Raw genomic sequence first — 1,143,374 nt, 5'->3', positions numbered from 1 at the left:
ATAAAACTGTTGGACTATAACCTGGTGTTGTAGGATTCCTTACGTTTGACCACCCCAGTCCATCACCGGCATCTCCACATCATGAAGAAAGGCAACATGGGTGAGGTGCCAGCACCTGTGCAACCATACTGCAGCAGGAATCAGTCCCTTCAGGAGAGGAGGAACAAAAACTGAGTGGTGGGTTGGGGAGGAAAAAAATGAAAAAAATCTTTGACCAGCATAATTCTTCTTCTACCATGCCCCACCCCCTAACTATCATGCTGGCAGCATAGCACTTGACTCAAAATCCCAACTCAGTTTCTCCACCTATTCCTCTGGCTCCTTTTCCAATTTCGAACACCTCCTCCTCCCCCTCTTTTTTCCCCCCCACCCCCCCCCCCCCCCCAACTCCATAGGATTCTCCTCACCTACCACTGCCCAGAGCCCCAGGTTGATTTCTTCCTAAATACTCTTCCCTCCTGTCGACTCTCAATATCTGTGCAAGAAACTCCTTGTCCGCAGTAATTTCAATCTCCACCTTAACTCCTCCAACCCCACCACAGCTGGTTTACTTGCCCACCTCACTTTCTTGCCTTCACTCTCCAAATTAATTATCCCACCCACATGTGGCCATGCCTTGACCTTATAATCAAATGTGGCCTTGACACCTCTGATATCTGTATTACCAATGGGGCTCTCTGATTATTCCTCATCTGCTCTCCCCTGCATATACGCCTGCCTGTCTGAGACCCATCCGCTATCATATTCCATTCCTGTAAAAGGCTACCACCTCACAAGGGTTCTCATGCTCCAACCTCTTCCAACTCTGACTCTCCACTTCAGATAACATAGACGCCCCTGTTTATCTCAACATCTCAACCAGATCCTAGACAGTTTCCCATCACCACTCCTCCCACTGGTACAACTCCTATCTCTATGGCCCAGTATCTGCTGGTCGTAAGCTGGAGCAACCAGCCTGGCTATCCATCCAAATTTGTCTCTATCACTTCAAGGTCTATAGTTAGCAAAATTGAAGCCCATTGGATTAAAGAGGCAGTGGCAGCATGGATACGAAATTGGCTAAGAGACAGAAAACAGAGTGTAGTGGTCAAGTCTCTTTGCCCCTTGTTTTTCAGATTGTAGTATACAGTGGTGTTCCTCCAGGGGTTGGTATTAAGACCATTGCTCGTTGATGAATATTAATGACCTGGATTTGGGTATGGGGGCATAATTTCAAATTTTGCAGATAATACAAAACTTAGAACTGTAGTAAACTGTGAGGAGGATAGTAGCAAACTTCAGAAAGACATAGACTGGTAAAATGGGCAGATACCTGGCAGACAAGATTTAATGCAGAGAACTATGAAGTGATGCATTTTGGGAGGAAGAATGGGAGGGACATTTGGATATATACTTGAAGAGGAAAAATTTGCAAGGCTATGGGGAAAAAGCGGGGGAGTGGGACTAATTGGATAGCTCTTTCAAAGAGCCAACACAAGCACAATTAGCTGAATGACACCTCCTGCGCTGTATGATTCTATAATTGAATTGTGACCTGGACCACTGACCTTTTTTAAAGTGGTCCTCTCTGTCTTTGCAAGGTGGCCTCTGCCACCAATTTACAGCCCAGGTACTTATGCCAGACTTTCTGGCCTTGGTTATATGACAGGTATCCCAGATGCACCGCTAGTGGCATTGGTGCACACCAATGACACTGTAATTAGGGAACCTCCCCCTTGCCTAGAAAGTCCAGTGGGGTCAGTCATGGAGGTTCCCAGTGAATGTGATCCCAGTGTAAATGCCAGGACCACTGATGCACAGCTTTTCAGAGCCTAATTACATCAGTATACTCTCAATTCAGGGTACTTAATCCCCCATCCTGTAGCCTACAATGAGGCCCAGGACAGAAACACTGAATGCATTGTATACAGCCAGGTTTGTTTCTGTTGTCAACTTTTTTGGTCATGCTTTTCTGTCAAGATTTATCATTGAACCTGATATACCAACATTTCCCATTCAATTTTCCTATATCAACCGTCATGATGTACCTGTATGGAATGAGTTTCTGACGTCTCTCCCACCTTTGGTGCTATCTTGTGTATATATGTGAAAGAAAGAACTTGCATTTATATAGCGCCTTTCATGATCTTGGGACGTCCCAAAGCGCCTTACAACCAATGAAGTAATTTTTGAAGTGTAGTTACTGTTGTAATGTAGGAAACATGGCAACCAATTTGTGCACAACAAGGTCCAGTAGAACGCAATTAGATAATGAACAGATAATTTGTTTTAGTGATACTGGTTGAGGAATAAATATTGGCCCAGAGAGAACTCCCCTGCTGTTCTTCGAATAAAGCCTTGGGATCTTTTATGTCCACTTGAGAGGGGAGATGGGGCCTTGGTTTCACATCTCATCTGAAAGATGACACCTCTGACAGTGCAGTACTCTGCAGCATTGGAGTGTCAGTCTAGTGTATATGTGGGCATTGCTGGCAAGGCTGGCAGTAAATGCTCATCCCTAGTTTCCCCAAGAAGGTGGTGGTGGTGTGCCTTCTTAAACCATTGCAGTCTGTATTTGAAGATACTCCCACAATGCTATGGTATGATACATTTGAGTGGCTTGCTACGCCACTTCAGAGGGCAATTAAGAGTCAACCACATTGGTGTGGGACTGGAGTCATATATAAGGATGGTAGCTTTCCTAAAGGACACTAGTGAACCAGTTAGGTTTTTACAACAATCTGACAGTTTCATGGTCACTTTTACTGGTACCAGCTTTTTATTTCCAGATTCCTTTAACTGAATTCAAATTCTGAAACTGCTATGGTGGCAGTCTCAGTACATTCCCATCGAGAGAAAGGTAGGGCCAGAGCTCCCTGGATGACAAAAGAGATAGAGAGTAAGATGAAGCAGGAAAAGGAGTGCAAGGATAAACCCAGCAACTACAGGCCAGTCAGTTTAACCACGGTGGTGGGGAAACTTTTAGAAACGATAATCTGGGACAGAATTAGCAGTCACTTGGACTAATGTGGCTCGATTAGGGAAAGGCAAATCGTGTTTAACAAATTTGATAGAGTTTTTTGATGAAGTAACAAAGAGGGTAGATAGGGCAATGTGGTTGATGTGGTGTACATGGTCTTTCAAAAGGCGTTTGATAAAGTGCCGCATAATAGGCTTGTCATCAAGATTGAAGGCCATGGAATAAAGGGGGCAGTAGCAGCATGGATACAAAATTGGCTAAGTAACAGGAAGCATAGAGTAGTGGTGAACGGTTATTTTTCGGACTGGAGGGAGGTGTACAGTGGTGTTCCCCAGGGGTTGGTACTAGGACCGCTGCTTTTCTTTATATATATATTAATGACTTGGACTTGAGTGTATGGGACACAATTTCCAAATTTGCAGATGACACAAAACTTGGCAGTGTAGTGAACAGTGAGGAGGATAGTGATAGACTTCAAGAGGATATAGACAGGCTGGTGGCATGGGCGGACACGTGGCAGATGAAATTTAACGCAGAAAAATGCGAAGTGATACACTTCAGTAGGAAGAACGAGGTGAGGCAATATGAACTATAGGGCACAACTCTAAAAGGGGTATAGGAACAGAGAGATCTGGGGGTATATGTGCACAAATTGTTGAAAGTAGCAGGGCAGGTTGAGAAAGTGGCTAAGAAAGCATATGGGATCCTGGGCTTTATAAATAGAGGCATAGGGCCCGATTTTACCAGGGGTGCGGGTTGTCGGCGGGTAGGCCAGCGGGCGCGTTGAAAACACGCCCAGTGAAATTAGTGGGTTGCCCGCGCGATCGTAGCAGGCAACACACTAATTGGATCCACTTACCTGCTCCTCCGGGTTCCCCGATGCTGATCTGCGCGTCGGGCGGGCTGCGCATGCGCAGTAAGATCTGTCAGCTGGAGGTGCTCTATTTAAAGGGGCAGTCCTCCACTGACAGATGCTGCCACAAACAGTAAAAATTACAGCATGGAGCAGCCCAGGGGGAAGGCTGCTCCCAGTTTAATGATGCCTCACCCCAGGTATCATTAGATGGGGTGAGGAGGAGGGGGAGGACAGAGATCTTTCCCGCCCCCCCCCCGGCGGGCGGGAGGAAGCGGCCTGCCTCTGCCACCAAGAAGGCCTGGCTCGAGGTGGCAGAGGGGGTCACCTGCGCCACCAACATATCGCTCACCTGCATACAGTGCAGGAGGCGCTCCAATGACCTCAGTAGGTCAGCCACAGTGAGAACACGTAGTCTTTCCCCTACACTCCGTCTGCCACAACACTGCCCCCACCCCACATCTCCTTCGGCACTGCCAACACTACTCTGTCACATCACCCCTCATACCCACTCAAACCTCATCCTCATCTTACCTGCACCTACTCACCTCGCCAGTACTCACCCCGCCACTACCACGCAACCCAATCCTCATACAATCTCATGGTTCTATCCCAAACTCACCCTCTCGTGCATCTCTCTCACGGCCAGCCTCACTCAACCTGCCACCACCTGTGCTGCAGCCACAGGGCATGCATCACATATGTGCAGTAGGAAGCGTAAGGCAAACGTGTCGTGAGCATGAAGGGGATGCACAAGGGTGTTTGAGGGTTTGTCATGGTCCTTACTTCTATTGAATTAAAGAACAACTCACATCACACATTATATTGGCACCACTACTGCCATGTCTTCGCGAATCCTGTCCGGTTTGTGCAATAATGCCCGCTCCTGGGTATCCCTATGAGGACCCACCACTGATGCCACCCAGTGTGTCACTGCAGAGTGGGTGTAGGTGTATTTGCAGGGCTCTTCTGCGCAGACGACTGAGCGACATCGGGGATGTCCCCGGTTGCAGCTTGGAAGGCTGTGGAGCAGAAGTTCGGGAGGGCAGTGGTGACTTTGACAGCGACAGGTAGGAAGATGGTGCACGGGCCAGCCAGGAGCAGCTCGGCACGAGAGAGGCTGCAGATGTCCACGGCTAAATGTCGACTGACTCTGAGCCTCCGTGTGCACTGCTGCTCAGAGAGGTCCAGGAGGCTGAGCCTCGGTCTGTGGAACGTGTGGCGAGGGTAGTGCCCTCTGCGACGCATCTCTCTCTGCGGTAGCCCTCCCTCCTGCTGTACAGGTGGATGTGTCACAGCACTCTGTTGTGGAGCTCCACGTGTCAGAGGTGGACGGTGAGGCTGGTGATGCTGTTCGCCCTCCGAGGAGGTCATGACTGCAGTTACGGCGGCCCCCATCCGCAAGATGTACATCTGAGGGGGTCCGCAAGGTATGTACATGTCTCCGGACCCCGGGGTAAGTGTGCAGGTTGGTGACTTCGACCGTCAGGAGGAGGGTGTTGGAGGCCAAACTTTGTCCCAAGTGACAGAGCGGCCTCCTGCAATGGCTGAGGGTCTCCCCCCCCCCCCCCCCCCCACCCCCACCTGTTAAATGGACCTTTGCAGCTGCCACAGGCTGACGGCTGCAACACGTCCGTTTCAACTGGGACTGTTTTCCCCCAGTGTGTGAAACAGTCCCATGTTGATCCAAAATCACACACAGTCCCTTAATCAGGTCAGTTAATGACCTGAACAAGCAAAGTAAATACACTCAAGTGGCATCCCGCTGGCTTTAATTGCCTGCGGGATTCCCACCAGCGGGGGCTGCGCACGCACGTCAGCGCGGAACCCGGAAGTGGGCGGGATCGAGGCCCGATCCGGTCCCGCACCTGGATTTCGGGATTTTCGGGGTCCCCTGCCGAGAACGCACCTGGTAGCGGGTGCTAAAATCGGGCCCATAGAGTACAAAAGCAAGGAAGTCATGACGAACCAGCGTGGGCTCGATGGGCCGAATGGCCTCCTTCCATACTGTAACCTTTCTATGATTCAACCACAACTGGAGTATTGTGTCCAGCTCTGGGTACCGCACTTTAGGAAAGATGTGAAGGCCTTAGAGAGGATGCAGAAAAGATTTACTAGAATTATTCCAGGGATGAGGGACTTTAGTTACGTGGATAGACTAGAGAAGCTGGGGTTGTTCTTCTTGGAACAGAGAAGATTGAGAGGAGATTTGATAGAGGTATTTAAAATCATGAAGGATCTGGACAGAAAAGATAGGGAGAAACTGTTCCCATTGGCGGCAGGGTCAAGAACCAGAGGACATGGATTTAAGGTGATTGGCAAAAGAACCAAAGGTGATATGAGGAAAAACCTTTTTACACAGCAATTGGTTTATTTCTGGAATGCACTGCCAGAGTGGGTGGTTGAGGCAGATTCAATCGTGGCTTTCAAAAGGAAACTGGATAAGTACTTGAAAGGAAAAAATTTTGCAGGGCTACAGGGATAGGGCAGGGGAGTGGGACTAGCTGGATTGCTCTTGCTCAGAGCTGGCACGGACTCAATGGGTTGAATGGCCTCCTTCCATGCTGTAACTTTTCTATGATTCTATGAATTTGAATTCATATTCTCTGGATTATTAGAGCAGGCCTTTTGGATTACTAATCCAGTAACATAACCACTACACTACCATACCCTGTAATTTTCACTTCCATTATTTCCTCCAATGCAAAATTTATTTTTGTGTCTCTAAATGCAATATTCCTTTGTTTAAAGAGGGAAACAGGTTGCTCACTGGAACATTTATTTAATAATAAATTTGCCTACAATTTGTTTGCTTTGGCCAAAGCTATCCTAGGATCACAGTTCCTTTATTCTGGGGATGGAGGGTAGTAGATGGGGATCTAATTTGGATAAATCCATCCTATGTCGGTCACAACAATTCCGTCAATTGGTCAGAATTGACCCTACGGTCCCGATGATTGGACGAACGGGCAGGCTTATGTTGCATATGATTGGCAAACTGCCTGTTAAGACAGTAATGATTGGCTAGTTGACGAGTAGGAAGTCTATGCCTATTGGTTGGAGATCTCGCAGTATCTCTTCACTGATTGGCTGTGAACGGGCACGGAGCAGGGCGTTGGTTGGCCGCCTGTGGCGGAGCCGCTGATTGGGTGAATCTGAGTGGGCCAGCGGAAGGGTGAGAGCAGAATCAGAGGAGCAGGAAGATGGCGGGGATTAAAGGTAGGAGACGGCCTCGCAGTTTGACTGCGACTAACAGGGCGGTTCTCCCGGGGCCAGGATCAGGCTTATTGCGGTATCAAGTACTGTATGGCGAGGCCTGGGCCTAGGAGAGGCGCTGCGACCCACATATGAGACTGTAGGGTTGGGGCCGGGGCTCGATAGGATCCCTCGGGAATCGCCTCAAATATCATCAGATTCACAGTGCGAATCCCCATGTTTCCTCCCCGCTTCACCTCAGGCTCCGGATCTTGTTGGGCTGCAGCCCCTCGGGAGCACCTTCCCAGTGCCCAATCTTCACTCGGGAGCATTCACAACGAGTGTCGTCCCTGAGGGGCATCACAGACAAACAGGGATGGATCCTGCCCTTGCCTGATATTTACACGCCCAGTCCAGCAAGTGAGTACTCGGGCGGATTCCCCCTCCCCCTCTCTAGTCCAGGGGCATTAATGCCAAATGTTTTTACCCCGACTGATCCAGTTATGAGTGCAGATTTGGGATTGACTATGGGGCCCTACTGGTCTGTATGGCCCAGTATCAAACTAGTAACAGAAAATGTTTGAAATAAACAACAAGTTGGTCAGCATCTGAAAAAAAGATTGATTAAGTTTTGGGTCAGATACTTTTCTCAACTTTTCAGATGCTACTAGACCGTAGAATCTTACAGCAGTACAGAAGGAGGCCATTTGGCCTATCGTGCTGGCTCCTTGAAAGAATCATCCAATTAGTCCCACTCCCCTGCTCTTTGCCCATAGCCTTGCAAACTTTTCCCTTTCAAGTATTTATCCAATTCCCTTTTGAAAGTTACTATTGAACCTGCTTCCACCACCCTTTCAGGCAGTGCATTCCAGATCATCATAACTTGCTGCATTAAAAAAATTCTCCTCATCTCCCCTCTGGTTCTTTTGCCAGTTATCTTAAATGTCTGTCCTCTGGAAACAGTTGCCAATGGAAACAGTTTCTCCTTATTTACTCTATCAAAACTCCTCATAATTTTGAACACCTCTATCAAATTTTCACTTAACCTTCTCTGTTTTAAGGAGAACAATCCCAGCCTCCATCTATGTATTTCCACCATTTTTTGTTCTTATTTCAGATTTTTCAGCATTTGCAGATTTTCCTTTTGAGTTTACATTTTTGCAGTTTTAATATGAACTGTTGAAATCGGCATCTGCCTTTTAGTAAAAGAAAAACCTGATTGCTTTTGCAGCAGATTCAAAAGCCCTGAGCTCATTTTATCTTTAGACTGGTACATTGATCAACTGTTCTATTTATTTGAGTTAATGCCATAATAAAAGCTATGAATGTAACAAATATCTAACTTAAAATTAAAAACTGTTGTACCAACAAGATGTTTATGTGAAGGGAACAGTTAACATTCAAAATATTTATTCTGGAGATTCATAGTATTTCAATTTATAATGCCTTTCTAATATTTTTGCAAGATGCAGAAAATTGATACTGACTTGTATCTTTTGTTGATATTAGAACTTCTCTTTCTAATGGAAAGATGTGCAATGCAGCAACAGTACTTTGCCATCTCCTGTGGTCATGATCACTGACAAGACTATCTCCAACCACTTCCTAGATTCCTCACCACCCATATCCCCCATTGCACTTTCAACCCCACATCACACTGCGTCCAACCCCTGGAAGAAATCCCTTCATTGGTCACTCATAACATCCCAATGACCTAACTCTTGGCCTTCCATTCTCCATGATACCCCTGCAGCTTCTGATTTGCTCAATGATTCCCTGACCTCCACCCTTGACGCTGTTATCCTCAATGAAACCTTCACTGTCTCCTGTCTCAGGCATTCCCTCTGGTATGGCCCCTGTCTTGCTCCCTCAAGTTTAAGGGGCACAGACTTGAGCATATCTAAAGTCCACTGACTTGGCCATCATCACCAGATCTGGCTGGACCATGCCAAGCTCTACTGGGCCTTACTCTTCTTTCCCAAAGCACTCACTGCTCTTGGATCATCCTGGGGAGCAAAGATAACTCCCAACTTCTTTTCTCTACTGCTAATTGCTGCCTTCAACTACTGTTTCCTACCACTCCATCCTCCAGCAAGTGGGAGGGAGTGCATGGATTACTCTGTTACCAAGATAGAGTCCATCCATTGAGCTACATCTTCTGCTTCCATCCACCCCATCCTTTTCCAGCAAGCCAAATCTCCCCCGAACATACCACTATTGTTCTGAATCCCTTTCTGTCTCTAATTTCTATCCCATCCCCCCATACTGTCTCTGAACTCATCCATGAGACCCACCTCCTGCACATTCGACTGCTGAACAATTCAACTTCCCTTCCTAACCCCTATGCTAGCTGACATTCTCGTGACAGTTACCGTGGCGCATTATCCCCCTCGTCCTCTCTGCAGACTTTAACGTGGTTGGCTGCACCATCCTCCTTAAACGCCTCTCCTCCATTGTACAGCTCAATGGTTCCACTCTTACCTGTCCAATTGTAGACAGAGCATCTCTTCCCACCTTGCACTTGTCACCTCGGAAATCCCCTAAGAATCCATCCTAGCTCCCCTCGTCTTTCTCAGATTCGTGCTACCTGTTGTCGACATCATCCGTTGACGATAATGAGCTCTACCTCTCCACCACCTCGCTTGATCATTCCACTGCCTCAATGTTGTCAAGCTCTTCTGACCTCTAGTCTTGGATAAGCCACAGTTTCCTCCAGCTAAACATTGAGAAGTCCAAAGCCAATGTCTTCGCTGCTCCCACCACAAATTCGGTACACTCACCATCAACTCCACCCCCTCCTTGGCCACTGTCTCAGGTTGAACAGAATGTTCATAACCGTGGCATCCTATTTGACCCCAAGCTAAGTTTCTGACCCCATATCTTCTCCATCATAAAGACCGCCTACGTCCACCTCTGTAACATCACCCGCCTCTGCCCCAACTTCAGCCCAACTGCTGCTGAAACCTCCTTCTGTGTTTTTGTCACCTCCAGAATTAACTATCCCAGTACTCTCCTAGCTAGTCTCCCATCAAGTCTCTCTTAAATTTCGGCTTATCTAAAACTCTCCTGCCTATCCTATCCTGCACTAAATCTTGTTTGCCCATCATCCCTGTCTTGGTTGATCTAAGTTGGCTCCCAGTTCCTAATGCTTGAAATTTAAAATTCCCATCCTTGTGTTTAAATCCCTACCTGGCCTCGCTCCCTTCCCTGTCTCTGTAACCTTATCCAGTGTTACGATCCCTTTCTCTCCCAACTCTCAATTCCTCTGATTCTAGTCTCTTGTGCTTTGCCCCACCATCCTGCCTTCACTGGTGGCAACTGTGCCTTCGTCTGCCATGGTCCCATGCTCTGGAATTCCCTCCCTAGCCCTCTCCTCCTTTAAGACCCTCCTTAAAACCCACCTCTTTCAAAGGTCTCATATTTCCTCCTTAGGCTCAGGTCTGTTTATTTTCCTTGTGCTTCTGTGAAGTGCTTCTACATTAAAGGTGCTATTATAAATGCAAGATGTTGTTGTCCCTTAAGCCTCCTGGTAAGCTGTTCCAAAAACTGATTACCCTCTCTGTAAAGTAACAGTTCTTTACACTCTCCCTGTTCTCAGTTTGTACTCTGGTCCCATTGTTCAACTGTGTCATGCTAATTGAAATAGTCCTGACTGATCCTCTACATCCTGGAGCCTTATTAATTTGAAAACCTCACTCATATCCCCCCTCAGTCTTTTCTCCAGTTCTTTGATCCTAACCTCATGTTTTATTTCCTAATTCTCTTATTTTTATTAGTTCTTCCCTCAACCTTTTCCAGCTGAGAATGCATCCTTTCAATGCTCTCCTGGTCGGCCTCCCATCTTGCACCCTCCTTAAACAAATTCATCCATAATTTTGCTGCCCGTACCCTAACTCACACCAAGCCCCGTTCACCCGTCACCTGTGCTTGCTGACCAACATTGGGAACACCTCAATTTTAAAATTCTCATCCTTGTCTTCAAATCCCTCCATGACTTCAACGCTCCCTTATCTCTGTAACCTCCTCCAGCACTACAATTCTCCGAGATCTCTGCACTATAATTCTGGCCTCTTGCACATCCCGATTTTCTTCATTCTACCATTGGTGGCCGTGCCTTCAGCTGCCTAGGCCCTAAGCTCTTGAATTCCCTCCCTAAACCTCTCTACCTCCCTCCCCTTCTTTAGGATGCTCCTTAAAACCTACCTCTTTGACCAAGCTTTTGGTCACCTGTCCTAACATCGCCTTATGTGGCTTAGTGTCAAATTTTGTTTGATCACACTCCTATTAAGCGCCTTGGGACGTTTCAGTACGTTAAAGGCGCTATATAAATGCAAGTTGCCTGTCATGTGAATTTCAGAACTGAACACAATACTCTAGCTAGTCTGACCAGTGCTCCAAAATGGCAAGATTACTACTTTTGATCTAAACTCCATTCATCTTTATGCAACCTAACATCCTATTAGCTTTTTTGACAACTGTGCGACATTGTCTTGAGATCTCAATACCATGACTCCCGAGACCCTTGATCTATCTTGGTCAGTTTTTTTCCTCTTGGACCTGTAATCCCTGTGCCTATTCCATATCCCTAAATGCATGCTTTTACACTTATGTTTACATTAAGTTGCATCTGCCAATTGTCCACCCACTTCCCCATTCAAGTCCTCTTGTAGCTTGGTGCCGTTCTTCACTATTTTAACCACTTGTATTGTGATGTCATCTGCAAACTGTAAAATGAGGCTACAGGTACCCTTTTCCAGGTCATTAATGAAAATGTTAGAGTGCTGGTCTCAACACCAAGATCTGCATGACTTCACTCGCCACACCCACCATTCAGAACACTTCAAATTCACACAAATCCTCTGTCTCCTATCGCCCAGTCACAATTCAGTCCATCTCAAATCCAAGTATGAGAATTGTATTATTTGCATCTTTTGTTACCGTACTAAAAAATTCTATTAAATTGTTCTGACATGATTTCCCTTCTGTACATCCATGCTGACTCTTACCATTGCTTTACATCTCTTTAAGTGCTTCACTGCTTATCCTTGATAATTGATTCTAGAGTTCTCTGTGGTCCTGATGAGAGATTAACTGGCTTATATTTAGCTAAGTTTCCACCCCCCACATCCCTCCCCGATCATTTTTTAAATAAAGGCACTACATTTGCTGTTCTCCAGAACCTCCGCCTCTTCTAATCAGCCCTTAATTCTGTATTTACACATCTAACTCCAGTTCAGAGCTAGCACTGACATAGACAAGATGGGCCCAATTGTTTCCTTTGCTTTAATTTCTCTGATTTTCTGTGTTTTGACCTACATTTTGGTAAGTGATGGTTGCAAACAACCCGAGTACATTCACAGCCATATCGCCTACCAACGTTGCCACCAAGTAATTTAATGTTGTCACTGTGATTTCAGCTAAATGTAATGGTAGGCCTGTAAAATTTTCATACTATACATATTTATTTGAACTGCAAAAAACACAGAGGTACAATTGCAGATTTTATCCTTCCAAACTTTGTTTGCATCATATGCTCTTATACTTTAATGTTTATGAGGCTCAATTCAGCAACCCAGATTGTTTCCACAACAGACCTGTAAAGATTAGGATTTTACCATATTGTTATACATGTTAAAGTTTGGAAGAATGAAATTTACAATTGTAGTTTAGGGTTGTCTTACAGTTCAAGTTGAGATATGTCTGTGTGTACTTCCTTTCTACAAAATTTTCCTTCCTGTTATCACTTTTTTATGTCATACATTTGTCAACTTTTTCCATTATAAATTTCTATGTCTGCACATATCCCTCAAACAATGCCTAAAAACAGTTGATCTGGTTATTTATTTCATTGCTGTTTGTGGGACGTTGTGCATAAATTGGCTGCCACGTTGCCTACATTACAACAGTGACTACATTTCAAAAAGTATTTAATTGGCTGTAAGCACTTTGGGATGCCCTGGGGTTGTGAAAGGAGCTATATAAATGCAAGTTCTTTTCTTTTTTCTCTATCTGAATTTCTAATGTTCAAAATAAGTGTTTAAACAAAAATTACATTTTACAAAGTTTGTATGTCTAAATTCATGCATTAGATTGTCTTTTTTGTCTTTTAATATATTCCTTTTATGAGTCTGAGATAAAAAGACACTACTGTTTACAAGCTGTTGTAGGTTTTGTTCTATGTTCTAAAAATTTCAGAAAACACATTAAGCTAAGAAAGAGTGTGCCTTTACTCCAGAAAAAAACAAATTAGTTGAATTTTGAAAGCAGAGAGAGAGCCTCCATTACCTGCGTTTTGTTGACTGAAAATGTTAACTATCTAGTTAACAGCTGTCAGATACAGAGTGTGGAAAGCTGCAATCTGAGTTTAAAAACAAACTAAAAGTACCAAGAATATTAAATAAGAAATGTGTGGAAGCATTAGGTTGGTTGTTCCAGTGGTACTGTTCATTGCTGCCAGACCGACTATAAAAATGTGTTCGGCAGTTAATTTGGTGCCGCCGTCTCTTCAGTGGTTCTGAGGCTTGGGCACAAACACGACGTTCCATTGCCAGGTCTTGGCTCATCCCTTTTCCTTGCCCCAATATTTATTTTATTAAAATAAATTACTAGAGGTGTATTTTTCAACCAGTTCAAGGAATCTTTCCCCAGTATTCCATTAAACTTTATTTTAAAAAATGGCTTGCAAATTAAAATGGGATTAGTAAAATAATATAAAATACTTAAGCACCAGAGAAGTTTGGAAAGACTTGGGTCTTTCATTGCGAATGCTTGTACTCCGCTGCCCATATTGGGAGTAATGCTTGGCAGAATCTTGATTATGTCATTTGGGCACCAGATGGTACTGCAGTACAGATTTTTTTGACACTTTCTCTCTTGAACAAACAGTTCTTCAAAAGCCAGAATTCTTCCTGGTTGTTTCCGTGGATGTTCATTCTATTAAAGAAACACTCCAAGGAAGGCTGAGACAAGTTCTGTTTGTGGGGCTAAGCTCAAATGCTATCAGTTTCTTGTGCAGTTTTGAATTTTGCATTTAACTCTTAAGTCCTGTTTTTTTTTCCAGTGGCTATTCCATGTATTTGTGAGCTGCCGGTATGGTAATTTCTGTATGTGTATTTTTTTTGAGCACTTCAGTTCTTGAAGGGAAAAGTATAAATGGTGCAAGCTGGGAGAGTGGCATTTTTTTTTGACTTCTCTCTCTTTCTCACCCCCCCCTCCCCCCCCCAAACCTCACTTTTTTCCCTCGTCTACTGAAGGTGATGACTCATACCGAGGTATGGTTTCACTATCATCAGCTACCCTCCAGCACTTTACCCAAGTGACCATGCTTTATCTGTAAGCCTTGAGAGTGAATGTCAGCAATCTATTCACTTGTGATGGGGCAATACAGTTGTCCCTGCCAGATCCTATCCTCACTTAATGTCCACACTTGCACTTTTTAACAGAGACCCCTGGACAGCAATATAATGTTTGCGATATGCTTTCCTGAGTTCTATCAATGGTTCAGTTGGAAAGTGCACAGCCCAAAAAGAACAAAGCCTTGTGGATTAAGGAGTTCCCACATACTGATATCTAAGCTTTTTTTAAAAAAACTTGCATTTAGATAGTTCCTGTCATGTCTTCAGCCTGTCCCAAAGTGCTTGACAGCAATGAATTACTTTTGAAGCGTAGTCGCTGTTGTTTTATAACAAGCATGGCAGCCAATTTGTGCACAAATTAGATAAATGAGCATTGAATCTGTTTTGGTGGTGTTAGTTGAGGGAAGAATATTGGTTAGGATACTGGGAGAACTCCCTGCTCTTCGAATAATGTCATGGGATCCTTTACGTCCACCTGAACATGCAGATAGAGCCTCAGTTTAATGTCTTAGAATCATAGAATCTTACAGCACAGAAGAAGGCCATTCAGCCCATTGTACCTGTGCGGGCTCTTTGAAAGAGCTGTCCAATTTAGCCCCACACCCCAGCTTTTTCCCCATAACCCTGCAAATGAATCCCCTTCAAGTACATGTCCAATTGCCTTTTGAAACTTCCCATGGAATCTGCTTCCACCATCCTTTCAGGTAGTGCATTACAGACTTTATCAACCCTCTGTGTGGAAAAAATTTCTCCTCATTTCCCCTATAGTTCTTTTGCCAATTATTTTAATTCTAAGACCTCTGGTTACTGACCCACTTGCCAGAAGAAACAGTTTCTCCCATTTGCTCCATCAGAACCCCTCATTATTTTGAATATCTCTATCAGGTATTCCCTTAACCTCTGCTCTAAGGAGAAAAATCCCAGCTTCTCCAATCTTTCCACATAGCTGAAGTTTTTTTTATTCGTTCATGGGATGTGGGCGTCGCTGGCAAGGCCAGCATTTATTGCCCATCCTTAATCGCCCTTGAGAAGGTGGTGGTGAGCCTCCTTCTTGAACTGCTGCAGACCATGTGGTGAAGGTTCTCCCACAGTGCTGTTAGGTAGGGAGTTCCAGGAATTTGATCCAGCGACGATGAAGGAACGGCGATATATTTCTAAGTCAGGATGATGTTTGACTTGGAGGGGAATGTGCAGGTGGTGTTGTTCCCATGCGCCTGCTGCCCTTGTCCTTCTAGGTGGTGGAGGTGCTCGCGAAGAAGCCTTGGCGAGTTGCTGTAGTGCATCCTGTGGATGGTACACACTCCAGCCACTGTGCGCCGGTGGTGAAGGGAGTGAATGTTTAGGGTGGTGGATGGGGTGCCAATCAAGCGGACTGCTTTGTCCTGGATGGTGTCGAGCTTCTTGAGTGTTGTTGGAGCTGTACTCATCCAGGCAAGTGGAGAGTATTCCTGACTTGTGTCTTGTAGATGGTGGAAAGGCTTTGGGGAGTCAGGAGGTGAGTCACTTGCCGCAGAATACCCAGCCTCTGACCTGGTATCATCCTGGTAAACCACCTCGGTACCGTCTCCACGGCCTTGACATTCTTCCTAAAGTGTGGTGCCCAGAATTGTATACAATACTCCAGTTGAGACCTAAACAGTGGTCTGTAAAGGTTTAGCGTGACTTTCTTGTTTTTGTGTTCAATGCCCCTATATACAAAGCCATGTATCGCATAGGCTTTCTTAACCGTCTTATTAACTTGTTATGCCATCTTCAAAGATTTGTGAATATGCACCCCCAGGTCCCTCTGCTCTTGCATCCCCCTTAAAATAGTATGATTTAGATTATACTGCCTCTCCATGTTGTTCCTCCCAAAGTGCATCACTTCACTCTTAGCCACATTAAATTGCATCTGCCATGTGTCTGCCCATTTCACCAGTCTGTCTATGTCCTCCTGAAGTCTGCTACTATCCTCCTCACTATTTACTGCGTTGCCTAGTTTTGTATCATTCTGTAAACTTTGAAATTCTACTCCCTATACCTAAGTCCAGGTCATTTATATATAACAAAAAAAGCAATGGTCCCAATGCTGATCTCTGGGAGACCCCACTGCATAGTTCTTTCCAGTCAGAAAAACATCCATTCATCACTACTGTCTGCCTCCTATCCCATAGCCAATTACCTACCCAAGTTACCACCGTCCCTTTAATCCCATGTGCTTATATTTTCCGAATAAGTCTCTTTTCTGGTATGGGCAAAACTGTGGCAGATGGCGAAGTGTGAGGTAATCCACTTTGGATCCAAAAAAGAAAATCAGAATATTTTCTTAATGGTGGAGGCTAGAAACTGGAGGAGCAAAGGGATTTGGATGTCCAGGAACACAAATCACTAAAAGCTAATGCACAGGTGCAAATAATAACCAAAAAGGCGAATGAAATGTTGGTCTTTATTGCAAGGGCTAGCATACAAAAGTGCAGAAGTTATGCTTTAGTTGCACAGAGTCATGGTCAGATCCCATCTGAAGTATTACGTTCAGTTCTGAGCACCACACCTCAGAAAGGATTTGTTGGCCTTGGAGGGGGTACAGTATCGATCTACCAAAATGATACCGGGGCTTAAAGAGTTTAATCATCAGGACAGGTTGCATAAACTTGCATTCTGTTGAGTGAGAAGGTTGAGGGGTGATCCAGTTGAGGTGTTTAAAATGATAAAAAGATTCAAAAGAGTAGATACAGAGAAGCTATTTCCTATGGTGGCACAATCTTAAAATTAGAGCTGGGCCATTCAGGAGTGAAATTAATAAGCACGTTTTTGCAAAAAGGGGAGTGGAAATGTGGAATTCTCTCTCACAAAAGGCTGACTATGCTGGGTCAATTGAAATTTTTAAAACTCAGGTCAACAGAATTTTATTAGGAAAGGGTACCAAGGGATATGGATCAAGGGCAGGTAAATGGAGTTGAGGGACAGATCAGTCATGATCTAGTTGATCTAATTACCCTTTGTGCAAAAGAGTGCTTCCTGATTTCACTCCTAAATGGCCTAGCGCTAATTGAACGGCAGAACAGGCTCGAGGTGCAGAACGCTTTGATGGGGGGAGGGGAACAGCAATAAGTTATGGTCCACGTGGGAAGCAGTGACACGGGAAGGAAAAGTGTCGAGGTCCTGCAGTTAGAGTTTCAGGAGCTAGGGAGGAAGTTAAAAAGCAGGACCTTAAAGGTAATAATCTCTGGGTTACTCCCAATGCCACGTGTTAATGAATATAGGAATAGTAGGATAAGACAGGTTAATGCATGGCTGGAGCAATGGTGCAGGAGGGAGGGCTTCAGATTCCTGGGGCAGGAGGGACCTGTACAAGCCGGATGGGTTGCACATAAACAGAACTGGGACCGATGTCCTCACGGGGAGGTTAACTCGTGCTGTGGGGGAAGGGTTTAAACTTATTTGACTGGGGGTTGGGCACCAGAATGAAACATTAGAAAGGAGAAACAAGGTGCTCAAAGGACTGGGAGAGACAAATAGCACTAGAGTAAAGAATAGTTCAGAAATAGAAGGGATCAAACAAGGAGCAAATGCAAGGCAGTCTAAGATGAGTTTGTAGTGCATGTGTGTAAATGCACGTAGCATGGTAAATAAGGTTGGTGAGTTGCAGGCACAAGTCGCCATATGGGACTATGATATAGTGGCAATAACAGAGACCTGGCTCAAAGAAGGAATGAATTAGGTACTTAATATTCCTGGCTACAAGATATTCAGGAAAGTTATGGAAGGAAAGAAAGGAGGGGGCGGGGCTGATGGCAGTATTGATCAAAGAAACTATTGTAGCACTGGAAAGGGATGATGCAGCTGAGAGGTCATAGACAAAATCTATTTGGTTAGAATTAAGGAACAGTAGAGGAGCTATTACACTACTGGATGTATACTAGAGGCCACCAACTAGAGAAGAAGATGTTGCCAATGTAGATGAAGAGGGAGGTACTTAAAAGATTGGCAGTACTCAAATTGGAAAAATCACCCGGTCCAGATGGGATACATCCTAAGTTACTGAGGGAAGTAAGGGTAGAAATTGCAGAGTCTCCGGCCACAATCTTCCAATCCTCCTTAGATATGGGGATGGTGTCGGAGGACTGGAGGATTGCAAATGTTACACCCCTGTTCAAAAACCTGGCAATAACAGGCCAGTCAGCCTAACGTCGGTGGTGGGGAACTTTTACAGACAATAATCTGGGACAAAATTAATTGGTACTTGGAAAAATATGGGCCAATAAATGAAAGTCAGCACAGATTTGTTAAAGGGAAAATGTGTTTGACTAACTTAATTGAGTTCTTTGATGAAGTAACGGAGAGGGTTGATGAGGGTAGTGCGGTTGCTGTTGTGCATATGGACTTTCAAAAGGCATTTGATAAAGTACCAAATAATAGATTTGTAAGCAGAATTAAAGCCCATGGGATTAAAGGGACAGTGGCAGTGTGGATACAAAATTGGCTAAAGGACAGAAATCAGAGAGTAGTGGTGAATGGTTGTTTTTCAGACTGGAAGGAAGTATATAGTGGTGTTCCCCAGGGGTCGGTATTATGGCCATTGCCCCTCTTGATATATATTAACGACATGGACTTGGGTATACAGGGAATAATTTCAAAGTTTGCAGATAACACAAACTTCGGAAATGTAGTAAACAATGTGGAGGATAATAACTGACTTCAAGAGGACATAGACAGACTGGTGAAATGGGCAGACATGTGGCAGATGAAATTTAACATAGAGAAGTGTGAAGTGATATATTTTGGTGGGAAGAATGAGGAGAGGCAATATAAATTAAATGGTACAATTTTAAAGTGTGTGCAGGAACAAATCTTTGAAGATGGCAAGACAAGTTGAGAAGACTGTTAAAATACATATGGGATTCGGGGCTTCATCAATAGAGGCATAGAGTACAAAAGCCAGGAGATTATTGCTAATCCTTCATAAAACACTGGTTAGGTCTCAGCTAGAATATTGTGTTCATTTCTGGGCACCACACTTTAGGAAGGATGTCAAGTCTTAGAGAGGGTGCAGAAGAGATTTACTAGGATGGTACTAGGGCTGAGGGACTTCAGTGATGTGCAGAAGCTGGGATTGTTCTCCTTAGAGCAGGGATGGTTAAGAAGAGATTTGATAGAGGTGTTCAAAATCATGAACGGCTTTGATAGAGTAAATAAGGAGAAACTGTTTCCAGTGGTAGAAGGATCGGTAACCAGAGGGCACAGATTTAAGGTGATCGGCAAAAGAGCCAGAGGTGACACTGAGAATCCCTACGTGGTCAGTTTTTGGTAAAATATTAAAATGTCTACGTGGCAAAGAAGCAGAATGCAAAATGGTTAGAAAGGGTTAATTAGTTAGTAACTGAGATTGATACAAGTGGCCTGGCCCTCCTGCTGGGCCATATGTTTGCTTAGTCAGCAGGCCTGCATTGTCTTATCAATGATAGGTCTTTGATGTGAGTCAAGGACTGGTCTGAATGTCTCCATGTTTATGGCAGATCAATATAGGGAACGAGCTTAGCCAAAGTTGAAAGACATTCCAGGTTGGGAGATAAGGAACAGAAGGAACAGGGAAGAACATTCCAAGTTGGAAAGTGAGGAAGTTATCCCCTTTGATGTCTAACAGCAGCATGATCAGCACATGATTATTTATGATTGGCCGGAAATAATGTAACCTCGCATGGCAACCTATGCCCGGCTTATGATTGGTGTTGACCCTCGTTAAGTATGTTCCAACCCCTATTCATCTGTATAAAAACGTGTGGATTTCTGTATGTTGTTGTTCTTGCTCTGCCAGCATAGAGGGACTCTATCAGGAGTCCAAATCAATGTTGCAGACTAAGAACCCTGCTATTAAAGATGTGTTGAACTTTAAAATGTATTCGACTTCAGTTATTACTGAACCAGACTGAGGGGAAAGAATCCGGATCGTCAACACGAGGAAACATTTTATTAGGCGGAGAGTTATGATGATCTGGAATACACTGCCTGAAAGGATGGTGGAAGCAGGTTCAACAATAACTTTCAAACGGAAATTGGATAAGTACTTGAAGGGAAACAATATACAGGGCTATGGGGAACGAGCAATGGAGTGGGACTAATTGGATAGCTCTTTCAAAGAGCCGGCACAGGCATGATGGGCCAAATGGCCACTTTCTGTGCTGTAACATACTATAATACAATGACCTCTTCCAATGTTCCTACCTCCAGCAATGCCGCACTCCTTCAGTACTGTACAGAAGTATCCACTTAGATTATATGCCCATATTCTGGAATGGGCACAACCACAACCCACAACTTTCTGAATCAAGCATGAGTGCTACCACTGAACCAAACTTGGACTTCAGTGCTGAGTTAGCTGATGTGAGTGAGGTGCTACAGTTGATCTTGATGTCATTGGCATAGGGAGGGGAGAGCACAGATTGATTGAATTCCGGTCCCTTTGCAACTTGCAGAAGATGGCTGGAGATGAGCATTGTATTGAGGAGGCACTGAGTCGAAAAGAGACCCTGAGTGAAGGGCAAGATGTCAGGGAGAGTGAGGCCAGTGGGATGTAGAGGAGACCTGTTTGCTTCAGGCCAGTGAGATTGAGGTGCAGAAGAGCAGCTGTCACTAAAATAAGTAAGCTGAGTCCCACACTGAGGGCTCACTTGGAACAGTCAGATTGGTGGAAGAGTTATGGATGTATCGGCATGTGATTTCCATGCATCAGTCAGTTGAAGGATGGGTTAACGTGTTTCCTGTGGACAAACCAGAAGGTGGCAGTGCTTCAAAACTCAGCATTTTTAATAGAATCATAGAAAGGTTAAAGCACAGAAGGAGGCCATTTGGCCCATCGAGTCCACGCAAGAGCAATCCAGCTAGTCCCACTCCCCTGCCCTATCCCCGTAGCCCTGCAAATTTTTTCGTTTCAAGTACTTATCCAGTTCCCTTTTGAATCTGCTTCCGCCACTCCCTCGGGCAGTGCATTCCAGACCCTAACCAATCGCTGTGTAAAAAAGTTTTTCCTCATGTCACCTTTAGTTCTTTTGTCAATCACCTTAAATCTATGTCCTCTGGTTCTTGACCCTTCCGCCAATGGGAACAGTTTCTCTCTATCTATTCTGTCTAGACCCTTCGTGATTTTGAATACCTCGATCAAATCTCCTCGCAACCTTCTCTGTTCCAAGGAGAACAACCCCAGCTTCTCCAGTCTATTCATGTAACTAAAGCCCCTCATCCCTGGAATCATTCTAGTAAATCTCTTCTGCATCCTCTCTAAGGCTTTCATATCTTTCCTGAAGTGCGGTGCCCAGAACTGGACACACTACTCCAGTTGTGGCTGAACCAGTGTTTTATAAAGGTTCATCATGACATCCATACTTTTGTACTCTATGCCTCTATTTATAAAGCCCAGGATCCCGTATGCTTTTTTAACTGCTTTCGCAACCTGCCCTGCCACCGTCAACGATTTGTGCACATATACCCCCCGGATCTCTCCCCTTTTAGAGTTGTGCCCTCTAGTTTATATTGTCTCTCCTCGTTCTTCCTACCGAAATGTATCACTTCGCATTTTTCTGCGTTAAATTTCATCAGCCTATCTATATCCTCTTGAAGTCTATCACTATCCTCTTCACTGTTTACTACTCTTCTAAGTTTTGTGTCATCTCCAAATTTTGAAATTGTGCTGTGAACACCCAAGTCCAAGTCATTAATATATATCAAGAAATGCAGTGGTTCCAGCACCGACCCCTGGGGAACACCACTGAACACCTCCATCCAGTCTGAAAAACAACCGTTCACCACTACTCTCTGTTTCCTGTCACTTAGCCAATTCTGTATCCATGTTGCTGCTGTCCCCTTTATTCCATGGGCCGCAATCTTGATGATAAGCCTACCGTGCGGCACTTTTGAAAGTCCATATACACCCCATCAGCTGCATTGCCCTCATCTACCTTCTCTTACCTCATCAAAAAACTCAATCAAGTTAGTTAAACACGATTTGCCTTTAACAAATCCATGCTGGCTTTCCCATATCAATCCACCCTCGTCCAAGTGACTGTTGATTCTGTCCCAGATTATCGTTTCTAAAAGTTTCCCCACCACTGAGGTTAAACTGATTGGCCTATAGTTGCTGGGTTTATCCTTACACCCATTTTTGAACAAGGGTATAATATTTGCAATTCTCTAGTCCTCTGGCACCACCCGCGTATCTACGGATGTCTGGAAGATTATGGCCAGTACGTCCGCAAATTCTGCCCTTACCTCCCTCAGCAACCTAGGATGCATCCCATCCGGACTGGGTGACTTATCTACTTTAAGTACAGCTAACCTTTCCAGTACCTCTTCGTCAATTTTTAGCCCATCCAGTATCTCAACTATATCTTCCTTTACTGAGACTGGCAGCGTCTTCTTCCTTGGTAAAGACAGTTGCAAAGTACTCATTTAGTACCTCGGCCATCCCCTCTGCCTCCATGAGTAAATCTCCTTTATGGTCCCTAATCGGCCTCAACCCTCCTCTTACTAACCATTTACTATTTACATGCCTGTATAAAACTTTTGGATTATGTTGGCCGCCAGTCTATTCTCATACTCTCTCTTTGCCCCTCTTATTTCTTTTTTCACTTCCCCTGTGAACTTTCTATATTCTGCCTGGTTCTCACTTGTGTTATCAACCTGACATCTGTCATACACCCCATTTTTCCATGTCATCTTACTCAGTATCTCTTTTGTCATCCAGGGTGCTCTGGCTTTAGTTGCCCTACCTTTCCGCCTCATGGGAACGTGCCTGGACTGTACCTGAACCATCTCCACTTTAAAGGCCGCCCACTGTTCAATTACAGTTTTGCCTGCTAATCTTTGATTCTAATTTACCCAGGCCAGATCTGTTCTCATCCCATTGAAATTGACCCTCCTCCAATTGAGTGTTTTTACTTTAGAGTGGTCCGTGTCCTTTTCCATAGCGAATGTAAACCTTATGATACTATGATCGCTGCTCCCTAAATGCTCCTCCACTGACACTTGCTCCACTTGGCCTATCTCTTTCCCTAGAACCAAGTCCAGCAATGCCTCCTTCCTCGTTGGGCCGGAAACGTACTGGTTAAGAAAGTTATCCTGAACACATTTCAAAAATTCCTCTCCCTCTTTGCCCCTTATATTAATACTGTTATCCCAGTCTATATTAGGATAGTTGAAGTCCGCAGTTATCACTACTCTATTGCTTTTGCACCTCTCTGTAATTTCCCTGCAAATTTGCTCCTCTATATCCTTCCCACTAGTTGATAGCTTATAGAGTACACTCAGTAGTGTAATGGCACCTCTTTTATTTCTTAACTCTAACCAAATAGATTCTGTCCTTGACACCTCCAGGGCATCCTCTCTCTCCAGTACTGCAATATTCTCCTTAATCAACACTGCCACTCCACCCACCTTTCTTTCCTTCTTTATCTTTCCTGAACACCTGTTCACTCTGGAATATCGCTAATACATTTAACATAGGAGCTGATTGTTTCATGAAGTAAAACCAAAATATTCTGGAAAAATTTAAAGCGGTATAGCAGTATACACTGTGAACCTCGGAGAGAGGCCAAGGCTCATAGTGTAAACCACTAGCAAAGTTGAAACGGATAGAAAAGAGAGAAATCAAAAAAGTTAGATGATGCAAGCTTAGGTTCATAAGCCTGTAGATTGTAGCATGAAGGAAACACTTTGAGAGGTAAAGAATTCCATTGTTTTAAGATGCTGAGAAATAATGAGTTAGAATAAGTGAGTTAGAATAGGAGACCATGAATTAGTCTCAATTTTAATGCAGGGAGGTGGAAGTGTATGCAATAGGAACAAGAAAAGAAAGGAAAGTTGAGAGCAATGTGAACCATTGTGCTATTAATAAAGTATGAGATGAGAAAAGTTGTGAGAGAGAGCAGTTAAAGTTGAAAAGAATCAGCTATTTTTTGTATCCTGTCAAGCGCAAGGGACATGCTAGCAGAGCATCCCCATTATTTGAATAATTTCTCATGTAAATACTATACTGGGTGCATCACTATATAATTTGCTCTTTCCTCATTTTTGTTGCAGCTCTGGTTGGTTTATCTTTCAGTGGTGCCATAGGCCTGACCTTCCTCATGTTAGGATGTGCCCTCGAACAATATGGGTAAGATTATGACTTTCACATTTTCATTGATAAAAACCACAGTTTGTACAAGAAAATATATATTTTTTAATACATTGAATGGGTGCGTCTTTGAGAATAGATCATTGCTCCTTTTACAGGACTATTTTTAACCAGTCATAAAGTATACTGCATGATCCGGTGTCACGCTGCTGATGTTGCTCTTCTGCCTTCAAATTTGCAGGGGAAAACAGGCTTAAAAAAAGCCCTTACCCTGATGATGAAATCCTCATAAGCTTAACTTTTATCATCAAAACATAAAAGAAAAACTCAATTAACAATGGATCAGTGCGATGCTGAGCCACAAGGTCCAAGGTTCATTTACCTGAGTATCCTCGGTTAGTTATCCTCAGCTTTAGCACCCAGAGGTTAGGGAAGAGAAAAATCAGCCAGGGGTCCTGATCACTATTCATTGATTCTTCTTGCAAAAGTGCACTTGTGTGGTAGTCAGATTTGGCTGCAATGGTTGGATAACCTGATGACACTTGCTGTCCAGGTCCACGCATGAAGAATTGCTGCTTGGGAAGTACTGTAGGGCAGCCCTTATCAGAGCCACAAATGACATTCTGTGCAACTGTCACCATGGTAAACTCTCTCCTCATCCTTTTCTACTTGTCAGCTGCCTTTGACACTGTTGACCACACCTTCCTCCTCCAACGCTTCTCCTGCCCTTGCCTGGTTTCATTCTTATCTATCCAGTCGTAGCCAGAAAATCGCCTGCAATGGCTTCTCTTCCTGCTCCAGTACCGTTACCTCTGGAGCCTCCCAAGGATCTATCCTTGGCCTCCTCCTCTTTCTCAGCTACGTGCTGCCCCTCGGTGACATCATCCAATGACAACATCAGGTTCCACATGTACACTTATGACACCCAACTCTATCTCACTACCACCTCTCTCGACCCCTCCACAGTCTCTGATTTGTCACACTGCTTGTCCGACATTCAGGACTGGATGAGCAATTATTTCCTCCAACTAAATATCGGGAAGACCGAAGCCATTGTCTTAGGTGCTCGCCACAAACTCCGTTCCCTAGCCATCGACTTCATCCCTCTCCCTGACCACTGTCTGAGGCTGAATCAAACCATTCGCAACCTTGGTGTCCTATTTGACCCCGAGATGAGCTTCCGACCACATATCCGCTCCATCACCAAGACTGCCTTCTTCCACCTCTATAACATTGCACATCTCTGCCCCTGCATCAGCTCATCTGCTGCTGAAACCCTCATTCATGCTTTTGTTTCAAAACCCTTCTGCCCGTATCCTAACTTGCACCAAGTCCCGTTCACCCATCACCCCTGTACTCACTGACCTACATTGGTTCACGGTCCAGGAACACCTCGATTTTAAAATTCTCATCCTTGTTTTCAAATCCCTCCATGGCCTCGCCCCTCCCTATCTCTGTAACCTTCTCCAGCCCTACAACCCTCTGAGATCTCTGCACTCCTCCAATTCTTGCCTCTTGCGCATCCCCGATTTTAATCACTCCAATGTTGGCCCTAAGCTTTGGAGTTCCCTCCCTGAACCTCTCTGCCTCTCCTCCTTTAACACACTCCTTAAATCTGTCTGTTTGACCCAGCTTTTGACCATCTGTCCTAATATCTCCTTATGTGGCACGGTGTCAAATTTTGTTGGGATGTTTTACTACGCTAAAGGCGCTATATAAATGCAAGTTGTTGTACTAGTGGAATTGTACCCCATCATGAGTTGATGCTTTCTGGAGAGGAAGTGACAGAATTGGAGGTAGAAAAGAAGTCCACAATTGAAGAATATTTTCAATTGCTAGTGGATTTCCTATGGCTTTGCTCAAGGTTGGGTGATGTGCTTGTGCTTTATAACCACAGTAGCCCAGTGTATTGTTTTACTGACATGATGTGGGTATCTTTAATTTGGCTTCTCTATTTTAAGTTTCAAATTCTAATTGCTGTAAATGGGGATATTTTGAGGTAAATTAGAAGTTAATTGGAATTGGTGAGTGATGTTTGCAGATTGGCAAATGCTAGTAATTCCTGGCTCCCAATCAGAAGAAACCACCATGAAGTGACAAATTCATCTTTCTCTTATTTAAAAAAAATGCTTCTGATATTTTGAAGTGTAACATCTGAAATATGACAGACTCCCAACTTTTTTATATTCTAGCAGATCTCCTGTGTCATTGCTTGCGATTAGTTGAAGGTTTTATATAATGGGTGGCTTGCTAAGAAGTAGTATTAGAGTCACTGATTGTGGGCGAACCTGGGTTGTGGAGGCACTGGATTCTGGTAGTAGTGAGATGGCGTCTTAGGATCTAGCAATACTTCGAGGGGAGGTGCAAGGTCTGAGAGCCTAGAAGGGGGAATTCTGGGAACCGGGCAGTTACTGGGATAATGCAAGAGGGGTCTTAGAACTTGTGGGCGTTGGGAATGGAGATCCCAGGGTCTGGGAGCGTTGGGGGCAGACCTGACCTTGGATTGGAAAACACTGGGAATGTTCTGAGGACCCTGGCATCTGGGAGTTCTGGGGAAATAATTCCAGGGGTCCAACCAAACTGGGGAGAGGGATTGGGAGCATTGGAGGGGATGGAGTCTGGCAGTATTAACGAGTCACTGGGATTTGGCAGTATGTTGGGGGGTTGGGGTCAAGGTTTAGCAGTCTTGTGGAGGGGGTGGTCCCGGCGATTGGAACCCAAACTGCCATTCCCTCAGCACCTTCCTGTCTTTCAAACTCTTTCATGACCTGTCCACTGATCCTATGACACCCCTCACTGCTTTCCACATTGGTAATCAGTTCCTGTTGTGTTCTTTTGCTCCCCCGTTGGCCGCGCGACCCCCCCCCCCCCCCCAATCATATTTCTGAGAGTTTATAATTTCTGTCCCTTTTGAGTGTAAACAAAAAACAATTCAGAGGTCGTCTGTGCATTAGAAGCTACATTACACAGGACACCGCTGGTGATAAAAGAATCGGCAATCTAATGGGATGGAGAGGATATGATGCTTAAACAGATGTTAGGAAATCACCAATTAGAAAGTGGAACATTATCATTCCTAGAATTTCTTGTTAACACATTTTTGTACCTTCACAAAATGAAAATTTATTTTCAGTATTCCAGCTTCCTCACTATTGCCCTTTTCCTACAGTCTACAGGGTTTAAATCTTAAGCTTGTTGCCTAAATTTTTGGTACTTTTCGCCTTTAACCTTTACCATTTTAATTATTTTTCTCTTTCATTTTTAATCTCACCACAGTGTTTATTGGCCATTGTTTGTGCTGATATTTTACTTCCTGTCACCAATCCCGAACTTTATTGCACGAAGATTGGGGGACGACACTGATGCAGCGAGCAGCGCCTGTCGTGAACTTGCATATTTCTTCACCACAGGGATTGTTGTTTCTGCTTTTGGGCTCCCGATAATTCTTGCTCGAGTTTCAGTGGTAAGTTTTACTCCAAGCACATACAAATGCCCTGTTTTTCAGTTTCTTCACTTGCTAGTGATTTTCTGTAGGTCAAAAGTAGGGTACTTGGGGTGTTAAAATAATTTTTCAAATTTCTTCAGAACCAGAAAAGAGACTGAGAATGTCTTTCAGCAACACCGGAGAAAAGTTTAAAGAATAATTGATGTAAAATGAGGCTATTTGGATGATACTCCTCCAATAACTAGTTGTCCAAAATCCTACCTATTTCATCGTCTTATCCCAAGTGATGAACCATTTCCCCAGCTGAGAAAGGGCAAAAGGGCAGACAGATTAGTTGTTTACAAGCCATTGCTAATTCATGAGCACCCTGGTTTAACTTGCCTGTCCTCTGGGGGTTACAGTGGTTTTGGTTTTTGTTTTACTTCCCTTTGGGATAGATTCTGATTTTCATTTGAGACTGGCAAATTGACACGTGAGCTGATATGGTAACAAAGCTACACTTATTGTAATCTTACGCTTGAAGAATGGCCACATGGTCAAGATATTGGAGGGTGGCCAGTGTTTGTGGAGTTGTACACCAGGGGCTATTTGGCCAGCTATTTTTTCTTGGTTTTTATTCATTTATGTAAAGATTTATTGCTTTTAATTTCAGATTTTGACTAATTCCATTGCATCATTCATTTCCTTGTCTATACCTTTACAGAACGTGATCCTTAGAGTTTGGCGTATTACAGAATTTTTAATTTGCCCAGTATAAATCTGTAAAGTATCTGAACACAAACCTAAAGAACAATCAGAAAATGCTGGAAATGCACGGCATATCAGCGTTTTCCTACATTACAACAGTGACACCACTTCAAAAGTACTTCATTGGCTGCAGTGTACTTTGGGTCATCCCGAGATCTTGAAAAGCGCAATATAGATGAAAGTTCATTTGCTCTTTAGCAATTGAGAGAGAAAGATGGATTAACCGTTGGGGTGGGATGCTTCATCAGAACTCAAGTAAAACGTTAAACTGTCTTTTTCTTTAAGATTCTCACGAAACTGTTGTGCATTTTCAGAATTTTCTATTGATTTTATTGATTTTATTTCATAAGAAATAGAAGCAAGAGCAGGCCAAACGGCCCCTCAAGCCTGCTCCGCCATTCACTAAGATCATGGCTGATCTTCCACCTCAACTCCACGTTCCTGCCCTCTCCCCATATTCCTTGATTTCTTCATGTCCAAATATCCATCGATCTCAGTCTTGAATATAGAATCATAGAAGTTTACAACATGGAAACAGGACCTTCGGCCCAACATGTCCATGTCGCCCAGTTTATACCACTAAGCTAGTCCCAATTGCCTGCACTTGGCCCATATCCCTCTATACCCATCTTACCCATGTAACTGTCCAAATGCTTTTTAAAAGACAAAATTGTACCCGCCTCTACTACTGCCTCTGGCAGCTCGTTCCAGACACTCGCCACCCTTTGAGTGAAAAAATTGCCCCTCTGGACCCTTTTGTATCTCTCCCCTCTCACCTTAAATCTATGTCCCCTCGTTATAGACTCCCCTACCTTTGGGAAGAGATTTTGACTATCTACCTTATCTATGCCCCTCATTATTTTATAGACTTCTATAAGATCACCCCTTAACCTCCTACTCTCCAGGGAAAAAAGTCCCAGTCTATCTAACCTCTCCCTATAAGTCAAACCATCAAGTCCCGGTAGCATCCCAGTAAATCTTTTCTGCACTCTTTCTAGTTTAATAATATCCTTTCGATAATGGGGTGACCAGAACTGTACACAGTATTCCAAGTGTGGCCTAACTAATGTCTTGTACAACTTCAACAAGACATCCCAACTCCTGTATTCAATGTTCTGACCAATGAAACCAAGCATGCTGAATGCCTTCTTCACCACCCTATCCACCTGTGACTCCACTTTCAAGGAGCTATGAACCTGTACTCCTAGATCTCTTTGCTCTATAACTCTCCCCAATGCCCTACCATTAACGGACTAGGTCCTGGCCCGATTTGATCTACCAAAATGAATCACCTCACATTTATCTAAATTAAACTCCATCTGCCATTCATCGGCCCACTGGCCCAATTTATCAAGATCCCATTGCAATCCTAGATAACCACCTTCACTGTCCACAATGCCACCAATCTTGGTGTCATCTGCAAACTTACTAACCATGCCTCCTAAATTCTCATCCAAATCATTAATATAAATAACAAATAACAGCGGACCCAGCACCGATCCCTGAGGCACACCGCTGGTCACAGGCCTCCAGTTTGAAAAACAACCCTCTACAACCACCCTTTGTCTTCTGTCGTCAATCCAATTTTGTATCCAATTGGCGAACTCACCTTGGATCCCGTGAGATTTAACCTTATGTAACAACCTACCATGCGGTACCTTGTCAAAGGCTTTGCTGAAGTCCATGTAGACCACGTCTACTGCACAGCCCTCATCTATCTTCTTGGTTACCCCTTCAAAAAACTCAAATCAAATTTGTGAGACATGATTTTCCTCGCACAAAACCATGCTGACTGTTCCTAATCAGTCCCTGCCTCTCCAAATGCCTGTAGATCCTGTCTCTCAGAATACCCTCCAACAACTTACCCACTACAGATGTCAGGCTCACCGGTCTGTAGTTCCCAGGCTTTTCCCTGCCGCCCTTCTTAAACAAAGGCACAACATTTGCTACCCTCCAATCTTCAGGCACCTCACCTGTAGCTGTCGATGATTCAAATATCTCTGCTAGGGGACCCGCAATTTCCTCCCTAACCTCCCATAACGTCCTGGGATACATTTCATCAGGTCCCGGAGATTTATCTACCTTGATGCGCGTTAAGACTTCCAGCACCTCCCTCTCTGTAATATGTACACTCCTCAAGACATCACTATTTATTTCCCCAAGTTCCCTAACATCCATGCCTTTCTCAACTGTAAATACCGATGCGAAATAGTCATTTAGGATCTCACCCATCTCTTGTGGTTCCGCACATAGATGACCTTGTTGATCCTTAAGAGGCCCTACTCTCTCCCTAGTTACTCTTTTGCCCTTTATGTATTTGTAGAAGCTCTTTGGATTCACCTTTGCCTTATCTGCCAAAGCAATCTCATATCCCCTTTTTGCCCTCCTGATTTCTCTCTTAACTACTCCGGCAATCTCTATACTCTTCAAGGGATCCACTTGATCCCAGCTGTCTATGCATGTCATATGCCTCCTTCTTCTTTCTGTCCAGGGCTTCAATCTCCCGAGTCATCCAAGGTTCCCTACTTCTACCAGCCTTGCCCTTCACTTTATAAGGAATGTGCTTACCCTGAACCCTGGTTAACACACTTTTGAAGGCCTCCCACTTACCAGACGTCCCTTTGCCTGCCAACAGACTCTTCCAATCAACTTCTGAAAGTTCCTGTCTAATACCATCAAAATTGGCCTTTCCCCAATTTAGAATTTTAACTTCTGGGCCAGACCTATCATTCTCCATAGCTATCCTAAAACTAATGGAATTATGATCACTGGTCCCAAAGTGATCCCTCACTAACACTTCTGTCACCTGCCCTTCCTTATTTCCCAAGAGGAGGTCAAGTTTTGCCCCCTCTCTAGTCGGGCCATCCACATACTGAATGAGAAATTCCTCCTGAATACACTCAACAAATTTCTCTCCATCCAAGCCCCGAATGCTATGGCTGTCCCAGTCAATGTTGGGAAAGTTAAAGTCCCCTACTATTACCACCCTATTTTTCTTGCAGCTGTCTGTAATCTCCTTACATATTTGCTCCTCAATTTGCCGTTGACTATTTGGGGGTCTGTAGTACAATCCTATCAACGTGATCTCTCCCTTCTTATTTTTCAGTTCTACCCATGTAGACTCAGTGGGCGAACCCTCGGATATATCCTCTCTCACTACTGCCGTGATGTTCTGCCTAATCAAGAACACAACTCCTCCTCCTCTCTTACCTCCTGCTCTATCTTTCCTATAGCATCTGTACCCTGGAACATTGAGCTGCCAGTCCTGCCCCTCCCTTAGCCATGTTTCAGTAATAGCTATAACATCCCAGTCCCATGTGCCCATCCATGCCCTGAGTTCATCTGCCTTGCCCATCAAACTTCTTGCATTGAAATAAATGCAGTTTAATCTAGACTTCCCTTGGTCTTTGCCCTGCTTTCTCAGACCATCTGTCCGGTCATGTTTTGTACACTCTCCCTTACTGCCTTTTGTTTCTGTCACCACTTTACTTCCCACTGACTTCCTGCATTGTTTCCCATCCCCCTGCCACTTTAGTTTAAACCCTCCCCAACAGCACTAGCAAACACTCCCCCAAGGACATTGGTTCCAGTCCTGCCCAGATGCAGACCGTCCAATTTGTACTGGTCCCACCTCCCCCAGAACCGGTTCCAATGTCCCAGGAATTTGAATCCCTCCCTCTTGCACCATCTCTCAAGCCACGTATTCATCCTAGCTATCCTGTCATTCCTACTCTGACTAGCCCGTGGCACTGGTAGCAATCCTGAGATTACTACCTTTGAGGTCCTACTTTTTAGTTTAACTCCTAACTCCCTAAATTCAGCTTGTCGGACCTCATCCTGTTTTATACCTATATCGTTGGTACCTATATGCACCACGACAACTGGCTGTTCACCCTCCCCCTCCAGGATGTTCTGCAGCCGCTCCGAGACATCCCTGACCCTTGCACCAGGGAGGCAACATACCATCCTGGAGTCTCGGTTGCTTCCGCAGAAACGCCTGTCTATTCCCCTTACAATCGAGTCCCCTATCACTATAGCTCTGCCACTCTTTTTCCTGCCCTCCTGTGCAGCAGAGCCAGCCACGGTGCCATGAACCTGGCCACTGCCACCTTCCCCTGGTGAGCCATCACCCCCAACAGTATCCAAAACGGTATACCTGTTTGAGAGGGGGATGGCCACAGGGGACCCCCGCACTACCTTCCTGCACCTCTTACTCTGCCTGGTGGTCACCCATTCACTTCCTGCCTGTACTCCCTTTACCTGCGGTGTGACCAACTCGCTAAACGTGCTATCCACGAGTTTCTCTGCATCGCTGATGCTCCACAGTGAGTCCACCCGCAGCTCCAGCTCCGCGATACGATCGGTCAGTAGCTGCAGGTGGACACACTTCCTGCACACATGGTCGGCAGGGACACTGGTAGTGTCCGTGACTTCCCACATCTTGCAGGAGGGGCATATCATGGGTGCGAGGTCTGCTGCCATGACTTGCCTTAGCTTAGTTACCCCTTTTAAATTACGTTGAAATTAGAAAATGTTAGCTATACTAGGGACCTAGGTTCATTAAAAAACAAAACACTACCTGCTATAAAACCTGCAGACCTTCCTTTTCTTATTACTTTACTTACAGTAAAATGGTAGAAATACTCACCTGAACCTACTCACCAATCAGCTGCCTCCCCTGGGCCGCGTCACTTTCTGACTGGTGACGTCACCCCGAACTCTGCCGCTGGTCTCAGAGCAAGCCTCGGGTCGCTGCTCTTTATATTCCCGCTCTCCGCTCTCTCGCCTCTGGTTCCGCCCAGGTCCGCCGCCGCTCAGGTCTCGGGCCTCGGGTCGCTGCTCTTTATATTCCCGGTCTCTCGCCTCTGGTTCCGCCCAGGTCCGCCGCCACTCAGGTCTCGGGCCTCGGGTCGCTGCTCTTTTTTCCCCGCTCTCCGGTCTCTTGCCTCTGGTTCCGCCCAGGTCCGCCGCCGCTCAGGTCTCGGGCCTCGGGTTGCTGCTCTTTTTTCCCCGCTCTCCGGTTTCTCGCCTCTGGTTCCGCCCAGGTCCACCGCCGCTCAGGTCTCGGGCCTCGGGTCGCTGCTCTTTTTCCCCCGCTCTCCGGTCTCTCGCCTCTGGTTCCACCCAGGTCTGCCGCTGGTGGAGAGTGAGGAGTTGTTGAAGTTCAACAACTGAACTTCAACAGTCCTCTGGGGTAGAGAATTCCAAAGATTCACAACCCTCTGAGTGAAGAAATTTTTCCTCATCTCAGTCCCAAATGGCTGACCCCTTATCTTGAGACTATGCCCCCTTGTTCTAGACACTCCAGCCAGGGGAAAGACCCTCTCAGCCTCTATCCTGTCAAGCCCTCTAAGAATTTTATACGTTTCAATGAGATCACCTTTCATTCTTCTAAACTCCAGAGAATATAGGCCCATTCTACTCACAGGACAGCCCTCTCATCCCAGGAATCAATCTAGTGAACCTTTGTTGCACCACCTCTAAGGCAAGTATATCCTTCCTTAGGTAAGGAGACCAAAACTGTACATAGTACTCCAGGTGTGGTCTCACCAGATATAATTGCAGCAAGACCTCCTTACTGTTGTACCCCAACCCCTTGCAATAAAGGCCAACATACTATTTGCCTTTCTAATTGCTTGCTGTACCTGCAAGTTAACTTTCTGTGATTTGTGTATAAGGACACCCAAATCCCTCTGAATACCAACATTTCTTAGTGTCTCACCTTTTAAAAAATATTCTGCTTTTCTATTCTTCCTACCAAAGTGGATAATTTCACATTTCCCCAAATTATACTCCATTTGCCACCTTTTCGCCCACTCACTTAACCTGTTTATATCCCTTTGCAATCTCTTTGCGTCCTCTTCACAGCTTACTTTACTACCTAGCTTTGTGTTGTAGGCAAACTTGGATACATTTCACTTGGTCCCTTCATCTAAGCCATTGATATATATTGTAAATAGCTGAGGCCCAAGCACTGATCCTTGCGACACCCCTCTAGTTACGACCTGTTTATCCCTACTCTCTTTTCTGTCCGTTAACCAATCCTCAGTCCATGCTAATATATTACCCGCAATCCCATGTGCCCTAATCTTATGTAACAATTTCCTGTGTGGCACCTTGTCGAATGCCTTTTGAAAATCCAAATATACTACATCCACTGGTTTCCCCCTTATCTGCCCTGGTAGTTACATCCTCAAAAAAAAACCTCTTTTCTGTCCGTTAACCAATCCTCAGTCCATGCTAATATATTACCCGCAATCCCATTATCTTTCACTGAATATTTTAAAGAAACAGTTTCTAATATAGGGACAGATAAACTAATTAATATCTATACAAAATTACTTTTGTGTGGACAAAATAAATATATGTGCCTCTTGGCTGGACCACTGGAGAAACATGATAGAAGCCTGATAAAGGATTCTATTTGTTTTATTCTTCCAACATGCTCTCCAGTTTTATCATCCCTATGGCAGCATGGCTGAGGATTAGGAACTCCGAAGAGTGGGTGATTAAGTACACAACCCTATATTTCTCACATCGTGAAGCCCCAACATTAGGTCTGTTTCCCTTTGCACATGTCTTACCATCTTGCAACGAGAAAAGTTGGCTAAAGTCTCATGAACATCACTTGCAAAAGACAAAAGAATGAAAAATGAAGGATTGAAACCCCCACATCCTGGATTAGGGTGAAAAAATTAATATACATAACCAGTTGTTTGGACTGCTGTGTACTATAATTCATATGTTGATGCAAATTGTAACTATCCAACAATGGTCTTCCTTTCTCTGGATCCATGTGTTATGATCCAAGCAGCATGTTCCATCTGGGCAGCCCTTTCTGATTGCCTTAAAAATTACAGTTTATATAATCCATTAGTAGTTTCAAAGATAATGCTTCATTGGAATTGTTTTCTTCATTATGGAGAGCCATACAGTGAGTTTAAGAGGATCAGACAACAGCCAGCATATAACGACAGCCTTGTGGGCAGAAAATAAAACTAGTTACTTTGTGCTAAAATATTTAATTGAGTGTGCACATTGTACATGGGAACAAGCAATTTAAAAAAAAATACTATGTTGAGATTTCTGTTCTGTGTTTCATGTTTCAGATCCAGTGGGGAGCCTGTGGACTCGTGCTGGCAGGCAATGCAGTAATTTTTCTCACCATTTTGGGCTTTTTCCTGGTATTTGGTAGAGGTGATGACTTTAGCTGGGAGCAGTGGTAGTGTTGTGATGGAACATGGATATGACGACCCTTTGATTGGTATTGAGACTGAATTGTATTACTAAAACTCCAACCTTAAAATACAGTACACAACACTACTTTTCAATGTTGCATTTTCAGTTAACGATAAGCATTAAGACTACAGCCCAAGGTTCATAACTGTATTTTAGTGATTTCATTATCTGGGTCTTTACTAAGCTGTCACATCTCCAAAATGACAATTTTACTTGAACTAAAAATGGGAATATGTAGAATAGTTGCTTGTAGAGACCAGTGAACAAAATTACTTATACCGTGCATGTGCCATCAACTCCATGAAATTTATCTTTTGTATTTTGATGACATAATGTCATAATTGAGAGGAGACAGTATTGTGAGGGAGAAAATGGTCCCTCGAGCCACTTCTAAATCTTTGCATCCTTTCAATTCCCATTTTAAAATTAAAATTTACATCAAACTTTTAATTACTTAATGCATTGTGTAAATAAAAAAATTGATGATGAGGAGTCGTGATGTGTGATCTGTATCATACTCATGCTAATTGTAACTGACTTGTGATTTATCAGACTGGCCCACTCTGGAGGTATAAATCCTATCAGACAGATATTTGTGCTGGGTCTATTTAGGAAAAGAAACATACATTGAATAGTGTTGACCTGGCAACGCACTTTGCACAGACACACCTTTCGCACATCCTGGTGTCAAAACCTTTTCAATGCATTTTGTGCGACCATATGCATCCTTTCCAATGAATAGAATGCTAGCTTTCACTCCTTTAGAAGCTTCAGTCTCTGCTATTTTGAGATGCTCTTGTAAAGGTTCATAATGCTTTAAGAACCAGATTGTATTACTAATTGAAACGCAGTGCATCTAAGATCCCCAGGATCTTTTTCTTTAGAGGTTGTATGCTAGTCAAAGGGTTTGAAATGTTAAGCAATGGAAACACTACTCAGAAAAAATTCTGGACACTTTTGGTATTGTATTCACAGAATGTTCTACCCTTTCTGATACTGGCTGTCTCATATTTTGAAGAGAGGATTACTGGACTAAGTACAGACACATATCCCTTTTATCCGTGTGTTGACATTACATTTTATGTGAGGGGAGTCTCTCCACTAGGAACGTGCTATGTCCAGCTCATACATGTGTACATAATTAGAGCACCTGAAATGTATGTGAAGGGATTATGGAAAATGGACACAGATTGCATTGTGTACTTCTTGCAAACAGTGATAATTTGGAATGGAATTGTGGGTAGCAGTTTCCTTGGTTCCTGTGTACCCTTCACTGAAAGGTTTAATTTCAGTATTAAGCCAAGCCCAAAGAGCTACGTATAGATGCGACTTTGAATGCAGTACTTGTAGTATAATATGCTTGCTGCTAGCATTGCTACCATGCTTGACCAATTGGTGTAAATGGAACATTTGCTGTATTTTTTTTAATTTGCTGTTTAAAATGGAGCAAGACTTTATATTTAAAAAAAATTGATGCAATTTAAATCATGTCGGCACCATGACAATTTCTGCATTTGCTTTCCCAACTTGTGGAGTGACCTGGCAACTTGCAACCTAGGTCATGTGTGTGTTTTTTTTAAAAGGAATCTTTGACTACACAGTTGCAGTACAGTATAACATACATCTAATGAAATTATTGAAGGCTAGAGCTTGGTAATATTAGTAGATGAATGCCAAATATGTTTGCAAAATATTTCTCTGCTATTTTAATGCAGGCAGTACCCCTTTAAAAATTAATTAATGTTAAAATAACAGAGGATTGTGATCAAAATACACACATTGTGTTCATATGTTAATATTGCCAACAGTAATTTCTGGCCTCGTGTCTTTTGAAATGCAGCCAAAAACTAATTGGGGTAAAACATTCTGAAGTGAGTTATCTTTTCTGTTATGTTATTACTTTGTCAATTTAATGTCTTAAATCATAGTCCTTCTTTCTGGGATAGTTGAATTATAAGCCAAACTTTTATCAAATAGTAATGTTAATTGTACAGTTCATTTGGAAATAAAGATTATGCATATCCTAAATAATGGCCTTTAGTCATTGATGTATAAAAACTAAACCCAAAATATAGTGTGCAAAATAATAGGCACTATTAATTTGTATGCTGACAGAGCACAGATCTCTAATCTGTTCCTTGCCTTCAGATTGTTTTAACTAAATATTGCACCAAGTTTGAAACAACCTGTTTGTTAACTTTCTCCATTGAGCAGTTGATATAAATAAAGCATTCAAGAATGACTTATTGATTATTGATCATTTCAAACTTACGGCTTATTTGACAAATGAAAAGGATTTTTTTGAAAAATTGAAAACTTTTTTGGGGAGGGTTTTTTTTTGTTAAATAGGGTTTCTTTGGTTGAAGTTTATTATGACTATGTAGGAACATTGTAAGCTTCAAACATCACAAACTAGTTTTAAACTTTTGTATGTGAACTGTTTACTGAATGTTATTGTCAATAAATTTTCAATACTTTTTCACTGTATACGGATGTATATTAACAAACTAATTGTAAAACTATGAACTAAGTTGATGTTTCTAGTTGATTCCTATATAGTTTTGTGTTCGAATTTAAATGTATGTGAATAAAATGCAAACATAGTTTTTTTTTGTTATTTGGTGAATTGTTTCTATATCTAATTAGGAACATAGGAACAGGAGTAGGCCATTCAGCCCCTCGTGCCTGCTCCGCCATTTGATAAGATCATGGCTGATCTGTGATCTAACTCCATATACCTGCCTTTGGCCCATATCCCTTAATACCTTTGGTTGCCAAAAAGCTATCTATCTCAGATTTAAATTTAGCAATTGAGCTAGTATCAATTGCCGTTTGCGGAAGAGAGTTCCAAACTTCTACCACCCTTTGTGTGTAGAAATGTTTTCTAATCTCACTCCTGAAAGGTCTGGCTCTAATTTTTAGACTGTGCCCCCTACTCCTAGAATCCCCAACCAGTGGAAATAGTTTCTCTCTATCCACCCTATCTGTTCCCCTTAATATCTTATAAACTTCGATCAGATCACCCCTTAACCTTCGAAACTCTAGAGAATACAACCCCAATTTGTGTAATCTCTCCTCGTAACTTAATCCTTGAAGTCCGGGTATCATTCTAGTAAACCTAGGCTGCACTCCCTCCAAGGCCAGTATGTCCTTCTGAAGGTGCGGTGCCCAGAACTGCTCACAGTACTCCAGGTGCGGTCTAACCAGGGTTTTGTATAGCTGCAGCATAACTTCTGCCCCCTTGTACTCTAGTCCTCTAGATATAAAGGCCAGCATTCCATTAGCCTTATTGATTATTTTCTGCACCTGTTCATCACACTTCAATGATCTATGTACCTGAACCCCAAAGTCCTTTTGGACATCCACTGTTTTTAACTTTTTACCATTTAGAAAGTACCCTGTTCTATCCTTTTTTGATCCAAAGTGGATGACCTCACATTTGTCTACATTGAATTCCATCTGCCACAGTTTTGCCCATTCGCCTAATCTATCAATATCCCTTTGTAATTTTATGTTTTCATCTACACTGCTTACAATGCCACCAATCTTTGTAAACAATTTTACAACACCAAGTTATAGTCCAGCAATTTTATTTTAAATTCACAAGCTTTCGGAGATTCTCTCCTTCCTCAGGTAAATGTTCAGGATCTCCTTGAAGCCTACGCATTTATACATATTGAATAATACATGGTGTTTACAGACTGCCCCTGCAACTGCCCGTTGCCAAGGCAATCACCGTGTTCAGACAGAGAGGAGTCATCTGCAGAACCCCCGAATACACATTCAACAAAAAAACAAACAGGGAAAAAAAACAGAGAAAAAAAAACACAGAGAGAGGCAGAAACATCCGGAAGGCAGAGAGAGCCAGCAAATGACCCATTATATTAAAAACAGATAACATTTGTTCGCTGGTGGGATAACGTGTAGCGTGACATGAACCCAAGATCCCGGTTGAGGCCGTCCTCATGGGTGCGGAACTTGGCTATCAATTTCTGCTCGACGATTTTGCGTTGTCGTGTGTCTCGAAGGCCGCCTTGGAGTACGCTTACCCGAAGGTCGGTGGATGAATGTCCATGACTGCTGAAGTGTTCCCCGACTGGGAGGGAACCCTCCTGTTTGGCGATTGTTGCGCGGTGTCCGTTCATCCGTTGTCGCAGCGTCTGCATGGTCTCGCCAATGTACCATGCTCTGGGGCATCCTTTCCTGCAACGTATGAGGTAGACAACGTTGGCCGAGTCACAGGAGTATGAACCATGCACCTGGTGGGTGGTGTCATCTCGTGTGATGGTGGTATCTGTGTCGATGATCTGGCATGTCTTGCAGAGGTTACCGTGGCAGGGTTGTGTGGCGTCGTGGACGCTGTTCTCTTGAAAGCTGGGTAGTTTGCTGCGAACGATGGTCTGTTTGAGGTTGGGTGGCTGTTTAAAGGCGAGTAGTGGAGGTGTGGGGATGGCCATAGCGAGGTGTTTGTCCTCATTGATGACATGTTGAAGGCTGCGGAGAACATGGCGTAGTTTCTCCGCTCCGGGGAAGTACTGGACGACAAAGGGTACTCTGTTGGTTGCGTCCCGTGTTAGTCTCCTGAGGAGGTCTATGCGATTTTTTGCTGTGGCCCGTCGGAACTGTCGATCGATGAGTCGAGCGTCATATCCCGTTCTTACTAGGGCGTCTTTCAGCGTCTGTAGGTGTCCATCGCGTTCCTCCTCGTCTGAGCAGACCCTGTGTATTCGCAGGGCCTGTCCATAGGGGATGGCCTCTTTGACGTGGTTAGGGTGGAAGCTGGAAAAGTGGAGCATCGTGAGGTTGTCCGTGGGCTTGCGGTAGAGTGAGGTGCTGAGGTGCCCGTCTTTGATGGAGATTCGTGTGTCCAAGAAAGAAACTGATTCTGAGGAGTAGTCCATGGTGAGCTTGATGGTGGGATGGAACTTGTTGATGTTATCGTGTAGTCTCTTTAGTGATTCCTTGCCGTGGGTCCATAGAAAGAAAATGTCGTCGATGTATCTGGTGTATAGTGTTGGTTGGAGGTCTTGTGCAGTGAAGAAGTCCTGCTCGAACTTGTGCATGAAAATGTTGGCGTATTGGGGTGCGAATTTGGTCCCCATGGCTGTTCCGTGTGTTTGGGTAAAGAACTGGTTATCGAAGGTGAAGACATTGTGATCCAGGATGAAGCGGATGAGTTGTAGGATGGCTTCCGGAGATTGGCTGTTGTTGGTGTTGAGTATTGATGCTGTCGCAGCGATGCCGTCATCGTGGGGGATACTGGTGTATAGTGCCGAGACGTCCATCGTGGTGAGAAGTGTTCCTGGTTCAACTGGTCCGTGGGTACTGAGTTTTTGTAGGAAGTCTGTAGTGTCGCGACAGAAGCTGGGGGTTCCCTGTACGATGGGTTTCAGGATGCCCTCGATGTATCCAGAGAGGTTCTCACACAGGGTTCCGTTGCCTGATACGATGGGACGTCCGGGTGTGTTGGCTTTGTGTATCTTTGGGAGGCAGTAGAAGTCTCCCACGCGGGGATTACGTGGGATGAGAATGCGTAGGATGCTTTGAAGGTCTGGATCGAAGGTCTTGATCAGTTTGTTGAGCTGGTGGGTGTGTTCTTTGGTCGGATCTGCGGGTAACCGTCTGTAGTGTTCCTGGTTGTCCAGTTGTCGGTATGCTTCTTTGCAATAGTCTGTTCTGTTCTGTATGACTATGGCTCCTCCTTTGTCCGCTGGTTTGATGACGATGTTGCGGTTGGTCTTGAGAGCGTTGATGGCGTTGCGTTGTGCTCGGGTGACATTCTGGACTGTCTTCTGAGTGCGGCTGATGAATCTGGCATTGACGCATTTCCTGACAGCTTGAGCATACATGTCCAGCTGAGGGCAGCGACCCTCCGGAGGAGTCCAGTTTGACTCTTTCCTCTTCGGTTGCTGTACCGCGGATCCCTCTGTCTGCTGTTCCGGATCGTCGATTGTCTCATTGGGTTCGCTGCTGAAATCTTGGGGTTTGTGGTAGAATTCCCGGAGCCTCATTCTCCTGATGAATTCCTCTGTGGACAAACACCTCGCTATGGCCATCCCCACACCTCCACTACTCGCCTTTAAACAGCCACCCAACCTCAAACAGACCATCGTTCGCAGCAAACTACCCAGCTTTCAAGAGAACAGCGTCCACTACGCCACACAACCCTGCCACGGTAACCTCTGCAAGACATGCCAGATCATCGACACAGATACCACCATCACACGAGATGACACCACCCACCAGGTGCATGGTTCATACTCCTGTGACTCGGCCAACGTTGTCTACCTCATACGTTGCAGGAAAGGATGCCCCAGAGCATGGTACATTGGCGAGACCATGCAGACGCTGCGACAACGGATGAACGGACACCGCGCAACAATCGCCAAACAGGAGGGTTCCCTCCCAGTCGGGGAACACTTCAGCAGTCATGGACATTCATCCACCGACCTTCGGGTAAGCGTACTCCAAGGCGGCCTTCGAGACACACGACAACGCAAAATCGTCGAGCAGAAATTGATAGCCAAGTTCCGCACCCATGAGGACGGCCTCAACCGGGATCTTGGGTTCATGTCACGCTACACGTTACCCCACCAGCGAACAAATGTTATCTGTTTTTAATATAATGGGTCATTTGCTGGCTCTCTCTGCCTTCCGGATGTTTCTGCCTCTCTCTGTGTTTTTTTTTCTCTGTTTTTTTTCCCTGTTTGTTTTTTTGTTGAATGTGTATTCGGGGGTTCTGCAGATGACTCCTCTCTGTCTGAACACGGTGATTGCCTTGGCAACGGGCAGTTGCAGGGGCAGTCTGTAAACACCATGTATTATTCAATATGTATAAATGCGTAGGCTTCAAGGAGATCCTGAACATTTACCTGAGGAAGGAGAGAATCTCCGAAAGCTTGTGAATTTAAAATAAAATTGCTGGACTATAACTTGGTGTTGTAAAATTGTTTACAATTGTCAACCCCAGTCCATCACCGGCATCTCCACATCATGACCAATCTTTGTGTCATCGACAGACTTAGATATGAGACTTTCTATGCCTTCATTTAAGTCATTAATAAATATTGTGAATAATTGAGGCCCCAAGACAGATCTCTGCGGGACTTCACTGGTCACATCCTGCCAATGTGAATACTTACTCATTATCCCTACACTCTGTCGCCTTTCGCTCAGCCAATTTCCTAACCAAGTCCGTACTTTTCCCTCGATTCCGTGGGCTTCTATCTTAGCTAACAGTCTCTTATGTGGGACCTTATCAAATGCCTTCTGGAAGTCCATATAAATAACATCCATTGACATTCCCCTGTCCACTACTTTAGTCACCTCTTCAAAAAATTCAATCAGGTTTGTCGGGCACGACCTACCTTTCACAAATCCATGCTGGCTCTCTCTGATTAACTGAAAATTCTCGAGGTGTTCAGTCACCCTATCCTTAATTATAGACTCCAGCAATTTCCCCACATCAGATGTTAGGCTAACTGGTCTATAATTCCCCAGTTTCCCTCTCCTTTCTTAAAAAGCAGAGTGACGTGCAATTTTCCAATCTCGAGTGACAGTTCCTGAATCAAGAGAACTTTGAAAGATTAAAGGATGTTAATGCTGGGAAATGGAAAATCTTCCCATTTCAGTACTCAGTGTCCATATCAAGCACTCAAGTCAGGTATGTGATTGGATGTAGATTAAATCTCCAGTTATTCTGTTCATACAATGTGCCTTAACCCCAATCACCCCATTGCACCAGTGTAGCATTTCTACTACCCACATCATTTACTAGGAGCTGGATTGACACTGACCCAAACTCATTTTACTTAGGCCCATTAGAACCAACACAAGATTTTCATCTCATCAGCCGGATAATATTTAAATCCAGATCCTCGACGTATGCTAGCCCACTCTAAAAATCCACGATCCATCAGGCAAAAGGAACAGTGGGTAGGACTGTATATTTGAGCTAAGGAGAAACAAGAGGGTAAAGTTCAGAGGAGTAATGACAATAGTATCAATAGAGAAAGACAAGAAAAATTGCAATGCCGAGTGTTTTGAGGGCAAAAAAGGTCACTTGTATAGCAAACTTTTACTTGGATCAGATTGAGCCTTCTATTCCTGACTATCTTTAGCAACATAAAATAGTTTCACTGTTCTGACAGTTCACTGCTTGATTGTCAAATGATTCATGACAAAAGATGCATGAGAAAAGGCCTTTCCAACCATCCATTTTCCACGTTCCTTTTCAGCATTTGGCGTGATATCCCAATTCTTAACCTGTATTCCTTTACTCCCTACCACAACGGGAGTCTGCCCAGTTCTTCTAACAGCAATAATTTACGTTTATATAGTGCCTTAATGTAGAAAAGCTTCCCATGACACTTTCAAATACCTCAGTTGAGCCAGCATCCACAGCACTATGAGACAGTTGATTCCACATGTTAACAGCTCTACAGATGAAGAAGTTAACCCATGGTAACTGCCTGTTGCAGGTAGTAACTGCTTAGGCCCTTACACTTGTATCTAAGACACCCAATTGATTATGAATTAACTAATTCTCTCATACTGTCATCTTGCTCTGCTAAAATGTAAAGGGCAGAAGGATATACGGAAATGTATTGGAGAAGAAAATTGTGAGGCCACATACTTGGGTGGCAGAAGATTCCAGAGCTGTATGCTAAATCCATCATTATTGGTTGGTATGAAAAGAGGAGAAAGATGTAAGAATCTGAAATAAAAAAACAAGGCCTGTGAGTACTCCTCCATGTTGAGCACCACTTGGAGGAAGCACTGAGGGTAGCAAGTGCACAGAATGTACTCTGGGTGGGGGACTTCAACGTCCATCACCAAGATTGGCTCAGCACCACCACTGACTGAGCTGGCCAAGTCCTGAAGGACATAGCTGCCAGATTGGGCCTGCGACAGGTGTGAGGGAAAAAGCTACTTGACTTCGAACTCTCCAATCTATCTGTCGCAGATGCATCCATCCATGACAGTATTGGTAGGAGTGACCACTGTGCAGTTCTTGTGGAGATGAAGTCCCGCCTTCATACTGAGGACACCGTCCAACGTGTTGTGTGGCACTACCACTGTGCTAAATGGGATAGATTCAGAACAAATCTAGAAGCTCAAAACTGGGCATCCATGAGGTGCTGTGGGCCATCAGCAACAGCAGAGTTGTATTCCAGCACAATCTGTAACCTCATGGCCCGGCATATTCCTCACTCTACCATTACCATCAAGCCAGGAGATCAACTCTGGTTCAATGAGGAATGTAGAAGAGCATGCCAGGAGCAGCACCAGGCGTACCTAAAAATGAGATGCCAACCTGGTGAAGCTACAACACAGGACTACATGCATGCTAGACAGCAGAAGCAGCATGCTATAGACAGATTTAAGTGATCCCACAGCCAACGGATCAGATCAAAGCCCTGCAGTCTTGCCACATCCAGTTGTGAATGATGGTGGACAATTAAACAACAAATGGGAGGGGGAGGCTCTGTGAACACTCCATCCTCGATGGTGAGTGCAAAAGACAAGGCTGAAGCATTTGCAACCATCTTCAGCCAGAAGTGCCGAGTGGATGATCCATCTCGGTCTCCTCCCGAGATCCCCACCATCACCGAAGCCAGTCTTCAGCCAATTCGAATCACTCCACGTAATATTAAGAAATGGCTTAGTGCACTGAATACAGCAAAAGCTATGTGCCCCGACAACATCCCGCAGGTAGTGCTGAAGACTTGTGCTCCAGAACTAGCTGCGTCTCTAGCCAAGCTGCTCCAGTATAGCTACAATACTGGCATCTACCCGACAAAATGGAAAATTGCCCAGGTATGTCCTGTCCACAAAAAACAGGACAAATCGAATCTGGCCAGTTACCGCCCCATCAGTCTACTCTCAATCATCAGCAAAGTGATGGAAGGTGTCATCGACAGTGCTATCAAGTGGCACTTACTCACCAATAACCTGCTCACTGATGCTCAGTTTGGGTTCCTCCAAGACCACTCAGCTCCAGACCTCATTACAGCCTTGGTCCAAACCGGACAAAAGAGCTGAATTCCAGAGGTGAGGTGAGAATGACTGCCCTTCACATCAAGGCAGCATTTGATCAAGTGTGGCATCAAGGAGCCCGAGTAAAATTGAAGTCAATGGGAATCAGAGCATTCAATGACATTTAACAACATTACCATCACCGAATCCCCCACCATCAACATCCTGGGGGTCAACATTGACCGGAAACTTAACTGGACCAGCCACATAAATACTGTGGCTACAAGAGCAGGTCAGAGGCTGGGTATTCTGCAGCGAGTGACTCACCTCCTGACTCCCCAAGCCTTTTCACCATCTACAAGGTGCAAGTCACGAGTGTGATGGAATACTCTCCACTTGCCTGGATGAGTGCAGCTCCAACAACACTCAAGAGGCTCCACACCATCCAGGACAAAGCAGTCCGCTTGATTGGCACTCCATCCACCACCTTAAACATTCACTCCCTTCACCACCGGCGCACCGTGGCTACAGTGTGTACCATCTACAGGATGCACTGCAGCAACTCGCCAAAGCTCCTTTGACAGCATCTTCCAAACCCATGACCTCTACCACCTAGAAAGACAAGGGCAGCAGGCGCACAGGAACATCACCACCTGCACATTCTCCTCCAAGTCACACACATCCTGATTTGGAAATATATCACCGTTCTTTCATCATCGCTGGGTCAAAATCCTGGAACTCCCTACCTAACAGCACTTGTGGGAGTACCTTCACCACACGGACTGCAGCTGCTTAAGGCAGCGGCTCACCACCACATTCTCAAGAGCAATTAGGGATGGGCAATAAATATGGGCTTTGCCATCAAGCCCACATCCCATGAATGAATAAAAAAAATGTAAGGCTTGTAAACATCTCTGGTGAGTTTCATGGTTCGTTCCAAAATTCCCATTTTTTCATAATTTCCTTGGAATGTTAGGCTGAGGTGATAGAATGTCTGAATAGGGAAGAAACTAAAACTTTTGAGCTGTCCTGTTGGCTCATTTGTTCAGTACACCACCCAATAGGCAGCTGAGCCACACAGACGAGGAAGATCCCAGGTTTAATGCCTAGTCTCTGCTGAGGTAGCTGCTCTCAACTGGGATGATGGTAAAAGTGCTGCATCTGGTTTCAATATCTCTGAACTATGAAAAAGGAAAGTCAGCCAAAATTTCTGTTCAGTGAATTCTACTGGAAAGTTGCATATGTGTGATTAGTTGAGTACTGAATTGAAGTCAGTTGTGATGCCTCCAGACAACACCTAAGAGGAATAGTCACTTGGATGCAGTACTGGAGGACTGCCTGAATCTGTGAAACTTTACCTCAGCATGAGTCAGTGGTTTCAAGAGAAAGGGGGAATAACTCTGGAAGAACAAAGTTCAGTGTGTCACTTTGCCTGTGCCATGGATGATGTTTCCTTACATGATGTGTTCTTGATTAGGCTTTAACTCAGCAGGGAGATCAGGTGTTATCTTTTTATAGAGGGCGAGACTCACTATTTTGTTGCATAGAGATTGGCATCTCAGCCTGTAAGAGATTCTGGGTACCATTCTGCCCTCAAACTATGGCTTTTTTAAAAAGCTAAAAGTTTTATTGTCCCAAGGTTGTTAATAAGCTCAATGCATTCTCCATTGTTATCACATCTCAGGAAGAAACTTGTGGGTTGTATGAAAGTCATTCTATGCCTGTTATGTGAGCATCCCTGCAATGTCTTGACTTAAGCAAAGGTATTCATCAAACAATACTGTTTAGCATTGATGACTATTTGGCAGACCTGTGCAGGCAGCTGAAGCCTCAATTCCATCCATAAGTATCTCCGTTCTCTTCAACCTACAGCATTATTTGGTCAGTCTCCAGTGATGGGTGGAGAATGCTGATTGAAGAAGAAAGGTTACATAACTTGTAGGGTCATCTTCATTCTTCAAAGAACACAACTCCACACACCATGTTCCACTGAATGTCTGCTCAAACCACTGTTACATGGTTTCCTCATCTCTTACGATTTTTAATTTTTTTTTCAAATTTTCTTTTTCTATTCAAGATATGAGGCTTATTTTTGTGCTTAGCAAGATAAGGGGTGTTAGTGGTGATGAAAGGACCACTTTCCATTTCAGAGGCCTAGTGACAGCATTAAGCATTCCCAGGTCAGGTATAGCACAGCCACGTGCAAAGTAAAGCTCCCTCTACTCTGTCCAACAATTTGCCTCAACCGCAACCCCAGAAGAGCACCCCCTACTACACCAGTGTCGTATTTTTTTCATTTTTCATTCAAGATATCCTGTGGCCTCTGAGTAAGATTGCAAATTAGTGGTGAATTAGGACCCATTTTGTGCTGTAAGCCTATACCCACTAGCTTGCCAAACTCTTTCCAGCCAACAGATAGAAGAAACTTTCATCTGATCAGTCTAGACTGGACTTGAACCAAGATCTCAGAGGTGAAAGTGTCTAACCCACTGCACCACATAGTTTCCCCTCCCCCATGTGATTTTAATCCCAGGTTAATGTTGCCTGGTGCCAGTGACATCAGTGATGTGTGGAGGATGCCTTCTTCAAAGAATGAAGATGATTCTGCATGGTGAGCAATATTTATCTGGACATACATGTGCCTGGAATTTCTGCAGGGGTTCTCCTAATTGCCATAACTTTGACAGAAGATCGGTGGGAACCCTGGTAAATTGGTGTAAATTGCCATTCCACTGATCTTTCACCAAAGTTGCAGTAAGAGATCGGGAGAAATCCCATGATGTTTTCCAAACAATTCTGTTAAATAATGTCTGTATTTATAGGGATATTTTGGGCCAAAAATCACACTGTGGTTGGATGTGACTCACTAAATCTTGTAACTAACTTTTGTGCACTGAACCCTTGTATTTTACATAACTACACAATCCCTGTCCCTTGAAATTTTACAATTAATAAAATACAGAAGCTTTCAGGCCTGCTTATCACTTTAAGGAAAGTCCTACAAAGGTTGTGTGAGCTAGGTAGCAAGTGTCAGTGGACTATTCAACTATGGAGGGCATGACAGCAAAGTCCAAAGTGGTCATTCCCTGATGTACATGGATACTTTCCGGTAAGAGGCACTAGATGGTGATTAGGTGCAGGAACTCAGGCTGACTCATCTATCCTCTGCTGTAGTCCATGGGTGCTTTGGCCAATTGTAGCACCCTCACTGCTGAGATAAACTAACTCAGCACAGACTGGGTTGGAATCCAGGACCCTTACTGATCTACTGGCTCAGTTTCACCCTAGGCAGTGCACTTTCCAAATGAGCCATTAACGAGCTGATTTTTCTTGTGCTATACCCAAACATCAGATAAAGGTCCGTTGAAATAATAAGTACAACTATAGGCTTGAGGCCTATAAAAGACCATAATATTAATCATGGGGAATTACTCAAATACTGACTAGAGAAACATTGGACGAGACCGTAAAAAGCACTGTAGGTTTTTGCAAGTGGTGCAGATTGCTTTCTCACTCAACTTGTTGAGCAACCAATATGACCAGAGGCTATTCTGGATCTAAACTTTAGTAATGATCATACTTTTGTATGACACCTAGAGGTATAAGAGTGTTTAGGATGCAGTAATCTTAACACCTTTAATGCTCATGAGGGAATGTGAAAAGGACGGTCACACAAAAATATTGGAATTCAAATGGCAAACTTGAAGGGATTGTAATATAAGTTTTAAAAAAAAAATTAATTGGAATATGAACAGATCTTATTAGAAAAGTATTTAAGAAATTGTTGAAGCTGCAATTGAAACTTGTACTGGCCAAATCAAAACAGATTGAAGAGAAACAGAGGCCACTGTGGTTAAGTAGGTATGTAAAGAGTAGTCCCAGGATAAGCAACATGCTTTCAGAATGCACAAGGACTGTAGATAGGAATATTGGGTAAATAATGAAGACAAGCAAAAGCAAGTGGGAAACAAACAAGAGGAATATTAAAGTCAAGATTGCTGAGAATATTCCAAGTGCTAATAAAAGGGTTTCAAATACACATGCAATAGGTAAACGCTGAAAGTGCTAGTCCACTTAAAAATTATGGAGGGTACTAGAATCCAGAGGCACAGAAATAATGAAATAGTTAATTCATATCTAGCCTTAATGAGGAGAAGGAAAAGTCACTCAAGTCAGATGTAAGATTCCAGGAATGATACTGGAGGAACTTGATAACGTGCAAATAATGATGGATATATATGGTTATAAAAAAGGTTAGATGTTAAAATAGACGAAATACTTGGTTCAGACAACTTAAACCCAAGAATATTAAAGGAGATGGACACTGAAATCAATAAAGCTTTAACTAACATTTTTGTAAATTTACAAAATTCGGGAGAGGTTCCTGAGATTGGAAATTGGCAAAAAAAAATCCTTTATTTAAAAAGGATCAAAATACATACTTGGAAATCATTGAGCAATAATTCTAAGATAGAATCATAGAATCATAGAATCATAGAAGTTACAACATGGAAACAGGCCCTTCGGCCCAACATGTCCATGTCGCCCAGTTTATACCACTAAGCTAGTCCCAATTGCCTGCACTTGGCCCATATCCCTCGATACCCATCTTCCCCATGTAACTGTCCAAATGCTTTTTAAAAGACAAAATTGTACCCGCCTCTACTACTGCCTCTGGCAGTAAAAAAACCCATAAATCTGAAATAAAAATAAATGTGGTCCAACAGTATCTGAAAAATGAAAAGAAAAGTTCATGTTTCGAATAAAGACTTTTTTGTCAGTTTTGAGAAGAGACCTTTATGTACCTGAGACATTAACCCATTTTTTCTGTAGTCAGATACTGTGAACCTGGTGTTGATTTCCACAATTTTCTGACCAGTAAATTTAACATCTGTTGTATGGAAACTCTTTGAAATTTTGAAAGATCTAGTGGGTGAATGTTAAGACAATAATAAATTATTAAGGAACAATCAGCACGGAATATAGGAAAGGGAAATAATGTTTAACTAAACTGCTGGTTTTCAAAGATAATACTGCGGTAGTGGATGTTGAAATACAGTTGATGTACTTTGGCTTTCTGAAAGTTTTTGAAATGGTTCCATATTGGTGATTAATGGCTAAGGAATCATGAAATAGGAGGTAAGGTATGAAACAGGATTGAAGTTGGCTTAGAAACAGGAAACAGGGTAGCTGTGAATAGAAAATTCAGAGAGAAGTTCCAAGCTATTTTTAATGTGTATTAACCATTTGGACAGGGTGTCATAAGTAAAATAACCAGGTTTGCAGATGATGCAAAATTGGTGGCTGGGCAAATGATGAATAAACATGCAACCAGATCCAGAAGGATTTAGAACTTTTAAATATAACTGAGATGAGAGATTCAGTTCAATGTGAATAAATGTATAATAATTATTATAGGAGCAAAGAACCAAAGGAGGGAATATGTGTTAAATGGAACATTGGAAACACATCTAGGGACTATAGCAAATAAAACTGTCAACTCAGTGTTCTGAATGAATGGGGTTAAAAAGTGCAAATAAAGTATTTTATTGGACAGCATCAGAGAAGTACAAATCAAGGTGTTGTAATTTTATAGAATAAGGTGATGGTTAGACCCCATCTGGAGTGCTGTGTGCAGTTCTCGCCATCTAATTCCAGAACAGATATTACTGCCCTTGAAAGGATAAAGAGGCAAGCAACAAAGATAATTTTGGGTATTTGTAATTATCAGGATGCCTAAGAAAATTTGTCTTGTTTTTTTTCTGAAAAAGAGAGCACAAAGGGTGCTTTTACACTGCAACTTTAGTATCTACTTTGCAGCGACACTAAAATTACAGTGTAACTCTGGCCTGCTCAGAATCCAGAGCCCAGCATTGTGAGACCTCCTGTAGGAGACAGATTGACACTGCATGGAGTGCAGTATAACTCCAATGCAGTGTTAAGCCTGCTTTAAAACGCACTCAAGGAATTCTTTGAACCTCTTGAGCACATTTTACACCTTCAGGGAATTCATTTAAGTGTTCAGAGAGTGCAGAAGTTCCTACCCACAGCCTAAATATTCATTTTAAATACAAGGAGGGAAGCTCTGTGCATGCACGTAAGCACACACGTGCAGAGCTCTGTCTTGGGCAGATGAATTTCAGTTGCAGCCCCAAACTCAGAAAAGCATTCCCTACCGTGCTAATGTGACACTTCAGTTTCCCACACTGGCCATTCTGTGGTTTTGCAGATTTAAATTGCCAGTTTAGGGTCATTTTTTTTTATTGAGGGCCCAGTGAGATGTGTCAACCAACAGGAGACTTTGATACCATCAGTCTGAGCTATAATCAAATCCTAATGCAATGCCTAAAAAACAGTGTACTTATTCGACCATGCCTTCTAATCTCCCAAGCAGTGTACATGTATGCTTAAACTTGAATTTTTGATTGATACTTACTGATGACAAAATGTCAGCTGAAGATAGTATAGTAACAAAGTTGCTTCAGTGCTCTTTAATCTTGTTGCACACTGCTACACTTATTCATCAGTGTGGCTGTCTCCTGGTTGTTGTCCAGCGCCAAAGATGGAGACTAAAAACGGGAAATTACACATCAGTGGGTTGATAACAAGATCTCTCGGATGAAATGATCTTGTACTGGTAAAGATGCTCATTGACTGCAATATACAAACAAAGCTCTTCCAAAAAAGGTGAATTTCTGATGTCGAAAAGAAACTTGTGCAGGTTGATATAACTCCACTCACATTTTAAGGTCGGAAAAGAGCACTGTTCAATCCTTAAAAATGCACCATCAGTCATGTTGGTGAGCAGCACCCCTTTGTATGCTTTTGAATATGAATGTACAGAGTTCTGACCTCTCGAAGTTCATGATGTGGACAGGCAGTGAACACACAGTGAAAATTGAGAGGCAATGACACCCTATTAAAGTGGTGTAATTGGCATAATTAGTGCCAAGTAAATTGAACATTTCTGTCCTTTCAGAACAATTGCTGCATTAATGGGTGAAGACACCCAACCTATTGTCTTTAATACCTGGGGATGTTAAAATGAATGTGATTAATGATTTTGTGCTTTTTTTGACAATTATATTCCGTTTCAATAAGCTGGATACCATAATTACTGTTCAGGATAATGACTGGTAAGTACAGCTTTTAGTTGCCTCACTCCATGTGGATTAATACAACCCTTCCTCAACCATTACTTGTAGAGCACAGGGAAACTGCTGTGCTGATTATAGACACAATATAACTTCAGAGTGTTGTCTGGAGACAGAATGTTCTCACTGAAGAGAAGAAAATACAAAAAGTAAAAACCATCAAGTAATCTGGAGCTTGTTCTTAGAAATTTCAGTTAATACTTGGAGTGTACAATGTTATCTTCAGGACTAGTCTAGGATTGTCTTCATTTTTTTCATATTGAATTTTCAATAGTTTATATTCTGATTTATATTTTATGAAGCCACTGTATGTTTGTTTGTATTGTATTTGCAGAAGTATTATACATTCTACATTGTTTCTTTGGTATAGCTATGCATTCATTGGGTTGAATGTGGGCTTGGGCTGAAGACATTTTTTTTGGTCTTGGTCCCTGTCACAATTTTGGGGTTTTTATGCTAGTTATTCTCTCAAGTTCAGTGTCAATGGTCACCCCTATTAGGAGACTTCATGAACCCTATGAATTGGAGTGCATCTTTTACTGATCAATATCTAATTAAATGGTAGCGTAGCCTACGGATTGTAGGAAAGAAGCCTTGCTCTGTATACTGCCTACTGAAATATTGCACGTACTGCAGAAAGTGGACTGAAAGCATTATCGAGCCTGGACCCTCAAAGCCTCTCTATCATCTACAAGGCTCAAGTCAGTTGTATGATGGAATACTCCCCATTTGCCTAGGTAGGTGCAGCTGCAACAGCAATAACTTACATTTATATAATGTCTTTAACAGGGCAAAACATCCCAAGATGTTTCACAGAGGTACAAGGGAAGGATGCCAAGCCAAAGAAAGAGGGGGTAATGATGGTGGTTTTGAAAGGGAGGAAGACAGTACCTGAGAAGAACAAGCTGTTTACAATATCAGCTAACATGGGAGCCAGGCAGGGAAGTTGGGTGGTCAGCAGTTTAAGAATTGTAAACAATTTTACAACACCAAGTTATAGTCCAACAAATTTATTTTAAATTCCACAAGCTTTCGGAGGCTTCCTCCTTCGTCAGGTGAACGGTATGGAAATGACATTTTCGAATCCTTCGCATTTTAAAATCACAGAACAATGCCTGGTGATTACTGCCCATTGCCAAGGCAATCACAGTGAGCAGACAGAAAGGTGTCACCTAAAAAGGCCACCGAATATACAAACCCCCCCAAAAAAAAGAGAGAGAGAGAGAAGGAAGACAGTCAATGACCCGTTATATTAAAAACAGATAACATTTGTTCGCTGGTGTGGTTACGTGTAGTGTGACATGAACCCAAGATCCCGGTTGAGGCCGTCCTCATGGGTGCGGAACTTGGCTATCAAGAGGAATGGGGTCAGCAGTTTAAGAGGAATGGGGTCAAAGGAGCAGGAAATGTCTCTCATAGATGAGATAAAATTGGAGAGGGCATGAGGAGAGATGGGAGAGAAATTAAAGAGAGATACCTGTTCAGAACTAGGGCAAGAGGGAACCTGGGATGAGGTTTGGCTTAGTGGACAAGGAAAAGGGAGGAAAGCAGCAGAGGCTGGTCTCAGTCTTAGAGACAAAGAAGTCCATCCACTTTTTGTCAGAGGTAAGGGTGGAGGGAGCGGGAGAGAGGGGTTTAAGGAGACAATTGGTAGTGGAGAAAAGAAACTGAGGGTGAATGACTTGACAGTTTTCCCTTTTCCCTGCAGGGAAGTTCCTGTACTCCTTATCCACTTAGTACTTGACAGATTGACTGGGAGCTTGAAAATCAGGGAATCAAATGGTGCTGCAGTACGTGCAAAGGGAAAGAATAATTTGAAACATCTGTTGCTGGAAGATTTTGAAAAGGTAGAGAATCACACTCTGTTTCCAAGCTGGGTGTAGGCTTAACTTTAATAGGAATTTGCACTATTTAAACAGGAAACAGTGCGATGGTATGCTTTCTCTAACTCCATACTTTTGAAGTGTAATTTATACTTTACTCAGCTATCAAACAATGTGCCTCTAAATAAATGCAATAAAAAAAGAGAGGAAGTTTCTCAAGCATGTTACGTTATGTGCTTCAGGATTTTTTTTAACTCTGAAAATTACATAAAATGAAGTTTTGAGATGTTTCATATAATTGGAGGAGGAGAAGAGAGCAGGAGCAATAGTCTGTGGATGGCTTCAGCGTTCCAGGATAGGAACAACTAGTGCTTAGTTGATTCTTAACTGTCTGAAAAAGAACTTGACCAGCACCAAAATCTGAACCATAAACAGTTTCAACATGTTTTATGCATGCAGTAGCCTTAAGCAGTGTTTCTGAACTGCAGCATAGAGGCATTTTTGCTACTGCCCAATGTAACAGAACCCCTGTTGTGGCCAAAATATTACTGCTGGTAAAACGGCCAAATTGTTTTGATTGGTATATATCCCTGGCTCCATCATACTATAGCACTAGATTTATTGAGTACTGCCGACTGAATTTGTTCAGTCTCTTAAAGGTGGAAGTTGGAATAAAAAGGAAAGATACAACTTAAGCTAGTTTGCTTAAAAGGGAATTTTATAAAGTCATACTGAGAAAGCATAGAGTAAGCATTGGCTTATGTTTACCATTTGGTATCTGCAAGTTTTATAGAGCATGACAGAGCGTAACTGCTTTCTCAAACTAAAGGGAACAATATCTCATTACTAAGGAATTTGGTTAAAATTAAATTTACTGTATCAGTTTACTTTAGACTGTTTCAGTCTAAAAATTACCTTATACATTGCTGTAGGGAATAAAGTCTCAGAACTCAGGAAACCTTTGTTACAGTCTTTAGTACAAACAGGTTTTAGAATTTGGCTGCTCTTATGCAGTTTGCAATGGCTACACACACCCTGATAGATGTAATTATAATTGTGTTTTAAATATTTAGAATCATAGGATCTTATGGCATAGAAAGAGGCCATCAGGAATATTGACAGCTCAGAGTATTAGACATGCAGACACAAGGGGCTCGAATTTAGCAGGCCTGCGGGTTCCCAGCGGGTGGTCCTCCGGGAGCGTGGAAAACGCGGACGGCTAATCGCGTGCGTCCCCCACGCGATCGCGGGATAATTGGACCGATTAAGCCCTGCTTCCGGGTTCTCCGCTCCCCAGCTGCGTGCCGGCCGGCTGCGCATGCGCAGTACCGTCGACGCGATGTAGGAGCTCCACTTAAAGGGGCAGTCTCCCAAAGCCCCTCCTGCTGCAATCATTAGGTTTCTGACGATGGCTCAGCCAAGGGGAAAGGCTGCGCCCCGTTTTTCCGACCTAGCTCTGCAGCTGATGCTGGAGGGCGTGAGGAGGAGGAGGGACACGCTCTTCCCGGAGGATGGACGCAAGTTCCCTGCCGCCGCCACCAGGAAGGCATGGGCAGAGGTGGCGGCAGAGGTGAGCAGCAGGGGCAACACTCCAAGGACCTGGGAGCAGTGCCACAAGCGCTTCAATGACCTGACTAGGTCTGGCAAGGTGAGTACACCAACGCACCCTCCCACAGCCCGTCCCCACCATCACGCCAAACAGATCACAACCCCTTCTGCACAGCCACCACTGCGCTCCATCAGCAATCCTCACAGCCACTCATTCACCATCCTCGCCGTGCACGCAAGTACCCACCGTCCCTGACCCCACCCGAACACTACCACACACCCCAATCCCCATGCAATGGGATGGGCACGTGGCACACGCATCCTCCCATCCATCTGCGCCACGCTCAACCCAACCACACCGATGCTCGATGCGTCTCACGATGCAATACGCACCCACTCACACATCTGTGTTTTGCCTTCACAGGAGAAGAGGAGCAAGAACAATCGCGAAAGGGCACGCACCGGAGGTGGCCCGCCGCAAGTGGTGGAGCTCACCGACGCCGAGGTGGAGGCGCTCGACCTCGCCCGCACGCGACATTGCCTGTCGGTGGCTGATGGCGAGTGTGTCGCTGCCGAAACGGCCGGTAAGGGAAAGCTGACACTCAACACCCATGATCGCGAGTGACCGTATCATCACCTGCCATCAGGCGCACTGTCAAGTTGGTCCACATGCCTCATAGTGCCCTCTGTTCTCTTGCAGGTCCGTCTGTGTGTGAAGCGATCGAGGAGGGCGATTCCTCAGAGGACATGGCGGTCTCTGAGGGTGCATCGTCACATCAGAGCCAACCATCCACCAGCGCAGAGACACGCACCTCGGTGGGTCCCCCTCGCCAACTAGTTGGGGTAGCACTTGGTGAGTCACCGCGCACGAGTGAGCATGAGCAGACCCTGGTGGCAGGGGCAGCCGCGGAGGGTCCGCGACGGAGGGAGCACTCATCTCCAGGCTCTGCTCAGCCGGACCCAGATGCTGAACCCAGGGGGCCACCAATGAAAAGGAGAGTCGTCGAGGGGCACCAGCTAATTGCTGAGGTACTGGGAGAGGTGCCGCGCGCATTGTCCACAATAGCGCAGGCGATGGAGGAGTCCAACTCCTGCATGCGGGCATTGGTGGCGCAGGCACAGGAGGGTACCGGCGACACAGTGTCGCGGGTAGGTGCGGGACTGTCTGCGGTGGAGGACAGGCTGGCCTCCCTCGAGCGTCACGCACAGCTCCACTTCGAGTCCTTGCAGGCCCTCACAACGTCTGTACGGATTCAGGGTGAGCAACATTCCGCCGCCATCAACAGGCTGACGGATACACTAGGGGTGGCCTTGCAAGGCCTCACACATGCCATCCAATCTGCCGTCCAGCAGGGTGGAAGGGGTGATGTGGGCCGAGGCCACGAGAGGAATGATGGTGACCGGGGACATGGAAGCGGGGACGCTTCTCAAGGCGCCCCCACGTCCCACCCGTCGCCCACCTCTCAACCAGTACCCGCAATGGTGCCTCCTCTCCAGGTGGCCGAGTCTGCCCCTGCCCCGGTGCAGGAGGAGCAGTCTGTGGAGGTGCCGTCACGGGCACCGAAACCCAGGGGCCGTCCGCCAAAAGCATCTACCTGGTCAAGGCGAGAACACGAGCAACCTGCCACCACCTCTGCTGGAGCCACAGGGGTAGCACCACGTAGGGGTACCCGGAAAAGAAATGCAAAGGCGTTATAATCACAAAGGGAATACACCAGGGTGTCTATTAATTTGTACATTTTTTTTTAATATCATGTCACATTGGAGATATTAAATACTCTATTCTCACCACGCCTGCCACCTCTCGTCCATTCTTCCGCGGCCTGTGCAATAGGTGCGTTCCGTGGAGGCCATCATGACGGCGAACACCTGCTGCCGCCCATTGGGCACACCGCTGTGGGTGCAGGAGTACTGGCAACAGTCTTCAGTGGAGGGGGCTGGTATGGCCGCTCGCATGTGCAGGTGAGGAGATGCGAGTGCCTCGCAGTGTCTGACTCTAGGAGAACCGTTGACGTATGAGTGCCTCCCTGGCCCGGCGACCATCCCGGTGAGTCGTGCTTCGGCGCATGGGTCGTCCACTATCCTCTGGCGCGTCCTCCTCCTCCGCCTCCTCCTCGCCCTCGCCGTCCTCAATGTGGGTGGCGGGTGTGGATGGGGCCTCCTCCAGCGGCACCCCTCTCTGTTGGGCCATGTTGTGCAGGGCACAGCAGACAACTATGATTCGTCCCACTCTGAATGGTGTGTATTGCAGCGCTCCCCCAGAACGATCAAGGCACCTGAAGCGCTTCTTGAGAAGCCCTATGGTCTGCTCAATTGTAGACCTGGTAGCAGTGTGGCTGTCATTGTACCGACGCTCCGGCTCAGTGATGGGGTTCCTCAGAGGTGTCATGAGCCACGTGTGTAGGGGATACCCCTTGTCGCCGAGGAGCCAGCCGTTACCGGCGTTGGGTGCCTGCAGGATGGGCGGGACGGCGGACTCCCTGAGGACGAAGGCATCGTGGCAGCTGCCGGGGTATCTGGCGCACACGTGTAGGAATCTCTGGCGGTGGTCACAGATGAGCTGGGCGTTCATGGAGTGATACCCCTTCCTGTTGATGAACAGCCCTGGCTCATGCGGAGGTGCCCGTATTGCGATGTGGGTGCAGTCGATTACACCCTGCACCCGTGGGAAGCCGGCCATGGCATGGAATCCAACCGCCCTCTCCATCTGGCTGCGCTCGTCCATGGCGAAGTTGATGTAGTGCGAGGCCCTGCGGAACAACCCATCGGTGACCTGCCTTATGCACTTGTGTGCAGAGGACTGACAGACCCCGGTGATGTCCCCGGTGGCACCCTGGAAGGAACCGGATGCGAAGAAGTTGAGGGCAGTGGTGACTTTGACGGCGACAGGTAAGAAGATGCTGCTTGGTCCATCAGGGAGCAGCTCGTCGTTAAGGAGGCTGCAGATGTCGGCGACTACCTGGCGATTGACTCTGAGCCGACGTATGCACTGCTCCTCGGAGAGGTCCATGAAGCTGAGCCTCGCTCTGTACACCCTGTGCGGAGGGTAGTGCCTCCTGCGACGCATCTCTCTCTGCGGTTGTCCTCCCTCCTGCTGTGCAGGTGGGTGTGCCACCGCACCGTGTTGGGGGGCCCCACGTCTCCGAGGCGGACGGCGTGGACTGCGAGGCTGCTGGGGCTGGACATGCTGTTCGTCCTCCGACGATGTCAACGCACCACCCATCTGGCAGGTGTTGGTCTGAGGGGTTGTGCAGGGTAGGTGGGTGGTTCCTCGGACTGGGGCTGCGGTTTCGTGTCGGTCTGTCCTCTGGCTTGGCGGGGGGTGGTGGAGGGCAGGGGTTGCCCTATGTGACGCGGTGGCCTCCTGCGTGGGTGAGGGCTCTCCCCCGTGGAGTGCACCTTGGCACCTGCCACAGGCTGCTGGCTGCAACACGCCTGGTTGAGGAGGGACTGTTTCCCCCAGTGTGTGAAACTCACTGCCTTGAACCTAAAATCCCACACTTCCTCTTTTGACAGCTGCTTCAGCTCATTAAATGACCACAACAAGCAAGGTAAGTACACTCAAGTGGAACCCCGCTGGCTTTAATTGCCTGCGGGATTCCCACCAGCGGGGCTTGCGCGCGCAGCCCCGCACGTCAGCGCGGTACCCGGAAGTGGCCGGGATTTCGTCGCGATCCGGTCACGTGACCGGATATCGGGATTTTCGGGGCCACCCCGCTGGGAACCTGCCGGAAACACGACGCCAAAATCGAGCCCAAGATCTTTAATAATACACTAGTTGATCTCTCATGGCATTGCACATAGGGAGTCAAGACCAAGTGTAGTGTTCAGGGTGAAGTAGGGTTAGAAGGTGGTTAATAGTTGGATGACGGCACACAGGTGCAGTTCAGCCTGCACTTTAAAATCATATATTTTGTCCTTATTTTTCTATTAACATTATAAATTCCTATATCCATATTTTTAATGGAAACTGCCTATGATGTGGACGTAGAAATTTAGAATAGAAAAAGTTGACAGGAGATGTGCAGATATAAGATTTTTCGCATATTACTAGTAGATCGCCTGTATCATTGCTCATACATAACAATGGCGGTATTTATGCCATGTGGGGAACAATAACAGGGTCACTGATTTACAGTGACTGAATAAGTTAAATTCTATTTTTAATAAAATCTGGGGATTTTCCAACGTCATTTGGAGAATTGAAAATGACAACTCTGTCCATTACTGTGTGAAAATGGTAAATGAGTGGCCTTTATATTTTATATATATTCCTTTACCTATATACTTTATAAGCCTTTACAATTTTTAAAACTGAGGCTGTAGGCAAGATGCCCCAATTGGAGATATTTAGCAGCACTGGGGAGGGAGAATCAGGTTTAACTACACTTAGGGGCAGTCCTGCACTTTAGTAACACTGGGGGATAGTCCTGTGTTTTGGCAGAATTGGGGTAGGGGTCCTGGAGTTTAGCAGTATTGGAGTGAGGCTGCTGGGGTTTGTAGCTTTGGAGGAGGGGTGGGGGTCCTTTGATCTTGCATCACTATGGAGAGGGAACCTGAAGTTTGGTAGAACTGTGGAAGGTAAACCTGAGGTTTGGCACAACGGGGGGCTGAATGTGAGGTTTGGCTCACTGGTGGATTCCTGTCTGTCAGCAGTGTTGGTGGAGGGGCGAATCTCATGTTCGCAGCACTGATTTGTGACTTTTGAAGGGATCTGTGTAAACATTGAATTTAATGCCTTTTGATTGGTGCCTGGATGTATCTCTTTCTCTCTCTCTGTCTTAGTTTCTCTCAGCTATAAGAAAATGTAAACATTCAAATTGCTAACAACAAACCTGTAGGTGGTAATTAGAGCTCTCCATATTCAACTTATTAGTTCTTTATTATTTGAAAAGGCATGTCGTGTGTCTCTTTGACTGTCTCTGTGTCTGACAGCTGTTAGTAATTAGAATGTTCTATACCTGTTAAAATAACAGGTGAGATCAGTAAAGGTCGTTCGCTTCAAAATGCGACTCTTTTTGAAAAATTTAACTCAAATTCAATGAGGACAACACTGCATGTGTGCCTGATCTTAATACATTTAAGATCTGTGATCCCCTCCAAGGTTTGAATGTCTCTCTTATACTTTGATGACTAGAACTGGACACAGCACTACTCAAAGTGTGGTCTGAACAGAACATTATACAGTTTGAGTATAAGCAAGGAAGTTATGCCAAACCTTTATCAAACACTGGTTAGGCCTCAGCTGGAGTATTGTGTTCAATTTTGGGCACCACACTTTAGGAAGGATATCAAGGCCTTAGAGAGAGTGCAGAAGAGATTTACTAGAATGGTACCAGGGATGAGGAACTTCAGTTATGTGGGAGACTGGAAAATCTGGGGTTGTTCTCCCTAGAACAGAGAAGGTTAAGGGGAGATTTGATAGAGGTGTTCAAGATCAAGAATGGTTTTGATAGAGTAAATAGGGAGAAACTGTTTCTAGTGGCAGAAGAGTTGGTAACCAGAGGGGACAGATATAAGGTGATAGGCAAAAGAATCAGAGGCGACATGAGGAAACATTTTTTTAGCAGTAAGTTGTAATGATCTAGCCTGAAAGGGGGTGGAAGCAGATTCAATAGTAACTTTCAAAAGGAAATTGGATAAATGCTTGTAGGGAAAACATTTACAGGGCTATGAGGGAAGAGCAGGGGAATGGGACTAATTGGACAGCTCTTTCAAAGAGCTAGCACAGGCATAATGGGCAGAATGGCTTCCTCCTGTGCTGTATCTACTATGATACTATGATTGAACTTCCTCTGACTTGTATTCTAATGTTTTGGCTACATCTTTCAACATTATATTTACTTGTTGATTGGACATCTTAAGCATCAAATCTATTAAGATGCCCAGATCTCTTTCAACTTCATCTTTAGCTATTTCAACACCATTTATGGAGTTATGTTGTAGTTATGTTGTCCATTTTTTCTTCCTATGTGTAATACTTTACGCTTGTCTTTATTAAAATTAGAAGGGGAAGATCCTGTCTTTTGAGGAAGTGATATTGGAGGCTAATTGTGAAAAGCCCTACAGTGTAGCGCAACTAGAAAATGTCATCAGCTGTTCATCTGCTCACTTACATAATCATTTTAGGTATTTTCTGCAATTTGATCAGTTTACATTAAATTTCTGAATCCTAGTCGTTAACTTAAATTAGAGACAACAGAAGTGCCAACGCTGATAGCTGGAACACTCCACTCAGCACTTGCCTTAATTCCAGACATAAATCCTCTAACTAAATTTCAACCAACTTATTATCCAATCCCAATTTTTACCCTGACTCCCCACTGCTTGTGACTTAACTAGCAGCCTTTTGTGCAGGACTTTGTCAGATACTTTTCGGAAATCTACTTAGATAAATTGTAGGGCTCTACACAGGTCATTTGGGTGTCACTTTCCCAAAAAAATGAAAGAGTTTGTGTTTTTGTTTACTAAATTATTACTGTACAGATAATCCTCAAGTTTACCCCTAATTGATTCCAGTAACATTATTTACTTTTAATAAATGGGACGTTAATTGCCAAGGTTTGTTTTGTCACCCTTTTTTGAAAATGGGCACCATTGTTAACTTTCAGATCCAGCAGGGCTAATCCAGTGTTCGCTGATTGCCTCATAATCGTCAATGTCACACAAATCTCATCACTTGGTACTTGGGATTAGTACCATCCATTCCTCTTTTTGCCTGTTTAGGACTTCCACCTTATTTATTTTGAAGTTGTTAATTCTACTTTGGTAATTCCTGATTAGGTTTAAGATGTTGCTCATTTTTCCGTAGTCAATACTTAGAGGAAGTAATAATTTAATTTATTAGGTTTATTGTGCACATCCTCCGTTTCAGTCCATTAACATCTTTTAAGGTTTTCACCCTTTCTCTGACATTCCTCTTACTGTTATAGTACTGAAAAAAATCTAACTGCTGTGTTTTGCACCTCTGACCACCATTTTAACATGTTTCAGCATGGTTTGTATACTCATCCCAGTCTTCACCTTTGCACCCAGATTTCTATAGGTTATTTTTCCTGCTTATTTTGTTTACAATTAATATGTTAATCGATCTGAGTTCACATTTGTTTAATCTGTGCTTGCCAGTCCTTTCAAAAGGGAATTGGATATTTACTTGAAAAGGAAACATTTGCAGGGCTACGGAGGAAGAGCCGGGGAGTGGGACTAATTGAATAGCTCTTTCAAATAGCTAACACAGGCACGATGGGCCGAATGCCCTCCTTCTGTGCTGTAAGATTCTATGATTTCACATTCCTGGTCTCCTGACAGTACAGGTAGATGATCTGCTCCAAGGCCTCTGTCCTTGTCACTTTGTAACCAGTGCACAAAGATGCCTGAGAATGATGTAGGTGGCAGTATCATCATCCAATGTATTCCCCGTCACTTGCGCCCTAGCAACACTAGGCACTAGGAATGCCGATGTGTTCCTGGCATCTAGTGTTGCTATGGCATGCAGAAAGGAGATAGGAGATTCCAATTTTAAATGCCCCACAGGAAATTAAATCTCAGGGCAACTGATTCGACTCCCCAGCACTATCAACTTTTGCAGTCCTTTTCAACTGCTCTGGAGCCCTGTTATGTTGCAGCAGGTGCCTGAGGCCTGCTGCAGCGATTCCACGCCCCCCCCCCCCCCCGTTATGTAAATTAACATGACCCCAGAAAATCGGCCTGGGTCAGGGAGAGACCATTGGGCCGGGTGGAACTCCAGACCCGCTGAAGATGCCTTGGCATTCCACCAAAACAGAAAAGCCTAGGCACCATGCCTAAATTGGATAATTCAGCAGTATGAGGAGTTATGGCCATAAATATATAAATGCAAGTTTTTGTTGTTGGCGTAAGTAGCAACTTGGAACTCAAAAGCACTTTGCCACCCCAAGTGGATCAAATATCAACATTTACCGTCCATATGAATGTTAGAAGAATGATTCTATAGATGGTCTTCTCAATTTTAGTGCTATAATGAGACTTTAGAAAGCATGGAATAATAAAGAGCATTTAGTTCTGTAATATTTTTATATCTTTACCTATTAGCCCTAGAAGGCATTCTGGTTTAATTTATATTATGATAATACTATGAAGTTAGATTCAGTTTACAAAGGGTTAACTCCTAGAGAGACACAATCTAACTGGAATGTTAATTCATAGAATGATTACAGCACAGAAGGAGGCTACTCGGCCCATCAAGCCCAAGCTGGCCCTTTGTAAGAGCAATCTAGTTAGTCCCATTCCCCTGCTCTTTCCCCATAGCCCTGCAAATTTTTTCCCTTCAAGTATTTATCCAATTCCTTTTTGAAAGCCATGAATGAATCTGCTTCCACCACCCTTTCATGATGTGGAGATGCCGGTGATGGACTGGGGTTGACAATTGTAAACAATTTTACAACACCAAGTTATAGTCCAACGATTTTATTTGAAATCTACAAGCTTTCGGAGGCTTCCTCCTTCCTCAGGTAAATGTCTTGATATTGCGTAGGCTTCGAGGAGTTCCTGACATTTACCTGAGGAAGGAGGAAGCCTCCGAAAGCTTGTAGATTTCAAATAAAATCGTTGGACTATAACTTGGTGTTGTAAAATTGTTTACAACCACCCTTTCAGACAGCGCATTCCAGATCATAACTACTCACTGCGTAAAAAATTTTTTCCTCATGTCGCCTTTGGTTCTTTTGCCAATCACCTTATATCTGTGTCCTCTGGTTCTCAACCCTTCCGCCAATGGGAACAGCTTCTCTTTATTTACTTTATCTAAACCCTTCATGATTTTGAACACTTCTATCAAATCTCCTCTCAACCTTCTCTGCTCTAAGGACCATTAGTTGGAGTAACAAATGAATCAGTTCTCTTGAAGGTATGTATTCTCACCAAACCACATGAGTTTTGAGACAATGAAGGCCATTGAGCACATTTCAGAGCTGTTCGCACCTTTAATGTTAGAATTGTCTTCATTCAAATATGCCCAATGGGGGAGGAGGGCTTAGCTAAATAGACAATGTAGTCACCATAACTTCCACACAAAGAGTGAGGTATCTCATTTAAGGTGGTAAAGTTGATTAGCAGCTCAGTAAGCCATTTCTTTACACAGAGAGCTGAGAGAGGGGCCAGTGGTCAGCCTTTATCTGTTCACCTCTCTCCGGACAAATCAGAAGGCAGTTTGAGTCTGGAACAGTGAGGGAGACCATGGTTTGTTATTTTATTGTTATGAGGAGCAGTAGGAAATAAATGTATTTCACTAAAGGATTATATTTGTATATTTCATGTAAAATAAACCCGTTTGTTGGTTCACAATTGGCCTCATCTCACTAGACTGCTTTTCAGTCCACCTCCTGAGAAGATAGGAAAAGCATATGGTGGCATATGCAAGGTCATAGACTCCAGTATCCACAATGAAGGAATTTTATTGTTATGGCCCCCAGGTTGTTTAATTAAATAGTGGGGAGTAAATGTACTCTCCAGTTTATAGGGGTTGCGAGGTCTACTTATGGGAGTGACTGGTGACATTGAAGCTGAGAGGTTATCTAGTGCAGAACCTGAAATTTGTAATAAAGCTCATCCATTCACAGACTATGTTTGACCTACTCAGCCATAGACTGTACTCAACCAATTGATCTCCTGAGGAAAGATATTGTAAAGTTTCACTTCAAAAGTAAATCAAACAAAACTCCAGAGTATCTATCTGACATTACATTATTCATCTTTTGCTGGCTGCTTTCTATGGTATGACATTTCCATGGTTCCATAAAATATTTTTCATCTCATCCTCTTTACTCACCCTTATAATCTTCACTCCTGTTCCTTAATAAATATTCACCCAGTTCTTTTTGAAGGAGTAAATTGACACCATCATCCACAGCTTTTATTGGGATTTTACTCCAATATAGCAATGTCTATTTAATCACAATATTCTTCTCAATAACAACAGATAATTAAGATATTGAATTTTGAGAATAAAATGTGCACAGTTTTCAACAAATTGCTTTTTGAGCTACTGAGTGTAACTGTGGCCTTTATTATGACGGTAATGTAGCGTACTTTGATTGATGACTTGGAAAAATGAACAAACCATTTACTGTTCTATAAAGCCAAAGAAAATATCATACTAGACTATAGTCACTAAGCTATTCAGGTAGTTCAACAGCAATGTTTGTGGCAAATTGGATTTTACTGTACAAGGATTCTCAGCTAAGGGCAAATGTTTAATTAGTGTAATCTTATAACACAATTAAAATACAACCTATTATAAACTAGAACCAAGGCGTACAGTCTTTTAGAGCAGTGGGCAGATCAATGTGTCAGAACTAGTGAGTAGGTAGCATATGATTCAATCACTTCTGAGTTGGGCAATCATGATTAAACCTGCATTTCCTGGAGTCCTTGAACCATGCTATTTCCATCTCCTTTTCTTCTGTTTCTCTCCTTCAATTTTCTCTCTCTCTCCCCCTCTCCTCTTCACTTTTTTCTCTCTCTTTCCTCCCTTTATCCTTTTTCACTTCTCACTCTCAGTTCTTGTTCATTTATATTCCTCCCTTACTTTCACATTTGCCTGACTCTCTCCCTCCACTTTTCTCTCTCTTTCATATTTCTCTATCTTTGAGCAACTACTTGAGCAAGATACTAGAAGGTGAATGGTGCCTACGGAATTGTACCCCACCACGAATCAATGCCTTCAGAAGAGAAGTGCACAGAATTTTTTTTTAAATAGGGGTTTTTTTGTTTTTAGGCATTGCTTTAAAAGGACGTATATAAAAATGCAACAAAAATGTTGACAATGCAATCCCAACCTTCTATTGTGTCCCTTGCACGTGATGTCAAGTTGGTGCGCAATGATGGGAATGACCCTTGACTCTCCAGAACTGAGTGACTTAATTTTGCTTTAAGATCATTAATCCCTCTTTAGGTTCCAGTTTGCAGCTAATATTTGAGGACAAATTTTGCAAGGCCCAAGCCGCCAATGCATATCAAAGTTGTCTGTGAAGAGAAAATTTAGAAACTTTAGAGTAAGATTTAAATCAAAGTTGAAACCTCAAGAAACTTGTGTTGGGTAATTGTGTGTTTTGGATTCCTCATTTTGCCATATCAATTGGAGCTTGGAACCCTCTGACCACCATATTTTACACTTGACTAATCAGTGACATTACGAAGTTCCAACCCAGTTAAATCATGAATGGGGAACAGTTATCGTTCATGGCAGCACTTATCATTCATGTGACTGGAGGGAGAACTCTACATAATATGACTGTTGCTCGGGTGACACAGTGCAGCAATTCTAAAGCATAAGATACTGCAACAAGGGACTACTGAGAAACACCAACAACTGCACAAATATCTCCCTTTATAACATTTATGATTGTGATAATTAAGATGATTACACATCTCCTTTGGACCAATAATATTAGCATAAGATGAGTAGACACTCATGTTCCTCCTGTAGAATTATATATTGCAATCTGTTGTAGAAACATTAATATATAATGGCTGGATAATTTCTTAAGACACAATACACTTTACGCTACAATATAAAGAAGATGGTAGTTCTACGAGCCATAAGCATGAAGTACATTCCTCTTGATGGGGTTTGTGGTGCTTTTTTTTATTGCAGTCTTTATTTTCTATAAAATTGGCACTTACATCTGCAGAGCTCAGAAGATATCAATTTAATGGATTAGAAAGTGAAGCAGATCTGCCTTGGTAATGCCAGTCAAAGGAAACCATGAAGAGAAGTTTGTCAGGAGCTTAGTGTAAAGGAAAAAGAAACCGCTCATGACCAGCCTGGAAATAAGATTGATAACACTGGCATCAATGCAAGTGCCACAGGGGATTAGGCACTTTCACCCCGAAATTCACCTAGTTTTAGCTCCTAAAACAACAATAGTTATATAGTATTTTGATATACAATACCATTCACCTGTTCATCAGCCCTCTCCACACATTGAGCCTTTTCCCCTTTTCCCCTCTGAGCACACTGTCCCGCCCAAAATTCTGCAACATGGTCTGCCCCTCACTGAGCGGCATTTTGGGCACTTCCACCCTCCAGCTGAAAAGTATTTTAGTTCCTCCCAGATGTAATAGCATCCCTGTCGTTGCAACTCCCCCACCACTAACCAGCATTTGACCAATCGTCCTCCTCCCAATTGAACAGCCCGTATTCGGCCCGTATTCCCTCCTCCACCCCCCCATCATTAAGCAGTTCTCCATCCCCCAACTATTTGTAATGTCTCTTCTCACTCCCCCCACTGAGAATCATTACAGGCCCCCCGCTCCTCCTACGGAGCAACATTTTGTTTCTTGAAACTGCACCCCCTCCACCCCCGCCAACCATGAGCAGAACTTCAGCCCTACCTCCCTCCACACTAATCACCCAAATATCCTCCACTCCTCATCCTCCCCTTGTCCAGCTGTACAATTCCCCATCTTCCTCATCCCCATCTCCCTCACCCTCCCCTCTCACCCATTCTTCTTCCTCCATCTTGTTCACTCATTCTCCTCCTCTCCTCCTGTTGATCCCCCTGCCCCATCCTATCTCTTCCCTTTTCCCCTTCCCATCCATCTCCCCGGTTCTCCTACATCCATCCACCTCCCTGCATCCTCTTCCTCTCCCCATCCCACTCACCTCTTCTCTTCCCATTCCTCCTCTCTCCATCTATCCCCTGACTTTCCCCCATATCTTCCCCCTCAGATTTGCCTCCTCCCTCTTTCCAGTTATCCCCCATCCTCTAAAGCTGTTTGACCTGAATACTACACTTGGTCTTGACTCGCCATGTGCAATATAACAGGAGATCGACTGGTGCCTTAAACTTATTCCTATGATTCCTGCATGTTTAGAGGAATAAAATATAATGTTCTGAACAAAATTAATACAAATTATAATACATTCTAAATAAACTGGGTCTTACTTATGAAAATGGAACAACAATTGCAACTTATGAGGGACTTCAGTTATGTGGAGAGACTAAAGAAGCTGGGATTGTTCTCCTTACAGCAGATAAGGTTAAGGGCAGATTTAATAGAGGTGCTCAAAATTATGAGGGGTTTTCGTAGAGTAAATAAGGAGAAACTGTTTCCAGTGGCAGGAGGGTCGGTAACCAAAGGACACAGATTTAAGATAATTGACAAAAGAACCAGAGGAGAGATGAGTTTTTTTTAACACAGCGAGTTATGATGATCTGGAATGCACTGTCTGAAAGGTGGTGGAAACAGATTCAATAGTAACTTTCAAAAGGGAATTGGATAAATACTTGAAAAAGAAAAAATTGCAGGGCTATGGGGAAAGAGCAGGGGAGTGGGACTAATTGGATAGCTCTTTCAAAAGCCAGAACCAGTACGATGGGCTGAATAGTCTCCTCTGTGCTGTATGATTCTATGTTTCTATTCTATGATTCTATCCCACACACTCATTTAAACTCCATCAATATTCCATGGTGCCCAAATGTTATCAAGTAACACTTCAGATAATATTCCCCCCCACCCCACCAATGTTCTAGCACCAGTGAAGGGTGGCATTAGAGCGAGTCTTAGCCCCAAATGCTGCAGTAAAAATATCAGAAACTGCACTGTTGTGTTGATCTGTAATACAATCTGCTACTTGTTTGGTATAAATAAATGCCTTGGCTGAGAAATGTACTTGATAATAGCCTCAACTACGCATTAGCTATGAGGTTTGGAACAAGGCACGCTATCTGAGTTATACCAAGTGTAGAAAAAACAGCACATAATTGACGCACATTCCTGCAGATGTTTGCTAAATTCTGCATGTCTTGTTTTAATTTATAAAAACATCAGATTAGAATGTTGATTTATGAAAATCCTATATGTTGTTGCTGCTCATTGACAAATGCATAGAAAGAATATTATTATGGTATTTCAAAATCAAATAAATCAGACAAAGGTGGCATTTTCTGAATTGATACAATGTGATATATTTATCAGTGACGAATGACCTCGACATTTTTGTAGAAAATATTGTGTGTTTGATTTCAAACAGTGATTATTTCGTTGTGCACAGGGGGTCTGTGATACACATGTGCGTAAGAATTCTCTTAGGAGAAGGAAAGGAAATTTGACCCAACAAGCCGATCTTTTTTATCCAATTTTCATCTTACGCCTCATTCACTTCTCTCTTCAGAAATACATCCAGCTGCATCTTGTACCCATTCATATTGCTGCTTCAATGACTGTCCCTGAGAAGTTATCGCACATCTTATCATGCCATATTACCATTTTAGTTCTGCCTTCTTACTCCTAATTTGTGAACAAATTACTTGAATCTGCTAGGTTAATCCCCTTCATAATCTTGAAAATTTCAATTAGGTCACTTTGAAGTCTCTTTTCTAAGGAAAACAAGCCCGGTTTCTGTAATCTTACCAGATAACATACCATCTCATCATAATACCACAAAGATTTGTGTCAGGACCCTTGAGAAGAAAAATGATTACAATCTGATCTAGATGCAATGGGGGAATGTCCCTGCATCTGGTAGATGACATTTAGTCCAGATAAATGCAGTGTTATGTGCGTGGGTAGGGCTAATGCCAAGCATGTGCATACCATGCTGGGTTCTAAATTAAAGTCTGTTGAGCAGGAAAGAGACTTTGGTGTTATCATGCGTGAGTCTCTAAATGTTCATGACAGTGCCAAGAGGCTATAGCAAAAGCAAATAGAGTATTAGGGTGTATAGCTAGCACAATCCAATATAAAACAAAAAGTACTATAGTCTCCATATACAAAAACTAGGATAGGCCTCAACTGGAATACTGTGAACAGTTCTGGTCCCCTCACATGGTGGGTGATATAGAGGCCCTGGAAAAGGTTCGAAGGAGGACCATTATATTAATACCTAGTTTAAAAACCTTTAGTTATTACGATATGGTCGGGGAGCTGGGTCATTTTACTTTAGACTTCAGGGTGACTTTTTTTCATTTGTTCATGGGATGTAGGCGTCGCTGGCGAGGCCAGCATTTATTGCCCATCCCTAATTGCCCTTGAGAAGGTGGTGGTGAGCCGCCTTCTTGAACCGCTGCAGTCCATGTGGTGAAGGTTCTCCCACAGTGCTGTTAGGAAGGGAGTTCCAGGATTTTGACCCAGCGACAATGAAGGAACGGCGATATATTTCCAAGTCGGGATGAGGTGTGACTTGGAGGGGAATGTTCAGGTGGTGTTGTTCCCATGTGCCTGCTGCTCTTGTCCTTCTAGGTGGTAGAGGTCGTAGGTTTGGGAGATGCTGTTGAAGAAACCTCGGCGAGTTGCTGCCTTGCATCCTGTGGATGGTACACACTGCAGCCACAGTGCGCCGGTGGTGAAGGGAGTGAATGTTTAGGGTGGTGGATGGGGTGCCAATCAAGCGGGCTGCTTTGTCCTGGATGGTGTCGAGCTTCTTGAGTATTGGAGCTGCACTCATCCAGGCAAGTGGAGAGTATTCCATCACACTCCTGACTTGTGCCTTGTAAATGGTGGAAAGGCTTTGGGGAGTCAGGAGGTGAGTCACTCGCCGCAGAATACCCAGCCTCTGATCTGCTCTTGTAGCCACAGTATTTATATGGCTGGTCCAGTTAAGTTTCGGTCAATAGTGACCCCCAGGATGTTGATGGTGGGGAATTGACAATGGGAATGCCATTGAATGTCAAGGGGAGGTGGTTAGACTCTCCCTTGTTGGAGATGGTCATTGCCTGGCACTTGTCTGGCGCAAATGCTATTTGCCACTTATCAGCCCAAACCTGGATGTTGTCCAGGTGTTGCTGCATGCGGGCTCGGACTGCTTCATTATCTGAGGGGTTGCGAATGGAACTGAACACTGTGCAATCATTAGCGAACATCCCCATTTCTGACCTTATGATGGAGGGAAGGTCATTGATGAAGCAGCTGAAGATGGTTGGGCCTAGGACACTGTCGTCGACTGTGCTATCAAGCAGCACTTACTCACCAAACTGAGCATCGGTGAGCAGGTAATTGGTGAGTAAGTGCCGCTTGATAGCACTGTCGATGACACCTTCCATCACTTTGCTGATGATTGAGAGTAGACTGATGGGGCGGTAATTGGCCGGATTGGATTTGTCCTGCTTTTTGTGGACAGGACATACCTGGGCAATTTTCCACATTGTCGGGTGGATGCCAGTGTTGTAGCTGTACTGGAACAGTTTGGCTAGAGGCGCAGCTAGTTCTGGAGCACAAGTCTTCAGCACTACAGCCGGGGTGTTGTCGGAACCCATGGCCTTTGCTGTATCCAGTGCACTCAGCCGTTTCTTGATATCACGTGGAGCGAATCGAATTGGCTGAAGACTGGCATGAAGCATTTATAATGATGAGTTACCAGACTGTGTCCATGTGAACAGATTATTTGAATTAGATAAGTTAGGGGGAACGAGTAGACATGCACATAAGTTGCGTAAGCATAGAACTAGATTAGATGTCAGGGGGTTTTTCTTTTCACAGAGGGTCACTGACCTTTGGAACAAGTTGATGGCTTGTGCAGATTTGCTGCAAACATTCAAAAGGGAGCTGGAGAAGGCTGATATCGCTCTGCACAAGAGTAGGTGGGATGTTGGGTGATGTACCATGTGGTCACTGTTATCTCCTGGAACTCGTTTTTGATCACTATTGGAGGTCGGAGAAGAATTTCCCAGAATAGTTTTTTCCTTGAATTGGCCTAGGTCTTTTTATCCATTTTTTTTTTGCCACTGCCTTGGCTATTGGTGGATGGGGAGTATTGGTGGATGGGGAGTATTGGTGGATGGGGAGTATTGGTGGATGGGGAGTATTGAGTGTCACGTTTCCTGGTTGAAACACGACTGAATGGAATAGACTCGATGGACCAGCTTTTTCTCTCCATCTTTTTCGTACGTTCATATGTTAGTGCAAAATAGTAATACAAAGGCAACAGGTAGACTGTATGATTGCACAGCACCTAAAGCATCAGAGACTGAGCTGTGCTGAGGAGTGTTTGGGGTGGATTTGCATCCATGGTATCTCCAACCTGCTGAGCTGTACGTCTCAACCACATTGCTGTGGGTAAACTGCCAGCCAAAGATAAGTCACTTCCCCAAATGAGATGGAACAACAAGAGAGTTACCCCCAGACCCTTCTCCTTCATCTCTCTGTAGCAAGTGCCTAAGTGACATCACGGGAGAGATTCACTCTTAAAGCCAGAATCTCTGCCAGAGTTTCTACCTTAATTTAAACTCTTGATGGGAAGAACTTCATCAATATCTTCAATCCCAAAGATTAGCAAGAAAAAGACCAGAAAATTCAACCATGCTCACATCCACATCGTTCCTCCGCACAACATGCTGCCCCTTCCCTGAACCAGTAGAAACTAGGAAAAGGAAGAAAATAGAGAAAGCCTTAACACCACCCCTCCCCCATATATCGTAACAAAAATAACGGAAACTGCACCATTTTGTTGATATGTAATATATTCTGCAATTTGTTTGGTATACATAAACACGTTGGCTTAAAAATGTATTTACTAATGACTAATGGGTATCCATCAGCTAAGGGGTTTGGGATGAGGCATATTTGTCCAGATTTCATTTCGAGGCAGGAATCAGGCGGGTAGGGTGCCAATCTCTCCTGACCTCGGCAGCGTGAGACCCGGGGGTTTTTAACAGCTAGGGCTCATTTGCATGCCCCTGGCAAGTTTCCCGCCCAAAATTGGTGGGAAGCAGCAACTGGCCAGAGGGCGGGAGTGCAATGTCAGATGGCAGGAGACCGCCGCCAGGGACCAAACAGTCCTCAGCACTCAGGTAAGTTGATCAGAGTGTGGAGAGCCTAGGACAAGGTTGGTCTAAACTTTCCTCGTGGGGCCCGGAGAAGCACTCCTGCTCTTCCTGGCCTCTCAAGGAAAGTAAAAGGAAGTAAAAAGAGTTACCTTTTTTGGCCTCTTCCCGCTAGATGGACCTGGCAGGAAAGCCGCAGTCGCTGCCTCGCTCAGGCCTATAATTAAAATAGCAGTCAGGCCCCAATGATGTCATCAGATCCTGATCTGCATATTTAAAGAAGAACCCTGCCGGTTGCCGGTGGGTGTCCCTCTTGTTTGCTCAGAAGAACAGGTTAAGATTGTAGCCTGCGGGATCAGGGTAGGATGTTGACGGGTGAGTCCCACAGGTGATTTTAACTGGCCCACTCGGTTTCCACTAAGCAGGCAGGGTTAAAATCACCCCCATTATCCTGCTTATATCAAATGTAGAAAACAAAGTGTACATTTGGCACACATTTCTTGCAGATGTTTTCCAGATGTGCTGTGCCTTTTTTAAATTCGAAAGTGAGTGAGAGAAAGAGGAAACACAAGGTTTGATATTGCAAGGCTTTGCAGGCGGTGGGTATAGATTAGAAAATCGGGTGCCTGTCTTCACATGACCTATTACGCATCCAATTTTCTGCTAAACCATTTGTCCGCCATAAACATTCAAATCTATGTCCCTTCCTTGGACTTAATGGGTGATTTAGGGGGAAAGAATGAGGGGACTCTTCCAGAATTCATGGCCTCATTTTAATATGTTTTTCTTACAGACAGGGTCCCATGTTGAATTTCACATCATCAGCTGATGCTCCGCCCACATTGTGAGCCTCATCCATAAACAACAACAGGCATGATTGTGGGGCCTGACCTGCTCAAATAAGCCTCTTAAAGGCAGATAGACTTTTTAGTTCCATTTATTATGTTTTTTTGCATTTTCATTTACCTCTTTCTGCATTTTGTTCAAGGATTTTAGGGAGGAGAGGGAGGTTGGAGATGGGATGGTAATTTGCAAGGATAGAAGGGTCAAGGGTGTTTTTTTTTGCGGCGGGGGTGATGGTGGCAGATTTGAAGGGGAGGGGGACAGTACGTGAGGAGAGGGACTGTTAACAATATCAGCTAACATGGGGGCCAGGAAGGGAAATTGGGTAGTCAGCAGTTTGGTGGGAATAGGGTTGAGGGAGCAGAAGGTGGGTCTTATGGACAAGATGAGCTCGGAGAGAGCATGAGGGGAGATAAGAGAGAAACTAGGGAAAGGTGCAAATTTAGGGCTAGGGCAGGGGGAACCTTAGGGGAAGTTTGCCTTGGTGGACTAAGGGAAGGGAGGGAAGCGACAGAGGCAGCTGAACTGATGGTCTCAATCTTAGTGACAAAGTAGTCCATCAGCTCCTCGCACTTGTTGTTAGAGGTGAGGGTGGAGGAGGAAGGAGAGAGGAGTTTAAGAAGGCGGTTTGTAGTGAAGAGAAGCTGGGGGTTATCTTTGCATTCCAGGATGATCCTGGAATAGTGAGCAATTTTGGCAGAGGAAAGCAGGACCCGATAGTGCTTTATGTGGTCCAGCCAGATCTGGCGACAAATGGCTAAACCAGTTGTCCGCCATAAACATTTAAATCTATGTCACTTGGACTTAAGGGAGTGGAGATGAGGCCATACATGATCAGGGTGAGAGAGAGTAATGGTTTTAATTGGAGCATGGGCATCAAAGGTGGCGGTGAGAGTGTGATTGAACAGATCGGTAGCTGCAGAAATGTCGTGGTGAATGAAGGGCCAAAGGCTAGACAGTTGGGAATTTGAAAGTGCAGTTGTAAGTGACTTGGGGGAGAGTTTTTTCCATGGGCGGACACAGAAGGAAGTGGGATTGGGAGGGGAAAGGGGGATGTGGGTGGAGAGGGATATAAGGAAGTGATCAGAGATGGCCTTATCTGTGATTGACACGATGGGAGTAGAGAGGCCACAAGAGATGGCAAGGTTGAGGGGGTGGCCATGAATATGGGTTGGGGAGTTTATACGGAGGGAGAGACTAAGGGAGGATAGGAGGGCAGTGAATTCAGAGGAGAGAGAGCATGATGAGTTGAGATGGATGTTGAGATCACCGAGGATGAAAAGTCACTCGGTGCAGAGGCTGAGGGAGGAAAACAGTGAAGATATCTTGGTGGAAAACTCGGCGTGGTACTTGGGTGGGCGACAGAAAACAAGGATTTTAAAGGAGAGGCGAGAGGGATGCAACAAGGTGAGATGCAGATACAGATAGTAAGAGTTTCTACAAGTATTTAAAAAGGAAAAGAGTAAGTAAAGTGAGCGTTGGTCCTCTAGAAAGTGAGCCTGGGGAATTAATAATAGAGAATAAGGAAATGGCGGAAGAATTGAACAGATATTTTGCGTCCATCTTCGCTGTAGAGGATACAAATAACATGCCAGAAATAAATGTGAATCAAGAGGTGAAAGGGAAGGAGGAACTTAAAACATTTACAAGGGAAAGGGTTCTGAAATATTATTAGAACTAAAAGCTGACAAGTCCCCAGGTCCTGATGGACTTCATCCGAGGGTCTTAAAAGAAGTGGCCCCAGAGATAGTAGATGCATTGGTATTAATTTTCCAAAATTCCTCAGATTCTGGAAGGGTCCCATCAGATTGGAAAATAGGGAATGTAACTCCTCTATTCAAGAAAGGAGGGAGACAGAAAGCAGGAAACTACAGGCCAGTTAGCTTAATATCTATCATAGGGAAAATGCTAGAATCTATTATTAAGGAGGTTATAGCAGGGCATTTAGAAAATCTCAATGCAATAAGGCAGAGTCAACACGGCTTTGTGAAAGGGAAATTGTGTATGACCACTTTATTAGAGTTCTTTGAGGAAGTAACAAGCAACGTGGATAAAGGGGATCCTGTGGATGTGGTGTACTTGGATTTCCAGAAGGCTTTTGACAAGATGCCACATCAAAGGCTACTACACAAAATAAGAGCTCATGGTGTAGGGGGTAACATATTAGCATGGATAAAGGATTGGTTAGCTAACAGGAAACAGAGAGTAGGCATAAATGGGTCATTTTCAGGTTGGCAAGATATAATGAGTGGAGTGCCACAGGAATCAGTGCTGGGGCCTCAGCTATTTACAATCTATATAAATGACTTGGATGAAGGGATCGAATGTATGGTTGCTAAATTCACTGATGACACAAGGTAAGTAGGAAAGTAAATTGTGAAGAGGACATAAGGAGTCTGCAAAGGGATAGAGATAGGTTAAGTGAGTGGGCAAAAATTTGGCAGATGGAGTATAATGTGGGAAAATGTGAACTTGTCCACTTTGGCAGGAGGAATAGAAAAGTAGTATATTATTTAATTGGAGGGAGATTGCAGAACTCTGAGGTATAGAGGGATCTGGGTGTCCTAGTAATATCAAGAAACGGCTGAGTGCACTGGATACAGCAAAGGCTACGGGCCCCGACAACATCCCGGCTGTAGTGCTGAAGACTTGTGCTCCAGAACTAGTCGCGCCTCTAGCCAAACTGTTCCAGTACAGCTACAACATTGGCATCTACCTGACAATGTGGAAAATTGCCGAGGTATGTCCTGTTCACAAAAAGCAGGACAAATCCAATCCGGCCAATTAGCACCCCATCAGTCTACTCTCAATCATCAGCAAAGTGATGGAAGGTGTCATCGACAGTGCTATCAATGATCTTCCCTCCATCATAAGGTCAGAAATGGGGATGTTCGCTAATGATTGCACAGTGTTCACTTCCATTCGCAACCCCTCAGATAATGAAGCAGTCGCTGCCCGCATGCAGCAAGACCCGGACAACATCCAGGCTTGGGCTGATAAGTGGCAAGTAACATTCGCGCCAGACAAGTGTCAGGCAATGACCATCTCCAACAAGAGTGAGTCTAACCACCTCCCCTTGATACTCAACAGCATTACCATCGCCGAATCCCCCACCTAGGCACTTACTCACCAATAACCTGCTCACCAATGCTCAGTTTGAGTTCCACCAGGACCACTCGGCTCCAGACCTCATTACTGCCTTGGTCCAAACATGGACAAAAGAGCTGAATTCCAGAGGTGAGGTGAGAGTGACTGCCCTTGACATCAAGGCAGCATTTGACCGAGTGTGGCACCAAGGAGCCCTAGTAAAATTGAAGTCAATGGGAATCAGGGGGAAAATTCTCCAATGGCTGGAGTCATACCTAGCACAAAGGAAGATGGTAGTGGTTGTTGGAGGCCAATCATCTCAGCCCCAGGACATTGTTGCAGGAGTTCCTCAGCGCAGTGTCCTAGGCCCAACCATCTTCAGCTGCTTCATCAATGAACTTTCCTCCATCATAAGGTCAGAAATGGGGATGTTCGCTGATGATTGCACAGTGTTCAGTTCCATTCGCAACCCCTCAGATAATGAAGCAGTCCGAGCCCGCATGCAGCAAGACCTGGACAACATCCAGGCTTGGGCTGATAAGTGGCAAGTCACATTCACGCCAGACAAGTGACAGGCAATGACCATCTCCAACAAGGGAGAGTCTAACCACCTCCCCTTGACATTCAACAGCATTACCATTACCGAATCCCCCACCATCAACATCCTGGGGGTCACCATTGACCAGAAACTTAACTGGACCAGCCACATAAATACTGTGGCTACAAGAGCAGGACAGAGGCTGGGTATTCTGCGGCGAGTGTCCACCTCCTGACTCCCCAAAGTCTTTCCACCATTTACAAGGCACAAGTCAGGAGTGTGATGGAATACTCTCCACTTGCCTGGATGAGTGCAGCTACAACAACACTCAAGAAGCTTGACACCATCCAGGACAAAGCAGCCCGCTTGATTGGCACCCCATTCACCACCCTAAACATTCACTCCCTTCACCACTGGTGCACCATGGCTGCAGTGTGTACCATCCACAGGATGCACTGCAGCAACTCGCCAAGGCTTCTTCAACAGCACCTCCCAAACCCGTGACCTCTACCACCTAGAAGGACAAGAGCAGCAGGCACATGGGAACAACACCACCTGCACATTCCCCTTCAAGTCACACACCATCCTGACTTGGAAATATATCGCCGTTCCTTCATCGTCACTGGGTCAAAATCCTGGAACTCCCTACCTAACTGTGGGTGAACCTTCACCAGAAGGACTGCAGCGGTTCAAGATGGTGACTCACCACCACCTTCTCAAGGGCAATTAGGGATGGGCAATAAATGCTGGCCTTGCAAGTGACGCCCACATCCCATGAATGAATTAAAAAAAGTACATGAATCACAAAAAGTTAGTATGCAGATACAGCAAGTGATTAGGAAGGCAAATGGAATGTTGACATTTATTGCAAGGGGAATGGAATATAAAAGTAGAGATGTTTTGCTACAGTTGTACAGGGCATTGGTGAGACCTCATCTAGAATACTGTGTGCAGTTTTGATCTCCTTATTTAAGAAAGGACATAATTGCTTCAGAGGCGGTTCAGAGAAGCTTCATTCGACGGATTCCTGGGATGAGGGGGTTATCTTATGAGGAAAGGTTGGACAAGTTAGGCCTGTATACATTAGAGTTTAGAAGAATGAGAGGTGATCTTATTGAAACATATAAGATCCTGAGGGGACTAGAAGGAGTAGATGCTGAGAGGATGTTTCCCCTTGTGGAGAGACTGGAACTAGGGGCCAGAGTTTAAAAATAAGGGGTCTCCCATTTAAGATAGAGATGAGGAGAAATTTTTTCTCTCAGTGGGTCATGAGTCTGTGGAACTCCCTTCCCCAGAGAGCGGTGGAGGCAGGGTCATTGAATGCTGAGTTAGATAGATTCCTGATTAACAAGGGAGTCAAAGTTTATAATAGGTAGACAGGAAAGTAGGGTTGAGGTAGCAATCAGATCAGCCATGATCTTATCAAATGGCAGAGCAGGTTCAAGGGGCCGAATGGCGTACTTCTGCTCTTAATTCGTATATTTGTTCATATGCTGAAAGGAGGAGACAGTGCCAGAGGAATAGGGGACAGGCCAAAGTGTGATTTTTTGATAAGGGCCACACCGCCACCGTGGCGGTCTGGGAGGGGCAAGTGGTGGAAGGTATAGCCAGACAGGGAGGCTTCATTAAGGGGGGTGTCATCATCCATCAGCCAGGTTTCCATCAAGGCCATGGTGTAATGCAATCATCCACAAAAAACTCATCAATGACAAGGGCCTTGTTCACAAGTGAACGGATATTCTGGAGGGAGATGCGGAGAGGGGCGGTCATAGCTGATCCACAGGGTTAGTGCTAGGAGATTGACCAGATTAACCCACAGTGGGTATACTGGGTGAGAAGGTCAGAGAGAAAGTAGGATGGGGCAGTTGGTTTTGCTGCTCGTAAAGAGGCAGCGACGAGTGCCTCAATGGGCCCTTTGGAGGATGCCAAGAGAGGCACAGAGGAAAGCTGCAGGTTTATCCAAGAGGGAGTCAAGCCTGGAAGGGGTAAAGATGGAAGAAGAAAAAAAAGAAGATAAAAAAGGGAAATAGAAACGATGGACTCAGGTCCGGAGCGGCAGCCAAAACGTGCATGCGAATGGACACAGAAACTCAAGTTACATAGGCGTGGTTACATAGCAAGATTGGGATAGATGTGTTCTGGTAATAAACAGGGAATAGAGAGGTGACTATAGGAGGGAGTCCAAAGTTAAAGTCAGAGGTACTGTGGTGGGATAAAGTTGACCTGGATAGGATGGAGTCAGCTTGGAACATGGACGAACTGATGTCCAAGTTCGGAGCAGGTGTGAAGGGCGAGTGAGTCCAGAAGCTATTTGAAGGGTAGAGTATTGGAGGTTGCACTGCTGGAGGGAGTTCTGTGGGAATGAAGAGCCAGGAAGTGTGCAGAGTCGATCATGGGGCAGAAAAACGGTGGAGGAGTTGGAGGTCACTATAAGATCCAGAAGCAGTGGAGAAATGGACTACGGGCCCAGGAGAAGTGAATTTCTAGCCAGGAACCACACTCTAGCAAAATAAAGCTGAAAGTATGATAGTCATAAGCTCAGCAGATAAGAGCAGTGATGGGGATGAGCTGTAGGCCAGACAAAGTTACCTTAAAACTTAAGCAATTGAATAGCAAATCAGAGTCACAGCAACTGAGTCTTGCAGTGTAGTCCAGTGGAGTAGCGTAGTCTTGACAGCAGAGAAGTCCAGAGATTTGAAAGCCAAACCTGAGCAAAGATCCAGTGCTCACTGATGAAAACAAAGAGCAGGCATGGTCGGGGGGTGGGCAGTGGGCTCAGGTAACTTTAAATTTGCAGCTTGAACTTGTAGTTAGGACTAAAATGCACCCACTATTAGAGCCAGGGGAACTTAAACAGTAGAACAGAGAAGATTGGGGGAGAAAGGGCCAAGGATGGCAACGGATGGCCAAAGATCGAGTTGTACATCAAAGGAGCTCCCAAGGAAACTGCCAACCCAGGAGCCATCTTGAATGAGCCAAGGGGTTCCCTTGAGTGCAAAGTGTCACATGTCGTTCATGTGGGTATTCAGATCCACCGCATAGCCTTCATGAACAGAAAGGGTTTGCAATCAATTACTCTTTAGGTCTAATCTGACCACAGAAACATCAGTTGCTACTATCAAAGAAACCACAATTATGTCTTCATTGTGTGGCATTCTCCAGTTTCCGCATTACTCGAAGGAGAGGAAACACTGGTTAGATGGCTCTTGGGAGAGCAAGGCTATCCTTTGAATCTATGGCTACTGATCCCATTGAGAAACCTCCCAACAGCCTCAGCATCTACTCGATATTCCTGACTGCCATCTCCACCTTAAAGAAAAGAGTGCCATACAGCATGGGCATGATGAAAGAGGATGTCAAATGGGCAACGGTTGTGCACAATTATTCAAATGGTACTTCCCAGATGGTGCGACAGTTCCCAACTTCGGATTCTCCAGAGTTGGCAGGCCTCACAAGAAATGTGTGCAAATGTAGGAGCACAGTTATCTTCACCTGGTAACTAACTGTACAGCTGGTGCAGAAAAATTAGCAGACTTAATAAAGAGACAGAGTAATGCTTTTACACTGGAGGGTGAATGCCAGTGGCAAAGATTCACACATACTCCACAGATGCTGCCTGGCCTGCTGAATAATTCCAGCTTTTCTTCTTTTTGTTTTCAAATTTCTCTTAGTCTTGTTATCTTTCATTAGAAGAGATTAACATGTTAATGCCAGTTGTACTACATATTTTCCAACAATATGAAGTGGTTTTGGTTTCACATTGACAGGTTCTTAGTATTGAAAGGAAATTAATGAGAGGAAATCTTACAGAGATAAGATACTAAATGGGTAAGAAAAAGTTAATCCCATTTCAAGTTAGATTCCCACAGCAGGATAAGAGAATATAAATACAAACTGGTGAAAGGCAAATTCAGGATTATGTCAGAAAGCACTTCACAGAAGGAGAAAATTAATATCTGGAATGGTGTTCCAGGTAAGGTAGTTGAAACAAAAGCTCTTGAAGGGCAGTTAGATGCTGCAATGGGGAGATCATGGGTTTCTACAGAAGGATGAAGGATGGGCTGAATAGCTTTCTTCATCTGTGCTTTTCTTTGATTCACAAACTGGGTAGTGGAATTCAAGTGTGAAGTTGTTTCAATCAAGTGTATGTAATGGGTGCGAGACCACCATGAGGATATGTGCAAAACAAAGTTTATTTATTTTAACTTTAGAGCAGGGCTAACTCTTCTGGTTCTCTCTGTTTGCCTTAAGTACACATATGTAGAGTTCAATTTTCTTTGGCCAGAGTGTCTCAAACCAGTATTTCTGGTATAACAATACTCTTAGAGACATCAAGGCCAAACATAATTGAGTAAAAAGTAAAATATTATTTGTACTCGGGTAGCTTAATACATATTTCAAAGATGCCAATTATCCGTAGTTAATGTCTTCAGCAATCAAATTCAAATAAAAGTTTAATGAAAAGCTGTTCATTATCTAACATGTTTAGGAGGATTTGTTATAATTAAATATTTATAAAATGTTGTTTCTTCTCACTGCTTGGTTTTCTGATTTTCCATGTTAATTGGTGCCAAAAGGCTAAAGATGGATGATTCAATTGTAATGTTTGCATTTTATTGATGATTTGTTCCAGTTTATGACTTTATTTATGGCAGGTAGCTCTGTAATTATTGGGGAGAAGAAGGTAGCCCAACTCACAGCGGCATCCATTAGTAAAATAATGCTGTGTGATCAGCTGACAGAAGGGTCCCTGTGTCTTCCCAATTTTCTCTCCTTTCAAGAAGATGTTGAAGTTTGTAAGCAGAAAAGTTTCATGGGTGCAACAGCCATCTGATCTCTCGTCCAAGTGGCCACTCGTGAAAGCTTAGAAGCGAGTGTTATGGTCATCACAGCTAACTCTGATTCTGTTCTTACCTGATGTCCAGCAGTAATCTCTGGATAAGTAATCAGGAGTGTAAACCTTGGCTGATGTTTGTCCTTTAAAAAAAGAGCTGGATGAGTTCCTGACAGTCAAGCAGACCTCAAGTCAGAGACGGTTAAGGGAAGATTGTGTCTGACTAACTTGATTGAATTTTTTGAGGAGGTAAGAAGGAGGGTCGATGAGGGTAATGCATTTGATGTAGTCTACATGGATTTTAGCAAGGCTTGTGACAAGGTCCCACATGGCAGACTGGTCAAAAAAGTACAAGTCCATGGGATCCAAAGGAGTGTGGCAAGTTGGATCCAAAATTGGCTCAGTGGCAGGAAGCAAAGGGTAATGGTCGACGGGTGTTTTTGTGACTGGAAGGCTGTTTCCAGAAGAGTTCTGCAAGGCTCAGTACTAGGTCCCTTGCTTTTTGTGATATATATTAATGATTTGGACTTAAATGTAAGGGGCATGATTAAGATGTTTGCAGATGATACAAAAATTGGCCGTGTGGTAAGTGAGGAGGAAAGCAGTAGACTGCAGGAAGATATCAATGGACTGGTCAGGTGGGCAGGAAAGTGGCAAATGGAATTCAATCTGAAGAAGTGTGAGGTAATGCGTTTGGGGAGGGCAAACAAGGCAAGGGAGTAGACAATAAATGGGAGGATACTGAAAGGTGTAGAGGAAGTGAGAGACTTGAGTGTATGTCCACAGATCCCTGAAGGTGGCAGGGCAGGTAGATAAGATGGTTAAGAAGGCATATGGAACACTTTCCTTTATTAACTGAAGCATAGAATATAAAGAGCAGAGAGGTCATGCTGGAACTGTATAAAACATTGTATAAAACACAGCTTGAGTACTGTGTACAGTTCTGATCACCACATTACAGGAAGAATGTAATTACACTAGAGAGGGTACAGAGGAGATTCATGAGGGTGTTACCAGGACTGGAGAATTTTAGCTATGAGGAAAGATTGGATAGGCTGGGATTGTTCCCTTTGGAACAGAGGAGGCTGAGGGGAGATTTAACTGAGGTGTATAAAATTATGAGGGGCCCAGATAGAGTGGATAGGACGGACCTATATTTCTCAGCAGAGAGGTCAATAACCAGGGGGCATAGATTTAAAGTGATTGGTAGAAGGATTAGAGGGGAGCTGAGGAAAATCTTTTTCACCCAGAGGGTGGCAGGGGTCTGGAACTCACTGCCTGAAAGGGTGGTAAAGGCAGAAACCCTCATCACATTTAAAAAGTACCTGGATGTGCACCTGAAGTGCCGTGACCTACAAGGCTGTGGACTAAGTGCTGGAAAGTGGGATTAGGCTGGCTGGCTCATTTTCGGCCAGCGTGGACACAATGGGCTGAATGGCCTCCTTCTGTGCCGTAAATTTTCTATGATTCTATGAAGGTAAGTGAGAGGTAGCTGTAATTACTGATATAAGTTGCAGAGCTTGCTTGGTTGCCTTTGGAGTTTGGAGAAGAATTTCCTGAGTTTTTTCCTGAATTGGCTTAAGTTTTTCTTTGTCTTCCATAGAGGGCTGCTTGGCCAGAAGGTGGGGGGTTGATAGTGCATGTAGGCTTCACCATGTCTGGATCAGATGGGCTTAATGGACCAGATAGCCTTTTCCTGACTTTTATGTTTGTATGTTTTTTTAGCTCTCACTAACTGAGAGGAGTTGAGGTCAATTTTACTGATTCTCCTGCTGACCAGTTGAGATTAGGAAACTCAACATAAACCACAGATCAAAATTTTGACCTTCTGATCTGTATGGCTTAATATCACAGCAGTGCCTTTACTCATAAGTGGAGCTGAAGAGGGTCCTTGTTGTAGGCAAGGTCTGTTTATCTCCTTCCAGCTGTTGCTTGGTGCTCCAAATAGCAATGAAACCACAAATTCTTTGAGACAAAATGGACATTTGTTTGTACTCAAAGTTTGGAATCTCAGCACAGAGTAATTCCACTTAACCGATGACCTGAAAGTGTTTATGCGGATACTGGGTGCTGAAAATGAGTACAGGAAACACATAAATTTAAAAAGGGCCATAAAAAAGGCAGAAGGAAATAACTAAATCGGGGATCAGGCAGGAAAGTGGAGTTGAGGTCCAAGATCAGCCATGATTTGATTGAATGGCAGTGCAGGCTCGAGAGGCCATATGGGCTACGCCTGCTTCTATTTCTTATGTTCTAAATAGTATCTCATTGCTGTTTGTGGGACCTTGCTGTTTGCAAATTAGCTGCCACATTTCCTATATGATAACAGTGACTATACTTTAAAAGTACTTCATTGGCTGTAAAGTGCTTTATGACGTCCTAAGGTCGTGAAAGGCACTATATAAATACAAGTCTTTCTTTTTAAAATAATGAGTGAAAGGAGAATTAAGTGGATCATCTTTGGTTGACCGGAAAATGTCAATAATGCTGTAGGTACACTGTAAGTACTAGTTTGATATTGGGACCTGCTTTGGTGTGATTTGAGCTGGCAGTTGGCAGAGTGACGCTGCTGGACTCCACAGCAATTTGTGCTTGGGTAAAGCAAAGGTTTTTGCACATGTACTTAAATATGTAGATAGAGCTCAACCCACTAGCATCAGAACACTAGCGAAAATTTTAATGTTATAATATTAGTGCTACTGGCTCTTTAGTAACATTAAAAATATAAAGGCATCAAACTAGAGTTATACTTTCTTTCCTTTTGCTGACTTAATTTGAAAAATTCTGTTACGTTGCCACAGAAACTGCAGTATAACTCACCTAATAGTCATTATAATATTTCCATCATTTTTTTCCCACTCCAGTTTTCTCCCCTCTACTCCTTAGGACACCAACTTATGTTGGGATATGGATCCAAGGACATCATCTGCCCTCTGGTACTTTGTCGAAGTAGCCATTCTTCATGTGTGAGTTTAGACAGTGAGTGTAGACAGGCTATTCCATCAGAGGAAGAGAGGGCATCCCAGCTGAACCCAATCCTGTCCTCATTTGATGTTCTACGAATACATTGTTGCAGGGGGTCACTTGATTGCAATCAGAGTCATTTTTTTCCACCTCTCTGAGCCAAGGGCACTAAAGCCAATTGTAGCACTCCTACTGCTAGCTCAGGGCTTCTTTGGGATTGAATTGGTTCTAACATTGAAGACTGGAAGTAATTCAACCCTCCATGGTTATTTTTACCTGAACCAGGCAGATCTGCAGTGCTCCAGGACAGTGTTAGCCAACTAGCCTGACTCACTAATGTAACCTAGACAGGTAGACCAGTCTCTGGCAATTGATATTCTTCTCATTTAGCTCCAGCTCAACATGCTGCAATGGGTAGGCAAGTGATAGCAGGTTTACCAGTGTTCTGTGCTGGTAAGCTGGATGGTTTCAGCTGATTAAACTCCAGCAGTGCCCCTGTGTGCACTTGGTTACTGACAACCCGTGCCTAAGCTCACTGCCCCTAGGTAAGTGGGGTGTCACCTTATGAGTAGAGAATATGTACACCACATTGGACAAATGGAAATTCGACCTGTATGGATTTTTCAATAAGTCGGTTTGGAGACTCTTAATCATGGGTTGATGGATTTTCTTACATGTCAGACATCCTGCTAATCAAAAAAATAAAAGACAGTAGAGAATTATGGAAGGGGAAATGTGTTTGACATGCAAGAGGAAACTAAGCATCTTAAAAGCAACTTTAGCAGTGGAAGAAATATGGGTTAATTTAAGATCACGAGATATTGAGGCTATGAATGTCAGTAGATGATGATAGAATAGCGGTGGATCCATCAATGTTAAACGATGTTAGTTGTGAGAAACATGAACTAACATTCTTTGATGAATTGCATATTGTATAATTATAACTTCCAAAGATTATCTTGTTGAATTAGGTTGTGTCTGAATTGCATAGGTTTAAAACTGAGGTCTCCAGATCATAAGAGGTCTGTGAGGGAATCTCAGGGGTTGGCAAGATCATCATATTTCTGTCCATCTGTCATCAGTGCTCTGACTTTTTCTTTAATTGTTGTCCTGGAGGCTGTAATCTCTGAAACTCCCCCCCCCCCCCTACCTCCAACCAACCTCTTCACCTTGTTACTTCTCTCCCCACATTTACAAACTTCACAAAACTTGTCTTTTCAACCATGCCTTCAGATTGTTTCTCCCCAAGTTCCTAGATTATGCTTGGTGCCTGCACCCTCCTATGTGAAGTGCCTTGTAATGCTTAAAGCTGCAATAAATTTGCACTGTTGTTGACTTACCACCACATTATTTCTGTTGCCATGTTTTCCGCAAAGATATTTCAGAAGTTGGAACAGGGGTCTCCTGGAGTGTGTCAATATTTGCAGTGGTGGGGGGGGGGTGTGGAGGAGGGAGGAGTTATGCAAGGTTTCAAAACCACTGCTACATAGCAGTGTATAGAAGACAAAACTTCTAATATATTCATTACTTTGTAAGTAGCAGTACCATGAACAGAAAGACACACAGAGATGAAACTGGATTTTTATGGATGACAGCAGATTACAGTCTTTAGCAAAGATTTGGCTTGAGGTAAGGTTTAAGCAGTTGTTGTAATTTAGATGACACATTCTTCTGCAGAATACAGAGGTTCAAAGCATGATCCCTTTTTAATGATTTTGCCGCTTTCAGAGGTATCTTGAATTGCTGTCCCAAAATGAGATAACTCAGTCTGTGTTGGAAAATTATAATGAATAAACAATTGCTGTTAAACATGTACAACATATGAATTACATTGGCCTTTTGGCATGGGTCTATTCACAAGTTTGTATTATAATCTAGTTCTTATGCAGTTTGGAAACTGCTCCACGACTTGGATTAATTTATTTCCTCTTTCAATTTGTATCAAACATGTTTCTACAAATCATTATCATTAGGATTATACTACAGTTGAAATTTCTGTTCACTTCCACTATTAAGTTAAAGCTGTAGTTAAAATAAGTAACTCTATGTATTCTGGTTGGGTGACCAATGGCTATTTTATCAGTAAATTTACTGATAAAATAGATTTGGTGCTTATCTATACTGCAAGAACTCATCAGGATTACAAGCCTTCAGCAACCAATGTAAAGAGCTCCAATTTGACCTTTAACACTAATGCTTAACCTTTACTTATCAAGGTCACTCTAGGTCTTCAGAGTATTGATGGGAAATATTTCCTCCGAACTATATGTAACAAAATTGCAAAACTCATTCTTGTGTAAAAGGATTTATGGTTTTGTTCTACATAACACACAGACGACATCGGCCTCCGCTAACACTAAAGAGTTACATATTGGCTGAGTGGAAGGAACCAGTTACAATGTATGTGTTTTCTGGTCTGGATATTTCTTGGCACCAGTTGCACAACAATAATTCTGCACAATCCTGGAAAACTAAAAAAAATCAGTTTAATTTTGTTATGTGGAATTAATTTAATCTTTCTAGCACATTGGCCGCGTTAATTCGTCCAAGTGTTGTCAGGCTCTGCCAAGTTTAAAGCTATTTTTTAACTAATTAAAAGCCTTTTAAAAAAAAACTTGCTCGCAATTCCAAATAGATGATGGGAACTAGGGGGAAGAAGAAATAAAGTAACTAAACAATTTTAAAGTCATATTTTAGGGATTAGGAGATAGGATAGGTTAGGTTTGATTGGCTACAAGAAATGAAAAATGGACAAGAGAAGAGAAAATGGGAGAAATTTGGACAACCTGGCAAGCGGAATTAAAGTATTTTAAAAATTTTAATTAAATTAGTCCCTTAAGAGTACGAAGGAGGTGGCTGAAACACAATATGGTTCAGAGTCTATTTGAAGAGCAGAAATCAAATATTAGCATGAATGAACTTAATTGAAAAGTATTCTTCTGTCTTTCTTTAATTGGCCACACATACTGCTACAACATCACCTTTCTCCACTCCATATACATGAAAAATTCAATTGGTCTTGTTCCCATTCTCTTTTGCATTCCATTCCATTCTCAAGTATTTCAAGTCCTTTGCAGTCTCTGTGTGCTGTAACCTCTCTTTCTTCCCTCTGCCTCTATATTGCTGTCATTTGTACTAACCTTTTCCAGGTTTCCATGTTATCAAGTTCCCCTTGTTCTGTTTCAGAATTGCAGTTTCAGGTTCCAACAAAACAATACTAGTTTAATTCTGATGCCCCTGATGCCAATTTTAGTTGCAACTGGTACATGTGTAAAACGAAACAATTGTCATAGTAATAGAATGTTCTGACATAATCTGCTTCAATTTTATTTCTAAAACACTTTGAAAGAAGTGTTGGAGTACAAATTTATCAAGCTACAGTGTGGCTGGTCTATCAGCTCTTCAAATTGATAGACTCTAGTTTATCCACACTGTTTAAATGTTTTAAAGGCATGAACAAGGGTTTGGCAAGCCTTTTTTTTATGCTGGAAGAAGGAGCCAGAAGACCCATGCGTCATTTTTGGTAAGATATCATATGCAAGTGAGCCAATTGTGCATTTTGAAATGATTTACTTCAGACTGTCACAAGTATGTAAATTAAAAAGAAAACTTCGAACTGTTCATGAAAACAAGGCGTCAATAATGATTTATAATATTTTGCCTACATAACACCAGTCATTGCACTCCAAAAGTAATTCATTGTGAAAAGTGCTTTCAGCCACTTTGATGTGATAATGTACTATATAAAAGCAGGTATTTATTAACAATCCCCATTATAAAAGCTTTAAATATTTGGGGAATATTGTGCAACAGAATGTGCAACTCCATTAGTACAGATATTCTGTACTACATTTCATGTCATCAATTAGAACCCTTTCTACTGGATAATTAGTTACAGCAGGCAGTGACGCAGAGCCATATTGGGTCAGATCTTGCTGGAAAAATAATGGTGTGTTAATGACGCATGCCGTTATTAATGTGCAAATCAGCCAGCAAGATCAGGGGATTAAGAGATACACCGTGAGTTGCGAACCTCTAGAAATTGCTGGTTGATTTATGCCACTCCGCCTTTTGCTTCGCACTTTGCATCTCGCCCTTAACCTACCTGTTATTTTTAAGAACTTGCTGGATTTGTACATTTATTGCCCATTAAACCTCGTCACAGAAAGTTAAGTCTGGTTATTCACAGCATAAGTACCTTTCTAACAATGTGATAATTGTTAATGCAATGCCAATCAACCTCTCTGGCCCAGAAATTGAATAATTTAAACTGTGGAGTCTCATTCCTTCAGGTTGTAAATTGTTCTTAGAGATTTTAAAAATGTTAACTTTTAAATTTTTTAATGTTTTTCTTACTTTACCTTTCTGTCTCTTTTTTCTCTCTCACTCAACCCAATCTTTCTTTCCCTCTCTTTATTTCTCTTTCTGTACCTGATTTGACTCTAATTCACTCTCCTTCTCAGTCATTTCTCTGTTTATTTCTCAATCCTTAAGTCTCGTGGTTAAGGAGATACACTCTTGGTTCCGCCATTCACTGAGATCCCAGATGCCCTGTTGCCCTCGCCATGCCGTTAATAGCTTAGGCACAAAAAGTTTTTGAGCTGAAGGGTGCAGAAAAATGTCTAACGGGGCATGCCACGAGATGCCCCGCTCCAGCAAAATCTGGCCTATTGTGTTGATGTGTTGTACCTAGTGTTGACATAAGAAAAAGGTTCAAGGTCTTCCTATCAGTGGATATCACAGAAAGTCATAGAATAATTCATCAAAGATATTTAAAGCCATCTCCATAATGTTCAACAACTGTTAATAATGTACTTGCATTTCTATTTACAAACACTGTTGTGATGTTGGTAATAGTTAAAGAAAATTTTAACTACAGTTCTAACATAACATTAAAAAAGTCAAAGCATACAGTGATGCATGAAAACTAATCCCATGATTTGATCCCTCTGTAGTAAGAACAGCTCTTTGTAGATTGTCAAACTTGTCAGATTTACTAGGCTTGACCACAGGGAAGACATGGTTAAAAAAAACAGGTCTTTCTCCCTTAATGAATCAGCAACTTTACTTTGGGGTTGATGGCAGTTGCTGCAGACCCACAAGTCAGAAGTTGACTACCCTAGCAGCTTAACTAATTTCGTAATTCCCGAACAGACTCCACAACTGTGCTTCCTAGTTTTTGAATTTGAGCAGTTTTATTGAGCTTCTAAATCCAAGTTGCTGATGTAAATTAGCAGCAGTAGGGGTTCCAAATGCCAATACCTAGTACATGATGTGGAGACGCCGGTGATGGACTGGGGTGGACAAATGTAAGGAATCTTACAACACCACGTTATAGTCCAACAGTTTTATTTGAAAATCACAAGCTTTCAGAGCTTACCTCCTTCGTCAGGTGAGTGAGTGAGTGAGTGACTGACGAAGGAGGAAAGCTCCGAAAGCTTGTGATTTTCAAATAAAACTGTTGGACTATAACCTGGTGTTGTAAGATTCCTTACATTAATACCTAGCACACTCCACTCAACACTTCCCCAACATAACTTCTCCAACAAGTACCCACTCTTTCCTCCCTTTCAACCAATTCTATATCGATTCTCAAATTTCTAGCTGAATGCCCACCACTTTAAACTTAACTGACGACCTTTCATGCAGAACTTTGTCAAATGCTTTTTGGTAGTCAAGGTACACCTTGCAGTTGGGCTTTTCAAGCCCACTTAGAATGTCAGCTTTGCTAAAATGACTTGGAAGACTTGATTTTTATTGGGCCTTTTCAACTACCTTTGGACAAACATACAAAAATTCAAAATCCCCTGCACAAATTGGCTGCCTGTACCTTTTTGCTTTTTCATTCCCAGGTCCTTTTCTCAAAGTTTCAATACTTGGAAACTTCAGCCTCAGCTCTTTAAAATTCCTGGGTCTGGAGAGCTCAAAAAGGCTCTTCTCTCATTTGTCTAATTCCACAAATCAAGAAATCCCTTAGACCCAGGAGGTTTCAAGAGCTGAGGCTAAGTAAAAGTTGGCATTGTGCACAAGCATGCAAAGAAGGAAGAAACCAGAGCTTTGCACGTTGGCTAAATGGAGCTTGTGGGTGTGTCTTGGGTAACTCCATGTTAAATCAATCAATAGAATGCATGACCACAAATATCCTCTAGTCTCAAGTGAAACTTTATATACAATTATCTCACTTACGAAATTAGTTTAGCTCTGTAAAGGATGTTCAATATTAACTTAAGTATGTGTAATATACAGTCCCTATAAAAGTGGTAAACCCATAATCCTTTAAATGGGGAAGGGCAGAAGAAGGGCAAACTGGTGAACAAAATGTATTTTTCTGCTGCACTCCTTGTGCAGGGGGGTGCTGTTCTGATTTAAAACTATGTCACATTATTCGGGCGGATAGAAGAGAACTTATTCTCCATCCACTTACGCTGTGCCAGACTTTGATGCTCATTTCAGGGTGCCTAAAATGAAAAGGTGTTCCATTTACTAGAACAAATATCCCTCTGTGAGCAAAAATTCAATGCAAAAGTAAAATAAATGGTAGATCGTTGGTGGAACTCAAATGTTAACAATGTTACTGAATCCACCCGAATAATGTGACATAGTTTCAAATCAGAACTGCACCCCCCTGCACAAGGAGTGCAGCAGAAAAATACATTTTGTACACCAATTTGCCCATTTGGTACAGCAGAAGTGGGAAATAAGAGAGGTTTCTTCAGCATTTGTTTTTATTTTGAATTCCTACATTTACTTGCTTTCCCCCATTCCTTCATATACTTTTCATTGCCTTACTTAACTATTTTCACATTTAAAAAATTTTAATAACCTCACTGAGATAATCCCCACACATCATCCACTAGCTTTCTCCCCAATTGCGTTTTGCTGGGTTCCATTCAGGACTCACTTGTTTTCCAGTTTCTAGTTCTGATGAAGAGTCTAGATCCCAAACCTTAACCTGCCTTTTTACAAATACTGCGTCAGCTGCTGTGTATTCCCAGCGCTTTGTTTTTGTTTCAGATTTCCAGCATTTGTAGTTTATTTTTTACCAGAATTTTATTTGAAATAAGGTTAGGAAAGCTATCAACTCATTGAGCAAACCTGCCCTTTCGCATGTTTGATCTCAGACAGAAAGGGTTGTCGCAGGGTCATATGGACACACTTCAATATCGTGGATACTTGGGTGTATGTTCACGCGTAACTCACTAACGCCCATGTAAGTCGCATAACTTGTTTGCACCCAGACTGTCCGTCTCTTTGGGCGCAAATGCCGAGGAAACTCCGGGCCAAAAAAAAAAACTGGGCTTAGTGCAGGGCTGGGACTGGCTTTTCAAATAGTGAAGACCCAAGGTTATTGTGTTTTCTCCCCCTAACCTTGAAACAACATTGTAGTTTCTGCCATTTCCTGTAACACCAATGGGTTCTACTTCTACTATAAAATGAAAACATTTGTACACAGCATATGTGGCGAGAGATTACAGTGGTCAACATAAATATTACCTCGAAGCATGACATTACTCTTTTAAGTAATGACTCGGTAAAACAGCAGTGTAATCGGTTGCTATTTGATCTTCAAAATGCATTAAAGTTATATTTAATATGTTACAAACTTGTATTAATAGATCTGTAAAGCGGCTATGAATGTGTAAAATTTTAGAGGCATTATATAAAATCAAGTGTATATTATAAATTGTATTTAGAACACACTATAAATCATTTAGTTTAGAATGTGGTTTGCTGTTGATGTCCTGCACAGCGCGTCTTTGTCTACGCTTTCACGAAATAATGTCGTCTTGGGGGTTTCCATTTACACGTTTGATTTGCTGTGTTAGTTGCCCTCAGCCTCTGAGGTAAGCATCCGTGTCTTAATATTAAAAAATCGATTGTTGTGTGACAGGTGAGGTGTGTAAGTGGGCGGTATGGTTAATTGGAAGGATGATGCACAATGTAATGACGATGTGCTCGCTAGAAGAGGCGATTAATTTCAGACCAGATTGAATTTCATTTCAGAACCTGGTTTGCCAGTTTCTAATCCTTGTTAGGTCAATACTTTCTTTACAGACCACTTCTCTGTATCCAAGTAATTCCGCGTGTCGGTGAATTGAGGGTGTTTAAGGAATGCATTTTTATCTTATTTGATATTAGATTTGCTCAATTAAACGAGTAAATGTGACTTCACGGATGTATTTGATTGACATTAATTAAATGGCTACCTGTATATTTGGCCACTTAACCTTGTGACGTTGTTGTGATGCATATTTATTCTCCTACATGTTTTTAGAAGGCTGTTCTAGATTTTAATAACTTCACATATTTATTTCATTAACTTTAGATTTTATCGGGTTAGCCAAATGGCTAATATTTATCAGAGGGGCTTTTGCCCAGAAGGAGATCAGGTAGAGACAGAATCTGTGGATAGATCAATGACTTTAATCAAATGTGAGTCACGCCTAGCTGCCCTTGTCTGAAGCACCCAGCCACAAATCCTCAAATAAATACAACCAACACTTGTTGCCATTTACAGCTTTTATTTTGATCAGCTGTTACTTCTTAAAAGATCGTTTTTTTGTGGTCATGCTGGAGATCATGTTTGTTAATAAATATATTGCACTGGGAAAGGGGACAAATATTATTATTAATGAAGCTAAGACCCCAGGGCCAGATTTAAATATGTATGCTAATTTTGATGGGACACAGTGTACGTTAACAGCCGTGGAAGTCTGGTGGCACTATTTGTCCCACTATTCTAAGGTCTACTTCCATTCTAAGTTGTGTTCACAGAAATTAGGAACATACAGTCTTTTTGCTTGTTGAAGGACAATCAAATACAATGTTGTACTAGACCAGTAACGTGAAGAACTCGAATAGTGGGCACTTCTTTTGTTGCAATGGATCGCTAGTGAAGTCTAAAACATCTGCATCATTGTCCCATGTGTTCACAGAGATACTGCCACAGAGCCTACTTGATGTTGGACACAAGTTGCATCATATCTGCCATTTTGTGCCCTTAGGCAAAGATGATTCCCCTTGCGGATGCCAATAGCTCTCACATGGTTCGGCCCACCAACTGACAGGGTATGGCCACTGGTCTGCACTTGTAGACACAAATGAAAGCTGGGAGCTCAAGCAAAGGTCAGTGCAATCCGGAGAATGCAGCTGTCCATGGAGATATTAGCCTAGATTTGCTATGACCCTATGCCTGATTTTTTGAGCAGAACTATAACAGGTATACATTATGGCAGAACCTCACCCAATTTTGGCAGTAGTGATGTGGTGACATGATCCTCATTCTCTACCGCCCACCCAAGTACCACACCAAGTTTCTCACCGAGATATCTTCACTGTTTTCCTCCCTCAGCCTCTGCACCGAGCAACTTCTCACCCTCGGTGACTTCAACCTCCATCTCAATTCATCATGCTCTCTCTCCTCTGAGTTCACTGCCCTTCCATCCTCCCTTAATATCTCCCTCCATATAAACTCCCCTACCCATATTCACGGCCACCCTCTCGACCTTGCCATCTCTGCTCCCATCGTGTTAATCACGGATAAAGCCATGTCTGATCACTTCCTGTATCCCTCTCCACCCACATCGCCCTTCCCCCTCCCAATCCCACTTTCTTCTGTGTTCGCCCCTGGAAAAAACTCTCCCCAAGTTGCTTACTACGGCACTTTCAAATTTCCAACTGTCTAGCCTTTGGTCCTCCAATCACCACAGCATTTCTGCAGCTACCGATGTGTTCAATCACACCCTCACCTCCACATCTGATGCCCTTGTCCCCATTAAAACCATTACTCTCTCTCACACTGGTACGGCCATCATCTCCGCTCCCTTAAGTCCAAGGGACGCAGACTTGAATGTTTATGCAGGACAATTGGTTTAGCCATTCATCGTCAAATCTGGCTGGACCACATTAAGCACTATTAGGTCCTGCTCTCCTCTGCCAAAATCGCTCACTATTCCAGGATCATCCCGGAATGCAAAGATAATCCCCAGTTTCTCTTCACTACAAACTGCCTTCTTAAACCCCTCTCCCCTGCCTCCTCCACCCTCATCTCCAACAACAAGTGCAAGGAGCTGATGGACTACTTTGTCAATAAGATTGAGACCATCCATTCGGCTGTCTCCGCCACTTCCCTCCCTTCCCCTAGCCCACCAAGCTAAATGTCCCCTACAGTTCCCCCCGCCCCAGCCCTGAACTCACATCTTTTTCTAGTTTCTCTCCTGTCTTCCATCATGCCCTCTCAGAGCTCATCTTGACCATGGGAACCACCTCCTGCTCCCTCGACCCTATTCCCACCAAACTTCCCTTCCTGGCCCCCATGTTAGTTGATAATGTTAATGGTTCCCTCTCCTCAGGTACTGTCCCCCTCCCCTTCAAATCTGCCATCATCACTCGCCTCCTCAAAAAATCCACCCTTGACCCCTCTGTCCTTGCAAACTACCACCCCATCTCCAACCTCCCTTTCCTCTCCAAGGTCCTTGAACGTGTTGTTGCCTCCCAAATCCATTCCCATCTTTCCCGCAACTCCATGTTTGAATCCCTCCAATTAGGTTTCCGCCCCTGCTACTGTACTGAAACGACCCATATCAAAGTAACAAATGACATCCAATGCGATTGTGACTGAGGTAAACTATCCTTCCTCATCCTTCTCAACCTGTTTTCAGCCTTTGACATGGTTGACTACACCATCCTCCTCCAACGGCTCTCCTCTGTCGTCCAGCTGGGTGGGACTGTGCTCGCCTGGTTCTATTCTTATCTATCCAGTCATAGCCAGAGAATCACCTGCAATGGCTTCTCTTCCCGCTTCCGCACCGTTACCTCTGGAGTCCCCCAAGAATCTATTCTTGGCCCCCTCTTATTTCTCATCTACATGCTGCCCCTCGGCGACATTATTCAAAAACACGATGTCAGATTCCACATGTACGCTCTACCTCACCACCACCTCCTTCGACCCCTCCACGGTTTCTCATTTGCCACACTGCTTGTCCGACATCCAGTATTGGATGAGCAAAAATTTCCTCCAACTAAATATTGGGAAGATCAAAGCCATTGTCTTTGGTCCTCGCCACAAACTCCACTCCCGAGCCATTGACTCCATCCCTCTCCCTGGCCACTGACTGAGGCTGAACCAGATTGTTTGCAACCTTGGCGTCCTATTTGACCCTGAGATCAGTTTCCGACCATATTTTCGCTCCATCACCAAGACCGCCTACTTCCACCTCCATAACATCGCGCGTCTCCGTCCTGCCGCAGCTCAGCTGCTGCTGAAAACCTCATCCATGCCTTTGTTACCTCTAGAGTTGATTATTCCAATACTCTCCTGGCCGGCCTCCCATCTTCTACCCTCCATAAAATTGAGCTCATCCAAAACTCTGCTTACTGTATCCTAACTTGCACCAAGTCCCGTTCACCCATCACTTTTGTGCTCACCGACCTACATTGGCTCCCGGTCTGGGAACACCTTGATTTTAAAATTCTCATCCATGTTATGAAATCTCTCCATGGCCTCGCACCTCCCTATCTCTGTATCCTCCTCCAGCCCTACAACCCTCTGAGATCTCTACGCTCCTCCAATTCTTGCCTCTTGTGCATCCCTGATTTTACTCACTCCACCATTGGCGGCTGTACCTTCAGCTGCCTAGGCCTTAAGCTCTGGAATTCCCTCCCTAACCCTCTCCTCCTCTCGACCTCTCTCTTCCACTTTAAGATGCTCCTTAAAACCTACCTCTTTGACCATGTCCTAATATCTCTTTATGTGGCTCAGTGTCAAATTTTATTTGATAATCGCTCCTGTGAAGTGCCTTGGGACATTTTACTATGTTAAAGGCGCTATATAAATACAAGTTGTTGTTCAGTGAGATAGGCTGTGGGTGTAAAGGGCATTGCATGGCTATGATTCATCAATGAATTGATGGTAAGCAATTCGAGCACTTCATAATGTGAGGGGAAGGTCATTGTAAATGGCAGATATGCTTAATAAGGTGCATTCTTGGAAGGCGTTTGTTCGAAGTTTCAGTTCTGCCTTAGATTTGCTCTCTGGTACAGTGCTGCTGGACACTCTTGTAAAAGGTCTGGGCCGTCTATATTTAGGAGTGTGTTGGTACTGCCCAATATCTAACTATGTGATTGCATAACCCAGGGGGTAACAATAAAACTCCCTTGTGATCTAAACTGGATATCAATCTTTTCAAAGACAGACTGAAACACTTGGTAAAACAAGCACAGATACAAATCATTAAGCTGTTCTATTTCACAGGCAGCACATGAATGTTCAGTGCAACAGTAGTAAACAAATCTCTCCTTGATTCTATTAAGTTTCCCCTTACTTGGCTAGATACCTCTCTAAACCTAGCTGGCTCACTCCTCAATTGTCCCATTCCAGCCAGGAGGAAAATACTGACTTCCTCCAAATCGTGATTCGCCAGTAAGTCTGTCAGTAAAATGTGCTACAGCTCCTCCCACTTGAGGTTGAAGTTTAAAGAAGACACCTTTTTCTAATCTCAAGATGAATGATCAAAAATATGACGGTAGATAAGCAATGGCGAACATTTAAAGAAATAATTCATAATTCTCAATGAGTATATACGTTCGCTTGAGGAATAAAAACTCCATGGGAAAAGTGATCCAACCGTGGCTAACTAGAGAAGTTAAGTATAATAATAGATTAAAAGAAGAGGCTTACAATGTTGCCAAAAAAGAGTAGTAAGCCTAAGGATTGGGAGGGTTTTAGAAATCAGCAAAGGATGACCAAGAAATTGATAAAGAGGGAGAAAATTGAATATGAAAGTAAACTAGCAAGAAATATAAAAACAGATTGTAAGAGCTTCTACAAGTGTGTAAAAAGGAGATTAGCGAAAGTAAACATGGGTCCCTTAGAAGCAGAAACAGGAGAAATTATAATGGGAAATAAGGAAATGGCAGTGACATTAAACAAATATTTTGTATCTGTCTTCACACTGGAAGACACAAAAAGCATACCAGAAATAGTGGGGAACCAAGGGTCTAATGAGAGTGAGGAACTTGAAGGAATTAGAATTAGTAAAGAAAAAGTACTGGAGAAATTAATGGGACTAAAAGCTGACAAATCCCCTGGACCTAGGGTTTTAAAAGAGGTGGCTGAAGATAGTGGATGCATTGGTTTTGTTCTTCCAGAATTCCCTAGATTCTAGAATGGTCCCCATGGATTGGAAGGTAGCAAATGTAACCCTGCTATTCAAGAAAGGAATGAGAGAGAAAACAGGGAACAATAGGCCAGTTAGCCTGACATCAATAGTAGGAAAAATGCTAGAATCTATTATTAAGGACTTAGTAACAGAGCACTTAGAAAATCATAACATGATTAGGCAGAGTCAGCATGTTTTATGAAAGGGAAATCATGTTTGACAAATCTATTAGAGTTTTTTGAGGGTGTAACTAGCAGGATAGGTAAGGGGGAACCAGTGGATGTTGTATATTTGGATTTTCAAAAGCCATTCGATAAGGTGCCACACAAGAGGTTGTTGCACAAGATAAGGGTTCATGGGATTGGGGGTAATATATTAACTTGGATTGGGGATTGGTTAATGGACAGAAAACAGAGAGTAGGAATAAACGGGTCATTGTTGGGTTGGCAGGTTGTAACTAGTGGGGTGCCGCAAGGATCAGTGCTTGGGCCTCAGCTATTTACAATATATATCAATGACTTAGATGAGGGGAACGAGTGTAATGTATCCAAGTTTGCTGGTGACACAAAGCTAGGTGGGAAAGTAAGCTGTGACGAGGATGCAAAGAGGCTGCAATGGGATATAGACGGGTTATGTGAGTGGGCAAGAAGGCGGCAAATGGAGTATAATGTGGGGAAATGTGAAATTATCCACTTTGGTAGGAAGAATAGAAAAGCAGAATATTTTTTAAAAGGCGAGAGACTAAGAAATGCTGGTGTTCAGAGAGATTTGGATGTCCTTGTACATGAATCACAAACAGTTAACATGCAGGTACAGCAAGCAATTAGGAAGGCAAATGCTATGTTAGCCTTTATTGCAAGGGGATTGGAGTATAAGAGTAAGGAGGTCTTGCTGCAGTTATATAGGGCTCTGCTGAGGCCACACCTGGAGTACTGTGTACAGTTTTGGTCTCCTTACCTAAGGAAAGATATACTTGCCTTAGAGGGGATGCAACGAAGGTTCACTAGATGAGAGGGATGTGAGGGATGAGAGGATTGTCCTTTGAGGTGAGATTGAGTAGAATGGGCCTATATTCTCTGGAGTTTAGAAGAATCAGGGGTGATCTCATTGAAACATATAAAATTCTTGGAGGGCTTGACAGGATAGATGTTGAGAGGCTCTATACCCTGGCTGGAGAGTCTATGACTAGGGGTCATATTCTCAAGGTAAGCGGTCGGCCATTTAGGACTGAGATGAGAAAAGATTTCTTCACTCAGAGGGTTGTGAACCTTTGGAATTCTCTACCTCAGAGGGCTGTGGATGCTCAGTCATTGAGTATATTCAAGACTGAGATCGATAGATTTTTGGACACTGAGGGAATTGAGGGATACAGGGATAGGTGGGAAAATTTAGTTGAGGTAGAAGATCAGCTATGAACTTGTTGAATGGTGAAGCAGGCACGAGGGGCCATATAGCCTACTCCTGCTCCTATTTCTTATGTGTTCTAACTCCAGAACATGACATTGTGGTTGGCCCCTATTACCTTGTTTGCCTGATAAGGCCATTTAAATATTTTCAGCACGGAGTTGCTAAGGAGGGGATGGTTGAGTCGGGCAATGACTGGCCATTACCTGAGAGTGCTGCTCTCCTTATGGGTCTACACCCTTCCTCTGCATAACTTTATGGAGAAGGATTTCTACATCTACAGTGAAGCTGACCTTCTGCAGCCTTTGCAGATGTGACATTTTGCTTTGGTTTTACTTTTCCTGGCATAGCGCCTTTAAGCTGCTGCAGGCCTTAAAATACAACAGCAGAGCACTGCTCCCAATGTCTGGCATCCATAACTCTGAAGGCCACCATCATATTTAAATTAGGCTGATTGCAAAAGCTGCAGTGGGGTCAGCCCATCTCTGGTTGGGATTTTGTCTGAATGGAAAATTTAGGCTGCAATCTCTGGTTCTTACATTACAATATTGACTACACTTCAAAGGTACTTCATTGGCTGTTAAGCACTTTGGGTTGTCTCGAAGTCGTGAATGGTGCTATATAAATGCAAGTTCTTTTTCTTTCTTTCTAGATTAGACTATGGTAACTTTGCCTTTGATACTTTTTATGTTCCTTTCCCTATGGGAGTCTGGCATCTGGTTGATATCTCTCTGTGACAACACAACTGAAATTGTGAACCTGGCATGTTAAGAGTCACAGATACAAAACCATGTCCCTCCACACAGTGTATCTCCACCCTCCCCCCAACACACACACACACACACACACACACACAATTTGTCAGGCATTGTTTTCCAATTAAAGTACATCTGTTGTACATTTATGATTTCTTCATTATATCATTGGTTCTTGGAGTTTCTTATTTTTTCTTACTCCCCAAAAATTCTTTTTGTCTGATGTTATTCTAAAAGCATACTTAATTCAAAGCATTCGACCTAAGTTAGTATTAATGCCTGCCCCGTGAAAAATAGCGTCAGTCAGTCCATAGCATCAATTGCATAAGTGTTTGGGGAGGAATGAGCATTCTCATGAATTACATTTCTGTCGGCTATATCTGGCAAAACAAAAGCTAAGCTGCATTATGACTTACAATATTTAAAGCTCCCACAGCAAGCTTTAAAATAACATCATTACCCCTGTAATGGATGTAAGATGATGGGACAACAGCAGAGTGAAACCCTCAAATGGCAAAGAATGACTCAAATTTGTTTTCCCATGTATAAATAATACCAACTAAATTGGCTTTTTGTTAGGCAGAGATTGTTCCATTTAATTGAGACTGAAGTTATAAAGAGATATCTGGAGATACAAGAAAGGAAAATATATTTTCTATATCTTAATGGGTAGTCAAGTCACTGAACTAAGGCATTATACGTGTTGCTTCTAGAAACTCAAAAGCAACTTGCATTACGTGATGCAGTGGTTTAGACACTGGCCTTTCACTTTTGAGACTCACTTTTCAACCTACTCCAAACTGATGGGATAAAAGACTCCCCTGTTTGTAATGCTTATTTTGGACAGTCCAATTCAGTCCCCAGTGGGCATGGGCCCAGAGTACAAAACTGACACTGAATTGGTATTTTAATTAGAGGATGGCCATAGATGGCTGATGTCAAAAATAAAAAGAATTGCAGCAGAGAATGTTAGTTCTGGAGTTGGAGCTGAGTTCTATTGTTGGGGTAGAAATATTCCAAAAGTGAATTTAATACCTGAAATTTATGTGAGATTTGTCATTTTTTCTATCTAAAGTTACAAATTGATGCATTATAGTTGTTGGAGGAAGGCAGCTCAATCTGTGATGATTAACTGGGAGAAAGTATTTAATGTTTAAAAAACCTTCTAACCATATCGGGGCAGAAATTGGTCCCGAAATAACGGAGAACTCAATACTGCTCTCCGCTGTTAGTGGCGAAATGGAGGAGCAAGTTCCGGCATTTGCACATGTGCAGTGAAACGTGAAAATCTGGAACTTGCTCCTACTGGTTCGCTGGCGATATGACAGCTTCGAATTAAAGGCATATCGCATGCTGCAATCAGAGAAATCATTGAAAAAGTGCAGATTTGCTTATCTGTGCAGCTGGAAAGTAACTAATTATGCCACAAAACAGATACGCTTAAAAATACAGGTCTAAACGAAGTTTTAACAGCACAGTAAGTCTTAATGATTGCCAAACAACTAAAAATTAACTTAAAAATGTGAAGTCTCATTACTGCTTATTTTAATAGTTTTTGGTCATTACATTTTTTTTTAATTGGTTGTTGCTGAGCTGGTTGCTCTTAGCTGAGGTGCTAGTGGGATGCTACAAATTGACCTCAATATCTCTAGGCCACGAAGGGGGAAAATTTCATCTCCTGATCACTATCCAGTGACTCTTACTGGAAGATGCATACGTATAAATATCAGATGAGGACAGGATAGCCCGTGACTGAATAACCTACCAACACTCGTCATCTAGGTCATACATAAAAAATAACAACTTGGGCAATCTGCCCTTAGAATAATGCCCTCAGTCAATGCCTTCAAGAGAGGGAGAAAAATTAAAAATAAACATAAACCTTGTATAAAGAAAAAGAACTTGCATTTATATAGCATCTTTCACGACCTCAATCCATTGCTGTGCTGAAGTTTATTTGATTTGTTTTCACATTTTCAGTACTTGAGATCCATAAGTTACTATTGCATTTAGTTTACATTAGAATGTAAGAAAACATGGAAGCACAAAAGGCCATTTGGCCAATGAAGCCATTTTGGTGTCCTGGCCAAAATTTATCCCTCAATCAACATTACTAAAACAGATTATCTGGTCATTTATGTCATTGCTGTCTATGGGATCTTGCTGTGCATAAATTGGCTGTTGTATTTTCCTACTTTACAACAGTAACTACATTTCAAAAATATTTCGTTGGTATGAAGTCTTTGGGACGTCCTGAAGTTGTAAATGATGAAATAATAAATGCAAGTTCTTTTCTTCTACAGGTTTGTACTATTTACCCTATCATCCACTTATTTAATTTCCTAGAGGAAAGCTCTGAATAAATGCTTCCTATAAATGGGTTACTTAACTTTTCAATTTTAAATTCCTTTATTTCTTCCCATTTTCTTCCCATTTTCACTACTGCCACCCCACCCAACATCAGCTAAATCAGCACAGATCAGTAATTGAATCTCAGATCTTCCTGGTATTGTCCATATGGTTCAATTTCATATTGGTGGTGACTTTACCAACTGAGGGAGGCATTTTTTTCCTTTTTATAATTACTAAAATTCCCTTCAAATCCATTCCCTTTTAAAGGCACATTGAAAATTTGTATTTGTTTACATTTCTGAAGCACATCTGTGCTACTATCCTTGCCATGTGCTGTGTACAACAGAATCACATAGATTCAACATTGTGGCAATGAAGAGTGGCTTTATCAGTACAGTATTACTGACTGCTATCTACAAAAACTCCCTGTTCTTACTTCTTGGGAAAGCTCGTCAGTATAAAAAAAGAGAAAAGTTACGAAATAAATTGGAAGAAGGTTGATTGGAATTGAAATCAAATCTGCCTCTCTATAACATGGATTGTCTCAAATCTACTTCCTTTTGTACCTTATGAATTACATTTATCAAACTCCAATCTATGTTGCAATAAATATGGTAGAGTGCATGATAAGGTAAATGGTACAAAAGAATTGTTTTTAGTTTAATGCACATGGAATGCCCTATCAGAAACAGTGGTAGAATCAGAATCCATAATAGCTTTTAAAAGGGAAATGGATAAATATTTGAAAGTTTTAGGGAAAGAGCAGGAGAATCAAACTAAGTGGATAGCTCTTTCAGAGAGCTAGCACCTGCATGTTGGGCCAAAGGGCCTACTTCTTGCTGTAAAATTCAATGGTTCAAAATCTGTACAAAAGTTAAACATTATTATCAAAGTTTCTACATCAGATTTTTGTGATAATCTTATGAGCAGATATTTAATTAAGGAAAATTATTTCCAATTTACACTCTAAATGTTTTCATATTTGGCTTTTGTACTCCTTACCAATTGAATTGCCTCCATTAGCTTATTAATAAATTAATTCACTGGCAGTTACCATTTTTGGTTCTAAACCTGTGTTTGTTTTACATTTCTTCCTTTTTTATACTTCCTTTTCTTGCATAATTTCAGACTTACATAAAAGCTTGTTGATAATTGTAAGCCCAATAAACTACTGTGTAGAATTCCTACTCATATAATTTTGGTCCTAGTGCCCAGCTGCTGGCCTGTGGTATCCATCACTTGCCTCTGTTATGGTACAACTCCTAGCCATGACAATGCCAACCCTCAGATGTCCATCTCCTGTTCACTTCTTCTCATCTCTTTCCTGTCCCTGCGAGTGTCTAACTGCCCCATACCACCTTCTTGATCCTTTCGATGTCCATCTTTCCTCTATTGCTCACTTATCCCTCCTTTTGTTTCTGCCTGTTGGTGACTCAGCCCCGATTCATGCCCTGTCAATGTCCGTGTCCATGTCCATGTCCCAAGCCCCTTCCTACCGACATGCCTGCTCCAGTTAAAGCCTATCTTCCTTCCCGGAGGTGTTCGACTCATGCAATTGCCCACCACTTACCCCCTCAGACCTTTAGTCTATTGCTGTCAGTGCCCACCTCCTTCCTCTATTACTCAACACACATCTTCCTCGCCTCATCAATGCGGAACTGCTATCACCTACTCTCCTGTCCCTGGAATAAGATTCTCAGAGAGGAGCAGCAGCAGCCACGTGTGAACAAACGTCAGTGAATAAGCAGCCGGGCTCCGGGGAGCTTCTCACGGGCTCTGCGTGGCCGATCTGCTGCGGTGAGGTAAGAGAGCAAAAGCTCGGTCTGTCAGCCAGCTCACTGCTGTCTCAATCCGTCTATGGCCAGAATAACTTGTTTGTTACCGAGCCCGACAGACACTTGTGGAGCAGTGGATATTTCCCAATGACAGTGCAGTCATGGGCTTAGTTTACTGCGCTGGAGGTCGAGGGATCCCAGACATCATGATGTTTATAAAGTGATTTTGCAGAGAAACAGCTTTTTAATCTTTGACAGAAGTTGGGGTTTGGGCTTCGACAGTAAATGTGAGTTTCAGTGACTGCTTCCGACTTTGCTGCGTTTAGTTTTGGAGAGTAAGTTATTCGGAGGGAGTGGGGGAATCTGTGCTTAAAATGTGTCAAATACAATTTAAGGAACACCCAGCGTTTTAAGGAAAGGTGGGGTTTGAAAGTTTATTTGTTCTAAAACTTGCGGTAACTTAGTTTGGTGAAGAATGTATGGTGTGTTCCAAAAATCTGTTCCACTTTCTGTCCAATTACTGCATTACCCAGTAAAGAATGATAAATATTGACAAAGATTACTGCTGCATAAAGTATAGTGTTTGGTGGAGAATTTTACATTTCTAGGAACGCTGTTTTCATGAAAATGGATGTGGCAAATATTTTTAAATTAAAAAAAGTTTTTAGCTATGGAAAAGATCCAAACGAGCTGCGCATCACATTTGGCCCGATGTGCCAATTAAATGTTTCCACACCATTTACGCCATTGTATAAATCGGGGAGAAAAAAGTGTTGCCGAATACTTTTTGATAAAGACCGCGCCCCTTTAAAATGGAACATCTTAATTGAACTAACTTGTGAATCAACACAAAATGTAGGGAAATCTGGCATGTGGTTTTAATTTATTTACAGTAGTTGAAACTTTACTTTTGGTGCATTGTTTTACGGATCAGATTCTCATCAGTAGCAATAGATCACTGAATGCAAATCAGTTCCCCAAAGGGAGCAAAAAGGCTTGATTGGGAATGTTCATAAAGATGGAACGAGATAACTAGTAAAAGCTGTCCAACTGCTTCCAAAAAGCTGACAACTCAAACATCTCTGAATATAAACAAGTAATCACACTGAAATTGTAATGGGATGGGGGGGTTTGTAACATAAGCTTTAGGTATATCCAATGGGGAGAACTTGGGTCTTTTGGGAGAAAGATTAGCATTAGGATTGGCAAAATCAGCTGTCAAATGTCCAGGATGCCCACCTGAAATAGGTGTTAGGCTCCTTGAATATGAAAATCATGATCCTAACACTTGTTTTACGACCCTGCTTGAAAATCGGCTTCAACTGGGTGGATCATGCGCCACAGTCCTCTCTCTGTTTCTCCAGGTCTATAGGGGCCTAACCAATGGTCCTTAAAGGGACTGCTGCAGGCTGCCCACAAAAAGGTAAGTAGCTTTTTATACTTTTGTTTCTGTGTTCCTCCCGGCTCCACAAAAATACTATGGGGTCGCTGCTGGCCCTTTTCATAGAAAGATTAAAAAAGCTAAATGAGATTTGGGTTTTCAAAAGACCAACCAGACCATTGCTCCCCCAAAAGCTATCTGACCAGCCACTCTCCCGCCTCCAACCTTTTCTCCTTCCGAGGAACACTCTACCTCCTCCAGCCCCTGTTCACAAAGACATTGGCCTCCTCCAATTCTCCACCCAATGATGGGCACACTTTCCTTTTCCAACCCTCTCAGTTGATGCTGCTACTTTTCATCCCCTACCACACCGTTCAAGCTAGCATTTTTCCCCTTGCAACCCAGTTCATGCTGGCACTCCTCTCCCTCATTCCCACTCCCTCCCTGAATTCAACCATACATTCTTCTTCCACTCTAGGTATTCAAGTAGACGTGTTTCTCACCCCTCCAGATCAAGTTGGGACGCTTCTCCCCCTCCACCCTCCTCAGTTTAAGCTGGCATTCTTCTTCCCAATCTCCTCTGTTAATGCTAGCATTCTCCATTTTCTCCCCCTCCTCTCAGTTAATTCTAGTGCTCTTTATCCCCCCTCCCTCACCCCAAATGCTGCTCCCAGCTTGTCTTCTCTCTTTTTACCTCCTCCTCACCCAAGTGCAACTCCAGTTTTCTGCCCTCTGCCCTCCTCCCCCGTGCCAGTCCTACACAAGTCCTGCTCCTATTGTAAACGATTGTTACTGTAGGAACATAGGAACAGGAGTGGGCCATTCAGCCCCTCGTGCCTGCTCCGCCATTTGATAAGATCATGGCTGATCTGTGATCTAACTCCATATACCTGCCTTTGGCCCATATCCCTAAATAACTTTGGTTGCCAAAAAGCTATCTATCTCAGATTTAAATTTAGCAATTGAGCTAGTATCAGTTGCCTTATGCGGAAGAGAGTTCCAAACTTCTACCACCCTTTGTGTGTAGAAATGTTTTCTAATCTCACTCCTGAAAGGTCTGGCTCTAATTTTTAGACTGTGCCCCCTACTCCTAAAATCCCCAACCAGCGGAAATAGTTTCTCTCTATCCACCCTATCTGTTCCCCTTAATATCTTATAAACTTCGATCAGATCACCCCTTAACCTTCGAAACTCTAGAGAATACAACCCCAATTTGTGTAATCTCTCCTCGTAACTTAACCCTTGAAGCCTGGGTATCATTCTAGTAAACCTAGGCTGCACTCCCTCCAAGGCCAATATGTCCTTCCGAAGGTGCGGTGCCCAGAACTGCTCACAGTACTCCAGGTGCGGTCTAACCAGGGTTTTGTATAGCTGCAGCATAACTTCTGCCCCCTTGTACTCTAGTCCTTTAGATATAAAGGCCAGCATTCCATTAGCCTTATTGATTATTTTCTGCACCTGTTCATCACACTTCAATGATCTATGTACCTGAACCCCAAAGTCCCTTTGGACATCCACTGTTTTTAACTTTTTACCATTTAGAAAGTACCCTGTTCTATCCTTTTTTGATCCAAAGTGGATGACCTTGAGAATTTCTACGAGGTGCCCCTCTAATGAAATGCATATGTAGTAAGCTTCAGTAGCTCAATAAGATGCCTCCATAACAAAATGGCAGTATGGTAAACCAGGGGTTAATATAAGTGGCCCATTTTGCTAGCTAGAATTAGAACAATGAGCTTTTCTTTGATCATTCGTTTATGTTATTAATTTCCTGTATGAAAATGTATGCTTTATGATGAATCAAGCAAAGCGATATGATAAGCTGAATTCTGGGGTAAGCAGGTGTAGGGAGTGTTGTTTTGCAGCTACCTAATGAATGGATCCTTATTTCGGACAAGGTCGAAAAACATCCCAGGCCTGAGATAAGCGAGACTCCCTTTCCTGTGACCTACACATAAACAGGTATCACCTGTGAGTGGTCGGTCATTATGTCAGTTAGTATGGCTTGCCCAGACTCAGCTTATGATTGGTTTTAACCCCTTGCTACTCATGTCCCTCCCCACTCTGAAAATGTATAATTGTGTGAACTTTGACTGTGTAATTTGCCTGTTCTATGAGATTGACCAGACTCTGTCAAGAGTTGAAATCAATTCTATAGATAGGGTCAGCTGCAGCTAATAAATTGTGTTAAAACTTTCAAGTGTATTCGCTTTCAGTTTTTGCTGAACCAGACTAAGAGTAAAGAATCCGGTATCGTCAACCTCACATTTGTCTACATTGAATTCCATTTGCCACAGTTTTGCCCATTCACCTAATCTATCAACATCGCTTTGTAATTTTATGTTTTCATCTACACTGCTTACAATGCCACCAATCTTTGTGTCATCGGCAAACTTAGATATGAGACTTTCTATGCCTTTATCTAAGTCGTTAATAAATATTGTGAACAATTGAGGTCCCAAGACAGATCCCTGCGGGACTCCACTAGTCACATCCTGCCAATGTGAGTACTTACCCATTATCCCTACTCTCTGTCGCCTTTCGCTCAGCCAACTTCCTAACCAAGCCCTCGATTCCAAGGCCTTTTTCCTTCTCACAGTCTTTCCTTCCTCCTTCAATCTGCAGGCTTTTAAAACCTGAGTTTGGCAACACCTAACTGTTAATTCTTGATTTGCCTCATTTTCTATCCCGTTTTCAACCTTGGTGATTGTCTGCATTATGGGCCTTATATTTCCAATTTTCTTAAAAAAAAGGTCTGCATACTTTTTCTAACTGAAGCTTTACATAGTCACTCTTGTTGTGTGCCCTCATTAGTATGCCTAACTGTTTTGAAACCAATTGGGCCGCTGCTGCCAGGTTACCCTATAGGTATGGAGATGAATGAGATGTAGTGAGTGGAACTTTGGCTATTTCATGAATGGATTTCTTTTGTTTATGAATGGATTGGAAACCACTATTTAAAAAGCCTGAAAAATAATAAGGTAGTATCAGTCATTGCTAAATGTTTAGTGACCAAGGTTCAAGACCCTGATAACAGTACTGTTTAGGAAGTGTGTAGGGACATGCATTTCATATGCTACAAAATCCAAATAATTGTAAAATGAAAGCAAATAATTAAGTTCCAATGATTTCAGCATTAGCAATAATGAACAGTAAACTACTGCTTAATGCCAAACTTTGAATGAATACTTCCCATTGACTTAGTAGTTAAATCACTACCCAATGTAGCAATACACTATATAGATCTGGAAAGCTTCAGGTTTGCTACCTTTTTTTGAGTCAACTGATCTCAGATGAGGTGATAGGATCCTTACAATTGGGCCTCAGTATTCATGGGGTAGGGAGGGGGGGGGGGGAAAGCTAGCCAGGGCTCCCACTTCTGATTGGTGTCCAGTGATCCTTGCTGGAAAGTGCACATGATGTTGGGTGAGAACACGATTGGACTTGGCTATGATACTGCTTATGATCGCACCTTTATATTGCAGGAGGAAAAATGCTTGTTGGTCTTAACCTTGATCACCTTAAACATAAATTAAGAAATAGTATTTAGTGAAGGTTTATAGCTTTAAGAAGATAAAAATGAATCGTAGCAGAATGTCCATGAGTCATGCTGATTGCACCGAAGACTATGGATTCTATCTGGTCTTTTGATATGACAAGGTGCTGATTGTTTTACAGTTCCACCCACCTACTGCTTCTCCAAACTGTTAGCTATAGGGCGATCTATGTTTGTATTTCTCTGCAGGAAGGCAGTAAAAGGGAGACTAGGATCAGTCACTGACCCACCAGAGGTTAAACAAACAGATACCACAGATTCTTCAGTGATATATTGCAGCACTCTCAAATGAAACTACTTCACCTTGGAGCTTCTTTTAGATATCTTTTCTGAGAAATGAAATCTAAGAGCAGGAGCTCTTTTTTGCCCATGAATGCCTGCTGGTTGGGCACTTGGAGATCGCAGAATTTAGAATGCATCTGGCAAGGGACTACCTTAAAGCAACCACTTTGATTAATGGATAATTTAAGATTGATTTAACAGCCAGATAATGTGTGATTCAAATAATGTGTTTGCAGCATTAAATATTGTATGTTGAGTCACTTCACCAGGAACTCAAATGGAGCAACTGTGTAGTTTATTTTAGGTGATCATTCTGAGCAGTGTAATATAAGACCAGAATGTCTGCCTCAGAATTGTCAGGCCAAAGCTAGTTTGACAGGCTGACACACAGGACTGTTTATTTTGAATGTGTTGGATAGGGGACATTCTTTTTTTAGAGTTGGATGTCTGCATATTTAGAGATAATTAGCACTTTCTAATCATACTTTAAACTGATGGGGCATGTAGTATAATACAGAAAACAAGAAATGGGTTACTAAACCAAGCAAATGACATTTTGAGCTGTTGTTCAAGCATTACCAATTGCAAATGTCCCTATGATAAACAAATGTTATAGAGTGCATCTATCTGTAATACTAACTTCAATGCATTTTAAAGGTCTTCATGGAAAACCATTTGTCAGCCCTTCCTTTGCTTATGAACATGGGCCAAACTATTCCCAAGTGTGCAATGTAACAGAGATGGTAATGGCACATAAGAACATAAGAAATAGGAGCAGGAGAAGGCCATACGGCCCCTCGAGCCTGCTCCGCCATTCAATAAGATCATGGCTGATCTTCTACCTCAATATCACTTTCAGGCTCTATCCCCATATCCTGTGATTCGCTTAGTGTCCAAAAATCTATTGATCTCAGTCTTGAATATACTCAATGACTGAGCATCCACAGCCCTCTGGGGTAGAGAATTCCAAAGATTCACAACCCTCTGAGTGAAAAAATTTCATAGAATCACAGAATGATTACAGCACGTAAGGAGGCCATTTGGCCTGCCAAGTCCGTACTGGCTCTCTGTAAGAGCAATCCAGCTAGACCCACTCCCCCGCCCTTTCCCTGTAGCCCTGCAAATTTTTTCCCTCCAAGTATAAGGGTAGTAGGCAGAAGGCTGGAAATTATAGGCCAGTTAGCCTAACATCTGTGGTGGGTAAAATTTTGGAGTCTATTATTAAGGAGACAGTAACGGAACATTTAGATAATTTAATAGGACAAAGTCAGCATGGCTTTATGAAGGGGAAGTCATGTCTGACAAATTTGCTTGAGTTCTTTGAGGACATAACGTACAGGGCGGATAAAGGGGAACCAGTGGACGTAGTGTATTTAGACTTCCAGAAGGCATTCGACAAGGTGCCACATAAAAGATTATTGCTCAAGATAAAAAATCACGGGATTGGGGGTAATATTCTGGCATGGGTGGAGGATTGGTTATCTAACAGGAAGCAGAGAGTTGGGATAAGTGGTTCATTCTCGGACTGGCAACCAGTAACCTGTGGTGTTCCACAGGGGTCGGTGCTGGGTCCCCAACTCTTTACAATCTATATTAACGATTTGGAGGAGGGGACCGAGTGCAACATATCAAAATTTGCAGATGATACAAAGATGGGAGGGAAAGTAGAGAGTGAGGAGGATATAAAAAACCTACAAGGGGATATAGACAGGCTGGGTGAGTGGGCGGAGATTTGGCAGATGCAATATAATATTAGAAAATGTGAGGTTATGCACTTTGGCAGGAAAAATCAGAGAGCAAGTTATTATCTTAATGGCGAGAAACTGGAAAGTACTGCAGTACAAAGGGATCTGGGGGTCCTAGTGCAAGAAAATCAAAAAGTTAGTATGCAGGTGCAGCAGGCGATCAAGAAGGCCAACGGAATGTTGGCTTTTATTGCTAGGGGGATAGAATATAAAAACAGGGAGGTATTGCTGCAGTTATATAAGGTATTGGTGAGACCGCACCTGGAATACCGCATACAGTTTTGGTGTCCATACTTAAGAAAAGACATACTTGCTCTCGAGGCAGTACAAAGAAGGTTCACTTGGTTAATCCCGGGGATGAGGGGGTGGACATATGAGGAGAGGTTGAGTAGATTGGGACTCTACTCATTGGAGTTCAGAAGAATGAGAGGCGATCTTATTGAAACATATAAGATTGTGAAGGGGCTTGATCGGGTTGATGCAATAAGGATGTTCCCAAAGATGGGTGAAACTAGAACTAGGGGGCATAATCTTAGAATAAGGGGCTGCTCTTTCAAAACTGAGATGAGGAGAAACTTCTTCACTCAGAGGGTGGTAGGTCTGTGGAATTTGCTGCCCCGGGAAGCTGTGGAAGCTACATCATTAGATAAATTTAAAACAGAAATAGACAGTTTCCTAGAAGTAAAGGGAATTAGGGGTTATGGGGAGTGGGCAGGAAATTGGACATGAAGCTGAGTTCGGATCGGTCAAGGCCCTGTGGGTGGCGGAGAGGGCCCAGGGGCTGAGTGGCCAGGTCCTGCTCCTACTTCTTGTGTTCTTTAGATTTGTGGTTGGGATCAGATCAGCCATGATCTTATTGAATGGTGGAGCAGGCTCGAGGGGCCGATTGGCCTACTCCTGTTCCTATTTCTTATGTTCTTATGTTCTTATTTATCCAATTCCCTTTTGAATGCCATGCAGGCAGTGCACTCCAGATCTTAACCATTCGCTGTGTAAAAAAGTTTTTCCTCATGTTACCTTTGGTTCTTTTGCCAATCATCCTAAATCTATGTCCTCTGGTTCTTGAACCTTCCGCCAATGGGAACAGTTTCTCTCTATCTACTCTGTCTACCCTTCATGATTTTGAATACCTCTATCAAATCTCCTCTCAACCTTCTCTGCTCTAAGGAGAACAACCCAAGCTTCTCCAGTCTATCCACGTAATTGAAGTCCTTCATCCCTGGAATCATTCTAGTAAATGTCTTCTGCACCCTCTCTAAGGTCTCATCTTGGTCCTAAATGACTGACCCGTTATCTTGAGACTGTGACCTCTAGTTCTAGGCTCTCTAGTCAGGGGAAACAGCCTCTCAGCATCTATCTTGTCAAGCCCTCTAAGAATTTTATATGTTTCAATGAGATCACCCCTCATTCTTCTAAACTCTGGAGAATACAGACCCATTCTACTCAATCTCTCCTCATAGGACAACCCTCTCATCCGAGGATTCAATGTAGTGAATCTTCGTTGCACCCCTCTAAGGCAAATATATCCTTCCTTCGGTAAGGAGACCAAAACTGTACACGTTACTCCAGGTGTGGTCTCACCAAAGCCCTATATAATTGCAGCAAGACCTCCTTACTCTTATAGTCCAACTCCTTGCAGTAAAGGCTAACATACCATTTGCCTTCCTAATTGCTTGCTGTACCTGCATTTTAATTTTCTGTGACTTGTGTACAAGGATACCCAAATCCCTCTGACTACCAACATTTCTTAGTCTCTCACCTTTTAAAAAATATTCTGCTTTTCTATTCTTCCTACTAACGTGGATAATTTCATATTTCCCCACGTTATACTCCATCTGCCACCTTCTCGCCCACTCACTTAACCTGTCTATATCGCTTTGCAGCCCCTTTGCGTGCTCCTCACAGCTTACTTTATCGCTTAGCTTTGTATCATCCGCAAACTTGGATACATTACACTCCATCCCCTCATCTAAGTCACTGTTATATACTGTAAACAGCTGAGGCCCAAGCACTGATCCTTGTGACACCCCACTAGTTACAGCCTGCCAACCCGAAAATGACCCGTTTATTCCTACTCTCTGTTTTCTGTCCGTTAACCAATCCTCAATCCATGCTAATATATTACCCCCAATCACATGAGCCCTAATCTTGTGTAACAACCTCTTGTGTGGCATCTTATCGAATGGCTTTTGAAAATCCAAATATACAACATCTGCTGGTTCCCTCTTATCTACCTTGCTAGTTCACACCCTCAAAAATTCTAATAAATTTGTGAAACACGATTTCCCTTTCATAAAACCGTGTTGACTCTTCATGATCATATTATGATTTTCTAAGTGCCCTGCTACTAGGTCCTTAGTAATAGATTCTAGTATTTTCCCTACTACTGATGTCAGGCTAACTGGCCTATAGTTCCCTGTTTTCTCTCTCCCTCCTTGAATAGCGGGGTTACATTTGCTACCTTCCAATTCACTCGGACCATTCTAGAATATAAGGAATTCTGGAAGATCAAAACCAATGTATCCACTATCACTGCAGCCACCTCTTTTAAAACCCTGGGATGTCAGTCATCAGGTGCAGGGGATTTGTTGGCTTTTAACTTCTCCAGTACTTTTTTTTTACTAATCTTAATTACTTTAAGTTCCTCACTCTCATTAGACCCTTGGTTCCCCACTATTTCTGGTATTTTTTTTGTGTCTTCTACTGTGAAGGCAGATACAAAATATTTGTTTAATGTCACTGCCATTTCCTTATTCCCCATTATAATTTCCCCTGTCTCTGCCTCTAAGGGACCCATTTTACTTTCACTAATCTCTACCTTTTTACATACTTTAGAAGCTCTTACAATCTGTTGTTATATTTTTTGCTAGTTTACTTTCATATTCAATTTTCTCCCTCTATCAATTTCGTGGTCATCCTTTGCTGATTTCTAAAACCTTCCCAATCCTCAAGCTTACTATTCTTTTTGCAACATTGTAAGCCTCTCCTTTTAATCTAATACTTAACGTCTCTAGTTAGCCACGGTTGGATCACATTTCCCGTGGGGATTTTAGTCCTCAAGGAAATGTATATTCGTTGAGAATTATTAATTATTTCTTTAATTATTCGCCTTTGCTTATCTACCGTCATATTTTTAAAACTAATTTCCCAATCTACCTTAGCCAACTCGCCCCTCATACCTACGTAATTGGCTGCGTTTAAATTTAAGACCCAAGTTTCGGACTTAACTATATCACTCTCAAACGCAATATGAAATTCTATCATATTATGATCACTCTTCCCCAGAGGATCCTTAATTATAAGATTACTAATTAACCCTGCCTCATTACACAATACTAGATCTAAAATAGCCTGTTCCCTAGTTGGTTCCTCGATAATTTGTAAACAGTGTAAAAATTCAGAAAAGCACTCCTGTTTGAAGAATTTTTCTTCTGCCTGGATGGTCCATTAGTTGAAACTCAGCCTATTGAATTTGTCTGGGGTCCAATCCAGCAATGCAGCAACTGGGCTGGTGTAGGCAGGCAGCCCCAACTTATGATTTCCTGATAACAGCTAACAGATCTCTTTCTTAATTAGTTCGTGTTTCATTCTGCACTTGCAAAACCCTCATGACCATGTTAACTATGATTGATTTATGTCAATCTCTCATAGAATTGCACACGGTTAATCAGAGGAACTAATATGTTGCAGCAACACCTCTGGAGCAAACAGGAATAACAGGTGTTCTTGTAATATTAGGGCAGATTTTCCTGTTGTTGCACCTGGGTGCAACACTTAGATGAAAATAGGGCAGGAAGTATTGTACGCTGATACTGGATCTCCTACAAATTTCCATCTATTTAAATCAATGGACAGAAAATGTCTGGGCAGTCCTCCCCGCCTAATTTTCCTTTCTACTTTTTGCCCAGGCAATATAATTTGCCCAGGGTAATAACAGGAAAAATGCCCCATTGTTGTTTATTTTAGAGGTAACAGTGCTTTCTCTGGAGCAAGTAAGAATAGCAGGTTTTACTATTACCATTGGAGTTATATGGATTGATTTCAATGGGCTGGGAGTGTTACAACATTGCCCATTGATTTCAATCTACCATATGTCACTATCATAACAAACTCAACAAAAGCCTTGTGGATTTTAATATTGTATAGATTTATATTTTATATAAGCTCAAACTGAAAATGCACAGCAGGTTAGTTGGTGACTGAAAGAGAAAGCTAGATTAGTGTTTTGAATGATTCAGTTCATCCAAAACAACATATTTTTCTGTTTCAGATGCTGTGATTTCCAGTGTTATACATTTTTTTAATTGTCAGATTTCCAACATTTTTCTTTCTATTTGTAGGTATTGTTTATTACTCTGTTAGATTATTACGTTCTTTACTTTTGCAGAATGTTATATTTTTAAATTCAATTTTATATTAATAGAGATAAGCACATTCAAATACATTTTTTTCCTTTTCAGGTTCCCTCCATCCAAGAAATGATGTTACTGGGGCTAATGACTGCAACCTTGTGTCTGGGTATGTCAAAGGTTAAGCTTCTTACACTAGCACTTTGAACATATGGGAGATCATATATTCACATTCTCCAAATATTTCTATTCTTGGCTCCTACTAAAACAAAATAAAGAGTGATGGCACTGTGGGATTACAGTTTTGCTTGTGTTGGTATCCACGTCAGTTTGTTGTTTAAATGATATGCTGCTACATTTAGAATTGCATCTATTTCTTGGTGATCTTTCATAAGCAACTTGTTAAAACTGTTCAGATGCTCCTTCATTCAAAGAAGAAGGTTTTCTTTAATTTATTTCTTCCATTCACTTTTGAGGATTCCTGAGCCAATGGATAGTTTCCCAGCTGACCTGCCCCATAGCCTCTGCTAATAACATTCTTGATCCAGCTGCCACGAGGTGTGTGAGTGTGGCCCAAGATGACTCACTTTTTTTCTCTCTCCCACCCTGCAGGAAAACATCTCTATAGTGCCTCCCTCTGATTGCACGGTTGAATTTAGGAACTTTCCTGTATGGAAGATATAGTCATCATCCTGTTCATCCTGGCATTGCAAATATATTGACTAAATATTAATAAAATTCTAGAAGCCATGATCATTTTTCTTCAAAGTATAAACTATATTTTAATACAAAATTTGTAGTTTAATGATTGGCAGTTTTAATCCCTTGGGAGGAGTCACATCCAATAATCACAAGCTTGAGGTGAATTCCACTGGAAATAACCATTTATGCTCCTCCAATAGCACATGATTTGGCACTGAGCCATATTAGGATGCTTGCAAATTTGATGTCCAGCCTTTGTTCAGTTGGCTGAACTCAGCTTCACGTGGGCTATAGGAGCACTACAATTGCCCTTGGGGTAGAGAGGGAAAAATCAGCCAGGTTTCTTGTTTCTGATTGCTATTCAATGACCCTTGCTTGTGTGTTTATGTGTGTGGGGACTAGATTATGGTCAGTTATGAAGTCCTCATGGTCAAATAATTTGGCAACTAGACTCACAAATGAAGAATGGCCATTGTGCTGCCAAATTATGTAGAACTGGAACCCAGCATGAGTTACAAGATAGACGTGGATCAGGGAGTCTTTTCAGCCTATCTCAGCTCATCCATCCTGATAAAAGATTTGCATTCCCCATCTGGTCATTTAACTGACTCTTGAATGAGGCTAAGGTTTTTGCCTCCAGTACCTTACCTGGAAGACCATTCCAAGAGTAATCAAGTTCTTTTGACATCTGTCCAAAGCATTTGCGGCAATTGTATCTTGGTACACCTTGAAGTCATACGAACATACAAAATTGACGGGCAGGAAAAGAGCAGCTGGTTCATCAAGCCTGCCCCACACCTCATGGTGGCAGTAGCATCATGAGTAAACACTTCCCACCTCCCCCGTAGCCATGGTAATCTTTTCGAAGAAGCAATCGTGTCTGGATTAACCTTATCAATGCAATTTAACATCTTGTATAACTCTATAATGTTCCCTCAGTCACCCCCTTTCAAGGTTAAAAAGCCCCAGTTTCTCCTGTTTTTCCTCATAATTCTATTTCTTGATACTAATCAATGTACCTTAATAAGATTAGTGAGCAAACCAGAAGGAAAGATTTACTAGGCTTGGGTGTAGGTATATATATAGAAATTGAATTCTTGAAGTATTTTTCTTTTGGAGAGAAGTAGATTGTGAATTTTAATGTACAAGAAAGAAGACACGTATTTTAGAAAAAAAATGTTATAAAATGTTTGCTTAATATTGCTATTGTCATAAATATACCCTCTCGATGTCATTATGTGAAACAAACTTAATTAAAGTGTAGGTTTAAAAAATATATTGTGTATGTTGTTGTGTAGAAGGCACTAATCAGATGAATGTGCTTTAATAAGATAATGGCAAGAAAGTGCTAGCTTCTGTAGCTTACTGTAATCTCTATTCTCACACGTCTCTTTCTGTGAGGCTGTTGACATGTGGTTTGTCACTTTTGACTTAACAATTGGCACATTTAGACTTCTGTGTCAGAGCAGACCACAAACTTTCAATCTGTCCAAGCAGGACAAGAAATAATTGGTGATTTTAAAACACTGTCCAGTTACAAAGCCTGCCATGAAAGAAGACCTTGTCTTGTAATTTTAATATACTGAATATCATTGATGCAGTTGGAAATTTGACTTCTGTAGCTCTCTTTTTTTCTCTTTCTCTTTTTCTTTTTCCCTTTCTCTCTTTCTGTCTCTCTCAACTTAAGAAACTTGATTGCATTTATGAGCCTTGCCCTGGGATTCTGGCCATTCTTAAGTTTAAAAAAAAATTAACCTGTGATCCATATTTTATCTTTTAGTCGACGAACAGTTCTCCCATGTGTTGGAATGACATGCCTATTAAATTATTAGGGGTTTTGAAGGAGGGTGTACACCCTAAATGTCACCTGGTCTGTTCTCTCCACAGATGCTGCAAGGCTGCTGAGTGTTTCCAGCATTTTCTGGTTTTGCTAGCACTCTGTTTTGTCTAGGCACTCTGTTTTGGAAAGCTTCAATTATTGCAACCCTGTTGAGAGAAAAATAACACTGTGCTGGGGTCTCTTAAAGAACAATTAATTGCTGAAATCTAAAACACAATTCCTGCTGTACTTTAGCTGTAAGGGACAGGAAGTTTTCAGTCATCTTTATTTTTATATATATAGATATAAATATCTAAATATATGTATAAATGCTGGAGAGAAGAACTGATTAGAAAAGTTCGTTAGAGAGAAGTTACAGCGATGAGTCAAACAGCGCCTCGAGAATGTGACAGACTCTGATCAGACTGTTTTTCTCTTTCATTTTATGTAAAGTTATCTAAATGGAAATTTGACCATTCATCAATACAGGAAATGTTACATAGGAACCAAGACAGGGAGATCTTGTACACTACCTCCCCCATGGCTCAGTTAATAATTGGACTTTCACATGCGGAACTGAGCCATGGAGACCAGGAGAGTCCCACATTCTTTAAAAAAAACGGTATAGTCATTCCAGCCAGAATTACTGATTTCATCTCATCGTAAATTCGCAGGAAACCCTGGAGAAACAGCATAAATTGCCGTTTATGCCATTCTTCCGGGGTTTCTGCCAGTCTCCCGCTGAAGTTATGGCAGGAGATTGGGAGAAACCCCATGGAAATTCTACTCTAGAATTGTGTGAACTACTGTATAGAAGTGTTTGCACTACTTTTTCTGTAGTCTATTCTGCTGGAACACTCTCAATACCTGTATTCAATTAACCAAAATAAAGAATGTCACAAATAAATGATTGCTATCTGGGGACTATTGTGGGAAATGTAAAGTGTATGTTGTCGAACATACAAGTCATCTTATTGGAACAAGTCGGTTCTTTCAGACAAATGGAACAGTGTTGCTATTTAAATCAAGGAAACAAACTGTTTTAATTTGTGACCTAATCTGATCTTTATGTAAAAGAAACCAGTAATTCAAACTTCACTGCAAAAATCTTGAAAGCTTCAATTGAATTGGCTCAGTTTCATTTTCCAAAGAAACTAAATTTAATTCCCTTAAAACTGATCCAGATTTTCAGAAATTTAAATTATCAGGAAGTTTCCTTAACTTTTCCTCATAACTTAAAATTCCTGATACCCAGAATCGTCTTTATTGTTTGTCTCTGAACCTTTTCAAGGGTAATAATAACATTCCTATTTTTGTAAAGAACAGAAATAGATGCTCCATTTATTTATAACAGTTTTTGGAATTGGTTCTATATTTGAACTAGTTCTAAATATTTTTCTCTGTTGTTTCCCATTTTTTGTTTTCCAGATCACAATGTCCATTTATTTCAGTGGGCTGGTGGGGAGGGGGGAAAGAGAAATCTTGTACCTGATTACACACTTAAACTTGCTAAATTTGTTGTATGGCCTGTAATGATTGGCCACAAGTGTTGAGCTTTGTTTCCTCCAGAAGCTGATGTAGCAATAGTTATATAGTGAAGAGTTATACAAAAAAGCAGTTAAAACATACTGTGTAAATTACTTCAGAAGTCCTGAAGTTCAGCAAAGGCTAGGCCTTTGAATAATTCATGGTTTTAGAAATATTGTCTGCAAATGTGTCAATTAAGCAGATAAAATGCATATACACTTGGATTAATTTGATGGTGTCTTAGTCTCTGTGACGAAAGGTAGTGCTTGTTGTACTAGACTCGGTAACATGCGGCACTGCTGTGTGTCAGACTTGGTGACGCATGGCAGTGCTGTATTTATTAATATTGTTGACATGAGACAGTGCTGTAAATGAGCATAATGTTCCTTTCATCTAACTGTGCTTGCCATCAGAAGCAATCTTGTAAAAAGGCAACTCTGTAGCATAAATGACCCGATACTGAAACTCTGCTTGGAAGATTCTTTGAACACACACTGTACTCTCCCTGTCAAACAAAAATCTTTTAGACCTCATAAGTAGCATTACAGTACATGATGCATAGATTAGATAATTGGAAAAGTAAGTACAGATGAGGGAGACCATTCAATCTTCCAGCTCATCCCCCCTATGCCCCCCCCCCAATCCCCCAATTCAACATCTAACTACCTCTTGAGTGATTCCGCAGCGTTCGCCTCCACGACCATTCCAGGTATTAATCACTCTTTGCAGGAATTGCTTCCTGTCAACAGTCCTGCACTTGAACTTTACCAGCTTAAACCAAATCCCCTTTTCCTGCAGTTGTGGTTTAACTTGAAATAGTGCTCTGCACTAACATGAGTATTTCATTTAGTATCTTTTAATTCGCGATAAGATTTCCTCTCAATTGTTTCCTCTTTAGGGCTGAAGAACCTGAGTTTTGTTTCTAACTTTTCCTTACAATTCAGGCTGCTGACATGAAGGTTCAGCCATGTGTCCCTTCTCTGCACCACTTCCAGGGATTGGATTTTCCTTTCTGCTTTGGTGACCAGATCTGAATGTGGTGCTTAAGTGTAGGATGACCAGAGCACCAAATATAGCTACACTGTGATGGCCTCAGGCTTGTAGTCACTGACAATCCCAGAGGTTCTGTAGAAAATATCTGTCAACATTTAGGACAACTAACCCACTGCTCAACCTCCATGAAACCAGCTACAGAAATGACACTTGGTCAGATAGGAATAATATTTTAGAATTGGAGATTAAATCATATTAAGTGAATCAAGCAATATAATTAAAACCTAAGATGAAGAGGACTTGAGGCAATGAGTCAGAACATCCTGGAGGAATTTCACATAGGACTGACAACAGGAGTTAGGTAGCAATGAAACTTATCATCACCACTCTATCAAGAATCTGTCTCTCTTTATTTCTCTATTTCGCCTTAAATGTAAACACATTCCCATTGCTCAGTAATTTGTAATTGCTGCAAATTTCTCCCACATTATTTGCCCCCTTTTTCCTTTCCCATTGTAATTGTATTGGACTGATTACATGGTATACCTGTATCTGATGTTGTGAGTCAGAATTTTTTTTTATTAGTTCATGGGATGTGGGCGTCGCTGGCAAGGCCAAAATTTATTGCCCATCCCTAATTGCCCTTGAGAAGGTGGTGGCGAGCCGCCTTCTTGAACCGCTGCAGTCCGTGTGGTGAAGGTTCTCCCACAGTGCTGTTAGGTAGGGAGTTCCAGGATTTTGACCCAGCGACGATGAAGGAACGGCGATATATTTCCAAGTCGGGATGGTATGTGACTTGGAGGGGAACGTGCAGGTGGTGTTGTTCCCATGTGCCTGCTGCCCTTGTCCTTCTAGGTGGTAGAGGTCGTGGGTTTGGGAGGTGCTGTCGAAGAAGCCTTGGTGAGTTGCTGCAGTGCATCCTGTGGATGGTACACACTGCAGCCACAGTGTGCCGGTGGTGAAGGGAGTGAATGTTTAGGGTGGTGGATGGGGTGCCAATCAAGTAGGCTGCTTTGTCCTGGATGGTGTCGAGCTTCTTGAGTGTTGTTGTAGCTGCACTCATCCAGGCAAGTGGAGAGTATTCCATCACACTCCTGACTTGTGCCTTGTAGATGGTGGAAAGGCTTTGGGGATTCAGGAGGTGAGTCACTCGCCACAGAATACCCAGCCTCTGACCTGCTCTTGTAGCCCCAGTATTTATGTGGCTGGTCCAGTTAAGTTTCTGGTCAATGGTGACCCCCAGGATGTTGATGGTGGGGGATTCGGCGATGGTAATGCCATTGAATGTCAAGGGGAGGTGGTTAGACTCTCTCTTGTTGAAGATGGTCATTGCCTGGCACTTGTCAACTTGTGTTAGTTGACACCAATCATTTAATTCTCATTGATTTGTAGTTTATTAATCTCCATTCAAACCACAGAGTGATGGAACCCATGATTCCTTATCCAGTGAGCTTCTGGTTGACTCATGCTGTTGTGGGGGAAATATTGGTTACTTTCTTTGTACAGTGAATGCTGGGATAGCTCTACCTCTGAATGGCATTTGATTGCTGGAAAGCAGGAAGAGTGAAAAAAGCATTAGAATCCCAACAACACTCCACATTCAAGTTGGTTCTGAGTTGAAGCATGAAGACAGAATGAAGAATGTCTTTTCAATGGCATTGATAATGGAGAGATGACCTGCAAGTGCATCCTGGGCCTTACTATGAATACCACTAAATTATAGGAAGTAAAACTGTTTGTAAAAAAGTTGGCATGAGAATGAAATGGGTTTCCCACTTTATACTTGTGTGACTTTTGCTAACACTAGTGAATGGAGGAAACTTTATCTGAAGATATTTAAATGAAGTCTATTTGTTAATCTTACTTGAGGAATAATTATATTATAAAGATCATTTGATCTTAAGCATCTGTAAATTCAATTTAATTCACTTTGTACAAATAGAAGTGCTTTGGAAAAATTCAGAAGATAATATTTGTTTGACCCAGTAAAGATTAATGAATTTACTGGAACCTTCTGCTGTATTTCTTAAACAGTTGATGATGTTTTTTGGACCCATGTATTTATTGACAGTTACAACTCTAGTTTGCAACAGTGCCTTAGCAAAGTCATTTCATTGTTCATAAGCTGTTTATGAATATCTACCACCAAGTTGCAATTGACAGGCCAAACTCCTGTTATAATTTTTTTATGCCTCTATAATTCTAACCCACTTTTGTCTCTCCTTTCCTGAAAGCAATGACCTCATGCTGAGCTATGTGTCCACACTGGCAACCTTCAGGTAGCTCACCCAAGTGGCATTCTGCATGTGTAAGTTGACAGGTTGTTTATCAATGAAGGACATCAGAGCTGAGCCTGATACTGCCTTCACCTACACATGCACACTTTTAATCAGGAGTCAATGGACAGTGATCAGGCTTAGGAACTCTGGCTGATTTTTCCCCTTTCTAACCTGGTTTGATGTGCTCAACTGTAACTCCCATATTGTTGTCTTGCTTGGGATCAGCTAACTCAGCATAGACCAGGAATCTTGATCCAGGGATCAGGCAAGGTGGCAGGAGGGGGCCTCCAATGCCATCTGAAAGTCCATATACACAACATCGGCTGCACTACCATTATTAATCCTCTCCGTTATTTCATTGAAGAACTTAGCAGGAATAAGAGAGGAAAGTTCAGAGCAGCAATGACCGTAATAGTATCAATAAAATAGAAAGAAGTGAGAAAGGTTGTAATGGGTGGGGTGGGGTTGGGGGAAGAGAGGTTGGAGGCTTGAGGTGAAGGAATGATCATCGATCAGACTTTTAAAAAAATTGAATTCTTTGTTTTTATGTTTTTAAATTGACCATATGTGATGCACAATTAATAATTAAAACTTAAGTCCTCCACTCTGACTTTCCTTTTTCTTTACTTGCAGTTTCAGTTTTTGCATATGATCCAGTAACAACCTTTGAGATTCCTCCATGGAATTTTACGATGCTGTGCACACTGCACAAGCAGGCAGCTGCCGAAAAGGACAGAAGCTGGCAGCCCCAGCCACATAGGAATTCAGGCAGTCGCCACTCTTCGCTTAATGAGTATGTGAGAAATGCAAACACATCGCGTTCAAATAGCACCAGCCCCAAAGGAATGCATGGCCAAGATGACTTCAGTTGTTGCCTCTGGAAAGGAGCTGATGTGCATTGCCCTGCACAGTTCATCAGTAAAGAAGAAAGTAAGAATTCAGCATTCTTGGCATGCATTGGATCACTTTTTAAAAATCGTTTTTTAAAGTCAATTTGCTATTGAAACAACATTGAAAAACTACAGCTTGCATAAATGAATATTAAAGGAAATCAATGTACAAAGGTCGATGAGGATTCAATCCAACTATAGTAAAACTAAACGACAACAGATGTGTGTTGACCATCGATTTTAATTATAATTTCCTTGATGGAATCATTATTAACTGGTAGATTTTATAAAAGAACTAGCAAGTTTTACTGCAAACCTATCGAAATAGAGATGTGGATCTATTTATACAGTGTGATACAAAAAAAAGCTTTTTTAAAAATCACATCATAATGGGGAATTGGATGGCATAGTAAGTTAACACACTGTTCTTTCACCTCTTGGGTTTGACTCCAGGCCACAGTGATTAAGATGAAAGTTTCTGATCTCTGCTGGCTGTAAAGGTCCTGTATAAATTAATGCTCTCAGGCTAAATCCTGTTGGCTATAAGTCTAAAGCATAAAACTCCCACAAGTAAGCACAGATTGACATCAAACTGTAAATTCCACTTAGACAGCCCAGCTCTTGGAGACACCACAGGAACTTAGGAAAAGGAAATAATCACACAAAATCAGTGGGTAGTATTCTTCTGAAGCTGAGGTTAAAACACATTGCTGGGGCAAAGTAGAGGAGCGTTACAATTTATTTAGCTTGTGCTGTATCTGATTTGGGAGTTCTTGAGACCAGTACTGGGTGTCCACAGTGGAAATGTGTTCTCTTCCCAACACTAATATCCCTCACCTTGATGAAGATAAAATTCAAAAACATAATCACAAAATTCATTGATCTATTTAAAAATTAGTGACTTAAGAGGTTTGATTTTAAAATCAGAGTCTGTCAAAATGCTCATCATTGGGCTGTTGCAATTTCTGTTAGTATCAAATTAAAGAAGTTCTGTTTTGTTTTAATAATATTATTGAAAGCAGTCGTATAGACCTTGTGGCCTAGAAATTAGGTGCAGGGAACAACCTCTATGCCTGAAAGGTGATGGCCTGAGGTACCCCCGATATTGGGCCTCGGGCCTCATTTCCAGAAAGCCGGAGAGCAACAGGCAGCTCACTGGTGAAGTGCATTGGAAGATCGGGCCACTGCTGGTGTCACAGTGGGCTTCAGGTATGTGAGGAAGGGGGGTGAGGGAGAAGGGGGGACTTTGGGTCAGGAAGTAGTGATGGCCACGGGGGAGGTAGCTGTGGCGGCAATCAGTGGTGGGATGATCAGTGTCCATCAGGGGCTAGGTGGGGAAGTGACGGCGATCAGGGGGGAATCTATGCCCCAAGCCGGGGGTGGGGGGGATATTGGAGTCCGGCAGCGGCCCACCTTCTTTGAATGTGGGGTCGGGAGGAGCGCTCCTGCTCCTCTTGGCTCCATATTCAGGTAAGTACATTTTAAAAATTTACCTTATTGGTTGTAGCCTGCAGCGCTCCCTTTAAGGACCGTCTGTTAGGCTGCATGTATGCCTGATTTTCCTGAGTTAAGCCTGAGCCTCATGGCAAACCAATCTTGCATTGGAGGCTCAAAACAGGCCATCAGCCCCCTATTTGCAAATGCAAAGAAACCAATATCTGTTGCAGGCATGGGCACTGCACGCTGATTTTTCAGCCTTTAACAACATGGCGGATAGCGCGCTACTGGCTCGTAATAAGTGTGCGTTTCCTGCCCGCCATATTGGAGATTTAGGAGGCCATTGTGTGCCCGAGAAAAGAGGCCATTGCGTGCCTACGAGTTCCCAAGAATTTTAGGGAGTCTCCTATTTTGGAGCTGAACTTCCTTCACATACCCACAAAGTCCTCAAATCTCCCTAAACACAAGAGGAAATCTGATAACACTGCACAAAATCTACCCACAGGAATACCATAGGACCTGACCAAAATCATCCATACACCAGTGCCCAAAGAAAATCGACCTTGATAGAGTTAGCTCCCAGGAATTAATTTTGAAAATGTGAACAATCCAACAAATGGTTTGAACTGCTGAGGACCAACTTCCCTTCCTGCTATATTCTGCAAACTTAGTGTCACTTGATCATCATTTCTTTATTTACCTTACCTTCTAGTGTCATCGTAGGTACAGCACAGGAGGAGACCATTTGGCCCATCGTGCCTGTGCCGGCTCTTTGGATGAGCTATCCATTTAGTCCCATTCTCCTGCTCTTTCCCCATAGTCCCATAAATTTTTTCCCTTCAAGTATTTATCTAATTTCCTTTTGAAAGTTACTATTGAATCTGTTGCCACCACCCTTTCAGGCAGTGCATTCCAGATCATAATAACTGCGTAAAAAAATGTTTCCTCATGTTGACTCTGGCTCTTTTGCCGATCACCTTAAAATCTGTGTCCTCTGGTTACCGACCCTTCTGTCACTGGAAATAGTTTCTCCTTATTTACTCTATCAAAACCGTTCATGATTTTGAACACCTCTATCAAATCTCCCCTTAACCTTCTCTGTTCTAAGGAGAACAATCCCAGCTTCTCCAGTCTCTCCACATAACTGAAGTCCCTCATCCCTGGCAACATTCTAGTAAATCTCTTCAGCACTCTCTGTAAGGCCTTGACATCCTTCCTAAAGTGTGGTGCCCAAAATTGAACACAATACTCCAGCTGAGGCCTAACCAGTGTTTTATAAAGGTTAAGCATAACTTTCTTGCTTTTGTACTATGTGCCTCTATTAATAAAGCCCAGGATCCCATATGCTTTTTTAACAGCCTTCTCAACTCATCCTGCCACCTTCAAAGATTTGTGTATGTGCACCCTTAGGTTTCCCTGTTCCTGCACCCCCTTTAATATTGTACTATTTAGTTAATATTGCCTCACCTCATTCTTTCTACCAAAATGCATCACTTCATACTTCTCTGCATTAAATTTCATCTGCCACGTGTCTGCCCATTTCACCAGTCTGTCGATGTCCTCCTGAGGTAAGTTACTATCCTCCACATTGTTTACTACATTTCCGAATTGGAGTTCTCTCCAACTCATTTCAGCTTTCATGTCCTGCATTGTGGCCAACGGTCCTTCACCTAGATTTCTAAATTTAAAAAAAAATTATAACATTCTCCTTTTGGCATTAGACTTGGTACAGATCTGGTTTAAGGGAGCTGCTTGGAAACTTCTAAAATGTAAAACTGTCACCAAAGTGGTATGTTTGATTGCTCATTGGGTGCCTTGTGTGGAGACTGGTGTGTATCTTGTGCAATGAACATTTTTAGTCAACAAGCATGCAGTGAGGCTTGTATGCACACTGAGGTGGAGGTTTGAACACTTGTAATCGTGGGGTGTAAATTAAAGTCTGTGCATGCTAATTTCCTAATCATTTGGTTGTGGAGAAAATCAAAGATAAAGAAATTCTGATTTGCAAGTTTTATTGTGTGATTATCCAGTTTGGCAGCAGGCTGAATTTACAATCACTTAGCTGCAGAGACTTCACCACGAAAGGAAATATTTCCCAAAATTAATGCTGTTGTACCGAGTTAATTGTCTCTTTCCAGAATGATCAGTCATTTTAAAAGGAAGAAAGAAACAGAAATTAATGTTGCACATCAATTCACTTGAACTATGATGCAATTTGGTATTAGTCTGAATCAAACTGATGGCCCAAAAGGTAAGCTTTTTCTGAGAAGGACCTTGGCTGCGAGATCTGTACCCGTTTACTTAGGTGTATGAACATTTCCTCAAGTTCTTAAAAAGAAACAGTTTTGCACACATTTAAGATTGAATGAAAGCAATGGACATCTTATAGATGATTGCAGAAACTTCAGAAATGCATGATAACTCAGATGTTGCCATCTCGTTTACATTTTGTGAATTAAATGAAGGTGGCCAATGCAAAATAATGATGGAACTAGAAATGAAAGAACCATGCTTTACTGTCTGAGAACACTTGAAGGTACGAGACGGATCTGCATGCTTTGTGGAAAAAGGCCTTGATCACTTGAAAACAGCTGGGCATGATTTTTACTGCATATCTGGTCCAAGATATGTTCCATTTGCTTAATAGTGTTACTATTACTAAGTGCATTCATAGATTTGTAATGTTTAAAATCTTCAAAGGCAAGAAACACCCCATCTGGCTAGATGGGTTTTGAAGTAGAGGAAACATTCTCATCCAAATAATCTTCATTCATCTTCATTTTCCATTTTTTCATTATGATATAATCATGATGGGTGAACTGTTTTCTGTCTATTGAGCCCAGCCAGTTTCTGAAAACAAGGATCTTGGAATTCACTGACGTCAATCAGTAGCATCATTACTTACAGTACTATTATATGTTCTTGTGTTACAGAAACTGCTTTGCATTACAAAAACTGTGTGTATTTTTTCATCAAAGGTATTGAGTTTGTTTCTCCAGTGAATTAAGTGAAATGAGTTCTAGAATGTAAAAATTCTGGTTCAATATAGTTGCAAAACATGAGACAAAACAACTACAAAGATTGCAACTCCATACAAATTCAACCCTTGTTATTAATAACCAGTTTTTTAAAAAAGAGCCACACTTTTTAAACTAATAAAAATAATATTGCTTATTTAAAAAGGCCCTATATTGGCCAAAATTAAATACCAAAAGTAGGGGCCAGTGTGTGTGTGTATGTGTGTGTGCGGCGGTGGGGGGGGGTTGGTGGGAGTGGAAGACAAATAACAAAAAAAGAAAATGTAACCAGAAAGAATTATTTTTACTTCTGCAGCTTGTATTGTTGAGGCATCAATTCACGCTACTATAATTTTCCATTAGAAAAAAATAACATGCATTTATACAGCACCTTTCATGACCTCAGGACATCCCACACCCCTTAATAGCCAGTGAAATACTTTTGAATTGTAGTCACTGTTGTAATGTAGGGAAACACGGCAGCCAATTTGTGCACAGCTAGGTCCCACCAATAGTAGAGATGAATGACCAGATAATCTGTTTCAGTGATGTTGGTTGAGGGATAAATATTGGCCAGGACATTGGAAGAACTCCCCTGCCCTTCTTCGAATGGTTCCATGGGATCTTTTACATCCACCTGGATTGGCAAATGAAACATCAGTTTAACGTTACATCCAAAATGGCACCCTAAATTATGTGTCCAAGTCTCCAAGTAGTCGACTTGAACCCACAACCTTCTCACTCTGAGGCGAGAGAGCAACCACTGAGCCAAGGCTGATACATTAATTAATTAATTTTCATCAGCAGAGGAAACTCCTAAACCTGGGACTCCAGCCTTGATCCCTTTCCATTGCTCCTGTCCCACCCTTTTTCAGTTTTGAACATGGCCAAAGGGGGTAAATACATTTGGTACCAAAAATTGAAAGTTTATTAATTTCCTTGTGTTGTCACTGTGTTAATATTGTTGTAATCATATGAATATTAACAGAAATTTGCTTAAATTTGCATTGTAACCAGGAATACTTGATTAGTCTAGAACCATAGATGGCACTGTTGCAACATGATGGTGATTGTTTTTTTGCTGCTAAACTCAGCTTAAAGTAGCACTGCTGACAAATTTTAATCTCCACCTCTAGCACCATCCACAGCAGGAAGACAAGAATTATCCATTTTTAAATTTGGGCTGTTTACTTCTATTTGCTTAACTCCTCTGTTGTTAATTGAAACAAGTATAAGAAACTGCAGAATCTGTGTCAAATAAAATTAATTGTAAAATCCTTCCCTCAGCGGAGTTCAGATCAGTTGAGTCATTTGGAGAGCTGCTAAATTGGGGAAATGTTAGGAGATTTATGATCAAAAGGATCCATTTAAACAGTTGGAACTGTATTATTTTAAGTATGGAATATGCCAACAGAGGTGGCATTTTAAACCACCTATTCTAAGGCAAAGAGAAATTTGATGGCTTTCCAAATCTGTGTTCAAATCTTCATTTTAAGAAAAGGCCTGGCTGTTTGTGCTTGCTGTTGTAATATAATATTTCCCATGTGACTCTGGCACTCTAATAATATAACAGCACTGATATGCAACTCTGCAGGAATCCAGAAACAAAATGAGATTCAATACTTCCAGGCCTATAATATCAGTAGCTATTGATTCATAACATCTATTGCTACAGATAGCAAGGCAGTAATAAATCATGTCCAGTAACTAAAGAGGTCTCACAATTGGGAATTTTTTTTTAGTTGAAAAAAAAACAAGTTTCAAAGAATTACTTTTTTTTGCTCTGTAAATTTCCATTGATTTTAGGTGTTTTATGTCAACTAAATGCAGCAATGACACCAGCTTTTTTTTAAATTGAGAAACTTCATAAAGATAAGGAACAGATGAAAGAGGCAATTGGGACCATCTAGAATCATAGAATCATAGAAGTTTACAACATGGAAACAGGCCCTTCGGCCCAACATGTCCATGTCGCCCAGTTTATACCACTAAGCTAGTCCCAATTGCCTGCACTTGGCCCATATCCCTCTATACCCATCTTACCCATGGACAGTTACATGGGTAAGATGGGTATAGAGGGATATGGGCCAAGTGCAGGCAATTGGGACTAGCTTAGTGGCATAAACTGGGCGACATGGACATGTTGGGCCGAAGGGCCTGTTTCCATGTTGTAAACTTCTATGATTCTATGATTCTAACTGTCCAAATGCTTTTTAAAAGACAAAATTGTACCCGCCTCTACTATTGCCTCTGGCAGCTCGTTCCAGACACTCACCACCCTTTGAGTGAAAAAATTGCCCCTCTGGACCCTTTTATATCTCTCCCCTCTCACCTTAAATCTATGCCCCCTCGTTATAGACTCCCCTACCTTTGGGAAAAGATTTTGACTATCTACCTTATCTATGCCCCTTATTATTTTATAGACTTCTATAAGATCACCCCTAAACCTCCTACTCTCCAGGGAAAAAAGTCTCAGTCTATCCAACCTCTCCCTATAAGTCAAACCATCAAGTCCCAGTAGCATCCTAGTAAATCTTTTCTGCACTCTTTCTAGTTTAATAATATCCTTTCTATAATAGGGTGACCAGAACTGTACACAGTATTCCAAGTGTGGCCTTACTAATGTCTTGTACAACTTCAACAAGACATCCCAACTCCTGTATTCAGTGTTCTGACCAATGAAACCAAGCATGCTGAATGCCTTCTTCACCACCCTATCCACCTGTGACTCCACTTTCAAGGAGCTATGAACCTGTACTCCTAGATCTCTTTGTTCTATAACTCTCCCCAACGCCCTACCATTAACGGAGTAGGTCCTGGCCCGACTCGATCTACCAAAATGCATCACCTCACATTTATCTAAATTAAACTCCATCTGCCATTCATCGGCCCACTGGCCCAATTTATCAAGATCCCGTTGCAATCCTAGATAACCTTCTTCACTGTCCACAATGCCACCAATCTTGGTGTCATCTGCAAACTTACTAACCATGCCTCCTAAATTCTCATCCAAATCATTAATATAAATAACAAATAACAGCGGACCCAGCACCGATCCCTGAGGCACACTGCTAGTCACAGGCCTCCAGTTTGAAAAACAACCCTCTACAACCACCCTCTGTCTTCTGTCGTCAAGCCAATTTTGTATCCAATTGGCTACCGCACCTTGGATCCCGTGAGATTTAACCTTATGTAACAACCTACCATGCGGTACCTTGTCAAAGGCTTTGCTAAAGTCCATGTAGACCACGTCTACTGCACAGCCTTCATCTATCTTCTTGGTTACCCCTTCAAAAAACTCAATCAAATTCGTGAGACATGATTTTCCTCTCACAAAACCATGCTGACTGTTCCTAATCAGTCCCTGCCTCTCCAAATGCCTGTAGATCCTGTCTCTCAGAATACCCTCCAACAACTTACCCACTACAGATGTCAGGCTCACCGGTCTCTACTTCCCAGGCTTTTCCCTGCCGCCCTTCTTAAACAAAGGCACAACATTTGCTACCCTCCAATCTTCAGGCACCTCACCTGTAGCTGTCGATGATTCAAATATCTCTGCTAGGGGACCCGCAATTTCCTCCCTAACCTCCCATAACGTCCTGGGATACATTTCATCAGGTCCCGGAGATTTATCTACCTTGATGCGCGTTAAGACTTCCAGCACTTCCCTCTCTGTAATATGTACACTCCTCAAGACATCACTATTTATTTCCCCAAGTTCCCTAACATCCATGCCTTTCTCAACCGTAAATACCAATGTGAAATATTCATTTAGGATCTCACCCATCTTTTGTGGTTCCGCACATAGATGACCTTGTTGATCCTTAAGAGGCCCTACTCTCTCCCTAGTTACTCTTTTGCCCTTTATGTATTTGTAGAAGCTCTTTGGATTCTCCTTTGCCTTATCTGCCAAAGCAATCTCATATCCCCTTTTTGCCCTCCTGATTTCTCTCTTAACTCTACTCCGGCAATCTCTATACTCTTCAAGGGATCCACTTGATCCCAGCTGCCTATGCATGTCATATGCCTCCTTCTTCTTTTTGACTAGGGCCTCAATCTCCCGAGTCATCCAAGGTTCCCTACTTCTACCAGCCTTGCCCTTCACTTTATAAGGAATGTGCTTACCCTGAACCCTGGTTAACACACTTTTGAAAGCCTCCCACTTACCAGACGTCCCTTTGCCTGCCAACAGACTCTCCCAATCAACTTCTGAAAGTTCGTGTCTAATACCATCAAAATTGGCCTTTCCCCAATTTAGAATTTTAACTTTTGGGCCAGACCTATCATTCTCCATAGCTATCTTAAAACTAATGGAATTATGATCACTGGTCCCAAAGTGATCCCTCACTAACACTTCTGTCACCTGCCCTTCCTTATTTCCCAAGAGGAGGTCAAGTTTTGCCCCCTCTCTAGTCGGGCCATCCACATACTGAATGAGAAATTCCTCCTGAATACACTCAACAAATTTCTCTCCATCCAAGCCCCTAATGCTATGGCTGTCCCAGTCAATGTTGGGAAAGTTAAAGTCCCCTACTATTACCACCCTATTTTTCTTGCAGCTGTCTGTAATCTCCTTACATATTTGCTCCTCAATTTCCCAATTGACTATTTGGGGGTCTGTAGTACAATCCTATCAAAGTGATCTCTCCCTTCTTATTTTTCAGTTCTACCCATATAGACTCAGTGGGCGAACCCTCGGATATATCCCCTCTCACTACTGCCGTGATGTTCTCCCTAATCAAGAACGCAACTCCCCCTCCTCTCTTACCTCCTGCTCTATCTTTCCTATAGCATCTGTACCCTGGAACATTGAGCTGCCAGTCCTGCCCCTCCCTAGTTCTTTCTTCTATAGAAACCTATGGTTGCATCATCATCAGCACCCAACAACCACTTGATTGAGTCTTGTCTCCACTACCCTACTCATAGGACCATTCCAGGCATTAATCACTCTTTGTTTGAAGAAATGCTTTCTGACATCAGTCATAAGCTTAAATTTTACTAGTTTGTACCTATGTGCCATTGTTCTATAGTTACAGATTAATTTAAAATAATGTTCTGTATTAAACTTTTCTATTTGACTTAATATCTTGTAAGGTCCATTTTTATTTGCCTCCTTTTAAGGTGAAAAGCTGAATTTTTCTTGATTTGGTAACACTATCACATGCTCCAATACATTGAAATCAATGGATAATGCTGTATTGATAATGGTGGTTACCATAGAACAAAAATTGTACAATTTAAATATGTTGGCATCTTGTCTTCTTTACCAAATACCTCCCTCCAGATTTGAGTAACAGTAAATTCCTTCTAGAGCATGCCATTGTTTATGTAAATCCTGGTTGTCTGAGTTCTGACATAAATAAACAGAAGAAATACAACTTGTGTATAATGCATTACAAAAAAGAATTGTTACCGAATTGTCCCTACCTCGGTCTTTCCTCCCTGTATCTCTGTTCAGTTGTTTTACTGTTCTTGATAACTGTAGTTATTTTTAATTCATTCTCAGGCTGTGGCTTTCCATGGCAAGGTTGGCATTTACTACTAATCCCTAGTTGCCCTGAGAAGGCGATGGTGGGTCACCTTCTTGAACTGCTGCAGTCCCTGTGGAATTCTTTGTCGTGGTTTGATGTAACTGAATGGCTTGTTAGGCCATTTCAGTAGGCAGTTAAGAGTCAACCATGTTGGTGTGGGACTGGAGTCACATATAGGCAAGACCGGGTAAGGATGGCAGGTTTCCTTCCCTGAAGGACATTAGTGAACTAGTTGGGTTTTTAATGACAATCCAATAGCTCCAGGTATGCCATCCACTTTACGCTGGTTTCCGGTGCAAAACCAGTTTCTGGGCCTGGAAGTGCTATAGTTTAGGTAAGTTTAATGATTTTCTTGTAAATGTTGTAATTTATTGTAGGGGAATTTTAACTCCCCACCAGAAAGCCGGTGAGATGAGCAGGGCTCCTGCATGGGTGGTGCAGTGGATGGCCCAGTCAATTTTAACAGCCGGGCCTCATTAACCTTCTGCCAGCCTGTTACCCACCTGAAACGGGCGTCCAGTGGTAGCTCACTGGCTTGTAGCTGAGAAGATCAGGTGACCTGGGCTAGCAATCAGGCAGTTTGCTGCGGGGGTAGGTTTGGGAAGGTTTCATGGGATGGAAAATGGGGGCGGGGGGGATGGCGCTTGGTGAGGCAGCAGCTCAAACCTTCCTTGTGGGGTTTGGTGGAACGTTCCTGCTCCTCCTGGCCCTACAAAAATACGTTTTACACTTACCTGACTGGGTCTCTGCTGGGTATCTGGCAGGTTACAGAGCATCCCCTCTCAGTTGGCAGTTAAAATTGCTTTAGAGTCCTAATGACATCATAGGACCCCAGTTTTACTTTATCCGTGAGGTTCCTGCTTGAGTCAGGCAGGTGCCTCAACTACCCAAGAAAATAGTGGTGTTACAAAGGATGGGGGTGGGATATGAGCGGTAAATGGATTTTGACTCCTGCTCTGCCCAATTTCCATTGGGTGGAGGGAGTTAAAATCGGCCCTTATGTCTTTATATTGTTACAAACCTTATTTCCAGCACTAGGTGCTCAGCTTAGTGGAGAACCCAAGATGGTGACTGAGCAGATTTTCAAAAAAATATTTTGAGCGATTTGGTTGGTTGTCCTTCTTTCTTTTATTGATAGCTGTTGCTGAATGTCCATTTTTGATTAATCTTTTTTGAGCATTAGGTTTGCTACTTGATGATTGATATGCCCGTTATAGAAATGACACAATTTGAATTTCCATTGATTTCAATGCCTTTGGTACCTCCAGTGTGACGATGAGAGAATCTTTGCACATTGGGGGTGTGGCATGCTCTGCTTTCTTGGTTGCCTAATCTACCACATCTATCAAAGCGTTGTTGCTTTTTGGCCATTGTTGCGGCATATCTCTTATTTTCAGCAGATTAATGCAACACTGTGATCTAATGCTGATATTTAACTGTTCAGATGGTTTGTAATGTTCTAGATTTGATCTGTTTGATCTGAGCCCAGATGAAGTCTGAATTGGTAGATTGGCAGACAGGATGCTAGCGTCACGTAGCAACTCCTTAAAACTATTCTAATTGTCTTTGTCATACAGCCAAACCTTGAGCTTTACTATATTTTTGGGTTCTCAAGCACCATTTTCATGTTCAGTGGTCTGACTGTAAGTGGATAACGCCCCTTGTGATCTGAACTCTGTATCTTTTCACAGTGTATCCCCGAGAGTAACTGGACTAAGGGATTAACAATATTGCACATATTCAATAGGAATAACAGAAATAATTAAATATATTTATGAAATCGGTTATAGAGTTATAAAAGGCAGAGGATTAGACTAAACCATAGTACAAGACAATTAAGATTTTTTCACTAGCCCTTTTCCAGTAGAATAAAATCTTTAGTGCTGCCATCGCGAACGATAAGGGTCCATGCAACCTGTGCCCCTTGATAATAGAATGTTGCCTTGAGCGCTATTCATCAGGTGTGGATTTCACACAAGATACATTGGCCAAATATTTACAGGGCTCTCACGCCTGAATAGCTTTTGGAATCCAGCAAGAACGAAAGGATCACATCCAGGGGTTAGATTTATACCCAATCTCCTTTATATAGAATTCCAAATTCTTAATAAGGATGTCTGTAAACACAAGTATATAATTCAAGATGCAGTGTTCTGATTGTTTCATGTGAACTTCACCTAGTTAGTCAATGATTTACTTCAAAATATTACTTGGTTGCTTTCAATCATTATTGACATGAAACCATGACAAAAACAAATACACAATGACCATGTTCATATGAGGAATTCCTGATATTGAATGGCAGTTGCACCCCACTAATTTGTATATCCCGTTAACACCAGAAAATCTAACACCTGCCATTTACATTTAGCACATTAACCAATTTACTAAGGTAATTTCCCTGAGAACAAAAGCAATTAAACTTCCTTTAAAGGGATGGCCAAGCCAGTAAATAAAACCCTTTTAAAGACTGTTTGGCAGAATACTGCGAGTACTTTAATAAATGAGTGTTAGGAATCTTCCAACACCAGGTTATAGTCCAACTGTTTTATTACAAAATCACAAGCTTTCGGAGGCTTTCTCCTTCGTCAGATGAGCGAGTATGGATTCCATGGAAGGTTACCGCATTTATATTCAGAGGGTATTGTTCTCTGAATATAAATGCGGTAACCTTCCATGGAATCCACACTCGCTCACCTGACGAAGGAGAAAGCCTCCGAAAGCTTGTGATTTTCAAATAAAACAGTTGGACTATAACTTGGTGTTGTAAGATTCCTTACATTTGTTAACCCCAGTCCATCACCGGCATCTCCACATCATTAATAAATGAGCACAGATTTCAAGATTTGTTACAAGTTTTTACCTTTCAAAATGCCAATGAAAGACCACTTGGATGCTAAATGGTGGTCATTTCTGCCAATTGGTGCTTTGTTAAGTGTGTTTCATTGATCAAGAATCTGTCAGTGGTTGATCTAAGCAGCTATTAGTTGAAGTGCAAACCAACTCAGTGAGACCATCAGTGACTGTGAAGGAGTGCTGAATGGCCATGATGGTTTATTTTATTTGCTGCCTTGATCATCCACATGATGGTCATTGAGATTGCTGACAAGCATTAGGGGTAAATCAAATTCAGATGGTGATGTCCAACAGGTAGAAAAAAAATAGAATCATTTGTAGTTTGGGGATGGTTATTGTTGCTGAAAAGATCTTTTTGAGGAATATATCTATACAAAGATCATTGAAAGTACTGGATTCCATGTTTCCCAGTGTGAGATTACAGCCCATGTTTGAAGACTAAGGAAACTTCTTCATTTTCACTGCTGCCTTCCTGAAGAGATTATAATCAGGGATAGTTACACATTTTAGGATAGAAACAAGAGACAAGGTAATGTTACTGTCACATTTTTGAATTTTACACTAAGTACTTTTCTTGGCTTCAATATCACCAACCACTTTCACTTTGCATTGAGTTTCTGAATCCAGGTCATTCATGCAAATTAGAAACAGTAGTGGCTATTGGCCTGAGGTAACTCACTCAGTCAGTACTCTTCCCCCTCCCCCAATATAACTCTTCTAATGTGTACTTATTGTTTCCCACCCTTCAGCCAGTTTTATACCCATTCCTGGGGTTTACTCTGAATTCCCACGATTTTGAGTTTACTTATTAGCCTTCTGTGTGGAACTTGATCAAAAGCCTTGTGGAAGTTGATGTACATCATACCATAGGGATTCCCACAATGCATTTGGGATGTCACCTTCTGAAAGAAGTGGAGGAGATTGGTCAGGCAGGATTATCCCCTTCTGAATCCACGCTGTCTGCTGTTAATTAGGTTATTGTTGTACAGATGATCCTCAAGTTTATTCCTGATAATTGATTCTATTATTTTACATGGAATGGAAGTAAGACTAATGGGTTTGTGGTTGCCTGTGTCTGTTTTGTCCTCCTTTTGAATATGGACATGATGTTAACCTGTTTCCAATCCTACATTACAACGGTGACTACACTTCAAAAGTACTTCATTGGCTGTAAAACGCTTTGGGACAACCTGAGGTCATGAAAGCTGCTATATAAATGCAACTGTTTCTTTCTTTTTACCCCACACTGATTGTCAGTGCCTCGCAAGTCTCTTCCTTAGACACTCTCAGCACTCTGGGATAAATACCATGGGGGTTATATTGAATAAGGCCTGAAATCGGGGCATTCGTCCTGCCTGAACACTTACCTAAACGCAGTGTTCCACATCAGCATTGCCATGAGGATTCAGTGACATTCACACGTTCCACCAGCAGGGGGAGTCCAAATCTCTTAACGGCAGGCTGTTACTTAAAATCTCTTAAAGGTAGCCGATACCTGTTATTTGCTAAAAATAACAGTCTGCTGTCTGAACGGAGGTCAGACATCGCACATGTAAAACACAGATGCAGGTCCCATCCCTATGTTTACAAACTGTTGAGTTATTTTAAATCATTGAATAAAGGTTGCGCACCACTAAATCCCACATTCTCCAATCTGCGTGCCACACCTCACCAATCTGCCGGTCCGAGTTGGTACCAGGCCAAGGCATGAGAGTGCGTGCACCAAGGTTCTCTGCTGATGCACTAGAGGCCTTGGTGCAAGAAGTGGACAGAAGGAGGGCCAACCTACATCCCTGGGGAAGAGGGGGGGTGTGTGCAAAAAGCCCTCCAGACATATGCTGAAAAGGCAGTGGGCAGCAGTAGGGGACACAGTCAATGCCAGCTGCATAGCATCACGAACATGGATGCAGTGCAGGAAGAAGTTCAATGCTTTGACGTGAGTGGTCAAGGTGAGTGTGGTCAACTGTCAAGTGGCATCTCCTACAAACTGCACCACTAGCCGCATCCACTGCTCCACACACTACACCCCCCATCACCCACATACCAACAAACTCTATCCATCAGTACACAACTCTTTCAATCAGATGCTTCCTCTCACCCTTACACATTACCACTGCTGCAAATGGCCCACCCACAACTCACGGGTCATACACACTGGCAGCTATTCAATCATGACAGGCACATCATCCAGATACATGTAGAAGCATTTCCAAACTTCACTCCTGTTCGTCCTGGTTCTAAATGTTAGGCTATGTCCCCTTGTCCTCGTATTCAAGCATAGGAGACCTCCAAAAACAGTTACAAATGTATCAGCAGCCAGAAGCAATAATCCATTAACTAACCTGTAAATCCTGCATGGTCCCTTTAATTAGTGCTGGTGGCGGGTCCTCCAGGCACTCTAAGACATGTTTAGATGGTCGCGGTTAAGACGGTGAGTCGAGTGGAGCTTTAAGTGCCAAAATGGTGTTTATCACTTTAAATCAACATTGCACACTGATCAAAAGCATATTCTCCCCACTTTACATGATGCCGGCATTTGTTATTTGTGCACGTGCTAAACCCTTTACCAAGATGGCACTCGACGCACGTTGCGACGTAGATAGATGCAAGGCGCTATCTTGGATCTCCGGGAGGCCGCATAGTGCTGAAACAACGGGCGCTACACGGCCCAATTTAGCACCCCATCTATCCCTGGAGATTTATTTGTTTTGAACCCATTTTGCCTGTCTAGGACTTCCAACTCATTTAAAATGAAGAGTTGTAGCCTGAAACATGAACTTGTCTGTTCTCCCCACAGATGCTAACTGATTTGCTGCGTGATTTCAGTATTTTCTGTTTTTGTTTAAGATTTCCAGCTTTTGCGGTTTTTCCTTTTTTATTTGCTTGGTAACCATTGACTCTGTATTGCTCTCTGGTTTGAGAAAGCAGACCTCTGTGCATGTGTTCGTTAAATTTTATTGTTAATGGGGCCAATTAAATTGTCTGCTGTTTGCAAACATTTGAAAAATCTCTCCAGTTACATCTACATCGAGCAGAAAGCTAAATCAGCATTACTGTGCTCCTCAAGATGATTTCACACCCTTGGCTATGATGACTTCCCACATAAGTAATACTACAGATTTTGCCTCAATGCAAAGCCAAAACTGTTTTATAAATGTGTAGTGTAACTGGTCTATATCATAAACTGAAGATAATGCTTGAATCAGTTGGAGCTGGGAGAGTTTTAAAGGCCAGCCTTACAGGCTTAAAAATACTTAGGCTATTTATTTGCTCATAAGGAGTGAGGTTAATGGATACCTCTAAATGAATTGTAAGGCTGCAATCCAATAGAGAAACTCAGATGATATCATAAACCACAAGAGAGATGAGATTACTGCCTCTAAACTCACTTACTGTCTTATGATTTATGATGTGTACTGAACAAGAAATTGTCTTTTTAAAATAAATTGTTTTTACTATTCTGGCTTGGTTTGGAAGGTTTTCTCAGTTTTGTTTTGAAATCAATGTCAAGTAATGCAGCACTCGGTTATTTAGCAGCTTTTTAATGCAGGATCTGATCACGATAGGATGATAGGATCACATAACTGGACCTGCAGTTATTCTCCGTGATTTATTTTCTCCTAATATGGGACTTGTAGTGACAGAAAGTGTTTAAAAATAGATTCTAGTTGTCTATAGCTCATTGTCGGAATATTTAAATGATGTCCATTTTGAAACATGGTATTTCTCTTTTGTGGAGACTTGAATTGAAACTGGAATTAAAAGACTGAGATTAATCAGTTTACCTAATGCTGAAAAAAACATCAATTTGAATTTTCTGCACTAGTGAGTGCATTATAAATTCTAACACAGAGGTGCAAGTGATTCTACCTTTTTGGGCTTTTTTGTTGAATCAATATTATAAATGAACTGTGTGCTAATCTCTAAATGTTCTGCTTGAGTAGAATAGGGGTTTGAATAAGCCATGAAAATGGAGTTTATCAAAATAGTTTCCATTCCAAAGCGTTGGAATGTTTGAAGTTAATTGAAATATATCATTCCTACATTTCATACATCATTCAGGTTTTAGGCAACAGCATAAAACATCAGTGGGTAGAGTGGTGCTGTTAATCTTTCTTTCAATTTTCTCCCCTCCTGAAGGTAGTGACTCATGCTGGCGCACAGTTCAATGTGCACCTAGAGACCTATGGTAACTTATTCAACTAGCCATTCTTCATGTGTGAATTTATACACTGGACGCTGGCATGATCGTGGGCAATAGAAGTGGCATGAGAGTCCAACTTGATCCTGTCTTCATCCAACATCCATATATACATGCTTTTCAGCAGGAGTTCGTACTGGAGCAATGAGGAGCAGGAACCCTGGCTGTTTTTTTTACCTTCGCCCGTCCATTTAGTTTAGGGGCACCAATGCCAATTGTAACACCCCACTGCCATCCAAGCTGAGATCAGTTAACTCAGCACACCAATGATGAAACATAGGACTTTCCTGCCCTATATGGTGCAGTTTTACATCACTGGGCATTTATCCCAATGGGCAACTGTTAAATCATCTTACAAAGTCTACAAAATTACTTTTTCTTCACGCTGGTTGGTTCTCAGGTCTCATGGGATTTTGTTTTTAATCACTTTATCCTTTCCAGGTGTAAGAATGAACATTAAGTGTTGGACAGCTGGAGATCTGACGCTGCTTGTCTGCAACTTGAAGCCAAGTCACTGGAAGATCAGCAAGTTTGTAAAGTACAGAATGAAACATCTGGATGTGCTGTAAGTAAATAGAAACTTGGTAAGCTGATTTTGATTGGGTAACCTAGTCTAGCCGATCAAGATTCTCTCAAGACCAGAAAGAAGCCGAAGGTTGCATTTGTTTACAGCAGTGTTACCCACTAAAGTTTTGTTGTGGGATTGCCTGAGGGCTATTCTCAAGACTGTTTCAACATAATATAAAATGTCCATCTTTGTCTCTTAAACATCCTTTTAACTAAAAGTCCTCACATAGCATATTTTAAAATCCCTGAGTGCCTTTTTCTATGAAGAATTTCTTCTAACAGGAAATGCTCTGGCACTTTTATAAGGTGTTACATTAACGTCATTCTGTCAACCCCACAAATGGGGCCAGGATTCCCATCGCACAGTGAGACCTGTTTAATTTAGAATCACACAAGCTACTTCTTGTGCTCATGACTCTGGAGTGGGACTTAAACCCACAACATTCTGACTCAGAGATGAGAGTGCCACCCACTGAGCCAAGGCTGACAACGTAAATATAAGAATCATCCGAAAAAAAACCTTGTAGTTTGACAAAGAGCCCATACCTGAAATGTTAACTCCTCTCTTCTCTCCACGGATGCTACCTCACCTGCTGAGTGTTTCCAACAATTTCTGTTTTTGTTTAAGACCTTGTGGTTGTTGTTCTTGAAAATTAAAGGCCATCTTTGATTTCCCCATACCATGAAGGATTAGTACCTGAGCTGTCCTTTGTTTCTGTTGTTTGCAGGTCATTTGACCAGAAGAAAGGCAACTTGTCAATATATGTTAGTAACTGCGTGCAGCATGACATAATTGAGTGCATTGTATCTTCCATTGACCTGAATCGCAGGTATTTCATATGGATTGAGCTGATTACCAATTCAGGAACCTTCCAGTTACCTTTGACGTCTGTCACACCTATCAATGTAGGTAAGTCTGGAGAGACCTCAAAAAGTGTTCTTGCAAAGCCACGCACTATAAAACCTTTTTTTGAGAAACAAGACCCATAGTGCATGATGTCACCAAGGTTGAAATGCATAGAAGACAAAAAGAGGTAAATCAAGAAACAGTGATTAAATGAGCCCGAGCTTGGGCTTCTAAAAGCCTGTAGATTGTAGGAAGAAGGGAATAGTAAATGATTTAAAGGGAGATATCTAGATGCTTGATTCTGGCTGTTCCTCATCTCTTGTTGCTCAGTTTTAACTTTATAACTTCTTGTCAGGCAGGGTGGGAGCAAGCATTGAGTGAAAAGTAGTGTATGGGTCTCTCCTTGTGGAACATTTAGGACAATCCAGTAGAACATCTTTTCCCTTTAAATCTGTCATTTAAAATCAATAGAGTAGCATCACCCCCTCCCCATCAGGTTCTATAAACCTATGCTGTCTTTGAAAAATATTTAAAGCCAAACAGCCTATACTTCAGCACATGTATGTGGCACTTCTGGTTAACCAATATAGTATATGTTACAAATTAGTAGGATACAGGTAGATCTCCTGTGGGTTAGAGGGCAGGGAATAATTGGATCAGGTAAGATTTTTAATAAGGTAAGTATATATAAAATCAGTGCCTATTTTTTAAAGACATAAAATCTGTCCATATTTTTATGTAATACTTTTAGAATATTATTTACCATTAAATAGCAAAAGTTATTGCAATTTGCAAAGCAGAGAAGTTGAATTGGCTGGAGCCTATGAATTTCTCTGCAGTATAGGCTGAGGAGCTGGGAGAATCAATACTGAACTGCAGCAGCACTACCGTTACCATTAGGGTCCAACGACAGTGTGATCAGTTTACATTATAAATGGGGACAAACGGATTTATGATGGAAGAAATTAACATTAAAGTGTGACAAAAAGGTCACAACAGGAAGTAAGGTTTTGTTGACAGGAAGTGTGTGCAAAATTAATATTTTCAATATACTTTCAATGGATTTCCCATGACATTGCTCATGGTGAGTCAGAGGATACACTGTATTTATTTTTAAAAATACACATTTTCCACTGTTGGGGAAAGCCTTTCAACAAATTCATTGCAGCCACATTGCCATAAAGCTTTTGAAATTTGTCCTCTGAATTTTCTTCAAATAATTTTGAAAAACAACTGAGCAAAAACTGCTAGAAACTAAAGAAAAATATTCTCTCAGTACAGCTGACTCGTACTGATGCTTCCTGGAAAATTCGGGACATATGTTAAGGGGAAGCTAGGTAAATACATGAGGGAGAAAGGAATAGAAGGATATGTTGATAGGTTGAGATGAAGTAGGGAGGGAGGAGGCTCGGGTGGAGAATAAACACTGGCACAGACCAGTTGGGTGGAATGGCCTGTTTCTGTGCTTTGTTTTGGCCATTTAGAAATTTTCAGTTAATGAGGACAAAAGTAGAGGATGAAAAAAGTTTTCATATGAAAAATTTTCAGACAGCATTTTGAGCAATTTGTTGGGAATATCCAAATTGTTCAATTGTGGGTTGATGAATTTACGGAGGTGATTTCCATTATAAATGTGGACGTAGGAATTGGTAATGGAAATAAGTTGACACAAAAGTGTGACTAAAAATGTGGCCCCTACCTCAGCACATCTGCCACTGAAATCCTTGTCTATGCTTTTGTCATCTCCAGATTCGACTGTTCCAATACCAATGCTCTCCTGGCTGGCCTCCAATTGTCCCTCCTCTGTAAACTTAAGTTCATCTGAAACTTTGCTGACTATTTCCTTTCCTGCACTACGTCCCACTCACCCACCACCCCTGTCCTCACTGATCTACATTGGTTCCGGTCCCCTATTGCCTAAAATTTAAAAACTCATTCTCATATTTAAATCCCTTCATGGCCTTGCCCCTCCCTATCCCTGTAGCCTTCTTTCTCTGTACAACCCCTCCCCTCAAACTCTACAAATCCAATCCGGCCAATTACTGCCCCATCAGTCTACTCTCAATCATCAGCAAAGTGATGGAAGGTGTCGTCAACAGTGCTATCAAGCGGCACTTACTCACCAATAACCTGCTCACCGATGCTCAGTTTGGGTTCTGCCAGGAGCACTCGGCTCCAGACCTCATTACAGCCTTGGTCCAAACATGGACAAAAGAGCTGAATTCCAGAGGTGAGGTGAGAGTGACTGCCCTTGACAGTAAGGCAGCATTTGACCGAGTGTGGCACCAAGGAGCCCTAGTAAAATTGAAGTCAATGGGAATCAGGGGGAAAACTTTCCAGTGGCTGGAGTCGTACCTAGCACAAAGGAAGATAGTAGTGGTTGATGGAGGCCAATCATTTCAGCCCCAGGACTTTACTGAGTGTCCTTGGCCCAACCATCTTCAGCTGCTTCATCAATGACCTTCCCTCCTTCATAAGGTCAGAAATGGGGATGTTCGCTGACGATTGCACAGTGTTCAGTTCCATTCGCAACCCTTCAGATAATGAAGCAATCCATGCCCGCATGCAGCAAGACCTGGACAACATCCAGGCTTGGGCTGATGAGTGGCAAGTAATGTTTGTGCAAGACAAGTGCCAGGCAATGACCATCTCCAACAAGAGAGAGTCTAACCACCTCCCCTTGACATTCAATGGCATTAACATCACCGAATCGCCCACCATCAACATCCTGGGGTCACCATTGACCAGAAACTTAACTGGACCAGCCACATAAAAACTGTGGCTACAAGAGCAGGTCAGAGGCTGGGTATTCTGTGGCGAGTGACTCACCTCCTGACTCCCCAAAGCCTTTCCACCATTTACAAGGCACAAGTCAGGAGTGTGATGGGATACTCTCCACTTGCCTGGATGAGCGCAGCTCCAACAACACTCAAGATGCTCGACATCGTCCAGGACAAAGCAGCCCACTTGATTGGCACCCCATCTACCACCCTAAACATTCACTCCCTTTACCACCGGTGCACAGTGGCTGCAGTGTGTACCATCTACAGGATGCACTGCAGCAACTTGCCAAGGCTTCTTCGACAGCACCTCCCAAACCCGTGACCTCTACCACCTAGAAGGACAAGAGCAGCAGGAACATGCACCTGCACATTCCCCTCCAAGTCACACACCATCCCGACTTGGAAATATATCGCTGTTCCTTCATCATCGCTGGGTCAAAATCCTGGCACTCCCTACCTAACAGCTCTGTGGGAGAACCTTCACCACACGGACTCCAGCGGTTCAAGGCGGCGGCTCACCACCACCTTGGGCAATAAATGCCGGCCTCACCAGCGACGCCCACATCCCATGAACAAATAAAAAATATTAAGAACTGGGCCAAAACTCCCATGTCAAATTGAGAACAGTATGCACATAAAAATGGAATCAGCTGGTTTCAGTCTTAAGGGAGACCCTAAGCTTAAAATAACAGTGACTACTTGGAACTTTACTTAAAATCAAAGTAGTTTATGCTGCTCGTATTATGCTGTGTGAGTCATGACTTTATATTAAATGAAAAACCAGTCAATGAATTGCAAATGTTCTGCAGTTATGGTAGGGTTGCCAACTCTGGTTGGAGGCATTCCTGGAGGTTTGATCATGTGACATTCTGACCATATGACATCTGACCATGTGATGCCAGGTCACATGACATCTGATCACATGACTTCTACAAATGTTGTTGCATTAACTTTATAAAGGTTGGGTCCCCTGTAGTTGAATATTTTTGCTTGTGGTTTTGTGCCAGCAGCTGTTGTGTGACAAGTTTCAAGAACCAGGAGGCCACCTGTGAGCAGCAGATGAGGGGCAACCGAGGGTGGTGGAGAGGGGCAACCGAGGGTGGTGGAGAGGGGCAACCGAGGGTGGGGGAGCAATTCACGGAAGGGAAACTAGAAGTGGGAGGAACTTTGATTCCACCAATAACTAATGGTAACTCACTGCAATTGCACTGATAACTAATGGTAAAGTGGTAACACTCAGATTTACCTCATAGCCAACAGTAATACAATAACTCACTAGTCGATATGTAACTGATAGTTATAGGTGTAATGCCCCGATATCCTACCTGTAACTAGTAGCAATTCCATAACCCGCTGATATTCACCCTGAAACCATAGCCAGAATCCCCCTGCACTTCACAAGGTGCAGTCAGGCTACCCAGTAAATAGCACTTTTAACTGGTCCGATCTCCCTTTCTATCTCCTTGAACTCTGGTTGGGACTCAGGTTCTGTTTGAAGGTGACAACTCTGAACTCAGAACCTCAGACAGAGCTGAACTGTACTTGGACTTCACACATCAAAACCGGGCAGCATAGATCGGCCTGAACCAAACCAACAAATTGCACAAAGGGCAGTGGGATGTGTTTGGGGCACTTCTCACAGGACACATAGTCCTAAACTCAGCTCAACACAGACATTTCTAGCCACTCCCTGAGCTTGGACTTAATAAAGGAACGTTTTCGTAGAATTATAGAAATTACAGCAGAGGAGAAGGCCATTCAGCCCTCAGTGCTGGTGTTCACTCCTGTAACCCCATTCCCACCTCCAAAGATCTTTTTATATTCCTCCTTTTCAAATTTCATTCCCTTTGAAATAAAGTTTTAGTCTCTACCTCAATAGACACGTGATGAAGTATCCCACAGTCTAATAGCCCTCAATTCAAGAATTTTCCTCCTCCCTTCCCCCTTATTTCTTCCAGTGAGAATCCTTGGTCTCCGTCCCCTAGTTACCCATTCGCCCATCAGTGGAAATAATATTTCACTGTTTATCCACAGTAAGGTCCCCAGGTTTCACTTACCCCTTACTGCTCCTCTCTCAGTGCCGCTCCCACTAACCACCTTGCTGCTGCTGCTCCTGACTCTGCTGGAAATGTTGGTCCCCACGCCCACCACAACTTTTTTCCTGCCCCCCCCCCTCGCCACTTGAGTCCCAATCTCCCGACCCTAGTCCTCTTTTCTTCCCTGACCACCAATCCCTTAATCCCCCATCCTCCGAGACCCCCCCTCCGATTTCAGAGACCTCTCCCCCCTCGATTTCAGAGATCCCCCCCCCCACCCCGATTTCGGAGACCTCCACCTGATTTCACCTGCGATTCCCGAGCCCACCAGCCCCCTCTGGATTGTGCTTTTCACGATCGTGGTTCTCTGTGGGTGACATCACTAAACCGGAGGCTTCTCCAACAGCGCTGGTGATGTCACAGAGGGGGGAAATTTAAATCGTGGCTCTCCTGGACTGGTGGAGGGAGCACTCGGGGGAGATATCCCCAATTCCGGGAAACTCCTGGTCATTCCAGGAGGGTTGGGATCCCTATATTATGGCCAAGAGTAACAATGATATACACGTGCGCTAGAAAACTGGGCAGTGCAGTACATATTATTTATGTATTTATTTCTTGAGGGTAAACTTTCTTTTCCATGTGACAAATGTCAAGTGCAACCAAGACACTTGGGTAACTTTTTCTGAGCACTCTGCCAATTGCACTCTGGATCATGCTGCTAGGAAGTTCAACGACTAGATTTAAAGCTCGACTTCCTCTCTGATTTTCCTTCTCTCCCTAGCTTCTGCTGGCAGCTCCTTATGGTGGCATAGTTGATATGGGAACTCAGTGAGGAATTGAATCTGCATCCCATAGATTAATAGGTACCCTGTTATGAATAAAAAGTGGTGCCCTATTATTCCTTTGGTCCAATAGATTTTTAAATAACTTAATTTTGTCCATTTAGTGCAAATGTTTCCTGTTAAGGATTCAATGGCCAATTATGTAACCTATATCAAATTAAAAAATGGACCTTGAGTAAAGAGGCATTAAGCAGAATTCTTTAACTACAAAAGATGATAATGCTATGTTATAAATAAGTTACAGTGTGGCATCACCTACAATAATTTATGCAAAGCATTCCCTGTGCTGCTTGATGCAGTGCTGGGCATTTCTCTGACACAGGTCTTGTCCTTTCTTTGCTTATCTACTGGCTTGTCAGTCCACAATTTGCTTGGATTTAGTTTACAAATGTATTTTTAGTTAAAAAAATAGAAAACACTGCATCAGCACTTCTTAGTCTCTTCATTTACTCAAAGAATTCTCATGGTTAAAAAAAATGTGAGAGTCTTGGGTTTGAACAGAAAATCATAGCGATAGAATACCCTGTTACAGAAACTATAGGACACTAAAGAGTGAGAGGGAGAGACATTTAGCAAATCTTGTACGGCATTTTACTCATTCTCTGGTCAGTTTTGCCTCAGATCTAAACATTTCCGAGTAATTTCTTTCAAGAGGTTCATTTTTCCTTACTATAATGAGATGAATCTACGTTGAAGGGCTTGACATATTATGTTATGTCAAGTAGGAGAAGACCTGCATGTCAATTCAGCGTTTTATGTGACATCTATTAGCATGTTGTACCACCACAAATTGACAATTCTCAGCCATGTTCTCCAAAACAAGCATAACGTTCTCTACTTGTATCTGCCAAAAAATTAAGAGTAACTGCAGGAAAGGAGACCGATTTGACAGAAAACTGAAGTAAATGAGAGAAAGACAAAGAGATCAAAAGAAACAACTGGGAAGAGACAAAGTAAAGTTAAAATATTGAAAAATACAGCAGTTATTTTAAAATTATAGAGGAGTGATCATCTATTCTTCTTTGCAAAGAACTTCTTCAAGTATTTAAGAGGGGAAATTCTTAAATATTTTTTCTGCTTGTTGGGAAAATTCGTTAGTTTTTATTCACTTGTCCAGCATCTCCTGGAGACCTGGCAAAATAGTTGTGAAAGCCAGAAGGGTGACACTCAACTGAGATTAGTGGTGGACTCGGCAGTGGGTAGCTCCAATGTGATAGCACAGATCTGCATTCCATCTTGGTCCTGAAAGCTAATCCAGATGTGTCAGCAATTTGAAAAGACATTGATGTGAGAGCTTTCCTGCTGGGCCAGTTAATAAATGCACCGGTCAGTGTTGAACTGAGTCTTACAGATGGAAAGTTCCAAGAGCAACCTCCAGTCTCTATGGAGTTAACTATCTTAGCTGAGTGGCAGTAGGATCTACAATTGCCCTGGGCTAGGGATGGGAGGTCCATTAGAGGCTTACTGGGAAGAGAAACAGCAGCATTTCCAATAGAGATAAAAAGAAAGCCAGGGATGCTTGAAATCTGAGATAACAGCAGAAAGTGCTGTAAATGTAGAGCAAACTGAACAGCACCTGAAAGAATGTGTTAGCTGGGGCCCTTTATTGAAAATAAAATTATGGTTTTGAGGTTTGCTCCATGCATTGACTGTCATAGTAAGGTCAATTTCATTGTAAAATGCTTTGTTTGTGTGTTGCAGTTAAGACAAATCCCCCACTAAATCTTCAAACTGAAATGACAGCCGAAGGATTTCTCAAAATAAGTTGGTCAAGTCCAAATCCTGAACCGTATCTACTCCAGTTTGAAGTAAAATACTCTACAGGCATCCCAGAAAGAGTCCAGAAGGTACTTCTGTTTTTTATTAAATGATATTTGTTCCCTGTTTTAAATTATTCCTTTATCATCTTTTCCCCACCCCACCACCCAATGCTACACACCATTCTTGACTAAATGGACTGGTAAGCAACCTACTCTTAAGCCCCTATGTACCCAGCCCTCTTTACACCTCTGTGAAATGCTGTAGGACATTTTTACCATTAATAACGCTGTATAAATGCAAATTGTTGTTCGTTACTACAAAGTGCACAAGTGTGCATCAGGTTGGCTTGCCTTCTGTTTTTCCCTTACTTGCTACAGGAAATATGCTTAACAACCTGCTTTACATGAATGAAACCATGCATTCAATTATTCTGTAGCATGGCAAACTCATACACTAACACATTCAAATACGTAAGAAATCATAGAAGAAGAGAAGGTCATTCAGCTCATCAAACTCATTCCTTCTGTAGATCATATAGAATCATAGACTTCCCATACCATTTCACCCTCTGAGGAAAGGTTTTCCCCTGATCTCCAAAGGTGAATCGATCAAAGCTCCATTATACTTAACAACAACAACAACTTGCATTTATATAGCGCCTTTAATATAGTAAAGCGTTCCAAGGCACCTCACAGGAGCATTATCAAACAAAATTTGACAATGAGCCACATAAGGAGATATTAGGACTGGTTGATCAAAGGGGTAGGTTTTAAGGAGCTTCTTAAAGGAGGAGAGAGAGATAGAGAGGTGGTGAGGTTAAGGGAGGGAATTCCAGAGCTTAGGGCCTAGGCAGCTGAAGGTACGGCCGCCAATGGTGGAGTGATTAAAATCGGGGATGCACAAGAGGCAAGAATTGGAGGAGTGCAGAGATCTCGGAGGGTTGTAGGACTGGAGGAGGTTACAGAGATAGGGAGGGGCGAGGCCATGGAGGGATTTGACAACAAGGATGAGAATTTTAAAATCGAGGCGTTCCCGGACCGGGAGCCAATGAAGGTCAGTGTGCACAATGGTAATGGGAGAACTGGAGTTGGTGCGAGTTAGGATATGGGCAGCAGAGTTCTGGATGAGCTCAAGTTTATGGAGGGTGGAAGATGGGAGGCCAGCCAGAAGAGCATTGGAATAGTCAAGTCTAAAGGTAACAAAGATATGGATGAGGGTTTCAGCAGCAGATGAGCTGAGGCAGGGGCGGAGATGGATGATGTTCCGGAGGTGGAAGTAGGCGGTCTTGGTGATGGAGCGGATATGTGGTCGGAAGCTCATCTGAGGATCAAATAGGACGCCAAGGTTGCGAACGGTCTGGTTCAGCCTCAGACAGTGGCCAGGGAGAGGGATTAGCTAATTTTACAACTTATGTTATTCTGCCAGGACCAGTTGCATTCTTTGTAATGACAGTCAAATCCCAATAGCTCAAAAACCTTCATGTACCACACAGCATTTGACCCATCTGTATTTGTACTTATTCTTGTAGCCCTCAATCATATTTCTAATAAGATATGCATTCAATTTTATTTTAAAGGTGTTAATTGAGACAGGGTTAACTGCTTTATCTGCAGGCTGTTCCACATATCAATGACTCCATGGCAAAAAAAATCTTCTAATTATGAATTATTTCATTAGCCTCCTCTCTCACATGTACATCTCATGCTGTCTACTATGAACATTAATAAAAATCATAATATCGCACCGCGTGGGTGGAATGTTTAACCATCACAAGGCTGAATTCAGTATTAAATTCAAAGCCACTCCAAGAAGAGGAACTTACATTTATATTTCACAACCTCAAAAAGTCCCAAAGCTCTTCATAGCTAATGAAATACTTTTGAAGTGTAGTCACTGCTGTAATGTAGGGAAACATATCAGAAGTTTAAAAAAAGTAATGATTGAAAACCATTAAGCATATGGAGTGAGCTGAGCTAAAGCACAAGCTGTACATGTAGACAGGTAAATCCATGCAGTGCACTGATCTCTGCCCACACGCAAGGGGCTACAGAAGAGTGTTGCAGGCTTCAGTATGGTTTGTCAATGATTCATCTTTTTATTTGCTACATGTAGGCTTTTGGACTTGGAAGGATTTTTAATTGCTTTATAGAGAAACCTAGGTGAGACACCACAATGAATTAAAAGAGTAGAAGAAAAGACAAGATTAATTAAGAACCTTGAGCTTGAAATGCCTTTAGATGACAGGAGAAAGTCTACTGAAGGAGGCAGGTAGTTCGACAGTTTTGCAATCCTGGGAAATAATGAATTAAAGCAGGAGATGGTCCAATGTGATCAACTCTGTGATGAAATTGTAAACATGTCCTTTATAAATAGCTTTACGATTTTATTACACAATGCAGAAACCATCTTCTCTCATAGGGAGGGTCAGAGAAGAGGAAGAGTATGCAGGATGGTGCTTTTGGAGCTTAGGAGGAGAAAAAAGACAAAAGTTCAAAGAATCAAGCCAAGGACTATTCAGTTCTCAGAATGCCACACAACACCAATATCAAACGAAGTACTTGCAGTAGGTCTATCTTTCCTACAGGGAACACATTGCGGGTAATTTTCAACTTACCACTGGAACGTAAAACTGGTGTTGCTGGTCAGGTACCTGTTATAGAAACTGCTCAAAATTACCTTTCCGTTGAAATCCCTTCAGTGGTGAAAATAACCTCCACCATCACCATCAAGGCAATCCCCCAGTGGCCCAACTGCAGTTATCACAGAAATGCAAGGATCAGGCAGCTTTTAGATTAAAACTGGGATCTATTCCTTTGTAAAGCTAGCTCTGCTGTTAAGGGATTACCCACTGACCAATAATAGCATTGCACTTACTGTGAGTCACATTTGTTTGTCATTTTTCTCCCTCAACCCTCAATTTTCTCCCCTTCTCCTCTGGCATGCAGATCCATTGGTGCTGTCAGCCCTCCCGTACCTCACCCAAGTGACCATTCTTTAAGTGTAATCCTCAACAGTGACTATTGGTAGCAATTTGATTATGGAGTTGAGCTCGGGCCTGTCCTCACCCACCATCCACACATGCACTTTCCAGCACAGGTCACTGGATATTGATCCGGATCAGGAACTCTGAGTGATGTTTTTCCCCATCCATAAACCAGAGGTGCTGAATCCAATTAAAGCATACCCTACCACAGGCCCAGTTGGGATCAGTTAACTTTGCACAAACTGGCGATTAAACCTGGTATCTTCCTGATCTATATAGCTGAGTACCACACTGGACGATGTAATTACCCACTAGGAGACGGGGGAAGCAGTTTTCAATTTTTAAATGTATTTTAAAATTTTGTTTCTAATCAATGTGATTTCAATAGTGACTACATTTTTAAAAATTCTAGGCCTGCAATTAAATTTGGATCTTAAGAGGCTTGTTTTAGCTTTATCATTGAGTTTACTGCAATGAATGGTTAGAGATAGGAAATCTAAGTCTACAGCATGGTTTGGACACTCTGCCAAAAACTTTAGATAGTCTTTTTTCTGCCCAATGCTTTGGCAAAATGTTGGTTCATCTTAGGAACTTGTTTGCTGTTTTCTCCCGCATTTGTATTAAGCCCCAGATCCTGTAAGTAGGTTGTAGATCTTGGGTTTACACAAGATGCTTACCAAGAAGCGCTAGAGAACTTACTGGAACAAGAATTTTTCTGGAGGGGAGTGAAAAGGGATAAGATTATAATGAACACATTTTAGAGCACATCACACATCCTATTACAATTTATTTTTCAATGGCTTCATAATGGCTTTGGTAAATGGACGTTGTCCCCTATGATGTGGAGATGCCGGTGATGGACTGGGGTTGACAATTGTAAACAATTTTACAACACCAAGTTATAGTCCAACAATTTTATTTGAAATTCACAAGCTTTCGGAGGCTTCCTCCTTCCTCAGGTGAACATTCACCTGAGGAAGGAGGAAGCCTCCGAAAGCTTGTGAATTTCAAATAAAATTGTTGGACTATAACGTGGTGTTGTAAAATTGTTTACAGTTGTCCCCTATGATCAGGAAGCTGTAACCTTTCAGTATCAGCCTTTAGCAGAAGTACCCACTTAGTTTTGGCCTACTTTCTGTAATCTTTTTACTGGATTAAATGTAGTCTCACGCTACACTACCAATTTGCTTTAAGGGCGACGTGCATCTGGTTGAGGAATCCTTTTGTATCACAATGTTTTTGCTAGTGACGTGCACACTAATTTTATCATTTTGTATTATATTGCCTAAATGTGGGTTGGATACATGGTAAAATGCTCAATGACAGCATTGTGTTGACAAACACATATATACAAATAATCATGGTTTCTAAAATACTTTTTATTCAAATAAAATGTAATTTAATAGCATTTATGATTTTAAACCATTGTTTATCCCATGTGATAGATTAAGGATATCTGGGGAAACTCTTTGACCCTTCGTGATTTGCAGAGTGACCTTATTTACCTAGTTGTCGTTCGCTGCAAACGTCGCAATGGACCAGGGTTTTGGAGTGATTGGAGCAATTCTATTCATGTGGATATACAGGGTAAGTAATGAACAGCTGCAGCAAATAAGCAGTAGGCACCACAATCTTAGCAGCACATAGAATTTATTTCTTTTTAATTTTTAATTTCTTATGAAACTGTAGAAAGGCCAGACAGGGTTTAAAGAAGACTTTGGTGTTTAGATTTTCTTTTATAGTAGAAATTCATTAATACCTCACTTGCCTGACATCTTGTATTTTTCTAAAGATGAATCTCCATCTTTTTGAGGGAGTTCCTAAGATTCATTCCTAGTTTGTACTGTGATAGTAACATTATAAACAAATATGGGAAGAAGATTTATGATTTCACTAGAAATACTGACCAGAAGGAAATCTGCCTGGATGTCTACAATCACATTGCACATAAGGGACCAGAAGAAATTATCCCCACTGATCACGAAGTAGTGATCTTTGCCTCACATTGCAAGTGTGCAACTATCAGATGAGGGCAGAAACAGATTTGAATGTGATTCCCCCATTGTTGAATAGCCATCTAACACCCATTGCTAAGTTCCACATAAAGAATGGCCATTGGTTTAAGGTACTGGAGGGTTGTTGCTGCCCATGGGACTGGACTTCAACATGAGTAAGCACTTTCAGAACACTTTCATCAATGACCTTCCCTCCATCATAAGGTCAGAAATGGGGATGTTCGCTGATGATTGCACGGTGTTCAGTTCCATTCGCAACCCCTCAAATAATGAAGCAGTCCGAGCCCGCATGCAGCAAGACCTGGACAACATCCAGGCTTGGGCTTATAAGTGGCAAGTAACATTCGCGCCAGACAAGTGCCAGGCAATGACCATCTCCAACAAGAGAGAGTCTAACCACCTCCCCTTGACATTCAACGGCATTACCATCACCAAATCCCCCACAATCAACATCCTGGGGGTCACCATTGACCAGATACTTAACTGGACCAGCCATATAAGTACTGTGGCTACAAGAGCAGGTCAGAGGCTGGGTATTCTGTGGCAAGTGACTCACCTCCTGACTCCCCAAAGCCTTTCCACCATCTACAAGGCACAAGTCAGGAGTGTGATGGAATACTCCCCACTTGCCTAGATGAGTGCAGCTCCAACAACACTCAAGAAGCTCAACACCATCTAGGACAAAGCAGTCCGCTTGATTGGCACCCCATCCACCACCCTAAACACTCACTCCCTTCACCACTGTCGCACAGTGGCTGCAGCGTGTACCATCCATAGGATGCACTGCAGCAACTCACCAAGGCTTCTTCGACAGCACCTCCCAAACCCATGACCTCTACCATCTAGAAGGACAAGAGCAGCAGGCACATGGGAACAACACCACCTGCAGGTTCCCCTCCAAATCACACACCATCCCGACTTGGAAATATATCGCCGTTCCTTCATCGTCGCTGGGTCAAAATCCTGGAACTCCCTTCCTAACAGCACTGTGGGAGAACCGTCACCACACGGACTGCAGCGGTTCAAGAAGGTGACTCACCACCACCTTCTCAAGGGCAATTAGGGATGGGCAATAAATGCTGGCCTCGCCAGCGACGCCCACATCGCATGAACGAATAAAAAAAAACATGAAAGGGAAAAGACTACAGAAGGATCTAAAGATTTTTTTCCCTTTTCCCTTTTTTGGGGACTCCCTATGGCACACATCAACCTTGACTGACAGGATATGGAGGTAATTAGCTTTCAAGCCTCTTTTGCTGCTTTGAACCAGACACCAGGGACTGAGATAGCAGCCATTGGAATGACTCAACTTTTCACTTTCCTCTCTCAAGAGAGAAGCTTAACTTCTGCTTTATGTCTCCCCACAGTGGCAGTACTGAGAACTGAAATTTAGTATGTAGAGGATCACACGATCAAATCTATGTCCTCCCCTTTCATGATATAATGGGCGTCATTTTAGCACCCGCTATCGGGTGCGTTCCTGGCGGGGGGGGCTCCGAAAATCGGAGAATCCCAGCGCGGTACCGGAGCCCGCCCCGAACCCGCGTGCTTCCGGGTTCCCCACTGACGCGCCGGCGTGCGCGCGCAGCCCCCGCTGGTGGGAATCCCGCAGGCAATTAAAGCCAGCGGGGTTCCACTTGAAGGTATTTATTTAGGTATTTCAGGTCATTAACTGACCTGATTAAAGGATTATGTGGGATTTTAGAGCAAACTGGGACTGTTTCCCACACTGGGGGAAACACTCCCAGGTCAAATGTACGTGTTGCAGCTTTCAGCCTGTGGCAGCTGCAAAGGTCCATTTGACAGGTGGGGTGGGGGGGAGACCCTCACCCATTGCAGGAGGCCACTCTGTCACTTGGGACAAAGTTTGGCCTCCACCACCCTCCTCCTGACAGTCAAAGTCACCAACCTACACACTTACCCCGGGGTCCAGAGACATGTACCTACCTTGTGGACCCCCTCAGATGTACATCTTGTGGATGGGGGCCGCCGTAGCTGCAGTCATGACCTCCTCGGAGGGCGAACAGCATCACCAGCCTCGCCGTCCACCTCTGACACGTGGAGCTCCACAACAGACTGCTGTGACACATCCACCTGTACAGCAGGAGGGAGGGCTACCGCAGAGAGAGATGCGTCGCAGAAGGCACTACCCTCGCCACAGGGTCTACAGACCGAGGCTCAGCTTCCTGGACCTCTCTGAGCAGCAGTGCACACAGAGACTCAGAGTCACTCGACATGTAGTCGTGGACATCTGCAGCCTCTTTCATGCCGAGCTGCTCCCGGCTGGCCCGAGCACCATCTTCTTACCTGTCGCTGTCAAAGTCACCACTGCCCTCAACAACTACTCCTCCGCGTCCTTCCAGGGTGCAACCGGGGACATCGCCGACGTCTCTCAGTCGTCTGCGCAGAAGAGCCCTGCGAATATACCTACACCCACTCTGCAGTGACACAGTGGGTGGCATCAGTTGTGGGTCTTCATAATGATCCTCAGGAGAGGGCATTATTGCACAAACCAGACAGGATTGGCGAAGACATGGCAGTAGTGGTGCCAATATAATATGTAATGTGAGTTGGTCAGAAATTCAATATAATTAACACCCCTGACAAACCCTCAGACACCCTTGTGCATCCCCTTCATGCTCACGACACGTTTGCCTTACGCTGCCTACTGCACATATGTGATGCATGCCCTGTGGCTGCAGCACAGGTAGTGGCAGGTTGAGTGAGGCTGACCGTGAAAGAGATGCACGAGAGGGTGAGTATGAGATGGAGCCATGAGATTGTATGAGGATTGGGTTGAGTGGTAGTGGCGGGATGAGTACTGGCGAGTTGAGTAGGTGCAGGTAAGATGAGGATGAGGTTTGAGTGGGTATGAGGGGTGATGTGACAGAGTTGTGTTGGCAGTGCTGAAGGAGATGTGGGGTGGGGGCAGTGATGTGGCAGACGGAGTGTAGGGGAAAGACTACGTGTACTCACTTTGGCTGACCTACTGAGGTCATTGGAGCACCTCCTGCACTGTATGCAGGTGGGCGATATGTTGGTTGCGCTGGTGACCTCCTCTGCCACCTCGAGCCAAGCCTTCCTGGTGGCAGAGGCAGGCCGCTTCCTCCCGCACGCCGGGAGGAAGATCTCTGTCCTCCCCCCTCCTCCTCACCCCATGTATTGATACCTGGAGTGAGGCATCATTAAACTGGGAGCAGCCTTCCCCCTGGGCTGCTCCATGCTGTAATTTTTGCTATTTGTTGCAGTATCTGTCAGTGGAGGACTGCCCCTTTAAATAGAGCGCCTCCAGCTGACAGATCGTACTGCGCATGCGCAGCCCGCCCGACGCGCAGATCAGCATCGGGGAACCCGGAAGACCAGGTAAGTGGATCCAATTAGTGGATTGGATCCTACAATCGCGCGGAAAACTGACTAATTTCACCGGGCGTGTTACCCACGCGCCCGATAGCCCCCCCGCCGAGAACCCGCAGCCCTGCTAACATCGGGCCCAATATGTTGGGGCTACAGCACAAACCATCTTAAAGACATAGTTGTGCCAGGATTAGCTGTGATGCCCTCTACAATTAAATAGTTTGCTGACACTCTACATCAGGCCTCACATGTGAACGGCGATTGGTTAAGTAAAGTGCTGGATGGTTGTTGGCACTCGTTGAACTGTACAGCAACATGATTAAGCATCTTCAATAGAAGAGGGAAAAAAACTGGGGGCAGGAGAAATTGGTAGGCAGTAGGAACTGGTGTTAATGGTTGCAATTGTTCTTAATATTTTTTTCTATATTTGTGTATTCAAATATTTTTGTTTAAACATGATTTGCTAAAAACATCATTAGTGGAGGTGATTCAGAGGAGTTGCTGAGCCTGACAGTGAGAGGAGTTGAATTATCAGTAGATATGGTCATGAACCCAGGGTACATCATATGAGCTGCTTAAGGTAATTCAACTCTCTTGCACTGTCTGGTTCAGTAACTACTCCCACCTGATGAAGTCATCAAAAGATGCTGTTTAAGCTAAAATGTTAAAGAAATGTCAACGTTTCAGAAATCTCTTTTTAGGCATCCAGAAGAGCCATGTAATTTTTGTCACATGCAAGCACAGTGATATGTTTTGATTTGATTTGTGTCATTCTGTCTCATGCTTGTGAACAAATGAAAAAAGAGGCTTGTCAAATACTTCTTTTTCATGAAGGTGTTGGCCCTTGAAAAATAATCACAATTTCTTGTCACTATTTTAAATGGGCTATTGATTGTGAGAGTCTCTTTAAGAATCATGGACTACAGCGCATTATGTTAGATGGGCCAAATGCCTTATTATCACCACTTATCTTCTTTCTATTTAAAGAGACATGATGGAATATGGAAGTGTTTCTTACTTTGAGAAATGTCATGCGTGACTCTTCGGCTTCCACTAGCAGAGATGTTCGATACTTCTTTAAGCTGTTGCATCCAAATGTTCTTGATGGTTTGCAGCTATTGCTTTTTCTGTTGAGAAGAAGCTTTTCTTTTCAATATTTTCTCTCCTCCTCTCCTTTCTTAAAGGTGCTCATTCATGTCGAACTACGTCGCCCAAATAGTGCTCCATTCATGTGTGAGCCTTTACAGACACTGTCAGCAGAGCTGAGCCTGATCTTGCATGTGTGTGTATACTAGTTGATCTTCCAATGGCGTTGCACATGAGGAGTGAAGACCAACTGCAGTCTTCATGTGAAAGGAGGTTAGAGGGTGAGGGATAATTGGACCAGGCTATGCAGATATAATTCAGTCTCCGTTTTAAATCTCTACATTCTGTTTTTTTTATATAATAATTTCACAAAACTTTTATGTAGTACAGACTGAGTTGCTGAGAGATGGAGAACTGTGGCTCTACATTACCACCAATAGCGGGAAGGTGTAATCATACGGTGGCAAGTTTACGTGGTTATTTTCATTATACACAGGAATTTATAAAGGAAAAGGTTGAAGCACAAATTGTGCACAGAAATGAGATTTGTAATATATTATTGGTCAATCTCCTATGGTGTACATGGAGGGGAGAAATTCAACTTCAGCTGGGGTGCAAAATGGGCAGCAACAGATCAGCTGCCCGTTATACACCCTGCCCGTTATACACCCTGCCCGTTATACACCCTGCCAGTTATACACCCTGCCCGTTATACACCCTGCCCGTTATACACCCTGCCCGTTATACACCCTGCCCGTTATACACCCTGCCCAATTTTCCTCACCATAGAAAGGAAAATGAAGCGGGGAGTATAATGGGCCTCTGATCCGTTACTGCCTATTTTCTGTCCCCAAAAGTTGAATTTTACTCCCAGGGAGTCGAGTCCAAATGTAATGTGGTTATCTGTGGTGGGTGGTGGCATTACAGGGGTTCAGGGTGATAGCAAAAAGTCACATGAAGGGGCTGACATTTGACTCCTATTATGCGACTTGTAATGCCATAGATTCTCATTCTTTCTCCTTTCCTCACTCCCTCCTTACAGTGCCCCAAACTCCCCTGGCACTCACTGTTTTGCCCTTCGCTGTCTGTCTTTCTTCTAATGAACCCAGTTTCTGTTTCCACAACTCCTGTATTCCCAACATCTCTCCTACCTTAAAATGGGTGAAGATAAAGATGTACAGAAAATAGTATTAGCAGGGCAGATGGGCAAGTGAGAGTATCTGATGTGGAAGGGGCATAGGACAGACCCCAGTGGATAAATATATTATAAATAAAAAAAAGTTTGCCAGTTTCCTGGCAAAGATATGGGCACAAGAGACAGCCGCATCTGCAGTTGGTGGGAAGCAGAGCAGGACCCTGAAAGAGAGCCTCACTATAAACAACACTGGAAAGGCCAGAGTAGGAGTCATGACACTGGGTTAAAATTAGTGTTCAGCCAGTGATCATCCCTACCTTCAGAATAAAACCACCACCCCCATCAAACCAATTGACTTCAGTGGGGTGAGGAAGTCTCAATTATATTGTTGTAGACTGTTACCTGTGGGGCTGTGAACTCGAGGACTGACAGTTGAGATACTGGAAGAGGCAACAGCATTTTTATTCAGTAAAAAGTTGCAATAAAACTTCCATTCAACAAACAACATGAATGTAATGTTTATTCAACAAACAATAGCGTAATACTAACAAGCTTCAGCACAAGAACAGTGAACTGTAAAATATAAAATGCAAATAGTGAGGGCCACATCCCTCTACATAAGGCAGCAATGTAACACAACAGAGGTGCACAGAACATTGACTTGGCGGGAGGGGGGTTGGTTGGGGGGTGGGTGGGAGGGCAGATGTCAGGGTTCTAGCTTGCGTTGTGATTCTGCTACTTAGTTGCTGCTTTCTGAGGGAGCTTTGAAGGCAATAAAATGTGTCTTTGAACCAGGATTTCCTCTTGCAGCCGGCTGCTGCCTGACTGACTTTATGGCTTCCCACTGTTAAAATCCTGTCTCCCTGACCAACAGAGATTGAAGGGGTTTGTCAACACATTTGCTGCTGGGTGTCTTCCTGTGTAAACAGACACATGTGTGGCCTTTATAGTCTCTAATCTGCTGAAAGCAGCTGACCACCCCTCATTTAAAATTCCTGCCACCTGCCTCTGCAGGTTTAGCCTGGCAGGAGGCTGCCCTGAGTGCTTAACACTTCTTAACCAGCTGTTGCTGAGAGATCATTTTAACATTGAGGATAAACACGTCTGTCCTTTTAAAAACCATGAAACGACAACAGAAAATGCTGGAAACGCTCAACAAGTCAAGTAGCATCTGTAAAGAAAGGAAAATCTGCAGTGTTTTATTTTTTGTATTTTTTTCTCTTAAAGAGCTTGCTGTGTTTGTTACCTTGCTTGCCCTGGTCAGGTCACTGATTTTTTTCCAGCACTAGTTCCCGATTCTGGGGGAGTCACCAAGGTGGTGCTCAGGGCTTCTGGCATCTCCCTCCAGGACCTCTGACTTATTTTTTGGGGGGCCTTCCCCTTGCACGTCCCCAGTAGTCTCACTGTATGCATCTCGTTTTCATCGAGAAGGGCCCGCAGGTCCTTCTTCGCAAAGTTGGTGGCTGTCCCCTTTGAGCCCTCCTGCAACGTGTCTGTGAAAATGGGGATGTTGAGACACTGGAAACTACTTTTTAAAGTGATTTAAAGCAATTTTGAACAAAAATGGAGATACTGAGACACTTGGAACAACTGTTTGAAGTAATTTTGAAGAGATTTCAGACAAAACAGATTGCAGACAGGCTGGCATGCTGCCACTTACCTACCACGCCCAAGCCTCACTCTGAGGAATGATGTCTGTTCTGAGCTTTTATAGTCCTCTATCCATGGATCCCAGGGCTCACCACTTCTGAGGTCCCCGCTATGCCGCTGTGCTCGCTGCATCATATACAAATTAGTTTAGTTGGAAATCATGGTGTAAGTTTGCATCAGGAAGATCGGTGCGTGATCTGGTATATGTTCTGGTATAACTTGCTGTTTACGCCATTCTAGGAAGTTCCCGGCCTACGTATATATTACATATAAATTGAATGGTCTGATCTTCCAAGCTTATGCACATCATAATGAATAATACTTTCAGCATACAGGAAAATTTAAGTGACTCTGTATAAAAATCATCTGCACAAATTTCCAATCTCAACTGAATAATATTCTAACTGGTGTCCACCTTGGCTCAGTGGTAGCTCTCTTCCCCCTGAGTCAGAAGGTCATGGGTTCAAGCCCGATTACAGAAACTTGAGCACATAACATAGGCTGGCACCTCAATGCAGTACTGAGTGAGTGCTGCACTGTTGGAGGTAACATTTTTCAGATGAGAAGTTAAACTGAGGCCTTGTCTGCCCTCTCAGGTGGACATAAAAGATCCCATTGCACTATTCGAAGAAGAGTGGGAGAGTTCTCCCAGTGTCTTGGCCCTCAATCAACATCTAAAACAGATGATCTGGTCATTTATTTCATTGCTGTTTGTAGGACCTTGCTGTGCACAAGTTGGCTGCTGCGTTTCCTACATTACAATAGTGACTACACTTCAAAAGTATTTAATTGGCTGCAAAGCACTTTGGAATGATGTCATGAGGCCGTGAAAGGTGCTCTATAAGTTATATAAGTGCAAGTCTTTTTTCTTTCTGTTGATGTTTGCAGTATGATTTCCTATTTTTGCTAAGATTCATGAAAACTGGAATTCCCCCTCCCCCCCCATCCCCTGCTTTATGTCTGCATCAAGCACCATCTGGTTAGGTGCAGAGTAAAGCTCCCACTCCGCTCCAAAATGTTTTAGTTCCAAGCTCCGTGAGCACTCCTGGCTGTACCTTCTGTCTCCACGTCAGCCAGCCTTCTAGATTTCTGAGTGAGACTGCTAATGGAGGGAGGGAGGGGAGAGATTTCCTGTGGTCCGTGTCTGTTGGCAACATCATAAAAAAAAAAGCCTTTTCAAAAAGAAAGCTGGTCATCAAAACTTTACAGATGTTAAATTATTGGAGGAATAGAACAGAGAGAGGAAGGAAACCAGGCTCAGGTGGGTTAATCCTGCATCCACTTTAATGGCATAATGAATGATATGTTGTCTTTTATTCCTGCTTTTAACTAAAGTGAATGATTTGCTTCAGGAAGTGCTGGGACATTGTTATGTAATCAGTATTTAAAGGCACTTTCCCTCACCTGAGCAACTTATTCCAGTCTGCTGCATAATACTCAATTCATGAATTAATGATTTATCTTGTCAGAGTCGCCACATGTGCTTATATTAGTGCCATCTAAATGAAGAAAGAACTATATGGGACTTGCTGTGTTGATATAATTGTAATCGGTAAGATTGTTTTGTGCTTTTATTGAAATACATTAGGCTCATATGGTGCTGTTGCTACTCTTGGCAAGGTTCAATCATAGTTATTTTGAACATTTTTATAAAGTTCAATTTTTACACAGATTACGTTAGCTTTTTACTCCCCTTAACTCCACCATGTCTTTTCCCCCACCTGTGAGGAGAAAGTTGAATAGGGTTAGGGTTAGGGTTAGCTGAACAACACGAGCAGTTTCTGAACAGCATGGATGGAAATCTGAGAATCAGCCACCCAGTCTCTCAGTTGAAGAAGATGTGTGGCAAAACCCTGGCAGGGGAGGGAGAGGATATACTTTCTTAAAAGAAATAGCAATCAAACGCTGTATAATTAATGTGTTAACATGCAAATATTAAAAAAATATATTTCTTTGACATGCGAATATTCTTTTTTGACAGAAATTACTTATTACCCTTCTCAAGTGCTGACCACTGTTGGCTCGGATGTTACAGTGCGGTGTGTTTTTTATAATCAGACCCTGACCACAAATAATGTTGCTTGGTGGCTAAACATGAATGAAAAAATTCCAGAATATCAGTATGCTTTAATCAGTGATCGTGAAACCAGTGTTACTCTCTTCAACGTAACATCAAATGGACAGTCCCAATGCAACATATTGCTGTGTTGCCTTCAAAATGAAGAAAGAACTATATGTAACTTTCGCTATGCTGAAATAATCGTAATCGGTAAGATTCTTTTGGAAAATAAGAAGCATGGGGCCTGATTTTAGCAGGCCTGCAGGTTTCCGGCGGGTTGGGTTTCGGGAGTGTGGTCAACACGCTCGGAGAAATTAGTGGGTTGCCCGCGCGATCGTAGCAGGCAACACACTAATAGGAATCAATTACCTGATCCTCCAGGGTCCGCGGCGCTGGCCTGCGCGTCGGTCGGGCTGCGCATGCGCAGTACGATCTGTCAGCTGGAGGCTCTCTAGTTAAAGGGGCAGTCCTCCACTGACAGATGCTGCAACCAATGGAACCAATTGCAGCATGGAGCAGCCCAGGGGGAAGGCTGCTCCCAGTTTAATGATGCCTCACCCCAGGTATCATCAGATGGGGTGAGGAGGAGGGGGAGGACACAGATCTTCCACCTGGCGGTCGGGAGAAAGCGGCCTGCCTCTGCCACCAAGAAGGCCTGGCTCGAGGTGGCAGAGGGGGTCACCTGCGCCACCAACATATGGCCCACCTGCATACAGTGCAGGAGGCGCTGCAATGACCGCAGTAGGTCAGCCACAGTGAGAACACGAAGTCTTTCCCCTACACTCCGTCTGCCACAACACTGCCCCCACCCCACATCTCCTTCGGCACTGCCAACACTACTCTGTCACATCACCCTTCATACCCACTCAAACCCCATCCTCATCTTACCTCCACCTACTCACCTCGCCAGTACTCATCCTGCCACTAACACGCAACCCAATCCTCATACAATCTCATTGCTCCATCCCATACTCACCCTCTCGTGCATCTCCCTCACGGCCAGCCTCACTCAACCTGCCACCACCTGTGCTGCAGCCACAGGGCATGCATCACATATGTGCAGTAGGCAGCGTAAGGCAAACGTGTCGTGAGCATGAAGGGGGTGCACAAGGGTGTCTGAGGGTTTGTCATGGGTGTTACCTATATTGAATTTCAGAGCAACAAACAGCACACATTATATTGACACCACCACTGCCACGTCTCCGCGAATCCTGTCCACTGTGTCCAATAATGCCCGCTCCTGGGTATCACTATGAGGACCCACCACTGATGCCACCCATCGTGTTACTGCAGAGTAAGTGCAGGTGTATTTGCAGGGCTCGTCCGCGCAGACGACTGAGAGACATCGGCGGTGTAGCCGGCTGCACCCTGGAAGGATGCGGAGGAGAAGGTGTGGAGGGCAGTGGTGACTTTGACAGCGACAGGTAAGCAGTTGGTGCTGGGGCCAGCCAGGAGCAGCTTGGCATGAAAGAGGCTGCAGATCTCCACGACTACATGTCGAGCGAATCTGCGCCTCCCTGTGCACTGCTGCTCGGAGAGGTCCGGGGAGCTGCGCCTCGGTCTGTGGACCCTGTGGCGAGGGTAGTGCCCTCTGCGATGCGTCTCTCTCTGCGGTAGCCCTCCCTCCTGCTGTGCAGGTGGGCGTGCAACAACACCATGTTGGGGGGCTCCACGTCTCTGCGGCGGACGGCGTGGACTGCGAGGCTGCTGGGGCTGGTCATGCTGTTCGTCCTCCGAGGGTGTCCACACACCACCCATTTGGCAGGTGTTGGTCTGAGGGGTTGTGCAGGGTAGGTGGGTGGTTCCTCGGACTGGGGCTGCGGTTTCGTGTCGGTCTGTCCTCTGGCTTGGCGGGGGGTGGTGGGGGGCAGGGGTTGCCCTATGTGACGCGGTGGCCTCCTGCGTGGGTGAGGGCTCTCCCCCGTGGAGTGCACCTTGGCACCTGCCACAGGCTGCTGGCTGCAACACGCCTGGTTGGAGAGAGACTGTTTCCCCCAGTGTGTGAAACTCACTGCCTTGAACCTAAAATCCCACACTTCCTCTTTTGACAGCTAATTCAGCTCATTAACTGACCTCAACAAGCAAGGTAAGTAACTCAAGTGGAACCCCGCTGGCTTTAATTGCCTGCGGGATTCCCACCAGCGGGGCTTGCGCGTGCAGCCCCGCACGTCAGCGCGGTACCCGGAAGTGGCCGGGATTTCGTCGCGATCCGGTCACGTGACCGGATATCGGGATTTTCGGGGCCCCCCCGCTGGAAACCCGCCGGAAACCCGACGCCAAAATCGAGCCCATGTTTTCTGACAGTTTAAAAAGAAATTCAATTTGTCACAGATTGTTTTTAAGCAATTTTATCTATATTGTATACTTTCTTTTGCAATTTTACCTGCCTTTTCTCGCCTCCTCCCCTGAAGGTGCTCGGTTACAGTTACACAAACAATCAAATAGCCTGACATTCATTGTCTAGGAAGAATGGTCACTTGGATAAGGTGAATGGCTGTGGAATTGTATCCCAGAATAGTATGCTCTTTCACGAGAGCAGGGAAGTGTTTTTGTTTAGGTTAGAAGACTCCTGTAGAAAAGTCTGGCATAACTATTTGAGTAAGATGGCCATGTCAGCTTCTCGCCCTCTCAAAAAACATTATATTCGGCAACTCTACAGATTACTGTGTAATTGCAAGTAATGACAGAGTCATCATTGGTAACGGGTATGTGCTCACCACAGATCACTGCTGGGGTGTACTTAATCTGAAAATAATAACTTTTATTATACCTGTAATACTTGCAGGAATTTACAGGATACTCTTTACATATGGTGGAATTATATATTAAGTATTATTAAAATATTTAAAATAGTTAAGTGTATTAAAGAGCCTTATTTTCTGAACAGATTTAAACATTGGGCCGGATTTTGCTGTGAGACTTGCACTTGCCCGTAGACTTTCTTTGAGCTTTTGCACGGCAACTTCCTGTAAATTATGGAGCTAAAAAGTGCGACGCCCTCTACAGGGCATCTGGGCCCTGTGTGAACAGGGCAAGCAGCTTTTTTGTGTCTCCTTAACTAATCAGATTTAAGCCACGCAGAGACTGAATCAGGAAGTGTAAGTTAGAATAGTGAATTCAATGTCAAATCAGGTACAGAAAGCAAAATAAAGAAAGATTGAATTAAGAGATAGAAAGAAAAAGTAAAAAAATAAAAATTTATTGAAAAATGTTTTTTTTTAAATGTCAACAACAATTAAAATCTGAAGGAATGAGACTCCACATTTGTTAAAGTTAATTTTCAGTACCACAGAGGTTGTTTGGCAGTCATTAAGACTTAACACGCCATTAAAAGGGTACTTATATCAGAATGGATAAGCCCTAGCTTTATCTGGCAAGATTAGTCCAGGAACTTCACGCTGTTCCATTCATTTGAATGGGGAGCCAGCCGGCGAGGAGCCGTTTTCGCAGAGCTTACGGAGGAGGCTCGAATCTAGTACAGCAACTTCCGGATTTCCGCTTTTAACTAAGCATGTGCAGTCTCCGGAAGCTACTGTCTGATTTGAACATGAATAACGGTGAGCGCTGTTAGCCTCACCATTATTGTACAGCAAAATCCAGTGCAATTAATAAATACAGTACTTAACATATTGGAAATCTATATTTTTAAGTAATTATTGAATATATTTATGTTACATCTTCTGGTCTATATTCTCTCTATATTTAAGAATTAAAATATTTTTGCAGATATTTAGAGATACATATTTAAGTGATTAATTAATAATGTTTGTCCAGACAAGTATTTCAGATATATATTCTCTTTATATATATATAAGTATTGTATTTTAACAGACTATTATTTTTGAGAAAGCAAACATAATCTCTCCACATCATGATTATAAAGATGCTTTTACTACATTTCTCATTTTTTATATTTTTAATTAGATATGAAAATTAATATTTCATGTGAGACTGATGGTGCAATGGAAACAATGATCTGCAGATGGCACCCAAGTGCATGGAAACCAGAAACAGACAGCAATTATAAGTTCAAGTATTACATGTAAGTATAATGCGCCTTTATCATTTTGGGGGAGGGGTAGGAATAACTCCTGATTACTCATTTAGTAAAGGTACTGCACAGTGTAGAACTGAGTCAAGCAGACCTGGAAGGTCAGCGTGTTTCTTTCCTTAAAACTTGTTCAACATCTTTCTATCTACGTCTGTTATAGTAGCCATGGCTAGTCCTCCTAGATAGTTATCTGTTTTTAACTCCCTTCATGATGAAAGTTTGTATTGTGCAAGCTTCACAAAGGTGCAGAGTAAAGCTCTCACTATTGTACCCCAACAATGTGATTTAGCCTCCAAAGTAAGAGGCTAATTCCCCATTACATTGGCAAGAATTTTTTTCCATTTCCCACATTAGCCATCCTTGTGGTCGCTTGAGCATGATTGTCAATTTGTGCTGAAATCTGGGCTATGGGACTCCACAAACCAGGAATTTGGTTGAAATTGTCCCAGACTCATTTTGTATACAACCCCAGCAATCAGTTTGGGTTCGATTTGAACCCAGGTCTCAGAAATGAAAGGACAAAGTACTAATCCCCTGTACCATCTAGTTCCCCTAAAATTTAATATTTTATTCAATTTGATTAAGCCAATGTACACATTCTCTTTGATATTTTTTCTTGACAAGGAAAGGGTCATGGTGTGATAACCTGAAAGGTGAGGACCATAGCTCTGATATTGAAGAATGCCAGGTGCAGATGAATGAGTTTGATGAGTGTCATATCAAGCCAATCAACCTCACTTTTGGCCACGTGATGTGGTTGGAATTCCACCATCAAGAGGCAATGTTCAAATCTCCACCGATCTGTGTAATTCCCATGGATGTAGGTGAGTTAAGCTTTATTGACCAGTAGCAATGGCTTTCGGTCCAGGTTATTGTTTTTTAATTCTGCTCTCCAGTTTAACAAAAAGAGACCAAAATTCAATTTCCACTCATAAAAAAAGCAAGCTTTAACTTATATTGTTTAACATCCTACTGGGTATCATATCTATGTGGTGTAGTATTACAAGAGGTTTAATAAGGAAGTGTATTCTGCTGAATTGACCCATTAATTCCTATAAGTTATAGTGAGCAATACTTATGCATTTACTGGTGCCTTTCATTTAAACTTTGTTGCTTTATTTTATACAGGTTTGTGGTAGCATGTAAGCAGTCATTTTTTTGTGTAGAACTCTTTCAACCCCATCCCCCCCACCACATTTCACACATTCCAATCCAGTGACATCATGAATCTGGAGAACTGCACACAACTCACCAAGACCATTCATGATGTGACTGGAGTGGAACCCCAGGCTAGTTCTTGCAGTCCTGAACAGTATGCAAGCAAATGTTTGTTGTAATTGCCTCTCCTCTAGCCTCCAAACTTTCTTACCTCTTTATCAATACGACTCTGGCATGTTCCTCTGAATTTTCCACTCTCGTTCCTCCCAAACTTTAAATATGTCATCCTATATGCTTTCCTCCTCCTTCAAGCTTAAATCAAGACTCCGACTCTAGCTTATTCTTTAATAGTATCTCGAAACTGTGGAGCTCCTCACCTCTCAGTCTTCCCTTCCTCTACAATCTACAGTCTTTTCAAATCCAGACTTGGCATCACATAATCACTACTTTTTGATTTACTACATCACCTGATCACTACTACTTCAATATCTCATCTTCTCTTAACCTGGGCCATGTCCTGCACAATCGACCTTGGCTCTTCACTCAGGTTTCTCAATAATAAGAAAAACAGTAATTCTGAAGCATGAAGTGGTAATGGGTTATCTGAAAAGCACAAGTAAATTTCCATGTTTCCCCATTTATAAAATGTTAGGCTTATAGGTAATTCGGTGAAATATCCTTTCCCTTTAAAGTGGGCGTGTGGGCTTATTAATAATTTATCTAATGTAAACTCCAGATTTTGTAAGTGCTGCATTGCCCATTAATATTACTTTTTCCTTTTCATATTGATAGTGAAACCTTGGGCACCCTCCAAAGTTGATGCAGAAATCACCTTAAATGAAGGTTGCCTAAATATTAGCTGGGACAAGCCGTACCTGCCACCATACAAACTTCAGTTTGAAATTCAGTACTCTGAGGATGGAATGGAAAGTAACTGGAAGGTAGGGTGATCTGCTAAAACTTTGTAAAGGTTGTACTGAACTGCACAGCATGTTGGAGTATCAGTGCCAACATCAGGGAGTGCTGAGTTGAAAGTTCATGTCTAAAATCTCATTTTCACCCCCCCCATATCTATTTCTCTCTCTCTCTCACACTCACACACACACTCACACACACACACACACACACTTCACAATCCCAGTCACATTGCCAGTGGGAAGTGCCAAGTGCCAAGTGAGGGAGGGATAATTGGAGGGACAGTCACTCTTACTTGCCTTCTAACAGCCAGTTTCAGAATGCATTAGCAAGAGAGCTGAGGATATGGTGCTTGTCATGGATAGTGACCGCTGACAGATGATCTGATCCCAACCGACTTTCAGTGCACCTTTGTAACTGGTCACTAGGAAGCATGGAAGAGTGCTTTAGGGATACTCTCCCTTTGAACATTTCATCTCTCCCTATGGAAAAATTTGACTAGATCCGACGCAATGCTGAGAAATAAATTAGGAACCCAACTGTGGGTGGACCTTGTGTACGTTTCTTCACTCTGGCATGTCACATTGAGATACGAACACTGCACTACAGGGTTGCTTTGATCTCTTTATTTTTCAAGTATGAATAAATTGAGGATACTGCAGAGGTAGGTCAGCTGTTTTTTTTACACAACTGGGAAAAGAAGATTGCAGAAACAAATATATTTATTCCATGAGCACAAAGCTCTAGCTAGAGATGTGAAAGCTACTTTTCAATTGACTCAGTGACACAGTTAATGCTGTTGGTGGTACAGTAGTTTAAACATTGGGCTTTCACCTCTTGGATCTTGGTCCAATTACAGCCCAAATTAATAGTTTGAAAATCTGCGTGCTTACAGTAAGCATCCTGCATGAATAGAATTTGGCTAGTCTCAACCCAGTTACTAATGGGGATGGGCCCACACCACTGCCCTTAGTTTGGCACTAATAGTCAATCTCAGTCAGAGAGGCTGCAGGACATGTGGAAAATGTTACACCAGCCTAATAAGGAGGTATTTAAGCTGATGCACATTATAGAGTATAGTAGAGCGTCTAACCGTGTTATCTAACCTGAGGGTACTTGATGACGACACTGAGTACTTGAATTGGAAATGGTTCCAATCCCGAGCATTACCACTCTTCAAATAATTTTTTTTAAAAACTGCAATTTCTGGAACTTAGAAATAAAAACATAAAATGCTGGAAATAAACAGCAGGCCTGTCAGCACCTTAATTTGGCCTCCTACAATTTTCCAACTGTGTTCAGTGCAAGCTTCAAAAACATTATCTTATCCTATTCTCGATACTTTGCAGTCTTCAGATTTGAACATTGATGATAGTAATGTCAGACTCTAGATATATACTCTATTTCCTTTACATCAGGAGGTACTATTGATACAGGTTCTGCCAGTGTCTGGGGGATAGGGAAGGTGGGTTGGTATTTGGTGGAGAGACCTCAAATCAGAAAAATTTTCTGGTGGGAGAGATATAGAATCATAGAATCATAGAAGTTTACAACATGGAAACAGGCCCTTCGGCCCAACATGTCCATGTCGCCCAGTTTATACCACTAAGCGAGTCCCAATTGCCTGCACTTGGTCCGTATCCCTCTATACCCATCTTACCCATGTAACTGTCCAAATGCTTTTTAAAAGACAAAATTGTACCCGCCTCTACTACTGCCTCTGGCAGCTCGTTCCAGACACTTACCACCCTTTGAGTGAAAAAATTGCCCCTCTGGACCCTTTTGTATCTCTCCCCTCTCACCTTAAATCTATGCCCCCTCGTTATAGACTCCCCTACCTTTGGGAAAAGATTTTGACTATCTACCTTATCTATGCCCCTCATTATTTTATAGACTTCTATAAGATCACCCCTCAACCTCCTACTCTCCAGGGAAAAAATTCTCAGTCTATCCAACCTCTCCCTATAAGTCAAACCATCAAGTCCCAGTAGCATCCTAGTAAATCTTTTCTGCACTCTTTCTAGTTTAATAATATCCTTTCTATAATAGGGTGACCAGAACTGTACACAGTATTCCAAGTGTGGCCTTACTAATGTCTTGTACAACTTCAACAAGACATCCCAACTCCTGTATTCAATGTTCTGACCAATGAAACCAAGCATGCTGAATGCCTTCTTCACCACCCTATCCACCTGTGACTCCACTTTCAAGGAGCTATGAGCCTGTACTCCTAGATCTCTTTGTTCTATAACTCTCCCCAACGCCCTACCATTAACGGAGTAGGTCCTGGCCCGACTCGATCTACCAAAATGCATCACCTCACATTTATCTAAATTAAACTCCATCTGCCATTCATCGGCCCACTGGCCCAATTTATCAAGATCCCGTTGCAATCCTAGATAACCTTCTTCACTGTCCACAATGCCACCAATCTTGGTGTCATCTGCAAACTTACTAACCATGCCTCCTAAATTCTCATCCAAATCATTAATATAAATAACAAATAACAGCGGACCCAGCACCGATCCCTGAGGCACACCGCTGGTCACAGGCCTCCAGTTTGAAAAACAACCCTCTACAACCACCCTCTGTCTTCTGTCGTCAATCCAATTTTGTATCCAATTGGCTACCTCACCTTGGATCCCATGAGATTTAACCTTATGTAACAACCTACCATGCGGTACCTTGTCAAAGGCTTTGCTAAAGTCCATGTAGACCACGTCTACTGCACAGCCCTCATCTATCTTCTTGGTTACCCCTTCAAAAAAACTCAATCAAATTCGTGAGACATGATTTTCCTCTCACAAAACCATGCTGACTGTTCCTAATCAGTCCCTGCCTCTCCAAATGCCTGTAGATCCTGTCTCTCAGAATACCCTCTAACAACTTACCCACTACAGATGTCAGGCTCACCGGTCTGTAGTTCCCAGGCTTTTCCCTGCCGCCCTTCTTAAACAAAGGCACAACATTTGCTACCCTCCAATCTTCAGGCACCTCACCTGTAGCTGTCGATGATTCAAATATCTCTGCTAGGGGACCCGCAATTTCCTCCCTAACCTCCCATAACGTCCTGGGATACATTTCATCAGGTCCCGGAGATTTATCTACCTTGATGCGTGTTAAGACTTCCAGCACCTCCCTCTCTGTAATATGTACACTCCTCAAGACATCACTATTTATTTCCCCAAGTTCCCTAACATCCATGCCTTTCTCAACCGTAAATACCGATGTGAAATATTCATTTAGGATCTCACCCATCTCTTGTGGTTCCGCACATAGATGACCTTGTTGATCCTTAAGAGGCCCTACTCTCTCCCTAGTTACTCTTTTGCCCTTTATGTATTTGTAGAAGCTCTTTGGATTCTCCTTTGCCTTATCTGCCAAAGCAATCTCATGTCCCCTTTTTGCCCTCCTGATTTCTCTCTTAACTCTACTCCGGCAATCTCTATACTCTTCAAGGGATCCACTTGATCCCAGCTGCCTATGCATGTCATATGCCTCCTTCTTCTTTTTGACTAGGGCCACAATCTCCCGAGTCATCCAAGGTTCCCTACTTCTACCAGCCTTGCCCTTCACTTTATAAGGAATGTGCTTACCCTGAAACCTGGTTAACACACTTTTGAAAGCCTCCCACTTACCAGACGTCCCTTTGCCTGCCAACAGACTCTCCCATTCAACTTCTGAAAGTTCCTGTCTATTACCATCAAAATTGGCCTTTCCCCAATTTAGAATTTTAACTTTTGGTCCATGATGTTGACCATTTTTTCCGCTCTTCTTGGGACTGGTCGCTGGCACTCAGTGTTTCAATTGATGAACATACGAAAACGAAGGAAACAAAAAGACCAACTGGTCCATCGAGCCTTTCCTTTTTTTCCTCTTTCTCCATTTTGTCAGCTTTTTGTTTGTGCAGGCCTCTCACTTGTCTTTTCACCCTCCTAACTGCATTTTCTTTTACCATTTTTATGCCTCTCTATCATGTCGCTGATGAACTATTGTATCATCTAATAGTTTTCCATTAAGCAATTTTCAGGTCATTCAACCCATTGACTTCCTCCCTGTTATTCAAGGTATCTGTTGATTCTATTCCCTCTCTCCCCTCCATGCTTTCTCTTTTTTCAAACTTACTGAAATGCTTGCTTATCTTTTAGTCTTCAGTTCTGATGAAGAGTGCATACAGATGATGACTGAAATGTGTATTTCCGGCATTTTCTGTTTTTATTGACATTGCTCATTTTAATAAGAACAAAATTCACAGGTTAACAAGAGTATGCAAAGAAAGATGTGTGATATTATTTATTGCCACGGGTATATAGGCCTTAACTCTCGTTATTTCATATTTGTGAAATTGAACCTGTTGGTATTGGAATTGCCAGTCCTGCCCACAGAAGTAATATCATTTTTAATATCATCATTGAATTGCAACATCCTGTACACCTTAGTTACCAGTGCAAATATTCATTTTCTGCTTTGTCGCACAAAGACTAATGTGTTGCAGGAAGTGGTTTCAAAGTTTATAATCTAATCAAAATTCCATTCACCATGAGAAAAAAATTGATATCCCCCTAATCCTCCTGTCCTGACTCATCCTGGAGTTTCAGATTTGTACATATCAACAGCAGTCTGGTACCTCCTTTATAGTCCTTGAGAAGACAAAGGGGGTAGTTTTATCCTAATCCGCCCAGCAGAAAAGTGACCAGATCGAGCGCCTGTTTTACACCCTGTCCGATATCACTTTCCATTGAAGTCAATACAAAGTAAAATCAGGCAGCCTGTAAAACAGGCATCTGATAAGATCGTGTCTGTTACCTGCTGGGTGGGGTAGGTTAAAATTACCCCCTAAAACCTTGTCTTCACAGTGAGGACACCCCCCATAGTGTATTGTGGCACAACTGCCATGCTAAGTGGGATAGACTAAGGACAAGTCTGACAGCCTAATACCGGGTATCCATGAGACGGTGTGGGCTATTAGCAACAACAGAATTGTATACCATCACAGTCAGTAATGTCATGGCCTGTCACATCCCTCACCCCTCCATCACCATAAAGCTAGGAGACAAATCCTGGATCAATGCGGAGTGTAGAAGAGTGCGCTGCGAACATCACCAGGCATACCTTAGAATGAAGTACCAACCTAGGAAAGCTGCAGCACTGGGCTATCTGAAAGCAGTGGTGCTATTGACTAAGTGGTCCCATAACTATCTGATCAAAGCAAAGCTCTGTAACCCAACCACATTGAGTCGAGAATGGTGTTGTACAATCAGGCAACTAACAGAAGGGAGAGGACACCATGGACATCCCCCTCCTCAAATATAGAAAAGGCTCAAGTATTTGCCAGAGTTTGCAGCCCAAAGTGCTAAGTGGATGATCCTATTCAGCCTCCTCCTGAGGTTCCTGCTATCAAAGATGCCAGTATCAGTCAACTCAGTTCACTCCACTTGACATTAAGAAGTGCTTCAGTGCATTGGACACAGCACGGGCTATACATAGAATGTACAGTACAGAAATAGGCCATTTGGCCCAACTGGTCTATGTCGGTGTTTATGCTCCACTCGGGCCTCCTCCTTCCCTACTTCATCTAACCCTATTGGCATACCCTTCTATTCCTTTTTCCCTCATGTGATAATCTAGCTTCCCCTTAAATGCATCTATGCTAGTCGCCTCAACTACGCCTTGTGGTAGCGAGTTCTACATTCTAACCACTCTCTGGGTAAAGAAATTTCTCCTGAATTCCCTATTGGATTCATTAGTGACTCTTATATTAATGGCCCCTAGTTCTGGTCTCCCCCGCAAGTAGAAACATCTTCTCTATGTCTAATCTATCAAACCTTTTCATAATCTTAAAGATCTCTATCAGGTCGCCCCTCAGTCTTTTCTTTTCTATACGTCCTGATAACATCCTGGTTGTAGTGATGAAGACATGTACAACCTGCCTAGACAAGCTATTGTAATGCAGCTATGACACTGGCATCTATCTGACAATTGCAAGATTGCCCAGGTAGGTGCTATCCACAAAAAGCAAGACAAATCTAACCTGGCCAATTACTGCCCAATTAGCTTCCTCCAAATTATCAGTAAAGAGATAGAAGGAGCCTTCATTCACACCATCTACTCAATAATAACCTGTTTGCTGATACTTATTTTGGGTTCCACCAGAGCCACTTGATTCCAGATCTCTTCACAGCTTTGATCAAGGTGCAGACACAATGGTTGAATACCAGAGGAGAGGTGAGAGTAGCTGCTTTTGACATCAAGGAAGCATTCAACCGAGCATGGCACTAAGCAGCCCTAGCAAAACTGAGGTCAGTTGGGATCAAGAAGAAAACCCTCCAGTAGCTGGAGTCATACATGACACAAAGGAAGATGGTCATGATTGTTGGAGGCCAATCATTGCAGCCCCAGGACATTGCTGCAGGTGTTTCTCAGGGCGGTCTCCTTGGCCCAAACATCTCCTGCTCCTTCACCAATCACCATCCCTCCATCATAAAGTCAGGACTGAAGCTGTTGCTGACAATTTAACAGTATCCGCTCCATTCACAACTCCTCTGATAATGAAGCAGTCCATGTTAGTCAACAGCAGGAACTAGATAACATCCAGGCATGGGCTGACAAGGGGCAGGTGACATTCACGCAATGTAAGTTTCGGGCAGTGACCATCTCAAACGAGAAGAGAGTCAACCTCCTCCCCTTGACCTTAAGTGATAACACCAACATAGAGTCCCCATATCAACAACCTGTGGGTTATTACTGACCAAAAGGGGCTGGACTAGCCATTTCAAGAGCAGAGCAGAGGTTGTGTAATCTTCTACATGTAGCTTACCTCCTGTCCCCTCAAAGCTTCTTCTCCATCTACAAGGTTCAAATCAAGAATGCAATGGAATACTCATCACTCACCTGAATGAGTGCAGCTGCAGCAAGACCCAAACAGCTCAACATCATCTAGGACGGAACATTCCTACCACTGGACTCTATATCTACACCATCCATTACTGGCGCAGTGTAGCTGCAATATGTACTGTCTACAGGATGCTCTGCAGCAACTCAGCAAGATTACTTTAACCTCACCTCCCTTTTCTACCTAATTCCATCATAGAAGCACCATCAGCACAAGATTGTAGTGGTTCAAGGAGAAGGCCCAACACAATCTACTCAGGGCAACTAGGAATGGGCAATAAATATGTTTTTACCAGCACCATTCCCATCGCAATAACAAATAAAAATAAAGTGAGGAAGACTTTGCAGGGTTGACTGGGCTGAGATTGCCTAAGTCTTCTCATAGCTATTGGGGATAGGTACATCCAATTTTTTCTCCCTTATTGTTGAATTTTGTAATGATCGTTTACAGATGAGTGGCTTGCTAGGCCACTTCAGAGAGCACCCATAAAGTGTGGGACTGTGCTCATTTGTAAGGGTGGAAGGCTCCCTTCCCTGAAGGACATTAGTGAACTAGCTTAGTTTTTATGACAGTCTGGCAGCGTTCATGGTAATTACAAAATTTGTTGAATTCAATGTCACAACTTGCTATGGCTGAATTTGATCTTGTGACCTTGAGATTGCTCATACAGTATCATAACCATTACCTTCTTGTGCCCTTCCTGATCTGTTTGGCTCAATATCATAAGATATGGTGCATTTACTCACCAATCCAGTGAGACCCAGCATTTACAATATTTACCAAGCATTTTGTTTGTTCCGTTAGGCTTGTATATCTTTGGAATTTTTGGCTACAATCTATATCTAGAATCACCGTGAAGTGAGGAAGTTACAGATAACTTTTATGTTGACAACTTTTTCTTTTTTTTAAATGTTGCTGTAATTTTCTTGCTGGGTGATATAGAGAGGGCACTGGATAGCTTTCCATCAGTCACATAAAGGAAAGTGGGTGAGTGGGAGTGATTACAACAAAATAATCTCATTGAAGGGCTCAGATAATGTTACAAACTCCAATAGCAAAGCTTGAGTGGTTTATTTTCATTTGAAATTTTGAGGTAAGACTACCTTCATTGCAATTATTCCTACCCACACATTATGTTTAGTAATATACAGTATTGTCATGTCTAACCTTAAATATTTAACCTAACCTATTACTGGAGTGCAGAAGATATTGGCCTACAAATCTGGGTGTGCCCATTTTTGGGCACGCAGGGATCGATCCCTGTGCCTGAATGGTGAGGCCCAAAGCACACCTGATATTGGGCCTTGGACCATCGAGCTGGCGAGCTGCGGACTGTAACAGACAGCTCACCAGCAGAGCAGGATTGAAAACTTGGCCGCTACAACGCCTGGGGGGGGGGTGCAATCTAGTCAGGAAAGAAGCAATGGCAGGGGGCAAGGTAGTGGCAATGATTTGGGGGGTGGGGGGAGCGGAGATAGCAGCAGCGATCAGGGACGGAGGTAATGGTGGCAATTGGGGAGGGGGTCGGAGGTAGCGACAGCGATCGGTGGGGAGGTGGCGGTGGCAATCGGGGAGGGGGGAGGCGATCGGGGTGGGAGGTGGCGTGACGATTGGGGGTGGTGGTGGAGATTGTCAGGGGAGGTGGTGATTGGTGGGGGGGAGGTGACGATCGGGGTGGGTGGGGGGAGGTGTGATTTTCTATTCCAGTTGAAGGAGTAAGTTTGAATTCACATTTTTTGCGGGTTGGGGAAGATTTCACAGACCTTAATCTCCTCGAGTTTTACCTATTGTTACCTCCCCTTCTTTATCTGTGGTGCCTCACTTGGGAAATTAAATGAAGGAGTTGGATAGAGTGCATTCAAACTATATATAGATAGATAGTCCTGTGGAGAGGACAGGCTTGATGGGCTAATGGATATTTCATATTCCATATATTGTTACAATTACATTTGAAAAAATGTCATATTTCCAAGTCTGAGTCATCTTTGATTTTGCATTGATAGAATGTGAAGATGCCTGTATTCTGGGTAAGATAAAACAAAGAGTAAATGACTAACTTACTTTCAGAACATTTAGTATTGTAAGAACATTAAATGAATTCTTACTTGTTGCCTTTATGCCTTCACCATTGGATGATTTTGAACGATATGCCAGAGGTACCAACAGCACTTTTGGTACTAAGTGACCATTTATCATCTGTAAGCCTGAATAGTGTAGCCAGAGCTATTTTATAATAGGGGCAATCACAATCAAGCCTGATGCTTTCCTCTCCTAATGTTAAACTCAAACACACACACCCTTCATTGGGGATCACTTGAAAGCGATTAGGAGCAGGAATCCTATCTGATTTTCCTCTCCCTTGCCCCCCCCCCCCCCATATGTAGCTCAGGAGTACAGAGATCACTTACAGTGCCTCCACATAACCTCCAGCTGAGGTCAGATAACTCAGCATAGACCTGAGACCAAACATCAATCGCTCCTGGCCTGCAGAACTCAGCAGCATGTACTTAAGGCAGAGCACTTACTCACTGAGCTATCCTATAGGGGAACTGATGAGACCATGTTTTATATATGAAAAAAATCTATCTTGGATGTGGAGAGCATATGTTTATTTCTGTTGTTGCAAAATTTACAAACAATTTTATGCACCTCTCCTATTCATTCGTCGCATATTAGAACCAAAAGATGAAATATATTTCCTTTCTGATTGTTCATACATAGTTCAGCATTACTGTTTTACTTTGCAGACTTTATTCGCTGTCAATAATACATCAGTCATCACTGAAGTAGCCGATCCTTGTGTTACGTACGTAGTTCGGGTGCGCTGTAGGAGGTTTGAAGGACCTGGATACCAGAGTGAATGGAGCAGCTCAGTGAACACAAATCTTGCAGACATCCAGGGTAATCTCTTAGTCTAATCATCACGACTTCAGCTACTTAAGATTCTTCATTTAATTCTGTGAAATGTTGAAGAACAACTTCAGGTTGTATTTAGTGCATCAAAACCATTAAACTTTAAAAAATATATGTTTTTCAACTTTTGTTTTTATTAACAACCATGTAAAAGAAGAAACATTCTGTGTTACTGCACATTTCCTTAACTCCATTTTCATTTTCCCCTTCCTCCATGCTCTCCCCTTCTCTGCTTAAGGTAGCGGTTCATCATCAGGTACAATTCCACAGGTTCTGCCTGCCCTGGAATGACTCACCCAGTGGCCATCCTTCATGTTTGCGTTCAAACAATTGAGTGTTCACAGAATGTGCAACCAAGACAGATATCTTGGCCTCGCTCAATATTCACACACAATTTCCAATAGGGGTCATTGGAGAGTGAACATTAGTAGGAATCCTGGCTAATTTTCTCCTCCCTAGCTCAGGCTAATTGCTTCACCCCCACTGCTAACTTGGCTGAGATCAGCTAACAGTATAGACGAACGATAGAGCCTGGGGCTTTGCTCATTTGTATTGCTGACCACAACACCCTTTGGTACATTACCCACTGAGTCATGAGGAGCAGCCTATCCCAAATTCTGTTCTATAATTAACATTACAAATTCAAAGCACACAATTACTGCAAATGTTCTATAATTCTTAACGTGCATCCAGGAGAGCTTTTTGAGCCAGCATGTAGAAAGTCCTACAAGAGAGGGGGCGGTACTGGACCTAATTCTAGGGAATGTGGCCGGCCAAGTGGAAGAAGTGCTAGTAGGTGAGCACTTTGGTGACAGTGACCATAATTCAGTGAGATTTAAGGTGGTCATGGAAAAGGACAGGGAGGGGCCGGAAATAAAGGTTCTAAATTGGGGGAAGGCCGATTTTAATAGGATAAGGCAGGATCTGGCCAAAATGGACTGGGATCAGCTGCTTGTAGGAAAATCCGCATCGGAGCAATGGGAGTCTTTCAGAAGGGAGATTGAGACCATACAATGGCAACATGTTCCCGTAAAGGTCAAGGGTGGTTCCAAGAACTCCAGGGAACCTTGGATGTCAGGGGATATACGAGAATGGATTAGGAAAAAAAGGAGGGCTTTTGGCAGATACAAAAGGCTAAAGACGGAGGAAGCCCTAGAGGAGTACAAAAAGTGCAGGGGGATACTTAAAAAGGAAATTAGGAGATCAAGGAGGGGCCATGAAATAACACTGGCGAGCAAAATAAAGGAAAATCCTAAGATGTTTTATAAGTATATTAAGGGTAAGAGGATGACTAGGGAAAAAATAGGGCCCATTAGGGACAAAAATGGCAATCTGTGTGTGGAGCCGGCAGATGTAGGAGGGGTTCTAAATGAATTTTTTGCATCTGTTTTCACTATGGAGAAGGACGATGTAGATATAGAAATACGGCAGGGGGACTGTGATATACTCGAACATATTAACATCGAGCGGGAGGAGGTATTGGCGGTTTTAGCAGGCCTAAAAATGGATAAATCCCCAGGCCCGGACGAAATGTATCCCAGGCTACTGTGTGAGGCAAAGGAGGAGATTGTGGGGGCTCTGACACATATATTCAGAACCTCTCTGGCCACAGGGGATGTGCCAGAGGACTGGAGAACCGCTAATGTAATACCATTATTCAAGAAGGGGAGTAGGGAAAAACCGGGGAACTACAGGCCAGTGAGCCTAACATCAGTGGTAGGAAAATTATTGGAAAAAATTCTGAAGGACAAAATTAGTCTTCACTTGGAGAAGCAAGGATTAATCAGGGATAGTCAACATGGCTTTGTCAAGGGAAGATCATGTCTGACTAATTTGATTGAATTTTTTGAGGGGGTGACTAGGCGTGTGGATGAGGGTAACGCAGTGGATGTGGTATACATGGATTTCAGTAAGGCCTTCGATAAAGTCCCCCACAGGAGACTGGTCAAGAAGGTACGAGCCCATGGAGTCCAGGGTGCCTTGGCACTTTGGATACAAAACTGGCTTAGTGGCAGAAGGCAGAGGGTGATGGTCGAAGGTTGTTTTTGTGACTGGAAGCCTGTGGCCAGTGGGGTACCACAGGGATCGGTGCTGGGTCCCTTGCTGTTTGTGGTCTACATTAATGACTTGGATATGAATGTTAAAGGTAGGATCAGTAAGTTCGCTGATGATACAAAAATTGGTAGGGTGGTAAATAGCGAGGAGGATAGCCTCAGTCTGCAGGACGATATAGATGGGTTGGTCAGATGGGCGGAACAGTGGCAAATGGAATTTAACCCAGAAAAGTGCGAGGTGATGCACTTTGGAGGGACTAACAAGGCAAGGGAATACACAATGAATGGGAGGACCCTAGACAAGACAGAGAGTCAGAGGGATCTTGGTGTGCAAGTTCACAGATCCCTGAAGGCGGCGGAACAGGTAGATAAGGTGGTAAAGAAGGCATATGGGATACTTGCCTTTATTAGCCGAGGCATAGAATATAAGAGCAAGGAGGTTATGATGGAGCTGTATAAAACACTGGTTAGGCCACAGCTGGAGTACTGTGTGCAGTTCTAGTCGCCACACTACAGGAAGGATGTGATCGCTTTGGAGAGGGTGCAGAGGAGATTCACCAGGATGTTACCAGGGCTGGAGCGCTTCAGCTATGAAGAGAGACTGGGAAGATTGGGTTTGTTTTCCTTGGAGCAGAGGAGGCTAAGGGGGGACATGATTGAGGTGTACAAAATTATGAGGGGCACAGATAGGATGGATACTAAGGAGCTTTTTCCCTTCGTTGAGGGTTCTATAACAAGGGGACATAGATTCAAGGTAAAAGGCGGGAGGTTTAGAGGGGATTTGAGAAAGAACTTTTTCACCCAGAGGGTGGTTGGAGTCTGGAACTCACTGCCTGAAAGGGTTGTGGAGGCAGGAACCCTCACAACATTCAAGAAGCATTTGGATGAGCACTTGAAATGCCATAGCATACAAGGCTACGGACCAAATGCTGGAATATGGGATTAGAGTAGACAGGGCTGATGGCCGGCGCGGACACGATGGGCCGAAGGGCCTCTATCCGTGCTGTATGACTCTATGACTCGATGACTCTATAATGGGAAATGTGCTGATTTTCCTGTTCTTGAGGGGCCAGTTCAAGTTTGCAACATGAGAACTAAAATATGCACATTTTCAGTATAAATTTACAACATGAGTACTGTTATTTTTGGGAGAAAAAAGACAGCTGCAAACCTATCATCCTATTCAGCTAGAAATGATTGAGTGCGCAGAGCCAAAGTAGCAATTAATGACGTCAGTATTTTTTTCAAATAGTTTATCAAAGTAAGTCATTTCACAAGTTAGCAAATGTTCCAGCAGCCTATAACTAGACCGATGTCTAGCTATTAAGTAATTTCAAACTTTAATGGTCATTTTTTGGTTATTAAGGTGGGGGGGGGGATTCAGTCCCCATTTTGTGCACCCAATATCAACATCAAGCACTCCTCAAATTTGAACAGAGCTTGGGCACAGGCTAAAACTCTTGCTATTTTCCATGTCAGTGTGTCTCAGTCCTAACTTCAGAAAACCACCAAAAAAATGTACTGTGATGACATTTTTTCTGAACTTCATCCTACATATTCTATGGCTTCTTTAAATGTGATTGTGAGTTACTGCTAAAATAGGGAACAGTTTTGTGCTGTGGCCCATCCTGCGGGCAGGAACCTTTACTCTGCGCCTAACATATGATGTACCTCACTTGGGAGTACACGATGTACGTACTGAGTGCCCTAGAATGGAAGGCCTGTGGAATGGGTGGTGAAAATCCCCTAGTGTCTGGTGATTTATGCTGTTAATATACTGGAGAAATACAGATCTACTGAGAATTCTGCTTTGTGGTCATAAGGTCTGTAGGACTGAACTACTTTCTGAGAATGCAGCACTGCAACAATAATGTACCTGAAATGTTAATCAATCTTTCTCTTTCAGATGACCAATCAGCATTTTCTGTGTTTATTTTATTTTCTACATTCATTCCTTTTTATTTCTACAATAATATATCTCCAGATTAGACATCACCATATTTTGAGAATTATTTGTCACGTTATTTGTTCATGTTAAAATCAAAATGCTATTTTAATATTTTCTCCTTTAGCTCCGACAACAGGACCTGATTTTTGGAGATTTATTGACACTAATCCCTTGACCAAGCAGACAAACGTCACTCTGATATGGAAGGTAAGGAAGTTTTCTTTTGAAAAATGTCAGTGATCAACGAAGTATATGGTGCAGGGCATGATGGTGCAGTGAGGTGGAACATCAACAAGCAGTGCCATGGTCAGATAGTGTGCCAATTCAATTCATCCCATCTCATGAAGTTCCTTATCTCAGTCACACTGTTCTGGGGAGTTACCAAGTGAACCTCAAGAGTTTCAGAAATTGGAGGGGAAAGGAGGAATAAATGGGCAAGTGTTATCACTGGGCTCCACCTAGTTCTTGGCTTAGATTGGTCTTGGAGGAAGCCTGGGAACAGAACCTAACTTACCTGCCCTCTTGGCTCAGAAAGACTGGGAGGAACAGGCGAGAAAGTGGAAAAAACCACAATGGATTCCATACATTAAAATAGATCTTAAGCTCACCTGTAAGTTGTGTTTACTGCTCAGTTTTATTTTGAGTAAACTTTCTGCACTGAAATCTACTTATGTAAGTTTTTTTTCCCAGTGTACTTAATATTATTATTCGCCTATAACTCACTCAGAGAAACTATTAGTATGGCTATACATCTTCGTTCGGAATTTCCTTGGGGATTCTCCCAATCAGCCGCCGTAACTTCGGAAGATCATTGGAAACCTCATTTAAAAGTCTATCCAGTGTTTCCAACGATCCTCCGCCGAAGTTATGGCAGCCAATAATGAGAACCCCCAAGGAAATTCCCGGAGCCTATCTTTGTGAAATCTAGAGACTGCATTTGTCATGTTGAGGGAAGGAAAATATAAAAGGGGCACAGTCTATGTTCAGCTCACGGGTCTTTAACCGAATTGGGCAATTAGACTGAATTAATACTTATAGTGGGTTGATTACAAAATAGACTTCACTCTATAGAGCTGATTCAGTGATCTTGTCAAAAATGGAGCTAGGATAGATGAACTCCCATGATCCTTTGTGCAACTAGGCAGCTGACTTTGTCAGATTCAGTGAGGTCAGCTCATTATAATGTTTTCAATTTGTTCCAAACATATTTTCCACAAGCAAACAAATCATAATGAATGGAAGAATCATGGGTAATTTTAAGATCAGCAGCTCTTAAAGGGCTGCTGCTTTATTAGAACTAGCTGATTTCTCTGGCTGCATTGAAGAGTGGCTATAGACAGTCATCAGGAAACATGCGTAGCACTTCCCTCTTCAGTTATAGCAGTTTAGATGTACTGTTTGAAATGATGCAGCAGAGAAGGGTAGGCATATTTGGGCTGAGGGGAACCCTCTTCTTGCCTCAATGTATAATATTAATATATAATAATAGATGGACTTTGTTCAGTTGAGTGCAACAACAATATTGTTGAACGTGTGGCTAAAACAATGTGGAGAAGGTGCAGGCAGATGGAATGACATGTTGGCAAGTGGGACACTGGGAAGTGATATTGTTTTAAAAAAAACAGCCTGACTAAATGTTTTAATGAGTTTTCAAGGCTGCTGTTGCAAAATGTACCTTTCTGATTCGATATGTTCTGGCTTTGAGGAAAGGATTGTGATAATCTGCCATCCAATGGCTTTCTGGTAGTATTCTGCACTGCTTCAAGAAGCAAAATTTACAGTTCAAGCTCTTTTACTGCAAATTAACATTACGTGACAAAATACAATTGATGAGGCCTGGCTTAGCACAATCCACAGATGTAATTGGTACTACCTCTAATTGTTGACACTTTTAAAATGGATTTTGCCATAGACATAGCCTGACATAGGAGTTTCAATGCATTTTGGAATGAAATGCTGCAACAAACATTGTTTTTAATGTACACACACAAAAAAGCAACAGATATAAATTTGTAAATTGATGCATGAGAGAGCAATACAAGTAAGAAATAAAAGCAAGAAACATAAATAATAAGCAAAAAGGGAAAGAGACAAGAAAAACATAACAACATAAGAAAAATACAGCATTTTTTTGAAAACATACACAGTTTGTCCCAGCTGAGTAAATAGTCATGCATTGTGAAATGAACTTTTGATGGCCTCGTCTTTAATTTCCATGAATGAACAACCATGGTAGTTTTATAAGTAGTGTACTAGCCAATTAAGTGTGCAATTTAAAATCAGTACTGTTATTGTAATTACAAATGGTATGAATAGAAAATTAATTTAGAAACATAGAAACAGAGAAAATTTATGGCATAGAAGGAGGCCATTCGGCCCATTGTGTCTGTGCCAGTCGAAATAGAGCTACTTAGCCTAATCCCACTTTCCAGCACTTGGTCCATAGCCTCGTAGGTTATGGCACTTCAAGTGCATATCCAAGTACCTTTTGAATGTGATGAGGGTTTCTGCCTCTACCATCCTTTCGGGTAGTGAGTTCCAGACCCCCAACACCCTCTGGGTGAAAAATGTTTTCCCCAGCTCCCCTCTAATCCTTCTACCAATTACTTTAAATCTATGGCGCCTGGTTATTGACCTCTCTGCTAAAGGAAATAGGACCTTCCTGTCCACTCTATCTAGGCCCCTCATAATTTTATACACCTCAATTAAATCTCCTCTCAGTCTCCTCTGTTCCAAAGAAAACAGCCTATCCACCCTTTCCTCATAGCTAAAAATTCTCCAGACCTGGCAACATTCTTGTAAATCTGCTCTGTACCCTCTCTAGTGCAATCGCATCTTTCCTGTAATTTGAAGTCTTTTTTTCAACAAAATGATAATCTTTTTTGTTTGCAATGCAGCATCTGACAAAAGGTGAAGCCTTGTGCAGCGTGAAGGGTTTTAAATTGAAATTCCAATCAACAGAAAACATTACCTGGCTGGAACACGTTGGAGACGTTACAAGTTACATCTTTCCCCTGACTAATGAAATTAAAAGTGTCTCGGTGATTGCTTTCAATTCTATTGGTTCTTCTAGAAGGAATTTTAAACTAATATTGTCAAAGGACAGCAGCAAAGGTTGGTTCAATACGCTTGTCTACTCTGTGACTATAAGTGTTCCTTTTAAAATAGCTGTCCCTATAGATCAATGGGTGATTACACTGCATGTCATAAACCCAGACCACAGAGAACAGGAATGTCCATGTGTAAACAGAACTATGCAGAGATGGTAAATCACACCCAGGAGAGCAGTGGGGGTATTATAATTGGCTTTAGTGCCCCCAGGCTAGGGAAGGAACAGATCAGGTAGGGGTCCTGTTCCTTTTCCAATGACCCCTGTTAGAAAGTGCAGATGCAAAGATGTGGTTGAGGGCAGGTTTTGACCTGGCTGTGATTCCTGCTTATGGTTGATTAGCTTGCTGGCATTCACTATTTAGGTTAAAACATGAAAAATACCAATTGTAATACTGTGGAACTGTGCTTGTGTTGAAGGAAACAACATTGTGGAACTATACCTCTGCATGAGTCACTACTTTAAGTGAGGGGGTGGGAGAAAATTGGAAATAAGAGGAAAGGATAGGAAAAATAAGTAGCTGATACGTAACACAATAAGAATTCTGTGTAAAATGAGAATACAGTAAATTAATGAATCAATTTTATTATCTGTATAATTAATAATTTCAACTATTGAGGAATGAGAGCTTTGAATTTACTGTCATCATCTTATGTAATTTTTAAAAAAATGTTTGATCACAGCAGTGCAAGCTCTTCGATCGCTTTATGCCTCCATGATGAACAGGAGTTGTGTAATTGTTTCTTGGAGTCTGTTTCCTCTGAATTACCAACCAACGTCTTTTGTGATAGAATGGAAAAGCCTGCCAAATAATGACGAGGACAGGTTGAAGTGGATGAGGGTTTCTGCAAACCTCACGAGCGTGTACATTTACGGTAAGTTTAGTTTTATAATTTAAAAAATCATGGGAATTATTCTGTTTCAAGGCTTCTTTCAAGGGTTCCAAAAATGCAGTTTGTGTCAGGGGTGGGTTCTTCCCCTAGCAGTATTGAAAAGTGGATAATTTCCAGTGTCAAATTTTGCTCCTGTGAAGCGCCTTGGGACGTTTTATTATGTTAAAGGCATTATATAAATGCAATTTGTTGTTGTTGATACAGAATCATGGCTTTTTTTGTATTGTTAGCATTAATAGAAAGGTCCCAAATGTAACTTACCATTTTACTCTGCTTGAAAGACTGTTGGGCCTAACATTGGGTACCATTTATCTGAATCTGTGCCGCATTGCCTCATGGTGTTGTGGCCTGGGGGGACTCTTGCAGTTATAGGGCTACTTAATAACAATGTCTGACTTTTTAAAAAGAATCTAGAAAACGAAAAAGTTTATTGGAAGAAGTTTGTGCGGATTTTCTGGAACGTAAGTCATTTCTTTCTTAAAGCAAAAATCTTGCTGTCGGGATCTATTTAAGAGGAAATCAAACAAACTGGGCACCATTTATTAAATTAACCATTAGGAACCCTGATAAGTGTGAATTTTTTGTTGTTATGTTTCTTTTCAGAGGGGTATCACCACCAAATCTAGTTAAATGTAATTTTATCAAGTAAAGAGGACTTTTTATAAAATGCACCCCTCTATCCTGGAAGGCGGAGCGGGGTGGAAGCAATAACTTGTATTTGTGTAATGTAAATAACATTAGGGGTTGGAAGAAGCAGTGGAAGCAGCTGCATGGATGGTCTTGGTTTAGGAGACAGAAATATCTGTGAGCTCCTTGCATTTGGTTCCTGAGGAAGCTGGGAGAGGGAAAAAAGGAAGCCATCATGGAAAAAAGGATCCTTGGGTTGTCTTTATCCTCCTGGATAACTATGAAGTAATAGGTGTTTTTTGATGAATAAAATAATGTTAATACTTGATGTTGTCAAACTGTATCCGTTGATTGATGACCAGATCTGTTGTGTGTCATGTACACTCAAATTTGAGCCCATTCTTACTTGAAGGAGTAAAGATGGGGGCTATAGCGGAAGGAATGACAAGGGTGGGAGATAGTTTGCCTGGAACAAGGCTGTTGAAAGCAGAGGTGAGGGAGTGGTTAAGCAGGTTGACATTAACAGAGGTGTGATGACAGGTGGCGGACCAAAAGCGAGGGAGTTAGGAATTTTTGAGCTGGGACAAAGTTTTTTCCATGGAAGAATGGTGAGAACAGTGGGTTTGAAGGAGGGTAATGGATGTGAGTAGTAAGGGAGATGAGGAAGTAATCAGAGATTGCCTAGTAAGTGAATGAGAACTTGGGTGAAGAGAGGTAAAGGGTTGCGCAAGGATATGGGTGGTGGAGTTTATATGAAGAGAGAGATTAAGGGAAGGCAGGAGGGCAGTAAAGTCAGAGAGGGGGGTCTAGGATAGTTGAAATGTTGGTTCAAATCATTGATGATGAGGAGTCACTTTGCAGCGACTGAAAGAACAGGGAACAGAGACCAGAAGACGACTTGGTAAGAAAGTTGACTCTGCGCTTGGAGGGGCAGAAAATGACAAGTATTTAAAGGAAAGATGGGATGGAAGAGAATGAGATGCTCAAAGGAGAAGAAGGTGCCAAAGTAATAGGGAGACAGGCCAAGATAAGATTTGGTGATGAAGACCACTCCACTGCCATGGTGGTCTGGGCGAGGTTGGTAGAAAGCCCAGCCAGGCGGAAGGCTTCTTTAAGTGGAAGGGATTGGCACCTATAAGCTAGCATGGCAAAATAAACATCCACATTGAGGCCATGAATGGCAAGCATCTTGTTTGTGAATGAGCAAACATACTAGAGGGATATATGAAAGAGGAAATGATTGTTGATCTGCTGGCATTTTATTTGTTTTTTCTTCCTTATATTCATGTGCTATTAAGAGACTTAGGCTTGGATGCGACAGGAGAAATCAAAGAGCATTGTTTTATAGTACCGTTAGATGGATGAATGGGCTTTTTGTATTCATTTTACCCAGGCCCCAGACCACCCAATCCCCAGCTAAAAGCACACTAAAATCCTGTGACAAAAACAGGAAATGCTGGAATCGCACAGCAGATCAGTCAGCATCTGTGGAGAGAATGGTGCAGACCCTTCCTCAAGACTTAAAAATAAGAGGCAGACAGGCATATTAATACAGAGAGATGGGGGGGGGGGAGGAATATACATATAAATATAGAACATAGACAAATTCAGAGAGGAATCATAGTGGATCTTTTTCAGTCTTGAAGAAAGGTCTGGACCTGAAGCATTTATTTGTCTGTTCTCTCCACAAATACTGCGGGGGTGATTTTAGGAGGCAGTTTCGGGTGCGTTGGGGACGGGGGAGCTCTGAAAATCGTGGAAATCCCGTTCGGGTTCAGAAGTCGGTTCCAACCCGCCGACAATTAAAGCTGGCAGGATGACAGTTAAAGAGCCAAATGTACCACTTAAGGCACTTTACCTGTCATAGATTAAGTACTCAGAACGATTTTTAATGTACCTGGGCGGCTTGCCCACTGCTTCTGATTCACGCCTGGCAAAATCAGGCCTGAAGGGCCGGATCAGGGAACAAGAAACTAAATAAATTAAATAAAAAACCATAGACGGAAGTGAAAACACTAAATGAACCGACCTTTGCACCCTGTTCCGATGTCCGATGTCTCCCGTTCCGATGTCCCCCTCTTCACTCCCCCCGATCTTCCCCCGATGTCCCCCCCGATCTTCCCCCGATCGTCCCCCCGATCGTCCCCCCGATCTTCCCCGATCTTCCCCGATCTTCCCCCGATGTCCCCCTGATCATCCCCCTGATCGTCCCCCCGATCGTCCCCCCGATCGTCCCCCCGATCGTCCCCCCGATCTTTCCCCGATCTTTCCCTGATGTCCCCCTGATTTCCCCCCTGGTTTCCCCCCTGATTTCCCCCCGATGTCCCCCCGATCTTCCCCTCACCCCCCGATCATACCCTCCCCCCCCCCCCCCCCCCCGTGATTTTCCCCTCTCCCCGGACCCCCCCCCCAGTCTTCCAGTCCAGTGCCGGATGATGTCTCGCTCTCTCTCTTTCTAGCCCCTCCTCCTCCTCCCCCCCCCCCCCCCCCCCGCTGCGTTGCAGCTCCTGACAGCAGCCAGTCTGTCAATCAGGCTGGCTGCCAGGCACGAAACCCGAAGAGGACGTCAATCATCAGCAATCAACATGCGCTCGAGTCGGAAATGGTAAGTTTTGTTCATGTGGGTTTGCCACGCACACCTTCACCCCCCACCCCCCCCCGCTGCCAACCCACCACCATTGTAGAAGCGAGCCCAGTGTGTTTCCAGTATTTTCTGTTTTTCTTTAATATTTCCGATACCTGCAGTATTTTTTGCATTAAAATCCTGGGCTGTCAATAGTGATGAGGAGGTTGAATAGAACTTTTATTCTTGGCTCCATCTGGTTGTGTTGTGCTTGACTTGCGAGTGCATAGCGATGTCCCCTAGTGCTAGAAATGGAAACATATTATTATCTAGCAGTGACAGACCTCATATTGATCAGTACAAAAATTTAGCCTAAAATTCTGTATGCAAGAAAGCATCAAGATGATAATGAGCTGAATTCAAGATATCACTTTAAGTAGGAATAAACTAGAAGTCCAGAGCAGCATATAGTAAGATTATGAAGGAGTAAAGCCGGAGTAGGGATAATGTATACTAAGAATGTACATTTTCACATAAAAATTCCTAGAGGGATAATTTACCTAATGATTTTGTTCACTGCAAACAACAGTAAGGTGGGTGACAGGTAATTATTTTTTTCTTATTTGGCACGAGTGATTAGAAGTGATCTGAAAATGCTAATGTAAGTGTATGAATCTTCCCAGTGAGCGTGTACATTACCTTGCTGACATTGAACCTTTACAAATTAGGCAGCTAAAGAGCAACCATTTGTGGGCGAGAGGAAGAAGATAATAATCATGTGCTCAGGGAGATTTTATATTACATAATGCAGGGATCCAACTTGTTCACAAAATAACAGTACAAACCGATTTAGAGCTGTCATACACGAGATATCTTCCATGCTGCAGGATACAGATTGATGTTTGGAAATGGCTGAGGCTCCTAGGCTGTGATAACAGGGGGTTTTGTCTTTCTAGACAGACTTATATTACATGCTTCACTTTCATTCCTATCATGAGTCAGGCGCATTTGTCATAGGAACCAAAACAGCTCAAGACCAACGCAGTTCCACAGTTAAGCTTCTTTGTTATAAATGCTATGCATTACTTGGTAATACACCTCGAACCTGAACGCAAAGCCTCATCTTGGCACTATTATTTTGTTTATAAGTAAAGCAACAAACAGAGAGAAAAGAGGAAGAGACAGGGGAGATCAGAATGACAGATGAAAGAAAAGGGGCCAGAGAGTTGAAAAGAAAAGGTGATATTAGAACCAGTTCAAAAAGCTATCTGTTCATTAACTCACTGTCACACTTGGCATTTTCCTATTCTATGTTTTCTTATGTTCTAAACCCACTAAAATTGAGACCATCTGTTCAGCTGCCTCTGCTGCTCTCCTCACTTCCCCTTGACAACCAAGCCAAATTTACCCCAAGGTTCCCTCCGACCCTGAACCCACTAGTTTCTCTCCCATCACCCCTAATGCCTTCTCCAAGGTCATTTTATCCATGAGACCTACCTGCTGCTCTCTTGATCCCATTCCCACTACCTTGCCGACCACCCAACTTCCCCTCCTGGCCCCCATGCTAGCTGACATTATAAATGGCTATCAATCCTCAGGTACTGTCCCTCTCCCTTTCAAAACCACCATCATCACATCCCTCCTCAAAAAACCCACTGTTGTCCTTGCAAATTATTGCCCCATCTCCAACCTTCCTTTCCTGTAATGAGCTGCATTTCGTCCAGTTAAACAAGACCAAAGCCACCATCTTCAGCCTTCACCACAAACTCCGTACCCTTGCCACCGATTCCATCCCCCTCCCTGGCCAGGATGAAACTGGCTGGTTGCAACCTCAGCGTCCCATTTGACTCCAAGCTGAGCTTCTGAGTCCATATCCTCTCCATCACAAAGACTGCCTATTTCCCTCTCCGTAACATTGCCCATCTCTGCCCTGCCTCAGCCCATCAGCTGCTGAAACTCTCATCTGTCACCTCCAGACTCGACTATTCTAATGCTCTCCTGGCGGCCAATTCTCCACTCTCCATAAACTTTCCCACTCCCTTTGCCCCAGCATTAGTGGTTCTGCTTTCACTTGCCCAGGCCCCACACTGGAATTTTCTCCCAGAACGCCTCCACCTCTCCACCTCTCTCTCCTCCTTTAAGACCTTCCTTAAAACTTACCTGTGTCCAAGTTTTTAGTAACCCCTCCTAATATCGTCTTCTTTTGCTCGGTTAAGTTTTGTCTGATTATGCTTCTGTGAAGCACCTTCACCACACGGACTGCAGCGGTTCAAGAAGGCGGCTCACCACCACCTTCTCAAGGGCAATTAGGGATGGGCAGTAAATGCCGGCCTCGCCAGCGACGCCCACATCCCATGAATGAATAAAAAAAAAAGCACCATGGGACATTTTTCTATGTTAAAGGCGCTATTTAAATGCAAATTGTTGTTGGTGTTGTTGATTTGTCCTCTTTCTTCCATTTACCATGTACAATTTACGTTATCATGGACCCCAGTCATTTGAAGTTTATGAAGAAAATTCACAAGATTTCTCCCTGGCCCCTCCAAAGCTAAATTCTGCAACACTCTAGCATAAACTATCTAGCTTTGTTAGTTTGGTTCAGTTGGTAAAACCTGTCTCTGAGTCAGAAGGTTGTGAGATTAAGCCCCATTCCAGGACCTGAGTACATAATCTAGGATGATACTTCAGTGCAGTGTTGAAGAGGTGCTTCATTACCGGAGGTGCCATCTTTCAGCGAAAATGTTAGAGCGAGGTCCTGTTCAGGTGGACATAAAGGGGGTGAAACTGATCTTTGGCGCTGGTACAAAATGAAGTCAATGGCAAAGAAAATTGGACGGAGTGTATTACGAGTTGCCGATTTGTTATCACCCATTTTAAACTACCACCGAAGACCAATTTCACCTCCCAAAATATCTCATGGCACTATTTGAAGAAGAGCAGGGAGATCTCCTGGTTTCTAACCCATAACCAACACAGCAGAAACAAATTAACTAGTTATTTATTCTGTTTGCTGTTTGTGGGAGTTTGCTGTATGGAGTTTGGCTGCCATATTTGCCATTGTTATTACACTTCAAAGAAAAGTAATTAATTGGCTGTGAAGAGCTTTAGGACATTCTGAGGATGTGAAAGGTGCTATATGAATACAAGTCTGTCTTTCTTATATTATATTCTTGACTGGTTGTGCTCCCTGGGATGACAGTCTATTGTCCCAGCATATTCGACACAGCATCCTATCATCTGCATCTGTAACTTTCTGTATAACCCTCAATCCTATTCCCAACCCAACACTGATTCAGCTCTTTTTTCCTAACTACTTTAGCTGGGTGTCTATTTGACATGTCCATGACTCTAAGGGAAGAAAATTCTTCTAATTTTAATTTGCGCTTGAGGCTTGTTAATTATACGTTTGCATCCTTTAGTTCTGTGATTTTAGTTTAGGTTACATAAGACATAAGAAATAGGAGCAGGACTAGGCCGTACAGCCCCTCAGGCCTGCTCCGCCATTCAATAAGATCATGGCTGATCTTCGACCTCAACTCCACTTTCCCGCTTGATTCCCATATCCTTTAAATATCTTTGTTGTCAGCATTTTACAATCTGGTCACAATGGAAAGGTTTCATTCTGTGATTATCTTTTAATAATGTAGAGACCTTTGTTTCACAGAATCAACGTTGTCACTCCTTACTGAACTCTCCAATGCATCAATGTGTTTTTAGTGGTAGAGTGTGTGATTACATAATTGCAGGAGGATAGTTTCAGGGAAACACTTCTTTTTTTCCCCATGATGCATTGGTGCCAGTCACAATTAGGACCTTTTGATTGTCCCTATCCCGATTGTTGGCTGGGAAACTTCTCCCTCTTATTACTATTTTTCATAGATGGTATTGAACAAGATGAAGGTCTCCATGACCAGAGCACAGAGGATAGTTATGTTTAACTTCTCAGAGGTTACCTTAAAACACTTAAACATTTTGTAATTTTTGCAACAGTAAAATTTGTAGCTTTTAAATCAAATGTATCACATTAGGAAGAAATATTTAATTGTATATATGTCATAAAAATTAAGTGTTGTGATACCTATATGTCACTGAAACTATACTGCTTCAAGTTTAACATTGCTCTCTTGTTTTTACAGACCACTTTTCTCCATCTATTCAGTATCAACTGACAGTATATCCAATTTTCACTGATGGGGAAGGACAGCCAAGCAGTTTTTATATGAAGAGTAACAATAGAGGTATTATTTAAAAAGACTCCTGCTTTCTAATGCAGAATGGAAAATCGATAACAATGTTTAATTGGTAACAGATACTCACAGGGGAGGGGAAGATGATAGTGTAAGACATGAGTACTCAAATACTCAAGTACTCAAATACATTGTGCTACAGAAAGATTGGATAGGAATTTACACTTGTGATTTCTTTGATGTTTGCCATGTGTCAAACAGAAGTCAATAGGGCAGATGAGGGACATATCCTCAAGTTTTAGCTAATGCTGTTGTTGAGCTATTTGATAGGACAAGCACAATATAGACACAAGAGGGCCTGGCTTTCAATTCCCCTCCCACTCCCCATCATTCTCTTCTGTCCTTTTCACTCTCGCAATCTCCATTCAGTCTGTGCCGCCATAGAAACATAACTGTTAAACCATATAACCTAATCTTCATTTCTATTACAACACTTGGTACATATCCCGTATCACAAATTATATCCTGAGGAAGATATGCTTTCTTTTGGATGCTCTCATTCCAGATACATTCTCTGTTAACGTGATACTTTGGCCTTTCAGCCGCTCACCTGCTTCTTTTGTTACCTCATTCACTTAAGGTCTCCTGTCCTTATTGAATCCTGGCAATTTTAGCTACAGGTTGCAATTACCTGTATAAGACCTCCACTGCAAGCACTGTTCTCACATTGTGTTAAAGTAACTTAAGTACACTCAGAAGTTGTGTGTTTAACATAAGAAATATGAACAGGGGTAGGCCGTATGGCCCCTCGATCCTGCTCCGCCATTCAATAAGATCATGGCTGACTTTCGACCTCCACTCCACTTTCCCGCCCGATCCCCATATCCCTTGATTCCCTTAGAATCCAAAAATCTATCGATCTCAGCCCTGAATATACTCAACGACTGAGCATCCACAGCCCTCTGGGGTAGAGAATTCCAAAGATTCACAACGCTCTGAGTAAAGAAATTTCTCCTCATCTCATGAATGGCCAACCCCTTATCCTGAGACTATGCCCCTTAGTTCCAGACTCTACAGCTAGGGGAAACAGTCTCTCCGCATCAACCCTGTCAAGCCTTCTCAGAATCATATGTTTCAATGAGATCACCTCTCATTCTTCTAAACTCCAAAGAGCATAGGCCTATTTTGCTCAATCTCTCCTCGTAGGACAACCTTCTCATCCCAGGAATCAATCAAGTGAACCACCGTTGCTCCCCCTTTAAGGCAAGTATATCCTTCCCTAGGTAAGGAAACCGAAACTGTACACTACTCCAGGTGTGTTCTCACTAAAGCCACGTACAATTGCAGCAAGACTTCCTTACTCTTGTACTCCAATCCTCTTGCAATAAAGGCCAACATACCATTTTCCTTCCTTATTGCTTGCTGTACTTGCATGTTAACTTCCTGTGTTTGGTGTACATGGACACCCAAATCCCTCTGAACACCAACATTTAGTAGTTTCTCACCATGTAAAAAAATTCTGTTTTTTTATTCTTCATACCAAAGTGAATAACCTCACATTTCCCCACATTATACTCCATCTGCCACCTTCTTGCCCAATCACTTAACCTGTCTATATCCCTTTGCAGACTCTTTGTGTCCTCCTCACAGCTTACTTTCCCACCTAGCTTTGTACTGTCAGCAAACCTGGATACATTACACTTGGTCTCTTCATCTATGTCATTAACATAGATTGTAAATAGCTGAGGCCCAAGCACTGATCCTTGCAGCACCCCACACTAGTAACAGCCTGCTAACCGGAAAATGACCCGTTTATTCCTACTCTCTGATTTCTGTCCGTTAACCAATCCTCTATCCATGCTAATATATTACCCCCAACCCCATGAGCCCTTAACTTGTGTAACAACCTTTCGTGTGGCACCTTATCGAGTGCCTTTTGAAAATCCAAATGTACTACAGCCACTGGTACCCCATTATCTACCCTGCTAGTTACATCCTCAGAAAACTCTAATAGATTTGTCAAACATGATTTGCCTTTCACCATGTTGACTCTGCCTGATTTTCTAAGTGCCCTGTTACCACATCCTTATTAAGTGTTCTTAATAATGGATTCCAGCATTTTCCCGACGACTGATGTCAGGCTAACTGGCCTGTAGTTCCCTATTTTCTCTCTCCCTACTTTCTTGAAGAGCAGGGTTACATTTGCTACCTTCCAATCCACTGGGACCGTTCATGAATCTAGGGAATTTTGGAAGATCACAACCAATGCACCCACTATCTCTGCAGCTGCCTCATTTAGAACCCTAGGATGTAGGCCATCAGGTCCAGGGGATTTGTCGGCTTTTAGACCATTAATTTTTCCAGTACTTTTTCTTTACTCATATTAATTACTTTAAGTTCCTCACTCTCATTAGACCCTTGGTTCTCCACTATTTCTGGTATGATTTTTGTGTCTTCTACTGTGAAGACAGATGCAAAATATTTGTTTAATGTCTCTGCCATTTCCTTATTTCCCATTATAATTTCTCCTGTCTCAGCCTCCAAGGGACCCACGTTTACTTTCGCTAATCTCTTCCTTTTTACATACTTGTAGAAGCTCTTACAATCTGTTTTTATATTTCTTGCTAGTTTACTCATATTCTGTTTTCTCCCTCTTTATCAAATTTTTGGTCACCCTTTGCTGGTTTTTAAAACTCTCCCAATCCTTAGGCTTACTACTCTTCTTGGCAACCTTATGAGCCTCTTCTTTTAATCTTATACTATCCTTAAATTCATTAGTTAGCCATGGATAGATCACTTTTCTCGTGGAGTTTTTATTTCTCAATGGAATATATATTCGTTGAGAATTATGAATTATTTCTTTAAATGTTCGCCATTGCATATTTACCGTCATATCTTTTAATCTAATTTCCCAATCAACCGTAGCCAACATGCCCCTCATACCAATGTAATTGGCTTTGTTTAAGTTTAAGACTCTAGTTTTGGACTTAAGTTCATCACTCTTGAATTCAATGTGAAATTCTATCATATGATCACTTTTCCCCAGAGGTTCCCTTACTATGAGATTACTAATTAACCTTGTCTCATCACACAAGACAAGATCTAAAATAGCCTGTTCCCTGGTTGGTTCCATGATGTATTTTTCTGTGTCTCGAATGCATTCCATGAGCTCGTCCTCCAAACTAAATGAGGTATTAGTCATATCCTGGCTTCAGGCACTCATGATTGCTTTAATGTTAGCAGAACTCAATTATTGCACAAATATACTGGAAACAGGGCAGAGGTTTAAATGCTTGTGCTGAGGAATCTGATAAGGCAACATCATCTTTAACAATTGAAAATTAAGATAATGCATAAAAGAACAGGTGCTGGAATATTCCAGTAATCAGATGCCTGTCAATATTGTGATTTAGTACAAGAAACCTGGCTTATTCAGAATCATCTAACAAAATATCATTCATTAGCAATCCACAAGTAGGAAACAACATAAATTTTTAATTTGAGGCTGCTGCAGTGTTGCTGAGGGATAGCTTCTTAACTTCCAAAGCCATAGGGTGGGAACGGACACAAGCAGAATTCTGTTCCTCATTCAGCTGACCATCTGATTGTTTCAATTACATATTTTCACTTGAATTGTTGAACTGTCATTTCAGACTCAACCGGAGACAGCTAGAGAAAAATAGTTGGGGGTTTCCATTGCTGGGAGATAAATCAGGGGGAAAAGTCATGTCTGCACATTCTCTGGCACCACCTGGCAGCTGGCTACAGGGGCATTGGGAATTTATTGTCTTCATCCAGGGATTATCAGACACCTGGCTTGCTTGAACCGTCCCCCAATAACCGGGCCAAATTTGAGCTTAATAACAGGTTGGAGAGGGATCAAAATTGCAAGTGGAATGGAATAGCTGACTTGTCTACCCGTTCCAATTTTCAGACAGACCTTTACTTAGAGGGCCATTGCTCGCAGCAGAAACAGGCGGGGGCCTGGATAATTTACACGGTCTCCGACGCTCATTTTCTCACCTACCCATCATGAGGCGGTTCAAATAGCTACAGCTCTGACTTTTTGCTATCTGCCTCTTATCTCTTTTGGGTGTTAAAAAAAAATCTTTTATTGATTTAATTCTCAAATCTCCTTTTCCCAATAGTTGGTTGACCTAGATGATACACATAACTGCAAAGGGTTCATCTTTTAGATGTCAATCACCTTAAATGGACACCTGTCAAGGACCTATAATGAACTAATTTTAGTTGTGAAACAAAAATCAGACATGATAGCCGGCTGGAGACCTGATACGCTCAAGTCCGCGTCACTTGGATTAGAGAGAGCGAAGGTTGGAAGGGGCGGAGTGCTGAGAGATACAAGGAAATGGTAGTAGATGGCCACGTCTGTGATCTAGACCATGGACGTAGAGAGGCCAGTGAGATGGCAAGATTGAAGGGGTGGCCGTGAATTTAGGTAGGACAGGGAGAGGTTTAGGCTGGACAGGAGGGGAGTGTAATCAAAGGAGAGTGGGCAAGCTGGGTTGAAATGGAGCACACTGACGCAGTAGGAAGTCACATTTTTCCATTTCCCACCTCAGATGTCCTGATTGCCAATTTAGGAAAGAACATCCATTTATATAGTGCCTTTCATGTCCTCAGAATGTTCCAAAATGCTCCACAGCCATTAAATTACTTCTGAAGCATCATCAACAATGCCTGGCCTTGGAATTGCTTATTGCTGACACAGGATGCCTGTGTTAACACCAATATCCTTCATCTTAATGAATACAAAAATTCACCAAAAATGTATCCCGGTTTCACTATGCTTTGCATTTATAGAATACAATAAATGTTTAGCAGTGAGCTGGGGGGATTTAAAGGTTTCCTTATATTAAGCCAAAGAAGAAAAAGTAAAGCTTGAGTACTTTACGCTGTTCATCTAAACCTTTTAATTTACAGCATTGAAATGTGCTAGTGTGTACTTTTATATAATATGTAAAAGTGTCAATGCACCCTGGGGCATATTTCTTGATGCTGTTTAGTAATATGCTTAAAGAAGTGATCAGGACGTAGAAGTATGCAATAGAGGAAGTGAGAGAAGGCAGAAGCCTGAAGATAATAGAATGAGACTAGATTGCCCATCACTGCATTATAACATTGTAACTATGGTGATATGACTCATCCTACGATATTCTATTCCTCCATGTGACAAATCCTATAATATTATACACCCTCATTACTCATAGAGTGGTATTGTACACTTTTTTACTGCGTGCTGCTGATTTTTAAAAATGTCTTATGCATACTGAAGTATATGTCTCCACAAGGTGTACTGCATTCAAATGACAATATGGATCCTTTCTAAAAAAAATTATCCTTCAGTTTTTCTCCTTTTCTCCTGAAGTCACTGACTTATGCTGGGACATGGTTCCACAGATCCCAGGAACCTTCTGGTACCTTGCCCAAGTAACCATTCTTCATTTGTGAGACCTACAGTAAGCGTGATCAGGCTTTTTGACTGTGAGAGACACCACAGCACAGCTTGATCCTGTCTTCATCCGAAATCCGTACACATGTTCAGCAAACAGGAGCAGGGACACCAGCTGATTTCCTCACCCCTCCTTAAATTATAGGTGTTAATGTCAATTGGAGCAGTCCCACTGCCATCTCAGCTGATCAGCTACCTCAGCATAGGCCAGAGATTGAAGCAGGGACCATTCTGGTCTGTAGAGGTCAACACTGCAGTTACCCACTAAACCATCAGAGGAAAATTCATGTTGATTTTATTTAGTAATCATCACCTGCCTTACTAATAACTCTGAGACACTAGTGGACTCTCATGTACTTTTCTGTACTACATTAAAGAATGACATCCCAAATTCTATTTCTCTTTTAGGAGAGGTGACGAGGGCTAACAAAGATGGAATGCAGAAAATTATTCTACCACTTGTATTTTTATCATCGGTTTTATTGATTGGAACCTTTTTAATATCTAAGCAAAGGTATGTTATAAAACTCTTAAAGATGGAAATGTTAAAAAAATCTTCAAATTCACTTAAAATAAACAGTCCTGTCAGGCTGAAATTGTTGCTTTTCTGATATTGATTTTAAAAATGATTCAAAGACTATCTGAGCCAACAAACTGCCACATTCCTTGATTCTTCAGATTGTAATCCTGAAATGGAATGCAGATATCACAAAGGAAAAATAGATTGAGATTGTTTAATGGTTTGCAGCAGCTGACATGGATTTTTTTTATAACTAACTCAAGAATAAATGAGATTTTATACAGAGATTGGGAGGTTTGTGATAGGAATCACTGCTCTGCCTTGATTTAGGATTTACATAAGAAGGATCGCAGTGGTTCAATGAGAAGGTCTACTCCCACCTTCTCAGGGCAACCAAGGACAGGCAATAAATGCGGGATCTTCCCAGTGTTGCCCACATCCCGAGAACAGATAATAAACATAACTGTTCTGGGCAAATAGTAGAAGATTACCATTCAAATATTTATTAACAGTTTGTAATTTCACTATAGCAGGAGTGTCACCGATTCAAATATACAGTAAGTGAATTAGGACAGTTTTTTCATTGTAAAGTGAATTTTACTTTATTTGGGTTCACTATATCCATTGCTTCATCTTTGGAACTAAACCATGATAATTATGGTAAAGAAAAAAAACCTACATTTCAGCAGATGGCATTGTATAGTAGATGCAATAGTTTTTACAAATCATTACAGAAAGCAAGATAATTTATTACCAGCCTTGTACAGAACATATAACAAGAACAAAATTGAAACATTGAAAACTGATATTGCAAAAACAGTTGTCACTTAGTTACACGCTGTGCTTCCTGTTCTAAAGGTCAATATTTTGGTTTTAATTTAATAATAACTGAGAAAAAAACAAAATAATCTTATTTGCAGAATTAGGAGGACTAGTATGTAATGACATATCATACAGTTTACTTACCCAGAGTACAACAATCAATAGCATCAATGAAACTTGTAATTCAAATAATTGTTCTACTTACTTATGATATTTGTAGTGAATGCAATAAAATCAGAGCAAAATAATAAATATACAGCCATAACACATTGTGTATGTCCTTCAGAATCCCATTGAATGCATTTAAACAGGTGAACAGTTTACTTTCTGTTGAAATGAAAGTTGTAATTAAAATAATTTGGCATTCCCTTAATAGAGGTCAGATTACATTTTATTCTCTTCATGTCATTCTCATCATTCCAGCTGTTTGTTTTCTGCTTACACTAATAACATTATTTAGCATTTATGACAGAGTGTCTGCTCTGATAGATTGTTATGTTCAGAAGTTTGATTTAAACAAGGTGATATCACATATATGGTAGTTCCGGCAGTGGATCATTTCCATTGAATCCTTTCCAGCAGAGTGGAGTTTTTCCAGAGGCCCATTTCTACAAGATCATTTCTTGTATTTACAATCTCCATGCGTCATCACTTACGGGTGTCAGATCCGTGTCTTCGTCCTAATTGTTGAAAGTTCTCATTTACAACATGGAGGCAGAGCACAATATGTTTGTCACCCAGTAATTTCGCTCTATTCTTTAAACGATCTCTATTATCATTACAGTGTTTTGTGCAGTAACACAAAGGTATTTCAGCTACCAAAGTAGTGGATCATGAGCTATCCAGTTTTCTGTCTCTTTTCTCAGTTTTTCTCTCTCTAGTTGTGGCTAACTACCAGGCCCTCTTTGTCCTTTGCATTTTCTGTTCCTTTGCTCTTGCTGCTGCATTTGTTCTTTGTATGGTCTCCAACTCTCATTTTCTCACCTACCAATCATGAGGTGGTTCAAAAACCTACAGCTTGGGCTTTTGCTAGATTTTATAAAGTACGCTTCTACAACTGTGAGGAGCAGCAATGTTAGTTATCTATACATTGCTGAAACATCTTGCTTTCATCATAATAGTTGAGGTGAATAACACATATGAAAGTGTCCAGTATTTTTTCAAAAGATTAACTAACAATTAGTATAGCACACATCACTGAAGGTCCATTGACTTGTACTACCCAACAAGAACATAAAATTACAGGTGTGCTTGCTCATTTATTGGACAAATCCAATCAGTTTTGGTTGTCATATTAAGTCAGACTCCAGTTCATTACTTCTGCTTAGGCTATTACATTAAAAGTTTTAAGGACTTATATCTGAGGTGTGATAAATTAATAGTTAACATTCTTTGCAATTAGAATAAGAAATCTTGTCTGGAAAGAGGTCCCTAATCCTAATAAGTGCACTTGGGCTCAAGGAATTGACTTCAAAAAGGTGGGTTTTTATTTTTTTATTTTATATTCCTTCAGTTTTTATGTAAACATAATAAATAATGAACACATGAGACTGATTAGAGATTAATGGTTACCTGAGAGTGATTAAATTGAGATTAATGGATTGAGAGTGATTATGTAGATATTAATAAGCATCTATTACACTGAGAATAATGGCTAACAGGGAATGATTATATAGAGAATAATGGGTTCCTGGGAGTGATTGTGCAGAGTTTAATGTGTTCCTGGGGTTGATTGCTATGCAGCAATTTAATTGATGACCTAAGACAGTTTAGATGTAGAATAACCAATACCTGGAATTGATTAAAAGACAGCATGCTAATCAAGGGAATTGGATTAAATAAACAGTGTAAACATTTTTTATTGTTGAATATAACCTCTTCTGTCATTAAAAATCTCTTAGTTTGAGACAACATTCTTGCAATCTTAAACAATTACATTCACAGTTTGTAATTTTCTTTTCAAATGATAAAGATCAATTGAAAACACAAATATTGTCCATCATTGGATGAGTGTTGGGTATTTGTCTTTGAAGATGGTCGCTAAGTGAATTGTAATTAAGTGTCAAATGATTCCTTTTGAATCACTTTATCAAAGTGAAAGAGGGAGTTGTTGGAGAAAGGAATATGCTTCCATATTGGACTGAGTGCTTAGCATATCCCTAGGTCAGCATTTCCCCCACATTGTCTCAACGGTTGATCTCAGAATACCACATAGTGGTTCCACTCCTTAATCTCTGGATCTTGAGCCTGTTAATGCTGGCAGGTTTTCAGTGCTCCAATCCAGTAGACTCTAACCACAGATCATTTACTTGAAACTCAAAAGGTTCACCAGAAAGAGGTAACTGCTCTGTCTCTTTTTCTTTAAGATTAGTTATACAGATTGAAAACTGTTGACCCATAAACTATATTAGTCTAAAGATTACTCTGTAGCATGCTGTTGATATAACAGCAACAAAGTTGCTTTTATGTTGATGGTATGGCACTGAGAGAGGGGCATTCAAGTGGAGATTCAAAACTACTCCCCCTTATGAGTGGTACCGTTTCTGGTTGTTTGTCAGCTTTTGGGTACACTGGGGAGCTAGTAGGAAGGAAGCCTGTGTTTTGCTTCCTCTGATGGCAGCTGCAAGGAGCTGCATAAAGTTAGACACCATCAGAGCATGCAGTTCGCCTCTTTTACAATGACAATGTGCTGTGAGAAGGAATTCTGCTCACTTTCCACCATGGTACATTATCAATGTAAAATCGTCAGTAAAAGTAATTTCTTAATGAGATATTCTTCCTTGCTGTACTAGAACCATATATTTTAGCTGCACTGTTCCGTTACAGAATAGCTTTGAAATTTATTTTGGTCTTTTTATCATTCTGATACAAATCAATGTATGAACAGTCATTGATGGTGGAAGATTAATAAAACATGGCACAATATCAGATATACTATCCCAACGGAACATAATTTATAAAAAATACCATTAATGGCTATTTGCCTCCTTCTTGTAGAACTGGAAATATTTACTGTGGACATTAACAACTACAATTGATGTATCGCTAGCTTTAATTTTTAAAGGATCCTAAAGCTATTACAAATTTTGTCTTATTGCAGTCTGGCACTATTGCGAACCTGTTTGGCAAACACCACCAAGGGGTGATGCCTGTTGGCCCACTCCTTGTGGAACCAGAAATATTTGCTGTGGCCATCATAGAAGAGATCACACAATTTAAAGAAGGCAAAGATGTAATTGCTATGGATTCAAAGTTACATCCAGACTCACCTAATGTTCACACTCTTTATGAAGGTGATGATTCACATGATAAAATGGAAGGTGACATGGAAACCACATATGCACAGAACACAAGGCAGTTAAACAATGAATATTCCAAGATTGTGATGGGTGTAGAAGTAGATCCCCTCTGCAAAAAGCAAAAGCGCATGAGCAGCTATTCAGATGAAGGCATGTATTCAAGCAATGAGACTGATACTTCAGGTAATGAGGCTAACAATCAATGGGAATTTGAAAACCAGACTCTCATGCAACTAACGCAAACTGATGAAACCAAGTCGCATTCTGTTAATTCTTCAGAGGGCTTCTCTGAACTTCAGGATCAAGAAGGCAAAGTCCTTTTTAATGGAAACGACCAAGAACTGGATTTTTGCTACTTAGGACAGACTTTCTTTGAGAACAACACAAACATTGACCCAACAGGACACAATGCCCAAGAGCTGCCATTTCTGGAAAATTATTTGTCTGTGGAGTTTCAGGATCCATCTGAAATTTATTCAATATCTTACCTGGATTCATTGCAGAAATTCAGCCTTAGTGGAAGTCATTCACCTCAAATGGCTGTCAGGTCATATATGCCTCAGTTTCATACAAAAAGTTATACATGCTCAAAAACAATCAATACAGAAGACCAAATATCATCCAACCATCTTAAAGATTTGCCTGCAATTGACTAAAATTTTTGCCTTTGTCTGCATTATGTTGTATGCTTTGTTTTGTATTCTCTCTTTAAATGCATTCCAAACCCAGAAGGTGTGTGTACCTGAAATACTGACCGTCCCATGTGTACTGAACACTTTATACTTGCATTCTTTTTTAAATTCAGAAACCTAGAAAGAGTGGTAAGACACAGTTCAGAAAACTCATTAAAAGTCAAAGGGAATTTGAAATAAATTGGAAAGTACTGGTGAGGTGGAGCCAAACTTCAATGTTTGTGGGGGGGAAGGGAAAACTACAGGAGTTTTGAAAGAATTAATGAAAATACAAGGTGTTGAAATTAGTCTTGATTTAAACATAGTGAGGATGCAGGAAGGAGAAAGAGCATTTTAGGATGACATATTTGAACTTGAGAGGAAAGTTCAGAAGAGGAATGGCAATAGTAGGATCAATAAAATAGAGACAAGTAAGACTGTGGGCTGAGAGAGATTGTAGTTTAGAGGTTACCATAGTAGGACTTCTCTAAGTCACCTTAATGGTTTGAACAGTGTTGAGTATGACCAAAATGAATGCAATAATACATTTGCCATTATTCCTTAAGTACATTACAACATATAGAAGTGTGTGTTTACATTATCAGACAGTAAAATAAATCCTGATATCACTTCTGCCTTAATCATGTGGTACACAAATGGAGGCTCACTGTCCATAGACAAGTACATTTTCATTTACAGAATAAATATTAAAAAATCAGTTCATGCTGTTTACATATGTTGAGTACTCTTCAATCTGTTTTCTTTTTACATACAGCAATTAATATTAAATTCACAGTACTTGCTACAATCACCTTAACACATTTGTTTCTTTTAACCTTTTTGTATAAGACTATGTAGCAGTAATTTATTTTTCTGTGTCTTGTTTCAAACTTGAATGTGATGCCCTAAGGGATTTTCCCAGTGTTAGGTACCAGTTTGTGTAGTGCTCAACCGTACAAATCAGAAGATACCAAATTTGGTACATGAACCATACTGAGTTAGCTGATCTCCATCAGGCCAGCAGTTGGGGCACTACAGTTAGCCTTGGTGTCTCTTGGCTAGAGAGGGAAAAATCAGCTCGGGTTCCTGCCCCGATTGCTATTCAGTAACTCCTGTTAGAAAGTGCATGTGCATAAATACCAGGGAGGACAGAATCAGACTTGGCTGTGATCCCTTCTTGAATTAAATCGCCTGTCCATACTTACAGTCTGGGCATACATGAAAATAGCTTTTAAATCAAGCTGCCAGCGGTCTGCTAGCAGCTGTGGAATTGAACCCCAACAATAGTTGTCGTCCTCAGGAGAGGAGAGAATTGGGGAAATGCATTCTTAGTAAAAAAAAAGTGTCAATTTTGGTAAACTGTAATTGGAGAACAGAAGGAAAGGAGAAAGGTTCTAGTCCTGTTGGTCCATGAATGCCTCATTTCTTATGCCTCATTTATACTGCTACAGGATGATTCTTCTGTCCATATTCACCCAGAGCAGTACACGCAGTTCTTGTTGGTGATTCTTCACATGAACGATGAGCTCATTTAAATGGTTTGCATGGTAAAATTACACAGCACTGGTGCAAGTCACCACCGTGACGCCTGACATAATGGTCGTGAATTTCTGTAGAGCTGCTCCCGCTCCACCAATATAACTTTGGAAGTGCGGCCGAAACTCCTTTTATGTAAATGGGGTTTCCTCCACACTTCTGGTGAAGTTACAGTGGCGGAGCGGGAGCAGTCGGAGGAAATTCCTGCCAATGACATCACATACCATGGGATTTTTATAACTTTTAAAATTTCCTTCAATTATTTTTCTTCCTTATTCATTGCATCAGTAAAACACTGTTGCAGGAGCTGGTGTTCTTGCTTAAAGTTACAAGCGCAATATGTTGAGATCAGTCCAGCATTTTTGCTGCAGTTGGTTTATCAGGAACTGTCAACAGACTACTGACCAAGAGTGTGGTCTGCTAGAGATCGGTAACACATTGGAAGGAGTCAACATTTATTAAATTGTCCTTTTTTGGAATTAGAATAAGCAACAATCTAAGTTCCTCATGAATAGGAAAGTACTGTTGCTGGGTTTGTGATTGTTAAAGTGATATCTGTTCTTTTCCTCTCCCCTCACTCAATTCAAACCACACCAGCATTATGTGGACAAAAAGACTAAAGTGATACAGAAAATATAGGAAATGAGCACTTTCCCATTTAAATATCCCTCGATTTTATAGTTTTAATTATGTGCCTTTTTGTAAAACAAAATGCATATTTACCATATAAAACAAATGTTTACGTAATAGCTATATATGTTTTTAGAAGCAGTAAGACTATAAATGAGGGAAAATTTATGTGGGAAAGTGTTATTTCCCGTTTTCTTTTCCCTTTAAGTGAGACAATTGCAGCAATGGTATAGCTCCACTGAAATAAAATGCTTTCAGGTACATTCTTTAGTAATGTAAAAGTGTCCCTTATATCATGGGCTGGAATGTATAACGTATTGCACATTTTTTTTAAACTTACAGTGTATAACAGGTTTGCTTTGTGCATGAAGTGCTATTTGTAATTTTTAACATTATTGTGTATATTTGTGTTTTATAACCTGTTTGATCTGTAAAAGCACATAGAGCAGAATTCCATTATCAATGTTAGCATTTTATTCATCCATATGATATTATGTGTCACTGGATGAATATTACAGGTGAGCTGTTTTCATCAAAAATGTTAATTTTTGTTTGGGGGAGGGAGATCAGTGCATTATTTTTTATCTTGCAGATGCCAGAATGAGTGACATTATGATCCATTGTAACATAATTCATGTGATAGTGTGTATTTGTGAACAAACCAAAAAAAAATTACCGTAGTCTGTTTTAATGAAGACCATTCCCTTTTAATCTCCACTTGGCTATGCTTCAGAACCCCTACTGATAGTTCAGAGTCAAAGTTTCATGAAGGAATGGTCATATACCCTGTGAATAGTTTAAAGAGTCAATAGTCCTTTTCCCTTCCATACTAATGAATTTTAATTTTCAATACAAAATTATATAAGATGGCAAGAATGCCATTGCGACCTCTGCTTGATTGTAAATGGGAAACATAGAATCAAAAATTGTGAAATAGTATCGTAGTGCTCCTGCTATGCCACCACCAGGATATTCTTTGTAACACCATTGGCCTGAGGCATGTGTCATACCAAAAAATAAATGGCACACTTTTTTGTCAGTTTTTTTTGATCATCTGGGTGTCTGACACACAGGGAAACCCATCACTGTATTTAGGAATCTCCATGTCAAGCAACTTTAAAAAAAAATCTATACCCACCTCTCGGGTGTCTGTTCTCTAAGTATAGAGTGCACACTCCATTCCCATTGGGACATATGCACTTTCCGAATCGAGAGTTTAGGTGCAGGTTGGCAGAACCAAAGAATAGGGATGCCCCAAGTGTGCAACAGGTATCAGGAGCTCCTCATAAATGGCATGGTGAGCAGCACAATTCACCATAACATGTGAGTACCTTGTCACTATTGTCCTAATCACAACATGGTACGCACCATCACCCTTTGAATGGTGGTGCAACCAGTTGGAGATACAGAGCTTTAGCAGCAGCTACATGACTCTCTGCAACCCAGTCACCTTGGCATTGAGCCCTGGATATATGAATACGTATTCTTCCACCCAGCCTCCAGGTAACCCCTAGCTGTTGTCCCTAGTCTCCGATTTTTCTCACGGCACCTGTTTTCATTGTAAGGGAAGAACCAACACAGAGCAGCTTTTGTTGTGCCACCAAATGCCTCTTACCAGACTAATCCATCACTAACTGCTTACTCTGGGTCCATGTGAAGGGATTTACCGAAGACACGTGTAGTGCTGTGAGGCTGACTCACCTTCCAAGGTAATCAGTGACAGGCTTTTATAGGCAGGAGCCTTCTCTTCAGGCAGCCACTTCCCTTTTTGGGCACAAGTTTACATAACAGCTTGGCCCTGGAGCTCAGGTAGGCTAGAGGAGACACTTATGTTGCAGGCCCAGGAGTCCTGAACCATAAAGGAGAACTGTTTCGGGCACATATCATGTAAGCTATCGTTGAAGAAAGGCAAAAAAGACCAAACTGCGCTTCACCCCATCCCAGCATGATCCCAGCGGATTGTGTCTAGGTGGAAGGTGGCATCCACCATGATCCCCAGGCACTGATTTGCATTAACAATTGAAACAGATGTCCTTGTATCTTCCAATCAAAACCTTGAAGATCCCCTCTTGGGCTGTGCAGAGACATAATACCTTACTTAGAGCACAACCTGAAAAATCACCTCATCACACAGTTACTATACTTCAGTAGTTTTTGTGTTTATAGGATCGCCCCATGTGTTTGGAGACCACAACTATGCTCTAACACTGAGAGTAAGCATGCCTCAAACAATTCTACTCAGCAGCCTCAGAAGGCCAGCTACACATAAGTTGGCGGTTCCTGTCACTATTCCTCTCTCCCCTTCCCCTTTTGCATAGAGTAGATTTTATAATTACACGTGAATGCAGTCTGCTGCAGTCATCCTGTGCAATGCAGAGTCCAATTCCTCCCATTGAACTGGTTCACCCAAACTCCATGCAGATAGGTCTTTATCACAGCCTGTTATCTCCAGACCTTGAGGATCTCTCATGGGAAAGACAATAAAAAGAGAAAACAAACCAGGCCAATTTAGGAAAAACTCTGGGCAATCCTCTACTGTCTACATCAATCAAGCATAAATCCAGGAGGCTGCAATAATCCATAAATTCTTCAAATCCCAGCTAGTCTGCAATTTACTCTCTGGACCTGGAAATTACCTCCTCCCTCAGGAATTTGTTAAACATAGAAACATAGAAAATAGGTGCAAGTGTAGGCCATTTGGCCCTTTGGGCCTGCTCCGCCATTCAAAATGACCTTGGCTGATCGTCTAACTCAGTTCCCTGTTCCCGCTTTTCCCCCATATCCCTTGATCCCTTTAGCATTAAGAAATATATCTATCTCCTTCTTGAATACATCTGATGACTTGGCCTCCACTGTCTTCTGTGGTAGAGAATTCCACAGGTTCACCACCCTCTGAGTGAAGAAATTTCTCCTCATCTCGGTTCTAAATGGCACACCCTGTATCCTGAGACTGTGATCCCTGATTCTGGACTCCCCAGCTATCGGCAACATCCTCCCTGCATTTAGTCTTTCTACTCCTGTTAGAATTTTATATGTTTCGATGAGATCGCCTCTCATTCTTCGAAACTCTAGTGAATATAGGCCTAGTCGACCCAATCTCTCCTCATACGTCAGTTCAGCCATCCCAGGAATCAGTCTGGTAAACCTTCATTGCACTCCCTCCATGACAAGGACATCCTTCCTCAGATAAGGAGACCAAAACTGCACCAAAAATGCACTGTCAGGAATCAATACTCACCCCATGTTATGGTTATCTCTACAAGAGGCCACTGGAACATAGGAACAGGAGTAGGCCATTCAGCCCCTCGTGCCTGCTCCACCATTTAAGATCATGGCTGATCTGTGATCTAACTCCATATACCTGCCTTTGGCCCATATCCCTTAATACCTTTGGTTGCCAAAAAGCTATCTATCTCAGATTTAAATTTAGCAATTGAGCTCGTATCAATTGCCGTTCTGACTCTCTGAAAACACATATTTCCTAACATCCAACCAATCTCTTTGCCTAAGGAATTTATATGCATGTCCCCTAGTCCTACCACCCCTATCTCAAATAACATCTAACTTGACAGGATCTCAATTTTCAAAACCTTAATCATATACTTTCTAAGGCTGCATTTCTATAGTAAAAATATCTCTAATTCTGGAGCCTAGCCTAACAACTATGAGCTCCAAGATAGGATATCATTTTGGTTTCCCTCCTCTGTACCTTCTCCAGGGTCTTAATTATCCTCTACTATGTGTGGGGACCAAAACTGGATACACGCATGGTTATAGAAAGGCCTTGTAGATCCTAAGCATAGTGTTATATTGCATTGTCCTAGAATTACAACCGAAAACCCCATTTGCTTTCCCAATGGCTTCATCACTCTGCTTGTTGACAGTTTTAATGATTTATCAACTGACCCCCATGTCCCTCTCTTGATCCATTAGTGGATAGGAATCCCTTAAAGAGCATCTTTGCACAACGACATTACAGCTTGCATTGCAAGTAGATGGTTGGCCAGCAATCAAAACCACGCCCCAGACCCATCTGTATCTGGGTCCATAGGCCCTTCAACTATGCGTTAACCATGCAAGCTTAGATGATAGACCGTTTCACTTGTTTCCTGCTCTTGGGAAAGGAAAAGTCTATTCTCTGGCTTCTTGCCAACCAAGGAGCTGGTATTCCAGGTGGCAAAAGAGAGGCCCGGTCTTTGAGGAGAATCTTTGTTTCCATAATAGGGCGACCACTGAGGGAAGTCGAGGACGACAGCCAAACTCCATCAGATGAATCCACGTACCACTCTTACTGATGGTCAATGATGTTCAGTGCATTAAGCACACGTTTACATCACCTTTCCAACCCAAATCTCAAACCGAACTTTTTGAGGTCCTGCTGCTAGAGAATCACAGTGAATGATGGGAGTTTGCACTGAGGTACTCATCAGGGTGCCTGTCCAGCACATCCAGTCAGGTCCCTCACCTTTGATCTGGTTGTATCCATGTGCCTACTCAGCAGAAGCCTAGCACTACTATCCGCACCAACCTACCACCAAGAGCTTGTCCCACCATAAAAAAAATTGAAGTCCAGCCCAGCTGCTCCACAGAAGTAGGGATTCCAAGGCCATACTTTTCTGAAAATGTTCTATTGTTTACAAGCGGGTGTCTTCACTGACGGACTGACCTTGTCTTTGTCAGCTAATCCATTTTCTCTAGGAATGTGATGTACTGTGGTTGGGAAGAAGTGCATCTGACCAGTGTACTCCGCAAAGTGGGGCTGGTCGCTAGAGTGTAGAACATTTTAGTGAGCGGCAGCATTACCTGCCTTGCCATAACTCCCAATACCAACTCAGATTAATAGCACTGTTTTACGTATCTTGGTTTAGCCTGGGATTTCAGTTAAGAAACCAAGGATTTAAGAGATTTATTTGGGAATTTCCTCAGGGATTCTTCCGATTTGCCACCATAACTTGAATGGGAACTTCGGGTTTCCGCAGAGTTTCTGCCAATGTTCCTCCGAAGTTACGGTGGCTAATCGGGAGAAGCTCCAAGGAAATTCCCAACTTTATAGAGTCATAGAGTCATAGAGTTATACAGCACGGATAGAGGCCCTTCGGCCTATTGTGTCCACGCCGGCCATCAAGCCCAGTCTAATCTAATCCCATATTCCAGCATTTGGTCCGTAGCCTTGTATGCTATGGCATTTCAAGTGCTCATCCAAATGCTTCTTGAATGTTGTGAGGGTTCCTGCCTCCACAACCCTCTCAGGCAGTGAGTTCCAGACTACAACCACCCTCTGGGTGAAAAAGTTCTTTCTCAAATCCACTCTAAACCTCCCGCCTTTTACCTTGAATCTATGCCCCCTTGTTATAGAACCCTCAACGAAGGGAAAAAGCTCCTTAGTATCCATCCTATCTATGCCCCTCATAATTTTGTACACCTCAATCATGTCCCCCCTCAGCCTCCTCTGCTCCAAGGAAAACAAACCCAATCTTCCCAGTCTCTCTTCATAGCTGAAGCGCTCCAGCCCTGGTAACATCCTGGTGAATCTCCTCTGCACCCTCTCCAAAGCGATCACATCCTTCCTGTAGTGTGGCGACCAGAACTGCACACAGTACTCCAGCTGTGGCCTAACCAGTGTTTTATACAGCTCCATCATAACCTCCTTGCTCTTATATTCTATGCCTCGGCTAATAAAGGCAAGTATCCCATATGCCTTCTTTACCACCTTAACTACCTGTTCCGCCGCCTTCAGGGATCTGTGAACTTGCACACCAAGATCCCTCTGACCCTCTGTCTTGCCTAGGGTCCTCCCATTCATTGTGTATTCCCTTGCCTTGTTAGTCCCTCCAAAGTGCATCACCTCGCACTTTTCCGGGTTAAATTCCATTTGCCACTGTTCCGCCCATCTGACCAACCCATCTATATCGTCCTGCAGACTGAGGCTATCCTCCTCGCTATTTACCATCCTACCAATTTTTGTATCATCAGCGAACTTACTGATCATACCTTTTACATTCATATCCAAGTCGTTAATGTAGACCACAAACAGCAAGGGACCCAGCACCGATCCCTGTGGTACCCCACTGGCCACAGGCTTCCAGTCACAAAAGCAACCTTCGACCATCACCCTCTGCCTTCTGCCACTAAGCCAGTTTTGTATCCAAAGTGCCAAGGCACCCTGGACTCCATGGGCTCGTACCTTCTTGACCAGTCTCCTGTGCGGGACTTTATCGAAGGCCTTACTGAAATCCATGTATACCACATCCACTGCGTTACCCTCATCCACACGCCTAGTTACCCCCTCAAAAAATTCAATCAAATTAGTCAGACATGATCTTCCCTTGACAAAGCCATGTTGACTATCCCTGATTAATCCTTGCTTCTCCAAGTGGAGACTAATTTTGTCCTTCAGAATTTTTTCCAATAATTTTCCTACCACTGATGTTAGGCTCACTGGCCTGTTGTTCCCCGGTTTTTCCCTACTCCCCTTCTTGAATAATGGTACTACATTAGCGGTTCTCCAGTCCTCTGGCACATCCCCTGTGACCAGAGAGGTTCTGAATATATGTGTTAGAGCCCCCGCAATCTCCTCCTTTGCCTCACACAGTAGCCTGGGATACATTTCGTCCGGGCCTGGGGATTTATCCATTTTTAGGCCTGCTAAAACCGCCAATACCTCCTCCCGCTCGATGTTAATATGTTCGAGTATATCACAGTCCCCCTGTCGTATTTCTCTGTCTACGTCGTCCTTCTCCATAGTGAAAACAGATGCAAAAAATTCATTTAGAACCCCTCCTACATCTTCCGGCTCCACACACAGATTGCCATTTTTGTCCCTAATGGGCCCTATTTTTTCCCTAGTCATCCTCTTACCCTTAATATACTTATAAAACATCTTAGGATTTTCCTTTATTTTGCTCGCCAGTGTTTTTTCATGGCCCCTCCTTGATCTCCTAATTTCCTTTTTAAGTATCCCCCTGCACTTTTTGTACTCCTCTAGGGCTTCCTCCGTCTTTAGCCTTTTGTATCTGCCAAAAGCCCTCCTTTTTTTCCGAATCCATTCTCGTATATCCCCTGACATCCAAGGTTCCCTGGAGTTCTTGGAACCACCCTTGACCTTTACGGGAACATGTTGCCATTGTATGGTCTCAATCTCCCTTCTGAAAGACTCCCATTGCTCCGATGTGGATTTTCCTACAAGCAGCTGATCCCAGTCCATTTTGGCCAGATCCTGCCTTATCCTATTAAAATCGGCCTTCCCCCAATTTAGAACCTTTATTTCCGGCCCCTCCCTGTCCTTTTCCATGACCACCTTAAATCTCACTGAATTATGGTCACTGTCACCAAAGTGCTCACCTACTAGCACTTCTTCCACTTGGCCGGCCACATTCCCTAGAATTAGGTCCAGTACCGCCCCCTCTCTTGTAGGACTTTCTACATGCTGGCTCAAAAAGCTCTCCTGGATGCACGTTAAGAATTTTGTACCCTCTAAGCCTTTTAGTGTCACTGTTTCACAATTAGTACAAATTACCTAATTAAATGAATTTTTAAAAATCTTCCCTTTTCTCTCATGGAAGGGGTCACTGGAAAGTGATCAAGTATGGCTCATTTATTTTTTTCCCTCCCCTCAGAGTTGTGGTAGCCAACTAACACCCTTATCACAAAGATTAACTAACTCAGTGCAGATAAGGCATCGAACCAGAATCGTTCCTGGCCTGTATGGCTTAGCTCCCCATTAGGTGGACATTAACTCTCAAAGCCATTGGGGGGAAACTATTTTCTAAAAATAAATTAATACAATACCAATGTCATTGCTTTAAATTTTTTCTACAACAGACTTTGGCTTCACAATTTTCTTGTATTATTGCATGTTTACAAAAAATTGGCATCTGTTTTTTTCCCAAATGTTTCTGTGGCCTTTACAATGCTTGTAGCCAACTTGTACAAACATGTCTGAAATTTGCAAAGAGTGAATATAACATTGTCAGCAGATTATCCACCAAACAGCTCCAATTTGTTGCATCATGTGAAAAGAACCAAATCACCACTAAAATGAATGCATATTTTAAATGTGTAATTTTTCTTTGCTAAATGTTTGGAAAACTGACATAAATGACTTATAACGATTATAGGTTCAGCATGCTGCTGTTCAGGTGTGGTGATTGTAGTGTGCAGTACAAGAAATCAAGCAAAAAAAAAGGTTTGAATTAATAAACATTACATCTGAGTGTGTTCCAAAAATCTATTGTTTATCTTGTAGCGCAAGTAAAGTCTACTGGGCTGAAAGAGTTTCAAAGATGTGGGGCTGGATTTTCCTCTGCGATCACGCCTGAAATTAGGAAAGATTGCGGTGGAAAATGGGGCAAAATCAGACAGCCAGGCCTACTGCCTCCTCCCCAACCCCAGCTCCATTTCCCTACCCCTGATTTCACCAGGGCCACCGCTGCATGTAAATGGTGGGGGGAGGTATGGGGCCCGGCTTCCCAACTGATTTTGTTCCCGGACTTTGCCACTCCCTGGGACTACAAGGTAGGGTTGGGCTAGTGGTGGTAATACCCCGAATTTCCTAAATAGAGCGAGAGGGCCTAGGAGAGTTCCTCTCGCTCCTCAACCCCCAGTACTTACCTTTGTAGGCATTGGTCTCTGCTAGATGTCTTCTCAATCTTTCAGGCTCTTCTGCCCCTTTAACGTCTTTCACCATCTCTTTTGGTGCTGCAGCACAACTGGGATTATACTGCCTCGCAGTGCTGGGCTCCCTCTTAGTGACAGAAATCCAACTGGGAGCTTGCCTTGCATCTGTAATAGATGGAAGGCAAATAGGAAAATAGATCGGTGTTGTGGCAGTCTTAGCTGTAAGTGGCAGTGCATCTGGCTGGGATACTGTCACAAAGAGTACAATCCACTACATGAAGTCTTATGAGCTCCAAAATGATTTTGCATTAGAACAAAGTTGCAACATATCTAATTTTTTTGTTTTTGTTTGAGTTTTTGTCGTCATTATGGCGAGGATGTTAGCAGTAAGAATTGGAACCGTTTCCCATTTGGGCACCCAATATCTACACCAAGCACTTCCAGGTCAGGTAGAGCACAGTTAAATGCGGATAGTCTGCCTCACCAACGAGATTCGGCTCTAACTCGAGAAAAACACCCATAATATACCATTATGATACTTTCATTACGCACTCAATTGTCCTTCTGGCCTTTGAGTGAGATTGCAAGTTTGTGCCAAATTATGGGCTGTTTTTGTATTGAGTTTTTTTTTTATTCGTTCATGGGATGTGGGCGTCGCTGGCGAGGCCAGCATTTATTGCCCATCCCTAATTGCCCTCGAGAAGGTGGTGGTGAGCCACCATCTTGAACCGCTGCAGTCCGTGTGGTGACGGTTCTCCCACAGTGCTGTTAGGAAGGGAGTTCCAGGATTTTGACCCAGCGACAATGAAGGAATGGCGATATATTTCCAAGTCGGGATGGTGTGTGACTTGGAGGGGAACGTGCAGGTGGTGTTGTTCCCATGTGCCTGCTGCTCGTGTCCTTCTAGGTGGTAGAGGTCGCGGGTTTGGGAGGTGCTGTCGAAGAAGCCTTGGCGAGTTGCTGCAGTGCATCCTGTGGATGGTACACACTGCAGCCACAGTGCACCGGTGGTGAAGGGAGTGAATGTTTAGGGTGGTGGATGGGGTGCCAATCAAGCGGGCTGCTTTATCTTGGATGGTGTCGAGCTTCTTGAGTGTTGTTCGAGCTGCACTCATCCAAGCAAGTGGAGAGTATTCCATCACACTCCTGACTTGTGCCTTGTAGATGGTAGAAAGGCTTTGGGGAGTGAGGAGGTGAGTCACTCGCCGCAGAATACCCAGCCTCTGACCTGCTCTCATAGCCACAGTATTTAGATGGCTGGTCCAGTTAAGTTTCTGGTCAATGGTGACCCCCAGGATGTTGATGGTGGGGGATTCGGCGATGGTAATGCCGTTGAATGTCAAGGGGAGGTGGTTAGACTCTCTCTTGTTGGTGATGGTCATTGCCTGGCACTTATCTGGCGCGAATGTTACTTGCCACTTATGAGCCCAAGCCTGGATGTTGTCCAGGTCTTGCTGCATGCGGGCTCGGACTGCTTCATTATTTGAGGGGTTGCGAATGGAACTGAACACTGTGCAGTCATCAGCGAACATCCCCATTTCTGACCTTATGATGGAGGGAAGGTCATTGATGAAGCAGCTGAAGATGGTTGGGCCTAGGACACTGCCCTGAGGAACTCCTGCAGCAATGTCCTGGTGCTGAGATGATTGGCCTCCAACAACCACTACCATCTTCCTTTGTGTTAGGTATGACTCCAGCCACTGGAGAGTTTTCCCCCTGATTCCCATTGACTTCAATTTTACTAGGGCTCCTTGGTGCCACACTCGGTCAAATGCTGCCTTGATGTCAAGGGCAGTCACTCTCACCTCACCTCTGGAATTCAGCTCTTTTGTCCATGTTTGGACCAAGGCTGTAATGAGGTCTGGAGCCGAGTGGTCCTGGCGGAACTCAAACTGAGCATCGGTGAGTAGGTTATTGGTGAGTAAGTGCCGCTTGATAGCACTGTCGACGACACCTTCCATCACTTTGCTGATGATTGAGAGTAGACTGATGGGGCGGTAATTGGCCAGATTGGATTTGTCCTGCTTTTTGTGGACAGGACATACCTGGGCAATTTTCCACATTGTCGGGTAGATGCCAGTGTTGTAGCTGTACTGGAACAGCTTGGCTAGAGGCGCAGCTAGTTCTGGAGCACAAGTCTTCAGCACTACGTCTGATGGGAACTAGTTCTTCAGAGTGATGTCTGATGGGAACTTGTTTGTGATTGCTCAAGCTTATTTCACATAAAACCCTTCCAGCTAGCAGAGGGAAGTGGTTTTAATACCATAGTCTTGGCTAATTCAAATATAGGATCCAATGGTGAGGAGACACTGGTCTGACCAACTGCACCATCTAGTCCTCAACGACATCAATGATGAATGTTCTTAGACACAATGGGGTAAATTTTCGTCTTCACCACTATAGGAGTGGTAATCTGGTAGAGCCGACCGCCTGCCCATTATAGCATCTACCCTAGATTACCGTCCACGAGGTGAGGATGAAAATTTGTCCCAGAATAGTCCACCAACCAAAGAAGAAATGTGTGTAAGGTAAGGATATGAGTATCAGACTACACGATTACATGCTAAAGATCATCAACTTAAATGTTAGCGCACCTTTTACATAACAAAATATCTCATATTTGTCAAGGAACTTGAGCAGGAAGATAAGAGAATTGGGTGGCCAAGCACACAAGCAATGGGATAGGTTGTGAGAAGGCTTTTGAAGATTGGAAGAGAGGTAATGAAGCTGATGGGTTAAGCATTCTAGAGTTTGGGGCCATAATGGCTGAAGGCTCTGCCACTGATGGAGGAGCAGAAGGAAGGGGAAGACACAGGATTGCACCAGAGTCATAAAAGCAGAGGATCCATGCTGGGGTGTAGGATTTTTGAAAATGACATACAGGTACAGAAGTAGGGTTGTAGAAGGTAGGGAGGACTGAGTCTGTGGAATGATTTGAAAATGAGGATGAGGATTTTAAAGCCAATGTACTGGAGGATGGGAGTCAATGAAAGTCAGTGGGTTTTAGGGCAGGATAACACATGAGTGGCAGAGTTGGAGTTAGCGTTTGCGAGTGCTTTGCAGGCTAGTGAGGAGAGTGAAACTTAATCTTTCAATACTTTGATTTTTTTTGTAGACTAGTGGAGTAAATATTGTCTCAGTGGAAAAATTCAAAAGAGAATTGGATTGATTTCCGATTCAGCAGGAAGTTCAAGAATATGGGTTTCTAGGGGAAAAAGATTTAAACTGGTCAGATCAGGTTCTAAAGCAGGAGCTGGATGATGGAGTGAGCTTAATGGGATAAATAGATTTTGTCCTGCATTCTTAGGTTCTTGCATTTCTATCATTTAAGCCTCTGAAGTAAAAGAAACCTGAACATAAAAGGAAAGTTTGAAATTAAGCCAATTCAAGGCTTGTATATATCAAACTTCACCGAAACCTTTAAAAGGCTTAAAAAAAAATAGTTCCGGAGGCATCTGGATCCGAGCTGCGATTCATTATTAATGCATCATCGTGTAGAGGATTTATAACCTATTTATAAGACTTGCACGGAACATACTAAACTCACCTCTTAAAAATATAAAGTATGCGCAGTAAATTTGTGCAATATGCAAACAATGGAAAAACTGATACTGTAAAGCTTGATAAACGTTATTGTTACATGTCTCTGAGCATCTGAACTTCATCCGCTAATTAAAAGACTGGAATTGAGGTGGTGAAATGATTTTACTGCGGTATCGAAACCGCCTCAAGAATGGAAAGAAGTAGAGAAAGTACCTAAGATTTGAAAACTGCCAATGATCCTGTTGCTCAAAAAAGGGGAACAAGAAGAAGTACAAAAATTGAAGAGGAATTGGGCTGAATCGGGAAGGTGTTTGCTAAAGGCCTTTTCAACAGTTGCAGGGATACCTGGATGGAAGCTGCAAGGTAGTAAGAGTGACTTCAGAAGAAGACATGGATGTGTTAACGGCAGCTGCTTGCTAAGTTCTGGGAATATGGACAAAAATCTGTGGGTTGATTTTGTAGACTTTAAGCGGGCATAAGACTCAGAGATGGTGGGGTAGATTTTCAACTTCCGGGAACAAAACTAGCATTGCGGATTGGCTGCCCATTATAGAAACCATTTTGAAAATTGGGTAGCCAATCTGCACTGCCAGTTTTACTCCTGCACGGCCAGTTGAGAATCTATTCCAGCATCTGAATTTCTGAAACTTTTCTCAAAGCCACTGCTATTTGTGATTACTGTAACTTTTTGTTACCAGACAGCATTTTTTTTTATTCGTTCTCGGGATGTGGGCGTCACTGGCAAGGCCAGCATTTATTGCCCATCCCTAATTGTCCTTAAGAAGGTGGTGGTGAGCCGCCTTCTTGAACCGCTGCAGTCCTTGTGGTGAAGGTTCTCCCACAGTGCTGTTCGGAAAGGAGTTCCAGAATTTTGACCCAGCGACGATGAAGGAACGGCGATATATTTCCAAGTCGGGATGGTGTGTGACATATAACCCATACTAGCAAATATCTTGCATTTTCCCCTTTCACAAATTATCACTTACAGCCATATATTACAGATGATTATATATGGAAAATGATAGTTCCAGAACTATCATGCCAAATAAAGCAAATGGAATGTCGAAGTAAGATTGAGGAGGGGGCAGGGAGAAACTTTGTAAAATCTTTCCTTAGGAAATAGAATCAATGGATGCTGTGATAGGAATGAACTTGGTGAGTTGAATTGAATTTACTTGTTTGGTGTTTTTTTGATCCATTTGGTGAGAAAATCATGTGCCGCACACTCAAATTTCAAATATGCGGTCTTGGCTAGAGAGACCCACTGCCAGAAATGTGAAATCAGAAAATTATTCCTTTAATGCAGAATTTCATAAAATACACATTTGTGTTTCCCAATGCAAAATTATATCCATTCTATGTGAAAATTGACAGCATCCTGCTAAATGAGTATCAAAAAGTAGCAGCAGCTCCTGCAGAGATACTGCTATTTTGAGACATGACATTTTCCAATTCTTATCCAAACATTTTTAGCATGAAAAACTTGTCACCGAAAAATTAGTATCCTGTCCAAACTCTTATCTTTCTCATTTACGTCCACATTGGATGGTGCTATGATGTGCTTCAGGAGATAAAACATTATTATAGTTGCGGTAAAAATAAGTCTACAGTATTTTTATTGTTCATTTCCCTCTTCTTTTTTTTAGTTCTTTTAATCTTGATTTGAGCCCTATCCATTCTGTTACCACAAAACTCAAGTTGAATGTGAAGTGATGCATTTTGGAAGGAAAATGAAGCGAGGCAATATAAATTAAATGGTACAATTTTAAAGAGGGTGCAGGAGTAGACAGACCTGGGAGTTCACATACACAAATCTTTGAAGGTGGCAGGACAAGTTGAGAAGGCTGTTTTTAAAAAAAAGCATATGGGTTTCTTGGCCTTAGAAACATAGGCATAGAGTACAAAAGCAAGGAAGTTATGTTTGACCTTTATAAATCACTGGTTAGGCCTCGACTAGAGTATTGTGTCCAATTCTGGGCACCACACTTTAGGAAGGATGTCAAGGCTTTAGAGAGGGTACAGATGAGATTTACCAGAATGGTACCAGGTATTAGGGACTTCAGTTATGTGGAGAGACTAGAGAAGCTGCAATTGTTCTCCTTAGACCTGAGAAGGTTTAGGAGAGAATTAATAGAGGTGTTCAAAATTATGAGGGGTTTTTATAGAGTAGATAGGGAGAAACTGTTTACATTCGCAGGAGGGTCAGTAACCAGAGGACACAGATTTAAGATAATTGGCAAGAAAGCCAGAGAGGAGATGAGGAGAATTTTTTTAACGCAGCGAGTTGTTATGATCTGGAATGCACTACCTGAAAGGGAGGTGGAAGCAGATTCAATCATAACTTTCAAAAGGGAATTGGATATATACTTGAAAAGGAGAAATTTGCAAGACTATGGGGAAAGAGCAGGGGAGTGGGACTAATTGATAGCTCTTCAAAGAGCCAATACAGACACAATGGGCTGAATGGAAATGTAGCCATCTTCATGTGTCAACACTATGGAATGGAACATTATTTTGCTTTTCTTTGTCCAAATAGTGTCGTATTCATCACTCCTAACATCAGGCCATAGTTCCTTGAATCAGTTGAGAATAAAAATATATCTCCCTCACCTCACTAAATTAATCTTCTGCCCCTATCCCACTCCAAATCATAATTTTATATTCCCCATATACTGAAGGGAGTGAAGTACACACTATACATTGTCCTTTGCAATGCTATCCATGGCCATCCATTGCCATCCTTCACCCTTCTCCTCCCCCAGTCTCCTCTCCTCTACTGCTTTAGATCTCTGTCCCCTAATAGTGGATACACTTTAGCTCAATCTACAAATTCAAACTACAAGTTAAAGCTACCAGTACAGAATTTATTGCCCATCTCTTGAACCTGCATTTTCTGTTTTTTATCTATGCTCTTTTCAACTGGTGGGTCTCTGCTCACATTTGGACTCCTCTGCCATCAGGATTGCACTGCACTGCTGAACTACACTGTATGCCTTGGTTGCTGTGACTCTGCTCTGCCACTCAATCTTTTCAGGTTTATGGGAACCTGTTCCAGCCTATTGTGCTGAATCCCCACCTGCTGAGCTTCAGGAATTGCATTGCTGGCTTCTCAACTTTACTCTGCTGCTGTGTTGGGTCCTGGACAGAGATCCGCTTTCTCCTGGGCTGAATTCAATTTCCCCATATCGTCTTCAGCCCCCGTGAGAAACTCTACTCCCTTGCAGCAATTCCATCCCCAACACTACCCCCACCCCCACCCACCCTGGCCATTGTCTCAGACTGAATTAGACTGTTTGCAATCTCAGTGTCCTATTTGTCTCCAAGCTGATTTTTCGACACCATATGCTTTCCATCACAATAACTGCTTACTTCCACCTCTGTAACATTACCGCTTCCACCCCCTACCTCAGCCCACTTGCTACTGAAACCCTCATCCATGCCTTTGACTCCTCCAGACTTGACCATTCGAATGCTCTCATCCTCCACAAATCTCAGCTCATCTAAAACTCTGTTGCTATATCCTATCCCACACCAAGTCTCACTCACCTATCATCACTGCCTGCCCTGGTTGACCTACATTGGCTCCTGGTTCCCAACACCTCAAATTTAAAATTCTCATCTTCGTGTTTCAAACCCTTCATGGCTTCGCAATTCCCTATCCTTCATAACCTCCTCCAACCCCACAGTCTCCAAATCTCCATTCCTCTGACTCTGGCCCTTTGTGTATCTCCCTCTCCCTTTGCCCCCAGCACTGGCAGCCATGCCTTCAGCATCCTGTGCCCCACATTCTGGAATTCCCTCCCTGAACCCCTGTGCCTCGCCTCCTCTCTCTCCTCCTTTGACCCTTTTTAAAATCCATTCCTTTGACTAAACTATTGCTCGTCCCTCCTAATATTACCTCCTTTGACCTGGTATCCTTTTTTGATTACGCCTCTGTGAAGTGCCATGGGATGTTTTTCTACATTAAAGGCACAACTGAAATGAATGTTATAACTGTCAGAACTTTTAAACTTTTTATCAAGTAAAATTGAATATATGAACTCTAACTACTCCTCTGCTACTATCACCAACCTTGAATTTCTTCTCAAAGCAACTCATTGGTTTCAGTTGGAAATGTCTTTGATAGAACTCTAAAGAAATCTTTGAACAGACCAAAAAAAATGATTATCCACTAAACTGCCAGTTGAAACATGGAATCTGTGATTGTATCAAAGGAAGGAAATAAGACCAGAATGCTGAAATAAAAATGGACATTAAATCATTTGTCATGTTGGAAATGCTAACAATTTATTTGTGCTATTTGTTAGAATGAAAGTGGGTTAAGTTACATTTACTAGAAATTGCATTGACTGTTTTTATTTGTGACCCTTTTAGAAGGATTATATTAAGGAAAGGTGCATTCTATAGAATTGTTACCATTGTTATAAAGGGAACTAGCTGTACTCTTACCGACATCTCTCGGTTCATCCCTTGTTTCAGGACATTATGGTTTAACTCTTTTAATGCCAGTGTCTCCAGAAAATTTTGCACAACTGCCTTTTTTAACACTTCATCTCAGCAGAATACATCTGCAGAAATCTAATGGGAGAACAGTTGTAAAAGGATAACTGTTGAAGGAAGTCAGCATGGTTTAAAAAAAGGAAGACAGTATTTCATTAACATGGTGGAGTTTTTGAATGTAATTTCTGATACAGTCAGGAAAATGCAATTGATATTAATTAAAGTTGTATCAGTGGTTATGGTAAGAGTCAGAAAATAGGATGTAAAGCATTGCGCTGAATAAATAATTGGCCTAAAAGCAAGAAGAACAGAGAATAGCTGTAAATGGTTTCTGGGGGCACATTTGCAACAAGAGATGGGCAATTTTATGATTGTGTATGAAGATTGTTTTATGAATTATTTCAGTTCTTATAGATCTCTTAAGTTAGAAATGTTATTTTTAGATGTACATAGCAGGCTGGCTCAGGGAACAAATTGAGGCTGAAAATTCTCAGACCTTCCAGCACATTCCCATTGGAGCTCTAGTGGTATTGTGGTGGAAGGGCTGTAAAATAGGCCAGGACCCAGATACACTAGATCCTGTCCAGCGCTGGAAGTTCCCTCAGGACCTTTGAAGGGGTGAATCCTCTGCCTGCTCCTTACCAGGTCAGCAAAGTGGAGGGGGTTGAGCCAGAGGTAGGCCTCCCTATGTTGGGAGTGCCCATGATGGTGGCATCTCAGAAGATTGGCACATTTTTGGAGGTTAATTTGCCCAGCCAGAAGACGAATACTGGCCTCTTCAATGGTAGTTGTGGGGTGCACCGTGGATTATGCTGGACCCTGAAGATTTAAGGATAGTTTTTTTTACATGGCCCCCTAACAAAGGGCACTGCAGGTAGCCAAACCTGTTACAGTGGAGGGAAGGGGGGTGGCTGGGGGGCAAAGGTTGGGCATCAAGGCCACATTTGGCAGCATCTTAGAGCACACGACCTCCCACAAGCTTCAGTTCGGCCAGCAGTGGAGGTCACCAGTGGCCAAAATCCTAACATAATTGGATTGGTTGCTGCCCCAAAGAATTTCTGGGCCAATTTGTCAGTATGTGGCAGTTGCTGGTTTTTGAATGGTAGCTTTGGAAAAAAGATTGAGACATTTGATTCCTTGTTTTTATAGTAGCTAATAGTTCCTCATTGTACCTACCGAAAGAAAGAAACTGCTTTTGACTTGGTGACATTTAATCAGTCATTTACTTGATTGATTGACTCAAATATCCAATCTTGTCACAAATCACAACCTTCGCCATACAAAAGTATGATGGTTTGAGATGCAATGTCTGAGATGTGGTGCAATGGGGATGCACTCAGATGCAAGACTTTTAATTATATAAATAGAATAATGACTGAAGATATTACCACTAAAATTTCCAAGTTTGCAGATGATACCAAAATAGAAGGTAGAGAAATAATAAACAGCAGTACAAGCAGTTTCTGAAAGGTTTGGATCTTGTACACAATTGCACCAGTAGATAGGTGCATTTCAACGTGAAGCAGTATAAAACTATCAATATGGAAACAAAGCACTGAAAGAGGGAACATTTGTTAAATGGTACAGGGTGAGTTCAGGAAAAAGACTGTGTGTTCTAATGGGTAAATCTATGAAGCCATCAGGACAGTGCTTCATTGCAGCAAAGAAAGCAACAAGGTTCTGGGTTGCACATGCAGCTATGTCAATACTTCAATTGAATACACAATTGCTTGCAAGTTGTGTTGTAAGCAACATCAGAGAGACATAACCATGCAGTAATCTTCCTTTATGCCATTTGTAATGATCTGCCAGTTCAATAGAACAAACTTCCCTTTTAACAAAAAATCTGGAATAATGATTTTAAAATATAATAATTTGTTGTTTTGAGGCTTATTAATGTTTCTCTGTTCATCTGCACCCATAGAACGTAATTTATGTTTGTCAAGCAAACTTCAGGCCATTTAGTAATCAGTCAAAAAGTCCATCATCAGAAGTGCTTAAAAATTTTATTCATCTTCTTCCCCAATCCTGCTCTATGTAAACAATCTTACAACACCAAGTTATAGTCCAACAATTTTATTTGAAAATCACAAGCTTTCGGAGGCTTCCTCCTTCGTCAGGTGAATGTGGGAATCCTTGAACGTTTCGCATTTATATTCAGAGAACAATACCTGGTGATTACAGATAATCATTCCAACTGCCCGTTGTCAAGGCAATCAAAGTGTTCAGACAGAGAGGTGTTACCTACAGGACCACCGAATATACAAACGGCCAGAACACAAAACAGAGAGAGAGAGGGAGAAACATCCGAAAGGAAGAGAAAGACAGAAAATGACCCGTTGAATTAAAAACAGATAACTTTTATTCGCTGGTGGGGTTACGTGTAGCGCGACATGAACCCAAGATCCCGGTTGAGGCTGTCCTCATGGGTGCGGAACTTGGCTATCAATTTCTGCTCGACGATTTTGCATTGTTGTGTGTCTCGAAGGCCGCCTTGGAGTACGCTTACCCGAAGATCAGTGGCTGAATGTCCTTGACTGCTGAAGTGTTCCCCGACTGGGAGGGAACCCTCCTGTCTGGCGATTGTTGCGCGGTGTCCGTTCATCCATTGTCGCAGTTGTCTGCATGGTCTCGCCAATGTACCATGCTCCGGGGCATCCTTTTCTGCAACGTATGAGGTAGACAACGTTGGCCGAGTCACAGGAGTATGAACCATGTACCTGGTGGGTGGTGTCCTCTCGTGTGATGGTGGTATCTGTGTCGATGATTTGGCATGTCTTGCAGAGGTTGCCGTGGCAGGGTTGTGCGGTGTCGTGGACGCTGTTCTCCTGAAAATCCTGCTCTAGTTCTTGGAATAGAGCAGTCCAGGTGTGATGACTGTCCTACCTATTGCTCTCTGATCAGTTGATACAAAGGTGAAAGTAATGAGGCTAAAATACTCTTCCAAACACCAGAAATGTTTTTCCTATGGACCTTGGAGAGAGCTGACAAAACACATTAGGACTGTATTCAAGTAACAAGGAACACCAAGAATATTTAGTTGTGGAATCAGCACAATAAGTATTAAGCTACTCGGTCTCATTACAGGGATATTGTCTTCAAGAAAAAATATTTGGCAAATCTTTATTCTATTTACAAACATGAAATGTCATGATGTAAATCGCATTAGAACATATCCTACTATAACACAGCATAATGAATAAAAATCAGATATGGCTATTCTGGCTTTTTGTGTCCCCAAGAAAAAAAGTTTGCTAAATCAGTTTTACATTGTAGGTACTGATTCATCTATGGAATTTTAAAAATACATAGTTCTTTTTTCAGACCAGGCAAGTATCCTGCTCCCAGGCTTCCACTACTGCCCCTTTGAGCTGATCAACTAGGAGGCATGCAAGATTGTCCTGCTGCATGATTTTTCACCCCTTCCCATGAGGGGTTATTCAGCCTCCACACAGCTTTAGATTTAGCATAATAAAAACAGAAAACGCTGGAAAAGCTCAGCAAGTGAGGCAGCATCCGTGGAGAAAGAAACAGAGTTAACGTTTCAGGTCGAAGATCTTTCGTCAGGCACCATCCTGACTTGGAAATATATCGCCATTCCTTCATCGTTGCTGTGTCAAAATTCTGGAACTCCCTACCTAACAGCACTGTGGGAGAACCTTCACCACACGGACTGCAGCGGTTCAAGAAGGCGGCTCACCACCACCTTCTCAAGGGCAATTAGGGATGGGCAATAAATGCCGGCCTCGCCAGCGATGCCCACATCCCATGAACGAATTAAAAAAAAACAATTAGGACATCAGATTAAAAATTACAGAGGATAATTTAATTAATTGTATAATTTTTTGAATAAAGTCTGTACATTATGAGAAAAGTTATTGAATGGCAACATTTAATCTATGAAAGATCTATGGCCCTATTAGGTCCTCCATATAAATATCTGAAAAACTTTGAAACAAATGTCAGGAAAGGAACATGCAAACAGGAGTAGGCCATTCAGCCTTTCGAGCCTGCTCTGTCATTCAATTAGATCATGGCTGATGTGTACCTCAACTCCATTTACCCGCCTTAGCCCCATATCCCTTGATACCCTTATTTACCAAAAATCTGTCGGTCTCAGTCTAGCTGGAAGAGTGCACTTAAAAGAGGGTGTGGAATCTCAGAAGGACTGGCAGCGGACCAGAAGATTTTTATGGGGTCAGGTGGGATATTCATGTTCCTCCAAGGCCCACAAAAATAATTTAGAAAACTTATCTATGCTGTTTCCAGAGTTTCCTTTAAGGACCACTCGTTAGACCACTCCATGTTCAGTATCAGGTGACAGAGTGTGCACCCATTGGTAACTGAAAATTACATCGGGAACCTACTACAATAGGTATTGGACCCCAAATAGCTATCCACAAAAAAAAATGACATTTATGTTATAGTGTCGTGGATGACTGACCACTCTAAACGCAACAAACTTTTTTGTTTTTTTCTATTGCCATACTCCTATTGTTAAAGAGAATTGGAGGCTGCTTTTAAAGGTTATTCTGGAGAACATTTCAGAAGTATTTTTTTAATGTACTTTTGAGTAAAGGTTGCTGTAGCCTATTAATGCAGATGTACCATTTTTCAATCTTTATGCTTGTCTTGCACTTCATATGCAGCTAGCTCCTGATATGGGGCAATCTGTTGCAATAAATTAGATTTCTTTGTAAATATTTCTGCTAAGATACATTGGGAACTTTTAATGTGATCGTATTACCACCTTTAATTGTGTTATCTGAAACAGTGAGACATACATTTGACCTTTTACAGTGACATGTAGTTAGGAACAATTATCCACTATTAACTCTTTCTGACATTGTTAATTCATGTTACTTAAGGTCCTATATTAAAAGTAAAAGAAAACCGACAGAAGTTCACAAATATGTTGCATTCTAAATGCACACAAATGATCTTTGAATAACTGAATCATACTTTGTATAATACTGTGTTTAACTTAATACGGGTTGGTTGCCCGTGGTATTGCTCACAGGTATTGGGACCTGGAGACGGTTTCTGGGTCTTATCTTAATCCTGCAGCAACTTAAATATGACAGTGGCTTCCCATAGCTGAGATGAAGCAAAATTAATGAAGCAATATATCACTTATTTGACATAAGTTAAATATATAACACATGAGGTTAATGCAGTAAAGACACAGTGCTCATAAATGTAATACTTGTAATACTATTTACCTACCATTTTACAAAAATTAAGGTGCAAATAACTGTTTTTCCCTTCAAACCTTTTATTGTTAGTAATCTGCATTATAAAATATATAACTTTTTTTTAATCCCATCTCCCATGGTGGATTTGCACTGTTTGCTTAAGATGTAAATACTTTTATCCATTTGTTCAATCTTGCCTAGTCCATCCCAAAACATTAGTTATTTACATGATTTTAAAAGATAATTTTCCCCATTATTTCCCTTGGTGGCTTTATACATCTTGCTGAAGCTGTTATTAGTGTAATGCTGCATGAGGGAAATTTTAGCCATCATTGAATCTCCAATGACCAGTATCTTAAATGTGTGGTCATTCAGCAGGGTGACTGTGGCCACAGGTGTCTGAACTTGGCATCAGAGTGCAAACATTCGTCCTCCTTACGGTTGCCAACGCTAGTTGGACCAAATTCCGGGAGATTTCATCATATGACTTCCTGCCTCCAACTGCCCTGCCACCAAGATCCTGCCATTGGTCACCCGAACCGTCAATGCTCATGGTTATTGGTCAGTAATGGCAGCTACAATACCCACAACCCTCTGCGCTCCAGAAATCGCTCTGTCCATCGAATGGTTTTACTGGTTAGTGTGTGCATGCACCAGGGCTGCATTGCATCATGGCTGCATTATGGCCCTGTTATTTGTTGTGACTCTGGCCAGAGCAAAACATGAGAAGAAAATGCCTGTACGACTTTTCTCCCACATTGTTTGCAGGAGCGTCCGGGTGATTAAACTTTATTTCCAGGAAATTCCTCGTCCGCCTCAGTAACTTGAAAAATACCCTTATCCCTGACAACTTTAACTCATTTATTTCATTTAACAGCTTAAACTGAAATGACTGCTGTAAAATATGAAATCTTTATTTTTATGTTTTTTCTGCCATGTAAGCGTTAGGATTGTTATTTGTAAATTTTTTGCCTTGTTGCCAGGTGACGTGGAGAGAGGGTGAGAATTACAACGACAACTCAATCTCTTTCTTTCTCTCTCTTGCATAGACAAGAGAGAGAAAGAAAGATCTTGAAACATTTGAGATCTTGAAACATTTGCCTGAGGAAGGAGAAAATCTCCGAAAGCTTGTGAATTTAAAATAAAATTGCTGGACTATAACTTGGTGTTGTAAAATTGTTTACAATTGTCAACCCCAGTCCATCACCGGCATCTCCACATCTTGCATAGACAGACACACATACTGTGGCTTCCTTCCCTCTGAGGATGCCACTCACCTCCAGATGCCCATTTATCTCACTCTCCATGCCAATTATTCCTTTGTGGCCCTTTAAATTGTTCAACATGTGTAACGGGCAAATCACATTAGCACCAAGGCGCCCACTATGAGCGGTGGGGACTGTATTTCCTTGCAATCATAGAGACTGCTTAAGTGGTAAGGTTTTGTTATGGAATCAACCATTGTGTCTCTCAAAACAAGAACGTAACAAAATGTAGAATACAAGTGGGCGTTGATGAAGTCTTTTATAGCCCGACCCATCATCTTTAAAATTTTACTTCTGAATGTGAGAGGTGTGCTATGCATAAAAATGACTGCCTTGTGATAGTGTAAGATAGGCCAAAGGGTTCTTGTGAAGGTGCAACTCGTGGACCTAAAGGGTAGGTTTGCTGCCATGTCACACCATAGCACTGGAAAGAGGTAAATTTAGCATACACTAACTAGAGCAAACTTCTTCAAGGCATTAAACTTATTGCACAAATATGACAACGTCCTGATTGCAGACATGATATTGTCCTGCTCTGCTACCTCTTCCCTTCACCCCAGACAGCTGCCTTCTGAGGAGGCTGCCCTTCCAACCCAAAGATTGTAACTCTCCTTTGCTTCCCTGAGCATAATCTCCAGTGTTCTGTTTGAAAAAGAGGCACTTCTCCCTCCTCCCTATGCCCTTGCAGTTTCCTGGGACAACCTCAAAAATTCAGCAAATCAAAATTGGCAAATGCTGAACTTTGCCACCATAGAAGTACAGGTGCACCTTTAAGGTGCTGCAGCTGCCCTGAATATCACCCAATTTCCCTCCTGCCCCACTCCATTCTATATGCTCCCAGTGCATGGCCTAATCAGCATTCATAATTAATCAAATGAGGGGATCTTGGAAAATACCAGGATTTTCCAATCCCTTGCTCAGATACAAGATATGCCAATGCAATTCCGGGTGTATCACCACTGCCCTCCCAGCAGAAAATCTGCTCTTTACTGCCATGTTAAGCCTACATGTTTATTTATAAGTGGCATTAGTACTGCTCACTCCAAGTACCAGTGACTCACAAGATGAGAATTTTTAGGAGCAGGAAAAGGCCATTTGACCAACAAATCTATCCTTTATGGATTAATCTCAACCCTGTCTCACTTCTCACTATATCCCTCAATCTCTTCTCTTCCCAGGCACAAATGAAAGCCTTTTCTGTTTATATATGCCACAGAGTTGTTGTTAGGGACTTGTTATCTATGTGTGTGCCACCATTGAGGCCCTGCACTTTGGGGAAGCCAGCCAGCTGATAAAAAGACTGTGCCCTCATGCTGTCGCTTTCTTTCCATGGGAAAAGTGAGAAACTGTTGCCTTTAAATTACCTGGCCTACTGAATGCATAGTGCATTGCCTCAATGCTCAGGCCCATCTGCCTCATTATGCATTGTGCAAACACCATCTGTAGGGAACTGCTGTCCCAGCACAACATCAGGGAATTAGCCCTTAAGTGTGCTGTGCACCTGTGACCCAGAGGGAAAGCTCGTGCTGTTGTTTTTCTTCTTCCCATTTTAAGAGATTGATAAAATGCAGAAAATTCAGAATCAAAAATGATATTGATTTTAAAATTATGGTACAAGTTCTAGAAACTTGAATGCCAAGAAAGTGATTTCACTTTGGCTATCTTCTGTGCTATGGTTATTTGCTCTAAAGTAACTCTTGGCCTCCAATAAGAAGTTATAATTTATGAATGCATAAATTGATTTTTCCACTGTCTGCACTTGAGTAAGAAAATTTAAGTAGGTGCATTAAACATGATGGCAGGAATATGTAAGTGTGGGAGACATCCTTGTTACTGTATATGGCAACTTGGTACTTCTGATTTTATAGAAGATCTGAGTCTAAGTTCAGGTCTATCCACATGAACACTTCTGCCTAATGATAAACCAGGAACATTGAGTGACAATGCACAGTCACCACAGTTTGGTCTAAAGTCTGTTGATTGGTTTTAAAATAGGATGGAACCATAAAAAGTAAGGACTATGAGGATTGATGATGCAATGGGTTAGTGCACTGTCCTTCCATCTCAAGATTTGATGGTGAAAGTCTACATTTTCCACTGACTATAAGGATCAAATGTGACATAAGTTTGGATAGTGTCTGAATGAAATTGCCATTTTAGTACATCATTAGTCCCGGTGGTTGGTGTGGGATATGTATTGGTGGTGCAGTAGAGGTGTTAATCTGAGGTTCAGCTAATGCAACGATTAGAAGAAACTTTGTTCTGTAGCTTGCTATGCTGTACCTGCCTTAGAAATACTTGATGCTGAAACTGAGTGCTTTCCTATTTCAGCCAATCTATTTGCCAGTATTAACATCTTTTGTCTAGATCAGCACACAAATACACCATTTTTAAAAAAATTGTCAAAGTTAAAGAAGTTCACAAAGTTCATATATGGGAAGCTATTCAGCCCATCTAGGTCATCCTTCTGTAGAATTCCACAATATCCCCTCCACATTACAGCATCCAATTAATTTCTGTTTGACTCCAGAATTTTTGCCTCCACTACATTATGTGGAAGACCATTCCAGGTATTTACTCTTTCTACAAAGAAGTATTTCTTGACATCAATCCTGAACTTGCCGTTAACTTTTTTGCATCTATGTCCTCCAGTTGTAGTTTAACTTGAAATCGTGCTCAGAACTAAACTTTTCTATTCCACTTAGTATATTAAATACTCCAAAAAATCCCCTCTCATACGCCTCCTTTCAAGACCAAAGAGTCCAAGTTTTTCTAACCTTTCCTCATAATTCAGTTCTTTAACTCCAAGGACTAGCCTTGTTGCCTTCTCTGCATGACTTCCACTTAATATTTACCTTGTGTCTTGTTGGCCAGAACTGAATGCAGTATTGAAGGTGCAGCTTGACCATAGCATTATACAGCTTCCGTATGATGGCCTCAGACTTAAACATTATTAATTTGGCAATGAAGCTCAGCATTCTATTGGCTTTATTAATTGTTGCTCTGCAGTGACTGGACATGGCTGCTGTAGAGTCTATTATCAAGACTTCTTACAACCTTTTCTTTAGCTAGTTCTTCCATTGTTTAAGATTTAGCGTTTAACTGTATCAAATTTCATCTGACATAGTTCTGCCCACTTGCAAATATTGCCTAAGTCCTTCTGTAATTCCTCAGCTGCTTCATCAGGTTTGCTGGTCAAGTCTGTGGTGGATGTTCAAATTTCCTGTCTGAAACAAGCAGAAGCTTCATTACTGTACTCAGATGGAGACGGGGACGTCTTGTATGCAATTTCCTGGTGTGTGGGTATGTAGGGCACCAAGTGACTAGGAGATAGTGCATTGAGTGTTGATTTCAGCAAGAAGAAATAGCATGTAGGATGATAAATTTGGAGCCAAGAAGAGAGCTGATGAGATAATTAAGAAATCTTTTTTCATCTTTAACTTTTAATTGTGTTGCAGAGCCATAAGAGTAGTTATATCTGTTGAATTTTAAAACTCATCTGGTGGGCTAGTTTTAGAAGCATTAAAACAATGCCCTCCAATTTAAATATATGAAGTTTGCCTTTTTAAAGATGTATACCTGAGTTAAGCATTTTCAATGACAGAGATTGTTTTCTTATTAAGGTTGGAGGTAAGTCACTGAAACAAAGAACTTGGGTCAGTCACTGAAATAAAGAACTCAGGTCTTCATGTGTGTTTATGACAATCTCTTAATTAACAAAATAGAAAAAAATGATATACCCAGAATATCATTAACAAAGAAAGGAACTGTATATAATGATTACTATAGGCCAATATTAAATGACTGGTCAGGATTCTTCACACGATACTTGGATATAATCTCAAATGATCAAATGGTAATTTGAGATTATTGTAACAAAACCATTTTAGGTGTATAGTTGAACAGAGGTTTGACAACACTGATCTCCCATAGATCTCGTACTGTTTCTGTGCCTGTATCCTAGCAACACTCTAATTTGCTTGCGCTTCTTTATGATTACGCAAACATGACCGATCTGAAATTGATAGAAATGATCTTTTCATTATATTTATTTTTCCAGCCGTCCTTGGTTTTTCAGCAGGAGTCTCTCTGCAATAAATCAGGGCCAAGAGCTGGCAAAAAAGATACTCTTATCATTATTGATGATCTTCCAAGAATGACAGAACTGCCGGTCAAACCAATTCAGTCACTTAGTGCAATGTTAAAATTGAAGCAGCCTTTCCTTGCCTTATTATCATTGCTAATGGGTTTTATGAAGATATGATACCAATTCTAGGCTGACAAATGTATTATTTATGAATAGTAAAATTATTAATGAAAACTGAGTGCCGCTAATAGATTTTTTAGGTTGTTCTAACAGAATACCTGGTCCAGCAGTTTCAATGACAGAGACTCTGTTTTCTTTCATTGCATCAGATTGTATTAATGGTAATAATGGTAAACCAATAGCTTTAAACTAATTATTGCTATGTTTGCTTATATTTACTATATTTCTTCGAATAAACAATATTCCATAAATGACCAGCCTGCTTCTGGGCATCCTAAAAATTGCTCTTCAGTCTGCCTGTAAAAGATGTTCCAAAGGTATTGTGATCACCACTCTCCATTGTTTTGTTAATCACTTTATTTCCTTCCTCAGATTTGAGGCAAGCCTGCTCCCCACAACAATGCATTGTTAATAACAGTGCAGAATCAGAACCGGGAAGTGTAAGTTAGAATAGTGAATTCAATGTCAAATCAGGTACAGAAAGCAAAATAAAGAAAGGGTAAGAAAGATGGGATTAAGGACAGAGATAAAAGAGAAAGAAAGAAAAATAATATTTATTTACATTATTTTTTAATGTCCAACAATAAATAACAAATCCGTGCTGACTTTCATTTATTAGCCCATGCTTTTCCTAAGTGCCAATTAATTTTGTCCCGGATCATTGTCTCTAAAATGTTTCCCCACTGCTGACATTAGGTTGACCAGCCTATAATTGCCGGGTTTATCCCTCTCCCCTTTTTTGAACAGGGGTGTAACATTTGCAATCCTCCAGTCCTCCGGCACCGTGCCTATATCTAAGGAGGATTGGAGGATAGTTACAGACTGCAGACAGCCTAGAGGAGTATAGAAAGTACAGGGATGATGTAAAAATGGAAATAAGGAAAGCAAAGAGAAGACATGAAAAAATATTAGCTAGTAAGATTAAAGAAAACCCAAAGATGTTTTATCAGTACATTAAGAACAAGAGGATAGCTAAGGAAAAGGTGGGACCTATCAGGGATGATAAGGGTAACTTGTGTGTAGAAGCAGAGGATGTGGGTAGGGTTTTAAATGAATATTTTGTCTCTGTATTCACAAAGGAAAGGGATGATCCGGACATAATAGTTAAAGAGGAGAGTAGTGAAATATTGGATGAGGTAAACATAATGAGAGAGGAAGTACGAGAGGGACTGGAATCCTTGAAAGTTGATAAGTCACCAGTGTCGGATGGATTGTTTCCTAGGCTATTGAAGGAAGTTAGGGAGGAAATAGCAGATGCTCTGAGGATCATTTTCCAATCCTCACGAGATACAGGGGAGGTACCAGAGGACTGGAAGACTGCAAACGTAGTACCATTGTTTAAAAAGGGTACGAGGGAAAGGCCGAACAATTATAGGCCGGTCAGTCTTACCTCGGTCGTGGGCAAACTATTAGAATCAATACTGAGAGATAGGATAAACTGTCACTTGGAAAGGCATGGTTTAATCAGGGATAGTCATCATGGATTTGTTCAGGTAAGGTCATGCTTTATAAATCTGATTGAATTTTTTGAGGAAGTGACAAGGAGGATTGATGAGGGTAGTGCAGTGGATGTTGTCTACATGGATTTTAGTAAGGCATATGACAAGGTCCCACATGGCAGACTGGTCAGAAAGGTAACAGCCTATGGGATACAGGGAAATGTGGCAAATTGGATCCAAAATTGGCTCAGTAATGGGAAACAAAGGGTAAAAGTCGATGGATGTCTTTGTGAATGGAAATCTGTTTCCAGTGGTGTGCCACAGGGCTCAGTGTTGGGTCCCTCGCTGTTTGTGGTATATATTAATGAATTGGACTTGAATGTAGGGGGCATGATTAGCAAATTTGCAGGCGACACAAAAATTGTCCGTATAGTTGATAGTGAAGAGGATGGCTGTAGACTCCAAGAAGATATCAATGGGTTGGTGGAGTGGGCGGAAAAGTGGCAAATGGAGTTCAACCCGGAGAAGTGTGAGGTAATGCACTTAGGAAGGGCAAACAGTAAAAGGGAATACGCAGTAAACGGGAATATATTGATGGGGTAGAGGAAGTGAGAGACCTTGGAGTGCATGTGCACAGGTCCCTGAAACTGGCAGTACAGGTAGATAAGGTTGTGAAGAAGGCATACAGATTGCTCTCCGTTATTAGTCGAGGTATAGAATACAAAAGCAGGGATGTAATGATGGAACAGTATAAAACGCTGGTAAGGCCACAGCTGGAGTATTGTGCGCAGTTCTGGTCACCACATTACAGGAAGGACGTAATTGCTCTGGAGAGAGTGCAGAGAAGATTTACAAGAATGTTGCCAGGGCTTGAAAATTGCAGCTATGAGGAGAGATTGGATAGGCTGGGGTTGTTTTCCTTGGAGCAGAGGAGGCTGAGGGGAGACCTGATTGAGGTGTACAAAATTATGAGGGGCCCAGATAGAGTAGACAGGAAGTACCTGTTTCCCCTAGTGGAGAGTTCAAGAACTAGAGGACATAGATTTAAGCTGATTGGCGGAAGGATTAGAGGGGACATGTGGAAAAACTTTTTTACCCAGAGGGTGGTGGGTGTATGGAATTCACTGCCCGAATTGGTGGTAGAGGCAAGGACCCTCAACTCTTTTAAAAAGTACCTGCACCTGCACCTGCACCTAAAGTGCTGTAAGCTGCAGGGCTATGGACCGGTTACTGGAAGATGGGATCAGAATGGGCGCCTGGTTGTTCTTCGAGCCGCCGCGGACACAATGGGCCGAATGGTCCCCTTCTGTGCTGTATCTTTTCTATGGTTCTATGGTTCTATGGAGGATTGGTAGATTGTGGCCAGATCCTCTGCAATTTCCACCTTTACTTCCTTCAGTAACCTAGCATGCATCCCATCTGGACCAGGTGACTTTTCTACTTTGAGTACAGCCAATCTTTTTAGTACCTCCTTTATTTTTATCCTATCCAATATTGCTGCTCCCTCCTCCTTTACTGCTACAATGGGAGCATCCTCTTCTCAACTGAAGACGGATGCAAAGTATTCATTTAGTGCCTCTTCCATGCCCTCTGCCTCCACAAGAAAATCTCCTTTTTTGTCCTTAATCAGTCCCACCCATCCTTTGACATTTACAATTTATACGTTTATAAGACTTTTGGGTTTCCTTTAATGTTAGCAGCTAATCTATTCTCATACTTTCTCTTTGCCCATCTTTTTCCCTTTTTTAGATCTGCTTTGTACTTTCTGTATTCAGCCTGGTTCTCTACTATATTATGAACCTTACATTCATCATAAGCCTCCTTTTTCTGTTTCATTTTAATCTCTATATCTTTAGTCATCCAGGGAGCTGTAGCTTTGGATATCTTTCCTTTCCCCTTCATAGGGATGTGTCCACTCTGTACCCGAACCAACTCCTCCTTGAAGGCCTCCCATTGTTCAATTACTGTTTTGCCTACCCATTTTTGATTCCAATCCACCTGGGCAAGATCCCTTTTTATCTCACTGAAATTAGTCCTCCTCCAGTTAAGCATTTTCACATTTGATTGTTCCTTGTCCTTTTCCATAACTATTCTAATTACTGTTCCCCAAATGCTGCCCCACTTCATTCCCCAGAACTAGATCCAGCACTGTTTCCTTCCTGGTTGGGCTGGAAACACACTGTTCCGGAAACACACTGTTCTCTTGTACACATTTCAGGAATCCCTCCCCATCTTTGCCCTTTACACTCTTACTGTCCCAGTCTATATTGGGATAGTTGAAGTCCCTCATCATCACTACTCTATAGTTCTTGCATCTTTCTGTAATTTGCCTGCACATGTTCTCCTCTATCTCCTTCCCACTATTTGGTGGCCTATTGTATACACCCATAGCATAATAGCCCCTCTATTGTTCTTCAATTCTAACCAAATAGATTCTATCTTTGACCCCTCAACTACATCATCCTTTTCCAGTGCTTTAATAATTTATTTGATCAATACTGCCACCCCCTCCTTTCTTTCCTGAATATCTTGTAACCAGGAATATTAAGTACCCAATCCTCCCCTTCCTCAATCCAGGTCTCTGTTATTGCCACAATATCATAGTCCCATCTGGCGACTTGAGCCTGCAGCTCACCAACTTTATTTACCACGCCACGTACGTCTATGCACATGCACTTCAAACCCATCTTAGACTGCCTCGCATTTGCCCCGCCGTCTCATCCCTCCTATTTCCAAACTATTCTTTAATCTAGTGCTACTTGTTCCTCTTAGCCCTCTGTGCACCTTGTTTCTCTTCTCTAATGTTTCATCTTAGTGCCCACCCCCCTGCCAAATTAGTTTAATTCCTCCCCCACAGCACTAGTCAACTTTCCCGCAAGGACATTGGTCCCAACTCCGTTGTGGTGCAACCCGTCCATCTTGAACAGATCCCTCCTGCCCCAGAACTGGTCCCAATAGCTCAGGAATCTTTAGTCCTCCCTCCTGCATCATTGCTCCAGCCATGCATTAATCTGTCTTAGCCTACTGTTCCTATAATCACTAGCACGTGGCACAGGAGTAATCCAGAGATTACTACCTTTAAGGTAGGAACATAGGAACATAGGAACAGGAGTAGGCCGTTCAGCCCCTCGTGCCTGCTCCGCCATTTGATAAGATCATGGCTGATCTGTGATCTAACTCCATATACCTGCCTTTGGCCCATATCCCTTAATAACTTTGGATGCCAAAAAGCTACCTATCTCAGATTTAAATTTAGCAATTGAGCTAGTATCAATTGCCGTTTGCGGACAAGAGTTCCAAACTTCTACCACCCTTTGTGTGTAGAAATGTTTTCTAATCTCGCTCCTGAAAGGTCTGGCTCTAATTTTTAGACTGTGCCCCCAACTCCTAGAATCCCCAACCAGCAGAAATAGGTCCTGCTTTTCAACTTCCTCCTTTGCTCCTGAAACTCTGACTGCAGGACATCAACTCTTTTCCTTCCAATGTCATTGGTTCTCATATGGACCACGACTTCTGGCTTTTACCCTTCCCCCCCTCAAAATGTTCTGCACCTTCTCAGTAATGTCCTTTACCCTGGGACCAAGGTGGCAACACCCCATGTGGGACTCACTACAGCGGTTGCAGAAATGCCTGTCTATCCCCGACTATCGAATCCCCTATAACTTCTGCATTTCTTTTGCCCCCCTCTGTTCAGCCATATGTCATGTTGGCACAAATTCATGATGTGGATCAATGAGCATAAATTTTTCCTTGGTTAGGTTCATTTACTAGTGCAAGTCCAACTTTTCAATTTCATTTTGATTTGTGTATTTATCCAGTGTGATGGGGTGATGCTAGACACATTAAATGGATGTACTGGCTCCCCCTGAAACTAACTGTACTGTGAATGTACTTACATGGAGAATGTGTATGATATCAGTGTTGTGCATTAATCTGTGCATGCCCAGTCCAATTGGCACTTTGGAGCCAGCCAGAACATCCAAAGTTTTCAATCAATATAACTAAATTATGTCAAGTTATGGCATGTTAGCAGAGTTAACTTGAAGAGTCAAATTTGGAAAGTGGACACATCAGGAGCATTAAAGGTGCAGTATTTCCATTATTTAACAATGCAGCACCACCATCTGTTTAAACCCTGAGACTTGAGGGAATTTCCTGATTCCCTGAGCTGGATAGTTTTGTAAGTTTTCAGCTCACATACTGAAACTGAAGGAAAACCTAATAATTTTATATAGCTATTCTTGAATCAATATTGTTGCAACTTTGTATCCATAGTCCAGTACAGGAAATTCCCTGACTGTTCCCTCAGATCTGGGGGTGTTTGAATGTACTTGATTCAAAAGGGCTGAGCAATAAAGAGCGTGGGACAGATTTTCCTGTTCGTCTTTGCAGATGTGCAACGTTGGCATGGTGAGACATTTGCCCATCCCATGGCTATGCGCTGACCCAAGCCCAATTTCTGGGGCCAGAGTCATTAATATAATTTTGATGGGCTCTTGGTGGCTATAGCATCTGCCGCAGCATAGGGTGATTGGCAGTCCTAACAGAAGACAGAAATTTAAGCCTATAAATTCGCGCAGCGCTATTATGGCAGGGTGGAACATTCACCTTCCTATCTGTCCTTCCTGCGAGCCTGTCTAAAAACCTGGGAACTTGATCATTTTATTGTTGACCGGGGGGTTACGGTTATTGGCTTAGTACAAAGAGGAGAAGAGTCAATTCTCTCTTCACTCTCAATTCGCTTTATTCACGTCATTAGATCATATACATATAGCTTATACGTCTGGTTAGATATAGACATGCAGTTTGCACCAGGTTATACAGTTTTATACCCAAACTAGGATCTAAACGCACACCCACTAGGTTTCTCTGACACTCCCTGAGTGGTCACAGAATATGAAGGATAATACCCGAAAAGGAGAGCGGACGCTCTCCAGACGTTCCATTCTCTCTCTCTCTCGACGTTGTCTCTACGTTCCTGACGTAGGTTCTTCATCTTCCACGATGGTTGGTCTCCGGAGTCTTTGCTCTGGCTCCACGCCCCAGATTCTTCATTCTTATTCCGAATTTTATCTCTTCAAGCTGTGCTGTCTCTCCCTTTGGTTTAGGCTTGCTCGGCTAGTCTGTGTCTTCTCTTCATTGGCTCTGTCCCAAGGACTTAGGTAGCATTACCTCATTACTCCTTTTTTAAATAAGGACTTGTGTCTTATCACATCTCCTTTGTCTTTCACAAAACTTAGCTAATTCAAACCGGTTCCAGCCAGCTTAGGCCAGCGACTGAACTCAGGTTACTTCAGTTCAAAAGTTGCTTTTGCCTGTGTGTCAGCAGCTCGGAATCTCAGGTTACTTCTGCAGCTCCTAGCCAACATTATGTATTAGAGGTTGGTGCCTATGCCAGTATCGGTGTTACTGAGGTGCTCATCTCACCTGGTGGGATTTTGGAGCTGCACCTTGCCACTCCATTGGGGGGGGGGGGCCTGGGGAGGTCCATGGGTAGGTTTGGTCGATGCTTTGAAGGCCTCCAAAATTATGTCCCAATGCTACCTCACTGAGATTGCCATTTGAATCTGACAGTGTGAAGCCCATATATAGCCTGTTTTCTGGTATATTTAAATGAGAGAACAACCTTATTACTGGCACCTCTGCTCAGTTGAGGATAATTAAAATTAGCATTAGGAGAAATAGTACAGCACATTGTAGATAGCAACAAGAGAGGTTCATCTATTTTAAATGACTGTGCATGAAATGTTGAAGTATTAAAGATCAGATGGGTCCTTTTTGGGTGTAATTTAGACATCAAAAATAACAAACTTGTGAAAATAGTTTTTTTACCTGAGTCTTTCGGTGTAAAGATTGAAAGAATTTCAGACCCAGACAAATTGATTTATAAATCAGAACAAATGTAAAGACCATTAAGACACAAGGGGGGCAGTTTTTGAGTTGCTGTCGCCTTATTTGCACTGAAAATTGGGGGAGTAGCGGGACGAAAATCATACATGGAATTGAAGTGTTGACTTACTGCTGATTGTCTGTTCCGATCTTTGAGAAGACCTCAATCTAGGTGGCCAGAGCTCCTGCCGGAAATAGGCTGAGGCCTCAGTAAATTATTGAAAATTGGACTCAGATGAAGTATTTACAACCCCTGATGCTATTTTAGATTCTCCATTGCTATCATTAGCTTCAACCGCAAATCATGGGCGGTACAAGTTAGGAGGCGGCCATTTCGAGCGATATTTAAAGGGATCTGCAGTTGTTCTTAGATAAAAGGCTAGAACGTTTTGGGAGGCATTTTTTTTGTATCATATTGTGGATTTTTGCTAGCAGAAAATTTCAAAGTGCTTGTATTTTCCGTAGATTGTTCTGAATTCTTCTAGTGGTGCATTTATTTTTTCATGGGGGGACCTTCTGGCAATTAGACTCTGGCAAGAGGAGGAAAAGGAGAAGCAGCCGGAGAATCACCAGCCACTACAGGAATACTCTCTGCACACAAATATTTCAAAAAGGATTGTAATTTTGCTGGCTTACACAAATACCTACACATCAATTATCATCCTGGTGTGAGCCCCTTGTGCTTGTCTTAAGTGCTTCCTTGAGATGCTTCCCCAGTGGCTGCAGCACGCGAGGTGGAAGATTGCTGTGGTTTAGGCAAAGGCTCTTGAGGTGCTCCTGATCAGTGACCTCGGAAGCACAGGCCTGAGGACCCGAGTGCAGAGTGTAACAACATGCTACTTGTTGAATCCTTTTAGAGGCTTGGTTAAGTACCTTTTCATCCTTATCCCATCCAATTGAATCTATTTTGCTCAACAGACCATTGTCATTAGGGACCTCCTATTTAGGTAAGATTTCTTCTTCAGTTCTAATAGACTATTTTTTTCCGAGCTTAATCTGGTTCATTGACATTGGTGTTTATTTTGATATGTTATCAGAAATCCATCATTAATTATACTTTCTTGTGTGGGCCCTTATTGCAATATTATCTGTTTAATGTTGTTCTTCTAAAGACATGAAAATATGGCTGAGTCCTGCTGCGACCATTGGAATTCATTTGTACTTTTTTTTTATTCGTTCACGGGATGTGGGCGTCGCTGGCAAGGCTGGGATTTATTGCCCATCCCTAATTGCCCTCGAGAAGGTGGTGGTGAGCCGCTTTCTTGAACTGCTGCAGTCCGTGTGGTGAAGGTTCTCCCACAGTGCTGTTAGGAAGGGAGTTCCAGGATTTTGACCCAGCGACGATGAAGGAACGGCGATATATTTCCAAGTCGGGATGGTGTGTGACTTGGAGGGGAACGTGCAGGTGGTGTTGTTCCCATGTACCTGCTGCTCTTGTCCTTCTAGGTGGTAGAGGTCGCAGGTTTGGAAGGTGCTGTCGAAGAAGCCTTGGGGAGTTGCTGCAGTGCATCCTGTGGATGGTACACACTGCAGCCACAGTGCGCCGGTGGTGAAGGGATTGAATGTTTAGGGTGGTAGATGGGGTGCCAATCAAGCGGGCTGCTTTGTCCTGGATGGTGTCGAGCTTCTTGAGTGTTGTTGGAGCTGCACTCATCCAAGCAAGTGGAGAGTATTCCATCACACTCCTGACTTGGGCCTTGTAGATGGTGGAAAGGCTTTGGGGAGTCAGGAGGTGAGTCACTCGCCGCAAAATACCCAGCCTTTGACCTGCTCTTGTAGCCACAGTATTTATATGGCTGGTCCAGTTAAGTTTCTGGTCAATGGTGACCCCCAGGATGTTGATGGTGGGGGATTTGGCATGGTAATGCCATTGAATGTCAAGGAGAGGTGGTTAGACTCTCTCTTTTTGGAGATGGTCATTGCTTGGCACTTGTCTGGCACGAATGTTACTTGCCACTTATATGCCCAAGCCTGGATGTTGTCCAGGTCTTGCTGCATGCGGGCTCGGACTGCTTCATTATTTGAGGGGTTGTGAATGGAACTGAACACTGTGCAATCATCAGCGAACATCCCCATTTCTGACCTTATGATGGAGGGAAGGTCATTGATGAAGCAGCTGAAGATGGTTGGGCCTAGGACACTGCCCTGAGGAACTCCTGCAGCAATGCCTTGGGGCTGAGATGGCCTCCAACAACCACTACCACCTTCCTTTGTGCTAGGTATGACTCCAGCCACTGGAGAGTTTTCCCCCTGATTCCCATTGACTTCAATTTTACTAGGGCTCCTTGGTGCCACACTTGATCAAATGCTGCTTGATGTCAAGGGCAGTCACTCACACCTCACCTCTGGGATTCAGCTCTTTTGTCCATGTTTGGACCAAGGCTGTAATGAGGTCTGGAGCCAATTGGTCCTGGCGGAACCCAAACTGAGCATTAGTGAGCAGGTTATTGGTGAGTAAAAGCCGCTTGATAGCACTGTCGACGACATCTTCCATCACTTTGCTGATGATTGAGAGTAGACTGATGGGACGGTAATTGGCCGGATTGGGTTTGTCCTGCTTTTTGTGGACAGGACATACCTGGGCAATTTTCCACATTGTCGGGTAGATGCCAGTGTTGTAGCTGTACTGGAACAGCTTGGCTAGAGGCGCGGCTAATTGTGGAGCACAAGTCTTCAGCACTACAGCTGGGATGTTGTCGGGGCCCATAGCCTTTGCTGTATCCAGTGCACTCAGCCGTTTCTTGATATCACGTGGAGTGAATCGTATTGGCTGAAGACTGGCTTATGTGATGGTGGAGATATCAGGAGGAGGCTGAGATAGATCATCCACTCAGCACTTCTGGCTGAAGATGGTTGCAAACGCTTCAGACTTGTCTTTTGCACTTACGTGCTGAACTCTGCCATCATTGAGGATGGGGATGTTCACGGAGCCTCCTCCTCCTGTTAGTTGTTTAATTATCCACCACCATTCATGACTGGATGTGGCAGGACTTCAGAGCTTTGATCTGATCCATTGGTTGTGGAAATGCTTAGCTCTGTCTATAGCATGTTGCTTCTGCTGTTTAGCATGCATGTAGTCCTGAGTTGTAGCTTCACCAGGTTGGCACCTCATTTTTCGGTCTGCCTGGTACTGCTCCTGGCATGCTCTTCTACGCTCCTCATTGAACCAGGGTTGATCCCCTGGCTTGTTGGTAATGGTAGAGTGAGGAACATGCCGGGCCATGAGGTTACAGATTGTGGTGGAATACAATTCTACTGCTGCTGGCCCACAGTGCCTCATGGATGCCCAGTTTTGAGCTGCTAGATCTGTTCTGAATCTATCGCATTTAGCATGGTGGTAGTGCCACACAACACATTGGATGGTGTCCTCAGTGTGAAGACGGGACTTCGTCTCCACAAGGACTGTGTGGTGGTCACTCCTACCAATACTGTCATGGACAGATGCATCTGCAACAGGTAGATTGGTGAGGACTAGGTCAAGTCGGTTTTTCCCTTGTGTTGGTTCGCTCACCACCTGCGCAGGCCCAGTCTGGCCGCTATGTCCTTCTGGACTTGGTCAGCTTGTTCAGTAGTGGTGCTACTGAGCCATTCTTGTTGATGGACATTGAAGTCTCCCACCCAGAGTACACTCCCCTCAGTGCTCCCTGCAAGTGGTGCTCAACGTGGAGGAGGACTGATTCATCAGCTGACTGAGGGTGGTAGGTGGTAATCAGCAGGAGGTTTCCTTGCCCATGTTTGACCTGATGCCATGAGATTTCATGGGGTGCGGAGTCAATGTTCAGGACACCCAGGGCCACTCCCTCCTGACTGTATACCACTGTACCGCTTCCTCTGGTGGGTCTGTCCTGCCAGTGGGACAGGACATACCCAGGGATGGTGATGGAAGAGTCTGGGACATTGGCTGAAAGTTATGATTTTGTGAGTATGGCTATGTCAGGCTGTTGCTTGACGAGTCTGTGGGACTCTCCCAATTTTGGCACAAGTCCCCAGATGTTCATGAGGAGGACTTTGCAGGGTTGACTGGGCTTGGTTTGCCTTTGTTGTGTCCGGTGCCTAGTGGTCCGATGCCGGGTGGTCCGTCCGGTTTTATTCTTATTATGACTTTTTGTAGCGAGATTGTACAACTGAGTGGCAATTAAGAATTAACCGGGTGAGGACGGCAGGTTTCCTTCCCTAAATGGCATTAGTAAACCAGATGGAGTTTTACAACAATCCGGTAGTTTCATGGCCACCATTACTGATACTAGTGTTTTTTTATTTAATCAATTGAATTTAAATTCCCCAGCTGCCGTGGCGGGATTTGATTTCATGATTCCGGATTACTAGTCCAGTAACATAACCGCTATGCTACCGTACCCAATGTACTGCATACCAATGTAGCTAGACAGAGTTAAATAATGTATAATGGTTGATTAATATTGTTTGACTTGCATTTGGAAGTAGGGAGGAATTTAATTTTCTTTCTGTGCTTTCCTTGGTGGTAAAAATAGCATGTGGTTCTTTGGAAGGAATGGGCCAAACAATCTTTTCTTATCCTACTTTTGATTTTAAGAATTTCTGGCAGTGAAAATGTACCTCTCAGAAAATGATAATCTTCTGAAATACTTTATTCATTTATATACCCATAAACCACTTCTTATTGCTAATCAACATCTGTTTAGAAATGCCCCTTAACTGTAGCCACTGAAAATATTTTAACCAATTAATTTCACACCTCACATACCCAAATCTGGGTGGCAACTACCAACGTTTCATCAGTTTTCTTATGATTTTTTATGTAAAACTTTCATGTTTCTATTTCATCATATTTTGGGAACAATCTGCGGTTTTTAAACTTCTTAATTCCCCAACACCAATTCTAATATTATTATGATTAGAAAGACTTGCATTTCACCAAGATACCAGATGGAATGTGTTGCAATTGTTTTGAGGTCTTATCCTTGGGCTACCTTAGCCACGGATAGGATAGCACTCAGTCGATGATTTTTGTGGTGGAGGGGGGAGGGGGAGGGGGGGGGGTTCTCCCGATTTGTCTTCCATAACTTAGGTGGAAACCCCCAAAGTGGCGCAAATGCACCGTTCACACAGTTTACCAGGGTTTCTGCAGATCTTCAACTGAAATTATGGCAGAAAGGCAGGAGAATTCCTTTGGAAATTCATCCCATGATGCTCTGTGGTTGAATTGTTCAGTTAGAACTTTGTCCTGAAGCAAACACAGTAGGAAAGAAAGAACTTGCAATTATGCAGTGCTTTAGACAACCTCAGAACGTGCCAAAGCACTTTACAGCCACTGAAGTACTCCTGAGGTATAGTCACTGTTGCAGAAGTAGGACAAAAGATAGAACAGAAGTCATTTTTCTGGGAGTGCCTTTTGTCCCAGTGCGTGAGTCAAAGCAAAAAGAACATCCTCCCACAGATGATGTAGCCAGAAACACAGGTGAATGTGGGTTAGTATTAATTCAGGATCAAAGCTTTAACAATAAAAGTCAATGACTAATCAGTGGGAATCATAACAATTGCAATAATTATAAGAGATAATTGATGAACTAAATGCCATCACTTCAGATGCTGGTTGTTCCCATTCTTACAGATGATGGAGATGGAAGTATTACACATCATTTTATTTGATAGTATTACTCAGACCTTCACTTAATTTTACTCGGATCTATGTGCAAGATCGTCCAAGTATGACCTCTTCATTGTCTGCTTAATTTGAAATATGAATTGAATCATATTTTATGATTTAAATCTAATACAGTACCCTTCATCAAATATTGCAAAGTACAATAGCTGTCTCTTATGACTGCAGCAAGTATATAAATTAAAATTCATGAAGCTGAAAGTCCACAGCCCTTTTGGTGTACTCCCATTGGTGGAAGGGCAGCAAATTAGGATATACCAGATCATGATCTTTCCTGTTGGGGGTGGCGTCTTCCCCCTGCCCCAAACAAGGCCACGGGCATAAATGGCCTAATGAAGCAGCGGCAGGATAGTTTGCTGGTTGGAAGCAGGCATACCAGCAGTTTTGGGGTTCACCTGAGGGTCCAGACCTAGCTTTTGGCCTAGAGCCCTGAAGAAGTTAAACATTTTAGATTAATTTCTTACCCCCCCTTATAAAGAGGGCCCCTAGTGACATAGACACCTAACCATCATAATTAAATTAGGTGACCTCACTGAACCCCACAGTGAGGTCAGCAATGGGGGTCACCAGCAGGCGGATCCCAGCATTTACACCAGGATCAAAGGCCCACAGGCTTTCAGGGCATTTGGCTCATCCATAGTATGACACCTCAAAGGAGTTACACATCTGAAGGACATAAAATAGTGGTTATTAAATCCAATCAAAAGATAATTCATTTTGCTAGATAGGTAGGAAAATCAACAACCAGCAAGAATTACAAAACTGAACAATCGGATTGCTTAAAAAAAATGAAGCATTTTTAGCAACCATCTTGGTTGCATGAAAACGCCAATAGATGTACATCTAAGAATAACATTAAAAATCATCATAAAGATGTCAATTTAACAAATCTGTGAAATGTAACAAACTACTCATAAAATTACCAAAGTATTATTATAAATCCAACAGTTGTTCTCCCCAAGGGCCTTCCCTCTCTTGAGGCTTTGATTTTGGTCCGGTTGGTGTCCTGACCCTCTGTGTATTTGTAAGCTCACTGCACCTGCTCAGCATTCTGTGAGAATTCTAACTACTATACTTATTAGACCATCTCCATGGCGTGTTCTGGTTAGCTGGAGGATATGATGTTTTATAGTGATAGGGAGGGTAGCATAGCTTATAATAGCCGCAGTGAGTATGTAGCTGTTGAAGGCTTCCATCTACCTTCCTCCATGAATTGGGGTTGGAGCAGGTACTGGATTTTTGCGGTGGAATGGTAGAGTCGTCAGAGCTAACTGGTGCCTCTCTCTACTACTTAGCAGCCAGAGATCCTTAAAGAAAACTGAGCCAGGAAGTAGTGCTGTTAGTAATGATGGTAACTGGCCAAAAGCTGGGCCAGAGATGAACACTGGACAGTGATGCTAGTACTAGTACTATTGTTAATTAATAACCTGCAAAGATAGCCAAGGGGTATGAAGAATCTCTGTCTTTATTTCTCTCTCTCACACTCGCTCTCTATTGTGTGTTTTCTTTGTATGGATTAAAGTTCTCAGTGGTTTGATCCCACTGGGAGATCGCAAAAAAAATGAATGTACATGGGCTGGAATAGCAACAGATGTTTATAAAATGTTCAACTCTGGAATAATTCAAATCAATTCCACTGATATAATTAAACGTTTTGCATGTAATACAACACCTAAGTATATGGTTGACAAATAAATCTATCACAAGCAGGAAAAAAACCCTAATACCTCACTCTTCCCATTGGCTGAAAAAAGCAACTTAAACATACTGCTATGCAGCCCAGTAGTACTGGTCATGGGCTCTGGTGAGATAATGGTATGTATGGCAGCAGATTCAATAGTCACAATTGAGTCATCTTAGCCCTGAGCTAGGGTGCTGTTTAGGACATCTATGGGAGTTCCCTTCGTTACCACTCCGGAAGTGGCAACTGACCTTAGAACCTGCTGCATTGATCTGGACTGCCACAGTCACCAGGATGTTCCTCACATCATGTCATACCTCCTGCATTGATTGCAGATGTGGGTGTGGACTCCTCCAACCTTTCCACCATCTGCACCATATGAGAGGAGACTGACTCCACTGCCTGCACATGTGATCAATGCTCCTGAAACATAGTTTGTTTATAGACTGGGCCCCCTGAGACCTTGGTCATTTAGCTCCTCTGTCAAGGGCAGCTATTTCTGCTCCCTCAAGAGAGACACAGCTGTTTCCTCATCATTCTCTCCTAGCTCCCCCTGCTCAATGGTGTTCTGTGATTCACCCAGTGACATTTCGTCTGTCCCGAGTGGGTGTATCTAGTGCTTGAGTATGTAAAGTGCCATGACAGAGTGAGTGAATCAGGTTGAGCAAGGGTACCAGGCTAATTATCAGGTACTTCTTTGTGTAAGTGGTCAGCACCTGTGAAGGACACAAAGGACATTCATTTTAGGAAGTTGGTCTCTGATTTTTAAATCAGAAGGTGTGACCGAACAATAGCAGAAGTCCTTTCAAGTCTTCAGAGTGCTTGCAGACCTCAAAAACTGACAGTTGTGTAAGTGCTCCAGAAGTGGTCCTCTGGACCTCACAGGGAAAGCTTAGGCATCCCCTGTTGCAGACTCGCCCCTCCATTCTCGATCGCGAGACCCTCACAAGACAAGCCCAGCAGCCGATCCGCTACCTACTTGTTGTCAGAGAATGGCATCCGGGCCACATGACTTTCCCCCATTTCCAGTGGTGGAATTTAAATAAGGCCCGAGAGTTAAAATAGTCCAGGCCTCATTTCTGGAGCAATGGGTGAGTTTTTCACACCACTACCCACTCATCCAAAACCCATCTGGAGTTAAAATTGGGGCCAAAAACAAAAGGAAAGAGTAAAAAGAATGAGGGGGACAATTAGTGGACAAGAGAGAGATATCTTTTTTAAAAAATCGTCAATGAGCAATACCATGGGAATCAACTATATTATATAAATAATGCATTGTGTATTACATGTTATAACACTCGTGCCCAATACAACAGGATATTACATAGAATTACATAGAATTTACAGCACAGAAACAGGCCATTTGGCCCAACTGGTCCTTGCCAATGTTTATGCTCCACACGAGCCTCCTCCCTCCCTACTTCATCTAACCCCATCAGCCTATCCTTCTATTCATTTCTCCCTATCTAGCTTCCTCTTAAATGCATCAATGCTAGTTGCCTCAACTACTTCTTGTGGTAGTGAGTTCCACATTCGCACCACTCTCTGGGTAAAGAAGTTTCTCCTGAATTCCCCATTGGATTTATTAGTGACTATCTTATATTTATGGCCCGATATCTTCTAACTCACTAAGCAACGCCACAGCTAATTATACATTTACATGATTATATTCTACATGTACAATATTAAATATGTAGAAAAATGTAATTTTATTGAATCAGTACATATTCCACATTGGTACATTCTGTGCAATATTTCCTCAATTTCACCCAAGATTTAATGTCCTGCCCAACATTCCTCCCTCAACCAGTACCACCAAAAAAACTCCCACAAATTAACTCATCATCCATGAGGTTAGCTCAGTTGGAAGCACTCTCACTTTTGAGTCAGAAGGTTGTAGATTGAAGCCCCACTTCAGGATTTGAACACTGCTTTGTGCCCCGAGTACGCCTATTTTCTGGAAAGGAAGAAACGAACGGAGGTGTGTTTTGTCGGATCTCCGCTTCTTTAGTGCTTCACACACATTTGCAAGGATATCTCCTAGTGCTATTATATAAATGGATTGTTGAGGAGATGGGAGTGACATCAACTTGCATCATGCCTCATTTTCTTGGGTTTCCACCTGACAAGACGCCTGGAAACCAGCTCACATATTGAAAGTGGACTTTGTAATTATGCCCAGTTTCCTCACATTGGAGGATCTGAAAAAGGGTTTTCAGTAACCTCCTCCCACCACCAAACAGGTAATTTTTCCCCAAGGGCCAGCAAGGAGGATCACTGAGGCTAGAGGACCTCTGGCTGCAACCAATAGATTCCTGAAGCCAGCTGCCGTTACAACTGTAGGAAGCTTCTCGGGTCTGCTGCTGCAGTGCTCCTTCTTTCTCCACTTTTGGCCACATGACCATTCCAAGGGTGTCCCTGCAGCAAGGGGATTTCCAGGGCATGGTAATGACCCGAACCTGGAAATACAGGTGGGTTTGAGTCTGTTCAAGCAGTATACGTTTCCACGGAGCACTGCTGGAGATGTGCTGTAGTAGAGGGGATAGAGGAAAATCGTCCTATAATCTAGGTCGACAAAGAAACTTTTGAAGGTGAGTTCTGAGGAGGCTTTGACTGTGGTGAGAGATGTAATGGGCAAAGGGATTTAGAAAGGGAATTCCAGAGTACATGTGGCATGATAGCTGAAGCCACTTCCACCAATGCCAGAGTGGGGGGAGAGAGGATATTTAGTAGACCATAGTTAGTAGAATAGAGGGTGCAAGATATAAGCCTGGAGGAGGAACCAGTGGGAGGCTGGGGTAAGGCCATGAAAAAACCATGGATGATGTCAGCGAGCATGAATGCCATGGAAGGGGAGCTCAGTGGCCAGGAGTTGAGTGGGGAGAGAATTAAGGGAACAGGAAGTGAGTCTCCTGGATGAAATAAGTTGGGAGGGGGTTGGAGCAGTGGGGCAAGAAGCTGCAAAAAATGGGTGTTCTGGACTAGAGTGGTTGGGAGGCTGGGGGGAGGGGGGAGGTTGGGGGCATTGGGAAGGGGAGGAATTGGCAGAGGCAGCTGCAATGATGGTCTTGATCTAGGATTTGAAGAAATCCATGAGTTCCTGATATATAGTGTGAGGAGGGTGAAAGAGTAGGGTTTTGAGGAGGTGGCTGGCTGTGGAGAAAATGAGCCTCAGATTGATCTTGCCCTTCGGCATGATCCTGGAGTAATTAGTTGGTTTTGATTCGAGATAGAGATGCACAATAATACTTGCTTGATTCAATTTGCCCACTGCCAGATTCAGAACCATTGAGTCAACTTTTACTGTGCTACCTATTATTTTCCATTTTCTGTTGTAAACAAGATAATGTTGATTGTAGGAATTTGTTGAAAAGTAACATTACTAATTATTCTAAGAGTTGTAGTTAAATGACATAACAGTGCTTAATATTGGATAGTGGCCTGTAATGCCTCCTATGGTTGAATAGCTTGCTGAAATGATGCCTGCCCTCACATATGAAGAATAGCTACATGTGTGAGGTCCTGAAGAACACTTGTTTCCCATGGAGCCATACCCCAACAGGAATCAGCACTTTCAGGAGAGGAGAAAATTGGAGAGGGGAGATTTTACATTTTCAACATGGTAAATGATATGAAATAAAAACAGGAAATGCTGGAAACACTCAACAGGTCGGGCAGCATCTGAGGACATTGTTTATTTTCCTTCCTGAGGTGCTTCATATTTGCTTTATTACCAAGCTGTAATATTTATTTTTATGTTGTTTGTTGCTGCTCTGATCACTGAAAGGGGCAACACTGTTCATGGAAGAGTGCTTGACAAATATCCTCTTAATTTGTTTGTGTACACACAATGTTATGACATAAGCTACAATGAAAGATATCACTATGGCATTTAAATATGACATCTTTGTAAAGAAAATGATGCACAGGTCTTTTGGTTTATCTTTCATCTGAACAACAAAGAAAATTGCCAAATACTTTTTTTTATTAAGAGTGCCCCTTTAAAGCTTTTACTGCCATTTCATAAGCATTAAGGCATGTAACCAGTGCAGACCCGTTATCAACTGAAAGACAGATGGCTTTTAATCTCACATCAGATCTTCAGTTATCTTATCATAGCAGTTAAGAGTGTTCCATTTCAGTTACATAAATACTACATTTCATAAAATTTCTCATGGTAAAAATACTGCTTGTTCTTGAAGCTTATTTTTTAATGATCTCTGCAAAATTGTTGTTATTAACCTTGGAAAACTTGCACCTTAAAAATTGGATTGCACTGTTAAATGTTACAGCTAAATAAATATGTAATGCTTCAAAAATAGACTTACCATTGATAAATGTATTTTTGCAGGATATATACTTTACAGTAACTTTTTAATATACTAAATGTATATACTAAATTTGGTACATTCTTACAGTTTTAAAAAATTACATATTCATTGAATCACATGTGATAGTGATATACTAACTTAAGGTAACTCTGGAGCTATCAGCAAAAGAAGACAGTGTGGATACTCATGACATGGGAGTTAGGAGGGGACTCTCCAGCTGTTCCAAGACAGAAAATGCGTTACTGCTGTAAGGTGACCCTTGTGACATGGACACCTTGCATTGCACTGACGGTCCTAGCCACAAAGGGGAGCTATTGCTATTGGTTCACTTTTCATTTGAAGATTTTTTTTGACATTTTCCAGTGTGTAACACTTGCTCACAGAATGAAGGGGAGTATGACTTATAAGAGGATTTGAATCTGGTGGTACGGTGTGTGTGAAATGGAAAGAAATTGTGATATATGAAAAGTTGAATTGGTGGAGGTGTGTATGAAATGAGGGTGGACTTTTAGTATGGGAAGCCAGCAATGTAATATATGAAATAAAAGTAAAATTCTGCGGATGCTGGAAATCTGAAATAAAAACTGAAAATGCTGGAACGCAGTCATCAGGTCAGGCAGCATCTGTGGAGAGAGAAACAGGGTTAACGTTTCAGGTCGATGACCTTTCATCAGAATTCTATGACAATTTTTGTGCTGGGGCTATTAACGGAGGATTATATATTAAGAGTACTTATGCAATAATGGATAATACTTTTGGTGTTTGTATTCTATCAACTATGTAATACTCCTAAAATGTAAATATTTTTACATAGGAAATATAACTTTAATTGATTCTTGCTTCCTTTCCTCTGGAGACCTAGCACTCTGGGTTTCCCGTTGTACCAAGGCGCCTCTTTAATAATATAGATTATGATGTGCAGGGACCAATTCCCTAGAGAAATTGGAGACTGGCATTTCAAAGTTGCCTGGATGCTAATTCTAAACAATTTTACAACACCAAGTTATAGTCCAACAATTTTATTTGAAATTTACAAGCTTTCGGAGGCTTTCTCCTTCCTCAGGTAAATCCTTCCACATCATGGATGCTAATTCAGAAGTACTGCAAGCTGAGTGTGTGCCAGTGGGTTACTGATGCCGCTTATGTTTTAAGTGATGCATCATTGTAGACTAAGGTAGCATTTTATTGTAATTGAATATCCTATCGTAAACTTTAAAACAAATAAAATAGTCAACAATATAACTACAAAAATCATACCAATAAAGTGTGTGACAGCAATTTTTAGCTCCAAACATATTATTTTTTGTTGAATTAGTATTTGGTTTGTCTTTCCCAATAATCTCACTGCAATTTATTTCTGGAATTTGCCAAGATCTATGCTTACCCTCTTGGACAACAGCATTAAAGATGGTCAGGAAAAATAATGTTTTAAATGCATTTTCCATTTTTTTGTTCCATGTTGTGAGCAGCTATTTTTACCTGGCATCAGACAATTCAAAACCATAGGTAATAAAGTGGGCTCCTTCCTTTCTGCAAGGTCAAAAATGGATTTGTTGATAGAAAGAAGGCTTTGAACAAGTGCTAGAAATTAGATTGCACTAAAACTTTCCATCATTGATGTTAGGATAAATGCCAGCATTCTGCAGCGTCCTTGATAAAGAGGCACCAGAGATGTAATTAGCTTCTTAAATTACAAAGAAATCAATAATGAAAAACTGTGGAAGACTTTAATGTCAGTACAGCCTTAAATTGTAATGGCCTCAAGGCTCCAACAGCAAGTAACTTCAAATTCAATCTAAGCCTACTATTGGGTATCATGGTGGTGCAATGCAGTGCATTGAGATCATAGATCTTTAAATGAATTAGAATCAGTAAGTTGTTAATAGTTCAGAAACTGAGACTATATTTAGGTGATATATTTGAGACACCACCTTTAGTCTCCTGTTGGTCATATTGAACTGGGATGAGCATCATTTAATTTTCTTCCTAGTGGCCAGCGAAGGCCCTAAGCCAGATTGATTGTCCACCCTTTCAGTGGAAGAATATACGTGATCCAGGGAGACCAGAGGCACTAGAAATGGAAGAAGATCATTTACAATAAATTAAGAATGTAAGAAAGCACGGAGCAAGAAAAGGTCATTTGATCCATAAAGCCAATTCCTACTATAGAATATGTACAATCTACCACATCATGGATTCCACCATTTAATGTCCTGGGGAAAAATCTACATCAGCCCTGCACGATCCTAAATTTTTTGAAGTAAAATCCATCATATTCATCCATTGCACATCTTTGCTATTTAACCTTGCCCTGTTGCCTTCCTCAAATAATATTCCTTACTCCCACCACCTGTCTTAGCAGCACAGTAATCATAATTTTCTCTGTGGAACATTTCATTATCTGCATCTAGATCTATAATCATAAATCCCTCTCTCACTGTCATGTTTAATAATTATTTCAAACCAATTCCCCTCCCTAACTCAGTACTCAACAAAGAAATGTGTTTGAAGAAAACCATAAGGCCAAGACATAGAAAAATATAAAAGCTAATACTCATTTGTAAATGTTTTATAAATGGTTACAAATGGTGAGACTTTCTCTTTAAGATCATTAAAAACTTAATACAGAATTGATAAACTGTGGACATTTTAAGCTGATTCATATTCATATGTTTCTACACAAAGAACATAACAAACAAATTATGTGTTTTGTTATATACTTTCCCCTCCAAGTCACACACCATCCCGACTTGGAAATATATCGCCATTCCTTCATCGTTGCTGGGTCAAAATCTTGGAACTCCCTACTTAACAGCACTGTGGGAGAACCTTCACCACACGGACTGCAGCGGTTCAAGATGGCGGCTCACCACCACCTTCTCAAGGGCAATTAGTGATGGGCAATAAATGCTGGCCTTGCCAGCACTGCCCACGTCCCATGAACAAATTTAAAAAAACTTAGGATAAAAATAAGCTATCTGGCCCATACTCTCTCCCTACTTTTTGCTGGACTTAACCCTATATCCTCACTCTTCCCCCCCACCCCCCCCCACCACCACCTCTCCACCCCCACCTCCTGATTGAGGCAAAGAAACAGAGACCCATAGCTAATTTAGGAAACCTCTGTTAAAAGTTCCTTTTTGACCCCTCAAAGGTGATCAGGCAAGACCCAAAAGGCCACAACCTGTTGGTATTTACCCAAAATCTTACCTTCCTTCTACATTAATCTCGTAGTTTTCCAAAAATGCATGAAGGTCTATAAGGAGTCAGTCCTCACTATTACCTCTGGACTGCCATTCCATGGGTTCATTGCCTTTGACAAAAAATAAAACTTCTGCACATCCAAACTCACTCCCTGGTTTCTCAATTTAAATGGATGGCCACAGTCAGTCATCTATCCACATGCCTGTAATAATCTTAAAGCCTCGAATCAGATCGCCTTTAGATCTATACCTCTCCAACGAATCCAAACCTAAGGTACAGTCTATCTCAACAGCTTAAAGCACTTAGGTTGGAGATTATTCTCTTTGCTCTTTTCTACAGCTAAAATGTCCTTCTTGAGGTGGGGGGACCAAAATGGTATACAATACTCAATGTGGTCTCCTGGACTAGTTTTGATTTCCTAAAGGAGATAGAGAAGAATTTTCCAGATTTTCTTTCCCTAATTGGCCTGGGTTTTTACCTGTTTTTTTGCCTCTCCCAGGAGATTACATGGATCTGGGTGAGTAGGGAGTGTTTGTATCAGTATTCATAAGGCATCACAACTATATGGGACAGGCTGGATGGACCAGTTGGTCTTTTCCTGTCTGTCATTTTCGTATGTTTATATTATCATAACCCTAGTCTTGCACTGATCAGTCTGGGCAATAGAGCCTAGGACACTTTCACTTTGGCTACAGCTGCCTGATACTGAGTTTGAACATTTAGGAAGTTGCCAATGACTGCTCCCAAGTCTCTCTCCCTTCCTGTCACCATTAGCCTATAATCTCTATCTGAATTTTATGCATCTATGCGCATAACTGCATAGTTATCTACATTGAAGGACATTTGCCAGTCTTGGGCCGAATCTATCCAAATCCAGTTGTAATCTATTCTCTTCTTCTAAGGTCCTGACCTCTACAGCATAATTTAGTATCATCCATGAATTTAATATCTATACTATCTATGCCCTGCTTCAGTTGTTAATAAACACAATACAGGAGGGGACCCAGCATGAAACCTGACCCAATTAGTTATTAGCACCATTTAAAACCACCCTTTGCCTACAGTCCTTTAGCCAATTTGCAATCCATCTTACAATATACCCTTTGATGCCATGGGGCTTAATTTTAGCACAGAGTCCCTCATGTGGCACTTTGTCAAATAGATTTGGAAATCCAAATAGATGACATCTACCAGATTTCTCTGATCTACCATTCTAGTGACTTCTTCAAAAAACTGGATCAGTTTTGTCAAACATGTCCTTTGTTTTCTGAAACTGTATTATGTAAGTTATTGCCCTACCAGTGGCTTAGAGGGTAAATGAACTGCACAGAATGGTACTGAGCCATGTAAATCAGGAAAGTCCCAGGTTTGATCGCTGGTCTATATTGAGTTAGCTGATCACAGCCAATGCAGTATTTGGTATATTATAATTAGCATCAGTGCCCCTGGACTGTGGAGATTACCCAAGGTTCCTATTCCTGATGCAACCAGTGATTCATCCTGGAAAATGCATTTGTTTTGTTGTTGGGTGAGGACAAGATGGGATTTGGCTGTGAAGAGTTCCAAAGTTGAAAAGCCTGATGACACTTACTGTCCAGGCTTATAAATAAAGAATGCCCACTTGAGTGTCGTAATGAAGAGCTGCTGATGCCTACAAAACTGTACCCCATCTTCTGATGATACTTCCATTGTGATCTTACACACTCAACATATTGCATCGCCTCCCGACTACCATTGTTACAGTAGTGGAGTGGTAATGTGAGTTTTTAGGACTAAAATCTTCACATCAATTTAATTCTGATTGGCATTAACTTTTAATATTTTCATTTTTATTAACTGCCTAATAGCTTTTTGGGGGAGAGAGTTCCAGATTTTCACTACCTTTTGCATGAAGAAGAGCTTTGTGGCATCACCCCTGAACGACCTAGCTCTAATTTTAAGGTTATGCCCCCTTGTTCTGGACTCTCTCACCAGAGGAAATAGTTTTTCTTTATCTACCCTCTCAAATCCTTTAATCATCTTAAATACTTCAATTAGATCACCCCTTAATCTTTTATATTCAAAGGAATACAAGCCTAGTCTATGCAACTCACCCTCGTAATTTAACCCTTTTAGCCCCGGTATCATGCTGATGAATCTGCGCTGCACTGCCTCCAAGGCCAATATATCTTCCTGAGGTGTGGAGCCCAGAACTGAATGCAGTACTCCAGGTGGGATCTAACCAGAGCTCTGTACAGCTGTAACATAACTTCCATCCCTTTGTATTCCAGCTCTCTTGCGATATAGGCCAACATTCCATTCGCCTTTTTAATTATTTTTTGTACTTGTCCACTAGCTTTTAGTGATTTCTGCACTTGGACCCCTAAATCTCTCTGCTCATCCACAGTTCCTAGCTTCTTGCCATTTAGAAAATACTGTGATCTATCTTTCTTAGGTCCAAAGTGGATGACCTTACACTTTCCCACATTAAACTCCATCTGCCAGTTTTACCCACTCAGTTATTCTATTAATGTCCCTTCACAACTTTCTGCTCCCATCTACACTATTTACAGTGCTACCTAACTTAATGTCATCAGCAAACTTAGATATACAGCACTCATCTGTCCTGAAAGGGATGTCTCCATGTGGCTCCTGGGAGATCAGAGTTATCCTCTGCAGCCATGGCTGACAACACCTATTTGCTATCCCACACCATGAGTTGAGCATCAGTACAATGAACTCCATACAACTATTAGAGCCATAATAGATCACACCATTAGTGCGCTTCAGGTACTTGGATTGATCTGGGGGCTTTCTCGCAATATAGTCTGACTAGAGTTTCAAGGATCACGGTTGTGTACTGCAGGAGGGGAATTGAGTGTCAGAAGTGGAATGGGAAAGGATCAAAAGAGCAGGAGGTGAGTCTCATGGTGGAGATAAGTGTGGAGAGGGCATGTGGAGAGATGGAAGAGAAACTGCAGAGTAACAAAAGACCTGGTTAGAAATAGGAATGAGAGTTAAAAGGAGAGGTAAAAATAGCGATGACCTAATGTATTTCACATGAGGGTTCTTGAACTGCTGCCATACTAGAGATGTCATCCCAAGGAAGCCAACTAGTCATGAATGAATAATGCACAGTTAGGTACATATTCTGAAGTTTTGCTCAATTAAGCTTTTGGGAAGCAGGGAGAAGCTTTTCTCAAAATATTAAATGAGTTAGGTAGACTCTTTGATAGAGCATGTTGTACAATGTTTGTGGAAGTAACAGGTTTGATGGAATAAACATATCAGTCTAGACATTACTGTTGGCAATATGAGCTTGCAAACGCTTAACATGTTCACATGACTGTCTCCATTTAAAAAAATTATTTATTTTTAGTAAGCAATTAACATTCATCTGCTCATTTGCCTACAGTAAACTTTAGCCTATGAAATTTTCTCATTCTGTAGTTTCTTGTATTCTGATGAATTTGCCTCATTTAATGCTCATTTATCTTTCAACTGGCCATTCACCCTACATGCACCCAGCCCTTGCTTGACAATCTGTGAAGTGGCTTTTAAAGATCAAATCCTAAATCCTATCCTTTATACTTGGATCAAAATTTCCCCTATTAGCTGTGGAACAAATGCTATGTGTGTACGTTTTTCTGGTTTCTCAAACCAGCCAACCTCTGAGTGACTGCAAGTTTGTGCCCTATTAGATTCAGTTCAGTGTTGTAGACCCCTGCCCAATAGGAACTAGATTAATACTGCTCTAACATGTTTCATATAGGACCCTTATAACTAGTAAATAGGCAAAGTTTTATCTCATCAGTCTGGGCTAAGTTCATACTCAGATCCCAGAAATGAAAAGATAGGGGCAAAATTCAAGTGCCCCCACTTGGGGTAAATGGAGCGGTAGCAGCCTGAAAATGGCATTGGGTCACTTATGCCCTGTCTATGCTGGCGTGCCAGCTGTCTCCTTCTTGGGTAGGATCCTGAGATGGGCAACCAGAGCACCAGCCTGTTTCAGGTGGAAGCTACTTGTAATATGCAAATAGCGGATTTGTGATGTATATAGGACCCTGATTACAATTTTGAGATACAAATGGGTGAAGCGTGTGCTGCGCTCCCCCTCCCCCACCAGGTTTCGACTGTCAGTCAGTTCCATATCAGAGCCAACCAATTTAAAGCTGTCTTAGAGCTCCGTTTTGACAACTGCAGCTCCCCGGCTGCTTGCAAATGAGGCTCAGGCCTCAAAATGCCTTGGGTTTCATGTCAGTAGCAACGAGCAGGCAGCAGGAGTGCTCCACGTGCTGACCGCCCGTTGAGCGCCTAAAACTAAATGGTGTGTTAATTCACTGCATCACTACTTCCCCCACAAATACAATCTTGGGTTGTGTGATATAGAAAGTTAAGAATTGTTGAGGGGAGAAAAGTGTTTGATATTTATATTGACCATTAGGGCAAAACTTATTTGTGACTTCTCCTTTCCCAAATATGATAGTTTGTCAAATGCTTTTTGCATGAATACAGTGCTTCTTGGGATACAAAATTATTTTCCTAACTTAATATTTGCCTTAATTGCTCTTTTTATGCTTAGCACATTGAATCTAATTATTCCACTGCCAAATGTCATCCATATATGCTTTGATTAAGTAATTTCTGTTCTTTTGCGTAGGTTGAATTGCTGAATGATTAAATGAATTGTAATACAAAGATTTGTAAGAGTTTCCATTGTGAAAAATATTAAATAGAGATTATGTATGGTATGATGAAAGGAATAGGCACTGTTGAATAAAACAGCTGTTTAAATCGATTTATCAATTATACTATTTACAGTATTAGCAACAGTAGCAAATAACACTAGCTGTGACATACAAAAATATAACATTTAGCCAGACTTAAGTACTCTGATTTACAGGGGAAGGAGAGTGTAGGGAGAGCACTTTTTGTTCAAATTACATCCCATTGAATATTGAAATAAAATATTGCCATAAAAATATGCAATTTTCTCACATGTAGAGATCAGCTATAAATATCCAGGTAGCATATTTTCTTGGAGTCAGGAAGCTGTGGTTCAGCTCTCAGTTAAATCTGAAATCACAGCCCATTGTTATCAATCAAATCGCCACAAGGCATCGCCTCATTGGTAACATTATGGAACAGCCTAGCAGTAAGAAGACTCAACAGAGTGGCTCTCTGTGAAGGTGAGAAAATTGATCTTTTTAAAAAGCTAGAGATTATTTTTAGAGCAATGTCTTTTTCAATAAATACAATGGAGGAGTAACAAAAAGTTAGAGTTTACTTATTCTTTAAAATAATTAACCTGAATCAGTAGATTTTGAAAAAAGATAGAAGTAAGTACAACAAATTGTGCTATAGTTTGTTCATTTCAAAGGGATATTGAATTGTGCCATAGTCTTGACCTGTATAAGGTCAGCGATCTGTATACTGCCAGTGTCTCTTGGCCACTACTTAACACCTTTGTGCTTTGGAACCGATGGTTAGAGGCAATACGGCTGCCGTAATTTTGCGTAGACATTGCTCCCTCCTTTGTGACATCATGTAGATCCATTCCAATGACATACTGAATGGGGGAAATGTGTTATAAACATTAAATGGGGTGCGGGGAGGCTCCAGAAAAATACCTGCTTCTAACCAGCAGTTGGAATGTATGAAAAGATGAAATAAGCTGCTGCTGTACTATCATGTTCACATTGACGTAATTGATTTGTGTGTATATCAGTGCATAAAGTGACTATCCCTCAGGATCTTACTCCTGAATGTAGTAAAACACCTCTTCGACTTTACATTGTGCATAGACTCGACGGGCCAAATGGCCTCCTTCTGTGCTATAACCGTTCTATGATTGTAGTCTAACTCCAGTATGGTATAAAGTTACATTTTAAAAATGAGTGGAGTACTTTGGATCTCCTGGGAACTTTATGAACTTACTTTTGACTCTGGGTTGCTCTCTCCATACATTAAAAACTTTGCCCCCAGTGCTTCTCTGCATGTGGCCAATATGCATGTGCAGAGCTCCAGCCTTTTTGTTTTTTGTTCCAGTGTAACTTGGGTCTGCTCACTGCACATTGCCCTATGCGGATACCATTATCTGCAATATAACATTCAAAGAGATACTGATTTCCACTCAAGTGTAAAACATTGGGATTTTCTCAGAACTTAATCAGAAATGTAATAAACAGTGACAGTATTTTCTAATTCCAGCTGAGAACAGTTGCATATTCATTGTCTCAGTAATGCGTTGTTACAATTGTATGCTGCATAGCAGTTTATGGGCCTTTGGAAGGGAAAGTAAGGGGTTTGAATGAAAGCTCTAAATGTAATTACAAGAGAAGCCAGCCCCAGCATTCACTGACCCACTTACACTGAGAAAGTCAGAGTTACAAAGACGGTAGAATTTCCTTGTTTTCCTTTTCAGCATAGTCCTGAGACTGTCCGATGATTGAAAAGCACAAACTATTGCATGGGCTCACCAATCAGGGCATCAGAAACACACATCATCAGCTATGGATAACAGAGTGAGATGCAGTGCTGCTGCACACTCAAGTGAGAACCTGCTACTTCTGGTTATCCATGGAAAGGTGCAGCAAACACAGCATCAGTCTCCTGCTAAATGCAAGCATGAACTGCAGACTGACTGATGTTGCTGATATCCCTTGTGGCAGCCTGAAAGGAGCTGAAGAAGTTCAGGGTTGCAGTGACCTTGAGTGCAACTCGCAATGTTGTTTTAGCTATGACAATTGGCTGCAGGTCTTGTTGCAGGAGGCAACTCAACTCTGTGTGACAGCTTGTCTAGAGAAGTACAGCCTCCTTATGCACTGCTCTTCAGAGAACTGCAGCTATGATGTCCTGGGCCTATGCACTCTGTTGGGAGGATAAGGATTTCTGTAAACAGGACTCCTTCTATTTGCTCTTCCTGCAGCTCTGTTTCCTCCTTCCTCTTCGTGCTGCTCCTCTTCATCCTCGAACTGGAGTAGAATTGTTAGATGAACCCCCATGAAGTTAAAAGTGCATTGCCAGGAGCTCCTTAAGAGTTCAGAACATTATACAGCCACTACTAGCTAAATAGACCAAGCAGCAAAAACTCACTATCTAATACAAGCAGAATGTCTCCCAAAACCTTTCACGGTTTTAGAATCATAGATAATTTACAGCACAGAAGGAGGTCATTCGGCCCCTCGTGTCCGCGCCGGCCGAAAATGAGCCACCCAGCCTAATCCCACTTTCCAGTACTTGGTCCATAGCCTTGTAGGTCACAGCACTTCAAGCGCACATTCAGGTACTTTTTAAATGAGTTGAGGGTTTCTGCCTCTACCACCCTTTCAAGCAGTGAGTTCCAGACTCCTACCACCCTCTGGATGAAAACATTTTTCCTCAGTTCCCCTCTAATCCTTCTACCAATCACTTTAACTCTATGCCCCCTGGTTATTGACTCTCTGCTAAGGGAAATAGGTCCTTCCTATCCACTCTATCTAGGCCTCTTATAATTTTGTACACCTCAATTAAATCACCCCTCAGCCACCTCTGTTCCAAAGAGAACAACCCCAGCCTATCCAATCTTTCCTCATAACTAAAATTCTCCAGTCCTGGCAACATCCTCGTAAATCTCCTCTGTACCCTCTCTAGTGCAATTACATTCTTCCTGTAATGTGGTGACCAGAACTGTACACAGTACTCAAGCTGTGGCCTAACCAGTGTTTTATACAGCTCCAGCATAACCTCCCTGCTCTTATATTCTATGCCTTGGCTAATAAAAGGAAAGTATTCCATATGCCTTCTTAACCATCTTATCTACCTGTCCTGCTACCTTCAGGGATCTTTGGACATGCACCCCAATATCCCTCACTTCCTCTACACCTTTCAATATCCTCCCATTTATTGTGTGCTCTCTTGCCTGGGTTTGCCCTCCCCAAATGCATTACCTCACACTTCTCTGGATTGAATTCCATTTGCCACTTTTCTGCCCACCAGTCCATTGATATCTTCCTGCAGTCTACAGCCTTCCTCCTCACTATCAACGACACGGCCAATTTTTGTATCATCGGCAAACTTCTTAATCATGCCCTCTACATTTAAGTCTAAACCAATAATATATATCACACAAAACTAGGGACCTAGTACAGAGCTCTGCGGAACCCCACTGGAAACAGCCTTCCAGTCACAAAAACACCCATCGACCATTACCCTTTGCTTCCTGCCACTGAGCCAATTTTGGATCCAACTTGCCACTCTCCCTTGGATCCCATGGGCTTATACTTTTTTGACCAGTCTGCCATGTGGGCCCTTGTCAAAAGCCTTGCTAAAATTCATGTAGACTACATGGACCTTCCTTGTTACTTCCTCAAAAAATTCAATCAAGTTAGTCAGATATGACCTTCCCTTAACAAATCCATGCTGACTGTTCTTGATTACTCCGTGCATTTCTTAGTGACGGTTTATCCTGTCCCTCAGAATTGATTCCAATAATTTGCCCATCACCGAGGTTAGACTGACTGGCCTGCAATTAAAAAATAATATGACACCAGCCGCTCAATTGGTCTCAACTTACTCCCTTTTTAAACAATGGTACAACGTTAACAGTCCTCCAATCTTCTGGCACCATGCCTGTATCCAGTGAGGATTGGAAATGATGGTCAGAGCTTCCGCTATTTCCTCCCTTGCTTCTTTTAACATCCTGGGATACATTTCATCCGGCCCTGGTGATTTATCTACTTTCAAAGATGCTAATCCCCTTAATACTTTCTCTCTCACTATGTTTATCCCATCCAATATTTCACACTTCTACTCCTTAACTACAATGTCTGCATCGTCCCTCTCTTTTGTGAAGACAGACGCAAAGTATTCATTAAGATCCATACCCACATCATCCGCCTCCCCACATAGGTTATCTTTTTGGTCTCTAATAGGACCTACTCTTTCCTTAGTTATCCTTTTGCTCTTAATGTATTTATAAAACATCTTTGGGTTTTCCTTGATTTTACTTGCCAATATTTGTTCATGCCCTCTCTTTGCTTTCCTAATTTCCTTTTTAATTTCACCCCTGCACTTTTTGTACTCCTCTAGGCTTTCTGTAGTATTGAGTTCTCGGTGTCTGACATAAGCTTTCCTTTTCTGCCTTATCTTACCCTGTATGCTCCTTGACATCCAGGGGGCTCTAGATTTGGCAGCTCCACCCTTTTCCTTTGTGGGAACATTTTTACTCTGCACCCCTTGAATCTTCCCCTTGAATGCCTCCCACTGCTCTGACATTGATTTACCTTCAAGTAGTTGTTTCCAGTACACTTTTGCTAAATCACTTCTTAGCTTAGTGAAATTAGCCTTTCCCCAGTTGAGAACTTTAACTCCTGTTCTATCTTTGTCCTTTTCCATAACTACGCTAAAACTAACTGAATTGGGATCACTACCACCAAAATGCTCTCCCACTGATACTCCTTCAACCTGCCCAGCCTCATTTCCTAAAGCTAAATCCAGAACTGCCCCCTCTCTTGTTGGGCTTGCTATGCACTGGCTAAAAAAGTTCTCCCGAATGCAATTTAAGAATTTGGCGTCCTCTATATCCTTCATACTGTTTGTGTCCAGTTAATATTAGGGTAGTTGAAATCCCTACTATTACTGCCCTACTGCTTTTGCACTTCTCAAAAATTTGCCTACACATTTGCTCTCCTATCTCCCTCTGACTGGGGGTCTATAGTACACTCCCAGCAGTGTGACTGCCCTTTTTTCGTTCCTTAGCTCAACCCATATGGCCACATTTGATGATCCTTCTAACATATCATTGCTCCTCACAGCTGTAATTGTTTCTTTAACCTATATTGCCACCCCCCCTCCTTTTTTATCCCCTTCTCTATTTCTTCTGAAAAACCGTAACCAGGAATATTGAGCTGCCATTCCTGCCGCTCTTTAAGCCATGTTTCTGTAATAGCTAAGATATAGTACTGCTACGTGTCTATCTGTGCCCTCAGCTCATCTGCCTTATTCACTATACTCCTTGCATTAAGATTAACACTGCCAAACCCCCTGGCTGTTTATTTTCTAACCTTTGTTTCCTCTGCCTTCTTAAGTCACTTACTAATTTTCTGCCTTTTATATCCAGTTCTGATTCTGTCCCATCTAAATCTACACTCAGGTTCCCATTCCCCTGCCAAGCTAGTTTAAACCCTCCCCAACAGCACTAGCAAACCTCCCCGCAAGGATATTGGTCCCAGCCCTGTTGAGGTGCAACTTGTCCGGCTTGTCCCACCTTCCCCAGAACCGGTCCCAATGCCCCAGGAATCTAAAGCCCTCCCTCCTGCACCATCTCTCCAGACATGCATTCATTTGCTCCATCCTCCTGTTTCTATATTCACTAGCGTGTGGCACCGGAAGTAATCCGGAGATTACTACCTTTTGAGCTCCTGCTTCTTACTCTCTTTCCTAACTAATTAAAATCTTCCTGCAGGACCTCATCCCTCTTTCTATCTATGTCATTGGTACCGGTATGGACCACGACCTCTGGCTGTTCACCCTCCCCCTCCAGAATGTTCTGCAGCCGCTCAGTGACATCCTTAACCCTGGCACCAGGGAGGCAACATACCATCCTGGACTCGCATCTGCGGCCACAGAAACGCCTGTCTGCTGCCCTAACTATTGAATCCCCTATCACTATTGCTCTCCTGACCTTTCTCCTCCCCCCTGTACAGCTGAACCACCCATGGTGCTATGGTCTTGGCTCTGACTGCACTCCACAGAGGAACTCTCCCTCACCAGTATTTAGAACTGAATACTGGTTAGAGAGTGAGATGCACTCAGGGGACTCCCGGCACTACCTGCCTGGTCCTCCTTGTCTGTCTGGCGGTCACCCAGTCCCTCTCTGCCTACAATCTTTTAAGCTGTGGGGTGACCACCTCCTGAAACATGCTATCCATGTAGCTCTCAACCTCACGGATGCACTGCAGTGATGCCAGCTGCCACGCAAGCTCCGAAATCCTTAGCTTGAGCTCCTCCAGCTGACGACACTTCCTGCACCTGTGGTTGTCCGGGACACGGGAAGCGTCCTGGAGTTCCCTCGTGGCACAAGATGTGCATTCAATGGGTCTGAGCTGTCCTGTTGTGCCTCGATTTATTAGATTATTAACTAAGCTTAACAAAAATAAACTAAAGACTTAAAAAAAACACTCACCAGAAAAAGAAACACTCACCAATCAGCTACTCGCCAGTCAGCTCCTTCCCTTGTGCTGACGTCACTTTGGGTTTTTCTTTCTCTCCCTGCGTGTGCGCTCAGCCGCTCCTCTGCTCCGCCACCTCAGCTGAGAGCATAGGGTTGAAAATGGTATTTCCTAATTTATTGCACCTATGGTTTCTGGGCGAATTGAGGTACTGGCAGTAGCAATTTGGGAAGAGACCAAAATAACATCTTAACTGTGTCATTTGACCCCAATCTGCACTTATTAATGAGGTACCCACCTGTTTCTGGCTGAAACTTTCTCTGCCATATCAAGGTTAGCCTGCAAACCCAGCTGTAGTGCCCTTGCTATGATGTTTGCACAGAACCAGCTGAAAAAACAACCTTTTCACTGTTGCCTTCATTGTCGCTGGGTCAAAATCCTGGAACTCCCTTCCTAACAGCACTGTGGGAGAACCGTCACCACACGGACTGCAGCGGTTCAAGAAGGCGGCTCACCACCACCTTCTCGAGGGCAATTGGGGATGGGCAATAAATGCCGGCCTTGCCAGCGATGCCCACATCCCGTGAACGAATAAAAAAAAAAGTAGTACATAGCTGTTTTACAAGTATTAAATGCTTGTTATGGTGAGTCCAGTACATTCCATCAGCTTCTTATCGTCCACAGGACTAAATTGATGATGTGAGAATTCTCCAACACAAGAACAGCTCACATCCCCATTTATAACTAGAAAGCCTAATTAATCATTCTTACTGAGTACAACAAATCAGGGTCATAGATGTCTCATTTTATGATATTCAAAATTATAAAACAGTTTAACAGAGTGCTCTTCTCCTTTCAGGTCCACCTTACATTATCAAACATAATCTGTCTTTTTCAATAACTTGTGTATAGAATTTTTATTTTTGAAATCTTTAGGACTGTAGGGCAATTCAGGAGATTTTGAGAATAATCAGAATTAGATGCAGAAGTTGGCAAAGAAGTGGGAATTCATCCGTAATTCTATCTTTGCCATAGGAGACGTTTAGCAATTAAAATTGGAATTTTTTGTCACTGGGATGGCAAAGGTTATAGACAGAGCTATCGGTGCAAAGTTTGGTACCACTGTTTTTGAAAGGGAAGATAAGAATTATTGATAGATGTGAGAGACCACTGGGAGTAGGTAGTAAATGCTCCTATCAATGGTGGTCATGTTGGATTTTCTTTGAGCTGGCCACAATAATGCTAGCTGCCATAACACCCTTGTACCAGTTTGTATTTTAAAAAAAATCTATTATCCTTCCAACACTGGCATTCTGTTTTCTTCTAATTGTTTACTGTTCTGTCAACTCTATTATAAATGTATTTTTCTCAATTTACTTCCCCTTTCTTCCTCCTATCTGGAAGGTCCTAACTCAGTCCACGGTACAGTTCCATGAGCACTTGCCCAAATGGCTATTCTTAATATGTGAGATAAGGCGTTGTCTGTGCATTGTACAGCTGGAGAGTTGTATATCTTATCCCACATCCTATCCATTGCCAAAACTGCTCCAAATCAACTTCCCCAACATTGCTCACCTCCACCCCACTTTACTCTTATTATTGCCAAAACCTTAATCTATGTTTTCATCACCTGTAGCCTCAATTTCTCCAATACACACCTTGCCAGCCTTCAATCTCCATAAACTCTAACTCACCCAAAACTAAGCTGCCCATAAATTGTCCTGCTTGTTCATTACACCTGTCCTTGCTAATCTTCAGTGACTCCCTTTGAGCCACCTCAGCCCTATTCTCTGGACACTTCCCCAATCCATGTCTTTTACATTCTACTTCTCTTTTTGCCTTTAAAAGCCTTATTAAAACCTATCTTTTCCACCAGTTTTTGGTAATCTTTCCCACAATGGCTTGGCCACAGTCCTTTACCACACACCCCCTCTCCCTGTAAAGCACCTTGAGACATTTTTTCTATGTTAAAGGCACTATATAATTGCAAATTTCTGTTGATATGGGCATCATAGCCAAGTCTGATCCTATTTTCACCTAATGTCTGCACGCATGCACTTTATAACCCGTTGGAATCAGGAACGGAAATCTTCTTGATTTTTTCCCCCATTCTGAGCCTTGGGTACTGAAGCCAGTTATAGTGCCCTAGCTGTTGCTCTGGTTGAGATCAAACTTTTAAAAAAAATCAGACGGAATGGAATGGTTGTGCATAGGCAATGTATTCTGTACATGCATATGTTTTAAGTGACATCCATCAGGTGTTGTTACCATCCCATAGTAGTTTGAGTATGGAGTATAACATATAAATGGAGCTGGTCTGTACTGGCAAAGCCAGTATAATGAGAATAAAAGTGAAATGCAAATAATACAGGATCGTTTTTTGTGTATCATAGAGAACAAATTTGTTGTTCAGAACGCAGACCTTTCCAGGGCATCCACAGATAGAAGGAATTCATAGCTGTCAGCCTTGGCTCAGAGGTAGTACTGAAGGTATGCTGAACTTTTGGATGAGACGTTAAACCAAGGTCCTGTCTACCCAATCAGATGGATGTAAAAGATCCCATGACATTACTTGCGGTAGAGCGGAAAAGTTCTCCTGGTGTCCTGGCCAATATTTATTCCTCAACCAACATCACTGAAGAACAGATTATCTGGTCATTTATCTTGTTGCTGTTTATGGGACCTTGCTGAGTGCAAATTGGCTGCTGTGTTACCCTACACTTCAAAAGTAATTAATTGGTTGTGAAGCGCTTTGGGATGTCCTGATGTTGTGAAAGGTGCTATATAAATGCAATTATTTCTTTCTTAATCATATAACATGATAATAGGTGTCATGTTGAAATATATCTTTGTGTCACTTGTACTTGACATTGTAGCAATGACTTCTCCCTTTATCAGAAAAAAAATGAAGACCATTTTCCACAAAAAGGAAGAACTTGCATTTAAATGGTACTTTTAAAGTGTAGTCATTTTTACAGAAATTAGCAAAAAGATTTGTCAAACATACCAACAATAACGGACAGGAAAAGACACTCTGGTCCATCCAGCCTGTCCCACACAATTGTGATACCTTGTGTATTGCAACTGTAAGGACTTGCACACCACCAGGTTATAGTCCAACAGTTTTATTTTAAATCTCAAGCTTTCGGAGCTTACCTCCTTCGTCAGGTGAGTGAAGGGTGAAGGTAAGCTCCGAAAGCTTGTGATTTAAAATAAAACTGTTGGACTATAACCTGGTGTTGTACAAGTCCTTACATTTGTCCACCCCAGTCCATCACCTGCATCTCCACATCTTGTGTATTGCAATATATACACTCCCCACCCTACCTTCTCTAATGAAGAAGTATCCATTTATGAGTCCAATGGCACTTCTGAATATCAACCCTACAGGTAGATTTCTGAATTTTAGTTACCTAAGTGTCAATATGTTTTCATTCTAGCATAGGATTCGGAGGAGAACAATAAAGTTACAAGTGTACAACTGAATGAGCTTTTGTAAAATATGTTTCACTTAGCTATTTCTGAAGCATTCATACACCCTCACTAGTGTAAAAAAGCTACATTAAATCAGGCGAAAACTATACTCCCAATAATTTAATTATTGGAGGATTTTTTCCTACTTCATCAACGTCAATTTCACTTTCACCGCAAAGATTTTCCCTATTAAAATACAATACCAGTACAATAATTATAGTACGTTACGATGGGCTTTAGGTTTCACCGCATATTCCTTCTATGTATATATAAATAGAGCGTGTATCTGCCAAAAAAATAGACGGGAGGCAGGCAGTGGCTGACGTAATGAGCGTCTGAGGACTCTGGGGCTAGTTAATTGGAAACCACACGCCCCTTTTCAATGCCTTTGCGCATGTTACTGACACCACACTTTGCACTTCATTCAAATGCATGCGGTTCATGAAAGCCAGGTGGAGCTGTCAGAGGGAGAGACACAAACGTGCGGGAGCTAGCCAGGATGGATCTGGGGCTGTAAATACTTACACCAGGCGGCAGGATAAGGCTGTATGTGGAGATTGTCGCATTGTGCAGGGGTTGACCTCTCTCTCCCTTTACTTGAAGGGGAAGCTGAGCCCCTTCTGTTGCATGACTGGACACTGCTGGGGAGCGCGAGAGCCCGTGGGGACTGAACACTGGACAGTGCTGGACAGGCAGCTCGAGCCAGACAACCGGACAATAGAGGCTCGAGCGTCAACTGGACAGTCACTAGCAGCGCACTGGCCGGATAATAAGGGCAGCAGCTTGACAAGGGCTTCAACGCGTGGTTTTGTTTTATTTTTATCGCCCCCCCCCCCCTTCAGTGTGCAACACATCCAACCGAAGCCAACACCGGTCTTCCGATTCTTTGAAAGGTGAGACTTACTGAATAACCTACAGGCTGCTGAGTTTATGTTCAAATTCTAATTTATGTACGCTATCCTCGCACAAATAACAGTTGAGGAGCAACACTCCTGGTATACGTTAAAAAATAAATGATGCACAGTCGAGTTTTCACTTCATTGCCAGCTGGGACTTGACTGACAATATATTATTGACTTGCATTTTTTGTCTTTGCATTTTGATCGACGTATATTGTTCCCCCCCCCCCTTTTCCCCATCAAAACATAAAAAATTGCCTTGTGCTTGTGCAGTCCAGTACAAGAAAGAACATTTGGCAGTCGACAATGAGAAACGTGCTGAAACGTTTGTTTCATGTATTTGTTAACTGAGCCATTATTAAGGTATTGCGTATTTGAAGAGTTTCCTTGCTATTGTATTCTGTTGTATAATGACAATCTGGACTGGATCAAAGCCGTGCATTTCCCTCCATTTCATTATTTGGGAATGTTTTACAAATGTGTTAGCCTCGGCGGTGATGTCTAACGATTTGATTGCAAGTAGGTTCACTTCTATGCTTGTAGGTTTCGGGATGGAATACTATTCAGTGCTGAATGTTCGTTGTATATAGACGCAGAAAACAGACTTAATTCGCAGCCTTTCAGTATTGTACAAAACATGCTATTGCAAAAACATCATATAATCTTTGTGTCCAATCTTGTAACGTTTTAAGGGAACCAGACCACTTTTTTGATATTTGGATATTGAAGCAATGTGGAGTAATTCATCATTATCCAGCAAGTTTGGTGATGGTAGACTATGAAGATTTATACAGTGGAGTATATTTAATTTTTGCTTTGTTTCTTTAACTTGGGTAAGATGCTATTTTGTCCAGTCGAGACACATGGTGGTTTTGCTATCTCATCAGGAAATTGGGTTTAAGATCTAGAAACTGCAGCTCAAATGTGCAAAGTTTTAGATGTCTTCACAAACTCTCAAAGAGCACGACCGTAATAGAGCCTCTAGCTTCACTAGCCCACTTTTTTGTGGCACAGGTGAGGTGCCCTCCTGGTGTAGTTGGGAGGTTAAGCAAATCTTATCATTTAAAAAAAATGCTTTTCAAACTCAAGTGCAGACAAAGTTGAAATAATTAGGTCTAAACTCCTTTATCACTTGTATCTTCTTTCTGCTCCCATTGCAGGTTTCTCATTGGTCCCATTATGCATACAGCAGCAAAGCAGGACTGTAATGTCATAAAACTATAATTGGACAAATTCATGTACAGTAATATTTTCAAATACCGGAATCACTTGCATTTCTTGCGTAATTGCCCATTTAGGCAGGCGGTATAGCACAGTTGGAGAACTATGTGTAATTTTGGGCACACCATTATAGAAAATATATTGGGGCTATGGAAAAGCTACATATATAGATTCACTCACTCGGATGATGCCAGGATAATTTGGTCATGAAGAGAGAATTACAAAACTAGGTTTTTATTTGCTAGAGCAAAGAAAGTTAAGGGTGATCTAATATAATTATTAAAATTTTGAAAGGGTTTCAGAGGGCCAATAGTAAAAGATTATTTCCGTCAGATAATAAATTGTTGACAAAGGGCATAAGGTCAGGATTAGTAATCGAATTAAAATGGAGAGGTTAGAAAAATGTTTTCAAAAAAAGGACTATTGGAATAAGGAATGTATGACTGCAACTGCTTTTGAAACGGAATCATGACATTTAAAAGGAAACCAGATTTAAAAACTTGAAAAAACGGTTATGGGGAAGGAGTAGAGAAATGGCATTACAATAGGTAGTTTCAAGGTGAAGCTAGCACTGGCACTGACCTAATAGACTGTGTAGACTCCTTCTGTGCTGAAAATTCTATGATTCTATTATCTTGGTATCCTTCTCTGACTATACAGTTAGAACAGTGGATAAAGAAAAACTGAGCTCACCTAGGAGACAGTATCTAGGGCTGTATCTACAAGCTATACTTCCACACTATGTTGCGCCTGTCAAACAAAATCTACCCGAATAGCTAACATGGTCATTGCTTAGCCCATGCCCTGTCTGAGGTTCATAGAGTCCAACCAGACCTATGGTACCACAATAATTGCTATGGAATGAGAACTGCAAGAGTTGAACTGCCTATGTAATAGCTTTTCCCTAACATTCCTACACAGGCGATTAGGTTAAGGAACTCCTATTTTCACAGCTCAAATTTGAAGTGCCTCTTAGTCATTTTAAAAATCTATTTTTACAAACTTTAACATTTAATTCACAAAATATACTGCAGCTTTAGTCTTTTCATATTTTTAATTTTCCTGAACCCACTATCTGTCAAGCAAGGGTAGAAGTTGCAATAACTGACTCTTCAGATTGCTATGCTCAGTTATACTGCCCACATTGGTACAGTATTAGTTGCATTTGTAATGGTGATGTGAACAGGGAGTCATACTGCACACTTGATTGCTGTTGAGCGTGGGAAAGCAAACATCTGTGCATGCATACTCAAAAGCTTGGAGTGCTGTTCATTGGCCTTTAACAGTTAGTGAGACTGCTAGTAGAGTCTCATCCATGCTTTTGTTACCAATTCCAATACACTATTCCAGTGCATTCCTGGCCGACCTTCCACCCTTCATAAACTTGAGCTCCTTCAAAACTCTGCTTCTTGTATTCTAACCCTCACCAAGTCCAGCTTACCCATTACCCCGATGTTCGCTGACCTCCATTGGCTTCCAGTCCACCAACACCTTAACTTTAAAATTCTCATCCTTGTGTTCAAATACCTCCGTGGTATCGCCCCTACCTATCCCTGTAACCTCCTCCAGCCCCAAAACGCTCCAAGAACTCTGCGTTACTCCAACTCTGGACTCATGTGCATCTTGCACCATTGGTGGTTGTGCCTTCAGCCGTCTAGACCCAAAGCTCTGCAAATCCCTCCCTAAACCACGTAGTCTCTCCATCTCTCTCTCCTCCTTTATGATTTTTCTTAAAATTTATCTCTTTGACCAAGCCTTGAGTCCTTTGTCCTAATAGCTCCTTCTTTGGTTAAACTGGTGTCACTTATTGTCTTATTACGTTCCTGTAAAGCACCTTAGGTTGTTTTCGTACGTTAAAGGCACTGTATAAATGCAGGTTGTTATTGATGATATCGTAGTAAAGAAATAGTTTCAGCATGTGGTACCAGGCTGTGGATTTATGTGTGGGATCCTCTACATGCTGAATTCCCAACCTCAGCATACCACTGTGATAAAGGACTGAGCAGTGGCCATATGCTTTCCTACAAGCAGGGAGGGCATGCCATTCGCGCAGCTCTAGTAGTTAATTACAGAACATTATTTGGTACATACTGGGAGAAGCTTAATTAGCCCATTCTCTTAACTAGCGACGATAATAGAGAGGAAGAGACCTGTGAAGAATAAAGGGAAAAAGTGCATCGTCCATGACAATAAGAAAATAAAGTGCAGCTTTTATTGGTTATATCTTTATTGAATTTATGTCTTGATAGTTAGTAGTAAATTTCAATGTTGGTTCATCTTTTTACTTTTTATTCTCCAGTGTTCCTGTTTCATTTGCTCTTCAGTGACCCACAGACAGCTTAGTTATGTCAATGTACATTAATAGATTCATACCAGCGAGTTACAGGATGGTTTCCTAATGTAGGGAGGTTCTTTTGAGTTCTGAAACTGCAAGATCAAACTTGACTAGTTTGGAACATATTGCGTACTCAAAGAGTTTGTACTTTCAACTCACCAGTTGCCATTATATCTAAAGTAGGAATGAAATCTAATGATTGATTTTCCAAATGTATGTTCCTTTATAAAAATGAGAAACCTTTTTGTTTTTGACCTTGGTAGTAATTTGTATTATATGCCTTGGCCTTGACCTGGGTTTCCAATTTAAAAACAAGACATCTAAACCTGAAGTGATTTATATTTACCTTTATCACTTGTGTGTTCTCTGTTTTCACCATTACATTATAAACTTCCCCACTGTAAGGCCATGAAGCTGATGTCAGTGGCAGAAGTGACAGCAAAGGTTTTTTTTTAAAAAGTGGTGGTCTAGGGAATGGGTAGTGGCTTGAAGGAATAAAAGTTCTAATTTCTTGATTTGTGTGGCTGTGCAAAGGATGCATGCTCCACATAAGTCTTTTAAGAGGTTTGTCTGTATGCAACCAGTGCTTGTAGCCTAGTAGTGGACACACAAGCTACATTTGGTTGAAGAAGGCCCTTTAGCACTTATGAGTGGTAGTTTTATGAACTTATCTTCCCACTGCAGAGTCTTTCCCACCAGGAATGCATATTGTGAATTCAGGCGCATTCCCTCCCTTGTTTTCTGTCCATCGTGTTTGGGGGCGGGGAGGAGAGAGATATCTGATTTACTGATGTGTGCTCCTGACTGGCTATTCCCTGGGGGCATCAACTTTGTAAGAGTACCGCTATGCTCTCATCCTTCCAGAATAACAGCTCTACCATCTTCCCATTACAGCATCTAGTTTTTTCTTGAATAAGTCCGGCATCCTGGCCTGAACCATTCTTCCTGGCAGCTGTTCCAGCTGTTAATTAACCTTTTTGTAAAGAAATTCTTCATGACAGTTTTACTAAATTTGCTCTTCACAACTTTGAACCTGTGCCTTTGTCCTGCTGCCCTGGTGTATCTGAAAGTATTGTTTCCACTTTATTTTCCCAATCCTGTTAAGTATCTTATGTCTCTTGTCCCCTCTGAGATGTCACTTTTGCTTTGTTTATTGCATGTCATAGCTTTTAAACATGATGAGTCAACTAGCACCCTCGATATTCCTTAGCATCTATCTTGGCAATTTCTATCCCAGCCGTTGTGTATTCATGCCTCCTATTTTTACTTCCAATATGCAGTACCTTGCATTTTTCCATATTGAACTTCATTCGCCACTGATCAGCCCAAATACAAACTCTATTGGGCTCTCTTTGTAAGATGATAGCTACTTCTTCTAGCCCACAGAGTGCCATAGCTTGGTGTTAGCTATGAATTTAAATACCTTGCATTGGAAATTGCAATTCTGTATTATTTATGTGGAGCAGGAGTCATTCCAGCATGGACCCGTGGAACACTCCACTCAATACCTTCTCTTTCCTCCCTCCATTGCAACCTAGTTCCCCTTGCAACTACACTATGCTTTATTCCCTTTTATCCGATTAATACTTTATAGCGTTGTATTAATGTTTTTATCCGTGCAATAGGACTTATTCAAAGAACTAAATTGGCAGCAGGGAGCAGCACTCACATGGTGCACATCTCAAGCAATTGCAGATGCATAACCTGTGATTTTTTTTTTCCTTGCATTAATTCTGATAGATGGTAAATTATGGCCATCCACAATTTTGAAATGTGCTTGCTATGAATGCTCCTCCTCAATGGGAGTGCTGGATTATGGAATTACCTCTAATATCTGGTATTGTAGCATTACCCAGGGTCAAACAGGAACCCTTGTTACCATGATTAGCCTGCTGAATTGACACAAGTTCTCTCGTATTCGCCTAGTCTTTGCATTGCAGAAGAATAAATACTCTATCAGACCAAGCAACTTAGGCTATATCAGGTTTATTAAAAGTAGACAGTAGTGGAAAATCAGTACAGAAGTTTAACTACCTCCAATAAGCAAATACAATAAAAGATGAAGCACTTTGCTAACTCTCAGTAATACTAAATCTGGACCCTCGTCTGTAGCACAAGTACCCCACGGAGCCTCTAACCTCCATCTCAATACACTTGGAGCCAACCTAGATCAGCGAGGGCAGGGATTGTCATAAATTGGATAGTGAGGTGGTGAAGGATAGAATACTAGAGCCTAATCTTCAGTTGCTTCCAAGCCTTTATTCACAGAACTCCACATTACACTCTAGACAACACTCTCTTATAAATGGATACAAGAGAGTTCCCAATTGATATGCACCACCTGAATACAATTAATATATATTACATGGATATAAATTACATGGATACAATTAGCAGGGATCATGGGTGAGCGGGACTTGGTACTGGATAGGATACAAGCAACAGAGTTTTGGATGAGCTGAAGTTTACAGAGGGTGGAGGATGGGAGGCTAAACCAGTTGTGCACCAGATAGACTCAAGTCTGTGTGCCATGGAGTTAAGATGGGGACTGTACCAGATAATGCTTAAATATTCATCTGTCATGGTGGTAGCTTACAATTTAGGTAAAGGCTGGAAAGTCCTGCTAAAAGTAATTTACTTGGCTTAGTACAGCTCTACAGCCTCAGTCTATTGTTTTGCACTTGGTGCTTCACCATGGTGGCATATCCTACATTTAGAGCTTAGTGTACGGGACATTGTGAGCAGAACCTTCATTCCTCTACTGTGTCGGTATTTTAAGCATCACAATATTCTTGTTTAGTCTGAAGGGAATAGTTGCTTTAAACTTCTCAGGGTTTTTAAAGTAAGTAAGGGTGACCTGGATGTAAATTTCTTTTCACACTTTTTTATCCTGTATAAATTTTGCCTATACATTTGGTTATACGCTTCATCAAAGGAATCAGTTTTGAGTGTGTTGTGCTGTTGGTGCAGTGAATTAGATTAGGTAGTTAAGTGGTTCTTTGTAGTGATTTTGAAGAGTGCTTTCCTGTGCAGCTTAGCACCATGTTGAAAACTGGAGGGGCACTTTACACAGCAGCAGAGCAGATTGGTCTTTTTCACTATAGCAATAGAATGGGGCTCAACTTGACACACCCTGATCTAATTCCAAAAGGAAAGATGAAAACATCTTCTGAAAGCACCAGGCTGTAATTCTGTGCAGGGTTTGAGTAGTAATACACATTGCACTTGCAGCATCATTTTTAAGGAAATGTGTTATATTGCAACTGCAACCTTAGTTGTGTTCTGTTCGAAGATAGGAAGTCATGGGATCCAAAGTTTGGTCCATTATTAAGCTTTCTTAATTGCTTGTAATGTGACTTTCACTTATGGATTCTGGAACTTCCCCTTACTTTTTGGAAGTTTGCCTTTTTTAAAAAAAAAAGTTTAATCAAAGAATTGTTGGTGAAATGAAAGGCCAATTATCAATGAGCAGATTTTTGTATTCAACTGTATAATGCTAGTGAAGCCAAAATATGAAGGTTAGGTAATACTTCTGTCAGAGTAGCAACTCAAAACTGAATTCACCCTGGTTTTTGTCTAAATTTGGCACTGGATTGGCACAGTGTACCAGCCCCAATAATCAGTACTATAGTTGTTTTTCTTCCTGTCAGGCTCTCAAGGAGACTACTTTTTCTTGTTGTACTGGCTCCAGTATAATAGTTAGAGCCACCTCATAAATGAAGCCCAATCAATCTTGTTACTGGCAGAAGTCTATTTCACCTCTGGGCCTGTAGAAAAGTAAGTGACCAGCCATGCACACTAAAGGCTCCAGTTTTGGCTAAAATTCAGAACGCCGTTGCACCCACTCAAGCTTTGTGTGGCAAATAGCTCTTCAAGTTTACAATGAAACTGGACATACAGTATATGTAATGTGCTGGCTTCAAATTAAGTGGCACTCTTCCAGTCCCTTCATTCCCTTGTGATGCATGTTGTAATTTTGCTCTTGCAATATAGTAACTGCATAATTCTATCTGTTGTGATGAAATTGTGGCTAGAAACAAACACTGTGTATAGCCAAGTAAATGACATGCTTGTACCACACCTCAAAATCCCTGTCTATCATTCTGTTAATATTTTAGAGGATAAACTGCTTCTGTTGACTTGATGAGTAAGTGTACAATTGATAATGAGCCACTAGACCAAGAAGTTCTCAAGTTTGATTTCCGGTCTGTGCTGAGTTGGCTGATCTCAGCCGAAGTGGAAGTGGGGTCATACAATTGGCAACAGTGTTGCTGGGCAGGGGCAGGGGGTTGGTGGTGGGAGGGGTGGGGGGGGTGGAATAATACTAGGATTTATGATCTTGATAGCTATTCACTGAAACTTGCTTAAAGTTCATGCATGTCCTTGTTGCACCCTCATGAACAGTCTTGTTAAATATGGGACTCAGTATTAGCCTATATCTTATGGGTAATTCACATACACTTATTATCAACTACAATGCAGCTCTGCAAATATTTTAATATATTTTTTATTAATATGATGAATATTTTATAATGGAGTTCCAGTAAAGCCTCTGAATTATGAAAGAACAACTATGTTTAGCACTTTTTGAGGCTGAACCAGACCGTTCAGAACCTTGATGTCCTATATGACCCTGACTTGAGCTTCCGACCACATGTCCACTCCATCGCCAAGACCGCTTACTTCTACCTCCGTAACATCGCCCGTCACCACCCCTGCCTCAGCTCGTCTGCTACTGAAATCCTCATCCATGTCTTTGTTACCTCTAGACTTTACTATTTCAATGCTCCCCTGGCTAGCCTCCCATCTTTTGCCCTCCATAAACTTGCGCTCATCCAAAACTCTGCTGCCCGTATCCTAACTCATACTAAGTCCCGTTCACCCACCACCTCTGTGCTTGCTGACCTACATTGGCTCCCAGTCCAGGAACACCTTGATTTTAAAATTCTCATCTTTGTTTTCAAATCCCTCCATGGCCTCGCTGTCCCTATCTCTGTAACCTCCTCCAGCCCTACAACCCTCTGAGATCTCTACGTTCCTCTAATTCTGGCTTCTTGCGCATCCCCGAATTTAATTGCTCCACCGTTGGCGGCCGTGCCTTCAGCTACCTAGGCCCTAAGCTCTGGAATTCCCTCCCTAAACCTCTCCACCTCTCTACCTCTCCTCCTTTTAATACGCTCCTTAAAACCTACCTCTTTGACCAAGCTTTTGGTCATTTGTCCTAATGTCTCCTTATGTGACTCAGTGTCAAATTTTGTTTGAAAATTGCTCCTGTGAAGTACTTTGGGAAGTTTTACTACTTTAAAAGCACTATATAAATACAAGTTGTTGTTTCCAGAGCTTTTTCTATAAACTCAAATGAATAGTTATGACATTTATTACATGGAATATTTTCTCTTTCCCCTTTTGGCTGCTTTATGTGGAAAGTGTGTTCCAGGCAATATCAGGATCATAGTTATATTAAATTCATGTCTTTAAAGAGGAGATCCATCAGGGTTGTTAGTTTTTATTGGCAACTTTCAAAAGGAATAATATAAAGTCCTATTACGTGAGTGTGTGTTTGTGGCTACAAATTGAGCAGCTGTGTAGATGCTGCTACATTGTGTATATTTGAAGCACTACAGATTATGTTTGAGCAATGGCATGTACCCAGTAAAGGACTGAACTGAATAGAAATGGCCAGTTTCCAGGTCAAGCAGATGTAGCAACACTTTCAGTACTGAACCAATGCACTGCCATTTTAGCATGAAAAAATCCAATTTGTTCTGGTATCACACTGGTTGAGATTGGGCATTCTTAGGAAGGAATAGCACTTCCTTGGGAAACTGTAGGCCCACAGAATTGGATTTTCTATCCATTAATATAAAAGGATAAATTATCAAGCTCTGTGGGCCTGCAATTTCCCAACCAGTGCTCCCCAGAAACACCACTCCTCACTGGGAGTGTCCAATTGGGGAATTAGCTGTTTTAAAACTTTTTAAAATTGATTTCCCCATGAATTAATAATAGTAAGACTGCAGAGCAAGCTGTTTCATGAGAGTACATAAGGGCTGAATTTATGAATAAGCGCTACCAGCAGAATGCCTTGCTGGTCGGCGCACACCTCCAATTTCCCGATATGTGCAGCTGGTGGGCGAGACTCCCTGCCAGTGGAGTACATTTGTAAAACTGGGCCTATAACGTCTTAACTTCTCTCTTATGGGACTTTGTTCAGAATAATACAGTCAATAAAGTGATTAGTTTAATGATCTATCCAAGTACATCTAATCTGTTTTGGGCAAGTAATTTAAGTGTTCAGTACAACCTAAAGGAAGTTATTCATTGTAAATAACTGAAACTCATTGGCTTACAAACCCGGTGGCATTACTTTGCAAACATATAGTAAACATCTTCAAATGTATATGTCGTATTATTTCCAAAAGTATGAATTTAAAGGCATTGTTCCTGAGTTTTGACAATTTCAACCCAACTCTTAATAAAAGTGAACCACTCCACAAAACTTGCAAAATTTAGCACTAATTAGCACTCGATTGATTCTCACTTAGAATGGCTACAAGGATGGCTGGTGTCAGAATGGAAATAACATGATGTAGTAGTAATACTATCCTGAGGTTACAGTTAAGGTGCAGAATAGCGGAAACTTTACTCTGTATTTAATCTGACTTTGGAGTGCTTAATGTTAACACTACATACCTGAAATGGGATATGATCCATTCCACAGTACTTGCATCACTTGTGCATAAACACAAGCATTTGGCATCAATAGATGAAAAAAATTAAAAAAGAATAGAAAAAATAATTTATATTCTACTGGTCAGCTTAGTTTTCTATGGTGGGGGGGATCCCTTTGCAAATATTGTCACATTCCTAAGTTCCCGCTGTTCCAGCTTACAGAATTATAGAGGCTTGCAGCACAGAAGGAGGACATTGAGTCTGTTGTGCCTGAGTTGGCTCTCTGAAAGAGCAATCCACTTAATGCCATTTCCTTGCCCTTTCCCTATACTCTTTTTTTTTATTCCCCAAATGTTTATCTCAATCATTCCCTTTGTTCTTTTGGTGATCTTAAATGTATGGCCTATAGTTATCAATTCATTGACCAATGGAAATAGTTTTCCTTATTTACCTTATCAAAACCCTTTAATAATTTTGAAAAGCTCGAGCAGATCTCATCTTAACCTTCACTTTAATGAAAAGAACTCCAGTTTCTCTAGTCTGTCATAACTAAAGCTTCTCATCTCTGGTATCACCATAGTGAATCTTATCTGTATGCTCTCCATAGTCTTGCTATCTTTCTGAAGTAGGGTGCTCAAAACTGGACACAATATTCTAATTGCAGCCTAACTATTGATGTCATAAACGAGGGCTATAGATTCTATAGTTATGGCTGTCAGTTGCTGCACGTCCTCTGAGATCAGTCTCTGCACCTAGATGTTATTTTCCTTGAACAACCTTATTTTCAGACACATAGCAATGAAATGTGGGCTCTGCAAGTCCAAAGCCGAGAGCACCCTTCTTGGTTTCCTCTGTTGGGAAGCTGCCACTTTCTCACTCGCTGCTTGCTCTGTGAATCATCTGGTTCCGCACCCTCACACTATCTACTTCCCCCTCCCAGCACCCCTTCCCCCACCCAGTGAAAGTATCTGAGCTGGTCCGTGGAAGTGCAAAAGCAAGTGATCCAGGGGGTGATAGAGAGAGAGTTGGGCAGGATCTTGATCTAGAGACTCTTGTGTGACCTCATCATCCTCACCCTCTGCTTCATCATCATCATCGTCATATTGTAATTGCCTACGTGGACGAAATTCCTACCCTCTTCCTCTACCTCGTCATCATCTTCCTCCACATAATTTTCTGCTGAGTCCTTTGCTGTCATGGACTTGTCGGAAAGGAGGGTATGAGTTAAGAATGAACAAGCAGATCTCCTTGAGACGAAGGAGACAGTGAAGACTGAGGAAGCTTCTGACTAACTGCTGCTTCATAGGGATGCCATGATGAAGATTGGGGCTTGCACCCATCAAACCATAGCTGGCATTGTCCCACCAGTCTCGCCATCTCTCATGACTTGAGCTGAATGCCTTCCCATCAACTCAACATAGGGCCGCTCCTCATAGGAAGTCAGCTCTCTAATGTCTGGCATACTCCTCCAGTCGTTTGACTTTCATGGACTTTGTGCACAAGTTTCTCCTGTAACAAGATTAAATACATTAGATGAAAACCAGTATTTGAGGGACGGCATCAGACAGCAGAAATTATAGACTTTGTTAAAGTGTAGGAAGGGCTTTTAAGCTTGTGTACAATAGTAATTACTATTAGGGGAGTTGGCAATGACTCTTGTAAGATACAGGGATGGATTATTCAAATACATGCATCCACTGACTCTGGCAATGTTGAAAGTGAGATTGCTTTTGCAAACTTTTGGCCATTTCATGGGATTGACTGGAGCTATTTAAAAATTTCTTTCATTGCTATACTCAGGAAGTCTTTACCTACATTCTCCAACACCCATGGAAAGCCTTGTAATTAGAGAGCAACTTTCTGAAGGCTCTCATTGGGAATACTACTGTATATAATATATATGTTGAAGGAAGAGGAGCAGCAGGAGGGTATAAGGGAAGTCTAATTAATCGAGCAGTACCAAAGGAAAGCTAGGCCATCCCAGCGGTACCCATCCAGCAGAATACATCGACCCAGGCTCTCAGTACTGCACTGAAGTGGCAGCCTGGATTATGTGTTTAAGCCGCTGGAGTGGGATTTGAACCCACAACCATCTGACTGTCTGAGGTGTAGTGCTACCACTGAGCCAAGGCTGTCATCAGGCAAGTCACTAATGCCCTCTTTGTTTGGGCAGCACAGTTTATACACCTCAACAGTGGACTCAGAGAGATGACTGAGTGCAATAAAATTTTACTAAATCACTGGATTCCCAGGGTTGTGGCGGCCATTAATTTCACCCATGTGACTTTGTAGGCCCCAAATGTAAACCCCCCCCCCCCATATTTATATGCACAGTTTCTCTAAATATGCAGGTCATTTGTAATGATGGGCACAACTTATTGCATGTGAACTTGTGATATACTAGTCCAGTATTTCAGCTCTCTTTTAACAGCAGAGGCAAAGGGAAGGATGGCTGCTGGGTAAGAAGGGAAATCCATTGCTCCCATGGCTCATGACACCACTTTGTAAGATCATCAGTGCTGCTCCAATGAAGCACAATGTAAGACACGGATGGAAATTGAGTAAGCCATTGGGATGCTTAAAAAGTTTTCTGATACCAGGATAGGTCTGGTGGTACCTTGCAGTATCCTCCAGGCATTGTCTGTTCAATTATGGTAACATGTTGTATGCTTCATAACTATGCAATCAAGAAAGGACTGATGCTGGAAGTCTCAGATGATGCCAGAGATGCTGATGATGCCACCGCTCATGTCAATGACCAGGCCCAAATGAACACAAAAGAGTTGCGTTGGCTAATGCTGCTGGAGAGCTGAGCCGAACTCATTCAGGATACCTTCACAGATAATAAGAGCACTATTTGTTGGAAGTCTCAGCCCATCAAAAAAAAATCAAACAAAGCATCCTGGTCTGAATGAGATACCTGCTCTTCATAGTAAGCCATCACATGAGCCTCAAAATCAGCACAAAACCTTTTCCCCATTGCCCTGCAGATAATCAAATACCAAGCTGTTCTCGCATCAGTAATTCCAGTGATTTATTACAATTATTTACAAAAATATTAGGGATGCAAAATTAGACATCTCTGTGCCTGTTTCCCAGGCAGAAAATAGGGGCACAGAGGTCCAATTTAGGGGAACAACCTTCCGCGTCCGGGCATTGTCAGAAATATGTCTGATGCCATATTGTAGAGATGCCCCTGGCGTCAGCTGAAAACAGGCATTAGGCCCCTTGAATATACTAAGAAGAGGCCGAACGCCTGTTTTAGAGCCCATTCTGGAAATTCGTTCACCTTCTCTCAGGATTAATTGGTCTATGTGCGGCCTAACCAGCGGTCCTTACATCCGCAGCTCTCCGGTCTTATTAAAACGAGGCCTGAGGCATGATATCGATTGGGCCTCGGGCCCACCTGTTCCGGAGCAGAGCTCATTCCCTGCGTGCATTTCATGCCGGCCGGATGGCATGCACCGATTCATAAAGGTTACAGCACAGAAGGAGGCCATTCAGCCCATCGAGTCCGCGTCAGCTCTATGCAAGAGCAATCCAGCAGGTCCCACTCCCCCGCCCTATCCCTGTAGCCCTGCACATTTTTTGCTTTCAAGTACTTATCCAGTTCCCTTTTGAAAGCCATGATTGAATCTGCCTCCACCACCCCCTCAGGCAGTGCATTCCAGATCCTGACCACTCGCTGTGTAAAAAAGTTTTTCCTCATGCCTCCTTTGGTTCTTTTGCCAATCACCTTAAATCTATGTCCTCTGGTTCTTGACTCTTCCGCCAATGGGAACAGTTTCTCTCTGTCGACTGTCTAGACCCTTCATGATTTTGAATACCTCTATCAAATCTCCTCTCACCCTTCCCTGTCCCAAGGAGAACAACCGTAGCTTGTCCAGTCTATCCATGTAACTATAGTCCCTCAACCCTGGAATCATTCTAGTAAATCTCTTCCGCACCCTCTCTAAGGCCTTCGCATCTTTCCTGAAGTGCAGTGCCCAGAACTGGACACAATGCTCCAGTTGTGGCCGAACCAGTGTTTTAGAAAGGTTCATCATGACTTCCTTATTTTGTACTCTATGCATCTACTTATAAAGCCCAGGATCCCGTATACTTTTTTAACCGCTTTCTCAACCTGCCCTGCCACCTTCAACGATTTGTGTACATATACCCCCAGATGTCTGTTCTTTTACCCCTTATAGAATTGTGCCCTTTAGTTTATATTGTCTCCTCCTCATTCTTCCTACCGAAATGCATCACCTCGCATTTTTCTGCGTTAAATTTCATCTGCCACGTGTCCACCCATGCCACCAGCCTGTCTGTATCCTCTTGAAGTCTATCACTATCCTCTTTACTGTTTACTACACTTCCAAGTTTTGTGTCATCTGCAAATTTGGAAATTGTGCCCTGTTTCTACACCCAAGTCAAAGTCATTAATATATATCAAGAAAAGCAGTGGTCCCAGCATTAACCCCTGGGGAACACCACTGTACACCTCCCTCCAGTCCGAAAAACAACCGTTCACCAATACTCTCTGTTTCCTGTCATTTAGCCAATTCTGTATCCATGTTGCTGCTGTCCCCTTTATTCCATTGGTCGCAATCTTGATGACAAGCATACCATGTGGCACTTTATCAAATGCCTTTTGAAAGTCCATATACAACACCTCAACTGCATTGCCCTCATCTAGCCTCTCTGTTACCTCATCAAAAAACTCTTATCAAGTTAGTTAAACACGATTTGCCTTCAACAAATCCGCGCTGGCTTTCCCTAATCGATCCACACTTGTCCAAGTGACTGTTAATTCTGTCCCGGATTATTGTTTCTAAAAGTTTCCCCACCACCGAGGTTAAACTGACTGGCCTGTAGTTGCTGCGTTTATCCTTACACCCTTTTTTGCACAAAGGTGTAACATTTGCAATTCTCCAGTATCTAAGGATGATTCCACCCATACATGTTTTTTTCACCTCGGACATCCTTTGTGACCATGCAAACCTTTTTCTGTTCTATTCCAACATGTTTTATGTGCCATCTGAGGGCATGGGGTCTGCGATGTGCGTAGCTGCTGCACAACATTATGAGCCACTTGAGATGGAGGTGGTCCTGCTCTCAGGGCCCCAACTCCTCGGATGGACAGATCATCTTCTGCCATTTAAGCCACCTCCAACGTAATCCCACCACAAGATACAGTATCCCCTCCTTTCCTCTCTCTGTTCCTTAGTTCGCCCTTGCACCACTTTTCTTTCCCCGACACCTTCCATGCAAGAACAAGAGATGCATTCTCTCCTCCGACACTACCTTTTTTTTTATTTGTTCATGGGATGTGGGCGTCGCTGGCGAGGCCGGCATTTATTGCCCATCCCTAATTGCCCTTGAGAAGGTGGTGGTGAGCATTCTTCTTGAACCGCTGCAGTCCGTGTGGTGAAGGTTCTCCCACAGTGCTGTTAGAAAGGGAGTTCCAGGATTTTGACCCAGCGACGATGAAGGCACGGCGATATATTTCCAAGTCGGGATGGTGTGTGACTTGGAGGGGAACGTGCAGGTGGTGTTCCCATGTGCCTGCTGCTCTTGTCCTTCTAGGTGGTAGAGGTCGCGGGTTTGGGAGGTGCTGTCGAAGAAGCCTTGGCGAGTTGCTGCAGTGCATCCTGTGGATGATACACACTGCAGCCACAGTGCACCGGTGGTGAAGGGAGTGAATGTTTCGGGTGGTGGATGGGGTGCCAATCAAGCGGGCTGCTTTATCTTGGATGGTGTCGAGTGTTGTTGGAGCTGCACTCATCCAAGCAAGTGGAGAGTATTCCATCACACTCCTGACTTGTGCCTTGTAGATGATGGAAAGGCTTTGGGGAGTCAGGAGGCGAGTCACCCGCCACAGAATACCCAGCCTCTGACCTGCTCTCGTAGCCACAGTATTTATATGGCTGGTCCAGTTAAGTTTCTGTTCAATGGTGACCCCCAGGATGTTGATGGTGGGGGATTCGGCGATGGTAATGCCGTTGAATGTCAAGGGGAGGTGGTTAGACTCTCTCTTGTTGGAGATGGTCATTGCCTGGCACTTATCTGGTGCGAATGTTACTTGCCACTTATGAGCCCAAACCTGGATGTTGTCCAGGTCTTGCTGCATGCGGGCTCGGACTGCTTCATTATTTGAGGGGTTGCGAATGGAACTGAATACTGTGCAATCGTCAGCGAACATCCCCATTTCTGACCTTATGATGGAGGGAAGGTCATTGATGAAGCAGCTGAAGATGGTTGGGCCTAGGACACTGCCCTGAGGAACTCCTGCAGCAATGTCCTGGGGCTGAGATGATTGGCCTCCAACAACCACTACCATCTTCCTTTGTGTTAGGTATGACTCCAGCCACTGGTGAGTTTTCCCCCTGATTCCCATTGACTTCAATTTTACTAGGGCTCCTTGGTGCCACACTCTGTCAAATGCTGCCTTGATGTCAAGGGCAGTCACTCTCACCTCACCTCTGGAATTCAGCTCTTTTGTCCATGTTTGGACCAAGGCTGTAATGAGGTCTGGAGCCGAGTGATCCTGGCTGAACCCAAACTGAGCATCGGTGAGCAGGTTATTGGTGAGTAAGTGCCACTTGATAGCACTGTCGACGACATCTTCATCACTTTGCTGATGATTGAGAGTAGACTGATGGGGCGGTCATTGGCCGGATTGGATTTGTCCTGCATTTTGTGGGCAGGACATACCTGGGCAATTTTGCACATTGTCGGGTAGATGCCAATGTTGTAGCTGTACTGGAACATCTTGGCTGGAGGCGCAGCTAGTTCTGGAGCATAAGTCTTCAGCACTACAGCTGGGATGTTGTCGGGGCCCATAACCTTTGCTGTATCCAGTGCACTTAGCTGTTTCTTGATATCACGTGGAGTGAATCGAATTGGCTGAAGACTGGCTTCTGTGATGGTGGGGATATCCGCTCGGCACTTCTGGCTGAAGATGGTTGCAAATACTTCAGCCTTGTCTTTTGCACTCACTTGCTGGACTCTGCCATCATTGAGGATGGGGATGTTTTGCAGAGCCTTCTCCTCCCGTTAGTTGTTTAATTGTCCATCATCATTCACGACTGGATGTGGCAGGACTGCAGAGCTTTGATCTGATCCGTTGGTTGTGGAATCGCTTAGCTCTGTCTATAGCATGTTGCTTCCGCTGTTTAGCATGCATGTAGTCCTGTATTGTAGCTTCACCAGGTTGGCACCTCATTTTTAGGTACTCCTGGTGCTGCTCCTGGCATGCTCTTCTATGCTCCTCATTGAACCAGGGTTGATCCCCTGGCATGTTGGTAATGGTAGAGTGAGGAATATGCTGGGCCATGAGGTTACAGATTGTACTGGAATACAATTCTGCTGCTGCTGATGGCCCACAGTGCCTCATGGATGCCCAGTTTTGAGCTGCTAGATCTGTTCTGAACCTATCCCATTTAGCACGGTGGTAGTGCCACACAACACGTTGGATGGTGTCCTCAGTGTGCAGACGGGACTTCGTCTCCACGAGGACTGTGCGGTGGTCACTCCTACCAATACTGTCATGGACAGATGCATTTGCAACAGGTCGATTGGTGAGGACGAGGTCAAGTAAGTTTTTCCCTCGTGTTGGTTCGCTCACCACCTGTCGCAGGCCCAGTCTGGCAGCTATGTCGTTCAGGACTCGGCCAGCTCGGTCAGTAGTGGTGCTACCGAGCCACTCTTGGTGATGGACATTGAAGTCCCCCACCCAGAGTACATTTTGTGCCCTTGCTACCCTCAGTGCTTCCTCCAAGTGGTGTTCAACATGGAGGAGGACTGATTCATCAGCTGAGGGAGGATGGTAGGTGGTAATCAGCAGGAGGTTTCCTTGCCCATGTTTGACCTGATGCCATGAGATTTCATGGGGTCCAGAGTCAATGTTGAGGACTCCCAGGGCCACTCCCTCCTGACTGTATATCACTGTACCGCCACCTCTGGTGGGTCTGTCCTGCCAGTGGGACAGGACATACCCAGGGATGGTGATGGAAGAGTCTGGGACGTTGGCTGAAAGGTATGATTCTGTGAGTGTGGCTATGTCGGGCTTTTGCCTGACTCGTCTGTGGGACAGCTCTCCCAATTTTGGCACAAGTCCCCAGATGTTAGTGAGGAGGACTTTGCAGGGTCGACTGGGCTTGGTTTGGCGTTGTCGTGTCCGATGCCGGGTGGTCTGTCCGGTTTTATTCTTATTATGACTTTTTGTAGCGAGATTTTACAACTGAGTGCTTTGCTCGGACATTTCAGAGGGCAATTAAGAATCAACCACATTGCTGTGGGTCTTGAGTCACATATCGGCCAGACTGGGTAAGGATGGCAGGTTTCCTTCCCTAAAGGGCATTAGTGAACCAGATGGGTTTTTATGACAATCCGGTAGTTTCACGGCCACCATTACTGATACTAATATTTTTATTCCAGATTTTTATTTAATTAATTGAATTTTAATTGATTGAATTTAAATTCGCCAGCTGCCGTGGCGGGATTTGAACTCATGACTCCGGATTTTTAGTCTTGGCCTTTGGATTACTCGTCCAGTAACATAACCACTATGCTACCGTACCCTGCTACCGACGCTACCTACTCGGGTCCCAAACACTGTTTGGGTGAGACAGCAATTTATGTGTACTTTTTCTAATCTATGTACTTGCCGCCCAAGGTGCGCTCCCCTCTGCATTCGGGAGGCCAGTGCAGATTAGATCACTGCTTTTCTGAACGCCTCTGTTCTGTCCGCAAGTGTGACCCTCAGCACCATGTCACTTGCTGTTTCCATTACCTGTCCCACTACCACTCTGACCTCTCTGTCTTTGGCCTTCTACATGGTTGCAATGAAGCTCAACGTAAACTCAGGGAACATCACCATATCTACAAGGCACTTTACAGCCTTTAATATTGATTTTTCTAACTTCAGACCTTAAATTAGCTCCCATTTTCTCTCTGACAAGAAGTGATGGCATTGTTCGATGGGAAGGAGAAGGTTGGTGCTCGGGGTGGGGACTCTCTGTCTGAACACTCTGCTGGTGAGGTAGTCAATTAAAAGGTCAATATTGAGCCGAAATAGTGAGGTAATCCTGACACTTTATAAATCATTGGTGAGACTGCATTTATAATACTCTGTACAGTTCTAGTGGCCACAGTACAAAAAAGATTTTGCAGCTATTGAAAGCATGTAGAAGAGAGCAACCAGATTGATTGAGGGGATGAAGGGATTGGATTATGAAGAGCGATTATGTAAATTGGGCATGTCCTCACTGGAAAAGGTAAGGTTGAGAGGTGATATGATTGTAGCTCGATGTAACTTGATACATCGAAACCATAACACAGAAATGGGCTATTTGGCCCAACTGGTCTATGCTGGTGTTTATGCTTAACGCGACCCTCCTCCCTCCCCTCTTCAACTAACCCTATCAACATACCCTTCTATTCCTTTCTCCCTCATGTGCTTATCTAGCTTTCCCTTAAATGCATCAATGCTTTTTGCCTCAACTACTGCTTGTGGTAGCGCATTCCACATTTTTACCATTCTTTGGTAATGAAGTTTCTCCTGAATTCCCTATTGGATTTATTAGCGACTGTTTTATACTTATGACCTCAAGTTTTGGACTCCCCCACAAGTGGAAACATTTTCTCTACTTCTACCCTATCAAACCCTTTTATTATCTTAAAGACCTCTGTCAGGTCACCCCTCAGCCTTCTCTTTTCTAGAGAAAAGAGCCCAAGCCTGTTCAACCTTTCCTGATAAGGATATCCTCTCAGTTCTGGTATCATTCTTGTGAATCTTTTTTGCACCCTCTCCAATGCCTGTATATCATTTTCATTATATGGAGACTAGAACTATGCACAGTATTCCAAGCGTGGTCCAACCAAGGCTCTATAGAAGTTTAACATAACTGTCATGATTGTTTTTAGGATTCTAAAGGAACTAGATAATGTGGACCATGATAAGCTATTTAACCTTGTTCAGAACAGTACAACCAGAGGATATGGCCTGTGCTTGAAGGGGGCTAAATTCAAAACTAATCTGCCAAAACAATGTTTCAGTGAGTGAATGGTCAATCTATGGAACGTCATTCTTGGAGAGTCGCTGGAAACAATTAGTATTGATTCATTCAAATGCAGATTCATGGGTAGGGACTAATTATTGGTCATTGTTATGGACTCCCCAAGTCAGACACCTGAACATGATGAGTTACCCAGTGTCATCAACAACACCAACAATTTGCATTTATATAGTGCCTTTAACGTAGTAAAATGTCCCAAGGCGCTTCACAGGAGCATTGTCAAATTTTGTTTGATACTGAGCCACATAAGGAGATATTAGAACAGGTGACCAAAAGCTTGGTCAAAGAGATAGGTTTTAAGGTGTGTCTTGAAGGAGGAGAGAGAAGCAGAGTGGTTTAAAGAGAACTCCAGAGCTTAGGGCCTAGGCAGCTGAAGGTACGGCCGCCAATGGTGGAGCAATTAAAATCAGGGATGCGTAAGAGGCAAGAATTGGAGGAACGCAGAGATCTCGGAGGGTTGTAGAGCTGGAGGAGGTTACAGAGATAGGAAGGGGCGAGGCCATGGAGGGATTTGAAAACAACGATGAGAATTTTAAAATCGAGGCGTTCCCGGACCGAGAGCCAATGTAGGTCAGTGAGCACTGGTGATGGGAGACCGGGACTTGGTGTGAATTAGGATATGGGCAGCAGAATTTTGGATGAGCTCGAGTTTATAGAGGGTGGAAGATGGAAGGCCAGCTAGGAGAGCATTGGAATAATCAAGTCTAGAGATAACAAAGGCATGGATGAGGGTTTCAGCAGCAGGTGAGCTGAGGCAGGGGCGAAGACGGGCAATGTTACGGAGGTGGAAGTAGGTGGTCTTGGTGATGAAGCGCATATGTGGTCGGAAGCTTAACTCAGGGTCATGTAGGATGCCAAAGTTGTGAACGGTCTGGTTCAGCCTCACAGTGGCCAGAGAGAGGGATGGAGTCAATGACTGGGAATGGAGTCTGCAGCAGGGACTGAAGACAGTGGCTTTGGTCTGCCCAATATTTAGTTGGAGGAAATTTTTGCTCATCCAGTACTGGATGTCAGACAAGCAGTGAGACAAATGAGAGACACTGGAGGGGTCGAGAGAGGTGGTGGTGAGGTAGAGCTGGTTGTCGTCAGCATACATGTAGAATCTAACGTGTTTTTGGATGATGGCGTCAACCCAAATAAACTAACAAAAGAGCCCTCTTTTTAAGAGGTGGCACAAACAATAACCATCCAAATCATACAGAAGAAAAAGGAAACTTAATCAAATTAAATAAGAATATTATTGTCCCTACTGACCACTCACTCCAGTCCCTGCAGTGACCAATGGTCACGGAATGCCTCAAATCTCCTTTTTTTTCTTGGGTGACTTGAATTTTCCTGGAATTCAGTGGAACGATGGTTTACCCTCAGTTGTGGTAGGAAGTGCAGCTGAAAAATTTGTTGAAAATATACACAACTGTTTCTTGACGCAGCATGTCAATGAAGTAACCAGGGATGATAATGTATTAGATCTAGTGTTTAGCAGTGAGCCTGGCCTCATATCGGGTCTCCATGTGGGGGAACACCTGGGCAACAGTGACCACAACATTATACGGTTTCAATTGGCTGGTAGAACCAAAGGTACTGAAAATCTACAACTCGCACCAGGGCAAACTTTGCTAAAATGGCAGACAATTTGGAATGGGTTAATTGGCTAACCCTATTGGGTGGTGATGAGACCGATGTAGAATATAAATGGAAAGTTTTTAAGAGCAAAATTTTAAAATGTGGAAGACAAATATGTATCCAAAGTCAAAAGAAGGGAGTATGGTAAGAAAAAGCCACGGTGGCTGACTGGTCATGTACAAAGACAAATAAGATGTAAACAAAAACATTTCTACAATCTTAAGGCATCTAATACTCAACTAAACAGAGTTAAGTTCAAAGAACAGCTAAAGAAAATTAAGGCTGCTATTAGATCAACTAAAAGATTAATGGAAAAGAGGATTGTAGACAATTGTGGAAGTAATGGGAAAAGCATTTTCAGTTATGTGAAGAGTCAGAGGACTGTCAAAGACTCTATTGGGCCATTGAAGGATGCTTAAAGACAAGTTACGAAGGACTCACTGGGTATGACGGAAATATTAAATGAGTACTTTGCATCGGTCTTCACTCTTGAAGGCGATGCTCGACTGTTACAATTTAATGATGAAACTAGTAATATTAACATAGATGAACATATTGTTTTAGGTAGAATTAAGAAGCTGAAAATAGAACAGCCGGGCCAAATGATATCCAACCAAGGATCCTCAAGGAGATGGGGCACGTGCTGTGCGAGCCTCTTACCCGTATTTTTAATAGCTCACTGAACTCTGGGATGGTTCCCGTAGACTGGCAGGAGGCTAATATAGCCCCCATCTTTTTAAAAAAAAAGATAAGATGGACCCGGGTAACTATAGGCCGATTAGTTTGGTATCAGTAATAGGAAAGATGCTTGTGGGTATCATTAGGGATGCAATATATGATTACTTGGATAGAGAGGACGTATTAGGAACACCCAACATGGCTTCAAAAAAAAAGGTCGTATCTAACAAATTTGATTATATTTTTTGAAGAAGTCACCAAGATGGTGGATGAGGGAAGCCCAGAAGACATTGTCTATTTAGACTTCCAAAATGCTTTCGACAAGGTACCACACAAGAGGCCATTCAGCCTCTTCAAGATTGAAGCCTCTGGTATAAGTGGTAATATATTGAGCTGGATTGTGAACTGGCTGAAAGGACGTAGGCAGAAAGTAATTATAGATGCATTTGGATCTGTTTGGAGACCGGTTACCAGTAGTGTCTCGCAGGGATCATTGTTGGGATTGTTGCTCTTCACTATTTTTATTAATGATCTAAATGTAGGTGTTGGGGGTCCGATCTGCAAATTTGCAGATGATACCAAGATCTGCGTGAGTGTCAGGACTGTAGACGATGCTCGACTGGTTCAGGTGGATCTTGATGTGTTGGGGATTGGGCTTGTGACTGGCAAATTATGTTTAATTTGGAGAAGTGCAGCGTTGAGCATTTGTCCTGCCCACATGCATAACATACATATGCCCTTCAAGGAAAAGCATTAAAGCAGGTGGAGAAAGGAGGAGACCTGGGCGTTTTAGTGCATAGACCTCCAAAGGTTCATGAGCAATGCCGTAAAGCAATAGCTAGAGCAAATACATCGAATCTACAACACAGAAACTGGCCATTTGGCCCAACTGGTCTATGCCAGCATTTATGCTCCACACGAGCCTTCTCCCGCCCCTCTTCATCTAACCCTATCAGCAAATCCTTCTATTCCTTTCTCCCTCATGTACTTATCTAGCTTCCCCTTAAAACTAACTATGCTGTTTGCCTCAACTACTCCTTGTGGTAGTGCGTTCCACATTCTTACCACTCTTTGGGTTAAGAAGCTTCTCCTGAATTTCCTATTGGATTTATTAGCAACCAATTTATGTTTATATTTATGACCATTAGTTTTGGACTCCTCCACAAGTGGAAACATTTTCTCTATGTCTGTCCTATCAAACCCTTTCCTTATCTTAGAGGCCTCTATCAGGTCACCCCTCAGCCTTCTCTTTTTTTATAGAGAAAAGAGCCCCAGGCTTTCCTGAAAGGGTGTTGGGGAGCATTTATAGGACAATTGACTATAAGACAAAGCACACTATTTGTCTTTATACAAGACCTTGGTCAGACCTCATTTGGAATACTGTGTCCAGTTTTGGTCGTCTCTCGTGGTGGATGATATTGAGGCTTTGGAAAAGGTGCAGAAGAGGGCCACTGGACTAATTCCCAGCTTAAAGCATCTTAGTTATCGAGATAGGGTAAAAGAGCTGGGTCTCTACACTCAGAAGTGCAGACTAAGGATGACCTGAATGAGGTTTATAAGATGATGAAAGGAATAGAATGTGTTCAAGTTGACAGTTTGTTCCAATTAAATAGGTTAGTGAAGACCAGGGGTCACAATTTTAAGTTGTATAAGGCCAGATCTAGGTTAGACGTCAGTAGGTGGTTCTTTTCCCAGAGAATAGTGGACCTCTGGAACAGGCTGCCGACTTGTGCGGTGGACGCCGATTCGCTGAATTCCTTCATGCGAGGACCTGGACCTGTTTCTGGCTAGGGCGGAGATCACCTTTTACAAAAGGCAGGTGATGTAATGTGTAGAATTATCAGGGTCAGAGTGATCTCCTGGACTAGTTTCAATCGCCAAAGACGTCTGAGAGGAATTTCCCAGATTATCTTTCCCAAATTGGTCTGGGTTTTTATCTTTTTTTGCTTCTCCCAGGAGATCATATAGTTTTGGGTGGCATGGGGAGCATATATATTGTGATACACAAGGTATCACAATTGTGTGGGACAGGCTGGATGGATCAGATGGTCTTTTCCTGTGTTTCATTGTTTGCATGTTCATAAATTAGAGAGATTACTTTCAGAAAATAACATTTTGCAGTATATGAGTAATTTGAGACATGATATGGTAAGTGTAGCATGCTTGGGAGGAACAGGTGACTTTGGACCAATGGTTACCTAAGCTCTCCACAACTAGAACTTTCCTCACATCATGTCTGGGTCTGTTGTAGACTAAGTGATAGGGATTGATTACTATGATTACTCAACAAGTCCATTATCAGATGGTAAAATGCGAAATAGATGGACCTTGATTATATTTTAGCTAGCAATTCCTATGTTCCTATGTCTGCACCCTTGGTGTCAACCAGCTTTTGTTTTCTACCATGCTCCTAGGCTGCTGGAGCCTGCTCTGCCTTGCCAATTTTTCATGCTTCCCTTTCCATCTGCCTATCCCCCACCTCATCATGCCTCCTATTGTCTCATGCTAATATCACTTCTGCCGTTTAACCATCTCCTGTTCCCTAGTTAAGCACTTTACAGGTCATTCTTATGTGCGTGTGTTTTTGTTTCTCCTCTCCCTTCCTCTTGTTCTGTTCCTCTTTAAATGCTGTTCATTGGTAACATCTTCCAGCCATGACATTCAAAACACGACTTGTTTGTTCCCTCCAAGGATATTGCCTGACCCGCTGAGTATTTCCAGCATCTGCAGTATTTTCCTTTTTGTTCGTCAGTATAACTTGTGACTTGTATTCCATTTTGCCTTATTTACATTTATTCATGTTGAAATTCAGCTGCCATATTTCAGACTGCCATGTAATTGGTCAAAGCCTCTCTCATAATCAATTTCCTTTCTTCTTGCCCACATAGTTGTGTGTCAAAAGCAAATTTAATAATACTACCGAGGACACCCTGTTCCATGTCATTTACAAATATTGTGGACAGCTTGGGACCCAGAACAGATCCCTGTAGGTGAACACTAGTTACTTTTCCACAGGCAGAACACTTTCCATTTATCACTAACCGCTGTCTTCTGTTGCTAAGCCAATTTTCAATCTATCTAGACAATTTGTAATTTATTCTATGAGCTGTATCCCACTAGTCTCATGAGAGAAAATCCAAGTAAATTACACAGACTGGGTTACCACTGTCCACTCTAAGATGTGGCCTATTGCTTTGAAACCATGCTGACTTGTCCCAATGATAATTGTGCGATTTGTCTCTCTCTTCCTCTCACTTTCTATAACTTGCTCTTGCCAACATATACAATTGTTGATATTGTGGTTATTGGCATCTAGCACTTCTTATCAAATTCTACTGTACCAGTTATTTTAGGTTTGTTAATAAATATTGGATCCAATAAAGCTTTTGTCCTTGCTCTATGTTTAACTTGCAGAGCCAAGAAGTAGTCTTGTATTGCTCCATTAATATTCATCCTCTTTTTGAAAGAGATGCTTTTTTATAGCTCAGTTTAGTTCAAGATAGTCATCCATAAATAGTATTACCACTTTCACTGAAAACTCTTCCGTTTAATCTGCTCAAATAATTTCATATCGAGTGAATCACTTAGCCTTGGAGGTTCACTGCAGCAGTTCCCTGTTACACTCCTTCTCTTGCTATCACAGATTTCCATCCAAATCGACTCAATTTGGTCACTGAATTATAGAATGGTTACAGCACAGAAGGAGGCCATTCAGCCCATCGAGTCCATGCCGGCTCTTTGTATGCCAATCACCTTAAATCTGTGTCCTCTGGATATTGACCCTTCTGCCAATGGGAACAGTTTCTCTTTATCTAAACCTGTCATGATTTTGAACACTTCTATCAAATCTCCTCCTCAGCCTTAGAATCAGAGAAAATTTATGGCACAGAAAGAGGCCATTTGGCCCACCATTCCTGCACCAGCCTAATCCCACTTTCCAGCACTTGTTCCATAGCCTTGTAGGTCACGGCACTTCAGGTGCACATCCAGGTACTTTTTAAATGAGTTGAGGGCCTCACCAGTGTTTCATACAATTCTAGCATAACCTCCCTGCTCTTATATCCTACGCCTCAGCTAATAAAGGAAGTATTCCATATGCCTTCTTAACCACCTTATCTACCTGTCCTGCTACCTTCAGGGATCTGTGGACGTGCACTCCAAGGACCCTCACTTCCTCTACCCCTCTCAGTATCTTTCCATTTATTGTGTACTCCCTTGCCTTGTTTGCCCTCCCCAAATGCATTACCTCACACTTCTCCGGATTGAATTCCATTTGCCACTTTTCTGCCCACCTGACCAGTCTGTTAATATCTTCCTGCAGTCTACAGCTTTCCTCCTCACTATCAACCGCACGGCCAATTTTTGTATCATCTGCAAACTTCTTAATCAAGCCCCCTACATTTAAGTCCAAATTATTAAATTACAAAAAGCAAGGGACCTAGTACTGAGCCCTGTGGAACGCCACTGGAAACAGCCTTGCAGTCACAAAAACACCCGTCGACCATTACCCTTTGCTTCCTGCCACTGAGCCAATTTTGGATCCAACTTGCCACCTTCCTTTGCATCTCATGGGCTTGTACTTTTTTACCAGTTTGCCATGTGGGCCCTTGTCAAAAGCCTTGCTAAAATACACATAGACTACATCAAATGCACTACCCTCATGGTCCCTCCTTGTTACCACCTCAAAAAATTCAATCAAGTTAGTCACACACGACCTTCCCTTAACAAATCCATGCTGACTGCACTTGATTACTCCATGCTTTTTTAAGTGATGGTTTATCTTGTCCCTCAGAATTGATTCCAATAATTTACCCACCACCGAGGTTAGACTGACTGGCCTGTAATTACTTGGTCTATCCCTTGCTCCCTTTTTAAACAATGGTCCGACGTTAGCCGTCCTCCAACCCTCCGGCCCCACACCTGTATCCTGTGAGGATTGGAAAATGATGGAAAGAGCCTCTGATGTTTCTTCCCTTGCTTCTTTTACCAGCCTGGGATACATTTCATCCGGCCCTGGTGATTTATCTACTTTCAAAGATGCCATTCCCCTTAATACTTCCTCTCTCATGAAGTTTATTTCTTCCAATATTTCGCACTCCTCCTTAACGACAGTGTCTGCACGTCCCTCTCTTTCGTGAAGACAGATGCAAAGTATTCATTAAGAACTGTACCAACATCTTCCGCCTCCACACATAGGTTATCTTTTTGGTCTCTAAAAGGCCCTATTCTTTCCTTGGTTATCCTCTTGCTCTTAATGTATTTATAAAACATCATTGTGTTTTCCTTGATTTTACTTGACATTTTCTCATGCCCTCTCTTTGCTTTCCTAATTTCCTTTTTAATTTCACCCCTGCATTTTTTTATACTCCTCTAGGCTTGAGTTCTCGGTGTCTGACATAAGCCTTCCTTTTCTGCCTTATCTTACCCTGTATGCTCCTTGACATCCAGGGAGCTCTAGATTTGGCAGCCTCACCCTTTTTTCTTTGTGGGAACATGTTTACTCTGCACCCCTTGAATGCCTCCCACTGCTCTGACATTGATTTACTTTCAAGTAGTTGCTCCCAGTCCACTTTTGCTAAATCACTTCTTAGCTTAGTAAAATTGGCCTTTCCCCAATTGAGAAACTTCTCAGCTCTAAGGAGAACAACCCCAGCTTCTCCAATCTATCTATGTAACTGAAGTCCCTTATCCCTGGAACCATGAGCTGGAGTCATATCTAGAACAAAGGAAGATAGTAGTGGTTGTTGGAGGCCAATCGTCTCAGCCCCAGGACATTGCTGCAGGAGTTCCTCAGGGCACTGTCCTTGGCCCAACTATCTTCAGCTGCTTCATCAATGACGTTCCCGCCATCATAAGTTCAGAAATGGGGATGTTCGCTGATGATTGCACAGTGTTCAGTTCCATTCGCAACCCCTCAGATAATGAAGCAGTCCGTGCCCGTATACAGCAAGACCTGGACAACATCCAGGTTTGGGCTGATAAGTGGCAAGTCACATTCATGCCAGACAAGTGCCAGGCAATGACCATCTCCAACAAGAGAGAGTCTAACCACCTCCCCTTGACATTCAACGGCATTACCATCACCGAATCTCCCACCATCAACATCCTGGGGGTCACCACTGACCAGAAACCTAACTGGACCAGCCATAAAAATACTGTGGCTATAAGAGCAGGTCAGAGGCTAGGTATTCTGTGGCGAGTGACTCGCCTCCTGACTCCCCAAAGCCTTTCCACCATCTACAAGGCACAAGTCAGGAGTGTGATGGAATACTCTCCACTAGCTTGGATGAGTGCAGCTCCAACAACACTCAAGAAGCTCCACATCATCTAGGACAAAGCAGCCCGCTTGATTGGTACCCCATCCACCACCCTAAACATTCACTCCCTTCACCACCAGCGCATGTGGCTGCAGTATGTACCATCCATAGGATGCACTGCAGCAACTCACCAAGGCCTCTTCGACAGCACCTCCCAAACCTGTGACCTGCACCACCTAGAAGGACAAGGGCAGCAGACATATGCGAACAACACCACCTGCACGTTCCCCTCCAAGTCACACACCATCTCGACTTGGAAATATATTGCTTTTCCTTCACCGTTGCTGGGTCAAAATCCTGGAACTCCCTATCTAACAACACTGCGTGATTGTTTTTCGGGCTGGAGGAAGGTATACAGTCGTGTTCCCCAGGGGTCGGTACTAGGACCACTGCTTTTTTTAATATATATTAATGACTTATACATGGACTGCAGTGGTTGAAGAAGGCAGCTCACCACCACCTTTTCAAGTGCATTTAGGGATGGCAATAAATGCTGGCCTTGCCAGCGACGCCCACATCCCATGAACGAATAATAAAAAAAAATTCTTGTGAATCTTTTCTGCACCCTCTCTAAGGCTTTCACATCCTTCCTGAAGTGCGGTGCCCAAAATTGGACACAATACTCCAGTTGTGGCTGAACCAGTGTTTTATAAAGGTTCAACATAACTTCCTTGCTTTTGTACTCTATGCCTCTATTAATAAAGCCCCAGGATCCCATATGCTTTTTTAACCGCTTTCTCAACCTATCCTGCCACCTTCAAAGATTTGCGCACACATATCCCCAGGCTCTCTGTTCCTGCATCCGCGTTAGAATTGTACCATTTAGCTTACATTGCCTCTCCTCATTCTTCCTGCCAAAATGTGTCACTTTGCACTTCTTCTGCGTCAAATTTCATCTGCCATGTGTCCGCCCATTCCACCAGCCTGTCTATGTCCTCTTGAAGTTTATTACTATCCTCCTCACTGTTCACTACACTTCCAAGTTTTGTGTCATCTGCAAATTTTGAAATTGTGCCCTGTATGTCCAAGTCATTAATATGTATCAAAAAAAGCAGTGGTCCTGGTACCTACCCCTGGGGAACACTACTGTATACCTTCCTCCACCCCAAAAAACAATCATTTACCAGTATCTCTGTTTCCTGTCACTTAGCCAATTTCGTATCCATGCTGTCACTGCTGTTTTTATTCCATGGGCTTCAATTTTGCTGACGAGCCTGTTATGTGCCACTTTATCAAACGTGTTTTGAAAGTCCATATACATAACATCAACCACATTGCCCTCTTCCACTCTCTCTGTTACCTCATCAAGAAACTCAATCAAGTTAGTTAAACACGATCTGCCTTTAACAAATCCATGCTGGCTTTCCTTTATTAATCCACATTTGTTGAAGCGACTATTAATTTTGTCCCGGATTATCGTTTCTAAAAGCTTCCCCACCACCGAGGTTAAAATGACTGGCCTGTAGTTGCTGGGTTTATCCTTACACCCTTTTTTGAACAAGGGTGTAACATTTGCAATTCTCCAGTCCTCTGGCACCACCCCCATATGTAAGGAGGATTGGAAGATTATGGCCAGTACCTCTGCAATTTCCACCCTTACTTCCCTCAGCAACCTAGGATGCATCCCATCTGGACTGGGTGACTTGTCTACTTTAAGTATAGCCAGCCTTTCGAGTATCTCCTCTATCAATTTTTAGCACATACGGTATCTCAACTATCTCCTCTTTTACTGTGACTCTGGCAGCATCTTCTTTGGTATAGACAGATGCAAAGTACTCATTTAGTACCTCAGCCATGCCGTCTGCCTCCATGCGTAGATCTCCTTTTTGGTCCTTATTCGGCCCCACCCCTCCTCTTGCTACCCATTTACTATTTATATGCCTATAGAAGACTTTTGAATTCCCTTTTATGTTAGCTGCCAGTCTGTTCTCATACTCTCTCTTTGCCTCTCTTATTTCCTTTTTCACTTCTCTGTACTTTCTATATTCAGCCTGGTTCTCACTTGTATTATCAACCTGACATCTGTCATACACCCCTTTTTTCCATTTCATCTTATTCTCTTTCGTGATCCAGGGAGCTCTGGCTTTGGTTGCTCTACCTGTCCCCCTCGTGGGAATGTACCTAGACTGTACCTGAATGATCTCCTCTTTAAAGGCTGCCTATTGTTCGATTACAGTTTTGCCTGCCAATCTTTGATTCCAATTTCCCCGGGCCAGATCCGTAATGAGTAGTACTGTACTATCTTTTCCCCATAAATTGCTCAAATTACATTCTGAAATTTTTTTCGTGAACAAAGGATGTGTCCTTGGCCTCCTCCTTTCCCTCATCTACATGCTGTCTCTTGGTAACGACATCTACTGACACGGAAACAGCTTCTACACCGTCCCGGTCCACTTCTCCACCATCTCCCTTGACCCCTCCACTGCCTCTGTGTCATCAAGCTACTTGTCTGATATCCAGTTGTGGATGAGCTGCAATTTTCTCCACTTAAATATTGCGAATACTGAAGCAATCATCTTTGGCCCCCACCTCAAGTGTGAGGTCTTCCACTTTGGACCTAAAAAAGATAGATGAAAGTACTTTCTAAATGGTGAAAAGTTCGAAACAGTGGAGGTCCAAAGAGACTGAAGGGTCCATGTACATAGATCATTAAAATGTCATGGACAAGTACAGAAAGTAATCAAAAAGGCTAATGGAATGCTGGCCTTTATATCCAGAGGACTAGAATACAAGTGGGTAGAAGTTATGCTACAGTATACAAAGCCCTGGTTAGACCACACCTGGGGTATGGTGTTTTTGGGCACCGTACCTTAGGAAGGATATAGTGGCCTTGGAGGGAGTGCAGCGTAGATTTACTAGAATGATACCTAAATTTAGAATCTTGGCTGTTATGGGTTTCTCCCTTTCAAACACAACGTTAAACTCGATCATATTATGATCACTATTGGATAAATATTCACGCACCAGTCTCCATTTCTCAGTCAAACATTGCAGGAAATCTGATATGGAACAGTAGAATTGTAGGAGTGAAGGTGCACCCGTGAGAAGGATAGTGGGATTCCCCTGTGCCTACTAAGGGTCTCCTTCAATTCTTCTCTAACACTGTGGTCTTGGAATGTATGGGGGTGAATCATACTTTCAGCAGTATTGCAGCATCTGTACAGGCATTCGTGCCTTCATTTACCTTGTCTACATTGTGAGATCAATAAAATGTTTCTGGCACTGAGAAGCTATTCATGCGGCTGTAGTGTAGCACTGAATAGCAGTGCCACCTTTCTTGAGACTGCCTATGTTCCCTTTTTCTAACGCACAACTCTAAAGAGCCTTTGTCTCTGGCCTTAATCTCTGCCAGCATTATCTCCACCATAGCTTGGGTCATTGCAGACTCCCAGGTGGTGCTCCTCTTTCTGCCATCGCTTTTTAATGTTCAAACTCAGATCCAGCACGCGTGTGTTCTCTCTCTCTCTCTCTCTCTCTTTCTCTCTCTCTCTCTCTCTCTCTCTCTCTCCCCAGAGTGATATGTTGTGCTTCTGCTCTTTTAACTGCTGCAGCCTACCTCATTTCCCTCGTTCCCAGTGGTAGAGACCCAATCAGCAACATGATTGTCGCTGAAATCCAGTCCTGTATATTAAAGGAAGACCCCCCCCACCTTCAGGGAAATGTGATCAGGTGTCGATGGGATCACATGGGCGAGTGTAGGTCCCACTCTGTCATGTCAGGAAAATCTAGGTCTAAAATACCATTTATATTTTCCAGATTAATTAAAGATAAATTTGCTTTTATATATAATTTGCTTCATTGCATCATTTGGTTTCCTTTACAACCTGTGATTCAAAATTCAATTATCGGTGGTGTTGTTTTTACTCTGATGCATGGTACTTGTTTCTATGCATGTTTCAATCCAGACCAGTGATGGTTATAATTGTGGCTGCTCAACTGGTGGTCAAAAATGTGTCCTTGCAACATTCATTTTAATGCATTTTCTTTCTCCCATGGAGACTTCACTTGATTGCCCTTCTGTTTTCCATAATATAATTAATTGTAAAATGTCAAATATACTCATATAGTGGCATTAATTATTTAGTGCAGAAAGGCTAATCTGTGCACAAGAGGGCTAGGGTATTCTATTTAATGCTAGATTTAATATGTTTGGAAATAAATATAACTAGGAAATGGGTAACATGATGGGCAAATCATTCAATTTACCTTATGAGTTTTTGGTGTGTTCCCTTCATACTTTGGTTAAATACAAGTTTGGATATGTGGAAAGGCAGAGTATTAAAAAGCAGACAGGTACATGATAAAAATAAAGTATAGAATGGGAAGATACTGTTTGGTCCAGCAGCCCTGCTGCTTTCACCAGCAGTCATATATTCCAGGCAACCCACTCAATCGAGTGAGTGTGTCCCCATTACATAACATCGCACAAAGGAAACCCCAGTGGTGGAGAGCTTTCAGAATCATACATCCAAAGTCACCTTTTTCCTCCCAAGCATGCTACATTTATAACATGTCATGTATCAAATTATGCATATATTCTATCCCAAAATGTTATGTTCTGAAAGAAATCTATCTAATTTGTATTTCAATGATTTTGCTCCCATTTCCTGGTGCAACTGGTCGGACCTATCAAATTCTGATGTATTGCAGCCTGGGCTAGCAGACTCTACTTCTGATAAGCTCCACCTGTCTAGGGTTCAGGCAGGGGAGAGGAGCAATATTGGAACCTTTGATCACATGACTATCTTTGTAACTTCAGACAATCTATAACTTACTAAAAATTTCACATCTGCATGCATTTCTAGTCAACAAAACCTTATTTCCTGTTATTTTTGCGTCAAACTTTTCCTTTCTAAATTCTATGTCCATATTTATAATTTTAAGCCCTATGTAAACTTATCACATTATAATTGCAAAATTTGGCCACTGGATGGTTCTGTGAACCAAATCTCTTGACCTGTTTCTGCCAGCTCAGGAACCATCTTTGTTTTTTTTGGAGATGATTTTTTTTCTTTTCAGATAAGCTGAGTTTATATTTTTTGTATTTAATTTAATAATATATACTTTTCCTCCTAGGTTTTAAGTGAGGATTAAAAATCAAAGTTAAAGCACAGTGAATCTAATAGCAAAAGTATACTTAAACTCCAAGGAGGGTACTCCAAGTAAATGGGGGCTTACACCTGTTTAACTAGCAAAGATGGAAACAAACTGATAGGAAATCAACAGGAAAGAAAAAACTTGCACCTCCCTCTCTCCCTTCATCCTCTTCCACCTCTCCTATTCATCATCCTCCCCTTTCCCCCTCCTCCCTCCTTCCACTCTCATTCCTTTTATTCCTCCTCTCCACTCCGCATTGGCGGGGTTTATAGTACTGGTGTCACTGGTTGCAGTAATGTGTTTATTTTTTCTGGGCTCCAGCCCTATCCTTACATTCTCCAATAGCCTTCGATTCTCTTCTCTTTCACCCCCCTCCCCACCCCGGATCCTAATTCTCCTCCTGGCGTGTTACTATGTTGTACCTTCCCCTCCTCCTGGCTTTTAACCCTGCTCTACTTTCTACCCCCTTCCCCTCTGCTTTAACCCTGCTTTACTTCCCCCTTTGCTTCCAACCTTTAACTGTGCTCTACCTGCCCCTCAGCCTCTAATCCCACTCTGTCAACTCTTCTGGCCTCTTCTGACTTCTAATTTTGCAGTCCTCCCTTAGCCCTGGCCCAGTTATCCCCTGCTTAACCTGAAGACTGCACTTGGTCTTTACTCCCAGTGTGTAATGCCACACGAGATTGCCTAGTGTTATATAAACTTGTTCATTGCACTCTGTTTTAATTCGGATCTAATAATTACTCTAAGTGTTTAATATGTACTAGTAGATCTCCTGTGGTGTTGCTCAGGAGAGTTTGCTTAGTTTCTGATATTTACTCTGGTCTTGCTGCAGCCTAAACATGATAGTGATTCCCTTTATTGTTCTATTACAACAAACTTATTGAAGTAATTTATCACATGACTGAACAAATGTAAAAATATTACACGTTACTGATACTGAAAGATACAATCCTCATTGGTAAATAGTATTACAAAATTTATATCTATCATTTTATAAGACTCTGTTAAGATACAAGTAACTGTTTGTTCTTCCTACTACAAAAACTTTTAAATCCCAGTTATTTACGTTATAGCTTTTTTTGCAGAACCTCTTTTTATGTGAAATGATGCAGATACTGTGAGTACTTTTTTTTTTATTCGTTCATGGGATGTGGGCGTCGCTGGCAAGGCCGGCATTTATTGCCCATCCCTAATTGCCCTCGAGAAGGTGGTGGTGAGCCGCCTTCTTGAACCGCTGCAGTCCGTGTGGTGACGGTTCTCCCACAGTGCTGTTAGGAAGGGAGTTCCAGGATTTTGACCCAGCGACAATGAAGGAACGGCGATATATTTCCAAGTCGGGATGGTGTGTGACTTGGAGGGGAACGTGCAGGTGGTGTTGTTCCCATGCGCCTGCTGCCCTTGTCCTTCTAGGTGGTAGAGGTCGCGGGTTTGGGAGGTGCTGTCGAAGAAGCCTTGGCGAGTTGCTGCAGTGCATCCTGTGGATGGTGCACACTGCAGCCACAGTGCGCCGGTGGTGAAGGGAGTGAATGTTTAGGGTGGTGGATGGGGTGCCAATCAAGCGGGCTGCTTTATCTTGGATGGTGTCGAGCTTCTTGAGTGTTGTTGGAGCTGCACTCATCCAGGCAAGTGGAGAGTATTCCATCACACTCCTGACTTGTGCCTTGTAGATGGTGGAAAGGCTTTGGGGAGTCAGGAGGTGAGTCACTCGCCGCAGAATACCCAGCCTCTGACCTGCTCTCGTAGCCACAGTATTTATATGGCTGGTCCAGTTAAGTTTCTGGTCAATGGTGACCCCCAGGATGTTGATGGTGGGGGATTCGGCGATGGTAATGCCGTTGAATGTCAAGGGAAGGTGGTTAGACTCTCTCTTGTTGGAGATGGTCATTGCCTGGCACTTATCTGGCGCGAATGTTACTTGCCACTTATCAGCCCAAGCCTGGATGTTGTCCAGGTCTTGCTGTATGCAGGCTCGGACTGCTTCATTATCTGAGGGGTTGCGAATGGAACTGGACACTGTGCAGTCATCAGCGAACATCCCCATTTCTGACCTTATGATGGAGGGAAGGTCATTGATGAAGCAGCTGAAGATGGTTGGGCCTAGGACACTGCCCTGAGGAACTCCTGCAGCAATGCCCTGGGGCTGAGATGATTGGCCTCCAACAACCACTACCATCTTCCTTTGTGCTAGATATGACTCCAGCCACTGGAGAGTTTTCCCCCTGATTCCCATTGACTTCAATTTTACTCGGGCTCCTTGGTGCCACACTCGGTCAAATGCTGCCTTGATGTCAAGGGCAGTCACTCTCACCTCACCTCTGGAATTCAGCTCTTTTGTCCATGTTTGGACCAAGGCTGTAATGAGGTCTGGAGCCGAGTGGTCCTGGCGGAACCCAAACTGAGCATCGGTGAGCAGGTTATTGGTGAGTAAGTGCCGCTTGATAGCACTGTCGACGACACCTTCCATCACTTTGCTGATGATTGAGAGTAGACTGATGGGGCGGTAATTGGCCGGATTGGATTTGTCCTGCTTTTTGTGGACAGGACATACCTGGGCAATTTTCCACATTGTCGGGTGGATGCCAGTGTTGTAGCTGTACTGGAACAGCTTGGCTAGAGGCGCAGCTAGTTCTGGAGCACAAGTCTTCAGCACTACAGCTGGGATGTTGTCAGGGCCCATAGCCTTTGCTGTATCCAGTGCACTCAGCCGTTTCTTGATATCACGTGGAGTGAATCGAATTGGCCGAAGACTGGCTTCCGTGATGGTGGGGATATCGGGACGAGGCTGAGATGGATTATCCACTCGGCACTTCTGGCTGAAGATGGTTGCAAACGCTTCAGCCTTGTCTTTTGCACTCACGTGCTGGACTCCGCCATCATTGAGAATGGGGATGTTTGCAGAGCCTCCTCCTCCCGTTAGTTGTTTAATTGTCCACCACCATTCACGACTGGATTCGACTTCTTAATATGCTCAAGCTTCTTAATATATATCTTGGCATTTGTGGCAAAAATGAAGCATTTTTGCCTATGATAGATTATTTACCAGATCCATTCTTATCAGGAAGGCTTTTATATACTTGAATTGATTGCTGCCAGTGTACTAGCATGGGATTCCATCCAGCATGTCATTCGAGGTGTTTGGCACAGATCAATGAGTGAAGCCATTCTATTCAATTCAAACATTCTGTTACTTTACTCCCCAGGATGTCAATCTAATAGTTTTGATTAACAGCTGTAACAGAGGTGAAGACGTGAGTTGTGTCTGTGGAAGAGCAGGACCAAGATTCCTTGTAATCTATTTGACGGACAGCTCTATAGGCAGGAGCTTCTGATTATTGGCTTATATTTGACTACCTGCACTGTGTTCACCTAATCAATTTGAAACCAGTGGAGATGCAGAATTAGTCAGAACAAGCCACATAAGAAATAAAATAACTTTGTTTCAAATTTTAATATTGAGAGTTAACTGAGAGGAAGCGACTTTGTTATTTTGATTCCAAATAGTGAAGTCTGTATTCACGGTACATCTGCTGTTTATGTTCATATACCTGTTTTAATGTTCAGTAACTTTGTCCAGCGTTTACTGCATGATCTATGGTCTGATCGTATTATTCTTCTGCAGACCAAACTTGAGATGACATGATATTTTCCAGTAAGACTGAGAGCAGTGACAACAGTTTTCTATTTTAGCAAAGATGTTGTACATTTGGAAGCTCCTGTTTCGAAAGGAAGCTGGGTAGCAGATTGAATGGTACAAATACAATCTGCAAATGCTTGATTAAGCATAATGTGGTATGCTCGCTCAATCGGCACCCCAATCACAGTATGTCATGCTTTCAGTAGTACTGCATCAAAGAATGCATGCCAGGGAGATCAATAGCTTGATTAGCCATACCTGCCACATGCCACCAACCAAATGTGTAGACACTGTCATACATACTTGTCACCATTTGTGAGAACATGGGAACATAGGAAACTGTCATCACTGGTCAGCAATTGCCTGAAGCCTACCTCCACTTCCTTCTAGACATGCTGCAATCCTGATCTATAGGGATGATGCCTTGAGATGGAAGTAGAGCCAGCTTCCTCGCAACCACCTCATGAAATTGAGAGAACGATATTGAAATTTGCCGATGAGACCAAATTGAGGGGGGGGGGGGGGCATTGCAAATTTTTGAGGATTGTGAAAAATTGCAGGACATAGATAGCCTAGCAGTATGGGCTGACAGGTGGCAGATACATCTCTGTAAATAGGTGTTCAGTAATTATTTGAAGAAATAACAGGGAAGTTAGATTAAAATATGTAGTTTATCAAAGTGAAATTGATAAGGTACTACACAAGAGACTTATAGCAAAATAATGGTAAATAGACTTAGAGGGAATGTGGCCACAAGCATAGAGAGATGGTTAGATGGCAGAAACTAAAGTATACAAATCAAGGGAAGTTTCTTACAGGAAAAATGTGATGAGGTTCCACAGGCATCTGTGTTGGGGCCGCACTCTTATTTACTATATACATATAAATGATCTGGACTTAGGAATTAAGGGAACAATATCTGCTCATTCCAGCCTACAACAGGGCATGGATAACATTCAGAATTGGGCTGACAAGTGGCAGGTAACATTCGTGCCATGTAAGTGCCAGGTAATGACCACCTCAAACAAGAGAGAGCCCAGCCACCTCCCTTGACCTTCAATCGTATCGCCACTGCTGAATCTCTCACAATCAACATCCTGGGGGTCACCATTGGCCAGAAGCTGAACTTGACCAGCCCTATCAACACCAAGGCTACAAGAGCAGGAATGAGGCTGGGTACTCTGTGGATGAATTGCTCACTTCCTGACCCCTCAAACCCTCTCCACCAACTATAAGGCTCAAGTCAGGTGTCATGGAATACTCACCATTTGCCTGGATGGGTGCAGGTGCAACAACACTCAAGAAGCTCAACACTATCCAAGACAAAGCAGCCTGCTTGATTGGTACCCCTGCCACTGAACTCAACATCTACCCCCTCTACCACTCATGCCATGTGGCTGCAGCAACAACTTGCATTTCTATAGCACTCTTAATGTAGAGAAACATCCCAGAGTGCTTCACAGACACCATCCCGTTCACTGGATTGGTGCCTCTGCCACTGAGCTCAATATCCACCCCTCCGCCACTGGTGCATTGTGGCTGCAGTATTACAATCTACAGGGTGCACTGCAGCAACTCGCCAGCACCTCCATCTCCTGCTACCTCTAACACGAAGAAAAACAAGAACAGCAATGCTGGGGGAATACCATCACCTCCCAAATTTCCCTCCAAGTCACAGACCAATCTGACTTGTACATAGATCACTGTTCCTTCATTGTTGCTCAGTCAGAATCCTAGAATTTCCTACCTAACAGCTTTGTGGGAGCACTATGACCACTAGGACTGTAATTGTTCAAAGTGAAGGCTCACTACTGCCTTTTCAGGGTTACAAGGGTGGGCTATAAGTACAGGCTTGCCTGAGTTGTCCACATCCCAAGAACAACTGAAACTTAATGAAAATTGCTGAGAACACCAAATTGCAGGGTATGGCTGCAGGAAGACATTGATGGGTTAGCAGGATGGCAGATAGATGCATTTCAATGTAGATAAATGTGAAGTAACATATTTTGGAAGTCAAAATAGTGAAAGATAGTACACCTTAAATGGACTACAGCGGTAGAAGAACCTTAGTGTGGAATACGCAGATCATTAAAGGTGACATCAGGGCATAGAAAAACACAAATGTAATCCTTGGTTTCGCATCGAGGCATCGAATAAAAAAGCAAGGAGGGAATATTGAACGTTAAACCGGGCCACAGTTGGAGTATTCAACTGCCATCAAACGGGGTTGAGTGCTGAACTACACCGCCACTTGGTTGCAGATTCTTGCCTACGTCTTGTATTTCCTTTCACTGCAGTTTCGCCAGTTAACTTCTTAGCCCTCTCCCATTCTGTCTTGGCAAAGGCTGCCAGCTGGTTGAAAATCCTTTTGAACCATAAGATTTTGTTCCCTATTCTGAAACATCCTTTTAATAGCCACAGCCCCTAAAATTCCATCTATATGCAATTTTCCAAACCACCACTAATGCGCTCCCTATACATGTTCAAATCTGTACCCAGAGCTATTCATAATGCTGATAAGATGATCGTGCAAACAATGCAGTTAAACGGAGTATAACATCTTTTTTTTAATTATTCAAGTGTAAACTGCATCCATTCCAGAAGGGCAAAAGAGTAACTAGGGAGAGAGTAGGGCCACTTAAGGATCAACAAGGTCATCTATGTGCGGAACCACAAGAGATGGGTGAGATCCTGAATGAATATTTCACATCGGTATTTACGGTTGAGAAAGGCATGGATGTTAGGGAACTTGGGGAAATAAATAGTGATGTCATGAGGAGTGTACATATTAGAGAGAGGGAGGTGCTGGAAGTCTTAACGCGCATCAAGGTAGATAAATCTCCGGGACCTGATGAAATGTATCCCAGGACGTTATGGGAGGTTAGGGAGGAAATTGCGGGTCCCCTAGCAGAGATATTTGAATCATCCACCGCTACAGGTGAGGTGCCTGAAGATTGGAGGGTAGCAAATGTTGTGCCTTTGTTTAAGAAGGGTGGCAGGGAAAAGCCTGGGAACTACAGACCGGTGAGCCTGACATCTGTAGTGGGTAAGTTGTTGGAGGGTATTCTGAGGGACAGGATCTACAGGCATTTGGAGAGGCAGGGACTGATTAGGAACAGTCAGCATGGTTTTGTGAGAGGAAAATCATGTCTCACGAATTTGATTGAGTTTTTTGAAGGGGTAACCAAGAAGATAGATGAGGGCTGTGCAGTAGACGTGGTCTACATGGACTTCAGCAAAGCCTTTGACAAGGTACCGCATGGTAGGTTGTTACATAAGGTTAAATCTCATGGGATCCAAGGTGAGGTAGCCAATTGGATACAAAATTGGCTTGACGACAGAAGACAGAGGGTGGTTGTAGAGGGTTGTTTTTCAAACTGGAGGCCTGTGTCCAGCGGTGTGCCTCAGGGATCGGTGCTGGGTCCGCTGTTATTTGTTATTTATATTAATGATTTGGATGAGAATTTTGGAGGCATGGTTAGTAAGTTTGCAGATGACACCACGATTGGTGGCATTGTGGACAGTGAAGAAGGTTATCTAGGATTGCAACGGGATCTTGATAAATTGGGCCAGTGGGCCGATGAATGGCAGATGGAGTTTAATTTAGATAAATGTGAGGTGATTCATTTTGGTAGATCGAATCGGGCCAGGACCTACTCCGTTAATGGTAGGGCGTTGGGGAGAGTTATAGAACAAAGAGATCTAGGAGTACAGGTTCATAGCTCCTTGAAAGTGGAGTCACAGGTGGATAAGGTGGTGAAGAAGGCATTCGGCATGCTTGGTTTCATTGGTCAGAACATTGAATGCAGGAGTTGGGATGTCTTGTTGAAGTTGTACAAGACATTAGTAAGGCCACACTTGGAATACTGTGTACAGTTCTGGTCACCCTATTATAGAAAGGATATTATTAAACTAGAAAGAGTGCAGAAAAGATTTACTAGGATGCTACCGGGACTTGATGGTTTGACTTATAGGGAGAGGTTAGATAGACTGGGACTTTTTTCCCTGGAGAGTAGGAGGTTAAGGGGTGATCTTATAGAAGTCTATAAAATAATAAGGGGCATAGATAAGGTAGATAGTCAAAATCTTTCCCCAAAGGTAGGGGAGTCTATAACGAGGGGGCATAGATTTAAGGTGAGAGGGGAGAGATACAAAAGGGTCCAGAGGGGCAATTTTTTCACTCAAAGGGTGGTGAGTGTCTGGAACGAGCTGCCGGAGGCAGTAGTAGAGGCGGGTACAATTTTGTCTTTTAAAAAGCATTTGGACAGTTACATGGGTAAGATGGGTATAGAGAGATATGGGCCAAGTGCAGGAAATTGGGACTAGCTTAGTGGATAAACTGGGCGACATGGACATGTTGGGCCGAAGGGCCTGTTTCCATGTTGTAACTTCTATGATTTTATAAGGTCCACCCTCAAATGTTTTGTAATTACAAAAATGATTTTGTGATAACTATACCAAAGTTCTCAAGTCTAAAGCTCTGCGTTTCTTCTCACAAAGAAAAATGTGTACAGGTTTTCCACTTTGAGATACTGTACTAAATACATCCATAAAAACCTCTGGATAAATGTAGTGGAATTTATTATTGAAAGGTGCTTGATTATCCACAGCAGAAAAATTTTCAAGACCTGTTTTGACAGATTTCATTGGTTCACCTCTTTTCTTTCATTGGTTGGCTCTTTTGATCACTCAGGATTGGTTGTTATCAAAAGTCTGTAGTGATTTCTCATTGGTAATTTTCTAGTTGTTTTTGTCACTGTTACTTTGTATGTTTTCTACCTCTACAATTGTGTGAGGAATCTTACAACACCAGGTTATAGTCCAACAGTTTTATTTGAAAATCACAAGCTTTCGGAGCTTACCTCCTTCGTCAGGTGAGTGAGGAGGTAAGCTCCGAAAGCTTGTGATTTTCAAATAAAACTGTTGGACTATAACCTGGTGTTGTAAGATTCCTTACATTTGTCCACCCCAGTCCATCACTGGCATCTCCACATCATGTCTACAATTGTGAATTGCTCCTTTTTACTTTGAGACCCCAATCAACAAAGTGCAATAGGAAAAGATTTTCTTTCTTCGTTCATGGGATGTGGGCGTCGCTGGCGAGGCTGACATTTATTGCCCATCCCTAATTGCCCTTGACAAGGTGTTGGTGAGCCGCCTTCTTGAACCGCTGCAGTCCTTGTCGTGAAGGTTCTCCCACAGTGCTGTTGGGAAGGGAGTTCCAGGATTTTGACCCAGCGACGATGAAGGCACGGCGATATATTTCCAAGTCGGGATGGTGTGTGACTTGGAGGGGAACGTGCAGGTGGTGGTGTTCCCATGTGCCTGCTGCTCTTGTCCTTCTAGGTGGTAGAGGTCATGGGTTTGGGAGGTGCTGTCGAAGAAGCCTTGGCGAATTGCTGCAATGCATCCTGTGGATGGTACACACTGCAGCCACTGTGCGTCGGTGGTGAAGGGAGTGAATGTTTAGGGTGGTGGATGGGGTGCCAATCAAGCGGGCTGCTTTGTCCTGGATGGTGTCGAGCTTCTTGAGTGTTGTTGGAGCTGCATTCATCCAGGCAAGTGGAGAGTATTCCATCACACTCCTGACTTGTGCCTTGTGGATGGTGGAAAGGCTTTGGGGAGTCAGGAGGTGAGTCACTTGCTGCAGAATGCTTAGCCACAGTATTTATTTGGCTGGTCCAGTTAAGTTTCTGGTCAATGGTGACCCCCAGGATGTTGGTGGGGGATTCGGCGATGGTAATGCCGTTAAATGTCAAGGGGAGGTGGTTAGACTCTCTCTTGTTGGAGATGGTTGTTGCCTGGCACTTTTCTGGCACGAATGTTACTTGTTACTTATGAGCCCAAGCCTGGATGTTGTCCAGGTCTTGCTGCATGCGGGCTCGGACTGCTTGATTATCTGAGGGGTTGCGAATGGAACTGAACACTGTGCAATCATCAGCGAACATCCCCATTTCTGACCTTATGATGGAGGGAAGGACATTGATGAAGCAGCTGAAGATGATTGGGCCTCGGACACTGCCTTGATGAATTCCTGCAGCAATGTCCTGGGGCTGAGATGATTGGCCTCCAACAACCACTACCATCTTCCTTTGTGCTAGGTATGACTCCAGCCACTGGAGAGTTTTCCTCCTGATTCCCCTTGACTTCAATTTTACTCGGGCTCCTTGGTGCCACACTCGGTCAAGTAGGAAAAGTGTGATGGATTGTAACAGAAAAAGCATCAAACTTACAGGAAGTAAGTATTGCACAACAAAGTGCTCGCAGATGATACACCACTATATATATGTATACTGGCCTGTTCTTGTTAAGTCCAAGAATATTTATCTAAACTAGCTGTCAGCTTTGGCTCAGTGGTAGCACCCTTGCTTCTGAGTGAGAAAGTCATGAGTTCAAGCCCCACACCAGAGACATGAGCACATAATCTAGGCTGGCACTTCAAAGCAACACTGAGAGAATGCTGCAATGTCAGAGGTGTCGTCTTTCAGATTAGACGTTAAACCGAGGTGCTGTCTGTCCTCTTGGATGGACATAAAAGATCCCATGGCACGATTTGAAGAAGAGCAGAAGAGTTCACCCGGTGTCCTGGCTAACATTAATCCCTCAGCCAGCATCAGTTTTTTAAAAAAAAACAGATTGGGGTAGAAATTAGTCTGGGCCCATTTTTAATCCCAGACTTGGTGTTACAGAGACAGCATGCATCCGAAACAAAAGGCCCGAGAATAGATAGAAATTTAACCTCTGACCTCATCTGCATACTCGGAGCGAGCTACTCGTGCTGGTCATGCCTCCAGAGCAAGCTCACCCCATGGTGAAACCAATTTTGGGTCACCTGCCTTGTAAGCACCAGCCTGCAAGAAAGTTCCGAGAATGGAGTTGGAGTGGGGTGAGGGAGCATTGCGATTCCTTTGTAGTCAGGGAGCAAATTTGCTCCTCTTGGCTCCATAGGACGGTGTTTTAGAAATGAAAATTACAGAAACCTATCCTTGGTTAGTGGCTGCAGGAACCACTGCAGAATCCTGAGACAGGCCTGGTGCCTGACTGCTCAAGAGGAGACCAATTTCTCAGTGGGAAGTTTTTCTGCCGCTTCCCACCTGGGACAGTAGAAAGTCAGTTGGTGGGATTTCAATGAGCACGGGAGTTAAAATTTCTGGAGCAGCGGGTGAGTTTCTAACTCTCACCATTGACCACCTACCCAAAATTGACCTGGAGTTAAAATCTGGGCCTTAAATTCAGCTTTTAAAATTTGGACGTTAAATAGAGTATACCTTGTTATTGAAAGTGGCAACAATTTGTGTATCTGCTCTTATGATTTATTTGTGCTCTTGTTGATGTCATGAAAATCCTCAAATTTGGATGCAGCCGTAGATGATTTAAATATTTCAGTTTTGAATGCTATCCATCAACATTGATTCTGCATTATTATTCCAAAGTCAGCAGAATAAGCCTCCATTCTTAATCGTTTGCTTATCCTTCATACGTAGCCTGGGAAAATTGCTGACCCAAGTGCTTCTCTCAGGAATTTTATAATGTCTGAAGTCACCTGAGAATCATCTGATCGTGTCCCAATCCCAGACTGCATAAGAGTCCCAGAGCAGTCATGTTTTCAACCTTGCATTGTTGGCAAAAGTGTCAGCTGATATCTCCCATGTTCTCAAATCTTTGCTGATTTCAACTGGTAAAGCTTGGTCAGCATCCTTTAGTATTTTATATTTGTTTAAGATAAAAGTGTATGCATCAGGTTTTAAATTTTGTTAATAGTATCATTGTAACTCAATAAGAGAAATATATGAAATAAAAATGCTGAAAATGCACAGCATCTAAAGCTGACATTGTGCTAGTTTGAATTCTGGAAGACTAGTGCACTGCTAATTCCAGTTTCCTTTCTGAACTTTTGCATATCTTATGAGTCTGCTGCCAGGATAATGGAGCTGAATTTTGCAGAGTAGATGCTGGGAGTGGGCTCACAGATACCTGTTTCTCAGAATCTAAAATAATACCAGTCTAAGAGTGGCTAAAGATATTTTAACATTTTGGGTGGGAAACTTATAAGACTGACGAGGACAAGTCCGAGAAGACAAAAGGGACAAGAGAACAATTGGTGAGGGTCAAGAATTGAAATACACTATTTTCACAATGAAATAGTTGTTGGGTTGAACAGTCTATATACAGATTTTAAAATGCTGGAAAGAGGTATAATATGCTTTATGTAAAGGTCTCATTCGATGGAGGTGTTAGATGGTGCTTTCATATTGCACTAGTGGCACTGGATTGCACTTAGCCAGCTGCAAGCCAAATGTAAAACTGTCAGGATTAAGACCAGCAGCCTGGAAGGTCAGCTAAAAATGGGTTTTCCTGGCAGCCAGTTTTAGTGAGTCCTAACAACTTTACATTTGACTTCCAGCTGGCCGAGCGAGGTCCACCCTTACAGAACCCAGAGGCACTTGAACATAAAAAAAGCCACCAGACATTGCTCCTGTTATGGGGAATGTAAACGGCAATTAATTTAAGAAATAAATAATGAACTTGCATTTATATAGCTCCTTTCATATAATTTGGATGTCCCAAATTGCTTTACAGCAAATGAATTACATTTTTTTGAAGTGCAATCACAATTATGTAGACAAAATGTGGCAGCCAATTTGAGCACAGCTAGGTCCTAGAAACAGCAAATGAGGTAATTGTCTATGTCTATTTTGTAGGTATTGGTTGAGAGTTGAATGTTGGCCACAACACTGGTGGAACTCCCCTGTTCTTCTTTGAATAATTCCATGAGATTTTTTACACCCACTTGAACAGACGAGGCCTCAATTCAATGTCTCATCTGAAAGACAGCACCCACGACAATACAGTAGTCTTTTAGTGCTATTTTGAGTGGGGTTTGCATTCACAACCTTCTGACTCAGAAGGAAGAATGCTACCACTGAGCCGAGCTCATGTTTAAAATTGATTTTAAACGTAAAACATTGAAGCTATTAACGCATGGTTTTTCAGCCCTTAAAGGCCATGGTGTTGTGTAGGAATTGGAAAAAGAGTTTTTGACGTAGATTATTTAGTTTTCTACTTGTGAGCCACTCTTAGGATAAGCCAAAATAATACAGTACTAGAGAGCTGCCAACATCTAGGAAATGTTAGAATTGACATTTATGATCAGAAAGTGTGATGGATTGCAAACCCACTTAAATGATAGTGTTCTTCGGTTGTATTGTTAAAAAGAGTGGCATACATCAAAATAGGTTTTATTTTCAAGCCCAAATGAGTGACAATTGGTAGGCTAAGTCATGCGTGGTCTATCACCTCAACAGTTAAAAGCAAATCTATGCTGCAAATAATCAATTTTATAAATTGTGCTAAAGGTGTAATAAAGTATTTAAAGACTTTAATTTTAAAAAAGCATTTTAATAAATGGTACTTCCTACTGCATCCCCCCCCCCACCCCCCAACCAGCCATTCTTTAGGTGTGAGCCGAGACAGTTAGGGGTCTTTTGGGCAGCACTCAGGCAGAGTGTGCCAATAGCCCACCTGTTCTGAGGACGAAGAGGCCAGAGCCATTTTGAGGCCCTAAAATCATTTAAAGGGAACCAGCGAGCCGCGAGTGCCAAACAGGCATCCTGATGCAGCGCGCTGGAATCAGGCCGGACCAATATCGGGTGGCCCAGAGACTGCTGGGCTGACCGCAGGGAAAGTCCAAGGGGGGAGGGAGGGGTGTGGAGGGAGCCTGGGGTAGCAGTGGCCTAGATTATTTTTGTGTGGCAGGAAGAGCAATCGTGCTTCTGCTGGCCACATAAAAATAATTTAAAACTTACCTTTCCTAGAGCTGAACAGGCCTATCTGAGTGAAACTGGTCGGAGAATGCATGGCACCGGCTCCAACTAGTTCCAGCCAAAATTGGCAATCAGATTCCTAGGTAGGTCAAAGGACCCGTATTTGCATTTTAAAAAGGGCCAACCGCCTGAAGCAGGCAGGTGCTTTGGCTATCCAGCGTCTAGGCCCATCTGAAAGTGGCAGCAGGCCGATTGCCAGGGTGGTAATTTACTGACCCATTTTGAGGCTGTTAGCACCCCATTGACGCTGATTTTGGCAAGATAAAATCGACCCCTGCATGTTGGTAGGGTATTAAACCCTTCAAAGTCTATTCCTTACACTCCCCACCCTCTATGTAAAATAGTTAAATCTAAATTGTCTTTTCACTCTACTTCTAAGTTTAAGGCTATGCCTCCTTGTTGTATAATCTTTGACTATGTTAAACATATTGACCCTGAATTTCCTTGAAGGTTAGGGCCGTGAGCATTTTCTGTGGGGCTAAGGGCAGGCGGAATTTCTATCTGTCCCCTGAAAGCTTGGTTTTGTAAAGGATGTGGGATGGGCAGGATTGCCTCAACCACTGCATTTCCTGCCTCCTGAGCCCCAAACAAACTTGATGGTGGGAAGATAGCAGCATCCAGATTGATGGAATGGTGTAAATGGGATCCTCAGAGGTGTTTAAGGCTGGGGTTATGGCCTGGAGCCATTCAGTAGAAAGAAACCTGCCAATTAGCTGGCAGTACCTTCATGCAGCTTTCAAGCACCTTATCTTGCTCCCTTCCCCAGTGGGGACCCGAGATGTGCTGATATTGGTATGGCTGTCTGCCTGATTTATGTAAATGACCTGACCTCACCTTGGCTCACTGGCTTGGGCTCGGGTTCTCTTCTCACTGGCGGGGAATGATTTTTGCACTGCCATAGTTATGGTGGTGGAGTGGCATCATTGATATTTGGGGCAATTAACATTTATCTTGTCTATACCCTTTTAGATTTTGAATACTTCAGTAAGATCATTTTGAACCTGCTCTTCTCCAATGTACAGTCCCAACATTTAAACTTTTCTCATAACTCAGGTGCTGAATCCCAGTTATTAATTTTAGTTACCCTTGGCTATATCCTCTCCAATGCCTGAAGTATCTTCCTAAGATATGGTGACCAGAGTTGTGTATAGTACTCCAGGTGGGGCTATGACCAACCCTCTATACTAACTAAGAATCACTTCCTGAGATTTGTCTGCTAATCCTCTAGCTGTACCACCCACTCTGCTGAGGGCTTCAGTAATTTACCCACCAGCATCTCCAAATCCTGTGTTGTGTCTTGTGGAATAATACCATTTAGCTTATATTGCCACTGTATATTATCCCATCCCAATCTGATAACTTTTTCATTGTCCACATTAAATGACATCTGCTCGTAAACCTAGGTCTTTTTGTGTTTTACCATCTTGTTTGCAGTGAGTTTTGTTTCTGTCCTCATTTTCAAGCAATTTAGGTGAACTGTGATTAGCAACAGCACCAGCATTGATCTTTGTGGCATCCCAGTATTTACTTCCTTCCTTACTCATCCAGCTCAAGATTCTGTTCCTTTTTGGCCGGGGCGGAAATCCTGGCACTTGCAGGGGTGAGTGTATTATAATGTAATGAAAATGAGGAAAGTAAATCATATGATGTATCTTCCTCATTTACGCTCTTGGTAATGCGGGACACCAGGGATTCTTGAGTCCCTGCCATCCAATGTTGCTTGAGATGGGGTAGGTTAAAAATTTGGAGTCTTGTTTTGATTATTCACTCATGATCGATTGTGTTGCTGATAATGGCAGAAAAAGCCAACAGGAAGAGTTTTTAGAAACATTTTTTGTTTATATGCCAGAGCCTTGTGACCCCTGTTAGAGTAGGCACCTTAACTGCACTTGATTAGTTGGGACGTCTATCAACAATATTTTAATTGACTGGATTCTGGGACTTTGGATGAGGTCAGAGACATCGGCAGTGGATGGGTGGAAGTTCTGGCCCACCGCACATCTGCTCCTCCCCCAAAGCTTTCCCAAGAATTTTAGGGTCACTGCTTTTAAAATGTTTTTTTCTGTCATACTTTTGCATATGAAAATTTAATGTCATATTTGGATCTAATTTGCTAATTTTTCACAAATAAATTTTGGAAGCCCTAAGAAGTGGTGCACCTAGGCTTCTAAATGTCATGTCCATTTTCATGAAAGACAAATCAGACACAGGCAACTACAGAACCATCAGCCTTGTTTTCATTCTGTGTAAAATGGTGCAATCAATTCATAGTATCATAGTTTCAAAGTGTGGCACACAGCACAGAAAGAGGCCATTCGGCCCATTGTGCCTGTGCCGGCTCTTTGAAAGAGCTGTCCAATTAGTCCCATTCTCCTACTCTTTCTCTATAGCCCTGTATTTTTTTTTCCTTCAAGTATTGATCCAATTCCCTTTTGAAAGTTACTTTTGAATTTGCTTCCACCACCCTTTTCAGGCAGTGCCATCCAGATCATTACAACTCGCTGTGTTTTTAAAAAAAAATGCTTTCTCATGTTGTCTCAAGCTCTTTTGCCAATCACCTTAAATCTGTGTCCTCTGATTACCGACCCTTCTGCCATTGGAAACAATTTCTTATTTACTGTATCAAAACTATTCATGATTTTGAACACATCTATCAATTCTCCCCTTAATCTTCTTTGTTCTAAGGAGAACAACCCCAGCTTCTCCAGTCTCTCCACATAACTGAAGTCCCTCATCCCTAGTACCATTCTAGTAAATCTCTTTTGCACCCTCTCTAAGCCCTTAATATCCTTCCTAAAGTGTGGTGCCTAGAATTGAACACAATACTCCAGCTGAGGCCTAACCAGTGTTTTATAATGCTTTAACATAACTTCCTTGCTTTTGTACTCTATGCCTCTATTAATAAAGTCCAGGATCCCATATGCTTTTTTAACAGCCTTCTCAACTTGTCCTGCCACCTTCAAAGACTTGTGTATGTGCACCCTCAGGTCTCTGTGTTCCTGCACCCCCTTTAAAATTGTATCTCCTCATTCTTCCTACCAAAATGCATTACTTCACACTTCTGAGTTCAATTTCATCTGCTACGTGTCTGCCCATTTCACCAGTTTGTATATGTCCTCCTGAAGTCTGTTAGTATCTTCCACATTGTTTACTATCTTTCTGAGTTTAGTGTCATCTGCAAACTTTGAAATTATACCCTGTAAACCCAAGTCCAGGTCATTAATATATATCAAAAAGAGCAGTGGTCCTAATTTTGACCCCCGGATAACACCACTGTATACTTCCCTCCAGTCTGAAAAACAACTGTGCACCACCACTCTCTGCTTTTTGTCCTTTAGCCAATTCTGTATCCTCGTTGCCACTGTCCCTTTAATCCCATGGGCTTTAACTTTGCTAACAAGTCTATTATGTGGTACTTTATCAAACGCCTTTTGAAAGTTCATATACATAACATCAACCGCATTACCCTCATCAACCCTCTCTGTTATTTCATTTTTTCACTTTAACTCGATAAAGTTAGTCAAACATGATTTCCCTTTAACAAATCCGTGCTGACTTTCATTTATTAGCCCATACTTTTCCAAGTGCCAATTAGTTTTGTCCCAGATTATTGTCTCTAAAAGTTTTCCCACCACTGACGCTAGGCTGACTGGCCTGTAATTGCTGGGTTTATCCCTCGCCCCTTTTTTGAACAGGGGTGTAACATTTACAATCCTCCAGTCCTGCGGCACCATCCCCATACCTAAGGAGGATTGGAAGATTGTGGTCAGAGCCTCCGGAACTTCCAGCCTTACTTCCCTCAGTAACCTAGGATTCATCCCATCTAGACTGGGTGACTTTTCTACTTTGAATACTGCCAATCTTATAAGTACCTCCTCTTTATCTATTTTTATCCTATCCAATATAGCTACTACCTCCTCCTTTACTGTTCCAACGGAAGCATCTTCATCTCTAGTGAAGACGGATGCAAAGAATTCATTTAGTACCTCAGCCATGCCCTCTGCCTTCACAAGATGATTTCCTTTTGTGTCCCTAATCAGTCCCACACTTTCTTTGACTACCCTTTTACTATTTATATGTTTATAAAAGACTTTTGGGTTCCCTTTTGTGTTGGCCGCTAATCTATTCTCATACCCGCTTTGGCTCTCTTATTTCCTTTTTTAGAACTCTGTACTTTCTGTATTCAACCTGGTTCTGTACTATATTATGAACCTTACATTCGTCATAAGCCTCCTTTTTCTGTTTCATTTTAATCTCAATATCTTTAGTTATGCAGGGAGCTGGAGCTTTGGATGCCTTTCCTTTCCCCCTTCATAGGGATGTGTCTACTCTGTACCCAACCAACTCCTCCTTGAAGGCCTCCCATTGTTCAATTACTGTTTTGCCCACTAATTTTGATTCCAATCCACCTGGGCAAGATCCCTTTTTAAATCAATGAAATTTGCCATCTTCCAGTTAGGCATTTTCACATTTGATTGTTTCTTGTCCTTTTCTATAACTGTTCTGAACCTAATGACATTATGATCACTGTGCCCCAAATGTTCCGCTGCTGAAACATGCTCCACCTGTCCCCTTTCATTCTCCAGAACTAGATCCAGCACTGTTTCCTTCCTGGTTGGACTGGAAACACATTGTTCCAGAAAGTTCTCTTGAACACATTTCAGGAATTCCTCCCCTTCCTTGCCCTTGACAGTGTTACTATCCCAGTCTATATTGGGATAATTGAAGTCCCCCATTATCACTACTCTACAGTCCTTGCATCTTTCGGTAATTTGCCTGCAAATTTTCTCCTATGTTAATTGTCTCCTTGAGATTTATATCAATTAGTGTTAATTGTATTCAGGTGGTGCATATCGATTGGGAACTCTCGTATCCATTTATAAGAGAACTGATCTAGGGTGTGGTGTGGGTGTAATGTGGAGCTCTGAGAATAAAGGCTTGGAAGCAACTGAAGACTAGGTTCTAGTATTCTATCCTTCACCACCTCGCTATCCAATTTATAACACTATCTCCTTTCCACTATTTGGTGGTCTATAGAATACACCCAGTCGTGAATTAGCTCCTCTATTGTTCCTTAATTGTAACTAAATAGATTCTGTCTTTGACCCCCTCAACTACATCATCTCTTTCCAGTGCTACAATAGTTTCTTTGATCAGTATTAACAACCCCCCCTCCCCCCCTCACCTCCTTTCCTTCCCTATCTTTCCTGAATACCTTGTAGTCAGGAATATTAAGTTCCCAATGCTCCCCTTCTTTGAGCCAGGTCTCTGTTATTGCCACTATATCATAGTCCCATATGGCAACTTGTGCCTGCAGCTCACCAACCTTATTTACCACGCTACTTGCATTTACGTACATGCACTTCAAACTCATCTTAGACTGCCTCGTATTTGCCCCCAGTCTGATCCCTGCTATTTCTGAACTAGAATCATAGAAAGGTTACGGCATGGAAGGAGGCCATTCGGGCCATCGAGTCTGCGCCAGCTCTATGCAAGATCAATCCAGCTAGCCCCACTCCCCTGCCCTGTCCCTGTAGCCCTGCAATTTTTTTCCTTTCAAGTACTTGATCAGTTCCCTTTTGAAGGCCATGATTGAATCTGCTCCCACCACCCCCTCAGACAGTGCATTCCAGATCTTAACCACTTGCTGTGTAAAAAAAAAAAAAGTTTTTCCACATGTCACCTTTGGTTCTTTTGCCAATCATCTTAAATCTATGTCCTTTGGTTCTTGACCCTTCTGCCAATGGGAACAGTTTCTCTCTATCTACTCTGTCTAGACCCTTCATGATTTTGAATACCTCTATCAAATCTCCTCGCAACCATCTCTGTTCCAAGGAGAACAACCCCAGCTTCTTCAGTCTATCCACATAACTAAAGTCCCTCATCCCTGGAATCATTCTAGTAAATCTCTACTGCACACTCTAAGGCCTTCATATCTTTTCTGAAGTGCGGTGGCCAGTACTGGACACAATATTCCAGTTGAGGCTGAACCAGCGTTTTATAAAGGTTCATCATGACTTCCATACTTGTGTACTCTATGCCTCTATTTATAAAGCCCAGGATCCCGTATGCTATTTTAACCGCTTTCTCAACCTGCCCTGCCACCTTCAACGATTTGTGCATGTATACCCCCAGATCTCTCTGTTCCTGTACCCTTTTAGAGTTGTGCCCTCTAGTTTATATTGCCTCTCCTCATTCTTCCTACCTAACTGTTCTTTACTCTAGTGCTATTTGTCTCTCCCAGTCCTCTGTGCACCTTGCTTCTACTCTTTAATGTATTATCAATTATCAGGAGTAAATTTGAAGATTATCTTTACAATAACAACCGTCAATTGTAAACAGCAGTCAACACTAATTCTGAAGGGGAAGACTGCCTGTTTAATCTCCCCAACTTCTTGGATGAAGCAACAACCCAAATGGATTCAGGAGCCCATACAGAAACTCGGCGAGACAGATTTCAGCCTAATTTTCAACCTCTCTGTTCTTGGGATGCTTGACTTCCGCTCCAAGGTTAGATTTTTTTTATAATGGAGTCATTTGGGTGTGATTTATAAATGGATTTGCCACTGAAATTAGCTTGTTTACCTACAAGAAAAATAATTCTAGATTCTATAATTTTCCTAAGATTTCATTTGCAGCATTTTTTTTTCTTCAGTGTCCAAAAATGTATTACGCTTCAGAAAATGATTTGTGCCAGTGCTGTGAAAATAATTATCGCGCTGCAGTAAGGTCAAATTCGAAGTGTGACAACACTTTTGCTTGATGCTGCCCCTATCAATTGCCGTCCTTGAATTAAAGCAAGCTGTTAGCGGGCTGGGTTCAAAAGTCCATGATTTTAAGCTTGTGCTTAGGCATATAAACAATACAAAAGTTTATTTGAAGGGAATCGTGATGGCTTATTCCCCTTTCGATCACTTCAGTAATGACTGCCCTGCAATTTCTCTAGTTGTTAGCCTGTATCTCTTGGTATCATGTGTGATCTTGCGAAAAATTTTGACTGAGAGCTTGTGCAATGGTAGTCTTGATTATGGACTATTGGCCCAACTCTCCCAGCTCCTGGGATTCTGGATGGTATCCTAATTTTTTAAATACTCAAAAGCATGATCCATTGTGCATAATATGATGAAAATGATGCAGAAAATGAATTGTGCTAGGTACCAGAATACTTGTCATTGGAACAAAACCTCACCATCGGTTACAAATCACAGGAGAAAAGGGACTTGGTCCTGGGATTTTGGATTTTTTTTATTCATTCATGGGATATGGGTGTTGCTGGCAAGACCAACATTTATTGCCCATCCCTAATTGCCCTTGATAAGGTGGTGGTGAGCCACCTTCTTGAACTGCTGCAGTCTGAGTGGTGAAGGTACTCCCACAGTGCTGTTAGGTAGGAAGTTCCAGGATTTTGACCCAGCAACAATGAAGGAACGGTGATATATTTCCAAGTCGGGATGGTGTGTGACTGGAGGGGAATGTGCAGGTGTTGATGTTCCCATGCGCCTGCTGCCCTTTTCCTTCTAGATGGTAGAGGTATCCGGTTTGAGAGGTGCTGTCGAAGAAGCCTTGGCGAGTTGCTGCGGTGCATCTTGTAGATGGTACACACTGCAGCCACGATACACCGATGGTGGAGGGAGTGAATGTTTACTGCCTGTGAACGGTGGTGGATGGTGTCGAGCTTCTTGAGTGTTGTTGGAGCTGCACTCATCCAGGCAGGTGGAAAGTATTCCATCACACTCTCGACTTATGCCTTATAAATGGTGGAGAGGCTTTGGGCAGTCAGAAGGTGAGTCACTTGCCTCAGAAGGTGAGTCACTTGCCACAGAATACCCAGCCTCTGACCTGCTCTATTAGCCACAGTATTTATGTGAATTTTCCACTTTGTCGGGTAGATGCCAGTGTTGAAGCTGTACTGGAACAGCTTGGCTAGAGGCGGCTAGTTTTGGAGCACAAGTCTTCAGCACTGTAGCTGGGTTGTTGTCGGGCCCATAGCCTTTGGGGATCCAGTGCACTCAGCCGTTTCTTGATATTACGTGGAGCAAAACAAATTGGCTGAAGACTGGCTTCTGTGATGGTGGGGATCTCGGGAGGAGGCCGAGATGGATCATCCACTCGGCATGTCTGGCTGAAGAGGGTTGCAAACGCTTCAGCCTTGTCCTTTCCACTCACGTGCTGGGCTCTGCCATCATTGAGGATGGGGATGTTCACGGAGCCTCCTCCTTCTGTTAGTTGTTTAATTGTCCACCACCATTAACGACTGGATGTGGCAGGACTGGAGAGCTTTGATCTAATCCGTTGGTTGTGGGATCGCTTAACTCTGTCTATAGCATGCTGCTTCTGCTGTTTAGCATGCATGTAGTCCTGTGTTGTAGCTTCACCAGGTTGGCACCTCATTTTTAGGTACACCTGGTGCTGCTCCTGGTATGCTCTTCTATACTCCTCATTGAACCAGGGCTGATCCCCTGGCTTGTTGGTAATGGTAGAGTGAGGGATATGCCGGGCCATGAGGTTACATATTGTGGTGGAATACAATTCTGCTGCCGCTGATGGCCCACAGCGTCTGCTAGATCTGTTCTGAATCTATCCCATTTATTACGGTGATAGTGCCACACAACACGATGGATGGTGTCCTCAGTTGAAGACGGGATTTTGTCTCCACAAGAACTGTGGGATGGTCACTCCTACCGATACTGTCATGGACAGATGCACCTGCGACAGGTAGATTGGTGAGGACGAGGTCAAGTAGGTTTTTCTCTCGTGTTGTTTCTCTCACCACCTGCCGCAGGCCCAGTCTGGCAGTTATGCCCTTCAGGGCTTGGTCAGTAGTGGTGCTACCGAGCCACTCTTGGTGATGGACATTGAAGTCCCCCACCCAGAGTACATTCTGTGTCCTTGCTACCCTCAGTGCATCCTTCAAGTGGAGGTGAACTGATTCATCAGCTGAGAGAGGGCGGTAGTTGATAATCAGCAGGAGGTTTCCTTGCCCATGTTTGACCTGATGCTTTGAGACTTCATGGGGTCTGGATTCAATGTTGAGGACTCCCAGGGCCACTCCCTCGTGAACGTATACCACGGTGCCGCCACCTCTGGTGGGTCTGTCATGCCGGTGGGACAGGACATACCCAGGGATGTTGATGGAGGAGTCTGGGACATTGGCTGAAATGATTCTGTAAGCATAGCGATGTCAGACTATTGCATGACTAGTGTGTGGGACATCTCACAATTTTGGCACAAGTCCCTAGATGTTAGTGAGGCGGACTTTGCAGGGTTGACTGGGCTTGGTTTGCCTTTGTTGTGTCCGGTGCCTGGTGGTCCGATGCTGGGTTTTCCATTCGATTTTATTCTTCTTATGTCTTTTTTTTAGCGAGATTGTACAACTGAGTGGCTTAGCGGGCCATTTCAGAGAGCAGTTAAGAATCAACCACATTGCTGTGGGTCTGGAATCACATATAGGCTAGACCGGGTAAAGAAGGCAGGTTTCCTTCCCTAAAGGACATTAGTGAACCAGATGGGTTTTTATGACAATCTGGTAGTTTCATGGTCACCATTACTGATACTATCTTTTTATTACTGATACTGATAGTGGCCATGAAACTATCGGATTATCATAAGGTCAGAAATGGGAATGTTTGCTGATTGCACAGTGTTCAGTTCCAGTCACAAATCCTCAGATAATGAAGCAGTCCATGCCCGCACGCAGCAAGACCTGGGCAACATCCAGGCTTGGGCTCATAAGTGGCAAGTAACATTCATGCCAGGCAATGACCATCTCCAACAAGAGTGAGTCTAACCACCTCCCCTTGACATTCAAAGGCATTACCATCGCCGAATCCCCCACCATCAACATCCTGGGGATCACCATTGACCAGAAACTTAATTGGACCAGCCACATAAATACTATGGCTACAAGAGCAGGTCAGAGGCTGGGTATTCTACGGCGAGTGTCTCACCTCCTGACCCCCAAAGCTTTTCCACCATCTACAAGGCACAAGTCAGGAGTGTGATGGAATACTCTCCACTTGCATAGGATGAATGCAGCTCCAACAACACAAGAAGCTCGACACCATCCAGGACAAAGCAGCCCGCTTGATTGGCACCCCATCCCCCACCCTAAACATTCACTCCTTTCACCACCAGCGCACTGTGGCTGCAGTATGTACCATCCACAGGATGCACTGCAGCAACTCACCAAGGCTTCTTCGACAGCACCTCCCAAACCTGAGACCTCTACCACCTAGAAGGACAAGAGCAGCAGGCACGTGGGAACAACACCACCTGCACGATCCATGACCCAGCGATGATGAAGGAATGGCGATATATTTCCAAGTCACACACCATCCCGACTTGAACAATACTCTTACCTCAACATGAGTGAAGATCACTGCATCTGAAGGCTGCGCTTCACCAAAGAGGTTGTGACTGAGGTATGTGAACTGTTGCTGCCACAACTGCAGTCTCAGAGCAGGACAACGACAGCAGAACTGTGGCTGTCAGGGTAACCGTGGTGCTGAACTTTTATGGCTCTGAATCCTTTCAGGCCTCTGCTGTTGATATGTGCAACATCTTGCAGTTTGCAGTGCACTGCTGCATAAGGGAGGTCAAGGAGGCACCGTACGAGCTGCGCAACAGATTCATAACGTTCTCTCGTGACAGAGAGAAGCAGAACGATTGAGCAGGAGGATTTGTTCACATTGCAGGCTTCCCCATGGTGCAAGGTGCCATTGACTACGCGCATATAGCCATGTGTGCTCCACGTCTCAATTCGGCCACCTTTCTGAACGCCACTAACTGCGACTTCAAATCCAAATTTATAACGTAACATGTACTCTAGTATTAAACATTAGATTATTCACCCCGGTGTACTCCCTCAGTGCATGTCAATCTAGTTCCCTTGCCTTTCCTAGTGCTCCTACGAGGTGCATTTCCAGTGGCTGGAGCATGGATGGTGGGAGCATGGATGGTGGAAGCCTGCTGGCCTTCAATTGAGGAGCGTGTAGTTGGCCTTGGAGGAGAACCTCGAGCAACTCTGGGCCGGGAGCACCCAGTTTCAGACTGCACCATCTCGGCATGGGCTGCAGTAGTCTGGCCTGACTGGCTGATAGGCAGCAGCAAGGGCACTGGCGGAGTGGCAGGGGTGGGAGCAGGAATGCTGTCGTCTGGAGAAAGGACAGCAAGTTTGACTGCCGTGATGCCACTGCCATTCGCACAGGGTGGTGCCTCAGCACTCCTGGTGATCTGCTGGAGAACGGATTGCTGGAGTGCTGCGACACCCTGGAAGCCTAATTCTACAGCGGTACCCAAGGCCACGATAGCAGCAGTCTGTGCTACCACAGCAGTTGTCTGAGCTTCAACTGAAATGTGCAGACCTTTGATGACATCTGTTTGTGCTCCAATGGAAACCACGTCATCGGTCATCAGACGCTGCATCATGGTGGGTTCCTCAGGTGTGATGATGGAGCTGACCAATTGTTCCATGTGGGTGAGGATGGGCTCCAGACTCTGTGCAAAGCCCTGTGTCATGTTGGAGCTGGAGTCCTCCGTGACCCTTAGCATTGTGCACAGGCTTTCTGGCAGGCTTTCCAGTGCACTAAGCATTTGGTGGTGTACGGCCATCAGCCGTCTTCTGCAACCTGGCCCATCGAAGTAATCATCTGACCCCTCAGCAGCAGAACCATTGTGTGACCTCGCGCCTGTGGTATCCATTTCCCCTCACCCCGGCTGCTGCTCACTTGTGCCTGGTGTCTCACCACGTGCAGATCCCTCCTCTAACCCAGCCTCTAAAGAACGCGCAGTGTCAGTATCTGAGCTGGTGGATGCAAGTGTTAGATCAAATGACAGTGTGGCTTCGTTATCAGCATCCTCCTTCTCCTCCTCCACCAGCTCGGACGGTGCCAACTCCAGTTCTTCGGCATCTGCAATGACAAAGGGAGACGGGTTGAGTTGTGGAGCGGGGATAAGAGTCAGTAAGATGTGCATGCTGCCATCATCTGCAGCACATGAGTCAGAAAAGATTGTGGGATGAGGGAGATGTGGAAATGAGGAGGATTAGGTATGCAGCGACCCCCTTCGGCGGGACCTCCAGCACCGCCAGTGGCTGCAGCGACGTTCGGCCCAATGACGCACAGCACGGTCTCCTCCAGGGGGGTGAGGACATGTAGGCGTGCCTGTGCTCCCTCGGGTCTTTCAGTCTGCTGGCTGTTATGTGCCACCTTCTCCTGCAAGGCAGAGGGAAGTGTGTCATTTTGGGTGATGTGCCTTTCATGGTCGAATAGCTGCCAGTGTGTGTGACCTGTGAGTTGTGGGTGTGTGGATTGCAAGTGTGCTACTATGTGAGGGTGAGGTGCAGCATTGCGTACGGATGGGCATCGTTTGTTGTCAGGTGGGTGGATGGGGGATGTCATGCATGGAGCAGTGCTGCGGTTGGTAGGTAGGATGTGCCACTTGACACTTGCATTCACTCACCTTGAGCACTTGTGTCAAATCATTGAAATTTTTGCGGCACTGTATCCATGTGCATGGTGCTGTACTCCTGCCATTCACCTCCATGGCCACTTCCTCCCACTGCCGCCGCAGCTGGTGTCTGGAGGGTCTCCTGCCACCGTGCGGGTACAGGATGGCTCTCCGTCCCTGCATTCCCTCCACTAAGGCAGCCGGTGCACTGTCAGAGAACCTCAGGGCACGCCCTCTTGCCGCTCCAGCCATTCTACCTGTCATCCTGCACTGCTTCCATTGACTGTGCATCTCCCCTTTAAGAGGTGCAGGCTGCCATTACCTAGTCCTGGGCATGGCCCATATCTGGCTTCCTGCTGGTGTGTGCAGCCACTCAACAGCCTGGATAGCGCTGGCTGCACGTGGAAATCATGGTGATGAGGTTGCAGCACGAATCTCGCATGTTGCCTGCGTCGGTAACACCGGGCGCGGGTTAATTGCGCACCACGACCCCCGTGCCTGGTGTCGGGTCTTATCCAATTTAACCCCCATGGTGTCATGCTTGCATCTAATTTGCTAATATTTCACTTTCATTAAGCAGCAACAAATCGCAATTAAAGAGGCAGGTGAGGTACCAATCAAATATGGGAAAAGTATTTAAATAAATATCCAACAAAAAATGAAAACAACCAGTCCAGAATAAGCAATCAGCAAAAGCCAGCAAACAAAACGGTGAACAACAGATATCTCTCAAAATATTTTTTAAAATATTTTGGCTGCCAACTTGGTTTCTCAACTCAGTTGAGGATTTACAAAGGTGTATAATCAAAATAGAAATGAAAAATTACAGAATTTACAAAAGAATAATTAAGCTTCGTATAGACTGGACAAATCAAATTGGCAAAGAAAGATTGGAGGACGAGTTCATGGAATGCATTCCTAGAACAATACATCATGGAACCAACCAGGGAACAGGCTATTTTAGGTCTTGTCTTGTGTAATGAAACAGAGTTAATTAGTAATCTCATAGTAAGGGATCCTCTGGGGAAGAGCGATCATAATATGATAGAATTACACATTGAGTTCGAGAGTGACGTACTTAAGTCAGAAACTAGAGTCTTAAACTTAAAGCCAATTATATAGGTATGAGGGGCGAGTTGGCTAAGGTAGATTGGGAAATTAGATTAAAAGGTATGACAGTAGATAAGCAATGGCAAACATTTAAAGAAATATTTCATAATTCTCAACGAACATACATTCCATTGAGAAATAAAAACTCCACACGAAAAGTGATCTATTCGTGACTAAAGAAGTTAAGGATAGTATTAAATTAAAAGGAGAGGCGTACAATGTTGCTGAGTAGTAAGCCTGAGGATTGGGAGTGTTTTAGAAACCAGCAAAGGATGACCAAAAAATTGATAGTGGGAGAAAATAGAATATGAGAGTAAACCAGCAAAAAATATATAAGTTGATTGTAAGAGCTGCTACAAGTATGTAAAAAGGAAGAGAGTAGCGAAAGTAAACGTAGGTCGTTCAGAGGCAAAGAAATGATAATGGGGAATAAGGAAATAGCAGAAACGTTAAATAAGTATTTTGTATCTGTCTTCATAGTAGAAGACACAAAAATCATACCAGAAATAGTGGGGAACCAAGGGTCTAATGAGAGTGAGGAACTTAAAGTAATTAATATTAGTAAAGAAAAAGTACTGGAGAAATTAATGGGACTAAAAGCCGACAAATCCCCTGGACCTCATGGCCTACATCCTAGGGTTCTAAACGAGATGGCTGCAGAGATAGTGGATCATTGGTTGTGATCTTCCAAAATTCCCCAGATTCTAAAACGGTCCCAGTGGATTGGAAGGTAGCAAATGTAACCCCGCTATTCAAGAAAGAAGGGAGAGAGAAAACGGGGCACTACAGGCCAGTTAGCCTGACATCAGTCGTCGGGAAAATGCTGGAATCCATTATTAAAAGCGTGGTAACAGGGCACTTAGAAAATCATAATATGATTAGGCAGAGGCAACATGGTTTTATGAAAGGGAAATCGTGTTTGACAAATTTATTAGAATTTTTGAGGATGTAATTAGCAGGGTAGATAAAAGTGGATGAAGTAGATTTAGATTTTCAAAAGACATTCGATAAGGTGCCAGACAAAAGGTTGTTACACAACATAAGGGCTCATGGGGTTGGGGGCAATATACTAGCATGGATAGAGGAATGTTTAACGGACAGAAAACAGAGAGTAGGAATAAACAAGTCATTTTCAGGTTGGCAGGCTGTAACTATTGGGGTCTGCAAGGATCAGTGCTTGGGCCTCAGCTATTTACAATCTATATCAATGACTTAGATGAAGGGACCTAGTGTAATGTATCCAAGTTTGCTGATGATACAAAGCTAGTTGGGAAAGTAAGCTGTGAGGAGGACACAAAGAGTTTGCAAAGGGATGTAGACAGGTTAAGTGAGTAGGCAAGAAGGTGGCAGATGGAGTATAATGTGGGGAGATGTGAGGTTATTCATTTTAGTAGGAAGAATAGAAAAACAGATTTTTTTAAATGGTGAGAAACTATTAAATGTAGGTGTTCAGAGGGATTTGGGTGTCCTTGTCCACAAAACACAGAAAGTTAACTTGCAGGTACAGCAAGCAATTAGGAAGGCAAATGGTATGTTGGCCTTTTATTGCAAGGGTTTGGAGTACAAGAGTAAAGAAGTCTTGCAGCAGTTGTACAGGGCTTTGGTGAGACCACACCTCTGGAGCACTGCGTACAGTTTTGGTCTCCTCACTTAAGGAAAGATATACTTGCCTTAGAGGCGGTGCAACAAATGTTCATTAGATTGATTCCAGGGATGAGAGGTTTGTCCTGTGAGGAGAGATTGAGCAGAATGGGCCTTGATTCTCTGGAGTTTAGAAGAATGAGGGGTGATCTCATTGAAATGTATAAAATTCTGAGAGGGTTTGACAGGGTAGATGTGGAGAGGCTGTTTCCCCTGGCTGGTGAGTTTAGAACTAGGGGTATGGTCTCAGAATAAGGGGTGGGTGATTTCGGGCTGAGATGAGGTGGACTTTCTTCACTGAGGGTTGTGAATCTTTGGAATTCTGTGCTCCAGAGGGCTGTGGATGCTGAGTCGTTGAGTATATTCAAGACTGAGATCGATAGATTTTTGGACTCTAAGGGAATCAAGGGATATTGGGACGGGGCGGGAAATGGAGTTGAAGTCGAAGATCAGTCATGATCTTATTAAATGGCTGAGCAGGCTCAAGGGCCTTACGGCCTACTCATGCTCCAATTTCTTGTGTTCTTGTGTTACCTATACAATGCATTTTCCATATTCAACATGCCTCCAACAACATTTTCGATCGAGAAGCCTGAGTCTAAATATTTCATATGGATTCCCAGAGTCATCACCCTCAGCTATGGCTACAGTTATACACCACAAATATCAGATATTTAAATTTTAGGGAAAACATCTTTTCAGCAACATGTATCGTTGTTATTACTTTTCCTTTTTTATCTCATCCTAATGTGAACCTTAACTTACTTCAAACTGTTGTCAGTTTGTATGATATAATGTTGCAAGGGTTTTCATTGTTGTAGGGCTGGTGTCAAAAATGATCAATATTGGGGCAAATCGGAGTTATGTACACACAGAATCTCAACTATTGTATATTTTGGATTTGGATTGAGGAATTTTGAGACCATCTGTTACCAGGCTGCTTAGTTCAAAAAATTATTAAGGCTGGTTCTAATTTTCGGCTGTGAAGGAAAACGCATTTAGCAGATCAGTGCCCGTTACAAACCCCGCCTGATTTTGTTTTCCATTCACTTCGATGGAAAGGAAAATCGAGCAGGGTGTATACTGGTCAGCTGATTTATTACTGCCAGTTTTCTGCCCCTGACAAAAGTGAAAATTACCCCAATTGGGTCTATTTATCAAGACTTCAGCTCCCCTCCTAAATGACTGATAACTACCCCATCAGTTCTACTTCCACTGATCCCAGTCATTTTTAAGTTGGAGATTTAGAGAAGGCTATATTCCGCATATAACTCCATCTAATGGAAACATGTGAACTGATCTACTTGTATTACTTTTTCTAGTCAACCCTGCATCCAGATTCTAAAGCATGGAATAAGAAAAAGCCATGTGATCCATTCTGTCATTCCTACTGAAGACTATACACAATTTTGGCTTTTCATGGACTACTCTATTTAATCTCCTGCCTTCCCCTGAATGTGACACAGCAAAAATCAAGTTTGTATGTGTGTGTGTATATATCTCATACAATTTATCTTGTTCACATTTGACTGGTTGCTTTCTATGGCATATTTCCATGGTTCCCCCTTCCCCCTTCCCCCCGCCCCCCCCTCAACTGTGGTCATGAACGGTCATGATTCATAAACTCAAACTTTTCAAAATCATTCTTAACTTACAAAGTTGTTTATCTGTCAGACATTTTTAAAAATTACCTTGGTTTTCCTTGCTATCTACATATTAAACCCTCTTGGCTCCCTCTCTCATTTGGATCAAAGTCTTCAAATTGTGAAAACTAACCAAAGAAGGATTTACATTTTTCAAATTTAACTATAGATCCTAAATTGAGTAATATTAGGACTATACCTATTAGAAATTGCTTTGAAAAAATACACCATGTATATTTTTGTTTTTGAATTCTCAGCCAGCATCAATGCATCCTGGTAGTTGTCATCAGCCAAAAAGACTTTATGGAAAGTTTTCCAGCATAATTTCTTAAGAGTAATACAAGCCCAGGTTTTGCTCCTTGTTGCAATAGTAGTGCATCTTTGACACTGCAGGGTTTTCACTCTTGCCTTAACTCATTTCCCGGGGGTCAGGGTAATTAAAATATTTAGGATGGGCAACAGGGCCACTTGTGGCACTGCCTCAGTTGGGTGGTGTGATTTGCTGCATTGTCTTGTCGCAGCTTAGTGTGGGTGTCGGTGGAGAACACATTTTTAAAGTGCCAGCTTGATTCATGCACCCGCTTGTCATCCCATCATTTGCATCTTGTTATAATATCTCGTCCAATATTTTTGTGGATGTATTATGTGTTCTCTTTTTGTTTTCTTATTTTCTACACCTAGATCTTGCCTTACTTCCTATGGTTTAGAAGCTGGATAGGCTTCTAGATCTGTCCCATTTCCACTTTTAAGGCAGCCACTCAGTGCCATGTGACAGCTTCCCAATGATTATTTTCCCTTTGATTCCCTTCTTCCCCCCCCCCCCCCACCCCTTTATCCTGAAGGAAAAGCACAGAACAAAGGTCGCTTCAAACAAAGCTGAAATGGAAATGTTGAAAGGGGAGGCAATGAAACTTGTACTAAAACATAAAAAGTATTTTGTTCATCAAAATATTGCAAGAGTGAGGGAGTATTAATAAACAGGATATTAGGTTTATACAGTGACATCATAATACTTCTGTTTAAATTTTTACTTCTGTATAAACGAGACTTCATTTTTAAATTTATTATTTTAACAGCAGATGAGGGTCTGGAAAGGTATTGGATTAGAAAACTACCTTTGCATTTCTTAGGATCTGGGTCTAAATCTAGCCCAGAGAGCTGGGCTGAATGTGTTCTCAGTGTGCAGGCTGTAAGGATCCCAACTGAAATGAATTCATAGTGGTATAGACTCGAAGTACAATTGCCTCCAGTTCGGCACTAATTGAAAATCCCACTCAATGAAGCCGCAAGGATGGCTGATGTGGAAAGTGGAAATGTCACACAAGTGCAGCAGGAGGTGGTCTTCTGTGATTGGACATGGGACACATTGTTGGGGCAAAGTAAAGCTTTATTCAGCATCTTGGAGTGCTTGCTGCTGTCACTGAGGGGGAAAGATTGGCCTGCGTCGTGCCTGATTTCTTGCCGCTAATTGAGTGTTCGTGAATGAATTTTGGATGGTGATATCTTGCGTATGATCCACCCCCCGAAGTGCTCTGGGTGCCAGTTTGGAAGCCGGTGACTTCTGAGTGTCCAAGACGCTCATCTGAAACAGGTGTTAGGCTCCTTGAATATGCTAATCAGGGACCTAATGCCTGTTTTAGGACCCCGCTCCCAAATTTGGCAGAAATCAAACGGAGCATACCTTGTTCATGCTCTGCTCAGTTTTTGTAGGTGTACTGTGGCCTAACTATCAACATCATCAACAAATCTACTTGCATTTATATAGCGTCATTAACGTAGTAAAATGTCCCAAAGTGCTTCAGAGTAGCGTTATCAAATAAAATTTGACACTGAGCCACATAGACATATTAGGACAGGTGACCAAAAGCTTGGTCAAAGAATTAAAGGAGGGGAAAAAGGCAGAGTGTTTTAGGGAGGGAATTCCAGAGCTTAGGACCTAGGCAGCTGAAGGCATAGGCTGCCAATGGTGGAGCAATTAAAATCGGGAATGTACAAGAGGCAAAAATTGGAGGAGCACAGACACCTCGGAGGGTTGTAGGGCTGGAGGAGGATACAGAGATAGGGAGGGGCGAGGCAATGGAGGGATTTGAAATCAAGGATGAGAAATTTAAAAGCTAGGTGTTGCCAGACCAGGAACCAATGTAAGTCAGCAGTCACGGGGTGATGGGTGAGCGGGACTTGGTGCGAGTTAGGATACGGGCAGCAGAGTTTTGGATGAGCTCAAGTATATGGAGGGTGGAAGATGGGAGGCCGGCCAGGAGACCATTGGAATAGTTAAGTCTAGACGTAATAAAGGCATGGTTGAGGGTTTCAGCAGCAGATGAGCTGAGGCAGGGACTGAGATGGGCGATGTCCTTAAACGGACCGCTGGAGCCCGCCGACGAAAATTAAGTATTTTTTTGCTTCTCTTGGCTCCACATCAGCATTGCAGGCTGCTGCCAGCCCAGGCTCATCTCCCTCCCTGCTCCCAGGAACTACCTGCAGCCCAAGCCAGCCAATTTTGCGAAGGCCTCGACTGGATCGGGACCCCAATTGGCATCCGGAGCTCGCGGGATTTGTAGAAATGAGGCCCAGTTGGAGCGTTCCAAAGTTCCTGAAAGTGTTGTCGCCTCCCAAATCCATGCCCATGTTTCACGCACCTTTTTAAGATGCTCCTTAAAACATACCTCTTTGACCAAGCTTTTGGTCATTTGTCCTAATGTCTCCTCCTTTGGTTTGGTGTCAATTTTTGTCTGCTAACGCTCCTGTGAAGCGCTTTGGGATGTTTTACTATGTTAAAGGTTGTATATAAATGCAAATTGTTGTTGAACCTCAGGCCAACGTCTACGGGCAGCGTTCCAGGCATGCTGTCCACTTTGCGCCGGTTTCCAGCATGAAGCCAATTCTTAGCCTGAGTGCAAGAAATGGGACAGTTTTCCATTCCCCACGACTAACATCCTTTGCCTTGTTGAGCTTCAAAAAATTGCCAAAAATGAATCCTGCTGCTGAAAAATTTTAGAGAAATCTAGTGATGCCTCCAGTAAAAAAAAATTGGCGTTGATCAGAATTCAAGTATAAATAGCTCCTTTAATGGAAAAAAAATGAGGGCCAGGAATTTTGTTAGCGCTGCTCCCGCTTCACTGCCGTAACCTCACTGGAAGAGCTGCGAAAACCTTGTTTACACGTAATTCTGCTGAGGTTGCGATGGTGGAGTGAGAGCAGCTTGGACAGAAGTTCCCGGCCTCGGGCTTAGAAACAAGTCTCCGGAAATTAGATGCATTTACTTAAATTGTTATAGAGTATACTTGTGTAGTTAATCTATTTAACTCCTGAGTTACTGCGGAAGTACTGCAGTCTCGGTTATTCATCGTCTGAGTCAATGCTGTTCAGGGCAGTCGGAGGAAGGACTGACGGCTTCCCTGTCCCAGTGGGCACTTTCTGTCAAACTGCTCCTTGCTCACACTGTGAACCTGCAAAACAGGGGCGCACATTCTTAACCAATGCTTCCCCATACTGGCTTTAAGTATATTCTAGCAGGGCAAGGCTGTTGATTACACAAGGCACCAGAAGATTGCCACTCTGCACTGCAGGTGGTGAAATCATGAACCCTTCTAAGAACGCAAGTCCAATTTCACTACAAACTGTTTACAAGGAAATCCTCCCCACTGTGTTTGTATCATAAAGAACTCACTGATATTTAAAGAAGTTTGAGTTAATGCAAAGCTTAGACCTTAGTCTGCCAACAAGTCTAGAGAAACTCCCTATGGCTCACTCCCTATGACATTCAAATAAACTATTTTGGGAGTAAGAGGAAGCTAGATAAGAACATGAGGGAGAAAGGAATAGAAGTATATGAAGTAAGGTGGGAGGAGGCTCATGTGGAGCATAAACACTGACATCGACCAGTTGGGCCAAATGGCCTGTTTCTGTGCTGTAAAATTTTATGTAAATCCACAAAAATATTTAGTGAGTCCTGCAAAGGCTCATTAATGAAATCTCCCCCTGAAGTTTCAATATGTTCCATTGTGTCAGTCATAATGTTTTAACTATGTAAATGTCTTTGTGTTAGATTTCTGCATGTTTATTTTAGACCATTTGTCATGTCAGAAATAGTTAAAATTGCACTAAAATTTTTATTGTAACCTTTAGTTTGAAATTTCGCAGCATGAATATTAATTTATATGAACACTTGGCACAATATTTTATTTTAAATGAATTAATGCACCCAATAAAATTATGAAAAAAAATCATGTATTGAGCATTTATACACTAATATTTGCACAGTGGAATTTCAAGTCCTTTTTTTTGCAACTCTTTTGTGATTTCAAAATTTGCCTTAACTCCTGATTACAAATCAACAGTTATCAGTGCTCTGGTGCTGTTTGTTGGAGTACCAACACAATTCTATGTAGGGAAAGAATGCAATTGTGTGCATCCATTCTGATCAGCTTCTGATCGAATCAAGCTGTGCAATATACACAGCTGTGGACAGGCTCTTATTGTGCAAATTTTCCAAAAACTGATTTAAAAAAAAAATGATATTGATGGTGGTCTGGGAGCAGACCATGCCCTTGTACTGTCAGTGGCAGGAAGTGCATGGCCCGGCAGACTAAGGAGGAAGAGAAGAGAAGAGGAGAAGAAATTCTATAATAAGAATAAGGTATTAAAGCATAATATTTATCAGTTAAATGGTTATATCACTACCTGTCAAATCAAGTAAGTCTGCTATGTGTCATAAAACTTCTGCCAGGGAAAAGGAAACATAAAAAGGAAAATTATAAATTCTCGTGTATATAAGCTCTCAAGATAATTACAGATACGGAAGGTCATTTGGCGCATCTTAATTCATCCATCTAGAAAGACCTTAAAGTTCCCCCACTGTAGCATCCAATTGGTTCCAGGGTTTTCGCCTGCACTACTTTATCCAGAAGGCCAATCCAAGTATTGACCGCTCTTCGTTTGAAGAAGAACGTCCTGATTTACCTTTTACTAGTTTGAACCTATGGCCCCTTGTCCTACTCTCGCAATTTAATTTAAATTAATTTTCTGGATTTACGCTTTCTGTGCTGTTTACTTTCTCATATACCTGTTTAAGACCATTCACTTTTTTATATATCTCTAAAATCAGTTCACAAACACCTTCTTCCAAGGCTGAAAAGTCCAAGTTTCTCCACTCTTTCCTCATAGCTCATTCTAGGGATCAATTTTGTGGCTCTTCCTTGCCTGGCCTCCATTGTTTGAATACCTCCCTTGTGTATTGGCAACCAGAAATGGATGCCAAGCTCTACAGTTCCCTGTAGACTCTCCATTTCTCTGACTCCGGCCTCTAGAGCATCACCCTTGTGGTTTTATGAGAACACTATACAGTTCGATCATCACATATTCTGGCTTGTATTTTGTGTTTTGGCTATTTGGTTAATATTCTGTACAAAGAACAGCATACTCTGGGGTATGTTTTGGGGCAGGAACAACAGCTTGCATTTAAATAGTATGTTTAGCATAGTGAAGCACCTTGGAAAGTTTTCCTGAGGGATAAGAAAAATGGATGCCAAGCCAAAGGAGAGATTAAGACCTGACCAAAACTTGGTCGAAGAGGAGGATTTTAAATAAGGTCTTAGAAGAGGAGAGAAAGGTGGTGGGGTGAGGCCATGGAGCAAGTTAAACATAAGAATGAAAAATTTAAATTTGAGACATTGAGGGATAGCAAGCCATTATAGGTCAGCAAGGGTGGCTGTGATGGGTGAGTATGGCTTATTGTGGGATAGGTTACAGGATGCAGAGTTTTAGATGAACTGAAGTTTATGGAGGGTGGAGGATGGAAAACTGGCTAGGACAGTACTGAAATAATTGGCCGAGAAAATGGTTTGGGCCTGACTTAAGGCATGAACCCAGCGACAACCACAAACCGCCTCACCAAGACTGATGAGCAAGAAGACCATGCTGTGTGATCCAGTTTCTAGGCCATCGAGTCTGGAGGTGACAAAAGCATGAGTGAGGGTTTCAGCAGCAGAAAGGCTCTTTAGGGGCAGAGGCAGGCGATGTTATAGAGGTGGAAGTAGGCTATCTTTGTGATGGAGAGGATATGCGGTCAGAAGCTCAACTTGGGGTTGAATGGGATGCACAGGTTATGAGCAGCCTGGTTCAGCCTGAGACAGTGACCAGGGAGGAAGATGGAGTCAGTGGCGAGCTTACAGAGTTTCTGGCGGGAGCCAGAGACGATGGCTTCTGTCTTCCCAATGTATAGCTTGAGAAAGTTATAGCTTATCCAAGACTGGATGTTGGACAAGCAGTCTGACAGCACAGAGACAGTGGAGAGGTCGAGAGAGGTGGATTTGGGTGTCATCAACATAAATATGGAAGCTAACTTCAAAGCTTTGGATGATGTTGCCGAGGGGAAGCATGTAGATGAGCAAGAGGAGGATACCAAATTTGGATCCATGGAGGACTCTGGAGGTGATGGTGGGAAGAGACATGGGTTTTTGAGATGTAGGGAGGATGGTGGCAGGTTTGAAAGGTAAGGGACAGTGCCTGAGAAGAGGAACCAATTAAAGTATTGGTTAAAATGGGGGCCAGCAGTAATGGGTAATTGGGATTTTAGTGGGAATGGGATCGAGGGAGCAGGAGTTGGGTCTGACGAATGAGATGAGCTTGGAGAGGGCTGAGGGAAGGTGGAGGAGAAATTAGAGATAAAACGAGAGTGAGAAGAGGACTGAAGGAAGGTTTGGTTTAGCGTGGAAAGGGGAAGGCAGCAGAGGCAGCTGAATGGGTGGTCTATATCTTGAAGACAGAGAAATCCATGAGTTCTTCATACTTGTTTGAGATGAGAGTGGAGGGGGCAGGCTTGAGAGGTTTAAGGAAGCAGTTGGTAGCAGAGAAAAGGAGCCTATCTTACTCCCAGTGCACCCAAGATCCTTTCTGTCTGCTGGCACATCTGCAATCTCTAACCCTCTTTGCATTTCCCTCCAGAATGTCCATGTACTTGAGAGCATGGCCTCCACCATTGTGGACGATTGTATTGACATTCTGACTTTGACTGAAACATGGTATTCTTCAAAATGGAAGAAAGAATTCAGTGGGTTTTTTTCTGTGTGTAATTCTTACATAATTGAGAAGGAAAATGCCATTTACCTCTTCTTGCATTAAGCTGTATGAAACTATAGCTGATATGATGCGATGTTATGCAGGTTCTAAATAAAATGCCTTTAGGACTGGTGAACTGTAAGAATCTTTTAACATTTTTAAAGATCATATGACTTGCGCGACAAGTTCACAGGATACTTAAGGATGAGGAAGGCCATTCAGCTGCTCTTAATAATCTTAATAATTCAGAACAATTGTACATTCACCCCATAACAACCCTCCACTGGTAATGGAGATAACAATATGGATTTATCAGCCAGTGTAATATAATACTGGTTTTGATACCAGTAGGGATGCAAAAATATGTCAACTCATAACATACAGACTCAAAATTATGTAATCTTATACAGAAACTGTGGGTTTCACAGAATTCCAGTTTACATTTACAACCGTAAAAATATAAAAATTAACCAAAAATAAATAACTGTAAATAGATAATGCAACTCAGTGTATAGATTGATGCATTACTGTTGATAGTTGGAGTCATTTGAAAAAGATAACTTAAAATATAGACCTCTAGAACTTCGGAAAAACTAATGGGGTGATACTGTGAACCCGTGCTACTAGGAAGCACAGATCAAAGAATCAGGCTACAATGTTGTAGCACTATCTCTATCCCACACTGTGCTGTGAATGTGGGATTGCAATATCCCACCCCAAGTTTACTTTTCCTTTGGTCCAGATAGTTTAAAGATTATTTAATTTAAAAAAGCGTTTGACAAATATTTTTGTTTTGCAAAGGAGGAGACCTTTGTTATTTTAATCAGAATGGGAGAGACATTTGTTTAGACACATTTTTGGGCGTAAGGCTCATTCAAAATTGGGCCATGAGCCTCATCTGTATAAACCTGGTGAACTGTGGTCACCAATTGGGCGTACAGAGGCAGCTCGCTAGTGTGCAGACCACTTTGGGCCTACTACAACCCCGGCAGTGGCCCTGAGGTAGGTCGGGGGTGGGGTGGCGGGGTTGGGGTTGGAGACTAACAGGAGGGCAGTGAGCGTAGGCTGGTAGCAGCTTGCATAATTGCTGTAGAGCCTGGAAGAGCACTCCTGCTCCTCCTGGATCCACATTAAGGTGAGTGACAAAATGTTTGTTTGCCTTTGATGGCCTCTAGCAGCCCCTTTAAGGATCACTGGTTAAGCCACTGTAGAGCCACAGAACCTAATTGAAGCTTGTGCAGCACAAACTCAACCTAGATTTTGACCAATTTCAGAGCGGCATCTTTAAACAGGCATTAGGCCTCTCATTAGTATATGCAAGGGACATAATGCCTCTTTAAGGCCGCCACCAGGGCTGCCAGTACATTGCCCGAGCTAATATGGCGTTGAACGTATTTCAGGCTCCCGTAGGGCACAGGACATAGCCCTGCGAAATTGGACCTTTTTGTCCTTATCTCGTGGCAAAGAAACAGGCAAAACTAGCCCCAGTTTCACCCCAATGATCCTTGATTGGCATAATTATGCATACTGACATTACCTGCATCGTTCCATCATATATTAGCCTACTTTAGAGAACAATTTTTCCAAGTGCACCATCTGTGACGTGTTACTTTGAAGGACATATCATTACCGCAGTCCTGCTGCAGTCTAACTGAGACAAACATCAGAAACTGCCCCACAGGTCTTGCACTACCTGTGAGCAATGACTGAGATATATTAAATATTACTTAATAGTACTCCTGATGGGTCAGCTATGGTTAAATCAATAAACAGCCAAGGTCTCAGATTTGATCGTTAATCTCGCACGATTTAAGATGCTTTGGCAGTTGAGATGTCGCATTTCAAATGAGCATCTCTTTAAAGAAGACAGATTATTGTAACAATGTGGAAATTAGGTCTATTTAATAGATGCAAAAAGTGAGCATTAATCACTTGCGCTTGACAGCTCCTCAGACTGCTCCAGCTGACATCAGTAACTACATATCACAATTATAAGAACATAAGAGCAATAGAAAGAGGAGCAGGAGTAGGCCATACAGCCCCTCAAGCCTGCTCTGCCATTCAGTAAGATCATGGGCTGATCTTTGAACTCAAATCCACTTTCCCGCCCGATCCCCATATCCCTTGATACCCTTAGTGTCCAAAAATGTATTGATCTCAGTCTTGAGTATACTCAATGAGCATCCTCAGCTCAGTAGAGAATTCCAAAGATTAACAGGCCTCTAAGTGAAGAAATTTCTCACCTCAATCCTAAATGGCCGACGCCTTATCCTGAGACCATGTCCCCTAGTTCTAAACTCTGCAGCCAGAGGGAACAGCCTCTCTGTATTTACCCTGTCAACCCCTCTCAGAATCTTATGTTTCAATGAGATCACCTCTCATTCTTCTAAACTCCAGAGAATATAGGCACATTCTACTCAATCTCTCCTCATAGGACAACCTTCTCGTCCCAGGAATCAATCTAGTGAACCTTTGTTGCACTCGAAGGCAAATATATCCTTCCTTAGGTAACGAGATCAAAACTGTACATAGTAGTCCAGGTGTGGCCTCACCAAAGCCCTGTACATTTGCAGCAAGACTTCCTTGCTCTTGTACTCCAACCCCCTTGCAATAAAGGCCAATGTACTATTTGCCCTCCTAATTGCTTGCTGTAAGTTAACTTTCTGTGTTTTGTTTACAAAGACACCCAAATCCCTCTGAACACCTACATTTAATAGTTTCTCACCATTTAAAAAAAAATTCTGTTTTTCTATTCTTCCTACCAAAGTGAATAACCTCACATTTCCCCACACTATGCTCCATCTGCCACCTTCTTGCCCACTCACTTAATCTGTCTATACCCCTTTGCAGACTCTTTGTGTCCTCCTTGCAGGTTAACTTTCCCACCTAGCTTTGTATCGTCTGCAAACTTGGATACGTTACACTCGGTCCCTTCATCTAAGCCATTAATATAGATTGGTGAGGCCCAAGCACTGATCCTTGCGGCACCCCATTAGTAACAACCTGCCAACCTGAAAATGATCCGTTCATTCCTACTTTGTTTTCTGTCTATTAAATAATCCTCTTGAGCACTTATCTTGTGTACCTTTTTTGTGGCACCTTATCGAATGCCTTTTGAAAATCCAAATCTTCTACATCCACTTTATCTATCCTGCTGGTTACGTCCTTAAAAAAAAAACTCTAAAAGATTTGTCAAACTTGATTTGCCTTTCATAAAACCGTATTGACTCTGCCTAATCATATAATGATTTTCCAAGTGCCCTGTTATCACGTCCGTAATAATGGATTCCAGCATTTTCCCGGCGACTGATGTCAGGCTAACAGTTCTGTAGCTCCCTGTGTTTTCTCTCTCCCTCCTTTCTTGAATAGCGGTGTTACATTTGCTTCCTTCCAATCCACTGGGACCGCTGCAGAATCTAGGGAATTTTGGAAGATCACAACCAATGCATCCACTATCTTTGCAGCCATCTCTTTTAGAACCCTAGGATGTAGGCTATTAGGTTCAGGGGATTTGTCGGCTTTTAGTTCCATTAATTTCTCCAGTACGTTTTCTTCACTAATCTTAATTATTTTAAGTTTTTCACTCTCATTAGACCCTTGGTTCCCCACTATTTCTGGTATTTTTTTGTGTCTTCTATTGTGAAGACAGAAACAAAGCCTTTGTTTAACGTCTCTGCCATTTCCATATTCCCCATTATAATTTCTCCAGTCTCAGCTTGTAAGGGACCCTTGTTTACTTTCACTACTTTCTTCCTTTTTACATACTTGTAGAAGCTCTCACAATCTGTTTTTATATTTCTTGCTAGTTTACTCTCATATTCTATTTTCTCCATCCATCAATTTTTTGATCATCCTTTGCTGATTTTTAAAACTCTCCCAAACTTCAGGCTTGCTACTCTTCTTGGCAACATTATAAGCCTCTTCTTTCAATCTAATACTATCCTTAACTTCTTCAGTTTGCCACAGATGGATCACTTTTCCTGTGGAGTTTTTATTTCTCAATGGAATGTATATTCATTGAGAAATATGAAATATTCCTTTTAAATGTTCACCATTGCTTTCCACAATCATATCTTTTAATCTAATTTCCCGATCAACCTTAGCCAACTCGCCCCTCATACCTATGTAATTGGCATTGTTTAAGTTTAAGCCTCTAGTTTCAGACTTAAGTCACTCTTGTACTGAACATGAAATTCATCATATTATGATCACTCTTCCCCAGAGGATTCCTTACTATGAGATTTCTAATTAACCCTGTCTCATTACACAAGACAAGATCTAAAATAGCCTGTTCCCTGATTGGTTTCATGACGTATTATTCTAGGAAATTGTCTCAAATGCATTCCATGAACTCGTCCTGCAAACTACCTTTGTGAGGTTATTCACTTTGGTAGGAAGAATATAAAAATACAGTTTTTTAAAGGGTGAGAAACTATTAAATGTAGGTGTTCAGAGGGATTTGGGTGTCCTTGTACATGAAACACAGAAAGTTAACGTGCAGATACAGCAAGCAATTAGGAAGGCAAATGGTATGTTGGCCTTTATTGCAAGCTGGTCGGAGTACAAGAGTAAGGAAGTCTTGCTTCAATTGTACAGGGCTTTGATGAGGCCACACCTGGTCTACTATGTAGTTTTGGTCTCCTTACCTAAGGAATAATATACTCGCCTTAGAGGCAGTGCGACAAAGGTTCACTAGATTGATTCTTGGGACGAGATGGTTGTCCCATGAGGAGAGATTGAGTAGAATGGGCCTATACTCTCTGGAGTTTAGAAGAATGAGAAGTGATGTTGTTGAAATGTATAAGATTCTGAGAGGGTCAGGGTAGATGCTGAATCCCCTGGGTGGAGAGTCTAGAACTGAGGGGCATAATCTCAGGATAATGGGTCGGTCATTTAGGATTGAAATGAGGAGAAATTTCTTCACTCAGGTTGTGACTCTTTGGAATTCTCTACCCCAGAGGGCTCTGGATGCCCAGTCGTTGAGTATATTCAAGGCTGAGATCGATACATTTTTGGACACTAAGGGAATCAAGGGATATGGGGATCGGGCGGGAAAGTGGAGTTGAGGTCGAAGATCAGCCATGATCTTATTGAATGGCAGAGCAGGCTTGAGGGGCCGTATGGCCTACTCCTGCTCCTATTTCTTATGTTCTTATGTACTCTTGCCAATTTGATTTGCTCAGTCTATATGAAGATCAAAGTCCCCCATGATTATTGCATTCCCTTTGTTACAAGCTCCTCTTATTTCTTGATTAATACTCTGTCCAACAGTATAACTACTGTTAGGGGCCTATAAAGTACTCCCACCGGTATTTTCTGCCCCATGTTATTTCTTATCTCCACCCATACCGATTCTACTTCCTAATCTTGCGAGCCAAGGTCATTTCTCACCACTGTCTTTATGTCATCCTTTATTATCAGGGCTACTCCCCCTCTACACACAGGCTGATTCTAGTTGGATCAGTTTAATGATTTGAATTGATCTTTATTTGTCCTATGTAGAACACTCAGTAGAATTATTTGCTCTTTTTTAAAAAAATAAATAAATGGACAACACCATTGCTGAAAACCTTGATTAATTTGCATGGATGAAATCTTTTTAGACCAGAAAGATACCTGATTTAGCTGAGTGTTTTTGAGACTCAGATTATTAACTTGACATATTAGGGAAAATTTTCCTGGGTCATAAAATTGGGCAGGTCAGAGTGCACGACTATAAAAGAACCTGCCCAATTTTCCTTCTACTTACAGGCATACGTTCTGTCCTGTTGATATTCGCTGCACCCAGGCGATCAAGTGCACCTGTCTGTCTGCATACCGAGGAAAAACTCCTCAAATAGTTTATTTTCCATACCCTATCTCAATTTTGTAATAAAATTCAAAATTGTATAAATTAACCTGTGGTGTTTAAAAGTTAGCTCATCTTTTGTAAGTCTTCCACAATTTTTCATGTGTACTCATTGGGAAATGGGCCTGAAACCCTAGCCCATTTTATATGCCAACTTGCAATATAAATAGTAACTTTAATGCCTGGGCAGTGCTTATTATGGACAAATGCACTTATATGTAATGTAAGCAATAAATTGCATTTTAATTTTTCTTAACAAATAACCCTGCTGTTCAAACCATTTCAAATTGTTAACTACTGATCCAAACTAGTTTGTAAAAAAAAAACTCCATTCAACCTATTTATCCTGTTCAGTTATAATTCAGATGGCAGGCAGATATTCTGCCTTGGCCTTTCACCTGCCATCTTTCAAATCATTTTTAGTTCCAGTTTACATCGCTTCCAGCTATCCTTACCCTATCTGGGATACCTATATCTCTTTTTGCTCTCCAGAAACCAAATGTTTGTCCAGGCTTTTTGAGCTTTTTTAAATTTATTTTTTAATATGCTGGAGTAAATCCTTACATGCCATTAATCCTCTGCATGACTGCACACCAGATCTTATGTGTCCTGTAATTTCAAAAGGCTGTGATAATCTTTATTTTCTGTATTAATCAGTGTCATAGTCTGATACAGCTCAGAAGGAGGTCTTTTGTCCCATCTTGCCTCTGCCGACTCTTTGGTAGAGCTATCCAATTAGTCCTACTCCCCTACTCTTTTTCCATAGACCTGTAATTTTTTTCATTTAAGTATTTATCAAATTTCCTTTTGAAAGTTAATATTGAACCTGCTTCCACCATCCTTTCAGGTAGTGCATTCCCGATCATAACATTTTTTTTTAATGCAGCCAGTTGTTTCCTCATGCCGTTCCTGGCTGTTTTGCCAATTACCTTAAATCTGTGTCCTCTGGTTACTGCCCCTTCTGCCACTGGAAACAGTTACTCCTTATTTACTCTATCAAAACAGTTCATGATTTTGAACACCCCTATCAAAGTTCCTCTTAAATTTTTGTTCTAAGGAGAGCAACCCCAGCTTGTCCAGTCTCTCCACATAACTGAAGTCTTTCATCCCTGGTACCATTCTAGTAAATCTCTTCTGCACCCTCTCTAAGGCCTTGACATACTTCCTAAAGTGTGGTGCCCAGAATTGAATACAATACTCCAGCTGAGGCCTAACCAGTGTTTTATAAAGGTTTAGCATAACTTCCTTGCTTTTGTCCTTTATGCTTCTATTCATAAAGTCCAGGATCCCCTATGCTTTATTAACAGCCTTCTCAACTTGTCCTGCCGCCTTCAAAGATGTGTGTACATACAATCCCAGGTCTCTCTGTTGCTGCACTCCCTTTAAAATTGTACCATTTAGTTTATATTGCCTCTCCTCATTCTTCCTATCAAAATGTATGACTTCACACTTCTCTGTGTTAAATTTCATCTGCCATGTGTCTGCCCATTTCACCAGTCTGTCTATGTCCTCCTGAAGTCTGTTACTATCCTCCACATTATTTACTACATTTCCGAGTTTTGTGTCATCTGCAAACTTTGAAATTATACCCTGTATACCCAAGTCCAGATCATTAATATATATCAAAAAGAGCAGTGGTCCTAATACTGACCCCTGAGGAACACCACTGAATACATCCCTCCAGTCTGAAAAACAACCGTTCACCACTTCTCTCTGCTTTCTGTACCCTAGTCAATTTTGTAACCATGCTGCCACTGCCTCTTTAATCCCATGGGCTTTAATTTTGCTAACAAGTCTATTATGTGGTACTTTATCAAATGCCTTTTGCAAGCCCAAGTCCAAGTCAATTGCACTACCCTCGTCAGCCCTCTCCGTTACTTCATCAAAGAACTCAATCAAGTTAGTCAAACACGATTTTCCTTTCTAAAAAAAAATCCGTGCTGACTTTCATTTATTATCCCATACTTTTCCAAGCGCCAGTTAATTTTGTCCCTGATTATTGTCTCTAAAAGTTTCCTCACCACCGACATTAGGCTGCCTAGCCTGTAATTGCCAGGTTGATCCCTCTCCCCTTTTTTGAACAGGAGTGTAACATTTACAATCCTCCGATATCCTTATGTAATTTTCTTTTTTTTTCTCTCCTTTCTGCAGCAATTTTTTCCCCTCCCTTCCATGAGGCATTGACTTCTTGCTGAGGTTGTGTTCTCTAGGGGCTTGACTCCTTTTAGTTCCTCACCCAAATGCCCGTTCTACATATGTAAGCCTAGAAGGCATCACAGGTAAGCTCCGTCCTCTCCATAGCCAATATCCAAAGTCATACATACATCAGACAGTGAAGCTCGTTGGTTCGCAAATGTAGCAGGTACCCTTACTGATTATTTCTCCCCCTCCCTATTTCAGGTACTGGTATGAATAGCGACTCCCTAAATGCCAACCCGAGCTGAAATCAGTAGAGACTAAGGATCGAAACTGAGACTTCCCTTGTCTGTACTGCTTGGCTGTTCACTGGTTTAACCACAGCTGAGCCACCAGGGGCATTGCTAACTAATGTTTCGTACTTAATAAATCTATGTGGTTGCTCACAGGTAGTGTGAGACCTGACGGGTGGTTTCTGATGTTTACCGCAGTCCCACTGCAGCTTAACTGAGACAATGGTTTCCCAAGAATGGAGTATAATAATTTCACTAAAGTAATATATCATATGCCTGAATTGAGGTAAAAGTATCACATGCCTTACTAATACTGAAAGATACCCAGCCCTCGCAGATATATTTGTAACTCTGTTTACTTCTCACTTTACAAAACTTGCTTAAATACTTTGTTCTCGCTCCAAAACCTCTTATTCTCTGTTATTTACATTATAAAATATTTTTTTGTTTTGCCTTTCATGATGGATTACAGTATTTGCTTAAGATGCTTTTCCCTCTTCAAAACCTCCCTTTTTCTGGTCATTTACACAATTACATAGAATGCACAGCACAAAAACCCAGCAGGTCCATGCCAGTGTTTATGCTCCACATAAGCACCTCCCACCCTCCTTCATCTAACCCCATTAATATATCCTTCTATTCCTTTCTCCCTTGTGTGTTTATTTAGCTTCCCCTTAAATGCATCTATGTTAGTCGCCTCAACTCCTCCTTGTGATAGCGAGTTTCACATTCTAACCACTCTCTGTGTAAAGATCTTTCTCCTGAATTCCCTATTGGATTTATTAGTGACCAATAGTATTTATTATATTTATGGCCCCTAGTCTGGTCTGCTCCGCAAGTGGAAACATCTTCACTATGGCTATCCGATCAAACCCTTTCATAATCTTAAAGAACTCTACCCCTCAGTCTTCTCTTTTCTAACCAACACTTGAACAGATGGTCTGACTGTTGATTGACTCTGCTGTAGTGTCTGAGGTCTGCTCCAAGCACATTGTAAATATTCTGACCAAACTCCTTGATGACTTTGAGGAAGTGACAACCCAATATGTGAGTAAGCTCTATAACGTGGTGTACTTTAATCCAAAAGGCTTTTGTCAACATTTCACACGAAAGTCTATTAATTAAATTCAAAAGCTGTGGAAATTCACAGTCAACCCTGGGAATTGATAAGAAATTGGTTGATGGGTAGGAAATGATGTATCCTCATTTGAGGTGTTATGTCAGGTGGGGGGTAGTACTGAATGAGGTACCTCAGGCCTTGATGCTGGGACCACTATTGTTTCTAATTTTCATAAATGACCTGGATTCAGAAACTCAATGTAAAGTGATCAAATCTGTGGCTGATACCAAACTAGGAGGGGCAATGAAATGAGAGGGGGCAGCTCAGAAACTACAGAATGTGTTGGACAAGATATGTAAGTGGACAAAACAACGGAGATGAAATTTAGTGCAGACAAATGTGAAGTGCTACAGATAGGAAGAAAAAATAGATGATATACGTTCTCCATGAATGGTATTGAAATAGCTAAAGATGAAGTTGAAAGAGAAATGCAGAAAGCCAATAGGATGCTGAACTTACATAGCCAAAACAGTGGAATACAAGTTGGAGGAAGTAATGATAAAAACTTTATAGTACTCTGGTCAGGCCACACCTTGAATATTGTGTCTAGTTCTGGTCACTGAGATACAAGGGAGATATTCAAGTACTGGAGGCAGTGCAGAGAAGAGCCACAGCCGTGATGTGTCAGGGCTCTGAATTATAAGGATTGTTTGGAATTTTCAGCCTTTAAAGGGCAATGGAGAGGTAACCTTATTGAGGTATGCAAGATTGTTAAGGAGGATAGAAAAAGTAAATATCACTTTAAATTAAACCATGGGAGTAGAACAAGGAGACATGGGTTCAAACTAGAGAAGGTACTTTTCAGACCAATATCAGGAAATTCTTCTTTGCACAATGAGTGATTGACATATGGAATAAACTTCTAGATAGGTTAGTGGACCCAAAAATCTTGAAATCATTTAAGAAACAATTGCATGCTACAATGAGGGGATTTTGGGATCTCCTTGGATGGATGAATCAAGTTGGGCTGAATGGCTTTCCCAATCTGATCTTATGATTCCTTTCCTGACCCTGGCACAACTATCACACCCCTTCCTATGGACATAAAATGTACCCTCATCCCAAACAACTCATTAACTCAGAATTTTTATTTAATGACTGAAACTATATAAAATGCTATAAAAATTGAAATATATTTTCCCACCAAATATCTGTAAATGTTCTGCTTGGTTTATCACAGTACATTCTAGGCACTGCAGTTCTGTAGGAGCAGGGTGGGAACTACAACTCTTGCGTTGCATCTCTCGCGTACTGAATTTTTTCATAGGAATTGGAATTCCCCAATCTTTTTCCACCTGGTTGTCAGACTGCACTCTGAGAATTGAAGTTCCACAGGAGCATGGTGAACATTGCAACTCCCATGATGCAACATACACACAAACACAATTTGTCAACAGAAGCTTGAATTTCCAACACCCAGGCTTAGTTGAAACTTACAACAGAAAACCCAGGTTCTAGATGGAAAGGCAAGTTTATGTGGGGAAGAGTATTGCAGGAATCCTAACATTAAGTAATCAATCTTATGGGTAAGTTTAGTGCATTTTTCATAATTGTGTAAATTTTACGTGTATATATTTGTTATTTTTAGCCGTGATAACTCATCTGAGTGAAGAAGAAAAATGGCAGACAAAATCAGCGTGCAGAAATTATTTAAGCGATGTTTCTTGATTTGTGGTTGCTAGTTAATGAATGGCAGATTTTAAAATAATTAGATTTAGTTTGCTCAGTTTTTAGCTGGTTACTTCCTGTTTATTGGTACTTTTTAGCTACTTTTTGATTTGTTCACATTTAGTCAGACGTATTTGGCTTATGACCACTTATCTTTTTAGCAACAACAGCAACTTGCCTTTATATAACACTCGTCATGTGCAGGAAAATGTCTCACAAGTGCTTTAAATTAGGAGGAAAGGAATATGGTTGACATTGAGCATATGGGTAAATAGGTAGGGAATGGAGAGTCTAGGATGAGGAAACTGAAGGCTTGGCTGAATCCGACATGTGAGCAGAGGAATCAAGAGGGAAGGAGAGGTCAGTGTTAGTGGAACGAAAGATGTGTGCAGGAAAGTAAGGCAAGAGGACACTGCTAATGTGAGGTGGTGCAAAGCCATAGAGAAATTTGAAAACAAAGACAAGAGTTTTGAAATGGCACATCGATACACTGGGTGGTTGAGATCTCAATATGCAGGGCAGGTAAAATTCTAAATATAAATCTCTCCTCCAATTTTCTCTCTACCTAAAGGTGGTGAGTCTTTTTGTGGTAAGGTTCCATAGGTGCAGCTCAAGTGGCTGTTAGTGATGTGTAAGTGTACATAAACAATGTCAGCAGGCTTTTTAACAGTGTAGGACACTGAGGCCAGCTGTAGCACCCCTGGCTGAGATAGCTTTCTCAACACAGATAGGTATTGAATTGGTTTCTAGTTTGTATATTTTAGTGCTATACCCACAAGGACATCAAGGGAGCTTACTTTGTTCCCTTTAAACAGAAGTAATTTGAAACAATGCATCAATCATCTACATTGACTGTAGTATATGAAATAATAGCCTAAACTTGACAGTTGATGATGAAATTATAGTTTGATGACTCGGATTCAATTAATTTGTTTTGTAAGTTGCCAGATTTAAGCATCTAAACATTAAATTTATGCTGCAGTTGCTGTGCTTATATTGGTGACATGATATTTAGTTTGCTAAATTATATTGTGTCCTGCAGAACTGTACCACAGACTACCAGATTGAATTAATTAATTCATAAATAAATATATAGTAATGACTTGTTAATGACAGAAGTCTATAAAATGCATTATGATCTCGAGTCCTTAATCGTGGTGTTGCCTCCCAAATTCGTGGCCATCTTTCCCGCAGCTCCATGTTTGAACCCCTCCAATCATGATCAAATTGAATGGCGCAACAGACTCGAGGGGCTGAATGGCCTGCTCCTATTCCTATGTTCCCACCTCTGCCACAGCACTGAACCCGCCCTTATCAAAGCATCTTCCAATGCCACAATTGCTCCCCCAACTCTCCACTCTTGATTCTGGTCTCTTGTCATTCTCCTCCCTCTTCACTCCACCATTGTTGGTCGTGCCGTGCCTTCAGCTGCTTAGGCCCCCATGCTTAAGAATTCTCTTCTTAACCCCCTGTGCCTCTCCACCTCCATATCTTCCTTTAAGACCCTCCGTAAAACCCACCTCTCGTCAGCCTTCTTAACATCTGCTTCTTTGGCTCTGTGTCATTTTTTTGATTGTGCCTTTGTGAAGTGCTTTAGGATGATTTTTTACAGTAAAGGCACTATATAAAAGCGTGGTGGAGGAGGATGTGAGAAATATCTGAAATCTGAGTATCATCTGTGAGAGTTTAAAAGGCCGCATTGATTTGAGAAAGCCAAAACCTCAAACCTTGACCAGGAATGACATTAAAACATGTGACTACTTGGATAAATTCATTAACTGCCTCCGGGATTGTCGAATAAATAGTCAAGATTTGATTATTACTGATGTTACTGAATGAATCTCTGGTGTGGTGAGACTGGGGAAATAGAGCCATCGTCTTGTTAAAGGAAGATCAGTATTTCAAGAGCCAAAACTGAGATGTATCTAAGGGTTGTTGGCAGTATTCTTTTTATGATGCACGTTGCTATTATACTTGGTTTAGGCAGACACACACTTTAAATCTATAAATTTACATTTCTGTGTTAATTTTTTTTGAGCTTTAAAATTACATGGCCGCAGGGGAACATGCTTTACCTTGGTGATAAATGGCACTTGCAATTTTGAAAATGCCTCTGGGTTCAGCTTGCAAATGAAAATTGTTTCTGATTTTCTCAGCACAGCAAACACAGAACCATTGTTTCTGAAAATGTGGAACTCATTTTTAAAAAATAAATGTTTTAGTGTAGCCTTCATGTTTGACACAATGGATACAAAATTATTCTTAGTTGTGACTACTTATATCAAGCAAATAATATTTTAGATGTGTAAAATAGACACTGAAAATCTCATTACTTGGTGGTCAAATAGCATACAACCAATCTAAACCGTAGTTGAAATCATTTCTATTTAAATTTGCAGGCCAAATATGTCTGCAACTTGGAGTTAGTAAATTGTTATCTGTTTAGAGACAATGATTTTGGGCTGCATAAATCCAGTTCTTGCCATCTGTTATTTCTTGAATTTTGTATGTTAAGTGGAAATTGGTTTCTGTAGAACTTAATGACCTAGAATTTGCTGAAAAAGGTAAAGGTGTGTGAATGACGCATGTTGTTATTAATGTCAAATCAGCCAGCAACTTGTGGCGAGGAAGAGATACTACGTGAATTGAGAATTGGCACAAGTTGCTGGTTGATTTGCACCACTCTGACGTTAGCTTCGTGAAAACACCTTCTCGCCCTTAACCTCCCCGTGAGTTTCATGAAGTTGCTGCATTTGCACATTAATTGCCCATTAAACTCGCCACAGAAAGTTATATCTAGTAATTAATAGAATAAGTAACCTTTCAATGATGTGATAATTGTTAATGACTGCTACTCAACCTCTTCTGCCCAGAAAGTGAACAATTGAAAGTGTGGAGTTTCATTCCTTCAAGTAATAAATTGTTGTTGGAGATTTTAAAAATGTCAAATTTAAAAATTTTGATTTTTTTTTCTTTCTTTACCTTTGTCTTTTTTTCTCTCTCTCTTAATCCAATCTTTCTTTCCCTCTCTATTTCTCTTTCTGTACCTGATTTGACATTGAATTCATCCTCTCTAAGTCACGCTCCTTCTCAGTCCTTCCTCTGTTTATTTCTAAATCCTTAAACCTCATTGGTTAAGGAGATACACTGTTTGTCCCGTTCACCAAGGTCCCAGATGCCTTGTTACCCACACCACGCCATTATCAGCTCGTGCTTCCACCAACTTTGCGGGCAAAACATTTTTGAGCTGAAGGATGCAGGAATAAGTCTAACTAACAGGGCACACCATGTGATTCCCTGCTCCAACAAATTCTGGCCCTATCACTTTTATGAGTAGTTTCACAATAAAAAGCTGAAGATTGTTGAAAAATTGTCCATGGGACACCTGGAGTGCCTTATTTCAATTTTGTGCCCAGGGACAACCAAAGCTTAAAATAAATTACATTGAATCTCAACTTGATTTGAAGATCTTATTTTGATGAAACTGGATGCATCTTTTTTCTATCACAGGCCATTTGGCTGATCATGTCTGTGCTGACTCTTTGTTCGAGCACTGCAAAACTATTTCTATTGTAGGCAGGCCAGTGCACTTAGTATTTCCTGGTGAATGCCCATCAGCTTTCTTCGGTAGCCTGGGCCCTCAAATACAGCAGCTGAATCCTCTGTAGCAGAGCTAGTATGTGATCTCACCCATTGACGGCCTGGCACCTATGGCGTCCTATATCTGTTGTTTCAAAAACACCATCTTTTATACCTTTCATTCTCAATGTAAACTTCTTTGATACCATTTCAACCAATCTGTGTGATACACCTTGTTGCAAGGATTCCCTTATTTGGTGACATTAACCTAGCACTTGTAATGAGCAGATTTTTAATTACTTAGGAAAAGCCAGATCTACTCATTACTTTTTACATTGTCTGGCTTTAAATAATAGTGGTAAGACAATCCAGGTAAGAATTAGTTGGCTTCCAAGTTTAGTTGTGAAAACTCCTTTTACATTTTACAAGTGCCTTTGTCAGTGCCACACAGTTAGGTTGCTCAAGGGTAATTCTTAGTTATTTCAGTTAAAAAATGTACATAGAATAGAGTTGATCAATATATTTTTTTGTTTGTTCTGGATTTGGTGTTAATATTTGTAGTGAAGGGAGGGCAAGACCCATTAAGGCTGGACTGAAGGAAGGCAATCGGATGGTGATAGTAGGGATGGTGGCGATAAGGATTGGGGGGCCTGTTGGAGTATTGTGGATGGGAGGGATGTGACATGCTCTTGGATAAACTGCCCTCCAAGAGCATAAGAACATAGAAATAGGAGCAGGAGTAGGCCATACGGCCCCTCGAGCCTGTGCTGCTATTCAATAAGATTGTGGCTGATCTTCCACCTCAACTCCACTTTCCCACCCTATCCCCATATCCTTTGATTCCCTTAGTGTCCAAAAAACTATCGATCTCAGTCTTGAATATACTCCAATGAGCATCCACAGCCCACTGGGGTAGAGAATTCCAAAGATTCACAACCCTCTGAGTAAAGAAAATTTTCCTCATCTTGGTCCTAAATGGCCGACCTCTTACCTTGAGACTGAGAGTTCTGGCAGCGAGAGGCACTGGTGGCCGATGCTGCTCCTGCTCTTCCTCCTCTTCGTGCTGCTCTCCCTTTACCTCCTGCTCTTGCATTTCTTACTGCTCAGGTGGTGGTATGGGCTAGTCCCTCGTTATGGTAAAGTTATGCAGCAGATGACCACAAATATGGGTACACGGTCAGGTTTGTAGCTCCTCCTGAAAGGTTCAGGCAGAGGATGCGTTGCTTGAGCATGATGACTGACTGCTCAATGATGTTTCTGCTAGCAGCATAGCTCTTGTAGGCCAGCTCTGCAGCTGTGCCTGGGTTCCTGACAGAAATCATGAGCCATGCCTGAAGGGGATGGGGCTTGACACCCAGTAGCCAACCTATAAGCTGACAGTCTGGTCATGATACATTGCCTGTAGTTGCAAACAAGCTGGATGTTGAGGGAGTGGAATCACTTTCTATTCAGAAAGATGCCAGGATGGTGATGGGGAGCATGCAAGGCAATGTGGGTGCAGTCTATGGCACCTGGCACCCTAGGGAAACCTGCAATGTGGGTGAAGCCTAATGCTCTCTCATTCTGCTTTGCTCAGCCCATTGAAAAAGAGATGTAGCAGTTCCTCCTGGCGTAGAGAGCCTTGGTGATGTCCCTGATATAGTGGTGAACAGCAAATTGGGAGATGTCACTGATGTCACCTGCTGCAGCTAGGAAGGAGCCTGTTGCATGAACATCAAGGGCCACGACAACGTTGGCTGCCACAGGTGGTGCTGGCCATGCTCTGGTATGAGTTGTGGTGGCACCATGTGACGTAGCTTGGTGATAACCTCATTGGTGAAACGGAGGCACCTGAGACATTGCTCCTTTGAGAAGTTCATTTGGTGAAGTGCTCCCTGGAGACTCGCTGTACTCTGGTATTGTCTCCTGTGCAGTTCTCTCCTTTTCATCCTTCTTCGAGATGCTCCTGCTCTCTTCTGTCTTCTCGGTTGCAACCCTTGTCCTCCAGCCCCAAAGGCAGATCTACCAGACCACCCATGACTGCAGTAGAATTGTTTTGAAGGCAGACAAAACCAATCCAGCACCAAGAAAAACGTCTTCAGGAATCAGTTGTAGAAGGCAGAAAATAGGCCAAAAAATGCGCAGAAGTTAATCAGCAACCTAAAAGGACAAACCAGCAACTAACTTGTATGTAGTCGATGAGCCTTTTAAATAGCACTACTGCAGGGTCCTTGCTGCCTGTTAGCACCACAAGTTGCAGAGTGAGTTTGTCATGTGGTGAGTCAGGTGCTGGGGCAGACCAATTTCGTTCCTACAACAAGCATAGGACCTTTATTTAAATATTTTAATGAGGCTTTTTAATACTTCGGGCACTTGCCCTGGATGCATATGGTGGACCTCATCCAATATCATAGAATCTTGGAATGTTACAGCACAGGAGGAGGCCATTCGGCCCATCGAGTCTGTGCCGTAAAACGGGTGCCGAAGGGGCCGATATGACGGGCAGTGCATTTCTGGCGCAGAATGAGTGCACGTGTGCTGCCCATCATATTGGACCCTTTGACGCCTGTTTTATGTCTGTAAAACAAGCACGGCATGATTGAATTTCTAGGCTTTGATGTTTACCTTCTTGCACGCAAGTGTTCGTATCCATGATTCATACAAAAGCACAGAACAAGAAAAGACATTAGGGCTATCAATCCTTCTATAATCTCCTGAGAGAAAGTTTCTGGATAAAAACTTTTTGATCCTCAAAGGTAGTCAAGCCAAACTCCATCTTGCTGTTTGGTTTGAATGGCAGAGATGCGTGGATGGATGAATACTATATATATATTCACATACAAGGAGAAATGTATCTAAGGCAATCCTCCAAAGCACCATCCAAATCCCACCCGACAAAAAAATCCACTACCCTCGTCCAAGATGAGGGTAAACATTACAAAGATATCAACCAAGATTAACACTTTTGTGGAACATTATCACCTTTACATCGAGTCTACAGCACAGAAACAGTCTATTTGGCCCAACTGGTCTATACCAGTGTTTATGCTCCACATGAGCTTGCTCCCTTCCTACCTCATATAACTTTATCAGCATATCCTTCTATTCCTTTCTCCCTCATGTGCTTATCTAGCTTCCCTTTAAATGCATCTATGCTATTTGCCTCAACTATTCCTTGTGATAGCACGTTCCACATTTTTACTACTGACTGTCTTATATTTATGACCTCTAGTTTTGGACTCCCCCACAAGTGGAAACATTGTCTGTCCGTCTACCTTATCAAACCCTTTCATTATCTTAAAGATCTCTATCAGTTCACCCCTCAGCCTTCTCTTTTTTCTAGAAAAAAGAGAGTCCCAGCCTGTTCAACCTTTCCTCATAAGTGTATCCTCTCAGGTCTGGTATCATCCTTGTGAATCTTCCTTGTACCCTCTCCAAAGCCTCTATAATATGGAGACCAGAACTGTGCACAACACTCCAAGTTCGATCTAAGCAAGGTTCTATACAAGTTTAACATAACTTCTCTGTTTTTCAATTCGATCTCTCTAGAAATGAACTCCAATGCTTGGTTTGCTTTTTTTTATGGTCTTATTATCCTGTGTTGTTATTTTTTAGTGATTTGGGGATCTGTATCCTGAGGTCCCTTTGTTCCAATACCCCATTCTTATTATCCAAGTAGTAGGTGGCCTCCTTATTCTTCCTACAAAAATGCATCACCTCACACATACCCACATTGAAATTCATTTGCCAATTACATGTCCATTCTACAAGTTTATTAATGTCTTCTTGCATTTTGACGCATTTTTTCTTTATTAGCTACACCCCCCAATTTGGTGTCGTCCGCAAATTTTGAAATTATACTTCCAATTCCTGAGTCCAAATCATTAATGTAAATTGTGAATAATGGTCTTAACACCGATCCCCATGGAACACTTCCTGCCTTTTGCCAGTCTGAGTAGTTACCCTTAATCCTTGCTCTTTTTTTGTTTTGTAGCTAGCTTGCTATCCATTCCGCTACCTGTCCCCTGACTCCACATGCTCTGACCCTAGTCATGAGTCTACTATCCGGTACCTTTATCGAAGGCCTTTTGAAAATCCAAATATTACATCTACTGTCTGTTCTTTCTGTTACTACTTCAAAGAATTTGCTAAGGTTGGTCAAATGTGACTTGCTCTGCTGAAATCCATGCTGACTAATCTTTATTACATTTTCATTTTCTATGTTTTTCTATTGCATCTTTGAGTAAGGGTTTCATTATCTTTCCTACCACTGACATTAAGTTAACTGGTTTATAGTTCCCTGGACTTGTTTTAGCTCCCTTTTTAAATATAGGAATAATGTTAGCTGTCCACCAATCCTCAGGCACTATTCCCTTTTTAAATAAATTTTATATATATGTAATAGTGCCTCTACTATCTCTTCCCTAACTTCTTTTAATATTTGCGGATGCAATCCATCCGGACCAGGCGTTTTATCCTCTGTAAGTTTGATTAGTTTATCAATTATCTGCCCCCTTTTGATCTTTTCTTCTAATGTCATGCCCACCTTGTTGGTCTCCCTGGTAAATACTGAGGCAAAGTAATTCTTCAATATTTCTGCAATTTTGCGGTCATTACTTGTGAGTTTATCTTGTGCATCCCTTAATGGCCCTAGCCCTATCCTGATTTTTCTTTTGTTATTTGTGTCTATAGAATACTTTACTATTTCTTTTTATATTCCTTGATAATGTAATATTGTATTTCCTCTTTGCTTTCTGAATTTTTTTTTGACTTCTTTCCTGACCTCTTCATAGTTCCTTTTGTCATCCTCCTTTATTGTCTATATACTTAAAATATGCCTTTTTCTTTTAGTTTCAATTTTACCCTTACCTCTTTATTCATCCATGGTGTTTCATTATTAGCTAATTTGTTCTTGTTTTTTTTAAGAGGATTATATTTCTCTTGAACTCTATTGATCACCGTTTTAAATATTTCCCACTGCTGTTCGATCTCTGTCTGTCAACATTTTTTTTCCAGTTTACCGTCCTTAGTTCCATTCTTGTGTGGAAATCAAATTCAATAAAGCATGTATCTCATAATGTACAAAATAGCTGGCACTTAAGGATCATGGTATCATGAGGTGGGAATGTACGATACCCTTCTGTTTGATGTTACTGCCTTGAATTCAGCACTAAAAAACTGCACCTGCATTATCCTCCCAAAAAAAGCACCAATCCCCTTCAAGAACTGCTGAGAGCCCGATCCACTGCATGTAAATGGGGTTAGAGGTGTGGCTAAACCCTCCTCATCGAAAATAGTCCAGTCTGTCCATCTCACCAACAATATGTTTTGTAAAAGTCTCATGTGAGTTCATGATTTTCCGACTGATTAGGATGCCGACAGCCAGGACTGTGATGGGAGGTTAGGTCTGGTGTCCAGAGAGGGTCCAAGGGAAATTCATGGAGCATTCGTCATTGTTTGTATGTTCTCCAAGATCCCCCCCCCCCACCAACCAAACTACTATATTCTGCACGCCAAATACTACTAGTTCCCAGCAACCCCAGTTCTGCCAAACTCTGCTGTTCTAAACTCCCTCCCTAGTCCAACTGGACCCAAGCATCCCCTTCCCCCAAACTTCTGCCTGTGCTCTACTCCCCGGACTCAGAATTCCCTGAGAGTGCTCAGAAACCCATAGACTCAGTGATACCAGGACAGCCTTCAATGCTCCCCGATGCCAAGATCTCCTATACGCTCTCAGATCCCAGGACCCCTCTCTGTTATCTGAAGACTTATGCCAGTTTTCCCAGAACCTTTTCTATACTGTTCTTAAAACCAAAGGACCCCTGTCCCAAAGTACTAGTAGACCCTGAGAACCCATCCCATTCACTTCCAGACCCCAGGCTACCTTCAATGCTAATAAATCAGTGTCTCTGATAATACCATGATAACCCTGTTTATAAAACCTCTGACTTACTGTGAGCAACACTCATTTGTCTGTGTCTAATGTATTAAAAATCTTCCATCTAATGCACACTTCCTGTAGGAGTCAAAGTTTAGCTGTCTGACTCACTATGAGCAATGTCATGAAAGATCTGCTTGTAATATGTTGGAAGTCTTATGTATAGCATGCACTTCCTGTAAGAGATAATTATTTCATGTAACACTTTCTCCCATCGTGCTTCGTTGATTGGATCAAAGTAAAATGGCAGCAAATTAAAAGCGAAAAGATAGGGAACGTATGAATCAAAAACAAAGTGGTGAGACAATTGCCAATAGTGGTCCATTCATTTTGGACCCCTCTCCTCACTTTCTTAGCAATGCTGGATAGCAGGAATGCAATGGTGTTCCTGAGACCGAGCACTGAAGGGGCTAATGACAGGAAATACGTTGGATGATGTTTTCCAATTATTACAGTATAATTTGCATATGCCTGCAGGCACAATAAACATCTGACATCATTTAAGCAGAAAATTCCAGAATGAGCAGCAGACATTGGGGAGCTGGAGAAATGGCTGTCTCATCCCCCCAAAAAAGTGTAAGTTCAGAGGAAAATCTAGGTCACTTTCAATCAGACCACAGTTTTTTTTTATATATAGAACTGAATTGTTTGTCAACCCTGATTCATTCCTCCTAGCTGAGCCTCTAAGCTAGGTAGCACTGTGGTGCTGATCTATTGTTTATACTTACTTCAGATTAGTTGATCATGGCGTATGACTTATTCCTAGCCTTACTCCTCCCAGGATCATCTCCCAGGTCTATTGCCACCTGTTGATCATCCCTGTATGTCACCACCCATTTTTCCAGCTGCCTACCATCCCTCACATTGTTGCTGCCATCGCTACCCTCCCCGTCCCTTTGATGCTGCCATCGCAGTCCCCTATTGCCATGGCCATTTCAGCTACCTGTTAGCACCATGAGTTGCTGAGGGATAGTGTGTTGTGCAGTTACAGTTGCCAACTCTCTAGGATTGTCCTGGAATCTCCAGGAGTTAAAGATTAATCTGCAGGACACCACTGCAAGCAACCTGGGAAAAGAATTAGAGCGTTAGAAATTGTGTTTCTTCATTTTCTTAGAACACTTTTGTTAGTTATAAAAATATTGGAAATGGGGGGAAAAAACCCTAACCCTAACTCAATCGGGTAACAAAGACTCTGTTCTTTTTCCAATTGGCGTGGGAAGGTGATGCACCCCAAGAGATGGACGGCCAACAGTTGGAGTGTGGGGGTGGAGTGGTTGGTGATCATGTGATGAAACCTCCTGGAATATGACCAAGCAGAGTTGGCAACCCATGTGAAGTACGTTGCGCTGCAGAAAAGATGGAGGGATGGTGCTTGAACTATAGAGCACCTGACTTCAGTTTTCTGATTGATGTGGGCAAATTAGCAGGCCTTGAAGGGAATGTTACTTTATCAGCAGAATTCAAAGTTTCTGTTCAGGCAGGTTAATGTGGAGAATTTTTTATCCTGTAAAAAGCACACACTTCAGCAATTTTATAATTCATTTTCTCATTAAGGTAGTATGACATTGAACTTTTCAAAGCTTTTTGAAATGGAATGTTGTAATCCAGTTAATAATTTCAATAGATAATAGATGTGTGTGTGCATATATAATTATTTGATCTCCCATGGTGTAGCAGTTGGAGAATATAGTCTCTCCCTTACCTTTCCTTGTTGTCTTTGTGTTACTGTTTCTCTCCCTATCTCTTCTCCTATGATTCTTTCCCCATCTCTCCTGTCAGGTTGTCTTAGTGTTAACCAGTTTCCATCCTTCCCTACCTTTTTAAAAATTCATTCTTGGGATATGGATGTTGCTGGCAAGCTGGCATTTATTTTCCATTCCTAGTCACCCTGAGAAGTTGTGGGCCGTCTTATTGAACCATTGGTAGTAGTTTGATACAACCGAGAAGCTGGCTAGGCCACATCAAAGGGTGAGGCCATTCGACCCCTCGAGCCTGCTCCGCCATTTAATGAGATCATGGCTGATCTGATTTTTACCTCAACTCCACTTTCCTGCCCATTCCCCATATCCTTTGACTCCCTTGCTGATCAAAAATTTGTCTAACTCAGCCTTGAATGTATTCAATGACTCAGCCTCCACAGCTTTTTGGGGTAAAGAATTCCAAAGATTCACGACCCTCTGGGAGAAGAAATTCCTCCTCATTTCCATCTTAAAAGGGCGACCCCTTATTCTGAGACTATGCTCCCTAGTTTTAGATTCCCACATGAGGGGTAACATCCTCTCAGCATCTACCCTATCGAGTCCCCTTAGAATCTTGTATGTTTCAATAAGATCTCCTCTCATTCTTCTAAACTCCAATGAGTATAGACCCAATCTGTTCAATCTTTCCTCATAAGACAACCCTTCCATACCTGGAATCAACCTAGTGAACCTTCTCTGACTTGCCTCCAATGCAAGTATGTCCTTCCTTAAATAAGGGCACCAGAACTGTATGCAATACTCCAGGTATGGTCTCACCAGCACCCTGTACAGTTGTAGCATGACTTACCTGCTTTTATACTCCATCTCCCTAGAAATAAAGGCCAATATTCCGTTTGCCTTCCGGATTACCTGCTGCACCTGTATGTTGACTTTTTTGTTTCATGTACGAGGACACCCAGATCCCTCTGTACCGCAGCATTTTGTAATATTTCTCCATTCAAATAATATTTTGCTTTTTTATTTTTCCTCCCAAAGTGGATGACTTCACATTTTCCAACATTATATTCCATATGCCAAATTTTTGCCCATTCGCTTAACCTGTCAATATCCCTTTGCAGACACTTTTTGTGTCCTCATCACAACTTGCTTTTCCACCTATCTTTGTATCATCAGCAAATTTGGCCACAAGACACTCTGTTCCTTCATCCAAGTCATTGATATATATTGTAAATAGTTGAGGCCCCAGCACTGATCTCTGCGGCAACCCACTAGTTACAGATTGCCATTTTGAAAATGACCCTTTTATTCTGACTTTGTTTTCTGTTAGTTAGCCAATCCTCTATCCATGCCAGTATATTACCCCCAACACCATGAGCTCTTATCTTGTGCAGTAATCTTTTATGTGGCACCTTATTGAATGCCTTTTGGAAATCCAAATATACTGCATCCATTGGTTCCTCTTTATCCACCCTGTCCGTTACTCCCTCAAAGAACTCTAATAAATTTGTCAGACATGATTTCCCTTTCATAAAACCATGTTGACTCTCTTTGATTGTATTATGAGTCTCCAAACGTCCTGCTACTACTTCCTTAATAATGGATTCTAGCATTTTCCCAATGACAGATGTTAGGCTAACTGGTCTATAGTTACCTGCTTTCTGTCTCACACCCTTCTTGAATAGGGGTGTTACGTTTGCGGTTTTCCAATCCGCTGGGACCTTTCCAGAATCTAGTGAATTCTGGAAGATTACAACCAATGTATCCACTATCTCTGTAGCCACTTCCTTTAAGACCCTCGGCTGCAAGCCGTCAGGTCCAGGGGACTTGTCAGCCTTTAGACCCATTAGTTTACCTAGTACTTTTTCTCAAGTGATTGTTTTTAGTTCCTCCCTCCCCTTTGCCCCTTGATATTCTACTATTATTGGTATATTATTAGTGTCTTCTACTGTGAAGACAGATACAAAATATCTGTTCAATTCCTCTGCCATTTCCTTGTTTTCCATTATTATTTCCCCGGTCTCATCCTCTAATGGACCAATGTTTACTTTAGTTACCCTCTTCCTTTTTATATACTTGTAGAAGCTTTTACTGTCAGTTTTTATATTTCTTGCTAGTTTGCTCTCATAATTTATTTTCTCCCTCTATTATTCTTTTAGTCATCCTTTGATGGTTTTTAAAGTTTTCCCAATCTTCGGGCTTACCAGTAATCTTTGCCACGTTGTATGCTTTTTCTTTTAACCTGATACCATCCTTGACTTCCTTAGTTAGCCATGGTTGGTTTACCCTTTTTGTGGAGTCTTTCCTCCTCACAGGGATATATTTTTGTCATAAAATATCTTTTTATATGTTTGCCACTGCTTATCCACCATCATACCATCTAATCTGTTTCCTCAGTCCACTTTAGCCAATTCCGCCCTTATTTAAGTTTAATACAGTAGTTTCAGACCCAAGATCCTCGCTCTCAAACTGGATGTGAAATTCATCATGTTATGATCACTGCTTTCTAAGGGATCCTTTACTTTGAGATCATTAATTAATCCTGTTTCGTTACCCATTACCAGATCCAAAATGGCCTGTTCCCTGGTTGGTTCCCTGACGTATTGGTCTAAGAAACAGTCCCTAATACATTCTATGAACTCATCTTCAGGGCTATTTTTGCCAATTTGATTTGTCCAATCTATGTGAAAGTTAAAATCATCCATGATTATTGCATTACCTTTTTTACAAGCTCCCCCTTATTTCCTGATTAATATTTTGCCCTACTGTGTAGCTACTGTTAGGGGGCCAATATCTACTCCCACCAGTGATTTCTTTCCCTTGCTATTTCTTACCCCCACCCAAATTGATTCGACATCTTGATCTTCTGAGCCAAGATCATTTCTCACTATTATACCAATTTCATCCTTTATTGACAGTTACCCCACCACCTTTACCTTTTTTTCCTATCCTTCTGAAATGTTAAATAACCCTGATTATTTAGCTCCCAGCCTTGGTCACCTTGCAACCACGTCTCTGTAATGGCCACGAGATCATACCCATTTGTTTCTATTTGTGCCGTCAATTCATCTATCTTATTACGAATGCTGCACGCATTCAGATAAAGAACCTTTAATTTTGTCTTTTTACCATTCTTTCCTACTCCGGCCCCATTTGCTAGTGCACTCGTGTGTACGCTCTGTCCCTTCCTGACGCACTCTGTTTATCATTACTCCCATCACATTCCTGTACTACTTCCTTGTCATTTCTCTTTATCAATCTAAACTTCGTCCCACTGAGCCCTGCCCCCCTCTATTTAGTTTAAAGCCTTCTCTACCGTCCTAGTTATTCGGTTTGCCAGAACACTGGTCCCAGCATGGTTCAGGTGAAGCCCGTCCCCACGGAACAGTTCCCTCTTTCCCCAGTACTGGTGCCAGTGCCCCATGAATCAAAACCCACTTCTCCCACACCAATCTTTGAGCCACACATTCATCTCTCTGATCTGATTTACCCTGTGCCAATTTGCTCGTGGCTCAGGTAATAATCCGGAGATTATCACCTTTGTGGTTCTGCTTTTTAATTTAGTCCCTAGCTGCTTGAACTCCCTCAGCAGAACCTCTTTCTTAGTCCTACCTATGTCGTTGGTACCTATGTGGACCGCCACAACTGGATCCTCCCCCTCCCACTCCAAGTTTCTCTCCAGCCCTGAGGAGATGTCATTAACCCTGGCACCGGGTAGGCAACACAGTCTTCGGGACTCTCGCTCTTGGCTGCAGAGAACAGTATCTATCCCTCTAACTATACTGTCGCCTACTACAATCACATTTCTTTTTACTCCCCCCACTTGAATGGTTCCCTGAACCACGGTGCCGTGGCCAGTTTGCTCATCCTCCCTGCAGTCCCTGCACTTATCCACAAGGGCTGCAGGAACCTCTTATCTATTGGACAAGTGCAGAGGCTGAGGCTCCTGCAGTGCTACCTCCTGGATCCCCGTACCTGCCTCACTCGCAGTCACACCCTCCTGTCCCTCACCACATGCCAATTCTACAGTATTTAGTCTAAGGGGCATGACTGCCTCCTGGATCAATGTGTCCAGGTAACTTTCTCCTTCCCTGATGCCTCGCAGTGTCTGCAGCTCGGACTCCAGCTCCTCAACTCAGAGCCGAAGTTCCTTGAGCTGCAGACGCTTACCGCAGATGTAGTCGCCCTGGACAAAACTGTCCAGTAGCTCCCACATATTGCAGCTGCAACACATCTCCTGCCCTGTCACAACTATTTTATTTATTTAATTGATTACTACAATGCCAATCAAATTATTTTTAGGTTGGACCAAGAACTGGCCTTGTTTAATTTATTAAATTAAGTTTAGTTTTTTGTTTAAAAGTTTAGTTTTATGCTATAAGTTACTTAGCCCATAGTCCTAAGAAAGAAGAAAACAGAAGAGATACTCACCACCAACCAGCCACCTGTGACATCACACTGCAGGTTTGTTTTGTTGTTGCTGTGACCCGCTCTCGGTACGCTCCTCTCCGCTGACTAATCAAATGCACCTCACCCCTTACTGCACCGAATCCCCTCACTCACCAAATTCCCAATTATAGACTCTGTCGAAATCAGACTCCGTCGATAGCTGCTACTCCGTGTTCCCTCACTAGTTAAGAGTCAACCACATTAGGGTGCGACTGGAGTCACATATAGGTCAGACGGGTTAAGAGCAGTAGGTTTCCTTCCCTAAAGGGCATCAGTGAACCAGTTGGGTTTTTACAACAATTCAGTAGCTTCATGGCCACTTTTACTGATATCAGCTTTTTGCTTCCCAGATTTTTTTCCAAACTGAATTCCACTTCTCAAACTGCTATGGTGGGATTTAAACTGGATTATTAATCCAGGCCTCTGGTTTACTAGTCTGGGAACATAACCACTACCGTACCATGCCTCCTTCTCTGTTTCTCTCAAAGAAGCTTTGTTTGCTTTCAAAATTCAACTTGTTTTATTAAAAGAAAGTTAGAATGAGGAAAAGAAACTGCCCATCTGTGTTTCTGTTTATCTCATCATTCTTTCCCCCATCTCTGTTAGAATCTCTGTCATGGTTATTAGCATTGATCTTTTCTAACTGTTGACTCAACGTATGGTTTCGGCCACCAGATAAATCAAGCTCACAACAGTGTTTGCTAGTGCTGTTGGGGAGGGTTTAAACTAATGTGGCAGGGGGATGGGAACCGATGTAGGAAGTCAGTGGGAAGTAAAGTGGTGACAGAAACAAAAGGCAGTAAGGGAGAGTGTACAAAACATGACTGGACAGATGGTCTGAGAAAGCAGGGCAAAGACCAAGGGAAGTCTAGATTAAACTGCATTTATTTCAATGCAAAAAGTCTGATGGGCAAGGCAGATGAACTCAGGGCATGGATGGATACATGGGACTGGGATGTTATAGCTATTACTGAAACATGGCTAAGGGAGGGGCAGGACTGGCAGCTCAATGTTCCAGGGTACAGATGCTATAGGAAAGATAGAGCAGGAGGTAAGAGAGGAGGGGGAGTTGCATTCTTGATTAGGGAGAACATCATGGCAGTAGTGAGAGGGGATATATCCGAGGGTTCGCCCACTGAGTCTATATGGGTAGAACTGAAAAATAAGAAGGGAGAGATCACTTGGATAGGATTGTACTACAGACCCCCAAATAGTCAACGGCAAATTGAGGAGCAAATATGTAAGGAGATTACAGACAGCTGCAAGAAAAATAGGGTGGTAATAGTAGGGGACTTTAACTTTCCCAACATTGACTGGGACAGCCATAGCATTAGGGGCTTGGATGGAGAGAAATTTGTTGAGTGTATTCAGGAGGAATTTCTCATTCAGTATGTGGATGGCCCGACTAGAGAGGGGGCAAAACTTGACCTCCTCTTGGGAAATAAGGAAGGGCAGGTGACAGAAGTGTTAGTGAGGGGATCACTTGGGACCAGTGATCATTAGTTTCAAGATAGCTTTGGAGAATGATAGGTCTGGCCCAAAAGTTAAAATTCTAAATTGGGGAAAGGCCAATTTTGATGGTATTAGACAGGAACTTTCAGAAGTTGATTGGGAGAGTCTGTTGGCAGGCAAAGGGACGTCTGGTAAGTGGGAGGCTTTCAAAAGTGTGTTAACCAGGGTTCAGGGTAAGCACATTCCTTATAAAGTGAAGGGCAAGGCTGGTAGAAGTAGGGAACCTTGGATGACTCGGGAGATTGAGGCCCGAGTCAAAAAGAAGAAGGAGGCATATGACGTGCATAGACAGCTGGGATCAAGTGGATCCCTTGAAGAGTATAGAGATTGCCGGAGTAGAGTGAAGAGAGAAATCAGGAGGGCAAAAAAGGAACGAGATTGCTTTGGCAGATAAGGCAAAGGAGAATCCAAAGAGCTTCTACAAATACATAAAGGGCAAAAGAGTAACTAGGGAGAGAGTAGGGCCTCTTAAGGATCAACAAGGTCATCTATGTGCGGAACCACAAGAGATGGGTGAGATCCTGAATGAATATTTCACATCGGTATTTACGGTTGAGAAAGGCATGGATGTTGGGGAACTTTGGGAAATAAATAGTGATGTCTTGAGCAGTGTACATATTACAGAGAGGGATGTGCTGGAAGTCTTAACGCGCATCAAGGTAGATAAATCTGCAGGACCTGATGAAATGTATCGCAGTACTTTATGGGAGGTTAGGGAGGAAATTGCGGACCCCCTAGCAGAGATATTTGAATCATCGACAGCTACAGGTGAGGTGCCTGAAGATTGGAGGGTAGCAAATGTTGTGCCTTTGTTTAAGAAGGGCGGCAGGGAAAAGCCTGGAACTACAGACCGGTGAGCCTGGCATCTGTAGTGGGTAAGTTGTTAGAGGGTATTCTGAGAGACAGGATCTACAGGCATTTGGAGAGGCAGGGACTAATTAGGAACAGTCAGCATGGTTTTGTGAGAGGAAAATCATGTCTCACGAATTTGATTGAGTTTTTTGAAGGGGTAACCAAGAAGATAGATGAGGGCTGTGCAGTAGACGTGGTCTACATGGACTTCAGCAAAGCCTTTGACAAGGTACCGCATGGTAGGCTGTTAAGTAAGGTTAAATCTCACGGGATCCAAGGTGAGGTAGCCAATTGGATACAAAATTGGCTTGACAACAGAAGACAGAGGGTGGTTGTAGAGGGTTGTTTTTCAGACTGGAGGCCTGTGACCAGCGGTGTGCCTCAGGGATCGGTGCTGGGTCCGCTGTTATTTGTTATTTATATTAATGATTTGGATGAGAATTTAGGAGGCACGGTTAGTAAGTTTGCAGATGACACCAAGATTGGTGGCATTGTGGACAGTGAAGAAGGTTATCTAGGATTGCAACGGGATCTTGATAAATTGGGCCAGTGGGCCGATGAATGGCAGATGGAGTTTAATTTGGATAAATGTGAGGTGATGCATTTTAGTAGATCGAATCAGACCAGGACCTACTCCGTTAATGGTAGGGCGTTGGGGAGAGTTATAGAACAAAGAGATCTAGGAGTACAGGTTCATAGCTCCTTGAAAGTGGAGTCACAGGTGGATAAGGTGGTGAAGAAGGCATTCGGCATGCTTGGTTTCATTGGTCAGAACATTGAATGCAGGAGTTGGGATGTCTTGTTGAAGTTGTACAAGACATTAGTAAGGCCACACTTGGAATACTGTGTACAGTTCTGGTCACCTTACTATGGAAAGGATATTATTAAACTAGAAAGAATGCAGAAAAGATTTACTAGGATGCTACCGGGACTTGATGGTTTGACTTATAGGGAGAGGTTGGATAGACTGGGACTTTTTTCCCTGGAGAGTAGGAGGTTAAGGGGTGATCTTATAGAAGTCTATAAAATAATGAGGGGCATAGATAAGGTAGATCGTCAAAATCTTTTCCCAAAGGTAGGGGAGTCTATAACGAGGGGGCATAGATTTAAGGTGAGAGGGGAGAGATACAAAAGGGTCCAGAGGGGCAATTTTTTCACTCAAAGGGTGGTGAGTGTCTGGAATGAGCTGCCGGAGGCAGTAGTAGAGGTGGGTACAATTTTGTCTTTTAAAAAGCATTTGGACAGTTACATGGGTAAGATGGGTATAGAGGGATATGGGCCAAGTGCAGGCAATTGGGACTAGCTTAGTGGTATAAACTGGGCGACATGGACATGTTGGGCCGAAGGGCCTGTTTCCATGTTGTAAACTTCTATGATTCTATGATTCTAACAGAACTGCAAAATACTGAGAGGGTACTGTTATCTCATGCTGGAGAAGAGATGTGCAGTGGCTTCAGCACACTATCTTCTTGAGTCCATCCTAACAAGCTCTGGTTCTGCTAAGGCTGTTGTATATGACTTGTTTACTAAAATCTGATTAAATGTCTTTGCATAATTGTGACAAATGTCTGTACTTTGGCCTTTTGAACTACTTGTTATCAAATATAGATACCACTTCCTTTGTGCAACTAACTCATACCAAGATCACCTGGTTACAAATCCCCTTTCTATATGATTGGATCAGTCATGTGCAATGATATTCGTTATTAAAAGATACACAAAGACATTATTCAAGGACACTCGTTATTGAAAGGTACATGGACAGACATTACTCAACTAACAAGGCTGATGATCAGATTTCTTACTTTGGGAAAACGATTGAATGTTTGTAAGCAGTAAAGCATAGTAGCATCAGGCATACTGGCCAACTCAGCAAAAACACATCAGCTTACGGCATATATAACTGTCAACAGAACACAGGTGAGGTCATTAGTTGGTTTCAAAATTCAATTTATTTTTGAACATTGAAGTAACATTACAGGAAAAATAACAAACTCTTTCTTCCCCCTTTCTCGGACCGCAGTCTCTCTTTACTTTCTAAAGTTTATAGAACACAAAACAAAGGCTACAACAGATGTGCAATCAGAACACTCTCCTCTCTCTCTCTCTCTTTATTCTCCCCCCACCTTGTCTCTCTCAGACATGCATACGCAGGCTTTCTTTTTTTAAAAAAATATGAATTTTAAATCATAAAAGCTACTGTAAGTTGCACTCTAGCTATTCCTCAAGTACTTTTGAACCTTTGAGTAGAAACTGTTAGAAAATATAGTTCAGTATAGCTGACTGGTACTGATGCATTCCTGGAGAAATAATGTACACTGCACATGCTCAGTCTGTACAATCCAAATTCAGCTCAGAGTTGCAGCTCTGGACAAAAATATCAAATTCAAGCCCATGTTTTTGGGAGCGGCTGAGGCCTTCAAGTAAAGACTTTAATGAAAGCAGTAGAAGATGCAAAAGGCAGTCCAATGGATATATTTATTTATGTTATGAATATGAATTTTTAAAATTTTGGCTAAAGCCTTACTGTAGACCATTACAGCTTAGAAACTTGGGCACGCCCATTTTTGGGGCACAGGGATAATTCCCTGCACCCGAATGATGAAGCCTGAGGTGCACCTGATATTGGACCTCTGGCCCCATTTTCATCGAGCCGGTGAGCTGCAGACAGTATCGTGCAGCTCACCGGCGAAGTGCGATTTGAAGATCGGACCCCACAGGTAAGTGAGGAAAGGGCACAACCAGGAAAGGGGGTTGATCGGGTCGGGAAGGGGGGGGGGGGGGGGGCATTCAGGTTGGAAAGTAGTGGTGGTCAGCAGCGGTGATCGGGGTGGGGGGAGAGAAGAGCAGCGTCCAACAGCGGCCCGAGTTTTTTGAATGTAGGGATGGGAGGAGATCTCCTGCTCCTCATGGCTTCTCATTCAGGTAAGTATATTTTAAGAACTTACCTTGTTGGTGGCGGCCTGCAGCGCTCCCTTTAAGGGCCACTTGTTAGGCAGCTTGGTTTTCCTGAGTGCAGCTAACAACGGTTGCCTCAGGGCAAAGTAATCTTGCAGTGGGGGCCTCAAACAGGCACTAGGCCCCTTATTTACATATGCAAATAAAACATGTCCCGTGGAGCATGGGAAGCCACCATTGAAAAGCAGAAATGCAAGGATGGGTAAATATTCTGGTGCTTTGCCTAATAATATGGAAATTGGGAGTATCCACATAAAAATTTCCCTCAAGGTATAAATTGGAGGAGGGTTTATAGTAGATTCCATGTAAGATGGAGTGTGAATGGTTTGTCGAAGGAGCAGTCTTCATGGATTCTGTTTCATCAGTATTAAAATTAAAGGGTTCCATAGATGGTGATGGACTATGGGCAAATCAATAACAAATCCATTTCTTCCTGCTGTCAGTTGAAGAGCTGTGACACTTCATTTCCCCTGTTCCTTTTCACCAAATAAAATATTGTACAATGGCATCTTTGTCTGCAAAAAAGTACTGGTGTATATTTTTGTCATTTAAATAGATTCCACGTGATGTTTTTCACTCCATAGGCGATGGATGTATTTGCATTGAAAATAAGACCTCTCATTTGTTTCTCACATGGATAACAACATCCGCTGCAATGTCTGAGTGCATGACCGCAAAGAAATACTTTCAAAATAATAGGCATGTTTTTTATATCTTGTTGCCATAACAACATGGCAAATGGAAACTTTTGTGATTAATATACAAGTTCTGACTTGGAATTAAATATTATCAATGCCCTTAGATCTGAACCTAGCTTTTCTCATGAGCAGGGAGTAGCTTCAGCAACTTTATATTTTAGTATATATGAACAACAGGGTGGTGAGCTTAGAGTGTAAATTTTAGTGGCACATCTCATTTCCAGAGTTGTTTTTGCATCCAATTTACATGCTTGCACATTGGATTTATTTCGTTATAATGCTGCTCTGTCTCGATAAGAAAAGCTTGGTAGCAGTCGAAAGCTAGTAACAACAACAATTTCCATTTCTACACTGCTTATTACATAAAAAGAGGCAAGGGACAGCGAGTGGACACTGAGCAAGGAATGAAAAACATGGTTGAAGAGAAGAGTCTTGCATAGTAAATATTACTCCATGCATTTATTGGCATATGCTCAGAGTTCTGGCATTCATGATGGGTTATGAATTTGGTATTCACATCTGATCATTACTCAGTGACTCCAACTGCGATGTGTGAAAAAGTACAAAGTTTAACTAATATGTTGGGATGAAAATTGTGCTCTTAAAGAGGCAAATGGAGGAAGAAAAGTTTGGAGAACAGTCTCATGGTATGTAGATGATAATTTGAAGAGCAATTTAAAAAAAAAAATAATTCTTATAGATTTCTCTGGAAATAATTGTTGAAGAGAGACATTGAAAATGGGTTATGCAACATGATTCCATTTTTTTTGAAAAAGGGGAATTTGATATTTTACTTTTTGCAGGGAAGATGTCAGACGAGACAAACTTAAAAGTGAGCTGTTAAACAGTGATAATTAGAAGGCTAGGTAACTAATTATGGGGAGCCAGATATCACTAATGATTAGTCCATCTTTGGGATTAATAATTAGAAAGGAGCTGCATGGCTTCTTGCTGTTTTTGCTGCAATTCACATGTGTGCGTGAACAGTCAAATTGGTTGCATCGATGTTTGGCTTATGTCTTCCTGAACTGTGTGGGCTGCAACAGCTGATTGGTTGATGGTTTTATTTTTTGAATTATAAGCTGCGGATGTGTAGGGTGACCAGTCTCATCAAGTTGCCAATCATAGAATGATACAGCACTGAAGGAGGCCATTTGGCCCATCACGCCTGTGCCTGCTCTTTGAAAGAGCTATCCAATTAGTCCCATTCCCCTGCTCTTTCCCTATAGCCCTGCAAATTTTTCCACTTCAAGTATTTATCCGATTCCCTTTGAAAGTTATTATTGAATCTGCTTCCACCACCCTTTCAGGCAGTGCATTCCAGATCATAACAACCCGCTGCATAAAAATGTTTTTCCCCATGTCATCTCTGGTTCTTTTGCCTATTACCTTAAATCAGTGTCCTCTGGTTACTGACATGCCTGCCACTAGAAACAGTTTCTCCTTATTTACTCTATCAAAACCCTTCATGATTTTGAACACCTCTATTAAATCTCGCCTTAACCTTCTCTGCTCTAAAGGCAACCCCAGATTCTCTAGAGTCTCCACGTAACTGAAGTCTTTTTTCCCTGGTACCAGTCTAGTAAATCTCTTCTGCACCCCCTCTAAGGCCTTGACATCCTTCCTAAAGTGTGGTGCCCAGAATTGGACACACTACTCCAGCTGGGGTCTAACTAGTGTTTTATAAAGGTTTAGCATAACTTCCTTTGCCTCTGTTTATAAAGCCAAAGATCCCATATGCCCTTTTTACAGCCTTCTCAACTTGCCCTGCCACCTTCAAAGATTTCTGTATGTACACCCCCAGGTTTCTTTGTTCCTGCACCCCCTTTAAAATTGTACCATTTAGTTTATATTGCCTCTTCTCATTCTTCCTACCAAAATGAATCAATCACACTTCTCTGCATTAAATTTCATCTGCCATGTGTCTGCCCATTTCACAGTCTGCTTATGTCCTCCTGATGTCTATTACTATACTCCTCACTGTTTACTACTTTTCCGAGTTTTATGTCATCTGCAAACTTTGATATTATGCCCTGTGTACCCAAGTCCAGCTCATTAATATTTATCAAAAAGAGCAGTGGCCGCAACACCAACCCCTGGGGGACACCACTGCATACTTCCCTCCAGTTTGAAAAACAACGTTCACCACTGCTCTCTGCTTTGTGTTCCTTAGTCAATTTCTTATCCATGCAGCAACCTTTAATCCCATAGGCTTCAGTTTTGCTAACAAGTCTATTATGTGGTACTTTATCAAATGCCTTTTGAAAGTCCATATACACAACATCAACCGCACTACCCTCATCAACCCTCTCCATTACTTCATCAAAAAACTCAATCAAGTTAGTCAAACATGATTTTCCTTTAACAAATCCATGCTGACTTTCATTTATTAGACCATACTTTTCCAAGTGCTAATTTGTTTTGTCCTGGATTAATGTCTCTAAAAATTTCCCTACCACTGACGTTAGGCTGGCTGGCCTGTAATTATCGGGTTTATCCCCCTCCCCATTTTTGAACATGGGTGTAACATTTGCAATTCTCCAGTCCTCTGGCACCACTTCCATATCGAAGGAGGAGCGGAAGTTTGTGGCCAGAGCCTCCGTCACTTCCACTCTTACTTATTTCAGTAACCTAGGATGTATCCTCTCTGGACCGGGTGACTTTTCTATTTTGAGCGCTGCCAACCTGTTTAGTACCTCCCCTTTATCTATTTTCATCCTATACAATTTCTCTACCAGCTCCTCCTTTACTGTGACATTGGCAGCATCCTCCTCTTTAGTGAAGACAAATGCAACGTACTCATTTGGTACCTTAGCCGTGCCCTCTGCCTCCACAAGAAAATCTCCTTTTTGGTCCCTAATTGGCCCCACCCTTTCTTTGACTACCCTTTTACTATTTATATGTTTATAAAAAGACTTTTGGGTTCCCTTTTATGTTAGCTGCTAATCTATTCTCACGTACTCTTTTTGCCCCACTATTTCCTTTTTCAATTCTCCCCTGTACTTTTTTGTATTCAACTGGGTTGTTTACTGAATTATGAACCCAACATTTCTCGTAAGCCTGCTTTTCTGTTTCATTTTAATCTCTATCTTGAGTCATCCAGGGAGCTCAAGCTTTGAATGCCCTTCCTTTCCCCCTCGTGGGAATGTGTCTAGTTTGTAGCCAAACTCTCTTCTATTTGAAGGCCTCCCATTGCTTATTTACTGTTTTACCTGCCAATCTTTGATTCCAATCCACCTGGGCCAGATCCATTTTCAACTTACTGAAATTAGCCCTCCTCCAGTTGAGTGTTTTCACGTTTGATTTTTCCTTGTCCTTTTCCATAACTACTTTAAACCAAATGATAATGTGATCACTATTTCCTAAATGGTCTTCCACTGAAACATGCTCCACTTGCCCCCTTCATTCCTCAGAACTAGATCCAGTATTCCTCATTGGGCTGGAAATATACTGATCAAGAAAGTTCTCTTGTACACATTTCAGAAATGCTTCCTCCCCTTTACACTGTTATTTTCCCAGTCTATATCAGGATAATTGAAGTCCTCCATTATCACTACTCTAAAGTCCTTGAATCTTTCTGCAATTTGCCTGCAGATTTGCTCCTCCATCTCCTTCTTACTAATTAGTGGCCTATAGTATACACCCAGTGGCGTAATCGCTCCTCTATTATTCCTTAATTCTAACCAAATAGATTCTGTCTTTGAACCCTCAAGTACATCATCCTTTTCTGGTGCTGTAACAGAATCTTTGATCAATACTGCCACCCACCCCCCATCTTTTTTTACTTCCCTATCTTTGCTGAATACATTGTTGCCAGGAATATCAGGTGCCCATTCCTCCCCTTGTTTGAGGGAGGTCTCCATTATTGCCATTATATCAAAGACTAAAAAGTATGAATTAAAGGGCCCATTCCCTGATTCGGTGCTCTGGTAAGGAACGATGCTTACTGGAAACGTTGGTCAGAGAAAATTGCAGCCTTTGACACGTTGACCACGTGATTCTCCTGCAGCGCCTCTTCTCCATTGTCCAGCTCAGTGGGATTTCCCTCACTTGGTTCCACTCTTACTTATCAAATTTTAGTCAGAGCATCTCCAACAATGGCTTCTCTTCCAGCACATGCATTATTGCCCCTGGAGTCCCCCAAGGATCCATCCTTGAGTCCCTCCTCTTACTCATCTACATGTTTCCCCATGGCGACATCATCACAGTCATGGGGTCAACTTCCACATGTACTCAGCTCTCCCTCTCCCTCTCCATCTCTTCTCTAAATGCCGCCTTCACCTCTGTACTGTCAGATTACTTGGCTGACGTTTGAGTTTTGGATGAGCCACAATTTCCTCCATCACCATCAGCATCAGCCACGAACTCCGTACCCTTATTATCGACTCCATCCTTCTCAAATTGAAACAGATTGTTTGCAACCACAGCATTGTTTTGACCACAAGCTGAGCTTCTGACATCATATCCTCTCCATCACAAAAAACATCTACTTCCTCCTCCTCTAACATCGCTGCTTTTGCTCACTACCTCAGCCCATCTGCCACAGAAACCCTCATCAATGACTAAGACAGAGCAGGAGTTAAAGTTTTCAGTTGGGGAAAGGCCAATTTTACTAAACTGAGAAGTGATTTAGCAGAAGGAAACTGAAAACAGCTACTTGAAGGTTAATCAGTGTCAGAGCAGTGGGAGACATTCAAAGGGGTGATTCAAGGGGTTCAGGGTAAACATTTTCCCACAAAGAAAAAGGGAGGGGCTGCCAAATCTAGAGCCCCCTGGATGTCAAGAAGCATTCAGGGTAAGATAAGGCAGAAAAAGAAAGCCTATGATAGACACCGGGAACTCAATACCAGCAAAAGCTTAGAGGAGTATACAAAGTGCAGGGGTGAAGTTAAAAAGGAAATTAGGAAAGCAAAGAGAGGGCATGAAAAAATATTAGCAGGTAAAATCAGAGAAAACCCAAAGATGTTTTATAAATACGTTGAGAGCAAGAGGATAACTAAGGAAAAAGTAGGGCCTGTTACAGACCAAAAAGGTAAACCATGTGTGGAGGTGGAAGATGTGGGTATGGTTCTTAATGAATACTTTGCATCTGTCTTCACAAAGGAGAGGGATGATGCAGGGATTGAAGCTAGGGAGGAGAGTGTGAAATGTTGGATGGGATAAACATAGTGAGAGAGGAAGTATTAAGGGGATTAGCATCTTTGAAAGTAGATAAATCACCAGGGCCGTATGAAATGTATCCCAGGATGTTAAAAGAAGCCAGGGAGGAAATAGCGGAGGCTTTAATAATCATTTTCCAAATTTCACTGGATACAGGCGTAGTGCTGGAGGATTGGAGGACTGCTAACGTTGTACCGTTGTTTAAAAAGGGAGCGAAGGATAGATCGAGTAATTACAGGCCAGTCAGCCTGATCTTGGTGGTGGGCAAATTATTGGAATCAATTCTGAGGAACAGGATAAGCTGTCACCTAGAAAAGCACAGACTAATCAAGGACAGTCAGCACGGATTTGTTAAGGGGAGGTTGTGTCTGACTAACTTGATTGAATTTTTTGAGGAGGTGACAAGGATGATCATTGGGGTAGCGTAATTGATGTAGTCTACATGGATTTCAGCAAAGCTTTTGACAAGGTCCCACATGGCAGATTGGTCAAAAAAGTAAAGGCCCATGGAATCCGAGGGAATGTGGCAAATTGGATCCAAAATTGGCTCAGTGGCAAGAAGCAAAGGGTAATGGTTGATGGGTGTTTTTGCGACTGGAAGGCTGTTTCCAGTGAGGTGCCGCAGGGCTCGATACTAGATCCTTTGCTTTTTGTGGTATACATTAACGATTTGGACTTAAAAGTAGGGGGCATGATTAAGAAATTTGCGGATGACACAAAGATAGGCCATGTGGTTGATCGTGAGGAGGAAAGTTGCAGACTGCAGGAAGATATCAATGGACTGGCCAGATGGGCAGATAAGTGGTAAATGGAGTTCAATCCGGAGAAGTGTGAGGTAATGCATTTGGGGAGAGCAAACAAGGCAAGGGAATACACAACAAATGGGAGGATACTGAGAGGTGTTGAGGAAGTGAGGGACCTTGGAGTGCATGTCCACAGATCCCTGAAGGTAGCAGGACAGGTAGATAAGGTGGTTAAGAAGGCATATGGAATGCTTTCCTTTATTAGTCGAGGCATTGAATATAAAAGCAGGGATGTTATGCTGGAACTGTATAAAACACTAGTTAGACCACAGCTTGAGTACTGCGCACAGTTCTGGTCACCACATTACAGGAAGGATGTAATTGCACGAAAGAGGGTGCAGAGGAGATTTATGAGGATGTTGCCAGGACTGGAGAATTTTAGCTATGATGACAGATTGGAGAGGCTGGGATGGTTTTCCTTGGAACAGAGGAGGCTGAGGGGTGATTTGATTGAGGTGTACAAAATTATGAGAGGCCGAGATAGAGTGGATAGGAACATAGGAATAGGAGTAAGCCCATCGAGCCCGCTCTGCCATTTGATGAGATCATGGCTGATCTGTGATCTAACTCCATATACCTGCCTTTGGCCCATATCCCTTAATACCCTTGGTTGGCAAAAAGCTATCTATCTCACTCCTGAAAGGTCTGGCTCTAATTTTTAGACTGTGCCCCCTGGTCCTAGAATCCCCAACCAGCGGAAATAGTTTCTCTCTATTCACCCTATCTGTTCCCCTTAATATCTTATAAACTTCGATCAGATCACCCCTTAACCTTCGAAACTCCAGAGAATGCAACCCCAATTTGTGTAATCTCTCCTCGTTACTTAACCCTTGAAGTCCGGGTATCATTCTAGTAAACCTACGCTGCACTCCCTCCAAGGCCAATATGTTCTTCTGAAGGTGTGGTGCCCAGAACTGCACACAGTACTCCAGGTGCTGTCGAACCAGGATTTTGTATAGCTGCAGCATAACTTCTGCCCCCTTGTACTCTAGTCCTCTAGATATAAAGGCCAGCATTCCATTAGCCTTATTGATTATTTTCTGCACCTGTTCATGACACTTCAATGATCTATGTACCTGAACCCCTAAGTCCCTTTGGACATCCACTGTTTTTAACTTTTTACCATTTAGAAAGTACCCTGTTCTATCCTTTTTTGGTCCAAAGTTGATGACCTCATACTTGCCTACAATGAATTCCATTTGCCACAGTTTTGCCCATTCACCTAATCTATCAATATCCCTTTATAATTTTATGTTTTCATCTACACTGCTTACAATGCCACCAATCTTTGTGTCATCGGCAAACTTAGATATGAATCTTTCTATGCTTTCATCTAAGTCGTTAATAAAAATTGTGAATAATTGAGGCCCAAGACAGATGCCTGCGGGACTTCACTGGTCACATCCTGCCAATGTGAGTACCTACCCATTATCCCTCCTCTCTCTCGCCTTTCGCTCGGCCAGCTTCCTAACCAAGTCCGTACTTTTCCCTCGATTCCATGGGCTTCTATCTTAGCTAACAGTCTCTTACGTGGGACTTTATCAAATGCCCTCTGGAAGTCCATATAAATAACATCCACTGACATTCCCCTGTCCACTACTTTAGTCACCTCTTCAAAAAATTCAATCAGTTTTGTCAGGCACGACCTACCTTTCACAAATCCATGCTGGCTCTCTCTGATTAACTGAAAATTCTCAAGGTGTTCAGTCACCCTATCCTTAATTATAGACTCCAGCATTTTCCCCACAACAGATGTTAGGCTAACTGGTCTAAAATTCCCTGGTTTCCCTCTCTCTCCTTTCTTAAAAAGCAGAGTGACATGTGCAATTTTCCAATGTAGCGGGACGGTTCATGAATCTAGAGAACTTTGAAAGATTATAGTTAGGGCATCTGCAATGTGCTCACCTACTTCCTTTAAAACCCTGGGATGGAAACCATCTGGTCCTAGGGATTTGTCACTCTTTAGTGCTATTATTTTCTTCATTACTGTTGCTTTACTTATGTTAATTTTATTGAGTCCCTGTCCCCGATTCAATATTAGTTTTCTTGGGATTTCCGGCATGCTATCCTCTTTTACGACTGTAAATACTGACACAAAGTAATTATTCAATATGTCTGCCACTTCCCCATTGTCAATGACAATATCCCCTCTTTTTCCTAATATAACTATAAAAGTTCTTCATATTGGTTTTGATATCCCTTGCGAGTTTCTTTTCATACACTCTTTTTGTAGTTCTTACTATCTGTTTTGTGACTCTGTTGATCTTTGTATCTTTCCCATTCGCCAGGATATGTGCCATTTTTTGCCTTTTTGTGTGGACCTTTCCTTACGTCTTATACTGTCCCTTACCTCTTTAGTTGTCCATGGCTGTTTTTTTGGTAAGTAGAGTTCTTGCCCCTCAGGGGTATAAACCGGTTCTGTGTCACGTTAAATGTTTCTTTAAACATTTCCCACTGATCATCAGTCGTTTTACCCATTAACAGATTTGCCCAGTTTACTGTGGACAGTCTCTGTCTCATCCCATTGAAGTCGGCCTTGCCCAAGTCTAGAATCTTAGCAGCTGAGTCATTTTTTTCCCTTTTAAACACTACCTTGAACTCGATTATGTTATGATCGCTATTGGATAGATGTTCACGCACAGTTAAGCTGTTAACGAAATCTGGTTCATTACTCATTACTAAATCTAGTATGGCTTGCTCCCTTGTTGCCTCTAGGACATACTGCTGTAGAAAACTATCCCAGACACACTCAAGAAATTCACTACCTTTCTGACAGTTGCTTGTCTGCTTTTCCCAATCTGTGTGAAGGTTAAAGTCCCCCATTACGACCACTATGCCTTTGTTACACGCTTGTCTAATCTCTGCATTTATACAATCTAGCACTTCAGAGCTGCTGCCAGGGTTCCTATACACAACTCCCACTATAGTCTTAGATCCTTTCCTATTTCTCAATTCAACCCATAATGTCTCTGTTGGCTGCTTACCCCTCATTATATCCTCCTTTATCATTGAAGTGATTTCATCTCTAATCACTAAGGCTACTCCTCCCCCTCTTCCATTTTCCCTATCTCTCCTGTAGACCTTATAACCTGGTATATTTAGTTCCCAATCCTGACCATCCTGCAGCCATGTCTCAGTAATAGCTATTATGTCATATCCTCCTATTTGAATTTGGACCTGTAGTTCATTTAATTTATTCCTTATACTCCATGCATTTGTATATAGAACTCTTAGTTGGGCCACACACCCTTGCCTGTCCTTCAGCTTTGATGCTGGGTTAATCACTTTACACCTTCTAGTTTTCTCTTGATCTGTAGTGCCTAAAGTACACTTTCTTTCTGCAGCTCAACGCTTTTCCCTTTCACTTGTTCTTGAACAACTATTTGTACTATTTGTATTGTAAATTTCCCCTGGGTCCTCCCCTCTCTTGCTGCTTTCAACTTTACTCTCTTCTGACTCCCTGCTCAGGTTCCCATCCCCCTGTCACTCTAGTTTAAACCCTCCCCAACAGCAGAAGCAAACCCCACTGTGAGGATATTAGTCCCGGATCTGTTGAGGTGCAACCCGTCCGGCTTGTACAGGTCCCACCTTCCCCAGAATCGGTCCCAATTCCTCAGGAATCTAAATCCCTCCCTCCTGCACCAACCCTGCAGCCACGCATTCATCTGATCTATTCTCATATTCCTATACTCACTAACACGTGGCAATGGAGTAATCCTGAGATTACTACCCTTGAGGTCCTGCTTTTTAACTTATTTCCTAACTCCTTATATTCTGCTTGCAGGACCTCATCCCTCTTTTTACCTATGTCGTTGGTACCGATATGTACCACAACCTCTGGGTGTTCACCCTCCCCCTTCAGAATGTCCTGCAGCCGCTCAGTGACATCCATGACCCTGGCACCAGGGAGGCAACATACCATCCTGAAATCACGTTTGCGGCCGCAGAAACGCCTGTCTGCTCCCCTAAGTGGTATTGCTGCAGTTATATAAGGTATTGGTGAGACCGCACCTGGAATACTGCATACAGTTTTGGTGTCCATACTTAAGAAAAGACATACTTGCTCTCGAGGCAGTACAAAGAAGGTTCACTCGGTTAATCCCGGGGATGAGGGGGCGGACATATGAGGAGAGGTTGAGTAGATTGGGACTCTACTGATTGGAGTTCAGAAGAATGAGAGGCGATCTTATTGAAACATATAAGATTGTGAAGGGGCTTGATCGGGTGGATGCGGTCAGGATGTTCCCAAGGATGGGTGAAACTAGAACTAGGGGGCATAATCTTAGAATAAGGGGTTGCTCTTTCAAAACTGAGATGAGGAGAAACTTCTTCACTGAGGGTGGTAGGTCTATGGAATTTGCTGCCCCTGGAAGCTGTGGAAGCTACATCATTAAATAAATTTAAAACAGAAATAGACAGTTTCCTAGAAGTAAAGGGAATTAGGGGTTACGGGGAGCGGGCAGGAAATTGGACATGAATTTAGATTTGAGGTTAGGATCAGATCAGCCATGATCTTATTGAATGGCGGAGCAGGCTCGAGGGGCCGATTGGCCTACTCCTGCTCCTATTTCTTATGTTCTTATGTTCTAACTATAGAATCCCGTATCACAATTGCTCTCTTGATCTTTTTCCTCCCTCCCTGTACAACTGAGCCACCCTTGGTGTTCTGGTCTTGGCTCTGGCTGCACTCCCCAGAGGAACCCTCTCCCCCACCAGTACCCAGAACTGTATACTGGTTGGAGAGTGAGATGCCCTCAGGGGACTCCTGCACTACCTGCCCGGTCCTCCTTATCTGTCTGGCAGTCACCCAGTCCCTCTCTGCCTGCACTCTCTTCATCTGCGGGGTGACCAACTCCTGAAACGTGCTGTCCACAAAACTCTCAGCCTCGCCGATGCACTGCAGTGACGCCAGCTGCTGCTCAAGTCCGAAACCCGGAGCTTGAGTTCCACCAGCTGACGACACTTCCTGCACATGTGGTTGTCCAGGACACGGGAAACATCCTGGAGTTCCCACATGGCATAGGTCATGCATTTGACGGGTCTGAGCTGCCCTGCCATGCCTTAATTTATTAGATTAACTTAAACCAAGCAAAAACAAATTAAGCCTTAAATACAGTTATTTTTGGTTTGGTTACTCTAGTTAATTTGTTGAAGGAAGGACCTATTTCCCTTAGCGGAGGGGTCAATAACCAGGGGCATAGATTTAAAGTGATTGGTAGAAGGATTAGTGCGGAAATGAGGAAAATTGTTTTTACCTAGAGGGTGGTGGGGTCTGGAACTCACTGCCTGAGAGGGTGGTAGAGGCAGAAACCCTCAACTCTATTAAAAAAAAATACCTGGATGTGCACCTGAAGAGCCGCGACCTGCAGGGCTACGGACCAAATGCAGGAAAGTGGGATTAGGCTGGGTGGCTTGTTTCTCAGCCGGCGCGGACATGATGGGCCGATGGGCCGAATGGCTTCCTTCTGTGCTGTAAAATTTTCTATGATTCTATGAAGTCACCGCCAGGCTTGATGATTCCAATTCTGTCCTGGCGTGTGTCCCATTGTCCTCTCTCTGTAAATTTCAGCTCGTCCAAAATTCTGCTGCCTGTATCCTATCCCACGCCAAGTCCTGCTCACCCGTCACCTCTGTCCTCGCTGATCTATATTGGTTCTTAATCCCCCTGCTCCTTAAATTTAACATTCACATCATTGTTTAAATCCCTTCATGGTCATGCCTTTCCCTAATTCTGTAACCACCTACAGCCACCCCCCCCACCCCGTCCCCCCAACCTTGATTTCCCAATTCCTCTGAGTCTAGCTGCTTGTGCATCCTCCCCTTACCTTTGCCCCGCTATGTGTCCCTTCAGTTCTTTAGGACCCATGCTCTGGAATTCCCTCCCTAAACCCCACCGTTTCTCCACCTCCCTTTCCTCTTAACAACCTTCTTAAAACCCTCCTCTTGGATCAAGTTTTTGGTCGCCCCTCATACTATCTCCTTTCCTTTGGTGTCCACCTGTTTGATTTCGGTGCTGTGTAGCTCTCGGGGACGTTTATCATGTTAAAGGTGCTTTATAAGTGCAGTGGAGATTAAATCATTACTTATTTAGCCACGTGGCTGATTCTTCCATTTTGCAGGGTTTGTGTAATAAATGGCAGGATGTGAGAGGTAAAAAGGAGAGGTCCAGTGGTCCAATCATATGTGGCTTCTGCAGAAATTTATGACTTAACAAATGGCCCAAAAAGGGGGGGGACTGGGTATTGCAACGGGTTAGACACTATGCTTTCACCTCTCTGATCTAGATTAAGTTTCAAATATCATCCAGGCTAATGGGTGAAAGTCGCTTCTTTTTCACAGTGTCCCATGAGAAACGAATTTGGGCAATGTTAACTCAGTTCCTAGTGGATATGGGAACATTGTATAGAACATGCAATTCAAAACAGATTTGCATTCTATTTAGCATCTGGCCACTGCTGTAGCTGATTTGTAATGCTGATAATGGATGTCAAAGGTGGAAAAGTGATCCATTCTCCTGCTCTGACATCCCTCAACTGAAGATAAACATAAAGAAGTTCACCACAATAAAGCAAGTGACTTTTCAGGTAATAGTGAAGTGAGATGTTGCAGCTTTGATATGGCAAAGATGCTATATTTGTTTTTTCTCTAAGTATAGATACAAGCTACAGAAGTTTAACAGTGGGGAAAAAAGTTAATTATAATCTTTGACAGTTGATGCATTATATCTCAAAAGTCATGATAATACTATACATGAAATTCAACACAAGATGGTGCACTGCTACAACAGCATGATTCAGGATGATGGGTTTGGATATACTGTCTGCAAGTTTGAGGATGATACAAAAATATCTGTGGGTTTAAGGACCTTAAATGAGAAGACTAGATTGTAGGCAAATCTAGATGTGATGGAGTAATGGACCTGTATCAGGAAGATGTCTTTTAATATAGATAAACGTAGCGTGATGCACATGGGGAGGGTCAACACTAAACATGTGTACACCATGTAGGGTTGCTGTTCAAGGCTGTTAAGCTGGAGGAGGACCTGAATGTTATAATGCATGAATCTTTGAAGGTCCACAACCAGTGCTGTGACGCTTTTGCAAAAGCATCTAGAATGGTAGGATATATTGCCAAGGTGATAAAATGCAAAACAAGAAATAATATTCTGTCTCTGCACAAGGCCTTGGTTAGGCCTCATATTGAATACTGTGCCCAGTTTTGGTACTCACATGTTGGGTTTGAAGGATTGATTACACTTATCTCTAGTTTAAAGATCCTTGGAGAGCTGAGGCTTTTTACTACAGAAAAGCATAGACTTTGAGGAGATTTGATTGAGATCTTCAAATTGTTGTCTGAATAAACACTCAAATAGATGTGGCAGTAATTAGCTGCTTTATTTTCAGACCTTCTAGAATGTTCTGTCAAAGAAAACAAAAGCAATATAATAGAGACCTTGGAGTGTAATTACTACAATGTGCTTACTTCCATCAGGGGCCGTTTAGTGTTCAGTTAACAATATGTAAGTACCATACATATCACAAAATAGATTTGGTCCATATGCAAAGGCTATTCAAGCTAGGTAGGTTAGGACAGACCAAATACATGAGTATAAATTACGTAAGAATACAACTAGATTTGATGTCAGGAGGTACTTATTTTTGCAAACAGTTTTCAATCTCTGGAAAAGTTGCTGGCACCTGTAGTGTGTGTGGGTTCACTGCAGACAAAAGGGAGCTGGACGAGTTCCCGAGTGTAGCCAACATAACCTCATATAAAAGGCTGGTGGGTATTGCTTCTAGTCACTGGTCTCCTGCATCTTGTTTGATCGCCTTTGGAATGGGAGAGGAATTTGCTAGAGAATTTTCCTAAATTGGCCTAAATAAGTTTTTTACTCTAATTTTTTCCTTCTCCCAGAACATGGCTTAGCTGGTGGGACAGATGGGAGTAATGGTGTGCAGGAGTTACACCATGACAATATAGGCTTGATGGACCAACTGGTCGTTTTTTTTTGTGCTGTGTATTCAGCTTTTGGGACGTGTCAGCTTTTGGGACGTGTCAGCCGTGACTGATGAGCTGAAATATTCCTCACTCTGCTGGTTGTAAGGAACTTACAGGATCTGAGTCTGGAGCAGTCCCAATCCAGCTGCTCGTGGACCGAGCCGAGCTGACATTCTTTCTTACAGGCCGTAAGAAAGGCTTGTGTGGAAATGGGATTCTTTCCGTCGATATTGTGGGTATATAACCTTTTATTTACACACACAAAATGTGAACAATCGCATTGTGATATTAGTGTTGATGTTTCTTAGCTTTTTTAAAGGAAGTTATAAGTGACCTGAACCTTCAGTAATGGCACTAATCACTGCAGAGTTATTACCATTGGTGCAGTAATACCCAGTGCTTCTCTGCCAGTGCAGTGTATTACAACAAAATATTAATTAGTGCCATCATGGAATCATTGTAAGATTATCGGTACTTGCAGATCAGGATTTAAGATTGGTTATGAAATATGCTTGCACAATTTGCCTCAGGCTTAGAATTTTCAAATCCTTAACCAAAATGGATCTTCTGAGAGTAACAAACGCAAATATGTATGTTTATTTGGGTAATTGTAAAGCTACGGTTATTTTAGCATAATAGTTGGGCTAGGATTTGGGGTATGACAGTTGATCAGAATTATGAGTATCTCTTACATCAGATATATAACAAACATACAAGCCAATAATACTTCTAAGGGATTTGCTTTGGCAGTTTATTTATGTAATTTCAATTTCTTGATGTATTACTGGCTTATAACACATTCCAGCAAATGTGCTGTTCTCAATAGAATAGAAAGAGAACAGTGAATTCAGTGCTCCTGCACTTCCAGCGAGGAGCTGTGCTCGATGGGAGTGCAGGTCAGAGGATCAGGGCTGCAGCCTTATCTCCAGACTGTGCTCTCTTCGAGTCCAGCTACCAGCTGTGAGCATGGCATTGGTCTCCAACAACCAGACAATAACCAATCATCTCAGTCCCAGGACATTATTGCACGAATTCCTCAGGGCAGTGTGCTAGGCCCAAACATCTTCAGCTGTTTCACCAGTGACCTGCCCTCCATCATAAGGTCAGAAGTGGGGATGTTCGCTGATGATTGCACAGTGTTCAGTTCTATTCACAACCCCTCAGATAACGAAGCAGTCCATGCCCGAATGCAGCAAGATCTGGACAACATCCAGGCTTGGGCTGATAAGTGGCAAGTAACATTCGCACCAGACAAGTGCCAGGCAATGACCATGTCCAACAAGAGATAGTCTAACCGCCTCCCCTTGACATTCAACGGCATTACCATTGCCGAATCCCTCTCCATCAACATCCTGGGGGGTCACCATTGACCAGAAACTTAACTGGACCAGCCATATAAATACTGTGGCTGCAAGAGCAGGTCAGAGGCTGGGTATTCTGCGACGAGTGACTCACCTCCTGACTCCCCAAAGCCTTTCCACCACCTACAGGGCACAAGTCAGGAGTGTGATAGAATACTCTCTACTTGCCTGGATGGGTGCAGCTCCAACAACACTCAAGAAGCTCGACGCCATCCAGGACAAACCGGCCCACTTGATTGACACCCCATCCACCACCCTAAACATTCACTTCCTCCACCACCTGTGCAGTGTGGCTGCAGTGTGTACCATCTACAAGATGCACTGCAGCAACTTGCCAAGGCTTCTTCGACAGCCCCTCCCAAACCTGCAATCTCTACCACCTAGAAGGACAAGTGCAGCATGGGAACACCACCATCTGCACATTCACCTCCAAGTCACACACCATCCCAACTTGGAAATATATCGCCGTTCCTTCATCGTCGCTGGGTCAAAATCCTGGAACTCCCCTCCTAACAGCACTGTGGGAGAACCTTCACCACACGGACTGCAGCGGTTCAAGAAGGCGGCTTGGGCAATAAATGCAGGCCTTGCCAGTGACGCCCACATCCCATGAATGAATTAAAAAGATTGATTTACTCTAAAGCAATTTCTCACATATTTTCCATCATGCTCAGATTGCTATTTTCTGTTTGTTTTTTTTTGCCTACTACCTGATTAGGTTGGAAGTGAGATTAAGACTTTTGTTACCGGTTGATACCGGGAGACACCATAGCTTCTAAATATTATAAGGTTAGAAATTTACTGTCACTGTAACAGTGCACCATTTTTAAAAGCACCGTTTTTGATTTCAGTGGAATGTAAATTGAACGGATTCTATAACAGGCAGACGATTTGCTCTGCCTGATTACCACCAATGCGGTGAAGACCAAAATTTACCCCAGTCTTTATTTATACGACTAAATAAATTACTGCATCAATATATTATAATTTAATGATGGATTGTCTTGGTGGTTTTAACAGTAGGCTAGTGATGCTTTCATTTTTTTTTCTGCACTTCTTCCTTAATTTTACTGAATATCTGTGGCTTTCATTGGTTATCAAATTAGTTCAAAACAGCTGTTTTAATACCTCTACACCTGAAAGGCAACATAGGTCAACTTTAGTTTAGGTAGACTCCATGGCAGGGTGATCAACACATTTTCTTTGTGGCTACAGCGGTATGTATCATGGTGTCCTTCCAGCCACATGTAAAATTTAATTCCATGTTCCCATTAATTTTCATGTATCCTAAGATTTTGATACCAACAGATCTTCATGTTCTGATTAAGATTTATGCACTAATGTGGCAACAGTGCCCCTTTCTTAACCTTTTTCAAAAATTATCTTTATAGTTATCTCCAAAACTTGATAGGATAATAATGATGGATTTGAATTGCATTGAAAAGTATAAGATATTCCAAAAGAACAGAAGCAGAAAGTACTGGAAACACTAAGCAGGTCAGGCAGCATCTGTGGAGATAGTTTCAGGTCGGCTGTGATGAAAGGACATTGACCTGAAATATTAATCCTATGGGCGAAGCTATTTGAAAAATGGGCGACCGGCAGTTGAAAGTCTGGTGGAGACCTCGTGTGTCCATTTACCCGCCTGAATCAACTTTCAGGCAGACCTTAAAATGACATCCAACAACCCCCGCCCAAAACATATGGGAGGCTGTTTAGTTATGCAAATCAGGGTCCTACATCTGTTGTCGGACCCCAATTGCAAACTTCAAAGAGAAATGAGACTGGCTTACTTGTTACATACCAGACCCATTTCTCCAGGTTTGAGAGGGCTGAACCCGCAGTCTTTAAAGGGACTCCTGGAGGCCTCTCCACAAAGGTAAGTTTTTGTAGGGGGAGGAGGAGCTTTCGGGCCCCACACAAATCTTGTGGCCTGCTACTAGCCTGTTCGCGCATGCTTTTGGCATTCACTCCCTACCCCGACAGGCCTTACACCGGACGATTTTCTGCTGCAGGAAACAGCAGAGCTGCAGCAGGGTGCCTGTTTGATGCCCACAACTCGCCAACAAAATGTTAATGAGACCTGAACCTGAAAGTGGTTTGGGCTTCGTGATTACCGCTTTGGGCAGGCGCCAATATCGTGCCCTTTTGGCACCCAAACCAAAAGTCTCCCCCATCAAGTACAAAATAAAGAATACTATTCTCATGCTACGTAAGGCTCTGTAACGTAGTATTGTGTTCCATTTTTGTTCCCACATGCAGAGGAGGATATTGAAGCTCTGGAGAAGGTGGAGAGGAGGTTGACTAGCATGATATCTATCCTTAGAGTCCTTATTTATGAGGATATGCTCCAAAGTTTGGGGCTATTTATCTTGAAAAATGGCAAGCTTAGAAGGAATATGATTGAGGTTTTTAAAGTGATGAGATTGGAGATAGATAGTGATATATTTAGAGGACATGCAGTAGGTGAAAAGACATGACAGTCCTCTGGCAGGGAACTTTACAAATTCCTGACAGAAGTTGCTAGCTTGCTGTAATTATGCTGTGATGTATGCTACCACAGTTATGGAGCTTTGCATTATTGCGTTAGGAGTCAGAGAAGAATTTCCCAGTGTATTCCTGAATTATTCATTTTTCTCTTTTTGCCTCTCAGGAGATTGCATGAGTTAGGGATGTGTCAGTGGTGCATATGGTTGCAACATTGCCTCGATGGGGCAGGCTTATTGGGCCTGATTGGAATTTCTCCCCATTCTTTTCATATATTCATATGTACTGAATTATTTGAATGACACTATGAATGATACTTTGCTTTTGTACACCAGAAATCCCTGTGTTGCAACCATGATTGTTTAGATTTCCAGTAATTACATTTAGGATGAGTTCTTTAATATTGAACTGAGTAATATTCACATCCAGAGGGGATCTAAGCACTACAGTGGTTAACACATTGTTTCATTTCTGGGATCTGTGCTGGTTTTAGTGGTCCTATGTTAAATGAGCTTGGAGCTTCCTTTTCACTTTCAATTCTCAAACAGGACCATGTTGTTTGCCTTTTATTTAGATTCATTTTCAGGAAGTATTTTACTTCCAGTGAGAATAATCCTGATTTGATGATGTACCCAAGTACTCAAGTTCAATTACTAGGTTTAACCCATCCATGGATTAAAAAACAAATCTGTGGTATTATACAGGGATTCAGAGTCTTAGGACTCTGAATGAAAGCCCAGCTGTTCCATCAAATCCATGAAATAATTGGATCTTTTTACAATGTTTCAGCATTTATGTATAATGGTAAGCTTGCAGTAACAGATCTGTGGAAATCATCACAATTACACTTTGCCAGCTGATCGCAACGTTTTGAAAATAATTCCTTTTCATTAGTTTACTGAATCAGCTTATGGTAGCTATAGCATACCACGCTACAGTATGCTGCAGCAATAAGTCATAGTATATTGCTGCAGTGTTCAAGTCTAATTTCTATTATCTCAAGATGCACAATTTAGCAAACAGATTTATCAATAACGAGCTTTTCTTAAAAGCAATTATCACTTAAAAAGTTAATTAAAAAATTTTAAGGGCAAAATTGCATTTGTTAGATTTCAAAAATCCTTGGGGTTAGAACATAAGAACATAAGAAATTGGAGCAGGAGTAGGCCAATCGGCCCCTCGAGCCTGCTCCGCCATTCAATAAGATCATGGCTGATCTGATCCCAACCACAAATCTAAAGAACACAAGAAGTCGGAGCAGGACCCGGCCACATAGCCCCTGGGCCCTCTCCGCCACCCACAGGGCATTGACCGATCCGAACTCAGCTTCATGTCCAATTTCCTGCCCGCTCCCCATAACCCCTAATTCCCTTTACTTCTAGGAAACTGTCTATTTCTGTTTTAAATTTATCTAATGATGTAGCTTCCACAGCTTCCTGGGGCAGCAAATTCCACAGACCGACCACCCTCTGAGTGAAGAAGTTTCTCCTCATCTCAGTTTTGAGTGAAGAAGTTTCTCCTCATCTCAGGTTATCATTGACAAATCACTAACCTTAGTCATGATAGTTATGCATGTCTCCTTCAGGAGTACAATAAATATATTGGCCCAGATTTTGCTCTGGATGGTAAACGAACGGCGCCTGCCGCTCATTAGCTTTAAATTTGCCCACAAACGAACCATGGGCTTTAGTGTGGGAAGTTCCTCTAGTGGTGAGCTGCAAAAAGTGCAGCGTTCTCTATCAGGCACATATGAGTTGTGTGAACACGGAAAGGACCGCTATGTTCCCTCAACCAATCAGATTGAAGCATCCTTGACAAGCCATGCCAAGTCAGAACCAGGAAGTGTAAACTACAACAGTTAATTCAATGTAAAATCAGTTAGAGAAAGTGAAATAGAGAGGGTAAGGAATATTGAATTAAAAGACAGAGATAAAAGAGACAGAAATAAAGAGTAAAAATAAAACCTTTTCTTTAAAACAATCTCAACAACAGTTTAAAATCTGAAGGAATGAGACTTCACATTTTTAAAAATTACTTTTCAGTGCCAGAGAGGTTGTTTGGCAGTCATTAAGAATTACCACGCCGTAAAAAGTTAGTTTAGACTTAAAAAAACCCCCCAGCTTACCTTTTTCTGTGTAGACTAGTTTGTTTCCAGCTGGGCAGTGCAGCAACTTTGCTCTGGTCCATTCATTTCACCGCCGAGCTGTCCTTCCCATGCAGCTTTGAATCCCGTAGAGCAGCTTCCGGATTTGCGCATTTGACTGTGCATGAGCGCTCACCAGGAGAAGCTCTTTCATTTGTCCTTTAGTAACGGTGAGCGCTGTTCGGCTCTGTTATTTTTGGAGCAAATTCCACTGGCCCAGAAATTGCTGGGAAAATAATGGCGAGTTCACATCGTGCGCCTTTAATAGTTCGAAAAAAAAAATCCAGCAATTTGTGGCGAAGAAGAGATACGCCATGAGTTCCGATTCTCCACATATTGCTGGACAGTTTGCACCACTCCGCCATTAGCCTCAACAAAACCAAAAGAATTGCAACCTTGCCATGATTCTCCCCATTGAAGTTCATTGCGTGTCAATAAATTGCTGGATTTATGCCGTTAATGCGAATTAAATTCGCCACAACCAATTAGGGCTGGTAATTCATGTCATAAGTAGCCTGTTAATGATGTGATTTATGGTCCTGACATGCTACTCAAACTTGGAGGCCCAGAAAGGGAACAGTGAAACTTTGGAGTCTTAGTCCCGCAGCTAGAAAATTGTTCCGCGAGGTATTTTAAATTTAATTTTTTTTTCTTTTCCTTTCTGTCTCTTTTTCTCTTTCTCTTAATCCACTCTTTCTTTCTCTTTCTAATTTGACTCTAATTTACCCTATTTCCTTCTCCGTCATTCACTCTGTTTCTTTCTCTATCCTATTGTTCCAAGTGTTAAGGAGATAGACTATTCGGCACAACGTTCATGAGGTCCCTGATGCGACAATGACTTTGTGCGCCATTATCAATTTGCATTTCTGGCAATTTGCACTGCAAATATGGTGCAATCTGAAGGGTGAGGTAAAAAGTCAGTTCACATCGCCAGGCGCATGATGTACCATTTCAGCAATTTCTGAGCCATTATTCAGCAACTCCATGTTATGTGAGGTAGTTCATTCAGGTAGAAGTGTTACACATGGAAAATGTGAGCCATCAAATACAGAGTTAAATGTGCCTCAGTGGATATTAAATGCTAACACAGAACTAAAAGCTAGCAGCCTGCCCTGGAATAATTATCCATCTGATCTCTTGTGATTAAAAAATCAAGTTATTGTTTGGAAGAAATCAAGCAAACACCATCTGAACACTCTTTAACACCTTGGTAAAAACTGAGATAATGACATAAGAGCTATCTTGCCCTTGAAACTTTCCTGCGCCTCCATTGGAGTGTCAAAATGATTGACAACAATTGGAAATTTTACATAAACTGCACATACAATATTTCCATCCGACATCAAATCTTAACAAACTTCCTACAAACAAGTTATTAGCTCTTACAGCACATAAAATTTCACACTGATGAGGACAGATGATATCTTTCAAATATATAAGAACATAAGAAATTGGAGCAGGAGTGGGCCATACAGCCCCTCGAGCCTGTTCCGTCATTCAATCAGATCTTCGACCTCAACTCCACTTGCCAGTCTGATCCCCATATCCCTTGATTCCCCTAGAGTCCAAAAATCTATCGATCTCAGCCTTGAATATACTCAACGACAGCATCCACAGCTCTCTGGGGTAGAGAATTCTAAAGATTCACAACCCTCTGAGTGAAGAAATTCCTCCTCATCTCAGTCTTAAATGGCTGACCCCTTACCCTGTGACTATGCCCCCTAGTTCTAGACTCTAGCCAGGGGAAACAATCTCTCAGCATCTACCCTGTCAAGCCCCCTCATAATCTTATGTTTCAATGAGATCACCTCTCATTCTTCTAAACTCCAGAGAATATAGGCCCATTCTACTCAATATCTCTTCATCGGATAACCGTCTCATCCCAGAAATTAATCTAGTGAACCTTTGTTGTACCTCCTCTAAGGCAAATATATCCTTCCTTAGATAAGGAGACCAAAACTGTACGCAGTACTCCAGGTGAGGTCTCACTAAAGCCTTGTACAACTGTGGTAAGACTTCCCTACTCTTGTACTCCAACCCCCTTGCAATAAAGGCCAACATGCCATTTGCTTTCCTAATTGCCTGCTGTACCTGCATACTAACTCTGTGTTTTGTGGACAAGGACATCCAAGTCTCTCTGAACACCAACATTTAATAGTTTCTCACCATTTAAAAAAATATTCTGTTTTTCTATTCTTCCTACCAAAGTGAATAACCTCACATTTCTCCACATTATACTCCATCTGCCACCTTCTTGGCCACTCACTTAACCTGCCTATATCCCTTTGCAGACTCTGTGTCCTCCTGACAGCTTACTTTCCCACCTAGCTTTGTATTGTCAGCAAAGATAGTTGACCAACAATGCTAATTCTGGATGAAGTGTGAATCACCAGTCTGTAAAATGTTGCATATTAATCCCACTACCCCAACTAAAGGAGAGCCTTTATCTTAGTTAATTTGCAAGGAAAGACCCCTGCCTTTTCTGACAGCCAGGGGGAGGAGGTTCCAGGCTCTCATTTTGAACTTAATAAGGAGCAGTCCCTATTTTGTTCCATGTTAAACTAGAGATCCTTTCTATTTAATAGCTATATAAAATCAAAGACACAAAGGGTTCCTGCAGTATGTATGTGAGGACATCAGAGGAGGATAGTATTGGGCTCGGCTGTAATTCCCCTCATGTCAATTATACCATTGACACTTGCCCTCTTTTTACCCATGAAGAATTGCATCTTGGGTATGGTACCAGAGGACTGTTGCTGCTTATTGAACTACCTTCCAGTTTGAGTCAATTAACTAAATTTTCCTAAAACAAAAGCTAAATACTGCAGATGCTGGAAATCAGAAATAAAAACAGAAAATGCTGGAATCATTTAGCAGGTCAGGCAGCATCTGTAGAGAGAAAAACAGAGTTAACACTTCAGGTCGATGACCTTTCATCAGAGATCTGATAAAAGGTCATTGACCTGAAACGTTAACTACATTTTCGTAATCCTATCCCAAGATGGTTGGGATGGGACTTAAGCCTGCTGCCTTGACCCTGCCGTGGCTCGGGCCCAGTTTCCTCCTCGGGCCTCATTACAGATGCAGGACCCTCTCCCGGCAGGAATTCTGTCACCAAGGAGGAGCTGCTGCTGCAGAGGAGGGAAATGGGGCAGTGCTGCAGTGAGCTGCAGTATTGATTTCACTGAGGGCCTCAGACTGGCCCGAGGCCTTCAGCTAATTATTTCAGGCCTATATGAATGGAGAGGAAGCTGCTGCTTGGCTCTCTCTGTCCATCCAGCAATCTATGGGGCTTGTTGCCATTACCTCAGGGCCTACCACAAACCCTCTCCTGGTGGTCCCTGGGCTAGGAGATGGCAGTGGTGGCAACAAGGAAAATTGGGCAGCTTGTTCTCTGTGGTGCATTGGCTATTAATGTCATCAAAAGCTAGCTTTAGCCCTAATAAACAGTGCAGAAAATTATTAGTTACTGAATGTGCAGTGTCATTTTCTGTTTTAGTACCCTGTACATATTTCAAAGAAAATAAGTTAGAGTTTTTGGTCCCAGTGAAGTTCCATCCAGAATGGCTAATGGCTAAATAAGTACAGAACTGTAATATAGAGTATTAGAATTATAGTGAGCTGATTGTGTGCAATTTTCTGTGATCAGCTTATTATCATAAATGTTCATAGCTCCATGTACAGGCTGATAACTTAATGGGAGGGACTGGAAAATTGCGATTTGGGTGGCCTTTAAAGGTGTGCAGATACTTAAAGGTAAGTGGCAGCATGGGGGGAAATTCTTCAGAGAGTTTGCAAAGGTTCAAAAGACATTTCAACCCATTGTCAGCTGAAATGAGTGATAGGGAAAAAATGAATTTCAAGGAAAACCAACGAGGAAGCACAAAATGAGCCTACTGGTGAGTAACAGAACAACTCAGCATCTGGCTCCATTTGAAGCTGCTGAAGTGGAGGTGATGCGTTCCTGGAAGGATACGGAGGCAGATTTGAGACTGTCACTGGTTCTGTTAGCAATATGGTGCATGATAGCTGCAGATGTCCGTGTAGCAGATGGTACAACACGACATTTTTGATTCCCATTTTTCTCAGTAACTGAAATTTCTTGGTCTAAAATAAAGTTTTAAACAAAATTTTAAATCCAAAGATGACGTATTTCATGATAGAATGATTAAATTTATTGCTTGAATTGTCTTTTGTGTCATTTAATGCTTTCAGTGAAGTTTTTACTTGAAGATTTCAGCCTTCCCAAAAACTGGATTTAAGCTTGGTATTTTGCCCATAGCTGTGACTTTTTGAATTGAATTTGGGATTGTATAGTCTGATCAAGTGCAGTGTACATAATTCATCAGGGTTCATTGGTACAATTGTATTGATGGAATATTTTTCTTTAGCAGTTTCTACTCAGTTGTTTTTCAAAATTATTTCAAGAAAAGCAAGAAGACAAATTTCAAAAACTTCATTTAATTAAAGTTTATATTGCGTTTTTTTATGCAGAGAGGCTGTGTATGTGTGTATATATATGTGTGTGTGTGCGAAAGAGAGTGAAAAAAGTGACAATTTATGCATCTGCCGTAGCTTTTGTTTCGTGTTCTATAAACTTCAGAAAGCATATAAGGCTTGTGAATTTCTTCCTGCTAATATTAATTAATTCAATTTAAAAAAAACTGTTCAACTTTGAAGCCAACTAATTATCTCATCTGTGTATTGTTGACATTTGGAAAAGATAACTTTTTTTTTATTCGTTCATGGGACGTGGGCGTCGCTGGCAAGGCCGGCATTAATTGCCCATCCCCAATTGCCCTTGAGAAGGTGGTGGTGAGCCGCCTTCTTGAACCGCTGCAGTCTGTGCGGTGAAGGTTTTCCCACAGTGCTGTTAGGAAGGGAGTTCCAGGATTTTGACCCAGCGACGATGAAGGAATGGCGATATATTTCCAAGTCAGGATGGTGTGTGACTTGGAGAACGTGCAGGTGGTGGTGTTCCCATGTGCCTGCTGCTCTTGTCCTTCTAGGTGGTAGAGGTTTGGGAGGTGCTGTCGAAGAAGCCTTGGTGAGTTGCTGCAGTGCATCCTGTGGATGGTACACACCGCAGCCACAGTGCGCCGGTGGTGAAGGGAGTGAATGTTTAGGGTGGTGGAAGGGGTGCCAATCAAACGGGCTGCTTTGTCCTGGATGGTGTTCAGCTTCTTGAGTGTTGTTGGAGCTGCACTCATCCAGGCAAGTGGAGAGTATTCCATCACACTCCTGACTTGGGCCTTGTAGATGGTGGAAAGGCTTTGGGGAGTCAGGAGGTGAGTCACTCGCCGCAGAATACCCAGCCTCTGATCTGCTCTTGTAGCCACAGTATTCATATGGCTCGTCCAGTTAAGTTTCTGGTCAATGGTGACCCCCAGGACGTTGATGGTGGGGGATTTGGCGATGGTAATGCCGTTGAATGTCAAGGGGAGGTGGTTAGACTCTCTCTTGTTGGAGATGGTCATTGCCTGGCACTTGTCTGGCACGAATGTTACTTGCCACTTATGAGCCCAAGTCTGGATGTTGTCCATGTCTTGCTGCATGCGGGCTCGGACTGCTTCATTATTTGCAGGGTTGCGAATGGAACTGAACACTGTACAATCATCAGCGCACATCCCCATTTCTGACCTTATGATGGAGGGAAGGTCATTGATGAAGCAGCTGAAGATGGTTGGGCCCAGGACACTGCCCTGAGGAACTCCTGCAGCATTAGGCTGGGGCTGAGATGATTGGCCTCCAACAACCACTACCATCTTCCTTTGTGCTAGGGATGACTCCAGCCACTGGAGAATTTTCCCCCTGATTCCCATTGACTTCAATTTTACTAGGGCTCCTTGGTGCCACACTCGGTCAAATGCTGCCTTGATGTCAAGGGCAGTCACTCTCACCTCACCTCTGGAATTCAGCTCTTTTGTCCATGTTTGGATCCAGGCTGTAATGAGGTCTGGAGCCGAGTGGTCCTTATTCCTTATATCTGTGATACAGAGATTCTAATTTCTAACACCTGTGAGATAGAGAGAAAAGGGGGGGTGGGGAAGAGACAGAGTGCCTTTCCTCAAATTAATTTGATTTGCTTTTTATAAAAAAAACACCAAGTTGAATTTTGAAAGAAAACAAGGTCTCTGAGGCAAATGGATAGGGAGGTGGGAAACAGCTTGAAAGTGAGGGGGCCTCTGTCCATTTTTCACCTTCCCCTTAAGGGGAACAATTGGAGGATGAGAGGGAGTGGATGGAGAGTTATGGATCAATAGGGGATCAAGGGTGTGGAGGGTACAGGGGCTGAGCAGATAGTTTAAAGGGGAAGAGGTCGGGGCATTGATAAGAATAACAGTGGAAGTGGGAAGGTGAAGGGCTGGATGACCCAACTGAGAATGATGGGGTGGGGCAGGGCAGGAATGAGTGATTGGGCGAGGGGATTGGAAAGAAGTCATTGATGGCCATATTTTCACCACAACCAGTTGCTGCTTGTAGTATGGTGTACAATTTTAGTCGCTCCTCTAGGCCCAAAAAGGGATCCTTAGGCCTCCCCAATCCCAGGCTTCCCACGATCACCTCCGACCCAACACCCCTCCTCAGAGACCTACCTTTGCCGGGGACCATTTTTGCAGGTCACCGGCGGCGGACTCCTGCTGGGCTTGCCCACTCCCTCCCACCAGCATCACATCATTGGTGTGGGGTTTGGCCCAGAAATTGACTTGGGTTTTTATCTTTTTTTCACCTCTCTCATGAGATCACATGATTTTGGATGAGGTGTGAAGTCTATATATTGTGATTCAGAAGGCATCGCATTTGTGTGCGACAGGCTGGATGGACCAGAGAGTCTTTTCCTGTCTGCTGTTGTTCGTACATTCATATGTTCAAGTCCCGCTTAACTTATTTAAATGAGGTCTGGGAGTTAAAATGGCTTGTGCCTTGCGTCGGTGAGCTCGGGCAAGCCTGATGCTCACCTGCTGGCCCCACGCTTGCCCGAGTTAAAATTGAGCCGTGTATGTCTTATTAAAACCTTAAGTCTTTATATATTTCCTGTCTACAAAATCTTACTTTCTGTTGATAATCTCCTAATAATACTTTTGCATCAATTTTTCCATTACAAATTTGTATGTCCACATTTATAAAGGAAACAACCAATCCTGTATGAACTTATCAGTGTGTAATTTCACAATCTGGTCACCAGGTGACAGTATATTATCTTCAATCAAATCAAAATGCTTTCTGAAAATTTCAATCTGAAAATTTTTGATTGCTGTTGTTTTTCTCAGCAACTGAAATTTCTAATCTCCAAAATAAGGCTTTAAGCACAAAAATAAAAACATTATATACTTTGCATTAACACGATTGCCCTGAATTTCCATGCAGTGAGTTGTACTGCTTTTATGTCAATGAAAAGAGTTGCGCCCGCCTATGGTTAAGAGGAGTATTTCACAAGAATCTCCTAGATCGGCTCATTTGCATAGGTACTGAGTCGTAAATGGCTTAAAACCGTGTAAAATCAAAGTAATCTGCTGCAGTGTATGGAAATTAGAATGTAGCCTTTAAAAAGGCAATTCTGGCTGAAGATTGCATCAGCAAGCTGGAGAGCAGTAGGTAAGTAATGAACAGTGCTCAGCTCACTCACTTGACTGTCAAATAGCTTGACTGGATGACTCATGAATGTTTCTGTGCCACTTTTCAAAAATGTCTAACACAGGCAATTAATCAAGAGACCAGGCGGAAACTAACAGACCGCCAGATCAAAGCTTATAGGCTAAAAATACTTGGTCAAATTTATTTACAGATAAAATAATCTAGATAAGCAAAGCAACACAGCAAGATACTAATTCAGTACAATGACCAACCTTACACAATATATTAATGCGTCTGCCTGTTTAAATACATGACAAAACAAAGGGTTGGATTTTCCCATTTCTGCTCATACAGGGGCCAAGGTGGGACTCCTCTTCCCACCCCCCCCCACCCCCACCACCACCACCACCACTACCACCACCTGAACCATGCCATAAACCCAGCCCAGTTTCCTGGGTCAGAGGTATTTCTGTATTCATGGCGGGCACTCGACGGGATTTCCACCAGCAAGTGGGTACCTGCCAATGGCCCCAAGGAAATTCCCAATGGTGCTGCACCAGAAGAGGTGGAAGGCCATCTAGAGGGGTAGAAGAGGCTCAAAGACTGCAGCAAATCTTCTAATGAAGACCTAATCTGCTGTCTTCTAAAAAGAAGAGACCCAAATTATCAAGTCTTTCTTTGTATTTCTATTTCCCCCTTCCAGGCAGCATTCTAGTGAATCTGTACTGAAACCTCTCTAAAGCCTCAATATCCTTCCCGTGGTGTGCTGCCCTATACTGCACACAGCACTCTAACTGAGGTCATTAAGGTTTTATATGGGGTCATCATTACCTCCTTGGATTTTATATTCTGCACCTCTTGAGATAAAACTTAGAATTTTATTAGCTTTTATTAATCTTCCAGGGTCTAGGCTACTGTCCAGGCCTGGACCCCAGGTGGGTGCTATATCTGCCAGCTGGCTGGCCAATACACCTGGTATTACTTAACCCAAAAGGTTCCATGGAAATTGGCAGAAAAGTCCAGCATCTGGTGTATCCAGCTTGCAACCTGATTTCCGGTCCTTCTGCCAGAGCCTTATTGGACTTAATGGCAGAAATATGCTGGAAAAAGGTTTGATTTTGAGACTATATGTATGTATGTAAACACAGGTGAAGGGCACCATAAAGGTTAAAATGAATAGGAGAAGTGCTTGTGATTATTATGAAAGAGTCAGTATCCTTAAATATTCTTCAAGGTGCCAATTGGAACACCTGAAGATCAAAACTATAGCATTGAGAAAGGTCACCTAGAAAATTACAGACAAGGCCAGAGTCTGGTCATTTATGCTCTAAGCTGGAATTTTTTTAAAAAAGGACACTCAAAAAATAGCCCTCATAGAGTGTTTGAATTCATCAATAAGGAAGCTGCAACAGGCAGGAATTTTAAAAATGGTGTTGATGTTTAAGCAGTCGTGTTTTTTGACTAGTATGCTTCATTTTCAATTAGTTGCTTATCGTTGGGTTCCCAATTACTGAACTATGTTAAATATTTTTCTTTTTACCTTAAAATAGCTTGGGATGCTTGTGTTTTCTTTTAACTTGTTTCAAAATTAGCATTGAAATGTTACAAGCCTTTATGTTTCTGATTGCAGCCATTTGGTTCTAATGTGTTTGTTGTTGCTTTGATGTAGGAGATACATGATCTTGTAAGGAACTGGCTATCTGCTTCTCTGAAATAGAGCTGCTGGAACCATAGATCACAATCATTTTCATAATGAAGAAAAGTAGAAGCGTCTTGGCAGTGACTGCGGAAGATGTAAGTCAATAAACTTGAGCTAATTGTACTACCAATTTAACAGTTTAGGCTCAATAATTTTGTTTAAAAACAAACTGAGTTATTCTAGAGATATTCTCCTGATTTTTTGTTGAGAGAGGTTAAGTGGATGGACTTCTCAATGCCTGTGGTGATTCGGAAGTGCTGATCTTGATGTTCATCCTACAAGGTTCTGATGTGATCCCCCAGTTCTGCGAACTATTCTCTTCCCCTGTTTAATGATCCATTCTGATACTGCTGAAATTCTAATCATTTAGGGTTTCCTATCACAGTGGACAATGTTCGATATATCCAGGTAAAGGAAATAAGGTCTGGGATTTTCTCAAGCAGAATCTTGTTGCATCTCTGGTAGGGTGAAAATTCCACCTGTCACAATGATGCGCTCCTGACCCTGACAGATTTCATGATTTAGGCTATTCTGTCTAATTGGGATGGGCTCCCTCTCCTCTGCTGGGCGATGAAGAATGACTGTGGTAGGCCACCAAAGCCTGTGCAGCCTAGGGAATGATCAAAATTTATCCAGGCAAATTGTTTGTTACCATGAAGGTTTCAAATATTAGGGAACATAAATTAGAAAGTTTGGGGTAAAAAAGGGAGGGTAGATCTTTTCTACCTGCAGGGTAATAGTTATAGAATAAACAATCTAGAAAGGCATGGAAGAAGATAGTATAAATGGGCTCCAAGAGAATTAGATGCATTTCTGGCGAGGGAAGGGATTGAAGAATATTTTGGGTAGATGGGCTGATCCATGGAAAAAGAGGAGCAACTTGTTGGGCTGAATGGTTGTCTTCTACTGTTGGTTATCTTATGAAATGTTTTGGAGTCTGACAAAAATTGTATATGGATAGAAACCAATTAGATTGAAAAGTGGTTTTCAGTCGCCTACACTATGGTGACACTTATAACTGGAGTGTCTTACATGGAGAACAACTCTGCTCATTAATATTTAACCACATTGACATTAATTCAGCTGTGAAAGTTCTGTAATGTCCAGCTGGTTATTGATTGTTTTTTTATCCTGCCTGCAGAACCAGCTTGAGTATTTTTTCAGTTACACTGCAAGCTGCGGGTGGAATTTTTACCTTGGTGCTAGAATGTTCACAGACTTTAGAGAACGCAAATGTATTTTCATGTATAATAAAATGGAAAATTCTGGAATTGCACTGCTGGTTTATTACTATCTGAAATAGGGTTACCACCATATGGGATGGGTGAGATCATGTCTTGAGGTAGTGATGGAAATGTGTTGAAAACCTTAATATTTAATATTTCCATAGCAGAAGATATAGGAATCAATTCAAAAAAATCAACTTACATTTTAAAATTCAGATCTGTCTGTGTGGGAGGATTTTTCACCATGATCTCACCCAATATTGCCCGGGATTGCCGTGGAAAAAGTGGGAAAATGTGGCAAGTGATGCCCACTGCTGCCTCAGCATCCCTACTAGGAATTCTGTACCCCCACCCCTGCTAGGATGACCATTGCCCGCTCATTCCACATCTGCTGCTTGTAAATAGTGATGGGGGAGCTGGTCCGAAACCCAACGGAATTTCTGTCTTTCTACCCATGTTACCACTGCTTCCTTGCAGCTGCCATGGGGGAGATGGTGGTGGATCCTGACCAGCATTAGTAACTTGAGAGCCTCCATGGAGGGAAAAGGCTTATAGCAGCCTCTTCTTTCCTCCATTCTGTCTCCTGTGACTCTACAGTCTCCACCGAAGCTTCCAGTGGGTCTTCATTTCAAATTTTCAGGATGCTACCGCCCCTTTCAGGTCCCTCGATGGATCTTCCAGACGCTGTAGTGGTGTTCCTACTGCAGCACTGCCAGAGTTTATTCTTTTGCACTGGCGGTCTCGTTCTTAATGGCAGGAATCCTGCCAGCAGCCTGTCGTGCTTACGTATTGCAGACTGACCTAGGAAAATGGGCAGAGGTGGATGCGGAGGAATGGGCAGAAGTCTTGCCCCACTAGAACTGCTCCCTGAATAGTAGAAACACCTTGGCATCCGGTTTTCATTTTAGAAATTTCCCAACACAGCAATGAAAAATTGGACTTGCGCCTTACTCTGAAAGAGAAAGCAAGGTTAACATTTTGGGTTTGACTCTTCATTAGGACTGGCCTGGCCACCGTGAAACTTGCTTTCCCGTTTCTAGTTTGAAGCAAATTCTATTAGACACAGCAGTGGTCTTATTGCAGACTAAAACCCTGCCTATAAAATGGCTAAAGTTTTCAAAGCAAAAATAAATCATTTTTATTACAAGGGGATCTCTGGTGGTGTTGCATATGAGTAAATTGGGCCATGGAGCATGTGTTCCTTATATTTTACCTGTATGGACATGATATTGCTTCTTTATTTTCAAGTTGTGTAATTTTCTCAAGGGCTTTATCTGTCGAGGGAAAGGAGCTGGAAATAAACATGGGTGGGCTTCAGCCACTGAGGCTGAGCTAAGACTGATGCTGTTTGTACAGCTATTTGTGCTTTCTGGATGACAAATATTTGGGATTGAGGAGACTGCTGTGGCTCCTATGTTAATCCTTAGAAAAATGTAAGGAATCTTACAACACCAGGTTATGGTCCAACAGTTTTATTTGAAAATCACAAGCTTTCGGAGATTATCTCCTTCGTCAGGTGAGTGAGTGAAAGGTTCTCAAATCACATATCTTATATTAGGCTGGGACACGATCACACCAATCAAAGGTGTCGTTGGTGTTCAGACAGGTTAGCCACGGAAAACAGTATGTCCCAGTATACTGAATACACAATGGGTCAGATGACACAGACAAAGAGAGAAAGAATGTGATCGTGTCCCAGCCTAACATAAGACATGCGATTTGAGAACCTTTCACTCACTCACCTGACGAAGGAGATAATCTCCGAAAGCTTGTGATTTTCAAATAAAACTGTTGGACCATAACCTGGTGTTGTAAGATTCCTTACATTTGTCCACCCCAGTCCATCACCGGCATCTCCACATCAATCCTTAGAAATGTCCAGTATCAAGATTGTGTCAGAGGTTTGGGGATCCACTGAGAGATGCTCTGTTTTCTTTCTTCCCTAGCCAGTGGCACTTGCTCTCCAGTTCTGAATCTGAATCCAGACTAAGGAGCCCTGGAGCATAGGTACATTATTGAATGAGGGAGACATTTTACCACCACACCTCTCTTTCCCCCCCACCCCCTTTTTTTTTCCTCTCCCTGCCCCAAATCACTGAATTTCTCGTGATTTCTCCAGTCCCCTCCCAGCTCTGCATGCATGGTTGCTTCTTTGTCTTTGGCATACCAGAGATGACTATGCAGGATGGGAGGAGAAATATTCCAGAGTTGTGCGGGTTATTTTGGGACAGGCAAGGATGAAAACATATTAGGGTGGTGTCAGAGGTATTTCACACAGGAGAGGCAGTGGAGCAGGGAGCCATGGCCGACCGTATTGAAGACTGCCATGTTTATGCTCCACACAAACCTCCTCTCATCTTACCTCATCTCACCCTATTAACATATCCTTCTATTCCTTTCTCTTTCATGTTCTTATCTAGTTTCCCCTTAAATATATCTATGCTACTTGTCTCAACCACTCCATGTGGTAGTGAGTTCCACATTTTCACCACTCTTTGGGTAAAGAAGTTTCTCCTGAATTCCTTATTGAATTTATTAATTACTATCTTATATTTATGGCCCTTAGTTTCCCCCACAAATGGAAACATCATCTCTATGTCTACCCTATTGAAGTGGAGATGCCGGTGATGGACTGGGGTTGACAATTGTAAACAATTTTACAACACCAAGTTATAGTCCAGCAATTTTATTTTAAATTCACAAGCTTTCGGAGATTTTCTCCTTCCTCAGGCAAATGTTTCAAGAGCTCCTTGAAGCCTACGCATTTATACATATTGAACAATACATGGTGTTCACAGACTGCCCCTGCAACTGCCCGTTGCCAAGGCAATCACCGTGTTCAGACAGAGAGGTGTCACCTGCAGAACCCCCGAATACACATTCAACAAAAAAACAAACAGGGAAAAAAAACAGAGAAAAAAAAACACAGAGAGAGGCAGAAACATCCGGAAGGCAGAGAGAGCCAGCAAATGACCCATTATATTAAAAACAGATAACATTTGTTCGCTGGTGGGGTAACGTGTAGCGTGACATGAACCCAAGATCCCGGTTGAGGCCGTCCTCATGGGTGCGGAACTTGGCTATCAATTTCTGCTCGACGATTTTGCGTTGTCGTGTGTCTCGAAGGCCGCCTTGGAGTACGCTTACCCGAAGGTCGGTGGATGAATGTCCATGACTGCTGAAGTGTTCCCCGACTGGGAGGGAACCCTCCTGTTTGGCGATTGTTGCGCGGTGTCCGTTCATCCGTTGTCGCAGCGTCTGCATGGTCTCGCCAATGTACCATGCTCTGGGGCATCCTTTCCTGCAACGTATGAGGTAGACAACGTTGGCCGAGTCACAGGAGTATGAACCATGCACCTGGTGGGTGGTGTCATCTCGTGTGATGGTGGTATCTGTGTCGATGATCTGGCATGTCTTGCAGAGGTTACCGTGGCAGGGTTGTGTGGCGTCGTGGACGCTGTTCTCTTGAAAGCTAGGTAGTTTGCTGCGAACGATGGTCTGTTTGAGGTTGGGTGGCTGTTTAAAGGCGAGTAGTGGAGGTGTGGGGATGGCCATAGCGAGGTGTTTGTCCTCATTGATGACATGTTGAAGGCTGCGGAGAACATGGCGTAGTTTCTCCGCTCCGGGGAAGTACTGGACGACAAAGGGTACTCTGTTGGTTGCGTCCCGTGTTAGTCTCCTGAGGAGGTCTATGCGATTTTTTGCTGTGGCCCGTCGGAACTGTCGATCGATGAGTCGAGCGTCATATCCCGTTCTTACGTGGGCGTCTTTCAGCGTCTGTAGGTGTCCATCGCGTTCCTCCTCGTCTGAGCAGACCCTGTGTATTCGCAGGGCCTGTCCATAGGGGATGGCCTCTTTGACGTGGTTAGGGTGGAAGCTGGAAAAGTGGAGCATCGTGAGGTTGTCCGTGGGCTTGCGGTAGAGTGAGGTGCTGAGGTGCCCGTCTTTGATGGAGATTCGTGTGTCCAAGAAAGAAACTGATTCTGAGGAGTAGTCCATGGTGAGCTTGATGGTGGGATGGAACTTGTTGATGTTATCGTGTAGTCTCTTTAGTGATTCCTTGCCGTGGGTCCATAGAAAGAAAATGTCGTCGATGTATCTGGTGTATAGTGTTGGTTGGAGGTCTTGTGCAGTGAAGAAGTCCTGCTCGAACTTGTGCATGAAAATGTTGGCGTATTGGGGTGCGAATTTGGTCCCCATGGCTGTTCCGTGTGTTTGGGTAAAGAACTGGTTATCGAAGGTGAAGACATTGTGATCCAGGATGAAGTGGATGAGTTGTAGGATGGCTTCCGGAGATTGGCTGTTGTTGGTGTTGAGTATTGATGCTGTCGCAGCGATGCCGTCATCGTGGGGGATACTGGTGTATAGTGCCGAGACGTCCATCGTGGTGAGAAGTGTTCCTGGTTCAACTGGTCCGTGGGTACTGAGTTTTTGTAGGAAGTCTGTAGTGTCACGACAGAAGCTGGGGGTTCCCTGTACGATGGGTTTCAGGATGCCCTCGATGTATCCAGAGAGGTTCTCACACAGGGTTCCGTTGCCTGATACGATGGGACGTCCGGGTGTGTTGGCTTTGTGTATCTTTGGGAGGCAGTAGAAGTCTCCCACGCGGGGATTACGTGGGATGAGAATGCGTAGGATGCTTTGAAGGTCTGGATCGAAGGTCTTGATCAGTTTGTTGAGCTGGTGGGTGTGTTCTTTGGTCGGATCTGCGGGTAACCGTCTGTAGTGTTCCTGGTTGTCCAGTTGTCGGTATGCTTCTTTGCAATAGTCTGTTCTGTTCTGTATGACTATGGCTCCTCCTTTGTCCGCTGGTTTGATGACGATGTTGCGGTTGGTCTTGAGAGCGTTGATGGCGTTGCGTTGTGCTCGGGTGACATTCTGGACTGTCTTCTGAGTGCGGCTGATGAATCTGGCATTGACGCATTTCCTGACAGCTTGAGCATACATGTCCAGCTGAGGGCAGCGACCCTCCGGAGGAGTCCAGTTTGACTCTTTCCTCTTCGGTTGCTGTACCGCGGATCCCTCTGTCTGCTGTTCCGGATCGTCGATTGTCTCATTGGGTTCGCTGCTGAAATCTTGGGGTTTGTGGTAGAATTCCCGGAGCCTCATTCTCCTGATGAATTCCTCTGTGTCCGCCACGAGACTAGTGGGGTCCATTTTGGTAGTGGGGCAGAAATTGAGCCCTCGGCTGAGAACTTCGATTTCGTCTGGTTGAAGGGTGTGGTCGGATAAATTGACAATAGACTTCCCTGTGGTTGCAACCGTGGTACCAGGGGAAGCTTGGTCGTTGCTGGTGGTGATGCCGAGTTTCTCAAGCTTCCTGCTCTTGGTTTTCATGTAGGCAGCGTAGTTCCGTTGCCTCGTCTGTTTGGCGGTATAACGTAGCTGGTCTGCTGTGTCCTGAGTACAGGTTGAGAGTATGGACTCTATCTTGGTTTCGAGGTTGTGGCGTCTGCTGTAGAGTTGGTGTATGAGATGGTTGCGGAGTGTGCGAGAGGTACGGCGGCAGAGTCTCTCAGCGTAATCCGAGTTGTATGTGGACTTGAGTGGGTTCGTGATCTGGAGTCCTTTCGGGATCTTGTCTGCTTTCTTGCAGCTCTGTAAAAACTTGATGTCTGTGTCTAAATGCGCGATCTTCTTGGATATCCTTTCCACTGTGAGCCGGCAGTTTGTGGTGTCGATGGTAGTCATGATGTGGAGATGCCGGTGATGGACTGGGGTTGACAATTGTAAACAATTTTACAACACCAAGTTATAGTCCAGCAATTTTATTTTAAATTCACAAGCTTTCGGAGATTTTCTCCTTCCTCAGGCAATTGAACCCCTTCATAATTTTAAAGGCCTCTATTAGGTCACCTCTCAGTTTTCTCTCTTAGGGAAAAATAAATTTGATCAGCAAGGGAGTCAAAGGGGAAAAGGCGGGAAAGTGGAGTTAAGGTAAAAATCAGATCCGCCATGATCTCATTAAATGGCGGAGCAGGCTTGAAGGGCCAAATGGCCTACTCCTGCTCCTATTTCTTATGGTCTTATAAAGAAAAAAGCCTCAACCTGTTCAGTCTCTCCTGATAATAGTACCCTCTCAGTTAGAAAGAAAGAATCATAGAAAGGTTATAGCACAGAAGGAGGCCATTCGGCACATAGTCTGTGCCAGCTCTATACACGAGCAATCCAGCTAGTCCCACTCCTTTGCCCTGTCCCCGTAGCCCTGCAATTTTTTTCCTTTCACGTACTTATCCAGTTTCCTTTTGAAAGCCACGGTTGAATCTGCCTCCACCACCCCCTTGGGCAGTGCATTCCAGATCCTAACCACTCGCTGTGTAAAAAGGTTTTTCCTCATATTACCTTTGGTTCTTTTGCCAATCACCTTAAATCCATGTCCTCTGGTTCTTGACCCTTCCACCAATGGGAACAGTTTCTTTCTATCTCCTCTGTCTAGACCCTTCATGATTTTGAATACCTCTATCAAATCTCCTCTCAACCTTCTCTGTTCCAAGGAGAACAACCTCAGCTTCTCCAGTCTATCCACATAACTAAAGTCCCTCATCCCTGGAATCATTCTAGTATTCTCTTCTGCACCCCCTCTAAGGCCTTGACATCTTTCCTAAAGTGCAGTGCCCAGAACTGGACACAATACTCCAGTTGTGACCGAACCAGTATTTTATAAAGGTTCATCATGACTTCCTTGCTTTTGTACTCTATGCCTCTATTTATAAAGCCCAGGATCCCATATGCATTTTTTAAACCGCTTTCTCAACCTGCCCTACCATCTTCAACGATTTGTGTACATATACCCTCTGATCACTCTGTTCCTTTACCCCTTTTAGAATTGTGCCCTTTAGTTTATATTGCCTCTCCTCATTCTTCCTACTGAAATGTATCACTTTGCATTTTTCTGCATTAAATTTCATCTGCCACGTGTCCTCCCATGCCACCAGCCTGTCTATATCCTGTTGAAGTCTATCACTATCCTCCTCACTGTTCACTACACTGCCAAGTTTTGTGTCATCTGCAAATTTGGAAATTGTGCCCTGTACACCCAAGTCCAATTCATTAATATCAAGAAATGCAGTGGTCCTAGTACCGACCCCTGGGGAACACCACTGTACACCTTCCTCCAGTCTGAAAAACAACCGTTCACCACTACTCTCTGTTTCCTGTCACTTAGCCAATTCTGTATCCATGTTGCTACTGCCTCTTTTATTCCATGGGCTTCAGTCTTGATGACAAGCCTATTAATGCAGTTCTGGCATCATCCTGGTAATTCTTTTTTTTTGCACTTTCTTCAGTGCTTCTATATCCTTTTTGTAATATAGAGATGAGAACTAGTTCATGTCGGAACCAAGGGCATAGGAAAGAGTAGGATGGAATTTTTCCAGAGAGTGTTTGAGGAGTTATGATCTGGATTGAAGTTCAAGGCCTTGAAGTAGTAATCTCAGGGTTACTCCCAATGCCACAGGTTGGACCAGAGCAGAACGTTGAAACAGGAGTAGTCTATTTAACTCCTTGACTCTTCTGCATTCTATTAGATCGCGGGTGATATGTACGACAACTCCATTTACCCACCTTTTCTCCATATCCCTTGATGCCCTTATCTAAAAAAAACTATTAATTTCAGTCTTCAAAATTTCAATTGACTCAGCATCCGCAGCCTTTTGGGGGAGACAGTTCCAGATTTCCACTACTGTGTGTGTGGGAAAAAAAATGCTTCCTGAGTTCACTCCTAAATGTCCTAGCTCTAATTTTAGGTTATGCCCCCTTGTTCTGGATTCCCCAACCAAAGGAAATAGTTTCTCTGTATCTACCCTATCAAATCCGTTTTTCATTTTAAACACCTCGCCTAGATCACCACTCAACCTTCTAAACTCAAGGGAATACAATTCAAATTTATGCAACCTGTCCTCATAATTTACCCCCTGGTATCATTCTGGTGAATCTGTGGTGCACTCCCTGCAAGGCCAATATATATTTCGTGAGTTGCGGTGCTCAAAATTGAGTGCAATACTCCAGATGGGATCTGACAAAGGCTTTGTACACTGAAGCATCACTACCTCACTTTTGTATTACAACCCCCTGGCGATAAAGACCAGCATTCCATTAGCCTTTTTGATTGCATTTTGTACCTGTGCAGAAGCTTTTAGTGATTTGTGTTCACGGGCACCTAAATCCACAGCTCCTAGTCTCTCTCTCCATTATGAAAATAATCCGACTTGTCTTTTTCATATCCAGGAAAAGATTATATGCCTCATCACATGGCTGAAGAAATGGTGTAGAAGGGAATGTTTTAGATTCCTCGGACATTGTGACAAATTCTGGGGCAGCGGGAAGACTGAAGCCATCATCATTAGCCCCCCCCCACAAACTCTGTACCCTCTCAACCGATTCCATCCCCCTCCCCATCCATTGTTGCAATGTTGGCGTCCTATTTGACCCTGAGCTGAGCTTCTGACCCCATATCCTCTCCATCACAAAGACCGCCTACTTCCACCTCCACAATATCGCCTGTTTCCGCCCCTCCTTCTGCCCATCTGCAACTGAAACTCTCATCCATGCCTTTACCACCTCCAGACTCAACTATGCCAGTGCTCTACTGGCCAGCATCCCATCCTCCACCCTCCATAAACTTTGGCTTATACAAAACGCTGGTGCCCGTATCCTAGCCCGCATCAAGTCTGCTCACCCTTCACCCCGTGCTTGGTGACCTACATTAGCTCCTGGTCTCGCAGGCCTCAAATTTAAATTTCTCATCATTGTGTTTAAATCCTTTCATGGCCTCGCTTCTCTTATCTCTGTCACCTCCTACAGCACTCCAAGAACCATTTGACTCTGGCCTCTGTTCCTTCAGTGACCATCCCTCCTAATATCTCCTTCTTTGGCTCAACATCCATTTTTGTCTGATTATGCTTCTGTGAAGCATCTTTGGGGCATTTCTCTATGCTATAAGCGCTATATAAATGCAACTTATTGTTTATTTCTCCTTTTTCTTCTTCTTCAGATGTTGTACAGCTACCTCCTCATGTCTAGTCAATGTACCGATGCTTGCTATTCCACCACCTGTGGCACTCCTTTGACTTTGGTTGTGCACCTGCTTCTTTGCAAAGAATACAAAGATTTAGACAGTCTTCCGACTAATTCACCATTTTCTTTTCACCCAGGTGTCTGCAGACATTCTCTGAGTATGCACGTCAGGTACAGGCAATGCAGCAATATCTTCACTTCTTACTCAAACACTGTAGGAAATGTAAGATGAGGCAGTGGAATGGTAAGAGAGGTGGTGTGATTGTGAGGGATCGTGGAGGTATCTTGTATCTTCTAACTGTTTCATTCATCTCTTTTACACTATGTGGTCTTAGATGGTGTGGCGATGACTCATACTTCCAACATTATTCTGGTATCTGGATGGCACTTGTGCCTTCACTTACCTTGGCCGGTCTGTCGTTCTGTCTCCGTCTCTTGGAAGCTAGAACGAGCAAGAAGGAAAAAAAAATCAAACTAAATCAGAATCAAGAAAGTGATGATTGAATTAAAGTTTTTAGCCTGGATCAAAATGTCGAGCAAAGACTAAAGAGGGATTATTAATGGAAGAAAATACTTGTCTTTATAAAGCGCTTCACAGCCAATTAACTACTCTTGAGTGTAGCCACTCCTTCTCTGTCTCTCTATCGGTGTCTCTCGCTCTGTCGCTCTCTGTCTCCTCTTCTTCTTATCCAATTGCTATGCTTTTGGCCCTTTAAGCTGCAGCAGCCTATGACTTATTTCCCCCCCTCCCAGCATCAATCAGTCAGGAGCAAGATTCCTATTCTAAACCGGCCCGTCAAAATAAATGAGGACCCCCAATGATAATCCGGTCAGGTTTAAATTTTTTTTAAATGTCCAAAAACTATTAAAATCAGGAGTAATGAGACTCCACATTTTTAATAGTTAATTTTTAGTGCCAGAGAAGTTGTTTGGCAGTCACTAAGACTTACCACGCTGTTAAAACTTATTTTAGACCCAAAAAAAATTAAAATTTTATATATTTTTTTTGCTTTTTCCTTCTGTCTCTCTTATCTCAGTATTTTAATCTTATCCTATTTTTATTTCACCTCCGTTATGTAATTTTATAATACCTTCTCAGGAACATCCGGGTTCTTAGTCTGCACTGTTTGTCTATGAACTGCACTTCCAGGTTCTCACAAGGTGGCTTGCTTCAAGCTGATCGGTTGAGGGGCCTTAGAGCTCCTTTCACCGTTCACACAGCTCGGGAAAGAACACTGATGTTATTTGAACTCACAGTTCAAGCAAGTTGCCGCCAAAGAGAACGTGGTGACTTAGTGGGTGAATTTAAATCTAATGAGCAGCGACCACTGCTTGTTTGCCGCTCGGAGCAATTTCCAGCCCATTATGTCAGGGATGCTGTGAAAGGAGGCACTTCAGGGTGACAATAATGATAAAATGATTAAATTGTCATGACTGGATAAACCAGTATTTAGGTATACAATTTTAAAAGGATTAATTTCATGGCAATGAGAGAACAGTTTCTACATTGACTGGAATAGCACTTTAAAGGCATGCATTTTAAAAAATTATCCTAAGCTGATTAATAAGTGAATACAAAGTGAAATAAGTAAGAAAAAAAAACTCTACAAAGCTTGTAGGGAGAAAGATGAGAAAAACCACTAGGAAGAATATAGGAATCGTTAAAATGTTGGCCGGAAGGCAAAGAGGGAACTTGAAATGAGAGTAGCTACAAAAGCCAAAATGTGGAAATAAATATTTTTTCCACTAGAATAACAACCTGTGGGTTTTCAAGGAATTGAGGTTCAATGTAATTGAAGGTGATGATGAACTGAAAATAGTTAACATGCTAAGAGATTACTTCATGAAAGTATTCACTAGAAGGCAATAGTAGCACGTCAAAGAACATTCTACAACTAAACTTCATTGGACATCCTGGGCAAGTGTAAAGGGCTCAAAACCAACAAATGTCCTGGATGGATGGCCTAGAGTGCTAAATGACACTATGGACAAAAGCTGTGAAGAGTTGATTATCATCATGATGGAGTAAGTGAATTCAAAGGAGGTCCCACTGGATTGGAAACAAGCATCTGGAAGGGGATTGAGCATCAATACATGACCTCACCTCACATGAGACGTAGGCCCTGCAGATAAAGGGTTTGAATTTACAGGAGGATGTAGGAGATGAGGAAGCAAGAGACATGATCTCAGCTTAGGGTTTGTATATTGAGCTTTCTACCACAATCCATCCTATATACTACCACAAGCACTGACACATTAGTTGCCATACAGTATCTGTACCGTACCAGCTGCTTGGCGAAGGCAGCTGTTCGTAATTTTTTCTGAGAATGTACTTCTAATATTTTCTCTGTCTCACCAGGTATGGCAGTAGAAGCTGCAGCAAGACTCTCACAACAGGAGTCAGCTGGCACCTCACCTGGCATCTTGTCATCCCATCTAACTCTGGCAAGCACCAGCACAAAACCATCCAGCTGCAGGGATTTAGATAGTCATTGGAGGGCAGAACACTGGTTCTTGGTCAGCTCCGTGAGCATGGTGCGGGCTGGTGTCATAGACGCACCTGTGGTGATGCTTGTGCCCACCTGCCCCATGCTAATGAGATTGCTTTCCACTGACCCTACAAGCTCTATGGAGTCAGCACTGGAAAACACCATCAGACATAATCCCAGTGTAAGCACTAAGATTGCAGCCCAAGGAATTTTGGGGCCATACTTTCTATGTTACCCAGACTTTCACAATATTTTAACCCAGAGTAGATCTCCAAACTGCTTTCAATTAGAGAAGCAAGAACAGTTTGTACCAGCCAACTTTTGTTCACTCAAATGTTAGAAAGGGATAGATGTCATGATAATGCCCCCTAGTGAGCTAAATGGAAAATGTTATAAAATGAATCAACAGACCTTTTATATTAAAATCCTGTGCATGTAACGTTAGAGATACCAGCTGTCTTTGAAACACTTGATACATCCCTGCATTTCAATAATCGGTCTGTATCTTGCATACATCTAATTTTATCCATGATAGAAGCTGACCTTAAATGGAATTGCACAGAAACAAAGCTTTGAAATTGGTTTAGGCCAATGCCAACAAAAGTACTTCCTACATGCAAACAAATATACCTTATATACATGCACTTGCATTAAAATTATTTTAATAAAGGGGAGGTAGGAACAATGGCCCTGGCAGTATTTCAGTGAACTGGAGTTTGAATATTATGATGTCTGTAGTATTGCTGATAAGATTTTTTTTCCACAAGAGACAAATTAAATCAAAGTGATTGTTTCTTTTTCACTTTATGAAAACATAGCGCATAACTTTCAACTTCAGTGGGGGTTTAAAACAGACTGCAGCAGATCGACCGTCCATTTTACATCTTGCCTGATTTTCCTTTACATTAATTTCAATCGAACGAGAAGAGAGATTAAAGGGAAAATAAAGTTGGAAGTGTGAGAAAAATTAATACATTAAAAACTTTAATGAAAATTATGTTTGTTTCTGTAGTATAGGGTTAATATCTATACATATTTTTTAAAATTTGTATCTAGCACACAATTTCTGTGCTACAATTTTTGATCATAAAATTCTATGTTAACAATGTCGTCTTCAAAGCTTTTGCTAAAAGTTTCAACCTCTCACAAAAACGCGGGCTTGACCTTAATATATTTGCCCAAAGATGTAACTCTGAAAGCTGAAGGCAGATTGTGCAGTCCTTGAAACACCTAGATCACCCTATATATCTGTATTCAGTCTTCATTGTGCATGAGTGGAATTTTGTCCATGTGGCAAGTTAGATCCAAAATTGGCTCAGTGGCTGGAAGACATCAAGGCAGCATTTGACTGAGTGTGGCACCAAGGCGCCCTAGTAAAATTGAAGTCAATGGGAATCGGGGGGAAAACTTTCCAGTGGCTGGAGTCATACCTAGCGCAAAGGAAGATGGTAGTGGAGGCCAATCATCTCGGCCCCAGGACATTGCTGCAGGAGTTCCTCAGGGCAGTGTCCTAGGCCCAACCATCTTCAGCTTCTTCATCAATGACCTTCCCACCATCATAAGGTCAGAAATGGGGATGTTCGCTGATGATTGCACAGTGTTCAGTTCCATTCGCAACCCCTCAGATAATGAAGCAGTCCGTGCCCGCATGCAGCAAAACCTGGACAACATCCAGGCTTGGGCTCATAAGTGGCAAGTAACATTCACGCCAGACAAGTGCCAGGCAATGACCATCTCCAACAAGAGAGAGTCTAACCACTTCCCCTTGACATTCAACGGCATTACCATCGCCGAATCCCCCACCATCAATATCCTGGGGGTCACCATTGACCAGAAACCTAACTGGACCAGCCACGTAAATACTGTAGCCACAAGAGCAGTTCAGAGGCTGGATATTCTGTGGCGAGTGACTCACCAAAGGAACAAGTCAGGAGTGTGATGGAATACTCTCCACTTGCCTGGATGAGTGCAGCTCCAACAACGCTCAAGAAGCTCGACACCATCCAGGACAAAGCAGCCTGCTTGATTGGCACCCATTCCAACACTCTAAACATGCACTCCCTTCACTACCAGCACACTGTGGCTGCAGTGTGTACCATCTACAGAATGCACTGCAGCAACTCGCCAAGGCTTCTTCGACAGCACCTCCCAAACCCGCGACTTCTACCACCTAGAAGGACAAGGGCAGCAGGCACATGGGAACAACACCACCTGCACGTTCCCCTCCAAGTCACACATCATCCCATCTTGCTGGGTCAAAATCCTGGAACGCCCTACCTAACAGCACTGTGGGAGAACCTTCACCGCACTGACTGCAGCGGAAGGCGGCTCACCACCACCCTCTCAAGGGCAATTAGGGATGGACAATAACTGCTGGCCTTGCCAGCAATGCCCACATCCCATGAATGAACAAAAAGAAAGAAAAGGGTAATGATTGACGGGTGTTTTTGTCACTGGAAGGCTGTTTCCAATGGGATTCCACAGGGCTCAGTATTAGGTCCCTTGCTTTTGGTGGTATATATTAATGATTTAGACTTAAATGTCGGGGGCATGATTAATAAGTTTGCAGATGATACAAAAAGTGGCTGTGTGGTTAATAGTGAGGAAGAAAGCTGTAAACTGCAGGAAGGTCAGGTGGGCAGAAAAGTGGCAAATGGAATTCAACCTGGAGAAGTGTGAGGTAATGCATTTGGGGAGGGCAAACAAGGCAAGGGAATACACAACAAATGGGAGGATACTGAGAGGTGTAGAGGAACAGAGGGACCTTGGAGTGCATGTCCACAGGTCCCTGAAGGTAGCAGCACAGGTAGATAAGGTGGTTAAGAAGGCATATAGGATACTTTCCTTTAGTAGTCGAGGCATAGGATATAAGAGCAGGGAGATTATGCTGGAACTGTATAAAACACTAGCTGGACCACAGCTAGAGTACTGCATAGAGTTCTGGTCACCACATCACAGGAAAGATGTGATTACACTAGGGAAGATACAGAGGAGATTTATGAGGATGTTGCCAGGACTGGAGAATTTTAGCTACGAGGAAAGATTGGATAGGCTGGGGTTGTTTTCTTTGGAACAGAGGAGGCTGAGGGGAGATTTAATTGAGGGGGATAAATTATGGGAGCCTAGATAGAGTGGATATTTCCCTTAGTAGAGAGGTCAATAACCAGGGGGCATAGATTTAAATTAATTGGTAGAAGGATTAGAGGGGAGCTGAGGAGAAATTTTTTCACCCAGAGGGTTGTGGGGGTCTGGAACTCACTGCCTGAAAGGGTGGTAGAGACCGAAACCCTCAACACATTTAAAAAGTACTTGGATATGCACTTGAAGTGCCGTAACCTACAAGGCTACGGACCAAGAGCTGGAAAGTGGGATTAAGCCGGATAGCTCTTTTTCGGCCGGCACGGACATGATGGGCCAAATGGGCTCCTTCTCTGCTGTAAATTTCTAAGCTTTGTATCTGGCTCAAGCCTATCTCAATGAAAGCACTCCATACATATAAACAGAAATACCTGGTATATAAGCATTTGCGTAAATTGTTTTGATAGAGGGGACAGAGAAACAATCGGGATGAAATTAGAGAGCGCTGGTCTTCCATGGGTGGAGGGAGCAATCCCTTCACCGGCCATGGGTAGGCTGGAGGCACAATCGATATTGGGCCTCAGATCTCATTTAAATTAGTCCTGTGAGCCGCAGACGCCTGCTGCTTGTCACCAGGCAGCTTGTAGGTGAAGTGCATTTAAATTTCAGTTGCTGTGTCACTTGCAGCAACCCTTAGGTCCTGGGATGGGGGGGACATGATCAGTTGGGAGGGGGTGGTGGGGAATAAGGCTTTTGGGAGGAGGAGGAGGGAGGTAATCGGGAGGGGGAGGGGGCAGCGGCAATCGGTGGGGGGGGGGTGGGGGTGGAGAGGCAATCAGGAGAGCACTCTTGCTCCTTCCAGCTCCACATTCAGGTAAGTTTTTTTTTAAAAACATCTTTTTGGTGTCAGGTTCTAGTGGTCCCCCTAAGGGCCGCTATTTCAGCTTCATGTAGACTTGCTTATCCTGGACGGAGGACAAATTTCAAAAAAGACGACAGACTGCAGTGATTACACAGTTACTGTAACTTTTGTTTGTGTTTTATCAAATTCATAAGGATATTAAGCTAAGAGAAAGAGAAGCTTAGGTTTTCTGCTCCCCACCCCTTATGTATCTCTGAGAGGGTAAGAGTTCTGCCTGCCATGGAGATGCCCCACTGATCCAAGCTAATTTTCCAGCTTTGGGGTTCAATATTGTATTGAAGGCAGCTCTCCAATTTTCCCACTGCACAATGAGCCAAATTTTGATGCAGCAGGCCTTGGGTTTTGCTGTAGTGTCTGGATACTGGAAGCTTCTGTGCTGCCTAAAATATGGATTTTTTTTTTAAAGAAAAATTTCACCCCCTTTTAGTACGGTGCAAAGCATCACTTCCTGATTACATGCACAGGCCCTGGCTGCCAATAGATTTCTCTTTCTATCCACCATTAAATGCTAGATACCTAGTCCAAACAGGCGGCCCTTGTGTCCAGTGTATAAACAGTGGAAATTCCACAAAATATGGTGAAGTTCATGTCACTCTTATTTGCATGCTCTTGTCATTCACCTGCCCATATCCTTTATGTGGATGGATGTATTGTGCTTCAATGGAACAGGCTGCTCAAAAACAGAAGGAATAGGAGTTCAAAGGTAGACCTGGCAGCAGAGAGCATCCCCAAATACCTTCCCACCCTCGATCTACAAAATAGTTGGTAAGGGGGATGGAAAGCCTATACCAGAGTGTCTGTCTTCATCCTAATTTGAATTCATTTTCCAAAAAAAGATGAATTTGAAGCAAACAGAAATATTCTAATTTTGTTAGTTACGAAATGTGGACATTTTAATTACTAAGTGCTGCCATGCACACAGACATACAGAGATATAGATTTTCCTCAACTTAATTTGAGTTCATTTTTCATGTTAAAAAACAAATAATTTAGCTTTCCTGTTTAAATTTAATTATCACCTGTGTTTTGTTAAGTTGTAATTCGAATGTTAGCATTTTCTTAGTTGTGAAAGAGAAACAACATATATGACATAGGGATATATGTCCAGGAACCAATCACAAAATTCCAAATTCAATATTTACAGAGATCCCTTTAGAAAGTCACAAACCCGTATTGGCAGATGTGGGATTCCCTACCCCTCTGTGCTGTGACATCAATGCCCTTCCCAACCCTTCACTGCCGATACACAGTAGTAATATACCAGTGAATCAAACTTCATATTCTACCTCCAGTTGTGCCAAATGACCGGCTCATATTCCACATTTCTGCCAGATTTCCCCTTTCATGGAAGAGCTGCTAGTTACTATAATATAGCTATTCCTAATGTTGGAGCAGCTTTACTACAATAATAATGCTTATTTCAGCATCATGCGTGAGCTAAATCCGTAAAGCTGTTCAGCTGGAAAATCATTCATTTCTGTGGTCTTCTGTTGTCAGCCTCTTTCAATTGTAGTAGTTTAAGTATTTTTAATGATTTTATTAAAATAATGATGGTCAATGGTGAAGATAATCTCTTTTTACAGTATTAAAAACATCACTTTTTTAATGATAACTTGCTAAATATGATATTTTTTCGACACCAAGCACAATTCCTTTTTCCTTGATGTTGAAAATCTGGTTACCATTTCAGTTTTTAAAAAAAGATCCATTAGGAGTATATGCTGTGCAGTGACCCTGTATCCTGCACTTTCTTTTCTGAAGTCCTCAGGCAGATGTGGTACTTCCTTATACTTTCTTATCTTCATTTCCTTAATCCATTCATGTAGAAGTTTGCTTCCCAAATAATTGGATAGAGCGTAATTTTCATTTCTGTCATTTTTGATACTGTTGGTCTAAATCACCTCTGTTATGTAATTATTTTGGGTAGTCTTAAATGTCAAACAATGCTTTGCAATGCAAAAATTGATCCTTAATTGTGTCATAGTACATGTCAATACATTTCAGTAGTTCTATAATTCCTGGCTGCTTTATATAAAGTAGAGCACATGTGCAAGATTTGTAACTCACTCTTATCAGAGTAGGTACAGCACAGGAGGACGCCATTCGGCCTATCGAGCCTGTGCCGGTTCTTTGAAAGAGCTATTCAATTAGTTCCATTCCCCTGCTCTGTCCCCATAGCCCTGTAAATGTTTTCCCTTTAAGTATTTATCTGATTTCCTTTTGAAAGTTACTATTGAATCTGCTTCCACCACCTTTTCAGGCGGCGCATTCCAGACCATTACAACTCGCTGTGTAAAAAAAAATGTTTCCTCATGTCACCTCTGACTCTTTGCCAGTCGCCTTAAGTATGCGTCCTCTGGTTACCCGACCCTTCTGCTACTGGAAACCGTTTCTCTTTACTCTATCAAAACCCTTCATGATTTTGAACATCTCTATCAAATCTCTCCTTAACCTTCTCTGTTCTAAGGAGAACAACCCCAGCTTCTCCAGTCTCTTCACATAACTGAAGACCCTCATCCCTGGTACCATTCTAGTAAATCTCCTCTGCATCCTCTCCAAGGCCTTGACATCCTTCCTGAAGTGTGGAGCCCAGAATTGAACACAATACTCCAACTGAGGCCTAACCAATGTTTTATACGGGTTTAGCATAACTTTCTTGCTTTTGTACTCTATGCCTCCACGAATAAAGCCCAGGATCCCATAAAATTTTTAACAGCCTTCTCAACTTGTCCTGCCACCTTCAAAGATTTGTGTATGTGCACCGCCAGGTCTCTCTGTTCCTGCACCCCCTTTAAAATTGTACCATTTAGTTTATATTGCCTCTTCTCATTCTTCCTACTAAAATACATCACTTCACACTTCTCGGTGTTAAATTTCATCCGCCATGTGTCTGCCCATTTCACCAGTATGTCTGTGTCCTCCTGAAATCTATTACTATCCTCCACATTGTTTGCTACATTTCCAAGTTTTGTGCTATCTGCAAACTTTGAAATTGTACCCTGTATACCCAAGTCCAGGTCATTAATATATATCAAAAAGAGCAGTGGTCCTAATACTGACCCCTGGGGTACACCACTGGTATACTTCCCTCCAGTCTGAAAAACAACCGTTCACCACTGCTGTCTGCTTTGTGTCCCTTAGCCAATTTTGTATCCACTCTGCCACTGTCCCTTTATTTCCATGGGCTTTAATTTTGCTAACAAGTCTATTATGTGGACTTTATCAAATGCCTTTTGAAAGTCTATATACACAATGTCAACTGCACAATCCTCATCAACCCTCTCCGTTACTGCATCAAAGAATTCAATCAAGTTAGTCAAACACGATTTTCCTTCAACAAATCTGTGCTGACTTTCATTTATTAGCCCATACTTTTCCTAGCGTCAATTAATTTTGTCCCGGATTATTGTGTCTCAAAGTTTCCCCACCACTGCCGTTAGGCTGACTGGCCTGTAATTGCCGGGTTTATCCCTCTCCCCTTTTTTGTAACATTTGCAATCCTCCAGTCCTCCAGCACCATCCCCATATCTAAGGAGGATTGGAAGATTGTGGCCGGAGACTCCGCAATTTCCACCTTTACTTCCCTCAGTAATCTAGGATGCATCCCATCGGGACCGGGTGACTTTTCTACTTTGAGCACTGCTAATCTTTTAAATACCTCTTTATCTATTTTTATCCTATCCAATATCGCTTCTGCCTCCTCCTTTACTGCTACAATGGCAGCATCCTCTTCTCTAGTGAAGACGGATGTGAAGTATTCATTTAGTACCTCAGCCATGCCCTCTGCCTCCACAAGAAGATCTCCTTTTTTGTCCGTAATCGGTCCTATCCTTCCTTTGACTATTTATATGTTTATAAAAGACTTTTGGGTTCCTTTTATATGAGCCGCTAATCTATTCTCATATTCTCTCTTTGCCCCTCTCCCTCTCTCTGTCTCAACAACGTGGGAGGTATTAAATCATACTTTGATTAAAATGCAATGTTAGTGCACATAGAAATGTAGAAAATAACTCCTTGGCTTATTTTAGTCAGTCATATCCCTTAAATAGTAGCTGAATTGGTGATTTATAGTCATTTGTGCACTAAGCCATTATCCAGAAACGCAGTAACAATAAAACAGGCATTTAATTGTAACTGCAAACAGGTCAATTCAAGATTTTATTACCAGCAACCTGTGATTTGACCTGTTCCCACGATCCATCCATCAAATCTCCATGCTGCTCAATATATGATAATCAGGGCCAATGACGCTGCAGCCCTCAACTTCCTGGTTTTATGCACAACATAGGAGTGGTAAGTTAGAATGAGAAATATAAGGTGCAGCTGTTGCCAGGATCAGCTGAGACTGGTGGAAGTCAGGATTTTTTGAGCCTGAAGTTACTAAAAGTTTGAGTAGCAATTACTGCAGCATGGAATGACTTTTTGGAGTGATTATTTTTGGTATTTAACATACACAGCTTTGGACTTTGCTACTGAATGCTTGTGGGAGTGCATGACCACCCCATGCACTGAGATTTTCTCAGGAACAGGTATGGCATTCCCTATGGGCATATCTTTGCATACCTAGATCACGGAGGAAGATAGGAGAGTTAAGCAGCATTTAAGTTGGAAATATACCACCAGGTATTAACCCTCCTCTCCCCGCCCCAAAGAATATACAGGAAACACAGGTCCTATGAGGACCTGAGTAAGGAGATGTGTATTAGAAGAGTGCACTTCACCAAAGAGGCGACAGGGAGCTCTGCCACCTACTGCATGAAGACTTGCCCGCACAGCTTTGTCTGTGGCCTATGATGAAGACTATTTTAAACTTTATAGCCCTAGCATGTTGCAGACAGCCATGGAGAATAACTGTAATATCATTTAGGGTACAGTAAAGGCATCTATTCATAGGTGACTGCTGCATTTTATAAGAGAGCTGGGAAGTACACCAACTTTGACATCACAGCAAGGTAGCAACAAGATGGTGCCATCTAGTTTACGGGATTTTTGGCTTTCACAAGAACCAGTACAAGGCATCCACATTGCTTTGTGCCTACAGTCAACCCCATCAATATCTCCCAACAGAAAGAGTTTCCACTCTGGCCTTTCCCCTCAGAACACCATGTCAGTGGCATGCAGAACATGACATCAGGTTGTCAGGGCACAAGCTCCAGAGATGCTGCCAGTAGCAGCGCTCTCCCATGAGTGAGTTGTCATGACAGGAGGGCCACCTCAGACCCGAGAGCCTTTTGTAGTGCATAAGCCACCAGCATACAACACTTATTTCATGCTGACTTACTTAATCAGGTCATTATTATTGGCATTGGCATATAGGGGCAAAGATGTCTCTTGTGTTGTAATGTCTCTCAGGGCTTTTAGGATCTGATCAGGACCATCCATCTCTCTGATTAGTGGAGTCACAGATCTAGTGCCCCATGGAATGATGATGGCTGGAACAGATCTGCTGAGCCATCTGTCTCTCAGAACAGCAGCCAGGTCTTGCACTGACATGCGATCCTTTGCAGGTAGACAAATCTAATCCGGGCAATCCGCCCCATCAGTCTACTCTCGATCATCAGCAAAGTGATGGAAGGTGTTGTCGACAGTACTATCAAGCGGCACTTACTCACCAATAACCTGCTCCCCACTGCTCATTTTGGATTCCACCAGGACCACTTATTACAGCCTTGGTCCAAACATGGTCAAAAGAGCTGAACTCCAGAGGTGTGGTGAGAGTGACTGCCCTTGACATCAAGGCAGCATTTGACCAAATGTGGCATCAAGGAGCACTAGTAAAATTGAAATCAATGGGAATCGGGGAAAACTCTCTAGTGGCTAGAGTCATACCTAACACTAAGGAAGATGGTAGTGGTTGTTGGAGGCCAATCATATCAGCCCCAGAACATTGCTGCAGGAGTTCCTCAGGGCAATGTCCTAGGCCCAAACATCTTCAGCTGCTTCATCAATGACCTTCCCTCCATCGTAAGGTTAGAATTGGGGATGTTCGCTGATGATTGCACAGTGTTCAGTTCCATTCGCAACCCCTCAGATAATGAAGCAGTCCGTGCCCGCATGCAACAAGACATGGACAACATCCAGGTTTGGGATGATAAGTGGCAAGTAACATTCATGCCACACAAGTGCCAGGCAATGACCATCTCCAACAAGAGGGAGTCTAACCACCTCCCCTTGACATTCAACAGCATTACCATCACCAAATCCCCCACCATCAACATCCTGGGGGTTACCATTGACCAGAAACTTAGCTGGACCAGCCACGTAAATACAGTGGCTATACGAGCAAGTCAGAGGCTGGGTATTCTGCAGCGAGTGACTCACCTCCTGACTCCCCAAAGCCTTTCCACCATCTACAAGGCCCAAGTCAGGAGTGTGATGGAATACTCTCCACTTGCCTGGATGAGTGCAGCTCCAACAACACTCAAGAAGCTCGACACCATTCAGGACAAAGCAGCCAGCTTGATTGGCACCCCGGCCACCACCTTAAACATTCACTCCCTCCACCATTGGCACACCATGGCTGTAGTGTGTACCATCTACAAGATGCACTGTAGCAACTCGCCAAAGCTTCTTCACCAGCACCTCCCAAACCCACGAGCTCTACCACCTAGAAGGACAAGAGCTGCAGGCACATGGGAACCACACCACCTGCACGTTCCCCTCCAAGTCAAACACCATCCTGACTTGGAAATATATCACCGTTCCTTCATCGTCGCTGGGTCAAAATCTTGGTACTCCCTTCCCAACAGCACTGTGGATGTTCCTTCACCACACGGACTGCAGCATTTCAAGAAAGTGGCTCACCACCACCTTCTCGAGGGCAATAAATGTTGGCCTTGCCAGTGGCGCCCACATCCCATGAATAAATTAAAAAAAAATCTGTACATTCAGGGATGATATAGTTAGCACTCAGTGTCTGTGCCCCCTTCATCCACATCTGCATGGAAGGAAACCTTCAAGAAATGACTCGGCATGTGGATGACACTCCTATTATGTGAAGGACAAAAGGGCTTGTATAGCTGTATGTGCAGTAACATTTCCCCCTGAGGAAAAAGCATTTGGGTGTAAGGGAATTGCAATACTTTGAGAAAGCAGCTGGCGATGAAACTACCTATTTTGAGCCTTGCCCAACCTTTACCAGCCTTCACTTGCCAGCACGCCTCCAACCTCGCCCCCCTCCTACAGGCTTCCCTGTATTTCTGCCTATTAAGGCTAATACCTCCTCTTCCTCGGACCCGTACCCGTGATGGTGGTTCTCCCCCGGATGCCGTTCTGTGGCTCTGGTTGTGCACTTTTTTTCTTTGGAGGGAGAGAAGTCAATGTTACAGACCTGTGAGTGTCTTGGAGACTTGTCCCATAGGAGGTCATGCATGCCATGATAATGAGAGGTGAGGGTGCCCTGTCCCTTTAAATGAAATGTCCTTGAAGATTAGCAGAAGCCCTTGTGGCAGGCAAAATGAATTGAGGGAGTGGTTTTAAGTGAAAGAGGTGCTTGATTGTAGAAAATTCCCTTTCTAGAGTTCAGTTGCTTTGACACCCAGGTGCTGAGAGTGAAAGAATATGATAGGTAAGGAAAGGAAGTGAGTGAAGCTAGATGAGAGGTAGTGAATGTCCACTGGCATCAGAGCCTTAACTTACCTTGTGAGGTCATTGAACCTCTTGCTGCACCTTGTGATTGTTCTTAGGATGGTGGAAGTTGCGATGCCTCTGCTACCTCCCTTCAGACAGCCTGCACCACTCTCTGATGGAGCTTCCTGCCCTCATTGCTGATCATACAGTGCTCCTTACCCTCACTTCTGCCAGAAGCACCTCCATGAACTCCAGAGAATCTGGGGCCCTTTCCAGTTGCTGACATCTCTGAGGGTGCCGTTCCTTCTACCATCTTGCTGAAAGATGATATCACCCTTTAACTGGCTACAGCCTTTTAAAGGATGCACGAGTGCTGTATCGCCTTCCCTCCCAGTGGTAGTAAGCCAATGAAGGGTAAGTTTCTGGCCTCCAAACTGCTCAGCATGGCTAATGAGGGTCACAAATTGCAGTGGGTTAGTGGTGGCTGCACATTAGCAGGCATTAGGACCACTCTGCTGCAAACTCACTAATGGGAGGAATCCAGGCCGTATCTCTGATGTATTGAAAGCAACAAGATTCTCTTTGCCCCATCAAGGGTTATGGGGGAAGATCAAGATATAGTGAGTTAGACATTCCACTGTGAGTAGAGTATACACTGAGGGAGTACACTCTGAAGTAATTTGATGAAGGTAGAGTGTGATAATCAATAACGAGTGGCAGGATTGCATGATGAGTGGAGGATACTGTGGTGGAAATAGAGTCCATAATAGTTTTTTTAAAAATTGTAAGTATTTAAAAAAGAAATAATTAGAAGAATATGAAGAAATATTTTTTCAGAGAGCAAGCATAGGTGCAGTGGCCTAAAAAGCGGCCTCCTGTGCTGTGAATTCTTATGACTCTAGGAGGTAATTGATATGAGATGTGGCAGACAAACTAATCTTTGAGGAATCGCAGAATTCATGAAGAAAGAGTTATCTGGTGAGTCATCAATTATAGCATAGTTTTTTTTTATTCGTTCATGGGATATGGGCCTCGCTGGCGAGGCCGGCATTTATTGCCCATCCATAACTGCCCTTGAGAAGGTGGTGGTGAGCCGCTTTCGTGAACCGCTGCAGTCCGAGTGGTGACGGTTCTCCCACAGTGCTGTTAGGAAGAGAGTTCCAGGATTTTGACCCAGCGACGATGAAGGAACGGCGATATATTTCCAAGTCAGGATGGTGTGTGACTTGGAGGTTAACGTGCAGGTGGTGTTGTTCCCATGTGCCTGCTGCTTGTGTCCTTCTAGGTGGTAGAGGTCGCGGGTTTGGGAGGTGCTGTCGAAGAAGCCTTGGCGAGTTGCTGCAGTGCATCCTGTGGATGGTACACACTGCAGCCACTGTGCGCCGGTGGTGAAGGGAGTGAATGTTTAGGGTGGTGGATGGGGTGCCAATCAAGCGGGCTGCTTTATCTTGGATGGTGTGGAGCTTCTTGAGTGTTGTTGGAGCTGCACTCATCCAGGCAAGTGGAGAGTATTCCATCACACTTCTGACTTGGGCCTTGTAGATGGTGGAAAGGCTTTGGGGAATCAGGAAGTGAGTCACTTGCCGCAGAATACCCGGCCTCTGACCTGCTCTCGTAGCCACAGTATTTATATGGCTGGTCCAGTTAAGTTTCTGGTCAATGGTGACCCCCAGGATGTTGATGGTGAGGGATTCTGCGATGGTAATGCTGTTGAATGTCAAGGGGAGGTGGTTAGACTCTCTCTTGTTGGAGATAGTCATTGCCTGGCACTTATCTGGCGCGAATGTTACTTGCCACTTATGAGCCCAAGCCTGGATGTTGTCCAGGTCTTGCTGCATGCGGGCTCGGACTGCTTCATTATCTGAGGGGTTGCGAATAGAACTGAACACTGTGCAATCATCAGCGAACATCCCCATTTCTGACCTTATGATGGAGGGAAGGTCATTGATGAAGCAGCTGAAGATGGTTGGGCCTAGGACACTGCCCTGAGGAACTCCTGCAGCAATGTCCTGGGGCTGAGATGATTGGCCTCCAACAACCACTACCATCTTCCTTTGTGCTAGGTATGACTCCAGCCACTGGAGAGTTTTCCCCCTGATTCCCATTGACTTCAATTTTACTAGGGCTCCTTGGTGCCACACTCGGTCAAATGCAGCCTTAATGTCAAGAGCAGTCACTCTCACCTCACCTCTGGAGTTCAGCTCTTTTGTCCATGTTTGGACCAAGGTTGTAATGAGGTCTGGAGCCGATTGGTCCTGGCGGAACCCAAACTGAGCATCGGTGAGTAGGTTATTGGTGAGTAAGTGCCGCTTGATAGCACTGTCGACGACACCTTCCATCACTTTGCTGATGATTGAGAGTAGGCTGATGGGGCGATAATTGGCCGGATTGGATTTGTCCTGCTTTTTGTGGACAGGACATACCTGGGCAATTTTCCACATTGTCGGGTAGATGCCAGTGTTGTAGCTGTACTGGAACAGCTTGGCTAGAGGCGCAGCGAGTTCTGGAGCACAAGTCTTCAGCACTACAGCTGGGATGTTGTCGGGGCCCATAGTCTTTGCTGTATCCAGTGAACTCAGCCGTTTCTTGATATCACGTGGAGTGAATCGAATTGGCTGAAGACTGTCTTCTGTGATGGTGGGGATATCGGGAGGAGGCCGAGATGGATCATCCACTCAGCACTTCTGGCTGAAGATGGTTGCAAACGCTTCAGCCTTGTCTCTTGCACTCACGTGCTGGACTCCGCCATCATTGAGGATGTGGATGTTTGCAGAGCCTCCTCCTCCCGTTAGTTGTTTAATTGTCCACCACCATTCACGACTGTATGTGGCAAGACTGCAGAGCTTTGATCTGATCCGTTGGTTGTGGAATCGCTTAGCTCTGTCTCTAGCATGTTGCTTTCGCTGTTTAGCATGCATGTAGTCCTGAGTTGTAGCTTCACCAGGTTGGCACCTCATTTTTAGGTACTCCTGGTGCTGCTCCTGGCATGCTCTTCTACACTCCTCATTGAACCAGGGTTGATCCCCTGGCTTGTTGGTAATGGTAGAGTGAGGAATATGCCAGGCCATGAGGTTACAGATTAGAATCATAGAATCATAGAAGTTACAACATGGAAACAGGCCCTTCGGCCCAACATGTCCATGTCGCCCAGTTTATACCACTAAGCTAGTCCCAATTGCCTGCACTTGGCCCATATCCCTCTATACCCATCTTACCCATGTAACTGTCCAAATGCTTTTTAAAAGACAAAATTGTACCCGCCTCTACTACTGCCTCTGGCAGCTCATTCCAGACACTCGCCACCCTTTGAGTGCAAAAATTGCCCCTCTGGACTCTTTTGTATCTCTCCCCTCTCACCTTAAATCTATGTCCCCTCGTTATAGACTCCCCTACCTTTGGGAAAAGATTTTGACTATCTACCTTATCTATGCCCCTCGATATTTTATAGACTTCCATAAGATCACCCCTTAACCTCCTACTCTCCAGGGAAAAAAGTCCCAGTCTATCTAACCTCTCCCTATAAGTCAAACCATCAAGTCCCGGTAGCATCCTAGTAAATCTTTTCTGCACTCTTTCTAGTTTAATAATATCCTTTCTATAATAGTGTGACCAGAACTGTACACAGTATTCCAAGTGTGGCCTTACTAATGTCTTGTACAACTTCAGCAAGACATCCCAACTCCTGCATTCAATGTTCTGACCAATGAAACCAAGCATGCCGAATGCCTTCTTCACCACCTTATCCACCTGTGACTCCACTTTCAAGGAGCTATGAACCTGTACTCCTAGATGTCTTTGTTCTATAACTCTCCCCAACGCCCTACCATTAACGGAGTAGGTCCTGGCCAGATTCGATCTACCAAAATGCATCACCTCACATTTATCTAAATTAAACTCCATCTGCCATTCATCGGCCCACTGGCCCAATTTATCAAGATCCCGTTGCAATCCTAGATAACCTTCTTCACTGTCCACAATGCCACCAATCGTGGTGTCATCTGCAAACTTACTAACCATGCCTCCTAAATTCTCATCCAAATCATTAATATAAATAACAAATAACGGCGGACCCAGCACGGATCCCTGAGGCACACCGCTGGACACAGGCCTCCAGTTTGAAAAACAACCCTCTACAACCACCCTCTGTCTTCTGTCGTCAATCCAATTTTGTATCCAATTGGCTACCTCACCTTGGATCCCGTGAGATTTAACCTTATGTAACAACCTACCATGCGGTACCTTGTCAAAGGCTTTGCTGAAGTCCATGTAGACCACGTCTACTGCACAGCCCTCATCTATCTTCTTGGTTACCCCTTCAAAAAACTCAATCAAATTCGTGAGACATGATTTTCTGCTCACAAAACCATGCTGACTGTTCCTAATCAGTCCCTGCCTCTCCAAATGCCTGTAGATCCTGTTCCTCAGAATACCCTCTAACAACTTACCCACTACAGATGCCAGGCTCACCGGTCTGTAGTTCCCAGGCTTTTCCCTGCCGCCCTTCTTAAACAAAGGCACAACATTTGCTACCCTCCAATCTTCAGGCACCTCACCTGTAGCTGTCGATGATTCAAATATCTCTGCTAGGGAACCCGCAATTTCCTCCCTAACCTCCCATAACGTCCTGGGATACATTTCATCAGGTCCCGGAGATTTATCTACCTTGATGCACGTTAAGACTTCCAGCACCTCCCTCTCTGTAATATGTACACTCCTCAAGACATCACTATTTATTTCCCCAAGTTCCCTAACATCCATGCCTTTCTCAACCGTAAATACCGATGTGAAATATTCATTCAGGATCTCACCCATCTCTTGTGGTTCCGCACATAGATGACCTTGTTGATCCTTAAGAGGCCCTACTCTCTCCCTAGTTACTCTTTTGTCCTTTATGTATTTGTAGAAGCTCTTTGGATTCGCCTTTGCCTTATCTGCCAAAGCAATCTCATGTCCCCTTTTTGCCCTCCTGATTTCTCTCTTCACTCTACTCCGGCAATCTCTATACTCTTCAAGGGATCCACTTGATCCCAGCTGCCTATGCATGTCACATGCCTCCTTCTTTTTGACTCGGGCCTCAATCTCCCGAGTCATCCAAGGTTCCCTACTTCTACCAGCCTTGCCCTTCACTTTATAAGGAATGTGCTTACCCTGAACCCTGGTTAACACACTTTTGAAAGCCTCCCACTTACCAGTCGTCCCTTTGCCTGCCAACAGACTCTCCCAATCAACTTCTGAAAGTTCCTGTCTAATACCATCAAAATTGGCCTTTCCCCAATTTAGAATTTTAACTTTTGGGCCAGACCTATCATTCTCCATAGCTATCCTAAAACAAATGGAATTATGATCACTGGTCCCAAAGTGATCCCTCACTAACACTTCTGTCACCTGCCCTTCCTTATTTCCCAAGAGGAGGTCAAGTTTTGCCCCCTCTCTAGTCGGGCCATCCACATACTGAATGAGAAATTCCTCCTGAATACACTCAACAAATTTCTCTCCATCCAAGCCCCTAATGCTATGGCTGTCCCAGTCAATGTTGGGAAAGTTAAAGTCCCCTACTATTACCACCCTATTTTTCTTGCAGCTGCCTGTAATCTCCTTACATATTTGCTCCTCAATTTCCCATTGACTATTTGGGGGTCTGTCGTACAATCCTCCCTTCTTATTTTTCAGTTCTACCCATATAGACTCAGTGGGCGGACCCTCGGATATATCCCCTCTCACTACTGCCGTGATGTTCTCCCTAATCAAGAACGCAACTCCCCCTCCTCTCTTACCTCCTGCTCTATCTTTCCTATAGCATCTGTACCCTGGAACATTGAGCTGCCAGTCCTGCCCCTCCCTTAGCCATGTTTCAGTAATAGCTATAACATCCCAGTCCCATGTACCCATCCATGCCCTGAGTTCATCTGCCTTGCCCATCAGACTTCTTGCATTGAAATAAATGCAGTTTAATCTAGACTTCCGTTGGTCTTTGCCCTGCTTTCTCAGACCATCTGTCCGGTCATGTTCTGTACACTCTCCCTTACTGCCTTTTGTTTCTGTCACCACTTTACTTCCCACTGACTTCCTGCATCGGTTCCCATCCCCCTGCCACATTAGTTTAAACCCTCCCCAACAGCACTAGCAAACACTCCCCCTATTTGAATCCCTCCCTCTTGCACCATCTCTCAAGCCATGTATTCATCCTAGCTATCCTGTCATTGCTACTCTGACTAGCCCGTGGCACTGGTAGCAATCCTGAGATTATTACCTTTGAGGTCCTACTTTTTAGTTTAACTCCTAACTCCCTAAATTTAGCTTGTAGGACCTCATCCCGTTTTTTACCTATATCGTTGGTACCTATATGCACCACGACAACTGGCTGTTCACCCTCCCCCTCCAGAATGTCCTGCAGCCGCTCCGAGACATCCCTGACCCTTGCACCAGGGAGGCAACATACCATCCTGGAGTCTCGGTTGCGTCCGCAGAAATGCCTGTCTATTCCAGATTGTACTGGAATACAATTCTGCTGCTGCTGATGGCCCACAGTGCTTCATGGATGCCCAGTTTTGAGCTGCTAGATCTGTTCTGAATCTGTCCCATTTAGCACAGCGGTAGTGCCACACAACATGTTGGATGGTGTCCTCAGTGCGAAGACGGGACTTCGTCTCCACGAGGACTGTGCGGTGGTCACTCCTACCAATACTGTCATGGACAGATGCATTTGCGACAGGTAGATTGGTGAGGACAAGTAAGTTTTTCCCTCGTGTTGGTTCGCTCACCACCTGCCGCAGGCCCAGTCTGGCAGCTATGTCCTTCAGGACTCGGCCAGCAGTGGTGCTCGGAGCCACTCTTGGTGATGGACATTGAAGTCCCCCACCCACAGTACATTTTGTGCCCTTGCTACCCTCAGTGCTTCCTCCAAGTGGTACTCAACATGGAGGAGGACTGATTTATCAGCTGAGGGAGAACGGTAGGTGGAAATCAGCAGGAGGTTTCCTCGCCCATTTTTGACCTGATGCCATGAGATCCAGAATCAATGTTGAGGACTCCCAGGGCCACTCCCTCATGACTGTATATCACTGTACCGCCACCTCTGGTTGGTCTGTCCTGCCGGTGGGACAGGACATATCCGGAGATGGTGATGGAAGAGTCTGGGACGTTGGCTGAAAGGTATGATTCTGTGAGTGTGGCTCTGTCAGGCTGTTGCGTGACTAGTCTGTGGGACAGCTCTCCCAATTTTGGCACAAGTCCCCAGACTTTGCAGGGTCGACTGGGCTTGGTTTGCCGTTGTCGTGTCCGGTGCCTTGTGGTCCGATGCCGGGTGGTCCGTCCGATTTTATTCTTGTTATGACTTTTGGTAGCGAGATTTTACAACTGAGTGGCTTGCTAGGCCATTTCAGAGGGCAATTAAGAATCAACCACATTGCTGTGTGTCTGGAGTCACATATAGGCCAGACTGGGTAAGGACGGCAGGTTTCCTTCCCTAAAGGACATTAGTGAACCAGATGGGTTTTTACGACAATCCGTTTGTTTCATGGCCACCATTACTGACACTAGTATTTTAAGTCCAGATTTTTAATTGAATTAATTGAATTTAAATTCGCCAGCTGCCATGGCGGGATTTGAACTCATGACTCTGGATTACTAGTCCAGTAACATAACCACTATGCTACCGTACCCTGTGTAGTTGCAATGATTTGAGGGGAAATGAGATAACCATTACCATAGTTTGATGGAAAGCCATTTCGTTGTAATTTGTTCGGAAGTGCAAAACCTATCGAAGGCTTTACGAGATGTCAATGACACATGATTCACTAATGTGTTCAACACAGCTTCAAAGGAAGGTTATATTGGCAACAAGTTTAACAGCGCAATGGCTATGCCAAAAAAAACATAATGGAGATATGGGCTTGCCAAGAACTTCCAAGGTAATGGATAAATTGAAAGTTAACAGTAGCTCTCATAACTTTAGAAGGTTAGAAGTAGTTTGAAGGATAAGAGGCTTCACCTTTTTTAGTGACAAGATGAACCCAATCAAGCAGAAGGAAAGATGGACTTGGAGTGGAGAGATAACATTTGGAAAGGTCAAATTGATAGGCAGAACCTTGAAGATGATGGGGTGATAACCTAAAGATCGGAGGTCTTTTTGGAAACACATCTAATTTTCTCTTGAACCTATTTATACTGCCTGTTTCAGTAGTCTCTGAAAATATTACTGAAACCCATGGTAGTGGGTAAGCTGAAAGCTTACAAAACTGGCTAGCCCAGTGCGACTGTTGTTTCGCAGCAGTTTATGGGTTAATTTCGTGGTTGCTGCACGTGGCCGAGGAAAGTGCACAATCATGTCTCGTATTCTAGAATAATAGGTTAGCTTCGTGATTTCAAAAATCATGGTGCTGATTCTAAAAATATTCTATCGAGGGGTTATTATCCTATATTTTTCTGTCTGTTATTGAAAGGATATTGTTCAATGTTCACATTTGTGCTTGAAATGCTGAATGTGCATTGTCCTCTAATTTTCTCCCCTTTCCCTTCCTTTCCTGAAGATAATGATCTGGCTATTTTTTTTAAATTGCTCCCTCATGTCGGGACGCTGAGGTTACCTTTTGTGCTTCCAGCACTTTTATGGTTGAGAACAACTAACTCAGCATGGAGCAAGGTATAACCAATGACCTTGCTGGTCTGTAAGGCTCAGTACTACACCATGCAGCCTGGTTACCCACTGATTCTTTGAGTAGAGCTTAATATAGTTTTAATATAACAATTTATATTATTTTTGATCGAGGCAATTAAGCACAATTATTTTAATAGTCTGAGTATGTGCCATAAGTATAGAATGTTCTTTTAATGAATTGATATAATTGAAATAAAGCATCAGGAAAGAATAAACAGTTATGTTTCAAGAAAATAATGTTTAGTTTAGTTTAGTTTACTGGGTGAAATGCAAGTGTTTTTGTGTAAATGTAGCTATTGGGGATTTGCACATTTTCAAAATTTGTTATATATATTTGGTGTCATACCCTCCTAAGGATAATACATTAAAACAGGATAATGAAAAACCCAACAGCAACATGAACAACACTTCACGGCTGTTTGGCATGAAATTCAAACAAAAGTGATGTCCGAAATTAAACTTAATGCTTTGTATATATTGTGCTCCTGTTTTATCCTAAAAAAAAATTACATGTATATCTTTTTTTAGAATGGTAAAGATTCCCCAGACTATGGTCTTAGCAAGTCATATACTTCATCTGGAACCACACTTGGAGTGGATTTACGAAGAGGAAGGAGACGTTTCTCTGGTAATCTTCAGTTGCCGCCATTAGCTTGGAGGCAGGGGGAAAGAGCAAAGACTCCAGAAAGAGATAGCATACCAAGGCCTACCACTTTGCCATTGCGAGTACCTCCAAGGATAGCTATTACACCTGTGGAACAAGATTGGTAAGTCTGTAACCTGCTTTTAGGATATGGAATTTCATTATGGTGTATTTTTGTGTGTGTATACAGTGGTGAAGCTAATTTTGGCTGACTTGGTGGGGTGGGGGGGTGTTGAATGTGAAATTTGGCCAACTTGGCAGGAAGGGACCGAGCTAGCAACTGTGGAATGTCAACATACCTAGTCCAAAGGCCGAGCTGGGAACCCTACAGACTTGCAACCAACCTAGAAGCTGAAGATGGATGACAGAGGTACCGGGAGTAAAATAGAGGCAGTCCTCCAAAGCCGCGTTGATCGTCTTCAAAATGATTGCGGAAGTCGTGACCCCCCCCGCCCGCCCCCCCCCCCCAGACCCTTCACCAGCTCTGCCACTGGCTGTGTGTGTGAATATATATATATATATTAATACACTGCACTGCAATATAGCGCATTCTATCATTCCATCATTTGCTTCAAGGAAGGATGAGTGGGTCACCTGATTTTTAAGCCCATTTTGAATGCAGAAGAGAAAGACTGGAGTTTTTATACCCACTACTCTGTCTAGGAATTCATTCTTTGTATGAAGAAAAACTTCCTGATATCGGTCCTAAATGTGCTTTTTACTAATTTGAACCTGTGACCCCTTTGCTTACTTTCACAGTGTAGCTTAAAGTAATTTTCTGGATTTGCCTTTTCCATAATGTTGACTATCTTATATATCTCTGTAAGATCACCTATCCGATGCCTCATTCCTATGCTGAAGAGCCCAAATTTCTCCAGTCTTTCCTGATAACTCAGACCTTTGACACTGGGGATCAGCCTTATGGCCCTTCTCCACACTGCCTCAAACATTGTATGACTCCCATGAATCTTTGCAACCAAAACTGGATGCATTGCTTGAGGCATGAGTAATTTGAGACATGGTGTATGTTAAGTGTAGCATGTTTGGGAGGAACAGGTGACATTGGACCTATGATTTCCAAAGCTTTCCACCACAGATTTTCCATGCTTCATGTCTGGGTCTGTTGTAGGCTAATTGATAGAGATTGATTGCTTTGATTAGACAACAACTCCATTATCGTTGTATCATGTGACTACCAGAATGGTAGAATGTGAACTAAAAATGAAGGAAAGACGTTCATTTATATTGCACCTTTAACAACCTCAGGACATTCCATGGGGATTGAGCGGGAAAGTGGAGTTGAGGGCGAAGATCAGCCATGATCTTACTGAATGGTGGAGCAGGCTCGAGGGGCCGTGTGGCCTACTCCTGCTCCTGTTTCTTATGTTCAAAGTGTTTTACAAGCTTTGAAGTGTCAGCCTAGATTTTGTGCTCAAGTTTCTGGAGTGGAACTTGAACCCACAACCTACTGACTCAGGCGAGAATGCTACCACTGAGCCACTGCTGACAATCCCTAGATGGACTTTGGTCTTTTTTTGTCTAGCAATTCCTATGCTCTTATGTATGGTCTGACCAGGGCTCTTTACAATTTGATCATGACTTACTCTGACATATTTTCTACTGTTTCGGCAAAGTAGTTCCACATTCTATTGGCTTTGTTAATTGCTGCTCTGCTTTGGTCAGACATGTTGATTGTCAGGTCTACTAAGGTGCCTAGATCTCTTTCCACATCATTCACGCAGTGCATGGGTCACCCATTTTTCTTTGCTATGTGCAGTACTTTACACTTGTCTACATTTCATCTGATATTGTTCTACCCACTTACATATTTTGTCCAACTCATTGGGTAATTTCTGGATTGCCTCCTCCAGTTCCACTGCCCCGTCTAGTTTTGTAGAATTTATAGTGACAGCTTAGTTTAAAATAAAACTAATCAAATTTGTAGTAAGTTTTTGAATACAAATTGTTGGGGCAACCCACTAAGTTCTCCTTCACCCCTCCCCCCCACCACCCTGATATAATTCCTCTAACCATTGTTTTCTATCCTTGAACCAGTTTCTTAACCATTCCTATCATTAACCTTGAATCCCCACAGCTTTGACTTAACTAATAGCCTTTTGTGTGGAACTTTGTCAAATGTCTTTTGGAATAGATACTAGGAAATTTTAGTATAAATTTGTCGTAGATCTGACAGGTCCTGAAACAGAATCCTGCTCACTGCTGTCCTGTCTCTCCAACAGATTTTTACATTTAGACACTGCTGGTGAACAATGAGGTATAATTCTTCTTTATGAAAAATTAAAGAATTTCTTAAAAATTAAGCTGTCACTATAAATACATGATGTGGAGATGCCGGTGACGGACTGGGATTGACAATTGTAAACAATTTTACAACACCAAGTTATAGTCCAACAAATTTATTTTAAATTCCACAAGCTTTCGGAGGCTTCCTCCTTCCTCCTTCCACCTGAGGAAGGAGGAAGCCTCCGAAAGCTTGTGGAATTTAAAATAAATTTGTTGGACTATAACTTGGTGTTGTAAAATTGTTTACAATTATAAATACATAAACAGGGAGTGTGAACACATTTAAGGTGCAATGAAAAATAGTAAATGTTGGGAATCTGAAATAAAAGCAGAAAATTCTGGGAATACTTAGCAGGCCATCAGCATCTGAAATCAAAAAACACAGAATAACTTTTGGGTAGTGACCTGCTGTTTATTTTCAGCATTGTTTTTATGTGAATGTATTTGCTACCTCTAGTGGCAGTAGTGGGTGCTGCAAGTAGGAATGAACCTATTCCAGTATACATTACCGTACATTAATAGGTATTCACATCTGGCATTCTTGAATTCATCTATTTAATTGGTCAAGATCTCTTTTGATTGCTACTTCCCCCTTAAATTTGTCACCTTGCTACAACAGTCAGTCATCGTAACTAATCTGTTCACAGACATCCAAGACCATTTCTGCCACTTTGCTCCCACAACTGTCTGCTTAAGTGGAGGTGGTGTTAGGAAGATTGCCCTCTCTGCCATCCCACACTACAATTTCTATAGGTGAGCACTGCAGCTTGCCTGCAAGGAAGTGCAGCCACGTTTATTAAAATGAAGCTTGTTCGAGGCAGATACTTCTAACACTGATTGTTCTACCCATTGTAAAATGCATTGAAATGCTAACATGACAGACTTTTACGGCGCAGCAATTCACCTAATTTCCTGGATCCGACTGCTTGAAAAATGGGGTAATAATGGAAGGAAAGTCCTGTCTTTCGTCTGTGCCATTCTATACATAACAGTTCATTATGTGTCACCATACAAAGCAGTACAAAACAGCTGCTGTGGATTTGCTACAATTGGAAGTAGGATTAGGCCTTCACATAGGAGGCTAATATGACTATTGCATTAACTTTATTGCTTTTCTGTGATACTTAGTTAAATACTTTACTGTTAAATTAATCAACATTGAAAGGATCATGATACAGCATAATAGATTCCAAAATCCTGGTACACTTTTTCCCCTAAATTTTTTGTGCTTGTCAAGGTGAGGGATTCATCTTTAGGACAGCACTTTTCCATTTCAGGTCACCCGGTGTCAGTATCGGGCACTGCCAACTGCGGAATAAAACACTCCGTCCTCTCCGTGAACAATGTATTTTAGTCCCAACCTAAAGAGAATACCCCCAACACCACTAACATTTCCTTTCCATACCAGTCAGAAGTGAAAAATGCAGTCATGCAGTGGGTTTCATATGTTGATCACTATAGTGTAGGTGAAGGTACAAAAGTGTTTGTAGCTCTATCTAGGAGTTGGGTGAAGCTAACTCACTTTTTCAGGCAATGTTTTTAAGGATTAATTTTTTTAAAGTTTATATGAACCATCTAAATTAATAGCTTCTGCCGATTTGATACATTCTTAACAATGGATACAGAAAGGCAAACTAAAGTTACAAGTACAGTATATTTTTTAAACCAGTTTTCTATTCTTTCATATCATGAAGGTATTGACTCTGCTGGGGGTACAATATCATGTACCAGTTGCCCTCCCATGTCTCAGCCAAGTGCCCATTATTCATGTGTAAGCCTAGATAGTGAATGTTGGCAAGCTATTCGACAGAGGGGCATCATAGCCAAGCCCAATTTGGGCTACTACCCCATTTTATCAAATTGATATTTGCTTTTTTCCCCCAGTCAAGTGGTTTTATCTTTGCCTGTTCCCTCTCATTTTCAATTTTTATATTGAACGTATAATCACTATTTCCTGGATCTTCTTTCTACCTTACCTTTTTTGAGAGATACAGATGTCTATTGTCTTTTTCAGTATATCTTCAAAGAATGTTGAATGATGTATTTATGTCTTACTTTATTTTAATCAGCAGTCAGTGTGAAGCCAGCAGAGAAACTGAGCCAAATCAGTGGTCCCGTGGTAGGGTTTTGCCATGTAAGCAGTGAACAACTGTGTTTCAAGGATACACAGGAATTCACTCCCATAATTGAGTGGACTTCAGGGACTGTGTGGGATGCTTGTTCTAAAAAAATAGTTGATTCCTATCTGTCAGACTATTTTGGCAACTTCATCTGTCCTAGAAATGATGATGAGTGATGAGTTTTAATTAGTTTTTTTATGATAGTACAATTAATTTGGATGCTGTGGTTTACTAACGCAGGCATGGCAGAAATGTAAAATAGTCATAGGTTTGAAGGCAGGACAAGTCACCATGTTGCAAAACAAAAATATTATGGTTCTCTACACACAGATATTTGAAAAATATCAGGTGGACACCCTTCATCAGAACATTCTCTAGCAAATGCCAGTTTAATCCACTTATACAGCATTTTGCTTTTCTTTTGACCTCTACTGCTTAAATATCTACTCAGAATTGTAATGCAAGCCATTGACTGTAGGTGGCAGCAATTAATGTGTCTGTTGAATAGACAAATCCCGTGTCAGAGTTGTTTACCAATGCAGTGGGGAGGGCTCCCAGCAAGATTTGCAAAAGCAAGTGTGAGCCCATGACTGCTGAGAGGAACTCACTTTAAAGGGAGGCACAAGAGCCCTGATAATCTGAAGAGTAATATTACTTTAGGCCTCGGACAGAACAAAAGCAAGGAGAAAATTTGCAGAACCTTCCCTCGAGATGTTAAATAGATGATGTGGAGTCCGTGATGGGGTAGACTTGCATCTAGTCCGTGGAAGGAATAGGCTTGGTGCACCAATGGTCTTTTCTTGCCAGGTTGGATGCACTACATCAACTATTCTCAATCAGGAAAAATAACTTCACCTACCCCCCAACCCCCAAATTGCAATGTCTTCTCTTCAGAAATAGAAAGGAATTGCATTTGTACAGCACTTTTCATGACTTCAGGACATCTCAAAAGGCTTACCACACTAATAACACCAACAAAGAGGCCAGCGATATTTTGAAAGGGGCCTACCCCTGGGTGTCCAAAGCGCCCTCCTGTCTCAGACGGTAGGCCCCTTATGATATGCAAATCGTGGTCCTAGGACCCTGATTGCCATTTTAGGTTCGAACTGATCGGAGCCTGGACCATGCACATCAGTTCCACAGGTGATGGGGCCGATGAGGCGCAGCCAAGGTAAGTTTGGGATTATTTCTTTGGGGCTCGAAGGAGCACTCCTGCTACTCTGGGCTTCACAAAAATAATCTAGGCCGCTGTTGCCCGGAACAAACAAACAACTTTGGCACTTGGTCAGCTTGGCATTTCTTCTGCCATGCAAGTATCAAATAAAGCATGACACTTGGGTGATAGGAGTGCTTCTGCAGAGCCATCCGGCATAACGATTAGTCAGGCATTAATATATCTTAGTGACACCGTCAGAAGTCTGCTGGTGCAGTCTCATTTGGCAAGAGGTGCCTCCACCAGTATTATGCCTGCCAAAGCAAGGTAATTTAATGTCTGTTTGCAGTTGCAAGGTGGTTGATGCCAGCGGAAGGGCATGGAGCATTTCTCGTGCAGCCTGACCTGCCTGATATCCCTCTGACACCTTCCTCTTCTTCTAAGCACATCAGCATGGATCACTCCCACTGGGAAATCCATTGGTACCAGTAATGCTGCTGGAGCAACAAAAATGATTAGGAATAGCTAACACACAGGCTTATGAAAGCCCAAGTGCCAATGGGGGAGGGTGGAATTAACAAAAACAGACCAAGATAGCCTTAAAACACTTAACTTGCCATTCCATGGCATTTAAATCTAGTCTGTGTTGACTGTCCTACCAATCCTAGATTGCACTTTTGACTCCACACACTCGGAATTGTGTCCCTGCCCCCATTTAATACACAAATGAAGCTCCTGCCTGCTTCAGATGGGAGCTTTTGCTTCTCGCCCCAGACCCAACCAGTGAGGAAATACAGTGTGGTTGAAAATAGGTAGAAATCATGCAGAAAAGATATCAGTCCAATTGAGCGTTCTGTTAAATCCTATCTGTGCTTTTTTTGGGGGGCATAACTAAGTTGACATTTGGCTACATTGTATGGTGCTTGTACATCTCCAATTTTACTGAATAACATTTAAGACAGAAATGTACAAAAATTAACTCCCCAATAACTCAGTGAATATGTGCATCAGATGGGGTGATACTGAGCCATACAGAATAGGAAGGTCCCAGATTCGTTCCCTGGACGATACTAAGTTAGATCATTTCAGGACAATGGGGAAGCTGCTATGGTTGGCCTTAGTATCTTTAGGCAAGGGAAGGGGAAACACAGCCATGGTTCCCACTTTTGATTGCTATCTAATGACCACTACTGGAAAAAATCATCTGAGAACAAGATCAGGTTGAGAGATGACCTTCCTCATGATTGAATAGCTGACCACTATTCATAGTTAGGCTCATGCAAGAAGAATGGCTACTTAAAAGACAGAAAAGTGAAAATGTGCAAAAATCAGCAGGTCACCTCGATAAGGCTGCCTTCGGTGGAGGTGGCAATTGCAGGTCATATGCTGTCGCTGTGGGAGAGGAATCACATGTCACATTATTTCTGCCTGTTAATTGTATCATGTGATTTATATCAATTATTGTTAATTGTATTCAGGTGGTGTGTGTCAATTGGGGACTCTCTTGTATCTTTTTTATATGAGAGCTTATCTAGGGTATGGTGTGTGCGTGTATGGGGAATCTCTGTGAATAAAGGCTTGGAAGCAACTGAAGACCAGGCTCTAGAATTCTATCCTTCACCACTTGGCCATCCAGTTTATAACACTGATATCTTGCTAAATCAGAGAGTAAGGGACTTGGTTATTTTAAAAGATTCAAAAATTGCAGAGGTATTAAATTACTGCCTCCTGTGAATCAGTCAAATTTTGCATTGTGAGAAAGAACAAAATTGTAACCAGTAGCTACATATGTTTATAATTTTGAAAGATTTTTTTAATTTATAAATTTGGAAGCTTTTTTAAAAAAAAAAACAATTATAAATAATGTAGAGAATAATATTACCTGAGCTAGCAAATAGCAAAAACAGAAATTGTCTGATTTCAGAATGTGCTTTATCTTAATAAAGAAACTTTTTAGAGTGTCCTGATTCATAAGGTAGTAATAAATAGCAGCACAGATGAGGGAGGACAGGACACACAGCAGCATGCACTGCAACATTCTGCAATGCAGGAATCCATTGAGTTCTGAATGGTAAATCTACTGCATGCTACTTAGTTCACTTTGCAGAGGCTTAGAGAACAAATCTTAATGGTGGATAAATAGCAGAATAAGTTAGTTTAAAAAAAATATAGGTGCGGTTTTCAGTTTGAGTGCAGATCCGGTAGGCAATGGGCAGGTCATGCACTCCGCCCTCCCGAAGCAGTTGGCGTGAGGCCCGTGACATTTTCATGGGTGAGAAAAGATAAAAATTCTGCACAACCTTTTCCCTAAAAGGAGGCTCCAGGCTCCAGACAACTCACACTAATACCCTAAATGCTTCTCGTTTTAAAAAAAAAAGCTGACACACCACACCATTCTATCCTATCGCGGACCCTACTCTTTAAAATCTCCTAAAATATTTAGGCCACGATTCTCCTTCACGATTCCATAGAAAGTGACGGAAAATGCAAGTGGGAAGATCTACTGCCTCTTCACTGCCCTGACTGGGATTTCCTTTCCTCCTCCCGCTGGCGGTTCCTTCCCCACCTGCCACATGTAAATGGTGCTGGGGTTGGAGTCTGGCTTTCCGGACCATTTCTTTCCCATCTGCCTCACTAGCACTTCCTTGGGCTGCCATATATAAAGTGGTGGTTGGTCCCGGGAAGCAGCGGCAATGCACCTGGGTTCTCCCAATGTGGCTTCCTCTCCCTTGAATCTGGCCCTGTGTGGGCCTTAGTCTCTGTTATATATTAGAAATCCTGAGTGTGTTGCAACATTCCATATGAAAATACATTAACCTCCAGTACCAGTTACGCCTGTAGGTGGTGCTGCGAATGGCCGCTTTACATTTTAAATCAGTTAGTGATGTTAGGTTGACCAGCAGGAGTTGACATCAAGTATGAACGTTTGCTAATTTCTATGCACTCCCACACACTGGACACGGGGGTGAAATTGGTCTTCAGCACTAGCGCAAAATGGGTGATTCCATGAAAAAGAAAATCGGGTGGAGTGTAGAACAGGCTGCCAATTCGCTATCACCCATTCTGCACTATTGAGGATGATCATTTTTACCTCCTTGGTGACTCTGCAAAGGTCTTTCATTATTACCAGGTAATGTAAGAAATTGTATTTACCTTTCCAATACTCTCCTGGCTGGCTGACCTCCCAACTTACACCCTCCGTAAACTTGAGCTCATCCAAAACTCTGCAGTCCCTATTCTAACTCGCACTGTCCCGTTCTCCCATCACCCCTGTGCTCGCTGACCTACATTGGCTCCCGGTCCGGCAACGCCACGATTTTAAGATTCTCATCCTTGTTTGCAAATCCCTTCATGGCCTCCCTTTCTGGCCTCTTGCACACCCCCGATTTTAATCACTCCACCATTAGCAGCCGTGCCTTCAGCTGCCTAGGCCCTAAGCTCTGGAATTCTGTCCCTAAACCTCTCCGCCTCTCTACCTCTCTCTCATCGTTTAGGACGCTCCATAAAATCCACCTCTTTGACCAAGCTGTTGGTCACCTGTCCTAATATCTCCTTATGTGGCTCGGTGTCAAATTTTGTTTGACAGTGCTCCTGTGAAACGCCATGGGACCACGTGAAAGGCGCTACATACATGCAAGTTGTTGTTGTGCCTCCCCCTTTCCCAACCTTATAGGTGGATATTCAGCTAGGTATGTCAGCGCAGCGACATGGTGGTAATACAACCCCAACAAACATCAGAGCCAAATGCTTTTGTGACCAGGCTCCAAATCCAAATTCTTAAAGCACACCAATTGTTCAAGACACCTTTGCTACTGGCCTTGGAATGCATTTTTTGCCAGGCATTGTTCAGCCCCTCAGCTCACCAAGCTCTTGTCAAACTGCAAATGCTCTTTTATAATCATCTAGTAACCATGTTCCTTCTGACAGGGATGTAATAACCCCCGCCCTCCTCAAACAGAGACCAAAGTTGAGATCTGGGTGGGATTGGTAAGGTCAAATGTACAAGGACAAGTTAGACCAGGGGTCATGTCTATAAGTTACACAAGGACAGAACTAGGTTAGATGTCAGGAGATTTTTCTTTTCCGAGAGGATAGTGAAGGGAAATAATAACAGGGATGGAGATGGAGAGTGCTAACTTCAGAAGGGATTCAGAATTGAAGTCCCAGATCCCATTGCAAAGGTAAGTTGTTGCAGCAAGTTGTGACATGCAGTAAGTTCGGTGTTTTTTTTTCAGAACTGGTTAATCTCCTGTGGCATTGTTCACAGGTGGTATGGGGTCTGAATCATGGTTATGATATTTAGCTGCTAAAATGGAACAATGCTTAATCTGCCCTGTCCCTTTTAAAGCCATTTCTAAATTATTTGCTGTGGGAAATGGTCTAAATAAGTGCATCCTGAGTTCACTTGGAGGCTAATTGCTGAGTGAAGTTTCTGTAGATTGTCAGTTACTTGTAAACTCCTGACTCCTGGCCTGGAGAAGAGGTCAGGTTATCAAGGTCATAAAAACCAGCAGGGAAATTCTTTTTTTCTATTTTGCCAAGTGTGATGAATGTATGTAGACGCAAGACTTTTTACCTATGCTAGAAAATCTTCCGTGGTGTTGCTCACGATGAGTCGGAGGATATGACAGAAGTTTCAGGCAGGGTAATGGCAGGGTGAGGATTCCGACCCTGCCGTAACCCTGACCCATATTAGTGGGTCAGGATTAATTAGACATACAGGGTAGGCTCCCGGTCGGACTCCCACTTCAGTGAGGGAACCCGCTATTGTTGAGATGGAAATCGCTTGGTGTTGTTGCAAGGATGCTGCTGAGGTGCCAGAAGGGGCAGAAGATTCTCAAAGATAAAAATGATTGCAGTTTTTTTAGGCCTTAGTCACGACTGGAGGCTACAAGGCAAAGCATTGGAGCCTATTTGGAGAGTGAGGAGGCCTAAAAATTTTCCCCCACCCTCCATTGGCTGGTTTTTGGCAGGATTGCAGAGAAAATCCAGCCTGAAAAGGTTAAAATGAAGAAGTGGCAATTTTGTAAGTGTAAACTGTAGTTATGAGAAGGGACGTGAGAGACTAGGATTATTTCCACTGCAGAGAAGGTCAAGGTGAGATTTAATTCCGGTTTTTAAAATCATGAAAGGTTTTGATAGAGTGAATAGGGAGAGACTATTTCCTCTGGTTGGTGAGTCAATGACAAAAGGTCATCAATTTAAAATTCTCACTGAGAGTGAATAGAAAGATTAGGAGAAATTTCTTTATGCACACTGTTGGAGTGTGGAATGCTTTGCCACAGCTGGTGGTTGTGGCAGAAACCAATCCAATTTTTAAGGAAAAACCTGATAAATATTTGTAACTGGAAGATATAGGGCTATGGGGATAGAGCAGTATTAGTTTTGCGTTGTTCTAACAAGGAACCGGCGCAAACACAATTGGCCGGATAGCCCCATTCTGCGCAGTAAACTTTGATATTTCGATGATGTCAGGAAATATGTAACTTTTTTAATGGTTTTATGTCGAAAACTTTATTTTGAGCTGTGGATATTTGGTGGACGAAACATTTTTGAAAAAACATCGAGTGATTTGATTGGTTCAGTTTCTGATTTTTTTTTGATTGGTAGATTTTATTTATGTTTTCATTCTATGGATGTGGGCATTGCTGGCTAGGCTGGCATTTATTGCTGATCCTTAGTTGCCTTTGAGAAAGTGGTGGTGGGCTACCTTCTTGAAGGGGCTCCCACAGTACTGTTAGGTATTTAGTTCCAGGATTTTGACCCAGTGACGATGAAGGAACTGTGATATATGTCCAAGTCAAGATGGTGTGTGACTTGGAGGGGAACTTTGAGATAATGGCATTCCCTTGGACCTGCTGCCCTTTTCCTTCTAGGTTGTGGAGGTCACGGGTTTGGGAGGTGCTGCCTAAGTGGCCTTTGTGACTTGCTGCAGTGCATCCTGTAGATAGTGGAGACAGTGGATATTTAAGCTGTTGAATGGATGCCAATCAAGTTGACTGCTTTGTCCTAGATAATATTGAGCTTCTTGAATGTTGTTGCAGATGCATTCATCGAGGCAAGTGGAGAGTATTCCACCACACCCAACTTGTGCTTTGTAGGTGGTGGAGAACTTTTGGAGAGTCAGGAGCCACTCACTGCAGAATACCCAGCCTCTGACCTTATTATTTTGACATGATTATGTCATCCATTTATTTGATCTCTTTGTTGTGCTCACATATAGGAACATGAGAACAGGAGTAGGCCATTTAGCCCCTCGAGCCTGTTCCGCCATTCAATTAGATCATGGCTGATCTGTTCCTCAACTCAATTTATCTGCCTTTGCTCCATATCCCTTGTTACCCTTACCCAACAAAAATCTATCAATTGCAGTTTTGAAATTTTCAATTGACCTCGCCTCAGCAACTTTTTGGGGGAAGAGAATTCCAGATTTCCACTACCCTTTGTGTGAAGAAATGCTTCCTGACATCACCCCTGAATGGCCTACCTCTAATTTTAAAGTTATGCCCCCTTGTTCGGGACTCCCCCATCAGAGGAAATAGTTTCTCTCTATCTACCCTATATCAAATCCTATAATCATTTTAAACACCTCAATTAGATCACCCCTTCCATACTTGAGGGAATACAAGCCTAGTTTGTGCAACCTGTCCTCATAATTTAACCCTTTTAGCCCCAGTATCATTCTGGTGAATCAGTGCTGCACCCCCTCCATCCTACACAAACTTCAACTTCTCCAAAACTTCATTACCCACATCCTAGCCCGCACTAAGTCCTGCTTGCCAATTATCCCCGTCGTCCAATGGCTCCCTGTCCACCAATGCACTGAATTAAAAATCTTCGTGCTTATTTACAAATCTCTCCCTCACCTTGTCATTCCCTAACTCTGCAACCTCTTCCAGCTCCATGTCCCAATCTGTGCCCTGATTTTGGTCTCCAGTGCATCTCCCATCCTGCCACTTCCCTTTTAGTGGAAAAACCTTCAACAATTTCAATCCTGCTACTTGAGATTCTCTCCCTAATGGCCTCTCTACGGTCTTGTTTTCAAGCGGGAACGGGGCAGTAGTGAAATCAAATTCACTAAGATTGACCAACCACTTCTTCCCAACTGTGGCCAAATCACTGCCATTTTAGAATGAATAGTTGCAGTTTTTTTAAGCTTTATTAAAATTTATCCTCACTGAGACCTGCACTGTATTTTCTGTTTCTTTTAATGCATTTTTATGGCATAAGTATAAGTCACATTAAAAATTGAAAAGCTTCTCCGATCGCAGGTTGTTGAACATTTTTACCAAATGTGCATGAATGGTGGTTGAATGAGTTGAAACTTTAATTTTCATACTTAAAGAAGAGAAATGTATATCACCGTCCACAGGTGCAGGATGTATGAGATCGCTGAGGCGGTTTTCTCCAACTGCAGGGAGCCAGTCCCTCAACTCCCTGCCACCCGGTACCACTTCCTGGATTTTGAGCTGAAATTGACATTGGATGTTCAATATGTCTAACCAAATATAGGCAGATGTGTAATGACATGTAAATGATTGGAAATATGCCAGGTGACGTATTCCTGTCATTTGCACCATTGCAATCTTGGAATGCTGTATATTGCTAGAGTACAGCATTGCTATGGTGTGTGCGGCCAGGAAAAAGGATTTAAATTTTAAATGCTCCAAAAAATGTTAAATTTCCCAACCTTGCAAAATTTAATTTAAATATAAAATCCTGATTCCTCGTTTTAGCCGTCCTGGATTCAAACCATAGTGGGTGCCTAAGGCCTGCCACAGCAATTTCCTGTATTCTCCGAAGGCAGGATCCCCAAAACAGCTGGGGCACCTGTTAAAATTGCTTTAATGAATTTGACTCCAGGGGATTATTTGTGGTCAGGAGCAGAGGTGAGGAGTGAACTGAAATCCTGTGTTGCCAATTTTGTGCTACTGTTCTGCTCGGGATGAAAATTGGCCCCTTAATCTCAGCAGGCTATTCAGCTGTGCCCAAACATACTCTTACCTGATATCCACATACACAAACTTTCAGCAAGTGTCACTAGGTAGTGATCAGGAGCAGGACCCTGGCTGGACATTTTTTCCCTCTCTAACACAGGAGAGCTGTGGCCAATTTTATCATCCCTACTGCTGCCCAGGCTGAGATCAGTGAACTCAACACAGATTACAGATTGAATCTGGAAGCTGCCTGACCTGTATGGCTTGATACCAAGATGGAGACTGTATTTACCTACAAGGGGAAGCTTTACTACTTTAATAAAATTCTCTAATGTTTAAAGGGGCACGCGCTTCTTGAAAAAGTAAGCTGTCAACATTTTTTCGTTTGTTGTATGATGCAATGACAAATTGTGTCAGTGAACATAATTTTGCCACTTGTGAATAATGTCAATGTGATTTAAAAATATAGTATGGCTCATTTTCCCATTTACTGCCAACCACTTTTTCATGAAGATAGTGCCCTTTTAAGAGAGACAACGATATGAGAATGGGTGCTGTCCTCGTGAAAATGATTATATCTACCTGGTTTTGAGAATGGCACTGCTGAGTGAATGAGCCTGAATACTGACTATTAGCGTTGCTTAGAAACAAAAGCCTTTGAACATTCATTGTGGTGTTGGGTAGAATTACATTGCAGGGCTGGTGGTTGACAAATAATTTGCACCTTTAATTCAAATTTCTGTGGGATTTTAAAACAATCAATATGAATTTATTCATAAGCTATTTTACATGCAAAACAAATGGATTTTGTGAGAATTTTTTTAAATGATTGAATTGTTGGCACATCTCAAGGTTGGTACATGTGTCCAATCCTAATTTACTTATTTCAGATACACTTATAAAGAGGAAAAGTGTTCTTGTGAATTGACACATAAGAAAAAAAAAGTTGTAACAGGAACGATCTGCTTTCTCCCTGATTTCCCTTAATTCTTCTATGTTGCTGTCTTTTGTGCATTAAAACTGCTGATTGAAGGAAGGAGTAACTGGAACATAGGAACAAGAGTAGGCCATTCAGTCCCTCGAGCCTGATCCACCATTCAATTAGATTGTGGCTGATCTGTATCTTAACTCCATCTACCCACCTTGGTTCCGTAATGCTTAATACCCTTGCCTAACAAAAATCTATCAATCTCAGTTTTGACATTTTCAATTGACCTCACCTCAACAGCTTTTTGAGGGAGAAAGTTCCAGATTTCCACTACCCTTTGTATGAAGAAGTGCTTCCTGACATCACCCCTGAACAGCCTAGCTCTAATTTTAAAGTTACGCCCCCTTGTTCTGGACTCCCCCACCAGAGGAAATAGTTTCTCTCTCTATCAAATCCTTTAATCATCTTAAACAGCTCAATTAGATCACTCCTTAATCGTCTATATTCAAGGAAGTACAAGCCTAGTCTATGCAATCTGTCCTCATAATTTAACCCAGAGCAGAGTATGCAGATGTAATTCAGTTCCCATTTTAAAGTCATACATTCTGTCCTTATTTTTATGTAATTTTTGATTTTATATTATTATTTATAGTTACATAGCAGAACATATGGCAATTTGAGAAGCGGAAAAGCAAAGTTGGTTCGGACTTAGGGTTTTCTCTGCAGCACAGGCACAAGAGCTGGGACACTGAATACTCAGGCTGTACAATGCCATCACTGATAGGAGGGTATAATTACAATGTGACAAGTTTACATAGGCAGCGCCATTGATGACACTAGCAAGGCTGCATATATTGCCTATCCTTAGTTGGTCTCAGCTGCAGTCCTTGTGATGATGGTGCTCTCACCATGGTGTTAGAGAGAGAATTCCAGGATACTGACCCAGCAAAAATGAAGTATCTCTCAGACAGGATGGTATGTGACTTGGAGGGGAGCTTGTAGGTAATGATACTGTTGCTCTTGTTTTTTCTCAGCAGTAGAGGTTGCAGGGGAGGGAAAGGCTGCCAAAGTAACTTCGGTGAATTGCTGCAGTGCATCTTGTAGATCTTACATAATGTAGTCACAGCGCACCCGTGGTGGAGGGGGTGGATAGTGAGTCCAGTGATATGAAAGCCTATCAAGTTAACTACTTTGTCCTGGTTAGTGTTGAGCTTCTTGAATGACTGAGTAATCCATCACACTGCAGATGTGAGCTTTGTAGGCAGTGGATAGGCTTTGAGATACTTGGGGGTGTGCCATGCTTCACAGAGTACCCAGCCTCTGTGCTGCCCTTTTAGCCACAGAGTTGATATAGCTGATCAAGTTAAGCGTCTAATCAATGGCGACCTTGAAGATGTTGATGGTGGAGGACTCAGCGATAATGATGCTGTTAAAGATCGGGGGTGATGACTGGGCTTTATCTTGTTTGAGATGGATAATTCAGAGCACTTATGTGATGCAAATGTTACCCACGACTTATTGGCCCAAGCCTGGGTGTTATCGAAGTCCTGCTGTAGACTGGCATGGGCTGCCTCAGTTTTGCTAGTTTTTCTTGGTGCCATACTGGGTCGAATGCTGCCTTCATGTTTAGGGCAGCTACTCTGATCTCTCCTCTGACATTACTTTTGAACATACTATTTGGAGGCGTCTGCTAAAAATGGAAATTAGATTGCATTTTTATATGTTGGTAGCTGCTGTTACAGTTTGCACCCACTCCCAAAATTCTTATACTCATTGTAAAAGGCAGCTTCTACAGGCAGGCCTGTACTCCTTTTAACCAAAACTAATATTTATGACTATAGTTAGAGAGATATCGCATTAATCAGGTTTAACAATCTGCCCTTTTATAGGTAGATAATATTGGAAATGTAAGGAATCTTACAACACCAGGTTATAGTCCAACTGTTTTATTTAAAAATCACAAGCTTTCGGAGGCTTTCTCCTTCGTCAGGTGAGCGAGTGTGTTTTAAATAATTCAGTTGGACTATAACCTGGTGTTGTACGATTCCTTACATTTGTCAACCCCAGTCCATCACCGGCATCTCCACATCAATATTGGATGTCCACTGTATACTCCTGATCTCTCCAATGGTTGGAAAAGCACCACACTAACAGGCCATATAGGTTAGACTAAAACTACTAATTTAATATCATGCTAAACCACCAGACTGAAAACTTAAGAGATAGGAACCATTGCTGCCTTTTTAAGATCCTTGATCTTACTACAATTTAAAGGAAAAAAAATAGCAATACAATAATTTGGAAGAGGGCAGTTCGAACTTTCCATCACAACGCTAAAGGACTAATTTAATTAATATTACAGTTGATTGTGGAGATACTGCTGTCATGATTCGTGTGTGCTCCAGATACTTTTTCTCAAGTACAGCATGGAAGTCCATTTCTACAGGCAACCACACACTCTGTGATGTTTTGGGCTAGTAATCTGAACTGGTGGATTACAGGGTGATTAATGAAAACTTGTATTGAATCGGCTACAGCTGCTTTGTGAGTAGACAGGCTATGCATTCGTTCAAATAACATTTACTGAATTGCTTCCTAAAGATTAAATTTGATCAGATATACTTTGAACAAAAGGACCTGTTTCAGCAGAAATTTCATCAAGATTATTACTTCATTTTGATTTTTAGTTCTCCAGATTTCATAAGGGAACTGTTTTCTGACCTAGAAAGATATAATGTTGAACAAAATAAGAGGATTAAGAATACATCAAAAATTTGGGCAGAGTTTTCTGAGTAATTCATCCCATCAATCAGGAAAATAACATTTATGGGAGGGCACATTATTGGATTTAGTTGACCTTACAGCATAGTATGATACTTAATCTTTGAGTACTCGACTCTAAGGAAAGGGAGAAAAGAAAATCATAGGGGCGATTTTAAGGTTGCCCACCCGGTCTAGTAATCCAGAGGCCTGGAATAATAATCTAGAGAGCATGAGTTCAAATCCCACCATGGCAGTTTATGAATTTTAATCAAATTTTTTATAAAATTAAAAACCTAGAAATAAAAAGCTGGTATCAGTAAAAGTCACCACAAAGCTGTTGAGTTGTCATAAAAACCCAACTCGTCCACAAATGTCCTTTAGGAAAGGAAACCTGCTGTCCTTACCCGGTCTGGCCTATATGCATCTCCAGTCCCACACTAACACAGGTGACTCTTAACTGCCCTCTGAAGTGGCCTAGCAAACTACTCAGTTGTATCAAATTGCTAATATCACACGGATTGTAGCGGTTCAAGAAGGCGGCCCACCACCACCTTCTCAAGGCATCTAGGGATGGGCTATAAATGCCAGCGATGCCCACATCCCGAGAATCTTAAAAAGAAAGGGTCAGGTGGGCAGTTAAAATTGCTGTAGAGAACTTAACCTCTCTGTTCCTGCTGCGTTCTTGCCGGCCATTTTAACCGAACAGTTTTTTTTGTTGGCCAAGGCATCCACCAGAGAGAGGTGAACGTCTCAAGAATTCATGCAAATCAGGGTCCTATGATGCAATTAGGACTTTAATTTTAAGGAGACATCGTCGGTCCTGCTCAGTGACCAACCAGCCAGAAAACCTAGTGGGATTGATCTTTTAGAGACACTGAAGCAGTTTTTAAAGGGGCACTTATCTGCAGGTAATTGGATCATAGGATCTGGGTGCCGTTGATTTGTTTGGATTTTCAAGAGAGTTTCCAGCTTCTAGATTGCTTCTTTTTGACAATTTTTGCCTTACATTTTGGAGTGGCAGGGAATTTGGAAGCTGCCACAATGTTTTAATTTTACACCAATCTATAGTCCACCTTGGATGGATGAATCTTGGGTGATGAGGGATACCCTCTTGAGCCATGACTGATAATACAGTTGTAGAATCCACAAATGTAGCAATAAGAAAATTTTGATGAGGCATGTGAACATACATACGGACATACAAATGGACATACAAATTAAGAGCAGGAGTAAGCCATTCGGCCCCTCGAGCCTGCTCTGCCATTTGATAAGATCATGGCTGATCTGATTGTGACCTCAACCCTACTTTCCCGTCTACCTAATATAACCTTTGACTCCCTCGTTAATCAGGAATCTATCTAACTCAGCCTTAAAAATATTCGTAAACAATTTTACAACACCAAGTTATAGTCCAGCAATTTTATTTTAAATACACAAGCTTTCGGAGGCTTCCTCCTTCCTCAGGTGAACGTTGTTGGAAATGAAATCCTCGAAATGAAATCGCATTTATAATTCACAGAACAATGCTTGGTGATTACAGACAGTTTTTTCAACTGTCCGTTGCCAAGGCAATCAGTGTGCAGACAGATGGGTGTTACCTACAAGGTCTCCGAATATACAAATCACCAAAAAAAAACAAAAAAAAACAGAGATAGAGAGGTAGAAACATAGAAAAGACAGCAACTGACCCGTTATATTAAAAACAGATAACATTTGTTCGCTGGTGGGGTAACGTGTAGCATGACATGAACCCAAGATCCCGGTTGAGGCCGTCCTCATGGGTGCGGAACTTGGCTATCAATTTCTGCTCGACGATTTTGCGTTGTCGTGTGTCTCGAAGGCCGCCTTGGAGGATTTCGAGGATTTCATTTCCAACAACGTTCACCTGAGGAAGGAGGAAGCCTCCGAAAGCTTGTGAATTTAAAATAAAATTGCTGGACTATAACGTGGTGTTGTAAAATTGTTAACCCCAGTCCATCACCGGCATCTCCACATCTTAAAAATATTCAATGACCCTGTCTCCACCGCTCTCTGGGTAAGGGAGTTCCACAGACTCACAACCTTCAGAGAAAAATTTTCTCCTCGTCTCTGTTTTAAATGGGAGACCCCTTATTTTTAAACTTTGGCCCCTAGTTCTAGTCTCTCCCACAAGGGGAAACATCCCCTCAGCATCTACCCCTTCTAGTCCTCTCAGGATCTTATATGTTTCAATAAGATCACCTCTCATTCTTCTAAACTCCAGTGTATACAGGCCCAACTTGTCCAACCTTCCCTGATAAGATAACCCCCTCATCCCAGGAATCCGTCGAGTGAACCTTCTCTGAACCGCCTCCAAAACAATTATGTCCTTTCTTAAATAAGGAGACCAAAACTGTACACAGTATTCTAGATGTGGTCTCACCAATGCCCTGTACAACTGTAGCAGAACATCTCTACTTTTATATTTTATTCCCCTTGTAATAAATGACCACTTTCAATTTGCCTTCCTAATCACTTGCTGTACCTGCATACTAACTTTTTGTGATTCATGTACTAGGACATCCAGATCCCTCTGTACCTCAGAGTTCTGCAATCTCGCTCCATTTAAATAATATACTGCTTTTCCATTCCTCCTGCCAAAGTGGACAAGTTCACATTTTCTCACATTATACTCCATCTGCCAATTTTTTGCCCACTCACTTAACCTATCTATATCCCTTTGCAGACTCCTTGGGGGTGATTTTAAACCCCAAGAACGGGTGGGTTGAGGGCTGGTGGGAGTTGAAAATAGCTGTTTTTTGGGTCATGACCGCAACACGGCTTTATTTCCGGGTTTAATGTCGGCGCAGAACATTACAGGCTTCCCAGTGGGAATGCCAAGTCCAAAATTTTTGCGGTCACGACCCAAAAAAAACAAATATTTTCAACTCCCACCCACCCCCAACCCACCTGTTCTTGGGGTTTAAAATCACCCTCCTTATGTCTTCTTCACAACTTACTTTCCTACCTACCTTTGTGTCACCAGCAAATTTAGCAACCATACATTCGGTCCCTTCATCCAAGTCATTGATATAGATTGTAAATAGTTGAAGGCCAAGCACTGATTCCTGTGGCACTCCACTCGTTAGATCTTGCCAACCTGAAAATGACCCACTTATGCCTACTCCCTGTTTCCTGTTAGCTAACCAATCCTTTATCCATGCTAATATGTTACCCCCTACACCATGAGCTCTTGCATGTGCTTCTACAAGGATACAAATGGAGCATAAAGTTAGCATACTAATACATAGGTTCTGCTTTCTGGATAGATCCAAGGACATGCTACAGGACTACTTGGGAACTCGAGTGCAGAGATCACGTGTTCCCCCAAGCTGCTCAGCAGAGTAGTAGAGATGAAAATTTTAGAGGTGTTCATGATGCGACTGAAAGCTGGGTTGGGAGAGTTAGAATAGTAGAGGGATGAGCTTCAGTAGGTCAAATAATAATTCTTGTTGTTGACCGTTCTTATGTTCTTAAGAAGCAATGGGTAGATGATGGCAAGTTTGAGTTTTGAGTAATAAATAGGAAGCTGGGTAGACTGAGGGAAGTAAAAGGTTTTGAAGTCCTATGGAAGAATCAGGTAGTGGCAGAGAATATGATGAGTCTTGGTTTTGATGCAGTGAGGATGTAGAAAGGAGGAAAATGTTTAGTGTGGTTTATTTGGAGCTTAGGAGGAACAATCAAAATTCAGAGGAACAATGTAGTAAAAATCAGTAAAATAGTGAGGTGAGAAAAGTTGCTAGAGGTCAGGGAAGAATTACCTATCACTGTGGTTCAAAGAATTGTTATAGCCGCTCATGCCCCTCTAACTACAGATACTAATACTTTCATGTCTGACAAACAATGCTCACCTGAAAGAACACAGCAGAAATCCAAAGTTCTTTTATTGCTCATTCAATGTGAATACTCTGGCACGTTCCATTTCCTAGGCCAATGGGGGTAATTTTGATTTTGTGCGATAGTATAAAACGGGCGATAGTGAATTTGGCAGCCCGTTTTATATCTCTCCTGAGAAATAAAAATTGGGAGAGATGTAAAAAGGGCTACCAATTCACTATCACCCATTTTACACTACTGCACAAAGTCAAAATTATCCCCAATGTGTTTTTTTTCTTTTCGTGCACTATGCCGCTGAAGAAAATAATAGTGATCAAAGTAATAAATCCATCAATCTTTGATGAAAAAAAAATCACATTCAAACCAAGAAATAATGTTGTCCACATGTAAGCTCACAGCACCCTCCCCCTTACCTCAGTATCCCAACAGTGGCAGGATAAGTTTTTTGTGGCACTAAGAGGGTTTGAATAAATCAAATGCTTTGCAGTTTGTCATTTTGTCAGGATAACAAGTAAAGTCTTATTTTCCAAATCCACTTCCCCAAAATACTCAGTGAGATTAGTCAATATGAAGCTGAGACCTGGGCCTCGATATTAACCCTCCCTCCACGCTGCATACACGCCTACTGCCACTTTAATGGGGATGGGTTGTGTGGCGTGCATGTGTCCCACCTGGAGAAGTGGGACATTTCATTATAATATTTAAATCAAACCCCCACCGTTCAGTTGGAAGCCTGATTAAAATTAACAGCTGCCGGCCAGGTTTCGTTGGGCTCTGAGAACCCGGCAGCGAAATGTAGGCAAGAGCAGCCGGCTCCAGAAATCAAACGCTTTTTAGAGCACCCCTTGTGGGCCAGGAGAAGCAGGAGTGCTTCCCCCGGCCCCTGAAGCAAATCTCCAGTTCCCTTCTGCCACAATTGATGACTATCCCTCCACAAAGCCCCTATCTCTCCCTCCCTCGCCATTGTTGGGCTCCCCCCCCCCCCCACCCCCCCCCACCAAGCCCCGATTCCATACTCACTTGCCATTTCCAGGCTCTTTTTTTTCTCCACTGCCCCCCCACCCCTCCCCTGGGCTTCTGCTGCTGGTTTTCCCGCCTGCCAGCCTGTCAATCTGGCCGGCTGCTGGGCGGAAAACGGAAGAAGAAAATTATTATGAGGTCCTGCTGTTAAATTCAGCAGGACCTCCGCGTCCCTGGCCTTGCCGGGTTCCCCAACCCCTACCCACACCCTCCTCACCTCCTCGGAAATATTGGGGCCATACGCACCAGGAAGGTCACAGGCTTGATCCTAGACCTGTACTGGGACTGGGTCAGCAGTAGGGGTACCCCCAGCTTAGAGTGAATTTGCTCCTGATTGGTGTTCAGTGACCCCTGTTGGAAGTGTGCATGTGTGAACTAGGCCAGGCTTGATTGTGATGCCTCCCGTTAATAAAGTAGCTTACTGATGACATTCATATATGAGCAATGGCCACTTAAGTGAAGTACTGGAGGACACTTGATACCCATGGAGGTGTACTCCAGTAAAGAATTAGCACCTTGAGAAGAGGAGGTAAAATTTGTAGAAAAAAGAAAGTAAAGGTAACTGAGCAGTGTAGAGGTGATCCCTCGATCCAGTGATGTCAGTGGTGACTGGCCCTCACCAGGGAACGCATTTCAGAAAATCTCAAGTGCGTGCCTGTGACTTCACAAGTTTTGCTCTCTGCAAGCGCCACTGGGAGTGCTGGATCTCAGAATCACCCATCCCATACTAGTGAGATGGAAACTTCTCTTTCTGTTGGCTGTAAGATCCCATGAGTTTGGATTCCCTACGGTGTGTGGCCTACAGCACAAAACTGCCCCCAGGTTAGTATTAAATTGGTAATTTCCCTCAGAGAAATCACAAGGATGGTTGACATGAGAATTGAAAATATTACACAGTAGAGGGTGCTCTTCTGAGGTACATTATTGAGTAGAGCAGGGAGCTTTATCTGCAGCTGGTATTGTTGCACCCCTGGATGTTTGATGCTGACCCCTGGTGCCTGAAATGGTAATATCCAGTCATCTTCATTATCGTTCTGCATGGTAGTTGGTTGCTTATTGTATTTTCTTCAAGCAAATACAACAAACCATTTTCTCATTCTTGGATACCAAACTCTGGGCAAAACAGGAAAAAAAAATGCAGAAGTCAATGTTGAAGTTCACATTTGTAGTCATAAATCATCTTGTGAAAAATGTTTGACTTGAGGAGGAGCTGCTCGATCCCATAGGAATTACTGTGTGCACAGGAAGACGCCACTTGAAATTTTCCCTTCCCATCTCACTGTTGAGGTCAGTCCTTTTGTAGTCACTATTTTTAAAAAGAAAAATAGCACCATAATCACAATGTTTCCACTTTTTTGTTATAAATGTGTTTAGCTTTTGAAAGCTACACCAGAACATTTTTGATAAAAGACCAATCAGGAAAGGGAGCTGACTTGAGATGATACAAAACTGCTGCACACCAACTCATATTGAAGTCAAACAGAAAGATATACTGAGACAGTCTTCGCATTTTTTAATTGTACTTTTTACTTTCAGAGGAAAATGTTTTATTTTTAACTGGTGCACAGAAAATCTCTAGCAGTAAAGCTCTTTCTGAGAAGATTGTAGCCCATCTAGCTGATGTGAATTGGCACGATGTGCCACGATATGAATGCAAATGTTATTCACAGGTTATTGGAAAAAATAATTCTGAATGAAAATTTCAATACATCTCAGGCTTGTATGAATTTTCTGTATCCATGCACTTGGATTACCAAACCAACTTATTGCCCTGTGGTCAGTATTAAATAGTGATGAGCATCTTGTAACAGTCTCTTACATCAATGAATTGTTGAAAGGATTGTTCATTGTTTTTTTTTTCATTAAAATTTCATGAGGGTGGTACCTTGAGCTGAATGAATTCAGCACGATTCTGTGTGTATTTCAGAGACATGCTACATCCACTAGGCGGCTTCTGACATAAATGAGCACACACTGGCTTATATTCAGACGACCATCAGTACTGCTAAAGCTCTTGTATAAAGCAGCTGACTATCATTACTTGAGGCAAAAGGGGTTTTGACAAGTCTAAGGTTTACTGAGACAGTTTTTTTCCCCATTTTTTGTTTATTTAAATTTTTGCTTTAAGAGGGAAGCATCTCTTTTTAACTGATGTACAACAGCTGCTTAATGTTATTGTGCTGAATCCTTTTCTGCTAGCAAGGCTAGCTGTGTGTGACACAGGACAAGAATTTTCAATGGCACAAATTTGTTGAGCATCAGCGATATGACAACAAAGGACGTTTTTCGTTGTGAGCTTACTGCTCCCGAAGAGGATTCTTGCATAAGGACTTTTAAGGATCATATGCATTTGGAACTGGAACCTCCCAAACTGACAGGAAAGAGAGCCACTTCTCCAAAAATCTCTCCTCGTAGCTCCCCTAGAAATTCTCCACGTCTATTTAGAAAGTTGTTGGTGAATAAAAGCATTCGTCAACGCCGGCGGTTTACTGTTGCACATACATGGTAAGATCTTAATTATAGGGATATGCATTTTTAATTTCTGCATAAATTGGGTCATTAGGGCATCATAACAGGAGCTATTAGTAAGGTGAATTAAATTAGATGAATGAAATATGTTGTTGTGATGCATTGTATTGAGAAATAAGATCATTGTAGTTTTTGTATGGGAAGAACTAACCACCGACGAATGAGCTTAGCATATTTACTATGGAAAAATGTCTTGTTGCGTGCTTGCGATGCAGTGATGGTTAGCAATGATTGCCGTTGCACCTGCAGAACAGCTGTATAGGCAGCACTGTGGATGCGCCACTTCATCATCATGTCACAGCAAAGTGTGTGGTTCTGAATTGTGTTCCTTTGTTATTGAAGGAAACTGAAAAAAATCTCTTCAAGGACCAAGTATTGATATTATGATTGTTTTGCTTTCAGGATTGTCCACAGGAATACAGCAGCATTACTATATGTTAAATAAAGCAGTTGTAAATAGGCTTCTATTGGCTAGTCTGAAATATCTGCAGTATGGGAGGCCACTGTTGCCCTAATTTAACTCTTAAAGCAAGTCCCCACCCTAAGTTTTAAATTTTTTAAAAAATTGCATTTCTGGCAAATAATAGGCATCTGGTTAAAATTAGTATTCCAAGATTTAAAATCCTTAATATGGACCTTCTGTTTTATTGTCAAATGTATTTTGTTCCTCCCTCAACCCTTGATGGACTGCTCCATTGATGACATCGTGGGCTGACTGTCAGTGATGCGGCTCACAAATTGTTCCAGCTATGATATCATCCAGTGGAACAATTCATACATCCAAGAGGGAAGACACAGAACTTTGGCATTTATATTTTAAGGTATAGGTACAAGATTTTCATTTAAAAAGAATTATAACATACCACTCATGACTGGCAGGATTTTAAAAATCATTCCTTGTTACACAAGCTTCAAAGTTAGTCACAGACTCTGTTGTGGCAATGCAATGGTACTCATATTGTTTAGAGCCACTCATTGCCTACCTCCCGTTCTCCTCTAATCCCTAATAAACTTGCTGCTCTGTATGCCTCTGGCCTTCCTTCATGCCTGCACCACTGTGGTATGCTTTCAGAACTGGATTTCAGCACTGTTCTCCCTCCTTTAGTTTATTGAGAAAGCAATAATATTAAAAAGGCTAGTCCAACATGCATACAGCAAGTGAAAGAGTTGCACTAAAATTGTAGACCCACGTTCCATTACTGCATGGTGCAGCATAATGGAACACTTTTCAGAGTGACCCTTATGCAGGATATTGTATGGGAATGTGGCTCCTGACAAATTGTTAGCAACACTGTGTTAACTATATAGAGACTGTGTTTTAGTCAGCAGCTTGAAGGTTATGAATTTTGATTTTGCTTTCAGGCTAATTCTGGTGTATTAATCAAAATGTTCAATTTAGAAAGAGCTGCTAATTGCTTGGTGGATTACAGTATTTTTTAAAAAACTGTTTTTGAATACTTTTCTTTTATTTCTTGATCTATTTTTAGAGATACTGCAATTGTATCAGCACATTTTCTTTTCCCAGATGCATTAGTTTATTTGTATGTGTGTGTTAGCTTCAAGTTTATCATAATTAGTGCAAGAAATGCAATAATTTAAATATCAAACAGGATGATCAATAAAACTTGAGCTGCACCATGCAGATAATTTTGACTCCTTCATGTTACATTACATTATATCACAGCAACTAAAGTTTTATTTATTTGTTTTCCTACTATTTTATAAAAATTGTTATAAGCAGATTTGGAGGGGGAGGGGAAAAGGAAATCCATATCCTAATCCCAGGAGCCACAACGAGCATCTAAATCTATTTGACTTGAATTTCTTCTCAAATGGCATTTTTGTTTGTCCTTCAATCTTCTGAACCTGGTCAACTAGTGTAATGGTGACTTATACTAATGAACAGTTCTACAGATGCCAACCACCCTCTCCCAGGTTAGCTATTCTTACGGGACCCTATACAATGAATGTTAGTATGCTATTAGGCCATAGGCAAAATCATAGATGAGCCTAATCCTGTGACCGAACCCTTTCTAGTAGGAGTGACTGGTTAATGAATAGGAGCGGGAATACTCCGATTCCCCCCTCCCTAGACTAAAGGTGTTGATGCCAGTAGTTGCACTCCTGAAGCTAACCCAGCTGAGATCATCCAGCACAGACTAGGAATCAAACTAGGGACCTTCCTGAACTGTATAACTCAGTTCCATACTAAGCCTTTGTGGGAACTCTACAAAATACTGTTTAATGCCATTTGGTAAAGAAGAACAGAAGTTCAGAACTGTATTTATTGTGATCACCAAAGCTTCAGTAATTCAGACATAGGGTTGCATAGAATTACATAGAAATTACACCACAGAAACAGGCCATTCAGCTGTCCATGTTGTTGTTTATTCTTCACATGCACCGTGAACCTCCCCTGTTCCAATATCCTTTTGTCCCCTCTTCCTTAAATGACCTATCAAACCTATTTTTAAATGTTGACGTGATCTCTGCTTCAATCACCAACTCCTTCATAATTTTAAAAATGTAATCTCCTGTTAGCCTTATCGACTCCAGTGGGAATACTACTAGCATTTCAAATCTCTACTCATAACTATAGTTTCCCATTCCAAGCATCATCATGGTGAATCTATGCGGTACATTTTCTAAGCCTTCGATGTCCTTTCTACAACCCCAGCACCCAAAACTGCACACAGTATTCTAACTGTGGCCTAAAAATGTTTTGGGAAAATTCATCATTACTTCTTTACTCTTATACTCTACACCCCTATTTATAAAACTCAAAATGCTGTTGGCCTTTTTGATGGCTTTGTCTATTTACACTATATGGGAATTATGTATTTAAACCACTAGATCTCATTCTCCATTCACACCCTTCAGTGTTTTTCCATTGAGTGTATACTCCCATCTCATGTTTTTCCCCCCAAAATGTATTACATCATATTTACCCACATTAAATTGCACCTGCCACCTATCTGCCCATTCCACTAAACTAAAATCTTTTAAAGTCTTATTAACTGTTTACCAAGCCTCCTACTTTAGTGTCCTAAGCAAATTTCAAGATTGTGCTCCGTATACCTGAGTCCAAATCATGTACATATACTAAGATACTTGATGGCAGAGTCAGTTCAGATTGAATTAAGATCAGTAGGGGGAATGGAAAAACCCATGTAAACACTACGAGTTCACTTACCCCCCCACGTAGCATATATATATATTTTTTTATTTGTTCATGGGATGTGGGCATCGCTGGCGAGGCCAGCATTTATTGCCCATCCCTAATTGCCCTTGAGAAGGTGGTGGTGAGCCGCCTTCTTGAACTGCTGCAGTCTCTGTGGTGAAGGTTCTCCCACAGTGCTGTTAGGAAGGTAGTTCCAGGATTTTGACCCAGCGACGATGAAGGAACGGCGATATATTTCTTTTTCAGGATGGTGTGTGACTTGGAGGGGAATGTGCAGGTGGTGTTCCCTTGTGCCTGCTGCCCTTGTCCTTCTAGGTGGTAGAGGTCGCGGGTTTGGAAGGTGCTGTCGAAGAAGCTGTGGCGAGTTGCTGCAGTGCATCCTGTGGATGGTACACACTGCAGCTACAGTGTGCTGGTGGTGAAGGGAGTGAATGTTTAGGGTGGTGGATGGGGTGCCAATCAAGCGAGCTGCTTTGTCCTGGATGGTGTCGAGCTTCTTGAGTGTTGTTGGAGCTGCACTCATCCAGGCAAGTGGAGAGTATTCCATCACACTCCTGACTTGTGCCTTGTAGATGGTGGAAAGGCTTTGGAGAGTCAGGAGGTGAGTCACTCGCCGCAGAATACCCAGCCTCTGACCTGCTCTTGTAGCCACAGTATTTATGTGGCTGGTCCAGTTAAGTTTCTGGTCAATGGTGACCCACAGGATGTTGATGGTGGGGGATTCGGCGATGGTAATGCTGTTGAATGTTAAGGGGAGGTGGTTAGATTCTCTCCGGTTGGAGATGGTCATTGCCTGGCACAAATGTTACTTGTCACTTATGAGCCCAAGCCTGGATGTTGCCCTGGTCTTGCTGCATGCGGGCACGGACTGCTTCATTATCTGAGGGTGAATGTAACTGAACACTGTGCAATCATCAGTGAACATCCCCATTTCTGACCTTATGATGGAGGGAAGGTCATTGATGAAGCAGCTGAAGATGGTTGGGCCCTAGGACACTGCCCTGAGGAACTCCTGCAGCAATGTCCCGGGGCTGAGATGATTGGCCTCCAACAACCACTGCCATCTTCCTTTGTGGTAGGTATGACTCCAGCCACTAGAAAGTTTTTCCCCTGATTCCCATTGACTTCAATTTTACTAGGGCTCCTTGGTACCACACTCGGTCAAATGCTGCCTTGATGTCAAGGGCAGTCACTCTCACCTCACCTCTGGAATTCAGCTCTTTTGTCCATGTTTGGACCAAGGCTGTATTGAGGTCTGGAGCCGAGTGGTCCTGGCGGAACCCAAACTGAGCATCGGTGAGCAGGTTATTGGTGAGTAAGTGCCGCTTGATAGCACTGTCGACGACACCTTCCATCACTTTGCTGATGATTGAGAGTAGACTGATGGGGCGATAATTGGCCGGATTGGATTTGTCCTGCTTTTTGTGGACAGGACATACCTGGGCAATTTTCCACATTGTTGGGTAGAAGCCAGTGTTGTACCTGTACTGGCACAGTTTGGCTAGAGGCGTGGCTAGTTCTGGAGTACAATTCTTCAGCACTACAGCCGGGATGCTGTCGGGGCTCATATTATTACAACACTTACTTTTAATCCTGTATCTGCATATTTGCAGAGGTTTAATTGATTGGTTTTCAGTTGCACATACTATAATCAATAATAATAACTGCTGTTTGGTAATTCCTGTCTTTCCTCACCTACATCTATATATTATTAAAATGAAACACTTCCTGTTGTGATCATTTTTGGTCACCCTTTTAATGTTAACATTTAACTGCCTGTGTAAATATTTAGAATAGAAATCCTGTAGGTAAACAGTTGCCTGTAACAGTGTAGCTGCAGGCTCTGGCAAATAGGTGGTGCTGTAAAGTGAGTTTGTTTTGTTTCTCTCCTAATGCCATCATCATCTTTATATTTAAAAAAAATAATTTATTCATCAACTAACTATAAGCAATGTTGTGGGCAATTTATTAGTTACTGCAGAAAATAAGCATGGATGTAAAAAGAAATTTCAAAAATATTTGATATGTATAATAAAACAAAACATTGGAATTGCACAGCATATCACATACCATCTGAAAAAGAAAAATAGGTTAGCATTCACGTGAGAGTTCTGATGAAGCAACCTACCCAAAGTATTAAGCAATCTTTCTCTTTCGGAGACTCAATATGTGACCAATTTGCCATGCATTTCCAGAAAAAATAATTTAAAAATATAGTTTCAGGCATTTCTTGTACCCATTGAGGTGAACGGTTATTTGCATTGTAGACTATGGTCCTCAAATTCTGTGTGGATTCTCCTGGTCTCTCACCATAACATTGATGGGAAACCAGTGCTGCCCCCAGAGAAATAGCTTTGTATGCCATTTTTCGGAAGGTTCTGCTAGTCCCCGACCAAACTTACAGCAGGAGACCGGGAGAACCTTCACAGAATTTCAAGGCCTATATTATTTTGGCTTTCCTAGGTCACATACAGTACAGCCCCATTACAGAGTAAAGCTGGTTCTGTTCAGCCCAAACCTTAGCCTCCAATTCAAGTCGGCAGCACTGCAAATATTTGTTCATTCTAATTTTACACAAATTAATTTTCCTTGCCAGATGGACAGTTGGTGAATGATTTATCTTCAGCGTAATTATGAAATTTGAAAGAAAAGTAAATTTTCATGAAATAAGTATTGCATTTCCGTTTGTCCCAGGTGAGACTGAATAAAAAAATTTATGTTTCTATAGATGTATTTAATCTGACATCAATGAAATTACAACATGGAAACAGGCCATTCAGCCCAACCAGTCCATGTTGATGTTTATCCTCCACATAGGCAGTAGGCCTAATCCTGTGTGCACAACCTGTTCCCATATCCCATTAATCCTCTTTCCTTCAATTACCTATCTAACTTCTATAGAGTTTTGTTAAGCTGTGACCTCTTCCTTTTCATATATTGTGCTTTTTAAACATGTTTATGTCTTACCTTCCAATTTTTATTCACCTTTCAAATCGGACATGCTGCAATTTGTACGTTACTTGCAAGAATTTTAAATAACAGAAAAAGGTTATTAAGCCCAACAAGCCTGTTCCTTTTTAATCACCTACCTGCTTGATCTCGCAATCTCTTCTCCAGAAATGTGTCCTATTGTCTCTTGAACCCATTTAACCTGTCCATTTCAATTGCTTTCCCTTGTAGCACAAGTCTATTACCATTTGGGTGAGAAAATTCTATCTGATATCCTTTTTACTCCTAACTTTCTAATTTTTAACTTGTGTCCACTGATATTTGAACCCTTTGCCAGGGTGGACAGATATTTAATTGTTAATAAAATCTTGTAGAACCATTATTTCTTACAAAGTGCAGTTGTTGTTGACATGTAGACACCCACAAACAACAAATGAGATAAATGGTCCTTTTTTGGTATTGTTTATTAAACAAGTTTTTTTTTATTGTTTCCTGGATGTGGACAACACTGGCAAAGTTGCCTTTATTGCCCATGCCTAGTTGCCCTGAAAAGGTTGTGGTAGATTGCCACTGCAGTCCTTCTGATGATGGTGCTCCCAAAGTGATGTTAGAGAATTCTTATTATTGTGCTTCATAGTGATTATTGGTACATATTTCTAGGCCACTTCAGTTGGCATTAAGAGTCAATCACATAGTGTGGGCTAGAGTCAAATTAGGCAGGAGCAGCAGATTGCCTTCCTTGAAGGACATTAATGTGGCAGCTGGCTTTTTATGACAATCAGGCAGCTTTCATGCTCATTTTCTGATGCCAGCCCACAAATTAACGGATTTATTGAATTTCACAATTTGTCATGAGGGGATTTGAACTCACAACCTCTGGGTTGCTGGTACAGTATCAAAGCTACTGCGCAACCATACCTTTTAAATGTTGGCCAGGATACCAGAAGAAAATAATGCCTTGAGATCTTTTACATCCACCAGGCTGGCAGGCAGGGTCTCAGTTGAACATCTCATCTGAAAATTTGCACCTTTGACAATGCAGCATTCCCAGTGTCAACTTAGATGCTCTCAAGTCCTGGAGTGAGGCCTGACACTGACTTTCTGAACTGTAGGTGAAAGTGCTACCAATTGAGCCAAACTGACAATACATTGTTTCATCTACTTGTCATTTAGCTCCTTTTTGTTGGCAATGTATGCCAGGAATTATAATGTATGCTACACTAAGGATATGCCAAAGGATGCAGATCTTTGTGTGTGTGTTAATTTTTTAATCCAGTGCACTACCCAGTCTCCTCTTGAGAATGATTTCCAGGCAGTAATCTCATCTAAAGATTCAGGTGATGGTTATAGACTCATTAAGATGTGCTCTTGAGATTTTTGACATAAAATGAACCACTTGATAAGATTGCTGTGTTGTAATCATTTCTGGATATTGAATATTCTCTCTATATAAGTAATTGTAGGTAGGTTATACTGCCACTTTTGGAACCACGATGCAGAAATCCTTCACATTCTATTGAATTGTGATGTAGCAGCTGAGTGTTTGTATAGTGATAGACAGGAATTTATACTCAAAAGTGAGAAAACGCCCATACAATTGCATTACAAATGTTTTCTAAATTGTTTTTCTTTGACCTCTTCCACTACCAGTGAACTCTTTCGTTAGCAAAAGTTCACAAGGAACTTTATACTTTACAAGCCTACTGATTTATGCAGGAGAATGATGGATCATCCGTGCCAGTTCTAGATTCCTGATGTTACAGGCAAACCTCCCAGCTTTACAGCTCTACTTCACTGTATAGAACAGTACAGTCGAAGGCTTGCCTGTAACAGTGGGGATTAAATGCTGGCACAGGTAATCTGTGAGGATCTGGGGTGACTTGTAAGGTGAGTACTCAATTTTATTTAAAAGCCATCCTTTAAGTGACAGGACATTCCACCACCAGCTTAAAGCCTACATGATCCTTTGTTCAGAGTTTGTACCCATATAGATCAGTTTGATTTAAGATCTGCGACTTATATTTGTAAACTGCATCTAACCAGTGAGAAATGGTAACATTAAGAAAAAAACTAGCCCGCCAATTGAATCCACTCATTCCACTGACCATGGACTCCAGTCACTTAATCTCTACAACAAAATTTCTGCATAGATACTCCCTGACCCACATTGGTAATCTAATCCATCCTTACACCTACTATTCAATCCTGGCATGCTGCCCTCCACAGATAAAATTCATCTCACCCCAGCAGCACAAGAACTACCGTATCCCAGACATCAATTGATCATCTCTGTCTCTACCATATCTGTAAAATCCCCAATCTCATTGCAAAGGACACATTTATTCAGTTCCTTTCTTATTGATCAATAATTAATGGATGACCATCTGTAGTGTATTAGGAAATTGAGGATGAGCAGTTTGATTGGTTTAGTTCTTCAGTTCTGCAACATAGTGCAAGCAGAATCTATTATTAATATTTAATTGCAGTTTAAGCTATTGCTTAAGCCTCTGCCTTTATGTCTGTTCCTCTGCAGCTTTCAAAATTCACTAACTAGGCTCAAACAATTCCAGAGAATTTTCCATTGCTGCTGACATGCTGAGCATAAGAATTTATTGACACTTCAGCATGTATGATAGCATCTTCCCTGGGTCTCCTCAGTTGGGCCACACCACGATCAATTATGTTTGAATATATAGCCAAGTACAAGGCTGTATTTTCAAACACTGCAAAAGAAACAAATTGTAGGCTATTTATACAATATAGGATGCATTGCTGCACAGCAATGTAAACACACAAATGTTGAGCTCCACTTTCTCTGGCCAGTGACAGAGCCAACAGTATAACTTGAGTCTGTTACCTTGAACTTGCTCTGAGCAGGTATATGTCTCAAACTAGAATTGGTAGTATAACAATTATATATTGCTGAGTATCAAAAAGGATCTATAAGATACAGTATATAGATTCAATGAAACTGCTGTTCCATAAGTTTTTTTTTTCTCACCAATTTTCTTCCCAGATTTTCTTCTTTTCCTTCCTCTCTTGAAGGAGTTGATTACTTTGCTGAGGTTCAAACACAAGAGTACAGGTTGCACTACTGCTTTTGTTATTCACGTGCATGCCTTTACAGTGAGTGTAGGCAGACTAATTGACAAGGCACCTTAGCTGAAGCCAAAGCTGTCCTCACCTGATGTCCATCCAAGTCCATTAGGAGGGGTTACTTGATAGTACAGACGTAATGTAAAATATTCTATTTTCACCAGGAAGGATGAAGTCTTATTTCTACTTCACAGGATAAATGTTTTGTATTTTTCTCCCAGCATAATATTCTGGAAAAAGAATAGTAATGCCTGTTTTGAGAGAATGAGATTTTTAAAAAAATCCTTTTTAACAATATGCAATGGAAAATGGAAATTCAGCCCTTTCTGTGCTTTAAAATGGTGTTAAAATGGTACTATAGCCCTGAGAAGGTTTCCTTCCCAAAATGAGTGATTTTTCATACTTCCATAACAAAACAACTTATCTAAGTCAGAATATTACCTAAAGCTTGCTATTCATTTTATTATTAAAACATAACTTGTAGCAATAAAAATCTTGTTGAATTGGATTCCTTTTATTTCATGCTTGTTACATTGATGCATTGATCTTATACAGACTAGTTTGTGCCACAGTTCTCCTTTCTTTAAGAGAGCTATATATTATACTTTGAGGTAATTAATGAAGCATTTGTCTTACAGCCCAGCAGCTCGACTTTAGTAGTCTTGCTGTGATTAAGTATAAGTCCCTCTGCTGCCACTGCTGGTGTGGGCAACTATATCGAGAGCTGTTTTATCAATCACAGCACTTGAGGCAGCAGAGCCAGCGCAGCAATGTCATTATATAAGATATTATGAATTGTGAAAAGATCAGTCACCCCATCAAGGCCCTTCCCTCCATAGGGCAGGCACAATCTGCCTATTATCGACTCTTAATCAATTCATTTCCACATCACATACCTAGCTTTTGCGTAAAGCTCTTTCCACTGTGGTCCAACCATATGTCTTTCCATTTCATGCATCAGTCGTCCTTGTGGCCACTCTGAGTGAGATTGCACATTTAATTCTAAGTTAGGGGCAGTTTTGTGATGTGGGCTGACACCCTTAAAGAATTGGATTGAGAATGTCCATCCTTTATCATAGAATCATAGAATGATACAGCACAGAAGGAGGCCATTCAGCCAATCCTGTCTGTGCTGGCTGTTTGGAAGAGCTATGTAATTAGTTCCAGCTCTTTCCCCAAAGCCCTGCAAATTTTTCCCCTTCATGTGTTTATCCAACCCCCTTTTGAAAGTTATTATTGAATCTGCTTCCATCACCCTTTCAGGCAGTGCATTCCAAATCATAACGACTCGCTGCATAAAAAAGTTTCCCCTCATCCCTCCTCTGGTTCTTTTGCCAATTACCTTAAATCTGTGTCCTCTGGCTACTGACCCTTTCTGCCACTAGAAACAGTTTCTCCTTATTTACTCTGTCAAAACCCTTCATCATTTTGAACACCTCTATTAAATCTCTCCATAACCTTTTCTTCCCTAAGCTGAACAACCCCAGCTTCTCCAGTCTCTCCACATAACTGAAGTCCCTCATCCCTGGCACCATTCTAGTAAATCTCCTCTGCACCCTTTGAGTCCTTGACATTCTTCCGAAAGTGTGGTGCTCAGAATTGAACACAATACTCCAGTTGAGGCCTAACCAGTGTTTTATAAAGGTTTAGCATAACTTCCTTGCTTTTGCACCCTATACCTCTGTTTATAAAGCCAAGGACAACTGTATGCTTTCTTAACAGCCTCTCATCTTGTTCTGCCACCTTCAAAGATTTGTGTACGTACACCTCCAGGTCTCTCTGTTCCTGCACCCCCATTAAAATTGTGCCATTTAGTTTATATTGTCTCTCCTTATTCTTCCTACCAAAATGCATCACTTTACACTTCTCTGCATTAAATTGCATCTGCCATGTGTCTGCCCATTTCACCAGTCTGTTTTTGTCCTCCTGACTATCCTCCTCACAGTTCACTACATTTCCGGGTTTTGTGTCATCTGCGAACTTTGAAATTATACCCTCTATACCCAAGTCCACATCATTAATATATATCAAAAAGAGCAGTGGTCCTAATACTGATCCTTGGGGAATAGCACTGTACACGTCCCTCCAGTCTGAAAAACAACCGTTCACCACTACTCTGCTTTCTGTCCCTTAGCCAATTTTGTATCCACGCTGCCACTGCCCCTTTAATCCCATGGGCTTCAAATTTGCTAACGAGTCTATTATGTGGTACTTCATCAAACACCTTTTGAAAGTCCAAATACACAACATACACACTACCTTCATCAATGCTCTACATTACTTCATCAAAGAACTCAATCAAGTTAGTCAAACATGATTTGCCTTTAATAAATCCGTGCTGGCTATCATTTATTAACCCATATTTTTCCAAGTGACAAATTTAGTCTTTTTTCAGATTATTGTCTTTTAAAAGTTTCTGCACCACCAACGTTAGGCTGACTGCCGGGTTTATCCCTCTCCCCTTATAACTAATTGACAAAGTAAACCTTTTTGACCATCAGTCCAGCTGAATTCATTCCCAGATTATAGGGGTGAAATGCCATGGTGCCAGTTCACTGCATTACTCAGTCCCCAACTGTCCTAACTTAAGAATTTATTTTCAATTAAAAAAAAATATACATTACAAAATGTGTTCTGGGTTAGCATTGTCATTGGGAGTCCTAATTTCAAAATGGCAATTGACTGTAATGTTAGATAATCCTGGAGTGTTGTTGTGGCTAGCTTCAGACCATGGAGCATGGGTAGGAAGTGAAAGACATTTAAGGAATATTGCATTGAATTAAAATTTTCTGGACTTTCTCCAATGGCTCAGCAAGTTTATCTAGTGAGTAATTGATCCATGCCAACTAGGAATGTCCAAGGTTGGATCAAGGATTTGTGCTAAATTGGGCGACCTCAGCTAGGTTGATAATAAAGCTGCTGCAATTAATCTCTGAGCCAGGATTCCTGCTGCAGATTGGTATCCACTGACTCTTGCTGGAAGTGTGCATGAATGGGTGTCAAGTGAAGACAGAATCAGGCTTGGCTGTTATACTGTCCTATGTCCATAGCCTGGCAAAACCCACTTCAAGGCTCATATATTAATAATAGCAACCTGGATGGGCTAGTGTTTGTGGGACTGTAGCCTAGTAAAGAGTCGATGGAGACAATTTTCGACTTCTGCCTAAAATGGGTGCAAAGTTGATGGAGTGGCTATACCGCCCGCTTGAAGCCAACTTCAGGCGGCTCAAGTCATTTTTGGGTTTGCGCCTCATTTGACTGCCGCTGGCTCCCATGCTGAGATGGCTGGCAGATTGTGTTTGGAACAGCGAGGGATGAGCTCATTCTGGAGGGGTTGAGCATGGGTCAGCAGTGGCCCGCTGTATTTTCATGATGATGAGAGGAGCACTCCTACTCCTCCTGGCCACACAAGTAAAAGAAACAAAAGTTTGGGGCCTTTTCTTCAGCGGCTACCAGCCGCCCCTTAAAGAACTGCTGGTTAGGCCACTCAACATCTGGTACAAATAGGCAGAACAAGTGCGCCCATTTGTACCTGAGGATTGCAAATTGAGTTATCTAACCAGCATAGGACCCCAGTTCGCATATTTAAGCAACCCCTTCCCCTGCTCACAACAGGTCAGCATACTGCTCGCCCATACAGGCCCATCTGAAAATTGCATCAGATGGCTCTTGGGCGTCAATGGGGCAGCCAAGGTGTCCCCTCCCTCCCGATCTTCAACAGCTAGCCGCCCATTTTTCAGGCGAGAAATGGTCAAATGGTAGATGAAATTCCCAATACCTCTAGGAAAGGGAGGGAGGGAGGGGAGAAATTGTTCTAAAAATTTTAACTTTCTTTAAAAAGTGCAGTATTTTTAAGCACAATACTTATGCTAAAATATTCTAATTAATGAACCATGTTTCATCCAGAATTGGTACAAAACAGCCCTCTTAAATTTTGAAAATGGTCACAGAAGAACCCATAATTATATTAGAGACCAATCACATAAAACAAAATAACACATTTGATTTTTATTAAAAATGTAATATGTTGGTCTTGAAAAAATACAATAAAAATAGGCTCTGAGTGGATCATTGCATTGTCTGATGGGGTACTGAGCCATTCAGATCAGTACGGTTCGCAGGTTCCATCCTTGGTCTATGCTAATTAGCTTCTTCAGTGGTTGTCATGTTGCAGTTGGCTGGCCCTGGCACTTGTGGGCACAGGAGGAGAAAAATCATCCAGGATTCCCACTCCTGCTCTCTTTCCAGTAATCCTTGTAGAAAAGTGCACATGTGTGAATGTCAGGTGATGTCCCTGTAATCAAATAGCCTGTTGACTAGGCTCACATATAGAACAGACACATGAAGTATTGGAGGGTTATTGTCACCCCATCATAAGTCACTTCCTACAGGAGACAATGGGAAAATTGAAACAAAGAAAAATACACTTTGTTATTTATCTAGTTTATTGCAGACACATTCCTATTCATCTCTGCCCTACCTTTACTGGTCAGACAAAAGTACTGAGACCATTAACTTTTGAATTTAATTGTCACAGTAGGTAGCATTTTGATTGTATCACTCAGCTAGAAAAAGATACGTTTTGATCTGGTTGTTTGTCCACTAACAAATCAATAAAATATTTTTAATGAGAGAGAGTACAAATGGGAGATTAGAGAGGGAGGGATAGCTAAAACCATAAAGGGATATAGTGTGTATACATATCACTGGAAAATTATTGTATGGATGCAAAAATTTTGTTAAATTGCTGTTTTGCTAGATGCCATGTAGCTGTTAAAATTCTGCTTAATTAACTAATTGTGCCTGTTTATTAGAATTAAGCAGGATATACAAAAGAGAATTGTTTTATAAGTAAAGAGCAACTTTTGTACTTTTGACATTATTGCATTCCATAATTTTTCTTTTCCTTTGCTGTCCAAGTTGTACTTTTCTGCTTCACACAATAAAAGCAAAATACTGCAGATGCTGGACATCTGAAATAAAAGCAGAAAATGCTGGAAAACACTCAGCAGGTCAGGAAGCATCTGTGGAGAGAGAAACAAAGTTGATGTTTCAGGTCGATGATCTTTCATCAGAACCGTGCTTGACTTGCTGAGTGTTTTCCAGCATTTTCTGTTTTGATATCAGGTACTTACATTACATAATTAGCATATTTTTATTTTAAAAGGTGGAATAACAACAACAACTTGCATTTATATAGCGCCTTTAACGTAGAAAAACATCCCAAGGTGCTTCATGGAGTAACCAAATAAATAGATGCCAAACCAAAGAAGGAGATGTTCGAAGGGGTGACCAAAAGTTTGGAATTTAGCTCTTGCAAATTATTGCAGATGCTGGAAATCTGAAATGAAAACAGAAAATGCTGGAAACACTCAGCAGGTCAGGCAGCATCTGTGGAGAAAGGAAAAAAGTTAGCAAAGGGTTATACCATTGAATCTTGAGCATTTGCATGTCATTTCTTATGTATGATCCAAGGCAGTGAATGTCAGTGAGTTATTCGACTGTAGAGGAAATGACAGCTGAACTGACCTTGTTCCTTTGTGACGTCCACACAAGTACACTTTCCAGCAGGTGGTCACTAGCTAACAGACAAGATTGGGAACTCAAACCGATTTTTTCTCTCTCTCCCACTTCAGGGGCATTAATACCAATTATAGAACTCCAACTACTGTGCCAGCTGAGGTCTGCTAACTCAGCACAGGTTAGCAATCAAATCTGGGATGTTCTTGTCAGTATGGATCAGTACAACATCATTTTGTGCAATTACCCACTAACCCATCAGCGGAGTGCAAAAGTATTAATGTGACACTACCAAAATGTTAATGGACCTAAGGAGACTGCCATTTCTCTGTATGGCATACAATTGGGTTGTTTTGTTAAATTTCTTAAAGCGTTCTGACATTTTATCAGTATTTTTTTTTCTTTGAATTTTACATTGTTGGCGTGGTTGTACATATTGCTTACGATCTATTCACAGGAGAGAATACATTTATACAATAAACTGTTGGCTTAGTTGTATATATTGTAGCATTATTAAACACTTGAGGATCAAGTTTGCTACCTCCTTGTTGCCTGTTTTCTGCTAAATATGAGGGATGTGGGCAGAAAAGATGATTTGGGCAGAAAAGATGATTCGGGCATTACAGCCTTGCACAGAACATCTTGAGACTAAAGGGTAGCATAGTAATCCCACTCAAGTTACATTTTTTGCCATCTATTTTGAAACAAAGAAATCATATGTAGTTATCAAAAAAATTTAATTTTAGTATTAACATTTTTTTAGGAAATATAGGGCAGGGTTTAAATCAAGAGAACAAAGTTCCTTCTGATATCCAGCATTTGCAATAGAATTGTTGAAAGGTTTAGTGATTGACTGGATATTGTGGGACACAACATGTAGTGAATGATGTGTCCAGTAATCAATATATGTGTGCTCAATAGATGTCAAAGGAGACTGATAAAATAAAAGTGCAAATTTCATGGTGCAGTCTGGCCTAGTTGAATCATAGGAAAATGTCCAGAGGGTGAATTTAGGTTGTTTGTAGAAGAGCTGTTGATAGTCTTTTCAAATTATATTTTCCAATCCTTTTTTAGATTTGCCATATATTGACCCTGAAATTCTGTAGGGGAGCTTTTGAGTGGGTTTTGCAGAAATTTTTAAAAATGTTAAATTAGATTTTCTCATCGATAATGCCTAATTTTCAGGTATAAAGTAGGCACAGTGGTCAGAAAAAGAATCTGTAATTCTGGATTTTCATCCATTTAGCGCACCATGTGCATTCCTTTTTGAGGATTTATGGTCCCATTTAAATGTCCACGCAATTGCCTGCCATTTGTGCTACATCATGATTCATCTACCCGCCCATATGAATTGGAGACTATGGTTGTTGAGGACTGAGAAGAATGCAGATGTTCATTTAGAAAGTCCTTTCTTTCCATAATTTTCAATCCATTTTTCAACCATTTTCTTGTGTTTTTATTATTTTGCTGCAGTCAGTCAGGTGTTCAGGAGACTTTTTGGCAATTATCATGGCACAGTGGGTGAGATGACATGTACATGTATCATGCAACTAGTTTTAGATGGGAGATTACTTTAGTCTGAATGTGTACAAGGATGATAGTGAAGGAACACTTCCAGGGGAAGGCTGATGGTGTTAAATGCATGTTGGACTTCGTGGGCATTCATGGCAAACATTGAAGTAATTTAAGACAGTTTGAGGGAGACGTGTTTAGTCCACTGAATTAATGGAATGGAAATGCGTTCTTACCTTGGTAACCTGGCAAAGTCATTAAACATTTTTCTACATTGCTGTTAGGTACACAGTATATTGCTCTATGCATTCACACTGGTTACCACCTCCTACCATTCTTGTTGAGCAGCCTGTAATGATTTGTCCTGAGGAGTGCCTGCTTCCTATGCCTTACTGTTTCCATTAGAATTTCTATGATCCCATCAGAGAAACAGGCATTCAATACCCTTCTGAATTACTACATAGCATTTGCCCCTTTCTGCTGCTTTATGCCATTAAATATTGGTGTAGCACCTAATGTCTGGCTCCCTAATGGGCAAGTTCTCAGTAACGGGTATTTTTCATGCCAGGATTACATAGAATTACATAGGAGTGTATAGTATGGAAACAGGCCGTTCGGCCCAATGGGTCCATGCCAGTGTTTATGCTCCACACGAGCCTCCTCCCACCTTACTTAATCTCACACTGTCAACATAAACTTCTATTCCTTTCTCCCTCGTGTTTATCTAGCTTTCCCTTAAATGCATCTATGCTATTTGCCTCAACTATTCCATGTGGTTTCAAGTTCCACAACCTAATCACTCTCTATGTAAGTTTTCTTTTTCACTCCCTTGTGTCTCTTATGATGATCAGGTATTAGTTATTAACATTTTCTATTAGTTTCATCATCAGCAAAACAAACCTCAGAACTGGAGGCATGATCCCACTCACTGTCCCGCCTGTGTCTAGTTTTGTGCGCAAACCTTGCACTTCTGGTGAAGATCAGAAGCAAATATCTTGTTTGCAAGCCTCTTCCAACTTTTGTAACTGCCTTCCTGGTTCATACATGCCAACCATCAGCATTTTCTGCTGTGTTTCCCAGCTAGTGTCCGTATTTGCTGACAAAAGTTAGCGCAGGATTTAAACTTCCCATGTTGCCCCAAGGTTGCTCTTGAATGTATTACTGCAAAACGTGCAGCTGCATAATTTAGTACCCTAACAAGTACGTACTACAGCCATAGAATCGTTACAGCATTGAAGGAAGCCCCGGCTCTTTGTAAGAGCAATCCAATTAGTCCCTTTCCCCGTAGCCCTGCAAATTTTTTCCTTCCAAGAATTTTCCAATTTCTTTTTGAAAGCCACAGTTGAATCTGCTTCTACCACCCTTTCAGGCAGCGCATTCCAGATCATAATTACTCGCTGCGTTAAAAAAAAAGTTTTTCTCACGTCGTCTTTGGCTCTTTTGCCAATCACCTTAAATCTGTGTTCTCTGGTTCTCAACCCTTCCTCCAATGGGAAGTTTCCCTTTATTTATTTTATCCACACCCTTCATGATTTTGAATACTCATAATATTTGTGGTTCTGAGTCTCTCTCTTCCACAGGCTGGACAGTATGTCTGAGCAGTGGATGTGTTGCTGTTGTTTCTATTTTTACAGCAAGATAATCCAGGTTTCTTTCTTTCATCCCCATGCCTCTGTTCCTTATCCCAGCTGACTTGTGTCTTTTTCGTCAAACCACCCGTTTGCTGGTTTTGCTGATGCTTGGTAAAAGGAAATGGGTTTGAACACATTAATGATTTGCTATCAGAGGTTTGTTTTGACTACCCACACAGTGCAACTTCTGAGAGATATTCTTCCAACTTCACACTCCCACATTTCTGATATGTGCTTTCAGTGGGCAAGGCTCCCCACTGGGAATGAGAAGCTGGTGAATTAACCCTTAGACTTTTTCTCATAAATGTTCTTTCCTTTTTTAAAAACTTGTAGGTGGCATCCAGAAAACCTCTGTTCTCATCTATCATTTGAAGATGGCTAAATAAAACTCTATAGTTGTTTAATTTATAATTAACACTTAATTCCCACAATTAGAGACTGACAATCAAAATGACAAATCTCATCAGCAAGGGGTCCTTTAATGTTTCAGTAAGTAGCTGAGCTAATAGATCACAAGTACACGAGATAATTACAGATGAAGAAGACCATTTTGCCCATATTAATACATCCAGAAGCACCCTATAGTCCATCCATTACTACATCTAATTGTTTCTTAAATGCATCCAGGGTTTTCATCTCCACCACTCTGCCTAGAAATCCATTCCAGGTGTTGGTCATTCTCTACATGAAGAAGATTTTCATGAGATCAGCATATTCCTCACTCTACCATTACCAACAAGCCAGGGGATCAACCCTGGTTCAATGAGGAGAGTAGAAGAGCATGCCAGGAGCAGCACCACGCGTACCTAAAAATGAGGTGCCAACCTGGTGAAGCTACAACTCAGGACTACATGCATGCTAAACAGCAGAAGGAACATGCAATAGACAGAGATAAGCGATTCCACAACCAACGGCTCAGATCAAAACACTGCAGTCCTGCCACATCCAGTCGTGAATGGTGGTGGACAATTAAACAACTAATGGGAGGAGAAGGCTCTGCAAACATCCCCATCCTCAATGATGGTGGAGTCCAGCACGTGAGTGCAAAGGACAAGGCTGAAGCGTTTGCAACCATCTTCAGCCAGAAGTGCCGAGTGGATGATCCATCTCAGCCTCCTCCCGATATCCCCACCATCACAGAAGCCAGTCTTCAGCCAATTCGATTCACTCCACGTGATATTAAGAAATGGCTGAGTGCACTGGATACAGCAAAGGCTATGGACATCCCGGCTGTAGCGCTGAAGACTTGTGCTCCAGAACTAGCTGTGCCTCTAGCCAAGCTGCTCCAGTACAGCTACAACACTGGCATCTACCCGACAATGTGCAAAATTGCCCAGGTATGGCCTGTCCACAAAAAGCAGGACAAATCCAATCTGGCCAATTACCGCCCCATCAGTCTACTCTCAATCATCAGCAAAGTGATGGAAGATGTCGTCGACAGTGCTATCAAGCGGCACTTACTCACCAATGACCTGCTCACCGATGCTCAGTTTGGGTTCCGCCAGGACCACTCAGCTCCAGACCTCATTACAGTCTTGGTCCAAACATGGACAAAAGAGCTGAATTCCAGAGGTGAAGTGAGAGTGACTGCCCTTGACATCAAGGCAGCATTTGACCGAGTGTGGCACCAAGGAGCCCTTGTAAAATTGAAGTCAATGGGAATCGGGGAAAACTCTCCATTGGCTGGAGTCATACCTAGCACAAAGGAAGATGGTAGTGGTTGTTGGAGGCCAATCATCTCAGCCCCAGGGCATTGCTGCAGGAGTTCCTCAGGGCAGTGCCCTAGGCCCAACCATCTTCAGCTGCTTCATCAATGACCTTCCCTCCATCATAAGGTCAGAAATGGGAATGTTCACTGATGATTGTACAGTGATCAGTTCCATTCGCAGCCCCTCAAATATTGAAGCAGTCTGAGCCTGCATGCAGCAAGACCTGGACAACATTCAGGTTTGGGCACGTAAGTGGCAAGTAACATTCGTGCCAGACAAGTGCCAGGCAATGACCATCTCCAACAGAAGAGAGTCTAACCACCTCCCCTTGACATTCAACGGCATTACCATCGCCGAATCCCTCACCATCAAAATCCTGGGGGTCACCATTGACCAGAAGCTTAACTGGACCAGCCATATAAATACTGTGGCTACAAGAGCAGGTCAGAGGCTCGGTATTCTGCAGCGAGTGACTCACCTCCTGACTTCCCCAAAGCCTTTCCACCATCTACAAGGCACAAGTCAGGAGTGTGAGTGGAATACTCTCCACTTGCCTGGATGAGTGCAGCTCCAATAACACACAAGAAGCTCGACACCATCCAGGACAAAGCAGCCTGCTTGATTGGCACCCCATCCACCACCCTAAACATTCACTCCCTTCACTACCGGCGCACATGGCTGCAGTGTGCACCATCCACAGGATGCATTGCAGCAACTCGCCAAGGCTTCTTCGACAGCACCTCCCAAACCCGCGACCTCTACCACCTAGAAGGACAAGAACAGCAGGTACATGGGAACAACACGACCTGCACGATCCCCTCCAAGTCACACACCATCCCGACTTGGAAATATATCGCCGTTCCTTCATCGTCGCTGGGTCAAAATCCTGGAACTCCCTTTCTAACAGCACTGTGGGAGAACCTTCACGACAAGGACTGCAGCAGTTCAAGAAGGCGGCTCACCACCACCATCTCCAGGGCAATTAGGGATGGGCAATAAATGCCAGCCTTGCCAGCGACGCCCACATCCCATGAATGAATTTTTAAAAAGTTATCATTTAATAGTTTGAACCTATGTACCCCCTTGCCCTACTCCCACAATTTAATTTAAAATAATATTCTGTATTTACCTTTTCCTTATCATTTGTGATCTTGTGTACCTCTCAGACATCCCTTTTACAGACTGAAAAGGCAGTCTCTCCAGTCTTTACTCATTTCTCAGGCCCCTGACATGAGGGATCAACTTTGTACTCTTGTCTACACTGCCTTCAGTACTTGAATGTGTCTCTTGAATCTCAGTGACCGGAACTGGATGCAGTACTCGAAGTGTATTCTGACCTGAGCACTGTACAGTTTGATAAATACTTCCTTCACTTATACTCATTGTTCATTGATTTCATGTTATGGACTCTGGACACTTATTCGCAACTGAGGTAAGACTAGCATCTATAATTTCCTGACTTCTCCCTTTTCCCTTTTTTGAACAAGGCTGTAAACATTTGCCATCTTCCAGCAGCATTTTGCAAGCGGTCTTTTTAAAACGAAAAATCAACTTTTAGATAATGCTGAATTCAAAGTTGTAAATAATACACTTCTGTAATGACTCATCAACATCCCAAAACCAAAGCTGATTCCTCAAGTTATCATCATCTTGCCTCTGGAATATGATGACGACAAGAAGAAAGAAATAGTTGAAGAGGAAGTGGGTACCACTGAAATCATGGAATAATTCTAGTAACACTTTTGAGATTGGAACCTCAACAAACAGGGGAGGGGAAAATTACAAATTTGGACCTGCATTCTATCTTCCACTTTGTGACTTGGTGAGGTCTAACTCTAACACATGGAGCCATCTATTCTCATGATGCCATGCATTGAATATGAGCCTGGCTATTTCCATTCAAGGTTCAATTCAAAATAACATTGAGTGGAGCATTTCAAATGCTTGGAAGTTTAACTTTTGGTTATTGTTTTTTTTCAAATTAGTTTTTATGATTTAACATCAATGCTGTTAAATATGGTATTTACTTTAAAAGCAACTATTTTAATCAGAGGCCCTAGAAAGCTTTGCAGATGTTAACAGATTTGGAATGCACAATTCTAACAGCATCTGAAATGTAGTCCTTCACGCTAATGTATTTTGATTAATGGTTCTTGAGAACAGGTCAGGGAGAATTACTTTGATGCTTATTGCATTATCACACCCTCAGCACAATACTGTAACCACACATCCTGACATTTGATGAGATGTGGGCTTTTCCCTGTGCAGGTATATTTAAATCATAACACATATATCCTGTCAACCCATGCCATTTTCATTTGCTCTGTAATAACACATCTATCATATCCTAACCTTTTAGAGATTAAGGTGTCATGTGATTGCATGGTGAAGGGAGACAGGTCAGTGCAAATGTAGTTTTTTTTTGTGTGTATCGCAACACTATTCAGCATACTTTGATAATTTATCCTAAGGATTCCTGTAACAGTATACCTTTTCACCTGTCATTAAAAGGATTCCTGTCAACCTCATTATTGTAAACTCCAGTGAACAACCACTTATTCCATAACTTTTTCATTCCCTTCTGATTTTTCTTCTTCCTTTTGTAAGGGCTGAATACTCATGCTGGTACCTTCTCTAAATGGCCATTCATGGTTGATTATAGACAGCTGGAAGAAAGCACAGCTACGCTTAACCCTCTTCTTGCCCATTCAAATTTGCACCTTCCAGCAAGAGTCCCTGGGTAGGTATTTAAAGCAGGAATCCTGACTGATTTTGCTCTTCTCTAGCCCAGTAGTGCTGGGGCCCTGCCTTCACCCTGGCAATAATCAACTAACTCAGCAGAGTAGGGGTCAAACCTGGAACCTTCCTGATCTGTATAGCTCAGTTCCACTTACAAAATGAACCACTTGAGGACTGCAGGCTTTCATCATATCAGTGTTTGAAATTCCATCTTGGACTTTAATGGTACTTCAGCTGAAATTATGCCTGACTCAGTTTACCTCAGATTCTGCCCTGATGGACATAGCATACGTTGGCTTCTGATCAAGCTTTTTTTTTTTAGCCTCTTGCATATTCAAACTACAGATGAACTATGGTAAGTTAATTATACAGGGAGAGAACCTTGTGCTCTCCTTTAAGAAATAATTCAAGATCTAAGGTCCCCCATTGCATAAATGTCACATTTTGATTTTTCACATCAGCCTTCCTCATGGATGAATGAGATTGCCAGTTTGTGCTCGACTGAGGGCAGTTTTGTACTGTGGACCCTTGCTCTCGAGGAATTGGGTTGAGACCACCCTGAACTCTTTTCTTGTAGCACATTTCTAGCAGCAAAGAGAGGAGACCCTCATGTATGCAGTCTCAACTGGATTCATTTTCAGATGTAAGGACTGTGTGCTACCTCACTGCACTATCTGGACCTAGCTTATTTGATAGAAATTATTTTCTTTTCATCTATTGCAATTCTCTTCTGAGTAAAGGGTCAATTTCTTCCTTTCCTTCAGACCTTTAGAAAATTAGAGAACTGTTTAGTGATTTATGCACAGCAGAACAATTCAAACTATATTTGATTTGTTAAAAATACTTCAATAGCTGTACTTGATATCCCTTTATTTTAATGTATGAATTTGTTCTAATAGTGTGATGTTGAAGTAGACTGCCATTTAGACTTGAGGACTGTATTCCTGCAACATGATTAGAAATATTAGCAAGCTTAAAAAATAATGGGGGTAGCACAGTGGCTGCAGAATATTGGAGTTTCAACCCATAGTGCCGTGAAGTGGTGGGCATACATTCAGGGGTGGAAATTCCTGTAGGCCCGTTTTCACGCACAGGGTGTGCACCCCAGCAGGGAGGCCCAAAGCCGGCCCAAAATTGGGCCTCGGGCCTCATTAGCATTATTTGGCGAGCTGCCGGCATCTTTTGCTTCTCCACAGATAGCTCTCCCATTTAAAAAGATCAATATCAGGCTGCTTGCCTTGCCGCAGCAGCCCAAAGGTAAGGCCTGGGGGAAGAAGAACAGGTGGGGGGCCAATCACGGGCTGGCAGCGGCTCTTGGGTGTGCTGTGAAGCAGAGAGATGCACACCTGCTCCTCCTGGTTCCACATCAACCCTACAAAAAATAACTCACCTTTCAGCCGCTTGCTAGGCAGCATCCATATCTGGAAAACCTGAGCGGAGCAGGGCCAATGCCTGCTCTGCTCAGGACAGCCCAATTTCTCTGGGAGGTCGTAAAACAGCAGTCAGGCCTCATATGCAAGGGACTTAATGCCTGTTTTAGGAGGCCACCCCAAATGCCTGAAAAATGGGTGCAATGGGGTCCAATTGCTTCGCCTCAATGTTCCAGTTTATGGATGTATTCTAGAGCTTTGCTTGATTACTTTTGGAGATCAGCAAGTTTGGCTGCACAACAGCCATTACAATTCAAAAGCAATTCGTTATGTCACGCACTCTGAAATTTTTTGATGTAATGAGATGCAATCTAAATGTAAGCATTATTTATTGCAGTGTTTATGTAGAACTTTCCCTCAGTAGATTAAATTAATGAGATAGAGTTCATGAAATGGGAGACTGTTTGTGGTTTGTGATAGATCCTTAATGGGCTAAATAACCTTTACAAGTTCCATTTTTCAAAATTATCTCATGAGTCTCTGATGTCAACTGTGCTATGGTGGGGGTGGAGAATGGGTATCAGAGGAGTGTGCAAAAAGTGGAAGTAACCTGGCTGCTTATGTATAACTACTTTAGCTCAAGAGCAATATATATGACTCCAGACCCCATGAAATCTCATGGCACCAGGTCAAACGTGCAAGGAAACCTCCTGCTGATTACCACCTACAGCCCTCCCTCAGCTGATGAATTAGTATTCCTCCATCTTGAGCACCACTTGGAGGAAGCACTGAGGGTAGCAAGGGCACAGAACGTACTCTGGATGGGGGACTTCAATGTCCATCACCAAGAGTGGCTCGGTAGCACCTTTGCTGGCCGAATCCTGAAGGACATTGCTGCCAGACTGGGCCTGCGGCAGGTGGTGAGAGAACCAACACTCGGGAAAAACCTAATTGACCTTGTCCTCACCAATTTACCTGTCGCAGATGCATCTGTCCAAGACAGTAATTGTAGGAGTGACCACCATGTCCTTGTGGAGATGAAGTCCCGTCTTCACACTGAGGACACTGTCCAACGTGTTGTGTGGCCCTACTACCGTGCAAATGGGATAGATTCAGAACAAATCTAGCAGCTGAAACCTGGGCATCCATGAGGCGCCATGGGCCATCATGTATTCCAGCACAATCTGTAACATCATGGTCTGATATATCCCTCAATCTACCATTACCAACAAGCCAGGGGATCAACCCTGGTTCAATGAGGAGTGTAGAAGAGCATGCCAGGAGCAGCACCCGGCATCCTAAAAATGAGATGCCAACCTGGTGAAGCTACAACACAGGACAACATGCATGCTAAACAGCGGAAGCAACATGCTATAGACAGAGCTAAGCGATCCCACAACCAACGGATCGGATCAAAGCTCTGCAGTCCTGCCACAATCAGTCGTGAATAGTGGTGGACAAATAAACAATTAACGAGAGGAGGAGGCTCCGTGAACATCCCCATCCTCAATGATGGCAGGGTCCTGCACGTGAGTGCAAAAAACAAGGTTGAAGCGTTTGCAACCATCTTCAGCCAGAAGTGCCGAGTGGATGATCCATCTTGGCCTCCTCCCGATATCTCCACCATCATCGAAGCCAGTCTTCAGCCAATTCAATTCACTTCACGTGATATCAAGAAACGGCTGAGTGCACTGGATACAGCAAAGGCTAAGGGCCCTGACAATATCCTGGCTGTCGTGCTGAAGACTTTTGCTCCAGAACTAGCCGCGCCTCTCGCCAAGTTGTTCCAGTACAGCTACAACACTGGCATCTACCCGACAATGTGGAAAATTGCCCAGGTATGTCCTGTCCACAAAAAGCAGGACAAATCCATTCCGGCCAATTACAGGCCCATCAGTCTACTCTCAATCATCAGCAAAGTGATGGAAGGTGTCATTGACAGTGCTATCAAGTGGCACTTACTCACCAATAGCCTGCTCACCGATGCTCAGTTTGGGTTCCGCCAGGACCACTCGGCTCCAGACCTCATTACAGCCTTGGTCCAAACATGAACAAAAGAGCCAAATCCCAGAGGTGAAGTGAGAGTGACTGCCCTTGACATCAAGGCAGCATTTGACCGAGTGTGGCTTCAAGGAGCCCTAGTAAAATTGAAGTCATAGAAACATAGAAAAATTTATGGCACAGAAGGAGGCCATTTGGCACATTGTGTCTGTGCCGATCGAAAAAGAGCCACCCAGCCTAATCCCACTTTCCAGCACTTGGTCCGTAGCCTTGTAGGTTATGGCACTTCAAGTGCATATCCAAGTACTTTTTAAATGTGATGAGGGTCTCTGCCTCTTCCACACTTTCAGATAGTGAGTTCCAGATGCCTACCACTCTCTGGATGAAAAAAAATTTCCTCAGCTCACCTCCAATCCTTCTACCAATTACTTTAAATCTATAGGGACATAGGAATATAGGAACAGGAGAAGGCCATTCAGCCTGCTCTGCCATTTGATAAGATCATGGCTGATCTGTGATCTAACTCCATATACCTGCCTTTGGCCCAAATCCCTTAATACCTTTGGTTGCCAAAAAGCTATCTATCTCAGATTTAAATTTAGCAATTGAGCTAGTATCAATTGCCGTTTGCGGAAGAGAGTTCCAAACTTCTACCACCCTTTTTGTGTGGAAATGTTTTCTAATCTCACTCCTGAAAGGTCTGGCTCTAATTTTTAGACTGTGCCCCCCCTCCTAGAATCCCCAACCAGCGGAAATAGTTTCTCTCTATCCACCCTATCTGTCCCCCTTAATATCTTATAAACTTTGATCAGATCACCCCTTAACCTTCGAAACTCTACAGAATACAACCCCAATTTGTGTAATCTCTCCTCGTAACTTAACCCTTGAAGTCCGGGTATCATTCTAGTAAACCTACGCTGGACTCCCTCCAAGGCCAATATGTCCTTCTGAAGGTGCGGTGCCCAGAACTGCACACAGTACCCCAGGTGCAGTCTAACCAGGGTTTTGTTTTGCTGCAGCATAACTTCTGCCCCCTTGTACTCTAGTCTTCTAAATATAAAGGCCAGCATTCCAGTAGCCGCCTTGATTATTTTCTGCACCTGTTCATGACACTTCAATGATCAATGTACCTGAACCCCTAAGTCCCTTTGGACATCCACTGTTTTTAACTTTTTACCATTTAGAAAGTACCCTGTTCTATCCTTTTTTGATCCAAAGTGGATGAACTCACATTTGCCTACATTCAATTCCATTTGCCACAATTTTGCTCATTCACCTAATCTATCAATGTCGCTTTGCAATTTTATGTTTTCATCTACACTGCTTACAATGCCACCAATCTTTGTGTCATCGGCAAACTTAGATATGAGACTTTCTATGCTTTCATCTAAGTCGTTAATAAATATTGTGAAAATTTGAGGCCCCAAGACAGATCCCTGCGGGACTCCACTAGTCACATCCTGCCAATGTGAGTACCTACCCATTATCCCTACTCTCTGTCGCCTTTCGCTCAGCCAACTTCCTAACCAAGTCCATACTTTTCCCTCGATTCCATGGGCTTCTATCTTAGCTAACAGTCTCTTACGTGGGACCTTATCAAATGCCTTCTGGAAGTTCATATAAATAACATCCATTGACATTCCCCTATCCACTACTTTAGTCACCTCTTCAAAAAATTCAATCAGGTTTGTCAGGCACGACCTACCTTTCACAAATCCATGCTGGCTCTCTCTGATTAATTGAAAATTCTCGGTGTTCAGTCACTCTATCCTTAATTATAGACTCCAGCATTTTCCCCACATCAGATGTTGGGCTAACTGGTCTATAATTCCCTGGTTTCCCTCTCTCTCCTTTCTTAAAAAGGCGGAGTGACATGTGCAATTTTCCAATCTAGAGGGACAGTTCCTGAATCTAGAGAACTTTGAAAGATTATAGTTAGGGCATCTGCAATGTGCTCATCTAATTCCTTTAAAACCCTGGGATGGAAACCATCTGGTCCTGGGGATTTGTCCCTCTTTAGTGCTATTATTTTCTTCATTACTGTTGTTTTACTTATGTTAATTTTATTGAGTCCCTGTCCCCGATTCAATATTAGTTTTCTTGGGATTTCCGGCATGCATTTCTCTTTTTCTACTGTAAATACTGATGCAAAGTAATTGTTCAACATGTCCGCCATTTCCCCATTGTCAATGACAATATCCCCACTTTCAGTTTTTAAGGGGCCAACACTGCTCCTGACCACCCTCTTTTTCCTAATATAACTATAAAATTTCTTCCCTTTGACATCCCTTGCAAGTTTCTTTTCTTACTCTCTTTTTGTAGCTCTTACTATCTGTTTTGTGAACCTTTGTTGATCTTTGTATCTTTCCCATTCACCAGGATCTGTGCCCTTTTTTGTCTTTTTGTATGCTCTTTCCTTATGTCTTATACTGTCCCTTACCTCTTTAGTTGTCCATGGCTTTTTTTTGGCAAGTAGAGTTCTTGCCCCTCAGGGGTATAAACCGATTCTGTATCGCGTTAAATGTTTCTTTAAACATTTCCCATTGATCATCAGTCGTTTTACCCATTAACAGATTTGCCCAGTTTACTGTGGACAGTCTCTGTCTCATCCCATTGAAATCGGCCTTACCCATGTCTGGAATCTTAGCAGCTGATTCACTTTTTCCCTTTCAAACACTACCTTGAACTCGATCATGTTATGATCGCTATTGGATAGATGTTCACGCACAGTTAAGCTGTTAGCTAAATCTGGTTCATTACTCATTACTAAATCTAGTATGGCTTGCCCCCTTGTTGCCTCTAGGACATACTGCTGTGGAAAACTATCCCGGACACACTCAAGAAATTCACTACCTTTCTGACAGTTGCTAGTCTGCTTTTCCTAATCTATGTGAAGTTTAAAGTCCCCCGTTAAGACCACTATGCCTTTGTTACACGCGTGTCTAATCTCTGCATTTATACAATCTAGCACTTCAGAGCTGCTGCCAGGGTTCCTATACACAACTCCCACTATAGTCTTAGATCCTTTCCTATTTCTCAATTCAACCCATAAGATCTCCGTTGGTTGCTTACCCCTCGTTATATCCTCCTTTATCATTGAAGTGATTTCATCTCTAATCACTAAGGCTACTCCTTCCACTCTTCCATTTTCCTTATCTCTCCTGTAGACCTTTTAACCTGGTATATTTAGTTCCCAATCCTGACCATCCTGCAGCCATGTCTCAGTAATAGCTACCATGTCATACCCTCCAATTTGAATTTGTGCCTGTAGTTCATTTAATTTATTCCTTGTACTCCGTGTGTTTATATGTAGAATACTTAGTTCGGCCACACACCCTTGCCTGACCTTCAACTTTGATGCTGTGTTAATCGCTTTACACCTTCTAGTTTTCACCTGATCTGTAGTGCCTAAAGTACACTTTCTTTCTGCTGCTCTACGCTTTTCCCTTTCACTTGTTCTTCAACAACTATTTTACTGCTTGTATTGTAAATTTTCCCTGTGTCCTCAACTTTACTCTCTTCTGACTCCCCGCTCAGGTTCCCATCCCCCTGCCACTCTAGTTTAAACCCTCCCCAACAGCAGTAGCAAACCCCACTGTGAGGATATTAGTCCCGGATCTGTTGAGGTGCAACCCGTCCGGCTTGTACAGGTCCCACCTTCCCCAGAATCGGTCCCAATTCATCGGGAATCTAAATCCCTCCCTCCTGCACCAACCCTGCAGCCACGCATTCATCTGATCTATTCTCATATTCCTATACTCACTAGCACGTGGCAATGGAGTAATCCTGAGATTACTACCCTTGAGGTTCTGCTTTTAAACTTATTTCCTAACTCCTTATATTCTGCTTGCAGGACCTCATCCCTCTTTTTACCTATGTCATTGGTACCGATATGTGCCACGACCTCTGGGTGTTCACCCTCCCCCTTCAGAATGTCCTGCAGCCGCTCAGTGACATCCATGACCCTGGCACCATGGAGGCAATATACCATCCTGCAATCACGTTTGCGGCCGTAGAAACGCCTGTCTGCTCCCCTAACTATAGAATCCCCTATCGCTATTGCTGTCTTGACCTTTCTCCACCCCCCCTGTACAGTTGAGCCACCCATGGTGCTTTGGACTTGGCTCTGGCTGCACTCCCCAGAAGAACCCTCTCCCCCACCAGTACCCAGAACTGAATACTGGTTGGAGAGTGAGATGCTCTCAGGGGACTCCTGCACTACCTGCCCGGTCCTCCTTGTCTGTATGGCAGTCACCCAGTCCCTCTCTGCCTGCACGCTCTTAATCTGCGGGGTGACCACATCCTGAAACGTGCTATCCACGAAACTCTCAGCCTCGCCGATGCACTGCAGTGACGTCAGCTGCTGCTCAAGGTCCGAAACCCGGAGCTCAAGCTCCACCAGCTGACGACACTTCCTGCACATGTGGTTGTCCAGGACACGGGAAGCATCCTGGAGTTCCCACATTGCACAGGTCGTGCATTCGACGGGTCTGAGCTGCCCTGCCATGCCTTAATTTATTAGATTAACTTAAACCAAGCAAAAACAAATTAAGCCTTAAATACAGTTATTTTTGGTTATATTACTCTGGATAAGTAGTTTAAGCTTTAATTTTAATGAGCTACCAGTAGTTTTATGCTTCTAGCTTTTAATTCAATTTTACCCAATTCCTTAACTCAGAAAAAAACTAATACTCACCAGTTATTGACCTCTCTGCTCAGGGAAATAGGTCCTTCCTGTCTACTCTATCTAGGCCCCTCATCATTTTATACACCTCAATTAAATCACCCCTCAGCCTCCTGGGAGTGGGAATCAGGGGTAAAACTCTCCAGTGGCTGGAGTCATACTTCGCACAAAGAAAGATGGTAGTGGTTGTTGGAGGCCAATCATCTCAGCCCCAGGACATTGCTGCAGGAATTCCTCAGGGCTGTGTCCTAGGCCCAACCATCTTCAGCTGCTTCATCAATGACCTTCCCTCCACCATAAGGTCAGATGTTGGGATGTTCACTGATGATTGCACAGTGATTCGGTCCATTTGCAACCCCTCAGATAATGAAGCAGTCAGTGCCTGCATGTAGCAAGACCTGGACAATATCCACGCATGAGCTAATAAGTGGCAAGTAACATTCAGGCAATGACCATCTCCAACAAGAGAGAGTCTAACCACCTCCCCTTGACATTCAACGGCATTACCATCGCCGAATCCCCCACCATCAACACCCTGTGGATCATCATTGACCAGAAACTAAACTGGACCAGCCACGTAAATACCGTGGCTACAAGAGCAGGTCAGAGGCTGGGTATTCTGTGGCGAGTAACTCACCTGACTCCCCAAAACTGTTCCACCATCTACAAGGCACATGTCAGGAGTGTGATAGAATACTCTCTACTACCTGGATGAGTGCAGCTCCAACAACACTCAAGAAGCTCGACACCATCCAGGATAAAGCAGCCCGCTTGATTGGCACCCCATCCACCACCTTAAACATTTCCTTCCTGCACCACTGGCGCACAGTGGCTGCAGTGTGTATCATCCACAGGATGCACTGCAGCAACTCGCCAAGGCTTCTTCGATTGCACCTTCCAAACGTGCGATCTCTACCACCTAGAAGAGCAAGGGCAGCAGGCGCATGGGAACAACACCACCTGCACGTTCCCCTCAAAGTCACACATCATCCTGATTTGGAGATATATCACCATTCCTTCGCTGGGCCAAAATCCTGGAACTCCCTCCCGAACAACACTGTGTGAGAACCTTCACCACATGGACTGCAGCGGTTCAAGAAAATGGCTCACCACCACCTTCTCAAGGGCAATTAGGGATGGGCAATAAATGCTGGCCTTGCCAGCGACTTCCACATCCCATGAACGAATTTTAAAAAATGAGGATCTGGTATTATGCCTGCAGGAAGTAAGCTCCTCAAAAGGTCAGAAGGGGTAGAAAAATTGCAGGGTAACTTAAATGTTGAGGTGGTTCTGAGTCTAGAACTCTTTTTTTTAATGGTCAATATTAGAATTTTACTTATAACTTAGTTATTACATGTTACCAGACATGCTTACTTTGAAAGCTAGAACTGACACTATTTATTCAGAGATGAAAAGTAGCCATTGTATCATTGCCAACAATTCACAGCCTTTAAATAAGTACTTGAAGGAAAAAATTTGCAAAGCTACAGGGAAAGGGCAGGGGATTGGGACTAGAGCTGGCACAGACTTGATGGGCCGAATGGCCTCCTGATGTGCTGTAACCATTCTATGATTCTAAGAAATGGAAAGTGAAACAGTATTTTGAAGAGAAATATAATGGCAAGCAATCATTTTTCTTCTGTGAAGATTGTGGATAAATGTCTCTGTCGCATTTTGAACATTTGTTTTGATTTAATTTGATCCAGGACTTTAAAACACTTCTATTATTTCATCATCAATGTCAGTGCAGGAAAAATAAGTTTGGTTCTCAAACTTACCTCTTTTTAAAAAAAAAGCCAAGTTCTGAATTTGTGTAGGCCTTGAATTCAGTCAAATGCTTTTTTTCCACCCAAACCATTTGAAGTGAGCTCATTCATGTTTGTTGTGATTTATGTTCATTGTTAGTCCAGATCACCTGATTTAACAATAATATTACCTGGAACTTTCATGATAAGATTCTTACATGCTAACAAAGCAAATGATGTCTGCACTGTAATTTGATTTAGTTTTCAAATGCAGCTGGCTGCACTGTCTAATGGTTGCTCAATGTCCTGCATCCAATGTCACTGCTAATTAGAATTGTAATTTTTACCCTTCTCAGACAGCCCAGTCTAATTGGAAAGCCTCAACTTTTGGTGTTGTTACTTAGCTGTTACAGTGATATGAACATGTGATCTACCTTTTAAAAAAAAATGGCTATAATCAAGCTAATTCTATTATTAGTATTTCTACTCTCTAGTTCTCTCCCTCCTGAAGGTGCTGATTCTTACTGGGGTATGGGTTTAAGGGTGCCATCAACTCTCCTGTACTTCCCTCACACAGCCACTATTTATGTATAAGTTTAGACAGTGATTAACAGGAAGCTTTTGACATGTGTCAGCCTTGGCTCAGTGATAGCACTCTTGCCTCAGAGTTAGAAGATCATGGGTTCAAGTCCCACTCTAGAGACTTTGAGCACATAATCTACTTCAATGTAGTATTGAGGGAGTGCTGCACTGTCAGAGATGCTGTCTTTTGGATGAGAAATTAAACCAAGGCTCCGTCTGCCTTGTCAGGTAGATGTAAAGGATACCATGGCACTATTTGAAGAAGAATGGGGGAGTTCTCCCCGGTGTCCTAGCCAATATTTATCCCTCAACCAATATCGCTAGAACAGATTATCTGGTCATTATCTCATTGTTGATTCTGGGAGTTTGTTCTATGCAAATTGTCTACTGCGTTTCCTACATTACAACAACAACTACAATTCAAAAGTACTTTATTGGCTGTAAAGCGCCTTGGGATGTTCTGAGATCGTGACAAGCACTATATAAATGCAAGTTCTCTGTTTATGTAAGGCATCACGGCCTAGTTGATTTGATTCCTCACAATGTTCCCAGACATTCATTTTCCAGCAGGTGTCACTGGATAGCAATCAGGAGCACCAGCTGAAATTAATCATTTGAGCACACAGTGGGAATCTAATTTTGAACCTCCTGATCTATATGGCTTTGTACTATCTGATCACTTTGACCAGTCAGCTATTGAGTGAACTAGTTAAGTTGTTTAAATTTGACATTCATTCTGCTGTATCAAATTATCAACATACAGTGAACCTAATACAAATGAAATGACAGATGGTCATTGGTGTTGGAATACCAACATGAAACACGATAGAATAATGGAACATAGGTTTAATTTCTTCCACACTTCTGTGAACAAGCATCAAACAGAAGCTAGACACCATTTATGCAATATACATAGGTGCCATTATAAGAATCAACTGTGTCGGTGTGAAGTGCAATGGATATATTTCCATCTATGACTCAATAGTTTGCACTATACAGTCAACCAATTATTATACCCTATTATTTTCAAGCTTAGACAAGTTGGGTGAAGACTCAGTATTTGTCATCAAAATTAAAAATCTTTCAAACTGTACAAGTGAGCTGTTAAAATTTTGCATTTCTCTTTTTTTTGGTTGCATAGTAATTTTTTTGTGCTCATCAAAGTGAGAGATGTCAATGCTGAGAATGGAGCACTTTACAAATTTGGGTACCCAGAATCAGCAAGTCAGCAAGCTCCCTTTATTCTGTCCCAGCAAAGTGTGTTAACCCAGGCTCAGTAGAGCATTCCCTGCTGTGGGGGTCTTCAACTCCAGCCTGCAAGTTTTTTTTCATCTGCCCGCAAAGCCCTTATTGGTTCCTTTTATCTTTGCGTGCAAAGCCCAGTCTCAACTTCTTAAACCTCGCAGGCTCAGAGGAATGGAAAAGACTCCTCCTTGATTGGTAGATTTAGACCTACCAGGGAACAGAATTTTTTGCACCAATCAGGAATCAGCCATCAGCCATCAGCAGCCTTGCAGGCCCAGGGAGTTTAAGCAGCTGAGGCTGAAATTTCCAAATTTTCAAGCTTGGGTGGCTTGAACTTTTTGTATAGGGTGAGCCTAGATTTTTTTTTTGTGTATGAGGACTCTATTTTCTGTGTAATCATCGGTTATGACATAGGCCCACCCTCAGCTTTAAAAGTTGGATATCCTTGCCCTATGCAACTGTATGATGTTTCTTTTTCCCTAACACCCATCCTTTGTCGATCTGAGTGAAATTGCTAAGTTATGTGAATTATGGATAATTTTTACACTGTGGAAAACTATTCTGAACTGGTTGGACCCTCCAACTGGCAGAAAAGACTTTCATCTCATCAGTCCAGGGACTGCATTCAATCTTGGGTCCCAGAAATGCGAGTACAATGTCAAACAATTGGTAGGACAAAGAGAGAGAAGGATGCACAAGAGGCCAGAGTCAAAGGAATGGAAAGTTTGAGGGGGTTGTAGGGCTGGAGGAGGTTACAGAGATGGGGATGAGTGAGGCCATGAAGGGATTTTAACATGAGAATGAGAATTATAAATTTGAGGTGTTGGTGGACCGAGACCCAATGTAGCCCAGTGAGGTCAGGGGTGATGGGCAAGTGGGATTTGGTACATGATAGGATATGGGCAGCAGAGTTTTGGATGAGTTAAAGTTAATGAAGAGTGGTATATGAGGGATGAGCCAACAGAGCATTGAATAGTCAAGTTTGGAGGTGGCAAACGCATTGGTGAGGGTTTCAAGAGCAGATTGGCTGAGGCCGGCATTGTTAGAGGTGGAAGTAGGCACTCTTTGTGATGGAGAGGATGTGGGGTAAGAAGCTCAGCTCAGGGCCAACTGGGGCACCAAGTTTGCAATCAGTCTGGTTTTGCTTGAGGCAGTGACTGGGAAGATGGATGGAGTTGGTGGCAAGGATGCAGAGTTTGTGGTGAGGGCTAGGCAATGGCTTTCCCCAGCAGAGTGAGTGTGCTTTGTGGAGTATTTTACCCAAGCAGGGTGGGTGGGTTTTGGAGTATTTTGCAACAGTGTGGTGTGCCTTTTGAGGGCTATTTTACTTCAGCAGGGTGGTGTGTTTTGGGGGTAGTTTGCTCACCTTGTCAGAGCTATAGAGCAGTACTCCCTCTGATTTGCCCAGCACGCCAATTGTATGTTCTACCAGAATTCTGGTGGAGTAATGAGCCTCGTTGTAACTTTTCTCCATTTCTATTGGAGGTGTTCTTTAATGATGCTAATAGCCAGGGCCCCAGGAGATGGCATTGATTCAGTAGCAGTCTGCCAGCTCTTTCGAATAATGCTGGCACAGTGGACTGATGGAAAATAAAGGCATTGTGGTATTATGCATTAACTTGTATTATTTTGTTTCTGTGACTTGACTGAAAAGCTTTCCTATTCATAATGCCATGAGGTCATTAGATCCTCGAGGGCTACATGTGTGTCATCAATGAGCCTCTGCATTTTCAGAAAGCCTGCCACCTGGTAAAAGAAAAGTGCCCTTTTGTGCTGTTGCTTCCTCTCTATGGGGAAAGTGGAAGAGCATTTCCTCTGGTAAACAAGGCTCTGTGACTTGCTTGATGTTGCAATTGATCAAAGACTGACTAATATGGTAAACCTCACCAGTGATAGCTTGAACAGATCCCATCACATAAAAATTCAATTGTAAACAATTTTACAACACCAAGTTATAGTCCAACGATTTTATTTTTAATCCCACAAGCTTTCGGGGGCTTTCCCCTTCCTCCACACTGCCTGAGGAAGGGGAAAGCCCCCGAAAGCTTGTGGGATTAAAAATAAAATCGTTGGACTATAACTTGGTGTTGTAAAATTGTTTACAATTGTTAACCCCAGTCCATCACCGGCATCTCCAAATCATAAAAATTCAAAGCTGTGGTAATCATCACAGCAATGAGTAGTGCTGTCTTTGTGGTCGATCTTGTCTGGAGGTTAGTTTCGACCAGATGGTATAACTCATCGACAGTGAAGCATAGTTGCCAACTGCTCACTTTCTGAGTGGGTTGTCAGCGTTTTGGTCCTCTGCACTACTTGCATGGTGCTTATTATGTTTATGGTTCTGGGCACTTTGAAATCTACCCCACAGCACTTGGTGAGCTATTCCTTCTGCACATGTGCGATGCTTCAATGCATGCAGAACAGATAGTGCACAATAGATTGTGGGGCGTTAATCTGCCCTAGGTTTTGTACATGAATGTTAGGAAATATGTCTGTACTATCTACCAAGTCTCAGAGCTCAGTATGAATCCATAGAGACAGACATTGAATTGAAATAAATATAAATACTGAAAAGTGCAATTTATTTCAAGCAGAGCAAAAAGGATTTCTCCAGATCTGTCAGGAAAATGAAAGGCAGATTTCTCTTATCTGATTACATCAAGGAGCACTGAAATGAAGTGATCTATGTCATTACTAGTATAGGCTGGGGAGACATTGGGGGTGATTTTAGGGGGCAATTGTGGGTGCGTTGGGGCGCGGGGGCTCCAAAAATCGCAGAAAGCCCTTCGGGTTCGGAAGCCGGCTCCAACCCGCCGACTTCAGAGTTTCCCAGGGACCCACCTGTGTGCACGGGGGCGACCCGAGAACAGAAGTCCCACAAGCAGTTAAAGCCGGCGGGATGACAGTTAAAGAGCCAAATGTACCTTGTTGAGATACTTAAGGCACTTTACCTGTGACAGATTAAATACTTAGAAAGATTTTTAACTGACCAGGGCGGCTTGCCCACCGCTTCTGATTCACGCCTGGTTTCACTAGGCATGAAGGGCCAGATCAGGTAAAAAGAAACTAAATAAATTTAATAAAAAAACCATGGAAGGAAGTGAAAACACTAAATGAACCTACCTTTGAAACCTGCTCCGATGTCCCCCTCTTCGTCCCCCCACCCGATGTCCTCCCGATCATTCCCTCCCCCCCCCCCCCCGCCCCCGGTCTTCCTTTCCGGTGCCGGATGACATCTCTCTTTCTCGCCCCCCCCCACCCCACGTTGCAGCTCCTGACGACAGCCAGCCTGTCAATCAGGCTAGCTGCCAGGTGCGAAACCCGGAGAGGACTTTAACCACTATCAATCAATGTGCGATCGCGTCGGAAATGGTAAGTTTTGTTCATGCGGGTTTGCCACGCGCACCTTCACCTTCACCCCCCCCTGCCCCCCGTTGCCAACCCGCCACCATTGTAAAATCGAGCCCATGGTTATATTTCTTATTTCAATACTTCCGTTTAAATTCAACTCTAGTTCCTTGTTATTATCTTCTGAATCTTCTAGGAAGACCAAATCCAACTGTTGTGGCAGATAACGTGTAAAATGAATCGGTCCTATTAAACACACTAAGGGCGATATTAATCCTGCAGTTTCCACTGGGTGGGCAGTTAAAATCACCCGGGGACTCGCCCACTCTTCCCACACCCACGACATCCCACACTCTTCCCGTAGGCTATGATTTTATGTCTGTGATCATAAGCCTTTATTTAGAGCTATTTTTCAGTTGTACATTTTTATTTGAGTTGTCAGCTTTTTAGGGGCTGTGTCAGCTTTTTGAAGCAGTTCAGTGGTTTTTCCCACGTTTTGTAGGTTGGTACAAATGGTGAAAGCAGGTCTCTTTGGACATCTCCAAGTAGACTTGTCAGGGTCTGGAGACTTTGGTTTTGAGCCGGTCGAGAGAGTGCTGACATCTGAGTTGCGATGCACCTGCTTTTGTTCGCATGCCCCAATGGAATTTCTATCCTGAACCAATTTCAATGGGATGAGAACAGATCTGGCCCGGGTCAATTGGAATCGAAGATTGGCAGGCAAAACAGTAATTGAACAATGGGCGGCCTTTAAGGAGGAGATGGTTAGGGTACAGTCTAGGCACATAGCTACGAGGCAGAAAGGTAGGGCAACTAAAACCAGAACTCCCTGGATGACAAAAGAGATAGTGAGTAAGATCAAATGGAAAAAAGGGGCGTATGACAGATGTCAGGTTGGTAACATAGTGAGAACCAGACAGAATATAGAAAGTTTAGAGGGGAAGTGAAAAAGGAAATAAGAGGGGCAAAGAGAGAGTATGAAAATAGACTGGTGGCCAACTTAAAAGGGAATCCAAAAGTCTGCTACAGGCATGTAAACAGGTAGTAAGAGGAGGGGTGGGACCGATTAGGGACCATAAAGGAGATCTACTCATAGAGGCAGAGGGGATGACTGAGGCACTAAATGAGTACTTTGCATCTGTCTTTATCAAGGAAGAAGATGCTGCCACAGTCTCAGTAAAGGAAGATATAGTTGAGATACTGGATGGGCTAAAAATTTATAAAGAAGAGGTACTTGAAAGGCTAGCTGTACTTAAACTAGATAAGTCACCGGTCTGGATGGGATGCATGCTAGGTTGCTGAGGGAAGTAAGGGTGGAAATTGCAGAGGTGATGGCATAATCTTCCAAATATCCGTAGATGGGGGAGGTGCCAGAGGACTGGAGAGTTGCAAATATTACACCCTTGTTCAAAAAAGGTGTAAGGATAAACCCAGCAGCTATAGGCCAGTAGGTTTAACCTCAGTGGTGGGGAAACTTTTAGAAACGATAATCTGGGACAGAATTAGCAGTCACTTGGATGAGGGTGGATTGATTAGGGAAAGCCAGTATGGATTTGTTAAAGGCAAATCAGGTTTAACTAACCTGATAGAGTTTTTTGATGAGGTAACAGAGAGGGTAGATGAGGGCAATACAGTTCATGTGGTGTATGTTCACTTTCAAAAGGCGTTTGATTAAGTGCCGCATAAAAGGCTTATCATCAAGATTGCGGCCCGTGGAATAAAGGGGGCAGTAGCAACATGGATACAGAACTGGCTAAGTGACAGGAAACAGAGAGTAGTGGTGAACAGTTGTTTTTCGGACTGGAGGGAGGTGTACAGTGGTGTTCCCCAGGGGTCAGTGCTGGGACCACTGCTTTTCTTGATATATATTAATGAATTGGACTTGGGTGTACAGGGCACAATTTCCAAATTTGCAGATGAAACAAAACTTGGAATGGTAGCAAACAATGAGGAGGATAGTGATAGACTTCAAGAGGATATAGACAGGCTGGTGGCATGGGCGGACACTTTTAAATGAAATTTAACTCAGAAAAATGGGAAGTGATACATTTCGGTAGGAAAAACGAGGAGAGGCAATATAAACTAAAGGGCACAACTGTAAAGGGGGTACAGGAACAGAGAGCTCCGGGGGCATATGTACACAAATCATTGAAGCTGGCAGGGCAGGTTGAGAAAGCGGTTAAACAAGCATACGGGATCCTGGGCTTTATCAATAGAGGCATAGAGTACAAAAGTATGGAAGTCATGATGAACCTTTATAAAACATTGGTTTGGCCACAACTGGCGTATTGTGTCCAGTTCTGGACACCGCACTTCAGAAAAGATGTGAAGGCCTTAGAAAGGGTGCGGACGAGATTTACGAGAATGATTCCAGGGATGAGGGACTTTAGTTACGTGGGTTGACTGGAGAAGCTGGGGTTATTCTCCTTGGAACGGAGGAGATTTGACAGAGGTATTCAAAATCATGAAGGGTCTGGACAGAGTAGATAGAGAGAAACTGTTCCCATTGGCGGAAGGGTCAAGAACCAGAGGACATAAATATAAGGCGATTGGCAAAAGAACGAAAGGTGACATGAGGAAAAACTTTTTTACACAGCGAGTGGTTAGGATCTGGAATGCACTGCCCGAATGGTGGTGGAGGCAGATTCAATCATGGCCTTCAAAAGGGAACTGGATATGTGCTTGAAACCAAAAAATTTGCAGGGGGAGTGAGACTATTTGGATTGCTCTTGCATAGAGCCGGCGCAGACTTGATGGGCCCAATGGCCTCCTTCCGTTCCGTGACCTTTCTATGATTCTAACACCATGGTTACCTCTAAGGACATTGCTGTGGCAAAGACCTCTTCAAAAGGAATCTTGCAGTTCAAAAATACAGCAACAACAAGTAATGCTCCAAAGCTAATGGAGAAACTTGTATGAGAAGTTCAAAAAAAAATTACAACTTGCAGCTTTTTAGTAGCTTGTCACTACACCTTCAAGATTCCAAGTTCTGATGCCAGAGCCGAGAATCCCTGAAGTATTGTTTTTAAACAGGCGAGGTGAACAACACTAAGAGTGAGGAACGAAAAAAAACAGTCAGCAATGCTGCAGGCAACTGCATCTGCAGTGTGAAGTGTTCCGGAGGAGCAGTGTCAACAAACAAAATCTAATCTGCAAAGCTTTAGCAAAAAAGTGGCTCACTATATAATTCGTTGTGGAACCAATTTATGTAGAATTGACAATTACGAGCTTAAGTGTGGTCCACACACTTTCTGTGTGCAGCCTCTAAAATTAGTAAAATAATTTTGGACTTCCAAAGTTGGTGCCTCGCAAATTCAATGCTCGCGCCTACTTATCTGATTTCAGAAAGGCACTCTTATGGAATGGGTGAATACACTATGCACACCATTGCTGAATAGGTTCACTAAGTTCAAGTCCACCAACGGAAAAAAGTGCTTTAAAAGCAACACTCCGCTGACTCAGCATGTCAATTAGAAGTCTCGATTTCAATTTCCAGTGGTGTTTTGTGACCTTGGATTATATAGTGAGCCACTTTTTTGCTAAAGCTTTGCAGATTAGATTTTGTTTGTTGACACTGCTCCTCCGGAACGCTTCACACTGCAGCATTGCCGACTTTTTTTTTTGCTGCATATAATCCATCACAACATTATCGACTATTACCAGTGGTAATGGTAAGCTGAAACCTCTTGCTATTTTCCTATCTTCTAACCACATCAAAGAAAATTGAATGAAAAATTATCCATTTCAAATCTTTGGACTCTTTTATCTTAACATATTGTAGTTTTAGGGATTGTACTTTTCAAGGCTGTTAATGCTTGTGAAACCCTCTAAATTTTTAGACACTTTAAAGATGCAAGGAATTTTCAATCTCAACAAAATATCCAGGGAAAACACTGAATTGGTGGGGGAGAATTGGAGTATGGTCAAATCCATGATTACCAACTTTCCCATATTCGGTGGGTCCCATAGGATATCACAATCTCCCACAAGAGGATTGTGAACCCTTGCATGTATGTACCGTACAAGTAATTCCAGTACTTCTTTCAAGAATGAGAGAGGTGTTCAAAATTATTCAGGGCTTTGAAAAGATAAATGGAGAGAAATTGCTTCCATGAGAAGGCATAAATTTAAAATCAGCAGCAACAGTCACGAGTCCCATTCTTGATCACTGTGATAAATATGAAACAGTCCTACCTTGTTTTCGGCTAGTAGCTGCCCTTTTAAATCAGGCTCAGTACATGAGCTTTTAAAAAGCACCTCTGGCCTTAAGCTATTTTATTACATATGTTGCAAAGTTTCATTGTTATAGGCTCCCTGGTAACAAGCTTGAGAAAATGTCCAACACACAATTTTTAAATATGTGCAGACTTCATGATTGGATAAATTATGAATTTGGCAGCCTGTTATTTTTTAAATGAGGCTGGCAGTTATGAATTTATATCAAGTCTTGGCAACAGGCTGAGAGCTATAAAATGTAGTTGAATTGAACAAACTGAGATCTTCATTGAATGGCAGTAGATTTTAGTTAGCTCCCACAGCTCATAAGGTGATATGTAGGAGGGAATGTATATATATCTATATATGTGTGTGTATATGTATGTATGTATGTATATATATATATATATAATGATTGTTAACACAGGTTAACATTGTGATTTTTAAAATATTTTCCCCTTTGAGGGGATAGAGGCCTAGGGTTTCTGGTTCTATGCCATCAGTTTTCCGGTAGATCCGGGGCAGATGGAGACGGAAATGTGCTTGTGGGCATGCTCCACCGCATACCCATATTCCCCCCCCCCACCCCCCCACTTTGCCAGAGGGTAGACCCAATGGCATAAAAAATTCCCGCCTGTATATGGGTGGATGCATGCAAATGAAAAAACAGTGAAGGAAAAACAGCCTCTATTATGTTCCATGCTATCTGCCCTGCTTGAATGCTGGATGCCAGGGCCCTGGTGTTCAGCATTCAAATGTCAGTGGAGGGGGCCTCAAAGTTATATCTGGAGAGTCCTGTGCAGTCATTCTCAGAATGCTACTGTGCACAGGGCCCAGAAGTAGCATTAAAAATGTTGCCAAAAAATTGCAAATGTTTCAGGCAGCTGTATCTTCCCTCCACAGTAGGCTTTCGAGGCTCACTGAAGTTAATTTCCCGTCCCACAACTCCCCAGTGGAAGACAGGGAGCTTGCCTCCAGCATATAGAACTTCCTGGGGGTGGAAAGTCTGATGGGGTCAGGGGACCATCTTGATGGCAGGTCGATGCCCTGTCCTGCCATAAATAACTCTCAATCAGAAAGCTGAGGCCAGAATTTTTACTGTAAAAAATAATGTATGTTTGGCAGCAAACATAAAAGGGAATCCAAAAGCCTTCTGTAGGCATGTAAACAGTAAATGGGTAGTAAGAGGAGGGGTGGGGCTGATTAGAGACCAAAAAGATCTACTCATGGAGGCAGAGGGCAAGGCTGAGGTACTAAAATAATACTTTGCACCTGTCTTTACCAAGGAAGGAAGAAGATGCTGCCAGGGTCTCAGTAAAGGAAGATGTAGTTGAGATACTGGATGGGCTAATATTTGATAGAGGAGGTACGAGAAAGGCTAGCTGTACTTAAAGTAGATAAGTCACCCGGTCCTGATGAGATGCATCCGAGGTTGCTGAGGGAAGTAAGTGTCGAAATTGCGGAGGTACTGGCCATAATCTTCTAAACATCCTTAGGTGCGGGGGTGGTGCCAGAGGACTGGAGAATTGCAAATGTTACACCCTTGTTCAAAAAAGGGTGCAAGGATAAACCCAGCAACTATAGGCCAGTCAGTTTAACCTCGATGGTGAGGAAACTTTTAGAAACGATAATCCAGGTCAGAATTAGCAGTCACTTGGACAAGTGTGGATTGATTAACAAATCCGTGCTGGCTTTCCCTAAAGGCAAATCATGTTTAAATAACCGGATAGAGTTTTTTGATGAGGTAAGAGAGAGGCTAGATGAGGGCAATGAGGGTTGATGTGGTATATATGGACTTTGAAAGATGTTTGATAAAGTGCCGCATAATAGGCTTATCATCAATATTGCAGCCCATGGAATAAAGGGGGCAGTAGCAGCATGGATACAAAATTGGCTAAGTGACAGGAAGCAGAAAGTAGTGATGAACGGTTGTTTTTTTGGATTGGAGGGATGTGTACAGTAGTTCCCCAGGGGTTGGTACTAGGACCACTGCTTTTCTTGATATATATTAATGACTTGGACTTGGGTGTACAGGGCACAATTTCCAAATTTGCAGATGACACAAAACTTGGAAGTGTAATGAACAGTGAGGAGGATAGTGATAGACTTCAAGAGGATATAGACAGGCTGGTGGAATGGGCAGACACGTGGCAGATGAAATTTAATGCAGAAAAATGCGAAGTGATACATTTCGGTAGGAAGAACGATGAGAGGCAATATGAATTAGAGGGCACAATTCTAAAAGGGGTACAGGAACAGTGAGATCTGGGGGTATATGTGCACAAATCATTGAAGGTGGCAGGGCAGGTTGAGAAAGGGGTTAAAAAAGCATACGAGATCCTGGGCTTTATAAATAGAGGCATAGGGTACAAAAGCAAGGAAGTCATGATGAACCTTTATAAAACACTGGTTCGACCACAACTGGAGGATTGTGTCCAGTTCTGGGCACTGCACTTTAGAAATTTGTGAAGGCCTTAGAGAGGGTGCAGAAAAGATTTACTAGAATGATTCCAGGGATGACAGACTTTAGTTACGTGAATAGGCTGGAGAAGCTGGGGTTTTCTCCTTGGATCAGAGAAGGTTGCGAGGAGATTTCATAAAGGTATTTAAAATCATGAAGGGTCTAGACAGACTAGATAGAGAGAAACTGTTCCCATTGGCAGAAGGGTCAAGAACCAGAGGACATAGATTCAAGGTGATTGGCAAAAGATCCAAAGGTGGCATGAGGAAAAACTTTTTACGCAGTGAGTGGTTAGGATCTGGAATGCGCTGCTGGCGGGAGGGGATGGTGGAGGCAGATTCAATTGTGGCTTTCGAAAGGGAACTGGATAAGTACTTGAAAGGAAAAATTTGCATGGCTACAGTGATAGAGCCGGAAGTGGAACTAGCTGGATTGCTCTTGCATTGAGCCGGCACAGATTCGATGGGCCGAATGGCCTCCTTCCATGCTGTAACCTTTCTATGATTCTATGATATGCTATATTGTTCTCTAATATTTGCTTGCTTTTTGTTTACTTTGTTTAAATTTGTTTAATATTTTAAAACTAGATCGAGATTTGATGCAACATTATATTGTTTGTTAAGGACTACAGACAGAATAATTCTAGCTTAAAATTAATTGATAGATCAGGGTTTTCTGTTCACTATCCCGAGCGCGTTACCTAGCATATAACCTGGATTATAAAGGTAATGAAGACCCTCTTGAAAGCATAGGGAGTTGTGCCTCACCGAGAAAGGTGATCTAAGATAGGAGAGTCAGAAAATGTATAGTAAAGAGGGATAGAAAAGACCCTAAAATGAAATAATCATTGTCCTGTTAGAAAGTAACGGTGGCCTCTTCTAAGGGTGAGTGTTTATAGACTGACAGTTCCTCCTTCAATGCTGGATGTCTGCCTTCTGCTGTGTGCTTGCTTCTCTGAAAGAAGAGTGAAACTAGGTAAATATGTGCACTGGGCAAGGCCTTTCAGCTTACCATACAATGACTGATGACAGGAAGAAGCAACAAAAGTTGCCAAGAGGGAGAAGTAGTTGTGAGGGCAGTAGTGTATGTGAAAGCAGAAAGTAGGTGCATGAAGTCTTCCCTGCTGACATGGAAAAGATGGGAAGTGGGGAAGGAAAGGATTGATTATGCTGAGATATAGGTGAGGTCCAGCAGGGCTGCATAGAATGAATGAGGGATGTGAAGGGGTGTCTTATCTTGGCACTCCGAGTGAGATAATTACATTTCTTTCTGGAGCCAGATCTTGGAGAAAGTGCTCCATACATTCACATGTTGTGCCACTGTTCGCCATCCCTGTTCAACTGTCTTGGTACTTACTGACAGTCTGAGGGGAAGAGGGCCTCCTTCTTCTCATGAATCTGCCTCACCAGCCTCTCTATGGCTGCATCTTAAAACCTCAAAGCCTTGCTGGAACTTTTCTTGACTTTAGACATATTCCTGAAGCTCCAGAGTTACTTTCCTGCTTTGACCACCAGAAATACACCTGCCCTTTAAGCTGTTGCAGGCTTTTAAGAATCTGCAATGGTGCCTGATTTGCTGACTCCTAATTGGCAGGCTGCCTGTTGGAAGCATGTTTCGCACTGGCAGCTTGCCGACCACTTGCAAATGAGGGGTGACCCGGAAACTGGGATGGGTCGGCCTCCAACTTCTCCAGATGGACGCTGCTCTTGCCGCATCCACCTCCTGCTGGTTTCACACTAGGAGACCAAATTTGACCCCAATATCTCAAGAGTGGTTCCAGGGTCCTCGATATAAGAGTGGTGGTGGATAAAAACGGCCGGATCCCAACTGATTGTGAGCAAATATAAATGATTGCCCTCCTCAATCTCTGCTTTGCTTATTCCATAGACATCTCTGTTACCCACATATTGATCTATAATTTGGTTGTACCTGAAGATTCACAATTTCTTAGAGATTCTGCTTTTTTAATTATTATATGATGCTAAATTGAGAACAAGCTGTTTGGACACAGATGTAATGAGAAATGTCGGCAGGCACCAACTAATTGATCAATGTAATTTCACTTTTATAATGGACAAGTTAAAATGTACTTGCCAGATTCTTCAGTTTCCAATTCTCTTTAGGAAAAAAAATGTTCAGTATACTTTCTGGAACGACAATAGTCAGTCAGATTTCATCTGAATTCAGTCAGTCTGATTTAATTTTCAATTTTCCTGCGCTACCTTTTTTAAAAAAAAGACATGCATTTATATAACACCTTTCATACTTCAGGATGTCCCAAAGAGCTTTCAGACAATGTACTTTTTCAGTGTAATCACTGTTGTAGGAAATGCGGCAGGCAATTTATGCACTTACCCTCTTTTTCCTACTCACAGATAAAGAGACTTTCACCTAGGAGGTGAAAGATAGTGGGGACAAGGAATTAACATAGGGAGTTTCAGAAGCCATGAGAGAACTGGAGGCATTGGAAGAGGAAAAGGACTCTGCCTTCCCTTGGTTGAGGAGCGACTGGATTGAGATTTCATGGGTTCTGCTCTAGGAAAAAAAAGGATATTTAACGAACACCACCGCTATGTGTAGACACTGAGGAAAACTCTCCGGCTTCTCTTCAAATAGGGCCTTGGGATCATTTATGTCCACCTGAAAGGGCAGACAGGACCTCGGTTTAACATCTCATCCAAGAGACTGCACCTCTGAGAGGGCAGCACTCCCTCAATACTGCACTGAAGTGTCAGGCTAGATTAAGTGCTCAAACTTCTGAGATGAGGCTCGAAGCCATAGTCTTCTGACTCAGAAGTGAAAGTGCTACCACTGAGCTAAGGATTTGGCCATGCATTCCCATAGCTGGCAGCTAAATCCCAGTGTAGCTTAAGCCTGTGCCATACAGGACATGTGCCTAGCAAGGACTTCCTGCAGCCCATGTGAAAGATCTAGGACCAAGCTGTGTGGTAGAATTGTATCAAAAAAGGGAGAAACGATTGCAGGGAGGGAGGGCTCCTACCTACAGCAATCTAGCACCGAGTACTCTGGAGAGGGAGTCAGCCTCACATCTCTTTGATAAAGCTCCTCACAAGAGGTCCTGGATTAAACAGTTGGCAATGAGTAGGCTTAGTATGTGGCACTAAACTTGGACATCTAGAACATCAGGGTAGCTGGAACAATGCAAGCTGCTGTACATAGGTCCTTTCATCTTGATAAAGGAAGATGTCCATTGTATAGCTGATGGTAAACTCAGACTTAGTTGCTCTCAGCACCTGTCATCCTATGTGAAGACTGGATTTGAGAACACATGCTCATATATCCAGGGCTTAGTACAAGCAACTGCTGCTGAAACTCTGAATTACCAACTGGTGGAAATGCTGTTCAAATGGATACATGTGTGTCAGTGCTGTGGTCAAGAGGATGGTGGCAATGCATTCACACATTTTATGGTGAGACATGCTGTTCACTATGCCACTCGTGAGGAGTACATGGTACACCAGTAAGAAGTCAGACCCACAATTGGTAGCTGTCTAATATCAGCTAGAGACTATCCTCTGGGGTGAGGTGGGTGGGAGGGTTGATATCTAAGCAGAGCTCTTTAGGGTTGAGGCAGTATCAAGGTGAACACACATCCTATTATTGTATGGCAATCTGCTTCAGTTCATCAACTAAGCTTACATAAGGAATTGCATGGTAATCAGGATAAGTAAAATGACATTCCAATTTCTCGCAGATACCATACATGTAGCCTGAGAGTCTTGTTAGCAAGGTTTCTAATTATGCAAGTTTTTCATGCTTCTTTGAGAAATCCTTCTGTACTCAAATGATAAATGCCTCTGAAGTAGATAACTGCATATCTCAAAATATTCATGGGGCAAGCACTACTAATTTCTCTTAGACTTTTGCATTTAAGTACTATTCATATGCACTTAAAAATTCAATTTGTCTAATTGCCTTGCAACAACTGGCAGATGGTGAGTTATTTCAAAATGATGGTACTCATCCACTGCAAGCAGGCTGCAATAGGACAAAGCATTGAAGAATTTATTTACATAAACTTCAGAAATACTACCACTTTTACAGTCTACTTTATTTTGCCATTTTTTCCCATTCGTCGGCCCCGATATTACCAGGGAGGCGGGTTGGCGGTGGGGTGGGGAGGGGGTGGTGGTTGGCGATTGGGCGCATGGGTAACCCGCCCAGTAAAATCCGTCCGTTCCCCAAGCAATCACAGTAAATTGAAGCCACTTAACGTGGCTTCCAGGTTTCCCGTCGGATCCCTGCGTAGTGGGCAGACTGCGCACCTGCATCACAGGCTGTCAGCTGGAGGAGCCCTATTTAAAGGGGCAGTCCTCCAATGACTGATCCTGCAGCAAAGAACCAAAACAGCAGCATGGAGCAGCCCAGGGGAAAGGCTGCCCCCAAGTTTAATGATGCCTCACTCCAGGTCTTACTGGACGGGGTGAGGAGGAGGAGGGAGATCTTCTACCCGGCGGACGGGAGGAAGTGGCCTGCCTCTGCCACCAAGAAGGTGTGGTTCGAGGTGGCAGTGGAGGTCAGCAGCAGCAACAACGTCTCCTGCACCTGGATCCAGTGCAGGAAGCGCTTCAATGACCTAACTAGGTCAGCCAAAGTGAGTACACTTACCCATTCTCCTACACTCCGTCTTCTACATCACCGCCCCCACCCCACAACTCCTTCTGCACTGCCAACACTACTCCATCACATCACTCCTCACACCCACTCAAACCTCATCCTCAACTTACCTGCACTTACTCACCTCCCCAGTCCTCATTCCACCACTACCACTCAACCCAATCCTCATACAATGTCCTGGCTCTGTCTCATACTCACCCTCTCATGCATCTCTTTCACGGTCAGCCTCACCCAAACCAATGCATTCAGCAGTTGGCCACGTCACCATCCCTCACTCACGCCTCTCTACTTTCTCCCCTTATAGGAGAAGAGAGCCCAGAATGCACGGGAGAGGGCGAAGACCGGAGGGGGGCCGCAACATCAGGTCGTCCTCACGGACGCGGAGCAGGAGGCTCTTGAATTGAGCTGTACCCTCAAGTGCCTGTCCATCGAGGATGCCGAGACTGCCACCCGACAAATGGCTGGTGACAGAATTTTAACATTCAACATTCACAATAGCAAATGATGTTAACATGCCTTGCCATCTTCAGCACCTCAACACCTGTCATCATGCTTAATATTGCCTTCTGTTCTCTTACAGGGCCTTCAGCGACTGCTGTAATGGCGGAAGGCGATTCCTCAGAGGACCTGCCAGCCTCTGAGGGGGCACTGTCACATCTGAGCGAGCCATCCACTAGCGCAGATACACACACCTCGGTGGGTCCCCGTCCTCACTTAGTTGGGGTTGCACATGGTGAGTCACCACACATGTGAGCACGAGCAGACACTGGTGGCAGGGGCAGCTGTGGAGAGTCCGCGTCGGTGGGAGCACTCTTCTCCAGGCTCTGCTCAGCTGGACACAGATGCAGAACCTGGGGGCCATCCTTTAAAAGGAGAATGATCGAGGGGCAGCAGCACATTTGCGAGCTGCTGGAACAGGTCCACGCACATTCTCCACAGTTGCGCAGAGGATGGAGGAGTCCAACTCCTGCATGAGTGGAATGGTGGCATAGGTACAGGAGGGGACTTCCGAGATACTGTCACAGGGACATGAGGGCATCTCTGAGATAGTGTCGCGGGTAAGTGCGGAAAGTCTGCGATGGAGGGAAGGCTAGCCTCTATCGAGCTTCAAGCATGGCTCACCAATGAGTCCATTGAGGCCCTGACAACGGCCCGTTGGACTCAGGGTGAGCAACTTTCTGCCGCCTTAAACAGGCAGGCAGATACACTAGCACTGGCCTTACAAGGCTTCATACATGTCCTCCAAACTGTCGTCCAGCAGGGTGGTAGTAGTGATGTGGGCCTGGCCCAGGAGAGGGATGATGGCGAAAGGGGACATGGAAGTGGGGTTGCCGCTCACAGCGCTTCCACGTCTCACCCGTTGCCCCCCCTCTCAACCAGTACCCGCAATGCTGCCTGCTCTCCAGGTGGTCGAGTCTGCCCTTGCACAGGTGCAGGTGGAGCAGTCTTTGGAGGGGCCCTCACGGGCACCGAAACCTAGAGGGCGTCGTCTCAACGCATCTAATTGGTCAGGGCATGAACAAGAGCGACCTGCCACTACCTCTGCTGCAGCCACAGGGGAAGCACCACGTAGGAGTAGTCGGAAGCGTAAGGCAAAAGTTTTGTGAGCACAAAGGAGATGCACGAGGGTGTTTGACGGTTTGTCATGTTTTTTATTTATATTTGATTTTTGTTCAACTCACATTAAATATATTGTCACCACTACTGCCACGTCTTGGCCATTCTTCACTGGCTTGTACAATAAGTCCCTTTCATGAGGTTCACCATGAACACCCACACTTGATGCCACCCATTGGGTCACCCTACAGTGGATGTATGTGTAGTTGGACGACTATTTTGTGCAGGGGGCGGGAGAGGGTGCTGGTGTGGCCGCTTCTCTGTCCAGCTGGTGAGGACTGGACTGTTCTGATGTTAGGAGAACCATTCGCATATCAGTGACTCTCTGGCCTCACAAGCACCCAGGTGAGCCGCTGTTCTGCCCATGGGTTGCTGGTCCTCCTCCTCCTCAATATGGGTGGCAGATGTGGATGGGATCTCCACCACCGGCACCCCTCTTATGCCATGCTGTGCAGGGCACAACGGATTAATATATTGCGTCCCACTCTGTCTGGTGCGTATTGAAGCGTTCCCCCAGAACGATCAAGGCACCTGAAGCGCATCTTGAGCAGCCCTATAGCATGCTCAATTGTAGACCTGGTAGCGACATGGCTGTCGTTATATCATTGCTGCTGCTCGGTGGTGGGGTTCCTCAGAGGTGTCATGAGCCACGTGTGCAGGGGTTATCCCTGGTCCCCGAGGAGCCAGCCCTTGTGGATGTTCAGTGCGTGGAAGAGGGGCGGGATGTTGGACTCCTGGAGGATGAAGTAATTGTGGCAGCTGCCAGGGTATCTGGCGCACACATGAAGGAATCTCTTGCGGTGGTCACAGGTGAGCTGAGTGTTGATGGAGTGATCGCCCTTCCTTCTGATGAACAGTCCTGGCTCATGTGGAGGTGCTCGTATTGCTATATGGGTGCAATCAATTACACCCTGCAACTTTGGGAAGCCAGCCACAGCGTGGAATCCCACTGCCCTCTCCGCCTGGCTGAGGTCAATCATGGGGAAGTTGATATAGTGTGAGGCCCTGCGAAACAAGCCGTCGGTGACCTGCCTTATGCACTTGTGTGCAGATGACTGAGAGACCCCGGCGATGACTCCGGTGGCACCCTGGAATGATCTAGAGGCGAAGAAGTTGAGGGCAGTGGTAACTTTGACAGTGACAGGTAAGAAGATGCTGCTTGGGCCAGCCGGGAGCAGCTCGGCATGAAGGAGGCTACAGATGTCTGCGACTACCTGGCGACTGACTCTAAGCCTCCTATATGCACTGCTCCTCAGAGAGGTCCAGGAAGCTGAGCCTCAGTCTGTAGACCCTGTGGTGAAGTTAGTGCCTCCAGCGATGCCACTCTCTCTGTTGTTGCCCTCCGTGCTGTTGTGCAGGTGCCTGTGGCGCAGCACCGTGTTGTGGAGCTCCACGTGGCGGAGGTGGACGGCGTGCCTGGCGAGGCTGGTGATGTTGCTCGTCCTTGGAAGATGTGATGAATGCAGCCATGGTGCCCCCCATCCTGACGGTGTGAGTTTGAGGGGGTCTGCAAATTAGGTAAATGTGTTTGCACAGCAGAGTTTAGGGTATAAATTAATAATTTTGAATGGAAAAACAAAGGTGTTGCAGCCAAAACTTTGTCTGAATTGACATAGTGCCTTACTGCAATAAATGAGGTATTCCCCCCCAACTGTCAAAAAATCCTTTGCATCTCCCACTGGCTGCTGGCTGAAACACGTCTGCCCCAACAGGGAGTGTTTCCCACAGCACGGGAAACACGCTGAGGAGCCTTCAGAATTGCACCCTGCCAAAATCTCCACTCAGTGAGGTCATCTACCTAAATAAGTATCTAAGTTATCATCCCGCCAGCTTTAACTGCCGGTGGGAGTCCCGCAAGCGGGAGCTGCGCGTGCACCCGAACGTGTCATTGGGGAACCCGGAAGTGAGCGGGTTGGAGCCAGGCTCCTAACCTGCTCCAGGATTCCGCCATTTTCGGAGCCCCTCCGCCCACAACGCACCCGCTCGGCCATCCGAAAATTGTCCCCATTGTCTCTCTTCCCTTTTTTTCTCCTAAAGACAAGAGTTTAGTCATCTCATTCATACCAGAATCTAGACAGTGAAGGAATGATTTAGCCCTATTTCTTCTCATTACATCAATGAGATATTTCCCCTTAAATTAGTACAGTGTTCAGGCCTTAACCACCTACTAGTTGTCTGTTTCACCCGTTGATCACCCTCTATATAAAATACGTTCTGTCATGATTGTTGTAAATTTATTCTTTTTAATCCTGAACCTGTGCCCTCTTGTCCCGCTGACCTGGCATGTCTTGATACCCTAATAGTTTTAATACCTCCACAAGGTCCCCTTTGAAGAATTGCACTTGAAAATATTTTGTGTTCATTCTATTATTCTTCCTGCAGCTATAGCATTGAAGACTTAGGTAAAGACAAAACGTTGCAGCTTAACTCCAAGAGTACACAATATCCACCTCTTTCAAACAAGCATATAAGCAACCTGGCCCACATCAAGCCCCTAACATAGGTTGCCGATATGACCCTAAAAGCTTTTTCTTTCTTGCTTTCAAATTCTTCTTTAGGAAGAACTTAAGAGGAATTTACTTTTCCAAAATGTGTAAGACTTTCACTTCTTGATCAGGAGCTAGTTATGTGCATAAAGAGTTGGAAGGCATAAGGTTTTTAAATGATTATGACATTTTTCTTGATGGGTCGGCAAGAGATTCTGATAACAACGGATATGGCAGCGAATGAAAAAATTGCGATAGACTCTAGAAATAAAGTTCAAGTCTTGAGCATAGTCGATTGTTTACAGGCTTCTGATTGGACCAGTGAGTTAGTGGCAGAGATGGAGGATGGCAGTAATGGTGCTTTAGAGGTGAGCTCTAGTGATGCCATTGTTACATATATCTGATATTAAAGTGTGCACGGATTGGCAATAAAGAGGATTTAGATAAATTCGATTTAGATAAATTAAGTGAATAGGCTCTTAAATGGAAGATGCTATTTCAAGTAGCAAAGTGCAACAACAACAACTTGCAATTATATAGTGCTTTAATGCCCTACAATGCACTTGGGACCAAGCTATTTTGTGTACGGATGCCCATTAAAAGTAACAGAGTAGGAAAGTGACTTGGGAATCGTCACTGACCAATCACTAAAGATTCAAAGGCATTGTGAGGTAGCTATAGGGAAAGTAAATAGATTCTTGGAACATTCTTTGGACGTGAGAGCAGTAGGGTTTAAGATGCAATGATTTGGCCAATAGAAATTGCCCTGATGGCATTTACTCTAGGATGTTGAAGGAACTTAAAGAGGAGATAGAAGAAGCTCTGGCCACAACTTTTAGGAACTTAGGAATATAGGAACAGAAGTAGGGCATTTAGCCCCTTGAGTCAGTTCCACCATTCAATGAGATCATGGCTAATCTGTGACCTAACTCCATATGCCTGCCGTAGGCCATATCCCCTTATACCTTTGGTTAACAAGAATCTATCAATCTCAGATTTTAAAATGAGCAATTGAGCTAGTATCAACTGCCGTTTGTGGATTTTCCCTATATCTACTTCACAATGTCTTTGAATCTTTAGTGATTGGTCAGTGACTGTTCCTAAGTCACTTTCCTACTCTGTCACTTTTAATGGGCATCCATACCCAAAATAGCTTGGTCCCAAGTGTGTTGTAAGGCATTAAGGCACTATATAAATGCAAGTTGTTGTTTCAATCCTTGTTTTAATCCTCCTTAAATACACAAATTGTGGCTTGGGATTGGAGAGCAGCCGATGTAACATCCTTGTTCAAGAATGAAGAGAAGAATAAACTGAATAACTATAGACCAGTTAGTTTACTGTCAGTTGTTGACAAACTCTTAAAATCCATAATTCAAGACGAAATGAGATATGTATGGGTTATTTAAGGATGGTCAGTATAGATTTGTTAAAGGAAGCTGCTTGTGACAAAATTAATAGTTTTTGCTGAAGTCATTGGATAGATGAAAGGAATGCAATAGATGTATATGGATTTTCAGAAAATATTCGATAAGGTGTTTCACAAGAGGCTTGTTAGAAAAATTCAGCTATAAGGAAATGGAGCAGTATGGATAGAAAGTTGGTTGATGGACAAGAAGCAGAGTTGGGGTGAATGACTGTTGCTTGAACTGGAGAAGGGTAGGTAGTGATGTATTGCAAGGGTCTGCGTTGAATCCACTTTTTTGTTCTTGGTGTGTACAGATAGGTAGCAAATGTGATTTAATATGGAGAAGTGTAAAGTAATACATTTTGGGAGAAAAAAACCAAGGAATTGAATTATGCATTTACTGGAAAGAGACGCTAAGGGGTTCAAATACATAATTCACTCAAAATGCAAGCAAAGGTAGATAAAACCATAAAAAAGCAAATAGAATTTGGGGTTTAAAAATTAGGACTTAGAGTACAAGAGCAAAGAAGTATTGATGAATTGATATATATCCTCGGTTAGGTCATAGAGTTACTGCCTGTAGTTAGTTCTGTGCACCCCATTATAGAAAGGAAATTAAACCATGTAGAGAATACAGCATAGATTCAGCAAGATGATGCCAGGAATGGGAAACTATAGTTACGAGAAGAAAGTTGAAATACTGAGACTATTTTCAAGGAGCAGAAAAGGATAAGTGAAGATTTAATAAAGTATATTAAAATTGTGCAGAGATTTGATGAGTGCATAAGGAGAGACTATTTCCTCTGGTTGGGTAATGATGAAGGGTCATCAATTTAAAATTTTCACTTGAGAGTGAGGAGAGAGATTTGCATTTGTTACGTCTAGACTTGACTATTCCAATGCTTTCCTGGCTAGCCTCTCACCTTCCACCCTCCATAAACTTGAGCTCATCCAAAACTCTGCTGCAGGTATGCTAACTCGCACCAAGTCCTGTTCACCCATTATCCTTGTGCTTGCTGACCTACATTGGCTCCCTGTCCAGGAACGCCTCGATTTTAAAATTCTCATCCTTGTTTTCAAATCCCTCCATGGCCGTGCCCCTCCCTATCTCAGTAACCTCCTCCAACCCTAAAATCCTCAGTTATCTCTGCGCTTCTCTAATTCTTGCCTCTTGCGCATCCCCGATTTTAATCACTCCATCATTGTGCCTCCAGCTGCGTGGCCCTAAGCTCTGGAATTCCCTCCCCTAACCTCTCCGCCTCTCTACACCTCTCTCCTCCTTTAAGACGCTCCTTAAAACCTACCTCTTTGATCAAGCCTTTGGTCACCTGTTCTAATATCTCCTTATGTGGCTCGATGTTAAATTTTGTTTGATAATTGGGTGAGTGGGCGGAGATTTGGCAGATGCAATACAATATTGGAAAATGTGAGGTTATGCACTTTGGCAGGAAAAATCAGAGAGCAAGTTATTATCTTAAAGGCGAGAAACTGGAAAGTACTGCAGTACAAAGGGATCTGGGGGTCCTAGTGCAAGATCAAAAAGTTAGTATGCAGGTGCAGCAGGTGATCAAGAAGGCCAACGGAATGTTGGCGTTTATTGCTCGGGGGATAGAATATAAAAACAGGGAGGTATTGCTGCAGTTATATAAGGTATTGGTGAGACCGCACCTGGAATACTGCATACAGTTTTGGTGTCCATACTTAAGAAAAGACATACTTGCTCTCGAGGCAGTACAAAGAAGGTTCGCTCGGTTAATCCCGGGGATGAGGAGGCGGACATATGAGGAGAGGTTGAGTAGATTGGGACTCTACTCATTGGAGTTCAGAAGAATGAGAGGCGATCTTATTGAAACATATAAGATTGTGAAGGGGCTTGATCGGGTGGATGCGGTAAGGATGTTCCCAAGGATGGGTGAAACTAGAACTAGGGGGCATAATCTTAGAATAAGGGGCTGCTCTTTCAAAACTGAGATGAGGAGAAACTTCTTCACTCAGAGGGTAGTAGGTCTGTGGAATTTGCTGCCCCAGGAAGCTGTGGAAGCTACATCATTAAATAAATTTAAAACGGAAATCGACAGTTTCCTAGAAGTAAGGGGAATTAGGGGTTACGGGGAGCGGGCAGGAAATTGGACATGAATTTAGATTTGATGTTAGGATCAGATCAGCCATGATCTTATTGAATGGGGAACAGGCTCGAGGGGCTGATTGGCCTACTCCTGCTCCTATTTCTTATGTTCTTATGTAATACTCCTGTGAAGCACCTAGGGACGTTTTACTATGTTAAAAGCACTATATAAATGCAAGTTGTTGTTGTTTTAGGAGAAATGTCTTTACACAGGAGGTTATTGGAACATGGAAGGCATGAGAGTGGTTGAGACAAAGATCATTGCATCTTTTAAGGGAGAATTGGATAAATATTTGAAACTGAGGAAAATACAAGGCTATGAGGAGAGGGCAGAGCAGTTGGATTGTTTTTGAATTGCTCTAGCAAAAAACCAGCACAGACATGATGGACCGAATAGCCTCCTATATTGTAAACTTCTATGGTTGCCGTAGTACAGTCTTCCATGATGCCATATAATACAATTTGCATCATGCTGTTATTTTCACTTTTAATAGGTTGTTTGGTACATTCTGCATCATTATTTCTTTTCTGTATATATATTTCGCAACTACAATTTTCCATCATGTTTATTACATCCTGTGCTACAACTTTTCAGTAATATTTTTGCCTCTTTAAGGCTTGTAATTTTCTTCTCACATCTGTCCAGGTCCTTCTCACTATATGAGTGTGTACTCCTTACTTGTCACATTCTGTCCATATTTATAGGGTATCCTCTCCCACTAAAGTATCCTTAGGAATGCTTTTATAGAGTTTGAGAACTTGCAACCTATCATTGGTAAAATGAGATTTTCTCTGCTGCAGTTAAGTCATTCTGTAGTACGGTGAATTAATGATTTATTCAACATTTATGCTGGTTCAGTGGCTCATTAGCTGCTTGAGAAGTGTGAAAAGATTGTTATTGGAGATGTGGCAGGATTGGCTACTTTTATAAATACTACAATTACATTTGTAGGAATTAGACATTTGAGAAGTGTATGTTTTCACAGTTTTGTTAGTGGTTCATTATCCTGATATTTTCAGAAAATTTACAATCCAGTCCCTATCTGTTACAACAAGTTAAGAAACTAATTCAACAAAACAGTGGTTCCTTTACTGTCTATAAACAGGTACTGTTGCAGCTTTACTTTTTTCTTTTATTCAAATATATTCACAGCTCCATAGACTGTGAACAGAGTGAAGCACCAAGTATTTATTGATATGTCATTTCTACAACATTTATTTATTACTTTGTTCTCAAAAATGCATTAGTATTAACATCTAAGCTGTGAAAGACCTTGGGCTTGTTATGCTCCCTATTGAATCTAGCAATGAAAATTACTATACAGTTCACTTTTTTTAAAGGAGATTTTTCCTGTAAATTGTCAAAATTGTTTTGGTTGCAGATTGTCACAGATGAAGTTCCAGCTGTTGAATTCTTGTCTGGATGTTGTTTTTGCCCTTGTTTTTCATCCTCTCCCAAATGCAGTAGCTTACACTGAGGAATGATTCTGAGTACTGGCAGCTCCCCCATACCTCACCCAAGTGGCCACAGGGTTATAATCGTTTTTTAAAAAACTATTTCTAGAATTAAAGATAACATTTTAGTTTTCAACAACAAAATAAATTTCTATTTCCTCAAGCCAACCTTTACCCATTGGGCAAATTAAATTGTATAGCTATAAATATTAAAAGGGCACTGTCTTCATTTTAAAAAAAAGTACAGCAATGACATCAATATGTCAAGATTCATTATTGCATTGTTTGCACGTGGTATCACTGACAAAAATAGCAATACAGCCTTCACCGTTTCAAATTTTAAAAAAAGGTTTATCAGACAGATTTTCATGAAGGCAGTTTCCCTGTAAGGCCAATAATTTAGATACCCTGTTTTGTGTCTAATGCATCCACGACACTGATGGCATCAACAGGAAAATGAAGCAAAACAAAATTAGTGCATCTATGAAATAAAGCAGAATCTCTTCTACCCTGGATCATGCTGACATCTGTCATGTTGATCACTTTCAGATATCAGTGATACATTGCACCGATTGTGATTCATTTTTTCAATTCAAAGCTTAAACTTGGGGTTGCCATCTGTCTGCTTTTGGATTGGATTGTTTGAAACTTTTCAAAATGTAAATCAAACATCAAAGGGGAGCTTTAATGAGCCCTTGCACCACCAGAGGGGTTTTGCATGCAGCGAGAGGCTTGTTATAAAATCATCGGTGCACTGTCAGAAAATTAATGGAACGGAAAATCAGTGGACAGAAAATTTCAGGCAGCGCATCCAGCATTTTCCAATAAGCTGCCCACTGCATGTGAGACCCTGCCAGTGGTGCTCGGTCTTGGAAAATTTCACCCTGTTTTTTTTAAATAGATGTAGATTTCAATTTTTCCACTTCTTTCTGTTACTTATGGGATGGAAGCATCAGTCACTAAAGTTTTCGTCAATTTTGTCAGACCAAAGCCAACATCACAATTCGAGTTATATTCTTGATCCCTGTCACATTATTATCCTATCTTCTGTTTGGCCACCTTAGGGTAAATTCTGTCTGTTTTCTCCTCTGACCACAGAAATGAAAGTTGTTGTAAAGCATTGGCTGTGTAATATTAGGAGTCTAAGAACACTTCACAAGGAGTTAATCAGACAAGATCGGTTGAATTCTTATTATAAAACTTTAGATGAAGTATTTCCCAGAAAAAGATTAGCAATCATGTTCCTCAGTGAAAACAGAATGCAGTGTTTGTATGAATTATGTAGGGATAAAACTAACAATGTAATTACCTCCCCCCCTCCCCCACCCATGTGCCATGGCAAGATAAACCCAACTGAGTCATAGCTGGTGGTTCTATATCATTTATGTCCAGGATACACTTTGAGCAGCTTCCTTCTGTGTAATTCTCAACAGCGTGTCCTGATGAGATTACAAAGTGAATACATTATTGAGAAAACAATTCAACAAGTTAATGAAGTATAGGGCAATCTTCAACTTCCACCTGACACAGGCACAAAGTCAGTGGAGCGGCTGTGCCCATTCTTGCCAGCATGAGACCCGAGCCATTTTGAGGCCCTGACCTCCTTTACATGCCACCGCTGAGCTGTAGGTGCCAAGTGGGCCCTGTGCTGCAACTTGCCAGTTGTGGGAGGACGAGAAATTGGCCAGCTTCCACGTTGAGCCAGCTGCCAGGTTGGGTCTGGGAGGAGGGGGAGGTGATCTTGGGTGGGGAGGTCTCACACGGGCCAGCAGCAGGCCAGAGTTTTTTGTGGGCATTTCTGTGCCTCCTGGCCCTACCAAAAAAAAATGAAAAGTTTCCTCAAAATTTTGTTTCTGGTCTCCAGTGGTTGCTGGTTAGGCTGCTCAATGCCTGGTACAACTGGGCGGAGCATGACTTCAATGGAAAGGAAAATTGGACACCCCCATGGATGAAACTTTCAAAGGACCAACATGGCCAGTGGTGTAAATGTTTGATATTCCAATGGCTCAGTCGATAAATACACCATCTGATGTTGCACTGAACTATGCAATGACGGTCCTAGGTTTGACCCTTACTATGCCCTGAATTAACTGATCTCAGCCAGAGCAGCAATAAATTACAATTAGCCTCAGTGACCATTGGATAGGGAGGGGGGGAAAAAGCAGTGAGGGTTCTTCCTTCTGATCCATTATCTAGTAACTGCTGCTGGAAGTGCGTGTGTGTGAGTACTATATCAGGCTTTACTGTGATATCCCCTCTAGTAAAATAGACTGCTGACAAACACTGTACAGGCTCAGACATGAAGAGTAGCTAATTATAACTGTACCCCAGCAAAAGTTTCTGCTTTCTGGAGAGTTGCAACAACGAGAAAATCAGATGCAGGGTTGGGGATAGCAGCAAAAAAGGTATAAATTAAATATTTCCAAACTGATTGAGATTCTTCTGGCTCCTTTGCTACCCCGTGAAAGGTGCTATGTAAATGCAAGTTCGTTCATTCTTTCTTTAAAGATACCCTGCAGTTGGAATAATATTAGGAGGCTGAGCCATCAGAGCCGACATACCAGAAAAAAAGATTCTGTTAACACTATTGTCCCACTGTAGTTAATAGAGCTTTTTTGACTTGTGCTTTTGAGGCTGAAGTAGCCTAAAGATGGGCAATATGTCGCAATTTCATATTTCAAATTGATGACCACAACCATCATTCGAATTTATCAGCAAGCAAATAGAAGTTTGATTGTAATGGAAAAACTTGAATTTATATAGTGTCTTACACATCTTCAGGATGTTTGAAAATGCTTTATAGCTAATAAATGTTTTGAAATGAAGTCGTTATTACGTATGCAAATACAACAGCCAATTTGCACTCAGCAAGGACCTACAAACAATGAGGTAAATGATCAGTTAATCTGTTTTGGTGATGTTAGTTAAGGGATAAATGTTGGCCAGGACAATAGGAGAACTCTTTTGCTCTTAAAGTTAGAATTATAGAAAGGTTACAGCACGGAATGAGGCCATTCGGCGCATCGATTCCGCGCCGGCTCTGTGCAAGAGCAGTCCAGCTAGTCCCGCTCCCCCGCCCTATTCTCGTAGCCCTGCAATTTTTTTCTTTTCAAGTACTTATCCAGTTTCCTTTTGAAGACCATGATTGAATCTGCCTCCACCACCCCCTCAGGCAGTGCATTCCAGATCCTAACCACTTGCTGTGTAAAGTTGTGCCGTACAATCTTTAACATCCATCTGAACAGTCAGATGGGGCCTCAGGTTAACATCTCATCCAAAAGACATCACCTCCAACAAGGCAATACTCCCATCAGTCTAGATTATGTGCTCAGGTCCCTGGAGTAAGGCTTGACTCATTAACCTTCTGACTCAGAGGTGAAGATGCTACCACTGAGCCAAGCTGACAAAGTAAAGGTCATTTTTGCATAGGCTGAGCACACCCTGCTTAAAAACTTCCAGTTTCGATGTACTGCTGAGCCTCTGAATCCCTAAATAGCTTCCACTTAACATCTAGCCAGGTAAAACTGCTAGGTGTTAAACAGCAACTAGCTAAACTGGTGGCTTTTTATTTAGCAACAGATGGGAGGCTCAGTGGCTGTGCCCAGTGAACATTTTGAAAGCTGTCACCAGATTAGAAATAAAAAGTGAATCTGAGAGCAGCTCGTTATTCTCCCAGGACAGGATTTGGGCCTTGTGGCTATTAACCCAGGTTCGTTGAATCAGCCCTTCAAGCTATGATGGTTTTGTTATGTTTTAAATCATAGATAGAATATCAGGGGACAAAGCTAAGAGCATCTAGTGGAAGCTGTACAAGTGGTGCATTTTTTGTATAAGAATTCATTTATTATCAAGGACATGTCACATGAATAAGTCGTAAGTGATGGCAAGCTAACAAATATTAAAATAAAATATAATTTTGCTCCAGAATTTCAGGATTTTTCTCCAACAAAATTAATCTACTGTTAGTGGTTTTTTTTGCTTTCTCTTGCTGGAGAGTGAGAGAGAGAGCAAAAGCAAGCACTGTTGAATCCACTACCAAGAATTAGAAATCTGTAGTCAAGCAGGCTGAGAGAACAGAGTTGATAATGAGGCAATCCATGCTCGCATGCTGCAAGATATGGACAACATCCAGGCTTGGGCCAATAAGTGGCAAGTAACATTCGCACCACACAAGTAGTTGAGCCGCGGTTAAAATGGCCTATGCATCCCAATTACATTATCGAGATGCAACACTGCCATTTCAATTAGGTTCATGCTTCTTCAGGGTGGGTGCTGAAATGAGACTGACATGGCAGCACCTGAAGAAGTGGAGGCTATTTGAAGAGATTGGAAGAGCTCTGAAGAGAAAGAAAGGGATTTTCTTTTAAGGTCTTGGACTTGACTGAGGCCTAGAAGGTATATGTTTGGGGCCTTTATGGAGAAAGAGGAGACCACTACTGGGCCCTCTCCCTCCATCCAATAACTTAAGGGGCTTGCCGTCACTACCCCACGGGCTACCGCCATCTTTCTTTTGGCAATCCCTATGGTCGGTGGAGATAGCAGCAGTAAGCAGAGAAATTGGATGGCTTGCCAGGCCCGGCCTCCTCACCATCATTTACATCTTTCAAGCGGCAAAGGGACGGCTGGCAGCCTACCCAGCAGGGGCAGGCGAGCAATTTTGAGGTCAGGGCAGGATGTAGCAAAGGTCTTTCTGCCTAACTTTCTGTGCTATCCTGCCCGATTTGTAGCAGGATCATGGAAGGAACTCCAGCCCGCTACATCTGTTACCTAAAATTATCTATTGTAAACAATTTTACAACACCAAGTTATAGTCCAACAATTTTATTTGAAAATCACAAGCTTTCGGAGGCTTCCTCCTTCCTCAGGTGAATGTGGAAATGAAATCCTCGAACCTTTCGCATTTATAAATCACAGAACAATACCTGGTAATTACAGATAGTCTTTCCAACTGCCCGTTGCCAAGGCAATCAAAGTGTTCAGACAGAGAGGTGTTACCTACAGGGCCACCGAATATACAAACAACCAAAAAAAACAGAGAGAGATTATCTAAAATTATCTAGACCAAGGTGGAGCATTAGTAATTTTTTTAATATACTGTTGAGAAACTTGGGTGATGTGCCAAGGCCCAAACTGCAGGACACCATCATGGTTGAAAAAAGCAGGAGAGAAGATGTGATAATCAGGAAGTAATATTTAAGTGATGTTACGCTGGGGCTTGAAAAATGTAGATTGTGAGAGGAAGGAAAGACAGAGGAAGGTAAATAGTTCTGGGAAAGAATAATATGGAATAGGAGACAGTACAATTAAGTCTTGATTTGAACTCAGTGAGGAGGAAGGGTGCGTTGGAGTGTGCATTTAGAAATATGGGGAAACAAAATAGGAAAGTTAAAATGAGCAATAACCATAGTAAATAATTGAATGGAATATGTGTTCAATGTGAATATTTAAAATGCATCATACTGACTGTCACTTCTCATCATGTAGAATAAATCACAAGAAGCATCATCATTTGAATTTCTTCATATACTGTAGATCATGAATCACAGTCATCTTGAAAATAAGGCTGAAATCATCTCACACTTCAATAGGTACTTATTACAATCAGTTGCCCAAATGGCTCGAGTTGTAAATTTAGCATACAGACCAGGAATATCACAGTTTGATCCCCACTCTGTTCTGAATTAACTGATCTCGGTTGGAATGGTAGTAAAGGTGTTACATTTGGCCTAAAGTTTCCTGGGCTAGGGAGGAGAACAGGCAAGAAAAGGTTCCCGTTTCCAATTGCTGTACAATGATCCTAACTTGAAAGCATGCATGTATGAATGTTGATTGAGAACAGGACCGAACTTGACAGTGATGCCCTCGGTCACCACTTACTAATTTAGGATTAGTACTAGAAACATAAAGCAGGAAATTAGAAGAATTTGTTTTACACAAAGGGACATTAAAATATGGAACAGAATACCACAATTGCTATTGAAGCCAATTTGATCACAACTCTAAAAAGAAATTCGATGAACAGTTGAAGAAAAGGGTATGGGAAAACAGCAGGAAAATGGGACTAGAGTAGATAACTCTGATGTGGTACAGGCACGATGAGCCAAATGTCTGTGCTTGAATTTGTATGATTCTATAGCCTGGATTTTCTGATTGGCATTATTTTAATTTCAACGGTAATGGATTACTGCTGGCTTTAAAATAGCGTTATTGGAAAATCCAGGCTTATGCTTCCAAGTGGAGAATATAAATGGGTTCAAGAGCCAGGCAGCGAATGGATTAATGGATATAGTGGAAAAATGGGTCAAGTGCGATTGAGATCCATCATAAAACGACAAGCTTGTTAGACAAAATGTTTTTTTTCTTTTCATATTTTTTTTAATATTCTTAATTAGCTACTATTATGCTAAGCCGCAACATAAAACATTTGATCACGACGCATTGATAATACATTGTAAAATATGCAGGGTTTAAAAACCAATAGATTTTGCTGTGCCAATAGATAATGCAAAAAGAGGGCTTGTGAAAATGTTTGCAAAGTTAAAGTTTTAATTTTTTTCAAAAAAGAAAAAAGCTTTTTGTCTTTAAGCATGTGAAAGAGTTGAGCATTTGAATTACCAACATAAGACATCATAAAGTTAGGAACATAGGGACAGGAGTAGACCATTCAGCTCCTCACACCTGTTCTGCAATTCAGTTAGATCATGGCTGATCTGTACTTCAGCTCAATTTACCAGCCTTTGATTCATATCCCTTGATATCCTTACCGAATAAAAATCTGTTGGTCTCAGTCTTGAAAATTTCAATAGACCCAGCATCCACAACCCTTTCAGGGGAGAATTCAAGATTTCCACTTCCCTTTGTGTAAAAAAAAACTACTTTCTGATTTCGCTCCTGAATGGCCTAGCTCTAATTTTAGAGCTCCGTTGTTTTGAATTCCCTAAAAGAAGGAAATAGCTTCTCTGTATCTAATCTATCGAATCCTTTTATCATTTTAAACACTTCAATTAGATCGCTTTTCAACCTTCTAAACTCAAGGAAATACAAGCCAGGTTTATGCAATTTGTTCTTATAATTTAACCCTTTAAGCCCTGGTATCATTCTGGTGAATCCGCACTGTACCAATTCGAAGACCAATATATCTTTGCTGAGATTTGGTGGCCAAAACTGAACACTGTACTCCAGATGCAGTCTGACCAATGCTCTGAAGCATGACTTCCTCACTTTGAATTCCAACCCTCTTGAGATAAAGGCCAACATTCCATTAGCCTTTTTGATTATTTTTTGTACCTGTGTATTAGCTTTTAATGATTTGTGATTTGCATTCGATAAGGTGCCCCACAAAAGGTTGTTAAACAAGATAAGGGCACATTGGGTTGAGGGTAATATATCATCATGGATAGAGGATTGGTTAACGGACTGGAAACAGAGAGTAGGAATAAACGGGTCATTTTCAGGTTGGCAGACTGTAACTAGTGGGGTGCCGCAAGGATCAGTGCTTAGGCCTCAGCTATTTACAATCTATATTAATGACTTAGTTGAAGGGACCGAGTTTGCTGCTGACACAAAGCTAGGTGAGCAAGTAAGCTGTGAGGAGGGCACAAAGAGTCTGCAAAGGGATATAGACAGGTTAAGTGAGTGGGCAAGAAGGTGGCAGATGGAGTAAATGTGCGGTTATTTACTTTGGTAGGAAGAATAGAAAAGTAGAATATTTTTTAAATGATCAACTATTAAATGTTGGAGTTCAGAGGGATTTGGGTGTCCTTGTACATGAAACACATAAAGTTAATATGCAGATACAACAAGAATTAGGCAAGCAAATGGTATGTTGGCCTTTATGGCAAGGGGGTTGGAATACAAAAATAAGGAAGTCTAGCTACAATTGTACAGGGCTTTGGTGAGAGCATACCTGGAGTACAGTGTACAGTTTTGGTCTCCATACCTAAGGAAGGATATACTTGCCTTAAAGGCGGTGCAGCGAAGGTTCACTAGATTGATTCCTGGGATGAGAGCGTTGTCTTATGAGGAGAGATTGAGTAGAATGGGCCTATATTCTCTGGAGTTTAGAAGAATGAAAGGTGATTTCATTGAAACCTATAAAATTCTTAGAGGGCTTGTCAGGGTAGATGCTGAGAGGCTGTTTTCCCTGGCTGGAGAGTCTAGAACTAGGGGGCATAATCTCAGGATAATGGGTTGGCCATTTAGAACTGAGATGAGGAGAAATTTCTTCACTCAGAGGGTTGTGAATTTTTGGAATTCTCTACCTCAGAGGGCTGTGGATGCTTAGTCGTAGAGTATAATCAAGACTGAAATGGATAGATTTTTGGACTCTAAGGGAATCAAGGGATATGGGGATCGGGCGGGAAAGTAGAGTTGAGGTCGAAGATCAGCCACGGTCTTATTGAATGGCGGAGTAGGCTCGAGGGGCTGCATGTCCTGCTCCTATTTCTTATGTTTCTTATGACAGACACCTTAATCCCATTGCACCTCCACACTTGCATTGAATGTACAGCAGAGAAACCGGCCATTCGGCCCAACAGGTCCATGCTGGTGTTAGACCATAAGGGATAGGAGCAGGAGTAGGCCATTCGACCCCTCGAGCCTGCTCCACCATTTAATGAGATCATGGCTGATCTGATTTTTACCTCAACTCCACTTTCCCGCCCTTTCCCCATATCCTTTGACTCCCTTGCTGATAAAAAAATTTGTCTAACTCAGCCTTGAATGTATTCAATGACTCAGCCTCCACAGCTTTTTGGGGTAAAGAATTCTAAAGATTCACGACCCTCTGGGAGAAGAAATTCCTCCTAATTTCCGTCTTAAAAGGGCAACCCCTTATTCTGAGACTATGCCCCCTAGTTTTAGATTCCCCCACGAGGGGTAACATCCTCTCAGCATCTACCCTATCGAGTCCCCTCAGAATCTTGTATGATTCAATAAGATCACCTCATTCTTCTAAACTCCAATGAGTATAGACCTAACCTGTTCAATCTTTCCTCATGAGACAACCCTTCCATACCCAGAATCAACCTAGTGAACCTTCTCTGAACTGCCTCCAATGCAAGTACATCCTTCCTTAAATAAGGGCACCAGAACTGTACGCAGTACTCCAGGTATGGTCTCACCAGCACCCTGTACAGTTGTAGCATGACTTACCTGCTTTTATACTCCATCTCCCTAGAAATAAAGGCTAATATTCCATTTGCCTTCTGGATTACCTGCTGCACCTGGATGTTGACTTTTTGTGTTTCATGTATGATGACACCCAGATCCCTCTGTACCGCAGCATTTTGTAGTATTTCTCCATTCAAATAATACTTTGCTTTTTTATTTTTCCTCCCAAAGTGGATGACTTCACATTTTCCCACATTATATTCCATCTGCCAAATTTTTGCCCATTCGCTTAACTTGTCAATATCCCTTTGCAGACACTTTGTGCCCTAATCGAAACTTGCTTTTCCACCTATCTTTGTATCATCAGCAAATTTGGCCACAATACACTCTGTTCCTTCATTGAAGTGTTTATGCTCCACACGAGCCTCCTCCCTCCCTACTTCATCTAACTCTGTCAGCATAGCCTTCTAGCATCTAACCCTATCAGCATACCCTTACCTAATAAAAATCTGTTGGTCTCACCATTAAGAAAATATTCCAATTTGTCTTTCTCAGATCCAAAGTGGATAATCTCACACTTCTTCTCATTGAACTCCATCAGTCAAAGTTTTGCCCACTCACTTAATCTGTCTATGTACCTTTGTGAAAGATAGGCCATTTGAAGCACACTTTCACCATTCTGACTAACATCAACTAACTCAACACAGAGAAGAATTGAACGTAAGAAGTTCCAGGTCTGTATTGGCTTAACTATTCACTAGCTAAACCTGCTGAGCCACTGAGAGGGTCAGCTTGGTTTCTCTTAAATCCCAGAGACGCGCACACATTTAATGCATGCCAGTTACTGTGAGTGTAAATGCACCTGCATAATACAGGAGGTCAGGGAGGGAGAGAAGCTCAATTAAATGGTAGCAAAAGTAGACGTTGGACAATATGTGTGCACTATGATGGTAACAGTTGCAAAATATTTTCAGTAACTTTAGCATAGTTTAATTATGTCTTTCTGTTGATTGTTTTAAGTATTTTTATTTAAATGGAGTTCTAATTACATAATTGGCAGCAGAATGCTGACTTGGTTTGGATTAGTTAGTGAACTCCATCAGTGTGAAGGAGCTGATTTATCACCAGCAGAAATATAGTCATTAACTCAGCAGTGGTATCATTTCGACTGTATGTATTAATTTGTCTAACTTAACTATCTGATGCATTATGTTCCTTTTAGCTAGTTCCTCAGATGATGCCATTAGCAGTCACTATTAAAACAAAATTACTTCTACAATTGGCTTCAGTATCTTTGGACTTGAAAGGAGAAGGTCAGCTCGGATTTCCATTCCTGATGCTGGTCCCATGGCCCCTCCTGGAAAGTGCATATGTGTTGACATACATGAGGAGTGGTTGGACTGCGCTACAAAGTAGTTTGCAGTTGACTCCAACCACTGCTCAACACATGATGTCAACACATATATGCTTTCCAGGAGGGGTGACTAGATAGCACTCAGAAATAGCCAATACACTCAGTGTAGGCTCACACATGAAGAATGGATAGTTGGGAGTGGCATTGCTGCTTGTGGAATTCTATTCCTAATTGAGTCTTCAGAGAGGTTGGGAACAATTGGAAAGCAACAAACAAAGCATCGAGAAATATACACAAAAAAGGAAATTCCAGTTCTTAATTTTTTGTTTATATTTAAAGGGGACTTAATATAATTCTCTGTTGAACAGTATCAATCTTTGTGACAAACCTGCTAACTGATACTTAACACATTCCTTATTCTGATTTTTAATTGCAATTTTTAATCTAAAATCTCTAAATAACTATGTAACTAATAATACTTTACAATTGGGTTGCCAGAATCCCACTCAAGATAGAATCACTTAGTCATCATTGTCTTTTATACAAAGGATCAGGGTTGTTTTGCTTGAAGGTGGGAGGGAACTGCACAAGTGAATTAAGATTTATAAATTTTTAATAATTCTAGTATTCCTACCAAGTGTTTCCCCAGTGGATTCATCTTGGGAGGTGGAAGGCGACTGGACTTCCATTGAGGACACTTCAGATAGTCATAGTGAGCGCCCTCAAGTAGCTCTGGGTCTTGAGGGCCCGGCTGCAGGCTGCAGCATCTCGGCTTAGGCTGGGGCAGTGGCACTAACAAGGACACTGGTGGAGTGGGCGGCAGGGGAGCAGGCATGCCGTCATTCAGAGAGAAGACAGCAGCCGCCTCTCCCATGGAGCAAAATCCACTCTCCTGGGACTGCACATCATCACTCCTACAGTAATGCACGAGAACAGAGTGCGAGAGTGATGTGACGCTCCAGAAGCCCCTGTCAACACTGACAACAGGCTGGGTATTCTGCGGCGAGTGACTCACCTCCTGACTCCCCAAAGCCTTTCCACCATCTACAAGGCACAAGTCAGGAGTGTGATGGAATACTCTCCACTTGCCTGGATGAGTGCAGCTCCAACAACACTCAAGAAGCTTGACACCATCCAAGATAAAGCAGCCCGCTTGATTGGCACCCCATCCACCACCCTAAACATTCACTCCCTTCACCACCGGCGCACTGTGGCTGCAGTGTGCACCATCCACAGGATGCACTGCAGCAACTCGCCAAGGCTTCTTCGACAGCACCTCCCAAACCCGCGACCTCTACCACCTAGAAGGACAAGGGCAGCAGGCGCATGGGAACAACACCACCTGCACGTTCCCCTCCAAGTCACACACCATCCCGACTTGGAAATATATCGCCGTTCCTTCATTGTCGCTGGGTCAAAATCCTGGAACTCCCTTCCTAACAGCACTGTGGGAGAACCGTCACCACACGGACTGCAGCGGTTCAAGAAGGCGGCTCACCACCACCTTCTCGAGGGCAATTAGGGATGGGCAATAAATGCCGGCCTTGCCAGCGACGCCCACATCCCGTGAACGAATTAAAAAAAAGTAAAGGCTCCATCATGGTGGGCACCACTATCATGTTCATGGAGCTGACCACTGGATCTACGTTGGACAAAATGGTCTCCATGCTGTACGCAAAGCTTTGACACAAGTTGGAGCTGGACTCCTCCATGCTCTGAGACATTGTGTGGAAGCCCACTGGCAGGCTGCCCAGTACACCTATCATTTCCTAGTGAATGCCCATCAGCCGCCTTTGGTAGCCTGGGCCCGCGAAGTCAGCATCTGAGTCCTCTGCAGCGCAGCCAGTATGTGCTCTCGTCCTCCGGCAAGCAGGCACCTAAGGCATCCTATTCCCCTGCCCTAGCATCTGCACAGTTGTGCCCGGTGATTCACCACTTGAAGACCTGTCCTCTAGCCTAGCCTCTAAAGTACACGTGATGCCAGTTTCTGATTTGGTGCTTGCTAGAGTCATATTGAATGACAGTGCATCTTCAGGAAGGCTGCCTCCTGTTCCTGAATTGGCATTCACATCTTCACATTTTCAGCACTTGAAATGAAAGAGAGGGTCAAGGGTTAGCTTTTAGTGTGAAGGGAGAGCAGATACAGAAGTGGCTGGTGAAAGCAGCTGCAGTTTGTCATGCATGGTGTGTAGGGTGCGATAGAAATAAAAAGGGGAAAACAGAATAAGGAGTGAATAAACCCTACATGACATCCCCTCTCACCACTGCCATGAGGGTATGCGGGCGGGCTCGGCCTCCTCCGGTGGCTGCCTTCTATTTCAAGTTGTGCGAGAGCTTCTCCTGCAGAAAGTTAGTGACAATCTTGTGAGGTGTTTTGAGAATCTGCCTGTGAAGGTCGAATAGTTGGAATGCAGCGTGTGGGAAGTGAGGGTTGCAATAGTGGTGAGTATGAGGAAAAGGAGGTGTGATGTGTGGTGCAGTGATTGTAAGTGAAGGAAAGCGGCGGAGGGGAGTATTGTGAGTACTGAAGCTGGATATGGTGGTGGTGTAGGCAGAGATTAAGACAGCAGTATTAAACCTTGCCAAGTCTGGTGAGGTCATTGAATTTTTCCATTATGGCAGCCATGCCCTTGGAGCTAAGCACCTGACATTGACCTCTTCTGCAACCTCTTCCCACTGGGGACGGAGGTGTTCACTAGAGGACTTTCTGCCCCCTGGCAGGAACAGAATTTTTCTTCTCCTGTCCTCTTCCTGCAGCATGGCCTCCAACATGGCATCGGAGAACCTGGGTGCTCTGCGTGGACCTCTTCCCGCCACCCCCTTCAATCTGGGCAGTTTCCCTGCTGTCTGCCGGCAGAGTATACCTTCCCTTTTAGAGGTGCTGGCTGCATTTAAGTGGAGTCAGAGATATTCCATTTCCCACCCTGCAAACAGGCATGCAGTCAATGAATAGCGTGGCTAGCACTACCTGAATCATTTTAATGAGATCCAAGCATGAATTTAACGTGCTGCCTGGGACCACGTGAACAGGCTCCCTGTGCATCCGTTTTCAGGCCCGATCGAATTTCTAAGCCGTTATCTCTCTTTCATCTGTAATAGAATTGTGTGGGGAGAGACAATTTTAAATGAATCTACATAGGGAAAGAAAATAATTTACATCATGAGGGAGTTAAATTATAAATTCTAATGCTCTATTTTGTTTCTTTGTAATCTAGCCCTTGTGTATAACATGAATCAAAGCTTTTTTTTAAATAAGAATACTTCAGTAACGCTGACCTGAATGTAATAGTGTCCTTTAGGGTTCACTGAATACTTTCTACGATGGCTCTGTGTTCATAATTTAATGATTATTGATATGTGATGGAGGGCTAGCAGTGCCGTAGTCTGTTGATGTTGAAATTATTGTCTGAGTGGAAAGCGTGTGCTCCTACTTCACGAAGTGCTTTAAATGAAAAATAGATTAATTTGCATGATTAGTATCTCATTGTTTTTTTTGCCAGATAGATATATCAGCATATAGATAGTATTTGTTTGAATCCCATTTATCAAATAAAATTAAAAGTTTCATGCATGCCATGTGGAGGGAAGTGGCAGTGGCACTTAATACCACCTCTCTCACCCTCAGAACTGCAGACCAGTGCTTGAAAATGTTCAATGCGGGCAGGTAAGCTAACAGACTGGTCACTTGTTTCTCTTTCTTAGGCACCGTGGACACCAACTGTTAAACCTCTAAAATAATGAAGTGCACAAGTTATCCTACACACTGCACTGTGGTTCATGGTTAACTAACTCTATCTTAAAGAGGTGTTGCCAACTCACCTAACAGGAATTACATGCGTGCAGAAGCTTGAAACCCCTTCCGCTACTTTAACAGGGTGATACCAGCAGACCTTTAATCTCAGCTGTCTGGGAGACTTTCTGCACATGCTAGCATTCACCTCATGAAGTTAATCTTGTTACAGGAGAAACTTGTACACTATGCTTGTGAAAGGCAGGGGCTGGAGGGGGCATGCTGGAAATTACAGAGTTGCCCCACTTTGAGGAGCAGGCCACAAAGCTGATGGGAAGAGACTCCACTTTTGTGCCATGAGAGATGGGTCAGTGAACCAGTGAAGGCTGCAGGATAGTGGGTGAAGACCTAGAAATTCACCATGGCATCCCTGCAAATCAACAACACCAACAACTTGCATTTATATTGCGCCTTTAATGTAGTAAAACACTCCAAGGCTCTTCAGAGGAGCGTTATCAAACAAAATTTGACGCCGAGCCACATAACGAGATATTAGGACAGGTGACCAAAAGCTTGGTCAAAGGGGTAGGTTTTAAGGAGTGTCTTAAAGGAGGAGAGAGAGGTAGAGGCGGAGAGGTTTAGGGAGGGAATTCCAGAGCTTAGGGCCTAGGCAGCACGGCTGCCAATGATGGAGCGATTAAAATCGGGGATATGCAAGAGGCAAGAATTGGAGGAGTGCAGAGATCTCAAGGGTTGTAGGGCTGAAGGAGGTTACAGAGATAAGGAGGGGCGAAGCCATGGGGGAATTTGAAAACAAGGATGGGAATTTTAAAATCAAGGCATTCCCGGACCGGGAGCCAATGTAGGTCATCGACCTCAGGGGTGATGGGTGAACAGGATTTGGTGCGAGTTAAGATATGGGCAGCAGAGTTTTGGATGAGCTCAAGTTTATGGAGGGTGGAAGATGGGAGGCTGGCCAGGAGAGCATTGGAATAGTCAAGTCTAGAGGTAACAAAGGCATGGATGAGGATTTCAGCAACGAAAGAGCTGAGGCAGGGACGGAGATGACCGATGTTACAGAGGTGGAAGTAGGCGGTCTTGGTGATGGAGCGGATATGTGGTCGGAAGCGCATCTCAGGATCAAATAGCATGCCAATGTTGCAAACGGTCTGGTTCAGCCTCAGACAGTGGCCAGGGAGTGCGATGAAGTTGGTGGCTAGGGAACGGGGTTTGCGGCGGGGACCGCAGACAATGGCTTCGGTCTTCCTAGTATTTAGTTGACAGAAATTTATGCTCATCCAGTACCGGATGTGGACAAGCAGTGTGACAAGTGAGACACAGTGGAGGGGTCGAGAGAGGTGGTGGTGAGGTAGAACTGGGTGTCGTCAGCGTACATGTGGAATCTGACGTGTTTTCTAGATGATGTCGTCGAGGGGCAGCATGTAGATGAGAAACAGGAGGGGTCCAAGGATAGATCCTTGGGAGACTCCAGAGATAACGGTGCGGGAGAGGGAAGAGATGCCATTGCAGGTGATTCTCCGGCTATGACTGGATAGATAAGAATGAAACCAGGCTAGCGAGTCCCAGCAGAATCAACTGAAGTCCCCTTACTCTTCACTGTCTCTTTCATTTCAAGGGTTATACTTCCTTGATTCTTAGGGAGAAGTAGCTAGTGTAAATGAGGATGTGGTGCTGAGTGATTTAGAGCACGAGGAAGCTGGAAGAGTGGATCGTGGGTGAGGATGTGCCACCTTCCCAGCAGACACAATAGAATAGGTTGTCCCTGGCTTTGTAGACATGGCACCCAGATCTCAAGGGTACTTGTCTAAAATGAAGGATGTTTGAGGAACATCGCACCTATTTGCAGGCACTGACGTAAGTACTCAAGGATAGTAGCATGAGCCCCGATTTTAACTCAAGGCGAGTGGCAATCGTGGGGCTGGCGGGTTGAGTATCAGGCTCGCCCCAGCTCACCAACATGAGGCTCAGGCCTGAAATTTTTCTGAACCCCCAGCGTCATTGACATGTGGCTGGCGGGCGGGAGCTGTGTGAACAGTGCAGGACACCGCCACCAGGGATCTGCAGGAATGTTCCCTGGCAGTAAGGTAAGTGGGTGTGCGGGAGGGGGATAGGTGAAGATCGTGGTCGGGGGGATGGGAGGGGAAGCCCAGGGCAGGCGAAGCCCAAACTTACCTTGTGGGTCTGCTGCTTCTTGGTGCCACGTTTAGCTGGCGTGGCCGGCAGCAGGCACTGGCCTGTGCTGAAAACTGGTCAAAATGCCTTTGCCTGGGGTGAGGGCCTCACACGTTCTCCAAAACATGCCTATTAAAATGACACATGGAGCAACATCAGCGGGAAGCACGCTGTCTATTTCAACCCTCACATGCCCGTTCTCATCGATCACGGGGGTTAAAATTGGGGCTATAGTAACAATTTCAGATAAGACAAGATCTTTGGCCCATTAAGCCCACTTATCCACAATATTCCCTTGGTTGTATTTCTGGTAACCCTGAATCCCATTTTTGACAAGAACCTGTCTAGTTCATTCTTAAAACTCAGTAAGGTTTCTTGTTACACTGCCCATGTGAGTAATCTGTTTCATATACTCACCATCCTTTTAGTAATAAAGTTCCTCCTGCATTTCCTATTTTCCTTTGTTGTCCTTAATTTGTAAATATGACCCCTTGTGTTTAAATTCTGTAAGTGGTGGAAAAGCTTACTTAGATCCAATTTGTCCAACCCTTTTATAATTTTGAGCATTTCTGTCATATCCCGTCAGTCTTCTCTTTTCAAGAGAGAAAAGACCCAAGATAATCAATTCTTCCTCATATGCCATTCCCTTATGTTTTTGGATCAACCGTATAGCCATTCCCTGTACCCCCTCCAGTAACTGTGTATCCTTTTTTGAAATAGGGAGACCTAAACTGCACACAGTACTCTAGATGTGGTCTTGCCAGGGCCAAATACAATTTTAAGATGACCTCTCTGGATTTATATGTTATAGCTCTTGCTATACACCCCAACATACTGTTTGTTTTTTAACAGGTTGAGTGCATTAAACGGTTTTAGTGACCTGTCCACTAAAACCCCAGTATCCCTCTCCTGCTCCGATACTCAAGTACATTCCCATTTAATACATAATCCACTTCAGCCTTCCCTCTACCAAATTTCACAACCTTACATTTCCCTGTATTAAACTGTATCTGCCATTTCTTTGCCCACTGATCGAGCTTGTCAAGATCCCATCGAATTAGTGCACATTGATATTCATCATTTGCCACTGCTCCAAATTTGGTATCATCTGCAAATTTGGACTCTTTGGACACAATTCCTTTCTCTAATCATTTATAAAAGTTATAAACATAAGGGGCCCCGATATTTAACTTTGTGGGACCCTACTGGTAACTGGCTGCCAACCAGAAACCTACCATTTGGCAATCTATTTTAATAAACTCCCATCCATCCCATGGGCTTGGACATTATGTAATAGCCTATTATGTGGGACAGTGTCAAATGCCTTCCTGAAATCCAGGTCGATCACATCAACTGTCTCCTTTATCTACTAGGCCTGGCATCTCAAAGAAATCCAATAAATTAGTCAAGCATGACCTCTCACTCCTAAAACCATGCTGATTGAATTAGCACATGCCCTCAACATCATCCCTTATATTATCCCTCATAATACTTTCAAACATTTTCCCCAACAGCGGAAGTAATGCTTACAGGTTTATAATTTGATGGCTCATCCTACGTCCCTTTTTTTTTGATAGGAGTCACATTTGCTATTTTCCAATCCTCTGGCCTCAGTCCAATGATCTCTGAAAAATAACCACAAGGGCTTGAGGGAATTCCTTCAGAACCTTGGGAAGAAAGTTGTCAGAGCTTTATCTACATTGAGCTTCAACAATCTGCCCAATATGTCCTCTAAAGATTCTAAAAATTTTCAATCTATAATTCACATTTAAGCTGTACCCCCAATTCTGACATTTATCCCCACCCCCTCCAATTTCTTTAGTGAAACTGTTGAAAAATAATGGTTAAGTACTTGAGCACATTCTCTATCTTCAGATGCCATTTCCCCATTGTCATTTTTTAGTGGGCCAACTTCTCTTTACATAATTTGTTTACTTCTTACATACTTGAATAATGCTTTACTGTTTTGCTTTATGTTTCCAGCTATGTTTTCCTCATGATTCTTCTTTGTAGCCCTTATAAGTTTCTTGGCATTACTCAGCCTATCTTTATGGATCTCCCTATTCCGTTCCTTGCCTGGACATTGAAAAATTTTGTATGCTTTCTCTTTCTTCCTAATGTGCTTCACAACTTTGATAATAAACCAAGCTGGTCTTACTCCATAGGGCCGATTTTAACTTGGGGCAGGAATCTGGGGTATGGAGGCAAAAACGAACAGCAACCTGTTCAGTCCCCCAAAGCATGCTCCTCCTGACCCACAAAGAACCTTTAAAAAATTATTTTTAAAAAGGCCTTGCCTGAGAGTGGATCCTTGCTGTCACCAGCTTTTGTTGGCAGGCCAGAGACCGTGTGGGCCATAGTCGGGCCTGCAGTTAAAATGGCGTGTGCGTCCCGATGATGTCGTCGAGACGTGACACTGCTAATTAAATTAGGCCCCGGCTCCTCTGGGCCAGGTGACTTTTTTATGCCTGAAGAGTGGTAAGTAAAAATGGTGAGGGTGGGAACGTGGCATGAACTCCCCTCACCGTCTCCCTCTGCATGGTCCTATAGGGTCAAAGAGGTCTGATGCACTGTGAAGTTCGAGGGTGGGTACTGGATTACAGGAATTGGAATTTATGTGGGGGAACGGGAGTGAAGGCAATGGTTACAAAGGGAGGTTGCCAAACAGATGAGAGCACTCCAGTCATAACTTAAGGTGTGATGCCCATGCAGTGTCACTGAAGAGCCCTCTGAGTGATGATCCACTCAAAATTCATATGCCTCCAAAGCAGCTGGGATGACATCCCCAAGAACCTCCATACATATGTCTTTTTGGACTGCAGAGTTGTGCAGGTCATATCGAGCTACCACAGTGCAGGATACCCGTGAGGACCATATTGGAGAGGGCATTCAAATCTATCAATGCAGAAAAAATCCCCCTTTAAAACATCTTCAGTTCTCTCAATTACAACCCTTGCTATAGTGCTGCTTAGCTGTATTCTTGCAACTTGTAGAGGGCCATGATCCAGATATACTTTGTCATCTACAAGCCTTTTGGTTACTTCAAACTGTTCCTTAAAGATCAGGAGGAGCAGAATTCTCGAGGACAAAAGCACCATGGCAACTTCCAGCAAACTAGCATTGGCATGCAGAATTCTTTGCACCCGGTCACACATAATCTGTACATTCAGCACTTTGCGTTCAGAAAATTTAGAGGTTTTACTGTATTGCCTCATAATGCTTTGAGAGTACCATCTATTGCACCCTGCATTTTGGGGAACCAAGCAGCTTGATAAACTGTAGTGCTCTATCCTGCTGCTGCAGCCTGGTAGTCATGCTAAACTGAATGAACTCCCCATCTCCTAAAAAATGGTGTTAGTGATTTAACAGATGCATGTCCGGTTCTTACCGTGGGTGATGTTACATAGTTCCCTGTGGCTGCTTGAAATTAGCCAGTCACACAAAAGTTAAGTGCCATGGTAACAATTACTGTCACAGGCAGAGCTGTGAGGGCAGATGATGTTGACTGCAGGTTTTTATGCCTCTTTGGTGAAGCACACTCTTCTGATGCAGAGTTCCTTATAAGATCTTCGTAAGGTCTGCCTGGCCTGTAAATTCTAGGGCGGGGGGGGCGGGGGGGGGGAGTAATATCTTGTGAGGTGCCTCTTCTTCAAATGCTGCTTCACCCACATTTCTTCCATCTCTGTACTGCTCCACCTCCTCCTCCAGTAAAATTGAAAACAGGGTAATGTCTATTGGGAATTCCATATTTAATTCAGAATCTCTTCCTTTGTGGGGATGGTAAAATTTCCTGCAGTACCACAGGTTGTTAGACGGAAGGTCAGCACTATTCAGGTCAAAAAAAACTCCAAAAATTCTTTTGCAACAACAGCAGTCGCTTCTCCAAGTGTCTTCAGGCTGCAGATTGATACGGGCATCAGGTATGCCTCTTTTAACTTGTTAATTACCCACAATGCACTGGAGTGCAAGTCATGAATCTTGAGCATTCCGATGCTGGTCTGCCTCATTATAACATTATTAATGAGCTACCAGCAGCATTGGCGGGCACACGCATTCACAATCATAGAAAATTTATGGCTCAGAAGGAGGGCATTCGGCTCATTGAGTCCGCGCCGGCCGAAAATGAGTCACCCAGTCTAATCCCCCTTTCCAGCACTTGGTCCATAGCTTGTAGGTCACGGCACTTCAGGTGCACATCAGGTACTTTTTAAATGAGTTGAGGGTTTCTGCCTCTACCACCCTTTCAGGCAGTGAGTTCCAGACTCCTACCACCCTCTGGATGAAAACATTTTTCTCAGCTCCTCTCTAATCCTTCTACCAATCGCTTTAAATCTATGCCCCCTGGTTATTGACCTCTCTACTAAGGGAAATAGGTCCTTCCGATCCACTCTATCTAGGCCCCTCATAATTTTGTACACCTCAATTAAATCACCCATCAGCCTCCTCTGTTCCAAAGAGAACAACCCCAGCCTATCCAATCTTTTCTCATAACTAAAATTCTCCAGTCCTGGCAACATCCTCGTAAATCTCCTCCGTACCCTCTCTAGTGCAATTACGTCCTTCCAGTAATGTGGTGACCAGAACTGTACACAGTACTCAAGCTATGACCTCACCAGTGCTTTACACAGTTCCAGCATAACCTCCCTGCTCTTATATTCTATGCCTCAGCTAATAAAGGAAAATATTCCGTATGCCTTCTTAACCACCTTATCTACCTGTCCTGCTACTTTCAGGGATCTGTGGACGTGCACTCCAAGGTCCCTCACTTCCTCTACACCTTTCAGTATCTTCCCATTTATTGTGTACTCCCTTGCCTGGGTTTGCCCTCCCCAAATGCATTACCTCACACTTCTTCAGATTGAATTCCATTAGCCACTTTTCTGCCCACCTGACCAGTCCATTGATATCTTCCTGCAGTCTACAGCTTTCCTCCTCACTATCAACCACATGGCCAATTTTTGTATCATCTGCAAACTTCATCATGCCCCCTACATTTAAATCCAAATCACTAATATATATCAAAAAAGCAAGGGACCTAGTACTGAGCCCTGTGGAACTCCACTGGAAACAGCCTTCCAGTCACAAAAACACCCATCGACCATTACCCTTTGCTTCCTGCCACTGAGCCAATTTTGGATCCAACTTGCCACTCTCCCTTGGATCCCATGGGCTTGTACTTTTTTGACCAGTCTGCCATGTGGGACCTTGTCAAAAGCCTTGCTAAAATACACAGAGACTACATCAAATTTACATACTCTCGATCGACCCTTCTTGTTACTGCCTCAAAAAATTCAGTCAAGTTAGTCAGACACGACCTTCCCTTAATAAATCCATGCAGTCTGTCCTTGGATTACTCCGTGCCTTTCTAAGTGACAGTTTATCCTGTCCCTCAGAATTGATTCCAATAATTTACCCACCACCGAGGTTAGACTGACTGGCCTGTAATTACTCGGTCTATCCCTTGCTCCCTTTTTAAACAATGGTACTGATGGCATTGAAGGTCCTAGACCGAGATGATAATGCCACTTCAGCCATTACAGGGTCCTGCCCCAGAATACACCCAAAAAATGCTAGTATGCTCAAATTGTAACTGGAACTCGCTGCTAAGTGCATGTAAATTTGGGGCCAATGTTTTAAGTGTAATCTTTCATCCCTTTTAAGAAGGATCTTTGCAATATTGTTGGAGGAGAATGAATATAGCAGCTCTGTGATGAATTGGTGACATCATAGGTATTGAAGTGACATTTTTTGATCATTATTTATGTTCTGCTGCATATTTACAGGGCACAAAAGGAAGGAGGTTATAATACCACTTTAATTGTTAACATATAATCTAACACAAATGCTAGTTTGTGACTAACTAAATAAATAAGAGCTTACCATTGGAATTACCTGAAAAGAATCAACACTGAAATTGGAATGGCACGTGTTCCATGATGAATTTGGTCTCCATAGTAATAGGGACGTCAGCAAAGACTGTAGCCTGGTAATCTTATTTCTTAGCAATAGTGAATGATGCTGAAAATGCAAGATAATTATTACGATGAGATTTAAAGGTTGATGTCCAAAATTGCTGAGTGAAGTTCAGAAGTATTTACGTGGGTGATTAAATCACTGAAAATCTGTATTTTGAAGTATAGTTTGACAAGTAGTGCACAAGTGTCATTGAAAATTATTAAAATATATTATAATTAAATTGATGATGAACTCTGCACACTTTCACAGCAGTATGGACGCTAAATTGGGCTATGTAGGGCTCGTTGTTTTGGTGCCACACGGCCTCTCTGACATCCAAGATGGCGTCTTGGATGCACACGCACTTTTCCAGCGTGACGTGCGCCGGACACCATCTTGGTATAGGAGTTAGCGCATGCGCAAATACTGAATGCTGGAAGCATGTAAAGTAGGGAGAAAATGCGTGCAATCAGTGTGCAACGCTGATTTAAAGTGATAGATAACATTTTGGACCTAACGCTCAATGCAACGCACAGTCTTAACCCCGACCATCTGAATGTGTCTTACAGTGCCTGAAGGACCCCCCACCAATGCTATTTAAAGAGGCCATGCGGGTGTTGCAGGTTAGTTGCTGGATTATTGCATCTGACTGCTGGTGGAGTAGGAAGTGATTTTTGAAGCTCCCTATTCTTACTGCGAGTTCCTAGTCTACATTTGAGAGTGGTTTGGCAGGTACTGCCTTACGGATTGAAAAGTTACAACAGTGGTTGAACAACATTCCTGGCAACCATGGACGGTCTGCTAGGGCTCCCGCTGGGCATTGAGCATGACTGGGAGCAAGCAAAGAGGCCACGCATACAGGTCAAGCTGCGAGGAGACGGAGGACGAGGAGGCGCAGGGCACTGAGCAGGAGGCCCTATCCAATGAGGGCCTTCCGGGACCAATTCTCTTACCTCAACATAACCGAGGAGGATTGCATCCGAAGCCTGAGGTTCACCAAGGAAGCCGTGACCGAGATCTGTCAACTGGTGCGGCCACAACTGCAGCCTCAGAGCAGGGCAAGGACTGCATTGCCTGTGGCTGTAAAGGTCACTGTGCCGCTGAATTTCTATGGCTCAGGAGCAGTTCAGGCCTCAGCTAGCGACATGCAACATCTCGCAGTATGCAGTGCACTGCTGTGTAAGGGAGGTCACAGACGCAATGCACCAGATGAGGAACAGGTTCATCACCTTCCCTCTCCATAGAGACAATCAGAACGAGCGGGAACGGGGGTTCGCTCGCATTGCTGGCTTTCCCCAGGTGCTATTGACTGCATGTATATCGCCCTCCGTGCCCTGCATATCAACTCAGCCGTCTTCATCAATCGAAAAGGCTTCCAGTCTATCAATGTGCAGCTGCTGTGCGACCACATGCATTGAATTATGGAGATCGATGCCCGCTGCCCTGGGAGCAGTCACGATGCTTTCGGCATGCGGCAGTCCAATGTGCCAGCTATCTTTCACCCGACTCAGCAAGTCAAAGGCTGGCTACTGGGTGACAAGAGCTATCCCCTCATGCTGTGGCTCATGTCGTCGGTCAGGAACCCACACACACGTGCACAGCGGGCCTATGATGAGAGCCATGCTGCCACACGCAACATCACACACACCATAGGCCCCCTCAAACAACGCTTCCGCTGCCTGGACCGGTCTGGAGGAGCCCTGCGATACTCCACTGAAAGGGGACGGTAGCATAGTGGTTATGTTACTGGACTAGTAATCCAGAGGCCTGGACTAAAATCAAGAGTTATGAGTTCAAATCCCGCCATGGCAGCTGGTGAATTTAAATTCAATTAATTAAATAAAAATCTGGAATTAAAATACTAGTATCAGTAATGATAGCCATGAAACTACCGGATTGTCGTAAAAACTAATGTCCTTCAGGAAAGGAAACCTGCCGTCCTTACCCAGTCTGGCCTAAATGTGACTCCAGACACACAGCAATGTGGTTGATTCTTAATTGCCCTCTGAAATGGCCTAGCAAGCCACTCAGTTGTAAAATCTCGTTACAAAAAGTCATAATAAGAATAAAACCGGACGGACCACCCGGCATCGGACCACAAGGCACTGGACACGACAATGGCAAACCAAGCCCAGTCGACCCTGCAAAGTCCTCCTCACTAACATCTGGGGACTTGTGCCAAAATTGGGAGAGCTGTCCCACAGACGAGTCAAGCAACAGCATGACATAGCCACACTCACAGAATCATACCTTTCAGCCAACGTCCCAGACTCTTCCATCACCATCCCTGGGTATGTCCTGTCCCACCGGCAGGACAGACCCACCAGAGGTGGCGGTACAGTGATATACAGTCATGAGGGAGTGGCCCTGGGAGTCCTCAACATTGACTCTGGACCCCATGAAATCTCATGGCATCAGGTCAAACATGGGCAAGGAAACCTCCTGCTGATTACCACCTACCGACCTCCCTCAGCTGATGAATCAGTCCTCCTCCATGTTGAGCACCACTTGGAGGAAGCACTGAGGGTAGCAAGGGCACAAAATGTACTCTGGGTGGGGGACTTCAACATCCATCACCAAGAGTGGCTCGGTAGCACCACTACTGACCGAGCTGGCCGAGTCCTGAAGGACATAGCTGCTAGACTGGGCCTGCGGCAGATGGTGAGCGAACCAACACGAGGGAAAAACTTACTTGACCTCGTCCTCACCAATCTACCTGTCGCAAATGCATCTGTCCATGACAGTATTGGTAGGAGTGACCACCGCACAGTCCTCGTGGAGACGAAGTCCCGTCTGCGCACTGAGGACACCATCCAACGTGTTGTGTGGCACTACCACTGTGCTAAATGGGATAGATTCAGAACAGATCTAGCAGCTCAAAACTGGGCATCCATGAGGCACTGTGGGCCATCAGCAGCAGCAGAATTGTATTCCAGCACAATCTGTAACCTCATGGCCCGGCATATTCCTCACTCTACCATTACCAACATGCCAGGGGATCAACCCTGGTTCAATGAGGAGTGTAGAAGAGCATGCCAGGAGCAGCACCAGGCATACCTAAAAATGAGGTGCCAACCTGGTGAAGCTACAACTCAGGACTACATGCATGCTAAACAGCGGAAGCAACATGCTATAGACAGAGCTAAGCGATTCCACAACCAACGGATCAGATCAAAGCTCTGCAGTCCTGCCACATCCAGTCGTGAATGGTGGTGGACAATTAAACAATTAATGGAAGGAGGAGGCTCTGCAAACATCCCCATCCTCAATGATGGCGGTGTCCAGCACGTGAGTGCAAAAGACAAGGCTGAAGCGTTTGCAACCATCTTCAGCCAGAAGTGTCGAGTGGATGATCCATCTCGGCCTCCTCCCGATATCCCCACCATCACGGAAGCCAGTCTTCAGCCAATTCGATTCACTCCACGTGATATCAAGAAACGGCTGAGTGCACTGGATACAGCAAAGGCTATGGGCCCCGACAACATCCCAGCTGTAGTGCTGAAGTCTTGTGCTCCAGAACTAGCTGTGCCTCTAGCCAAGCTTTCAGGACAAGAACAATGGTGGATATTTAGCACAATGCGTACTTTGCACACAAAATACAATATTATTTCACACAAGAAATATTTGGTGTTTTATTGCACCTAAATAACAGTGCAGAATGAAACTAATGCTCACAATCACCAATTAGCAAAGATACACCTGAAGACTTGTGCTCCAGAACTAGCTGCGCCTCTAGCCAAGCTGTTCCAGTACAGCTACAACACTGGCATCGACCCGACAATGTGGAAAAGTGCCCAGGTATGTCCTGTCCACAAAAAGCAGGACAAATCCAATCCAGCCAATTATCGCCCCATCAGTCTACTCTCAATCATCAGCAAAGTGATGGAAGGTGTCGTCGACAGTGCTATCAAGCGGCATTTACTCACCAATAACCTGCTCAGCGATGCTCAGTTTGGGTTCCGCCAGGACCACTCGGCTCCAGACCTCATTACAGCCTTGGTCCAAACATGGACAAAAGAGCTGAATTCCAGAGGTGAGGTGAGAGTGACTGCCCTTGACATCAAGGCAGCATTTGACCGAGTGTGGCACCAAGGAGCCCGTGTAAAATTGAAGTCAATGGGAATCAGGGGGAAAACTCTCCAGTGGCTGCAGTCATACCTAGCACAAAGGAAGATGGTAGTGGTTGTTGGAGGCCAATCATCTCAGCCCCAGGACATTGCTGCAGGAGTTCCTCAGGGCAGTGTCCTAGGCCCAACCATCTTCAGCTGCTTCATCATTGACCTTCCCTCCATTATAAGGTCAGAAATGGGGATGTTCGCTGATGACTGCATAGTGTTCAGTTCCATTCGCAACCCCTCAAATAATGAAGCAGTCCGAGCCCGCATGCAGCAAGACCTGGACAACATCCAGGCTTGGGCTCATAAGTGGCAAGTAACATTCGCGCCAGACAAGTGCCATGCAATGACCACCTCCAACAAGAGAGAGTCTAACCACCTCCCCTTGACATTCAACGGCAATACCATCGCCGAATCCCCCACCATCAACATCCTGGGGGTCACCATTGACCAGAAACTTAACTGGACCAGCCATATAAATACTGTGGCTATGAGAGCAGGTCAGAGGCTGGGTATTCTGCGGCGAGTGACTCACCTCCTGACTCCCCAAAGCCTTTCCACCATCGACAAGGCACAAGTCAGGAGTGTGATGGAATACTCTCCACTTGCTTGGATGAGTGCAGCTCCAACAACACTCAAGAAGCTCGACACCATCCAAGATAAAGCAGCCCGTTTGATTGGCACCCCATCCACCACCCTAAACATTCACTCCCTTCACCACCGGCGCACTGTGGCTGCAGTGTGTACCATCCACAGGATGCACTGCAGCAACTCGCCAAGGCTTCTTCGACAGCACCTCCCAAACCCGCGACCTCTACCACCTAGAAGGACAAGAGCAGCAGGCACATGGGAACAACACCACCTGCACGTTCCCCTCCAAGTCACACACCATCCCGACTTGGAAATATATCGCCGTTCCTTCATCGTCACTGGGTCAAAATCCTGGAACTCCCTTCCTAACAGCACTGTGGGAGAACCGTCACCACACGGACTGCAGCGGTTCAAGAAGGCGGCTCACCACCACTTTCTCATGGGCAATTAGGGATGGGCAATAAATGCTGGCCTCGCTAGCCACGCCCACATCCCGTGAACGAATAAAAAAAAAGGTGGCCATATTTGCGGTGGTATGCTGCATGCTGCACAACCTCGCCATCGTGAGGGACCAGTCTTTTGCCACCAATGATTGGAGAAGACCCTGAGCCAGAGATGGAGGAGGAAGAGTCTAAGGAGGAGGAGTTGAGGAAGACACAAGGGTGCAACAGGAACCAGACACCTTGTCTGCAAGGGCTCTGTGTACTCGCCTGATCCATTCCTGCTATCAATAATGTCAACTATATCCCCCAATTCACCAACAGTCCTACACTCCCCACTTTTCCACTCCCACAAGACAATCAAATCGCCCTCCATCTGATTACACATTGGTTTTCCCCCCTCAGCTCATTGCATAAATAAAAACCACCATCAAATGCAAAATCAAATTCTCATTTATCAATGAATAAATGAAATTATGCAAACATAACAGAACTGTTCACCCTTGTGCATTCCCTTCGTGCCTTTTGTTTGTGTGCCTTTACCTATCCTAGTGCTCTTACGAAGTGCTTCCCCAGTGGCTGGAGCATGGGTGGTGGGAGGCTGATGTCCTTCAATGGAGGGCCTTGGAGAAGATGACCTCGAGCAGCTCTGGGCCGTGAGGGCCTGGCTTCAGGCTGCACCATCTCAGCATGGGTTGCAGCAGTCTGGCCTGGCTGGCCGATAGGCAACATCAGGGGCACTGGCGGAGTGGCAGGGGTGGAAGCAGGAAGGCTGCCATCCTGAGAGAGGACAGAAGGTCTGACTGTCATCGCACCACTGCCACTCTCCCGGGATGGCTCCTCAGCAATCCTGGTAATCGGCTGGAGAATGGATTGCTGGAGTGCTGTGACGCCCTGGAAGCCCCATTCCATAGTGGTCTCCAGACCCATGATAGCAGCAGTCTGAGCTCCAAATGCAGCAGTCAGACCTTGGATGCTGCAATGGAAGCTGTGTCATCAGTCATCAGACGCTGCATCATGGTGGGTTCCACAGGTGTGCTGATGGAGGTGACTATCTGTTCCATGTTGGAAAGGATTGGCTCCATGCTCTGCGCAAAGCCTTGCGCCAAGTTGGAGCTGGACTCCTCCATGCCCCTTCTCATTGTGCACGGGCTTTCTGGCAGGCTTTCCAGTGCCCCAAGCACCTGTGATATCTGTTCTCCCCCCCCCCCCCCCCCCCCCCCTGCCGCGGCATCTGTGCACTTGTGCCCGGTGTCTCACCACGTGCAGATCCCTCCTCTAATCTAACCTCTAAAGGACGCGCAGTTTCAGTCTCTGAGCTGGTGGAAGCAAGTGTCAGATCGAGTGACAGTGTGGCTTCATTGTCCTCCTCCTCCTCGGACGGTGCCGCCACATGTTTTTGGGTATCTGCAATGACAAAGGGAAACAGGTCGAGTTGTGGAGTGGGGAGAGGAGCAAGTAAGACGTGCGTGCCGACAGCATCTGCAGCACGTGAGTCCGAAAAGATTATGGGAGGAGGGAGATGTGGGAAAGGAGAAGGAGCACTAGATATGCAGAGACCCCCTTCATTGGGACCTCCATCACGGCATGTTGTGATGGCTGCAGTGACGGCCCGCCCAATGATCCGAAGCACTGTCTCCTCTCGGGGGGGTGAGGATCTGTAAACGTGCCCATCCACCCTCAGGTCCCTCCTGCTGCCGGCTGTTATGCGCCACCTTCTACTGCAAGACAGAGGACAGTGTGTCAGTGAGTATCCTGCAAGATGTGTGGGTAATGTGCCTGCTGTGGTCGAATAGCTGCCAGTTTGTGTGGCCTGTGAGTGGTGGTTGTGTGGCCTGCAGGTTTGGTACTATGTGCGGGTGAGATGCAGCATGCCGAGTGCAGCATTGCGTATGGATGGGCAGTGTTTGGTGGTGGGTGGGTGACAGGGAGTGTGATGTGTGGAGCAGTAGTGCAGTTGGTAGGATGTGCCATTTGACACTTGCATTCACTCACCTTGACCATTCATGTCAAATTATTGAGCTTCTTTCGGCACTGCACCCACGTGAGTGGTGCAATGCTCCTGGCGTTGACTTCCTGTTCCACAGCCTGCCAATGCCTGTGGAGCTCCAGTCTTGAGGGTCTCCACTCACCCTGCGGGTACATTTTGGCCCTCCTTTTGTCCACCCCTTCCACCAGGGCCTCCAGAGCATCATCGGAGAAGCGTGGAGCTCTCTCTCGTGCCGGTCTTGCTATCCTCATGGCCATCTTTCCCTTCTCCAAGTAAGCTGTATACCTGCAATTTGAAATGTGCACCTGCACCTTTAAGAGGTGCAGGCTGCTGATGACGTGCGCTGTGCACGCCCGATTTTCAACTTCCTCATTCTCCGTGCTGCCTCTCAGCAGCATGGGTAATGTTGGCTGCACGGAAATGTCATGGTAAGTAGCAGGCAGCACGAAGTTCACTTGCTGCCTGCGTAGGGGCTATTGGGCACGGGGTATTAACGCATCACGCTACCCCCGCCCGAAAACGGTCCTTATCGAATTTTTCCCCCATGTATCCTAACCATAAGAAATTGTGCAAAAACATAATTTAAAGAGAACTGTTTTGATCAGGAGGAATCGAGAAAAGCCAAAATGGTCATATACTATTGTTGCACTGGCATTATGCTTAAGTGATGTTCGCACGATTTATATCATCCAGTTTACATCACATCTTTGAGAGTTTGGCAAATATCCAAGAAAGGTTTGTCAGTTCCTTTTACGTAAAAATTGATGTCACTTTAATGTTACAGATTACTGAATAAAAAGGGACATTTTTAGATAATGATTTTGGAGAATAGCAAATTAAAGGGTCAGGTTTCCTCCCAAGCCCAGATTTTAGAACGCTGGCTGGCCCCACAATTCCTCCTACTATGAATCACTGCCATCTGAGTGTCACCGTGGAAAGGCTTTGATGAAGGAGATGTCCTTCCCTACAGTGAAGAAGGGGAAGTTAAAGAGAGAATTATCTCCACATTGGTCTCGGGTAGTTTAAGACTGACATTGGCAGAAAATGTGAGCCTTCCTAACCAGAAATGGTGTATAGTGCAGTTAATCCAAGAAAAGCGAAGGAGACAAAATTCCTTTAAAGAAAAGAAATCTCAACTTTTTTAGGCTTCTGTTAGCAGCATCTTGGCCTGGACAGTTTAGGATGAACCAGCTTGAGGAAATATCTACCTTCAGGGAAGGGGAATACACTCTGGGCTTCGCTGCATGCAGTTCAACAACAACAACAACTTCTTGCAATTATGAAGTGCTTTTAACATAGGAAAATATCCCAAGGCGCATCATAAGAGCTTAATCAGACAAAAATTGACACCGAGCCAAAGAAGTAGATATTAGAACAGATGATCAAAAGCTTGGTCAAAGAGGTAGGTTTTGAAGAAAGTCTTAAAGGAGAAGAGAGAAATGGAGAAGTGGAGGGGTTTAGGGGAGGGATTCCAGAGCTTTGGGCCTAGATGGCTGAAGGCACAGCCGTCAATGGTGGGGCGAAGGGAATGGGGCTGTGTAAGAGGCCAGAGTTGGAGGAACTCAGAGTTCTCTGAGGGTTGTAGGGCTAGCGGAGGTTATGGATTTGTTCCATGGAGTTGCAGGAAAGATGGGCATGGATTTGGGAAATGACCACACGTTCAAGGACTTTGGAGAGGAAACATAAGAACATAAGAAATAGGAGCAAGAGTAGGCCACACGGCCTCTCGAGCCTGCTCCGCCATTCAATCAGATCATGGCTGATCTTTAACCTCAACTCCACTTTCCTGCCTGATCCCCATATCCCTTGATTCCCCTACTGTCCAAAAATCTATCTATCTCAGAAAGGGAGGTTAGAGATAGGGCAGTAGTTTTTGCAAAGACAGAGGGGTCAAGGGTGGGTTTTTTGAGGAGTGGGGTTGTGACAGCAAATTTGAAAAAGAGAGGGTAGTGCCTGAGATCACAATATCGCAAGGTAACGATGGATGAGGAAGACCATTTAGCCCATTTTAATTCATCCATCCAGAGAGATCCTAATGTCACTCCGTGGTAGCATTCGATTGTTTTGGAGTTCGTACCCGCCTGTTGGCTGACTTCTACTCTACAATTTGTACTGTCTTGGATCCTGTTTCCGTCTTGACCTTTCCCTATCTGTCTTGTATAAATGATTTTCTATTGCTGTCTCAATATTCCTCATAGATCTTTTTGTCCCTAAATGTAGCCTGTCTCTCCTATACAAATCCTTTTTTATTCTGGAAGGATTCCCGGTTATTTATAAAGCACCAATCTGCCAGCAACTTTTTTGCCTCAACTCTTTTAGGCATTAGCTGTGGCTCAGTGGTAGCGCATTCGTCTCTGAGTCAGAAGATTGTGGGTTCTAAGCCCCATTCCAGAAACTTGAGCATATAATGTAGTCTGACACTTCAGTGCAGTACCGAGGGAGTGCTGCACAGTCAGAGGTTCTGTCTTTCGGATGAGATGTTAAACCGAAACCTCGCCTTGGGTGGATGTAAAAGATCCCATTGTTTTGCATGCTGTATCTTTGAGTTTTGACACAATCCGTATGTATGTGGATTTTAAGACGCTTATTATTTCTCTGTCATTTAACCCTATATGGACTATTACCACTGGGTTCCAAATGTCCCCTTCAGCTCCCCCTTCTAACCTTTCCAGGATCTTGGAGACTATTGCCCATATGTCCTGGCCTGGAGTTGGAAATAAAATATGACCTCTGCATAACTCAAATAACGCACTTATGGGCTGGCTCCAGCCCAATTTGTTTATGTATTCTGTTCCCAGAATCTGGTTCGGTCAATCTGCTTGAGTGTTCTTTTCTTCATGTGCTGTAAGGGATCTATGAATCTTACATGTTTATCATATTTCACAGCTCATGTTGATATTGCTAAAACTCTGTTTTATAATCCTTGTCATCATTTGGAAATTATTGTCGATACATTTTTTCCACTGTTCTGTGCACGAAGAGCTGTTTTGACTGATTATTGAATAATCTTTAAATGACAGAGGTTTTAACAAAAAAGGGAAACCTACCTTCAAAAATAAACTTGGCATGTTTGCCTCTTGGAAGCTCTGCTTTGGAAGTCTTACACTGGGACTTTTGCAAAAGAAGACTTCACCCTTAGAATCTTTTATATCCACGTTGGGATTTAAGTTGTAATGATCTGAGTAAAAATCCAGCCTATGAGCCAATTTGTGGGAAAATAGCCATTCTGTACCCGATGATTTTTTTTGATGAGAGTGATGTTTTATTTTATCGTAGTTCAGTGGATTTTAAAATGTGTAACTCCTACATCGAGAGTCTCTTGCAAAAACAGCAAACTATTTTGCAGTATGGCTTGTAACTATGACAACAGATGTATGTGCTGAATACAGATCAGCAGTGGCATACATTAATTGGTAGGAGTGCTGTATGATTTGAAGAGTGGATTAAAAAAAATCTAATTGGAAATGGGTATTTCTGACAAGCACATTTTAACATGCTGGAACACAACATGAAGCCCACTTAAGTGATATTTTAGGTGAAGCATGTTTGCTGTAAAAAAAAAATCTGGATTGGCTATAAGAGGAAATCAAAATAGGAGAAGCTTCCTGGAGAGGTGACACTGTACATGAGTACATTACAAATATATAGGTCAAGAGTTTGTGCTGCTTATTCTTGCCTTCAATTAGTGAAAAAAAAGGTAAAGGTAGAACACCTCACTTTTTTCCCAATTTTAATTTCCTTACCTTTTCTCTTTTGATCTCCTAAAGGCATTAGACTAAGCTGGAGCATGATTCCAGTGGCACCAGCAGCCTTCCTGGTCTGGTAGGCTATTTGACTGTGATGAGAGGGGAACGATACCAACCAATCCTAATCCTTACATGATATCCATCCTTTGGCTCATTCCAGCTGAGGTCACGAAATAATGACCAGGAGTGGGAACATTAGCTGCCCCCTCCCCCCTCCCAGGAGGTCAGCAATATGACATTGACCTCATTTTAAATGGATATCATCTCCATTTTGGGGCGGGGGAGCCCAGAAGACCTTTGTGTAATGCAGTTTTGCTTTGTGATGAGAAACAATGTTAGAAAGTTGGGCCAATAACGTTCCAATGTTGATGATTATACTGTAATTTCTGCTTTGTTGATCCTGTCATTGCACAAACAGTTATAGCCTGATCAAATCCGAGGCAGTGAAGAAGCATGTTAATAAAGCATTGATTGAACATGTTTGGCTGCTAGGCCTAGAGAATTTACTCAAGGGACCTAATTTACTTTTCACTCGAGTACAAATCCAAGGACACAATCAAAAGTGAACAGCCAATAAATAGCAGCAGTTCACAGCATAAATTCTCTTAGAAGCTCTGATCCCTCTCTGTCAGAATGAGATTCTAGCCAAAGGCTTCTCTCAATTGGTGTAGGATGGGACACCGCAGTATGATTAGGATAGTCACGGTGAACCAAAAGGTTTTAACGGACTTTGGAGAAAGACGTCTATTTAGCATTCTTCTTAAGCTTTTACACCTGTTTGCTCTTTCCTGTTGCGTTGTATCACTAGCTATTCTCCATGGTGCACAGGGTGGGAGCAGCTTATTTTCTCAGGCGCCATAGGAATCTCTGTACCATATTCTTTCCATTTCAGATACATTGTGAGATCAAAAGACTTTCCAGCCTTGATCTGTGGATTTCTTTGCAATATTTCTTTTTTTACCCTTTGTGATGATATGTTTAAGTGGCAAGTTGGATGATTTACCTTCAGACCTCTGCCAATGCTTCTCAGGAGCTACCCACTTGGAGATGTTTGAGAGGAGTCCATTGATGAGCCTCCTAATTTTCAAAATAATATTTTTTACTATTCTGTTTATGTGTTATTCAAGTATGTTTTTATAAGCGTACAAAGTCCCTGTATTTTCTCTCTTGTTTTCTGGTCTCCCCATACTATGCAATAGTTGCAACCAAGAGTGGATAGATTACCTGTTCCGCTCTTGTCACAGAAGGTATAGAACAGTGGCCTAGGAACAATTCTCCCTCCCACAATGGCATGACTGAGGTCAGGAAGTCACCAGAGTGAGTGACTGTATGATGTGAGGGGAATTTAAATCTAAATCCTATCACTCTTTGGCATGGCATGTTGCAGTACCATTGAACTGTTCCGCCTTCCTGAAGCACATTTTGTTTTGTATAGATTTCTTTGGTGGTGCCATGTCTGTTTATAAAGTGCCAGCCTTAGCTAAGTGGCAGCACTTTTGCCTCTGAGACAGAAGGCTGAAGGTTCAAGTCCCACTCCAGAAACTTGAGCACATAACTTAGGCTGATTATGAGGGAGTGCTGTACTGTTGGAGGTGCAGTCTTTAAATTGAGAAGTTAAGTTGAGGCCCCATCTACCCTCTCACCTCATGGTACTATTTGAAGAAGAGCAGGGGAGTTCTCCGCTGTGTCTTGGCCTATACTTATCCCCCAACCAACATCACTAAAACAGATTAACTGTTCATTATCTGATTTATATTTGTGGAAAAATGCTGTGTGCTAATTGGCTGTCGTATTTTCCCACTTTACAACAGTGACTACACTTCAAAAATACTTCATTGGCTGTAAAGCGCTGTGGGATGTCCTGAGGTCGTGAAAGGCGCTATATAAATGCTCGTTCTTTCTTTCTTTTTCCTTTCTTTTTTTCTACAGATATAAAATCATGAAACAAGTTATGGTGTGAAATGCATAATGTGCTATCTGAGTTTTTTGATCATCCGTTCGCTAATCTTATGTCATTTTTTTCACAGGTAAGTAATTGCAACATTTCTGGGAATTGAGACAACAGCTGAATTGGTAAGACATTCACATAAATTTAAAATAGGTTAATCTTTCCAAAAATAAGTTACTATTTGTTCAGCCTGTATCAATGTGATTTTGGAAAAAGAAATTGAATTATTTATTTTTTAATTGTGTCTTTTGTTGCTGTTTTCTCATTTGGCTGATCAGCGCTTTCATTTTTTAATACGTGCATAATTTGCACCATCTAATGTAGCATATTTAATTTGCACAATAAAGGAGCTTACTTCAAAATTGTGATCAGAACTAATCACATTCAAGATCTTTTCTGGGTGCAAAATGACTGCTACTCACTGCAATTTAACTTAGAAAGGACTGGACTCTGAGGTAAAATTAAATTTTCTAAGCCTTAAATAAATTCCAAGGTAAGTGTTTATCAAATTAATTATCACAATGATTTTCACATTAATGAGACTGCAGAAATGTTTGATGAGCTTGTTGTAATTTGCCAAATGCTTAGACAATTTGCATCAAAATGTCTTCTGGCATCATGTAAATATTATGGTGTGTGACAATATGGCAAAATAATCCACGCCTATTTCATTTTTTTAATATTCGTTCATGGGATGTGGGCTTTGCTGGCGAGTCCAGTATTTATTGCCCATCCCTAATTGCCCTCGAGAAGGTGGTGGTGAGCCGCCTTCTTGAACCGCTGCAGTCCGTGTGGTGAAGGTTCTCCCACAGTGCTGTTAGGAAGGGAGTTCCAGGATTTTGACCCAGCGACGATGAAGGAACGGCGATATATTTCCAAGTCGGGATAGTGTGTGACTTGGAGGGGAACATGCAGGTGGTGTTGTTCCCATGTGCCTGCTGCTCTTGTCCTTCTAGGTGGTAGAGGTCGCGGGTTTGGGAGGTGCTGTTGAAGAAGCATTGGCGAGTTGCTGCAGTGCATCCTGTGGATGGTGCACACTGCAGCCACTGTGCGCCAGTGGTGAAGGGAGTGAATGTTTAGGGTGGTGGATGGGGTGCCAATCAAGCGGGCTGCTTTGTCCTGGATGGTGTCGAGCTTCTTGAGTGTTGTTGGAGCTGCACTTATCCAGGCAAGTGGAGAGTATTCCATCACACTCCTGACTTGTGCCTTGTAGATGGTGGAAAGGCTTTGGGGAGTCGGGGTGAGTCACTCGCCGCAGAATACCCAGCCTCTGGCCTGCTCATTGTTCTTCCTCTGTAGGTATATCCACAATCCATCTTTAAAGTGTTCAATAACAATTGTTTTTTTAAAAAGTGTCTTTGTCCATGATTAGCTTATTCCTGGGTGAGAGGACACGTTAAAGGCTTAGGAGAAGCTTCCAGAATAAGGCCCTAAAATATCTTATTTATTACATTCCTTTTGTTATTTCGATAGTTTTTGTGTATTGATTATCTTATGTTTCTGGCTAAATGTTACTCCAAAGCTCAAATACGCCAACCCACAAATGACTCTCTTGCATCCTTTTCATGTTGATGCCCGTATATCTACAATTCACAAACAAGTTACTGTACACAATCAGGAGCAGGCGACCTGGCGAATTTTTTTGTTTTCCAGGCTGGGGGCACCGAGCCCAATTATGGTGTACCTCGGACTTTCCTCACCTGTATGGCTAAGTTCCACACACTCTAGTGTGTACGTTGTTTTCATTTGGTGTAGGATACATTACCTTCTATGTTCTACCTTTTTCTCCTTTTCTGATCTTTCTACAGCATGCACTTCCTGTGCCTGACTTGTTTCCAGAACTCAATGTTAAAATTGTTGTGAGGCAGTCGCCTGGGGATGCACAGATGCAGTCTGCTGATAAGTCACACTCCAGTTTTTCTCTTCACCATTTAAGCAGGCACCTAAAGGATAATTTTTTGCACCTGGCGGGGAACTTTGCCTGCCAAGAGCACATATAAGAAATTATTCAAATGGTCAGAAAATTGAACGCTGCATACACTAAGTTTACAATATGCATTTTGACAGAGAGGCTCCCTGCTAGGGGCGCAACATCGGAAAGTTGCTCCTCTGGTCTATATTTAGTCAATTCACAGCATTATTGCATGAGATTGGCAATTCATCAAAATAATGGACTGAGCCTGCATCCCACCACTCCGTGTCACCGTGTGTTAATGCCATAAAATGCTGCCCATGTAAAATGGCACTAAAAGGAAATGCTGAGGTTGTTAATTTTTAATAAAAATTTGTACAATGCAGTGATATGACACCCCTATTCTAATCATGGGGTTCAGATGAGTGACACAAACTGCTTGTGCTTCACTTTTTCATGATTTACTGTGTCGTCATACCATACAATTAGATTACAGCTTCGTAAGTCATTCATAAGTCAAGATTAGATTGAGCTGAAATCGTATTTAAGTTCATTATTTTTCTCTTGGGAAAATAGTCATTTGTTTTAAGCAGATTTCAAATAAATATATTCAAATTGAATTTACAGATATATTTTATATAATCCTGGGGATACATATAATTAGAATTGTAAGAGCACTTGAGGGCACACATTTCTTTGTTTATATGAACAGTGCATAAACATGTAGGGCTAAAAATAATGGGCCATAATTTGCTATGGCAGGCATCTAACGGTATCTGGGGCCTGAATGAACAGAGCAAGCAACTGTGCATCTCCTTAACCAATCAAATTGAAGGATTTTGAAATAAACTTTTTTTTTTATCAGTGCAAGGACTGAGAAGGAAATGTAAATTAGAGTGGGTGAATTTAAACTTCACATTTTTTAAATCTCCAGCAACAATTAAAATCTGAAGGAATGAGACTCCACACTTGTAATAGCTAATTTTCAGCGCCAGCGAGGTTGACTGGCAGTAAGTAACAGTTATCACGTCTTTGGAAGGGTACTAAGAGTGAAATGGACAAGACATAACATTGTGGCGAGTTTAGTTCGTATCTACTGCTCAAATACAGCAACTTCTCGTTCAATGCATTTCAGTGATGAGGCAGGCAGTGAGATGCATTTTCACGAAGTTAATGACGGAGCAACGCATCTCAGACAGCAACTTTTGCATCTCCGTGTTTAACAGCGCATCTGCCCTTTGCCTGAAGTTGCTGTAGCATTTGCGCATAAATAACGACGAGCACCATTAGCCTCACTGTTACTTTGACAGCAAATTCTGGCCCATTATGATTGAGTTACATGTAGAGGAGATTATCAAGGTACAAATCGTACTTGGGAACAATGGATTTAATGAGCCGGATTATGAAATTATCAACTCTTTTGTTTTGTTGCCCATTGACAACTTAGGCAGCAACATCAAGTTTTTCTTTTTCGCTTCACTTCATCCTCAGTCACTGAGTTGGAGAAAAGTAAAAGCAATATAAATTGCTCTTGCACAGAACTGACCATGAACTTTATGTAATTTCCTACATGGTAGCAAACTCAAGCATGCCGCACGTTAAGTTTATTTTGAATAAAGGGAGTGCTTTATTCAACCCCTCTTATTTTTATTTTTGTTGCTTTCCTGAAATGTCCTTTCTTCTTTTTCCTATGCTCCAAATGTGGCATCTTTCATGCTCTTATCTTCATCTTAAAATCAGGGCACATCACGGCCATCTTTTACTCTAAATCATTCTTTCGCAGGTCTTCAAAACTGTGGCATTCCTTCACTCCATCAGTCTTTCTATTATTCTACAATTTGCAGGATTTTTAAATTGAATCTTGTCACCATTAACCAATACTTATTGCTTTGTCATCTTCTGTTGTTTTAACTATGTTGGTGTCCTGCACTTTGGGCATCAGCCCTTTATACGTTTTTGCTTTAAAAAATCCAAAGTGACCTTTCTTTAAATTGTCACTTTACGAATGATGATTGACTTAATTTTAAAAATATATATTTTTCTTTGAATTATTTCTCTTATTGTTGTGAAATTGATATGTTAGTGGAACTATGAAACAAAATTGTTTTGTGCCTGTATTAAATGTGCTGTGAAAGTTGTCAGGTTTTCTGTACCTTTTTAAGTAGGTAAATGTCATCTAGAATCTTAGCCAGTTAAGGAATTCATTTTTTGTCACAAGACTGACTGAATAATAATTCTCTTGTTCTTCTGAAAGTGAGCAGAGGACATTTTCAGTCTTTTAAAAACTCGTTAAACCAGAATGTCTTTAGAAGCTTTCAAATTACCAATAAATAAAACAATTTTAATCTTATTATAAATCTTTTTGTCACCTTTTGGTGCAATGATCATTGCAGGTGCAAAATGCAGGGCACCAATTGCTTAGTCTATACTGTCAAAAGGCAGAGTGAGCATCCTTCATTTCAATCGAAGTGTGTGTTTTGCTGTTACTTGGTAACCACATATTTCAACGTGATTCAGTTTTACTGTGTTTCAACGATCAATAGATTAGAATGAATGCCGCAGACATCAAGAGAAGGCATTGGGTCTTAAGGCAAATTTTATCCTTAACTTCGTGAAGTCATAGCTTCTACGTATAAAAACATCAAAATCTAGGAAAGCTGGCATTAGCCAAAAGGAGGTGATTGGGCCTCAAATGAAGACTCAAAGATTTTTACCCAGGGTTATAAAACTGCAAAATCCAAGAAAGTAATGATTTATATTAAAAAAAAGTTGCTACATTTAATAAATATTGTTAGAGTTTATTTTCTTGGTTTCTTTTCCCTTTTTATCCTCCCTTCTTCAAGTCCAGCATTGTAGCCTATGGCCAAAATGTACAGGAAATGGAACTACTCCCAGACTTCTTTTTATGTAAGTCAGTAACCAGCTGCTAGAAAGTGAGCAAGTACTCAACTGGCTGAATTAACAAATGATTTTATTCTCTTACCCTGTGGGAAACTGCTGACTGAGATTAGAAACTCAATCACATAAACCAATTTCTCAGACTCCTCTCTTTTCAGAAAGCACAATGATTGAACATCGTCATACACTAACACTGCTTACCTGATGTAATTCTGCAATTCTACAGTGTTTGATAAAAAGGGGAGATTTTAACTCCCTCCGCCTGGCGGTAGCAGAGTCAAAATGGATGTGGTAGACCTACAGCCCTGTTCCATCTCCATCACCATTTTCCCAGGACCTTCTGGGCTGCCAAGGTGTCCACCTGAGTCAGACAGGAGTCTCATTAGGCAAACTAGGGTCCTGGGACTTACATAGGAGCGGGTGGCATTATAAACTGCCTACTGGATAGAATGTGCACTCTGGACGCTTCGCACTGTAAAACCTGGAGGTTCAAAAGAAAAGGCCCTAATAGGTAAATGCTACAGTTATTTTTGTGGGATCTGGAGGAGCAGCAGTTCTGCTCCAGGCTCCACAAGAATAATGTGGTAATGGGGGCCGCTGCCGCCAAAGGCTTCACCTCTCTACCCCCCTCCCCCCACCATTGCAATCATAACCAACCCACACCCTCTGACCTAACTCGAGCATCAGATAGTTAAAATCTACCCCAGAGTATCAAGAACACACTTCAAATAACTGTTGTATACAGGCTAACTGATGATCTCGAGTGTGTGAGAAGAATATAAGCATCAAGGAGTTCAAGCAACATTTGTTCTCAGGTCATCAGCACCATTTGAGTTGCAAAATACATTATGTCCTTCAAACACATTCCAACTCGTATAATGCTTTTTATTATATACAAGCAGAGTTGATCGGGGTCAGTTTTATTCATTTTTGGCCATTTTCTTTTGCTACCAAATGGTATCATGGCAGATAGACACACAAAAGGCTTCTCTTCTTGACTCATGTGACATGAACTGTAGTGATTTTGAGTTTTATTTAACTGCATGTTACTGAAGGGCAGAAGACCACCTGTATGTTAGGAAAGAATATTGTAGTCCATCTGGATCAGAGAATTGCAAAAAAGAAAGAACTTGCATTTATATTGCACCTTTGACAACATCAGGATGTCCCAAAGTGCTTTGCAGCCAATGCAGTGTAGTCACTGTTGTAATGTAGGGAAATGTGGCAGCCAATTTGCACACAGCGAGGTGCCGCAAACAGCAATGAGATAAAAGTCCAAATAATCTGTTTATCTATGTTGGTTGAGGGATAAATATTGGCCAGGACACCAGGGTCAACTCGTGCCATGGGATCTTTTACATCCATCTCAGAGGGCAGATGGGGCCTCGGTTTAACGATTCATCCGATAGTCGGCACTCCCTTGTCTTAAGTGTCAGCCTAGATTATGTGCGCAAGTATCTGGAATGGGGCTTAGACCCACAACCTCTGACTCAGAGGTGAGAGTGCCACCACTGTGCCAAGTTCTGACACCCAAAAGCTAACAAAGAAACTTTTGCATTCATCAAATCACCAAATTTTTAAAGGCAAATTGTCAGCCTTTTGGGAACACCTTCAGCTTCTGAAAAAGCCAGGAGCCGGGGTAATGGTCTTTATGAAAGTTCAGGCTGCAGGAGATGCAATATTAATTTGCATTAAACATTCAGAACCAATAGCTTTTCCAAACATTAGTTCCTAAGGAGCAGAACAACTATAACTTGCATGATACAATAGTGTTCTGATAGTCTGTGAGCAAAATCAAAGTACGTAGATGAACTGCAGGCTATCTGTTACCTCAGTGATTATGATCTGTGTTCCTGTAGTGCAGTGAGTAGTCTAATTATTTGGCACACAAGTGTGTGTTAATGTTTAAAATTCAATTTCATTTAATTACGTAGGTCAGTTATTGCAGGATGTGAACTAAATTACACACATGTATGAATAAGCAATAACATTGCAGTTGAGAGTTGTTCCATGTCTAGCTGTAAAATAAAAATAAATATTTTTAACAAAGTTGAGTTCAATGCTAAATTATTTTTGCAGTTCTACCCTGTTGTCATAAAATATTTATAAGCAGAAACCATATAAATAATTTTTTGCATCTCATTTTCTGTCCAAACACATCATCTTAACCTTTTAAGGTTGTACTTGTTATGCTAATCACATAACATTCCTATTTATTCAGCAAAGCTTACAAAACAGTAACCTTTCTAAAAGAATTGATTATTGTGTGTTATTTCCCTTGTCGATGGTAATCCTCCCTCTTTTTTTAAAAGTTATTTCTTTCTCATCATGTTCTCATGACTACTGGAGAATCTCCAAGAAATCCCAGGATAGCAAAATGGGGCAAGACCTGATGCAATGGATATCTGCCCCTTTTTCCTCTTTACTGTATGTTGGGAATGCTGATTTCCCCAGGCTCAGTGAAGAGGAAAATCTACCCTAATATTTTGGAGCACCAACGTACACCTCTATGGAGTGGTGGATCAAGATATCTTCCTTCTATTCTGTTGCATTCTGGATCTGAGGTACAGTAATTGTAGAGAGGCATTGTGGAAGTCTGAGAGCTCTCCAGAGGAGAAAGAGTCATCTGTGGGCTGCACTTGTCCATTTCTTGACAGCTGGTCATTGACAGAAGCTTGGGAACAGATTGCAATGTCAGCTGAGGTCAGAGTGTGGCTTGGGTCACTATATGGGCTGGAGTGGAATAATTGCAATTGGGTTGTAAATCAAGAGATTCTCATTGTCAAAAAAAAATCATTTCAAATACTACAAAATGTTTGTACAGCTCTGAAAACATCTCAATCTTGACAATATATTTTCTAAATAACCCTCAAAGAGAAAAGAAAGAACTTGCATTTATATAGCGCCTTTCATGACTTTTCACAGGGAATTAAATACTTTTGAAGTGTAGTCACTGCTGTAATGTAGGGAAACGTGTCAGCCAGTTTCCACACTGCAAGGCCCCACAAACAGCAGTGAGACAAATGACCAATTAAACGGGTTTAGTAATGTCAGTTGAGGAATAAACATTGGCCAGGACACCAGGAGAACTCCCCAGTTCTTCATCAAATAGTACCATGGAATCTTTTACATTGACCTCCGAAGGCAGATAGGGCCTTGGTTTAATTTCTCATTTAAAATGCAGCACTCTAAGTGCAGCACTCCCTCAATACTGCACATGCAGGTCAGTCTAGATTATGTGCTAAAGTCTTTGCAGTGGCACTTGAACCCATCACCTTCTAACTCAGAGGTGAAAGTGCTACCGCTGAGCCATGGCTTTTGTTGCTGCTCATTGTTGATTTGTTGCTTCATAAATGCTTAATAGTTTTGATTCATACATTGCCTGCGTCCTGAAATGTGATTTGTTGCACTTTTATGACTATGGCACTGCACCCATACTAACGTAAAACCGGCACCTAAGGATCCAATATGGTGGGTGGCATGTGAGTGCTTATTCCTCGCCGGAAGTGTGCTGCCCTCCATACTGGTTCGGACTACTCAGTAGGTGCCATGGACACGTGCCTGAAGCTACCATAAGGCCCACTGCATCTGCAAATCGGAGTCCCAACGTCTGTTTCAGACTCCTTTGCCACATTGGACTGTGAATCACCAGAGCATGTGCCGTGAATGCTGTGGTCAGTTTCTCCAGATGCTCAGCAGCCAAACCAGCAGTCCTCAAAGGACAGTAAAAAAAAATTTTAGAAAATGTACATTAGTATCTAGCCACTATACAAAGAAGCCAGTGAAAAAAGTTTGTACAGGAGGTTTTTTTTACTTGTTGTGGAGCCAAGGAAGAATAGAAATGCCCCTCCCAGCTCCATATTAAATCTATGGGCTGTCGTTGACCACCGTTCATGCCCCCCCACCTTGCCCCATCAATTGCTGCCCATCCCACGACCGGTGAGCTGCCTCTGAGGCCATGGTGCCCACAGCTCGACGGTACTATCCTAATGAGGCTGGCCCACTTATTTGGCATGGTTCTACCGCTGGCCTCATTAGGCATCGTACAGCACGTATGCACCTGAATTGTACCCCGATTTGGGTGCAATCCAATTTCTAGACCCATGTCTATCGTTTGTGCCAGCTAACTTACTTGCCCAAGCTTCTAGTCTTACTAGTAGAAGTAGTGGACTAGAACCTTGGCTCCAATCTCATCATCTCCCACAGCCTCTCCTATCTGTCGGCCTACAGTTTTCAGCACCACCTGCTCATGTTTTTTTTTATTCGTTCATGGGATGTGGGCGTCGCTGGCGAGGCCAGCATTTATTGTCCATCCCTAATTGCCCTTGAGAAGGTGGTGGTGAGCCGCCTTCTTGAATCGCTGCAGTCCGTGTGGTGAAGGTTCTCCCACAGTGCTGTTAGGAAGGGAGTTCCAGGATTTCGACCCAGTGACGATGAAGGAACGGCGATATATTTCCAAGTCGGGATGGTGTGTGACTTGGAGGGGAACATGCAGGTGGTGTTGTTCCCATGTACCTGCTGCTCTTGTCCTTCTAGGTGGTAGAGGTCGCGGGTTTGGGAGGTGCTGTCGAAGAAGCCTTGGCGAGTTGCTGCAGTGCTTCCTGTGGATGGTACACACTGCAGCCACTGTGCGCTGGTGGTGAAAGGAGTGAATGTTTAGGGTGGTGGATGGGGTGCCAATCAAGCGGGCTGCTTTGTCCTGGATGGTGTCGAGCTTCTTGAGTGTTGTTGGAGCTGCACTCATCCAGGCAAGTGGAGAGTATTCCATCACACTCCTGACTTGTGCCTTGTAGATGGTGGAAAGGCTTTGGGGAGTCAGGAGGTGAGTCACTCGCTGCAGAATACCCAGCCTCTTGTAGCCACAGTATTTATATGGCTGGTCCAGTTAGGTTTCTGGTCAATGGTAACCCCCAGGATGTTGATGGTGGGATATTCGGCGATGGTAATGCCGTTGAATGTCATGTTGAGGTGGTTAGACTCTCTCTTGTTGGTATTTGTCAATGCCTGGCACTTGTCTGGTGCGAATGTTACTTGCCACTTATGAGCCCAAGCCTGGATGTTGTCCAGGTCTTGCAGCATGCGGGCTCAGACTGCTTCATTATTTGAGGGGTTGCGAATGGAACTGAACACTGTGCAATCATCAGTGAACATCCCCATTTCTGATCTTATGATGGAGGGAAGGTCATTGATGAAGCAGCTGAAGATGGTTGGGCCTACGACACTGCCCTGAGGAACTCCTGCAGCAATGACCTGGAGCTGAGATGATTGGCCTTCAACAACCACTACTATCTTCCTTTGTGCAAGGTATGACTCCAGCCACTGGAGAGTTTTCCCCCTGATTCCCATTGACTTCAATTTTACACGGGCTCCTTGGTGCCACACTCGGTCAAATGCTGCCTTGATGTCAAGGGCAGTCACTCTCGCCTCACTTCTGGAATTCAGCTCTTTTGTCCATGTTTGGACCAAGGCTGTAATGAGGTCTGGAGCTGAGTGGTCCTGACGGAACCCAAACTGAGCATCGGTGAGCAGGTTATTGGTGAGTAAGTGCCACTTGATAGCATTGTCAACGACATCTTCCATCACTTTGCTGATGAGGTGGTAATTGGTCGGATGTAAACCGCAACCGGAGGATTTTCAGTGATAGTGCTCCTTCCCTGGTTGTATTTCTTTATATATTATCAGTGTGGGAAATTGCTGCTCAATATCAACCAAGCAAATGTTTGGTGATTTTTAAGTTTCTTCACTCATCCACAGCCCAAAATGCAAGCTGGTCTTCTAATATATTTTGTGATGTGTGTATTTTATTTCATTAAAAAGCCCAATGGAACTGATGGCAGCAACAATGCTAGAAATTTGTGCAAAGAAATCCTGCATTGCTAATTGTCAATAACAAACAGCAGAAAAAAATTGAATGCAACAGCAGTTTGGCAAGTCATAAAAGCAGCAAAAAAACAACTTTCCAAATAACAGTTGGCGCCAGCTTTAAGAATGAATGTTCTGTGGCGAACAGCATGTAAACAGCTTCTATTTTAAATGAGCGAGCAGCTCACAAAGAGTTGACAGGCAAGGAAACACAGGGAATACATTGTGGAACCCATTTATATTACTTTGCATTGCTTTGCGAGCTATATAGACGCCCACACACACTTTTAGCACAGCCTCTAGTTGAGAGGTTGTTCCCTGAGTATGACATTGGGTACTGTGAAAAATTGAGTCATTCAGTTGAATTCCTGACTGTTGGCAAGGGTCCGCCCATGGCGTGCTGCTAACCCATTTTTGATGCATGCATCAAGTATCCTGGGACTTGGCCTGCTCAAGTAGGTCTCTTTTAGCTCGTATTCACTGGAAACTTTTTTTTGCATTTTCTGTTCAATTTTGCTATATTTTGCTCAAAACAATGGTTGTTTTTGCAAGAAACTCTGCCATTTTTTTCACTTTGGAGGTTTTTGTTGCCAAGTATTCTCAGTTATTGTGGACATTTAAATGGTACTGTACAAACTGCTGAGCATGGGTGTTCCTTGTTGGGTTCTGAAAGTGCTGGATACTTCAGATAAGGAAAAGAAATTCATAAGAGTCACCAAATGTAGTTGCAATGACACTTGAAGTGTTTACCAGTGATCCACAATTATCAATGCTTCCACATGTACCTGGCTATGTCAGAAGAGACCGAACTCCGCCTCTTCCGCTTCACAAGACAGGTTGTCCCGCATTTGTACCATCTACTGTGGCGTAACGTCTAGACAGCATTTGGAACAGGGACAGCGTTTCTCATAGAATTGGAGATTATCACAGCATGAAGTTTATGGGGTGCTACTTGTCCAAGCCGCCCTGGGGGCATATGCCACATCAGGCAGTCTGCAGTTCGCACATTGTGTCCATTACGGTGTTTGCAAGAGACAACAGCTTCATCACTTTCCCTGTGAAAAGGCGGCATCAGCTGGACAGGACACAGAGCTTTCACCAAGTGGTCGACTTCCCTCGAGTGCAAGGTATCTCAAATGGCAGCCATGGGGACATCAAGGTTACTCATACATCACTTTTGTGGCCTATATTTAAAGAAAGGGTTTGCATTTAATATATGATTTCTGGCCTCAGAAGTATCAGTATGCACATCAATGCTGGTTGTCCAGGAGCAGCCAGAATGCCATCAGCAAATAGCACTGAACAGTGGATGTATTTTTAGAAGTAGAATAAATACGGAGGGGGTGTACAACAATGAGGAGCACACTTACCACTACCTTCTTCCTGATATCAGCAAACTTCATCCTCACTTGCAGCCAGATATAAGGGACTGTCCACTCACCAGCCAAGTATGCTACAGATTAAGCTCACTGAACAAGCATTTTCTGCATCTGTAACCTATTTAAATTAGCAAGAAGAGCTCCTATTAGAAAATTAGGCCAGGCTAGTCCTAAATGCAGGTTCAAGTGAGCTTGCACGTTGGGCCAGCTCAATTCTCATTTTGGAAATATGGGACTTTTGTGATTTCCTTGCCGGGTAACCAAACCCCAGGCTCCAGCATGGCAGGTAGGATAACTCACCACTATACCAACAAGGCAAACCTGAAGAATGATGCATATGTGCTACATCATGACACAGTGCATTATTCTGTATTAAAATAATTTGAATAGGATACTTGCTATTCGTGTTCTGTGTTCCAATAAATCTTTAAAAAATTTCCAGTATTGATTATACCACCTAAGTATATTTATCTGGAATTTCTGTGAGGGTTCTCCCAATCTCCTGCTGTAACTTTGTGGAAACCCTGGAGAAATGGTAGAAACAGCTGTTTGCACCATTTCTGCAGGGTTTTCACTGGTCACAGCAGGAGATTGGGAAAATCCCTGTGGAAATTTGACTCCATTGGCTATATAAAAAGAAATGAAGGCAATGGTCAACAAGTCAGTTGGCATTTGGAAAAAAAAGATAGGTTGACATAGGGGATTCTTCTCAGAACTTAAGCACCGTCCTTATTCAGAAAATGTTGTTTGTTTGCCAAACAAGTGACATAATGATTTGAGTTGTATTGTTCTGTCAACAGTGGAAATATCACTTTTGAATACCACATCTAAAACCTTAACACATATTTGTTTTTCAAATGCTAACAGTGCAGACTGGGGGCTCAAACCTGGAGTCTTCTAGTCTGTGTGGCTCAATACTGCTCTAGATGGTGCCTTTACACTCTGAACCATCAGGGTGTTGTGTTGTATCTAAATGTACAACTGCACTGAAATAGAAAAGGGTGAGGGCGGACAAGTGCTTCTTGTTTTGACGGTTTGCATAGTGAAAAGTGGGCATGGAAGATAATAAGGTAATTGTGTTTGATTTTGCTTCTGTCACTACTCTGAGGTGGTAGTGTCTGTAGGCTACTTAGAATGAACACATTTCATTGTTAATGTGACTGAGACCAGAAACGTTTATGAAATGTGAGAAAGTATACAGGCAACTTGCTTGCGAGCCTTTGGCAAAGCTCTTTTTCTGATAGATGCTATGAGATGTGCAAGAGAGGCATGGGGTGATTTCAATTGGTAATCTCTCTTTGTGGGGAGCTACCTTCTGATTGTAAAAATAAAGAAAGACTTGCATTTATATAGCGCCTTTCATGACCTCAGGGTGTCCCAAAGTGCTTTACAGCTAATGAAGTACTTTTAAAGAGTAGTCACTGTTGTAATGTAGGAATGCAGCCAATTTGCACACAGCAAGGTCCCACAAACAGCAATGTGATAATGACCAGATAATCTGTTTTTTAGTGATGTTTGTTAAAGAATAAATATTGGCCAGGACACCATGGAGAACTTTCCTGTAATCTCTCTTGACCGTATGGCCGCGATGAGGTAGTTATAGAGAAATATCCTTTCATCTTTTGTTGCTAGTTGCCAGAGTAGTTTTGAGTTTTAAAAAAAGTGCTCGAGTGTTTGCAAAGGTTTTCCTTTATAGAAGCGAGTTTCCCTGTCACCCAAATGCGGAGAAAGAAAGAGGATGATAGCAGAAAATCTGAGTGAAAGAATTATGAGTAGTAAAGGATGTATTTTAGCACCTGTGTGCAGACATACCTTGGTCACCCTTCCACACTTTTGTGTGCCTGTTCTTAAGGTGGTTAAGGTTGCACTGACAATCTGCACCATCCTCTCCTGAGGCTTCCTGCCCTTAGTGGCCAGCTGTCTGCCTCTTCCGGCACTGATTTCAGCCAACAACATTTCTAGAGCTACATGTGACGTTTTCTTTCTGCTGCTCAGAAAATGATGTTGCCCTTTAACTGGTTTCAGCCTTTTAAACATGGCATCAGAAATATATTCCTTCCCTCTCAGTAGCAGTAAAGCTATCAGAAGTGGTATCCAAAGGCACCATGCATAGCAAATGAAGACCCTGGGAGGAATTTGTATCAGGATAGCAGTGGAATCAAATTGGCAGGAAGTATTCCAAATCTGCCACTACTGTGTCAATGTGAGTCCATCAGCGAGATCACCCAGGGTGGCATGTCGATGTGTGAGAAAGTGACAGAGCTGTTATAGCAACATATGAACATAAGAACAGGAGTAGGCCATTCAGCCCTCGACCCTGCTCTGCCATTCAGCTAAACCAGGACTGATCCGTACCATAGCTCCATTTACCCAGATTTGCTCCACATCGCTCGATGCCCTTATCCAACAAAAATCTAGCGATCTCACTCTTGAAAATTTCAATTGACCCACAACCTTTTCGGGAGTACTACCCCCTACCCTTTGTGTGAAAAAGTGCTTCCTGATTTTTCTCCTAAATGGCCTAGCATCTTATGTTAAGATTATGCCCTTTCCTTCTGGATTCCCCCTCCAGAGGAATTGGTTTCTCTGTAAGTACCCTATCAAATCCCTATATCAGTTTAAAGACCTCGATTAGATCACTTCTCAACCTTCTAAACTCAAGGGAATACAATCCAAGTTTATGCAACCTGGCCTCATAATTTAACTCTTTAAGCAATACAATTATTTAATAATGCTCTTCATCCAAAGCCATGCCCTGGATCACCCAAGTCAACCTTTGTCTGCTTTTGGATTTGACAAAAAATGGCAACCATTTCAGTTACAATTGTCTGTAAAAACACTGCTGACTCACATAACATGTGGAATGGATACATTGAAACAAGTAGCACAAGTTCCAGAGCAGGGTGAGGCATGGTGGGTGTTACTAATTTCTGAATCTGTCTTTTTAATTCTCCCACAGTCTCTTTTCCTATTGCTCTTTGCCTCTCTATATTCTACATTGAATGCTCATCTGCACTGTGCCTGCCCCAAAGATAGGGTTGTCAACTCTTGTTGGAGGCATTCCTAGAGGTTTGATCACGTGACATTCTGACCACGTGACATCTGCAAATGTTATTGCATTTACCTTATAAAGGTTGGATGCCCTGTAGTTGAGTATCTTGGTTTGTGGTTTCGCAGCAGCTGTTGTGCAAGAAATTCTGAGAACCAGGAGACCACCAATGAACAGGCGAAGAAGAGAAACAGTGGGTGGGGAAGAGGAAAAACTAAAGGTTGGGGGAGCGATTCTCAGAGGGGAAACCAGAGGTGGGAGGAACTTTGATTTCACGTTCTGATAGTAACTCACTGAAATTGCAGTGCTAACTAATAGTAGTACTGGTAACACTCAGACTCCGCTCATAACCATAACTGGTAGTAATAGGTACAATGCCCCAATGTGCTCACTGCAAGTACAACTCCCTAGTGGGAGGACTGGATCATAAAATCAGCCTTATCATTCCAACTGCTGATAACACCTCAATTTGCCCTCTATCAGCATCAATCTTTACAACCTCAACTATCTATTCACAAATTACTTTAAAATTCAATGCACAAAATGTTCACCAAAAAAGTTCAAAGCTCCTGTGATAACCTATCGTGTAAATGCATTGCCAGGTGAGATAGACCAAGAAAGTCCCAGGTTCTATCCCATGTCTCTCCTAAGTTAGGTGATCTTATTGAGGCAGTAGTAGAGTTACTATTGGTCACAGTGTTCTTGAGTAAGAGAGGGTAATATCATGCAGGGTATCTGTGCTTGGTGGTTATTCAGTGATTATTGCCTAGAAAGTGCGTATTGTGCATGTTGGGTGAGGACCGGAATTTGTGTGCTTGTGATAACCTCCTTGACAATACAGTCTCTAATGAAGCAAGATGTTCACTTGCGTGAGGTACCTATTGGCACCCATGGAACTGCCTCATCATGAACCAGTACCTTCAGGAAAGATGAGGAGAATAGGAGAAAAAATTGGGAAGAAAATGTTAATGATGGAATAGATTTTGAATTTTGGGCAGTCGACTGGCGGAGCATGCTGGTCATCTGCGCAGTGCGGCGCAAAATGGCCATCGTGATTTTGAGGCTCTGGCCTCGTTTGATTTTGCCAGGCAAGCTGCAGGGTGCCAAATGGGTGTTGCAATGCAGCTTGCCAGATTGAAGCCTGAAAATGGAGCCGGAGCCACCACCAGCAAGGTAAGTTGCAAGGGCAGGAGGGGGAAGGATCGCGATCATGTGGGCAGCAGCGACCCAGATTATTTTTGTGGGCCCCGGAATTGCACTCCTGCTTCCCCAGGGCCCACAAAAGTAATTCAGGGCTTACCTTTAGAAGTCCTCTTCTCTTCCATCACCTATGGAATTAATCAAAGCCTACACTGACTGCGCATGCTCTGACTAGTTCCTATCTAAAATGACAATCGGGGTTCTAATTATATCATAGGACCCCAATTTCCAAAAAGGGGCCTATCGCCTGAAACAGATGGGTGCTTTGGACACCCAGTGGTAGGTGCCTTTTAAAATAGAGCTGGCTGCATTGCCAGTGCTAATGGGGCGTTATGGCTACCGACACCATTTTACAGTCGTTACCGCCCCATTAATACTAGGCGACGGCAGTCAAAATTGACCCCAATGTCTATAATTTCTGCTTAACTATAGATTTTGTATTCGATCAGGCAATTTTGGCACATGTAACCTCAATGGTAATTCGATTATTCACTGCAATACATCAGTCCATTGTGCAAGTTACAGAGGGATCCTGTGGTCACTGCACATAAACCAATATTATCCCCTGGGCACGGTTAACATAATTAATCATTAATGGTAATTTTGTCTGTTACAATACAGCAAGACTTCTGGTTCTACAAGAAATGCAAATGTCAGCAAGGCAGATGGTTCACTGAGGCATTTTGACTACTGTAATAAATTTAAAATAAATTTGCATGAATATATTCACCAAGTAGGTCTCAATGAGAAAATACTCATACAGCACATGGCTGCCAAGATGGAAAGTGTTAGGAGCAAACACAATGATATTTGGGGTGAGCTTTGCGACTTTTAATATTTTAGCTTATCAAATACAGAAGGCATTTTTTATTTTATCATTTTCTGTGGCTTGTATATCATGTCAATAATGATATGAGAATTTTTTAGTCTGTATTAGATTATTAACCTGAATATTTTTATTACCAGTAACAACACAGGAGGTGTTAAAAGCCTAGGTTCAGAAAATGACCAGTACTTTTGAAAACACGTGGGGCTAGATTTTCAGGATTGCACTTCTATCTGCAATAGTGATCCCACCAATTTTTTCTCATTTCACCTCCTTGTATAATTGTGGTCTTTCTCCCAGTGCTACATATAAACCCTTTATTGAGAGTTCACCACTGCGTGGGAGTGAAATCTGGTGCTGTTGCAACTGCCACTTTAAAAAGCTTTGAGCAGAAAAACATGTGACACTGGTGCATTGGGTTACAGAACTTCCACGTTCACAGGCTCAGTGGTGGAGAATCGACTGAGTGAAATTAGGATGAGAAATCATATTTTCAGTATGAAAGGAAGGGAGTCGATGAAGAGCATGATCCAGGTCCAGAGAACAAAGTTGTCATTGCATAGTTCCACCTTTTCAACCCTCAAACAACAACTCACCAGGTCAGCCAAGGAAAGGGAAGTTACAGACAGGTTTTCCTGAAACGTGGTTGAAAGCACGTTTACCATCATCACCCACCTTGCCCTCCTTGTGGTTCCTCACTGTGTCCAACTTTCCTGAAATGACCTCAAGGAAGCACAAGACCCTTCACACCCTCTTCCTCACCCTGCAACTGATCCTTCACTCACAGTCTAGCGTGTAGAAAAGACATGAAAGCTTCGCTGATTTATTAGCTGCATTTGCACCCCCATTAAGGAATCCTCACTCATCAGGGTTGCATTCTTATGAAGTGCATTCACACTCTATTCCCCGCCCCCCCTCCCGCCCCTTTTGAAGGAGAAGATTGCATACAATGCCCAGCAGAAAAAATTTCACCGGGAAGGTCCCCCGAGCCTTTGACCTTCACCCTTTGAGGAGGAACCTTAGGCAAATAGGAGTGACCAAGAAGTAGAAGGGCCGTGCTAGATGCAGGGTGGTTAGCAAAGTCAACACATCATATCTCAACAGTTCCTGCCACTCAAGTGCAATCTCTGCGCAAAATATTTTCAAGATGTTACCTTACAACTTGTTCTGAAAGTGCATTAGCCGTTATGGTGGCTCAGCCACCCATTACAACCTATAATCCTTTAATTCCTTCCTAGGGATCCCCAGCAACACTCTGAGAAGCAGCAGCTGCAGAAGTCAGGGCCATCAGCTGTAGACCAACTGAGTCATACTTTATCCATCCCATCATTGCTTTTTAGCTTTTAAATATCAGCTCAGAGACGCTGACTTGAGAAGGATTATTTAGTCATAGTGAGAGCAGATTAGATGGTAAAACACGAGCAGCAAAAGGAGCATGGGGTTGCAGATGAGGAATCAGCTGTTACTGTCCCAAGAGAAAGGAGATGCCAACCCTTAGCTGAGGAGCCACGGGAACTAGATCTCACTGGTCCAGCATTTAAAATAAGGATGCTTACAGAGCATGAACAACAACTTGCATTTATATAGCACCTTTAACATAGTAAAACATTCCAAGGCGTTTCACTGGATCATTATCAGACAAAATTTGACATCAAGCCACGTTTAAAATTCTCATCCATGTGTTTAAATCACTACATAGCCTCACCCTTCCCTATTTCTGTAACCTCCTCCAACCATACCCCCCTCCCTGAGCTCTCAGTTTCTCTGACTCTGGTTTTTTGTGCTTCCCCTCTTCCCTTCGCCCCACCAGTAACGGTTGTGCTTTCATCTGCCTTGGCCCCACATTCTGGAATTCCCTCCTAAAATGTAACCACCATTCCACCTCCCTCTTCTCCTTTAAGACCCTCCTATAAAACCCACCTCTTTGACCAAATTTTTATACACCCCTCCTAATATCTCCTTTAACTTCTTTTCCTTACACCTCTATGAAGTGCCTTGGGACATTTTATTTCTATTTTAAAGCCGCCATATAAATGTAAGTTGTTATGATTATTGTTCACATAGTTAGGAACAGGAGTAGGCCATTCAGCCCCTCGAGCCTGTTCCACCATTCAATTAGATCATGGCTGATCTGTATCTTAACTCTATTTACCGGCCTTGGTTCCATATCCCTTAATTTAATTTGCTTAATAAAAGTCTATCAATCTCAGTTTTGAAATTTTCGATTGATCTAACCTCAACAGCTTTTTGGGGGAAGAGTGTTCCAGATTTCCACTACCCTTTGTGTGAAGAAGTGCTTCCTGACATCACCCCTGAATGGCCTAGCTCTAATTTTAAGGTTGTGCCCCTTTGTTCTGGACTCTCCCACCAGAGGAAGTAGTTTCTCTGTATCTACCCTATCAACTCCTTTAATCGTCTTAAACGCCTCAATTAGATCACTTCTTAATCATCTATACTTGAGGGAATACAAGACTAATCTATGCAACCTGTCCTCATTATTTAACCCTTTTAGCCCCGTTATGATTCTGGTGAATCTGCGCTACATTCCCCTCCAGGCCAATATATCCTTCCTGAGGTGCGGTGCCCGGAACTGAACGCAATACTCCAGATGTGGTCTAACCAGAGCTTTGTACAACTGTAACATAACTTAATGATTTCTGTACATGGATCCCTAAATCTACCTGCTCCTGCACAGTTCTTAGCTTCTCACCATTTAAAAAATACTCTGATCTATCATTCTTCGGTCCAAAGTGGATGACTTCGCACTTCCCTGCGTCGAACTCCATCTGCTACAATTTTGCCCACTCACTTAATCTATCAATATTCCTTTGCAACTTTATCAAGTGGGACCCTAATAGCATGACTTAGGATGCAGTGGGCAGGGATTTATTTTAACTGAAGTTGTCCCTAATGAGTTGTTCGCGTATATAGCAACTGGTAAAGGTTCCTCCTCTTGATTGTGGTCTTCCTTGAGCAGGACCTTATCGGCCTGCTGTGCCTGCTGCCAGGGCTAAACTTCCCTGTCTTCCTCTAGGTCTGTAAATCACAGACATTTTATGATGGCAAAATTGCGGCGCATGCGGCAGGCTACGCTGACATTAGTAATAGAAGTATAAAAGGGTTATTTTTCATTATTTTACTCTGTTTAAATGAATTTTAGTTGAGGCAGCATCTACCATCCATAGAAATAAAGTAATCATATCGCAACCACTCGATGAACCGATGATTAATACTTTCAACTTCTCTGTTCCAATTAGAAAGTAAATATTTATGTTCCATTTCAGATGGAAGCATCTGAGAGGGAATTTAGACATTATTATTTTAGTAAAATCATCATCACATTAGAGATTCTTGTTTTACAGAGGGTATTTGCAATCGGATTCCCTCCTGGGTTTTCGTTACAATATGTGAATATGAAACAAAACCATAACTCTTTTGAGAGGTGCTCATTTGAAATGTCACACTTGAGAGGTGCTTGAAATGAACGGAAGAAAAGTCTGATTACCAATGGTGAGTTAGATTTTAACTCCCTCTGCACGGCAGAAACATGACAGTAGCAACTTACTGCCCCTTTCCCACTCCGTTGCCATATTTCCCAGGGTGTTCTGCTGGGCGACTGTGGTACCTGTCTGAAACAGGCAGGAGCCACATTATTTTATACAAATCATGGTCCTATAGGACCTCGCAGCCATTTTAACTGCCGCCGCGGATGCTTCGCTCAATAAAATCTGGTGGAATAGCAGGAAAGGACCTTCCAGGAAAATGCTACAATTATTTTTGTGGGGCCAGGAGGTGCATGAGTGCTCCTCTAGGCTCCACAAGAAAAACATGGGCTGCTGCCACCCTGAACCACCACCACCCTACCCCACTCCATGATCGCACCCCCTCCCATACTTCCCGAACTTTTCCCCATCTGGGTCGGCCTCTGGGCTGCCCAATATTGCACCTGCCCGGCGCCGGGAGCTGCATCAGGACCTTGTTTAGAACCTGCAGCCTGTCGGTCGGCTGTCCGATAGTTAAAATCTACCCCAGTGAGACAGAGGAAACTCACCTTATGAGAATTCTGTAGAAAATTTGAGTAATGAACTCTGAGAATTTGGGAAATACTGGAGCAAATGGTTATAAGATCAAAGAAGATAGGTTGAATGTGAGTGGAAGTCCTTGGGAATGTCACAGAATGAACCCAATGCCTATGAATGGGAATATAGTTAGAATGAACCTGATCATCTGAGAGTATGAATAGTGATATAGTATAAATGAGCTTGATGATCCGAGAATATGAATGAGGATATAGTTAGGTTGCTACATGTTTGCATACTGAGAGGAAGATGAATGTGAAAAGTAATCAGTTTTATGTTAAAATCGGTAAGTGGGTCATAACCTGCTATTTCAAAATTCACTGAAAACCCCTATGTCAACTGCTCTGAATTGCATTTTGACATTTTAAAATGTTCACATTTACCTGGAAAACATATTACATCTGTAGCTGGCCCTGTGATACGGGTTTCTAAGTGTTAGCCAGTGTTACCTAATGTTTCATGAAAGCCTATCTCTAACAACTACTGAAGTGCTTATCCAACCCCTAGACTGAGACACTTTCCAACTCCCCTGAGGTAGTTCTTCTAGTTCTACCACCAAGCTACTTTTTCAAATTCCATGAGGTACTTTTACAGCCCTCCCTTTTCCTGCCGAGGTACTTTTCATATAAAGCACTTTATCTCCTCTCCCCTCTCTCCAGGGACTTTTTCTACCTCCCACCTCATCCTCCCCTCGTGCAATCCTCTCCCCTTGTCCCCTTATCCCCTTCCTTTTCTCTCCTACACCCCCTCTCTCCTCTCCTCCCTTTCCCCATTCCTCTCCTTATGGCAGGTATGCATCAGAAGCACTGATAAATTTCAGCCTCCCTTTCCCTCTTGCTGATTCTTGCTTTTTGACCCAAAGCCCTGGTTAGGCCACATCTGGAGTACTGTGTACAGTTCTGGGCACCACACCTGAGAAAGGATATATTGGCCTTGGAAGGAGTGCAGATCAGATTCTCCAGAATGTTACCAGGGCTCCAATGGTTAGAATATGAGGAGCAATTACATAAACTAGGCTTCCTTCTGGAATATAGAAGGCTAAGGGGTGATTTGATTGAGGTTTATAAGGATTTTGAAAGGAATTGACAGGGTAGATAGAGAAACTTTTTCCGCTAGTGGGAGAGTCCAGGACACGGGGGCCATAACCTTAAAATCAGAGCCGGGCCATTCAGGAGAGAAGTTAGGAAACACATCTTCATGCAAAACGTGATAGAAGTGTGGAACATTCTCCCACAAAAAGCAGTAGATGCAAGCTCAATTAATAATTTTACATCTCAGATCGATAGAGTTTTGCTAGCCATGGCTATTAAGGGATATGAAGCCAAGGCAGGTGGTGGAACAGGCTCGAGGGGTTGAATGACCTACTGCTGTTCCTATGAGGAAGTACCTGGTTTCCATGCAGTAACATGAGATCAGTAACTCAGCTGTTGAGGGATCACCATCATTTACCCTCCCTCTACCACATTGTGATGCTGCATAATTGAGCTTAAACAAGCTGCAACACAGTGTTAGTTCAGAACTTTTAAAATCAGCATCTTATTTGACCCTGAGATGAGCTTCCAACCCCATACCTTCTCCATCACAAAGACCACATACATCTAACCTCTGTAATATCACTCGTCTCTGCCCCTGCCTCAGACCATCTGCTGCTGAAACCCTGACCCATGCTTTTGTTACCTCCAAATTCAACTAGTCCAATGCTCTCCTGACTGGCGTCCCTTAATCTTGAGTTCATCCATAGCTCTGCTGTCCGTATCCTAACTCGCACCAAGTCCCATTCACCCTTCGTCCCTGTGCTCATTGGCCTATATTGGCTTCCAGTCCACCAAGACCACAATTTTAAAATTCTCATCCTCACGTTAAATTCGCGCCATAGCCTCGCCCCTCCCTTTCTCTGTGAGCCCTTCCAATCCTACAACCCTCCGAGAACTCTACATTCCTCCAACTCTGGTCATTTGTGCATCCCCCACTTCCTTCGCCCATCATTACTGGCAGTGCCTTCAGCCATCTAGGCCTAAGCTCTGGTATTCCCTCCCTAAAGCTCTCCACCTCTCCTCCTTTAAGACATGCTTTAAAACTTACCTCTTTGACCAGCTTTTGATTACATAGGTGTGAGGGGTGAGTTAGCTAAGGTTGATTGGGAAATTAGATTAAAAGATATGACAGCAGATAAGCAATGGCGAACATTTAAAGAAATATTTCATAATTCTCGATGAATATACATTCCATTGAGGAATAAAAACTCCATGGGAAAAGTGATCCATCCGTGGCTAACTAAAGAAGTTAAGGATAGTATTAGATTAAAAGAGGCTTAGAATGTTGCCCAGAAGAGTAGTAAGCCTGAGGATTGGGAAAGTTTTAGAAACCAGCAAAGGATGACCAAAAAATTGATAGAGGGAGAAAATTGAATATGAGAGTAAACCAGCAAAAAATATAAAAACAGATTGTAAAAGCTTCTACAAGTATGTAAAAAGGAAGAGAGTAGCGAAAGTAAACATGGGTCCTTTAGAGGATGAGACAGGAGAAATTATAATGGAGAATAAGGAAATGGCAGAGATGTTAAACAAATATTTTGTATCTGTCGTCACAGTAGAAAACACAAAAAGCATACCAGAAATAGTGGGGAACCAACTGTCTAATAAGAGTGAGGAACTTAAAGTAATTAATATTAGTAAAGAAAAAGTACTGGAGAAATTAATGGGCCTAAAAGCCGATATATCCCCTGGACCTGATGGTCTACATCCTAGGGTTCTAAAAGACGTGGCTGCAGAGATAGTGGATACATTGGTTGCGATCTTCCAAAATTCTCTAGATTCTAGAACGGTCCCAGTGGACTGGAAGGTAGCAAATGTAACCCCACTGTTCAAGAAAGGAGGGAGAGAGAAAACAGGGAACCACAGGCCAGTTAGCCTGACATCAGTTGTCAGGAAAATGTTGGAATCTGTTATTAAGGATGTGGTAACTGGGCACTTAGAAAATCATAATATGATTAGGCAGAGTCAACATGGTTTTATGAAAGGGAAATCGTGTTTGACAAATCTACTGGAGTTTTTTGAGGATGTAACTAGCGGGGTAGATAAAAGGGAACCAGTGGATGTCGTATATTTGGATTTTCAAAAGGCATTAGTTAAGGTGCCAGACAAAGATAAGGGCTCATGGGATTGGGGGTAATATATTAGCATGGGTAGAGAATTGGTTAATGGACAGAAAACAGAGAGTAGGAATAAACGAGTCATTTTTAGGTTGGCAGGCTGTAACTATTGGGGTGCTGCAAGGATTGGTGCTTGGGCCTCAGCTATTTACAATCTATATTAATGACTTAGATAAGGGAACTGAGTGAAATGTATCCAAGTTTGCTGATGATACAAAGCTAGGTGGGAAAGTAAGCTGTGAGGAGGACACAAAGCGTCTGCAAAGGGATATAAACAGGTTAAGTGAGTGGGCAAGAAGGTGGCAGATGGAGTATAATGTAGGGGAATGTGAGGTTATTCACTTTGGTAGGAAGAATAGAAAAACAGAATATTTTTTAAATGGTAAGAAACTATTAAATGTTGGTGTTCAGAGGAATTTGGGCGTCCTTGTCTACGAAACACAAAGTTAACGTGCAGGTACAGCAAGCAATTAGGAAGGCAAATGGTACGTTGGCCTTTATTGCAAGGAGTTTGGAGTACAAGAGTAGGGAAGTCTTGCTGTAATTGTATAGGGCTTTGGTGAGAACACACCTGGAGTACTGTGCACAGTTTTGGTCTCCTTATCTAAGGAAGGATATACTTGCCTTAGAGGCAGTACAACGAAGGTTCACTGAATTGATTCCTGGGACGAGAGGGTTGTCCCATGAAGAGAGATTGAGTAGAATGGGCCTATACTTTCTGGAGTTTAGAAGAATGAGAGGTGATCTCATTGAAACATATAAGATTCTGAGAGGGCTTGACAGGGTAGATGCTGAGAGGCTGTTTCCCCACTCATGCTGGAGAGTTTAGAATTAGGGAGCATAGTTGCAGGATAAGGGGTCGGCCATTTAGGACTGAGAAGAGGAGAAATTTCTTCACTCAGATGGTTGTGAATCTTTGGAATTGTCTACTCCAGAGGGCTGTGGATGCTGAGTCGTTGAATATACTCAAGGCTGAGATCGATAGATTTTTGGACTCTAAGAGAATCTAGGTATATGGGGATCGGGCGGGAAAGTGGAGTTCAGGTCGAAGATCAGCCATGATCTTATTGAATGGCAGAGCAGGCTCGAGGGGCAGAATGGCCTACTTATGACCTGCTCCTATTTTCTTATGTTCTTATCACCTGCCCTGATGTCTCCTTTTTTGGCTACTTGTCAATTTCTGTCTCATTATGCTCCTGTGAAGTGCCTTGGGACGTTTTACTATGTTAAAGGCACTATATAAATGCAAATTTGGCCCTTATTTCTAGGGGGATAGAGTATAAAAGCAGGGAAGTCATGCTACAACTACACAGGGTGCTGGTGAGACCACACCTGGAGTACTGCGTTCAGTTCTGGTACCCTTATTTAAGGAAGGACATACTTGCATTGGAGGCAGTTCAGAGAAGGTTCACTAGGTTGATTCCAGGTATGGAAGGGTTGCCTTATGAGGAAAGATTGAACAGGTTAGGTCTATACTCATTGGAGTTCAGAAGAATAAGAGGAGTCCTTATTGAAACATACAAGGTTCTGAGGGGGCTCGATAGGGTAGATGCTGAGAGGATGTTACCCCTCATGGGGGAATCTAAAACTAGGGAGCATAGTCTCAGAATAAGGGGTCACCCGTTTAAGACGGAAATGAGGAGGAATTTCTTCTCCCAGAGGGTCGTGAATCTTTGGAGTTCTTTACCCCAAAAAGCTGTGGAGGCTGAGTCATTGAATACATTCAAGGCTGAGTTAGACAAATTTTTGATCAGCAAGGGAATCAAAGGATATGGGGAAAAGGTGGGAAATTGGAGTTGAGGTAAAAATCAGATCAGCCATGATCTCATTGAATGGAGGAGCAGGCTCGAGGGGCCTATCTCTTATGGTCTCTTATGGTCTAAGTTGTTGTTTTTGGTCCCCATCCAATCCGGTGGGATGTAGTTAGGACTGATTTTGTCAGTCTGATTGTAAAACTAAGCTCTTGTTTGCTTAAAAGACACTTTATTTTTGGTTTTCCTACATGTTAAAACACATGCCTACAATTGCCTGCAATTCCTGTGCCATGTGGGAACTCCGGGACGCTTTATGTGTCCTGATAACCAGGTGTGCAGGAAGTGTCTCCAGTTGCTTGAACTCAAGCTCAGGGTTTCTAAGCTTGAGCAGCTGGAATCACTGCAGGGCGTACGGGAGGCTGAAAATTTCCTGGAGCACACGTTGCAGGAGGTGGTCACGCTGCAGCTACAGAGAGTTCAGGTGGATAGTAAATGGGTGGCCATCTGGCAGGGTAGGAAGAGGCAGGAAGTACAGGAATCTTCCAGAAGTGTGGCACACTCAAACCGGTTTTCAGTGCTGAATACCAGACAGGGTGACGGCACCTTGGGGGAGTGCAGTCTAAAGCACATGACACCGTGACATAAATGACTGCACAGGGGGTCGCAGCAAGTGTAGAAATGCAGTGGTCATATGCGATTCAATAGTCAGGGAGATAGTCGGACATTTCTGCAACCACCGACGTGAATCTCGCATGTTGTGTTGCCTCCCTGTTCCCAGGGTAAAGAACATCACGCAATGGGTGCAGAATATTTTGCGGGGTAAGGGGAACAGCCAGAAGTCATGGTCCATGTTGAAACCAATGACATAAGACGGAAAAGGATTGAGGTTCTGCAGTCAGAGTTTCAGGAGCTAGGGAGGAAGTTAAAGAGCAGGACCTCAAAGGTGGTAATCTCTGGATTACTCCCAGTGCCACATGCTAGTGAGTATAGGAGCAGTAAGATAAGGCAGGTTAATGCATGGCTGGAGAAATGGTGCAGGAGGGAGAGTTTCAGACTTCTGGGGCATTGGGATCAGTTCTGGGGCAGGAGGGATTGTACAAGATGGACGGGTTGCACCTCAACAGAGCAGGGACCAATTTCCTCGTAGGGACTTTAACTAGTGGTGTGGGAGAGGGTTTGAACTAACTTGGCTGGGGAGGGGCACCAGGAGGAAGCATTAAAGAGGAGATCCAAGGTGCATAGAGGATTGGGAGAGACAAATAGCATTAGAATAAAAGTAGTTCAGAAATAGGAGGGATCAGACAAGGGGGAAATGCGAGGCAGACTAAGTTGGGTTTGGAGTGTATGTGCGTAAATGCACTGAGTGTGGTAAATAAGGTTGGTGAGCTGCAGGCAGAAGTAGCAACATGGGATTATGATATAATGGCAATGTTGGAGACTGGCTCAAACAAGTGGAGGAAGGGGCACTTAATATTCCTGTCTACAATGTATTCAGGAAAGATAGGGAAGGAAAAAAGGAGAGGTGGTGGTGGTATTGATCAAAGATACAATTACAGCACTAGAAAGGGATGATGTACTTGAGGGTTCAAAGACAGAATCTATTTGGTTAGAATTAAGGAACAATAGTTGAGCTTTTATGCTGATGGGTGTATACAATAGGCCACTAAATAGTGGGAAGGAGATAGAGGAGCAAATTTCATTGAATGTTACAGCACGGAAGGAGGCCATTCGGTCCATCGAGTCCGCGCCGGCTCTGTGCAAGAGCAATCCAGCTAGTCCCATTCCCCCGCCCTATTCCCATAGCTCTGCAATTTTTTTCCTTTCAAGTACTTCTTATCCAGTTCCCTTTTGAAGGCCATGATTGAAACTGCCTCCACCATCCCCTCGGGCAGTGCATTCCAGATCCTAACCACTCGCTGTGTAAAAAGGTTTTCCTCATGTCAGCTTTGGTTCTTTTGCCAATCACCTTTGGTAGCATTGGTAGGCAAATTGCAGAAAGATGCAAGAACTAATGGGGGACTTCAATTATCCTAATATACACTGGGAAAATAACAGTGGGCAAAGAGGGGGGAGGAATTCCTGAAATGTGTGCAAGAGAACTTTATTGATCAGCCCATTGAGGAAGGAAGCAGTGCTGGATCTAGTTCCGGGGAATGAAGTGTGGCAAGTGGAGCATGTTTCAGTGGGAGACTAATTGGGAAACACTGATCACAATATCATTAGGTTTAGAGCAGTTACAGAAAAGGACAAGGAAAAATCAAATGTGAAAACACTTAACTGGAGAAGGGCTAATTTCTGAGAGTTGAAAAGGGATCTGGCCCAGATGAATTGGAATCAAAGATTGGCAGGTAAAATAGTAAATGACCAATAGGAGGCCTTCAAAGAGAAGACAGTTCGGGTACAGACTAGAAATATTCCCATGAGGAGGAAAGGAAGGGCATCCAAAGCTAGAGCTCCCTGGATGACTAAAGTTATAGGTTAAAATGAAACAGAAACGAAGGCTTATGATAAATGTCAGGTTCATAATACAGTAGACAACCGAGCTGAATACAAAAGTACAGAGGAGAATTGAAAAAGGAAATAAGAGGGGCAAAGAGAGTATATTAGAATAGATTGGCGGGTAACATAATAGGGAACACAAAAGTCTTTTTATAAACATATAAATAATAAAAGGGTAGTCAAAGTAAGGGTGAGGCCAATTAAGGATTAAAAAGATGATCTTGTTGATGCAGAGGGCATGGCTGAGGTACTAAATGAATACTTTGCATCTGTCTTCATTAAAGAAGAGGATGCTGCCCTGCTCAAAAAACGGGAGTGGGATAAACCTGGCACTTACAGTCAGTCGAATGTCGGTGGTGGGGAAACGCTTGGAGACATTAATCCAGGACAAAATTAATTGGCACTTGGAAAAATATGGGTTAATAAATGAAAGCCAGCATGGATTTGTTAAAGGCAAATAGTGTTTGACTAACTTGATTGATCTTTGATGAAGTAACGGAGAAGATTGATGAGGGTAGTCTGGTTGATGGACTTTCAAAGGGTATTTGATAAAGTACCACATAATAGACATGTTAGCAAAATTGAAGCCCATGGGATTAAAGGGGCTGTTGCTGCGTGAATAAGAAATTGGCTAAGGGACATAAAGCAGAGTGTAGTGGTGAATAGTTGTTTTTCAGGCTGAAGGAAAGTGTGCAGTGGTGTCATCGATGTTGGGACCACTGCTCTTTTTGTTGTATTTTAATGACCTAGACTTGGTTATACAGGGCATAATTTCAAAGTTTGCAGATGACACGAAACTCAGAAATGTAATAAACAGTGATGATGATAGTAACAGACTTCAGGAGGACATAGGCAGACTGGTGAAATGGGCAGACACATGGCAGATGAAATTTAACGCAGAGAGGTGTGAAGTGATTCATTTTGGTAGTAAGAGTGAGGAGAGGCAATATAAACTAAATGGTACAATTTTAGAGGGGGTGCAGGAACAGAGACCTGGGGGTGTATGTACACAAGCCTTTGAAGGTGGCAGGGCAAGTTGAGAAGGCTGTTTTTTTTAAAAATGCATATGGGATCCTGGGCTTTATTAATAGAGGCATAGAGTACAATAGCAAAGAAGTTATGCTAAACCTTTATAAAACACTGGTTAGGCCCCAGCTGGAGTATTGTGTCCAGTTCTGGGCACCACACTTTAGGAAGAATGTCAAGGCCTTAGAGAGGGTGCAGAGAAGATTTACCAGAATGGTACTAGGGATGAAAGACTTCAGTTATGTGGAGAGACTAAAGAATCTGGGGTGGTTCTCCTTAGAGCAGGGGAGGTTAAGAATAGATTTGATAGAGGTGTTCAAAACCATGAAGCGTTTTTGACGGAGTAAATAAGGAGAAACTGTTTCCAGTTGCGGAAGGGTCGATAACCAGAGGACACGGATTTAAGGTGATTGGCAAAAGAACCAGAAGCGCCGTGAGGAAAACATTTTTTTACGCAGCGATTTGTAATGATCTGGAATGCACTGCCTGAAAGAGTGGTGGAAATAGATTCAATAATAACTTTCAAAAGGGAATTGCATAAATACTTGAAGTGGATAAATTTGCAGGGCTATGGGGAAAAAGCAGGGGAGTGGGACTAATTGGATAGCTCTTTCAAACAGCTGACACAGGCATGATGTGCCAAATGGCCTCCTGCTTTGCTGTATCATTCTATGGTTTTATGTTTCACATTTAAATAAACTAAGTGGTTGAGAAGATTTCAATGGGAGCTAAAGGCTTTTTAAGATACTTTCTAAAAAGCAATTGAGAGTCTTAAGAGTACCTTTACGATTTCTCCTTCAATGAATGATTACTTTGGCTGAAGTATTTTATTGCAAAGTCACAGTTGGTCCAATGAATCTGTTCAATAAACAAGATTCTAGTTTGTACAAGGAACTTGCATTAATATGTAGAACATTCTAGAGGTGCGGGCTTGAGTTAAAACATTGGCTACAATTTTAAGTGTTCATAATAGCTCTAAGTCATCAATGGTTTTACTTTATTATTCTTTTGGGCTCAAAGCAATACTTAAGGTCACATGTTAATTGAACAGAAATGTAATTTGCCTCATGCTTCTGTCTATGTGGTGAACAGCCAAGCTGATTCCAGATGTGAAGAATTTAAATTGGAAAGAAAGGTATTTTTCACTCTCCATCAGTGGCAGTATGAGGCAGGTAATGCTTCAGTTACAAGCAGTCAAAGCTCAGGTACAGCACAGTACAATGCAGAGTAAAGCTCCCTTTACTCTCAGGCCCAACCTTAGATAAGCACCCTTTATCTCCAATATTTCATGTTTCATTTCTTACACCAGTGGCTTAGGCAGAATTGGTATTCAGGGTGTTCAAACACCCTGAAATTTCTATGATTTTTTTTATCGGACTACTCCTTTCTAAAGAATGTGCCTTAGATCACTTGATAGAAGACGGAAACTATGGATGTTCTTCCAAAGATAGTCAGGTTCGCAATTCGACCAGTGAAAACTGATCAGTTGGGCTTGAGCTTCTAAATGTTCACCGGAATATTGCATTGAATAGTAGAAGCCTGTTTTTTCTTGCCATTTTCTTTGAATTGTTACATTAATGGGAGTAATAATGTTTCTATTTGAACCTTATTCTGAAATTCCTATTTGAAAAATTCCTATTTGAAGTAGTTTTGCATGATTTGGCAAACTCCTATCAAAACACCTCCCCTACTCCCTCGAAGAAAAATCCTACTATGACACTGTCTTCTACCAGCTATCTGTATGACCTTTTGAATGCGATTGCCAGCTTTTACCAGCTTAGACTGCCCAAAGCCTTTTAATGCTGGACACTTAGGAGAATCTATTCCCATCAGTCTCGGCTGGAGATGAACCCACGTTACAGCCATGAAGGGATCATGCGCTCCCAACTGCATCACCCAATCCCCAAGGAAGTCCTTTATACACCGGGGTCCCTGATGTTCCCATGATACAAAGAACCAAAAAAAAAGCTCATACTTTAGTTCCAGATGAGAGGTTGATGTCAGCAGCACATTGTACTAAATAAAATAATGCACATGTGCGCTCCTTTTTTTAAAAAAGAAAAATAAACTGAAATGTTTTCCCGATTACTGTTTTGCTATCCAGCACAGAGCAAAGTATACATAAAGTATAAAAATATTAAATGTATTTCTTTGAAAATGTTGTCTGAGAATCAAATCTTCCTATTTTCCCATTTCTTCTGATGTTTAGGAACCAGTAGCCACCTATGCCAACATAGTTACTCTGAACCAACGGCAAGCGTGCACACAACAACCTGCAAATGAGACTCCTTCAGAATATCCACTTTTCCTGCGGGTAATTACCCAACCTGCACTTTACATCTCCTCATGACAGTGCAGCTGAAAACAGGAACTCTATGGCAAAGGGATAAAACCTGCCTTTCCCAATCCCTCCTCCCACTGTAATCACACTCTGCAATGATGCTTTAACTGTATTTAAAAAGAAAAAATATGGTAGCTAATGCTTGGGTTGCAGCTTTTGCCCCAGGTGCAAACATAACAAGGTCTCACCAAATCTAGTGCATGAATCATACAAGCAAAAAATATCAAGCCTCATAATCTAGTGTAAGACTGTTTTAAGCTCAAGACAGAGAAATAATTTCAATTCACATCCACATATTAATCATATCTTAGAGAAACATGATGCTAAAATCTTTTATTTTGTTCCTTAATTATTTTATTCACTGCAAAGCATATTACAGAGCCAGTTCATCATTACTTAAAAATAACCTCAACAATCATATTAATGCAGCTTGGAGCATGTTGCAGCCTTTACTAATCTATCCTGGCGGTCTGTTTGAATTGCGTTGTTTTCCAACAATAAGCAAATTCCAGTTTACCTTGGCATTTCTCCAGCAAATGGCTATGTTCCAATTATATTTTAATCTTTTACTTATCTCTTCCCTCTTCTTGTTACATTTTCTCCAGCCTTAGTCCTTTCATGCCTCATAGCTATCTCAGTCCTTATCTGTGTGTTTCAGAGAGTGCATAACGTAACTGGGAAAGAATTGGCTTGTCAGTGGCTAGCCTGATGACTCAATTAGTAAATGTGCCATGTGGTGTGGTACTGAACCATATAGACCAGCAAGGTTCCTGTCTCTTCTAAGTTAGCTGCTCATGGCTAGAGCAGCAGTGCAGACACTACAAGGCTGGTTTTTGTCCTCTTGTGCCCCAATTTTGGGTGCAAACAGGGTAGAGGCTGGGCAAACCAATAGAAATCGATTTCTTTGGGCCCCCTGACTCTTCAGGTCAGTTCTGGGGTATATGTATGAAGCTTTCATCCTAAGCAGGTTGGAGCTTCCTTTGTTTATGTAAAAAGGGGCTGGCAAGGGCACGGTGCCTTTTTCCAGCCTGTGAGCATGCTGGATGCCAAATCTGCAGCGGTCCCATGTAATCCTGATGACAAGCAGGCCTCGGGCAGACCTGCAAGCAGGAAGGCATTTAAAAGGTTTGCAGATTTTTAAAGTAAGTGGTTTAAAGGCCCTGTTTGTAATTTTTTGTTGTTGTTTTTTCCTCCTGCTGCCACTTAGGCTTTCATGAGTCTTTGTGTCAGTTGTGATTATGGGTTTTCTTGGCCCCAAGTCCCTTTATTGGCACAGGGAAGTTTATCATTAGGGATCCTCTGAGCTGATATATTCAGAGGTGGAAGAGGAAATGCTGAGGGACACCAGAGAGGTTAGGCTGCCTGAGAGGTGCTCCATGCCTTCCCACTGACATCCTCACCCCTGTATCTGCAGGGAGAGTTAACACACCTTACTTTGGCACCGTTACGTTGGTGGAAGTCCACTTCTGAAAGGAGAATGAGTCAGCACACTCCAGTGGTATGACTATGAGATGTGAATGCTTGACCAACCATTCTGCTGGAAGGTTCTTCAGAAGCACCACAATCACAGCATGTCATGCTTTACATGGTACTGCAAAAAAAAAGCACATTCCAGGATTATCAGGAGTCGGGATTGCCTGTTTAGCTGCACCTGCCAAGATGCCACCAACATTTTCCTTAAGGACTGGCAAATCTTCCTGGGAATGGTCATGGGGACCTCCTTCTGACGATCAGGGTCAGCAGCTGTGCCATGTGCTGCAAGGACACTTAAGGCTACCATGGAGCAAAAAGATGGCACATTTGGGGAGGGTAACAGCTGTTGCCTAAAACTTGGCTGCCCCTTCTTTGAGGCTTTGTTGTAAATTTAACCAATGGGATGATACCGAGGGTAATCCTCCTTGCAAGCAGCTCATACAGCACTACTTTGATTTCAGCAGCCATCAAAGAGGGGGCCAGATCTTGGGCTGCATCGTCACTTGTCCGCAGACTCATGCCTGTGTTTGGGGTTCCTTTTCCTTTCATCTTGGCCTGCCACTTACTCCCCTGCTCCTTTAAGCTTGGCAAAGGCCGCTGATGGATGGATGTGCTTTTTAAGGCGCTCCAGAAGTTTTCTGAATGTTTGTATTCCGCCTTATTATAAACCCCCCTTTAATTGTGTCATTGCACATAACTCTCTCCCCTACCAGTAATAACCTTTCAAACTACAGTGGACTCTAGCTTGGAATCTTACAATATCTGTTGCCGCCTCTCCTAACAGCAACCACTTGCCTGCGGAACCTTAAAACCCTTTCCTCCCATTTTAACTGGGTGATTCAGGCAGATCTATTATATCAGCTCTCCAGTGTCACCTGAATGACCCCTCCTAAATGCAAGCCTTCACCTAATTCACTCAATCTTGTCACAGGAGAAACTGGCACACAATGCCAGTAGAGATAGGACATCAGAGGGGATATTCCTGACATATGGGAGCTCAATCCCTGTAAGGAGGAGGCCATAAAGCTGCTTGGGAGTCACTCTGCCCTAGCCATAGGAAATAGAAAGATTGCTGGGATGGTGCAGATGGCATGTTACTGAGTCCACATCTACACAATCGTCGTGGCATCCTTGTGAAGCAGCAGACAGCCAAAAGTTTCCACACCCCTCTCTGTCTCCTTAATCCCGGGGGGGGGGGGGGGGGGCGGGGGTTAAGCACACCCATTCTTGGCTTAATCTCTCTTTTCATACAGTGTGCTTCACAGCAGTAAGGGAGGGCAGAAATACAGAGGAGGAGGAACATAGTGATGATGAGGCAGAGGAGGTGGAGCAGGATGACAAGGGGCAGAGGAGAAGGAAAATCAATCTTGTTTGCTACGAGAAGATGTGGCAATCAAGCCCACCCATAAGTATCTGGACCAAGATCCTGCCTCATGTTCCTCTACTGCAGCCCCCCCCCACCCCGCCATTTCACCCCCTGCATTACTTGCTTTTTAACTCCACGACCCACATTGGATACCTTCACTGAGGCGAGGTGGAGGGAAATTAGATTGCGTTTGTAGGGATGTGGCATCAAGTATTCACGAAGCATGAAGGGAGCCAGAGGGATGGAGACTGGGTGAAGATGTGCCATCCCAGTGGATGCCAAGGAGTAGGCTGCTCATGGCTTCAAAGTCTTAAGACCGAAATTTCATGGGTACTCATCTGAATAGAAGGATGTTTCAGAAATATCACACCTAAGAGCAGGCTCCAAGATTAGTTTTCCGATGATGTGCGACAACTGACAGCTGTAACTGTGGACTCTACAGCCATCATTTACGGCAACATTAGGGAAGTTTCTTCTTTGTTACATGAATCAACATGTAACTGTAAAGGGGACTGCAGCAACCGCCCGCTTCAAAAGAGACCAGTGACCATTCAGTGCCTCATCCCCCAATGAAGGCAGTAGAGAACAGATTAGACAGTATACAGCCTATCAGCTTCAGCACTCTGGGGGCTGGAATGCAGGCTACTGACTTTTGGGCCTTTCAGGATCTGATAGTTGCCATTAGACTAGCCATCCGCTAATCCAGGGCCCAGTGGAACAGCAGTGTCTGGAAGCAACCTATATGTGGCTGCTGTTTCTCAGAATAACACAAGTCAGGCAACAGGCTTTTCCTCTTCAAAGTACTATTCCAGTGATACCATTCTGCCTGGCACAAGCGCCAGAGATGCGTACAGCCATGGGTCCGCACCCCCCCTCCCCCCCAGCACCAGGAACGAGCTGCCATCTAAGTCCCATAAGTCTTTTGAAGCACGAGCAGTCAACCACCTCTCGTAATACCAGATTGCACATAGGAGAAGCACTTGAATAGGAGAAAGAAAGGCACATTTAGCCACCCAGGGAAGGTATGGTGTAAATAGTAGGGTGGTTTCTGTTCACTTTGGAGTTTGTTGTATTAAAGGAGAATGCTCACAAATGTCATGGAGATTACAGGAAAGGGTGTGCTTATTTTGTGCTGACTTATTCAGTTGATTAAGATTTGCATGTTCCTGTAGAGCCAAAGAGGTCTGATGTAATGAGATATTCTAGCAAGGATACTGGATTGAAGGTTTTGCTTTTTATTTGAAAGTGGGGAGAAGAGGGTATGACAATTTTAACAACAGTAGACTGTGATAAGCAGATGAGAATACTCCATTGATCAGTTGTACTCTGATGCCACTTGCAACAGTCACTGATAAGTGCTTGGAGTGACAGTCACTCTGATACTCTCCTACATATAGTTCTGTCTCCAAAGCAGCCAAGGATACCTCCCCAGGAATGCCTGTGTCAAGCCTTTTGTATTGCAAAGTTGTGCAGGACACAATAAATTCAGGGACAAGTGTACCAGATAACATTGTATCAATTGGGCAACTATTTATTGAGGAACGTGTCTGGGTCAGGTCAGCAGACTAGAGACTGTTCTGAAGTCTTTGCTGTTGGGGACCCTGGTATTTGTTTTTTCATAACTTGTCAATGAAAGTAGGATAATTATACATACAGCATAGGTATAATTTTACACAATGGGCTCCTATCTCATTGATTATTGGAGGCCTCACTGGAGCGGGGGCACTCAGCTCGCCCTCTTTTATACTTTTACACAGATACAGGTAGGTCTGTTCAGGATTTAATTTGCTCTTTAGGCACTGGTTGTGCATTAAATGAGAATTCATTTACTTCATATTACATTTGTGTGAACACACAGCTTTAGTCATAGTGCATTCTTTGCTCTTAAATGCATCACAACTAATGTAAAAATGAGCAACCAATCAGAAAATCCTTCAATACTTTTGCTATATCACCCATTACGTGCACTGATAAGTATACAAGTAATATTCTAATTCACAGTGTGTAGAACAAGCTGTGGCTTGCAAAAAAAAACACAGCAGTGATGGAGGAATTAAAGCGTAGAAAGACACCCTGTATTGATGAGGCCCTTTAGATTATTGTGGATCGCGTGGTGAGTTAGAAGGGTGACTTACTACTAAATAGAAATGGAAGGCGATCATGTGGGAGATCAAGATAGTTTTCACAACCCGGCATGCTGAAAGGACATGGCAAAGAATGTGTCTGAATTGAAGTGTCAAGGTTAGCAATGAAGATTACTGTCAATGTGTTATATATAGATATTACTATCAATTACTTTCCATTGCTATATATGGGTATGGGGGCCAATTATTTAACCTGGTACAAATGGCTGTACAGGGAGGTTGCAAGTGTCAGTCACGTGAATGTTATTAACCTGAATTTAGTCAATACCTTGCTGTAAATGAAACACAATGAAAGGTTGTTCGATAACTATCCTTGTACACAGTAAAACTGAAACACAAACACATTGGGCTGTATTCTCCTCCATCAACCCACCCAAATTGGGTGGGTGCTTAGGGAATAAGGGAAAATTTGAGTGATGGGGTCCAGTTCCCTGGCAGACTTGCCTCCTGTCCACCTGGGTTGCTGGCACTTCATTAGGAGAAAGTGGTGGTAAGCCACCGGAAGCGGTGGTAGCAGCCCTGGGGTATCTGTGGAGGGAGAAGGCATTGCATTGGCCTTTTCATTCTCCAGTCCATCCCAGCACTTACTAGCTGACGGTCCGGTCTTGACTGAGTTTTCAGTTGGACAGCTGGTCTGATCTCCAGGCCACATCTGTCCCGTTAACCGTGATCCTGCTGCAGCACCGCTGGAAAATTCCAGCTGGGCACTGGTGGGCTCCCCCAGTTTTCGTGGGATAGGTAGCTGTAGTGTTTTTATCAGGCCAGTTTGAAATCATGCCCTGTGTTCTTTGTAATGGAGTTGCTCCAGGATCCTCCCTGTAATTTATATCATTGAATCAGCCTAGCAGAGAGAAAAGCATACCCAGGGGTCTAAACCTGCCATTTTTCAAAAGAACAATCTTGGTAAAGCCATTATTTTCTTCCTTGAATAACATGTAATTTTCTTATAGGAACAGGAGTAAGCCATTTTGCCCCTTGAGCCTGTTCCTCCATTCAATGAGATCATGGCTGATCTGTGACCTAACTCCATTTTCTTCCTCGAATTTCCCTCCCTGTTACTGGGAAATTTCTATCTCAGCATATGAATTTAGAATTGTAATCTTCATATGTCACGAATAATGAAAAAAAAGGCTCTTTCTATTATTGAAAAATCTGTTTATATTCACTTGTTTCAGTTATTCACTTTGCAAGTAAACAAGGTGATGCTACTGCCTCCACAAACCCCGAACGGGTCTTGACAGCCATGTCTTCAGCTATCAACGCCCCACGCTCTGCAATTCCATCTCTGAAGCCCTCCACCTCCCTCTCCTCATGATGCACATGCAACTGTTCTTGTACTGTTCTGGCTGCTGCAGAATCGACCTCACAATACAAAGGGCATAGTTTCTACTGTACTTGGGTCCTGAGATGGCAATGCAAAATTACTTCCTCAAGCAGTTTTACAATATAAAGATACCTTTAGTATACTTTGCACGTCTTCCAGTCTGTCTGGGAGGAACCTGAACTGGCTGGGCTACCAACTGCCTGGCAATGTTGCTACAGACAAAATTCTCAACTGCACTACTCTAATTAGTAGTGAGCAATCCAGTTGGGAGTTTTCCCTGCAGCGCTGGGAGTTATACGCTGGCACAGGTTATTTGGGAGCCCCCGAGGACTTTTCTTACAAGCCTAGATGAGTTTTAGAATTTGGTGTGTGGGGAATCAAAAGCACAAAATCTCTCTGTGGCATAGTATATACAAAATCAACAATACTTCTAGCCAGCCTAGTAAACCCCTCTTTCCTATTTTAATATTGTTTCTGCCCCATATTATAGTAAATTAAATAAAATGTTATTAAACTTGGCCTTTTGTTAAAAGCCCATTTTGTAAGTCCTGATGGCACAGTAGGAAAGTGCACTGTGTGGTATGGTGCTAAACTATTCAGACCACAAGGTTCAGGTTTGATGCGTGGTCTATTTTAAGTTAGCTAACCTGAACCAAGACAATGGTGAGGACGCTATAACTGGCTTCACAATCCCCCAGGCTAGTGATTAGAAAACAAATTAAGCCAGGGTACATATTCTTGTTTGCTGTTTAGTGTCTTGGAAAGCACGTGAATTTACATTGGGGGCAGGCAGGATTGAGCTTGGCTTTCTGACGGTTGAATAGCCTGCCTTCGCTTAATGCCTAGGTTCATGTGAAGATTGGCCATTAGGCGAAATACCAGGGGACAGTCAGTACCTTTGGTTCTGTACCGCAGCATGAGTTCGGCCGAGGTTCCAAAACTGGGGGGAGCGACAAGGTTATCGGGGGGGGGGGGGGGGGGACAAGCAGGACAGGCTGGCTTAAACTAACAGGTATGAGAGCCACTGATGCAGCCTTGCATAGCCAGAGAAGGTGCATTATGGAGCAATCTTAGCACAGCACAGAATGTTTGAATCCCCATCAATTTGTAGCAGCATCTCTGATAGGTCTGATATCTGCTACATCAGTGGTGTTTATACTTGTTAGTTTAGGCAGCTGCAGGCACCCACCAGGTAGGCAGTGTCTTTTGACAAAATTATAAGTTTTCTACCAGTCCAGGTAGATCCTTGCCTGAATTGATATCTGCACTGATATGCCATTTCTAATTGAAGTGTTCCAAGCACCCCAAGACTCACCACAAATTGCTGGGTTGAGGTGACTGGGACAAGTAGAAAGAGGGGACAGAGCCTCGGAGTTAGGGCACTAGGTTTTCCACCTACCCCTACCAATTTTTTTAATGGATCTGAGGCAAGCCTGGGCAGAAGCTTGCTCAGGGATGTGACCTGCCTTGTCCCTACCTCCTCTTGCCAGCCTAAAGTACACCTGCTCATATACGAATGCAAGGGCCATCTGTTAGGGCCCAGATGTTCGGCATTCATAAATCGGTGGAAGAGATCTTTATGGTTGGCGGAGCCTGCGCAAGCATTCACAGAGCACTGCCTTGAACAGGCAACAAGGACAAAATTTAAATTTTTTTCATAAGCTTCTGGCCTTTTTTCTGGCAGTACGGATGCTGCCTGTTTCCTGGCACAGTGGCAGGTCCCCGAAGCCTGCCATGTCATGACTACACCCACCTTTTGGCACATCTCCCTGGTAGAGGCTGGGGAGCCCTCTTCCCACATACTAATGACCCTGGAGCTTGAAATCTGGCCAAGTTCAGGGAAACATCTCTTTGGAAGAGTGAGGGCGTAAATTGAAATGGAAAAAAGTTATATTGTATAAACAAAAAATAACAAAATGAATGAGCTAGGATTTGTGGAGCTCTCTTCAGCATTTGTAGCATGCAAGCCTGCTTTATTTTCTTATTTGGTTCCAAATATTTATGCTTGACTGTTCGTGCCAGATCTTGGTATGCTGTTTGATTACTTTGTGACTCTACCAGATAAAAACAATTACTGCATGAAATTGTGGAACGCTACTCTAATTACAGCTTTCATTGCTTTCTCAAAGCTTTAAATACTAACACTTTCAGTCAATGCACCAGATGGGATTGTGTGATAATCTCTACTTGGCTGTCACCTGGCAGAATGAAAGGGTATGCCTCGGTAGATTCTACAGTTATTGCAGCTGTCACGGTGAGCCTTGTTACATTATACTGCTGACGTCAATTTGAGGATTCAAGTGAATCTGAAGAATCCAACAAACCTTGCAGGAATTGGATGAAAAGCAAAAGCTTAAAAGCATTTACAGGAATAATAAATGCTGACAACTTTCTACTGTTTCCTGCATAGCAAAACTCCAGTCAACATCTGATTTAGAACCTCAAATGATTAATGGAATTACACCACATTTGGTGTTATTAATAATAATAATAATCCTTAAAAAAGATTTTTTGGTCCCTGATGGAACTGTTCCTTACAGACTAGGAAGGCCCCAGGTTTGATCCCTAGTTTGTGTTGAATTGGCTGACCTCAATCATGAAGGGAGGCCTTCAAGGAGGAGTTGGTTTGGGTACAGTGTAGACACATCCCTACAAGAGGGAAAGGAAGGGCATCGAAAGCTAGAGCTCCCTGGATGACTAAAGATATCGAGATTAAAAAGAAACAGAAAAAGGAGGCTTATGACGACTGTAAGGTTCATAATACAGTATGAACCTGGTTGAAAACATAAAGTACAGAAGAGATCTAAAAAAGAAAATAAGAGGGAAAAAAAGAGAGTATGAGAATAGATTAGCGGGTAACATATAAGGGAACCCAAAAGTCTTTCATAAACCTATAAATATTGAAAGGGTAGTCAAAGGAAGCTTGGAATGAAAACAGAAAATGCTGGAAAAGCTCAGCAAGTGAGGCAGAATCTGTGGAGAAAGAAACAGAGTTAACGGGCTCGATATTAGGAGGGAGGCGGGTTGGCAGCAGGTGGTCGACTGGGCATGTGGGTAACGCGTCCAGTGAATTCGGGGTGCTCCGCACGCGATTGCAGCTTAAATGAAGCCACTTACCTTGGCTTCCGGGTTTCGCTCTGGAAAGCTGCGCAGCGGGCAGACTGTGCACCCGCATCATAGGCTGTCAGCTGGAGGAGCCCTGTTTAAAGGGGCAGTCCTCCACTGACTGATGCCACAGAAAGGAGCCAAAATTATAGCATGGAGCAGCCCAGGGGGAAGGCTGCTCCCAGGTTTAATGATGCCTCACTCCAGGTCCTACTGGATGGGATGAGGAGGAGGAGGAGGACAGAGATCTTCTCCCTGGCGGACGGGAGGAAGTGGCCTGCCTCTGCCACCACTGTAGGGGGTGGTGGTGTGTGTCAGCTTCACCTCTGACTTCTGAGCGGTCCGAATCGCTCCCACTCCCTGGGTTCTAGACCTTGGACTTATTTGGGGGTTGTGACAAAGTGCAGCAGATAACTGATTTTGGTGCAAGAAACTTTGACCTTTATTCAAGAGAGGAAATACAACACAACAATCTTAACGCTCTCATAAAATGGGGAACACTTCAGTACACACGAGAGAAATTACAGTCGGAAGGATACCTCACCCCTCCCAATCCCACTGTACTAGCTAGGTTGGACTCTAAAGGACCAGGGATAATGCTCACCAAACGAAACCTTGACAGTAATTCACCCAGAGGTAAGTCAGAAATAGATTGTAGAGTGGAAACTTTGCGGATCTTCGGTTTTCTCCCGAGTTGGTTTTCTTTGGTCGCGGTGGCTCAATATTACCCGGTTGGTTGGTGGTAATATTCGGTTGGTTGTTTCGTAAGGCCCTTGTTGCTGCGAGGTGTCTGATGGTCACTGGGACTGTTGCTCTGGTTTCTTCTTGTGTGTCAGCATGCTTCTCGAGCTGCTGTCCTTCCCGGTCGAACTGCCTTCCTTGTTGTCTGCTGGAAACTGCTCTTCTTTCCAGACACAGGCAGAACCAAGACAAGCAGCCCACCAGAGCCAGCAAGCCAGAGAGAGAGCAAGAGAGAGAGCTTTCGCCTTGTGGATGTCTCTCTTACAATGGTCTGTTTAAAACAGTTCTTACAAAGCCCTTTGATGGCTTTTTGATGGTCCCAATCATATTGCAAATTGCTTCTCCCAATGGGTCATTGTTTTAATTCTGATTTAGAGCTTGTCACATAAGGCTTCCTTTTGTATCCAACGTCCTAGGTGTTGATCGTTTTGCTTTAAAACAAAAGCATGGCCCCACGATGTCTGGAAAAGTTACCTCTTTCAATGGGAGTGATTGTCGACCACCTGCTGTCGGTTTTGCATTAAAACAGAGACATGTCTGAAGCAGTAATTCTCCCACCTTCCACGTGTGGGTTGTGGATTCATCTGGTGACCTCTCACCTATCCTTCCATCTTAGGATTTTAGTCAGGGGCCAAAGTTTTTCCATACTCAGGGAAAAGGTGAATTTCTTTCGGGTTTTTCTCTGAGTTTTTGGGGGATCTGTGAATTTTGAGATTCTTACACCACGAAGGCCTGGCTCAAGGTGGCAGAGGAGGTCACCTGCACCACCAACATATCACTCACCTGCATACAGTGCAGGAGGCGCTTCAGTGACCTAAGTAGGTCAGCCCTAGTGAGTACACTTACTCATTCCCCTACACTCCGTCTGCCACATCACAGCCCCCACCCCACATCTCCTTCTGCACTGCCAACACTACTTTATCACATCACTCCTCACACCCACTCAAAGCTCATCCTCATCTTACCTGTACTTACTCACATCGCCAGTACTCAGCCCACCACTACCACTGAACCCAATCCTCATACAATCTCCTGGCTCTGTCTCATACTCACCCTCTCATGCATCTCTTTCACGGTCAGCCTTACTCAACCTGCCACTACCTGTGCTGCAGCCAAGGGGCATGCACACATATGTGTAGTAGGAAGCGTAAGGCAAACGTGTTGTGAGCATGAAGGGGATGCACAAGGGTGTTTGAGGGTTTGTCATGGTTTTTACTTATATTTGATTTCTGATCAACTCACATTACATATTATATTGTCACCACTACTGCCACGTCTTTGCAAATCTTGTCTGGTTTGTGCAATAATGCCCTTTCCTGAGGATCGCCATGAAGACCCACAACTGATGCCACCCATTGTGTCACTGCAGAGTGGGTGTAGGTGTATTTGTATTTGCAGGGCTCTTTTGTGCAGACGACTGAGAGACGTCGGCGAATGTCCCTGGTGGCACCCTGGAAGGATGCGGAGGAGAAGTTGTTGAGGGCAGTGGTGACTTTGACAGCGACAGGTAAGAAGATGGTGCTCAGGCCAGCCGGGAGCAGTTCGGCATGAAGGAGGCTGCAGATGTCCACGACTACATGTCGAGTGACTCTGAGCCTCTGTGTGCACTGCTGCTCAGAGAGGTCCAGGAAGCTGAGCCTCGGTCTGTAGACCCTGTGGCGAGGGTAGTGCCTTCTGCGAAGCATCGCTCTCTGCGGTTGAGCTCCCTCCTGCTGCGCAGGTGGATGTGTCACAGCACAGTGTTGTGGAGCTCCACGTGTCAGAGATGGACGGCGAGCCTGGTGATGCTGTTCGTCCTCCGAGGAGGTCATGACTGCAGCTATGGCGGCTCCCATCCGGAAGATGTACGTTTGAGGGGGTCCGCAAGGTAGGTACATGTGTCTGCACACCGGGGTTGAGGTTCCAAGTTGGTGAATTTTATTGTTAGGAGGAGGGTGGTGGAGGCCAAACTTTGTCCAAAATGACAGAGTGGCCTCCTGCAATGAGTGAGGGTCTCCCCGCCGCCCCCCCCGCCCCCTGTCAAATGGATCTTTGCAGCTGCCACAGGCTGGTGGCTGCAACACGTCCATTTCAACTGGGAGTGCTTCCCCCAGTAGGGGAAATATACTCAGTTGAGATGAAAGTCCCACCCCTCCTAAAATATCCTACAAATCAGGTCGACAAACGACCTGAACTATCACACTAATTGCCTTAAGTGGGATCCCGCCGGCTTTAATTGGAGCCACCCCAGGAATCCCCGATTTTCGGAGCCCCCCCCCCGCCACGATCCCGCCGGCTCGGACGTCCAAAAATCGAGCCCAATGTTTCAGGTCGAAGACCTTTCATCAGAACTGGAGGATGTTAAAGAGTTAAAGTTTTTAAGCAAGTACAGAGCCAGGGGAGGGGAGAGAGAGAGGGGAAAGAACAAAAGGTGGGGTCTGTGATAGGGTAGAGAGCAAGAGTGATTAAATGACAAAAGGGAGGATGGTGCAAGGCAAGGAAAGTGGTAATGGGACAAGTTAAGAAAGAAAAGATTGGTTTAGAGGAGCTGTAAATGGCAACAGCATGGGCTAATAAATGAAAGTGAGCAAAGGCAAATCATGTTTGACTAACTTGATTGAGTTCTTTGATGAAGTAATGGAGAGGGTTGATGAGGGTAGTGCGGTTGATGTTGTGTATATGAACTTTAAAAAGGCATTTGATAAAGTACCACATGATAGACTTGTAGCAAAATTAAAGCCCAAGGGATGAAAGGGACAGTGGCAGTGTGGATACTAAATTAGCTAGGGGACAGAAAGCAGAGAGTACTGGTGAATTGTTGTTTTTCAGACTGGAGGGAAGTATACTGTGGTGTTCCCCAGGGGTCAGTATTAGGACCACTGCACTTTTTGATGTATATTAATAGCGTAAACTTGGGTATAGAGGATATAACTTCAAAGTTTGCAGATGACACAAAACTCTGAAATGTAGTAAACAATGTGGAGAATAGTAATAGACTTCAGGAGGACATGGGCAGACACATGGCAGATGAAATTTAATGCAGAGAAGTGTGAAGTGATGCATTTTGGTAGGAAGAATGAGGAGAGGCAATATAAACTAAATGGTACAATTTTAAAGTGGGTGCAGGAACAGAGAGACCGGGGGGTGCACATACACAAAAAGCATAAGGGATCCTGGGCTTTATTAATAGAGGCATATAGTACAAAAGTAAGAAAGTTATGCTAAACCTTTATAAAACACTGGTTAGGCCTCAGCTGGAGTATTGCATTCAATTCTGGGCACCACACTTTAGGAAGGATGTCAAGGCCTTCGAGAGGGTGCATAAGAGATTGACTAGAATGGAGCCAGGGATGAGGAACTTCAGTTACGTGGAGAGACTGGAGAAGTTGGGGTTTTTCTCCTTAGAACAGAGAAGGCTAAGGGGAGGTTTGATAGAGGTGTTCAAAATCATGAACAGTTTTGACAGAGTAAATAAGGAGAAACTGTTTCCACTGGCAGAAGGGTCAGTAACCAGAGGATACAGATTTAAGGTGATCGGCAAAAGAACCATAGGTGACATGAGGAAATATTTTTTTATGCAGCGAGTTGTAATGATCTGGAACGCACTGCCTGAAAGAGTGATGGAAACAGATTCAATAGTAACTTTCAAAAGGGAATTAGATAAACACTTGAAGGGAAAAAAATTACAGGGCTATGGGGATAGAGCAGGGGAATGGGACTAATCGGATAGCTCTTTCAAAGAGCCGGCACAGGCATGATGGGCCGATTGGCCTCCTCCTGTGCTGTATCTATTATGATACTATGGTGATGGTGGGAAAAACATAGTTGGCCTTAACGTCCCAAGTCTTGAAGGGAAAAATAAACTCAGCCAGAGTTTCTGCTCCTACTCAGTATCCAGTGACCTCCCTGCTGGAAATGCATGTGTGTGGATGCTTGGTGAGTACAGAAAAGGGGGCAGTAGTGATGATCCATTCAGCTGAATTGTACACCAGTGTCTTGGTCTCGGCTCACACATGATGAATAGCTGCCTAAGTGAGGTACCAGGGGTTACTGACAGCAAAGAAACCATAACCCTGTATAAGTCAGTATTTTCAGGAGAGGGGTAAGAAGGAAAGAAAATCAAAAGGAACATTTTAAGAAGAATGAAAACCAATTTTGCGTAGCAGTGTATAGTATTTCTTTTTATGATGGTGGTGTTTCTTTGAATACATCAAACTGTTTACTTTTGGTTTGTAGATTTATCTCAATATTTAATCTTTGTGTTAAACCATGATTTCCATGCTAACTTTAAGTCTATAGAGGCATAAAAATCATAGTAAATTTCAGTTGAGCTGCTATTCTTGCAGTAAGGGTCATCTATATAAGTTGCTGAACAGAGGGTATAGGATAATCTTTGAGGTTGAATTCCAACTTTTTTATCCCTGCCGGGTATTTGTCATTTGGTGGAAGTTGCAAATTTCATACTGACTCATAGGAAGTGTTCTGTGAGGTTGGAGTTAAGCAAATCTGTCAAGGCTTTTTCATTCTGGTTGCATCTTTTGATATTTCTAACACTTAAACATTTAGAACTATGTTTAATTTTAATGCATAAGCATTTAACTAATTCTGTATCTGACTATTCGACACCTGCCCTGAGCCTACTTGGTATTATTGCTGAATGCTCAGTCATAAAATGTTTCATTTCCTGGTGCCATCACCTTCATGAGCAGAAAAATTCATCCCCACTCCTAGGAAACCTATATAATGGTGGGACACAGTTGTGATGTGGATTGCCATGATATTGAGTATAATAGTTAAGCGTGGGATTCAATAAGATGATATATGGCATCACATAACAGGCATTATATGAGTTTTTAATTTGAGCTTCATTTTGTATATTATTAAGTGTATATATACCTATCTTCTAAAATGTTAAAATTCTTGACACTTCCTATCTGTTACACCTATTTCCTGTTCTTGTTATTTAGTCATGCTTTTGTGGCATTGACAACACCTAGAGATAACACTTTGGGTGTAACTAAATGCCTGAGTGTTACAGTGATGCCTGCTTCGATTACTTTTAATGGGTAACACTAACACCAGCTATTCAGCCCTCCAGCACTGATGGTGCTGTGGCATGAGTTGACCAGCTCTGTCTGTCATTTGTGTATCCCTGAGCTAATCAACATGTGAGTTTGCAATTTGGAGATTTGTGCTTGCCTACTGCCTGCTACCAAATCTGGGCCTACAGATAAGATTTATTTTGCTGCTATTATACTCACTCAACCTGCAAGCTCCCGATCCTGTCCACTTCAATGACCTCCCACTGCCATGCTGTCTCCCAAATCTCCCACTGGAACTGGCCACCTTGCACGCTTCAATATGTTCTCATTGCGTGTGCTCTCTACCTGAGCCCACCATTCTGCATCATGTTCCCCCTCAAACAAACTTGGTCCTTCTCCCAGCTCGGCCTGTCTTTGATCATTACAATATTTAAAAAAAATTTCCAGCCCTATCCAACCACCTCCTTTCTCCATTAAGTTTTATATGGTGATAAGAAAATATCACTGGCTTTGCCTCTGGCCCCGTTTATTTCCTTGGCTCCACGCTTAGGCTCCATGCTTGGCCTCCGGCACAAGGCATGCCAATGGTAGGTTAAAGAGGGAGGAGACGTAGCTTTGAAACTTGGACCAGGCGGGTGAGGCAGCAAAGGCTGCAGTAAGCCCTGTGCTTTCTCCTCATTCTGTTGTAGGCAGATAGTGTTCAAGAGAGGCTAATGATTGGGTATAGGAAAAGGAATACAGAAGTGCAGACAGCACATACGAGTTTGGGGGATGACAAAAGGTTAAGAACTTAAGAACATAAGAATTTTTTTTTTTATTTGTTCATGGGATGTGGGCGTCACTGGCAAGGCCAGCATTTATTGCCCATCCATAATTGCCCTTGAGAAGGTGGTGGTGAGCCGCCTTCTTGAACCGCTGCAGTCCGTGTAGTGAAGGTTCTCCCATAGTGCTGTTAGGAAGGGAGTTCCAGGATTTTGACCCAGCGATGATGAAGGAACGGCGATATATTTCCAAGTCGGGATGGTGTGTGACTTGGAGGGGAACGTGCAGGTGGTGTTGTTCCCATGTGCCTGCTGCTCTTGTCCTTCTAGGTGGTAGAGGTCGCGGGTTTGGGAGGTGCTGTCGAAGAAGCCTTGGCGAGTTGTTGCAGTGCAATAGGAGCAGGAGGAGGCCATCCGGCCCCTTGAGCCTGCTCCGCCATTCAACAAGATCATGGCTGATCTTATACCTCAATGCCATTTTCCTGCACTATCCCCATATCCCTTGATGCGTTTAATATTTAGAAATCTATCAATCCCTGCTTTGAATGTACTCAATGACAGAGCCTCCACAGCCTTCTGAGTGAAGAAATTTCTCCCCATCTCAGTCCTAAATGGCCTACCCCTTATTCTGAGAATGTGACCCCTGGTTCTAGACTTCCCAGGCAGGGGAAACATCCTCCCTGCATCTACCCTGTAAGAATTTTGTATGTTTCAATGAGATCACCTCTCATTCTTCTAAACTCTAGAGAATACAGGACTAGTCTACTCAATCTCTCCTCATGTGACAATCCTGCCATCCCAGGAATCAGTCTGGTGAACCTTCGTTGCACTCCCTCTATGGCAAGTATATCCTTTCTTAGGTAAGGAGACCAAAATTGTACACAATACTCCAGGTGCGGTCTCACCAAGGCTCTATATAATTGCAGTAAGACATCTTTACTCCTGTACTCAAATCCTCTTGAAATAAAGGCCAACATACCATTTGCCTTCCTAATTGCTTACTGCACCTGCATGTTAGTTTTCAGTGATTCATATACAAGGACACCCAGGTCCCTTTGAACATCAACATTTCCCAATCTTTCACCATTTAAAAAATACTCTGCGTTTCTGTTTTTCCTACCAAAGTGGATAACTTCACATTTTTCCACATTATATTCCATCTGCCATGTTCTTGCCCACTCACTTAGCCTGTCTATATCCCCTTGAAGCCTCTTTGCATCCTCTTCACAACTCACATTCCCACCTAGTTTTGTGTCATCAGCAAACTTGGAAATATTACATTTGGTCCCCTCATCCAAATCATTGATATAGATTGTGAATAACTGGGGCTCAAGCACGAATCCCTGCAGTACTCCACTAGTCACAGTCTGCCAACCTGAAAAACACCCATTTATTCCTACTCTCTTTTTTTCTGTCTGTTAACCAATTCTCAATCCATGCCAGTATGTTACCCCCAACTCCATGTGCTCTAACTTTGTTCACCAACCTCCTGTGTGGGACCTTATCGAAAGCCTTCTGAAAATCCAAATACACCACATCCACTGGTTCCCCCTTATCTATTCTACTAGTTACATCTTCAAAGAACTCCAATCGGTTTGTCAAACATGATTTCCCTTTCATAAATCCATGTTGACTCTGCCAAATCCTATTATTATTTTCAAAGTATCCTGTTATCACATCCTTTATAATAGATTCTAGCATTTTCCCGACTACTGATGTCAGGCTAACAAGTCTGTAGTTCCCTGTTTTCTCTCTCCCTCCTTTCTTAAATAGTGGGGTTACATTTGCCACCCTCCAATCTGCAGGAACCGTTCCAGAATCTATAGAATTTTGGAAGATGACAACCAATGCATCCACTATCTCTATAGCCATCTCTTTCAAAACCCTGGGATGTAGATCATCAGGTCCTTGGGATTTATCAACTTTCAGTCCCATTAATTTCTCTAATACTATTTTTTTGCTAATACTAATTTCTTTCAGTTCCTCATTCTTGCCTTGGTTCTCTAATATTTCCAGGAGTTTTTTAGTGTCTTCTTCCGTGAAATTGTTTAATTTCTCTGCCATTTCCTTATTCCTCATTATAAATTCTCCAGTCTCTGTCTGTAAGGGACCCATATTTGCCTTCGCAGTCTTTTCCTTTTTACATACCTATAGAAGCTTTTACAGTCCGTTTTTATGTTTCTTGCTAGTTTATTCTCGTATTCTATTTTCCCTTTCTTTATCAATTTCTTGGTCCTCCTTTGCTGAATTCTAAAATCCTTCCAATCCTCAGGCTTACTGCTTTTTCTGGCAACTTTATATGCCTCTTCCTTTGATTTAATACTATCTCTAATTTCTCTTGTTAGCCACAGTGTAACCACTTTTCCTGTTGGGTTTTTGTGCCTGAAAGGAATACATATTTGTTGCAAATTATGTATTAATTCTTTAAATGATAGCCATCGCCTGTCTACCATCATACCTTTTAATGTAGTTCCCTAATCAACCACAGCCACCTTGCGCCTCATACCTTCGTAGTTTCCTTTGTTTAGATTTTAAGACCCTAGTTTCAGATTGAACTACATCACTTTCAAACTTAATGAAGAATTCTATCATATTATGGTCACTCTTCCCTAGGGGCTCCTTTACAACAAGATTATTAATTAACCCTTTCTCATTGCACAATACTAGATCTAAAATAGCCTGTTTCCTAGTTGGTTCCTCAATATACTGATCCAGAAAATCATCTCGTATGCATTCTGCTAATTTGGTTTGCCCAATCTATATGTAGATTAAAGTCCCCCATGGTTACTGTATTACCCTTGTTACATGCACTTCTAATTTCCTGCTTTATACAGTGCCCAACATTACCACTACTGTTTGGTGGCCTATAAGCAACTCCCAGCAATGTTTTCTGCCCCTTGCTGTTTCTTAGCTCCACCCAAACTGATTCTACATCTTGATCTTCTGAGCCAAGATCCTTCCTCACTATTGTACTGATCTAATCATTTATTAACAGCACTACCTCAACTCCTTTTCCTTTTTGCCTGTCCTTCCTAAATGTCAAATACCCTTGAATATTCAATTCCTAGCCTTGGTCACCCTGCAGCCACGTCTCCGTAATGGCAATTAGATCATACCCATTTACTTCTATTTGTGCCATCAGTTCATCTACCTCGTTGCGAATGCTGTGTGCATTCAGATAAAGTGCCTTTAATTTTGCCTTTTTAACTTTTTTTCCTATTTTGACCTTATTTGCTGTTGGCATTTGTTTCCACTCCTTCCAATTTCACTCACTACTTTTTTGCCTTCCACTTCCAGCTTTGTTACTCTGAATATCTCAAGTTTTCATCCCCTTGCCAAATTAGTTTAAATCCTCCCCGATAGCATTAGCAAACCTCCCCGCAAGGATATTGGTCCCGGCCCTGTTGAGGTGCTACCCGTCCAGCTTGTACAGGTCCCACCTCCCCCAGAACCGGTCTCAATGCTCCAGGAATCTAAAGCCCTCCCTCCTGCACCATCTCTCCAGCCATGCATTCATCTGCTCTATCCTCCTAATTCTATACTCACTAGGGCGTGGCACTGGGAGTAATCCTGAGATTACTACCCTTAAGGTCCTGCTTGTTAATCTCTTTCTTAACTCCTTAAACTCTGCCTGCCGGACCTCATTCCTCTTTCTACCTATGTCGTTAGTACCGATATGGACCACAACTTTTGGCTGTTCATCCTCCTCCCCCCTCCCCCCAAGAATGCTCTGCAGCTGCTTAGTGACATCCGTGACCCAGGCACCAGGGAGGCAACATACCATCCTGGAATCACATCTGCGGCCGCAGAAACGCCTGTCTGCTCCCCTAACTATGGAATCCCCTATCACTATTGCTCTGCTGACCTTTCTCCTCCCCTCCGTACAGCTGGCCCACCCTTGGTGCTATGGTCTTGGCTCTGGCTGCACTCCGCAGAGGACACTCTCCCTTACCAATTTTTAGAACTGAATACTGGTTGGAGTGGGAGATGCCCTCAGGGGACTCCTGCACTACCTGCCTAGTCCTCCTTGTCTGTCTGGCGGTCACCCAGTCCCTCTCAGCCTGCACTCTCTTAAACTGTGGGGTGACAATCTCCTGAAACATGCTATCCACGTAGCTCTCAACCTCGCGGATGCACTGTAGTGACGCCAGCTGCTGCTCGATCTCCGAAATCCTGAGCTCGAGCTCCTCCAGCTGACGACACTTCCTGCACCTGTGGTTGTCCAGGACATGGGAAGCATCCTGGAGTTCCCACATGGCACAAGATGCGCATTCCACAGGACTGAGCTGCGCGGCCACGCCTCGATTTCTCTATTTATTATTTTATTAAATAAACTTAATAGAAATGAACTTTAAGACGTAAAAATCACTTACCAGCTACTCACCAATCAGCTGCTTACCTAGTGCTGACGTCACTTTGTTTTTGCTCTCTCCTTCACGCTCTGGCTCCGCCTCTCCTCTGCTCCACCGCCTCAGCTGATCTCCGCGCTCCGAATCCTGCCTTTTTCTGGGCGTGGGGGCGACTGACTGACGTCAGCAAAGGCAGTGGGGGTTCAGTTGAGGGAATGAGTAGGTACAAGAGGCAATAGGAGACATAGTGATTCACCAGATACTTCAAAGGGGTACGTGAATCAATGACAGCAATGAGAAAAATGAGGTTGATTGTGGAAAGCTGAAAACGTAGGGGACTTGATAGGAACAAGGAACTTTGCAGAAGCAATTGGGATGGTGTACGGCAATGGAAAATAGCAGCCAAGAACAAAAATCTGCATTTTCCCAACAACTGCCATCAGAAAATGCAGACTTCAGCCCTCAGTAGCTCCCTTACAGGCCATGCCACACCGCCTTCTACCTAAAAAGCAACTAGAAAATGGAGAAACAAGCAAAAATAATAGTTAGGAACAGAGATCACTAAAAGCTAGTGCACAGGTACGAAAAGTAATCAAAAAGACTAATGGAATGTTGGCACTTATCTCAAGGAGGTTGGAATTCAAAAGTGAATGGAGTTGAGGTACAGATCAGCCCTGATATAATTGAGTGGTGCAACATACTCGAGAAGCTGAATGGCCTACTCCTGTTCATATGTTCCTATAGATAACAAGACAAATGTAAGAGAGGGATAAAAGCAGAACAAGAAAGAGGCCAGCAGCCACATGAAGGTGACAGGCAATAAGAAAGATACTGGGATACCACAAGCCCCTTCCCGAAATTCCAACATCCCCAAAATCACCTTCACTAATCTCAGATCACATAAACCCATTGCAGTTCCCCCACACCACTTCAGTTCATGCCCATTCCATACTGCCACTCATTGCTTTCACCTGCTACCTCCTGCCCCAATTGCCCATACTCTCCTACTGACTTTTGCCTGAATACCCATGCTTTCCTATCCCTTGCCACTCACCAATTCCTCTGTCCCAATCACCCATATGTTCCCACTCTCTCTTAATGCCTTTTTTCTACTAGACTCCCATGCCTTCCTGCCACTTGCCACTCACTCTTACCATTTCCCTCGCCAATCACCCATACTTTCCGAACTTCCAGGGATTGTCTCCCTCCCCCACCCCCAAGGCCCGTCCTATCGGCTGGCTTAGCATGGGAGCCAGAAACCGATCCCACCACATATCTGGTGTTAGCGGGCAGCCTCCAGGAGCTGTTTTCCACCACTTCCTGTCGATATCCCTCCCATCCCACCGGGATTTAAATATGGGTGGGAATGAAAATAGCTCTGGTCTCATTTCTGGAGCATAAGATGAGTTTCCAACTCACCTTGCTACCCACCCGCCCAAAACCCACCCGGCATTAAAATTGGGGTCTAAGTTCTATGCCTAAAATATTTAATTAAAAAAAAATGCAAATTAATTTTGTCGTCTTAGCTTTATATTTTTTGGACCTCATTATAAAAACTTGCATCCTAAACACATTGCATAGCATGTCTATTCAATTTTAGAGGGAAAGACTATTTTGGAACAGAATTATAAATTGTGTTATTTTTTCTCAAAACGTTGTATTTTATACCTCTAACCATGGAGGAAGCATAGAAAGAATTGTACAATAAAATATACGTACAATGACGGACAGGAAAAGGCCCTCTGATCCATCCAACCTGTCCCACACAATTGTGATACCTTGTGTATCACAATATATACGCTCCCCACGCCACCCAAAACCATGTGATCTCCTGGGAGAGGCGAAAAACCAGATAAAAACCCAAGCCAAATATGGGAAAAATCTGGAAAATTCCTCTCCAACTCTTTTGGCGATCAAAACTTGTCCAGGAGATCACTCTGGCCCTGAATTCTATCCATTACATCACCTACCTTTTCTAAGGGGTGATCTCCACTCCAGCCAGAAACAAGTTCAGCTCTCGCTTGAAGGAATTCAACAAATTGGCGTCCGCTGCACAAGCTGGCAGCTTGTTCCAGAAGTCCACAATTCTCTGGAAAAAGAACCACCTCCTGACATCTAACCTAGATCTGGCCTTATACAACTTAAAATTGTGACCCCTGGTCCTCCCTAACCTACTTAATTGGAACAAACTGTCAACATGAACACATTCTATTCCTTTCATCATCTTATAAACCTCGATCAGATCACCCCTAAGTCTACATTTCTCTAAAGTGTAGAGACCCAGCTCTTTTGGCCTATCTTGATAACTGAGATGCTTTAATCTGGGAATTAGCCTAGCGGCCCTCCTCTGCACCTTTATCATGCATTAATATCAAGCACCGTGTGAGGAGACCAAATTGAGGCTTGACCAAGGTCTTGTTCTAGGACAAAATGGTGTGCTTTGTCTAATAGTCAATTGTCGCATAAATGCTCACCAACACCCAATTTGCTCTAGCTATTACTTCACGGCATTGCTCATGAGCCTTTAGAGATCTAAGCCCTAGAACACCCAGATCTCTTTCTTTCCCCACCTGCTTTAATGTTTTCCCTGAAGGGTTTATGTATGTTAAGCATTTGTCCAGCCCACATGCATAACACTGCACTTTTCCAAATTAAACATCATTTGCCAGTCCCAAGCTCAATCCCCCAACACATCAAGATCAGTCTGTAGCAGTCGAGCGTCCCTAATATGTCCTTCTCTATCCAAGTAATGATATATTACATTAATACGTAAAACTTGGAAAAATTGTTGGATACACTATATACTACCTTAAAGGTGCTATATAAATGCAAGTTGTTGTTGGTTAAGCAGAAATCTATATCCTGGCTCCTATAGTTTATATAGTACCTGTCAAATAAATTGTTTTTATATTATATGTGACTTTTTGTGGTATTAATATTGCAGCTGGCAGTGAAAGGCTAGCCTTGATGAAGCCACCTATTTGCCCGATTAAGTGTATTTGCTTTAGCTGTGGCTGGCCAACTCCTGTGCGGAATTGAAAGAGAGATGTCCTTGCAAGAACAGAACCTCCAATTCACTGTGGACACTGCCACAGGATGACCTGCTAGTATTATATAAACAATTTCTCCATTGGATCCCTTGGGCTGCAAAGTTTTCCACTTTAACATTATTGCTAATAAGTAATAGCAATTTTATATGATCATTTGGGGAGAGCTTAAAACCATCAAAGATCTTCTGCTTCTGCCTTTTTTTCTGATTTTTTTTCATTCAAGACACCTGGCAGCTAAACTACATGCATTTGTTGTTCAAGATAGCTGCCAATGGCCTGGAAAGTTTTGGCCTAACCACAGTGTAAGAGTAGCATTGCACCTTTTTTTTCTGAGGAACTTTACGTGTAACCAATTTATGCTGAAATGTCACTACGTGCGAATTTCCACAATCATTTGCATGGCTCCTAAGTTACGTCCACCGAAACTCCTCTTAGTTCATTAACATAACTCCACCCCCATACGAAAGACCAGAGAATGCCAGTTTCCTGCATTTATGCCAGTTCACAGTGATCATAGATTTACACCCAAACTTTTAGGCAGAGCAAGACCCAAACTCTCTATTTTTAGTGCCTTATAGTAATTTTTTTCAGCGATTTTGTTTTTATTTCTCCTTACTGAAACTCCTTACTGTTCTTCCCATATTTTTGAATGTTTTTTATGCCATCAGAATCTGTTACATTAAAAAGATAAAAGCTTCCATATTGTATTCTCTTAAACGTACTGTGCTTAATGTGCATATATAATGGTTTGATGGATTCAAACTTTACTTTTCATAACATCAGTAAGATAAAGAGGGACTTAAAGAAGATAGATGGCATATGTTTCGCACGTTCCTTGGGCCTCGATTGTTTCTGCTGGATTTACTCCAATTTTTATATTCAAGCACATGCTGATGAGATTCTCAGAAAATTTCCGTGTAAGTTGCTGTCGGCAAGATTGGTGTAAGTCGGATCGAGGAAATTCCGGCTCGTTAGCTTGAGAATTGAGTTACACTTCACTAAGAATGTGATTTAGATTTGCATAGTTGGATTCTCACCCTTCATTAAAATAATACAAGTAAAATCCCCTGAACTAATATTTTGCTTGACATATTTGCTTTGTGGAAAGAATACATTGGTTGCACTCATTTGCTGTTCCAGAAAGAGATATTTGGAATTAGATGAAAATAAAAAATTATGAACACTGCAATTCTGAAATGAAAACAGAAAATGCTGGAAATAACCGCAGATCAGTCAGCATCAGAAAGAGAAATTAACATTTCAGATAAATTCTCAACAATTTCTGTCCTTGTAATCAGATGTTCAATATAAATTTAATGTGCAAAAAATAATTGGGCCAAAATATACTGTAGTCAGCAAGCGAATGGCGGCCGCTGTTGTTGACTGCCCTTGCCCGTTTAATTTCCATGAGACTTTGCACTGCACATTGCTGTAAGTGCGAGAGGAAACGGCACAGTGCCCTCTACAGGGCATCTGGGACCTGTATGAACAGGGAATGCAACTGTGGATCTCCTTAACCAATCAGTTTGAAGGATTGTGAAATGAACAGCACAGAGCCTGAACCAGGAAGTGTAAGTTAGAATACTGAATTCAATGTCAAATCAAACACAGAAAGCGAAAGAAAGAAAGGGAAAGAAAGATTGGATTAAAAGAGAGGGGAAAAAAAAGACAAAGAAAATGTTTTTAAAAATTTTCCAGCAACAATTAAAAGCTGAAGGAATGAGACTCCGCACTTGTAATAGTTAATTTTCAGTGCCAGAGAGGTTGTTTGGCAGTCACTAACACTTATCACGCCATTAAAAAGGGTACTTAGGCTGAAATGGACAAGCCTTAACCTTCTGTGGTGAGCTTAGTTCGTATCTACCATGCAAGTATACGAACTTCACACCGTTCAATGCCTTTCAATGGTGAGGCAGACAGCGAGTTGTCATTTTCATGAAGCTAATGGCAGTCTGGCACAACTTGGACAACAACTTCTGGATTTTTGCGTTTAACTGCGCATCTGCCCTCGCCTGAAGTTGCTATCCGATTTGAGCATAAATAATGTTGAGGCAGTAAATTCTGGTACAATATGAATTTTGCATTTGAAAAAAAAAGAATTTGCATTTATATAATATCTTATCCAGACACTCCAAAGTGTTCCACAGCCAACTTTTTGAAGTGGAGATGCCGGTGATGGACTGGGGTTGACAATTGTAAACAATTTTACAACACCAAGTTATAGTCCAGCAATTTTATTTTAAATTCACAAGCTTTCGGAGGCTTCCTCCTTCGTCAGGTGAACGATGTGAACATCGTTCACCTGACGAAGGAGGAAGCCTCCGAAAGCTTGTGAATTTAAAATAAAATTGCTGGACTATAACTTGGTGTTGTAAAATTGTTTACAACTTTTTGAAGTGTGCTTACTGTTAAATATGCAAACACAGCATCCAATTTGAACATAGTAACGTCCCACAAAGAGCAAATGCGATGGATGACCTGTTGTTCTGTTTTTGATCGTGTTTGAGGGAGGAATATTGACCTGGAGATAGGGATAACCTCTTGTTCTTCTTCAAGTAGTGCCATGGGACCTTTTGCATATACTTGAACAGACAGACAAGGCTTCAATTTAATGCATCATCCAAAAAACAGCAAGTCCAACATTGTAACACTCTGTCTGAACTACGTTGAAATGTCCTCTTAGATTTTGTACTCAATGGAACTTGATCCCACAAAAAAATTGTTAATAATGTTAAAGATTGGTGTATATACATGGTAAAATGTTTCTGGCCAATGATCAATAGATATGTCTAATGGCATATATGGGTCGAATTTCTCGTCCTGCACTCAAAAGCACTCTGCCCTCCCTCAGGAAAACTCATGGAAATGTTTTTTTATTATTCATTCATGGGATGTGGGCATCGCTGGCAAGGCCAACATTTATTGCCCATCCCTAATTACCCTTGAGAAGGTGGTGGTGAGCCGCCTTCTTGAACCGCTGCAGTCCGTGTGGTGAAGGTTCTCCCACAGTGCTGTTAGGAAGGGAGTTCCAGGATTTTGACCCAGCGACGATGAAGGAACGGCGATATATTTCCAAGTCGGGATGGTGTGTGATTTGGAGGGGAACGTGCAGGTGGTGTTGTTCCCATGTACCTGCTGCTCTCGTACTCTAGACTATTTTGACTCTCATATCTTAGATCATTTTCATGGGTGAATCCCAACACACCTACCTTCAAAAATGTCCATCTTTGCTTTAAGATCTAAGTAAGCTTTTGGTAATGCTCCAAAGAAATGAATAATAATCTCTATCCCATAATTGTTTTTAGCTACTGGATTTTTCCTATGCTTCCGTAAAATCTCACTCCAATCTTAGAAAGCAGTCAAACTTTACATCAGAATTTGTTTTAAGTTTAAAGTATCAAATGAATTTATTTTCTAAGAGATGAATAAGCACATACATAGTTTTATATTTACGGTCGACATCCTCCTACCTAACACCTTGAGTGAACAAAATAATCAAAACCTTGCAACTTTTAACAAATAAGCTAATACTTTGTAAATAACTTTTAAATACTAGTGATCGAGAAATTCCACACAGTGAGTTGCACTGCTTTTATGCCAATGGAAAATGACTTGTGCCCACCAATGGTCTGGAGAGATATTTACACAAGAATTTCTTGGGTCAGCTCATTTCCATATCCATTGGAGTAGTGATTGACGCAAAACCTGTGTAACAGAGGAGTAATCTGCTATGGTGCTTTGAAATTAGAATGCAGTTTTTAAAAAGACATTTCTGGCTGAAGATTGCAGCGGCAGGCTGGGGGAACAGCAGACAAGTAAAGAACAGTGCATGGCTCAGTCAGTTGATGGTCAGATAGCTTGACTACATGTCTCATAACTGTTTTTCTGCCACTTTACTAGAATGTCTAACCTAGCAGAGGCGAACAAACAAGGGATAAGGGCATGAAAAAAATGCCTTCATTTCACAGAGTCCGACCTGAAAACCTTCCTCAATGAAATAAATCAGAGGGTGAACAGAGTGCTGGGTATCCAGGACACCTACCAAGAAGGTCAGTTATGCCATGTGGAGGGAGATGGCATTGACACTGTGCCAACTCTCTCACCTCCAGGATTGCAGACTAGTGCCGGTGAAAGTTCAATGACCTAACCTGACCAGGGCAGGCAAGGTAACAAGCCTTCTACTCTCCCTTCCCTTCCTTGTGCAACCTGGGCACCAGCACCCTCTTCACCCCCTGATCTGATGGCTGCATCAGACCAGCCATCCTTCTGATCAGTGGGGCATAGATACAGGGCCCAGTGGAATGGTGAGGGCTTGTGTCGACCTGGCTGATAGTGCCCTCTCTCAGGACAGCAGCACGTGTCAGGCCTCCATTGCACCACACTAGTAGACTGTGAGAGGTGACATCAGGCAGCCCAGGAATAAGCTCCAGAGATGCAGCCAGCAGCGGCTCCCTGCCAAGAGCAAACTGCCATGAGAGGAGGGCCACATCCGACCCATGACCTTTTTCTACAACATGAGTAACCAACTACCTCTAGTGATACTGGCCCTTAGGTTGCACCTAGGAGAACCTTTAGAATAGGTGAAAGAAAGACATGTGTAGGCACCCAGGGGAAAAACAGTGTTAGGAAAGAATAGTTTGACTTGTGCTCACTTTCCACCATTGTTATAGAGACATGTACTCTGTTGTAATGCTCCTCTACTGCTGTTCAGTATCCATGAGAGCAGGGGGTAGGTCTTGTCATCCACAAGCATAATTTTCTTCCCTGAAGAGGTCAGATCAGAGAGGGCCGAATTTTGAAGGATGGGTGCATTGTGACAACTTGTAGCACATGTTGCGTTGACGTACAGGATCCTTTCCATGTTGTCATACGTAATCTGTACATTCAAGGAGTGGAAGCCATTCCTGTTGAGGAAGTTAAAGAGGTTTTCTATAGGGGCTCGCAAAGCAAGGTCAGTGCCATCTATTGCACCCCGGATCTTGAGAAAGCCAGCAACCCCATAAAACTGGATGACTCTATCTCGCTGCTGCCTTGTTGTGATACAGTTAATGAATTCCTCAACTGTTCTCTAAAGTGCATCAGCCACCTAGTGAATTCATGCCCATAATGCACTCTAGCTGATACATAGATTACATAGTGGTGGGTGCCTGAAATGACCCTGTGCCAGAGCAATTATCACCTTCATAGCCACAGAGAGAGCAGTGCACACAGATGACCATGGCCTGCATTAGAGGGCAGGGCTGCCCTCTGTGGTGAAATGCACTCATTTTATACACATCTCCTCAGTAAGGTCCTCATCTGATCTATGTTGCTTGTATATTGTATAGGAGTGGTAATATCTGGTAGGGTCTATCTTCCTTAAATGCTGCCTAACTCTCTTTTGCTCCATCTTGTGTTGCTCCTTCTCCTCTATGATAATGACACACTAGTGTGTGCCCATGGAGAAATACCATACCTGCTCCTGAGAAGTGCTCACTGTGGGTGGAGTGTGGGGAGTGAAAATCTCTCGGTCTCACACTGCCAGAATCAGTCAGAAGCAGGTGGGGAGAATGCCAAAAATAAAATCACTGCAAAGTCTTTCTCAGCTGCAGAAATCACTGCTAAACCTCTCCAAACCCTTCGGGCCTAGAAACTCCTCACTTCTGCTTGTCTCAGCTGATCTTAGCAACAACTGTGCCTTTTAATTCTCAGTCTGACTTGCCCCAAGTGAATTGTGAGTGCAAAAGCAGGAAGCACAGAGCTGTAGTGCCATTGGCCAATATTAAAATATATTTAAATGAGATAATTCGGGACTTGGCAGGTGGATCGCAGGAAGGGCCTGAAAATACAAGGGAATTTGGGAATTGGGGTGGAAAACCGGCATAAACAATTTCGGCCCTATCTTGCTGCTAAAAAAAAAGTTACTTGTCCCAATTTTATGTTGTGGAGATGCCGGTGATGGACTGGGGTTGACAATTGTAAACAATTTTACAACACCAAGTTATAGTCCAGCAATTTTATTTTAAATTCACAAGCTTTAGGAGGCTACCTCCTTCCTCAGGTGAACGATGCTGATTCCACATCGTTCACCTGAGGAAGGAGGTAGCCTCCGAAAGCTTGTGAATTTAAAATAAAATTGCTGGACTATAACTTGGTGTTGTAAAATTGTTTACAATTTTATGTTGACATTACTTCAAAAACGTCATGTAAATTTAGGCCAGTGTTTTTTTTCCCACTGTGGGAGTCTATATTGTTTCTTGGAAATTCAAACTGATTTTTCTCTCTTTTAAGAATTTCAAACTGGTTCCTTCTGAGATTTTAACCTGGCTCTTCACTTGGAATAGAACACCAATTTTTATATCCCAGAAAAGAGTTACCTGGACTTCCTGGATTTTGAATATCTTACCAATCAAAATTAAAAAGTAACTGTCAATCATATACAAATTGCATTGTTTATGTTTGAATTATTCCTCTCTCCAGTCCACAACCAGCAAAATGTGCAACATTGCTTTGGAATGAGCTTGGTACAAGAATTTGAATTGCAGTCAGTTTTTAAACTGCTTATGTACTTCTGGTTGGATTTAAAGGAACAACTACCAAACCAGAACTAGAGAAAATACCTACTTCCTTATCACAGAACAATATATATATATTACAAAAAGGGACAGAGATATATATAGACAGAGTGCCACAAACATTAGAGACAGGCATGTCATGTATTCACTTTGTTGGAAAAGAACTTTATTGAAGTAAAATTAATTCTCAAATAAAGGCTCCAATTTTCCTCCTTCCACTGCCTCTACCTGGGCACCAGTCAGCCTGAACAGACCCAAAGTGCATGCTGCCTGGCCTAACCTGAACCTACCTGTTTTTATGGGCTCAGGTAATTAGCTCAGGCCCAATTCCTTCCCAGGCACAGGTGGAAATCCAGCCGCTGCTCCAGCCAGAAGACCTCCAGCCCAGACAGTCTTCCTGCTGGCTCTGTAAAGAAAGTTTCCACTTACCTCTTTTTGGCTGCTTGGGCTTGCTGCCTGCAAAATATTCCGCACTGGGTGCGACTGGGCGTAAGGCCCAGCAACTACTCTTCTGGGTACCTGTCTGGTGATCCAACTGGAAAATGAGGCAGCAGGCCCCATTAAGCCTGCCTTTCATTTACATGGCTGCACCTGTCCTGAAACACAAGCACTCACTATGTGCCCCCTTTTGCAGATCCCTGGTGCCACAGGTCTCCACCCCTTTTGCTTCAGCTTTGCACCTGGGAACTAAGCATTCCTCTGGTGAATAGGAGAGGAAAATCAGCCCCATACACTCTTGTAGCATTTTTAAAACAATAGCACAGAAGCTTCATTTTTTTTTCCCCTGCATAAGTCCAAATAGGCTGCTGAATTCAGGGGTGAATTTTTGGCAACTCTGCTCCTGGCAGAAAATTGGAAGTGCCACATATCGGGCACACTCAACTCTATTCCCAGTGTTCTAATGTGTTGTTCTGTTAACTCAGACTCCTGTCCCAGAACCAGGGGTCTCCAAAAATTTACTCTTCTGTGAACTTGCCATTGCATACTTCTTGCTCTGATTGCTGACCTAATTAATTCACACACAACCTTCAAATCAATCATGTTTTATACACATGTATGCCTTTAGGAAACTTTCACAATTGTAATAGTGATAATTCGCATTGAAAGGCACAATTTGTTAAAATAAGAAAATATGAAATGAGAAAAGGCCATTCAGATAATCAAGTCTTTTCATTCCACAGACCATATCCAGTCTTTCCTGTAGTGTGCTCCACTAATTTATTCATCTGAAAGAAACATCTGCAAAATTTCTCCAGCTCTATCTTGAAGAGTTAATCAACATAGATTTAATTTGCTATGAATCTGTTCTCCTTTCAAGTTCTAACAGCCTGGGTCAATTATTTTGGACACATCTACATTATCCATGTATCTCCATTTAGGTAACCAGGAACATCCCCCCCACCCCACCCCACCCCACCAACACCAATGAGCATAAATTCAGTTCCAAGTCTCTCTGTTTTCACAGTAATAACGTACAAGAAACACAAAAGTAAATAGTGGAAAAAAGAGTATCAGACAAACAAGCGCACAAAATGAAATTAATATGTATACAATCATATTTAAAGTAAATTCCAGGGATTTTATTTTTGTAGATAACTTATTCCCGAACACTAGTTTTAATCTATATATATATATATATATATATATACCCAGTAGTAATATAAATCAAGTCTGGGAACGTTCAGTTTCTTTATCTGCAATAATAGGCATTCAACTTAGCATAGTATGATTGCCATCAATTTGTTAGTATATTTTTATGGTTGTCTCTGATATATTAACCCTAAATATATTCATGGCATGTTCTCCCCTCTTCTCTTTTCTTCTTGCTAACAAATGAATATTCATACATAATTTGAATTTTTAGCACACTTTTGCATCAGCACATTAGAATCCGAGAATACCACTAGGGAAAGAAAAGGCTAGCGCAGCACAAATATTCCACCCACTTCCTCCCCATGGCCAAAAATTAGTAAGTGAAATTCATTTTTAACCATAGCAATTTTTTGTTCAGAAAACAGATGTAATCATTACAGTAATTATTTACCAAATAAACAGAATAATGAGGCATGACAAATAGGCAATGACAATAGATATAATACCATATCCTGTAAGAGGTTCATTTTCACTTTTCAAATTGTTTCTGCAGTCCTGAGAAGGATCTTGGTGAACTAAAATAGTCTTTTTCTTTCAACAGTGAAGTTTGAATTTCATACTGAAGTAGTAGACCTTCTGTCCAGTGCACTAGTTTGTGAGCCCTTTCTCAGGTGGACTCACAGATGATGCTCCCAAACTGTTAGCGAAATCTCACTTCTTAAGCAGAAATTTCCTTTAGTGTCAGAATTGCATCTCAATTCAACTTCAAGAAAACAATATTATTTTCATATGTTATAATGATGCACTAAAGTTAAACTCATTACTAAAAACACTAACAAGAAATTATGACGTATGTTGTTTGGAATCAAATCATAGGCACACGTGTGCATGCAGCTGCTTCCAACGATTGACATTTCCAAGTAACAATGCATAAATTTGCACTTTACCCCCTACAGATTGGAGGATGAACCAGCTGCCTTAGCAGACAACTAAAATATAATAGCAGTCAAGATGTTTGTCCCTCTAGAACCCCAACTATCCTAGCCTACCATCAATTGCATTTCGAACACTCCTTTGTGTCTTTGTCTCTACTTCCTTCCCTGATTATTCCAAATATTTATCGCCTTTAAGTAAGGAAGTGCTTCCGAATTTACTTCTCATTAATTTTAAGTTATACCTTCTCCAATTAGCCTGACATGCTTTCAAGTAATATTCTGGCATCTATACCATTTAATTTTCTTTATAGGGAGAGAGAGAGTGATATTTATTTGTATATATTCCAATGAAGTTCCTCCACTCTTCTTTTGATAATACTCAGTTCTAACTTTCCACTACCCCTCTCGACCCTGGACTGCCTCGGTGCTCATCCAACATCAAGTTTGGATGTGTCTTAACTTCCTCCAGCTCAACATCTGTGAGGCTGGGATAGATTTTGACTATGGGCGGGTTTTGGGTGGCTGACTGGGAGGCCCAGTCCTTTTTAAGGGCCAGATCTCTATAGCATAGGGCTGGCGGACTGCAGGTGAAAAACATACACCTCGGGCAGCCACAATATGAGAAGCACTCCTAAGAACATAAGAAATAGGAGCAGGAGTAGGCCATATGGCCCCTCGAGCCTGCTCCACCATTCAGTAAGATCATGGCTAATCTTCGACCTCAACTCCACTTTCCTGCCCAATCCCCATATCCCTTGATTCCCCTAGGGTCCAAAAATCTATCGATCTCAGCCTTGAATATACTCAATGACTGAGCATCCACATCCTCTGGGGTAGAGAATTCCAAAGATTCACAACCCTCTGAGTGAAGAAATTCCTCCTCATCTCAGTCTTAAATGGCCGACCCCTTATCCTGCGACTATGGCCCCTAGTTCTAAACTCTCCAGCCAGGGGAAACAACCTCTCAGCATCTACCCTGTCAAGCCCCCTCAGAATCTTATGTTTCAATCAGATCACCTCTCATTCTTCTAAACTCCAGAGAATATAGGCGCATTCTACTCAATCTCTCCTCATTGGAAAACCCTCTCATCCCAGGAATCAATCTGGTGAACCTTTGTTGCACCGCCTCCAAGGCAAGTATATCCTTCCTTAGATAAGGAGACCAAAACTGTACATAGTACTCCAGGTGAGGTCTCACCAAAGCCCTGTACAATTGTAGTAAGACTTCCTTACTCTTGTACTCCAAACCCCTTGCAATAAAGGCCAACATGCCATTTGCCTTCCTAATTGCTTGCTGTACCTGCATGCTAAATATTGCGTTTCTTGTACGAGGACACCCATATCTCTCTCAATGCCAACATTTAATAGTTTCTCACCATTTAAAAAATATTCTGTTTTTCTATTCTTCCTACTAAAGTAAATAACCTCACATTTTCCCAAATCATACTCCATCTGCCACCTTCTTACCCACTCACTTAACTTGTCTATATCCTTTTGCAGACTCTTTGGACCTGATATTACCAGGGCGGCGGGTTCACGACGGGAGGTCGATTGGGCGCGTGGGTAACGTGCCCGGTGAAATCAGTCTGCTCCGCACGCAATCGCAGGCTAATTGGATCCACTTACCTGTTCTTCCGGGTTCCCCGCTGCTAAGCTGCGCGGCGGGCGGGCTGTGCATGCGCAGTAAGGTCTGTCAGCTGGAGGAGCTCTATTTAAAGGGGCAGTCCTCCACTGACTGATGCTGCAGGAAATAGGAAAAATTACAGCATGGAGCAGCCCAGGGGGAAGGCTGCTTCCAGGTTTAATGATGCCTCACTCCAGCTCTTATTGGATGGGGTGAGGAGGAGGGGGAGGACTGAGATCTTCCCCCCGGTGGGCGGGAGGAAGCGGCCTGCCTCTGCCACCAAGAAGGCCTGGCTCGAGGTGGCAGAGGAGGTCACCTGCACCACCAGCATATCGCGCACCTGCATACAGTGCAGGAGGCACTGCAATGACCTAAGTAGGTCAGCCAAAGTGAGTACACTTATTCATTCCCCTACACTGCGTCTGCCACATCACCGCCCACACCCCACATCTCCTTCTGCACTGCCAATACTACTCTGTCACATCACTCCTCACACCCACTCAAAACTCATCCTCATCTTACCTGCACTTACCCACCTCGCCAGTACTCATCCCGCCACTACCACTCAACCCAATCCTCATACAATCTCATGGCTCTATCTCATACTCACCCTCTCATGCATCTCTTTCACGGTCAACCTTACTCAACCTGCCACTACCTGTGCTGTAGCCACAGGGCATGCATCACATATGTGCAGTAGGAAGCGTAAGGCAAATGTGTCGTGAGCATGAAGGGGATGCACAAGGGTGTTTGAGGATTTGTTATGGTTTTTACTTCTATTTAATTTCTGATCAATTCACATCACATATTATATTGGCACCACTACTGTCACGTCTTTGCGAATCTTGTCTGGTTTGTGCAATAATGCCCTTTCCTGAGGATCACTATGAAGACCCACAACTGATGCCACCCATTGTGTCACTGCAGAGTGGGTGTAGGTGTATTTGCAGGTCTCTTTTGTGCAGATGACTGAGTGACGTCGGCGATGTCCCCAGTGGCACCCTGGAAGGATGCGGAGGAGAAGTTGTTGAGGGCAGTGGTGACTTTGACAGTGACAGGTAAGAAGATGGTGCTCAGGCCAGGCAGGAGCAGCTCGGCATGAAGGAGGTTGCAGATGTCCACGACTACATGTCGAGTGACTCTGAGCCTCCGTGTGCATTGCTGCTCAGAGAGGTCCAGGAAGCTGAGCCTCGGTCTGTAGACCCTGTGGCGGGGGTTGTGCCCTCTGCGACGCATCTCTCTCTGTGGTTGCCCTCCCTCCTGCTGTGCAGGTGGATGTGTCACAGCACTGTGTTGTGGAGCTCCACGTTTCAGGGGTGGACGGCGTGGCCGGCGAGGCTGGTGATGCTGTTCACCCTCCGAGGAGGTCATGACTGCAGCTACGGCAGCCCCCATCCGGAAGATGTACGTTTGAGGGGGTCCGCAAGGTAGGTACATGTGTCTGAACACCGGGGTAAGTGTGCAAGTTGGTGAATTTTGTTGTTAGGAGCAGGGTGGTGGAGGCTAAACTTTGTCCAAAGTGACAGAGTGGCCTCCTGCAATGAGTGAGGGTCTCCCCACCCCCCCCCCCACCACCCTGTCAAATGGACCTTTGCAGCTGCCACAGGCTGGTGGCTGCAACACGTCCATTTGAACTGGGAGTGTTTCCCCCAGTACGGGAAACAGTCTCAGTCAGTTGCAAAATCCGATCTCTGCTAAAATAACAGGTCAATCAGGTCTGTAAACAACCTGAAGTACCTGTTCAAGTACTTTAAGTGGCACCCCGCCGGCTTTAATTGCTGACGGGAGTCCCACATGCGGGGGCAGCGCGCGCATGTCAGCACGTCAGTGGGGAAACCCGGAAGTGGGCGGGTTGGAGCCGGGCTCCGGACACGCCCCGGGAATCCCAGATTTTCGCAACCCCCCCGCCATGAACGCACCCGATCGCGGGTGCAAAAATCGAGCCCTTTGTGTCCTCCTCAAAGCTTACTTTCCCACCCAGCTTTCTATTGTCAGCAAACTTAGATACATTACACTCGGTCCCTTCATCTAAGTCATTACTATAGATTGTAAACCACTGAGGCCCCAGCACCGATCCTTGCGGCACCCCACTAGTTACAGCCTGCCAATCTGAAAATAACCCATTTATCCTACTCTCTATTTTCTGCTGTTAACCAATCCTCGATCCATGCTAATATATTACCCCAACCCTATGAGCCCTTATCTTGCGTACTTTTTATCTGGCACCTTATCGAATGCCTTTTGAAAATCCAAATATACTACATCTACTGGTTCCCCTTTATCTACCCTGCTAATTACATCCTCAAAAAACTCCAATGAATCTGTTAAACATGATTTCCCTTTCATAAAACCATGTTGACTCTGCCTAATCATATTATGATTTTCTAAGTGCCCTATTACCACTTCCTTAATAACGGATTCCAGCATTTTCCCAACGACTGATGTTAGGCTAACTGGCCTGTAGTTCCCTCTTTTCCTCTCTCCCTCCTTTCTTGAATAGTGGGGTTACATTTGCTACCTTCCAATCCACGGGGACTGTTCTGGAATCTAGGGAATTTTGTAAGATTACAACCAATGCATCCACTATCTCTGTAGCGACCTTTTTTAGAACACTAGAATGTAGACATAGAAACATAGAAAATAAGAGCAAGAGTAGGCCATTCGGCCCTTTGGGCCTGCTCCGCCATTCAAAATGATCATGGCTGATCGTCTAACTCAGTACCCTGTTCCCGTTTTTTCCCCATATCCCTTGATCCCTTTAGCACTCCTACTCCTGGTCCCACAAAAATTAATTAAAACTTACTTGCTGGCCTCCTCTTTGGTTGGACCACCAGCAGATGCTGTGTGGAGTGTGTACAGCGCATGCTCCCCCAGTACTGTCCTAAAATGGCAATCGGGGTCATAGGACTCCTATTTGCATATCAAAAGGGCCTACCGCTTGCCCTTCATAAGTTGGTGTCAGCCAGATCGGGAGCCGGAACTGGGTGGTAAGCTGTTCCTCTGTTATTGCCCAGCGGCACCAGTGAAATATATCCCATTGTTTTCCCATTCGCTGGAGTTCACTCCCTAAACTTCATTCCTACTCTCTAAACTTCATTCCTACTCTCTAAAGGTCCTTCCATAAACATTTATGCCTCTCCACCTTGAAAATCCATTCCTTTGACCAAGCTTTTGGACCTCCCTCCTAATCGTTCCCTCCTGACATGTCGTCCATTTGCTTGCATCTGTTTTTGAAGCTCCTGGGATATTTCTTTATGTTAAGGGTGCAATACAAATGCAAATTGTTGTTGTTGTACTTCTCTCTAGACAATAGAGTTCAATCTATCCTCTCTGCACACTTTCCATCATTTTTGATGACCAAAATTGAACACCGTATTCCAAGTGTGGTCTAATTGGTGCATTGTAAAGCCTTAGCATAACCCATGTAGATTTATACTCTAATGTTCTGGCTCTGTATCCTGCATTTTTTTTCTATTTTAATTGCTTTGCCACATTAACTAGATATGGAAAATGATGTATCTACTATTATTCCCAGATCTCTTTCATGATCTCCCTGTGCTAATTCTGTTCCATTCTTATACTTAATGTCACTGAGTTTTTTTTTTGCCCAACGTGCAATGCTTTACAATTGTTTATATTAAATTTCATTTGTCATTGGGTGTGTCCAATTACAAGCTGATCTAAATCGTTCTGAAAATCTTTAACTCGCCCACTATTGATCTCCCTATTTTAACCTCATCTGGAAATTTTGCAAGCTTAGAGTTGATTTTGGCATCCATGTCATTTATATAGATTATAAATTACAGGGGTCCAAGCACAGACCTCCTGGCGAACTCCACTCAACATTTCACACACCGCACCTCTCGTGAACACTCTTTGATTCCTGTTTTAACCAACTTATCCAGTCCCATGTTCTACCCTGGACTTTTCATTTGATTACACGTTTTTCATGTGGAATTTTGCCAAAGGCCTTCCGAAAGTCCAAATAAACTATATCATAGACAGTTCTACTATCTTCTTTATTTGTAACATCCTCAAAGAAGTCAAGGAGGTTAATCAGACAGCATCTCCCATTGTTATACAAATATTCACCAGCCGACTACTTAGAATGTTATCCATTATTTTACCTGTTTATTGGTTGTTACAGAAAAATGGTGGGACCTCTATTAACTCTAGTTAATTGTTCTAGTAACTCTAGTTAATTTTTCTATTAACTAGAATACACAAGCATCACAAGACAGTATGCCACTGGTGGAGCAAGTGGTTATTGAGTCCAATGGCAAAGGTGCTGATCAAATTGATTGCTCTGTCTTCAATAGTGTTGAGCTTCTTGAGTGTAGTTGCCAGGTGAATTTTGAGTGTTCCATCTCATTCCTAACACGAGCCTTGTCGATGGTGGAGATTCTTTGGGGGATCAGTCGGCACGCCTCTCATTACAGAGTACACATCCTTTGCCCTGCTCTTGTAACCACAGTGTTGACATGGCCTGTTCATTTGAGATTCTGGCCAGAGGTGATCTCTCAAAATGTTGATTGTGCGGGTTTTGGCATAGTGCTGAAGACCTGTGCACTAGAAATAGCAGCCATCCAACCCTGGACTTTTAGTTTGATAAGAAATCTTTCAGGTGGAACTTTATCAAAGGCATTCCGAAAGTCCAAATAAACTATATTATTGGTATTTTGCTTTTTCAATGCAATCTTGATACTGGCATCTATCCAACAATGTGGAAAATTGTTCTGGTATGTCCTATCCGCAAAAAAACCAGGACTAATCTAACCACTGTAGCAGCCTCCTTACAAATATCAGAAAAGTGATAGAAGGCTTCATCAATAGTTTCATCGTGCAGCACCTACTTATCAAAAGGTCACTTCATACCCCAACAAAATCACTAGGCTCCTGGCTGATTTTCCCTTTTCTATTTAACAGATGCTGAGGCCAATCAAGGTGCCTCCACTACTGTCTGGCGAGATCAGCTGTCACAGCAGAGACTCAGGCCCCAATATTACCAGGGAGGCGGGTTGGCAGCAGGGGGTCGACTGGGCGAGTGGGTAACCCGCCCAGTAAAATCGGTGCGTTCCCCATGCGATCGCAATTAAATTGAAGCCACTTACCTTGGTTCCAGGTTTCCCGTTGGAAACCTGCGCAGTGGGCGGACTGCGTGCCTGCATCACAGGCTATCAGCTGGTGGAGCCCTATTTAAAGGGGCAGTCCTCCAATGCTGCTCCTGCAGCCAAGAACCAGAAGTATAGAATGGAGCAGCCCAGGGGAAAGGCTGCTCCCAGGTTTAATGATGCCTCACTCCAAGTGTTACTGGACGGGGTGAGGAGGAGGAGGGATATATTCTACCCGGCGGACGGGAGGAAGTGGCCTGCCTCTGCCACCAAGAAGGCCTGGCTTGAGGTGGCAGAGAAGGTCAGCAGCACCAGCAACATATCCCGCACCTGGATACAGTGCAGGAAGCGCTTCAGTGACCTAGGTCAGCCCTAGTGAGTACACTTACTCATTCTCCTACACTCCGTCTTCCACATCACCGCCCCCATCCCACAACTCCATCTGCACTGCCAACACTACTCTATCATATCACTCCTCACACCCATTCAAACCTAATCCTCAACTTACCTGCACTTACTCACCTCCCCAGTACTCATCCCACCACTACCATTCAACCCAATCCTCATACAATCTCTTGGCTCTGCCTGATACTCACCCTCTGATGCATTTCTTTCACGGTCACCCTCACCCAACCTGCCACTACCTCTGCTGCAGCCACAGGGGATGCATCACATATGAGTAGTAAGAAGCGTAAGGCAAAGGTTTCGTGAGCACTAAGGGGATGCACAAGGGTGTTTGACGGTTTGTCATGTTTTTTATTTATATTTGATTTTGGTTCTGCTCACTTTAAATATATTGTCATCACATGTTGGCAATTCTTGACTGACTTGTGCAATAAGTCCCTTTCATGAGGTTCTCCATGAACACCCACACTTGATGCCACCCATTGGGTCACCCTACAGTGGGTGTATGTGTAGTTGCACGACTATTTAGTGCAGGTGCCTGTGGCACAGCACTGTGTTATGGAGCTCCACGTGGCGGAGGTGGAAGGTGTGCCTGGCGAGGCTGGTGATGTTGCTCGTCCTCAGATGAAGTGATGAATGCAGCCATGGCGCCCCCCCCCATCCTGATGGTGTGAGTTTGAGGGGGTCCGCAAAGTAGGTAAATGCACAGCAGAATTTAGGGTATAAATTAATAATTTTGAGTGGAAAGACAAAGGTGTTGCAGCCAAAACTTTGTCTGAAGTGACAGAGTGCCCTGCTGCAATAAATGAGGTTTTCCCCCCAACTGTCAAAAAATCCTTTGCATCTCCCACTGGCTGCTGACTGAAACATGTCTGCCCCAACAGGCAGTGTTTCCCACAGGACAGGAAACACGCTGAGGATCCATGAAAATTGCACCCCTGCCAAAATCTCCAGTCAATGAGGTCTGTCAAGTACCTCAACTAGGTAAGTAAGTATTTAAATTGTCATAATCCTGCATGCGGGCACATGCGAGCGCACCCGAACACGTCATCGGGGAACCCGGAAGTGGGTGGGTTGGAGCCGGGCTCCGGACCCGCTCGGGGATTCCCCGATTTTACGAAGCCGCCCCCCCCGCCCCCAATGCACCCGCTCGGCCATCCTAAAATCGACTCCCCAGACTTCCCGATCTGCCTCTCCGAATTGCACACTGGGCAGGAAATTTACCAACTGAACCATTGGATGAACATTATTGTATCATTTATTATACTATTTATAATGAGTAGTTCTTATTTCAGACATAAGTTGTTAGTTGCAAGCAACCTGCTGATAGGCCTCCACCAGTACTTCTGCTGAACTGGGTCCAACGTGTGCAAAAGTGGCCTGGCGATAACTGTCAATTTTTATTCCATAAAGTATTGCAGCTGATATCAGGAACTGAGTGGAATGTGTCCCATCCCATATTGGTGTCCTTTAGGCTGCACTACCTATCATAGATTTCAGCTTATTTGGAAACACATTCACTGGGGCCCATCAGGTGGTAATACTGAGGATTTGTCAGATCATATGAAATATGGAAAACAAATAAATTGAAGTCAATCATGTGCATTTCAAAGCTGGGAATGATGGAAGCCAGATGATCCTCTATTGCAATTCTATATATACAGACTAAAGATTATACAAACAGTTACCTTTCAAGGAGATGGGAACTAATAAGCATCTTAAACTGTTTGAACTAAAGGGCTTATTTCAAAGCCGTTGTTGATGCATTAGCAGCAGATATTCCACTAAACAGTCACGAAAACTTTAAAAATTTGTTTGATGGAAGCAGCTTAAAGGGGCTGTAAGCCCTGTAGGGTTGTATGGAAAGGGTTGGAGCAGTATTTGTAATTATATATGATGCAATTACCTTTTTTGGCATTTCAATGGCTTCATCATATCGTGCAAAAACTGTGTTGTTTTCACACAGCGTCGTCCTGATGCAAACTGTCATGGATCTTCTGGCCTCTTTCCCTCCCCAAGTTCATGACAGTTTCCCTTTAAGAGATTCTAAGTTGTTATAAATTTCATCCCCTTTTGTTCACATTGGAAAATCTTCACAAAATTGCTGGGATGATTTGCCACACGTAACATGGAATGTTATTGATCTGTTAATATAGGTCTTTTAAATCTGATCATTAAAATTGTTCTGAAATGAAGTCAACAAAGAGTAATGGAAATATAATTATGTAGCATAAAATAATATTACATGATTCCTACTTCAAAGTACTTTCATAATTTTGAATAATTATGCTAATCAAACTCCAAATTGAATGGACTTTGTGAGGAAAGGTTCCATTGAGATCTTACAAAAGGTAGCATTATTATTGTGAGTTCGTTTAGTAATTTCCTGCTCACACTGTTGGATATCCCTGTGCCTGCTGGGTTGCACTGCAGGATATATGGAGTAAGATACTTGCAGCTGCATGTGACACCATAGACAATTGCTTTGCTACTTTATACTTACTTATGGTTAGAAACCAAAATTACGCTGCACAATATATTTACAGAAAATATTCAGTAAAAAAAATTGGCATTAGAAGTAGCCCATCAGCAATAAAAAATATATGTATAACGAAATGAAAATCGGAAATGGTGAAGGTTTAGTAACATATCCTTGATATAATTATACTAGGATGTAGACTTACTGGCAAAATCTGGACACTTTCATGTGTTATCAAAGCAGTTGAAGCCAATAAGAAGTTAATAACTCTGGATATTTGTGTAATTGTACCAGGATGGATGCCTTAATTAGCCTTCTCTTGCAGTACAGGTAATGTGCACTGGTTTGTAGCATTCAGAGAGGGAATAAAGGGAAAAAGAAATAGGTCCGTAATTTCTTCCAAACTGGCTGAAATTGTTCACGTTCGGAAACTCCACCACATGTAAATGATGGCAGGAGGCAGAAACCTGCCTGATTTCCCTGCATTCTGCCGCTACTACCACTGATCTCAGAGGCTGTCACTGGGACAGCAACAGCAGCAGCAGAAAGAGGCTTACTGAACCTCCTTTTTGGAGAGAGAAGACCCAGCAGTGGACATGTGTCCCTCTACTCTGGCCTCAAAACCTTACCTTTTTTTAGGTTTCAGCTCAGTCTGGGGCATTTAAACTTGTCACCCCCACCCCCCAACCTTTTCTAATGCTGGAGCAGATGTCTCTCTGCAGCACTGCCACATCTTTTTCCTCGGCAGTGGCAGGTTCCCTTTTGGTGATGGGAATCCTGCCTTGACTCTACTCTGCATTATTGATCAAAACTGATCGAAGAAATGGTTTGAAGACACGGCGTGGTTAGAGCAGTGCACAAAAGTCCCATCCAAACCTTCTTCAACGGCAAACTCGCCCTGGAGGAAAATCCGGCCCATAACGTCTAAGGAAGAGAAAGAAAATAATAGCTCAGACATACTTTTTACAAGGGTCCAAATGACAGGGAATGTTTGATAGCAGATTGCCCCTTTATTTTTTTCTTGCGTTATATGGTTTTGCTGCTTAAATATTCTTGTTTTGCTAGATTTGTGATGGTCTCATTTGCAAGAATTTGTTATAACCTTCTTATTTTCTGTGGGCATTTCCACTGTGCACAACTGTTTCTTGTGGACATTCTTAACCCGTGTTGCAGTTCCCCATGATTTTTTTTTATTCGTTCATGGGATGTTCTCACAGCACACTGTTTGTCATGGCGGTCTTGTTAGTCCTCTTGGTTCTTAGACAGATTCACTATGATACTCATTTATTGGGAGAATTTGTTATGATTTGTTGTTTCAAGCAAAGTTCTTTTTAAAATCTTTTTCTTCTCTTCAGGGATTTGCAGCAATTCTCTCTCTTATACAGATTTTCTATGATGCTCTTGCATCTCATAGCCTTGTGTTTGTATTATTGAGAAAGCTAGGTGATTGGCTAGAATCCATAGTTCCTTGTGGTGTCATTCAATAACTTGTACTTGCTTCTAGTGAGAAATCATGATTCACCCCAACACCAAAGGCATTTGTTGCAGTGTGCCTGATGGTCTCAACAATCTTGAATCTCATTGCAGGTTTGCCATATGCTCTCTTCTCACAGTAATTCATTGTCACATTTGTGATGTTTACTGTCTTTCTATAATATGTTATCACACTTTGCTTCTCATGTATTGATTCATCATGGTGCTTCATAGAAACCAGTGTAGTGTCATGGTTTCTTCCAGAAGGTTTTTTCTTTTGTACTAATTAAGGTAAGAGTTCATTGCTGGGCAATTGAATACTGGGCATTCAGAAGAGAAGTTAGGAAACACTTCTTCACTCAAAGGGTGGTAGAAGTGTGGAACTCTCTCCCACAAAAAGCAGTTGATCCTAGCTCAATCAATAATTTTAAATCTGAGATCGATAGATTTTTGCTAACCAAGGGTATTAAGGAATATGGAGCCAAGGTGGGTAAATGGAGTTAGGATACAGATCAACCATGATCTCATTGAATGGCGGAAGAGGCTCAAGGGGCTGAATGGCCTACTCCTCTTCCTATATTCCTAATTAACCCTGATCACAATAAGTTGCTTATTGAAGAGGACATAGAATGTCCACATGGTCTGTTCATCCGGAAGGTGGAAAGAATGACATCAATGGGCCACCTTCAGACTAAACAACTGATCAGACCTATTTACAATTTAAAAATAACGGGGTAGAAATTGGTCATCATTTCGTCACTTTCCAGACATCAAATGAGGACAAAAAGGACCAATTTCACAGGGCTATGCTCTGCGCCCCAAGGAAAGTAACCACTACCCCCATTTTTGCTCCACTTCTTCACAAGCATCTCCAAACCTACCTCAGAAAATTAAGGTTCTTTGTGCCTTTCTTCAGCTGGTTCTCTTTTTTTAAACCAGCAACAGAAGCAGCCCCTTTAAACAACAGCTGCAGCTTTTAAACTATTTCCTGCTTCCCGCTAACAGCAAGCTCTCATGGGCAGGCTCAATTGCTATGAATAGCTCATGAGGTCAAGCTTGAAAGATCTCAGAAGATCAGCCTGAGATGTTTTTTGGCGACGGCTAATCAATATTAGGACCTTGACCAAAAGCCTGGCCAAGAATGAGATCCAGCATCACCAAAAAATAAAAATGAAAACAGAAAATGCAGGAAACGCACAGCAGGTCTGATGAAGAATCCCACCTGAATTATTAACCTTCTGTGGGGTTGGGGAGAAAATCACTAAGGTGAAAAGGGTATTAATGCAGTTTAAAAAGCACGTGTTTGAAACCTTGAGGCTGAATTCTTCATCAGTATTAATATGCTTTTTTAAATGGAGAAGTATAGATGAAAAGACCAAGCCCAAAATAAAGTACATTACTAAGGATGAAAAGAAGACAACACCCATCAAGATGTAATGGTTAGGTAATGTCAAGCTTGGGTTTTAAAAGCTTGTAGATTATAAGAGGAAGGGAAGACTGCGGTTCCACAGTTTTGAGATCCTGGGAAAGAATGAATTAAGAATGGGATGTGGTGCAATGCAGCTTGATTTCAACAAAATCCAGGTCTCAATCTGATCTCTGGTATGTTGTAACATTTTCAAAATTATATTAATTTCACCACTAATGTGTGTATACGTGACACAAGGTTTTACTGAGTGTGCCAAATGAAAATTTTCTTTCAATACTTGTCACAAAGTCTAGTGTAAAAAGAGAAAGTAGTGACAAAATCCCAAGCGCAGTGAACTCCATAAAACTATGAGAGGGCTAGATAGAAGAGTAGAAATAGAGTTACAGAGTACTTTGAGCTATGTTTTTCTTCAAGTTAGAATTTGCAAAACCGAAGGCATTCTCTTTGGTTCTTGCCAGCACCTGAGCACTTCTAGCTCCATTTCCATTAACCTCACCAATCTGCACACATAGGTTGATCCCAGGCAGTGTGCAACCTCCATGTTCCCTTCAACTCTGATAGGCCATTCTTACCCCAAACCTGCCAGTTCCCACGACTGCATTTTCCACCTCTAGAACACTTCCCACAAGCACCCCTGTTTCTCACCCTTTGCTGCCAAAAACCTAATCCACACCTTCATCACCTTGTGACTCAGGGTCTATAGTTCATGTTTTCAAAATGATAGGTGTGAATACACAATATTAGTCAATAAAACTGTTGAATCCTGCCATCTACTGGAGCAACCGTGTAACTTCTGTTCATTTTTACCATGCATTTTTTAATGATGTAGTGAGCGATTACCAAATAGCAGACAGGAAATGGGGGTTGCAACATGTAGTGTAGGAGGGGATTTCCGCTGGGCTTCTGCGCCGTATTGGCAGCGCTATAATTTCTACTGCACGTGTCCTTGCCAATGCTGCTGGGAGCTCTTTATTATACATATATATGTATGTGGATATATATATATGTATGTGGATATATATAATAAAGTGAAGATGACCCGGGACTTGCACACCCATTGCACCGAGGGTAATTAACAATGAGTTTAAAGAAAAATGGGTATCTGTTGCCTCCATTAGTTGAGACTGGTGGAAGTGCAGAAAAATATAAAGTTCTACTCATAGGAAGGACAAATAGACAACACGCATACTTTACGAATGGTGTTGAAACAACTAAGGAAATAACTGAAAGGAATCTTAGTTGATTGCTGTTCTGCATTGGTTGGACATTGAATCAACAAAGCCTATAGTATGTTGAACTACATAACCAAAACAGTAGAATATATAGAGCTCTGGTGAGACCGCAGCTTGAATATTGCATTCAGTTCTGGTCTCCAAGAAGTAAGAGAGGCTTTAAAGCATTGGAGACAGTGCAGAGAAGAGGTGCCAGGCTGATCCCCAGTGTTAGGGGTGTGAGTTACAAGGAAAGACTGGAGTTGTCAGCCTAGAAAGGAGATGTTTAAGAAGTGATCGTATAGAGGAATATATGATTGTTAAGAGTATAGAAAAAGTTAACTCAGAGTATTCAAATTAAACTGCGGAAGTAGAACTGGAGAACACGTGTTCAAATTAATAAAAAGTAACTTTAGGACTGATACCAGGAAATTCTTCTTCACACAAAGAGTGATTAAGGTGAGGAATAAACTTCCAACTAGAGTAGTGGAGACAAAAACTCTAGAATTACCTAAGAAAAAATGGATGCTACAATGGAGAGGAGACAAGAGGCATGATTTTAAATGGGAAAAATGGGTGTGTTGGGGGCGGGGGTGGGGGCAGTAAAAATCTAAAACCTGCCTCCAACCCGGCCACTTCAGGTTTTCAATGAGGCGGGTCGAGGGGCGGGCGACCAACCCACTCTCAGAAGGCGGGTCGTTCAGAAAAGCTTTCAAGGAGGCTGCGGGCCTCCATTTTGACACATTTTTTTAATTTAACCCCTGGGGGCCGGGATTCCCGGGCTTTCTACTTCATGCCACGCGAGAGGAAGCGACAAGGCCCAAAACTGCAGGTAAGTGCCTTTATAGCACAGCTTGTGTGCCTGGAGCAGCAGGAGTGCTACCCCAAGCCCAACAAGTCTACCTGAAGTGACCGCTCCGCACGATCTCCGCCGCCTACCGCCACGATCTCCGACCCCCACTCCCCTCCACGATATCCGGCCCTACCCCCCACCACGGTCTCCGGGGCCATCCACCCCCCACGATATCCTGCCCCAACCCCCCCCCCCCCCCCACCACGATATCCTGCCCCAACTCCCCCATAGTCACCAACCCCCGATTCCCCCCTCACGATCTCCGACCCCGCAATGACCCCCACCCCTCATGACTGACTTATACCATCCCCCCCCCACCAGAGGCTGAGCCCCCTGATGACTCTCTCCTAACCCCCCCCCCGCAACATCTAACCCTTACTACTTGCTTCCTTTTCTCCCGTCCGACTGAGACTGGACTGTTAATCAGGCCGGCCTGTCGGGCGGGAAACCATCAAAAAAGAAGACGACCTTATGTCAAGATCATAAGGACATCCAGGAAACCCGTACTTCTGGTTTCCCCGTCAGGAATTCCCCCACCCCCTTGATAAAATCGTATCCATGATGTTAGGATCGCTTTGGATGGATAAGCCAAAATGAGTTGAAAGGCCTTTCTCATCCTTAATCACATAGAATGTGCAGCACAGAAACTAGTCATTTGGTCCAACAGGTCCATGCTGGTGTTTATGCTCAGGAGCCTCCACCCTCCCTACTTCATCTAACCCTATCAGCATATCCTTCTGTTCCTTTCAACCTAATGTGTTTATCTAGCTTCCCCTTAAATGCATCAATGCTAGTTGCCTCAACTACTCCTTGTGGTAGCGAGTTCCACATTCTAACCACTCTCATTAGCTGTCTGCCAGTCCTCTGGCACTATTCCCTTTTCTAATGAATGTTTATATATATGTAATAGTGCCTCTGCTATCTCTTCCCTAACTTCTCTGGGTAAAGAAGTTTCTCCTGAATTCCCTATTGGATTTTTTTATGACTATCTAATAGCCCCTAGTTCTGGTCTCCCCCCGCAAGTGGAAATGCCTTCTCTACGTCTACCTGATCAAACCCTTTCATAACCTTAAAGACCTCTATCAGGTCACCCCTCAATCTTCTCTTTTCTAGAGAAAAGAGCCCCAGCCTGCTCAATCTTTCCTGATACATATAACCTCCAGTTCTGGTATCATCCTGGTAAATCTTTATTGTACCTTCACCAGTGCCTCTTTATCCTTTTTATAATATGGAGACCAGAATTGTTCACAGTACTCCAAGTGTGGTCTAACCAGGGTCCTATACAAGTTTAACATAACTTCTCTGCTTTTCAATTCTATCCCTCTAGAAATGAACCCCTGTGCTTGGTTTCCTTTTTTTATGGCCTTATCGCTAATTTGTGATTTGTGTATCTGTTCCCCCACATCCCTTTACTCCTCTACCTTATTTAGACTCTCATTATCCAAGCAGTATGTGGCCCCCTTATTCTTCCTACCAAAGTGTAATAACTCACACTTATCTACATTGAAATTAATTTGCCAATTACATGCCCATTCTGCAAGTTTATTAATGTCTTCCTGTACTTTGTTGCAGTCCTCCTCGGTATTAACTATAGCCCCCAATTTGATGTCGTCCGCAAATTTTGAAATTGTACTTCTGATTCCCAAGTTCAAATTGTTTATGTAAATGGTGAACAACAATGGCCCCAGCACCGATCCTTGTGGAACAGAACTTCCCACTTTTTGCCAGTCTGAGTAACTATCTTTAACCCCTACTCTCTGTTTTCTGTTTTGTAGCCAACTTGCTAACCATTCTGCTATCTGTTCCCTAACTCCACATGTTCTGACCTTAGTCACGAGTCTACTATACGGAACCTTATCGAAGGCCTTTTGAAAATCCAAATATATTACATCTACTGAATTAGCCTTGTCTACCCTTTCTGTTACTTCTTCAAAGAATTCAATAAGGTTGGTCAAGCATGACCTTCCCTTTTGAAATCCATGCTGACTATTCTATATTATATTTTCATTTTCTAGATATTTTTCTATTACATCTTTGAGTAAAGATTCCATTATCTTTCCTACCACTGACGTTAAGCTAACTGGTCTGGACAGTTCCCTGGACTTGTTCTATCTCCCTTTTTAAATATAGGAATAACATTAGCTGTCCGCTGGTCCTCTGGCACTATTCCCTTATCTAATGAATTTATATATATATATATATATATATATATAATAGTGCCTCTGCTATCTCTTCCCTAACTCCTTTTAATATGCACGGATACAATCCATGTGGACCTCACTTAGTTTTATCCTCACTAAGTTTAATTAGCTTATCAATTATCTTCCCTTTTCTATCTTAAATGTCTTTATATCTTTTTTGATCTCTTCTTCTAATGTCATGCCCACCTTGTTAGTCTCCCTGGTAAATACTGAGGCAAAGTAATTATTCAATATTTCTGCCATTTCGCTGTCATTACCTGTGAGTTTATTGTGTGCATCCATTAGTGGCCCTATCCCTATCCTGATTTTTCTTTTGTTATTTATGTGTCTGTAGAATACATTACCATTGTATTTTATATTCCTTGATAATTTAATTTCGTACTTTCTCTTTGCGTTCCTAATTTTTTTTTAACTTCTTTCCTAACCTTTTTGTATTCCTTTTTGTCGACCTCTCCTTTGTTGTCTATGTACTTAGTGTATGCTTTTTTCTTCAGTTTCAATTTTGCCCTTATTTCTTTATTAATCCATGGTGTATCATTACTGGCTAGTTTGTTCTTGCTTTTTAGTGGGATATCTTTCTCCTGGACTCTCTTGGTCACTGTTTCAAATGTTTCATACTGCTGTTCTATTTCTTTTTTCATCAGTTAAATTTTTCCAATTTATTTTCCCTAGTTCTCTTATCCCCTGAAAATCAGCTTTTTTCCAATTTATTACTTTGGTCTTTGTCTTACTTATGTCCTTCTCAATCTTTATCTTAAACCATATCATGCTGTGATCACTATTGCCTAGATGTTCCCCTACACCTACTTCTATTATCTGTTCTGGTTCATTTCTCAGTGCTAGATCCAGCAGTGCTTCTTCTCTTGTTGGGCTTTTTACGTACTGGGTAAGAAAGGAGTCCTGCACACTTTGTAAAAACTCCATTCCCTGCACCCCTATACCTATCTCTTCTTGCCAGTTTATTTGGGGATAGTTAAAATCTCCCATGATTATTATTCTATGTCCTTCACTCATTTCACATATTTGCTTACATATTTCTTCCTCCACATCTTTTCCACTATTAAGTGGTCTGTAGTATATCCCTATTAGTGTGATTAATCCCTTCTTATCGTTTATTTCAAATCCATATGGATTCTCTTTCTATCCTTCTGTCAGTTATGTCTCTTTTTTCTTCTGCCATTATGTTATCTCTAATTAGTACAGCTACTCCACCCCCTTCCTTTCCTACCCTTTCTGATTATGTTATAGCCTGCAATATTTAGTTGCCAGTCCTGTTCTTTATGTAGCCATGTTTCAACTATTCCTACTACATCTGGTTCCTCAGGATCAAATTGTGATCTTGTGAAGTGACATCCTTTGGCACCTGCAGCCTAAAGAAACTTTGAGAAGTGTTTGCTGGAGTTACAAAGTAACTTTCAAAGTGTTTTTTTGTTGCTTTTCATATGGATGGAGCTGGACTTGTTTGACAGCCTGAAAGACCACTGGGATATTTTTATCTGCTGTCACAGAGAGAAGCTCAGGTATAGGAGTATTAGGTATAGGATTCTCAATGGGCATTCCATTATTTGTCTTTTACGGAGGAGGAAGACTAGTGGTACAGGATGGAGGAAAGGAGAGAGATATAGCATATGAGAAGGAGGTGCCATAGATATAATACCCCCACCAGAGAATTTATGGGCTACACAGATCTTATGATGACTTCAGTAAAGGGCTGTGCATGAGAAGCATGTGCTTCACTAAAGAGGCAGTAAGGGAGCTGTGCCAGTTACTACATGAAGACCTGTGGCCAAGATCACCTTTCTGGAGAGCTCTGCCTGTGGCTGTGAAAGTGACAACCGCACTCAAATTTTGTGCGGATTAAAGCAGCCATGGGTGATCTGTGTAATAGCAGCCATGGGTGTTCTGTGTAATATCACCCAGGGTGTCAGCTGGATATTCTTTGGGTAACTGATACAATTTTTAGGACAGCTGGGGAATTCACCCAGTTTGGTACGATAGCAAGGCATGATAGGGCTATACAGTTTTGCTGCGTTACTGGGTTCCCCAGAATGTAGGGTGCAATAGGTGGCATACACATATCATTGCAAGCTGCTGCAGTTACTAATCCTTCATGTGAATGCCATATTTGCTAGAAGTCACCATAATGCATTCTTCCTCAGAAATTCTGCCCTTTTTGAGGTCTTCCAGGAAAATAGTCAAGTAAACAGATGGCTTGTGGGTAACCAGGTGTATTCCTTGCTGCTGTGGATAATAACCCCACTAACAGCTGCTATAACAGCAGCTGAGTAGTGCTACACTGAGGCACGTGCCTCTATCAGAGTCAACATTGCGAGAACCATAAGTGTGCTTTCATTGCCTTGCTAGTTTAAGAGGGGCTCTCTATGCTTCAGAGTGGATTTCCCACATAGTTGTAGTTTACTGTGCCCTGCACAATTTTGCCACCCAAAAAGACCTGGACATGGAGATTCCTCTGAAGGTGGCCCCAGTTGCTTTGGAGGCAAAAGAAATTTTCCTTAATGGCACTGCAAATGATCACTGTAGACTCCAGAGTGATAGCTCTCAGTTGCTTCTCATTCTCGAAGACTGACCTCGGAGCCTTCTAGTAGATATGATGTTCCTCAAACAACCTTCCTTTAAGATAAGTACCCATGAGTTCTGGGTCCACGACTCCAAAGCCTTGGCAGACTTCTCCTCGGTCTCTCCTGGGAAGGTAGCACATCCCTTTTAAAACTATCTAATTCTCAATAGGTGGCAGATCTGAACTGGTGTGTGACAATGAGAAACCAAGAGAGGGAGGGGGTGACATTGAGCAGATTGCAACGGAGGAACTTGAGGCAGGATGTTGCTCCAGGGATGCCTGTGTGTCCTTTTCCACAGCATCCAGCTCCTCCCCCTCCCCCTCCTCCACCTCTTCTCTCCCTCCTCCTCGTCCTGCCCTCCTCCCTTCCTTCTCCTGTCCTCCCCCTCCCTCATCCTCTCCCTCCCATCTCCTCCTCCCCTCCTCCTCCTCCTCCTCCCCCCTCCTCTCTCCCCTTCCCCCTCCTCTTCCTCGCCCTCCTCTCTCCTCTTCCCCCTCCTCCTCCCCTCCCTCATCCTCCCCCTCCCTTCTTCTCCCCTCCCCCTCCACCTCCACCCCACTTCTCCTCCTCTGCCCTCCCTCTACCTCCTCTCCCGTCCTTCTCCTCCTCTTCCCTCTCCCCTTCCTCTCCCTCCCCTACCCCTCCTCCTCCAACCTTCCTCTCACTCCTCCTCTATCCCTCATCCTCCCCACCCTCATCCTCCCCACCCTCCTACCCCTCCCCCATGCCCCATTAATATGGTAGATCTGCAGGAGAGGGGGTATTAGCTAAGAATTGATAAGCCTTACCCCCTTGAAATTAAGGAAACAGAGAAGGGTGTGAAAGCTTCTGGCTGTGTGCTGCTTCATAGCTTCATGGCATTGTCTAGATTTGTACCGACGAACCTGCCACCTGCACTGTCCTAACAATCTCGTCATTTCTCATGGCTAGTGTAGAGTTCTTCACCAGCAAATCTATGGCCTGCTCCTCATTGGCAGTCAGTTCTCTGATGTCCAGACTGCATACTATGGTCCCCTGCCTTTCACAAGCATTCAATGCAAGTTTCTCCTCTAAGAAGATTGAGTGAATTAGGTGTAGGTTTGTATTTGAGGGATGTCGCCCAGGTGACATCAGACAGCTGATGTAATAGATCTGCTTCTATCACCCTGTTAAAGGGAGAAAGAGATTTGAAGGTTTTGCATGCAAGTAATTGTTGTTGGGGAGCTAGTGACACATATGGTAAGATTCCCAAGTTAGTGACCCCCTTTAACCATAGTGTAGTATGAAAGGTTATTTGCGCAGCAGGTGAATGGTGTGTTGGTGCCCTTGGAGGAAAAGGCAGAGTAGCCGGCCTGTTACCTTGCTTGTTCTTGTTAGGTCATTGAACTTTTTCCGGCATTGGTCTGCAGTTCTGGGAGTGACATGGCACGCGAGACACTTTCTTTGTGGCTTCCTTCTATGAAGATGTAGCAATGTTACGCTCCTTTGCTGCAATCATCCAAGAGTGTCTGAAGGTCAGTCTCATTTAAATTTTGGGATCTTCTTTTCTGTCTCCTTCCAATTTCCTGGTCTCTATCAGGTCATCTTCCTGAAGACATGCTTTAAAAGTGCCACAAATTTTCACATGAACTATCTTCTTCACATACCTGACAGTTGCTTCAGACTTGCAAAATGTTTATTATTTACCTGCTGCACCCACAGCCTGCTGGTGAAATCATCAGTCATTCTACACTCTTTAAAGCTCTACACCGGCTATTTCTATTCCCCCCAACTGTGTTACACAGGAGTTGCACTCAGCTAACACCAACTTATATATAAATGAGCTGACCCTGGGGGGTCAGCACTGGAAAGGACAAGGATGAAACGCTGGTGTAAATGGCCCAGTGGATTTTTGGGGCCCATCAGATTATATTGGGATGCACTTGAATTGGTGCCAGCGTGCATCTATCCCCTTAGGAACTTTAGGTAATAGATTTTCTTGGACCACCTGGGATAGCATCACCACCGTCTCTCAAACACTGAAAAGTCCCACTAGGATATTCCAGATGCTTCTCCAGTCCCTCCACTCTATCTGCCTCCTTTGCCCAAAACACCACTTAACCACTACTCTTGATTCATCTTGTCTTCTCTTCTACTCTTTCCAACCTTGGTGATCGGATACAGCATGGGGCTTAGCCCATGACCTAAGTTTCTCAGTGACAAATGTTTGGCTTTTCATACATGCCAATCCAGAACATTAGCAAAAGCCGATCAACAGCTTAAAAAAAACTGGAGCCTACTGTGATTCTGCCTTTGAAGCCACTATAGCTTGCCTTCCTTTCATTGGGAACTTAACCCCAGACTGATTTGTTGATTTGTAAAGCAAAACCATTTACAATGCACACACACCTACAAGAACCTAACAGGCTTCTAGTACCCAGCAGACTTTAGTGTGAGACTTACCAGGACCAGGCTGTTCTGAGTTTCATAGTTGACTTTAATGGACTTGTAAATATCCAAGAAAAAAAGTATAAAAGTGCTATATTTTTGCAGAGAAAGTGCTCAAGAGAGAGAGGGAGCTCATGAGAAAAAGAGAATAGAGAACAGCCGTGCTTCAGTAAGGCCTGAGTAGTTTAATGATGTAGGAGGCAGCTGTGTGCAAGTACAACCATGTGTGTATAATTCCGTTGCTAATATTAAAGCTCCCATCAGCATTAACGAATTTACCTTTTTAGACTACCTGACTCAGATATGCTCCCTATTAATCAACAATGCTTTATTTTATTCCAATGTTCTTTTACCCTTTGTACAATTTATAGTATCATCTAATTAAACTAAATTTAGTAAATATTAAATAAATACTGCACAATTTAAATAATAAATACAACTCATTTTAACAAACTCCATTTGCAAAGAGTTCAGTGAGCTAGGTGGTTGTAAGTATGCATAACTTTTAATATTTAAGCATTTTTCAGAAGAAGAAAAATCTTGAGTTACAAAAGATTTGGAATTAAATATTCTCAGGAACAAGATTGGATGAAGGTCCTGTGACTTGGGAATGCTTCTTGTGTGATTTCGTCCTCAGGATCAGATCGAACTAAATCAAATTAAAAAAATTTTTTGAAGTTCATCCTGAGAAAGTCACAATCATTTAGGCGGCTGCCCGGGTCCAAAATGGTGTCAGACGTATTTCAGGCGTCCTTGAAGCGCAGGGTTTTACTGGTCATTTTTGCCCCCTTTTCCGCCCAATTTCTATCCCAACAAATCTTAGATCTTCTAATATTTAGCACTGGCCACTTAAAATTACTCAAGTTTGTTTTAAAAAAAAATGCTCTTGAAAATAAGGGACGTTAATTCTTGGGTTGCTTTCCAATTTCAGACACACAGGCCATGATTTTAGCCAGAAAATTGGGTGGGTTGGGGACAGGAGGGCATTAAGAATTGCAACAATTTCAAACCCGCCTCCAACCTGCCCATTTAATTTTCACGAGGGTGGGACGAGGAGTAGGCAACCAACCCGCTTTCAGGAGGCAGGTTGGTCACTAAAGCTTTTCAACGAGGCTGTGAGCCGCCATTTTTTCAGGTTTTATGATTTTAGCCTCTGGGGGCCGGGATTGCCGGGCCTTCTCCTTCACGCCGTGTGAGAGGAGGGAAGAAGGCCCGAAACTGCAGGTAAGTGCCTTTGATGCACTGCTTGTGAACCCGGAGGAGCAGGAGTGTTTCCCCCAGGCCCAACAAGCCTACCTGCAGCGACGCCCCTCCATCCCCCCCCCCCGACGATTGCGACCCCCCCTCGATGATTGCGACCCCCAATAATCGTGAGCCCCAAAACTGCAGGTAAGTGCCTTTAATGCACTGTTTGTGGGCCTAGAGAAGTAGGAGTGCTTCCCCCAGGCCCAACAAGCCTACCCGCAGCGACCACCCCACTTCCACCCCAGATGACCCCCGATCCTCCCTCCGATGACTGCCGCCCCCAATGACTGACCCACCACGCCGGCGCCCCGTGCCAGCCGATGCCCTGATTCACCCCCATGCCCGCCCCCCTCCATCCAATCTAAGACTTACTTGAACACTTGCCTCTTCCTTACTCTTCTCCTGTCCGTCTGAGACCAGCCTGTAATCCCATCATGCACCAAGGAGTGGCATGCCACAACTGTTATCCCTAGGTCGAAAATGCCCAAACCCATTTCACGTAACACTCTTGCAACCAATAAACACTGAAGATTTTCACCTCATTGATCTGAGCTGGATTCAAACCCAGCTACCAGAGGTGCAATGTGTGCTAACCCACCATACTACATGGTCTTCCAGTGAGTCAGTTTTGAAGATGCTGTCTGAATGAAAATATGTGCATATGTTGAAAGATGCAAAGGATTGGTAGGCACTGTACGACAGCACATTGGAGCACCAATCCACAATGGCCTCTGTGGTGGAACCTAATACATTTGTCTTTATAAATAGTGTTTATTTGTGGGTAAAGTCCTTTGTTGTTATAAGTTGTACAACTACCACATAGTCTTTGTTCCCAGGGGGAACTACCAGTTCTCCCTTTAATACTTTTCCTTCCCTTCCTTTAAGATAGTCTGACAGCAAATCCTTTTTATCAACAAATAACTGGACTTTTTAAGACATAATATGCAAAATTTTAAATAAATAATATTTCAAGTACAATGAATATCTCCTGTTCCTAACGAAAGATTGCAAGTAAGATTTGCTTGAATCTTCTTTGCAGCTTGCTTGATGTCAGCTGGAGCAATTGTCTTGGGTGTAGAATTTTGACCTTTAAAATTCATGAATTCTTAAGCTTTCTCTGAATAATGGCTTACAGCAGCACCCTTACCTGGGTGTCATGACATGTAGTCTGCAGGATTTTCAGATCCAGTGCAATAGTTTTAAGATTGGGCTTTCAACAACCAGTGCTGGATCTTCAAAGAAGATTTAGATTGTAGTTTAGAGAATAAACTTGTGATCAATAACTACCGTCCATTGTCAACCGTAGATGTATTGGTGGAATCATTATTTAACCCACATAATTGCCAATGCTTCACATTTAATCTAGCTGTAGTGTTGCTGTGTGGAGTTGAGTGAACACCAGGCATAGATGATAGGTCTAGCTGTACCAAGATTGTCATTTTGCATAAGGATAGCTCCTAAGCCCACTGGCTTAGCATTAACATTGATCTCTGTTGGTCTGTTAGTATCAAAATAAGTCATTACTGAATGACTAGATAGTAATTGCTTGATTGGAGTAAGGCATGCCTATCTTGCCACTTGAAGATATTAGTTCATACTGGTTCTCTAATTGTAGCTAAATTGGGTATAAAATGGGAACAGTAAGTGTTCCATGCCTAGAAGTTTTCCAATGCACTACTTGGGACTGCGGCCTTATGAATTACATTGACCTTTCCGGGGTCTTGTGATTTTCTCTGCCTTGTGAAGACTTGGCCAAAGTATTCTAGGTGTTCCTTACTACATTTGCCTGTCTTGTCTGAATGTTTCACCCTTTTCTTGTAGTCTGTGAAGAACACTGTGAAGGCACACATTATGATCTACATGATTGGGTTTGTAAATTAGAATATTATCGCTTACATTAAGATGCCTTGTTTGATGATGTGTTGAAATACCTTTGCTGCTGAAGTTATACCAAAATGTAAATCTTTTATTATTGCTTCAAAGCAATATGCATTACAAACTTTGTTTTTAATATAACAGCTGTTCTGGTCGGGCTGTAACTGATGATACACAGATTTTAGGTCTAGCTTTGAGAAAACACATGATCCATTTATACCTCCATGGTAATCTCCTTCATGATTGGAGAACCATGTTGTTCATGCTCAACTGCTTTGATTTCAGCTGGTAGATCAACACAAAAGCATATATTTTTAGGATTCCTGAGCTAGGGGACAATTACTGGAGGCAAGACCCAAGATGTAGGACCATCTGCATCTTCAATTATACTTCTATCCGGCAACTCTTTTTGCTTCAACTTCCTTCCATAGAGGAAATGGTATGTTTTGATTGCGTTAAGCAAGAAAAATAATAGAATTATCAATACACAGTTTGACCTGCTGGCTCTTCAACTCGATCCGGATATGGACGAAAAGCTGAATGGCAGAGAGGTGAAAGTAGCTGCCCTCAACATGTGTTCAACATTTGAAGGGTATGGCACCAAGGAGCCCTAGCAAAACATAGGTCAAAGCGGGGGGCGGGGAGTCAAAGGGAAAACTGTCTCGTGGTTGAAATAATATCTGACATAAAGGAAGTTGGTTGTGGTTGTCAGAAATTAATCATCACAGTCCCAGATCATTGCTGCAGGAGATCCTCAGTGAAGCATCCTTGGCCCAAGCATCCTCAGCTGCTTCAATAATGATCTTCTCTCTATAGGGGCAGGAGTGGGGCTATTTGCTGGTGATTCCACAGTGTTCAGCTCCATTCACAACTCCTCTGATAATGAAGCAGCCCATGTCAGCCTACAACAGGACCTGGACAACTGAAGCATAACTTCCTCCCCTTTGTATTCCAGCCCCCTTGAGTAAGTCCCAAAACTTACCTGAGGGCCACTGCCAGCTAGGCAGACAGCCAGACGTTGATTCTTTGCTCAGGCGAGCGGCCTGTGGAGGTGCAACCAGGGCCAACAGATCACATCAAGTAGGTTAATGAGGCCCGAGGACCAATTTCTATCGATCATCGCGCCTTTCAGTTTGGGCGCACGCTGGTCGAGCAGCACTGGGTCTGGGCCCGAAAACAGGCTCAGACTAATATCAAAACAACAACAACTTGCATTTACATAGCACCTTTAACATATTAAAAACATCCCAAGTCGCTTCACAGGAGCATTATCAGACAAAATTTGACATCAAGCCACATAAAGAGATATTAGGACAGGTGACCAAAAGCTTGGTCAAATAGGTAGGTTTTAAGGAGCGACTAAAAGGAGGATAGAGAGGCGGAGAGGTTTATGGAGGAATTCCGGAGCTTCAGGCAGCTGAAGGCACGACCGCCAATGATGGAGCATTGAAAATCGGGGATGTGCTAGAAGCCAGAATTGGAGGAGCATAGAGATCTCAGAAGGTTGTAGGGCTAGAGGAAGTTACAGGGATAGGGAGGGCCCAGGCCATGGAGGGATTTGAACACATGGATGAGAATTTAAAAATTGAGGCTTTGCCAGACTAGGAGCCAGTGTAGCACGGGCAAAACTTCAGAGATCCAATTTCTACCCTCCAGTACTTTCAAAGCACTTTGCATTGCTCTTTTGCTTCTTGCAGTTGCTGAGGTTGTAAAAAAAATTGTAATTTCATTTAGCAAACGCTAACATGCTGATAGGACTGGAGCAACACATACATTCTAGGGGGGCTCTTCTGAGGTTGGGTCTGAGGCACATTGACACTGGCTACTTAGATGGGAAAATGTTCCATCTGCCAGCACTAACATCTCAACAAAAATTTAACAAAAAGACTTTTTTCATCATGTACGTCATTAGCTACATACAAAATGGGAAGCACTGGAATTTCTCATTCAGCGCAAATGCCAAAGAGACAATCAGCCACCTTATAGCCCAGAGGTTGATCATTGTTTATTTTCTTTCACACTTGGATGAAAAATGCAATCATTTTCTGAGGGGGACTGTGCTATTTCTTTGTTCAGTTGTGTATGCTGTGTTTCTCAATGTATGTGTGCTATTTTTTTTGTGTGTGTTCTATAGATACATTACAAATTCAGACTCAAGTTTAAGGTTGTATCCATGAACTATTGATATAAGAATCTTGAGAAATAGGATAAATCCAATAGGCCAACAAGCTTGATGTTTTTTAGTCTCTTTTATATTGGTCATCTTTTAAGTCAAATTCTGGATGCCAAGCATCTGGGAACAGCTCCTGGCCATTATCCTGCAACATGCAGTTTCTCTAAACTGGTGGTATACATGTGGACCCAGGTAAAATTTGGTCTATAAGTCATCTACTGGTCTATAGAAACCAGATTTAATTCTATAAAGGCCAGGTGCTGGCTCATGGATACTTTGCTCCCACGAGTCGACTTAAAAGACCAAAATAAAAGATCCTTTTGTTCGACCTGCCCATTTTCTAACAATATTCTTAGGGACAGGTTACCTCATCCATCAGGAGCATATATTCAGGCATTCACATTATCAGAAATTCAGGCATGCACAGCGCACAATTTTCTGACCATTACTTTAAATGGCCATAAAATCATATGCAGTGAATGCCTGAATTTCTGATAATGGCCCCTAGATTACTTGTTTCACAATTCTGTTATGCTTTTGGTAAAAAAAGGTCCTCCTGACTTCCCTTCTTACTTCTAGCTTTCTATTTTTGTCTCCTGGCATCTGTGTCCTTCCCTATATTGAGCAATGTCCATGGATCAACTTTATCAGTCCTCTTTACAATCTTGGAAACTTTGATTAGATTACCTTGAAGTGTTCTCTATTCCAAAGAAAACAAGCCCAATTTCCTTAACTTTTCTTCAGAACTTACATTTTTGATCCCCTAAATCCAAGTGTTACTCACTTTAGTTTCAGGATCTTCAGGTCTTTGGGCTGTTCTTTGTGATGTCATTACCATTGAAGGCTGTTGTGCTCTACTGCAATTAGTGGGACATTTTCCAAACACCTGTTGATTCCTCAGTGAGTCATGTTATATATTGTCACATGAATTCAGAAGTATCCTCATGAGAATTACTTCATCTGTTTGTGTAACCATGACGGCTTTAAATAAACTGCACCTGTAGTAGGATTAATATTTATCCATGTCTCAAATATTCCTGACTTATAGAATTACCTTGAATGAGTCATTGTGAATCAAACTGCCTGAATTAAAAGTCTTACTTAATCTTTCCCTGACCTTAATGGTCCATTGGACAGTAATGAAGTAAAACTAACATCTGGCCTTGCCATAATAATTACTGAACAGAGGTGAACATGGCACCTCAAGAAAAAAAAAATTCCAGAACATAAAGGTTTAATGCCATTACGTAGCTGTCAAGTTTGCCTTCAAGTAATAGCATATTGCAGTCTATTTAAAGGGTGCAACCCTGATGGAATTTATTGTTGAACTACTTGCCTTACAGTGAAATAACTTCTGAAGCCTATTATGGAGTCTGACATTTAAAGTTGCACACTTCCTTATGATTAAAAAAGGAAAAATTCCATTGTGTATCTGTGTAGCTATGTAGATAAAGGTGTTGAAGCTGACAAAATCTATGCCTGGAATGTATCTGAGTAATTAATGTGATTACTCATTAATCTAACAAGCATTTACACAAGAGATTAGAAATGCCACACGTGTGGTGGATGAACACCAACATGGGTTGATTGAACTGAATGGCCTGTTTCCGTAATTTCTATGTAATTCCATTCAATCAATATAACTTGTCTTTGCGTAATGCAAAGTACTGAACATACTACATTTCCCAACGTCACTAGGTCATCTTGCTTAACTTCTAACTAGCCTCTTGCATTCTAACCTTCTGAGCCTGGCGAACGCTTGTTCACGCAGATAAAATCCTGACCATCAGGGAGTGTTTCTGTCTCTAGTTACATCTCCTGTTCACAACCCATGGGTCGGGCCTATGCCAGAAACCCCAGCTGAATGGCTGGGACCAGGGACTTCCCAATGCAATGGGTGCAAAGTGTTTATTGATACCAAGACAGGCTAATGAATTGCTTATCATTTACGGTCTTTGGGGAAATAACGTCAATGCCTAGTATTTTAACCACGTTTTGTCTCAGTGTTTTTTAAAACTTGTGTGCGTACACTTTCCTTTAGAAACTCACCATTTAAATGTAAATTGGTAAAAAGGGTAAAAAAATCCTGAAACATGACCTGCTGTAAGGCAAGCTAACCCCTCCACTCCATTCTCCTCCATTTGCACCCCAAATAATTTTCGTCACTCTATCAGTAGCAGTAAGAGCTGCTGTAAGGTATTCCTAAGGTGGTTATCACACTGAGGAGGCCATATTGTGTGGTTCTTTGGGGATTGAGTCAGGACTTTTGCTGCTACCTTTAGTCAGCTCTTCTCAAGTACTGCATCTCTAGATGTGGATTTCTCAATGTTATGAAAAGGAGGAAGATGAAGACATTGGAGAGGCTAGGTTGGAGGCTTTCAGTGTCAGGCATCACCAATTCGCTACATGTATACACTCATTCAACAGGGTTCATAGGCCACAAAGGTTTTACTTAAGCATTCCAGCAGCATGAGGAGGGTGCACAAGAAGGAGAGGAAATGGAACAGGAGAGCACAACTGATAGCCCAGAACTTTCAATATAGTTTGACCCACCAATTAGTCACTTCACACCTGTCTGTTGTTCCCTCAACTCTTCCCCCCCCCCGCCCCTCCCCACCCACCACACACACACCCTCACACCCTCACAAAATCCCTTACTTCCCAAAACTTCTGCGCTTCTGCCAAGATCTTTCATAAGACAGAGGCCTACATTTACTCCACCATCATCTTACTCGGGAACCATTGCTCTCTTGATGACTGGCCCCCTGAGATCTGGGTCCCTAGGCTACTCAGTGGACAGCAGTCATTACTCCCCACTCTGTGGAGAAGCAGCATTCTCCCTCTCTTACATTCCTAGGTCCTCATTTTCAATAGTGCTCAGTGACAACCCTTCAAATTGTCCAACTAATTTCTTGCAAGTGGGTGTCTCTGTGCTGGTGTTTGTGTGAGTAAGATGCCAGGATAGAGATGGTGAGGACATGGCAGCAGTTGTGGACCTGGAAGTGCCGGGAAATGATTAGAGTGGCTAGCCTCTTCCTCCAAAGCATCCTCTATCATGTGAAAGACAGAAGAGCTGGTTTAGCTGTGCACACAGTGGCACTTGCTCTTGAAGAAACATCAGGTGAGTGTAAGGGCCTTACAATACTTTGAGAAAGCACATGAAGCTGAAACTACATATGATTGAGTCTTGTCCCTGTGGGGTGGCAGGGGTGAGTAGGCAGGCAGGGCAGCGACCGGCAGCCGTCCATGTTCTTTAAATGTCGGGTCGGGAACCTCCCGGCTCCATCTGCAGGTAAGTACATTTTAAAAACTTTCCTTGCTGGTTAAAACCTAAAGACTGCCTGTTAGGCCTTGTTTTCCTATGTGCAGCTGGTGCCGGCTGCCTCAGGGCAAATTCATCTTGCAGTGGGGGCCTCAAACAGGCGTAAGGCCCCTTATTTGCATATGCAAAGGAACAAACGCCTGTTTGAGGCGTGGGTATTGCACAACAATTTTTTGGCCTTTACCAATGTGACAGGCAAAGTGAGTTGAGAGTGATTTTGAGTAAAGAAGGTACTTGAGTGATTACCATTTGCAGGAGTGAATTTCCCTGACACCCAACTGCTGAGAGAGAAAGGGTATGATAGGAGTTGAGTGAAGCTATATGAGTGGCAGAGGATACTTACTGACACCAAGGACTAGATTTACTTTGGCCATCCTTGTAAGGTCAGTGAACTTCTTTCTCCATTCTGTAGCAGTTCTTGGGATGGTGGAGGTTGCACTGACTGCTGCTGCAACCTCCCTCCAGATAGTCTGTACTATTTTCCTATGGGGTGTCCTTCCCTCTGTGCCCATCAGATGGTCCATTCTGGCCTTCACTTCTGCCACACAAAATCTTGTGGGGGGGGCTGGTGGGTGGAGGTCGGGGGCTGATGGCCAGGGGTGGGGGATCTCTGGACCCAGGGGAGCGGCAGCAATTGGGATGATGCTTTGCAGGTAAGTAACTTACCATTTTTTTGCGAGCGATCTTTCAGGCTGGTTTCCGAGTGCAGCCCACGATTAGCCCGCCTTAGGACAAACCAAAGTTGCAGCTTGGATCTGAAGTAGACGTTGGGGCCCTTATTTACATATGCAAAGGGCTAATGCCTGCTTCGGGCGTGGGTAAAGAATGCCTCTTGTTTGTCCTTACCCAATATGGCGCCGGTGCACATCCTGCCCGCCATTTTGGGGACTTAGGAGGCTGCGTAGAGCCCTTTTTTGTTTAGGCGCTCCGTGACCCAATTTCAGGGCAGAAACTTTTCTGGGCCGTTTTTGGAGGGGCCAGCAAGGCCCCTTTAAGATCTGCTGGTTAGGCCACTCAACGCCAGGACACATGAGGGGAACGTGTGTGTCGCCACTCTGCCCATGTGTCCTTTAAAATTAAATCGGGGTCACAGAACCCCCAACTTGCATAATCAAAAGGCCTTCTGCTCGAACCAAGCAGGTGCTCCGGCTGCCCAAGGTGCTCTGTCCCTTTTAAAACGGTGGCAGCCAGAGCACGGCGTTAATGGGGCAGATGACTACCAATTCCATTTTGGGTCCATTACCGCCCTGGTAACGTTGATTTGACTGGCTATAAATTGGCTTCAATAATTCCTGTTGTGCATTATAGCCAACTGTCAGTCCATTCCAAAAAAAAGGAAAGTCCACTTCAGGATGCTGTACATGCACATCTCTTTCCTGGTCAGTTCAGTAAGAGGATTTGCTAAGAAACTTTTTAGGCGTATGTATTGCAGTATAGTCACATTACACACTACAGAAATGTGGGACAAATACTAATTTCGACAATGATTCTTCATTCTACGTCTTGGGACTTTCCTGTAAGGCGTCCCAATAAAGTTCATTTCTCCTTCAGTGAGGAAGATATTAAACGAGCTCGCCTGTCTGCCAAATACAGGTTTGTATTCTGCTGTTTCCTTTCTGCACCAAATAGTTTCATGCTTTTAAAGAGCTGTTAAATTCAGAACAATCTGATTCACTCCAATTAAACTGCGGCAGGTCGTGAATATGTTTAAGTTTTTTATATAATTTATTTATGATACAACCACAGGCCTTTTCTTCCTACTTTATTTAACTGGGAAGTAATGGTGTAGGTTAGTTTGTTCAGCTTTGTACTTAAAAGGACTTCAATATATCAAATAGTGAAATGTAAGTCTCACCTGAGGACCTCGTTCTTGGCTCTGAAACACAATTGCTTCCATCCAGTTCATACGTAACTCACTAAAGAATCCATACTGTTTATAAAAAAAACAATTGAGGTGAAATTACGATGAGTGATATATTAGCAAAAAATACATTAATGACTTTATATGAAATTCCTCTGATATTTCAATGAAGCCTTAATCCATGGGTTAGCTCCTTCACTATGTCAGCGGAGAGGGTAATTTTGTATGAGTTTTGCACTTGTTATTAATATTGCATGGGCATAGTGCAATTTCAATCCATGTGATTTGTACTAACAGGCAAAAAAAAATTAAATTACAGATGCTTTAATTTTATGTGTTTATTTCTCGTAATTATTTTAATCATTGTTCTTGTGCGATCCCTGAGCTGATACATTAGCCGTTTTCCTGTCACACTCCCTAACTCTTGTCCCATGTGGCAATGCTGGTAAGGTGACTTTTTTTTGTCTGTTTACAATAATAAGATTGGTTTAGCTGCATGACTTCAACTTAGAGGACATCAGGGTTTAAACACTGTGCCATGTTTTTGAACCTTTTCTAATATTTTCTATATTCGGCGGCTCATCTTGGGGTAACCCACATGCCCCTTGCTACTTTTAATCTCATTACTATATAAGCTTTATTTTACTCTTGGCTGTTGTAAATACAAAAATTACTTCCCTTCTCTCTTGATGGTTCAGTTGCTAGAATACAGTTCCATCGACACTAGCCACCTTTTGTTACCTGGCCCAGGTGGTCATCTTAATGTGTGAGTGACTGTGGGTGTCAGTGGGCTATTTGACCATAAGGGGCATCACAACACCTCACCTGATCACCACGTACTCATTTTTTCCAGCAGGGGTCACCGAATAGCAATCAAAGGTGATCCTTTCTGATTTCTCCCCACCCCCAGCCCAGGAGCAATGTAGTTAATTGTAGTGCCCATACTACTGCCCAGCTGAAATCGGCTAAGTCCACACAAACCAGTTATCGAACCTTGGACCTTTCTGATCTAGTGGGCTCTGTTCCACACTAAGCAGAGCACTTAGCAACTGAACCATAAACAGAAGGTATGCAAAATTCACTTTAATGCCTCTCAGGACGTTATGTAAATTTATCTTTAATTTCTCTCCAAATGATTTTGTCCTCTATCTCAAAACCCCATCAGAAAGGAGTAAAGTTTAAAAATTGAGAGGTACAAATTTAAATTTCTAGTTTTCTGAGTGTTTTGTATTTTACAGCTTGCCAAAAATATAAATTACATGCAACCTTATTGATAACCATCAGTAATAGTGTTACTATTAGTTCTTTACCAAAATGCCAGTTTTAAAATCTATCATATAAACACTGCAGTGAGTCATAGCGACAAGAATTTTGACTCGGCTTGAAGGAGGAAATTAGTCCAGTCACTCATTATAAATGCTCCAAATAAGAGACCATTGAATAACCAGAATGCTTTAAACAGCCTCACCCTCCCTACTCGAGTGGCAATGTAAACATATTTTTATGTTGCTTTTTCTCTCTCCCTCTTCTTTCAATCAGTGTCGTATCCCAGTTCACTTTCTTTCATTATATTTTATTATCTCCTATTAATCCATGATTTCTTCAATATCACTGTGCCTATTTTGTTTTCCTGTCCCTGTAAACTGTTCTTCTTGATCTCCCCCTTTGTTCCATTATTGTCCTGTTCTATCTCCCACCCCCATCTCTGCATTCTCCAATTACTACCTCAAACCCAGCTCTACCCCTATGATTTTTTTGGCCTTTCCTTCTTAAACTCAGCAACTTGCAGGGGGATTCTACAAATCTTTAGGAAACTGAAAAATTGGGTTATATACTTCATAAGTAAAGTTTGCTCACTTTAAGTTTATGGGCCTTGGATCCTTTGCTGAAAAACTCCTGTTATATGGAGATTAAAATTTTACTCTTTATACATCACTGAGAACCATGAAAAATATCATATATAATACTTGTTTTCCAATATCTATGCTGATGTACTTTTTAAAGCTAATTTATTACTCATATGCATGTTGCACATTTACTTGTGCGCCTCAAATTTGTTCGCCACCGAATTTATAATTTATAGTTGTTCTCTTGGGCTACATTTCCACAGGTGCTGCTCATTTTTCATTTAGGCAGCGAGTGCTGGCAGGTTGTTGACCTTGAAGGGAAATTCAACCAAAAACCTGGCACCCCTCACACCTATTCACTTACTGATTTGTCCATTGTGATGGGTAGGGAATTCCAGGATTTTGACCCAGCAATGATGAAGATTTTTAATAAATCCGTGCAGGCTTTCTTCATTAACCCGTGTATTTTTAAATACTTGCTAATTTTATCTTTTATTATGGATTTTAAGTGTTTCCCAACAATTGACATTAGACTATATCATTACCCAACATACCCTTCTCTCACTTGTTGAGCAACAGTGTTATGTCAGCAGATCTCCAGTCCCATGGCACAATTTGCATATCTAAGGAGGATTGAAAAATTGTGGCCAGATTCTCTACTTTTTTCTCTTTTACTTCTCTCCACAGGCTAGGCTCCATGCCATTGGGGCCCAATGACTTATCCACCTTGAGTTTGCTCATTTTTTCAGAACCAGATCCTTTTCTGCAGTTTGCTCCATCAATTTTTCTACATTTTTCTGTAGTACGCCTTCATTTTTAATTCCACCACCATTTGTAAAAACCAATGCAAAATATTTACTTAATATTTCCACAATACCTTCATCCTCCACAATTAGACTCAGTCCTTCATTCCTGAATGGTTCTACCCTCTTTAACTATTCTTTTACATTTTATATGCTAATAAAATCATTCACTATTTCCTTTTATATTATCTGCGAGTCTTTTTTCATATTCCCCTTTAGCTCTTCTGATCTCCCTTTCACTTCCCTACAACACTTTCTATGTTACTCATGATTATTTTTAGTATTGTTAGCCCTAACATTATCATAGGCTTCCCTTTTAACATTCACTTTAGTTTTAATCTTTCTATTTATCCACAGAACTCTATTTGATGCACCTTCTTTTCACCTTATAGGAATATATTTTTGTTAAGAGAAGCAATGGAGGAAATAGCGGAGGCTCTGACCATCATTTTCCAAGCCTCTCCGGCTACAGGCGTGGTGCTGGAGGACTGCTAACGTTGTACCGTTGCTCAAGAAGGGAGAAAGGGAGAGACCAAGTAATTACACGCCAGTCAGCCTAACCTCAGTGGTGGACAAATTATTGGAGAAAATTCTGAGGGACAGTATTAATCGTTTATTAATTTAGAAAGTCACCGATTAATCAAGGACAGTCAGCATGGATTTGTTAAGGGAAGGTCATGTCTGACTAACTTGATTGAATTTTTTGAGGAGGTAACAAGAAGGGTTGATAAGGGTAACGCGTTTGATGTAGTCTACATGGATTTTAGCAAGGCTTTTGACAAGGTCCTACGTGGCAGACTAGTCAGAAAAGTAAAAGCCCATGGGATCCAAGGGAAAGTGGCAAGTTGGATCCAAAATTGACTCAGTGGCAGGAAGCAAAGGGTAATCGTCGACGGATGTTTTTGTGACTGGAAGTCTGTTTCCAGTGGGGTTCTGCAGGGCTTGGTACCTCGTCCCTTGTTTTTTGTGGTGTATATCAATGATTTAGAGTTAAATTAAGAAGTTTGCAGATGGTACAAAAACTGGCTGTGTGGTTGACAGTGAGGAAGGAAGCTGTAGTCTGCAGGATGATGTCAATGGACTGGTCAGGTGGACAGAAAAGTGGTAAATGGAATTCAATCCAGGGAAGTGTGAGGTAATGCATTTTGGGAGGGCAAACAAGGCAAAAGAATACACAATAAATGGTAGGATACTGAGAAATGTAGAGGAACAAAGGGACCTTGGAGTGCATGTCCACAGATCCCTGAAGGTAGCACGACAGGTAGATAAGGTGATTAAGAAGGCATATGGGATACTTTCCTTTATTAGCTGAGGCATAGAATATAAGAGCAGGGAGGCTTGTGCTAGAACTGTATAAAACACTAGTTAGGCTACAGCTAGAGTACTGTGTATAATTCTGATTACCACATTACAGGAAAGATGTGATTGCACTAGAGAGGGTACAGAGGAGATTTACGAGGATTTTGCCAGGACTGGAGAATTTTAGCTATGAGGAAAGATTGGATAGGCTGGAGTTGTTTTCTTTGCAACAGAGGAGGCTGAGGGGAGATTTAATTGAGATGTACAAAATTATGAGGGGCCTAGATAGAATGGATAGGAAGGATCTATTTCCCTTTGCAGAGAGGTCAATAACCAGGGGGCATAGATTTAAAGTAATTGGTAGAAGGATTAGAGGGGAGTTGGGGAGAAATCTTTTCACCCAGAGGATGGTGGGGATGTGGAAATCACTGCCTGAAAGGGTGGTAGAGACAGAAACCCTCATCGCATTTAAAGGGTACTTGGATATGCACTTGAAGTGTCATAACCTACAAGGCTATGGACCAAGAGCTGGAAAGTGGGATTAGGTTGGATAGCTCTTTTTCAGCCGGCACAGGCACGCTGGGCCAAATGGACTCCTTCTGTGCCGTAAATTTCTATGATTCTACATTTCCCACTGCTCATCTGTTGACCTGTTTGCTAACTCTTCTGCCAAGTTCATTTGGGCCAGACCCCCTTTTTATTTCATTGACCTTTGACTTTTTCCAGTTGAGCACCCCTAATCTTTGGCTTTTCATTGTCCTTTTCTAATCTTACTATGAACTTAACTATATTGTGGTTACTATTACCCAATTATCCTCCTACTCTCATATCAGTTATTCGCATCACTTCATTTTCCAGAACTAAATTAAGCAATGCTTCTTTCCTTGATGTGTTGGAAACATACTGATTAGGAATCTTCCTAGATGCATTCTAAAAATTGTTCCCCACTTGACCCATATGCATTACCTTTACTCCTGTCTATCTTGGGATAGTCAATATGACCCAGTGTTGTTGCCCTGTTGTTCTTAGTTATCTCTCTGAACTGTCATTTCACAAAGGAAACTTATAGCCAACAGAGAGAGGATGATTTCATTTCATCAGTCTGGGCTGAACTCAAATATGAGCCCCAACAGTGCAAACTGGTTTATAGCACACTGTTCTATCCAATTGCTTGTTTGTGGTAATTACATTCTGCACACAACACTTCTAATAGAGACTGTGCTCATAGCTGCACACAAATAATACTATGGGGTAGAATTTCTGCAGGGATTCCCCAATCTCCCACCGTAACTTTGGTGGAAAATTGTCGGAAACCTCAGAGAAATGGCGTTAATAGCTGTATACACTGTTTCTCTGACATTATGGCTGGAGATTGGGAGAATCCCTGCAGAAATTACTGCCACACATTTCTTTCATTTTAAAGGGATGCTGGCTTCACAAAAAGGTGTTTCTCCTTGATTTCAACATGATTAATGTTACATTAATCATGTTGAAATGCATCATTGCATCAATTGTGAGTGACATCATTGTCACAAAAGCGATACACTGCTTGTCACAAATAATTGTAAACAATTTTACAACACCAAGTTATAGTCCAGCAATTTAAAATAAAATTGCTGGACTATAACTTGGTGTTGTAAAATTGTTTACAATTGTCAACCCCAGTCCATCACCGGCATCTCCACATCATGTCACAAATAAGAGAAAGTTAGACTCCCAGGTAGCTCAACTGGTTAAGATTGTGAGTAGTTGACACTACAGACCAGAAAAACTTTAGGTTGTATCCACAATTACATTAGCTTATCTGAGCTGGAGCGATGATATGGGTGCCACAATTGGCCTCAGTAACCCTTGGTTAAGTAGAGGATAAATTGGCCAGTATTCCTGCACCTGATCACTGGATGAACATGAGCGTCAATTAAAGTGTAAACTGACTGCAAGGTCCATATGTTTAGGCTAAACTCTAGTACAATAAAGTGGAGGACGCACCTGCAGGATAAATAAAGTCAGGTATGTGAAAATAAAAGAAAGACTTTCTTTTTATGTGAAAGTAAAGCCCATTATCAAAGTTTAAACAAGTACTTGCCTCAATGATCAAAGATTATTGCATTGCTTTCACATCTATATATCACTTATTAACAACTTATTATCGACAAATAAAGCTGATCAGAACCTGCTAAAGTCAACAAAGTTCCTCCGACAGCTTAATGCCCTGTCACACTTAAATAACACAGCTTAAATTTCAGATTAAAAAAAAGAGATGTTTTTAGCCTCAGTGTTTTGTATGCACGTTTCTCTAATAGGGGAATTTTAACCCCCCTCGACGGTCGGGGTGGGGGGCTTAAATCGGCAAATATGCAAAACTCGACCCCAACTTGCTATGAACACGCCTGCTTCCGTTTTAACTGCGGCAGGTTTGGGGGCATCCGAGTAACCTGCTCTGGAGAGGCGGGTCTGTTATTATAATATGTAAAGGAGGCTCTGTTCCTGATATTTTGATAACCATTTAAATTTAATGCTGGCTGGCCGGCCGGCCGGGTTTCTCAGGGCTTGAGAAACCCGGCAGCTAAAGGGAGGCAGGAGTAGCTGGATCAAGCATGTAAATGCCTTTTATAGCTCTGCTTGTGAGCCCAAGGAGCAGGAGTGCTTCCCCCGACCCCTCAAGTAAATCTTCTGCCGCAATCGGTCGACTCCCCTCCCTCCAAACCCGCAATGTTTCCCAGTCCCCCCCCCCCCCCAATTGCCGGTCTGACTACTCCCACCCCCACAAACCCGTGATGTTGCCAGGGGCCGTCCCCAATGGACCCCCTTCTACGGCCTTTTACAGCTGGCTTCCCCACCCATCAGCCGGGCGGGAAGTGGAGTAAAAAAATGATCAATGAGGTCCTACCGTTAAATTCAGCAGGACCTCTGCATTCCCGGTCCCCCCACCCCATCAAATACGTGCCCCCACTCCCTGCCCGCCTCCCTGTAAACATCGGGGCCAATGTGTTTAAGGGGATGCTGTCTTCACGAGGAAAAAAAAAGTACTTGTCAAACCATTTTTTTTGTTTCATGAGAACAAGAACTATTTGTAGAATTTAAAATAAAATTGCTGGACTATAACTTGGTGTTGTAAAATTGTTTACAATTGTCAACCCCAGTCCATCACCGGCATCTCCATATTTGTAGAGGCAGAGAGAGTGGGAGGTAGGAGGTAGGGCCAGGGTCAGCTTCACACAAAATTTCTGAGTTCGGTGGTGAGAGTCTACAGCAGAGATGTGATTTTTTTTTAAAGGAATCGAGTTTACTTACAAAAGCATAGGCAGTTTCTTCCTAATTAATATCAGACTGGGTACCAGACAGCATGTTGCAGAACTGGGAAGGGAAGAGAGGGGGCTCCATCCTATAGTAGGCCAATAATCAACAGTTCTGATGAAGGGTCCACATCTGAAATAATAACCCACCTGTTCTCCACAGATACTGAACAACCTGCTGAATGTCTCCAGCACTTTGTTTTTGTGTCATAAAACTTTCCTCTGTGAGGTGGGCAGATAGATTCAATTAAAATTTGAGGGGAGCCAAATTTTGTACCCCTGTGCCCCACCCCTGCTGTGAGTCTCTCCAATTGCAAGGGAGGGGGTCTGCATATCCCTCCCCCACTGCCATTCTGACCCAGTGAAATTACTTTACTGCCCTAGATGAGGACCCAGTGAAGCAGCATGTCCCAGTGATGCACTGCATACAGAACAAACTACTGATAATAGAGAGCAAAACTATTCAAACCTTACAGCTCTATTACTGTAATTTGAGGGAATACTACTAGAATGCATACTTCTAAAAAGAAATTTTAGATAAATATTGCTGAACTATATTTTAATTTTTACGATAAAGTATGACGTGTTTGGAAGCAATTGAGAAAAGGTTTGTCTAAAACACTTGTGTGAAGTCAGTGCTTTTAAAAAATGTTTTTAAGTAAAACAATGCAGAAAGGTTCTTGCTGATTATGAAGGCTTGCGTTGGGATAAACGTTGATAGATTGTTTCTACTGTTTGGTGATATGGTAATGAAAGGCTACAAATTGAAGATATTCACAAAAATAATTGAAGTGGAGGTCAGAAAAAATTCTTTACTCAGCACTGGAATGTGAAATTGTCTGCTGTAAACCACTGTCGAAGCGGACTCCATAAATTCTTTTAAAAGGAAATTAGGTAATTATTTGAAAAAAGAATATAAAAGGGTATGGAGACTGAGCAGAAGAGCGGGATTAGTCTAGGTGGCTCATGTGGAGAAAAACATTGACGCAAACTTGATAGGCCAATTCCATGACTCTTTCATTCTATGTTTGGTACATCTGTATAAATTAAAGATGGAGGACATTCCTCCGTCCTGTAATTGCATTCTTCTAATTTTCAAGTGGGATTTTTTTCTTTAGCACTCTGTTATGACAATGTTTTGTAATTTTCAAGTTTCAGGAATGCATGGTCTTTGTTTCTAAATTTTGCAAGTCAAAAATATATGTGCAAGATTATAAATGACTCATCAACCCTTCTCTAAAATTCCTCAAGAGCAGGAGAGATTCTGAAAGGCACATGCAACCATCTGTATCTTTGAAATCGTTTTGACTAGTCAGCAAAAGCAATTGTCATCTATACAACATTCCAAGACCCATTTTTTTCCTCCACAACAGTGAATTTTTACCAGTTCGGGCAGAACATCATCTGTGGTTCAAAGCGGGCAATGATTATGTTTGAGGGTTTTGATAAAAAGCTTTCAATCATTGCACAGGTGAACCTTTTCATTACCATTACAATTGAAGATACCCACTCAATCTGGACACTGATCAGTGTTTTCCTATCAACAAGCTCAGTAACATGCTTCTTGACATTCTTTTATAACTAGGGGTAGCTTCCTGGCTGGCAGATGTGTAGGTGGGATGCTAGGATCAATTTGAAGATGCAGAGTGCCTTCTGACTTCATTTTTCCTTTGAAGATATTCCTTTACTTAAGCCACAACACCTGATAGAATCATAGAATGTTAATGTCAATTGAATGTGGAGTCATTGTTATTAATCTGTTGTCAATTGGATTATTGCAGCAGTAATTCAATCTAAGTATCAGTGTGCTATGTATCTTTTAAAAACATTGTTTGAATGGTTACGAGAGCACAGTATGTTAAAATCTTTTGTTTTGACATATCTTCAGATCTTCAAACAAGTCAGTCAAGGTATCTGACATAGGTCAAAGAATCAAACCAGCTGGGGGTTGTGATTCTTTGTTCCATGCCTGGAGTGAAGACATGGGTCAGATGTGCAAGTGGGGACAAGACTAATGATTCTTTGTAGTCCTTTTTGATGGACAAATCTGTGGCCAAGGATTCCAATTACAGATTTTATTGGGCTAATAATACTTAGATCAGCAGTCTACAATCTAAAGCCAGCAAATTAATTCATGTTTCTCTAAGTGTTTAAGAATTTCATCTTGTGTTATAGACTCTAGGGGGCTAATTCTCCTGTCCAATTTGCCTGGCAATGCTCAGTTCCCAGTCACAAAGGAAAATAAATGGGGGCTGAGACCCATGATGCTGTATTTGCACCTTTTCATTGCCCCAAGATTTCCAGGGCTTCCACCAGAGGGAGCAGAGTGCCTATTCCTACAACAGATGCTGACAAAGGGCAGGCATGGAAATGTGCCCCAGACCTCCTGCTAGGGCACCATTTTTGGGGGTGCCAAAAAATGATTGGTGGTAGGCCTTGCTCTTGCCCACTCCTCCCTCTAGGCTAGAGGAACTGAGGGGGCCAGCAGCAAGGCAAAGGTAGGCCTAAAAAGGTAAGTAAACTTTTTTTCAGACCATCTATTTCAGGAGCTTTCTAAAATTTCATAGGCTTCATTATCTCCATTTCCTTCCTAGCAATTGCACTTCTTTCTGGATACTCATTTCTTTCAGTTGCTTTGCCGTTCACTTGCTGTCCATATGTGGATGCAAGCTTTCAATACCAGTTTTGGTTTTTGTAAAAGTCTCTTCCTAGTACCATTGTTCTGCATCCTGATAATTATTAAGTCTTTGATTCTAGAGCCCCATGGCTACATGTTCTAGCTAAGGTGCAGAGAGTTGCTACATAGGGCTCTATTACTCAGGATCTTGCTATTGATTTCTGAATTGACCTCATCCTCACCCATCTACCTGTCGCAGATGCATCTGTCCATGACCGTATTGGTAGGAGTGACCACTGCGCAGTCCTTATGGAGATGAAGTCTGTCTTTCATGCTGAGGACACCCTTCAATGTGTTGTGTGGCACTACCACTGTGCTAAATGGTATAGATTCAGAACAGATCTAGCAGCTCATAACTGGGCATCCATGAGGCGCTGTGGGCCATCAGCAGCCGCAGAATTGTATTCCATCACAATCTGTAACCTCATGGCCTGGCATTTCCCTTACTCTACCATTACCATCAAGCCAGGAAATCAACCCTGGTTCAATGAAGAGTTAGAAGAGCATGCCAGGAGCAGCGCCAGGCGTACCTAAAAATGAGGTGCCAACCTGGTGAAGCTACAACACAGGACTATATGCATGCTATAGATAGAGCTAAGCGATCCCACAACTAACTGATCAGATCAAAGCTCTGCAGTCCTGCCACATCCAGTTGTGAATGATGGTGGACAATTAAACAACTGACGGGAGGAGGAGGCTCTGTGAACATGCCCATCCTCAATGATGGCAGAGTCCAGCACGTGATTGCAAAAGACAAGATTGAAGCGTTTGCACCCATCTTCAGCCAGAAGTGCCAAGTGGATAATCCATCTCGGCCTCCTCCCGAGATTCTCACCATCACAAAAGCCAGTCTTTAGCCAATTCGATTCGGGTAATATGGTAATCATGGGGGACTTTAATCTACATATAGATTGGGCAAACCAAATTAGCAGTAATACTGTGGAGGAAGAATTCCTGGAATGTATACGAGATGGTTCTCTAGATCAGTATATTGAGAAACCAACTAGGAAACAGGCTATTTTAGATCTAGTATTGTGCAATGAGAAAGGGTTAATTAATAATCTTGTTGTAAAGGAGCCCTTAGGGAAGAATGACCATAATATGATAGAATTCTTCATTAAGTTTGAAAGTGATGTAGTTCAATCCGAAACTAGGGTCTTAAATCTAAACAAAGGAAACTACGAAGGTATGAGGCGCAAGTTGGCTTTGTTTGATTGGGGAACTACATTAAAAGGTATGACGGTAGACAGGCAATGGCCAGCATTTAAAGAATTAATACATAATTTGCAACAAATATATATTCCTTTAAGGCACAAAAACCAAACAGAAAAAGTGGTCCAACCGTGGCTAACAAGAGAAATTAGAGATAGTATTAAATCCAAGGACGAGGCATATAAAGTTGCCAGAAAAAGCAGTAAGCCTGAGGATTGGAAGGATTTTAGAATTCAGCAAAGGAGGTCCAAGAAATTGATAAAGAAAGGAAAATAGAATATGAGAGTAAACTAGAGAGAAATATAAAAGCTTCTATAGATATGTAAAAAGAAAAAGACTGGCGAAAACAAATGTGGGTCCCTTACAGACAGAGACGGGAGAATTTATAATGGGGAATAAGGAAAAGGCAGAGAAATTATACAAATACTTTGGGGGTGATTTTAAACCCCAAGAACGGGTGCGTTGGGGGCGGGTGGGAGTTGAAAATAGTTGTTTTTTGGGTCGCGACCGCAACCCGGCTTTATTTCCGGGTTTAACGTCGGCGCGTGAAAGTACAAGCTCCCCACTGGGAATGCAAAGTCCAAAAGTTTTGCGGTTGCGACCCAAAAAAACAACTTTCAACTCCCACCCATTCTTGGGGTTTAAAATCACCTCCTTTGTGTCTGTCTTCATGGAATAAATGCTGGCCTTGCCAGGACGTCCACATCCCATGAATGAATAAAAAAAAATAGTGCTCATCGATTTCATTAGCCTATTCAACACTTTTTTTCCATCTGACTATGAACAACCACTAAATAAGACTCTCTTTATTTGTCCTTTCTGTCCATACTGGTAATTGGTGTAGCAGTTCTGGCATCTTTTGGTTGCTTAATGAGATGTGATGCAATCTCTTAAATGCAACAAGTTCTCTTACAGCTTTTCCAATTACTTACCAGAATACCGGCATTTCTAAATTTGTTGCAAATGGTAAATTTTGAATAATCAATTTGCAGAACTGTAGTGACTGCATTCTTAGTGCTTAATAATTTAAATTTTTCATTTTAACTGACTTTTCAGCTGATATAATCACACATTTTACATGTATTTGATTAGTTAGAGGAAAAAGCACATGGAACTAACAGTAGGAAGCTGGATTTTCTTGCTTCTTTGCTCTGCATCTCCTTTTAAAAAATTCTGGTAGATTCAGATAACTAACATGATAGAAATGAATTTCCAGGGGGATTCTCCCACTTGGTGGATGCCCCCCAGAAATTCAGCCCTCATGTAGCATTTGTTCTTCAGATTAGTCAGTAACAAATGTGAAAATACTTAAGAGACTTCTATCCACTAATTTTAATTACTTTATTAAACAGCAGAGGGATTTATTGTTTGGTTGCTCTCATGTACGCCCTGGTGGCAAGCTCAAAGCTCCATTGGCAGTGGCCTAGCATCAAGCCACCCACCTACCATGCTAAGCTGCAGGTGTTATATAACCTGGGGTTCAAGCAAAAGAACAAAAAAATACACTTAACAATATGTTAGATTCATTTTTTAACAGCCTTTTAAAAAGAAATATAAGCATGTATCAATAAAGCTCTTTTTTTGTGTGTTTTCTAATAGTTTTGATGTGGAGAATGGCCCCTCTCCAGGCCGGAGTGTATTGGATCCTCAGGCCAGCCCCGGATCAGGACTTGTATTGCACACTAATTTTCCAAGCCACAACCAACGACGAGAATCCTTTCTCTATCGCTCTGACAGCGATTATGAATTGTCACCAAAGTCTATGTCTAGGAATTCGTCAATTGCAAGTGAACTGTAAGTAGGTTGGTAACTCTTAGCATGTCAGAGCTGTTAACATTGGGCAAATCTGAGGTGTGAAGCTTTCAGTTGTGAGGCAGCCATATAGTGGAGGCAATGCATCAGGAGCATTAGCATGGTTAAAAACAGTAACCTGTCTTGTCACCTGCTTTAATCTAAGTTTGCTGAATTGGATGCGTCAAGGAACTGATTTTCTTCATTTAAAGTTAGACCAACCATGCTGCATGTCCTGGTAACTACATGAAGAAGCACTTTTACCCATCAGAAATCACCTGGATAGGGTGGTCTCATACCAGCAAGAATTGTGAAAATTGAGCTCAAAATGCATCTTTCACTGGATTAGAAACATGGATTTAATATATTTTTCTCTCCTCACTATCATCTTCTATCCTTTCTCCTCTCCCTTCCTTTGTCATTTTTCTCTCTCTTTTCCTTTTCATACCCTTTGTATTTAAAAAGGGTAGTCCGTTATTTAAAAAGGGTAGTAGGCAGAAGGCTGGAAATTATAGGCCAGTTAGCTTAACATCTGTGGTGGGTAAAATTTTGGAGTCTATTATTAAGGAGACAGTAACGGAACATTTAGATAAGCATAATTTAATAGGACAAAGTCAGCATGGCTTTATGAAGGGGAAGTCATGTCTGACAAATTTGCTTGAGTTCTTCGAGGATATAACGTATAGGGTGGATAAAGGGGAACCAGTGGACATAGTGTATTTAGACTTCCAGAAGGCATTCGACAAGGTGCCACATAAAAGATTATTACTTAAGATAAAAAATCACGGGATTGGGGGTAATATTCTGGCATGGGTGGAGGATTGGTTATCGAACAGGAAGCAGAGAGTTGGGATAAATGGTTCATTTTCGGACTGGCAACCAGTAACCAGTGGTGTTCCACAGGGGTCGGTGCTGGGTCCCCAACTCTTTACAATCTATATTAACGATTTGGAGGAGGGGACCGAGTGCAACATATCAAAATTTGCAGATGATACAAAGATGGGAGGGAAAGTAGAGAGTGAGGAGGACATAAAAAAACCTGCAAGGGGATATAGACAGGCTGGGTGAGTGGGCGGAGATTTGGCAGATGCAATATAATATTGGAAAATGTGAGGTTATGCACTTTGGCAGGAAAAATCAGAGAGCAAGTTATTTTCTTAATGGCGAGAGACTGGAAAGTACTGCAGTACAAAGGGATCTGGGGGTCCTAGTGCAAGAAAATCAAAAAGTTGGTATGCAGGTGCAGCAGGTGATCAAGAAAGCCAACGGAATGTTGGCTTTTATTGCTAGGGGGATAGAATATAAAAACAAGGAGGTATTGCTGCAGTTATATAAGGTATTGGTGAGACCGCACCTGGAATACTGCATACAGTTTTGGTGTCCATACTTAAGAAAAGACATACTTGCTCTCGAGGCAGTACAAAGAAGGTTCACTCGGTTAATCCCGGGGATGAGGGGGCGGACATATGAGGAGAGGTTGAGTAGATTGGGACTCTACTCATTGGAGTTCAGAAGAATGAGAGGCGATCTTATTGTAACATATAAGATTGTGAAGGGTCTTGATCGGGTGGATGCAGTAAGGATGTTCCCAAAGATGGGTGAAACTAGAACTAGGGGGCATAATCTTAGAATAAGGGGCTGCTCTTTCAAAACTGAGATGAGGAGAAACTTCTTCACTCAGAGGGTGGTCGGTCTGTGGAATTTGCTGCCCCAGGAAGCTGTGGAAGCTACATCATTAGATAAATTTAAAACAGAAATAGACAGTTTCCTAGAAGTAAAGGGAATTAGGGGTTATGGGGAGCGGGCAGGAAATTGGACATGAAGCTGAGTTCGGATCGGTCAATGCCCTGTGGGTGGCGGAGAGGGCCCAGGGGCTATGTGGCCGGGTCCTGCTCCGACTTCTTGTGTTCTTTAGATTTGTGGTTGGGATCAGATCAGCCATGATCTTATTGAATGGCGGAGCAGGCTCGAGGGGCCGATTGGCCTACTCCTGCTCCAATTTCTTATGTATCTCCTTTTTTCTTTTTCTCTCCTTTCTTGTTTTTTCCATTTCTCTCTCCTTTTTATTTCCTTTTTCTATTTATTTTTGTTATTTCTCTCTTCACAGCAAGATTGGCTACAAGTTTTTTTTTCCTGCTTTCTCTCTCTATCCATCAAGAGAGAACTAGATAACACAATGGATGCAGGGTTATCCCAGAACTGATGATAATGGCAGTGACCCAGCCTCTATTCTACAGACCTTATCGCTTTAATAGGGTACCTTCATTACTGCTATGAATGGTGGAGGGCAAGAGATCATGATTTCACTTGTAAGGCTTCCACCAAATGCTCGACAGTCGGTAGGCCTGAATCATGTGCTATTCTTAGTGACATTTTATTTGAAGGGCAAAAATGTATGTGGATTTATGACAGATTCTGGAGTAAAATAATAGCATTATCTTACAAGTTGACAACTTCTTATTAAAGGGGAAGTATATTCTATGGAAGTGCAGTCATTCTCAATCAAATTTTCAAAAAATTGGACAGATGATGTTATATGTGAAAGTGAACTATAATCAAATTAAAACAGAATGAGCTTCACAGATCCATTATCTGACCGAGAACAGACACCTGAAATACTCTTCCTGGGGCAGAAGGAATAGATTAACTATTTTAACAGGAAATATAAATATTTAACCTGTCAAGTCTTGAAAGTTTCCATCCATGTGGTGGAGGACTGATTTACAGCAGCATTCATATCCTGTACAATCTTTTGACTCCCTTCCCTGTGCTGCAAATCACCCTGTGTTGGTTAATGCTAATACTTTGCAGGTCTGTAGGCAGGAGAGAGTTTAAGAAAACATGTATGGAGATAAAGCGCCTCTGATGAATGTTTTGTTTGTTTTTTTTTAATTCCAATTTTCTACCCTTCCTTCTGAAAGCACTAACTCATGCTGAAGTATTTTCCAAAGGTTCAAGTGGCTGTTCAGTATCTCACCTCAACAGTCATTAGGCTAATCGGGGATGGGGGAGCAGGGACATCGTAGCTGAGTTTGATCCAGTTTTCGCCTAATGTCCAAATGCATGCATACTTTGCATGGGTTTCTGGATAGTTGGTTTGTCTTTTCCTTAGTCAGCAGATATTAGAGTCGGTATGAGGGCCCCTACTGCCACCTTACCCCTAGCTGAAATCAGATAATTCAGCACAGACTAGGAATCAAACCTGAGACCTTTTTGCTCTGATGAATTAATACCACACGGGGTATGGTGAATTCACCGACTGAGCCACAAGAGAGTTTGCAAATTTTACGTGATTCTAATGGAGGTCACTCCAGCAGGCAATTTCCAGAATAGATTAACAATAAATAAGCAACAATACAATTAATCCTCCATTTTGATTTTGCTGATGCTGAGGCAGCGTCTGTGGGTAATTAGCTAACAACATACAGACCTTGACAAGCAGGCTGCATCACCTTTCAAGACTGTTGGCTTTTGTGCATGTCTCTGCTATTTTCCTAGCACATAGCAGTATGGCAGTGCAGGACTCTCACATAATCCAGTGAGCTGGAATGATTTCTGCTAAAGTTGCAAACAGAATGGGGCAGATATTGCTTGGAAAAGCATGGTGAGCTCAACAGCGCTCACCGTTGTCAGTGCCAAAATCAAGGAGCAAGTTCTGGCGTTCTCATAAGCGCAGTGAAACACTGAAATTCGGATCTTGCTCCTAGTGGTTCGCCGGCAATATGACAGCTTCAAATTGAAGGTATATTCCTAGCTGCAATCAGCTAAATCAATATAAAAGCGCCAACTTGCTCATCTGCCCAGCTGGAATGTAATTAATATTGCCACAAAACAGGTAAGCTTAAAAATAACAGGCTTAGACTAAGTTTTAATAGTGCAGTAAGTCTTAATGACTGCCAAACAACTAAAAATAAACTTTTAAAAATGTGGATTCTTATTACTCCTTATTTTAATAATTTTTGGTCATTCTTTCATTTTTCAAAAAACATTTTTTTAGACTTTTATTTTACTTTTCCCTTCTGTCTTGTTTATTTAATTCGATTATTTCTTACCCTCTTTTTTTCATTGTTTATAACTGTTTGTTTCTACAGTGATTTTAATGTTGTACCTTTCACTTCCTGGATTTAACGTTCAAGCTTGCAGAAACAGTTTCGCAGCTTGTCAAAAATGCTGCAGTCTGATTGATCGAGGGGTGAGAGTGATCCTCTCACTTCTCCCATGGGTCCTAACTTCGCTGGAGCTAACACTGGAGTATTAGAGGAATTGCACCCAGTAAAGAATTGCATCCAGTAAGTTAGTGGATTAGTATAAATCTATGGAGTGGTGAGCACTGTTGGTTCACCGCTCTGAGCAATTTCTGGGCCAATATGGTGTTGAAGCATTAATTAGTATTTACAGTGTGACCACTGTACTGCAGTATATAAGGAATAAAGTGAAAAATTAATTCAGCAAAAACTTTGCAAGAATATTGGGCCAGAAATTACAGTAGCCGGCGAACGAACGGCACTAGTTAGACTTAGACTTGCCCTTGGTTAGACTTGCCCTTGGTTAGACTTGCCCTTGGTTAGACTTGCCCTTGCCCATTTAATTTCCACGAACTTTTGCGTGGCAAGTTGCTATAAGTTGGAAATAGAAGCAGCATGATGCCCTCTGCAGGGCATTTGGGGTCTGTGTGAACAGGGAAAGCAACTGCATATCTCCTTAAGCAATCAGATTGAAGAATTGACAATGAACAGTGCAGAGTCTGAACCAGGATATGTAAGTTAGTATAGAGAATTCAATGCCAAATCAGATACAGAAAGCAAAATAAAAAGAGGGAAAAGAAAGATTGGATAAAGAGAGAGAGAAAAAAAATAGAAAGAAAAAGCTTTAAAAAAATGTAATTAAATTTGTTTTTTAAATCTCCAACAATTAAAAGCTGAAGGAATGCGACTCCACACTTGTAAAAGTTAATTTTCAGTGCCAGCGAGGTTGTTTGGCAGTAATTAAGACTCATCACACTGTTAATGAGACTGAAGGGACATGCCCTAATTTTCTGTGGCGAGTTAAGTTCGCATCTACCGTGCAAGTACAGGAACTTCACACCGTTCGATGCATTTGAATGATGAGGTAGACAGCGAGATACCGTTTTTGGGAAGCTAATGCCGTAGCAATGCAACTTGGACAGCAACTTCCTGATTTTCATGTTTAACTGCACATCTGCCCCTTGCCTGAAGTTGCTGCATTATTTGTGCAACAATAACGGTGAGTGCCGTTAGCCCCACAGTTATTTTGACATTAAGTTCTGGCCCAATAAGTTTCAATAGGTGCTAGCTGCTCTCCAGTATCTTGTCCAAATGACCATTTGTCATGTGAGCCTAGACAGTAAAGGGTCTATCTTTTGAGTCCATGCTGCTGACAGTGGCCTGCTGCCACTGGCCATGTATATAATTAAATTGCAGTTGTGCTGTAGTGTGTTCATGATTTCCCAATATGAAATACTGGATGGCGAGGCTCCCTGGCAAAAACATGTACTCAGAAATTTGGCTGTTAATACCTACAGGCCATTTGGCAGAGAGGGGCATTCACATTCTAGCCCAGTGCTGTCCTCACCCATCATCCACACATGCACACTTTCATGCAGCAGTCACTGGATAGTGTATAGTGTTCAGGAGCAAGAGCCTGGACTGATTTTTTCACCCCAGATATCCTAAGTAAGCTGAGTCTAATTGTGCTACCTCCATTACTGCCTCGGCTGAAATCAGCTAACTTCAGCACAAATTGGGGATTGAAACAGGACATCCCTGCTTTGTGCAGCACAATGCACTGACAACTGAGCCATGTGGAAAGCAGCTATATAAGTCAGCTTTGCAATCTTTGGGGCTCGATTTTCAACTAAACAGATGTTAATCACTCACAGCCAGTAATAAATCTGTTCTAATTTTATTTACTGCCATAGCTATTTCCACTGCTGCCAGTAAACGCCACGTCAAAAAACTTGAATGTCTCCTTGGACATATTTTGGTGCCAGAAACTTACATGCTATCAGCAATGGACAAGAGCTGGAAGTGAGGTCCAGCTGGATCGAAAAAAGAATTCTAATTTCCCTTTGTAAATTCCAAGATTGCTCAGTGCCACTTTTATACCACTCTGAGCTGGAACTCCAATCACTACAGTGGTGGCTGCAGCCAAAGCATTCAATAGCAATCTCTATAATGGCATTCGAGCACAACATAGCAACAACCTAATCATGACACGCCATGAGAAATGAGTGGACTAGCAACCAAGATTATGAAGTATAGCATGTGTTAGTGTTAGTGATAGCATGATGCAATTTGGTGTCAGAACGAAGGTAACCCTAAAACAACAACAACATTTATATAGTGATTTTACTATAGGAAAAAAGTCCCAAAGCGTGTCTCAGAGGTCTAATCAAAAATCAACTCTGAGCCAAAGGAGGCGATATTAGGAGGGGTGAATGAGTCTAAAAGGAGGAGTGGGAGGTGAAGAAGTGGAAGGATTTAGGGAGGAATTTCCAGAGCATGGGGCCTGAAGGCACAGCCTCCATGGTGGACAAAGGGAAGGATTGCACAAGGTATCAGAGCTCGAAGAACAAAGAGTTCCGAGAAGGGGAATTATAGGGCTGCAATATGTTTGTATCAATTGCCTGTAGGATAACAGGCTACGGGTCAGTTTACATAGGAATGACAAAGCATGACACACCCTTTAGCAATGAGTGACCCAGCACATGTTCTATTCTGTCCCGTGACCCAACATTATTCCTTCCTTTCATGAAAGTGTTGATTCTTGCTGTAGTAGTTTCACAGGTCACAACAGCTCATCAGTACTTTACCAAAGTGACTATTCTTCATGTGTAAGGACAACCAGTGAATTTCAGTGGGTTACTCAATCATGGCCACCATCAGGTAAACCCAGAGTACTACCATTCTATCCTCAACTAATGGCCACGTGTTCACAGTCTGGCTTGGGTTATTGGATAATAGTTAACATCAAAAAATCAACTCTGAGCCAAAGGAGGAGATATTAGGAGGGGTGAATGAGTCTAAAAGGAGGAGCGGGAGGTGAAGAAGTGGAGGGATTTAGGGAGGAATTTCCAGAGCATGGGGCCTGAAGGCACAGCCTCCAATGGTGGACAAAGGGAAGGATTGCACAAGGTATCAGAGCTCGAAGAACAAAGAGTTCCAAGAAGGGGAATTGTAGTGCTGCAATGTGCATCTTTTAAGAGCTGGTTTCTAACTAGGATTTACCTGTGCCCAGGATCAGGTCATTGTTCAGCTATTGATATGGAGAAACATTGGCCCCAAAATTGGGGGAGGGTATAAGTAAGTAATTGCACCTTGCCAGCAATTTGGCATAGGCCCAATGTACACTGGGCTTCTGCTCCAGAAGCTCCCCAGCATAAATTCCTTTGAGCTTGGGGTCCAATAAAGAAATGTCCGGCCTCCCAGTGGCAGCCACGTGCAAATGATGGAAGTAAGACTGGATGGCTTCACCCATCCTAAATTCCATTACTTCCACCTTTCCACCCTTGAGAATGTGCGCCACAATTTAAAGGCACAGTTTGCCAACACACCCAAATTAGCAGCATAAAAAGAGCAAAAGGGTGGAGAACATAAGAACATAAGAAATAGGAGCAGGAGTAGGCCAATCGGCTCCTCGAGCCTGTTCCGCCATTCAATAAGATCATGGCTGATCTGATCCTAACCTCAAATCTAAAGAACACAAGAAGTAGGAACAGGACTCGGCCACTTGGCCACTCAGCCCCTGGGCCTGCTCCGCCACCCACAGGGCCTTGACCGATCCGAACTCAGCTTCATGTCCAATTTCCTTAGTGAGGCCTTAGTGTAACTCATTTCTGATTCAATAATATTCATTAGCTTGCCTCAGTTCCTGACCCCAATCCTCCTGTGCTATTGTGGTAGTGTTGTACCTCAAAGATTTATTGTATATCACCTAGAAATAGAAAAAATGTATACAATAGCACATTTTAGCTAATTTCTCCATAAAGAAAAACTGAGACTCCCCACACCCCAACATTAAAGCATCAAACTGACTCTTAAATGACTCTAAGGTTTTGACCTCAACTACCCCATCAGAAGACCTTGCAAATAATTTGAATTCTTTATGTGAAGAAATCTTTCCTGATATCTTAAATTCGTCTTCCAGTGGTTTGAACCTACAGGCCTTTCTCCTACTGGCAGTAGTGCCCTGGGTTTACCTGTTTAATATCTTATATGTCTCCATAACGTCACCTGTCAGCTGCCTTCTTTTAAGGCTGAAAAGCCCCAGTTCTTTGTTCATAGTTCAGTTATTTGATGTGGGGATTAGCCACATGGGCCTTCTCTGCACCACCTCCATGAATGTTTCTCTGGTATCTTGGTGACCAAAACTGGACATGGTGCTCATGGTGTCTATGACCAGAGCACTATACAGTGGGGGGAGGCGGTGTCCTCCCATTATAATGCATAGTGATTTGTCATTTGTAATCTAGTTTATTAAAAATAATTTTCAGCAATTTTATCATTATAAAATATAATTTCAGGAGTTGGGATAAATTCCCAACTAATTATTATTACATGGATTAATGCTGAATTAAATCTGCTAACTGTAAAATGTTTGCCACAATTTAAAATAACTAACTGACTTTTATTTCCTTTTATATTTTCAGACATGGAGATGACTTGATAGTTACACCATTTGCACAGGTATATTAAATTTCATTTTCACTGTAATGAAAAAGGACATATTTCCTGAACTTTCTTAATTTAGTTGAGAATATATCTCTCCCTTTGCCTCAGATATTCTTCCCTTTTTCTTGTTTCCGTTTCCCTGGTATATAAGTTATGCCCACCAAAGCAGACAACCTGTTCTCAAAATTCTGAAAGTGCTGCTCTGAAAGTTGGCATGAAGAGTCTGTACAAGAATGATTTTCAAGGGCGGTTCTCCCTCTGATATTTTCCTCCCTCCTTACCAAGAAGATGTGTCCAACAACTCTGTCGCACAGTGTTTGGGACTACACCACAGTCCATACCATACAGCTGTGCCTTCTAATTTTCTCCTTGTCTCTTGAAAGCAATTACTCCTATTGGGGTACGGCTCCACAGATGCCAGTTGTCCTCTAGAACCCCACCCAAATAGCCCAGACAGTGGGCTAAGTTTCCTGCTCAAGTTACGTCAATTCCCTGGTGTAATCCGGATGGAATTTGGTGGGAAATCCTTTGAGAGCTGCTCCACCATCCCCCACTCAATGCCAGCACTTCCAGCATAATTCCCCAAAAGTGTATTCAAGCGTATAATACGTCCATTCAAATATGAGTGGGCATATTATAATTACACGCAAATGACACACCCCTTGCCCTGCCAAAAATGCGCCAACATTTTGCAATATTGAAAAATCCCAGCCAGTGCATCAGTGGCTGTTTGACATCATAACTAATCCTAATCCTGTCCTACCTGAGCACACATTGGGCATGTTTCAGCAAGGGTCGCTGTTGGTTGGCAGTCTGTCCACACATGGGCACCTTCCAGCAAGGATCGCTGGATGGCAATCTGTCCACACATGAGCATTTTCCAGTAAGAGTAGTTAGATAGCAATTAGGAATGGAACCTTGTCTGACATTTTTTCTCCTCACTACCCGAGGGACAATGGCAGTGAAAGTGGTCACCTCCAGTGATGCAAAACAGGCTGATAGTGAATCTGCTGCCCGTTTTACACCACGCCAAAATAAATCAGTTTATTTTGCGCTACTGACAGTGATCGATTTCAATCCCAATGAGTCCTATTGTAGTACCTTGCCTGCTGCCCAGCTGAAATCAGTTGTCTTAGAACAGAAAGAGAATTGAATCTAGCACCTTCTTCACCTTTCTGACTCAGTTCTAGACCAGGCAATGCATTTACAAACTGAACTATCTGAAGACCTCTAAATAATCTTCAAGTTACATGAATAAACCAAATCCACTTTTATTTTTCAGGTACTGGCCAGCTTACAGAGCGTGAGAAGCAATTTCTCAGTACTAACAAACATTCACGGAGCACCAAACAAGTAAGTCATTTGGCAAATGTTAATTAATATGTTTGCTGCAAATGAAGCAGGCTTTGCAGAGGTTTTCATCCTGATAGGAAATGCAAATAATTTCAAAACTAGTTAAAGAAATGTGTGTTTTTCTTCTGTAGTTTCCACCAATGCCAGTGCATTATTCCCTAACTGAGAAAGCAGACAAATGGCACCTTTACAAGACCTATGCCAGGACCTTGTATTCAACTTATTACTAGGAGGCACAGGTTAATGAGATAGATTGACAAAACCTATGATTTTCTTTTCCCTAATTTCCACACCCCTATGAGGAAAGTAAATATTTTTAATTCGGATATTACTGTGTGAGCTAACTGCATTATTGAGCTGGTGCCCATTTTAATTGGTGATTAATAACTTTTTTGAAAAATTTATTGCAAAGTGGCAATAGTCCAGGAAAGCAGATGAGGTAAATGTGGTTAGATGACATCAAACTTGCCTTCCAAATGCTTTTAAATTGCAGGTATGGAGCTCCAAAATTTTGAGGTCCTAGAAAAGAATGGGTTGGAGTAGCAGACAGTGCGATGAGTCTTGATTTCAGTGTAGTAGGCAAACCAAGCCCAGTCGACCCTGCAAAGTCCTCCTCCTCACTGACATCTGGGGACTTGTGCCAAAATTGAAAGGGCAGTCCCATAGACTAGTCAAGCTACAGCCTGACATTGCTATACTCTCAGAATGATATCTTGCAGCCAATGTCCCAGACTCCTCCATCACCATCCCTGGGTATGTCCTGTCCCACCGGCAGGACAGACCCACCAGAGGTGGCGGCACAGTGGTATACAGTCAAGGTGGAGTGGCCCTGGGAGTTCTTAACATTGACTCCGGACCCTATGAATTCTCATGGCATCAGGTCAAACATGGGCAAGGAAACTCCTGCTGATTATCACTTACCGACCTCCCTCAGCTGATGAACCAGTACTCCTCCACATTGAGCATCACTTGGAGGAAGCACTGAGAGTAGCAAGACCACAGAATGAGCTTTGGGTGGGGGAACTTCAATGTCCATCACCAAGAATGGCTCAGTAGCACCACTACTGACCGAGCTGGCCGAGTCTTGAAGGACATAACTGCCAGACTGGGCCTGGTGGTGAGAGAACCAACACGAGGGAAAAACCTACTTGACCTCGTCCCCACTAATCTACCTGTCACTGATGCATCTGTCCATGACAGTATTGGTAGGAGTGACTAATACATGGTCCTTGTGGAGATGGAGTCCTATCTTCACACTGAGGACACTGTCCATCGTGTTGTGTGGCACTACCACTGTGCTAAATGGAATAGATTCAGAACAGATCTAACAGCTCAAAACTGGGTATCCATGAGGCGCTGTGGGCAATCATCAGCAGCAGAATTGTATTCCACCACAATCTGTAACCTCATGGCCCAGCATATCACTCACTCTACAATTACCATCAAGCCAGGGGATCAACCCTGGTTCAATGAGGTGTGTAGAAGAGCATGCCAGGAGCAACACCAGGCATACCTAAAAATGAGGTGCCAACCTGGTGAAGCTACAACACAGGACGACATGCATGCTAAACAGCAGAAGCAGCATGCTATGGACAGAGCTAAGCGATTCCACAACCAATGGATCAGATCAAAGCTTTCCAGTCCTGCCACATCCAGTCATGAATGGTGGTGGACAATTAAACAACTAACGGGAGGAGGAGGCTCTGCAAACATCCCCATCCTCAATGATGGCAGAGCCCAGCACATGATTGCAAAAGACAAGGCTGAAGCGTTTGCAACCATCATCAGCCAGAAGTGCCAAGTGGCTGATCCATCTCAGCCTCCTCCCATGATCCCCACCATCACAAAAACCAGACTTCAGCCAATTTGATTCGCCCACGTGATATCAAGAAATGGCTGAGTGCACTGGATACAGCAAAGGCTATGGGCCCAACAACATCCCAGCTGTAGTGCTGAAGACTTGTGCTCCAGAACGAGCCGTGCCTCTAGCCAAACTGTTCCACTACAGCTAAAACACTGGCATCTTCCCGATAATGTGGAAAATTGCCCAGGTATGTCCTGTCCACAAAAAGCAGGACAAATCCAATCCGGCCATTTACCGCCCCATCAGTCTACTCTCAATCATCAGCAAAGTGATGGAAGGTTTCGTCAATAGTACTATCAAGCGGCACTTACTCACCAATAACCTTCTCACCGATGCTCAGTTTGGGTTCCGCCAGGACCACTCGGCTCCAGACCTCATTACAGCCTTGGTCCAAACATGGACGAAAGAGCTGAATTCCAGAGGTGAGGTGAGAGTGACTGCACTTGACATCAAGGCAGCATTTGACCGAATGTAGCATCAAAGAGCCCTAGTAAAATTGAAATCAATGGGAATCAGGGGGAAAACTCTCCAGTGGCTGGAGTCATACCTAGCACAAAGGAAGATAATAGTGGTTGTTGGCAGCCAATCATCTCAGCCCGAGGACATCGCTGCAGGAGTTTCTCAGGACAGTGTCTTAGGCCCAACCATCTTCAGCTGCTTCATCAATGACCTTCCCTCCATCATAAGGTCAGAAATGGGGATGTTCACTGATGATTGCACAGTGTTCAGTTCCATTTGCAACCCCTCAGTTAATGAAGCAGTCCATGCCCGCATGCAGCAAGACCTGGACAACATCCAGTGGCAAGTAACATTCATGCTAGACAAGTGCCGGGCAATGACCATCTCCAACAAGAGAGGGTCTAACCACCTCCCCTTGACATTCAACAGCATTACCATTGCCGAATCCCCCACCATCAACATCCTGGGGGTCACCATTAACCAGAAACTTAACTGGACCAGCCATATAAATACTGTGGCTACGAGAGCAGGTCAGAGTCTGGGTATTCTGCGGCGAGTGACTCACCTCCTGACTCCTCAAAGCCTTTCCACCATCTACAAGGCACAAGTCAGGAGTGTGATGGAATACTCTTCACTTGCCTGGATGAGTGCAGCTCCAACAACACTCAAGAAGCTCGACACCATCCAGGACAAAGCAGCCCGCGTGATTGGCTTCCCATATGCCACCTTAAACATTCACTCCCTCCAGCACCGGCGCCCCGTGGCTGCAGTGTGTACCATCTACAAGATGCACTGCAGCAACTTGCCACGGCTTCTTCGACAACACTTCCCAAACCCGCAACCTCTACCACCTAGAAGGACAAGGGCAGCAGGCACATGGGAACAACACCATTTGCACATTCTCGTCTAAGTCACGCACCATCCTGACTTGGAAATATATCACCATTCATCATCATCCCTGGGTCAAGATCCTGGAACTGTCCACCTAACAGGACTATGGGAGAACCTTCACCAGACAGCAATGGTTCAAGGAGGCAGCTCACCACCACCTTTTCAAGGGCAATTAGAGATGGGCAATAAATGTTGGCCTTGCCAGCAACGCCCACATCTCATGAATGAATGAAAAGAATGTAAGCAAGTAAACCTGATCTGGACTTTTTTTTCAAGGGTTTGGGAGGCGCTGTCGAAGAAGCCTTGGCGAGTTGCTGCAGTGCATCCTGTAGATGGTACGCACTGCAGCCATGGTGCACCGGTGGTGGATGGGGTGTCAATCAAGCGGGCTGCTTTGTCCTGGATGGTGTCGAGCTTCTTGAGTGTTGTTGAAGCTGCACTCATCCAAGCAAGTGGAGAGTATTCCATCACATTCCTGACTTGTGCCTTGTAGATGGTGGAAAGGCTTTGGGGAGTCAGGAGGTGAGTCACTTGCCGCAGAATACCCAGCCTCTGACCTGCCCTTGTAGCCACAGTATTTGTATGGCTGGTCCAGTTAAATTTCTGGTCAATGGTGACCCCCAGGATGTTGATGGGGGATTTGGCGATGGTACTGCCGTTGAATGTCAAGGGGCGGTGGTGAGACTCTCTCTTGTCATTTCCTGGCAGTTGTCTGGTGCAAATGTTACTTTCCACTTATCAGCCCAAGCCTGGATGTTGTCCCGGTCTTGCTGCATGTGGGCATGGACTGCTTCATTATCCCTTAGTGGCTAAGCTGGTTAAAATAGTGAGTAGCTGAGCCACACACAGAGGGAAGTCTCAGGTTTGATGAGTTAGCTGATCTCAACCAGGGCAATGTTAGGGGCATTTAAATTGGTTTCAGCACCCCTGAGTTAGCAAGAGGCAATTTGGGCAGCGTTCCAACTCATGATTGCTCTCCAGTTACTCCTGCTGGAAAGTGCACATGTGGATGTTTGGCAAGGGTAGAATTGGGCTTGACTGCGATGCAACCCATAGTGAAGTAGCTGGTCAGTACTCACTGTCTAGATTCACGTGAGTGAGGTACTGAAAGGCTGCTGGTAAATGTGGAATTGCACCCAGCAAGAGGTGAATGCTAAAGCCCCGATTTTCACCGAACCTACCAGTCGGGGACGGGGCATAAAATTGGACGGGGTGTAAGATTGGCCTCTGAACCGAACCCACCCCATTCCCACTGTTGAATTAGGTTAAAATTGGGCCTTGAGGAGAGGAGGAGAGCAAAGGAGAAAACTAGAGAGACATGAGATACCTCTCCCTTCTTTTTGCAACAAAGCATATTTGCCTCAGAAAGCTGGTAGAGGGCGTACTTCACCATATTGTGAGGAGGCTTGTTTCTTGCAGAATAGAAATAAATGTGAAAGTGGGAAAATAATTTCTGGCATTATTTGTTTAATCATCTCAATATTGCTTTCATAAGACGTATTTAATCTAATATAATTCTCTGGTATTTCTGCTCTTATACTTGCACTGTAGGGGATATTTTATACTTTCTGTGCATCCGGAATTGCAAAAGGGCTTCTAGGATCCAGGGTGCTTGGGGAGGATTTCCCAGTATTTTCCGAGATTCCCTGTCACTTCATTTTAATAATTATGCAACATTGCCAGTGTGGATTGGTCCAAGTGTGCAAGACGGGGGTTTGGGGTCGGCGGGGGGAGGCAGTGGTAGGGGGGTGTGGGGCTGGTGACATATCTGATGCACAACAGAAAGGAACTGCTGCTCTGCCTTAAGAGGCACCTATACTTTCAGCATTTGCAAGTGTTGTGTTTAGAATTTGACTTTGCTGGCATATTAGAGATGGCTGAGGTGAGGGCAAGGGCCCAGGGTGGAGGAAAGACTACTCCCTTTATTGAGAAACCCATGAAAGTAATGTTGCAAGAAATGAAGTAAGGGAGAGTTGGAGAGGCATCCCCCTGAGAAGGCAGCTATCTGGGCTGCATTGGAAGAAGTTGTGGAACATTGGACCACAGTTTATGAGGTGAGGAATCCCTCAACTTAGGGCAGAAGAAATTTAACACATTGAAGAAGTTTGATAGGTACATTCAGCAATCACTTACCTTGTTTCCAAAGCTGTAATAGAGAAATGACGTGTACTTTCACCTCAATCAGCTGCACCCTCACATTGGACTTATTCTGGTCATTTTGGAGTCCTTTAGTCTTTTTCAATTACAAGCATATATGACACAAATGTTGACTGGCGTAGAATAAATGCATCAAGGAAGCTTCATTCTTGATATATTTCTGATGGCTGCAAACAACCTGGATGTTGATGGAATGGATTCTGGAAATGTTCTTGTGTGACCATATGGCTTCCATTAATGAGAGCCTACATTCTTGGGAACTCTGAAAAATGAAAAGCAAGCACCCTCTTGATGCTTAGGATAAGTGATGAAGTCCTCCACCCTGGCAAACAATGTATCAGTGACCTGATATATACAGTGGTGAACTGCAGATTGGCTAATCTGACAGATATCACCCGAGGCAGAACATTGATGTTCTCATCAAGTGGTCGGATATGGATTTCAGAACCTGAATTCTCCGCTTGGACAACTCTTTATTTTGGCAGTAGCATCAAGATAAGTATTGGAGCTTAGGCTTTTCCCCACAGAAACAGAGTGAGAGTCCTTCCCACCCCTTTTCCAGTGCTTGACCTGTACCTCCCAGCCATTGGTGAAAGGGTGGTATTAGCAATAGCCTGGGAGCAGGTTTTTTTGTGGTGGCGATAACTCCTGACTGCCATTATGCCCTTTGGTGGTAGGCATAAACAATGAGAGGGTATAGTTGGAGCACAGATCAGTAGGACCACTGTCCTACCACCCAACACCTTCACTAAGTCCTGCTGATAATTGTCCTATACCAATGCTGAGAGATTCAGCAGTTTCAGAGGTCTGGCAGAAGCCTGTTTGTTGCTCAACACTCAGTTATGATGTGGAGATGCCGGTGATGGACTGGGGTTGACAATTGTAAACAATTTTACAACACCAAGTTATAGTCCAGCAATTTTATTTTAAATTCACAAGCTTTCGGAGATTTTCTCCTTCCTCAGGCAAATGTTTCAAGATCTTGAAACATTTGCCTGAGGAAGGAGAAAATCTCTGAAAGCTTGTGAATTTAAAATAAAATTGCTGGACTATAACTTGGTGTTGTAAAATTGTTTACAACACTCAGTTAGTAAGAGATGTTTCTAGAGCTGATAGTGTAAATCTCTACAACCATTGCAGGAAATTGGGTTCCAGATTCAATTTGGAGTTCTGATTTAAAAATAGATTTTCTTGATGGCTCTGTTGGTAAATGCACAACCAAGTGTGGAACTAAGCCACACAGACAAGATAGGTTTCAGACAGTGCTGAGTAAGTTATTCTCAGCCAAGGTGGTAATAGAGGTGCTACAATTGGCGTCAGAATTCCTGGAAGTGCTGCTGTGGGGAGGAGTTCAGCAGCGGTCAGTTGCTTTCTCACAAGAAAGTCAGGCGGGGGGATACAAAGGAAGAATCACCATGGACACCTTGCTCACATTACTTCCAATAGCTAGTCTTCAGAACAACACTGGAGGAAACCTGAAAGCAGGCTACCTTCAAATGCACAATATGGGATAGAGTGGGCAGAGTCAAGATGGGTTTGAGTTGGTTGAGGAAGACCAGGTGCCCCATTGCCCTGAAAAAAATATGGCTGGCAAGTAGACAACATCTGCTAAATAATTAAATTAATAACTCACAAAGACTCCCCAGAGAACCATCAGCTTGCTGACAGCTTGTAGAAATTACAACCGTAAGCCTTAATTTGCTGCCCATACTGCTCTAAAGTTTAATTATTCAAAATTAGTTTAAATGTATTATTACCTCAATGGCGTTGGAGGCTCTAGCACTAGCTCACTGACTAACTCCAGTAATCTCCCCGCTCAGAGCATGCTGATTATTCGGTGGGTAGCCTGAAATTCATTGACATATGTCACCTAATCAAAATTTGGATGCTCAGTTTGCAAATACACTGTCTGACATGTAATTGAGGCATATGAACATATGAAAATGACGGGCGGGAAAAGTCCAGCTGGTCCATCAATCCTGCCCCACATACCATGATGGTTGGAGCACTGTGGCTAGATACGACGTCTGCTGGGCATCCCAGGGCAGTTTGTCGGCGAAGACATTTCATTTTTGACCACTGCGTCACCAGGGGGGGGAGGGGAAGTGATCGGGAGGGAAAGGGGCAATCGGGAGCGGGAGGGAAAGGGGCGATTGGGAGCGGGGGGAAAGGGGCCAAGGGAAAGGGAAGGAGGCAGCGATCGGGAGAGGGAGGGAAAGGAGCGATCCGGAGAGGGAGGGAGGCAATCGGGAGGGGAGCGAGCGGTGGCTGGCAGCGACCTGTGGTTTTAATGTGGAGCTAGGAGAAATAAATATTTTTTACAAAACTTACCTTTTTGGTGGCGGCCTGCAGTACGCCATTTTGGATGCTTTTGCGCACGTTTACGCCTGTAAACTGGGTGCAGCATCATCGGATCTCTAGGCCACTGTACCCCATCCAATTTGTCACCCTTTCACAAAAACAACCTTCCCTCCTCCAAGTTCATAACTGGCACTCATCTCCTTCTCCTTGCGTCTGTCTTCATAAAAGAGAGGGACGTGCAGAGATTGTAGTTGAGGAGGAGGAGCGTGAAATATTGGATGGGATAAACATAGTAGGAGAGGGAGTATTACGGGGTTTAGCATCTTTGAAAGTAGATAAATCGTTAGGACTGGATGAAATGTATCCCAGGCTGCTAAGAGAAGCAAGGGAGGAAATAGCGGAGGCTCTGACTATCATTTTCTGATCCTCCCTGGCTACAGGTGTGGCGCTGGAGGATTGGAGGACTGCTAACGTTGAACCGTTGTTTAAAAAGGGAGAAAGAGATAGACCGAGTAATTATACGCCAGTCAGTCTAACCTTGGTGGTGTGCAAATTATTGGAATCAATTCTGAGGGACAGCATAAATCTTTATTTAGAAAGGCATGTGTTTATCAAGGACAGTCAGCGTGAATTTGTTAAGAGAAGGTCGTGTCTGACTTACCTCCTCAAAAAATTCAATCAAGTAACAGTTGGGGTCAATGAGGGTAACACGTTTGATGTAATGTACATGGATTTTAGCAAGACTTTTGACAAGGTCCCACATGGCAGAATGATCAATGAAGTAAAAGCCCAGGGGATCCAAGAGAAAGAGGCAAGTTGGATCCAAAATTGGCTCAGTGACAGGAAGCAAAGGGTAATGGTTGACGGGCGTTTTTGCAACTGGAAGGCAGTTTCCAGTGGGGTTCCGCAAGGCTCAGTACTAAGTCCCTTGCTTTTTGTGGTATATATTAATGATTTGGACTTGAATGTGGGCGGCCTGATCAAGAAGTTTGCAGATGATACAAAAATTGGCCATGTGGTTAATAGTGAGGAGGAAAGCTGTAGACTGCAGGAAGATAACAATGGACTGGTCGGGTGGGCAGAAAAGTGGCAAATGGAATTCAATCCAGAGAAGTGTGAGGTAATGCATTTGGGGAGGGCAAACAAGGCAAGGGAGTACACAATAAATGGGAGGATACTGAGAGGTATAAAGGAAGTGAGGGACCTTGGAGCGCATGTCCACAGATCCCTGAAGGTAGTAGGACAGGTAGATAAAGGCATACGGGATACTTTCCTCTATTAGCCGAGGAATAGAATATAAGAGCAAGGAGGTTATGCTAGAACTGTATAAAACATTGGTTAGGCCACAGCTTGAGTATTGCGTACAGTTCTGGTCACTATATTACAGGAAAGATGTGATTGCACTAGAGAGGGTACTGAGGAGATTTACAAGGATGTTGTCACGGCTGGAGAATTTTAGCTATGGGAAAAGATTGGATAGGCTGGAATTGTTTTCTTTGGAACAAAGGAGGCTGAGGGGAGATTTAATTGAGGTATATAAAATTATGACTGGACTAGATAGAGTGGAGAGGGAGGATCTATTTCCCTTAGCAGAGGGGTCAGTGACCAGCGGGCATAGATTTAAAGTAATTGATAGAAGGATTATAGGGGAACTGAAGATAAATGTTTTCACCCAGAGGGTGGTGGGGATCTGGAACTCATTGAAACGTAGAAAATAGGAGCAGGAGTAGGCCATTCAGCCCTTTGAGCCTACTCCGCCATTCAATATGATCATGGCTGATCCTCTATCTCAATACCATATTCCCGCTCTCTCCCCATACCCCTTGATGCCTTTTGTGCCTAGAAATCTGTGTAGCTCCTTCTTAAATATATTCAGTGACTTGGCCTCCACAGCCTTCTGTGGTAGAGAATGCCACAGGTTCACCACCCTCTGAATGAAGAAATTTCTTCTCGTCTCAGTCCAAAATGCCCCTGTATCCTGAGACTGTGACTCCCTCATTCTGGACCCCCCAGCCAGAGGAAACATCCTCCATAGAACCATAGAAACGATACAGTACAGAAGGGGGCCATTCGGCCCATCGTGTCCGCGCTGGCTCGAAGAACAACCAGGTGCCCATTATAATCCCACCTTCCAGCACCCGGTCCATAGCCCTGCAGCTTACAGCACTTTAGGTGCAGGTCCAGGTACTTTTTAAAAGAGTTGAGGGTCCTTGCCTCTACCACCAATTCGGGCAGCGAATTCCATACACCCACCACCCTCTGGGTAAAAAAGTTTTTCTTCATGTCCCCTCTAATCCTTCGGCCAATCAGCTTAAATCTATGTCCTCTAGTTCTTGAACTCTCCGCTAGGGGAAACAGGTACTTCCTGTCTATTCTATCTGGGCCCCTCATAATTTTGTACACCTCAATCAAGTCTCCCCTCAGCCTCCTCTGCTCCAAAGAAAAGAACCCCAGCCTATCCAATCTCTCCTCGTAGCTGCAAATTTCAAGCCCTGGCAATATTCTTGTAAATCTTCTCTGCAATCTCTCCAGAGCAATTACGTCTTTCCTGTAACGTGGTGACCAGAACTGCGCACAATACTCCAGCTGTGGCCTTACCAGCATTTTATACTGTTCCATCATTACATCCCTGCTTTGGTATTCTATACCTCAGCTAATAACGGAGAGCATTCCATATGCCTTCTTCACAACCTTATCTACCTGTACTGCCACCTTCAGGGACCTGTGCACATGCACTCCAAGGTCTCTCACTTCCTCTACCCCTCTCAATATATTCCCGTTTACTGTGTATTCCCTTTTACTGTTTGCCCTCCCTAGGTGCATTACCTCACACTTCTCTGGGTTGAACTCCATTTGCCACTTCTCCGCCCACTCCACCAACCCATTGATACCTTCTTGGAGCCTACAGCTATCCTCTTCACTATCAACTCCACGGCCAATTTTTATGTCATCTGCAAATTTGCCAATCATGCCTCCTACATTCAAGTCCAAATCATTAATATATACCACAAACAGCAAGGGACCCAACACTGAGCCCTGTGGCACACCATTGGAAACGGATTTCCATTCGCAAAGACATCCATCGACTTTTACCCTTTGTTTCCTGTTACTGAGCCAATTTTGGATCCAATTCGCCACATTTCCCTGTATCCCATGGGCTCGTACCTTTCTGACCAGTCTGCCATGTGGGACCTTGTCATATGCCTTACTAAAATCCATGTCGACAACATCCACTGCACTACCCTCATCAATCCTCCTCGTCACTTCCTCAAAGAATTCAATCAGATTTGTAATGCATGACCTTCCTTGAACAAATTCATGCTGACTATCTCTGATTAAACCATGCCTTTCCAACCATCCTCCCTGCATCCAGCCTGTCTAGCCCTGTCAGAATTTTATATGTTTCAATGAGATCCCCTCTCATTCTTCTAAACTCAAGTGAATAAAGGCCGAGTCGACCCAATCTCTCCTCATACGACAGTCTTGCCATCCCAAGGATCAGTCTGGTGAACCTTCACTGCACTCCCTCTGTGGCTGATATATCCGTTCTTGGGTAAGGAGACCAAAACTGCACATAATTCTCCAGGTGTGGTCTCACCAAGGCCCTGTATAACTGCAGTAAGACATCCTTGCTCCTGTACTCAAATCCTCTTGCAATGAAGGCCAACATAACATTTGCCTTCCTAACTGCTTGCTGGACCTAACTCACTGCCTGAAAGGGTGGTAGAGGCAGAAACCCTCAACTCATTTAAAAAGTACTTGGATATGCACTTGAAGTGCCGTAACCTACAGGGCTATGGACCAAGGGCTGGAAAGTGGGATTAAGCTGGATAGCTCTTTTTCGGCTGGCACGGACACGATGGGCCGAAAGGCCTCCTTCTGTGCCGTAACTTTCTATGATTCTCCTGCTTCAATTTAAGGTCCTTCCTGATCTCACTCCTAAACAGCCTGGCTCTAATTTTAAGATTATGCCCTCTTGTTCTGGATTTCCCTCACCAGAGGAAATAGTTTCTCTGTATCTACCATTTGAATCCCTTTAGCATTTTAAAGACCTTTATTAGAGTTGGTTACTCCCAGATGTGTGTGCATTTAACAGTGTAGCATTATTACAGGGATCTGTGACACAAGTGCAAATGACTGATCTGCACTTGTTGATGGAAAGTCATTTGTATTGCAGTATGTTTGTGGCATTTAATATTTGATGCATATATGTATTGTGATGGCATTCAGAATAGAGGCCTGTGTTTCTTTTAGATGAGATAACAGTGAACAGCATAAGGTGCTTGGCTTGGCTCACATTTTCCACAGTGAAAAAAATTCAAAATCTCAATTTTTGATATTGATCCCATACATTTGTATATTTATAAACAATTTTACAACACCAAGTTATAGTCCAGCAATTTTATTTTAAATTCACAAGCTTTCGGAGATTTCCTCCTTCCTCAGGCAAATGTTTCAAGAGCTCCTTGAAGCCTACGCATTTATACATTTGTATATTTAAATAGGCCTTGTTTGAGGGAGAGGGAAAGCATAAAGCGGCATTTGTCATTTTCACTGCATTGCAAATACATTAATTTGTGTTGCCAGCATGCAAACAGCGCTGGAAAGTTTTGCCAATTTTCAGTGGCGATGATGTTCCTTTAGGAATCAGAATTTTTAGTGATTGGGTGGTGCAATGGTTTAACACACTGTTCTTTCACCTTAGAGATCTGGGCTGGATTCTGCTCCATGATACCACAGTGGAGAATGATGGAAAATTTGGTGATGAGGACCACTGTCGCTTGCCTGTCCAACCTGCATTTCTCTCCCCCTACCCTGCCAGGACAGCTGCTGACTGCTTCTTCCCCACTCACTGCATACAACTGGCAGCAGGAGGCATGGGACCTAAATCCCCAGCGGATTCCGCTCTCCCCTGCTCTGCTCTAGCCTGCTTCCTGGGGCCGCCAGGGAGAAGAAACTGGTAGGCCCGGGAAGTACTGGTAACAGCTCTGGGGTCCCTGCTCAGAGGGAGAGGGCCTTGTAACAGCCTCTTCATCCTCCATTTTGGACCCCATTTGCTTTATAGGCCTCGGTCTCTCCCAAAGCCTACTGGGCTATCAATCTTCCAATCTTCAGTCTGCCCTATTAATTGTCTCTTTTGGTGGTCTAGCATTGATTCTGTTGCAGCATCACTGGGACTTTGTAGCTGGCCAATAATGGACTGTCTTCTTGGCACCAGGAATTCCATTGGGAGCCCGCCCTGTATTCTTAGTGACCCCCCCAACCCAAGAAACTGGGTTCGGATTGCAATGGTGTCGCAGGGGAGGACAGAAGTCCGATCCTGCCAGAACTGGGAGGAGAATCCCAGCCCTAGATTCAAAATCCAGCCTAAGTCAATTGGATGAAGGTGTCTTCTCTCTGCCAGCTATAGAGGTCCCATGTGAAATGAGTTTGGGTGCTATCATACCAATTCAGAGCGAGCTTATTGGCAATTTCACTCAGAGTCACAAGGATACAGGAAATGAAAACAATTCTGTGGTGCTACAGGCAGAATTGAATCATTTTGCCAATGCAGTATGGAGGGGTTTAATTCTGCATCTAACAAATATTGTACCTGCCCTGCAAGTGCTTTAGAATTACACTACACAGCGAAAATTGAAAAGTGTTTTGCTGTCCAGCACTGAGATCCATACCTTCAGGAATACAAAATAAGAAAGAAAAGAACAATCAAAATGTAAAAAAATTGATTTTGAAAAGAAACGTATTATAACTGGTTTGTTACAAAACAAGTTTTACAGTTCTGACATGTTTACAATTTGTTTTAAACCACATTTTGTTTCTGGCTATTGTGCCATCAAGTTACTCTACTGCGTTGATGTATGAAAGTAGGTCATTGTCTGATTTGCGTTCTCTCTCTCTTTCCGTAGGAGGTCCCCAGCAGCAAGTCAACCTCCCATTACCAGAATCAGCCTCACAGGTACTAAATTATTTCTTAAAGAATCATGTTCAAACTCAAATGAGAATTTTTAATCCTTATTAATATGCATATCTTTCAAATATAACCACACTTGTTGTACTGTCATCCATTCCCGAGCTTGCTTCCTTTAGACAAAATGCTGGTACTGCAGATTTATTCTCCCCAGTCTGATATTGCGCTGTCCGCTGCTATGCAACGTTCTGTCCATTGGATTGACTTGAAACTGGTGAAATTCATGTCCCATTTACCAATGAGGGTCTTGACTTCAGTAGCAGTATTGTCAGGTAAACTAAGTAGCCTTGTTGCCTCAAGAGGATCTGAGGTTCACCTAAATAGGTTGTCCTGTACGTTCCAATCCACCGGGAATCTAATCCACAGTTGGTTTCTGTCCGCCCCTCTAATTCTGCCCTGATCCTGGTGGGTTTTCTGGTGTTAAGCTAATTATAGTAATAGTGGCTGGCCCCTGGTAGTATGTCTAATCCCACCGTGTCACCTGCCTTGGCTGAGGAGGGAGAAAGGGAAATCTCTTCAGCAAGTAGCGCTGTTGAGAGTGCTGGTCATAACAAATTTTCATTGATCACAGCCCTTTAAATTTTTATTGGCCCTTCATAATTTTAGCAATGATGAACCCCAGGACTGTAACTGTGTTCCCAATGTCCAGCATTGCTAAAGCATTGATGATGTCTTTCATTATTAACATTTATTTGAATACACCCGCCCAAATATGGGTGGGCAAATTCAGCGTCAGCCTGCACTTCTGGTGGGAAATCCTGGAACTGTTGACAAGAGGTCTGGCAAATGGGGGAATGGCTTCCCACTGCATTTCCTGTGCCCACCCACTCAGAAATCGCCTTAAAATCCAGAACATTGTTTTCACTGGCACCTCTGGAGGCACCAATGCTGCTAAAGGGACTAGCACCTTTTTTTTTGGCAGATGTCGATTACGCACTTCGCACGAATCATAGAATCATAGAAAGGTTACAGCACAGGAGGTCATTTGGCCCGTCGAGCCCATGTCGGTTTTTTACACGCAAAGGGTGTTAGAAGTTTGGAACTCTCTTCCGCAAACGGCAATTGATACTAGCTCAATTGCTAAATTTAAATATAAGATAGATAGCTTTTTGGCAATCAAAGGTATTAAGGGATATGGGCCAAAGGCGGGTATATGGAGTTAGATCACAGATCAGCCATGATCTTATCAAATGGCGGAGCAGGCACGAGGGGCTGAATGGCCTACTCTTGTTCCTATGTTCCTAAGTGCAATCCAGCTAGTCCCACACCCCCGCCCTTTCCCCATAGCCCTGCAAATTTTTCCATCCAAGTACTTATCCAATTCCTTTTTGAAAGCCACGATTGAATCTGCCTCCACCACCCCCTCAGGCAGTGCATTCCAGACCATAACCACTCACTGTGTAAAAAGGTTTTTCCTCATGTAGCCTTTGGTTCTTTTGAGAATCACCTTAAATCTGTGTCCTCTGGTTCTTGACCCTTCTGACAATGGGAACAGTTTCTCTCTATCTACTCTGTCTGGACCCCTCATGATTTTGAATGTACAGTGTTGCAGTGTAGTTGCCAGATTCCTGACCCTGTACAGACCTATCCCAATGACTGGGCAAAGACTAGTGGCAGAAATTGATTTGAATAATTGTTTACAAGTAACATTCTGTAACCATGTTTTCTGCATGCACAGTTGTTTGTCTGTTAAGAAAAAAAAGCCCATGGGATCCAAGGGAGGGTGGCAAGTTGGATCCAAAATTGGCTCAGTGGCAGGAAGCAAAGAGAATGGTCCACGGATTGTTTTGGTGACTGGAAGGCTGTTTCCAGTGGGGTTCCACAGGATTCAGTACTAGGTCCCTTGTTTTTTGTGGCATATATTAATGATTTGGACTTGAATGTGGGGGGGGCCTGATCAAGAAATTTGCAGATGATACAAAAATTGGCCATGTGGTTAATAGTGAGGAGGAAAGCTGTAGACTGCAGGAAGATATCAATGGACTGATCAGGTGGAGAGAAAAGTGGCAAATGGAATTCAGAAGGCATTTGATAAGGTCCCACATAAGAGGCTGTTAGCTAAGATAGAAGCCCAAGGAATCGAGGGAAAAGTACAGACTTGGTCAGGAAGTTGGCTGAGCGAAAGGCGACAAAGAGTAGGGATAATGGGTAGATACTCACATTGGCAGGATGTGACTAGAGGAGTCCTGCAGGGATCTGTCTTGGGGCCTCAATTATTCACTATTTATTAACAACTTAGATGAAGGCATAGAAAGTCTCATATCTAAGTTTGCCAATGACACAGAGATTGGTGGCATTGTAAGCAGTGTAGATGAAAACATAAAATTACAAAGCGATATTGATAAGATTAGGTGAATGGGCAAAACTGTGGCAAATGGAATTCAATGTAGACAAATGTGAGGTCATCCACTTTGGATCAAAAAAGGATAGAACAGGGTACTTTCTAAATGGTAAAAAGTTAAAAACAGTGGATGTCCAAAGGGACTTGCGGGTTCAGGTACATAGATCATTGAAGTGTCATGAACAGGTGCAGAAAATCATCAATAAGGCTAATGGAATGCTGGCCTTTATATCTAGAGGACTAGAGTACAAGGGGGCAGAAGTTATGCTGCAGCTATACAAAACCTTGGTTAGACTGCACCTGGAGTACTGTGAGCAGTTCTGGGCACCGCACCTTCGGGAGGACATATTGGCCTTGGAGGGAGTGCAGCGTAGGTTTACTAGAATGATACCCAGACTTCAAGGGTTAAGTTATGTGGAGAGATTTCACAAATTGGGGTTGTATTCTCTAGAGTTTAGAAGGTTGAGGGGTGATCTGATTGAAGTTTATAAGATATTAAGGGGAACAGATAGGGTGTATAGAGAGAAACTATTTCCGCTGGTTGGGGATTTTAGGAGTAGGGGGCACAGTCTAAAAATTAGAGCCAGACCTTTCAGGAGTGAGATTAGAAAACATTTCGACACACAAAGGGTGGTAGAAGTTTGGAACTCTCTTCCGCAAACGGCAATTGATACTAGCTCAATTGCTAAATTTAAATCTGAGATAGATAGCTTTTTGGCAACCAAAGGTATTAAGGGATATGGGCCAAAGGCAGGTATATGGAGTTAGATCACAGATCAGCCATGATCTTATCAAATGGCGGAGCAGGCACAAGGGGCTGAATGGCCCACTCCTGTTCGTATGTTCTTAATCCAGAGAAGTGTGAGGTAATTCATTTGAGGAGGGCAAACAATGTAAGGGAATGCACAATAAATGGGATACTGAGAGGTGTAGAGGAAGTGAGGGACCTTGGAGTGCATGTCCACAGATCGCTGAAGGTAGCAGGACAGGTAGATAAGGTGGTTAAAAAGGCATACGGGATACTTTCCTTTACTAGCCAAGGCATAGAATATAAGAGCAGGGAAGTTATACCTGAACTATATAAAACACTAGTTAGTCCACAGCTTGAGTACTGCGTACAGTTCTGGTCACCACATTACAGGAAAGATGTGATTGCACTAGAGAGGGTACAGAGGAGATTTACGAGGATGTTACCCGGACTGGAGAATTTTAGCTATGAGGAAAGATTGGATAGGCTGGGGTTGTTTTCATTGGAACAGAGGAGGCTGAGGGGAGATTTAATTGAGGTGTATAAAATTATGAGGGGCCTGGATAGAGTGAATAGGAAGGACCTATTTCCCTTAGCAGAGGGGTCAGTGACCAGGTGGCATAGATTTAAAGTAATTGGTAGAAGGATCAGAGGGGAGTTGAGGAGAAATATTTTCACCCAGAGGGTGGTGGGGGTCTGGAACTCACTGCCTGAAAGGATGGTAGAGGAGAAACCCTCAACTCATTTAAAAAGTACTTGGATGTACAGTTGAAGTGACATAACCTACAGGGCTACGGACCAAGTGCTTGAAAGTGGGAATAGGCATGATAGCTCTTTTTTGGCCAGCACAGACATAATGGGCCGAACGGCCTCCTTCTGTGCTGTAACTTTCTATGTTACTCTGGTGCGATGGAATCTGCTTACAATATAAACACGGCTCATTCCACAACACTGACAGCCAAGGATATTATAGGACCACTACTCCTAGCAATTCTGTAAGATGAATGTAAGAACATAAGAACATAAGAAATATGAGCAGGAGGAGGCCATAAGGCCCCTCGAGCCTGCTTCGCCATTCAGTAAGACAGTAGCTGATCTTCTACCTCAACTCCACTTTCCCGCTCTATTCCCATATCCCTTGATTCCCTTAGTGTCCAAATATTCATCGATCTCAGTCTTTGATGTACTCAATGACTGAGCATCCCACAGCCCTCTGGGGAAAAGAATTCCATAGATTCACAACCCTCTGGGAGAAAATTTTTTCCTCATCTCAGTCCTAAATGGCCGACCCCTTATCTTGAGACTATGGCCTCTAGTTCTAGATTCTCCAGTCAGGGAATCTCTCAGCATCCACCCTGTCAAGCCCTCTAAGAATTTTATACGTTTCAATGAGATCACCTCTCACTCTTCTAAACTCCAGAGAATATAGGCCCGTTCTATTCAATCTCTCCTCATAGAACAACCCTCTTATAGCAGGAATCAATCCAGTGAACCTTTGATGCACCCCCTCTAAGGCAATTATATCCTTCCTTAGGTAAGGAGACCAAAACTGTGCACAATACGCCAGATGTGGTCTCACCAAAGCCCTATATAATTGCAGCAAGATCTCCTAACTCTTATACTCTAACCCCTTGCAATAAAGGCTAACATATCATTTGCCTTCCTAATTGCTTGCTGTACCTGCATGTCAACTTTCTGTGATTCGTGTACAAGGACACCCAAATCCCTCTGATTATCAACATTTCTTAGTGTCTCACCTTTTAAAAAAAATTCTGCTTTTCTATTCTTCCTACCAAAGTGGATAATTTCACATTTTCCCACATTATACTCCATCTGCCATCTTCTCGCCCACTCACTTAACCTGTCTATATCCCTTTGCAGCCTCTTTGCGTGCTCCTCACAGCTTACTTTCCCACCTAGCTTTGTATCGTCAGCAAATTTGGATACATTACACTCGGTCTCCTCATCTAAGTCATTGATTTATATTGTAAACAGCTGAGGCCCAAGCATTGATCCTTGCGGCACCCCACTAGTTACAACCTGCCAACCTGAAAATGACCTGTTTATTTCTACTCTCTGTTTTCTGTCTGTTAACCAATCCTCAATGCACCCCCAATGCTCCCTTTGCTCCTCTATCCCGTTTAGACTCTTATTATCCAAGCACTATGTGGTCTCCTTATTCTTCCGACCAAAATGCACCACCTCATTTATCTATATTGAAATTCATTTGCCAATTACCATGCCCATTCTGCAAGTTTATTAATATCCTCTTGCAATTTGATGCATTCTTCCTTTGTATTAACTACAACCACCAATTTGGTGTTGTCTACAAATTTTGAAATTGTACTTCTGATTCCTGAATCCAAATCGTTACTGTAAATTGTGAACAACAATGGTCCCAGCATCGATCCCTGTGGAACACCACTTCTCACTTTTTGCAAGTCTGAGTAGCTACCCTTAACCCCTAATCTGTGTTTTCTGCTTTGTAGCCAACTTGCTATCCATTCTGTTACCTGTCCCCTGACTCCACATGCTCAGACCTTAGCCATGAGTCTAAAATGGGGTACTTTGAAAATCCAAATATATTACATATACTACATTACCTTGTTTACTCTGTATTACTTCGTCAAAGAATTCAATAAGATTGGTCAAGCATGACTTCTTCTGAAATCCGCTATTCTGCTGACTATTCTCTGTTATATTTTTGTTCTCTAGATGTCTTTCTATCACATCTTTGAGTAAAGATTCCATTATTTTTCCTACCACCAATGTTAAGCTACTAAAATAAAGAAATTAATAAACAAAAAACAAGTCTAATAGTTACAAATTAATCTGAAATCAAGCTACATCCATCTACTAAATATAATCTAGAGCTCAAGTAATTGTATTATATCTAAAATTAAATTACTACTAACAAATAAATAAGAACTCGAAATGGCAGTGCAGGCTATGTGTCGGGACTATGATGTGTGGGAGTTTGTGGACAGTGAGACTGTCCCGGATTGCCACATCTGCAGGAATTGTCTGTCTTGAGACACTCCAGATCAGAGTTCTTGCGCTGGAGTGCGAGTTAGAGACACTCCGACATAAAGGGAGTGGGAGGAATTTTTGGATAATTTTCTCCAGGGTACAGTCACACCTCAGAGGAAAGCACAGGTAAAGGAAGGGGAGAGTGTGACTGTCAATTAACAGGATATGGGGAACCAAGGGGAGGTAGAGAAGGAGGTCCCGCAGACACTGGACCTATCCAACAGGCACAATGTACTTGCTATCTGTGAGGATAAGAGTGCAGGCTGCGAGGTGGATAGCGAGAATGCTAACCATGGCACCCTGGAGCAGGAGGCAGTCCAAAGTGGGAGGAGCAGAATAGAAAGGTTGTAGTCATATGGGGTTCAATAATTAGGAGGATAGATAGCATCATCTGCAGTCGCGACCGAGAGCCCAGAAGGGTGTGTTGCCTACTTGGTGCAAAGGTAAAGGATACCTCGGAGCAACTGGAGAGGAACTTGGAAAGGGAGGGGGAAGATCCAGTGGTCCATGTTGGGACCAATGACATAGGGAAGAAAAGGGAGGAGGTCCTGCTAAGAGAATATCAAAAGTTAGGAACTAAATTAAAAAACAGGACCTCACTGGTGGTAATCTCAGGATCACTACACAAGCCACATGCTAATTGGCATGGGGATCAACAGATCAGGAAGATGAACACATGGCTGAAAGTCTGGTGTGGGAAAGAGAGGTTCAATTTCATGTGACACTGGCATCAGTACTTGGACAGGAAGGAGCTGTACCACTGGGACGGGCTCCACCTGAACTGGAATGGGACCAGTGTCCCACGGAAAGGATAAATAGGGCTGTGGATAGGACTTTAAACTAATAAGATGTAGGGAGGGATCTGGTGAAAATAACATAAGTCTGAAGATAAAATAAGTAGGGGATGAGAATAAAGGGCAGTCCAAAGTAAGGAATAAGAATAATATAAACGGTCAGTGAACAAATACAGTTATAGAACATAAGTACAAAATGACTGTTAAAAATAAAGTGAGCAGAACAATTATTAAAAACAAATTAAATTGCCTGTACAGCAATATGCACAGCATCCAAAACAAAATGAGGGAACTGGAGGCAGCCAAATGTAGTAGGGGTAACTGAAACATGGCTACATAAAGAACAGGACTGGCAGATAAATATTGCAGGATATAACATATTTAGAAAGAATAGCGAAGGAAGAAGTGGGGGGGTAGATGTACTAATTAGAGACAACATTAGGATAGAAACAGAATTCATATGGATTGAGACAAAGGATAAGAAGGGATCGATCACGTTAATAGGTATATTCTACAGACCAACTAATAGTGGAAGGGAAGTGGAGGATGAAATATGTAGACAAATCTATAAAATGAGTAAAAAAACTCGAAGAATAATCATGGACGATTTCAACTATCCCCAAATAAACTGGCAAGAAGAGGCAGGGGAAAGGGGAATGGAGTTTTTACAGTGTGTAGAGGACTCCTTTCTTACCCAATATGTGAGAAGCCCAATGAGAGAGGAATCACCGCTGGATCTAATAATGGGACATGAACCAGAGCAGAGAAGAAAAATAAGTGTTGGGGAACATCTGGGCAATAGCAATCATAACATAATAAGGTTTAAAATACTGATTGAGAAAGACATCAGTATGAAAAAGACCAAAGCAATAGATTGGAAATAAGCTAATTTTGAGGGGATGAGAATGGAACTAGAGAAGGTAAGCTGGAAAAAAAATTGACAAAGAGATAGAACAACAGTGGGAAATATTTAAAACAGTGATCATTAGAGTTCAGGAGAAATGTATTCCTCTTAAAAAAAACAAGAACAAACTATCCAAGAATGAAACACCATGAATGAATAAAGAGATGAGAGTAAAATTGAAACTAAAGAAAAAGGCATACTCTTCAGTACATAGACAATAAAGGAGAGGATGATAAAAGGGAATACGAAGATGTTAGGAAAGAAGTCAAAAAACAATTAGGAAAGCAAAGAGGAAGTACAAAATTAAATTATCAAGGAATAGAAAAAGCAATAGTAAAGTATTCTATAGACACATAAATAACAAAAGAAAAGTCAGGATAGGGACAGGGTCACTAAGGGATGCACAAGATAAACTCACCGGTAATGACAGTGAAATGGCAGAAATATTGAATTTACCAGGGAGACCAACAAGGTGGGCAAGACATTAGAAAGCGAGATCAAAAAAGATATAAAGACATTTTAAGATAGAAAGGGGGCAGATAATTGATAAACTAATCAAACTTGAAAGGATAAAACCCCTGGTCCGAATGGATTGCATCCACGCCTATTTAAAGAAGTTAGGAAAGACATACCAGAGGCGTTATTACATATAGATAAAAATTCATTAGAAAAGGGAATGATGGCAGAGGACCGGCAGACAGCTTATGTTATTCCTATATTTAAAAAGGGAGACAGAACAAGTCGAGGGAACTATAGACCAGTTAGCTTAACATCGGTGGTAGGAAATATAATGGAATCTTTACTCAAAGATGTAATAGAAAAACATCTAGAAAATGAAAATATAATAAAGAATAGTCAGCTGGGATTTCAGAAGGAAACGTCATGCTTGACCAATCTTACTGAATTCTTTGAAGAAGTAACAAAAAGAGTAGACAAGGGTAATGCAGCAGATGTAATATATTTGGATTTTCAAAAGACCTTCGATTAGGTACTGCATTGTAGACTCATGACTAAGGCCAGAGCATGTGGAATCAGGGGACAGGTAGCAGAATGGGTAACAAGATGGCTACAAAACAGAAAACAGAGAGTCGGGGTTAAGGGTAACTACTCAGACTGGCAAAAGGTGGTAAGTGGTGTTCCACAGGGATCGGTGCTGAGACCACTATTGTTCACAATTTAATTAACAATTTCAACTCTGGAATCAGAAGTGCAATTTCAAAATTTACGGACGACACAAACTTGGTGGTTGTAGTTAATACCAAAGGAAGAATGCGTCAAAGTGCAAGAAGACACTAACAAACTTGCAGAATGCACATGTAATTGGCAAATAAATTTCAATGCAGGTAGGTGTATTCAAGAGTGAGCTTGGTAGATTTTTGGACACTAAGGGAATCAAGGGATATGGGGATAGGGTGGGAAAGTGAAGTTGAGGTAGAGGATCAGCCATGACTTTACTGAATGGTGGAGCAGGCTCAAGGGGCCATATGGCCTACTCCTGTTCCTATTTTTTATGTTCTTATGTGAGGTGGTGCATTTTGTAGGAAGAATAAACATATTGCTTGGCTAATAAGAGTCTAAATGGGGTAGAGCAGCAAAGGGATCTCTGGGTACAGATACAGAAGTCACTAAAAGTAGTAACGCAGGTTAATAAGACCATAAAAAAGACAAACCAAGCGCTGGGGTTCATTTCTAGAGGGATAGAATTGAAAAGAAAAGAAGTTATGATAAACTTGCATCGAACCTTGATATATATTAATGACTTAGACTTGGGTGTACAAGCCACAATTTCCAAATTTGCAGATAACACAAAACCTGGAAGTGTAGTCAACAGTGGGGTGGATAGTGATAGACTTCAAGAGGATATAATCAGGCTGGTGGCATGGGCGGACACGTGCCAGATGAAATTTAACGCAGAAAAATATGAGGTGATACATTTCAGTAGGAAGAATGAGGAGAGGCAATGTAAACTAAAGGCAAAATTCTAAAAGGGGTACAGGAACAGAGAGATCTGGGGGGTATATGTACATAAATCATTGAAGGTGGCAGGGCAGGTTGAGAAAACGGTTAAAAAAGCATACGGGATCCTGGGCTTTATAAATAGAGGCATAGAGTACAAAAGCAAGGAAGTCATGATGAACCTTTATAAAACACTGGTTTGGCCATAACTGGAGTATTGTGTCCAGTTCTGAACACCGCACTTCGGAAGGATGTGAAGGCTTTAGAGAGGGTGCAGAAGAGACTTACTAGAATGGTTCCAGGGATGAGGGACTTTAGTTACGTGGATAGACTGGAGAAGCTGGTGTTGTTCTCCTTGGAACAGTGAAGGTTGAGAGGAGATTTGATAGAGGTATTCAAAATCATGAAGGGTCCAGACAGAGTGGATAGAGAGAAAGTGTTCCCACTGCTGGAAGGGTCAAGAACCAGAGGGCATAGATTTAAGGTGATTGGCAAAAGAACCAAAGGTGACATGAGGAAAAACTTTTTTACACAGCGAGTGGTTAGGATCTGGAATGCACTGCCAGAGGGGCTGGTGGAGGCAGATTCAATCATGGCCTTCAAAAGGGAACTGGATAAGTACTTGAAAGAAAAAAAATTGCAGGGCTACGGGGATAGAGCAGGGGAATGGGACTAGCTGGATTGCTCTTCCATAGAGCCGGCATTGACTCGATGGGCCGAATGACCTCCTTCCGTGCTGTAACCTTTCTATGATTGGTTCGACCACACTTGGAATATTGTGCACAGTTCTGGTCTTGATATTATAAAAAGGACATTGAGGCATTGGAGAAGGTGCAAAAAGGATTCACAAGGATGATACCAGAACTGAGAGGATATATTTATCAAAAAAGGCTGAACTGGCTGGGGCTCTTTTCGCCAGAAAAGAAAAGGCTGAGGGGTGACCTGATAGAGGTCTGTAAGATAATGAAAGGGTTTGATAGGGTAGATGTAGGTAAAATGTTTCCACTTGTGGGGGAGTCTAAAACTAGAGGTCATAAATATAAATAATCATTAATAAATCCAATAGGGAATTCAGGAGAAACTTCTTTACCCAAAGAGTGGTAAGAATGTGGAATGCATTACAACAAGGAGTAGTTGAGGCGAATAGCATGTGAAGTGTTATTTAGGGATGACTAAATCAAAACACAGCTTGGGCAGGTTATTCCACTGGAATTTTGCCAGCTCCCTGGCGTAACTTCAGCAGAAAAGGGCAGAAAATCAGTTACAGAGCTTCTCCAACTGCACTCCACCTACCTTTTCACTACCAGGATGAAGTGACAGGGGACACACAATTCCCTAATTTGGGTAGCTTTATTCAAATTATATGCAAATAATATAAGTGCACCATACAGTGTATTTCCCGTTTTTTGCGCCCTAGAGACATTGGGCGCCAGGATTACTGGTGCGTGAGGGTGCTGCAAATCACAGATTTAATTTGGCCCACGCAAACTGTTTCCAGGAGTAAAATAATGTATGCAATGGGGTGGGGTTATTTATTTTGGCACTCCTCCTCATATCATTAATTTTTTTTCTAATTTCTTCACTCTCTCTGCTACTTCCAGCTCAGCAGCCTTGACCTCTGCTTTGACCTGCCACTTCAGGGAGGGCCAGCCTATTTTCCTGCCCCTTTTGCAGAAAGACCTCCAAGGGATTTTCCCCACATTCCTGCCTTCAGACATTGTTGCTGGCATTCACCTTTGCCCATTTGATCCATATTTCTTAACTGTTTTTTTCCAGCAAACACAACTTTCAGCACCACAAAACCTCTCCTCCTCTTTAATGGTGAGTTGCCCTTTATGAGCTGCTGCCTCGCTGGATTTCTCTCCTGCCAACCTTAACAGGTCTTACCAGTGAATTAGACAAGGTTGAAAGAACCTATTTTGACTTATAAACCAAAGTCCTTAATATGCATCCCAGTTCTTGATTACTATTAGCCTTGCATTGACTGGAAATTTATTTTATCTTGACTAATCATCAAACCCATTGCATCCATCAGTGACGTATAGTTTGGCCCAAAATAGATTCCACACAATTCATGCAACCTCTTGAAGGAGGCAACTATCCAAAAGTAAAGCCTCCCAAACAGCCTCAATGTTAATGACTGTCCACTGAATTCAACTCTCTCGCATTATTGAGTTTGGTAATTCTATTCAAGTTAGTTCATCTAATGCTGTCATCAGCACATTGGTCATCTCACTGTTTAAAGAAAAAGATTCAAAACAAATCACCAGAAAAATAGAAATAAACAAAAGGATGTTAAAGTTCATGATCTTTCAAAATAGTAATTGTTAACTCAGTGACTAGCTTGACAATACAATAAAATTATTTTCTTTGAAAGAAACATCATTTCTGAATATGAAATTCTCAATGTGTAAGCAGAATGGTCAGCCAGTGTCTCTGAAACTGTAATTTCTCAGCACTGGCTAATATTTGGTGCTTGTGGTTTAACACGGCTTATGGAATTGTGATCTGAGCACTCCTGCTGAAGTGCCAGAATGGCTGCAGATTTACAGGGTTGTTATACCCAATGCCATAGCATACATGCTAGGTAGGAATGAGCTTGTGTCTACATCAACATTTGGAATAATATCTCCTAGCTGCATTGTGGCATTTATGTCAAAAAAAATTCATTGGGGCAAGTTTTACTTTCAGCCAAATAAATCTTGTTATTCTTATATGCAGTACTTAGAGTATATGTCACTGGCATTAATATGTTGTAGAAGTTCTTTCATGAGTGTTAAAGACCCGTGATAACAACATAGAGTAAACGATGGTGGCAGTTCCCCATCACTGGTATAATGTACAGGGTATATTCTGGGGAGCCATTTACCCAGCAGGAAGACCCAACAGTATAACAATATTTCACATGCTTTCAGATTATTCAGTAAGTTCAAGCTGATTTGAAGAATAATTTTTTGGTTAGATCTGAATTTAAGAATAAAAGTAAAGCAGACTTAGAGGATGAAGATGATGCAATGTAGTGTAGTCATGGTATCACAGAAAATATCTTCTTCAAGCCTCTGTTCATGGTTCTAACTACAGTGACTATTTTAATTGGTAGTTTTGGTCTCCTGTTCCTTGTTGGGAGGGTGATGTTTGGGGAAATATTTGTTGCTCTGTGTGGAATCTTCCCTAGTGTGTGGGTAAAGGAAAGGTTAGCATAAGCATTTGAGTTGTGAAAGTGCTATAATTTTCAAAATACTGGATTTTCAAAGGCTGCAACTACTGTTAAGGCCATTGTTTCAGCCAATGGAAAGCCTAGAATAAAAGGATCAATCAGATCAATCTTCAAAGAGTAAAAAAAACTGCTGAACAAATATGCCCACCAGCCCCCGCAGGCCAACATCACCTGGATTAGTGAACCTGCCCATAATGTTGGAAAGGGATAATTCCTTATATGACACCTGTAATATTGAGCATTATTGTTATTTCACCTGAGTGAATCATTGCCATGCTGTGGGTGTAGAAGAATCTACACCCACTGAGCTGAGTCACTCTCGTAGTTTCACGTTGCAGTAATTGTCACAGCTGAGGTATTCGTTGTTCCTGTCAGCTGTTGTTAACAATCCTTGATTTAAGATTCCATCACAGCAACTTTACGTCATCAAAGCAGGAAAATCTAGTTCTGTTTTTTTCCCTCTGTTTCCTGGTTATGGACACAGATGGGTGCACTTTCCTGTATCCTGTTCTCTTGGCGAAACACAAAAAGCTGCTAATGAAAAATAACTTTTCTACCTGTCGGAATTTCTGTCTGTCCTTATGCCATCTGGAAATTACAAAACATAGATTTACTTTGTGGCATGTTTGAAATCAACAATTAAGACAACACTTGCTATTACATGAATATGATAAATGCTTTGAGGAGTGTGTTTCCAGCAAAAAAACATGATTGGCATAGCTTGGGGTCTTTTAGATTAGGAAAAGAGGAAAAGTAACATTTCCCTTCATATCCGGTGTTTTGTCCTCTGTGTCTGCCTGTCTGAGTCAATGTTAGCAGATTTTTCCTGTTTGTCAGTTTTTAGGAAGTTAGAATAGGTCAGAGAGTCTCCTGAAATGTGAATTGTTAATAAAATTACAAAAGCAGCGCAACGATTAAGAACAAAGTGAATTCCAAAGTTGCAGCTTAATTAAGAAATCCAATACACTAGCAACATAGCATGTGATACATAAACTGCAAATATTATTGTCCAATAGAAAAAAAAATACTTAACGACTGGATGGTCCAATAGCTTAGCACACTGTTCTTTCACTGTGGAACCTGGGTTTGGACAGTATCAATCAATAAATGGTGAAAGGCTCGAGGGGCTGAATGGCCTACTCCTATTCCTATGTTCCAACCCTGTTCTAATGGATACATTCCACAGTGCAAAATGGCCCAGAAATTGGCACTAAATTGGTCATCTCATTCATGAAGTCAACATAATATGGGAAATACAAATTTCACACTATCGCAGTAGAAAGTTTTCTTTTGAGATTAGATTAAGGCACATTGTTAGGGCAGAGTGGAGGAAGCTTCACTCTGCTAACAGCCTGTGCTCCACCTGACCTGCAAGAGCTCAATATCAATAGATGGGGAAAAAATCTTCATTCCTGAACAGACGGATAACTTCATGTTGATGAGCACAAAAATGTGCTAAAAATATAAAGTTAAAATATTATTTTTAACATATACATAAAACAATGGAAATACCAGGTAGTAGAAATCAAGCAGAATAAAATGGTATGTGACCTGTCTTTTGGGTGAAAGCAGGATTTAAAAGTTTGATTAAGTTGAAGAGTTGGAACTGTTGAACAGGAATCATTGCCCCGCGTTTCCAGGGCAGGCTCAGTTTCTGGAAAAGCTTATTCTAAAAATTCCTTTCCCTCAACTTTCATATCACCACAGAAGATGTGACAGCTGTTGCAATGTGATTCTTTTTTGAGAATGGGGAAACATTTTGACTTATTTTTAATTGACTGAATTTTTAACACAGGTGGGATAATGATGCCTTTAGAGATAGTGTATTAAAAAAGTAACAACGATCCAGGTCTCTGAATTGGCAAGTTCACCAGCCCATGTAAAGCATACAGATCAGGAAACATTCTGCGCTTCAGAAAATTTGTCATTTTATGCTCAGCTTCAGATTTCAAAAATTCCACTGTCATGAACTTGAGTTGATTCCTATGAAACTAATTGTAGGTGTGGAATAAGTAGAATTGAAAAGTGAAAATTACTAAGGACTTTAGCATATTTATGTGATAAACCAATTAAGAAAAGTCAATTCTGGTACTTGGCCTTCAACAGCAATTTGTTCAAAACATGAAATTCTGGCTCCTTCGGGAGGAGAGCAGTTTTCTGTAGAACTAGTAAATCGGCTGATTTTGTCACTTTGAGTGTCTTGTACACTGCTTTACTCAGTGGTACCGTTTAATGTCAGGGCACGCTGATTAAAATCGGACAATTGAGTGGTATGGATATGGAGCATGCTATGGGACTGCAACAGAACTCCTAAAGAGCAAGATTCTTGTTGTATAAGTAATTTCCTTGATTGTACTTATGCAAGTGGTACAGATAGGGAAACATAGAAAATAGGAGCAAGAGTGGGCCATTCGGTCCTTCAGGCCTGCTTCGTCATTCAAAATGATCATGGCTGATTGTCTAACTCAGTACCCTGTTCCAACTTTTTCCCCATATCCCTTGATCCCTTTAGCATTAAGAAATATACCTATCTCCTTCTTGAATACATCTAATGACTTGGCCTCCACTGCCTTCTGTGGTAGAGAATTCCCCAGGTTCACCACCCTCTGAGTGAAGAAATTTCTCCTCATCTCGGTTCTAAATGGCATATCCCATATCCATTTTTTTCATTTGTTCATGGGATATGGGCGTCGCTGGCGAGGCCGGCATTTATTGCCCATCCCTAATTGCCCTTGAGAAGATGGTGGTGTGCCGCCTTCTTGAACCGCTGCAGTCCGTGTGCTGAAGGTTCTCCCACAGTGCTGTTAGGAAGGGAGTTCCAGGATTTTGACCCAGCGACGATGAAGGAACGGCGATATATTTCCAAGTCGGGATGGTGTGTGACTTGGAGAGGAACGTGCAGGTGGTGTTGTTCCCATGTGCCTGCTGTTCTTGTCCTTCCAGGTGGTAGAGGTTGCAGGTTTGGAAGGTGCTGTCGAAGAAGCCTTGGCGAGTTGCTGCAGTGCATCCTGTGGGTGGTACACACTGCAGCCACAGTGCGCCGGTGGTGAAGGGAGTGAATGTTTAGGGTGGTGGATGGGGTGCCAATCAAGCGGGCTGCTTTGTCCTGGATGGTGTCTAGCTTCTTGAGTGTTGTTGGAGCTGCACTCATCCAGGCAAGTGGAGAGTATTCCATCACACTCCTGACTTGTGCCTTGTAGATGGTGGAAAGGGTTTGGGGAGTCAGGAGGTGAGTCACTCAGAATACCCAGCTTCTGACCTGCTCTTGTAGCCACAGTATTTATATGGCTGGTCCAGTTAAGTATCTGGTCAATGGTGACCCCCAGGATGTTGATGGTGGGGGATTTGGCAATGGTAATGCCGTTGAATGTCAAGGGGAGGTGGTTAGATTCTCTCTTATTGGAGATGGTCATTGCCTGGCACTTGTCTGGCGCGAATGTTACTTGCCACTAATGAGCCCAAGCCTGGATGTTGTCCAGGTCTTGCTGCATGCGGGCTCGGACTGCTTCATTATCTGAGGGGTTGCAAATGGAACTGAACACTGTGCAATCATCAGCGAACATCCGCATTTCTGACCTTATGATGGAGGGAAGGTCATTGATGAAACAGCTGAAGATGGTTGGGCCTAGGACACTGCCCTGAGGAACTCCTGCAGCAATGCCCTGGGGCTGAGATGATTGGCCTCCAACAACCACTACCATCTTCCATTGTGCTAGATATGACTCCAGCCACTGGAGAGTTTTCCCCCTGACTCCCATTGACTTCAATTTTACTAGGGCTCCTTGGTGCCACACTCGGTCAAATGCTGCCTTGATGTCAGGGGCAGTCACTCTCACCTCACCTCTGGAATTCAGCTCTTTTGTCCATGTTTGGACCAAGGCTGTAATGAGGTCTGGAGCCGAGTGGTCCTGGCGGAACCCAAACTGAGCATCGGTGAGCAGGTTATTGGTGAGTAAGTGCCGCTTGATAGCACTGTCGACGACACCTTCCATCACTTTGCTGAAGATTGAGAGTAGACTGATGGGGCGGTAATTGGCCAGATTGGATTTGTCCCGCTTTTTGTGGACATACCTGGGCAACTTTCCACATTGTCGGGTAGATGCCAATGTTGCAGCTGTAATGGAACAGCTTGGCTAGAGGCGCAGCTAGTTCTGGAGCACAAGTCTTCAGCACTACAGCCGGGATGTTGTTGGGGCCCATAGCCTTTGCTGTATCCAGTGCATTCAGCCGTTTCTTGATATCACGTGGAGTGAATTGAATTGGCTGAAGACTGTCTTCTGTGATGATGGGGATATCGGGAGGAGGCCGAGATGGATCATCTACTCGGCACTTCTGGCCGAAGATGGTTGCAAACTCTTCAGCCTTGTCTTTTGCACTCACGTGCTGGACTCCGCCATCATTGAAGATGGGGGTGTTTGCAGAGCCTCCTCCTCCCGTTAGTTGTTTAATTGTCCACCACCCTTCACGACTGGATGTGGCAGGACTGCAGAGTTTTGATCAGATCCGTTGGTTGTGGAATCGCTTAGCTCTGTCTATAGCATGTTGCTTCTGCAGTTTAGCATGCATGTACATAAGAACATAAGAAATAGGAGCAGGAGAAGGCCAATCGGCCCCTCGAGCCTACTCCGCCATTCAACAAGATCATGGCTGATCTGATCCTAACCTCAAATCTAAATTCATGTCCAATTTCCTGCCCGCTCCCCGTAACCCCTAATTCCCTTTACTTCTAGGAAACTGTCTATTTCTGTTTTAAATTTATTCAATGATGTAGCCTCCACAGCTTCCTGGGGCAGCAAATTCCACAGACCCACCACCCTCTGAGTGAAGAAGTTTCTCCTCATCTCAGTTTTGAAAGAGCAACCCCTTATTCGAAGATTATGCCCCCTAGTTCTAGTTTCACCCATCCTTGGGAACATCCTTACCGCATCCACCCGATCAAGCCCCTTCACAATCTTATATGTTTCAATAAGATCGCCTCTCATTCTTCTGAACTCCAATGAGTAGAGTCCCAATCTACTCAACCTCTCCTCATATGTCCTCCCCCTCATCCCCGGGATTAACCGAGCGAACCTTCTTTGTACAGCCTCGAGAGCAAGTATGTCTTTTCTTAAGTATGGACACCAAAACTGTATGCAGTATTCCAGGTGCGGTCTCACCAATACCTTATATAACTGCAGCAATACCTCCCTGTTTTTATATTCTATCCCCCTCGCAATAAAAACCAACATTCCGATGGCCGCCTTGATCACCTGCTGCACCTGCAAACTAACTTTTTGATTTTCTTGCACTAGGACCCCCAGATCCCTTTGTACTGCAGTACTTTCCAGTTTCTTGCCATTAAGATAATAACTTGCTCTCTGATTTTTCCTGCCAAAGTGCATAACCTCACATTTTCCAATATTGTATTGTATCTGCCAAATCTCCGCCCACTCACCCAGCCTGTCTATATCCCCTTGTAGGTTTTTTATGTCCCCCTCACTCTCTACTTTCCCTCCCATCTTTGTATCATCTGCAAACTTTGATATGTTACACTCGGTCCCCTCCTCCAAATCGTTAATATAGATTGTAAAGAGTTGGGGACCCAGCACCGACCCCTGCGGAACACCACTGGCTACTGGTTGCCAGTCCGAGAATGAGCCATTTATCCCAACTCTCTGCTTCCTGTTAGATAACCAATCCTCCATCCATGCCAGAATATTACCCCCAATCCAGTGATTCTTTATCTTGAGCAATAATCTTTTATGTGGCACCTTGTCGAGTGCCTTCTGGAAGTCTAAATACACTACGTCCACTGGTTCCTCTTTATCCACCCTGTACGTTATGTCCTCAAAGAACTCAAGCAAATTTGTCAGACATGACTTCCCCTTCGTAAAGCCATGCTGACTTTGTCCTATTAAATTATGTTTATCCAAATGTTCCGCTACTGTCTCCTTAATAATAGACTGCAAAATTTTACCCACCACAGATGTTAGGCTAACTGGTCTATAATTTCCAGCCTTCAGCCTCCTACCCTTTTTAAATAAGGGTGTTACATTAGCAGTTTTCCAATCTGCCGGGACCTTTGCCGAGTCCAGAGAATTTTGGAAAATTATTACCAAAGCATCCACAATCCCTACTGCCACTTCCCTCAAGACCCTAGGATGTAAGCCATCAGGTCCAGGGGATTTATCCGCCTTGAGTCCCATTAATTTACTGAGTACCAATTCCTTAGTGATTTTAATCGTATTTAGCTCCTCCCCCCCTTGAGCCCCCGTTTGTCCAGTGTTGGGATATTCTTAGTGTCCTCTACCGTAAAGACTGAAACAAAATATTTGTTCAGCATTTTTACCATCTCCATGTTTCCCACCATTAATTTCCTGGTCTCATCCTCTAAGGGACCTACGTTTGCCTTAGCCACCCTTTTTCTTTTTATATAACTGTAGAAACTCTTGCTATCTGTTTTTATATTTTTTGCTAATTTATTTTCATAATCTATCTTCCCTTTCTTAATCAATCCTTTTGTTACTTTTTGCTGTCTTTTGAAGACTTCCCAATCTTCTATCCTCCCACTAAGTTTGGCTACCTTATATTTCCTTGTTTTTAGTCGGATACTATCCTTAATTTCTTTACTTAGCCACGGATGGCTGTCATTTCTTTTACACCCTTTTTTCCTCAGTGGAATATATAGTTTTTGAAAGTTGTAAAATAACTCCTTAAATGAACACCACTGCTCATGTACCGTCTTACCCTTTAATCTATTTTCCCAGTCCACTTTAATCAATTCTGCTCTCATACCATCATAGTCTCCTTTATTCAAGCTCAGTACGCTTGTTTGGGAACCAACCTTCTCACCCTCTAATTGGATATGGAATGTAACCATGTTATGGTCACTCATTCCAAGGGGATCCTTAACTAGGACATTATTAATTAATCCTGGCTCATTACAAAGGACCAGGTCCAAGGTTGCTTGCCCCCTTGTAGGATCAGTTACATACTGCTCAAGAAATCCATCCCTAATACACTCAATAAACTCTTCCTCAAGGCTGCCCTGCCCAATTTGATTTGTCCAGTTAATATGATAGATAAAATCCCCCATAATTATAGCTGTTCCCTTATTACATGCCCCGACTATTTCCTGATTAATACTTCTTCCAGCAGAGTTGCAACTATTAGGAGGCCTTTATACTACGCCCACTAGTGTTTTTTTCCCCTTATTATTCCTTATCTCTACCCAAACTGTTTCATTATCTTGATCCTTTGTCCCAATATCATTTCTCTGTATTACAGTGATTCCTTCCTTTATTAACATAGCCACCCCACCTCCCCTTCCTTCCTGCCTGTCCTTCCTGATTGTTAAATACCCTGGCATATTTAATTCCCAGTCGTTGTCACCCTGCAGCCATGTTTCTGTAATGGCCACAAGATCATACCCATACGTAGTTATTTGTGCCGTTAACTCGTCCATTTTGTTACGAATGCTACGTGCATTCAGATAAAGAACTTTCAAATATGTTTTGTGACACTTCGTTCCTGCTTTTTCCTTTTTTTAACACTTTACCTTTTACTCCATACCTTCTGTCCCTGGCATGTGAGTTTATGTAGTCCTGAGTTGTAGCTTCACCAGGTTGGCACCTGGTGCTGCTCCTGGCATGCTCTTCTACACTCCTCATTGAACCAGGGTTGATCCCCTGGCTTGTTGGTAATGGTAGAGTGAGGAATATGCCCGGCCATGAGGTTACAATGAAGATGGGCTCTGCAATTTTCAAATGAATCTCGAATTCTTTTCTTCAATGAGCAAACACGCTAGTTGAAACAGACACTCATTACATTCTTCCTGAGACTGCGACCCCTGGTTCTGGACTCCCCAGCCATCGGGAACATCCTCCATGCATCTAGTCTGTCTAGTCCTGTTAGAATTTTATATGTTTCGATGAGACCACCTCTCATTCTTCTGAACTCCAGTGAATATAGGCCTAGTCGACCCAATCTCTCCTCATACGTCAGTCCTGCCATCCCAGGAATCAGTCTAGTAAACCTTCGTTGCACTCCCTCCATGGCAAGGACATCCTTCCTCAGATAAGGAGACCAAAACTGCACACAATACTCCCGATGTGGTCTCACCAAGGCCCTGTATAACTGCAGTAAGACATGCCTGCTCCTGTACTCAAATCCTCTTGCAATGAAGGCCAACATACCATTCGCCTTCCTAACTGCTTGCTGCACCTGAATGCTTGCTTTCAGCGACTGGTGTACAAGGACACCCAGGTCTCGTTGCACCTCCCCTTTTCCCAATCTATCACCATTCAGATAATAATCTACCTTTCTGTAACAAACTTGTCTTACCCGCACGCTCTGCATAATTAAATTTATCGATAAACTCTTGTTCTGTTTGAAAAGTTCCAGAAGTTACATATGACTTCTCTTTATTCCATTGGCATGTGAGTTTATTGATTGCACTATGTGACTGGGCCCTGCAGAATTCCTACAATGTATGCAAAACACCTCTGTTGTTTCTAGCAACCTTTGGGACTAATGAACTTCTCACGAAGGAAACATCTCTCTGAGACTTTTATTAAGTTTGAAATATCGGGCACCCCTCCTGCTGGCAAACTACACCAAATGCCCACCACAATTGCCCCATTCCCCACTGAAACACCACAAAGGGCGATTGAGACCATTTGATGCATACAAGCCTTTTAAGCTCTTACAGGGACCATGCAGCATGAAATCCCAGTATTCAACAAGTCCTTAATCTCACCTCACCCCATTATCATTTGACTTATGCCCCCAACCAGGAATGATCTCAGTCTGCCATTGAGTAGTACCACTGAGGTAGATTGAATGGTCAGACCCTCAGTTAGATATCCACCAGTACTGTGTAACATGTAGTGTATCTTCTGCTTTGCATTGTACCCAGACCTAAAAATGTAAACATTTGTATGTAATGCAATTAAAAGCCAGTGTTTGTTTCAGTGATTGTTAAGAGTGTGAAAACATCACTGGTGCTTCTTGATTCTGGCCACAATTCCAGTAACTTTGAATTGTTCAGCACTTTCAATTGCCCAGTGGCTGACTGGCTTTCAATTTTCAAAGCAGCATTTCCTTAAACACTTACCGTGATAAAATCCAAGGGCACATTATCTTTGTTGTGACTGCAGCAGTTTCAAAAATGTTTTGTTAATCATCACAAATTTAAGAAGATAAATGCACCTCCTGGTATGGTGCTAAATGAGAGAGATCTGTGTTGAGTTAGCTGATTTCATTGGTGGGCTAGTGAGGGATGCTACAACGGTTTGTGTCCCCGGGATAGGGAGAGGAAGAACAACTAGGGTTCCCATTCCTGGTCACTGCCCTGTGACCTTTGCTGAAAAGTGTGTGTCTGTGTTTGTGCGCACATGGACAATGTGTGAGGATAACATTAAGCTCAGCAGTGTTAGTCTTAGTGGTTATATAGTCTGCCAATACTCATCAGCATAGATTTTCCTCTTTGGCATTATTACTGCTGGAATGACTATTAGTGGGTTTTTGACAGATAGATATGGTTTGTATAATATGGCACTTTCCCCATAGGTCAGCATTGCAAGGAGAAGCAGCCAATTAGCATGATTTCAGGTGTAGATTTGAATGGATCTGAGAGAGAGAAATTGCATGTAAGTCAATTTTCAAGAGTTGCAGACAATTAAAGAGGGACAACAATCTGAAAACCTTTGGAGAATCTCAGAAGAAATCATAACCCATTAGTAGCCTTGCCAAGGCTAAAGGGGCATGGAACTAGGAAGTGATGGGCAAAAATGAAGGGAAAGGAAATCCAAGATGCAGGCATAAGTCTGCAGGCAAGTGACAGAGCAGACAACCCACTGGCTTCTGAAATGAGATGATGCTGCATCAGGTATGATGCAAGGAGGATTGGCCTCTATGCCACTCCACCTCACCATCCCCATATGTCAGTATTGCAACATGCCTGCAAGGAGATCTAATGAAAGAAAAAAGAGCTTGCATTGATATAGTGCCTTTTATGACCTCAGGATGTCCCAAAGCACCAATATTTCCAAATTTCAGGCCACAGTTGGTCATTACTGTCACTCCATTACCATTCCTCTGCTTTATTAGCCACAGCTGGCCTTGCAGCAGATGGATCAGCTCTGCTTCTGTCTTTCTGCTCACCCAGACCCTAGGAAAATTGTTCCCTATTGCCATAATCAGGTAAGTATGTGACACCCTGCAGATATGGTGGCACCTTGGTAGCTGTAGCCAATCAGACAACATGAGATCTTGATAATCCTGGCATGTTTTCTTTCATGCAGTGAATCTGAACACATAATATACTGTGATCGAAGTGCATCTGAAGAAGCATCCAACAATACATTTAGTTAGCCATTCACTTATGTTGGTGATACTATTGAGTCTGCTGATCCAACTTCCTTTGAGAAGAAGAGCTTCCAATGGCACTAATGGTCTGCTAAAGTGAGGTATTTTCACCTCTGTGGATAAAGGTGTGGGCACAATGCATATCTGTGTATTCCTCTACAGGTCCTCTTCTTCCAGGCAGGTAAAAAGGAGGATTTCCCTACCCATTGGTGCCAGTAAAGGTACTGAAGGAAAAACAAATAACTTACATCAGTTGGCGTAAAAGCTCATGAGAACCGAAGTGCCAACAGGAAAAAACAAAAAAATTAATTAACAAAAGTTGAGAAATTGTGAAAGTACACTTACTTTTATATTATTGTATTATCTTTTTCATGATCGCCATAAAATGTTTACCTCTGCCGTTTCAAACGGTTGTCCCTTATGTTGGCGTCCTGCATACTAGAAGTGCAGGAAATGGAGTGAAGGACTAGCACGCCTCCCCCAAAAGCATATTAAAATAGAATGCCTGCCCATTTGAGGTGGCTGGTTCTACTGTAAAATGTATTGGGATGCAAACCTCATGCATTTCCAGTGAGACCTCTTCTCATGCAGCCACTGCAATACCACCCAAAAATTAGTTGAGTTATAAAATGTGGGGTGTGTTAGGCTTGGGATTTGAAATTCCTATGTCATTTGAGTGTGGGATAGGCTATTGGCCAAAGTTACTTCAATACAAAGAACAGTCATTCATAGGTTCAAATCTAATATATCTAATGCAGGTAAATTTAAAGTTAAAAATTAACTTTGACAGATGCTAGTTCTGAGTAAGGCTCAAGGGTACAATTTTTGTGAGAGATTCTGGAGTATTCTTTCCAAAGCTATATTGCTAAAACCTGGTTATTTGTTGACTTTAGTTAGAGGATAGTCTTATCAATTTCAGACTTGAAATTTTTTTTATTCTATGGTGATTTAATATTAAATTTTGGATTAGTCGTTTGATTTGGTCTTCAATCTAATATGCTGTATCTCCAAAAGTCAGCCAAATATTGCAGGTGGCTTTGGAGCCAGTGAATAGAAGAAATCATGACCCCACCAGCTTACTCCCATTATGGTTGCTTTTGCATCCTTGTGCATAATTATTTCTCCCCAACTTAGTTTGGCCACTATGTGGGAGCTGCTTAAGAAAGCTGAAAGTGAAAAATGTAAAAAAGACTTTAGAAAATGATTGTCTATCTGTGAGGAGTTTGCTCAAGTGCATGCACACACTCACTAATGCTGTGATTTTTATTTTAGTGAGAGCAATGCAGAGGATTTAACAATATTCTTTCACCTCTGGATCCTGGGTTTCAAATCTATTCTAGACTGATGCGATGAAAGTTTCCCCAACTAATGGCTGTAAGAGTCCTATGTGAAATTAATTTGGGGCTTTACAACTCAGTTCCTATTGATAGTGAGTTAGCAGCAAAAAGCTGCCTCAAGATAGAATCATAGAATCTTACAGCACAGAAGGAGGCCATTCGGCCCATCATGCCTGTGCCGGTTCTTTGAAAGAGCTGTCTAATCCAGTCCCACTATCCAGCTTTATCTCCATAACCCGGCAAATTAGTCCTCTTTGAGTACATGTCCACTCGCCTTTTGAAAGTTCATATGGAATCTGCTTCCATTGTAGTTCAGTAATTTGTGCTAACTTGCCAATCTCACTTAGCAAGACCATAAAAATGGCTGATGGAGAAAATGGGGGGATTAAAAAAATCAAATCGGTGCATTTTAATTTAAGACACATTAATGCAGCTGGTCCAGAGCAAGTTTTTACTTTCCTATATTACAACAGTGACTACACTTTAAAAAACAAAATATTTAATTGGCTGTAAAGCACTTTGAGATGTCCTGAGGTTGCGAACGGCACTATATAGATGTAAGATCTTTCCTTTATCTGTTTCTTTAAGGGATCCTGGTCCTAAAAGCAGTGCTTGATGTTAAGACAGGGTACAAAACTTTGAGAAAACACTTACACTCCATAGCACTAACACCTTCAGTTTAATAGGCACAAAAATAATCCAAAGAAGCACTTTATTTAAAAATGGTTGAAGTGTAAAAAAAAGAAATGGACTGTGGGGTGATATTGTTTTGAAGCCTCAAAGAAAGTTCATTAGACAGCCACACCATGGAGAGTTCCATCAGTGAGTCACAGCGATTTGTGTGTTACAATTATATTGTCTATTATTTCAAAACTACAGACCTGATTTGCAGCGCAACAGGGATTGCAACATATTTTTGATTTTTTTTTTAGTAGTAAATAACTCGTCTGCAAATTACTTTCATTTTGAATATTTAAAAACTCATGTCAGTATTTGTTAGTTTTTTTTCTGCTAACCACAGATAGGGTCTTGAAAGAGGAATATCAATGTGGAGGAAATACATTCAATGTGAAGTATTCCCTCCATGAACCTCTTTAAAAAAGCTATTAACTATATCTCCTCCAAAGTTCAGAGGGTAAAAGCACCATACTGTATGGAATGGAGCACTGTATCTTAGCATTGTTTAGATGCTGACAATCTCAACTCTGCATCAGAGGTTTGTAGCTTCTTGAATAGCATGCAAGTAATTTGGAGCATAATCTAGCCTGATAGTGTAGTATTGAAAGTGTGCTGCATTGTCAGAGGTGACAAATTTCAAACAAAATGTAAACAGATTTCCGATCTGCCTGTTCAGGTAGACAATAAATATCATTATCAGAAGAAGAACAGGTTTCTTAGCCAACATTTGTTCCTCAACCAATACCAATTAAAAAACACTAACTGGTCATTCATCTCATTGTTTGTGGTGCACAATGGTTGCTGTATTTGCTTATGTAACAAAAGTCACTGCATCCTGAAAAGGTAATTCATTTTGTGAAGTGCTTTGAGACGTTGTGACCGTAATAAGGTGCTACATAAATACAAATTTAAGATTTTATATCGACCTGGGGGGTCCCATGTTCAATTCCTGGTCCATATCCCTAGACAACTGGGCCCCAATATTAGCATGGAGGCTGGATGGCAGTGGGGGGATGATTGGGCGTGTGGGTAACTCACCCAGCAAAAAAATGACCGTTTTGCACGCGATCGTGAGTCAATTGGAGCCACGTAACGTGGCTTCCGGGTTTGCCGTCCGAAAGCTGCGCAGCGGGCGGACTGTGCACCCATGTCACAGGCTGTCAGCTGGAGGAGCTCTATTTAAAGGGGCAGTCCTCCAATGGCTGCTCCTGGAGCAAACACCCACACACCACAATGGAGCAGCACAGGGGCAAGGCTGCTCCAAGATTCAATGATGCCTCACTCCAGGTGCTTCTGGATGGGGTGAGGAGGAGGAGGGATATGTTGTACCCGATGGATGGGAGGAAGTGGCCTACCTCTGCCACCAAGAATGCCTGGCTCGAGATGGCAGAGGAGATCACCAGCATCAGCAACATCTCCAGCACCTGGATCCAGTGCAGGAAGCGCTTCAATGAACTAACTAGGTCAACCAAAGTGAGTACACTTACTCATTCTCCTACATTCTGTCTTACATATCCCCGCCCCCACCCCCCAACTCATTCTACACTGCCAACACTACTCTATCACATCACTCCCACATCCACTTAAGGCTCATCCTCAACTTACCTGCACTTCCTCACCTCCCCATTAGTCACCCCATCATAACCATTCAATCCAATCCTCATACAATGTCATGGCTCTGTCTCATACTCATCCTCTGATGCATCTCTTTCATGGTCAGCCTCACCCAAACCAATGCATTCATTGGTTGGCCATGTCACCATCACTCACTTAAGTGTCTGTGCTTTCTCCCCTTATAGCAGTAGAAAGCTTAGAATGCAAGGGAGAGGGCGAGGACCAGAGGGGGGCCGCAGCAAATCGTCATCCGCACAGACGCGGAGCAGGAGGCGCTGGAGCTCAGCCGAACCCTCGAGTGCCTGTCCATCGGGGATGCCGAGACTGGTACTCGACAAACGTCTGGTAACAGAACTTTAACATTCAGCACACACCATAAGAATTGATGTTAACATACCTTGCCATCTTCAGCACCTCAATATGTTCATCGCAACATGACACATCTGTGATGATGCTTAATATTTCCTTCTGTTCTCTTACAGGGCCTTCAGCAACCACTGTGACGGCAGAGGGCGATTCCTCAGAGGACCTGCCGGCCTCTGAGGGTGCACCGTCACATCTGAGCGAGCCATCCACCAGCGCAGATACTCACACCTCGGTGGGTCCTAGTCCTCAGTTAGTTGAGTTGGCATCTGTTGAGTTACCACACACGTGAGCACGAGCAGACACTGGTGGCAGGGGCAGCTGCAGAGAGTCCGTGTCAGTGGGCGCACTCCTCTCCAGGCTCTGCTCAGCTGGACACAGATGCTGAACCATGGAGGCCATCCTTTAAAAGGAGAATGATCGAGGGACAGCAGCACATTTGTGAGGTGCTGGAACAGGTGCCACATGCACTCTCCCCAACATCGCAGAGGATGGAGGAGTCCAACTCCTGCATGAGTGGAATGGTGGCACAGGTACGGGAGGGAATCTCTGAGATAGTGTCGCAGGGACGTGAGCAACTCCCTGAGATACTGTCACAGGGATGTGAGGGAATCTCTGAGATAGTGTCACAGGGACGTGAGCAACTCTCAGAGATACGGTCATGGGTAAGTGTGGGAATGTCTGTGATGGAGGGAAGGCTAGCCTCCATTGAGTTTCAAGCACAGCTCACAAATGAATCCATTCAGGCCCTGATAACAGCTGTTCGGATTCACAGTGAACAACATTCTGCCGCCTTAAACAGGCAGGCAGCTACACTAGCACTGGCCTTACAAGGCTTCACACATGTCCTTCAAACTGTTGTCCAGCAGAGTGGTAGGAGCAATGTGGGCCAGGCCCAGGGGAGGGATGATGGCGAAAGGGGACATGGAAGTGAGGATGCCACTCAAAGCGCTCCCACGTCTCACCCCTTGCCCCCCTCTCAACCAGTACCCGCAATGCTGCCTCCTCTCCAGGTGGCCGAGTATGCCCCTGCACAGGTACAGGTGGAGCAGTCTTTGGAGGGGCTCTCAAGGGCACCAAAACCCAGAGAGCGTAGGCCCAAAGCATCTAATCGGTCAGGGCATGAACAAGAGCAACCTGCCACTACCTCTGCTGCAGCCACAGGGGATGCACCACGTATACGTAGTCGGAAGAGAAAGGTAAAGGTTTTGTAAGCACGAAAGGTATGCACAAGGGTGTTTGACGGTTGGTCATGTTTTTTATTTATATTAGCTTTTTGTTAAACTCACATTAAATATTACGATTGTCACCACTACTGCCACCTCTTGGCCATTCTTGACTGGTTTTTCTAATAGGGCCCTTTCATGAGGTTCACCATGAACGGTGACACATGATGCCACCCATTGGGTCACTCCACAATGGGCGTATGTGTAGTTGCAGACCTGCTTTGTGCAGGGAGGGGTGGGGAGATGCTGGTGTTGGCGCTGCTCTATCCAGGTTGTATGAGGACTGGACTCTTCACACTGTCTGATGTTAGGAGAACCGTTCACATATCAGTGACTCCCAGGCCTCACGAGCAGCCAGGTGAGCCACTGCTCTGCCCATGGGTTGCTCCTCCTCCTCCTCCGCCTCCTCCTCCGCCTCCTCCTCCTGTGGGTGGCAGATGTGGATGGGGCCTTCTCAAGTGGCACCCCTCTCTGTTGTGCCATGTCGTGCAGGGCACAACAGACGACTACGTTGTGTTCCACTCCGTCTAGTGCGTATTGAAGCGTTCCCCCAGAATGATCATGGCAACTAAATCGCATCTTGAGCAGCCCTATAACATGCTCAATTGTAGATCTGGTGGCGATGTGGCTGCTGTTATATCGCTGCTGTTGCTCGGTGAGGGGGTTCCTCAGAGGTGTCATGAGCCACATGTGCAGAGGGTATCCCATATCCCCAAGGTGCCAGCCCTTAATGGTGTTCGGTGCATGGAAGAGGGGCGGGATGTTGGATTCCCTCAGAATGAACGAGCCATTGCAGCTGCCAGGAAATCGCGCACACGTGAAGAAATCTTTTGTGGTGGTCACAAACGAGCTGAGTGTTGATGGAGTGATAGCCCTTCCTGTTGATGAACAGTCCAGGCTCATGTGGAGGTGCTCGTATTGCTATATGGGTGCAATCGCTTTTACCCTGCACCCGTGGGAAGCCAGCCACAGAGTGGAATCCCACTGCCCTCTCCGTCTGGCTGAGGACATCCATGGGGAAGCTGACGTACTGTGAGGCCCTGCGAAACAAGCCGTTGGTGACCTGCCTTATGCACTTGTGTGCAGACGACTGAGAGACCCCGGCGATGTCCCCAGTGGCATCCTGGAAGGATCCGGAGGCGAAGAGGTTGAGGGCAATGGTGACTTTGACAGCGACAGGTAAGGAGATGCTGCTCGGCCCAGCCAGGAGCAGCTCGGCATGAAGGAGGCTGCAGATGTCTGCGACTACCTGGCGACTGACTCTGAGCCTCCGTATGCACTGCTCCTCAGAGAGGTCCAGGAAACTGAGTCTCAGTCTATAGACCCTGTGGCGAGCGTAGTGCCTCCTGCGACGTCACTCTCTCTGTTGTTGCCCTCCGTGCTCTTGTGCAGGTGCCTGTGGCACAGCACTGTGTTGTGAAGCTCCACGTGGCGGAAGTGGATGGTGTGCCTGGCGAGGCTGGTGATGTTGCTCTTCCTCGGATGTAGTGATGAATGCAGCCATGGCGCCCACCCCATCCTGACGGTGTGAGTTTGAGGGGATCCGCGAAGTAGTTAAATATGTTTGAACAGCAGAATTTTGAGTGGAAAGTAAGAATTTTCAGTGCAAACACAAAGATCTTGCATCCAAAACTTTGTCTGAAACAACAGACAAAGTCTGCTGCAATAAGTGACCTTTTTTCTCCATCTATCAAATAAGCATTTGAATCTCCCACTGGCTACTGGCTGAAACACGTCTGTCGCAACATGGAGTGTTTCCCACAGCATGGGAAATATGCTGATGATGTTTCAAAATCACACTCCTGCCAAAATATGGAGAAAATTAAGTACTTCAAGTACTTAAACTACCTCAACAACTATGTAAATGATCATCCTGCCAGCTTTAATTGGCGGTGGGACTTCCACATTTGGGAGGCGCGCGCACCCAGACGTGTCAATGGGGAACCCGGAAGTCTGCGGGTTGGAGCCGGGCTCCGAACCCAAATGGGATTTCCCCGATTTTCGGAAACCCTGCCCCCAAAGCACCTGCAATTTCCCAGGAAAATCGAGCCCCTGCTCTCAGCCAGAAGAGCAATAGATCTCTACAATTGGCCTTAGAATCCCTGAGCTACAAAACAAAAATAATCCATTCTTAATCGCTATTCAGTGGTCTCTATAGGAAAGTTTGCATGGATGGATGTCGGCGTGGACAGGGTGGAGATCAGCTGTGTGTCGAAAAACCCACTGCCACTCAATGTCATTGTATCACATAAAAGACATCCTTATAACACTTGTGATGGGTCCTCAACCTGGCCAGTGAAGATCCCTTCTTTAATACAGTGCAGACCCAGCATGAAGATGCAAATGAGGTGGAAGAGAGTATTTCTGGCCTCCCTCTTCACTTTCTTCTGACTTCGCCTATGGGATACCCAAATGCAGAGACAAGCTAAGAAACTTGGTAGTGAGGCTTGTACTGAGACCCTCCACAGACTAGAGGAGCTGCAGGGTCCCATGAACACCCTGAAGAAAGAAAGTAGCAATGTTGTTCCTCCCCCTGATGACTGAAAGGCCTTCAAGGCCCTGCCAGTGGCCAAGAGTGTAGCTTTAGACCTCTCTTCAGGACTTCAGCTTTGTTCCTGTTGCTGCTCCCCTGATCCCAGTGCAGGACCCTATTAGGGGTGGGCCTCTGTTGGGAGGGCACCTGGGCCAGGAGAATTCGCCTGATATCTCCCATCACAGGCACTTACTGTCTGATGTGTTCCATCTGCAGGGCAGCCAAGTAAAAAATGGACCCTCATGGGTGCTTCAGTCTCTACAATATTGGGAAAATATTAAAACTTCCTTCACAGATGTAACTATCCTTGTATATAAGTTAAATATTTTATACCGTTTATTGTTGAGCACAGAGGTTGGGAAAGACAGAGTGAACCTCCAACGGAGTGAAGCGATAACAGAGTGAGGACATTCAACTGGGAATTTGGTGAGTGTGGGAATTAGGTGCAGAGGGGGAAGGAGATGCTAAGTGATTTAAACCGAGCATAAAGCGAACCACAAAGCAATGAAAACAAAGCAAGGAGGAATGCCGCAGCGGTCTAAAGAGGTCTAAAGCTAAACTCTTGGCCACTGGCGGGGCCTTGAAGGCCTTTCGGTAATCAAGGGGAGGAACAACATTGCTACTTTCCTTCTTCAGGGTGTTCTTGGGAACCTGCAGATCCTCTAGTCTATGGAGGGTCTCAGCACAAGCCTCACTACTAAGATTCTTGGGTTGTCTCTGCTTTTGGGTATCCCATAGGCAAAGTCAGAAGAAAGTGAAGAGGGAGGCCAGAAATACCCTCTTCCAGTAAGTCAGTAAGTATTTAGTTCGTTGGTGGTTTTTTTTAGTGGTTGGTTAGTGTTTTTGTGTCAGATAAATAGTGAAGTGCCTTAAAGCTAAACAAACAATTTGAATAACTGTTAGCTAACGTAGCAGGACAGCTGGGGCCCGTCGCATGCACATCCTGTGCCATGTGGGAACTCCAGAGTTTTGGAGCTTGAGGGGCGGCTGGCGTCACTACATTGCTGAGAGTTTTGTGCATAGCACATTTCAGGAGGTGGTCACCCTGCAGCTACAGAGAGTTCAGGCAAAGAGGGAGTGGGTGATCACCAGACAGACTAGGAGGAACAGGCAGGCAGTGCAGGAGTCCCCTGGGAGTGTGGCACTCATAAAGCGGTATTCAGTGTTGAATACCAGTGAGCGTATTGACACCTCGGGGGAGTGCAGTCAGGAGCAAATCCACGCACCGTGGGAGACTCTGCTGCATGGGGTGGGGGATTCGATAGTCAGGGGAATAGACAGGCATTTCTGCAACAGCTGACGTGAGTCCCGCATGGAGTGTTGCTTCCCCGGTGCCAGGGTAAAGAGCATCACTGAGAGGGTGCAGGACATTTTGAGGGGGGAAGAGAAATTGCCAGAAGTCGTGGTCCATGTGGGAACCAATGACATAGGAAGGAAAAGGGTTGAGGTCCTGCACTCAGAGTTTCAGGAACTAGGGAAGAAGTTAAAAAGCAGGACCTCAAAGGTAGTAATCTCCGGATTACTCCCAGTGCCATGCGCTAGTGAGTATAGGAATAGTAGGCCAAGACAGGTTAATGTGTGGCTAGAGCAATGGTGCAGGAGGGAGGACTTCAGATTCCTGGGGCATTGGGATCAGTTCTGGGGCAGGAGGGATCTGTTCAAGATGGAAGGGTTGCACCTCAACAGAGCTGGGACCAATGTCCTCGTGGGGAGGTTAACTAGTGCTGTGGGAGAGGGTTTAAACTAATTTGGCAGGGGGCTGGGCACCAGGATGAAACATTAGAGAGGAGAAGCAAGGCACACAGAGGACTGGGAGGGACAAGTAGCACTAGAGTACGGAACAGTTCAGAAATAGGAGGGATCAGACGGGGAAAGTGCAAGGTAGTCTAAGATTGGATTGGAGTGCATGTCCGTAAATGCACGTTGCGTGATAAATAAGGTTGGTGAGCTGCAGGTTGAAGTCGCCACATGGGTCTATGATTTAGTGGCAATAACAGATACCTGGCTCAAAGAAGGGGTGGATTGGGTACTTAATATTCCTGGTTACAATATTTTCAGGAAAGATAGGGAAGGAAAGAAAGCGGGGTGGGGTTGGCAGTATTGATCAAAGAAGCTATCATAGCACTGGAGAGAGATAATGTAGTTGAGACAGAATCTATTTGGTTAGAATTAAGGAACAATAGAGGAGCTATTACGCTACTGGGTGTATATTATAGGCCACCAAATAGTGGGAAGGAGATAGAGGAAAGCATTTGCAGGCAAATTACAGAAAGATGCAAGAACTATAGAGTAGTGATAATGGGGGACTTGAATTATCCCAATATAGACTGGGACAGGAACAGTGTAAAGGGCAAAGAGGGGGAAAAATTCCTGAAGTGTGTTCAAGAGAACTTTCTGGAACAGTGTGTTTCCATCCCAACCAGGAAGGAAACAGTGCTGGATCTAGTTCTGGGGAATGAAGAGGGGCAGGTGGAGCATGTTTCAGTGGAGGAGCATTTGTGGAACAGTGATCCTAATATCATTAGTTTTAGAATAGTTATAGAAAAGGACAAGGAACAAACAAATGTGAAAATGTTTAACTGGAGGAGGGTAAATTTCAGTGAGTTAAAAAGGGATCTTGCCCAGGTGGATTGGAATCAAAAATTGGCAGACAAAACTAATTGAACAATGGGAGGCCTTCAAGTAGGAGTTGGTTCGGGTACAGAGTAGATGCATCTCTATGAAGGGGAAAGGAAGGGTAGCCAAAGCTACAGCTCCCTGGATGACTAAAGATATAGAGATTAAAATGAAACAGAAAAAGGAGGCTTATGATGAATATAAGGTTCATAATATAGTAGAGAACCAGGCTGAATACAGAAAGTACAGAGGATATCTAAAAAAGAGAATAAGAGGGGCAAAGAGAGAGTATGAGAATAGGTTAGTGGCTAACATAAAAGGGAACCCAAAAGTCTTTTATAAACAGATATATAATAGGGTAGTCAAAGGAAGGATGGGATCGATTAGGGACAAAAAAGTAAATCTTCTTGTGGAGGTAGAGGGCATGGCTGAGGCACAAAATGAATACTTTGCATCCGTCTTCACGAGAGAAGAGGATGCTGCCATTGTAGCAGTAAAGGAGGAGGGAGTAGTGATATTGGATAGGATAAAAATAGATAAAGGAGAGGTACTTAAAAGATTGGCAGTATTCAAAGTAGAAAAGTCACCCAGTCCAGATGGGATGCATCCTAGGTTACTGAGGGAAGTAAGGGTGGAAATTGTGAGGCTCTGGCCTTCCAATCTTCCTCAGATATGGGGATGGTGCCGGAGCGCTGGAGGATTGCAAATGTTACACCCCTGTCCAAAAAAGGGGAGAGGGATAAACCCAACAATTACAGGCCAGTCAGCCTAACGTCAGTGGTGGGGAAACTTTGAGACAATAATCCGGGACAAAATTAATTGGCATTTGGAAAAGCATGGGCTAATAAATGAAAGTCAGCACAGATTTGTTAAAGGAAAATCGTGTGTGACTAACATGATTGAGTTCTTTGATGAAGTAACGGAGAAGGTTGATAAGGGTAGTGCGGTTGATGTGTATATGGACTTTCAAAAGGCATTTGATAAAGTACCACATAACAGACTTGTTAGCAAAATTAAAACCCATGGGATTAAAGGGACAGTGGCAGCGTGGATACAAAATTGGCTGCGGGACAGAAAGCAGAGAGTAGTGGTGAATGGCTGTTTTTCAGACTGGAGGGAAGTATACAGTGGTGTTCCCCAGGGGTCAGTATTAGGACCACTGCTCTTCTTGATATATATTAATGGCCTGGACTTGGGCACAGAGGGTATAATTTCAAAGTTTGCAGAGGACACCAAACTCTGAAATGTAGTAGGATGGTAACAGACTTCAGGCGAAACATAGACAGACTGGTGAAATGGGCAGACACGTGGCAGATGAAATTTAACACCGAGAAGTGGGAAGTGATGCATTTTATAGGAAGAATGAGAAGAGGCAATATAAACTAAATGGTAAAATTTTAAAGGGGATGCTGGAACAGAAACACCTGGGGATGCACATGTACAAATCTTTGAAGGTGGCAGGACAAGTTGAGAAGGCTGTTTAAAAAAAGCATTTGGGATCCTGGGCTTTATTAATAGAGGCGTAGAGTACAAAGGCAAGGAAATTATGCTAAAGCTTTTTAAAACATTGGTCTGGCCTCAGCAGGAGTATTGTGTTCAATTCTGGGCACCACATTTTAGGAAGGATATCAAGACCTTGGAGAGGGTGCAGAAGAGATTTACTAGAATGGTGCCAGGGATGAGGGACTTCAGTTATTTGGAGAGACTGGAGAAGCTGGGGTAGTTTTCCTTAGAACGGAGAAGGTTAAGGGGAGATTTGATAGAGGTGTTCAAAATCATGAACCGTTTTGTTAGAGTAAATAAGGAGAAACTGTTTCCAGTGGAAGATGGGTCGGTAACCAGAGGATACAGATTTAAGGTGATTGACAAAAGAGCCAGAGGTGACATGAAGAAACAATTTTTTACGCAGTGAGTTGTAATAATCTGGAATGCACTGCCTGAAAGGGTAGTGGAAGTAGATTCAATAGTAACTTTCAAAAGGGAATTGAATAAATACTTGAAGGGAAAAAAATGTACAGGGCTATGGGGAATGGGACTAATTGGATAGCTCTTTCAAAGAGCCGGCACAGCACGATGAGCTGAATGGCCTCCTCCTGTGCTGTACCTACTATGATACTATGTATATCTATTATAAATTAAAAATGGTATGTGGTACCGAAATTCAAATTGTGCCATGTCTTTAGATGGCTCTGTGAGCATCAGGTTATGTTACTGGTTAAGGTAAATGGTACTCGACGTAACATTAGTTGACCATCAATTAACTGATAGTAAGCCCTTTTTCTGAACTATCAATCCAATTCCTAACACTTGCCACCAAGTGGAAGTACACTAATTAATGGAGCATAGCGGACATTTTGGTAAAGATGAATTTTTATTAATGCTCTCTCCTCAGTCTATCCTGGCCAATAAAGTAATTTATGAATCCCATAGTAAATTATTTAATCCCATTGACAAGTGTTGCACATTTTGTTTCTGCAACAAATACGGGATATATATATATATATTAAGACAAAGTCCAGTGTACTGGTGAGGCATAGTTAGATGGACAGAGGACACAGAGAGAGAGAGAGAGAGAGAGAGAAAGGGAGGAAAAGAGAGAGAGGGAGGAATACAGAATCATGACCCTGTATCACTGGAACCTGACTATCCTGCCCAAACTTCTTCCCCTGCAACAGCCCCGCTTCTTTGTCTCTCTTCCTCTCGTCCCCTCCCTCTTTTCCTTTCTCTCTTCCTCTCTCTCACTCTCGCTTTTTCTCTTTTCGCGTGCTCTCCCCCCTCTCTTTTCCTCCCTTTCTCTCGCCTTCCTCCCTCTCTTTTCCTTTCTCTTGGACTGTCTCTCTCTCTGTCCACTGTCCATCCATCTGCCTCCTCCCTCCCTTCCATTCTTGATCCAATTTAATTATCCCCCCACCATCTAACTGTGCCTCACCTCTATACTGGACTTGGTCTTATATTCCGTACTTGTTGCAGAAACAAAATGTGCTACACTTGTCTTGTCAAGAATTATTGGGCCATTGTTCCTCATGGAACAAGCTGGGAATTTCCTGGTTCTGTCTGTTCCAGTAATCTCCCTGTTCTATTTTTCATTGTAATTGTAAACTACATTATATAGCTGCTGATGTTTGCAGAAAACAAAAACAAGGGTTCAAACTTTGTGTATCTGTAGTGTAAATAGGGATTTTCCATGTATGATTAAAGTTTATGAAACCAGCAGCATAACAAACTGCTGCACGTACAGTCGGTTCAAACTGATGATGTCATTTAGGATTATGATGATTCATTCATTTATTGTAAAACAGATGTTTATTCAATCACTCTACCCTCCTCTATAATTCAATGCAGTGGTTCATATCTGGAAATTTACCTGATGATTTTTTAAAAATTTATTCGTTCATGGGATGTGGGCGTCGCTGGCGAGGCCGGCATTTATTGCCCATCCCTAATTGCCCTTGAGAAGGTGGTGGTGAGCCGCCTTATTGAACCGCTGCAGTCCGTGTGGTGAAGCTTCTCCCACAGTGCTGTTAGGAAGGGAGTTCCAGGATTTTGACCCAGAGACGATGAAGGAACGGCGATATATTTCCAAGTCGGGATGGCGTGCAACTTGGAGGGGAACGTGCAGGTGGTGTTGTTCCCATGTGCCTGCTGCTCATGTCCTTCTAGGTGGTAGAGGTCGCGGGTTTGGGAGGTGCTGTCGAAGAAGCCTTGGCGAGTTACTGCAGTGCATCCTGTGGATGGTACACAGTGCAGCCACTGTGCGCCGGTGGTGAAGGGAGTGAATGTTTAGGGTGGTGGATGGGGTGCCAATCAAGCGGGCTGCTTTATCTTGGATGGTGTCGAGCTTCTTGAGTGTTGTTGGAGCTGCACTCATCCAAGCAAGTGGAGAATATTCCATCACACTCCTGACTTGTGCCTTGTAGATGGTGGAAAGGCTTTGGGGAGTCAGGAGATGAGTCACTTGCCGCAGAATACCCAGCCTCTGACCTGCTCTCGTAGCCACAGTATTTATATGGCTGGTTCCAGTTAAGTTTCTGGTCAATGGTGACCCCCAGGATGTTGATGGTGGGGGATTCGGCGATGGAAATGCCGTTGACTGTCAAGGGGTGCTGGTTAGACTCTCTTGTTGGAGATGGTCATTGCCTGGCACTTATCTGGCGCGAATGTTACTTGCCACTTATGAGCCCAAGCCTGGATGTTGTCCAGGTCTTGCTGCATGCGGGCTCGGACTGCTTCATTATTTGAGGGGTTGCGAATGAAACTGAACACTGTGCAATCATCAGCGAACATCCCCATTTCTGACCTTATGATGGAGGGAAGGTCATTGATGAAACAGCTGAAGATGGTTGGGCCTAGGACACTGCCCTGAGGAACTCCTGCAGCAATGTCCTGGGGCTGAGATGATTGGCCTCCAACAACCACTACCATCTTCCTTTGTGTTAGGTATGACTCCAGCCACTGGAGAGTTTTCCCCCTGATTCCCATTGACTTCAATTTTACTAGGGCTCCTTGGTGCCACACTCGGTCAAATGCTGCCTTGATGTCAAGGGCAGTCACTCTCACCTCACCTCTGGAATTCAGCTCTTTTGTTCATGTTTGGACCAAGGCTGTAATAAGGTCTGGAGCAGAGTGGTCCTGGCGGAACCCAAACTGAGCATCGCTGAGCAGGTTATTGGTGAGTAAGTGCCGCTTGATAGCACTGTCGACGACACCTTCCATCTCTTTGCTGATGTTTGAGAGTAGACTGATAGGGCAATAATTGGCTGGATTGGATTTGTCCTGCTTTTTGTGGACAGGACATACCTGGGCAATTTTCCACATTGTCGGGTAGATGCCAGTGTTGTAGCTGTACTGGAACAGCTTGGCTAAAGCGCAGCTAGTTCTGGAGCACAAGTCTTCAGGTGTATCTTTGCTAATTGGTGATTGTGAGCATTAGTTTCATTCTGCACTGTTATTTAGGTGCAATAAAACACCAAATATTTCTTGTGTGAAATAATATTGTATTTTGTGTGCAAAGTACGCATTGTGCTAAATATCCACCATTGTTCTTGTCCTGAAAGGGGCACTATTGTTGATTTCAAAAGGAATTTTGTTTATATTTGTTCCTGGGATGTGTGTAACCCTGGCATGGCTGTGTTTATTGTTCAAATTGTCCTGAGTATATAACATTCTTGAATAGAGATAGTTTGCACCACTGGGTGAATTACAAGGCCACTTCAGAGGCATTAACAGACAACCACATAGTATGGACTAGAGTAATGTGTAGACCAGACAAGGTAGGGGGGCAAGTTCCCTTTCTCGAAAGGCATTAGTGAACTAGTTGGTTTTATGATAATCCAGCAACTTTTGTGGTCAATTTATTTCTTGTGTTTGCCCACAAATTACCAGATTTATTGAATTTAATTATACAGCTTACCATGGTGGGATTCTGAACACTCAAGCTCTGGGGCACCAGTCCGGTACCATAGCCTCTACACTACTGCAACAGTGCAAATTATGTTAAAGTATATTGTTGAATAACCATCTTCCCTTCACTTACAAGTAATTTGATCTTGACAAAAATGATAAAATGACTCACCAAGCGTAAAGACAAGTGATTCATTATAACAGTGCGTCCAGAACACTGTGGCAGCTGCCTACTATACCCCATGAAGCTATCATCCACCTGTAGTACACCCAAAAAGTACACAGTGGGCTCCCCCAATGGCTTTGGGGTAAATAGGCCATGTGGTGGTGTAGTAAGTTATATAGAGCAGAAGATCCCAGTTCAATCCTCAGTCTGTGCTAAGTCAGCCAGGACACCAGAGAATATGCTACAGTTCTTAGTACTTAGTGTTCCTTGGGAGGGAGGATGAAAACCAACTAAAGTTTCTGCTCCTGATTTCTGTTCAATGACTCCTACTGAAAAATAAAGAATATGTGGACACGGGTTTAAACTCACCTGTGATTTTCCCATGGTCAACTAACCTGACAACACCGACTATCTCTGCTCAAGGCATTAAGAACGGACATTTGGATGAAGTACTAAGAGGAGTGGCAACACCCATGGAACTTTACCCTCAGCATGAGTCACTAAGACTAATTCCACAATCCTGCAGTCCCAGCAAAGGAAATGTGCTCAAAGAGCGTGGATCGGAAATAGGGCTGCAACATTGCAGCACAGATTTTCCAACCCATGTTCCCTGCAAGCATGGGATTGAGGAATTAACCCTACTGTCTTTCGTAGGAGAGGAAACTGAAAATAAAAACAAATAAGCAACGTGGACGTTTGACAGAGCTGAAATACTTCGGGGCTGATATGAAAATTATCAAGCAATTTTGGGTGCGTTTGGCTCAAGGCAGGACTGATCATGGCAATGCATTATGACTACAAAGTCTGAATATCTGAAACTGGAGACAGGGGCCTTGAAGTTGGGCCACGTAGCACCCGTTTTTGTGGTGCGAGATGACCTACTAAGGCCCTAAAATAGCGAGCGGGAAGTGTGCGCACGCTTCCAGCCCAAAGTACGCCGGCTGCCATATTGGGTAAGGACAAACAAGAGGCGTCCTTTACCCATGCCTGAAGCAGTTGTTAGGCCTTTTGCATATGCAAATGAGGGGCCTAACACCAGCTTGAAGTCACGGCTGCAACATTGGTTTTCCCTCAGGCAGCCAGCACCATCGCAGGTTTCACTTCGGGAAACCAGCCATATGGAACACCTGCCAACCACGTTAGTAAGTAACTTACCTGAATGTGGAGCCGGAAGCAGCAGGAGTGCCCCATAAAGACATCTACTTGAAATAACTAATTTCATTAGCTACTTCGTCAGGTACCTTCGGGTGAAAACCATCTGGACCTTAGGGCTTGGCTTCCTTCAATATCTTTAGCTTGTTTATCATCTCTTTATCAGTTATATCTGTGTTTCTTAGAATCTCATCATCTTGCCCTAGAAATTCTACCTCAAAGGCTGTGTGAGGTTTGCACTGTGACACAAATAACTCACTTAGAAACCTCGCCATTCCTCGAGGGTACGGTAGCATAGTGCTTATGTTACTGGACTAGTAATCCAGAATCATGAGTTCAAATCCCGCAACGGCATGGGGAATTTAAATTCAATTAATTAAAATTAAAATCTGGAATTTAAAAAATCTAGTATCAGTAATGGTGAAACTACCAGATCATCGTAAAAACCCATCTGGTTCACTAATGCCCTTTCGGGAACCTTACCTGGTCTGGCCTATGTGTGACTCCAGACGCACAGCAATGTGGTTGATTCTTAACTGACCTCTGAAATGGCCTAGCAGTTGGACAATCTCGCTACAAAAAGTCACAATAAGAATAAAACCGACGGACCACCCGGCACCGACAAGGCAAACCAGTTGACCCTGCAAAGTCCTTCTCACTGACATCTGGGGACTTGTGCCAAAATTGGGAGAGCTGTCCCACAGACTAGTCAAGCAACAGCCTGACATAGCCATACTCACAGAATCATACCTTTCAGCCAACGTCCCAGACTCTTCCATCACCATCCCTGGGTATGTCCTGTCCCGCCGGCAGGACAGATAGAGGTGGCGGTACTGTGGTATACAGTCAGAAGGCAGTGGCCCTGGAGTCCTCGACATTGACTCCGGACCCCAGGAAGTCTCATGGCATCAGGTCAAACATGGGCAAGGAAACCTCCTGCTGATTACCACCTACCGCCCTCCCTTAGCTGATGATTTTGTCCTCATCCATATTGAGCACCACCTGGAGGAACTGCCACCGTGCTAAATGGGATAGATTCAGAACAGATCTAGCAGCTCAAAAGTGGGCATCCATGAGGCGCTGTGGGCCATCAGCAGCAGCAGAATTGTATTCCAGCATAATGGCCCGGCATATTCCTCACTCTATGATTACCAACAAGCCAGGACATCAACCCTAGTTCAATGAGGAGTGTAGAAGAGCATGCCAGGAGCAGCACCAGGCGTACCTAAAAATGAGGTGCCTACCTGGTGAAGCTACAACTCAGGACTACATGCATGCTAAACAGTGGAAGCAACATGCTATAGACAGAGCTAAGCGATTCCACAACCAACGAATCAGATCAAAGCTCTCCAGTCCTGCCACATCCAGCCGTGAATGGTGGTGGACAATTAAACAACTAACAAGGGGCGGTGGTTAGATTCTCTCTTGTTGGAGATGATCATTGCCTGGCACTTGTCTGGCGTGAATGTTACTTGCCACTTATGAGCCCAAGCCTGAATGTTGTCCAGGTCTTGCTGCATGCGGGCACAGACTGCTTCATTATCTGAGGGGTTGCGAATGGAACTAAACACTGTGCAATCAAGTGAATTTTCGACAGCACCTCCCAAACCCACGACCTCTACCACCTAGAAGGACAAGGACAGCAGGCACATGGGAACAACACCACCTGCACGTTCCCCTCCAAGTCACATACCATCCCTACTTGGAAATATATTGCCATTCCTTCATCGTCGCTGGGTCAAAATCCTGGAACTCCCTACCTAAGAGCACTGTGGGGGAACCTTCACCACACGGACTGCAGCAGTTCAAGAAGGCGGCCCACCACCACCTTCTCAAGGGCAATTAGGGATGGGTAATAAATACTGGCCTTGCCATTGATGCCCACATCCCATGAATGAATAAAAAAAATCACTTGAATATAATTTCCCCTTTGGAGTCCTTCAGGGGCCCCCCTGTTTCCTTGATTGCCTGTTTTATTATATTCATAAATTTATAAAGGCCTTTCACATTGTTTTATACTCCCTAATCTCATTGATTAATGAACTTCAATTTCAAATGCTATCCTGCTCATGTTTGTTTAGTATCCTGTTTAGTGGTGATGGAGTTTACATTGATATATTTAATTATCTTTGACCTCATTTCAGTAAAGGCTCATTCCTTCACCCCATTATAGTTTAACGTATGCAAAATATACCACAAATTGTTGCATGAATTGATATAGTCTCAGACTCAATTGCATTTGTGTCACAAACAAATTGATTGATGCAATATTAAAGTAAATCAAAAGTAGTAAGTTTGTTGGCATCCTACGTGTAGCCTCTCATCTCCTGCTAACCGAGTGACTGTTCTTGTAGTGAGATAGAGATTGTCCTGTTCTTAGAAGCTACAGGATCAGAATGGCAATGTGAAGCCTGGATTATCTAGTTTCCTTTGTTGTCTATATCCTGGTAGTGAACCTTCAATTCTCGTGTTTGCAGACATCATTGAATCATATCTGGCAACCAACCCTTGTTCTTTTGATATGGAGTTGTGAGATAGTGGGATAACATTATATTTAGCAGGCCTGAAAATCCCATTGCAATAGGTGGGGTCAGCTAATTATAATATAGCTGGTGGGTGACCACGTCACAGTGGATGCATCTTGGATGCCTGCTACAGGAGTGGGTGGAAAATGCAGTGCCAGATGATCGCTTCGGGGGGTCACTGGCATACCCTCCTCAAAGATGCATTAGTCAAGTGTACTAGCCCCCTCTATAGGAGGGCCAATCAGGTAAAGACAACAGGAAAATTGCTGGGGTTTTCCAGGACCCCCACCTCTATTTCCCAAAGCTGTTTTTGTGCTTCATATTAGGCTTTCGTTTTGCTTTTTGTGTGATCCCTCTCTGTATTTTGTGGAGCTCTTTACTTTTTTCAGATAATTTTATTGTCTTATTATTGAGCTGTATAAAAATTTACACTTTTTTCAAGTCATGGTATATTATGGAATAACAGAATATACAATATCCTGCAGATTGCTCTATGCTTAAATATACATACGTTTAGAGTTTTGTACAGCTACACAGTTCTTGTTGGCAGTAATAAACACTCAAGTGAGTCTGTGCGTCATTAGCATGTAGTTTGGCATGTGAAATGTGTTAATTGCTACGATGCAAATTTATTCACTGCTAACATTTACCGCCTACAGTTCTAAATAAAATAAACTTATTCTCTTCGATCCTATAAATGTGGACTGGATGTACGGATTTATGCCTCATTAGTAGTCACAACTGGGAGCTGAATTAGGAGCAATAAAAGAAAAAAAATGGATGATTTGGTCCCTGTTTGTGACTGTAAATATAGCAAATTTAGTCTGTTTGGACAAAACAAAGCCCATTATTCTAATTGGATAAAATGCACCACTCTCACTGGTACATTCATGGGCTCCAACTACCAGATTGTGGTGGCAAATTAAGTATGGCCCTGACCAAACTCTCTGCCTCACACTTTTCTTCGTGGTTTTAACACCAATGACTTTAAATCAGGCTCTTACAATTTTTTAAAACTTTATTTGTGATTTTAATAGAACTGAAAATAAAAAGTGATTTTCTTTTCACAGCTTTGCGTTTTCTTCTCTCTGCTGTTTGTGAAGCTGGCTCACAGTATGAAACAGTATCATGGTTTCATGAACAGTGACAGAAGAGTAAATTATGTGAGACCCTGCACCCTGGCCCTACATTGCTCACAACGTTCTTATATGTATTGACTGTATGCAAGGCCCTTCAAAATTTACCCTAGTGAGGTTGAATGTGTAGACTGTAATTATCTCTCGGTCCAAAAATAAAAGGGGTAATATGAGGCGCGATTCCCTGATCGGTTACTCAGAGTGAGGATTGGTGCTTTGAGAGAGCACTAGTAATTTAAATCTACAGGGCTCTGAATTACTAACCCTCACCAAGTCTATGCAATCAGCCCTACATTCAATTTTTCTTGAACAGTCCTAAAATATGTAGATTTTGTTGGCCAATCAGGAACTTTCTTTCTCAATCTAACATAACCCACTAACAATTTTCTTGTATCGAGAATCTTCCATGAAGAGACACGCAAAACTTATGTGCCTGTAATTTTCACAGGGGTTCTACCGAACCGGGTTGCTTTGGCAAAGCCCTGGAGAAACGACAGTAATGGCTGTTTTGGCCATTTATCTGGGGCCTCCACCAATCTTTTGCCAAAATTAACCAGATCCGGATGGGATGCATCCTAGGTTGCTGAGGGAAGTAAGGGTGGAAATTGCGGAGGTACTGGCCGTTATCTTCCAATCATCGTTGGATACGGGGGCGGTGCCAGAGGACTGAACAATTGCAAATGTTACACCCTTGTTCAAAAAAGGGTGTAAGGATAAACCCAGCAACTATAGGCCAGTCAGTTTAACCTCAGTGGTTGGGAAACATTTAGAAACGATAATCCGGGACAGAATTAATCGTCACTTGGACAAGTATGGATTGATTAGGGAAAGCCAGCACGGATTTGTTAAAAGCAAATCATGTTTAACTAACTCGATGGAGTCTTTTGATGAGATAACAGATAGGGTCGATTAGGGCAATGCAGTTGATGTGTATATGGACTTTCAAAGGGCGTTAGATAAAGTGCCGCATAATAGGCTTGTCATCAAGATTGAAGCCCATGGAATAAAAGGGGCAGTAGCAGCTTGGATAGCGAATTGGCTAAGTAACAGGAAGCAGAGAGTAGTGGTGAACGGTTGTTTTTTGGACTGGAGGGAGGTGTACAGTGGTGTTCCTCAGGGGTCGGTACTAGGAATATTGCTTTTCTTGATATATATTAATGACATGGACTTAGGTGTGCAAGACACAAATTTGCAGCTGACACAAAACTTGGAAGTGTAGTGAACAGTAAGGAGGATAGTGATAGACTTCAAGAGGATATAGACAGGCTGGTGGCATGGGCGGACAAATGGCAGATGAAATTTAACACAGAGAATTGCGAAGTGATACATATCGGTAAAAAGAATGAGGAGAGGCAATATAAACCAAAGGGTACAATTCTAAAAGGGGTACAGGAACAGAGAGATCTGGGGGTATATGTGCACAAATCATTGAAGATGACGGCAGGTTGAGAAAGCGGTTAAAAAGGTATACGGGATCCTGGGCTTTATAAATAGAGGCATAAGAGTACAAAAGCAAGGAAGTCATGTTGAACCTTTATAAAACGCTGGTTGAGCCACAACTGGAGTATTGTGTCCAGCTCAGAGCATCACACTTTAGGAAAGATGTGAAGGCCTTAGAGAGGATGCAGAAGAGATTTACTAGAATGATTCCAGGGATGAGGGGCTTTAGTTATGTGGATAGACTGGAGAAGCTGGGGTTGTTCTCCTTGGCGTTTAACCTAGATGAATGTAGTGTCATACATGTTGGTAGGACCAACACAGAATACACACAATTTACAGGGAACAATACAGAAAGAAGTTGAGAAAGGAAAGGTTCTTGGTGATATTGTGCACAGATCACCCGAAGGTTCATGACCAATCCAGGCTGTAGCTAAAGTTATTGGGTTGTATTAATAGAACCATTAAGTACAAATCAAAAGACACCATTCTGTCGTTATAGATTAGACCGCATCTGCAATACTGCACCCAGTTTTGGACTCCTCACATGATGGGTGACATAGTGACCTTGGAAAAGGTTGAGAGGAGGGCTACGAGAATGATTCTTAGCTTAAAGAACCTTAGTTAGGCTTAATGGCTGAGTCTATTTACTCTTGAGCAGTGTAGACTTAGAGGAGACCTGATAGAGGTTTATAAAATAATTAAAGGGCTGGATTGTGTGCCTATTGATAAATTATTCCAGTTTGATAGATTGGAGAGGACCCGGGGACATGCATTTAACCACACAAAAGAAGAAATAGACTCGATGTTAGCCAGTTCTTCTTTTCCTAGAGAGTCGTGAGCCCCTGGAATGTGTTGCCGGCTGCTGCGGTGTGTACTGACTCTGCACGCATTCAAAAGGGAGTTGGACTGGTTCTTGATTGAGGCAGTGAGCGCATCACATAAAAAGTAAATGGATTAACAGATAACGAACACATGAAAAAATGTGATCTCCTGGGATTGGTTTCGATCGGTGAGGGAGTCGGAGATGAATATTCCAGAGTTTTTTCCCCCATATTGACCCTGGGTTTTTCTCTTTTTTTTGCATCTCCCAGGAAATTACATGGCTGCAGGAAGGGTTGGGGGGATGAAGTGTCTAGTTATGATGTTCCAGCCATCATGAATGTGGGGCAGGCTTGATAGATCAGCTGGTCTTTTCCTGCCCATCCTATGCTTGTATGGTAGATTTTGCTAATGTTTTTGTGATTTTACATTCCTTTTTGCTGGGCATATGTTGCGCTGTGTGGATCAAGGAGCTTTTTAGGGGTTACAGTTTGGAGTTCCCATCATAGCTCTTTGAACAACGGATGTCCTTTGGAAATTCCACTGTACAGAGCCCATTCTGTGCTCCCACGGAGCACTCTGACCACATGAGAATCAGTTGCGTGCTGTTTCACCACTGACTGTGCATCTATTCTATAACTTTCAATGAGATAATGCCAAGAATGCTTCTTATCCTTGTAACTGAGTTGCATTCGTTTCTCTTATTCTATCCACACAACATTCACTGGATATTTTATTTCTGGCATCATTTTAACTAATGCAGTTATCCTAGTGACTGGATGTTATTTTTAGTCCCCCCTGTCCTGAAGTTGCTGAGATGTGCTGTGGTATGCTGGTTCCACATGTGCCAGCCACTCTCTAGTACCTCAGCCAAGTCGCTATTTTTCATACACAAGCCTAGATACTGAATGTTTACAGGCTGTTTGACAACAGGGGACCTCACAGCCCACCTGATCCTCTACTCACCTGATGTACACCGCACACACATTTTCTAGCAGGAGTCATTTGAACAACAATCTGGAATGGAAACCATAACAAATTGTTCCTAGCTCAGAGATGCTGAGGAAATGCTTAACACCATTGCCAAGGTGTCAGCCTTGTCCTAGAGGTAGCACTCTCGCTTCTGAGTCAGAAGGTTGTGGATTTAAGCTCCACTCCAGATACTTGAGCACATAATCTAAACTGACACTCCAGTGCAGTACTGAGGGAATGCTGCACTGTCGGAGGTGCCATCTTTCAGGTGAGACGTTAAACTGAGGCCCCGTCTGCCCTCTCAGGTGAACATAAAAGATCCTATGGCACTATTCAAAGTTTCCTACATTACAACAGTAACTACACGTCAAAAGAACTTAATTGGATGTAAACGCTTTGGAACTTCTTGAGGTTGTGAAAGGCGTTATATAAATGTAAGTTTGTTCTTTCTTTCATTACCAACATCCTGACTGAAATCAGCTCACTCGCTATAGAACTGGGAATCAAACATGGGATCTTCCTGGTCTATGTGGCCAAATTCTGCAGTGGACAATGCTTTTACCAACTAAGTCATTGCAGGAGTTGAGAGGATTATTTTAATATCTATGAGTAATCTGGAATTAATATTATTGTGACGTTTGTAGTTTTATACCAGGCCTGGACTTGATTTGTACTCTAGTCTGCCGTCTTTGTGCACATGATGCTGTTAATTTCCCAATCGCAGATGTGGATTTATGAATAATCATCTACGTACTGTCTGAACCCCCTGGGTTCCTAACATTTTCAAGAAAATAAAAACTGTAGGAGCAAAATAAATAGTTCTTGTATGAGGAAAGTGGTTAGGTTGCACAGAACCACATTGCATTAAATGGAATTGGGTTTGAAAAGTCCCAGTTTCCGAGTTGTAATAAATCTTTATGCCATTATCAACGTACATCCTGCCATAAGCATGAGATTTACTGGTTCAATTTTTAACTTGCTCCAAAGGGAGATGTGCAATTTTGATGCCAAAAAGGCAAGTACTTTCAAACTGGAGTATTTGTACAATCAAAGAATGTGGCTGCTTCAGCTTTCGACCATTACATTGCTCACTGTACTTATTGAATATTTATATATATATATAAAGAAAAACAGCAAATGCTCGAAATCCTCAATAAAACCAAAAAGTGCTAGAAATGCACAGCAGGGCCAATCAACATCTGGAAAAGAAAAATAGCTTAACATTTCAGTTGAGACATTTCCTTAAAACTGATGAAAGTGCCTATTTTTTCTCTCAATGCTGAGCGACCTGTGCATTTCCAGCATTTCATTTTTATTGAATATTTTCAGAAACCTTTAAGCAACAAAGTTTTTTTTAATCCTCCTGTTCTCAACTAATGTCCAAATATATGTTTTCAGAAATTCCATGGGGGTTTTACCAGTCTCCCATCGTAACTGTGGTGTGAGAATGATGGAGCCCCCTGGAAAACGGCGTAACAGCAGGCAGTTCAAATCGCCCAAGTTACATACGGCCTGAAGCTACCAGGAGCTGACCGGTTTTCATTTTAATCTGCTCTCCTGAAGAGGTGACAAGGACACCCAGCCAAAGCCGGCAGAGTCCCTTTTAATATATGCATGTCGGGTCCCAAGTGCAACTTTTATTAGGAGGGTCACGACAGAGAGTTTCCTGCCAGACCAATCCAGCATGGTAGTGGATCAAGGCCAGAAGAGACCCAAAAAGCGGTAGAAGTGCTCCTCTGGGCCCAGATGGAAATGTTAGGTATCCGCTGCCATGACCTCGGCCCCTCCCCTCCACCCCGATCATGGGACTACGTGGGAAGTTGGCCAGCAGCATTTAATTAAGGCCCGGAAGTTAAAATACCCCAGCATCTTTTTTGCTGCAGCGAGTCAGTTTTGAATTGACACTAAAACTCACCTGCCAAAAACTACTCCTCAATTAAAATCGGGGTCGCATTTTCCAGCCAGATGACTGGATGGCAAATAATAATTGGATTCATAGTTGATTCTTTTTCCCTATCTAGCCCAGGGTACTGTGGCAAATCCAATGCTCTGACTGCTGCGCTAGCTGAGATCAACTTAAGTGTGTCGGTTTGTATTATAAAAGAATAGATGTTTTTCCGGAGCTGATTTAAGGGATAATTTTGAGAATTAAGAATTTGTGCAAATTCGATAGTTCTTGTCAAAGCTAATCTGGAATATTCAGAATCCAGTTCCCAATCAGTAAATCCATTTCATGTATTCTTGGTTATCCTCAACGCACAACTCTGAAAGCTGGTTTCATGCACCCAAGTAAATATTTCAGCTATGCTATTGACGTCATTGAAATCATTAATTGGACATAAGGCCCTCCCAGCTGCAGAACCTGCCAAAACACGAAACACTGAACTCCACACATACTGTATTTAAAAGGCGCTGCAGTAGCACTGACATGCTTTTATGCTGTCTTTTTTCATGAAACTAATCAAATGAATGTTAAATAACAATTCCACTTTATCTAAAATGCACAGTTTTGAGAACCAAAAAATATTCCATGTTCTAAACGGGTATTCCTTGTGTTTTTTTTCAGGTTTTTAACATTAAAGGCATGCATTCAACTTTTCATTAGTCCGAGAATGTTCCTTGTTTTGGCTTTAATTGACATACTTTCAGTTAAATTCGTGCTATTTAAGGCTTTTGTTTGTCATAAACTGTTTATCACAAACATTATGCAAAACATGTTCAGATTTGAAAATCCTCACGTTGTACCAGTCTTCTCCTTTAGGTTCAGTTTTATGAGGAGAAAAGGTGGCGGTGATGCATTAATTTGTCAGGGCATTCCACTTTCAAGAACCACTCCAGGTCTTCAAAATACAATCTCGGTTGACACTTTCGCTCCGATTTTAAAAGGGGTGACAGGTACGAACACGCAAGCTCAAAAACGGGAGGTGAACCTGGGGAGTCCAGGGACATGGAAGCCCGGCCGAACTTAATGGGCAAGCCTCATTAAGTTATCTTTCCTCCAACTCCCGCCCGAACCTGGCCAGATCCATTACTTGATTGGCGGGCGGGGCGGGGCGGGGACTTCAGGTGGCAGGTCGCCACAGCCAGGGACCCACGGCATCAATCCCCGGCAGTCAAGTAAGTGGTGGCAGTTGGTGCTAGCCACGATTGGGGGAGGGGGGTTCTGACCACGATCTGGGGGAGGGGGATTCTGACCACGATCTGGGGGAGGGGGGTTCTGACCACGATCTGGGGGAGGGGGTTTCTGACCACGATCAGGGAGAGGGGGTTCCGCCACGATCAGGGGGAGGGGGGTTCTGGCTATGATCGGGGAGGAGGGGGTTCTGACCATGATCGGGGGACGGGGTTCTGGCTATGATCAGAAGGGAGGGGGTTCTGACCACGATCGGGGGGAGGGGGGTTCTGGCTATGATCGGAGGGGAGGGGGTTCTGACCACAATCGGGGGGAGGGGGATTCTGGCTATGATCGGAGGGGAGGGGGTTCTGACCACGATCGGGGGGAGGGGGGTTCTGGCAATGATCGGAGGGGAGGGGGGTTCTGGCTATGATCAGAAGGGAGGGGGTTCTGACCACGATCGGGGGGAGGGGGGTTCTGACCACGATCGGGGGGAGGGGGGTTCTGGCTATGATCGGAGGGGAGGGGGTTCTGACCACAATCGGGGGGAGGGGGATTCTGGCTATGATCGGAGGGGAGGGGGGTTCTGACCACGATCGGGGGGAGAGGGATTCTGGCTATGATCGGAGGGGAGGGTGGTTCTGACCACGATCGGGGGGAGAGGGATTCTGGCTATGATCGGAGGGGAGGGGGTTCTGACCATGATTGGGGGGAGAGGGGTTCTGGCTATGATCGGGGAGGAGGGGGTTCTGACCGCGATTGGGGGGAGGGGGGTTCTGGCTATGATCGGGGAGGAGGGGGGTTCTGACCATGATCGGGGAGGAGGGGGGTTCTGACCATGATCGGGGGAGGGGGTTCTGGCTATGATCAGAAGGGAGAGGGTTCTGACCACGATCGGGGGGGAGGGGGGTTCTGGCTATGATCGGGGAGGAGGGGGTTCTGACCATGATCGGGGGAGGGGGTTCTGGCTATGATCAGAAGGGAGGGGGTTCTGACCACGATCGGGGGGAGGGGGGTTCTGGCTATGATCGGGGAGGAGGGGGGTTCTGACCATGATCGGCGGAGGGGGTTCTGGCTATGATCAGAAGGGAGGGGTTTCTGACCACGATCGGGGGGAGGGGGGTTCTGGCTATGATCGGGGAGGAGGTTGGTTCTGACCACGATCGGGGGGAGGGTGATTCTAGGCACGAATATGGGGAGGGGGGTTCTGACCACGATCGAGGGGAGGGGAGGTGGGTTCTGGCTTCGAATGAGGTGAGCGGGATTCCTGGCCATGATTGGGGGGAGTGGGTGTATTGGCCGTGATCGGGGGAGGGGATCTGGCTACGATCGGGGGCGGAGGGGTGGGGAGCCCGGGGCAAGTGAGGCCCCAGTCTTCCTTGTGAGAACTGGAAGAGCACTCCTGCTCCTCCTAGCCCACAAGGAAAACTAAAATTAAATTTAGTTACTTACCTGCCTGGGCTTCCTCTGGCCTGTGATCCGGCTCCCGGAAGGTCTGGCCTGACGAGGAATGCCGTCACTGCTGCCCCACTCAGACCCACCACTAATATTGCAGTCAGATCCCGATTACATCATCAGGCCCCGATCTGCATATTTAGAAAGATTATAGCACGGAAGGAGGCCATTCGGCCCATCAAGCCCACGCCGGCTTTATGCAAGAGCAATACAGCTAGTCCCACTCCCCCACCCTGTCCCCGTAGCCCTGCAAATTTTTTCCCTTCAAGTACTTATCCAGTTACCTTTTGAAAGCCACGATTGAATCTGCCTCCACCACCCCCTCGGGCAATGCATTCCAGATCATAACCATTCGCTGCATAAAAAAGTTTTTCCTCATGTCACCTTTGGTTCTTTTGCCAATCACCTTAAATCTATGTCCTCTGGTTCTTGACCCTTCCGCCAATGGGAACAGTTTCTCTCTATCTACTCTGTCTAGATCCTTCATGATTTTGAATACCTCTATCAAATCTCCTCGCAACCGTCTCTGTTCCAAGGAGAACAACCCCAACTTCTCCAGTCTATCCACATAACTAAAGTCCCTCATCCCTGGAATCGTTCTAGTAAATCTCTTCTGCACCCCCTCAAAGGCTTCACATCTTTCCTAAAGTGCAGTGCCCAGAACTGGACACAATACTACAGTTATTTAAAGGACCCCGCTTCCTTCCTGCGGGTGTCCAGCTTGCCTGCTCAAAGGAACGGGTTGAGATCAGGATGTGCCCTCATTCTAACTGCCCCCCACTCAGTTTCTGTCAGGTGAGGGGATTTAAAGTCGGGGCCTTTGATGCAGTATTAAGCGCTAAATTGTTAGAGTGGCCACCCTTCAGAAGAGATATTACACGGAGTGGCCACCCTTCAGAAGAGATATTACACGGAGTGGCCACCCTTCAGAAGAGATATTACACGGAGTGGCCACCCTTCAGAAGAGATATTACACGGAGTGGCCACCCTTCAGAAGAGATATTACACGGAGTTTGCCTGTTTAGGTGGACTTTAAAGACCCTGTTGTATTTTTCACAAGAAGAGCAAAGTAATCTCCCAGTGTCCTGGCCAGCAGTCTTCCCTCAACTAACTCCACCAAAAAAACATTAACTGGTCAATCATCTCCTTGTGCGTGAAATGGCTGCTGCATTTACCTGCATAATGAAAGTGACTACGCTTCAAAATAATTAATTGCATGTGAAGCACTTTGAGGCATTTCTGAGGAATGTGATAAAATTCTATATAAATGCAAGTTCTTTCTTTCAGCTGCACTCTTAGGGTCTTGTGCCAAAAAAAAATCACCTTAAAGCACTACTTGTGGTGCTATGCCATATGAATCAGAAAGGTCCCAGGTTCAGTACCCAGTCTGTGCTGATATGGTTGATCTCAGCTGAAACAGCAGTTGTGGCATTACAAATAGACTCAGTGCCGCTTGGCAAGGGATGGGGAAATCAGCCAGGATTCTCATTCTACAATTCTTTGACTCCTGGTAGAAAGCGTATGGCCATTTTTCTCAGGTTTAGTGTCCAAATAGTGCCTGAGAAATTACAACATGGAAACCTGTCCATGTTGGTGTTCATCCTCCGCATGAGCAGTAGCCCTAATCCCATGTGCCCACCCTGTTCCCATATCCTTTATCCCCTTTCCTTCAGCCTCCTATCGTTTGCCATGATGTCTGACCTATTTTTAAATATTCACATGGTCTCTGCTTTAAGCACTAGCTCCTTTGTATAAAAAAAAAGATCTTGTTTTCTGTCCTGAATCTCTCATTTAATCTTATATCCATGTTCCTTCAGACTAGATCCCTCAATCACTGGAAACAGTCTGTTTCTATCTACTATGTCCCATCCTTCATAATTTTAAGGCTGCATATAGTGGCACCACAAGTCCTGGCCAGAATGGAGATGACTGGGCAATTCCCCCGTCAATCACGCCTGTAAAGACTGGGATTGATTTTTCGCACATAATTTGTATTACGTAACTATCCTCCATTCACTGTATTTTGCTGGAGAAATAATCCTGCTATACTCGGGAGACTCTGTTTGCTGTCGTTTATGATACCCGGACTTCAAGGGTTAAGTTACGAGGAGAGATTACACAAATTGGAGTTGTATTCTCTAGAGTTTCGAAGGTTGAGGGGTGATCTGATCGAAGTTTATAAGATATTAAAGGGAACAGATAGGGTGGATAGAGAGAAACTATTTCCGCTGGTTGGGGATTCTAGGAGTAGGGGGCACAGTCTAAAAATTAGAGCCAGACCTTTCAGGAGTGAGATTAGAAAACATTTCTACACACGAAGGGTGGTAGAAGTTTGGAACTCTCTTCCGCAAACAGCAATTGATGCTAGCTCAATTGCTAAATTTAAATCTGAGATAGATAGCTTTTTGACAACCAAAGGTATTAAGGGATATGGGCCAAAGGCAGGTATATGGAGTTAGATCACAGATCAACCATAATCTTATCAAATGGCGGTGCAGGCTCGAGGGGCTAAATGGCCTACTCCTGTTCCTATGTTCCTATGAGTAAATAGACTCTGTTTGCTGTAGAGACTCTTTGCTGGAGTTCATCAGCAAATAGATTCTGTTTGTGTAGTTTATAAGTAAATTAAAACCACAAGTCCTGCCCTGCCTCCAACTCATTAGCTGACACAGTGATGTCAATACTCATTTTGTAATTTTAAACATCTCTATCAAATCACTGCATAATGGGTGCTAATCCTTTACCCTCCATTTTGTATCTCATTAGCATTGCAGTTGAACTTCTTGTATAGCTTTTCAGATAGTTGCACTTGAAGCATTTCATATGGTTCTAATACTCTTGAAGAGATTGTGTGAGAGTTTTTCTAATAGAATATTATATTGTAGTGTTCTGGAAGGAGCCTTGCTTCTTGTACTCTTGCTTCTTCATTTTCCTCAACCTCCAAGATTCGGTGTCATTGGATGGAGATAGTCCGCTCCTCAAAGGGGATGTCATCCCTTATGGAGGGTTCCCCCCTCCTGTTACCAGGCATTGCATTCTTTTGTGAAATGAAACAGCGATGAGGGTTATAGCATACTGAGAAGTAACATTGAAGAAGCCCACGTCAGAGGGGAGGGGCTGGTAAGAGAGAAAAGTGTTTTAAGCGAATGAGGAGGCATTCAAGCATTGGGCATGCTTGTGTTGTGAGAATGAATGATGCTGAAATCAGATTTAGAAGAATGAAGACAGGAGGCTTTCATGACCTGTGCAAAACGAGAGATTTTGAGGTGCACACAACAGTCACCTTCTTCTTGATTAGAAGCGTAGCCAACCAATGGCTTACATTTCCCCTTCTGATGAACTCAGTGAACTTCTTTCGGCACTGTATACCTGTGCATTGTACGGTACAGTTGGAGTTCAGTTCCTCCATTAATTGCTGCTATACATTCCATCCAGCTGTTCTTGAGACTTTTTTGCTTAAGGCAGGATACAACACTGTCCTCCACAACATGCAGCAACACTCCTCAAACTGCAGAGCCATTTGCCTTCCTCTTCATGCTTCTGTCATCCTATCCTGCCAGAGAGGCAGACGAACTGCACCAAGGGATTGAAAAAACAGCAAAAATGCATACATTTCAAGGCAGACTTCAGTCATTCGTATATTGAAAGCATTTTGCATAGAATTACATAGAATGTACTGTATAGAGACATGCCATTCGGCCCAACAGGTTCATGTCGGTATTTATGCTCTACACGAGCCTCCTCCCTCCCTACTTCATCTAACCCAATCAGCATTTCCTTCTATTCCTTTCTCCCTCATGTTTATCGAGCTTCCCCTTAAATGCATCTATGCTAGTCGCCTCAACTACGCCTTGTGGTAGCAAGTTCCACATTCTAACCACTCTCTGGGTAAAGAAGTTTCTCCTGAAATCCCTGTTGGATTTATTAGTGACTATCTTATATTTATGGCCCTGTTATAAGAAACTTTCAGCCAGATTCAATTTTTTACACTTCAGAACTATCTGGAGCTGCCAAGACACTCACTGATCTTCTTGCAAGAATCTCGGGGTCACTGAATAATGAGTGTTCTGCTGCACTTCATTGCTCTTGCCTTCTCTTGCTTCAGACTGGCTTAAAGGCCTGAGGTGCACCTGAACGTCTTAGTAGCCGGTAGTGGTCCCATATTGCACTCTTACAGCAACAGCTGCAAGTTGTAAGTATCCTATAACATGTTCAGTTTAGTTTTTATTCAGCACAATCCACATTGAATATGAATGTTTGTTTAGGAATGAGAGACCCATGCTCCATTGTAGATGTTTGATTCAGTCTGGATGCGTAAAGTCTGAATTTTCCAAAAACTAACTAAGCATACGTGAAGCTTTATCCATGTGCAATAGGATTAATGACAAATTAGCTTCCTGGTGAAATTAATTTGGCAGTTTTGGGTTATAGCTGCTACTTATAGCTGAACTTTCCCCAATTTTTTATGGTGCCAGTTTTGGGTTAGTCATCTCTATGCGCCATTGTAGACATCCTTCCATTTGTTCCCCTCATTCAGCTCAAAATTAATAATTGCAGCGAGCTGCTGGGACCTCTTGTACTGCCAGAGATAGTTCTCCAGTTGCTGCAGAACCAATTTGGGCCAACTGTGACCCTGCGATAGTTCCTGGGTGGGGAGATGAGAATGAGAGGGGGGCTAGCATGGGTTGTCAGCGGCACGCAGTAGTGCTGTGGAGCTGGGAGGAGCACTTGTGCACCACCACCCCTCCCCCCCACCCCCCCCCCCCCCACCCCCAACCGGCTCCACATAAAGGTAAGTTTTTAAAAAATATATATTTACCTTTTTGGTGGTGGCTTCCAACGTTCTATTTAAGGACCACTCGTTAGATTGCATTAGGAACCTCTCAGTGTTGACAAATTTCATAGGTCCATAAACAGGCATCAGGCCCCTCATTAACATTTTCAAGGCCTAATGCTTTTTAATGGAATGCCTGAATATCATCTGGTCCAATATGGGGTCAGACATATTTCAGGTGTCCTTGGAGCACAGGAAGCATCGTCCCTAAATTGGTCCATTTTCCCCCTGTTTTTCACCCAGAAAACAGACAAAAGGACCAATTTCTCCCCAAGGTTTCTCTGTTCAACCAGGAAAAGGCACAACCTGGTTTATAAGGAGGGGGGGCAAGGTCCACTTACTGGAGGGATCATATTGAACCCAAGGAGAATATCTAGCATAAAGACCCAGAAACAGCCCATGTGCTTCATGAGGAGACAGTAGTGTAGTGGTTATGGTTGGACTAGCAACCCAAAGGTCTTGAGTTGGAATCTCACATATCAAGTTGTGAAATTCTAAGTTGGGACATGCAAGCAGTTGATAAATTGGCTGTCGGCAGGAGTTTGTTGGGTTTAGTGCATGTTCCTTTTAATGTAAGGATTGTGGAACAGTTCCTGTCTATTTGAGAAGATGGGATTATGAAGTGTGGCTATCAGGATTGTCAAGAGGTTGTCCTGAATGTTGGAAAATGGCTGCCTGAAATAAGAATAGGCTATGAACGTCTGGGATTAGAAACAAAAATTTTAAGTGACCACTGAGAGTGGCTCGCTGGCTCTGGTACAGTAATTCAATAACCTCTCAAGACAGACTGAGTAGAACATAGAAAAGAGTCCCAAAATGTTGTACTTTCTTATTTTGTATTTGTAATTCAGATGTGTGTTTTACAATATTTTAGTGTTATTGCAGTTGATATAGGATACTTTAAAAGTCAATGCTGATCGGGGACCAATTTATAAGAGGATGGGATGTTGGAGAGTTCCCCAAGTCCTGTTTACCCATTACCTCTGTGCTCATTGACCTACATTGGTTCCCGGTCCAGCAGTGCCTCAGCTTTAAAATTCTCATCCTTGTTTTCAAATAACCTCCATGGCCTCATCCCTCCCAAACCTCCTCCAGCCCTACAACCCTCCGAGATCTCTGCATTCCTCCAATTCTTGTCTCTTGCACATCCGATTTTAATCTCTCCACCATTAATGGCTGCATCTTCAGCTCCTAGGCCCTAAACTCTGGAATTCCTTCCCTAAACCTCTTGAGATCTCTACCTCTCTATCCTCCTTTTAAGACGCTTCTTATAAGCTACCTCTTTGACCAAGCCTATCCTAATATCTCCTTATGTGGCTCAGTGTCAAATTTTGTTTGATAATGCTCCTGTGAAGTGCCTTGGGATGTTTTACTACATTAAAAGCGCTATATAAATGCAAGTTGTTGTTGTCTGGATAGTAGTGGATACAGAATAATACATGCCAGCTGGATCCATTGAAAAGTAGCCTCAATTGAAAATGTATCAAACAAGCAAAATTTAATTACTTCACAGAACAAACACAAGGTACAAAAAAAGCTTGTAATAATTGTGTTTGCATTTACCCGTTGAAAACAATAATAGTGCAATAAACCTCCACACTGCCCATGATTACTCTCCTGTCATTACTTGCTGTTTACACGAAGGTGCCAAAGTTTGTCGAATCCACTCACAGCTAACCTGTTATCTCATTTTCCTTGGCTAGCAATACAGTGGTGACACCATGACCAAATAGATGAAAAGAATAGTTGTCATAAAACAGACTTTCCCTTATATGCAACAGGCTAATAACATAACCATCTCAGCAAAATATTGTAACTGAGAGTCATCTATTTGAATTCAAACATTTCTCTCTTTTTCTCCTCCAATTTCCATCCTACAATCTCAGAAAGGTAGTGATTCATTGGCACTGGCAGGTCCCTAGTTCCTCACGCAAAGTGGTCATTCTTAGTGTGTGCCTAGACAGTGAGTGTTGATAGGCTATTGACTTCAAGGAAGAGGAAAATCGGGCGGGGAGTATAACAGGTGGCTGATCTACTATCACTAGTTTTCCAACTGGGTGCAAAAATTAAACTCTACCCCATTGTTACTTTTTCCATTCATTTGTCAACATACAGTACTAACCGGTCTGGCCTAGTGCAGTTATCACTGCAAGCTCAGCTGACATTTGAACAATTTTCCAGTTCTGCACAACATTATATAATAAAAGGGCACTAAGAGATTGCCTTGACAAAACTGAATTGCTGTTATCAGTAGTAAAGTTTTACATTAATCAAACACCAAAAATAGAATCTGCACAAATTTTGCATTGAAGAAGAAAGGACATTTCAATTAAACTATTTGTCTTTATCCCTGAACAAGAGAAGAGGGGAAAAAAATTGCCAATGTTCCTGCTCTTGATTGCTATCCAGTGATCTTGATCTCCTGAGAGATTAGAAAAAAAATACAAAATCTCTGACAGGCTGGATAAATTAACAGAATATACTTGATACTCCAATGACTGACTAATGTAAACTACTTCTGTAGAGCGGCTGGAGTTGGTTCCAAGTATTAACGATGAGAGGTCCAACACAGGGAGCAAATAAGCTTTAGCTGGGGAAAATGAACTTGCACAATGATGTAGGCCCAGAGGCTCTATATGATATAGGAGTAGGAGACCACATGCAGCACCTTATCTGCTGCAACACAATATTTTTATGTGTGTGTTCAGCAAATGGTTTCCATAGAACTTAAAAAGTTAGGCTATACTCCCCACGGTGTGAGAAGGATATGGAATGAAGAATATCAGCGCAGAGTACCAATGAGAAAGCTTCACACATCACTTCTGCCAGTGAAATTTGCTCCAAGACTGTGTCATCACCTGGAACTCTGGTTCCTTGTATGCCAAAGTTTAAACGATGACTGAATCATCTCTTGCATAACCAGAGGTTTTGGGAACATATTAAAAACAATAAAAGGCCATCTGACCAATCGACTTCATCCATATAGTACATTAACTTTCCCAGCATCCAACTGCATTTTGAATGCCGCTGATGTCTTTGTCTCTGCTGCCTTGCCTGACAGATCATTACAAATATTTATCACTTTTTGAGAAAGAAAATCTTTCTAGTATCAGGTTTAGGTTTACTTTTCACTCATTTAAATTTATGGAGGTGAATTTCCTTGGGGCTTCTCTCGTTCCACAGCTGTAACTTTGGCGGAAGTGTGGCGGAAACCCTGTTTACACATGTAGTTATGGCAGCAGAGAAGGAGAAGCCCTAGGGAAGTTCACCCCCTAGATCCTCCTCGCCTATTAGCCAGATTTGGAGTCATTGGAGTGAATTTCCTTATTCTTGTTGGTATATTAGTGGTGCATAAATAGGGCAAGAATTTTCTTGCCATGAAGATTGGTCAGAAGCCATTTCTGCTTGTTTTCTACCATTAAATAACTTTCCCTGTGCCCTTGCACTTTTTGGCCCTTGATGCAATCCACCCACTGAGCCCCGAATGCCCTTATTTCAATATATATGAATGAGGACCAATGGCATTGAAGCTCCCAGTTCCTGTTTTTACAGTGGCAATGCTCTCAAGGTAACGTAGTCTGAGAATTATACCGCACAGCTGCTGCCAAAGTCAGCTGATGAAGCTGGAGGTGAGAAATTTCTGAGGCTGAAGAGTTTGTAGAGTTTGACAAGTCTGTAGAGTTTGCCTAGCATTTTTTGCAGCTGGGAAACACTGTTTGCAATTTTTTTCCCCCGTTCTACCTGTACACACCTGGACTTATCTCTCACTGCTACTGACAGATCAGACTTCTGGCAGATTTTCATCCCTTCCCCCATCCGCTACCCATAGTTAAGGCTTCTTAGGTCAGGTATGGCATTCGGTATAGGCATATCCTTGTATGCTATCACCACGGAGAAGAACGAGAAGGAGGAGGAAGATCAGCACAGGTTGGCGCAAAGTTGAGTCAGGCAACATTTAAGAAGGATGCAACCAACCAGATGCCTCACCATTCTGCCCCCCACCCATAGAATAAACAGGCAGTACAGGTCAGAAGAAGACCTTACTGAAGAACTGTTTATAAGAGTGTGCTTCACCAAGGAGGCCATAACGCACAGAATCTTCCATGTCAATGCTTGATAGGTTGGAAGTTGTTGCAATGCATTCATCCTTCGAAATTTGGCCCTTCCTGACCTCGGGTCAAAGGATGGTCTCATAGATGACAAAGCTTACCGCCCCCCCCCCCCCCCCCCTCCCACACCCATGAATAAAAGCCCAGTAAGATTGGCATGAATAACAGCAGAAGAATGCTATAATGAAGCATTTGGCTCTGCTAAATTGGTAATCGAGAGAACTATCGGGGTCTTAAAGGCACATTTTCACTGCCTGGACAGATTGGGAGGGGCTCTGCAGTATGCTGCAGATATGTGTCATGAATAGTTGTAGCCTGCTGTGTCCTTCGCAACTGTCCCAGAACTGACCCCAGTATCCCAGGAATATGAACCCTTCCTTCCTATATCATCTCAGCCATGGGTTCTGGCTGTTCCCATTTTTCTCCAAAATCATTTGCATCTATTCTATGATATGCCTTACTCCAGCACCTGGGAAACAACTCGCCATTTGATACTCTTAATTTTTACTTTAATATTCTGAGTTTACCTTATCTAACCATTTAATATTTATTATACTTTGAACATGCATTAGTCTTTCTGTAACCACCACAATAAAAACCATCTGTCCTTATTGCAATTGTTATAATAGGAGCTTATTTTTCCACTTCACCTATCAGCTATCCGTATGAATTTCTTTGAGAGAGATTGTCAATTGAGTGGCATTTTAACCTGAATGAATTCTTTCTGCCGGTGTTTGGATTTAGGTCGATCAGTTGAATCAAATCAGATTGTCAGTACAGACACTTCCTCTCTGGCACTGAATAGAATTCAATAATCTTGCTTCTCAAGACCACAGAGGGCACAGTGAGAAATGAAGGAAAGACAACTGCCAACAATAGAATAAAATGGCTATTATAGTTTTCACAAATCTTTCACTAATGTGGGGCCACTTTTGGTTAAAATAACTTTCAGTTTTTATTTTGTTTTGTAGAGCTTATTTCAACACCTAATATTAAAATCAAAGACAACCTTTCAAAGGGACAAGAATAGTCTTCACTGGTGAGAGAAAAAAAGCCAGAAGACCATACATTATTTTTGTTGATATGCTATTGATCATAATGTGGTATTTGTGTTATTTGACAAACGAGAAATATTTTGCCAAACACTTTTTCATAATGTCAGTGCCACTTTAAAATTCATTGTTATGTTACAAATCCTTTTGTTGTGGGGAGTGAGATATTAAATGGACTTGATCATTTGGACTGCAAATTACTACTTTTGTAAGTGAGTTATGGAGCAACTCAAAGTGAGATGTGTAATTCTATACAAGAATGAGGCAAACCAAATCAACCATGAAAACTGTGGAACACTTTAGCTCCTCAATTTTCTATCCTTGTGCAATCTAGAGTTTTTTAATAGCTAAGCCCGGGATCACCAAATATAATTTCTTGATTTTCCTCATCTTCTTTCCTGTTCTTTTCAATCAGGCTGGTATTCTGTGTTGTGATTTAGACTTCCTCTCATCAATTTCAACTTGTGTGCACAGCAGTTTCCATAAGCAAGTTGCCCTGAGAAGGTGGTGTTGGGCTGTCTTGAACTGTTGTAGTCTGTTTGGTGAAGGTGCTCCCACAATTCTGTTAGGTAGGGAGCACCATGATTTTAATTCAGTGATGGTGAAGGAACTTCAATCTATGTCCAATTAGGGTGGTATGTGACTTCATAGTATCATAGTAGGTATAGCACAGGAGGAGTCCATTCAGCCCATCACGTCTGTGCTGGCTCTTTGAAAGAGCTATCCAATAAGACGCATTCCCTGCTATTTCCCGATAACCCTGTAAATTTTTTCCCTTTGAATATTTATTCACTTCCCTGTTGAAAGTTACTTTTGAATCTGCTTCCATCACCTTTTCAGGCAGTGCATTGCAGATCATTACAACTCGCTGCATAAAAAAAATGTTTCCTCATGTCACCTCTGGCTCTTTTGCCAATCACCTTAAATCCGTGTCCTCTGGTTACCGACCCTTCTGCCATTGGAAACAGTTTCTCCTTATTTACTCTATCAAAACCGTTCATGATTTTGAACACCTCTATCAAATCTCCTCTTAACCGTCTCTGTTCTAAGGAGAACAACCCCAGCTTCTCCAGTCTCTCCACATAACTGAAGTTCCTGATCCCTGCTACCATTCTAATAAATCTTTTCTGCACCCTCTTTAAGGCCTTGACATCCTTCCTGAAGTATGGTGCCAAGAATTGATCAGGCCTAACAGTGTTTTATAAAGCTTTAGCATAACTTCCTTGCTTTTGTACTTTATGCCTCTATTAATAAAGCCCAGGATCCCAAATGCTTTTTTAACAGCCTTCTCAATTTGCCCTGCTACCTTCAAAGATTTGTGTACGTGCACCCCCACGTTTCTCTATTCCTGCATCCCTTTTAAAATTGTACCATTTAGTTCATATTGCCTCTCCTCAGTCTTCCTACCAAAACACATCACTTCTCAGCGTTAAATTTCATCTGCCACATGTCTGCCCGTTTCACCAATCTGCCTGTGTCCTCGTGAAGTCTGTTACTATCCTCAACGTTGTTTACTACATTTCCGAGTTTCATAACATCTGAAAACTTTGAAATTATACCCTCTATACCCAAGTCCAGGTCATTAATATATATCAAAAAGAGTAGTGGTCCTAATACTGACCCCTGGGGAACACCACGATATACTTCCCTTCAGTTTGAAAACCAACCGTTCACCACTACTCTCTGCTTTCTGTCCCCTAGCCAATTTTGTATCCACTCTGCTACTGTCCCCTTGATCCCATAGGCTTTAATTTTGCTAACAAGTCTGTTAGGTGGTACTTTATCAAATGTCTTTTGAAAGTCCATATACACAACACCAACTGCACTACTCTCATCAACACTCTCCATTACTTCATCAAAGAACTCAATCAAGTTAGTCAAACATGATTTCCTTTTAACAGATCCATGCTGACTTTCATTTATTAGCCCATACTTTTCCAAATGCCAATTAATTTTGTCCCGGATTATTGTCTCTAAAAGTTTCCCCACCACCGACGTTAGGCTGACTGGCCTGTAATTGTCGGGTTTATCCCTCTCCCCTTTTTTGAACAGGGGTGTAACATTTGCAATCCTCCATCCCCATATCTAAGGAGGAGTGGAAGATTGTGGCCAGAGCCTCTGCGATTTCCACCCTACTTCCCTCAATAATCTAAGGTGCATCCCATCAGGACTGGGTAACCTTTCTACTTTGAGTACTGCCAATCTTTTATGTACCTCTTCTTTATCTATTTTTATCCTATCCAATATTGCTACTACCTCCTCCTTTACTGCTACATTGGCAGCATCCTCTTCTCTAGTGAACATGGATATGAAGTATTCATTTAGTGCCTCAGCCATGCCCTCTGCCTCCAAAAGATCTATTTTTTTGTCCCTAATCGGTCCCACCCTTCCTTTGACTACCCTTTTACTATTTATATGTTTATAAAAGACTTTTAAGTTCCCTTTTATGTTAGCCCACTAATCTATTCTCATACTTTCTCTTTGCCCCCCTTATTTCCTTTTTTAAATCTCCTCTGTATTTTCCTTATTCAGCTTGGTTCTCTACTGTATTATGAACTTAGAGGAGAACTTGTAGGTGATGGTATTCTCATGCACCTGCTCCACTTGGAAACATAGAAACATAGAAAATAGGAGCAAGAGTAGACCATTCGGCCCTTCAGGCCTGCTCCACTATTCAAAATGATCATGCCTGATCGTCTAACTCAGTACCCTGTTCCCACTTTTTCCCCATATCCCTTGATCCCTTTAGCATTAAGAAATATATCTGTCTCCTTCTTGAATACATCTAATGACATGGCCTCCACTGCCTTCTGTGGTAGAGAATTCCACAGGTTCACCACCCTCTGAGTGAAGAAATTTCTCCTCATCTCGGTTCTAAATGGCATACCCCGTATCCTGAGACTGTGACCCCTGGTTCTGGACTCCCCAGCCATCGGGAACATCCTCCCTGCATCTAGTCTGTCTAGTCCTGTTAGAATTTTATATGTTTCGATGAGATCACCTCTCATTCTTCTAAACTCTAGTGAATATAGGCATAGTCGACCCAATCTCTCCTCATACGTCAGTCCTGCCATCCCAGGAATCAGTCTGGTAAACCTTTGTTGCACTCCCTTCATGGCAAGGACATCCTTCCTCAGATAAGGAGACCAAAACTGCAGACAATACTCCCGGTGTGGTCTCACCAAGGCCCTGTATAACTGCAGTAAGACATGCCTGCTCCTGTACTCAAATCCTCTTGCAATGAAGGCCAACATACCATTCACCTTCCTAACTGTTTGCTGCACCTGAATGCTCGCTTTCAGCGACTGGTGTACAAGGACACCCAGGTCTTGTTGCACCTCCCCTTTTCCCAATCCATCACCATTCAGATAATAATCTGCCTTTCTGTTTTTACAACCAAAGTGGATAACTTCACATTTATCCATGTTATACTGCATCTGCCATATTCTTGCCCACTCACCCAACTTGTCTAAATCACATTGGAGCCTCTTTTCATCCTCCTCACAGCTCACATTCCACCCCAGCTTTCTGTCGTCTGCAAACTTGAAAATGTTACATCTAGTTCCCTCATCTAAATCATTGATATATATTGTGAATAGCTGGGGCCCAAGCACTGATCCCTGTGGTACCCCACGAGTCACTGCCTGCCACCCGGAAAAAGACCTGTTTATTCCTACTCTCTGTTTCCTGTCTGTCAACAAATTCTCAATCCATGCCAGTATATTCCCCCCAATCCCATGTGCTTTAATTTTGCACACTAACCTCTTGTGTGGGACCTTATCAAAAGCCTTCTGATAATGCAAGTACACCACATCCACTGGTTCTCCCCTATCTATTCTACTAGTTACATCCCCAAAAAACTCCAGTAGATTTGTTAAGCATGATTTCCCTTTCATAAACCCATGCTGACTTTGTCCAATCCTGTTAATGCCTTCCAAGTGTTCTGTTATCACATCTTTTATAATAGACTCTAGCATTTTCCCCACTACTGATGTTAGGCTAACTGGTCTGTAATTCCCTGTTTTTTCTCTCCCTCCTTTTTCTCTCCCTCCTTTTTTAAATAGTGGGGTTACATTTGCCACCCTCCAATCTGTAGGAACTGTTCCAGAATCTATAGAATTTTGGAAGATGATCACCACTGCATCCACTATTACCTGGGCCGCTTCCTTTAGTACTCTGGGATGTAGATTGTCAGGCCCTGGGGATTTGTCAGCCTTTAGCCCGTTTAATTTCCCTAGCACTATTTTTTTTTACAAATACTGGTTTCCTTCAGTTCCTCCCTCTCACTAGACCCTTGGTTCCCTAACATTTCTGGCAGGTTATTTGTGTCCTCCTTTGTGAAGACAGAACCAATTATGTGTTTAATTGTTCTGCCATTTCTTTGTTCCCCATTATAATTTCCCCCATTTCTGACTGTAAGGGACCTACATTTGACTTCACTAATCTTTTTCTCTTGACATATTTATAGAAGCTTTTACAGTCAGTTTTTATGTTCCCTGCTAGTTTACTCTCATACTCTATTTTTCCCCTCTTAATCAATCTCTTTGTCCTCCTTTGCTGAATTCTAAACTGCTCCCAATCCTCAGGCTTGCCGCATTTTCTGGCAGTTTTATATGCCAGGAGGATTTGTCCTTCTAGGTGATGGAGATCACAGGTTTGGGAAGTTTGCTGAAGAAGCCTTGGCAAGTTACTGCAGTGCATCTTGTAGATAGTGCACACTGCAGCCATGGTATGCCAATGGTGGAGGGAGTGGATGCTTAAGCTAGTGGATGTGATGCCAATCAAGCGGATTGCTTTGTTCTAGGTGGCGGCGAGCTTCTTGTGTGATGCAGCTGTACCAATTCAGGCAGTGCGATGGAATACTGTGGAGAGTATTCTATCACACTGCTAACTTGGGCCTTCTAGGTAGTGGAGAGGCTTTGGAGAGACAGAAGGTGAGCCACTCACCGCAGAATACACAGCCTCTGAAATGTTTGAGTTGCCATGGCATCTATGTGTCTGATCCAGTTGAATTTCTGGTCAATGGTGAACCTCAGGATGTTGATGGTGGGGGACTCAGTGATGATAATGGCATTGAATATCAAGGGTAGGTGGTTAGCCTCTCTCAAGTTGGAGATAGTCATTGCCTGGCACTTGTGTGGCCTGACTGTTACTTGCCACATCAGCCCAACCTGCACGTTGTCCATGCAGCCTCACTTCTGACCTTATGATGAAGGGAAGGCCGTTGATGAAACAGCTGAAGATAGTTGGGCCTAGCTCGCTGACTTGAGGAACTCTTGCAGCAATGTCCTGGGGCTGAGATCTTCGCCTCCAACAAGCACAACCATCTTTTTTGAGCCAGATATGACTCCAGCCACTGGAGACATTTTTAATGAAAAAAAGTAGGTATCGCAATTGCTTTTAGTAATTCAATTAGGGTAAAAACTACACAGAAGATATCGGTAAATTTTGCAAGGCTTTACTTCCGGCATGAAGCTTCACCAGGCAGGTGAGTTGATTGCAGAATTGGCCATATCGTGTTAAGTGACCTCTCTGCAAGCTATGTTCCTGTTTAGTAAGGACCTATGCTGGAAGTGAAGCCTATGGCTTTTATTGAATTATTTAGCAAAGTAGCAACATAATCACAACGATTCTAGACTCTAGGGCTGTGTTTTACTTTTTCACTGTACACGGAAATTTAAAGTGCTGGAAAATGTGAACATCTGGTCAGAGGAGGATTAGTCTAAGTCATTATGTTCCCCAGTGGTTGAATAGCGTGCCAAAACTTTTGCCCAGAATTTCTTCAGGCATTCTCCCGTTTACGAGAATCTTTGTTTTTAGACCTGGAGTTACATATGTTTACATGATTCCATTCAAGTATGTTTGCAGGGAGCTTTCTAACAAATGAGCCTTGTGTTTCTCTTTAATCCAGATTACAACAAACAATGAAAATAATCTTTTCAGTGGGATAAAATGGGTTAATTTGGTTAATTGGACCTGCTTCCCTTGCCTGGAACCCCCCCTACCCCCTCACCCCCTGGTGGGGTCCACTTGCTCCCTCCTGGAGGCCAATACACCTCATCTTTGTCGGCTTACTGGTTGGTCTCCAGTGTTATGGTGGGTCCTTTCTGTACCGGGTAGCAGGAAATCTTGATGTGCGGAATCCCCAACTTGACATCATTGGCCATGTAAGGAGAGGACGAAGGTTCCATCCCTTACAAGGCCAGCTGAGAATTCCTGGAGTTGGTGAGGACCAACTGTAACCAGTCTTTTTCCTGTAGGGTGTAGTGGGAGTTTATTGGAACCCTATAGGAAAATCGGAGCCATTATTTGGTTAAATCAGAATGCAATCTTGTGTTTTGAAGTGGCAAATGCACATGCTGCATTGCCATGACTTTTGTTTTCTGGTCTTCGCAGCTGTTTCTTGTAAATCCTGGATAATTAATAGATGTAATACTATGTAATTGAGCCCATGTCTCACCAACTGGGTCATACATGGGAAGAAAACCTCTTGCGGATATGGAAGTTAATACTATACAAGCTATGCTAGGATCTAATCCCTTCCTCCAAAGGCCATTATGTTACTGAAATCCAACTACAATGCTGGCTTTGAGAAAGAGAAATGATTGAACGGTATTGGATAAGGAAAAAGCCAATTAAGGAAAAGAGTTGAATTTGGGTGACTGCGCTTGTTAATGAATCAATCAGTGTACTTTGTCTATATGTGAAGATTTGTGCATTCAGCATCCACGCCAATTAAAATTCCATTCAAACTCCTGTTACAATTTGCAATGCTGGCAGAAGTAGATGGAAAAAATGGATCATATTGCAAAAGCCATCGATTTCTGCATTTAAGCAAAAGGAAGAAAATAGAAAAAGGTGTTATTCAATGTTTTTCCTACCGTTCAGCTACCATTAATAGACGCAACCTTGGAAGACCTTTGCCCTCCCTGAGACCCCCCCATCAATGAAGTGAAAAATGTTTGAATGCTATATTTGCATTAGAGCACCATCAACACACTGAATGCAGCATCAGTGCTCTATGTAAATGATGTGCTTCTGCCTCTGGAGGAAATGATGGTATTTCCTCACTATTTGGAGGCAACCAATGGGGAGCTACCACATAACCAGCCATGAGCAATCTGAACACTAAGCTTCCTTGTACAAGGCACCAATTCAGATTTTGCATCACTAGCCGGTATACATTTTCTCCAGGCAAGGAAATTTCCATGGCAAGAAAATTAAGATTACATTTCAACCTCCAAACAACTGCCTTTGTTCAGTGTTGTCCATATGCAGTAATTTATGACTGCTGTCTGTGCTTTGGTATGGATTTGGAGATCCCACACTACTAGAGCTGCAATATATTACAAAGCCACTTCTGTCTGAACCAGTTCTGAAAGAGAAACTCAACATAAGTTGCTAAGCAGTTGAGAGACAATTTTCCTATTTTGTTATGCCGATAATCTGGCACACCAGCATAACCTGGACGGGCAGATGTGCAAAATGGAGCAGGGGCCTGTTACGCCGAATTCCCTGCCCATCTTTGTGCACGCCAGTATTTCTGCCAGAAGTGAGAGAAGGCACAAGAAGCATTCGTCCGCTAACGTGCAGACATACACAAATGATATGGTAATGATGCTGTACATCAGATTTTTCATGATTTCTGCTTCATCTGCATTCAGTGAGATGTTCATAGGTGTATGGCTTGCCAGGATCAGCTGTCAAAACAGAAGTGCAATTTAAATAGGAAAAGCAGATAAAAATTGTTTTGCCTGTAAAAAAGAAACCCTTTTTCTGGATCTTTATTTTTGCTCTGGACAACTTCAAACCACACCTTTCAGGCAACAGCTGTGGACTGTCCAATTTCTAACACTCACCCAGTCTACAGGGACCACTGTAGCATTTCATTTGGGAATTTCCATATATTTGATTTTTCTGGAAGAAGAGGTGGATCACATGGACGTACCATGAAAGGAAAAATCTTCTACCTCCAACTGGTAGAACTTCTTCAGGAGGCTGCATTTCATCAAGGAAGACCTGAATGGGTTGTGATCTACAGCCCACCCCCTCCATTAGGACCACAATGCCAGTGTCTGTAAAGGTCACCACTGCTCTCATTTCTTATGCAACTGGGTCATTCCAGACTGGTTTGGGGGACATTTGCAACGTTACTCAGCTAGTTTTGTACACCTGCATCAAGCTGGTCACTGCTACCTTGTTCATAAAATCCAGCTAGTTAATCAGCTTCAAAATGGATCCCTACCAGGCCATTCAGTTTTATAGAGTTTCTGGCTTCCCCAAAGTGCAGGGTGTAATAGTTAGCACCCACATAACCATATATGCTCTGCGTATCATTCTAATTAATTTCATCAACAGGAAAGACCTCCATTCCCTCAAATATCCAGCTGGTCTGTGACCAACAATACCAGATCCTCCACATTAATGCATATCCTGGCAACTGCAGGGATGCATTCATCTTAAGGTAGTCTGCTGTACCCACACAGTTTCTTTTAAAATTAGGACCCACAGATCTCAAGCTGTCGGTCTCCTAACCCTCTTCAGGGACGCCAAGTTCCTTATCTTCCACTTCTCCCACACACTTTGTGCTTCATCAGTGTAGTCTCTTCCTGTGCATTAAATACTCTGGTGGATTTCTCCCCAGATGGACGTCTCTGTGCTGTTGACAGGCAGGGAGAGAGTTAATAGAACCAATGATGATGATGTGATGGCATGGACTGAAATAAAGGGGCCTGGCTGATCTTCCTGCTCTTCCGCTGCTTCTTCTTACTGTATTTCATCTAGACAAGAAGACGAGAGTTTAGAATGAGCGGCAGATAAGTAGAGATCTCTTGTGTTTCGAGAAAGAGAGTAACGTGAGGTTGCTTGCAGGAAGGTTGGCTGTGCTCCAACATGAGATGGAACTGCTAGAGAATGGCAAGATGAACCTACAGCTGACAATTATCTGTCACCACATCCCTCTGCTGTTGACCTCCCTACGAATTGGAGAGCTTCCTCCTCATGGGGATCAGAAGCCTGAGGTTGGGGGGAAGGGTACCATTCCATCTGGCACATCTCTCCCTAGTATTATTGGCAGTCTTTTCCTGTAAAAAGAATTGAGACAGTATAAAAGGCCAGTATTGGGCAGGGTATGCAGTGGAACCCAGCTATCTGCAGGCTGAACATCAAACAGTGATGACAGGTGCTGGGACAGAACTATGCTGGGTGAAACTTTCAAGGGAGACCATCCACGTAAGACTAAAGGAAAATCAATTTGGAGGTGCCAGCAGACGTATTTACTGCTATTAATCCTCTATGGCAGCCCTTCAACCAATGAGGGTAAGATGTGAGGAACATATGGTAGAACTGTATATTCCTAGACATTGCCTGTCAGTCCTCTTACCTTACCTGCCCTTGTCAGGTCATTAAACTTCTTCCAACATTTTATATATGTCCATGGAGTCATGGAGATGGCAGTTACAGAAAATGCTATTTCCTTCTACTGGGCATGAGACACTACTTTAGAAGTCTTCCTCCCTCACATCCCAAACAAGCTGTACCTCTTCTCATCTGCTACAGGAGAACGTCCAGATACAGTTCTAAGAAATTGTCTGAATGGCATTATCATCCAGCTTGCTGCTGATGAGAAGTCTTCTGAGCTCTTTAAACTGCTGCAGGGCACTAAATCCTGCAGGGAGCTCTGCTCTGAGACGTGCAATCTCACAGCCTTGGATTTTTTTCTCCATTAATTTATATATCTGGCAAATCAGGATCTGTGGGCTCACGTCTCCTAACCAGAGCTTGACTGTAATTGCCACTTCTCACCGAGAGTGCCAGAGAGGGAAATCAGCCCTATTATGTGTATTTGATGAAGGAGTCCTTTTTAAAAGTAACCTGGTGGAACTGTTGGATTGGCCAAAAGCAAACTGAACCGACATACAAGTGTCTCCCCAAAAAGGGGACATGTTGTCGAGGTCTTATGTAAAAGTAGGCTGGTGGGACATGAGCAAGTGGGGATGGGTTGAGTAGAAGTGGATTTTGGGTGAATGAGGGGCGGGGTGTGTCAAATCTCCTCCTCTCTCCCCCACCCCCCCCCCCCCCCCCCCACAATGTCATCAATTTGGGGCCCGGGCAATTTTAACTCCTGAGCCTCATTTACATTCCGCTGGCCAGCTGCCTGCTCAAAACGGGCATAAAGAGGCAGCTACCCATCTGCTGTCAGGTGAAGATTAGATGCCCCCCACCAGCACTCTGGTAAGCCGCATGGGGAAGAGGGTCTCGCGGGTGGGATTGAGGGGGGGACGCCCAGTATAGCAGAGGCCTAGACTTATTTTGTGGGATCTGCAGACCAGGTTTCACTGAGCGGGGGTACCTCGCTCACTCAGTAGTTAAAATGTCATCGGGGTCCTAAAAACATTAGAGGGCCCCGTTTTCATGGATTAATGGGGCTCCTGCCTGAATCACAGGCAGAAGCCTCGGCGCCTAATAGAAAAGGCCTGGTGGAGAAGGGCGGGAATGGAAGTTTTCAGAGCTGATTTTAACTGTGCGGTCGGCTCCGGGGAGTCCATTAGCAAAGATGGAAATTAAAAGAGATTTGGGTATGACTTTGAATATTTTCTGGGACTTTGACGTCAATGTTGACCTGCTACCCACTGTGCTAATCCAGTTCTAGTGTGCACCTTGACGACATTTGATTGTTTCACTGGTTTCTGTGATTTTTGCATTCACACTGCAGGCTCAATGCTTACCAGCGTCCAGCAGAACCATGTTCTGAGATTTCCTATGGTCTGCCCTTATCATTTATTCACAGTGAGAGCCCTACCTACTGGGAATTGCACTGGGAGCTAACTAAAGGGGCAGAAGGGGAAATGGCATGCAAAAGCAGCCCTTAAAAGGCTCCTGGGAAAATTAAAGCGATATATGGAGCTAAACAAAATGTTAGCCTTGAAGATAATATTTTCTCTGCATATATTAGCCTTTCCAAAGGCTGTTTGGGGTATAATAAGTGTCTGGCAAAGTCCTGTGGCTGGTAAAGTAACTATGGAGGCAGGAAACTCTGTGAGCAAGAATTGGAACAGCGCAGCACCCGTACCTCTAGTTTCATAGCTAGTGGTGGAGGTACTGCTGCGTGAGGTGGGTATGAGGAGGTATGACCTATTTGGCATTCCAGAACACCCCCCCAGAGGCCTTTAGTGCAGCATGTCTGTCATGTGGCCTTAACTGTCACTGACTATGATGCAGGTTGCCTGCAAGTATCACAAGGAGACAATATAATTATGGATTAGAAAGGCTTTTGACTCATCTTGATTTATTCAACCAGAAAGACCCTAGCATACCATTATTGTAACATCCAATTGTTTCTTAAATGATTCCAGGGCTTTTGCCTCCACTATTCTATCTGCAAGTCTATTCCATGCGTTGAAGACAAAAAATATAGTGCTAACTCAACAGCCAACGAATTATACTAGGCATTTATTTAAATATTTTTGCATACAGTCTGAGGCCTCAATGAGTCTATGGCATGAAAAGTGCACTAGCACACAAAATACAGCAAGTTGGGAAATCACATGTAGAAGGAATTGGGCACAATATCCCCACTTAAGGTAATTTTCTGATGCCCTGTGCCTTTTCTACACCTGCAAGATTATCATTGCTAATCGTAAAATCTACCTTCATAAGTCAAAACAAGTTGCTCTTTCCTTGAATAGTCACTGAAAAAGAAATTAAAACTTATTTCTTCCAGTAATAGATCATCTCTTGCTGCTAATAGTGAAAAAAAGTCTAAAACATACAAGAAAACAATGAATTCCAAAATGGCAAATAGAGAATTGTTTTCAATAAAACTGTGCAAATGTCTCTTCCTTTTTAGATGAAAAATTGCAATGCCCTATTCTTTGTAGGATCCAGATATTGGAAAATGCACCCAAAAAAGTGCCAAAAATCCAACTTTTGGGGGGTTATGTCCCCAGACTCCTCTTAAAAAAAAATATTGTGCCTTCAACACTTTTTCCTGTAGGATAAGTTTATGATACTTTAGTGAACTGTTCTCTTTCAGTGGTATCACTGGACCTTGTGTCCCCTGCGATCCAGAAGTTGCAACTTCTCAGACTTCAGTCCCTAAATTTTGTACCCTAAAGACTCACCAATTCTGTATTGCCAGTGGTCTCTGCACCTTTGCTTTGCTGCAGGTTGTCACTGTCCCCTTGTTTGAATTTCAGCCCCGTCAGCTATATTTCTGGACTGTTGTGTATACCAACAGCTTATATTACAAAGCCCATGTAACTAGTTGTTTTCACATGTCAGGGCTGTTCTTGCGCTGTCAACTTTTTGGAGACTGTCAGCTTTTTTGAGGTTGTTGGACAGTTTTTGCTAGCTTTCTAGGTTGGCACATATGTGAAAATCTCATATTATTTGTCCAATGTTGACAACTCTGGCCAGTAAGAGTAAGCTGTGCATGTTCTGTGAAAGGAACAGAATTGATGATCCAAGTGGTCTTTCTTTGTTCCATAGTTTCTTATGAAACTTATAGGTCCTGATATTCTTCTTAAATGCATCTGGGGAATGCCTTGTTCCCAGGCACAAGGGAGAGAAAAAGGGGTGGAGACCCATTACTTTGGGTCTCTTCCCCTTCTTCCCCCACCCCCCCTCCCACCCATTCCCGTTAGGTTACTCTGGGATTGTATTTTTTTGTACAATAGGTTCAGGAATAGGGCATCTATGGGGATGAGATGGGAGGAGGTATTGCCAGCCTCCTGTCTGTTTGCTCCAACTGTGACAGAAGGACACCAATTTTGAGGATGCATGAAGAAACTGATGTTAGGTGTTACGCCTGGGCTCCCTTAGATTGGAGGGGAAGGAGGTAAGGCAAGGGAAGCCTAAAAGGGTAAGTGGAATGTTACTTTATAGCCTCCGTTAAGGCCTTCGGGCCTGAAGGACTTTTGGCAGCTATTGGAAAACCAAATCCATCAATTATAGCTCAGGAACAACACCTCATCACCAATAGATCTAGGAATTCAAACAAGTACAAGTTCAGCCAGAGGAGGCATATTTGCATTTTTTTGTTTGCAATTCACAAAACAATATGTGAATTTGGTTCAGAATGGCCACCCTTGCAGCTTGCTTTCTTGGTTGCACAAATATTCACCCTGTTATTGGCGCCAGTCCAGGGGTGGGGTAGGTGGTTGGACTCACACTAGTATCTAGATGAACTGGAATGAAATTCTGTTATCTCAGAAACAGACACGGTTTGAAAGTGCACACAGACCCTTGTTTTTCGACTGTCTGAAATGAAGTGAATTGGAAGCATCAATTCCCAAAGATTCCTTTGCTAGCAGTTTTGTACTGGATGTACGCTGAAAGAGGGACGGATTTAGTGGCAAACTGCTAGGTTAACAGTTTCAGACAGCAATACTCTCTCAGTAGTTGGCTCTCCGTCATCCCAAATTCATTTTATTTGTATGGTAGCAGTCCTAAAAAGAATTAAGCCAGATAGAATCTAGGTAGCAAAAAACAACCAAAATACAATCAATTCAAGTGAGGTAGTCGTCATTGCTGGTGAGAGATAAGAAGGTACATCACAAGATCGCATGCAGTGATGATGAATTGCAGTGTAACAATACTTTCCAAATCATATTACAACACGTGCTGTGGAACAAAACAGAAACAGAAAATGCTGGAAACATTAGCAGATCAGTCAGTATCTGTAGAGAGAACAAATAAGTTAACATTTCAAGTGTAAACCCCATTGTGTTGTGGGATTGACAAATAATTGCATAAAAAGTTTACTAAACATTTAACAATAAACACGTCTTTAAGACTTAATGACCTTCTAACTTGTGGATTAATGTCAGCCTTGGTTGTGGAGATATTACCCTTACTGGGTTCTAGAAATTATTGTTCCCCCAATCCCCATCACTGCACTAACCAGTGCACAAATGATCCAGCAACTACTTTGGTGGATTTGCAGTTGAGCTTTTAGATGGGGATATTCTAGAATTTCCATGAACGTAGCCTTAACTTCCCAACAATAATAAACGGGAAAACAATGATACTTTTACCTGGAATAGAGTGCCCTATTCCTAGAATTAGTTGTAACTTTGCAGTACGTTATTCATATAATTGACTAGTTTACTGGTCGGGTGTCTTTGAGGAGGGGGGGGGGGGGATGATCCAGTCCAGGGTTTCTATGTGTTTTTAGCTGAGTTCAGAAAGTTTTTTGCCTTTGTAAAGAGGCATGACTCTTTTAACGAGAAACAAAGTTGTTCATACAGCCAAACTTCGTATAACTACAAACGCATCAAAGGCCTTATTTGGCACCTCATGGGGAAAGGGGACTACCTTGTGTGAGCTTATCTAGGGATTGCATTTTTCTAATCACGAAGTTGTGGAAAGTCCGTCACGCAACTAGTGCCGGCAAGAATCGAGCTGCTTCGGTGACTCTAACTGGGTTTTTCTACGTCTGCTAGATCTCTTAAGACGAATTTTCATCTGAAGTGAGATATCGAAGTGAAACTGACATAGCTTCCCCCGTCAAGTAATTACAACATAAAGAAAATTGCTAATCATAGTTTCGTTGAGGAAGTAAATAGTGTTCTGACTGATTTTATGTTGTAAACGTGACGTCTTGGGAAACCATTATTCTGAGCAAAACAACCAATATGCAAATCTCCCTGACATGGTGTCACTTCTTGACTGCCCTGGTACCTTCAGAAGAAAGGTTTTGTTGATGGATTGCTGATATCCTGAATCTAAAGCTTGACAACAAACACGGCAGCAGCAGTATCATATCGCTGATTCTGTTGCCAGAGGGAGAGCGAGAGATGCATGATGAAGGAACATTGTTGTCTGACTTTGGGCTGTTCGAGTAATACTGATATGGACACTATGCAGCAGTTGAGCCCTGACTACATGCCTGTGTGCTTGTTTACAGAAGAATCCTACCAAAAGTTAGCCATGGAGACTCTGGAAGAATTAGATTGGTGTTTGGATCAGCTTGAGACAATACAGACCTACCGGTCAGTCAGCGAGATGGCTTCCAACAAGGTAAGGAATTATTTATTCCGTATGTGTTCATGCTTGAGAAGTGAAGAATGCAAAATCGGTAAACTACAGTCTGCTATAGAACATAAAATGTAGTTAAAACTAATAATCGGTATATTGTGGCTTATTTGGTTTACATTTTGTCTACGTTACACCCTAGGTGATATCCATTTTTGGAAACAACTGATACAGTTTATAATGTTTTAAATATCTTCATGGGTAACTAAAACCAAATCAAAAAAATGCTACACACATTTTTTGGGCAGATATTAAACTGCTGGTACCCCCAAATGGGGTGGATTGCTACTTAATTTACAACGGTTTGTGAAATTAATATTTCCAATAGTTTAATATTACCAGTTTTACCTTTTGTTATTGATACTTCATTTCTTTAATATAATCACACACTTAATCAAATGATATTTTTGGAACTTGTAATAGAACTTGATTATGTATCGAAGATTAACTTTGATTAATAAACCATAAGCACAATTAAGTGCATATTTTGAATAGTGATAAGGTATTGGATTGGATTATATTGCAAGGACACATTGAACTTTAAAAATAGATGCTTTAATGAGAATTTAAGCAGTTTGTGTATTTACCAGCTAGACAACTTTATTTTTTTTATTGAATTGTAACTTGTACAGAATGATCATTTGGAGAGTGACTTTAACTGTTTGATTCTGATCTTACATGTTTAACTCAGGTTAGAAAAGCGCAGGATGCTGTGTAAACAAAATGATACCGTGTAACTACAATATAATTTGTTATCAAAAAAGCATCTGCAATTTAAGATTTTTAATGTTTTTTGTTGTGAATTTTGTGCTCATCAAGGTGAGGATTGCTGGTGCTAGGAAATGGAACACTCCATTTTAAACACTCAGTGTTAACTTTAAACACTTCCAGGTCAGGTATATAGCACAGTTGGTTGCAGAATAATGCATATTCTGCTCTGCCCCAACAATATGCTTCACCCCAACTTCAGAAAAACATACCTAACTTACTGATGTGATTTTTAAAATTTCTTATACAAGTTATCCTGCGGCTGTCTGAGTAAGATTGCAGAATTAGGGGTGGGTTGAGCTGTGAAAGTAGGAACAAGACTAAGACTACTCAAACTCATTTCATGTAGGACTATTACAGTCAGGAAATAGAAGCAGCTTTCATTTAATCATTCTGGGCTGGACTTGAATACAGCTATTATTACCAATAATGAAAAATTAGTTTTCAGACTTTTTTTTTCTTTGCTCACAAGCGCACAAAATGTAATGACATATATCAAAAGTGCAGCTCTAACCCCATCCCATCCCTTTCAGACTTTAACTTAAATATGATTTTGTGTTTGAATCAGTGTTACAGATCAAAATCACTAACTTCCAAACATAGTCATCCTATCACATCCAATTTTCTCAATTTAAAATTTTATGTAAGCAGATGAAAAGCAGGAGTGTGTTCCTCTAACTGGTCATAAATGTTACAAGTGGAAATATGCACACATGTGTTGGGACCTCTTTTTGTGCATGTATGTCATTGGGGTAAAATCTTGGGAAACCGTAGCAAAGTATGAGAGGCACTACTGTGGGATCAAGACTGACTGAAAGTGGTAGTTTCTGCATGCACTTCCATAGTAAACATCTCCACCAATGGCAATTTATACACTGACATTAGAGGCAAAGGTGTACATCTTTTCCTAATGTGGAGATGCCGGTGATGGACTGGGGTTGACAATTGTAAACAATTTTACAACACCAAGTTATAGTCCAGCAATTTTATTTTAAATTCACAAGCTTTCGGAGACTTCCTCCTTCCTCAGGTAAACATTTACCTGAGGAAGGAGGAAGTCTCCGAAAGCTTGTGAATTTAAAATAAAATTGCTGGACTATAACTTGGTGTTGTAAAATTGTTTACAATCATCTTTTCCTAGTTACTAATGGATTAAGATGCTGTACCCAGCTATACAGTTTTGTTTTCACTGTGCAGACATCCCCCAGTTGCAAAATGTGAATTTAAGACACCTGAGTATGTGCAAAGATTTTGGTGTTGCAGCTGGTCCACTAAGATCTGTCCCAAAATTGAAACTGTTCTGTTCATGTAAGATAAATGCACCATAAGATACATACCAGTAAGTGTAGCTACTCCCTTTATGTATCATTTAGTGTTGTTGGTACTTCAATTGGTTATAAAGGAACAAATCAGAGATAATAGTTAAGGATGCAGAGACAGTTTAAGTGAAAGCAAAAGGTTATGGAAAGGCAGATGAGATGCTAACATTGCAATGAGATTAAGTAGGTAACAAAAAAGTGTAGCAGTTGTTTACATATCAAAAACATATGGTTATTTATATCTAGGATATGTGTTCAAAGGTTTAGATGTATCTTGTCATTCGAACAAGCAGATTGGCTATGTTTTGATATATAGTATGGTGCATCGAAGTCAGTTGGAAATTTTGGGTGCTTTAGAATTCTGTGATAAGACAGGTCATGATATAAAAAGGTACATCAGTGTGAACATTTTTATTGGAGTGGAGTTTTTATGCAACTGCTGTTCGGGGAGAAAAAAAATTCGTACACTTTTAAGTTGAATGTGCTGAACTTTTTTTGGCTTGAACATTTCTTGTTCAGAAAATATAAAGTGTGATGAAACTGAGTGGAAGGAAGGGGGAGGAAGATTTAAAAGTATATGTCATAATGAAAAATTAGTTTGCAGACTTTTTTTTCTTTGCTCACAAGCACACAAAATGTAATGACATATATCATATCAAAATGGATCACTACATCACTTACATAAAAATAATAATTGTAAACAATTTTACAACACCAAGTTATAGTCCAGCAATTTTATTTTAAATTCACAAGCTTTCGGAGATTTTCTCCTTCCTCAGGTAAATGTTTCAAGATCTCGAAATGTTTCAAGATCTTGAAACATTTACCTGAGGAAGGAGAAAATCTCCGAAAGCTTGTGAATTTAAAATAAAATTGCTGGACTATAACTTGGTGTTGTAAAATTGTTTACAATTGTCAACCCCAGTCCATCACCGGCATCTCCACATCATAAAAATAATACACCGCTCTTGTCTCTCCCCAAATGAAAAAAAAGTTTTGCAACTCTTTTTTACATGTGAAGATAATACCCCTTCAAAGTTTTAACTCAGGTTAGAATAGTGCAGTTTGGTGGGAAAAGTCAGAATAATATTTCAATGTGGCTGAAATAAAGGTTAAAGGTAACCATGACTGTGTTTTCAAAAACAGGATGCTTGGATTCCAGATAACTATGAAAGGAAGACCAGTCAGTGAAACAATGTGGGGTGGAAAAGGCAGTCCAAATGTGAGCACGTCTATTGCAATTGCACAAACACTGACTGTTCCTCTGACCAGACCATTACTGAGTTCCTGACTGTGTCACTGAAGCCAAAAGACGTCATTGCAAACTGATAGTAGGCACCGTGCATCTGTTTAAAGTGACTCGCATTTCCTGCCTAATTCCTGGCTACTTAGCAGAATTACAGAGACGCTAAGATATCCGGAATGTAGGCGTGTGCAACTACTAATCTTTTGATTCAAAACGATTGAATGCAGATAATCAACTAAATACAGCTATTATTACCAATAATTAAATGAGATAGATGATAAGACATAAAGTAGAACTGTAAGTTCATCCAAATAACCAACTGCTGACACCCAGTACTAACTTTATCAGTATGAGCTGCTGGTGTTAATACATTTTTTGGGTGGGAAGTGAGAACACCCAGAAAAGCTGTGCATCATTTTCACCACAATGATAAAAGCCCAAATGATGAACAATGATGCATTTTGATACAATATATTTAATGTATTTGTTTACCAAACACTTTGTGTGAAGACAGTACTACTTTATATTGCGTTTTGATGGTATGTATTCAGCCAGTTACATCACACTATATTTCAACACTTACATTGTTGCACATGTGGGCCAACACAAGGTAGACAATGTTGGAATTAAAGGTTGTTAGTTTTTCCTTATGACAAGATGTCCCACCAACAACTGACAAACACTCATTATTATCAGTAGCTGGAAATGTTCAAATATATGGTGCCGGTACCAGCTGGATGAGCTTTGATATTCAGGTTACATTATGATTAACAGTGTAAATATTCTAGGGTGGAGTTAGACACGTTCAGTGCATTGTGAAACATTTCACACAAAAAAAATATTTTTTTTTGGTCTGAATTTTGTGTACATCAAGGATTTGGGTGTTAGGGAATGGAACACTTTCCATTTTGAGCATCGAGTTTTAACATTAAGTACTTTCAGTTCAGATATGGCGAGAAACAGATCCCAGCCTCAGAAGAGACATCAGTATGACATTACTTCCATTTCCCACAATCGCCATCCTATGGCCTTTTTAAATTAAATTGTCGTTAATACCAATTGATGCTGAATTGGGGACTGTTTTGTGCCGTGGGCCCATGCTCTATAGGAACTGAGATTGCCGAAACTCACACTGCAAAGGAGTCTTGCACCATGAGAGAGAGGAGACTCATCTCACTGATCTGTGGTAGGTTTGAATCTTGATCATGGAGGCGAAAGGCTAATGCCAAACACAAACTTATCTATAATTACATGTTGTTAAGACTGCTGTCTAATTCTCAGGACTTTAAAGGGGACATATACCCAAGTGAAATGCTATAGAATCCTAAATGTTTTAAAGGGGAGTTGTCTGTACTATTACTGGTAGTATAGTTGTTTTTGCAACAGGGGACAGAATAGGAGTGCTCCGTGGATAGAATCACAACTTTAGTTGATGTTTATTTTGCTGCTGGTGAAAATTCATTGAAAACTTTGAAAAAAAATTGCAAAACTAAATACGAAAAATGGAATTCTATTTTATAGAAAATATATTACTGGTGTTTGATTTACATTTTATAAATTTATGTCAGCCCACTAAAAATCAGACTGTTCAGTCAAAATTTTGTTGAGGCAGGGGCCAACTCAAAGTTGTCTTTCTTGTTACAGTGTTTTATGCTTGAGAACTGGCTACATGCAGACTGAGAGCGGACGTATTATACAAAACTCTCCTAACATAACATCATAACTTATCATTCCAGTGACATAACGGGCAGATGGCATCACTCCCAATTCATGATGTCATTGGAATGAACCTTCATGATGTTGAATAAAGTGGCAGGAATCTTTACAGAATGTCTACTTCTGAACTGCTTCTAGTTATTGTTTTAACATGGTAACTAGGTACAACTGAGAGATGATACCAGTAACGGCATAGATATCTCCCTTTTTTAATTTTGAAGGATTATAGGTCAATTCTTCTTCAATAGTTTTCCTTTAAGCACCCAAATACAGTAGGATGTTGCTTACCCACAAGAGGGGAGCTATCTCACTGTGGTTGTAAAAAACCTGTGGTTATCAGGTTCTCTCTTGCAGTGGAGTTTCAAGTTATTCTGCTGTAATTGGAGTGGAGGAGGATGGAAAAACCATCATCCACTGTTTTGTGCATGGACTTTTTTCAGAGCTCAATATTTCAATCATATAAAGAAACATTTCTTATCTTTCAGCGTCAGCCTGCTCCTCTAAATATTAAAAACACTTGTACTGTTTATTTCACATTTCAGCCGTCTTGGCCTTCCTCTGCAGAGCTCCTATCCCAAACTCTTCCTTCTCTCCCCTCTCCACCATTAAAAACCTTCTCGAAACCCATCTTTTTAACCAAAATTTTGGTTAGCCTTCCTAATCTCTCCTCAGTGTCCATTCCTATTTTTTTCTCACTTCTCTGTAAAGTGACTTAAGGAGCCATTTAAATGCAGATTGTTGTTGCTGTTGTTTCTTTAAGGGGAATTTTATTGATGTATACCACCCTCTCCTCCTGTATACCATTCTTACCACATCTTTCATGGTTTGCTCCCTTCTTGCTACAGACACCATCAACAATTTCTGCAACATTGAAAAATGTGTTTCTTTGACCTGCTTTGTCAACCAAGAACCATTCAGCAACATTTTCATCATTATCACCATCATATCCTGGTACATTTCTTCTTCACCACATCCTGGTACATTTCTTAAGTCATCCACAAAATAACCTACGATTAAAGCCTTCACCGCTTTGAATTCCTTGCACTAATTGTTCTCTGGAATACAGTTCATCCAAGAATGTCGCAACACCGCTTACTGTATCTCCTCCCAATACTTTGCAGAAGCATAGAGAGCGTGCATGTGTAACTCAGCAATTTCTTTATTTATCCTGTAGCTGCAGCACAAAGATGGTATTGGAGGGCAGACAGGTTATAGAATTGATGTCTCCAATCAGAATGAGCCATCATCTGGACGTACTGGAGTATTGTTTTATTATGGCAAACTTGACATATCAAAATGTTAATTCATTGCGGCATGAATACTTGCGCAAAACAAGAACGGATGTTGTCCATAATCTTTGGGTGTTGTAGTCAGCAAGTGCATGTCCAAATTCTTGAATACCCTTGGGTTAGTGCAAATGCCAATAGCAGTAAGTGAGAGGTTATGTGTACCAGCAGCATTTAAGCAGGCAAGCAATGTCAGCTGCTCCTTTCTAACTTTGTAGCCAAGTGCTTTCACCTCATGCCTGCATGTGTCAGTAGGCATATGCTTCCAAAGCAAACCAGTTTTGTCTGTGTTGTATACTTGTTTCAGATTTGGGTCATCTGTTGAACGAATTTAGCAAATTTTCCTTGGTGAACTGTACCATTGACACATCCACTGAAAGCCTCTCACCCAACATCATCAGTTTCCTCATGCAATGCTTTTTTTAAGCTTTTATACGAGTCAGTGCTTCCTACAGATGGCTCCATTGTTCCCAGCTATTCATGGAAATGACATATCTTCTCCATGGAACCTGAGATGGGAGCTTCTGTAGCACGATGCTTTGTTTACTTGAGGGAATTTGGACACCTTGATCTTCTTGTTTTGTGATTGTTCTTCACTGCATTCTGCTTCCTTGTTAGATTTCCATAGCTTCTCATTTGCTGCCTTAATGTCATAGAGAGTTTGGACACCCAGGTTGAATTCATGGACAAGTTTTGCTGCTGTTTGTCTGCTTAACAGCCACTATATTTAATTCAGTTTTTCTTCAATAGCACTCATAATTCTTTTCCTGTTTGAAGCAGGAATATATTTGAGTTAACCAGAATCCTTTTCAGCACATAACATTTTGTGCGCATGCGGTGCTGGAGAGGGAGATGGCACATGTGAGAACTCAGGTCATGCATGTAAATGAATACGTGTTAAATCTAACAGGCAGGTAAACAATGTTCTAATGTAATTTGTTCTGCCTGGTTCTCCAATTTTATAAATAACCCCAAAGGTCTTATTTTCCATTTATTCTCATTGTTTGATATGTGATTTTTATGTAGTGCCTTTGTTTTGTGTGGTTACCCTCTCCCTTTTATTTTGACTAGAAACACAAATGAACTGAATGAATTTTTATGCCAGCATTGTGACTGATGTTTTGTTATTAACTTCATAAATTCTCAGAGTATTCTAAAACTGTGAAATCTTGTATTCCATCTATTTGAAAAGTGGGCCGATGCCTAAGTAGGAACAATTGAGCTGCGGTAGGTCAGGTGTTGCATGTTGCAGATAATGTGCTTTCTTGTTTATACATGTAGGGGGTTAAATTCGATAACTCCAGAATCTGGGCGCGGGGGTCGTGGTGCGCGATTAACCCGCGCCCAGTCGTTCCGATGCAGGCAGCATGTGAGATTCGTGCTGCCTGCTCATTTAACCTAATTCCAGCACAAGCAGCCAGGCCTAGCTGCGTTGTTCAGTGACTTCTCACCAGCAGGGGGGACCAGATATCACGTGAGTGGCTCGCATCTCTTAAAGGCAGCCTACAGCTTTTAATTTCAAAAAATACAATACAGGTCCACACGCAGTCTGAATGGAGATCAGACATCGTACATGTAAAACACAGGTGCAGGTCCTGTCGTTATGTTTACAAACTGTTGAGTTATGTTAAAACATTGAATAAAGGTTGCGCACTACTAAATCCCACATCCTCAAATCTGCACATCAGATCTCATCAATCTGCCGATCTGAGTTTTTATCAGGCCTGCGAGAGAGAGCATGCACCAAGGTTCTCTGGTGATGCACTGGAGGCCTTGGTGCATGAGGTGGACAGAAGGAGGGGCATCCTATATCCGCGGGGTGGGGGGGTGGTGATGGGTGGAAGAGGCCCTCCAGACATATGCTCCTAAGGCAGTAGGGGACAAAGTCAATGCCAGGCGCATAACACCATGAACATGGATGCAGTGCAGGAAGAGGTTCGGTGCTTTGACACAAGTGATCAAGGTGAATGAGATCAACTGTCAAGTGGCATCTCCTATCAACTACATCACTAGCCGCATCCACCGCTCCACACACTACACCCCTCCATAACACACCTATCAACAAACCCTTTCAATCAGTACTCAACTCTTCCAGTCAGATGCTTCGTCTCACCCTCACACATTACCACTGTTGCAAGCCACACACCCACAACTCACAGGTCACGCACACTGGCAGCTATTCAACCATGTCAGGCACATCACCGAAACATCCTGCAGGACACTCACCGACGCACGTCCCGCTTACTTGCAGGAGAAGGTGGCGCATAACAGGAGGCATCAAGTGACAGTGGCATTTAGCCCCTCGAGCCTGTTCCACCATTCATTGAGATCATGGTTGGTCTGTGACCTAACTCCATATACCCGCCTTAGTCCCATAACCCTTAATACCCTTGGTTAACAAAAATCTATCAATCTCAGGTTTAAAATTAACAATTGAGCTAGCATCAACTGCCGTTTGCAGAAGAACATTCCAAACCTCTACCACCCCTTTTGTGTAGAAGAGTTTCCGAGCTTCACTCCTGCAAACCCTGGTTCTAAATGTTGGGCTATGTCCCCGAGTCCTGGTATTCAATTATAGGAGACCTCCAAAAACAGATACAAATGCATCAGGAGCTAGAAGCAATAATCCAGCAACTAACCTGTAAATCCTGCATAGTGCCTTTAAATAGCGCTGGTGGGGGGATCCTCCAGGCCGTCTACAACATGTTTAGCTGTTCATGGTTAAGATAGTGCATTGGCTGGAGCGTTGAGTGCCAAAATGTTATCTATCCCTTTAAATCAGCATTGCACACTGATCTAACGCATATTCTCCTTACTTTACCTGGTATCAGCATTCGTTATCTGCGCATGCATTACCAAGATGGCATCCGGCGCACACGTGATGCCATTCCAGACACCGTTTTGTGTCCTTAGGAGGCCGCATTGCGCCTAAAAAACCGGGCACTACACGGCCCAATTTATAGCCAGTGGTATCACTGGGTCACTCCAGGTACACAGCTTTGTTAGTGGAAATAATAACAAATATATCTTGAAATACTGGTGAATTGTTAGAATTGGCTTGGTTAAATTTCACAATATAATTTTGGATGAGGAAGGTCATTCGGCCTATCTTGATTCATCCATCCAAAGAAATCTTAACATACCTCTCAGTTGTTTCTTAAATAATTCCAGGGTTATTGCCTCCATTACTCTATTTCGAAGTTTATTCCACATGTTGATCATTCTTTATGTGAAGAAGAATTTCCTGACATCTGTCCTAAAAGTATCCTTCTCTAGTTTGAACCTGTGTCCTCTTGTTCTGCTCTTAACTCTTGTTTAGTTGTTAAACTAATATTCTAAGTTAAATTTTCTATACCCTTAACAATCTTGTATAACTCTAAGGTCAACTCTTAGTTGCCTGTTTTCCTGGCTCCAAAGCCCAAATTTCTTCAGACTTTCCTCATAATTCAAACGGCAGACATTTGGATCAGCCTCATAGCTCTTCTCTTGCTTCAGCACTTCAGTATCTCTCTTCTGTCTTGGCAAGAACTGGACACCATATTCAAGGTGTGATCTGACTAGAGCTATGTAGTGAAGATTTGGTTGTATGAAAGATAGTACAGTCAAGTTATTTAAATTGCTTAGACAGGTATGATCCTTTGCAACCTATAACATCTCCAAATATCCTGCACAGTAACCATAAATAAACTGTCACATGCTAGCAGATCAGACACATAATGACAGTCACACAAAGTGGCTAAAATGGTGTTGATATAGCTTTGAATGAAGTTGAAAGAAGCCTAGGGGTCTTAGTAGACTCAACATGTTCAACTAATGTAGAGCAGCAATCACAAAGCCAATAGGATGTGAATTACACAGCCAAAACCAAGGAATATAAGCCAGAGGAGGTAATGATCTAACTTTATGGTACATAGCTCCCCCTATAGCTCAGTTAGCTCCAGCTGAAATCAGATAGTTCAACATAGATGTGGGATCCAATCCAGCACATTCATGGTCTTTATGGCTCAACCCAAATTGGACAATGCCGTTACCAAATGAAGCTCTTGGGGAGTCACTGAAGTTCACGCTTCAAAGTAAAATTGTGCTTCTTATTTCACAAATTATGGAAAGTATTGAATATTCCACAAAGAGACAAGTCCACATCAAATCCAGCATTACAAACATCTTTTTCTGTTGTTTCTCTAATTCCCCTGTTCATTAGGAAGTAACCAATTCTGAATCTCCAGGAATACCATTATTTAAAAGACATTGCGTTTCTGAAATGTAATTAAGCATGCTTTCCATTTCTGGACCAATTACTTTGTGAAAGAAAAGACAGAAATGTCAGGGATTTTTAGTATATATGATTATGATCATATAAAATTGTACAATTCAAATTTGTCACGTTGTAATTTTAATTTTTTTTAAGTGACAGCAGATTTTAATTTTTACTTTTAAGTAATAAATTTCATGCAAATTATTTTCAAATGCCCTTTGATCAAAATTTCTGACCTGCTTTCATTCTTTTGGTGTTAGCTAAAAGGCACTGTACTTTGCCCTTTCTTCTCTGCTTTAAAGATTAGCCTTGAACACAACTTCAAAAGGTGAGCAGTGTGCTTTCCAAAGTGCCAAACCTTAGCTATCCGATCTCTTAATAAACTTCAGACGGTGCGTCCTTTTTTATTGTTTTAGAACACCGTGACCACAACATGCAGTTAGGAAAGCACGCTTAATTGTAATATGAATGGCAAACAGCTTAATCAATTTTCAAGGAGCAGAACTCTTTTACAGAAAATGTATTTGATAAAACTGTTTTTACTTCGGAGAAAGCGTGGAGCCCTACATTAAAATGAAATCACAAGCAAGTGATGCAATGATATGTTTTGTCATGGTTCCATCATAGCATCACATGTTTGCAAACAAACAAAACAAAGCTTTGCCCAAAACACTTTAAATGACAGTTTGGAAAAACACATGGAGGGCTGTGCCTGTTTGTGACATTATGATTTAGACAAAAAATCATTTTGGGCTGGAATGGTTAACAACAACAACTTGGATTTATATAGCGCTTTAACATAGTAAAACGAGCCACATAAGGAGATAAGGACAGGTGATCAAAAGTTTGGTCAAAGAGGTAGGTTTTAAGGAGCGTTTTAAAGGAGGAGAGAGAAGTTTAGGGGGGGAATTCCAGAGCTTAGGGCCTAGGCAGCTGAAGACACGGCCGCCAATGGTGGGGTGATTAAAATCGGGGATGCGCAAGAGACCAGAATTGGAGGAATGCAGAGATCTTGGAGGGTTGTAGGGCTGGAGGAGGTTACAGAGATAGGGAGGGGCAAGGCCACGGAGGGATTTGAAAACAAGGATGAGAATTTTAAAATCGAGGTGTTGCCGGACTGGGAGCCATTGTAGGTCAGCGAGCACAGGGATGATGGGTGAACCGGACTTGGTGCAAGTTAGGATACAGGCAGCAGAGTTTTGTATGAGTTCAAGTTTATGGAGGGTGGAAGATGGGAGGCCAACTAAGAGAGCATTGGACTAGTCAAGTCTAGAGGTAACAAAGGCATGGATGAGGGTTTCAGCAGCAGATGAGTTGAGGCAGGGGTGGAGACGGGCGATGTTATGAAGGTGGAAGTAAGCGGTCTTGGTAAAGGAGTAGATATGTGGTTGGAAGTTCATGTCAGGGTCAAATAGGCGACAGTGGCCGGGAAAGGAATGGAGTCGGTGGCTAGGGAACGGAGTTTGTGGTAAGGCCCAAGGACAATGGCTTCAGTCTTCCCAATATTTAGTTGGAGGAAATTTTTGCTCAGCCAGTACTGAATGTCGGACAAGCAGTGTAACAAATGAGAGACAGTGGAGGGGTCGAGAAAGGTGATGGTGACGTAGAGCTGGATATCGTCGGCATATATTTGGAACCTGGAGTTGGGTTTTCAGATGATGTTGCCAAGCGGGCAGCATGTAGATGAGAAATAGGAGGGGGCCAAGGATAGATCCTTGGGGAACTCCAGAGATAATGGCGCGGGAGCAGGAAGAGAAACCATTGTAGGTGATTCTCTGGCTAGGACTGGATGAAAATGAACCAGGCAAGTGCGGTAAGGATCAGTTCTGCCATCAATTCTATTTTATAAAACCTGTTTGAGCCTATTCCCTCCACTGCAGAATTATAATGTGGAGATGCCGGTGATGGACTGGGGTTAACAATTGTAAACAATTTTACAACACCAAGTTATAGTCCAACAATTTTATTTTTAATCCCACAAGCTTTCGGGGGCTTTCCCCTTCCTCAGGCGGTGTGGAAGTGAAAGCTTGTGGGATTAAAAATAAAATCGTTGGACTATAACTTGGTGTTGTAAAATTGTTTACAATTGCAGAATTATAAACATCATCAACCCTCATGATAGTCACTTATTGAATAATAGTCTGATTTAGAAATCTTGTCACATAATGAGCTGGAGGAAGAGGCTTGATTTTCAAAAAATGGCCTCCATAGCTGGAGGTCTCCATGAGTAAGGAGTAAGTTTGCTACCTAGTGGAACAGATACAATTGTGTAGAATGGCATGCCCAGCATAAAGACAGCAGTTTACAAGACAAGGATCCAAGTGCCAATTCATATGCTAACACCAGTGACACACTTTTACAAAGGTTGGTGTTACATCACCTTCCGTGAGTCATTAGTCCTACATTTACTAAATTGTTAGATTTCCTTCAAAAAAAAACTGGTGCAGGAGGTGGAGTGCATTACATTACAGAGATGTAGGCACTCACTGATATTGAATTGCACTCCGGCTATACATCAGAGCCCTTATATCCTAAAGGGAAAATGTTGTTTCTATTGCTGTAAAAGGTGGGGAACTGTCTGGTGCAAACAGTAAGATGCTTTATAGTTATTGTGATGAAGTTATGTTTTTACCGTTTAGTGTAATGTCTTTTGTAGCAAAATATTTTTTACGAGAGCTGTTCTTTCTCACACCTTTCTCCTTTCCACTCTTTTTCAGGGTGTGATCTGCCCCTTTTTCTCTGTTACTTTCTCCCTTCTCTGTGACACAAACCATTTGAAACTGAGAAGGCAGGTGATCTGGTCCTGCTCTGACACTGATCGATGGGAGATGTGCAGAAGTCGATGAGAGAATGACTGTCTCTGCAGTTTTCTTTCCATCCTTGAGGGAAGCATGTGGAATTCGTTTTGTACTTTCACACCGTGTGCGCGAGATCTTGGATATAAACCACCACTCTGTGGGAATGTGCATTAAGACTTCAATGCACTATGTGACTACCCCAATAAAACTTTTCTTCCTTTTGAATTTCCCACTGCAGTCTCTCACCACTGTGTGCCCCCTTACTGGTGGGAGGTCAGGGTGATTGAGATCTGCAAGGCCTCTGTCAGTGTGTGGTCAGCTGACAGGTAGATTTGTCTCCAGAGATGGAGGATTCATGCTGATACCATGCAGTTTGACTTGGAACTCGCCCAATAAACTCAAACATCAGTGAAACCATTGTTCAAACCATTTGATTTAGATTCAGATGCTTTATAGTTATCAAGCTATTGCTTGTAAATTCTCAGGGTTGACATTTCCCATTCCTTGATTGTAAATGATTTCCTCCCACCTGCATATATCTTCCCATAGCACATATCATTCACTAAACTAAGAGGGCGGGCAGCTAACCTATGCAGGTGGCTATTAAAAGGTGGCCAGGAGAAATGGTAGTTACATACTTCTGATTTTCTCTCACTCCTTTGGAGTGGGGGGGGGGTGGGGGGTGGAATCTATCTCTAACCGTGGTGCAGTATTCCAATGTGCAATTTGGTTGTGATGCAAGTAGTGTGCACTGATTAATTTAGAATAAACAATGTGACCAAAATTCCATGGCTCCAGTGGCACTGCTGGAGTAGAAATTGGGTGCAGGAAGCCCAACAGAGACAGGATATCTGACAGGACCCAAGGATGCTGGGTCTCCACTCAGAATTTCACCCACTGATAAATCTCACAGATGCCTGTTTGGGGCAGAACTTTTATCTGCCCCAAACATGGCCCATGATTTCAGAGGGCTGAGGGGAGGAAATCCCAATGCTAGGAACTTCCTTGGTCCTGGCCTCTCTAATATTTCACCAAAGCAGCAATTTTTCAGCATTAGTAGAGTATTTGGCCATTAGGAGTATCACACCCAAACCCAATCCTATCCTCGTGCAATGTCCATACAAAGGCACATTTCAGCTAGTCACTGGATAATGAAAAGACTTACAAACCCCTCCCTAATTCAAGGCACTGAGATCAATCGCATCAACTCTCCCTACAGTTATCCCAGCTAAGATCAGCTACTTCACAGACTGGGAGGAATTGACCTGCAGTTCTTACCCAGACTGTGTGACTCAGCAGCACACCAAGCAGTGCACTTACCCACCAAGCAGTGCACTTACCCACCAAGCCATAGGGGTGGCTGAGTGCAACTGTTCTAAATTTTCCCAGAAGGTATTTGGCTAGAATCAGGGAAAAGCACATTCATTGAATCTTATCGGTACCATGAAAGGATTGTTCATGGGAACCTGCTGCGCCTTCCAGTAAGAATATGGCTGATCTTCTACCTCAACTCCACTTTCCCGCCCGATCCCCATATCCTGTGATTCCCTTAGTGTCCAAAAATCTATCGATCTCAGTCTTGAATATACTCAATGACTGAGCATCCACAGCCCTCTGGGGTAGAGAATTCCAAAGATTCACAACCACCTGAGTGAAGAAATTTTTCTTCATCTTGGTCCTAAATGGCTGATCCTTTACCTTGAGGCTATGACCCCTACTTCTCGACTCTATAGCCAGCAGAAAGCAGCCTCTCACCATCTACCCTGTCAAGCCCTCTAAGAATTTTATACATTTCAATGAGATCACCTCTCATTCTTCTAAACTCCAGAGAATATAGGCCCATTCTACTCAATCTCTCCTCATAGGACAACCCTCTCGTCCCAGGGATCAATCTAGTGAACCTTCGTTGCACCACCTCTAAGGCAAGTATATCCTTCCTTAGGTAAGGAGACCAAAACTATACATAGTACTCCAGGTGTAGACTCACCAGAGCCCTATATAATTGCAGCAAGACCTCCTTACTCTTATACTCCAACCCCCTTGCAATAAAGACTGACAATACCATTTGCCTTCCTAATTACTTGTTGTACCTGCATGTTAACTTCCTGTGATTCATGTATAAGGACACCCAAATCTCTCTGAATACCAACATTTCTTACTCTCTCTCACCTTATAAAAAATATTCTATTTTTCTATTCTTCCTACCAAAGTGGATAATTTCACATTTCCCCACTTTATACTCCATCTGCCACCTTCTCACCCACTCACTTATCTGTCTATATCCCTTTGCAGCCTCTTTGCATCCTCCTCACAGCTTATTTTCCCACCGAGCTTTGTATCGTCAGCAGAATTGGATACATTACACTCAGTCCCTTCATCTAAGTCATTGATATATATTGTAGACAGCTGAGGCCCAAGCACTGATCCTTGCGGCACCGCACTACTTACAGCCTGCCAACCAGAAACTGACCCATTTATTCCTACTCTGTTTTCTGTCCATTAACCAATCCTCAATCCATGATTATATATTACTCCCAATCCCATGAGCCCTAATCTTAGGAACATAGGAATATAGGAACAGGAGTAGGCCATTCAGCCCCTTGTATAACAAACTCTTGTGTGGCATCTTACAAAATACCTTTTGAAAATCCAAATATACTACATTTTCCGTACTACTGGTGTCAGGTTAACTGGCCTTTAGTTCCTTGTTTTCTCTCCCTCCTTTCTTGAATAGCAGGGTTACATTTGCTACCTTCCAATCCGCTGGGACCATTCTAGAATCTAAGGAATTCTGGAAGATCAAAACCAATGCATCCACTGTTTCAGCAGCCACCTCTTTTAAAACCCTAGGACGTAGGCCCATCGCATCCAGGGGATTTGTCGACATTTAGTCCCATTAATTTCTCCTGTACTTTTTACTTACTAATCTTAATTACTTTAAGTTCCTCACTCTCATTAGATCTTTGGTTCCCCATTATTTCCGGTATGTTTTTTGTGTCTTCTACTGTGAAGACAGATACAAAATATTTGTTTAACATCTCTGCCATTTCCTTATTCCCCATTATAATTTCTCCTGTCTCTAATTTCTTCTATCCCTCTAGAAATGAACCTAGTGCTTCATTTGCCAATTTTCTCTGCTCGCTGCTGTGTATCACTTGCTTCACATGAGCGATAATTTAAAATAGGCCATTATGTACTTCATAGGTTTGCAAGCTTGCTAAATTCTCTTTTTTTTAATTCGTTCACGGGATGTGGGCGTCGCTGGCGAGGCCAGCATTTATTGCCCATCCCTAATTGCCCTCGAGAAGGTGGTGGTGAGCCGCCTTCTTGAACCGCTGCAGTCCGTGTGGTGACGGTTCTCCCATAGTGCTGTTAGGAAGGGAGTTCCAGGATTTTGACCCAGCGACAATGAAGGAACGGCGATATATTTCCAAGTCGGGATGGTGTGTGACTTGGAGGGGAACGTGCAGGTGGTGTTGTTCCCATGTGCCTGCTGCTCTTGTTCTTCTAGGTGGTAGAGGTCGCGGGTTTGGGAGGTGCTGTCGAAGAAGCCTTGGCGAGTTGCTGCAGTGCATCCTGTGGATGGTACACACTGCAGCCGGTGGTGATGGGAGTGAATGTTTAGGGTGGTGGATGGGGTGCCAATCAAGCGGGCTGCTTTATCTTGGATGGTGTCGAGCTTCTTGAGTGTTGTTGGAGCTGCACTCATCCAAGCAAGTGGAGAGTATTCCATCACACTCCTGACTTGTGCCTTGTAGATGGTGGAAAGGCTTTGGGGAGTCAGGAGGTGAGTCACTCGCCGCAGAATACCCAGCCTCTGACCTGCTCTCATAGCCACAGTATTTATATGGCTGGTCCAGTTAAGTTTCTGGTCAATGGTGACCCCCAGGATGTTGATGGTGGGGGATTCGGCGATGGTAATGCCGTTGAATGTCAGGGGGAGGTGGTTAGACTCTCTCTTGTTGGAGATGGTCATTGCCTGGCACTTATCTGGCACGAATGTTACTTGCCACTTATGAGCCCAAGCCTGGATGTTGTCCAGGTCTTGCTGCATGCGGGCTCGGACTGCTTCGTTATTTGAGGGGTTGCGAATGGAACTGAACACTGTGCAGTCATCAGCGAACATCCCCATTTCTGACCTTATGATGGAGGGAAGGTCATTGATGAAGCAGCTGAAGATGGTTGGGCCCAGGACACTGCCCTGAGGAACTCCTGCAGCAATGTCCTGGGGCTGAGATGATTGGCCTCCAACAACCACTACCATATTCCTTTGTGCTAGGTATGACTCCAGCCACTCTGAGGTGGATGTAAAAGATCCCATGGCACTATTTGGAAGAAGAGCAGGGGAGTTCTCCCTGGTGTCCTGGCAAACATTTATCCCTCAACCAACATCATTAAAACAGATTATCTGGTCGTTGTCACATGGGCGTTTGTGGGACCTTAGTGTGTGCAAATTAGCTGCTGCATTCCCTACATTACAACAGTGATAACACTTCAAAATTACTCCATTTGCTGTAAAGCGCTTTGGGGTGTCCTGAGATTGTGAAAAGCACTATATAAATGCAGAAATAAAAACAGAAAATGCTGGAAACCATCAACAGGTCAGGCAGCATCTGAAGTTCATCAGAACTGAAACAGGTTAGAAATGTAACAGTTTATAAGCAAGTACAGAGCTACGGAAAAGCAGGGGTGGGGGTGTGTGAAATAACAAAGGGGAAGGCCTGCGATAGGGTGGAGGGCAGGAGCGATTAAATGACAAAAGGGATGATGTTGCAAGGCCAAAGTGAGTGGTAATGGGTCAAGTAAATAAACAAAAGATGGGTCTAGAGGAGCTGTAAATGTTAACAGCAGAACCATTACCAGCACCTGCTGTCTGAAAAAATAGGAAGCTTTCGGAGCTTACCTCCTTCGTCACTCACTCACCTGACGAAGGAGGTAAGCTCCGAAAGCTTGTGATTTTCAAATAAAACTGTTGGACTATAACCTAGTGTTGTAAGATTCCTTACATTTGTCCACCCCAGTCCATCACCGGCATCTCCACATCATGAAAAAATAGGAGCAGTGGTTATGATCTAAAGTTGCTGAATTCACTGTTGAGGCCGAAAGGTTGTAAAGTGCCTAATCAAAAGATGAGGTGCTGTTCCTTGAACTTCCATTGAGCTTCATTGGAACAGTTTAGGAGACAGAGGACAGAGAGGTCAGAGTGGGAAGGAGAATTAAAGTGGCAAGCTGTCGGAAGTTCAGGGTCTTTCTTTTTCTTTAAAGCAATTTAACAATATGGCATACAAAAGCTCTTCCAAATATTTATCACTTAACTAGAGTTAGTCTAGGATCATTAAACCAGCATATCTTCTCCTGAGTGATAATTTATTATCTGTATTGGGAGAGACAACAAAAAATAACGAATGCACAGCAGGGCTGGCATTCTGATATCCAGTAGCAATAGTTGTAATCTATGACTTCCCAATTAATTATCTATTATGCTGTGACTGAATTACTTTTTTAAAGGAGTACATCTGGGCTCCCCAATGGCTCACTGTATAAGTGCAGCATTAGGACACCCAACAGTGCTGGAGTTGAGACACACAGTCTAAGGAAGTAGTAGGTTTGATCCTATATCTGTGCAGAATGGATCTCATCCAGAGTGCCAGTAAGCCCTTGCACCCCAGGGCTAGCATAAGGGGAGAAAAAGCATCAACTATGGTTTCTGCTCTTGGGAACTACATGTCTGTGGATGTCAGGTGAAAAAAGAGGATCAGATTTGACTGTGATACCTTTTATAGTCAAATACCCTGCTAACTTGCACTTGTGTGATTTACTAGAGGGGCTTGGCATTTGTATAACAGTATCCCAGCATGAGTTAGTGCTTTCAATAGGTGGGAGAAAATTAGAGTGAGATAGAAGCAAAATAAATAAAGGGTACTCCTTCATTAGAAAGGGATGTCGATCTTAACAGCCGGGCCTCCACGTCCCCGGATTCCCCAGGTTCACTGCCTGCTTGTGAGCTCGTGCTCACTGTGCCTACCCCCCCTTTAAAATCAGAGCAACAGTTTGTTGCTAAATGGTTTGTGCGCTGCTAAAATGTGGATAAATTATAAGATTACACAAAGCTTGAGCATTAGCACCTGATGAGACGGTTTTCACATCTAAGCAAAACCGCTTATCACATTGATTGCCAAAAGTGCTTGAGCCCTAGCACCTGATAAGGTGCAAAAGACTCTTAAGATAGCATTGAATCAGTTACTGGGTGATTTTTACACCTAGACAAAAACACTTGTAAAAACAGCTGAACACATCAGCTTTAATGAGGCAGTACAACACTTAAATGAATAAATCCAGTCTTTTGCAATTCATTTTAACATTTTATTCATTTAACAGGGACATACATCATTGGAAAGGATGGAAAAGGGATCTGAGCATGAAAATGTTATTCTCTTAAACATTTTATTCTTTTATCAGTTATTCACTATAAGGTGATCAAATATCTTGCCTCCAAACTGATGTTTGGGGCCTTTTTAAGGCCCAGTATGGAGCCCACAGATGCTCTCAGTAGATAAGATTTCTACTAGGCCTAACCAGAGTATAGTGTCTGGAATTTCCAGGTAGCCTGGGAATGCCCCCTAAGTTGACAATGGGAATGGGGGATGGACAGAAGTCTTCGTTACAGCAAAGAAGGAGGCCATTCGGCCCATCGTGTCCGTGCCAGGCAAAAAAGAGCGATCCAGCTTAATCCCACTTTCCAGCATTTGTTCTGTAGCCCTGTAGGTTACGGCACTTCAAGTGCACATTCAATTACTTTTTAAATGAGTTGAGGGTTTCTGCCTCTACCACCCTTTCAGGCAGTGAGTACCAGACCCCACCACCCTCTGGGTGAAAAAATTTCTCCCCAGCTCCCCTCTAATCCTTCTAGCAATTACATTAAATCTATGCCCGCTGGTCACTGACCCCTCTGCTAAGGGAAATAGGTCGTCCCTATCCACTCTATCTAGTCCAGTCATAACTTTATATACCTCAATTAAATCTCTCCTCAGCCTCCTTTGTTCCAAAGAAAACAACCCCAGCCTATCCAATCTTTCATCACACCTAAAATTCTCCAGCCCTGGCAACATCCTCGCAAATCTCCTCAAACGCTCCTTCCAGGTGAAACAGTTTAGTATACTATATTTGCTGCTCACAATGCGGTCTCCTCTACATTGGGGAGACCAAACACAGATTGGGTAATCGCTTTGCTGTTCACCTCCACTCAGTCCGCAAGCGGGACCCTGACCTTCCGGCCATTTTAATTCCCCGTCCCGCTCCTACTCTGACCTCTCTGTCCTCGGGCTCTTACACTGTTCCAACGAAGCTCAACGGAAACTCAAGGAACAACACTTCATTTTTCATTTAGGCACTTTAAAACCTTCTGGACTCAACATTGATTTCAATAACTTCAGACCATATCCACTGCTCCCATTTTTTTTGTTGCACTGCAGCTGCTGATAATGGTTCTGCTGTTGCAATTTACAGCTCCTCTAGACCCATCTTTTGTTTCTTAACTTGTCCCATTACCACCCTCCTTGCCTTGCAACATCATCCCTTTTCTCATTTAGTCACTCTTACCTTCTACCCTATCTCAGACCTTCCCTTTTGTTCTTTCCTCCACTCACCTCCCTTCCCCCCTTTCCCTGGCTCTACTTGTTTAAATCGAGGCGATGCCAGTGTAGGTCAGCGATACCCCCTCTCCTCTCACTGCTGCCATCTATTACTATCCCACCTCCTTCAGCTGCTGTACTAAGGCTATTTGATCTGTGGACGCACAAGCTTTATTTACATAGCACAGTATTAGGCCTCACCATTTTCCCCACCCCTCCCAGTAACATGCTTTGTTACCATGTGGTGGTCCATCTGGTGTCTCAATCAAGAACTTGTAGAGCTCGATCCCATCCCCATTTCTCAGTTTAATAATGGCTATTTATTTAGTTTTGTTTCATTAGATAGATACCATTGGCAATGCTATTATTGTAATTACACTGGGGGCAGCAGGACATTTAGGATGGAAAATGAGTGGGCTATCAATAAAATAAAACACAAAGCTAAGTAAATAACAGTAACTCTTTAAAAATCAAACACAGCTTAAGTTAAACACATAACCATTCTTGCAATCAGAGTCATTTAAGATTCAACCACCTGCCACCTGTTTCTCCCTGTAGGGATTAAATGACATAACGGCAAACCCTCCCCTCCCCAGCATTCCGAAGGGACTGCTCCCTCTGCGACACCCTGGTCCACTCTTCCACCACCCCCAACCCCCGCTCTCCTCCCCACGGCACCTTCCCGTGCGAGCGCAGGAGACGCCACGCCTGCCCTTTCAGCTCCTCCCTTCCCACCGTCCAGGGCCCCAAACACTCCTTCCAGGTGAAACAGTGGTTTACTTGTACTTCTTTCAATTTAGTATACCATATTCGCTGCTCACAATGCGGTCTCTTCTACATTGGGAAGACCAAACGCAAATTGGGTGATCGCTTTGCTGAACACCTCTGCTCTGTCCGCAAGCGTGACCGTAACCTGCCGATAGTTTGCCATTTTAATTCCCCCTCCCACTCTGACCTCTCTGTCTTTGGCCTCTTACACTGTTCCAGTGAAGCTCAACGGAAGCTCGAGGAACAGCACTTCATTTTTCACTTAGACACTTTACAACATTCCAGATTCAACATTGATTTCAATAACTTCAGATCATAACCACTGTTCCCATTTTTTTTTGTGGCACTGCAGCTGCTGATAATAGTTCTGCTGTTGCCATTTACAGCTCTTCTAGACCCATCTTTTGTTTCTTAACTTGTCTCACTACCACCCTCCTTGCCTTGCACCATCATCCCTTTTGTCATTTAATCGCTCTTGCCCTCTACCCTATCACAGACCTTCCCTTTCGTTCTTTCCTCCTCTCCCTCCCTCCCCTACCCTTTCCCTGCCTCTATACTCGCTTAAAAACTGTTAACTCTTTAACATCTTCCAGTTCTGACGAAAGGTCTTCAACCTGAAGCGTTAACTCTGTTTCTTAACTTGCTGAATTTCTCCAGCATTTTCTGTTTTTATTTCAGATTTCCACCATCCGCAGTATTTTGCTTTTGATCAAAGACTTTACTTGTGCTACATTTTTTTATCCATTCTCTATTCCTTCCCGATGTTTCTTTGTCTTTTGTTTATACGTTTAGTTTTACTTTTTTCTGACATGTATCCTAACTTTCCTAATTTTTTTCTGTTTTTAAAAAAAAGTCAAGTTTAAAAGTTTTTCTATAATCCCTCTAACATAGAAATTCTGGGTTTTATTGGCTGAAAATGGGCTTTAAAGTCTATTCTTTTCCCACATAATAAAAAATGTGGGCTTTGATAATTGACCTAGTCACTTGTGTGATCCAGGTCATATCTAACATTTTTACATGTCAAAAGCAGGAAGAGGGCTGTCAGACAACAACTTGCATTTGTATGGTGCCTTTAACGAAGAAAACGTCCCACAGTGCTTAACAAGTATACATTCAGTACACCCAGTGCGCAAGAGTTTATGGGCAAGTAAACTTTCCTGCCATTTGTAGGATCCTTACAGCTGCCCCAGTTCATCTGAAAGGCTCTCTGAAACTTGCTCTTGATTTGTATTTTGAACAGATTTGAGATGATACATTTTAGACTTCTGTATTTATTTGAATGTTTGGTTTCTTATACAGTGAATTAAGTAGAACATTCTAAAATCTGTTTCTATATAAAAAAAATTAAAAAGTTGTAAGTTTGGTAGGACAAGCAATGGCAAAAAGAGAGGAAAGGGGGAAGCAAACGTTCTGTGGAATGCCATCATATCTCAAAGCACCACTGTACTTGTTAGTTTAATGGACTAGAACAGTGCCATTATTAGTGGAGCAACCTGCATCAGAACCTGCAATTACTCGTGGATGTTTTAATGTAATTTTTCATCAGCTTGTACCCCATATTTAAGCCCAGCTAGACTTAAAGACTCTGCTGCTGGTAGGGCCTGTATATGTTTACCCCATCTCCTGTAGCCAGCTACTAGGGGGTGCTGGGTATCACCCAGGCATGACTCTTCTGTTTGTTTTTCTCCCATGCAGGGAAATAGAACAAACTTCGTTTGGCTCTTCCACTCAACACAACTCAAATCAATAACCAAGCAAAGTAGAACTCAATTGATAAATGCATCAACCATGTTAGCCTTGGCTCAGTGGGAGCACTCTCCCTTCTGAGTCAGAAGTTCGTGGGCTCAAGCCCCACTCCAGAGACTTGACAACATAATCTAGGCTGACATTTCCTTTATCAGGGCTCGCAATCCCTTTGCAAGACCTCCATCCTGCTCTTCCTGATATCATTGATTTCAAGGTGAACCATTACTTCAGGCTACTCACCTTATTTTCCAGAATCTCTTCCACTTACATTGTTTGTCCTTTACCCTGGCATTTGGTAGGCAACAGACCATTCTGGACCAAGGCCATCTATCCTTTTGATGATAGAAAAACCCATAACCACCACTTGCCTCTTTTTTGACCCTATCGCTTCTCCCCCCCAGTCAACTATTTGCTGTGTGGTGATACAGTGCTGCTTGTGTATTTTCTCCCCTAGGTTTTCAATCATTATGTGTACCATAAGTATTGAGCACTGTCTATCTATAAGACAATTTCAGATCCTCCCCCATGATTTTTCCTTCACTGCCTTTATCAGCATTCATGTTCCATATCTTCATTCCCCTCCTTTCTTTCCTTCCTGTGGTACTTTTCACAAATCTGGTACTGAATTTCCTTCCGCATCCTTTGAATACAGGAGCAAAAGTTGACCAGGTCTCCAATTACATATCTGTGCAACTTTCCTCTTCACTTAGTGTGTAGGCCACCCTCTCAATCAAAATAGTTCATCCTGCCTTTAAATTATGGGCCTGGAAATTTCAACGTATTTGCGCCTAGATACACACGCAATCTGGATGCAAATTAGATATGCAGCCTAAAAGATCATGGAAGTTTGGGCATAAGTGAGTTGCGCACGTAACTACAATACGCCCAAATCGCCTCGATCTTTTCGATCATCTATCAATCCATCTGCCCAAATGCATCTCCACTGATGATAATGACCCCATGCATGGATGTTAGGGAACTTGGGGAAATAAATAGTGATGTCTTGCGGAGTGTACATATTACAGAGAGGGAGGTGCTGGAAGTCTTAGGTAGATAAATCTCCGGGACCTGATGAAATGTATCCCAGGACGTTATGGGAGGTTAGGGAGGAAATTGCGGGTCCCCTAGCAGAGATATTTGAATCATCGACAGCTACAGGTGAGGTGCCTGAAGATTGGAGGGTAGCAAATGTTGTGCCTTTGTTTAAGAAGGGCGGCAGGGAAAAGCCTGGGAACTACAGACCGGTGAGCCTGACATCTGTAGTGGGTAAGTTGTTAGAGGGTATTCTGAGGGACAGGATCTACGGGCATTTGGAGAGGCAGGGACTGATTAGGAACAGTCAGCATGGTTTTGTGCGAGGAAAATCATGTCTCACGAATTTGATTGAGTTTTTTGAAGGGGTAACCAAGAAGATAGATGAGGGCTGTGCAGTAGACGTGGTCTACATGGACTTCAGCAAAGCCTTTGACAAGGTACCGCATGGTAGGTTGTTACATAAGGTTAAATCTCACGGGATCCAAGGTGAGGTAGCCAATTGGATACAAAATTGGATTGATGACAGAAGACAGAGGGTGGTTGTAGAGGGTTTTTCAAACTGGAGGCCTGTGACCAGCGGTGTGCCTCAGGGATCGGTGCTGTGTCCGCTGTTATTTGTTATTTCTATTAATGATTTGGATGAGAATTTAGGAGGCATGGTTAGTAAGTTTGCAGATGACACCAAGATTGGTGGCATTGTGGACAGTGAAGAAGGTTATCTAGGATTGCAACGGGATCTTGATAAATTGGGCCAGTGGGCCGATGAATGGCAGATGGAGTTTAATTTAGATAAATGTGAGGTGATGCATTTTGGTAGATCGAATCGGGCCAGGACCTACTCTGTTAATGGTAGGGCGTTGGGGAGAGTTAAAGAACAAAGAGATCTAGGAGTACAGATTCATAACTCCTTGAAAGTGGAGTCACAGGTGGATAGGGTGGTGAAGAAGGCATTCAGCATGCTTGGTTTCATTGGTCAGAACATTGAATACAGGAGTTGGGATGTCTTGTTGAAGTTGTACAAGACATTAGTAAGGCCACACTTGGAATACTGTGTACAGTTCTGGTCAGCCTATTATAGAAAGGATATTATTAAACTAGAAAGAGTGCAGAAAAGATTTACTAGGATGCTACCGGGACTTGATGGTTTGACTTATAGGGAGAGGTTGGATAGACTGAGACTTTTTTCCCTGGAGAGTAGGAGGCTTAGCGGTGATCTTATAGAAGTCTATAAAATAATAAGGGGCATAGATAAGGTAGATAGTCAAAATCTTTTCCCAAAGGTAGGGGAGTCTATAACGAGGGGGCATAGATTTAAGATGAGAGGGGAGAGATACAAAAGGGTCCAGAGGGGCAATTTTTTCACTCAAAGGGTGGTGAGTGTCTGGAACGAGCTGCCAGAGGCAGTAGTAGAGGCGGGTACAATTTTGTCTTTTAAAAAGCATTTGGACAGTTACATGGGTATGATGGGTATAGAGGGATATGGGCCAAGTGCAGGCAATTGGGACTAGCTTAGTGGTATAAACTGGGCGACATGGACATGTTGGGCCGAAGGGCCTGTTTCCATGTTGTAAACTTCGATGATTCTATGATTCTATCCTCAAGTTACAGAGCCTCATAAGCAAGCTTCCTGCAATAGTGTTTGCTCAGAAGCTCTCTTGAAATTAGAACTAGGTTTTCAGGTGCAGCAGTCATTTTTCTGTTGTTTTATTGCATTTCTTCTTAGTGTTATTAAAATTTTATCCTCACTGAGACCTGCACTGTATTTTCTGTTTCTTTGCATGGACTTTTATAGCGTAAGTATAAGTCACATTAAAAATTGAAAAGCTTTCCCGATCGCAGGTTCTTAAACATGCTGTGCCTAATGTGCAAAAATGATGGTTAAACGAGTTAAAACTTTAATTATGATACTTAAAGGAGAAATATATCGTGTGTGTTCAGGGCTTTCCTTGGGCCCCAAGTGTTTATGTTGATTTACACCCATTTTATGTTCAGGCACAATCTAATGAGATTTGCAGGAAATTTTGTGCTTAACATGACATCGGCAGAATGTGTCAAGTGACAAGAAGAGGGAGTTTTCCAGCACTGTGATGGAAGTATTCTAGATAATAAAATGGCAAGTCAGAGAGATTGTACCGGGAAATATCCAGGCTTTTCTATACCAGAAATACGTTCAAAGTGAATAATGGACCATGCTTAATTCAAGCACATGGAATTTACCAGCAGTAGTCTATTATTTGGTAACTAATGTGTTTTATATATGTGAGAGAAATTATCCTTCTGTCAGCAGTTTGTTGACTGTAGAATGTGTCAAGAAAGGTGATATAAATGTGCTGGTAGTACAGGAGTTACAGGGCATCCCCACACACTAGTGAAGGGCAAGTACTGCTGTACCAATTACCCTCTCAAAAACTTGCATTTATATAGCGCCTTTAACGAATTAAACATCCCAAGGCACTTCATAGGACCATTATCAAACAAAATTTGACACCGAACCACATAAGGAGATATTAGGACAGGTGACCAAAAGGTTGATCAAAGAGGTAGGTTTTAAGGAACGTCTTAAAGGAGGAGAGAGGTAGAGAGATGGCGAGGTTTAGGGAGGGAATTCCAGAGCTTAGGGCCGAGGCAGCTGAAGGCACGGCTGCCAATGGTGGAGTGATTAAAATGGAGATGCGCAAGAGGCCAGAATTGGAGGAGCGCAGAGATCGGGAAGGTTATAGGGCTGGGGGAGGTTACAGAGATGGGGAGGGGCGAGGTCATGGAGGGATTTGGAAACAAGAATTCAAATTTTTATATCGAGGCGATGCTGGACTGGGAGCCAATGTAGGTCAGCGAGCACAGGGGTGATTGGTGCAAGTTAGGATACAGACAACAGAGTTTTGTATGAGCTCAAGATTATGGAGGGTGGAAGATGAGAGGCCTGCCAGGAGAGCATTGGTATAGTTAAGTCTAGAGGTAACAAAGGCATGGATGAGGGTTTCTGCAGCAGATGAGCTGAGGCAGGGGTGGAGATAGGAGTTGTTACGGAGGTGGCAGTATGCAGTCTTGATGATGGAGTGGATATGGACCCCCCCCGCACCCCCCCCCCCCCCCCCCCGATGTCGCCAATGGCTGACCCCGCTGCGGGCTGACCTCACTCCCACCGTGTCGTCCACGTCCTCCGCTCCGAATTTTTTAAGCTCGATGAACTCTCTCTCCCTCTCACCACTCTGATTTCCAGCCTGTCAATCTGGCTGCCTGGCACGTGGGAAACCTGGAAGCTCAAATACAAACCTTCAACTGAGTTGCGATCGCAAATTGCGAAGCACTCAATTCGTTTCCGGGTTTCCCACGCAGATATCTGCGGATGCACGGGGCACCTGGCTCGAAGTAAAAATCATGCCCCCAATGGCTTTGGTCTTCCCAATATTTAGTTGGAGGAAATTTCTGCTCATCCAGTACTGGATGTCAGACAAGCAGCCTGACTTACTATTTATTATTTATATATTAATACTAGTGGTTTTTCCTGTTTTATGCCGTTTACATCAAACCCCCTCTCCTCTCCTTTCCTTTAGATATGATGTGGAGATGCCGGTGATGGACTGGGGTTGACAAATGTAAGGAATCTTACAACACCAGGTTATAGTCCAACTGTTTTATTTGAAAATCACAAGCTTTCGGAGGCTTTCTCCTTCGTCAGGTGAGTGTGGGCCTGACGAAGGAGAAAGCCTCCGAAAGCTTGTGATTTTCAAATAAAACAGTTGGACTATAACCTGGTGTTGTAAGATTCTTAAATTCCTTTAGATACCCACTGCTGCCATCTATTACTATCCCACCTTCTTCAGCTGCTGCAGTAAGACTATTTGATCTGTGGACGCACAAGCTTTATTTAAGTAGGACAGTATTAGGCCTCACCATTTTCCCCTCCCCTCCCAATAACATGCTTTGTTTCCATGTGGTGATCCATCTGGTGCCTCAATCAAGAACTTGTACAGCTCGCAGCCATCCCCATTTCTCAGTTTAATAATGGCTATTTATTTAGTTTTGTTTCATTAGATAGATACCATTGGCAATGCTATTATTGTAGTTGCACTGGGGGAAGCAGGACATTTAGGATGGAAAAATGAGTGGGCTATCAATAAAATAAAACACAAAGCTAAGTAAATAACAGTAACTCTTTAAAAATCAAACACAGCTTAAGTTAAACACATAACCATTCTTGCAATCAGTCATTTAAGATTCAACCACCTGCCACCTGTTTATCCCCATAGGGATTAACTGACATAACGGCAAACCCTCCCCTCCCCAGCATTCCGAAGGGACTGCTCCCTCCGTGACATCCTGGTCCACTCTTCCACCACCCCCAACACCCGCTCTCCTCCCCACGGCACCTTCCCGTGCGAGCGCAGGAGATGCAACACCTGCCCTTTCATCCCTCCCTTCCCATCATCCAGTGCCCCAAACACTCCTTCCAGGTGAAACAGCGGTTTACTTGTACTTCTTTCAATTTAGTATACTGTATTCGCTACTTACAATGCGGTCGCCTCTACATTGGGAAGACCAAATGCAGATTGGGTGATTGCTTTGCTGAACGCCTCCACTCAGTTCGCAAGCATGACCCTGACCTGCCGATAGTTTGCCATTTTAATTCCCCCTCCCAATCTGACCTCTCTGTCCTCGGCCTCTTACACCGTTCCATTGAAGCTCAACAGAAGCTTGAGGAACAGGACCTCATTTTTCGTTTAGGCACTTTACAACATTCCAGACTCAACATTGATTTCAATAACTTCAGATCATAACCACTGTTCCCATTTTTTTTTGTTGCACTGCAGCTGCTGATAATGATTCTGCTGTTGCCATTTACAGCTCCTTGAGACCCATCTTTTGTTTCTTGACTTGTCCCATTACACCCTCCTTGCCTTACACCATCATCCCTTGTGTCATTTATCACTCTTGCCTTCTACCCTTTCACAGGCCTCCCCTTTTGTTCTTTCCTCCCCTCCCCTTCACCCCCCTCCCCCTTTCCCCTGGTTCTGCACTTGCTTAAAAACTGTTAACTTTTTAACATCTTCCAGTTCTGACGAAAGGCCTTCGACCTGAAACATTGGGCTCGATTTTCGCACCCCCGAGCGGGTGCGTTCGTGACGGGGGGGCTGCAAAAATCGGGGATTCCTGAGGCGGGTCTGGAGCCCGGTTCCAACCCGCCCACTTCCGGGTTCCCCATTGACGCGCTGACATGCGGGCGCAACCCCTGCATGTGGGACTCCCGACGGCAATTAAAGCCAGCGGGGTGCCACTTAAAGTATTTATTTAGGTACTTCAGGTCTTTTAGAGATCTGATTAACGTGATATTTTAGGAGGGGTGGGATTTTGCAAACAACTAGGACTGTTTCCCGTACTGGGGGAAACACTCCCAGTTCAAATGGACGTGTTGCAGCCATCAGCCTGTGGCAGCTGCAAAGGTCCATTTGACAGGTGGGAGGTGGGGGGGAGACCCTCACTCATTGCAGGAGGCTACTCTGTCACTTTGGACAAAGTTTGGCCTCCACCACCCTCCTCCTAACAATAAAATTCACCAACTTGCATACTTACCCCGGTGTCCAGACACATGTACCTACCTTGCGGACCCCCTCAAATGCACATCTTCCGGATGGGGGCCACCGTAGCTGCAGTCATGACCTCCTCGGAGGACGAACAGCATCACCAGCCTCGCCGTCCACCTCTGACACGTGGAGCCCCACAACACAGTGCTGTGATACATACACCTGCACAGCAGGAGGGAGGGCAACGGCAGAGAGAGATGTGTCGCAGAAGGCACTACCCTCGCCACAGGATCTACAGACCGAGGCTCAGCTTCCTGGACCTCTCTGAGCAGCAGTGCACACAGAGGCTCAGAGTCACTCGACATGTAGTCGTGGACATCTGCAGCCTCCTTCATGCCGAGCTGCTCCCGGCTGGCCCGAGCACCATCTTCTTACCTGTCGCTGTCAAAGTCACCACTGCCCTCAACAACTTCTCCTCCGCATCCTTCCAGGGTGCCACCGGGGACATCGCCGACGTCTCTCAGTCGTCTGCACAAACGAGCCCTGCAAATACACCTACACCCACTCTGCAGTGACACAATGGGTGACATCAGTTGTGGGTCTTCATAATGATCCTCAGGAAAGGGCATTATTGCACAAACCAGACAAGATTTGCAAAGACGTGGCCGTAGTGGTGACAATATAATATGTTATGTGAGTTGATCAGAAATCAAATATAGGTAAAAACCATGACAAACCCTCAAACACCCTTGTGCATCCCCTTCATGCTCACGACACGTTTGCCTTACGCTTCCTACTGCACATATGTGATGCATGCCCTGTGGCTGCAGCACAGGTAGTGGCAGGTTGAGTGAGGCTGACCGTGAAAGAGATGAATGAGAGGGTGAGTATGAGATAGAGCCATGAGATTGTATGAGGATTGGGTTGAGTGGTAGTGGCAGGATGAGTACTGGCGAGGTGAGTAAATGCAGGTAAGATGAGGATGAGCTTTGAGTGGGTGTGAGGAGTGATGTGATAGAGTAGTGTTGGCAGTGCAGAAGGAGATGTGGGGTGGGGGTGGTGATGTGGCAGATGCAGTGTAGGGGAATGAGTAAGTAAACTCACTTCGGCTGACCTACTTAGATGATTGAAGCGCCTCCTGCACTGTATGCAGGTGCGTGATATGTTGGTGGTGCTGGTGACCTCCTCTGCCACCTCGAGCCAGGCCTTCGTGGTGGCAGAGGCAGGCAACTTCCTCCCTCCCGCCGGGGGGAAGATCTCTGTCCTCCCCCTCCTCCTCACCCCATCCAATAATACCTGGAGTGAGGCATCATTAAACCTGGGAGCAGCCTTCTCCCTGGGCTGCTCCATGCTATAATTTTGCCTATTTTCTGCAGCATCAGTCAGTGGAGAACTGCCCCTTTAAATAGGGCTCATCCAGCTGACAGCCTATGCTGCGTATGCGCAGACCGCCCACTGCGCAGCTTTCCAGTGGGAAACCCGGAAGCTCAGGTAAGTGGCTCAAATTAGCCTGCGATTCCGTGCCAAGCACCCCAATTTCAGTAGTCGACCCCCCGCTGTGAACCCGCCGCCCTGCTAATATCGGGCCCATTAACTCTGTTTCTTTCTCCACAGATGCTGCTTGACTTGCTCCAGCATTTACTGTTTTTATTTGAGTTAACTGATCTTATCTGGGATAACACTGGGGTTAGAGAAGGGTATTACCTAGGCGTCTTCTCTCATTATCATAATCGAGTGATCCCTTGTTGGAAAGCAACATGTGGATGCGATGTGAGGTATCTATCTCAGCTGTGATGCATCTCACAGTTGAATAATCTGCCAGTTTCACTGTTTAAGCTCAGACATAAAGAATGGTCACTTGGGAAGAAAGTAAAAGTCAAACCCATGGAATGGTACACCATCATCAGAGCCTTTAGGAAAGAAGAAAAGAAAATTAGATGGGTCACTAATGTAATAATTGCTTTACATTTGAATTGGAATTTAGAGAAATTAATAACCTAAAGACATCAAACCTTATTACTTATAACAATGAGTGCATTGAGCATGATCACAGGAATTTTTGGGGAAAGCTAGGAGTACTGATTGATTTGCATGATCGTGACAATTGTTCTTTTGAATGTGTTGCTAAGGCAAAGGCGAGTTATATTTGCACACAAAATGGATTAGAAGCCAGGCAGCTCCATTGTTCATTGGTGATATAACATATAGAGGGAACTCTTATTGTAACCAGCTGGAGGAATGTCATGTGGTACGGTTGCTATGGAGCTGTAATATTCATTTCATGGTACTGCTTGAAGTTCAGTCTCAGGATTCTCTGGAGCTCCTTGCTGCAGTTACCCTCCCATGTTCTAATGCTCTTTATCAGCAGTGCAGAGAAAGCTGGGTGATGTCACTGCAGCTGAGCTGAAAGCCAATCAGATACAGAGTGAATAACATTTCAATGCAGGCACCGTGCTTCAGCTTGGATTTAAAGGGGAACTGCTGTGGAGAGTGCATAGGTGAAAAATTATTGTAGACGCCATAAAATAGTCAAGCTTTGAACATTAGTCAGCAAGCCCAGTTTCTTTAATAATGGGGCCTTCCCCATTGTCTGAGGAACACACTCTTTCTGTAGCTTTAATAAAAACTGTAGATAAAAGATCTAAATCTGTGTTTATAATTAGGAATGTTTGGTTGCACAACAGTGCAACTTTAATAAGATGCAGGAGATTGTTTGAGTGGGTACGTCACTATCAGTTTTAGTCCTAAAGATGCTCATTTTAAACAATTTTAGTTAAATTGTAAACTATGTACCCAAGCAAATAACAGCAAACAATCTAGGAATAAAACATTTCTGTCTTTGGGGGAAAAAAAAACTAATTGTTTAAATTTACTGTATTAACTCTTCAGATAGGAATGAACTAGATAGAAGTGATCAGCATAAATGAACCTTCTTTTGGTGTTTTGTGTGTCAGCAAACAAGGCAGAAAAATCTAAGCCTCACAGAATTACACTGATTATTATTGTAAATCATCTTGTAGTGCCAATTTTATTCCCCACTCATTTTGTGCAATAGGGAAGGCAGATATTGCTTAGATCATAATTCTATCTGGTCCTGATAATATGATTCTACTAAATTGTCATTGTGTTGCAAGTATCTGACAACGGTGTAGGAAGGTGCTAAAAGCAGATTATATTCTCTGATGAAATGGGGACACCGTCTGCATTTAATTTACATAAATATGCACTGGGCATCCTCCATTTTCTGTCATTTCCCATATCCCGTTGCAATGATGTAGATACTGTAAGTTTACAAACAAAAGACTATTTTTTTGCCCCTTTGTACTGAGACTAATCTGAAGTAGGGCCCCCTCTCTAGCTAGCCAAGAAACCAAAGTTATTCATAATTCATAAGTGCTGTGAACTGCACACACTTGTATGGTTTCTGGCTCCATGTGACCCCTGATTTCATTATCTCAATTCTGTCAGTGCAAACGCACAGATACGTCTTTCCAAGGATGTATTGCATGGACTGGATTTTCTCATGCAGTGAAAAAATACACTGATTTTTGGAGCAAAAAATTCTTCAAACGTTCAAGCTGTTAATGAAACATCTACACCTTTTGGTTATTACTACTGAAGCTGTGCGTGTGGAATTGTCCAGCTAGATTGCTTATTTTGTACACGGCTATTGTTGCTCCTGTTGTCAAGAGGGCCAAAATGCCTGAAGCAAACTATTTACTATCTGTTTCTTGGGGTTATATCAAGGTGAGTAAATTTATCAAAAAATTACAAGTATATATGAATCTGGGTTTTTGCTGTGAGATATGTGGCTGTGAGTTCAAATGCAGCAACCTTTGTATCAACAACACGTTATCCCATATTGACAACTGGCTTATATATATTTTGCTTTTTAAAATTCAAATGGTGTCTATGAAGTTGATACGGCTCCAATAAAATGTTATGTCTTAAGAGGAAAGGGGGATAAAAGAAACAAGCAAAAATGGACCGATCAGTGAATTCCAGCAAACACCGTAATTTTAATTTTAAAGTTTTTGTGAGACAATACACTGTGTTCGAACTAGCTGTGTGGGGTAGGGGAGGGGAGAATTTTTCAAAGATGGTATGTTTTTTATCACTATTAAACTCTCTGTGCAACAAGGTATGTATATTTATAATGCCTGTTATAAGTCGAATATTACCAATTCACAATTCCACTTCAGATGCCCATTTTAAAATGTTAGAATTTTCCAGATTTTATTTTTTTTATTATAGAACAACAGAACATTAAGCCGTTACTCAAATCAAAATTAATCCAGCTGTGGGGTGGGGAATTATAACATTGTACTGCTGTATAGTCTGTATAGATTAATTTAAATTGTAGATGTGTACTTTTTTCAACTTTAATTTTGTATAAATCTTAAATGTAAAATGAAAATACTTTGTCCAGTCATTTGCTGTCTTTCTTAGAATTAATTCAGTAGATAATATGGTTACATAATTACAATGCCACTGCTTATCGTATAAGTAAATATTTTTGTGTGTAAGTCAAACACTACTAATTCTATACTATGAGCTATTTTATATCCATATTTGGTAACTTTTAAATGACCCATTATCAGCTATCTTGTTATCTTAGTTGTTAAAATAATAACTAAAAAAGAAAGAAACATGAAACTTGATTTTATTTTTTAGGTGTGTTTTGGCATATCAGCCCCTTAGCTTGTTAAATAACTAGGTTTAAATTGAGCTTAGTTAAACTTTATTAATGCATTAAGGTGTGACAATAAATGTGAGTGTGAATATCTAATGTGAAGTTTCACAGTCCTCTCCCTTCTTTAATTCTATAATTGAATCCATTTATTGATGAAGGAATGTGATTCAAAAGTTACCTTGAATGGTTTACAAGAAAGGTGGGTTCTGACTCCTTTGTTTGTCTTTCCAACAGTTCAAGAGAATGTTGAACCGTGAGCTCACCCATCTCTCGGAGATGAGCCGCTCTGGCAACCAAGTATCCGAGTTTATTTCCAACACCTTTTTAGGTGAGTCTGGTAAATCAGCTTTCCCTTACACCACCTGCAGAGAACTCAACACAAAAATAATATAATTACCGATATTCAAAACATCCAAGAGTTTTTTGAAAATATGTAATACAATATCAAAGTATTTTTCGCTGCAAACATCCTGCCTTTAATTTCTTTTGCAGTATTGTCCTGTGTATCCCTGCCATTTCGATGTTTTTTAAGATTTCTAAATTAATGTAAATGGTTGGCTTCATATGTGCACCAGCTTTTTCCAAAAATAATTCTTGTGATCCAGGAAATAATTGTTTTGGAGTTATACTGAAAGCTGCATCATTGCTACCGTTAAACTTATTTTTATCGGTAAGTCATTACCAAGCCTACAGCTACAGTCGCGTCCTAAAAAATGCTTTTATAAAACAAGAGAGATAGCATGAAGGTCCAGCATTTTGGAGGCCCAAGAGCTATGGGGGATGCAGTTTGATGCTCCAATATCACTAAATATTCAATCTGAGGTGCAGTAATCAGAAGCCAGGCAATTCCCCACTAGGAGAGAATATCAAAAGACGAGTTCTCTCTAGAGCCATTAACGCATACCTCCCAGTGATTACTTCTTTCTTTCTCTATGATACTGTTATGGTAATTTTTCCTCTGAACTTTCATCTCTTAATCCTCTAAATTACAAATGCAGCATCCTACACATTCTTCCATCTCTCTATGTTGAAATCAAGACTCATTACACCATCTCCTACGCTAACGCATTCTTTCTCAACTGCTTACCTGCCTCAGTTTTCCTTTCCCCCTATGATTTATAGGGGATAATTTTCAACTTTGCCTTGTTGGTAACCTGGCAGAATGGATCACCCGCTCCATTATAGAGCCTGCTGGTTTTCATTCCATTGGTTCTACAATGGGCGGGTGATCCACCCTGCCAGGTTATCCCCACAATCTTTTCAAATTCAAGCTTGGAATAACCTAACCACCCCTTCTTGGTTTACCTAGTCTTCTCTAAGCTGATCTTTTGGATGAAAATTTAAGCCTGTTCAGGTGACTGTAAAACACCCCATGGCACTATTTGAAGAAAAGCAGGGAGTTCTCCCATTTTCCTGCCCAGCATTCCTCTTTCAACTAACACCACCAAGAAAAAACAGATTATCTCGTCATTTATTCATTTGCTGTTTGTGGGATCCTTCTGGGAAGATTTGGATGTAGCATTTGACCACATAACAACAGTAACTGCACTTCAAAAAGTAATCCTTAAAGCGCTTTGGAATTCCTTGAGGACATGATTAGTTGTTACATAAATACAAATTATTTTTTCACTCTATTCAACCTTGTTGCAGTCCTGTATAATAGGCATTGGCTCTTCTCAGACAACACTGACAAAGGCCTGAGAACAGGCTGCCTAGGAAATGAGTAAACTGGAGACACCAAGGAATAGAGAGAAATAAGTTTTCGTGCTCTTAAAATTACAAGAAAAACTTTTATATTTAATCATTTTGTGCATTCTCTATTGTCGTCTGTCAATTAAATATTAAGCAGTGCAGACACTCGTTTGAGGCATTATGGTGGAAGTTTTAATTTCCAGGCGGGAAAGTGTACTAGCGAATAGCCAGCCCATCCAAGAGCAGCAACGGGAGCTCCAGCCTCATTAACATGCCGCTGGCTGACATCTTGCCCAAAACGGGAGGGAAGTCAGCGGAAGCGGCGTAAAATCAGGTGGCCCATTGATCGCCTACTTGGCCCAATGTAATTACGCAGATGGGGGGTTGGACAGGGACTCCACAGCGGTTAGTTGTATGTGGTGGGGTGGGGATCCGGGACAGTGGAGGCCTACACTTTCTTTGTGTGGCTTGGGGGGGGGAACATTCTTGGTCCTTCTGACCCCACAAAGGAAAGTTTTAAACTTAACCTGGAAAGATTTCTTTGGTCTTCAGACCTGGTCGCAGCTGCTTGAGTCAGGCGTAAGACCATAAGAGATAGGAGCAGGAGTAGGCCATTCAGCCCCTTGGAACTTGCTCCGCCATTCAATGAGATCATGGCTGATCTGATTTTTACCTGAACTCCACTTTCCTGCCTTTTCCCCATATCCTTTGACTCCCTTGCTGATCAAAAATTTGTCTAACTCAGCCTTGAATGTATTCAATGACTCAGCCTCCACAGCTTTTTGGGGTAAAGAATTCCAAAGATTCATGACCCTCTGGGAGAAGAAATTCCTCCTCATTTCCGTCTTAAGTGGGTGACCCCTTATTCTGAGACTATGCCCACTAGTTTTAGATTCCCCCATGAGGGGTAACATCCTCTCAGCATCTACCCTATCGAGTCCCCTCAGAATCTTGTATGTTTCAATAAGATCTCCTCTCATTCTTCTAAACTCCAATGACCCAACCTGTTCAATCTTTCCTCATAAGACAACCCTCCCATACCCGGAATCAACCTTATGAACCTTCTCTGACTTGCCTCCAATGCAAGTATGTCCTTCCTTAAATAAGGGCACCAGAACTGTACGCACTACTCCAAGTGTGGTCTCACCAGCACCCTGTACAGTTGTAGCCTGCTTTTATACTCCATCCCCCTAGAAATAAAGGCCAATATTCCGTTTGCCTTCCGGATTACCTGCTGCACCTGTTTGTGTTTCATGTACGAGGACACCCAGATCCCTCTGTACCGCAGCATTTTGTAGTATTTCTCCATTCAAATAATATTTTGCTTTTTTATTTTTCCTCCCAAAGTGGATGACTTCACATTTTCCCACATTATATTCCATCTGCCACATTTTTGCCCATTCACTTAACCTGTCAATATCCCTTTGCAGACACTTTGTGTCCTCATCGCAACTTGCTTTTCCACCTATCTTTGTATCATCAGCAAATTTGGCCACAAGACACTCTGTTCCTTCATCCAAGACATTGATATATATTGTAAATAGTTGAGGCCCCAGCAGTGAGCCCTGCGGCACCCCACTAGTTACAGATTGCCATTTTGAAAATGACCCTTTTATCCCGACTCTTTGTTTTCTGTTAGTTAGCCAATCCTCTATCCATGCCAGTATATTACCCCCAACACCATGAGCTCTTATCTTGTGCAGTAATCTTTTATGTGGCACCTTATCGAATGCCTTTTGGTAATCCAAATATACTGCATCCATTGGTTCCTCTTTATCCACCCTTCCCTTTACTTCCTCAAAGAACTCTAATAAATTTGTCAGACATGATTTCCCCTTCATAAAACCATGTTGACTCTCCTTGATTGTATTATGAGTCTCCAAATGTCCTGCTACTACTTCCTTAATAATGGATTCTAGCATTTTCCCAATGACAAATGTTAGGCTAACTGGTCTATAGTTACCTGCTTTCTGTCTCACTCCCTTCTTGAATAGGGGTGTTACGTTTGTGGTTTTCCAATCCGCTGGGTCCTTTCCAGAATCTAGTGAATTCTGGAAGATTACAACCAAGATTATGTGCGCCTAATTAGGATGAAAAATCAGGCATTTTAAAATTGGAACGGAGCAGGTATTTCACCCACTCCATTTTTACTGCCCACCTGTGTGCCTGCTTTCTGCCAAGCCGGGGGAGGTAAGATTGCTCTTTGTTACACAATGAAAATCGATGACATTTTAGTGGCCCGGAATTTCCTCAGGGCTATTCCTATTTTGTCGCTGTAACTTCGCTGGAAGAACGGGGGAAGCCCCGTTTGCAAAGTTCCATCAATGGAGTAGAAGCAGTTCCGAGAAAATTTTGGTCCATTATAAAAGCAAAAATCAGTGCAGGATTAAAAACTTAGTCAAAGATTTCTAAGATGGGCTCCATACCCAGCGTGGTACTGATATTCTACAGCTATCATAACTGGTTTCATATTTTTCCTTCTTTTTCCTGATCCTATCCTGAATGTGCCAACTCTTGTTCTTCTGTGCCTCACCAAAGTAGGCATTCTTAATGCCTTTGCCCAGATACTGATTGCTATTCAACTATAGAATGCATCACTAATCCATACAAACTGCAAGATTTCAGGTTTGATTCCCAGTCCATATTGAGTTTGCTGATTTCATTAAGGGAGTTGATAAGGTGCTACAGGGAAATTTCCACCAAGATTCCCACTCCTGATTACTGTTTGGTGACCACGGCCCTTTTTTTTCTGAGATCGTATATTTGTGGACGTCAGGTGAGAACAAAATTGGGCATCACATTCAAGTCCAACCCTGTCCTCAAATGATGTCCACATATGTACTTTCCAGCAGGGATCACTATGCAGGTGCAGGTCCAATCCAGTATAGACACTACGAGGAAAAAATCACCCCGACTGGCTTTTGTAATGCTCTAACATCTCCCTGGCTGAAGTCAACTGACTTTCAGCATAGAATGAAAATCAAACCTGGGACTTTCTATTTGTGTGGATTAGTGCTGCACCAGTCATTGCTATTACCTGTTAGATCATCAAAAGTTGCTGTTGGTTTTAATCCTACACAAAAACCCATGTTCAGTTCTGAAGTTCATATAGGCATCTTCAGCACCAGACCATGCAATAAATAAAAATGATAAAAGTAATTCCAAAGGAACTTACCAAGCAACGACAGCCGGAAGAGAGAACAGAATGAAGAGTTTCCACATCCATTTTAGAATTTAAATTAATCCTGCTCCTCTGACCTTCCCAGAGCAGAACACTCACTGATGTTAATCATCTGCCATGTATAATGATATGTAATATATAATTAAAATATATGGCAATCATTGAAGCATCATTGTCTTCTGCCAAAAGTGTCTGTGTAAATAGAATATATTTATATTATTGTGTTTGATTGAAAGCTTCTTTCCCTCCCTTTACTTATCCTTATATGATGGCACATGCTACAGTATCTTTCCATGGGCACTGGCAGCTTTCTAGTACTTTAGTCTAGTGGCCATTTTCGTGTGGGAACCTGGACAATGAGTGATCAATTTATCAGGCATCAGATTGCAGCCTGGTTCTGACATCCACAAATACCCACTTCCAGTAAAGGGAAGAGGGAAGTCACTGGTCGAGATCAAGATCAGAAACCCTAGCTGAATTTTTCCCTCTTTTGTGCAGGGGCCCTAAAAAAGAACTTGCATTTATATAGCACCTCACCATCTCTCAGAATTGATCCAAAGTACATTCACTTGTTATGTATGCGAACATCCTAACTAAGATCAGCTAATTAATTGCAGGCTGGGGTTCAAAATTGGGACCTTCCTGATCTGTGTGGTTCAGTGCCACACTAAACCATTGAGAGAAAACTCCTTAAGATTTCTATTTTTTACTATTTTTTAATTGAAGCAAAAATCTAGCGTAAGCAAGCTTATAAAACATTTTGTAAACACAAATACACATGTATTTATCTTATAATTAGGTATATTCATAAAAGGTGAAGAAGCAAGGCTGGCTGAAAATCAATCTTTCCCTCACTTAGTTATCCAAGCACGTACTGCATTAAGTTATAGAGTAGTTGATTGGCACCGATGGTATTTACAACCCTACACTAATGGATTTCTGCATGTGTTGTTTTGCTGCTTCACATCATTTACCTTTGTAAAGTGATTTGCTTGGCATACGAGTGGGGAAAATAGTTAAATTTCCATATAATCCCTTTGAAAGTGTGAACACCTGACTTAAGCATGTGTCTTCCTTTGATTGTCCTGTATCTTTTAAATCCCTGTCAAAATGTTCCCAAAGGCTTCTTTCTGATGCATTTACTGACCAGCATGGAATCAATTAATTGGTTCTAATTGTCTCCTTTTTACTTCCCTCTGCATTGATTATTTCATTGTGTTGTGCATTCCGTTCTTTGACTCGATTATTCTCAACATTGGAATAAATCATTTCATGATTCATTTAGCAAAGGAGTTCACTCCCCTGATGGCTCAGTTGGACAGCAACTGTCCATACAGATCAGCAAAGCCCCTGGTACAATAGCTGGTATGTGCTGAGTTAGCTGATCTCAGCCAGGATAGCAGTAGGGCGATACAATTGGAAAAAAAATCAGCCAGAGTTGCTACTTCTAATTGCTTTCAAGTGACACTTGTTGGAAAATGCATGGGCTTATACATCGGGTGAAGGTAGGATCTTAATGCTCCCATTGTTGCTCAATGTCCTGACTTGAAAGTGAAGATAGGCATTTGGCCAAAGGGCAACTGGCACCATGAAACCGTACTCCAACAAGGAATCAATGAATTGAGAGGAGGGCAGAAAAAGGAGGAAGGAAAAAAAGAGCTTTTCAACCGTACATTCACATAAATTTTACTAACAGTTAACAAATACATATTTTTGAATATAACTACTTTATCTGAAGATATTAAAGATAATAAAGAATTAGTTGAAGTACACCAAGAAAGTCTTAATGAAATGGTATAGATCAGCAAAGAAAAACGAACAGCTCTGATCTTTTCTAAATCAAATAAGTTAGGAATTTGTAGTGAGCCAGAATAAGAAATTAGAAATATTTTTTGATAAGATGTTTCCTGCAGGAACACTATGGGACAGTTGTTTTGGAGATCTATTCAGCACCATACAAAAATGTGTTGGCAGACCGTTTTTGCCAAACATATGACGCAGTGACATGATTTGAAATGCACCATTGCATAACAGAAAATGATGTGTGTTTCTTCTGACTTGGCTTCATCCCAATTTGTGAAAACCACAATGACACCCCCTCCCATCTTTTCCCCCAAACCTTTTCCCTTTTGTCCCCTGAAGGAGCTGACTCTTTCCACAGCACAGTTCCATAGGTAGCGACAGTCTTCAGGTACCTTGTCCAAGTGGCCATTTTTCATATGTGAGCCAAGACATTGAGTTTCAACAGGCTGTTTTACCGTCAAGGCCATCACAGCCCTGCCTTATCCTGTTCTGTATGAAATCTGTACACTTTTAATCAGGTGTCACTGAATGGTGAGCAGAAGTCGTGGCTGATTTTTTTCCCCTCACCAGCAGCATTGAGGCCAATTTTAGTGCTGCCCTAATATCAGTCCTTGCTGAGATCAGCTAACTTAACACAGACCATGGGATCTTCTGTTCTGCATGCCCCTACCCCTTTCTGTGTTGCTTACAGAGTGCATAAATTACATCACTCGTATTCATGGTACCTGGTGTGAACCTACTACAAAAAAATTGAAGAATTCCCTGTGCATAAATATTCTTTCACTAAAAATGCACAGTGCAAGACTGGGGTGTAATTTTTTTAAAGAATTCCCAGTATTTTCACAGTGGACTATTGTACTATTTATTTCATGCCCAGCAAGGTCAAATTTGTGTTGAGAAATCAGCTACACTGTGCTGGGAAGCCACAACATATACATGCATTAGATTGACGGTAGGTACCCTCCTGCAGTGAGGCAGAACAAATCCCATGACTTCATACCCTACCAGCAATGCTAATGCATGATAGCCCATCTTGTGTATATTTTACAGTAAATGCATTCTCTAAAGGAGTGACAGATGGGACGTAAGTGGTCTACCCACACCTCCATTTCCTTGTTGCCATGGAAAACAGGATTTGATGGATTCTCATTTCATCTGAGAAATTCAAACATCTGGGCCTTTCCAAATCTACCTTTCACAGAAACTTACTGTGCTCTTGAAATTGATTTTTTGAATTCCCATTCACTGATTATCAAGCTTTCACTAAATAGCTCTCAGTTATAGCTTGATAGGTTACTATTTTAAGATATCTTGTGAACATGAACTTCTTTCTCTGCCCTCCAATTTTCTCCCCATCTCTCCTAAAGGAGCTGTATCTTATTGGACATGTCCAGGCACTTCCCTCCCAATTTCACTGTTCAGTGTCTGCTTACCGAGTGATCAGTGATTTTTATAGCTCAGACTTGGCGCTGCCATAATTTAGTCACTCCCAACTGTAGATGTGTAACTGTGCTCATTTAAAAGATGATGGAGTATTGCTGGGACAATGCCATTAACCTTTCCTGCAGCTGCTCACCATCAGCACCCAATTTGTCAAGGGAGCCTCTGAATAGGGAAGCCCTCCATTTAATCCATTGATAGTCTGTACAGGAAAAAAACATCCATTAACGTCAGTTTGACAAGATGTTTGTGAATAGTGCTTTCGTGATTTGCTGCTTAGATGCAACCTGGTTCAGCTTAATTGCTTTCTGTTGCAAGGGGCTTTAATTAAGTTGAGCGGGTTGGTGGGTAGAGCCTATGAATTCTGGTGTATAAATCATTCTGGTTGATTAAACACAATGTAGTCCAAAGAATATAATGATCTGTCATCTAAGTAGTAGATGAAAAACAGCAGTTGGATGTCATCAATTCAATACGCGTCTAAAGAGAAACGATGGGCTCTGGTGTTGAATGTAAGATTTGTACAGATTCGGTAGGTATATTGTGTTAAAATGAGATAAAATGAAAACACTTTGAAAAAAGCCATCAGAAGAGGAAACCCCTGACTTAATTAATATGCCCGCTGCATTCCCTGGTCCACAGGGTGCCATTCTGAATGCTAATGAATATTAGGAGCTATATCAAAATATCCCTTTACTGTCTTGTCTTTAGTAAATAGTAATTCTTTAAAAAATGTTTTCATTAAGACGCATCTCAAGATTTTCAGCTGTAAGTAAATCAAATCCAGTTTTTAGTGGTGGAAATTCCTGAAATGGCATTTTCATCAGTTAGTGAAGTGACGATGTCATACTATTAGTATTTGCCACATAAACTGCAATTATTGCACAATAGAGAAGGGAAAGAAATGAATGATTGTTCTAATAGGACCCTTGCAAAGAAACTGTCAATCTTTCTTTTTTAAAAACAACTTTTTGTTGACTACTGATAAATCATTTAAGAAAAGTTGGCTTGTAAGGAAGTATCCCCAATTTGTTCTTTTCATCTTCTGAAGATGCTAAACAGACAAGAATACAGTTCTATAGATGCTGGCTATGCTCCTTACTTGAATGGCTATAGGTCGCATCATAGTCTTGCTGGATCCTGCTCTCAATCAATGTCCATTTTCTATCCAGGGTCACTAGATAATGAGCATGAGTGGGAACCATTGCTGATTTTTGCTTCTTAGTCTAGGGGCACTAAAGCCTGTTACCATCCTAGCTGAGATCACAAGATAAAAATGATTTGGCTCACTGGGCTGGAATGTGATGTCTCCAAAACTTGGATAGCTTGCTGTTACAGTATTGCCTGAAATGAAGAGAGACTACTTGGGCAAAGCACTGGAGAGAAGCTGGTGTCCATGGAAACTTAACACAAGTGAAGCTACCACCTTCAGCAGAGAAAATCAGAAAATAATGGAAAAGATTTTTTAAGAAGTTACTGGGACTATGTCACCCAAAACATTGATTTTGGAAAGGATGGGCAATATGATCCAACGTGAATCCTGTGGTATTAATGAGGGTAAAATTCAACTTTGGCAGGGGTCACCCAATATACATCCGCCTGATTTTCCTGTCAGGATAATTGGGCGGGGTGTGTAATGGGCAGTCGATCCGCTACCACCTGTTTTGCCTCCCTGCCAAAGTTAAATTTTACTCCAGGAAATCTGAACTTTCTTATTGTATCTATGCTGATTCTGGGCCCGCTTAATATTTTTGCTTCCAGTGCAGCTTGCAAATCTGACTGCACTTTTACTCTTCGCCTCTTACCTAACTTGTCTCTTCTGAAAGAAAAGTTACAAATATTTTTTTATAATATTTTTTTATATTTGAATTCCTAATTTATTCCAAATTGTCTCTAATGCTGTATTCCTTCCTGACAGACAAGCAGAATGATGTGGAGATGCCCTCCCCAACACAGAAGGAAAGAGACAAGAAGAAAAAGCAGCAACTCATGACACAGATCAGTGGAGTGAAAAAACTGATGCACAGTTCCAGCCTCACACACTCAAGCATCCCCCGATTTGCTGTCACAACTGATATGGAAGAGCTTCTTTCCAAGGTACATAGTAAACCTCCATTTGCAGTTTTACAATATCTGCAATAATGTTTATAAACAGGCCTCCTTTTATTATATTTCTCCCCTTCTCTGACGCATGCAAGGTTATGGAACCACAGGTGGCAAGTGCCCTCCAATGCCTTACCCAAGTAACCAATCTTCACATGCAAGCTTGGACAGTGATTGTCAGTAAACAATTTGACAGTGGTGGACATCACAGTTGAGCCTGATCCTGTCCTGACCAAACATCCACATGCCGCTTTCCAGCAGCTGTCATTAAGTAGCAATCAGGAGAGGGAATCTTGGCTGAATTTTTCCCCTTTTTAGCCCAAGGCTCTGAAGCCAACAGTAACGCCCAAGCACTGCACTAGTTCAGATTAGTTGAGTTAGCAAAGAACTGAAATTGAGCCTGGAGACTTACTGGTCTGCATGACTCAGTTTCACATTGGCCAATGCTTTCAATAACAATCGTCAGAGGAGCAAATGGGCTCTTTCACAATGAAGGCATTGGGACGGGTGTTGCTCATGCTAATAATGTACAACAATGTATAAACAACAAACTGACTTCAGAAAAGATGGACAATATGCCCCACCATCAGTCTTGTGGTATTAGTCAGTCATAATTTTCTTATAACTATGCTGATTCTGGATCCCATTTGATATTTTTGTTTCCAATGCAGCTTGGAAATCTGACTCAGCCTCTATTCTTCATCTCTTGAAGCTCAAAATCAAGGATGATGAAGGCCAACAGGCATTGATGACCATCAACTGTAGAATAAGACTGCCGCAAAGCATCTGCTTTTTGGCACCTAATTTGGCTTTTTTGAGGTGAATGGGCATAGCTGCGGTTTTGAGATTGCAATGATATGGAAGGAAAGTCAGTAAATCAAAGAGGCATTTAATTTCTCTTAAGGAGGTAAAATGGAGGGCGCGTGGAGGGGGATCTCCTGAACAATTTGATAAATAAATATAAATATAGCAATAAGGACAAGGCAGGTCCAAGATTTTAGTTCCTGGAGTGCCAGTAGCAGGAGCTAAAGATGGATTAATGGCATCCACGTCAAAGCTGAGGTGCATTGGTCTTTTCTGTTTTCCAATAAGATGATCAAATGTTCTTTTAGTTCCTGGTGAATGAATTAGCTAAACCTAGCCAAAGTAGCAATGAAAGTGCTACCGTTGGTCTCAGCAACTTGGCCAAAGGACGGAAAAATCAAGGTTCCCACTCGTGATCCTTATCCAGCATCTCCTGCTGGAAAGTGGATGTTGTGTGTGAATAAAGGATTTGACTTGTCTGCTTTTCCCCACCCCATGCTCATGTAACCTATCAACATTCACAATCTGCACTCATACATGAGTTGCAAGACTAATCTCAGTAGCAAATCACCTCAAAACAACTATATTCCCATTACAGAAATGTAATCGTTACAGTAAAATGTATTGGATAAAAACTGGGGAATTTTGTGTCGCGATGCAATATTTCAATATGAAGTTTAATAATTATTCCAGACATTTGCTAGTATAATTGTTGCATTTCACCTTGTCTTTGCAGGAGCTGGATGACCTGAATAAGTGGGGCCTTAATATATTTAAAGTGGCAGAGTTTTCAAACAATAGACCACTCACCTGCATTATGTACACCATCTTCCAGGTTAGTGGGATCAAGTGGGCAGAGAATACTGATTATTTCTGGTCTGATTGCCACCAACTTTAGGATATGATATTTCATTGCACTGGTTAATAAAATATAAGACAGATCATTTTCTGCACAAGAAAAAGTTCAATGAACTGTAGCACAATATGAATTTTAATTTTTTTTAATTGATTCCAACTTGACATGCAAATGCTTTCTATACAAATTAGTAAAATCTGCAATTTGCAAATGACTTTCAACAGGAGAGGGATTTGCTGAAGACATTTAGGATCCCTGTAGACACATTTGTAACGTACATCATGACCCTGGAAGACCACTACCACGGGGATGTGGCCTACCATAACAGCCTGCATGCTGCTGATGTTGCACAATCTACGCACATTCTTCTTTCCACTCCAGCTCTAGACGTAAGTAAACCTTAAAGACTAAGAAAGAATGAATTTCCATTTATGTAGGGGCTTTCATAACCCTCGGATGTCCCAAAGTGTTTCACAGCCAATGAAGCATTTTTGAAGTGTAATGTATAGAATCAGGACTGAACAATTTTGTTTCCAAATCCTCTTTCACTTCCCCAAATTCTCAATATGTTGAAATCAACAATTGTTGTAACTTCTCTTATAACTCTTTCCCAGGACCACAAGACTGTAAAACTACTTACCCTCCCTCTGTCTCCCATTCTTCCTATAATGTACAGGCTATAAAACCCTAGCTTAGCATCACTTAGGCACTACTTCTTGCTTTACTTCATCTCTTCTACAGGTGTCAGCTTGGCTCAGTGGTAGCACTCTCAAGTCAAAAGCCTCACAAAATACTAGTCTGACATTTCAGTGGAATGCTGCATTATTGGTTGTAGGTTGTTTCAATATTCAGGTGGATGTAACTGATCCAATGGCACTTTTTTGAAGAAAAGTAGGGAGTTCTCCAAGTGTCTTGGCCAACTTCCAACCAACACCACCAAAATAGATGAACCAATCATTTATCGCCTTGCTGTTTGTGGGACCTTGCTGGGTGAAAATTGGCCACTCTGTTTGCCTACAAAACAATAGTGACTACATTTCAAAAGTAATTAATTGGCTGTGAAACACTTTGGGATAAAGGATCTGAAAAGTGCTTTATAAATGCAACTTTTTTTTTACTATTTAAACCTTGCTGTTGTCCTACATTATGTAGTTTTGTGCTTTTTTAAGTTGGGTTTTCTTAAATTGAGTAACCTAATTGATATCTTCGACATTGGAAATGTACCTTTTTGGAATGTAAGGACTGTGAATGATTGCTTTCATTGGTTTGGATTTCACCACTGGCTTTTTTTTATTCATTTATGAGATGTGGGAGTCGCTGGTGAGGCCAGCATTTATTGCCCATCTCTAATTGCCCTTGAGAAGGTGGTGGTGAGTCGCCTTCTTGAACCGCTGCAATCCGTGTGGTGGAGGTTCTCCCACAGTGCTGTTAGGTAGGGAGTTCCAGGAATTTAACCCAGCAACGATGATGGAACAGCGATATATTTCTAAGTCAGATGGTGTGTGACATGGAGGGGATCGTGCAGGTGGTGTTTCCATGCGCCTTCTGCCCTTGTCCTTCTAGGTAGTAGTGGTTGCGGGTTTGGGAGGTGCTGTTGAAGAAGCCTTGGTGAGTTGCTGCAGTGCATCCTGTGGATGGGACACACTGCAGCCACAGTGCGCTGGTGGTGGAGGAAGTGAATGTTTAGGGTGGTGGACAGGGTGCCAATCAAGCGGGCTGCTTTGTCCTGGATGTTATCGAGCTTCTTAAGTGTTGTTGGAGCTGCACTCATCCAGGCAAGTGGAGAGTATTCCATCACACTCCTGATTTGTGCCTTGTAGATGATGGAAAGGCTTTGAGGAGTCAGGAGGTGAGCCACTCACCGTAGAATACCCAGCCTCTGACCTGCTCTTGTAGCCACTGTATTTATATGGCTGATCCAGTTTAATTTCTGGCTTATCAAAGGAGAACTCTCTTTTGTCACCAGAGAGAAGGAATAGCCTAACAGTATTGATGTCACTGTAATATCATGCACAACTGATGCAATTATGTTTTCCTGACCCAATGATGAATTTATTTATTCTTTTATTTTCTCACCTCCTTTCCTGAAGTAATGATTCATGCTAAAGGTTCAATTTCAAAGAGCTGGTGACTCTCTGATATGTTACCTAAGTGACTAGTCTTTGTGTGTAATCCTGGACAATGAGTGTGTTGGCAGGCCATTCAACTGTGAGCAGCATCACAACTAAGCCTGATCCTGACTATTCCAATCTTTACACACATTCCAATAGGAATTACTGGATAACAATCAGAATACAAATCCTGGTTGATATTTTCTCCTCCTATCCCAAGCCCAGGAACACTGAAGCTAATTGTTGTTCTCCCACTACTGACCTAACGTTGATCAGCTTATTTAACACAGAACAAGGATAGAACCTAAGACCTTCCCGGTCTGTATCGCTCGGCAACACCTAGGGTGCTGCATTTACTGACAGAGCTATTGAGCAAGACTTTGAGTGATGGATTTCAACATAACTTGCAATATTTTGTCAAATGTTGGGTAAATAAAAAAGTTTTGCCAAGTGCTTTTTCTAAATGAAACCAGTACCCCTTTATACAGCCAACTTGGAAATGGCAGGCTTCCATCACTCACTTCTAATCCAGTGGAATCATTTCCTCCAGCTAATAAGGACAGACAGACTGGAGACAGTCATCAATGTCGTCGTGGGACTCGGGTTTGTTTATCCAAGACTAGAAAATGTCAGACTTTACACATGAACTCCCGTGACTTAGAAAGCAAAGCTAGCTGGAACTAATGTTTGTGTGTGTCTGTGGGCACATTAAATAGATGCCTCCAAAGACCTTTAAATGAAAAGTGCACATAGTTTTTGAATTATTGCATTTTAAAGAATCTTTCAATAACAACTATACTACTGAACATGGCATTACAGCTGAAAAACACCATGAATGCTAGAAATCTGAAATAAAAGTAGAAAATGCTGGAAACACACAGCAGGCTGATCAGCATCTGAAAGAGAATCAATTAACATTTCATTTGGGATCCTTGATATTTAATTCTAATAAAGGGTTCCACATAAAATGTTAACCGATGATTCTATTTCAGTACCTGTCCTGCTTCTGTAGGATCTGTTTCCTGCTTCTTTACTGGGAATTTTCATACTACACTGAACTAGCACCGATTCATTCCTCCTGGCTCTAAATTCTGCTCCCTTGCTGCTGAATGATCTGTGTTTTGCTGCTTTCCACTAACTCCACTCGTCCTTCAGAACACCTCCAACACTCTTTGGGTTGGACTGGCTCCTCATACTCCTACAGCTGTATCTTGGACCAGCTCTCTTATCTGCACTAATCCTGTAGATTTACCTTTCAACCTCTCCTGGCTCCCTGGACTTCATTGTTCTTGTTTCTTGGATTTCACTCTCACTGCTCCTCACTTCTCTGCTGGTATGACGGATCCTTGGGGTGCACTGCTAACACCTGAGGCCTCTATGGACCTCTACTGGACCCCTGAATCAAACTCTGCTGGCTCATGGTTAACTCTCCATTCCTCCTTGGCCCTCTGATTCCACTGGACAACCTCCAGCAGCGCGCCCACTGGTACTGTGCCTCTTGAGTGGCTTATGGATCCATTTCCTCTACACAGCTGTCTCCGAACGTGGACACTGGTTCGTGGATGCTCCAAGCTGACTCCACCCTGTCTACAAGTCAACTTCATCTTATCATAGGACCTCAAACTTTAACTTTCGGTCTCTTTTATACCGTCTCTTCCCTGTCCACTGTTTATGACCAGGATATGTTCCCTCTAATCTGTCATATGCCTGTATAACCCGAATTCCCTCTGTGTCCATTTGTGTGCGCATATAGGCTGCCACAACAGATCTGAGTGCCCCCCCCCACCCCCCAACCAATCCATTACTACTTCTCTGCTTTCCTACTCTCCTGCCGCTATCTCGAGCTTGAATCACCCTTGCATAAGTCCACACCTACCCCTTGTCTTAAAAGTCTGCAAAGGGCCCATCAAAGTATCCCATCACTGCCTATTATAAGCACCAACCCCAACTGCCCCATCCTCCTCTCTCACTAAGCTTCCCAGCCAGTGCACCCACAGTAACCTCACCAACCTCCTTCTCATGCTGCTCACTCCACCCACTACTATCTCCTTGGGCTCTGTCAGTGGATCATCAATCACTACCCCTCTCTGCATTTCCCTCCCGCTGTTCACTCTTGAACAAGGCCCTTGACAGTGGATGATTGAATTGACATCCTGGCTTTGACTGAAACTTGGCCCATGGGTGGTGACATTTTGCACCTCACTGAATCCTCCCTGCTTGGCTATACTTTCCACCACCTGTCCCGTCCAAACTGCTGCGGTGCTGGTATGGCTCTTAGCACCAAATTACACTTTAGTCTCCTTCCATTACACTTCTGGTAGCTTCTCCTCCTTCATGTGCCTCACCTTGTTCTACCTCCCTTGCCTCTCCTTTAAAATCCTCATTCTCTACCACCCCTGCAAGCCCCACCCCAAGTTTCTTGCTGAGATTTCCTCCCTCTGCACTGTTACCTCTGGATCTATCCTTGGCCCCCTCCTCTTCCTCATCTATATGCTGCTCCTTGGCAACATCATCCTAAGACCTGTGTCACATTTCACGTTGGCGACCTCTGCATTGTCTCTCTCAACCCCTCCGCTGCCTCTGTGTTGTCAGGCTGCTTGTTCAACATCCGGTGTTGGATGAGCTGCAATTTTCCGCAGTTAAACATTGTGAAGACTGAAGCCATCATCTCCCCATTCCACCACAAGCTCTGTACTCTCATCACCGATTCCATCCTCCTCCCCGGCCACTGTCTCGGGTTGAACCCAATTGTTCGCAACCTTGGCATCTTATTTTACTCCAAGCTGAGCTTCTAACCCCATATCCTCTCCATCACAAAAAACACTTACTTCCACCTCTGTAACATCACGCATCTCCACCTCTGCCTCAGGCGATCTGCTGGCATCTTTTCCTGTGTCTCCTCCAGAGTCAACTATTCCAATACTCTGTTGGCCAGCCTCCTATCCTGCACCCTCTATAAACTTCAGCTCATCCAAAACTCTCCAAATATGCTGCCCATATCCAATCCCGCACCAAGTCCCGTTCATCCATTACCCTGTGCTTGCTGATCTACATTGGCTCCTTGACCCCCAACGCTTTAAATTTAAAATTCTCGTTTCCGTGTTTAAATCTCTTCATGACCTCATCCCTCCATATCATTGTAACCTCCTCCAGCGCTACAATTCTCCAAGAACTCTGCGTTCCTCAACTCTAGCCTCTTGTGCATCCTGCATTCCCTTTGCCCCGCCATTAGCAGCTAGGGCCTAAGCTCTGGAATTCTCTCACTAAACCTCTCCATCTCCCTCTCCTCCTTAATACCAACTTTTTTGACTAAGCTTATAGTCGCCCCTTCTAATATCTCCTTCTTTGGCTCAGCCTCGAATTTTGTCTTCTGGTAAGTGCCTTGCAACATTTCTGTATGCTAAAAGCTTTATATAAATGTAAGTTGTTTGTTTTTCATCCAAATTATGTGGCATTCTAGGGCCTAATGGATATGAAAACAACACATATTGTTATATGGGTCATTTTACTGGGATTTGTTCAGGTCAGCTGATAGCATTGTTTTTTTTTAATTTGAGGGTACCATCCTCTTTATTTTACTCCATGATTTTTCTTCTCTGGCCTTCCTGGACTAGACAGGAACCAGGCCTCCACCAGTGCCTCTCTGAGTTGACTGAGGAAGTGCATAAAAATATTTCCCAGGGATGGCTCTCCCTCAGGTATTTCCTCCATCTATGTGGGGAAACATCTGGCGGCTAGTTGGTGCTTTCCCAGGACAGTGCACCTGAGATCAGGGATTGAGTAGAACAGGCAATCAAAATTCCTCTCCTCCACAGCTCTAGTCTTGCACATTAGCACTGAAGCACCCCCATGTGCCTTTCCCTTTATTCTTCAGTTTATAACGGTTTGAATTTACTTGCAGTAAATATAGCAAGTACTCTTCCACAAAGAGACCTTTGCAAAGTAGTATTTGAAGAGCAAGAAGTTAAGGATTCTTCTTGGTTGATGTGCAGTTAATTTTATCTTTTGAGGTTCATTCATGTTTGTTTGATGTTTCTCTTTTTCCAGGCAGTCTTCACAGACCTCGAGATTCTTGCTGCAATTTTTGCAGCCGCAATCCATGATGTGGATCATCCTGGCGTCTCCAATCAATTTTTAATAAACACCAGTAAGTGCTGTAGTTATCAAATGGATGACCATCAATTTCATAACGAAAGTTTATTTTGTACTCATTTTTATTTTTATGTATTTTTCTCTCTTTTGGAAGTTATTTTCTCCTGCTATCATCGATTTGATTCCTGATTGGACTTAAAATTTCTACAACGCACTATGAGTCCTTTCTTTTTTTCTTTACTTGCATATTTTACCCAGTCTCCTCCTCTCCTGAAAACATTGACTCCTTGCTGGAGTACAATTCCACAGGCATCAGGTGACTTTTCTGAAGTGACCATTCTTCATGTATGAGCCTTGACCGAGTGTCACCTGCAGGGAGCATCACGGCTAAGCCTGATCCTATCCTCACCCAACGTCACCACCTGCATTGGTAATCTTCCCCAACAAGGTTGAATGGCCTCCTGACTTTCACTGTCTAGGCTCACATATATAGAATAATCATTTTGGCAAGGGATGGCTGGTGCAAGTGGAACCAGACTCCAGAGTAGATCAGCACTTTCAGGAGAGGAGGAGAGAATATATTGTGGAAAACAATACCATTTAATGTTCTATTTATCATGTGCTATGTTTTTCACAAATAGGGTGAATGTTGGTCAGGGTGGGTTGCATAAAATAAATCGCTCATGTGTCAACTGATAGAACTGACTCATGCCTGTGGTGCGATAACTCTCACCTGCAGTGTGTTCAAAGGGTGCAATTTGAGCCAGTGCTTCAGGTCAGGAATGCATTTATTAAATTTTTTCTGCTAATTTTTTCCACTCGCCCTTTATTCAGAAGGCGTGACGACTCACTGGGCTACAGTTCAATGGGCACTGGACCTTCTCTCCATTACTTTGCCCAATTGACATTATGCACACGTGAGCCTTCATTGTGAGTGTTGACAAGTTATTTGATTCTTCTCCCCTTAGCCCAGGAGTACTGAGGCTAATTTTAGCTGAGATCAGCCATTTCAGCACAGAACAGAAATCAAACTTGGGACTTCCCTCATCAGTATTGCTGAGGTACTCACTGGAAAATTATACTGAGCTTCGGGAAAGCAGAAATTTGTTTTAAAAGCAGAAATTTATTTTTCCAGTTGTGTGAAATCACAGTGACTGTGATCTCAGCAGTATTTTGGCCTCATGTGGTTGTGTGAGAGATACTAAATGTTAACGTACTATGTTGCCACATCATTTGATTGTCACATATCTAAAATTAACTGCCCCACCATAATTTACATCATATTCAGAGCAATCTTTGATGCCATTTTTGGAGCGATGCAGCCGGGAAATCTTCCAATATCCAGTTTTGGACTTGACAAAAGATAACAAATCTCCCCTCAAACCCATAAGAAAACTTAAGATACATGGAATGAGCAAAGGCCATTGAACTGGTAACATAAACCATGTACAATCTACCCCATCATGGATACAAACATCCAGTCCATAAATCATTGCACCAATGTGCATTGTCACCACTACATCATGTTCTTTTAAGTAGTAAAATAAGTTCTGATCACTACATAGTGTGTAGATTTGGTTACATTTTTCATGATGATTGAAAAGCATATGAAGAACAGAAAAATCTTGAACAGTTTTAAAAATCATGAAACCCATTAACTTCTGGAGAATTGTTGATTTCTCAAAAAAAGATCTTAATTGGGATCATTTATGTGTCACACCTACACAGTTGCCAGTTATGTGTTTGTGTATTCCTGTTTCTCTATTTCAGTTCTCTCTGTTTCAACACCTGGTGGGTGCAGTGACTCATTTTGTGTAGGTGGATTGAGCAAGCAGAATACAAATCTCCAAGTTAGATCCAAGTGGGTTCAGTTTATAAAGGAATCTGTTAAGATTCATCATCTTTATGTTTGCATTGGTGTTTCAATCCAGTTCTGAACTAAAATCAAGCAGTATTTCCAATAAATTATGTTTTTTTTTGTCCCTCATTAAATTGCATCAATGCAGAGGGAATTTCATCCCCGCTTCTCTTCCTAACGGTGCTAATTCTGAGGTACAGAGCCTGTTGAGATGCCAGTCACCCTTCAGTACCCTGCCCGATTGTTTACATGTGAGGCTAGAAAGTTAATATCAACAAGCTTATTTGGCACTAGAAAGCCTGATCCTGCCTCACCCAACATCCAAATTTGCACTTTCCAGCACGGTAGTTATCAGGAGTGGGAGCTGCAAACCCCCACCCCCGCTCTTAACCCTGAGGCCATTTATAGCACACCTACCACCATCCAGTGAGATCAGCTCTCTTAGCACAGGCTGGGAATCAAACCTCAAACCTTCCTACATTGTATGGCTCAATGTTGATTGAGCTTTTTGAGTATATAACTATTTCTACATCTCGAGTTGTGCTGATATCACAGAATATGCAAATAGACTGAACATCTGAAGTATTAAAAAAAATAATATTTTTTCCAAGATAAATCTATTTTCCCCCCCACCAGGTATCATTAGACCATGCACGTCTTGAAGCTGAAAGGCTGTGTGTGAGATCTGCCCAGAGACTCTGGTTAGTGCTGCTTTACAGCCAACAGTTAGGAAGCATATAACAATAAGTCTGACTTTCCTTCTCCCCCATGGAGCAGAGTTCGGGTGCCTCTTGTAAATTCAGTGGAGGGGGAGGGGCAGAATTGTACTTGCGTCACTCCATCTGTAATGTGGCATGCCAGTGCTTTAATGCGCTGCACTGATTCCTTCAACAAAACATGTTACCTAATTCATTTAGAATCAACAACAGATGGGGCTTTTCAGCTTCTTTTCACCATATACACTGTGTTTTCTTTTTCCTGTTATTTCAGATTCCGAGTTAGCACTGATGTACAACGATGAGTCTGTGTTAGAAAACCACCACCTGGCTGTAGGTTTTAAACTGCTGCAGGAAGACTCCTGTGACATTTTTCAGAATCTCACCAAGAAACAGCGGCAGATGCTGAGGAGGATGGTCATTGATATGGTAAGCAAGCAGGTCTTTGGACTCAGTGCTGAAAGCTGACATATAAAAAGGTCTTTGTGTTTTATTGAGGAGATCTGAAACTTATATTAATTTGTTCAAATGTTCAATATTCTTCTGCCCTCTAGGTGTTAGCCACTGACATGTCAAAACACATGACCTTATTAGCAGACCTCAAGACCATGGTGGAAACAAAAAAAGTGACAAGTTCGGGCGTTTTACTACTTGACAATTACACAGATAGAATACAGGTGTGTACCATGATGCACAGTACTCAGGATGCTTGTGCTATAAAGAAGATTCCCATTCCAGCAAAATGAGTTGATTTGTTGCGCCCCGGCAGCCAATGTGGATTTAAATAATGAGCTTTTAACCTGGTTGTAAAGTAGACTTGTAAGTCCATTTTCAGCAAATGAAATGTCTTTTTTAAAATTTCCTACCTCTGAAATGGAAGTTGAAACCAGAAGAACAGGAAAGTAGAGGAATAAAAATTAGGAAATTATAAAAAGATAGCTTTCAGTAGGTTAAAATAAGTAAAATAAAGTTTTAAACAATAAAAATTGGACCCATAGAGGTAGAAAGATATAATGACAAAGCAAGCAGAATTAACGTGTAATTGATCTACTTGTTGTTGAAATTGCATTTTTAATGCTTATTTTAGTAATTTACATGATAAAACTAACCCTGATTTTTGAGCAGATTTATTTTTAGTTCTTATATCAGTGTCACAGTGTAAGGGCTGAAAACTAACGAAACTGGCAGCCCAGGGAGAAACATCCTTACTAGTTCTCCCAGGACTGCCCAGTTCCTAGGCATAAAGCTGAAGTAAAAAGGGAGAAGACCTGGATTGCTGGATCTCCACTCCTTTTTTACATTGCCCCAGGATTTCTGGGGTTTACCAGGTGTGGGGACAGGACCGGGGGTCACAAAGCATGCCAGCATAGGGGTGCCTAGAAAACACGGCACTGTGGACTTGTCCCCGGCGACTGAAGGGTGCACGAGGTCCCTGAGTCAAGCTAAAGATTTCATTCCAGGTCAGGATCACAATTTGTTTTGTCTCTTTCCCTCCCACCAAGATGTTGAACATCAAATCAGGACCTTCTGACTAGCAATTTCCATCAGCAGCAGGTTCCAATGTCTGAGACATGGCACATAACTGGAAGCCTGAGAGGCCAGCAGCTCCACCTTGCATTCCTGCTCCTTCCACTTCCGATAGGCCCAGCCAGGGGAGAGCCTGTGCTAACGGTGCTCCTGGCCCGGGACAGGAAATCCCAGTGATCCTGAATAGGGCTGATCAGGAGTTTTGAGTGTCTTGCTCCTGTCTAGCATTGTAGCAGAGGAGGTCCAGGGAAACCTGCCTATAATGATATGTGTTGTTACGAGATAATTCTGTGATATATTTCGGAAGCTTCTAAACAAGCCCCCTGTTACTTTGCTTCCAGGTTCTTCGTAACATGGTGCACTGTGCCGATCTGAGCAATCCCACAAAGTCCCTGGAACTGTACAGGCAGTGGACAGATCGAATCATGGACGAATTCTTTCACCAGGGAGACAAGGAACGGGAACGAGGCATGGAAATCAGCCCAATGTGTGACAAGCACACAGCAATAGTTGAAAAATCCCAGGTAGGTGATAATTATTATCGTTGTCAAGCAGAGTCTGAAAATACTTCATGTGCAGTTTTATTATTAGCATAACTTCCTTGCTTTTGTACTCTATGCCTCTATTTATGAAGCCAAGGATCCCATATGCTTTTTTTTAAAAAAAAGCTTTATCAACTTGTCCCACCATCTTCAAAGATTTGTGTATCTGCACCCCCTTCAATATTGTACCATTTAGTTTATATTGTCTCTCCTTCCTTCCTTCTAAAATGCATTGCTTCACACTTCTCTGCATTAAATTTCATCTGCCATGTGTCTGCCCATTTCACTAGTCTGTCTATGTCCTTCTGAAGTCTATTACTATCCTCCTCACTATTTCCTACATTTCCAAGTTTTGTGTCATGTGCAAACTTTGAAATTGTGCCCCCTATACCCAAGTCCAGGTCATTAATGTATATCAAAAAGAACAGTGGTCCTAATACCGACCCCTGGGGGACACCACTATATACTTCCCTCCAGTCTGAAAAACACTTGTTCACCACTAATCTCTGCTTTCTGTGTTATAGTGAGAAGATGGGTTAGATTTCATTGATTTATGTAAAGGAGGCAGGCTTGTTTTGTCTTCAGGGTCTTTTCCTGTTCTTAAAAAAAAATCTTAAGTTGTTATCTGTACATTTGACCTCTTTCTGTTTTCCCTGCCCCATTTGGTCATTCCTGTAAAGGATGCTCTTGCCTGAACATGTCAGTTCTGATGATGAATTCCAACTACAACAATAAGCTAGCATTCTCTTTCCCAAGCTGATAGACCTGCATTTCCAGCCTTTACTATGTTTTTTATTTTACACTTTAATCAAATGGTTTAAATACACATAATGTATAATCAAAGTCCAGTGAATATAAGAATAACCTGCAGTTGCTACACTGATTCTTTTTTTGTGAATATTTCTATAATTTATATAGTTGTGAAAAATATGGGATTAATTATATTTTAATTGGATAGTTAGACACTGTTGTAAATATTTTTTTTAATATCAATCTTTTTGCCTAGGTTGGATTCATTGACTATATTGCACATCCTTTATGGGAAACATGGGCTGACCTTGTTCATCCTGATGCTCAGGATATACTAGACACATTGGAGGACAATAGGAATTGGTATCAGAGCATGATCCCCCAGAGCCCATCCCCTTCCCCCGATGAGCAAGAAAAGGAAGGACAGTATTCTACTGAAAAATTCCAGTTTGAACTCACGCTGGAAGAAGATGAAGATTCAGAAGGGACCGAGAAAGAGGAAACGAGTCAAGGGGAAGAGGACAGCAGTTGTCAGAGTTGTGAAACAAAGATATTTGTTGCACTGGAGTCGGAAAGCCAGGAGACTGAGGTGGAAGAGACACAAGCAGATCCCTTCGCTGAAGACACATCTCCTGTAGATACGTAAATTCTCTACAAAAGTGGTCATTTCTTATTGTCACGTGCACAAATTATCTGTAGGGGAAAAACCTATGATGTGGGTTTTAAACCCAAGGTAGACTTCTGCAAACAAAAGCTTACCACTCTGGTTCAGATGATGAACTAACATTGACGGCAAGATTGAAGGGCCAAAGGTAGATGAAACATTTAGGAGTTTTGAAGTATGCGCTTAATTGCAAGCCATATTTATTTGAAACTGGTGGACAAAAGCCGTCCAAGATTTAACTGGAGATGAGCATGCAAATGAATGACACAACACTGAGAGATTTTGTACTGCAAGACACTGAAACTGTATGCCAGTCTCAACAATATGAACTAGCTTTTCATGTAGGAAACTGTTCTCTGTTCAGTAAATGATGTCTTAGGACTGTGTGCCTTTTGAAAAATGTTTTTGTCCTTCCGAAAGTGTTTTATTTAATTGAACACAATTTACTAAAGTCCTAACAAAACTTTTCTATATAAAAAGAACAGTGGCATGAACAAATCCATTTATAATTCTTTTCAAAATTAAAAGAAATAAGAATTAAGTCTTCCGGTTCCCTACATAGACAGAATGGCAATACCTTACAGTTAGCTACAAACTGCTTTTAAAAATCTATTCTTTGGTGCATCTTTACCGTGAAAGTTAAAAAGGGACAAACAGTTCATAGCCTATTTTAAAAGTATCCCAAAAAAATTTTTAGTAGTAAAACATTTTCCTTTTTATATCTCACTTTTTTAAAAATACCATTTTTGGGAAATTTTAAGTACCTGCTTAATGAAAGTTTGATGATATAACAACAGTGTGAAGAAATTGTCCCTTTGAAATGCAATTAAATGGTAAGTGATAGTCCCAAGTCACTACCTGTTCTGTAGTTTAAAAAGATATAGGTGAGGAGATTGGGTGGTTCATTAGGTTTGAACACAACTTTTCACCTTTGGGGCATGAGTTTGAATCCAGCTCAGACTGATGGGTTGAAAGTCTCCTCTCTCTGCTGGGTTCTATGTGATGAGAATTTGGAGCGGTCTCAACTCTGCCAGGGATCTACAGCACAAAATTGCTTACAAGTCTAGAGTTTTGAGTCTAAATTGGTAACATCACTCTGAGAGGCCAAAGAGATAGCTGGTTTTCGAAGTGGAAAGAGTCTCTCAAGATCATATAGATGAGGGAGGCCTCTCAACCATCCAGAATAATAAAAAATTACATTCCCCCTATCATGTCATTCAACTTTGTCTCAAAGATTCATATTAGTGCAGGTGAGAATGTTCTTTTGAGGCCATGGTTAAGGCCTGCTGTGGAAGCAAAGTAAAGGGAGCTTTCCAATGCATCTGGCCTGTTTTATACCTGCTTAGAAATGTTTAATGATAATACTGGGTACCTGAAATTGGATAGTGTTTACATTTTCCAGAACTGGGGTCCCTATCTTGATAAATTCAAAAATATCAATCAAAAAGAAAAGGTAGAGACAATATGCTGCTTCTACATTCTATATATCAAATGAACTAAACCCAACCACCGAGGTCCATATTTGCATTATATTACTTTTCTCACATTTCTCTACTACTACTTAATCCTCTGCTGGAAACATTCTGCAATGGAATTTATGTGTTGCCATGACAATTTCCAGCTTTGCAAAATGGATAAATCACTGAGAGCTGCCACTTCCTCAATGTAAAGACACCATTTTCACTAAAAATTTCTAGTGTAACCTATCAGCTATTTTGTTCCAGTTCATTAGTTGGCATAACATTTCTTAATTCCTCTAGGACAGAATTTCTTGTTTTTCTAAATCATAAACATATGCTGGAAAGTTGTTCATTAGTAATACTTATTAACTATAGATATTAATATGGTGAAACAAATTATTCTTGTAATGTCATTTTGATTCAATTAACAAGTCCAACGTCTGATATTTATCACTGGGTGGAGGAATATAGTGAATAATTTTTCTTCAAAATGAAAGCTACAGGATAGGAGGAGGTTTCAGCTCTTCGATTTCATACATTTTCATGACTATACCTCTTAAACAGACTGATATTTCAGCATATGTACATTGTATGATCTGTGGTAGTCCAGGAACCCAAACCACCCTGTTACTATTAATGTTAGACACGATCATCTACATTTTTAAAATGCCTCTTCAAAGGGAAATATAATCCACTGGATAGTCACAGAATTAGAGCCAATTAGTAGACTCATCAATGCCTCGCAGTCACGCCTTGTTCCTCTGTTGTTTATACTTTAAAACCACTGGCACCACAGCCCATTATTCCTGTTCATGACATCACAGTAGAAAACAAACAAAATATCTACTGCAGGCTGCTTCTAACCAACAGTTTTAAAACATAAAACATGGCAACAAGCGTTTATATTGAGAGACACTAGTGAGCATTTAGATATCTCTAGGTGTATCACGTAGGACAATGAGACTATTCACTTGAATGCACCTTCCCTTTAATTTATTTAAATGTGTTTAAATTCTTTTTTGTCGGTTTATATTTTTTGTGCCATCCTTTGTACAACACTGCAAACCACATTCTTAGAACATGTCCTTTTATATTTAGAACCGTGTATTTATAACATGTACATACTGTAATGTTTATTGTAAATTATTAATTTATACATTAACATTGCCTGTAAAGTGGTGGTGTTACTGTGTAGAATATTCCAGGTGAGCGTTCCCTTCTCCTTACCATTGTTTTTTATTATTGTGTAATATAGAATAACCTGAACAGTAGTGATAAAGAGACATATGGAACCCAGAGATCACAGATATTTGTGTCAAGGTTTTTTCAGTTATCTAAAGTAATCCACCACAGATTACCATCTAAAACTATTTAATGTGCAACTGTGAAGCAATGTCTGGAAAAACTGTTAGGAACTTAAAGCTACAAAACAAAAAAATAATTGCAGTCTGATGTCAGTATCTTGTAAACTACGTTTAAGCGTTTGGTCCAAATTGTGTTGAAAACAGTTCAGCAGAATGGAACGTCTGCATGAGTAATGGGTTTATATGTCTGTTAAACATTGCAATGTTTCAGGTGGAGATTTCCTTAATGTTTTCTGAGTCTCACACAATGTATGGTATAGTATTGTATATTGTGTTCAGAAACCTTTTAAGAGATTTTTATATGAAGCGATTAAACAAAAGCATGGGTATATTTTATGTTCCTTCAATTTTATTGCATTTTGGAAGTTATTAAATAGCACTATTGGTGCTTTTACACTCCATAAGTATAATGTTATGTATTTTCATTATTTTTTCCACCAGAATAAGGCTTTATTTGATTTGTCCATCTTCTATCTTAATGATAGTGACACATGGAGGGGTATGATTCCATGGGAACTCGCCTCCCTCCAGTAGCTCACCCAAGTGGCCATTCTTCATGTGAAACTAAACAGTGAGTGTCAGCAAGGTATTTGGCCGTGGGAGCATCATATCTGAGCCCAATTCAGATATCCACACACACACACGTTCCAGCAAGTGTCACTGGATAGTGATCAGGAGCAGGAAAGCCGGCTGATTTTTCCACACTCCAGCTCATTATTACTAATGGCATTTGTAACACCCTTACTTAAATCCTAACTAAGATCAGTTAATCAAGCAGTGACCAAAGATTGAAACTGGTGGTTCTAGTCTTTGTGGATTTACCAACTTAGCCATTGAGGAATTCTTTTCAACTACTTGGAAATATTCATCCTCTTTCCCCTCCAGTTACCTGTTCATGGAGGGTAGAAGTAGGCATGCACTCACACACAACAAAACACTGGAGATTTGAGGGCTTGCCACTGTAGGCACAGGCACACACACGATTCTCAGGCCCAGACAGGTTAGGATCAATGGAAGTGCAATCTTGTCTGTGAGCATGTGAAATAACAGTTATCAATATGCCTTAGGCTCAGAATCATCCACATTGATTTATGTTAATATACAAAAGCACGGAATGAGAAATGGCCATTTAGCACATTGGACAATATCTATTGACGTAATAGATAATTTGCATTCTTATAGATTGTACCCAACATATTTTATTTCCTAGGAAAAGTTCTACAGAAATTCTCCTCGTTAGCAATAGAGAATCAAGCTAAGCTGCACACTACTTACATTTACACCGCCATTATTCAAACCTGCCCAGTTGTTTTTCACACAACATTTCCATGGTCCCAGCAGCCCAGGAAACCACTGTGTGTCATGGAGCATTTGATCCTCTTTGTCTACATTCATCCCAATAAATTTTAATTCCAATACAAACCAGGCATTTTTCCAGCTTCTTTTTAAAGGAGTTTATTGACACAGCATTAACTGCTTTTGCTGGGAGTTTGTTCCACATAACCACTACCCAGGAGAGCTAAAGTTCTAGCAAAGAACTGTACGTGCACTGAATACCGAGATGGCAGAACAGAAACGAGAGAGAAGAAAAAGAACCATTGGAGGGAGTGTGGTACAAAAGGGAACGAAAGGAATTGACTCACTTCATCAGATGTGTAATGCACAGTGTGGTACTGTTGTAATATATAAGTTTGTGTTCGCAATTTTCCTCATAGTTAGCTCTTAATTTCTACCGTGCTATCAGAAAGAACCAGTGAGCAAGACATGAGTGATTCTCCAGGAAAAGGGAATGAAAGGCATCAGGTAAGTCACAACATGCCATTCTCATGCATCTTGTGAACAGAACATGTCCTCAGTTTTAATGAAAAAGACACATATCAGTCCTTGGCATTGAACAAGCTGTCTGTTCTTGTTCAGATTCTGAAGACTGGCAGATGATTCTTTTTGAACATCAATGAGAGACAGAGATAAATTTTAAGATGTAAATTAATGCATTGACTAATGGTATTCTGTCGAGTAAGAAGCTAGAAATTTGGTGAAACCACTTGTGTAATTGTGTGTTTCCCTACGGTTTGATAGGAGGACAGGTCACATGGATGATTTAAAGATTACTAATAATATTTAATTCATTAGGATGTGTCATTGAGGAAGTGTTGAAACAAAGCAGTGTTGTAGCACATTAAGACCCCGATGCCCTTTGTTGTTTTCTGAAAACAAGTTCGGTTCTGTGAATGTTTATAGGTTTGGGACTTCTCCAACCTTCAATAACATCAAAGTCCTTTTGAAGGAAGGGTGTCCAAAACTTCACTTAATGTTAGTGTGCTAATTATTGTATAAATGGTTAGTATGGTTACTTGCAGTAATACACTGAAAAGAAAAAAGAAATAATTTGCATTTATATAGCACCTTTCACGGCCTCAGGACATCCCAAAGCACTTTACAGCCAATGAAATACGTTTTGAAGTGTAGTCACTGTTGTAACGTAGGAAATGCGGTCAAAGAAACATAGAAAATCGGAGCAAGGGTAGGCCATTCGGCCCTTTGAGCGTATGATCGTGGCAGATCCTCTATCTCAATACCATATTCCCGCTCTCTCCCCATACCCCTTGATGCCTTTTGTGTCTAGAAATCTATCCCCTTCTTAAATATATTTTGGGCTCCACAGCCTTCTGTGGTAGAGAATGCCACAGATTCACCACCAAAGAGGTAGATTTGAAGGAGGCTGAATGGGTTGGTAATGGTTGGGCAATCTTTCCTCGCTCCACTTTTGAAAGAGAGGGGCTTACCCACCCTTGCATGGATCTTGGAGCTGGACTACACACACTGGATAAAATCCAACATTCAGTCATCTCCAGTCTCCTGATAACGCATCATATTTTTGCACCCCGCCCCTCAAAATTTGAATGAAGTAATTACATGGCACAATAGCCCTTTGAAGTGCAATTCAAATTATCCTGTAATCTGAATTAAGAAACTTTGAATTCGCGGGTGTAGACCGTACCCCCATAGCTACCAGCTTCTTCATAAGCTCTGCATGAGGCAGTAGGTCGAAGGACTTACCCTGAGCCTTCCGACTTTCTGCAGAGTGGTGCCAAACCACAACCTGTCCAAAGTGTGAAATCCAACCTGTGCCTTGGTGTCAAATTTTGTTTGATAACACTCGTGAAAGCACCATGGGACGTTTTACTATGTTAAAGGTGCTATATAAATGCAAGTAGTTGTTGTTCTTAAAAGGAGAAGAGAGAGGTGGAGGGGATTAGGGAGAGAATTCCAGAGCATATCACAGCTGCCAATGGTGGGATGCACAAAAGGTCAAATTGAGAGGAACAGAGAGTTTGGGGGATTATAAATCTAGAGAGATATGGAGGGGCAAGGCCATGAAGGGATTTAAACACAAGGATGAGAATTTTAAATTAGAGACATTGGGGGACTGAGAACTAACATAGGTCAGCAAGGATGGGTGAGCCGGACCTGCTGCAGGAAAGGATATGGGCAACACAGTTTTGGATGAGCTGAAATTTATGGAGGGTAGACAATAGGATGCTGGCCAGGAGAGCATTGGAATAGTCAAGTCTGGGGTTGACAAAGATATTAATTAGCCTCATTGATTTTTTTAATAGTTATAAATAGGTTATTGGCAAAAAAAAACATTGTCCTAGTTACATTTTAGTTAAAGGTGACTATAGATAGTTACCAATCTCAGCCAGTCACATCTTCACAGGTAGGGAATTCAGTCCAAGACCATTCTTATGTACCTCCTAACAGGCTACATGAGAACAGCATTTCTGGAAGAATGGGAACAGATTGCCCACTATGTTCTCAGCTGTGATCAATGCAATTATCCTTTAATGCTTGATGTGAGTAGAAGGCTGTGGCCCTGTAAGCATAATTTCAGTTTACAATTAAAAAAGTTGTTTGTAATAATTAAACAATTAACCAGCACATCTGAGACAAATTAAAGCAATCTGACCTAGAGGAACAGTCACCTGTGATGCTAATTCCAATTACAACTAACTTATCTGAAGCTGCCTCTTCTTCCTAGGTTCCTACTCATTCATGACTCAGTTGAAATTTATTAAATGTTTGTAAAGGCTGTGATTTCTGAAATGCAGAGATGACTTCAATTTGCCTTGTCTTAAAAGGAAAGGTATGTAATGTTTGAGCTTAAGATTTCTAAGGTTTTTATTAAGTCTTTGATGAAGAAGGTGAAAAATTTGATACTATTGTCTTAGTCCTGCTGACAATTCAGTACCTTGATAACATTAAAGTTCCAGGAAAAAATAGCTGAGTATAACTGTTGCCACCTTACAGATTCAGAACTGGAACCAAATCTTGGCTTACAGTTTATGATGTATGTGGTGGGAGGATGAAACTTAGTTCATAACAAATGTAAGCTGTTATTTTTTTTTAGATATTCAATGGTGTGCTTCCCAATTTTTTTTAAATATAAAATTTAATTTAAATATTGCTTCTCTTTCTCCCCCCTCCACCCCCCCCCCCCCCCTCAATATTTTAGTTACTATGTCTATCTTTTTCTATACCTGTGCTGTTTCCAGAGGTGGAAACTTGTATTCAGACTTTGACCTTTCCTGTATTGTTTGGCTTTCTATAGCTGGCTACAGTAGCTTCTGGTCACAGAAACCTGCGATAGTGCTGTGATATACCAGATGAATACATTCGGGAATGGGATTGGCGGTTATAGGGATAGGTATAGAGTGATCTGAATAGCAATATGTTAGAACCGCCTGTGCTCATGGTCTTGTTGAGGCTTCCACAAATCCATCCTTTGGAACAAACCAGAAATTCGGTTATCACTGACTGGTTCTGCTTGTACTTGAAAAGAATGTCTGCCATCCTTTGACATTCGAATAAACTTCTGCCATCAAATGGTATCTCGTGCATAGTTTTCTGATAGTTCAGAGAGTAATGAGCCATACAGACCAGGAAGGTCCCAGGTTTGATTCTAGATCTCTACTGAGATATTTGATTTTACCTGGAGTAGCAGTAGGGGTGTCACAATTGACCTCTGTGACCCTTTTGCTTCTGCTTCCTATTGTGAAAGGATGGATCAGAGTGTTCTATAAACGGTGAAAAGCTAGGAACAGTGGCGGTCCTAAGAGATTTAGTGATCAGGTACAGAAACCCCTATAGAGAGTGACGTGAATTTGAACAATAAGAGCCAGAATCACAGATCCTTCTGAGTAGAGACGGGTAAAGGCTTAGAAATAGACTGCCAACAAAAATACAGATAACAAAGGAGGATGAATGCTGATAGAGGTATCGGGTAAATCAGTACGATGGAAAGAGGCATCACAACTGAAGAGAGAATACAGATGCTGGTATTTATAGGTACTAAAAAAGAATCAATAAAACAAAACTAACATATGGTGCTAGTTTATTATGTGATTAAAAATAATAGGGAACAAAGCTCGAGGGGAAAGTAGTGAGTTTGAGGCCCTTAAGAAAAGTGATATATTTATTTGAAATATAAAAAGAATGAATATGATGCTGAGGTTTTTTTTGTACATTTATCTTGAATGTGCTATGTAGGTCTTCACACTTGCCCAAGTTTAAGTTGTTATATTTGTCCTCAGTCCATCGCTGTTTATAAAAGCAATTTGCTGCTACAGTAATGGGAATTGAGTGGGATTTTGAGGTGTGAGTAGTTTGTGGTTGGGAATAGCGGTACAGTTGGATGGATAGTTGAACTGGAGGTCGGCCCCGAGAGCATAGGAATTGTGTGGGCGGTTGGGAGCACGGGTGCATGACTGCAGCAGGAGGCCCTGCCTGAATGAGACCAGGATGTAGAAACTGTACTGACTGGTTAAAGGAGCTTACAGCTTTTTTTGTCACTTTTGTAATGATTGTTTTAAAACTTTTTTTATTCGTTCATGGGATGTGGGCGTCGCTGGCGAGGCCAGCATTTATTGCCCAACCCTAATTGCCCTTGAGAAGGTGGTGATGAGCTGCCTTCTTGAACCGCTGCAGTCCGTGTGGTGACGGTTCTCCCACAGTGCTGTTAGGAAGGGAGTTCCAGGATTTTGACCCAGCGACGATGAAGGAACAGCGATATATTTCCAAGTTGGGATGGTGTGTGACTTGGAGGGGAACGTGCAGGTGGTGTTGTTCCCATGTACCTGCTGCTCTTGTCCTTCTGGGTGGTAGAGGTCGCAGGTTTGGGAGGTGCTGTCGAAGAAGCCTTGGCGCGTTGCTGCAGTGCATCCTGTGGATGGTATACACTGCAGCCACAGTGCGCCGGTGGTGAAGGGAGTGAATGTTTAGGGTGGTGGATGGGGTGCCAATCAAGCGGGCTGCTTTATCCTGGATGTTATCGAGCTTCCCAAGTGTTGTTGGAGCTGCACTCATCCAGGCAAGTGGAGAGTATTCCATCACACTCCTGACTTGTGCCTTGTAGATGGTGGAAAGGCTTTGGGGAGTCAGGAGGTGAGTCACTCGCTGCAGAATACCCAGCCTCTGACCTGCTCTTGTAGCCACAGTATTTATATGGCTGGTCCAGTTACTTTTCTGGTCAATGGTGACCCCCAGGATGTTGATGGTGGGGGATTCGGCAATGGTAATGCCGTTGAATGTCAAGGGGAGGTGGTTAGACACACTTTTGTTGGAGATGGTCATTGCCTGGCGCGAATGTTACTTGCCACTTATAAGCCCAAGCCTGGATGTTGTCCAGGTCTTGCTGCATGCGGGCTCGGACAGCTTCATTATTTGAGGGGTTGCGAATGGAACTGAACACTGTGCAATCATCAGCAAACATCCCCATTTCTGATCTTATAAGAACATAAGAAATTGGAGCAGGAGTAGGCCAATCGGCCCCTCGAGCCTGCTCCGCCATTCAATAAGATCATGGCTGATCTGATCCCAACCACAAATCTAAAGAACACAAGAAGTCGGAGCAGGACCCGGCCACATAGCCCCTGGGCCCTCTCCGCCACCCACAGGGCATTGACCGATCCGAACTCAGCTTCATGTCCAATTTCCTGCCCGCTCCCCATAACCCCTAATTCCCTTTACTTCTAGGAAACTGTCTATTTCTGTCTTAAATTTATCTGATGATGTAGCTTCCACAGCTTCCTGGGGCAGCAAATTCCACAGACCTACCACCCTCTGAGTGAAGAAGTTTCTCCTCATCTCAGTTTTGAAAGAGCAGCCCCTTATTCTAAGATTATGCCCCCTAGTTCTAGTTTCACCCATCTTTGGGAACATCCTTACTGCATCCACCCGATCAAGACCCTTCACAATCTTATATGTTTCAATAAGATCGCCTCTCATTCTTCTGAACTCCAATGAGTAGAGTCCCAATCTACTCAACCTCTCCTCATATGTCCGCCCCCTCATCCCCGGGATTAACCGAGTGAACCTTCTTTGTACTGCCTCGAGAGCAAGTATGTCTTTTCTTAAGTATGGAGACCAAAACTGTATGCAGTATTCCAGGTGCGGTCTCACCAATACCTTATATAACTGCAGCAATATCTCCTTGTTTTTATATTCTATCCCCCTAGCAATAAAAGCCAACATTCCGTTGGCTTTCTTGATCACCTGATGGAGGGAAGGTCATCGATGAAGCAGCTGAAGATGGTTGGGCCTAGGACACTGCCCTGAGGAACTCCTGCAGCAATGTCCTGGGGCTGAGATGATTGGCCTCCAACAACCACTACCATCTTCCTTTGTGCTAGGTATGACTCCAGCCACTGGAGAGTTTTCCTCCTGATTCCCATTGACTTCAATTTTACTAGGGCTCCTTGGTGCCACACTCGGTCAAATGCTGCCTTGATGTCAAGGGCAGTCACTCTCGCCTCACCTCTGGAATTCAGCTCTTTTGTCCATGTTTGGACCAAGGCTGTAATGAGGTCTGGAGCCGAGTGGTCCTGGCAGAACCCAAACTGAGCATCGGTGAGCAGGTTATTGGTGAGTAAGTGTCGCTTGATAGCACTGTTGACGACACCTTCCATCACTTTGCTGATGATTGAGAGTAGACTGATGGGGCGGTAATTGGCCGGATTGGATTTGTCCTGCTTTTTGTGGACAGGACATACCTGGGCAATTTTCCACATTGTCGGGTAGATGCCAGTGTTGTAGCTGTACTGGAACAGCTTGGCTAGAGGCGCAGCTAGTTCTGGAGCACAAGTCTTCAGCGCTACATGTATGTGTAGCTTGCAATTTTTTATTTCTGTTTAATATTTGTAAGTTAGGGAAGAAAAGATTTGTGTTTATATAACCCGTTTCATATCCTCAAGAGATCCCAAAATATTTCACAGCAATGATTTTGAAGTGTGCTCACCATTGGTTTATAGGCACATGTGGCAGCCATTTTGCACACAGCAAGGAGTACCACTTCCTTCCTGCGAGTGTCCCACTCGCCTGCTCAAAAGAGCAGGTTAAGATCGGGACATGGCGGGAAGGCAGCGAGATCACGGAGTGAGTGATTGCCCTCATTTTAACCATCCCCCACCCCCGGCCTGGTCGGGAGGGGAGTTAAAATCGGGTCTCATGTCAATGCAAGTTCAATTGAATTACCTTGAGTTAAATCGTTTGGGACTTGCATTTTTGTTAAAATGTTGTTTTCACTTGAATATTCTCCCCTGTCCTGAGTTTTCTGCCTAATGCTGTGTATCAGTCTGTGGGCATTGGTTGCCCTTTGGTACCTCATCCAAGTAGTCATTCTTCAAGTGTGAGCTTAGACAATGAGTGACAACAGGCTATTTAACCATGGTGGGAGCATCATAGCTTAACTCAGTCTTCTCACTTGAGATCCACACGCACTTTCCAGCAGAAGCCAACGGGCACTTGATCTAACAGCAGGTACTCTGGAAGACCCCTCCCCCTCCCAGCAAATGTTTCCTTCTCCATTTCAAGCACTTCTCCACTGCCTCAGTTGACAATGGTTAACTCAGTCCAGTCCAGACCAGTAATTGGGATTTCAATATATTTTTAAACCCCATAAACATTTAAAAGTGGTATTCCCCAATTCATGTGAACAATTGTTTTACATGTTGCCTAAGTTATTTGACTTGTCTGATGAGTGAACTTACCAGCTGACATTTTTATATTAGGTGGGAGCACAGAAAGACATGGAGAAATTGCAATGGGTTTCTGTGGACAAAATGCAGATTCCTGACAATCAAATGCATGCTCCAGGAAACTGAATTCAGCAAGTCATGGTTAACTTAGATTGGAAAATTGCACATGTCACTCCGCTATTTAAGAAAGGTGAGAGGGAAGCCAGGGAATTATAGAGCAGTTAACCTAACATCTGTTGGGAAATTACTAGAGTCTATAATTAAGGATAGAGTGACTGAACATCTTGACCATTTTCAACTGATCAGAGAGAGCCCGCATGGATTTGCAAAGAACTGGTCATGACTGACCAACCAGATTGAATTTTCTGAAGAGGTGACCAAAAGTGGACAGGGGAATGTCTATGGATGTTGTTTATCGAATGCCTTCTGGAAGTCCATGTAAAGTCCCTCTTAAGAGACTGTTAGCTAAAGTTGAAGCTCACGGCATTGAGGGAATATTATTGTCCTGGTTAGGAAATTGGCTGAGCGGCAGGAGACAGAGTAGGGATAATGGGCATTTACTCAAATTGGCAGGATGTGACTAGTGATGTCCCACAGGGATCTGTGTTGGGGCCTCAACTATTCACTGTATTTATTAATGACTTAGATGACGGGGTTGAGACCACATATTCAAGTTTGCTGATGACACAATGATAGGCAGCATTATAAGCAGTGTAGATGGAAACATAAAATTACAGACAGATATTGGCCCCGATATTACCAGGGAAGTGGGTTGGCAGCGTGGGTAACCGCCCGGTAAAATCCATCCGTTCCCCACGCGATCACGGGTAAATTGAAGCCACTTTTTAAAAATTCAATCACGGGATGTGGGCGTCGCTGGTGAGGCCGGCATTTATTGCCCATCCCTAATTGCCCTTGAGAAGGTGGTGGTGAGCTGCCTTCTTGAACCGCTGCAGTCTGTGTGGTGACGGTTCTCCCACAGTGCTGTTAGGAAGGGAGTTCCAGGATTTTGACCCAGCGACGATGAAGGAACAGCAATATATTTCCAAGTCGGGATGGTGTGTGACTTGGAGGGGAACGTGCAGGTGGTGTTGTTCCACGTTGTTAACGTGGCTTCCGGGTTTCCCGTCGGAAACCTGCGCAGCGGGCGGACTGCGCACCTGCATCACAGGCTGTCAGCTGGAGGAGACCTATTTAAAGGGGCAGTCCTCCAATGACTGATCCTGCAGCAAACAATGACACAGGACCATGGAGCAGCCCAGGGGAAAGGCTGCCCCCAGGTTTAATGATGCCTCACTCCAGGTCTTACTGGACGGGGTGAGGAGGAGGAGGGAGATCTTCTACCCGGCGGACGGGAGGAAGTGGCCTGCCTCTTCCACCAAGATGGCCTGGCTCGAGGTGGGAGTGGAGGTCAGCAGCAGCAGCAACGTCTCCCGCACCTGGATCCAGTGCAGGAAGCGCTTCAATGACCTAACTAGGTCAGCCAAAGTGAGTACACTTACCCATTCTCCTACACTCCGTCTTCTACATCACCGCCCCCCCACCCCACAACTCCTTCGGCACTGCCAACACTACTCTATCACATCACCCCTCACACCCACTCAAACCTCACCTCCCCAGTACCCATCCAACCACTACCACTCAACCCAATCCTCATACAATGTCATGGCTCTGTCTCATACTCACCCTCTGATGCATCTCTTTCACGGTCAGCCTCACCCAAACCAATGCATTCAGCGGTTGGCCACGTCACCATCCTTCACTCACGCCTCTCTACTTTCTCCCCTAATAGGAGAAGAGAGACCAGAATGCACGGGAGAGGGCAAAGACCGGAGGGGGGCCGCACATCAGGTTGTCCTCATGGATATGGAGCCGTACCCTCGAGTGCCTGTCCATTGGGGACGCCGAGACTGCCACCCGACAAACGGTCGGTGATGGAACTTTAACATTCAACACTCACAATAGCAAATGATGTTAACATGCCTTGCCATCTTCAGCACCTCAACATCTGTCATCATGCTTAATATTGCCTTCTGTTCTCTTACAGGGCCTTCAGTGACTGCTGTGATGGCGGAAGGCGATTCCTCAGAGGACCTGCCGGCCTCCGAGGTGGCACTGTCACATCTGAGCGAGCCATCCACCAGCGCTGATTCACACACCTCGGTGGGTCCCCGTCCTCACTTAGTTGGGGTTGCACATGGTGAGTCACCACACACGTGAGCACGAGCAGACACTGGTGGCAGGGGCAGCTGTGGAGAGTCCGCCTCGGTGGGAGCATTCTTCTCCAGGCTCTGCCCAGCTGGACAGAGAGGCTGAACCCTGGGGGCCATCCTTTAAAAGGAGAATGATCGAGGGGCAGCAGCACATTTGCGAGGTGCTGGAACAGGTGCCACGCGAACCCTCCACAATCGCGCAGAGGATGAAGGAGTCCAACTCCTGCATGAGTGGAATGGTGGCACAGGCACAGAAGGGGACCTCCGAGATACTGTCACAGGGACGTGAGGGCATCTCTGAGATAGTGTCGCGGGTAAGTGCGGAAAGTCTGCGATGGAGGGGGAGGGCTTCATCAAGCTTCAAGCATGGCTCACCAATGAGGCCCTGACAACGGCTGTTCGTACTCAGGGTGAGCAACTTTCTGCTGCCTTAAACAGGCAGGCAGATACACTAGCACTGGCCTTACAAGGCTTCACACATGTCCTCCAAACTGTCATCCAGCAGGGTGGTAGGAGTGATGTGGGCCTGGCCCATGAGAAGGATAATGGCGAAAGGGGACATGGAAGTGGGGACACCACTCAAAGCGCTCCCACGTCTCACCTGTTGCCCCCCTCTCAACCAGTACCTGCAATGCTGCCTCCTCTCCAGGTGGCCGAGCCTGGCCCTGACAGGTTCAGGTGGAGCAGTCTTTGGAGGGGCCCTCAAGGGCACCAAAACCCAGAGAGCTTAGGCCCAAAGCATCTAATTGGTCAGGGCATGAACAAGAGCAACCTGCCACTACCTCTGCTGCAGCCACAGGGGAAGCACCACGTAGGAGTAGTCGGAAGCGTAAGGCAAAAGTTTTGTGAGCACAAAGGAGATGCACGAGGGTGTTTGACGGTTTGTCATGTTTTTTATTTATATTTGATTTTTGTTCAACTCACATTAAATATTATATTGTCACCACTGCTGCTGCGGCTTGGCCATTCTTCACTGGCTTGTACAATAAGTCCCTTTCATGAGGTTCACCATGAACACCCACACTTGATGTCACCCATTGGGTCACCCTACAGTGGATGTATGTGTAGTTGCACAACTATTTTGTACAGGGGGCGGGAGAGGGTACTGGTGTGGCCGCTTCTCTGTCCAGCTGGTGAGGACTGGACTCTTCACACTGTCTGATGTTAGGAGAACCGTTCACATGTCAGTGATCTCTGGCCTCACGAGCAGCCAGGTGAGCCGCTGTTCTGCCCATGGGTTGCTGGTCCTCCTCTGCCTCCTTGTCCTCCTCCTCCTCCTCCTCAATGTGGGTGGCAGATGTAGATGGGACCTCATCCAGCGGCACCCCTCTCTGTTGTGCAGGGCATAGCACACGACTATAATGCGTCCCACTCTGTCTGGTGCGTATTGAAGCGTTCCCCCAGAACGATCAAGGCACCTGAAGCGCATCCTGAGCAGCCTTATAACATGCTCAATTGTAGACCTGGTAGCGACGTGGCTGTCGTTATATCATTGCTGCTGCTCGGTGGTGGGGTTCCTCAGAGGTGTCATGAGCCACGTGTGCAGGGGGTATCCCTGGTCCCCGAGGAGCCAGACCTTGTGGATGTTCAGTGCGTGGAAGAGGGGCGGGATGTTGGACTCCTGGAGGATGAAGGAACCGTGGCAGCTGCCAGGGTATTTGGCGCACACATGAAGGAATCTCTTGCGGTGGTCACAGGTGAGCTGAGTGTTGATGGAGTGATCGCCCTTCCTTCTGATGAACAGTCCTGGCTCATGTGGAGGTGCTCGTACGGCTATATGGGTGCAATCAATTACACCCTGCACCCGTGGGAAGTCAGCCACAGCGTGGAATCGCACTGCCCTCTCCGTCTGGCTGAGGTCATCCACGGGGAAGTTGATATATTGCGAGGCCCTGCGAAACAAGTTGTCGGTGACCTGCCTTATGCGCAAACCACTGAAACCCCGCCAATGTCCCCGGTGGCATCCTGGAACGATCCGGAGGCGCAGAAGTTGAGGGGAGTGGTGACTTTGACAGCGACAGGTAAGAAGATGCTGCTCGGGCCAGCCGGGAGCAGCTCGGCATGAAGGAGGCTACAGATGTCTGCGACTACCTGGCGACCGACTCTAAGCCTCCGTATGGAGAGAAGTCCAGGAAGCTGAGCCTCTGTCTGTAGATCCTGTGGCGAGGTTAGTGCCTCCAGCGATGCCGCTCTCTCTGTTGCCCTCTCTGCTGTTGTGCAGGTGCCTGTGGTGTAGCACTGTGTTGTGGAGCTCCACGTGGCGGAGGTGGACGGCGAGGCTGGTGATGTTGTTCGTCCTCGGATGAAGTGATGAATGCAGCAATGGCGCCCCCCCATGCTGATGGTGTGAGTTTGAGGCGGTCCGCAAGGTAGGTAAATGTGTTTGCACTGCAGAGTTTAGGGTATAAGTTACTAATTTTGAGTGGAAAGACAAAGGTGTTGCAGCCAAACTTTGTCTGAAGTAAGGAATCTTACAACACCAGGTTATAGTCCAACAATTTTATTTTAAAATCACAAGCTTTCGGAGGCTTTCTCCTTCGTCAGGTGAATGAGTGGAAGGTTCTCAAATCGCATATCTTATATTAGGCTGGGACAGCATCACACCAATCAAAAGGTGTCGTTGTTGTTCAAACAGGCCAGTCACGGAGAACAGCATGTCCCAATACACTGGATATACATTGTGTCAATTACACAGACAGAAAGAAAGAGATCCAGATGGCAGAGAGAGAAAATATTAAAACACATAACTTTTTTTCCCTTTTTGCTGGTGGGGTTACGTGTAGCGTGACATGAACCCAAGATCCCGGTTGAGGCCGTCCTCATGGGTGCGGAACTTGGCCATCAACTTCTGCTTGACGATTTTGTGTTGTCGTGTGTCTCGAAGGCCGCCTTGGAGAACGCTTACCCGAAGATCGGTGGCTGAATGTCCTTGACTGCTAAAGTGTTCCCCGACTGGGAGGGAACCCTCCTGTTTGGCGATTGTTGCGCGGTGTCCGTTCATCCGTTGTCGCAGTGTCTGCATGGTCTCGCCAATGTACCATGCTCCGGGGCATCCTTTCCTGCAACGTATGAGGTAGACAACGTTGGCCGAGTCACAGGAGTATGAACCATGTACCTGGTGGGTGGTGTCCTCTCGTGTGGTGGTGGTATCTGTGTCGATGATCTGGCATGTCTTGCAGAGGTTACCGTGGCAGGGTTGTGTGGTGTCGTGGACGCTGTTCTCCTGAAAGCTGGGTAATTTGCTGCGAACGATGGTCTGTTTGAGGTTGGGTGGCTGTTTAAAGGCGAGTAGTGGAGGCGTGGGGATGGCCTTAGCGAGGTGTTTGTCGTCATCAATGACCTGTTGAAGGCTGCGGAGAACATGGTGCAGTTTCTCCACTCCGGGGAAGTACTGGACGACAAAGGGTACTCTGTTGGTTGCGTCCCGTGTTTGTCTTCTGAGGAGGTCTATGCGATTCTTCGCTGTGGCCCGTCGGAACTGTCGATCGACGAGTCGAGCGTCATATCCCGTTCTTACGAGGGCGTCTTTCAGCGTCTGTAGGTGTCCATCGCGTTCCTCCTCGTCTCAGCAGATCCTGTGTATTCGTAGGGCCTGTCCATAGGGGATGGCCTCTTTGACGTGGTTGGGGTGGAAGCTGGAAAAGTGGAGCATCGTGAGGTTGTCCGTGGGCTTGCGGTAGAGTGAGGTGCTGAGGTGCCCGTCTTTGATGGAGATTCGTGTGTCCAAGAAAGAAACCGGTTCTGAGGAGTAGTCCATGGTGAGCTTGATGGTGGGATGGAACTTGTTGATGTTATCGTGTAGTCTCTTCAGTGATTCTTCGCCGTGGGTCCATAGGAAGAAAATGTCGTCGATGTATCTGGTGTATCGCATTGGTTGGAGATCCTGTGCAGTGAAGAAGTCGTGCTCGAACTTGTGCATGAAAATGTTGGCGTATTGGGGTGCGAATTTGGTCCCCATGGCTGTTTGAGACAATGAGACAATCAACGATCCGGAACAGCAGACAGAGGGATACAGCAACTGAAGAAGAAAGAGTCAAGCTGGACTCCTCCGGAGGGTCGCTACCCTAAGCTTGACATGTATGCTCAAGCTGTCAGGAGAGGCATCAATGCCAGATTCATCAGCCGCACTCCCAAGACAGTCCAGAATGTCACCCGAGCACAACCTTCAAAACATCCTACGTGCTCTCATCCCACGTACTCCCCGCGTGGGAGACTTCTACTGCCTCCCAAAGATACACAAAGCCAACACACCCGGACGTCCTATCGTATCAGGCAACGGTACCCTGTGTGAGAACCTCTCTGGATACGTCGAGGGCATCCTGAAACCCATCGTACAGGGAACCCCCAGCTTCTGTCGCGACACTACAGACTTCCTACAAAAACTCAGCACCCACGGACCAGTTGAACCAGGAACGCTTCTCACCACGATGGACGTCTCGGCACTCTACACCAGTATCCCCCACGATGACGGCATCGCTGCAACAGCCTCAGTACTCAACACCAACAACAGCCAATCTCCAGACGCCATCCTACAACTCATCCGCTTCATCCTGGATCACAATGTCTTCACCTTCGATAACCAGTTCTTTACCCAAACACACGGAACAGCCATGGGGACCAAATTCGCACCCCAATACGCCAACATTTTCATGCACGACTTCTTCACTGCACAGGATCTCCAACCAACGCTATACACCAGATACATCGATGACATTTTCTTCCTATGGACCCACGGCGAAGAATCACTGAAGAGACTACACGATAACATCAACAAGTTCCATCTCACCATCAAACTCACCATGGATTACTCCTCAGAACCGGTTTTCTTTCTTGGACACACGAATCTCCATCAAAGACGGGTACCTCAGCACCTCACTCTACCGCAAGCCTACGGACAACCTCACGATGCTCCACTTTTCCAGCTTCCACCCCAACCACGTCAAAGAGGCCATCCCCTATGGACAGGCCCTACGAATACACAGGATCTGCTCAGACGAGGAGGAACGCGATGGACACCTACAGACGCTGAAAGACGCCCACGTAAGAACGGGATATGACGCTCGACTTGTCGATCGACAGTTCCAACGGACCACAGCGAAGAATCGCATGGACCTCCTCAGAAGACAAACACGGGACGCAACCAACAGAGTACCCTTCGTCGTCCAGTACTTCCCTGGAGCGGAGAAACTACGCCATGTTCTCCGCAGCCTTCAACATGTCATCGATGACGACAAACACCTCGCTATGGCCATCCCCACACCCCCACTACTCGCCTTTAAACAGCCACCCAACCTCAAACAGACCATCGTTCGCAGCAAATTACCCAGCTTTCAGGAGAATAGCGTCCACGACACCACACAACCCTGCCACGGTAACCTCTGCAAGACATGCCAGATCATCGACACAGATACCAACATCACACGAGAGGACACCACCCACCAGGTACATGGTTCATACTCCTGTGACTCGGCCAACGTTGTCTACCTCATACGTTGCAGGAAAGGATGCCCCGGAGCATGGTACATTGGCGAGACCATGCAGACACTGCGACAACGGATGAACGGACACCGCGCAACAATCGCCAGACAGGAGGGTTCCCTCCCAGCCGGGGAACACTTTAGCAGTCAAGGAAATTCAGCCACCGATCTTCGGGTCAGCATTCTCCAAGGCGGCCTTCGAGACACACGACAACGCAAAATCGTCGAGCAGAAGTTGATGGCCAAGTTCCGCACCCATGAGGACGGCCTCAACCGGGATCTTGGGTTCATGTCACGCTACATGTAACCCCACCAGCAAAAAGGGAAAAAAAGTTATGTGTTTTAATATTGTCTGTCTGTCTCTCTCTCTCTGCCTCTGCCATTTGGATCTCTTTCTTTCTGTCTGTGTAATTGACACAATGTATATCCAGTGTGCTGGGACGTGCTGTTCTCCGTGACTGGCCTGTTTGAACAACAACGACACCTTTTGATTGGTGTGATGGTGTCCCAGCCTAATATAAGATATGCGATTTGAGAACCTTCCACTCATTTACCTGACGAAGGGGATAATCTCCGAAAGCTTGTGATTTTAAAATAAAATTGTTGGACTATAACCTGGTGTTGCAAGATTCCTTACATTTGTCCACCCCAATCCATCACCGGCATCTCCACACTTTGTCTGAAGTGACAGAGTGCCCTGCTGCGTCATTGGGGAACCCGGAAGTGAGCGGGTTGGAGCCGGGCTCCGAATCCGCTCTGGGATTCAGCCATTTTTGGAGCCTAACTCACCCGCTCGGCCATCTGAAAATCAGCCCCATTAAGTGAATGGGCAAATCTGTGGCAAATGGATTTCAATGTAGGCAAGTGTGAGGTCATCCACTTTGGACCTAAAAAAAAAAAAATAGATCAGGGTACTTTCTAAATGGTGAAAAGCTCGAGCGAAGGTCCGAAGAGACTTAGATCATTAAAATGTCATGGACATGAACCTCTATGTACAGGTACAGAAAATAATCAAAAATGCTAATGGAATGCTGGCCTTTACATCTCGGACTAGAATACAAAGGGGTAGAAGTAATGCTACAGTATACAAAGCCCTGGTTAGACCACACCCGGAGCACTGTGTTCAGTTCTGGCACCACACCTTAGGAAGGATATATTGGCCTTGCAGGGAGTGTGGTGTAGATTCACTAGAATGATACCTGGACTCCAAGGGTTAAATTATGAGGAGAGATTACACAAACTAGGGTTGTAGTCTCTGGAATTTAGAAGATTAAGGGGTGATTTGATCAAAGTTTTTCAAGAACTAGCTGCGCCTCTAGCCAAGCTGTTCCAGTACAGCTACAACACTGGCATCCACCCGACAATGTGGAAAATTGCCCAGGTATGTCCTGTCCACAAAACGCAGGACAAATCCAATCCGGCCAATTACCGCCCCATCAGTCTACTCTCAATCATCAGCAAAGTGATGGAAGGTGTCGTCAACAGTGCTATCAAGCGGCACTTACTCACCAATAACCTGCTCACCGATGCTCAGTTTGGGTTCCGCCAGGACCACTCGGCTCCAGACCTCATTACAGCCTTGGTCCAAACATGGACAAAAGAGCTGAATTCCAGAGGTGAGGTGAGAGTGACTGCCCTTGACATCAAGGCAGCATTTGACCGAGTGTGGCACCAAGGAGCCCGTGTAAAATTGAAGTCAATGGGAATCAGGAGGAAAACTCTCCAGTGGCTGGAGTCATACCTAGCACAAAGGAAGATGGTAGTGGTTGTTGGAGGCCAAGCATCTGAGCCCCAGGGCATTGCTGCAGGAGTTCCTCAGGGCAGTGTCCTAGGCCCAACCATCTTCAGCTGCTTCATCAATGACCTTCCCTCCATCATAAGGTCAGAAATGGGGATGTTCGCTGATGACTGCACAGTGTTCAGTTCCATTCGCAACCCCTCAGATAATGAAGCAGTCCGAGCCTGCATGCAGCAAGACCTGGACAACATCCAGGATTGGGCTGATAAGTGGCAAGTAACATTCGCGCCAGATAAGTGCCAGGCAATGACCATCTCCAACAAGAGAGAGTCTAACCACCTCCCCTTGACATTCAACAGCATTACCATCGCCGAATCCCCCACCATCAACATCCTGGGGGTCACCATTGACCAGAAACTTAACTGGACCAGCCATATAAATACTGTGGCTACGAGAGCAGGTCAGAGGCTGGGTATTCTGTGGCGAGTGACTCACCTCCTGACTCCCCAAAGCCTTTCCACCATTTACAAGGCACAAGTCAGGAGTGTGATGGAATACTCTCCACTTGCCTGGATGAGTGCAGCTCGAACAACACTCAAGAAGCTCGACACCATCCAAGATAAAGCAGCCCGCTTGATTGGCACCCCATCCACCACCCTAAACATTCACTCCCTTCACCACCGGTGCACTGTGGCTGCAGTGTGCACCATCCACAGGATGCACTGCAGCAACTCACCAAGGCTTCTTCGACAGCACCTCCCAAACCCGCGACCTCTACCACCTAGAAGGACAAGGGCAGCAGGCGCATGGGAACAACACCACCTGCACGTTCCCCTCCAAGTCACACACCATCCTGACTTGGAAATATATCGCCGTTCCTTCATTGTCGCTGGGTCAAAATCCTGGAACTCCCTTCCTAACAGCACTGTGGGAGAACCGTCACCACACGGACTGCAGCGGTTCAAGAAGGCTGCTCACCACCACCTTCTCAAGGGCAATTAGGGATGGGCAATAAATGCCGGCCTTGCCAGCGACGCCCACATCCCGTGAACGAATTTTAAAAAAAAAGATATGGGGAACTGATAGGGTAGATAGAAAGAAACTCTTTCCGCTGGTTGAGGAGCCTAGGACTAGGAGACATAGTCTAAAAATTAGAGCCAGGACTTTCTGGAGTGAAGTTAGGAAACACTTCTACACACAAAGGGTGGTAGAAGTTTGGAACTCTCTCCCGCAAACAGCAGTTGATGCTAGCTCATTTATTAATTTTAAATCTGAGATTGATGGATTATTGTTAACATAGAAAATAGGAGCAAGAGTAGGCCTTTCGGCCCTTCAGGCCTGCTCCGCCATTCAAAATGATCATGCCTGATCGTCTGACTCAGTACCCTGTTCCCGCTTTTTCCCCATGTCCCTTGATTCCTTTAGCATTAAGAAATATATCTGTCTCCTTCTTGAATACATCTAATGACTTGGCCTCCACTGCCTTCTGTGGTAGAGAATTCCACAGGTTCACCACCCTCTGAGTGAAGAAATTTCTCCTCATCTCGGTTCTAAATGGCATACCCCGTATCCTGAGACTGTGACCCCTGGTTCTGGACTCCCCATCCATCGGGAACACCCTCCCTGCATCTAGTCTGTCTCGTCCTGTTAGAATTTTATATGTTTCAATGAGATCCCCTCTCATTCTTCTAAACTCTAGTGAATACAGGCCTAATCGACCCAATCTCTCCTCATACGTCAGTCCTGCCATCCCAGGAATCAGTCTGGTAAACCTTTGTTGCACTCCCTCCATGGCAAGGACGTCCTTCCTCAGATAAGGAGACCAAAACTGCACACAATATTCCAGATGTGGTCTCACCAAGGCCCTGTATAACTGCAATAAGACATGCCTGCTCCTGTACTCCAGTCCTCTTGCAATGAAGGCCAACATACCATTCACCTTCCTAACTGTTTGCTGCACCTGAATGCTCGCTATCAGCGACTGGTGTACAAGGGCACCCAGGTCTCGTTGCACCTCCCCTTTTCCCAATCCATCACCATTCAGATAATCTGCCTTTCTGTTTTTACAACCAAAGTGGATAACCTCACATTTATCCATGTTATACTGCATCTGCCATGTTCTTGCCCACTCACCCAACTTGTCTAAATCACATTGGAGCCTCTTCCTCCTCACAGCTCACATTCCACCCCAGCTTTGTGTCATCTGCAAACTTGAAAATGTTACATCTAGTTCCGTCATCTAAATCATTGATGTATATTGTGAATAGCTCGGGCCCAAGCTCTGATCCCTGTGGTACCCACTAGTCACTGCCTGCCACCCGGAAAAAGACCCGCTTATTCCTACTCTCTGTTTCCTGTCTGTCAACCAATTCTCAATCCATGCCAGTATATTTCCTCCCAATCCTGTGTGCTTTAATTTTGCACACTAACCCCTTGTGAGGGACCTTCTCAAAATCAGTCACCACCTTCAGGAGATAAGGGAGGAAAAATAACTCTGATCACGATTGTTACATTAGGGCAAAATTAATTCTGATCAATATTACTTGTTCTAAGTATAATTGTTTTTAACTATTAGAAGGTGCCAAATAATTCACTGTGCATTAATTAAAATGAGCGGCATTTCCAAATTATTCTCATGGTCAGGAAGCAAATGCCCTTTTTAGTTTCTCATGCTTTATAATTAGATGACTAAAGATGTCCAGCTAGCAATGTTTTAATTTACCAGCATTGACTACAAGATTTGTGTCAGCGCCTATATTTAATCTTTCAGGACTGATATTTATACTCCATATTGGAGGAAGCATTGGCACGCTGGAATAGAAAAAATGTCATTGTGCTAATTTGAACCTCGCAATAAACGTCACAAAGCCCAGTGTAGGCAGATAGTGTTATAATTAATAGTTCACTGGCTCACACTTGTCATTTAATGAATTGGCACAACTTTTAAACCCCACACACACGCACCTGAAAGAAGCAAATTCCATAGTTTGTTAAAATATATTTAAGCATTGCCTAGAATGAGTCATTGGATGTCACTCGACAGTCATTAATGGGAGTGGCTGGGGTAGTCTTCCTCAGTCACTTAGTCATGGTGCTTACATAAGAAATAGGCTGATCTTCTACCTCAACTACACTTTCCTGCCCAATCTCCATATCCCTTGATTCCCATAGTGTCCAAAAATCTATCGATCTCAGTCTTGAATATGTTCAACGACCGAGCATCCACAGCCCTCTGGGGTAGAGAATTCCAAATATTTACAACTCTGAGTGAAGAAATCCTTCCTCATCTCAGTGTTGCTTTGCGTTTTAGACATTTTAGATATATAATTGTAAGGAGCAAATGAAATAGTTCTGCTGTCTGCTAATTAAAATTGAAGCCGTTTGCTGGCAAAATAAGTTATGATTATACTGCCTAGCTCCTGTGTGACACTAACAACCACAGATCTTTGAAATCTATTGTAAAATATTTGCTACTTGCATAATATCATTCAAACCAATAATCAGCATTACAACACATTAGTAGCAATATATTCATCTAAGTGAATGCATTGGTGTAAGATTTGTTCATTACTGACCTACGCCTACACCCACACAATGAAGAAGGTGGTGAGCTGATAATTGCCATTGTTTTTTCATGGGTGAAGAATTTGTAAATCACTAAGACATAAGTAAATTATTTCAGTTAGAGAGGAGAATGGCCAATCCCATGTTGTAAATTCCAACATATTGGTAATGTTGCTTTAAGAATGTCTGGGTGTTTCATCCTGTCTAGTTATTTGGTAATCTATATGCTTTGTTTAAATTTATAACGAGCGAGAAAAGATTCAAAATAGTTGTACAGATAGGCAGAAAATAAAAGTTAGAACCTCTACATCTTGCAGTTCTTATCAGCAAATGCATATTTTAAGGAATTCCAAAATTACTTTATCTGGCATTAGAAAAAGCAAGATGCACCAAATGGAAACTGGAGTTACAGGCTGCGTGACTGAAGCCACTGTGTCTGTAAAACACGAGCCACTGAAGCACGACCAGATTCACTGCTGGTGCCAAACCCGAAGCCACAGTCTATAATGTGGTGGTGAATATCTGCACGCTATTGTCTGCCCTGCCAAGGGTGGATTCTGCAGAGCGATTGGAATGGCAACCATTTTGCAAAAGTTTGCAGATCTCACGAACCTAGGGAGCTCCTGAGAAAATTGAGGTTAAATTAGGATGAGTCGGCTTCGTCAGATCGTTTCCAGTGGTGATAAATAAAGTCCTGCTGCATTATTCATGTTCTCTCTCGGTCTCTCTCTGCTTTCTTCTCCGTCTTGTGTTTTTTGTCCTTTGCCTGTCCCCACCCACTCTCCAAACATACAACTGCAAAACACCACCTCAATTTCTTAGGTGTTTGTGCCAACCCACACAGTGCTCACTGAACTGTTAGAGCTGAATCACTATCAGCTGTTTTACACTATTGCACAAAGTCAAAATCTACCCTGTGGATTTTGGGCTGATTTAGGATCAACAACAACAACTTGCATTTATATATAGCACCCCGAACGTAGTAAAATGTCCCACAGCCCTTCACAGGAGAGTTATCAAATAAAATTTGACACTGAGACACAGATATTAGGAAGGATTTAAGGAAAGTCTTAAAGGAGGAGAGAGAGGTGGAGAGGTTTAGGGAGGGAATTCCAGTGCTTAGGGCCGAGGCAGCTGAAGGCATAGCTGCCAATGGTGGAGCGATTAAAATCGGGGATGTGCAAGAGGCCAGAATTGGAAGAGCGCAGAGATCTCGGAGGGTTGTAAGGCTGGAGGAGGTTACAGAGATCGGGAGGGACGAGGCCATGGAAGGATTTGAAAAAAAGGATGAGAGTTTTAAAACCGAGGCGTTGCTAGACTAGGAGCCAATCTAGGTCAGCAAGCACAGGGATGATGGATGAACGGGACTTGGTGCAAGTTAGGATACGAGCAGCAGAGTTTTGGATGAGCTCAAGTTTATGGAAGGTGGAAGATGGGAGGCCAGCCAGGAGAGCATTGGAATAGTCGAGTCTAGAGGTAACAAAGGCATGGATGAGGGATTCAGCAGCAGATGAGCTGAGGCAGGGGCGGAGATGGGTGATGTTACGGAGGTAGAAGTAGGCAGTTTTGGTGATGGAGTGGATATGGGGTCTGAAATTCATGTCAGGGTCAAATAAGACGATAAGGTTGCAAATGGTCAGGTTTAGCCTCAGACAGGGGGAGGGATGGAGTCATTGGCTAGTAAACAGAGTTTGTGGTGGGGACTGAAGACAATGGCTTCACTCTTCCCAATATTTAGTTGGAGAAAATTTTTGCTCATCCATCACTGGCTGTCAGACAAGCAATGTGACAAATGAGAGACAGTGGAGGGGTGGAGGGAGGTGGTGGTGAGGTAGAGCTGGGTGTCGTCAGCGTAGACGTGGAACCTGACATTTGTGTATTTGGATGATGTCGCTGAGAAGCAGCATGTAGATGAGAAATATGAGGGGGCCAAGGATAGATCCTTGGGGTGGGGGGGGGGGGGCTTCCAGAGGTAATGGTGCGGGAGTGGGAAGAGAAGCCATTGCAGGTTATTCTCTGGCTTTGACTGGTAGATAGGAATGGAATCAGGCGAGAGCAGGACGGCAGAGGAGAGGCGTTGGACGAGGATGGATTGGTCAACCATGTCAAATGATGCAGACAGGTCGAGCAGGATGAGGAGGGAGAGTTTACCGTGGTCACAGTAACATAGGATGTCATTTGTGCCTTTTGATAAGGGCCATTTCAGTACTGTGCCGGGGTGGAAATCTGATTGGAGGTGTTCAAACATAGAGTTGTGGGAAAGATGGGCACGGATTTGGGAGGCGACAACACTGTGAGGTTCAAAACCCCTTTAACAAAAGACACTTGAAGGAAAGGGTTAACTGTACTCCTTTTAAACGAAGACATTTGAAAACCTGCAAACACAGTAATGTAGTAAACTGTGTTTTTGCCTCAGTGATGCTGATGGTATTGGAGAAGTCTGAGTTTCAGGATCGAAGACATTGTACTGCGGATTGATATCTAGATTATTAAATAAATAAGTGAGATGGATAATATTGAGCTTAAAGCATTGTCAGGCTTTCAAAACGCACAGGGTTTTGGAAACACCAAGCTTTCCAACACCGCAGGGGGTAATGTAAGAAAAGGCATCAAGGGCATACATCAAAGTCTTCAGATCGGGAAGGCAATGATAGGCGTGAAAAAAAGCATAGGCCTTTCATTCCTATCTGGTAATCTGTTCAAAGAACTGGGATTTGTAAAACATCAAATAATATTGCATCCAGCATATAGTCAAACGGTATAAGGAATGGATTTGAAGCTATTAACGCAATCAAAATTGGAGATGTCAGGACCGTTAAGAATGTCTGGGCTTAGAAATGTAAGGGGCTAGCTCTACATGAAAGGCCATAAACAGACAGTAAAGGGGCCTTCTAAGTTCCATGATTTGAGCCCATGGTCTTTTCTATGTCAAAGGGGTCTCCAGTCAGATGATCAAAGCCCAAACTATCAATCATTGAAGTACGTTAATGATTGAGGCTAGCAACAAGGAGCGATTGGACAAAAAGAATGACCCTCCCCAATCCTACATCCTATTGGTAAAAAAATATATAAAAAGACTTTGAGAGAAGAACAGTCTCTTTACCACCCGACAATCACAAGGAGCACACACTACAGTCGAACATCACGCAAGAAGAAGAGGACCCTGAGGACTGAAGAGCTGATCAACCTTCAGGTCCGATGAGCAAAAGCCTTGGCTGAAGAACTTGAGAACATAAGAAATAGGAGCAGGAGTAGGCCAATCGGCCCCTCGAGCCTGCTCCGCCATTCAATAAGATCATGGCTGATCTGATCCTAACCTCAAATCTAAATTCATGTCCAATTTCCTGCCCGCTCCCCATAACCCCTAATTCCCTTTACTTCTAGGAAACTGTCGATTTCCGTTTTAAATTTATTTAATGATGTAGCTTCCACAGCTTCCTGGGGCAGCAAATTCCACAGACCTACCACCCTCTGAGTGAAGAAGTTTCTCCTCATCTCAGTTTTGAAAGAGCAGCCCTTTATTCTAAGATGATGCCCCCTAGTTCTAGTTTCACCCATCCTTGGGAACATCCTTACCGCATCCACCCGATCAAGCCCCTTCACAATCTTATATGTTTCAATAAGATCGCCTCTCATCCTTCTGAACTCCAATGAGTAGAGTCCAAATCTACTCAATCTCTCCTCATATGTCCGCCCCCTCATCGCCGGGATTAACCGAGTGAATCTTCTTTGTACTACCTCGAGAGCAAGTATGTCTTTTCTTAAGTATGGAGACCAAAACTGTATGCAGTATTCCAGGTGCGGTCTCACCAATACCTTATATAACTGCAGCAATACCTCCCTGTTTTTATATTCTATCCCCCTAGCAATAAAAGCCAACATTCTGTTGGCCTTCTTGATCACCTGCTGCACCTGCAAACTAACTTTTTGATTTTCTTGCACTAGGACCCCCAGATCCCTTTGTACTGCAGTACTTTCCAGTTTCTCGCCATTAAGATAATAACTTGCTCTCTGATTTTTTTCCTGCCAAAGTGCATAACCTCACATTTTCTAATATTGTATTGCATCTGCCAAATCTCCGCCCACTCACCCAGCCTGTCTATATCCCCCTGTAGGTTTTTTATGTCCTCCTCACTCTCTACTTGCCCTCCCATCTTTGTATCATCTGCAAACTTTGATATGTTACACTCGGTCCCCTCCTCCAAATTGTTAATATAGATTGTAAAGAGTTGGGGACCCAGCACCGACCCCTGTGGAACACCACTGGTTACTGGTTGCCAGTCCGAAAATGAACCATTTATCCCAACTCTCTGCTTCCTGTTGGATAACCAATCCTCCACCCATGCCAGAATATTACCCCCAATCCAGTGATTCTTTATCTTGAGCAATAATCTTTTATGTGGCACCTTGTCGAATGCCTTCTGGAAGTCTAAATACACTACGTCCACTGGTTCCCCTTTATCCACCCTGTACGTTATGTCCTCAAAGAACTCAAGCAAATTTGTCAGACATGACTTCCCCTTCGTAAAGCCATGCTGACTTTGTCCTATTAAATTATGTTTATCCAAATGTTCCGCTACTGTCTCCTTAATAATAGACTGCAAAATTTTACCCACCACAGATGTTAGGCTAACTGGTCTATCATTTCCAGCCTTCAGCCTCCTACCCTTTTTAAAGAAGGGTGTTACATTCGCAGTTTTCCAATCTGCCGGGACCTTTGCCGAGTCCAGAGAATTTTGGAAAATTATTACCAAATCATCCACAATCCCTACTGCCACTTCCCTCAAGACCCTAGGATGTAAGCCATGAGGTCCTGGGGATTTATCCGCCTTGAGTCCCACTAATTTACTGAGTACCAGTTGTATATGTACCAAAGGTTGTATATGTATTAATGATTTGCCTGATGTGTGTATGATTGTTAAATCATTACATAATAACATTGCAAATTATTAAATGTATAGCGGGATTTTATAGAGGAAAGTCATATATGTATGGTTTGATTTTGCTTCATGAATGTTTGTATGAATGATAATCAAAAGTAATTATTTAATGATGTTAATGAAACTACCGTGAGTGAGGGTGACTTTCTTTGCTTGACTATTTGTCCAGGGTCCAAGAATCACCGGAAATAAGGAATTCCCTACAACACGTTCAAAGACTTTGATGAGGAAAGGGAGGCTAGAGATGAGGCGATGGTTTACAAGGACAGAAAGGTCAAGGGAGTTTTTTTTGAGGAGGGGGATGATGACAGCAGATTTGAGGGAGAACAGCACCTGAGGAGAGGGAACCGTTAACAATATCAGCTAACCTGGGGGCCAGGAAGGGAAGTTGAGTGGTCAGCAGTTTGGTGGGTATAGGACTGAGGGAGCAGAAGGTGGGTCTCATGGACAAGATGAGCTCGGAGAGAGCATGAGGGGAGATAGGAGAGAAACTAGAGAAAGATGTGAGTTCAGGGCTAGGGCAGGGGGAACCGTAGGGGAAGTTTGGCTTGGTGGGCTGGGAGAAGGGAGGGAAGTGGCAGAGGCAGCTGAACGGATGGTCTCAATCTTAGTGACAAAGAAGTCCATGAGCTCCTTGCATTTATTGTTGGAGGTAAGGGTGGAGGGGGCAGGGGAGAGGGGTTTATGAAGACGGTTTGTAGTGGAGAAGAGAAGCCAGGGGTTATCTTTGCATTCCAGGGTGATCCTGGAATAGTGAGCAGTTTTGGCAGAGGAGAGCAGGACCTGATAGTGCTTTATGTGGTCCAGCCAGATCTGGTGACAAATGGGTAAACCAGTTGTCCACCAGAAACTGTTCTAAAAATCTTTGTGAATTCTTGCTGATCAAATTGAAGGAAACTCCTTCTATTTCTCAATAATGTGCCTCCGCACCAATCTCAGATGGACCCCGATAATAGATTTAATAGATTGTCCATTTCTCACACTAGCCATCCTGCAGATTTTGAGTCCATGCCCTTAGGGAACTGGGTTCAGATTGACCAAACTCATTTTACCTTTATGGGTCTGGGCTGGATTTGAATGCAAGTTCTAGATGTGCAAGGCTTGTAGCTAAACCTCTGCCTCATCCAGTGCCCCTGTTATTTTCTATAATACAGAAGCAAGCCTGCTGGGACAATCTGGCTGGACCTACCCACATGTGCAAAAACACAACACTAAGCCAGAGAGTAGTAGGTCATGATAGAATAGTGGAAATGTGGGAATGAAAGAATATTCTGTAGCTTTGTTTGACCTTTTGAGGGCTCTTGAGCGCTTCCGCACAATTTTCCCGAAGGAGGTTAGAACATGAGCATATTAAAAAAAATTAGGATCAGGGAAAGATCTTTATGCGAGCAGTCCTTTTCTCATCGATCAGTCCCCTCTACCCAGCCCTTCGCCATATTCTTAAATCCCTATTCTTTAAAAATGCTTTTAATTGCCCCTTGAACCCATGTATACTGTCCACTTAAACGCCCTCCACAACTCTGTTCCCTGTTGAGTGAAAAGTTTACTTCACTTCTCTTTTTACTCGCAGCTGCCAACCATCAGTGTTCGGTGTAGACAACTTGCTTTTTGGGCCCCTGCCCAAGCAGTGGCTTCTCAAATTACGTTCTAGTTTAGCTGACTCTCCAGTGATTTGCCTCCTCAGCACAAGAACAAACTCGGCTTGAAGCCCTCAGAAGCAGACTCCAGACCTCATTACAGCCTTGGTCCAAACATGGACAAAAGAGCTGAATTCCAGAGGTGAGGCGAGAGTGACTGCCCTTGACATCAAGGCAGCATTTGACCGAGTGTGGCACCAAGGAGCCCTAGTAAAATTGAAGTCAATGGGAATCAGGGGGAAAATTCTCCAGTGGCTGGAGTCATACCTAGCACAAAGGAAGATGGTAGTGGTTGTTGGAGGCCAAGCATCTCAGCCCCAGGGCATTGCTGCAGGAGTTCCTCAGGGCAGTGTCCTAGGCCCAACCATCTTCAGCTGCTTCATCAATGACCTTCCCTCCATCATAAGGTCAGAAATGGGGATGTTCGCTGATGACTACACAGTGTTCAGTTCCATTCGCAACCCCTCAGATAATGAAGCAGTCCGAGCCCGCATGCAGCAAGACCTGGACAACATCCAGGATTGGGCTGATAAGTGGCAAGTAACATTCGCGCCAGATAAGTGCCAGGCAATGACCATCTCCAACAAGAGAGAGTCTAACCACCTCCCCTTGACATTCAACGGCATTACCATCGCCGAATCCCCCACCATCAACATCCTGGGGGTCACCATTGACCAGAAACTTAACTGGACCAGCCATATAAATACTGTGGCTACGAGAGCAGGTCAGAGGCTGGGTATTCTGCGGCGAGTGACTCGCCTCCTGACTCCCCAAAGCCTTTCCACCATCTACAAGGCACAAGTCAGGAGTTTGATGGAATACTCTCCACTTGCCTGGATGAGTGCAGCTCCAACAACACTCAAGAAGCTCGACACCATCCAAGATAAAGCAGCCCGCTTGATTGGCACCCCATCCACCACCCTAAACATTCACTCCCTTCACCACCGGCGCACTGTGGCTGCAGTGTGCACCATCCACAGGATGCACTGCAGCAACTCGCCAAGGCTTCTTCGACAGCACCTCCCAAACCCGCGACCTCTACCACCTAGAAGGACAAGGGCAGCAGGCGCATGGGAACAACACCACCTGCACGTTCCCCTCCAAGTCACACACCATCCCGACTTGGAAATATATCGCCGTTCCTTCATTGTCGCTGGGTCAAAATCCTGGAACTCCCTTCCTAACAGCACTGTGGGAGAACCGTCACCACACGGACTGCAGCGGTTCAAGAAGGCGGCTCACCACCACCTTCTCGAGGGCAATTAGGGATGGGCAATAAATGCCGGCCTTGCCAGCGACGCCCACATCCCGTGAACGAATAAAAAAAAACATGACGGTTTCCCATCCTCTCGAGCAGCTGGCAGCCCTCCAGCAGATCTTTGCCAGTTTACCAGCAGTAATACAGGAGAGCGGACCTGAGCAGGAGGCCCGGGGGCCACTCCCTATAAAAATGGCGGGCGGTAACACGAGAGAGCGGGCCTGAGCGGGAGGCCCGGGGACCGCTCCCTATAAAAATGGCGGGCGGTAACACGAGAGAGCGGGCCTGAGCAGGAGGCCCGGGGACCGCTCCCTATAAAAATGGCGGGCGGTAACACGAGAGAGCGGGCCTGAGCGGGAGGCCCGGGGACCGCTCCCTATAAAAATGGCGGGCGGTAACACGAGAGAGCGGGCCTGAGCAGGAGGCCCGGGGACCGCTCCCTATAAAAATGGCGGGAGGTAACACGAGAGAGCGGGCCTGAGCGGGAGGCCCGGGGACCGCTCCCTATAAAAATGGCGGGAGGTAACACGAGAGAGCGGGCCTGAGCGGGAGGCCCGGGGACCGCTCCCTATAAAAATGGCGGGCGGTAACACAAGAGAGTGGGCCTGAGCAGGAGGCCCGGGGACCGCTCCCTATAAAAATGGCGGGCGGTAACACGAGAGAGCGGGCCTGAGCGGGAGGCCCGGGGACCGCTCCCTATAAAAATGGCGGGAGGTAACACGAGAGAGCGGGCCTGAGCGGGAGGCGCAGGGACCGCTCCCTATAAAAATGGCGGGCAGTAACACGAGAGAGCGGGCCTGAGCAGGAGGTCCGGGGACCACTCCCTATAAAAATGGCGGGAGAGCGGGCCTGAGCGGGAGGCCCGGGGACCGCTCCCTATAAAAATGGCGGGGGGTAACACGAGAGAGCGGGCCTGAGCGGGAGGCCCGGGGACCGCTCCCTATAAAAATGGCGGGGGGTAACACGAGAGAGTGGGCCTGAGCGGGCGGGGACCGCTCCCTATAAAAATGGTGGGCGGTAACACGAGAGAGCGGGCCTGAGCGGGAGGCCCGGGGACCGCTCCCTGTAAAAATGGCGGGCGGTAACACTAGAGAGCGTGCCTGAGCGGGAGGCCCGGGGACCGCTCCCTATAAAAATGGCGGGCGGTAACACGAGAGAGCGGGCCTGAGCGGGAGGCCCGGGGACCGCTCCCTATAAAAATGGCGGGCGGTAACACGAGAGAGCGGGCCTGAGCAGGAGGCCCGGGGACCGCTCCCTATAAAAATGGCGGGCGGTAACACGAGAGAGTGGGCCTGAGCGGGAGGCCCAGGGACCGCTCCCTATAAAAATGGCGGGCGGTAACACGGTGAAATGAAAAACAAAAAAATAATCAAGGAGTGATGTCACAGGACAGGAGGTAGGTGATTGGTGGGGAGTGATACCGTCTTTTTGCTCTCTAAGCTAAGGCAGTCGTTTAAACTAAGAGCTGGGAAACTATAACTTGCTATTACTTTATTATATTAATACATTAAACTAGATAAACTAATTAGTTATTTAAAAACTAAAAATATCGAGTGAATATATATTTAATTGGTTAAAGTTTTTAAAACCAGGTTAGATAGAGATGGCAGGGCAGCTGGTGTGTCGTAACTGCAGCATGTGGGAGTTGATGGAGAGTAGGGAGATCCTGAGCAACCAGATCTGCAGTAAGTGTCTGCAGCTCGAGGAACTTTGGACAGAGGTTGTTGAGCTGGAGTCCGAGCTGCAGACATTGCAATGCATCCGGGAGGGGGAGAGTTATCTGGACACTTTGATCCAGGAGGCAGTCACACCCCTTAGGTTAGGTAGTAGTTTAGATTTGGTCAGTGGTCAGGGACAGGAGGGTGTGACTGTGAGTCAGGCAGGTGTGGGGACCCCAGATGCAGTGATGGGAGGAGCCTCAGCCTTTGACCTTGTCCAATAGGTACGAGGTACTTGCTATCTGTATGGATGAGATCAAAGACTGCAGGGAGGATGGGCAAACTGACCATGGCACCGTGGTACAGGAGGCCATTCAAGAGTGGGGGGGAGTAAAATGGAATGCGGTAGTGGTAGGGGATAGTATAGTCAGGGAGATAGATACTGTTCTCTGCAGCTGCAACAGGGAGTCCCGAAGGCTGTGTTGCCTGCCCAGTACCAGGGTTAAGGATATCTCCTCGTGGCTGGAGAAGAATTTGGAGCAAGATGGGAGGATCCAGTTGTTGTGATCCACGTAGGAACCAACGCGTAGGTAGAACTAGGAATGGGGTTCTGCTGAGGGAGTTTGAAGAGCTAGGGTCCAAATTAATAATTAGAACCTCAAAGGTGATAGTCTCCTGGATTCCTACCTGAGCCATGTGCAAATTGGCATCGGTACAAACAGATCAGAGAGTTAAATGCGTGGCTCAAAGAGTGGTTTGGGAGGCAGGGGTTTCGATTCATGGGGCACTGGCACCAGTACTGGGGAAAGGGGGAGCTGTTCCATTGGGACGGGCTCCACTTAAACCGGGCTGGGACCAGCGTCCTGGCGAATAAAATAACTAGGGCAGTAGATAGGGCTTTAAACTAAAAAGGGGGGGGGAGGGTAAATTTATAAATCTAAAGAGAAAAGTCAAAAATAGAGAAGTGTAACGATTTGGGTAAAGATAAGCAGAATGTGTCAGGAAGGGACAGAAAGTTTAACAGTAATAGTGCATCAGTGAATAAGGTCAAATCAGGGGAAAAATAGTAATAAGTTAAAATTAAAGGGACTTTATCTGAATGCACGAAGCAATCGTAACAAGATAGACAAATTAATGTCACAAATAGAGATAAATGGGTTTGATCTAGTCGTCATTACTGTGTTGTGGGTGCAGGGTGTCTAAGGATGGGAACTAAATATTCCAGGGCACTTGACTATTCGAAAAATCACACTAAATGGAAAAGGAGAGGGAGTAGCCCTGATAATAAAGGATGAGATAAATACAGTAGTGAGAAGGGATCTTGGCTCAGAAAATCAGGATGTAGAATCAGTATGGGTGGCGACAAGAAATAACAAGGGGCAGAAAATACTGGTGGGAGTAGTTTATAGGCCCCCTAACAGTAGTTATATTGTTGGACAGAGTATTAATCATGAAATAAGAGGAGCTTGTAACAAAAGTAATGCAATAATCGTGGGGGACGTTAATCTCCATATAGACTGGGCAAATCAAATTGGCAAAAGTAGTTTGAAGGACGAGTTCATGGAATGCATTCGAGACAGTTTCCTAGAACGATACATCGTGGAACCAACCAGGGAACAGGCTATTTTAGATCTTGTTTTGTGTAATGAGACAGGGTTAATTAGTAATCTCATAGTAAGGGATCCTCTGAGGAAAAGTGATCATAATATGATGAATTTCACATTGAGTTCAAGATACTTAAGTCCGAAACTAGTCTTAAACTTAAATAAAGCCAATTACATAAGTATGAGGGGCGAGTTGGCTAAGGTTGATTGGGAAATTAGATTAAAAGATATGATGGTAGATAAGCAATGGCGAACATTTAAAGAAATAATTCATAATTCTCAACACATATACATTCCGTTGAGGAATAAAAACTCCACGGGAAAGGTGATCCATCCGTGACTAACTAAAGAAGTTAAAGATAGTATTAGATTAAAAGAAGAGACTTAGAATGTTGCCTAAAAAAGTAGTAAGCCTGAGGATTGGGAGAGTTTTAGAAATCAGCAAAGGATGACCAAAAAACTGATAAAAAGGGAGAAAATTGAATATGAAAGTAAACTAGCAAGAAATATAAAATCAGATTGTAAGAGCTTTAACAAATATGTAAAAAGGAAGAGATTAGCAAAAGTAAACACGGGTCCCTTAGAGGCTGAGACTAGAGAAATTATAATGGGGAATAAGGAAATGGCAGAGATATTAAACAAATATTTTGTATCTGCCTTTACAGTAGAAGACACAAAAAACATACCGGAAATAGTGGGGAACCAAGGGTCTAATGAGATTGAGGAACTTAAAGTAATTAAGATCAGTAAAGAAAAAATACTGGAGAAATTAATGGGACTAAAAGCCGATAAATCCCCTGGACCTGACGGTCTGCATCCTAGGGTTTTAAGAGGTGGCTGCAGAGATAGTGGATTCATTGATTGTGATCTTCCAAAATTCCCTAGATTCTGGAACAGTCTCAGCAGATTGGAAGGTAGCAAATGTAACCACACTATTCAAGAAAGGAGGCGGAGAGAAAACAGGGAGCTACAGGCCAGTTAGCCTGACATCAATAGTCGGGAAAATGCTGGAATCTATTTTTCAGGACTTTGTAGCAGGACACTCAGAAAATCATAATATGATTAGAAAGAGGCAACATGGTTTTATGAAAGGGTAATGGTGGTTGACAAATTCATTAGAGTTTTTTGAGGATGTAACTAGCAGGGTAGATAAAGGGGAACTAGTGGACGTAGTATATTTGGATTTTCAAAAGTCATTCGATAAGGTGCCACACAAAAGATTGTTACACAAGATAAGGGCTCATGGGGTTGGGGGTAATATATTAGCATGGATAGAGGATTGGTTAATGGACAGAAAACAGGGAGTAGGAATAAACGGGTCTTTTCCAGGTTGGCAGGTTGTAACTACTGGGGTGCTGCAAGGATCAATGCTTGGGTCTCGGCTATTTACAATCTATATTAATGACTTAGATGAAGAGACCGAGTGTAATGTATCCAAGTTTGCTGATGATACAAAGCTAGGTGGGAAAATAAACTGTGAGGACACAAAGGAGTCAATTTTCGGATGGCCGAGTGGGTGCGTTCGTGGCGGGGGGTCCTAAAATTGGGGATTCCCGGAGCCCAGCTCCAACACGCCAACTTTCAGGTTCCCCAATGACGCGAATCGGTGCGCGCGCAGCCCCCGCATGCGGGACTCCCACCGGCAATCAAAGCCAGCGGGATCCCACTTAAGATCATTATCTGGGTACTTGAGGTCATTTACAGATCTCATTAGTTGGAGATTGTAGGAGAATTCGGATTTTGGACTACCCAGAGCGTGTTTTCCATGCTGGGGGAAACACTCCCTGTTTAAACAGACGTGTGGCACCCAGCAGCCAGTGGAAGCTGCTAACGTTCATATAACAGGTGCAGGGTAAACCCTAATTCATTGCAGCCGGGCACTTTGTTACCTCAGACAAAGTTTTGCCTGACACACCGTTGTCTCCACACTCCAAATTATTACATCATACCCTAAACTCTGCTGTCCAAACACATTTACCTACTTTGCGGACCCCCTCACACTCACACCTTCAGGATGGGGGCGGGGTCCATTTCTGCATTCATCACTCCATTGGAGGACGAACAAGATCACCAGCCTCGCCAGGCATGCCGTCCACCTCCGCCGTGTGGAGCTACTCAACACAGTGCTGCGCAACAGGCACCTGCACAAAGTAATCATGCAACTACACATACACCCACTGTAGGGTGACCCTATGGGTGGCATCAAGGGTGTTCATGGAGAACCTCATGAAAGGGCATTATTGCACAAGCCAGTCAAGATTGGCCAAGACGTGGCAGTAGTGGTGACAATATAATATGTAATGTGAGTTGATCAGAAATCAAGTACAAGTAAAAACCATGAGAAACCCTCAAACACCCTTGTGCATCCCCTTCATGCTCACGACACATTTGCCTTACACTTCCTACTGCACATAAGTGATGCATGCCCTGTGGCTGCAGCACAGGTAGTGGCAGGTGGGGTGAGGCTGATCGTGAAAGAGATGCATGAGAGGGTGAGTATGTGATAGAGCCATGAGATTGTATGAGGATTGGGTTGAGTGGTGGTGGTGGGATGAGTACTGGCGAGGTGAGTAAGTGCAGGTAAGATGAGGATGAGCTTTGAGTGGGTGTGAGGAGTGATGTGATAGAGTAATGTTGGCAGTGCAGAAGGAGATGTGGGATGGGGGCGGTGATGTGGCAGACGGAGTGTAGGGGAATGAGTAAGTGTACTCACTTGGGCTGACCTACTTAGATGATTGAAGTGCCTCCTGCACTGTATGCAGGTGCGTGATATGTTGGTGGTGCAGGTGACCTCGTCTGCCACCTCGAGCCAGGCCTTCATGGTGGCAGAGGCAGGCAACTTCCTCCCGCCCGCCGGGGGGAAGATCTCTGTCCTCCCCCTCTAGTAGGACCTGGAGTGAGACATCATTAAACCTGGGAGCAGCCTTCCCCCTGGGTTGCTCAGTGCTGTAATTTTGGTTTCTTTCTGCAGCATCAGTCAGTGGAGGACTGCCCCTTTAAATAGGGCTCCTCCAGCTGACAGCCTATGATGCGAGTGCACAGACCGCCTGCTGTGCAGTTTTCCAGCGCGAAACCTGGAAGCCAAGGTAAGTGGCTTCAATTTACTTGCGATCGCGTGCCAAACCCACTGATTTCACTGGGCGGATTACCCACGTGCCCAGTCGACCCCCCGCTGGCAACCCGCCTCCCTCCTAATATCGAGCCCAAAGAGTCTGCAAAGGGATATAGGCAGGTTAAGTGAGTGGGCAAGAAGATGGCAGATACGTGTATGTACGTACTTTAGTTGTATGTATGTACTTTAGTTTCCCTCCCTCTTTCCACCCCCACCCGCTCCCCCCCCACCCCCCCACTATTAATATGACTGGTAGAATTTTGGGTGACTTATTGCTTAAGTCATGACAAGTTCCTGTCCTACTGCACTCTCATTGTAAGATTCTTTTTACATGTCTTACGTGAGACCATTGGGTTTCAGTTTCCATGGAAGGTAAAACTGAATTGCAATGTAATAAAACAGAAAGGGCTCGATGGGGCTTTTCCAATGTATGTTTTTTGAGTTGCCAGCTTTTTTGAAGGCTGTCAGGTTATTTTTGAAGCTATTTGTCAGCTTTTGAATTTTATAGGTTGGCATGTATGTTTAGTCCCAACTTTACTTGTCTCCTCTAGTACTTGAATCCTTTCCACAATAAACAATTTGTCTGGATTAACTTTTTTAATAATCTTAAACTTCAGTTACATCATCTCAAAGTCTCTTTTTTTCCCCCCAAGAACTTCATTAACCTTTTTTTCAAAACCTCTTTTGATATCTGAAACCATCTTTGTTGTTCCCCTTCTGTACCCTCAGGAACAGTAACATCCTTCCTATAATAAGATGGCCAGAACTGCAAACAGTACTCTTGATGCTGAGAGGATGTTTCTCCTGGCTGGAGAGTCTAGATCTCGGGGGCATAGTCTCAGGATAAGGGGTCGGCCATTTAGTACTGAGATGAGGAGGAATTTCTTCACTCAGGGTTGTGAATCTTTGGAATTCTCTACCCCAGAGGGCTGTGGATACTGAGTCATTGAGTATATTCAAGGCTGAGATCGATAGATTTTTGGACTCTAAGGGAATCAAGGGATATGGGAATCTGGAGGGAATGTGGAGTTGAGGTTGAAGATCAGCCATGATCTTACTGAATGGTGGATCAGTCACGAGGGGCCGTATGGCCTACTCCTGCTCCTAGTTCTTAAGATCTTATGGGGCTTGATGATGCTTTATAGAACAAGAGGTGGACAACAAAAAATGCAAGCAAGAGAATGTGAGATCTACATGATAAGTCTGATCACGATGTGGGGGTTGTGCAGTTGTGTTAACCGCACAGATTGCCAAGAGAGGGTCAGGCAGTATGCACCAGCAATAATACATCACTGTGGCATGCATAAGGCAAATGTCACATTACTCTTGTCTCCTATTTCCAACCTCATATTTATTCACCATGTGACTATACAAGTCCCCTTAGTAGACCTAGGACTTAGAATCATAGAAAGGTTACAGCACGGAAGGAGGCCATTCGGCCCATCGAGTCCGCACCAGCTCTATGCAAGAGCAATCCAGCTAGTCCCACTCCCCCGCCCTTTCCCTGTAGCTCTGCAAATTTTTTCATTTCAAGTACTTATCCAGTTCCCTTTTGAAGGCCATGATTGAATCTGCCTCCACCACCCCCTCAGGCAGTGTATTCTAGATCCTAACCACTCGCTGTGTAAAAAAAGTTTTTCCTCATGTCACCTTTGGTTCTTTTGCCAATCACCTTAAATCTATGCCCTCTGGTTCTTGACCCTTCCGCCAATGGGAGCAATTTCTCTCTATCTACTCTGTCTAGACCCTTCGTGATTTTGAATACTTCTATCAAATCCCCTCGCAACCTTCTCTGTTCCAAGGTGAACAACTCCAGCTTCTCCAGTCTATCCATGTAACTAAAGTCCCTCATCCCTGGAATCATTCTAGTAAATCTCTTCTGCACCCTCTCTAAGGCCTTCATATCTTTCCTAAAGTGCGGTGCCCAGGACTGGACACAATGCTCCAGTTATGGCCGAACCAATGTTTTATAAAGGTTCATCATGACTTCCATACTTTTGTACTCTATGCCTCTATTTATAAAGCCCAGGATCACGACTGCTTTTTTAACCGTTTTCTCAACCTGCCCTGCCACCTTCAATGATTTGTGCACATAAACCCCCAGATCTATCTATTCCTGTACCTCTTTTAGAATTGTACCCTTTAGTTTATATTGCCTCTCCTCGTTCTTCCTACCAAAATGCATCACTTCGCATTTTCCTGCGTTAAATTTCATCTGCCACGTGTCCGCCCATGCCACCAGCCTGTCTATATTCTCTTGAAGTCTATCACTATCACTATTGAGTATAAAATTCAATGGCAATTTCTCAGCTCCATAAAATGCATGTGCCAAAAGCCTATTAAGTCCCACATGTACCTTTACTGCAGGAAATTGCCATTAAATCTCACTGTTTTCCCCGATTAATGTCTTTGCAGCTCTGTAAATGTGGCCCAGTATATAAGCAGCTGCTTTTGTAGCATTTGAATGGTGTTCTGCAGTGCCCTCCTGTGACCAAATGCATACATTCAAAGTATGACTGGAGAGGATAAATAGTTAAGTTGCTTGGGGAGTGACTATGCTGTGATCTCTTACTTAACAATTGCCAGTGAAAAAGTGTGGGGGGATAAAGAAGGGAGACAATAATTTAAGATGCACAGAACTCTTGACTGCTCAGTTCAATACTGAGGTTTGAACAGGTTGTCCTGCAACATGGCCAATGAAGTGGGCTGTGAGTTTGTCCCCACGTTCCAACCTTGACTGTGTGACTGTAGAGAAATGCCAAGCAGGAGGCCAGGAATTTCCTCACAGAGAGGAAAAAGTGCAGACTGTCTCCTGGCACATTGTGTCCTCCCTGACCTCTGTTTATGACCAGGACATGTCTTTCCTAATCTCTGCTATACCTATGTAACCTAAATTCTCCCCAGAATGTCTTTTCACTTGTGAATAAGGCCTTTGCCATCCATGACCATATTGGGATCGATAACATTGACGGGAACTTGGCGCTGGTGGTGACACGTTGCTTCTTCCAGAAACCTCCCATCTGCTTACACTTTCCCCCATCTGCCCCATCTTCATTAGACTTGAGCATATTAGGACAGGTGACCAAAATCTTGGTCAAAGAGGTAGGTTTTAAGGAGTGTCTTAAAGGAGGAGAGAGACGTAGAGAGGTTTGGGGAGGGAATTCCAAAGCTTAGGGCCAGGGCAGCGGAAGGCACGGCCGCCAATGGTGGAGCGATTTAAAATCGAGGATGCGCAAAAGGCAAGAATTGGAGGAGCGCAGAGATCTTGGAGGGTTGTAGGGCTGGAGGAGGTAACAGATAAGGAGGTTTGAGGCCATGGAGGGATTTGAAAACAAGGATGAGAATTTTAAAATCGTGGTGTTCCCAGACCGGGAACCAATATAGGTCAGCGAGCACAGGGGTGATAGGAGAACAGGATTTGATGCGAGTTAGGAAACAGGCAGCAGAGTTTTGGATGAGCTCAAGTTTATGGAGGGTGGAAGATGGCAGGCCAGCCAGAAGAGCATTGGAATAGTTGAGACTAGAGGTAACAAAGGCATGGACGAAGATTTCAGCAGCTGAGGCAGGGGCGGAGACTGGCAATATTCCTGCTCACCCATCACTCCTTTCCTTCCTGATCTCCATTGATCCCTCAATGCCTCCAATTTAAAATTCTCCTCCTCATGTTTAAAATCTTTCATGTGCTCTTCCAGTAGGATAGTGATTAGTAATGGGAACCATAGCTGCTTTTCTCTTCTTTTAACCCAAGGATGTTGAGGTCGGACCATACCACTCCCCACTGCAGAGACTAGGGATTGAACCCAGAGCCTTCCAAGTCTGTGTGGTTCGGGTACTTTTTGGCCCCAAAACAACAAGGAAGTCACAGAATCTAATGTTACATTGAGTTACATCGAGTCTACAGTACAGAAATAGGCCATTCGGCCCAACTGGGCTATGCCGGCGTTTATGCTCCACACGAACCAAAGTTGGAAGTGTAAAGAAAACATAATGCATTTTCAGTCATGTGAGATATGTTGGGCCAAGTCTTGCTGGAGCAGGGCATCTCGTGGTGAGGGCATTTGGGATCTTGGTGAACGACGGGACCAACAGTGTATCTCCTTAATGAGATTTAAGGATTGAGAAACAGAGGAATGATTGAGAAGGAGGGTGAATCTTTAGCAACAATTTACTACATGCAGGAATGAGACTCAACAGTTTAAATTGTTCCCTTTCTGGGCTGGAAAGATTGGTACTGCATCGCATTATTAAATGGGTGCTTACGCTATTAATTATGAGCCTTAACTTTCTGCGGCGAGTTTAATGGGCAATTAATGTGCAAATCCAGCAAGTTCTTAAAAATAATGGGGAGGCTAAGGGTGAGATGCCGTTTGTGTGAAACAGCAGCGTAAATCGACCAGCAAGTTCTGGATATTTGCAACTCACGGCGTCTCTCTTAATCCCCTGAACTTGTTGGCCGATTCAACGTAATTTTTCCAGGAAGATTGGGCCCAATATTCTCTCTTCACATCTAAACTTGGGTTTGTCTTTTCTCCATGTCTCCCATTTTCTCTCTAATGGTGCCTTCCTTTCTTCCTATCCACACACCAACAGTTACCTCTGGGGTCATTGAACTTGCTTTTCTTTATCGAACCTATTGCCTCTATAACTCCTGGGCCTTGCTGTCTTCTATCCTACATTAATGTGCCTGTAGCTCTTGGGTCTCAGTTTCCTCCATCCCCAGCAATGGCCTCCCACATTTCCCAACTTGGCATTCTGGCAATTGCTCCTACTTTTATACCTTTGGTTGGATGATGACTTCAACCTGGCCATTGATCACAAATGTTCTAGAGCGTATCGGCCTGCTGCTGCCTCTGGCCGCAACCCACCCCCTCCCCACTGCCGCAAGGGAAAATGAAGCCTCCAGGTCCTTTTGCTTTATTTGGTGATCTAGTCTGTAAAATGTGAGTTGATTTCAACATTTTAATATCATACTATTTTTATTTTAATGATCAGGGAGCTTTGACTTTCATGAAAGTTTGCATTTCAACTTTCAATACATACTGAAATTAAATCCAATATAATTTCATTATTAAAGCTAACATTTTGATTGGCATTAATCAGGAGAGATTTCTGAAGACAGTAAATTTGCGTGTAATTTGGATCAACTGTTCTTTTCTAGTGTGTTGTGTGACACAGGGTTCACAGCTTGGTTGGATCCTGAGAGAGCATTTGAGTTTTCAGTACCCAACGACACTTTTTAACAGGGTAGAAAGTGGGGGTTCATCCATAAAGACTTTGAGGAACACTGCTTGAGCTAGAATTTCACTTTATTACATCTTCAGGTGCAATTATCAGCAGCTAGGTTTTCAGATCATCCAACACCATCTGTTTTCCACATCATGGGAGACATCACAACACATGGTGGCTATATCAAAGAGCAGCTGCTTCCCTTGTCCATAAGGCCTGGTACAGTATATTAGCAGTAAAGGAAATTACAAGGCAATATCAAATGCAATATGAAAGCCTCGGGGGTTTTACTATGTGAACCCATTGGCCTGCAGCGTTACATATATTGTAGTTGCTCCTTTTGTGGCTTTTGCATAGAACCTTCTAATGGACTTTAATTAAATGGCACAGTGTTAAGTACTTCAGTTAGTCAGGCAGGTATAAAAAGGACTTTAATACTGCAAATTCTCATCAGTGTCAGAATGATACTATCGGCAGCAATAAAATGAATTGACTTCACATTTATGTGATCTTTCTGTGATTTCTGATTTTGGTCTATGATTAAATTCTATCTTGTTCAGATGGGATGTAACCTGAAGCTTTCTACGGTCTTCTGACTCTAATATATTTAAATTGCATAAATCAATGGGATCACCCGTCACACAAGTCCCGTTTATTTGCATCTTATCCCAGGAGACTACAAACCTTTTATTTCCTTCATTTCCTGAAGCCGGATCACTCAATAGGGAAAAGAGGAGTCACCTTCTAAGAGGCCGTGACTGAGCAAATGCTCACAGTAATCTATGTTCTCTGCAGCTTTCTGTCACTACATTTATAGCCGTATTATCACTAGGAGCCCCTTCACCTTTTTTTTACATTCTTTATTGGTATTGTTTGTTTCCTGAGTCTGTGTGTCTGCAGCATGTTGGAGTCTTTGGTTTGTGAGAGTATTTAATGAAAGACTGGGATCTGAAGGGTGAATCTACTGAGCTAAATGGCGGAACAGCTCTGCTCCAGTTGGTTGCAAATAGTAGCAGGTGAGATTAACATTTTCTTCTATTCATCGAGGTCACCTTGTAAGAAAGAATATGATGAAATGTTGCCTCTTCTTGAATTAATTGTCTGGCTTCTGACGTGAAGTTGTTTTCAGCTGTTTGCTGTGCAGTTCGGTCTCACTCCTTGCTCTGTCTGTCTGTTTCTCCCTCTTCTTGCTCTGTCTGTCTATTTCTCCCTCTTCTTGCTCTGTCTGTCTGTTTCTCCCTCTTCTTTTTTTTTCAAAAAATATACTTTATTCATAAAATTTGCAGCAGTACATACAATACAGTTGTCATATCGCTTTCCAAATGTACACAATACAGATTATACAATTTGCAGGTTACGTCAAGTACAGTTCAATGAACACATTGGACATAATTACAGTTCATGACACTCTAGGGTGTCTCATTGCATCATACTCAACACAGATTATTGCTTACAGATTCATTTCAGATTCATTACAGGTACATTACAGCAATTTGAATTTTACATTCTGCCCGAGGGGGTTTTTCCCTGATTGCAGCCCCTCGGTTTACAATGGCGGGAAGGCTCTAAACGGTTGCCTTTCCCCACAGGGCCTTTGCGGCGGCCGCACCCATCCTCAGTGCATCCCTCAGCACGTAGTCCTGGACCTTGGAATGTGCCAGTCTGCAACACTCGGTCGAGGACAGCTCCTTGTGCTGGAAGACCAGCAAGTTTCGGGCAGACCAAAGGGCGTCTTTCACCGAGTTGATGGTCTTCCAGCAGCAGCCGATGTCCGTCTCAGTGTGCGTCCCCGGGAACAGCCCGTAGAGCACAGAAACCTGTGTTACGGAACTGCTCGGGACGAACCTGGACAGATACCACTGCATCTCTCTCCAGACCTTCTTTGCAAAGGCACATTCCATAAGGAGATGGGTGACGGTCTCGTCTCCACCGCAGCCTCCTCTGGGACAGCGCGCGGTGGTGCTGAGAGTCCGGGAGTGCATGAAGGATCTGATGGGAAGGGCCCTTCTCACCACCAGCCAAGCTAGGTCTTGGTGCTTGTTTGAAAGCTCTGGCGATGAGGCGTTCTGCCAAATGACATTGACAGTCTGCTCGGAGAACCAACCGACAGGATCCACCATCTCCTTTTCCCGCAGGGTCTCGAGGACGTTACGTGCGGACCACTTGCTGATCGCCTTGTGGTCAAAGGTGTTTTCCTGCACAAACCTTTCCACGAAGGACAGGTGGGGCGGAACGGTCCAACTGGACGGAGCGTTCCGTGGCAGCGTGGCCAGGCCCATCCTTCTCAACACCGGGGACAGGTAGAACCTCAGCACGTAGTGACACTTTGTGTTTGCGTACTGAGGGTCTATGCACAGCTTGATGCAGCCGCACACAAAGGTGGCCATCAGGATGAGGGCCACGTTGGGCACGCCTTTCCCCCCTTTCTCTGGAGATTTGTACATCGTGACCCTGCGGACACGGTCCATTTTTGATCTCCAGACAAAGTGGAAGATGGCTCGGGTGACTGTCGCGGCGCAGGAGCGAGGTATGGGCCAGACCTGCGCCACGTACAGCAACACCGAGAGCACCTCGCACCTGATGACCAGGTTCTTGCCCACGATCGAGAGGGATCGTTGATGCCACAGTCCCAGTTTCTGCTTAACCTTGGAGATACGCTCCTCCCAGTTTTTGGTGCACGCCCCGGCCCCCCCGAACCAGATCCCCAGCACCTTCAGGTAATCCGACCTGACGGTGAAGGGGACAAAGGATCGGTCGGTCCAGTTCCCAAAGAACATGGCCTCGCTCTTGCTACGATTTACCCTGGCCCCCGAGGCCAGTTCGAAACGGTCGCAGATGCTCATCAATCTGCGGACCGACAGCTGATCCGAGCAAAAGACGGCGACGTCATCCATGTACAGGGAGGCCTTGACCTGAGTGCCTCCGCTGCCTGGGATCGTCACCCCTCTTATGCCCGCATCCCTCCTGATGGACTCGGCAAAGGGTTCGATGCAACACACGAACAAGACGGAGGAGAGAGGACAGCCCTGCCTGACTCCAGATTTGATCGGAAAGCTTTCTGATTCCCACCCGTTGATTGAAACTGCGCTACTGATGTTTGTGTAGAGCAGTTGGATCCAATTGCGGATTCCCTCCCCAAACCCCATTTTGGAGAGCACGTCCATCATGTACGTGTGGGATATTCTGTCAAAGGCCTTCTCCTGGTCCAGGCTGATCAGGCAGGTGTTCACCCCCCTGTCCTGTACGTAGGCAATCATATCCCTGAGTAGCGCCAGGCTATCAGAGATCTTCCTGCCGGGTACGGTGCAGGTCTGATCGGGGTGGATCACCACCTCCAGGGCTGACTTGACCCGATTGGCGATGACCTTGGACAGAATTTTGTAGTCCACGTTAAGTAGTGAGATGGGTCTCCCTCTTCTTGCTCTGTCTGTCTGTTTCTCCCTCTTCTTGCTCTGTCTGTCTGTTTCTCCCTCTTCTTGCTCTGTCTGTCTGTTTCTCCCTCTTCTTGCTCTGTCTGTCTGTTTCTTCTTCTCAGAATTATTTATTTTTCTTCATCTTAAACCTCATAAGCAATCTAAATATTGACTGTGGTAGTTTTCACAGTTTGCTGATTTTTATGAGCATTTTGTATCATAGATTACAATGCTAATTTGTTGACTCAGCTGCCAATTTCTTAAGATTCATTTTTCAAAAATTCTTATTCTCTTAATACATTTAAAATCACTCTTAATTTCAATGCAGATTTACAGCTTTTGTCTAAACAGGCCAGAGGCTCTTTCACAATTTATGACTCTGAATTGATATAAGTTTTGTTGCAACTCTGGTCAGCTCTCATCTGCATATGTAAACAATCTTCTGTAAACTTTTGTGAAAGTAATGGGTGCACATTTGGCAGAGTGTGGTTTACATTTAAGATGAATTTACCCCAACCAGGAGCTGTAGTTCACTTTCTCACTCTAACTATCTATCTATTACAAACTCTGGCCTCAAAATTTCTGGCGGTCCTCTCTGCTGGTGTAAGTGCAACAGAATGGAATCCTTGCTCACTCTAGCCCCATGGTGGAGATCCTGCCTCAAATCCTGGGGATAGGATCATTTGTACAGCCAAGCTGGGCCACCAGCAACTGCAAAGTTAGTGCGTATGTCCTGGCCAGGCCTGATCTGCTCTTGTAAGGTGGAGGGACACCATGCCACTTTGCCTGAGGTCCCACCAAGGGGTGAGGAAAACAAAAATTGTCTTTAGTTTCCACCAGAGTCATTCTGCCACATTATAAGGTAACGGATCCCCTCTGGGATTAATTACCTTCTTTGTGAAGGTTTAGGGTCTGTAAGAGGCCTCAAAGGGACTCCTGCCAGCTCTCAGCCAGTTCCGCTGAGGCCTTTCAAGGGCATAAAGAGCTAAATTCCCTGGGTACCCCAGGAATTCCCTTTGACATGTCTCCTTGGTGTGGGTGGGTGGGGGGTGGGGTTGGGTGGCAGAAGTTCTGCTTGCGGCTTCCCTGACCGGCATTTAAAGTGCCGATCTAAATGGAGCGCCATCCCGTTAGAATTGGGTTCCAGACCCTATTCTGCCCCTCCCCTCCCCCCCTCCAGGTGGGAATTGGCCTTCTGCCCTTTTTAGTCCCAGGAATTTCAGGTCCCTTGTGTCCTATTGCAGTGTAATTTGATAATTACAGTGAGCTCTAATGTTGCTGATAATGGATCAATCAGAATGTTGGAAAGAAATTTCAACTTGTTTTTTGGCTATCATAACAGTTCCTCACCTACCCACTGTATGCCGCTAAAAGTAAACTTTATCACATAATTAACTTTGCCCATAAACTTTGCCATCCCAGAGTTTAATTATTTCATCTCGCCATCCCTTTCCTCTCACCATACAAAATCAACAGATGCCAATTTTGCCCCTTGCCTGCCATGACCAGCCACTCCATGCTCTTTAGCTCACTCTCTACCAGGTGCCAGCTCCGCGCCACTCCTAAATCACTCCCTCCCTTGGCTTTGGGTCCAAAGTGGGCGATCACTGGAGGCAAAATCAGCAGTTGGTAACAATCATTGATATCATTAGTAGAGAAATCATTAGAAATAATGGGTGTGGAGAGATAAATACTGAGATACTGAGAAAGCATAACTGGGAAGGGGTTAGGGACAAATAGTAATCTGGAGCCAGTAGAAGAGATGAAGGATGCAGAGTAATCCAGATCAGAGGGATGGCAGGTGCAGAACATATTGCTGGAGAGGATTTCCCAAATAGGATGAGTCAAGGCATAGTTGAGAATCTTCATATCAAACTGCTGGGATAAAGGTTATACACATCAGAGCATAAGAAATAGAAGCAGGAGAAGGCCATACGGCCCCTCGAGCCTGCTCTGCCATTCAATAAGATCATGGCTGATCTTCGACCTCAACTCCACTTTCCCGCCCGATCCCCGTATCCCTTGATTCCCTTAGAGTCCAAAAATCTATCAATCTCAGAGACACCATTGGGTTTAACCTGAGTTGGATGCCAGAGAGAGATTGATGGTCCAAGCCCAAGTGCTGGTGAGAGCTCAACAAGGTGGAGCAGTTTTGCTAAAATTGATCTGTAGGAAGGTTCACATAGCACTTCATGTCAGACAGGCAGTTGGACAGTGCAGCAACAGTCCTGAGGTCAATGGTGATGGCAGTGGTAGAGTTGGTCTACAGTTGATCTCATGTTTGTAGATAATGTCGCCAAGAGATCCATCTAAATGATCAATAGGAAGGGATTGCTGAGCTCAGCAGTACTGAGCTAAACGTACTTTTAAAAGCAAAAGTAGCTCAATTTTAAGATGGAGGTTGGAAACCAACTTTAAAATGAATGGGTCTGATTATGGCCTGGTTACAAGCTCACCCACCCAGTAGACCGTGCAATCTCACACACTGAACCCTTGTTATGCTGTCCCCTAAGAGAGACAAAAAGCCAGAGTAAACTACCAGTGGCCAATTCAGGAAAAACTCTGAAATTCCTCTCTGACTCCCTAAGGCCATCGAGCAAGCTCTCACGAGATTTTCCACCTCCGGTATACAGAGGTGTGGCAATTGGGGTCATTAGTGTTGCAAGCACCTGAAGAGGAGGAGCAGGGCCTGTCTAGTGCTTGAGCTACTGAACGTGGAAGGAGCGGGATATGGGGAGGGGTTCCAATTCCGCTAATTTCTTGGCATGTGCAAACAGAGCTCCAAATACTGACTGTGTCCATGTCAAAAAGAACAGATGGTTGGCATATTTGATGTACATGTAGGTGAATACCTTGCAATGTGGTTCTCGGGCTTCTAAGCTGCATGAATATTTACTCTGGCTGTTGTTTTATAAGTTGAGGGAGAGTAAGGTATAAATGAGTGATTAAAGAAAAGTAGACCAAAAATTGCAAATCTCTGCTATCTTCAGAAAGGAATAATGACCAAGAGTTGCAGATGTTTTAGCATGGACATGTTATTGTACAAAGGATCACATGTAAACACCTAATGCTATATTTTTTGACACTTTTCATCAATGCTTACCAAACATTCTTAATCTGCTGTTTTTGTTTGAAGGCTTTGTCATGTGGTTAAAATATGCTACAACATTATCATGCACCATTACTGATGGCCAATTTCATCTTAAGATTCCAGGTCCCCATCACCCTACCCTAACTTGGGTAACTCAGCAGAGGACACACAAAATTTTAGCATGAGGGGATATCTTTGTATTTGTGGCTAACTGGTGATGAGGTCCATAATGCAGGGCAACACCAACACTGAAAACAACAGGAGAAAAGATGCACTTAGCATGTGGATTGTGGCTCTTTTACCTATATACACATCCTGGGTTTTTCCCACATGATAACAAACCTTGGTTCACAGGGAAACCATACTAAACAATGTATGGACTGAACTTTCCTCCCAGCAAGAAGGTTTTCAGTATTGATATTCATGTTGTGCTTGTATTCCGGTTGTGTTTATTAGCCGAAGCCAATGAAAGAAGGGAGATAGAAAGAAATGGGGAGTAAATTTAAAGCAAAATTAGAATGAAAGCAAGAATGAAAAAGCTAACCTGGAAGAAAAGTTTTTTTTTAAAAAGTAAGTTGGTGAAAATTTAAGAATTTGGATTGAGATTCTCGTTCTTCAGGAACAGTAATTAGGCTATACCTGAAAGACATGTCGAGCCCTACCCCCACCCCCACCCCCCGACCTCATAGTGTGAGGCCCAGGAGATTTTAACTCCTGGGCCTCACCTGCATGCCCCACCAGTTGCCCACCCGCAAGTCACCCAGTCGGTTTTAACTGCCTGCCCAATTTCTACCCCATAAACTTTTGGAAGTATGTATGTAGGTACGAAGCTGCACTTCATAATGACTGCTGCATTTTTTGCTAACCCACAGATTATCCAACGCCACTAATGCCACTTTCTAGGTTACTGAGGGAAGTAAGGCTGGGCGTTCTGGAGGCTCTGGCCACAATCTTCCAATCCTCCTTAGATGGGGTGATGGTGCCAGGGGACTGGAGGGTGTAAGGATAAACCCAGCAACTATAGGCCAGTCAGTTTAACCTCAGTGGTGGGGAAACTTTTAGAAACGATAATCCAGGACAGAATTAACAGTCACTTGGACGAGAGTGGATTGATTAGGGAAAGCCAGCACGGATTTGTTAAATGCAAATTGTGTTTAACTAACCTGATAGAGTTTTTTGATGAGGTAACAGAGAGGGTAGATGAAGGCAATGCAGTTGATGTGGTGTATATGGACTTTCAAAAGGCGTTTGATAAAATGCCGCATGGTAGGCTTATCATCAAGATTGCGACCCATGGAATAAAGGGGGCAGTAGCAACATGGATAAAGAATTGGCTAAGGGACAGGAAGCAGAGAATAGTGGTGAACGGTTGTTTTTTGGACTGGAGGGAGGCGTACAGTGGTGTTATCCAAGGGTCAGTGCTGGGACCACTGCATTTCTTGATATATATTAATGGCTTGGACTTGGGTGTACAGGGCACAATTTCAAAATTTGCTGATGACACAAAACTTGGAAGGGTAGTAAACAGTGAGGAGGATAGTGATAGACTTCAAGAGGATATAGACAGGCTAGTGGCATGGGTGGACACGTGCCAGATGAAATTTAACGCAGAAAAATGCAAAGTGATACATTTCGGTAGGAAAAACGGGGAGAGGCAATATAAACTAGAGGGCACAACTCTAAAAGGGGTGCAGGAACAGAAAGATCTGAGGGTATACGTGCACAAATCATTGAAGGTGGCAGGGCAGGTTGAGAAAGTGGTTAAAAAAGCATACGAGATCCTGGGCTTTATAAATAGAGGCATAGAGTACAAAAGTATGGAAGTCATGATGAACCTTTATAAAACACTGATTCGGCCACAACTGGGTTATTGTGTCCAGTTCTGGACACCGTACTTTAGGAAAGATGTGAAGGCCTTAGAGAGTGTGCAGAAGAGATTTACTAGAGTGATTCCAGGGATGAGGGACTTTAGTTACGTGGATAGACTGGAGAAGCTGGGGTTGTTTTCCTTGGAACAGAGAAGGTTGAGAGGAGATTTGATAGAGGTATTCAAAATCATGAAGGGTCTAGACAGAGTAGATAGAGAGAAACTGTTCCCATTGGCAGAAGGGTCAAGAAGCAGAGAATATAGATTTAAGGTGATTGGTTCTTTTGCCAAAGGTGACATAAGGAAAAACTTTTTTACACAGCGAGTGGTTAGGATTTGGAATACATTGCCTGAGGGGCTGGTGGAGGCAGATTCAACCATGGCCTTCAAAAAAGGAACTGGATAAGTACTTGAAAGGAAAAAATTTGCAGGGCTACAGGGAAAGGGTGGGGGAGTGGGACTAGCTGGATTGCTCTTCCATAGAGCTGGCATGACTCGATGGGTCAAATGGCCTCCTTCCTTGCTGTAACCTTTCTATGATTCTATGATTGCAAATGTTACACCCCTATTCAAAAAAGGGGAGAGGGATAAACCCAACAATTACAGGCCAGTCATCTTAATTTTGGTGGTGGGGAAACTTTTAGAGACAATAATCTGGGACAAAATTAATTGGCACCCGGAAAAGTATGGGCTAATAAATGAAAGTCAGCACGGATTTGTTAAAGGGAAATCGTGTTTGACTAACTTGATTGAGTTCTTTGATGAAGTAATGGAGAGGATTGATGAGAGTAGTGTGGTAGATGTTGTGCATATGGACTTTTAAAAAGCATTTGATAAAGTACCACGTAATAAACTTGTTAGCAAAATTAAAGCCCATGGGATAAAAGGGACAGTGGCAGTGTGGATACTAAATTGGCTAGGGTACACAAAGCAGAGAGTAGTGGTGAATGTTTGTTTTTCAGACTAGAGGAAAGTATACTGTGGTGTTCCCCAGGGATCAGTATTGGACCACTGCTCTTTTTGATATGCATTAATGATGTGGACTTAGGTATAGAGGGTATAATTTCAAAGTTTTCAGATGACTCGAAACTTGGAAATGTAGTAAACGATATGGAGGATAGTAACAGACTTCAGGAGGACATACAGACAGATGAAATGGGCAAACACATGGCAGATGAAACTTAATGCAGAGAAGTGTCAAGTGATACATTTTGGTAGGAAGAATAAGGAGAGACAAAATAAATTAAATGGTACAATATTAAAGGGGGTGCTGGAACAGAGAGACCTGGGGGTTCACATACACAAATCTTTGAAGATGGCAGGACAAGTTGAGAAGGTTGTTAAAAAAGCATATGAGATCCTGGGTTTTATTAATAGAGGCATAGAATACAAAAGCAAGGAAGTTATGCAAAACCTTTATAAAACATTGGTTAGGCCTCAACTGGAGTATTGTGTTCAATTCTGGGCACCACACTTTAGGAAGGATGTCAAGGCTTTAGAGAGGGTGCAGAAGAGATTTACTAGACTGGTACCAGGGATGAGAGACTGGACAAGCTGGGGTTGTTGTCCTTAGAGCAGAGAAGGTTAAGAGAAGATTTGATAGAGATGTTCAAAATAATGAAGGGTTTTGATACTGTAAATAAGAGGAAACTGTTTCCAGAAAGGTCTGCGGTAGGGAATTCTTTATATTGTGTGATTCTTGGACCCTGGATGAATAATCAAGCAAGGAAAATCACCCTCACTCACAGAGGCTTTGTTAATCAAAAGTAATTATTTAATGATATCATTCATATGAGCATTCAGGAAGCAAAATCAAACCATACATATGACTTTCCTTTATAAAATCCCGTTATACACTTAATAATTTGCAATGTTATTATGTAATGACATAACAGTTCATACATCAGGCAAATCATTAATACATATACAACCTTTAAACCAAGTATTTTGCTCATCGGGCCTGAAGGTTGATCAGCTCTTCAGAACTCGATGTCCTCTTCTTCTTGCGTGATGTTCAACTGCAGTGTGTGCTCCTTGTGACTGCCGGGTGGTGAAGAGAGGAGGAGAGAGAGCCGCCTTCTCTCAAAGTCTTTTTATATTTTTTCCCAATAGGACGTAGGATTGGGGAGGGTCATTATTTTTGTCCAATCACTCCCTGTTGCTATGCCTCAATTATTAACATGCTTCAATGATTGACAGTTTAGGCTTTGATCATGTGACTGGAGACCCTTTGATGTAGAAAAAACCATGGGAGTGATTTTAAACCCCAAGAACGGGTGGGCTGGGGGCAGGTGGGAGTTGAAAATAGTTGTTTTTTTTGGGTCACAACTGCAAAATTTTTGGACTTTGCATTCCCAGTGGGAAGCCTGTACGTTAAACCCGGAAATAAAGCCGGGTTGCAGTCGCGACCCAACAAACAACTGTTTTCAACTCCCACCTGCCCCCAACCCACCCATTCTTGGGGTTTAAAATCACCCCCCATGTGTTCGAACAATGGGTTGTAAAAGGCTCCTCACATTTCTAAGCCCAAACATTCTTAACGGTCCTTGCATCTCCAATTTTGATTGATTCAAAGGTGTCAAATCCATTCCTTATACCATTTAATCATATGCTGGGTGGAACACTATTTGATGTTTTACAAATCCCAGTTCTTTTGAACAGATTACCAGATAGGAATGAGAGTCCCCTGCTTTTTTCACACCTATCATTGCCTTCCTGATCTGAAGCCTTTGATGTATGCCCTTGTTGCCTTTTCTTACATTATCCCCTGCTGTGTTGAAAAGCTTGTGTTTCCAAATGCCCATGTGTTTTGAAAACCTGACAAAGCTTTAAGCTCAATATTATCCACCTAGCTTACATAATTAATAATCTAGATATCAATCCGCAGTACGATGTCTTCGATCCTAAAACTCAGACTTCTCCAATGCCAACAGTGTCAGTGAGGCAAAAACAGGATTTGTGAGATCACAGTTTACCACATTACCGTGTTTGCAGGTTTTCAAAAGTCTTTGTTTAAAAGGGGTACAGTTAACCCTTTCCTTCAAATATCTTTTGTTAAAGGGGTTTTGAACCCCACGCAGTAACCAGAGGACACAGATTTAAGGTGATTGGCAAAAGAATCAGATGGGACATGAAGAAAAGATTTTTTGCAGCAAGTTGTAATGATCGGGGATGCACTGCCTGAAAGGGTGGTGGAAGCAGATTCAATAGTAACTTTCAAAAGAGGTTTGGACAAATATTTGAAGGGAAAAGGTTTACAGGGCTATGGGGAAAGTGATGGGGAGTGGAACTAATTGGATAGCTCTACCAAAGAGCCAGCACAGGCACAATGGGTCGAATGGCCTCCTTCTGTGCTGTATCATTCTATGATTTTAATGCTATATACAAGAATCTCAGTCCAAATTCTTACTTTTTCACCAATTTACTTTTTAGAAAAAACAACTTTTCATCCAGGTTAGCTTTTTCATTCTTGCTTCCATTCTAATTTTGCTTTAAATTTACTCCCCATTTCTTTCTTTCTCCCTTCTTTCATTGGCCTCAGCTAATAAACACAATGCAAATATAAGCACAGCATGAATATCAATACTGTGAACCTTCTTGCTGGGTGGAAAGTCTGTATTCTCTCAGTGGAATCCCTGCTGCAGGATATAGGGGGTCAGTGGAATTCTTCTGTTACCTACAAAGATGGATAATTATTTCCAATAACAAATGTAGGGGTGGAAATTGATATGCATTGTGCCTGTTTATCAAGCGTGAATCTAGTGCAAACTACACTAACATAGCAGTGGGATGGGCTGGGCCCAATCTGCACCGGCATTGGTCCCACTGCTAAATTCACGAGGCCTACTTTTTAGGCGTCCAGGGTAGATGCCGCAAACGGGCGTTAGGCCCTTAATTTCCATATTCAAGGTGCCTAAAACCTGTTGAAGGCCCCCTTTTAAAAATTAAACAGTGATGAACGGGACAGGCATCTGGTCTGCCTCGTTGAGGGTTCTTCAGCGGCCCCCAAGGCCGCCAACTAAAGGTACGTTAGAAATCTTTTTTTTAGAAAACCCTTGCTGGGGAGCCAGCAGGAGCAGATGTGCTTCCCCCCGACTCCACAGACATCCCTGTGCCCAATTTCTACCCCGTAAACTTTTGAAAGTATATGTGTGGGTATAAAGCTGCCGTTCATAACGAATGCTGCATTTTTTTGCTAACCCACATATTATCTGATGGCACTAACGCTGCAACCAGGCATGCAGTTAAAATCTCCCGGGCCTCACGCTGCTGAGGTTAGGGAGCTCGGAGCTTGCCTCGGCCTCTTACTCACCCAATTCCCGCTCTTGAGTTAAAATCGGGGCTAGAATAACTGGATTGGGGTTTTGTTCAAGCATAGGAGGGGAAAGGCAACAGCCAAACAGTTCCAAAAGCTGGTGTAAACTGAAGTGGTGGCAGAAGAAAGCAAAATAAAATCATGAAAAATGGGGTAGAACTGGCCTGAAAATTGACCACTCAATCTTACTGAGCCCTTTAAAAGTTATTCCCACATATAGCTCATTCCTTAGCAACCCTGGACACCCCATCTATGGGGTAAAGATCACTCCGTGTAATGCATGCTGGAATGTTGGGAAATTAGTTGCATGTCAAAATGACATCATGGGGTTTATATTGGATAACCCCTGAAAGCGGTCGTGATGCGCGATTAACCTGGTCGTTGCGATGCAGGCAGCACGGAACATTCGTGCTGCCTGGTGATTTACCTGATTGCTGCGAGCAGCTAGCCCTATCTGCACTGTTGAATGGCTGCTCACCAGCAGGGAGGCCTCGATTTCGCATGAGTGCCTTTCACTACATAAAGGCAGCCTGCACCTCTTATTTGTAAAATATAAGATACAGGTCTGCTTGGAGTCTGAACGGAGATCAGACATCGTACATGTAAAACACAGATGCAGGTCCTATCCCTATGTTTACAAACTGTTGAGTTATGTTAAAACATTAAATAAAGGTTGTGCACTACTAAATCCCACATCCTCCAATCCGCATGCCAGACCTCACCAACCTGCTGATCTGAGTTTGTACCAGGTCCTGCGAATGTGCATGCACCAAGGTTCTCAGCTGATGCACTAGAAGCCTTGGTGCAAGGGGTGGACAGAAGGAGGGGCATCTATATCAGCAGGGGGCAAGAGGCCCTCCAGACATATGCTCCCGAGGCAGTGGGAGGCAGTAGGAGACGAAGTCGATGCCAGGCGCATAGCACCACAAATATGGATGCAGTGCAGGAAGAAGTTCAATGCTTTGACACGAGTGGTCAAGGTGAGTGAGGTCAACTGTCAAGTGGCATCTCCTACCAACTGCCCCACTAGCCTCATCCAATGCTCTATGCACTACGCCCCCCAGCACCCAAATACCAACAAACCCTTTCAATCAGTACTCAATTCTTCAATCAGATGCTTCCTCTCACCCTCACACATTACCATTGTTGCAAGCCACACACCCACAACTCACAGGTCTCACACATTGGCAGCTATTCAACCATGACAGGCACATCACCCAAATATCTTGCAGGACAGTCACCAACACACTTCCTGCTTTCTTGCAGGAGAAGGTGGCGCATAACGGGAGGCAGCGAATGACAGTGACACCATGGAGCATGAACCTGCTGTCCTCTCTCAGGATGACAGCATTCCTGTCCCATCCCTGCCACTCCACCAGAGCCCTTGCTGTTGCCTGTCAGCTAGCCAGCCCACTCCCTGTAGAGTATTGAAACTTTCTTATAGGAAGATAGGAACAGGAGTAGGCCATTTAGCCTCTCGAGCCTGTTCCACCATTCAATGAGATCATGGCTGATCTGTGATCTAACTCCATATACCCACCTTAGCCCCATATCCCTTAATATCTTTTGGTTAACAAAAATCTATCAATCTCAGATTTAAAATTGACAACTGAGCTAGCATCAACTGCCATTTGCGGAAGAGATTTCCAAACTTCTCCCACCCTTTACATGTAGAAGCGTTTCCTAACTTCACTGCTGCAAGTCCTGGCTCTAATTTTTAGGCTATGTCCCCAGTCCTGGTATTCAATATAGGAGACCTCTAAAAACAGGTACAAATGCATCAGCAGCCAGAAGCAATAATCCAGCAACTAACCTGTAACTCACGCATGATCCCTTTAAATAGCTTTGGTGGGGGGTCCTCCATGCTGTTTACGACCTGTTCAGCTGTGTGAGGTTAAGACCTGGCTGGAGAGTTGAATTCCAAAATCACATCTGTCCCTTTAAATCAGCATTGCACAGATCTACCACAGATTCTCTTCACTTTATATGCTGCTAGTGTTCGTTATCTGTGCGTGCGCAAACACCTTTACCAAGATGGCGTCCGGCACACATCACGGACGCCATTTTGGGTCCTTAGGCGGCCGCGTTGCACCTGCACAATGGACGCTACGCAGCCCAATTTATAGCCCCATGTAACTTTGATTTCACTTGAAACAGACACGAGCTTCTTGCCTCTGTGTTTCTCAACGTTGGGAATGTATACATTGCATAAAGTGGTTGGTAATCTGGCACTTTCCCAATCGAGCTCACTCAATTTTATACCTTTTTTGTAGGGTCAACCTAATTAGAAAGTTTACCCTACTATTTTTGATATCCTTTTATAAAATATTTGTAGAACTTTAGTTTAATTGATGTTAAATATGATGTAGCTTTCCTGTAAAGCCTTTATGTTCTACATTCTATATTAAAATCACTATTAAAACAATTAAAATCTTTGTGTAGTGGGTGAATTTATGGGGATTAGGAAGACTATTGTTCATTGCAAGGGAGCTATGAACTCTTGCTTCTCAGTCCTTTCACAAGATGGTGGATTCTCATCTCTGGACATTCATTATTCCTGAGTAAATCAGGATTTACTCAATTTTCATTCAGCTATTTTGCTTAAAATTGTACAATGGGAATGGATTAACAAACTTTCTGATATTTATACCAGTTAACTGGCTTGTTAGTTGCTTGATATGTTTAAAGGATCATTATTACAAGGGTGTCATGATTGGCCATGTTTCCTTTTTGTTGTTCCTGCTAATAAAACTGCATTGTACAAAGTGCACACACCTGCCATTTTGTTAGGTGGGTCAGTAATATTTTTTCCCCAAACTAAGAGGAAAACCTAATGCCCACAAATTTCTTAACTCATACCAGCTTCCAATGTCCACAGGCACCAGTTGATATAATGGACTCTGTAGTTTCTCAAATAACCTCATTTCCCATGAGAGCAGATCCAGGGGCACTGATGATCTTCTCATATTGCTTAAAAGTTCTCGAACATTTTGAAACAGTATTGTGTTTATTTTTGTAGAAGTCACCCAGCCACCTATGTGGGACAAACTGGGTATTGATTCTGTGTCTAATAATTTTAGCGAAAAAGTAGACCTGAGCGGAGTGTCGACAGAAAGCAACAGCTTACAATTTGCCTGCTTTAGTAGCTACTCTGAGCAGTGTGTTGGTTAATTTTTCCTAACTCTTTAAAAGAAGTGACAAGTGAGCAAAAGGCCAATTTAGTTTAAGGTCTTGTTCAATGTCATTCATGATCATCTGCAAGCACAGAATCGTATTGAAAAGTGAGTGATTCGCTCCAGGTCCCCTATAGTCCAGTCTCGCTGAAGCATGGATATGTCACTTTTATGAAATTGCTCGGTATTAAATAATGTGGATTGTAATTTTGGATTAATAGCCTGGATGATTTGGTCAGATAACCTTGTAGGGGTCATCAGGGAGAAATTTTACATAAGTTTATGTTTTTGGGTATTTTTCCAACGATTATAAAATTGAGGTAAAGTTGTCTTTCTTTAAGCCTAGATATCAAAGGGATTCTAGGAAATGGCATTAATAGCCTCCTGGCCAACATTTACCCCTCAACCAAGGTCACTAAAAACAGATTATCTGGTTATTTGTCTCAATGCTGCCTGTGGAACCTTGCTGCATGCAAATTGGCTGCAATATTTACAACAGTGACTACGCTTCAAAAGTATTTCATTGGCTGTGAAGCGTTTTGGGAGGTTCTGAGGTCATGATAGTCGCTATATAAATGCAAGTTCTTCCTATTTTGCATCTTCATTTCAGAATTTGACTTTGGTTTTACACTTAACTTGTACAAACATGATTAGGCTTTTAGTATATTATTGATGAATCTTCGGTGCTGCCAGAAAGTTTGGGTCTTGCTGACACATTCCAATGGTTGAGATGGTTCTGGTTAATGTTAAGGCCTAAAGCTTATCAAAGCCTGCCCTCTGCTGGTCATTTTTGAGATGATTTCACAAGAAGTACTTTGTTGCAGGGAATGACTTTTTGAGTTTTGACTTATGGGAGGGTTGAGGCATTTGTTTTTCAATAGGCCACTCAAGGCCATAAACACAAGGAAAAATAGTTACTTTTTTTAATGGCCTGTTTTTTCAGGCTTCAGACCTGTTTTTTGTTAAGGGTTGTATTTTAAAAACAGGCAATGTCCTCTCCTTTTAGGAATCCCAAATCAAACAAAATGGAGTTTTATCTTGTTGGATTTGCTGCTATTTTTCCTAAATTAACAACTTTGGATGTGCCAGCTAAGGTAAAGAAAAAAAAAGTCTTTCTAATTGCACGTAAGTAATCTTGTTCAAGGCACATTTTGTTACTTTTGAACATTAATTTGTATTAAGTTCACTTAACAGCAATGGCTAAAAATTTCAATTGTATTCTTTGCCAGATTTTTACAAAATATTTCTGAAAATCACCAGAGTCACTTGAATATAGATATATAATGCATGCAAATGTAAAATAAGTTCCAGTAAAATAATTGCAGCACTGAATTGTAATGTATTTTCCTCCCTCCAATTTCTCTCATCTCCCGAGGGCCTTGACTCATCCTGTTTAGATTCCAGTCACCGATGTTAGCTTGCAAAAATGGCCATTCTTCAAGTGGGAATGTTGGCAAATGACTTGACTGTGGGTGACTGACAACTGATTCCAATCCTGACACATACACACGAGTCAGCCAGACTGCCAGCAATGGCTACCAATGAAAGAAGGAATATTTAATTAAATTGCTCCAAATATTTTTTGAAGATCCATTTTGGTGCCTTTGTTTCTCCACTAAGCTGAGCACTTACACTGGAAATAAGGTATATCTCATAATAAAAAATGAAAATGATAGAATTTACAATAAAATTATTAAACTTATCCATTAAAAGCACTCTGGAAGCAATTTTAACCTAACCCGCCCGTCGTGAAACTGACTGGATCGGGTGCAACGCTAGTTTTAAACCGGATGATAATATTGGGCGGGGTGTAAAACTGAGTTCCAATCGATCCCGTGTGTTTTCCGCCCAGTTATCCAGTCATAGGATTTGATGTTTGTAAGTCCCTCTCCTCCTCTTTTCCGAGGAAACCCCAGAAAAATAGTGTCAACCCACTGCTTATATAATTTTTCCCAGGTTTCTGCAGCTCTTCCGCTGCAATTACAGCAACTGAGTGGGAGAATCTTTCATATTTTCCTGGGGTAAGGTTCTGAATTTAAAATATTTCACCAAAAGGTTTGGCTTAAACAAAGCATCGTCTGGGATATTTGATAAAAGGAAGATGCAAAAAAAACTCAAGTTTTATATATTCTTGACCTTTTGTTATAAAAAATACACTCGAAACAGAGAGTAAAGAGCTGCTCCTCCATATTACAAGATATATGCATTTACTTCTATATCTGTGTCGTAATTACCATTACCAACAAGCCAGGGGATCAACACTGGTTCAATGAGGAGTGTAGAAGAGCATGCCAGGAGCAGCGCCAGGCGTACCGAAAAATGAGGTGCCAACCTGGTGAAGCTACAACTCAGGACTACATGCATGTTAAACAGTGGAAGCAGCATGCAATAGACAGAGCCAATGGATCAGATCAAAGCTCTGCAGTCCTGCCACATCCAGTCATGAATGGTGGTGGACAATTAAACAACTAACGGGAGGAGGAGGCTATGTAAACATCCCCATCCTCAATGATGGCGGAGTCCAGCACGTGAGTGCAAAAGACAAGGCTGAAGCATTTGCAACCATCTTCAGCCAGAAGTGACGAGTAGATGATCCATCTCAGCCTCCTCCCGATATCCCCACCATCACAGAAGCCAGTCTTCAGCCAATTCGATTCACTCCATGTGATATCAAGAGACACGTGAGTGCACTGGATACAACAAAGGCTATGGGCCTCGACAACATCCCGGCTGTAGTGCTGAAGACTTGTGCTCCAGCATTAGTTGGCCTCTAGCCAAACTGTTCCAGTACGGCTACAACACTGGATCTACCCGACAATGTGGAAAATTGCCCAGGTATGTCCTTTCCACAAAAAGCAGGACAAATACAATCCGGCCAATTACCGGCCCATCAGTCTACTCTCAATCATCAGCAAAGCGATGGAAGGTGTCGTCGACAGTGCTATCAAACAGAACTTACTCATTAATAACCTGCTCACCGATGCTCATTTTGGTTCCGCCAGGACCACTCGGCTCCAGACCTCATTACAACCTTGGTCCAAACATGGACAAAAGAGCTGAATTCCAGAGGTGAGGTGAGAGTGACTGCCCCTGACATCAAGGCAGCATTTGACCGAGTGTGGCACCAAGGAGCCCTAGTAAAATTGAAGTCAATGGGAATCAGGGAGAAAACTCTCCAGTGGCTGGAGTCATACCTAGCACAAAGGAAGATGGTAGTGGTTGTTGGAGGCCAATCATCTCAGCCCCAGGACATTGCTGCAGGAGTTCCTCAGAGCAGTGTCCTAGGCCCAACCATCTTCAGCTGCTTCATCAATGACCTTCCCTCCATCATAAGGTCAGAAATGGGGATATTCGCTGATGATTGCACAGTGTTCAGTTCCATTTGCAACCCCTCAGATAAGGAAGCAGTCTGTGCCCGCATGCAGCAAGACCTAGACAACATCCAGGCTTGAGCTCATAAGTGCCAAGTAACATTCGCGCCAGACAAGTGCCAGCCAATGACCATCTCCAACAAGAAAGTCTAACCACCACCCCTTGACATTCAATGGCATTACCATCGCCGAATCCCCCACCATCAACATCCTGGGGGTCACCATTGACCAGAAACTTAACTGGACCAGCCATATAAATACTGTGGCTACAAGAGCAGGCCAGCGGCTGGGTATTCTGCGGTGAGTGACTCACCTCCTGGCTCCCCAAAGCGGCAGGCACATGGGAACAACACCACCTGCACGTTCCCCTCCAAGTCACACACCATCCCGACTTGGAAATATATCACTGTTCCTTCATCGTCGCTGGGTCAAAATCCTGGAACTCCCTATCTAACAGCACTGTGGGAGAACCTTCACCACACGGACTACAGCGGTTCAAGAAAGCAGCTCACCACCACCTTCTCAAGGGCAATTAGGGATGGGCAATAAATGCTGGCCTTGCCAGTGAAGCCCACATCCCAAGAACGAATAAAAAAAAATTGTGGGAACAAACTCATTTATTTGGGTGCTATGCGGGTTTAAACCCTGTAGTGTACTCCACGTTAACTTCCTCCTTAAATGTGGCAAAGTACTAATATTAACTGACCTGTTCCTGGCATATCTGTTCAAGGGAAACTTTCCATGTTCTGTCTAATTGTGTTAGTTATTGATATCAAGAAAGCATTTGCTGTGCTATGTTGACGAAACATCTTGGGAACACTAGAATAGGCTCACTTTGGGGTTTTTTTTGAAGAAAAATGGAAATGCCAGGAACTCTTATTTCAGCTAAATATTATAATCTTGATTTTTTTTTTTTCCTTTTTATATTCTGAGTTCACCTTTACCGATTTTACCTCTACTATGTAAATAATATATATTCATGGTCTATCCTAACAACACTGCCAGTCCATTTAGAACATGGGCCCTAATGTTAGTGGTTACTGAAGTCAGCATTTTCACTTCATGATACAACTGAAATGTTGTTTAAACCCATACATGTTTATTTCATTTCATTTTTAATACTTATGTGAAATTTGTGCTTAACAAAGTGAAAGATGTCAATATTCAGCTCAACAAGATGGGAAATGGAAGGTTTTCCATCCATTCAGGCATCCAGTAATTGTATTGCACCTTCTCTGGGCACAGGATGGTTAGATATAGAGTAAAGCTCCCTCTATTCTTCCTCTAACCTCAGAGCAATTTGCTCAGACATAACCTCAGTACAGTACCAGTATGATATTTTTCTATTTCCCATACTGTCCATCCTTTGGCCCTTTTGACTGAGTTCACAGATGTAGTGCAATATTAGGATAATTTTATTTTGTAGGCCCAAGCCCATTAGGAACTGAGTTAATATTCTTTAAACTTGCTTCACACAGGACATTTAACAGCCTGCAAAGAGAGGAAATGTATTTCTCAGCAGTGTGGCTGGATTTAAACTGAAGCACCAGAGCTGATTTGTTGGTATCTAACCCACTGTATCACTCCGTCTCCTAAATATTTTTAACAATGAGAAATTAATGTTGCTGTTACAAGTTTCGGTTTGCCTTCGATATTCCTTTGGGTACAGTGGTGCTGGTCATTCCCGCAAACAGTAAAAGAGCCTTGTGTTCTGGAGTGGGCCTGTACTGCCCAATATCTAATGACATGGTAGCGTAACCCAGGAGGTGTAACAATGCAGCTCTCTAGTTTTAAACTAGATATTGTCTTTTCCCTGTGCTCTCATATGCACTTCTCCAATATTTATGAAAAAAACACTGGTGAGATGAAGCCAGGTATGATTTGTTAAGTTGCTTTATTTTACAAACAGCAAGTGAACATGCAATCAAAACAAGTCCACTTTCTTCACTCAATCTCATTTCACTTCCCTGAGAATGTTCTTTTTAAAACCGTTCCTTTTGTGGGCTGACTTGTGTGTTTTTGGCATTACCTTTCTTTCTAGACAACTTCTAACTTGAAACACTAACCTGCATTTCAGCATCCTGCCCTAGGCTCAGGCCTGCACCTCATTGTCTCTAGTTTAAAACTTAATTTTGCAAGTGTCTCTTTTTCCCTTTTTCACAATAAACAAATTTTGTTTGATAACGCTCCTGTGAAGCGCCTTGGGATGTTTTACTACGTTAAAGGCATTATATAAATGCAAATTGTTGTTGTTGTATAATAGCAGGCCTCAAACTCCTTCCCCTTTCTAGGATTCACCAGTAGGCTTATCAATAGAACCAACTACCCCCACTGCCAAGAGTATATTCTTGGAGACTCCTCATGCTGGGATCACACAAATAGAAACAGCCCCACTTTAATCAGTATGAATGTTCACTGAAATCTCTAAATTATCTTTTATTGTCTAAAGTTTTTGAGTTCAGATGCCTCGTCTGATTTCTAACCTACATTTCCCAGCTTTGCTGCACTGTGAATTTAACCCTACATTTAACTTAATAGTAACATTTTAACATAAATTACACCAAGAACCTCCCATGGTGGCATAGTCAGAAATCCCAAAATGTAACAATTATCAAGGCTGACATAACATGGTGGATGTACTGATAACAATGTAAACATGCTAACAAGCAACTCGCCTCTATTACTGGTTTTTTTTTCCTCACTCACTTGTCAACTTCCCTCTTAAAGGACTGCAGCAAGTGAATCCATATCCATTGCCTGTCTCAGTCATCTGTTCCAGAGGGTGATGACTCAATATGAAAAGAAATACTTCCTGAAATCTAACCTGTTTGCTTTCAGATTTTATATACATGCCCTCTAGTCTTATCATCCCTATCCATCTCAAATAAACTATTCAACTGGACTAAGTCCAATCGCCATCCCCTCCAAGGCTGTGTCCTCTACAGTAAAGGGTTCTAATTCTAATCCTCATAACTAAGAGCTCCAAGGCTGGGTATCATTCTGGTCACTCTCCTCTGCATCTTCTCCAGAGCTTCAATATCCTTTATCATATGCAGGAATCTAAACTGGACATCATACTACCATATGGATGTAGTCCAAGTATAGTGCTCTTCATTTTGTATTCTGATCCCAGCAAAACAATCTTAACTTCTGTTTGCTTTCCTTATAGAAATCTGAAATCATACACACATACAGCGCCTTCCTCTGTGATATTTCCAACAACCAAACTTTTTTTTTAAAAAGCAGATAAATATAGAGTCCGGTGTGGTAATGAGCCTTGCAATCCTGGACCTATGCTAACCTAACTGATCACATCCACGGCAACAGTAGGGATGCTAGAATTCACCTCGGCACTATGAGCTAGGAAGAGGAAAAATCAGCGTGGGGTTGGGGGGGGGTTCCCCTCCTGCAAAAGCTATAGAGTAGTGATAACTGGGAACTTCAACTATCCCAATATAGACTAGGATAACAATAATAATATAAGGGGCAAAGAGGGGGAGGAGTTTTTGAAATGTGTTCAGGATAACTTTCCTAACCAATACATTTCTGGCCCAACGAGGAAGGAAGCATTGCTGGATTTGGTTCTACGGAATGAGGCGGGCCAAGTGGAACAAGTGTTTGTGGGGGAGCATTTAGGGAGCAGCGATCATAAGGTTTAGAATAGCTATGGTAAAGAACATGGACCATTCTAAAGTAAAAATACTCAATGGGAGGAGGGCCAATTTCAATGGGATAAGAACAGATCTGGCCCATGTAAATTGGAATCAAAGATTGGCAGGCAAAACTGTAATTGAGCAGTGGGCGGCCATAAAAGAGGAGATGGTTCAGGTACAGTCTAGGCACATTCCCACAAGGCAGAAAGGTAGGGCAACTAAAGCCAGAGCTCCCTGGATGACAAAAGAGATAGAGAGTAAGATGAAACAGAAAAAAGGGGCGTATGACGGACGTCAGGTTGATAATACAAGTGAGAACCAGGCTGAATATAGAAAGTTTAGAGAGGAAGTGAAAAAGGAAATAAGAGGGGCAAAGAGAGTATGAGAATAAACTGGCGGCCAACATAAAAGGCAATCCAAAAGTCTTGTACAGGCATGTAAATGGGTAGTAAGAGGAGGGGTGGGGCTGATTAGGGACCATAAAGGAGATCTACTCATGGAAACAGAGGGGATGGCCGAGGTACTAAATGACTACTTTGCATCTGTCTTTACCAAGGAAGAAGATGCTGCCAGAGTCTTAGTAAAGGAAGATATAGTTGAGATACTGGATGGGCTAAAAATTGATAGAGGTGCTAGAAAGGTTAGCTGTACTTAAAGTAGATAAGTCCGGATGAGATGCATCCGAGGTTGCTGAGGGAAGTAAGGGTGGAAATTGCGGAGGTACTGGCCATAATCTTCCAAACCTCCGTAGATACGGGGGTGGTGCCAGAGGACTGGAGAATTGCAAATGTTACACCATTGATCAAAAAAAGGGTGTAAGGATAAACCCAGCAACTAGCCAGCACAGATTTGTTAAAGGCAAATTGTGTTTAACTAACCTGATAGAGTTTTTTGATGAGTTAACAGAGAGGGTAGATAAGGGCAATACAGTTGATGTGGTATATATGGACTTTCAAAAGATGTTTGATGAAGTGCCGCATGGTAGGCTTATCATGAAGATTGCGATCTATGGAATAAAGGGGACAGTAGCAACATGGATATATTTCGGTAGGAAGAACAAGGAGAGGCAACATAAACTAGAGGGCACAACTCTAAAAGGGGGACAGGAACAGAGAGATCTGGGGGTATATGTGCACAATTCGTTGAAGGTGGCAGGGCAGATTGAGAAAGCGGTTAAAAAAGCATAAGGGATCCTGGGCTTTATAAATAGAGGCATAGAGTACAAAAGTATGGAAGTCATGATGAACTTTTATAAAACACTGATTCAGCCACAACTGGAGTATTGTGTCCAGTTCTGGGCAACGCACTTCAGGAAAGATGTGAAGGCCTTAGAAAGGGTGCAGAAGAGATTTACTAGAATGATTCCAGGGATGAGGGGCTTTAGTTACGTGGATAGACTGGAGAAGCTGGGGTTGTTTTCCTTGGAACAGAGAAGGTTGAGAGAAGATTTGATAAAGGTATTCAAAATCATGAAGGGTCTAGACAGAGTAGATAGAGAGAAACTGTTCCCAATGGTGGAAGAACGAGAGAACATAGATTTAAAGTGATTGGCAAAAGAACCAAAGGTGACATGAGGGAAAAAAACATTTATACAGCGAGTGGTTAGGAATGCACTGCCCAAGGGGGTGGTGGAGGCAGATTCAATCATGGCCTTCAAAAGGGAACTGGATAAGTACTTGAAAGGAAAAATTTGCAGGGCTACTTGGATAGGGCGGGGGAATGGAACTAGCTGGATTGCTCTTGCATCGAGCTGGCGCGGACTCGATGGGCCAAATGGCCTCATTCCGCGCTGTAACCTTTCTATGATTACTGCCCAGTAACGTGCTGGAAACTGTGCAAGTATGGACATTGGATTAGGGGGAAAAGGGTTTCACTGTGATGCCTCCATGGTAAAATAGCATGCTGCCCTTACTGTCATAGCTTGCATATGAAGAGTGGCCACTTGGGAGAGGTGACAGCAATCGTGGAACTGTACCCTAGAATGAGACAAGACCTAGGGAGGAAAGCAGAAAGGGAGAGAAACTGGAGGAAGAAAGTATCTGTCTTGTAAATACAAGGTTGAATGAAATTCTACAAACTGGCCACTATGGCTGAACTAAACAGCTTCCTAAAAAGGGAGTTTAATGGGACACTTGTCTTTGACAAATGCTTTAGCAAATCAATGTTTTTTATGTCTTTGTTAAGTAACGTAATGCAATGACTCATCTTGGGTCAAAGCACACAGTCATTCTGGCTGTTCTCCATCTCCACACATCAAGACAGGTCCTCCTTAATTGAAGTATCCATAAAAACTACTGGGACATTGATAAATCAAAATAATACTATGATAGAAGTAAAATTCTGTCTTACCTCAAATATGAACATTTCTGTAACATATAATTTTTGATATAACAGTAAATAGAATAATGTGAATTTAAAAATTGTTTTCAGTTACCTGTGACTGAGACATATTGGGGCCAATTTTTCTGGCCCTGGTTCTTTATCGAAAGTGTACTGCACTTGTTCAGGCCCAAGACCAGTGCTAGTTCCTGTCCTGGGCCATTGTATTTAAACGAGACCCAGGCCTTGAAATGGCTTCTGCCTCTTTGCTCCCAGCATGGGCCAAAAGTTCAAATCTATTCCCATGTTTCTAAAATTACTGATCAGAGGCAGTTAGATTGAAGGTACTTTGTGTAAAACCTGCCTGGACAGTCAGTCAATATGACTGCCATTGCTCACCTGGCAATCACTTAATTTTGAGAAACAAATTCTACTCCGTCTCAAGCTGTGTTGGTTGCCATTTATACTTTCATCCAGGTGCTAGTCCATTCTACTTCTGATTGATTCTGTTAATTTTCTAATGATTAAGGTTAGGCTAATGGTTCTGTTACCTGTCTCAAATTTGGGAATTACATTTTCCTGCTTCCACTGCTGGAAGTGCCCCAGTGCTGACCCTCATCAGCGTGACTGCCAATGTTTCACTAACCTCCCTTGTCTCTCTACAGACCCTGTGGTATCATTCACTTGTCTTGATGCATCCATTGTTTTTCAGTCATTCGGCCTTCTAGTGCTGTAAGGAAGGAACTGAGTGGAGACCAGCTGCATTCCTACAGAAGGGGAGTGGGCAAAGCTGGGAGGGAGGCTTTACAGCTGAGCTCAATCCAGTGTGCACTGATGCTCACAACTGTACTTCCAGTAGAGGTCACTAGATAGTAGTCAGGAGCAGGAGATCTGGTCAATATTTTTTTTTCCTTCCCTTCCTCCCTAGTTCAAGCCAACTGTAGCATCTGTACTGCCCACCTGAGAATTGCTATCTTATCTCAGACTATGGCGTAAACCGTCTTGGCGTGTATAACTACGCACCACACCACACGTTGCACTTCTCAGTGAGAACTGCATTTTTACATTAATCCCAGTATCTGGGATTGGTTGAGCAGTAAATTGATATATTGTACTTTTGCCTCAAGCATCTGGCTTCAAATCCAATTCAGACTGAAGGAATAAAACCCTTCTGTCTGGCTGTAATGACTTTTGGGCAATCTCAATCCAGTTTCAATGGGAATGGGACAACAGCACAAAACTGCCTCACCTGTACTCTAGAATGTCACTAAATTGGAGAGTACAATCTCACTTAGATCACAAAGATGGCTGGTGAAGGAGAGTGTTTCGCGACACAGTGTGGAAACTTTCACTTTGTGGCCAAACCGATGATAACATTGTTCTGCACATGCACAACTCACCAGATAAGGTCACCACCATAAATGCAGCCATTAAAAAAGACTGGTGCAGTAAGAGGTGAACACAGTAAGTTAGAATAGAAATACATTAGGAGAGAGCACAGAGAGCTTTATGTTCCCATCAAATCATATTGCCATTTAAAATAAGAATGTGGGGTGGATTCCACAGTATTGATGATAATAAACGAATGCACAGGCCTCAATGTGTGCACGTACAGCTGTTTGAAAGTTGTGGATTGTGACTTTTTTCTGGCTACTGGATCTTCGCTGATGGTCAACACTCAGCCCATCCACAGTCATAAGTATTGGTGACTGGTGGCAACAATATTTACATTTGTTGTTAGTGTCCTGCCCAATATTTATCCCTCAACCAACATCTAAAAACAGATTATGTGGTCATCATCACATTGCGGTTTGTGGGACCTTGCTGTGTGCAAATTGGCTGCCATGTTTCCTACATTACAACAGTGACTGCACTTCAAAAAGTACTGTAAAGGGCTTTGGGACATTATAAGGTCATGAAAGGTGTCGTATGAATGCAAGTTCCTTCTTTCTGGAGTTTCTGGGGGGGGGGTGGGAGAAACCCTCTTAAATGGTTCTTGGTGCCTCAGGACACAGCAGTACTGCCTCGTTTACCTCACAGGGCTGCTTCTGAAGTCAGAGCTGCTAGTGGTGGTAAAGGGACCAATATTCTGCAGGCTGACTTTGGTACACCTGACCTAGACGTACCTACTACTGCCATTAGATGCTGAAATGATGTATTGTTCCGCTGGCTAGAACTGGCATCTTCTCCCTTGATAAAGAACAAAAAATAACTGAAAAGTTAATTTGCTAAGAATGCACTGCAAAACGGGAATTTTAAAATGCCTACAATTCTTTGTTGAAATAAAAATAGAATTTTTCTATAAAATGATCAGTTCGCGCTGATCTGTGGTTTTAGCGGCGGATAAGGCAGAAGCCTCATTAATAAATGCAAATCGGGGTCCTGTGATGTACAAGGGATTTTACCTTGCTCCTGAGCGGGTGCCCGCCCACCAGCTGAAGCTGTCAGGAAACCAGCAAGGGCACTAAAGGGAAGTTTTTTAAAAAGCAACTTTCCTGAGTGGGGCCCAGAGCAGGATTGCTCCTCTGCGGAGGCCCCACAAAGAAAGTCCAGGCCTTTGCTGCCCCGGGCTCTCCCACTTCCCCAGCTCTCATTCCCGAACGGGATAATCGTCCGTTCCCGTTGGCCGGTTAAAGTCGGCCCTGTGGACTCTTCTCGTGCACCTTTCAGCGGCCAGCTGTAGATTAGCATTTGTCGATCCTGGGAATAGGTTGTCTCCTTGCCCTCCTGCAAGAAGTATGGTGTGTGGCCCTGGAGGGGGCTAGTGATTAGAACAATTAGCACATTAAAATAAGATTCCTATGTTAATTAAAACTTGCCGCCTTGGGACTGTTATCACAGGAAAAAAAGTCTAGTTGCTGCTAACATTCAAGCATCACTTTAGATGAGGGTCCATGTAAGGCTCCACTAACACGTTTTTAATTAATATTGAGAAACCTAGGTGCAAGACCAAGGCCACAGTTTCAGAACACCACTAAGTTGAAAAGAGTAGGAGAAATGATGAAGAAAATCAAAAAATAAGAGGTGGTTAGGTCACCCTGAGGTTGATTGTAAGATGACAGGAAAACTTGAAGGAAGTGAGGAGTGTTACAATTCTGGCCCTTTCCAGATACCTTTTCTCATGTCTGGCACAAAGGACGAGCCCATGTTTCTTGGGAGGCAGCACGCCCCAAGTGAACAATAAACCCATTCAACTGTCAATACATACACTAGAAACAGTGGGGGCAACTTTGACGTGTAGTGTACAATGGGCTGGCAGAGTGATCAGAATGCCCACCCAAAGTCACCAGAGGGAGGCCCAATATATTTTGATAGTCGGGTATTATTTGCATTACTGAGGCAAGCTGCCAGTGTGTGGGGGTTGGGGGAGGGAAATCCGGCAGCCATCCGCGGAATAAAGCCGACAGTAATGCACTAAAAGGGAGGGCCAGACTGATCTGCTGGGGTGGGGGGGTGGGGGTGCTTAAGAATAGCAGATGTCAAAATTCAAGTTAGGGAGGAGGAGGAGCTTGGAGAGCAATTATGGTTATCCTGCTGCCAAAAACCCTGGAAAAACTATTTTGGAATCTTTTCAGCAATGCTGCCAGTGATCCTTTTAAGAGACGCTGGTTCTAGTTGTTTCCTGTTCTGTGCAGTGGGCGGGTTCAGCACTCAGAGGGCGTCAAACTTTCCTACACCAGAATGACATTGTGGTCCTGTATGTCATAAGACCCCAATTTGTGTGGAATAACGAGGCTGCTGCCTGTTTCCAGAGGGAATGCTTGCTGAATAAATCGAGGCCCGTTTGAAAATAGCAGAGGGCGGGAAGTGGATGGTTAGGCTTTTATTGATTCTGGTCTCGCAACCACCCTGTTCCCACTGAAAAACTGAGTGGCAGAGAGAGACCAAAATCATTCCCAGTAACTCTGAACTTTTCTGGTTGACGGACAAATAATACTCGGACAAATCGCATGTCTCAATCTGCAACTGTGAATTAGGTTAATAAAATTACCAGAAGCAAGGGTGAAATTACAGCAAATATATAATCTGTTATAAAACTGTAATAGTCAAGAATTCTTCAGCAGTTCTCTGCAGTACTTTGAAACAACTTATATCCACAATGAAATGCTTTAGAAGAGAAAGATGGACTTGAAGTCCTCAGTTTACCACCACCCACATGACAGTACAGCAAAAAGGCAAGTCAAGAGTTTAGGATACCTTCTTTGTTAAATGCTTCTCTATTTGAAACTCAACCAAGATCAAAACCTCTCATTTGCATTCAGGCAGAACTGTCAATCAAAGGTATTGGGGTAGCCGCCCAGAAATACAGCTCAAGCCATACAACCATGTTCAGGACAAAGTCCTGCTGTGAGAGCCTTGCTTGATCCTATGGGCTGACAATCATATTAATTGTTTCTATTACCTGGGTGGACTTTGTCTACCACTCAGTAGGCCTGTCTACCTATCAAAAACTACCTTTTTGAAGTTGCTTCCATGCAGGAGCTAAGAAACGTGCCGGTCATACAGATACAGATGGGCTGATCTCAACAGGCAGAAGCAGTTCAAAATTGTCACCAGCTGACCAGCTATTAAGATCTCAAAGAAATATTAAAAACGCATAATGATCTCGCATGGCGTCACACGCAGGAAGTCACATCCAAGTCCAGTATTTAGAACAAGCAGGTTAGAAGGCGGTGGGATAACTGGACCGCCAGTTATATCTATGATGTAAATGGAAGGGGGGTCAGAGGAGGAGGCAGATGGGAGGAGAGAGATGGAGAAATGGGGAGAGGAGGATAGGGAAAAAAGGGAGGTGGAGAGGATGAGAAGTGTGAGACAGGGTAAAAGCAGAGGGTGGAGGAGAGCGAGCAACAGAAGACAATGAAGGGCAGCATGGCATTGGTCCAGGGCCTCATTCTTCACAGTGGAGCTGAGGGGAGAAACAGAGCAGGTGAATGGAGAAAAGGAGGGACTCAGGCTGGAGAAAATGGTGGCGAAGGGTTTGGTGGCATTGGGCCAGGGCCAATTTTCCTCTCAGTGGGGCAGGAGAGCCAAGGCCCAATTTCATCCCCTCGGGGGGAGGGGGGAGGTGCGGGTGTAAGAGAGGGGCATTTTTTGTTTCATGGTGGGGTTGGTACAGAAGGTTGGTTTTAGGCTCAGGATCCAGAATAATCCTGATCTGCTTCTAGATGAGCTGGAAGAGGCATGTTCTTTCTCGGTGGCGAGAGGCGGAATTCATGGCGGAATTTGTTCCTCATTGGGTGTGGGGTGGGGGTGAGGGGCTGCTTGCAGGGCAGGAATAGGCCTGAATTTGTTCCAGGTGGACGCAGTGTGGGAGGAGGCTTCAGCTCCAAGGGGAGTAGATTTTTTCGAAATGGAAGGCTATTTGTGCTCACTTTGGGTGGGCGGGGGGGTCGGGGGTGGGGGGTGGCAAGACATCTGTCCTCAGTAGGAGCAAGGAGAAGGCTGATTTTGCCCTAAGTGAAGTGGGGGGAGGTTGGAGAAATGTCGACCAAGTGAAGGGAAATGGGGAGGTGAGTAGCTAGACTTCATGGGGGGGGAGGGGAGGGAAGTTGGCCTATTTGCTGGTGTCGGGGGGTGGGAGTTCATGAGTTGTTTGCTGTGAGGGTTGATGGGATTTCTGCTCAGCGAGACGTGGGGGAGCTCGATCTCTGCTTGTGCGTGAGCAATAGAGTGGGGGTACGCTGATTTCTGCTTGGTGGGGGGGTGGTTGTATCTGCGATTTTGGTTCAGTTTGTGGGGGGGAGGGAGAGGGTGCCATGTTTTGTGATAAGTGACGAGTGGTTGGCCTGCAATTTTTACTTCGTGGGGTGGCTTGTGTTCTGATCTGTGCTCAGTGAAGGGGCGGGGAGTGTTGTTGTGATTTCTGCTTGCTGAGTTAGTCAAATATTTCTGGGATTGTGTTGCAACATGCTGGCTCAAATTTAATTGGTTCTGTTTTGCCCTGTTTCGTACCTTGATTCACTGAGAAGGCCATTTACTTGATAATACGTTTTGCATACCTACATTCTTCTGCTTCTGTAGATTTGCAGCTTTCTCACATCCTCAGTCATAATTCACTCAAAGACACAACACTGTTTTCATGGTGGCGTTTTCCCAATTCCAGTATTGCTCATTTTATTGTTTAATAGATTGTCTTTTACAAATTGAAACAAGACAGATTTTCCTTCTGTCACAAGGGGCCCGATATTAGGAGGGCAGTGGGTTGGCAGCGGGGGGTCGACTGGGCGCGTGGGTAACGCACCCAGTGAAATCGGGGTGCTCCGCAGGCTAATTGAAGCCACTTACCTTTGCTTCCGGGTTTCGCGCTGGAAAGGTGCGCGGCGGGCGGTCTGTGCACTCGCATCATAGGCTGTCAGCTGGAGGAGCCCTATTTAAAGGGGCAGTCCTCCACTGACTGATGCTACAGAAAATAGGAAAAATTACAGCATGGAGCAGCCCAGGGGGAAGGCTGCTCCCAGGTTTAATGATGCCTCACTCCAGGTCTTATTGGATGGAGTGAGGAGGAGGGGGAGGACAGAGATCTTCTCCCCGGCAGGTGGGAGGAAGTGGCCTGCCTCTGCCACCAAGAAGGCCTGGCTCGAGGTGGCAGAGGAGGTCACCAGCACCACCAACATATCGCGCACCTGCATACAGTGCAGGAGGTGCTCCAATGACCTAAGTCGGTCAGCCCAAGTGAGTACACTTATTCATTCCCCTACACTCCGTCTGCCACATCACCGCCCCCACCCCACATCTCCTTCTGCACTGCCAACACTACTCTGTCACATCACTCCTCACACCCACTCAAAACTCATCCTCATCTTACCTGCACTTACTCACCTCGCCAGTACTCATCCCGCCACTACCACTGAACCCAATCCTCATACAATCTCATGGCTCTATCACATGCTCACCCTCTCATGCATCTCTTTCACGGTCAGCCTCACTCAACCTGCCACTACCTGTGCTGCAGCCACAGGGCATGCATCACATATGTGCAGTAGGAAGCGTAAGGCAAACGTGTCATGAGCATGAAGGGGATGCACAAGGGTGTTTGAGGGTTTGTCATGGTTTTTACTTCTATTTAATTTCTGACCAACTCACATCACATATTATATTGTCACCACTACTGCCACATCTTTGCGAATCTTGTCTGGTTTGTGCAATAATGCCCTTTCCTGAGGATCACTATGACGACCCACAACTGATGCCACCCATTGTGTCACTGCAGAATGGGTGTAGGTGTATTTTTTTAAATTCGTTCATGGGATGTGGGCGTCGCTGGCGAGGCCAGCATTTATTGCCCATCCCTAATTGCCCTTGAGAAGGTGGTGGTGAGCTACCTTCTTGAACCGCTGCAGTCCGTGTGGTGAATGTTCTCCCACAGTGCTGTTAGGAAGGGAGTTCCAGGATTTTGACCCAGCGATGATGAAGGAACGGCGATATATTTCCAAGTTGGGATGGTGTGTGACTTGGAGGGGAACGTGCAGGTGGTGTTGTTCCCATGTACCTGCTGCTCTTGTCCTTCTAGATGGTAGAGGTCGCGGGTTTGGGAGGTGCTGTCGAAGAAGCCTTGGCGCGTTGCTGCAGTGCATCCTGTGGATGGTATTTGCAGGGCTCTTATGTGCAGACGTCGGCGATGTCCCTGGTGGCACCCTGGAAGGATGCGAAGGAGAAGTTGTTGAGGGCAGTGGTGACTTTGACAGCGACAGGTAAGAAGATGGTGCTCAGGCCAGCCGGGAGCAGCTCGGCATGAAGGAGGCTGCAGATGTCCACGACTACATGTCGAGTGACTCTGAGCCTCCGTGTGCACTGCTGCTCAGAGAGGTCCAGGAAGCTGAGCCTCGGTCTGTAGACCCTGTGGCGAGGGTAGTGCCTTCTGCGATGCATCTCTCTCTGCCATTGCCCTCCCTCCTGCTGTGCAGGTGGATGTGTCACAGCAGTGTGTTGTGGAGCTCCACGTGTCAGAGGTAGACGGCGTGGACGGCGAGGCTGGTGATGCTGTTCGTCCTCCGAGGAGGTCATGACTGCAGCTACGGCGGCCCCCATCCGGAAGATGTACGTTTGAGGGGGGGGGTCCGCAAGGTAGGTATATATTTCTGGACACCGGGGTAAGTGTGCAAGTTGGTGAATTTTATTGTCAGGAGGAGGGTGGTGGAGGCCAAACTTTGTCCAAAGTGACAGAGTGGCCTCCTGCAATGAGTGAGGGTCTCCCCCCCCCCCACCCCCCCTCCTCCCACCTGTCAAATGGACCTTTGCAGCTGCCACAGGCTGATGGCTGCAACACGTCCATTTGAACTGGGAGTGTTTCCCCCAGTACGGGAAACAGTCCCAGTTGACTTGAAAATCCCACCCCTCCTAAAATATCAGATCAATCAGGTCTGTAAACGACCTGAAATACCTGGTTAATTACTTCAAGTGGCATCCCGCCGGCTTTAATTGCCAGCGGGAGTCCTACATGCGGGGGCTGCACGCGCATGTCAGTGCGTCACTGGGGAACCCGGAAGTGGGCGGGTTGGAGCCGGGCTCCGGACACGCCCCGGGAATCCCGGATTTTTGCAGCCCCCCCGCCACGAACGCACCCGCTTGGGAGTGCGAAAATCGAGCCCAAGGAGTTCAGAAGTTTTGAAGCCTTAAGGTAGATTGAGTTTGCATCGGAAGCAAAGTGTTATATTGTGAGGCCACAAGGAGAAGGACACGTATGTGAAATGATATTTTAAGATTAGGAGGAAAAAGAGAGGAAAATTCAAAGTACTGACAACAATAGCATTGATAAAATAGAGGTTCTAAAACCCTTGTTATTAACTTGTGTCGTGTAATGTTCAATTGTAGTTGACCTGATTAGAAAATCAGATCACATACATGTGTTCCTTTAATAATGAAATGACGTGTACTCTTCTTCTGATAGCTGATGTTAATCTTGATTCTGTCAAGATTGAAGCATGACATCATCTTGCCTTTAATTTTCTTGGTGCCCATAAAAACAGGCAAGTCTGTAAAATAATAATAATAATAATGATAATAATAATAATGCTTCCCAATACTGGGTTTCCCCTTTGACCCACAGCATGCTTGGTTTAATCACTCTTCTTTCCTTAAATAATGCATCATTTATTTTGACTCAGTTTAATTCGTGATGAAGCTTAGAGATTTAAGCTTTATATAGCAAATCCCCACCCCCCTCAAATACCCCACTAATACTGCAGCTAGTCATAGTCCAGAAGGCATTGACTATTCAGCTCCAGATGGAAAGGCAGCTTGAAGCTGTTTGAGTGGGAGGAGTAAGTGATGCATCTGTCACAGAATGGGTTCCTCACATGGTGTCCAAGCATGACTACTGCAGCCTGTTAATGAATTCAAAGGCACGGCTTTGCAAGTAATTTTTTTGGCAGATTTCTTTGTGTTAACATGACAGTGGTATGAGGAGCTGCATTTAAATCTGGTTTCCAGAGCAGTCTCCCGCCTGCTTCAAACACTGCCGCTCAATTAAGTCATGAGTTGCAAACTCTCATTCAGGCTTTGGAGTCATAAAATAATCACAATGTACACAGATTCCATGGGGTAAATTTTAACCCCCAAGAACGGGTGAGTTGGGGGCGGGTGGGAGGTTAATATAACAGGTTTTCGGAGTGGGATCGAATCGCAGCTCCAACACGCCCTCTTCTGGGTTTAACCTAAGCAGATTTGTATGTGTGTGGACAGGAAGTCTGGCCCCCACTTAAAGCCAGTAGGCCGATACTTAAAAGGGCAATGTACCTCATTGAGACACTTAATATTTTATAAATTGGACAATTAAAATGAATTTAACCGTACCTGTTTGGGTATCCCATCGCTTCCAATTCAAGGCAAGTGAAAGCAGGCGGGAAGGGCCAGATCCATGAGGTATGTGCCTTTATTGCACTGTTCCTATGTTCCTATGCTTGTGGGCCCGGAGGAGCAGAAATGCTTCATCCAGGCCCAACAAGCTTACCTGGCCAACAGGAATCCCGTGATTGTCTGCCACCCCCTCCCCCCATGGTGGAGCCCCACACCTAACTCCGACTCTTCACCTGACCTCCAGCGACCTCTGATCTCCTCCCCGACCCCCGATCTCAGGCTGCATCCTGCTGCCGCAGGCCTTCCTGCCCGACAGCCAGCCAGCCTTTCAATCAGGCTGACCACTAGGCGCGAAACCTGGAAGTAAAATTGATTGGCCTCATTAAGGTTGTGATCGCCACTTATCTTCCGGGTTTCGGACCCAAAAATCATCCTCCACCCTCCCCCACCCCGCTTCCTTCCCGGTTGAAAGTTAAAATTTATCTCCATGTCTACATTCCAAGGGTGATTTATAGTGCAGGGACTAATTTGAGACTCATAACTGCTTAGGATTATGCTGAACTGCCAGACCTGAGATAGGAATAGGCCATCCAGTCCCTCAGGCCTGCTCCACCATTCAGTTAGGTCATAACTGATCTGTACCTCAACTCCATTTACCCGCCTTAGCTCCATATTCCTTGATACCCTTACCTAACAAAAATGTATCTATCTCAGTCTTGAAAGCTCCAATTGACCCAGAATCCACAGCCGTTTGGGGGAGAGTTCCCGATTTCTACACCCCTTTGTGTAAAAAAAAGTGCTTCCTGATTTTGCTCCTGAATGGCCTAGCTCTAATTTTAAGATTATGTCCCCACCAGAGGAAATAGTTTCTCCGTACCTACCCTATCAAATCCTTTTAATGTTATAAACACCTCAGATCACCCTTCAATCTCCTATACTCAAAGGAATACAAGCCAAGTATAGAATTATAGTACTGCAGTCAGTGATAGTACAGCTCTATCGATGTGTGCATGCCCAGAACTCTACCAGCATCCAAATGTTAAGTTTTAATATTAGTGATGGGCTGGTAAGCTCTTCCTTTAAATCTCTTTAACATTAATGTCAAGGCCTTAGAGAGGGTGCAGAGGAGATTTACTAGAATGGTACCCAGGATGCAGGAATTCAGTTATGTGGAGAGATTGGAGAAGCTGGGGTTGTTCTCCTTGGAGCAGAGAAGGTTAAAGGGAGATTTAATAGAGGTGCTCAAAATCATAAAGGATTTTGCTGGAGTAAATAAGGAGAAACTGTTTCCAGTAACCAGAGGACACAGATTTAAGGTAATCGGCAAAAGAATCAGAGGCGACATGAGGAGAAATTTTTTTATGCTGTGATTTTGTAATGATTTGGAATGCGCTGCCTGAAAGGATGATGGAAGCAGATTCAATAATAACTTTCAAAAGGGAATTGGATAAATACTTGATGGGGAAAAAATTTCAGGGCTATTGGGAAAGAGCAGGCAAGCAGGATTAATTGGATAGCTCTTTCAAAGAGCTGGCACACACACAATGGTCTGAATGGCCTTTCTCTGTGCTGCATCATTCTATGATTCTATAATGAAGTTTAATTGGACTGTCTGGGAACTTTTGAAACTTTGCTTTATAAATAAGTTAACCAGATTGATGCAGGACAATTATTCACTATGTCAAAGGATTCAAATATACTGGAACAGAAGTTTTTTTTAAAAACTAGGAAATTAGGAGTAAGAAGGGAAGTGGGCAAAACATTTTAACCAAAAGATTGCAGACTTGTGGACTAAATCACCAAAAAAGTAGACAGGATTTAAAAGGCAACAAGCTGTGTCTCTGGAGAGAAAAGGATTGAAGAATATGGTGAGAAGATGGCAGGTTAAGTTGAGATCAACTGAAAAAGGATGGGATTATTGGGCCTAATGGCCTTTTTGTAGTCCTTATAAATAAAAAATGCAGTAGAAGCATTTAAAATGTTTTCTAATGGCCCTCCTATGGCATTGCTCATGTCAAGTCAGGTGACATTCTGGGGCTAATCATGCAATCACAGGCACCTGATCCCCAAATAATCCACGTGGAAGCTTAAAGTCTGAGGCCTGGAAATTCTTCCAGATGTCTAGCATGGTCCAATACAGGCAGTCGGTGCACAAGGTACTGCAAGTCCTTGAAAAATATTTAAATTAGGGGACCTCTCCATAATGTGACTGGGGTGCCTTAGCTAGCACTCAAATTGTCCAGTGCTCGTTTTGAATGGGTGTTGAGAGAGGCCCTCATTTAAAAAAAATCCTCACAATGGTCTTCCTTTTCCCTTCCTTATACTGGCATCCCTTTTACTGGCAAGCAAAACTGTTGATGCTTCACAGAGATCCAGCGGCTCTTCACTGGCAGCTAGCCCCATAAATGGCTCTTGCCCCCCAGCAATCCCAGCACATCATCAGCAATTTGCCTACAGCACCACAGCAGTATTCAAATCAACTGACCTTGCATTATCTGGCAAAATCCGTTCATTCCTGCACGTGGGTTGGAGTGTGTGGAGTGCCTGAACATCAATGGTGCCAGTTGGGGCAGCATTATCACCCCTTGATTCTATATTGCTGGTCACAATACACAAAGGGTTAAGATCATTTAGTGCTAGCATTTTTCTCCAAGCTAAATGGAATTTACATTACACCTGGTTATATATTCACACCTCATGTTAAGGCAACGATATTTATAGTTCAGGAAGGCCTTCGTCTGCATGGTTTCACTATTGTCATTGTACTTGGATGAAGACCCAATTAACGAATTGCAGTCAATCTAATATAGTTAAATAAGATAGTTTTTCAATGTTCACTTGTTGCTGTACATCTTCAAAGGATTTACAGCAGTAGTTAGTCAGTCTGAAGCCAGCAGGGAGATTGAGCTACATCAATGACTCTGATAGTGCTTCATCATGTAAGAAGTGAGTGACTGTATTTCAAGGATCAATTTTAGGTTGAGAGTTCAGAAGTATCTTTTTGTTTTGACATTCAAAGTTTATAAATATAATTATTCATAATGAATACTATTCATTTAGCTGTTTCATGTAAAATAGATTTGTCTGTTGAGTTATAGCTTGAGCCTCAGTCTGATAGTGTATATTAACTCACCTACTGAAGACAAGGAAATCACATGACGACACGCCATATATTCCTGTAAGCTGGAATACAGTGGGAATGGTGGAGGGGAGAGTTATTGGAGCCAAATTTATGGATAAGTTTGTATTTTATTTTATGTGTTTGCAACATGATAAGTTCAGTTTTTAGGGGCACATAGTAGGATGAGGAACTGGTTTGGTAGCTGTACCTTGGAGAATATTGGAAGAGAAAATTGAAATTGGGGAAAAAAAGTTTTGTGCAATATGATTGGTGAATTTCTTGTTCATATGGTCTTTAGTGTCCATAAACAATTACAAGTTCTCTCTAAAATGCTTAAAGGTTCATCATCATTCAGTTTCCATACTTTTAATGGCTTAGAAATTGCTTGGAGTGGTGAACCAACAGTGCTCGCCGCTCCGTAGATTTATACTAACCCACTAACTTACCGTGGTCTTTACTGGGTGCAATTCCTCTAATACGAAGTGGAGAAGAGCCCAGTGTTAGCTCCAGCGAAGTTAGGACCCATGGGAGAAGTGAGAGGATCACTCTCACCCCTCGGCCAATCAGATTGCAACATTTTTCACACATTATGAGCGGCTTCTGCAAACTGGAACTTAAAATCCAGGAAGTGGAAGGTACAACATTAAAATTATTGTAAAAACAGTTATAGACAGCGAAAAAAAGAGGGTAAGAAATAAATAAGAGACAGAAGGGAAAAGTAAAAAAAAAAAATTTTTAATGATCAAAAACTATTAAAATAAGGAGTAATGAAGCTCCACATTTTTAAAAGTTAATTTTTAGTTGTTTGGCAGTCATTAAGACTTACTGCACTGTTAAAACTTAGTTTAGACCTGGTATTTTTAAGTGTACCTGTTTTGTGGCGATATTAGTTACTTTCCAGCTGAGCAGATGATCAAATTGGCGCTGGTCCATTGATTCCACTGATTGCAGCCGGCGATATCCCTTTAATTCAAAGCTGTCATATCACCGGCAAACCAAGTTCCGGATTTCCGCTTTTCACTGTGCATGTGCGAACACTGGAACGTGCTCCTTGATTTTGCCACTTACAACAGTGAGCACTGTTGAGCTTTCCATTCTTTTTTAAAGCAATTTCTGGACCAATATATTAAAAAAAACCTTAAGTCTCAAATGGTTGAAAAGAGAGAGGTTTTTAGCTGAATTTTCAATAGTAATCCATTCTCTATAAACAATCTTTTCTTTTCTAATTGTGTCAAAGAAATCACAATCACAGTTGTTTCTGTTCGTATGTTCACAAGTATCTTTCGTCTGTGAGGAGTTACTAACAGCACAATTGCTTGAAAGAAAAACTTTGAGAATTCAATCTCCAGTTTCTTTCAAGGTCCTATAGAAAAAGCAAAGGAATTTGTAAGTCCTCCCTTTAAGAGGTGATACACCATTTAGCTCCTGCTGATGCACAGGTTGCATGCTGAGAAATTCTGCAACTTGCACATGCTCAGTATGCACAGAAGTGATTGAAATCTCCCTCTTAACTGTTGTGAAGTAAAAAACATCCAGTTAAAGCTCAGGCTTTATGAGAGAAGCTTAGGCCATGAAATAAAAACTTCAATGAAAGCAATAAAAAGAAAAGTTATATTTATTATGAATTCTTTACTTTGCATAAAACATTTTTATGGATGTAGAAACTTCAGTTATTGATATGAAAAATAATGGGTGGAAAATTTTTGAAAAAAGCATTTTGAGTGATTTAACTGGGTCATCAATAATCATTGACATAGTAAAATTAAATGTGGACAAAGGAATTTAGAGGGAACAGGAAGTTGAGGTTGAAGATCAGCCATGATCTGATTGAATGGCGGAACAGGCTCGAGGGGCCGTATGGTCTACTTCTGCTCCTATCTTATGTTCCTACGTTTCTTATGTTCTTAAGGTTTGCCAACAGGAAATGCACACAATTACCCTAAGCTATGGAGGCTGAGGTTCATGATTGTTGTCCAGTGACCACTTGCTGGAAGTGTGTGTGTTTGTGTACACATGTATATCAGCAAAGAACAGGAGTAGGTTTGGTAGTGATTTCATTTCCAATTTAATAGCACCCAGCTATCACAAGATGGACACTTTTATGAGGTACTGGAAGGCTGATGGGTCCTGTTAAAACCATTCCCCAGCATGAGCCTACACCTTGAGGAGAGGTAAGGAAAGAAAATCACATTAACAAATTGGGGAGTAAGAGAGGAAAAAAACTAATTTTCCCCTCTGAGATACATCATTTTGGGACAGAGAAGTTGAATTGCTCCTAGACCTTTGCTGATGTACAAGAGTGCCTGAGGTTAGTTTGTACTATAAATGTTGCCATTCTCTTGCTACGTTGAGCCTGTTCATGTGTTCAGCAGTCAACTTTCCTTCATGGCAGAGCTCAAATTGTGAATTGCTGCAACAGACGTCAATCTAGGTCCTGCCACTCCCATGGCAACTCGATGACGCCCAGCTGCAAAAAGCAGCCAGTCAATGGAAAAAAAATTGCATCCTTTTTTAGATTGAGAAACCTAGATGAAGGGCCAAGGCACATGTGGTAAATAGATTCTGTCATTTTATAAAACTAGCCATTTCTCCTTTGAGAGTCAAGTTTCAGAGAGTCCAGTGACTGACAAAAGAATGTACACTCTAGAATCTTCCTGAGGGGGTTTGTTAAAGTAACCCTGTGAACCTAAATATTCTTTTTTTTTGTTAATGTATAAATCAGTTTTAAACCAAGATGCATCTAGTTTTGTGGCATGTATTTATTCAGTATATCTAAATTTAATTCACCAGAAAGCTTTACCTTCAGGCAGCCATCACTTTGACTGGGGTGGAAGCGATGGATGTGTATATTTCAGGATTGCAATGAAGCTCCAAAAAGAGAATGGAAATGTACAGTTAGCTCTCTTGCTTATGGCATAGGGAGCAAAGCAGACCACATCTATTAAAGCTTTCATATTTGAGGCAGAAGATCAGAAAAATATGTATGAAATAGTGATCTATAATTCAATGAATGCTTTGTGCCAAAACATAACCTGATCTATGAAAGGGCACATTTTCATCAATGTGATCAGAAAGTGGGTGAAATGGTAAAATCATTTGTCTGGAATCTCTGTCAACTGTTTGGCTCAAGCAAAGGTGAGAAATACAGGACATGATAGCAATTGGTATCGTTGACAAGACCTGTCCCAGAAGTTGCAAATGAAATCCGACTAAATCTTAGCACAGCGATCCCCATGGCTTGACACTTGGAACTGAATAAGTCAGGGATAGACTGAAGAGCTAGAAGAGGTTGCACAAGAGCCACAGTTTAGATAGGAGGAAAAAAATGAATAATTCACATGAGGGTAGGCTCTGCCAATCAAAAAATACATGTGGCTTTTACACAATGTAATTGAAAAGTGCTGAGAGGAGAGCTATCCCACATTTAACCAAAGATGCAGGAAATGTAACAAGTCAGGCCATAAAATAGTTTATTGTACCAAAGTCATTGAACCACTTGTGATAAATCAGGAGTCAAACTGCTTCAGTCATTTAAGCGTGATGATGACACATCATCAAAGCAAGACCTGAAGATATAAATTGCAAGATTCTAAATGTTGAAGTTGACACATTACTGTTATATTGCAGCACACTTTATCGAGCCTACAGTGTCCTTATTACAACTATCAAATGTTATCCTGCACAGCCTAGGAGGGAAACTGGATTGCAAGAAACAAAGTACGAGTGAATGTTTTAACAGAGACCCTCATGAAAGTTCCTGCATACACATACAAGAGAGAGAGTACAGGTTACAAATTTTAGTGGTCATTGAGTTACTGGTTACTGAGGAACAGCCTGCAAAATGGGTGTGGTATAGAAAGCAGAGAGGATTAACATAGTGTATTCTGTGACATTGGCCTCTGAAGTATGAGCCAATGAAGATAGTGCTTAAAGACAATGCTATCCCTTATAATAGGAATATAGCCATAGAGGTTCGTTATCAATACTTCCTAAAGTGGAAAAGAATGGAAGAAGCAGCATCCTTGAGGAATTCAAAGGACTTGCACTATGTCCTTTGTGCAAATGGTCCCATTTGTAAAAATTGAATGGCAAAGTCCAGATTGGTGAGAATCTGAAGAAGTTGAATGAAGTCATGAAAGAGATAAATTCACAGTTCCTACAATGAAGGATATTTCCCCAAACTGGCCGCATCTTAAGTTTTTTCCTCATTAGATACTTCATTAGAGTTTTGGGAGATACCACCTCATCCATATAATGCTCAGCTCACAATTTTCAATACCCCGTTTGGTAGGTTCTGTTTCTGATGAGTTTGGAATTTTGTCAACAAGAAGAAATATTTTAGTGCAAAAATGCTTTGAAAGACCTTTAGTTAATTTGGATGACATCTTTAGTGTTTGGAGAATCAGATGTAGTCCACAATGCATGTTTGGAGACCATGCTGAACACTGTTTTGGAGTCATTATTGAAATTATGGAATCCAGATCGGAATTAAACAAAGACAAATGTCAACTATGTAACCATAAGCTTCACTATTTTGGATGTTTCATCAGTTGAGATGGAATTAAATTGGATCCTATCAAAGTTAAGGATTTTGGAGAAATTCCCATCCCAGAAATGTCAATTACTTGGGCAGAATCCTGCCAGATCTGTCATTTACTAAAAGCAGCCATGGGATGAATTTGGGATTATGATCAGGAACAAACATTTTAGGAAATTAAGAACACTGTATCATCGGTACCAGTGTTAGTGTCTTATGATACAATCAAACCTACAGTGAGTGCAGATGCAAGCAGTCATGACTTGGAAGGTTCATTGTTGCAGCAGAACTGAGAAGGTTTTAACGGTTGTATTTTGCTCCCAAACTTTGACATAAGAGAAGGAACATGAAGTTAAACTGATAAAGCATGTTGCACAAGAGTGTGGGCGTATGACAGATATGCTTGATAATTGCCTGAGTTAGAACCATAAATATTTACAGCACAGAGGCCAACTGGGCCATTCGGTCTGTACTAGCTCTTTGCTACAGCAATCCAAAACAAATCCACTGCCCTGCGCTCTCCCCTTTGCCCTGTATCTTCCTCTGCTTTGAATATTTATCCACTTTTCCCTTAAAAAATGCATTGGTCTCTGCCTCAACTACTCCCAGTAATAAAGTATTTCATGCTCCATCAACCATCAATGTGTAAATAAATGTCTCCTAACCTCTCTCCTCACTCTCTCAGTGAGAATGTTAAATTAATGAACCCTCATCACTGTCTCCCCAAGTTTAAAAAAAAGTCTTCTCCTTGTCATATCAAAATCCTTCATAATTTTAAAAAGCTCTAACTCTGTGCTCCAGTGGAAGTGGTCCCAGCATCTATAGTCTTTCCTCACAATTATAGTTTCCCATCCCTGGCAACATCATACATTTTCTATGGTTTTAATATAACATTCTCCAATGAGGCACCCAAAAGTAAAGTTGCCTTATTCAAATTTATTATTACCTCTTTGCTATTGTACTCTATGGTCCTATGCTATATTTTTAAAATGACATTGGTCTTTTTATGTAGCTTTATCTACCTGTACTCACACTTACAGACAATTATGTATTTGAACTCTAGGGGGTAATTTTGACTTTGTGCAATAATGTAAAACGGGTGATAGGGAGTCAGCAGCCCATTTTACACCTCTCCCAAGAAATAAAAATTGGGAAAGATGTAAAATGGGCTGCTGTCTCGCTATCACCCATTCACACTATTGCACAAAGTCAAACTCTACTCCTTGGTCTCTGTTGCTCACCATCCTAAATGTGTACTCCCATTCCTGCATTTTATCCCAAAATGTACGATCTCAATCTTCTCTGTATTAAACTGCATCTGCCACCTATCTGTCCATTCCACTAACTTGTCTTGAGTTCTCCTTAAGTCTTTTGTAGTTCTTGTTGTTTGCCAAGTCCCCTACTGTTCAGCAAATTTTAATATTTTGCTCCCTGTGCTAAGTCCAAGTCATCTATATGTACAGAGAAAAAAAGTGAGCCCACGCTGAAGCCTGGGGTACATCACCTGTGACCCTCTTCTAATCTGAGCAACACCCACGCTTCCTGTCCATCAACCAACTTTCTATGAGGCACCTTATTAAATGCCTTTTGAAATCACCACATCTACTGGATCCCCTTTATCTATCCAATGCATCATGTCTTCAAAAAAAACCTGTTAAATTTGTCAAACACAATTTGGCTTTAACAAACCTGCATTGGGTGCCCTTGGTTAACCTATGCATTTCTACCTATATTCTCACTTCCACTGCTATTAAACATAGAAACTAGGAGCAGGAGTAGGCCCTTCGAGCCTGCTCTGCCATTCAATATGATCATGGCTGATCCTCTATCTCAATACCATATTCCCGCTCTCTCCCCATACCCTTTGATGCCTTTAGTGTCTAGAAATCTATCTAGCTCCTTCTTAAATATATTCAGTGACTTGGCCTCCACAGCCTTCTGTGGTAGAGAATTCCACAGGTTCACCACCCTATGAGTGAAGAAATTTCTCCTCCTCTCAGTCCTAAATGTCCTACCCTGTATCCTGAGACTGTGACCCCTCGTTCTGGACCCCCCAGCCAGGGGAAACATCCTCCCTGTATCCAGTCTGTCTAGCCCTGTCAGAATTTTATATGTTTCAATGAGATCCCCTCTCATTCTTCTAAACTCTAGTGAATACAGGCCTAGTCGACCCAATCTCTCCTCATACTACAGTCCTGCCATCCCAGGAATCAGTCTGGTGAACCTTCGCTGCACTCCCTCTATAGCAAGTATATCCTTTCTTAGGTAAGGAGACCAAAACTGCAGACAATACTCCAATACTTGGTGTGGTCTCACCAAGGCCCTGCAAAATAATTATTTAATATCCCTGCCATACATTTATCCTCCACAACTGGATTCATCCCTGAGTGGCCTTACCCTCTCTTTAACTATTCTTTTACTTTTTATATGCTAATAAAAGCACTTAAGTGTCATCTGTTGCACTCTCCTGAATAAATAATCTAGGCTGACACTTCAATACAGCACTGAGGGAGATCTGCACTGTCTTTTGGATAAGATGTTAAATATCTCGGGTGGATGTAGAAGATCCCATGGCACTATTCGAAGAAGAACACGGGAGTTCTCCCCAGTGTCCTGGAGAATATTTATCCCTCAACCAACATCATGAAAACAGATTGGGAGTGAAATTGGGCTATGTAGCGCCTGCATTTTAGGCGCTATGCAGACACCTAAGTCCTGAAAATGGGGACCAAGATGCGCTCGCACACTTCCGATGGGAAATGCGCAGGGCACCACCTTGGTAAAGGTGTTAATGCGTGCGAGCACCTAATGACCGCCAGCAGCATGCAGAGTAGGGTGATTATGACGCGGATCAGTGTGCAATGCTGAATTGAAGGCAATGTTGCTATTTTGGAACTCCACGCTCCAGCCAATACCCAGTCTTAACCTCGCACAGCTGAACAGGACTTACAGGGCATGAAGGACCACCCCCCCCCACCCCACCCCACCCCAGCGCTATTTAAAGGGATCATGAAGTACTTACAGGTTAGTTTCTGGATTATTTATTCTGGCTGCTGGTTCAATTGTATGTGTTTTGGAGGTTTTCTCTACTTGGATAAAGTTTCAATACTCTACAGGGAGAGTGGTCTGGCTGGTTTTGCTGTACTCGTTGTGTCATTTAAAATATTGTGCCAAAAAAAGTTGCTTCCAGACATGGGTGGCCTGGGAGGGCTCCCTCTGGGCATTGAACACGACTGGAAGCATGCAGAGAGGCCACGCAGAGCAGGACAAGCTGCTAGAAGAGGGAAGAGGAAGAGAAGGGCACTCAGCAGGAGGCCATATTCAATGAGGATCTTCAGGGACCAATTCTCTTACTTCAACTTCAGCGACAACCAATGCATCAGATGTCTTCGGTTCACAAGAGGTCACGACTGAAATTTGTCAACTGTTGCAGCCTCAAAGCGGAGCAAGGATTTCATTGCCTGTGGCTGTCAAGGTGACCATGGCTCTTAATTTTTATGGCTCTGGCTCCTTTCAGATTGCTGCTGTGGATATAAGAAACATCTCACAGTTTGCAGTGCATTTCTGTATAAGGGAGGTCACTGAGGCTCTCTATACAATGAGAGACAGATTCATCTCATTCCCTTTTGCCAGAGACAAACAGGCTTCCCCATGGCGCAGGGTGCCATTGATTGCACATACATTGCCTTGCATGCTTCTCATCTGAACTCGGGCATACTCATGAACAGAAAAGGATTCCACCCCCTCAATTTGCAGTTGGTGTGCGACTACACGCAGCACATCATGCAGGTGAATGCCCACTACCCTGGCAGCAGTCATGATTCATTCATTCTGCAGCAGTCCTCTGTTCCACCTGTATTTCAATCAGCACAGCAAGTCAAAGGCTGGCTACTGGGCGACAAGGGTTATCTCTTCATGACATGGCTCATGACTCCAGTCTGGAACCCACGCACACGTGCACAGCAGGCCTACGACGTGAGCCATCTGCCACAAGGAACATCATAGAGCACACCATAGGTGTCCTCAAGCAACACTTCCACTGCCTGGACTGCTCTGGAGGAGCCCTGCATCCACTCAGCTGAGTGGATATCAAGATTTGTCATGGTATGCTGCATTTTGCACAACCTGGCCATTATGAGGGAACAGCCCTTGCCACCGCCTATCAGGTGAGAACCTGAGGAGCATGAGGAAGAGGAGGAGGAAGTGCAACAGAACATGGAGGAAGAGGAAGTGAAGCTACAACGTAGATAGGCCCTTTCTGCCAGAGCGCTGCGTGATCAGATTATTAATGAATGATACCAATAACCTCAATGACACCTCCCCATTCACCAATAGTCCCACACTCCTTACCTTTCCTCTCTCTCATGATTACACATTGGTTCCTCCCTCAGCTCACTGCAGAAATAAAAACCAACACCAAATGCAAATTCAAATCCACTTTTATAAATTAACACATGAAATTATGCAAACAAAATTAAACTATTCACCCTTGTGCATTCCCTTAGTGCCTGTCTTTAGTGTGCCTTTACCTCTCCGAGCGCTCCTACGAGTTGCTACCCCAGTGGCTGGAGCATGGGTTGTAGAAGGCTGCTGACCTTCAATTGAGGAGAGTGCAGATGGCCTTGGAGGATGACCTCGAGCAGCTCTGGGCCGGGAGGGCCCGGCTTCAGACTGCACCATATCTGGCCTAGCTGGCTGACAGGCAACTGCAGGGGCACTGGCGCAGTGGCAGGGTTGGGAGCAGGAATGTTGTCATCCTGAGTGAGGACAGCAGGTTTGTCTTCCATGGTGCCACTCCCACACTCCCGGGGCAGCACCTCAGCAATCCTGGTGATCTGTTGGAGAACAGATTGCTGGACTGCTGTGACACCCTGGAAGCCCCTTTCAACAGTGGTATCCAAAGCCATAATAGCAGCAGTCAGACCTTATATCGGTCATCAGATGTTGTATCGTGGTGGGTTCCACAAGGTGGCCACTTGTTCCAGGTTGGAAAGGACAAGCTCCATGCTCATAGAAAGAGTCATAGAATAGCTACAGCACGGAAGGAGGCTATTCAGCCCATCGAGTCCATACCGGCTCTATGCAAGAGCAATCCAGCTAGTCCCATTCCCCTGCCCCATCTCTGTAACCCTGCAATTTTTTTTCTTTCAAGTACTTATCCAGTTCCCTTTTGAAAGCCACGATTGAATCTGCCTCCGCCACCCACTCTGGCAGTCCATTCCAGATCCTAACCACATGCTGTGTAAAAAAGTTTTTCCTCTTATCACCTTTGGTTCTTTTGCCAATCACCTTAAATCTATGTCCTCTGGTTCTTGACCCTTCCGCCAACGGGAACAGTTTCTCTCTAACTACTCTGTCTAGACCCTTCATGATTTTGAATACCTCCATCAAATCTCCTTTGCTCAAAGCCCTGTGCCAAGTTGGAGCTGGACTCCTCCATGCTCCTTGGCATTGTGCACAGGCTTTTTGGCAGGCTTTCCAGTGCACCAAGCATTTAGTTGTGTACGCCCATCAGCCTTCTTCTCTAGCCTGGCCCATCGAAGTCATTATCTGACTCCTCTGCAGCAGTACTAATGTGACCTTGCCCTCCGGTGAGCTGGCACCTGCGGCATCCTTTCTCCACCGCCCCCTCCACCCCCGGCTCCTACGCACTTTTGCCCGGGGTCTCACCACATGCAGACCCCTCCTTTAACCTAACCTCTAAAGTATGTGCAGTGTTAGTATCTGAGCTGGTGGCTGCAAGTGTAAGATTGAGTGACGGTGTCTATTCATCATCACTCTGCCTCCTCTGACTGGGAAGGTTCTAGTTCTGGGTATCTGAAATGTCAAAGGGACAAGGGTTGAGTTGTGGTGAGGGGAGAGGAGAAAGTAAGACGTGCGTGCTGACACCATCTGCAGCACGTGAGTCAGAAGAGATTGTTGGGATGAGGGAGAAGTGAGAAGGAGTATGAGGTATGCAGAGACCCTCATCATCAATCCCTCCAGTAACCGCCAGTGGCCACGGCCTCAGCGATGGCCCTTCCCATGCGCCTAGCACTGTCTCCTCCATGAGGGTTAAAACATGTAGGTGCGCTTGTCCTCCTCCAGTTGTTTCTTGCTGCCTCCTGTTATGCACCACCTTCTCCTGCAAGAAAGAGGGAAGTGTGTCAGTGAGTGTCCTGCTGGTGTGTGTGAAATGTGAGTTGTGGGGGTGAGGCTTGCAACAGTGCTATGTGAGGGTGAGATAAAGCGTATGATTTGAAGGGTTGAGTACTGATTGATTGAAAGAGATTGTTGGTAGGCGGGTGATGGGGGTGCAGTGCGTGGAGCAGTGGATGAGGCTAATGGTGCAGTTGGTAGGATATGCCATTTGAAACTTGAACTCACTCACCTTGACACCTCATGTTAAATCATTGAACTTCTTTCTGCACTACACCCATGTTCTCAGAGCAATGCTCCTGGCATTTACCTCCTCCGCTACTTCCTCCCACTGCCTCTTGAACATTTGTCTGGAAGGCCTTGTGCCCCACTGCGGATACAGGATGCTCCTCCTTCTCTCCACCTTTTGCACCAAGGCTTCCAGTGCATTATCAGAAAAAATCTTGTGCTCGCTCTCTCATGTTCAGCCGTTCCTCAAAGTATCAGATTCAGTTTTCAAACAATTCCCACCACTTCTTGTGGCCCCTTTAAGAGGTGCAGGCTGCCTTTAAGTAGCGCTAGTAGCACTTGCGATATTGGGCACCCTGCTGATGTGTGCAGCCAATGAACTGCGTAGGTAGCGGTGGCTACACGCAGCAATCATAGAAATCAGCAGACAGCACCAATTTAACATGCTGCCTGCAGAGCAATGAACGGGTTCGGGTTAATTGCCGGACTGCAATCCCCGTGCCTGTTTTCTGGGCTTATCCAATTTAACCCCCATTATCTGGTCATTATCTCATTGCTACTTGTGGGACCTTGCTGTGTGAAAAATGGCTGCTGCATTTCCCTACATTACGACGGTGATTACACTTCAAAAGTACTTCATTGGCTGTAAAGCGCTTTGGGACATCTTGAGGTTGTGAATGTCGCTATACAAATGCAAGTTCGTTCTTTCATGCTATTTCCTTTTTATGTTCTCTGTAAACTTTTTATTTCATATTCTCTCTTAACCCTTCTAATCTCCATTTTTACCCACTACGCTTTCTGTATCACTCATGATTTTCTTTAGCCCTCATTTTATCACATACCTCTTTTTAAAATTCCAGCTTAGTTTTCAACTCTCTCATTAGCCACAGAACTCTAACCACTGATGCACTGCCTTTTTGACTTAAAGAATATATCTATTTTGTACTTTATCCATCTCATATTTGAAGATTTCCCACTGCTGATCTGTCATACTGTTTGCTAGTTTTTCTGCCCAGTTAATTTGGTCAAGATCCCTCCTTGTCTGAGTTTTGACTTTCTGTTGTTGCTATTACTTAATTGTTCTCCTACTTTTGCATCAGATATTTGTCCCACTTCGTTTCCCACTAAATCAAGCAATGATTTTTTTCTTGTTGGAAATATACATATCTTGAAAGCTATCTCAGATGTATTCTAATAAGCTTTCACATACTTTATCTTTATACCAGTCTATCGTGGAACAATTAAATATAAACCCACACCTGGATGAGCGCAAAGATTTTTGGGAAAAAAAAAACTGAAAACAAAAACACTAAGCAAAACATTGATTGAGAGGCCAATAAGAAAGCTGAGGAGGTTTACTAGCACTTTTCAACCAGTGATATTCTTTTAGAGTACTCGCAGCGATAGACCCTGATGATCAACCAAGGGTCAAGCTTAGTGGGAAATCCTGCTACAGTGATCATACATCGTACAGATAGCTAAAAAACATTACCACAAGAATGGAGACACCGGCAATTTATTCCAAGTTTAATAGAGAATGGGTAGGATTGAGATTTTCAGGTTACACGTGAGATACCACTGCCGCCAGATGAACCTGAGCCAGAAGATCTTTCTGTTCAGTTATCTTCAAGTTGAATAATGTCTCCAGCTGATAGTGTTGTGCTGCTGGTATGAAGGGAGATCTTCCAAAGCAGAATTGTGAGAAAGCCAATTTGTTATGGAGACAATAATTAGGAAGTAACTACTTCTAGGGCTGAATTATCCCCTTCTCAATTGGACCTGTAGCAGTCTACCCATAAGTCTAGTTATGTGTATGAGTCAGGTGACTGGCAAAGGGATACGTACACACATTTTCCAGAGAGAGTATGTGTTAAAAGTTACCAATCTCTTGGTAAAAGTGAAACTAAATATGCAGTTCTTTGTTGATTTTTATCAGTTTAAAACAGAGATGGGTCTCAGTCCAATTTTGTGACAGCGCATACTGCTATATGTCATCATATTTGTGGAGGCTCTTCTAACATTTCCCTTGCACAGGATACAAGAAGAAGCTTATTCTCCAATAGGCAATTTGTTTTGTCACCTTTCGTTTCCAACCTCTGTCTTGCCGTCACAACCTTTCATGTATCTCTCTCTATTTAATACGTATACCATTTATACGTATACCATAGTTGCTCTGAACTATCCTCTCTCATTACTTAGAAGCTCCAAATGCATTGCCCTAAGCCATATATGCCAACTCAGAAAACCAGCAAAACCTGACCAGTATCTTTTTTTTTAAAACAAAGCTGCTGCCGCCCCAAAAGCAGCTGGCAATAAAAGACGAAGCTTTTAAGTGTGTCTGATGTAAAATAAAGTCACTATACAAGTCTCTAACTTAAGCTGTAAGTGTACAATATATTCCTTCACTTATATTGGAGAAAAACACACAAACCTGAAGGAGGATAAATGGTTGAAGGCAGAACACTTATTGTGTGTGGGGATGGGGGTCTGGGCCATGCAGAGCCCCCAGGAAATGTAGTTTCTCGACATTTTGACCTAGAAATGTCACATAGTGAGTTGCACCACTTTTACGCCAATGGAAAATGAGTTTTGCCCACTGATGATCTCTAAAGGTATTTATACCAGAATTTCATGGGCCAGCTCATTTGCATATGGTGTAAAACCGGAGTAATGTGCTGGAGTGCATGGAAATTTAAAAAGCTGGTTCTGGCTGAAGATTGCAACAGCAGGCTGGGAGAACCATAGGTAAGTAAGGACCTAGTGCTGGGCCCAGTGAGTTAACTAGCTTGATTGGATGTCTCATGAGTATATATGTGTCACTTTACAAGAATGTCTAACACATGAGAACCTGGCAGAGAGGGGCGAAGAAGGCAGCAGGGCATGGCAGAGGCAAAGAAGATGTTACAGTTCACTGAGTCCAACCTACAAACCCTTCTCGATGAAATAGAATACAGGAGAGACAGAATGCTGGATGTCAGTGGCAGGAAATCTACCAAAAAGGTCACTCGTGCCATATGGATGGAGGTGGCATTGGCACTAAATGCCAACTCTCTCACCTCCAGGATTGCAAATCAATCCTGCAAAAAATTCAATGACCTCACCAGGGCAGGAAAGGTGACACACTGGCCACTCTCCCGTTTCTTCCTTGAGCACCCTGGCCACCAGCATACTGTTCACCCTCTAAAAGAAACAGCTGTACAACTGCTTTCAACTGGGTGAAAGTAGATAGTAGATTGTTTTTTTCGTATCTTCATATTTTTCCCATGAAGAATACTGTAAAGTAGTGGAATGATTCTCAGGCTGATTAACAGACCAACAGACTCTTTCTATGACTGTAATCTTCTTTATATCAGCCAATAGGGTGGTTAGTCCTCTATGGCGGGAGGGTATTATGGGCTCCCACAAGCTATACTATGAGGGAGGGGGACACCCACACCCATTGAATGTGAGTACCTCGCTGGATGTCAAACCAGAATTCAGAACCGAAGCTCTGGTCTCCACTCACCAGGACTGTCTGGAGCGGGATTCGAACCCTGCACCTTTGACTCAGAGGTGGGAATGCTACTACCAAGTCAAAGGCACATTCCAGTGCTGGGTTAAGAATCACTAAGGGTCGATGGGCTCTGAATTTAATGGCACTCTTCTCTGCTCCTCACCTAATGCTACCACTCTCCTCCTTGCCTAAAGTTGGCACTCTCCTTCCTTTATGCTCTTTACCTCAGCCCCAATTCCAGCTTCCTCTGCCCTTTAGTGCCATGAGACTTTCTGCCGCAGTGTGGAACAATATTGAATCATTTGCAACAGTAGCAACATAAGGTAAGAGCCCGGAAAGCACTGAAGTAGGAGCAGCACAGTCTGCACTTATTTTCATCTATGCATAGGAAAATGCAGATGTTGCTCCATGATGCTGACAGTCCAAAATGCTGACTGTCAGCATCAAATCTGTATGGTTTACATGAATACTCTTTTACCTCCGTCCATTCTCACTGTATTGGAATCAAGATTCATTCAAGGTACACCATTGAAATTGAGTCATCTGTCTATCCTGATGGTCAAGGCAAGTGTCTGGCAGTGTGACAAAGAGAAACTCAAAAATTCTCTGTAGGAGAATGAGGGAAAATGAGAAAAAATTACATTGAATTGTAGTTGCTTCTGAATAGCAATATATTATCATAGCCAAAAAACAATTTCTCAACGTCAACATGAGTTTTCTAAAGTTAAAAACGCAGTTTGTTTATTAGTCATTTTTAAAAAATTTGTTATGTGGTGGTGGACCCTAGGAGGGGTAACAGTGATGATGTGCTCCCATGGAGGGAGATGGCCTTATAAAAGCCTCCTCTCCCTCCAGTGGCCCAAGACACTTACCTGCTAGTCTTGGCCACGGCCTACATTGGGACACCTCCGGTCATCTTCGGGGTACTTCTGCTCTTTTAAGTTCCCTCGCTGGATCTTCTCCTCCTCCTTCCTCCCAAAATGTTTCACTTCACATTTCTCTGCATTAAATTTCTTCTAACACGTATCTGCACAATTTACTAACCTGTCTGTCCTCCTGAAGTCATTTACAGTCCACACCACAGTTAACCATGCTCCCTATTTTTTACAATTTTGCAAATTTTAATATTGCGCCCCCTATACCAAAGTTCAAATAATAATATATAGATCAATGGACATAACATTGTCCCTGGGAGACACCACTGTTTATATCCCTCCAGTTTGATAAACATTCCCACAGGAGAAGAAACAAAAGTTATAGATCGATAGTTCTATTTTATTAAGGCATTTTAATTTGCTGTAAGGATGCTAGGTGACTCTGCCTCTTAATATCATTCTCTTTCCTTCTTTTGTTGGAGAGCAAAAAAAGAAGAGGGAATAGCACTGAATTCCAGATCAGTCCATGCCCACAGACAGACAGGGCATGAATGGAGGTCCAAGGCCAAACAGAATATCAACCTGCTGAAGACCACAGGTGAAGAGGAGGTAGCCTGCAAACAACACTTGGCCTGTTTTATGAGTACCACTGATTTAAATCATAGATTAGATATATTATTTCTATATGCACATCTTTGATTGAAGATTACATTGCCTTATCTGCATATGCACAAACTTAAAAATCTGCAACTTGTTTTGAAGATTTCAGATATTTGCGTTTTAGAGGAAAACACTATCAATTCAGAGACTATTTTGAAAAAGTTTAACACTTTCAGGATTCAGAAATAGTAAGGAAGCAATACAAATTGTATCGTTAGGATACTATGGAGAAATGGAAGAGTGGGGGGGGGAGGCTCTAAAAATCTGTCTGTGCTTTACTCATTAGGGGACATCTGTGTCAGTCAGTTGCCAGTATCCTCCCTTCATGTACATTCAAGCATACGCTCTTTAATTAATTCAGAGTTTCCCACTGTGTTCTGCCAGTCTGAGTGAAATCCATTTTCCCACACAAATTCCTAGTGCTCCTTGTGCTTATGTTGATTCTTTTGCCCTTTGACACCGGCTTCCTTCATGGCACATTATTTCCAAGGTTCTCGTGAAGCAGCTTGGGAGGATTTTTTTTTCTCCATCATCCTTCTGGGGATAATTGTTTATGATGTGACGTCAGTGAGATTGATTTCTCTTCAATGGCACGGAGAGGAAGGGAGGCAGAGAGAGAGAGAGAGAGAGAGTGAGTGGGGAATAGGCAGAAATGTGCAGCAGGCTTCTGACAAAAGGACACACGCATCAACTGCTGATCAGCCCAAGAACAATGCTGTAGTTTAATTATTGCTGTTCAGCCGCAGTAACACTATGCTTCTTTAAATGAAGAGGTTTTCTTTTTGCAAAATGCTTTTTTCGGATGCTCAGTAGTTGCCAGCTGACAGCATAGGCTTCTGCATTAATCTGACAGTGCTGATAATTAATCTTATCTATCTGGCTACCCGAGTAGGATTATAAGGCGAGGAAGTGCGTCACAAGGTATGAAGAGGGTTGTGTGTGTACTCAAACCAGAGAAAGGTGGGGAGCTGCCTTTTTCCTGTATTCCCAAAGGGTATTGTGTCAGGAGATGGCAACCATGTGATTAGATACGGAGCAAAAAGGGATTGGCTGAACCTGGCAGTTGTGTTGAGCTCAGCAAGCTTTCTCTCCCTGTCTTTTTTTCAGCATCGTTCTGTGATCCTGTAGCTGACAGCAACAGTAGCGTCCATGGCCTATAAGCACAGCATTTCAATTCTGTGCTGGCATCTGCAATAGCCAGGAGCTGATGCTGATCTTCGTTCCTGCTGAATTCATACGTGATAACTGGTCCCTGCTTTCCTGTGTCTTTCAGGACCTTTGGAGATTGAGGAATGCAATTCTGCCACCATGATGGAAGGTAAGCTTCTATCCCTTGTAATATTTTAAGCCTTCGTTCTGAACTGCCTGACCAGTAGTAAGTCTGGGGCTTTTGTCCAAATCAGCAATTGTGCTCTGTCAGGAGAGCTCAAGCGTTCACATTTTTAACTCTTTTTTTTTTGTGGTCAAACATTGATTTCTATTGTGCTTTAGGTAGCAGCTAAAAGCAGATGACCCTTATGGGTCCTTGAAAGACTCGGTGTCCTCCTCAGTTTTTTGTACTGGTTCCTGAACTGCATATTTGTTGCCCATAGAAGAGTTTAAAAGGGCTGCTATAGCGGTGACATTTCTTAAAGATTCTTGATTGTAGGGGACTAATCCAGATTTGGATGAAAAATGATCTAACAGGTGAATTAAGATCAATTGCAAACTACAATTCTGATTTAAACAGAGGGATAGTATTTCCAAATACTTGAATATATATTGCAGTGAATTGGAAACAGTATAAGCAATTAATATGGTGATACTTACATTAGTGTGCCAAATGTTCCTGTATCATACATTGAGACTGTCAGGCTTGTGTGTGAATATTATTATATTTTATTTGCATAAGGTGCATTAACTTTAACATAATGAACAATATTTCAGTCTGCCAAAATGGCTGAAATTATGCTTTTAGTGTTAACATAAACTATCTGACCAGGACTGCATGTTAATTTGAAGTGAAAGTGATGTAACCAATTAGATTGTTTTTTAATCAGTCATGTTCAATTTGAGCCTAGATTTTTATGTACAGCCATGGAGGGATGAACAGAAATGATGATCCTCTAAACCTCTTTGCGAAGGCGGTTTGAATATTGTAAATTGAATGCTGGAATATTTTCAGCATCCCTGCTGCATGATGGCCACCTCTGGGTGGGGTGGGTGGGTACCAAACAACACTGTAAGTAATATAGTGGCTTTAAGTAGTATTTGAGGGGCAGCTAGAGATGGGCTACTGATTAGTGCTGTGACATGGAATGATGATAGGTTCTAAGTAGGAAATTAACCTCTTCTCCAGCCACTGATAAATGTTGTTATTGTTAGTCAGAATTTGGTATAACACAGTTTCAGATATAATGAAAATGTTTTAGAATTGGCTGCAGCTTTTATTCCTGCTGAATCTTTTGTATTATGCAAAGAAATGTTAAATTGTTTACTAGAAACTTCCACTTAATAGAGATTAAATAGTAAAATATGATTTTGTGTCAGTTATCAATAAATCAATATCTGCTACACTTCTAACTATGATAAAAACATTAAACATGAAATGCATTGCAGCCTAATAATTTATGTTTTGCCAAAAATGTAAGCGTATTTAATTACAGTAGGGCTTTGGAGCATTGCTCTGTAATTTGGGCTGGAAATATATTTACAAATTTTGAAATGAAATGTTGTGTAAACTGAAAACTTGCTGGTCTTCCTGAAATATGGATCTAATTGCTCCCAAGAAGAAAAACAAAACTGTTCTAATTGGAGAGTGGAATAAAACCTACATTCCAAGCAGAGCCAGACAACAGCCTTCTGCATGTGGCATAAAGGGTTAACGGCAAAGTACTTGTTTATTTGAAGGGTTCTGTGTCACATTGTATATTTGTAACCCTGTGCAGCTCATTCTTTCCCATGTTTTTCATTCCAATGGATAGGTGATAGTACTACAATAGGCCCAATGTGGCTCTTTCTGTGCTCTAATTTATATGCACAAGATTTGTTTTAAGTTTTTGGTGTGAACAAAACTAAAGTAAGTTTTGTGAAAAAATTATGGAGGGGAAAAGTTTAGCTTTCCAGTGATCGATTGTTTGGAGATAAAATATTTCTCAACACAGCAAACGTGTGTCTTCGTGCATAAGCATCTTTGGGAAAGGGGCTAAGGGCTAACCAAATGCCCCGCAATATACAATACTCCTTCCTTGTGGCTGCTCTGAGAGGAAAAGTTACACCAATACCAATCTGTATTGACACATGCAAGAACTGAGCCAAGGCAGGTCTCCCTTTATTTTTCTTTACCTGCATGGAGAGGCGCTCAGCATTTCCCCAATCCCCATAGTGGACTGGCTGAGATTGGAATCTTGCACTGTGTGGTGGGCTTCACATACCCTGTTGTTACTCCAACAAGTTGAATCACTGCAGTCAGGGCAATGCGCCTTTTATACCGCAACTGTATTTTGAGTGATTATAGTTCCCATCTTGATTAAAGGTATATGCTTGTTTTGTTTGATAAAATATTCTACTATTTTCCAAATAAGCAATTTTTTAAAAGAAATAGTCGAAACATATAAAGGTAAATTTTCATCTTCACCATCTGGTCAGTAATGTGGCAGAGTGAATCGCCTGCTCATTGTAGAACCCGCTGATTTTCATTCCACTGATTTCAATGGAATGAAAATTTGAGGGGTTCTACAATGGGCGGGTGATCAGCTCCACCAGATTACTGCCTGGGCAGTGAGCCGACAATTTACCCCTATAATATTTATAACAGAAAAGCAGAGATGTAAAGCAACTCTGGTCGATTTCAATGAATTCAATTGGAAAGTCCAGTAAAATCAAACTGTTCCCGTATAATCATGATATAGCTGTCTTTCGCTTTGAATTCCAAGTTTCCAGTGATTCTAGGTGTAAATGTGAAACTCCTGTTGAAGGTGTCTGAGGTAAAATTCCACTCCTTTTCTGGATGAGCTTTTGTTTCTTAGCCATCTCAGTAGAATTAATATTTGTCCCTCATGAATTGACAGGATTACATATAACTTTTCATTAAGCGCTGTTGAAACAGGGGAACATATTTGGCAACTCTACATATGCCTACTGTTGCCAGCGAATCTTAATGGTGCCTTTGAATTGCCAGGTTGTTCCTCGTTGTAGATTTGAGGTTGGCAGTAAATCAACAATGTAAACAAGGTGACACATTACCAAAATACGTGGCTTCTGCCCACCGTTTGAATGGTACCATAAATCTACAGCTCACCCTTGGCACAGGAGCTCATGTTTTTCTTGGGACACCAACAGGTTGAGCAACTTAAACACTCATGCTCACACAGGCCAGAGAGGGAGGCTTATAGAATGGTTGTGGAAGGTAACTGCCCAAAAAAGCAGGCAATAGTTGTTTTACTGTTGATCCTGCCACGCAATAACCAAGCCACGACATCAAGGCAATTTCTACTGCAATGTCAGAAAACGATTCTCCAATATAAATATATAGGAGATGGAGATCATAGATGCATTTAAAGGGAAGCTAGATAAATACGTGAGGAAGAAAAGAATAGAAGGATATGTTGATTGGGTGAGATGAAGTAAGATGGAAGGAGGAACCGAATAATTAGAGCGGTAGAGAGGCTTTAATCTAAATAAAGGGAGGGAGAGTTCAGGTGGGGCGAAGTTTAGATTGATAAAGAGATAAGACAAGGAAGTAGTACAGGAAAGTGATGGGGGTAATGATAAACAGTGTGTCAGGAAGGGACAGAGCATACAAACATAAGAGTGCAGTAGCAAATGGGGCCGGGGTAGGAAAGAATGGTAAAAAGACAAAATTAAAGGTTCTTTATCTGAATGCACACAGCATTTGTAATACGATAGATGAATTGACGGCACAAATAGAAACAAATGGGTATGATCTTGTGGCCATTACAAAGATGTGGCTGCAAGGTGACCATGGTTGGGAGCTAAATATTCAGGGTTATATTGAATTGGGGACAGGGACTCAATAAAATTAACATAAGTAAAACAACAGTAATAAAGAAAATAATAGCACTAAAGAGTGACAAATCCCCAGGACCAGATGGTTTCCATCCCAGGGTTTTAAAGGAAGTAGGTGAGCACATTGCAGATGCCCTAACTATGATCTTTCAAAGTTCTCCAGATTCAGGAACTGTTACTCTAGATTGGAAAATTGCACATGTCACTCCGCTTTATAAGAAAGGAGAGAGAGGGAAACCAGGGAATTATACACCAATTAGCCTAACATTTGTTGTGGGGAAAATGCTGGAGTCTATAATTAAGGATAGGGTGACTGAACCCCTTGAGAATTTTCAGTTAATCAGAGAGAGCCAGCATGGATTTGTGAAAGGTAGGTAGTGCCTGACAAACCTGATTGAATTTTTTGAAGAGGTGACTAAAGTAGTGGACAGGGGAATGTCAATGGATGTTATTTATGTGGATTTCCAGAAGGCATTTGATAAAGTCCCACATAAGAGACTGTTAGCTAAGATAGAAGCCCATGGAATCGAGGGAAAAGTACAGACTTGGTTCGGAAGCTGGCTGAGCGAAAGGCGACAGAGAGTAGGGATAATGGGTAGGTACTCACATTGGCAGGATGTGACTAGTGGAGTCCCGCAGGGATCTGTCTTGGGACCGCAATTATTCACAATATTTATTAATGACTTAGATGAAGGCACAGAAAGTCTCATATCTAAGTTTGCTGATGACACAAAGATTGGTGGCATTGTAAGCAGTGTAGATGAAAACATAAAATTACAAAGGGATATTGATAGATTAGGTGAATGGGCAAAACTGTGGCAAATGGAATTCATTGTAGGCAAGTATGAGGTCATCCACTTTGGACCAAAAAAGGATAGAACAGGGTACTTTCTAAATGGTAAAAAGTTAAAAACAGTGGATGTCCAAAGGGACCTAGGGGTTCAGGTACATAGATCATTGAAGTGTGATGAACAGGTGCGGAAAATAATCAATAAGGCTAATGGAATGCCGTACTTTATATCCAGAGGACTAGAGTACAAGGGGGCAGAAGTTATGCTGCAGCTATAGAAAACCCTGGTTAGACCGCACCTGGAGTATTGTGTGCAGTTCAGGGCACCGCACCTTCGGAAGGACATATTGGCCTTGGAGGGAGTGCAGCCTAGGTTTGCTAGAATGATACCCGGACTTCAAGGGTTAAGTTACGAGGAGAGATTACACAAATTGGGGTTGTATTCTCTAGAGTTTCGAAGGTTATGGGGTGATCTGATCGAAGTTTATAAGATATTAAGGGGAACAGATAGGGTGGATAGAGAGAAACTATTTCCGCTGGTTGGGGATTCTAGGAGTAGGGGGCACAGTCTAAAAATTAGAGCCAGACCTTTCAGGAGTGAAATTAGAAAACATGCTAGCTCAATTGCTAAATTTAAATCTGAGATAGATAGCTTTTTGGCAACCAAAGGTATTTAGGGATATGGGCCAAAGGCAGGTATATGGAGTTAGAGCACAGATCAGCCATGATCTTATCAAATGGCGGAGCAGGCTCGAGGGGCTGAATGGCCTACTCCTGTTCCTATATTCCTATGTTCCTATTTAACATTTTGGAAGGATAGGAGGTGGGGTAGCACTGTTAATTAAGGATGAAATTGGTATAATAGTGAGAAATGATCTTGGCTCAGAAGATCAAAGATGTCAAGTCAATTTGGGTGGAGGTAAGAAATAGCAAGGGAAAAAAATCACTGGTGGGGGTAGTATATAGGCCCCCTAACAGTAGCTACACTTCAGGGCAAAATATAAATCAGGAAATAAGGGGGGCTTGTAAAAAAGGTAATGCAATAATCATGGACGATTTTAACTTTCACATAGATTGGACAAATCAAATTGGCAAAAGTAGCCCTGAGGAGGAGCTCATAGAATGCATTCGGGATTGTTTCTTAGACCAATACATTGGGGAGCCAACCAGAGAACAGGCCGTTTTGGATCTGGTAATTGGTAATGAAACAGAATTAATTAATGATCTCAAAGTAAAGGATCCCTTGGGAAACAGTGATCATAACATGATCGAATTTCACATCCAGTTTGAGAGCGAGGATCTTGGGTCTGAAACTATCATATTAAACTTCAAAAAGGGCAATTACAAAGGAATGAGGGCGGAATTGGCTAAAGTGGACTGGGTAAACAGATTAGATGGTATGATGGTGGTTAAGCAGAGGCAAACATTTAAAAAGATATTTTATGACTCGCAACAAAAATATATCCCTGTGAGGAGGAAAGACTCCACAAAAACAGTGAAGTCAAGGATGGTATCAGGTTAAAAGAAAAAGCATACAACGTGGCAAAGATTACTGGTAAGCCCGAAGATTGGGAAAACTTTAAAAACCAGCAAAGGATGACTAAATGAATAATAAAGAGGGGGAAAATAAATTGAGAGTAAACTAACAAGAAATGTAAAAACAGACAGTAAAAGCTTCTACATGCACATAAAAAGGAAGAAGGTAGCTGGAGCAAACATTGGTCCCTTAGAGGATGAGACTGGGGAAATAATAATGAAAAACAAGAAAATGGCAGAGGAATTGAACAGATATTTTGTATCTGTCTTCACAGTAGAAGACACTAATAACATACCAATAATAGTAGATAATCAAGAGGCAAAGGGGAGGGAGGAACTAAAAACAATCACTATCACTAGAGAAAAAGTGCTAGGTAAACTAATGGGTCTAAAGGCTGACAAGTCCCCTGGACCTGATGGCTTGCATCTGAGGGTCTTAAAGATAGTGGCCACAGAGATAGTAGATGCATTGATTGTAATCTTCCAGAATTCACTGGATTCTAGAAAGGTCCCAGCGGATTGGAAAACTGCAAACGGAACACCCCTATTCAAGAAAGGAGCGGGAAGAGAGGAAGCAGGTAACTATAGACCAGTTAGCCTAACACCTGTCATTGGGAAAATACTAGAATCCATTATTAAGGAAGTAGTAGCAGGACATTTGGAGACTCATGACACAATCAAGGAGAGTCAACATAGTTTTATGAAGGGGAAATCGTGTCTGACAAATTTATTAGAGTTCTTTGAGGAAGTAATGGGGCAGGGTGGATAAAGGGGAACCAATGGATGCAGTATATTTGGATTTCCAAAAGGCATTCGATAAGGTGCCACATAAAAGGTTACTGCACAAGATAAGAGCTCATGGTGTTGGGGGTAATATACTGGCATGGATAGAGGATTGGCTAACTAACAGAAAACAAAGAGTCGGGATAAAAGGGTCATTTTCAAAATGGCAATCTGTAACTAGTGGGGTGCTGCAGGGATCAGTGCTGGAGCCTCAACTATTTATAATATATATCAATGACTTGGATGAAGGAACAGAGCGTCTTGTGGCCAAATTTGCTGTTGATATAACGATAGATGGAAAAGCAATTGCGAGGAGGACACAAAGTGTCTGCAAAGTGATATTGACACATTGGGCCTGATTTTAGCAGGCCTGCAGGTTTCCGGCGGGTTGGGTTTCGGGTGCGTGGCCTCCGCGCCCGGTGAAATTAGTGGGTTGCCCGCGCGATCGTAGCAGGCAATGCACTAATTGGAGCCACTTACCTGCTCCTCCGGGCTCCGCGCTGCTGGTCTGCGCGTCGGGCGGGCTGCGCATGCGCAGTACGATCTGTCAGCTGGAGGCTCTCTACTTAAAGGGGCAGTCCTCCACTGACAGATGCTGCAACCAATGGAACATATTACAGCATGGAGCAGCCCAGGGGGAAGGCTGCTCCCAGTTTAATGATGCCTCACCCCAGGTATCATCAGATGGGGTGAGGAGGAGGGGGAGGACAGAGACCTTCCACCCGGCGGGCGGGAGGAAGCGGCCTGCCTCTGCCACCAAGAAGGCCTGGCTCGAGGTGGCAGAGGGGGTCACCTGCGCCACCAACATATGGCCCACCTGCATACAGTGCAGGAGGCGCTCCAATGACCTCAGTAGGTCAGCCACAATGAGAACACGTAGTCTTTCCCCTACACTCCGTCTGCCACAACACTGCCCCCACCCCACATCTCCTTCGGCACCACCAACACTACTTTGTCACATCACCCCTCATACCCACTGAAACCCCATCCTCATCTTACCTGCACCTACTCACCTCGCCAGTACTCACCCGCCACTAACACGCAACCCAATCCTCATACAATCTCATGGCTCTATCCCATACTCACCCTCTCGTGCATCTCTCTCACGGCCAGCCTCACTCAACCTGCCACCACCTGTGCTGCAGCCACAGGGCACGCATCGCATATGTGCAGTAGGCAGCGTACGGCAAACGTGTCGTGAGCATGAAGGGGATGCACAAGGGTGTCTGAGGGTTTGCCATGGGTGTTACCTATATTGAATTTCAGAGCAACAAACATCACACATTATATTGGCACCACCACTGCCATGTCTCCGCGAATCCTGTCTGTTGTGTCCAATAATGCCCGCTCCTGGATATCACTATGAGGACCAACCACTGATGCCACCCATTGTGTTACTGCAGAGTAGGTGTAGGTGTATTTGCAGGGCTCTTCCGCGCAGACGACTGAGAGACATCGGCGGTGTACCCGGCTGCACCCTGGAAGGATGCGGAGGAGAAGTTGTGGAGGGCAGTGGTGACTTTGGCAGCGACAGGTAAGCAGATGGTGCTGGGGCCAGCCAGGAGCAGCTCGGCATGAAAGAGCCTGCAGATCTCCACGACTACATGTCGAGTGAATCTGCGCCTCCGTGTGCACTGCTGCTCAGAGAGGTCCGGGAAGCTGAGCCTCGGTCTGTACACCCTGTGCGGAGGGTAGTGCCTCCTGCGACGCATCTCTCTCTGCGGTTGCCCTCCCTCCTGCTGTGCAGGTGGGTGTGCCACAGCACCGTGTTGGGGGGCTCCACATCTCCGAGGCGGACGGCGTGGACTGCGAGGCCGCTGGGGCTGGTCATGCTGTTCGTCCTCCGAGGATGTCAACGCACCACCCATCTGGCAGGTGTTGGTCTGAGGGGTTGTGCAGGGTAGGTAGGTGGTACCTCGCACTAGAGCTGCGGTTTCACGTCGGTCTGTCCTCTGGCTTGGCGGGGGGTGGTGGAGGGCAGGGGTTGCCCTACGTGACGCGGTGGCCTCCTGCGTGGGTGAGGGCTCTCCCACCCGCTGTGGAGTGCACCTTGGCAGCTGCCACAGGCTGCTGGCTGGAACACGCCTGGTTGGAGAGAGACTGTTTCCCCCAGTGTGTGAAACTCACTGCCTTGAAGCTAATATCCCACACTTCCTGTTTTGATAGCTGCTTCAGCTCATTTAATGACCTCAACAAGCAAGGTAAGTACTCTCAAGTGGAACCCCGCTGGCTTTAATTGCCTGCGGGATTCCCACCAGCGGGGCTTGCGCACGCAGCCCCGCACGTCAGCGCGGCACTCGGAAGTGGCTGGGATCTCGGCGCGATCCGGTCACGTGACTGGATATCGGGATTTTCGGGGCCCCCCCCGCTGGAAACCCGCAGGAAACCCGACGCTAAAATCGAGCCCATTAAGTGAATGGGAAAAAATTTGGCAGATGGAATATAATGTGGGAAAATGTGAAGTCATCCACTTTGGGAGGAAAAATAAAAAAGCAAAATATTATTTGAATGGGAGAAATACTACAAAATGCTGCGGTACAGAGGGATCTGGGTGTCCTCGTACATGAAATACAATAAGTTAACATACAGGTGCAGCAGGTAATCCGGAAGGCAAATGGAATATTGGCCTTTATTTCTAGGGGAATGGAGTATAAAAGCAGGGAAGTCATGCTACAACTGTACAGGGTGCTGGTGAGACCACACTTGGAGTACTGCGTACAGTTCTGGTGCCCTTATTTAAGGAAAGATATACTTGCATTGGAGGCAGTTCAGAGAAGGTTCACAAGGTTGATTCTGGATATGGAAGAGTTGTCTTATGAGGAAAGATTGAACAGGTTGGGTCTATACTCAATGAAGTTTAGAAGAATGAGAGGAGCTCTTATTGAATCATATAAAATTCTGAGGGGACTCGATAGGGTAGATGCTGAGAGGATGTTACCCCTCATGGGGGAATCTAAAACTAGAGGGCATAGTCTCAGAATAAGGGGTTGCTCGTTTAAGACGGAAATGAGGAGGAATTTCTTCTCCCAGAGGGTCATGAATCTTTGGAATTCTTTACCCCAAAAAGCTGTGGAGGCTGTGTCATTGAATATATTCAAGGCTGAGTTGGACAAATTTTTGATCAGCAAGGGAGTCAAAGGATATGGGGAACAGGCGGGAAAGTGGAGTTGAGGTAAAAATCAGATCAGCCATGATCTCATTTAATGGCGGAACAGGCTCGAAGGGCCAAATGGCCTAATCCTGCTCCTATCTCTTATAGTCTTATGGTCTAGGCTCATGTGGAGCATAAACATTGGGCCGAATGGCCTGTTTCTTTGTTGTGCATTCTATGTAATTCCGTGTCGAGGTTAACTAGGTCATCAGACGTTTCTCGGGTCTCTGGGCCATCAGTCGGTGACTGATGAGTTTGATGTAGTAATTCACATGCCTTCTCACACTAGCTGCAGTTTGGATTGTTATTTGGTGCAGCCATTGTGTGGTTTTGCAGATTTCCTGTGATCTGCTGCACTCTTTTTCAGCTGTTTGGTTTTGAATTGAGAGTTACCAGCGTGCAGGGTGATGCGGCATGACAGTATATTGAGTGTCATTTCCTTCCGTTCTTCGGTAGTGAGGACTTTCAATAGGGGAACCATCTTGCAATATGGTCGTTGGTGGGGGGTGGTACGGATAAAGGAAAATCATCAGGGAAATGCAATCCACCTGACAAATGCAGTCCAATGTTAGTTGAGGAGAGGCCTGAGGCTGAATGCTCTGTACTCTTGTTTCAAAAAGAAGATAAAAGAAACTGATGAGATGAAATGAGTCTTTTTCACATTTTATTTTAAGGAAGACAAAAAGGCCACATCTTTGGGAAACAGGACCTTGTAGTTGCTTGCATTTTCATTCAGAACAAGGATCAGAGCACAAAATATTCTGGGAAAAATATCCAGCATGATTATATAATTTTTAATAATTTTAAGGAGATTGGGGCTAGTGTGAGGAATTTGTCAACTATTACTCAGCTGAAAATCTCCCAAGCCAATAAAAGATTCTTCACAAAATATCTTTTACCTACATTATCTAAAGTCACAGGGGTAAATTCCGATTTCGTGTCCACATAGAATATGAGTATCTGTTAGCCCTGTAAGCTCTTTGATGGCTAGGTGGTGTGTTGCAGATGGTAAATGGGGCAGTCGTCATCTAAATGGAGCCAAATACTACATAATTTTGTGGACATTAAATTTTTGTGGAATTTAAAACTCTCATCCTTGTGTTCAAACCCTTCCATGGCCTTGCCCCTCCCTATCTCTGTATATCTTGTGTGTCCCCCACTTCCTTTGCCCCACCATTGGTGGCCATGCCTTCAGCTGCCTAGGCCCTAAGCTCTGGAATTCCCTCCCTAAACCTCGTTCCCTCTCCACCTCTCACGCCTCCTTTAAGACGCTCCTTAAAACCTACCTCTTTGATCAAACTTTTGGCCACCTGTCTTTCTTTGGCTTGGTTTCAATTTTTGTCTGATAGCACGCCTGTGAAGCACCTTGGGACATTTTACTTCGTTAAAGGTGCTTTATAAATGCAAGTTGTTGTTGACATCATCAAGCATCTAAATGCTTATTACATAGAAATTAAAACACAGAAACAGAAATTATAACACACAAACAGGCCATTCGATCCAACCAGGCTGTGCTGCTGTTTGTCCTTCACACAAGCAATAGCACTAATCCCAAGCACGCACTTAGTTCCCATATTTCTTTTATTCCCCCTTACATTCAACCACCTATCCAACCTATTCTGAAAAGTTAACAGGTCTCTGCTTCAATCATTAACTCCAGCAGTGCATTCCACAGCCTCACAACCTTATGTGTAAGAAAAAGAAAGTTTCTCCTCCCCACCGTCCTAAATCTCTTACATTTAATCTTGTATCTGTGTTCCCTCATTCTAGACCCTCTCAACTACAGGAACAGTCTGGTACCATCTCCTCTGTTCTATCCCTTCATAATCTTAAACACCTTTATCAAACCATCACATAATCTCCTCCATTCTAAAGAAAACGGGCCCAATTTTTGAAAGATTGGATTAAGAGAGAGAGAGAAAAGGAACAGGAAGGAAAAGTAAGAAAAAATTAAAAATGTAAAAATATCTAGGAACAATTTACTACCTGCAGGAATGAAACAGTTTCAATTGTTTGCTTTCTGGGCCGGAGAGATTGAATGACATTGCAGAAACATAAATCTCCTTTCTAAAAGGGTCCTTACATTGTTAAGTACCAGCACTAACCTTCTGCAATGAGTTTAATTTGTATTTACTGCGCAAATGCAGCAATTTCTTTAAACCCACGGAGAGGTTGAGGGCGAGTTCCCGTTTTCGCGAGGCTAACGACAGAGTGGCACAAATTGTCCAGCAATTTTTGGCGATTCGCAACTCACGGGGTATCTCTTCCCTGCCACAAGTTGTTGGGTTATCTACACACTAATGATGGCGTGCACAATAAACTAGCCGTTATTTTCCCAACAAATTCTGGGCCAATCATTCACACACTGTGTTCTGATCTCAGGACTATGACTGTGGGAATGTGGAAACCAGGTGCTTCTTGTGCTGGTTCAGCAGCCATCTTCAGAGAGGAATAAGTGAGACGTAGAAGCAGGTAACCTGACCAAACCTTGATGCATGGAGTGCAGAATGGACAGAAAATAACTTTACAAGACTGTATTAAATAATTCTCTTCCAGAAACTCAAACAGCAATTTAAAATATTTCATTAAAAATGCTATTTAAGTAACTACTGATAGGTAAACTGGGTGACTAAAGAATCTGCCCTACCAAGCAAGCAGGTTACTTGGAGTGGATCTTTACAATCATTGTCAAGGCTACACTTTTTGCCAGTATTACTAAAACCCTCCAATTATTGCCAGCTAATAAACCCATGACTTTAATGGTTTCTATCTGCAAGTATTAAGGGAAGGTAGACTACTGATGCGATTGTCCAGGCAAATATAATATATTAATTCTTAGTATAATGGTCTTTGTGTATCACATAAGATCATTTTTGTCTTGTGTATTACAAGTAAAAGCTTGTTGATTGATAGGTGATTCTTTCATCGCCAGTCTCCTATATCTCTCTTCCTTACTTGTTGTTTTTCTCTCTTTTATTGATACTATTATCGTTATCGTTCCTCTGAACTTGCCTGTCTTTCCTCCTAAGCTCCAATTATGCTCCAAATACTATTAGTCATCTCCCATTCTAACTCTTTTTCCCTCAAGCACATCAAACTGTGGAACTCATTACCACCCTCAGTCTTTACTTCCTTCAACAATCTTTAGGCTTTTAAAAAGCAAAGTTTTACATAGAATTGCATAGAATCTACAGCATAGAAACAGACCATTCGATCCAACTGGTCAATCCTGCTGTTTATACTCTTCACGAGCCTCCTCCCATTCTAATTATCTCTTCCCACCCTATCTCCATATCCCTCCATTCCCTTCTCCCTCACGTGTGCATCAACCCTCCTCTTAAATGCATCACTAATTCAACCGCTCTACCTGACAGTGAGTGCCACATTCTCACCACTCTCTTGTGTAAAGAAATTCCTGCTAAATTCTTTATTTGACCTGTTCGTGGCTCTCTTATATTTATACCCCCTTATTCTGGACTCACCCACAATTTCTCCACATCCACCCCATCGAACCCCTTCATAATTTTTAAAGACCTCTGTAAGGTCTTCTCTTAGTCTTCTCCTTTCCAGGGAACAAAGCCCCAGCACGCTCAATCTTTCCTGATAGTTGTATCCCTCAATTCTGGTAACATTCTTGTAAATCTTTTCTGCACTTTCTCCAGTGCTTCAATATCCTTTTTGTCGTATGGAGACCAGAACTGCATGCAATACGCCAAGTGTGGTCTAACCAAGGTTCTATATAAATTTAACATTATCTCCTTGCTTTTTTAAATTATATTCCTTTAGAAATGAACCCCAGTACTTCATTTGTACTCTTTCGGGCTTTATCAACTTGTGTTGCTACTTTTAATGATTTATGTATCTGTAATCCCAGATCTCTTTGCTCCTCTATCCCCTTTAGTTTCTTACCTTCCAAGAAATAAGTGGCCTCCTTATTCCTCCTAACAAAATGAAGCACCTCACATTTCGTTATATTGAACTTCATTTGCCATTGATCTACCCGCTCTGCCCGCCTGTATGTCTTTCTGTATTTTGATGCAGTCATCCACATTATTAAATATACCCCCAATTTGGTGTCATCTGCAAATTTTGACACCATGGGCCCAATTTTGAAATGGTGGCGGGTTGGCAGCAGGGGGGTTGAAGGTGCGCGTGGCAAACCCGAATAAACAAAATTTAGCATTTCCGACGCAACCGTAACATAATTGATGGTGATTAAAGTTCTTTCCGGGTTTCGCGCCTGGCAACTAGCCTGATTAACAGGCTGGCTGCCGACAGGAGCTGCAACGCGAGGGGGGAGGGTGGGGATGGGGGGAGAGAAAGAGAGAGAGCGAGATGTCATCTGGCACTGGAAAGAAAGATCGGGGGGGCAGGGGGAGGGTGGAAGATCGGGGTGGGGAGAGTGGAAGATCGGAGAGGGAGACATCGGACGTTGGAGCAGGGTGGAAAGGTAGGTTGATTTTGTGTTTTAACGTCGTGCAATGGTTTTTTATTTAATTTATTTCGTTTCTTTTTCCCTGATCCGGCCGTTCATGCCTGGTTTCACCAGGCGTGAATCAGAAGCCGTGGGAAAGCCGCCCAAGTAAGTTTAAAAATCGTTCTAACTGCCTAATGTGTCAAAAGTAAAGTGCAGTAAGTACCTCAATGAGGTACATTTGGCTCTTTAACGATCATCCCTCCGGCTTTAATTGCGACGGGACTTCCGGATTCGGGACGCCCGCGCGCACACAGGTGCGTCTGTGGGGAACTCGGAAGTTGGCAGGTTGGAGCCGGCTTCTGAACCCGCTCTGCATTTCTGCAATTTTCGCAGCCCCCCCCCCCCACCCCACCCCACCCCCACCCCACCCCACCCCCAACGCACCTGCAATTTACGTGTAAAATCTAGCCCCATACCTCCAATTTCCAAGTCCAAATCATATATGGTGAACAACAGTGATCCCAGTATGGATCCCCATGGAACCTCATTTCTTATTTTCTACCAGTCCGAGAAACTTCCCTAAACCCTACCTTCTGTTTTGTAGCCATCTTTCAATCCATTCTGTTACCTGCCCTCTGACCCCACATGCCCTGACCTTATGTGGCACCTTATCAAATGCCTTCTGAAAGTCCATGTATACCACATCCACTGCATTGCCCTTGTCCACTCTTTTTGTTATTTCTTCAAAGAATTCAATAAGGTTGGTTAAACATGATCTCCCTTCTAGAAATCCATGCTGACTTTTTTATTATATTCTCCATTGTTTTGTTGTCTCATATTTTAGCAATGATTTTAATATCTTTCCTACCACTGACATTCAGCTAACTGGTCTATAGTTCCCTGGATTGGTTCTAACTGCCTTTTTGAAGATAGAAACTACATATGATATTCACCAGTCCTCTGATACTGTTCCTTTTTGTTTTATATATTTTTATATATGAATACTAGTGCCTCTGTTAGCTCCTCCCTAGTTTTTTGATTATCCGTAGGTGCGATTCAGGGCCTTGTCCTCAAGTTTGGCTATTTTGTCTAGTATCTCCTTTTTTTCTATCTTAATTGACCTACTGTTGTTATTTCCTTTTGTAAACCTCAATTTTTACTGAAGAGGCTAAGTATGTATTCAGTATCTTTGCAATTTTAGTATCATCTCCTTTGAGTTTATCTTGCTTATCCCCTAATCGCCCCATCCCTTTCTTAGTTCTCCTTTTGTTACTTTTGTGCCTATAGAGTACTTTAGTATTTCTTTTTATATTCTATATTTTTATTTCATATTTCCTCATTGCCTTCTTAATTGTCTTTTTATCCTCTTTCCTAAGCTCCCATTTATTCCCTTTTATCATCTCCTTCATTGTTTATGTACTTTGCGTTTACCTTTTTGTTTGGATTCAGTTTTATCCTCACTTATTTATTTTCTGCAGCACCTCATTCTTGGTCAGTTTGTTCTTATTTTTAATGGAATATATTTCTCCTGAATTCTATTGGTCGCTTGACATGTAAGCACTTGACATATCTGGTCATTTCTACTACTGTTTTCAACCTGGGCGGTGTCCTATGCCACAAGCCTAGCTTCTCAATAAAAATAGGCGTCTCTTCTTACTGTGAAGGCCGTACAACAAAATTTGGTGAGAACACTGATAGTTTCTGGTGATGAGTATGGAAAAACAGGTGGCATTAGCAAATTACAAACTTGAACATCAAAACCTTAACCAAAGGAAAATAAAACAGGAGAATAAAAAATGGTTGAGACTGTATCTATAGATGTAACAAGCACCCAACCATTATTTTCTATATTTGAGCACTAAAGCCATATGTTATATATAAGGGCTGATATTGTGATGACTGAAGTGCTGGGACCCTGTACTGCCAGGTGCAGAGGCCTCAGGCCTATATTGCACTAAGTGGGCTCAGCACAGCCCAATGTGACTAACCAGTGTGAGGGTAGTGGGAACCTTTTTGAATATTAAAATATTCAAATTAGGTGGACTCGCCATAATGGAACTGGAGTGCATGAGTAGAGCTCCAGGACCCGAGCTTGATTTCCAATGGATGCTGAAGGCTCAGTAAGGAGAAGAAGTGGCCCTGACAGCACTGTGCTGGTACCACATTATCAGCTTTGTCATTTGCTTTGTATCGATGAGGTAAACTTTAAAAAAATATATTTTTCTCAGCCAGAAAGGTCTCTCCACGCCATGCAATTTTATCCAGATGAGAGGATCAGAGTGCCAGCTGCTCTCAGTCCTCTGCTAATATTGGTCTCTGGCACTGGGACATATATGAAAGTACACCTCAAGAATATCTCTCTGCCCTCGCTCTTTCACCTGTTCTTTCATTTTCCTCTTGCTCTTATTTGTCTCTCTCTCATAATCGTCTCTTGTTCTCTCATTTTCCTGTCTTGCCCTTTTATTTTTCACTTATTCCCAATGAATCACTCTCCTAATCTCCCTCTCTTTTCTCTTTCTTTCTCTCTCCTCTTTTTTTCTCTCTCTCTTTTCTCTTCCCCTTCCCCCCCTCTTCCTTTTCCTCCCTCTTCCTCCCTTCCCCTCCCTCTTCCTTTTCCTCCCTCTTCCTTTTCCTCCCTCCCCCTCCCTCTTCCTTTTCCTCCCTCCCCCTCCCTCTTCCTTTTCCTCCCTCTTCCTCCCTTCCCCTCACTCTTCTTTTTCCTCCCTCTTCCTTTTCCTCCCTCTCTTTCTCTCCTCTTTCTTGGGGAAGGATCTAACTTATACTGCTCCAAGTGCTGTTGTTCTGAAGTGCCTTCTAAAACTATGATTGATATTGGAATATTAATCCAGTTTATTGTCATTTCTACCTCATGACAGTCATTTTTTCTGCAGTATAATTCATGCAATGCCTTTGAAGAACTTTATCATGTCAGTATTCAAGAAAAGGCAAGAAGACTCCCTTTGTGAGTTGGTAAAGGTAATGTGTAGCTGACCCTCACCAAACTAGAAGGTCCCAGGTTCAGTTCCCATCTCTTGCTGAGTTCACCACTCTTTGCTGGATCTCGCTACCCCTGTCCTTTTTTTAAAAAAGGAAACATTTGCCAGAATTACTGCTACTAATCCCTATCTAGAGATCATTGCTGATGGTGCACCTGCATGGAGTTAGGGTGAGGAAAATAATGGGCCTGACTGTGATGCTTTCACTGCCAAATAGTCTGTTGACAATCATTGGCTGGGCTCATACATGCAGATTGCCCGCTTGTGTTGGATACTGTAGAATATCTGGATCCATGGAACTGTACCTCAGCAGGGAGTTAGTGCTTCAGGATAAAATCAGCATGCCAGTAGCATAATTATAAGAATGTCAAAAGACCGATCCTGATCTCAACCACCATACGCACAGGTGCACTTTGCAGGAGAGGTCACTGGATATCAATAATAGGCAGTGTAGCTGATGTTTTTCTCCTTGTCTAGACAAGGGATACTAAGAATATTCTAGTGTCTTGCATTGTTGCCTCAACTGAGATCTGCTGCCTATTGGCCTTGGAGGGAGTACAGTGCAAATTCATCAGATTGATAACAGGGCTTAAAGGGTTAAATTATGAGGTCAGGTTATGTTAATTTGGTTTGTATTCCCTTCAGTCCAGAAGGTTGAGGGGTGATCTAACTGAGGTGCTTAAAATGATAAAAGGGTTGGATAGAGCAGATACAAGGGAACTATTTCCTCTGGTGGGGGAATCTAGAACAAGAGGGCATAATCTTAAAATTAGAGCTAGGCTTTTTAGGAATGAAATCAGGAAACACCTTTTCACAAAAAAGGGTAGTGGAAATCTGGAACTCTTTTCCCCCCAGAAGGTGCGAATGCAGGGTGAATTGTAATTTTCAAGATTGAGATCAATAGATTTTTGTTAAGTAAGGGTATCAAAGGATATGGAGCAAAGGCAGGTAAATGGAGTTGAGTTACAGATCAACCATGATCTAACTAAATGGCTGAACAGGCCCGAGAGGCTGAGTGGCCTACTCCTGTCCCATGTTCCTATATTTTTATGTTCAACCCAGACCAGTGATTGAACTTTGAATCCTCCTGGTCTGAATGACTGTGTACTGCAGAGCACAGTGCACTTAACAACCAACCCACCAGAAAACCCCTTGTTGAGTACTTGTTTATTTTAGAATCATTTAAAATATATCTACAAACCTACCAATAGCATAAGATTTACATTTTTGCTGAATGAATATTGTTGAAAGAACCTCTCGAGACTAATGGTAACAAAATAAATACTTCACAGCCTACTGCATGTTTCTATCATTACTGCAATGAGAAAAGGTTTGTCAAACATTTGTTGTGAAAAGTGTGTCCCTTTAAGAAGTGTTTGAACATAATCTCAGGAATGTTGTTCCCACACCTAGCTTCCTATTACGGAGCAGAGCTATTATAGGGATTTCTAGCTCCCACCTCTCGCCTGCTGTATCATCCTATTTGTTTACCATTTGTTTCATACAGAGTTAGACTCATTATCACATCAGTCCCTGCACCTGATCCTGGATGAATATGGAGATTGGTGGAGATTAGCCCTCTGTGCACATAGTACTCAAATATTTCTTGTTCTTGTGTAAATGGAACATTAATACTTTTTTCCTCCACGAGTCCCAAAAGGGCCAATAGATGACCAAGGTTACTAAGGCTCAAATCACACAGAAAAGCTTGTTTAAAATATTTTGTAGGAAAAATGTCAGGTAGACTTTTTGAGGTGGGCAAATAAAAGCTGATTTCATTATCCAGATGGGATTTAAATAGTTATACAGACATTGTATATCTGTATAATGTTTGTGTCTGTTAGAATATTAATGTAAAATAATTAAAAAGAATCATTAAAATCTTGGGGGAAAATAGTTAAAGATACATTGGGGCCCAAAATTCCACCCTGGGCCTGGCATAACTTCTGGAGAAGAGTCAGAACCCATGGCGGAACCCAGTTTCACCGGGATTCAGCTTTACAGCGAGGAGGCCATAAATTTCCAGTGGGGTGTGTCTGGGGGAGTTCCTGGCTTCCCTGGGAAATTCCATCAAGTACACTCCCGACTGACCCAACAGAATCCACACCTTCTCAGAACAGACGTAGATTTTGTTATGGGCCCAAACTGCTTCAGGTAAAAGGTCATCAGTCGATCCTGCAGGTGAAAAATTACTTTTGGAGGCTGAGCTTGGTGCCCCCTCAGGCAAAGAGGAAAAATTTCCCATTTACCTGCCCTACCCAATAAGGGCCTCTGACTTCTTCATATAACAGCAGGGTGCCACTCTGATTTTCTGGGACTCTCCGAGTGGGTGCCACTGATGCACCCTTACACGTGTGAGCCACCCATTGTGATTTTACAGAACAACCTTTTCCTGGTGTTAGGGATGGGACTTTCATCTTTGCCCATGGGCATACTTAAGGCCCACTCCGGCGCACTTCCACCGGCAGAGTGGGCCAATCAAAATTTTGAGCCCATTGACTCTTTTCCTCACTTTCTCATTGTCCTTTGTTCTAAATTAAAGAATATTTAATTAAAGTATGGACACACATAGACTGCCACTAATGTAGCTAGGCAGGTATCTTATTTTGTCAGTTTGTAGCAACTTGCAGCAAATATCGAACATATGAACAATGATGCACAAGAAAAGACCCACTGGTCCACCCAGCCTGTCCCACACAATTACGATATCTTGTGCATCACAATATATAGACGCCCCACCCCACCCGAAAACCATGAACTCTCCTGGGAGAGGCGAAAAACCAAATAAAAACCCAGGCCAATTAGGGGGGAAAAAATCTAGCAAATTCCTTTCAGACCCCCCTTAGGCGATCGAAACTAGTCCAGGGCATCACTCTGGTCCTGATGGGCAAACTTAGAACTTTTTTTTTCCTTCTCTGTAGCAATTTCTTGTGTTCCTTTTTTGTTATCTGTTCTATTGCATATAAGGAAACAGGAATATCACTCTGATTTACCCAGTTACAGCTCAATACATAAGAACATTCAAAGAAGTTCTTCGGAATTTGAATTTTACTGGGAATCTAATTCACAGATAATTCAAACAATTTCTGCTCGGTATAATGGATTTGGAGGCTTCAGTGGAACATGGAAAGCGTGAGAACTTAGGAATTCTCTCTCCTCCTTTAAGACACTCCTTAAAACCTACCTCTTCGAACAAGCTTTTGGTCACCTGTCCTAATATCTCCTTCTTTAACTCGGTGTCAATTTTTGTCTGATTACACTCCTGTGAAGTGTCCTGGAACGTTTTACTATGTTTAAGGCACCTTCTACATGCGAGTTATTGTTGAGAAAATCTCAATGGACTAAAATTGGACAAGAATGTAAAAATTGAATCTCACATTTAAAAAAAAATTACTTTCAAACGGGAAACTGTGTGACATATTTGAAAAGGACTAATAAGTGTTTGCAGCCTCCCAACTGTCCACACAAATAGCAGTAACTTGACCTTGGTAAGGAATGTGATGGTCCTGCTGTGAAAAGAGTGAGTCACAACAGAATGGAAAAGAAGAATAAACACAATAAAAATAGATTATCTGTAATTGCGGATCACCTATTTGTATAGCTGCTGAAATGTGTATAACTCAGATATTGATTAGCTAGATTGTATTTTCAGTCTGTACACTTTAATCTACAAAATATATAAAAGATGGAAAGAAAATACAGATTCATTTTTTTTTCTGTCCACCCCCTTATTAGACATGTGAAGTTGCCAGTCAACAGAGAATCTATTCTCTATAAAGATGTAGAGAACTTCCAATTATATAAGTTACAAGGTAACTTGTAAGGACAAGCTACAGCTTATCATTGTAGCAATGTTAGTTTTATATATGATATTTATAAAACGAACAATGGTACTTCATGTTTTGATGTATGTTGTTTGTTTTGGGTTGTCCAAATTTAGAACTAAACTTCTGAATAAAAATGACCAGCTGTCCTATTGACAGCATTGAGTCTGACTGTGCATGTGTACACCTTAGTCCCACTCGCTCAATATTTCATGCAAGTTATTCCCCAGAAGTGAAAGGTCAGTGTAATATCTTACTATTACCACTCAGTCCTCCATTAAGGAAGGGTGATTTTAACCTAACCCATCCGGCGGGAAACTGACATGATCAGGTTGCCGCCTGACTTTACTTTCCATTGAAGTCGATGAAAAGTCAGGCGATGTGTAAAACGGGCAGCCAATCTGATTGTGTCAGGTAAGGTAAAATTACCCCAAGGTCTTTAATTCTGCATTAGACGCCATCTAATTAACATCAGAACATGGTATGCAAAAAATAAACAGCAATGGGTAAATAGCCAGTAAACTGGGTCATTTACATAGAATTACATTGAATTTTACAGCACAGAAACAGGCCATTTGGCCCAACTGGTCTATGCTAGTGTTTATGCTCCACATGAGCCTCCTCTCACCCCTCCTCATCTAACCCTATCAACATATCCTTCTATCTATTTCTCCCTTATGTACCTATCTAGCATCCCCTTAAATACATCTATGCTATTCGTCTCAACCATTCCATGGTAGCAAGTTTCACATTCTCACCACTGAGTAAATTTTTGGTTTGGTTTGTGAATATTCAAGTTTGTGAATATTTTTTTTTAAAAAGAAAAGGCAGCACAGTTGCATGGAGGATAAAATGCCCCTATATCGGTCTCACAATTTTCATTGCCTTGTCCCCAATTTCTCTGCAAAATGAGAGAGGGAACTTTCTTTTGTACTGGAGCTTCAGGACCAAAATTAAGTGGCATTAAATTGTTTTATTAAAACTTATAATCCCAGCAATATTTTTATACCTGATTTGGTTTTTAGCAAATTATGTAGAGTACAGGCAGGCTATGTGGTTTATTGGCAGTGCATAAAGGGAATGTGAGTTCAATCATCGATGGGAGGAAGATATTGTGCTTGTATTCCATAATCGCTACATTGTGAGTATCGATCTGATTCCTGGCAGTCTAGTTATAGAATAGAAAGCTCCCCTGATGACAGCTTGCATTTATATAGTGCCTTTAATGTAGAAATACGTCATAAAACGCTTCATAGAAGCAAAATCAGACAATAATCATTGCCGGGTTAAAGGAGATATTAGAATGTGTGACAAAAAGCTTGGTCAAAGAGGTGGGTTTTAAGGAAGGTCTTAAAGGAAGAGAGGGAGATGGAGAAGTGGAGGTTTAGGGAGGGAATTCCAGAGCATAGGACTCAGATGGCTGAAGACATTTCCAGCACTGGTGCGGCGAAGGGACCAGGGGATGCACAAGAGGCCAGAGTTGAAGGAAGGTGGAGTTTTTGGAGGGTTGTAGGGCTGGAGAAGGTTAGAGGGACGAGGAGGAGTGAGACTATGAAAGGATTTAAATACAAGGATAAGAATTTTAAATTTGAAGCATTGGGGGATCTCGAACCAATGTAGATCAGTGAACACAGGGGTGATGGGTGAGCAGTACTTGGTGTGGGATAGGATACAAGTAGCGGAGCTTTGGAGGAGCGGAAGTTTATTGAAAAGTAGAGGATGGGATAGGAAGCATTGAAATAGTCGTGTCTGCAGGTGACAAAGGCATGAATGAGGGTTTCTGTAGCAGAAGGGCTAAGGCAGTTGTGGAGGCAAGTAATGTTATGGAGGTGGAAGTAGGTATTCTTTGTGATGGAGACAATATGGAGTCAAATAGGACGCCGAGGTTGCAAACATTCTAGTTCAACCTGAGGCAGTGCCGGGGAAGGGAATGGAATCTGTGGTGAGGAAACAGAGCTTGTGGTGGGAAGGGAGAGCTCCCTTGATGACTCAACTGGTAAATGCACAGCTCAATGTAGTACTGAGGCGTACAGGCCAGAACGGTTCGATCTATCTGTGCTGAAGCAGCTGAGGCACCACTACAGTTGGCTTTAGATCTCCAAGGCCAAAGAAGGGAGAAAAAAAAATCAGCCAGTGTTCCTGCTCTTGATTGCTGTTCAATGATCCGTGCTAGAAAGTATGCATGTGTAAGCATAGGGTGAAGAGAGTATCAAATAGCCCAATGACAATCACTGTCTAAACTCACCTGATTATCTGAGAAAGGTAATGGAGGGTGGTTAGCACTTGTAGAATTACACTCCAGCTCGAATTAGTGGCTTCAGGAAAGAAGGGGGATAAAATGGAATAGTTTTGGCTTTGACTTCAGACAGTACAAAGATTCAAATCTTGGATCTCCCAACGTTTGAATGCTTATAGTAGACCAGTGGAAGAGTTGATGATCCGACAGCTAAACTTGATAGAGAGCCTCGGAGTGGTCACAGTTTTAGGAGTGTAATCAATAGGAATATGCTTAGTCTTGATAACTAATTTTCATACTGGAGGTGGAGTAAATCTGTTACCAATTAAACTCTGGAGCAAAATCAGTCTTGAAAATCTGATTGGAAATCGCTAGAGTTTATCTCTGTGCTGGCAGGACTCCAGAATAAAGAATCTCCAGGTCTCATCCTCAAAGTATTGCATCTAACAGACATGATTTTTACTTGTCATTATAGATGCCATTAGGGTGATATCAGCTGTGCTTGACACCACCCTACTGATATCTGTCCACTGTCACACAGTTATGTATGATCAGAGCAGCACCACTGTGTCATTAGTATAACTAAGGCAAGCTCTGCAGGTCTCACTAGTCCCCCAGAGAGAGATTTCTGGAGTCTCCTTGGGCACCAATGCAAATATGGCATTCAAATCTGATCAGGACTTAAACTGGAAAAATCACAATTCCTCCAAATGAGATCAAGAGAATCATGACGATAATGACATTACTGTTATTTCCAAAGGTTTATAACTGTACAGATTTTTTAAAATAATGTAACTTTACCGAAACATACCAACAGAAATATGCAATTGTTTAAATTTGATTCACAATGTTATAATATTACAGATTAATATTTGATATTTTAATACTAACTTCTGTATAAAAATGAACAAAATGAGATTTTAAAAAAATCATTCTCTTGATGTGGGTGTTGCTGGCAAGGCTACCATTTATTGCCCATCCCTGGTTGCTCTGAGGTTGTTCCATGAACCTTTGGTAGTGGTTTGATACAACTGAAAGTATTGCTAAGCTACTTCAGAGGGCAATTAAGTGTCATTGGTGCAGGACTGGAGTCACAGGACAGCAGGTTTGTATCCCTACAGGACGTTAATTAACCATTTGAGCTTTTAAGACAAACTGATAGCTTCATGGTCACTTTTACTGATACCAGACTTTTATTTCCAGATTTTTAAAAACTGAATTTAAATTCTCAACTGTTATGGTGGGATCTGAACTCACATTCTCTGGATTATTAGTCCAGGCCTTTGGAATACTAGTCCAGGAGCATAACCACTATGCTATAGTACCTATATCATCCTTGTTATATAGTGATGAAAATAAGACTGGCAAGTTACACAGGAAAGATTCTGAGTTTTGTTATTATAAAGGTGTATCTACACAGAATTGGTTGAGATTTTGCATGTTTGGCACATTTCCTTTATCATATTACTGCATAACTGTTAAAAGCACACTATTTAATAAAATCTCACGTTTTAACTATTATAATCCAGTTGCTGTACCCTTGAACTGGGGAAGTAAAATGGAAACACAATTATGAATGACCATAACCAAATAATCATAGACACTCACTCTCAATGTGAATATGGTGCCCCAAATGGATCAGAATCACAAATGAAATAGACTCACCTCATCATTTTGACTACATGCTGAAATTTTATTATCTCAAATCAACCCACACTTTGACACCCAGGGCAATGCAGTTCAGAAATTATATTGAGTCAGATTTAATTTTTAAGTAAAGCCTTGGGAAGAAGTCCGCTGATGGAAAGGGTTGGAAGGCACCACAGCCAAATCTAATAATGTCTTTACCTGACCCACACACGCACTCACATACACTTACACTCTTACCCTCTCTCTCTCTCTCACACACACACACACACACACACACACACTTTTTTAGTAGGACTTCTGGATAAGTCACCAGGAGCAGAAAGCCTGTCTAATGCTTTTTTCTTTTTCTCCTGACCTGGAGACATTGAAGTTAATTGTAACATCACCACTGCTACCCTTGCTGACATCAGTAAACCCAGCACAAAGCACAGATTGAAGCTGGGACCCTGCTGGCCTGTATGACTTGGCATCAGACCAAGCAGGGCTAATTACCCACTGGGCAATCAGAGGCGATTCACTGATTCATTCATTTACTGATTTTTAAAGGTATACTATTTCCGTGCCAAGCACCATCTGTGGTTAAGAGAAAGGGTAGGCTACAAGCTCACAAGCCTCTATGAATGCCACTCTATAACCAGCTGCTAGGAGCTATGCAAGAACAATGCCAAGTGAGGAAGAACTATTTTTTTCTTCCCATAGGGAGGAGCACGTGCCCATCACAGCAACATGACAGAGTGGCCTTATTGGGCTATTGGCACAGCTCTTCTGGTATCTGCCTAAAGGGCAACATTGGTTGTCAAGGACCAGACCATCTGACCATCCTCTGTGTTGTAGACTGATATGGGCTGAGGGGGAGAAAAGAGCGAGAAAAGAGGGAGAAAAGCATATGTATCCTCCAGAAAAAAGTGTTCTTTTCCATTTGCTAGTTCAAAGTGACACGATTCAGTGTCGCAGGCAATGTTTATAGAATTCTTTGTGATGTCACTTCCTGTTTTGCTATAACAGAGTGAACAGTTGTCCTTCGATGCCCTTTAAAGAAGAGTTCTTTTGATATGGTCACTTTGATCTTTTTCTTTTTATCACAACAGGTAGTGTTATTTTCACTAAATTTACTGCTGAGCTGTGTTTCCTTTTATCTTTTACATTATCTTTTACATTAAAGAGTTTTATGTGTCTGTGTGGAGCTCTATGAGGAGCTCTTTCTTGGGTATGAATTGCTTTCCTATCATTGATTTAGTGGTTGAGAGTATTCAGGGGCGGCTTAACACATTGGCCTGTGGGGCCCGTGCCCAGTCAGCCTAGTATATTGTGATGTACTATTATGAATGCAGTGTATAAACATTCTATGGGCCTATCTCTTCAAGCATTTTACTACACGTTTGTGTTTTAATGGACTAGGGGGGTTATGCGGGGCATGTCCAGGGCCCCAATAATTCTTAATTCGGCTCTTGTGAGTATTAATTAAGAAAAACTTAAATGTGAAGAATTAAAATATGATCAAGGAACAATTCAAGATTTTAAAAATTATGATTATTCTACAGAATGTAATAATAAATGTAAGAAAATCTCCACTGATGCAAGAAAAATAAAACTCCTATGTGGAGGTTGGAGATGGGGCGGTAATTTACAAGGACGGAGGGATTGAGAGTGGGTTTTTTGAGGAAGGGCATGATGACGGTGGTTTTGAAAGGGAGGGAAGGGAACTGTTTATAATAGTCTTCATTTATCCCATACTTTGCGTTGTTATACTTTTTATGTTGGAACAAATTATTTTCACTGGTGTAGCTACGTTTGGGATACTTTGTGCAATACTGAACAATCTACCTTCAAAAGGACTTTGATGCATTCAAGAGGCTTTAGAGAAAGGTGAAAAGGATGATTCAGGGATGTAGGGCTGTAAGGTATGAAATGAGATTCACAGAATTAACTTGTTTACACTGGGTCACAGGAGCTTGGCCAGCAAAGCAATATGGGGTATTTGCAAGTTCACACGCCATACCCACTTATAATTTCAGGAGTGAAGTGTACACTTACTTTTCAGTAACTGAAAAAGACAACATAAGCTATTCCCCTCAGCACTACCAGTGATGGAAGAGATTTCTAGCTCTGCATGTTGTAGGTGACAGCTTTCATGAGACCAGGATGTCCCACCTTCAGTATGCATTGGTGGAGATCCCTTCCACTAGTGGAAATAATGGGAGCTGTACTGAAGGGCCAGAACCTGTTCCTGTCCATTACTGCTACTGAGATAAGAGCTGCCTTGAGAGGAGAGTGAAAAGGGGGAGAAAATGGTTGGCAGTAAAGGGGAGAGTAAGTGGGGAAATGGATCGCAATGAAGGGGAGAGCAATGGATGATAAAGGGAAAAGGAAGAGGGAAGAAGCTGGGAGCTGTGCTTTGGGGAAAGAAGAATGGGAGGGGGAAAGATTTCAGCTCGAACTGAGGCAGGGAAGAAGAGTGCCCACTTGAATGGAGGGAAGAATGGTGCCAGCTTGAACGACTGGGAGAATATCGTAGGCTTGAATGGGCGATTGGAAGAAGAGTGTTTGGTTGGAGAGGAGAGGAGTGCCAGGTTGAATTGGGGAGGCAGAGAGTGAAAAATGTATGACTCAGAGGTTGGAGGAGGAGATAGGATGGGGAGTTGGATAGGTTGCAATGCCTCTGTGAACTGGGGCAGGAGAGGTTGGATGTGGGAGAGTGACTGTTGAAGACATGAGTTCGAGCCAACATTTATCCCTCAACCAGCACCTAAACAAATGATCTGGTCATTTATTTCATTGCTGTTTGTGGAACCTTGTTGTGTGCAAATTGGTTGTTGCATTTCCTACAGTGCAACAATGACTAAATCTCAAAAGCATTTCATTGGCTGTAAAGCGCTTTGGGTCGTCCTGAGGTTGTGAAAGGTGCTATATAAATGCAAGTTCTTTTCTTTTTCCTTTAGGGAAATTATGCTTTGGTTGATCTGATGAAAATTCAAATATCACTTTGTTTTGTAATCTACAATCAATTGTGAAGCATAAAGATGCTTAAAATTAACTAGAATGCACCATATTTAATTTCAAAATTTCAAACCTTTCCAGGGAGTGTCACCTAGATCCCTGAGGATTTTGTGTCTTTAACATTTGGACTTCCCCAGTTGGGTTTTCATGTAGTTACTTTTTAATTTCTCCAATACAAGTGAAGGAATGTTGTCTATATCTGGAACTTGTTATAAAGGCTATGCAACTGTTTGTTATCACAGAAGCTTATTATCCGTGCTGTTCTTCAGTCGTCAGCTTTGTTCCAAGCTGCTGATCAGATTTTGCTAGCTCTCTAGATTGGCATGTATGCTTCCTGGCACCACCAACTTCGAAATAGGGAGATGCAAAAGAAGAGGGCTCAGATGGAGCAGCCTTGTGGGTCATTCAATTGGTGGTGCTGCATTCAAGAGTAGGTACTGCAAGTTCCAACAGGACTGGGTTCTGTTCACTTCTTTGAAAATAAGTTTTCTCTCTGTCTGGTAAGAAGTGCAGCACTAGATATGTTTTGCAGTATACCCAATTCTACAATTACCACTAAAGAATAAAAAGCATTTTACTGCAAAATGAAGTGTCAAAAATGAAAATATTGTGCAGGAGCATGCCTTCACACTGCCCTGGACGTACAGTGTACCCACTTCTAAAATAGCCACCAGACCACTGGCTTGGGCAGAAACATGGTGCAGCCCTTTAAAATAATGGAAAGCATGGATAATGTAGATATAAGTAAATAATTCAACTTAAACTATAAACACATACCTGAGAACATGATTACAAAATTGGCAACTCACAAACAAAACTAGAATTTGAAACAAACTTCCCACCCCCCAGGCCCCAACTGGTTGATATGAGGAATAACTCCAATCAAAGAATGATATCTGAAGGGCTAATGAAAAGCATCTATAAATGGTGAGAGTCAGAGTTTGGTCATCAGTCCCAAGTCAATGTATGTAGTCACCCTATCCTTTATTATTTCAATAACTGTGCACAAAACTAGATTACAGTAATTTGTTAAGGAATAATTAGAGGAAATTACATTTAATCATGTAATTTTATCATATTCCTACATAGATATCACTGTACAGAATAGAACTGACCAGATTTCATTATTGCAGAAGCAGAACAATGAAAAAATCCTCCCTTTAGTCAATTAACTGGTCTCATCCAGGACAATGTCTGACACTACAGGGTTTCAACGCCCTTGGGCTAGGGGAGAATCGCCCAGGGTTCCAGCTGCTGATTGCTATTCAGTGACTCCTGTTGTAAAGTGCACAGGATGAAGATGATTAGGTTTTGTGATGCCCTTCACTGTTGACTAGCCTACCGCCAATCACTGGCAAGGTTCACACATGAAGAATGTTCGCTTCAGCTAGATTCAATAGGGTGCTAAGCCAGTGTACCCCAGCATCTATCAGCATCTTTAGTAAAGAATGGAAGAAAACTGGGGTGATGGGGAAATCCTCACTGTATAGAAATATTGGCGGAAAGCTGCCCGTTATACACCCCGAATTACCTTCCCATCGATAATCCAGCAGGGTGTCTAACAGGTGGCCCAGCCACAACCGCCAGTTTTCTACCTCTGCTGAAAGTGAAATTATTCCCATTACTTCGCCTCCTTTTGTAATTGTTTCGAGGACCTCAAAACTATGGAACTCCTTACCTTTCTGACTTCTCTTCCTCCTACAATCTTGCTACTGTCATTTTTTTCAAAATTGATAAATCTGCCTATCTATTTCCAAGAGGACAGAAGATGGAAATCTTGGAGATTTAGTGGTGCCAGAAATATCCATTAATTAAAATATTAAATATTAAGCCATGGCGAGTCCTGGCCTTAACTCCCAAGTATGGGCTTTTGGGAGAGAAACCTACGTCTACCCCAGCGGCATAGGAGGGGACGGTGTCTCCCTACTGCAGGAGCTCCCGTGTTCCCGACGCCCAGTGCATTATCAGACTGGATGTACCTAACCACCAAAAGGTGAAAATGGGACCCAGCTGGGTGGGGTCCAGACTAGGATACTAGCCTGGATCCTCAGTGGTCTATCAGTTTTTTAAAGAAACAAATCAGTTCTATGCGGCCTTTCTGGTCGGGGACCAGAATTTTGCAGGCATCCCAAATGTACTTTTAGTGGCGTGGGTGCCCATCATTGGTAGGCAAGGTAGGTGAGTCCAATAGGGTCAGTAGTGGAGGTGCTTGGCACTTAGACTGGGATTTCCCCACCCCAGAACTTCAGTGCCACTATAGTGAGACTTATTTCTTATACATACCTCTTGAGTGGCTCATTCTTCCAACGTGACTTACTACCGCAATGGATCCTCCCAGCGCCGCAGTGTGTTTTTCAGTATTGATCATGCTGTTCTCCACAGCGTCGACAACCTGAAGTCTAATATTGAGCGTCTTTCTTGATCTCCGTTCCACCCCCCAGCTGTTCTCATCCACTCCTGAGGCCTTCTGAACCATTCTGAATGCCATTGACCTTTCCTCCCACTCCCTGCTGATCTCATTCCACTTCTACCGCCTTCTGGTGTCCCAAACATCCAAGGCTTTCTCCCCTTTCTTTGCTCTGCTTCTGACACTCTTGCACTCCCTCTACAAGCTCTGGTGACATCTCCCCTCTCACTGCTCACACCCATCCCCACTTTGTCTCCTATCCATAACTCGTTTTTAAAATCCATAGATTGCAGGACGAAGAGAAGACAGGGAGGTAAGAAGTTCCACAAAAACACTTGCAGCAAGGATCATTGGATAGTAAACAGGAACTCCGTGTAAATTGCCTCTGGATTAGTACCTGAGCCATGTGTAAATTGGCATAGGATCAAAAAAATCAGAGTTAAATGCGTGGCTCAAAGAGTGGTGTGAGAGACAAGGGTTTCAATTCATGGGGCACTGGCACCAGTACTGGGGAAAGAGGGAGCTGTTCCAATGGGACAGGCTCCACTTAAACCGGGCTGGGACCAGTGACCTGGCGAATCAGGTAACTAGGGCTGTAGATAGGGCTTTAAACTAAAAAGGGGGGGAGGGATCAGGTGAGGGGAAATTTAGAAATCTAAGGAGAAAAGTCAAGGCAATAGAGCAGTGTAGCGATTCGGGTAAAGATAAGCAGAGGGGGACAGGAAGGGTCAGAGAGTTTAATGGTAATGGAGCATCAGCAAATAAGATCAAAGCAGGGAAAAATGGTAAAAAATTAAAGGCGCTTTATCTGAATGCATGAAGCATTCGTAACAAGATAGACAAATTAATGGCACAAATAGAGATAAATGGGTTTGATCTAGTAGCCATTACAAAGACATGGTTGCAAGGTGACCAAGGTTGAGAACTAAATATTCCAGGACATTTCAAAAAGACAGACAAAATGGAAAAGAAGGGGGGATAGCCCTGATAATAAAGGATGACATAAGGACAGTGGTGAGAAAGGATCTTGCCTCGGGAGATCAAGAGTAGAATCAGTATGGGTGGAGATAAGAAATAACAAGGGGCAGAAAACAATGGTGGGAGAGGTTAATAGGCCCCCTAACAGTAGCTATACTATTGGACAGAGCATTAATCAAGAAATAATATGAGCTTGTATCAAAGGTAATGCGATAATTGTGGGAGACTTTAATCTTCATATAGACCGGACAAATCAAATTGGCAAAGCTGGTTTGGAGGACGAGTTCTTGGAATGAATTCGAGGCAGTTTCCTAGAATAATACGTCATGGAAACAACCAAGGAACAGGTTATTTTAGATCTTGTCTTGAGTAATGAGACAGCGTTAATCAGTAATCGCATAGTAAAGGATCCTCTCGGGAAGAGTGATCATCACATGATAGAATTTCACATTGAGTTCAAGAGTTGACCTACTTAAGGCTGAAACTAGAGTCTTAAATATAAATAAAGCCAATTACATAGGTATAAAGGGTGAATTGGCTAAAATAGATTGGGAAAATAGATTAAATGGTATGATGGTGGATAAGCGAAGGCAAGCATTTAAAGAAATATTTCAAAATTGTCAATGAATATACATTCCATTGAGAAATAAAAACTCCACAGGAAAAGTGATCCATCTGTGGCTAACTAAAGAAGTTAAAGATAGTATTAGATTAAAAGAAGAGACTTATAATGTTGCCAAGAGTAGTAAGTCTGAGGATTGGGAGTATTTTAGAAACCAGCAAAGGATGACCAAAAAATGATGGTAAGGGAGAAAATACAATATGAGAGTAAACTAGGAAGAAATATAAAAACAGTTTGTAAGAGCTTCGACAAGTATGTAAAAAGGAAGAGAGTAGTGAAAGTAAATGTGGGTCCCTTAGAGGATGAGACTGGAGAAATTATAATGGGAAATAAGGAAATATTTTGTATCTGTCGTCACAGTAGAAAACACAAAAGAAAACAGAAATAGGGTGGAATCAAGGGTCTAATGAGAGTGAGGAACTTAAAGTAATTAACATTAGTAAAGAAAAAGTACTAGAGAAATTAATGGGATTAGAAGTTGATAAATCCCCTGGACCTGGGTTCTAAAAGAGGCGGCTACAGAGATAGCAGATGCATTGGTTGTGATCTTCCAAAATTCCCTAGATTCTAGAGCGGCCCCAATGGATTGGAAATAGTAAATGTAACACTGCTATTCAAGAAAGTAAGGAGAGAGAAAACAGGGAATTACAGACCAGTTAGCCTGACATCGGTTGGTGTCGAAAAACAATGGAATCCATTATTAAGGAAGTGGTAACAGGGCACTTAGAAAATCATAACATGATTAGGCAGAGTCAACATGGTTTTATGAAAGGGGAATCGTATTTAACAAATCTATTAGAGTTTTTTGAGGATGTAACTAGCAGGGTAGATAAAGGGGAACCAGTGGATGTAGTAGTATATTTGGATTTTCAAAAGGCATTCAATAAGGTGCCAAATAAAACGTTATTACACAAGATAGGGGCACATGGGATTGGGGGTAATATATTAGCATGGATAGAAGATTGGTTAATGGATGGAAAACAGAGTGTGGGAATAAACAGGTCATTTTCAGTTTGGCAGGCTGTAACTAATGGGGTGCCTCAAGGATTGGTGCTTGAGCCTCAGCTATTTACAATCTATATTAATGACTTAGATGAAGGGACCAAGTGTAACATATCCAAGTTTGCTGATGATACAAAGCCATGAGTGAAAGTAAGCTGTGAGGAGGACACAAAGAGTCTGCAAAGGGATATCGACAGGTTAAGTGAGTGGGCAAGAAGGTGGCAGATGGAGTATGATGTGGGGAAATGTGAGGTTGTTCACTTTGGTAGGAAAAGTAGAAAAATTGAATCTTTTTTTAAATGGTGAGAAACTATTAAATGTTGATGTTGAGAGGGATTTGGTGTCCTTGTACATGAAACACAGAAAGTTAACAGGTATAGGTACAGAAACAGTAAGCAATTAGGAAGGCAAATGGTATGTTGGCCTTTATTGCAAGGGGGTTGCAGTACAAGAGTAAGGAAGTCTTGCTGCAATTGTACAGGGCTTTGGTGAGACCACACCTGGAGTAATGTGTGCAGTTTTGGTCTCCTTACCTAAGGAAGGATATACTTGCCATAGAGGCGGTGCAACGAAGGTTCACTAGATTGATTCCTGGGATGAAAGTGTTGTCCTACGAGGAAAGATTGAGTAGATTGGGCCTCTACTCTCTGGAGTTTAGAAGAATGAGAGGTGATTTAATTGAAACGTATAAGATTCTGAGGGAGCTTGACAGGGTAAATGCTGAGAGGATGTTTCTCCTGGTTGGAGAGTCTAGAACTAGGGGACATAGTCTCAGGATAAGGGGTCGGACATTTAGGACTGAGATGAGGAGGAATTTCTTCACTCAGAGGGTCGTGAATATTTGGAATTCTCTACCCCAGAGAGCCGTGGATGCTCAGTCATTGAGTGTATTCAAAGACAGATGGAGCTTTGGACTCCAGGAGAATCAAGGGATATGGGGATTGGGCGGGAAAGTGGAGTTTAGGCGAAGATCAGCCATGATCTTATTGAATGGCAGAGCAGGTTCGAGGGGCCGCATGGCCTACTCCTGCTCCTATTTCTTATGTTCTTATGTAGGGGCCGAGGCCAATTGGAGCACCTATTACTACCCCTCTTGAGATCAGCATACTCAGCATATAACGGGAATCAAATCTGAGACATTCTTGGTCTTTACGACTCAGTCACTTCACTCACTGTTTCAACCAACTGAGCAGTCAGGGGAACTCAGTTTAGGGCAGCTTATTAGATTCTCAGAAATTATGTAAATAATTTTCCAGTTCCCCAAAATGCAACAAAATAGAAGAGACCCCTTTTGTAAAATGTCACCCTCGCAGTGAGTGATCCAACTTACTGTAATTATCTGTCCAATTTTTAAAAAATAAAGTTCCTGCGGGAATGTTCCATAATATACTTGCATTCAAAAGCCTTTTGGATTCAGAGTAATGTTCAGCACAGGAATGTATAGACTAGCACGCTGCCAAGAGGCAAGTTATTACTCAGAAAGGATGACTGGAAGTGCAGCTGAATTATTAAAGATCATGCTCACTGGAGATGCTGTTGGGAATTCTGGTCTCATTCTCTTTCTTTTGTGTTTCCTTTTTTTCCAGTTCTATCCTTCCTGTTGCTACATTTTCTTAGAATCTCTGCATCTTTATCTCTCTGTTCCTTCTCTTCCTCTTTCTGGCCCTGTCTATCCATCCATCTATCTCTCTCTCTCTTTGCCTGTGTTTCCCCACCTCCCCCCCCCCGCCCCCACTCTGCTGCCTCTCTTTATCTTGCCTCTCGTTCCTTCCTGTCTCATCCCACCTCTCCCCCTCTCTTAGCCCCCATCCATGTGTCTCTCTATCATTCTCCTTATCCAGCTGTTTTCAGATTTTAGTCCCAAACAAATCATGTCTATACGTTTTTAAATCTTTGATTATATTACACTTTAAAAGGCTGCTGTTCACATTGAAATACAAAAACGAAGATCAAGAAAATCTGATTTTTTTTTTTGTTAACCCTCAGTGATTGAAACAGATTTAAGACTGTGTATGAACGTTGAATAATTGCCACCATTTGTTCAATGGAATAAATAGTTTTGTCTTAAAAATATATTTTACTTATAAAAGTTTCACAGCGCACGAATACAAGTTTTAAAAAAAAATCTTTGTCACCATGTGGAACAGTGGCGTGTCAGATTGGTATTCCAACCTGGCGACACAGTACAGTAGGTTTGTGATCCTGCTACTTTCAACATAGTGACTTGGTGATCTCTGTGTTGGAATGGGGAAGTGTAAACCATCAGGAAGGAGCTTCCTGCAGGAATGGAGAGAAAACAGGAAGACGGGTCACTCCCAGGCAGTTATAGTGCTCATTCAAGCTGCTGGCACTAGAGGCATAGGGCTGGGACCAACTCACCCCACTTTAACTTAAGTGTAAGGAAGAGGAAGTTGAAATTTAAGAACTGCTCCTTCAGTATTGTGTCCATTTCTGGGCACCAAGAGGCCAGGAGATGCATTCAGGCACGAGAGGTGATGTAGAAGAGATCCGTGAGACTGATTCCTAGACCAGAGGACTGAATTATGAGGAAAAGCTGTACTTTTGAGCAATGGAAGTAGCATAAAGAGGGAACATCATGGACATATGTAGTCAATAGTATAGAAAGGTGTATCCAAAAGATGATTTCAAATTAAACTATGACTGTTAGGACAAGGCGGAACAACCTCAAACTGGGATGGAACCTGGAATCTCTCCATGCTGTATGGCTCAGCTGCTCATTAGTTAAACCCGTTGAGCCATCGCAGGAGCACAGGGAATAGGAAGTCTGCAAAGGTCACAGATGAACTGCACAAGTGGTCAGAAGGCCAGGTTATGAATACCATTGTTTAAAGAACTGGTAACCTTCTCCATGGTATTTATTTTTAGAGTTCTGAGTTTGAGTTTCCTCAGGGGTTGTGTTTGGTCACCTGAAAGCATAGGACATTTGCAAAGCCAAAGCTTCCATCCCACTGGCTTGAGCAGGAAAGGTGTTAACTCCTTACATTCTATGCCGTAGCAACAGAGAAAAAAAAACAAATACATACCTCAGTATCAACCCTTCCACTCACCCAAAGTGATTGGCCTACAACCACCAGGGCAAAGAGGATTTTTACTCCACCACTTCAGAAAAAGAGACCTCATACTTCATTGTGGCTCTAGTCACAGTTCGTAGCTTGGCCACCACTGAGTTAGTTTAGCTCTCCTGCCTCCAGTCTCTAGCCTCTGTCTCTCCATTGCAGCCTTTCTTATGTCTCCGTACTTTATGAATGCAGTTAGAGTCAGTGTTTCTCTGTACTTTACTCTCCTATTCCTCCTATGTGGTAAATATGCTGACCTGTTCCCTGGAGCATCATCCCATCTCCTAGTTTAACTCCATTTTCCCAGAACCTCAGAACTGTGGAACTCCTTGCATCCCGCAGTCTTTCATTCCTTCTACTGAGCGTATAGATAAAGGGATGCATCAGATGTAGTGTATATGGATATTCAGAAATCATGTATAAGAGCAAATAGGTAATGATGAATTTGTACAAAGTAATGATGAATTTGTACAAGTTAATGGGGTAGGTCATAGTTTGAGTACTGTGTGCACTTTCCAACACACCATTATAGAAAGGACATTAAAGCCATAGAGAGCCAGCAGCATAGATTCACCAGGGATAGGAAACTATAGTCATGAGGACAGACTTGAGATGTGCCACCCCCTCCACCAGCAGTATATAGTGGCTGCAGTATGTACAATCTACAGGATGGACTGCAGCAACTCACCAAAGTTATTTTGACAGCGCCTGCCTCCCCTGCGATCTCTGCCACCGAGAAGAACAAGATCACTAATGTTGTGATAACACCATCACCTCCAAGTTCCCCTCCAAGCCGCCTACGATCCTGATTTGGACATGAACTGTCATTCCTTCAATGTCTCTGGGTCAATGGCTTGGAATAATAATAGCCAGGGGATACTATGAGCAAACCTTTGTCAGGTGACTGATATACTTTGCAGGAGAGCTGGGAACTTTATCAATTTCGACATCAAAGCAAGACAACAGAAAGAAAGGGCAATCAAGTTTTATGGGTTGCTGGCTTTCCAAAGATCCAGGTTGCAATAAATGGTGCCTACGTTGCTTTTCTCCTCCAGTCAACCCCTTTAACAGAAGGGGCTTCCATTCCCTGAATGTACAGACTGTGTGTGACAACATATAAAGGATCCTGCACGTCAACGTGAGATATGCTGTAAGTTGTTGTGATACATTCATCCTTTGACACTGGACCGTCATTGAGCTCTTCTGGGGAAAAAAATGTCAATGGATGACTGGTGGGTGACAAGGCATATCCCCACTCCTATGGAGATGACCCCACTAAGAGTTACCTGGACAGCAACAGAAGAGGAACACAATGAACATAGGAACAGGAGTAGGCCATTCAGCCCCTCGTGCCTACTCCGCCATTTGATAAGATCATGGCTGATCTGTGATCTAGCTCCATATACCTGCCTTTGGCCCATATCCCTTAATACCTTTGATGGCCAAAAAGCTATCTATCTCAGATTTAAATTTAGCAATTGAGCTAGTATCAATTGCCGTTTGCGGAAGAAAGTTGCAAACTTCTACCACCCTTTGTGTGTAGAAATGTTTTCTAATCTCGCTCCTGAGAGGTCTGGCTCTAATTTTTAGACTGTGCCCCCTACTCCTAGAATCCCCAACCAGCGGAAATAGTTTCTCTCTATCCACCCTATCTGTTCCCCTTAATATCTTATAAACTTCGATCAGATCACCCCTTAACCTTCAAAACTCCAGAGAATACAACCCCAATTTGTGTAATCTCTCCTCGTAACTTAACCCTTGAAGTCCGATTATCATTCTAGTTAACCTACGCTGCACTTCCTCCAAGGCCAATATGTTCTTCCGAAGGTGCGGTGCCCTGAACTGCTCACAGTACTCCAGGTGCGGTCTAACCAGGGTTTTGTATAGCTGCAGCATAACTTCTGCCCCCTTGTACTCTAGTCCTCTAGATATAAAGGCCAGCATTCCATTAGCCTTCTTGATTATTTTCTGCACCTGTTCATGACACCTCAATGATCTATGTACCTGAACCCCGAAGTCCCTTTGGACAGCCACAGTTTTTAACTTTTTACCATTTAGAAAGTACCCTGTTCTATCCTTTTTTGATCCAAAGTGGATGACCTCACATTTGCCTACATTGAATTCCATTTGCCAAAATTTTGCCCATTCACCTAATCTATCAATATCCCTTTGCAATTTTATGTTTTCATCTACACTGCTTACAATGCCACCAATCTTTGTGTCATCAGCAAACTTAGATATGAGACTTTCTATGCCTTCATCTAAGTCGTTAATAAATATTGTGAATAATTGAGGCCCCAAGACAGATCTCTGCGGGACTTCACTGGTCACATCCTGCCAATGTGAATACTTACCCATTATCCCTACTCTCTGTCGCCTTTCGCTCAGCCAATTTCCTAACCAAGTCCGTACTTTTCCCTCGATTCTATGGGCTTCTAACTTAGCTAACAGTCTCTTATGTGGGACCTTATCAAATGCCTTCTGGAAGTCCATATAAATAACATCCATTGACATTCCCCTGCCCACTACTTCAGTCACCTCTTCAAAAAATTCAATCAGGTTTGTCAGGCACGACCTACCTTTCACAAATCCATGCTGGCTCTCCCTGATTAACTGAAAATTCTCGAGGTGTTCAGTCACCCTATCCTTAATTATAGACTCCAGCAATTTCCCCACAACAGATGTTAGGCTAACTGGTCTATAATTCCCCAGTTTCCCTCTCTCTCCTTTCTTAAAAAGCGGAGTGACATGTGCAATTTTCCAATCTTGAGGGACAGTTCATGAATCTAGAGAACTTTGAAAGATTATAGTTAGGGCATCTGCAATGTGCTCACCTACTTTCTTTAAAACCCTGGGATGGAAACCATCTGGTCCTGGGGATTTGTCACTCTTTAGTGCTATTATTTTCTTCATTACTGTTGCTTTACTTATGTTAATTTTATCGAGTCCCTGTCCCCGATTCAATATTAGTTTTCTTGGGATTTCCGGCATGCTATCATCTTTTTCTACTGTAAATACTGATGCAAAGTAATTATTCAACATGTCCGCCATTTCCCCATTGTCAATGACAATATCACCACTTTCAGTTTTTAAGGGGCCAACACTGCTCCTGACCACCCTCTTTTTCCTAATATAACTGTAAAAGTTCTTGAAGCACCTATGTCTACCAGAGTGGTCATCAAGAGGACCAGCATGGTCTTGAATGTTAGGAGGGGTTCTGCAGTATGCTCCCAGTGTGTCCCAAATTGTTATAGCCAGTTGAGACCTGCACAACTTTGCCATCCAAAAAGATCTGGATTTGGATATCTGGGTTGGTGTGGACCATGGTTTAATGTCTCATCCGAAAGATGGATCTCCCACAATGCAATCCCTTAGTACTGCACTAAAGTGTCAGCCTAGAATACATGCTCAAGTTCTGGGATGACCCATGAGAGTAAAGACAGAGAGAGAAACAGAAACAGGGAAGAGAGAGACTATATTCTCTGATCCACCATGTGTAATACCAGAGAATGTCCAATAGTTTTTTCTTTAATTATTCTTTTGTACTTAACAAGAAGAGAAATGTCAGTGCTGTTTCATGAAACCCAATTTAGGCACCCAGCATCAGCCTCATGCACTTCCCCTGTCAGGTATAGCACTGTTAGCCCAACAACTTGTCCTAAGCTTTGGTCTCCAGAAGAGCACGTCCTATTGCACCACTGTAATATTTCTATTTACCACTCCATCCAGCGCAGTCTGAGTGAGATTGAAATTGGGTGTCAACTTATGGTCACATTTGTCTCTTAAGGCTTTTACAGTCAGCAGAGAGCAATTTTCATTCCATCAATCTGAGCCACATTTGAAGCAAAATCCCAGAGCTGAAAGGTCACTGTACCATCTGGATCTTCCCTGTATTAACATTTTTAAAGTGAATCCATAGTAGATGAAAGAGCGGTTTTATTCTGAGTCCAGAAAGCCTTATGACTGAGAAATGACTGTTGTGAGTCAGTCACAAAGGTTTTATCTATTGCACAAATAGATAATAAGATTTTATTTTCTCTGTGTCCATGTTTTCTCTGGTACTCTCAGTGATGCCAAAAATAATGGCACTGAACAAATACTTTATTCAGCAGCACACTGAAAACTTGTGTGCAGTTGGACAGGGTGTCACGGAGCAAACAATCCCTTCAGAATGCTGGGAGGGGAAGGTAGATGTGTTTGGTGGTGGAACTGGCAGAGAATGACCTGTTGAAAGTGGTGGCTTGTGGGATGGAAGGTGAGGATAAGGGGGACCCTATCATGATTCTGGTAGGGAGGGGAAGGGGGAGGGCGGAAGTTTGAGAAATGGGACAGATGGTCATAAGCCCCGTCAACTACACTGGAGGGGAATCCGCGGCTGAGGAAAAAGGAAGACATTTCGGAAGCAATAAATGTAAAATCTCCTCCTCACAATGTACCTACTGTGCATCTTCCATCAAACTGAGTTTGTTTCATTATTTAGTGTAAAGAATGAAATTATCATTCTCTAATAAAAGGACAAACATCAGTATATTACAATAGAAAATCAATAGAGAATAAACTGCATATTTATTTTAAAAATAGTTTTCAATAGTTGACATTGAAATAATACAAATAATGAATGAAACAAAACAGTGGCGGACTGGATTTTCCCTCCTGCACATGGCAATCTCACCTTCTCCACCCATTTGTTTTCTATATTTCAAAATTTGCAGATGACACAAAACTTGGAAGTGTAGTAAACAGTGAGGAGGATAGTAATAGACTTCAAGAGGATATAGACAGGCTGGTGGAATGGGCAGACATATGCTGATGAAATTTAACACAGAGTAGTGCAAAGTGATCATTTTGGCAGGAAGAACAAGGAGAGGCAATATAAACTAAATGGTACAATCCTAAAGGGGGTGCAGAAACAGAGAGATCTGGGGGTATATGTGCACAAATCTTTGAAGGTGGCAGGACAGCTTGAGAAAGCAGTTAAAAAAACATGGGATCCTGGGCTTTTTTAACAGAGGCAAATAAATAGAGCAAGGAAGTTATATTGAACCTTTATAAAACACTGGTTCAGCCACAACTGTCCAATTCTGGGCACTGCACTTTAGGAAGGATGTGAAAGCATTAGAGAAGGTGCAGAAAAGATTTACCAGAATGGTTCCAGGGATGAGGGACTTCAGTTACGTGGATAGATTGGAGAAGTGGGGTTGTTCTTCTTAGAACAGAGAAGGTTGAGAGGAGATTTGATAGAAATGTTCAAAATCATGAAAAGTTTAGATTATAGTAAATAAAGAGAAACTGTTCCCAATGGTGGTCAAGAACCAGAAGCGACATGAAGAAAAACTTTTTTATGCAGTGAGTAGTTATGATCCGGCACGTGTTGCCTGAAAGGGTGGTGGAAACAGATTCAATCATGGCATTCAAAAAGGAATTGGATAAATACTTGAAGGGAAAAAATTTGCAGGGCTATGGGGAAGGGCAGGGGAATGGGACTAACTGGATTGCTCTTACAAAGAGCAGGCATGGGCTCAATGGGCCGAATGGCCTCCTTCTGTGCTGTAACCATTCTATGATTCTATTGACCAGTCTCTTTGCATTTTTTTTGTTAGAACATGGGGTAAAATCCATTCTGATAATTTTAGCAAAAAAGCTGGTATGAGTGCAAATGAAATTACATGCATTGTATTCACACTAAAGTTTTTGGTAAAATTATTGACCCCCAATTTCAGAGCAGAAAGGGCGGTTTGTATGTCAGCTGGTGAATTAACTCACTCATTCTAAATCTTCCTATATGGAGGCAAAGAGCTGTGTCATGATTTGACATTAACATATCTTGCTATCAAAATTCAAATTTGCGGAAGGCAAATTTAGTAGGCAATTTGTACCCTAGAAACTATGGAGAATATTACTTCTTCTGAAAGTTTAAACTAACTTCTAGAAATAAACAAAGACAGCAAAAGGGCTAATATATCTAAATCCATTACATCCCGCTGAAGATAAGCTCTCCCTCAGTCCTGCAACTGGACTAGATGGGTCATATCTACAAATACAGACGGGAGTTCTTTATGTGCGGAATGAGGTTTGTACTCTATGGTGGCATTGGCTTCCTTGACCTGTTTAAATCACATTTTATATCTAGAAAGCACATAATTTGGCTTTGGTTTTACTTGCTATAGAGGTTGAAAGAGTGAAAATGGATCAACTGCCCATCACCCAGTTATCGAGGAGATCCAGACACAGTTCCATTGCTTTTCGAAAGTTGTTTTGTTTTAAAAAAAAGAAACATCCTTTTACACAACTGTTTACAAAAGATATGGGAAAATAAATATTTAATACAGGTTGCATCTTGAAATCTGGACTTGCTAGTGGTAGAGCTGTCGGTTCCACAAGAAATTATTTGACAGGTATGTTTTTCAATTAACGTGACTGTTTAGAAATAGGTCTTTAGAACTTTAATGCTGCATTGGATATATTAACATATTTTACAAGTTCCAGACACAGAGAAACAGAGTGTAAGAATCTCCTGTTGGACGGAGCAGACAGAGGAAAATGTTTAGCATGTGTGGCCTAACTAACAGGAAAAGTGGTCCAACTGTGTCTAACAAGAGAAATTAAAGATAGTACTAAATCAAAGGAAGAGGCATATAACATTGCCAGAAAAAGCTGTAAGCCTGAGGATTGGGAGCATTTTAGAATTCAGCAACTAATCTGATTTCCCTCAGGTCAGGCCGGAGGTCACACATTTAGTCCCCTCCCCTCCCCCCCCACCTCCATTTTCCCGTGCAGGAATCGAGAACTACCACTCATTTTACCATCACTTGACTGCTGCTGTGCTTCTCCATATATGCCACTGCCACATACCATCTCCTTAAGATGCCCACTGACCTGTCTAAGTGAGACTAGTGGCCCTCTCTGAAGTCTTTAAATTCCTCCCTGATGTTTGATAGTTAGCATTGTACAAGTGAGTCAAAGCCAGCCTTCACTGCTTCTTGGATCTTGGACATCAAGGTATCCATGACAACAGTGTTGAACATTCATGAGACATTCCTATTGTTACATTTATGGCTTGCTTTATAAAGGCTGCCACTGGCCTTGCACCCTGCTAAATGTCAGACTTTAGTGCAGGCAATTGTTCACCCATCTCTTGCACTATTGTGTACTTGGAGCAAAGAGGTCTACTCCATATGTATTGTAACATCTTCTGTCGGAAAATAGTGCCTCTGAGGTCTGTATCCCAAGGCAACTCACAAAGGGCATTCAGTCGGCCGAACCTTTACATTGTATCTGCTGCCCTCAGAGCCTCTTCTAAACCTTCAACACCAGTGACCTGTGCTTCACACAGGTGCTACCTGATCCTCTTCACTCAGTAATAAATGCACAGTGTCTGTATCTGGTACAATGCTTTCTGCAAATGTGGGTGATGACAATTGTAAGGTGAATGTTCCTCTATGGTTGAGCACTGGATTCTCTGCTCTGCAAAGAGTGCGAATGAGACAGTATTAGTTCCTAAGAACACTTATCTGTTTCGGTATTATGATTTCATTGCACAAACACTTGTGCACAGTAAGTATGAAAAATGTTGGTTTAATACATGGTGCAAAGCATAGAACAAATGATTAATATGATACATACCAGTTGGTTTACATTATCCTCCAACTACCGAGGACAAGTGCCTTCCAGAAGCACCTCCTGTATTAATTCTACCATTCTTTCTTTGTGTGCTGAATAGTACTGCATTCCTTGCTAAATATTATTAACATGCTGCCCCTTGGCGACTTCATCCACAGACATTGGGTCAGCGCACAAGTACACTGACAACACCCAGTTGTACGTCTCCACCACCTCTCTCGACCTCCCAACTGCCTCTGTGCTGTCCACTGCTTGTCCTATAACCAGCCTTCGATGAGCCACAATTCGCAACTCACCAAGGCTTCTTTGGCAACATCTCCCAAATCCGCACCTCCACCACCTAGAAGGGCAAGGGCAGCAGGTGCATGGGAACAGCATCACCTCTAAGTTCCCCTCCAAATCACACATATATCACCATTCCCTTCATCGTCGCTGGGTCAAAATCCTGGAACTCCCTACCTAACAACATTGTGGGAGCCTCTTCACCACACGGTCTGCAGCGGTACAAGAAGGCAGCTCACCACCACCATCTCAAAGGCAACTAGGGATGGGCAATAAGTGCAGGCCTTGCCAGCGACGCCTACATCCTGAGAATGAATAAAAAACATTTTCCTGCAGTTAAACATTGAGAAGACTGAAGCCATCATCTAGGCCCCAGTTACAAACTCCGTACCATTGGCACTGATTCCATCTCCTTCCCCGGTCATTGTCTGAGGCAGAACCAGACTGTTCACAATCTCAGTAGTCGATTCAACCCTGAGCTGAACTTCCAGCCCCATATATTCTCCATCATAAAGACCGCCTACTTTTACATCTGTAATATCACCTGTCTCCGCCCCTGCCTCAGCCCATCTGCCGCTGAAACCCTCATCCATGCCTTTATCACTGCTAGATGTGACTATTACAATGCTCTCTTGGCCAGCCTCCCACCCCCCACCCTCCATAAACTTCAGCTCATCCAAAACACTGCTGCTCATTTCCCATCCCACATCAAGTCCCGCTCATCCATCACCCCCTGTTCTTGTTGATCTACATCAGCACCCAATCCCTCAACACCTCCAATTTAAAAATAATCATTCTCATGTTTAAATCCCTTCATGCTCCACTTCCTCTAGCCCCACAACCCCCCTCCCCCCCCCCCCACCAAATCCTCCCTTCCTCTAACTCTGGGTTGTTGAGCCCCTCCCTTTGCCCCAGTATTGCCGCCTACGCCTTCACCTGTCTTGGCCCCATACACTGGAATTTCCCCCCTAAACCCTTTGCTTCACCATCACATTCTTCTCCTTTAAGGCTTTTCTATAAATCCACCTCTTTGACCAATCTTTTGGTCACTCCTGTTAATATCTCCTCCTTTATCTTCGTGTCCATTTTTGGCTAATTATGCCTTTGTGAAGCACCTTGGGATGTTTGTTCTACAATAAAGGCACTATATCAATGCAAGTTAACACTTCTATGTGAATATTGTTTTTCTTATTATTATGTATGTATAGTAAGTCCCACTTTTCAATTCAGTATCCACATTATGTTCTTCAACTTTATTTTAAGATGGTGATATTCTTGCCTCATTTCATGTTCCCTTTAAGTCATAATACTACTTCTGTATCTACTCCCTGTTGATCCATCAACCAAGGACGTGGTGTACTGAAATGCTCTTCGCCATACTCCGCTGTAAATTATGGGCCATCGCCCCCATGTCTCAAATAGTTCATTACTATTCTCAAAAAGGCAGTCAGTTAGGCCTTTCATATCCTAATTATTGAAATGTGCTTTCTTTGATTTTCAATGTGTCTTTTTCAAAAATGTTGAATGGTTCACAGCTAAATCAGCTAAATATTTGTCGTTTATATGGCTCAGTGCTGATCTCGGTGCTCAAGGTGTGAAAGGAACATTACTGCAGGGGCGTTCCGGTTTGTCAGTTTTCTTTTGTTCCTATAATAGATTGAGATTGCATGAAGTCATCAGCAGCAAAATTGCACAGGACCATTTTGCTTTGGGCCTGTAACAAGCAATAAATAAGGACACAAACTTTATTTGCAAAAGAGAAAAATATGGCCTATAAAAAGTGAATTGTCAAATTAATTTAGTAGTACACTAATTGCAAGAACAATCTACTTGGTCTCCTTAAGGCCCAGTTAGTAAGCCCGTTGCCCATTGTGGATCTAGAAGGGCCCAAGACCTAATTTGTGCGCTGGTCACAGCCAAAATGGTAGTAAGGATGCCACCATTAGCCTTATTCCCCTGGGCGAGTGAGGGGGGAAAAATGTTAGGTTTCCCACTCCTAATCATTATCCAGTGAATGTGTGAGGGCAGATTGAACTTGGCGGTAATGGCCCCACAGCCAAATAGATTGCCAACACTCACTGTCTAGAATAAAAATGGTCACTTGGGCAAGGAGCTAGATTGGAGCTGGTGATTTTGCAAAAGATTGTAAAGATTAAAAAAAAAGAGTCCTTTTTTAGTTTCCGGAAGCAAGTAACCATATAAATAATCTCATGGGCACAATTGCTTTTTCTGACCAAACTCTTCAGTATTTGCATCCATCAATCTGACCTATGACGTGTATGATCAATGAACCAGACTTTGAGTTTTTACAGCACATTCTCACTAGATGTTGCTCTTTTGCTTTGACTGAAAAACCAAACTCCCATTGATCTTTCCAACATGAAGACTTTATCCATTCTAGCCCTACCTACTTCTGATATTTGATTCATCTTTAAACTCAGACTAAGCTACTTTATTTTTATCTCAACAGGATTGAAAAAGCGTACAAGAAAGGCTTTTGGTATACGGAAGAAAGAAAAAGACACTGATTCGACGTAAGTGTTCGGTCTAAATAACAATTTTCTTCTGCAAGGTTTATTTGATCTGTGTGGGATAATCAAGGTGTCATTGCTGGGTTCGTCTGTCAGTGGACAATTGTTCCAATCAGTTAAAGGGGAGATAGTCTAGTGAATATGAAATGTTATAAAGGGAAATATCTGTACATTTACCAGTGTCTTTCAGTCACCTCTTCTTACCCTGTTTTACACTGTGACTAGAGGCAGCCTACTTACAGATTTTACTACAGTAATATCATAAAGTTGCACATTGGCATCATGAATGGGGACAGTGATTATGGGCAGTTTCCTTCATTTTTCTACATTAAAGGTGCTATAAAAATAGAAGTTGTTGCTGTTAATGTATTCACTGAAGCTGAAATCCATGATGTTACAGTAGAATCAGTGTTACACATGTCTGCTTCTAGGCTGCCAGTAGGCAGCGGTTCAGAGCATGTAACCAGCTCTTTGTAGCAATTAGAATTATGGGACAATTTATCCAGCTCTGTCACCCAAATTAATTAAGATAGACAAGGTAGATTTTACATTCAGCAGGAATGGTCCTGTCATCATTAAAATGAGTGAGTGGGGATTGGACAATTGGGATGTATGAATCTCATGGGTTCCTGCTTGTAATGCAGACTGCACAACTTTCCTAGTAGCATTGGCTCCCAGGGTTCTTAGCTCTCACTCACTGGTGGAAATGTTGACGCTTCCTGTCCAGTGGAAACAGGGTTGTCCCACCCTGATAATAATAAAGTATTGCTTACCACTCCATTCCCACCAACAGTGTGACTGACACTATATTCCCAAGGGCCTACATAAAAACATAAGAAATAGGAGCAGAAGAAGGCCATACGACCCCTCGAGCCTACACCGCCATTCAATAAGATCATGGCTGATCTTCTACCTCAACTCCACTTTCCCACCCTATCCCCATATCCCTTGATTTGTTGAGTGTCCAAAAATCTATCAATCTCAGTCTGGAATATACTCAACGACTGAGCATCCACAGCCCTCTGGGGTAGAGAATTCCAAAGATTCACAACCCTACAGCTGTGCAGTTGGAGCACTTGCCTGGTTCAAGCAGTAGGATTTCTTAACATACAAATCGAAGTGCTATGATGTACATAGGACTCCAATGACCATTTTAGGACTCAACTGGATGGAGCGTGTGCAGTGCACACTCCGCACAGTTTCAGCTGGCAGTCCAGCCTAAGAGGAGACCAATGGTAAGTGTTTATTTACTTGTATGGGGCCGGGAGGAGCAGGAATACTTCTCTGGGCTCCACAAAAACAACCTGGGCCGCTGCCACACAGGTCCCCCCTCAAGAACAAAATCCACTCCGAGGGAAAATCTATCCCATTATGTGACATTCATAACATATATTAATAAGGACATTGCGATGCAGCCCTCGATTTTATGTGTTTCAGGCGGAGATCCTGCCAAATGTTAAGTCCACCCAAATGTTAAGTCTGTCCATTGAGAGTAGGTGTTAAAGACCAGCAACATTATTGCATATAGGAACAGTGTAGGCCATTCAGCCCCTCGAGCCTGTTCCACCATTCAAATAGATCATGGCTGATCTGTATCTTAACTCCATTTACCGCCTTTGATCCCTTGATAACCATACCTAATAAAAATCTATCTACCTCAGTCTTGATTCAGCTTCCACAGCTTTTTGGGGGAGCGAGTTCCAGATTTCCACTTCCTTTTGTGTGAAAAAGTGCTTCCTGATTTCAATTCTGAATGGCCTAGCTCTAATTTTAAGATTATGCCCCCTTGTACTTTATTCCCCAGCCAGAGGAAATGTCCATATCTACTCAAATGCTTTTATCATTTTAAAAACCTAAATTAGATCACCCCTTAACTTTCTAAACTCAAAGGAATATAAGCCAAGTTTATGAAAAATCTCCTCATAATTTAACCCTTTAAGCCCTGGTGTCATTCTGGTGAATCTGAACTGTACACCATCGAAGGGGTTCATATCCTTACTGAGATGTGGTCCCTAAAAGTGAACGTAATACTCCAGATGGGGTTTGACCGAGGCTCTGTACAACTGAAGCATCACGTCCTCACTTTTATATTCCAACCCCCTTGAGATAAAGGTCAACATTCCATTAATCTTTTTGATTACGTTTTGTACCTGTATACTAGATTTTAGTAATTTGTTTACATGGACACCTAAATCCCTTTCCTCCTCCTCAGCTCCTAGTTTCTCACCATTAAGAAAATATTCTGATATGTCTTTCTTGGACTCAAAATGGATGACCTCACACTTCCCCACATTGAACTCCATCTGTCACAGTTTTGCCCATTCACTTAATCTGTCTAAGTCCCTTTGTAACTTCCTGCTTCTATCAACATAACTTATTGTGCCTCTTAACTCAGTGAAGGTGAAGGAAGGTAGAAATGTACACAGACCATTTTTCTGTATCTATGGGGTTTGTTTTCAGAGCATGCACCACAGGTTTTCTTGCTCAAAAACAAAGAAGGCTTCCCAGGGATGTCAGGTAAATGACAGCCAGATTGTATGCATCCACCATTACTCCACCAACCCTCTCTGCAGACAATGTGGCATCTACTTCACAATGACTGAGTGGAACTGCCTTTGTAGGCTTTATCTCAGCTTGGAGGCGGTTGCAGAGCTGTGCTTTCTGCTGTAATAACACCTGCAGCCAAACTCCACCATAGGAATGGCAATGCTGGTGGCAGTCAAGATCACATCCTTCTGCAACAGTTACACATCCTTCTCTTTGCAGGCTAGTATAGGGATCATCTGCAGTATCAGCCAATCTGCTGCCCATATATCAAGGATTGTTCGGCATGGCCAGTGCTTTCATCTCCTTTCCCACTGAATAGCAACAGCAGCATGACAGGGCTGCCCAATTTCACCACCCTGCTTCATTTCACAAAGTACAGAGGATCAATGATGGTGATCCGTGTGGCCATTCTGCTGTCCTTCCTGTGCATCAGTAACTGAGCATACATCACACAGCAAGGGTGTGTTATCAGGATTTGCTCTGTGAAGTACCATTAAGACTTCAGTGTGACAACAGTTTCAACTATAAGTCGAATCCTGTACTTGCACCGTGATGCTGTGTAGCCATGCATGATAAGCATTCAAATGACGATCATGTCACAACAGCTTTGGATGGGTAAATAGTACAAGAATAATAGGATCTAAGGACACACTTTGTGATGTTGAGTAAACCTCCTTCCTCTATGGCTCTCAGCAACACACTTCGAGTAAGATTTTCACAACACAGTTGAATATACGGAACAGACTTTATTCATGCAGCATAGGTGATCAATCTACACAGTAAGAGAGTGGTATTGGGTTTCTCTCTCTCCAGCCACCTAACTAACCCTGGAAAACCCTCCTTATATATCCTAGTGGCCTACTTCAAAGGTACATTTAACAGACAAGACTTCATGATTTATCTATTCTCCAGACCTTCCCAAGGACAGTTTATTTACCTAAATTGTAACAGACATCCATTCTATACTCCGGTCAACTGATCCCTCTGCCTAAATTTATTACACTAATCACTAAAGTTATACGTTAATCACTAATGGTCGATGTTATTCCAATCATGTATCTCCTTACACAGGCATTCCTTCCAGATGATAAGGAGACATCTGGGGCACGGTTTTAACAGTGAAAAATGGGTGGGCTGAAGGCGGGGGTGGGGTGGGGGCATTCAAAATTGAAACCATTTCAGACCCGCTCCTCCAACCCGCCCATTTCTGGTTTTCACTGGGGCGAGACGAGGGTCGGGTGACCAACCCACTCCCAGGAGGCAGGTTGGGCTTTAAAACCTTTTAAGGAGGCTTTGGGCCTCCATTCTCCCAGTTTCCGATTTCAACCCCGGGGGGCCGGGATTCCTGGGCCTTCTCTTTCACACCTTGTAAAAGGAGGCGAGAAGGCCCGAGAGTCACAGGTAGGTGCCTTCCTGGCACAGGTTGTGGGCCCGGAGGAGCAGGAGTGCTTCCCCAAGGCCCAACAAGCCTACCTGCAGAGACTCCCCAAAATCATAAGGACATCCGGGAAACCCGGAAGTACGGGTTTCCTGTCTGCAATTTGACCCCCCTTCCCGGTTCAGAGTCAAAATCATGCCCCTGGAGTGGAACAGAACTTCTTTGTTCATGTTTCATGTTTCACCTCTCCTTGTGTTTCCAGGCAACCCACTGGTCCATCTTTCCTGTTATAGTTTATACAGTTCAGTTTGATTATTAACCCTTCACTCTCTAACATGCCCCACAGTGGAGTGCACACTTGGAACGTATACTTGCTACAAGAATTGCTAGAGAGCATCGTTTAAGCTCCTTTCCTCACGTCTGCCACCTTCTTCCACATTTGCAGAAACCAATCACCCTGCCCTCTATTTTCTGCCAGGTGTTTCAGATGACTCTTTTCTGGGTAGGATGCCCTTGAGTACCAACAAGGGAGGCCATCCTTTGTCTCACTGTATGCAGCAGCACCTCAAAGACACCCTCCACAAATATGCCTACACGCTTTCTGGAACTTTCCATTAGCAAGAAATGGTGTGAACCTTTAAACCCCTTCCCTTCAATTCATGTGAGCTGCTTATTTAATTCAGAGCATTTACTGACTTGAATTTCAAAATGGTTCTTTCATTTCTTTAATCAATGTATTTTATCTGTAAGTCAGGAGGGGAAACCTTTAATAAGACTGTTGCTGAAGCTTACTCATTCCTTTGCAATTTACTGAGGTTGCTTTGAAATAAAAGTTCACCAACCTCGAATTTTCAAGCCTACACAGGTTTTGCTATTCAGTGCAAAATACAAACAAGTAATTTAAAGTAATTGAAGATGCTGTATACTCAGCATGTTTATAATTCAAAATGTCTAAGTTCACTATTTTTGTAAGCTTGTGATTTGTCACTGTCAGAGCTGGATTAGGAATTCTTGGGGGCCCTCTTCACACACCCCCACATAACTCACCTACCCCCACCCCAATCCATCAAACCTGCAGGTAAATGCATGAAAAAATAGTCCCATAGAATATTTAAACACTGAATTAATAATAAAGCAAATCGTAACACAGTATACGACGCTTGAATGAAACTGATCCAGTGGTTGTATGCAGTTTCTCTGCATTATGGTGAGTTTTACTGTAGGCCCCATATTTGGCTGGGGCCTTGGGCTTGGGCCCTGTAGGTCTGTGCATTAATGCAGTCCTGGTCATTTTATAATGTAGGTAAAACTGTGCAGTCACTTTCCTTCATACGAACATTCGAATTAAGAGCAGGAGTGGGCCATTATTTATATTAATGATTTGGATGAGAATTTAGGAGGCATGGTTAGTAAGTTTGCAGATGACACCAAGATTGGTGGCATTGTGGACAGTGAAGAAGGTTATCTGGGATTGCAACGGGATCTTGATCAACTGGGCCAGTGGGCCGATGAATGGCAGATGGAGTTTAATTTAGATAAATGTGAGGTGATGCATTTTGGTAGATCGAATCGGGCCAGGACCTACTCCGTTAATGGTAGGGCGTTGGGGAGAGTTATAGAACAAAGAGATCTAGGAGTACAGGTTCATAGCTCCTTGAAAGTGGAGTCACAGGTGGATAGGGTGGTGAAGAAGGCATTCGGCATGCTTGGTTTCATTGGTCAGAACATTGAATGCAGGAGTTGGGATGTCTTGTTGAAGTTGTACAGGGCATTGGTGAGGCCACACTTGGAGTACTGTGTACAGTTCTGGTCACCCTATTATAGAAAGGATATTATTAAACTAGAAAGAGTGCAGAAAAGATTTACTAGGATGCTACCGGGACTTGATGGTTTGACTTACAGGGAGAGGTTAGACAGACTGGGACTTTTTTTCCCTGGAGAGTAGGAGGTTAAGGGGTGATCTTATAGAAGTCTATAAAATAATGAGGGGCATAGATAAGGTCGATAGTCAAAATCTTTTCCCAAAGGTAGGGGAGTCTATAACGAGGGGGCATAGATTTAAGGTGAGAGGGGAGAGATACAAAAGGGTCCAGAGGGGCAATTTTTTCACTCAAAGGGTGGTGAGTGTCTGGAACGAGCTGCCAGAGGCAGTAGTAGAGGCGGGTACAATTTTGTCTTTTAAAAAGCATTTGGACAGTTACATGGGTAAGATGGGTATAGAGGGATATGGGCCAAGTGCAGGCAATTGGGACTAGCTTAGTGGTATAAACTGGGCGACACGGACATGTTGGGCCGAAGGGCCTGTTTCCATGTTGTAACTTCTATGATTCTATGATTCGGCCCCTCGAGCCTGCTCTGCCATTTGATAAGATCATGGCTGATCTGATTGTGACCTCAACCCTACTTTCCCGTCTACCGACTATAACCTTTGATTCCCTTGTTAATCAGGAATCTATCTTTTTTTATTCATTCATGGGACGTGGGCATCGCTGGCGAGGCCAGCATTTATTGCCCATCCCTAATTGCCCTTGAGAAGGTGATGGTGAAATGTAACTCAGCCTTAAAAATATTCAATGACCCTGCCTCCACCACTCTCTGGGGAAGGGAGTTCCACAGACTCACGACCCTCTGAGAGAAAAAAAATTCTCCTCATCTCTGTCTTAAATGGGAGACCCCTTATTTTTAAACTTTGGCCCCTAGTTCTAGTCTCTCCCACAAGGGGAAACATCCACTCAGCATCTACCCCTTCTAGTCCCCTCAGGATCTTGTATGTTTCAATTAGATCACCTCTCATTCTTCTAAACTCTAATGTATACAGGCCCAACTTGTCCAACCTTTCCTCATAAGATAACCCCCTCATCCCAGGAATCAGTCAAGTGAACCTTCTCTGAACCGCCTCTAAAGAAATTATGTCCTTTCTTAAATAAGGAGACCAAAACTGTACACAGTAGTCTAGATGTGGTATCACCAATGCCCTGTACAACTGTAGCAAAACATCTCTATTTTTATATTCCATTCCCCTTGCAATAAATGACAACATTCCATTTGTCTTCCTAATCACATGCTGTACCTGCATACTAACTTTTTGTGATTCATGTACTAGGACACCCAGATCCCTCTGTACCTGAGAGTTCTGCAGTCTCTCTCCCTTTAAATAATATACTGCTTTTCTATTCCTCCTGCCAAAGTGGACAAGTTCACATTTTCTCACATTATACTCCATCTGCCAAATTTTTGCTCACTCACTTAACCTATCTCTATCCCTTTGCAGACTCCTTATGTCCTTTTCACAATTTACTTTCCTACCTACCTTTGTGTCATCAGCAAATTTAGCAACCATACATTCAGTCCCTTCATCCAAGTCATTGATATAGATTGTAAATAGTTGAGGTCCAAGCACTGATTCCTGTGGCACTCCACTCGTTACATCTTGCCAACCTGAAAATGACCCATTGATGCCTACTCTCTGTTTCCTGTTAGCTAACCAATCCTTTATCCATGCTAATATGTTACCCCTACCCCATGAGCTCTTATTTTGTGTAGTAGTCTTCGATGTGGCACCTTGTCAAAAGCCTTCTGGAAATCCAAGTACACCACATCTACAGGAACCCCTTTATCCACATTGCTTGTTACTTCCTCAAGGAACTCTAATAAATTAGTCAAACACGATTTCCCTTTCACAAAGCCGTGTTGACTCTGCCTGATTGCATTGAGATTTTCTAAATGCCCTGCTATAACCTCCTTAATAATAGATTCTAGCATTTTCCCTATGACAGACGTTAAGCTAACTGGCCTGTAATTTCCTGCTTTCTGTCTCCCTCCTTTCTTGAATAGAGGAGTTACATTCGGTATTTTCCAATCTGATGGAACCCTTCCGAAATCTAGGGAATTTTGGAAAATTAATACCAATGCATCTATTATCTCTGCGGCCACTTCTTTTAAGACCCTGGGATGAAGTCCGTCAGGACCTGGGGACTTGTCAGCTTTTAGTTCTAATAATTTTTTCAGAACCCTTTCCCTGGTGATTGTAAATGTTTTAAGTTCCTCCCTCCCTTTCACCTCTTGATTCACAATTATTTCTGGCATGTTATTTGTATCCTCTACAGTGAAGACGGACCCAAAATGTCTGTTCAATTCATCCACCATTTCCTTGTTCTCTATTATTAATTCCCCAGACACTCTCTAGAGGACCAACGCTCACTTTACTTAGTCTTTTCCTTTTTAAATACTTGTGGAAACTTTTACGATCTGTTTTTATATTTCTAGCTAGCTTTCTCTCGTACTCTAATTTCTCCCTCTATTATTCTTTTAGTCATTCTTTGTTGTTTTTATATTCTGTCCAATCTTCTGACCTGCCACTAGTCTTCGTGGAATTGTATGCTTTTTCTTTCAATTTGACACTATCTTTAACTTCCTTAGTTAGCCACGGATGGTACGTCCTTCCCCTAGAGTCTTTCTCACTATGTTTAATCCACCGAGCCACCATTTTAGCTCGAGGTACTCCCATTTGAACAATTCCTCTAAGAAACCTAGATGTCACCTCCAGATGACGTACTAGGTGGCAAGGACAAGCTTCAAACATGGCCAATGCAATGTAGTGACAGCTCCAATAGTCCAGCCCCAGGTTTTGAACTTTCATGCCATCTGTAGATAAAGCTCAATTGCTTCAGCTGTGGAATGATCAGGTGTGTTGCAAATGACAATAAGTGGGGCATTCATTATTCCTTCCACCCTCCCCGCCCCCCCCCCCCCCCCATTGCTGCCTTGGCCAGTTGGAAGATGTAGGCCGCATACTTGCAGCTCGCAACCATCGGCAAGTAATGAACTCACACAATTCTGAGAGACAGCATAAATCGTCATTTAGAAAGGCACGGATTAATCAAGGACAGTCAGCATGGATTTGTTAAGGGAAGGTCGTATCTGACTAACTTGACTGGATTTTTTGAGCAGGTAACAAGGAGGGTTAATGAGTTTGATGTAGTGTGCATGGATTTTAGCAAGGCTTTTGTCAAGGTCCCACATGGAAGACTGGCCAAAAAAGTACAAGCCCATGGGTTCAAAGGGAAAGTGGCAAGTTGGATCCAAAATTGGCTCAGTGGCAAGAAGCAAAGGGTTATGGTTGATGGGTGTTTTTGCGACTGGAAGGCTGTTTCCAGTGGGGTTCCGCAAGGCTCAGTACTGGGTCCTTTGCTTTTTGTAGTACATATTAATGATTTGGACTTGAATGTGGGGTGGGGGGGGGGGGGGTCTTGATCAAGAAGTTTGCAGATGATACAAAAATTGACCGTGTGGTAAGTGAGGAGGAAAGCTGTAGACTGCAGGAAGATATCAATGGATGGTCAGGTGGGCAGAAAAGTGGCAAATGGAATTCAATCCAGAGAAATGTGAGGTAATGCATTTGGGGAGGGCAAACAAGGCAAGGGAGTAGACAATAAATGGGAGGATACTGAAAGGTGTAGAGGAAGTGAGGGACATTGGAGTGCATGTCCACAGATCCCTGAAGATAGCAGGACAGGTAGATAAGATGGTTCAAAAGGCATACGGGATACTTTCTTTATTAGCCGAAGCATAGAATATAAGAGCAGGGAGGTTATGCTCAAACTGTGTAAAACATTGGTTAGGCCACAGCTTGAGTATTGCGTACAGTTCTGGTCAGCTCATTACAGGAAAGATGTGATTGCACTAGAGAGGGTACAGAGGAGATTTATGTGGATGTTGCCAGGGCTGGAGAATTTTAGCTATGAAAAAGGATTGGATAAGCTGGGGTTGTTTTCTTTGGAACGAAGGAGGCTGAGGGGAGATTTAATTGAGGTTTTTTAAATTATGACAGACTAGATAGAGTGGATAGAGAGGACTTAGTTCCCTTAGCAGAGGGGTCAGTGACCAGGGGGCATAGATTTAAAGTAATTGGTAGAAAGATTATAGGGGAGCTGAGGAGAATTTTTTTCACCCAGAGGATGGTGGGGGTCTGGAGCTCACTGCCTGAAAGGGTGGTAGAGGCAGAAACCCTCAACTCATTTAAAAAGTACTTGGATGAGCACTTGAAGTGCCATAATCTACAGGGCTACGGACCAAGTGCTGGAAAGTGGGATTAAGCCAAACAGCTCTTTTTCGGCTGGCACGGACACGATGGGCTGAATGGCCTCCTTCTGTGCCATAACTTTTTATCATTCTATGAATGTCCTTCATTCAGCTGTTGAATGATTAGAAGATTTAGATTAACACGCTTGACTCAACAGTCTATGTAAATACAAACTCAATAAAATCTACTCACATGCAGATCAGTGGACATGAGGGATTGGTCAGATTATGGGCATGTTTGGATGTAGGTATGGATGATGGATGCTGCCTCTCAGGGTGAGGCCACATCTGGCCCCCAACCTCAAATGACAGAAGATATAGCACAAAGTAATCAGGAACAGTCAGTCACTGTATCATCAGACATACCACAAGCACTTACAGGACCACCTAATGACCTAGCAAAGGACCTGCATTGTGTACATGAAAGGACTGTTAATGCATTAAGTGGATAGGGCACTTAGATAAAGGGGTCATCAATGACAGCCTGCCATATGGCTCTTGCTACCTGCAAAGATGGTTCAACAGGAATATCTCTGGCTCATCACCATCATCTTGCTCTGCTCCTGTTAGGGTAGACCCTTCTCCTGCTCCATGGCTGTGCCTCTCTGGATGGGAAGGTTGTGCAGCATACAGCAGATCACAATGATCTTGGAGTCCTTGATGGGACTGTATTGTAAACCATTTGTTGATCTATCAATGGATATGGAATACTGCTGATGTTTAGAGTGCATTTGATAATGATCCTGTTGGCTTCATGGGCCTCATTGTATTTTGAACTAGCTGCTGTTCATGGCTGTTTTAATGGTATTAGGAGCCAAGGTTGAAGACAGTAACCTAGGTTTCCTAGGAACCATTCTTGAAGTCTTCTTTCTCCATCAACTAAACCTGGCACAGAGGAGTGCCTTTAAATGAAGGCATCCTGACTGCTGCCTGGAAAGCACAATTCACTTGCATGATGTTGTTTAGATTTTCACTGACCACCTGCATATTTTTGGTGTGATATCATTTGCAGTTCATGAAGGCATTTTGTGTAGGGCACATAGATCCACCTGGATATCATCAGTAACATCCTGGACTTTGAGGAATCCTGTGAAATGAAAATAATTCCATTGTCCCCTTGTTCTGCTGCTGGTTTTCCATGGAGAAAGTGATGAGATTCTTTGCCTTGGTGAACAATTCATCGGGCCCCAGCTTAATACACCTGTGACGTGTAGATTGACTGATGTTGCTGATGTCTCCTGTGGTAGCTTAGAATGAGCCTGAAACAAAGAAGTGCAAGGTTGTGATGATATTCACTGCCCATTGGCAATACCTTCCACATGATGGAGGTTGTTTGCAGTTTAGTTTCAAACAGAGGCACGGTTCTGTTATTGCCTCTCTGCTGACAGCAAACACAATTTTTCTCAGACATTCCTAAGTATGTGCGGCTGGTTCTGCAAAAATAACTGTGGGTAAAGGCAGGTGTGGGCAGTACACCTCTGGTTTAAGTGAACCTAACTCACATCCTTTCTTTTGTACCTTTCTTCATCCTTCAAATAACACAAAGAGACGAACAACCATTGGAATGCCTATTCCCAATAAATCACTGACAAGCCCAAAGATAAAGTTCACTTCCGTATATGCTGGAATTCAAAAAGCAGATGGTCCCTTTTTAAATGCTGACTTCCTGTCAGCCCAGAATGAACCTGTCAGTCAGCGCATCCATGGCAAGAAAATGTGGAAACGGGGTATGCATGTTATATTAATTGATTATTATATTTAAATGAAGCGCTCATTTTGAGCAAAAGCATCTTAGGCCAGCCTTTCAGGCCAGCACAAACTTAACAATGATGGATCTCTGCCCAACAAAATAGATGTCCAACCAATTTTTGAGTCCTAAGCACCCCTTCCAAACCAATACCACCGGCCATGGCAACCGAGCAATTTACACGACTATTACTAGCACTGGAACATACTTTTATCTCATCGCTGTGCAATTATTGCAATATTTAATGACATGCTCCCAGGAGGTGACACCCAAATTTTATTTTTATTGGAGAAATACCTTTTTTCAAATTAATAACCTAGGTCGAGGACCAAATCCAGGACATTGCCAAGTTTGATGAAAGTAGGAAGAGGGATAAGATAAATCAAGAAGTAGAGATTAGATAATCATTTTTAATTTTTAACAAAGACTTTATTTTTTTTTAATTAACCTAATTTCAGGGCCACTGTTTTACTGTGACCAAGTAGTCAAATTCAGCTTTTATTGCATGGGATTTGGGAATGTTATCATTGCTTTGGGTATCACATTCTGCAGTTCCATTTGTTCATAATTAGCATTAATAATTTAATTCTGTTTTTATTACATGGGATTATGGAAGTTTCCAGGATTTTAACTAGTGAGATTGAGATTTTTTTTTACTCTTTCCAACCCTGGTAGTGCCCTGAACTTTACAATTCAACTTAGCTATTCAGTTTTAAAAAAAGAAAGACTTAGAATCATAGAAAATTTACAGCACAGAAGGAGGAGGCCATTCGGCTCATTGTGTCCACGCTGGCTGAAAAACGAGCCACCCAGCCTAATCCCACTTTCCCGCATTTGGTCCGTAGCCCTGCAGATCACGGCTCTTCAGGTGCACATCCAGGTATTTTTTTAACTGAGTTGAGGGTTTCTGCCTCTACCACCCTTTCAGGCAGTGAGTTCCAGACCCCACCACCCTCTGGGTGAAAAAAATCTTCCTCATTTCTGCTCTAATCCTTCTACCAATCACTTTAAATCTACGCCCCCGGGTTATTGACCCCTCCGCTAAGGGAAATAGGTCCTTCCTATCCACTCTATCTAAGCCCCTCATAATTTTGTACACCTCAATCAAATCTCCCCTCAGCCTCCTCTGTTCCAAGGAAAACAACCCCAGCCTCTCCAATCTGTCATCATAGCTAAAATTCTCAAGTCCAGGCAACATTCTCATAAATCTCCTCTGTACCTCTCCAGTGCAATTACATCCTTCCTGTAATGTGGTGACCAGAACTGTGCGCAGTACTCAAGCTATGGCCTAACTAGTGTTTTATACAGTTCCAGCATAACATCCCTGCTTTTATATTCTATGCCTCGGCTAATAAAGGCAAGCATTCCATATGCCTTCTTAACCACCTTATTTACCTGTCCTGCTACCTTCAGGGATTTGTGGACATGCACTCCAAGGTCCCTCACTTCCTCTACACCTCTCAGTATCCTCCCATTTATTGTGTATTCCCTTGCCTTGTTTGCTCTCCCCGAATGCATTACCTCACACTACTCCAGATTGAACTCCATTTGCCACTTTTCTGCCCATCTGACCAGTCCATTGATATCTTCCTGCAGTCTACAGCATTCCTCCTCACTATCAACCACATGGCCTATCTTTGTGTCATCCGCAAATTTCTTAATCATGCCCCTTATGTTTAAGTCCAAATCGTTAATGTATACCACAAAAAGCAAAGGACCTAGTACCGAGCCCTGTGGCACCTCACTGGAAACAGCCTTCCAGTCTCAAAAACACATGTCGACCATTACCCTTTGCTTCCTGCCACTGAGCCAATTTTGGATCCAATTTGCCATATTCCCTTGGATCCCATGGGCCTTTACTTTTTTGACTAATCTGCCATGTGGGACCTTGTCAAAAGACTTGAGGCCTGATTTTAACTCTTGGCAGTGGCAGAAAACAGGTGGTAGCAGATTGGCCGCCTGCCCCGACTCCAATGGAAAGGAAAACCCAGCAGGATGTATAACGGATGGCTGATCCACTACCACCTGTTTTCTGCCACTGCCGAAAATTAAAATCAGCCTTTTCGTTGCAAGCACCATTGACCTATTCTCAGGCTGAGCCACGTAGAGGCTAGAAAGGATAGCAACATTTGCTTCCAGTGAAACTTACAATGGCCAGTAGCATTGCTGCCTTTGTAGACAGCAGCCAATCCTCCCCCCATCCCCCACCCATGGGACTCAGCATTGCCCCCTGCCCCCCTCCGCACCCCCCCCCATGCATATATTGCCAATCTAGAAAACAAACAAAAGATGACCAACAGCTTTGAGCAAGACGATGCAGTCCCAAAAAGCTAACCGCTCAAGAATAACCCAGACCTGTGAAAACAAGTAGTTGAACAGGCGATGAAACTGAAGTTAAGATCTGCACAACATTCCTTTGGAATATTGTGGAGTTCAGTCTCATTACTTTTTTGGTGATCGGGGATTATGCAGAACTTTCCTCCAGAAGGTGAAATAGGTGGACTGAAGTTCCAGACCATAGAACTGTAGGAGTTTACAGCACAGAAGGAAGCCAATTGGCACATTTTGTCTGTGCTTGCTGTTTGCTAGAGCAATCCAAAACTAATGTAACTGCCCCATGCTCTCTCTAACCTTGTATTTTTCTCTGGTTCAAAATTGAACTACTCAACCCTTAAACTATGCAATGGCCTTTACCTCAACTATTCCATCTCGCAAAGCATTCCATAATATCTTCCGAGTAGATTAGCCAGATTTTTTAAAAATGAAGTCAGTATCCTTTTGACGTTTACCCGCAAGCAAAATGCACTGTTACCATTGCAGTAAAGCTTTCTGCTTTGCTGTGAGATTTAATGAAGTTCCATCTGCTATTTACCAATGTATTGTGTTCTATGATCAAATCAATCTACTTTGTGCCAATCTGAAGACTGGTAGCATTCAATCAATTTAACTTCATTATATTCTATCATTTTATAGCACATAATGTACCAATTTCTTTTTGATATGTTAATTTTGTGCTCATTAAGTGGAGTGATATCTGTGCTGGAAAATTGAATTAATTTCCGTTTTGAGTAGCCAGGAGAGGGATGTACAATAAAGTGCCCAATATTCTACCCAACAATGTATCTCCACCCCAGTCCCCAGTCTCAGAACAGCATGCCCAGCTGCACCAGTTTGACATTTTTGCATTTTTCACATCACGATTCCCGTGGCCTCTCTGAGTGAGATTGTCAGTTCATGCCAATTAGTGCAAAATTAGAAGCGGTTTTATGCCTCGGGCCTATGCTCATTAGGGATGTAATTTTCAAACTTTTTTTGGTGTTGGGGGAGGGTATTGGGCTGTCCTATCTTCCAAAAGACGGTGTCAACCACCAAAGCAGAACAATGCTATAATTGCAAAACAGCCATTTGTTTCAGTATACAACAGAAATAATGTGGTAGTAAATCAACAAGTACAGGAAAATATAGAATACAGGATTTTCGGTGTGCTCAACCACGGATAGACAGAAATCCGATGATATCGTTGACCCCCTGGAATCTCTCCACGGGCCTTCTAGACTAATCAGACCCCCTAGGATCCATAGACCTCAGTTTGAAAACCCATGCACTAGGAACTGAGTTGCTCAAATTCTTTTCACGTAGGGTCTTCACGGTGCATGGGGTACAATTAATACTTGAACTCTTTGAGGTCTGGTTACATAAACTGGAAAATGGGTTATAGTCACAATAAAAACAACTTTGATATATTCACAAATCATAACAGTCACATGAAATCATTTTTATTGCAATCACTAACAGGTACAAATACTTGCTAACATTGTCCCAGGTGATGCACAGTGTTAATAAGCCAGCTGCCAGTAATCAAATGCACATGGTTTGTCCTCCCACAAAGTAAATGCAATATTGTACTTAATACTGTGGAGCAAATTGCTCTTATTTGTCAGGCAGCAAAGAAATGCTCAAATTCAGTGTTTTAAAGAGTGATCTGGGGAACTTCCTAAGTATTTTTAAGTGGAAGCACTTCAGTGGCACCAGCTGTTCGGGCATCACTTTTGCTAATATCAATCTTTCTGGCTGAAACCACAGAGGGAAGTGCAGGGGTGCTTTTACATTCATCTCATTCTTGTCTTGTATGCAAAGGCCGACATGGGTATCTTTGGTCTTGTCAGAGTCAAGAGGCTCCTCCCTAGACACCAGTTCAATGTATTATTAGTGGGGGAAAATGTAAACTTACTCAAGGGGCACAAGTACAAAATATGCCGTTCATGAAATATACCCATTTTCTAGTAAATTTTTAGTTTGTGGCTATTCTATATAAAGGAAATATTGAAAGTATGATATGATGGAGGAGTTATATTAAACCAGCACCTCAGTCTTCTATGTAATCACAAAAATCATAGGAGACAAGTTTGGAAGAAACTTCTTGTGTTAATGAGAATCGTTGATGTTTGATAGGAAGTAAATAACAAAATGTTGATGGTACCAAATGTGCTTAAATGCCCCTTTGGTCAATGTCGTCACCTCAATCGTTTATGTTTGGAGAATAATAGATGCTTTGCAGGAAATTATAAGGCTGTAAACAAACCAAAGAATTCTGATGATGCCATAAACCACAGAATTGGAGCTTGAGTGGTTTATGAATGTCAAGAAAATATAGAGATTGGATTATGGCTATTATCTCTCTCCCTGATCTGACCTTTCCCAGAACCTGCACTGAAGTACTTCTTGCAATAAGATTTTTAAGCTGCTGGCTTATCTTTGGCACTGAGGGTTGTGGAGAGCTGCAGAGAATTCAAGATTTGGTGTGTGCTCATTTTCTGCTGTGATGCAGGTGTCATGCATGTGTAAGGTCTGTGCAATATGTATTCCTCATTATTTCTCCAGCAGTATGATCAGTGACTCATGCGGCGTTACAGTGGGAAAGTGCTGGCAGCTCGCAGTATTTCATCCAAGTGGCATTAGCCAAGATAGTGGGTGTTTGAAAGCTATTCAGCTATGACAGACATCACAACCAAACTTGATGCTTTCCTTATTTAATGTTCAAACACACCGTGCACTTTCCAGGCAGAGACACTAGTGATGATCAGTGCTGGAGCTGGAATTGTCGTTCCACAGCAAGGAATGAGCCTTGAACCATCACTTTTTATACTTCAAAATCACCTTTCATATCAGGAAGGAGGGGTGGTATTCAGTACCAAACTGAAATGCAATATAAACAGGGTCTGAAAATACCTCTTAATTATGGAGACAACCTCACACAAACATACAACTGGAATTAGATTTTTCTGAAAATTCAAAATGTTGTAGTGGGACACCGTGGACTCCATTTTAATTGCCCCCGATTGGTTTCTGCCAGCCAGCCAGGCTGGGGAGAGGAGAGTGGAAAGAATTGTTGCTTTGGTGGTCTGCATTTTGCACAGGATGATTCCCCAGGGGCTACAGACCATACATCTTGATCATTCAGCAAAGCATCAGCCCTCACCTCTCTGTCTGGAGACTGAGGAAGACAGACTCGGTGCATGGCCATTGGGTCCTGGTAAAAGACCCCGACAGCAAATGAAGATCATGCTGGGAGAGGTGGTGGGCCGCCATCCCACAGAGCAGCCTTACTACAGGTTGCACTGATGTTATTTTATTTCTACCACTTATATTTAATAACTAATCATGAACCCTCACTTCAGATTCAGCTGAAAAAATACAACTAAACACGGGCTTACAGGAGAAGGATGTGAATATGGTAGTCAGTGCGTGAGAGTGATAAATAGAGTATGTGCTGCTGCCGGAGGAGTGGCATCGCTTTACATTGAGTCTACAGCACAGAAACAGGCCATTCGGCCCAACTGGTCTATACCAGCGTTTATGCTCCACACGAGCCTCCTCCCTCTCTACTTATCTAACCCTATCAGCATACCCTTTTATTCCTTTCTCCATTGTTCCACATTCTTACCACTCTGGGTAAAGATGTTTCTCCTGAGTTCCCTGTTCGATTTATTAGTGACTATCTTGTATTGATGATCTCTAGTTTTGGACTCCCCACGAGTGAAAACATTTTCTCTACGTCTACTCTATCAAATCCTTTCCTTATCTTAAAGACCTCCATCATCAGGTTACCCCTCAGTCTTTGCTTTTATAGAGAAAAAAGCCCCAGCCTGTTTAGTCTTTCCCGATAAGTATATCCTCTCAGTTCTGGTATCAGCCTTGTGAATCTTTTTTGCACCTTCTCCAATGCCTTTATATCCTTTTTATAATATGGAGACCAGAACTGTGCGCGGTACTCCAAGTGTGGTCTAACTCAGGTTCTCTACAGATTTAACATAACTTCTCTGCTTTGTAATTCTATCCTTCTAGAAATGAACCCCAGTGCTTGGTTTGCCCTTTTTATGGCCCCATTAACCTGCGTCGCTACTTTTAGTGATTTGTGTATCTGTACCCCCAGATCCCTTTGCTCCTCTACCCCATTTAGACTCTTATTATTCAAGCAATAATAAACTGGGAGAGTACCCAGGTCTGTACTTACTTTTTGTGAAGACTGAGTCTATAGGTAAATCAACTTTTTCTCCAATTATGTGAAGCCATTGCACAAAAGTATTGCACTGTCAGAGCTGAATAAGAACTTTTCATCTGTTATACTTGTTAAATGGCTGTTTAACTACTGGGAACGTGTGAAAGGAGTTACTATTACAAGAGGGGTGTAGTTGACTGGTTTCTTTTGTTCCTGCTAACTGAGGTTTCATAAAATCATTCACAACAAAATCACATGATTGGCAGTCATTAAATTCTACACAAAAAAAATAAAAAGTAAGTAAAGCTTTTAGTGCAGTTTGTGCTTATTTAAAGGTCCTGGGAACCACACCCACTAGGACCTGGGGTGAGACTGTGCCAAACTCATTTCAGCTGGGAATTTTGCAGTTAGCAGAGGGGAAAGAATTTAATTCCATTGTTCTAGTCTGGAACCAACCTAGGTCTGAGAGGATGAAAGGACTGTCCTAACCCATTGCATCGCCTAATTTCTTAATTTCAATCGCTGAAAGATAACTGGCTTTGCCTAATGTAAATAATTACAAAAATAATCTGTTTAAAATACATATGTGAAGTTGTCAAATACTCAGCTTTTCTGCACAAATGAATGGCCAGAAATCTACTAATTACTAAGTATACCTGAAGGCAGAAGCCTGTTGATGCTGCTGGTAATAGCCATTGGTATAAATACAGAAGAATGCTAATTTAGTTTAAAGTTGTCCTGTGTATCAATCATAATTAATTCTATTTTGGAAATGACAGTTCTTGTTAAAAAAACAATGTTCTCTGTTTCCATACAGGGGTTCACCAGACCGAGATGGAAGTGTAAGTATGCAGAAAATTGAATTATTGACTGATTAATGTGCAGGTTAAACAAATACTTGATCAGACCAATATTATTTTAACAAAGCTTATATTACTAACTCACTGCCATTCATAGTACAATAGGTGCAGTTTGTTTCCGTATTGCTGTTCATGCTCAGAATTCACCCCAAGTTCTGAGCACCAACAGTCTCATTAGATTGCAGAATTGCTTCCACTGGAAATGTTCTGCAATATAAACTTTCGATTAAAAATGCCTGATCACCCCCAGCAATGGTAGTGGAGAATAAGCATATTATTTTAAGGAAGAAATATTAAGGGCTAAATGCAGGATTGTCCTGTGGCTTGCAGTTCCGTACACTTCTCTGAAAATTTGAGCCAGTACGTAAGGACCTGCACTAAGTTAGCCAGGGCGCCCAGTAAAAGACCTGTGAATTAAATAAACAAACTTAACTGTCCTTTTTTCCAGTATCATACTATTGACCGGGAGCAGTTAAAGCCATGACAAAATTCACTCACTTACAACAACGTGGAATATTTGTGTACATAAAGGAAACCACCAGTGAACTGAAAACACCCGCTCGTTTTAAGTAATATCAAGTGAAATCATTAATGACAGAATGAATCTTAATGATTGCTATTTGCTTTGAGGTTGTGTCTATGTTGTTGATTTGTTCCTGTCGTCATCTTCTTGATCTTCAGATAAATTACTGTTTATGCTTAATTTACATTGATGTTAAACCGTGTTTAACTTCATTTAAGATTGGCCTAGTAGCCACTTTCATGATATCTCTGGCACAAACCTGGGAACAGGTCATCCTCTCGGCTACAATTGGTGTGTAACTAGAGGACAAAAGTGGGTTGGAAAAAATAAGTGTTGTACCTTACAATTATGCTGAACTTGAAAAATACTGATTAACAAATAATATTTAACAGCAGTCACCATGACTGTGTTAAATACGTTTGTTAAACATTGTTAATTTATATCTTTTATGGTACAAATATGTTCATCCCATTCGACAACTCAATCATTTTAGTGTTTCTAAGAACAGAATATTAATATGAATATATAATCCCGTGACTGGCGATGCATGCTAAAAATGAGGAAGTTAGGAGTGAAAAGGAATGGATCCAAATAGGATAATAGACTTGTTGATAAGCTCAAAAAATTGAAGCAGACGGTATATATGGGTTCAAGGGACAATTGGGTATGCTTTTGAAGAGGCTAGGGTTTGAGAATAAATGTGAAAGGCAGGTTGTGATACAGAACTTTCAACTCTGAGTGGGTTTGTTGGGCCATTTAAAAAAAATGTAATATATATGCTCCTCTCTCAATCATGAGGAATAAATATGATTTTCCTGCTATTTGCCTTCCGGAGAGCATAATGTTAAAAGAAAAATTCTCAAGTACCTACTAATAGCATCTTTGTGTATGGCTTAAAAAGGAGGGAAACAGACCCTCATCAGCTGTAGCTGAATGTATAAGATACAGATACTCTCAAATTCTAGTCCTCTCTGGAGAATCACTACTGGAAGAACTGTGGCTAGAAGAGTTAATTGCTGTACACATTCAACCAGTCTGGGGAGCCATGGAGAACATGAAGAGCCTTACAATTTCTGTAGACTCAGGCCAGTGCTGCTCATTGGAAAGCAAGCTTCACCTGCAATGAGCAGGCTAGCACAACTGTCACTGTTAGCTGCCAGAAGATGAATTCCCCCACTGTGATGAAACACAACTCTTCCGACAACAAACATGGGTGAAATATCTGTGAGACTGATATCAATCAGAGTGAACAGTGTGTAGACTCAATCCGAGAGGTATAGGCAGGTCGGAACCCTTTTCTACCAGCCAACACAACCAAACTTACTCCCATGGTCAAAATGGGACCACAAGCTAATGACCCTTCCCCGTGTCCCACAAAGGACAATGGCCCTACCCTGCAGCTAGGCAGAATCCGTGATGTTGTCATGGCTCAGGCAAACCCCAGGGACTCATCAAATTATCCTGACCACTAAATAAGGTGTAGTTTCCCATGTATGTACAATGATACCGACAACCCTAAATGTGCCAGTATATTCTGCCATGTGTACTGTGTGACAAAACTGTACAGTCACTGAACAAAATATATGTACAGTTTTGTCACATATATTTTCTCTTCTTAAAAAATAAAAAATATTTAAATATAAATAGCATTTGTAATATCCTTTTGATTTCTAACCTTTTACAGAAGAAAAGTAACGGTGCTCCAAATGGATTTTATGCAGAAATCGACTGGGAGCGATATGTAAGTAAAATTCTTGTTTCAAGTGCAACATTGTTTTCAAATGCCCTGCTTTACATGGAAGGTTTCAATGATCTTTCTATAAAAAAATCTCTCAAACTGAAGAGGAAATGCCATTGGCTCAATTGTTTTTTTGATATATACAGTCAGACTTAGTTATATCGGAAAGGATCCGCGCTGAAAACTGCCATAATTCTGCCGCATGTGTGACCAGGTCATAATATTTGCTGCAATTTGAACATTTACAAAATCATTATTTGTTTCTTTTATATAATAATCCTAATTATTATGTTGAATTTTAAAGTTTTTTTAACCTTTCTAACAGTAGATGCAGATGTTTGCATGGAATGGACTGCATTAGACCCTGATTAACTGTTACATAGCTGGAGACAGCCACAGTCATCCATGACGAGTTTTATTGCCCAAAGCAACATCAACAAAGTAACTACCTACAGCATCTAAATTATATATGTAATCAAAGCAATCTCATCCACTAAAGAATTTACACACTGTACACACCTCAGTGCACTAAATAACATAAACTCCTTGAAAATAATGATTTTGTAAATGTTCAAATTGCAGCAAATGTTATGACCTGGTCGCCCATGTGGCAGAATTATGGCAGTTTTCAATGTGGATCCTTTCTGATATAACTAAGTCTGATCATATATATCAAAAAAGCAATTGAGCCTAATGTCCAGAAGTAGGATTTCTGGTAACCCATCATTAGGGGAGTTAAAATCAAGCTAGTCAATTTACCGCCCCAGTCCCACACCACCGCTTTTTTAACTTGGCCCTTCTGTTAGGTGGCCCAGGCACCTGCCTGAATCAGACAGGAGCCTGAGGCAGTGTTGAAGGCAGGAGTGGGCAGAGCGGATACAGTGGATGCTTCGCTGAGTGAAACCTGGCAGTGAAGAGGAAGAGGTCACAAAAAGGTACGTCTAAAATTATTTTTGCAGGGCCAGGAGGAACAGGAGTGCTCCACAAGAATAATGTGGACCGCTGCTGCCACAGCCTACCCTCCGCTCTGTGATCAGCCCCCACCCCTCTGGCCTTACCTTTCTGATCCCCTAGATATTGCGCTGGCCTGAAGCTGACAAGCCGCAGTGGGATGCCTGTTTGCGGCATGTAACTCACCAGCAGCATATTAATGAAGCCCTGCCCCCAAAATGGTTCAGGCCCACCACTAACCAGTCGCTCAATAGTTAAAATCCCCCCCCCTCCCACTCCAAACTATCATACGTGGGTTTCCTATCGTCTTGAGATATATGCTTCCTTCTTTTGTCCTCTGGAAATGATTGTGTCCAGTTGTTCAGTCTACCACCCTGTTCAAGCCTTTAGGTCCATTCCCACATCAACCATACACAGTTCTGGAAGCTGTAATCACAGAATCAAGAGTGTCCTGATCCAATTTTTTTATACCATGTGGTGTATCTCTTGTGGGATGGTGATTTCTGTGAGAGCTGCCAAACTTTCCAAACCTCATATGCTTTTTGTAAAAATAAAACACTGCAGATGCTGGAAATCTGAAGCAAAAACTGAAAATGCTGGAAATACTCTGCAGGTCAGTCAGCAGAGGTGCAGAATTATCCACCAGTATGATGTTGTGATGGAAGGTCCCCATCCCAAGCACCAAACTGCCTCCCCCTACAAAAGCCGATGCACCCATCCATCTAAATAGACAAAATCCTCAGCTGGATGGAAAGTGGGAGCAATAGTTAAGCTCTGAACTTATTAAAGTCACTGTGAAAGCTAAAGGGCTGAAAATGCCTAAAAAAAAAGATATGGGGTTGTTCTTCCAGCTTGCATTGAGCATCATGAACAGTGTAGAAAGCCAAAGACAGAGAAGTCAGAGTAGGAGTGGAATGGGAAATTAAAGTGATAAGCGACATGGAGCTCGGAATCACACTTGCAAACAGAATGGAGGTGATTCAGGAAAGCAATCACTTAATCTGTGTATAGTCTCCCTAGTGTAGAGGAGACTGCACCATGAGTAATGGATACAGTATACTAGATTAGAGGAAGAGCATGTAAATTGTTATCTCGCATGAAAATTGTTTTGGGTCCTGGACACTGGTGAGGGAGGTGAATGGATAGATCTTGCATTTTCTGCCCTTGCACAAGAAGGTGTCAGGAGAAAGACAGCAGGTGATGGGGGTGGTGGAAGAGAGAACCAGGGTGCTACAGAGGAAGCGGCCTCTTCAGAAAGCAAAGAGGTGAAGGGAAGGGAAGATGTATGTCACGGTTCAGGATTTTTGACCATTTTTCCACAAAGTATTTGGAGAAGAGTTGCATTTAAATGTTGGGCTTTGAAAGCAAAATATGTACACCCAAGTATTTTTTTTGTTAAAGAAAAGCACTGAGACAAAAGTTGGTTAAAATGCATATGACCTAGCCATTGAAGATTTTAAAAATCATTTTCAAATCCTGTCTGTGGAAAAATGGTCAAAATATGTTTAGTAGTGGGATCATATTGGAGATGGTAGAAATGGCAGAAGATGATCTGGCAAATGCAGATATTGGTGGGTGGAAAGTGAGTTAGGGGAACCCATCACGGGAGGGGAAGGGGGTGAGAGAAGAAGCACAGGAAATGGAACCGATCTGGTTGACGGTCCTCCCCACATAGTGGAGGAGAATTTTTGGATGAAGTAAAACGAGAGCATTTCAGAAATTCTGGTGTAGACGGCGGCATCATCAAGGATGGAGAAACTGGGGAAAGGAATGGAGTGCTTTCCAGGAAGTGGGGTGAGAAGTATAATCCCCAGAGATAGAGACAGCAAAGTCCAGGAAGGGAAAGGAAAGGTCAGAGAAGGATCACATAAAGGTGAAGGATGGATAGAAATTTTAAGTTTAGCGAATGAAATTCCCTAGATCAGGACAAAAGGAGGAAGTAGCACCAACACAGTCATCAGTGTAATGAAAAAGGACCTTGGAAGAGCCCTTGAGTAGGACTGGAACAAAGATTGTTCTACATGCCCTACAAAAAGACAGACATAGCTGGGACTCCTACAAGTTGCCATAGCAACACAGAGAGTGGGTGGAATTAAAGGAGAAGTTGTTCAAGGTAAGAACTAGTTTAGCCAGTCAGACAAGGGTGGTGGTGGATAGGGACTGGTTGAATCGCTGTTTAATAAAAAAAGCGAAGGGTCTGGAAACCAGCCTGGTAAGGAATAGGGGTGTAGAGGAACTATATATCTATAGTGAAAAGGAGATTGTTGGATTTAACAAAACAGAATTCGTTAAAGCATTCGTTGAAGTGGTAGAGGGATCAGAAGACTCACAGATGTAGATGGGCAGAGACTGGACAAGGGAAGAAAAAATAGAATCAAGATAAGTGGAATCCTATTTGTCTATCTTGGGGAGGAGGTAGAAGTGGGCTGTGTGGGGATGGCGAACAAAGTGGTTGGAGATAGATCTCCAAAGGAGAAGAGGTCAGTAACAATGTGGTGTTCAGACATGGTCTGGGGGCGATGAGAGGGGTTGTCAGAGAATTGGCATTTAGTCTCAGCAAGGTGGAGGTCCTTTCGCCATACAGCAACCCCATTGGTCAGTGGGTTTGATGATGTCAGAATTAAACCTGAGAGAACGGGATGCCACAAATTCAGTGGGAGATGGATTAAAGTGAGTGAGGGGTGTAGAGAAACTGACATAGCCGATATTACATCAGTAGTTCTCAATGAAAAGATTGAGAGGGTTCGATGCAGTGGGAGAGGACGAGGTGGAGCAGGAAGTGGTCAGACTTGGGGGGGGGGCAGTGGGAGGGGACAAGGTGGAGCAGGAAGTGGTGTGGTCAGACGTGGGGGTGGTGGAGATTTCTAGCCAAAAAAAGTTGGCATGGAGGCAAAGGTAGCAGAAAGGCTCAGCATTATGTCAAGCTCAGAATTTATACAGGTATAGCATGGGGGATGAAGCTAAGACCCTTGCTGAAGGAGCGAGGAAAAGGCCAGAAAAGATGGTAAAAATCTGGCATGGGATGGGGATGGAGGAAAGAAAAAAGGAAGATATCGGGAGATAGGCTAGCATCCAAGAGTTGTTAAAGCTTTTGCTTCTTACTGCCTAAAAAAAGTTTTCGAAGGATGATATGGAACTGAGGACCAGGGCAGCTCTGAAATAAAGTGGAATTGATGCCACTAAAGAGATCTAGGGAGAGTGCATTTAGCGGCGCATGGTAGAGAGGGTAAATTTCATAAAACAGCAAGAACAGTGGTCAAAGGAAAATGAATATCACCGAGATATTGGTGACCATAGGTGGCTCCAAAAGAAGACGGTGCAACTGCAGTTGGAACCCATGTAGAATGAGCTGAAGCTGGAAAGAGATGTGGCTACAAAATTGGGTCTTGGCAAAGACATTGTCAAAAACATGGGGAGGGAATAACAATGAAAGTGAACAAGTAAAAGAGACAAATGGGCATTGTTAGAGGATGGTTTTTATTTGTGATTAGATGCTCGATCTATTCCTCAGAAAAGTTCTTGAAACATTGAGGTCAAGCATTCATAGTTTTATTAAGCATACAGTAAATTCAATAGAACTTAGACATATACTTAAAATATAGTACAACCACATCTGATGATTGGGGACACAAACATGTTACAGTTCTGAGCTCAGTATTCAGGTTGATCAAACCTCTGAATCCAAATCCTCATTAAAACCTGTCACTTTTTATACCTTTTTGAGCTACAAGTTTCTCATCAAAATGTCCATATTTGACACAGACCTGATCATGCCTTGTTCACATGTATAACGTTACATCTTTAAACTGCAGACTAGTGACAAATAGGTAATTTTACAATACTTCTATTGATTGATATGGGTGAAGATGTAAACATCTTGCTTTCCATTTTCTTAGGCTTCTTATCTCTTACTCCTACTACGCGACCCTCAGCATATCTCCACATTACATGATTATAACAAAAGTTCAAATGCAACTCCATGGAAGGAGAAGCTAAGTGAAGCCCATGTCTTATTGATAAGCTGATTTCCTTGCTAACAAGCTCTTTTTCCACTGGGCTAACAAGATCAGTATAACTTCCTTATTTTGATACCTTATTAAAATTGTATTCCTTGTTACATATAATTGCTATTCCACCAAATGAAACCTTTATTTATAAGTCTGTCTTTGATTCTGTACCATTCAGCTCTAGCTTAATTCTAAACTCTAATTACAAAGAATAATGTTTTACCCAGATATTTTCCTTTTACAGCATTAACTGTTGTCTGTGCACCCATATCATTGACTACAATCTCCCTCAAACTTGGGAGCCAGTACGCAATGGCATGTCTCCAATTAAATTCTCTCAATAAGCAGGTGGTTACTTCATATTAAAACTTGTTGGTGCTGTAAGGGTCAGTCTCAGTTCAAAAGTTCAATGGTCACTATCTTAGTACACTTGTAACAATTTTAAGATATTACAATTTAAGAATCTTACTTCCCCATTGAACAAAGAAAGGCTAAAAGCGAACATTACAAAAGAAGGACAAATCGATAGCGGTATTACATTAACACACTTCAAGTCAGTCTGATTAATCGTTTCCTTACAGAAATCACGGCAAAGAGAGGAACAGAACTTATTCAAGGCAGGCATTGCTTGAAGAGAACCATTTTTATACCGGAGTATGGAACATTAAATAGGGATGCAGATTAAATCTTAGAAATGGATAATGAATTGGCTGCAACGTAAAAAACAAAGGCACTTGTTACTTGTTAGAATAGTTTTGTCAAGGTGTGGTCGGGGTGGGTGGGGGGGTGGAAAGAGGGGAGGAGAGTACTGTGTTGATATGCCCCATGACTCAGTGTTGGGACCACTACTATTTCTCATTTACATAAACGACCTTGACTCAGAAACTCAATGTAATTTGTTGATACCAAACTGGGAGGGCCAGTGGAATTAGAGGAGACAGCCCACAAATTACAAAATGAGTTGGACAAAATATGTATGTGGGCTGAATGCTGACAAGTGTAAAGTACTGCATGTGGGAAGGAAAATTGGGTCACATGCACACTCCACGAATGATGTGGGAGTAACTAAGGAAGGAACTGAAAGAAATCCAGGTGTCTTAGTACAACTTAATGCTCCACATATCCAACCAATGCAGAGCAGAGATCAACAAAGCCAACATAATGTTGAACTACATAGCTAAAACAGCAGGATGCAAGTCAGAGCAAGTTGTGATCAAATTGTTCAGACCTCTGGTCAGACCACACCTTGAATACTGTGCCCTTTCTGGTTACTGAGAAATAAAGGAGACATTTGAGTGCTGGAAGTGGTGCAGTAAAGAGCAAAGAGGCTGATCCCTAGTGTCAAACATTTGAGTTATGAGGAAAGACTGGAGAAACTTGGGCTATTTAGACTTAACAGGTGTCTGAGAGGTGATTTTATAGTTTATACAAGATAGATAAGGATTGGAAAAAGTAAATCCTGAATTAACTTTGAATTAAATTGCAGAAGTGGGACTAGAGGACATGGGTTCAAATTAGTAAAAGATAAATTTAGGACTAATATCAGGAAGTTCTTTACACAAAAGTGATCAACACATGGAATGGACTTACAGATAGAGTGGTGGAGGCAAAAACCCTGGAATCTTTTAAGAAACAGCTAGATGTTGGGTGGGGGATGGGAACTGTAGGATCCTTCTGGATGGATGAATTAAGATGGGCTGAATGCTCTTTCTCATTTGTAATTATCTTATCATTTCACACTTGCTTCCCAGGGGGGTAGGTCACCCAATGCTGATATAGGAAAATTTGGTTTTTTTCTATTACTTTTTGGTTTCTCTCTGATAGAATCATATAATGTTATAGCACAGGAAAAAAAGGGCCATTTGCCCCATCAAATCTTTCCTGTTGTTTTTCTCCAATATGAACCACCTGATCTAATTCCACACTCCTGCTAATCCATTAATATTCTTGTTCGAGCAAATATCTAATTCTCTTTGAAAAGAGTTTGTGGCCGTTAGCTGTGATTTGGTTGATCATTACCGCAGGTAACCATTTTGAAAATGTGCTGACAGAACATGAACCTTTGCAGCCAACATGGAACAGATTAAGAGATTGGAGGATGGAACAAATTAGAAAGGATTGCATAGATTCAGCACTGTATCTGTAAACAGAACAAGGTATTTTCATAGAACGACGGCATCATCATCATCATCATCAAAGACAAAATAAAGAGAAATGCATCACTTCAAGTTGTTATCCCTTCTAAATAAAGGGACTTCAATATAAGTAAAGAAATTTGAAGACATTTTTGTTTTAATATTTTTGCAGGGTCACAGCCAAAATAATTACAATGTATTGGAGTGAATGTGAACTAAATAAATCAATTGTAAACAATTTTACAACACCAAGTTATAGTCCAGCAATTTTATTTTAAATTCACAAGCTTTCGGAGGCTTCCTCCTTCCTCAGGTAAATGTTCAGGAGCTCCTCGAAGCCTACGCATTTATACATATAGAACAATACATGGTGTTTACAGAATGCCCCTGCAACTGCCCGTTGCCAAGGCAATCACCGTGTTCAGACAGAGAGGTGTCACCTGCAGAACCCCCGAATACACATTCAACAAAAAAACAAACAGGAAAAAAAACAGAGAGAGGCAGAAACATCCGGAAGGCAGAGAAAGCCAGCAAATGACCCATTATATTAAAAACAGATAACATTTGTTCGCTGGTGGGGTAACGTGTAGCGTGACATGAACCCAAGATCCCGGTTGAGGCCGTCCTCATGGGTGCGGAACTTGGCTATCAATTTCTGCTCGACGATTTTGCGTTGTCGTGTGTCTCGAAGGCCGCCTTGGAGTACGCTTACCCGAAGGTCGGTGGATGAATGTTCATGACTGCTGAAGTGTTCCCCGACTGGGAGGGAACCCTCCTGTTTGGCGATTGTTGCGCGGTGTCCGTTCATCCGTTGTCGCAGCGTCTGCATGGTCTCGCCAATGTACCATGCTCTGGGGCATCCTTTCCTGCAACGTATGAGGTAGACAACGTTGGCCGAGTCACAGGAGTATGAACCATGCACCTGGTGGGTGGTGTCCTCTCGTGTGATGGTGGTATCTGTGTCGATGATCTGGCATGTCTTGCAGAGGTTACCGTGGCAGGGTTGTGTGGTGTCGTGGACGCTGTTCTCTTGAAAGCTAGGTAATTTGCTGCGAACGATGGTCTGTTTGAGGTTGGGTGGCTGTTTAAAGGCGAGTAGTGGAGGTGTGGGGATGGCCATAGCGAGGTGTTTGTCCTCATTGATGACATGTTGAAGGCTGCGGAGAACATGGCGTAGTTTCTCCGCTCCGGGGAAGTACTGGACGACAAAGGGTACTCAGTTGGTTGCTTCCCGTGTTAGTCTCCTGAGGAGGTCTATGCGATTTTTTGCTGTGGCCCGTCGGAACTGTCGATCGATGAGTCGAGCGTCATATCCCGTTCTTACGTGGGCGTCTTTCAGCGTCTGTAGGTGTCCATCGCGTTCCTCCTCGTCTGAGCAGACCCTGTGTATTCGCAGGGCCTGTCCATAGGGGATGGCCTCTTTGACGTGGTTAGGGTGGAAGCTGGAAAAGTGGAGCATCGCGAGGTTGTCCGTGGGCTTGCGGTAGAGTGAGGTGCTGAGGTGCCCGTCTTTGATGGAGATTCGTGTGTCCAAGAAAGAAACTGATTCTGAGGAGTAGTCCATGGTGAGCTTGATGGTGGGATGGAACTTGTTGATGTTATCGTGTAGTCTCTTTAGTGATTCCTTGCCGTGGGTCCATAGAAAGAAAATGTCGTCGATGTATCTGGTGTATAGTGTTGGTTGGAGGTCTTGTGCAGTGAAGAAGTCCTGCTCGAACTTGTGCATGAAAATGTTGGCGTATTGGGGTGCGAATTTGGTCCCCATGGCTGTTCCGTGTGTTTGGGTAAAGAACTGGTTATCGAAGGTGAAGACATTGTGATCCAGGATGAAGCGGATGAGTTGTAGGATGGCTTCCGGAGATTGGCTGTTGTTGGTGTTGAGTATTGATGCTGTCGCAGCGATGCCGTCATCGTGGGGGATACTGGTGTATAGTGCCGAGACGTCCATCGTGGTGAGAAGTGTTCCTGGTTCAACTGGTCCGTGGGTACTGAGTTTTTGTAGGAAGTCTGTAGTGTCGCGACAGAAGCTGGGGGTTCCCTGTACGATGGGTTTCAGGATGCCCTCGATGTAACCAGAGAGGTTCTCACACAGGGTTCCGTTGCCTGATACGATGGGACATCCGGGTGTGTTGGCTTTGTGTATCTTTGGGAGGCAGTAGAAGTCTCCCACGCGGGGATTACGTGGGATGAGAGTGCGTAGGATGCTTTGAAGGTCTGGATCGAAGGTCTTGATCAGTTTGTTGAGCTGGTGGGTGTGTTCTTTGGTCGGATCTGCGGGTAACCGTCTGTAGTGTTCCTGGTTGTCCAGTTGTCGGTATGCTTCTTTGCAATAGTCTGTTCTGTTCTGTATGACTATGGCTCCTCCTTTGTCCGCTGGTTTGATGACGATGTTGCGGTTGGTCTTGAGAGCGTTGATGGCGTTGCGTTGTGCTCGGGTGACATTCTGGACTGTCTTCTGAGTGCGGCTGATGAATCTGGCATTGACGCATTTCCTGACAGCTTGAGCATACATGTCCAGCTGAGGGCAGCGACCCTCCGGAGGAGTCCAGTTTGACTCTTTCCTCTTCGGTTGCTGTACCGCGGATCCCTCTGTCTGCTGTTCCGGATCGTCGATTGTCTCATTGGGTTCGCTGCTGAAATCTTGGGGTTTGTGGTAGAATTCCCGGAGCCTCATTCTCCTGATGAATTCCTCTGTGTCCGCCGCGAGACTAGTGGGGTCCATTTTGGTAGTGGGGCAGAAATTGAGCCCTCGGCTGAGAACTTCGATTTCGTCTGGTTGAAGGGTGTGGTCGGATAAATTGACAATAGACTTCCCTGTGGTTGCAACCGTGGTACCGGGGGAAGCTTGGTCGTTGCTGGTGGTGATGCCGAGTTTCTCAAGCTTCCTGCTCTTGGTTTTCATGTAGGCAGCGTAGTTCCGTTGCCTCGTCTGTTTGGCGGTATAACGTAGCTGGTCTGCTGTGTCCTGAGTACAGGTTGAGAGTATGGACTCTATCTTGGTTTCGAGGTTGTGGCGTCTGCTGTAGAGTTGGTGTATGAGATGGTTGCGGAGTGTGCGAGAGGTACGGCGGCAGAGTCTCTCAGCGTAATCCGAGTTGTATGTGGACTTGAGTGGGTTCGTGATCTGGAGTCCTTTCGGGATCTTGTCTGCTTTCTTGCAGCTCTGTAAAAACTTGATGTCTGTAAAAACTTGATGTCTGTAAAAACTTGATGTCTGTAAAAACATGATGTCTGTAAAAACTTGATGTCTGTAAAAACTTGATGTCTGTAAAAACAAGTTTTTACAGACATCAAGTTTTTACAGACATCATGTTTTTACAGACATCATGTTTTTACAGACATCAAGTTTTTACAGACATCAAGTTTTTACAGAGCTGCAAGAAAGCAGACAAGATCCCGAAAGGACTCCAGATCACGAACCCACTCAAGTCCACATACAACTCGGATTACGCTGAGAGACTCTGCCGCCGTACCTCTCGCACACTCCGCAACCATCTCATACACCAACTCTACAGCAGACGCCACAACCTCGAAACCAAGATAGAGTCCATACTCTCAACCTGTACTCAGGACACAGCAGACCAGCTACGTTATACCGCCAAACAGACGAGGCAACGGAACTACGCTGCCTACATGAAAACCAAGAGCAGGAAGCTTGAGAAACTCGGCATCACCACCAGCAACGACCAAGCTTCCCCTGGTACCACGGTTGCAACCACAGGGAAGTCTATTGTCAATTTATCCGACCACACCCTTCAACCAGACGAAATCGAAGTTCTCAGCCGAGGGCTCAATTTCTGCCCCACCACCAAAATGGACCCCACTAGTCTCGCGGCGGACACAGAGGAATTCATCAGGAGAATGAGGCTCCGGGAATTCTACCACAAACCCCAAGATTTCAGCAGCGAACCCAATGAGACAATCGACGATCCGGAACAGCAGACAGAGGGATCCGCGGTACAGCAACCGAAGAGGAAAGAGTCAAACTGGACTCCTCCGGAGGGTCGCTGCCCTCAGCTGGACATGTATGCTCAAGCTGTCAGGAAATGCGTCAATGCCAGATTCATCAGCCGCACTCAGAAGACAGTCCAGAATGTCACCCGAGCACAACGCAACGCCATCAACGCTCTCAAGACCAACCGCAACATCGTCATCAAACCAGCGGACAAAGGAGGAGCCATAGTCATACAGAACAGAACAGACTATTACAAAGAAGCATACCGACAACTGGACAACCAGGAACACTACAGACGGTTACCCGCAGATCCGACCAAAGAACACACCCACCAGCTCAACAAACTGATCAAGACCTTCGATCCAGACCTTCAAAGCATCCTACGCACTCTCATCCCACGTAATCCCCGCGTGGGAGACTTCTACTGCCTCCCAAAGATACACAAAGCCAACACACCCGGATGTCCCATCGTATCAGGCAACGGAACCCTGTGTGAGAACCTCTCTGGATACATCGAGGGCATCCTGAAACCCATCGTACAGGGAACCCCCAGCTTCTGTCGCGACACTACAGACTTCCTACAAAAACTCAGTACCCACGGACCAGTTGAACCAGGAACACTTCTCACCACGATGGACGTCTCGGCACTATACACCAGTATCCCCCACGATGACGGCATCGCTGCGACAGCATCAATACTCAACACCAACAACAGCCAATCTCCGGAAGCCATCCTACAACTCATCCGCTTCATCCTGGATCACAATGTCTTCACCTTCGATAACCAGTTCTTTACCCAAACACACGGAACAGCCATGGGGACCAAATTCGCACCCCAATACGCCAACATTTTCATGCACAAGTTCGAGCAGGACTTCTTCACTGCACAAGACCTCCAACCAACACTATACACCAGATACATCGACGACATTTTCTTTCTATGGACCCACGGCAAGGAATCACTAAAGAGACTACACGATAACATCAACAAGTTCCATCCCACCATCAAGCTCACCATGGACTACTCCTCAGAATCAGTTTCTTTCTTGGACACACGAATCTCCATCAAAGACGGGCACCTCAGCACCTCACTCTACCGCAAGCCCACGGACAACCTCACGATGCTCCACTTTTCCAGCTTCCACCCTAACCACGTCAAAGAGGCCATCCCCTATGGACAGGCCCTGCGAATACACAGGGTCTGCTCAGACGAGGAGGAACGTGATGGACACCTACAGACGCTGAAAGACGCCCACGTAAGAACGGGATATGACGCTCGACTCATCGATCGACAGTTCCGACGGGCCACAGCAAAAAATCGCATAGACCTCCTCAGGAGACTAACATGGGAAGCAACCAACAGAGTACCCTTTGTCGTCCAGTACTTCCCCGGAGCGGAGAAACTACGCCATGTTCTCCGCAGCCTTCAACATGTCATCAATGAGGACAAACACCTCGCTATGGCCATCCCCACACCTCCACTACTCGCCTTTAAACAGCCACCCAACCTCAAACAGACCATCGTTCGCAGCAAATTACCTAGCTTTCAAGAGAACAGCGTCCACGACACCACACAACCCTGCCACGGTAACCTCTGCAAGACATGCCAGATCATCGACACAGATACCACCATCACACGAGAGGACACCACCCACCAGGTGCATGGTTCATACTCCTGTGACTCGGCCAACGTTGTCTACCTCATACGTTGCAGGAAAGGATGCCCCAGAGCATGGTACATTGGCGAGACCATGCAGACGCTGCGACAACGGATGAACGGACACCGCGCAACAATCGCCAAACAGGAGGGTTCCCTCCCAGTCGGGGAACACTTCAGCAGTCATGGACATTCATCCACCGACCTTCGGGTAAGCGTACTCCAAGGCGGCCTTCGAGACACACGACAACGCAAAATCGTCGAGCAGAAATTGATAGCCAAGTTCCGCACCCATGAGGACGGCCTCAACCGGGATCTTGGGTTCATGTCACGCTACACGTTACCCCACCAGCGAACAAATGTTATCTGTTTTTAATATAATGGGTCATTTGCTGGCTTTCTCTGCCTTCCGGATGTTTCTGCCTCTCTTTTTTTTCCTGTTTGTTTTTTTGTTGAATGTGTATTCGGGGGTTCTGCAGGTGACACCTCTCTGTCTGAACACGGTGATTGCCTTGGCAACGGGCAGTTGCAGGGGCATTCTGTAAACACCATGTATTGTTCTATATGTATAAATGCGTAGGCTTCGAGGAGCTCCTGAACATTTACCTGAGGAAGGAGGAAGCCTCCGAAAGCTTGTGAATTTAAAATAAAATTGCTGGACTATAACTTGGTGTTGTAAAATTGTTTACAATTGTCAACCCCAGTCCATCACCGGCATCTCCATATCATAAATAAATCAAAGCCACATCAGAAGTTAGTTTACAATTTGCATTAATCCTACTATTGCTCATGTTGATGTGTCAACAATTTATATTAAAAAAACAGTGATATAAAAAATGAAAGATCCGGGGGGAATTGCCTGGTGCAGTGGGATTTACACTCACTTTTCACCTCTGCTACGTCGGTTTCAATCCAGTCCCCACTGATGGAATGAAAGTCTCTCTGTCTCTGTTGGCAGTAAGCTTCCTACATGAAATGCAGTTGGGCAATCTTAACTCAGTTTCTCAGCAGAATACTGTCCCTCATTCAGCAAGGGTGGCAGAGAAGATATCAGATGGTTGGTAGAGTAGGGGGTTGTTCAGAGGTTTGGACTGAGATGTTCCATTCCCCAGCACCAACATCTCTCACCTTGATCAGCACAAATTGACCAAAAAATGTCAAATGTTTCTTCACTGATTAATGATAAATGCTCACGGTTGCACATCCAGACAAAATTTTACTAATAAATCCATGACTACAGGGTTTCAATCTGCTTCGATTGGTTCATGTTAACCATGTGGTGTATTCGGTCACATAGTTAGCAAGAACCAAACAGGTTTAAGAATGACATTCCACAGCAACCACAGTCGGCAGTCATTATGGTTCCACACCAAAAACTGTTAATTTAATAACCAAGTTGAAATAACTCTTGCCATTTAAAAATTGTAACTAAAAATTTAACTACATAAGTTGAAATAACATTTAGAAAGTGGAAGTTTCAATTAAAATTTCAGTTAAATTGAAGGTGTAGGCAGGGTGAAGCCCTGTACCCCTGGATAGCCCTGAAACTCAATTTATGAGCAGGTTGAGTCGGAGGTGGCAGCTGCTGCGGCTCAGTCAATTCCAAATTTTCAACAGCAACAAAAAAAATTATCTATGAGCAAAGCCACAGGAAATCACTAATGGTTGAAAATCTTCCAAAATGTTTCATTCTGTTACTTGTCTGATTTTCAGAATTCACCAGAAGTAGATGATGAAGGATACAGTATCAGGCCCGATGACAAATCAGGTTATATCCTTTGGACCCTTGCGACCTTACTGGCTTTCTCTCTCCACAGATGATGCCTGAGCTGCTGAGTGTTTCCTGCATTTTCTGTTTTTATTTCAGGTTTCCAGTATATTGCGTTTTGTTTTTCCTGACTTGTTTTCATAGGAGAAAAATACATTGAAGGATATTTTTGTATAGTTCCATTCTTTTAAGGCAGGTTGATACCCCATTGCAGGGCAGCTGCTGGAGTTCTCTCTCTAACGTAAACAAGATGTTGTATGTGCCTCTCAAACAACACCTCACAAGGTAGTGTATTTCCTTGCCTCTAGAGGTGAAGCACTGACAGGACTCTTGCTTTGTTCTGGCCATGTATACACCATGTGTACATCTAGCTGTAAGCCTGTCCATACAGGCTAGCAATGCAATTTTGACATTGTTATTCTGTTTGGACTGACCCCAGCACCAAGGAAAGTTCCCAGGGTGAATTAAAAATAGTAAATGCTATGTGCAGTTGTTCCAGTACTGCTGCCACTGCTCTGAATTCAGAACAAGCAGCTGGACCATATTGTGGAACCACTTTCAATGAGGAGGTTGTCACCATTTTTATGACATATATGACGCCATAGTTTAAAAATAGCACCAGTTTTCTTACAAACACAATTGGAAAGCTCCATCAGTAACTTACCAGTGCTGACTTTTTTTGTATTCCAATTTTTTTCTCTTTCTGTTTTGAAGGCATTGACTCTTGCCAGGATACAATTTCATAGATGCGAGTGACTTTCCAGTAACTCACCCAAGTGACCATTCTTTGTGTGATGAACACGGACAGTGAATGTCAGTAGGCTGTCCAACCCTGGGGACATCGCCACTAAACACAAACCTGTTTTCATCTAATGCCCAAGACGTGCATGTTCCAGCAAGTATACCTCAGCTCCACACTGGACAGTACTGTTACCTACTGAGGCACTGAAGAAATTTGATTTTTTTTTTAATTGGATTTTGCATCTTTCATTTTTGCTTTAAGAAATTTGAAATTTTTTTTTTAAATTGGATTTTGCATCTTTCATTGTTGCTTATGAAACAGATATGTTGTTTGGTTCATTCACTCCCCTGCCCCCAGCCAAACGTGAACTGGGACTGCAGCAGATGTCCACAAAGAATTGAAGATATTTGATAGTTTCGGATAGGTTGCCAAGACAAGTTGTGCTCATGTATCACTTAATTTTATAAGGGGTAATTTACAAGTCCATAATGCTGGCAGGGGTTTATTAAGTTAGCCCTGTACAAGGCATCTTAGCAAATTTTAAATCAGGGAAGAATCACAGTGGGAGAATATGTAGCACTCTGCAACTGTTCATATACTTTCCAAATGCACAGGTACACTGGTGTTTTACCAGGGCAATGTGTGTGCTCTATGGACCATTGCATGTGGCAAAGATCAAACATCAAGCACTCTGCCAGCAGTTACCGACATGTTGTATGTTCACAGGGTCATATAAAGTGGCTGTTGGCATGGCACTTGGGTGGCACAAGTCTATCAGCTTCCTCTTAGCAACATTTGTCCCTTACCTGTCTGCAGGAGTAGGCCGCATGTAACAGCACTTGTAGATGGTAGGCAAGAGAGGGGTCACCTGAGCTACATCCCTTGACTTGTTATGAGGAGAGAGCCCTCGAGATTCAGGGTGTGGAGGTAACAGAGGGAATGGGAGAGAGAGATCGGAGGCCACCCCAAGATCATGATTAGTGTTATGTTCCTCAACCACATTCCCACTAAACTGCTGACCACCCAACTTCTCTCTCTGGTCCCCATGTTAGCTGACATTGTAAATAATTCTTCTCTTCAGACACTGCTGCCTTCCCTTTCAAAATTGCCATCATCTCTCACTCCCAACAAAAGCCCTACAACTCCTGTCCTTGAAAATTACTGCACCATCTCTAACCTTCCGTTCTCCTGGAATATGTTGTTGCCTCCCAGATTGATGCCGATCTCTCTTGCAACTCACAATTTGAATCCCTGCAATCACGTTTCCACTCCTGCCACAGCACTGAACTAGCCCTAACCAGAGTCATAACAACATCCCCTGTGGCTGTGACCATGGTGTCCCTCCTCACCCTCTCTGCAGTCTGTTACACAGTCACCCGAACCATCCTCTTTCAACGTCACTCCTCCATTGTTCAGTTCAGTGAAACGGCCATCATTCGGTTCCACTTTTACCTATCCAACTGTGCCCAGAGCATCTACAGTAATGGCTTTTCTTCCCACACTGCAACATTACCTCAGCAGTCCCCATAGCAAGTATCCGTGGTCCCCTCCCCTCCATGATCTACATGCTGCCCCTTGGCGACATCACCCACAGACATGGGGTTAGCTTCCATATGTACATGGATGATATCTAGCTCTAACTCTCCACCACCCATCTCAACTCCTCTCAACTGCTTGTCTGACATCCAGTCTTGGATGAGCTACAATTTCCTCCAGCTAAATATTGGGAAGACTAAAGTCATCCCCTTTAGCCCCAGCACAAGCTCCATACCTTTACCACAGACTCCATTCTCCTCCCCCTCCAAGGCCTCAGGTTGAATCAGAATGTTTAAAACTTCATCATCCTATTCAACCCCGAGATGAGCTCTGTACCCATATCCTCTCCATCACAAAGACTGCTTACTTCCACCTCCATTGCTTGCCTCCGCTCCTACATCAGTCCATCTGCTGCTGACACCCTCATCCATACCTTTGTTTTCTCCAGACTTGACTATTCCAATGACCTCCTGGCCGGCTTCTTATCCTTCATCCTCTGTAAACTTCAACTCATCCAATACTCTGCTGCTCATATTCTATCCCACATCAAGTCCCCTTATCTATCATCCCTCTCCTTGCTGGCAAACATTGGATTCCAGTCCCCCAACATCTCAAATTTAAATTTCCCATCATGGTCCCTTCCTATCCATGTGACCTCCTCCAGCAGTACAAGCCCACCCCCTGAATTTTCCATTCTCCTGACTGGCCTCTTGTGCCATCCTCTCTCTCTTTGCCCTACCATTGGCAGCTAGAGCCTTCAGTTGCCCACGTCCCATATTCTGGAATTCCCTCCCTAAATCTCTCCACCTCCCACTCCTCAAACTCCCTTTTGGTCACCCCTCCTAGTATCTCCTTCTTTGGCTCAGTGTCCATATTTTCCTCTCATCAGTCTGCGGAGGTCAGTTAGCAAGTTGCAGGAGGGAGTACTTGGTGAAACACGGAGAACAAGTGAGAAGAAGCAATCCGACTTGGAATTGGAGAAGGTAAAAACTGCTGGTCAGAGGGTCAGCTTGAGGATTTCTTCAGTTGCTAAGCCTAGGGTCTTCACAGGACCCACCTACAAATACAGTATGGTAGCTCACTATCAGTACTTGATGCAGTTATTAAGAAGCCTATATAGTTTGGATCATCCATGTCTGACTCCAAACTACAGTCTGTATTATCTTCATTCACTATGTTGGGGAACCAGGTAGCAGGCTTTTAACTATTTTATTGCAACCCAGTAGTCTGCTCCTACCTGAAACTCTGACCAAACTGAGGGTGCACAGCAGTAGGGAAATCAGGAGATGGCCAGGATGACAGAAGTATTTCTCAGGGTGACAACGCATCTGTAACCCCTAGTCACCCTGCAACTATAAACCCTGGCAGTCACCATGTAAGTATACATAGGGCCTATCATGTGTGCCATCTACTGACCCAGAACAAGGAGGTACATACTGGGGCACATCCATCTTTCGAGGCACTGAGTGTCTGCAGTGGTTTCCAGGTGCTCTGATGACATTGTGAGATATGGGCTCATTAATGTTTTTTCTGGTCTTAATGAACCTACCACACAACACATGTGTTGCCACTCAGTGCCACAGGTGCAAAGCAGGCCTCAGCGCCCAATTATTAGTTAAGGACACAACCTTATGTTACCAACCTCATGAAGAATGGCCACTAGAACAAAATACTGGAGAATTTCTGAGCCCTGTCGAGCCAAACCCTGGCAGAGGTCAACGCTTTGAAGAGACAAGGAAAGAAAAGGGACTAACAAATTGCAGGGGGGAGGATTTTAAATTCACATTTTGCTGTTTAGTTATCTGATGGAGAATTTTAAAATTCCTACTGTATTTGATTTAAAAAAGAAGTTTCCTTAATTACATTTCACCTACCAAAGAGAAACACTTTTACTCGTCAAGTGAGTCCGAGTCGGAAGAAGATACACGGCGAAAATTCAACGTTAAGATTCGGCCTCTCCAGCATAAAGATTCCATCACGTGTATGGCGGCTTCAGTGGATGAGCTGAAGGCCTCTGTGGGCAACATTTCTCTGTCTCCTTCACCAATGGTGAGTACTTCCACTTATTTCTGCCTGAGTATATTGAGAAAAAATCCCATTATAAGAATCCAGTCTCTGAGTTCTCATATTGAGTATAGGATTAAAGATATTCACCATTGCACTGATTAGTCTGCAACACTTCTCTTTTGGTGTCTTTATACTTCATGTACCAATTTTGAACAGTGCAAATTGGGATCACTTGGTTATATTGCCAGTGATATCGCATTCTGTACTTGACCAAAGCAATTTGGCACAGATTATTCTACAGCTGCTGTGTAACCCAATTGTTATGAAACATTCTTAAGGTGGGTCCTGCTCTGTTCGGCAACAGATAAACTGCCCTCAGATCAGTGACTTCAAATGAGTTGTACTGTTCTTTATGCATCAAGCTGACATTGAAAAACATATATTAATACAGAAAATGCAACATAACAAGTACTCACCTGAAGCAGCTACATTTTTTTTAAAGAGGCAGCACCTTCACAAATAAATGTTTGGCTAACCTTTTTTTTTAGTTTGGGGGGGCAACTGAGGTGTGTGCCATTTTTATCTTGACATTACACCCAAGTTATGAGATGTGGATTTTGACAGAATTCATGCCTTTGCATTGTACCCTTGTGAGAAAGGGTTTGAAAAAGCATTTGATCAGGACATTGGCGCCCCTTCAAAACTTGTGCAATGATTATGTTATCACATAATCGAACCTGAAAATATATAGGCCCCGATATTTAGGGGGAGGTGGGGAGGGTGCGGGGGTGCACTGTAGCGGTGGGGGGGAAACCAGCAAGGGTGGAGATATGGAGGTCCTGCCGAATTAAACAGGACCTCATTATAATATAAGAACATAAGAAATAGGAGCAGGAGTGGGCCAATCGGCCCCTCGAGCCTGCTCCGCCATTCAATAAGATCATGGCTGATCTGATCCTAACCTCAAATCTAAATTCATGTCCAATTTCCTGCCCGCTCCCCGTAACCCCTAATTCCCTTTACTTCTAGGAAACTGTCTATTTCTGTTTTAAATTTATTTAATGATGTAGCTTCCACAGCTTCCTGGGGCAGCAAATTCCACAGACCTACTACCCTCTGAGTGAAGAAGTTTCTCCTCATCTCAGTTTTGAAAGAGCAGCCCCTTATTCTAAGATTATGCCCCCTAGTTCTAGTTTCACCCATCCTTGGGAACATCCTTACCGCATCCACCCGATCAAGCCCCTTCACAATCTTATATGTTTCAATAAGATCGCCTCTCATTCTTCTGAACTCCAATGAGTAGAGTCCCAATCTACTCAACCTCACCTCATATGTCCGCCCCCTCATCCCCGGGATTAACCGAGTGAACCTTCTTTGTACTGCCTCGAGAGCAAGTATGTCTTTTCTTAAGTATGGACACCAAAACTGCATGCGGTATTCCAGGTGCGGTCTCACCAATACCTTATATAACTGCAGCAATACCTCCCTGTTTTTATATTCTATCCCCCTAGCAATAAAAGTCAACATTCCGTTGGCCTTCTTGATCACCTGCTGCACCTGCAAACTAACTTTTTGATTTTCTTGCACTAGGACCCCCAGATCGCTTTGTACTGCAGTACTTTCCAGTTTCTCGCCATTAAGATAATAACTTGCTCTCCGATTTTTCCTGCCAAAGTGCATAACCTCACATTTTCCAATATTGTATTGCATCTGCCAAATCTCCGCCCACTCACCCAGCCTGTCTATATCCCCTTGTAGGTTTTTTATGTCCTCCTCACTCTCTACTTTCCCTCCCATCTTTGTATCATCTGCAAACTTTGATATGTTACACTCGGTCCCCTCCTCCAAATCGTTAATATAGATTGTAAAGAGTTGGGGACCCAGCACCGACCCCTGCAGAACACCACTGGCTACTGGTTGCCAGTCCGAGAATGTACCATTTATCCCAACTCTCTGCTTCCTGTTAGATAACCAATCCTCCACCCATGCCAGAATATTACCCCCAATCCAGTGATTTTTTATCTTGAGCAATAATCTTTTATGTGGCACCTTGTCGAATGCCTTCTGGAAGACCAAATACACTACGTCCACTGTTTCCCCTTTATCCACCCTGTACGTTATATCCTCAAAGTACTCAAGCAAATTTGTCAGACATGACTTCCCCTTCGTAAAGCCATGCTGACTTTGTCCTATTAAATTATGTTTATCCAAATGTTCCGCTACTGTCTCCTTAATTGTTTTCTTCCGCTTCCTGCCTGACAACCGGCTGCCAGGCGGGAAAACCAGTGGCAGGAGGCCACGGCCAGGACCCTTGGGGACAGTCCCCAGCAATCAGGAGGGAGCGAGCGAGAGATCGAGGCATGGTGGGGGGGGGGCGGAAGACAGCGGCAATTGGGAGGGAGGGAACCACAGATCAGGGCTTGGTAAAGTTGGTGGGATCGCCGATTGCAGCAGGGTCTAGAGAGAGGCTGGGGTCAGCAGAAGGGAGGCTGAAGATTTTCTTGAGGGGCCAGGGGGAGTACTCTGCTCCTCCTGGCCCACAAGGAGTGCTGTAAAAAGCATTTACCTTCTGGAGCCGGCTGCACTCGCCTCCCTTGTGCTGCCGGGTTTCCTGAGCTCTGGGAAACCTGGATGGTAGCAGTTAAATTTAAATCAGGCTCCCAATTGCATTGTGGGAACCTGATTTAAATATGATGACCATCAACTAATTTCATCATCAAATGGAAGACCATCAAAGTCAAATTCCAGCAATAATAAGGCTGTTTAATGCCTGGTACAACTGGACCTAGTGCACATGGTGCATGCTCTGCCCATTTGTAGATAAAAATGGTAATGGGGGTCCTACAACTGGCTTAAAACCCTGATTTGCATATTTACATAGCCTCCCTACAACTTTTGGCAGTGACAGAAAATGTCACGGGTGGTAACAATGAAAAGGAAAATTGAGCGGGTGTATGACAGGTGGACAATCTACTACCGCCCAATATCTACCACTACCAAAAGTTGAAATCAGGCCATAGATTCAGATTGCAAAAATAGGTTCAAGGAATAATTAGATGTATCTCAAAAGAGAGAAGGCATTAAGAGAAATTGGGTGGACTTGGTTTATCAAAAAGGATGAGCCAATGGCCTAGAAACTGGGCGCAGGGAATGATCCCTACACCGGGCCGGGTAGGCCCGAGGCCCACCTGATGTTGAGCCTCTGGCTTCATTTACATGAGACCGGTGAGCTGCAGACAGGGCAGTCCAATTTTACAAAGGGGGCCTCAAATAGACATTGGATGTCCTAGGTTAATGCCTGTTTCAGGCGCAGGCCCTGGATGCCTTTTTTTCTGCCTTGACCAATATGGCTGGTGGCGCACTTCCAGCTCATATTGGATGATTAGGCGCCTGGAAAACAGGTGCAGCGCCATTGAATTTCTAGGGCAATGACTTTTTACTATTGCTAAATATCCTTATGTTATTGTTTTACATACAGCCAGGCCCATTGGAAGCAATTTAGAAGTAAAGTAGCCATGTCATAGACCATCTTTTCCCTTCCAAACCTACAGATCTGCATTTAACTCGATCTTCAATTACTCTTTCTCGCCTTCAGTTTTGTCTTTATCTTGTTGTTATGCCACTTCTTGTACTCCCTCCCCCAAGAAAAATGGATTTGATTCACTTGTATTTAAACATAATTGAAAATATATTCTTGGGGTAATTCTAGCAGTAATTGCAATTGTCACTTGAATAACAAGTGTCTAACTCCCATGAGAACATTCCACCCTGGAACATTAATCCTCATGATTGGTTTTGGCTTGCTCTCTTGTAGTCAGACACTGTATAATCTCCAAATCTGAAGAGCTGAGATGTTTGAAAATCAAATAATGTTTGAACAGCATAAATAATTTTAGCTTTCGGAAATGAATGTCAAGTTCTATTTTCAAGCAGTTTTAATTGGCAATCCTCCTTTAATCATTGTACCTCAGACTACAATGAATAGTAATGAGGCCACAGTACTTCCACTGCTTCGTGGTAAATGTTGCCATAGCAACATAACTCTTCCACTTTCTACCTTGATTACAGAACAGAATGACCAGATTTTCTCACAGGAAGTATTATAGGGCATGTAAAAGCTAATCTGGGTATTACATTACATGAAAATACAGATTTTGGTGCTTTGACAAAGAGTTTTCTACAACATAAAACCAGCTTTAATGTTTCCAGAAAGCATATTACATGATGAGGCACCTTAAGGAAAATAGATGTTTTTGGAAAGAAAGGGAGCTACACCCAATGCATGTTATATCTTATTGTCTCTTTTTATTCGTTTACGGGTTGTGGGCGTCGCTGGCAAAGCCAGCATTTATTGCCCATCCCTAATTGCCCTTGAGAAGGTGGTGGTGAGCCGCCTTCCTGAACCGCTGCAGTCCGTGTGGTGAAGGTTCTCCCACAGTGCTGTTAGGAAGGGAGTTCCAGGATTTTGACCCAGCGACGATGAAGGAACAGCGATATATTTCCAAGTCAGGATGGTGTGTGACTTGGAGGGGGATGTGCAGGTGGTGTTGTTCCCTGTTGTGCCTGCTGCTCTTGTCCTTCTAGTGGTAGAGGTTGTGGGTTTGGGAGGTGCTGTCGAAGAAGCTTTGGCGAGTTGTTGCAGTGCATCCTGTGGATGGTACACACTGCAGCCACCGTGCGCCGGTGGTGAAGGGAGTAAATGTTTAGGGTGGTGGATGGGGTGCCAATCAAGCGGGCTGCTTTGTCCTGGATGGTGTCGAGCTTCTTGAGTGTTGTTGGAGCTGCACTCATCCAGGCAAGTGGAGAGTATTCCATCACACTCCTGACTTGTGCCTTCTGGATTGTGGAAAGGCTTTGGGGAGTCAGGAGGTGAGTCACTCACCACAGAATACCCAGCCTCTGACCTGCCACTGTATTTATGTGGCTGGTCCAGTTAAGTTTCTGGTCAATGGTGACCCCCAGGATGTTGATGGTGGGAGATTCAGCGATGGTAGTGCCATTGAATGTGAAGGGGAAATGGCTAGACTCTCTCTTGTTGAAGGTGGTCATTGCCTGGCACTTGTCTGGCGCGAATGTTACTTGCCACTTATCAGCCCAAGCCTGGATGTTGTGCGGTGGTCAGTCTTACCAATACTGTCATGGTCCGATGCACCTGCAACAGGTAGATTGGTGAGGATGAGGTCAAATAGGTTTTTCTTTCGTGTTGGTTCGCTCATCACCTGCCGCAGGCCCAGTCTGGCAGCTATGTGCTTCAGGGCTCGGTCAGTAGTGGTGCTACCGAGCCACTCTTGGTGATGGACATTGAAGTCCCCCACCCAGAGTACATTCTGTGCCCTTGCTACCCTCAGTGTTTCCTCCAAGTTGTGCTCAACATGGAGGAGGACTGATTCATCAGCTGAGGGAGGACGGTAGGTGGTAATCAGCAGGAGGTTTCCTTGCCCATGTTTGACCTGATGCCATGAAATTTCATGGTGTCTGGAGTCAATGTTGAGAACTCCCAGGGCCACTCCCTCCTGACTGTATATCACTGTACCACCACCTCTGGTGGGTCTGTCCTGCCAGTGGGACAGGACATACCCAGGGATGGTGATGTTGACATGTTTATATTGCAGTACCATAGATGCTGTAGAAACTGCTCCATTTATGCTGCAGTTGTTTTTCCGTTACAATTTTCAACTACATATCTACCCGTCACGCAGTTGCATAACCACTGATCAAATGGTATTTGTGACACAGCATAACCACTGATCAAATGGTATTTGTGACACAGCATAACCTGTACATCTCACACAAACTTGCACTGACTGTCTGCACAGATACATTCAACCATAACCTGATATTGCATTTGGTGCCTCTCATTGGTCAGCTGTCGATATTTGGATCAGAGGTCACAAGTTTAATTTGATCTTTGTGAACTATCTATATTCGGATATTTTTTATGTTCCTTTGGGTTTGTGAGAGGTTTGTTGCTCTATTTATAATTTTTTTTTAAAAAGAGAAACAATGACCAAGACAGACCTGAAAGTTGACTGGAAATCATGTTTTTTTAATGAAAAATTACAAGTGAGTTAACCTTTTCAACATTTTTTTAAACATTAAGATGACAAATGTATTTAAATTTCTTCATTTATGGACATTTTATTCATATCAAGTAACTGATCAGTAGTTACTTGCTGCTCAACGATTAAGGGCTTGAATGCAGCATGTATCTTTTTCCATTGTTTGATCCTGCTTGGAAGGTGGCCTGTCAATTTTTCAATGGTTACATGACATGTAAGTCAGGAATGTCCTAACCATCCCAAGTGGTGGTTACATCACAATATCTTTCCATAATTCCCTTCACTATAATTAAAAGTCTTGCATTTAGCAGATCTCTGTAGTGTCACAGCTCACAAAATCATTGCTCCTCAAGTGCAGTTGGCTCAAATAACCATTATCTGTCACGTTAAACATACTTATTGGCTTAAATAGCCCATTGACTAAATTTGACCCAATCAAAAAAAACACAAGGGCCAATTTTAACTATTGGCGGAGAATGGTTGGGCATCTGCCACCCACCATCTCTCCGGCGGGCCCCCCCAGCTATTTAGAGGCAATTGCAATCAAATAGAAGCCCGATGTGCATAATTTAATGAGGCTCTCACCTGATTCAGGCGAGCACCTGGGCCACCCTCGTATAGGCCCTGGCCAGAATGGTGGCGGGCAGGATCAGAGCGGGAACGGGGCAGTAGGTGCAGCTTTCTGATTTTACGGGCACTATCACACCATTCCCGTCCAGCAGACAGAGTTACAATTGGCCTTACAGTTTCTGTCACTAGACAGGTAGGAAGAGATATCAATCAACAACTGGGAACCACAAAACTAAGCAACTAAATCATTCAAACTTTTTTTCTGACTTCTTTAAGTGGCCAAGCTGACAATATAGACCCCAAAATTTTTTTTTTGTAACATAATAAACACAACTGGATCAGCACCAACTGAATCATCAAAAAACACAAAATGTGCAACTAAAATGAATTTATTGTGCACTGAGCAAGGTGAAGGTAGCTATTGCTGGGAAGTGCAACACATTTCTCAGTTCCTGCGTCCATTATCTGCATCAAGCACTCACAGGTCAGGAGCAATACAGCCAGCTGCAGAGAACAATTCCCTCTTCTCTGCCCAATAATGTGTCAGCACCAATCTCTGAAGAATGCCCCTGTACCACCCACTTTTGTGGTGCCTCTAAATGAGATTCCAAATGTAGTGCCAAATTCAGAGTGGTTTTGTGTTGTGGGCCCAAACTCATTAGCAGCTGAGCTGAAAATGCCCCAAACTCATTCCACAATGGGGCCCATACAGCAAGCAGGAAGAAGAGAGCCGTCCTTCAGCCTAGGCTGGATTTGAAATGAGATCCCATAAGCAAAACGATAGTATGTTAACCCACTACACCATTTAATCGCCAGAAAATGGTATAAGATCAGATGTTGTCAGGTGGCATGTGTAAAGTTATTTTATACAACTCATCAACCCAATCAGTGTAAGTTGTCACAGTCACTCTATGGTCAAGTGGTTGGGTTGATTAGAAGTATAGAGTTGCAGAACCATCATAGCCTGTACTGTGTCCTCGACAAGATGTGTATCTTACAAAAACAACCATGCTTCAACCTATCAATGTTGTAAAAAGGATGAATCTCTATTAATCCGATAATTTACAAATAATGTGAAAAACCCTTCAGTATCAGGGAACGGACAGGTCTGAATATAGAAGAAACATATATGAATTCTCTATTAATATAACAGGATAACAGGATTTATTAATATGGAATATCAGATAAAATATCGAACCCGAACATGTTGCCCAGCGATAATGATCCTTTAATCAAATCATTCTTCAGGAAATGAATGAGTGAATTGTAATTGCTGATGTTTATCAGATGCCTGGGTGGATTAATGCTGTACAAATTAATGATTAGTATGCCTCATTCATAGTCATGTCATGCAACCTATTAACTATAAATTAATTAACCATGGCCAGGCACAGAGATGTGGAGCAGATCTTTTTTAAAGTTCAATAAAGCCTTGCCTTCATGTGAACCTTTTAAAGGGACACATCACATAAAAAAGTGTTTGGCAAAATATTTTTCCCACAAGGCAGAAGAGCTGTCTACTTTCTTCACAACGGTGTCACCTGTGGTGATGCATTTTGACATGATTTTTATCATGCTTGTAAACAGTTTGTCAAACTCTTTCTCATGGAAATAGTACCCTGTTGATTGTGTTTTTACTTTGCATTTTTAGAAGCAGAAAAATTTGTGGGGATAAAAACCTATCAGTATTTATTCATTATTTTATTTTTCTAATAAATGCATCATTCTTTAGCAGAGAAGTCTGGTAAGAGCAATTTTCCTCTTTTTTAAAATAAGAAAGGGAAGGTACAATTTAACTTGCATGACTGTCCAACTGTCTGTCTGTCTGTACTTTCTCATGGATAATTTTCAAACTTTGTTTATTGAAATGTTGGTATGAACAGAGGGACTCCTAAACGTTCCATCAATACCAATTGTCAAGATACCTCCTGAAGAGAAAATCATGTACTAAAGAATCAATGTACGTTGCTAGGCTGTTAATGAACATTTCTGGTTTGGGAGCCTCCAAGTTTGCGTCCTGGAAGGTCCTAGAAGCAGATGGGTGGATTCCCAATGAAACCATTTGATGATGTCACCAAAGTGTGTACTCTGTGCAGAGGCCTGAAATTACCCAGCTTTATATTAAAATTACTCTCCTTGCTTTTGAGGCCAAAACCTGGCCCACTCCTGCCGTAACTTTTTTTAAAATCTTGTGGGGGTCACCTATAATTTCTTTGTGGAGGAGTGGATCCAGCACTCCCACTCCCACAACCAGCTACTTGCACCTTGCTTTTCATGGTAACCTGGCCCTACTCCCGCCAGCCTTTCTGGGGTCAGCTGCAGCAGAGGTCATGGGCAGGTGTACCTCAGCACTTACTCCAGGATGTGCCCCCCTGCAGATATTTGGGGCCAAACAGATGTTGGACATGTTGAACATCGAGTCAACTGAAACCCCGACATTTTTCTACTTCATCCTTGGCTATTTCAACACAATTCATGGAGTACTTATGTAGACCATTTTCCTTCCTACGTGTATTCATTTACAAGTGTGCATATTAAATTTCATCTGTCATTGTTCAGCCCACTTAAATATAACGGGCAGGATTTTACACCGTCCATCTACTGATTTTTCGGCCCTTTCGATTTCCTGTCAGAAGTGTCGGGTGATGTATATGGGCAGGTGTACTGAAATGATAGCCGGATGACAGAAATACATCTTCAGATATATTTTCTGTCTTTTGCACCATAGCAACACTAGACCCCACGAGCACCTGTTCGGCCCAGGCATCTAGCGTTGCTATGGCATGTGAAGTTTAAATGGCCCAAAAGCCAGTGCAATTCTTCATAGATGGATTGAGTACAAGGCTTATCGGCTTTCTATGCTTTCTTTAAAATTATTTTTTTAATATATATTTTTACGAATATACAAAATGATAGGTAGAAAAAGAGCAGCTGATCCATCAAGCCTGGCCCACACAGTTGTGATACGTGAAGTATGCTGGGTCCCCAACTCTTTACAATCTATATTAACGATTTGGAGGAGGGGACCGAGTGTAACATATCAAAGTTTGCAGATGATACAAAGAAGGGAGGGAAAGTAGAGAGTGAGGAGGACATAAAAAACCTACAAGGGGATATAGACAGGCTGGGTGAGTGGGCGGAGATTTGGCAGATGTAATACAATATTGGAAAATGTGAGGTTATGCACTTTGGCAGGAAAAATCAGAGAGCAAGTTATTATCTCAATGGCGAGAAACTGGAAAGTACTGCAGTACAAAGGGATCTGGGGGTCCTAGTGCAAGAAAATCAAAAAGTTAGTATGCAGGTGCAGCAGGTGATCAAGAAGGCCAACGGAATGTTGACTTTTATTGCTAGGGGGATAGAATATAAAAACAGGGAGGTATTGCTGCAGTTATATAAGGTATTGGTGAGACCGCACCTGGAATACTGCATACAGTTTTGGCGTCCATACTTAAGAAAAGACATACTTGCTCTCGAGGCAGTACAAAGAAGGTTCACTCGGTTAATCCCGGGGATGAGGGGGCGGACATATGAGGAGAGGTTGAGTAGATTGGGACTCTACTGATTGGAGTTCAGAAGAATGAGAGGCGATCTTATTGAAACATATAAGATTGTGAAGGGGCTTGATCGGGTGGATGCTGTAAGGATGTTCCCAAGGATGGGTGAAACTAGAACTAGGGGGCATAATCTTAGAATAAGGGGCTGCTCTTTCAAAACTGAGATGAGGAGAAACTTCTTCACTCAGAGGGTAGTAGGTCTGTGGAATTTGCTGCCCCAGGAAGCTGTGGAAGCTACATCATTAAATAAATTTAAAACAGAAATAGACAGTTTCCTCGAAGTAAAGGGAATTAGGGGTTACGGGGAGCGGGCAGGATATTGGACATGAATTTAAATTTGAGGTTAGGATCAGATCAGCCATGATCTTACTGAATGGCGGAGCAGGCTCGAGGGGTCGATTGGCCTACTCCTGCTCCTATTTCTTATGTTCTTATGAATGATGGTGAGACATCCCCTACACACCAGCAGTCATATAGGGCTCGATTTTAAAACGAAAGTGCGGGTGCGTTGCGGGGAGGGGGGCAAAGAAAATCGCGTTTCTTGGGATGGGGAAGAAACCCCGGCTCCAACACGCTTAAGAACGTGCACGACCCAGAGTCATCTGGATGCGCACGCCGTTCCCGAGCCCGGACGTCCTGCAGGCAATTAAATCCGGCAGGACGATATTTAAAGCAGCAATTGAACTATTTAACCTAGTTAAAAATCCAAAAATGCAATTAGCTATGAAGGCAAGTGATTTTAACGCTGCCTCAGCATGTTTCCCGTGCTGTGTGAGACACGCCATGGGAATCGAGTCAGGTTTTAGCCGGCAGCCATTTGGACATTTAAATCCCCTTTTGTCAGATGGGGTGAAAGGTCAGTTATTGCAGCAGGGCACTCAGTTCTCTCAGACAAACTTTTGGTTGGGAGATCTTTGTGTTTAGACTGAAAATTCTTGGTTTCCACCCAGAATTGTTCTGTTTACACATTTTTACCAACTTTTCAGACCCCCTCAAACGGACACCATCAGGATGGGGGGGCGCGATGGCTGCATTCACCAGTACATCCGAGGATGAGGAACATCACCATCCTCGCCAGGCACTTCCGCCACTTGTAGCTCGACAGCACGGCACTACGCCATAGGCACCTGCACAAGAGCAGAGAGGGGAACAACAGAGGGAGCGAAGTCGCAGGGGGCACTATCCTCGCTAGAGGGTCCACAGACCGAGGCTCAGCTTCCTGGACCTCTCTGAGGAGCAGTGCATACGGAGGCTCAGAGTGAGTCACCGGGTGGTCGCAGACATCTGCAGCCTCCTTCATGCCGAGCTGCTCCTGGCTGGGCCTGGTGGCATCTCATTACCTGTTGCTGTTAAAGTGACCACTGCCCTCAACTTCTTCGCCTCCGGATCATTTCTAGGGTGACATCGCCAGGATCTCTCAGTCGTCTGCCCACAAGTGCATAAGGCAGGTCACTGACTGTTTGTTTCGTCGGGCCTTGCAACTTCCCCATGGACGACCTCAGCCAGATGGAGAGGGCAGTGGGATTCCACTCTGTGTCCTGGCTTCCCACATGTACAGGGTGCAATCGATTGCATGCATTTGGCAATCTGAGCATCTCCACACGAGTCAGGACTGTTCATCAACAGAAAGGGTTATCACTCCATCAACACTCAGCTCGTTTGTGACCACCGCAAAAGAATTCTTCACGTGTGTGTGAGATTCCCTGGTAGCTGCCACGACCCATTCATTCTGAGGGAATGCAACATCCCGGACCTCATCCACGCACCAAACAGCCTTAAGGACTGGCTCCTCGGGGACAAGGGATACCCCCTGCACATGTGGCTGATGACACCTCTGAGGAACCCCATCAGCGAGCAACAGTGTCGATACAACGACAGCCACACCGCCACCAGATCTGTAATTGAACATGCGATAGGACTGCTGAAGATGTGATTTTGGTGCCTCGATCGTTCTGGGGGAGCGCTTCAATAAGCACCAGCGAGAGTGGGTCACATTATAGTAGTGTGTTGTGTCCTGCACAACATGGTGCAACAGAGAGGGATACCGGTTGATGAGGCCCCATGTCCTCATCCAGCATCCACATCTGCAATCAACATTGAGGAGAAGCAGGAGGGGGAGGAGGACGAACCCATGGGCAGAGCAGTGGCTCACCTGGCTGCTCGTGAGGCCAGGGAGTCACTCATACGTGAACGGTTCTCATAAGATCACAAAGTGAGAATAGTCCAGTCCTCACACCACCTGGAAAGAGCAGCGTCAACACCAGTGCCCCCCACCCCACCCCACCCCCCCTCCCCACACAAAACAATCCTGCAACTACACATACACTCACTGTAAGGTCACCCACTGGGTGGCATCAAGTGTCGCCATTCATGGTGAAACACATGAAAGGGCGCTATCACAAAAGCCAGTCCAGAATGGGCAAGATGTGGCAGTAGTGGTGAGAATGATAACATTTAATGTGACTTTAACAAAAACCAAATATAAACGAAAAACATGACAGTCTGTCAGACACCCTTGTCCATATCCTTCGTGATCACAAATCCTTTAGCCTTTCTCTTCCTACCGCTTCTGCGTGGTGCATCCCCTGTGGCTGCAGCAGAGGTAGTGGCAGGTTGCTTATCTCCATGGCTGGACCGCTTCGATGCTTTTGGCCTGTGCCCTCTGTGTTTTGGAGCCCGTGAGGGCCCCTCCAGAGACTGCTCAACCTGCACCTGTGCAGGGGCAGACTCGGCCACCTTGAGAGGAGGCAGCATTGCGGGTACTGGTTGAGAGGGGGGCAATGGGTGAGACATGACAGCGCTTTAAGTAGCGTCCCCACTTCCATGTCCCCTTTCACAATCATCCCTCTCCTGCACAAGGCCCACATCACTCCTACCACCCTACTGGAGAACAGATTGGAGGACATGTATGATGCCTTGGAAGCCCAGTTGTAAAGTTTCTGTCTGCCTGTTTAAGGCAGCAGATTGTTGTTCACCGTGAGTCTGAACGGCCATTGTCTGGGCTTGAATGGACTCATTTGTGAGCCGTGCTTGAAGCTTAACGGAGGCTAGCCTTCTCTCCATTGCAGACATTCCCACACTTACCTGAGACATTGGGCCCGATTTTAGCACCCGCTACCGGGTGCGTTCTCGGCGGGGGGGGCCCCGAAAATCCCGAAATCCCGCAGCGGGACCGGATCGCGCCTCGATCCCGCCCACGTCCGGGTTCCGCGCTGATGTGCGGGGGTGCGTGCGCAGCTCCCGCTGGTGGGAATCCCACAGGCAATTAAAGCCAACAGGATGCCACTTGAGTGTATTTACTTTGCTTGTTCAGGTCATTAACTGACCTGATTAAGGGACTGTGTGTGATTTTGGATAAACACGGGACTGTTTCACACACTGGGGGAAACAGTCCCAGTTGAAATGGACGTGTTGCAGCCGTCAGCCTGTGGCAGCTGCAAAGGTCCATTTGACAGGTGGTGGCGGGGGGGTGGGGGGGTGGGGGGGGGGGGGGGACCCTCAGCCATTGCAGGAGGCCGCTCTGTCACTTGGGACAAAGTTTGGCCTCCACCACCCTCCTCCTGATGGTCGAAGTCACAAACCTGCACACTTACCCCGGGGTCCGGAGACATATACCTACCTTGCGGACCCCCTCAGATGTACATCTTGCGGATGGGGGCCGTCGTAGCTGCAGTCATGACCTCCTCGATGGGCGAACGGCATCACCAGCCTCGCCATCCACGCCGTCCACCTCTGACACGTGGAGCTCCACAACAGAGTGCTGTGACACATCCACCTGCACAGCAGGAGGGAGGGCTACCGCAGAGAGAGATGCGTCGCAGAGGGCACTACCCTCGCCACACGTTCCACAGACCGAGGCTCAGCCTCCTGGACCTCTCTGAGCAGCAGTGCACACGGAGGCTCAGAGTCACTCGACATGTAGCCGTGGACATCTGCAGCCTCTTTAATGCCGAGCTGCTCCTGGCTGGCCCGTGCACCATCTTCCTGCCTGTCGCTGTCAAAGTCACCACTGCCCTCCCGAACTTCTCCTCCACATCCTTCCAGGCTGCAACCGGGGACATCCCCGATGTCTCTCAGTTGTCTGCACAGAAGAGCCCTGCAAATACACCTACACCCACTCTGCAGTGACACACTGGGTGGCATCAGTGGTGGGTCCTCATAGGGATACCCAGGAGCGGGCATTATTGCACAAACCGGACGGGATTCGCGAAGACATGGCAGTAGTGGTGCCAATATAATGTGTGATGTGAGTTGTTCTTTAATTCAATAGAAGTAAGAACCATGACAAACCCTCAAACACCTTTGTGCATCCCCTTCATGCTCACGACACGTTTGCCTTACGCTGCCTACTGCACATATGTGATGCGTGCCCTGTGGCTGCAGCACAGGTGGTGGCAGGTTGAGTGAGGCTGGCCGTGAGAGAGATGCACGAGAGGGTGAGTATGGGATAGAGCCATGAGATTGTATGAGGATTGGGTTGCGTGGTAGTGGCGGGGTGAGTACTCGCGAGGTGAGTAGGTGCAGGTAAGATGAGGATGAAGTTTGAGTGGGTATGAGCGGTCATGTGACAGAGTAGTGTTGGCAGTGCCGAAGGAGATGTGGGGTGGGGGCAGTGTTGTGGCAGGCGGAGTGTAGGGGAAAGACTACGTGTTCTCACTGTGGCTGACCTACTGAGGTCATTGGAGCGCCTCCTGCACTGTATGCAGGTGGGCGATATGTTGGTGGCGCAGGTGACCCCCTCTGCCACCTCGAGCCAGGCCTTCTTGGTGGCAGAGGTGGGCCGCTTCCTCCCGCTCCCGGGGGGAAGATCTCTGTCCACCCCCTCCTCCTCACCCCATCTAATGATACCTGGGGTGAGGCATCATTAAACTGGGAGCAGCCTTCCTCCTGCGCTGCTCCATGCTGTAATTTTTGCTGTTTGTGGCAGCATCTGTCAGTGGAGGACTGCCCCTTTAAATAGAGCGCCTCCAGCTGACAGATCTTACTGCGCATGCGCAGCCCGCCCGACGCGCAGATCAGCATCAGGGAACCCGGAGGAGCAGGTAAGTGGATCCAATTAGTGTGTTGCCTGCGACGATCGAGCGGGCAACCCACTAATTTCACCGCGCCCGCTGGCCTACCCGCCGACAACCCGCACCCCTGGTAAAATCGGGCCCATTATCTCAGATATTTCCGCAGTTACGTGCGACACTATCTCAGACGATTCCTCACGTCCCTGTGACACTATCTCAGAGATTCCCTCACGTACCTGTGCCACCATTCCATTAATGCAGGAGGTGGACTACTCCATCCTTTGCACTATTGTGGAGAGTGTGAGTGGCACCTGTTCCAGTACCTCGCAAATGCGCTGCTGTTACTTGATCATTCTCCTTTCAAAGGATGGCCCCTGGGGTTCAGCATCTGCATCCAGCTGAGCAGAGCCTGGAGAGGAGTGCGCCCACCGATGTGGACTCTCCACAGCTACCCCTGCCACCAGTGTCTGCTTGTGCTCACTTGTGTGTGGTGACTCACCAGGTGCCAACCCAACTAACTGACTACTGGGACCCACCGAGGTGTGAGTATCTGCGCTGGTGAATGGCTCAATAAGATGGTGCGCCCTCAGAGGCCGGGAGCTCCTCTGAGGAATCGCCCTCTCCCATCACTGCCATTGGTGAAGGGCCTGTAAGAGATCAGAAGGCAATATTATGTATCACCACAGATGTGTCATGTTGCAATGAGCATACTGAGCTGTTCAACATGCCAATCATTGTTAATATCAATTCATGTTATGTTTGATGAATGTTAAAGTTTTGTCACCAGGCATTTGTGGGGTGCCAGTCTTGGTGTCCCCGACGGACAGGCACTCGAGGGTGTGGCTGATCTCCAGGGCCTCCTCCTCTGCCTCCGTGAGGACCTCTATTTGTTGTGGTCCCCTCCAGTCCTCGCCCTCTCGCGTGCATTTTATGCTCTCGTCTTCAAGAAAGGGAGAAAGTAGAGACATGTGAGTGAGTGATGGTGAAATGGTCAGCCGATGAATACATTGCTTTGGGTGAGGCTGACCTTAAAAGAGGTGCATCAGAGAGTGAGTATCAGACAGAGACATCACATTGGATCAGGATTGGGGTGAGTGGTAGTGGTGGGGTCACAAATGGGGAGGTCAGGAAGTGCTCAGGAAGTGAAGGTAAGTTGAGGATGAGCCTTAAGTGGGTGTGAGGAGTGATGTGATGGAGTAGTCTTGGCAGTGCAGAATGGGGGAGGGGGGGTGATGTGTGACAAGGAATGCAGGAGAATCAGTAAGTGTACTCACTTTTGCTGACCTAGTTAGGTCATTGAAACGCTTCCTGCACTGGACCAAGGTGCGGGATATGTTGCTCCTGCTGGTGACCTCCTCTCTCACCTTGAACCAGGCCTTCTCGGGGGCAGAGGCAGGGCGCTTCTTCCTGTCGGCCAGGTAAAATATTTCCCTCCTCCTCCTCACCCCGGCCAGTTGCACCTGAAGTGAGGCGTCACTGAATCTTGGAGCAGCCTTGCCCCCGTGCTGCTCCATTGGGTTTTCTTGCTCTTTGCTCCAGCAAAATCCAATGGAGCAATGGCCCTTTAAATCTAGATGCTGCAGCTGACGGCCTGTGATGCGGGTGCACAGTCCGCCCACTGCACAGCTTTTGGGACAGCAAACCCGGAAACAAGATTAATGGCCACCAATTAAGTCACAATCAGGTGGGGAATGGTAAGTTTTTATTATTCGGGTTTGCCGTGTGCCCACTGATGCCCCCCCCACCCCGACCCCGTCCCGCGATCCCGCCACCCTTTTAAAATTGAGCCCGTAATGTGTTGGGAGAGGCAAAAAAAAGATAAAAACCAAGGCCAATTAGGGTGAAAAAATCTGGAAAATTCATCCCCAACCCTCTTGAGCAATCGAAACTAACCCAGGAGACCACATTGACCATGTTTTTTTACTTACTATTTCAACCCTCCTTTTATAAGACATGATCTCCGCCCCAGCCAAGAGCTTTTGCTCGCTTTTGAAAGTTTGCAGAGATTCAACACTTGTTGCACGAGTCGGTGACTTGTTCCATACGTCTACTATCCTCTGGGAATAGAAGAACCGCCTAGCATCAAACTTAACCTACTCTTGGGTAACTTATACCCATGACCCCTGGTCTTCCCCAATCTATCAAATAGAAATAATATATCAACAGGAACGCAATCTAGTCCTTTAACTAGTTTATATTTCTCCATCAAGTCACCCAATGTCTACATTCCTCCAAAATGAATAGATCTGGCTTTTTAAGCTTATCTCAGTAAGTAAGGTTATTTAAGCTGGGAATATTTTTGGGACATCTTGCATCACCACAGTGGCCGCTGGGAATGCAACACAGTGACAGGTGCCCAAAAGCTGTCATAGCCATTCTCTGTGCCCTGTCTAGGCAGACTTTCCCACAGAGCCCAGAGAACCTGCTATAATTATGATAAATACGCCAAGGCTAAAAAAGTGGCTGGGGTCAGCAGCATATCTTTGTGGCAGGCGGAAGTCACACCATGCTGAAAATGCACCCTATTCTGCAAGAGGAGAATATCTGGACCATTTTCTGTAACTCTAAAGTGTCAGCTTATGTCCCTGTAAATTTCCTTCCTGTCGACATTCTTATTTAGCCAAGTCTTACTGGTAACTATAACATTGAAGTTTCCCTTGCTAACCTAAACCTCTAGATCTGCCACTTTATTCCTAATTTTCCTTCTATTTGTGCGCAGAATTTTGAGATATCTGTCACTCCTCTCCCTCCGTTCTGTAACCTCATCTGTTTTTCATCGTGTCTTTACTTACCTTATCCTTTTACACCATCTGTCAAATCATTCAATAATAAACCCAATTGTTTCTCTCTACGTGATCCAGCATGTGAAACTGGGAGTAATCCTAAGCGATCTTGTTCTTTAATCTAATACCAGTATCTCAAACTCATCCCACAGGATCGCTGGTCTACTCTTTCCTTTGTTGATTCCTGCATGAGGCATGACTTCTGGCTGTTGTTTCTCACATTTTAGGAGTTTTCCATCACTCCATTAATTCTCTTGCTCTAGCAGTTAGGAGGTAACTCACCATTTGAGACACTGTTACAGCTGCAAAAAAGGCTATCTATCCCAGGATAATCGAATCTGCTTAAACTACTACTTGTCTGTTCTTAAGGATTGTCTCACTTTCAGTAACCCCTCAGTCCACAAGTCATTTTGCTCTTTATCACCCTCCCTGTGTAGTTGTTTTGTCCACATGATGGGGCCAAGCATTGGCTATTTACTGGGCAAGTCCAAACTCCCTGGGGTTTCCTGCACTGGTTATTTCTGTCTCTTTCTCCTCTTGAGCATGATTATCCAATCCTCCCCCCTCTGCTTTATCATCTGATCCTCTCATCTTAACCTTTTCAATCTGTGGGTTATCTCATTCTAGAAACTTATTTTTTTCTAATACTGTGGAATGTTATCAGTTAGTCCTTGAAGTACGCAGGCTTCTACTCAAGCAACACAACCCTAACACTTTGTGCATACTCATCGTTCTAGGATAATCTGCAGATCCAGGATAGCCCCTATCATGTGTGCCATACATTTTCTCCTGCAGACGGAGAGGGAGAGAGTTAGTGAGCGGCTATAAGTTTACCTTCTGATGTCAGCATTCTTATGCCATTGGTACACCGATGCTTACAGTTACTGGGGGTGAAATTTAGCACAAAATCAGCAGCAGCGAATTGTTTTACACTCTGCCCGATTTTGTTTTCTATTGACTTCTGGGCTAGCTGACATTCTGGCACAATGGCGGGTACTGGTTGAGAGGGTTGTGATGGGATCAGATGTGCCCACATCCTGAGAGGACAATATGTGCCACTCCCATGGGGCTTCATCTTATTGCTCCCACTGAATTGCAGAATAGCAGGCTTGAGAAGATCAGTGATGCCCTTACTGCCTCTATCCATGTGGTCCACCTGTCTCTCCAAAGTGGAGCATACATTGGAGCTCCGGCTCTGGATGGCAACAGTTTGAGCTTCCATCAATGCTGCAAAAGCTGGTGGCACAGACTCCTGGTGTGAGGGCCCAGATGCAGAGTCCATCGAGGTTCCAAACGCTCCATGGAAGACTGCAGAATGTTAATGCCCTGTGGCAGGACACCACACAAGCTGGAAGCAAACTCCTCCAAACTTTCAGACATTGTACAGCAACTCAGTGGCAGGCTTTCCAATAGATCATGCAATTGAATATGTGCCGAAAGGAGTTTCCTTTTGAAGGCTGGGCCCCTGAATTCAGCATCTCTGTCTTCCTCAGCAGAGTTTACAGTCAAGCTTGCCCTCCAGCAAGCCATCATCTGGGCTGTCCTTTCCATTAGTCCCTGCTCCTGCTCACTCATGCTGAGTGCTTCACCAAATACAGACCCCTCTAACTCACTGTCTAACCCACACAGGGGTGGTGATGGGAACAGATGTGCTCACATCCTGTGCCAGTGTTTGTGCTGGTGCTTGGGAGGGATGGAGCATGTGATGGTGCATCTTCTAGAGGATAGTCCCCCTCCGAATCTTCCTCGAGAGGGTCCAGGTGCTGAGAAGGACTTGGAAAAAGGGACAAGTGTTAGCATGGCACTGACAGGCTAGATAGTAGCAGATGCCAGATTTCACTGAGCATGATGTTGTCAAGCTGGTTGATTGTGCGATTGTTTGAGGTAATTGAAAGGGTACAAGTAATAGGTAGACACCCTGCTCAATTAAACCCTCGCCATCTCCAAAACTTTGCACTGTCGCTAAGCCAATAATGTCCAGCCCTGCCTGTTCCATTTCACTCAGAACCTGGATGTTGGGTGGTCTTACCCCCGCCCCCCCACCCCGGTCTTGCTCCTCCCCCCCTCATGTTGTGAGCCATTTTCTCCTGCAGACAGAGAGGGCAAGAGTTAGTGAGTGGCAATTGAGAAGGAATCTACAGATATGTGGGGCTTCTTCATGAAGTGCATAATCCTAAGAGTGAGAAGAAGCAAGTTGCAAGCAAGATGGTGTAATGTTCAATGGAAGGAAGTGGCTGGAGTGCCTAGTGAGGAAGGAGTCATCAGTGGAGTTCCTTGTTTGGCATGTGAGAAATGAGTGCTGTAAGTGGCTGCTGCGAAGGCAGCAAGCAGGAGATGAGTATGTGTTTGGAATGAGAGGTGGTGTAGTGTTCATTTGTGATTGGTGCAGAAGGATGTGATGCAGGGGAGGGAGGCATGCAGAGTGTTGAGGGAGGGGGAAGGTCTGTTACCAGGTGCTGTGCAGAGAGATGAACAGCTGTACTAACCCTTGCTGTTCTGGTAAGGTCATTGAAAAGTTTCCTGCATTGCGCCCAAGTCCTGGGGGTGATGCTCCTGGAACTGACCATCACTGCCACCTCTCTCCAGGCCTGCTGTACATTGGCCTTTGGATTCTTCTTCCCATTCGTGGGAAAGAGGACATCTCTCCTTGTCCTCACCTCCTTCAACGGTACATTCAGGGATGGTTCAGAGAACCTTGGGGCAGCTTTGCAGCACTATCAGAAATAAATTTGCATGAAGTGAATGCAGTTGTCCTTTAAGAGGTGCATTCACACTTTAACTTGGCCTCTAGAGGCCGGCAGGAATTGGACAGATTGCCCATTCCCATTGCCAACTGATGTGCAACCCACCAATCAGGGGTTAAAATCGATCGAGCTTCACACTGATGATGTCGGGCCGGTTTGATGTTTGTCCTGGTCCCAGTTAAAATTGCCCCTTCAGAGTTCAAATTTTAGATCCTAGCTTCATCAATGGCTCAGTGATTAAATGCACCATGTGGTGTGAAGCTGAGTCATATGAGCTGGGGTTTGATACCTGGTTCATTATGGGTTAGCTGATCTCATCCAGAGCAGTAGCAGGACTGTAACACTTAGTCTTGGGACCTCTGAGCTAACAAGAGGAAAGATCAGCCAGGATTCCCATTCCTGATCACTCTCCGGTTGTAAAAAAAATAACAGTTTTATTCATTTTGAACATTTGCTTTACAACAGTGCAAGAGTTTTCAGGTATTATGTGCTACATTGGGTGTTTTTATTTGCCTGATGATCATTTGTTTATCAGGTGGTCTGGTTGCCATGCTGGTGTGTTAATATCTTGTCACAGAACAGTAGGAAGTGGTACTTGCATGTCTCCACCAGGATGCAACTCAAGTTGGCTCCGTGCCCCTCTAAATGACCAGTTACAACATGGCACTGAGGTACAGATAGGGTTGCAACTGTCCAGTTTTGGAGCAGAGAGTCCAGTTTTTGAGTAGACTGTCTGGAATTTGTAAAATATAAACTGGACACCAAGAGGATAATGTTGCAAGGCCCCACTCCTGGTACAAGCCTCATTAGCAACGATCATAGGCCAGAAAAACAGGACTTTCTCTCTCTCTACTACTGTACTCGCTGCTGGTGAGGCTCTGCACCAGGAGCAGACATTGGCAAAATTGCCCCTAAGAGTATGTAGCCAGGGCTTTCTGCCTGGGTGCTCATGAGCCTGCAGTTTTTGCTCTATTAAATTTAATAGACAAGTGCAGAAGCAGAAAACCCTGGCCTGTATATTAAAAGTCCTCTGTGCCTGATGTTTTTAATGAAATTTCAACAACAGGGAAGAAAATATCAGATCTCAGCATTTCCACGCCCCTTCTCTGCCCAGTTGCCTCTCCCAGCATGGCATTATGTGTACACCACAGAGAAAGTGGGGGTGGGGGGAATATCACAGCCAACCTTGATCCTTTCTTGACCCAGAGTCCACTGACTAGCAATCTGGAGTAGGGCTTCTGGCTGAGTTTTCCCCTCCCTGGCCCAAAGGTACTGAGACTTTTTTTTATTCATTCGTAGGATGTGGGCATCGCTGGCAAGACCAGCATTTATTGTTCATCCCTAATTGCCCTTGAGAAAGTGGTGGTGAGCCGGCTTCCTGCTGTAGTCCATGTGGTGAAGGTTCTCCCGCAGGGCTGTTAGGAAGGGAGTTCCAGGATTTTGACCCAGCAATGAAGAAGGAACGGTGATATATTTCCAAGTCGGGATGGTGTGTGACTTTGAGGGGAACGTGCAGGTGGTGTTGTTCCCATGTGCCTGCTGCCCTTGTCCTTCTAGGTGGTGGAGGTCGCTGGTTTGGGAGGTGCTGTCAAAGAAGCCTTGGCGAGTTGCTGCAGGACATCTTGTAGATGGTACACACTGCAGCCACTGTGCACTGGTGGTGGAGGGAGTGAATGTTTAAGGAGGTGGATGGGGTACCAATCAAGCGGGCTGCTTTGTCCTCGATGGTGTCGAGCTTCTTGAGTGTTGTTGGAGCTGCACTCATCCAGGCAAGTGGAGAGTATTCCATCACACTCCTGACTTGTGCCTTGTAGATGGTGGAAAGGCTTTGGGGAGTCAGGAGGTGAGTCACTTGCCACAGAATACCCAGCCTCTGACCTGTTCTTGTAGCCACAGTATTTATATGGCTGGTCCAGTTAAGTTTCTGGTTAATGGTGACCCCCAGGATGTTGATGGTGGGGGATTCGGCGATGGTAATGCCATTGAATGTCAAGGGGAGGTGGTTAGACTCTCTCTTGTTGGAGATGGTCATTGCCTGGCACTTGTCTGGCGTGAATGTTACTTTCCACTTATCAGCCCAAGCCTGGATGTTGTCCAGGTCTTGCTGCATGCGGGCACGGACTGTGATTTATATTTAATAAGCAATAGCCTTGTCAAGAATAAGAAACTTTTCCTGTACTCTGATGATTGAACTCATGTCTGTGCACTTTAACCTTTGACAATGAAAGCTTTGTTCACAAATCTGTCACTCTCTGACCAGGTATCTGTTCTCTCTTCCCTTTTGCCGATCACAGAGGCGCAGTCCAGTGAGTATTCCTTTACACTGTGTTTCACATATTTAGAATGTTTTAATTTTTGTTCATTTTGAATTTCATTCGATTTATTAGGGGAAAGAGATGTCAACAGTAACATGCTTGTTACTTGAGAAAGTGACTTACTTAGAACGACTATAGATTTAACAGAAATTAAACCTGTTTATTTAAATTTTTCACATGAACTTAAAACTTTGCATTAGCTACGAATAAGTTACCAGTAATTCCCACTGTTACAGTAAAGAGTACATACAATTCCAGACCACTTTTTAAAAACAAAACTGTGACTTTATTTCAATAAGACTGATGACCTGCGACTCTTAATATGGGTTTAAACACATCAATCACACAAAAAATATTGACAGTAGCTATTACTTGGCTGTTAAAGAAAGTAGCAAATGAGCTCTAGTGCTGGGATTTTCAATTGGAAGAGTGGTTGACTCCTCACTCCGTACCCCTCCCCCACAATTATCTTACTGCAACATTCATTCATTTATTTATTTGAGGTGAGAGAATTTTTTGTGCTCATCGGGTTTTTTCTATTTGTTCTTGTGATATGAGCAATGCTGACAAGGCTGTATTTATTGGCCATTCCTACTTGCCCTGAGAAGGTGGTGGTGGTGAGCCTTTGCCTTGAACCACTGAAGTGCACGTTCTGAAAGGAAAATCGGGCGAGTTGTATAACGGGCGGCCGATCCACTGTCACCCAAAGTCAAAATTGCCCCTCTTGTCTGAGTGTGAGTCCGTTACATTATAACATGCCTGTACTTTCTGGTGACAGTGTTGGATCAGGGCACACGTTACAAGATTTATGTATCACAGTGCAAGCTGTTTATGTGCCGCACACTAAGTGTTCCTTTGTTGCCATGATAATATTTATGAAAAAGGTTGTCAGCCTGCTGTCTCACTGAGGGGGGCACCAGGTCACAAGTTGTGTTTGTATCATGGATATTGTGCACCAATAACAATAGTCTGCCCAAATTTGGTTATATTTACCTCAGCATTCTTCCTGATATCTGAAAATGTCGTTGGCATTTGCTCCCAGGTTCTATGGAGCTGGGCGACTGTATGAACTCCCTCCAATGCCCCCATCCCGGCAGCTTGCATCTGTGCTTTAACGAGAGAGTGCCCTTCTGTCCCAAAGCAACGTACCCTTCTTTGCTGCACCAGGAGCTGTCAATATTCTACAGTAATATTATGCAGTCATATTGTACCGTAATATGCAGTACAATTTTGGCCCAGCAAGTAATAATTGTTGCTTCAACGATCAGTTTCACCACAACAAAAAAAATCATCTTCCTTTTAATGCTTCACTGGATTTCCTGTGTCCAGCCAATCACGCTGCTCCACAGGCTCCTGTGGTCATTTCCTACATGCATTAATAGAAGGAACTTGACTTGCAAAAGGCATGAGGCCAGCTCTCTGCACTCCCATCCTGAGCAGCCCACACTGTCACCAGTTCAAGATCTACAGAATCAGGGTTCTGGTGTTTTACACCTCTAGGTTTGGGATGCCTGATGTGGGAAATTAAGTGTTGTTTTGTCATTAGTGCAGAATAGAGTGAGTTTCATTCTGCATCTTACTTGGGGTATCATTCTGATACTGGGTGCCTGAAGTGGAGAAGTGTCCCAGCTGTCAGATTGAAACATCCCTCACCTGATGAGCATAAAAAAACACAAAAAATAGTTTATGAAACCTTTTTTTTATCCAGTGTCACTTTTACCTCGACAAAACAGAATTTATTTAATCATGGTTTGAATTCAGAATCCAATAAGGAGATTTTATGGGTCATAAATACATGATTTATGATTTTAGGCATTTGAGTTGGATCTCTTGTATTGTGAGGCAGAAAAGAAAAAATGGAGAGTGAAAAGGAAAATCATTGGCGGATCTCAGAGAGCAGGAAACGTGTTCACTCGTTTAAGGAGGCCTAAAGAAAAGAATTTTAAAATGTATTTCATAGTAAGATAGACAAACTCAAAAATAATTTATATAGTTTCTTGGAGCAGTTTCTGGAAGATTTTTCTAACTCCTACCTCAGGACACTTCCATATTAATATAGTTACCAAGTGGACTCTGGAAAACATCCTTAATGGTAAGTGCTAATGTTCCAGCTGAATACAATACACAAACCAAACATGTGAATGAACTTCTGCAGAGCACATGTAATTCTTTTCCTGTTCTTTTCATCTCTTCTCTCCTGAAGGTAGTAACACTTGCTGGGGTGCAATTCCACAGGGACCAGGAGCCCTCTGGTACCTCATCCAAGTAGTCATGTTGTTCAAGTGTAACACTTGTCAATCAGTATTGACAGGTAGAGAGAACACATATAAGGAGTTGGGGAGCGCAGGGTCAATTCTGGAATTTGGAACAGGAGTGAGAGCGGGTGCATAACCCATTCCAAAAATAATTTAGGATAGAAAAACTCCCTCATCTCTCCCTCCTTTGCCCCAGTAAATCTGCACCTATGCTGTCAGCTCTCCTCCACATGAGGCTTCACACCTGAGCCCGATCCTATTGTCAACCAAAGTTCTGTTTCTGGGGTTCAAATCACAAGTGCACTGATAGCTTACACTTAACCTGAGGGCTTCTTTTTTAAAATTTCTGCCTCTTCTCCTCAGGCTGGTGATTCTCGCTTGTTTCAATGGTGCCCCTCCCCCCACGGTTCCTCATCCAAGTGGCCACTCTTCACCTGAACCATGACTAACTGTCAGCAGGCAGTCCTCTTCTAAACCAATGTCCACTGACTTGCTTTCCAGCTGGAGTTGCTGTGTAGCGGTCAGGAGTAAGAAACCTAACTGATTTATTTTTCCCTGCCTAGTCTAGTGGTGTTGAGGGCCAATTGAAGCACCCCCTCCACTACTCCAGCTCAGGCTGGGGACCAAGCCTTGCATCTTTGGGTTTCTCTGGCTCAGTGCCACATGTGACAGTGCATTTAATCTGACGAGATTTTAAAGCAAACTGAAGTAAGTATTTGAGCAAATTTAGGCCAGAATCCAAGCACCATTTGATTTCTGTAATACTAATGTATATGACAATGAAATTATTCCATTCAGTCTTTATAATCCTTGGCCAAAGTCAATCACGATGCAAACACAAGGAATGCATTTTTAAGACGTAATAAAAAGGCATTTACTGAGATTGTTTTTCACAAGGAGGCATGGTGGCATATTTGAGTCCTGATTTAGTGGAATGTTTGAAAAACAGTCCTCCATAAGTCAATATCTTTTCTACTTTTTTCCAGGCAATTATCAAAAGAAACTTATCCTGTAAGTATTTCTTTTTATTATAAGCCAAGATAAAGGGTCACAGTATCGAACAAGATAAATTAAGAAATAGTGGTGAAGACAAAAGCAAAATACTGTGGATGCTGGATAGTGGTGAGGAGATACCCAGCTGTGATTTTAAAACAAAAGCAAAGTACTGCAGATGCAGGAAATCTGAAATAAAAACAGAAAATGCTGGAAATACTCAGCATCTGTGGAGAAAGAAACAGAGATAACATTTCAGTTCAATGATCCTGCTTCAAAACTGGAAGGGTCATCGACCTGAAACATTAACTCTGTTTCTTTCTTCACAGATGCTGCCTGACTTGCTGAGTATTTCCAGCATTTTCTGTTGTGATTTTAAAAACTTGTAGACAGTAAGAGGAAGGAAAGACTGAGGGTGGTATAGAGGTCCTGGGAAAGAATAAGTTAAGAGTTGTGAAATCAAGACTTCTGATTTCAACAGTTGGGAATGCAAAGAGGAACAACAACATATAGGATGGCATATTGGCTGCTTAGGAGGAACAAGAAAGGAATAAAAACAGAAAAAGTTGGAGAAGCTCCAGCAAGTCAGGCAGCATCTGTGGAGGAGCAAGAAAGGAATGTCTGGGAAAGCAGTGACTACAGTGGTATCAGCAATAAACTAGAAACAAACAAAGGTTACAAAGTGAGAGAGAGTTTGGAGGCTAGAGGTGAGAGTAGGATAACCTATCAGATAACACACTTTGATTTTCCTGATGTATTCAGTGCTGGTAGAGCCATTACTGTAATATAAAAATCTGCCTTTAATTTAACCCCAGCCTACCATGTATTGCAGAATTCTGTATTATATTGACTTCTTTTCATATTGCACATTACGGGGAATATTTAATTATTCAATGTGTTGCATCCAAGACATTTTAATAGTTGATTTGAGAAAGTTGTAAAATCATATTTTAATATTAAAATGTTATTACTGTAACTCCTTTGCAAGGGGAAAATAAATTGTGGGGTTTTTTTGCGCAGGCGAAGAAATAGCTCGACCAAGACGGTCAACACCCACGTCAGAAGTTGTCGGGTAGGTATAACTAACCACTTCTTCCACTGGGTAATAAACACTAATGTCAAAGAAGCACTGAAACATCGGGGTAGATTTTTGTCTGAGTCTTAAACATCGCAATGCAAGGAGTATAGTGAATAAGGCAGATGAGCTAAGAGCACAGATGGACATGTGGCACTACGATATCTTAGCTATTACTGAAACATGGCTTAAAGAGGGGCAGGAATGACACCTCCATGTTCCTGGTTACGGGGTTTTCAGACGAGATAGGGAGGGGGTGGCAATATTGGTTAAAGAAACAATTATGGCTGTGAGGAGGGATGATATGTTAAAAGGATCATCAAATGAGGCCATATGGGTTGAGCTAAAGAAGAAAAATGGGGCACTCACACTGCTGGGAGTGTACTATAGACCCCCAGTCAGAGGGAGATAGAAGAGCGAATATGTAGGCAAATTTCTGAGAAGTGCAAAAACAATAGGGCAGTAATAGTGGTGGATTTCAACTACCCTAATATTAACTGGGATACAATCAGTGCAAAAGGTATAGAGGGTGCAGAATTCTTAAATTGCATTCAGGAGAACTTTTTTAGCCAGTACGTAGCAAGCCCAACAAGAGGGGGGGCAGTTCTGGGTTTAGTTTTAGGGAATGAGGCTGGGCAGGTGGAAGGAGTATCAGTGGGAGAGCATTTTGGTGGTAGTGATCATAATTCAGTTAGATTTAGCATAGTTATGGAAAAGAACAAAGATAGAACAGGAGTAAAAGTTCTAAATTGGGGAAAGGCCAATTTTACTAAACTGAGAAGTAATTTAGCAAAAGTGGACTGGAAACAGTTACTTGAAGGTAAATCAGTGTCAGAGCAGTGGGAGACATTCAAAGAGGTGATTCAAGGGGTTCAGAGTAAATAAGTTCCCACAAAGAAAAAGGGTATGACTGCCAAATCTAGTGCCCCCTGGATGACGAGGAGCATCCAGGGCAAGATAAGGCAAGAAAGGAAAGCTTATGTCAGACACCAAGAGCTCAATACTGCAGAAAGCCTAGAGGAGTATAGAAAGTGCAGGGGTGAAATTAAAATGGAAATTAGGAAAGCAAAGAGAAGACATGAAAAAATACTGGCAAGTAAAATTAAGGAAAACCCAAAAATGTTTTATAAATACATAAAGAACAAGTGGATAACTAAGGTAAGAGTAGGGTCTATTAGAGACCAAAAAGGTAACCTGTGTGCGGAGGCGGGAGATGTGGATTTGGTTTTTAATGAATACTTTGAGTCTGTCTTCGCAAAAGAGGGGAACGTTGCAGAGATTGTAGTTAAGGAGGAGTGTGAAATAATGGATGGGATAAACACAATGAGAGAGGAAGTATTAAAGGGTTTAGTATCTTTGAAAGTAGATAAATCAACAGGCCTGGATGAAATGTATCCCAGGCTGTTAAAAGAAGCAAGGGAGGAAATAACAGGGGCTCTACCATCGTTTTCTGATCATCCCTGGCTACAGGTGTGGTGCCGGAGGATTGGAGGACTGCTAACGTTGCAGCATTGTTTAAAAAGGGAGAAAGGGATAGACCGAGTAATTACAGGCCAGTCAGTCTAACCTCAGTGGTGAGCAAATTATTGGAATCAATTCTGAGAGACAGTATAAACTGTCATTTAGAAAGGCACGGATTAATCAAGGACAGTCAGCATGGATTTGTCAAGGGAAGGTTGTGTCTGACTAATTTTTTGTGGAGGTAACAAGGAGGGTCGATGAGGGTAGTGTGTTTGATGTAGTCTACATGGATTTTAACAAGGCTTTTGACAAAGTCCCACATGGCAGACTGGTCAAAAAAGTAAAACCCCATGGGATCCAAGGGAATGTGGCAAGCTGGATCCAAAATTGGTTCAGTGGCAGGAAGCAAAGGGTAATGGTCAACGGATGATTTTGTGACTGGAAGGCTGTTTCCAGCGGGGTTCCACAGGGCTCAGTACTGGGTCCCTTGTTTTTTGTGGTATATATTAATGATTTAGACTTAAACATAGGGGGCATGATTAAGAAGTTTGCAGATGATACAAAAATTGGCTGTGTGGTTGATAGTGAGGAGGAAAGCTGTAGACTGCAGAAAGATATCAATGGACTGGTCAGTGGGCGGAAAAAGTGGCAAATGGAATTCAATCCAGAGAAGTGTGAGGTAATGCATTTGGGGAGGGCAAACAAGGCAAGGGAATATACAATAAATGGGAGGATACTGAGAGGTGTAGAGGAAGAGAGGGACCTTGGAGTGCACGTCTACAGATCCCTGAAGGTTGGAGGACAAGTAGATAATGTGGTTAAGAAGGCATACGGGATACTTTCCTTTATTAGCCAAGGCATAGAATATAAGAGCAAGGGGGTTATGCTAGAACTGTATAAAACACTGGTTAGGCCACAGCTTGAGTACTGCGTACGGTTCTCATCACCACATTACAGGAAAGATGTGATTGCACTAGAGAGGGTACAGAGAAGATTTACAAGGATGTTGCCAGGACTGGAGAATTTTAGCTATGAGGAAATATGGGATAGGCTGGGGTTGTTTTCTTTGGAACAGAGGAGGCTGAGGGGTGATTTAATTGAGGTGTATAAAATTATGAGGGGCCTCAGACAGAGTGGACAGTGAACGGGGGTTGACACCCCTTAGCAGAGAGGTCAATAACCAGGGGGCATAGATTTAAAGTAATTGGTAGAAGGATTAGAGGGGAGTTGAGGAAAATATTTTTCACCCAGAGGGTGGTGGGGGTCTGGAACTCACTACCTGAAAGGATGGTAAAGGCAGAAACCCTCATCATATTTAAAAAGTAGTTGGATGTGCACTTTAAGTGCCACAACCTAGAAGGCTACAGACCAAGTACTGGAAAGTGGGAGTAGGCTGGGTTGCTATTTTTCAACCGGCACAGATTTGATGGGACGAATGGCCTCCTTCTGTGCCGTAATTTTTTTCTGTTTCTATGTTTGTATTGCTTGCACAGAGCCCAGATCCAGTTGGAAGGTTCATACATAGAATCATAGAAAATAGGAGCAAGAGTAGGCCATTCGGCCCTTCGGGCCTGCTCCGCCATTCAAAATGATCGTGGCTGATCATCTAACTCAGTACCCTGTTCCCACTTCTTCCCCATATCCTTTGATCCCTTTTGCATTAAGAAATATATCTATCACCTTCTTGATTACATCTAATGACTTGGCCTCCACTGCCTTCTGTGGTAAAGAATTCCACAGGTTCACCACCCTCTGAGTGAAGAAATTTCTCCTCATCTCGGTTCTAATACCCCGTATCCTGAAATTGTGACCCCTAGTTATGGATTCCCCATCCATCGGGAACATCCTCCCTGCACCTAGTTTGTCTGGTCCGGTTAGAATTTTATATGTTTCGATAAGATCACCTCTCATTCTTCTAAACTCTCGCTGGTGACAGAACCCAACAGATTTTCTTTCCCTGAAATCCCACTAAGCAAAAAGAAAAATTTTTTGGATTGAATACAATAAACCTTTTTTTCATCAATTTAAATAGACTAAATATTCTTTAGCACCTTCCAAAACATTTTTTTAAATCCATTTGACAATTATGGCAGGAAAGGGGGGGAGAGGGAATGACACCAAAGCCCTGTGACATGTATCGCCCCAACAAGTTCACAATCCCAATCCACCATCATAACCTTAATCTCTGGCAGGATTATTTCTTTTTTATTCGTTCATGGGATGTGGGCGTAGCTGGCAAGGCCAGCATTTATTGCCCATCCCTAATTGCCCTTGAGGCTATACAAGATAATCCCTAATCCCCGGCAGGTTTAGTGCAAGTATACAAAATAATCCCTAATTCCTTGCAGGTTTAGTGCAGGGTATACAAGCTAAATCCTGGTGCTCTTGGGGGGCAGTTTTAGATTGGGTGTCCACTCCCGAGGAGTCTGGTTAGTCTTTCATCGTTTGTGTCTCAGACACTTCAAAATTGAAGAAGGGAATGTTCTATTTTGGATCAATCCAATCAAACTTGGGAATGTTCCTATTTGTTGAATCTTTGACGTACAGTGACCACCAGGCCACAACTTGTCATCAGAAACCCTATCCCACTGGTAAAGACATAAGTCATTTTGCTTATTGTAATGCTGCTCCATGATCAACACAGTTTAGATTCCCTCAACTATCAATTTATGGTGGGTCTGTAAATGATTAAACATATTGCACATCACAGGGACTGATACTAAGAACTACACAAGTCAAATAATGTTGGACATGAGTGAATTGTTTCTCCATTCCTCTTCAAGTCCATTTTTTTTGTAATTTTCAATCTCATTGCTTTTAGCTCACGTATAAAGGCTCCTAATGTTTTATGTCTGCCCATTTACCAGCATCACTATTCACATTGTACAGCCTATACAAACATGACATGAACTGATTTGAGAAATTTGTTTTGTGACTTAAGTAATAGTCAGTAAAAAGTTTCTTTATAATTTAGAAATGATGTGTCGTAAGTATCAAGTACTTTTTTAAGTTACAATACAAGTTAAAATTAATATGAAAATGATAGTCCAGTTCTGAATAAATGTCTTTAATATAGTAATTGCAGAATGATCTGAGAAGCCCGTTTTGTTATGAAGTTTGTTACCTTAGCATTTTACCTACTGTAATACTCATAATCTTGCCTGGGGCTCTTGCCTGACCTTCCCTTCACCTATGGCTGTTGGACCTGCTGCTTTTTGTTTCTCTATGTCTCTATTCATGGTTATGATATGTTGCCAGAGCTGGTATGTAATGCAGTTCCCTATCCTCATTTCCAATTTGAGACAGCTACAGAATGCTAGAAGCAACCAATCTTATCCAAGCAACAAGTGAAAGGGCCCCAGTAAAACAAAAGGAGGGTTTTAATTGAACTATTCCTCCTGGAATTTTAATTTTCTCTCTTCCTACGGGGAGATGCTTGGCCTTCACCTGACAACTGCCCAATGTGACACATTGCTTTAACTCATGAGTTCACGATGGGCACAGATCTCAGACCCAAAGCCTGAACATTCTTTACAGTATCACTAGAGCAGAGAAACACTGATTTAGGCTGAGCAAGGTGTTGTGATACTCGACTGTACTTACCTTCCTGTATCTCCTTCTCTAACTATTTCTTACTTATTTCTTTCTAATTTCTTTTTCTCTTCTCACTTCCCTCCCAGTAGTAAGAAGGGGCCAGAGGATACAGCGTCTCTGATCCCTCTCTTTGGCCCACCACTGGAGTCAGCTTTCGAAGGCATAAAATCAAAAGGTACTTCACACACATGCCTGTAGCAACAGTGAATACATCTGTATGTACAAATACATAACGTGATGCTGTAAAGAACATTATTGCATGTCACATCTTTTTAATGCACAGCTCTTCTTACTCCAAGATTGCCAAACACTTTCAAGGAGACAGTACAGCTTTAACCATATCATGGCACACATCTGGTTAAAGTCTGGTGTTCCTGGCTTGATAAATAATGTTGAGGTCTTCTGGCTCTGCACTGACAGATAAATCTGTACTGATCTCTGCTGAGGGTGCAAGAAAAAAAAGAGTAAAAGTGTTCAATTGCAATCATAAAAGAACTGCTTTAACTCAAGGAGAGTGTGGCTTCACAAGTAAATAACAGGCAAACTACTGAAGCTAAAGATTAATGCCTGATACTCTGTAATGTGGAACATTGATGTGAAGTGACATGCAACACTAGGATGTGGAGGTGACAAAGAGAAGCACTTTTATCTGATGTTTTCATCTTATTGGTTTCCTTTTATCATGTGCATGTGAGGTTAAAAACTAGGTTCACTCACATGAAATGGTGCACCTTAATAAATGTACTGCCCAAGATTATAGATGTTCGGTTGGGAATTGTGCGATCGTGGGAGTGCAAGATCAGAATTCCAATGAGTGGGGTTAGAAAATGAGTGTTTGTGTGGCAGCTAGTATGTTAAGTGAATGGAGGTGTAGCGGCCTCCACAAGGGCATATGTTGGTCCCCCTAGTGAGGTCCAGTCCAGGCCAGCGGCCTGGACCGCTGACAACCCCCACGATCTATTTCAAAATGTTGGACGTTGACCCCTTGCTCAGGGCACCGAAGAGATAATGGTCGTGATTGGGAGGAGCCTGGGCAGCCCTCTCCACATGGCCGGGCAGGCGCTGGAGTTTCCAGCAGGCATGGGCATGTGGGTGACAGGATGTGCCCAAGTAGCCCTCCCACTGACCCAGCAAACTCCAGCAAGGCACTGTCAGGCAAAATCCTGGTTTAACTGCTAGGATCGCAACTCAAGGAATTTTGTGGCTGCAGACTTCTGATGTAGTGTATAGTTTATGCAATCTAGTGTTTATGAAATGTACTGTTTATGCAGTGTATTTATGCCCTGTGTTAATTTTTTTGGCTGACTTTGTCCATGTCTTAAAGCTGTCATTGATCAGCCTGAGATCTGGGGGCCATTCCAAGCCGGTGATGCCGAAAAACAGTCATCTTTGCCGATACGGACATTTCCCACTGGAAGTAAGTTCACAGCAACCACATTAATTTTTTGCCACTGGATTATTAGAGTTCAGAGAACAAACATTTGACTGAATATGCAATTAAACAATTATTAACGGAAGAGTGCGTATTACTGGTGAGTGATAGACACCAATATAAGATGAGCCATCCCGAGTTACATTTATCTGAACTCTGAAGCATGTTGTTTATTATTATAATATACCTTGACTTTTTTACTGCAGTTATATATATCCAGTCCACGTTTTGTGATTGAGCTATTTTTGAGAGACCCACTGTAGTCTGATTGTTGATAGATGCCATAAACTGAGATTGACACAGGCTGTGGTAAGGGAGCTTGAGAGCTATGATCACGTAATTGATCAAGATGGTGTAATGAAGATCATGCACAATATGCCTGTGATGTTTGAACAGATGAATGATTTAAGTCCTTTATGTGCAATTATGTGATTAGATGACAAACATTTGTCCACTGGGGACAGTATAACTGCATTCCGACACAGTCAGGTGGTAGTGTTGGACCTTTTGCTCCAGCTTTGCATCGCTGACTAAACAAAAGTGCGTCCAACCGTTCCACCATAATGATATTGACAATCTTGCCACTGTGCTTGTTGGATTTTGCTGTATCCTGATGTCTTTTAACACTTGTCCTTAACAGCAGTTAATTTTAAAGAGTCTTTTTGAATGTAGGATAGATTTAAGCTCAGAATCCAAAGTAGATAACAGCAACTGCGATCAGTGATAATGCCAGGCCAGCATCCTGGTCCAGCTTTATTTCCTTTGGGTAGGATCCAAAAGAAGTGAACCTGGGCATCTCAGTCCAATATGCCATCTATCTCACGCCTTGGTTAATTACTCATTAATTTTTTTCTGCAATCATCAATATCAATCCTGTGTACATATTGTCCTGGTCCCATTTTGTTGAGGATCCTAGGTAAAGAGCCATGGTCCATACTGTAGGACAACATTGTAACAATATTTGCATAGTACACAGATTGGAGTAGAGAAATACCTGAGATCACTGTGTAGCAGCTACAGTTTGAGATCACCAAATGTATTAAAGTATTCAACAGGTTAACCCAGATAATGAGTTTTTCATTTTATTATGCCACAGCATCACAACAACTTCCAGCTGGATAGGATTTCAGGGCAGAAAGCTTTTGCCCAGAACAGGCGAGAGCATCATTTAAATATTAAAATTCACTGGTAATTTATTCAAATAACTGCAGGAACAAATTCCTAGCATTGATGTCAGAAATCTACCCACCGTGACCATGTGAAACAGGTGTTATAGCTTCCTGGCTGCTGACTGCAAGTCAACACTTAGAGAAGCTGCTATTTTTATTTTTGGAAATTGGTTTTTGAAGGCTTCAGAAGAAGGCTGCTGTTTTTTTTTTGTTAGCCTATTTAGTTCAAGTCATTTTGTTCTGACTGTGCTGCAAGTGTTGCTGCTTCCGTTTTCAGTTGGTGCAATTCATATTAGCACAATGGCTTTTCTCTATGGGAGTCCCATTATATTTAAGTTATTTGGAGGAGGAAGATTTGGAGCAACGGTTGGATGCCAGCCAGGTGAGGTTACACCAGAAACAGACAGACCACCCCACCATTACCCGTAACCCTGGTTCCACGGGCAGACGTGTACTTCCTCGAATTTTTCTGAGGAACTCTTTCTTCATAGCCTACAGTCCACAAGAGTGGCTGAGACAAAGTTGTCCCATACTCTGGATCCTGATCTCCAGCCAAACTTCTCCATAGGCACAGCAATGCCAGTGGCTGTAGAGGTTACCATAGCACTTAACTTTTATGCCATTGGGATGCCACAGGGACATTAACAATGCCAGTCAATCTGTAAAAAGAAAAAAAGACTCGCATTTATTTAGTGCCTTTCATGACCTCAGGACATCCCAAAGCACTTTACAGCCAATGAATTACTTTTTTTGAAGTGTGGTCACTGTTGTAATGTAGGAAACGCTGCAGCCAATTTGGATTCAGCCAGGTCCCACAAATAGCAATGAGATAATGACCAGATAATATGTTTTAATGATGTTGGTTGAGAGATAAATATTGGCCAGGACACCAGGGAGAGCTCCGCAGCTCTTTTTCGAAATAGTGCCTTGGGATCTTATACATTCACCTAAGAGGGCCTCAGTTTAACGTCTCATCTGAAAGACAATGATCTTTTGTGTATAGATCTGTAGTGTACAGATATATCAAGCAGGTGACAGAGCAAGCAATTTCCTCATGGATAACTGACAATAACATGAGAGGGCCTCTAATATTTCCAAGATTCCCCAAAATGCAGCAGATCATTGGTGGCACCCAAGTAACCTAACAGGCTGCTGGACCCAACAGCTATGCCTTCATAAGCTGCACAGGGTAGCACTCCGTCAAAGTTCATCCCTTCTGTGACCATCAGCACAGGATTATGCAGATGGATGCTAGTTTCCCAGGCAACAATCATCTTAAGGCAGTCCATTATATCCCCATTATTTGACCCACAAGAAAGGGTGTTAGGTTGGCGTCTCCAGAACCATGGATATCCTCTTAACCCAAGCACAGATGCAATGAGGTGCATGCAGCTACCAGAATCATTATTGAACACACCATAGGCACCATTAATGAGTGCTTCAGATACCTTGCCAGATCACGGGGCATCCTACGATATAGCTGAGCCAAAATCTCCAGAATCATCATGGTCTGCTGCTTGTTACACATCATTGCTCTTCTAAGTGGTATAATCATGAAGCATCCAAAGCCAGCACGACAACCAAGTAGGAGGAGCCAGAAGTTTCTACAGCCAAAATGCTTTAACAAGATGCTAGGCCTTCCTGTAAGCCCTGCATCTACCCATAGTATTAACAGGTCTCAGTCCATGTGTCACTACATTTCCTTTAGCTGAAAATAAAATACCAAGGATTTCCATTTCTTTCACCTGCTGAGACATTAGTGAACATCATAGAAAGAATGTGCTTTGGACAGAGTTTAACTTTAGTGCAATTTTTTTTTATTCTCTAAGAGTGATGTGTGTATCTGCCTACTGTTTATCACCGTAGTGCTTCCATTTGACAACAGTGCATCCTTCATGGCAGATGTCAGTGAGATGCCTGGGTCCTGTCTCTCTGTGAGACAGGACCCAGGCTTGGCCTGATACCATCTTTAACTGAGTCACAGGTTGGCCCAGGTGCTAGATGTACCACATCTGCTCCTTTTGGGTCTGCCTGATCTTGCACACTTTCTGCTCCATATACAGTCAGTGGATTGGGACGGCGTGAGAATACAGATGTGTTGTCCTTCTGAGAGATAGCACCTTCATCTGAGCAAACTCCAACCATGTTGCCTGCCACTGGACACTGTCTCACCAGGCCTACAGATCAGTGTGACAGCAGACTGATGGCATCGGCCAGTGCCATCAATGCTGATTTGAATGTGGATTCTCTCAACGTGGTCCCCAAGCATCTCGAAACTGGAAGAAGAGGTTTCAGCAGTGGTCTCCTCCACACAAGCCATCAGTTGTTGCAACTAGTCTGGTAAAGTATCCATGATTCTGTGATTAGCCGAACACATGAGATCCAGATCCCTGGGCTCAACGGGTAAGGGCTGGCATGAGCTGGCCTTTGAACAACTTGTTCCTGCTTTTCCTTTGCCACCACCATTGTTTCCTGCACAGCTGTGCACTGTGCATCACCTGGTTCTAATCAACAATACCTTCACTTAAGTGCCTCTTCCGCCAAATGCTCATGAGCCCAATAATGAATGCCATTATACCATTCCAACCATTGCAATCTGCTATAGTCCCAGTCAGAGCATTCATTAGAGAAACATTGACTAGGCTTAGGACCTCTGTCATTGGAGGCTGGCTGCAGATGGCCCTGGAATGGCCATTCTCTTCTCAGTTCTTTGCTTTGACCAAATGATGAACATTGTTGCAATGCCTTTCTCTTAAGCAGTCAAGAGTAACTGCATAGATTCAGTTTGTGGATGCCATAGTTACCCCTGACTTTGCAGGGTGCTTAGCATACTCTTAAATGACTCTCTGAAATGTCAGATATACAAATCATTTTGTAGGCAAGCCCTGTGAGTTCACAATTCCTGAACTCAAATGGTTATTTGACCAGTAGATTTCTGCTCCTCCACTGCCAACTACACTTCCTCCCCCTCACTGGTGCATTGACATTCATCCAGTACTCTCTTCTCTCACTCACGAGCGCGCGCACGCACGCACACACACACACACACACACACACACACACACACAGAATTTGTGTTGGTGCTTACCACTGTTGGACTGAGTGATGCAGAATGCTGTGAGATGCTGGAGACAAGTGGACATTTTCCTCTAGGGTCTCCTTCTGATGGCCAACATAGAATGAGAAGATGTATGGTAGAATGGTGGCCATTGAAACAGAGTTTACATGGCAAGGTATTATGGCCCCGATATTCCATAAACTCCTTTTGCCTGGGTGTTTGAAAGATGCTTTGCACCCAAAGTGTGCAGTGCCATCCAGGCTGCGGGACACCTGACTTTGGTGGGCTAGGTCATTAGCATTGTCTGATCACACCACTGGAGCAGACCCATCTCCTGGAAGAACCTTACACCAGGAAACAGAACGGAACGGGAAAACAGGCAAAGCTACAAGCCTCTCAAGCCTGCAGCTGTGGAACTGACAGCCAACTTCACAGATTGGTGTGGAGGCTGAAAGAGAGAGGTTCTGGCCTCACTTATCTTGCTACCTGGCCCCTCAAATCTGAGATGGGGTCAGGCACAAGGCCTAATGGCAGCTTCTTCAGGCACCTTTAAAAATGGACTCTCTTCTGTTGCACGGGAAAGTGAATTAGAAAGGCCAGGGTGTTTCTTCCCACCTCATATTCACAGCTACCCTGCTCCTGCACCTAATTTAAGCACAAGCCCAGGGCCTCTTGACTGAGAAAGTCCTGGAAGCCCCACAGCAATGTAAAAGGAGAGGAAGCCCAATGTAACAGGTGTTTGCCCCTTTTTCCTCTCCATTGCACCTGGGAACTAAACATTTCCCAGAGGCTACAGAAAGGGATATCTGGAGCCATGCATTATGCTACTGCAGTACAAAGTATGTCATTCAATGAATGAGTGTGAAGGAGGAGAAAGAAAAATAAGCAAAGGATGATACTAGCCCTGAGCTTGGAAGAAGCCTCTGATCTCTACCCCCTCCACTCCCTCAGACCCCAGAATCTGGAGCACCGTGCCCTCGTATGGAGTCATTGGATGATAGTTGCCAGCTCTCCAGGGAATGAATCTGGATCTTTTCTGGTCTGTACAACTCAGTTACACAGTGGGAAGTGCATTTACCCATTACAGTACCAGAGGAGGTGCATTTTTAATTTTTTTCTCTCTGTTTTCATTTACGCTTGTCAGCAAGTGAAATCTGGCTTTAAGTGTCAGTCTCAGCTCAGTGATTGTACTTGTGCTTCTGAGTCAGAAAGTTGTGGATTCAAACCCCACTCCCGAACTTGAACATGTAATCTAGGTTGATTCTTCAGTGTGGTTCTGAAGCAGTGTGAAATCTGCCTGTTCAGATGGATGCGAAAGATCCCATGTCACTTTATCGAAGCGAGCAGGGACTTCTATTGGTGTTCTGAGACCAAGACCACCAAAAAAAATTAATTGGTTATTCATCTGATTGCTTTGTGCAAAATTGGCTGATATGTTTGACCACAAAACAACAGTGACTAGACTTCAAAATTGGTGAAAGGTGCTATGTGATTGCAAGTTTTCTCTTTACCTGATTTCTGATGTGTTACTGATTTCCTGAGTGCCAAAATTAGTTTTTTTTCTCTAATATATCGATTGTAAGTGTGGTTATTCTTTTAATGATCTTCAAATGGTGTAAAACTCAACAAATGATGGTTTCACTTTGATTTCACTTCTTGTTTTTTGTGGATTCCCCTTCCAGCACCTCCTCCACTTCCTCCGAAAAATGTTCCAGCCACGCCACCTCGCACAGGATCACCTTCAGCAGAGGGTTCAGGTAGGGCTTTGTAGTTTAACCCTTTGTAGCACTTGGGGATAATATGGCCAGCCTGTCATTAGCCATTTACCTATTGTACAACCACTTCAGTGGAATAGCCATAAAATAAAATATTTTAAAAATGGAGAAATACCGATCTCATTATAAATGACTGGATCTTTCAACTTTTTATTTTCAGCCTTTTTTGTGCATCTCTCAGTTCACAATTTTACATAAACTATTTTCCAAATTCTATAATACTTAATCTATGTGGTTTCTTTGCTACGTCTTAAATCCTTTGTCTCAAACTTTTTTTTAAAAAAAATGTATTTTGAAGTTTTCCCCCAGTGACTCAGTCAGTAAATGTACTGCTTAGTGCAGAACTGAGCCCTGGAGACCAGCACAGTGCCAGGTTCAGTCCTTGATGTGCTGATCTCAGTCAGGGCAGTGGGAGTGCTACAAAGGATTCAGCACCCTCTAGGGAGGGTAAAAAATCTGCCAGGATTCCACTACATTATCTGGTTACCCCTGCTGGAAAGTGCATGTGTGACTGTCAGGTGAGGACATGCCTTATATGGTAGAATAACCTGCTGACACTCACTGTCTAGGCTCAGACATGAAGAATGGCCACTTGGGCAAAGTACCAGAGGGCAGCCAGCAAGGGCCAGTGCTTCCAGAAGAGGACAGGGGAAAAAATACTTCCATTTTTTTAAAAAAATGTTTCAAATCTACCTTTTTGTTAATATTGAATTTTTCAGTCTTTTAACACTGAATGTATGTTCTTGAGTTTTACTTTGTGTTTAATCTTTTGTTCTTTTGATTCCTGCCTTTTTTTACTCTTGAATTTTGAACTTAAGACCACACTAGTCTGAAAGGCACCAAGTCAGACCTTGATACAGCAACGCAGCAACCTTTACTGAATTCAGCCCATGGAACTGTAGGGAGTGACCAGGGTGAAGCAGAGCCCCAGCCTGACAAACTGTTGTCTATCAGTGACCTGGATGATATTTTTGGCCCAGTTTTATCTCCCAGATCCGGAGTCGTCCTGTCGAAGAACAAGTGGATCGATTTCTCTGATCAACCTGCCAGAGACGAGGGTTTACCAGTGGCTCTGAGTGAAAAGAGGCCTGTCTCTGCACCGCAGCCAGAGGAAGTTCAGACCGGCCTGCAATCCACTGATGTCCCTCCGAGTATTTCTGTGCCTCTCAACCACGATGAGAGTGAGAAAAAAAGTTCTGAGCAGGCATTGGTCAAGAGCGAAAAGAGCGAGTCGTCCTCCTCCCTGAAAGAGCTCGCTATGGGGCAAAAGACCACGCCCCCTCCCCCTCCACCTCCTACCTACAGGACAGTGGTATCTTCTCCAGGACCCAGTTCAGGCAGTGGCGTGTCCAGCAGCAGTGGTACGTGGTGTTTGGTTAAACACTGCACTAGCATGTCCACACTGAAGCCTGTCTGCAGCAAGAAGCCTCAATGGCGGCAACATGACTAGCTTCTTCCTGCTTCTGTCCTGTTGTATTTGTGCTGTTCCATTCTGTGCTGAGCTCTGCTATTTTGTGTTCTTTTGAAAGCAATGAGTCTGTAGTGACATTTCACCCCGCCCACCCCCAACTTTACCGTTACCCTTTGTAATGAAACTGGCCGACAGGTTCTTGTATTTACACACAGGATAATATATAGTCTGTGGTGTGTTCCGAGTCAGTAACACATCAAGGAATTAAGAAAACTGTGAGCGTCGTATTCAAGTGGTTTTATATGTATAATTTCCAAGCTTCCTTTGTTGGCCCAATTGATAAATGAACCACTGCTGAGCTGCACGAGTACTATAATTGGCCACATCCCCTCTCCCCCCCCACCTCCCCAGGCCATGGACAGGAAATATTAACCGAGGTTCCCGCTCCAAATTATTATCTAGTGACCTCCCTCCCCTACTCTTCAGCTGGGAAAATCCGCATGTGTGAATTTCAGGTGAGGTCAGGATTACGCTCAGCTGTAATGCTCCCACAGTCGGATAATTTTGTAACTCTCACTACCATAGCTCAAACACACAGCATTGCCATTTGTACGAGGTGCTATGGTTAAAAAATAAACCTTACAAAATCTGGTATTAGATTGGTTGGATTTTTATCTTTCAAACAAGCATCACATATACCAGAATACACCTGTGGTCAGTAAAATTCCCTTTTTATTCAATCCACCCACATTATTATATTGTTGATACGGTGCTAGGACAGCAGGGCTGTTGTGAAGAACTGCAAACTTTGAGTGGCACTCTCCCCTCTTTGTGTGCTGCTGCTCCTTACTGAGTTCACTGGAGGGCCAATAAGATGGAGGTTATGTTTTCTGCTGCCTCCAATGGCAGCTCTCTGGACTCACAGAGTCAAGTGCTGGATGTCATCGGAGACGCAAAGTTCACTGCTTTATAATTATAACATAATATTAATGTCACGTTGTCACTCGATTGCTGTCAGTGGAGCATTATCAATATAAATTGAACACAAGAACCACAATAAAGTTGGACTTCCCCGATGGCTTGGTGGGTAACTGCCCTACCTGCTGTGGTACTGAACCATGCTGACTGAGGAGGTCCTATGTTTGATCACTGGTCTGTGTTGAGTTTATTGATCGCAGTGAGTGAGGGGGAGTGCAACAATGTCGTCATTACCAACGCTTGTGATTTACTCATGAGTCCAGTGATTTGTAGAAGCTTTTTAAATGAACATGCTTCACGCAGGAGATTTAATGTAAATGTTCTGCATGAAGCACGAGTAAATGGTGAATGTTGACAATGCTACAATTTTCACCTCTCCAAAGAAACTTCCTGTCAGCCAATTTCCACCACCTCTCCCCAAACCTTTCTTGTTGTGTAATTCGATCAGATCTCTGCCCTGCTGACTGCACATTTTCCTTATTGGTTTATAACCATAACAAGAGTTTATGGTTATAAAGCTTTCTGTCCCAATGCTACAGCTTCCATTTTGCCTTTATTTGTTTGTATCAATCCACCAATATCAATCTCCTTTCATGAAATACTGATGACGGGGATGGAAATGAAAAAGTTTGGTCACTTGGTGAGGAATTGTATTGCCTGGTGTGGTACTGAGTCACACAGACTAGTAAATTCCAGATTGATCTGTGCTGAGTTAGCTGATCACAGATAAGTTGCTACAATTGTCTTAGGCTGGAAGGAGAAAACTCAGGTATGGTTCCCACTCCTGATTATTATCCAGTGACTCCTGCTGAAAAGGTCATGGGGGTCATTTTAACTTTGGGCAATGATGTAAAACAGGTGATACCAAATTGACTGGCCTTTATGCATCATGCATGATTTTCCCTACCATTGACTTCAATAGAAAGCAGTATCAGGCGGAGTGTACAGTGGATGGCTAATTCGAAATCGCTCGTTTTACACCATCATCCAAAGTTAAAATTATCCCCATGTGTTTGGATATTGGGCTTGACTCTCATACCCTGCACAGTTGAATAGTCTGCCAATACTTACTGTTTAACCTCACATATGAAGAACAACAAACATCAGCACTTTCAGGAGAGAAGAAAAAAAATGAAAATTAAAGAACAGAAAAGGTTTGGTCCTAAGCTGAAGCCAGCTTTAAAATTAAGGTGTAAAATAAGAGGAAAAATATTGTACTTGCTGGTAAAAAATGACAAAGTTATACCTTGCTTTAGAGTCCATATGGTGAATGTCAGCAAACTATTCAACCATGGACAGCATTATAACTGAGCCCAACTAGAGTGAATCTACCATAGGAAACCCTACAAAAATCAAACACAAAGAAATACAAAGATCTTCAGCATCCATTTCTCTTTTTGCTTTTAATTTTATTTTTAGTTATGTGATAATTGGGCTCAGTTATAATGCTGAATAGTTGAGCAGTTGAATAGTTTGCTGACACTCACCATATAGACTGGCCAATTTTGCAAGGTACCAGAGAGCTGCCAACCCCCCTGGAAATACAACCTGAGTCAGTGGAGTAGATTTTAACTCCCGCCCTCTCCCCAACTGCGTGGTGGTAGGGGGTTAAAATGGTGGGTGGGGGGGGGGGTGGGGGTTCACACTGCGTTCCGATGTGTTCCCATCCCCCCACCATCTTTACTTGCCTTGATTCAGGCAGGGGAGGGCACCCGTCCCGGCAGGTGGGAGTCTATTTTACATTGAAAAGTTGCGGCGCAATGACATCATCAGCATTTTCCGGATTCAGGAGGTCGGCACAGGGCCAACCTCATCAGCTGAACCATGGCAGGAGTCACAGAGTGGCAAGAAGAGATTAAGGGAAGTTTAAAAAAAAGTATTACTTTTCTGTGGAATCCTTGTGGGCCAGGAGGAGCAGGCATGTTTGGGTCTCCCCAGCCCTGGCCTTGTTTCTTTCTCCCAGCATCAGTTGCCAAAGCTCCTGCCCAGTGCTAACTTTATGCCGGGGGCCATTCCCTTGGGTCCCCAGCCTCCTTGGGCTCGCGACCCGATTGTTGCTCCCGCCCGTCGGTCTTGACGTATTCCCGACGATTTTGGGCGGGAGACTGTCCGGGAATAATTGAATGAGGCCCTGAATTTTAAATGGCTTGGGCCTCACGCTGAGCTCCCTGTGGGGTTTCCTTCCCGTTCCGCACTCCCACCTGCCCCGAGCCCGCCCCCAGTTAAAAGGGACCGCAGTGTCTGGGTGCAGCACCGTTTTACAGTGTCACAGAATGGTGGAATGCCCTGCCCCTGTGATTTGTTTTCCCCTCTGCTGAGTCCACAATCTCAATTATGTCACTGTTGGGAGGCCAGGTGCTTTGCCAAGCTGAAAACAGGAGGCTCAACTTTTGCTGTAGTCACACACCACATAGTGGCTTGCTTCAGGGCAGCAGGATCTGGGAGTGTCATCCGTCTCCCTCTCGCACATAGATAGTCTGTTAAATGAAGACACAGGGAAATAGAAGAAAATAATAATGAGAATGCATTACTGTCAGGAAAAAAAATAATTTTCTTCAATTCTTAAAAGTTACAGGCACTTTGATTGTTATTCCCTTTAGATGATGTCAATGATGCTCATCCTAATTTAACATTCTGCCCAAGAAAAGAAATGATTTTTTTTTTGCACGGTGGCTTTGTGTCCAATTTTTACTGGCATTCTGGAAAAGGAGCCAATCAGTGATGATATCGTGCCCTACCTGTTTTCTACCTGTAAATTATAATTCTTCCATTTTTGACATCCATATTTTAGTAGATAACTCCTTTTTGGGTTTAGCTTTGGGTGTGTCTCACTTCTTTCTGTGTGATTATATTGTCAAAAGCAGGACTTTTTTATGGCCCTTGTGTATTGGTTCACTTTCATAAAATAAACTTGTGTTTACCCATTCATATATTGTGTGGACCAAACTCTCTCTGTATTTCACAGAGGGAAATCTCATGCATTATGAATGAATGTTTAGTGTAATTGCAGCTCATTTTTAAGGGTAAATGCCCTAAATTTCTTTAATCAAGTCAAAAAAGCAGCTTGGAGCTTTATACAATGCTTATAAATGTAAATATTTCATTAGTAACTTTAGACAGGCATTTTGGAGCTCCCTGATTGCTCAATTGATAAGAGCACCACCTGTTGTTAAGCTGAACCATACAGACCAGTAGGCTCCAAGGTTCAATCCCTGGTGTGTGCCAAGTTAGCTGATCTCAGACAGAATCGTAGCAGGGCAGCGAAAAGTGGCCTCTTCACCTGCACTAGAAAAGGGGAAAATCAGCCAGGGTTCCGACTCATGATTATAGTCCAGTGGCTGCGATTTCCCCCAACCTTCTCCCTCTCCATCTCATTGCTTACTTACGCTCACTGTCCAGTCTCACACGTGAAAAGTGGCCACTATGGCCAGTGCTCGCAAGGTCTCCTTGAACTGTGCCCCAGGAGTCAGCACCTTCAGGGGAGAGTAGAGAAAATTGGAGATTTTTATTTTTTAAAAAAAGCTTTTGTACTACAAGATTTGTATTGTTGGTTAAATATGTGCCTTTAGCAAACTCTATTGGTCAAGACTTTTAGTGTTAATTAGAACAGTTATGGGTGTGTTTTATGCAACTAGCTGCAAAATATTACAAGTGCTAGTATTAATATAATAGTAACCATACACTTAAAGAAATGGCCTAACATGTATATCAACTTTTTAGGGAATACAGTGAATGTGCCCATTGACAGAATTGTTAGCAATTTGAATTGTTCCTCCTGTAATTGAAATATTAACGGAAGAATTATAAGACTAAATAATGTTTTGTGGCCCAATGCAACAGTGAGCTAAAGGTGACTGTACAAATAGATCATCCTGAATCATATTTGTCAAATCACTGTTGGAAATTCAGAAAACAAAGTAGATGAATGTTGAGTGTTTTTCCCCCTGTGATTTGCAAAATTTAAAACCATGTCTACTTATTTTTAGGTTCTTCATCTCCTGCCCGTCCAGCAACACCATCGGGCGTGACCAGTAACACTCCTCCTCCTCCACCACCTCGCCCTCAATCACGGCCTAAACTGCCTTCTGGAAAGCCTGGAGTTACTGACATGGTATGTTTTGGTGTGTTATTGTCATAGTCATTGTAATTAAAATATTACTGGAAATGTAACAAAAAGAGGATATTAAATGTCCTACTTGGATGCTGCAGAGAAAAATCCATCTCTTGTACCTGGTCTCTGTGTGGCCCAGAGTCACGCAGCCCAGTGGACTGGATGATGATGGCTTACTCAAAGCCAAAATTCTTTTTCGACAACCTCCAAAAATAGGCTGGACTGTCCATTCTTCACAGGAATGTGGTTAGAGCTACAGTCATGGCATCGGGCTGTGTATTATAATGATCCATAGTTCTTGCCCCCCCCCCCCAAAACATGCTTCATTAATGTATAATTTGTAGATTGCATTGACTCACAGCTCTGATTTTTAATCTGCAGTTGCCTCCAATCTCCTACTCACACACATTGCATTCCTGGACCACTGTTGCCTGATTAATTACTTTGAGATAATGGGGCCGAATTTGGTGTGACCCTTTTCATCAGACCGTAGGAGGGCTGCGGTGGTTCAGGCATCAGGCATGTCTATTTTTATGGGGCCAGGAGTAAATTTTGTGTGCGCTACCACTCTCTTCCCATCTGAAAACTGGGATGAAATTCGACCCATATATCTGAAAGTTTAAAATAGTACATCAAGACCAAAAAACTTCAAAAATCATTTGTATTACTAATACATTAACAACAACAAAATAGGGTATATTTTCCCATCACTATAACTGCTTGCTATGATGGTGCATGATGTATCCTAACTCGCATTAAGTCCCATTCACCCATTACCCCTGTGCTCGCTGATCTACATTGGCTCCCAGTCCAGCAACACTCATCCTTGTGATCAAATCCCTCCATGGCCTTACACCTCCTTATCTCTATAACCTCCTCCAGCCCTACAGCTCTCCGAGAACGCTGCGTTCCTCAAATTCTGTCGTCTTGTGCATCCCCGATTTTCTTCGCTCCACCATTGGCGGCCATGCCTTCAGCTGTCCAGGTCCTAAGCTTTGGAATTCTCTCCCTAAGTCTCTCTGCCTCTCTACTTTTCTCTCCTCTTTAAAACCTACCTCTTTGACCAAACTTTTGGTCACTTTTCCTAATATCTCCTACGTGGCTTGATGTCAAATTTTGTCTGATAACACTCCTGTGAAGCGCCTTGGGACGTTTTACTATGTTAAAGGCGCTATATAAATGCAAGTTGTTGTTGCTGCAGGGGCAGAAAATGCAGGGGGAGGAGGAAAACCTGTCTCAGATCCATATAGCTGGATCTGTGCTACCTTAGAACCAAATGAAAGATTTCACTGGGCCTCTTAGACCAGCCTAAAATGAGCTCAAGTTTCATTTAAATTTTACAGTGCGTAAACCCAGTCTGGTTTTCTATACGCTTAGACTAGGATGAGGCTAGGTGTGCTTTTTGCCCATCTGAAATGCGTCTAAGTGATGCTTCATGTGCAATGGAGACCGCTTTAAGGGCCTGAGGTTCTTTTTTGGCCTTTTTTTTATCCCTCAATCTTTGTATATCCATCTAATTATTTCAAACCCATTTACATTGGTAACTTCATCCATAAATGTATTATCCTTTGGAAGAAAGAGTTCCACCTGACTTCTCTTTTTACAACTAACTTCCTAATTTCTGACTTATGACCCTTAGTATTTGAACCCTTCACCACAGTGAATAATTTGCCCTGTGCACCAGATGGTCATAGGTTCATTTGATGGTCCATGCTGGGTTATCTGATTTCAGCTGGAGTGGCAGCAGGGAGGAAATTGGCCCAACTGTTCCTTAGTTAGGGTAAAAATTCAGCCAGCATTTCTGTTCCTGATTGCTCTCCAGTGATTTCCCTGCATTAGATAAAGACAAGATTGGGCTTGGATGTGATGCCCACCACACTCAAATAACCTGCAAACACTCACTGTCTTGTCTCACATATGAAGAATGCCCACTTGATGAGGCATTAGAGGGCTGCCAGCAGTGACAGAACTGCACTGCACATAAGTCAGCACCTTCAATAGAAAATAGGAGGGAAAATTTGTATAATTTCAAGCTCATTAAGAGTTTCACTGTTTGTGTCTTGCATATGCAGCTTATAAATTGTAAATGATGAATTGTTTCTTTTGAAACTCAGAGTGATGATGTGTGATCTGACCTGCAGTAAGGTGCAATTCTATAATCAGGTATTTTTTCTTTTATGTTTTACAGTCCAGGTCTTTTAGTCCTCCGATACACTCGTCTAGTCCTCCACCAGTAGCACCTTTAGCTCGAGCAGAAAGCACTTCCTCCATATCTTCGACTAACTCACTGAGTGCTGCCACCACCCCTACAGTCGGTAAAAGACTCTCCTTAACCTTTCTTTATGTGACAATAGAGCATTACAACATGCACCAAATGCTGTTGTTTGAGTTCAGGAAACTATTTTCGAAGGTTTTTGGAAACGGCTGTCTCCTTCCTTGCTGCTGCAAACGTCCAAGCTCAAAATAGACACACATATGATATGCAAACAGTTCTTAATTGCTACAAGTTAACTACACATTTGATCCCAGTCTGTCCTGAGTTAGCTGATCTCAGCTGGGTGGCATTAGGGTTGCCACAATTTGCCTGAACACCCCCGGGCTAAATGAGGGGGGTGGAATTGAGCCTGGCCTTCAACTCCTGATCGCTATCCAGTGACTTTTGCTAGAAAGTGTGTGTGTGTGTGTGTGTTGGTGAGGACAGAATCACTCTCGGCCGTGAAGCCCTCACATCGAATAGCCTGTTGATACTCATTGTTTGGGCTCACACAGAGTGGCCATTCAAAAAAGGTAGCCGAGGGCAACCATCACCAATTGTGATTCAGCACCTACAGGAGAGGTTGGCAAAAAATTGGAAGGTGGCAGTCTGCAGGTAAAGGCAAACCACCTGCTCCCAGGAAGCAAGACATCAATGGATGATATCACAAACAGCAAGAGCAAAACGCAAGCCACTTATCAACATTATCTCAACCTCAGGATTTGTTGCTGCTTCTGAACACACTCTGAAATGATTATTTTGTGTAATATATGGAAACTTACTGGTTTCTTAAATTTAAATAGAATATGCTGGTGGGGGGGAACATCATGGCAGATAGTAACAGTCGGCAGGCTTCTGTGATTACATCGTATAATTTGACGAACTGATTAGAATTTATCTTACTGAGTAATCGCTGCTACTAAATATTAGAAACTACCTCAACCACTTGGTTTAACATGCATTTAAAATCAAAATCATGTGTGTTTTGTGTTGTTAAAAGTGTAAGGGTGGTCTTGTGAGAAGGGAGCTGATTTAATTCTGTTAGATGTATTAATGCCCATACTTTCAAAGTCTTTTTAAGAGCTCATTCGAAAGCTCAGCTGGCTAAAGTAATGAGTACTTAAGTCACACAGATCAGGAAGGTCCAAGTTTTGATCCCTGGTTTGTGTTAAGTTAACTGATCTAAGCCATGCTAGCAGTAAGGGTTACTAAAAAAAAATGGCTTCAGTACTCCTGGGTTAAGAAGAGGAAATTCATTCAGGGTTCTCACACCTGCTCAATGTCCAGTGACCCCGAGGGAAGTGCATGTGTTGACATCTTTGGTGCCCTCCTATGATCAAATATACTTTCGTCACTCACCGTATGGGCTCATACTTAAAGAATGTGAGGGCAACACAGCACCTGTAGAAGCCACAACCCAGCAAGGAATCAACATCTTCAGGAGAGAAAAGTGATGGAAAAACAAAGGAGAGAAAAAATTAAATAATCTTTTCATTTTACCCACATAGACTTTGAGATTTATTCCTGCTCCTCTACATGTCACTAGACAACCCCACGGTGATATCCAGAGGGGTTTTAAAAGAAAATTCCTTCTGTTTTGCCTGTTCAGGAGGGACTGTGGCCATTCGTAGCACTGCTACCACTGTCCTTGCTGAGATCAGCTAACATAGCACAGACTGCAAATTGAACCTGGATCCCAGTATCACACCACGTTATGCAGCATTGCCATTGGGGGAGAGTTCCAATCATATTTAAGTGTTAATCCGATTTATGTGATGTTTGTAAAATGTTCGTAGATCTCATCAAAGGAATGATTTCTAACATATCTTTCCAGTGTATCTGTTCCAAAATACAACCTATGGCAGGAAAGGCAAGACGTTCCATTTTAACAATCATTTTGCAAACTTTTAAAAAATTTCCCTTGACCCTTCATCTTAATTTGCAGGAATTGATTTATGTGGGGTTTTGTGTTTCATGTTTTTTTTAAATCAAACTCCCCACTTTTGGAAGGCTCTGTGAAACACCTGCAGGGAGCAAAAGATAATTTACAATAATGGCTACTAAAGCTCAAGAGAACCTAAGTTTTTGAGAGTGATGGTGCAGCAGTGATCTGTGCATGCGCTCTGCTCATTACAGGATGAGATCAATATGAGGGAGTTTGTAATTTACAGCCAGTAAAACTGCCATGAATTCTGGTGACTGCTTTGGCCAATCCTGGATGAAACCAGATGAATTCTGTATCGCCCACTCCTTCAGTCAGCATAACGAGGCATGAAACCTTTGCCTGCTCCCTTACTGTTATACTCACGTCTTTATATTCACTCCCATGTTTTTCTCTTTTCCTATTGTGCGCCAGTACTACCTTCTAAGTCTCTTTAGTTCTAATCTGTCCTAATTCTCTGCTAATATAATTAGTTATTCTGCTGTTTCCATTCTGTTCTTCCACCCTCTCTCATTTTGCTCTGTCTTTCTATCCTCTGTGTTATTACTATTCTCATTTAGAATTCTGATGATCATAAGAATGATCTCAGTGTTGCTCTTGTACTATCACCTGGATATACCATACATGAGCTTTAATAGATTCCAGGAGTTTTCCTTGATTCTTCCTGTCTTTCCATCCTCTCAGTGTTTTACTAAATCCATGTGATTTCAATACCCTGATTACCATCATCACGAACTGTTATGCATAGAGTATACCTTGTAGGGACAAAAGACGCAATGTGAATTTATTCTTTAATTTGGGGAAATGCCTTTTTTTATCTCCACACGATTTAAATGTTATATTTAATTCAAATTGCTCTTTGTCCTAATAAGAAACTGCAAGCGTAAACCATGGCTTTAAAAGAAAAGAATCATTTATTATATACCAGACAATTACAGACCTAGAGTTAAACAATATTTGCAGTTCATATACAATTTAGAAGTGCTTTAACGACAAAAATAACCCTAACAGCAATTAGTATTAGTGTCTTTGAGCCAGGGAGAGGATTAATCAACCAGATTACTTTCCAGTGATCCGCATGTAGTGCTTGTGTGTAGTCATCAGATGATGACAGGATCAGGTTCAGCTGTGATTTTCCTCCCCTCCCCCCCCCTCCCCATAACCCACCACCACCCCCCAATGGAACAGCCTGCCAACATTTAACATATCGGCTCACACTAGAGGGCTGCCAATGTGTAAAAAACTGTACACAGCAACAGTTACCTTTTGGAAAGCAGGAAAGAAGGGGAAAAGGTTGGAAGAAAAACCCTAATAGTCAAATTAAATACTGAATTACTCTAATGCATTGTGCTCTGCCAAAAGATATCATGTTCCGAAGTCTGGTAACCTTTTCCAAAGGGTGCCTTTTAGTTTGAAATTTTATTGATATGATTTCTAAATAAACCAAGTGGAGGACAAGAATCCCAACCTTCCAACTTCCTCTACAGTCTCATTAGGAATCCACTTGGAACAACTTACAACCAGTTCTTGTTAAAGCAAATTTCAAACCTAGTAGCAAGAGATATTTTTCAATAAATAAGAACAGGTATCATCGCAAAGTTTGTATGTTAATATCACTAAATCAGTGCTTACGCAAATCATTCTATTCCGGTTAAAGTCTATTAAAGAGTTAATATCATGCAAACTGAGGAGTGTCTAAATTGGAATTGCACTAAATGTATGGGGGAGATTTTCTACTTTGATCCTGGCATATGTCAGGATACCATATTGGGCAATTGTGCACCGCAGCCAGTGATTTTGCATCCATTAAAATTAACGGATGGAAAAATTGATGGGCTGGAGATTGCGCAATTTTCTGATATGCACTCTGTGTCTGTTGGTCAAAGCAAATACTCTCCCCTTATTTCGAAGCTTTGGTTAGCCTTTCACATTGGTGCTGGAATATTTCTCAGGTGGATTATATCCTATCTCTGTAACCTCCTCCAGCCCTATAAACCCCGCCCCCCTCCCCCCCCCCCCCCCCCCGTCCCGTCCCGAGAACTCTGCATTCCTCCAAATCAGGCCTCTTGTACATTCCCAATTTCCTACACCCCATCATTGGCGGGCATACCTTCAGCTATCTAAGCCCTAAGGTCTGGAATTCACTCACTAAACCACTTCACTTCTCTCTACTCTTTTTAAGATGCTCCTTAAAACCTACCTCTGTGATCAAGCTTTCGGTCACTTGTCCTAATGTCTCTTTCTTTGGTTCGGTGTCTCATTTTTGTCTGATTACACTCCTGTGAAGCTCCTTGGGATGTTTTATGATGTTAAAGGTGCTATATAAATGCAAGTTGTTTTGACTTCAATTGTTTTTATAAAGAACAGGAAGAGGAACTTCCACCCATTGATTTACTCTACAGATGACTCATCCCAAATCCCAGGGATGGAGTCATTTAAATATTAGGGGTGGGCACCCAATGTCCATAAAATTCTAAAGCCTCCAGTCAGGAGGCAAAGAAGCACCTCGAAAACAGCAATCAATCCCAGAAAAGATGACTTCTTCACTTTAAGTCCACAACAGGACCTATGCCTGTTCTCAGCACCCTAGGTCCTGCTGAGCCCATCTGAGATGAACTGGGTGGGATTCTGGGGTAGCCCAGGCACACCCCCGGAAACTGCTACCAGGACATAGGAGAAGCAGGAAGAAGAAGGGGGGAAGCTCTGACAATGTAGCATTCCCTCAGGGCTGCACTGCCATGCCAGCAAGATTGTGTGCTCAAGTTCTGGAGTGGGGCTCGAACCCATAACCTTCTGAATCAGATGAGCCAAGGTGATACTTGGTTCATTTTAAGAGTGGTGAATATTGTCAGAGCAGCATCCTTGAGATGATCAGGATGAAGTCTGGTGCATTTTCCTCTTTTCCACAATGGTGGAGCCTGCGCCTCCGTCTCTATCTAATTTCCAGGGTCAAGGTAATTTGAATAATTTGGGCGGGCTCCAGCAGTGTTTCCACCTGTGAGGAAAAGGAAATTGCTGCGGCATTTGCCACAGTATAGCAAGGCTGGTGGTGCTAGCAGAAGTAATAAGAATTATTTAAACTAAATTATTTCAAATCCTTTGTCTTACCTAGGTGATTGATTTCACTAGGTAAGGGGCCATTTAACTTTTAAATCCCCTCTCTATGGCCCATAGTAAATCTGGATCACAGAACTGCATGGCATTCCTTGCACCCAGTGTTGCTTTGGCACAAAATGACAGAAAATATGTCATATGGTGTATTTCCATTATTTTCATCTAATTACAATACACCTGTCCATATTTGGGTGAGAAATCCCAGAAGTGGTGTTGGGTGCTGGGGAACCAGTAGAACAGCGTTCCTCTTCTGCCTGGATTACATCAGTTTAATGGCATTAATTAAGAGGAAACTCGGCCCAATACATCAGCTGATGTCCCTCTTGAAGTCAATGACTTTGATTGCAACATAAAAGTAATCCATTGGTTCTAAAGTTGTTTGGAACATCCTGAGGATATGAAAAGCATCAATTAAAAATAAGTTATTTCTTTCTTGCATCCATATACTTCTGATTATTAGATGCCTTCCTAAACTAAAATTTGAAATTATTCTCAGGTAGCATGATCTTTAATGTAAGCCTGATGCAAGACTGAACTTTAAGGTAAAAGATCTTGATCATTTGAGATTGATTGGCCAAAGTATCACCACACAATGGTACAAAGGAACAGGAGTAGGCCAATCAGCTCCTCATCGAGATTGTGGCTGATCTGTATCCGAGCTCCAATTACCCACCTTGGCTCCATATCCCTTAATACCCTTGGTCCTGCTTTATTGTGCAGTATACCTAGAAATTCCTGCCAATGACTTTGCTGGCTGGAACTGGCTGAGTGGGAGCTGAAAAATTGCAAGTTAACATTCATTAATTCTGCAAATAGCGCAAAATTATTAACTACACTGAGCATTCTTGAGAGATTGTACGAAAGCTTCATTACAAGGTAGGTTTTATGCAAATGAGGGTAATTACAAGGTAGGTTTTATGCAAATGAGGGTATAATAAGCCACCCTGTGATTTTCCCATTTTCTCGCCCAGCTCCCAATGCTCACTCATTTCCAATGTCCATTAAAGACCAACAAGATTATCGCCTGTCAGGAACAGATTGTTTAAAGCTACACTGTTAATTTATTTCTCTGCCTTTTAGTTGTGAGCTATGGGGAATGTTTTCAGTGCTCCTCTTTCACAGGATGAAGAACAATAAAGAAGGTCTTCTAGGGAGATGAGATTATCCCAGAGGCAGACTGAATATACCAACCATTATGCCACCAACCATATCTACTTAGACAGAGAAATATTGCCTCCCCTGACTCAGGTTCAGCAGGCAGCCACTTTCAGAGCTGTGCCATCTGTTGCAATGAGACCTGTAACCAACCTCCACTGTAGGAACAGCAATGCCAGGGGCAGTCAAAATCACCACCTTCAACTTTTATGCCTCCACTGCTTTCCAGCTGGCACAGAAGACATTTACAATATCAGTCCATTTGCCCAGTAAATAGTTACAGCAGAATGACACAGTTCCTCAATTTCATCACACTACAAAAGTTGCCAAAACACAGGAGGTCATTGATGGCGCCATGTAGTCATTCAGGCCCTGGGCTCGATGAAATGGTCTACAAGAATAAAAAATGATTTGACTCTAACAGTATGCAGTCAGTCAGGTGACAATGCAAATAAATGGCAGCTTCCCAGGCAGCCACCACAATGCTTTCCTTTTAAAACAATCATCTGTAACAGGTTTATTTGAAGGCAAAGGCAGCCTGCAAGGACAGCTCCTCAGAGACCAAGGCTACCCTCTTCAACCATGACTAATGACACCTTTGCTTCAGCAATAGATAGAAGCAGGGTATAGAAACAACGAGACCCATGATGCTACCAGGATCATAATAGAGCATACCATAGAGCACTTGAAGCAGCAGCACACATGACTTGAAAGATCAGTGAGCACCTTGCAGAACTGCCCCACTAGAGTCTCCAAGATCACCAATTTCATCTACTGGATGCTCCACCATTTTGTAATGCAAAGAGGCCTAACCATGGCGAAGGAGAAGGCCAATCTGCAATCAGGGCCAGAGCAAGTTGCAGGCACTGACCAAGAAGATGATGTTACAGAAACACCAATGCAACCAGGAAGCCTGTTGCATCAGGTGCTCATCTAAAAGACGTTCAAGCAAGTGTCTTGAGTTCCCCTTTAACGAACCCTTGCTGTTCAAATAGCACCAAGAAAGAGGCTCCAAGTGCCTTCTGCAACACTGTGCTTTGCACTTCCTCAACTGCCATCAATGCCTAGCATTTGCTGTGCTTCTGTTTTATACTCCACAATAAGAATGAAACTCTGGACAAAGTTCGAATAAATTGCTACAAATTTATTCACCTATTATGTATGTCAGTGATGTTACATGTCTTTTCCCATGATGCTTCCCCTTAGTATGTACCTGTGTGACTTTTAATTCCTATCCTGAGACTTCTAAGTGATTCCCCAACAGGAGTAAGTGTAGTGGCTGGTTTCAGGTTTTAGTGGGAACTGTTCCTTGTGGTGGTGCCTCAGAGGGCCCTGAAACTGATGCAGACACGGCCACCAGTACTGTGGCTGGCTGATTCTGTCCATTTTCTGGTATATCTATTGTCGCTTGCACAGGGATGCAGCGTGGGCTAAGTGTGGCATTGCTTTTAAAGACAGAACCCTGTGCCTTCTCCAGGAAAGCCCCTGCAGCTTGATACTCCCTCAGGATGTCCACAGATCTATGTGGAAGCGAACCCTTGCACAGTGTTGAGGTCTGTGAGTCCATGTCTCAAGGATTTCTCAATCCAATCCCTGCAACATGTCTAAAAATTGGACAAGGGAGCTTGCTGTAGCTTGGAGCCTGAGATCTACGTAGGAGCAGGGTGAATATTCATGAGAGATTGGCTACGCTTAGGACCTGGGGACTCCACTGCAGATGCCAGATGCTTCATGGTAGATTGCAGTCCTCAGCGACTCCTTCCTGCACAGATGAGGCTAACGTATTGCTCCATATTAATAGAGAGACTTTACAGGCTGTTTCTGCACATGTTCAAGTTAGTCCTTTAGATGTTCCTGCTCATGCAGCAATCTCTCTTTATAAGCAGGTCCAATGAGGCCCAAATCTCTAGACACTGCAGTTGAGAAAGAAACTGAATTGGACCTCCAGCCAGCAGGTACCTGCTCATTTATTGTCATCAAAACTTGCTCCTCCTCGTGCATGCACTGTGACTCATCCCGTGCTACCTCCTCCAGCTCATGACGCAAATATTCTGAGGTAGGTGTAGCTGTGCTGGCTCGTGCAGCAGCTGGTGAGAATGACAGAGTGCTGTGAAGTGCCCTTTAATACCTTTTGTCCTGAGGGGGACCACAATTTCACGTTGTTCCTTTCCTGTTACGGAATATACAGGAAAATGTCTCTCTTCTTCATCCGTATTACTTTGTGGTACAATTTTTGCCTCGGGTTCCCCCTTGGAATCATGTAATGGATGCTGGACTTTTTGTATTTTCTTCTGTTGATTCCTCACAGCGCTATGATATGATTTGGAGCCACCTTTTCTTCTCCCTGCCTCCAATTGAGCAACACCTACCAGCATCCAGCAATACATCAGGCTAAATGACCAGATTCCATGCATTTCTGACATTTGACCTTCTGCACGTGTTCCTGATACCGTTGCCAAATAAAACAGCACCTCCATTGTCCCCAATTGTATATAAAAGTCCATAAATAAAATAGCATTTCTCCCAACTGCTTTAATCTGCCTCCTACCAAAAGAACTGTCAGGTGATAGCTTTTATTAACATTTACAGTGTGTGGTGCAGCCGTATTTAATGTGTTTCCCCTTGTGGGAGGATGAAATGAGGTGGATGACTGCTGGTACTCTGTGCTTCATCAAATAGTCCCTCCTGTAACTCACAAATTAACTCCCCCCTCCTCCTCCAGTAGTGGATGTTTGAGGGATGCTGCTTGCCATTGTAGGAGTGGATGGTGCAGGATGCTGAGATGCTCCATTAAGACTGCATTGGCCTCTGTCATCTTCTCCTCTTGGGAAACTACAGGAGCAGAAGAAGAACGTATTTTATAAAGCTGGACATAAAATGCCTCTTGAAAGATAGTATACACTGCAAGACTTTCTGCTGTATTGTGCTTAGCGTATGCCTGTGTACAAGGCAGCGAATGGGTGATTGAGTTAGGAGTTTAAAAAATGACAAACAGTGATGCTATCCACGAATTTGGGGGGAGGCCTCTGACCTTACCCTCCCCAATCCTCTCTATTGCATCCACTCCAAGAATCTCCAGGTCCCTCTGCTCTTAAGGTGTCGGGGTCATATGTTACATAATATAAAATAGAAACAGAAAATGCTGCAAAAACTCAGCAAGTGAGGCAGCATCTGTGGAGTAAGAAACAGAGTTAACATTTCAGGTCGAAGACCTTTCGTCACAACTCGGGTCATATGTTAGATGACCCTCCTCTGTCCTTCTGTATGTGCTGCTACCTGCTATAGAATCATAGAATCATACAGCATAGGAGGAGGCCAATCGGCCCACCGTGTCTGTGCCCGCTCTTTGAAAGAGCTGTCCAATTAGTCCCACTCTCCTACTCTTTCCCCATAGCCCTGCAAATTTCTTCTTTTCAAGCATATATCCAATTCCCTTTTGAAAGTTATTAGTGAATCTGCTTCTGCAAACCTTTCAAGTAGTGCATTCCAGATCATCATAACTCACAGGAGAAGGCCACTATGCGTGGCCATCTATTTAATGAATTTTGGACTTGTTATTGCTGGGAAATAGAATGCTTTACTGTTTCAGGTACCACATGTCAGCATCAAGCACTCCTAGGTCATGTAAAACACAGTTAGATGCAGAATAAAGCTCCCTTTTTTTTGCTTCACCAGTGCGATTTCTTGTCCATTTTGGCACCAGCCATCCTGTGGCCCTTCTGAATATGATCGGCAATTAATGGGTAATCGCAGCAACTTGTTTTGATAGGCCCATGCAAAAGTTTTTCTAATAGAGCAACAGTTGCATGTGACTGTATTGAACCCTTGTCAGAATAGGAGGATAAATTGCAAGAATTATTTGTAAGTTGATATCACAAAATTAGAGACGTACAGGGTCATTTTAACCTAACCTGCCCGACGGGAAACTGACTGGATCGGGTGCAACGCTGGTTTTACACCCCGCCCGATTTTTACTCTCCATTGTGTCAGTGAAGAGTAATATTGGGCGGGGTGTAAAACCTAGCATTGCACCCAATCCCGTCAGTTTCCTGACGAGCAGGTTAGGTTAAAACTGCCTCTGTAAATTTGGGGTGGGGGGGAGATAGTGTCCACCAAACCAACTTTTAGTTCAAGCTCTTCTATGCTGTTTGTAACAAGTTTACATGCAATCAATGGAGTTGAATTGAGATTCTATTAACAGCAGTGTGTCATAACCAAACTGGCCAAAAATGCAACGGCAATAATATTTTATTATTTTATAATATTTTACATTAGTTTGAAAGTCATCTACATTCTCATTATTACTTATATTTATTATGATCATTCTTATTATTTAGTCTGGGCATTGTTACATGGCACTGTAGCATTTTTCCAGGATCACCCTTAAGTTTCTTCAGATGATGCAGGCTGAGATTTAAAATATGAAAACTCAACATCCTCCATATTTTATAACTGCAGCAAGTCATCATAAAATATAATTGATAATAGAAAAGCTAATAAAACTAAAATACATCAGTTAACACTTGGAGTTTCAGCAGGAGCTCAAGGGAACACGGAGATTCAAAAAATTACTTTATAACTTAGTTTCTTTTGAATTAACTGTATCTCTAAAAGGATTGGATGAAATCTGTTCAATGGCTTTCAGATAAATTCAGAGTTTCAGACAATTTTGGCACAAGTTTTCTCACTGATCGACCAAACTATAACAATCGCCATTCAAAAAATGGTTTCCAACCACCATAACCATTATATTCAAGCAACTTCTTCCAACCTTTTGTACAGATTATAAGTGTAGTAATGGACACTACAACTGACCAAATTTGGAAAACACAAGTAGTGTGCTCACTCTTATATCGGACTTGAGCTGAAATGCTCACAAAGAAGTTAAAGACAAGCTTGTCACTTCAGTAACACTGTAGATTCTCTCCTCTTTGCACAGCGATGGTTTCAGTGCTTTGATTCTGCACCCTGCCTTCTCCATGTTATGAGTGATGGACTTTCCGTGTGACTCACACTGTGTCCTTCTCTCTCCCTTGCTTTCAATCCTCCCATCCTGCTTCATCTCCTAACCATGCAGAGAATGATCAACCCTCCTTGGTATGGTTTGATAGAGGAAAGTTTTATTTGACTTTTGATGGTAAGTAATGTACAGTTTACGTGTAATTTCTTTTCCTATTTTTTTTTCTTTTCTGGGCTTGCTGCCTATCTGCTCCTGTATGCCGACCATGCCTGAGTGTCATTCGCTAACTGATAAAATGTTTTCCATTCAGCTCGCAGTGTCTATTTATGATTTTTCTATTTGCACATTTTAATAAATGCTTGGATTTTCAGTACTTTTCTGTGAAATACTTATTCCTATTCTTATTCCACAAATAAATCATGATAAATGTTAATCATATATTTGTACCTGCAGAACAATTATATCATCAATTGAATTAATGTTCTAATTTTCCTGTTCTAAAAGTAAAGTCAACATGGCAGACTATGCATGTCAATTTAAATTTAATTTTTTTCATAAATTTTCTCCCTCCCTCCTTTCAGATCAAAACTAATTATTTATTATATTATCGAAATAAACCTGCTTCAGCCCAGAGATGATGTCATTTCATATTAGGCAATTTTTTAAATGCGAGCTCCCAACCCAGAGCCTCACCCACCGGGAGCACATGTCGGGAAATCACAAGTGTGCTCATGATGGACGGAAAATCATGGGGCTCACTCCTGAGGGACGAGGAGAGTGCATTCAGAAAATTGGTCTGGTATTTTTAAAAATTCGTTCATGGGATGTGGGTGTTGCTGGCAAGGCCAGCATTCATTGCCCATCCCTAATTGCCTTTGAGAAGGTGGTGATGAGATGCATTCTTGAACCTCTGCAGCCCGTGTGGTGAAGGTTCTCCCACAGTGCTTGGAGTATTTACTAGAAATAATACTCAACACTACTCACTGTAATAATATTTTAAAATACCACAATTTTATTGCAAGAACATCGAAAATCTGCTAAATGTTTTATTTTCCCCCCTCATGCTGGAGTACAGGGTAATGACTGCCTTCAGTACTTCAACCAAGTGACCATTATTTATGAAGGAGCCTAGATTTTGTATACTGGCACACAATATGATCTCTGGGGTCATCACACATGAGGCCAATCCTATTTACACACACACACAGGCACTTTCCAGTTACTGGATAATAATCAGGGACAGGAATCCTGACCGATTTTCTTCCCTAATTCTGGTGTTCTGATGCCAAACTGTACCCCGATTTCCACTCTAGCTGAGATCAGCTAACTCAGCACAGAGCGAGGATTGAACCTGAATCTTTGTGGTCTGTATGGCTCAGTATTATACTGGTCAGAGCATTTACCAATAAAACCATTGGGAGAGCAGATAATATAACTAATATTTTGCATGTAGTATCCAATCCATTGACCAGACTTTTGATGTTAACCCTGTGACAAAATACGGTAAAATATTTGCTTTGTCAACATATAAATTATTATGATGACTCCTACTGAATTTTATATTTGATTTATGGAGGAACCAGCAAAAATTGCCAAGGCAAGATTCTCAATTCACTCGTTAATAGATTGTTCTTCTAAATAGAGTTTGCTTTATACGATTATAAAATCTGTAATTATAGAACATACAGGATAAAACAAATTAATGAACGAAACAAAATTTGTGAAGACTCATAAGCATATAATAAGTTAATATTCTGAAAGCTAATTGATTAATACATTATTTGAATTTCATGATAATTTGGTTTCTTTTCACATGACACTCACCAGGTAAAATCAAGCCTAACAAAGTTATTAACAAGAGTGAAAAGGCATTGAACATTATAATGTGCTTATAGTTTCTATAGTAACTCCCAATACAAACAGAACCTATGAAAATGGTGGTGAGCTGATCAGATAATAGAGTGTACACTGAATGAATGATTGTACATAATCACTGTGATCCCAGGAGTTCTTATCACACAGTGTATTTGGAGTTTTGTAAACAATTTTACAACACCAAGTTATAGTCCAGCAATTTCCAGCAAGTTATAGTCCAGCAAAATAAAATTGCTGGACTATAACTTGGTGTTGTAAAATTGTTTACAATTGTCAACCCCAGTCCATCACCGGCATCTCCACATCATGTATTTGGAGTGGTGGTGACATGTAACTTTTTTTAATGCTGGAATGGATTTGGGAAATCAGATGAGAAAAACTGAATCATTTTAAGCTAAGAAGCAGAATACTCTCCGAAGAGGGGACGCAAGCCATGTCTGAAAAGTGAAGAGTCATTTTTTGTAATTTTCTTTCTCTCCTTTTCTCCTACTGAAGATTGTGACTGCTGCTAGGGTACGGTTCCTTAAGCACCAGCACCTCTCTAGTACCTTTCTTTACTTGTGAGTCCAGAGAGTGAAAGTTAGCAAGTATTTGACCAAAAGTGTTGTCACACCCAAGTCCTCACCCAACACCCACACACATATACTTTCCAGATGGAGTTCCTGGATATGGAGTGAGAAACTGACTGATTTCTTTTCCCCCTCCACTAGAGACCAAATGTAGTGCCTCTACCATTACCTTGACTGAGGACATCAAACTCAGCATAGACCAGAAATCAGATCATAAGATCATAAGACCATAAGAGATAGGAGCAGGAGTAGGCCATTTGGCCCTTCGAGCCTGCTCTGCCATTCAATGAGATCATGACTGATCTGATTTTTATCTCAACTCCACCTTCCCGCCTTTTCCCCATATCCTTTGACTCCCTTGCTGATCAAAAATTTCTCGAACTCAGCCTTGAATATATTCAATTACTCAGCCTCCACAGCTTTTTGGGGTAAAGAATTCCAAAGATTCACCACCCTCTGGGAGAAGAAATTTCTCCTCATTTCCGTCTTAAATAGGCAACCTCTTATTCTGAGACTTTGCCGCCTAGTTTTAGATTCCCCCATGAGGGGTAACATCCTCTCAGCATCTACCCTATCGAGTCCCCTCAGAATCTTATATGTTTCAATAAGATCTCATCTCATTCTTCTAAACTCCATTGAGTATAGACCCAACCTGTTCAATCTTTCCTCATAAGACAACCCTTCCATGCCCGGAATCAACCTTATGAACCTTCTCTGAACATCCTCCAATGCAAGTATATCCTTCCTTAAATAAGGGCACCAGAATTGTACGCAGTACTCCAGGTGTGGTCTCACCAGCATCCTGTACAGTTGTAGCATGACCTCCCTGCTTTTATTCTCCATCCCCCTAGAAATAAAGGCCCTTTCGGATTACCTGCTGCACCTGTATGTTGACTTTTTGTTTTTCATGTACGAGGACACCCAGATCCCTCTGTACCGCAACATTTTGTAGTATTTCTCCATTCAAATAATATTTTGCTTTTTTATTTTTCCTCCCAAAGTGGATGACTTCACATTTTCCCACATTATATTCCATCTGCCAAATCTTTGTCCATTCACTTAATGTGTAATTATCCCTTTGCAGACACTTTGTGTCCTCATCGCAACTTGCTTTTCCACCTATCTTTGTATCATCAGCAAATTTGGCCACAAGACACTCTGTTCCTTCATCTAAGACATTGATATATATTGTAAATAGTTGAGACCCCAGCACTAATCCTTGCGGCACCCCACTAGTTACAGATTGCCATTTTGAAAATGACCCTTTTATCCCGACTCTTTGTTTTCTGTTAGTTAGCCAATCCTCTATTCATGCCAGTATATTACCCCCAGCAACATGAGCTTTTATCTTATGCAGTAACCTTTTATGTGGCGCCTTATCGAATGCCTTTTGGAAATCCAAATATACTGCATCCATTGGTTCCCTTTTATCCACCCTTCCCGTTACTTCCTCAAAGAACTCTAATAAATTTGTCAGGCACGATTTCCCCTTCATAAAACCATGTTGACTCTCCTTGATTGTGTCATGAATCTCCAAATGTCCTGCTACTACTTCCTTAATAATGAAGTCTAGCATTTTCCCAGTGACAGATGTTAGGCTAACTGGTCTATAGTTACCTGCTTTCTGTCTCACTCCCTTCTTGAATAGGGGTGTTACGTGCTCTTTTCCAATCCGCTGGGACCTTTCCAGAATCTAGTGAATTCTGGAAGATTACAACCAATGCATCCACTATCTCTGTAGCCACTTCCTTTAAGACCCTCGGATGCAAGCCATTAGGTCCAGGGGACTTGTCAGCCTTTAGACCCATTAGTTTACCTAGTACTTTTTCTCTAGTGATAGTGATTGTTTTTAGTTCCTCCCTCCCCTTTGCCCCTTGATTATCTACTATTATTGGTATGTTATTAGTGTCTCCTACTGTGAAGACAGATACAAAATATCTGTTCAATTCCTCTGCCGTTTCCTTATTTTCCATTATTATTTCCCCAGTCTCCTCCTCTAAGGGACCAACATTTACTTTAGTTACCCTCTTCCTTTTATATACTTGTAGAAGCTTTTACTGTCAGTTTTTATATTTCTTGCTAGCTGTACTTTTTAGCACAGCTTGTGAGTGCATTTACTTCTGTACCATAGAGATGTTTCAAAGGCCCCTAATCAGACCAGTAATAGTGTCAGTCATTTCCTTAGTTCATATGAACGATGATTAATTGAACCATTAACATAAAATTCTGCTTCTTTTGCATCATCGCCAGCTTAGGGACTATGGGAAGCCTGCTACTGTATGGCCAAGTATTCACATATATAACAATACGTCAATTTTAAATGATGCCTATAGAAAGAGATGGTGGGAAGGTGTTATCTTACACAGTATAATATGATTTCTTATTTTCTTACTGAAATATAGAATGATTTGAACAGATGTAGAAGTAAAGACTCTAAATGGCATGTTGAGGCACATCAGTTCCATTACCAATCCCTTGTGGAATGAATTTAATTAACCTCTCAAGAAGGCCGAAGGAGTTAGGAGAATTCTTGACTTGTAAGTTAGCAAGATCTTTATACGCATTTTATATTATTGAACTGCTGCCATTGGAAGTGGTTAGTTTGCAATCTGCCCCATTTGTGGGTCCTTGACAAAACATTAGTGTCATTCACTTTTGTTATTCAAAAGATTCCGTGAAGCGTCAAGGCCTCTGGTCCAGATCACCACCAATATTGAAAAGAGTAGGAGAGAAGATGAGATAAATGAAAAAGTGGTAAAATGACCAAAAGATTGGCTTTAATAGCTTTTCGATTATAGGAGGAAGGTAAGGAGTTTGACAGTTTAGAGAGCGTGGAAAACAATAGGAGATGGTGTCATGAATCTTAGAACATAAGAACATAAGAAATAGGAGCAGGAGTAGGCCAATCGGCCCCTCGAGCCTGCTCCGCCATTCAATAAGATCATGGCTGATCTGATCCTAACCTCAAATCTAAATTCATGTCCAATTTCCTGCCCGCTCCCCGTAACCCCTAATTCCCTTTACTTCTAGGAAACTGTCGATTTCTGTTTTAAATTTATTTAATGATGTAGCTTCCACAGCTTCCTGGGGCAGCAAATTCCACAGACCTACTACCCTCTGAGTGAAGAAGTTTCTCCTCATCTCAGTTTTGAAGGAGCAGCCCCTTATTCTAAGATTATGCCCCCTAGTTCTAGTTTCACCCATCATTGGGAACATCCTTACCGCATCCACCCGATCAAGCCCCTTCACAATCTTATGTGTTTCAATAAGATCGCCTCTCATTCTTCTGAACTCCAATGAGTAGAATCCCAATCTACTCAACCTCTCCTCATACGTCCGCCCCCTCATCCCCAGGATTAACCGAGTGAACCTTCTTTGTACTGCCTCAAGAGCAAGTATGTCTTCTCTTAAGTATGGGCACCAAAATTGTATGCAGTATTCCAGGTGCGGTCTCACCAATACCTTATATAACTGCAGCAATACCTCCCTGTTTTTATATTCTATCCCCCTAGCAATAAAAGCCAACATTCCGTTTGCCGCCTTGATCACCTGCTGCACCAGCAAACTAACTTTTTGATTTTCTTGCACTAGGACCCCCAGATCCCTTTGTACTGCAGTACTTTCCAGTTTCTTGCCATTAAGATAATAACTTGCTCTCTGATTTTTCCTGCCAAAGTGCATAACCTCACATTTTCCAATATTGTATTGCATCTGCCAAATCTCCGCCCACTCACCCAGCCTGTCTATATCCCCTTGTAGGTTTTTTATGTCCTCCTCACTCTCTACTTTCCCTCCCATCTTTGTATCATCTGCAAACTTTGATATGTTGCACTCGGTCCCCTCCTCCAAATCGTTAATATAGATTGTAAAGAGTTGGGGACCCAGCACCGACCCCTGCGGAACACCACTGGCTACTGGTTGCCTACCGAGAATGAACCATTTATCCCAACTCTCTGCTTCCTGTTAGATAACCAATCCTCCACCCATGCCAGAATATTACCCCCAATCCAGTGATTCTTTATCTTGAGCAATAATCTTTTATGTGGCACCTTGTCGAATGCCTTCTGGAAGTCTAAATACACTACGTCCACTGGTTCCCCTTTATCCACCCTATACGTTATGTCCTCAAAGAACTCAAGGAAATTTGTCAGACATGACTTCCCCTTCGTAAAGCCATGCTGACTTTGTCCGATTAAATTATGTTTATCCAAATGTTCCACTACTGTCTCCTTAATAATCGACTCCAAAATTTTACCCACCACAGATGTTAGGCTGATTCAATACAACTGGGTAATGAAAGGGTTAAAGAGTTAACAGTTGATAACTGGCACAGTGCTCAGTGATCTAAAAAGTTGACATTTACTTTAATGTTTGAAAAGTTGGTCCCAAAAACTGCTTTATAATCAGTCTTCCATGTAACTATGAAGAGGGACAGATGAAGTTTATTCTCAATGGAATGCAAATCTACTGAAATAAAGACTGATTGAAAATAAACAAATGCACCTATTTTCTGATACAGTCAGCTTCATTCAACTCAGAAGCGTGAGAGGTTGTAATTAGACATTTTTCCACCTGGTTCCCCCCTTCTCCCCCACCCACCACCTCCTCCCTGTTCTCTTGGAGGTGGTAACTCAAATGTACAGTTCCAATGGCACTAGCAGCTCTCCAATACCTCACTCAAGTGGTCATTCTCATGTGTTGGAATGTGCATCCCAGCAGTCTTTTTGACTGCAGGATACATCACCTTGTCCTCCTTTGAGCAATTTCCAGCAAGAATTACTGGATAATGATCAGGAGTAAGAACCTGGCTGATTATGTTTATCCCCCAAATAGTCCAGATGCGCCAAAGGGAATTGAAGTGCCCTGCCTACCACCGCAGCGGAGGTCAGCTAATTTAGCAGAGACCAGGAATTGAATCAGAGCCTTCCTGTTCTGGTTGGCTCAGTACCACACTGGGTGGTACATCTTACTCACTGAGCCTTCCTGTTCTGGTTGGCTCAGTACCACACTGGGTGGTACATCTTACTCACTGAGCCTTCCTGTTCTGGTTGGCTCAGTACCACACTGGGTGGTACATCTTACTCACTGAGCCTTCCTGTTCTGGTTGGCTCAGTACCACACTGGGTGATACATCTGACTCACTGAGCCTTCATAAGCACCCAAGATGGTAACAATAATCCAGATTTTTAAGAAAATTATTATTCTTGGGATGTGGGCGCTACTGGCAATGCAGTATTTATTGCCCATCCCTAGGTGCCCTGAGAGCGTTTAGAGTCAATCGCCTGATGTGGAACTGGATTCACGTGTAGGCCAGACCCGGTAGTGGTGGCAATTTCCCTTCTCTGAAGGACATTAGTGAACCACTTGTTACAAAAATCTGACAAATTTCATAAATTACTAGATTTTTTGAATTCAGTTTCACAACTTGCCACGGTGTGATTTGAACTCACAACCAGTAGGCTACTGGAACTCTGCATAAATATTGGAGTCACTGGCTTACCAGAGTTCCATGATTTATTGCTAAGGCTGCAAACAAAACAGAACTCTATTGGCTCTTCCGATGGCTCTAATGTTAAACAGACTGCCCAGTATGGAACTCAGCCATACAGACCAGGGAGATCCCAGGTTCCATTTTTGGACTGTGTTAAGTTAGCTAATCATCCAGGCCTGCAGCGAGGGCACTACATTTGGTCACAGTGGCTTCTGGGGTAGACAATTGTAAACAATTTTACAACACCAAGTTATAGTCCAGCAATTTTATTTTAAATTCACAAGCTTTCGGAGGCTACCTCCTTCGTCAGGTGAACGATGTGACGAAGGAGGTAGCCTCCGAAAGCTTGTGAATTTAAAATAAAATTGCTGGACTATAACTTGGTGTTGTAAAATTGTTTACAATTGTCAACCCCAGTCCATCACCGGCATCTCCACATCGCTTCTGGGGTAGGGAAGGGAACAATTAGCCAAGGTTCTTGTTCCTTATTGCTATCCAATGAGCCCTGTTCGAAAAATGCATGTGTAAACATTGGGTGGTGACAGATGGAGATGGGCTGTGCCTAGGCTCACACATCAGGAATCACCACTTCCATGAGAGTAGTTGACGCCAGTGGAATCTTACCTCACCATGCCTTCAAAAAAAAGGGGAGAAAATAACTCTATCTGGTTAAATGGTTTATTTGAAGTCCTCTCTTATTCAATGACATCATCAAAGGGTTTGTTCAAATTCAAAGCTAACTGAAGGGTTTAAAGTGCAACTTTCCTAGATAGAAAGACTCAGATGGAAACCACTTTTTAAAAAGAACCAGTGGGAAGCTCATAACTTGAATTTCAATCTATTTTGTGTAACTGATTTGCAATCCCAGTTTATCTGCAGAGTGTTAAAACCATCCCCCAGGATTCTTAAGGGTTTTACAGAAAGCATGTACAAAGAAATAATTCATCATCTTATTTCTCATGTGTTTTCACTAATTTTCCATTTGTCTTTTACTTTGTTTTGAAAACTACCTGCATGATTTAAGCAATGTCAAACTATCTCGTTTGCTGCCCCTCTCTTCTTGCTATATTTAAGTTACTACTATATTAAACAAATGGGTTGTTTGGTGAAATGAGCCCAGCCAAACCAATGGGTTAAATGTGTCTACTTCCATTGCAGGGGCTTCCCGAGGGCCCAGTCCCTTGACCATGGGTGCACAGGATACGCTCCCTGTTGCTGCAGCCTTTACAGAAACTGTCAATACTTACTTCAAAGGAGCAGACCCAAGCAAGTGAGTAAACAACTCAAGACTAAATAATAATTATAAAAATATTTAAATTCCATGATGAACTCCCAACCCTGAGTAAAGGCACCAAATGGTGTAGTTCTGCTCCATACAGAAAAGGACGATCCCAGATTTGATCCCCAGCCTATGCTTAATTAGCTGATTTCAGCCAGGACAACAGTAGAGATTTTGCAATTGGCCTTGGTGCCCCTGAATGTAGAAGGATAAAAATCAACCAAGGCTAGTACTCCTGATCACTAACCAGTAATTCCTGCTGGAAAGTGCATGTATGGGTGTTGGCTGATGACAGGATTGGGTTCAGCTGTGATGACAAGCAAGTTATAATAGCCTGTTCATACTCACTGTCTACATTTAGATTATGAATAAATAGCTACTTGGCCAAGGAACCAGAGAGCAACTATTGCCTGTGAGTACCCATGGCCCAGGTTGTGTAAGCTCCTTCAGGAGAGGAAAAAATTGGAGGGGATGATGAACTTTTAAAAAAATTAACCCAATATCCAAAGTTATTGAATTGTGAATGAAATACAAATGTTAATGTAAATAAAAAATTTTAAAAATATTGTATCAAAAATATATTATTAAAGGGCCACCAGCACAAAACTTCCCCTAACTCTAAATTAGTTTGGCATTAATTGACAATCTTGTTCAGAAACTACAGGTTGGCTGGTGTAGTAAATGGAAAAATGTCACACTGATGCAGTAAGGGGTGTTTTTCTGAGATTGGTGCTGAGTCCTGTTGTTGGAGCAAAGTAGAGAGTTTTACCCTGCATCTAAACAAGGCCATTCAGCCCCTTGTGCCTGCTCCGCCATTTGATAAGATCATGGCTGATCTGTGATCTAACTCCATATACCTGCCTTTGGCCCATATCCCTTAATACCTTTGGTTGCCAAAAAGCTATCTATCTCAGATTTAAATTTAGCAATTGAGCTAGTATCAATTGCTGTTTGCAGAAGAGAGTTCCAAACTTCTACCACCCTTTGTGTGTAGAAATGTTTTCTAATCTCACTCCTGAAAGGTCTGGCTCTGATTTTTAGACTGTGCCCCCTACTCCTAGAATCCCCAGCTGTAGCTGATTTAGGAATGCTTGATATTGACATTGCATCCCTAAAATGGAAAATGTTCCATTCCATTTGACGAGCACAAAATTTCACAAAAAAAAAACAGTGAAAAGAAATGACAGGCTTGATGACCTATTTGCATTCTTTAAAAGAAAATTTGTATTCTCTTATGACTCCAGATGTATGTAATGTGATTTTTATAGCCATTCAAGCCAACCATCAATGCTTTAAGCTGACAGTCAGCATTTCAACTCCTATATCAGCGTTTCACAGGATTTGGAATTATGTCAGTAGCAATTGGATAACCAATCAGAACAGTTGTAAGGCAGGACTCGAGGCTGTAAGAAGCAATCAGGTAACTTGGAGAGGGGAAAGATAGGATTGGAGGTGGTTAGCATCAACCAATCAGACCAGTTGGACAGCAGCCTGATCTTTATTGAGTCCAATCCACAGGAATCAGTTGGGTGATCAGGTTGTCTAATACATACTTTCCTTCAGGAAATTAAATGGGTGGAGTAGAGTGTATGCTAAAGTGGATTGTATGTCATCTGTGGAGGAGTGGGCTTGATGGGTTGAATGGCTGTTTCTTGTTCTATCTTTTCTTAAGCTCTGAGGCGATGATTCTCTTTAAGTACATTTTACATATTTGTGTACTGTGGTTTTCCGTTCTTCGTTAAGTTTTCATTCAGTTAGCCTTAATAATTTTGTTCAACAGCTCGAGACTGTCTCCAGTCTTTCCAATTCTTGTAATTTTGTGATTGGGATCTTCTGCTCTTGATCACTATCTAGAGTTGTCTTCTGGAAAGTGTGAAGACAGCCTGGCTTTCTCGAATGTAAATCTTTTTAGACATTCTTGTTTTTGACATCTAGCTCTTTTTTATTTTATCAGGTGTATTGTGAAAATTACAGGAGAAATGGTTCTGTCATTTCCAGCCGGGATCACCAGGCATTTCGCCAATAACCAGTGCCCTGCAGTTCTCACATTCTGCATAACAAACTGCAGCAGGTTGGAGCACATCCTGCCAAACCCCCAGCTTCTCTGCAGGTAATTTCAGTGCATCATCTTAGGCCATCCAAGAGAGAAGAAAGAAATTGATCTTGTGTACACCAGTAAACAAAAAGAATTTGTACAGTGTGTCTTGACATTACACCGACTTGCCTGTTGTGCAAATGATCTATGAGAACTCCTCAATTGACACTGTTGATCAGTGCAATGACCAGTGTGGAACTGGGTCATGGAGATCAAGAAGGTCACTGTGTTCATCCAGGGCTGTGTTGAGTTAGCTGATGGTAAATGGTGCTACAATTGACCTTGGTGCCCAGTCAGCCAGGGTTCCAGCTCCTGATCACTATCCAGAGCCTTCTGCTGGCAATTGCACGTGTGTGAACGTCAGATGAAGACTAGATTGGGCTCAGTAGTGATGTCCCACAAGGCTGCATTATTCCTGCCTAGGCTTATGCATTAATGATTACCATTTGGTTTGAGGTACCCGAAGCCGACCAGCTCATGGTTCCCATATCCCAGGATGAGGCAGTGTCTTCAGATGAACAGGGGTGAAAACCATTTCAAGGATATATAGATTGCTCCCACTTTATACAATAGAATCTTATTTAAAAACAAATTCCTGTATAAGAGCCAACGGTATAAAGAATAAACACAAATACTATTCTATTTGAACACAAAGTATTTGTTTTGGTCGCTTTGAGCTAGATTTCCAAATCAGTGATCTAATTGAGGTTTTCAAGATGATGAAGGTGACTGCTGAAATTGATCCAGGCACATTGTTCACTATGGTGAAAGATTCATACAGCAAGGGATACAAGTTATAAAATTAGAAAGTTAGGAGTACGAAAGGAAGTCAGGTGAAATGTTTTTTTACACAAAGGGTAACAGTTGTGGAATAAGATAAACAGAATGGGCCAGAAATTTAGCTGGAGGTTTATTTTGGGGTGGATGTTGAGATGGGACAGAACTTCCAGTTGTATCTTATGGATGTGGCCGTGGTCCTGGCACACACCATTTATACTGCAACTGGAGTGCCCTGCTCAGGACGGGGGTGGAAACTTACTGCAGCATAACAGGCATCGTCATTTTAAAGGTGCCCCCTTTCTAACTAGGGTGGCTTCTCTATAGCAATCACTCACTCTACAGCCCATGTGGCCAGTGTTGCTAGGGGACAAGTGAAGGGAAATCTGTTGCATGTATTTCCCTCATTTGCATGGCATCATAATATGCCCACCTGTATTTGGGCATATTATGATGACATGCAAATGATGGAAATACATCATCTGACATATTTCCCTTCACTTACACCCAATGCTATGGAAATTTTGATAGGCAGAAAAAAGGGGTCGGGACATGGTGTAACTGGGTCCCACACCAATTTTCAATCCCACCCACCTATCTTACTGGGTATTTATGCCAAATTTGGGGCTAAGAATTTTTCTGGCAGAGGCTATTGGGCCAAATAAGAGAGTCTCTCTTTGACACATCAATTCCACTTACCCGCCTTTTTACTATATTGCTTTATTCCTTCTCTCTCCAAAAATGCATCTGGTTTCCTCTCTAATCTTACTCTGATTAATTTCAATAGCCTTCCCTGGTAAGTTATTCCACAAAGCAATTACCTTTTGTGTAAAAAATTTAGCCTGACCTCCAATCATCTCAACATCCTGGACTTGGGGTTTATCCCCCACTACAATACTTCACGGTTGCCCCTCCACAACTCCCCCCCCCCCCCCCCCCCCCAAACCTTGCACAGTCCTGATATAATTGTCCCAGTGTAAACAAACAAAATGTACATGCGCAGGAGTCCATTTCTTTTGGACAAGATAACCATTCCCAGGAGCCACCAACACAGCTGGGGCTCAAATGCATGTACAAAAGAACATTATTCATTCTCATCCAGTGACAGTCGAGATAGGCACAGGAGTCCATCTCTGATGAGTAAACTCTCAACATTATTTAACTACTTCAACAACGTTGTGGTCTGGAGAATAGGGAAAAGAGAGAAAGACAGAGACATACGTGGTTGGAGGAAGAGATAGAGATGCTCTTTAGGAGAAAAGGGGGAAGAAGAGGAGGAGTCCTGTTACCGGAGAATGGAGAGAGACCATCTTGGGATCTTGAAGGAACAAAGGAGCAGGAATAGGCCATTCAGGGGAACGAAAGAGAGACTAAGGGATACTATTGAGTGGGGAATGAGAGGAGAGATGCAGAGACACCCTGTTTTATAGGGTGGAAAGTTTAGTTGATAATTGCTAACAGTGGGGGGGGGGGGGGGGAAGGAAGGAATACCTTGTTAAATGGTGGAGCAAGAGAGAGAGAATCCATGGTGCAAGGCGATAAGGTATTATTGGCTTTGCTAATAGCAGGCGAGAATTGCTATGGGACTGAGAGAACCCATGTTATGAAACAATGTATCCTCCAATTCACTGTGAGCTGCACCACAGGTGATTCACTAGAATTACAGTTATAAAGCTACTCATTACATGAGTTACTTTGTTTCTGCAATGTTTGTTTATTTCAGCATCACAGTGCACGAGCTGAAAAATTAGTAAGTCAACCAACCCAGAGAAATCAAAAATGTCTTGGAACTATTGCCAGTCTAAAGGTTAAACTACTTGATTTAATTCTGCCCATATACTCCCTTCCTGTGATTGGCATATCTGTTGTTTCCTGCCCTTCTCCCTTCCCTTTTATCTTTCTATTTTTTCCACCCTTACTAATAATGCCTGTTTATCTTTCAGTCTTCAGTTCTGATAAAGCGTTCAATACCAAAAATAGCAATAACCTGTCTTTTCTCTTTATAGTTGCTGACTGACTTGCTGTGTACTTCCAGCATTTTCTGTTTTTTTCCCCCCCCATAATTTTGCCAAAAGCCTGCTTGCTTACAGATTATTTTCTCTCTCATCTAGTAACACATCGCAAGGTGATGCCAATACAAGAGAATTCTGGGTAAACATGCCAAATCTAATGACTCATTTAAAAAAAGTGGCTGAGCAGAAACCATCAGCTACCTATTACAATGTGGACATGCTAAAATATCAGGTCAGTGGATTTCTGGCTTTCACACTACAAACCAGTGATCAATTTCTTAAAGTATGTTCTGTGGGATTAGACTTAAGGAATGATCAAATTCATATACAACTTAAAGTGATGACTCAAAAGTTGGAGCAGGGATTACATTTTGCCTTGTGCAATAAATTACTGCCTGTACAATCACATTTCACACACAGGAAAAGTGATTGAAATGTTGTCCTTTGTAAACACGTGCTTGGTGTAGCTGTGCATGGTAAACTGCCTGATGTGGTTCTTGTCCCTCGGGGGGGGGGGGGGGGAACTTGGAAGGATCCGGAAGCTTGAAAGATTCATGTTGTGGTAACCTTCACTTCCACAGGGAGAGCTGGCCCTATTCCAGATGCCTGCAAATCATCCTACAACAGATGCTATACTATATGAAATCCTGTCAAGTAGAGGAGTCTATAAGATGCAGGTCCTGGTGTAGTGATGGGCAGGGTCAAAACATCTCTGGTGTTGTGGCACATGCATTTGGTGGCCTCTCATGAACTCCTCTCCTCATCAAAAGCACCTGGCAGGTTCAGAACCTCAAAGAATGCCCATACTCACCACTTTTTATGGTGCTATTTAAATGCCAGCAACAACCAGGAATAATGAAGGGAAGCATCAGCAGGAGGAGGTAAAAAAACAAAAGTGCAAAAATGGCAGGGTTCCCACAAACATAACTAATGGATTGGGCAAAATGCTGCATAAATTTTGGAAAATATACTAAAAAAATAACTTTTCCACACATCAGGCTTTCCACGTGCAGAATCCCCACCGTAAATGGACGAGCACCAGGGCAGTCTCTGGCCCAAAGTTGGAGATTTAAATTAGGGACTGCATTTCACTGTAAATTAAGCCTGTAGGTATTGGTAGCATGGCATTGGTTTTTGAAATGAAATCTCAGGTCAGGAAATCGGACAGCCAAAAATTTGGCACACGTGGCCATGGGCCCACTTTTTCAACCTCTGTCCATTACCAGTGAGACTCTACCTCAGAAAATTTACCCTGAAATATCTGCAGCAAAGCTTCACACATCATTTCTCCTGCCTGTGGAGCTGTCCCTCAAATAGTCTCATTGCCTGGAACTCTGCCCCTAACTACAGAAATTTAAACAGGCCACCTGGTGAAGCAGCGTTGCTGGAGGACACATAAAGTGATGGGAATTCTGTGACTTGCCTGACCTTCTGCATGCCCAACAACAATTGGGATCATGTTCAGGAGACATCCGACCTTGATACAATTGGGGGTAATTAGAATGAAAATTGGGAGAGGTGCATAACGGGCAGCAGTCAAAATTACCCGCAATTGCCTTTGGGTGCACACAGTAATTATGCCACTTATATAAAATATGTGGTGGCATAGAAAATCGATGGCGCCGCACCCATTTTTCAGGCACAGAACGAACGCCTAAGCCCCCACAGGTCCGCGTCTGAAACAGGCGTTGGGTCCTTTGCATATGCAAATAGGGAGTCTAACATCTGTTCGAGGCCCCCTTTGTAAAATATGGTCTACATGCAGCTTAACAGGCGGTTCTTAAAGGGACCGCTGGAGGCCACCACCAAAAGGTAAGTTTAAAAAATACTTAACTGCATGTGAAGCCTGCAGGTGCAGGAGTGCTCCTCCCAGCTCCACTACAGCGTTAAAAACTGATGCTGGACCCCGCTTGACACCCTTTTTATTTCCCCCTCCCTCTTCCTATTGCTGCTCCCCTTCCCTATCGCTCTCCCCCTCTCCCCCCACCCGATCGCTGCCTGCCCTCCCAGGACCTACCTGAGTATCGCTGTTGACAATGCAGCGACCCTAAATTGAAATCCTCTTTGCTGGTGAGTTGCCTGGAGATGCCCAGCAGATGTCTGCAGCTCACCGGTCTTGTGTAAATGAGGCCTGAGGCCCATGGATCATTCCATGTGACAGTTCGCAGGCTGACGCAAACCAATTTGTATGCCAGGGTGTCTTACAAGAAGGTTCTAGATTCTGTCCTTGATTTGTACTGTGTTAACTGATGTCTGCTGAGAGGGCAGTAAGGTTACTATAAATGTCCACAGTGCCCTTGGGCTAGGATGGGAGGAGAAAATCAGCCAGGGTTTCTGTTCCCGATTACACTCCAGTGACTTCCTACTGGAAAGTGAATGTAAGTAGATGTCAGATAATGTTCCCTTCAGACAAATGGCCCCTTGTCACTTACTGGCGAGGCTTATGTGAAGAACGATTACTTGGGCAAGGTATCTGAGGACAGCCTGTGCCTGTGTAACCATACTCCAGCAGAAGACCTTCAGGATAAAAGGGAAGAGCATTTGAAGGGGACATTTTGTTAAAGAAAAACACCAAAAGTCACACAGAATTAATAATCATCTTCCTTTTCTGTAGGTATCTTCCCAGGGCATTCAGTCCACACCACTGAACCTAGCAGTGAACTGGCGCTGTGAGCCCACCAGCACTGATCTTCGAATAGATTATAAATATAATGCAGAGGCAATGGTTACACCAGTCGCTCTCAATAATGTCCAGTTCCTCATTCCAGTGGATGGAGGAGTAGCGAAAGTACAGGCTGTACTTCCACCTGCCGCATGGTAAGAAATTATCTCTGTTCACCTGCTAACTCGATCCGATCGATTTGTTGAGAATTTCCTTCCCCTGTCCAGCCTGCATATCTCTGAGCCTGGTATTTCCTCCTGTGCAAAAAATCTCTGGAAAGACCTGTCACCGCTCCACCAGTTCCAGTCATCGCTCCACATATTCCACATGGTCTGCTGATCGCCAGTCACTCCACCGCGCTCTCCACCCGTCGCCAGTCGCTCCACCGCGCTCTCCACCCGTCGCCAGTCACTCCACGGCGCTCTCCACCCGTCGCCAGTCACTCCACCGCGCTCTCCACCCGTCGCCAGTCGCTCCACCGCGCTCTCCACCCGTCGCCAGTCGCTCCACCGCGCTCTCCACCCGTCGCCAGTCCCTCCACCGCGCTCTCCACCTGTCGCCAGTCGCTCCACCGCGCTCTCCACCCGTCGCCAGTCACTCCACCGCGCTCTCCACCCGTCGCCAGTCGCTCCACCGCGCTCTTCACCCGTCGCCAGTCGCTCCACCGCGCTCTCCACCCGTCGCCAGTCGCTCCACCGCGCTCTCCACCCGTCGCCAGTCGCTCCACCGCGCTCTCCACCCGTCGCCAGTCGCTCCACCGCGCTCTCCACCCGTCGCCAGTCCCTCCACCGCGCTCTCCACCCGTCGCCAGTCCCTCCACCGCGCTCTCCGCCCGTCGCCAGTCGCTCCACCGCGCTCTCCGCCCGTCGCCAGTCACTCCACCGCGCTCTCCACCAGTCGCTCCACCGCGCTCTCCACCCGTCGCCAGTTACTCCACCGCGCTCTCCGCCCGTCGCCAGTCGCTCCACCGCGCTCTCCGCCCATCGCCAGTCACTCCACCGCGCTCTCCGCCCGTCACCAGTCACTCCACCGCGCTCTCCGCCCGTCACCAGTCGCTCCACCGCGCTCTCCGCCCGTCGCCAGTCACTCCACTGCGCTCTCCGCCAGTCGCTCCACCGCGCTCTCCACCCGTCGCCAGTTACTCCACCGCACTCTCCGCCCATCGCCAGTCACTCCACCGCGCTCTCCGCCCGTCACCAGTCACTCCACCGCGCTCTCCGCCCGTCACCAGTCACTCCACCGCGCTCTTCGCCCGTCGCCAGTCCCTCCACCGCGCTCTCCGCCCGTCGCCAGTCGCTCCACCGTGCTCTCCACCCGTCGCCAGTCGCTCCACCGCGCTCTCCACCCGTCGCCAGTCGCTCCACCGCGCTCTCCACCCGTCGCCAGTCGCTCCACCGCGCTCTCCACCCGTCGCCAGTCACTCCACCGCGCTCTCCGCCAGTCGCTCCACCGCGCTCTCCACCCGTCGCCAGTTACTCCACCGCGCTCTCCACCCATCGCCAGTCGCTCCACCGCACTCTCCGCCCATCGCCAGTCACTCCACCGCGCTCTCCGCCCGTCGCCAGTCGCTCCACCGCGCTCTCCACCCGTCGCCAGTCGCTCCACCGCGCTCTCCACCCGTCGCCAGTCGCTCCACCGCGCTCTCCACCCGTCGCCAGTCGCTCCACCGCGCTCTCCACCCGTCGCCAGTCGCTCCACCGCGCTCTCCACCCGTCGCCAGTCGCTCCACCGCGCTCTCCGCCCGTCGCCAGTCGCTCCACCGCGCTCTCCGCCCGTCGCCAGTCGCTCCACCGCGCTCTCCTCCCGTCGCCAGTCGCTCCACCGCGCTCTCCACCCGTCGACAGTCGCTCCACCGCGCTCTCCACCCGTCGCCAGTCCCTCCACCGCGCTCTCCGCCCGTCGCCAGTCACTCCACCGCGCTCTCCGCCAGTCGCTCCACCGCGCTCTCCACCCGTCGCCAGTTACTCCACCGCGCTCTCCACCCATCGCCAGTCGCTCCACCGCACTCTCCGCCCATCGCCAGTCACTCCACCGCGCTCTCCGCCCGTCACCAGTCACTCCACCGCGCTCTCCACCCGTCGCCAGTCGCTCCACCGCGCTCTCCACCCGTCGCCAGTCGCTCCACCGCGCTCTCCACCCGTCGCCAGTCGCTCCACCGCGCTCTCCACCCGTCGCCAGTCGCTCCACCGCGCTCTCCACCCGTCGCCAGTCGCTCCACCGCGCTCTCCGCCCGTCGCCAGTCGCTCCACCGCGCTCTCCGCCCGTCGCCAGTCGCTCCACCGCGCTCTCCTCCCGTCGCCAGTCGCTCCACCGCGCTCTCCACCCGTCGACAGTCGCTCCACCGCGCTCTCCACCCGTCGCCAGTCCCTCCACCGCGCTCTCCGCCCGTCGCCAGTCGCTCCACCGCGCTCTCCGCCCGTCGCCAGTCACTCCACCGCGCTCTCCACCCGTCGCCAGTCCCTCCACCGCGCTCTCCGCCCGTCGCCAGTCACTCCACCGCGCTCTCCGCCAGTCGCTCCACCGCGCTCTCCGCCCGTCGCCAGTCATTCCACGGCGCTCTCCACCCGTCGCCAGTCCCTCCACCGCGCTCTCCGCCCGTCGCCAGTCACTCCACCGCGCTCTCCACCCGTCGCCAGTCGCTCCACCGCGCTCTCCACCCGTCGCCAGTCACTCCACCGTGCTCTCCACCCGTCGCCAGTCACTCCACCGCGCTCTCCACCCATCGCCAGTCACTCCACCGCGCTCTCCACCCGTCGCCAGTCGCTCCACCGCGCTCTCCACCCATCGCCAGTCGCTCCACCGCGCTCTCCGCCCGTCGCCAGTCGCTCCACCCGTCGCCAGTCGCTCCACCGCGCTCTCCGCCCATCGCCAGTCCCTCCACCGCGCTCTCCGCCCGTCGCCAGTCACTCCACCGCGCTCTCCGCCCGTCGCCAGTCACTCCACCGCGCTCTCCGCCAGTCGCTCCACCGCGCTCTCCACCCGTCGCCAGTCACTCCACCGCGCTCTCCGCCCGTCGCCAGTCCCTCCACCGCGCTCTCCGCCCGTCGCCAGTCACTCCACCGCGCTCTCCGCCCGTCGCCAGTCGCTCCACCGCGCTCTCCACCCGTCGCCAGTCGCTCCACCGCGCTCTCCACCCGTCGCCAGTCACTCCACCGCGCTCTCCGCCAGTCGCTCCACCGCGCTCTCCACCCGTCGCCAGTCACTCCACCGCGCTCTCCACCCGTCGCCAGTCCCTCCACCGCGCTCTCCACCCGTCGCCAGTCGCTCCACCACGCTCTCCACCCGTCGCCAGTCCCTCCACCGCGCTCTCCGCCCGTCGCCAGTCACTCCACCGCGCTCTCCGCCAGTCGCTCCACCGCGCTCTCCACCCATCGCCAGTCACTCCACCGCGCTCTCCGCCCGTCGCCAGTCACTCCACCGCGCTCTTCGCCAGTCCCTCCACCGCGCTCTCCGCCCGTCGCCAGTCACTCCACCGCGCTCTCCACCCGTCGCCAGTCACTCCACCGCGCTCTCCACCCGTCGCCAGTCACTCCACCGCGCTCTCCGCCAGTCGCTCCACCGCGCTCTCCACCCGTCGCCAGTCACTCCACCGCGCTCTCCACCCGTCGCCAGTCACTCCACCGCGCTCTTCGCCAGTCCCTCCACCGCGCTCTCCGCCCGTCGCCAGTCCCTCCACCGCGCTCTCCGCCCGTCGCCAGTCACTCCACCGCGCTCTCCACCCGTCGCCAGTCACTCCACCGCGCTCTCCGCCAGTCGCTCCACCGCGCTCTCCGCCCGTCGCCAGTCGCTCCACCGCGCTCTCCGCCCGTCGCCAGTCGCTCCACCGCGCTCTCCGCCCGTCGCCAGTCGCTCCACCGCGCTCTCCGCCCGTCGCCAGTCACTCCACCGCGCTCTCCGCCAGTCGCTCCACCGCACTCTCCACCCATCGCCAGTCACTCCACCGCGCTCTCCACCCGTCACCAGTCCCTCCACCGCGCTCTCCACCCGTCGCCAGTCGCTCCACCGCACTCTCCGCCCGTCGCCAGTCCCTCCACCGCGCTCTCCACCCGTCGCCAGTCGCTCCACCGCGCTCTCCGCCCGTCGCCAGTCCCTCCACCGCGCTCTCCACCCATCGCCAGTCGCTCCACCGCGCTCTCCACCCATCGCCAGTCACTCCACCGCGCTCTCCGCCAGTCACTCCACCGCGCTCTCCGCCCGTCGCCAGTCACTCCACCGCGCTCTCCACCCGTCGCCAGTCGCTCCACCGCGCTCTCCACCCGTCGCCAGTCCCTCCACCGCGCTCTCCGCCCGTCGCCAGTCACTCCACCGCGCTCTCCGCCAGTCGCTCCACCGCGCTCTCCACCCATCGCCAGTCACTCCACCGCGCTCTCCACCCGTCGCCAGTCCCTCCACCGCGCTCTCCACCCGTCACCAGTCGCTCCACCGCACTCTCCGCCCGTCGCCAGTCGCTCCACCGCGCTCTCCGACCGTCGCCAGTCCCTCCACCGCGCTCTCCACCCGTCGCCAGTCACTCCGCCGCGCTCTCCACCCGTCGCCAGTCGCTCCACCGCGCTCTCCGCCCGTCGCCAGTCCCTCCACCGCGCTCTCCGCCCGTCGCCAGTCGCTCCACCGCGCTCTCCACCCGTCGCCAGTCACTCCACCGCGCTCTCCGCCAGTCGCTCCACCGCGCTCTCCGCCCGTCGCCAGTCACTCCGCCGCGCTCTCCACCCGTCGCCAGTCACTCCGCCGCGCTCTCCGCCCGTCGCCAGTCACTCCGCCGCGCTCTCCACCCGTCGCCAGTCACTCCGCCGCGCTCTCCGCCCGTCGCCAGTCACTCCGCCGCGCTCTCCACCCGTCGCCAGTCACTCCGCCGCGCTCTCCGCCCGTCGCCAGTCACTCCGCCGCGCTCTCCGCCCGTCGCCAGTCACTCCGCCGCGCTCTCCGCCCGTCGCCAGTCGCTCCGCCGCGCTCTCCGCCCGTCGCCAGTCACTCCGCCGCGCTCTCCGCCCGTCGCCAGTCGCTCCGCCGCGCTCTCCGCCCGTCGCCAGTCGCTCCGCCGCGCTCTCCGCCCGTCGCCAGTCACTCCGCCGCGCTCTCCGCCCGTCGCCAGTCACTCCACCGCGCTCTCCGCCCGTCGCCAGTCGCTCCGCCGCGCTCTCCGCCCATCGCCAGTCGCTCCGCCGCGCTCTCCACCCGTCGCCAGTCACTCCACCGCGCTCTCTACTTACCAAATAATCCCTTCACAACAACTCTGCCTTTCCTGGTAACCCTTCTATGCCTAGCATTGTAAGCTAGGGAAAAATTAGCAAGGGTTCCCACTCCTGATTGCTGCACACTGACTCCTGCCAGAAAGTACATATTTGTTGATGTCATACAGGATAGGGCTGACTCCACTGTGATATTCCTCATGATTGAATAGCCTGCGGACCCTCACTGACTAGGCACACACGTGAAGACCGATCACTTAGTCAAGGTACCTGTCCTAAATCCCCACCCCCAATGTGAATCGGCACCTTCAGGAGAGGAGGGACAACTTAAACAGACAGGTCTTGTTCATCTCAACGGTTTGAAGTTTTGTAACTAACCACCTGACTGGCCTTTGTCTTTCAAGGAATGCTGAGCAACACAGGATACTTTGGAAGATCCCAGATATATCCCAGAAATCTGAAAATGGAGGTAACTTGAGAATGAAGTTCTGCTATTTTAGATCTCTATCACAGGCTCTGTTTCTGCTTCCACCAATGTAAAAATAAACTTAAAAATTGAAAATGATCTTCGTTATATTCTACATACATATAGCACTCGGGGAACAGGAAAAAGCCTTTCGGCTCTACAATCCTGTCCTTCTCAGATCGATCTCTTCACCACATCACTCGATTTTTATTGTTTGTTTCAATGGGCTAGTTTAATGTATTCCACGAGTCCATTACACATCATGTTAAAATGTTCTGTCTGACTTCCCTTCTTAATCCTTACGTAATTTTACATTTATGTCCATGATGAATATTTGGCCTGATCTAGAAATGTTCAAGTGGATTTGAAGTTGAAGTTTCTTGTTCAGAACTTTAAATAGATTTTGCTTTTCACTTTTAAGTTTAATTCTACATGGCAACAGCAGAAGCAGGTGCCCGAAGAACTGCTGGAAAAACTAGTGCAAAGGAGGGTGAGCAGGTTATGAGGTTGCAGCAGGGACCATTTTCTCAATGTTTATTATCATTCCTAGTTTGAGAACCCTAGAGTTACTTTACAAACCAGTGCTTGATATATTGGAATATATAGACTCTGACTCCACTTCAAACTGAGGCAGAAACTGGATGTTAATCCATTAAGATACAGGAATAGACAACGGAGCAGGAACTAGACTGTGCTGGGAGTCAGATTCATTCCCCCACTGTTCCTGATCTCAGTCACATTGCTGTGGGGTGGTGCTAAGGTCAGACACCTTCCCATTGAAACAGGGGGACCCATGCAATGGTTTAGTTTGGGGGCCCCTACATTTTACTAGACAATGATACTAAATACTACCTACTTACTCTGGTGTCAAATCTGCACACGTACAATCGTGATAAGGCATGTTTGCAATAGGTAACTATACGCAAAGTCAGAGACAGCTGTTAGGTGTGACTAATATCTGGAGTACAGTCCATGATCACGACAAAATATCTTGCACTGTGGACTTGTTTGACTATAGCTTGAAGGATGCAATTTACAAACATTTCAATTTGTTTTTAATATCCTTGCTTAAATAGTCTAAGATGGCAGACAACTCAGGGACCCTCACTGACTCAGGACCCCATGCAAACCATGCACAACCTAATGCCACCCTGCATAGGGAGGGAAACAGAAGAAAGGCCTATTTTGTTTGTTTTGGATCCATGCCCACAAACTGCTGGCTGGGATTTCACATAGAACCCTTCTAGCCAACAGACAGTAAAATTTCATCCCCTCAGTCCGTGCTACATTCAAACTGAGGGTCCAAAGGTGAAAGAACAATTTGTTAACCCACTCCATCACCCAGAACTTTTGTGGAATTATAGAATCATAGAAAGGTTACAGCCATTCAGCCCGTTGAGTCCGTGCCGGCTCTGTGCAAGAGCAATTCAGCCAGTTCTACTCCCCCGCCCTATCCCCATAGCCCTGCAAATTTTTTCCTTTCAAGTACTGATCCAGTTCCCTTTTCAAAGCCACAATTGTATCTGCCTCCACCACCCCCTCTGACAGTGCATTCCAGATCATAACCACTCACTGCGTCAAAAAAAGTTATTCCTCATGTTATCTTTGGTTCTTTTGCCAGTCACCTTAAATCTATGTCCTTTGGTTCTTGACTTTTCCGCCAATGGGAAGTTTCTCTCTATCTATTCTGTCTAGACCCTTCATGATTTTAAATACCTCCATCAAATCTCCTCTCAATCTTCTCTGTTCCAAGGAGAACAACGCCAGCTTCTCCAGTCTATCCACATAACTGAAATCCCTCATCCCTGCAATCATTCTACTAAATCTTTTCTGCACCCCCTCTAAGGCCTCCACATCTTTCCTAAAGAGCATTGCCCAGAACTGGATAAAATACTCCAGTTGTGGTTGATCCAGTGTTTTATAAAGGTTCATCATAACCTCCTTGCTTTTGTACTCTATGCCTCTATTTATAAAGCCCAGGATCCCGTATGCTTTCCTAGCCGCTTTCTCAACCTGCCCTGCCACCTTCAATGATTTGTGCACATATACCCCCAGACCTCTCTGTTCCTGTACCCCTTTTAGAATTGTGCCCTCTAGTTTATATTGCCTCTCCTCGTTCTTCCCACCAAAATCACTTCGCATTTTTCTGGGATAAATTTCATCTGCCACGTGTCAGCCCATCTCACCAGCCTGTCTATATCCTCTTGAAGTCTATCACTATCCTCCTCACTGTTCACTACACTTCCAAGTTTTGTGTCATCTGCAAATTTGGAAATTGTGCTCTGTACACCCAAGTCCAAATCATTAATATTTATCATGAAAAGCAGTGGTCCTAGTACTGACCCCTGGGGAACACCACTGTACACCTCCCTCCAATCTGAAAAACAACCATTCACCACTACCCTCTGCTTCTGTTAATTAGCCAATTTTATATCCGTGCTGCTACTGCCCCCTTTATTCCATGGGCTTCAATCTTGATGACAAGTCTATTATGCAGCACTTTATCAAACACCTTTTGAAAGTCCATATTCACCACATCAACCGCATTGCCCTCATCTACTGTCTCTGTTACTTCATCAAAAACTCTATCAAGTTAGTTAAACATGATTTGCCTTTAACAAATCCGTGCTGGCTTTCCCTAATCAATCCACACTTGTCCAAGTGACTGCTAATTCTGTCCCGGATTATCGTTTCTAAAAGTTTCCCCACCACCGAAGTTAAACTGACTGGCCTGTAGTTGCTGGGTTTATCCTTACGCCCTTTTTTGAACAAGGATGTAACATTTGCAATTCTCCAGTCCTCTGGCACCACCCCCGTATCTAAGGAAGTTTGGAAGATTAAGGCCAGTACCTCTGCAATTTCTACCCTTACTTCCCTCAACAACCTAGGATGCATCCCATCCAGACCGGGTGACTTATTTACTTAAAGTACAGCTAGCCTTTCTAGTACCTCTTCTTTATCAATTTTTAGCCCATCCAGTATGTCAACTACATCTTCCTTTACTGAGACTCTGGCAGCATCTTCTTCCTTCGTAAAGACAGATGCAAAGTACTCATTTAGTACCTCGGCTATGTCTTCTGCCTCCATGAGTAGATCTCCTTTATGGTCCCTAATTGGCCCCACCCCTCCTCTTACTACCCGTTTACTATTTATGCGCCTATAGAAGACTTTTGGATTCTCTTTTATATTTGCCGCCAATCTATCCTCATACTCTTTCTTTGTCCCTCTTATTTCCTTTTTCGCTTCCCCTCTGAACTTTCTATATTCTGCCTGGTTCTCACTTGTGTTATCAACCTGATACCTGTCATATGCCCCTTTTTTCTGCTTCATCTTACTCTCTATCTCTTGTCATCCAGGGAGCTCTGGCTTTAGTTGCCCTACCTTTCTCCCGTGTGGGAATGTACTTAGACTGCATCCAAACCATCTCCTCCTTAAAGGCCGCCCATTATTCAATTACACTTTTGCCTGTCAATCTTTGATTCCAATTTACCCGGGCCAGATCAGTTCTCATCCCACTGAAATTGACCCTCCTCCAATTGAGTATTTTTACTTTAGAGTGGCCCATGTCCTTTTCCATAGCTATTCTAAACCTTATGATACTATGATTGCTGTTCCCTAAATGTTCCCCCACTGACACTTGCACCACTTGGCCCACCTCATTCCCCAGAACCAAGTCCAGCAATGCCTCCTTCCTCATTGGGCTGGAAATATACTCGTCATGAAAGTTCTACTGAACACACTTCTAAAATTCCTCCCTCTCTTTGCCCCTTATTATTACTATCCCAGTCTATATTAGGGTAGTTGAAGTCCCCATTATTAAATTATATTAATTTTCCAAATTAAATATTTTTATGAGTTGGTTTGTAAAAGTGGCACAAAGCATGGGCTCCCGTACATGGAAGTGCATTCACACTGTCAACTCTCCACGCTATCAGAAGTGCAAATTGAAGGCAAAGCACCTCTCTACAGGATTGGAAACTCAAAAGGCCTCAGTAAAAGCCTAGGATCAAATCAGTTGCCTACACTCCTCCTTGGGTAATGCTACCGGTATAAGGATCCCAAAGAAAGAGAGCAAAGTGAGGCTAAAACTAAAAATGGGATGAAACAAAGTTGCTGTGAATGAGTGATTTTTGTGATATAACACAAGCTTTCGGGGGCTTTCCCCTTCCTCAGGCGGTGTGGAAAAGACCACCTGAGGAAGGGGAAAGCCCCCGAAAGCTTGTGGGATTAAAAATAAAATCGTTGGACTATAACTTGGTGTTGTAAAATTGTTTACAATTGTTAACCCCAGTCCATCACCGGCATCTCCACATCATGGCCAAATAGGAAGGTTGACATCCTGCTCCCAGCCCTCCATTAATGCTGCTCTCGAGCAGGTTGCAAAGCAGGGTACAAGAGTGACCAATGATGACCGACCCCCCACTTTTCCATCTCTCTTATTGGCGAAGTGCCTGACCTCTGCTCGCTACATTTCTAAGTCACTATGGCTGATATGGGCAGCTCATCATAGTGGTAGATCATGGATACTAACTCGTATCTCACCATGCACACACATTCGGCCTCCAGTGCAGTGCAGCCCCATGTCACCTGACCTCCCTAATTTGTTTGCCAAAGCAACCGTATCAAATTTTGACTGTAAATTTCCAGCCTCCTCTATACATGTTCTTCCATTGGTTTCTTTTAGGTGTTGGATCTCTCCTGGCCAGGTTTCAGCTGTCAGAAGGTCCAAGTAAGCCTGCAACATTGGCTGTCCAGTTCACCAGCGAAGGGAGCACGCTGTCTGGTGTCGATATTGAATTGGTTGGAGCAGGATATAGGTTTTCACTCATCAAAAAGAGATTTGCAGCAGGTAATTTTCAAAGATCATACAGTAGTTTTAATCATTTACATTATCTCATTATAAGAAAAAAAATCCACAGGCCAGCAATTCTGACAGGTAAGCTGGGATTGCACCCACCTGGAACCTCCAGCGCTGACCCCAGTGGACTTTCTGGGGTCAAGGGGCGGTTTGCTAATTTCATTGGCAATGGTGGGTGCCCATTGCATTACATGGTGGAAAGTCCAGCAAAGGTGGCCTGGTTCAAATGATTTTAGCCTCACCCCACACTCCCCCAGCCCGTCCCATCCCACTCATGGAAGCTAGAGTGAACTTGCCCCAAGAGGCTGCTTTAAAATTTAATTTAAAAAAAAAAAAATTCTCTAGGCCTGGACCCCCAAATGGTTCCCACTTCCGCCCTGTTATCAGCCTCCTCCAACCATACGCTGAGTCACTTTGAGGTCGCATGGTGCAGGAACTTCTAACGTAGGGAGACCCTGCCCTCTTAAAACAATGCCCTTGTTTGTGGAGGATGGTGGCACCACCCCCCCACAAGGCCATCCAGATTCTTCAGTGCAAGGCTGAGATCTGGAGTAGTTTCTGGCCAGAGTTTTGGTGGAAGTATACTGGAACACCACTGCATATTTTTGGGGCCAATATCGTTTACACAGTTGCCATCAGAAATTCAGTAGTTAGAGTTTTTGTTCACAGTTGACATGTTCTCTCTTGGTACTTGTAACGATAATGATAGCTCCATGGAATTCTTTGCATGTTGAGGCGGTGTCATCTTCCTACAAGGGCACACACCCACTTCTTCTTAATTTTCTTTCCTCAATAATTCCTCTCTCTGCACCCTTGAAACTCCTGCATCCAAAGCAAGTGTTTGGAAGTGAAACTGTTGAAAAAGAATTGTTAAAATGACATTGAAAACAAGCTGATTCATGAGGATAGATCCCCACCCATTCCCTCCACTTCGACATAACTCCTCTGACAAGTATTTTGTTTCCTATACTTCAGCCAGTTTCTTATCCATTTTGCAGGGTTCACCCTGAATCCCCATAGCTTTGGGTGTTATTAATAGTCTTTTATCTGGAACTTTATCAAAAGCATTTTGGCAAGGTCCAACACATCAAGGGCTTACTACAAGTCCACTTGGGTTGTCACTTCTTCAAACAATTGGAGGCGGTCGTTCAGGCAGGATCTTCTCCTTCTGAACCCATGCTGATTGCTGTTAACTAGGTTATTGCTGTACAGGACTGCTGTTAACTAGGTTATTGTTGTACAAGCTGCTGAGGCATTGGGCTAAATGGCAGCCTTCTGTGCTGTAAACTTCTAAGGTTCTAAATCAGAGATGTTAAATAACATAGTATATCCAAAGTAGATGTCAACTGTATTGTATCCATGCACTTTGTATAAAAATTCTCAACTTTTAAAAGTTTAGAGAAATGAGAATTTACAGCATACAATTATTATGTTGGATATTCATTTTTTTGATGTATTGCTAGAGACACTTCCCCTATTTTGAGTACCAACACCTGGGGGTCAGTTTTCACTGCCTTTGCCTGACATTAACTGGGCGGTAATGGGGTCAGTAGCCTTTTCACCCTGTTAACACCGGCAATGCAGCCGGCTCCATTTTGAAAGGGGCCTACCGCTGGGCGTCCAAAGCGCCCGCCTGTTTCAGGCAATAGGCCCCTTTTAATTTGGAAATTGTGACGTAAATAGGACCCCGACTGTCATTTTAGGTCGGACCTGGTTCAGTACCATGGGCGACGGAATCAAAAAGGACCGCTAAAGGTAAGTGTTGAATTATTTTTGTGAGCCCTGAATGAGCTTTTCACCCTCCACAATCGTAACCACCACACACGCACCCCACCCCCCCTCCAGCAACTTACCATGCTGGCAGCTGTCCCGGCCTGATCTTGAGGCCTCAATCCATTGAGCTGTACCGAGACATCCCCTGGCTGGAGAGTCTAGAACTAGGGGGCACAGTTTCAGGATAAGGGGTCGGCCATTTAGGACTGAGATGAGGAGGAATTTCTTCACTCAGAGGGTTGTGAATCTTTGGAATTCTCTACCCCAGAGGGCTGTGGATGCTCAGTCGTTGAGTATATTCAAGAGGTATTGATAGATTTTTGGAATCTAAGGGAATCAAGGGATATGGGGATCAGGCGGGAAAGTGGAGTTGAGGGCAAAGGTCAGCCATGATCTTATTGAATGGCGGAGCAGGCTCAGGGGGCTGTATGGCCTACTCCTGCTCCTATTTCTAATGTCTGGCGCTCCAAAGGTCACCCCCCACACATAAATGAGGCCGGGGCCTCAAAATCGCGGGGGCCTATTTGCTGCTGGCACAGGCGGCCGACCAGCGTGCTTCACCCATCGGTCGCCCAAAAGTCAAAATAGACGCCCAGGAATTTCATTGGCACTTCTCCTGATCAGCCACATAACTTCAGTCAGAAACACCATTTATGCGTCTATGTGGAGATTCCACTGAAGTTACGGCAACCGATCGGGAGAACTCCCAAGGAAATTCCTAATGCAAGTGTCCTCATCCGAGGTCAGGTATGGTACAGTTGGATGTAGTGTAAAGTTCCCTTTACTTTGCCACAACAATGTGCCTTTAACACTATTGCCAAAACACCACACCTGTGTTATATTTTCCACACCAGATGTCCCAATGGTCTGTCTGAGTGTGACTCCAGAATTTTCTAATCTGCTTTTGCTTCTCTTATAGGGAAGTACATGGCTGATAACTGAAGTCTCGCAACTTTGCCCACTGTTCAGTGTTACTCACCGGACAGCTTTTTAAACGCAAACAGGAGACGTTAAGGACTGAACCTGTAAACAAACTTTTACTCACTGATTTCAAACTTCTATTCCATGCGGCCAGAACGTTTCCAACAACAACCAGAAGTTAGAGTAACACCAGAAAGCGCCGACCAGTCCTGCAGTATTATTATATGATCGATGTGACATTGGTAACATTTCGTATTTTACAGTGTAATAAATGTATTTGTAATTTGGTATTCACCCCTCCCCACACTCTTCACTCCAGATGTCTGTATTTCAGCTGTTATAGGCATTTCAGAGACATCACAATTAACCTGTAGACTATGCCTCTTCAAACATGTAGCATTGTATTTGAGATGAGTAGCATTGTCTAAGAAATATATTGCATTCCTTCAATTTTTAGGCCCTTAACCTACCAGTATTGATGCCAATTGTTTAAGATTTTTTTTTAATTACTTTTTTTTACTATGTTCACATACACACATTTTTGGTGTTGGAAACCTGCCCATCCTGGGATCTCCCGATTAATGAATAAGAATCATTTTGCAAAACAATGCTATGTTTTAGAAGAATACCCTGTATGGAGAGAGAGAGAGAGTAGGTGTGCAATAATATTGGACAAATATCTTGTTGCTACAGAGGGAGGGTCAGGCCTGTTAACTTTTCAGAGATGAAAGAAAAGTCCAATAATACTGGATTTTATAACAGAAAATGCAAAAGAGGTCAGTCAGAATCTGATAGAGAAAGGTTAACATTTCAGATGGGGACCCTATGCTTACGGTGCCATCTAAAATATTAATATATCTTTCAGGTGCAGATTAACTTGCTGCGCAATTCCAATGTTAACTTTGCGGTCTGGAATGTTATGTCAGTGCTGAAAGTTACAAAGTTCTAATGTGAATACTAGTTCTGGCAGCTTTTTTTAAAAAAAGCAAACATTTATTTTGCTTTGGTGATGTGGTTGCAATTTTTACATAATAAAAATGAATTGATTTAAAAGTAGAAAAAAATGTTGCAATTTGAAAGGGTGGACATATTACCACCTTGGATTTTTTTTAAGTTTCATCTATCATACACACACAGAGCAGTGTTGTTTTTTTATTTATCATATAATCAGATTTGCATTGACACATTTGCTGATAATGCATCGTTTTAAAGCTTGGATTCCATCTGTTATACAGAGGGTATCGACCACTGGAATTAGCTTTGAATGTTTAAATGAACCTTCTCTCCCCAAACCGCTGCCCCAGCAAAAAAAAAGTTTTGCATGACTGAAACGGGTACATGGTGTGATTTTATAATATCGATGGTTCCTGAATCTTAGATGGAATACTATACAAAGTGTCTGGATAATATAATACAAAGAGCCAAACATTTTGCATGTTCTCCACTGAACATATCTCCATCTTCTGGTCACTGAGTGATACTAAAGGAAATGTAAATCAAAGTGAAATATTTTAAAAGACAGGGTCAGTACTAAGGTCGCTGCTAAAAAGTTAGCGGTGATACTTATAACCAGCTTATATTTGTAGTGAGCTGGCAACGGCACTTCTGCAGTTAGTGACAAAGTGTAAATGTGAACAAAGCAGTGAACTTGCCATCGAGAGCAGCACCTGTGACTAAGATATGTGGTTTTGACCCATGTCTCAGATGGCAATCCCACCTCAGATGGCAGCATAAATACAAGTGGCTCGGCATCTGGGGTGGCCAGAAAGCATTGGCTGCTGGCAGACTGAGCAGCCTCTCTGAAACAGGACCATGAAGCAATTAGCAATTCCGCTCCTGGTGACCTGCACAGACCTTCTTCCCCAGCCATTCCCCAGCACCAGACAAAATAGTCACTGTTTGTAACTTTACAAGAACTGTATGTGTGGATACTGTCACACATGTGCTTCTTTTAAAGTCAATCCACCTGCTGAAGAAAGTGCTCTGTAATAAAAATAGGCTACACTTGGGGCTGGGAGCCGGCTTTAAATGAATCATAATTTGGTGCAGCGTGGAGTTATTTCTTTTTCTCCCTTGATGTGTTCCCTCAGCCCTGATAAGAAAGCAGGTGTTGCTCCTTTAGTGGCCTATTGCATTCGGCATTGTACACATAATAATCAACTTTAGATTTATTTTGCAAATACACTAGCTGTCCATCAAAATGATGTGAAAGATAAGGCAGTTGTCCTTTGTAGTTTTGGAGCACTGCTCTGCACAGCTGCTGTGCACTGTGAATGTACTGTAAGTATTTGAGAAAAATAATCAGACCTAACCATTTCTGGCTGTCCTTTGCCTTATAGATTAGAATAGTTCTGTTGGCAACTCGATGGCCTCCTGGGTAAAGGAACTGCTGGCTATAAAAGTATGGCGTGCAGACTAGAAAGTCCAAGGTTTGATTCTTGGTCTGTATTAGTTAATCTCAGCTGGGGAGCAGCTGAAGTGTTACAATTAGCCTTAGCATCCCCTAGACTAGGGAGGGAAAAATCAGCCAGGGTCCCCATTCCTGATTACTATGCAGTGGCTTCTACTGGAAAGAGCATGTATTGGATGTTGGGTGAGAACAGAATCATGCTCACTGTCATGCCCTTCATAGTTAAATAGCTTGTCAACACACATTGTCAGGGCACACACATACTCACAAAGAATGGCTACTTGGGGGTGAGGTACTGAAAGGCTTTTGGGCCTGTGAAACCATATCCCAGCATAAGTCAACACCTTCAGAAGAAGAGGAGGAGAAAATTGGAACAAAAACAAGAAATAGCTCCATTGATATTGCGTGCTATTTTGTAAATACTGAGTTTTTTTATATATACATATATACAAATATATATGTCATTTCCTCAGTGGCTGTTTCCCTGTTGGTTCATTGCACATAATTATGAATATGCAATTATGTTTTAATGTATTATGTAGTAAAGAAATGGTCTGGCCATTTATAAATTAAAAATTCTATACAGTATGGAAATTAAACTAATAACTGTTTAAAATGTTAAATGTCACTTTTCTTTGAAATTAAAATAAAGTTTAAAAAAATCTGAATTACAGCACATGTATAATTTCTTGCATTTTCTTTCTAATTCCCATTATTCAGATGAATTTTTTGTAATCAAACTGAAGGATGTCCACGCTGAGGAATGGAACTCTTTTTACTGTCTTGTGCATCCAGTGTCAGCATTAAGCACTCCCAGGTGCAGTACGTTTAAACAGCTATATGACTGATGGGAAACGCTTGAATATTGAATACACAATAATACTTTCAATCAAACAGGCAGCAATGAGAGAGATTTACCACGGATAGGACTAGAATTCTAGTTTAAATTGAAAGCACCATTATTATTTTAGTTGGGATAATGGGGGTAATTTTAACCCCCCACGAATGGGTGAGTTGGGGACAGGTGGGAGGTTAAAATAACAGCTTTTTGGAGCGGGACTGCATCACGGCTCCAACTCTACCACTTTTGGATTTAACCCAGACAGGTTTGCATGCATGTGCACAACAGACACCAGGAAATCCCAACTCCACTTCAAGCCAGTGGGTCAATACTTAAAGGGGCAATGTACCTCACTGAGATACACGAGGTACTTAATTCTTTGTGTATTGGAAAACTTAAATGAATTTACCCTTACCTGTTAGAGTTTCCCATGGCTTCCAATTCACGTCAGGTGAAAGTAGGTGGGAAGGGCTGGATCCATGAAGTGATTGACTGTATTGTATTGTTTGTGGACCAAGAGGAACAGAAGTGCTTCAACAAGCTCACCTGGCCGATAGGACCCTCGCGATCGGCCGGCTCCACCCCACCACAAGATGGTGGCCCCCCCCACCTACCTCTGATTCTTCACCCGACCACCAGCAACTTCTAATCTCCAAGTCCCGGCCCAACCGATCTCCTCCCCGGCCCATGATCCCTCCATCCCTTCCTCTGATCCCTGGCTGCGGCCTGCTACCGCAGGACTTCCTGCCTGACAGCCAGCTAGCCTGTCAATCAGGCTGGCCGCTAGGCATAAAGCCCGGAAGTAAAATTTGTTGACCTCATTAAGGTCACGATCCAACTTACCTTCTGGGTTTCGCACCTGAAAATCTTCCCCTAACGCTCCCTTCCCGGCTTGAGGTCAAAATTCAGCCAAATGCGTCTGATAAAACTTACAGAACCTGAAATTTGATATTAAATACATTATTCCATTGGTGATATTTTGTGTGCAAGACATTTTGGTCTCTCAGTGATCGGCAACACATACAGGAATCCAGCGGGGCCTTTGCTATCAGGCGATAATTGACCAGTGCCATTTTCCACTCTAACCACGGAGCTGACACAGGTAACTGTTTAATATACTGGCTATATAACTGATACATTCACTGAATGTAAAAAGGCTACATGTGGACAATCACAACACTAGGAAACAGCTGCTACCTCAGCATCAGCACAGGTTCACTAAATAGATACAAATAGCACAGGACATCTACAGGGGAAAATAGATCAGTCAAATACAGTCCTCTCAACTCATGTATTTTGCACACGGACAGATTGCTTTATGATTTCAGATTGAAAGCTGCCTTAATATTTAGATTTTGATCGCTCTTAGTGTGAAAAATTCTAGGAATGTCCTAAGTTATGTTCTGATACATCAGAAATATAACACTATGACACTCAAGTGGGACAAGGGGGGAAATAAAATACCTAAATGAAAGGAGTCACACCCTTAGGAAAACCTGTTATTGTGAAGCAAAGTAGTGCCAAAAATTTTTAGTGCCCAACAGATTGTACAATGGAATGGCAAGGAATAATCCCAAACCCTCAGTATCTCACAAACTTAGCTTGGCCTCCGTGAGCAGAATCTAAGCAAAAAAAATTTGCTTCCCCAAACATAGGGAGAAGTTCAATGACGGAGACATCCTAGAACATTCTTGCACCACTCCTGGCTGAAAACTCTGGAGCAACTTTGGCAAAGGCCTGCGAGCCAATCTCCTGTGTTTCCTTCAAGCTAGGCAATGGTTTCCACACAGAAGGGAAGGAAAATACTAAATTACTACTGGATTTTCCATGATATTACTCACATTAAGTCAGCACACATGGTCTGTCTCTGATCTGTCTCTGTTGTCTTTGCGTTACTAATTCTCCCTCTATGTTGCTAACCTCCTCTCTCTCTCCCTTTCCCTTATTTTCTGATACTATCTTTGCCATCTTTTGCTTCTCTTTTTTACCTGTGAGGTGGATGGTGGGTGATGTGATGGGGAAGGGAACTGCTGAGGAATGTAGGCCACTTTTTTGGGTGTTGCATGTGGGAGACTGGTCACGGGAGTGATCCAGGCAGGGTCATGCATGGAGAGGGATCTGGCCGGTCTGCGTTGTGCTTTGAGGTAGGTTATGTGGGGGACAGATCTAGCCATGATGTAGGGCAGTAGCAGAAAGTAATATGAAAGGGTGGCATTCCAGCCCCCTAGCATGGTGACTACTCCCTTAGCCTCCCATTCTGCCTCATCCATGTCCCGTAACCTCAACCTCAACCCCGACCCCCTATCACTCCTGTATCATCCTCTGTCCTTCATTCCCCTTTTGCTTCTCCTCCTCATCCCCCAATTCTTGTCCTAATCCCCCCTTGTTCCTGCCACCTCCTTGCTCCCCTTGATATTATTTCTTTCCTATCCCACCACCACTTATTCTCATTGCCTCCTCTACACCTTTATGGTACCACCTCAACCACATATACTCCCCTCAACCTTGCTCCCCTGCTGGCTCTACTCCCCCTCACACCTTCATTCCCTCCACTATCCCTTCTCTTTTTCCTTCCCCCATTCCTCTCCCTCTCAACTCTGCTCCTTCATTCTGCTCACCCCTGTTCTTCTCTCTCCCATATCCTTTTCCAACACAGTGATCCCAAAGGCATTTGTTTTCTTAAAGTGATTATGGCACCATAAATAGAATAAAGCACAATAAGTGCTTTAAAAAACAAATTGCCAGATCGGGAAGCAGTGGTGGCTGGAGAGCTGGAGAGCAGGTGAGCAGGCAAATTGCTGGAGTGAAAATTAAGATTGGAAAGCGAGGGTGGGTGAGCGAGTGACCAGAGGCAAATTGCTAGAAAACAGGAAAGATTAAGGCTGGGACCAGCAAGTAGAGGCAGCTAGAGGATAGGCAAATGGTTAGAGATCCAAGTAAGGCATCACTGGCTGCTGGGAAAAGGGAAATGGGGGTGGTTTAAGGATAGGCAAGCCTGATATCCCAGCAGGGAATCACCACCATCAGTCACGAGGACAGAGCAGAGCCATTGAAAATAGATAATGGAGTGAGCAGGCCTGGAAGGAATGGGACAGGAGAATGAGCCTGCATTTAAAATGTGGGCAGGGCAGAGAAACAACAGTGCAGAAGAGAGAGGGTTTGGAATGTGGGAGAAGTTGCAGTGGGGCCAGGGAATGGGAAAGAAGGCAGAGTGAGACATGAAGATAACCTAAAGCAGCCCAGAGGCAGAAGGAAAGTCACAATAAGTCAAGGCAATAAGGGGTGCCAAATGGACCATAAGTGGAGCTAGAGGCTAGTGTAACCAGCAGAGGGAGAGGGCTTGACTGGCGTCTCATCATTAGCTCACTCACAGCAGACCCGCCATGGGCCTGTCCTCAGCAGGTCATTCAATCAACCCAGACCGTGGGCAAGGCCTGTCACTGGCAGTCGTTCAGTCAGTGTGGACCCAGGGACAGGTCTCTTATCATTAGTTGGTTCACTCGCTGTGGACCCAGATATTAGAAGCAGTGCCTTCAAAATCAATGGGGCAGAAATTGCTTGGAAAATAACGGTGAACTCAACAGCGCCCATCATTGTCAGTGGCGAAATGAAGGAGCAAGTTTCAGCACATGCATAGTGAAACACGAAAGTCTGGAACTTGGTCCTAGTGGTTCGCTGGCGATGTGACAGCGAATTAAAGGTATATCGCCAGCTGCAATCAGTGAAATCATTGAACCAGCACCAATTTGCTCATCTGCCCAGCTGGAAAGTAACTAATATCGCCACAAAACAGGTAAACTTAAAAATATCAGGTCTAAACTAAGTTTTAATAGTGCGATAAGTCTTAATGACTGCCAAACAACTAAAAATTAACTTTTAAAAATGTGGAGTCTCATTACTCCTTATTTTAATAGTTTTTGATCATTAACAAAAAAATGTTTTTTTTTACTTTTCCCTTCTGTTTTTTATTTAATTCAATTATTTCTTACCCTCTCTTTTTTCACTGTCTATAATTGCTTTTACAAATGATTTTAATTTGTACCTTTCATTTCCTGGTTTTCACATTCGAAGCCTGCAGAAACAGTTTCACAGTTTGTCAAAAATGCTACAATCTGATTGGTCGAGGGGAGAGATCGATCCTCTCACTTCTCCCATGGATCCTAGCTTCACTGGAGTTAACACTGGGCTCTTCTCCCCTACCTATTCGAGGAAGTGCCCGAAGTAAAGCCCATGGTAAGTTAGTGGGTTAGTATAAATCTATGGAGTGGCGAGCACAGTTGGTTTGCTGCTCCGAGCAATTTCTGCCCCTTTATGTTTTAAAGAATGAGAAGCTGCAGTTCAGCTTAGCTCAGGTTATCCAGGAGACTGAATGCTCCACCCTGAATATCACTGGGGCAGGGACTGTCCCAAGGGCAGGAGAGGCTGTGGACTCCAGTGGGGTAACATAGGAACAACAGTAACAGGCAAAGAAACCAGGTTAAAGGCTGAGGAGGGAGAACATTGGGGAGTGGTGGGAGGGAAGCAGCTTAAAAAAATTAAAATCAGCAAATGAGATTTAACAAATTGAAAAAAAATAGTTGATAATATTTAAATAACATTTACCTGCAGAAAAGAAAAGAAATGATAGTTGGAATTGGCAGACCCAGTTCAGGGACTGAGACTTATGTCACAGTACCACCTAATGGCCAGAGCCTGCAACTACATGCTAAACACGAAATTATTTCCGGTGTTAATGGTGAAACTTTACAGATTACTAGTAAGATTAACATTGGAAATCTTATTAGAGTGCTATCTACTGGCGCCGTAGGAATAATTATAAGTAAACAACCACATGCAGACATTGTAACATGAGAATGAATTTTCATAGGAATTTTCAATGGAATGCAAACAATCCTTAAGGTTCCCTTGGACATCATCCATATATCAATTTTAATATGACCACTCGATCCCTTGTGGTGTTGCACACAGGTGATCAAGACCAATTTGAGTTTTTCAGATGAAACAGGGTTAGAGGGTGGGGGATAATGGAGGCAATGTGGGGAGTAGGTAGGAGGAAGGGGAGGGAGAACTCTGCAGCAGAGGCAGCATAGACAATCTCCTGTGACATTTCCAGGTACACGTGGAAGGGTCTATGAATGCAAGTCACTGACTAGTGACAAGTGTGGCCAAAGCGTTTCGGAGGTTGTTGAATTTATTGCATTTATTAGCTCCTTGAAGCAATACCCACTCTCACCTCTTTGGTGTGATGGAAAAACCAGCAGCAGTCAGGAATAATGAAGTAAAGTACTGACGGGGCAGAGGGGGACTGCAAAATTGGAGGACTACCTAACCAAATCCAAATAATGCACAGGGCAAAACATAGGCAAAGAAAAAATACCTCCTTGAAAAACCTACCTCCTATTTTTAAGAAGCATTCTTCGGCCAGCCCATGACTCCTGTGCACCCAGTTGTTAAGGGCAAAGGCTCATGATATGGGTTTAAAAACTCACCCAAAGATGTCCAGCTCATTTGAATATTTATATGAGGCCTACCCTTGTGGGTTCTGCAGCCTCCTTTGCTGGCCCCAAATCGCCTGTTGAAAAATTGGGTGCCCCACGGATCTGTTGTGGGGGTTAGGAGGAGGATTTTCTGACTCGCATCCTATGCCTGCAAAACCCCGTGCAACCGGCAGAGCCTCCCAAAATCAGCCCTTTTATATATTACCCGTGCATGTACCATGGCAATGCTCACAATTAATCAGAGGATGCACTGTTTTAGAAGGTAGGCGCACTGTAGGCGTATGTCCTTTTTAAGGGCAGAAGGTGTCATTTCTGTGGATTCTTATAATGAATGTTCGGACCAGTTACAGGTAAAACTGCGGATCCCAACCATGGCTTTGTTTGAGCTGACATCTCAATTAAGAATTTGTAGATTGTGGAACCTGGATGTTGTTGGACAGAGGAAGCTGAAACACGCTGAATTTTAAGATTGCTTTACACCTGTCAGAAAGAGGGACAAGTGCAAGTGATAGAAAGTGTCAATTATCCTAATTGTCATTGTTTTTAAAAATGTAACTATTTCTTCATTTAGGCCTAGTTTGGAGCAGTCTAATTGTTTTTATTTTTTATAACTTACTTGTCCGTGGACTAATGCCAAAGTTGAGAAAGTGAAATTCAGGGCTGGGAGTCAATCATGTGGGAAGAATCAGGTGCGTTAGAATAGCTTTTATCAATGATTGAGTGACACAGAAGTATTACACAAAAATGTCAAAGGAAGCGTGTGATGACATGTGCTATATATACATATATATGTAAGACTTCTAATATTGTATAGCTAGATGATGATTCCTGAGCTGCTGAAGTTTAATGTCACTGAAAACAACTAGTGAAAATTGAGTAACATAAGGTTATATAGGTGTTATGGAGTATTTGTTCAATTTAACTACAAAAGTTAGTGACAAACTTTTCTCAGATGAAATGGGTTGAGCAAAGTCTGTAATGGAAGGACCAGGATTTTGGGTCAACTATCATTTTCTGATTGTAAGCTTTCTTGGTTTCACTTGTTCAGCAGCCTGACAGACAGGTGATATGAAAGAAAATTTCGATATGGGATGAGGCAAGCAACTGGACAAACCAGTTTACGGGTCGACACCTGAACAGGCTTTCTACATCGACTTTCGGCAAATGAACATCTAAATAAGCTATTTTTAGTGTAGATCTCTGCTCTTGTATTCTAGGTATGGATTTCGGAAATTATTTCTACCTGCACATGGAATCTATATTGTCTTTCTAATGTTATTTTGCAATATACGAGGATAGTTCGATATGAGCAGAGAGGGACTGGGATTGAAGGAAATCGGAGAAGCGGTGAGACTCTCATTGCTTATTGCATAGGAACAGTTTACCAGTTTAAAACGGCTGGGATTGGTGGAATAGCGAGCACAGATGGCAGGGTGGAGATTCTATTGGTTATTCTACCCTAATAGAACCGTTGAGTGAGGCCAGGATTGGTTGAATGATGAGTGTCTGGCCAGTCGCCTTTTGTTTCCGGTAGGTGAGATCCCAGCGCGTTGCCAGGGACAGGTTTGGACAAATAAACAGTGGGTTCAGGTTATTCCTCATTTCTTGTAAGTTAATTCTTGTGGTGCAAAATTTACGTTTAAGTGCAATAGTAAAACTGGAGGCAAACAGCTTAAATATTAGTAATGGATTTCATACACCTGCCCCTAGCAACGAGAGCGGAAAAACTGGACGCGAAGTAATTGTAGAGATTGACCTGAAGTGTAACGTGATGGAGCTGGTTCACAATAACTGTGCATGGTCAGAGTTAAATTCAGCCTACAGTTTTCTTTTATGTATCTGTGCAACCTGCTCTTTCTGAGCTGCTGTTTTAGTTGTGTTTAACTCGTCTGTTTTGTTTACCACTGGCTAGTTGAAGTTGACGGTCTCAACATTTGTAATGGTTGACTGAGCCACAGCTCCTGAGTAAATCTTAGTCCCATGGAAGCTTGTACTTTGTTAAATTTAAGTTTCTGAACCTCCATGCTGTTTACATATTCTTAGGGACGCTTAAATTTGATTACATACAAGTTAAAGTAAATATAATCCCTCCTTTTAAAGAGGCACCATCCCTTTAGAATATGGCAACCCATTTTATATTGTTTTCCAAGCGTTTAACAAGGTGTTGCAACTTGTATTATTGGATCAGGATTGTTTTTAACATTTGATGATGAAAACACAATGGGGGAGGGGAGGAATTATCCCACATGAGAAAAGAGACAGTTCAGCCCCATTTGTATTGCTACCTTCTCTGACACAGGAATCCATTGCTGAAAGATTTACTATGAGCCACCCAAGGGTGCATTTGATTCTGGGCAAAATTTAACCCTTCCTACTTATTGGTTGATATTTCTGACTGACTCAGAAAATGGATCTGTTGTAATGGAGTTGTTCCTGGCCTCATCCAAGGATTGTGAGTTCTACTCTATGCAGCAAGGGTAATTGGAGAAATGAGCCAAAGTCAATGACACATGGAAAATAGATAAGGAATGTCCAATTATATACAGAGCTTTGCTTTCTACAAAATGTTTCCCTCCATATAAAAATCACTATATGAGCATATCAAGATTTTTTTTTCTCCTTCCTTAAGTTTTCTTAATTTTATAATCTCTGTGGAGTCTCTAACTGCTCCATTATGGATATTTTGAGTTTAATGGCAACTCTTTGCCAATTTTCAGGCACAAACTGATGGGCATTTGAGAGATTGTAACTCAAAGTTGGATTCCTCTAATCAGGTAGGGAAGGTTGTAGATTTAAGGAAAAGAGAGATATTCCACATTAAAAATACCTTTCTAATGACTCCTGTAATGACCCATTGGATAAATGCACCAGGAAAATCTCAGGTTTGCTTCCTCATCCATGCTGAGCTAGTTAATCTCAGCCAGGACAGCATTGGGCTATACAATTTGCCTCAAACATCCCTGGGTGGGAGGTGGGGAAAATCAGCTAAAACTCCTGCTTCTAATTGCCATACAGTGGTCCCTTCCAGAAAGTGTACGATTATGGTGAGAACAGGTCCAGCCTTGTCTGATTTTGGAAAGCGAGTATATCAGCCAAGGTACGGGAGAGCTACAGATGCCTGTGAAACTGTACCCCAGTGTGAATTGCCACCTTCAGAAGAAAGGGGCAGCAAATTGGAAGAGGAGGAAGATGAAGGCAGTACCATTGTTCTGCTTTTTTTCCTGTCCCCAAATAATCTTTCTCTTTTTTTAAAAAATAGAATGTTACACTGAGTTATAAGGGAGTAGAGCCTAGGGAACCACATATCTGTTTTGCTGTAATTACATCATGTAAAGAAGATGTTTATTGTACTTTTGCAAAGGATGCAGAAAGTGTTGCTTAACAGCTTTTGACGGGTGATAATGCCCGTTTAAAATTCCCTTTCACAAGTGTGAAATATCATTGGGTTTAAAAGTTGCTTTTATATAAGTTTTGGGCTGTTAATGCTGCCGGCTCCCAACATGTGGATTTTGTGCAGATGACTTCGCGTCCAGAGTAAATGTGCCAGATTTATTAAAACAAATTGTTGGATTAACTAGGTCCTCTCAGCAGCCAGTTTGAGCAAATCCAGCAAATTTACTTTGGGTTGCTGCCAGCATCAGGAGCTGATGGCACTAATGCCCCACTAAAACCAGTATGAAGGCAACTAAAGTTTGCCATGGACTGATAAAGTTTTGTTTTTTATTGCTGTTTGGTCTTTTTCTCTCCTGTGCTTTTAAAGGAAGCCTTAGCACCACCATCCTCAACTTCTTGTTTCGATTTCTGAGCTACTGTAGTTAGTTTTATTTTGCTTTCATGTTAGAATGAACAATAATTGAAGCAAATTTAGGCAGCAGATGGACCCATTTGATTACATATTCCATTTACTTGCAAATGGCCATTCTTCACACGTGAGCCTAGACACTGACTGTCGACAGGCTATTTATTTGTGGGGAATTACCCCCAAGCCTAATACTATCCTTGCCTGACATCCCGTGTCCCCTTTCCAGCACGGGTCACCGGGTAGTTTATAGGAATGGAATCCCTGCTGATTTTCTTTCCTTTTCCCTTCCCTCCCCATTGTGTTCAGACAGACAGCTAATTTCTTTATTTTGACCATTTTAATTGGGCTAAATTTAGCAATCTAATTCGAGCACAGTTTTCGGGTTCCTGAACTGTTCCCTGTCTCAAAACAATTTATATTTTTTTGATATGTAATATTTAGTATTTTTATGCTTGCAGGTAAATATTATCATGTCTGACATTGCAAAAGACAAGGCAGCTCGCTTACTGAAAAAAAGAGGCAGCTTGTCTTCGCTGAGCAGCCATGACATCAAAACAAAGGAAAATATGGGAAAGCAAAAGGAGTAAGTCATCTGTTAAAATATTTGTTGAGGCTGCTTAGTCACTTTTTTGGAGGTATTTTCTCCCTTTTTCTCCAGCCTTGCATCACATGCCTTGGCAAATAAAATGCCTTCAAACCTTTGACAGTAAATTACTGTGAAACCTGTCACTAGGAAAGACATCAAACTGTTCATATTTTATTATTCTTGTGCAAAAGTATACCTGTGTGTTCTGTTAAGGCTATCTAATTGCTGTTAAATAAACACTGGATACCTTTGAACCATTCCTAGAGACTTCTGTTGTTACTTTTATACTTTGAAGTGTGACACAGAAATTTCAATGTAACACTTGGGAGTGTGACAGACAGGAAAGAAACAGTAGATGGACCATTATGATAATAGAAGCCAATCTCCCATGGTGCTGCTTGTGGTGAATTTAAGGATGAGCTGTTTTATACAAGGTAAATCAGTGGTCTCAATGTTACTGACTGAATAAATCAAATTTATTACCACTTCCACAATGCTTTGTGGTTTGAATTACATTATTGTTAGTTTTCAATTATTAGATTTGTTTAGTTATGTTCCCATTTTTAATTCTTACCTATTTTTAAAGCTCTGGATACACAGGAAGATGTTACAGACAGTAGATAGGCAGGAGTCATATAGTAGTGCTGAACAGTGGGGTTGGGTGGTTTGGAGTGTTGGAAGGGTGGTGATGGGTGTGCAAGCAGTAAGATGGAGGTTGTGGGGTGTCAGAGTGGTTGGGGGTACTGAAGCAGGTCCTTGTGCCAGGGAGCACTGGGTAAGGGTTTTTGGGCTCTAGGACTACAGACTGGTGAGTTGGAGCTTAGAAGTAGTGAGGAGGGTTGGCATATGTGACAGTAGTTTTTGGTTGTGGGAGCATTGGGATGAGATGAAAAGCGGTAGGAACTTTGGGACTTTTCAGATGTCTCTGGGAATGTTTACTGTGTGAAGGAATGAGGATAAAGAACAATAAATAAGTTTCTGCTTTAGCTATAATATAAAAATAATGTGATCGCGTGCATTTTCTGTGTCAGGCTTCGGCATCATGCTTCTTCATTCGCACCAACTTTGGCGTCATACTTTCTGATTTTCTCATTTCATATTCATCAAATTATAGCTCAATAGCCAAGAAATGCAATCAAAATTGATAAATAAAGCAGAATCTGAACCAATCAAGTCACTCCAAAAAAAAAAGTTCAAAATCCTTTCAACTACGTCCAATTGGAGTTTGATAATTACCAATTTGGAGAAAAAAATGCCTCAGGAAATTAAATTACTCTCAACTTTTTTTGTCTACCATCTTTGTTCCTCAACTGGCTGACTACCCCTAGGTAACATGATGACATAGTCATGACAGAAACTTGGCATCAACTGGGGTCGAGACTGGGAACTAAGTAGTTCTAGCTCTAAAAGTTTGAGCGAGATAGGAAACAAAAAAAAAGAGGAACCATAGAAAGAAAAGGTTTTAATAATGATGGTGCTCAGATAGAGTCTATCTGGGTTGAGTTAAGAAATAATAAGTAATCTATTAGCATATTGGAAGTGCACAATAAACCACCAAATAGTGGGAAAGACATTGAGGATAGCATTTGGAAGCAATTCAGAAAGGTTTGCAGGATTTCCAACAGAATTTGAGGGACTTTAAATATCCTAGATTATGTCCACATCAGAGACTTGAACGCACAATCTAGGCTGACACTACAGTTTTTTTTTATTCATTCATGGGATGTGGGCGTCGCTGGCAAGGCCAGCATTTATTGCCCATCCCTAATTGCCCTTGAGAAGGTGGTGGTGAGCCGCTTTCTTGAACCTCTGCAGTCCGTGTGGTGAAGGTTCTCCCACAGTGCTGTTAGGAAGGGAGTTCCAGGATTTTGACCCAGCGACGATGAAGGAACGGCGATGTATTTCCAAGTTGGGATAGTGTGTGACTTGGAGGGGAACGTGCAGGTAGTGTTGTACCCACGTGCCTGCTGCCCTTGTCCTTCTAGATGGTGGAGGTCGCGGGTTTGGGAGGTGCTGTCGAAGAAGCCTTGGCGAGTTGCTGCAGTGCATCCTGTGGATGGTACACACTGCAGCCACAGTGCGCCAGTGGTGAAGGGAGTGAATGTTTAGGGTAGTGGATGGGGTGCCAATCAAGCGGGCTGCTTTGTCCTGGATGGTGTCGAGCTTCTTGAGTGTTGTTGGAGCTGCACTCATCTCGGCAAGTGGAGAGTATTCCATCACACTCCTGACTTGTGTCTTGTAGATGGTGGAAAGGCTTTGGGGAGTCAGGAGGTGAGTCACTCGCTGTAGAATACCCAGCCTCTGACCTGCTTTTGTAGCCACAGTATTTATATGGCTGGTCCAGTTAAGTTTCTGGTCAATGGTGACCCCCAGGATGTTGATGGTGGGGGACTCGGCGATGGTAATGCCATTGAATGTCAAGGGGAGGTGGTTAGACTCTCTCTTGTTGGAGATGGTCATTGCCTGGCACTTGTCTGACGCGAATGTTAATTGGCACTTATCAGCCCAAGCCTGGATGTTGTCCAGGTCTTGCTGCATGCGGGCACAGACTACTTTATTATCTGAGGGGTTGCGAATGGAACTGAACACTGTGCAATCATCAGCGAACATCCCCATTTCTGACCTTATGATGGAGGGAAGGTCATTGATGAAGCAGCTGAAGTTGGGCCTAGGACACTGTCCTGAGGAACTCCTGCAGCAATGTCCTGGGGCTGAGATGATTGGCCTCCAACAACCACTACCATCTTCCTTTGTGCTAGGTATGACTCCAGCCACTGGAGAGTTTTCCCCCTGATTCCCATTGACTTCAATTTTACTAGGACTCCTTGGTGCCACACTCAGTCAAATGCTGCCTTGATGTCAAGGGCAGTCACTCTCACCTCTGGAATTCAGCTCTTTTGTCCATGTTTGGACCAAGGCTGTAATGAGGGCTGGAGCCGAGTGGTCCTGGCAGAACCCAAACTGAGCAGGTTATTGGTGAGTAAGTGGCGCTTGATAGCACTGTCGACGACACCTTCCATCACTTTGCTGATGATTGAGAGTAGGCTGATGGGGGCGGTAATTGGCCGGATTGGATTTGTCCTGCTTTTTGTGGACAGGACATACCTGGGCAATTTTCCACATTGTCGGGTAGATGCCAGTGTTGTAGCTGTACTGGAACAGCTTGGCTAGAGGCCCGGCTGGTTCTGGAGCACAAGTCTTCAGCACTTCAGCAGGGATGTTGTCGGGGCCCATAGCCTTTGTTGTATCCAGTGCACTCAGGTGTCTCTTGATATCACATGGAGTGAATTGAATTGGCTGAAGACTGACTTCTGTGATGGTGGGGATATCGGGAGGCGGCCGAGATGGATCATCCACTTGACACTTCTAGCTGAAGATACAGTTCAGTACTGAAGGAATGTTGCACTGTCGGATGTGCCGACTTTCAGATAAGATATTAAACCAAGGTGCCATCTTCCCCCTCATGTAAACCTAAACGATTCCATGGCACTATTCGAAGAAAGGCAGGGGAGTTCACCCAGTGTCCTGGATAACATTTATCCCTCAACCAACTAAAACAGATTTTCTAGTAATTTCTCATTGCTGTTTGTGGGACCTTGCGCTGTGCATGTTGTCTGCTACATTACAACCATGACCATACTTCAAAAGTACTTAATTGGCTGTAAAGTTCTTTGGTATGTCATAAGGTCATGAAAGGCACTATATGAATGCAATCGTTTTCTTAAAAAGAACTGGGGTCTTAAAATGCATCTAGGAATATTTCCTTAATCACTTTGTTGCATGCCCAACAAGCGAAGATGCAGTGCTACATCTCGTTTACAGTAATAGAGCAGGATGTGAGCCACCTGATGGTAAAAGGACACTTGGGGAAAGTCGTGATCATAACCTAAATAGGTTCACATTGAAAATAAAGAAAGAAAAGAAGCAGTCAAAGTTAAAGATGTTGGGCTAGAAATTAACTAAGTTCAGTGGGGTTATGGGGCCTGACCCAGATTAATTGGTTGGAAAAATTATAAATCAAATACCATGCCAGCAGTGGGAGGTATTTAAATATGAACATTTTGACTGGGCTCTAAGAACAATCCCAGATTCTCCAATCTCTCCATGTAACTGAAGTCCCTCATCCCTGTTATCATCCTGGTAAACCACCTCTGTACCCTCTCCAAAGCCTTGACATCCTTCCTAAAGTGTGGTGCCCAGAATTGTACACAATACTCCATCTGAGGCCTAGCCAATGATTTGTAAAGTTTTAGCATAACTTCCTTGTTTTTGTATTCAATGCCCCTATTTACAAAACCAACTATCCCATATGCTTTCTTAACCGATTTATCAACTTACTCTGCCACCTTCAAAGATTTGTGAATATGTACCCCCAGGTCCCTCTGCTCTTGCACCCACCCACCCCCCCAAAATAATACCATTTAGATTATACTGCCTCTCCATGTTGATCCTACCAAAGTGCATCACTTCACTCTTAGCCACATTAAATTGCATCTGCCATGTGTCTGCCCATTTCACCAGTCTGTCTATGTCCTCCTGAATTCTGCTACAATCCTGCTCACTCAATACTATGTTGCCAAGTTTTATATCATCTGCAAACTTCAAAATTATACTCCCTATATGCCAGTCCAGGTCATTTATATATAACAAGAAAAGCAATTGTCCTAATACCGACCCCTAGGGGACCCCACTGTATACTTCTTGCCAGTCAGAAAAACATCCATTCACCACTACTCTCTGCCTTCTATCCCTTGGCCAATTATGTAGCCAAGTTACCACCATTCCTTTAATACCATGTGCTTCCATTTTCCGAATTAGTCTGTAATGTGGTACTTTATCAAATGCCTTTTGGAGGTCCACGTATACAATATCTACTGCATTGCCTTCATCAACCCTCTCTGTTACTTCATCAAAGAACTCAATCAGGTTAGTCAGACATGATTTGCCTTTGACAAATCCATGCTGGCTGTCCTTTAATAACCCATGCTTCTCCAAGTGGGAATTAATTTTATCCTTGACAATGGTCTCTAGTAGTTTTCTGACCGCTGACGTTGGACTGATTGACCTGTACTGATTTATCCCTCTCCCCTTTTTTGAACAGAGGTGTAACATTTGCAATCCTCCCGTCCTCTGGTACCACTCCCATATTCAAGGAGGATTGAAAGATTGTGGCCAGAACTTCTGCTATCTCCAACCTAGCTTCCCTCAGCAACCTAGGAGATATCCCATCTGGACCGGGTGACTTCTTAGCTTTGAGTGATGCCAATCTATTTAGGACCTCCTTTCTAACTTTTTATCCTATCTAATAATACTCTTCCACTGTGACATTAACTTCATCCTCTTTTGTGAAGACAAATGCAAAGTACTCATTCAGTACCTCAGCCATGCCCTCTGCCTCCACAAGATCATTTCCTTTTTTGTCCTTAATCGGTCCCACCGTTCCTTTAGCTATCCTTTTAATTTTATATGTTTATAAAAGATTTTTGGGTTCCCTTTTATGTTACTTGTTAATCTTTTTTCATACACTCTCTTTGCCCTTCTTATATCCTTTTTTAATTTGCCCCTGCACTCTCCGTATTCTGTCTGATTTTTGACTGTATTCAGTACCTGACATTGTCATAAACCTCCTTTTTCTGTTTTATTTTAACCTCTCTTTCTTTTGTAATCCAGGGAGCTCTAGCTTTGGAAGCTCCATCTTTCCTCCTTATGGGAATATGCTTGATTTGTACCCAAACTATCTCTGCCCTGAAGGCCTGCCATTGCTCATTTACTATTTTCCTGGCCAATCTTTGTTTCCAGTCCACCTGTGCTAGATCCGTTCTCAAATCACTAAAATTGTCTCTCTTCTAGTTGGGTATTTTCACCATTGATTTTTCTTTGTCCCTTTCTATAACTACTTTAAACCTTATTATATTACGATAACTATTACCCAGATGTTCTCCCACTGAAACACACTCCTCTTGCCCTACTTCATTCCCCAGAACTAGATCCAGCACTGCTTCCTTCCTTGTTGGGCTAGAAATATAAGCCTCCATGATTTAATTAGCATTAGCCCTTTTCCCACCATTCAGTCTAAATACTGAGTCCACTTTGAAAATACATTTATGGGAGTACTTAGGGCATTTCTCCTACAACTTAACTGTAGTATTATTCAGCTTGAAATGCTTTATCCAGACACAAGAAGTTTGTTAGGACAAAGTCTATAACTGCAATGGTTAACATACTGTAGTACAAAAATCTCACATATCCAACTTTGCACTTTACTGAGATTGAAGTTTAAAAAATACTTAGTGTGGCCATGTGAAAATTTCAAATGCAAATACCCACTTTTGTGGTTTAGTGAATCCTCATGACAATTTTCTCCCCATCAACAAAATTTGTGGAAATTAAATAACTTCTAAAGTGATCCCAGTGAACCCTACAAACGTTGGAATAAATAGTTTGTTACAGTGGCATTTTTTTTAAATAAAAAGACTGTACAGCAAAATGCATTTATGTTTTTTTTTACACTGGTTGCCACTACCCAAGCTTATTTAGGAATTATTTTTGTAGAATTTGGTTTGAGGCTTATAATAAAATTAAATTGGCATTTGAAGATTATAACTATTTACTAATTAGAATTTAACTTGTGATTCTGTGTCTGTTCACGGTTGTTTTTTAAAAAAATTTGTTCATGGGATGTGGTTGTCGCTGGCAAGGCCAGCATTTATTGCCCATCCCTAATTGCCCTTGAGAAGGTGGTGGTGAGCTGCCTTCTTGAACCGCTGCAGTTCGTGTGGTGAAGGTTCTCCCACAGTGCTGTTAGGAAGGGAGTTCCAGGATTTTGACCCAGCGACGATGAAGGAACGGCGATATATTTCCAAGTTGGGATGGTGTGTGACTTGGAGGGGAACGTGAAGGTGCTGCTGTTCCCATGTGCCTGCTGCTCTTGTCCTTCTAGGTGTAGATGTCGCAGGTTTGGGAGGTGCTGTCGAAGAAGCCTTGGCGAGTTGCTGCAGTCCATCCTGTTTGCTTTGTGTTGAGATCTGTGTTGAACAACGCATTAGCCAATAAACTATCATGCAGATATTACTGGAGTCTATAGCTGCTTTTTCATACCAACCGAATCGTGCCACTGACCCAGCAATATTTACCATTCTAGCTTAGGACTGATCTGCATGTAGTGCTAAAGAAAAATGAAATGCTACAAACCTTAAGTTGTTGTGTACAAATGATGTGCAGATGTGTGTATAGCTCTACTATCATTAATACAATGCCCATTGCTGCTCTGAACATTCTTGTTCTTGCCAAACTTCAAATATATCACTACTTGCCCTTCCTCTTGTCTGCATCTTCATGTTGAAATCAATACTCTCCTACTCCATCTCATTCTTTCCCAGCATCTCAAATGAAACTCCTTGCCTTTCTCGGTTTTCCTTTCTTCTTTCAATCTATAGGTGGCTAAAACTCAGGCTTGACGTGAACTAATGAATACCACTTGATTTATGTTGTCTTTTCTTCATCTCCATTCAAACTTGTCCTACACTAGGGGTTTAATCCTTCACCTAGGTTTCACAAAAACAGAGCATCCAATTACAAGAGGCAGCAGACTAGCATCAGGTTATATGTCCACCCTCTGCAAAGTGTCAGGCCAAGGAGAAGAAAAATTACTACCAAAAAATGAACACTTATGAGCAAGGACCCCTCTGGGGAAAAAAAATGTTTCCTTTTTTAAAAAAAAGTGATTACTCAAATTTGTAAATTATTTTACATCCATAACCAGTGTAACAAAGTTTATTTACCAGCTTGTTTGGCTCAGATCTGAAAACCTAGCTAGCTGGAATTTAAAGGCTGAATCCACCTATACCCTAGGATTTGGGAAATAAATTGTATATATTTTTTCAGAGGCCTGTGTGAAGTACGGAGATGCCCAAGACAGACACACACTCACATGTTTTCTTTAGTTCTTGACTGATCTTAAGATTTATTGTGTGCTAACATACAGTCTTTAACTATTGCTTAGCTTCTCGCAATTGGGTTTTGTCATAGGCATCTATCTTCAGTTGGTGATTTCGTAGAACTTGCCCAAAGATTGAGGTTTGTAGTTAGCTGGACACGTGGAGGTAAATTTTAACCCCCAACAACGGGTGAGTTGGGGGCAGGTGGGGAGTAAAAATCCTCCGTTTTCAGAGTGGGACCGCATCCCGGCTCCAACACCTTTGAGATACTTGAGATATTTAGTATTTTGTGTATTGCAATAATAAAATGAATTTAACCTTATCTGTTCGGGTTTCCCGTCGCTTCCCATTCTCGTCAGGTGAAAGCAGGCGGGAAGGGCCGGATCCATGAGGTGAGTACCTTTGTTGCACTGCTTGTGGGCCCGGAGGAGCAGGAGTGCTTCATCCAGGCCCAACAAGCTGGCCGACAGCAGACCCCCCCCCCCCCACAACAATGATGATAATGGCCCTCCATCCATCCTCTAACCCCCCCACCAGTTGATGGCCCTGCCCGTGGTGGACCCCATTTACCTCCGACTCTTCATCCGACCTCCAGCAACCTCTGATCTCTTCCTCAGGCCCCCCCCCCCCGATCTTGATCTCAGCCCCCCCCCCCCTCCCCCCGGATCTTCTCCCCAGCCTATGATCCCACCCTCCCTCCGATCCCCAGCTGTGGCTTGCCGTAGCAGGTCTTCCTGGCCAACAGCCAGCCAGCCTGTCAATCAGGAGCAAATATGAGCAAGAAAAACATGATGTGAAAGAGAGTGCAACAACATGTTCAGTTTAAGATCGCACGGGCACCAACTTCCCGCCTTGAGTCACTAAAGCCTGAGGTCTGTTTAAAGAGGGTGAAATTAGCATTGGGCAGTGGCGCAAAACAGACAATAGCAAATCGGCAGCCCATTTTACACTCCGCCATTGACTTCAATGGAAACGAATATCGGGGGGGAGTGCAAGACAAATTTCACCTCACATGCACCTCCTGTGCACTGAGCTCATTATGGGGCCTAGTAAATGAGGGGTCCTCCCCTTAATGTGTCTGGGCACCTGAGCTGTGCTTTGGGCACCTGAGCTGTGCTTCAGACACATGATGCCCATTTGAAACAGCATTTCAAGAAAAGACCACACCAGAAAGCTAACTTTAGCCAGCAAGATGGCCCTGTCCTTTCAATAGGGCCAACCTTCTCTCTGCCACTTTGCTTCATTTTTTTTGTTTGCCTTATAATTGCCAGTCCATTAAAGAGGTTGTTATGCTTATCATGGTAGTTGGGGGGCAGAAGCAGTGGCACCATATGAACAGCCAGAAGCCTCTTCATTGCTGCTACTGCCTGACATACTGTCCCCTGACTTTTGTGGGGCTCCCAATGCATCGTGTGTTACGTGCCAAGATTGCCTCTAAAATATATAAAAGGGTGACTTTGCATTATCTTGCAAAGTCAGCTTATTTCTGCACAGGCACATGCTGCACATTATGAACAGCAGTCCTGGCGCCAATTCACTGGGACCACATTAATGGCCCTTATAATTGAGCTGTTTTAAATAGAAAATGTAATCCTTATGTTCATTAGAATGCCTTTTAGCAAAAAAAAACAGCAGCCCCTGATTACTCTGGTAGCCTGCATTTTCTGTTTTATTGTGGACTTGTTCGGAACATTACCGCTAAGTGTACGGACATAAGACTTAAATGGAAATTAGTAGAAAGTAAATTTAGAATGGAAAAAATCTTTAAGAATGCTAAATGTTTGTAAATATTTACTAAAAAAGATAATGGATGCAAAATACAATTAGCTGCAATTGTGAGGGAGTTAATGTACTAGAGAGATGAGCTTGGTAGTGCTGAATGGCCGTTACTCATCCCTGTGTTTTCTTGTGACCTTCGTAACTTTGAATATATAAAAGACCATCTGTATTGCAATCTTGCCCTCGTTTCCTTAGGGAATCCAAGCCATTTCTCAGTTATATTCAGCAAGAATAAACCTAAGCTGTATTCTGTATCCGATGCAGTGACTTTCCTAACTGGGATGTAGACATAATGTGATGTAACACAGAATTATCTAAAATATGTTGGAACATTAAAGGGGTAAATTAGTCAGTTAAAAAGGAGGAAAATGGCTACAATTGTAGCCAAAGCACCCCTAGCAAGGTTTTCCTTCTGCGTCCCCCAATCCTTGGCCCCCTCTTCTTTCTCTTGTACTTGCTGCCCCTTTATGAAACCTTCCATAGACGTGGAGTCAGCTTCCACATGTACACTGACGACACCCATCTTTACCTCTCCCACCTCTCAACCCCTCCACTGCCTTTGTGCTGTCGTACTACTTGTCTGACGTCTGCTCTTGGATGAGTCTTAAGTTCAATTAGTTAAGCATTGGAAAGACTGAAGAAGTCATCTTTGGCCCCCACCACAAATTCTGTGCCCTTGTCACCAACTCCATCCCCCTCCCTAGTCACTGTCTGTCTCAGGTTGAACCAAACTGTTCACAACTTTGGCATCCTGCTTGACCCTGAGCTGAGCTTCCGACCCCATTTCCTTTCCATAACAAAAACTGGTTACTTCCACCTCCGTAACATTGCCCACTTCCAACCCTGCAGCAGCCCATTTGCTGCTGAAACCCTGGTGCGCGCTTTTGTCACATCCAGACTTGATTATTTAAATGGTGTCATAGCTGACTTCCCATCCTTCATGCGGTTTTCACCGACATACATTTGGCTCCTGTCCCCCAATGCCACAAATTTAACACTCCTATCCCTCCATGGCTTCTCCCCTTTCTGTCTCTTTAACCTCTACCAGCTACAACCCACCGCAAAACTCTTTGTTCTTCTGACTTTGACATCTTGAGCATCCTCCTGCTACACCAATGACGGCTATGCCTTCAGACATCTAGGTCCCACTCTCTGGAATGTTTTGCCGAAACCACTCTGCCTCTCCACTTCCATCTACATCTTTAAAACCCACCACTTCCATCAAAATTTTGGTCCCCACTCCCAATATCTCCTCCTTTTGGCTCAGTATCCATTTTCCCGTGCGCTCTGTGAAGTACCTATGGACTTTTTTTTACATTAAAGTTGCTATATAAATGTCGACTTTCTCAATGCCAAATAGTTCCAAAACAGTAAGAAATCTTACCTACTGATGTGGCCTATATTAAACTCCAGAAAGCTTGGGTGGCCAGTTCTTTTATTACATGAAAGTAGGCTTGTCTGATGCAGACACTTTGGGCATGATTTTAGCTGGGAGCCGGGAACCCAGCCTGTCTTTAGATATTCACGCGTGGAGCCTGGAAACCAAATGAGTGCATCGCAATCTGTGATTGCAACTCAATTGAAGGTATTTGTGCTTCCGGGTTTCCCTTGCGCCAGACATCCAGATTGGCTGGCTGCCCGTCAGGAGGGAAAAGAGCCACGAGTTGGAGAGGGGGGTGGGAGGGAGGGAGGGAGGGTGAGAGAGATAGTGGGCCCTGGAATAAATTGGGGGGACATGGATGAAATCGGGTGGGACTAGGATAAGATCGGTGGGGGGTGGGGGGAGGGGGGTTGGTAGTCCACCATCAGTGGTGGAGGGGGATCGGCCAATTGCGGGGTCATGTCGCGCCAGGGAAGCTTGTTGGGCCTGGATGAAGCACTCCTGCTCCTCCGGGCCCACAAGCAGTGCAATAAAGGCACTCACCTCATGGATCCGGACCTTCTCGCCTGCTTTCACCTGACTTGAATCAGAAGCGATGGGAAACCCGAACATGTAAGGTTAAAGTTGTATTATTTTTGTAATACACAAAAAATTAAGTACCTCAACTATCGCAATGAGGTACATTTCACCTTTAAGTATCGGCCCGCTGGCTTGAAGTGGGGTGGGACTTCCGAGCGCCTGTCGCGCATGCACACATCAGGAAGTGAACACACTTGGAGCTGGGATGCGGTCCCGCTCCAAAAATCCACTTTTTACTGCCTACCCACCCCCAAACCACCTGTTCTCGGGGGGGGGGGGGTTAAAATTGTCCTCTTTGCCTCTGAAAATCTGCAGTCTTTTTGGCAGGAATCCACTGGAACGATCGGAATCCAGGCAAGGACCCGGATATGCTGAGTACTGGCTTAGCGTAGAAATTTCCCGGATGATAAGGGGCTTGCCCCTTACAAGATCATCAGCACCAGAGTTCCTGCACCCTGGGCATTCAGTGGGATCTGGTGTATGGCTGATGCAGGTGTTCTTTTGGAGACCGGGTGTACTAACTGACCCGGCAGCCCATGTAAGGACCACTCAGTGATCCAGGCTGGGATCATGGCCTGAACGCTCAAGGAATTGCCACCACATTTGTTTTACTTTTTAAAGCGACCCCCTTTGTAGGGCCACTGGGGGCATCTAAAGCATCTTTTCAGGAGGAGGCTCGAGCACTTGTACTGATCTGTCCGGCCTCAGATGTGCCCCAGTGCCATGGGCGTGTACCTTCTCTCTTGTACATTTACCAACATCTTGGGAGATCGCGGTCTTTTCATCTTCCTTAGGGGAGAATAGGATCTATTCAGACTGCGAATGACATCATTGACCTTTCCTTGCCATTAATTTGGTAGAGTGGCAAGATGGTTCTTTTTTGGGGTTGCTATAGTCCATTATCTGTAGTGGGTAAGTTGTTAGAGTGTATTCTGAGAGACAGGATCTACAGGCATTTGGAGAAGCAGGGACTGATTAGGAACAGTCAGCATGGTTTTGTGAGAGGAAAATCATGTCTCACGAATTTGATTGAGTTTTTTGAAGGGGTAACCAAGAAGATAGATGAGGGCTGTGCAGTAGACGTGGTCTACATGGACTTTAGCAAAGCCTTTGACAAGGTACCGCATGGTAGGTTGTTACATAAGGTTAAATCTCACGGGATCCAAGGTGAGGTAGCCAATTGGATACAAAATTGGATTGACGACCGAAGACAGAGGGTGGTTGTAGAGGGTTGTTTTTCAAACTGGAGGCCTGTGACTAGCAGTGTGCCTCAGGGATCGGTGCTGGGTCCGCTGTTATTTGTTATTTATATTAATGATTTGGATGAGAATTTAGGAGGCATGGTTAGTAAGTTTGCAGATGACACCAAGATTGGTGGCATTGTGGACAGTGAAGAAGGTTATCTAGGATTGCAATGGGATCTTGATAAATTGGGCCAGTGGGCCGATGAATGGCAGATGGAGTTTAATTTAGATAGATGTGAGGTGATGCATTTTGGTAGATCGAATCGGGCCAGGACCTACTCCGTTAATGGTAGGGCGTTGGGGAGAGTTATAGAACAAAGAGATCTAGGAGTACAGGTTCATAGCTCCTTGAAAGTGGAGTCACAGGTGGATAGGGTGGTGAAGAAGGCATTCAGCATGCTTGGTTTCATTGGTCAGAACATTGAATACAGGAGTTGGGATGTCTTGTTGAAGTTGTACAAGACATTAGTTAGGCCACACTTGGAATACTGTGTACAGTTCTGGTCACCCTATTATAGAAAGGATATTATTAAACTAGAAAGAGTGCAGAAAAGATTTACTGGGATGCTACCGGGACTTGATGGTTTGACTTATAGGGAGAGGTTGGATAGACTGAGACTTTTTTCCCTGGAGAGTAGGAAGTTTAGGGGTGATCTTATAGAAGTCTATAAAATAATGAGGGGCATAGATAAGGTAGATAGTCAAAATCTTTTCCCAAAGGTAGGGGAGTCTATAACGAGGGGACATAGATTTAAGGTGAGAGGGGAGAGATACAAAAGGGTCCAGAGGGGCAATTTTTTCACTCAAAGGGTGGTGAGTGTCTGGAACGAGCTGCCAGAGGCAGTAGTAGAGGTGGGTACAATTTTGTCTTTTAAAAAGCATTTGGACAGTTACATGGGTAAGATGGGTATAGAGGGATATGGGTTAAGTGCAGGCAATTGGGACTAGCTTAGTGGTATATACTGGGCGACATGGACATGTTGGGCCGAAGGGCCTGTTTCCATGTTGTAAACTTCTATGATTCTATGTTGGAAAAGAGTGCTGGTTAAATGCATAGTCCATGAGAACCATTTCAGAAGCTGCATGGAATACAAAAGCACAAGAAAATTGACTTAATTATAACGAAACCAATAGCAATGATACAAATTTCAAGTATCACTGCAAGAGATTAGACCCCCCTCTCCCCAAGGGCCAACAAGTATCAACCAGTAACATGAGTGCAAAGAAAGCATGCACAAAAAATGAGCACCTGATCTAGATCAAGTGACCTGCTCATGCATTCAGTAAATTATATCATGTTCAGTTTATATGTTTTTGTTCCCATTTAGGTGCAGGATGGAGAATAGAGCTTTTGTTTTTAATTTGGCATCCAAAGTTGAGATAAGCACTCCCAAGCTGGGAATACAGCAGAGCTAGATGTAGAGTAAAACTCCCTCTGCTTAGTCCCAGCAATGTACCTTAATTCTAACCTCAGAACAACATTCCCACTGCACTGGTGTGAATGGTTTTGCTACTGCCTGAACTAATTTTGCTTTGGATTTTTACAAATAGTAGAGAGTGGAAACTTTTATAAGTATATATAATTTTGGGGGAACAGAAGATGCTGTTTGGCCCCACAAGCCTTTCCCTTTTTTGATCTCACTATCATTTAATTTGATCCCTTACCAGAAAGAGGTGCCATTGCACTACTGGATGTATTCTATAGGCCACCAACTCGTGGGAAGGATATGGAGGAGCAAATTTGCAGGGAAATTACAGAGAGGTGCAAAAGCTCTAGAGTAATGATAACTGGGGACTTCAACTATCCTGATATAGACTGGGATAGTAATAATAATATAAGGGGCACACAGGGGGAGGAATTTTTGAAATGTGTTCAGGATAACTTTCTTAACCAGTACATTTCCAGCCCGAGGAAGGAGGCATTGCTGGACTTGGTTCTAGGGAATGAGGTAGGCCAAATGTCGCAAGTGTCAGTGGGAGAGCATTTAGAAAACAGCGATCATAGGATCATAGGTTTAGAATAGCTATGGAAAAGGACATGGGCCACTCTAAAGTAAAAATACTCAATTGGAGGGGGGCCAATTTCATTGGGATGAGAACAGATCTGGCCCGGGTAAATTGGAATCAAAGATTAGCAGGCAAAACCGTAGTTGAACAGTGGGCGGCATTTAAGGAGGAGATGGTTCGGGTACAGTCTAGGCACATTCCCATGAGGCGGAAAGGTAGGGCAACTAAAGCGAGAGCTCCCTGGATGACAAACGAGATAGTGAGTAAGATGAAACAGAAAAAGGGGCGTATGACAGATGTCAGGCTGTTAACACAAGTGAGAACCAGTCAGAATATAGAAAGTTCAGAGGGGAAGTGAAAAAGGAAATAAGAGGGGCAAAGAGAGTATGAGAATAGACTGGCAGCCAACATAAAAGGGAATCCAAAAGTCTGCTACAGCCACATAAACAGTAAACGAGTAGTAAGGGCAGGGGTGCGGCTGATTAGGAACCATAAAGGAGATCTACTCATGGAGGCAGAGGGGATGACTGAGGTACTAAATGAGTACTTTGTATCAGTCTTTGCCAAGGAAGAAGATGCTGCCACAGTCTCAGTAAAGGAAGATATAATTGAGATACTGGATGGGCTAAAAGTTGATAAATAAAGGCGAGCTGTACTTAAAGTAGATAAATCACCTGGTTCGGATGGGATGCATCCTAGGTTGCTGAGGGACGTAAGGGTGAAAATTGCAGAGGTACTGGCCATAATCTTCCAAACATCCGTAGATACGGGGGTGGTGCCAGAGGACTGGAGAATTGCAAATGTTACACCCTTATTCAAAAAGGTTGTAACGATAAACCCAGCAACCATAGGCCAGTCAGTTTAACCTCAGTGGTGGGGAAACTTTTAGAAACAATAATCCAGGACAGAATTAATAGCCACTTGGATGAGGGTGGATTGATTAGGGAAAGCCAGCATGGATTTATTAAAGGCAAATCGTGTTTAACTAACCTGATAAGAGCTTTTTGATGAGGTGACAGAGAAGGTAGATGAGGGGAAGGCAGTTGATGTGGTGTATATGGACTTTCAAACAGCATTTTATAAAGTGCCACACAGTAGGCTTATCTTCAGGATTGCAGCCCATGGAATAAAGGGGACAGTAGCAGCATGGATACAGAATTGGCTAAGGGACAGGAAGCAGAGTAGTGGTGAACGGTTGTTTTTCAGAATGGAGGGAGGTATCAATGCTGGGACCACTGCTTTTCTTGCTTATATTAATGACTTGGACTTGGGTGTACAGGGCACAATTTCCAAATTTGCAGATGACACAAAACTTGGAAGGATAGTAAATAGTGAGGAGGATAGTGATAGACTTCAAGAGGATATAGACAGGCTGGTGGCGTAGGCGGACATGTGGCAGATGAAATTTAACCCAGAAAAATGCGAAGTGATACATTTCAGTCGGAAGAACAAGGAGAGGCAATATAAACTAGAGGGCACAACTCTAAAAGGGTACAGGAACAGAGAGATCTGGGGGTATATGTGCACAAATCATTGAAGGTGGCAGGACAGGTTGAGAAAGCAGTTAATAAAGCATATGGGATCCTAGGCTTTATAAATAGAGGCATAGAGTACAAAAATATGGAAGTCATGATGAACCTTTATAAAACACTGGTTCGGCCACAACTGGAGTCTTGGACAATACTCCAGTTGTGGCCGAACCAGTGTTTTATATATGTCCAAGAAACACTGAAACATCGGGGTAGATTTGTAGAATTGTTGATCTCGGTCCTTATCACATTATGTAAGCACTCGAGTGGATGCCCGCTGTTTCTTCATACATTGGGAGAGAAATTAGTCTTGTGCTCCTGATAACAACCAATTTCAGAGTGGGCTTGACAGATGACTTAAACTAGGTTGGTTGTTAGGCGATAGATGTTGTAAGGGAACAGTAAAAACACAGGGGCACTAGGAAAGAAATGACTTTTTATAAATAAAAAACCCAGAATGTTTTATCATTTTGATAAACTGTTATTAGTCCTCACCCATTTTAGTAAAAGAAGTTTACAGAATCTTTCAGTGGTTTGTCCTCCCAAATAGTAGCTGTGACATGCCTCAACCAGAGATGAGTTTAATGTGGAATGTATTATGTTTTAATCAGGGGTCACCATTTTCTTCAGATAATCTCACTGGAAACAGTCCATTATCTTGATTTGATTGTATTTTTGTTGCTACAAGACATTTCAATGGAATTCTGGGGGCATTTTTCTGGTTGCAGTGAGTGGCCTCAATATTGAATTGTCTCTCCGTTTTGGCTCTGCAATACTTGTTGGATTTAACAGTCACTGTTCTTAAATGTTGTGCCCAGCATTGGTCAGGGTAATATAGCTATAAATTTGAACTGGATGGATCTGGTTTGGGTAAACAACAGTTCAAAACTGCATTTTTATACTAAAGTGTTCCTAATGCCTGATGGTTGTTTGCACATTATGTTTTTTATGGTTATCTTGAGCACTTGACTGTCAATCTGTTTTTCCTCAGTCTCACCATCTGTCACTTAAGATAATTAGCTTTGAAGTGACTTGTAAAGGATATTTCATCAACATTTTAAATTTTAGTTCTAAACTTTGCTGGGTTATTGTCCAGAATAATTAATTTTGGTTGAAAATCAGACCCCCAAACCCACCCAACATAAATTTATGCCCTTACCTTGGTTTCTTAATGTGCTATCTGGAAGCGGGCAGCAATTTGCTGCCGGTCATCTGCCACTATTGCTCAGAAATCGTTCACTAGAAGGCCTCTTATTTTTTCACATTTCCCCTGCTTGGCATGTTCTTTGATGTATTGGCCAAAGAAGTCAAAAGATGTTCACAGTTTGTTTTTGAGCAACATAATTCAAAATGAAAAAGTTAATCTAATTTTTTATAATTGTTTTTTGTTTTTCTCTTCCTCCCTGCTCATACTGTCTTTCTTTCTACAGTTCCATGAGTACAGTGTCCTATATGGATGATCCAGGCCATCATGATGACATTCCACGTCCCACACTACAAATGGAAAATACATATCAGTTAGGTGAGTTGAGGTTTGTCAACTTCCTAAGCTTTTCATAAGTTAATCATACAAAAACAGTAAGTCATTATAACCTGGACAGATTTGATGAAAGCCTCTTTTTCTCTGTCCATAAGTTAAATGAGATTTCACAATTTCAATTCGGTTCCCAGTAGATTGTGCAGTCTCTCAACCAAGCCACCAAAATAGCTAGATTGAAAAAGATGTTGAGGGATAGCAGAGTGTGCTGAAAGCCAATTGTGCACTGGAGTGGATGTGGATTTGCACTGATAGTTACGCATTGTGAAGAAGATTGAGTAATGACTGTGTAACCAAACTGCACAGGATTGCTTCAACTGGATTTCAGTCATTCCAATTCAGAATTTTTAAAAGTTTACGGTCATTGTTCTGTCCGTCCTGTGTAAGATCATAAACCAAGTATAGCCAAAAACGTTCTTGGTACTTAAGCCAGGCTGCCGTGTTTTGTTAGGGATGCAAGATCTACTGCACCTCAACGTTCTGTATCAATCCAAAAACTACATAGAATATCGGCCTAACAGAAAATGCTGGAAATTCTCAGCAAGTCAGGCATCATCTGTGGAGAAAGGAACAGTTAATGTTTCAGGTTGATGACCTTTCGTCAACCTGAAACATTAACTCTGTTTCTTTCTCCACAGGTGAATTCCCTGACCCGGTCCAAAATCATGGTTGCTACTCATTTCCAGTGCAACTAAGGTACCTGCCTGAATTGGGAGGGAAAGGAATTTTACTGTGGCACCTTGCCACAGCATTAGGAGCCCGATGGGTTTCAGGTACTCCAGAAAAATTTGAAAAGAAAACTTAATTCCTCCTGCTTGTTTCAGGAATATAATCAACATTGCGGTACCAGCCTTTAAATTTCTTAACTTTCTTCTGTCTCGCCACACCCCTGCCCAGATTGATACTAGCAATGTCTAGTCCGGTACTTTCAGATGTCCCTAGCATTCAACGTTGCTAAGGGTGTAACTGAGGAAAATACAAAAAGGAGGTGGAACCCTGCCAGATCAGAGTTCTGCCCCAAATTCCACGCTGCTATGGGAGATCAAATAGTACTTTACTAGTATTGCTTTAACTTTTATTTCACAGACGTTGTAAGGGTACTTTGAAGTTTTTTTCCATAGACTTTTCTTCCTCCTTTATACTATTAAATCGATAATATACTTAGTTAATTACCAATCTAGTTTGTTCCTTATTTTAAAGAGATAATGCCTGTTTCCAGTTCCTTCAAAGTATTTCCCAGGGGCCACTGTGAACAATATTCTCAAAGACGTCCTGACAAGCTACTTGCAGGAGGAGAAATACGAGCCTGAACTATGCAGACAGATGACTAAGACCATCTCTGAGGTAAGTTGAATTTAAAGCTTTGCTTCCCTGCCTAACCTGCCCCGCACGCGCCCCCACCGCCCCCCCCCCCCCCCACCCCATTTTTACCAAATACTGAAACAACAAACATCACTGTGAAGCATGATGTTGCATCAAAAAAAACCATTGTATTGCTTGCTTGTGACATTATAATGAAAATGCATATTCTCTATTAGTCAGACCCCCATCTGGATAACTGTCTGCAGTTCTAGTTACCATATTACAGGATGAATATTATTGCCCTTGAAAGGATACTGAGGCAAAGGACTAAGATGTTTCTGGATATGAGAACTCTAAGTTGAGGAAAGGTTAAGGAAGTTTTAGCCATGGTGTGGACAAAATATAAAAATTAGGAAGTTAGGAGGAAAAGGATAACAAGTTGTGGAATAAGGTCTTGAGGAAGGGTAGAAGGGTTCAGGAGGCAACTAGATGAAAATATATGATGAGAAGGAAGGTAGGCAAAGTTGATCTATGAAAAAGGGATGGGTTTATTGAGCCGAAAGATCTTTTCCTATTGCTAATGATTCTTGTGTTCCATCTATTCTCCCTTGCCAGTAATCAATGAAATATTTTAAGCTTTAGAAATAAACCCTAAATGTTCATATTATTAAAACTAATCTAGTAACTGGAATCAGAAATACTCTACCTTAATAATCCTGTTTCTGGCTCAAAGGACTTTTCACTTTTGTTAATATTTCTAATATCCTTTTGGATGGTTCTCTGCAGCTTCGAGTTGCTCAAGTCACTGAATGACTACCTATTAATTGATGACTGTACATAAACAATTCTTTGCAACCAAATTGAATTCTTAAATAAATTGTATGTTGTGGGAGCTAAGTGACTCAATTAGCACACCGTCTGTTCGCCTCTGAGACCTAGATTTCAATCAAGTCTACACAGACTAGATGAAAGTCTCCACTCTGCCGCTGTAAGGATCCCAGGTGAAATGTGTTTGGAATAGTTACCAAGACTTTTTTTAATCAATTCAGATTCCAATCTGTTACCCATAAGGGAGGGATACTGCAAATCCTCAAAGTATTTGCCCAACTGTACAACACAAATTCCACTGCAGAGATTTTATAGTGTAGTAATTCAACAAGTCAAATTTTAATTTAAAGGACCGAATCCCTCAAGTTTACTGCATTTTCCTCTTCTTACCTCCAGTGACTGTGGTATAAGACAATGCTCCCTCATCGAGTTTAAGTCATAGAGTTATACAGCAAGGATAGAGGCCCTTCGGCCCATCGTGTCTTTTTTAAGCTATTTTTTTTTTAAAGTGTCAAAGTAAAGCAACTATTTCTTTACTAGTCTCCCTCCATATGAACTTGACCAAGCAGCAAGAGGCAGTGGAATCAGGAACAAGCAATACCTCTTTGAGCTCACCATCAAGGTCATACATCTAGTTTGAACAGAAGCAACTCTAGACGCACCTCTTTTACATTTTAAAATGAGCACTAGTTTACAACAAAGATGTTTAAAACTATGCAAACACATTAATGGTAAGAAAGAACATTTTACCACTGGACAATGTACAAAGTTTTAAAATGTCCTACAGCCTTCCCATTGTATTATCAGTAGCAGGACTGACTGACCATCTGATCCAAACTGAATAAGAATTCTTCACACATTCAGAACTGGAGCCTCCCCCCTCCTATGACAATTTTATAAATCTAAATAAGACATCTCAGTCAACTAATAATAAATATCAATAGAAGTGTATGCAAATCCCCCTCCTCCCTGCTATAGAGGCAGTAAAAAGCTTCCCAGTTGTTTTAACAGGAGCTACTGCAAGGGAAAGTAAGAGGGAAGTACATCTTTTTAAACTTAAATTGATTAACTAAATAATTTTATTTACTCTAACACATTTAAAAGGTTGCACATAAGACATGCTTACACTATACCCAAGAACAGCAATTCTACAGTGTACACCACAAATGTAACCTGTTATATGAGCAATTTATATTTACTGCCCCATTTCCTGTAATACAATCTGCTGTGAGGCCCTGAACGTGTAACAGGCAGCACTTGTGGCTGATATCAAGTCAGTTGGAAAATGGGGATGGGAGAGTTGATGAGGGCAAGCCAATTAATAGTAAGTGTATATATTAGGAAAGGGAGGCACTCAACTAAATCATCCAAGCACATGTGGTTGTATAAGATTAGTTAACTCTGAAGTGCTGCTGCAATGCTGAGCATTAACACTTAATGCAAGATCAATTTTCCCATCTCTCTGTCTGGTCATTTCATGGTCCAAGTCATATTAAGTGGGGGTCATTGCACCTTCCCAGAGATTCTCTCTGGAGGGAAAATCAGATTGGGGGTTTCTTCCTTCTGACAATCCAAAGTGAGCATGGTTTGTTGCCTGCTGGACCTTTACATGTCTGGGAGAAAATGAGGGTACTTGCTCTCCTAGGAAAAGCAGTAGGTCTTTGGGAAGTTTTTGCTGAAGTTAAGAGGAAAAAAAAATCCAGACAAAATGAAAACGCTCTTGTTAGCCTCCAATGACAAATTTTGATCCAAAGTTCCCATATTTCTGCATTAAAATCTATTGAGATTCAGAAAATGAGAAATAATATTTTTAATGGTGGTGTTGATTTAAAACTGTAATTTATTGAAGTGATTAACCTTCAAACCGTCTTTCACCCTCACCTGCCATGCTGGTGAAATTAAAAGTACAGCTTTCTCAAAGCCAATATACACCAAGGAATAAAATATTAATGTTTCTCATAGAACACCTTTAATTTTTACTGGTTCAAAATTGTTCAGCTTTTATAAATTGAGTCAACTAGATCAGAGGGATAGGCCCATGGCAAATGACATCACCATGGTTGAAAAAGGTAGGAGAGATTAATTCAGCATTAGTGGTTAGGTAATAGCAAACTTAGGTTTTGAAAAGGAAAAGGAAAACTCAGGAGTTCCACAGTTTTGAGGTTCCAGAAAAGAATGAATTGGAGTAGGAAACATAGTGATGAGCCTTGATTTCAATACATATCGATCGAGGAGGAAATGTGTTTAAACAGCATATTTTGGAGTTTGAAGGAACAAGAAGGTTTTATTGATGGAATGGCTCGGCCTATTGAAGCATCGCAGAAGAGCAGCACATGGGTTCAATATCTCATTCGTCTGATTTCTGAATCTCTCGGCCTGTGCCACTAGGGGAAGGGGCCAAAAAGAACCCTTGTATTTCTCCATAGGATAGCAGTAAAAATCAAGGGAAGATCTCTTTTTGAAAATAAAAACCTGGAACTCCGCTTAATAGCAGCACTGGAAAAGCCTTGGATGAAGATATACCATGTGCTACCTTGGCGTTGGAAGATACATGATGGGAGGGAGGGTAAAGCCTTAGGGTCACATACCCTCAAGATAGATATATGTACATATGGAATTGGAGTTTATAGGAATTGATATCACATACACCATGGGACATGATGGTTCTCTTTTTGCTGGGAGGGGAATTGTTACCTGTGGAGGGCAGCAGGTTGTGTGTGTATGTAATTACTGTAAATTAATACTTCTCATTTTTAGGTTATAAAAGCTCGAGTAAAGGATCTCATGATTCCACGATACAAGATTATTGTTTTAATCCATATTGGACAGCTGAATGATCAGAGCATGCGCATCGGCAGCCGTTGTCTCTGGGACTCCACCACGGACACATTTTCTTCCTTCTCTTTCTGTAACCGCTCTCTCTTTGCTGTTGCTAATGTTTATGCAGTGTACTTCGAGTGAAATGTACCTGTACAATATGGTGAAAAATTGTGAGAATAGGACTGAATATAAACCTCATACTCCAAGGTCTATTAGGAAAAAAAATCATATCTGCTATTTGACATCGGTGGTGCTCAACATGGCCTGGGGCCGTTTGTAGCCTGCCTCCCCCTCATTTGTGGGCCTCAGCAGACTTGTTGCATTCTTGTCCTATCTATGGGATGTTGACCGAGTTGGGATTTAGCCTTGTTCCCTCTTCTTTTCTTGCTAGCAAAGGAAAGCAAGAGAATGTTATTGGGAGGTAGGGTTATCCCAGCTTCTGTATAAGCAACTGAAAAACCCTTTTTAAATGAACAACTATTGGTCCCATACTTTTTCTTTTCCTGTGTGGAAGTGCCTAACTTGAACTTGGTAGTATAATTAAAATCAAGAGCTCATTGTGTAAGGAATCGCAGGCACAGATCTGATTGCTAACACACTGATAGATACTCTCAGCAAAAGCACTATCAAGCAAGACATCGGTTGGAATTGTGGATCTTGAGAGAAATATTAGTGAAGTGATACCATAGCAAATATTTATCAGTGTGCAGAAGAACCTTGAAATCCCCATGCTAAATATGTGTGATCTCAGCCTCAGAAATTAAATTTTTCAAGCCATTACAATTCTAAAAGGCAATAAACCCATGAACTGATGGCAATATAAACTCAAAATGTGCATTTAGAAAGATTTCAACTGTGTGTCTGAACAGGCATTAATGTGTTTCTAAGCTGTCATCCCACATTTGACCTTAATGTTATTACCTAATTAAATAGATGAAGATAACATTGGAATGGCTACGGAAGAAATGGAATGTCCAGCTTGCCCCTTCAATCCTTTCCAAAAACAGAGTGGACTATTTAAAACCCCTTTTTATTTTTCAACTTTCTCCCTTTTCTGTACCTTTTCTTCTGAAGGCACTAACTGTTGCTGGAGAACAGTTCCATTGGCACTGGCCTCCCTCCAGTAACTTGCCCAGGTGACCAGGTTATTCAGCTGACCCCAATTATTTGCTTACCTGAGATTCACAGGTACACGTCCCAACAGGAGTCATTGGATGTAAATCAGGGTTGGAAAGCCTAACTTTTTTTCCGCCTTAGCTGAGGCAATTGTAGTATTCCCTGCTGCTCTGGCTGAGATCATCTAGCTCTGCACAGAGAAGGGATGGAACCCAGAACCTTCCTGGGCTCAGTTCCACAGTGGATAATGTGTTTACCTACTGAGCCATCAGGAAAGCTCTTTAAATAGTTTCTAAATGTTTTTCTACCATGCCCTCATATTTAGATCACGCCAATGCCTATATGCCTCATTCGTTAACCATGGATGTAAAATAGAGGGAAAATATACTGAAATGAACATGAAAAATCAAGTCTAAATATTGAAATCTGGATTTTTAAATAAAACTATTGAAAATATGGTTTTATTTTCATATTCCAAAAGTGTTGATTGCACAAATTGCCCATCATGACGCACTATTAGCATTTGAGGCAATAAAATTCTATTTTTCTCTGTTCATAGAATCATATTTCTAGACATATAGTTTGAAAACATTCAGTGTTTAATCCCAAAAGCTTTGCAAAGGAAGATGAAAGTGGTTGAGTATGATGGAACTATTCAACAGAATTAATATGCTGTATGACCCCTGCACCCCACAGCTGGCGAGGGGCTGAATTAAGACATGTTGTGGCAGGTAGCTGAGCAGCTCCTCCCTATACTGCAATCCTTGCTATTATCAGGCAGTTTCAGAGGGAAATTAGGGGAGGCCTAGGAGTAGGTTGTCTGCTTTCTTGGACTGGATATGGTGGGTGCTGTGGGGAGACACAGAAAGGGGAAGGGGTAAAGTACTTTTTTCAAAGAGTCTCAATATCCCCTAAAGGTTCAAAAGTTAAATGCACCATGTGGTGTGATACAGACCCAGGTTTGATCTGTGGTCTGTGCTGAGGTCAATGATCACAAGTGGGCAGTAGAAGGGATTCTAAAATTGGCCTCTAAACCCTGGAATAGGGGAAAAGTGAGCCACAGTTCTTACTCCTGATCTCTATCCAGTGCTTTTGGAACAGAGATACTGCCTTCAAATAAGGAAGTGAGATTAATGGGAATGATCGAACAAATAGATGGAAGGTATTTAAATATGAGATGGATAAGAAACATAGGAAGAGGAGTAGGGCATTTAGCCCCTCGAGCCTGTTCCGCAATTCAATGAGATCATGGCGGATCTGTGATCTAACTCCAGATACCCCCTTAGCCCCATATCCCTTAATACCTTTGGTTAACAAAAATCTATCAATCTAAAATTAACAATTGAGCTAGCATCAACTGGTGATTGTGGAAGAGAGTTCCAAACTTCTACCACCCTTTGCATGTGGAAGTGTTGCCTAACTTCACTCCAGAAAGTTCTGACTCTAATTTTTAGGCTATGTCCCCTAATCTTAGAGAGAAACTCTTTCTGCCGGTTGGGGTGTCTATCAGTTCCCTTTAATATCTTGAAAACTTAGATCAAATCACCCCTTAATCGTCATAATTTCAGGGAATACAACCCTAGTTTGTGTAATCTCTCCTCGTAATTTAACCCTTGGAGTCCAGGTATTACTCTAGTAAATCTACGCTGCACTCCCTCCAAGGCTAATATATCCTTCCTAAGGTGCAGTGCCCAGAACTGAACACAGTACTCC

The 1,143,374-nt window shown here is 43.0% G+C and overlaps 5 protein-coding genes and 1 long non-coding RNA gene across 10 annotated transcripts; all 6 read left to right on the top strand.

Annotated features, from left to right (window-relative positions):
• Nucleotides 1-6,946: 6,946 nt before the first annotated feature.
• On the top strand, nucleotides 6,947-38,486 carry LOC137325368 (leptin receptor gene-related protein). Its single transcript, XM_067990383.1, has 4 exons — nucleotides 6,947-7,031; nucleotides 24,413-24,488; nucleotides 27,726-27,912; nucleotides 35,751-38,486. The coding sequence occupies exons 1-4, from the start codon at nucleotides 7,016-7,018 to the stop codon at nucleotides 35,865-35,867; spliced, it is 396 nt and encodes a 131-aa protein (XP_067846484.1). The 5' UTR covers nucleotides 6,947-7,015; the 3' UTR covers nucleotides 35,868-38,486.
• Nucleotides 38,487-105,892: 67,406 nt separating this feature from the next.
• On the top strand, nucleotides 105,893-210,918 carry lepr (leptin receptor). 2 transcript variants are annotated; one of them, XM_067990381.1, is made up of 19 exons: nucleotides 105,893-106,123; nucleotides 117,261-117,318; nucleotides 125,103-125,399; nucleotides 142,843-142,966; nucleotides 143,697-143,878; nucleotides 151,178-151,323; nucleotides 155,666-155,807; nucleotides 165,442-165,729; nucleotides 169,444-169,561; nucleotides 170,195-170,394; nucleotides 171,521-171,669; nucleotides 181,283-181,436; nucleotides 185,575-185,657; nucleotides 188,348-188,564; nucleotides 189,243-189,434; nucleotides 196,779-196,880; nucleotides 202,711-202,816; nucleotides 205,047-205,122; nucleotides 206,745-210,918. In XM_067990381.1, the coding sequence occupies exons 2-19, from the start codon at nucleotides 117,279-117,281 to the stop codon at nucleotides 207,597-207,599; spliced, it is 3,471 nt and encodes a 1,156-aa protein (XP_067846482.1). In that variant the 5' UTR covers nucleotides 105,893-106,123; nucleotides 117,261-117,278; the 3' UTR covers nucleotides 207,600-210,918. The 2 variants fall into 2 exon arrangements, with proteins under 2 accessions (XP_067846482.1, XP_067846483.1); XM_067990382.1 differs by lacking the exon at nucleotides 165,442-165,729.
• A 63,508-nt stretch (nucleotides 210,919-274,426) lies between these two features.
• Nucleotides 274,427-831,504, top strand: pde4ba (phosphodiesterase 4B, cAMP-specific a). 3 transcript variants are annotated; one of them, XM_067990377.1, is made up of 17 exons: nucleotides 274,427-274,847; nucleotides 408,142-408,266; nucleotides 441,655-441,893; nucleotides 668,638-668,832; nucleotides 677,498-677,534; nucleotides 678,802-678,872; nucleotides 692,451-692,500; nucleotides 769,300-769,412; nucleotides 804,445-804,538; nucleotides 814,245-814,423; nucleotides 815,970-816,068; nucleotides 816,314-816,478; nucleotides 822,248-822,347; nucleotides 825,141-825,295; nucleotides 825,421-825,543; nucleotides 826,735-826,917; nucleotides 827,942-831,504. In XM_067990377.1, the coding sequence occupies exons 2-17, from the start codon at nucleotides 408,225-408,227 to the stop codon at nucleotides 828,329-828,331; spliced, it is 2,235 nt and encodes a 744-aa protein (XP_067846478.1). In that variant the 5' UTR covers nucleotides 274,427-274,847; nucleotides 408,142-408,224; the 3' UTR covers nucleotides 828,332-831,504. The 3 variants fall into 3 exon arrangements, with proteins under 3 accessions (XP_067846478.1, XP_067846479.1, XP_067846480.1); XM_067990378.1 differs by lacking the exons at nucleotides 274,427-274,847; nucleotides 408,142-408,266; nucleotides 441,655-441,893 and adding an exon at nucleotides 655,495-655,636; XM_067990379.1 differs by lacking the exons at nucleotides 274,427-274,847; nucleotides 408,142-408,266; nucleotides 441,655-441,893; ... (3 more) ...; nucleotides 692,451-692,500; nucleotides 769,300-769,412 and adding an exon at nucleotides 803,177-803,264.
• LOC137325019 (uncharacterized) lies at nucleotides 571,029-620,902 on the top strand. Its single transcript, XR_010963777.1, has 3 exons — nucleotides 571,029-571,064; nucleotides 602,793-602,901; nucleotides 620,846-620,902. It is a non-coding gene; the product is annotated as an uncharacterized lncRNA (long non-coding RNA).
• Nucleotides 831,505-927,982: 96,478 nt separating the features above from the next.
• Nucleotides 927,983-1,091,420, top strand: sgip1a (SH3GL interacting endocytic adaptor 1a). The gene is made up of 21 exons (XM_067990376.1): nucleotides 927,983-928,005; nucleotides 974,533-974,596; nucleotides 993,663-993,687; nucleotides 995,913-995,969; nucleotides 1,010,385-1,010,442; nucleotides 1,014,588-1,014,770; nucleotides 1,036,158-1,036,165; nucleotides 1,037,744-1,037,755; nucleotides 1,041,006-1,041,030; nucleotides 1,042,033-1,042,084; nucleotides 1,047,232-1,047,317; nucleotides 1,048,467-1,048,559; nucleotides 1,054,484-1,054,558; nucleotides 1,055,479-1,055,937; nucleotides 1,060,952-1,061,076; nucleotides 1,063,265-1,063,420; nucleotides 1,074,621-1,074,678; nucleotides 1,083,595-1,083,706; nucleotides 1,085,670-1,085,825; nucleotides 1,088,699-1,088,831; nucleotides 1,091,214-1,091,420. Exons 1-21 carry the CDS (start codon nucleotides 927,996-927,998, stop codon nucleotides 1,091,418-1,091,420), a joined length of 2,154 nt encoding a protein of 717 aa, XP_067846477.1. The 5' UTR covers nucleotides 927,983-927,995.
• A 23,326-nt stretch (nucleotides 1,091,421-1,114,746) lies between these two features.
• On the top strand, nucleotides 1,114,747-1,142,248 carry dynlt5 (dynein light chain Tctex-type family member 5). 2 transcript variants are annotated; one of them, XM_067990365.1, is made up of 5 exons: nucleotides 1,114,747-1,114,821; nucleotides 1,117,475-1,117,599; nucleotides 1,135,489-1,135,580; nucleotides 1,136,815-1,136,939; nucleotides 1,140,483-1,142,248. In XM_067990365.1, the coding sequence occupies exons 2-5, from the start codon at nucleotides 1,117,487-1,117,489 to the stop codon at nucleotides 1,140,684-1,140,686; spliced, it is 534 nt and encodes a 177-aa protein (XP_067846466.1). In that variant the 5' UTR covers nucleotides 1,114,747-1,114,821; nucleotides 1,117,475-1,117,486; the 3' UTR covers nucleotides 1,140,687-1,142,248. The 2 variants fall into 2 exon arrangements, with proteins under 2 accessions (XP_067846466.1, XP_067846465.1); XM_067990364.1 differs by lacking the exon at nucleotides 1,114,747-1,114,821 and adding an exon at nucleotides 1,114,963-1,115,014.
• Nucleotides 1,142,249-1,143,374: the final 1,126 nt, after the last annotated feature.

Source organism: Heptranchias perlo, chromosome 9 (assembly GCF_035084215.1).
Source record: "Heptranchias perlo isolate sHepPer1 chromosome 9, sHepPer1.hap1, whole genome shotgun sequence".
Taxonomy (NCBI): Eukaryota; Metazoa; Chordata; class Chondrichthyes; order Hexanchiformes; family Hexanchidae; genus Heptranchias; species Heptranchias perlo.
This window is presented reverse-complemented; position numbering and strand designations above follow the sequence as displayed.

What these genes read in the sequence shown, in the direction of transcription:
- LOC137325368 (XM_067990383.1), top strand. An exon ending in TGTGCCCTCGAACAATATGG is followed by an intron (nt 24,489 to 27,725) that starts GTAAGATTATGA and finishes ATCTCACCACAG; the next exon opens with TGTTTATTGGCCATTGTTTG. An exon ending in TTCTTGCTCGAGTTTCAGTG is followed by an intron (nt 27,913 to 35,750) that starts GTAAGTTTTACT and finishes TTCATGTTTCAG; the next exon opens with ATCCAGTGGGGAGCCTGTGG.
- lepr (XM_067990381.1), top strand. Translation starts at nt 117,279, where the DNA reads ATGATGTTACTGGGGCTAATGACTGCAACCTTGTGTCTGG. An exon ending in GTTCATCAGTAAAGAAGAAA is followed by an intron (nt 125,400 to 142,842) that starts GTAAGAATTCAG and finishes TATCCTTTCCAG; the next exon opens with GTGTAAGAATGAACATTAAG. An exon ending in AAGGAATTGACTTCAAAAAG is followed by an intron (nt 205,123 to 206,744) that starts GTGGGTTTTTAT and finishes GTCTTATTGCAG; the next exon opens with TCTGGCACTATTGCGAACCT.
- pde4ba (XM_067990377.1), top strand. Translation starts at nt 408,225, where the DNA reads ATGAAGAAAAGTAGAAGCGTCTTGGCAGTGACTGCGGAAGAT. An exon ending in ATTCACGGAGCACCAAACAA is followed by an intron (nt 678,873 to 692,450) that starts GTAAGTCATTTG and finishes CTCTTTCCGTAG; the next exon opens with GAGGTCCCCAGCAGCAAGTC. An exon ending in GCGAGATGGCTTCCAACAAG is followed by an intron (nt 769,413 to 804,444) that starts GTAAGGAATTAT and finishes TCTTTCCAACAG; the next exon opens with TTCAAGAGAATGTTGAACCG.
- sgip1a (XM_067990376.1), top strand. An exon ending in CCCACGTCAGAAGTTGTCGG is followed by an intron (nt 1,042,085 to 1,047,231) that starts GTAGGTATAACT and finishes CCCTCCCAGTAG; the next exon opens with TAAGAAGGGGCCAGAGGATA. An exon ending in AAAGGAGCAGACCCAAGCAA is followed by an intron (nt 1,083,707 to 1,085,669) that starts GTGAGTAAACAA and finishes TTATTTTATCAG; the next exon opens with GTGTATTGTGAAAATTACAG.
- dynlt5 (XM_067990364.1), top strand. An exon ending in GGAAAATACATATCAGTTAG is followed by an intron (nt 1,135,581 to 1,136,814) that starts GTGAGTTGAGGT and finishes GCCTGTTTCCAG; the next exon opens with TTCCTTCAAAGTATTTCCCA. An exon ending in TGACTAAGACCATCTCTGAG is followed by an intron (nt 1,136,940 to 1,140,482) that starts GTAAGTTGAATT and finishes TCTCATTTTTAG; the next exon opens with GTTATAAAAGCTCGAGTAAA.